This window comes from Canis lupus, chromosome 6 (genome assembly GCF_011100685.1).
Source record: "Canis lupus familiaris isolate Mischka breed German Shepherd chromosome 6, alternate assembly UU_Cfam_GSD_1.0, whole genome shotgun sequence".
NCBI classification, from domain to species: Eukaryota; Metazoa; Chordata; class Mammalia; order Carnivora; family Canidae; genus Canis; species Canis lupus.
In genome coordinates, this window is record NC_049227.1 from 52,075,661 (window position 1) to 53,229,093 (window position 1,153,433).

The window sequence follows — 1,153,433 nt, forward strand, 5'->3', positions numbered from 1 at the left end:
TACCTTCAACAGTTTTATTCTCTTCCTTCAATATTCCATTCCTTTGCTTTGATCAGAACTGCTTAAGAGGCGCCTGGAAGGCTCAGCGGTTAAAAGTCTGCCTTTGGCTCAGGTCTTGATCCTGGAGTCCTGGGATTGGGTCCCACATCGGGCTCCAGCATGGAGCCTGCTGCTCCCTCTGCCTGTGTCTCTGCCTCTCTCTGTGTGTCTCTCATGAATAAGTAAATAAAATATTCAAAAAAAAGAAAAAAGAACTGCTTAGGAACAGAAGAGGGTCACTGATTCTTTGGGAATGTTGGTAAAGTATGCCCTTTATTGCTCAACCAGGACCTGCTGCATCCAGATCTGGCTGCCAAGCTCTGTCAGGAGGTGAAGTCCCATAAGTGGCATTCACTCCAGCTGCCCTTGTCTGGATTCATTTTCTTTGCCTCCTACCCCTGCTTTTTGCCCATCTCTTCAACCGTGATGTGATGACCTTTTTACTTAAACATTCCTTAATGCATATACAAATATGTGTGTATATGTATGCCTGTATAATCCAAGCAATTATAATTCATTTAGTTAACAATATTCTAAATGAATTTAGAATAGAATGTAATATCCATTTTTTTTGCTACGATGGCAATGCCTTTTTCAAAAAAACTTGTTGAATTTAATTGAATTGTGACAACCTTTGTTTCTCCTAAAGTGGAAATGCCTCTTTCTATTTTTGTGTGTGTGATTAAGTAATCTGTTATTTGTTATAGAAAATACAAGACCTGGGATCCCTGGGTGGCGCAGCGGTTTAGCGCCTGCCTTTGGCCCAGGGCGCAATCCTGGAGACCCGGGATCGAGTCCCACGTCGGGCTCCCAGTGCATGGAGCCTGCTTGTCCCTCTGCCTATGTCTCTGCCTCTCTCTCTCTCTCTGTGACTATCATAAATAAAAAAATTAAAAAAAAGAAAATATAAGACCTTACTACCCAGTTACAACCAGAGTAAATAAATTAGTAAATAAATTAATGTATCCAAGCTTCTAGACAATTTTCTATGAATACATATATGCAAATATATATGTATATACATATTTAATAAAAATAGTATTATACTATTCATAGTGTTCTGTTGCTTTCTTTTATAATTTAAAAACATCACATGTGTAATTCAGGTGATTGAGATCAGTCAAGCAATCTGTGATAAGTTGCTCTATATCTCCTCTTTAAGAAAGTTTCCAGTAGTAATACCTGATGCATTCCAAAAAACCCCAAATTTTTCACAAGAACACAGAAGCATTCTGATTTCTGTACAATAATACAGTCACGTAAATTTTCATTTCTTCACACTGTCCAAATGACCATTTTTGCCAACAAAGAGAATAGGTAAAAGCACTCACAACTCAAGCCTACAGATTAACCAGGATACAAGGAATATGACACATTTCAAATTCTGTGTTGGCATTGAAATAAATACCCAAATCTAACAGAGGCAGCTCCTGAGCCCACCTCACAACAGACTTGCACCTCAAACACACAACAACAGAGTAAGAAGCATGAGCTATAGATGTGGAACATAGATAAAACAATCCCAGAAAGAGAATGTCCAACCTTGAAATGAGGAAATACAAAAACAAATATAAGATTTGGTATATCAGCGTACAACTCACTGGAAAACCAAAAGGAAAGAAATAAAGCACCTAATACCAGAAGTAGTACTCTTGGGAAAGCACCACTTCTGGCAAGAAAATGGTTGCAGGGTCAGGGGTGAGAAAATAAGGAAGCAAGAAATATAAGTTAATAGCCTACACAAACAAAAGAGTCACAAAATCAAAAGATATTTTCATCTACTTCCCCAAGAGGAAAAAAATGAGATTAATTAAAGAAAATTAATGTCACTATATCAAAAGGAAATGTTCTTGAACTAAGAAACCCAATAAGCCACCTAAACATATGTTCCCTGTCTGGAATAAAATTTATTTCTGGTCCACAAAAATCAAACACATTTAAAAGTTTTTTAAAAAGGTAATGCCAAACAACATCCATACAAGAATACTGTACACGAAAATAGAAAATGCACATGAAAATATTTCAATTTATGGGGGATCCCTGGGTGGCGCAGCAGTTTGGCGCCTGCCTTTGGCCCAGGGCGCGATCCTGGAGACTCAGGATCGAATCCCACATCGGGCTCCCGGTGCATGGAGCCTGCTTCTCCCTCTATCTATGTGTCTGCCTCTCTCTCTTTCTCTCTCTGTGACTATCATAAATAAATAAAGATAAAAAAAAAGAAAAAAAAAGAAAATATTTCAATTTATGTTCTCTCTAATGAAACTACAATAAAACAGAAAGAAACTAAATTAAATATCCTTATACTAGAACTTACAGGTTTTAACACTTAAATCATAATTTATAAATTTATAAATTTCAAATCAGAAACAGACAAAAAGTATAAAGTATGAAGTGAAAATTGACTAACTAGAAAGAAACATATTTTTGAAAGGATAAAAATCATCTTAGAAATAAAGACTAATTAAAGATGCTCAAGGGAGAACAGATTCAACAACAAAAAATAGATTATAAAGGTACTGAAAAAATGCAAGCATAGAGCTATGTCAATAAAAACAAAATAAGGCTGAACGTAATCAGAGAAAACATAATTAATATATAAAATAGTTATAGGACATCTAACATAGAAATAATTTGATCCCCTGGGGAGAATAGAATATAATTAATATATAAAATTACAATCAAAGAAAAAAATATTGGAAATTAAATAAGACCTGACTCTTGTATTAAAAGGGCTTACTCTGGGCAGCCTCGGTGGCCCAGCAGCTTAGTGCTGAGTTCAGCCCAGGGTGTGATCCTGGGGACCTGGGATCGAGTCCCACATCAGGTTCCCTGAGTGGAGCCTGCTTCTCCCTCTGCCTGTGTCTCTGCCTCTCTCTCTGTGTCTCTCATGAGTAAATAAATAAAATCTTAAAAAAAAAAGGGGGGGGGCTTACTCTGTACCTGGGAAAACTAATGAAAACAAATAAAACTAGTAATTTTTAGACTTCAGATTTTTTTTAAAGATTTTATTTAGTTATTCATGAGAGATACAGAGAGAGAGAGAGAGGCAGAGACATAGGCAGAGAGAGGAGAAAGAAGCAGGCTCCATGCAGGGAGCTCAATGCAGGACTTGATCCCAGGACTCTGGGATCCCACGCCGAGCCAAAGGCAGACACTCAACCACTAAGCCACCCAGGTGTCCCGATACTTTAGACTTTAAAGGTAAAGGAAAGGACAGTCTGGGTGGCTCAGCAGTTTAGTGCCACCTGCGGCCCAGGGCCTGATCCTGAAGACCCAGGATTGAGTCCCACATCAGGCTCCCTGCATGGAGCCTGCTTCTCCCTTTGCCTGTCTCTCTCTCTCTCTCTCTCTCTCTCTCTCTCTCTCTCTCTCATGAATAAATAAATAAAATCTTTAATAAAATAAAATAAAGGTAAAGGAAAATACTCTGGGCCTAGGATACAAATACACACCCACATAAACACACACACCTATCTATCTTTCTCTACAGAAAATTATCTTTCTCGATAGGAAAATAAACAGACAAGCAGATGAAGATAAGTGTTTACAAAAGTGGCAATAATCGATGAACCAAGCAGAAGGGTATATGGATGTCTACCAATGTTTTCTCAAATTCTTGATTTTTAAAAAACAAAAAGAGAAAAACCACTAGTAAAAAAAATAAAAAGGCAATGAACATTTTTTTACACAATAAATTCCTAATAATTTCCTACATAAAAGCATTATTTTAATAATTGTATAGAATTCTTCTAAGGATTGTTACACTATTGGGTTTTGGTTTTTTTTTTTTAGCCAACAACCCTTGTTTGGCATTCAGGATTATATTTCAGTTGCTGCAAATCTTCAAATTTTGAACTGAATTAAATTTTTTTAATGGACCAAAATGAGACCAAAAGTAAAGGCTGGCAACAAAGTAATGAGACTGGGGCACCTGGGTGGATCAGTTGGTTAGGCATCCAACTCTTGATTTCATCGTAGGTCATGATCTTGGGGTCGAGAGATTTAGTCCTCTGTCCGGCTCTGCACCGGGAGTGGAACCTGCCTGGGATTTTCTGTCTTCCTCTCCCTATGCCCCTCTCACCACCAGGAGTGCCACACATTCTCTCTCTAAAAGAAAAAAAAAAAAAAAAAGGTTTTAAATTAAAAAAAAGAAAGTAATGAAACTGACTTTTAAAACAATTCCAGGGATCCCTGGGTGGCGCAGCGGTTTGGCGCCTGCCTTTGGCCCAGGGCGCGATCCTGGAGATCCGGGATCGAATCCCACTTCAGGCTCCCGGTGCATGGAGCCTGCTTCTCCCTCTGCCTGTGTCTCTGCCTCTCTCTCTCTCACTGTGTGCCTATCATGAATAAATAAAAATTAAAAAAAATAAAAAAAATAAAATAATTCCAGAAAAGATAACCTAAAGAACTGTTTTAAAAATACCAGCATGAATAAACTGAATATGATCGATCACCTTGGAAGAGGAAATGATATTTGCTACATAAATTTCATAGTTTAAAAAACTAAGGAAAAGAATTAAAAAATAGGAAAAAACAAAACTTCCTATTTTATAGTCACACTCAAAAAAGCAAAAAAAAAAATTGGTACAGCTATGGATGAATCTATAAAGATACCACCACTTCCTCTCAGCTTCTTTTTTCTTTCTTTTCTTTCTTGCTTTCTTTTTCCCCCTACAAGTAGTCCAATGTGGGTAGTTGACTGATTGACCCAACTGAAAATCTACCATGGAAATCAATGATTACAGAGACACACAGAGATCATGTATGTGTATGATCCCTTCCTCATACAGCTTACATTTTTTAGGGAACAAGTATGTAACTACAAGCTATAACATAGGTAGCATACGTATGTACCTAAGGTCTATAATATGGCTAATGCAGGCATGTACATCATAGCTATTAAATAGGTAAAGTGTGATATATGACATAATAGCAGTAGAGAAAAGCAGAGGAGAGAGTGATTGCTCCAAACATTGCAGAGAATGCCCAAGAACAGTGATAGGAATAGTTTCATAGATGAGTTGAGGCTGTGGGCATGTTGGAAAAAGTCTTGCAGTCAGAAAAAAAATAAAAATAAAAAATAAAATAAAGGCTAATAGACCTTTGAGAATTCGTGGGTGAATGCAGGACACAATGTATGGCAGCAAATATTCATGACCTCATTGGAAAAAAAAAATTACTGAGCATCCATCACAATGAGCCTTGACATGCTCAGGACTTCAAAATTTGTCCTTTAGGAGATACGGAGCATTGAAAGCTTTAAAGCAGTACGTAACGGTAATGTGATGGTCATGCAGGTGGTTACATGGAAGATAAGGACCTGATCTCAGTTCAACATCAGATGTCATATCCTGCCTTGATTTTGTACATCCAACTAGTATATCTCTCTCATACTTGTGGCAACATGGTTACTGCTTTAAAAACTCATTCCTGATCAAAAGTTGTAACTTTTCTTTTACTTAATACAATGATCCCTAATGGACACCCAAGTTTCTGCAGAGCAGTCATAGGGCTGGCACACTGTAACAACGATAGAAGAATCAGCCCAAAGCTCTGTTCACACTAAATATACAAATGAAAGAAGAATAAAGAAATCAATTTTTTCCTAAACTGTTCCTAGGCTGTTTAGGCTGTTTAGGAAAAGATTATGTGATTAATCTATACTATACAGGTGTTGGTATAGTATAGATTATCACATATAGATTAATCACATATCGATTAATCACATATAGATTATGTGATTAATCTATACTATACCAACACCTGTATAGTATAGATTAATCACAGAGATAGATAAATGGCCGTTATTTTTTTTTCTTCTGCATGTTTGGATATAAAATAGATTCAATCCAAAGGTTTCTCCAGCTTCTAAACCATTCTTGAGAAGCCTGGAAAAGATACTCACTTTGTCTCATACTTCTTTGTCCCTTTCACTCACAGGGATGAAGATAGTGCACTACATCAATAATCATGACTTTATTGGAAGTAAATGTGATTTTCTGGGTCTTCTGGAAAGTATTGTACATTTAGTCGCTGTGTTTACATGATTTCAATTCGAAACTAACCTTTGAATGAATATCCTTTGGCTGAATTGCTTTTAGTTTAGGCCTCATTTGATTTAGGCAGAAAAAGAAAAATCATGTACTAAAAGAGCCAAATTTGCTGCACACGAAAGTAAGGACGTTAACTTATTCCTCCTGAGAATTAGGTGCTAAGTCACAACCATGGTTTAGGAATGTGGCTACTTGGGTTACAGTCTCAATTCTGTCACATTCATTCATTCATTCATTCACTCATTCATTCAAAATACTGAGCTTCCTATGTCGCAACAAGCATCGTCCTAAGTGTTGGAAAGAAAAAGATGATATTGATCTTGGGAAAGGAATAAAACTTATTTGGATTCATCCCTCACATATGCAAAAAATTCTGTTTGACTATCTGCAGTCATAAACTTAAAATGATTTGAGGAACCGAGTAAGACAATGTGTGGAACAAGGATCAGAGTATAGTAATGGGGGTGCGGGGCCATGATGTACTGGACAATCTATGTCCCACCTAAAGGGTTCCGTTTTTCATCTTTCAAAATAAAATATATCGGGGGAGAAACCACATTGTGGACCCTACATGGAGGACCTCCAGCTTCCTACCCTTGAGCTGTATGATTTCTAGGGCATTTTCTAGTCCTCACAATCTTTTCATACCTTAAAATGAATGAGTGAATAAATACACATATCAATGAATTACTTTATATCTTGATTCCCACTTACTTTTCTAGATGCCCTTAATCAAACTGAAATTTTGGCAGGAGTGCCTTCTTCTGAAACTTTGTTCTACAGGAATGAAAAGCAAACTTGGAGAAGGTATGAAAGTGAAAAGGAAACGGCATCAAAGTCACCCCACTTTACAGTTTTGGTTTAGGCTGACCCCACCCATATACCCTATCACTTTCATACTTAGCCGAAACCCATAAGTACCTTTCTAGTCAAACCAAGATCTATGATTTAGATTTGTGCTAAAGAAGATATACTTTATAGCCTGTAAATTACTAAGTACAGTGCCTGGTACATGGTAAGCGTTCAGTAAATGAGACTTGTGAGTAGCCACATAGCAATGTAAGGGCCTTGCCTGTAGATCAAAATTTGGTTTGAGACCACGTTCCACTTTTTACTGGATGGGTGACCCTGAACAAGTCATTCAGTCTCCTAAAGTCTCCATCCTCTCAGATGGGGACGGGGTTGCTATAAAAGGCAATGGGATGTGTCATGTATCCAGCACAATACCTGGCACTTAGCAAGAACTGAAGAAACACTGGCCATTTTGTCAGCATTCATGAAGGCACTGCTCATTTTTTTTTAAATACTCATTTATCTTTTTGGAAATTGATAAAATGGGAGCACATTATAATACATTATAAAAATTAGTCTAAAAGAAAGAACACTTATATATCACTTGTAAAAATTATTACACATTGAATGGCTCTATGAAGAGTTAAATCAATGTTTTATCTTTCATAAGCCTAGTGAAAACCAAATGGCATAAGGATCAATATGAAACTTTAAAAAATTTTTTTTTTCAGACAGAAAATCTACGTCTATAGTCAAGCACATTTTACACATCAGTGAAAGTTCCAATCAATATTTCTGAAACTTGTTGGCTGGCATAGATTTTCTTTGTAGTTGGAAATTGTATTCAGTTAAATTGTGAAATGTTTAAACAAGGGGACAGAAGTTGTGCTGGTTTAAAAGCCGATAATATTTTAAAACTTTGTCACTAGCCAAAGTCTTTAATCTTTTTTCTTTAATTTTTTAAAAAGATTTTATTTATTTATTTATTTATTTATTTATTTATTTATTTATTTATTTATTTTAGAGAGAGAGCACACATGTATGCATGTAGGGGAAGGGACAAAGGGGAGGTGGGGAGAGAGAGAGAATCTCCAGCAGACTGCATGCTGAGCTACGACCCAGCCATGGGGCTCGACTTCGTAACTCTGAAATCAGCACCTGAACTGAAATCAAGGGTCAGAAGCTCAATAGACGGAGCTACACAGGCACCACCCCCCATACACAAAGTCCTTAATCTTTGATCTTGTCTGAATCTAGGGAATTGTCTGAATTTGGTTATTTTAAGTCTTATTTGAGTGTATTCAGCATTCACATTCTATTCATTTCCTTGAGATCAAGAAAGAATATTTTATATTTATGTGTGTGAAGGCTTTTTTTTTTTTAGAAAGTTTTTTTTAAAGATTTATTTATTTATTTATTTATGAGAGAGAGAGAGAGAGAGACAGAGAGAGAGACTGACAGAGACACAGGAGGAGGGAGAAGCAGGCTCCATGCCGGGAGCCCGACACGGGACTCTATCTCGGGACTCCAGGATCGCGCCCTGGGCCAAAGGCAGGCGCTAAACCGCTGAGCCACCCAGGGATCCCCAAGCTTATTTTAATCAACAAATAAGCACTGTACTATCAATACTTTTATAAACACTTTTTAAAACATAAATTCTGTATTTGCACATTGTTCTTTCATTATTTACTTCTGTATTTTAAAGCATTTTAAAACAAAGCAAGATGGTAGTGTATTCCTTGGAGCAGAAGCTTTTTATGATGACACTAAGGAACCACTCACCGTCTCCTCCACTCATATCCACACCAATCATTTATTTCTGTGCCTCAAAGCAATTTCTTACCTGAGTAGCATCTCTTCAACATACTAGTTGCCTGAACTCTAAAACTAAACACTGGAAGTAAAAATAACCCCTTAACTTTAAAAAAGGAAAATTTGGGGATCCCTGGGTGCCTCAACAGTTTAGTGCCTGCCTTCAGCCCAGGGCATGATCCTGGAGTCTCGGGATCAAGTCCCACGTCAGGCTCCCTACATGGAGCCTGCTTCTCCCTTTGCCGGTGTCTCTGCCTCTCTCTCTGTGTCTCTCATGAATAAATAAATAAATAAAATCTTTAAAAAAAAAAAAAGGAAAATCTTGGAGGTGCCATAATGCTAAAGGAATATCTCATCTCAACCTGGAATTTATTTAACTTTTATCTGAGATGCCTCTTTTCAAAGAAGAATGTGTTTTTCCTTTGGCAATATTCTAAGCAAATGACTTTATTTCAATTATATAAACCATAAATAAACAGAAATAAAAGAGATTAATGAGCACCGGTACAACTGAGTGACAGTTGTTAACTACAATTTTCCTTTATTGAAAAACCTCTCTCTGATTTTGGTTCCGTTAAGACTATATCCTAATTATCTGTTTTATTCTTCCATTAATAACCTTATTTTCTTGGAAATAGTACCGATGGATGAGTTTTAAATCATACTTTCACAAGTTAGGCAGAGTACAATCAAGAAAGGGTCTCCCCTGTATAGTTTGTGGGAATACAATGTGGAATGATCACATTTCCTAAATGGTCTTGCAAATCAGACTTCAGCCAAATGTAGTACTCCATTATAAGGGACAGGGGAAAAAATTGAATGTTGGAGTTCAAATTCATATAATAATTAGAAGGGACATTTATTTCAAAATGTGGAGAACTTGACAGTAAGAAAATGACAGAAATTCAGCTCCACAGTGAATTATAAATGTCAAATTACTGGTATGCATGTAAAAAAGTATGTAGCTATTAGAAACCAGACTCTGCATTCATGTGCAGTGCTTCTGCCTTTATCATCTTCTTATATTCCTCTAAGGTGTTCCGTCATTCACTGTCAAATTTCCAGTGTAAGATTATAAGACATATGTCAGATCAGTGTCCAAAGCTTTCCAGGTTCTGGACACACCAATGCAGCCCCATATTTTACACAATATTAAGTATATGAAAGGGGGAAAGCTGCTCAGTTATTAGAAGTCAGTTACAGAGTGTACTCTAGCATGTGATATCATCTACTCTGAGGAATGCAAAGTGCAGGGGAGGGGGAAGCAGCGTGATTCTATATTGTGTGTGGACTCGTGATGCTGTCAGAGTGTCAGCAGGATGAACAATGAAAAGGATGTTAACTAAATTTTGATGTGCAAGAACATGTGTTTAATTTGCAAGATGCTTTGTTTAATTAAAAGGTAAATACCATTTACAATTCCTCTTGCAGACAAATTTAGAGCAGCAACAACACCTACAGAGTGTTCAAATTGCCGGCAGAATTTCTTGGATGCATTTGATCAATTAAAAGGGTACACATTTGGGGAAAAATAATTATTTTTTCTATTTGTTTTCAAATAGAAATGGCTTTATTTTCTATAAACAGATTATTCCTAGAGTTTAATGCCTAGCTAAGTATAGATTTTGAAAACAATATTTTTATATACCTAAGAGAAGAGAAAATAAACCTGACGGCTAAAAGTTCCTCTTGTCACTCAGCCTCCATTTCAAAAAAGATGTTTTTCCCTTCCTCTCCTTCTTTCCTTCCATCCTTCCCTTCCTTCCTTCCCTTCAATTCCCTTACTTCTTTTTTTTTTTTTGGTCCTGCTGGCTTTCCTTCCACAGACAGTAGGCTCTAAAAGCTGTATAGTTCTAAAAGACCTTTCCACCCCTCCAGAAAAAAAAACCTTAAGTCATTTGGGAGCTCCAACATAACTGTTCCATAAACTCACCTGGATCATAAAGCAGATCAAAAAGATTTCAGGTCTCACATTTTCCTTTATTTAAGATTTGCTATTTTTTTTTCAGTGATTATGGAGGAGAATATGCTACTGCTTCTTCATCTGGCCTGCAGTCAAAAAAAAAAAAAAAAAACTGAAGGAGATTCAGATTTCTTTACTGAGAACTTCTCATCTCAGTAATTCAGGTAGTAGAGATAACCATCTGACCATTTTTCTTTCTTTCTTTCTTTCTTTCTTTTTTTTCATCTGACCATTTTTCTACAATGCAACACTTGGTGTGGTTGTACTTTGGTTTCAGTTATACTTGGAGGCATGAAATGGATCAGTGACTCTCCTGAGGATCCTACCCAATCATATCCTTGTTTGGTACTGTTAAAGAACAAAGTAAATTTGAAGATCTACTTGGCTTCATTCAACAATTCCTGAACTGGACCGAATCTCATCTAGCAAGCAGAAAGGGAGCTATGCAAAATGGAAGGCTTTATACCCAGAAGGGGAATGGGGGAAAGGAAAGAAAAGAGAAAGAAAAGGAAAGAAATTCTAGCAAATAATGGATTGTTTCAGGTGAACCTTCCTATGGGAGATGGAAGGAGTCTGTCAGACAGATAACCTCACTGGCTCGGACCAGGTAATTCCAGACCAAGTGGTTAAAAGTTACATTCTTGGGAGAGAATGAAACTGCAATCAGGATAGGTATTAAGTCTTGGTTTGCGAATTTGGGGCTTAGTACAAATGACTTCATTGTGGGCCTGTTGTCTCTTTTTTAACATTACTAACACGTGACACCCAGGCAAGATGAAAGAGAAATTCTGCAAGAGTTTCTCATCAGTTCCCAATATAGCGAATCGGATTTGGTAGGCCTCAATTATGAATAGCCATCCAATAGTTCATGTCAGCCAGTCTGGCCTATCATGTGACTAACATACAGAAGACCCAAACGATATTACATTATTAGCATACTATACCATTATGCTATATTATTAACTATATTGCAACTGATGTATTATATTACTGCTTTATGGGAACTCAGAACATACAAACTAAATTGACAGGAAAGAGCACAAAAGAAACTTAAATGGGTAAATCACACTTTTCTCCCTTTCATTATCAGACAAAACACTCCTCTCTCCCTGCCCTGTTCCCCATCCCTTAATTAACTAAAAATTTCATTCTGTATATCTGCCAAGAGGGAACTTCATTTCATTTCAAAGTCAAATATAGTACAACCTTCTTAAAAAAGATTTAAAAAAAAAAAAAAAAAGCCCCTCACTAGTGGTATATGTGAATAATAAGACAACTGGCCTTTGATCCTCATTGTTCAAACTTTGACAAGCTTAAAATCCAGGTAGGGGAGGCAGCAAGGGAGGGGATTTTATTATTTTTTATTTTTTTTAAAGATTTATTTTTATTTGTTTATGATAGACATAGCGAGAGAGAGAGGCAGAGACACAGGCAGAGGGAGAAGCAGGCTCCATGCAGGGAGCCCGACACGGGACTCGATCCCGGGGACTCCAGGATCGCGCCCCCGGCCAAAGGCAGGAGCGAAACCACTGAACCACCCAGGGATCCCCAAGGGAGGGATTTTAGGAAGTTGCTGCACCCTAATCACTTGGTAAGGTTTTCTTTTCAATGTCCAGGGTGTGTTTTATTTGTAATGGCCACTTCTATTTTCTGAAAAATATTGATGAATCTCAACAGTGAAACCCAGGATTCTACAGGATTGAATTTTTTTTTTAACCTTTGCCTTCCCATTATTCCATAGTGAGGAAGAGGGGACTACTATGTATCATATTCTAGAAGGGGAATGTTGAGTAATCACAAAAACCAATTATAATAGATCTTGAGGCTTCTGCCTTAAACACTCATGCTAGTGCTCTCTTGACCTTTGGGTTCATCTGCTGGGACAATCTAATATACATTTGAAAATGTGCCTTTTTAAAAACATCTTGTTGAATAATTTCCTCTTTGATCTCTATTATTTATTTATCCCAGCTTTATCCCTGCTTGAGTCTATGTCTTCTTACAGGTATTCAACTCCAAATCACGAAAAGACTCTAGGACAGTTACCCTTAATCATTGAATGGATCACCCAAGAAGGCCCTGCTTACCTGGCTACTGTTTGCTACGTTGATATGCTATGTTCCTATACCACCAATGATTTCTCTACTTAACATTAAGTGTTCCGCCAAATTTCTTTAACAGGAAATGGAGAACTAGCCTGTTTTTGTCTGCCTTGTACAGTATAATACATTAGAGGTATTTTTAAGAAAAATATCTTTATAAAATGTCTTTATAACCATTTTAACGTCAATATTTAATTTTGTCTACCACTAGATTATAAATTTCAAAAAATTAAGGCCTTTTCCTGGACTGTTTTTCTTTTCCCTTTATTGAAATCTTAATGCCTAGGACAGTTGCCAAGTTCATGGCAATAACTGGTTGTCGAATGGGTGACTGAATCTCTGACAATCAAATAAAGAAGGAACATGATGTTGAGGGAATGCATTGGTCTTAGAGTTTAAATACAGAAAGTCTGGGTTCCAATTCTCATTCTCCCCCTAACTAGATGGGTGACCTTGAGAATTCTATATTACCTCTTAAGACTATCCATGTACCCATCAGTAAAATAAAAGGATTAGTCTAGGCAGTTTCAAAAAGCCCTTCAAGTCTAAAAATCTGTGAAAATACAAATCCACACAGCGGGACACCTGAGTAGCTCAGTGGTTGAGCATCTGCCTTTGGCTCAGGTCTTGATCCCGGGGTACTGGGATCGAGTTCCACATCAGGCTCCCTGCAGGGAGCCTGCTTCTCCCTCTTCCTGTGTCTGACTGTCTCTGAGTGTCTCTTCCTGTCTCTGACTCTCTCTCTCTCTGTGTCTCTCATGAATTAAAAAAATAATAATAAAGTATTTAAAAAAAAACAACAAATTCACACAGACAAGCAAACTTCATTATATAACATACTAGTTCCAAACTGATATGGATTCTAAGAGTTTTAATGAGAGGTGGGAGGGAGAAAAATCCCAACTTGACATTAACAATCATACTCAACTAAATTAAACCTTTGGAAAAATCACAGATCTCCAACATGACAGGAGGCCATGTGGCCAAATAATCTGCACACAAATGACTGAGAAAGCTGAGGCATACGGGCTGCAGTCCAATCAGTGACTTAAGGCAGTTCATCTGGCTTTTGCTGATACTTTGAGCCCAACTAAAAATGGAGGAACCTTAAGACCATTTTATGAAGCACATTCTGTACCACTAACTTTACAACACAGAGTAAATCAATTCTACACAGTATACTTCAGCGCATTGTAAGTACGTGTTAAAATGCGGATGCCAGTCAAATATCTCTTGCCAATTAATATAATTCTTTGTCCATTGAAGTGGTCACTCCAGAGAGTTGTTTTGACATTTTTACTGTAACCATTCACAGAGCAAAGAAGAAATATATGAATGGAGATGAAAAGCACCAAAACCTTATAAGTGCTAAAGTCTTTTATGAACAAAAGCTAGCAGAAATGTAATGTGGATAAGGTAGGGGTGGGATAGGTCTTGGGGGTGGAGAACACTAAAATTGTACTGAGACAGGCCTTTCAGATATCTTCTTAACTGCTTTTCAAGTAAAGCTGATGTAGTTATTTTAGTCTTTTGCCATTTTTATGTCATTTAATTCACCACTGAGAATAGCACTATTTCAACATTTGCATCCTTTCAGTATAAAAAGGTATTCACAATTAACGTGAAAGAAAGCTTCCTCACTGAGAAATATGGGCTCTGAGCTGTTAATGATTTACTGTTTAGCATTTCAGAAAAACAAAACAAAACAAAAAGCAAGAATCTTTCTGTGTTTGGGCACTGTAGTTAAGTAGAATGAATACAAGAGCTGGAATCAGAAAAATCTGGTTCTAAGACCTGGCTGTGCACCTCTCTATGGTAGCTCAGTCCATTCATTCTCCCAGTTCTGTCATCTGTGAAATGGGGATAGGAAAGGCATTTTTCAGAACAAATACTTCCCTTTTATCAAATGTTCTCTTTTCAGAAAAGATGATCTTTTCTATTTGCTATGAAAGACTAAAAGTCAGACCTAAAATATTAGTTTGGTTGCCAGCCTGAATTCAATACAATAAGCATGATTTCTCAGGACAAAACTCTTCTACTGCCTGGGTTCAGATCCTTGCTCTTCTGTTTACCACCTGTTGTCACCTTGGTCAAGTTACATAAACCTTCTGAGCCTTACTTTTCTATTCTGTAAAATGAGAAACTTTATTATTACGTGATCCACAGAACTTCAGGGAGACTTAATTGAGATAATGAAGGTGAAGGCTGCAGTACATACTAGTTTTTAATTGTTATAGCTGCTATTGTTATCTTGGGAAGAGTTCAAACTCTCCATGACCTGCTCAGATCTCCTGGATTGGTGGATACAAAAGAGAGATACCAGATCTCACTCCATAACAGCCTCATTCCTTTCCTTTCAGGAATTAAGAGGTCAAATATTGTCATCCATCTGAAAATACAGAAGAAGAAAACAGACATCATTTTAAAAGATTCTCCTAGATCTTACTATAGTCTCCGGGACAGTCAAAATCCTTTAGCTTCTTTCTTCAGAATGAGTGTATGAAGAAAATAGAAGCAAATAGTACTGATCCTTTATTGGACCTATAGTTATTATATGCCTAGACTTATATAATTTTTTTTTTTTAGCTATGCTCCTTCTCCAAAGAGAGTAAACATCCAGAGGCAACAGACATTACTGAAAGTCACAATAGTAAGATATTATGCCCATCTCTAACTCAAGGTTGCCTGAATAGAATGAAACATTGTGATTTCTAATAACCTTTTTTACCTGAGCCCAGAAAAAACTGCCACTCAAGCACATAGCCTATTTCAAGGTTAAACTGATTTCAAAAAGCCATACAGAACTAACTGACAAATTGCCTAGACAAATAAAACAATCTCTCCCCCCGTGGTCTGGTGAAGCCCGCGAGCAGGACGCAGGAACACTCCCCCATCCCGCAGAACTGGCTGGAGCCTCTCTCGGTCCCTTCTCGGCAGGAGGATGAAAACTTTTCTGGCCCTGCTGGGACTCGAGACGGGAGGGAGGGATGATTCAACTGCGGGCTGCGGGGCATTTTCCTTCCTCTTCTCTCCCCTTTGCGATCCACAGAGTTGCTGCTGTTGCCCCTACAACCTGGAATACTAGTAGACACTTCCTCCAGCAGCTCATGAAATGCTTCCAGAAACAGGCACAGCAGTAGCCCTCTTCCGGACTGGTAGGTGTGGGTCTGCTTCAGTGGTGTGTGTGTGTGAGAGAGAGTGTGTGTGTGTGTGTGTGTGTGTGTGTTTGATCCTCATGCTTGCAAAACGTGCTTTCCAAAGCAGCCATGATTTCTTTTTTTTTGGGGGGGGGGGGGGCGGCCCCTTTGTCTCCCCCAGACCTCAGCCCAGAGGAGGGGCAGAGGGGGCGGCGGGAAAGGCTGGACTCACACTTACCTCGGAGCAGGCGACAGGTGAGAGTGGCTTTGGGCGCTTTGTTTTGTTTTCGGGTCCTTGGACACGCCCAGCGCGGGGCGCCGGGGGCGGCGGGGCGGGGCGGGGCGGGCGCGGCCGCGGGCGGAGGCCGGAGCGGGCGGCGGCGCCGGCGGCGGGCGGCCAGCAGGGGGCTCCTTCGCGCCGCCTACCAGCGCGCGGCCGCGGGTCTGCGGGCTCAGCCGGCGGGGCCGCGGCCGGGGGAGGCGGGGGGCCTGGGGCGGCCTCGGGGGGCGGGGGGCGCGAGGGCTCGGGAGGCGCCCGCGGCGCCGAGCCGCGCAGGGGCCCCCCGAAAGCTCGCGGAGCCTCCTCGGAGCTGCTCGGGACCTGGCAAGTCCCGGAGAGGCCGAGGGGCTCCCGCAGCGGGGTCCGAGCCACCTCCCCTCCCGGCTGCGGCTCCCGAGTCCCGGGGCGCGGGGGGCGAGCCGGGGGCGCCGGAGGGCCCGGGCGCGCGCGGGCGCGGCGGGGCGGGGGGGGCGCGGGCGAGACGGGCGGCGACCCCCCCCCGCCCGGGGCCCCGCACCTCGCGCTCCCGGGGCTGCGAGGCGCGGGCCGGCCGGGCCCGGGGAGGCCGCGGGGTCCCCGCGGGGCTGCGGGCGCACCTGGGGTTGGGGCTCGCTCCCCCACGCGCGCAGGGGCCGCTCCGAGCCCGCGCCGGCGGGAGGCAGTGCTGGAGCCGGGGGCTGGAGCCCGAGGACCCTCGGCCGGGCCGCGTCGGCCCCGGGAGATGCCGCATCTGTCTACGGGGCCCCTCACGCCGAAGTTGTTCCGGTCCGCAGGACGGGCGGCCTCCCATTGGCATAAAGTTACCGTCTCTCCCCAAATCCCCCCACACCCGCACTCCGCGCGCCGCCGCCCCCACCACTCCCACCCCATTTGCATTTGAAAACCTCTGGAAACTGGCGCTTTCGGGATGAACCTACACACACACACACACACACACACACACAGACACGCGCGCACCAGCAAGCAAGCGCGCGCCCGCCAAGTGGAAACTGACTTGAGTCATAGGATGCATATGAATAGGACCGCCTAGCCTCTCGCTTCCCAGGACAGAAATGTCCAAGAACCCAGGGTTCCGGCAATAACAGAACATTATAAGGTACCTAGAAGCCTGCTCGGATCCTTTAGAAGCAATTAGAACAATACTGGGGTTAGTAAGAGGAAGGGAATGGCGCTTTTCAGGGCACCTGCAGGCAATCTTCTGTTCAGTGCGTGGGAAAAACCACCACCAAAAAGTCCCCCCTGCTTCAGACCCACGGGTCAAGTAACACCATCTCTCTTTTCTGGACGCTAATTAAAAGCAGCTCTGCAGATGAGCATGTGATAGGTATTTGAGTCGAAATAGTTGAAATTTTCCGGCTCAATAGCAATGTCCTTCTCTCTAGGTATATAATCATATGTAATCACACCATATATATAATTTTGAAAGAGGTGAATTTTATTTTCTTTAAAAATGTGCGCTCGGAGACAACTAGAAATGTCAGCTGCAGGCAACCAGTCGCTACCTTGGTTACAACAAGTTGTGCAATTAATAGCCCAACAGCCCAGTCCAAAGCTTCTCCTTGCTTGGAGCAAGAGTGTTAATGAACTGTAGAGGCAAAGACCTTGATTTACAGATGTAGTGTCCTTTTGAAATTTAACAACAAGCTTTAAAAATATAATAAAACAAGGAGACAATCAGGTTTTCGTTGGTTGGGTGGTTGGGTGGTTTTGTTTTTAGATTTGTTTAAAATATGATAGTCATCCCCAGGGCCTATCCCATGGTTCTATTCTGGAGGATCTGCGAAAAGCCTCAGTAGTTGTGGGGGGCCGTGGGGTTGAGAAAAATCCTCCAAGAAAGCCCTGAGTCTTGCCACTATAGTTTAAGTCTTTTGTGAGCGTTTCAGGTAGCTCTGAGATAATAAAAGGCACTTTAAGTTTCTAACTACTTCAACACAATATGGAAATAATATTTCTAACATTTGACTGGGTAAAATTCTTATTGATTGTTTGGCATTGGAATTGATGCTACTTTGCATAATGATATCCCATTATTCAATGAGATATGTATTTAAATAATAGGTAAATAGCATTGCAGGGTGTTTTTCTTTTTTTATAACTCAGTGTCAGTAGCCATATCAAGACTTATAAAATATGAAAGAATTTTCCCACAAACCTTCTGAAATCATTCCCATAAACCTGCTCCACTTTCTAATACTGTGGAAAAGTTGATGTAATTTAATTTCTATTCTGTCAACAATAAATTTATTCCATCTTGGCAAGGTTCCTTGTTTGGAAAGGTTGATTGTAGAAAAGGAGGATGGCATGGCAGGAGCATGGAGGTTTAAATAACGTTTCATTTCAAAATCCAGAAAAACAGTGTAATTGTCCCCATCATATCAGCAGTCGGAAGAATCTGAATAAGTTTTGATTTGAATGCACATCATTGAGTCTACAAAGAGCACACTGACATCAAGTAGTAAATTGTCCCAGATTACTTCTTTATTATTAAGAAATCAGAATTCCAATTCTGTTACATTCGTTTTTTAAGTGTCCTGGATCTTGTGCAAAAAGGATCAGAGAAGATGAAGGAACTATTAAGTGCATGAAGATACTTCCTGTGTGACAATGAAGTGGTCTGTTCCACTCGACAAAATTTTCAGAAGGAAAACTGAAATCACTTACCTTTGAAACTTTTTTTGTGGATTTACTAGATGTTTATAAATAAATAGTTTATGAGGTAAACAACTTACAATTTAAAAGGTTGACTTTGCTTACATATTGGGAGGGGATGCATTAACATGACTACCATAAATTTCCTGAGGACTTGGCCAAATTCGGCCTGCACTTTCAGCCTAACCTGCAGGGGGCAATAGCTTGACACGAATGACAACAAAGGCTGCTGAGCTATTAGTCTTGGATTTCTGACTATGACCCTGGAATGTTGTGTAGGTTGGAAAGAGTGCTTAATTAATGTATATTGAAACAAAAGATCAGGTAAATTGTTTGATTTGTCTTCAAGCTATATTTTTAAACTAACTCATAACTGCTGGGGTCTTTTTTTTTTTTCTTAAAGAGATTATCAAAGTTTCACTAGCCATATTCAGCTATCTCAAGAATTATCCTAAACACTAATTGTTTAGTATGAAATTTGTATTTTATGCTCTCAAAAAAGGGGGCAAAATCAAAATGAACACAGTTTTCAATGTTCAGATAGGTGGCAAAATTAGAGGAAATGTGGACTATTCAGATATATATAATGAAAGAATGTCATATATCTAGATAATAAACTCTCCATACTCCTTTTTAAATCTTAAAATTACAACAGGGTGGGGGATATCACACATTGTTTGCAGTATGTTTTCTTCCCACATATAAAACATTTATTTTGAAAACTGGTTTATATTTAAATATCATGATGGATAATTAATAACTGATCTCTTTTATTACCATAATTTTCATAACAGATAGAATTTAATTTATTGGCTATCGATAATCTACAATCTCCCTCCCCTGTCCCATATCTCCACTCCTTCCCCAATCCCTATAGTTCCCCCATCAGCTGATCAGAAGACTGGAAACAGACCAAAAAAGGGGTTTGGCTGGAGGGAATGATTGTAGAATTAAAAAAGAAAACTCTCCCCATCTCCTCACTGCAATCACACTTAACATTCATTATGTCAATTTTCAATAATGCAAAATGTCTTGCCCAAGAGGCATCCTGATTTCAAGAAGTCAAAAGGGTACCTGGCATTAAACAACCCCGAGTCAATCCTGGTGGGATTAACTGGGCTGAGTTTCTATAAACTGCACATGCTATGGATCTACTTTGATCACAGTAAGGAAAAAAAATGATAATAGATTTTTTTTTTTTTTTAAGAATTGCTGCACAGGAATGTTCCGTTTCTTTTATATAGAAGAGTTTAATCTTGATAAAAACCTTTTAAACCGTCCCTTTCCCTCCACTATGGTAAAGATGTGGTATCTATTTTTGCTTTTCTTTAAGGAAAGAAGATGGGAATTGCTTATACCGAGAAAGAAAATTTTATTCTCCAACACCCCCCCTCCCATTCTACTAAACCGTTTTAGTCGACATATGTTTGTTATCAGAGAGAGGTGCTGTGAACACACAGCCATTTTCTTAGCAGCTTTTTGACTGTATGTTACCATAGTCCCACAAGGCATTGGTCCTTTCCCATTGGGAAGTCATGAATAAGAGACTATGAAGCTTGCACGTCAGATCTTCCTCAATTAATCCACCATTAGCATGTTTGGGATCCACTACTGGATGGTTAACAGCAGCTTTTGTAACTGTATGCCGACCATACCCAATTATGCTCTGCTAAAAATGAACTCTTTGCAGACCAACCCTCTCGGGCTGTCAGTGTTTTCCGTTTTCCTATTTTAACGTTTGTGTATAGTGGCAGGCGACAGATGGTGTAGATCAGATCGATTTGATTGCATTAGATGATTTTTTTTTTCCCTTTCCCCACTCCTTTCTGGAAGCTCGCATCAGCTGAAGGCTATCGCCTGGGACTCCTTGGAAGCGTGAGCAAGCCGCCACCACGCGAAGGCACTGGGGCACAGCCAGCGCGAGGCACCGAGGTCCCTTCCCAGGGCTTGTTAACACTGTAACCCGGCACTCCGAGGGAAACAGCTCCCACTGCCCAGAGCCTACCTCACCGCTCATCAGATGACTCTGGCTTCTACACACGGTTGGAGTCCCGCTTGAAACCTGGATTTAGAGGGTAAGCACTTCAATCGAGATGGATTTGTGACAGTTACTTTGCTATACCGCAAGACAAATCTCAGCAAACGTAAAGGATGTAGGATGTGTGAGAGAGGGAGACTATGTTTACATCGATAAATGTGTTTCTTTTTGTCTGAGAAGGAGAGTATTATTCAGTAAAGATGTGTATAGTGTTTTTCCATTGATCGTAAGAGTCGACTACCATCCTCCTCCCGATTTTTTCCCTCTCCTTGGTGTTTCCCCCTTTCTACTTGAGAGGGAAGGAGAGAGGAAGAGGGAGGGAGACAAGGGGGAGGGGGAGAGAGAGAGAAGCATTTCTGCTTTAGCTTAATTGGCTTATTTCCTCAAACCGATTGCTTTGTCGCGTTTCTTTATGTATATTTGGTTGCAAATTACCAAGCGTTTAACCGGGATGGGTGTTGGAGCGTGGGGGACAGGGTGGGAAAGTAGTGTGGACTGGCAGTCAGTCGCGGTGGCCTTGGAAGATCCAAAGGTGCTGAAAACCCCTGCCCGCAAAACACACCTCTAGTTACTGAGGAGCTAGAGAAATGTAGATTCTAATAAACATGGCTTGCAGGAGTCGATGAACAAAGGTACTTAATGCGGACCTAAGCCTCCGTTGCTATCGCTCCGCTAGCGGTATCTAAATATTCAAAAGCAAAGTGTAAGTTGATCAACAAACGCCCTGATGGCATTGGGCTTTTTCCCTTTTCTGTTTTTGTGTGGAGGGTGGAGAAGGGAGGAGGGTGGATGGGTGGGGGAAATCCGACAGCTTAAGGAGGTTTGAATTGAATATGCACCCAGCGGCAGTGGTCTCGTAGGAAATGGTGTTCTCGTAAGTCAGGCTGCCCCGCTGAAGCACGAGAGAGCTTTGGTTAGAGCTCAGAGCGTCAGTTCTGCTGCGAGTGCTGCCGGCAGTCGGCCCGGGCTGAGCTGTCCACTCGTCCAGGTGCTGAAGCTGGTGGAACATTTGGGTAGGTAGAGAAAGGGCTGGCACTGGTTACTCGGATAAAAAGAAGACGTATCATCAACTACGTTGTTCTAGTTTCTTAAAGCGTGTGAGTCTGTGGGTCAGTGTGTGCCTGTATTTTATTTCAATTGTAAGGAAGCAAAACTAAAGGAGATTACTCGGGAAGCATTGAAAATCTGTGTGGCTATTTGTGCCGTGATTCTGATACATGCCATGTATTGCTGTGTATGTATGTATGTATTATGTATATGTGTGTTTGTGTGTGTAGGTGTGTGTGTGTGGTGTGTGTGTATATGTCTCAATAATCCTGTTTAATTCAAAAGGAACGCTCCATTTACTAAATCAAAATCTATCTGTATAACGTGTTCCTTGTTTTTCTTTTAATGTTAGTTGAGATTTAAATAGGAGAGTTCAGGAGCAAATGTACACTTTGCTCATAGACTATTGCATTACTTTCCCTAAGGGCTTTTGTTTCTAGGAGTTCAAGCTGAAGAGAACCTGTCAGCTCTCTCTCTCTCTCTCTCTCTCTCTCTCTCTGTGTGTGTGTGTGTGTGTGTGTGTGTGCGTGTGTATGTATGTATGTTTGGTTGTAGCACCCCCAGAGAAAAGCTCCACTTTATAGCTATGTTAGGTAATGGCAGAAAATAGTGCTTATGTATTTGTTTAATTGGCATCTGTCTTTTTGTGAAAGGTGTACTTAAGAGTCATCTGAAAATACTGTAAAATAGGCTATTAACTGGGCAATGCTGCTTTTCTTTTGACTTATTTTAGACATCAGGTATTATATATTAAACAACTGTTCATAAAACCTAGAATTCATGTTGCTTTTTTCTATTTGCAACATGTCAGGAAAATGATGAGTTGGTGTGTCTGGAGAAGTAATATATTTAAAGAAAAAAAATGATAAGAGCAGGCATGAACTAAGTGCCTTAAATTGCAACCAGGTCAGTCAGATGTGAGTTGTGGTAGTGGGAGAGATTCTGTTATATAATTACTCCTTGATGAAGAGCTATTTGCACTTACATAATTTAAGGAATCATAATGTCTATTGCCATGTTTCCATATCCCCTCCCTATTCCACTCACATGGATGTACTTCCATGTATTTGAGAGTAAAGGGAAAAGCAAATAGAGAACTTTCTAATGGAGCTACATGACTTGGGTAGTGACGTTGCACTTGTCCATTTTATTTAGTGAACAATAAACCCTTATTATCAGAATATTCACTGCAGGGTCTTAAGACAAAGCTTTTCCAGTAAGAGCCATATTGATCATCAAAGAATCTCTCCCTGAAAGCCAAAATTACAGCCACTTTACAAATGAGTTTTTGTTTTGTATTTTTCCCTTAAAATAATTTTTATAAAGACAGAGCTTCAAAGGCTTTTCTGTAGAGGTGTTCACAACAACTGCACAGCAGTGCATTTATATCGTATATTAAAAAGGTGGGCTATGGAACTACACATTGTGGTACCACAAAACGATGCCTAAATCATATAAACTCTACCAGCCTGTCAACTCAGTGAGTTCTGATACTATGGAAAATGAGTTTAATTATTCTGTGCTTTGAAGCTTTTTTTTTTCTTTAAAAATCATTATGTTGTATAGCTGTAAGGCCTTCAAAGGAGAGATGCCTATTTTTGTAGATCTATAAGTATTTGATTTCAAGTAGTAAATTGAATGAGTGTTTATTTTCTGTGATCTTGGGCTTGAGAAAATGCATTTCCAAAACACACTGCTGAAAATTTCACCCATGCATGACCCTATCTTTATTTGAGCCTCACTTCTTCTTAAAGCCGTCTAGGCAAATACATTTGTAATATTTGTGTGCTTAACTATGCATGTCTCTTACAGGGCTCTCTCGCTGCCATGACACTCAATCAAAGCACCTAGAGTGGGCTGGCCGAGACCAGAGCGGGTACCGAGCAGAACAAGTACAGAGGAAGGCACTCAGAGAGCCCCAGGTAAACTAAAGGTTACTTGTCACGCCCACCCTGTGCCCAGAGAGCCTTCCCACATCCTCCTTCCTCACTGGGAAGAGAGCACTCTTCTCCTTCTGTGTTAAGTGCTTGGTTTTGTGATTTGTCTTTCAGAATTGGAAATAAAGCAGCCATTTGGATTTGGGCAGGAAGCAGCAGAGCACAGCTTTGGATCCTTCTTTAGGGAAATCGAGTTATGGATTTATGGTCCCGGTCAAGCTCAGCCCAGCCCCAGCCAGGGGCGGGCTCAGCAGCAAGAGTTCTGGTGGCGGCGGCGGCGGCGGCAGCAGCGGCAGCAGTAGCAGCGGCAGCAGCAGCTTGGTCCTCTGACTCTCTTCGGTGACGGGTATTCTTGGGTGGATAATACGGATTACGTTGTTATTGCTTAAGAATACGCGTAGTCGAGGAGAGTACCAGCGGCAGGCGGGCAGCGGCCGCCCCTCCCAGCCCACCAGCTGGCCTCTAAACGCCTGTGGTTGCCAAGGTAGCACTTTTTTGATCTTTTCCTTTCCTCGTTGTTTTCGCTCTGGGTCGCGTGTTAGTTGATTAGGAGGCACGTCCCACCAGAAAGGCTCCGCGCGCCCTGCCTCTGGTGACCGGGCTGTAGAATGGGTCCGCGCAGGGGCGCGGGGGGCGCGGCGGAGGGGCGGGGCGGGGACGGGATGGGGTCTGCTCCGCGGAGCGTGCGCCCAGTGTCGGCGTCCCCGGCCTGCTCTTCGCCTCTCCTCGCTGGGGTGTGGCTTTGGGGCGGGGGCGGGGGGGACACGGGGACCGAGAGAGTCTCTAAAGTTGGGAATGACCGAAAGGCCTTGAGCGGGGGTGGCAGCGTCGCGAGCGAGGAGCGGAGCCCGGCGGAGGGTCGCCAGGGGCTGCCTGCGCAGAAAGGGCGTGTCCGTGGGCGAAGGTGCCCCCGCGAGCCGCGGGAGCTCGTGACTTCGCGAATCGCGGCCCGGGGCGGTGCCGGAGCCCCACCCCCCGGCGGGGCCAGCGCGCAGCTAGACGGGGCGGCCGGGGCCGGGGCCGGGGCCGGGGCTGGGGCCGGGGCTGGGGCTGGGCATGGGGCTGGGGCTGGGGATGGGGCCGGGGAGGGGAGAGGAGGGGAGGGGGCGGGGGCCTCGCCGGACTTCCCCCTTGGAAGTGTGTGGCGGGTCTCCTCAGGGACCCATTACTTTCTTTTCGGATTCTCCTCGAAGGGGTGGAGAAACAGGATGGGAACCGGATTGGTTGCGGAGTGGCACAGAACTGGAACCTTCCCGAAAGTGGTTGGGGCAGGCAGTGGCTGTTCAGTCGTCCAGTTTCTTTAGGGACCCCTCTTCAGTGCTTGTCTTCCCCGCCTCTGCTTTTAGGACGATTCTCAAACACCAACAAACCCAAGGCATGTTCCCCCCCCTCCCCTCTCAGGTCTGCTGCGAAGGGACGAGAGGAAGAGCGAGCCCTTCCCTTTTTCTACTTGCAGTTGTGTTTGTCTGTTTCAAATATTAATGGACGATAAAACCGTGCGGATCTGTCCCCTCCTAGTGAAGAGCAAGCAACCACCCTCCGACCCCCTCAAGCACAGCCAGGCACCCCTGGGGACCACTGGATGTGGCAAGAGTCGAGATGCCCAAGATGGAGCTGGGAGAGACGGTGCGCGGTGCGCGAGGCGGAGGAAGGCCGCGGGGCCCGGGGCGCTGGGCGCTGGGCTCTGCCACCCGCCGGGCAGCGGCGCCTCCAAGGTGGGAGGAGGAAAATGCTGGGGACGATTCCGCACAGGCCGCCAGAAGGTTCCACCAGGGTCAGCAAGAACCTGCGGGGACTCCGAAACAGGTTTCCTCTCCGCGTGGTGCCGTTGGCGGGGCGCGGGCTGCGAAGACCCAATTCCGGGGAGGTCGAGGCTGCGGGAGAAAGCGCGCGCGCGCGGCAGCGGCAGAATGGGGAGCCCGCGGCGCCCTCCCTCGAGGCGCCCCCACGCCGGCTCGAAGCCCAGCGACGCCCCAGACGCCTCGGCTTTTCTGGAGGACGCCTCTCCCCGGGCGCGACGTGCCTGCCCCCGCGCCCAGTCCGCGCCCACGCGGGCGGCTCTGAGCCCCGGAGGGCGAGGCCCCTCGGAGCAGGCGGGCGCGCGCCCCTGCTCCCCCATCTAGAGCCCTGCGTTTCTTCCAGTACTTTGGATTCCTGGTGAGGGGTGCACGACGCCACTCCTCTCCCGCCCCCACTTCCAGTACACCGGGCCTGAGCCCACAGTTACCCTCAGGGTATCTACACGCAGAGCTTCTGCGCTCGGGGAGGGTTGCTTGCAAGGAAAATAAGTGGGGACCTTCCGAGAAGCTCCCAGGGCGAGTCCCTTTTAGGAAGAGTTGATGGTAGAAAAGAAAGCACAAATGCTACCTCTGCGCTCGACATTCTGTTACTGGCAGGAGAGTATGTAACTACTGTTCTTTGCTTCCTTGTTCCATAAATTATCCTCTTTCCCTGGGGATCCACCAGTTGGTGATTAAGGGCCTGTTATGTATTTAACAAAATTCAATATGTCTGCTGGTGGCATTGTTTTAATGGGAAAGTAGGAAAGTGGAGAGAGCTACATAATCTTGTAACTAGGTGATCTTTGGGAAGTTGGCCTCATGCTGCTGCTGGTTGACTGAATAAGTGTATAGGACTTGAAGGGCAGAAGGGGAGCTGGGGGCCTAGCTATAGGGCTGGCCAGAAATGAAAGGTAATACTCTGGCATTCCTTGAGAGAATCGAGGAAGAACTTCTCAAAATAAGCTGTTTTATTCAGTTCTTTGCCACTGGTACTTTAGCTTATGGTTGCAATTGCTTCGTAAATGAGTAATAATTGTTAGAGTTGAAGAATTGTAAATGCTACTGATGAAATCTAAAACCTGTACTTATCTCATGGTCAACAAAAAGTATTTGATTTTCTTGGTTCAAGTGGTTTAAAGACCTATCTCATTGCTTTTTTTTTTTACTTTGCAGAATTATTTTCTTATAAAAGTTTCCATTAGGTGTCAGTCTGACTGAGCTGGTTTCTATTTAAATTTCAAAAGAAAAAAAAAAACCAGTTTTTGTGTTGTTGTTGTGGTTGTTTTCTTTTTTAACTAGATTGGGCCTTTTTACGTAAGGGGGTGGGGAGAACCCAAAACTTTATTGAATTGAAATTGTTGTAGTTGTTTTATCCTAGGCGACTTGTTTTCCTCAGAAAATAGAATTTTAAATTATATCACTACTAGCCCGTTATCACTTTTGCCCTGTCAGTATTCATAGACCACGATTAAAGAAGTATGAAATGATAATGTGTGTTTTTCATGTCTTCCAAGTGATTTTAAGGAATTATAATAGTTGGATTGTTTTTACTTGATGTCCAAACACTAGAAGGATATGGATCCTTTTTCTAAAATGCGGTCTGCTTTCCAAAAATGATAGAATTTCTACCTGAGAAAGGCATATGGATACAGCTTAGACTGTTCTTTGACAGTAATACTTAGAGCACAGTGGAGGAGAGGGAGAAAACTTATGAAAATTCTCTTTTTTACTACTATTTTTACTTTAGTTGTGTCCACCTAAGTACTCAAATGCTGTGAACACAATTCATGGCTCATAGATGGAAGATTTTAGGATTCCCATTGAGATTTATGTAATGTCTATGAACAGCCACATTTATACTGTGATATTCATTAGTAGCTATGAGAAACATCTTGGTTGATTGTTTACTACAGAGTCTCAGGTAAGGAGTTTGATGGAAACTGTGTTTTGCAAAGAATTCACTGATTTCATTCTTTATGTCTTCGAATTGTGTTCTGCTATTTTTGCTTGAATAGAATTGCAGGGAGTGGTGGTATTCATGGTTAGAGATCCACTGAGGATCATAACAACCTCTATGTCAACCTCTATGTCTACATAAAAACTGTATATATTAGACAGATGATTCTGACTGAGTACATTTTTAAATAAATAATCATGTCCTGGAGCCAGGATTTCTCCCCAAGTCCACTGCTTGCTTTAGAATGATGTGATTCTTGTTCTCATATCAGTACCAATCTAGAACCAGAAGAGAACTGTCAATGAATGTCTAGGTAGAGGAGAGCAATGATAAAGTAACATTTTGATGGATAGAAAATTCCATAAACCATATAATCATTTTTCCTATTATACTGCACATCAGTAATGGTAAATTTTCAAATATAAAAATAGACTTTTTGTAGGTGGAGGTGCTGAATATACTGAGGAATATTTTGTGTTTTTACATAGGACATAGGAAAAGTTCTTAGGCTCTAGAGGACCATGGGACAGGGTTTAAGGATATAGTATGAAACCATCACGATTTTCCACCAACTTTTCAATAATGTACAGTTTTAGCTATCGTTATATGATAGGAACGACGGAATGATGTCAGAAAGTAGTGTAATCTACGTGTTTGACCTATTGTTTGAAAGCAAGTTTATTTTGGTTATAAACATTTTTAACAAAAAAAAATAACAGAATACGTCAAAACTTTTATTACTGTATTTAGCTATTACATTCCATTATCAGTAGTTATATATCTACAGACACAAATGCTAAATAGGTTTTTTTAAGTTTTTAATTTTTAAAAAAATTTTTGAGATTTTTTTCCCTTGATACCTATTGTAAATGACTTACAATTCTTAAGTTTCAATCTACAAAATACTCTGTGTGAATGTGTAAGCTTTTTAACTAAGGAAACATTGCAACTCATCCAAACAGCTATCAGCTAAAAGCCATCTTGTGAATTCTGAGTTTCTTGAAACGTGTTTAGAACCTAGTGAGGTGGTGCTTGTTGTGTGCTGCTTAAAAAGAGTTGTATCTCTGATATTTGTATTATTGTCCAGATTACAAATGTGTGACTACCCAAATCTTTTGAGTTCTGAGACAATCTGATCTTTGAAATCAACAAAAAGTATTTTGCTAGCTATATAAGAGCAAAGACAATTTTCATTTGCTGTATTTGTGGAAATGCCCTTTGAGGCTGTGTTATGGCACACTGTCTGCAAATTTACATACATGCCACCTAAACTGGAACCAAAAGTTAAAACAAAACAAAACAACTAAGGATAAATTATAAACCTTAAAACATTCAAATAATGATTTTTAAATAAGGTTTACTGTATTTATTTTATTAGCTTTAAATCAATATTGAATCTCAATTAAATTTCAAACTGAAAAACACATATATTGCTGTAATCTATTTGCTAATACTATGTCCTTGCTTAAAATACAGTTTATATCATAATACACTTTTTTCTTGACAAATTATACTTCAATAATGGCATATTTGTGGAATTTGAAAATGGTGTCTATTTTTAAAACTGAATAAAATATGTGCTCTCAAGAGATACTTTCTAAAAAAATCTTTTTGTAACAGTGAAACAGTGATACAACTTAATTGGAAAATTGATGTTCTTGCCATTTTGCTTTCTTAATTTATGCCCAACACATAAAATTGTTTGAAGTCTATTTTTATCTTTGTAAACATAATGTGGCCAATTTCACGGATTGGTTCAAACAAGTCCCAAGATAAAGTAAGGTTACTTATTTAAGATAGTTTCTGTATATCTATCAAACACTCCATTCATTTTTGGACTTTAGGAAAAGTGAATGAATGAATGTCATAACTGATATTCTATCACAAGCATGCATGCAAAAATATTATCCTTTGTAACAGCAATATATTAGGGTAAGGCATAAGTATTCTGGATTGTTTTTTATGCATAATCAAAGGAGAATTAAATTTAATAATGAGTTACTTTACGTGTCCAGTTTCATGCACAATTTGTTTTCATAACTTTTTTTTAAACATGCTTTAGAGGTTTTCACAGAGACAAAGCAAATTAGAGAATTGAGGCAGTTATATGGAAAAACTTCAAATCTCATTTTTTCCTCAATTATAGAATACTTAAGGTAAAAAGAACTTTGGAATAAAAGCTAGAAAATCTGATTTTATGTACAGGTTCAGCTGTAAACTATGACAACGGACTAACCACAGAACCTGCCTGGCCCTCAGTGTCTCATCCACAACAGGGAGGGATAGATTTATATTTTCTTAAAGCCCTTTTACCTCCTATGTATTCCGTTTCAAAGGAAGCCTTATTTGGGGGTGGGGAGACGCTGAATTCTTCTCTTCATTTTATGTAAAGATGATGTGCAAATCAATACCACAACTAAGAAAGCAGCTTTAAAAAAGACAAATCTTTCAAATATTCACCAACATATTTTAGCTTGATATCAAATTGGAAACTGGTCTTCAAGATTTTTACTTAAATTTTTAAAACATGAAATACATGGAAACATTTTATTGCTTCTTTGCCAGTCAGTTTTTATTTGAAGTTTTAGAAGGAAAGAGAAGCCCCAAAGAATGACTTACAGATTCATCCTAGTGTGTTTTTGTGGGAATGCATGTATGTCTCTATGTGTGTAATGTATCTGAAGCTCCACCAACCATGGATCCGCCTCAGGAACTTTTCAGCCTCAAAAGACCAAATCACAAATAACTCTTTTCAAAGTCAATGTATGCAGTGGATGAAGAATAAACACTGGGCCTTTTAAAATGTTTATTCTGTGTGCAAATGTTTATGCTATTAAATTTAATTACAATTAAATTTAGAAGTGTGAGGAAATTACTATTTTTTTTCATTCTTTTGAAAAGAGAATGACTGCTATCTGTCTGGCATATTTAATTCTGAAATAGCATAGCAGTGATATAGCCTTTTAAAATACCTGGTCCAGTGTCTGGCAGAAAGAAAGGTGTTCAAAAATATTTATCAATTTAGTAAAACCAATTATATTCTTTCAACCATGCTTATACTGGATTTTACACATTATCTCCCATAGTTAATGTTCTTTTAAAAGTAACTATTACATAAAATGGCTGTTGAACTGCATATATCTAAGTTTAATTTAATGTTAATATAAATTGTAATTCTTAAATTTGTGTACGGATTATGCAGTTATTCTTTGTTCATATAGAACAAAGAATGATTTTTCTCTGATTTTCAGATATAACTCCTAAATAGTTGAGGAATCTATGAAAACATTTTTTTAAAGTGGTATTCGTTTTGGAACTATGAGTAACTTTAATCTGGAGTTATTTCATTCCACGTGAATTTGGATGTAAATATGTTACTTAATATATTTTATTTAATATTAGATGTATAAATACTTGTAAGAATTCATAAATTTTAAACAAATAATCAATTGAAATTTGTGTTATCTAATATAATGATTACAATGATAGATATATTTTCAATGATAAGGATTGTACAATTTTTTTTTTCAATTCTCATTAGCAAAGCAAATTTAAGTTACAAGCAAAATTATAGTTTTATTTGAAAGGTGTGACTCTCTTGGATGTTCCATGTATAGAAAGTACAAGTTGACCTTTTAACCACAAAATAATATGCCCATTCTCTAAAAAATTAAAATAACATGGTTTGTCGCTGTAGCTTTATTCAGAGAATTTACATAATGTTTCATACACAGTTAATGATGGATAGATATGCCACATTACGTCCATTTGAGACTTTGAGAATAGGTTCAATACAAATTCTATAGAGTTTTCAAAAGCATTTGACTTGAAGTAGATTTCTAATGGAAGGAATGTAAAATCTGGAAACCATTTACTTATGTTGTTATTAAACTATCTCATATTCCTTTCTGTTGCTGGATGTGTTTGTCCAAAACAACTTTGGAAGTGTTTAATACTAGCTATTAGGACAGAGTCAAAATATGAGGATTCTTTGCCCTGAAGAAAACAGATTTTTGTTAGTTGTGGCTGCTATATTAAAAATCGGGGTTGATGCTAAATTTTTGAGACAGTTTCACATTTAGATCTGACAATTTGTGCAGATAACAATTGAATTTGACAAGAGACAAGAGACAATGATAGCAAGTAACAATATTAAGGATGTGGACTGTAGAGAAGATTGTGCGGTTTTGGTGACGTGTTAAACAATAATGAAATTATTGGTGGCTATTTTATTGGCAGATCTAGTAGCTTGTGATGGGAAGTTGACAATATTGACTTTATATATATGTATCTATATAATAGGAATTCTTTCATAGTATTCAAAAGTTCTTGCTTTTATTTAGATCAAAAGTCATGCTCTGGTATAGAGCTGTGTGAATCAATTTAAATAGAAATAGTGTCTGTATCAAATAGGCCTAATTTATAGGTAGAAAATTGAGAAAGGCATGGAATCTGGATGTTTCATGTCAAAGAAAAGATCATCAGTCTTGAAAAGACAAACTTATGGAAAATTAAGCCTAAGGGACACATAGTTTAAAAGAGAGAGGCTTTTGATCCTTTTTTTTCCTATGGAAAAGATATATGTTATATTTGAAACCATGCTTTAGAAATAAAGTAACCTTAGGGAATTTATTTAAGACTGTATTAGCACTATTTCTCAGTATGAAATACAGAGTTCACTTTTTCTTGCTCATTGCTGTTGGTTTACATTTTAGGGATGAGGGCTATTTGTAAATTAACCATGGTAAAGATATAGGAGATTGACACGCTTGTTCTTCTCTGGCTTGTTTGTGTTTCCAAAGACACAGCATTTCCACTTGATCATTTGTTTTCTTTTGATAGAATTATTTTCCAGTCTATTATCCACATAGAATACAAAATTTCGTGAGTCTTAGATAAGCCCATAGTAAATTCAGATGATATTTAGTTGTCATGATAATTTTCTATCTCAGATCTAGTTATTTGGTATATGGTTCAACATCCATGTTTTATACATGATATTTTCACAACAAAGAGAATCTAAGTAACTTCCCGATGGATACCCAAATAATATTTGGAACCCATTTTCTAAGTCGTCTTTGGGGTTTTCTTTCTCCTACATCACACTAAAACTTCAATATTGAAGTTTTTCTTGCAACTCTGCTCTTCCTGGTATCTGGCAATAATTCTCATATTCTTTATACTAGTCAGTGATTCATCTGATTTAACCTTTTTCAAGCTTAAATATTATATATACAGATGTGAATATGTCACTAGATTCCAAGGGTCTATACTGTACTTATTCTTATGGTTTTTTTCCCCAAAATCTAGGAAGCTTTTATAGGCCAAATTAATATTAATGTAGAAACAAATGGAAATCACAATTAAAAAGGAATAGCTTAATCTTTTACTCAAGTTGCAAATATTTTAGTAAAACAAAGAAAAATTAAATCTCAATTAAATCAAATCAATTTAATAAGCTTCCAAATGAAAGTATTGGCTCCTAGGTTGGAATGACAAATATTTGTCATGAGGTATATTCAATGGAGAATTAAAAATAAGGTTAGCAAATGCTGACCCAATGATATTCTCAAATCAAAGAACATAAATAAGGTACATTTTAATATATAAACGATATTTGTATTTGCTCTCTTTTATTCCATTTTTAAACATTCAAGGCTATCTTGTTGAATAAAGAAAGATTGTTGGCTTAGAGCAAAATCAAAAAATTCTCAATTTTACTAAATCCTTGTCCATTGCTGTTGTGCTATTTATGCAAATTGTATGGTAGTCATCTACTGATACATCTGGGTACCTATGGTGTTAACCAGTTAGGAGGCCGAGAGGGTGACTTTTTGCTGTGGTCTCCTAACTTATCAATCAAAGAAATGTACATATTATACTTGAAGGATGAGTGCTCCCAAATCAGGCTGTATCACAGCAATAAGAGTTCACTTGAAAAACTGGTATAAGTAACTATCATTGTTTTAAAATTCACCAAGATACAAAGATATCTTCTGACATTTTGCTTCTTATCAGAAGATTTTCCTTTTTCATTAACCATAAACTATAATCATAAGTAATTATATCCACTATTTTCCTCAATTTTCAAAAACAAAATGTAGATATAACTGTGAGACAGAAATGAGAGGCTAGAGGAAAGAGAGAGGTAGAGAGAAGGAAAGAGAGAGGGACACGGAGAGGGGTCTTCTGATCTACTTTGGTACTCGATTGAAGGTAATATAGTAGTTAAAATTGACTCTGAGAAGCAATATTTAAAATAATCAACACTTTGTCCAAGGAAAGATGTTTTATGGATTCATATAATTTGGTCAAGAACAGAAGGCTTTGCAATTTGTAAAGGATAGATTTTAATCCTCAAACCAGCTAATTAAGTTTCTTTTGTACAACATACAGTTTTAAGTTAACAGTAATTAATATAGCCAGCTTGGAACCTCAGGAAGCTAAAGCCAGCAAGTGCTTTTTGGTTCACTCGAGAGGATGCGGTTTGATTGCTGGCGCCAGTAAACAGGTTGGGAATTGTCAACATTGTAATTAGCAGCAAGTTTCTGGATTCTCAGCCTGCCAGACTAGTGGGCTGATGCTTGGAGCAGTTGCCCCAGGGGGGAGAGGGAAAAACAAAGGAAGGGAATTTGAGCAACCTTGCAATGCTCTGCCAGCATATGCCACTGGACCAGTGTTTTTCTTGGCAAAGGTCTATTTTAAGACATCTAGCAGTGGTTTCCACAAAATATGAAACTCACCATAGCAACCAAAATGGCAAGCGTCTCAAAGAACCTTTCCTTGATTGGATATCAGATCAAACAGTGTTCAGAGCTATATAGCCTTATGGGCAGTATGTGCTTTACTCTGCACAATGTGGTTATTAACAGCATGATTAAAAGGGTTAAAATCTGTTTTGGCAGCGATCCTGAAATACTCTGCCGAAAAGAATAAGGTTATGCAAACCTTATTAACCCTTCGTGTAGTACAAATAGAAAGGAAATGTCAACTTTAGTACCACCAAGAATCCAATCTTCAGTACTTAAGTGATCATTTAAATGCCGTTTCCTTAATTCAAAGCCATGGGATTGTTGTGGAGAAAGTTTGTCATAAAATCCAAACAGTATTTGCAGTGCTTCTAAGACTAAGGATTAATAAAGTTTACAGGTAATTTATAACCCAACTGAACAAAACTTAGGCTAGCTTTCGGAATCACTTGATAAAGGTTCGTGTGTGTGTGTGTGTGTGTGTGTGTGTGTGTGTGTAAAATTTCACTGATCTTATAGCAGAATATGACCTGAAATAAATTATATATATACTCTGAGTAGTTATAGGATAAGTACTAAATCCACCTACCTTGTGGCAAAAGCATAATAACAAATGCTTTTACTTTTTTCTTTAAAGCAGCTCTGCAGTAAATTAATTTTCCCTTCCACTTGAAAAAGGTCAAGGTTGCTGAGCATTGCTAAAATACACATATTAATTTCTCCCAAATAAAAAAGCTTGGAATCATATGGGGGATATTTTTACTGTCATTTTTACCTTTGCCAAAATATGGGGAGGAGGCTTCAAAGAGATAAATAGGATGCAGAAGCAAACAAAATAGCCTTCTTTACTGTAAAAAAAAAAAAAAAAAAAAAAAAGCATTCTTAAATGGATCAACCTGCTATATTAAGCAATTGCCATATGTGGCCATTTCTGCCGGTGGATTATCAAAAGTACCCAAGAAATGGCTGTGTAGATTTGGCACCCAGGTGTCTGGTGTTGCATTTAGCGGACTCTTTTGTGGGGAGAAGGATTACTCATATTTGTTGGAGAGAGTGCAGCTCTCTAATCCTCCTCCACAACAGAATCCTTGTTGGAGTGAACTAGCAACACGATTCTTATCCACTCTCCTCTAGACTCTGAGGAATTCTCCACAATTATTTATTATTTTCAGTGGAATTAGATGCCTACAGGTGGCCTCATAATGTGCCTCCAGGCATACAACCTGCTGTAAATTTTTAAGTTACATTAACTCAGCAGTATGTTGTCTTATAACAACAGTTCATTCAGTTTATGAGGAAAGGGAGAAGGAAGTAGAAAGGCAGTCTTTCGTGTTAAGCATCATTACAGTTCTGTTCCACCCTGTTCTTTCTTTGACGTTAGTAAAGGATATTTTCCAGAAGCAGCGCTGCTGGCTTGTTAGTGTGGGCTGCGCATCTTTATAGAATCAGATGGGGTTGTGGGGAGACACAGCCAGCAGGCCTCAGTATAGTGTCTCAGGGACTGGTATAGTGGGTGTCAATTAAAAACAGATGCAGAGCAGTACTTTTCTTTTTCTTTTCTTCTTCTTCTTTTTCAAGGCCTTAAATGACTTCTGTTATTAAAGTGTTTTGTCTTTAGTGGTTTTTCATATTGTGTTAGAAAAAATTAGTTCAGCTCTATCAAGACATTTGGGTTTATCAGGTCTTTCTGCAATTTCTCCCCTACCACACATCCTATATGCTATAATTGTTTTTCTTGGCTTTTTAGGTTACCGTAAGTCAGTGAGAGAAGGAGGGAACTCCATAACTTTTTTGTCGTTGGGTTTCATGCTCATCCTGTCTTTCTAATGACACAATTGTCATTCAATGTATGCAGCTAATTAGCCCTGTATATTTTGGGGTACAATTCTCAGAACTGATGAAAAACCAAAGATAATATCTGAGTTCATATACTTGAGGGAGAGAAATTAGATTAACATTTTAGTGGGCAATACACAGGCCTATTTAAACCTCAGAAGTCCTAGTACTAGGTTATAAAGCCCCTTTTCACAATCATAAACAGAACAAAATCTGGTTGCTACCATTCTGGCCTCATTAAACTGTAGCTTATACTACAAGTAACGATGATGTGCACATTTTAAGTATATATTTTATGTGCACAAAGTCATATCTACGTTATTAAAAGCAAAAACTTTTTCAAATATAGAAACTTGTTTTTATTTTAAAGCCTGTAGCAGAGGCATGGGCAAAATTAGTAACCTAAAGTCAATCCAACACTAACCGAGTTACCTACCTCAGTGCAAGGATATTTAGACCATTCCACCTTTCATTTTATAGCATCTGATGAACGTGCTGAGATCAAGCAGCTTCTATATTCAAGAGCTAGGACGTCTTTCAGAATAAATCAATGAATATATATTATGCATGTGGTATTCAGGTCTCCCAACATTTTTTAAGCACCAACTATGTACCTGGAATTCTTCTAAATGTTGGAGTTTTATTGCCCTGAAAGCATTTGCATCCTATAGAACAGGTCACAATCCAGGCTCTTACGAGGTCTGTGGGGGAATTCAAAAGAATGTAAAGCAATATCCTCCTTTCAAATAACATACTAGATCGGGGTTAATAGAGCAAATATTAAATAGTGTAAAAGCGAATGTTGCTACAGACCATTACTATTGTCTCGTTCACAAAAAGATACAGATCACCAATAAAATAATAAAGTCCTCTGTAGCGATGTATTTACTCTTTTTTTTCCTCCTTAAAGTATAGACAAAAAAAAAAAGTATAGACAATCTTTTACAACCTAATAGATCAAGGAAGCACTCAACAGGAAAAGAATAAAATACACATATTTTCATCTTAAAGCAAGTTACTCTATTACTATTCCTAAGTCATTGTAACACGTTTATAATTACACAAAGGTGTATTATCCCAGCAAAAATTGTTAGTGTATCTATGGTTATCATAAAATTTATTTTAGTAACTGTAAAATGATACTGAATGCATCTAATTCTCAAATCCATTAATAATAATAGGTTCCAGAGTCAATAAATGTCTTTGAGAACATGATGATAGCTTTATCAAAGAAAGTGCTAAAAGTACTGTCCTACAGCTCAGATCAGTGATTGTCAAAATGTGGTTTCTGAGCGATAGCCTCAGCATCACCTGGGAACTTGCTAGAAATGCAGATTCTCAGATGGCATCACAGGTTCACCAAATCTAAAACTCTGGAGGTGGGGCTCCTAATCTGTGTTTTAACAAGCCTGATTCTGATGCCTGCTAGGCTTTGAGAACCTGCTTTCTATTGATTAAAAAAATATCGCAAAATCAGGTTCTGATTTTTAATACAGATCTAAATCACTGAGATTCTGTTGTAGATTGATAGTAATGACTTATTATTAATTTTAGCAGATATTTTAAATTAAAATTCAGGACTTTACCTCACTGGCAAATTCTATAGCATTTGGAAAACATTTTAAACTCCCAAATATTCCACTTGGAGTTCTATTTATACAGAACTTACATAGTACTCTTAGTATTATGTAATACTCTTAATAGTACTCTATTACTAATAGCTTTATAATTATGAAAATATATATTGAACTTTCTTAGAACTTAAATTCTTCTTTTGATTTAAATTATTATTATTGCATTGGTATTATTATTATGTGGCATTATTATTATCATGTAGTGATATTATTATTATTATGATAATTCCAATAACTGCCCAAATTTTACTCCGGTATTAAATTATGTCCTAGTTTAGAAGCAAGGACAAACAGCTTCTGTTTATAAAAGACATAAAACAAGAACTTTATGTCGTGTGTGTGTGTGTGTGTGTGTGTGTGTGTGTGTGTGGTGTTTGTCCCATGGATCATCATTAAAATCTTCTCATTCATCTATGACACAAGGAATTCTTAAATTCTCATGTAAAGGAATGTCCTGACCAAATCCTTTGAGCATTTACAAAGTGTTCCAGTAACATACTAGTATAAAATAAATTTCCTAAATGTGTGTACTAGAACTATATTTGATGAAAATTTGCTCATAACTTTGTTATAGAATGGTAAAAATGAATGCTATTGGTTAAACAATTAGATTATATCCATTCTCATTATGTCAAGTGAAGACTGTTTTATAGAGTTGTAATATGTTCTTAGTTTGTCAGACCACAGCTTTCTATTCAAGCTTTCATGGAATTGAAAGAAATTCAAAGGCTAACATGTTTAAAATGCAGCTCTAAAGGGCAGCAAATTGCTTCTTGTTTATGCTTTAATTTCAAATTTAAAAAAGATGACTATTAAAGCATATCACTCTGGATTGTAAGGGCTAGAATAGTCCTCCAATCCATAAAAACTGACTTTAGTATTTAACACAGAAAGTAATCTTAACTACCTTCGATTTACTGTTAAAGTAACTGATTGACAACATAACCAGGATTTTTCTCAGTCTAAAGCCTCCTTTCCATTAATGAGTCACTTGATTATGTACTTGCTTGCTTATGTCAAAGTGTAAATTTAGTCACATACATTATAGGATGTCAGAATATATAATGCAATATTAATAATAATAATATTTCTTAGTAAAAAACAACTTTTACTAATATGTAAAGAGAGAAGGTGATGATGGCCTGAGTATTAAAAAATTTCTTGATGGAGAATATGTGCAACATTAAATAACAAATTTAGGCAGTGTTTTACTTTATGACTTTAATGCATTAGTGTGTTTTGTAAGATTCTGTTTTCTCAAATATTATCTTTTTATGGTTGTTCCATTACTTGACAGAATAATAGAACTTTCTCTAGCTAAAAATATATTCTGACTATAAACATAGAACTACAAGTCCATTTTAGGATATGATTTTATTTCCACGGAGGTGAACAACATTGTCCAGAAAGTTAAGAGAGCATCTCAGCGATAGAACACTTTATGCACACCCTGTTTCGATAGAATAATTGGCAAGAGATAGGTAAGAAATCTAAGTTGTTCTTGCGGAGGAAAAAAAAAAAAAGTCCATTATTTTGACAGTTCACGTTTTAAGATTAAACACTTCAGGGATCCCTGGGTGGTGCAGCGGTTTGGCGCCTGCCTTTGGCCCAGGGCGCGATCCTGGAGACCTGGGATCGAATCCCACATCGGGCTCCCGGTGCATGGAGCCTGCTTCTCCCTCTGCCTGTGTCTCTGCCTCTCTCTCTCTCTGTGACTATCATAAATAAATTAAAAAAAAATTTAAGATTAAACACTTCAGATTACCCAGAAAAGAAAATGAAATCATTTTAGTAGAACTGTAGTTTGATGGATTTCGTTATGAAATTAAATAGATACTAATTTAATGCTTAGTATTTCAAACTTCAAACAGTGGAGTTTTGACTGCAAAAAGGATGCAAAATAAGTACCAATTGGCTTATATTTCAGCAGAGAAGATACATAGAATTCAGAAATATCAAAACAGCTAGTTCTTCCTCTTGTGTTTTTATTCAATGTTTCAGTTTATTATTGGTTCTAGCTCTTACAATGTATAGTGGATTCCTAGGTTTTGGACTATTATATTGTGGATGTTTCGCATTGTCTTTTTCTTTCTTTCTTTCTTTCTTTCTTTCTTTCTTTCTTTCTTTCTTTCTCTCTCTGCCCAACGTGGGGCTGGAACTTACTACCCCGAGATCAAGAGTTTCAGACTTTACTGACTGAGCCAACCGGGTGCCCCTTCATAGTCGTTTTTATGTAATCAGTGCTACTTTAAACATTTTATAAAGGAAAAGCCAGTTTGAAAAAATTGTGTTAATATTACAGAGATCATTATAATCTTCCTCAAATGAGTATATAAACTTTTTTTTTTTTAGCCATCTCTCATTTGGTTTATTGTGGGCCTATATTGCAGATAATCTTATCATCATTAACTTAATATAAATTAGTATGCTGGTAGCTGGAAAAATTATCAGATGTGAGCTGATTAATTATCAACAATAAGACATTACTGGTTTAACATCTCTCTTCTAGAATGCTTTTGAAGTGTTTTGAAAAATTGATATAGTCACGTCTCTTGACCATTTTATTTGCAAACTGCTACCTTATGCTACTTAGAAAGTTTTTCAATATGCTTATAAAAGCAGATCCATGAAGGAAACTGTAACAATTATTCACCTAAAAATGTGTTATTTTATTGTTTCTGAACTCTAATTTTATAAGTTTTAAAGTTTATAGTAAATGAAATTTCATTTATAAAAAACTGAATATTTAATCTATTTTTATAAATTACTATTCAAAAATAAATACTGGATTGCATTAGGAACTATAACTAGTATGTTTATTTATAGGAGGAAGCTGTTGCAATTATGATGATATGGTAACTATATGTTTATAAAATATTATTAAGACTATCTTTAAAATAATTTTAATTTTTATATACTGGTTTCTGGCATAGGAGTTCACAGTCTTCCTGAATCCTGATTATTTTTTTCCTACTAAAACTTTCAAATAATATTTATACATCACACATTTTATTTTAGAAAAGAAAACTTGAAATGTTTGGCCATATAGGAAAAGATAATTGAAGAAGGATGTTAAAGTAATAAAAAAGAAAGCACACTTGAGTCAAGTATTAAATCTAGGTATTAAAATTAGCATACAAAAATAGGAAATATTAGGTGTAATGTTTAGTAAATCAATGTATTTCGATTACCCTTTCTTTCTGTTCTTTCTTTTTGATGTATATCGACTCTAATGCTATGACTACCTCACTAGTAAGTATCAGGCAAGATTATAATTTTAGCACTTACTTCAAATTACATGAAAATAGAATCCAAAAATGCCATACTGTAACTAGGTCTATTTTCTTGGATCAAAATAGATTGTTGTACATTATAAATGATACTCCCTGATGTTTTTGTAATGATTCATGAAACTAAGGGGCTGACATTTTAGTTCAGAGATTTCCATAAAATGCTAATAAAACAGGAAAACTAATTGCAAAGCACTTCTAGATAATGATAAGGCAAGGTATTCAAATAATTCGAATCCTTTTCTACTACTAATGCTATTGATAATGCTTTAAAAAATCTACAAATACAATTAAAAATATCTTTAATAGCTAAATTAATGGGGATTAGGTGTTACAAATCAAAGCTAGTCCATGATAAAACACCATTACATGGTAATTTTATATCTCTCAGGAAAACGTAACCACTTACAGAATGTCCAGTCTTCAGGGTGATTCAGGGTCTTAGCCTAATGTAGAAACAATTAGAAAAGGGTTATCATTTATATCCTTTTAAAATTATGATCTATTTTTCTTTAAAAGAAACTTTAGATGAATTTTGAAATTCTGTTCTGATTTGTTAATTTTAGTCCTGTTTGTCTCTTGTTTCTTAGGCTTTTTTTTTAAAGATTTTTAATTTATTTATGAGAGAGAGAGAGAGAGAGAGAGAGAGAGGCAGAGACACAGGCAGAGGCAGAAGCAGGCTCCATGCTGGGAGCCTGACATGGGATTCCATCCCCTGTCTCCAGGATCACACCCTGGGCTGAAGGCGGCGCTAAAGCGCTGAGCCACCCCGGCTGCCCTCTTGTTTCTTAGTCTTTACAAAGGAATCCCACCTACCTCACAGGCATTTCATATACATTAGTTAATTTTATTTAGAAACATCTATAAGTGTAAAATAACATTTTAAATAATATTCATGTGTTGATTATATTGACTTATTTGTAAACTAGGCCTATTGTGTCAAGGAAGGCACTAGTTATTTTTAATCAAGAGATAAAAATCCAGTTTGGCTTAGAAGATTCTAAAATGATTTCCCAAAATGATATTTGGTACATGGTGATTACTGCTTTTATGTTCTTCTCTTTAACTTTACATGTTGTTTATCAGCAGAAAGAACACTTATGGTAAGAATCCGTTTGCAGAAATTTGTTTTAAAAGAATTAGCTTCATTTTGAATTCTCTCCATATTTTAGTAGGGAGGGTATTTATATGCATTTTGTTTTTCACATTTATTATAATACAAATTTACACTGATTTAAGTAATAAAGTTTATATTCAGAAAAGGCATTTTCTTTGTTTTATTTTTATTTTGCATTATACATAATTTGTTTACTGTGGCCAAAGCCATATGGCTACAGAAATTATTTTATAAAAATACATTAAACTTTAGCGTGTAAGTTCACTTAGTAGTATATTTTTTTCAGAATTATTTCTGTATCATTAAATGCTATACATATCTGTGTTATATATATTTGCTTACATGTATTTATGAGGGTTATTGTGCTTCCAACCTGTCTTTACTATGATTATTATATTTTCCCCCAAGGTTTCTAATTTTAACCAAAAAAAGTAATCTGTCCATGTGAATTTCTTGGTATAGCAACTTAAAAATTTTATCTACAAATAGAGGTAGATGGAAGTACACCTACTTAGTGTTTAATATGATCTTAGTTTCTGTGAATTTCATGCTCACTTATTCCTCTTCATCTCTTTTTGCAAGTGGCCACTTCGTCATATGTTTTAATTTTAAGAGGATGAAAAACTCAAAAAATGCCCACCATCAGCATAAAGTGAGGCATTTTAAGCTCCACTGTGCAAAATGAAAGTATAATATTCACTGCAGAGAAGACTTAGAATTCTATTATCCTGTCATTTATACCTAAAGGCACTTCAATTTCTGGAATAGGTTAAACAACGGAAATTTGGAATGGATTCTCTTTAAAATTTTGCAGATTTGAAATCCTGAGGCTTGAAGACCATTGAATACTTTCAGTCACGTTCTGTACAATACACGGATGGAAGATAATTGGTGATGTAATTAGCTATGAGTGTCAAGATATGTGAGCATTAAAAAAAAAAAAAAAGAAGCTGATCTTGTGATTTCACTTATATCCCAGCCACCAAGGAAGTGGACTAACAAAATGCAACTGACTTCCCAAATCTGGAAAACAGTGCAGATCTGCTTCTGGCCCTGAATTTGGGATTTTCTCTTGAAGTCAAAACTAGCTTTATGCTGTTCAGAAGGATCAGGAGCAAAAGAGTCAGTGATTATGGAAACAGTATCTCTGGGCTCACTCTTACGTCCTCCGATACTCCTGGGGGTGATCTGATCTAATGGAACCTCACAGGGTGAAATGTTTCCCCTCCAGCCTCATCCAGTCCTGATGGGTTCTGCGTCCAAGTATACGAAGAAAGACTGTCTTTGTATCGATGACAGAACCGTTTACAGAGTTTTGTGAGAAACCGAGCTTTAGAGATACTAGAACTTACACTCTTAATATGACAGTATTTTCTCCAGTAAAAGGCTTCTGATAGTAACAACAAAGTTATGGAAAGTCATGGATCACATCCAGATCAACACACGTGGCCTGACCTCTCAAGTAGTTTTCATTATCATCACCTTTATTATTGTAAAAGTGATTATTATTTGAAAATACTTCTTCCTCACATTTGGCTTATTCCTAATTTTCTCATTCCCTAAACTCAATCACTGAATACTCTTATGAAATTTATTTAATTGATAAGCTATTTCAGTGATTTTTTGAAGTAAAAGTGTTGTTCAAACATAACGTGACAAACATTGGATTCTTTTCTGCGTTATGAAACATACAGGCAGGAGGGACAAGTCTATGCCCAGTTATTACTGCTAATATGTGTTTTAACATTAAAAATAACTGATCTTCACATTCAGTGTATCTTCTCATTGACATTCACATGATGGCACAATCTCCTCCTTTTCTGTGTAAATCTGATTAACGGCCGCTCCTGCTGTCATTTTGCACACAAAACTTCCATTCCATTTCAACAACAATCCTATTTACACAAGGACCTCAGGGTTGAACATTGAAAGTACCTAACCATTACCGAATATTGAATCATTCTCTCCACATAAAATTGCAAATGTTGTCTGAGAGCCAATTTCCAGATTACCTTGGTTGTGTAGTACTAATTACTTCTAAACCGGGTGCAGCCACGGTCTGCCAAACCAAGGCTGGATTCTTCCAACGTCAGGTGAGCTCTGCCCACCAAGTGATCATTTCCTATTGTAGACCACTGTAAGATTACTCATGCTTGTAGTAAAGATTAACTATGAAAAGAATGCTAATCACATATAATCATACTAGTAATATATACATTTCATTTGAATGCCTACCATGTAGCAGGCACTGTACACAGTACCTATTATCTCATTCTGTTCATTTCTGAAAATGATCTTATATGTCAGTTATGATTATTGACATTTTATAAATAAGAAAACTGAATTTCACAGGGATTGTCACACACTCAAAGTCACACAGCTAATAAGTACAAGAGCCTAAGGCTATTTTATAATAAAGCCCTTGCTCTCTTCTTCCCACTACATTGCCATTTCTATGCCTTCCTGAAACAACCTGCAAAGATGAGTGATGCCTGAGAAGAACATCAGTTTGGGAACTGGAAGGTTGGGTTCTATTCCTGCTTCTGCCACTACATGAAATGAGGCTTTACACCAGTACTTGTGTGTCATTTTCTTCATCTATAAAATTAGGTGATAGAACTAGCTTTAGCCTTCTGTGGTTTTAAGTTACCTCAGAGAAGTTTTTTTCTTTCGTTTTTTTTTTTTTTTTTGAGAAAGAAAACTGAAAAAAAAATATTTGCAGTAATAATAGCATTGAACACTTTTTCTCTGGTATTTCCCAGGTTCTCATCTGATTTCATGGCTTCAATCACAGAACAGAATCTTTGTTGATATACAAAGAAGGCCACATTCTGACCAGATCAGTGAGGCACGGAGAAAGATATGAAATTGACCTATCATGGGTCAGACTCTTAAAAAGTTTGAATTTAGCATCATGCATTTATTATGCTGCATATATAAAAAAATTAAATGAATGATGTGAAGCAAGGTGGGAATACAGTGCAAGCATAAAGAATATTTATAGTATGTGTGATGAAGCATAAAAATACATTTATCTCCCTCAAAAAGCTAAATGTTGGATATATTTGTACGAAACACCTCAGGTTATGTCAAGAACACTGAACTTAAATACTTAAATGAATTTGCATACTATTCATGTAAATATATTGGCCTAACCATAGCAGCTCTAGGGATTCGTGATAAGCTGTGAAAATTGTCTATAAAAGATAAGTGAATGACCCTTTAAAATAGAATAAAAATTAATTATAGTACACCAGCAATTTTAGATACATATACATACCATTTTGAAAATCTGTGCTTTTGAAATGTTAGCCATTCCTTATGCAGTTCTCTTAGTGATGCATCCATATCACATATACAGTTCCCTAAACATATTGTATTTTTCTTAGAACATCAAACATTATGTCCTATGTCAATTTTGTAATATTTTGAAAGAACAAAATATGGTATAGTAAGCTGACATATTTTCCTTCGTTGAAATATTCTTTTGTGTGTAAACTCTTTACAGATTTTTCTCACCATTTTCTCCTTTTCTAAAGTTGACAAAAATGTAAATGATGGCAAAGTGAAAAGAATTATCATTTCCTTCAGCAGTTATTACTCTGTGTTTTCCTATCACTATTGCATAAATATTGCCATAATTCCACAATTTTATATGAGAAATAATAATAAATAATTGCTTCACATAATTTATAAGCCCCTATAACACCTTATTGGAATATATGATTTTCACACGCACTAAAATATATGACTTCAGGTGATTTTGAGCTAGTAGGAAGTTTGCCAAAAAAGATATTACATTTGATTTCACTCGTTACTGTATTTAGTGTGTATTTACTGAACTCCTACTGTGTACCAAGCATTATGCAAGGTGCTGAATCTATAGTACTAAAAAATACAAAGTCTGATGCCTACATGAAGCTTCCAAAGCATGATATGAGAGACTGATAAACAACTAAATCAATAGAGAGAAAAATAATCACAAATTGTGAAAACTTCCACAGAGAAAATTAATGCATTGAGGAAGTATAGATAATGGAGGGAGGCTGTTTTAGATAAGGTAAAATGGAGATCTTACTGAGATCCTGAAAGACAAACATGAATCCAATCCTTGATGAAGTGTTTAAGCAAAGCCATGCCCATGCATTGATACATACCAAATATTTTAGCAATATATTCTCCAATTTGTCCTTCAGTTTCATTAATTAGTATGATTCACAGGAAAATCTCAGCTCTCTGCACAAAGATTTGATGAAGAGATAGGCTTTTTTGAAAAGTTATAGTAATTTTGGAAAATAAGGAAATTACTCCTGAGAACCAGCTTTAAGAGGGGGAGTTGCGGGGGGTGGGGGTGCCTGGGTGGCTCAGTGGTTGAACATCAGCCTTTGGCTCAAGTCGTGATCCAGAATCCCGGGTTGGGTTCTGGATTGGTTCTGGAGTGGTCCCAGGTTGGGTTCCTCAACAGGCTCCCCGTGAGGAGTCTGTTTCTTCCTCTGCCTGTGTCTCTGCCTCTTTCTCTGTGTCTCTCATGAATAAAGAAATAAAATCTTTAAAAAAAAAAAAAAAGAGGGGGAATGGGTGAAGTACTTAATACTCATGACAAGAATTGAATACAAAACTGAATAAGGTCTCTAGCTATACATTTTTTTAAACCAGATAATAATACTACCAGATTTTGAATAAAACTTTTAAACTTTTAGTTCGATTTTAAATAAAACTAGTATGTTTTATAAAGCTTAGCCTAGTTCAGTACTTAAAGTAGGCATCATTCAGTCTTCAAATTGTTTCTGACAATTCTAATTCTCATTTAAGTACAACTCTAAAACATAGACATCAGTTAAGTGTCATTTTTCAATCAATTTTGAAATAAATTCAGAGTTTAACAGGTAGCTAACACATCTTTTCTGAGTAAAAGTAACAGAATCCAAATCCACTTTGAAGAAGGTAGATTCTAGAGGAAGCATTTTGCAGAACATGGAGATAACAAGAATTTTTCAGTAAACTCAAAAATAAGACATGAAGTAATCTAATATGAAGGCTAAAGCTTTTTTTAAAGAGAAAACTAAATTTTGGTCTCATGTTAGATGTTATAAAATGAAACCATATCCAAAGAATGCATAAACACTAGGTAAGAATCATGAATATCTTTTCCATTTTTATATAAGAAGGAATAATTTTAAGAAAGAGGAAATAAATAATTCAGGAACATTTTATACATGTTCCTCATTACATGCACCTCATTACACAGATGAGGTAAATTGAAAATTATGTTTCAATTTCAGTTAGGGTTTGCTTATTGAGGTTTTTAAGCCAGCTAGAAATATTTCCACTTATACAACAAATGATGTCATTGAGCATTCTTCAGTAAATCTTTTGAGAAAGATAAAGCAGATATTTATGAGCAGATAGTGATTCAGGAAAACATGAAGATGTATTTATCTAGAATCCACTTGGCAGAGTTAGGAGGCTTCTGTGGTTTTATATTTCTTTATGAATACCTTCTGGTACTAGTCCCTTTTTATTGTAATTATTGATTGACATACCTTCTTTCTCCTAAGACTTCCTTGAGTAAGTGGTCTTCCCCAAATTACCTGTTACCTTTCCTAAATCCCTGGTGGGTACTTTTTTTTCTGGTAGGTACTTCATAACTGTGAAAGGAAAGGATAAATGAATGAATGAGAAATAGAGGAGAAAACAACCTTTTTACTCCATCCTACTTATAATACCATGGAGAAATGGAGGATGTTGAATGATAAATTAAGAAACTATACATTTTTGGTGTTCCAAAATTTATTAAAGATATGGCTTATTTTGATAGGAAGGCAGAAAGGGAGATTGCTAAACTATGATCTCCTTCAGGCAAATTTATATTCACACAAGGCTATGCAACATAATTTCCTCACATCTTTACACTCTTGCTTCCTGTCACATCTTCATGGTATCTATCATTAGGATTTGATTCCATTTTCATTGATTGATCCTTATAGCTCTGTTGGGCTGCCTCATTGTTCTGCAGAAATTTAATCTCATTGCTTTCTTATTTCAATAGTTGTCCTTCAAGCAACAAAGATTATCTGTATGTAAGGATGCTGTTTCTACTAAAATGTCATCTTAGATGGTATAGAAGGATAAAAATAGAAACAATTTTGGATAAGTAACACTATAAGAGTAGCCATCTGCTTCTCAGAAAGACATGGATGTGTTTTGTTTCTTTACTTTAACCAATCCAAAAGATTTCATTCCTAAAATCTAAGATTATGATATTTCTCCAAATAAAATTTCTGATATTGTATGACCAAATTATTAGTTTGTGAGTACCCTGGATAAACTTTAAATAACCCATCAAATATTGCTGATGGATACTACATAGAATGATCCGGCAACCATATGGAGACCTGATGGACAATCAAGCTACCATTTTCCAGATTGAGAAAGCAATCAAAATGAGGAAAATGGGAAGAGTACCACACCAGATGGTACTCCAGCTGAACTATACAAGTGTGGGTACACAGCAAATAGTGAATACTTTCACCACTTGTTCAAAACCATATGGACACAGAGATAGATGTAGATATTTGAGGGACACCTATTTCTTAAGAGGAAAAAGAAGATAAATTAGGGTACTAAAAGCTACTACTGTGTTAACTGACAGAAAGTTGCTGACTTAAATTCTGTTGAATTCCTTGTTACATAAAATAATTTTCTTTGGGATATTGTAATCATAACAATGTCCTAAAACTTCAAAAAAGTATGCTTTATGAAATACTAGGATAAATCTATTTTAGAGAATCTGTTAGAATACATTGAGTTAATTTTAACTGAATTTATTTTTTTTCAGGTCAAAGTTAATAAATGCAAACACTCTAAATCTTAGGTGTTACCTATTATTTATGTTGTAAATCCCAGAACTTGATAATATCTGAGATCATAATTGCTGGTTAAAATTTCAGTGGAATAGGGACACCTGGGTGGCTCAGTGGCTGAGCGTCTGCCTTTGGCTCGCTCAGGTCATGATCCCGGGTTCCTGAGATTGAGTCCCACATCAGGCTCCCTGCAGGGAGCCTGCTTCACCCTCTGCCTCTGTTTCTGCCTCTTTTTCTGTGTCTCTCATGAATAAATAAATGAAATCTTTAAAAAAAATTAGTGGAATAAAGTAACCTAAAATAAAAATATATACTAAATGGCCTCATATTTAAAATTTATTTAGTTAATAGTATCAGATTACACACACTCTTATCATTGAGAAAAAAATTAATAGAAGCCTATAGTGAGGCTTTTTTTTCTTAGTTTATGTAAAATATAGCAGATGATTTATTTGCTACTTATCACGGAAAGTCTTGGGCAATCACAGAAAAAGCAAGAGACTATATTCTTGCATGGTTTTGACCTCTGAAATATGGGTTAATGTCAAGTTCACTAATTGCATACCCAGCATAAATATCAGAAAGCTCAACCAAAATACAGGAATCCTGATAAATGAAATAAATGTATGGGTAAAGAGAAGACACATGTTTTGATCTTACTTTATGTTAGTTACTGTTTCCCACTAAGAATTGTATTATGAAGCTGCTTGCAATGTTTACTACAAATGATACATGATAACTGAACCAATGAGACTGTTTAAACCTATGCTGACTTTTGGAGAATATTTTAGCATGCAATGCTATACTTATCTCGTCTACAGTGGTGTAGAATACAAGCCAAGGAAAAAGATAGGAGACTTCTAATGGTAATTTTAGAGATAGTATCTTAGAAACATATATAAATGGTAGTTCAAATGGTATGCAAACTACTGAAGTTCCAACTAAGTTTGCAGGGAAGAGAGAAGTCAGAAATATGTTCCCCCGCAGGCGTAATTGTCGACATTCTTAAAACCAGCACCCTCAGACTGATTGTAAGTAAACATTTCAAATGCCACAGTCCTAAAATTTACTAATTTATTTTTAAAGTGAAGCTACCTCAATTTTAATGATATTATTATTATTATACCAAAAGTGGAGCACTTTCTTTTTTTTTTAGATTTTATTTATTTATCTGATAGAGATAGGGGTAGAGGTAGAGAGAGAGAGAGAGAGAGAGAGAGAGAGAGAGAAAATGTGCACAAGCAAGCAGAGGGAGAGGGAAGAGTGGGCTTCCGGCATAGCGGGGAGCCCAACAAGGGGCTTGATACCAGGGCCCTGAGATCTCAGTTATGAATACAGCCGCTTAACCGACTGAGCCACCCAAGCACTCCTGAGAAATGGGGCATTTTCTATGTGTCATGCACAGTGCTTAGTTTGAATGACTGTCTTATCTAATTCTCTCATAAGCATCCTGTAGGATAAACACTTTTTTTTTTCCATTTTATGAGTGGAAAACCAGCACAGATAGGTTAAGCAATTTGCCCAAAAGAAAACATTAGAAATGTCAGAGTAGGCTTTAAAAAAGCAATACAACCAAAAAGTCCTTTCTGAACTTCATCATCGTGTTATGCTTCTTGCCTTGGGATAATCTACCTAGAATATTCCTGTGCTCATATATTTTTAATATTCATTCATGTTTTTATTGAAGTGTATGTACTTGGCATACAATATTATATGAGTTTCAGGTGTACAACATAGTGATTCAACATTTATATACATTGGGAAGTGATCCCTAGGATAAATCTAGCTACCATCTGTCACCATACAAAATTTTTACATATTATTAACTATATTTCTCTATGCTGTGTATTGTACCTGGTGTCTTTTTAAATTTTGTAACTGGAAATTTGTACCTCTTTGGCCATCTTCTCATGCCCCTCCTCCCTGGCAACCATCAGTTTGTTCTCTGTATTTATGTTTGTTACTGTTTTATTTGTTCATTTGTTTAAATTTTTAGATTCTACAATAAGGGAAATCATATGGCATTTGTTTTTCTCTATCTGACTTATTTCACTTAGCATAATATCCTCAAAGTCCATCCATATTGCCCTAGGTTTATTATTTTTAGAAATGAAGAAAATTTACAGCACTTAAAAATAATTTTATCTCTATTTCATAAGCAACATTAAGATTTATTTGCTTCTAGATGAAATTTGATACAGCTGATTTTTCCCCTAGAGTTTGGTAAAAATTAATATGCCAAGGATTCCTAATATAATGTAAATCATTTTGCCAATTCAATAAAAATTAACTTTAATGTTATTTTTACTTATAAGCTGATCAATACACTCCTAAGGTATTTTCATATATAGTCATTCTTTGTAAGGAAAATATTGATAATGCCTAGGTCTATATGAATAACTCAGAAGATCTTGAAATCTTACAAGCATCAGAGCCAGTTGATGTCATGAGAATTAATCAAAATATTGGCAATCATGAATATGTAAAAATTAACACTTGACTGCTCTATATTTGAATGGGCAACATCACTTGTTCAAATAGTAACTTCCCCTAGAGAACTTCCCTTTCACTGGGGAACTAAATCCTAGTTATGAATGAAAAGGGGAGATATAGATTGGATCTGGTGAAATTGATATTTTTTACTAGTGAGATATTATTACCCTGATGAAACTGAAAAATCAACTTAGAAGCTACATCATGAAGGAGTATACCTTTTTTTCATTTATGGAATCTTTCTTAAGCTGAAAATTTGAAAAAGAGAAAACCAGTTTTACGTCATATCTAAATATTTTTTATGGAGGTGTCAGAAGTCTGATTCACTCTACTTCTCTACTTGTGTGTATATCTGCGGTTGTCATTCATGAAAACAATTGAGGCACAGGTGTTAGACCCTATTCTTGCCTTGTAACCTCAATTCATTTGCAGCATGTAAAGTTACATAATAGATGTGTTTATGTGCTCGCTCTCTCCCTTTCTCTCTCTCACTCTCTCGCTTTTATTATGCATGGGAAACTATTTCCAAGATCGCATAGGGAAGAAAAATCTAAACATGTTCTGTGTTTATTGTAAGTAACAGTCCAATTTCCCTAACCTATGAAAACCAAAAGACTGCTTTCCTGAGCAGCAGTTTTTCTTCCACTCCTCTATTGTAAATTCTATAAAATTAGCCTGTTGGTGATATGAATAACATATTCTAAATTATTCTTAACACCTATTTCCTTTATTATTAACAAATAAATGTCTTTGTGGTGTTTGACTGCTCTGTCAGGTGGTATATAAATACTAAATACTTGCTGTTTACACTATTTATAAAGAATATGAATACATACAGCCAACCTCTGCTGGATTCACATAGATATACTTTGAAAAACTCTGAAACATATACTCACATTTTGAAGGGTTCTCAAATTTTCATACTTGCATATTTCCCAGTTTCAGTAATCCAAATTCAAGAACTATTTCAGATATCTACTTATAAAAAAAAGGTTTTCCCCTCATTCTGCTGTGATGTGAATTTTAAATAAATGACCAATGACTTCTCATAATGGAACTTATTCTTGCAAAACAAATAGAAAACAGCATTTCAGTATTTTTAAACAACCTACAGATTTTAAAATTATGTATATGTGCATATATATTCTTTTTTAAAAATGTGGCAAGAACACTTAGCATGAGACCTCTGCTAACAGATTTGTAAGTGTTAAATACAATATTGTCAATTATAGGCCCAATGTTATAAAGCAGATTGCTATACCTTATTTATCTTGCACAACTGAAACTTTATTCCCATTGAATAATAACTCATTTCTCCCTATCCCTAGTTCCTAGAAACAGCTATTCTACTCCCTACTTCTATGAGTTTCACTATTTTGATAATTCATGTAAGTGGAGTCATGCAGTACTTCTGCCACTGTGTCTAGCTTATTTTGCTTAGCATAATATCCTGAGGGTTCATCCATGTTTTTGCATATTGCAAGATTTCCTCTTTTGGAAAGACTAAGTAATATTCCAATGTATGTATATACCACACTTTCTTCATCCATTCATCCATCTATGGACATTTAGGTTTTTTTCCATATGTTGGCTATTGTGAATAGTGCTGCAATGAGCATGTAGTAGAAGCTCTTCAAGATCCTGATTTCAGTTCTTTCGTATAAGTATCCAGAAATGGAACAGCTGGGTCCTATGGTAGTTTTATTTTTTGTTTTTATGAGGAATGTCCGTACTGTTTTCCATAGCAGCTACACCATTTTGCATTCCCACTAATAGTGCACATCCACACCAAAACTCATCTTTTGTTTTTTTCTGTTCTTTTTTTCTTTTGATAATAGTCATCCTAACAGGTGAGTGGTGGTTTTGACTTATATTTCCATGATGATTACTGATGTTGAATATCTTTTAATATACCTGTTGTCCATCTGTATGTCTTTCTCAGGTAATTGTTTATTTAAGTTCCAACTCTTTTTTTAAAGTTGAGTTATTAGATATTTTTTTTTTTTGCTATGGAATTTTAGGCATTTCCTATATATTTTGGGAATTGATCCCTTATCAGATGTATAGTTTGCAAATATGTCCTCCCAGTCCATAGGTTGCTTGCTCATCCTGCTGATTGTTATTCCCTAGACCACACACACACACACACACACACACACACACACCCATTAGCACTAATAAACGAATTTACTAAAGTTGCAGGATACAAAATCAACATATAAAAATCAGTTGTGTTTCTATACTCTCACAATGAACTATCTGTAATGGGTATCAGGAAATTATGATAGCATTAAAAAATAAATTCTTAAAAATAAAAAAAGAATAAAGTTAACTAAACCAAAGACCTGTACACTGGAAACTACAAACACTGATGATGAAAGAAATTAAAGAATGGAACGATGAACAGATGGAAAACTATACCATGCCCATAAATTGGGATATTTAATATTATTAAAATGTTCACACTACCCAAAGCTATCTATATAGATTCAATGCAATCCCTATCAAAATCCCAATGGCATTGTTTTTTTTTTTACAGAATTAGAGAAAACAATTATAATACCTAGGAAACCATAAGGGACCCATATAGCCAAAACAATCCAGAGAATGATTAACAAAACTGGAGACATCACACGTCCTGATTTCAAAACATATTATAAAACTACAAATGGTACTGGCATATTAAAACAGTATGGTATTCATATAAAGATGGACATAGAGACCAAAGATACAGAATAGAGAGCTCAGAAATAAATCCACACATACACAGTCAATTAATCTTTGACAATCTCTTTGTACTGAGAAGACATAATGGAGAAAGGATAGTCTCCAGTAATAGTGCTGGGGAAAAAATGGTTATCTGTATCCACAAGAAGGAAATTGGATCCTTACCTTACACCATACAGAAAAATCAACTCAAAATGGACTAAACATTTAAATATAAGACCTCTAACTATAAAACTCCTAGAAGAAAATGTAAAAAAAAGGCTTTATGGCATTGTTTTTGACAATGATTTCATGAATCTGACACCAAAAGCACAGGCAACAAAAGGGGAAGAAAATGACAAGTGGGACTACATAAAAGTATATGTGCGTATTCTTCATATGTGTGTGTGTGTATTCTTAACATATATATGTTCCTAATATACATATTCTTTTAAACAGTATAAGTTAATCTAGAGTTATAGAACATCAGTACTATATTCATGCCTGAAGTCTGGCAAGCATTAAAATAATATAAAATCAAAATATATTCTCAAATATTTTAAAAGTACATGACATATATTGCTAGAATTGGGAAAGCAGATCTTTTTACTTACTCTATAATCAAATAAAATAGCTACCTCTTTTATTAACTCGGAGTAATTAACTGCAAATATATAGTATGTGACATTAATAATTGGAAGCCTAGTTATAACAACCAGATTGCTTTTCCTATTAATATAATTCAAATACAGTATTTGAATTATATTTAATTATATTATATATAATATTATATATTAGTAATATATACTATATTCTAATAATTATATTTGAATTGCTTAACTTCTACAATTGGAGTTAAACATATCTAGAGCATTTACATGTACGAATATAAATTATACAATATCATTACATTGGAAAATAAATTCACATTTCTTGGGAATTTCAAGTAGAATTGCACCAAATTAGAAATAATTATGAATGTGTTGGTTTGTGACAATGAGGTTTGTATTTTCATTTATTTCAGAACTGAGAAGTCCTGGAGAAAGGTAAAGTTTTTTGAGAGTAGGGCCTCTAGTCCAGAAAATCTTGCTAAGGATATCATAGTCATGGATGATATTGCAAGAATAATTTATGACATAAGCTCCTTCAAAAATATTTTTATCTAGATTCTTTAATCTCACTCACTTGGGGTTGAAAGTTAACGTTTATCATATATAATTAATTCTTAATCCTACAAGTATATGAGGCTTCTGGCTTACTCAGAAAACTTTAAGAACAGTTTTAGGACCAAGAATGGAGTATTGAAAGCTTTATTCATCTCTCCAACCCCTGCTTCTATCCTCAAGGTCAGGATTACTTAACATGTTTTCCATCCTAAGTCATTTATGCACTGAAAAAGTCACAAAGCAAAGATGAATCTCAGATATGCTCACTTGCTATCAACACTTACAGGTGCGTTATTTCATCCATTCATTAAGTTCTTATAGAGAACCATTCCCTGTTCTAGGAACTTTGGATTCAACTACATACAAAGTTCATGCCCTCATGCAGGCTTTAATGTGGTTACTAAATAATAAGCATAAAGTATTAACTCCTCTGGAAAAAATAAAGCATATTAAGGAGATAGAAATTATCAATTTCAGGAGTGCTGCATGACATTTGATCAGAGAAATGACTGAAATAAGAAAATAAACCATGTGACTTTCTGGGGAGAAGTGTTCCAGAAGGGAAAACAGCAAACGCAAAGTCCCTTAGATACAAATATATTTGGTGTGTTCAAGGATCGGATGCATTAGATACTTTATTTTTCAACCCCATGTCTTGGTACTTGCTTTTTCCCTTGCGTAGGATTCTCTCCCCTTCTCAACCCCCTATTATTCATCCTTAATACTCAACATCATCTCCACCACACATTCATTAGGCCTTCATACTCACTCGTTCAAATGCTTTCCTTCTCTGCTCCCGTAGCACTTATACAAACCTCTAGTTAATTATTTTTCAAATATTGCCTTCTTCTGTTCTTGTGTTTATCTTTCCTGCTTGACAATTAGTGCCTCAAAAGCAGGGACTTTCTCTAAGGAATTTTGGTTATCCCAGGGTCTAGTACTGTGCCCAGGATGTCACAGCACTCAATGAAGAAAGATGAAAATATGTGGTTATAAAATAATTTTATATAACCTATTTTCCTTTATTCAGATTATAATTGGAAAATCTTGATTTAAGTCACATCCTCAGGCAAAAACAAATAATTAGGCCCATTTTTTGGAGATGCTGTCATTACAGAAGATCCCTAATCTTAAAAATCAGCACTTTTCTGGGAATATTATTTTTTAAAATTCTGAAAAGAGCTCATGCAAATTTAAGTAATCTTTGTAGATAAAACAATATATTAAAGACTATGTATTTTATATCAATAGACAGCAAATGACACTAAATGGCATAAATATATTTTTTTTCCTCAAACCTAAGGGAAGCATAAACATTAATTTTTAAAGGAGAATCAAAAGACTAGAGCTATTCCAGGTTGAATTCTTGCTTCATCAGATTTTCATAATTAGAGCAATTATCAAACTAGGAAATAATTTGTCTGGAACTGCTATTTATATTATTTCATATTATAATAAAACATTTAAGAGCACTAAGATAATTACAAAGATAAATCAGTGGTATACAGTTACAATTTCTCTTTTGACATTACTAAGATTACATATATGGTTGAAATTTATAATTTATGCATTTCTCAAAAAATATTTCATTTACACTTTTGAAAAATTTGAAACATTATTGAGTTATCCTAAATGTTTTATTTCCTCTGGATATAAAACACATCTGGTAGAATCATTTTGACAAAGTACTGCCTGGTAGGCCCAGAATCAAATCCAATCATATGGTCATTGAACAAATGGCCACAGTATTTCTTGGATTTGTTGCAAGTTTATTCTCCAGTGTAGTTGCTCTTTTCTCATTTGGCAGTGTCCTGTCAGCTCTCAATTAACTGCACATTTATGCTCTGTATATGCTGAGTCCTGCTGCCTCTCAGCTTTTTTTCCGTCCAGGACAGGGTCCACCTCACCTTCTCATCCCATTCTCCCTGATGGGCATTTTCCTGCACCTCATGGTTTGAACTGTATCAGAATTATGTGAATGTTTACTCTTCTGGCACTTTGATATGCACCACAGATTCCCATGAACAACAAACAAACAAACAAACAAACAAACATGGCCTAACCCCTCACTAAGCTAAAGATCTAGTGATGGCAGGTGATATCAGAGTGGAGAAAAGCACACAAATGGATAATCTCAATACAATAGAAAACTTCTGTATGGAGTGCTAGGTAGACTCCGGGAAAGATGCTCAATACTCCTTGGCAAAATTTCCTAGAGGAATTACCACCTGAGCTGAATCTAGAGTGAAAATAGCATTTAGGCATAGAGATCATTTAAAGGAGAAGAAAAGGCATTTGCAAAAATACAGCAAAGCGAGAAGGAATGTGAATAATTAGAGGACCGTAGGACCAAAATAGAAGTCTTTAAATCTTGAGGGTAAGAAGTACCTCTGGAAGAAACCTTATTTGATACAATGCTTTGCTTTGATCTCTATTAATCCCATAATCTGTGTAAATAGGCATTCAATGAATATTTTTTTTGATTTGACTAAATGAAGATTAAACTGGAATACTCAAGGATGTGCATTGTTGAAAATAAGACAATTGGTATTAAAGGATATACCAAAAGGATAGTAGACTCCTGAGCTTTTCAATTTTTGAAATCTGAAGTTTCTAAGTTTGCAAACACTGATAGAATTGGCTTCTTTCAGCTGTGAAGTTCTTTCACTAAAAGCTAATTGCTTTTATTTTTGTCTCTCTGAGTGCCTTTTCTTTGAAGACCATTTTATTTACACACACACACACACATACACACACACAAAGTTCCCTCTGTGTGTGTGTATGTGTGTGTGTGCTTTGACCATACCAAGAGAAATGCTTTGTATCCAGAGATGGTTAGTGAACAACAGACAGCATTGATGCCCAGTGAGTGATGAGACTCACATTCTAGCTAAGTGTTTCTCTCCAAATTACCAGAATTGAAAAGAAAATAATTCAAATTCTCAGCCTTAAAAAAAATGATCACAGTTTTCAAATGTCCTAAACTTTAGAGGTAGTTCGTGAACAGTCAAATTTCAAATGGTAAATAAAAGGTAAGGATCTAATATAGATGCCAACTCTTACATTTTCAGAGTCTTCCTACGTATTTTTTCTGTTACCTACTTATCAGAATTATCAAGTCTCTGAGTCTCACGGACTGCTGGAGCAGAGAGAAAACTCCCGAATCAGTCAGTTGTCCTCTTTTTTTGAGCTACCCGTGTCTGTACTTCCATTAGGCTAAATATCCTAAATTGACTTAATTGCAATACCTAAAGGCAAGTCTGCAGTATGTGAAAATGCTTTGGAAAAAACCTTAGTGCTCTAATATTAGCAGGGCTGCTGAAAGATGAGTGACACATCAAAGAGATTTGAGCTGGTTGTTCCATGATAACTTACGGGACTCAAAGTCTTCCTAAATCAAATCAGTTCTCTAATATATACACTCTGGTCTAACCTTCAACAAAGCTAGGAATAGAAATTTAGTGTTGTATTGGTTAACCAACACAAACAATTAAACCTTGATATAGTTACTTATTTTTTTCTCAAGAGAAAACCTCCTTAAAGACCCTATAAAAGTATTAGGATTTAGAATAACTGAAACTACCATAACCTACTAGACCATTTTAATAATACTAGTAGCTAATACCACAGAGAAAAGACTAGAAAACAAATAATTGTAAAATGTGATGAACTAAGGTGTTTGCCCATTTATGTTTGTTTATACTATTGTTTTAATTACAAGATGATAGATACACAGATTTATTTTTTTTATAAAGATTTTATTTATTTATTCATGAGAGACACAGAGAGAGAGAGAGAGAGGCAGAGACACAAGCAGAGGGAGAAGCAGGCTCCATGCAGGGATCCCAATGCGGGACTCGATCCCCGGTCTTCAGGATCACACCCCAGGCTGCAGGCGGCGCTAAACCACTGCGCCACCGGGGCTGCCCGATACACAGATTTAAAACCAATATATAGAAAATAAAAAGAAAATTGATCCCCATCTCCGCCTCCTCTTCCTCCCCCATTTTTCTTATAGACAATGGATATTAAAAATTCCATTTAATTGTGGATGCCTTATCCCCTATAATAATACCTGGCTTCTGGATTTTATTTCATATCATCATGTAGTGCCTGGATTCCAGGCCGCTTCACTGCTACCTGCGGAACTGATCCTCCTTTGACCAGTAGGCTAAAATTCAAGTCTTTTGTTTCTCCATAGTCAAACTGGTATGAATTCAAACTAAACTTGGAACTTTCCTACTTACACCATTTCTTGGGAGTCTTCGCAAGCTCTGTAACTATTTAGGAGTGTTTACCATATGCACCTTAGAAAAGGTGACTTTTTCCTTGCATTGCAACATATGATGCATCAGTAAAAATAACAGTTTTATTATTAACTCTTCACATTTCCAGGTCAGTCTTCTAGAGGGTTACAACTGCCAACAGGGGATAGGCAGGTATGGTGAATGTATGAAATGGGTCTGCTGAGGGCCATGATGCACTGGAAAGTACAAGTCCTGTGTAGAGGGAACAGCTGCTGTTCACTCCTAGCCAACCATCACCGTGTGAGAATCTGGGCCCAGCATTGTCAGAGCTTCCAAATTTTCAAGAGAAGCTGAAAACCCAGAGATTCACGTAAAAAACAAATACCCTAGTGTTTAAATACTGGCTTAATTAAAAAAAAATATTATGCAGGACAACAACATTTGTGGGCCAAATTCAGTCCACTGGCAGTCAGTTTGCAATCTCTGCTATCCATCTATAATCACAACTTTGTCCTTCTTATCCTCTGATTACTTTATAATTCACGTTTGAGCATTGATCCAAATGTGTCTAGGGGGTGGTCTCAATAATCTGGATCAATACATTTCCATTTTTGTCAGCTATTTGCCGATGCTGCTATCTCCATGATAAAAAGCAACCTTATCTTGGTTGTGGAGACATGTTTTACTTTTCTCTTAAACCCTAACTCATTAAAATATTCATATAAAATCTTGATTGTACATATAACCCCTTAAGAAGGTGATATGAGATACAATATTAAGTTAGATGCAGTTCATATTCATAACAAGCTTGCTCTCCAACATGAAGAGAAATAAACACTTTCTCAGGAATTGAAAATGTCATCTCAACTCGATGTTTCTCAAACTTTGTTCCAAGGAACCTCAAGGGTTTGGAGTTCCTAAGAAGCCCAATTATGGAGATGAACTGAAGGCTGTCATTTGAAATGTGGATTTTATTTGAAAACAAAAGACTTGAGAATATTTGTTCCTCAGAGTATAGAATTTAAAATTTGAACTATAAGGAAAAGGGTCTTATCTTTAGATCAGAGGATTCCTTGCTGTCCACAAAAGTATTTCAGGTGATCCATGAGCTACCTGACACACAAATGAATCTGCAAATGGCATCTTTATTACTTTTGTAACATTCTCAAAGGAATTTGTGAAAGAACATATGATATTTAGAATAATGAGTATTGTTTAATATGGATTCTGAGGTTAGGGCTACAGAAGTGATTCACCTGGGGCTAACTATAAACTTTTTAAACCTAAGTTTATTCATCTGGAGAATAGGAGTATAATAGCATCGATCTCATTGTGTTGTAGTGAAGTCCAAATGAGGCAAGCAAATAGAAAGGGCACAGTACAATGCCTTACATGTAGTATGGACTCCATAAATTTCAATTATTACTGTTGTTGTCCTTGTTACTGTTTAACAAATGAAACACACAGAGAAAATGGCAAGAAATTAATACACTATTTGTAAACAAAGTGATACAGAATCACAGGGGGATTCTTCTTGGCTAAGTCAAGTGTAGACTTCCAGAAGATGTGTCATTTGATCTGGGCCTTGAAGATGAGTAGGAGTTTGGCCATGAGACAAGGTGGGAGAAAAACTTTCCAAAGAGGGGGCAGGGTAAGACATCAGGTATTTGCAGGGATCAGACAGTTCAGTGAGTGGTGACAAGGTTGTACAACTTACTCAATAGGAACCAGGATGGGAGGAGCAGGAAGTGAGATTGGAGAAGTAAACTGGAGGTGAAATACCCTGGTGAGTTTGATTTGTAATCAATAGGAGGTCAATGAAAATTTTCAATAAAAACAATGTGATCACATTAAAAAAATTTTTTTAAAGATTATTTATTTATTCAGAGGGAGAGAGAGAGGCAGAGACACAGGCAGAGGGAGAAGCAGATTCCATGCAGGGAGCTCGACGTGGGACTTGATCCCAAGCCTCCAGGATCAAACCCTGGGCTGCAGGCGGTGCTAAACTGCTGAGCCACCAGGGCTGCCCTGTGATCACATTTTTAAGGAATGATAATTCTTATGGTATGGTCCAGGATAAATTAAAGTAAAAAAGTTAACTAACACTTGTATGCGTTTAATATATGCTAGGGATTGTCTTATACAATGACTTTCTCAATGAACCTAAAGTGTTCAGGTTATCACCTCATGTCATACATGACAAGCCTGAAGCTTCAAGTGGTACACTATCCAAGAGCACAGCACTAGTCAGTAGTGCAGCTGTGCTTTTAATCAATTCGAAAGATTCTAAGGCACCTTATATTTCCACTGGTCTCTGTGGTTGGGAAATAGGATATGAAACTATTGCCATTCATCCAAATGAGAGGTGATATAGGACTAAAATAAAATGGCAATGAGGATTGAAATTCAGAAGCTATTTCTGAGGAAAATAAGGAGACATAAAAAAAAGCAAAACCAAAAACAGATTTAATATAAAAAGAGGAAACAGAAAGCATTTAAAGGCTATGAGATGGGAAAGTATTAATACAAGTGGAAACATTCAAAACTAAGGACCTAGGAGATGAACAATTATTTTCTTTCTTTTTTCTTTCTTTCTTTTTTTTTTTTTAGTATAAAGGAGCATTGGCACGGAGAAAATTTAGAGTGTGGCATACTGAGTGTGAGTGCCTAGAGAATGTCCAAAGAGAGAGGTTCATAAGAAATTGGATACAGAGCTGTAGATGAAATGTGTCAGGCCTGGCCAGTACATATTCTGGTTGAAGTCCTGAGGATCAGTGTGATGATCCAGGCAGAAGGTGGGGAGAAGGGATGCACTGATTGTCCAGTTGGAATGACATGTCTACATGCTTTCCTCACTAATTAGAGATCGAGGTCTTCATTCAGGACAGTGTCTTTGTTGCCCGCACTTTTGAATCCCTTGGATATTTTTACACTACAGTACACATAGTTCATAAAGTTTGTTTGAGTAAGTAAATGAAAAGACCATCAAAAAATAAAATCTAAAGAATGGGAAAAAGGAAGGGGCCCAGAAAGGAAGTTAAGAAGGACTGGTTAGGTGATGGGATGAAAAGAGAAGAATGAAAGCCAAAGGAGAAGAGTACTTTAAAACACAGAGATTTGTCCCAGTGCTTGAAATGCTTCAGACAGATCAGTTGGGACAAGGACTTAAAATAGGCCAGTGAGTTTGAGAATAGGAGAACACTGGAAAATGTGTTTCCTATTCTAAATGTATCAGTGGAACTAATCACTGGGATTTTGGAATATATCCTTTCATGAGTTGGGAGTCAATTGGTATAAGGCAAGTTTCCAAACCCACAATTTAGCGACATAACTGGTAGTGTAGATCTAGTGTAAAAGACTAACAGGCAATTAATTGTACTGAGTTTCATTACAGGTGTCCAAATTTAAAGTGCTTCCTGCTAATAGGGGAGGCTAAGTGTCAATTAAGGGGGAAAAATGAAATAAAATATATCTCCATTGTTATTCTTTAACAATTAAAAATCTCCCAAGAATACAATGATTTGTCTAAAGACTTAAAAAATTTGAGAGTCAGTTAACATCTTCTCACACTGAAAAACACATTGAGAATGCAAATATAAATAAATAAAAGGATGACAAGTCTTGGGGGGAAAAGCAAATGTCTTGATATTTCTGTTTTTCTGTTTCATGCTTTTAGTGTTTATATATTTCCATGACAAGCAAATATCCATTAAAAACTCAGTCCAGTAAGAATCAGTATGTTGTCTCTAGAAAATTAAAGACTCATAAATATGCTATGCATTTTTGTGACTCAAATATTTTCATTATTCTTCCTAATCAGGTGGACTTTTTGGATAATAAATATTCAGACATATTCAATTATGTATGACATGGTGCTGTTATAATATTTCACTGAATAGTTTGAGACTAAAGCATTTAGAAACTAATGACACTAAAACTGAATAATAATTGCATTGGATATTATTGTTTTATTGTCAAAAAATAATGTTAGAAAGGAAAAGTAAGTAGTTTCTTCACAAAAATCAGGATACATGGCCTCTAGGCTTTTGATACATAACAGTGTCTTACAATTTTATTTAGATAATGACTTATAAAGTCCAGAAATAACAACCAGGATTTTTTTTTTTAAGCCCACAAGAGAATCTGACACCTCTGAGTTACTGAGCAATCATTGATCAAGAACTAGCATGGCCTCTTAAAGCCTGTAATAGCTAACGGGAAGTATAGCTATAGGCTATAGAGTTAGGGATTTAAAAATGTCAAGCAACACTAATAATTCATGCATCCTGGGACCATAAAGCCAGCAGCATGTCAATAATAATGACATGCTCTTTGGAAAACAGGTAAAATTAACATGCTAGTGTTTTAAGAGAGTATTACAGGACTTTGGTAAAAGAAATAATTTTCTCTGGCATATGAGGTTGCTGATTTGTGTTCTATATGTTGTTGCTACTTATTATGGCTCCTAGATATGCATCCCAAATATAGGGCTATACATACTGTCAGTTGACAGAGGGCCTGACATGGCATAATAGCGAAGTGCTTAGGCAATAAAAAGAGTTGCACAAAATAACTATCAATACCTAAACAAGTCAAGTGTGCTAGAGGATACAAGTGACTTCACATGCAGGAAATATTTAAGAAAATAGATAACTGAAGAATGAAGGATACCTTTAGGAAGCCTACTCTTCTGTTAAAATTTACTGAGATCTGTTATTTTTATTTTTTATTATTTCAAGATAGGCTATTTCAGAAGCCAGACTTAGAAACAAGACTTCAATCCTATGTTTAAAAAGCTTCTAGGTTCTTTAGAAATTCCTTTTTTTTTTTTTTTCTTCCCATGGTCTTCACTTTTGAAAGAAGCTTTAAGAAAACAGCTGCATTTGAAGAGGAAGGGAGTACCGGACACAAGAGAAAAGGGAAATTGTGTTTTATTGAATTTTTTTTTATTATTATTATTACTACTCTGGGAACCAAAAAAAGTGACTATGGCTATCAAATAACTCTCCCTCAAAAAAATCTTTAGATCAATCTTTAATGAGAAAGAAAGAAAAAAGAAAGAAAGAAAAAAAAGAAATTCACCCAGGTCTTGTTTTATGCACACAATTCTGTATCTTTTTCTAACACATCAATATGCTCATGGTTCTTAAATTTAGCATTTGAATTAAATACCCAAGAGCCTTGAATGACATTCACCCCCCCCATTAAAAGATATATAGATCAATTATATGGCATTGATGAAATCCTTGATATGATTTGTGACCCTTTAACTAACGACATTTCCTCTAAAGTGACAAAATCACAACAAAACATAAAAAAAGAACGCCTCATTACAAAGGAACCCGCCATACATTATTTAAATCTTTCCCTCTGAGAGAGCAAGAGCTAGAATGCATACTGAGTAACTGCTACTCAACATGAAATGATTCTTTTTCATGGAACTCGGTGCACTGATTTCTGACTGGTCATTATGAGAAAAACAAATACCATCTGCAAATAATAATTAGAATGTAATATTATTTAAGCTTCTGAAAGAACATAAAATATGTATATAGAAGCTCTAAAGCTAATAAAAATATAATGTAGATTACTTCAAAGCATTTCACATTTGTATTGCTCAACTGCTAATAAAATGAAACAATGGTAAATCCACTTTCTTAAGTCCTATTAAAAAATCTTTCAGTTGAATCAAGAACGGTTCAGCTCACTTGAAGTTACAGCATGGTTTAGGAAAATTGCATTTTACTGCTCTTCTATTGATTTTTAGCAAATTTAAAACTGTCACTATCTGCTGATTCTGCTTATCTTTGAATTTAAAATGTCCATAGTATTTACATAACATTGAAAAATTACTGTTTCAACATATTGTATTTTTAATGCAACTCTCTTTTTGTGGTTTATATAGCTAGCTGGCTACCAACAGGACACTTTGATGTCATCCTCCTTTGTAGCATACAATGAAATCTCTCATTTTTCTTTAATCAGCAATGGCATATTGACTGAAAAATAAAACCATTTCTCATTCCCTTCCTTTCCTCCCTCCCCTATATTTTAAATGATCAGTATTTCAATTGCTTTGCATTTGTAGTTTTTAATAAAATTCAGTGTTACTGAGTAGTTCAATACTTTAAAATTATTTTCAAACAAACACAAATCATCTTCAAATTAGCCCAAGCAAAGATATGAAAGTTCTTAACTCACTGGTGAAAATTGAACCCAAAAATAAATAACATAACTCAGTTCCTGCTATCCATAAAACCTTGTATATAAAGTACACATAAAATTCAAGTCAGAAGGCATTTTTTGAATGCTATTCTCATCAATTATGCTTTATTTCCTTATGATTGTGTAAATGATTTGCTCAGAAGATGAGTTTGTGGAATGTTTAAATACCTTGATAAACAATTAATGAGCATCAATAAATATAAAAATTGGATTTTTTCTATCTCCCATTGAATGTGATTTTTTTCCCTAAAATAGACATTACCAAACAAAGGCTATAGATTCAGTTGCTAAGCAGCCACTTAAAAATGTAATAGCCACATATGATAAAAGTCACATCACTATGGCAAAAAACAGAATTTACATTCTTCATGCAAATTCACCATGATTGTAGCTCTCAGTGCAGTAATATAACTGTAGGGGCATATCGGTCATTTTATTGTAATCATGAAAACATATATTATGGGTTATTTTTTAAGTACATATAAAACTTTTCATTTTTCTAAGGCTTCAATTTAACTAAAACCCATAATATTTTGTCTGCTATTTGAACTTACTTTACTCTGGAAATTTAAAAATTATGTTAATCAAAATAAATTTAGTTTTGTTGGGTTGTACAATGAAAATACAGTTTTGTTTGTTTTGTATTTTTTTTAGATTTTATTTATTTATTCATGAGAGACATAGAGAGAGAGAGAGGGGCAGAGACACAGGCAGAGGGAGAAGCAGGCTCCATGCAGGGAGCCCGTCGTGGGACTCGATCCCAGGTCTCCAGGATCATGCCCTGGGCTGAAGGAGGTGCTAAACCACTGAGCCACCTGGGCTGCCCTGATTTGTATTTTTAAAAATATTTTATTCATTTATTTGAGGGAGAGAGAGATCATGAGCAGGGGGAGGGGCAGAGGGCAAGGGAGAATGAGACTCCCCGCAGAGCACCGTGCCTCATGTGGGGCTCCATCCCAAGACACTGGGACCATGACCTGAGCCAAAGGTAGACGCTTAACCAAGCCACCCAGGCGCCCCTAGTTTATATTGTTTTTAATGTGAAATCTTCCAGGCCAGACTGCAGACTTGAAATTTTGACATAGCTATCATTTAAGGAAGATACAAAGATGATGGGGGAGGGAATCAGGTTTCATTAAATCCCTGTCATTCCACGTGCTTTTCAATTTATTCCCATTATGCACAGAACACTGCCATGGTGTGCCTGGTGTGGAGCCAACTTCATAAACATTGACTCAATTCAACTCATTCATAAACATTTTCCATACCTGTATTTATTCATTAAGAAAGTGCTAAAAAGTTTAGCTGCAGTGTTTCCCGTGAACAAAAATCATCTGACAGCATTATTGTTCTTCCATAGACTTTGGTCACTGGGGCAGACTTGAGAAGTTAGGCTATTTCCAAGTTATTCTTTTCCTCAGACCATTCTCCCATTTCTGTAACTACCAGCTCAGGGGCTGGTAATTGTTAATAAGACAAAGATCCTTTAATAACTTTACGATTTGGCTTTGAAGTACCCTAAGTGAAGAAACTCCAATTAGTTGCCAAACATTACAGATTCAAATTCTCCAAAGTCAATATTGTTTGTGAGAAAGGCACTTAAAGTATACATTGAAATAATCTTCATAGGAAAAAGTTAATTTTATCGTATATATGGTAGTTTATAAATGTCTCGTTCTGTATGATTTTATAATTATTTCTTAGTTACTATTTTCACACCTTCTTTAGGATTTTAGAAAAACTCTCAACTTACTCTTACTGTTCTAACTCTTGACACAAGGGAAGTTTTGGTAATTTTAGTATGCATTAAGCCAAGTGCTTGCATTATTGATAATAATTAGACCTAACCAAGTTATCAAATGTATCCCATATTGTCACCCGTGATAAGCAGTAAAGCATTTCAGTATATGGGGATGATCTGATAGTGTATTTGTGGTCGGACAGGGACATACCAGCTGATGAAGAATATTCTTTTTTTCCACTACCAAGAGCTGAGTCCATTTTTAAAATAAGATTTTTGTGATTATAAGAATAATTTTATCTAATTTTATGCAATTTTAAGAATGCATAAAAATATAAAAATATTTTAGAGAATAGACATGTTATTTCATTATCTCTTTGATGGTTTATGCACTTTAAATATAATTAGAAAGCTGCAGAAATAGGTGCAAATATAGATATGCACACAAATGCAGTTATAATTCATAAATTTATGTATTCCTTTCTTAACAGTTATTTTTCAGTTGTCAGTTCTCATTTCAACACATTTCCCATATTGCAAACAATCTTATAGATAATTTAATTATTAGTAATCTCTCTTCCTCATATAGTGTATTATTATTTATTTACCAAATTCCATTTTGTTGCATGTTTAATTTCAATGACATATTTTTTCAATATTACAAATATCACTGCCATAAATACCTCTCAATACAACTTTTGGTCAGTATTCAGGTTTTCCCTATGATAGATTTCCAGAAATAAAATTTATTGCCTCAAGTGATACAAGTATTTTAATGTTCTTGATGCATTTTATAAAATTGGTTTTTGGAGGAATTACCAATTCATTTCCACTACCCATGTTTTAAAGTGTTGATCCCACTATATTTATATCATTTGTGTTTTCCAATTTCAGTAAAATGTTGCTAATTTGGCAGTTAGAAGTGGTAACACATGTGATTTAGATGTGTATCGACCATCAGCTAAAGAGTAAGTTAGACTGCATTGAAAATATGGGCTCACAGCAGATGGTGGGGTCCTGAAGGTGATCTGCCCTGGCTAAAATTTCTCACTAATAAATGTATAAAACTAGACTTCCAAGTGAAGCTCAGGACCAGACAACTATGGGAATTTCACACAGGATTGGCTTTAGACTTGACCTCCACACAAATAACCTCTCTTGTGGCAGAAAGAAATGAATTTCCCAAACCCATAGATCAGGATAGCATCCCCTTTGTCTTCATACTTTTATTTATTTTTTAAAAATATTTTTAAAAATCTATTCATTTGTACGGACGCCTGGGTGGCTCAGTGGGGTGATCCCAGAATCCCACATTGGGCTTCCTATGGGGAACCTTCTTCCCTCTGCCTAGGTCTCTGCCTCTCTCTCTCTCTCTCTCTCTGTGTGTGTGTCATGAATAAATAAATGAAATCTTAAAAAAAATTATTCATTTTTAGAGAGAGAGCAAGGGGAAGGTAGAGGAGGAGAGAGAGGGACAAGCCAACTCCGCAGTGAGCACAGAGCCCTAAACTGGTTCCATCCCAGGATCCTGAGGTCTTGACCTAAGCCAAAATCAAGAGTCTGATGGCCAACCAAGTAAGCCACCCAGGCACCCTTCATACCATTAAAAGTAGACTTCATGTTAAAATATCTTCATAAATCTATGGATGAAAAAAATCTTCAGTAGGTAATCAGAGACATACTCTATTTCATACCATAGCAATAACTTTTAAATGCAATATTGCTAATTATCTTTGCAAAATGATATTCAATCAAAATAGCAGTTTTCTGAGTAGCTACTGAATGACTTAGAAGGAACCTCATGTGATTGTCTAAGAAAATGCTTTATCTATAATTTTATTTTCCTTTATATAGTTTTATAGGCAGAAACTGACAAGAACATATAATGATATCACTAATAATCAAATCAGGAAATTATTTTGACTTTTTTTACTTTCTAATGAATACAGTTCACTAATTATATTAGTTCATATTTTGGGCAAACAGAATCAATTAAATGGGTGAATGGAGCTACATTTCTGAAATTAAATTTTGTTATGTAAGCTGAACCTAACCTTAACAAAAGATCATTTAGACTAATTCCATATGATGCCAAAATAAATTCACTCAAATTGATTATTGAATTATAGAGAAAACCTTAGACTTGCCAAGTTCATAAAAAAGGCAGTATTTTTTAAATTGTAATTAGCTAAGAGTGCAATCGAGAATCTAAAAACACACACAAAAATTGTAACATTAGACAAAAAATATGTTCAATTTGTAAGAGACTATTACAAGAATCATAGCTCAGAAATAGCATATTTTATTATCAACTCAAAACTGTAAAATGGCTTAATAAGAACCATTAGTTGATAGCATTCTAGAAATGAATTTAATTATCATAGAAATTATTCACAAGCAAAAGTTTTCTTGTGTGGGCATCTGGAAATCTTTTCTCTAAACACCCCTTCAGAGGTTACACATGAAGAAAATAATTTTCTCTGGATGCCTGGGTGGCACAGTTGATTAAGCATCTGACTCCTGGTTTCAGCTCAGTCATGATCCCAGGGTCATGAGATCCAGCCCGTTTCTGGCTCCAAGCTCGGTCCCTCCCACTCGTGCTCTCTCTCTCTAAAATAAAAAAAAAAAAAAAATCTAAAAAAAAAAAAAAAACAACAAAAACATGAAAAGCTGTCTCTCCCAAACCTACTAACACTCAGTATTTATTTAATTATCAATCTGGAGGAGCACCTGGCTCAGTCAGTTGAGAATCGGACTTGTGTTTTTAGCGTAGGTTATGAACTCGGGGTCCTAAGATTGAGCCCCTTATCAGGCTATGCTCTGGGTGAGGAATGTATTCAGATTCTTTCTCTCTCCCTTCCTCTCTCTCCCTCCCCCACACCCTCAGCTTACTTACATGCTCTATTTCTAAAATAAATAAAAAATATTTTTAAAAAAGAATATATTAATTATCAATTTGGAAAAATCTAAGAGGAAGAACTCTTCCTAGATAATAAATGACATTGCACTATTGCAATGTCACCTTGTTCCTCAAAATGCTATAGAATGATGATAGTGTGCCTTTCTTTCTTTTTTTTTAATTTTTATTTATTTATGATAGTCACACAAACACAGAGAAAAAGAGAGAGAGAGAGAGAGAGAGAGAGAGAGAGAGGCAGAGACATAGGCAGAGGGAGAAGCAGGCTCCATGCACCGGGAGCCCGACATGGGATTCCATCCCAGGTCTCCAGGATCGCGCCCTGGGCCAAAGGCAGGCGCTAAACTGCTGCGCCACCCAGGGATCCCTAGTTTGCCTTTCTTATGTGTTTAATCATTTCCAGATATTTTTTACCATGTTTGTATCAATTCAATGTTTGCAATAAAACTTTAATAAGCAGTGATATATTGGGTAAATTTAATGCATTATATGTGATGAGGATCTTCAGAAATCTTATAAGTATGTTAGAGATAGTATAGTTTCATGTGCTCCGCATTTCAACATGAAAAAAATGGATCCATCATGGCTTATAAAGATGAGAAAAACCCCATTGTTTGAACACATATGTTGAAACCAACAGTTTCTCCAAAACTTCCTAGGAGTATGATAAATGTCAAATGTGCTTCAGTTAGTTCCTCAGAAAGAATTTGATGTTGAACAGTCTTAAGTCATTTCAAGTACAAGAGCTGCCATTAAGAAGTCTGAGACAAATAGTTACAGACTGGGTATTTTTCTGTAATTGTGATCCAATTTCACACTGGTTTTAAGGTCACAAAAGCTCAAAGGGTATTCCTGATACATGATCTCATTCTCCATCAGATGAGACCAGCCCTCATGAGTACATGTTGCAATGAGACTATCTTCAAAATTGAAGAGATTGCTATGGAAGTAGGAGCAGGATAATGTGTCAGGAAATATACAAAGGATTATTAATAAAGCACAATGAACATAAGAATCAATTACTTAAGTGTCACAGGTTACCAACTTCATAATGATGACATACAACTTCTTTCAGTCTTCAGTTGTGTTTTTAAAAGCTTTGGAAAGAAATACAATTGATCTAATCTATCATGGATAGACAGACTCATGATCCTTTTCCTCTGCAAAACAAGGCAGACTTTTTTTTTTTTTTTAAATTTCCACTATTGGACACTTTTCCAAAGTTTAAGAGCTATAGAACAAGTGGAATAGCTTTTATTTTATAGTTGTGTCAACATTACCCAATCGTGGTTGTAGAGCTGGTTATTCTTTAACTTCTCTTACACTCTTGGGAACCTCTGCCCTCCAAGACATAAAAAGAGAAAATGAAGTTGCATTGTAGTAGAAGAGATTAAAGCTACATATAACAATTTCTAGACAGAAAGAATTGTTAAATCTTGAACACAGTAAGAGAAATTGATGAGTCTTTCTACCTCCCCCATCTCCTTTCTTTTCCTCTCTTGTTTCTTCTTACCTCTCTAATCATTTTAAAGACATTCCTCTCTAAAGATAAACTGCGTGGCATGCTTCATTCTGTTTTAGATGAGACTTAGTTAGATGAAAACATTGTATTTTAGATTAAAAAATAAAAGATGTTTAAAATTAAATCAAATTACCTAAGTATGCCACCTTACTCTTTCCCCTCAAACCATCAATAATTACCTCAGAAACAATTGATCAGAAATTCAATTTGCTACTTTAAACCCCCAATTTTTTTGTTGAAAATTTCAGAGAAAAAAAGAAAAACCCAAGTCACCATGAAAAGATTCATATTTCCTAAGTGCATTTACTTGAAACATAAAGTTCACATATTTCATTCTCATCATCTTCATCCCTGGGGACACTGGAAACAATCTTAATAGAAAGCTGAGGTACAAAATACCGAAATATGTCTTGCTAAAATCTCGGCTCAAGCAAACAAAGAACCGTGTAGTTTTTTTTTTTGTCTTTTTTTTTTTTAATGTTATCACTTCTTTCATATCAACACAGAGCTTCCCAACTGGTATGCTGATACACCCTGATGTGCGCAAATGGGCTGCGTGTGTGCCAGGACAGTGATGCCTCCAACCCTTAGGCTTCTAAGTTGGACCTGGGGCCCAGGCTTTCCCTAGCTTTCAGTCTCTGCTGGAAGAAGCCTTCTTTTTTTCTTTCTTTCTTTTTTTCTTTTCGCCGCAGTGTGCTATAGAAATGTTATTTTCAATGAGTGCTATCCTAATTACAAATGATAAATACATAAGTGTAGGTTTGTTAAAAAAAAAAGGAAGAGAAATACTTTTTTTTTTATGATTTACCAGTTTAAAAAATACACTTGTGTGTGATGCAGCTGTTTTCAAAAGATCCCAGGGAAAAGAGAACAGTAAAATAAACTATTAAAAGCTTTAACTCTCTTACATTTATAGCAAGGTGATTAGTAAAAATCTCCCTCATTCGGACAAATAAAACAAAAAAAGATATTTATTTTGACATCCTGGCTTTCTATTTTCATAGGTCAATTGCACCACTCCATGGACATATAGACCAGTGCTGAGAAAGCCCGTTTTTTCCATGTCTTATTTTTAAAACTACAAATGAAACTTTAGGAAATCTCAGTTAAGCTAGGTCATTTGCTTTTCTGTGGCTCTATTGTTTATGTAAGAGTTTATGTCTCTTAATTCCCATATAGTGACTTGTATATTTTTTCTGAACTTTGGAAATACACCCACAAAAATCATTATAAAATTCTTGGCTCTTGTTGAAAATTTTCCAGAGCATCCACAGCCATACAACTGTTTCATTCAAATACAACAAACAAAGCACAAAACTGATGCTTATTTTTTTGTTTTCAGTTTTTACATATGCAGAGTTCTACTTTTAAGTTGAAGTTATTTCAATATGGTCTTTCATTGTCCTTAGATTTAATTAGTAGACTTTGCCTTTAAAACAATTTCCTTGTGAAAATGTAGCAATTTGATTGTATGCATATGCCATAATCTGTTTGGGGGTTTTTGTTTGTTTGTTTTGCTTTGAGACGGGAGTAATACTATAGAGAAATGAAATATTAAGAAACCTGAGCCTTGACTACCACATAGGATTGAAAAAAAATCTAGAGTAGGAAACATCAACTGCCTCAGAGCCATCATTTTAACTCACCACATTTCATACAAACATTAGGCATTACTAAGAAGCTGACAATGTTTGAAAACGCTTCCATTACCACAAGTATAAATTTACAAGTCATAGCCATTTCAAATATCTGTTTCTTAACATGCCAAAAAATGCAGATAAATCACAAAGCAATTTTAATGTCTAGATAAACATTAAGTGCCAGTCACTATGTTATTGTATTTTATATCTCATTTAATATCACAGCTTGTGAAGTAGGAACTATTTTCCTTACTTCGCTCTGCTACCTGTACAGTTTGAAATATGCATAGGATTTTCAAAGTGAGCAGAAAAGTAAGTTCAAAAGATAAAAATAACTTTAAAATGAGTTAAAAAAAACAATGGAATAATTCATTACCCCAAAGATGATACAGTAGGTACATTAAATTCTAGTCCTAATAATTAGGTAACAGTAGTAGTATTTTCATACGGATGAGAGCTAGGTACAATTCTATTTCTGCTTGTATCCTATCCCTAATTAAAATGAATATCTCAGCAAGTGGTTGAAATCTAAAGAGACCAGAGCCAATGCTCTTTCGAGAGAATGTTCATAAAATTCAACATTCTTAAAAGATTTCTCTCAGAGGAAAGGCAAAATCCTAATGAATGAGATCCCAAGGGTCCCAACTCTATCACCATAGACATTATTATCGTAGATGTAAATGTCAAGGTTTAAAATCCAGATTGATGAATACCCATGGTTAAGGACTGGGTTTTAAGTAAAGGATTCATAATTATTCCATGTACTATCTAGATACTGTACACTACACCTGGCGTGGAGATTGCAGTATGTGGAAATAGATCTAATATGATTGTTATAATCAGTGTTTGTGGAATACATTATAAACTGATTCATGATTTCCCAAATGATACCGATAGTTCTTGTCATTCTATGAGGATTCCAGAGGTAGAAAAGTGAGTATTTGGTTTAATTCTTTACCAACTATTTTCTAGAAAAATATGGCAGCCCTAGATAAGATAATTTTTTGTGCTTCCTGTAACTTATACAAAATGTACATATCTATGTACTATTGTGTCTTTATACTTAATTCCTGTATTGGTTGAGATAATAACCTTTTAAACTAGAGAAGAAAAAATAAAAATAAAAAATACAATGCATTTTCACTTCAAATGATAGGACACTTAGTGGTCACTCAGGGGTAGGCCTAGAATGACTTACTCATCAGGATATAAACAGGTTCCAAAAGATGAGAAGTGGTGCCTTATAATCTGAACTCAACCATAATACCTTCAGAGGACATGGGAACCCATTTGGAGTTTTCAGTCAGACCAAAACACTTGGACACTTATTTTTTTTTAATATTTTATTTATTTGAGAGAGAGAGAGCGCGCGCGCAAGCAGGGGGAGCAGCAGAGGGAGAGGGAGAAGCAAACTCTCTGCTGAGCAGAGAGCCCAATGCAAGGCTCAATCCCAGGACCCTGGGATCATGACCTGACCTGAAGGCAAACACCTAACCCCCTCAGCTACCCAAGTACCCTGTGGACACTTGTTTTTAACAAGGAAAATAATGGCTGTTTGGCGATGATCATTTTCAATTTGCCTAAGAGCCAGGTGACTAGGAAAATAATACTTACCTGGAGAGTTCTGGAGATAAGCATGGTGAGTTGGGACACATTAGCTGAAAGAACGCTGAGATTGTGTGTGTTGTTACTGCTATCTTGCCAAAACCTATAATTTTACCACATACATATTAGATATGTAGGTAACTAGTCAAAAATAGTCATATTAGTACATACATAACTAGTATATTGACTAGTACAAACTGGTCAAAATTCTCTAGATCCGGTAATTCTTGGATGCAGTCATTTGTCCCCAAACTCTTCCTATCTGCATTCAGGTAAATCTCAAGTCAATCACCTACCTCTTCACATGTAAAAGCTGATCTCTACTAGAATCATAGTATCCCAGACTTTGTGGAAGTAAATGAATTTAGAGTCGAAAGGCCAGCTTGCCACACTGAATAGGGATTGAGCATCCAGACATTAACTGCCTCTCTAAGAGATCTTTCTCAAACCTATCTGAACATGAAAATCGTTTAGCACAATTATTTTTACAAAAATTAAGATTCTCAAGTTTCCTTTGGAAATTCAGACTCCAGAAATCTTTATTTTAAAAACATACCTCAGATCATTTTTATGAACAGACAGATGCTTTCCTAAAGCATCTGTCCCCATTATCAGAGCTCCATTACAAACTTCTATGAACTAACTCACCTGCCCAAATTTTGCACAAGCGAACTACAATGGCCATATTAATTTATTCAGTCATGCAGCATTTATTCAATGATATTTAATGGGTATTATATATGAGGCACCTCGGGGGAAAAAAATGAAAAGCTGGAGCTCCACTCATATTCCTCGAACTAAGTCTTGGTAAAATAACACGGAATCTAGATTCACTGTGGAGTGAAGTGCAGGTCCTGAAGGGTTCTGAAGCGTGAGAATGACATAGTCAGGTTTAAGTGTTGAAAATACCACTCTGGGAGTAAAGGTAGACATAGGATGGTGTGGTGATATTGGACTTGTGTCAAGTAAATACTAAGAAGGCTATGTCTGTAGCCAACCAAGAGAGGATGAGAATATATATATACCAGGACAAAGGCAATCCAGAGAGGAGGGTTGCACAGGATTGTTTCAATGAATTTTAGCAAATACAGATATTGGACAAAGACAACATATCACACTGAAAGCCATATTTAGGGATGCCAGGGCGGCTCAGCAGTTGAGCGTCTGCCTTTGGCTCAGGGCGTGATCCTGGAGTCCTGGGATTGAGTCCCACATTGAGCTTCCTGCATGGAGCCTGCTGCTCCCTCTGCCTATGTCTCTGCCTCTCTCTCTCTCTCTCTCTCTCTCTCTCTCTGTCTCTCATGAATAAAGAAATAAAATCTTAAAAAAGACATACTTATTTAATTTTTGAGATTTTATTTCTTTATTCATGAGAGAGAGAGAGAAGCAGAAACATAGGCAGAGGCTCCATGCAGGGAGCCTGATGCCAGAATGGATCCCAGGTCTCCAGGATCACGCCCTGGGCTGAAGGCGGCGCTAAACCGCTGAGCCACCCGGGCTGCCCAACATATTTATTTTTTAAAAATAGTGGATATTAACAAGCATTAAACATTGATAAATCATGCCGTTCACCAAAATATTAAGTACTTAAAAAAGTTTGTGGCCAGATTGGAGATACAAAGGTGTATACAATGAAAATCTCTGTTTGCAGGCATCAACTTTTAGCAAGAAAATCACAACTATACAGACAATTAAAATAGCATAGTATTTAAAAGAAGGGCTATAATGACACTATTAAAAAGTATCATCCCCTTAGGGAGGAGGAGATGCATTTAATGTTTTAGAGAATATGTATGTGAGAACATAATAAGTAAATAATCCTTTCAGAAATAGTGATTTCTTGCATAGTCTTCTGTTAATTATGGAAAAGTTTTAAACATTTATTTAGAGTCTATTCTCTTTGAAAAGAAATGATAGGTGGCTGGGTGATATTACTGGTCACAGTAGATGAGAAGAGGCATACAACTCCAACAGTAAAATTAAATCCATAAAAAGCACTGAATACTTCCCAGAATATTATTTACAAAAATCACCATGTTGTGAATCAAAGTTCTATTTAAAATTGCTTTTCCATATTACTCTATTGAGGCTTTCTATTTAATGAGATGTCTGGCAGGGAAGATTTGAGGAACATTTATCCAAAATGCCAGAACCGCTTTCCACTTTGCTAAAATGCTAGTAAGAAGCTTTGAAAGTGGCAACACATTTGTGAGACATCATTGTCAAATTTCCCCTAAAGGAACAATGTGAATAGATAGTAAGAGAGCCGTGAATCAGATTGTCAATGCTGGGCTTATGCTATTGAGTTTCCGCGAACATGTTCCTAATTTTGCAGTCACTTCTCCATTTTAGGAATGAATTCCACTTTTCAAATTACTTTTTACAAATGTTTAATCCCACATGACCCTTTATTCTATAATTCATCAAATTCTATTATTCATCCTACTCCTGGATAATATGTGCATAAAGAATTAAACCGATTTAAAGATCACCAACCCAATACAAAAGTTAATACAATAATAATAATAATAATAATAATAATAATAATAATAATTGCTTGGAACAATCAGAATGCATTCCAAGTTTAATTATCTGCCAGATTGGATTAGCCACTGGGCTAGATAGATCTGACTACGTTGTATTGGTGCTAATTTATTTACGTATTCATATCATTTGCCTTTCTGATAAAAGAATGTGTTTTTGGTTGGGATTTACTATGTTTTTTCACCTTTGTATCTACAGAAATCCTGGGCACATAAAATTTAGGATCTCAATAATTGTTTGATGGATGGCTAGTTGACTCCTTAAAAGAATCAATGAACTTTTTCTCTGTCTGATTATTTGTATTGGATTTGTACTCTTTTATCAGTTATTCAATTTTGGGGTTGACATAAGATTTGATTTGAAATTTTTTAAACTTTGATATGAACCGAAGTTGATAATGTAAAAATAACCACTGAATTAGGTGCTTTTCCATTCTAAAAAAAAAAAATGAATGAATAGGTTCTCAAAATGTTGAGTTTTTTAACAGATATTTATCTGAGCACTTTCACACTCCTGGGATATTTTTTCAAACAGGAAAAAAAATTTACCAGCTGTAAGCTTGAAAACTATCATGAAAAAAATAGTAACCTAGAGGAAAAAATATATGAAGGTAAGAAAAATAACAGCGCTGAGACTTCAAGAAATAATACATTTTTCAGTAATCCCTTTCCAGTATTCATCCATTTGATCAACGGCATTGTCTTCCAATGTTCTCTAAAGGGTAATTAGGTAAATACTTAGCATTCTTATAATAATAATTAAAAAAAGGTAGTCTGCTACTCAGAGAAAATAAACAATCTAACAAGGGAAAGAACACTAAAGAAAAGAATAGTTAAACCAGATCTAAGGGGAGAATAAGCATAAAAGAAGCAAATAACATAATTAACTAAGATGTCAGAATGTAAATCAGTGGAAAACATAATTGTACTTTAATCTATAAAAAAGACAATGGCCCAAGGTAATTTATACTGTCTCCTCGTGATCTCTATTATCATTTACACTGAAAATAGTGCCATTTGAAATGCTGTTACTTGTATATGATGATGGTGCTATGACCCATCAGTAACAAATCTACAAAATTGTTTTGTTTTTGGAGTAAGAAAGGGTTGGCAATAAATTCATTCACACTCTCTCATCTGGTCCTCTTGTGAGCAATGGTGTACATTGGCAAGTTGAAGTTACAGCTGCAGTCAGTGAGCCCAGAACAAAACAAAACAAAACAAAAACCCAGTGAGTGAAAAATCAATCAGATTGTAATTAGTGCATAGGGGAGATTGAATACCCTAACCTGACATATTAGCACCAAGTTCTGACCAACTAAGCTTAACTATCCATATGGTATCAAAAATGCATCTATATTTAATCCAGTGTTTAAAAATGGTATTTGTTAAACCCTGATGAATTTTAGATAGCATCCCCAATTCTTCCTCACTGTATATACTTCAGCATGTGTATTATAACAGAGTGCCAGGCATCACTTAACATTAGAACTATGAGAAAGTAAGAGAAAAATGCTTGGTATGTCTCAACCTTTTTTGGTGGGAAAATGCAAGCCAAGTAATATTTTGAGTGGTTGGCTCATGTGGGTCACTCAATCACTGGCTGGAGAGCTTGATGTCCTCACAAAATAAAAAACTAAATTTTTTGACTTGATGCCTCTGATGGAATGTTGTAAGAAGATGTGTTTAAATGGCAATAGCATAATCCAGCACAGGTTTTATAGCCAAGCATAAGGAAGAGCATCACTGATATTCAAGAACTACCCTGTGCCACATGTCATCCCAGTTCCTAATGTAATACGTTATGTTTGATCCTCACAATAGAAATATGAGGTAGTTGTTATATCCTCGTTTTCTAGATAAGAAACTAAATTGTGAGATAAAAAAACTTACCCAGGGTCGAAAATAGTGAAGGCTTCATTCAGAATTTGACTACAAAGAGTTATGCCAAACTCCATAATTGTTTTTATTAAAGATAAGGTAAGTATAACCAACCAACTTGATAAGACTTATGTCATTTGCATTATTTATACTATCCGATAGATATAATGAATTGACCTAATAACCCAAGTGAAGAACATGGATCTCAGATATCAATAATTATGACCAAGAGCTTTATAGACACAGGACATATTGACAGAAATGCCCTATTTTCTCAGGTTGTGTGTGTGTGTGTGTGTGTGTGTGTGTAGCTTTATCTTAAAGACTTTGCTAAATTGGCAGAATTCTTGGGTAGTCACAAAATTCCAGTGATTCTAACGTTTTAAGAGATGATTATAACCCAGAAACCAAACATCTGTGAGGCTAAAAATAAAAGCATTTCTTTCATTACTTTACCAAGACTTTCCGAAATGCTATCAGCGTGGCTTATCAAGACCCCGATTAATACAGACAGCCCAATATCTCTTATATTAAACCACATGCTCCAAGCTCAATCAAAGCAATTCTAATTTGCCATTCTCTGTGAGGTTTTTCTGTTTCAACAAACTTGGGAACATTATTTTATTGACAAATTCTGTGGCAACTCTGCAAGAGCAAAGTTACATACTACATACCTATATATATACAGGCAAACTTTCAATCACTGATATGCATGTAAATGAATCACAGTGAAACAATCGTTCAAAAAGTTATTGGAAGGTTGATTTAAAGTTTCTTTCTCTGTACCACCATGATCTCCAATGAATTCTATTTTATTACTTGACCATGTTGTATTGTAAATGCCTTTTGCCTCAATTAGAGGATGAACTTTATAAGGTCAGAGACTGTTTTTTTCTCTATGAACCCAGTGTATAATGCAGTTCTGGCATTTACTGATTATTTATTCAATAAATAAATGAATAATATAAAGTAAAATATAAAATATCATAATGGCATCATTGGTTATAATGTGTTTGCATCTGTGAACAGATCTGATTTCTTCTTACACATCCTTGAATGCTTGAAAATACATCTTTAGTTCATCCAGCCACAAATTTTATAGAAGAAAGATATATTTAATCATGTATAGATGAAATAGAATTATTACTCAAAAGCAACAGGAGCCACCTAGAGTGCCCATGACAGAAGCTGAAAGGGTTGGCTTTCCTTGAATTCTAAGCAATTGTTGCATGCTGGTCCCTGGACAATAATATAAAGCTGGTAAAGTTTGTATTTAAGATGACCTTCACCCTTCATTTTTTGAACTTTTTTGACCTTTTGTCTCCTTCCCATACATCCAGAGCCTTTGGGATGTGCTCTGACTGTCAAGACTCTGATGTTGTGGAAAAAAAGGATAAGCTTTCCCTCTACTAGAACTAGGTAACTGGCTTGGGCGTGAGTTAATTTCTCTGGCACTTAGTACCCATGGTGTAAATTCAGAATAATAATGATCTTCCTCTGAGGGTTTAGGCCTATGTGAAAGGACGCAAGTGAGGATGCTCTGCAAACTATAGAACATTAAATGGATATTTGATGTTGTATAAAACATCCTTAAAATTGAAGAACTTCTAATGTCCTCTTTGCTCTGAAGTACCCATGACCTAAATAACTTCATTCTCTCTTCTCTCCAAATTCCTGTCAGTACAATTGTTGGGCCTGAAAATACTCTGATTATTGCCTAAATTTATTCGCTTTAATCTAAAATGCCTAATAAACACGAAAACTACCTTAGTATGTTAATTTTTAAAAAGATTTTATTTATTTATTCATGACAGACACAGAGAGAGAGAGGCAGAGACACAGGCAGAGGGAGAAGCAGGCTCCATGCAAGGAACCCAATGCAGGACTTGATCAGGGTGTGGCTCAGGGTGTGAGCCAAAAGCAAAGGGATCAGCCTTTGAGCCACCCAGGCGTCCCAGTTTGTTAGTATTTTTAAAGAGGGTATTGTATATCCAGTTATTCTGAAGGCTGCTGAGGATGAGTACTTTTCTGTCTAATCTCACTGCTAATTCGTACTCTAATAAACACAGGGGTCAGAAAGGCACCATCCCAGAAAGAAAAGGCTATTCATCTCAATTTTAAGGCTACAACACATGAAGGATGGTAATTTAATTTCCTGAAATTTGCTCATCTGAAAGTTTAATTAACAGAAACCAAGATACTAAAATAGTTTTGTATCAAATATATAGAATAGTGGTACTTAACTGCTAGATGACTTATGTTTCCATAGTGATTGTTAAAATTATATTTATAAAAGAAACCAAGTGTAACCATTTTAGCAATTCTACAAAGGCATACTCTAAGAGGTAAAATTAAAGTTAAAAAAATGAGACCATTTATAATGGGTCGTTATGACTCTGAATAACGATGATTATTGGTTCTGCTTAATAAAACTGTCATCTAACACAAAATAGATATTAAGCTAAATTACATTACATTATCATTCTATCATGCTACAAAATTCAATGCAAAGCCTTTAAAAGAAATAAATCCACAAGAAAACAGGCCCGGATGGAGTAACTGGGTGACAAGCACTAAGGAGGGCACTTGTTGTGATAAGCACTGGGTTTTATACTATGTGTTGGCAAATCGAATTTAAATTTAAAAAATTAAACAAAAAAGAAAAAGGCCCAATATTAACCTTTTTTACCTATTTCAAAATGGTCTCAATTAATAAAGGAAACTATATGAAAAATCAAAACAAAACAAAACACAGGTATGCTGTAAAATGCTTCTTACTAGAGCAAACAAAACTCAGTCATTAAATACATATTTTTAAAAATGATCTAGCTTTGGTATGATACTCGATAAAGCCAGGATCAGCTTTTCTCAAGCTTTTCTCCAGTCATTCAGCTTTTGCTTCTTCATTCCAAAGTGTTTCTTTCCTGTCAGTTTCCACTGTCCCCTCTGCTGACTAACTCACAAAATCTAGGTAGTGGTATCTATCAATACCACTCCTAAATCTGATCACACTCAGGCAATGCTTCTTTCAAGGTGTTTCTCATGCTTCCAAAACCAAACTCACACATGTTGTGAAAATACAGATTTCTAGATCTTTTTCAAGACTTACTGAATCAGAAGCTATGTGGTGAGGCCTGTGAATCTGCATTTTAATGTTCACCCAAGGCGTTTATACATAACCCTGGTTTGTGAATCATTGTACTTGAACTATTGACAAATAGTAAAGATTCTAGGGTATACTACTGTTCAGTTTAACACTTAGTCGGTTTGCATTTAATTCATTATTGAAAATATGTACTTGGAGATATGCAATTCACCAGGCTGTTTGCTAGGTACTAGAGTTACTAAGATGATGGAACATCTTTTCTCTCATGCATCTTGTAACATGATCATAGGATTTTCCTTTCTGGAAACACAATCTCAATATTATACCATTATTTCTTCAAGACTTAGTATAGAATCCTGAGTTCTCTGTTTCCACGAGTATAAGCCAAAAAAGAGCTTTCAAATAAAGCAAGCTAATCATTGAAATAAAACAATAATAGATACTATATGGACCACACATAAATGAAGAAACAATGACTGAGTAGGAAGACTGAAGTGTGCAAAATGTAGCACAGAAAGAGAAAGAAAATAAAGACATAAAAGGAAATTTAAGAGACATGGAGAAAGCAAAATCAAGAAGCTCTAATATACATCAAATAAGAGTTTCAGTAACAAAGAATGGTGTTCATAGGAAGAGGAAATATTTGAAAAGATGGCAGAAAAACTTCTTGAACTGAAGAAAGGGATGAGTCCTCATATTAAGAAGTTACATAAAAATGAAACAAATTATACCTACTTGCTTTACAGTGGGATTGCAGAACATCAGGGGACAAATGAAAATCTTAGAAGGAACCAGAGATAAAAGAGAAATAAGCTCTTCATTTACAAAGGAAGAGTCAGCCTGACCTTATCAGCTTTAGGAGAGGCTGGAAGAGTATAGGGTAAAAGTTCAAAGTGCTGAGAAAATAACATTCAAAGTAAAGATAATCATTTAAGAGAGAGGGTAGAATGAAAAAGTTTAAGGACACACAAGGAATTATAGTTTCTGACCCTCACTTGGAAGAAATACCAAAGGATGTACCTCATTAAAAAACAAATTAATCCATAAAGAGGGAATACGATTCAGGAAGAAATCGTGCAAGTAAGTTGCTAAGATATATTGCTAAATCTAACTAGAAATGACAATAATATTCTAAAGACAATTTTTTATTGTTTAAATAAAAACTAGAACTAAATTGTGGATAATGCAAATCTCTCTTGACAAGAGATTTATAAAAATGGATTGTCAACAGGCAATTTTATAGCTTAAATTAATTTGAGGAGATATCAAGAGGCACTTGAATTAACATTAAATGTGTAATCAAAATCAGCTTATTTTCCTTTATATCATTAATTTAATAGCAACTAAACTCTATTGATTTTAAAACAGATTTTTTACCACTTTTCCCTAAAAGGATTGTTTTGTTTGAAGCAATAGTCAGTCTTGTTATAGTAATTTTGAACATGTGAAATATGTCAAATATGTAACTGTAGAATGATTAACTCTTTATAAACAATTAAGACTCCTGTTTAAAGAGTAAAAATACTTATCAAAGAGAGCCTATTTTTTTCAGGTCATACCCATCAGTTACTGTTATAACACTGCAGGCATACCTTGCTTTTGTGTTTTGCTTTATTGTGCTTTGCAGATATCACAGTTTCTACAAATTGAAGGTGTATGATAAACTTGTGTTGAGCAAGTCTGTGGGCATCATTTTTTCCAAAAGCATTTGCTCACTTTGCATTTCTAGGTCATATTTTAGTAATTCTTCCAATATTTTAAACTTTTATTTATATTTATTATGGTGATCTGTTATCAGTGAGTGATCTTTGATGTCATTATTGTAATTGTTTTTGGGGCATCACGAACTGTGCCCATATAAGACAGAGAACTTAACTGATAAATGTTGTGTGTGCTCTGACTGCTCCACCTGACCAGTTGTTCCCCTGTCTCTCTCAGCTTGGGCCTCCCTGTTCCCTGAGACACACAATATTGAAATTAGGCCAATTGATAATCCTACAATGAATGCCTCTAAACATTCAAATGAAAGGAAGAATCATATGTCTCTCAAATCAAAAGTTAGCAATGATGAAGCTTAGGGAGAAAGGCATATCAAAAGCCAAGACAGACCAAAAACTAGGCCTCTTATGCCAGTAAGCCAAGTTGTGAAGCAAAAGAAAAGTTCTTGAAGGAAATTAAAAGCAACTACTTTGGTGAACACTCAAATGATCAGAAAACAAAACATTCTTGGTGCTGGTATGGAGAAAGTTCTAGTGATCTTAACAGAAAATCAAATTAGCCACAACATTCCCTTAAGCCAAAGCCTAATCCAGCACAAGACCCTAACTCTGCAATTCTGTGAAGGCTGAGAGGTGAGGAAGCTGCAGAAGAAAAGCTGGAAGCTAGCAGCAAGAGGTTGGTTTGTGAGCCTTAAGAAGCCATCTCCATAAAATAAATGTGCAAGGTGAAGCAGCAAGTACTGATGGAGAAGTTGCCGCAAATTATCAGAAGATCTAGCTAAGATAATTCATGAAGGTGACTACACTCAGCGATAGATTTCCAATGGAGATAAACCAGTCTTCTAATGGAAGAAGATGCTCTGTAGGATTTTCATTGCCAGAGAGAAGTCAATGTCTGGCTTGAAAGCTTGAAAGAAGTAGCTAACTTTGGGGCTAGTGCAGCTGGTAACTTGAAGCCGAAGCCGATGTTCCCTGACCACTCCAAAAATCCTAGGGCCTTCAAGAATAATGCTAAATCCACTTTGCCTGCTCTCTATAAATGGAACAAATAAAGCCTGGATGACGGTGTATTCTGGTTACAATATGGTTTACTGAATATTTTCTCTTTATTTTTAAGATTTTATTTATTTATTAGTAACAGGGAGAGAGAGATAGAGAGGCAGGGGGAGAAGCAGGCTCTATGCAGGGAGCCCAACACGGGACTCGATCCTGGGTCTCCAGGATCACACCCTGGGCTGAAGAAGGTGCTAAACCGCTAAGCCACCAGGGCTGCCCAGTTTCCTGAATATTTTAAGCCCATTGTAGAGACCTCTTACTCAGGGAAAGAAAAAAAAAGATTCCTTTCAAAATATTCATATTTTGTACCTGGTCATCCAAGAGCTCTGATGGAGAATTACAATGGGATTAATGTTGTTTTTATGCCTGCTAACACAACATTTATTCTGCAGCCCATGAATCAAGGAGTAATTTTGACTTTCAAGTCTTATTTAAAAAACATAGTTTGTAAGGCTATAGCTGCCACAGATATTTTTTCCTTTGAGGGACCTGAGCAAAGTCAACTGAAAACCTTCTGGGAAGGATTCATGATTCTAGATGTCATTAAGAACGTTCATGATTCAAGAGAAGAGGTCACAATATCAACATGAATAGGAGTTTGGAGTAAGTTGATTCCCACCCTCATGGATGACCTGGAGGGGTTCAGGACTTCAGTGGAGGCAGTAACTGCAGATGTGGTGGAAACAGAGAACTAGAAGTAGAAGTAGAGCCTGGACATGTGACTGGATGGCTGCAATATCATGATCAAACTTTTATGGAGGCGGAGTGCTTCTTTCGGATGAGAAAAGACAGTGGTTTCTTGAGCTGGAAACTACTCCTGGTGAAGATGCTGTGAAGACTGTTGAAATGACAACAAAGGAGTTAGAATATTTCATACACTTAGTTAATAAAGCAGTGGCAGAGTCTGAGAGGACTGACTACAGTTTTAAAAGAAGTTCTGCTGTGGGTAAAATGCTAGCAAAAAGCATCATATGCTACAGAGAAATCGTTTATGAAAAGAAGACTAAATTGGTGCATCAAACTTCATTGCTGTCTTATTTTAAGAAATTGCTACAGCCACCTCAACCTTCCGCAGCCACCAGTACTGGTCAGTCAGCAGCCATCAGCATCGAGGCAAGCCCCTCCACCAGCAGAAAGATTATGACTCACTGAAAGCTCTGATGATGGTTAATATTTTTTAGCAAGAAAATATTTTTAAATTAAGATATGTACATTGTTTTTTAAAGATATAATGCTACTGGACACTTAATAGATCACAGTGAAATGTAAACATAACTTTTCTTTTAAGATAACTTTAGTATGCATTGCGAAACCAAAACTTTCATTTGACTTGCCTTATTGTGCCTTATTGTGATATTCATTTTATTGAGGTGGTCTGGAATCAAATTAGCAATATCTTTGAGGTGTGCCTGTTTGGACAAAGAGAAGTGGCCATTTGTGGCAGAAAAAGAGCAACTTGTTTATTATGTAATTTAGGAGCTTTCTTATGGAGCTTGATTGGTGTGTTTGCATTTATATTGTAAATTGTACACTGTATATTGTACAGTGTATTGTATTGTAAATTGTAAACTGTATATTGTAGTATATACAGTACTTAATAGTGTAGAGTTTTCCCCTAAGTTAAGAATAGGAACAATGACAAAAAATTTTGAAAAAAGTGTTTTTGGTAAAGTCAAAGAAATAAATTATTTTTTCCTAAGAGATATTTGGCTCTGTTTCTAAGAGTATCTTTAAGAAGATACTTAGGAAATAAACATGAACTTTCATACTTAATGAGAAATTCAGAGAATGCTCTGAGTTCAGTATTAAGTTTAAAAAATTGTTGGCATTACTGACATCATACATTGTCAAAGTCCACGAGAAATTATCATATATTTGGTCAGTTCACTTAGGGAAAAAAGAAATAGTTTTTCAATTCACTGAAAAAATAATGAATCAAATCATTTTGGTATGGATAATATTCTTTGAATTTTTGTATAGGTGTGAAAATAAACTGCTAATTGAAGTTTTCTTTTTTCTGCTACTTAGTACAGAAATACATTTTTTGGTCTTTTTTTCTAGATTATTTTTCCTTACTACATTTCCATATAATTAAGAAAATGATCTCTTATTTTTTTATCTGCAATTAATGGGTACATTCTTCTCTCAGACTCCCTAATCTTATGTGCTTGATAAGCAACTCTCTGGTGGTGCGACCATGACTTCCATTCCTGAGTTCAGAGTATAATTATGAAACATGAAGTTAGAAATGTTCCTTTTATCTCTCCTGTTTCCCCTTTTGAGGATTTAGAGAGGCTAGAAATACACCAAAAGTGCCAACATAAGGAAAAGAAAAACTACTATGACAAGTAAAACATTCTACACATAAATGTTCAAAAACAGAAACAAAAAAATATCTGCTTGTAATACATAAAACTGAAGAAAACAGGTCAATATAGACATTGGGGCCATATGTAATCACTCTTGCAGTAACCTAAACACTTTAAGTGCTCTAACATATCTAAGATAATCTATGACAAAGGAAAGAATCTAAAGAAAGAAAGAATATAACTTGTGGATAATTTTAATGTGTTATAGTTTTATGTGGAAGTAAGAAGCCAATGGAAAAAGAACTGTTAGATGTTGTAAGAAAGAGAACATGAAGAAATAGTTAACAAAAAGAGAACTGGTAAAGAGAACCCATGGTGATGAAAAGACATGGTTCAGTTTTGTTTTGTTTTTTTTTTGACATGGTTCAGTTTTATCTATCTATCTATCTATCTATCTATCTATCTATCTATCTATCATCTATCTATCTATCTAGCATCTATTTTTGCATTGTCTCGAATTGTCAAACAGGAGTTCATAATTTTAGAAATTAGTAATTGATATAAATCTTAAAAAATAATTTTCTTCAGATTCACAATGTGCTTACCATATTATTATTCCCTTGTTAAATTGTGTACTGGTGCAGCATATGATTGAATATGAACTTAAAATCATAGATGTCCATACCCATATTTTAAAAAGAAAATTTCAGATACTATCATCAACTAATTGATTAGTCCTTCATTTGCTTGCAAGAAATTACTAGTGTAACTTGGCATAATATAGGAAGCCTGAAAAGTATTCTGAATCCATTAGTAAGAAGAACTTGTATGAATTTTAAAATTTTACCACCTATAGAATGCCTTCTACACCTAAGCACTTGACATTTGTTGTGTTACTCACTCTCTCATTGAGAGAACAAGAGAAAAGAGATTAAATATTAAGCACTATGGATTTAATGATAACAAAGTTTCTTATTTAAATTGTTAATCTTTATTTTAAAGAGATAGATACTCATTTATTTTAGGTAATTTAAGGATGGTCCTTTCTGGAGACAGGATTTTGAGCATGTGAACTTATTCAGATCAATTTCAATCTAATAACTTTGCATCTGACAGATTCTCAGATGCTTTTATGGAATAACAGATCTTCTAAATAATGACTAGTCAAAATCACAAAAGCCCATTGTTGTTTATAGCTTGATTTCTAAGTCTCCCACTCAGCACAGCATTTTGTCAAATTGAAACCATATATGATACGCATTACTTATTAATATGGTCTTTCTTTGTAATAATTTTGTAGTAAACTGTTTACTTATATACAGTTCTGATTTCGCATATTATTGAAACACTCATTTTTCTTATCATATTATCTCAATAAAATTCCCCATTGAGGACAAGGATAACTAAGATGGACCAGAGTGAATGGCTGTGTAGGTTGCTTACTGCACAACTCTAGAGGAGCTGTTTACATTGTAGAGTTTGTAGATTTAAGTATTACAACAATTTTCTGACTGCATACTGCCATCTTCTAATAAAATTAGTTCATTATGACAAATTGCCTATAGGTGGACATGAAGTGTCTTGAGGAGGGACTTCTTTTCCAAATTGCTCAACAATGCTGTATAAATTAGTGGCTGGCAGCCCTATTAGGTATGATTGTCCAGTGTCTGGAACATAGAAAACACAGGAAAAACTCATATGTTCAATGAAGATAATTTGAGTAACAAGGGATTTAGCAGCAATAACAACTAGACTTTATGAGTATGTAAAACACTACAAGTATTCCTTATTTGCACAATGAAAGATAATAATACTACCTATCTCCAAAAAATGCTTGCTAATTGTAGCATTCAATCAATGTTAAGTGATTATTTTTATTAGCTTGAATGGAAACAAGAGTCTTAAGTGGAATATGTCTGCTTTAATAATAAGTAAGGCCTTGAAGATATTTTATACCCATTTATACTACTTGTAGTAATGAACACCCTTGGTTAAATGTAAACTTCATCCTTAACTCTAATTTTCAATCATTTTAAATTCTGAAGTCACTAAGTACAATTTGCTATTACCTGGGCAGAGCATTTGATGATTCAGTGGATTACTATAAGGAAACAGGTTTTTATGGTGGCAAACTCCCACATAACTAGATGCCTCACTTCATAATAGGTTAAGAGAAAGATTACTCTGCAAATAACCAAGTTTCAAAAATAAATTACATTTGCTTTCACAGAGGAGAGCAGGGATTAGATCCTGTTCATCTTTAACAGGCACATAATAGAGCTCCTGGTTAGTTTGTTTTTTTAATAATTAACTAACATTAGATACGTCAATATACTGTAAACTAGTCTTATAAGTAGGAGTAAGAAAAGGCAGATGGAATAACATATAAAGTAAGGGGATATTAATTGTTGGAATTAACTTATTAAAAGTATTAAAAGTTCAGAATGGTTCTATGTTTAGTGTGATGACAGCATTCACCAAAGTAAGTTATTCAAGAGTAAGAGGTTGAGAACGTAATAATGAGTTGAGTCATCTATGGAACATCCAGGTGTCTAGCAGAGTTGGATACGTAGATCTGGAGTTTTAGAATTTGGGAACACAGACAGAGATTTAACCATCATGGGAGGCAATACAGAGTAAATAATAATAATAATAGACAACCATTAAAGTACCGGTATAGGGCAGTATTGTTCTAAGTGACCCACATGTTACCCCACTTAATAGTCACATAAGCCCTGGGAGACAGGCATAATAACCCCCATTTTATGAATTAGAAACTGAGGCTCAGATCTGTTCAATGATTTACCTAGGTCACATGGCTTCCAGCTAAACAGGATTCGAACCCAAACTGCTTCTAAAATCCACACTCAGTATAAAGCAATATAGGCACCAGATTTCCAGTTTTCCTTTCCCATTTATGAGCTGTGTGACTTTGGTCATGTTGCCTACCCAGCTTCTGCCTCAGTTTCCTCACTTTCACAATGAGGGATAATAATACTCTCTGTCCTCAGGGAGTTCTTAGTATATAGTAGATAGTAGCATTCAATCGATGTTAAGTCATTATTTTTATTAGCCTATTAATGAATGTTGAAACAATGGAGGAAAAGGAGATTGCATGTGTGAATATGGGGATTGAGAAAACAGAAATATATTTGATCCTTTAAGAGATGGTAGGGCCCAGGTCAGAATCTGGAAACCTCTCCCAGTGCAGGGTGAATGTGGGTATGAGTGTGTGCTCCGCTCCAGCGCAGAAAGCACTGCTTGATGCTAAGAGGACAAAATGGGAAGGGAGATGCCAAATGAAAAGGCTGGTATCCCATCCAGATGTAAGGACCATGTAAAGGGACTGAGCAAAGAAAAATGAAAAGGTTCAATTTATATCGTTAGGAGGCAAAGCTTGGAGAAGCTTCTTAAGCGAGTGACTGGGGTTCTTCCAGGTTGCCTATGTCCTGACGTTTGGCTTGAAGATAGCTCTTAAAGAGAGTGATCTTTCACGAGCTGAATTTGGAGAGAATAGCTAAGATCTTAGAAGGGAATGAGGATGAAGCAGCATCATAGAGCCAGGGGAGGAGAAAAGATAATGTGGAATATATGGGGAGTTGGGAGGTTTGGGTGAGTCTGTGTTGTCTGTAACATCCTCAACTCAGTTAATCCCTGCAACAGTTTTATGAGAGACTCCATTTATCCCCATTTGTTTATGGTTTAGAAATATTAGGCTACTATAATTGCCCGTACCTTGCCTAAGGTCACATAGCTAGTGTGAATGCCAGAGCTGGCTTTTGAACCCAGGCAGTCTGGCTCCAGTCCATGCTTGTAACCATCTGCTATTCCTTATCCCCATTTGGTTTCCTTTTTTTTTTTTTTTTAATTTTTTTTTTTTTTAAGTAAGCTCTATGCCCAACATGGGCTTGATTGAGCTCACGACTCCAAGATCAAGAGTTGCACATTCTGTGGACTACACCAGCCAGGCATCCTCCTTATTCCCATCTGCTTACTCTTTCAAGTGGAACACTTTATTACATCCCTTATATGTTTCTGAAAAGAGATAACCTCTTTATATGGTTTCCCCTCCACCTCTTCCATGCCCAACAAATCTGGAAGGAGGAAGGGGAGTGGCACATTTTTTGTTTTTAAGGAATTTTTTTCATATATATTCTGAGTTCTCACTATTCCCCTGAAGGCTTCAGGCTTTTTTGATAACCAGTTACAGAAAAAAAAAAAAAAAAGAAAAAAGAAAAACAAACTAAATATTTTTTCTGCCTTTATGTTATCCTGAAATATTGATAGTTATAGAGCAAAGTTAGGGTAGAAAAGAGAGGAAAAGTGGCAGAAGAGAAACTTATTAAGAAAAAAATTGGTTAGTATTTCAAAACTAGTTAATGAATTACTGAGTCACCAATGGTGGCATTAAAAACAGTCAATTACTTTTCTAAAACAATAAAGTTAGTTAAACAATACTGATTGGCAGGTTGGTGATACCTAAAAAAAAAAAAAAAAAAGTATTTCCAAATATACGTTGTATCTGTATTTAAAGAGAGAGTGAGACAAAATTATGGGAACATTAAAAACTCAGAAGTCATTATGTCATTTACACCCTTTTCCTCTTGAAAGCTTAGTTAAAGGATTCAAGACCCCTAATTAGCTTGAAGGTCTTACCAGAGGCCCAATGACTCCAAACATAATCAATATTGTTAATGATCACAAAAGATACATTAAATATCAATCAATTCTAGAATTTAAAAGAGCCTGATATGGAATCACTTCTATATGAATTAAAATTGCAATTATAAATAACCAAAATGTAACTGAATATTAAAATAGGTTATATGAATAGATGACTGCATGAATAGAATAAAAGGCCCAGCATAAATTATGATGGTTTGCTTTCTGGTCTTATAAAATGGTTTGCTTTCTGGTCTGATACACTTTTTGAATTGTCTAATCTCAAATGATTATATACAGATTTTAAAAGTCTAATTTTCTATTAAAATGAGGATTTTTTTAAATGTGTATTTTCTATTAGCTGTTAAGTATCAAATTCTGATGCTGGAGACAGTGAAAGGATTCATTTGGGTGGATTTGATTGTTGGGGTAAATATAGTATGTGAAAATTAATCTTAAACTATATTCAAAATTCAAATTTTCCCAGCCTACACTTACTCTCTAGCTCAAAAGTTTTTAACTTTGGGTGTACTTCAAATTGCCTGGGGAATGTTTAAAAATACCATTTACTCAATCCCACCCAGAAAAATTAAATCCGAACCTCTGGAGGTGGAGCATTAGTGTTTCTCAAAATCTCAGTAATTCCAGTGTGCATCCAGGGCTGAACCACCACTCTAGTCTTTTTTATTAGCTTTGATCTTTTTTTTTTTTTTTTAAGATTTTGCTTATTTATTCATGAGAGACACACACTCACAGAGGCAGAGACATAGGCAGAGGGAGTAGCAGGCTCCATGCTGAGAGCCCCATGTGGGACTCGATCCCATGACTCCAGGATCACGCCCTGAGCCGAAGGCAGATGCTCAACTGCTGAGCCACCCAGGCATCCCTATTAGCTTTGATCTTAAGAGAATTCTATGCTTGTTTGAAATGATAGACTTTCTGGGATGAGGAAATGGTGGCCAAAGGCTACTTTATACTTTTATTCATTCACCATGAAAACATACTGAGATCTTAAAATAAAGTATGGTGTGAAGGTGTAGGGGACACAAATACAAATAACCCAAAGCTCTAGTTCTCAAGCAACTTATAGTATATTATAAGGGAGAAATGATGGGAATGAGAGGTATATCTTAAAAGATAACAGAAAAAAAAATAAGGCTAGACCATATGTTTTGCCAAATAGTGGAGGTTATTAAAAGAGAAAAAGAAAGCAATTTAGAATTCTCATTAAGAATTCTTATTCTTAATGCCTGGGTGGCTCAGTTGGTTAAGCTTATGCCTTTGGCTCAGGTCATGATCCCAAAGCTCTGGAATCGAGCTCTGCCCTGATACAGGTGTTGGACTTCCTGCTCAGTGGGGAGTCTGCTTCTCCCTCTCCCTCTGCCTTTCCCCATGCTCATACTCTCCCCCCCCCCCTCAAATAAACAAATAAATATTTAAAAAGCAGAATTCTCATTAAAAAATCATTGGAGGATTCTGAACATGATCAGAATTATGTTTTGCAAGAAGGAAGCAGATATAAAGAGTCAAGTTATATAATTATTTTGATATTTTAGATCAAAGTTAAATGAGAGATTAATGGCAAAAATGAGAATCCAGCGGGAGGAACACATGTTAGGAATATTATGGAGGCAAAATCCACACAATTCATAAGCTCAAGACATGTGGTGAGGAGGGCAGAATGGGGAATCAGACCCAAGGTCAATATTCAAGCCTGGTTTTCTGGGATTATGGTACAGCTACCCAAGAAATGGGAAGGTGCGTGGAGCAGCGAGAGAGATGCTTATGGACATGTTGGATTTGAAGTGCTGGTTGGGATGTCAGGCTGATGTCCAGCAGGCAGCATGGAAAAAGAGATAATGGTTTAGAGGAAAGCCTCACAGAGATCAACATAGCGGGGAGCTAAGAGCTACATTGGAGAGAATGTTGGAAAAGGAAGGGAAGAAAAAAAAATTAAAAAAAAAAAAAAAGGAAAGAAAGAAAGCTGCTCCTCAGGGAATCTCTGCATTCCAAGACAAAAGAAGGATGAAGTCAGAAAACTGTTTAAGAGAAGCCAAGAAACTCAAGAGGAATAATTTTTGAGAGTGATTAATATCCAAAACCAAAAGCTGATTCAAAATTAATTCTGCGAAAAGGCCATAAATTTGATAACCAAAGTCTTGCTAACAAAACGTTTGGACGCAGGAAGTCAGCCTGAAAGTCACTGAGGAGTGACTGGTGACTCCAGTGTGGTTCACCATGTGTGGTGGACAGCAAGGCAAGGAATATTGACTCTTCTTTGACAAAATCTAATCTTTAAAAGAAAAAATATGACATTTTCTTTATGTTATATATTATAAGAATATGCTTTTTTAATTGTAGGAATAAGTCTAATTGCTTATTTGCAGAGGACTTTATGGAAGGGAAACGATATAAGTGAAAAGAATAAAAGTTGAAGAGAAGATAGCTAGCTGACTAAAAACAGTCACTTGAGAACCATGATCTTCTCACCACATTTTCCTTAAGAGAGTCCTCTGGTGAAATCAACCAGTATGGCTTAGTTAATACTGAGCTTCAGTTGGACAGGCAATTAATAGTAAGATAAAATGGTAGGACTGCTGCTATAGTTTGCACATTGTTAAAAATTTAAACATCAAAATTAACCTTCCATGCCTTTCAAATACTAACATTTATGAGCACATTACAAAGCAAAATGCAAAGAAACAGAAAAAGTAAATTAAGAATGTGTAAATATTAAACATCATTTACCAAATTATTTATAGATTCAATTAATGAAAGTAAAACATTATTAAAATAAAGTACTAGAAAAAAGGAAGACAATTTTTAAGACAAACTGAAAGCAAAATATTATTTGTTTTTATAACTTTGTAATCGTAAGAGACAGCTTCATTCAATCCATTTTGTTGTAATTTTTTTAACTGTCAATAAGCTCTTTCCACATCTACATGGTCAGGAAAACCATGCAGAGGAGGTTATAAACTATTTCTACATATTTTCCTCTGATTTTCCCATCTTCAAATAATTCTACTTCTTGATTTAAGAATCTTTATTACCTTTTTTTTCCCCAGGAATTACAGTTTTTAAAATGAAAATAGAGCTCTACTTTCTATTTCTCTTGTTAAACAATTCAATTTTAACATCTTTAATTGTATGTACTTGGAGATTTTATAAAGATTTTATTTATTTATTTTAGAGAGAGGGAGAGCACAAACAGGGGAAGGGAGAAGTAGACTCTCCACTGAGCAGGGAGTTTGTCACAGGCCTCAACAGGGCGCTCAACAGGGGGCTAGACCCGGGGTGGGGGGGTTGAACCCAGGATGCTGAGATCATGACCTGAACCAAAACAGATGCTTAACTGACTGAGCCATTCAGACACCTCTGTAGTTGGAGATTTTTATACAGTTACCTCTCTCACTTTCAAAATTGTCTTATTTATAAGATACCAGAGAAGGATTATTCTAGTAGTAAAAATTTGCAGCACCATGATGTGTTGGCTTATTATGACCATTTGAGAATTGTAGACCATTTTCTTGGTTAATCCTTTTCATATTACTAGAACAATTAAATTAGTAGTTTTATTCTAACAGTGTAAAATGAATTCAGAATGAAAAAATAAAATGATACTATACAAACAAAATACTAGTACCTTGGTACTTTAAATTAGTGTCATATAGTTGAATTCTGAAATACCAAAAACTCACTAAATAACATTTCTAACAATATCATAATTCTTATGTCTTTAAAAAATGGCATTCAATGAGGTGGGCTTTTCTAAAGGAGGCACTCTGTGTAAAAGAGTTCAAATTAACATAATACTCTGTAATATTCTGTAATTTAATTATTATGATTCTATCATACACTATTAAAACTGCAGGGATCCCTGGGTGGCTTAGCGGTTTAATGCCTGCCTTCGGCCCAGGGCATGATCCTGGAGACCCGGGATCGATTCCCGCTCCAGGCTCCCTGCATGGAGCCTGCTTCTCCCTCTGCCTGTGTCTCTGCCTCTCTCTATCTCTGTGTCTTTCATGAGTAAATAAATAAATTCTTAAAAATAAAATAAAATAATTGCTGAGGTGCTCTTTAGGGGAAGTGATTCTCTTGCCACTGAGTTTTTGTTTTGTTTTGTTCGTTACATTAGACTGAGATGCCAGATGTCCACAGGAATATATACTAATATTTTAACAATTGTGTTTTTCTTATTTGAATTATTTATGAGATTTAAAATAAATTATCATTTAAAGTATTGTGTTTCATTTGGAGAAAATGATTTGTTATTTTGCATTTGTAACATTTCATTTAACATGTGACAGTAAATGATATATATGTAAAAGTAATTCTATTTAAAGAGTCCCCATTTTCTTTTTATTAAATTAATTAATTAATTAGTTAATTAATTTTGAGAGAGAGGGGGATGGAGGGGCACAGGGAGAGGGAGAGAGAACTCAGCATCATGGAGCCTGGCTTGGAGTTCCGTCTCATGACCCTGAGTTCATAATCTGAGTGAAATCAAACAGTCCAGCGCTTAACTGATTGACCTACCCAGGTGGCCCTCAAGAATCCTTTTAATAATTTAATGTCATATGGGGAAAACCACAAAAAAATTAAGATTGCATATTACAATTTAGTTTTCAAGGTCTTTTATTTATTTTCTATTTTTAATTTCATTTACTTTCTCATATTTATCCTATCTATGTACCAGCAATAATCGTGCCTCGGATAAACCTCATTGGCTGTGATACTGCCACTGCTCAAAGCTCTATCTATCTATCTATCTATCTATCTATCTATCTATCTATCAGAAAACCCACACATATTCATACACATATACATGTAGATATTTTGACTCCACACTTCTGCTTGAAAGTTTGTTCCATCTAGAATAACTGAGTCTGTCCGTTCCATCTTTTCAAATCTCATCCATTCTTCAATATACTGTACAAAACCTACCAGTTCTATAAATTTTCTGAACATCATTGCATGAAATCCTCTGCCCTTCTTTTGAATATTTTGTCTTTAACATTTGTATTATTTGTTTACTAAATACATGCTTCCTCCTCACAGTTCTTAGAAGTATGCTTAAACAGTTAAATACACTTCCACTGCTTACATATTTTCATTTAACTTTTACACACAAGTAAATTGTAAAATTATTATTTTAAAAAATATTTTCTTTTTAAGTAGATCCCTACACTCAACGAAGGGCTTGAACTCACAACCCCAAGATCAAGAGTTGCATGCTCTACCAACTAAGCCAGCCAGGTGCCTATAAATTGTAAAATTATTAAGAACAGAGTGCTTCCTGAGCAAATCTTTATCAAGTTGACTCCTAATTGTCTTTTGCAAAAACTAGCAAATACGACATAAACAATACATACAACATAAACAAAATCTACACTGTCATGTCTTACATTTCATATGGGAAAGTATGTATGTATATCACGTGTATGTATATATATGTATATATAATTGTGGTATATATTTTATATAGATACTTTAATAATAGTAAAATATAATAACTTAATTCTGATTGGCCCATTACAACTTTTCAAAATTCATTCTCCTCTATTGTTTTGTGACTTTTAATAACTTGGGAGGGTGAGTGACTGACATTATACTCCTTGCTCTGTTTAGGAGAAAACTAATAGGCAGAAGATTATAACTCAACTATAAAAATTTGATCATTATTACTTAAAATTAATTGGAGAGGCACCACAACAGGGCCTAGGAGACTTCTAATCCAGTGCCACTCAAACTATGTTTAGTGAAAGATCAGTTTCACACTCCCAATCTGTCACCAACTATTATTTTTAAATAATATAATAGAAATGAATTACCTTAAAAAAATATATATATATACACAAAACACAAATCCATTTTTTAAATTATTTGGTCCAATAGCCATCAAGTGACTTCAATAAATAGCTTTAAGGTCTGAAATGGTTTTCCTCAATGTGCTTATCATTTTGGATGGCGAACAAATAGGACACCGACCATCTCCAGCCTCTGGACCTCACTTTGAGTATTGTCTGTGTCAATCATGACATATCCCTTCTAAGAGAATCATCCTCATCCAGAACATCTGCCACCTAAGTGGCCCTGTTTACTCAGAAGTGATCTCTGTCGTCCACCATTTACAGCTGATTGGATTGAGACCAAAGAATGGCTGGCCAGGAAACTATGAACTGCAGCCAGGCTTGAAAAGATGAGCTGGACCCATGAGGTTTTATCTCTGTATTTAGGTCTAAGAAGTAAAAAAAAAAAAAAAAAAGGATTTTCTGTGACAGTCCAAAGTTTGTACATGCTTAAAATATGAGCTAGCAGAAACTCTGAGTAAGCCGTGCAAGATGGATTGGGACAGAGAAGAAAGAGGAAGATATGAAATACAGCTGAGTCATATTAATAGTGGCTCACGAAAGATTCAAAAACTGCTGATGCTGAGGCACAAAAAGCTGCCATAATTCTAGAATTACCTTTCAACTCCAATATTCCTTAGCCCCAGGCTTTAAATAGCATTTTCTTTCAATGTCCTAAGATACATATCCCATACTTCTTGCAATGTACATATATATCCTAACTGGCATAAATAGGTCTCTGAATTATTCAAGAAACTTAGTTTATCTAAGACATAGTTCAAGGCTTTTTCCATTATACCTAATAAGCTTATGTCAGGAACAACAGATGCCACATTTGAAAGACAAGTTGTTAGTGCATACACCTCTAACTGACTTTCAGTCTGCAATGAGATCGTGAGCAAAACTGGTCTCATCCGGTGCAATTCTGGTGCCAAATATCCGTCTCCTTCCTACCTATATATCTACTTCTCAATTTCTTTGTTTCCAACTTACTCTTGAAGAATATTAATTACAAAATTTTCCATAGTTAATTATAATCTGATTTTGCTCAAGCAGGGAATCCCTTCAAATTTATATCCAATTATTTCAGTAATGGAGGAGCCTCCACAGTTTACCTGCCCTCTGCATGTACTCCAATTTGCAGAGCTTTTTAGAAGCAGACCACTGGTCTAATGGACCAGATATGTGCCTCTAGTGTGTATGAATACAGATACATATTATGCGTTAGTGGTTTCTGGAATCAACCCTGAAATCAAAGGTACATGTTTGAGATTGAGTGCATAGTGATTCTCAAAACATGTTTTATTGCCCCAGTGCTTTTTTTTCTTGATGAACATGTTGAGATTATTTTTATCTCTTTAGCTATATTAAAATACCATACTTGCTTAATAGTAAGAAGTATTTGTTAGTCGAAAAATGGAAGCATAACTTCTTTTATTATTCTCTAGTATATTCTAGATTTTAAATGACTTCATAATTAAATGATTTATGTCAGAGGTTGACAATATGGGGTCTTAGATTAAAACAAGCCCCATGTAATCTTATTGAGCCAGTAGGTCACAAAAATAAGGGAAATTGTGTTTGAGTCACAGGAGAGAAGAGATGTTGGATAGATCTGTGAAATACTTTATGTTGTAGTATCAGCTGATTGATAGCAGTGATTCTCAGAAGGGTTCCAATATTATGCCTTTTAAAAGCTGGAGATTAGTGCAACCATGGTGAACAGCACAGCAACACTCTGGCAATGAAAAAAGGGTCAGGGCTGGCAAAATGTGGCAGGTGTCAAAATAAAAGGTTAGGCTCTGTGCCTGGGGACCCATCTGTCAGATATAAGTATGATAAGCAATTAATGTATTTATTTATATTGCTCATGACAAACCATGTATTCCATAAAAGTGGTCAATTTAAACATCCTCCACTGTTCTCTAAAAATTAGAATTAATATAAAAATAAAAATTTCAAGACAGAAAGCAAGGTCTAATAATGAAATGGTTTATTTAAATAAATAAGCAAAGGTTTGAAGAATTCTAGTAGTCTGCATTGAAGGATTAAATCCATTAAATATAACATTTTAATAATATAGTGTTTATATTCAGGACTTACAAAACCAATGTTTATTTTGCAAGATAATTTTGGCAACATTCCTTGTAAGTTCAGGATGCTTTATATTCATTAGATTATGCTCATAATCTAATAATAAAGTGAAGCCCAGAAAAATTGTGAGGAAATAAAAATTTAGAAATCTAATATATGTCTTACATTTTCTTTAAATGTTTTGTTCACAACCTTGTCATTATTAGAGCTTTCATTTTCACTTTGTGACTAATCCTGACTCTGCTTTATTTATTATTTATTTAGCTTTCTCACTACTTCTGCTTTACAATCTGTTTAAACTAGATTATGTTTATATTTAACATTCATCAGTGATACTTTTTTTACAGATAAAATACATTGTAACTTTTTAATAATAATCATAAACTTTTTAAATGTTATTTTATGTTACTGGTAATTCAATATCTAACCCAGAATTATTAATAAAAACAGATCTACTAAGTTTTATGCAAAAACTGACCCTTCCGAAATTTTTCCCTTAATGAAGTTAAAGCTCTGAATTATCATGTTTTAGGGGGATCCCTGGGTGGCTCAGCGGTTTAGCATCTGCCTTTGGCCCAGGGCACAATCCTGGAGTCCTGGGATCGAGTCCCAAGTCGGGCTCCCAGCATGGAGCCTGCTTCTCCCTCCTCCTGTGTCTTTGCCTCTCTCTCTCTCTCTTTCTCTATGTCTATCATAAATAAATAAATAAATAAATCTTTTTAAAAAATATCATGTTTTAGTAACTGAAACTCACACCTAATCGTAATACCAAAATTTGAAGAGAAACAACATGTAATTCTATAATGTAATATGCTCTACAGAGGGAAAATTCAAGTTCCTTCATTGTAGGGGGAAAAATGCCAATATGACTATGTTATTGCCAAGTTGCACATCCTGTCTGCTAAGTGATGAAATTTAACAAGTAAAGCCACTGTAATAGTAAAGAGAATCATTTGGCTTTGGAAAGAATGGAGATATTATGTTCAGTTGATTTATTTTCTTTGTGTTGAAGAAATATATATGCCATCAGTATATTCCATTTATTAGAGGGATATTGGTTAAGCTTTAAGTCAATGATTCTTCTCCCCAGAATTCCTCTGTAGTGCCTGACATCATTATATTCTTAAACTATTTACTATTGCTAATATCAAACTTAGCTTCCCATGGTTTAATGTTAGAGTAGGAGTTGAGGAAGGAAAGGTAAATTTAAAAAAAGATACAAACTAAAAACTGTTTTTTATGTTCCACTTAATGGAACTTGCATGACTTACAAATTATGTTTGCAATTTAATTATAATTAACTGTTATTAAAGTCAAATTAATTCATGGCTTTATTTCCTGATTGAATTCAATGTTTTTCCTATTTCCAATTTTATTTTCATTTGAACCTCAATCATCTAAGTTAGCTCTGTCTCCTATCTATTTCCTCTCATTTGCTTGGATGCCCTTGAAAATGAATCAGGTCAGAAAAATTCCTTATTTACTATTCTAAACAACTCTTCAAAACCCTGGGATATGCTACATAATAAAAATAATAATTTCAACAGAAAGTCAAGATGTCACTGAATTTTGCCATAGAACCACAAGAATAATACCTCAGACAGAAGGTAAGATTTTTGTTTTACTTCTGGACAGTGAGAATTATCCATTTCAAGTTAGTTCTTTCAAAGCATATATGGGAAGAAAACATACATTGGGTCTCATTTTGTGAAAAGAAAAATCAACTTAATTTTTACTTTTATTTTTCTACAGAAGTATATGAGAACAATTTTGCTGTGTATATATTTACTTCAATTCAGCCATTTGGAGAAATTATGAAAATTCTGATGAGTTTTAAAACTCATAGTACAAACACGCATTGATCTATCATCACAGGTATGCTTTCATAAATTTCATCTTCTCAATCAGATATAAATTCACACCAATTTGTAAAATTGTTTCCTTTATTTTTTAAAACTCAACACATATATGATTACTTGGGAAAAATAAATTTTCTCATTTGTCATTTTTTCAATCCATGGTAATGGTAAATGGTATTTAAAAGTACCTTAATTATTTTAACAATGGATGAAAATTCTTAGTATAAAATCTGTTATGTGAATGAAATACCCTAAAACAATTTCATTTCATATTGTGAAAAAAAACCTATTATTTTCAAAAGTTCTATCATTTCTTTTTTTTTTTTTCTTTTGAGAGAGAAGGAGGGAAAGAGAGAGAGAAAGCATAAGCGTGAGGGGAGAGGAAGAGGGAGACAGAGACTCTTAAGCAGGCTCCACACCCAGCTCAGAGCCTGATACAGGGCTTTATCTCATGACTCTGAGAGCATAACCTGAGCTGAAATCAAGAGTTGGACACTTAGCCAACTGAACCACTCAGGCACCCCCGTTGTTTCCATATTTTTAAGATGTGTTTCCATCAAACAGAAAATTATGTTTTTCATCACATAAAATAATGTTGAGTCTCACCCATTGTCAAGGCATCATTATATCCCCTTCTCAGACTCTCTATATTTGCTTCTCCTATAGTTTTTTAAAATTGATTAACCACTCATACAAACAGAAGGTAAGTACTATGATTTTCCTCATTTACAGATAAAGATACTCTATTACAGAGAGTTTAAATAATTCATACAATGTGAACCCAACTTATTTTAGTAATTAGATTTCTATCTACTTACTTGCTTAAACAAGGAATGCCAGTATGTCAAAGAAATAAAGAGCAGAAGTCTGAAAGCCATGCCATGAGGTAAGAAGAAAAAAACTATAAAAAAAAGAAAATAAAGTAAAAAGAAGCAGTCTGAAATAGCAAAGGGATTTGTTGTGGGTCAACCATAAAGATTTTAAGATAAAAAGCAGCAGCAGAATATGAATAGAAGCCAACATTGGCAAAAATTATGAAAGCTTAGGATGGGAATGGAAATGGAAGACCAATGGAAATGATGAGGGAAGAAACATAATTCTTCTTGGCCTCTCACATATGCTTATTGAATAATTCTGAGACTAGAGTCCTTACATTAGTTTCTAAAAGATGACAGAGGTGGATCTATGTTTCTGGCATTAAAGATGTTACTGACATCCATGATTTTTGTGATTTGTTAGGTGAATAGATTATTACTTTGGAAGCCATTATTGTTTGACACTTTAGAAGATGGACTTTGTAGGCAACCAGGAGCTGAAGTCCTGGCTCCCCAACTTACTGTGATTTCGATCTTGGCAGTGGTATGCTAGAGTAACCTCCTACAGGCCCCTGATTGATGATTATGTGCATCTCTTCCCAACATCATGTTCAGTGACATCATACTGGTAGTTTAAAATCAGCCAAGTTGAAATTATTTATATCCCCAAAAGTGGCAAACCCTATAGATCTAGTCTTTATTCTTCATGTGCCTGGTTACCAGCACAGCGCTGGACCTTGGGCAAATTTCCTAACCTTCTTGAGCTTTAGATTTTTTTTCCTTTGAAAAGAAAAAAAAATTGTTATAACAGGTCTTCTTAGGATTCTGCAGACCTTCAAATGGATGATATATTTCATATATCTAGTAAACATCAATAGTGGTAGCACTCTAGTTATTTAATTCAGCTTATTGCACAGAATATTGAACAATTTTGCTTTTCCAGCACACTAGAAAGCATTTCAATTAGTTCATTAAAATTCTAGGAGAGAAAGATTTGTAAAAATTATTTTACTGACTTTACAGGTAAAACGGTTTTCCTTACGTAAGATTTTTGTAAAGAAGATAAACAATTGCTAACACTTGCATGTGATTTCTTCTGTATGGTTAGTTTAGAAAATTTCTGCTTCCTATAGTTACTCATACATGGAAGCTCAAGGGCACCTCTTGGGGTTTTAACCCATTATTTACTGAATGAGATTAAATGCATGGCTTCAGTTATTCAAAACTTCTTGGTAAGTTAATAAAAAGACTGATTCTGGCTATACACCCCACTGTTTGAAAAGCTCAAACAAAATTCTGAGCCGGAGGCTACCATATCTATCAAGATGACAGGCGGTGTGTATACCTTGAAACTCTAAAGGTAGGCACTGCAGGAAATAGGAATTTAAGAAAGGATTAACCAGTCTAGAGATAACCTTGCTTAGTTGCCTCGCTAACAATTCTCTCATCTAGGTAGTCTTTGATGTAGATTATTTATTCTCAAGATTGTTGTTTCATTTCCAGGCCTTGGAATAAAATTCTTCAGAATATTTTAATTTAAATTTTTATTATTTATTTATGTTTGTTTAATTTATTTATTTTTGAGTTGGCTCCATGCCCACAGCAGGGCTTGAACTCATGACCCTGAGATCAAAAGCTGCATTCTCTACTGACTAATATAATATTTTAAAAAGAGTTATACATACACATTTTCCACTATACTTCACAAAGCATGAAGATTATATTATTTAAGATATTTTAAAATTCATTTAAGTAATTTTGTAGTAGGAAAAGAAACAACTGAACTTGAATTCTAATGTCCTCTATTACTTTAAAGATGTTGTGGTAGATTGTTTACAAAGATGACTAAAATAATTCCATCTTCTCTCTGTATACGTACTCTTTGCAATACGACTTTGCTTTTCTTCTTACCAAGAGGTGACCTATGGTTTCTCTACTCTTTCAGTCTAGCCTGTACCAAGTGGCTTGCTTTGGACAAAGCAAAGATGATGAAAACAGAGGTTTGAAAAGCATTTACACTTTAGGGTTGGCTGTGTTTGCTGCCCTGAGACACTATGAAGCAGCTTGAACTAGTTTCCTGGAGAATGAGACCACATGGGGTAGAGATGAGCCATACTAACTGAGGATACCTAGACCAATCAAGGTGCCAAACACCAGACACATGAACAAGCCCATTCGAAATCATTCAATTTCAGAAAACCTGTCTGCTACCTAGACAACCAATTTACTATTCCACAGAATTATAAGGAAAAATAGAATAGTTGTTGTAAGCCAGGGATCAGCCAATCTATATCTCATGGGCCAAATCACACGTTCTTGAGAATAGTTTAATTGGAACATGGCCAAATTCATTTGCTTATGTACTGTCTCCTGCTTTTATGCTATAATGACAGAATTGAGTAGTTGCAACAGAAACTGTATGCTTGCAAAGCCTAAAATATTTGTTATCTTCTCCTTTATACAAAGAGTTTGCTGATCCAGTTTTAAGCCCCTAAGTTTTGGGGTGGCTTGTTAAGTAACTATAGAAAAAGAGCACAGATTTATTTTCAAAAAAAGAATATGCCTCATTTCTTATTAAACTAATAAAGTTCTATGTGAAAAAATACAGGCATTATTTTGAGGGAGTCAATAGTCTCTTTTATGGCAAAAGCAATACCATTCAGTTTGCATTTATAAAGTACAGTTATGAAGACTGCTAGTTGTACACCAGTATCTGGTCTTCCCTTTTTCCATAGTAATACAATTGGAGCTGGGAATGTAGCCACCCCGTCAGAGATTATATTATGAGCTCAATTCTCAATTGTGTGTGACCACAGGCCAAGGTTTCCCCCTGTAGACTACAAATGGAAGTGATGTATGCATTTTGTGGGCCCACTAACTAGAACTTATAGCAACCTGATTTATCATGTAAGCGGCAGAATGTCCTAAGAGAATGGAAGAGTACATAATGAAGAGAACCTCAGTCACTGGAGGTGGAATAGAGCCACCCTCCAACTTGGACCACTCATCTTAGACTAGTAACATGAGAGAGAAATAAACTTGAAAATTCCTTATGAGCTACTGAATTATTTTTAGGTGTCCTTTTTTGTAGCAGGTTACTCTTATCCTAACTAATACAGTACTCTTATACAACATACTTGGTTAGAAAATGATTCAGTGGGTAAACACTGCATCTTGGGTCAAAAATTCTAGGATATTTTGAAAGACTTTGCCCCAATTTTCTGAATTGGCCAGAGGCTAGTCAGTTATAGTAACTGTGATTTTGTTTCCCCAGATAAAAATATATAACTCCAGATAGGCTAAGCAGGAGTTTTGAAACTGACCTTTCTAATTTCTACTTCTACCAAGGAAGAGGACCACAATAACTGGTGATTGCCCTAGGCATGTGTCACTTTAGTCCCAGGAAATGCTTATATACCAACATAGTGCCTTAGGTAACATCATGGGAAATAATCAAGGTGAGTTTTTGGCACTTGGAGAGCTAGGGATAGTTTTCCCTTGAAAAGACACATGTATTCCATTTTGAGACAATTAGAAGAAAATTGGGAAAGAAAATTTTAGTTACATTCTGAATATATACTCAATGGTGGCAGCCAGTAAGTCTCAAGTTTTAGGGTAAATGAGGGAAACTTGTTTAGCATGCAGATTTGAATTAGCTCTCTCCCTCTCCTCATACTCCCAGAAATTACGTTTTAAGTAGGACTAGTGGTGGAGATCTACCATATAAGAATGGAGGTCACTGACTCTTTGAGAAATCAGAGCCACAGCAGAAATTAAATTCAGATAATAAGACTCAGCTCCAGGAATTGGAACTTGATGTGGCAAATAAATTCTGGAGAAGAAGAGTTACATCAAGATGTCCAAAAGAAATATTTTATGAACGATTTTGTTGAAAAACTAACAAGGAAGAATTACCAAACACACCAGTGAAAATGAAATTGGCCCATTTCCCCTGTAAACTGTTCAGCATTCAGTAAGTTTAAAAGTTAAACTTCCTTTAGAAGTTATATTAGGTGCTTTCATTATACTCCATAATTTCTAGATCAGGGGAAGTAACACATTAAGTTTAAATATCTAATTGTGTGTTTTCCCTGCTAGATTAAAGGTTCTGTAAGGAAAGAAATTGTTTTTCTTGTTCACCAGAGTATCCACAGTTTATTAAGATGCTAAGAACATGCAAAAAGACTTACCTAACACTTATCAAAGGAATAAATCTCTGAATGGAAAATAGCTGGTTGGTTTCACCAATATAGGAAATGGACATGAACAGCAATGAGACCAGGTGAAAATTGCCTTAAAAATGTGCTTATATTAAACAGATAATGACTTAAGCATGATAGACCCAACAGAGGTAGGTTCAGGAGATAATGTTGGGTCATGTCCCCCTGAGGACATTCTAGTTTGGAGGAAGGAGGACATTTTAGCCCAGAGCCAAGGATTGGAGATAAAAACCCTTATTCAGACCAATCTTCCTGCAAGGACTATATGTAGCTTTGGGGAAGAGACTTTGAACCACTTTGATTTTCTGCTCTGTTATTCTTCTATAATTACTGTGGCTATTCTTCTATTTTATTAAATATTCTTTTGGATAACATAGAGGATAATGTGCTTGTGAGGAATGGAGCTGAGGTTTCGATTTCCCAGCTATCAGATAAGTGATGTCCCAGATAGTAGGATCCAAACTTGAACAAAGAGAAGCACAACTAAAATGTGGAATCTAAAAAAAGTCAAACTCATAGAAACACAGAGTAGAATGGTGGTTGTTCAAGGTGGGTAGTGTAGGAAATAGGGAGGTTGGTCAATAGGCACAAAATTTAAGTTAAAAATTGAATAAATTCTAGGGATCTAATCTATAGCATGGTGACTATAATGAATAATACCATGTTATGTACTTGAAACTTGCTAATAGAGTAGATCTTAAGTGTTCTCACTACAAACAACATAAATTATAACTATGTGAGATGGTAGATATGTTAGCTTAATTGCAGTTATCATTTCATGATATATATTTGTAATCATCACATTATATACCTTAAAATATATATGTGTGTGTGTGTATACATATAGATACACACACACACATACACACACACACATATACAATTTTTATTTGTCAAATTATACCTTAATACAGCCGGGTTGGGGAAATACAAGTAACTTAAAACATAATCCATCTCTCCAGATTATGTTTTTGACACAATTGTTTAACATTTTAACATTTAACTAAAATATATTATTTGTCTACTTCAAAACTCAGGTTTTAGGGTACCGTGTATTCCAAGAATAAAAGAGAAGAGAAATGAAGGACATTAATATATTAGAGGAGAAAATGGTAGAAGCTCGTAAAAAAAGGTACAAATGTAGGCTGAAGTCATTTAACCTCTCCTCTACCTGGATCTCATTAGTAAAATTAGGAGGCAGGATGAAATAATTTATAAGGTTGCTATTAGCTTTAAAATTTTTATGAGTTCAGAGCCTTTAAAACATGGTGTCTTCAGCAAAAAATACCACTGCAAATTTTTTTTCAATATTCCCTTTTACCTATAATGGAAACAAGTTAAAAATAATAGGCCTAATGTTCACAAATCCATTAAATATTTACTACTTACTCTCTTGATGACCATTTTGATTCAATACATGGTATGTATAAATCATCAATATTTTCAAAATTTAAAAATGTCCATGAAGGAATTTTTTAGCTTCTGTGATAGCTTTGAACTAAAGTATAATATACCTTCCTGTTTGTGTAAGTGTTTTTATGCTTATCATTTGTCAGTAAGCCTAAGAATCTAAGTACAATATTATATATACATGCTAAGTGCTTCGTTTATCATTATAATTTCCCTCTTGAATTGCAAATTGCATAACTTCTCTAGGGTTCCCCCATTTATTTTTAAAATGTTGGTATCCAGGTAACAACCAAAAAAAGGAACTTCTTCAAATCATGTGGTATGCTAACACTGAAAATAAAATGAATTATTTCCCTTGAGGGAAATGTTATTAAGGATAAAGAGGAGACACAGACAGATAGATAGATAGATATTGTTTATACATAAATAATGTGCTAATACTATTTTATAGTTTTATAAATTTTTCTTATTTAATTCTATGTCATTCTTAATATTTTTCTTTTTTTAATAAAAAATTATCATTTATTTTTCTTCTTAATGACATGCCTTCTTTTTTTTGTATTTTGTATAAATACTCCCTAATATTCCTAGTTCTTTATACTAGATGTTGTACAGTAAATATTTCTTGATTGATTAACCATTTCAAGACTGCTTCCAACACTTCCTTCCCATCCTCAATGTGACAGTGTCATATATCTTAACAGTCTTCCACCCCCACTTCTTCTAGGGGCATAGGATGTAATTGTGGCCAATGAGACACAAGGTAGCATCTGCTAGAAAGATTTTTCCACACTCTTCAGAAAAAGGAAGAGATGACTTTCATCCAACCTTTGAACAATTTATGAGAAGTGTTGGAAGCTGCTGTACCCATCTTGTAAGGCTAGAGAGAATAACACATTCTAAGGAAGACAGAGTAGAGAGTCTCTGAACCAACCCTGTACCACCCTACCTCTATATAAGTTCCTGATAGGTGACATAATAAATCTTCCACTTTTAGTTGGATCTTCTGTTTATTGCAACTGAATTTGCTACACTCATTGTTTCTTTATTTCCAATCTCCATGTACATAAACACTCCCTTCTTATAGAGCCTACTTATCTGAAATCTTAGGTAAGAGTAAGATAGCACAACAGCACGGTTTCCTTTGAGGTCACAGGTCTAAGTACTACCCCAATTATATAATAATAATAATAATAATAATAATAATAATAGTAATAATAGAAACAGCTCTCAATTATTGAGTGCTTTCAATGAATAAAAAGCACAATGTGCTACAAACTTCACATGAATTAATATTTACAACGAATCTATAAAGTAGGGAATAACATTATTTCTACGTTTAAAAATGCAGAAAACATGGCAAAAAGATTATAAGTAACCTGACAAGATCCCACAGCTAATAAATGAATAAACTCAAGGTCTGACTGGAATGAGGCAGTAATCATTATCTCTTAATGCATGTGTGTATTTAAGATACTGGCTATTTATGGATTTTTGGCAGCATGTAGGAATAAAATGAACAGGCTAGCATATCATCTTAGTGTTCTCTAAACTTGTCACTTATAGCTCTGTGAATGGACTACATTAATGATTTGCAGGTATGAGGGAGGTATATAGCATTGTATATATAGCATCTGCAATTAAAGAAGAACACTTATATGACATCTAGCAAGATGGATATTCCTCTATATTGAGAAAATTTTACATGTTCACTGGTGGTTTCAAAGTTGTAGACACATCACTTAACACAATGCCAAATTTCCCTGGACATACTATATACCCCTTCTATATTGAAAAAAATAGGTAAATTAAAAGGTAAACCACTCATCAAACTTATTATTTTAAATATTACTATCATCTTGATTTTGAGAATATAGGAGGCTCAGAATAGTAAAGTATGGTATTTTTTTACTAGACCAAAACAAGATCTTGAGTTAATAAAATTAGGTAATGAAATTATTTTTTTAAAAGATTTCATTTATTTATTCATGAGAGACACACAGAGAGAGTCAGAGACATAGGAAGAGGGAGGAGAAGCGGGCTCTATGCAGAGAGCCTAATGTGGGACTTGATCCCTGAACTTCAGGATCCTGCCCTAAGCCAAAGGCAAACACTCAACCACGGAAATTATTAAAACTTCTTTTTCTAAGTAATTTTATCAGTAATTAAGTAATTATGCTCTACTTAATAGAATGACCTTTAAAACTAATTTTAAAATTTTATGTACTATTTTGTCAAATAACATTCAATATACAAAATTTATATGTAATATTTGATATATACATATAACAGTAACAATATTTGATAATAAAAATTGTGCAGCATGAGAATAAAGTAGCCACAAACCTTTCGGCCAGCACAGTAAGTAGAATATTATGCATATCACTGAAGCAGTGCCTATGTTTTCCTCCTAACTCCCAAAGGTAACCAATATCCTGAATGGTGGTTTTATTGTTACTTTGCTTTTTCAAATAGTTTCTACCATAAATGTATTTATCTCTAGAATTTTAGCTTTATAATTTTGAGCTCATATAGTAGGAGCTTTATAAAATTTACACATGGTCTGTGACTTGCTTTTCTTACTCAAGTCTATGATTCTTAGATCCATGATATTGCATGTAGCTATAATCCGTTCATTTTAATGACTACATAATATTCCACTGGGTGCCTATACAACAGTGTTCTAATTCAGTCACTTTGAAAAAGCATTTTGGTTTTTTTGCAGTTTAAAAAAATTACTCTTAGTAATATGTTACTTGTGTATTCAAATTCTATTTTTTAAATTTCTACTTAATGTAACAATTTAAAGAGATGAATGGAGTCTTTCACTATGGTTGTGGATTTGTCATACTGTTGTTTCAGCCACTTTTGCTGTATATATTTTAAAAATGTTTATTAGATGCACACAAGAATTATTAAATCTTTCTGATGAATTTGTTTTTGTCATAATGCATTTAGTCATTATATTCCTAATTATGCTATTTTATTCATTGAAGTTGATCTTATCAGTTTTTAATAGATTTTTAAACTTAATATTTGCCTGCTGTATATTTTTATATATTTCTCTCAATTTTTCCATAACCTTATGTTTAACGGTGGCCCCTTAGAGGAGAGAATCTAAAAATATCTTTTTTGTTGATGTTTCGTCTATGTCTTAAATATGCTTGCCTAGAAAACAGAACCTTGAGGCAAAAGCTCATGCATAATAGCTTTCTTGGGGGTGCAATCCCAGAGAAGCAAGAGCGAAGGAAAAATTGAGGCTAATAAGAACTATATCCTGAGCAGGTCACAGCTCTACATCACAGTTGGCTGTTAATAGTTGCAGGAAATCTCAAGAGGAACTATATGAAACTGTTGCAACTTGGAATAGTCTGTTGAGGTGAAGGAAAGGCAAACAATTTACTTGCTGGCTCCTTCTGATTACTATTTTTTGTTGGTTATAGTCCGTTCTATACAGTATTAGCTTTCCAAATTTCTGAGTTGTGTTTGCTGGCCCCTCTAGACAATATGCTGGTGAAGCCAGTGCCTCCAGGCATCCAATGCAGCCAATAGGCTGATGCAGTGTTTTTATGTCAGTTGGTGCAATGTGTGGAAGCACCTAAATTTGTGGCAATGAGGTGGATATATCCAGGGCATCACAACTGTGGAAGGTGAGAGTATTTGAGAGAGCTGCTCTCCTTCCACTTCATCACCAGAAAGGCAAGTGGCTGAGGCCTGAAGACATAGGTGGTGGTTTCATGCAGAATTCAGGTAGTGCATAAACTGAGCCCAGTACAGTCCATCTCTGCAATATTTGGATCTGCTTGCAGTCAATCTCATGTGAGTGTAATTGCCCATACTTTTTCTCTGAAAGCTGAAGTGCCAGTCCAATCTGTTTAGGAGGTAGCGAATCCTAGGAAACTGAAAGACTCAGAGTTTTAGCAGATCATAGTTATAGTTCTCACTGCTTCAGCTGGTCCAGTGTTGTAATGAAAAGATTTAAGGAATAAAAAGCACAGAGAGAAAGTAATAGAAGTTCAGAGAGAAGAGAAAATGGCATTATGCTAGGTTTAGAATATATAAAACTTATAAGAATTTAGAAATTGTATGATCTCTAGTTTTTTTCCCTCATTTCATCCTCCTTCCACTAACCAGATGTCAAATATTTTTCACTTATTATGGAATTAATCTTTTTTCACATTTGCCCCTTAATACTTTTAGACTGAGAAATATATTTTTCAACCTCTCCTAAATGCAACGAAAATAGATTTGTTGTGTAATTTATAAAATTGATTCTACTTATGAGGGGTCTATCATGCAGCAAAATGTCAATTAGAAAATGAAGTTTCTCATGTTTGTACTTGAAACTCAGGGGGCTATGAAGTTAAGCCACTGTAAAAAATGTAAAAACCAAGCAGAAAGCTGATTGCTTTAGACTCTATATAGAATATATATTTGATACAAAATTCCTGTGAAATGTCAACAAAAAAGTTTTGGGGACATAACTTAATGAGATATAGCTCAATATTGTAAGAGAGAAAAGAATGCTCAATATATTTTAAAATAGGCTTAGTGGAAGGGGGAAGAGAATAGCATTTTTTGACAAGAAGATACTCCACTCCACATGGATGTGGAAATTAAACTTCAGGAGGAACAGAAATAATAAGGAAATAAAATAAAAGGACAAAAGAAGGAAAACTATTGGAAAATTTTGTAGAGTTTCCTTGACATTCTGATAAACATTGTAAGGCTATCATAAAGATAACGCACAGTGTTCATTGGAGAGGGACTTCAACTATGTGAACTTTTTCCCAAGGGAGAGTATCTGAAAACATGCTAAATATATTGGTAATAAGTGCCAGAATGAATGGCCAGAGGATACCAGGAAAGCAGTAAGTGTTAGAATATCAGGGATACCTAGAATTAATCTTCATCAGTGTGGAAAAACCGATTGGTGGTACAAAAGTGTTAGGGCAATTAGAAAAATAGTGTCCATGCAATCACCGCGGTCCTTCTTTTCTGTTTGCTAGTTTTCTGCCTGCTTCACTGACACCTTACAGATTCCCTTTCCAGCTAAGGAGGGGCTCTGAGGTCAATTCCTGGATTGGGGTTCTGTGAAGTAGGTCATAGGGGTAAGGTGAAAGTCATTCACAGCTTGTAGAATACTAAGAGAAAGATTAGAAAGTCAGGAACAAAGGGTAAGCCTGGGATTACCCAAAATATTCTATTAACACCTCCATTTGAGGAAGAAGGGCTGAGATGCTGAAACTGGGATCAAGGCTACAGACCAGGTACCTGTGCCCTAGCTGGGGAGGCTTTTGAGAGCATTCCTAAAATCACTGACCTGGGAGCATTTACTTTAGCCCTGCAGGCAATAGCCCTTCAAACATCACCCAACGCTTACATTATTTTTTTTAAGGATTTTATTATTTTTCTCTTCTCCTATTGAAAAAAGGAAAAAAAGTCATTCCAATGATTTTTCTAATCAATGCATCTTGACAACTCTCAAATCTTTGCCTGTAGCCTCATCCTTTCTTTTGAACTCAACTTCTTATTTCCATTTGGGCATCTTAAAAGTAATTTAGAGGAAAACTCTCTAAAGTTATCTTACAGCCCAAACTTCTTGCTCTTCTTATTTAAAATCTGAAGCTTTTAATATCACTGTCTACCAAATATTCCAAGGTAGAATTATTATTCACTGTTTCCTTACTTTCATGGTCCCCTATATTGAGTTGATCACCACTGATACTTCATGAACATCTCTCAGGTCTTTACCACTGTTTTGTTATTATTCCAGCTTTCAGGCTTATCTCAATTCCTCATCACATTTTATCTTTAATATTAAAATTGTCTCCATCCTTGGCCTTTCTTCTCTCTAATTCAGTATGTGTATAAGTGTTGTCCTTCTATAAAACCAACAAGATTGGATCAAATTCTGCCTTGATGATTTATCATTTCTTCTCTGTAGGATAACTGAGGATAAAGAATCATTTAAATAGCATGGATAGTACTAACTTGTATGAATTGTATGAATATATCACAACTGATTTACCCATTCTACTATTGATGAATATTTGGGTTGTGTCCAACTTTTGGCTAAAGTGAATAGTGTTGCTGTGATCCTTAGAACATATGTATACATGTAATCAAAAACACAAGGAGGGATCACCTCACACCGGTCGGAATGGTATCATCCAAAAGACAAGAGATAAGGGTTGTCAAGGATGTGGCGAAATTGAAACTCTGTGCACTGCTGGTGGGAATGTAAGCTAGTATAGCCACTATGGAAAACAGTATGGATGTTCCTCAAAAAATGAAAAATAAAACTATCATGTGATTTAGCAATTTCACTTTTGGGTATATATCCAAGGGAAATGAAAACAGATTCCTGAAGAGATATCTGTACTTTCCTGTTCACAATAGCATTATTTACAGAAGCCAAGATATGGAAACAATCTAAGTGCCTGCAAATGGATGAATTGATAAAGAAGATGCACACACATGCACGCACAGAAATATTATATATGCACACAATTGAATATATAACACACATACACACACAATGGGATATTATTCAGCCACAAGGAAAAGGAAATCCTTTTTCCATATGGATATTCAATGGAACCAGTATTCCTTATCCCCCACTGCCCTGGAGTCATCTTTGCCATATATAAATTGGTCAATTTAGTGTGGGTGTGTTTATGGATTCTCATCTGTTTCTTTGATCTATTTGTCTATTATTTTGCAATACTGTCTTCAATTTCTGCAGTTTTACAATAAGAAATGGTAACTGATACTAAAAGTTCTTCCAGTCTATTCTTCTACAAGTTATATGATTTTTCCTGGACTTTGTATATCTATATAGATTTTAGAATCAGTTAATCAATTTCCACCAGAAAAGACAAACAAGCAAACACCCCCTCACAACCCCCTCCCACCCCCTGCCCCGCCAAGCCGTCTTCTGGGATTTTGACTGAAAATACATTAAATCTACCGATCAGTTTTGGGAGAATGGCCTTCTTACATATTATTATTTCTTCCAATTCTTGAGTATGTCATACACTTTATTTAGGTGTTTATTTCTCTCAATAAAGTTTTGTAGTTTTCAAGATACAGACTCTATATATTTTGTTAGATTTATTTCCAGATAGTTTTTGTTTTATGCTATTATAAAAGTTATTTATCTTTTAAATTTTTCTTTTACATTTTATGTTGCTGATATATAGGTGTACAATCGATTTTTGGTATATTGATCTTGCCTTTAGTGATCTTGCTAAATTAACTCATACATTTAATAATTAGTCTACATATTCTTTTGGATTTACTATATATGTAATCATATAGCTTACAAATAATGACAGTTTATTTCTTCCTATAATATTCTTATACCTTTCATTTATTTCTTCATGTTTTTCTTCAATGACTGGGACCTCCAGATACCTTTCTCCAATATTTGAGGGAAGCTTTCAATAATTCACTATTAACTATGATATTTTTAGATACTGTTCTAGAATTTCCCATCCATCCCTTGCTTATGAAAAGTTTTTTTCATTAATTCTATTTAATTTTTCTTTATCTATTAATATGATGCATGTGTTTTCTCTTTTTTTTTCCATTAATGTCAATTATATTGATTTTTTAAATTTTGAGTATAGTTGACACACAATGTTACATTAGTTTCAGATGTACAACACAGTGATCCCACAACTCTGTGTATTATGCTATGCCCACCACAAGTGTAGCTACCGTCTGTCACCATACAGCTATTATAATATCATTGACTATATTCCCTATCTGTGCCTTTTATTCCCATGATTTATTCATTCCATAACTGGAAGCCTGTATCTTCCACTCTCCTTTATTCATTTCACACATCTCCCAACTCTCTTTTCCCTCTGGTAACCATCAGTTTGTTCTCTGTATTTATAGGTCTGATTCTTTGATTAATTTTTTTAATATTCCACATAATAGTGAAATAATGTGTTATTTTCTTTACCTAATGTATTTCACTTAGCATAATACCTTCTAGGTTCATCCATGTTGTCACAAGTGGCAAGATCTCTTCTTTTGTTATGGCTACTGTGTTCTGAATACAGAATTCTGAGATTGAGCTCTGTGTTGGGCTCTGCACTGGGTGTAGGGCCTGCATAAGATTCTCTCTCTCCTGCTTCCTCTGCCTCTCCTTCTCTAAAAAAAAAGAAAAGAAATTCAAAATTCCTATCAAAACCATAATGAGATATCACTTTCTACCTATCAGAATACTAAAATCAAAAAGGCAGGAAATGACAAGTTGTTGGCAGGGATGTGGACAAAAAAGGGTACTCATGCACTGTTGATGGGAATGAAAAGTGGTGCAGCCACTGTGGAAAACAGTATGGAGGTTCCTCAAAAAAATTAAAAATAGAAATACCACATGATCCAATAATTCCACTACTAGGTATTTACCCAAAGAAAACAAAACACTAATTCAAAAAGATATATGCACCCCAATGTTTATTGCAGCATTATTTACAAAAACCAAGATAGGAAAGCAACATAAGTGTCCATCAATATATTGATTCATTTTTTGATTGCTAAAACATCATTATAATTCACTGGAATAAAATGGACCCATCCTACTATATTGCACTGCTTGATGAAGGATTTTTAAAATCTGCATCATTGGGATCCCTGGGTGGTGCAGGGGTTTAGCGCCTGCCTTTGGCCAGGGCGCGATTTTAGAGACCCGGGATCGAATCCCACGTCGGGCTGCCGGTGCATGGAGCCTGCTTCTCCCTCTGCCTGTGTCTCTGCCTCTCTCTCTCTCTCTGTGTGACTATCATAAATAAAAATTTTAAAAAAACTTAAAAAAAATCTGTATCATTAAAGAGATTTTGTATGACTTTAATTTTTGTAGTATCTTCAGATTTTGGTATCAAGGTTATGTAGACTTCATAAAGTGCCTAAGAAATGTCTTTTTACTGCTTAATGTCTTTTTACTGTTGTTGTTTTAATCTTCTAGAAGTGTGTGTGCAGAATTTGTATCATTTCTTTATAAATATTTGAGAGAATTCACTGGTGAATTCAACTTGACACGATGTTTGTGTAAATTTTTAAATAATGGGTTCAATTCTTCAAATATATATAGAATTATTCAATATTCTATTTATTCTCCTGATAACTTTGACAAATTTTGTTTTTCAAGGTATTTATCTCTTTTATCTGAATTGTCAAACACATTCATATAAAGTCATTAAAAATATCTATTATTAATTTTTTAAAATATTAGTAGGTCCTAATGTGATGTCTCCATCTCTGTTCCTGATATTGGTAAGTTAATGTTCTCTCTTTTTTAACTCGCTCAGGCCTGACAGGAGTTCTCAATTTTATTATTCAAAAGCAAATAACTTCACATTTTGTTGAATTTCACTGCTCTGTATTTCCTTTCTATTCCTTTCTAATTCATTTATTTCTATGTTTATCTTTATTATTTCCTTCAATCTACTTTTTTGCATTTAATGTGCTGTTACTTTTCTAGCTTCTTGAGGTGGAAACTTTGATACCAATTATTACTCTTTTCTCTTTTTTAATATAAGATTTTAAAGCTATAAATTGTCCCTAGGGAACTTTCCTATAGCTACATTCCAAAAGTTTTCATATGTTTTACTATTATTTAATTCATAAGCCTTTCTAATTCCATTATGATTTTTGTCCTCCAATTGTGCATTATTGAAAATACATTGCTTATTTTCCAAAAGATGGAGATCTTCTAGTTATCTATATTATTATTTTATAGTTTAATTCAACAGTGGCCTGGAGCCTATACTCCATATTATTCAATCATTTGAAAATTTTATTTTTATGAATATTTTATATTTTTATGGAACTTGTTAAGATTAGTTTTGGGTACATTATCCAAAATTTAAAGATAATGCATATTCTATCATAATTAATTATACATATGGTTCAATTTATACCAGTAAGTTGTTGTGTTGTTCATTTCTATAGTCTTATAATTTTTTTCTATTCTATCAGCTATGAATATTAATGAATTAAACTCTCACATGCTTTGCTTACTTCTTCTTTTTACATGTCAATTTTTGCTTAGCTTGCTTGCTTTCCTTCCTTCCTTCCATCCCTTCATCCAACCATCTATATCTATGGTAACATATATATGTTACTGAACTTATACAAATTTACAATTGTATATTTTGTTGTTGGTTTAACCTTTTAACAGTATGAAATATTTTTTGTAGGAATCTTTTAGGCTTAAAATCTAGTTTGTCTTATTATTTTATTTTATTTTATTTTATTTTATTTTATTTATTAATGAGAGGGAGAGAGAGAGAGAGCAGCAGAGGGAGAAGCAGGCTCCATGCAGGGAGCCTGACGTAGGACTCAATCCCAGGTCTCCAGGATCAGGCCCTGGGCTGAAGACGGCACTAAGCCTCTGAGCCACCCAGGCTGCCCTAGTTTGTCTTATTTTAATGTATTTCTTAGCTTTCCTTTGAATAATGTTATGATACATCTTTTCAAATCCTTTTTCTGTCACTCTGTCCTTATATTTACAGTATACTTTTAATGAGCAACATAGTTGAATTTTATTTTTTGATCTTTTGGTCAGAATATTTAATCCTTTTATATTTAGTATAATTATTGATAGGGGTTGATAGGTACTATCTTACCATTAGTTGTCTAACCCATCTGTTTTATAATTTTATGTCCATTTTTACCCTCTTTACGATCAATTATTTTTTACTATTCTACTTCCCCACTATTTCTTTTTTATGATTGCCATAGTTATTAAAATATGCATTCTTGACTATAAATTATTACTTTTCCACTGCTGAGACAATGCAAGGATCTTGCAATGGTTTGTCTCAATTCATTCCACTCTCCCTTTTTGTGTTATTATTTGTGCTCAGCTTTATTAAGGTATGATTGACAAATAAAATTTCAAGATATTAGTGTGTAACAATATGATTTGATATAACTACATATTGTAAAAGAATTATCCTCACTGAATTAATTATTCTTATATGCATTTAATTGTATGTATATTGTACAGAACTTAAGACAATAGTATTATTATACAATATCAATATTCATTTATATTTACTCATATATTTAGCTTTTCCTTTCTTAATTATTTTTCCCTTCTGAGATTATTTTCCTTCTGTCTGAAGACCTCTGTTTAGGTTTTGATGTTTGTTTGAGTTTAACTCTCTTAGCAACAGTTCTCTCCATTTATATTTGTTTGAAACCCTGTATTCATCTTAGTTTTTGAAAGGTATTTTCTCTGGAGATAGGATTCCTTTCTAGCATTTGGGATATCATTTCATTGTCTTCTGATTTTATTCTTTTATTGTTTCTTTTAAGAATGCACTATCATTCTTGTTGCTCATTCAAGGCAATGTTTCTATTACCTTGACTGTTTTTATAGTTTTATTTTTGTTTTAGATTTAATCAGTTTTACTATTGTGTGGCTGAGTGTGAGGTGTGGATTGGGTTGTATATAGCCTACTCAGGTTTGGAAGAACTTCTGAACTGGATATAGTGTATGTCTTCCTCACTTCTCCAAAAATTTTGGCCATTATGTATTTAAATAATTCTGCTTCCCTGTTCTCTCTCTGATATTTTTATGAAACCCAAGTACATGCACATTAAATATTTTCACTGTGTCATACATTTCTCTTATGCTTTGCTGGATTTCCATTTTTTTCTGTGCTTCAATTGCATTATTTCATTAACTCATTTTGCAGTTTGTTATCCTCCATGCCACTATGTCTAATTGCCTACTGACCCCTCTTTAAAGTTCTTAATTTGCTATTTTATATTTGGGGTCTAAAATTTACATTTATTTTTAGACATTTTACATTAATTTTACATATTGTAATTTGTTGGTGAAATTCCCAGTATTTTCACCTATTTTCCTCACCTTTTCCTCTACTTATTTTAATATATTAACCATATTTACTTAAAAGTTCTTGCCTGGTAATTTCTCCTATATTTATCATGTTATTATCTTTATTTTTTTACAGTTTTTTTAAAAATTCAAGTATCCTTGTCTTTTTGAATGTCTAGTAATTTATAATTGAATGCCACCATATGATATCATCATCTGTGCACCTTCAGAAATTGGCAAGTATCCTGTGGGGAAAACTTGCCATGTGCAAAGGTCAGTTTTCTACCCGTTCCTTCTCAGTAGGATCTTAGCCCCATGGGTCTGAAATTTCATCTTTATTATACTGGAAGCCTGCCAAAAGCTCTCCTGTTTTTTCTGTTCCTAATTTCATTCTGTACAAGGGAAGTCTGGATTTTCATATCCTTTTGTTGAGCCCAGCACTGGCAAAACTCTCAGAAAAAAAAAATTATCATTAGTCTATGAGCTTATGGCTTTTAACTTTCCCTCTGTCCAAAATCTTGTGTCTTCCTAGTCCTGTTTCTGCAGTACCCCAGTACATTTAAACATGTGTATTTTAAAAAGATTAATAGACTTTATCTTTAGAGCAATTTTAGGTTTACAGAAAAATTGGGCAGAGTATGCACAGAGGTCATATGTATATTTTAATCTCCTTTTATTGTTCTCAACAGGTCAACTGCAAGATACTCTATCATACCAACAAGTGGATATATCTCTTAAGCAGTACTTCTTAAAAGGATCAATATACTAATAAAGGAACATTAACGTGATATCTACTCATAAGGTCTCCAAGTTGTAAATAATATATTTATATATTTAAATAAAAAGACTGAAAAAATATTTTGAGAAAATAGAAAAAGAGACTTTATTATATCAGAAGCTCATAGAAGTTGATACTGGAATCATAACTCAGTAACTAAATGGACAAAGTTTATAGAAGTTTTAATGTGAAGGTACGTTTAGTTGATAAACACTTAAGAATTTGCTAAACTGACTAATTTATCAAAAAATACAAATGAAAATAAGTGTTTTTGACCATTAAATCAGTTCAAATAACTGCTAGGTATGACTTCCTAGGTATTAGACCTTAATCCTTAATGTTAGCTGTTAGCTGGGTTTTGCTTTAAACTGAAAAATGATGGGGACACCTGGGTGGCTCAGTTGGTTAAGCGTCGGACTCTTGATTTTGGCTCAGGTCATGATCTCAGGGCTGTGAGACTGAGCCCTGCTTCAGGCTATGTTCTGAACATGGAACCTACTTAAGATTTTTTCTCTTTCCTTCCCTTTCCCTCACCCCTGACCTCTTTCTCCCTCTTTAAAAGAACCAAACCAAAACAAGCAACCTTAAAAATGATGTCATTAAATCCTGGTGCGACCATTGACCTTACCACAAGAATTAACACCATTCTAAAATTCCTGCTGCTTTGCTCCACTCCACAAATTTACACTTAGAAATTATTCTTTCAGACCAAATCAAGCCTGAATCTCTCATATCTTTTTCAACCATCATTTGGTTTGCTCACCACCCTCCTTGGTATTCACGCTATTATCAGAAGAATCCCCTTATACTTCCCCTTCCCATTCCTGTCTTCCTTTTCTATGCCAAATTCCTATTATTCCTAATATTAAAGTATATGTGGGCTATAATGATATCCATCATTTATGTGGTAGTGGTAAATTGGCAATTTTATTTTATTTTATTTTATTTTATTTTATTTTATTTTTTATTTTTTAAATTGGCAATTTTAAACATCATTAGTGTCAGAGCAAGCTATTAGGCTATGCTAGAAAAGCAGAAAAATATAATGAAAACAACTAAATGTTCAAAAATAAGAAAGTGGTTAGGGAAATTATCAATTTGTATATTTTTATACAATCACACTTTAGTGCACATAGTATTTTTAATGGCTTACAAAAAATATTTGGAACATCATTGGTAAAATAGATACATAGAAAAAGTGAAGAAAACCTTAAATGTTTAGAGAAAATACAATCAGGGATAAGACTAATCCAAACATTCATGGGTTTTATAGGGTTTTGGAGAAAAACTGGCTTCTGCTCTTCAAGCTTCCCATCAGGCAAAAAGGAGAGTTGATTATGATACAAGTGTCTGAAAGATTAAGACAAACAAACAAACAAACAAAACAGCTAGTTAGAAGCAATGTGGTTTGTCCTGAGACTCAAGAGAAATCTCTGCCTCCCACCTACATGAAATAATTTTTTTTATGAAATAATTTTTAAAAATATTTTGACCAGTAAACTGCTTCTTCAAAAAAGTCTTACAAAGTCCCAGTGTTTAAAACAATAAACTAGATTAAATGGACCAGCTCAGATATAAAAAACTTGATAAAATTTTGTTGGCAAAGAAAAGTCAGGAAGAACAAAAAGGAAAGAACATCACCTTCCAAACCTTCCAAGTGAGGCCGACTAGGAGAGACACCTGCTCAATCATTTACATCATGAGACTGAGCAAACCACTAACCTCTTTGAATCTCAGTTTCCTTAGCTTTGAAATGTAGTTAATCCTTCCTTAAAGGATTATAAAGTTTAAATAAAATGAGAAAAAGTATGTAAAACACCTGGTACATAGAATGTCCTACAAAAATAATGATTTCCTTTCTTCTTCTCTGCTTTTGGTGATTCACATTTTCAACATCTTCCTATATTGATTTTGTTATCATAATAGATTTATATACTAATTACATTATAGAGAAGGGCTTTTTGTGGATGTGTGGGCCAGGGCCCATTACCTAATTAAAATTAAGTTTCTGGTACTTGTGTCAGGTGCCCTGCTATGCACTGTACTAAGTGATGATATGAGGATACAATTTTTTTTAAGATTTTATGTTTTTAAAATAAACACCCAAGGTGGGGCTCAAATTCACATCCCTGAGATCAAGAGGGGCATGCTCTACCAACTGAGTTAGCCTAACACTCTGATATATGTTTATATTTACCAATCTCCCTTTATTATCTGTGGTTACGGTCTCTCTTTTATGCATAATGTAAAGGACATGCATCGTTTTTTATTGACTTGCATTTTCTGTAGTTTATCTCTTTTAATGATCTTTTGAAGAGCCTGCATTTACATTTATCAGTTTTTTTCTCATTTATAAATTATTAATCTACCATTTTATTAATTCTTTTATGCTTTTCTTATACTCAATTTAAAGAATTATTTCTAGCTCTTCCACGTGAATGATTAACTCATATATTTTCATTCTTTCTTGTTTAATATAAAATCATCATATTTCAGCATTAAATTTTCTTCTGAGTATAATTTGGCAGGACCCCACCAGTTTTAAACCTTCTGTAATTATAGTTATGATGTCATCTTTTATCTGAGTGAAAGTAATTTTTCCTCTTAGAGTGGCCAAAGCTGGTAGTCATTCCAGCACCCCAAAATCTGTTATTCCCTTCTTATACAGTAGCATAATATTTAGTTGAGCACATGGTCACTAACCTGAAGATTACTACTTCTTAATCACTATTGTGGCTGGGTGTTGCCATGTTATTTAGTTCCAACAGGGGTTGTGACAAAATGGTGAACTGATGCATACTTTTATTCTGAAAATGAGTGTGCCTTTTTCTCCATGCCTGGAATACAAATACAAAGGAGAGAGGAGCTGGTACAGTGTAGAAGCCACGGGTTGAGGTGTGTAGAAAAAACAAATAGAAGATGCCTGGGTCCTGGATACCAAGGAGCTGCCTTATCTACCCTGATGGCTTATGACAAAATTGTGAGAGACAAAAACAAAAAAACCCAACTTCTATTTCATTCAAGAATTGCTATTTTGAGACTCTGCATCAATGGATGTAATTATAACTAATACAATTAATAATTTTTGTATATTTGCATCATTAATAAAGAATAAAGAATGCACAATTTCTGACTGGAATGTGTTGAGATATTTTTGGCCACCTACTAAATGATCAAGTTTTGTAAATCCTGTATTTTGTTAGTTTTGTAAATATCTTGTATTTTACTTTTCAAAAAATATATGACTATGTATGTATAAATTTTGTATATATTTCTATATTATTCAATCTACCTCATTAATCATGTTACCAGTTCCCATATTATGCATTTTAAATACTAATAGTTTCGCTTCAAAATAAAAAGTTTAATGGTCCCTATATGTCCTGCTTCCTGTCTTTATTGTATAGGTAAATAACATAGATTCTGGACCAAGTTATTTGAATCTCAGCTCCTCCAGTTTATAGGCAGGCTGTGTGAATTTGGGCAAGTTATTTAATTTCGCTTTTCTTCAGTTTCCATGTCAGTAAAATAGGGAAAATAATAGTACTTAATCTCATAGGATTTTTATAAGGATTGTAAGATGAATATATTTTGAACACTTTGACAGTGCCTAACAGAGAGTATGCATTTTTAAAAACAACTAGATATTTGATATATTGCATATAAAAGGCTTTGAGAAGTAATAAAGTAATGGAGTCTGCTTAGTATTGCTTATTCTAGCATTATGCAAACTTGACTGTGGAATACTTTGGTTATAGCCAGAGGAAGAACATGTGTTTCATGGAATACTGGTTTTGGAAATACTGAACTAGATTATTCAGATCCACTGAATATTGCAAATTCTTCATTTTACCATGGGGTACATGAATGCAATTTGAAAGGTCTGTAAACCTCTTGAAATTGATATGAGCTTTAGGTATAAATGAATTTACACATATTTCTATGAAGCAGATCCACAGAGTTAATCTTATTCTCAAATTCTCCATCTGCATTTTATGTTTAATTGAAATATCAGATTAGAAATAGTATAAGTCACTTTCTACTGTTTTATTGTTCTTCTCTTTCTTGTTCACTGTTTTGGGTTTATCTTTACATTTTTGTTAAGCCTTTTTCTTGTCTTTTTGTGTTTTTAACAAAATTCTTATTTATTTTGCAGAACATGTTTAAAAAGTCTTTTTTTGTTGTTGAAGCACAGTTGACATACAATGTCATATTAGTTTCAGGTGTACAACATAGTGATTTGACATTCGTATGTATTATAAAATTATCACCGTGATGTCTTATTACCATTTGTCATCATACAAAATTATTACAATATTACTGGATATATTCCCTATGCTGTACTTTACATTCCTGTTACTTATGTATTTTATTTATTTATTTTTTTTGTTTTACCTTATAAAAAGTTAGATGCCTTATTTTCCCTCTTATTCAGAATATGAAAATGCTGGTGGCTTAGCAGTTTGCAACCATGTTGAATCTGGTAATCTTTTTTTCCCTGAATTTTTATTTAAATTCTAACATCTAAATATTAATATACAGCACAATGTTGGTTTCAGGAGTAGAATTTAGTGATTCATCACTTCATTGTTAAGCTTTTTTGGAAGATTCATGGATCTTTATTTTTTTAAATATAATTTTTAATGTCTTTATAATTTTATTTCTTTAGCATTTCATCTGAACGTTCTCTCTCTAAATGACCTTCTCTTGTTTTATAAAAAGCAATGATTCTTCCATAATTTTATTGAATGCTGTTTTCTAATATTTCCTTTTGGGTTCTGCAGCAAATCTTTTTTTTTTTTTTTTTAAATAGGCTCCACGCTGGGTGTGGAGCTCAATGCAGGCCTTGAACTCACAACCCTGAGACTGAGACCTGAGCTGAGATCGAGTTGGATGCTTAACAGACTGAGCCACCCTGGTGTCCCAGAAACAAAGCCTTTATACCAGAGTATCCAGATGCTGTTTCCTTTCTACCTTTTGAACAGTTATACATTCAGGTTTGGTCATTATTTTATTTGTTTTTCTCATTCTTACAGAAGATAATACCTAGCCCCACTTCAAATGAGTCAGTTTAGATGGTGAGTAAACTTTCTTGTTCCAGCATGTTTTCCGATAGTGATTTTGAAGAACTTTTTGAGACGTAAAGCTGATGGGGAGGAAATATCATGTATTTCCCATACATTTCACAATTTTTAGCAGATTTTGCCAATTCCTCCTTTGAGAGAAAATCTTTTTAATACCCACAATTGTTATTCTAATACTTTACATGAATGCAAATATCTTTGCATAAAATGTAATCAAAATAACTCACTTTAGTAGGTTGGCATTACTATGATATATGTACTGGACAACATTAAAAGTAATAAGTGTTTATCGGGTATATCATTTGCAAGTATCTTTTCCCATTCAGTAGGCTGTCATTTTGTTGATGGTTTCCTTTGCTGTGCAAAAGCTTTTTTACCTTGATGTAGTTCCAATAATTTATATTTGCTTTTGTTTCCCTTGCCTTAGGAGATCTACTTAGGAAACTGTTGCTACGGCCAAAGTCTGAGACATTACAGCCTGTGCTCTCTTCTAGGATATTTATGGTTTCGGGTCTCATGTTTAAATCTTGAATCCGTTTTGAGGTATTTTGTGTATGGTGCTGAGAAAGTGGTCCAGTTTCATTCTTTTGCAAGTGGCTGTCCAGTTTTTCCAGCACCATGTATTGAAGAGACTGTCTTTTCCCCATTGTATCTGCTTGCCTCCTTTGTCATAGACTAATTACCACATCAGTATGGGTTTATTTCTGGGATTTACAGTTTATTCCATTGACCTGTGTGTCTATTTTTGTGCCTGTATATATATGTATAATATATATATTATATATACACAATAATACATAATTATTATATACAATAATATATATATAATATATACAGGCACAAATATATATATAATATATAATAATATATATATAATAATATATATTTCTACAGCTTTGAGGAGTATATGTTAAAATCTGGGATTGTGACACTTCCAGCTTTGTTCTTTTCTCAGGATTGCTTTGGCTATCTAGGGTCTTCTGTGGTTATATGCAAGTTTAGTATTGTTTGTTCTGTTTCTGTGAAAGGTGCTATTAGTATTTTGATAGGGACTGGACTGATTCTGTATATTGCTTTAGATGGTATGGACATTTTGATAATATTAATACGTCTAATCCATGAGCATAGAATATATTTCCACTTGTCTGTGTCATGTTCAATTTCTTTCATGAGGGGTTAGTGTGCAAAATATGTATAAAAAAACTTACACACACACAAAAAAAAACTTACACAACTCAACACCAAACAAACAAAAACCACAATCCGATTTAAAAAATAGGAAGAGGAACTGAATAGACATTTTTCCAAAGAAGACGTACAAATGGCCAACAGATACATGACAAAATGCTCAAGATCACTAACCATCAGGTAAATGCAAATCAAAACTATGATGAGATATTATCTTACACCAGTCAGAATGGCTAAAATCAAAATGACAGGAAATAACAAGTGTTGGGGAGGATGTTGAGGAAAAGGAACTGTTGCACTGCTGGCGTGAATGAAAATTGGTACAGCCTCTGCATATAACAGGACAGAGTTTCCTTGAGAAATTGAAAAGAGAATTACCATATGATCCAATAGTTCCACTACCGGGTATTACCCAAAAAAACCAAAAACACTATTTGAAAAGAGATGTGCACCCAAATATTTATTGCAGCATTATCTACAATAGCCTAATTATGGAAGCAACTTAAGTGTTCATCAGTAGACAAATGGATAAAGAAAATTCAGAACACACACACACACACACACACACACACGAATATTACATAGCCACAAAAAACATAAGATTGTGCCATTTGAGACAACATAGAAGGAACTAGAGGATATTATGCTAAATGAAATAAGTCAGACTGAGAAAGACAAATACCATATAATTCTACTCAAAAGTGGAATCTAAACAATAGCAATAACAAAACAAATAAAAAGTAGAATGAGAGCTATAAATATAGAGAATAAACTCATGGTTGCCAGGTTTTGAGGATGGTGAGGATTCAGCAAAATGGGTGAAGGAGAGAGGGAGACATAGGCTTCTAGTTATGCAATGAATAAGTCACAGGGATAAAAGGCACAGCATAAGAAATATGGTCAATGATATTGTAATAACCACGTAATGAGACAAATGATAGCTGCACTTGCAGTGAATATATAGCATAAAGTATAATCTCACAAAATCCCTAAGTTGTACGTCTGAAACTAATGTAATATTGTGTGTCAACTGTACTCAAAACCAATCATTCAATCAGTAGACTTTGAGTAAAGCAAATTATCCTCCCTAGTGTAGGTGGGCTCCACCCAATCAGTTGAAGGTCTTATGAGAAAAAGACTGAGGTTCCCTAAAGAGGAAAAATTCTGACTCAGGTTGGGTCTCCATCTTGCATGGCTTGCCCTGCAGATTTTGAATTTGCCAGCTACCACAATCTTGTGTGCCAACTTCTTTAAATAAATTTCTGGGATCCCTGGGTGGCGCAGCGGTTTGGCGCCTGCCTTTGGCCCAGGGCGCGATCCTGGAGACCCGGGATCGAATCCCACGTCGGGCTCCCGGTGCATGGAGCCTGCTTCTCCCTCTGCCTGTGTCTCTGCCTCTCTCTCTCTCTCTCTGTGACTATCATAAATAAATTAAAAAAAAAAATAAAAAAAAATAAATAAATTTCTATTTATTCATATACAATAAAATAAAATAAAATTCAGTTATTTGAAAAAAATAAAAATAGATAAAATTTTAGACAATATTCCTCATAAATATAAATATAGATGCAAGATCTGTAACAAATAATTACTAATATCTTTTTTTCTTTTATCTATCCTAATATCCATTTGGGGGGATCCCTGGGTGGCTCAGCGGTTTAGCGTCTACCTTCAGCCCAGGGCCTGATCCTGGAGTCCCGGGATCGAGTCCCACATTAGGCTCCTTGCATGGAGCCTGCTTCTCCCTCTGCCTGTGCCTCTGGCTCTCTCTCTCTCTCTGTGTTTATCATGAATAAATAAATAAAATCTTTTAAAAATATATCCATTTGATGCATTAATTTTTATTTCAATCTCTGCAATATCATCTACCTCCTGCTTTCCATTCTTTCTGTTACTGTCCTATTTCAGAATCTTAATGCCTATCACCTGGATTATTACAGTAACTTTCCAACTTGTCTCTCTACCTTCACTTCATTTTCACTGCTCTCCACCAGATTTTTCTTTTTAAATCCAACATCTCATCATGTAACCCCAGGATCTGAGTGTTGAAAGACTTTTAATAGTTTCACAGGTTCATGTAATATGATTAAGTACCTCTTGTCCCAACATTTGAAATTTCCATTACTATGGTCAATCTTCTTTAGACTTTTATATCATTATACACAATGTATGCTCACTCAGGGCAACTCCATAATCCTACTCTATCTTTCTTATACTAATATCTTTACTACTCTGTTCTTTCTATGTGAAATCTTAGCCTATGAAAAATCGTATTTTTAAATATTTAAAAAAAATCCTAATGGGGGGATCCCTGGGTGGCACAGCGGTTTAGCGCCTGCCTTCGGCCCAGGGAGCGATCCTGGAGACCCGGGATCGAATCTCACGTCGGGCTCCCAGTGCATGGAGCCTGCTTCTCCCTTGCCTGTGTCTCTGCCTCTCTCTCTCTCTGCGTGACTATCATAAATAAATAAAAACTAAAAAAAAATCCTAATGGGGGAAATATTTGTCCACAGTTTTGATCTCTCCACCTTTTATGCTCCCATGCTACTTGGCTTTTACATCTACCACATCCCACCTTACGTACATATAGCACTTACTGTTTGCTATACATATTTGGAATATGGTGCATGATATCAGATCTTTTCTTTCTATGGAGGTGTCCTGGCTTTCTAAGAAGATTGGAAAATGTAACATAGTATTGTCATTTAACATAGACTTCTTGTCACTTAACATAGTATTGTGTGTGTGTGTGTATTAGATTATCAGTAAATTCTTGATAATGGTATTAGATTTAGTAGTAGATTAGAATAAAGCTTGAAAAGCCTGTCCCTTCTTCCAGATGCCAGCTTCATTTGGAAATATCTGAACTTGTTTCTCTGCTGCTTCTATTTAGTAGCATCTTTTAAACTGAAACTAAATCACACATGTCAAAATGTGTGGATTTTCTGCATCTCTGATTCTGTAATTTTCTTGTCCAATGAATAATAAAAGTATTTTCACACTTTTGGTTAGTTCATGGCTATCCTTACTTACATTCCTATTCATCTTTGACTCTCTCCTCACCCTACTCAAACTTTGCTGTAAACATTGCCTCTCCTATATAGTGGAAAAACTTCCTTAATGTACAGAACCATATTATTGATTTTGAATATTTTTCAGTATTTGAATATTTAACATTTCTTATTTAATACATACACAACTTGGGACACTGAAAAGCTCACTCAGCCACAAGAAGTGCCATGTATTTTTCCATTTATTGTAAAACATGCACAATACTAACCTAAATATACACCTACTCATAAACACAGAGGCAATTCATTTTAGCATAATTTCTTATGCTGCCTAGAAAATCCTTACTTTCAATTTGAGTGGATATAGCTTAAGAAATACTCTTCTAAATATTTCATTTAAAATCTAGACATTTAAGAAATCTAGACACTTTTGCTCAAGTTCAAATATATGTATATATCATAAATATATACATATATTAAATATTTTAAATAGTTATTTATTTGAAAAAGAGAGAGAGAGCATGAGGGGGGCGGGGAGAGGGAAAGAGAGAATCTCAAGCAGACTCCCTGCTGAGCACAGAGCCTGACCCAGGGCTCCATCTCAAAACCCTGAGATCATGACTTGAGCCAAAATCAAGAGTCAGATGTTTAATTGACTGAGCCACCCTGGTGTGCTGTTCAGGTTTATATTTTTAAAATACATGTTTAAGAAGCATTATTGAAAGGATCAAAGCATTTGATACATGCAAAAATAGTCTTTAATACTTTCTAGGAATCAGATACTTGTACACTAGAAATAGAAATACTGAGTTAAAATGTTATAAATCACAAATTTGTTTCATAAGATCACCAAACATAGCATCAACATTCATATTTCCTTACTGTGGATAATTCTTAAGATAGAAAAATAAACCACAATTCTTATTAAGGAACATAAGAGGAAGTAAGGAACATATTTAGAAGATTTATAATTAGGGAGCATATTTGCATCTATTATTATTTTTTAAAAAATATTTATTCAGCATCTACTATGTGCCAAGCACAGTATAGGATGAGTATTTTCTTAGTAAGAGACACCAACAATTTCAGATCAATTTTAAAGAGAATACTTTAGTGAGAAAATGTAATCAATAATTTGTCTCTCAACTTCAGAACAATTAAGTTGTCCCTGTTTCCAAATACCTAACTGGAGAGTTTCCAACTTTCCTACATTTCTATTGTATTATGAATAATGTTTCTAGCTCACTAATTTTGTTGTTAATCAAACACTGAAAGAGATTCTTTATACTTTCAGATATGCTTTGAAAAAAAAAAGCCTTCCCAACATATGCACAAGGGAATTATAAGTTCATTAGTATACAGTTTTTCAAATCTTAGATTCATGGCTCATTATGTTACCTTCGAGATAAAAATATATTCTTACACTTATATGACAGCAAAAAGAATTAGAATTAACATCTGATTATGAGTTTTAATTTTTGAAATTAATCTACAGGCATCTCTAATTTAAATATTTCAAATAAAGAAAACTACCTTTAATATTTTATCACAAACAATACTTAAAACTTAAATTAGTTCCATTTAGTTATGCTTTCCAAAAACATGCATTTCCAGATTTTAAAAGAATTTCCATATTTTATAGTAGAGGCAAATCTAAAAATATATGCAGACTTTGCATTTTAGAAACTTTTGTCATGCTTCTTATCCAACTCAATCTTTTATTTAAAGTTTGTGGCTACATATTTCAATGGGAAACAGATTATCTGTAATCCAGTGATATGACATAACATTCTAAATCACAGAATCACATATCACATAAATTCTGGCCATAGGTGAATGTCTCATGTTGTTTTTACGGGTCACTAATATATAAATTAGCATCGAGACCAATCCAGGAAATTTTGCTAAATACAAAGGCTTCTAAAAAGCTTTACTTAATTGGAAAGGCTTTCACCAATTTCTACAAAGTTGTATAAAATAAAATAAAATAAAATAAAATAAAATAAAATAAAATGTAAAGTAAATGTATTATGTGTGTATGTTATGTATTAGAAGAAATACTAATTCAGCTTATCCTCCTAGGAATACAAATTGGCATTCAGTCTAGCCATAACTGTATACAAGCATGAGGCTTATCCATTGAATAATATTTGTGTATAAACAAATTCTTTGGTTATAAAGTTTATAAAGGTAATAAATTCCAACAAGATATGTGTTCTCAGTTCCTGTGATACTCTCAATGTAACTGCAAGTAATATGAAGTGTAGGTATGCATTGGTATAGGATACTCTGAGTTATTTTGGACTAACCTGAGAATTGGAGGGGATATTTTTTGTTTCATTTTTCATCTTGACTCCATTATTCCTTTAGTTCATTATTTTTAATGAATGAACTAATGTTCATTATTAAATATGTGAGAAAACGTTTTGTTGTTTAATCCCGATCAGAATATGAAAAATCATGTCCAGAATAAGTGACCGAAAAGAGAAAAATACATATATACATATACCTTAAAAATAGAATTGTTAAAGGAAGTTGGTAGAAACAAAATTGTTCCAATATGCCAAAGGCTATGCTTGCAAAACCTATACATCTCTTTATTAAAGCTATGCTAGAACAGCCCAGGATGATCATCAAAATTGTATGATCAAGAATTGACTTTTTGTTCAAGAAGATATGTTAGTGTATGGGGTGCAGAAGTGGCTCAATTGGTTAAGCGACTGGCTCCTGGTTTCAGCTCAGATCATGATCTCAGGGTCATGAGATGGAGCCCCACATTAGGTTCTCTACCCAGTGCACAGTCTGCCTGAGATTCTATCCCTCACCCTCTGCCCCTCTCCTAGCTCATGCACAGCACTCCTTAAACTAAAATAAATAAAATATTTAAAAAATAAGATATGATAGTCTAATTATTGTTATTATTATATTACACAAAAATATTTGGCAAAACTGCAAAAGGAAAGTACTTATTGACTTTTTTTTAACAAATATTGTGTATTTCTGTTGGAAAAAAAACAAAACAAACAAAAAAACCTCTTTTAAGTACTAGAGAAAGCTGTTGAAAATACTGGATGCTAGTAAGATTTTTTTCATGATTTTGCCAAATCTTTCCATATTCTACTCTGCCCCGAGAACTACTATTAAATTCATAAGCCTAAAACATAGTTCAATCAAGTAATTTCCTTACTAAGTTACCTTTGGGTGATTTTTAAAAAATCCTCTTCACCCATTTAGTTTGATTATAAATCAAATCCTTATGTACTCTTCTAACATGGCAGCTTCTTCCCTGCTGCTGTGCTTCTGAGTATGTCACACCTCATTTAGAATGTCTGTCTTGTTCTTCTACGCCTGGCTCATTCCAAGTCTTTCTTCCTATCAGTTCCTGATACCAAAGTGGTTTGCATCTTTCTTGAATTACTCAGGCAGGTCCAAATTTCTCCCTTGCCTGAATTACTGCAGTAATTGGAAATTATACCTTGAAGGACTGCATGTGATGATACAGGTAACACCCAGTAAATTAATGTGTTCCAAACATTCATTTATAGATTACTTATTAAAAGTTGAAAATTTAAATAAAATTTATTGAAGTAACATTGACACTAGAGGTTGAAAATTACTTGTCCACAAAATTACTAAATGTAATTAATATTCCATGGTATGTTTTAATCAAAAATGCATCTGAAATATATTATTGACAAAAATATAACTTTCAAAAATTTCTGTGAAAAGATGTATACATACTCCAGCTCAAAAACTGGAAGTCAATAACATTAGGTGGCTGAAAAAGCCAAATTGATAGAACTGGAGGGGAATGGTTGTTGTCAGGAACCGGCACAGAAGGAAATGTGGAATTAGTAATCAATAGGCATAAAGTTTCAGTTAATCAAGATTAATAAGTTTTAGGTATCTGTTGTTTGACATTGTACCTATGATCAATGATACTGTATTGCCCTTAACAATTTGTTGGGAGACTAGATCTCTCAGGTAAAGTGTTTTTACCACAGTAAAATTAAAATTAAAAAAAAAAAAAAGAAGTCGTCAAACATGCATCACTTCATCATCTATTCTTTCTACCTCCCTGACAAACTATGCAGTCCTAGATATTCAGTAGGTATTTCTTTCTGGTTAGTCATTGCTTCAAAAATAAACACCCCAAAACTTACTGGCTTAAAACAACTATTTATTTGCTTATGAGTTTGCAGTCTGAGCTGGGCTCAGCTTCTGATTCTTCTGTTTGTCCTACTGCTGGTCACTTTTGTGGGTAAATTCAGCCTTCAAGTCAGCTGTGGGCAGTGAGGAAGTGGAAAGGGGTCGGCATCTCTCTCTTTCCACATAGTCTCAGGCCTTCTCATTCTCTTCTCCATGTGGTCCTTCTACAGGCTTGGCTGAATTTCTTTTCTGGAGGCTCAAACCTCCTAATGAGTATGAAAGTGGAAGCTACCAGACATTTTAAGGCTTAGGCCCGAAACTGGCACAGTGTCATATTAGACATATTCTTTTAGTTAAGCACATCATTGCTCCATCCCAGATTCAAGGAGAGAGGATTGCACAAGAGGATGAATACCAGGAGACTTACTCATCGGGGTCACAGTGGAACACACTACCACATGGCTTAATCACTACTTATTCAGTTGACTGTTAGTGATACAGAACACAATGTTCTAGTCTCTAATCACTAGGGTAAAATGAATTTAGCATTTTAGTAACATGCAAACTTTAAGTATATGTACATTAAATGCTTTGGTATGTACAGATTGTGACTTGGTTATTCTTTTGATGAAGTTCTACTTCACCACAACTAAAGCTGTAATTCCTATCAATGGGAGTTAAATTGAAAAGTTTTATTCCTGGTTTATAACATTGAAAACATTAGCAAAAATACTAAGCCCTCTAAAATTAATGTATCACAAGCTTGAATAAATTTGCAGTAAGTACTGGCTTTTTTCCCCTACTCCTGTATTTGTTTTAAGTTGGCTTCAATTTTGGGGGCACCTGGGTGGCTCAGTTGATTAAGTGTCTGACTCTTGATTTCAGTTTAAGTTATGATTTCAGGGTTGTGAGATTGAGCCCTGCATCAGAGCCCAGCATGGAGCCTGCTTAAGATTCTCTCTTTCCTTCTCCTTCTGTCCCTCCTCTGCCCCATTTGCACTATCTCTCTAAAATTAAAATAAAATGAAATAAAGTTGGCTTCAATCTAATAATTTAGAATGCTCTGAGAAACTAATTTGTTAGCACCATATAGGAAAAAAACAACTAACTAGAGTATCCAAAATAATGAGCCTGCCAGGTTAATATTTAAAGATGCTACAATTACTTGTAATGTTTTAATCACAGTGCAAATGTTAGTCTTAACATCTTATAATGCAAAACTTTAGAGTAAAATGGGAACTTGAAACTTCTCTCTTTAAATGCCACTTTCTCCATATCTTTATGAGGGAAAAAGTAGCTAGTTAGCATCTTTGAATTGTAAAAACTAAACACTCATTTAGGTAATCTAAATAATATTTGGTAGTCAATATGAAGATACAAAATATAAAGAAGGAAAAGAAGAATCTCAAGGAACCCCAGACCTCATCATATAGAGGTTACCAGAGATGATTTAAGATACAAGACAATTCTGGAAAGAAGATTTTATCACCTCTCAGTCCCTAAAAATTGTCAGTTAACCAGTATTCCTTTTCCAAGCTGGCTTTTATCACTTGGAAATTTCAAACCTTACTCTACTTTCTCTATCTCTTTGTTTCTGCTGAATCATACGTCTGGAAATTATTTTCATCTGAGATGTTCAGTGACTTCTGTGATAGGGCATTTCTTAATTGTCCAAGACTCTTTCACACATTGCATAATATTGATTAGGCCATGGACACTAAATGCCTACAGCACACACCAGTTATTATGACAACCAAAGTACCCCAATACTTTGCCAAACTCCCCTAGAGGGCGGTATCTCTCCTCCCCACACTCCAGGAAGAACTAACTACACAGGGCAAAATGAGCTTTCTGCCTCCTTTCTGGCTAACAAAAAGCTAGCTGTCATAATATGGAACAGGTAGGCCTTGTTTCACAAACACCAGTTGCAATTCATGTCACATTTCTTTGATTGAACAAAAATAAAGAGACCAAAGCCTTAATACATAATATAACAATAGTGCTTCTAAGTATTTACCAAAATAACTTGAAAACTATGCTCATACAAAAATCTGCACATGAAGGATATGAAAAGATGCTGGATGTAATTAGTTATTAAGGAAATGCAAAACAAAATCCTGATAAGATACCACTTCATATCCATTTGATGGCTACAATTTAAAAAGTGGACAATTAAAAGTATCGGTGAGGATGTAGAGATAACAAAACTTTTCACGCATCAGTGGTGGGAATTTAAAATGGCACAAGCATTTCAGAAAAGAGTTTGGTAGTTCCTCAAAGAGTCAAACATAGAACTACTATATGATTCAGTAATCCCACTCCTAGGCATATACTCAAGATAAATGAAAAAATTTATTCATGCAAAAATTGCACATAAAGGTTTATGGCAGTACTATTCTTAATAGCCAAAAAGTGGAAATAACCCAAATCAGATGTCCACTGACTGACAAAGGAATAAACAAAGTATGCTATACCTATATAATGAAATATTATTCAGAATAAAGAAGAATTAGTATCCATACATGCTATTACATGGATGAATTCTGAAAACATTGTAAGTTGAAGAAGTGAGACACAAAGATAACATGTATGATTCCATTTACATGAAACATCCAGATAGGCAAAGACAGAGGCAGAAAGTAGATTAGTGATTGTCAGGGGCTGAGAGCAAGAGAAAATAGGGAATAAGTGTCAATGGGTACAGGATTTCATTTTGGGACGCTGAAATTAATCTCACTTTAGATAGTGGTGATAGTTGCCTAACACTGTAATTATACTTAAAAATACTTAAATATATATATTTTAAAGGATAAATTTTATGGTATGTGAATTATATTTAAGTAAGATTTTTTAAAGATAAAGCCAAAAGTCAATTTTGCATATGAATGTTTATACAAATGTCATAATCACCAAAGCTGGATGCAATCATGTCTTTCAGTAGGTGAAAGGTTAAGCAAACTATGGTATATGTATGTAACAGAATACTAATCAGTGATTAAAAATAAGTGAGCTACAAGCCATGCAAAAATATGTATGAATCATACAAGCATATGAGTGAAAGATGGCAGTCTGAAAAGGCTACATACTGCATGATGCCTTTTATATGACATTCTGGAAAAAGCAAAACTATAGAATTGGTAAAAAGGCCAGCAGTTACCAAGGGTTCCAGAAAAAGGAAAAGTTTCAATAGACAAAATACAGGGGATATTTTAGGACAGTTAAACTATTCTGTATACTAATAGTGGGTACATAATATAATGCATTTGTCAAAACACATAAAATTTATAGCATAAATAGTAAACCTTAATATATGCAAATTAAAAATAAATTAGTTAGGAAATCAAGATATATCAGGAGGGAAGGCAAACCATGGCAAAAGAACCTAACTGTATTACAAATACATGAAATAATCTCACTGAAGGGAGTAGGGGAACAGATGCTGATCAAAAATTGGAAATTAGTAGTCTGTAAAACTAAAGGCAAAAAGTAACTGCACATAAGCACTGCACATAAGCATTGTAGTAGAGTTGGTAAAGGTGTTTCCCATAGGGTTTTGGGGTAAGAATTCTGGTACTGCCATACATGTACACTGAAATTGAGGAAGTAATAAGGATGAAGGGAACCAGGTTTCTTACTGTTGAATAGGAGGTTACAGAAAAGCAAGGGGAGAGCAATGATCAATGTAGTAATGTATTAGAGATAGAAACATTAGTAGAAACTCATATTTAGTTTTATATAGTCACAGATGAATATATAAACAATATTCATAGACATTTACATATAAAAGCATTAGTATACACACATATATGTTCTTGCTCTATGTTCTGAAAAGGCCTAGATTTAATGATACTCTACGAGCAATAAGCATACCTGGGATACCAATCTTGGTCTCTAATACCATTCTCCAGTAAATGGAACCAGGGGTCCTTGGAGAAATGATTGCTTGTATAATTGGTGCAGGGAATATATGAGTTTGGAACATCTTGTAGTGCCAAAAAGTAAGAGAGTGCTAAAACACATACAGATACTGTTATGAACTGACTGTTGTGTCTCCCCAGAATTCATATATTGAATCCCTAACCCTCAATGTGATAATATTTGCAGATGGAGCCTTTGAGAGATAATTAGGTTTAGATGATGGTGGGTCTCCCATGATGGGATTAGTATCTTACAAGGAGAGGAAGAGAGGGGAGTTTATAAGTGCCCCCTCCCTCTCTCTCTCACACTCTCTCTCTCTTTCCACCATGTAAAATTACAGGAGGACTGGAAAATAACTCTTACAAACACAATGACAGGACTTCCAGGAACCAGATGAAGGGAAGGAGGAAATTATATTCATAGCTAATGCGTCACCTTCCCTCGATGATAGCTAAAATGTTTCTTCAAACCAACCAACCAATAAATGAACAAATAAAAAACAATCTCCTGTCACACCTCCACCATTTCTAAAAATATGTAATTACATTTTATTTGGAACACTGGAATCTCGAAGTAAAATGCTAAGATTGAGAATATGACTGGATCACATATTATTACAGGGGAATTTTTGCCCCACAATCCCAAATAAACACTGGACAGTCAGGTATTACAAGGTAACATAGTTGCATGGTGCTGAATATGACTAAGCTACACAGAAGAAAACAGCCATAAGGACCTGGTCAGCAGATTACAGAATAATATTTTGATAAATTGGCATGTATTTTTCTTTACCTTTCCTCATTTTTTTTTTTTTGCCTTTTCTCTTATTCATTTGGTGTGATTATGGCCTCAGATGAGGGTTGGTTAAACAGAACATGAATAAAAGAGTTAAATTTTAGGTTTTTCATTTTATTTTATTTTTTATTTATTTATTTTTTTAAAGGATTTTTTTTAATTTTTATTTATTTATGATAGTCACAGAGAGAGAGAGGCAGAGACATAGGCAGAGGGAGAAGCAGGCTCCATGCACCGGAAGCCTGACGTGGGATTCGATCTCGGGTCTCCAGGATCGTGCCCTGGGCCAAAGGCAGGCGCCAAACCGCTGCGCCACCCAGGGATCCCTAGGTTTTTCATTTTAAAAGCTGATGTCCAGGAACAAGCTTATGCCACATCATAAGATCTGGAAGAAAATATGATCTATTTCTACATTCCTCATTCTTCCTATCAAGGATGAAAAATTAGTCACCTTCAAGTTTCTGAGAAAAGAACCTGATCCCTACCTGTTTACAACCCCTCACCCTGTTCCAGCTCTAACAAATTCTTAGTATGACCCGAGGAGCAGATGAATGTGTTCCCTGTGCCTCATGGAAGAGAGAGCAGGATACTCTGGAAGTCTTGTCTTCAGGAAAGAGAATCATACCATATTTACATGTGTGGACCAGTTAACAGAATAGATGATTCATCACACAGAAAAATGAAAATGATGGAAGGGCAGATGTCTACCCTCCTTACTGAGACTTTGGCACTTTACCAATCCTCTAGAATTTAGAAGCAACTCTGGGAGAAAAGGAGAAGTAGACTGAAATTGGCTGAGATTTTGATCTTTCCATTTGTCTGATTAAGGATTCTAAATACAAATTAAGTTCTAATTACAGAATTAAGTGATATTTCTGGTGACTGTAACTAAGTCTGAAATCCATGGTTAGTAACTACTACCTTTTTATCAAGCCTTGAAAAAAGGGAACAATGCCTTTCTTAATAATCATAACTTTGAGAAATTACTGTTAAATATAAAACCAGAGGAGTTACATTAAACGAAGAAATTGAGAAAGCTTAGTTATATCAAATATTCCATGTGTTTCCTCACAGTTCTCAGCTCCTTTGCAGGGTGATGTAACTTGTTCTAGCCATTTGGCTATAAGTGAAAATGACATGTGTCATTTCTGGTTTAAGTGGTTAATGGCTCAGATGAAAACTCCCTGTGCCCTTAAAATGTACTGCAGTGACTGAGGAGGTCACATGCTCCAGAAGGTGCTATCAGAAAGGCTCAACCTCCTGGGCAGCCCAGGTGACTCAGCGGTTTAGCACCGCCTTTAGCCCAGGGTGTGATTCTGGAGACCCGGGATTGAGTCCTATGTGGGGCAGGGAGCATGGAGCCTGCTTCTCCCTCTGCCTGTATCTCTGCCTCTCTCTTTCTCTCTGTGTCTCTCATGAATAAATAAATAATCTAAAAAAAAAAAGGTGCAACCTCTGGAAATCTAGGTCCTAGACTTGCTGTATGGAGCAGAGGCTCCTTGTCAACCAATAGGATATGTAGTATGAGCAAGACAAACTTTTGTGGTTTTAACTCTCTGAAATTTTTGGAGTAATTTGTTATTTCAGCATAGTCTAGTCTGTACTTACCAACATATTATTGAATACTCAACATTTAGAATAACATGAATCTACTAAATATCATATTTTGTGTTAAGTAAAACAAAATAGATTACAAATTAAGGTTATTAAAATAACACCAATTATGTAAATTGAATAGGTTAAAGCACTGGTGGCAAAATGATGAGTATTTTATATTTCCTCCCTTCCCTTTTTTTACATTTTTCTTATTACAGATTCAGAAAAAAATAAAATGTAATAAAATATGATCACATATACCTCGATATCTTCCTAAAAAAACTGAGATATGGGGCAGCCCCGGTGGCTCAGCGGTTTAGCACCGCCTTCAGCCCAGGGAGGGATCCTGGAGACCAAGGATCCAGTCCCATGTCAGGCTCCCTCCATGGAGCCTGCTTCTCCCTCTGCCTGTGTCTCTGCCTCTGTATGTGTGTGTGTGTGTGTGTGTGTGTGATGAATAAATAAAATCTTAAAAAAAAAAAACCTGAGATATGCATTATATGTAGTCAGGTACTGTATTAGGAGGTAGGGTATATTTTTTTTTCTTTCAAATTAAAAATAAGATTTGTAGGGGCACAAATCTCTGAATTTCCGAACTTGCTAATGTTATTAAGATGTCAATTTGAAGTTACAAGCATTTGTTGAGCATTTATCTATTCAGTGTTCAATAATGTGTTACATGTTTTTAAAGACAAAAAAAATAATGAGATAATGGATTATTACAATCAAAATCTTACCTGGTGACAAAGACTTAGATAAGCAAGAATTGGTATAAATGGTTTCATAGATAAGGAAGAAATACAAATCTCCTTCTTCATTCCACACTATATGTGTTAAATTACAGAGCTGAAAATATAAGTATAGTAATTTCTTGCCATAAACTTGATACTGTGGTGGAACCGCAGGCTGGATCTTTAGGTGCTTAAATTGGATGATCAAAGCACAGTATATCAGGATTTAAAGAGATTGTATGTAACACTAATAAAGATAAATATGCTATAGAGTTGGAAATATCTGGATTCAACCTGAAACCTTGATATTTCTGGCAGTGTGACTTTAGTCAAGGTACCTGAATTCCTGAGGGCCCAAATTTCACTACTGTAAAACAAGCAGCATAATATCTACCTATATATATATATTATATATAATATATACTTAATATATATTTATTATATAATGTATTATATAATATATAATATATTATCAAACAATAACATTTAATATATTTATAATTTATATATAATATATATATAATGCAGTGCCTGGTATAAATTAATCTCTCAATAAATGGTAGTTCTTTTTATTACTCAGTCCCATCATGTAGTTTTACTCATGAAAAAAGAACACATGTTCAAGGTTTCGGGAATTGAATGAAGTCATAAGGCTAAATTAACTCTTTAATCAATATACTTGAAAAAGAGTATTGAATATACTAAGTAACCCAGCAAATATACGGAACTAATAAATATAGGAAAATGGACTATGAAAGGTAATCACTATTTAGTGTTCCAACCAAGGATTCTCAGAGTGTGCCTATACCTTTTTAATCTCAGCTTCTGCTTCACACTAACCATCCACTTCCTCTTTCAGCTACTTATTATGTCAAATAAATGGTGATTTCTCTGGTTTTAAGCTTTTGTTGTACTCTTCATGGCTTAGAATAGATAGTATAGCAAATCAGGGTAGGCAGTGGCAAAATAATGACAGCAGAACTACAGGTTGTCAGGGGAAGTGTTTTTAAGGGTAAGAAGCCTGGTGAAATTTTGGAGTAAGAAGCAGAACATGGCTCCATGGGATGTGGTTAATTAACTACAGTGGAAGGTGGGAAGGAGAAAACGAAGAGAGAAAATGAGAACAGAAAAGTTTGATAAGAGTTATGGGATGGCAACATTTATTCTCCCATCTACACTAGTGTTACTCACATTGGTAATTCATCTACCATCAGGTAACTAGACACCAAGCAAAGTCAGAGATGAGAAAATCGTACTAATCACAGAGATTACTGAGAGAAGTATCATGGAGAGGGAGAAGGAATGAGTCAAATGATTTGAAAGATTAGATTTGGCATAGAGAAAAAAAGGGCAACAATCAGGATGGGAGTAACAGCATGAGAAAAGGAAGACTGAGATAAAAGACTGATTTGCATTTGGGGTAATAAGGATACTGCCCTAACTCTGTCCCTATTAGTCCTTCTATTCTCCTTTAGGGTTGTCAACACCATGGCATTTGACAACGACAGGAATAGCTGTTTTATTACAAATGGACCTGACCAAAAATAAATGAGTTTGAGAGCACTGACAAAGCTCACATACACTACAAACAACCGTCTTCAGCCAGTAAGCCACCCAACTGTACCAGACTCAAACTAATGACCTTGAGGTGAAAGGTTCTATTATCATATTTCTGATTACCAAGGCTTTTCAAGTTTCCTAAACTCTTTTCCTTAATATTCTACAGTGTGTTCATTTTCATGGCTATAAACTTGTACTCAGATTTGCAGTGATATTTACTACTAAATTGTAGAGTATTTTAACTGATGTTAGTTCAAATCAATTCTGGAGAAACTTTCCAGCCAAGGGAATTGCAAGCTAGCTGGTTGACATTGGAGGTCAAATACTCCAGGGTATGGGTCTCAAATCACTTAATTCTTCACAGCAAATTAGAAATGGGACTCCAGCTGGTGCTAAAGAATAAGACAGACTTGCTGTATAAGGACAAGCTGCTGCTTGGATTTTGAGTCTTTATATTCCTAAAATAAAAAATTTGAAACTCAATTTCCCTCCCCCAATCTCATTCTTTCAGAGTAAAAGCTTTCTTAACAGCAAAAATCTGGCCACCTGATTTCAATACATAAATCTTGCCAAGGTATAAAAATAAAATACGATTTAAGCAGCAACCTGTAATCTCCTGTTGACGACCAGCTGTGCCTCCTATTAGTATTAATGGAAGTTACACAGGCATAATAAGAAGGAGGGGAAAATGCCACCTTATGCTTTTTGCACACCTTAACATTTTTACAGCAAGTCTGATTACAAGGGTTTACTTGAGCGGCAATTAAACACTGATTGATTACTAAGTACAATTTGTATTCCAGGCAACATGCAAATGGCAATGAAATTCTCAGATAGGGAATGGAATAAATTCTTCTCACATCAGAGAGAGAATCACATTATTTAAACAGCAAGTGTTTTCTTATACGAAGAAAAGAGGTTCACTATAACTTTTTTTTTATAATATATTTTTACCCAAAGACAATAAGCCTTGATTCATTTTAGAAATAAATGATATGATTTCTGCAAATGTACTTCTCGCTTCACCTTCAGACTACAGTTCTCTTTCCATGATGACAAACTATATAGATGAAAAGCATAATATTCAGTCACTAATACACTGACTTTGGCTATAGTCACAACTATAAACAATACTTTTTTTCATCAGATTTTGGCATTGCAGAAATAATGTCTACTTTTAAAGTGAAAGTGAAGTGAAAGATTGACTTATTAAATGTCTATCAGGTGCCAGACACTATTCTAGGTATAGGCAACACAGTAGAGAATAAAAAAGTAAACAGTCCTTGATCACAGTACTTATGATATGGAAGGAGAAGCTGACAATAAACAAAAATACAAATGCAGATATAATGTCAGTGTGTATGCAGCAAAGGAAAATATCCTGGGGAAAGTGAATGACATTGATATGTATGTGTGCCTATACTTGTTCAGGAGAAAATGACAGAACAAGAGAATTTGGAGCCTTTTGTTTGCTGTTCCCCATGTGTAGAATATCCAACGTTGTTGAATCGTCACCTGGTCTATATCATATTGGTCTTTTTTTTTTTTTTTTTAAATTTTTTTTTTTAATTTTTATTTATTTATGATAGTCACAGAGAGAGAGAGAGGCGCAGAGACACAGGCAGAGGGAGAAGCAGGCTCCATGCACAGGGAGCCCGACGTGGGATTCGATCCCAGGTCTCCAGGATCGCGCCCTGGGCCAAAGGCAGGCGCCAAACCGCTGCGCCACCCAGGGATCCCCATATTGGTCTTAATCCAAGGACAAAGAAGAGAAATAGCTCAGAATTTGGGTATATTGAACAAATAGTTAAGATCAGAGTGGCTTAAGTGGCATGAACTGGAGAAGAAAGGGAGGGGGTGAAATCAATGATACAGGGATGTTCAGATAGGTCAGGCCTTGTAGACCATTCTAAAGAATGTGGATTTTACTTAATTTTCAATGAGAAGACTTGATAGGTTTTGAACAAGGGAGTATTATGATTTAAAGACACTTTTAACCATCCATCTACTTGCTATATGTTTTTTAAGGGATACATTATAAATGTGATCTACCTTGGAATCTGCATTCTTCCTGAAATACTGGTTGATGTATCACTGTGTTCACTTCTTTTTATTTTTTTTTTTATTTTTTTTTAATGTGTTCACTTCTTGACAATGGAATGTAAAAGAAACTGCAGTTAATAATCTTATAATCAGATGTATTTAATGTATTGTTACTGTTTAATGTATTGTAAAAAGCAGAGAAACTGGAAGAAAAGTAAAGAAAGAGTGATATCTATGAAATAAAAAAATTAGAAAAGACTATTGAGATCATATTGTCTAGTAGCTTTCCTTTCTCAGGCAGGGACACATGGTTGTTTATGTTCTTTTTGCAGATTTCCAGGTATAAATACTTAATATCTCCCTTAGTAGTCCATGCTAATATTTTATTACTTTGACATAGAGGTTGTTTTTCTTATATCCAATTAATCTATCTCATAATTTATTAAGCCCATTTCCTGATCTGATGTCAAAATAGAAAACTGCTATTTCTATTAAAAAATGTATTTAACTATGAAAAAGTATTAAAATTGAACTAGCTTTATCTTCTCCATGTTAAATGATATCAAATTCTTTCATATTTCTCTATTTTTATCACTTTAGCCACATTTTTCTTCTCCTCAGAAGAAAATTATTTTATTTTTTTAAAGATTTTATTTATTCATGAGAGGCACAGAGAAAAAGGCAGAGACATAGGCAGAAAGAGAAGCAGGCTCCATGCAGGGAGCCTGATGTGGAACTCAATCCCAGGACCCCAGGGTCACGACCTCAGCCAAAGGCAGATGCTCAACCACTGAGCTACAAGGTGTCTCAGAACAATCTACATCAGGATTATTACAGGTCATAGGCATAATAGAATAAAATAGAACAGAATAGAATAGATGCTAGAGAGAGAGAGAGATAGGAAGACAGAGAGATTCTATAGGGGAACATAGGCTACAATTACTCTATTTCAAGGCATAATAATAAGATGGAAGGTATACTGAGTGAAAGAGTCCTGGGCAGGATCTGCTACCTAGAAATCTTGTAAAAATATATATTTAACCTTACTAAGCCTGTCTTCCTCACACTGTGATAATTAACATACAGTCTAATGAACTGCTTAGCAGAGCAGGAAATTTATTTTTAAAAATATTTTATTTATTTATTTATTTGAGAGACAGAGACAGAGAGCAGGGAGAGGGGCAGAGGGAGAAACCGTCTCCCTATTGAGCAGGATCCCAATGTGGGGCTCAGTGCCAGGACCCTTGGATCATGACCTGAGCCAAAAGCGGATGCTTAATCAGCTGAGCCACCCTGGCACCCCAGTAGAGTAGGATCTTTAAAAGTTACTATTCTCTATAAAGAAAACTAAAACTGCATAAAGTGCACTTCAAATGCATTTTAAACAAACAAAAGCCACTAATTTCTAATACTGTTTTAATAACACCTACAAAAAATTAGTTTTCAGATTCCAACAAAATGCATAAGCATTCGTTTCTCTATGTTTAAATTCAGATTATTATGATGATTAAATCAGAAATCTGTGTAATGTCCTAGGCATACAATAGATGATCAATAAAGAGGTATTTTTATTAGCTCTAAGTGAAATTGATGATTAAGCATGCATGATTCAACAGAGGACGCAACACACCAATCAATGGTCGTCAAGGCTAGTACAGATGGGAAGGTGGCTCTGTCCATATACTCTAGTCATTCATTATCCAGCAACAACAAGTGTGGGCCAGGAAAATCTTTCCCTAAAACAATAGAGGATGCCAAGATCCTAACCGCTCAATACAATCTCTCAGAAAGAAACATTTGGTGGCCTTTAAATAGAAAGTATGATGCCAAAAGAATGCTTTTGGTTCCATATTTTTTAATCTACAAATTGCAAATAGTTGTGTTGAAAAATGTTTATTGGCTGAAAGATGTATTATATTCTTTAGGGGATCAAAGTCAATCCTGAAATATGTTAATGTTGTTATATCCTAATGGTGGTGCTGAGGGGGACAAAAAATATCATAAAGCCCTTAAGAAACAAACTTTTGTGTGTGTGACACAGATGGTTGGAATAAATTATGGGGCTCAATAAAAAGCAGTTCAATTTAGTTTTAAAATCCATTTGGACATTTATCAAAGATCACATTGTGAAATGTATTTGTGCTACTTGGAAGAGTCAGACTAATCAGCATCCCCCACTCCTCCACCCTTCCCCACCTTCCAAAAAAAGGAAAAGAACAAGAAAAAAACTAATGCAAGTTCTTTCGGCTGAAGCCTAACACAAGATCCTTGAAATTTATGAGTTCAGTGATGACAATAAATGGAGTAATAAATTGAAAAAGTATACCGGGTGGTAATATATGGATATACATACACACAGACATACACATCATATCCAATGGCACAAACATGTAATATATTAGTTCTTCTAAAAGAATGTTAAGTGGTTATTCTGCCTAAGTTACAAACTACCAAAAATTCATTCCCTTGTACTCTGCAAATCAGATGCAAATATTAAAAAAAAGACATGATGACATTTTAATAAATGGAGAAGATATTGCTCAGAATATTTGAGAAAAATAAAATTAATGAAACTGCATATGTTTAAGACATGAATAAGGAAATGTTAAATATTTTCAAATTTATTGAAAATATTCTAAGTACTTTACATGGATGATCATACTTATCATATATTGCCAATTGAGTTGCCAAGACAAGAATGAGAACAGAAAATATGTTTCAGAGTAAGCCTCTAGTTTAGAGTTTCTCTGACTGGCATACATGATAAATTTCAATTTTTAAACATCAAAAGATGCACTGGAGCCACCAGAAAAGTATACAAACAGGCTGATTTTTAGTTCACTTGTTTGTTCGATCAACATATTTTAGAGCACACTTACTTATTTCCAAACATTATATAAGCTGAAGGGTTCAAAGATTAATAAGATATAGTCCTTGCCCTTGAATAACTCTTTCAGGTGGGGATACAGAAACCTAAATGTATAATATTCAATATTAGATGCTAATATAGAAATATGAAAAAATGGTCAAGGACTATAACATGCATTTATCCAAAATATTTGTTGAGCATATACAATGTGCTAGGTGTTGGTCCAGCCTGGGGATACAGCAGTAAAGAAAACAACCTTATAAAATTTACAATTAAAAATAATTGCATTTCCTACTGAAGTAGGAAAATGTAGACAATGAACAAACATAATTAAAACAAATAGAACACAGATTTATATTAAGTGCTATAAAGAAAAATAAAGCAGGAAGGAGGGAATAGTGAATGTGAGAAATTCAAGGTGCAGTTTTAAACGTGGTGGTCATAGAAGAACTTACCAAAAAGGTGAATTTTATGTAAATGCTTGAACCTGATGAGGAGCTTAGCCCTCATAATATCTGATAGAATCTCACTGTAGGCAGAGGGAACAGGAAGTGGAAAAGTTTGTGTAAATGGAGCTGGAGCAAACAAAAATAGTAAGAATTAGGAGGAGAGAAAATAAGCAGCTGTATTATTGATATCTGTAGGCCACTATGTGGAATTTTTTCTGAGTGAAATGGAAAGCCATGATAGGTTTGGAGCAAAAGACGGACAGGCTTATTGTTTTATAGATTAAATAAATCAATACATTCAAAATTACTATTTTGTGATAGGACATTGTATTCAAACACTCAGATTATTTTGTGTAAAGTTTAAGCAGTTCTATTTGCCAGCTTCTATACCTTAAAAAATTTTACCTAGGACTATGATGCTATTAATAATTCTATTTGCCAGTTTCTATAATGCTTAAAAACGTTTCAACCAGGAATGTGATGATATTAATAATTATTTTCAATTAATGGCTTATAGAACATTACAGATACTTTTGGTATTTTTTCATGTAAAATACTTCACATATAAACTACAGAGAAACTAACATGTGCCAAGCACCATAGTACAGACAACAAGGGCCTCACATGCATGTACACACATTTAAATTTATAAAAGGTAAATAAATGTGTTTCTGTATTTGCTCATAATGCAATGGTTTTTTAAAAATAACTTTTACTTTTCCGTGTAATTAACTAAACCGTGTTTGTGACTTGTCCATATATATTCAGACCCTATAATCTCATATACTCTTGGATATATTGTATCTTCCCCTGATGTTAAAATTCTACCAATTTACTTCTAAATACTGCTGAAAATTGGATTGCAGCAACTCAATACAGTTATTAATCAGATTTATGTAGATTTATGTTACTACATTTTTATTCTTGCATAAAGAACTTTGGAGTGAGTGTACTTTTAGGTAGATTTTGCGTGTTGCATAATCATTCTCTCTTAAAATGACAATATGAGAAATAAAGTTGTTGGGTCAAAGAAAATGCATATGTTTAAAGTTTGGCTACATGTTGCTAAACTGCTCTACCTATATACTGTAGCAAGTTTTTGCTCATTATAGAACCTCATGAGTCTGTCAATTTTCTTACACCTTAATCACTCCTTGAAATATTTTTGTCAGCCTAATAGGTGAAAAATCATATATATTTATTTATTAAAAAGATTTTATATATTTATTCATGAGATACACACAGAGAGGCAGAGACACAGGCAGAGGGAGAAGCAGGCTCCATATGCAGAGAGTCCAATGCGGGACTTGATCCCAGGATCCCAGGATCATGACCTGAGCTGAAGGCAGATACTCAACCACTGAGCCACCCAGGCACCCCTTATACTTCATTTAACTGGCATTTTTTGACTATTAATTTGGGTGATATAATTTCACTTTTTTTAAAAAAAATCAACTACTTGTATTCTAAAGGGGAAAGGAATTGCCCATTAATACTCTTTACTCAAAAAAAAAAAAAAAGGGATCCCTGGGTGGTGCAGGGGTTTAGCGCCTGCCTTTGGCCCGGGGCGCGATCCTGGAGACCCGGGATCGAGTCCCACGTCGGGCTCCCGGTGCATGGAGCCTGCCTCTCCCTCTGCCTATGTCTCTGCTTCTCTCTCTCTCTCTCTCTATGTCTATCATAAATAAATAAATAAATAAAATCTTTAAAAAAAAAAAAAAGTCTCTTGCTTTTAGGCTTTCCATACCCTCTGTCATGGTTAGAGAGAATAATAACAAATACCTCCTAAATATTCATGTACCTACTATTACCAGGTACTGTGTTAGGCATGGAGGATAAAAAGATAAGGCGCACTCAAAACCACCAAGAACCTTATAGGCTAGGGAAGGTGGTAATCACAAAAACAAACTACAGAACAAGAACAGGATGTCACTTATTATTCAGATGATCAAAAATGGATCATTATAGGTTTATGGTAGAAAACAGAAATAGAGACACTGATTGAGACAAATCCTTCTGGGTTACAGGTTTTTCTTTCCAGACTGATAAAAACACAGGGTTCTGCTTCATAAGTGTAACAAAATACTAAAGAACATTGGCATTAATATATGGTAGAAAATTCACTATTTTGGTTTCCAATGACAACGATGATTACCACCCTGGCTGGCATGTGGAAGAAATAACTGAGCCCATCCCTAGAAATCACTTGCCTTGGTTGATTTTAAAACATTCACCCAAGTGAATATATGAATATGCATTATACATACATTACAATCAGAGTGATACTTCTAAAATACATATTTGATCACATCATCCCTCTGCTTTAAAAAAAAAAAAATCCAGTTTCCCACTTCCCATAGGATAAAATTCAAAATCCTAAATTAAGGCTAAACTACCACATGGCAACACTCTGGGTCACTCTCTCCCTAGCTGTTGAGACCCTCTTTTCCCTTCTATCAGGACCTCTAGGCTGGGAGCCTTTGTACAGGTTACTTTCTTGCCTGGAATGCTTTTTTTTCTTTCTTTTTTTCTGTTTTAAAGATTTTATTTATTTATTCATGAGAGACACAGAAAGAGAGAGGCAGAGACACAGGCAGAGGGAGAAGCAGGCTCCATGCAGAGAGCCCGATGTGGGACTTGATTCCGGAACTCCAAGATCACGCCCAGAGCTGAAGGCAGACTCTCAACCACTGAACCACCCAGGTGTCCTGCCTAGAATGCTTTTGATCTCTTCTTTTTTTGTCTTACTAACTTTATCTCGCAGATCTTAGCAGCAAGGTCATTCCTTAGGAAGTTCTTCACTGATTTCCCAACTCTCTGCTATAACAGTCCTCTATTTTTCCTGGTTATTGTTATTCATAGTAAATATTATATTATTGTGTGATTGCTTGACAAATGTTCACCTCCCTAAATCATCTGCAAGCTGCAAGAGCATAGACCTCACTACTGTTTCACTCACCACTGTATCTCTGGTGTTTTTTGTTGTATCTAGTGCATATTGGGCACACAGTTATTTGTGATATAAATAAATAGATGAGCAAATACAGAAATATTTCAACACATTGAAATAAAAAAAGACTATTACAGGAGTCAATTTTCTTATGTTTAGACATGTGGATAATTAAGTACATTTTACATGCAATATATTCTATCAGTTAAATAAAAGACAGTAGTGAAAATGCACCAAGAGTGGACTCTGAGATGGAAATGTGCATGCAGGAAATTTATTGGGAAGGACTGTCTGGATGAGGACTTCTGTGGGTGGGAAACAAAGAAGGATGGACAGAAGGAGAAGCAGAACTCTACTGCAATCTCAACAAATATCTCAGATGATCCCTCAAGAGATCTCTAAAGTTGAGATGGCCCCTCAAAGAATAGAGGCAAGTGCCAGGCTTTTATAGCCTACATTAGTCATCATTGGATGTCTGCTACTCTGCGTGGGGACATGATCCTTAGGTGAACGGCTCTCTTTACCTAAGGGCATTTTCCAGAGAGGGACCTAGCAGAGAGCTGTCAACTACCACACTCCTAACAGTTGTGAGAGTTAGTATCTCAGTCCTGAGTGGATTGGGAGGAAGGATGGGGATCTGTGAGGCACATCATGGCATTCACTACAGATGGCCAAAAGGAACAATTGTGAATAATGTACAGCAAGGTTCTGTCTCAATCCCAAATACAAATGCACTTTAAATTACAAAAGAATAAAATTCCAGCAAGAAAACAAAGTGACAGCTTTAAATGACAGTTGCTAGAATTATGGTAACTTTTGATGATGAGAGAAAAACAAGCCCAAAGAAAAGGCATTGAGGTAATGAGGAAATATTCACCCTAGAGGATATTTTTCCCCCCACTTTAAGTCAGATAACTATCAACTTCCTATTCACACTGCATTTTACACAAAATCATTCATGGTCAATTATAGACCAACAATGTTTTCCTAGAAAATGAGCATCAGAGGGCATATCTTTAAATTTTTTAATATTTAACTAACATTACATGGCATTTTGCAATTTATAAAATACTATCGCATACATTTTGACATTTAACTCTCATAATAACCTCATTCAGTTAAACCACTGACTAAAAATCACTACATGACAGTGTACGTTTTGAGCTAGTGGCTTAAGGTTTGTGATAATAAGAGCAATGTCTTTAATATATGCTGAGGTATCACCAATGCCTATCACAGTGCCTGTAATAGCACTCAATAAGTAATCATTGAATAAGTTTTTGAGAGGGATCTGTAGTTTCAGTGTTATCTGTGCTTTTTTACAGCATTATGATATACATGCATATATGTTGCATCCATGTGTATGTGTATGTATGTTTATAAGGGATACACAGTATATGTAGTTGGATAAATTACACCAAGTTTATTTCAATAATATGAACAAATATATACATTATGAACTCTCTTGAGTAGAAATAATAGAAATTTTTGGACCCAACTGATTCTTATTCATTATCCCCTTTGTCAGTTTGGATAGGAATTAATCCAGCCTTAAAAAATCAGGTGGGTGGGGATCCCTGGGTGGCACAGCAGTTTGGCGCCTGCCTTTGGCCCAGGGCGCGATCCTGGAGACCCGGGATCGAATCCCACATCGGGCTCCCGGTGCATGGAGCCTGCTTCTCCCTCTGCCTATGTCTCTGCCTCTCTCTCTCTCTCTCTCTGTGACTATCATAAATAAATAAAAATTAAAAAAAAATCAGGTGGGTAAAAGAAGTCTGACTATTAAAGTCTCTCTTTTGGGGGAAAAACATCTTCCAAGGAGTGTCTAAAAAAAAAAAAAAACACACACATATACACAACAAACTGCTTAATGCTAGACTACAGAGGAAAAAATAAAGCATATGGAAATCTGCATTTTTATTGTGTTTCTAAATTTGTGATACTGTATAACTTTTCAGAAATGAAAAATGACTCATAAGCTTTCCTTCTGATTTTGGTAATAATAATCATCATCATAATAATATCCATTCATGTAATGTAAACTATTAGACTGAAATGCATTTTGGTGAATTTGTACATTATTAGATGAGCTGTCTCTCCAAAGTCTACAAAAAAATTAATGTGGAACACCTGATATTTGACTGTGCTTCCAGATGGAGGGACAGCTTGACAAATGCCATCATAATTTACAACTTTAAAAAAGTGTGGTGTGAATGCATTTGCAGTAAGCTTTAAACAGCTTGGATTATTTACAGGTACAACTGTGTTTAATGTGGAATTTCAATGGATTTAAAGTATTATTAGATTCAATCACTGATCACAGAATATAGGTGTGGCATGTGAGCAACATGATTAGATGCTTTAATTAGATATCTTAGAACAGGGTACATCTGTTTGGTGAGGTCAGGGGGGATGGTAAAATAGCATTTCAATTTTATATTTCATTATTGAGCGTCAATGAAGCAGCTCTTACCCTTATAAAGACAGCATATTTTGAATTTGTCCTATGGTGGTTTAGGAGAATAATAATCACAGAATGTAAATATGGAAATATAGTGTCTAATTCTTAAGGATAACTTGGACCCTTGTGCCTATAAAAAAACTAAAATATAGTTTGCTAACTGGTAAGATTTATAGTAGAGTACAGTCTAAAAGAGCATATAAATCTCTATCTCTGGTGGTTAGGAATTTGACTATTGAAGCTCTCTGGTTAAATTGGAGAAGTAATCATATATGTTATAATTAAATACATTACTCATATATATGTAATATAGGTATTTACACATATACCCTTTTTCTCTCAATTTATGTATATGCATCTACATACATACCTAGATATTTAACGACAAATATTACATACCATTATAACAGTATTATTATATATATGTAATACATATATAACTCCAGGAGACTATAGATGACTTTGGAGGTGGGTAAGGTATGATTCTAGGAAGATACAGGAACATCTGACTTTGGAACACTACTTCATGAAAAAGAAAGTAGTTAGTTTGACACATTTTAACTATAAATTGATAGGTACTGTGATTTTCTTCTCAGGAATAAGTGGGACATTGAAAAGAATACATAGTAAAGTGAAACTAAAGCTTCTGAAATGAACTGCTTAATGCATAAACCAATTTTAGGATCTACAGAGTTCGTTCAATCACCAACCTTGGTACCTTATGCTCATTCCTGGGCTGGAGCTGACTATCCAGTAAACAGAAAAGCCAGACATGAGCCCTCTCTTCATGGCCATTATATTCTGAATGGAAGAAAGTTATTAAACAAGTCACCCTTCAATAAATATGCAAATAAAATTGGATAGGGCTATGATAAAAAAAATTAAAACAAATTTAGACATGATAACAAAATTAGAAAAAAAAGAGAAAAACAGAGACAGGGTGAGTCTAATCTTGTTGACTGGAATGGGTCAGGGGAGTCTTCTTTACACCCTAAAGGATGTGTAGAAAGGGAAGAGTCCTCCCAGTGGAGGACATATGCAAAGGGAAGAGAAATAGAAGAAGGGAAGGTTACTCTTGTGCTGGAACATAAGGAGTCATGGCAAAAATGGCCATAGGAGAGGTTGTAGAAGGGTAAGGGAGATAATTAAGAGGTCACTAGAGAGTTTGTATTTTATACTGACTGCAATGTAAATCACTGAAAGATTTATGCTGTGTATGTCTCTCTCTCTCTCTCTGTATATAAGATGAGCCAATTAATACTTTTTAAAACTCAATCTGGAGTAGAGAGGAGTAAGAGTAGAACTGGAATACCGGTATCTTGGACCTTGGTGGACACAGTGAAGGTGGAGAAATGATGAATATTCCAAGATCTCTGTAAGAGGCTGAATCCTGAGAGCTTGGGGATGGATAAAATGTGGGAGAACACATGAGTTTAAGGGTTCTATAGTTTTTCTTAACCATAGTCTTTGATTCAAGAAAATGTACCCATTCTATATCTAATAATAATTCTAGGTTCAGGAAGGTAACCTAGTGGTTTAAAGTCTTCCCAAACCACTCATGGTGGTGAGCACCCCAGTCATTCGGTCCCATTTCTCTTTTAGATTCCAAGCAGGCATCACTGTACTTTACTATTTTGCTTTCTTGCTTACTCAGAGTATGATCTCCGTGGGAGTGAGGTATCTTGTCTGAAGGTGGATTATTTTTGAAACAGTAAACCCTCCACAAGAGAAACCACAAGTAAATTAACCAGATAGGTCACTACAATATAATTTGACTCTTGTTACTGACATGGATTTTTCCCCCCAACCAAAGTATGGAGTAAGGAGAAAAAACACTACTGCCTGACAGTATTGTTGGGTACCTAACACAGTACCTAACACATTGTTGGGTACATTGGAAATGTTCAATAAGTGTATGTTGAGCGGAATGACGAGTGCACTAATGAAAGAATAAGGATATGGAGGAAGTATATGAACCCAGGCTGCTCACAACTTAGCCAAGAGGATCAAGAAGCTTGATGAAGGCCTCACTGGAAGGAAGCAGGTAGCGCTCTGAGCGAAGCGGGGACGGTGCACCTGTGCAGCCGGGAGGACGGGGGAAGGTCCGGAGTCCGATAGAGTCCAGGATGAATGTTTTCTGGGTCGAGACCGTCGCTAAGTGAGAATCACTCCCCTCGCCACAGCAAGCTCTGTAACGAAACATAAGGCACTCCCCGAAAGAGCTTCACATTTTAGCATTATATATATATATATTTAAACGGCCCTTAGAATGGACTGCCCTGCAAAAATATAGCCTTGATTTCTGCACCACGGACAGCACTTGCCACTTCTGGCCGTAGCAGCGTGGCGGGCCTCGGTCCCTGGGCCCCCACCGCGCTGCCCCCGCTCCGCCCCGGGTTGAGGCTGCTCGGGTCACACCCGCGCCCTCGCCGCCTCCCGCCCCCCGCCCGGGCGCTGCAGGAATGGAGGGGAACGTCTGCGCCCCCCACCCCGGGAGTCCTGAAGACGCAGCGAGCGGCCCGCGAACCGAGGTTTCCGCACCTCGCGGGGTTCGTGCGGAAGGAAAGAAAAGGAGCGGTTCTCCGCTTAGAGCGCCAACCGCCTCCACCTTTACGTCCCGGGGGCCTCTCCGCCGGGCCCCGCCTCGCACGCTCAGGCCCCGACCGCCCCGGAGCTCCGGGCAGCCCCGGGCAGCTCCGGGCAGCCCCGGGCGCCTCCTCCCCGCGGCCGCCGGCGTGGGGGAGGGGCGGGGGCGGGGGCGGGGGCGGGGCGGGGGCTCGGCTCGCGGGCCGCGGGTGCGCAGGGCGGCGCGGGGCCGAGCCCGCAGCCCCGCCCCCCGGGGGCGTGGCCTCCCGGCGCCCCGCCCCCCGCCGCCGACCCTCCGCTTCCTCTTCGCCCGCCGCCGGGGCGGCCGTCACTGCGCTCCCCGCCTGGAGCCCGCAGCCGCGAGGAGGGGCGGCCGCCGGGACGCGAGCGCGGCCATGGCCCCGGTGCTCAGCAAGGACGCGGCGGACATCGAGGTACCGCGGCGCGCCGGGCCGCCCGGCTGGGCGCGGGGGGAGGCCGCCCGGGGCGCTCGGGAGCCGGGGCGGGACGCGGGAAAGTTTGCGTCCGCGGGGGGTCGGCGGGCGGAGGAGCCGAGCTGCAGCCCTCGGGGGCGGCGGGGCGGGGAAGGGGGTCCCGCGGCTGCAGGGGGCTTCGCCGCCGGGCCTGTTTACTTGGGAGGGGGCTAGGGACGCCCGCCCCGTCCTGCCCCGAGCGGCGCGGGTTGCAGTGAGGCGGGGTCTGCAGGGAGGGGGGCCCCCGCTGCCCCCCCGGGCTGCCCCGACACTAACCTCCCGCCCCCCCCCCCCGCCTCGCCCTGCACGCGCGGCGGGGCACCTGCCTGCTGCCCCCCGCTGCACCTGCGCTGGGCGAGTGGTCGCGAAGGTCGAGCGTAGGACTCAGGGGCTCTTAGAGCAGCCCCCGCCAGCCGTAGTATCGCTTATGGGATCAATTTAACCTGGGGAGGGAGGAAGGGAACAAAGTATGGGGAACATGAAGAATGCAGTGCTGTCAGGAAAAAAACAAAAAACAAAAAAAAAACACACAGAAGCAAGCTGTATTTTTCTCTCCTCTTAATAGTTTTTGATCCCCTCTCTCGCTGCTTCTGTGAAAATGTCATCTTTCTTCCAGTGAATAAGGTCCCTAACCTGAAATAGCAGGATCGTTTCCTTTCAATTCTCCCGAAGACTTTTATGTATGAAATAAGGATTTAATTACAGTGATTTTTTAGACATCCTAACCCACTTTTAGGATTTGTGAGCTGAGATAAACTGCTTTTTTTTTTTTTTTTTCTACTTTGTTGTTGTTGTGTTTTAAGGCTTTTCTTGGAGTCTTCCTCTCTGATAGCATCTGTGTATGTGTAAATCTTCTTTTTCTATATGGGGCACGATTTTTCTCTTCTCAGTTTTTTTTTTTTTTTTCCCAGTGGCTTAAGTAAAAGTTAAAAAACCACCTGTTTGCACAATAGCTACTTTTGCCACATTTTCGTCTGTCACTGATTTGAAGTAACTTTGTGTTCTCTTTGGGAGATGATAGTAGTGTTTTTTTCTCCTTACTCCATGCTTTGGTTTGGAAAAAATCCATGTTAGTAACAAGAGTCAAATTATATTGTAGTGACCTATCTGGTTAATTTACTTGTGGCTTCTCTTGTGGGTAGTTTACTATTTCAAAAATATTGATGGATAATATATATTTAACCAAATATTTATTCATGTGTGCACAGGGTAAAAGGTAATTTATGTCATCGCTCTTTTTGGTCCTTGTTACTTTGACTTAACCAAATCCTTTCTTTCTTTCCTTTTTCTTCCGCCCCCCCCCCCTTTTTTTAAACTAAGAATAACAGCAAAGTTTTGATAGCATTCAGACAGTGCTGATTTTAGAGAATAGAGTGTCAGTGGGCAGGTGGCTTTTGGCTTTTGGCTTTCGGCTTGGGTGTTATTTGCTTAGCTGATTCCCTTCTCTGTATTTCTCTTGCAATTGTCTTTGAAATCAGTTCTTAACCACATTAACACTAAGGAAAAGATGCCAGTGAAACATTAAATGACTGGCTTCATTTTGTATGTTGTTTGAACCAAGACCATTGGAGAAATCCACACCCTCACACTCACCTCAATCTAACCTTAATCTATAGGGTTCATCTGTATGATATTATTTATAATCTAGAATGGTGGTATTTAAAGTTTTCAGCTTTTATGTAGTTTGTATATGCAACACATTTTAATCAGTAATAGCTTTCATTATACATAGTACCTTCCTTTTCTCTCAAAGTAATACCCGTGATTCATGAGCTAGAGTGCCATGAGAGAGCGTGAAATTAATCATTAAAATATAATGCAGTGAGGAAAAATACATTAAGCCTAAAGAAACACATTCAAGCATAGATGTCTTAGTTGATCCTATTGATTCACCAAAGTTCATTTTTGTTTGAAAAAATCAGAATGAATTATGAAAGCTCAGTTTTCTATCAAATTTCAATGCATACATTGGATTTTCCTTCCTTGAATGAATTCAGTAAGACCATTGTCTGGAGATTGATCTGACATGACTGTGACCATTGCTTTAGTCTCAAGTATATGGAGTAATCTCAAAAAAAAAAAAAAAATCAGTATGAAACAAAGTACATATTCACTTGATAAATGTGAAAAGAACAGAAGGTGATGGTGACAAGCTACTATAATAGTGATTTAATTTTCCCCGTAAGCTACCCAACAAAACCTTAGGTTTCAGTGAAGCAGCCAAGAAATATCCTTGTGTCTGAGGAAAAAAGTTACTGAGGTATACAAAGTTGCTTTGTGTGTTCACTCCATAATTTCTAGCCTCCATTAAATATCACATCAGAGTTTGAAGGATTGGGAGCATGAAAAACAATCAGAATGTCATCAAACCCCAAAACTGGAATATTCCTGGCTGAAAGGTAGGCATAACAACAATGATGCATTTGTAAGTGATATATATATTAGGCGATAGAACCTTGCTCATATACTCAAAAATTGTTTTCATTGTAGTAATTGTAGAAGCTGCTTGAGAAGTGAAGTTTTGGGGGGGGTGCCTGGGTGTCTTAGTTAAGTGTCTTCTGCTTAAGTCCTGATCCTGATCCCCTGGTCCTGGGAGCTAGCTCTGCATCTTGGCTGGAGCAGGGAACCCTGCTTGGTGGGGAGTCTGCTTCTCCCACTCCCTCTGACCCCCCCTCCTGTGCTCTCTTGCATGCATGGGTGTGTGCATGCTCTTTCTCTCAAATGAGTAAATAAAAATCTTAAAAAAAAAAATGAAGATGTTGTATTTGTATTTGCTTTTGTGGTTGTTTTTTTTTTTTTTTTTTTTGTCCGTTTTGTAACCTGACACATTAATGTGGTTCAGAATGTGGGATCTAGAGCAACAATTGTCTGGGGTTGAGGTCTAATTTAGCTCTTTTCAGCTGTGTGACTCTAGGCAAGTTACTTAGCTTCTCTGAGTCTATTTGCAAATCTGTCGAAAAAGAAAATCATAATAGAAAATATAATAAACAAATGTCACAAGTTGACATCATGTTAGGAAAAAGGACAAATGTTAAAAAATAAGAATATGAACAAATATCTTAGGAAAATCACTGCTGATGAAATAATTAGCATTCTAAAGTTCATTAATGGCATTAATGGTAGCTAAATACTTTTAAAAGTCATTTACTTCATGGACTTAGTTTCTGAAGCTAAATTTTGTCTAGGATGACTTTTGAATACAAATTCCCCTGGGAAGGTTTCAGAGAAGGTTAATACCCAATATTGATCACTTTTCCTGACTTCAGCAGTACCTTCACAGTACTTCATTTAGTTTAAATTGATAACCAGTATAATGTCAATATCTGCACATTTAAAAGCAAGTACGAATGATTTTGGAAGAGCATGCTTGTGTTTAATGCCTTGTTTGTCTCCACTGACATGGATTATTGAGAGTAGACTATAAAAGTATAGTTAAAGGAAAATGTATGTAGCTGCAGGGAGCTTTTAACTTTTTGAATAATAATAATTTTGATAAATATTTACAACCAGACTAAATTGCTACCTACCGCTCTAATGCTTTCACTATCACAAGTCAAAGTCTATTCCTTGAATTATCAGTCTTTGAGTATTAAAAGGTATAAACTCATTTCACATTTACCCTGAATCAGAAAGGGATTTCAGTCCATTGTCTACAAAATCATAGTGCATTTCAAGTCAAATAGAAAGAGTTTCTGAATTATACTCTGGCTTCCAGTCATTTGAGAAGATAATTGAGAATTTTCTCTTTATTAATTAAGAAATAAGCTAATAAAATGGTAGATTTGGAAAATGGGAGTATAAAGGAAACAATTTGTGAAATTTCATTTTAAGGAGCACTTTGAAAAAAAGGGAAAGGCTTGGGTTATGAGTTATTTGGCATAGATGGAAGAAGATATTTCGGAGTATCCTTTAGCATAATTGCTTCTGTCCCGGGGAGAGGGGAAAGTCATGGTTACAAAGGCGAGAATATTTAACTATACAGAAGTTATGGGTTATTTATTTAAACTTTTATTCAGTGTATATGTAACAGTTTTTTCTTGTCTCCTTTCTTTAATTGATTGGGCATCACCAATCTATGGAAATGCTATCTTGACTTGTTGAGGCTTTTTCATTTTCTTAAAAAAATTAACTTTAAACTTGTTTTATGAGTTTGAGTTGTTAAAAATATGCTTGTCCTCTGTTCTGTGGACCATACTTAATTGAAAGTATTTCTCCTTTCTAAGGAATTTGACTGGGCAGTAAAAATGTTTCTGATAATGTGATTTGGGAAAGTTACTTCATTCCAAGTGATAGCTCCTTTTTGCTTTGTGGTACATTTCTGTAGGTAAGTTTGGTCATATGTGTATTTTAATACATTAAAAAAAAACTATTTTCTGTACATGGATTCAGTGACCAATTTTAGTAGTTTCATTACACACTATGAGATTAATGACTAATGATGAATCTATCACTAGGGAAATTTTTACGTTGGTATCTTAATCTTAACTATAGCAGATAGTTTGTTTTGATTGCTTAATTGTAAAAATGTGCTGGAATTTAGTAGCCTTCTTTCTTGTGTTCTGGAAGAAAAGTTCAGTTTTGGAAAGCTAAATATTTGGAGTAAGTAATTGATAAGAATGTGAAAAACATCTAGGGCCAAAATACTGAGATAATTGGATAATCTTTAAGTAATCTCTTTACTTAACAATTTGGATACAGCATTTTACCAAATGGAACAATGCAAGAGCTGAAAAATAGACTTTCCAGTACAGTAAATCTATCTGGTCACTGTGGGAGAATTTTTAATTAGCACAAACTTAAGTTATAAAATGAAAAACACTAAAAATAAAGACTGAAAAAAGCAAGTAATAAAATAATATGACAAAGAAAATATGACTGATACAGTTCAGGCTTCAATGTGCCTAAAGAGGATATTGAAAAGCAAGATTGGCCAATTTATTTTTCTGCATCTTAGCTATATAGCTATAATGACAAATATGTGGTAGAAACCTTCAGTCCTTAAAACTGTAAGAAAAATTTCCCTTCTGCCCTACCTTAATTTAAAAATATTTAATAAGACATTCTAAGATTATAAATTTATAGAGAGAATTTTGATTTTCAAATGTGACATGATTACCTTCTGGATTTCATTTGCTCTTAATCCTCTATATCAAAACAGAAGGTATTTTTTGGGCCTCAAACATCAATAGTGTGAATGTTCACTGGTATCCTGGAGCCAATTATACTACTGAGATAACTCTTAATAGGATTATATATTTCCTGTGGTTTCTAATTATTACTTCTTCCATTGCTTGTAATTAAAATGTTATGCTAGATGTGAACTCAACGTATAACTTTTCTTTTAGAATGTTCACCACAGATATCTTTTTATTGATACTAGGAATTCAGTAATTTTATATAGTTATTTATTTTGTGTTTCGCAAAATCAAGTATTCAGTTCATTAGGTTAAAAAAGAAAGCATCCTGTTAAAACAGACCTGGGTTCTATTCCTGGCTTTTTCCTTTTTATATTTTTGTTATTGTGGTCAAGTTCCTTCCTGGACTATTATTTCTTTCTCTGTCAATTGGATTTAATCCTAATTATTTCATGCAATAGCTATAATGATTAATTGGTGTCATATACATATAGTGCTTCAAACAGTGTCTGTCACATAAAATATATGTTTTTTTAAATGGTAGTACTTCTTTTTAAATATCACTACTGCATATATCATGTGTAGTATGTAAATGTCATTTGGCTGGAATTTGCTCAACTCCAGAAATTAACTAGTGGTATCAAAGTCTGTTAAAATATGTGAGGTAAGGAGGAGTTAATGAAGTTAAAAGAATTAGGAAAAAAGCTTCAGAAATGATGCAGATATGTTTTATAAGAAACTTCTTGAATTTTATTTGTCAATATCAATGAGAAGGGGGAGTTTCTGAAATTCAGACTAAATTACGAAGAGCCCTTTCGTTTTCTAAAAAAATTTATTTAAAAAATATGTGTAGGGCAGACCCAGTGGCGCAGCGGTTTAGGCCGCCTGCAGCCCAGGGCGTGATCCTGGAGACCCTGGATCGAGTCCCACATCAGGCTCTCTGTATGATGCCTGCTTCTCCCTCTGCCTGTGTCTCTGCCTCTCTCTCTCTCTGACTCTATGAATAAATAAATAAAATCTAAAAAAAAAAATGTGTAATGCCTTCTATATTGCTGGCCCTCTAGTGTAAACTGAAGGAGATTCAAAGGAAGTTTGTGGCATAGGTATTTCTCTATATAGGATTATCCACGTCTGATACACTAAGGAATAACATTCAAATATAGGGCTGACCCCCCTTAATCCTTAGTATTTAACTGCAGTGTACATATGGAATAATTTTTTAGTGTTTTTCTGAGTGTTTTTTGCGACTATATCAGGACAGTGCGTTGGTGAAAATTATTTCTTGGCATTCTCACCTGTATTTAGAAGGGTTTAGTATTATCCTTTCCTAAAAAGAAACTTCTACACAATTATTTAAAAAAAAAGCCCAGCTTTTTTGTATCTCTGTACAAACTGGATTAAGCTTCTAATTTCTCTAAGGAGGAACATTAGCTTCAAAGACAGTTTTTTATTCCTAGACTTCTAAACAGCCCTGTACACACTGTATATCATGAAAACTTTTTCAATTCCTAGGAAGGAAACAGTTGGAGATCAACCTATTTTGCACCAGGAAAATGTAAACTGTGTTTTTTTTTCTGAAAGATGACTCAAATATTAAATATTTTCATACTAGGTTGTGATAATTTTATTTTTTTGAGAATTTCAGCTTGCTTGTGTAATAGCATTCTTGGTATCCTCTACCTCTATCATAATAATTAAAGAGACAATCTGTGTCCCTACCTCCCAGGTGTTTGGAAATTGATATTATGAGTGCTTATGAATGTCCCCTTGAGGCATTGCTGACTGGGCCACTTTGAAGAAAAATCTCTTCATCAATAATGAAGCCCTGAGGGCCACTTCTCAGGGGACCCACACAAAATTACATGTCAACTCCAAGCCTGATTTATACAGATGGTGCTCATGGATGGAGACCTGACTGCACTTTCCCTCCTCCCATATTTTATTAGCCACCACTCTCTGCTGATCCTCCCCTCCTCCCCTTATACTTTTCTCTCCAAACTTCATCTCCTAATTTTCTACCTGTTTTACCTACCCACAATTGACTTGCCTAACTAGATCTTTTATCTTTGTGAAAGCCTTTGAATGATTCTAAAAATTGACTTTAGCAGCATGTTAAAACTTTAAAAATGTTAGTATATCTAACGTAAAAGCCATTTGAAAATCTCCAGCAAAGCAATAGTAGAGAGTATGTATTTACTATATGTTAATTAATACAAGTATTCTAGGATAGGGGACAGGCTCGGGAATATGTTTGCTCTACGTGTTGCTTCTCTTGCTCTCTGACCTTGTGGAAATCATTCAACCACTGTGAAGAGTTTGCTGACTTCTCAGTGAATTTGCTATTGATCGGTCTTTTAAGGATGATTTGTAATAAAATACGGCAGTGGTGAAATTGTTTGGAAATGTGACCTGCTGAGTAATCATATTAAGGAAATGCAGGCATGGTGTTGTCATAGCTACTCTATTTTACATGCTAGATAGGATTAAGTATACCATTTGTATCTACTATATAGAATTGGCATACTTACCTGATTTTTAAACTTTCTTTATGCGTGCCTTCTTCCTTTTCTTTTTCAGTTAAGTTTTTCCTGAGCACAAAGAAAAATTCCAATCCTTCTATTTATGGATAGAGTTCTGTGAGGTGATCTGGAATTCATAAATTCATATTTTGTGTCTCTTAGATAATGTTGTCTTTAGAAACTATGGTCAGAGATTCTAAAAAGGAGTTGGGAGTCTCTTAGTTTCTCCAGCGTTTGTTGATTGGTAACTGTCAGTGGAAACCAGAGTATTAAATTCTTGGGTTTCTAGCCCATAGGGAATTCACATTACCTTTCTCTGACTTCTTGTACCACAGTGACTTCAAAGCTTTGGAGACTTTCTTTCAGATATTCTTACATAAATATTGGGGAGTACTGGAGTAGAATGCTTGAAATCTGCATACTCCAAAGAAAGACACTCAGTTCTCCTCATAGATCCTTAGGGTTAAATAAAGCACGACAGCTTTCACAGCAAGAAGCAAAAAGCATCTTGGGGGGAGGGGGTAACTTTTATTAATGTTTTTTATTCCTATGATTTAATTTTTAAGATTATTTTTCATGAGCATTCCAGAAAAAAATGTCCAAAAAAGTTAGAAAATAGACCTCAAACATACATAGGCACACCACCCAAATTAGCCCTGCTAAGCGATTTAGTTATTTTCTTTCCTATGCATAAGCAGTTTTTTCCTAAACAGTTTTAATCATATTTAGCTTTATATTTGTTTTCTTCTCTGATAAGAACTATTTCCCCCCATTCATACTGGCTTTTTAAATAGTTTAAATAGCACCATAAGACTTCATGGAGTGGAGATACCAAAATTTATGCAAGCCTCTCCTTAATGATCAGATGTTTACTTTGTTTGAATTATTTATAATAAGACTTCAATATTTTTTCTTTTAAGACATTTTGCTTAAATATACTTGTAAGGGTTGGTTTCATTGAAATATAGTGCGTTTTACTTTGCCTTTTCCACCTACCTACATGATTCAAATTAAGTGTCTTTTTAAAAAAGCATTTTTTAAAAGGAAAAAGTCCATTATTGGGTGCAAGGACGGAAAAGACAAAATGGAATTGGAACCAATTACTCGTTTGCTTCATCTCCCCACCACATTCAAGGTTACAGAACACACAAGCATTTGAATATAGTTTTCCTTTGATGTGGATGTGACTTCGTTTGGGCTTAATGGTGATTTGATGCTTCATTCTAGATTATGGCTTGACTGCCTGATGTTTCCTTATTTTTCCACCAGGGAAAACAGGAAGGGTTAAGTTGGGTTTCAGATTGTTTCCTAAATGGGTAAATGTCAGGCTTTTATTTTGAATGATTAGGTATGACACCAACTGCAGATGTTCTAGTGTGTGACCAGGAATGAAAACTTTTATATTGTACCTGGTACCCTGTGCCCCTGTCTCACTTAAGGCCACTTGAACAGACCATATTTTCAAAACATTCTTTTACCTTAGACCTTTATATTAAAAATATAAATTGGTGTGTGTGTGTGTGTATGTGTGCATGTATGTACATATGTGTACATACACAAAAGCATGTGTGTGTGCAATTTATTTTTCTTTTCCTTATGGTACTTAAGAAGAGGAAGAAAGTGATGATTGGCTTAATTTGTATTTATTTGAATATTGGTTAATTTGAACATTTTTTCCACGTCTTAAAATAGGTTCGTTTTCTTTCTTTTTTTTTTTTTTAAGATTTTAATTATTTATTCATGAGAGAGAGGCAGAGACACAGGCAGAGGCTCCCTCCCCAACAGGGAGCCTGATGCAGGATTCGATCCCAGGACCCTGGGATCACATCCTGAGCCAAAGGCAGATGCTCAACCATTGAGTCACCCAGGAGTCCCTGGCTTTTCTTTTAAACAAACTAACGGGATTTTAGTGTAAGAGTAAAATAAAAGAGGTAAATAGAAATAGAAATACAACTAAGTAGAAGTATCTCTCAACAAAGTGACTTTAGAGAGAACACACTTCAACATAATGAAAGCCATATATGAAAAACCCTCAGCTAACATCACAGTCAGTGATGAAGAGCTGAATGAAAACTTTTCCTTTAAGATGAGGAACATGTCAAAGATGGTCCCCTCTTACCTCTTTTATTTAAATAGTACTCGAAGTCCTACATGCAGCAATAAGACCAAAAAAAGAAAAGGCACCAGATTGGTAAGTAAGAAGTAAAAATGTCATGTAGTATCATTATATACAGATGACATGATATTAAATATAGAAAGCCATAGATTACACCGAAAAACTCTTAGCTCTTAGAGTAATTTATTCAGTGAAGGTGCAGAATACAAAATTAATACACAGAAATCTGTTATGTTTCAATATACTAATAATGAAGTAGCAGAAGGAGAAATTAAGAAAACAATCCCATGAAAAAGAATAAAATGCCTAGAAAAAAATTTAACCAAGGAGATGAACAATGTATATTCTGAAAGCCATAAGACATTTATGAAAGAAATTGAAGATGGCACAAGTAAATGGAAAGATAGACCATGCTCATAGATTGGAAGAATTAATATTGTTAAGATGTCTATATTACCCAAAGCGGTATAGGGATTCAATTTAACCTCTATCAAGATACCAATAATATTTGTCACAGAACTAGAACAAATAATCATAAAATTTATATGGAACCACAAAATATCCTGAAGCAATCTTGAGGGAAAAAAAGAGAAATAAAGCTGTAGGTATCACAAGTCTAGATATCAAGCTATTGTAATCAAAACAGTATGTTAATGGCACAAAAATATACACATAGATCAATGAAACAGAATAGAGAGCCCAGAAATAAACATTTATATGGGCAACTAATCTGTGATGAAAAGAGGCAAGAAGACAAAATGAGGAAAAGATAGTTTCTGCAATAAATAGTAGTGGAATAACTGGACTCTACATGTAAAAGAATGAAACTGGACAACTTTCTATCACCATACAGAGAAGTAAACTCAAAATATATTAAAGACCTAAATGTAGGACCTGAAGCCATAAAATTCTTTTTTTTTTGGGGGGGGGAGGGTAAAGATTTGAAGTATTTATTTGAGAGAGAGAGGTCAAAGAGAGTGTGTGCGCTAGTGTGAGTATGCACAGGTGAGGGGGTGGGGAGGGCAGAGGGAAAGGGAGAAGTAAGCTCCCCATTGAACAGGGCTTGATCCCAGGACGCTAGGCAGATGCTCAATCAATCAGGCACTCCCTGAAACCATAAAATTCTTAAAAGGAAACAGATAATTATCTCTTGGACATTGGCCTTAGCAATATTTTTCTGGATTTGTCTCTTCAAGAAAGAGAAGCAAAGGTAAAAATAAGCAATTGGGGCTACATTAAACTAAAAAAAACTTTTTCACAGCTAAGGAAACCATCTACATAAGGAGAAGGCAACCTACTGAATGGAAGAAGATATTTGCAAATGATATAGTTGATGAGGTTAATATCCAAAATATAATAACTCATCTGAACACCAAAAATACAAGTAATCAATTTAAAAATGGGCACGGACACCTGGCTAGCTCAGTTGTTTAAGCATTGAGCGTCTAACTCTTAATTTCAGCTCAGGTCATGACCTCAGGGTCCTGGGATTGAGCCCCCAGGTCAGGCTGTGTGCTCAGCAGGGAGTCTGCTTGAGGATTCTCGCCCTCTCATCTCTCCACTCCCACCCTGCTCACACATGTACTCTCTCTCTTTCTTAAGGAAATAAATAAATTTTCAAAAAAATAAAATAGGCAGAGGACCTGAATATGCATTTCCCCAAGGAAGACATACAAATATCCAACAGATACATGGAAGATACTTGGCATTCTTCAACATCAGGGAAGTGCAAGTTAAAACCACAATGAACTATCAGAATAACTAGGCTAACCTACATCAGTTAGAATAACTAGTGTCAAAAAGACAAAAAATAAGTGTTAGGATGTGAAGAAAAGGGAACCCATGTACACTGTTGATGGGAATGTGAATTGTTGCAGCCTTAAAAAATCAAAAATAGAAATCCTGTATGATCCAATAACTCCACTTCTGAGAATTTATCCAAAGAAAATGAAAACACTAATGTAAAAAGATATATGCACCCCTATGTTCATTGCAGCATTAATTACAAAAGCCAAGATATGGAAGCAGGTCCAAGTGTCTATCAACAGATGAATGGATCAAGAAGAAGTGATATATATATACACACAATGGCATACTACTTAGCCATAGAAAATAATTAAATCTTGCTATTTGCAATAATGTAGATAGAGCACGTTATGCTAAGTGAAATAAGTCAGACTGAAAAAGACAAATACCATGTGATTTTGCTTATATGTAGATTCAAGAAAACAAAACGAACAAACAGAAACCAGAAATATACCCAATACAGAGAGCAAACTGGGGCTGCCAGGGTGGGGGCAATAAGGGATAGATGAGATAGGTGAAGGGGATTAAGTGGTACATACGACTTCCAATTCTAAATCAATTAGTCATGAGGAGGAAAAGTACAGTATAGGAAATAAATACAGTATAGGGAATATAGTCAATAATATTGTAATAATTTTGTATGGTGACAAATAGTAAATACACTTATGTGGTGAGCATTTCATAGTGTACATAACTTGAATCACTAGGTTGTACATCTGAAACTGATATTGTAAGTCAATTATACTTCAGTGAAAAAGTATACACACATACAAAGGAAAAGTAGAAACATCACAGATTTTAAGAATATTAGATGCTAATTAATTATAAAATCACAACAAAATCAATACTCTTTTGGAAATATATAATCCACTAAAACTAACTTCAGGTAAATTCAGAAACAGCAATGGACTAGTAGGCTTGATCTATTATGGTATTTTTTTTTTTAAGATTTTATTTATTCATGAGAGAAACAGAGAGGCAGAGACACAGGCAGAGGGAGAAGCAGGCTCCATGCAGGGAGTCCGACGTGGGACTCGATCCCAGGTCTCCAGGATCAGGCCCTGGGCTGAAGGTGGCACTAAACCGCTGAGCCACCTGGGCTGCCCCTATTATAGTATTTATTATAATGCAATATTTAATGGATCATTATTGCTTATTTTAGTTAAAATGAAAGTGTAGTGCAGATTAGTAGTTAAGAATGTAGACTCTGGAATTAAAGTGCTAATGTTCATCATATCCTAGCTATGTCACATATTAGTTTTTGACATTGGCAAATAATTTTAACTTTCCATGTTTTAATTTCCTCACCTGTCTGATGGAGATACAGTGATGTACCTGTATCATAGGATTGTTGTATGGTTGAAGGACATACTACATATTCATCATTTTTAATAGTGTCAGCATATAGCCAAGACAGAATTAACACTAAATATTAAAATATTAATGTTGCTGCGTGAACTGGGGGAGACCACAGCCCTGAGGCCTTGATCCAGTCCATTCCATAGATGTCTCTGAAGGCTCTTGGTCACTTCATGAGAAAGAATTCAAGGACAGAACACAATGGAAGTGGGAAAGTTTCTTAAAGCAAAAGTGTGCTCTCAAGATCTGAGAGTGAGTAATGGAGTGGGAGAGCACTGTAGGCCTTGGGGTTTAGGTTTGTATCTTTTACTAATGGTTGTTAACAAGGGGGTGGAATATTCATTATTTGGGGTGGGGATTTTTTGGAAGTGGGGCTTTCTGCCCAACATTGTCAGCCATCATGGACCTCTCTCTCCACTTTGATCCAGCTTCTTGTAACTTTGTTTTGAAATGCTGTCAGGCCTCGGACTTTCCCAATAGCTGGCCATGATTTCCTCATTGCTGGCTTCCAGGCATCCTGTTAAAACCTAACTAACTGCCTCGAACACTGTTAATGGCTACCAGTTATCTTTTTGACTCCAATTGTCGCTTTGATAATCTGTTACTTTGATGTTTTAAACACAGAAATTTAACTTTTTCTTTTGTACGTTCAAAAATCTTTATTAATTTCTCCCTGTATACTAGAAACTGGTCCAGATTTTATTATTATTATTATTATTAAAGATTTTATTTATTCATGAGACACACACACACAGAGAGGCAGGACATAGCAGAGGGAGAAGCAGGCTCCATGCAGGGAGACCAATGTGGGCTTGATCCTAGGACTCCAGGATCATGACCTGAGCGGGTCAGACACTTAACTGCTGAGCCACCCAGGCATCCCTTGGTCCAGATTTTAAAAGCATACCTGCAAACAAGACAGAAAAGATTTCTGCTCTCACTAAAATTGCATTACAGTAAGAAATAAATGACAGTAAAAATTTCAAAGTGTATGTACTACAGTAATATGCAGAATGACTGGAGGAGTTTCCTTTGTTTGGGATAGTCAGAGAAGGCCTTGTTATGTAGGTGACATTTGAAGTTAAACCTGAAATACCAGAAGGAGTCTGCCATGGCCTTTGAGGAAGAAAGAAAGAAAATTAAAGAGGTGGGATTTGGCTTAATCCGAGAGGCAAAAAGAAATACCAGGTGTGAGATACAAGTGTTGTATTTAACAACATTAAGTTTTAAATACCTATTAGATATCAAAGTAAAGATATTAAGTAAGCCTCTGGAAATAAGTATCTGAAGGTTAGTAAAGAAATCACAGCCAGAGATGGGAAGTGGGGAATTACTGATACAAAATTGATGTTTAAAATCCTGGGGCTGAGTAAAATCACTTAGAGACAGTGTAGCTAGATAAAGGGATGGTGATTTAAGCATTTATTTATTTTTTTTTATTTTTTTTTTTTTTATTTTTTTTTTGATTTAAGCATTTAGAAGTAGCCAGGAGTCTGTGATGTCACAGAACGCAAGGAAGGAGGAAGGAGGTGGTGTAGTCAGCTCTCTTTATTGCTGTTGATAGGGTAAGATGAAGGCATGAAAGTTTCCTTGTAATTTGGTAGCATAGAGAAATTGTGAATTTAATGATAGCTCTTAGAAAAAGAAGCCTAATTGGAATGGATTGAGAAGGGCACAGGAGATAAGGAAGTGAGACAGTGACACTAGAAAACTCTAGGGTAAAGTTTCACTTTACAGAGAAACACAGAAATTGGGAAATAACTGGAGGGGGAAGTTAGAGCATGTACATATGCTAATGAAAGAGAACCAAGAGACACCAGTGTTGAGAGACACAGAAGGGATAATTACCTGTATAAAGGGATTCTTTGGATGAGGGGGAATAGAGTTGATAAGTATAAGCATTCCAGTCAGATGGATGCCAGAGAGGTACAATAGTGGGTGTTCCCATCTGCTGGTTTTTAGTTTCTCAATAAGAGTATGAGGCAACGCCATTAACTGAGGCTAAGAGGAAAACAAGAAGTAAATTTGAAAAACAGAAGAAAGTATGAATAAACTTTCTGCAAAGTGGGAAAATGAAAATAATAAGGTACTATAGTAGTATTGTTAGGCAGTGTGTGTTTTCTATTTGAAATTTCTTAAGAATTCAACATGAATATAATTGTGGGTTTGTCCATCTGCTTTTAACTTCTTGGGTTCAGACAGAGTAGTTAATTGGGGTAGGATTTACCTGGGCAGTAACATTGGTGTGAGAGAGGGGCAGAGAATTAAGGGTGTCGTGAAGAAGACATGGTGGTAAATCAGGGAATCTTACGTGAGACAATTCAGGATAGTAGAGAAAAATGAGTTTTGAGAATACCAGAGGTAATAGGCTCAATGAAATAGTGGTCTCCATAAGGTCAGGTAGCTGCTGAAAGGCGGAAAAGTATGAAGGTGGAAGAGGTGGAGGATGGAGTGGTGTGTTTGAAATAAAGCTTTTGGAGATGATGTGATCATAGGTAATAAGAAAGCTGAGATCATAACCTAGGGAGATGGTGCCCATGGTGATGTGGAAGGAAAAATTATTGCCAGTAAGATAGTTGAATAAGGGGCAGAGCTGGATGAACCAAGTGACTGTTGAAACTAAGACTACTATAAATAACAGTGGGGTGTGAAAAAAGAAATTGATTTACATTCTTACTGCATTAGGACAGAGGGTGATGAGGTAACCAAGGAGTGGGGAGATGATAGGAGCACAGACATAAGGAGTAGAAGACAGGGCAGCCCGGGTGGCTCAGCGGTTTGGAGCCACCTTTAGCCCAGGGCCTGATCCTGGAGACCTGGGATCGAGTCCCACGTCGGGCTCCTTGCATGGAGCCTACTTCTCCCTCTGCCTGTGTCTCTGCCCCCCCCCCTCTCTGTGTGTGTCTCATGAATAAATAAATAAAATCTTAAAAAAAAAAAAGTAGAAGACAGAGGAAAAATGATGTAAAGGTACTGAGGAAAGACGGCCATGTGATTAGAGGCAGACATTGGAATAATGTATCTGCAGGCCAAGGAGTGCCAGGGAGAGACAGCAAACACTGGAACCTTGACATGACAATGAAGTAGGCTCCTCTACAAGTTTCAGGGTGCATATGACTCGTTGACACCTGCATCATACCTGCATCTTCCAGAACTCTAAGGTAATAAATTTCTGTTGTTTTAAGGCACCCAATTTGTGGCAATTTTTTCATGTCATCCTTAGCAAGCAAATAAATACAGATTAAAAAAAAATTTATTTATTTTAGAGACAGAAGGTGAGGGAAGGGACTCTTCCAGAACTCTAAGGTAATAAATTTCTGTTGTTTTAAGGCAATAAATTTCTGTTGTTTTAAGGCACCCAATTTGGAGTAATTTTTTCATGTCATCCTTAGCAAGCAAATAAATACAGATTTTTTTTTTAAAAAAGATTTAGTTATTTATTTTAGAGACAGAAGGTGAGGGAAGGGACTGGCAGAGAAGGCAGGAAACAAGCAGACTCCCCACTGAGCGGGGAGGCTGACATGGGGCTTGATCCCAGGACCCTGAAATCATGACCTATGCCAAAACCAAGAGTTGGACACTTAACTGACTCAGCCAGCTAGGCATGCTGCAAATAAATATGGATTGCAAATAAGTATGGATTGCAAAGAACCTGGCATATCTGTGGAAGGAAGAAAGGGAAGGAGGGAAGATACTTTAGATGTAAGGGTAGTGAGGGTAGTGATATCTAACATGTATAAGAGAAGAGAACTTTATTGCATTCAAATTCGTAGTTTAAGAAAATAATTAGGGATCCCTGGGTGGCGCAGCGGTTTGGCGCCTGCCTTTGGCCCAGGGCGCGATCCCGGAGACCCGGGATCGAATCCCACGTCGGGCTCCTGGTGCATGGAGCCTGCTTCTCCCTCTGCCTGTGTCTCTGCCTCTCTCTCTCTCTCTCTCTCTGTGTGACTATCATAAATAATTAAAGAAAAAAAATAAAAAAAAAAAAGAAAATAATTAGGATTTAATGTTATATTTTAGAGAGTCTTGAATATGCTATTAAAGTCCTAGTTCTGCTTCTTTTTAGCTTTGTGAACTTAAGCAAATTTCCTTATCTATGAAATAGAGATCATGATACTTTTCCTATCTACCTCATAGTGTTTTGTTTGGAACAGATGAATTAAGAATAAATGCAAATGTAAGCTGGTATTATCAGAAAGCTGTTTAACTTAGTTTAGAGACATGTACAGTCCTTGTATGAAAGGAAAAGATATTTATTATCAAATATGGCAAAGAACCACATAGATAACTTTTAAAATCCACATTAAAAATTTATATATATTTTTTCTCCAAAGCTTAAGTTACCAACAAAATATAACTTCATTCCATTTTATAAGTAATTATTAAGTACCTGCTATATCCTAGGCACTACATTAAGTACATGTGGGGACTGGCTAGAAAGATAAATGTGTCTGTCCTAAATGAGCTTATGATACCAGAATGGAATATGAGGCAAATTCACAAATAACTATAAATCAAAATAGAAAGTAAGAAATGCTTTGGGGTGATGGTTTAGAATTATGGGGTTAGAATTAAAGTCTGCATGCTATGAATTCACATTCATGCAACTTAATCATTTACTTTTACACTGTTATTTTGATATTGTTTAATAAATGATGATAAAGAAATTCCTGTAACTTTTGTTGCAATTTCCTCCCACCTTCACTCTGATCTCCAGTAATTCAGGGACCAAAAAATGAGTTAGGTGTCTATTTTTAGAGATAGGAAGTAGAGGGCTACCCTGGCTGAAACGGGTCAAATGTAAGACAGGTAGAAGTATAGGAGCTGGCAAAGTTAGATTAAAGAGGGTGAATGTGGGTCTGTGCACTTTACAACATTTTTTTTTCTCTGTTGCTTTACTTATGAACATGTTCCCAGCCTTACAAAGATGCATCACTTTCAGAAATGTTGAAACCAAGGGCATAGAAAGGTTAAATGGTTTGATTACAGTCAGTAGTGAATTGGAAACTAAAACCTATGAATATGAGCCCAATTTTACATTGCTGTTTATTCAGACATTAGAATACATGACAAGAAAATGAGGACTAAAAGAAGTATAGGAATGGGAAGTCCTTCAAATGTTACCTCATTTTTTTCCCACTGTATGCATTCACAAAATTTCTCAATAAGATATTTTATAATGGGTTCTTCAAGGAGTCCTTCACATGTGTAAATGAAGCAAGGTATGAATGGCTTCTCATCCACAAACCAGATGGTTGCAATGGAGGGAGCTGATGAAATATCATCAATCACTTCTCAATATGATGTTAACTGACCAGTTTTGCCCTTTTCCAGGCTACTTTGACCTCTGACAGGATAGATTATTTGTTGGAGAAATTAGGAAAAAGAAATAAGCACAATGGACTAAAAGACTGGAGTTGGTTTGGGGATTCTCCATATATATATATTTTCCTTCTATAATTTCTGTACATTCAGGTATGTGTTCTAAAACCTTGGATCACTGGACTCCTGACTGAAGGACATTTTTCTTTTGCATTCTACTTTGTAACAATAACAATGCCACTGTCAAGATAACCAGTTCTTATTTGATGATTAAAAAATGTGATTAAATGGTATATTTATGGCCAATTTATATTAGCTTAACCCTTGCCCCTTTTGCATCTTTAGTACTGTGCAATTTTGAATTAATTATGGTACATGGTGAATACTTAGAGGTATACATTGTATAATCATAACTTGTAATTTAGTTTATCAATTTTAAAATAACATACCTGCATAAAAACTATGGCCTAAAAATAATATACCTGCATAAAACAATTTGATAGTTTGATAACTTATTTCTTGAGTCAGGTTTTCTGCAGGAATTAAATTGCATTGAGTAGTTACAAAAAGTTCCTTTGTTATTACTCAAGCTCATCCAGGCCTTTTATTACCCATGGAAACTACTTTAGATTGCCTTGGAATTGTGAGTTCCTTCCATTATTATTAAGGTGTTATCATTGAAACATTATGATTACCTTACTGCCCAGTGCATCTTGTGGATAATCTCTGAATTATCCCATTGTTTTAATAATGTCATCTTTAAGTGTTATTTAATTCTTATCAATATAATGAAAACACACACAAATAAAAAATAAATAAATTAGGATGAGCTTTTGAGGAAAAGCAGCAGCATCTTTTACTACTCTTACCAGTGACATACTGATAAACAACTAACTGGGAGTTGAGAGAGGGTAATGAAGAGTAGGAAACCCTGATTTGTAGTGTTTGCTAATTTCTATGGGGTAAATACCTCCTTTGTGGTAGACTTTTCAGCCCTAAAAATGGAGAGTTTGGAAGAGGTTATAACTATCAGTTCTCCAGAACCCATTGGAGATAAGTCTAGCACACCAGTGACTTCTCTGTACTTTTTCTTTTCCCAGATGTTTTTTGAGAGGCAATACTTTGAGCTGTTTCTGTTTTAATTCTTCTGCTAGTATGATTCCAATTTGTATTTATCAGATTTTTGGATATTTTCCTTTTTTGTGTTTGGCCATTTGCCTAGCAGCTTTGGAAAAGTACATTTTTTTCTTTTTTTAAAAATATTTTTATTTATTTTTATTTATGAGAGAGAGAGAAAGAGAAAGAAGCAGAGATACAGGAAGAGGGAGAAGCAGACTCCATGCAGGGAGCCCGATGTGGGACTCGATCCTGGGACTTGATCCTGGGACTCGATCCTGGGACTCCAGGATCATGCCCTGGGCTGCAGGCAGGCGCTAAACCACTGAGCCACCCAGGGATCCCCAGGAAAAGTACATTTTTTAAAAGGCCACTTGAGGGGATCCCTGGGTGGCTCAGTGGTTTAGCGCCTGCCTTTGGCCCAGGGTGCGATCCTGGAGTCCCGGGATCGAGTCCCACATTGGGCTTCTGGCATGGAGCCTGCTTCTCCCTCTGCCTGTGTCTCTGCCTCTCTTTCTCTCTCTGTGTCTATTATGAATAAATAAAAAAAAATCTTTTTTTAAAAAAAAGGCCACTTGAAGTTTAAGATTTGAAAACAGTAGTTACTTGGATTTCTGGGTTCAATACTAGTTCAATTTAAGTGACCAAATAACGAATAGGCTTGAAAATGAAGAATAATAATGGATTATAAGATAGTACCAAGAAAAATTTCCCAAGGTATAATTTTGTTATAAAAGCTGTTATTGATACTAAACATATTGCTATATTAATAATAGAATTAATTTAATAAATACAGACACTTCCACAGCCTTGCCTATGTTAGATATACTTTTGCTACACTAATGTATTTGGCCTGTTTCAAGGTTCTGGTTCTAACAGTAGTTCTATTTGGAGTTGACTCACAAATTGTAAGAAATACCATTTAGATATTCTTTTTTTTTTTTTTTTTGATATTCTTTTTTTTTAAAGTTATCAAATGCTCCATCTAGTTCCATAACCTGTGATTTTAGGATGGTCAAATTTCACTTTAATTAAAACTTTTTTTTACTCTTTCCAATAAAAATACGTTATGTATTCATAATATATATTCATGAATATTCAAAATCTTCATTGTAACAAATTTTAATGTAAAAGAAATCTGAGATACTGCATTCTTTGTGATGTTAAACAAATTATATCTAGTCCTTTGAGTCATTTCACTTCATAGTAACTACTACAATAAATCTGTTAATCATCTAGCCTTTGCTTCCTTAAATGTTAGTGTGTAAATAGCACAAATGTTACTCAAAACCAATCCTGCTATGCAATTATGTAGCAAACTTGTTAATTTCCATCACAGAAAGTCTTCCATTAAGTCAAATTATCTTCCATGCCAGCACAATAACCTTAATTACAACCTAATATCTATCATCCTTGAGAAAAATGTTTATACCTTTGAACAAGTTTAAGAACCAGCAAGGCTTATAGAAAGTATGGACCTATATAGTGATGGGAAATGCCTTTTATTAAACACCTGGAAGTTATTACAGTTATTTAGATAGAAATAGGGAATAATAGCTGATTGTTTCCTAGTGGTATGCCCTATTTAAGGAAAGTCTTAAAAGGTAAATGGTTCTGCTTAGTATGTTCCTTTTATAAAATATTCTATGAATAAAATAATAAAGAAGACTCACTAGAAGCTGAATGCTACTAATTTGATGAAATTATTAGTCAGTGCACAGCAATGTAACTCTTCTTAAAATTTATTTTCAGTATGAATCTGTAAAATGACAGCTGAAGAGTAAGAAGCTTTGTATTGAAAGTGATGGTGATAATTTACTCATCTTGAGATGAAGAGTATTTCAGTGCAATGGAAAACTTTCAATGCTTAAAAAATTGTTTTAAATATAGGGATCATGTAATTTTTCCTATTGAAATAAAAGAAATATAGCTTTATCCCATAAATCTGAAACACTGAACTTCTGACCTATTATGCCTCTTTCTGGTCTTAGTATTTATATATCTCCTGGTTCTTGCTTCATTTCTACTTTAGATATGATTTCCAATGAAAAGTGGGGTCAGACATGATGTGAAATAGTAGACAATGCAAAATATTTGGGAGCATGTTTGTAGTAATATTTTGTATGAGTGTGGTGATGTAATGGAGTCAGGAGACTTTGTCCTGATCTTTACTGTCTTTTACTTGGGTTGTCCTTTCACTGTACAACATTCATCCATAAAAGGAGGCCCCTTATTGCTCTAACATCCTAAGGAGGTACAGTTTGATTCATTGTGAGTATTCTTTATGCCTCTTACAAGGTACTGAAGATAATGCTATGAATCATAGCCAGTCATTATACTCTATAAGCTCAAAGTCTAGTGGGACAGACAGGCACAAATACAAAAATTTTAGACAGTGTAGATTTCATTTGGAATACAGGATCTAATAATGTATATAAAAATATTTTGTTCATTTTAGGTATCAAGCTTATTATTTCTGTTATTTTTTTATTTTTTATTTTTTTTTAAATTTTTATTTATTTATGATAGTCACACACACAGAGAGAGAGAGGCAGAGACACAGGCAGAGGGAGAAGCAGGCTCCATGCAGGGAGCCCGATGTGGGATTCGATCCCGGGTCTCCAGGATCGCACCCTGGGCCAAAGGCAGGCGCTAAACCGCTGTGCCACCCAGGGATCCCTTATTTCTGTTATAATGAAAGTAGTGTTACTTGGCATTTTTGAATTATAAACTGTATTTTTGGTACCAGAGCATCTGTGATTTCTTCACAATTAAGGAAGAATCTTAGCTTTTCGGATAACATGTCTGGACTTAATTCAAATCCCACAATTGAAAGGCACTGAAACATGCTATATTTCACTATCAATTTTTTTTTTAGCCTTTATATCATTTGTAAATGACATCAGTGTTCAAGTGATATGCCAAAAAATATTGAAATTTTTTTCTAAGCTGGTTCTCTATCCCAACTTTTTATTTTCTGTGATTACCAATTATAGTTATCAATGTATCTTGTAAACACCAAATTGTTGACAAGGAGGGACATTTATTTCTCTGTCTCTTCACAACCTATATTTATTGTCATCAAGTCCTACTAGAGCTTCCTTAACAATATTTCTAAGATTTGCTTGTTTTTCTTTCTTTCTTTATTTTTTTTAGACAATTTTTAAAAATTTTTTAATTTATTTATGATAGTCACACAGAGAGAGAGAGAGAGAGAGAGGCAGAGACACAGGCAGAGGGAGAAGCAGACTCCATGCACCGGGAGCCCGATGTGGGATTCGATCCCGGGTCTCCAGGATCACACCCTGGGCCAAAGGCAGGCGCTAAACCGCTGCACCACCCAGGGATCCCGTTTTTCTTTATTTAAATAAACACTTCATAACCAATGTGTATCAGGCAGTTTGTCAGATGCTGTGGCTAATAGATAGATGATAGACTTGTCTTTAAGGCTGACTCAATTCAGGTCTTGTTTATACTGTATCTGCCCAGTGCAAAATTGATTTCAGACTTCATAATGAATATACAGCAGTCCTTGAGTTATATACATTAAAATAAATATGAAGCTGTCATTATTGCTGCCCATGGAGGAAGTACAGAATAGTGATTAACATATAGAGTCTGAAGTCAACAAATGTGGATTAGAATCTCTGTCACTTCTTCAGTTTTCTCATGATTTTGTTTTATCTATAAACTGGCAATAACAATACCAATGCTATCATAGGATTGTTGTGATGATCAAATTGAAAAAACACAAAAGCGTCTGGTATACTGAAAGCCATAATTCAACATCAGCAATTATAAACAGGTATCCAGTGCAAGAACATTAGAAAAATGTGTCTAAATATTTTTGTTTTTTCAAATAAGAGGCATTATACAATTTTGAGAAAAAGGAGTTAAACTGTCTTCTTGTTTGAAATATGTATAAGGTTAGAACAAATTCTGAATTCAAGTCAGAGAATATTGATAGAGATGGGTATATCTTGAGAGCACAGAAGTGTATTATCTGCTACAGCCTGGTAGAAAGGGTTTAACACAGCCTTTTTGGGAGTGTGGATGGAAGGGAGGGAGTTATGTACAAGGGATAGTTATGGAAAGTTTCCAGAATACAGTTTGTAAAGGAACATTGGGTAAATTTTTATTCACATCATTGTGCCACATTGTAAAAAATTCATGTCAGTTAAAGTGGTGAAAGCTATTAGCACTCAATCAATGGAGATTAAAATGAATCATTTTTTTTCTATGGTGGCACAACAAAATTTCCATTGATCATTTTTTGAAATGAGTAATTTTTGGTTTAGGATTTTTGACATTTTGATGGATTTCAAGAAAAATACTAACTTATGCTGATGTGATTTCCCATTTGTCTTTTAAGTACATAAGCCAAATGCTTTCATTTTGACATTTATATACACTCTGGCTCTGAATATTTTCCCTTGTTGATTGGACTATCAGTGCTTCCCACACCTAGTTGGCCACCAGAATCACCTTGGGCACTGTAAGAACCAGATTATGAGGCATTTAATAGAAAAAAAATAATGGAATTGGCTTAAACAAGGCAGTAATTTATTTCTTCCTGATGTAAAAAAGTCTAGAGATATGGAGTATAGGGAATGCAACACCTTTTTCTTGTCAATAGGTTTCTATCTTTTCCTACTGATATTCTCAAGTCCATTCCATTGTTCAAGTTGGAAGCCAGAGCTCAAAAAGAAAGAAGGAAGGGAAAAAGAAGGGTGTATCTCTCCCTTTAATGAGACTTCCCAGAAGATCCAGACTTCCAAATATATCTTACTGGCTGGCACTTAGTTGAATATAAAAGTGAGTGGAGATATTGCCATTTTGAGAACTTTTCTGTATTTTTTGTCAAGGTGCTTTACAAACGTAAGTTGCGTAGGAAAGAGTGGCTGTTAAAATATGGTACTTATGTCTTTACTTCTACTCAAGATGGAGTAATAGGAAATGGATTTACATTTTGTTTTTGGGGTCCCTGGGGCCACTCTCAGTCTCCTTACTCAAAAGAAGTACTCAAAGAACTCAAAAGTTTTTATATTCATGGTTACAGTTTATTACAATGAAGGATAGATGAGAGTCAACAAAGAGCAAAGGCACAGGTCAAAACCTAGAAGAAATCAGGCACAAGCTTCTATGTATTCTGTCTCGATGGAATTATATGGGACATACTTAATTCTTTAAGCAACAATATGTGACATGAATGGAGTATTCCAGCAAGGAAGGCTGACCTGACCCAAGCCTTAGTGTCCAAGGTTTTTATTGGACATGAGTTATGTAGGTATGTAGTGCTGACTTCAGTTACTTCAAGCTTTAGACCACCAGTGAAAAATCAGGTGTTCATGTGATTAAACTTCCTAGTCAGTTGGTATGTCATCATCCAAGGCCTCAGGCACACAAAAACACTTCTGACGGACAGAATGTTCCATGAGTGGTTCAAGGGCCACTTCTGAAATAGGAATGTGCAGGACTTGAGCATATCGAATTAACCCTTTTATGAATACGTTTCTACCTGAAACAATGAAAAATATATGAAATATATAAAACAATAGTTTTCAAGACATTAACTATCAGGCAAAATATAGTGACCCCTGAGAGATAAAACAAGTGAAGAGAGCTCCAATATTTTCCCAGCATACTATCTCGAGTTTATAGGCTTCAGCTCAGGAAATGGAACTCACACAGAGCCTGGTGGACTTTTTCTGTTGAGAGGACAGAGCTGAGAGTCTGGGGAGACCAAGGCAGCTAGAGTTTATAGAATATAATAATAGGAGAGAGCTGCTCAGAGAGAAACCCAGAGATTTCTAAAAGGTTGCCAGTGAATTTTCCAAGGCAGTGAATAGCCCATGCATCTGAGAAAAATGACCCAAAGTTAGGTGAAGAAAAATCTGAGGTAACTAGAAGGAATAGTACCTGACATTCACATTGGTCTGGGAATAGAGCCTGCTTCCACCAGCCAGATTGAAAAACTTTGTGATTATCAGGACAGTGGGTTCTCAGAAGTTTCATGTCTAAGCAGTGGACAATAATTAAATCCTAAAGCAAATGCTGCTCAAGTACCATCTCACAAGTCTTAAAGCAAAACCTGGAAAGAGCAAACTATTTCCACATAGCTCAACCATATGTTAGACAAAATTTAAAAATATTTATAGGTATACAAAAACATCCCCCACCCAATAAGGTAAAATGTGCAATACCTGACATTAAATTAAAGATTAAATTAAAGATTTGTCAGCCATCTTTGAAAAGAAGTATAAAAATGAAACGCATAGTCTATATAAAAATCAACAAACTGAACCAAATTCAAAACTGACAAAATTGATGCAGATGTTAGAATTAGCAGAGGCCATTAAAGCAGTGATGGCTGTATTCTATATGTTCAAAATATTAAATAGAGACATAGAAGAGAGAAGATCCAAACTGAACTTTTAGAAATGGCAACTACAATGTCTAAGATAAAAAAATACACTGGATAAAATTTAAAAATAGATTAGATATTATAGAAGAAAAGATATGAACATGAAGACATGGCAGTAGTAGCTATCCAAAATGAAACACAGAAAAAAAGAAAAGAGTATCAGTGAGATGTGGGACAGCTTCAAGTGGCCTAATATACATGTAAATGGAATCTGCCAAGGAGAGAAAAGGTGGGGGGAGGGGACAGAAAACACATTTGAAAAATAAATCCATTTTAGGTCAAAGAAGACCAACGAATCCCAAGCAGAAGAAACATGAACAAAATTATACTGAGGCACATCATTATCAGATTGTTCAAAGCCAGTGGTAAAGTGAAAATCTTCAAAACAACCAGAGGAAAAAAAAAGCATACTACATACAGAACAAAAAAAAGACAAAACCAAATTTCTTCTTGTTAACAATGCAAGTGAAAAGACAGAAAGTAAGATTTAAAATACCAGGAAGAAAAAAATAAAGCAAAAACTCTCAAAGGAATTCTATATCAGTGAAAATAGTGCTGAAAAACAAAGATGGGGGCACTGGCGTGGCTCAGTTGGTTGTCTGACTTTTGATTCCTGCTCAGGTCATGATCTCAGGGTGCTAAGATCGAGCCCCAGCTGGGACTTGGTGCTCAGCATAGTCTGATTAAGATTCTCTGTGTCTCCTTTGTCCATGCCCCCCGCCCCCCGCCGCTTATGCATACTCTTTCAAAACAAAACAAACTGAAAAAAATAAAGGTGTAAAAAGACTTTCAGAATTTGAAAGAAATTATCAACAGTAGACCTGCACAGAAATGTTGAAGGAAGTCATGTCCTTCAGACGGAAGATGATAGCAGGTGAAAATACCGATTTTCACCAAGTAATACAAAACTACAAAAATGTTAACTACATGGGTAAATGTATAATTTTTAATTATTATGTCTCATTAGAAAGTAATCGACTAAAGAATACATACCGTGTGTTTATAACATGTAAGAGTAAAATGCAACATGGATAAACCTTGAAATACTGTGCTAAATGAAAAAAATAAGTTATGAAAGACCACATGCTATGTGATCCTGTTTATATGACATGCTTAGAATAGGCAAGTCCATAGCAGGAAAACAACTGAATTAAATATGGGAGAAGTACCCATATAGACATTTCTCAAAAGAGGACATACAAATGGCCAGTGGGAATATGAAAATGTGTTCAACATCTCTAATCAGTGAAATGTAAATCAAAATCACGAGATGTGACTTTGTACCTGTTAAGATAGCTATTATCAAAAAGAAGATAACAAATGTTGGTGAATATGTGGAGACAGGAACCTTTGTGCACTGTTGGTGCGAATGTAAATTGGTACAGCCATTATGAAAGTGTATGGAGGTTTCTAAAAAATTAAAAATGGGACTACCAAATGACTCAAAAATCCCATTCCTGGGTATATTTCTAAAGGATAGAAATCAGTATCTGAAGATATACCTGCATACCCATGTTCATTCAGCACTATTTATAATAGCCAAGATATAGAAACAACTTAAGCATAAATCAATGGATGAATGGATAAAGAAAGGCAGGCATACACACACACACAGATAAACACACAGAAGAATATTATTTAACCATAAAAAAGAAGGAAATGCTGTTTTCTGTGACAAAATGGATGAATCTGGAGGGCATTATGCTAAATGAAATAACAGGCACAAAAATACAAACAACTGCATGATACCACTTTTTTTTTTTTTTTTTTTTTTTGCATGATACCACTTAACACAGAATCCAATGAAGTCAAATTCATAGAAGCAGAGAGTAGGATAGTGGTTTGCAGGGGTAGGGGGCAGAGGAAATGGAGAGATCATGGTCAAAGAGTATAAAGGTTTCAGTTATACAGAATGGAGAAGTTCTAGAGATCTAATATGTACAGCATGGTGACTATAGTTGGTAGTACTATATTGTATATTTGAAATATATGCAATTTTTATTTATCAATTATATATCAGTAAACCTGTGAAAAGGGGATAGACATATCTGTAGAGTCAGAAAGTAGATAAATGGTTCCCCAAAGATGAGAATTCAGGGGAAATGGGAAGTAACTGCTAATGGGTATGAATTTGTAGGGTGCATTGATGAAATGCTCTAAAAGGTATTACAATGCTGGTGGCATAACTCCAAATATACTAAAAGACATTGAATTGTATATTTCAAGTGAGTAAATTATGTGGGGAATTGTATCTCAGTAAAGCTAGTGTAAAGATACTTGAGGAGTCCCTGAGTGGCTTACTTGGTTAAGTATTCACCTCTTTTTTTTTTTTTTTTTTTTAATTTTTTTTTTATTTGAGTACTTAAACTTCATTGTGTCTTGTGACCTTATAGGGTTATACCCTTACCTTCTTTTCCTTTTTGTCTGAGGCTGAAATGTTGTTTTTATTTTAGTATATCATGGGAAAACATTAAAGAATAGATGCATGGTCAAAAAAAAAAAAAAAAAAAAAGTATTCACCTCTTGATTTCAGCTCAGGTCATGATCTCACCATCGTGAGACCGAGCCCTTCTTTGGGCTTTGTGCTGGGTGTGGAGCCTGCTTGTGATTCTTTCTCTCTCTCTCCCTGTGCCCCTCCCTTTCTCTGTAATTAAAAAAAAATTAGTTGAAAAAAAAGGCAGAAAATATGAAAAAAAAAATTAAAATGTCTAACAAAGCACAAAAGAGAAATATTGGGCAGTGTGGTCTTCATCTGAAACTTGGTATGAGCAGAGACTTATTGCAACGAAGACTCAATGGGTAGCTGAACTTTTCTCTTTTTGTCCCTCTTAGACTGAAGATATACATGTGTTCCTCTGTGAAGTATTTATGCCCTTTTCCTATTTTTTTTGGCATTTTCTTGTTTTCTTGTTAATTTATGTAAGTGTAGTATATATATATATAAAAGAGACTAAACCTTTGTTCCCCCCACAAATTTCTATCCATTAACATTCACTTCCCATTTCTCCCAAGTCAAGTAGTATTTAATTATAAAGGCTGATTAGCAGAAGAGGCATCATTTTTTAAAAAAATATCTTGCTTTAGGTTTAAACTTAAATTATTTAAAGTGAGATATTGATGCCCCTAAGTTGGAATTGCTAGATCATGTTTGTTAAAGAATTGAAATATCGGGCAGCCCGGGTGGCTCAGTGGTTTAGCGCCACCTTCAACCCAGGTCGTGATCCTGGAGACCCGGGATCGAGTCCCGCGTCAGGCTCCCTGCATGGAGCCTGCTTCTCCCTCTGCCTGTGTCTCTGCCTCTCTCTCTCAATCCTCTCTGTGTGTTCTCATGAATAAATAAATAAAATCTTAAAAAAAAAAATTGAAATATCTTGATCGACTTTATACTGAATATTTTCCACTCCCTAATACTATTACTTTTTAAATTGAGACCATTCTCTGTAGGCATTCAAAGGGCATTAATTAAGAATACAAGATATCATTTATTAATAGAACATAAGTAGCTTCCATAGTAATTATATACAGGAATTTTATATTAAAATATTATTTAATATACAGGGTTATTTCTAATAGAACTTATTTTATTTCTTTTCTTTTTTAAAAAAATATTTATTCATAAGAGACACAGAGAGAGCGAGACTCTGTAGGTATAGGTAAACTCCACTGTAGACAGACTGTAATTTCACTTTTCTCTTTCTGCTGTAGGTATTGTCCAGCTTTTTATTGCTGCAAATAACATCATATTTTCTCTTAATGGAAATTGTTTAAAGGATCTCCTTTTTATTTTAAAGATTTCCGCATATATTTTTTAAAACATAAATATATCCTTTAAATTTAGCCTTTCCTAGACTCACCTTCAGACTTCACAGCACCTTGCAGTACTCCACGAACATACTCAAATCACTTCATTTTTATTTTGTCCTGTTTGTTGCATTCAGTGGTCTGCAGCCTCTTTGTTCTAGGGACCATGTCTTTGTCATGTTGGAGATGCCTGTGTTGCATAATAAAATCCAAAATTTTGTCCTGAGAACAGTTGAAGAATGAATAAGAACAAGTAATTCATTTGTTTTCTTGTCAGAACTTGTTGCTGACTTTTTATTACCACAGATTTCAAGGTTCAGTTTGAAGTGTTTCACTGCTGCTTCAGCAAGTGAGTTGCATGATTAAGCCTTTCCGTAAAAGTGAGGAAAACACCGACTTCTCATTTTGGAGAAGTTAATGATTATATGGCTTAAAATTTGTGTAACTGCTGACGAGTACTGAATGGTGTTCTCTTTATCCTCTGCAATAGAATGAACACAAAGAAGAAAACAGAATTCTATTTGATTTGGCAAGTATCAACATCCTTCTGTTCTCCAGTGGAAGTTTCTTGCTGCCTTTTGTTATTATTGTTTTGCTAAGAAAATGTTTTCATTAAAGATTTTTTTGTTGTTGCAAATTTTCACTAATGAAGTATGCTTGGTATTGAGGACAGGGGGATATTAAAATATATCCTCACTTTTGAGGTTTTTAGTGAGCATTTTGATGGGAGAGGACATGTATATTAATGATTACTAATATCATATTATATCAAATGAATGACTGTGGCATTAGATTCTGTAAATGTTTATGGATGCAATCTAAGTAGAGGGAGGGACAGTGCTTCTAAAATTTTAGAAAATAGTTCTTAGAACTTAAAATTTAGCATCTAAACTAGCATAAATTGGGTGTATCCCAAATACAGAGAGTGATAGGAGCAGAGGTATGGATATAGGAATGTCCATACATAGACTCAATAAACAGCACATAAGTAAGGGGCCCCTGGGTGGCTCAGCCAGTCAAGCACTGGACTCTTGATCTTAGCTAAGGTCTTGATCTCAGGATTGTGAGTTCAAGCCCTGTGTTGAGCTCCAGGCTGGATGTGGAGCCTGCTTAAAAAACAACAGCGTCAAAAAAAAAACCAAAAAACAAAAAACAAAACATACATATAGGTGAGGTGGAGATGTGTTGGAATGGTAGGTGGGTATGAGACTGAATAGTAAGTTTTTATTGGCATTATGTATATAAATGAGAGCCATTTAAGCTTTGTGTGTGCATGTGTGCATGTGTACACATAATTTATATGTGTGTATGGAGGCTGTCATATAAGAAAGAAGAAAGCACAGACTTGAGGTGGATAATTTAATGAGAATATTATTATAATGCAAGCCTTCTGCATAAGGATCTGCAGTAGATTAGAAAATTAGAAAATACAAAAGACAGGCTAGATGTGACTAACATTGACTAGCATTATTTGAATTTAAGGAACAAAAGAAGTAGTAGTTATGGATTGGCAATGCATTGTTTTTGATATTAAGAAATTGAGACACTGATAGAGCATGCAAGTGGGTTATTTGACATCCAATGAAATGGATGATAATAGATCAAGGCAGAGATCTCAGGGTTTAGAATATAGATATAAAGCTCACATTTAGAAAAGTAATCATTAGTCAAAGGCCGATAGTAGAGGTCCAAAAAGCCTTCGTGGTCAAGAGGGGAAATGAAAAGTACAAAAATAAAAATAGTGAATAGGAAGAGTGGTCTTAATGCCATGACATCATGGACCAAAGCAGATGAGTTTCTGGATAGAGGAGTGAATTAACAATATTGAATACTGTGCAGAAGTTATGGAGAGTTGAGAATTAAACTAAGACTCTTAGCATAATAATATGAGTGTTTTCACATGTTTCATTTTCTTGGTTATAGTCCAACTTCCTAAATCATCATATACTCTTTGTTCCATTCTTACCTTTCTCAAAAGAGAAAGTATCTTATAGTAATCCTTCATACTAATAAATCAAAAAAATTCATAGATCTTTAAAAAATTCATTTTCTTATTTCTGATGTAAATCACTTACTAGCCCATATAGATAAAGGGCAACTAGTCAGTACTTGATTTATTACATTTTGTGAACCTGAGAATCATGGCACTTGCTCAGTTTACTAGTTTAAAAAAAAAATCAAAACTCAATTAGGCAAGATCCTACTTCCTTATTTATTCTTAAGTTTTGTTTTCCAGTTTTTCTGTATGTTGGTCACTAGTGCTTTATCTTTGGCATGCTGGTATGCACTTAACCTCTCTTGAACTAAAAATGACCCTTGGTCTTGTAAACACAGATCTTTTGAAAACCAGTATATCTTATCCACAAAAGTAAGTGGATTACAGATAAATCATAGTAGTTTTCATATTAATTAAAAAGACTCTGTAAGGCTGATTTTACTTTGAGACAATTTTTGTAAAGCAAGATTTAGGATAAAATAATTATTCTTGAATGAAAAAAGCATAAACTCTAGAATATGAACTTTCATAATTACCCAGTGAACTGGTGAATTTTTTCTTTTATGGTACTGTAATAATCCTTATAAGTTTTCTCCCTTCATAATATTATCTTGGATTTCTGCATATAGATTCATATATATATTCAGTTCTTGCCAACATAAGATGCTATTTTAGCATGGATTTTCATAATTATGCCTTTTCCAAATGTTGGTTTTCATTTAAATATATAATGCATGGATATTTTGTAACATTATATCAAATAGTTTATGGTTAAAGTAGTGAAATTTTTGAAGGAAATAGCTGTAGTGTAGGTTCTTATTTTTTTCTATTTTTGACATCACATGGTGTTTGCACATGATACTTGATTTTCACTTTTTGTACTAAAAATATATGTAGAGTATATAAATTAGGATATATATTATTAATGCTTTGCTGTTCATATGCCTTAAAGAATAAAATAGGATACCTAATGGCTATTGTTAATTTCTTCATTAATGTGGTTTTTATTTTATTAAAAAAAATTAAGTAATGCTATATAATACTGCTTTTGTTTATTTTGAAGTTTCTTTTTTTCTTTTTTTTTTTAAGTATACTTGATGTATTAGTTTCAGGTGCAGAACATAGTGATTCTACAAGTCTATATGTTATGCTATGCTCACCCCAAGTATAGCTAACATCTGTCACCATACAAGACTATTAGAATACCATTAACTATATTCTCTATGCTGTACCTTTCATCCCTGACTTAATTGTTCATAACTGGGAGCTTGTGTCTCCCACTGTCCTTTATCCATTTTGCTTATTCCCTCACACCCCGTGAAGTTTCTTTTTAATAAAATAAAGGTGTAAACTCGATGTGGTACTGTTTGTAATCTTAAGATAAAGCTATCTTGTAAGTTAATGCCCAGTATTTATTTATAGCATTTGTACAGTTCCTCAGACAGTGGAGTTTTTTCCATGATGATTATGGACTATATGTCTGTGTCCCTCTTAAATTTTATGTTTCGAAGCCTTGACTTTCAGTTGATATTAGTCGGAGATAGGGCCTTTGAGATATAATTAGGTTAGTTGGGGCCATGAGGCTGGGGCCTTCATACTGGGTTTAGTGCCTTTATAAGAAGAGACCCAAGAGAGCTCTCTGTCTCTCTGTGCCCTGTGAGGACAAAGAGAATAGGTGGCTCTCTGCAAACTAGGAAGTGGTCTCTCACTAGTACCTGAATAGGTCAGCACCTTGTTGGAACTAAGCCTCCAGAACTGAAAAAGAAATGTCTGTTGTTCAAATTACTCAGTCTGAGATTCTTTTTTTTTTTTTTTTCTTTTAAGAAAGAGAGTGCATGCACAAGTGGGGTGGGGAGAAGGGATAGAGGGAGAAAGGGAAGCTTAATCTTAAGCAGGCTCCACACCCAGTACAGAACTCCATCTCATGACACTGAGATCATGACCTGAGCCAAAGTCAAGAGTCTGTTGCTTATCTAACTGAGCCATCCAGGCACCCTTCTGTAAGATTCTTTTGTAGCAACCCAAACTGACTAATACAGTGTCTAAGTCAGAATCAGTCACCACTTTTGGCATGCTCTCTCTTATATTAGGAATTTTAAGATTAATACCAGATGTATAAGTAATGGTTTCTGGGTTTAAGTTCTCAATCTTTTCTGAAAGATAATAAAAAGACATTTATTACAATTAGAGAACACTGAGGTGCCTGGTGTATGGTGTGTATTTTATAAGCAAAGGAAAGTACATACTGGCAACAACTTCATGTGTCTAACCTTCCTGTGTTGAGTAAGAGTGGCATGATGAATGGGATGTTTTAAGATGCATAAACTATTTTATTTGTGTTAACTATTTGTTCAATAGAAATGAACAAATTCCCCAGGCAATATGACTAGCATTCTGAAGGGGCTCATTCATTTCTAGTTGATGAGTTTTTTGATGTTTTATAAATTCATCACTTTTGGTCTGACCTTTCTCTGGAAGGAACTGTAATATGAATTTACCCAAACATGTTGAGACCAAAGGTCCATGAGTTATATACTGTTGTATGTATTATAAAATGACATCTGCATTTCTATTTATATGTAGTGGATTTTAAAAACCTATATTTGAATTTCATGACCCTTCCACACTGCCATTTTAATTTGTGAAGAGCATATTGCATTTAGAGGCATCTCCTTTTGAAATTGTAGGCATAGGGCACAGATAAATTCAGAATCAATGATTTGGTTTCACCTGGATACAGCTGTTTTTTCTTACTGTTTCATTTATAGTTAACTTTTTACCTGTTTCCTTCATCTTTTTTAATACTCCTGTACTTAAAAAAAATACTCCCTTGTATATATTCAAACTTGGAAATAAAAGAACACGAATATACATTGGGTGAATGGAGCCTAAAATCTAGTTCTGTCACATACTAACTGACAACAGGTAGTAAGCACTCACAGCATGCACATTCTAGACAGTTTTATTTTATTTAATCCTCAGAACAACCAGTTTGAGGAAGGTACATTGCTAATGACCATTTTATTGTTGAAGAAAAAAAGGAATTGCAAAAATAGTAGAGCTAAGACTTAAGCCCAAGTTTAACATCAGACACTATGCATATTGCTTAGTGGATACTTAATAAAATGAAAGTTGTAAGATTTAGAACTGTCATAGACTCCTTCCTTCATTGATTATTTATTAACTGCAGTGACTTAGACATTGTGCATAAAGGGAAAATTGGCCTTTGTGTAGAGCTAGTAAAATGAAAAAAAGAAAAAGAAAGTTAATTGTAAAGGTAGTTCAACCTAAAGGAAAAGAAGTCTAGAATAGATATTGGCCAAAGAATAGAAGTGCATTAAAATATGATGATGATGATGATGATGATGATGATGATGATGATAAAGAAAATCTGAGAGTCCCTGACCAGGACTGAATAGCATAGATTTCCAGGGTTTTCAGACTTTAGACAAATTTGTCTCATGAGTGTGGGTATAGGAAGCAAAATGAAGCTGCATTCTCTCTTCTGCTTGCAACCCAGTAGGAGAGTGAATCATATCAGTTTTGAGATTATCCAAGAACCAAAGATGCCTTTGTAAGTTCCTAAAGATACTTAAACTCACACTACATTTTGACGATGGAAATTGGAAAGGGTGGGATAACTGGTTGAGATTGGGGCTTGTAAGCAAGAGACTTTTAAGTGACTGAGTAATGAAAAGTTCAGATCTTCATTGATCAACATTTGTTAGATTATTGCCTGGATGAAACAACAAATACTGAAAAAAAAAGCACTAATCAATAGATAATTCTGTTTTCCTGTTAGTTGAGAATATTTATTGAGGAAAAAAATGGCAACACAATAAAATGTTTTACTGGAATGAAGATATTAATGCCAGTTGTTAAAAAAAATGAGAAAAACATGAGTTTTACTCTCATTTTTAAAATTTTTATCTGATGGAATGGGAAACAGACAACTTACAGAAGACTCAGAAAAAGCCATTAAAGACAAAATTTAAGCATAACTTAAATAAGTTCTCATTTACCAAGGTCAGCCTCTAAATCTAAAATGTCCAAATGTGTGTAACATGTTAATAGCTCAGCATTATAGTAATGGCCAGGATTGAAAAGGCAACATTTGCTTATAATTTAAAATATGAAGGGTGAGGGAAGCTTAATGATGCATTATGTTTCAATAACTGGTATTGTGATATAAAACAAAGCCACATTTTTAGAAAGAGGACATTTTGGCCAAGTGGCTTCCTGCAATTGGAATTCAAGCTCTCAAATACTACTACAGTTCCAGTATTTTTAGACTAAGACAATGTTTTTATTTGTAAAATGAGGGTCTGTGATTGTAGTCAATATGGGTTCCTCTTTGTACCTTCTGTGGCAGTATATAAAGACTCTCCTCAGATGCCAAATTCTAGTTTGTATGTTGTGGCATTCTTCCCAATATTTCCCAGAATACTGTTGATAGACCACACAGTGACAACACATAACCCTGATTTGATCTCACATGTAAATCTGTGTCTGGATCATAGTCTATCATTTCTTAAACTAAAATTAGTGTATTGAAAATTTCTCAAATTCTGGTTTTTGTTTTTGTTTGTTTTGCCTCCAGAATCACCAGTACATTTTTATTGTGTTACTGAAAGTGATTGAGAAAGCCCAAGGTCAAATTCTTTGTATGGGAGAAAATCTCCTCTAAGTAATATGCCTTATATCTGAAAGGGTTAACAGGCCTCTTAAAGTGCTGAATTTATTGGGAGAGGGGACCCTGCAACCCTGTTTGGATCTAGCTTTGGTCATTTCTTAGGAAGAATGCAATTTAGAACTTTCTCGTATTACTCTGCCAGCTATTTAGTTATTGATGATATTGACTTTTAGTTTTAAAATGTCTTGCTTTGGAAAATTGTTTTGAACAGCCTTCTTACACTTATATTTTGAATTTTTATGTTATATCACTTTTCATTTGGGATATTAAGTCAAATTCTTGGTAACCATTCTCCACAATCCAATTTATTTTTATCCAAGATCCATTGAATTCAACTCACTGCCTTTTCCTAAAGGTTAACCCAATATTTCATGTTATGTTATACTTTCTACTTATGTTATGTAAAAGAAAAGTTACTGTGATAAGCAGCCAATAAATTGCATTCAGAATGTTTATTCTAAAAAATTACATTACTATGCTGACATAGATAAACATAATCATTTATCACAATATGGATTGTGAAGTAAAAGCTAAAATAAATGGAACCATCTTGCCCGTTACCCAGTTCTTTTTTTTTTTTTCCCCTTTAAATGTTGGCCACAATATTTACCTTTAAAAAATGTCATCTTTTTATTTATCAGCTTGAATTAATGTAGGAGATTAGTAATGGTTCAAGGTTGAAAATGATAAAAAATACACATTTATTTTATAATAAAGTGTTTTCAACTTTTATGTATAGAAATGAGATTATATTTTTTATGTTGGCTTTTATTAATATGTTGTTTTGGCTTTATTTCATCATAAGGAATAAACCATTTAAAACTCATAGCTCTATTTGAAGTTTGTTTTTCAGAAAACCTAGACATCTGAATTGATGGATTTTGAAGAAATCTTATGTGCATTATGTATAGGAATTACTAAAAATAATCCTCATTTATATTGAGCTAATAAAGTAAGTCCCATTGATGTTTAGTAGAATAAAAACAGTGCACAATGATATCTGCTGAATGAAGAATTCAGTGACTATTATTTATTTCATAACAGCTTTTTTGAGGTATAATTCACATACCACACAATTTACTCACACAAAGTATAGAATTTAGAAGCTGTTAGTATATTTGTAGAGTTGTGTTGCCATCCCCACCATTAATTTCATCTCTCCAAAAGGAAACCATCTGCCCTTTGGCAATCACTTCATTTCCCCTTAATTCTCCAACCCTTGGGAAGCTCAGTTTACTTTCTGTCTCTACGTATTTGCCTACTCTGGACTTTTTATATAAATGAGATCATACAATATCTGCTTTTATAACTGGCTACTCAGCATAATTTTTACTATGTTCATCTATGTTGTTTGTGATTTTCCCAAATTTCTTTTTGTTATTGATATCTGATTCCATTCCATGTATGGTTTTGAAGAATTTATTGAGGCTTGTTTTATGTCCTAGCATTATGGTCTGTCATAGAGAATGTTTTGTGTACACCTGAGAAGAATGTGCATTCTGCTGTTAGTGAATGGAGTGTACTATGGATAAAGTTTTGTGTATGTTAAATCTGATACCTGTGCCCTCTGGAAGGAATTTCTGTTGTCCCCTTTTTTTTTTCCTATTGTGGCACACACAATCCTGTTTCTTTGAATGTCTTGTGATTTTTTTAAATTAAGAACTGAACATTTTAGATAAAATATTATAGTGATTCTGGATATTAACTACCTCCTTTTCAAAGATGGGCCTTATTGGTGTTTGCCTATTAGTTTAGTGACTTGATGGACTATTTTTAGGAAGTCTGTTTCCCCCAAGGTGTGAACCTCCGATTGTATATGAATAGGGTGAAGTCTTGGGCCTATGCACAATAACTCTGGGATGCTATTGGTTTTATCAGGGCTCTATATGCCTTTTCTCTTTTTGTTGTTGTTGTTAAACTGCCCAAATCTGTTGGTATTACACCCAGCTCTTAGTTTCCAGTGATTGCTGGCTAATTGCTCTATTGTTTTTGACAGTACCCTGGGATATAAATTGCTCCACAGTGTGAGTCAATTAAATTTGGGCACCTACAGGAATAGTTTTTGAAGGGAGTCTTTGAGATTTCTTGTAACCCTTGGGGAACTATCCTTTTTTTCCCCCAAACATTTTATTTTTTTTAAGATTTTATTTATTTATTTGAGAGAGAGAGAGAGAGAATGAGAATATGAGTGAACAAGCAGGAGGGCTGTTGAGTGAGAGGGAGAAGCAAGCTCCCCTCTGAGCAGGGAGCCCCATGCAGGGAGATCCAGGACCCTGAGATCATGATCTGAACCAAAGGCAGAGGTTTAATTGACTGAGGCCCCTAGGTGCCCCTGGGAGAGCTGTTATTAACTATTTCTTTCCCTGGTTCTCTCTGGTAAACTGTATGCCTTATGATTTAGTTTAGTGTTGTCATGAAGTGATCACGCTCCTGTTAACTGTTTGCCATCAAACTATTGTTTTGGGAGTTCCCATAGGTTTGATTTTCCCTACATACTAATTCTAGTAAAGTCAGTTCCTTTGTGGGGAGAGGGGAGCTGTATGTTCTTATGGCATTACTCTTGCTCTGTGAAAAATCTCTGAGCCATAGCTAAAGAATTAGGGGTGGTTAGTGGCATGCTTTTTTTAAATTGACACTCTTGTTTTAGAGGCAAAGCATTAGTATAGACAATAGCTTCTGATCTCAGTTTGCTTCTCCTGGCATATTAACTCCCAAATTGTGAGCAAGTTGCAGTGAGGATGATCAGGACTCCAGGATAGTGGGCATACTGTTCCTCAGGTGAAGCCTCTGTTCTATGAGTCGGGGGCTAGATGAAGCAAGGGAGCTCCTGACTTCTCAGTTGCACGTTGTAGAGTTTAATTGCTGCATAGTAGGTGTGGGTAGGGGGGTGGGTGAGAAATGCTAATAGTTTTCCCTTCTCTGGGAAATCCCACAGCCTCACCTGGAAGCTAGAGGCAGATAGACCCTTGTGTTCTTGGCTGCACTCACCTGAGGTGGAATTTCTTTCATGCTGAGCTGGGAGCAGGGAGAGTGGGCATAGGTAGGCCATCCTTCAAAAGAACAGACCTTCACTATTCTTACCAAGTTTTAGTAGATTTTTCTTGGATAAATGTTTCTTCATTTGCTTTTTGACTTTAGGATGATTCCTGGAGATTTTAAATATTTTTATTTTTACTAATTTTATTGGTATGTTTGTTTTGCTCAGGAATTGATCTGCAGAGATCTTCATGCCACCATTCTAGAAGGCCTCTAGTGGTTTTCTTATAAATGATTGCTTAAGACAGGACTTTGAGGGGCACCTGGGTGGTTCAGTCAGTTAAGCATCTGCCTTTAGCTCTAATCATGATGCCTGGGTCCTGGGATTGAGCCCCATACTGGGCTCCTTGCTCAGTGGGGAATCCACTTCTTCCTCTTCCTCCTCTATTTCCCCCTGCTTGTGCTCTCTCTCTCAAATAAGAAAATAAAATCTTAAAAAAAAAAGACAGGATTTTGAAATTAATTCTTTATTGAGTTATTCAGGTGCCATTTAATGTATCTACACATGTGGTTAAAAAGGTTTTCTCTGGGGATCCCTGGGTGGCTTAGCGGTTTGGTGCCCGCCTTCAGCCCAGGGCATGATCCTGGGGTCCCGGGATCGAGTCCCACATCGGGTTCCCTACATGGAGCCTGCTTCTCCCTTTGCCTGTGTCTCTGCCTCTCTCATGAATAAATAAATAAAATCTTAAAAAAAAAAAAAAGGTTTTCTTTTCTATATCCCATAAAATAAAGACTTTATTTCTGGATGAATTTGAATAGAAGTGTAGTGCTAAGAACTGAGTAATGCTAAGAACTGAGTTCTAAGCCAGCTCCTTCTGCATTTAATGTGAAATATCAAGCAGGTTACTTACGCACCTTGAATTTATTTGCTCATCCAAAATTTTGAGATAATAGTAGCTATTGTTAAATTAAATTAGGTAGAGCATGTGAAAGCAATTTGTAAATTCTAAAAACTTAAAATGAAGAATATCATTTTAAGTTTAAATAAAATCTGCATATTTTCTGATTTCATTCTCATCTAAAAGTGCTATGTATAAAATTTATCTTAAAGAGTCTTTGGTATAGCTTATGTGTTTTTTAAATCCTTCATATTCTGATCAATAAATATTCTTATAAAATCAGCGAATATATTGCCTCGTACATGATTACTTTAGATAAGCTTATTGTGGAATTACAATAGCAAAAGGAGAAAACATTTTTAGTATATGTCTTTGGGAGTGTATCAGGGTAATTTTAAAATAAAATTTTGATTTCTTAAAATGACAACATATATGTTTATACTTTGTTTATACTATCTTTAGAGTATCCTGGCTTTAAATCCTCGAACACAAACTCATGCAATGCTGCGTTCCACTTCGGCCAAGAAAGTAGACAAGAGACATTGGAAAAGAAATAGTGACAAAAACTGCTCTGTAAGTACCATCAATAGGTGATTTCGCACTGAAAATGATCTCTTCTTACACATAATAAGGCAAAATTTTACATTTACTTTGAAAAAGAATTAAATATGTGTAAAGCACAACTGTATTCTTTTCATATTTTATTTTATATTTGAGTAATCTCAAAAGTGTCTTTGATTTTATTCCTTTAAAATCTATTGAAACATTTAAAAAAATATGTAGTTTTAGTGTGGTACCAGAATTTATTTTCTTAAAAATCTATAAAATTTCCCTTACAATTGCTTTGTAAAATCAAAACAGAAGAAACAATGTATTGGTGAGGATGTGGAGAAAAAGGAACCCTCTTGCATTGTTCGTAGGAGTGCAAACTGGTGCAACCACTGTGGAAGAGTATGGAGGTTCCTCAAACAATGAAAAATAGAATTACTGTATGATCCAGTAATTCTACTACTGGGTATTTACTCAAAGAATATGAAAACACTAATATTAAAAGATATATGCACCCCTGTGTTTATTACAGCATTATGTACAATAGCCAAACTATGGAAGAAGCTCAAGTGTCCATTGATAGATGAATGGATAAACAGGATGTGGTATATATAAGCAATAGAATATTGATTATTCAGCCATAAAAAAGAATGAAATTTTGCCATTTGTGACAACATCGTTAGAGCTAGAGAGTATAATGCTAAGCAAAATAAATCAGTCCGAGAAAGACAAATGCCATGTAATTTCACTCACAAGTGAAATTTAAGAAACAGAACAAATGAGCAAAGGAAAAAAAAGGCAAACCAAGAAACAGACTCTTAACTATAGAGAACAAACTGATGGTTACCAGAGGGGAGGTGGCTGAGGGATGGGTGAAATAGGTGATGGGAATTAAAGAGTGCACTTACCATGATGAAAAAGATAAAATTAAGTTAAAGCCTTTAAAAATTGTTTTGTATAATGACACAATGACACAGAAGAGTTTCCATATTACAGATATTATAATTCAACTGAAGAAGAGTACACTGGTATATATAAAATGTTAAGATACACTTTTGGGAAACATATGAACAATATTTGGGGAATAGTATGAACATTTAATATTTTCAAGTGAGGTACTGGAGGACAAATGTCTGAGATTACTGATTGCTTAAATGTTATTTAACTGATTCTATGACGTTAACACAGAGGCTGACAGTTTGAGACCATAAATGGGGATTAAGTACAACCTTGAAGGCAATGTTTAAAATACTGTTTTAGGGGATATATATTTTTAAATTAGGAAAGCAATGGCCTTTTTATGCAATTTCTCAAAATCAATTTCCCCAGAATTAATTTTCTCAGTTAGTGAAACAGTGAATAGTATTAGCTTATTTGCATTAGCTTTTTTTGGTACTTTGCTTATACTGTCTAATATAATGATTTTAGTTTATTTTTCTTTCTTTCATCCTTACATATGAACTCTTTGGTGATGGAAATTAAAATATATGTATGTATTCATGTGATTTTTTTTTTTTAAATTTATTTATGATAGTCACAGAGAGAGAGAGAGAGAGAGAGGCAGAGACACAGGCAGAGGGAGAAGCAGGCTCCATGCACCGGGAGCCTGATGTGGGATTTGATTCCGGGTCTCCAGGATCACGCCCTGGGCCAAAGGCAGGCGCCAAACCGCTGCGCCACCCAGGGATCCTATTCATGTGATTTTTAAAATTTTCTTGTCACTGGACACCCAGCAAAGTTTATTTTAAATGCAAAAAGGAACTAGAAATACAAAGAAACAATGTGATTTGAGATGATAACACAGCCACTTAATAGCAAACCTGGATTTGGAGTTCAGTTGTATATTTGGATGAGTTTTGCTTTCCACTGTGAGGTCTCTGAAAGGAGACTAGTGTGGACAAAATTGATCATTAAATCAAATAATAGACTAATGCTAAGGCATGATCTTATATTATGATGTGAATAAAGAAATCATGTAAATTTCAAATTTAGAAAACTCTCAAAGATTATTAAATCTAAATCATTTTGAAGGTATGAGAACTCTGATCCAGATAAATTGTATGACTTCTCTAAGGTCTCATTTACATATAATTAAACTATTTATGGTAAGGGTTTTATTGAGAAAGACTTCCTTTTTCTTTATCATTTTTATTATTTTTATTTTAGGGTTTTACTCCAAAATGTTATTCTGTAAACTGTCTCATTCATATATATATATATATGTGTGTGTGTGTGTTTGTAATTGACAAAGATGTAGTGAGATGGGCTTTCTACATTAAATTTGTATTGGCAAAAATTCTGAGAAAAGCAATTTGACAGTATTTTTGACAATATCCATCAACACCTGTGTCAGTTTGCCAGGGCTGCCATAACAAAGTACCATTGACTGGGTGGCCTAAAGAACAGAAATTCTCAATATTCTGAAGGCTGGGAATCTGAGATTAAGGTGTTAGCAGGGTTATTTTATTCTGGTTTTTCCTTATGTCTTCATATGGTCTTCCCTTTATGTGCCTGTGTCCAAATTTCTTCTAATAATGACACCAATCATACTAGAATAGAGCCTCCCTTAATGACCTCATTTTAATTCAATTATCCCTGTAAAGACTGTCTCCAAATACAGTTATATTCTGAGATACTGCAGGTTAGGACTCCAACATATGAATTTGTGGGGGATATGGTTCAGTCCATATCAATATCTTTAAACTAACAAACCCTTACACCCAATAATTCATTTTCTAGTAAACTATCCTAAACAAAGAATTAGGAATGCAGGTAAAGAATGAAGTAGAATACAGCTTATTCCTACATTATTTATTTAGTAGGGAAAAATGTGGGGGAAAACCCACTGAATTGCAATCATTGAGTTATAGTGAAATTAATTAGGGCAGATCCATTCAGTGGTAAATTGTGCAACCATGGAAATTATTTTTAAAATAATTGATCTGGAAAAATAAAATCTATGTTACAAGGAAAAGGCATGAAGCATTATACTTGAGAATGATTGTATGCACTTACACACCAAGACACACAAAAAAATATAATGGAATGTTAATAGTGATTAGCTTTGTCTTCTTAGCACTTTTGTATATTTCAGGTCTTCTGTGATAAGCAAGTATTAATAGAAAATGAAAGCTAAAACATCAGATTTATTGCTCTGGATGTATACCATTTTGAAAATTCTTTTTGACACACTTGTATTTAAAAAAGAGCCGTGAAGTCATACCCAAAGTGGAAATATGGAGCTTAGGGATGAAAGTTATTCTCAGTGCAGTTAAAGAATGTGGTTCCTTTCCTTTTCATTATTCTTTGTGTTTGCATGAAGAACTGATTAAAAGGTTAAACTGTAACCAAAGATATGATTTATTTTTTTAATTTGTAAATGTTTATACTTGTGTTTTATAATCATTCATCAAAATTACAAAGCCTTAAATGTCTATAAAGCAAACAGACTTTGAAAGGTAGAGAGAGGGCCAACTAGCTAGAGAAATGCAACATAAAGAATGAAACAGTAGTGAGTTTCCTGGGTTTCTTCTTTCTGCATTTATCCCAGTCTTGATGGGGGGTCAGCTGGCTCAGTCATTAGATCATGCTACTCTTGATCTTGGGGTCATTAATTCAAGCTCCACATTGGGTGCAGAGCTTACTTAAATCAACTAATAAAAGAATAAAAATAAATTTTAAAAGTGCCTTGGAAAAAATGGAAATAATAAAATAGATAAATAAAATGAAGAAATATCCTGGTCTTGGAGCTAAAAAAATTGGAGAACTGGAAATGCTAACTTCACTCACACACACACACACACACACACACACACACACACACAGAAGTTCCTAACAATAGTCTGCTCTCTCTGGCTAAAATACCAGGCAAAAAAACCTTCAGACAGTAACTTCTCTACTCTAGCCAAACACAGCAAGAAAAACTGTGATCCCAATCCCTGTATATTCCATAAAGCCTGAGTAGGGAACCTAGACTTCTGCTCTGTGATGAGATGAGATGCCCACATACCTCTGCTGGGTGAAAGAATAGGGAGCCAGTCCTTTTATCCCCATTAGCTAGCTAGTAGCCTAGTGGGTCCACGTCCCCACTTAGTTACCCTCTGTGATAGTGGAGAGACTACTGGAATTCTGCTACTATCCAGAGGAAGGGAAAAAAGAGCAGGGCTGAAAAATACTATAAAAGGAAATTGCTAAAATCTTTCCAAATTTAAGGACGCCTGGGTGGCTCAGCGGTTGAGCATCTGCCTTCGGCCCAGGGCGTGATCCTGGAGTCCCTGGATCGAGTCCCACATCGGGCTCCCTGCATGGAGCCTGCTTCTCCCTCTGCCTGTGTCTCTGCTTCTCTCTCTCTCTCTATGGGTCTCTCATGAATAAATAAATTAAAAAAATTCCAAATTTGGCAAGAAACGTAAACCTATAGATTCCCAAACCTGAGTGAAACATGAAGAAATGCATAGCAAGATATGTCATAATTAAACTTCTGGAAGCTTAAGACAAAGACAGTATCCTGAAGGAAGCAAGCCAGTCCACTTGCTTTAAGGCAGGGGTGACTCCTGTGGGCTCTTATGCTCCTGAGCCTTGCCCTGTTGCTCTGGCTATGACTAGACAGTACCACTGACTACATCCTTACTCTGCAAATTTCCCTCCTTCCTACCTTCCTTTACTCCTTTTGTACTTTTCCTGAATAGCACTTACTCCGTAAATCACCTGCACCCAAATCCCTGTCTCAAATTTTGCTGTTAGGGAAAATCAATTTAAATTGCTAAACAAAGAGTCAAATCCTGGGGCATTATCAGCAGCACTTCATACAGAAAGTTGCTCTTTCCTTCCTGAAATATTTTTCTCCTCTTTGCTTGCAGGACATCAAACTCCCTTATTAGTATCTCCTTGGCTTCTTTATTGGTTATTCCTCATTTTTTCACCCCTAAATATTAGCGTGTCCAGGCTTAGATCTTTCTCTCAGAGACTCATTATGTTGGTGATCTCATTTTTCATCCTCACTTCCAACGCTGTCTATATCCAGAATCTTACTCTTACCACCTTCACCACTACCAACTTTTCTAAGCCGGTACCATTATCTCCCATCTGGTTTGTTTCAATAGCCTTGAAACAATTTCTGTGCTTTTGCCTTTCCTAGTAGAATCTCTTCTTAATAAACATGAGAATCCTTTTCAAATTTCTGTGCTCAGTCTTTCAGTGGTTTTTCAGCTCGCTTGGAGTTTGCACAATTTCCTTGTACAATTGTCACCTCAGCAGGGCCTTCTCTGGCCACTCTTTAAAACTTGAAGACTGTACCCCTCTGAGCTGTCCTTAGACTTCTCTGCTTATTTTTTCTTCTATCACTCATCACTGATATACTTTGTTTTACACTCACTAATTTGTTTATTTTCTGTCTCTTTCCACTGGAATATAAAGTCCAAGAGGTAGGGTTTTTTTGTGTTTTGTTCATCATGTGTTGTTTTTCATAAGCCATGTTCTCAGCTTCTAGAACAGTTGGTGCTCACTAAATGTCTTTCGGATGGATGCATGAGTGTATATGACCCTTCTTTTATGTATTCTTTATATACTAGGCATAAGGATTACATATTTTCTTGTGTTGTACTGTAGTATCCAGAGTACCTTTGCATGTTACATTTGATTTTTATCATGATGAAGTCGACAACTCAGATTTGTCTTCTTGTTTTATGGATTAGACTCTACTGAAAATGCTAAATGATTTACTTGAATTTATAATCAAATCACTTAGTGTTGCTAGATCTAGAATTCGGGTCATCTGGATCTAGTGCATCTTTTCAGTATATTACCTGGCCTCTTTAGGAAAGACAAGTAAGATTATTCGAAAGTGGAATCATCAAGGTAAAATGTGGATTGTGGTTGTTGTCACATTTTTGTTTTTTACTAATAATCTTTATCATTTCTGAAGGTAAAGAGATCATTTTCAACTGACTTCCTGACTACCAAATACAAAGGTTTTATTTATTTATGCTTATTTTGTTTGATTTTTCTAATAACTATTTTGCTTTGGTTTTATAATTTTGTTTTGATTTAGTTCAGATAATCACTGACTTATTACTCTTTGCATAGGTGAATCAGGGTTGTGGGTTGGGTTTCTTTAAATTCCCAGGGAAGAAGGTTTTCTTGAGCCATTGTATAGTCTTCTGTCCAGATCTGCCTGTCTTTTGTCCATTTTGGTCCTGGAAACAGCCATATTTCAGATACTGTACTGAATGCCACTCAAAAATGAATGAATCACAAATTATAGTCTAAAATTGTCTATTAAAATAGATACAGGTTTAGTTTTAATAAACAAATTTATAGGCGTTTTAGAAGATAGGCCTCTGTTTGACCATAAAAGAGTTCTGCAAATGGCGATTCTGAAATTTTTTTATTCAGGAATTTCTTCCCTTGGCAGGTTGATACCATTCTAGTACTAATTGGAAATTCTGAATTCAGTAGGGGATTTAAACTGGCAATGTGTTTATACTGGTTAATGAAGCACGAAGCAGTTATTTCCAGTATCTTTTAAGCAGGTGTTCCATAACTGCTGTTTATTTTTGCCATTTTTGAAAATGTTGAACTGTCCTAATTACATAAATATTTTGCACTCATTTTCCATTAGCAATTTTTGAAGACCAGATAATGTTACAAATCAGAAAACTGGGTGAAAATAAAAAGGGAAGGCAATTAAAGACAGCCAATTATTAGACATCCTGTCCAGGATTCCACTATTGCATGGTAGAACCAGAGGTTGCAGTCGTGCAAACTGGCACCAGAACTTTTTAAGTAAAGTTGCTTGAATAGTAAATAAAAATAAATCATTGACTTTTTTTTTTTTTTTATTCTGGGAAATAACTATAGTAACATACAGGTTTTGATAAATTCTTGTTTTTCTATGTGAGACTCACAATCTTAGTCACTATTTTTGTTTTTGTCTTTATTGCCTGTTTATAACGGGCCAGCCATTGCATCACTTACCACAGTAGGATGAAGATGAATTTGATTGACATAGACCTTGCCAAGAAGTTTTCACGTTATTTTTGAAGACAAATATTAATAAATAACAATAGTATACTTTCAAAGGAAGAACCATGAAGGAGTTTTATTTATCAGTGTGATTCAGTCAAATTTGCCTTTGGCTGAATTTGTCTAACTTTCATAGTGGAAGATGGATTTAACAAGGAAAATGGAAGGCAAGATTCAGAATGGTATAGAAGGCTAGAAGACAAAAGAAGACAGGGTAGTGGGTATGTAGGAGAGAAGATAAACTTGGATATATTTAGGAGGTCTCAGTCTGCTTGGGCTGTTACAGCAAAAAATATCATAGACTGGTGGCTTAAACAACAAATATTTATTTCTCACACTTCTCTAGGCTAAGAGGTCTAACATCAGGGCACTGGCAGATGAGGTATCTGGTGAAGGCCTGCTTCTAGGTTCATAGATGACTGTTTTTTTGTTGTTGTTTGTTTGTTGTTGTTGTTGTTGTTGTTTTGCTTTGTCCTCACATGGCAGAAGGGATAAGAGAAATTTCTGGGGTTCCCTTTATAAGGGCACTAATCCATTCATGAGGACTCTACCTTCATAACCTCATCACTTCTTGTAGGCCCCATCTCATAATATCATCACATCGGGGGTTAGGATTTCAATATGGGAATTTGGGCGGGGACACATTCAGTCCATAACAGGAGGTAAAATAAATATAACTTGGGAGTTTACTTTATGTATGCATTTAGTTTTTTATAAGATAAATTGAGAGAAATTGTGAGTTCAGTTTGTGACCTTTTGTTTCTTGTACCTGTGGGATATCCCGTTTAAAGTTGTATCTAAATACAAGGAATCAGGAATGGAGTTGAAGAGTTTTGAATCATCAGAGTATATGTGGTTTTAAAAGCCTGTGGATAGAGTTACCCAGGAAGAATGTGCAAAGTGGGAAGTGTTTGGAGCTTAGATCTTTGAGAACTTTGGGATTAGAGGGAGGCAAGTGAGATACTGACTTGGGGTACAAAATGTAAAGGGCACCAAAAGACTCTGTAAGCAAGATAAATAATACAAAAATATATAAAGCATGTATATAGGAGAATACCTCTTTCCTATGCCTCAGGCTCCAGTGTGGTTTAGCAGGACATTGAATACCAGAGTGGCAAGGGCAGTAGAGATGAGAATTAAGCTAAGAGGCACCATGTGAGGTTAGAGGAGAGGCATGAAAGAATAGTGAGAGAGTTCCTACAAGGAAGAAGTCAGTGTATTTTCCCTCCAATATATGATTTCCAAATGTGGTTACTTTTTGTACTTTGAAAATTATCCTTATGATTTACTTTGTGTGCTGGAGTCTGTTTTTCCTTCTCAAACTTACATAACTATTAAGGAACAAAACCTATATAGTTCATAAAGTTGTCACTCAACCTCATCTAGAAAAGGAAGGTAGAATCATTCTTGCTTCGATAACCAGCTATCTGGCTCTGTTAAACTTGATATCGAATGCAGGTTCCACTGTTGGTACATAGCAAATTCATAATATGAATCCTTTTTGTAAACTCCAAAGTTAAATGAATGACCAGATTCACAGTAAGAAAGCAATCCCTGTTCTACCCTCACCTCCTCTTACACCATATTTTAAAACAACTTCTCAAGCTTGAGCTTGCTTTTCTGGTTGCTGACAGTAGCATTCTTCCAGAAATAGAATCAATGCCTGAAGGAGTTTCTGAAGTAAAATAACCAAAACCAAGATTCTTTGCAACTTAATGCCTTCTTTAGTAGGTGAAAAATGCATTATTTGTATGGAGAATACAAGTATCAGACTAGAAACCCAGGCATATAGAAAATATAATCTCCCTTATTTTTCTGTAACCAAATCAAATTTTTCTTTTGAGCTTTTCCAAGAATAGAAACTTAGTCATTTAGTCACTTTCAGGAGTTTCTCTTCTGCTGGTCCTCCTGCCCCTCCTTAGTTCTCTGGGCTAACATCTGACTTCCCTTGGATTTGGTAACAAGTGTGGTAGATAAGGTGAGCCCAGCTGATTTTTCCTTATATCTTTCAGTTAATAACCAATCATGGGGGATGTGGAGTCATCCTTCATTCCCTTTCACCAGATCCCTTCCTGTTCCCCACCCTACTTTTAAGTGACTGTTGATTACCTAACTGTCCTTCTAATGTTCCACTCAACACTTGGGGTCAGGAAACTTCATAGTTCAGTCACCTCCTCTCAGGGCTTCATCACAGGTTCTCCAGATCCTGAATTCCATGTACCTGGCTAGTATTTGCCATCCTTCTATGCCTACCCTGAGGCATAGAGGATCATTGCCTACCCTGAGGAACTGGGCAATGATCCTTTTTTTCTGAGATCTACCAATATTTCTGGGCTCTACCCTTTCCTGTGTATCTTCATCTTGTCTTTCCATTCTTAAGATATTCATATAGTTTAGATGGGAAGATAAGAGTGGAGAAAAATACTACTTTTAACTCATCACACATTTCCTTCTATTTTTTTTTACACATTTCCTTCTAAATCCATTGTCAGTCACTCAAGTTCTTTCAGATTTCTTGAAGATGTGACTTCCAAAATCTTAAGTCTCAGAGAAACTCTCTTTGCTTCATTGCTTTCTGTGGTTACCTCTTTTTCTTCAAGAAATGAAAACCAGTGGCCTCACTGTCTAACATGCAAATTTTAGGAATTATGGTAAAACTTCCTCATCCCATAAAGTCTGATTTTGAATTTGGATTTAACAGAATTGGTGATTATCTCCTATTTTCCATCCAGCAAGTTCTCAAATGAGGTCTGTCAGAGGTGGGGACAGAGGGCGGAGTAATTTCTATTTTGGGTCAGAGAAAGTAAGAAAGGTTAAGACTGGCAAGGCCATGGGGCTCCTGGATGCCTCAATTGGTTAAGCATTGGACTCTTGATTTCGGCTCGGGTCATGGTCTCAGGGTCTTGAGATCGAGGCCACATTGAGCTCAATGGGGAGTCTGCTTGAGACTCTTTCTAAAATAAATAAATAAATCTTAAAAAAAAAAAAAAAGACAGGCAAGATCATTTAGAACCCCACATTGGGAAATTTAGATGGTACTTAGAAGACTCTGAAAGTGAGTACTTCCTTAAATTTTGTGCCATATGTGTCTCACTTACTTCACTGTAGTACTGGCTCTGAAAACAGCTGCAAATCAAAGGACTGTTCTGGAGGTACCAGGTAGCCTCAGGACCTAGGGATGCTCCTATGAGTGGTTTAAACTTAGGTAGCAACTGGCAACCTGCAGTAGAGACTCAGTAATGTTATCACACATTATATATTATTGGAATTTTTGGAATCGTTAATATGGTACTATTTTACTTTATGTTATAAGACCAGTTGTCCTGCTACATGCATTGAGAACATTGTAATGAGTTAGAAAAAAATAAGTTTGAGGGCAGCCCGGGTGGTTTAGCGGTTTAGCGCTGCCTTCAGCCCAGGGTGTTGTCCTGGAGACCCAGGATCGAGTCCCACGTCGTGCTCCCTGCATGGAGCCTGCTTCTCCCTCTGCCTGTGTCTCTGCCTCTCTCTCTCTTTCTCTGTGTCTCTCATGAATAAATAAATAAAATCTTTAAAAAAAATAAGTTTGTTTTTAAATAAGTATATATTAAGTGATCTTTATTGGATAATGTCTTTCAAACTTCTAACAAAGGTTAGAAGTGATCACTATATATCTTTAGTAATTAATTTTATGTGTGTATTAGAATAGACATTCATTTCAAGAAAATATTTGATCCTTTAAAGAAAAATCAAGTTTAAAGTTCAGCAGAGGGAAAAAATTACAGAAGGAAAAATATACTGTGACACATGGATTTCAAGAGGAGAATTTTAGGTGATCTCAATTTTCTTTAAGAATACAAAATATACCCTGAATCAGTAGTTAAAATATGAAATCATTGATCAGTTTTCATTGTCTGTATATGAGATATGAACTCTGAAAAGCATCTCCTGAACATTTTTGGACATTAATCCAATGGCTGGAAATAAGTTACTTTTCATAGCAGTGAACCCTCCTAAAGAATTAATGCATCACATTTTTCTGTATTCCAGCACTACTATAGATCAATTATTCTACCTAATTTTCAGAATTAGATTGTATAAATATTTACTTGGAGTCTGCCTTATATAGTTTCATTAATTATGAAATATTAATGACAGCCCTACTATGTGCCTGCCACTGTGAAAAGTGGTGGGGAAAGGGACAAACATTTTTTCTTGCCCTGACAACTTATACGGTCTTTCTCACAAGAATTGAAGTCATTCACAATCAAGTGTGGCAGGGGCAGCCAACTGTGGGAGTTATAGCTGTGGAATCCGGTCTCAGGATTCAATATTGGCCTCCCTGCGGAAGCAGAATTTAAGTTGAAAATACAGATGGAAGAGGAAAAGAAGAAGAGGGATCCCACCATAATGGAGAACTTGTATTGGAAAAACTTGAGATGAGGGGGCATACTGAGTGCCAGCTACTGAAACAATTTCAGCACTGTGTGGCTGAAATGTACAGTGTGAGGGTAAGTACCAAGTAATGAGACAGAAGAGGTCAGCAAAGATGAGTACAAGTAACAATAACACTGATAATGGTGAAGATGATATTACTACTTAATTTATTGAAAAGTTCTGTAATCTGCTGATTTCATTAAGAGAAGTGAATGTCGGTAAAACCAAAAAAAAAAAAAAATAAAAAAAGAGAAGTGCATGTCATCAAATTAAGGAAGTGCACTCTTTGCTGCACACTGTAATTTAGAGTTTTGTCACCTACTAGGTTTTTTCTTTGTGAGTATGTGTTTTCTTGGTGCTTCGTTCCATACAGAGACTAGTATTGTCAGGGATTTATTCTCCAGCAGAAATATGTAATAAAATGTTAATTGACTAAAAGGAAGAAAAGTGTTAACTCTTGATTTCCTGAGGCTGTTACAAGAGAGCTTTGCTTTAATTATTTATTTCACACTGATCACAACTTTCTCCATATCCATGTGACACACAAATTAAACTCGTTTGTAATTGTCAGCCATCAGCCCCATTACTTTTATTTTGCTCGTCTTTAGTTTGAAATTTTATAGTGGTTAAGTGGTGTTCTTATTCTTTTTTTAAATCAACTTTATTGTTGATTAGGATGGAGTATAGTTATCTGGTTAGGGTTTAAGTTGAACTGGAAAAAAACTTTCCCGTAAGGGTAAGATGTGTTTCTTTGGTTCTGTTAGCAAAAAGAAAGAAAACTTTTCCTTTTAAAGCTAGCTTCCTTATCTTTGAAGTTTTGTTTTTTTTTTTTTTTTTATGAAAGAAGACAGTGGAGCCAAAAGGGATGACCTATCAGTAGCAATATTGGTTAAAAGTTAGCTAGAGAGGGCAGCCCCGGTGGCTCAGTGGTTTAGTGCTGCCTTCAGCCTAGGGCGTGATCCTGGATACCTGGGATCAAGTCCCATCTTCGGCTCCCTGCATGGAGCCTGTTTCTCCCTCTGCCTGTGTCTCTGCCCCTCTCTCTCTCTCTCTCTCTCTCTCTCTGTCTCTCATGAATAAATAAATAAAATCTTAAAAAAAAAAGTTAGCTAAAGAGACAAACTAATTGGTTTCAGGTATTGGTTCTACCATTTACTAGCTGTGTGATCTTGAGTAAATGCCTATGTCTCTTCCTGCCTCCATTTCCTCTTCTGCAAAATAGGAGACTAATAGAATCTACCTGGTACATTTGCTATTGGGATTAAATGATTCAATTTGCATAGCATATTTAAGACAGTGTCTGGCATATATATAATCCTCAACAAGTGTTAATTATCATTATTATCATTGAAGCATTGATGATCCCAGGTCTGTTTCTGTTACTACACACGTAGGTCCATCATGACAGTGGATACAGAACAGCATAACTAAATATGGAAAGAACATGGAGGGGTAATGAACAGGAAGATATTAAGAACGGTAATGAAAAACAGAACATTTCCTATATTGCTCAGAAATTTCCTGGCAGCACATTGTGTGTGCATTGGGGGCAGTGTATGTGTGTGTGAGAGAGAGACAGACAGATAGAGATAGGGAGAAACAGAAACAGCAGCTTTTTGTGAACACTGACTAATATATGCATAAAGTAGGAATGAATTATCTTCCTGTGAAATTTTTTTTGTCACATTTTCCTTTCTCCAAAAATTCTTCAATGTGATGCCTTGGTCCTGCCCACTTTCATCAGTCGATAGGTCTGTGTTAACCTGGGCCCTCTAACCCTGGCTGATTCTTCCTACCTGAGTCCCTGCAGAATACTGAATGCTAACCTAAAATGTGCCTCTGTGTTAGAGTGCCTTGAGAATGAAATATTTTCTCTCAATATTTGACAAGGGAGTTTCTCTTTGGAGATGTTGTTCATATGGATTGGACATTAGTGTACGAATATTGAGAAGGGATCCAAAAGATCTGAAACCAAACTGATTTGTTTATACAGAAATCCTTTGGGTAGTCATAATATTAAACTGGAATTGTGTGATGTATTGTAGGTCAATAAGTACTATATAATAAAGCAGATGTGTGTTAAGACTATGTCTATAAAAACAGAATATGTATATTTTAAAAGATATTAATGAAGCATATTACTGTATTTGCAAATAAGAAATATCTTTGCATATAGGAAAATAGAATGCTCTGAACAAAAGAAATCAGCTAAATTGTCTTTAGAGCCTAATAGTATATTTTACCTTTGCAAAACATTTATTTGGTGCTCATAGCAAATAAATATGCGAGTTTTGCTGTTTTCCGAATGGGCATACAATGGCAGCTGTCTTTCTAATCGTTCCCCTATTCAGACACTAATCGGTGGAACCTACGTAGAATGCTAGACGACTGAATAGGTAGACAATGGCAGCAGCGTTTTTAATCACAGTTCTATTCAAGCACTAATCGGAGTGATGATTAAGGGACATTAGAGGGAGCACTTTGACATCTGATCCTTTGAACTGATGTCTGTGCAGGCTGCACTCCACAGAGCTCACTTGGCCAGACTGATTTCCTTAAATAAAGTGCTGTGATTTGCAATGTAGGAAATATTACATTAGAGCCTATTGAAATGATTAGGAATTGAGGAGCTTTTCTTTCAGTGGGGATTTGGTGTATGCTGTATACTCACAAAACTCAGAACATTAATGTTTCATACATTACTCTGAGTATCAGGGACCATTGAAAAATTGCATGAAAAAGACTCTCTTGTAGTCACATTCAGAATTGAATATGAATGGAAATATGGAACTCTGCTGTCATAGTCCTCAATTATGGAAGTTTCTGAATTTAAAAATATTTGGATTTTCATATAACCCAGTCAAGATCAGCACAGCCTAACTGCATTGCATTTTTTATTTTCTTTAAACCAGAATATTTTTAGTGTTCTGTCTCTTGAGTTGCATTAACAACAACCAAAAAAAAAAAAAAAAAAAAAAAAAAAAAAGATGTGTTATATCCTCTCTGTGTTGGTTGTGCTTCGGACTCAATAGTTTTTAATAAGACAGAATGAAATTTTTCTTTTTTTCTTTCAGATATTTTATGATCAATTTAGATTTTGCTGACCTGTTCTCCAGAACATTTCATGTGATTGATTGATCCTGAAAACATTAATATCTATTTAACATTTGAAGATTGGCTCCAAGCTTAAAATTTCAACATCAGCATTTGAATATGTCACTCCAGTTATCTGTATATCTCTATCTATCTTTATAATGTATTTATATAACTTATAATACAAGGAGAAAAAAAATCCTTTTTTTCCTATTCTCTTATTTCAGTTAATGAGGTCTGTGAATTAAACTGGCAAAAGAAATTAATAAAAGAAAAGGTATATACATTTTGATTGACATTGATATTTTATTTTTATGTGCATGGAGACCTTCATAAAAAAGAAGTGAAGACCCAAAGATGCTTCTAGAGTCAACAGCTTATATACCATTTTAACAAAGGATGATAAATTGTGGAGAAGTAGCAAGACAAGGAAAAAAGGAGTTGGGACATCTATAGGTGATTAATTGTGGGAAGGTAAATATATGGCGAAAACTAATGGAAAATAAAAGTTATTTTAGTAAGGTTTGTTTGTGCATCTCAGTGCTGACTTTCTCCAATGATAATGGTTCTTTTGGTACAGGAGAGGCGAAGAGGAACACTTTCACAAAGGGAAATTTATGTTCTGCTTTTAGGCAGTTAGGAGGAGAGAAGGACAAAGAACTTCTTCTGTGTTTGCTTTTTCTTAATTGCCTCCAGTACAAAAATAATTGTTATGCTGTATTGGCATATGATGTGGTCATATAATCTGATCCTCTTCATGTACAACCTCTTAGGATTGAGTTCTATTTTTTATGTTTAGTTATAGGATTTTTTTTCTATAAGATACAAAGATTTTATCATAAATTCTGGGATAAATATGATTATATACTTGTGAAGGTGTCTGCCCCTCAAATTCAAAGATACGTAGGTACGGGCTTTGAAGGTGTATTTGTACCCCCTGACTCAGACCTCAAATCTCATGGCCTGAATCTCATTGAGAAAACCGACCAAAGCCAGGAGAAGCAGATACTCCTAGAAATCTGGGGTAAGAGATTTTATTTCATTCTGAGCTGTTTGAGTAAGAAACAAAAAATTGAAACCTGGGTGTTGCAGGGTGGACATTTTCCACCTGCCATGTGTATTTAAAAAAGTCAGTCTGAAAGGAGTAGTGGCAGATGTAGACAAAATTTCTGCCTGGATTACACGTGGTTTTTTTATGGGGAGAGTTTTGCAACTTTGTGTTCTGTAAGATATGCTTATATCCAGATATAGTCTCCTTTTTTGGCTTAAACTATCTAAAGCTTGTTTTAGATATAGACAACCAAAAAAAAAAAAAAAATCCTAAGAAGCACAATGGCATATTTCAAATTCTAATGACTTAGGAAAGAAAAGTGTTTATTTTTAGGGAATATGGTAAAATTATAATTTTGGGGAATATGGTAAAATTGTAATTAAGTAGGAAAAGAAAAATGAGAGGAATAAAAATAATTAAACCTTACATTGTTTGAAACAGTAAAATATAATGTAATCTTCTTAGAAACAGGCTGCCTGGGTGCAAATCATGTCTGTGCATTTACTGATTTATTTTGGGTACAGTTCTATACCTCTGTCAGCTCGCTTCAGTTTCCTTCAATGAAAAATGGAAATAATAATAATTATAGTGATCTAATTAAATTTTGAGGATTAAATGAAGTAATGAATTTAGAGAGGTCATAATACAAGGCTTGACACATGGTAAATTCTCACTAAATGGTATTTTATTTTTCGTTGGATATGGGAAATGTCTCATGGTTCTGATAATAAAGCATTTGTCTAAGATTTCTTTGAATTTTACATAATTTCTTAATAATCTGCAAATATTAAAAATAAAGTAACACTACATGTATTCTAGGTGTGATTTTTTTCAAGTGTCATACTTTTATTTTAATATTTGGTAAACAAATCCAGGTTTATATGTCTATATGAATTTCATGGTTAAATAGACTCTTTATTATAAGGCCTCTTAGTCTTTTTTATTCTATAAGAAACAAAACTTACACGGATCCAGTAGTTTTAGTTTGTTTCCGTGTTACATGAAATAATTATAGTTGGTTATTTGGATGCCTTTCCTTTTTTTTTTTTTTCTTCCTGAGCTCCAAGAAGAGTATTTGTAGTATTTCTGGTATGGCTTTATCCTTATTTTCTATTGGTTTACCTGTTTTTATCAGTTTGTTTTTTGGTTTATTACATTTTCTTTTTAAATAATCTTTCATGTTTTTGAGAATTGAAATGTATGTAGTGCTATCTTTACCTATCTATCTCTATGTTTATCTTTAGCTCATTCATCTGCATGCCTTCTTTTTTTCAGTGGTACTTTCTGGCTTTAAAGCTAGCAGTTTTGTAAGCGATGAATCAACAAGTAATCTACCCAAATCATTTCCTCCACAACACTGCCTAAGAAGGTTTGGCAATGTTGGTGTTTTTCTTGCGCAATTTAGGTAAATTTTCTAGACTTCTGCAATATTTTTGCTTAATAAGAGTATTTATAAAAAGGTATTGAAAGGAAGAGGGCCTATGGGCCCAGCAAGGAGAAGAGAGGTTTGAATGTAGAATATGCATGATATTTGGGGGAGGCAAAGAACACATAGATAATTCAGGTTTAAGGAGGAATTCATGTCTGAAAGCACCAGAAAAAGAGTTTTGGAAGGAATGGTGGAGATGAAAATGTTTAAAAAAGAAGACAGGATTCAGATTGTGTAAAAACTTAAATACACTCTAGGGATTTTGAATCTTTTTCTTAGGGTGATCAATTCATGATTTTGACTAGGATTTTATGATCATAAAGGTAATATTTTTAATTTAATGACTAATATTTAAAATATTAATTTGTAACCTGCTTGTTTGTTGGGGCATCGGTAAAGGTGGAAGATCTGGGAAAAGAGAGAATGAAATTAAGGATTCTTCAGACATTGCGAAAATTACTTAGGAAAAGTGGAAAATAGCAGCTATGGTGGCCCATTGTTCTCCCAGCTGGCATAGTTTATGGCACATAGTAAGCACTGAAAGAAAGATATAGGTATTATTTTTTTCTTGATAGATTTTGTTATTATTGTTGCTGTTTTTGCTGTTATTGTTCTTATTTATTATTGTTGCTTATCTAGTGATAGGTCATTTTTTTGTCTAATTATTGAAAGTCTTATACCTTCTTTGGTTTTGGCTGCACTAGAATGGCCTCTAGGCTGATATTCAAAAGGAAGCAAGTAGAAGAGAAGGTAGCTTCACCACAACTCAGAAACAGGCAAAGGAACTTGCTAGGCCACAAACTTTTGGATATATATTGGACAAGTTATCTACTTGCTAAGTTTAGGCTTTAAGAGACGTACTAAGCTCTTTTACATTAAATATCTTACCCTTTCTCACAGGTTTTTCACTGCTAGTATTCTTTTGAACACTTGCTTATCTTCCGTAAAACAATATTATTTCTTTTTGATTCATCTTATACCTTTTGTTTTCAAGATTTATTTATTTATTTATTTACTTGGGAGAGAGAGAGAGAGAGAATGTGTGTGTGTGTGTGTGTGTGAGAGAGAGAGAGAGAGAGAGAGAGAGAGAACATGAGCAGGAAGGGCAGAGGGAGAGGGAGAGAGAAAATCCCAAGTGGACTCTGTGCAGGGCATGGAGGCTGACTGGGGTCTGAATCTCACCATCCTGAGATAATGACCTGAACCGAAACAAAGAATCAGATACTTAACAGACTGCACCACCCAGGCACCCCCATCTTAAACATTCTTAGAAAATAGTTCATAGTACACTTTCTCCAGCACTGAAACCTTGTTTCCTTTGTTAATGAAAGTTATTAAAAGAACCTGGTTTTAACCATTTGAGTGGGAAATGTTATGAATCAATTAAACAAATATTTAATCACCCAGAGAGAGAAATGAATGGAAATGTGAAAATGGTGGCCTTTCAGTCTTCCTTTATTTCATTCAACAAACAAGGCATGGACCTGATGATACAAAGATGAAGGATAAAGAAGATCAGAAGATAAATATAAGAGTCTAAAGAGAAATCTTGAAGAGGTGAATTCTAAAACATTGAATAATGGTGGACATCTTATAAATATTTGTTAAAAAAAAATCCTGGATAGTTATAGAACAGTCCCCTTTGCCAGGAGAAAATCCATGGGTTTCCTGAGAAGATGAAGGGTAATTTGAATCTTGAAGAGGCAGCAGGACTTTGTAGCAAAGAGAAAAGAGAGGTATCAGAAACAGGCAGAAAAGGAGGTATCAACGGGCAGAAGAGCATGCACAGCCTCACAGATTTACAAAGTAGTAGCATAAGTTCAATTGTTTGAATTGAACTATTAATTAATAGTTAGGCAGGATTAATAGATTAGTAATAGATAGGCAGGATAGTAAGGACCAGCTTAGGAAAGCCTTTAAATATATGTTACTGGGATCCCTGGGTGGCGCAGCGGTTTAGCGCCTGCCTTTGGCCCAGGGCGCGATCCTAGAGACCCGGGATCGAATCCCACGTCGGGCTCCCGGTGCATGGAGCCTGCTTCTCCCTCTGCCTATGTCTCTGCCTCTCTCTCTCTCTCTCTCTCTCTGTGTGACTATCGTAAATAAATAAAAATTAAAAAAAATACAAAAAACAATATATGTTACTATGTACCCTTTTGAGAGACGAAATCGAATACTTATTAAATTTTCATAGTAAGTCAATGATGTAAGTACCAAAGTTATCCCTATTTTAAAGATGTGGGGACAGAGGATTAGAGTTATTTAATTCTTTGTCCAAGTCATATATCGGTAAATAAAATATTAACATCTGTGGATGAAATTGGACATCTACAAGCCTTAGAATATTTCAGAATATATGAAAAAGACATTTTTATATTTTTTCAAGGAGAAATTAAACATGTGGAATATTTTTTTGTACTAAACTGCAATAAGACAAGAAGAGCTGGGTAGCCCGGGTGGCTCAGTGGTTTAGCACCGCCTTCGGCCCAGGGCGTGATCCTGGAGACCCGGGATCGAGTCCCACGTCGGGCTCCCTGCATAGAGCTGCTTTTCCTTGTGCCTGTGTCTCTGCCTCTCTCTGTCTTTCTCTGTGTGTCTCTCATGAATAAATAAATGAAATCTTAAAAAAAAAAAAAAAAGATAAGAGCTGCTGCATTGCCTTTTTTTTTTTCTCCTTTAGTTGACATTTCCATTACCAAGGTATTATCTGGGTTTTCCTAAAATTCAAATCAAAATTTTCTAAAGAAACCTACTTTTAACAGAGCAGTCTTAGAACATTAGCAGCTTGATGTATGTGACAGAAAATTGTCTCAATGCACTAATGTTATTGTATTGTCACAAGGGTAGTAACTTGAAAAATAAAAACACTTCATTATTTAATTAAAAAATAGAAACAGGTATTTTAATTATGAGAATGAACCTCTAGAAAATTACATGTAAAAATCAGTAAAATTCAGTAGTATTATGGAGTGCTGAAATGCTGAAAATAGCAATGCTGATGAAAGAAAATGTTTTTCCTACCAAGACTCCCATTGTATTTGACTTTTACTGGCCCTTTAGCTCTAGTATTCTTTGTGTTAACACAATGTTGGCATCAGGCAAGGACCTAGACAGAACATGTATGCTAAGAAATCATTTGAAAATGTCATAAATGTAACATGAGATAGCAATTCTAGTTTGTGTTTATAGAACATCTTCTAAGAAAGTCAAAACAGTTGACATTCATCTGATCACACTAGTGAAATATTTCTATGGTAGATATTATTGTTCTGTCATTCCCCTCAGGAGAAAATACATTAAAAAGCATCAGTAGTGTTTTCTAAGCTTACCTAAACTTTTACAGAATTATTTTTTGGCCAAATAAGTCTGAGTAAATGGCAACTTTATCCATTTAATTCTTCTGGCCAAAAGCTTTGAATCCTTGTTTTCTCCTTTCTCCTATATACATCTTGTCCAGTCAATTAATAAATTAGCTCTACCTTCAGAATGTATACAGAATATACATACAAGAATACTTCTCACATTCTCTACCCCAAGGGAGTTTCATTTATGTTTTGATCTCTGAGAGGGGTTTTGTATTATAATCTGTGTAAGTAGTTTCTCTTAGAGTTATGTGTGCAACCTGCTCAACGATACCTGGTCCTACCACTTTTTAAAAAGCAGTTTAAGGTTCACAGCAAGACTGAGAGGAAGGCACAGAGATTTCCCATATACCCTTTGTTCCCTACACATGCATAGCTTCTCCCATTATCTATATCTCCCACCAGAGTGATACATTTGTTAAAAATTGGTGAACTACATTGACACATCATTATCACCCAAACTCTGTACCTTACGTTATGGTTCATTGTTGGTATTGGATAGACTATTGGTGTGGACAACTATATGACAGTATCCACCATTATGATTTTATACAGAACAGTTTCATTGCCTTCAAAATATTCTTTGCCCGTTCATCCTTCCTCTTCTTAAACCACAGACAGCCACTGATCTTTTTATTGTCTCCATCTTTTTGTCTTTTCTAGAATGTAGCCTTTTCAGTTTGCCTTCTTTGACTTAGTAATGTACATTGAAAGTTCCTCTATGTCTTTTCTTGGCTCTATAGCTCACTTCTTTTTAATACTGAATAATATTTCATTATCAAGATGTACCATGGTATTTTTATCCATTTATCTACTGAAGGACATCTTGGTTCCTTCCAGGTTTTGACAGGTATGAATAAAGCTGCTATAAACATCCATTTGTAGGTTTTGTGTGGACAGAAATTTTCAACTCCTTTGGGTAATTACCAAGAGTGCTAAGGTGATTGCTGAATCATATAGTAAGAGTATGTTTAGGTGTTTTTTGTTTTGTTTTGTTTTAGAAATTGCCAAACTGCTTCCTAAAGTGGTTCTACCATTTTTGCATTTCCATCAATGAGAGTTCCTAGTGTTCCAGGTCCTTACTAACATTTGATGTAGTCAATATTCTGGATTTTGACCATTCTAATAAGTGTGTTACGGTATCTTAATTTCCATTTCCGCAATGACATAGAATGTGGGACATCTTTTCCTATGCTTATTTTCCATCTACATCTTTTTGGTGGAGTATCTGTTAAAGTTTTTGGCCCGTTTTTAAAATCATGCGATTGCTTTCTTAATGTTGAATTTTAAGAGTTCCTTGCATATTTTGAATAACAGCCCTTTATCAGATATAAATATTTTCTTCCTGTCTGTGCCTCGCCTTCTCAGTCTCTTAACATTATCTCTTGCAGACCAAAAGTCTTTAATTTTAATGAAGTCTAGCTTATCAGTTAGTTTTTACACATCTATGGTGGAAAGTAGTGATTATGATGAAGACAGGTTAGGATCCTCCTTATTTTTAAGTTAGTATAATTTATTGCCTCACTCATTATTCCCTTCACCTAAGCTATGATGTATTAAATCACCTAAGTGTAGTTATTACATATAAGGTCAAGATCAAATAAAGGTAAAACACTTGAAAGATAGTATCATGGAAATTCAAGGAAGAATAATTATAATTTAAATGTTCAAGGCCATTTGGACCTCCATTATGTAGTCTTTTTCAGATATCCAGATATTTACACTATTTTACAGAAAGTTTCTCACCCTAAGACAAAATTAGATATTCAGCCCTAGTCCTAAGAACTCTACAAATGCCAAACCAGACCATACCTACTTTTGTAATTTCTGCAGTGAATAATGAAAAACAAAGTTGGGCTCTGAACAAACAAATAAATATGAAAGCTTTCTGTAACTGTAAAGCACAATAAATAAGAATTTTATGTCTATGTGTGTATGTTTATGCCTAATTTAGGTGAACCAGGACCATAGTCTAGAAATTGAGTCGTTAAAGTTTACATCTTTGAACTAGTTAAGAAGTGTAGTTATATGATTACTGAAGAAAACAAATTAAAGGAATGGGAAGATAAAGTCGAATTTAGGTAACTTTTGACAAATATTCAAGGACCAATATTAGGGACTAAACTTTCATTAGCTAGATTCTTAAAATCAGAAATCCCCACATTAAGAACTAATTCTTCACATCTGTTTCAGTTTTCTTTCTGTTTTCCTTTACTTGTAATAATACTCAATAAGTGTATTATGGTTTACACAATGCTTATTATGTGCCATACAGAAGGTGTCACATTTGTGAACAATATTATTATTATGTACTATATCATTAATATTAGTAAATATTAGTATATTTTTATTTTATGTTTGGAAACTAGACATCAGGGAGTTGAAATAACCTTCCTAATATCACAGAACTAGTAATTTTCTGAGCCTCATCCTCCCCATCTTTAAAATTAATCACACAGTATAATACGTGTAATTTATTACAAAAATAATTATCTAAAATAATTATTGTATTAATGATAATGTTATCCAAATTGTAAAAAGTAGAATTGTAGCCAATGAGCACTGAACATATGAATTTTCTGAAAAGATTACTTTTATTGTGAAATTGCTTTGTGTAATGCCAAGTTTCTATTTATGCCACTCAAATTCAACAGATCTGATGCCTCGATAGTGATCATCTGATTATGGTGTTTGACTTTCTGTGGATTTCCTTTCCCAGTGTTGGTGATTCTTGGGTTATATCAAGAACACATTTCTGCTAATGATTTGTTGTCCCATGTTGCTCAAACATAGGCAGAAAATGATGTTCATAGGAATTAAAGTATTCTGGTATATAGAAAAGTTATTTTCCTCATTATAAATCAGTAAAGTGGGACAATGAAACCTATTTTAGTAAGAACCAGTCAGATATATTTCCCTCAGAAATACTTTACCAGTTTATTAGTGAGAACCAATTGACTATCAGTACCAAACCTCATAGTGCAGTCGTTGTATCTTTTTTTTTTTTAAAGATTTTATTTATTTATTTATTTGAGAGAGTGCATGAGAGAGAGTGCAAGAGAGTGAGCGAGAGCTCCCGTAAGCAGGAGCAGTTGGAGAGAGAGAAGCTGGCTCCTTGTTCAGCAGGGCTCAATCCCAGAACTCCATGATTATGACCTGAACTGAAAGCAGACATTTAACCAACTGAGCCACCGAGGCCTCCCAGCAGTCTTTGTATCTTGACATCACTTTTAGGCCCAAGTCTCCCTAAAACTCATTAATCTCATTGTGAGTTAATGATTCCATAGAAGCGTTTCCTAGCGCTTCAGCATCTGTTTGTCAGGTTATTTCTCTTATATTTAGTCCTCCATTGACGGGTCTCCCTCACTATACTAAACATTCCTTTGTGCATAAATTCTTGGCATATAACCCAGAGTTTGATGTATAGTAGATGGTCACTTTCCATTTACTGATTTAATTAATGATTGATTTATACTTAAGTCAATTGTTCAGGAACTTTCATGCTGTTAGTTATGTACACTCCAAATCTCCAAACACTCCAAATCTTAATTCAGTGAACTCCTTGGGTATTGTCATACTTAAGTTTCTGAACTACAGAATCACTCTGAAAAGAATAATTAATATTTGCTGCCAAATGCGGGCATATATGATGAGCAGCAACCTTTATGAAAACTGATTTTTATCTTATCCAGTTTTGATATATATTACACTACACATGGCCTAGAGTCTAGATTAGAATATTATTTGAATAAAAGTATTTAGTAAACATCCAAAACTGTATAAACAGCCATAATTTATGTAACATTTTTCTTTAAAATGTTTTACACATCGTCAGTTTTTTTCATGATACAATTTTATCAGAGGGTAGAAATGAAGGATATTATCAGATAATTAAGATTATCAGGTAATGTACAGTAGGCAAGGGACTTTTCTGAGTAATTAGCATAATTAGTGTTCTTCCATTTTCTAGTGTTCTTCCATTTTCTTGCTTTGCTTTCTGAAACTCTTTAAAAAAACACAAAACTATAATAAACCTGTCCATGTGGAGACATGGAGACAAACCTATCTTATCCCCATTCCCCTGCCAAAATTGAAAAAGGATAATATATGAGAAATGTTAAAGACAAAAAGATAATTCTAATTACAGTGTTTGGTTCTGGGCAGACATTCTAGAATAAAGACAACGAATTTATGAGAAAATTAATCTGATTTAAAAAGAATTTGGAAGACTTGAATCAATTTTAAGAGAAGCCAGATTCAAGAACAAAGTACTAGAAACATGCAAATTAGAAATCTTTAATAAAGAGCTAGAGAACTCCAACTTTTTCTTTGGGCTTGTAATAGCGACTTTTAGAGAAGGAACAAAGAATAAAAATATAAATGTTTACAGCAAGTTAAACTGGTAGCTGAGGTTTCAAAAAAGTTTCAGTCTTTAGAAAATACATCAAAACACAACCAACTGCATGGCGCTGCAACTCAAACACCATTCAAAATACATCAGAAGAATGAAAAACATCTCAGCACCGAACGGTGCATTGGATAAGTTCTGATCTTTAGGAAGGACAAAGTTGCTTTCACAAGAAGCCAGAGAATAGAAAAGAGAAAGGGAGCAAACTTATTAAACAGGATAAAACGGTAGAAAACTAACGTGCATATGAAACAAATTTTAAAAGTAAAAGAAAGATGAAACTTCCAGGTGAACACAAGTTAATGATGAGAGACTGGGCTGTTGCTCTTGAAGAAGATGGATAGTGGAAACTTGGAATTGTATATAAAGAATGCTTTGGAAAATGGAGACTTCTTAGAAGATGAATCAAAAGTCATTTTGAAGAAATCAATTGATGCAGCTGAGTTACTCATTTAAAAACTCTTATTTAAAAAAAAAAATACCACATGAATACTAGCTCAATTAACTGAAGGTGAAAGAAGTGATACGCTTAAAGATCATATGCGCAGTCTCCAAACTGGCAAAGTTTCATTTTGGTTAGAAAACACACACACACGGAAAGGGAGAAGGAAAAATACTGGTGGAAACTCCTAATCTTTCCAGAACTGAATCCAAAAAAATGAAATGCATTTTCACAAAATATACAGTTTAACGTGAATTTATTCCATAAAAATGGAGGAGGATCTTTCTAGTCTTACATGTGAAGAAATGGGCATATAAAATTATAGCCAGAAGTTTTTCAGAAATATGTTATTTGAAAAAAATCATTGGCTATTATCAAAGCTATTTTATTTCCCATTTGAGAAAACTCAGCTAATAGATTGAAAGCTCTTTTGCCTGAAACACTAGTAACATAAAAAACCCAAATCCCTACACATCAGACAAATTATTAAGAATTTAAATATCTTTTAAAAAAAGAAATTAAATATTCTGGAAAGTATGCTGACATCTTTGATCTTCTAAGGAAGTCATTTAGCTGAGACCCAGGAGACTACCTGGAACACTCTGAATGAACAGATCTCTGGGGAGGGAGGAACCTCAAGCCATGATACTGGGCAGATAATGCATTCTTATGTCCAGTATGGACCAGATGCCACCCTCCCACAGCCTAGGGTTAGAGTACATGAACAGGGTTCTTCCATTAGGCGGACTCTTTCCTCACACAGCATGTCTTCCTCAAGAGCAGAACTGAGTTTAGGAGCATTTGACTTCTCTCAATTCTGTAAAATAAAAGTGAACCTTCTAAACAATTCATTTACCTGAAGGACTTCCCTCCTCGAGTGCATCCTCCCCTGAAAGGTTGCATTACCAAGTATTGGATTTCATTCAGATCACACAGCCTGAAAACAGAAGTAAGCCAATTTCCTAGTTGATCCCATTTTCCAATGAGTGTGTTTTTGAACATAGCAAGATGCTTTCTTTTTTTTCTCTTTAAAAGGGATTTTGATTTTTTTCTTTTTCATTTATTCCTTTTACTATTAATATGTTATACAATGCCTCAAATGAAAGTGTGGGAGGATTACAATCCATAGGAAGATGTGTCATATCTGTATATCATTTAAATGTGACTCATATAGGGCTCCTGGATAGCTCAGTCAGTTAAGTTCAGACTTGATTTCAGCTCAGGTCATGATCTAAGGGTTGTGAGACAGAGCCCCATGTTAAGCTCCACACTGGGCATGGAGCGTGCTTCTCTCTCTCTCCCCATCTCCCTGTCTCTAAATAAATAAATAAATGTGAATCTTATAAGTAAATTACTTCAATCTTATTCAGTGTGCAGACAGTGTAATTACAGTATTTTTGTTGTTAAATGTCCTAAAATAATCTGGAAACACTGCAGGAACTTTTTGTCTCTTTTCAAGCAAAATTGTGAATTTTTTCTTTTTTTCTTGTTTCATGGCCATTACTTAAGTGATTATGGAAACTTGAGAGCATTGTAATTTTTAAGATAGTGTTTTGTAAACGGAACTTACGGAAGTGAATTTCATGAGTAGATTGCTTATTTTCTTCTGTTTCTAGTTAGCATAAAATCAGTACTTCTGCTCTTACAGTAGAGACATTTGAAACTCAAACTGTATTTCTGTAACCAATGATTAGATTTAATCTATTGGTAAAACGAATGTGTTTACCAAAATAAACTTTGGTTTAAAAAAATTAAACTACCTAAACATGTAGGCCTTTGGGAAAGAAAAATAGACATCACTGTCTGGTTTAAATTATCAAATCTACACTACTGTCAAAACAGTTTGAATACTAGTCATAATATATGCTTAATGAATATATACATGAAATCTTTAATCCCAAATGCAGAATATATTTGACAAATATTATGTAGCAATCATTCTTAATTTTGATTCAACATAACATGCCATATTTTAGTTCTATGAATTTACAGTGGTCTACATCTACTGCTTGATTTTGTTTTTCTAATTTTTACTAGATTTTTTTTCTATTTCATTTTTTATTCATTCCCTCCTTTTTGAATTATGTTATTTCTTTGTTTTTATTCATTCTCTCCTTTTTAAATTATGTTATTTCTTTGTTTTTGAAAATATCAAGCAAATTTTTTAATCTTTGTTTTCTTCTTCAGCTTTATATGTTTACTATTACCCACATGACTGTAAGCAGTACTTTCTAAACCAAAAAATAAATTTAACTTTAAAAGAAAATACTTTTTGACAGTGTTGTACTGTCTACTCTTTTTAACATAGGACACTAATAAAGATTCCTTCCCTTACTGTTTCTTGTAAATACCTTTCTTTCATTGTCTATCCACTCATTGGTAAACACTAACAAAGATATAAATAACGAAAATATGTTCCACTATTAATACCAGTATTTGTAAAAATCCACCCCCCCCCCAAATTTTCTCTGGTAGATTAAATGGGATACCCTTAGATTTTCATAATTATGGGAGATCTAGAAATTCTAAATATTTTATGATATCCCATTTTAAAACATCTTATTTACTTCTAGAGAACAATTATAAGAGGATGTACAAGTATGCTAAATAAAAACTGTGAAAGAAACAAGTAAATGTAAACAAAAAAACCTTATATAGGACATAAGACATTAAGATTTTTTCTCAAACAGTAAAATAAAACATTTATAATATAAACCAATACACAAAATAAAAATATGTAAATTCCAGTGAACATGGGACAAACTATTTTATAACCATTGACCTTCTTACTGCACAATAGTACAAATAGGAACCAAATTTCACAACTGAAACAACAAACATAAAATCAGTTAACAAAATTAAGTATGAGTAGATAATTTTTTGTAGAAGTATATCTAATCTAAGACATTGAAACCTAGAACCACTAGGGAGGGCACTTGATGGGATGAGCACTGACTGTTATGCTATATGTTGGCAAACCGAATTTAAATAAAATATTAAAAAATAAAGTTACAGAAAAAAGAAACCAAGAAACAGATAATAAAATTATAGCCCTCCCCTCCCTCAAGAAATCACACTATATGGTTCATTGGAAAGAAAGCCTACTCTAAAGATATTTCATGATAGGAAAGAAAATGTTTGGTCTTTTCAAAGAAGAAAATCTACAGTGTAAAAGAAAAGGACCTCAAAAAGAAATAATGAAAAAACATATATATTTAAAAGCTGACATTGTTTTCTGAGATAAAATGGTGCTAAATAAGATGAGGATGGAATGAAGGAAAGAATAATGGGGAAGATACTTATAGAAAAGCAAAATGCAATAATAGAAATAAAAATCTCCTTTGAAATGCATTAGAAAACAAGACTGACAGTACAGATAGAAAAACAAATTTACTAATATCAAAGATCATTTTGACATTATTTCTCAAAATACACTGCAAAGAAATAAATGTAAAATAAACTAACAGAAAATAATATACGTTATGTTCTAGTAAAGGAAATCCAATGTATGTATGATGGAGATCTGCAAAGAGTGAAACAGAACAAATAATGCAGAAACAGTAAGGAATTAAAGTAAAAGAAGATGTTCCTCAGCTGGAGGAAAAAGAGGCGTTTCCTATAATTGAAAAGACATATGTTTCATGCAAAATTAGTGGGAAAATTTCATAGTTAGCCGTAATTTCATAGAATTTTAAATAAATGAATTCAGTAACTGTAAAATAAAAGTGTGATAAATTCAACCTACTTAAAATTAAGAACATCTGTTCAACATAACATAAAAAGAATGAAAAGTTAAGCCACAGATTGAAAGAAGGTATCTGCAGCACACATAACCCACAAATTATTTCATTGGTGATATACAAAAGACTCCTTAATATTACTAAGAAAAAGACAATCCAGCAGAACAATTGGCAAAAGACATGAAGAGTCACAGAAGAGGAAACATGTATGGCCTTATCCATAAAATGGTCAAACTCATTAGATTCTTTCCCCAAAAATAACCAGGGAAAGGCAAATTAAGAATGTATCAAGATAAAATTTTACATGTTATATGAACCAAAATTAAAAGGCTGACTATAATTTTTGGAGACAGTGTGGATTTGCAGGACTAATATTGCTTTGCAATTATAAATGGCATATACAATTTGACATTATTTTGAAGTGTTGTACTTTTCCAGCTCCCAGCTCCTATAGCCCAGTATATATTCTGGAGAATCTTATACACATGTATCAGGAGAAATATGTAAAAATACATGAAAGTGGTGTCATAATAGTAAATAATTCAAAGCAGTGTTAAGTATTCATGGATAGAACAACATATTGGTACGAATATTATTTTTTTTAATTTAAATTCAATTAACATATAGTTTTTATTAGTTTTGAAGTAGAGTTCAGTGACACATCAGTCTTATGTAATACCCAGTATAGGTAGTAATATTCTTATTACTATTAAATTATTGACTTTTAAAATATGAACACTATTAGTTTAAGTATAGTAGTTTTAAAGTATTAAAGTAAAAAAAATACTTTTTTTTAACTATAAAGGAAATTTTTCCTACCAAATCATTGCAGAAAACAAGAAAATGTAGCATAGTATATGCAATAAATGGTAGAAAATAGTATAAAGATTTTAATGCCAACATGAAGGCACTTAACACATGATGGAAAACAAATTTATCATTTGTGATCACAAATTTAAATGGTTTGCACTCATCAATAATAGGCAGCATTTTTCACCTTTATTTTTTTTTAATTTTTATTTATTTATGATACAGAGAGAGAGAGAGAGAGAGAGGCAGAGACACAGGCAGAGGGAGAAGCAGGCTCCATGCACTGGGAGCCCGACGAGGGATTCAATCCCGGGTCTCCAGGATCTCACCCTGGGCCAAAGGCAGGCGCTAAACCGCTGCGCCACCCAGGGATCCCCATTTTTCACCTTTAATTATAATTAAACCCAAACATACTTTTTAGGAGAAACAAGCCAGAAACAAACTGAGAAGTGGATTTAAAGATAAACACATGGACAAAACTATATTAAATAAGGAAATAAAAATAACATAGCCACAATCCTATGCTAACAAAATAAAATACAAAGCAAAAAATTAACTTGAACGAGTTTCAAAACATAATAAAAGATACAGCAACTTAATTTAAATGCTACCTCTTCAGAGACCATCCGATATAAATCCCTTATCCAGTAACCTCCCCTCAGTCCTCTCACTTCCTTCTACTTTATATTCACCATAATATGTTTACAGTACCGAAAATGGTAACCATTTCTTTAATGTTATCTTTCATTTCACCCTCTTTTGGTCATTTTTAAAAAAAGATTGATAAGAGAGAAAGAGAGAAGGAGTGGGAGGAGGGGCAGAGGGAGAGAATCTTTAAGCAGACTTCTCCCTAAGTGTGAAGCCCAACATCTTCCCTAACTAGGTTGCATATAACATGATGTCCATGATATCCCACGATTAGGGTACATACTTTAATTTTGGTTCTTAGAACTTTAAAATGTAAGAACTCAATATGACACCAATTAAAAAACAATATTTTTCTGTCAATTTAAAAAGCAATTATTGTATAGGGTTTCTCACTATAATGCAACTTAATGAGGAAAATGGTAACAAATAACAGGAAAAATATCATTTTGGATGAAAGTAGCAGTTGTTTTCTTGAGCATTTATTAGGTAAAAGTATAATTTAAAAAAATATATTAAAAATAAGTAAAATGAGAACACTTCATACTTAAAGACCGATCCAAGTTATAATTATTATTTTTTTCATCTTGATGTATTTAACTCGAGGTTATGATTTTAAAAGCAAAAATGATAGTAAAACATAAAATATATAATGATGTTAGTAATTAGGATAAAATGTGATGTGATATACTGTGAAGATATCTAATAGATATAAGCTAGGCTACAGATTCAGGGAGAATTTGTGTTTCATAAGGAATTGCTATATGATCAGAATATGAGAAAATTAAATATGTACATTTGCAACACAGCATCTGTAAAAAGGAAGGGAAGTAGAAGTTGCACTATTTTGGAGAGCATGGATTGCAGACCCTCCCTGGAGGATAATTTGTCAGCATTCATTGTTTGTACTAGCAATTCCACTCTAGGAAGCTAATCTATAAAATCATTCAGACATGCGCATAAGGTGGCAGATACATGGAGCTTCACTACGGCATTGTTTTTAATGATAGTGAACTGGGAAATACTGAAAGCTTTTAAAAATGATTATGTAATTACATAATATAAATAGAATATTATACAGCCATTAAAGTTAATGAAATAGATCAATATGTGCTGCCTAGGAACCAGTTATATTCTGTTTTATATGTAGCAACTAACAGTAGACAGTTCTAAAAGTCTGTAATTGGATGAGCAACCCAATATGACATTAAGTTACAGTGTTACATATAATTACTTATAAAACTAGGTTTCCGGGGAGCAATCAATAAAGTGAACTCCGAAATTGGAATAAAAGGAAAATAACTAATGCACATAAGATGGTAATCTAGATCTGTTCAGAAAGAACTTCTTTTTAGGGTCCTAGTAAAACATTAAAGCAATAGTCTAAAGTTAATCTGTATAAGTTTCTGGAATACAAGAATAGAATAATCTGCAGTTAGTGGGAAAGGCAGATTCTAGATTCATTAATGTTTTTAAGCACCTAATAAAATGCTAAGAACATAGTAAGTGAAGGAATTTATGGTATTGGTTGGGAAGAAAGCCAGTAAATAAGCAATGTTAATACAATGTAACTATTTCAGTGTAATATAATTTACTTATTTGTAAGTTTTGGTCTCTCCCTTGACCAGAATGGAAGTTCCATAGAGAAAAGATTTTTGTCCATTTAGTAGTATTCCAAATGCCTATAGCAGTGACAGGGAATTAATAAGTCCTCAATACAGATTTGTTGATTAGATGAAGAAAGGGAGAGAGAAGAAGGGAAGGTAGAAAGGAGGGAAGATGGGCTACATCAGAGGTAGGTTCAGGGTTATGGGAGTGGAGTAATCAGATGTTTTCCAGAAGATAGGAAATCTTGGCTGAGACCTAAACGACAAGATTGGATTTAGTTGAATGCATTTGGATTGTGTGCAGTTGTTTGTTCTAGTTTAAATGGAAGACTGCTTAGAGGTAAGTAGAAATGATTTCTGTGAAAATATTGTTTTATCTTGCAAATTTCCTGTGGACTATCCAAGGTGAAGATGTCCATTAGATAAGTAGATACATAGATAGGCAGAAATATGTATATATATCTATATTTATAAAATTTGAAATTTTTAGAAAGAAAAATGACCAGAAATATGTTCACTGGATTTAGCAATGCAGAGACTCGACCCTGGTGATAGCAATTTCATTGGAAGCAGAGGGAATGGAAACTAGTTTGTGGTAGTTTTAGGAGTGACAGAGAAATGAGCACTTGGTATTTTCAGAGTATGAGCAATGCTTTTGAGGTCTGATTCTGGGTGAGGGAAGGAGATGTGGTTGGTTACATCTGTGAATGTATCTAGTTGTCACATATACTTCAACAGATTTTTTTTTTTTTGAAGTAACAAACCTAGTGAAAGGAAATATTGCTGCAGAAGTAGAGGAGAAAATGTGTTCCACACTGTACATAAACTTCTTCCATAAGCCTTTGGATATTTTCACTAGGAGCTTTGAGAATCCAATGATATAAGATTACTTACTGACACTATTTGGCAAGGGGAAAGATATGCCTGCCTATTATTTGGATTTGAAAGGAAAAGAAAAATAAACAGCTTTAACAAGCAGAATAATCTTATTCACTGAACCAAATAAAATGGATTTAATTTTTTTTTTCACCTCAGATTACACAAGCCCGCATATACTCTGTACTTTGGGTTGTTTTAGGATATTATTTGTGAAAATAGGAAAGCATTTCTGGGGATATTTGAAAATCATTTATTTTAGAATATGAAACACTGAAACCTAAAATTCATGATTTATTGATAACTGGGCATTCATTCATTTATATAATGGAAAGTTACCATAGAATTTCTGTTACTCTCATTTTCTTTTTCTTTTTCCTTTTCCTTTTCATTCTAACTAATCTTCCTTCATTCTCTGATTGTCTACATTCTTCCACTTTCTCCACAATGTATTATCAGTAAATATTTGTTGAGAGTTAATAATAATTTTTTGTATGTTATAGCATTCAGAGATGGATTTCAAATGAACATGAGTCAAAATATATTTATTTTGTTATATTTAAATTTATTGTGAAAACTCAGAAGTATTCACTTATGCCACATAAATATTAAGTACATTGCTTTTACTTTTAAAATTATAAACTAACAACATTATAGTGCAGTAATTGGCACACTTCTTTTTAAGCTTATTTTATAGTTAAGTGCCAATATTTGGGAATATGTAATTGGGAGAATTGTATATAGGGAAGTCAACAAGCCATCTTTGGGAGTTTTTCTGTTCAAACCATGGCCAAAATTGTGTCTACCTAATACCTCCCAGGTTTCAAAAATAAGTCTAATACAAATATGTATCTAAAATAATTTAAGGGATCCCTGGGTGGCGCAGCGGTTTGGCGCCTGCCTTTGGCCCAGGGCGCGATCCTGGAGACCCGGGATCGAATCCCACGTCGGGCTCCCAGTGCATGGAGCCTGCTTCTCCCTCTGCCTGTGTCTCTGCCTCTCTCTCTCTCTCTGTGACTATCATGAATAAATAAATTAAAAAAATCTCTAAAAAAAAATAATTTAATAATTTAAAATATCAGCCATATGAGCCATATATGGTTATATAGATATAGGTGAAACAAAGATGACTAAGAAACAATCCCTGTCATCATGTAGCTCAAATGATTTCTGATGTTATAATATAAGAGATGGAAATTTATGTATTTCCATGGTCACAAGTAGAAAACTTCCTTTAAAGTACATATAAGATAAGTCTTTGTCTTCTATTCACTGTCCTATCTTGCCACAGTTTTTGAAGAAAAAGACTTCGTTTAATTGAGAGATGCCACCGGATGGTAAATGCAGAGTAATCACACATCTTGTGGCCTCTCAGTGTTATTTCCACAATAGAGTTCTTAATTGGGTTTCTGAGTGTGGCTTAGAGGTGTGACAGCACAAGCTGATGGATGTAAAGTCATAATGTTTTATAGTAATAAAATTTGAGTCATTTCTGCACATTCAAAATTTATAGCACTTAAGGGATCCCTGGGTGGCGCAGCGGTTTGGCGCCTGCCTTTGGCCCAGGGCGCGATCCTGGAGACCCAGGATCGAATCCCACGTCGGACTCCCGGTGCATGGAGCCTGCTTCTCCCTCTGCCTGTGTCTCTGCCTCTCTCTCTCTCTCTCTCTCTCTCTGTGACTATCATAAATAAATAAAAATTAAAAAAAAATTATAGCACTTGAAAATATATTTGTACACTACTGTAAAGGGCCTTCTGCTAACTTCCTATTTCATTTTTATTATTGTTTATGTATTTGGTTTTATGTGTTTATGTATAATTACATATTGTTATATATTTACTTATATATAAATATTTGTATTTATATAAATATGTTTATATGATTTAAGGAAATGTAATCAATTCATTAATTCAAGTCCCATATAGATACTTCCAGATCCTCCTTGGTACTTCAGTATGGCATGAAAATATCAATATCTGCCATGATGTTCTAAAGCAAAAGAAAGAAAAGAAAAAAGGGTAGGAAGTGCTATATAAAATAATTTTTCAATTTATAATGATGGGAAAACAGGCATATCTTTTCGGTAAAATCAGTGGCTAGATTTTCCCAGTTATGAAATTTTACCTATAAATAATACTATGAAGTATGCACCCAAGAATCTCACAATTTTATAAAATGCCCAGATCTTACGTATATCTGAGTAAGAAATAGTATTACTGATTTCATTTGGGTGCCATAGAAAAAGCATAATATGTTTCTTTTAAAGTCCTTTATGCAGAATACACATAAATAATAACTTCTCATCACCACAGTCCAAAGATACAAGCTATATCACATTTTTCTTATGATGTCAGTCTTTTCAATCAAAAGCCTTGATGGCAGCTGTTTGTTTGTTTGCTTTTTACATTTTATATGGCAGCTGTATTTTAATATTTACTTATGGAACTTGAAATAATTTTCCTCACTAAAGATACGTTAGATCGTATCCTCAAAGAGAAAATCAGGCATTCTACTATGGTCTTTTCTGCTGTCACCTGGGGGCTAAACATTTCTAATTTCAATCCACATCAGTATTGATACAACATGAAATAAATAGTGGTCTAAGAAGTAAATGAATTCAAAAACCAAACATTAAATATGAGCTTCAATTTTGATACATGTGTGACTGTATTTAATTATTTTTTTAAGTAGATGTAAGATAGTTGCATGGTCTGGCCATTAATTTGCTTGTCTATGATTGCTAGGTATTTGTCTCAGCCCTGAGGATATAGTTGTAAAGAAGACTGAGCTATTGTCCTCAAGAAACTTGCATTCTAGAAAGGGACAAAGGCAATAAAAAAATAAACCAGCAAATATATAGATGATAAATGCTGTAGAGGAAAAATCTAAGTGTAGTTAGAGGTAATGAGGGATGCTGGAATGGGAAATGTTGTTTTATGACTTTGGGTGTCAAGAAAGATCTTACCAGTTAAATAGCAAATGAGCAGAGTAAGGGAATGTGGTTTGCAGACATCTGGGAGAAGAATATTCCAGACAGAAAAGATAGTGTAAATGTCATGACACAGGAAGCTATGGAATTTGTTTATGAAAAATCAAGAAGCCCAGATTTCCAGTTTGTGGTTCCACATGTAAAGATCTTGGAAGTTGCCACTCTGTCCTAACAAATAAAAGGCTGAATGAGCAGGCTGAAAAATCAACAACTCTTCTTGGATTAGGAAGAGAGAAAGGGACCCAGAGTAAACCCTTTAATCAGGATTGGAGAGACAGGCGCATAAAGGGAAACACAGTTTACTGGAGTAGAGACTCATGAGAGTAAACTGCCACAGGAGCCAGTGCCAAAGAAGGAAACCTGGTCTGTAATTGACAGATTGCTGGAGGCTTACTGTGGCCAAGTCAGAGTAAAAGTTTCAAGGGAGACCCAGTCATAGGGAGGCTTCTCCACAGCAAAGGAAATCATCAACAAGATGAAAAGTTTCAACCTTTGGAATGCTACAAATATTTGCAAACCACTTATCCAACAATGGGTTAATCATAGCAAAAAAACAAAACCAAACAAACCCCGAAATAACCCAGTTTAAAAATGGGCAAAGAATTTAGAAAATTTTCCAAAGCTATAAAAATGGCCAACATGTACATGAAAAGTATTCAACATCTCTAATCATCAGGGAAATGCAAATCAAAACCACAATGAGATACTGGTTCACACTTGTAAAGATGTTTATTTTCCAAAAGATAAGAAATAACAGATGCTGGAAAAGATGTGGAGAAAAGGCCTAAGAGGCTTAGCTTTCAGCATATCTTGACTTTTGACATACTTTCCTCACTAAACTTAATCATTTCAAATTTTTCATTTAAAGGAGAGATGTGTGACTCTTCCTTCCACTTGAACACTTAGAGGCGCTGGTAGGCCTATCAGTCAACCCAATTCCAATATTCTTTTGTCTGAGGGAATTGAGAGGCCTGAGGAGAAGGAAAGAAACAGGAAGAATGGTTAGTCAGGTGGAGCAGCCAAAATATACATAGTATTTATGGATTAAGCTCCCTTTCTTATATGGGTGTAGCATGTTCCCCAAAAACCATCATCGATAGTAACATCAAAGATCACTGATGACAGATTATCATAACAAGCATAATAATAATGAAGAGTTTGAAATGCTGCAGGAATTTTCCAAATGTGACACAGATACACAACTTAAGCAAATGCATTTGGCAAGGTAGCACTAATAGACTTAATGCAGGGTGGCCACAAACCTGTAGTAATTTTTAAAAATATTTTAAAAATTTATTTATTTGAGATAGAGACAGAACCAGAGTGGGAAGAGAGAGGCAGAGGGAGAGGAAGAGCAAGAAGTAGGCTCACCATTCAGTGGGGAGCCCGACGTGAGGCTTATTCCTAGGGTGCTGGGATCATGACCTGAACCAAAGGCAGACACCCAACCGACTGAGCCACCCAGGTGCCACTATAGTAATGTTTAATGTAATACCTGTGAAGTACAGTAAAGCAAAGAACAATACAGTGAGGCTGTACTTTCTTTTGACTATCAAGAATTTTAAAGGGCAACAGAAATGACACATGCATGGGAATTAGACAAATAATTTGTGTTCTAGAAGTATACTTTGTTAGAGATTTGTTATAATTTTTAAATCTAAATTAAAATGTTCTTCTACAACTATATTTTATATTATTATAGAGCTGGCTACTTCCATTGTCAAATATTTTCTTTTTTAGCATCATTGCTTTGTGAACCGATAAAACAGTTGATATAGACTTAGGAAGATATTAGATAAAGTTCTCTTCTACTCTGTGTTTTCCATAAAATGTATTGTTTTGTTTTATTTCATGAACAATTAAAAAAAATGGACAGTAGATTTTCATTAGCAAGCTGGTATAGAATCATGGGAGATACATTGTACAAAAGAACATGTACTGAAAAAAATCATCATTGATTTGATTTTTAATTTATCATTTATGGAAGAACAGATGGTAGAGTTATAGTTATAAGCAATGAAATATAAAAATCACCTAGCCTGATGATTTTTAGTAGGCAATTTGCATGATCAAATTAAGTTAGAAAAAAATAGGAGTTTTAATTCTATAGATGACATTATTGGTAGTTTTATTTTCCCTCTGATCTTATGTATTTCTTATCTCTCATGATTGCACAGCACCCCTCACATTATTCCTCTTTTCATTTATTTCTCCTATTCAGTCACTCTAGTATTGAGACTAATTTTTTAGAGATTTAAAACCAGATTCTGGTGTGAAAATCCATTTATGTTAAAGAATTCACATGAAATAAAGGGACTATTGAATCAAAGCACAAAATAGTTCATTAAGATGTATTGTAGAAGTGAATAATGTCCTAATAAATAGTTTTAGACTTCATTTTCATAACTAAGAATTTAGTTAAGCATATCTTAATTTATTTCCTTAATTAATACCTACTTTGGAAGTTAAGTAAGAGAAAGGTGGAAATTTAACCTGCATTTTACTATTTGTAAAAGAGGTGCAAAAATATTCTATACCAGTTGTAATCGTGCATGACTTTAATCAGATTTTTGGAGACCTATTTCAATTGCCTGCAGTGTAAGCTATTCAAACTGAAAATATTCTGTAAGATTCCCTTATAACTTGAGAACCAGATGACTCATTTCCCTTAGACAGCTCAGCTTGTGCAATTTTAGCTGTGGAGAATGAGCTGTCCATTACTCTTTATCACCATTCTCTGCTGAATGCATTTGCTCTTTCTTCCTTTGCATTGCTTGTGTTTGTTTATCTAATTTGGATTATTAGCATGCCATAATGGTCTATAATTTTTCCCCCTCAGTCATTTACTTCTCAGGCAGGAAATTTCTCAGTGCTCCTGAGGACAACAATTAACACGTGATACTTTGTTTTTGTTAAAAGAAAGTCACAAAATTAAAAAGTTTGGAAGGGATTCATGTATTTAGGAAAAGCATCAAACATTGCTACAGAATCTTTGCCTGTGTTTTTTTCCCTGTAAATATGCATAAAAGGAGATACAATGATCTTGGTGGTAAATTCCAGGTGTAGCAATCCTTAAATTCATCGTTTGCTTCTTACATTTTTAATGTAATTATTACAGTGCTTTAGAAATTATAAAAGACAATTCAGTTCTTATTTGTGGAATGCTTAGAGTGTGGTGCAGGTCCTCGCACCAAAGTCCTAAGGTTCAAATCTAGATTCTGTCAGTTTCTACTAAGGAAACTACAGGGAAATTATTTAACCTCTATTCTTTGGTTTTTCTCATCTGAAAAAAAAAAAAGAATGAACAGTAATGGTTTTCTTAAAAGGCTGTTGTAGGATTTAAAGGAATTAAGACATATAAAGCACTTAGAACAATTCCTGACAAAGAGCAAGAATTCTGTTATAGTGTTAGCTAGTAAAGGATTTTTGATAGTGTAGAGTATTTTAGGAAGTATATATAGATAGAAGAGAGAAAAATGGAATCATTTGAAATCATACCACTAAGGAATAAAGCACTGATATTTTGAGGTGTGTAGTTTTAGTCTTACGCTATGCCTCTATAGTTTTATGAAAAATGAGGTTATAGCATACATCTTAGTTGTAACCTCATGTGGTTCACTTAAAATAATGTGTAAATTTTCCATGTAATCATATATCATATTACATATTATTTAAATAACTTTAGTATAACAGTAGTGTGGTAATTATGTATCCAGTGCCCTAGAGCTGAACATGTTGTTTTCATACAGGATTGATTGATTGATTGATTAAGCTACTGTCAGCAGTGTCTCAGTTGTTGATATTGTTATAATGGCCATCATTTTACATATTTACATGTTTAGGATTATTTTCTTAAGATATGTAAAACATTTTTTTAATTTTAACTTTCAGTTCTTAGTTATACCTCAAAGCAAACTAAAACTGATCCCATTTTAAATGTTTGGAAACATACGACTCAGAATCTCATAATACGCAGAAAAAAGTTCTTAATCTTTCGTTATTATTTTCAACTGAAAACTCTGATGTTTATGGGAGCATTTCCAAACAAACTTAGCATTCAAGATGCTGACCAATGGTGACATACAGAGGAAGATACTACTTGCTGTTCATTATACAACCCATTTGTTCTTTTATAAATAATGCTGAATTATATTTAATTAAGCAGAATTGTATGAAGTAGTCACTTTATATGTTACAGATTTATATTAGTATTCTTAAAATAAGTAATTTAAATCTATATTATATATGTATATTTTGAATTTTCATATCATAATGGTGTCTAATATATACATGGTATATGCATGTAAAAGAACTTTTAGTGTATTTGCTGCCCTAATAACATAAAATATAGTTGCATGTTAACAGCCAACCTCCCGTATCCTCTACAGTGACACTTTTTGCACTATCTTAAAGGATGAACTATTTTGGGTTTATTTATTTACTCAATATGACATTTTAGGATATATATCACTATAGGATTATATTATATTAGGATTATATTAGGATTATAATCTCTAAAAGGTTCTTTTTTTAAAAAAGAAAGATTTATTCATTTATTTATGAGAGACACACAGAGAGAAGCAGAGACATAGACAGAGGGAGAAGCAGGCTCTCTGTGGGGAGCCTGATGTGGGACTCCATCCCAGGGCCCAAGGATCACACACTGAGCCAAAGGCAGACGCTCAACCACTGACCCACTAGGGGCCCCCTCCAAAAAGTTCTTAAACAGAAGTGATATTTTCTCATTGTTAAATAAATAGATGTATTAAAGTTTTCCATTGATAGGACTATTTCAAAAATATTTTAAATGCTGTTTTCTTCTCCGTTTCCTACTATTGTATCTTCTCTGTGGATTTTACCACTTATCAGTATAAACTTACGCTTTACATTTGCTTGGCCCAGCCATTTATTTATTTATTTATTTATCTATCTATTTATTTATTTATTTATTATAATAAATTTATTTTTTATGGGTGTTCAATTTGCCAACATACAGAATAACACCCAGTGCTCATCCCGTCAAGTGCCCCCTCAGTGCCCGTCACCCATTCACCTCCACCCCCCGCCCCCAGCCATTTATTTTTAAAAAATCATTTGATATAGATATATATCTGGTTGTTGTTGTTGTTATTATTATTATTTGATTTGGGGAATCTTTTTCTCTTAATATAAAAGCCTGACTACATTTGTGTTTAATTGGTCTATGTGAATTTGCATTTGAATGCTGTATCTTAGTTCCTACTCCACCCTCATCTTATCTACAATATTTTTTCTTTTTTTGTTGAAATTTTCATTTTTTTCTCTAGATTAATAAATCATATACTCTATTTTGATTCTGTAACTGTGCAATATTAAATTTTTAGCGTATTTGAATTAATTGACTTCTCTACCATAGGCAATAAATGCCACAGTCAAGCTCTTTTGAGTCCCTTCATTTAAACTGATAAATTTAGCTTGCATTTATTTCCTGCTTTTATTTCCTTCCTTTCTGTTACTTTGTTAGGATAAGCTTATGTTTAAAATCTGTTTTATTTTTTAGGTGCTGTGAAACTTCTCTCTTAAGAATATTTTGAAATATTTTTACTAAGCTTCATATGTGTATTAAAGATAATTATGTTCCAATTTCTAACTTTTAAATTTTATGTCTTTTTATGCTACATTTCTCTATGTAAGAAATAAAATAAATAGGAAGATTGCTTTTTGAATAGTTATTTGAGATTGTTTTTTGTAAAAATTGAGTTCTTAGATTTCAGAAGTCACTGTATCCTACAAGCATTTCATTGTTCCTGGGAATAATATAGTTTATTTTGAAGAAAAAACTTACAATTCAGTATCAAACACATTGTGTGACATAGCGTAGTTCCAGATTCTTAGCAGTCAGTTGGAAATAGAAGACTGATTTTAAGTGATCAGCTGAGGCAGCTATTTCCCTGAAATCCCCTTCTTCTTTTTTAGTTCCACAAACCAAAAAGCAATTTACCTAACATACAGTTTTTTTGTTTTCTTTTTGTTGTTTTTTTTGTTTTGTTTTTCAGTAATCACTTCTTGATGCATATATTTATTATGAGAACACATGATGAAATAATATTTTAAGAGGTTAAAAAATTAGTAAACAAGCAGTGAATAAAAAAGAAAATAGAAAGTATAATGTGATTTTTTTTTCTGCGCTTCTAAGACAGCAATGCTAAATAACTATTGCCCTGTAAAGATTTCATGTTGTAATTTGAATAAATTACAAACTTTTTATCATGATTTAGTAAGATTCTATATGATCTGGACCCTATCCACCTCTTCTATTTTATTTTCTACCTTTATATACTGTATTTGTCATGCTTTAGGCACACTGACCTTCTTACTTTCTTTAGGATTAGCCAAGTTCATAGCCAACTCAAGGTCTTTGCAATTTCTTTTTTCTCTACTCTGACCTTAGAAAGGGCTTCCCTCATCATTCTGTTTTTTTGTACTAGGCTCCCATCTCCCTTACCATCACATTATCTTCCTTTCTTTCCCCAAAGCATTTAACTATCTGAAGCTATAAGTTTTAAATACTGACATTTGAAGTATGTATGTTTACGGTATTTCAAATAGATATTTTAAGTATATATTTGTATTACCTCTTTCCCCTTCATATAAGAAGGCATATTTTGCTCAAAAGAAGACAGAGAACTATAATACTTAGAATAAACTCTATAGGTCTTGTTAATTTATATTCAGTAAATCTATACAAATGAAATTCATAGACATGATTTCTGTATACATATGTTATGGAGTGTATATTTCAAATTATTGCTCCTCAATAAACATCTGACTTTTTAAAAAAGATTTTGTTTGAGAGAGAGAGAAAGTGAGCCATGAGTAGGACTGGAGGGGCAGAGGGAGAGGGAGAGAGAGAATCTTTAGCAGATTTCATACTGAGCATGAAGCCCGATGCAGGGCTCAATCCCAGGACCCTGAGATCATGACCTGAGCCAAAACCAAGAGTCAGACATTTAACTGATTGAGCCATCTAGGCGCCCCTAAAAATCTGATCTTTTAAGGAAAGAAATGTGGTTATTACTTTATCTCTCTAGTTATTACTTGATTATTGCTTAAAAAAAAAGGTCGGATTATATGCTATAATAAGTGTTTAAAAAAACATTTATTTTCAACTGGGCTGGGAGAAATAAAAGTTGTCATGCAGCCAATATCATCTTGTTTATTTGGGATTGTGAGAAAGCTCTATAGGCAATGTATGTGGGCCAGACAATGGAATATTCTAAACCATAATATAATGATATATGGGTATTTTTCTACTCTGTTTTATTCTGTCTTGAAATTTTATTCAGTTTACATGTAATCAAATTATGCTAAGGAAAATTATGATAAAATCCTGATGAATATACTGAAGAGAAACTATAATTTACTATGAAAAAAACAGCTTCTTCCACTTTATGTATATGTTCTAGTGATTCAAAGTGTCCTTTTAATCTTTTAATTCCTAAGATCATCTAGATTGGGGGTTGAGGAGGGAGTTATTGCTATAGTGAGAAGCTGTAAAGCAGTATTTTGTCAATTATGTTCAAAATTAGTTAAATGCATAGAACAAGTTGTCCAGTTTTGAGCCCCATTAATAAAAAAGGAAGTTAAGAACCTGAAGTGGATTCCTGAGATAAGCACATGTATAAATTGAGAGTTAAAAACAAATCAGAATGATGAAGCAAGGCTAAAGGATCGGATTGTTCAGGCTTGAGACTAGAAGAGTGGGGAGCTAATAACAGTCTTTAACGATGAAGGGTTCTTACAAAAGAAAGATGACTAGCTGTTTTTCATCTCCAGTGAGTACAGAACAAGAGGATGGGATTTAACAAATATTTATTGAACATCTCCATTGAGTGTAGAACAAGAGGATAGGAAGCATAAGGGCTTTAGATTAGAACTGAAGAATATCCTAAGAGTGAAGATTTTAATTCCTTGAGAGGTTGTGAATTTTGTTTTTTGGAAGTCTCTTAAACAATATAGATTTTCACTTCATAACCCTACCAATAGATAGTAGTATCAATTCAACAAACATGTATTGCATTCTTAAAGCCCCCTCCAGTTCAGTGATCTTAGCAATCTGTCAATGAATAGAATGCTGAGCAGATCTTGGTGGAATTAGCCAACATTTTAAGCTATTTAAGATCGTAATAATGATAATTATGTTGATTATGATTATAATAATTTGATGTAATTGGTAGAAGAGTGGAAGTAAAAGGTATTAACAGTATCATTTAGTAGAGAATCATTACATAAAGTAAGTACTTGTATGAATTGTAGGATATATATGTGCGTATGTATGTAATATATGTATCTGTCATATGTATATAATGCTTAATTGGTACAATAAGATAATTGGATTATTCAAATACTTTATAGATATCTTCTGATAGAAATAAATATTAGTGAGAGAAGAAATCATCTTGAATTGCAGTGTAGTATGATTTTCCTCAAAAATGTCCATTTGAAAATTAAGCTCTGTAAGAGTTTTTTTTTTTATAATTTTAATGTATTAATTGACAATTTAATTTTCTTATACTTGTTATTCTCTTAATGACTGCAGCCAATGTTTAATTATTCTAATGAGGGTAGCATGAAAGCTACCAGTTTACCAAATTGAAATATTTGTTAATAGAAATATTTCTTAATGACTAAAGGTCATTAAAAAATAAAATTAAGATATACTTGCCATCTTTCCCTGTGAAGCAGGTCAGTTACGAACAGTCAATAAAGCAGTGCTTATCAAAGGAGCTACTGCCTACCAGAGAAGGTCTGAAACTTTAGCCCACAAGGGAAAAAGTCTATGAGGTTTTCCTTTGTTTAATTTTAATATTAATGAAAAATTTTATTCTACATATCATATGGCTTTTATGTATTCATTGAACACCTAGTGTGGGTCAGGCACTGTTTAATACCCTGGAGACACAGCCATGAACAAAGTGGAGGAAGATTGCTTCTCTTATGGAGATTACATTTTAGCTTGATAAAGTTAATGACAAAATAAGTAATATATATAGTGTACCAAATTAATTTAAGATCTATTCATTTGGTTAATATATTTGAATTGCTTATGCTGAGGAACAAACAATTCCCCCCCTTCCCCCTACCCCACCCCAGCTACTCCTTTTGAGTAGCCAGTAAGATGCTGTTTCAATGATCCTATCTGTCAGGAAATTGGTTTAAATGAAAAAGTACTTACGTCACATATTCATTTCAGCAACACAGTGATTATTCTTTCTTTAAACTTTAGCATTGGAGATTGCACACAGTAATATGGGGAGAGTTGCCATATGTCCTTTTACTCTGCTTACTGAGTATATCCAGATAATCACTAATAAGAGATATCCAGAATCAAGTCAAAGAGGCAGTGCAGTGCAATATTTCCAGGCTATGTTGATGGAAATTTTGATAAGTATATTTTTTGATGACAAGTTAAGCCACTTGTGGTTTATGATGGGATGAAAGGGTCACTAATCTTTTGGTCAATCTTCTCTTGTCTCTGTGATAATCTCATAAAAGGACCAATTCAGAGAATAATGATGACTGATAATGTCATTAATTTAAAAACTGATACTGTAATTTTCATCACATATAAATTATCTCAGCCTTACAATCTACATAATCAACTATCTTCTTTCAGTTTTCACATTTCATTTTTGTTGCAGCATTTTGGTCATGTAAATATACTGTTTTTCTTATAATTTTGTTTGAATCATGTCCAAACTTGCAAGAATATTTAAATAGGTCAGATTTATGAATCTCTACATTAGGGTGAACGATGAATTTAAGTTAATTTACCTTATTTCAGTTTTTAACCTCTGACAGCATCATTTTTCCTTCATGAAGAAAAACTCTTGGACAATACTTTTCCTCCAGTGAAGCACAGCAGAAAAAGCTGTACACATTCCTGTCTGTCCCAGTAAGGGCTTACTAAAAATATTATTGATGCTTCAGACTTAAAAAAAAAAAAAAATTTGACTGTTTTGCCACTAAAACCTACCAAGAAAAAGGAAAATTCTTGGAGACAAGTAGAATTTGAGAATGGGGCTCTAGCTCCCGAGCATGCAGAAGGTGACATGGCCCAGATATAGGTGAATATTTTTGTACTTCTGCCCTTTCATGAACTTGACATCAGTGTGCACATGAGTTCATTCATACTTTTTCTTTTTTTTTTAAATTTTTATTTATTTATGATAGTCACACAGAGAGAGAGAGAGAGAGAGGCAAAGACATAGGCAGAGGGAGAAGCAGGCTCCATGCACCGAGAGCCCGACGTGGGATTCGATCCCGAGTCTCCAGGATCGCGCCCTGGGCCAAAGGCAGGCGCTAAACCGCTGCGCCACCCAGGGATCCCCATTCATACTTTTTCTAATTAATACAATTTTGTTTAACAATAAAAGAGGAAATAAAAGGAAAAATCTCAAAAAGCCTACTGAGGTTTTCTTCATTAAATTTTTTTTAAGTATGCTCCCAGCATGGAGCCATTTTTTTAATGGGGGTTTTGAATTTATGACCCAGAGATCAAAACCTGAGCTGAGATCAAGAGTCAGACGATTAACTGACTGAGCCACCCAGGTGTCCCTCTTCATTGATTATCCTAAGTTTAAATATTTAGGAAATGAACACATAACAAATAGTGAAGTAAAAATGGGGAAAAAAAGGCAAAAATAGGAAGTATTAGTGATGTCATGTTTTCCTACAAGAAAATACAGTATCTGGTTAACCTCTCATTTCAACCAGTTATTCAGATGTCACTTGAATGTATTAAATTGTATAGTTTAGACATAAACAACAATCCATTTTCTGTTTGCTACTTCTTTGTGATCCAAAGAAGATTCAACCAAAATACTACAACATTGAACTTCAAAAATTTAGTGTTCATTCATTAGACAAGTGCAGAGGGATTCTATTTCTTTTTTCTTTGTTCTAAGTTGTTTTAATCACTTTATAGTTTTCAATACTTTAATGTTTCTTTCTTAAGTTATATATGTTAATGCTGTGAATTTTCATCTAAAAACCCATTTTAACTCCATCTCATAGGTTTTTACATTTTTTTCTTATTGTTCTTAGTGTACTTGAAAAACAACAAGGAATGATTTCATGGCAAAATATGCCCTAAACGAGTCAAATAGAAACAATTTTTGTCTGGAGAAGATATTTGTAAATGACTTCTCTGATGAAGGGGTAGTATCCAAAATCTATAAAGAACTGATTAAACTCAACACCTAAAAACAATCCAGTAAGAAATGGACAAAAGAGGGACGCCTGAGTAGCTCAGTGATTGTCTTGGCTCAGGGCATGATCCCGGGATCCAGGATTGAGTCCCACATTGGGCTTCCTGCATGTAGCCTGCTTCTCCCTCTGCCTATGTCTCTGCCCCCACCCCCTCTCATGAATAAATAAATTTAAAAAATCTTTTTAAAAAAATGGGCAGAAGATATGAAGAGACATTTTTCCGAAGAAGGCATACAGATGGCTACTATTAGCCATGAATTTTTGGAATTTTTAGACACATGAAAAGATGTTCAACATCACTGATTCATCAGGGAAATACAAATCAAAACTATAATGAACTATCTCTTCACACCAGTCAGATTGACTAAAAATAACAACAGAGGTTGGCAAGGATGCACAGAAAAAGGAACCTTTAATACCTTTGGTGGGAATGCAAACTGGTAAAGCCACTCTGGAAAGCAGTATGAAGGTTCCTCAAAAAATTAAAAATAGAACTACCCTACAATTCAGTAATTGCACTACTAGGTATTTACGCAAAGGATGCAAAAATACAAATTCAAAGGGTTACATTCACTCTGGATTTATAGCAGCATTATCAACAATCGACAAAGTATAGAAAGAACCCAAGTGTTCACCAACTGATAAATGGAAGAAGATGTAGTGTATATGTTTGTGTATATATATATATATATTTTTTTTTTTCAATGGAATATTACTCAGCCATCAAAAAGAATGAAATCTTGCCATTTGAATAACGTGGATGGAGCTAGTGTGTAGTACGGAAAGCAAAATAAGTCAGAGAGAGACAAATACCATATGATTTCACTCATATGTGGAATTTAAGAAACAAAACAGATGAACATAGGAGAATAGAGGAAAAAAAGAGGGAGGCAAACCATAAGTGACTCTTAACTATAGAAAACAAACTGAGGGTTGTTGGAGGGGAGATGGGCTAAATGGGTGATGAACTTTAAGGAAGCACTTGTGATGAGCACTGGTTGTTTTATGTAAGTGATGAATTACTAAATTTATTCCTGAAACCAGTATTACACTATATGTTAACTAGAATTTACATAAAAACTTGAAACAAAAGAAAAAGTTGTCTGGTAATATATTTCTAATGTAAATATTTTAAAAAGTCAAAGGATATGAATAGGGAAAGAGAAAATGTAGTCAGCCAATAAACACAGGAAAATATGATCAACCTCATTAGTAGCCATAGAATTAAAAAATATTTTTAGTCTCAAATTTGCAAATGTGTAGGAAATTAATAATATCCATCACTAGCAGTTTTAGATCCCTAAGCACTTCATATTATGCTAGTGTGCTTTTAACTGGTACAAACTTTTGGTGAATTAGCTAGTAATATATGCTACAATGAAGAAAAAAGATCTTAATATTTGGATTCTGAAGAATTTATCCCACAATAAGAAAAATTACCACCATCCAAGGACAGTGGTATATATTATTGCATTCTTCATAACAAAATGCTATGATAAAAGTATATTTGTATCATTAATAAAATTGTTAAAAATGGAATTTAAGCTGTTTTTGGAATTTTAGATGCATATTTATTGGTTGGTGAGATACATGTATGTTATCACGAAAGAAAAATGTGGGGACTTTTTTTAAAAAGGATGCTTCCACTGAAAAAATTGCATACACAGACACACACACACACAGACACATCATAACATAAAGCATGTGTGTTTATGTGACCATGGAAACCTCTGTAAAAATGTAGTAATTATGTTTAAAATGTCTAGCACAGGAAAGTGGAATTAGAAATTAGGGTAGGAGATGATAAATTTTTATATACTTGTATTTTTTCTAATTTTATAAGGACATATCTTGTAATTGGCCATCTGACTATGAAATAAAGTTTGAAATGAAAGAAAAACTAAAATATGCTAATTCAGGAGCACCTGCCTGGCTCAGTTGGTAGAGCATAGGACTTTTGATCTTGTGGTCATGAGTTCAGCCCCATGTTAGGCATAGAACTTACTTAAAAATAAATATTTAAAAAATACGAGTTTTTGATATGCCTTATTTTCAGCACGTAATTTTTATTAAGAGTTTACTATAAGACGAGTGAAAGTTAATAATGTTTATTACTAAACCATTTTAAAGTCGTCGTGGAAGATGTTGATGTATTTTGTAGGAGAGAGTTTTATGTATTGATTGGTTTAATCAAAAAGAAAAGAAGTCTGGTTTCTAAGGCTACAAACTTAGTTTTCACAAAATTGGTTTATAAGGATCTGCTGAAGTCACTGATTCTAGCTCCTCTACTCTTTTTTGAGCTATCAATCAATGGTCATGTTAACTTAATGTGACTTCAGGGTTTATAATGTTAAATTTAGTAATAATACTCAGTTTCTGTTTTTTTTTTTTTTTTTTTTTTTGTAAGTTTCTGTTTTTTATCAATTAATGCACACATGTATATATTTTTCCACCCTGGAACTTCATGGAAAGGACACAATTTTTTTTAAAGAATTTTATGTATTTATTCGTGAGAGACACAGAAAGAGAGGCAGAGACACAGGCAGAGGAAGAAGCAGGCTCCATGCAGGGAGCCTGACGTGGGACTCGATCTTGGGTCTCCAGGATCACGCCCTGGGCTGAAGGCGGTGCTAAACCACTAAGCCACCTGGGCTGCCCAAAAGGACACAATATTGAGTAACATGAAAATGTGTCTATTCATTGTAGTTGACAGATATTTCGAAGCTTTTTCCCCCCAAATCTTTTTTTCATGAAACTAGTGTTACAAAAAAGGCACTCTTTTTCCATTTGTTTCTTCATTTCTTTTCATTCATTCATCTTTCATTCAATGTGCTCATATTTTTTTTTATAAACTATTATGTCCAGCCATTTTGATAAGTTACAGCATGAAAGTATTCAGAGAACTGGAATATCTTTGCTAATTCTAAAATGCTTGATTCAGTGAGGAACATACCAAACAAAATACTTCCTATTATAGCTAATTAAAAATAAAGATAATTGTCTAAAGCTTTGGTTTTTATTCTGATTACTGAACTTAAATCAGAATTTTATCTTTGCTTGTCATTTGTTTAGTCCGAGAAAATCAAAACACACTTATAATTTATGATTATCAGAAGAAAAGGAGTTTTTTCATACCTTTTGAAATGAAAGTCATATTTTTATTATAAAGAAAATGGTATCTTAACAGATATTAAGTACCTTGATATATATTTCAAATATACAGATACTATTTCATGTGCCTCTGCCATTGAAATACAGAGTAAATATATCTTACAATTTCTACTCCTATCTCTACCTCCGTATGCCTACTATGTGCTGTGTTAGATTTTTACCTAATCAATATTTAAAAAAAAATCATTGTCACATTCAAGTGTTTTGTTTTGGAGGGTTCATGAACACTGAATTTATATCTTCCATATTGATCTACTTACTGCTGATACTTAAAATTTTAGAGTTGAAATTACTAATTCTGGAGAATATGAATTATTTAATCAATTCCAAACTTTTGAGATAACTGGTGTTTTAGAAACCAGAAACAAAAATTATAATAGGAGTTTAGACTATAATATATTGCTGTAAGGATAATTATTAAGGGAAAACACAGCTGACATTTTCTGATTTATGCACACAATCAGAGATGGAGTCCAAGGACTGTGACATAATTATCTTCATGCTAACAATTTTTGTAAATCTCTTGACAGAATTTTTGCTAATTTTAAAATGCCTTCTGAAGATTAGCACTTAAAATTGTTGGGGAAAATAGCACAATTTATTAGCAAGGGTATAATTGTAAACCTTCTAAATACTCATTGTGAATATCATTTAGACAGTAACTCCTGCTTTAGCAGCTGGTATATAAGACACCAGTTTATGGAATCTTGAAACAACAGAGAGTGGAATCTAATTAAAGAGGATTACATGCCAAAGAAAAATTATTAAAAACAGACTAATAGACAATTGTTATGAATTTAGAAATCTCTGCCAACTTCTCTTTTTCATACAAATTTATGTAAGTAACTGTCAAGTAAAAGCCTTTATTTTTTCAAAACCAAAAGGATGTTACAAGGCTTTATGTTTTGCAACTTAAAAATGATTGCTTTCCTGAATTTTAGGTTAACACAGGAACTTAAATGATTCTATTACTCTTTTCTCACATATGCAAAACACACCTATGATTTGAAAGATAAATGATTAGAAGTACTATTTTAGATTTTGATGTTTGATATCTAATACCAAGCATTCCATAACTGTGTATAGGGAATTATGTATTAGGCTTACTTTTCCTTTTTAAACAAAAATCAGTTTATCAATTTAGGTACCATTAATGGGGTTTGTATTGAATTGGCTTACATATTTTTCTTTGTGATGTACATTTAACATTTGTGATGCACGAAAGACTAAAATATCTGTATCCCAATCTACAAATTCCTCCTCTATGTAAATTGATTCACTTTGCTGTGATATCAAGGGGTTTTGTTTCAAATAAGAGAACTGAGATAACTTAAAATGATACATAAGAATAAATAAATTTATGTAGACTATTATGTAGACTGTCTACATAAATAGTCTAACAACAATCCTTTATGTGAAAAACTTCTATCTAAAATTGTTTTTGAGATCTAGAATAGTATACCACTGTTGCCCAGAGTAGTGATATTGGAATTATATTTACTATGTACCCCTTCACCCCGACCCCAAAGTTTCCCTCATCTGCTTAGATGGCACCTATTTAGAATCACCTGCTACCTTGGAGAGAGACTCCCCAAGAACAAGGGATTGTTTTAAATTTAAAGCCTTCAGATTATATCCAATTTTTAATCTGGAATAGGTTTGGGATTCTACAGAACTAGAAAAACCTATGGTTTTTTAGTGGTGGTAATTAATTCAGTGATGTGATAATTAATACTGATGTTAGTAAAAACTATTAGGAAATTTTTTTTAAGCTTCCATATGTCAAATAGCTTTTGGATCATGGTGGTTGATGGTCATTTTAATATAGATTGCTCAATGTTGGCATCAGTCCTTATGTATGATAACAAATTAGCCACTATATGAAGTGTCTGGTACTATGAAATTATTTGTATTAAAAAGCGAATTTAATAATCTGTTTTGGTAGTAAGACTTTTTATAGAAATTAATTCATAAATATATCATACCTGAAGACTTATCCTTTGGGAAAGTTTTGATTTTCTTGGAATTAGTTTTCTCATAGTAGCCTTACTTAATATAGCAGGGCACAGAATATCCACCAGAGGGGCATTTGAAGGTACATGAAGTCCTCACATTCACTTGAAGATCATAACAAGGAACTGCCAGCAGGGAGCTAACCTGTGCTGCTCAGTCCAGTTTTTATCCACCCCAGTGCTAAAGAAGTGTTTAAATATGAGTGTACAAAGACAAGCTTAGGAGACAGATAAGATGATCAAAACTTCCATTCCTTCTGTAGCTTTCTGTTCATCTTCCACTGTATCACTGAACAGAACAAGGTGAGTTTGGCCAGTGTGTTTTTGCCATTCATCAAAAATATATATGCAAACATATTATTTTGTAGGTATCTTTAAGTTGAACTGGAATGAGAGGGCTGGAAATGACTAGAAATTGAAGCTAAATCTGGAGAAAATAATACAAATGCAGATTATGATTTACAGTACAACTCCCCCCTCACACACACTTTTCTTATTTTTCCATATGCAATAAACACCAGCAGTTTCTGGCATTTTCAGATTTTTTGTTTGCTTGCCTTTTTATATTAGAAATATGTAAAATGCTTATTTGGAAGTCCTTGTTTTCTCAGTGTATTTGACTTGCAAGTAACTTTCTTTTTGATTTTTTTTCACCATAAAAAATATTTGAGTGTGACTTATGAGTATATATATATATATGTATAGGAAAAATTATCTTGAGTTAAAATTCAGTGGCAGATCTATATTTGTTTAGGGTTATATATAGGAAAAATTATCTTAAAGAGTTAAATTCAGTGGCAGATCTATATTTGTTTAGGGTTAAGTCTACCAATATTTTCATTAGGAGGGCTTAACTCTAGAATGATAGAAAAAATGAGTTATAAATCTTAACAAAGGCAATAAATAAATAAATCTTAAAGACAGTGTCTATTTAAGCCAAATATTATCACTGCTATGGATCCCTTTGTGGAAAGCAATAATACTCTATGCAGTCTTTTTGAAGTAAAGCTTTTTAAAAGTTTCTGATTACTTTTGATTAAAATTTATGCTCACTAAGCAACTTTTGATTTTTACTTGTCATTCCATACTACATTTCCTAAAAGTAGAATTTCACTGATCATGTTATTATGATAGCCTGGTCCTTGTAACACTTTCACGTAATAATTGAGTGCATTTGCACTCCAGTTTTATACATTATTTTCTGTTAGCTTGGTTAGTGTGGGACAGAACAGGAAAGGCAAGACTCATTGTCAGGAACTGACAAAATTAACTTTGTTAGTTTGTAAGACTGAAGAACCAAAATTGGACCATGATGTAGTCATCAAGATAAGGCTACAGTGGAATGTTTCTTGGAGGAAAGATAATTAGCTGCCTTCACTGACTTCACTTTGCACTTTTAATTGAAGTTAGCATTTGATTCATGTATGTCTAAATGTATGTAGAGGTTCCTAGAACATCCATTCAAAAAACTTTTAATGGTTAACTACCATGTGGAATTGCAGTAGTAAATTAAAAACCAAGCACCTCTTGCTTTCATAGAACTTATAGTTAGTATTTCAAATATACTGTAATATGTCAAATATAAAAAATGTTATGAAGAATAATAAAGTAGGACAAAGGGGCAGAGTGAGGGTAGGTTAATTTTTAGACAGTGGTTAGGGAAAATGTTTCTAAAGAAGTGACATTTAAACAGAGACATGAAGGAGATGAGAGAGTAAGCCATGTGAATTGGAGAGGGGGATCATTTTAGGCAGAGGGAGCAGCAAGTGTAAAAGCCCTGGGGAGAATGGGTAGTTTTGTGTATAAGGAGCCACATGGAGGCTGTGACTAAGGCAAATTAAGCATAGGAAGCCTGGTAGGAAATGAGATTGTTTGGATCATAAAGAACTTGAGGGTGAGCAAACTTTCCCTCATTGAAATAGTAGATTTTCATTATTTAAAATTGCTCTTTAAAAGTATCCCCCTTCTCAAGATTAAGTGTATAAGTAAATAATAATATCTTCCAAAAAGCAAATACTGAGGTGTGATTTGTGTGATTTGAGATTGGCAGTGTTTGGCACACAGTTACTCCACAATATTTGTTGAAAGAATATTGTTTCATTTGATTGAAACCTGTTTCAAATAATTGAAACATTATCCTGTAAACCATATGAGACTCAATCAAAACATAAGTGTGAATTGTGTAAAGAACTGTGTGGTAATTAAAATAAATCCTGAATCTCAAATTTTGTTAACCTTCCTAGATAAAAGAATTAATGATCAATAGATAGGATTTTGCAGCACAACTGTTTCAATTTTTGCTTACCTTAGGAAAGTACTAAAAGATTACTTAAATCTTACTATGAATGAAAGTTGAAATTTTAACATATTTCAAAGTAAATACAACTTTGATTTAGACTATGAACTTGGAAATGAGATTGATTCTATCCATTTATAAATGTATTTCTTGTTTAGAATAGATTTTCACTTACATGATCTCTTTTAATTTATCCTCGCAAGTGGATATCATTGCTTTTATTATCTTCATTGATATCTTATTCCACGAGGGAATATTTGCAGATCGAGATGTTAAGCATTTTCCTAAAAACACATAGGCAATTTAATTGCAAAGCAGAACTTAAAAACAGATTTCTTTAAAAACAGATTTCCCCCACAGCTACTACCTCTCCTAGTATATTGTATTCCATTTCATTGTGACTCAAGAAGATTCTCCTAGACAGAGCCTCATTGTAAGCTGGCCACCATTAGTGAAATGACATTAGCTAAATATGATTATGTCTTAATGTTCCCTGAAAGGATTAGACTAGTTAAGACATACCGAAGGGAAAAGTAATTAGCTATTGAAATATGAATCTCTTGATTAGAACTGGAAATTATGTATTGGTATTAGAATGCTCATCTAGAATTTTTAAAGATCTAAATATAATCATTATTTCTTACTTATAAACAACGTCAGTGGGCCTAGTTTTGGTGAGTGCCAAATTGAAAATACAACATTTTACTGGAAGAATGAGTTCACCTAATTCTCTCATTCTTCACTTTAATTTAGATCTTAGGAATTTCTAACTACATAGAAACACTGGTATTATCTTTTTTTTGATTTACCTTACTGTTTAAAGAAAACCATTAAATTGATCAATGTCAAATCACCTTAGAGTTTCAGTGGTAAGCTGGGGTATGCTATTTAAATTCTTCAGATTTTATTTTTTTAAAGATTTTATTTATTTATTCATGAGAGACACAGAGGCAGAGACACAGGCAGAGAGAGAAACAGGCTCCATGCAGGGAGCCCCATGTGGGACTCCATCCCAGGTCTCCAGGATCATGCCCTGGACTGAAGGCGGAGCTAAACTGCTGAGCCACCCAGGCTGCCCCGAAAGTCTTCAGATTTTAAAATGTGTTTATAGTTGCTTCCATAAGACTTGTGCTCTCCCTGGTAAAAATTCCCTGTGGGTCCTTCAAAATATAGTATGCTGCAGGCCTCCAACCATCTGAGATTTGTAATGATTATTAATGCGTGATTAATATGTAGCAATGATTCGCCCACTTGACATGGAACATACATGCCTGATAAAAATTACCTTATTGAATTGAAATTGTGTTTTTTGAAAATGAATAGGGTTTGTTTGTTTGCTTACTTGTTTTTAACCTTGGTATCTCCAGTGACTAGCATAGTATCCAGCACCTACTAGATTCTAAGTAAATAATTGAATGAATAAGTGATGCCTACCTTTTATTTCTACTTTGGCAACAGATTTGACTTTTGCATTATATTCTGTATAAGTTCGAAAGTTTGCACTGAAGTGTCATTATCAGACACTAACAGGAATTTGCCACTCAATGTTGCTACTCAAGATACTTAGACAACTAATTATATTTGTAACTTTTGTTTTTGTGTCATCTAGTTTCATTGCAAAATCATATTTCCTGATACTAAAATTTGGTAAGCAGAGACTTAGGGCCATAGATAGGTTTCAGGGGATCCAATGACTGACTAAAATTATATACAGCATATGGGTGTGTGTGTGTGTGTGTGTGAGAATATTTAATTTTTTAAGAAGAAAGGATCATGATTTTTATTATATTCTCATAGGTATCTTATAACCAAAAAGTCAAAAATATTTTTATAGGACTGTATTTATTTTATTTTATTATTCAGAAGAATTGCCTGAAAAGCATGAAAAATGCACATTTTTCTACCTCACTTTGTAAAATCTGATCCCTTAGTATTATGGTGGGTCATGGATGTTCCTCCCTTTCCTCCTCTTTATTCTTTTCCTGGTCTTCTATCACTTATTTAAAAGCTTCTATTCAATGTACTAAGTGATTAACATATATTATCTCATTATTTTTAACCCCCTGTGCAAAAAAGTGCTTTTACTATAGTGTGGCAGTAGGACCCATGGGCAGAAAGAGCTGCACTGAGATTGTGAGGAGTGACTGATCATATACTTTTTAGTTAGTGGGGGTTAGGGACAATGTAAATCACAAGGAATTTGGAAGCAAGGCTAGCTACTATGTTAGGATAAGATCCTTTACAATTGTCTAGTAAAACATGAGTCCTGAAAGCCTTCAGAATATTAACGGGCCATATGTTTGAAGTATGACTGTTAACATATATCACTGGGGCAGGGGGTGAGGTGGGAGTGATGTTTACAGTTGCCAGAGTGAAGTAACACTAACTAGAGCAAAGCTCTGGTGGTAAAACATTAAGGAAGTCCTGGAGGGAACTGTATGTTGTGTTAAAATCTCTGTACCTCACAAATTCTGCCTGGAGACTATGAGCTGCAGCACAGTCTGGCCTTTGTTCTTTTTCTCCTGATTTATCCCCACCCCAAACAGCTTTGACCCTTAAATCTTTTAGGTTGCTGAGGGTGGAAGGTCTCCTCTTCTGTAACCTATTCTTGCTGAATGGGGGCATAAAGATGTCCCTACAGCCCTAGAAGTAAGTATATTTCACTTAGAATAAACTCAGTTAAGTATCCTGCCTGAGGACAAGTAACAGTAGGCATGCAATGACACTGAAGTATGAAGCTGGAGCCAGTTTTACTACCTTAGTCTTTTTTTTTTTTTTTTTTTAATCTAGAAAAATTTGACTCGTTTCAAAAAGATGTTCGGAAATAATAAACTTACAGACATGTCTGCTCCAAAGAGAATTAATTCCTGTCTCTTCTTTTTATTCTCCCTAGATTTTGATCAATTTGGGGGTACTTATTTACTATTATATTCCTGGTGCTTAGTATGATGCCTAACATATAGTACAATTTGCAAGAATTTATTCTAAATTGAAATTAGCTTTGAGCTTTTTATGATTTAGTAATTCCAGGACTTCCATTTCAGTAGCTATGCCATCAACTCTCTGTGACCTTAATAATATAGAAGTTTCTTCATGTATTAAACTTGGTGTTTTAATTTTTAAAACCTTGGTTAGTATATAAATTTTAGATCCAACCTGTTTAGTTTTAGTTATTGTGATTATTTTATAAAGTAAAGGCAGTCCCATAGAAATTAAGTCAAATGAAAATATGATTTTTTAAATTTAATAACCTAATTTGCTAACTTTTTTTATTATTTCCAGCTCCATCTAGCATATGAACCAGTAGATATTTGGTTGAATTTGTTATTGTTTGGTATAGTTTAAACAAAGATAGCTCAGTAATCTTTTTAAATTTTTTAGCATTCAGAGATCTCCTTATATATTATTTTACTCCCCTGTTGCTATTGATAATTCTATTTGTTTGCTTTATTATACTTTTATACAATTCTTAACACAGATGAGATATAAAACACTATAAAATCTATCACAGTTGAAACTCTAGACCTTCCTTCAACCCAAGGGAATTCATTTGGCAAAAGGCCACCAAAACCAGTTCTTTTTTGATGCTTAGTTTCTAGTTTCTGCTTTAATTGCTGCCAAAATCTGAGCACTTGGGGATTTAATTGCTCATTATATTTGTCACAGTGGTGTCACAGACTCAAATAAAAACTGTTGCATGAAAAATATTTATGGGTATTAATTTGGCCTAAACATGTGTATATTGGATTCCTTATTTTTCTACATTATAAAGTATAGCATGTCTAGACAGAATTAAGACAGAATTCTTTAAGAACTTAGGCCCCATTTTACTAGTAAAGTATTATTATACATCCAGTCCAGAATCTACATTTAACAACCAACATCTAGGAGAGGATATGTTCAGAACTTTATTATATTCATTTTATTCAGTTTACTTTTTTGAAGCACTCTCTAAGGGATTTGATTCTGGCTCTGAGGACAGACTAGTTGCGTTCAAACCTTTATATCCCTTACTAGCTGTATGATCTTGAGTAAGTTATCTTTTTTTTTTTTTTTTTAAATATGGAACACTTCACGAATTTGCGTGTCATCCTTGCGCAGGGGCCATGCTAATCTTCTCTGTATCGTTCCAATTGAGTAAGTTATCTTAATCTCTCTGTGCCTGTTTCCTCATCTATAAAGTATGGGTAACTATGTTGTTGTAAAGATAAAATGGGCAAAGCTCCTAGAAGGTGACTAACAGAGAGAAAGTCCTCAGTGTTGGCTAGTTTCCTGTAGTTCAGCTCGATATGCCAATAGAAAACTATAAATATTACCATGGTTGCTGATATGATAGTGCATTCTGGTCAGCACTAAATCCAGTACCTTTTATGTCTTTTCATTTTTTTTTCATTTTTGCTGTGTGTTCCCACTTGCTTGTGGGAACAACTAGCCTAGTTGTAGGCTAGTAAGCCTGCTTTCTTGTTCCCATCTTTTATTACTAATCACTTATTTTTCTTGTTCTTGCACTTGCTAATCTGAGGAGTAGTTTTTTTTTTACTCATTATTGTATTGTATTCCCTTTTCCCTTTAATTTACCCTTTGGCTTTCCCTTCTTTCTTTTCTGTAAAATACATGCATCACCTTGCTTCTGCTGTGGTGGTTTGCAATTATCTTGTTCAAAGGAAATTATTAGGCACCTAAAACATAGGAAATGCAAGTAATCACCATGAACAAGGTAATTTTTTGGAGTTGTTTGGAATTTTTTTGTAACCTGGAAATAAGTCCCCTCTGTCTTTCTTATGCCTGAAATTGTCTTCTGGAATAGTCCTACACTACATTATAGAATCCTTTAGAATGAACAACATATTAAGGTATCAGTTGCATAAAAATAGGTTTATAATTTTTTTCAGATGTGTACTCCTGTGAACTAGGCCTAGAATAGACTTTGATACAACATTGGAACCCCTTTACTTATAGCTGTCCCTCGTGTTAGGGAAATGTTATTGATATACTATAAGGCTGTTTGCCTCTTACCCAATAGATTTATCTGATGCTTAATTTTATTTATGATTAGAATGAACAGATAAAGGTATTACCTGCTTGAGATGTTTTTCTCATTATGATAAAGGAATAACATTTGTCTGAATTAGAATTAAACTCATGTATCTCTCCTTTGAAATATTATTCTTGAAAAAAATATTGGATTTGATTTCCATTTCAGCATACAGAATATTTTTGGTGAAGGTATCAGACCATTAGATGCTTACTAGGTTTTTCCTTTTCCTTTTCCTTTTTCTTTTCTTTTCTTTTTCTCTTTTTTTTTCTTTTCTTTTCTTTCCCTTTTTCATTCTGTTGGGCACAATAAGCTTTGACAGACTCATGGAGTGTGAAACATGGAGCCTTTTTTCCTTTTCTTTTAGTGAACATGATACTCGCTTTGGGTTCCCATTCCACCTTATGGCAAGATATGTAATTTTAACCACTTCCAGATAAAATCACTGCTGAAGTTAAGCCTTTTTATGAATAAAATGAAGAAATACCTATATGCTCTGGAATACCCTCTTTGCACTCTGAGAACTTGTCCTTAAGTCCTGGAGCCACAGAGAGCTTAGTGGGGCCACTTCAGGCCTCTCTGTTTGACTTTCCTCTTTCTTCTACCTTCAGGAGAATATATTCATCTCCTATCCCTGTAGCCAGAAAAGCTAAATAGTCAAATAGTCTTTCAACTCTGTTTTATGCTAGGAATGAGCCTTTAAGAACTCAAAATCCAATAATTTTGTTTCTTTTTTAATGTCTTTCATGAGCTTGTTCTTCTGCAACTGTGTTGGCCAAGATAAGTTTAAAGTTACTTGAAGAAGAGTCAGGTCTGAAGGTTTCAGGGCCAAAACAAAACAAACAAAAAGTATATATTTTTTCTTTATATTCTTAATTCACTACATAGAAAAGGAGTCAAATGCATTTATTATATAACATTGTTGAAATCTGTGTGAGATTCCAAAAACATGTATTTTTAAAAATATAAATCTGAAAAAGTGAAGTTTCCTTAAGAATTCTGTTTTTTAAAGGTGGTCTACACATGGATTTTACTGTAAAATGACCCTTTCCAAAAATTAATCAGATAAACATTGATTTTTGGGGGAAGGATTTATAAATTATAAGAAATAATAAAAGCTTCTTTTTAAAAATGTTTGTTTACTGCATTCATTACACAGCTTTTCCCAGGGGACTTCAGACAGATATTGGGATGACAAGAGGCTCTTGTGGACTTATTCTGTGTTTGCTTTTGATTCTTAGCTACTGTTACACTGTTGTAGTGGGCTGCCTTAAATATTTGTTATCTGTGACTTTCTTTTGCCATGAGCATTATTGCTCTAGTCTAGGGAGTAACTTTAAATGACTAAACTGAGATCTAAAATTCTCTCTTAATTATAGTAGTGCAATTAACATACCCTTCCTTTGGTTTTAACAATTTAATTTCACATTTCCTATAGTATTGTGAGTCTTAAAGACATTATCCCAATTCAGAACATTTGTTTTTAAAGTTCTTTTTTTTAAATTTTTTTATTTATTTATGACAGTCACACAGAGAGAGAGAGAGAGAGAGGAAGAGACACAGGCAGAGGGAGAAGCAGGCTCCATGCACCGGGAGCTCGACGTGGGATTCGACCCTGGGTCTCCAGGATCGTGCCCTGGACCAAAGGCAGGCGCTAAACCGCTGCGCCATCCAGGGATCCCCAGAACATTTGTTTTTAAATAAAGAGATTCAGATCTAGTGTTTGATTTTGTTACTCCCTGTTGGTAAATGCAAAGTTTAGAAGCTTTTCAACCATGCAAAACAAAATATCCTGTCAAGGGACAGATTTATTTCTGTGAAACAATTCCATTAAACAAAAACATATGTATAAATATATGTGTGTGTATATGTGTATATATTTAAAATTAGAGATTTATTACAAATATGCCCATAGCAATTAAATAGAAGTATCTATTTCCATATGTGATTTATAAATTATTTGTGGAAAAATCAAATAAAGATAGGTGCTGTTTTCTAAATTTTGGGAAAAAAAGGTTATCAAACCTTCCACTTTAAGATTTAAACATGTCTCTTAGCAGCATTTCATCCTAATTGATGGCATCGGGTTGATTTTTGACAAACTAGTTGCAGAGGAAAGTAAGTATGATTATATGACCAAAGAGATAATATATATCGTTTTCTATTAATGGTTAAATGGGTGGGGGAAATGAATGAAATTAGAATCAGAAAACTTGAATTTGAGTACTAAGTCTACCATAGAATACAATAGTCACATACTTAGAATGCATTTTAGGTGAAAACAATTTGAGTTACATGGGAATAATTTCAGTCAATGAACATTTATTTTCCTTTCTAAAATACTTTTGAAAGTTTTAATTAATTTTTAGCCATCTATTCCTGTCCTATGTTTATAATATTAGCAAACTAAATTAAAAAGAAATTGACTAAATAAATAACAGCACTGGAATATTATACAACTTTAAAAATTGCATTGTGATATGTATTTAGAATGATGGATAGATACTAATCATATATTATTAATTTTAATTTTATGAAGGTTAAAAATAGTATCTTCCAAATGTCACATACCTAGTAGTTGTGTTTCAGTCTTTTTAGGTATTCATTTACTCCAAAAGGCATTATTTAAGTAGCAGTTGTTAACATTAAGCTCTGTTGTAGTTGCATGTAGCAAATGGATGTAAATGAATTTATCACATGACTTATTTCTTTTTATTTTTTTTCAAGGACTTTATTTCTTTATTACTTTGTATACATTTTTATACTTTTTTGTTGGGTGTGCAAAAGTAAAGAAAACTAACTGATGATTAGAAACTTTCTAGATAATTTAAAATATGAAAACTTTCTTGAACTCACTGGCAAAATTAGAGGAGGAAAAATTTTAAAAAGTGCAGATTTAATAGGAAAAATTAAGATATATTAAAAAGGTCCTGTTTTACATTAAATTTCTTCTATTGATAGCACTTCTTGTATTGCATTACATTAAGAAAGCATCATATTCGGGATCCCTGGGTGGCGCAGCGGTTTGGCGCCTGCCTTTGGCCCAGGGCGCGATCCTGGAGACCCGGGATCGAGTCCCACGTCGGGCTCCCGGTGCATGGAGCCTGCTTCTCCCTCTGCCTGTGTCTCTGCCTCTCTCTCTCTTTCTGTGACTATCATGAATAAATTAAAAAAAAAAAAAGCATCATATTCAAGGTAAAATGTACAGATATTTCCAAAAACTTGAAAAATTTCATTTACTTATGAATTATTTTAAAGTCAAAAGAAATACAAACCCATGTTTGAAATTTTGGAAAATATCAAAAACTGTAAGTTTAAAGAAGTGCCCTTGTTTATTCAACATTCTGTGGTAACCTGAAATACTATTTCATTTCAATAAGGATAAGTTTGACTTTTTACAGGAATTAGATCTTTCATACAGAATTTTAATAAATAATAAAATGTTATTTTATGCTTATTAACTGATAGCTAATATTTACTGTCAGATAGTTTTAGCTTCTTTATATACATTTTTAAATTTTAATTGTAATGATATGTGATTGCATTGTGTTTTCCTAACCAGAATTCAAGCTCTCTTCTAAAATTTTTATTGCATTATAATTAAATGTGGAAAAATAGATTAAGTACTCAGTTCCATGAATTTTCACAAAATGAATTGAACAGAGCCATAGAAGACCCTTTGTGTCTCTTGTAGTCACTGTCTTGATTAGTTTTACCTATTTTTAAAACTATTGCTTTGTTGAGATATATTTGCATACCATAAAGTTCACTCTTAAAGTGTATAAGTCAGTAGTTTTTAGTATATTCACAGAGTTGTGCATCTAGCACCACTTCTTCCAGAACACTTTTATCTCCCCCAAAAGAAACCTCATTACCATTAGCACTCATTCCCACACTCTTCAGTCTTCGGCAACCACTAATTTCCTTACTATCTCTGTGGATGTGCCTATAGTGGACATTTTACAGAAATTGAGTTACACAATGCGGTCTCTTGTATTTGGCTTTTTCACTTAGCATAACATTTTTTTTACTTAGCATAATATTTTTAAAGCTCATTTATGTTGTAGCATGTATCAGAACTTCCCTTTTTGAGTGGCAAAAAATATTTTATCAGTATACTACATTTATCATTATATTGGATTTTTTCCTTTTTTTTTTGTCTGTTATAAATAATGCTGCTATGAACATTTATATACAAATATTTATGTGGATGTATGTTGCCCTACATTTTCATTCTTACACCAGTACAACAATGTCTTGGTTACTTTAATTTTAGTGTCAGTTTTAAAGTCAGGAACCATGAGTCCTTCAACTTTGCAGTTTGTTTTAAGAATGTTCTGGCTGTTCTGGTCCCTTGTGTTTTTGTATTAATCTTAAGATCAGCTTGTCAAAATCTGCAAAAATATGTCAGCTGGGATTTTGACAGGAATTACTTTGAATCTTTAGATCAATTTAGGGAGTAACACCATTTTAATAATTAATATTAAGTCTTCTAATCCATGAACATGGGATATCTTTCCATTTATTTTTGTCCTTAATTTTTTTCTTGATGTTTTGTGCTTTTCAATGCACGAGCCATATGCTTCTTTTATTTAATTTATTCAGAAATATCTATTCTTTTTATCCTCATATAAATGAAATTTTTTCATTTTGGTTCACTTATTGCAGCTTTGCCTATTTTTGAACTATATATAAGTGAAATAATTTTGTTGTGTGTTCATTTTCTTTTGAATGTCCCATCTTTTGTTCAATATTATATATGTAAAATGTATTCATGTCACTCCATGTAGCTTAAATTGTTCATTCTTATTGCTATATAGTTTACCATTGTATTAGTATATAATGATATTTATATATTTATATATTACATCTTGATGTACATTTGTTTCTAGTTTTGGCTATCTTGAATAATGTTATTACTAACATTTTTGTACATGAATTTAGGTGAACATTTATAAATTTGTTCTGGGTATATTCCTAAGCATGAGTTCAGCTTTTGAAAGTACTTCAAAAAGCTTTACAAAATGGTAACAATTTACAGTTCCATTGGCAGTGCTTCAGTTGCTTTTTATACTAAAAAAAACTTTGTATGATCTATATTTAGTCATTTTCAATGTGTAATGATAATCCCATTGTTTAAATTTGCATCTTTCTCATGATTAGTGATGTTGAGCATATTTGTTTGCTTTTAATTAGCAATTTTGGATATTCTCTTTTATATAGTATTTATATAAGTCCATTGCTTTATTTTTTATTGAGCCATTTGTCTCATATTTATTTGTAGGAGTTCTTTATTTATTGTAGGTATGAATAATTAAAATAGTATGAAACTGGCCTAAGTATAGGAAATTGAGTAGTGGTTCATAATGGACTCCAGAAAGCAGACTACATATATACTGTGATTTACTTTATGAACAAGATTAATAACAGTGGCGAAATGATGGCCCCTTCAATAATTAGTATTGACTTAATTGATTACCTATACAGTGTGATTTCCTACCTCACATCACATACAAATACTAATCCCAGAGTTTTGAACATCTACATGTGAAATGTAAAATAATATAGGAAAATATATTCATAACCTTAAAGAAGTCAAAGATTTCTTAAAGAGATCGCAAAAGACAATAACTATTAACCATAAATTTAAGTAATAGTAAATTGGACCTCATTCAAAATAATTTTCTTCATGAAAAAACACTACTAAAGAAGTGAAAAGACAAGACATAGAGCGGGAGAGGATATTTGTAGTTTATATATCCAAAATAGGACTGTTATTCAGAATTCAAATTATTTTAGATATATTTGGTAATTTTATAGACTTTCACTATAAAAGCATGTAACTATGTGTTAGAAAGGATCTTTCCCCTAACTTGGCTGATTAAAAATATCAAGAGAAAAAGTAGTATATGTATCTCAATAGGTTTTAAATCAATTCTTATACATTGGAAAATATTAATCTAAATCCTGCAATTTTCTAAAATCCCTTCTTAGTTATAATTTAAAATGGAAGGAACACATTCATATTTAAAGTTTTAAATTTATTTTTTGTTATTTAATTAGCTAAAAGGTAAATCTATTTTATTACCTAAATACCCCTAAATTCTTTTTCTTTTCTTTTTTTTTTAAGATTTTATTTGAAAGAGAGCACAAGTGGGAGGAACAAAGGGAGAGGGAGAAGCAAACTCCCCACTGAGCAGGGATCTAGATGTGGGTATCCATCCCAGGACTCTGGGATCATGACCTGAGCTTAAGACAGACTTAAGGCACCCTTAAATACCCCTAAATTCTATATAAAATCTAATATTCCAAAAGATTCATGGATACATTTTTAGTTTAAAATTTAATTCTATACTACATTATGTTCTCAAAACTTATTAGGGCCTTGTAAGATCGAGTTAGTTTTACATATGAAAATATAGTTAAAAGTGTAGTTAAAAAAAAATAAAAACTGTTAGAAATGCTTAGAATCTGATACATCACTTAATTTTAAGAACTGAAGTTATTTATTTTTAAACATATCTATATATAAAATATATTCTCCTTTTTAAAACATCTGTATATATATACTTATAAACATCACATATACAATTGTTTTTTAAAGATCTTATTTGAAAATTTTGATTCCAAAATGTTGGAACTTTTAAATTATACCTAGGCTGTATCTTTCCATGTCAGTAATTACTAATTTTTTTAGAAGTAATTATTTATCCTATACATATTTTTATGATTTCAAACTTACTTTATTGACTTTGTCTTTTGAATTTAAATTGGTTTTTATATATTTGAGATTATTTTAGAGAACTGATTTTTAAACCTCAGAGCTCTTGAAGTTGTACTAATTTTATATAAATTAATTTATTCTATTTACCCCATTTTGAAAAAATTGATAAAAGACTTCTGTGATAGCTGTATCATAAGACATTTTTATTTTGTTACTGTTGAATTCACTGTCAATTTTAATGAATCCTACCCAATTAAAGTGGTGTGCATATTTTTCATGAGTCCATAATCAATATAATCAATTATATTTTTACATAATTGCATAGATATAATTTTATCTCAGGATGTTGGAGGATTAATGTGTTTTTCTAATATGTTGCAGAAATGCGAGAAGCTGGAGAATAATTTTGATGACATCAAGCACACGACTCTTGGTGAGCGAGGAGCTCTCCGAGAAGCAATGAGGTAAGTCTGGGTCACCATAGCAACAGTCACAGATGTGGTAAAGAAAAAGTCATTCTTCATTATTGGGGGAACAAATGAGTTCATTGCCACCATTCAGCTCTGTTCTCTAAGGTATTAATTTGTCAGTGGAGAGACTTCCCTTGAGGCTGTACTTTGGTTTTGAAGCTGCATAAATGTTAAGCCTCAGTGCACAGTAAAAAATGTAAATGTTTAATTTGTTACTTAAAATGCTTAAGGGGTGTCTTGTTTTATATTTATACTAAACTGTGTGATTGAATGGAAATATTGTTCATCTAAATTCTGCCTGAATATAAAAAAATAAACAGTACAATGGTGGTTAAACTGAGTAGTATTTTCTCCTAATTAATATTTAATTTAAAAAGAGGTACTTAAAATTTCATATTCTATTAGATTTTTATAGGATTATATCATAGTGTTTTTAAACTGATTTACATTTTCACACTTTTATAAAACATATGGATTAACTTTTTTCAAATATAACGAGCCTGATGGTTTTTTTTTCTTTTTTCACTTTTTTACCGTTACTATTTCTAAATATTTCTCTGAAATCTCCCCAGACTTGAAACCTTTTTAATAACTTTTAGGAAGCAGTCTTTAAATCTTTCTTTTACTAGACATTAAAAATGTGAGGAATAAAACTCATCATCCTTAGATCTAGAAAACAACAAATGCGATTAATCTTTAAAGTTCTGAGCTGAACATTCCAGTGGGATAATTTCTAATATATTTGTACAGAAATAGTGTCTTTACCTCTATTTAGCCTATGAAACTACAATTGATTCTTAAAATATAGCTCCTCCTATCAGGTTCTTTTTTCTTTTTAGGACCTTAAGGCTGAAAATAATATAAAATAAGAGAAAGTATAAACCTATGAGGCTTTCTACAAGGATAGGTTGTGTACAATTTTGTTATTGCTAGCACACAGTTACCATATACTTTAGTTTAGAAGCTGCTCTCATTTAGTAAGCTTCCTTTTACCATGCAAGCAGCAGGGGAAAGTAATTAAATTTAATAGAAGCTGCCCTCATTTTGAAGCCACTTCTATTTAAAACCACAGGGGGAGGTAATTAAATTTAATGGAAACAGTAGCTTCTACACAAAGATACATGGTACTTCTGTATAGATGATTATGATGTCACAAAAAGAGGAATAATATATTACTAGTACTGAGAAATTACCAGCTGGAGCGAGTGAGCCTATTTTATTGTTAATGTCTTCACTAATAAAAAAAGAGGGAAAAATAGAACAGTATACAATAGAGAATTTGTACCTATAAAATGCAATCAGACATTCACAGGAAGTTAGTTTTTGAAAAGTAGTAATAAATTTAAAATAAGGTATAAAATATATTGTAGAAAAACCCAATACAGAAATTATGAATGAATGAAGTATTTTTCAGTGTAGTCTTTATCCCGTATCTAAAACTACCACAGTTATAGGTTGAAGGCATCATATTTGTACATGCTTATTATAATTATTTTGAATATATTAAGTGTGCACACCAATATTTATCTAGAAAAGTAAAATTATTCTCTGTATTTTTACATCTATTCGGTTTGAAGAAAACACATAGACACACAGGAAGACAAAGAGAATGCCAGCTCTGAAGCTTTGAATAAAAGAACTGAAGGCCTAAAACAGAAAGAATTACAAAGGGCAATGTGAATGAGAATGGATGTGATTGCGGGAAATATAATGAACAAGGAAAAGACAGTAACTAGTATAGAAAATTTGTTATTAAGGAAAACCAAACAGAATTATGGGAGAATTGTGTGTGTATGAAGAAGATAATTCTGCCAAATTTCGTAATACGACTTTTGAAAATACCAGATATTCTGCTTTTAAGAAAGTAGAAACAAACTAATAAGCAAAACAAGTATTACCTGGTTGGAGTAACCTCTCAGTCACTTATACTGTCAGATAAAGCAGTATTCTAAATAATTTAAATCAGCTTTTAATTTTAGGGCTGTATAATGTACTTTGTGTATATCAGCTACATATTTTACACATACACACATATTCATAATGTTTAGATTCTCTAAACACAAATAATTTAGCAACCAGAATATTCAACAATTTAGTATACTGGGGGCTGCCACTTATGTTTTTGCTTGTTTTTTGCCTTTAGGAAATGTAGCAGGAGCTTATTTTTTAAAAATATGCGAGATTAGAGAAGCATGGGAAAAAAGTCGTGATGCTCTGTGACTAAGAATAAGAGGAGAATGCAGAAAGGGGCAAAAATTAATTGTTTTCTCCTCTATGATCAATTTTTGCCTTATATAAAGGGTGTCTATATCAAAGAAAACTATGGAGAGAGTAAGAAATTTGATTTAGGCCTTGAAAGATAGCCAGTTTTGCAAGTAGAGGGAATAGAGTTGAGCAAAGTCATGAAGGTCTTTAAGTGAAAAGCGTATGCCAAATACCTGGTATTTTCAACAGTAAATAGTTGATATAAAGCACATCTTTTAAGCTCTTTTGAATATATGTTTCTGCACAAAACTCACATAAGCAGAATTTTTGAGTCAGTAATGTCTCTCCTTATATGTCAAACATCCTTCTGTGTAAATGAAGCAATACAAAGTTGGCAAAGATGATGGGAACAATTCAGAATCTCACAGTGTGAGAAGGGGCAGTGGGAAAAAATTTACTGAAAACCGCAGTTAGCATCAGGGCTGGCCTTAGGAAGCTAGCTGGAAATGTGTTTGTTACCCTACTCTGGAGACCAGTTACCTGCAGTCTAGCTTGTCATGATAAAGAAGGTAAGTTATTTCAGGAAGTCATGTTTTTAAGGAAGCAGGTGACAAGATGAAATATAAAAATTAGAATTTTGTAGAATTCTAATGGGAAAAGAATATACAATGTCGGAATAGAAACAGTCTTTCATTTACTTAATAAATATTTATTTGGTTTCTGTAATATACCAGGTGATGGGAATATGGAAAGAAATAATTCCTGCCCTCAAGGAGGTAATAGTCTAGTGGAGCAGACAGGTACAGAAATCAAATGCTTGATGTGAAAACTCAAAACCCCAGTCTTGAGTCCTTTCTTTGGTTTCCAGAATTCCATGGAGCTTTTGTCTTGGTCCATGGACATGGCCTAGCTCAGCTATGGGAACATTATCTTCTCTCAGAAGCTTAGTCTCTGCAGCAGCCCTCAGGTGGCTTCAGACATCTTCAGTGGTGTTCTTGCCATTTGAGATCCCACCTGTGCTCCCCTCTTATCCTAGATATGAGGACCCATAGCCAACTGTCTTAAAACACAAGAGGCTGGGACACCTGGGCAGCTCAGCAGTTGAGCCTCTGCCTTCGGCTCAGGGCGTGGTCCTGGAGTCCCAGGACGAGTCCCACATCAGGCTTCCCCTTGAGGAGCCTGCTTCTCCCTCTGCCTATGTCTCTGCCTCTCTGTGTCTCTCATGAATAAATAAATAAAATCTTAAAAAAAAAAGAAACTTTAAAACACAAGGGGCTATGACCTACTCTGGAATGTACTGTCTAAAAAAAAGCAGGTATTTGATCAGGTTTTGGCTAATCCTAAAATGGGAAAAAATTCATTAAAAAGTTTGTTTTCACAGCAAAATAGAGGGTGCAGTGAAGGTGATGAGAAAGCTAGAGAGATTAGTGAGCTCACTAAGATCAAGGTAGAAGGGTGTAGAGGTCAACAGAGAGGGGGGAGTATGTTTGAGAAATATTGAAATATTTAGAACATAGATCTGATTTGACTTTGTGGCTTAGCCCCAGTAAATCATAACCCTGACTTACCTACTCTTTTTAAAACCTTTTAAAGTATTCTTACTGTGATTGAATAAATTCTAATTTATTCTGTGCCCAACTATATAGTAAATTCCATGAGAGTAGGAGGATTGCTATTTTGCCTTTGTTTGTATTCTTAGCATCACCATAGTATTGGCATATGTTAGGTGCTCAATAATTAGTGGTTGAATTCTTGATAAAGATAAAGATAAGAAGGAGATTTAGTAAGGACAAGTGAAATGTTTTACTTCGAATATTTGGATATACACTAATTAATATGGGGAGAGAAAAAAAAGAGGACTAAGGGAGAATATTTTGGTTTTCAGATGAATTTGAGATAGCTATGGGGAACTTGTGTAAATTTGCAATAAGCAGAGGAAAAATATAATTCTACAATTCAGGAAAAATACTGGGGGTTGATATGCACATTTGGCAGTTGTTGAGTATTTTGATTCTTGTAGCCATAGGAGAGGGTGTGATTCCCAAGAATAGGACATCAAATCAGAAAGGAGAGTCTAACCAGATGACTAAGAAAATATTGGGCTTGAAAATGTGTGTCACAAAGGAAACATATTTTGAGATTTAAAAATTATAAATAACTTTCTCCAACAGAGTAAGTTGAAACTGTAAAATGGTGTGCTTGAGAAGAAAAGGGTAGGCGGCAATCCTGGCCAGTGTTCTGTGGCTCCTGAAGATATCTTGAGCAGTGGTGCCCAGAAGAACTTTCTGTGAACTGGAGTAAAACTGCCTCTAGTAGAAGTGTTCTAAGTCTGTGCTTTTTAGCATGATTGCCATTGGACACACATAGCTACAAAGAACCTGAATTATGGCTATTGTAACTGAGGAGCTGAATATTTAATTTTATTTAACTTTTAATCTAAATGTAAATAGTTGTATGCAGTTAGGGGCTGTGGTTTGGATGTATCACCCTATGGGGTTATGTTTGAGTTGCTAACATAACATTCATCCATCTCTCACTAATGGAATTCTCATCAGTGGAGTGGCTAGGTTAAGGCTAAACCATGTTCACACACATTATACATATATATCATATACTAACTCTCAAAAAATGTAGAATAAAAGGTAGATTCATAATATAATAATGGTTGTAAAACCAAAATTAACAACAATGACTTGATATGGAGGGGGTAAGTGACTATTATTCTCTAAGATAATTAACAACAATAACACTTTAGGAATTAATAAAAGAATTTAGTAATGTCAGATTTAAGATAAAGATGGAAATTGATGAGGTTTTCTGTGTATTATCCATAACTAGTTAGTGGTTGCAACTGACAGTAGATCCTATGAATTTATTATATTATAAGGTACCCCAAATCATGCAGGACATGTTGAATCATTCAATAGGTAGTATAAGAAGCAGTTGTTCTGTTATTTGGAAAAAAGAAATCACTTCATATTTTTACTGCACAGGTGCTAAAGGATGTTTCATGTATATTAAAGAACTAAATGAAATATAAACGAAACAGCCAAAGTCCACTAAATATGGAAGTGACTACTTTTTTTTTTTTTTTTTTTGAGGTTTGGATGGGGAAAGAGATGATGAGCTAAAAAGTAGTTGAAAAAAATCACTAAGCTTTGCTCTCATTAAAAAAGTTTCTGTACGTAGTAAGAAATCATGAAATTCAAAGACCGCATCAGCGTACTCTATTGCTGTATGTTTAAAAGATTCAAAAAGATTAGGAGCTCAATGGCTAATTGGCAAAGTATGATTAAGAAACCTTTGAAAATATTCAACTGTAAAAGCCAGCAAAATATAAGTTATGTAAAAAATGTACTAATTTCCTGATTACTGACATCACTGCAGTTCAGTGGGGAGGAGATTTTTGAGTGCTAGCATTGGAAATGGCAAGACAGTCATTTCTCTTTCTCAGAGCTCAAGAACAGAGGAAATGATTGCTGTACTTAAGGAAAGGATTGCACCAGTAAGTATGAAGAGCCTTAAAACAAACATACCCGTTTCATATTAATTTAACTTCCTGAAATAGATTATGCAGAAGACTGAAAAATTAAGGATAATCTGAATCTATTCCTCAAACTATTAGAATATTACAGCAAATAAATTGAAGAGAACCTCGTCATCTACTATTAAGGAAACAAATAAGAAAATGAATATTATATATATAAAACATATGATTCATATTTATATATACATATATGATTTTATATTTACATACAAGTATATAAACTTAAATATATTTATAAAATATTTATGTAATAACGTATAGTATTTTACACACACATACATAAATGGTAAATTGTGGCATATTCTTTCTGGATATTAAAAGAGTCTTCATGGTGTTTTTAGTAACGCATGAATCCTCATGTTAAAATATTCACTGAAAAACGCCAGGAAACAAAATTGCGTGTAGAACATTATCTCCACTGACTAGAAAGAATGCAGAGAAAGAAGATGAGATTAAAATAGAGTAAAATAGCTATTATATCTAGGTGATGGGCGAACAGATACTTTATTCAGGCTTATAATTTTCTGTTCTGAATTTTCTATAATGGAAGCATATTATGAATGATTTGAAAAATAATGAACTAAGAAATGGAGAAATGGAAAAAATAAAATATGAATACTAGGGTAAGTGGTAAAAATCAGATTTTAGACTCCAACCGTGATTTTAGGTTATTAATCTTTTTTTAGTCTTACTTTTTTTTGTAAAATAGGATTAAAACCTTAATAGGATTAATATGAAGAACAACAATAATGGAGGATGCTTTGTAATTTATGAAACATCAATAAAATGATGATACAAAGTATTACAATGTTTGTATACATCATTTGCATTTAATGGTGTTAGAGTGATTATTTCAAAAATAACTTACATATGTCATATATAATGGAATTGACTGGAAAACTTCAGTGTAGCCTTAGAATTTAGAATACCAGAGGGAATATTTCTTGTCTAACTTATACAGAGTTTATTGTAATTCCATGGCTATGTGGAAATAATTGTACAGGATTTCTGAAAATGATGACATAAGAAAAAAAATTAAAGACAGGAAAAAATGCATCTCTGGGTTAAATCTCTGTCTATTGTATGATAGTAGTGAATTTAGAGCTAAAATTCACAACTTGTTTTTTGTCATATTTTCTCCTTATCACTGCCAATTCAGCCTTCTTATCATGCCAAAGGGATTTGATTTCTGTATTATCATATTGTGCACCTTTCTTAGACCCTGTAATAAATTCTAAACATCAAGGGGAAAAGTGGAACCTTTTTAACATTGTGTCTCTCTGTCCCCCTTTCAGTTCCAGAGGCAATAGCTAGACATGTTTAGTACAAATATGAAATTGAAAAATAAGTCAATTGAATAACTTGAGAAAAAGGAGACCCAAATTCTGAAAAAGAAAGGGCCCATATAGTTCATTAAAAAGAAAAAAAATGTGGTATAAAGGTTTTAGATAATACAGAAAAATATAGATTGGTCAGATTTATGGTTATACCTCAATGATGAGAATGTAAATTATATTGTTGGAATTTGAACATTGATAATCAGGTATTAGTTTTTTAAATGCAGAGTCACACCTATTCAGTGACACCTGTTATATTTAGATTATTATTATGGGATGAACTTCCAGGACATATATGAAATTTATTCTTCCTTTCTGCTAGGCTTCGTCACGTGTTAGAACTTCTGTCACTAGATGGTGATATTGAGTTGCACAGTTTATATTTCTGGCTTTTTTTCTGGTGTGTGTAATAGTAATTGTAGGTGTGCCATAAACACAGCCATTTATGTAGAGTTAAACTAAGTGTAACTGTATAAGCTTGGAGGATAGTTTTAAGAGATACAATCACATTCTAAATATTTCAGTCAAAAATTTAACATTGCTTTACTGTTTCTTTACTTTAGACTCATTAGACTTTGGAGGGTGGAAGAAATATAAATAGCAATCTAAACGTCATTAAAGACTCCAGTCTTAAGGAGAGATTCAGAGATATTGAAAAGAGGTATTTTTCAGCTTTTCTCTTCTAGATGTGTTAGTCTAAAAAGTGTATCTTTAATTTCACTTCTTTGTTAATTTCCAGTGGTAATGGGACTGTTTACCAACTGATCTAAGGGTTGTGTTACTCGTGGTACCTAGCTGCTAATTGTTTTATTAATGTTTTAGTTATAGTAAGATTATATCTCTTACTAAGCATAATGGTTAAACTACGCTGATATTTCTTTAAATGGTACTTCTACATGAACTGGTGTAAAAACTGTTTCTATAAGTAGTTTTGTCTATCTGAATAAGACCTAAAGTTAAGAATATTAGTCTTAAAAGAAAGAATATTAGTCTTATCCTACTAAATCTTAATTTTGTAAGTTTATTGTGTGTATGCATATATTATATATGTATAAATGTGTATGTTTGTATATGTAAATGTGTTACTATTTCCCTCTCTCTCTTTGTCTAAATCTTCCCTTCCAAGTCAAGGAAATCTTGTAGTGTGACAGTATTTTGCATTTGGAGATCCCTATGCTCTTTAGACATATTTATTAGGATTACAAAAATTTATGTACAAGGGGATTCAATGAAATTCTTTTATAATAGTAAAAAAAGGAAAAGAGGGGGAGAAAACAGCCTAAATATTTATGAATAGTTAGTTGAATAATTTAAAAATGAATATAAGATATGAAAAATTTTGAAATATCATTGAAATAAAATATGAGATAAAATGAGAAAGTATTTTTTTAAGATTTTATTTATTTATTCATGAGAGACACACAGAGAGAAAGAGGCAGAGACACAGGCAGAGGGAGAAGCAGGCTCCATGCCGGGAGCCTGACGTGGGCCTCGATCCCAGGTCTCCAGGATCATGCACTGAGCCGAAGGCAGGCACTAAACTGCTGAGCCACCCGGGCTGCCCAAAATGAGAAAATATTAACAAAATTCTTATAGTAAAATCATCAGATGGTTAAATAGTATGGAAAGTAAATACATTTTTTTTCAAAATTCTAGATGTTATATAATGCTATCAATGATTACAGATGATTTCACATTTGATACATTTTTTTTTGCTTTCAAAGCTTTCAGAAATATACATTATCTTTGTGATCATAAATACCCGTGTGTGTGTGTATCTATGTTTGTTTTTTAACTATATGAAAAGTTTGTCCAGTGAGATTGGATTCAGAAACAATATGTTAGTTTTCCATTTTAAGCAGATTTCTTGATCCTTCATAATTATATTTCTGCGAGTCTTCTCTCACTAAAGGTATCAGCAAGTATCTCTCTAGAAAGGTCCTCCAACCAAGTCAGCAAATTATGAGTATCCTCTTCTTTTATGCAGAGGAGAATATCTTGTCTTTATCATTTCTGTTTTAAGGAGGTACATATTCCACCATTGCCCACAGTAGGTTTCTGCATTTTGTCACCTAACATATGCGTGTATGAATATTTTTATATATTCCATTTCTTAATTAACATCTTAGAAACCAAGCTTAATGTTTTAGATTTTGTGAAATCTAGACACAAAAGTATGCTATCACTTTCTCTAGATCATGATGATATGACTACTCTAATAAATGGCACTGGTATACAACTTAGAAAATGTAGGTTAGGCATTAGGGAAATGATTAATTACCTAAAAATATACAATTAATTGCATTTGATTATATATTCTATATAATTAAGTTTATGTGATTTGTGTAATATGAATATATGTATATATTCATACACACATATATGTGCCAAAAGGTACACACAAATATATGTTTGATGTCATTTGTTTACAGGATAAGTTATGAATGTTACTTTCATTCATTCCAGGAGTGAATTGAAAGCAAGATTTATCATTTAGTTTTGGATGGACCAGAGATACTTTAATTTTTTCACTATTTATCAGAAATAGGAGAAAAGTCCTGGAATAATTCTCACTAATGTTTATTAATAAAGTCAAATATATGCTTAGCATTAATACTTTGAATTGTTTATTCATTTGGTAGTGATTAGTATATATGAATTTGGAACTATGTTGATTTACAAATCTTCTCTACTTTAAATTTTAATTAGAACTTGATTATGAGAAATATTGATTATATACATATCAGTGATAAATTTTTGAAACAACAGCACAAATGAAATCAGGCATTGGTTAATTTAATTATATATTTGTAAACTGCATTATCATATTAATCTAAGCATTTGTTCATTCAACCTGGTGCCTACTATATACTAGACACTATTTAAAAGGAGTATTTGTAGATGAAAATCAAATTAAAATTTTAACTAGCATTTATGACAACTTGGTAACTTTAGAATGAAATAAAATCATTGGTAAATTGGATGTTTATATTTAAAACACAAATTAGCATCAATATACATAAATAGAATTTAGCCATGCTAAAAAAAATTACATTTTCCCCTTAGTAGCTGAAGATTGTGTATTAAAACTAGAAAGGAAGGAATACAGCTTTTGTTTTGCTACCAAAGAAAAGTGCAGAGCTAAGTCTTACTCTAGAATGCTTATCATTTTAGATACAGACTTTGAATGAGCAGCTAATAGCTAAAATTATTTAGGAGATAAAAATTGGTACTGTGAGGATTAGCTTTAATTTTAAGTATCCATAATTGAAGTGCCACATTATGATTTTAATGTTATGATAATCTTGTTAACAAGCTGTTGTGTATATACTATCATATTTTAATGTAGTTGCAAAGCTTAAGTAAACCATAAAGTAAATTGCTTTTTGAATCAGGCTTTTACAAGTGGAAAATTAGTGGTTTACATGTTTTGAATACATATTTTGTAATTATGTGTGGCATTTTCTACAACTTAAGAAGAATAATAGAATAGGTTTATAGAAAATATATTATTGTTCATAATACATTGGCATATTTTGTTATTGTGCATTCTAATTAGCTTGGGTTTATTCCACATGTACTATAAAATAATAACTGATTCTACTTCTTTTTCTGTAATAGTCTTCTCTTCTGGAAGATATACGTTGTAGTTTAGTGATGCTATTTCTCATTTCTCATATACCAGCACATTACTTTTAACCAAAAATTAATATCTGTCTTATCTAGTATTTGTACAGGTTATTGTGATATATATGAATTACATCCATTGGGAGTGTTTTTGTTTATTTATCTTTGGGGTAGAAAAAAAATGTCCTATTCTGATGATTGTTGATGATAGCTAATTAGATTTACTTTTTCTGAATTTGTAACTTCGGTTGTCAAAGACAAAGCATGCCAGTTTGATAGTCTAAAACAGAAATAAGCAAACTTTGGGGTACCTGGGTGGCTTGGTTAGTTAAGCCTCTGACTCTTGGTTTCAGCTCAAGTCATGGTATCTGGTAGCCTAAGGCAGGCTCCATGCTCAGCAGGGAGTCTACTTGAGAATTCTCTCTCTCTCCCCACCTCCCTCTTCCCTCACCTCCCTTTTCCCCCACTTCTGCTCTCTTTCTCTCTCTCTCCAATAAATAAATAAAATCTTAAAAAAAGAAAGAAAGAAACCAACTTCAGAGTAAAAGTCCAGTTAGTAAATACTTTCCAACCTCTGATTCATACAGTCTCTGTTGTAATTACTCAGTTATGCTGATGTAGTACAAAACTGGCCACACAGACGATATGTGATCTAATATGTGTAGCTGCACGGATGTGGCTGTGTCCTAATAAAATGGTATGGAAACAGGAAGCCAGGTGGATTTGTCCCATGGGTCATAGTTTATTGATCTCTGGTTAAGAGCAGACTTGGCATAAATCAATTAAAATAAATTTAAAAAAATAATTTGGCAAATATATTATGAATTTTGATTGTCTCAGATTAATACTAAAAATTAGTATGAAGCTCTTCCAATTTTGTTAACAAAGATGGCTATAAAACATTTACTGACTCTCATTATTTCCCTATTTCTGGGCTAATCCTTGAAATTGAGTAAGTTGCACTTCGTAGATTACTCATTCGAATAATAATCATAATTTAGAGATAAATCACCAGTTGCAATTGTAAAATCACCAATAAGCAACCAACATGCAGTATTGGTATCAGTGCTACTGAATCAATTAGCATTCATTTATTATGTTTATGGCTTAGAGTTAAAATGTGGACTAAAGACTGAAGAGCCGTCTGCATTATGAAACACTATAATGGGGATCCCTGGGTGGCTCAGTGGTTCAGTGCCTGCCTTTGGCCCAGGGCGCGATCCTGGAGTCCTGGGATCGAGTCCCGCATCGGGCTCCCGGCATGGAGCCTGCTTCTCCCTCCTCCTGTGTCTCTGCCTCTCTCTCTCTCTCTCTCTCTCTATGTCTATCATGAATAAATAAATAAATATTAAAAAAAAAGAAACACTATAATATTACTCTTCATTTTGGCACTGGTTTGCCACAATGTAGTACCTATAAAAATATGACATTGTGATATCTTAGTTTGTTAATTATTCTGATAAATGTGTGAAGAATCATGGCATCTACTAAAGATACATACATGATATCTGATGTTGATTGGAAAATATTGTGATGTGTTCCATGATCCATTACTTTAATTCCTTTAAAAAGGTTTATGCCTATGAGATTATCTAAGGAACTTCATTTAAAAAATTTAACCAATCTATATTTAATAAATCTGTGAATTACAAGTAATTATTTTTCTTCTACTCCACGAAGAATTTTTCAGTATTAAATGAGATGCCATTTGGGATACTCTGAGCTCTTTTTAAAAAAATAATCTTGATGTTTAAAGTTCAGTCATCTAATGTTTTCCAAAGACCCTCATAAGAAAATTAGTTTAATTTAGTACATTTCCTAACTTTTAGCTGTATAGTTCTCTTCCATTTTAAGGGCCATTATTTTGGATGGCAAATAGAAGAAATGAGTCACTTAATTTTCAAATCTTCCGTAATATCAACTTTCATCAAGTTTTAGTGGAAATGGATATTTGTCATTGAACTACAGAGGTAATACTTTTAATGGGTATCTGTGCTATTTTTACAAACCAGTTATCTTGCCAGTATCTTCCTCTTTCAGGAGACTTTAGAAAAATCTTTTTTTTTTATTTTTATTATTATTTTTTTAAGATGGGAAAGAAAAATGATTTACAATAAGGTTAAATTACTTACTGGTATTAAATTTGTCATTGTCATATTTTCTCCCCATATTTCATTTTTCCTTCATCCCTTTAGAAATTGTTTATAATTTCATATTCTGTGAGAGAATATTGCTTGAGACATTTCTCACCCAGGGGTTAGAATTGTGTTGAAATTTAAACAGTTTGGATGAAAAAGCTGTTTTGGAGATTAGATTTTTTTCTTTTTAAAATAGCGGAACAAGTGTAAGATTATTTTCAATGCAAAAAAAGTTACTGGTTTTGATAGAGAATTATAATTAAGTGACTAAATATGAATAAAATACATTTATTTATTTTCTTTTTCAGTTTTTATTTATTTATAATTTTTAAAAAAGATTTTATTTATTCATGAGAGAGAGAGAAAGAGAGAGAGACAGAGACAGAGAGACAGAGACACAGGCAGAGGGAGAAGCAGGCTCCAGGCGGGGAGCCTGACGTGGGGACTCGATCCCGGGTCTTCAGGATCACGCCCTGGGTTGAAGGCAGTGCTAAACCGCTGAGTGACCAGGGCTGCCCTCAGTTTTTATATAAATTCCAGTTAGTTGGCATACAGTGTAATATTAGTTGCAGGTGTAGAATTTAGTGATTTGTCACTTACATACAATACCCAGTGCTCATCACAACAATTTTGCTCCTTAATACCCATTACCCATTTATCCTCTCCACTGAGCTACCTCCCCTTCAGCAACCTTCAGTTTATTCTGTATTGTTAAGAGTCTGTTTTATGGTTTGCCACATGGTGGGGAGAAAAAGAGAGAGATGAAAACCATAAATAATTTCAAAAGCATTGGATGCCAGTTGGAGCCAGTTACTACCATTCATTTAAATCTGAGAATCATCCCTTCTGTTGGGTCAATCCATTAAAAATGAAAGTTTATTGTTATTTGGTATTAATCTAAGACTTATATTGCAATTAATATTTATTCAGGATTGTTCTTTTCATCTAAAATCTTTGGGGAATTGATGGTTCTTTCAGTATTTCTACCAAAAATTTGCATGATTTCAAGTCTCATGACAAATATATGTGTCACATCATTTTTCTACAGATGATATATCTATATCAGAAAGGTATCTGTATCAATACTAATGAATGCTATCTGTAACCTATAAGTATGTAAGCAAACTATGATTTTCTAGATATATCTAAATTATTTCAAGCCTCTTATTATTTTTGTATTTATTATTATTTATATTTTATCAAATTGATTATATATAACAACAAGTGCAATTTAAAAGTGATGATATATAGAATCATAAATGCACATTGGAATCATTTTGGGAGAGGAAGGGACTTTAGAAAGTCCAAATACCTAGGCCGAACTTCATACTAATTAAATTAAATTCTGTGTGGGAGTTGAGGGATTACAGTTAGTATCAGTATTTTTAAAGCATCCCAGGTGATTCCAGAATGCAGCAAGATTGAGGACTACACTTCGAGTTGGACTTCATGAAGGCTGTTCTGCACACAGCAGCCAGAAACGTCTTATTACTTTATCAGATCATGTTTCTTTTCCACTCAAAACCCCTCAGTGACTTCCTACCTCACTTGGAGTGAAAGGGAAAATTCCTACAATGCCCTATATAATCCAGATCCTCTCCACTGTCTCCTTGACCTTATATTTTATGACTTAATTTCTCTCCTACTTTTAGCCACAGTGGCCTAAATTCTTAGAAATTAAACAATACATTTCAAAATAACCATGGGACAGAGAAGAAATCACAAAGATATTTAAAATATATATATTTGGAACTGAGTAATAATGAAAATAAAGCATCAAAATTTTACAGATACGATTAAAGCATAATTTAGAGGAAAATTTACAGCCACTTTGGATGGTAGTTTTACAGTTTATTATAAGACTAACTGCCCTTACCATTTTTAGCATAATTGAAAAATGATTATGGATATATAAATAATTATTTTAAATAATAAAAAGATTTTAAAAACCAAATTTAAAAAAATGTTTTACCTAATAGCATCAGGAACAAGGTGAGAGAGCTCACTGTTAACATTCCATTTCAGTACCCCATTAGAATTCTGGCTAATGCAATAAAATAATGAAAGGAAATAATAGGTATACTGATTGGGAAGGGAGAAATAAAACTGTATTTGTTTACAGATGACATGATTGTTTTGTAGAAAGTCTGACAGAATGATGAAAAAACCCCTATTGGGATTAACAATTATATCAAGATTGTAAGATAAAAGGTTAATATACAAAGTCAGTTGTTTTCCTAATATCAGCAATGAACAGTTGGAATTTGAAATAAAAAGAATAGCATTTACATTAGCATCCAAAAAAATGAAATATGTAGTTATAAATCTAGTAAAATCTGTACAAGATGCATATGAAGAAAACTGTGAAACTCTAATAAATGAAATAGAAGGAAAGAAAGAAAGAAGAAAGAAAGAAGAGAAGAGGAAAGAAAGAAGAAAGAAGAAAGAAAGAGAAAGAAAGAAAGAAAGAAAAGAAAGAAAAGGAAAAAAGAAAGAAAAGAAAAGGAAAGGAAAGAAAGAAAGAAAGATAGATATTCCATGTTCCTGGATAGGAAGTCTCAATATTGTTCTGATGTTAGTTCTTTCCAACTTGGTCTTCATATTCAACACAATCCAAATCAAAATCCCGGCAAGATACTTTTGGTTATCAACAAACTGATTCTGCAATTAACATGGAAAGGTAAATGACTCAGAATAGGAACAGTCATATTGAAGGAGAAGAACAAAATCAGAGGACTGATACGCCCCACTCTAAGACATTCTGTAAAGCTACAATAATCAACATGGTATTTTATGGCTAAAGAAGAGACAAATCAATGAAACAGAACAGATTGTTCAGATATAGACCCACACAAATAGAGTCAACTGATCTTTGACAGAAGAGCAAAGGCAATAGGATAGAAAAGGGATAATCTTTCAAGAAGTAGGGCTGGAACAATGACATCCACATGAAAAAAAATCTAAACAGATCTTACACCTTTCACAAAAATTAATTCAAAGTTGATCATAGACTTAAATGTAAAATACAAAACTAGAAAATTCTTAGAAGACAATATTAGAGAAAACCCGCGTGATCTTGAGTTAGCAATGACTTTCAGATACAATAGTGAGGCACGATTCATGAATGAAAGATTGATAACCTGGACCTTATTAAAATTAAGAAATTTCTGCTCTACAAAAGACACTGTCAAGAGAACGAGAAGACAAGCCACAAATTAGGGAAAAAAAGAATTTTCAAAAGACATATTTGATAAAGGGCTGTTACTCAAAATATACAATAAACTCAATGATGAGAAAATGACCTGGTTAAAAAATGGGCAAAAGATCTGAATATACAACTCATCAAAGAAGATACACAGATGGAAAATAAGCATGTGGAAAGATGCTCAGTATCATATACGATTAGGAAATGGCCAATTAATACAATGAGATACCATAATAGCTGTTAGAGTACACGTTTCAAAAAGTGAAAACACTGACACCACCAAATGCTGACAAAGAGGTGTAACAAAAGGATCTCTGATTCATTGCTGATGAGACTGCAAAATAGTACAACCTGTTAGGAGATAGTTTGGCAGTTTCTTACAAAACCAAACATATTCTTACCATATGATTTAGCAATTGCACTTGATATGTGCCCAAATGAATTGAAAACTTCCTCATGAAGACCTGCACATGGATGCTTATTGTAGCTTTATTCATAATTGCAAAAATTGGAAGCAACCAAGTTCCCCTGTGGTTGAATGGATAAAGAAACTGATACATCCAGATCATGGCAGGTAATGGCATATTATTCAGCACTAAAACGAAGTGAGTTATACCATGCAAAAATACAGAGGTAACTTAAATGTGCATAATTAAAGAAGCCGGTCTGAAAAGGCTATGTACTATATGATTCCAACTCTGTGACATTCTTGAAAAAGCACAACTTGTAGAGACAGTAAAAAGATCAGGAATTGCCAGGCATTTGTGGAGCACAGAGGATTTTAGGGCAGAGAAATTGTTCTGTATGGCATTGTAATGGTGGATATATGTCTATACATTTGTTGGAACTCAAAATGTACAACATATTACCCTTATGTAAATGTCTTCTTGAGTTTCCAGTTGTAACACCTCTTTTTGCATGCCAATAATCATTAAAAGTTTTGCTGATTTCTCCTCAGTTCATTTTGGGAATGTTCTCCCCTCTGAGGAACTTTATGTAGTCTTTGCTTTTTCAGATCCTGATGCCTCAAAACAGTGTTTGTGGTTAATATAGTTTTTTCTAGTTTTTGGCAATGGGAGCATAGATTGACCACCTGTGACTTCCTACATTATGCCTAGAAGTTGAGGCCTCCATTTGCCTACCTTAACACATTGTTTTGGTAATAAGTTATATCTTGAGTAAATAAAACAAATTACATGTCATAAACTTTAAAGAAAAATTTGTTTTTTTTATAATTTATTTATTTGTTTTGTTTATTTGAAGCAGACTATTTAATCCACTGCCCCCCCCACCATTTTTTTCTAGAATATAGGCATATAAAGTTTTCATCCCTGGTCCTCTTCTCACTGCTTTCATGCCTTTAGTGATATAATCTACTTCTCTTGTCTTTTTTCACAATCTGTATATTAGTGTCTCCTACATCAGTATTATCTGTCACATCACTCTCTTGAACCCCAAAGCCATGGTTCTAAGGCTTATTTCAGCATTTGAGTGTTCGTCAGGAACCTCAAACTCAACTATTCAAAACCAAAATTTATTTGGTTTACTTTTCAACTGGTCTCCTATCATCCCAGGGTTCTAATTTTGGCTCTGTCATTAGGGCTGTCTGTAAATTTTAGTAATCTCTTTAACTTCTATGAATGTTATTTTTCAAAACACTTTTTAAAAAATATTTTATTTATTTATCCATGAGAGAGAGAGAGAGAGGCAGAGACACAGGCAGAAGGAGAAGCAGGCTCCATGCAAGGAGCCCGATGTGGGCCTTGATCCCGTGAGTCCGGGATCACGCCCTGAGCCAAAGGCAGACGCTTAACCACTGAACCATCCAGGCATCCCTCAAAAACACTTCAATTTATATTTCATTTAAATGAATCAAAATAGAGCAGGGTCATTGCTTATTTTAAGAAAATATTTTATCAAGTGTCAAATTAGATTGATCTTTTCTCAAAACCAAAATAGTATATGTTCAGGTTACCTAACATGTAAGTTAAATAATTCACTACTTTGATAAGAATTAATTGGTCAAGTTAAACAAGGAACAGTTAAGGATAACTTGGTCCTGTCAACTCAATTCAATGCTCAGAAGCATAGGTGTGAAAATCCTAAGAGACAAGGCTAAATTAGTTTTAATTGAGCCTTTATATGACCACTTAGCATTTACTTTTCTAAAGTGTCTGTTTTTACAACTAAAATATGCAACCTGTTGTCTTCTAATTTCTTTAATTCCCTCTTCTTTTCTCAGGAGAGAGTTCTGTATCATTAAGTATGCTATACCTGGGTGAACCCAATCAAATGACTTAGACTTTGGTGTAGGAAAATAAATATCAATGGGATCTGTAGGGATAGATAATGTCAAAGATACATTTAGGATGCATCTAATTAAAGTTTTGTGAAATAAATGCATTCATTTATTTTCCCTAATGAATTTGTATAGTATGTTAAAATCCTCACAATAGTGAGGACAGAGATTTAGGATATCATACAATAGCATGTAATTTGCAAAATTATGTTCAATTTCTTTCCACATTTTGTTAATGTAGTATTCACAAGTGTGCCTATTCTTAAAGAAAATATATGTGTTTTTATGTGAAATAAAATCTTTTGGTATCCTTATAAGCTGATCCTCAGTTAATCTTGGTAGTACTTAAAGAGCAGGTGTTATTTGTATGAAGCTCCAAATTGGATGTTATATCCCATTGTATACACTTTTCCCCCAAAGAAGTCTGCATTAAATGAGAATTAAGATTAAGAAAAATCTATTTAATATTAACAAATTTTCTTTTTCTAAATAAAATGTGATAAGAATTTTCATTATTCACTAGAAATGAAATGTTATTGCTACTTAGTGCAATTGTTCATAAAGTTACCCTGGCTTAAAAACCATTTGAATGAATTTTATTACTTCAGTGACAAAATAACTTCATTAAAAGTTATTTTCCCTTTTTTTTTTTTTTTAATTTGTTTATTCATGAAAGACATGGAGAGAGAGAAGAGGCAGATACATAGTTCAGAGGGAAAGCAGACTCCTTACAGGGAGCCTGACGTGGGCCTCGATCTCCAGATACCAGTATCATGCCCTGAGCTGCTCCAGGCAGATGCTTAACTGCTGAGCCACCCAATAGTCCCAAGTTATTTTCACCTTAAGGATGGTCTTAACATGTGGAATCCAGGGAGAGTTGGGGTGGAGTTTTGATGTTTTTTCTAAAGATCACTTTTAATTCTTGAATAAAGAAATTAGCACTTTTAAAAAAGTTTTTTTTTAATCTTGACAAAATTAATCATGGAATACATGATAATATATAAGCAGTGTTAAATATAACCCTAAATGACAGTTTCCACATAAAAATTTCAAAGCTACTTTGTATAGAACACTTTGTTTTTAAGACATGTTTTATTTAATGATCAAAAGGAAAATAAAAACCCAACAACTTGGTAATCTTTAAATAGTAAGATATGTGCTGCTATCTTTTTAAAAATTCAGAGAAGGCACATTTTTTTCCCAGAATGCTTTTCATCTCTCTGTTTTTGGGTAGTTTTAGTTTATAGATATTTGTGTATAAGTATGCGAGCCCGTATTTCCGTTGTCAAAAATATATATTCAATCATGTTATTAGAAGCAGTTATCATCATTATAAGTAGTTATAAAATACCTTTTGGATTAATGTCTTCTAAGGCTTTTTTTGGTCATGCTATTTTTAGCCTGAATATAAAATAATAATTCTGAAATTCTTATGTTGTCTATAAAGGAAGGGCATGCAACAAGATTATTATAGTAACTCAGTGATGTATTATAAAGAAGAGTATTTCCTGTAGGGTAGTCCAATTACAAAATAGTAAAACAGGAACAAAACACAATAAAGTATTTTTTCTATTTGTTTCAGTAAGTTTAGCACAGCAGGAATTGTGGCATTCCTCCTGGCTGGTGTGTCAAATCTGCAGTTTGAAATGTAACTGCAAATGGGAGTTATTTTAAAGACATCATATATAAGCTAATAACCTTAGCCATATAAATGAGATAATTATACACCATTTAATATATTTAATTGCTTTTATTGTAATAATTTCATACCTTTGGTTTGAGAAAATAATGTGTTTATTTGAAAAGATTAATAAACTTGTACATTGAAGACATGTAAGAACAAAACTTTGAATCATTTAAATGCTGCTTTTGCCTATATCAATTTTTTGCAGATGTCTATTTATTTGACTGTCTTGATGGTGCAGTTCAGTTCAGTAAAGAAAAAATGTACTGGTGGTATAAAGTAAACAACAACAACATGCATAACAAAAACCAATATAGAATCCAATAGAACTTTCAAAAAAATACCCTGAAATCATTTCAGGGCCACGTGTTGGACTATAGCATTTGTTAATATTAAATGTCATTTTTCTTAATCTTAATTCTCATTTAATGCAGACATCTTTGGTGGGGAAGTGTACACAATGGGATATAACATCCAATTTGGAGGAAAAATATATTCATTATATGGATTTGTAGAAATTCAAAGCATATATATATATTTAGCAATAAGAGGTCTAGATTTCAGAAATGTCAGCCAAGGCAAGAAGGATAAGTCGGAGAGGTCAGGGAATTCTACCAAAGAGAATAAAATTCCAAAGGTTGGAGTGTCAGAAAGTGAATCTTAAAACAATATACCCAGGATTTTTGTTAACAGAAATTTATGAGAAAACCATACATGGGACATCCAAAGGACAAATGTCCATTGAGTAGTTGAAATTTCTTCTGACTCAGTGGTTCCCTGCCCGTTTCTTTTCCAAGGCCAGAGTTCTTACTGAAGCAATGCTGGCCCTGCCCTGTGTGAGAACATGCTTAACAGTTCCCGTTAGTGTGGCTCAGTGTGTAAATGGGGAGGCTAAAATGGTTCAGACAGAAACTTTTAGTCTTGTCCTTTGACTTCTTGGTAGTTCTTATTCAGGCAGAAGAAAGATTTGTCTTAATTAAGGCTATGTTCATATATTCATAATTAAATAGTTTTAAAAGCCTGAAAGAACTCACTAAGAGCCAAGTGACAGAATTGTGCTGTTTCCAACTACAAATTTATCTGGAAAGCATTTCACTGCCAAGCTTTTGGAATGTGTAGTCTGAACAGTGTGACTCCATGCCTTTACCTCCCAGTCATACCTCAACCCACCACAATCTGGCTTCTTTGCATCTCTTTTTCTATTAGGCATAATGCTCTTCACAAAGTAAAAGCTCTGTTGACATACTGATGTACTTTGATTTGTTTTCTTTTTTTTTTTTTAAAGATTTTATTTATTTATTCGTGATAGACACACACACACACACACACACACACACAGAGGCAAAGACACAGGCAGAGGGAGAAGCATGCTCCATGCGGGAGCCTGATGTGGGACTCGATCCCGGGACTCTAGGACTGCGCCCTGGGCCAAAGGCAGGTGCTAAACCGCTGAGCCACCCAGGGATCCCCTGTTTTCTTGTCTATCATTATATCCTGCTTCTAAAAGAAAAGGGGATCTTCTTGCATGAGGATAAGACTATACTAGTCAAATAATAAAATAAATCATATTTATCACTTATTGCAGAGTAACTAATTAAGAAAAATAGTAATAAAATAAAAAGAAACCCTGTAAGACAGTGAATAGTTATGTATATGACTGAAAATTCAGTAAGAGAGAGTGGAGGCAAACCATAAAAAAATTTGCACAGAATACAAGGAAAAAAGGAAAATAAGAGAGATAAAGTGTTCTTTGCATTTGCTGTTCTCTTTGCCCCTCTATATTACCATACTTTGCTTCCTATCAGTCTTCCAGTTCTTGCAAATGTTACCTTCCTAGAGAGCGCTTTTTTGGCTACTAACTAAAAGTAACCCAACTGACACCATCAACATTTCTTAACTATCTTTCCTAATTTAATTTTTCTTCTTAGAACTCCTAACTAATTTGCTATATATGTTTCTTGTTTATAATCTTTAATGTATCTCCCTCAATAGAATAGAACTCTGTGAGGGCAGAAAGTTGTGTGTAGTTTGCTCACTATTTATCCCTAGTGTAAAGAACAGTTCCTGGGTGTGGCAAGTGCTCAGTAAGCATTTATTCAATAAGTGAATGGATGAATAGATTTAATAATTATATTTGACACACAGCCCAAAGATAAGGACAGAGATGGGCTGTGGTGCAGAAATCTGAGAGTACTGAACAAATTAGATAGTTATGGAGACATAATTGAAGGCATGAAAATGAGTGTGAAAGGAAACAAAAGAGCACAGTAAGATCTTAACTCCAATATATTTTTAAAAGATTTTATTTATTTATTCATGAGAGACACAGAGAGAGGGGGAGAAGCAGGCTCTCTCTAGGGAGCCTGATAGGGGATTTCATCCCAAGACTCCGGATGACTACCTGAGCCAAAGGCAGATGCTCAACCACTGAGCCACCCAGATGCCCCAAGAACTCCAATATTTGACAATCATTTAGGAAAAGAATGGGAAAACTCAAATAAAAACAATGGTGACTGGGGAATGACCAAATAGGCAATGGGAAAATAGATTTTTTAAAAAATTCAAGTATAAATAACAGAGTTTTATTACTTTAGGTACACAATATAATATAATGATTCAACAATTCTTCCATACATTTTTCAGTGCTCATCACCATAAGAGTACTCTTAATCCCCTTTATCTATTTCATCTACACCCTTACCTGCCATTCCATTTAAAATTAGAGTGTTTTTAAAGTGAAAGAAGAGAATGTTTTAAGATGGAGAGTAGCCATCTTTATTGAATGCTCTGAAAGATCAAATAACAAGAGATCTGAATGAATATTCTCTGGAACGAATGACATGGACATAATTAATGACATGAAACATATCCATGGAGAAGTAGAAGCTGAAGCTGGATTGGAATAGACTATGGAGGGACGCCTGGGTTGCTCAGTGGTTAAGTTAAGTGTCTGCCTTCAGCTCAGGATGTGATCCTGGAGTTCCGCATGGAGCCTGCTTCTCCCCCTGCCTATGTCTCTGCCTTTCTCTCTCTCTGTGTCTCTCATGAATAAATATATGAAATCTTTTTTAAAAAAGGAATAGACTATGGAATGTATTAATAAATTAATGGACAGGAAGGAAATGGGAACAGTCAGTACAGACAACAAACTTCTTTTGACTTTTTAGCTATGCACAGGAGGAAGGAGATGTAGGATTAAGGGAGCAATGTTATCACATTGGAGTGACCAGAAATAATGAGATGCTAATAAAGTAGTTCCAGGAAATAAAAGAAGAGGTGAAAATTGAAAGCATATGACATTAGTGAAAAGTAGGATGTGGAATCCAGTTCAATTTTGGGGATTCACTTTGATAGGAAGAGGATCAGGAACACCATTGTGTTTTGATACAAAAGAAAAGACAGTGATCCATTTTTAGAAATGCTTTAGAGGAGTGGTAGTAACACTGTTAGAGAACACCACCTAAAAACTTTTATTTTTTCATAAAAATAGAAAGGAAGGCAATCTGCTAAAGATAAAGGAATGGAATAGGAATACCTTGGAAATCAGAAGGAAAGGCCAAAGTTTTAAGTAGTTGCTCTAAAGAAAAGAATAGTGGGAGGTTGACAAAAGAAATATGTTTCTTTGATGTGGAGTCCTGAGAGCTCAGTTAGTTAAACTGGCTAAAACATGATGCTGTTTTTTGTATGTATGTGTAGTTTTCTCTATGAACATGGGTGTTTTCACCCAGAATATGAATTTTCTAAGAAAGGCATGATGAAAGAACTAAGTAACAAGAGGCTAGACCTTTTTACAAAAAGTTTTTTGAAATGATTAAAAGTAGAGTATAAGCGAAGTAAAAACAGTGATGAACTAAATGGATAAAAATTGGAGGAATCAATAATAATAATAGTAATAATAATTTATTGCTTACCATCTGCCAAGAACTCAAATAAATACTCAATATTTGCTTCCTCATGTAATTCTTATGACAGTCATATGATGTAGGTATTATTATTACTTAAATGTAAGGTATTATTCTTAAACAATTTTACAATAAAGAGAACCATACCTAAGATTATACAGGTAATAAATAACAGATCAGCAGTTTGAACCATTAGATAGTCTAGTTCTCGTGTCTTGAATTTAACTACTTTGGAACATAGAATATGGCTGAGATCTTGAAAAACATGAAGATCAGTACTGATGGAGGAATTGAACAAGCAAAATAGGAGGCTAAGAGAGGCACATTGGAAGCATGGGATGTTTGAGTTAGTGAATTCAGGAGGAATACACTTAAGAGTGACAACAAGGTTCTAGTCTTGTCATGTTAACTTTCATTTTTTTTGTTGCTCTCCCCCAATGGGACAATTCTACTCTGCAGGTATAAAATACTTTATTCACTTACGGAATATTATGTTTCTCATATATCATTTTTGAAACAGAGGAGTTTTGATAAGTCATTGAGACCCTAGTAATTTGTTACGGATTTTTAAGAAATCAGATTAAAGTATACTCAGTGCAAACTCCATAGGAGCATCTTGAGGTAACAATCTGAAGAAATGGGTCAGACTGGGATAAAGACCAAAATCACAGAGTAGCAACACATGTTTATTTCACGTTATGATGTATCACATAGTTTGTACTTCACCTTTGTTATTTCAAATAACTAGCATGGACTTTCAGAAGGTGATTTTTTTTTCTCTATTTAGGAAATAAATTTCTTTATCATTCACGCACATATAAATTTGTGTCTAGAAATTACCCTCATACTCAGTAACTTCCTTGAAAATTTGCTGATTGATTACACAGATCAAGGGCACATTATATTGCAAGGCTATGATAATCAGTAGAGTTTCCTAAGAAGTACTCAAGTTATTCAAATGTACCAACTTCATGGAAACCTGTTATTTTTAGTTGATGAAATGTGCTTGACTACTCATTGTATAAATCCTCTGTGCTTCTATGTTGCTTTCCATAGGTGAGAGGAGGGTATGACTGTGGTACAGTACATGAAATTGTAGGCCTGTCTTTTTTTTTTAATAATAAATTTATTTTTTATTGGTGTTCAATTTGCCAACATACAGAATAACACCCAGGGCTCATCCTGTCAAGTGCCCCCCTCAGTGCCTGTCACCATTCACCCCCACCTCCCACCCTCCTCCCCTTCCACCACCCCTAGTTCGTTTCCCAGAGTTAGGAGTCTTTATGTTCTGTCTCCCTTTCTGATATTTCCTACCCATTTCTTCTCCCTTCCCTTCTATTCCCTTTCACTATTATTTATATTCCCCAAATGAATGAGAACATATAATGTTTGTCCTTCTCCGACTGACTGACTTCACTCAGCATAATACACTCCAGTTCCTTCCACGTTGAAGCAAATGGTGGGTATTTGTCATTTCTAATGGCTGAGTAATATTCCACTGTATACATAAACCACATCTTCTTTATCCATTCATCTTTCGATGGACACCGAGGCTCCTTCCAGTTTGGCTATTGTGGACATTGCTGCTATAAACATCGGGGTGCAGGTGTCCCGGCATTTCGATGCATCTATATCTGTGGGGTAAATCCCCAACAGTGCAATTGCTGGGTCATAGGGCAGGTCTATTTTTAACTCTTTGAGGAGCCTCCACACAGTTTTCCAGAGTGGCTGCACCAGTTCACATTCCCACCAACAGTGTAAGAGGGTTCCCTTTTCCCCGCATCCTCTCCAATATTTGTGGTTTCCTGCCTTGTTAATTTTCCCCATTCTCACTGATGTGAGGTGGGATCTCATTGTGGTTTTGATTTGTATTTCCCTGATGGCAAGTGATGCAGAGCATTTTCTCATGTGCATGTTGGCCATGTCTATGTCTTCCTCTGTGAGATTTCTCTTCATGTCTTTTGCCCATTTCATGATTGGATTCTTTGTTTCTTTGGTGTTGAGTTTAATAAGTTCTTTATAGATCATGGAAACTAGCCCTTTTTCCGATACGTCATTTTCTAATATCTTCTCCCATTCTGTAGGTTGTCTTTTAGTTTTGTTGACTGTATCCTTTGCTGTGCAAAAGCTTCTTATCTTGATGAAGTCCCAATAGTTCATTTTTGCTTTTGTTTCTTTTGCCTTCGTGGATGTATCTTGCAAGAAGTTACTGTGGCCGAGTTCAAAAAGGGTGTTGCCTGTGTTCTTCTCTAGGATTTTGATGGAATCTTGTCTCACATTTAGATCTTTCATCCATTTTGAGTTTATCTTTGTGTATGGTGAAAGAGAGTGGTCTAGTTTCATTCTTCTGCATGTGGATGCCCAATTTTCCCAGCACCATTTATTGAAGAGACTGTCTTCCAGTGGATAGTCTTTCCTCCTTTATCGAATATTAGTTGCCCATAAAGTTCAGGGTCCACTTCTGGATTCTCTATTCTGTTCCACTGATCTATGTGTCTGTTTTTGTGCCAGTACCACACTGTCTTGATGACCACAGCTTTGTAGTATAGCCTGAAATCTGGCATTGTGATGCCCCCAGTTATGGTTTTCTTTTTTAAAATTCCCCTGGCTATTCGGGGTCTTTTCTGATTCCACACAAATCTTAAAATAATTTGTTCTAACTCTCTGAAGAAAGTGCATGGTATTTTGATAGGAATTGCATTAAACGTGTAAATTGCCCTGGGTAACATTGACATTTTCACAGTATTAATTCTGCCAATCCATGAGCATGGAATATTTTTCCATCTCTTTGTGTCTTCCTCAATTTCTTTCAGAAGTGTTCTATAGTTTTTAGGGTATAGATCCTTTACCTCTTTGGTTAGGTTTATTCCTAGGTATCTTATACTTTTGGGTGCAATTGTAAATGGGATTGACTCCTTAATTTCTCTTTCTTCAGTCTCATTGTTCGTGTATAGAAATGCCACTGATTTCTGGGCATTGATTTTGTATCCTGCCATGCTGCAAAATTGCTGTATGAGTTCTGGCAATCTTGGGGTGGAGGTTTTTGGGTTTTCTATGTAGAGTATCATGTCATCGGTGAAGAGGGAGAGTTTGACTTCTTCTTTGCCAATTTGAATGCTTTTAATGTCTTTTTGTTGTCTGATTGCTGAGGCTAGGACTTCCAGTACTATGTTGAATAGTGAGAGTGGACATCCCTGTCTTGTTCCTGATCTTAGGGGAAAGGCTCCTAGTGCTTCCCCATTGAGAATGATATTTGCTGTGGGCTTTTCGTAGATGGCTTTTAAGATGTTGAGGAATGTTCCCTCTATCCCTGCACTCTGAAGAGTTTTGATCAGCAATGGATGCTGTATTTTGTCAAATGCTTTCTCTGCATGTAATGAGAGGATCATATGGTTCTTGGTTTTTCTCTTGCTGATATAATGAATCGCATTGATTGTTTTACGAGTGTTGAACCAGCCTTGTGTCCCAGGAATAAATCCTACTTGGTCATGGTGAATAATTTTATTAATGTACTGTTGGATCCTATGGGCTAGTATCTTGTTGAGAATTTCTGCATCTGTGTTCATCAGGGATATTGGTCTATAATTCTCCTTTTTGGTGGGGTCTTTGTCTGGTTTTGGAATTAAGGTGATGCTGGCCTCATAGAACGAATTTGGAAGTACTCCATCTCTTTCTATCTTTCCAAACAGCTTTAGTAGAATAGGTATGGTTTCTTCTTTAAACATTTGATATAATTCCCCTGGGACGCCATCTGGCCCTGGACTTTTGTGTCTTGGGAGGTTTTGATGACTGCTTCAATTTCCTCCCTGGTTATTGTGTAGGCCTGTCTTGATACGACAACAGGCTTGGCATGTTTGAGGACTCTGAAAAAGGCAGTATGGATGGAGCTTCAGGGAGGAAGATGAGTTCTGACGCAAGATAGGATCTTTTGGCCATGGAAAGGAGTAGATACTTATAATCTCTATCATGTTTTATACATAGAAAATTAAGATTCAAAAATTTTAGTAATTTGTAGATGGGACTCTCTTAAATGACAAAGCTGAAACTTACACTTTTCTCTGACAGCTAAATAACCTTTTTTAAATATTTCCTCTAGTTCCTGGTATATAGTAAATAACTTAGCAAAGGTTTTTGAATATATATGAGCTATATGAAATGGCAGATAAAAAATGTAATCACTGGGCAGCCTGGATGGCTCAGCGGTTTAGTGCCACCTTCAGCCCAGGGTGTGATCCTGGAGACGGGATCGAGTCCCACCTTGGGCTCCCTGCGTGGAGCCTGCTTCTCCCTCTGCCTGTGTCTCTGCCTCTCTCTTTCTCTGTCTCTCATGAATAAATAAATAGAATCTTAAAAAAAATAATCACTGAAGTATATAAGTCTTAAGTACCTTGAATCTGTTTATTTAATAACATAAATGTTTGTTGTGATTTTTTTCAATACTAGGCAGATACTTTGTATGGATTATCTTGTTTCTTTTTAATAAGAATCTCATGAGGTAGGTATTACTATTATACCCATTTTATGTATGAAGAGACTGAGATTCAAATGAGTTAAAAAGCTTGTCCATGGTCATGTACCAAGTAAGCAATAAATTCATAATAGCAGAAATATTTTACTATGCATTTTATTGTCACAGAGAATTCTGTTAAATCAGTGTTTATTAGCCCTAGTTCTTGGTTAGCCTATGTGTAGATTGATTAGTAATTAAAATAAAATAATATATTGTAATTCATATTATCAGTGATCTTTTCCAAGACAATTGCAAAGAGAATATCCAGAAATCTAAATTAGGAAAATAATACTAGAGAAGTAGATGTCAGAAGAGAACTTTGTGTATAGGTTAGGACTATGTTTTTATTAGGAATATGCTCAAATAAGAATTCTGAAAATACTTATTCAATTATTCAGCAAAATTTAAAGCCTACTATGCCAAATACCTGGGGGGAAAAGGATTGGTAGATAGGAGCCAACTAAGATCAGTCAATATCTGGCTGTGATTTAACTCTTCTTCTAAACCTGTCAGAACCTAATAATCCCTGAGGTTAGTTGTTTTGGTCAATCGGAATCAATGATATCCTGAATAAAACACCTAGCAACTCTTAGCCTTATAGTGCATGTAAAGGAAAATATTACTCATCAAAAGCTTATCATAAATCTTAAGATGCAGACATTACTCCAGGTATGTCTTGATCATTTTTAAAAGCAAAAATAGATTTTAAAAGAGCCTTACTGATTTCTGAAGAGTTCATGTCTGAATTTTCTATCTGAAAAATGACAAAATGGTGCCAGTCTTATAATGCTTGGTTTAGCATAGACACATAAATATTAGCTAATCTAAACAGTATGTCCAGCCAATTCATTATCATCCTGGAATGATGTTCAGCCTGGTTAGTATCATGAAAGAAGAAGTGAGGTGGAGAAGCTGGCCTCTGCTCTAGGTTGTTTAGCCATAGAAAGCCCGGGATACATGGCTTTTTAAAAGCACTCTTGTAATTCAGGATTTCTTATGATGTTGTATAGTTATGTTCTTCCATTTTAGTGTATGCTCCCTTGGATATTTCCTGCTGAAAAAGAAAAAGAAACCTAGCTCCTATCTTTTTGGCCAAATATTCAACTTTTCTTTATGTGACTTTAAAGGTAGTAGACTGAAGATGTAATAGATTTTCCTTCTTAAATGAATTTCCTTAAACAGAATCCTGGCATCTTTGTTTATACCTAAAGTTTGTCGAGCTGTCAACTACATGCATAATTTCCATTGAAGTGTATGTGTGTATGTGTTTGTATGGCTTCTAGTGGCATAGTAATAATTTCAGGGAAGGAAGGAAAAAAGAGAGTAGAATAAATGTATTACATTTTCATACTTTCTCCTTGTGTTTTTTTTTTTTTTAATATAAGAAGGCCCTGTTGCTAAATATAAGCTGGTAATTTGATTATTACTTGCTATTCGTTTGAACTACTATAGTCAACAGATAATGGACCCTGAACAGAGAGAACTCCTTTGGTAAGCCATGTAGTTTTTCCAAGGGTGATTGCTATGCTATGTATATTTAGATAGAAGCTTTCCCCTGTATAATCAGCTTGCTGCTGCCCATTTTACTGCCAAACATTCCTTCTCTGTGATAGTATAATACTGTTACCAAGGGAACAGCTTATGGCCGACACTTACAGTAGTGCCACAAATTAATTTCACAGTTATCAGGATATAGGACGATAACACTAACGTGGGCTACTGTGAAATTACCATTGTTCCCATGGAGTTACAGTGTAATTATTACTTTTGTAGTAACTAAGCAAATAATTCATATTACTACTGCTGGATGTTTGTTTTCTCTTGTTTCTCTGTCTCACCCTTTGTCTTTCCCCTTTCCTTCCGATATTTCCCTCTTTTGTTCATTCAGAATCTCTCTGACACCTTTTTCACAAGTAACAATGTAATTTTTTTTTATATTGGCATTAAATGATTGCAGTGGCTTGGGGTGAGGACTTATCATTTATCTAAGTCATGTTTATAATTAGAATGTTTACTTACATAAAATTATATAAAGACTAAAATATAGATTTTCCTGGTGTATTGAAAGGATATATTTAATTTGTGATGAGTGTGGAATGAGAAATTACTATCTTATTTTAATAGAAAGTTAAGTCCATATGTTGAATAGAGGGATCCATTTAATGTGATTAAAAGCATTGAAGAAAAATGAATGCTATCAAATTTCCTTAATTACCTATGTGATTTGACACAAGCCAGACAACTTCCTTAAGTCTCTGTACTTTCATCTATAAAATGGGATGATAATCACAAATACCTAACAGAATTAATATGTAGATTAAAAGATATATGTGTGAGTGTGAATTTTAATCTGTACAATATAATAAAACTTTTAAGATGTTACCTTCATTGCCACGTCCTTAAAGGGAGCATCTCTTGATGAAGTACTGTTCATGTTAATAGAAGTTTATAAAGAGACTTCAAAATAACAATAGTAACATAGGGAAGGATCAGTTTTTATGCATTTTATTAGAATTAGAATAAGAAATACTATTTCATTATATCTAGGGTAAAATAAAATGAAACTTGTAATTGTTATAATATCATAACAGTAATTTTTAATAATTAACTTCTTCAGAATTTTCTATTATATTGAGCATCATGGATATGTGTTAAATAAAGGTTACGCATTGGAGCATAAAATAATGATAGAGGAGTGTGTATAACATGTTTGTTATCTTAAAAAATGGTGAATGTATATGAAATTATTAAGTTCACTCTGTCAAAAAGTGAAGTTGCTAAGATGGAAGTATAGAAATGAAAGAAAGTCAAATCTATGTAGGAATATCTCTTCTGATTATTTACTGTAATTTACAACATGCCCTTTATTTTTTATTCTGTCTAATTTCCTTGTTAAGTATGTTTTATATATTATATTAGTAGGATATACATATGACTTAGAGTTAACATTTTTCATTAAATGTTTAATAGTTGATTGTAGATTTATTATTCCAGTACTGTAAACTATACACCTGTAGCATTTTGAAAACTGATGCATGATAGACTAAAATAATGTGATGAAATCTATTGTTGGGATGCCTGGGTGGCTTGGTGGTTGAGCATCTGCCTTTGGCTCAGGGCGTGATCCTGGAGTCCCAGGATCGAGTTCCACATTGGGCTCCCTGAATGGAGCCTCTTCTCCCTCTCTGCCTGGGTCTCTGCCTCTCTCTCTCTGTGTCTCTCATGAAAGAATAAATAAAATCTTAAAAAAAAAAAAAAGAAAAAAGAAATCTGTTGTAGGTAGATACATTATTTCAATGAATGAATGAATGATTATGAGTATGTAGTAATCTGCCTCTAGGTGCTGAATATCTTTTTTAGAGAAGATAGGAAATTATGAAGAGTAATTTTTTTCTCCCCTATATTACTCTGCTACCCATTTTGAAGTTACCCAATACTGATAATTGACATAAAGAATCTGAGTTTAACTGAGCTTTTCATTTATCTCATTAATCATTGTTTTCTTATTTGTTTAAATGAGACTTATGGATCGTGTGACATTATGGAGGCCTTGTTTTACCATTGGTAAAGTGGAGATGATGCTGCAATGCTATGAGATCTAGGTTGGAAAATGTATATGCAAAGTATTTGGCACAAGGAAGTTCTTTTTTTTAAATAAATTTATTTTTTATTGGTGTTCAATTTACCAACATACAGAATAACACCCAGTGCTCATCCCGTCAAGTGCCCCCCTCAGTGCCCGTCACCCATTCACCCCCACCCCCCACCCTCCTCCTTTTCCACCACCCCTAGTTCGTTTCCCAGGGTTAGGAGTCTTTATGTTCTGTCTCCCTTTCTGATATTTCCCACACATTTCTTCTCCCTTCCCTTATATTCCCTTTCACTATTATTTATATTCCCCAAATGAATGAGAACATATAATGTTTGTCCGATTGACTTACTTCACTCAGCATAATACCCTCCAGTTCCATCCACGTCGAAGCAAATGGTGGGTATTTGTCGTTTCTAATGGCTGAGTAATATTCCATACATAAGCCACATCTTCTTTATCCATTCATCTTTCGATGGACACCGAGGCTCCTTCCACAGTTTAGCTACTGTGGACATTGCTGCTATAAACACTGGGGTGCAGGTGTTCCGGCGTTTCATTGCATCTGTATCTTTGGGGTAAATCCCCAACAGTGCAATTGCTGGGTTGTAGGGCAGGTCTGTTTTTAACTCTTTGGGGAGCCTCCACACAGTTTTCCAGAGTGGCTGCACCAGTTCACATTTCCACCAACAGTGTAAGAGGGTTCCCTTTTCTCCGCATCCTCTCCAACATTTGTGGTTTCCTGCCTTGTTAATTTTCCCCATTCTCACTGGTGTGAGGTGGTATCTCATTGTGGTTTTGATTTGTATTTCCCTGATGGCAAGTGATGCAGAGCATTTTCTCATGTGCATGTTGGCCATGTCTATGTCTTCCTTGCACAAGGAAGTTCTAATGCAGTCTAGAGAGTTCAGTATTTTTCTCTTTCTTCTCTCTGGGTGATGGACCGAGTCATAGGACTAAATCAGTGTCTGGGAAGTCCCTAGGATTATGGTCTTTTTAGAATATAGTCCCTCAGTGTGTCTAATCAGCCTAGAGTAAATAGTTGTTAATTGAAATATCTTTATTTTATCTTGCATTAGGACTGCATAAGAGAGGTTATAAACACTGTGCTCTCTAGAGTAACTGAGAATTGAGAAAGTTTGGGGTTTTTTATCTTTTCCTATTACTGACTCCTCTGTATTCCTATTTTTTTTGTCTTTCCCAACAATTTAACAAAAAGGAAAAACTAGTAAACTATTGGTGTAGCTAAGTATTCAAGTGCATAAATTTCAGTGATCAGAATAGCTTTAGACAAGTCTATAAAAAATATTTGTTTTCTTCTTGTCCACAGATGTTGTATACTGATTGGGATGAATTAGCTTAGTCTATTCACTATCATTTAAATATTTTTTTTTTCTCAAAAGAAAGGAGATTTTAAAGTAGTAAAAGGAACTGTACCTGGACCCCATTGATTAATGTGCAGACTGTGATGTAGGTACTAAACTTAAGCATGGTTTTTCTGTAAGCTTTATGCATTATTGCAAATGCAAATTTCTCACTACTTCAAAAATGTTTAGCACAGCTATCCTATAAATACACACTAGACCATAAAACTTGTTACAGTACTGCTAAAGCTACAGTCGCAAAAGCAGATTATTATGGTTTCCAAGATAAGTAGAGGTTTCAGTGGCTTTAGTTTTATAAAAGATGTTTTCCCTCCTGAATCATAAAATGAATTTGGTAGTTCTTAACCAAGGGAGTGGGTGATATTATTCCTCAGGGGACATTTGGAGGTGTGAGGAAGCATTTTTGGTTGTCACAATAATGGGTTGATGCTCTGGCATTTAATAGGAGGGGATCAGAGATATCAGATATACAACAATAACAAAAAAATGGAAGAGCTGTTCCTTATAAAATGTGAATGATGCCCCTTGAGAAACTGGGTATAACTGATCTATTGTATTGAATATTTATTTATATCTTATAATAAACTCATATAGACATACTGTGGATGAACCAAGTGCCTATTTCCTGGCTGGATGTATAAATATTAATAAATAAGCTATTCATTTATAAACTATATTACAATAATTTAATAGGTGGCTAGAAAACTATTTTTTGATAGCTTTTACAAAAGCAAAGATGTGATAATTGTTGATGGCATTAAATTTATCTGTTGATACCCTTTTCTAATTCAATAGTTTGAACTCAATAGAACATCCTCTGTAGTAATTCTGCTTTTTCCAATTTAAGTGACCTTACAGGAGCCTAGTCTTTTGAAGAATTCTAAAAGAATAAAGAAAAGTGTAAAGAGGCTAATAAATAATATCCAAATGATAGGAGAACACAGAAAATAATCACACTGTTTCTTACTTTTCCAACATATGTTACCCACATTTTACAGAGAAGTAGAATGTATCCAGGCAATTTCTCTGAAACAAATGTCAGAAAAGTAAGAGAGCCATATAAATCACATTGTTGCAGAATATTCTGTGCCCTCCATGGAAACATTGTATTTTTTTTAAAATGCATAGATTCTGTGGAAAATCCATTCTTTCCAGGGTACCCTGATGCAGAATTCCTCCGGGCGTTGTACCATCCCTTTCAATATGTTTAAGAAAGAACTTTCAGAGACAAAAATGTTAGTATCATTGCTTTCCTTCTTATGCAAGAAGGGTGACCCTCCTCCAAGCAGCAACTTTTCTGTCTAAAAAGAATATAATCATGAAGTCGGCTGAGTCTAGGAGTAGCATCTATTTTGAGCCTTGATCAACTTTGAGACAGATTTATCACTTTTTCCATCACCAGAAAGTTACTTAGAAATTTTAGTTAGCAGGGCAGAAATTACTGAAGGTTTCCTAAGAGAGGTGGATGAAGGATTTACAGCATAGGTCCCAACTTCCTGTTAATATAAATCCTGAGTAGCCTTGTCCTTTCTCTGAAGCTGCCTGCTATCCCGCCCCCTCCTCCCCACCTTTCATGTGTTGCCAGTATGGTACTTCTCTGATCTTTGACTTGATTCTCTCCCTTGCAATCTGGAAGGCCTTCCTGCTTTATTTTTCAAAACCACCCATCTCCATGTCTATCAGAGATTTAAAGTGGTATATACATTAATCATTTTATGTTAAAGCTTTCTTCCTAATAACTAGCTGAGATCTACTGTACTCAGAGACTTGAGCATGTTGATTGTGGGAAAGGAGTTGAGTGATTTGGGGACATGGAGTCCTTTGGGGTGTATCTGAGAAGACATATTTGTGTTATTCCTCATTTTGTTATTCAAATATTGCTTTTCTGGGGAATTGAGAAAATTGTGAAGTAGCAAAAGGAACGCAGGCCAGCATGGGATCCCATGGGCTGAGAAAGAAGTGTGGGAGGTGAGAGAAAAGCGGAGAAAAAGAAATGGGGCTATTTAAAATTTTGCTTAACATCTATAATAGAAAAAATGATTTATTTTCTGGAAGAAAAATCTAAAATTCATATTCATAAACCATTTTTCCAGAAATTAAACTACTAGAATATATCATGCATATTTATATATTAGAGTGATTAATAGTAAGCAAGTGAATAATAGCTTATCATTAAGTTTTACAAAAGAAAGAAATACTCTTCAATGACTGATGCTCCCAGTATAGTCAGAAGCGTATCATTAAGCTATATGTCAGGTAAAGCATTTCTGAGGGAGGCTCAGCTCATATAGCCCAGTTATATTGGTTTCTGAATTGTAATATATAGCTAGTACTTTCAAAATTTAATACTAAGAAATTAATAAATTAATTATAATATCTCAAATTGGAGCTAGTAAAGGAACCTTTGCAGATTCTGGATCACTGTGAATTTATTAATTTATTATCGAGTGAGAGTACTAATGTGTACCACTAGTGGATCATCTCCTGTATTGATTAAAGTGAGTTGTATTCAGCCCTAGGATTCTCAACTGGAGAATGGAGCTCACATTTTTGCCTTTGCACTCTGCTTCAGTTCTAGATGAGAATTCATGGGAGTTGGCACTGGCTCTTTGTCCTTCGTTAGCAGATTATTCTTGGGAAAATCCGATTACATGCTATAGGCCTGTGTGCTTCATGATTACTTTTTTCTTACTTTATATCAATTATCCAACATTGCATAACAACCCACTTCATAACTTAGTGGCCTAAAATAGTTACTATTTCTTGTATTTAATTTGATTAAACTCAGTGGATAGTTCTGCTGGTATTGCTTCAGTTCACTCATATGGTGGCAGTCATGTGGGAGCTCATCTGGTGCTGGAATGATCAAGATGGTCTTATTCATATGGCTGGCAGTTGGGGCTAGTTATTGGCTGAGGTGCCTTTGTTCCCCTCCAAAACACCTCTCATCCTCCAGTAGGCTAAACTAGCATCTTATAGCTTAACACTTGGATTCTGAAAGAGCAAAAGTGAAAGCTATTAGGCCTTTTAAAGCCTGGATCAGCGTCACCTATGCCACCATTTGCTTCTCACTGGAAGTGACACAAGTAGTCCAGATTTAAGTGGAAACAGATTCTCTCGCTTAATAAGAGAAATGGCATGTGCATGCAGAGGTGAAAGGAATTGTTGGTACCCTCTGAAGAAAACTTATCACATATTACCAATACAGTAATTGTTACATTGTATTACAGTGATTATTTCAACCTATTATTGTCTGTTTCCTCTCTACAACGTAATTTTCCTAGAGGAAGATTTATTATTAAACTTTGTCTTTCAGAGTTGTCCCTAGTTTGCCAATAGTGGTCAGTGGCAGAGTGGATTCTGTGCAGGTAGTATTGATAATGATAATATCAATATTAATGCACACTTATAGTTTAACAGAGATATATAAATATATTTAAGATCTTATTTATTTATTTGAAATAGAGAAGAGAGATTTGAAATAGAGAGAGAGAGCAGGATGGGGGGAGCAGGGAGAAGCAGGCTCTCAGCTGAGTAGGGAGCCCGGTGAGGGGCTCAGTCCCAGCAGGGATCATGACCTGAGCCGAAGGCAGATGCTTAACTCACTGAGCCACCTAGGTGCCCCAACATATAAATAACTATATTTAAAAGTACTTTTTTTAACCATAGCTTTACTTAACAGAATCCTATTGGCTCAGAATTTTCTCTAAGATTTAGTTGTTGTTTTTAAGTGGAAGACATCATAAAAATTTCAGAAATAACATTATTTTGAATTTTGTATCTTAGACTTGTACTCTTTGCCAAGAGTTGTTCTTTAAAGTGTTTGCTACTTCTCTGCCTGAGGGTAAGTTGAATCTTGTAAATAGACCTGTTTCTTCTCCTTCATGTAGTACAGACTAGCAGGGAAACCTTGCCATGGAATACTGCCACTATTCCAAATGAACACTAGACATACAGGTTGACAATTTAAGTTAGTATTATAGTATAGCATTTTGAAACTTCTTTCTTCTCAAAGGGTTGTCATTATGAGCTATTTCACTATTTAGGATAAAAGTCTCACTCTATTTTACTTTAGATAAAGGTACAATTATGACTTATTAAGTTATGCTTTCAAATATTTTCACTGCCTATATGAAGTATCCTACTGGGAGATCTGTGTAATCAGAGGGCAGGCGTGATTTTCTTCCTGAATTTAGGTATTATTTGTGTGCATCTATAACTTGAAATTTTTGGTAGTCTTTTCTGTAATTGAACCCTATGTTCAGTTTTCTCATTACTATTGTATGGAGAATAGAAGACAGCATGAATATTTTAAGGACTGTTCTTGGTTCACAGTGACCTGTGTATTTTTTCCCCCAAAGCCAGGGAAATAAAGCATAAAATATGAAGCTGTGATTAAGTAGTCTAGAAGTTAGGAACTTCTATGCAAAAAGAAAACGATTTACACAATTTTTCCCCTCAGCAGTTATGGTAGCATTTGCTTTTTATTTCCACCCCAGTTCTTGCAGGTATATGCTATATTTTAACAAAGTTTACCTATGCAAATGTTTGCTATTTTTAAATCAAGGAAAATAAGTGATAACTGATTGTTGCCAAGATAGAGTAAATTAACTCATTGGCCTCAGAATGTGTAAATTAATAGCAGCCATCAGAAATCACACTCTTCAGCCTAAAAAGAGTGCTGCTCTTTAGGTGTAATCTTCAGGTGTCTATTCTAAGTTTCATTCAGAGAAGAGCTAATAAAATGACTCATGCTAATATCTTCTCAGGTAAGGCCCTGATCTTGTGTGAGCACATTTCTAGGAGGAGGAGGATGAATATTTAATGGATGTTCCCTTGGTATAAAATAAGATAATCTCTGACAGATGGTGGTTTTAAATGAGCACATTACAATAATTCAGAGTGGACTGGGCACTTTTATCTTTATGCCTTATAAGAAAAATCATTTACAAGGGTGATATCTTTTGTGTAGAAATTTTTTTTTTTTTTTTTTTTTTATTTTATGATAGTCACACAGAGAGAGAGAGAGAGAGAGGCAGAGACATAGGCAGAAGGAGAAGCAGGCTCCATGCACCGGGAGCCCGACGTGGGATTCGATCCCGGGTCTCCAGGATCGGGCCCTGGGCCAAAGGCAGGCGCCAAACCGCTGCGCCACCCAGGGATCCCTCTTTTGTGTAGAAATTAATGCTAATTACAATTCACAAATTTACACATTTTCATATATCACCTTATTTTTTTCATCTGCATGTTAAAAGAAGCCATATATTTATTTAGAAATATCACTAAATTTTTTTAGGCACCAACAACCATGTTTCATAGGATTAGTAAAGTAATGGTTACTAATAAACATGTTTTTTTTTAAAGATTTATTTATTCATAAGAAACAGAGAGAGAGAGAGGCAGAGACACAGGTAGAGGGAGAAGCAGGCTCCACGCAGAGAGCCCAATGTGGAACTCGATCCCTAGACTCCAGGATCATGCACTCCAGGATCATGCGCTGAGCCAAAGGCAGATGCTTAACCATTGAATCATCCAGGCGTCCCAATAAACATGTTTTAAAAAGAAAAGGGAATGCCTCTTTTTTTTTTTTTTTAAACAATTGCCTTTGTTCTTTTTAGAGTAATAAAAAGTAAATGTCACTCATTTTCTATGATTATCTTAAATTGAGTATTTTGGAAGAAATCCTGAGAGGTTTATTTGTTTGCTTGTTAGCTTTTAAATTTGGTTGAGGCATATTGTTGACCTAAGATGTAAAGGCCAAATTGGGCTCATATTAGTCAGGAGGCAATGACCTATAAGGAAAGTTTATCTTTCTCTTTTAATTAGCTTAAAGACCTAGTAATAAACAGATATCTGATGTGCTCACAACTTACTATGTATTTAGGTTCTCTTCATGTTTGGAGAACTGTTATAAAAACGTATGGGATGATGGCTGTTGATAGATGGGTATCATTGCCTAAATGAAAGCTTTGTATCACAAATGTGTCTAAGTAGTTATTTTCTTCCATTTGTAAAATACTATTCTAAATATATATTCAAATTGAATAATATGCATAGCATAAAACAATGGTCCGCACTGCTTCATGTGATACAAGTAGAGGAAATATGTGTTCTATCTATGGTAGATAGTCAAAAAGATAAATTTTGACCTTTCTCAAATTTAGTAAAATCCTTTTAAAATATGGTAAATGTTATCTAAATTACCAAAGAAATATACATATTCAGTAAATTAAATGTGTAATGGATTTCATGGTGTTTCAAGCTTGTAGGAAAGGCAAGTGTATTTTTATTGTGCTGCTATATTTTTTCCTTCTTTCTACAGATTAAAGTCTGAGTTAGCTAAGTTCTCATTTAATGATTTTACTAAATAAGAGATAAATCTCATTCTCATTAAACAATGAAAATTTAATAAATATATTTGTATTTACTAACGGCAGAATACCATGAAATTATAAAATATCTTTTACAAATAGCTTCTTGCCTTTCTTACTTTTAAACATAATTGTACAATATTTCCCAACATAAAAGTTACCAAGACGAGGATTATTTTCCCAGCTTCTGTTTGTTATGAAAATTACTTTGAGCACATGTTTTTTATGTATGGGCTACTTTTGTTGGTATGTATTTTAACACTATAGAAAATGGGGACATTAAGAGGTTGATGAAACCATTAACATCATAGTCTTATGATACTGCCACTGTGGGTAGCATGTGTCAACCTGGTCATTTGGTAATATGAACCCTTCATGTTTTTCACAGAAATAGTTAGAACGGACATTCTAAAAAGGGAAGCAGAGGGAGGGGTAGTATTTAAACATAGACCATCTATGAGAGAGAGCCCTTCCTTAGTGCCCTTATCAGTAATAGGAAATATAATGTGCTTTGTTCTTCCTTAGCAGATGAATAGCCTTTTTTGTGTTAGATGAGAAAGACCCAGAATACATTTTGTACTCCATTTCTTTCTTTCTTTTTTTTTTGTACTCCATTTCTTGAAGACAGTGGTTTAAGCTTGCAAAATTGTCTATATTTACATTTTTAAGAAAACTACTTACACACAAGTATTGTGTCTCGTCTAAAGAGCTACTTCATATATTTTCTGGAATGCTTTGCCAGGGAGTCTTCATTACTAAATAGATATCTTTCAACAGTTGGCATGAAGAGCTGAAAAATTGGTTTTATTTACATTGTAAGATTAATTAAAAAAAGGAAAAGCATAACTCATATCTAGGGAAACATTACTGCTTGGAGAAATAATGATCACTGGGAATTGAGATGTCTGTCATTTTACTTTTATTTACTATCCTTCCCATATTAAATATTTTAAATCTCTTGGGAATAAAAATTCAAGTGAGATAAAGTAATGCATATCAGATTGATTATACCATAATATGACTCTTGTCTCTTGCATATTCTTATTACTATTACTAACAGCGACAACAAAAATATAAAAGGCTAATAGTGTCATTGCAGTGTCATTCTTCCTGCTTAAGCCACAATATGTGTATTGTTTACTCGGAACTTGCTTCTCTTGAGATACCATCTGTTGCCATGGGAAACATAATTTTATTAGAAGTATGAGGGATTGCATGGCGAAGCTGATGCCTCGTATTTCTGTAATATGGGGTCAGACTTGGGATTTAGGATAAAGTCCTGATCTTAAGAGAGCCTTCCACTGTAGAAGTTGTCATTTGAATCTATTCTTTTCTCTTTCCCAGCTTTGTGACTCCCAATAAATGATGCCTTCTTATTCTTGCCTAAAAGTAAAATAGTGTAAATTTTTCCCTCATTTATAAAGATAATCTCTAGAATAACAACTTTTTATTCCATTCCCCAGCCAATAAAGAAGGAGCATCTGATTGCCTGTGGTCTGAGTCAGCTGGTATGAAAATTATATTTTTAAATAGGATGGTCAATATATAGCCATACAAAATTGGGCCATGGAGTTCCCTATATTGTAGGAGAGGCCAGTCATTTATAAATATGAGTATTCAAAAATTTTGTCAAAATCAAGGTTTTCTATTGTATTTTATGTCCAATAGCCTTGATTCTATAAGAACTCAGTAGGGAACATTTGAGAAATGGGAAAAACAGGAACTGTAAAAATTAACATTTTGCAAATCCCCTCTAATGTAACCCTCTCCCACATTCTTAGAATTCTCAAGTGTCTGCTGTATTATTGCACATTTCTCTAAGATTGTGCCTTTATTATGTTGTCTCACATTTTATACTTCTAAGTTACAAAGAACCATAGCAACACCCTGATGGTACTGTCAGTTCAGGGAATATTTTCTCATCCTTGACTCATAAGGACAAATGCAGAATAGGAGTTTGGGGCATTTATTCTGTTTTACAAACGTAGCAAAGAAAAATAGTTTACTCTTTATAGGTGACTGAAGGCAATTAATTAATCCTGTTAATGATAGAGTGGATAAATGTACAGTAGCAGCTATGATTCTGTGACCTATTTCTGAGTGGTCCCTTTTCCCATACTGATTTTGCCTTTGCAGCATTTTTACTTTCTGTGCTTTGTTGGCATTTTAAAATGTAAATCAGAAACTAGTAAAATTAGAGTGCAGTTTAGTAAGGTGGAAAGAAAAGTGAGTGTGTCTGGCAATGCCTCAGCAAATGGGTAGTTCCCATGAGGATAGTCTACCTACTAGAGCTCTGTGTGGTAGGCTTTCATTCCCCAGGAATGAAGCAGCTGCTGGAGATGAGGACTTCCCCTAGTCCGTGTGCCAAAGAAAACTGCAGTGGCCACCATCTATTGTATTGCAAAACACAGCAGCTATATGGGGCCACAGAAGGAAATGGAATGGTGATTTGAAAAGCAAGGTGAGGTCAAACCACCTGTAAAGAAGTGGAATTACAGAAGTTGCAGAGTTGCAAGCTTAGCCCACAATGAGTTACGTAACTCAGAGATACCAGGCAGTAGGAACAGTGTGTGTCTCCTACATGGACCTTCTTTGTTTGCAATGGCTTAATTGTGCGTGTGTTAGTGTGAGAGCATCAGGAAGAAAAAAAGCAGAAAACAGTGGCTGAGTCTCCAACCTTGACAACTTAAATTCAATCTTTCTGTCCTTTCATGATTCCCTTACACCACATATAAAAGAACATCTTTCAGTATTTAACGTTTCTGCCTACTAGCTTTATCAGGGAATAAGAGACTAGAATGAGACATGGGTTAGACAGAAACATGAATTAGTTAGAGACACAGTCCTCTCACTTTCTGTGTGATCTTAGGCAGCTCTCTCAAACTCTGTGAGGCTCAGCTTTCTAATCTGTACTGTAGGTATAGAAGATATTTATTTCTCATGGATGATGTGTTGTTGAATTAAAGTAATGTTACAAAATTATAAGCATTTGAAAATGGGACAATATTATTAATAAAATACTTAGCATTTATTAACCATATTAGATATTATTGTTATAAAAAATGAGAGTTGACTTGTTAAAATAATTTATGTAATTCTTAGTCTTTCTTTAGAAGAGAAGTAAACAGTTTTGCCATTGTGAACCTGTTATACCAAAGTTGTGGTAGAAATGTTAAAAATGTTCACAGGGACTCTGTCATCGTTAGGCTATCATACCCCCAAAGGAGACTGTTTATGACATGGTTCAGGGTTTTGATATAAATCATTCTGTTCCAGAATTCATAGGTATTTTTCCTGCCCTAAACAAGATTCTAGCTATAAAAGAATATTTAGTAATGTTGAAGTGATGGCTCCATATAAATAAAAATGCTTGGCAAATGTTATATAATAAGAACTCAACAAATGTTTTTATGTAGATATACAAGAATGGATGAACAAACTAACACATTCCTGGTGGCACCTGAGAAATACTAAAGCTTGAACTCTAAATATAAAATAATTATATATGTCCAATTTTATGTCCATTTTGTGGTCTCAAAATCCTAAGTTTTGGTAGCAGAAATACAAAACAAAATCACTAGTTTCGGATCCTTGTGTGTATTCACAATTAAAGCTGGCAACATTATATTTAAAATCATTATGGTAATTTCATGTAATGAATAGAAATAGAAGTCTATAAGAGAGTTTAACAGGTGGAGGTTTAGCTATACCAGCACAGCTAGGACGGCTATATCATAAATGATACAGCCTGTTTTCTGGTTTTCTGTGGCTATGTACTCCAAGCAGAGTACCGTTAACTGTTGTGAGAGATGGCTAGTTTTGCTGCAGTCATAGTCATTCTGGACATTATTAAGCTTCTAGAATTATTCCTTTTGTTTCTTCACTCTGATGCTATGTTAAAAACATAATCAGATTCCCATTGTCTTTACCTTTATTGTATTCTCTTAAAGATGTGCTATTGTCTTTACCTGAAATAGCATTAAGCATCTTTAGTTTTCTTAAAATGTCAGTGAAATTATTCTGAAAATTGAGCATCTAAGTATTTAAAACTGAACATAACAGAGATCTATGCAATACGATTTATAGTAATTCTTCATTTGCAATTTGACAAGTTGCATGTTTCCATCTGGCTTCTTTTCAGTTAAGAGAAAGGACAGAATGAGATTTTTGTGGAGTACTACTTGCTTGGTAGAACTTAGAATATACCTCCTTCTGAGTTGACAGCTGTTGCAGTATGTTCAAGAAGTATCCATGATTTCTTCCCTGTGGCGTCACCAGGTGCTGCAATGCCTAGAGGAGTTAAACGTGGCACTAACTTTTACAGATGTCTTCATTGTTATCCACATGTAAGAACTCTCTTGATTAAAACTTTGGGCAAACAGCAAATCAGTAATTAAACTAAGCAGTATGTTCTTGTACATGATTTCTTTTTGTTTTTATTCTTTTGCTTATAAAGTTTAAACAAATAGAAAACTTTAGCAAATCATAACCTTTTTTTAAACTACAATGCCAAAGTCTTTATTATGTCCTATATTTGTTCCTTAGTTTCTAATTTTTCTCCATTCATGATTTAACTTCAACTGAACATTTCACTGAAATATTTTTGTTAATAATTCAACTTAGTTCAAAAAGAGCATGAGAGTGATTATAAAAATACAGCATAATAAGTTAATACTCTTTTTCTTTGATTCTAAGACATCCCTGATTTAAAAACTCCTTTTTTTGGAGAACACTACTGCACTAAATGTAATTATAGAATAGAACTTGATTTCAGAAACTTTATTGAAATAAAAGTGTAGAAATATAAGTATCTTCTATGTATCAAGCACTCAAATATGAGGTATCGCTAATCATTACTAATCATTAGATTAATTGTTCAAGGAAGATCTCTATAGCCCCAATTTATAAATGCTAAGTCTATAGTTTATCCTAGAGATGAAGCAACTAGTCAGGACTCTACAACTAGTAAAGATTAGAGCTGGTTCTTGTTATTCAGTTTCCAAAATCCGTATGCTTTCCACAATATTTACATACATATGTACTATGCATATAGTATATACATAAATATGAAAGTAAATGGTACTATCAGGTCAAAGTGAAAATAATGCAGAAAAATAAGATGTAACCAGAAATGATAGTAGAATACAAAATACATTCTTATATACTTGGTAAATATGAACTATAAATTCATCTATAAGTACCTTAGCAGCTAATACAAAAAGGGAAACAGAACTCATTACAAGCATGAATCGCTGGATCCATAGAGAAAAATAAACCAGCTACTGAGTAAAAGCTTCATGTTTTCTAGTAACAATAAAAAAATTTCTACTGTGGACGTTCAAAAAAAGAGGGTTTTATGTAAAAGAGTACTTTATTTTGTAGTACTAGGGAGTAGTAGTATTTTTTAGGAGTATTTGGATTCATTGTAGATTTCACATAATAATGAATTTATTTAGGTGTATAATCTTTTCTTAATTTTAGTGTGTCTTTTCCCTTTATTTCCTTGCAATCTGAACCATTGCTTTTTTATGTCTTTTGAGTATATGCAATGTTATAGAGCCAATAAGGGGGAAAATATCTAGATATAACTTCTAAAACTATAATTGGAAAATAGACTCAGCATTTTAGTTCCATAGCCAGAATGTAATCAGTTATATCCTGGCCTCTTGGATTTTAAAAATTCTTATGTCGTGTCATAAAAATCAGTGTGTTATTCAAATTCTAAAAAGTATTCTCTTAAATGCACTATTTTTCTTTCAGGTTGCTTTCAGTAGAGCTAGGAATTTTATGTATTTTTAAGTCAGATAATTTCTGTACTTCATGGCCATATTCCTGGCGGGAGTTTATTTTTAAAACAGAGTTTTCTGAAAATTAAGATATAAAAAGAATTGTCATAAGGTGGCAGTATGTTTCAATGATAACCATCAGTATAGAAAGAATGCTGGTTGCACCAAGTGGTTCCTTAGACAATGTTGAACTGTGCATAAAAATTCACTGTACCTGCATTTTTTTTTTTGAGGAAAATTGAGCAGCTATTTCTTACAGAGTACATGGAAAACAATCAAAGACACCACTCTTGAATTCTACTAACTCCAAAGACCGTTAGGAAACAATCTAGTAGATTTAGTGCTACATGAAGGGAAACCTTTTCCTTCATCCCATTTGTGCCTATATGCAGTGGCGTAGCAGTTTAAATGGATGCTTTCTGTTATAACCATTGACAATGTTTTAGTGAGAAGTGATAACTGAATATACATGTTTTAAAAAATATACTTTAGGCTATAGTCATTTTCTACATCAAGTGTAATGATTATAATTTTCATTTTGGTGATATTGAATACAGGGTTTTTAGGACATGGTTTAATAAATGGCATTTGTCTGTGGAGAAGTGATAGAAAGAATTTAAGCTTTTTAATGAAATGAACTAAGTTTAATTTCCTGCCTTCCCACTCATTAGCTTTGAGACATTGAGCCTGTTACTTTGCCTCTGAGATTTTTCTTCTTATTAGTAATTTGGAGATAGTAATAATCCTTCCTAAATAAGGCCATTGAAGGTTTAAATTAGATGATGTTATTGATGTGCTTACTAAACTTTGAGATATTTTGTTAATTTTTATTAGAACCACAGAAACTAATCCCATTTATTTCTAAGTATTTTCTGATGTGACCTTATTTTGTGATAAAAATTTGAGGTTTGTCACAGTATTATGATATGGTACGTAACTGCTACTTAACCATGCACCAAGCTAGAACAACAACAGAAAAACAAAAGCATGTCTGGCTCATCATCCGTTATATATCAGTGCTTAAGTATTTGTCACTCCCTACCAATATTATGAGTGTGAAGGAGGTTTCTAGAACAAACTGGACATGATCTCTGTCCTTAAATACAACCCCGTTTGGCTAGTAAAATAAAACTGGAAAAGAAATTAGAAAACCTGTGTTTTAGCTTCAGTTCTGCTATTAACTAGCTTTGCAGTCTTCAATAAGTCTCTACAGTATTCTTATTGGTAAATTGAACTTGATAATCTGTAAGGTCCCTTCTGGCACTTCTATCCTAAGAACATTTCATACTATGAGTTTGCAAATAATTAAGCAATAAATTACATGTTAGTGAGTGAGCATGCTATAGATGTTCAAAGAGAGGACAAATTAGTGTGGGCTTGGTTATTTGGAATATCTTTGACACTGTTTTCAAAAGACAAACTTATAGTTGCTCATAAGCAAAAGGAAAGCCATTTTCATGACCAAATCAGTTTTTCTCTCTCAGAAGTAAAAAAGAAGAAATACATTACATTAAAAAAGCAAAGTCTATTTTAATTTTAAAATATTATTAATATTTTAAGTAATCAGAGTAAATTAATCATTTTGGATTTACATGACCAGCTGGTAGGTAGCAAATAATGAGTACACAGGGAAGAAAGACATACAAATAAATAATTATTAATTGTAGTTGTTAGTGGTCTAATCATGGTAAGTAATATCCACATTTTATGTGGGGTTTTAGATAATTTCCTTTAAAATATATAATATCTGTCAGAAAGCTTGAATATTGCTTTTTTTGAATATCGCTTTATTTCAAATTTACACATGCAGCTTTTTCTAGCCTTTGTGAATTCTTAAGTAGGTACACCAAAAATGTCAAATCTTCCAAAAACAGTGCAACTAAGTCTGATGGATAATCTAGTAGTCTTGAAGAAATATGTACTAAGTGTATATCAAAAGGAATTCTCCTAAGAAAACTTTCATCAGTTTTCATCTTTTTGCTGCGCCTCAGATATATATCATAAAGACTGTCCAGGACTGAGGGAAGAAGATGCCTTACAGCTCATACACATTTTGTTAATAACCTTACACCTGTGTTAATGAAGAAGCTGAGTATCAGTTCCTTTGTACCTTTCTATAACTGCTATGAAACACAATCCACTCTTGTTCCTATCTCCACCACTACTCCTTTCTCTTTCTAAGTACAGGCTGATCTTTTTTTTTTTTTTTAAGATTTTATTTATTTAGTCATGAGAGACAGAGAGAGAGCAGAGACACAGAAAAAGGGAGAAGCAGGCTCCATGCAGGGAGCCCGATGCAGGACTTGATCCTGAGACCCCAGGATCACGCCCTGAGCCAAAGGCAGGCGCTCAACTGCTGAGCCACCCAGACGTCCCCATACAGGCTGATCTTGAAAATCCTAGAGAAATCAGACTGGAAGTCTCAGAAAATTAATCAAGTTTTAGGACCTTCCTTGAAAGGTAGGCACGAGAATAAAGATTTGGTCATGTGAAGCAGATGAACTCTGGTAGCAGTGCTTTTAACAGTTACATGTTATCTTCTGACATCCCGGAATACATTTTAAAAAATTAATCTTTATAATAAGTACATAGATATGGACTTATCTTAGCAGAAGTTTAGGACCTCAACACAGTCATGTGTTGACTGTGACATGTGTTGACAGACATGACTGTGGCACAGTCATGAAGGCATGACTTCTTTGAAAAAATGTAGAATACAGGCAGAACTAAGACAAGATAAAAGACAGAATTACTAAGAATCTAAAACCAAAAAAAAAAAAAAAAACAAAACCACTTTGAAGGTAATAATGAGTAGAATTAGATCAAAAGAAAATAAGTTATAAGAAAAAGAAATTTGATCAGCTTTTAACACTGCCGATAAAAATGATAAAGTGTAAAATAATGTGAGATATAATCAATATTAAGAACAAAATGATGACCCAATGTTTGGTTGCAGTGATTTACTCAGAATGTATTTATAATCTGTCTCTACTAGGTTTAATTCAGTTTTCTAAGGCTACAGCAAAGAACAAAGCAAAAATTGTACCTATTTTCACAGAGCTGACAGCTTGTGGATGGAGACAGATTATGAAGATGGGAACATAGGAATATATGATATGTAAGAGGATGTTAAACTCTGAGTAAAAACAAAGAGAGAGTAGAAAGTAGGGAAACAGAAACATATTTGCCCCAAAAAGAAAAAAAATAAGTGGACTGAAACAATAATGAAAGATATAATAGAAGAATATTTTCTTTACCTAAATATTTAGCTTGAAGCAATTTCTTTATTTTAGTATTGTCAAATTATTATACTACAATATTTTTTTTGTGCTACAATAATTAAGGAAAGTTCTGCCAATATCTAGGTTAAAGAAATAAATTTATTTAAAATCAGTTAGTTTTATACATCTTTTCAGTTCCATATGTCAGAAGACAGTAAGAGAAATTCTATCTGCAGAATTTTAATGGAAAAACATATTGTGGTCTAGTAGGTTTATATACCGAGATGTTTATGCATGGGGAAATAAGAAAGATTTTCATAGACATTCAGGGGTTCAGAAAATACACCATTTATCTAACCTATTAGGAAAAAGATATTGGAAAATATTTTTCAGCTGAATGAAAAAAATGGAGATATCAAGAATGGGATTTAAAATATCATGGGGCACTTGGGTGGCTCAGTCAGTTAAGTGTCTACCTTCATAAATTTTTTTTTTAAATTTATTTATGATAGTCACACACAGAGAGAGAGAGAGAGGCAGAGACACAGGCAGAGGGAGAAGCAGGCTCCATGCACGGGGAGCCTGATGTGGGATTCGATCCTGGGTCTCCAGGATCGCGCCCTGGGCCAAAGGCAGGCGCCAAACCACTGCGCCACCCAGGGATCCCAAGTGTCTACCTTCAACTCAGGTCATGATCTCAGGGTTCTGGGGTGTAGCCCTGCGTCAGGCCTCAGTGGGGATGCCTGCTTCTCTGTTTCCTTCTGCCTGCTGTTCCCCCTGCATAAGCATCCTCCCACCCCTGTCAAATAGGTAAATCTTTAAAAATATTTTTAAATATATTTTGTATGAGAAAATGTAATTAAAGACAAATATTCTTTTTTTAGATATTCTTGAAAGAATAGACTATAATGTAAATATGTCAGTATAATACTGACAATCGACATATGAAACCCCAGACTACAATAATGAAGAATGAGTGATTATAGAGTAGGGAAATGGAAGGCAAGTAAATATGTACTAAATTTCTTGAACCAAAGACAAATATTTTAACTGACCATGAGAAAAATATGTTGAGTTATGCTTATAAAGAAAACAACTAGAAAAATTAAAAGCAGAATATATGTCCTATAAAACATTGAGGAAACAAAAAATTAAAGGAAAATGTTATATGCCAAATAATACTGCACTGATATTTATAATGAGAAAATTATTAGAGTTGGAATTCTTGATAAAAACCCAATAGTAGGGGGGGCAGTATCATAGCAGTAGGCATGTAAGTAAAAATTAATTAAAATATATAAAAAAAATTAATGATAGTTCCATCTAAGAGCTGGTTCTTTGAAAAGACAAGTCAATTATTTACATAGCACAACCAAATAGATAAAAATAAACGATATAAAATATAAATCCGAATAGTAAGAATGAAGAAACTATGGAATGCATCCATAGATTTCAGAAAAAATTGTTAGAGCTTTACAGAACTCCAGACTACTATAATATTGAAATCTGAATATTTTAGGAAAATATAAATGAATTAGAAAATGTACACGAATTATATGAATTCAGTGAATTAGAATGTTACTAGATATGTAACAATGAAGAATTAGGAAGGGGAAAAAAGATTCAAAAAGTTATAAAAGGAAACATGAAAAAAATTAACCATAGAAGAGTTGTTGCATGAATACACTGTTCAGGTAAGCTTTACCCATCCTAAATAATAAAAATTAATTATAACAATAATAATATATAAAATTATTATAATACATAAATATTAATTATGATACTTGTGTTATTTAAGCTGTTATAGAATATAGAAAAACATGAAGAGCTTTATAATATATTTTAAAAACTTCAAATACCAAACTTGACAAAGATAACACTAAAAGAAAATTAAATTTTAGTTAATTATGTATTTTTTTAGCTTAATTATATTGATATATAATTTAAATGAAATTAGCAAATTGTATCCAGTGGTATTGGAAAAGAATAATAGTAATTAGAGGTGATAATTCCACTTGTTTAGAAATGTATATAGTATAAGCATGCATTAGTTTACATGTACTGGTGGTAACATTTTTTTGTTAACATTTATATACATACAATATGTAACTAATATGTGTATTAGTTATTCATTACATATATATAGTTTATTATATATGTGTAACTAATACATATCCATTATTATACATGTTATTATGCATTAGTTATTATACATATACTACATATATGCATGTACATATACATATATGTACTATATGTATATAGTTCATTGTTGACTATGTCCCAGGTGCTGTTTTAAGCTTTCTCCATATATTAACTCATTTAATCTTTTCAAAAACCCTATGAAGTCGATGCTATTATTATCCCTATTTTACTGGTTCATAAATAAGACACATAGAGGCTAAGCAACTTGGAGAAGTTCACATTTATAAAATTTAATTTTAGTCAAATACCTGAAAAAATAAAGTTAACCAGAGGAGATTATATTAGCCTTAAAAATAGTAAAACATTTATAACTCTATAAAATTTTAAGAGTTCTAAAACTAGAATTTAATGGAACAAACTCAGAATGTATATTTCATGTAAAATTATGAAAGACAAATTCTGAGAGACATAGTATGATGCATGTAGTCATATAAAAGGATATTTCTTATAACTTTTCATAATAGCAAACAAAAACATAAGAGAAATAATCCACATGTGCAATGAATTGAGATAGTTTAAATAAATGTTAGTAAAGCTTTAGAGGATAATAATAAGCAAAATTTAAAAAATTATGCCATACATCTATTTTTATTGACCTGGGAATACATATCAGTATATTGTGAAATGTAGGAAGCAGATGTCAAAATGGGTAAGATGTTGTATTTTTGTAATGTATGTGTTTGTGGGCTTATAGTCCTTAAAAATTTAGAAAATGTGTGCACTAGAAATCTCTGTGTGGCAGACATTAGGGATGATTTTGATTATAAACAATGATATTTTTTCCCCTGCCCTTTTCTCTGTTTTAAAATTTCCTATAAAACCTGTATTACTTTTAGGACAAAAACAGTAAGTAAGGTTTAAATTTTCAAGTCCTCTATATTTATTTATTTCTTAATGTGTCGTATGACAGTAAGTTCAGAAGAAATTATCCATTCGTAATTAAGATTGTGAACTCTGAATTCCAATTTAGGTTCCACTTGTTGGCTCAGTTGCCCCCATCTGCTAAATGAGTTAATAATGGTGTCAACCTCCCAGGCTTGGTGTAGGAACACACAAGTTGCTCTATGAAAAAACCCAGTTGTGTGTTTGACATGTGGTAAAAACTCAAGTATATTGAGAATATATATATTCTACAAGGATTGTTAGAGATAGAATAAAACTTTCAGTTATTGCTTTGGAATTTAAAAAGATAATTGAAAATGGGTTTAAACTTCTTAGCTAGTTCATTAGATTACAGATTTCTTTTCTTTTTTTTTTAATAGGGTGGAGAGGGGCAGAGGGAGAGAAAGAGTCTTAAGCAGGCTTCAATCCTGATTTAGGGCTTGATCTCACCAGCCCAAGATCATGACCTGAATCACAATCAAGAGTTGAATGCTTGATCGACTGAGTCACCCAACGAGATTATTGATTTTCTGTTCTCTTAGGAGAAGGAAGTTTGCCCTCTAAGTGAGTCTCCTTCGGAGGTTATGAAAAATCATCTTTATGGAGCTCCTTTATCCATAGACCTCTGTGCTCTTCAGAAAACATGTCCTATCATCCTTTCCTATACCTGTAGTAGAATTACTTGTATTTTCTTCAAGTTTACTTATTTCACCTCGTATTCATAGTTTTAACTCCCCCAGGATCTTTTTGTTGTTGTTGTTAGCATCAATTCCCTTTTCTCCTCTGCTTGCCAATTTTCCTTCATCCACAAGTATGTGTGAAATAGGGGAAATGCTTTAGCTTGACATTGCTGTCCTCCCTAGTCACTGTCTGATCTTTCTTTCTTTCACAGGGCGAACTGTTTTGAACAAATCTGCATGTGGAAAAACTGTATCTAATTCTACATCAAATACTTCTTACCTCTGAAATTATGCTTTTAAAACACTCTTTTGAAATTATTCTTTTGAAGTTCACCATAGAGTTCTCCAAATTCAAGTAGCTTCTTTATAGTTCTCTGTAGAGACAAGAGGTAGAAGGCTGTTGGTATTAGCTGTGCATAAGCTGGCTAATTTATCTTCTAATAGGAGACAGGGGGTACAATTTCTGGGTTCTGTAAAGTCAGATGTGGATTCACCTTGTCCACTGCTATAGCCCCAGGACTTTATACTGGGAAGATGGTTGTAGATCTGTTAATTTGTAGTATGTATTGTATATAGAGGGCTCTTGAGAAAGTCTTCTCTTCTTTTTCCTCATTTCTTTATATCCACTGATGAGAATGAGGAAATGTGAAAGTGATATTGAGAGAGGTGAAATAATTTGAAAGAATATCATTGGGTAGAAAGACTAAGAGACCATTGATAAGTAAATATTATTTATTTTTTGGTATAGTGTTATGAAGACTAAAAGAAAGGATATACAAAAAATAATTACCGTTTACTTATTTTTCTATTTATTTGATTTTATAAGCTTACCTCTTATAAATGGGGGGTAATAAAGAATCATGTAGTAGTTTATAATTTTATCATATCAGAAAGCATTTTGTAAGGTAAAACGAAAGAAAATGTGGGGCTTAAAATGGTGAGACTATGTCGTAGGCACACAAGCTATCATTTTCCTTTCCTTATTCACTACATATGAACATTATTGTTATTATTTAGAAAATCTTTAGAGCTAATGTACTGCCTGCTTATCGTATCGGTAAGGGAAATTGGAGGCATTCTTAATCACCAAATGTAGTGCCTATAGCTAGTTTTAATGGAGACTAACACCTTTTATCTGTTTTCATTTAGATATAAGAGAATATGATGTCACATAAATTATTTCTTTTCAAAACTATACCATAATTTTAGTTTTCTTGTGTTGGAACTTGTACTTTTGAGTAAAAGTAGTACTTTATACAAAGAAAATATCCTTATTGGATTAATTAATTCTCATTCACTCATTTCAAATAAATTTATGTGCACATTTTTCTTTGTGTACATATATGAGTGTCTCCATGGATATATTACTGGAGGTGAACTTTTGTGTAAAAGAGTAGGAGTTTTTTTCTTACATATAAATATCAAATAGCCTTTTAAAGTTGATAGCCACTAATAGATTATTAAAGTGCTTACTTCTCACTTATCTTCCAATGCTGAACATTTTCCTTTAAATATTTGCCAATCTGATGTGGGAAAAGTTGCATTTTGATTTAATTTCAAATAAAATTAAATAATTGTAATTCATAAGTTTAATGATTTTTAATTGTTAAATATGGATAGCCATTTGTATTTTTCCATAATTGCTAATTTGTAATATTTATATTGTAGTATTTTTTATTTTATCTAAATACACAGATACCGCCTATAATATAGATGTATATGTGTTTGCACATACGTATTTATTGTGTTTTATGTTATAATAAGATATACTAAGGACCTAATAAATGTAAGAAATGGATTATCTGAATGGGACTTGTACGGTGAATAAAATGATGCTTTGTGATTTTTGTATAGCATATCCAATATATTTCATGTTTTTCCTGTGTATGATCTCACATTTATAGAGATTTATTTGCAAGAGACTTATGAAGTTTCCCAGTTTAATAAAATAGAAATGATTGTTGTATTATCCAGTTAGCCTAGAGAGAAGGTATGTCATAAAACTCTCATGCAAACATAATGTGTTTCTTAGTTACTCAAAACAGTATTTTCTCATATAAGGTGTTAGGCACCATAATTACCTTCATATTCCAATCAATGTGTTCTTTTTATATGTACAACATTAATTATGCAAATGTGTATATTTTTGTATTCTAACTTGGAAAATTTTCATACTCATAGAAAAAATACATGCAAAATTTTATCTTTTTAAGACTGAGTTTTGTTACTAAATCAGTTTATTGAATATACTGGGCGTTTATTTGTTTATATAACTTAAATCATAATACTTTTATCTTTTCCTAAAGCTAAAGTCAATATACATACTCATATATCATAATCCTATAAAACAAATGTGTATTTTCTTTAACTAATAGACTTTTATTAATCAACTGTTGGGAATGTAGAGTCATACTGATAATAATGTTCATTTAAAAATAACTAGGGCTTGTGATCTCTGAACTTAGCTTGCAGTTTAGTTGTAGAAGTACTGCATGAATGAGTTAATGAGCAGTGACCATTTGTACTTGCAGTTCCTCCTGCCAAAATGCTCTGCCCCCACCAGATCTTCTTGTGGCTGGCTTTTAATATCATTCAGGCTTAGTTCAAATATTGCCTCCTAAGGAAAGTCCCAAATACCTAATCTAAATGATACCCAGTCCTATTAATCATTGTGGAGTTTTTTTTTTTTTATTTGTTTTAAAGCACTTAACAGAAGCTGAAATTATATTGATCATTAACTTGTTTACTGGCTGGGGATCCCTGGGTGGCTCAGTGGTTTAGCGCCTGCCTTTGGCCCAGGGCGTGGTCCTGGGGTCCCAGGTTCGAGTCCCACATTGGGCTTTCTACATGGAGCATGCTTCTCCCTCTGTCTGTGTCTCTGTCTCTCTCTCTCTGTCTCTAATGAATAAATAAATGAAATCTTAAAAAAAAAAACAAAAAAAAAACTTGTTTACTGGTATATTCTTATGCCCTTCCCAGCCTCCACTCAGACCGATTGGAAGCTCCAAAATAGGATGGTGACAAGTTCTTCCTAATGTCTCCTGTTTTCTGTTTTATTTCCCTAGACGCTGTATCCTTGTAAGTTATGGAAAAACATGGTGTTTGCATATCTTTAAGCATTGTCCCATTTGAAATAAGCAGCTAATATGTTGCAGAAATTTGAGAATATGTGCATTCATATTTTAATGGCTAAGAAATATTTCTGAACTAAGTTCATATTTGACTTCAATGTTTTCCACAAAATATTTTGAGAGCTAGTTTTTGAGATCTTGTCCCACACTTTGAAAAATGTTTTAAAGAACCATTTTTTCTAATGTAAAAAAATTGGAATGGTTCGATATTCACAAATAGTTCCTTAATTCTTTTTTTTTTTTTTTTAAGATTTTATTTATTCATGAGAGAGAGGCAGAGACATAGGTGGAGAGAGAAGCAGGCTCCGTGCAGGGAGCCTGTTGTGGGACTCCATCCCAGGACTCCAGGATCATGCCCTGGGCTGAAGGCAGACACTCAATCGCTGAGCCACCCAGGCATCCAAGTCCCATAATTGTTTAAAACTAACACATCACTACTTAAGAGCAAATGTTTTACACATGGTATGTTAAATTCTCTTTTATAACTGAGATATATGATGGATATTATTCTATGCATGAAGAATGTTAAAAAGATTGAGTTTTTTTTTAAGGTAAAGAAACCTATTACAACTTAGTTGAAAATTGCCATTCCATTGCTTTAGAAAAATGTGTATAACTGCATCGAGCTCTTGTATTCTTCAAGCTTGAAAATTGTTATATCAGAGAAAACTTCATTCCTTCCAAAAAATTTTTTTCCTTCCTGAAGAATAGTGCTAGTAAATGGAAATCAAGGCAAGGCCAGCAATTTCTAGATCATTTGTAAGAATCTGGGACATTCTTTCAATAGAGTTGAATAGCTATAGAAAGGCCTCTTCTAAGATATACCCTAGTAAATTTTTTTTGTAATTTCATATAAAAACTGAATAGAGTTTTCATTTTGAAAAATTATTGGTCTCTTTTTTATTTGAAGGTATTATGTGATATGACAGGGTTAATATTATAAATGTAATTTAGACTGCTATGGATTTTTCTTATTAGAAGGAGATGCTTTTTGTATTTTTAAATTATGTTAATTTTATTTTGTGTTTTATAAGATTTATTTATTTATTTGAGAGAGAGAAGGCTCATGTATGCAGGCACAGGAGTGTGGGCAGAGGGGGAGAGAGAGAGAATCCCAAGCAGATACCATGCTGAGCACAGAGCTTGACACAGGGCCAGATCTCAATATCCTGAGATCACCACCTAAGCTAAAACCAAGTCAGATGCCTAACCAAATGCGCCACTCAGGTGCTCTGAAAAGATGCATTTTGAAATGAATATTTGTTGTTTTGGCAGTCCTACATGCATAAAAAGTAATTTTACTTACAGCAAAAACTATTGAGCATTTATTCCTCTTGTAGCTAGAGTTTAGCTTTTGTAATTGAATTATTTCAATTTTTATATGACAATAACTGCTCAACTATCTAAACTACAAAGAAAATTACTAAGTTTAGAATGTGAAAGGATACTTGAAATTTTTATATTATCATCACAGATCTTAATGTGTCTTCTATACTGCCAACAAAAATGATAAATGAATTTCTTTTACTGTCAATCTCTATTTGTGTGAATTTTTTTGCCTATATAAAGATGTTTGGTAATGCTTACACAAAAAGAACATTTAGAATCAGTTAACATTGAGATAAATACTGATAAGAGCCCATTCAGGACAAAAGTGCATGTTTTTTGATTCTCAAGTTCATAGCTTTGTTATAGTAATTTTATTATTATTATGATGATGATGATGATGTTGAATACACAGATACACACATGGCAGATTATAGAAAATTATAGATTATATGTCTCCTTGCATTAAAAAAAAAACTAGACTTTTTATTTTTATTTATTTATTTTTTTTTTGAAGACTTTATTTGTTCATGAGAGACACTGAGAGAGAGACATAGGCTTAGGGAGAAGCAGGGACATAGGCAGAGGGAGAAGCAGGCTCCCCCCGAGGAGCCCAATATGGGATTCGATCCCCAGACCCCGGGATCATGACCTGAGCCAAGGGCAGACGTTCAACCACTGAGCCATCCAGGTGCCCCTAAACTTTTTTTTTTTTTTTTTTTAACGTGGGAGGCTGTTTGCTCAAGAAATTTCATGGTTAGAGATATATGTACATATTTGAGAGTACTTCTCACATTCCCCAAACTTACGAGGAACTGATCACTCTTTCTCTTGATTATCTCCTTTTTATTTATTTTATTTATTTTTTTATCTCCTTTTTAAATCAAACCGTTAAGAATTTATGCATAGAATATTTAAGTAAAAATCAGATACTTTTCTTTTGTAAATAGTGGATTTTCTCTTAACTTTGCTAAGTCTAAGTCTCTTCCTCTCCTTGGTGCATTGGCAGGAAAAACAAAGTCTTAAAATGATCATCTGGTTCTGACCCTACTTAAAAAGAAGACTGTTGACATTAATTGCAGAATTGTTGAAGATTTGGTTGTTATTTAGTTTTCAGTTGAGATTTGTAGAGGTTTATTACATGTATCAGTTAGCTATTACTGCATAACAAGCCTTCCCCAGACTCAGTGGCTTAAAACAAATAGCTTTTATTATTGTTCATGAATATACCTATGCATCCTGTTAGTTCTAAGTTGTACAGGTATTTCTGATGATCGTGACTAAACTCTTCCACATGCTTAAGATTGGCTGCCTATAGGGTGGTCTGGGCAAACCTTGACTTTTACAACGGGCTCTCTCCCCTGTGGTTACTTTTGTACAAGCTCCATCAGGCTGGTTAGGAGTTGCTCAAATAAGAATAAGGTCTCTTGAGATCTAGTTCATACTGCCACATTTTTTTTGCCACATTCTTTTGGCCATATCAATTCACAACATTAGCTTAAAAGAGTAGGGATATAGACTTATTTTTAATGAGAGGACTTCAAAGTCATATTGTTGAAGGATGTAGACATGGGAAGTGGTAAAGAAATGGGCCCATTTTGGTCACCAGTCTATTACAGCCCATTTTTGACCTCAGCTATGCATATCTGTCAAAAGCAAAATCATGGTAACTCCTAATCCAGTAACTTCTGGTAACTGCCAGAAGTCTCATCCAGTGCTAGCATTATGTTAATTCCAGGGATTCAGAAACTAATAAAATTCTGGTATGATTCCTCAGATGCGGTGCCAAAGGGGGGAAAATGAGAGGCTCCAAGCAGTCACTGGTTCATAGTAATTCTAAAGTTATGCTGGAAAAATATTAAGAAGTCCCTCAAATCCAAAAATAAGGAATGTTCCTTAATTAGCTCTTAGTTCTTCTCCCTGGAGTAACTTTCTAATTCAGTATTTCTCAAGGTCCCCTCTGGGTTCATTGCTCTGCCTTCTGTAGTATCTTCCTAGTCTGTTGCTTTTCTTGGCTACTTTTGAAGAAATGGTCCATTTTGGCATGTATGTAGTTTTCTTAAACCTGCCCCTAGAAAGTTGGAGGCCCACAGGACATTTTTCCATTTGAACAGTTTAAGCCACTTCTAGTATAGGTTGGTGGATCTTTTACCTATGCAACTCACTGCGATGCGTTGTGAGCTTTCTCCGGTTATAATCAGCTGCAAAGGCTAAAACACAATTGTTTTTGAGAAATGCTTCTCTTTATGCACTTAACCATTGCTATTTTTCAGAGTTCTTACAGCCATGACCCTGATTTGATTTTAGTCCTTGGGCATAATTTTACTTTGAAAATCTTTTGCCAGCTGGGAAGACTAGTGATAAACAATTTTATTTTCCAACTTAGTTTTCCCTACCTTCTCTATATACCCTCTGAACTTGCCAAATGGACAATAATGCTTTTCTTGACTCTCTCTTTATCAACATACCTGAATATGTACCTGAAAAATCATTTGCCAAAGTCCATAAATTCATTAGGTATATCATTTTGTTTTAAACTTACCATAAGAAACAGTTTTATATTTGCTGCTACATAACACAGGTCACCATTTTTTTCCAGGACTACTAATAATTTTTCTATAATAATCCCATGACTTTTTCCAGACTTTATTAATAATTTACTTACCATTTTTTCTAGCTTCTGTACCAATTACCAACTTCTGCCCAACACCTTATTATAGATTCCGTGACACATAATTTTAGATTTTTGCTACGGTATTACTATATTTCTAGGTACAGCTATTGTCACATACAAATCACTTCTAGCTCATTGGTTAAATACAATATATTGATTAATTGCACCCAGTTTTCTCACCAGTTGTCAATACCTCCCCAAGAATAAGGCTATCCAACTTCTGTTCATGCCCCAAGCCCACCTGAGAAGTATGAGCTGTTGAGTAGAGATGGAATTTGGGATTCCTCGGGTAAATACATAATATTGACTGCTACAGCTGCTTGTCCTCCATATCTGGGTATGTGTCCTCTGAGCTTGTCCCTGAATCACTCAGATATCCTGCCTTAGTGTAATGGGCTGTGATTATAGTGGCCCTGAAGTGGTCTAATGGCCTGTCTGTAGCCATAGCCTATAGCAATGTATTAAACACAAATTTCTGAAAACATTATGCTGACATATGTTAAATACTCAGGGAGTGAAATATAAACTGAAAAAGCATTTTCTCCTGCAAACTCTATAAAGAACACCCACACCAAGTTTAGTGACAGATACAGTACTTGAAACAAGAAGCAAAGAATCATCAGAGTGAAAGTTAAGTTTTAGAGAACATTTAAATCTATGACTGAATGAATGGTAGGAAGCTTAAAGCATTTAGACTTTTAAACTTTAGAAAGGATGATTCTTTTTCTTAAGATTTATTTATTTTAGGGGCGCCTGGGTGGCTCAGATGGCTAAGCGTCTGCCTTCAGCTCAAGTCGTGATTTCTAGGTTCTGGAATCAAGCCCCACTTTGGGCTTTCTGCTCAGTGGAAAGTCTGCTGCTTCCTCTCCCTCCGCCTCTCCTCCACCTTGTCACCTCTCATGCTCGCTCTCTCTCTCTCTCAAATGAATAAATAAAATCATTAAAAAATTATTTATTTTAGAAAAAGAGGGAGAGAGCATGTGCATGGGGGGAGGGGCAGAGGGAGAGGGAGTGAAAGAGTCCCAAACAGACTCTCCACTGAGTGGGAAGCCTGACACAGGGCTTGATCTCATGATCCTGAGATCATGACCTGAGCCAAAATCAAGAGTCTGATGCTTAACCAGCTGAGCCAAGGATCATTCCTTTTAATGTTTTTAAAAAGGAGAATATCATTATGAAATGAATATGTAAAGAAGATTGGCTTGGGAGTGACAGGCTAAACAGAAGAAGCAGGCAGAAGTGTGTCACACACAAATTAGTCGAAATATACTTAAGATATAACATCTCATGGGTTTTTCGTTTATTTATCCATCCATCCATCCATCCATCCATCCATCCATCCATCCAAGAAACATTTGTTGAGTGTATAAACTGTTGGGCACTGTGCAAAGAATGTGAGCTATAATGAATTAGAATAGCGACAGTTTAACGTCTTTACCAATATGGATTCCTCTTATTTCTTTTTTTTGTCTGTTGTTATGACTAAGACTCCCAGTCTCATGTTGAATAAAAGTGGTGAGAGTGGACATCCATGTCTTTTCCTAATTTTGGAGGAAAAGCTCTGCTTTTCGTTGAGTATGATGTTAGCTGTGGGCTTTTCATTTTCATATATGGCTTTTACTATGTTGAGGTAAATTCCCTCTAAACCCAGTTTCTTGAGAGTATTTATGATGAACAAAAATGTAGAATTTTGTTAAATGCTGTTTCTGCATCTATTGCGGTGATCATATGATTTTATCCTTCATTTTATTAATTTATCACGTTGATTTGCAAATATCGAACCATCCTTATGTCCCTGGAGTAAATCCTACTTGATCCAGGTAAATGATCCTTTTACTGTATTATTAAATATGGTTTGCTAATATTTTGTTGAGGACTTTGCCTCTGTGTTCATAGGAATAGTTTTCTTTTTTGGAGTGTATTTGTCTTGTTTTGGTATTAGAGTAATGCTGGCCCAGTACAATGTTTTTAGAATCTTTCCTCCCTCTGCTATTTTTTGCAATAGTATGAGGAGAATCGGCATTAACTTTTCTTTAAAAGTTTATAGAATTCACCTCTGAGTCCATCTGGTCCTATACATTTATTTATTTATTTATTTATTTATTTATTTATTTATTTATTTATTTTTTATGTATGTATGTGTGTGGGAGTTGTTGATTACTGATTCAGTTTTGTTACCTATAAGCAGTTGGTTCAGATTTTCTATTTCTTCTTGATTCAATTTTAGAAAATCATTGTTCTAGAAATGTATCCATTCCTTCTAGGTTGTCCAGTTTGTTGTCATGTATTTCTTTTAAAGATTTTTAAATTTATTTATTCATGAGAGACACAGAGAGAGGGGGAGAGACATAGGTAGAGGGAGAAACGGGCTCCCTTGGGGAGCTTGATGAGGGACTTTATACCAGGACCCTCGGATCACAACCTGAGCAGAAGACAGATGCTCAACCACTGAGCCACCCAGGTGCCCCATCATATATTTTTTTATAGTATTCTCTTATAATCCTTTATTTTTCTATGGTATCAGTTGTCACTTCCCTTTTGTTTCTAATTTTATTTTATTTATTTATTAAAAAAGATTTTCTTGATGAATCTGGCTAAGAGTTTATCAATTTCATTTATCTTTTTCAAGGAATCAGTTCTTGGTTTCATGCCATGCTGGAATTCTATACATTTAGGTGTGAAATATATACTTTATGCTTTTAAGATTTTTTCCCCTTTATTCTCTAATTTTCTCAACTTTGTTTTTCTCTTCCTTCTTTCCGTACTCTTCTTTCTTGGTTCACTGTTACTTTTTATTTCATATTCACTCCCTTTTCTTACTTATTCTGTTCTTTTTTTCCTTTTTTTCTTAATTTAATGACTTCTTCCTTCCAGCTTCCTATTCTCCTTCCTCCCCCTCTTTCTCATGCTTTCCATTTTACCTAAAAAGATTGTCAGTAGTGTAGTCCTTTTATTTTTTAACATAATAACTGTATTTTATGTTCATTTTAAACTGATGAAATATGTAATAGATATTAGTACTAACAATTATGCACTGACTGGAAAAAGGAAAATCCTTGAGGATGTTTTCACACACGATAAATGCATGCTAATTAGACTGGTATGAATATTTACTTCCAGAGAAAATAAGATTCATAATAGATATTTGGATGAATATTGAGGATCTTAACATCCTATTTGGTTTTAGAAGTTCTCATTCCAAGTTCCCTGAAAAAAATCAAAGTAACCAAATTAATAAATCATAATAACTTAAAATACGCTTTACCTTTTTATTTGATACATTCTTTTTATTTATTTATTTATTTATTTATTTATTTATTTTTTATTTGATACATTCTATGTTTTCATTGTGTGTGCAAATAAATTAGTTTAATCAAGTACAGAAGTGGAAAAAGGTAAGGCACAATGAAAGAATTGGTCTTTTCCTTCTAAGTTAAGAAAGAAAATAATGTTTCTGCTGGGTGTTGTTAATGGGAATGAGGAAATAATGCTTACTGAGCACTTTATTATAAGGCACTCTTCTAGACTTTGTGGATATCTAATGTCCTTTGGTCCTTATATAACTATGCAGTAAGGGCTTTTCATTCTACTTGTACAGATTAAGAAAATGAGGCTCACAGTAGTTGTGACTTATCACAAAGTTAGTTAATTAGTAGGAGAGATAGGATTTGAACCCAGATCCATTTGCTTTAAGGCAGTACTATTGTTATCATATTCCAGGAGTCTATGATTGATGTGAGTTACTGAAAAATAGTATGATAGTCATGCTTAAAACAAATGGGGGATATATATTCATTTTGAAGTGGAAATGGGGAGTAAATAATGACAAGGCTCTGTGTTAGGTGGATTGGAAGGAAAGAATGTAGCTAGGAATAAATATGGAGAAAGAATCTGAAGCCAAGGAAAGACTTCAAGGGTAAAATGGAAGTTTTTAGTTTTTTCTCCCTATGATATTTTAAAATATGGAAACTAACTTTCTGAAGTCAGAGAAGTGCTGGGGAAAAGATGGGTTTCTCCATTCCTTCTATTACCTATTTATGACCTCATCATCCTTTGGCAGGAATATGACAGTAGCCTGTTGCTCATTCTTTATACTGCCACTGGAATTGAATTTCTGAAGAATCATCTGAATAGTAACCTTTGATGATTCCACACTATCCATTATACAATGATGTGTAAACTCCTTATTCCAGGATATAAATGTATTAATCTCTATAACTGTGTGTTGCACTTTATATGAATGCTCAGTGCCATATTATAATTCACTAAATTTCTCTCTTAGTATGTCCCGTCTAGAATGCATGCCATTTATGATAGTTTCATTTCAGTGGCAAAATTTTCTATTTCCAAAATTTCTCTTTGATTCTTTTTATTATCGTCTCATTTTTTTTGATTTTGCTTATTTTTGATACATACATTTTTATTTTGTTTTCAAGGGACGGTATCCACTTCTATTTCATTTTATTATGAAGATTATAAACATAGTAACTTTAAGGAAATTTTCATATTATTATTTTCACTTTGTAATAAATTCAGTTCCTGAACACTGGAGGTCTCTTAATGTGAATTTTTCCTTGTCTCGTTTTAGAAATTTTGTGTATTACTGAATCTTGAGTGATTGTTGTGCTTACTTGCTTTTCTCTTGATGATGTCTCCCTGTCCCTTCTATCAGTTAATTCCATGGTTGCTTCAATATGTATTTCAGTGTGCTTGATGTAGAATCATGAGTCTTATGTTAATGGCTCTGAGAGTAATCCCATAGTAATATTGTGTTGATGTATCTGTGGGAACCACATGAGGGATAGCTAGACCCATGTCTTAGATTCAAGTCTGTGTTGTCTTCTTCCTGTCTCTCTTTAGCATAGAGCTTTATATAAGTCTTTATCTAAGTTAGCACATCAGTGTTTTCCTAGCCCCTTACATGCAGAAAGGTAATGTCATGCAACCAGCCCATGATTTTAAGCAGGGAGTCTTATTCTAATCCCCTACTTCAGAATGGGGCACTTTTGGTCTCGGTCTAGCCGAAGTAGTCAATTCTAGGCTATGTATGCTTGCTTCAGAACCTGGAGACCATCAGGCCTGTTGCTTCAGTTCTGCTTGCTACTGTGTCTTTATTTCATTTCTGGTCCATTGAGATATCTTAGGGGTGTGTGTGTGTGTGTGTGTGTGTGTGTGTGTCTATATGTTTTGAAATTTAGATGAACTTCAAATCAAAATTTTACAATGTCATTTTATCCAGAATTCTTAGAGGACTAGTAAAACTTAGTTTTAATTTAGACTAGATTTCTGTGCCTACACCCCTTTTTTCCCAGCTATTATCTGTCAGATACCTGTTATTCTAACTCTTCTAAAAGACATGAGATATTCCCTGAATACATCTGAATACATCATGTACTTTTTTGTTCCATGCCTTTGCTCATTCTTCTTCTTCCCTCTGAATACACCTTTTTATTCTGTTCCGTCAAAGTCATTATTCTTTAAACCCAAATCAGAAGGCACTTTTCATGAAACACTTACTTCCTTGATTCTTCCTACTATGAAGTTATTCCTTCCTTTAGGCTTGTAAAACATTTTGTAAATTCTTTTAATTTATCATATCATATATACCCGTGGTTGGGTGTTTAAATATCTGTGCCCAACATTATGGTTATTGTGAGAAGTTATAGATCACTTTCTATTGTATTCATCTTTGAAATCTTGGTGTTTAACATGGTGTTTGTCACATGGCAGGTACATAGAAAATGCCCGATAAATGAATACATACCTACTGCTAAAACAAATGGACTAGTCATATCTTTTCTTAATATCATCTCAGTTTAGGATTGTGAGCTTAATCCTACACACACACATACACTCATATATATATAAGCATGTAAAAGATTGTAGAAGGTGGCAAGACAATATAAAATTTATGTGTCTTAACAAATACTCATCTAAAACAACATTTTAAAAAGTATGTAGTGGTTTCTACATAATACTAAACAAAAATATAGTTCATTACTTGTCTTCTAATTATGCCAGTGTTACACTGGGTAAATACAAGTTTCCACTGTCAAATGACTTGATGGCTAGAGGGAAAAAAAAAATAACAGGAGACTGGATAAATTTGTTAGATTGGCTAAGTAAATAAGGATAACATTAAAAGCCATTGAATGAGGGCATTGAAGATTCAAAATCTGGATTGTAGCAATTTTCAGAAGCGTAGGCTAGAAACAAAGAGAAGCAGAACAACAGGAGTAAAAAATCTGACCTAATGAGCAGTCTGCATGTATCTTGGAGTTTTAGGGCCTTAGGAAAGGTTAGTGAAATAATTCTAAATGCCAGCCCAGCAAAGGTTTGTGTCTGTGGGATTTAGTAATGCTGGTTTATAGGTAGGACAGTAAGTAAGTTTAACATAAGCCAAAAGACTGAGCTCCAGAGAGGCATGCCACAGGTAAGGTGTTGGTGGGGGCAAATGGAATGCACACATGACTAAGTAAATGCATTTTGAATAGCTTGTTTTATATCACTGTTTCATGTACTTCTCATGATTCTAAAATAAGTATTATCTCACTCCCAGATGGAAAAAGTTAGACATACAAAGATTAGATGGCTTCTTTCAAGCCCTACAACCTCCTAGCGGCAATGACAGGATATAAACCCATATTTTCTGGCCCCACCCAGTGTTCTTTTGATTATTTTGTGGCTCTTTCTAGAAAGGAGCTTGATGTTTCCTCTGCTGGATGCCAAAATGGCATCATGTACACAGAAATAAATAGGAATTTCTTACTCTAGTGCAGGTAGACGAGGTCAGTTCCTAATACTTAAAAATGGAATTAAATGACTTTCTTAAGGACTTAACTCAAAATTAAGTCAGACTGCCAAGGAATACAGAGTGGAGAATTTGGAGCAATCTATATCCTCACCACTTAATGTAGCTGAACATTTTGATCCTGAACACAGTTGTCAGATATTTTACCATTTCTATTGTTGTGGGTGGATTTTTTTCAAGTTCTTCATTTTCCTTTTAAAATAAAAATCTCTGCACTGTTAATGAAATTTTAGGAGAGGTCTCACTATAAAGTTAAAACTGTGTTCCATTTATTGAAAGATTTTTCTCATTCAAAGAAAATGTTCAGAATATAAAATTTTGGTGATTCTTTATCCACTTTACCCAAAACTGAAAACTGAATGTGGTTCTTAACTATTGTTTTTTTTTAAATAAGATTTTTACTCTCATATTCTAATAACATTTCAGAAACATGTGAAGAGGACATCAGATCATTGTCATTTTGAATTAGAAGGCGCTATAAAGACCATCTAATCTTATATCCATTACCTAAAGATAAGAAAACTGAGACCTAATCAGACCAATTATTTGATTAGGGTTATATAATTTGTCAATAACAGAAAAGGAGCTAGAAAGTGCTCTTTGCTCAGGGCTTTTTCAGTATAGAAGGGCAGTTATGGATTAGATTCTTGGATGTATCTTCCTCTGAGTGTTTATTTTTAGTTTTTTTTTTTTTCTTTTTTTTGCCACATTACTGAATCTCTGTGTGATGGGAGATGTCTATAAATGAAATAATCAGGGGCAGGTGTTCCCTTTACTTGGGCAGTGTTATGGGAATATAGTAGTGCAGACCAAAAAAAAAAAAAAAAAAGCAATTCGGGCCAAGCTTCCTCTTTGGGTATTCATTTGGTAAGGCTGTATGGAAAATGATGATCATTATTTTCTTCTTAAAGAGATTGTACAATTTATATCCCTTTGGAATCCACAGTGAAACTTTGTAAATATTATAAATATTTCCTTTGGAAGCAGATGTATATAAGATGCATGTTTTTCAAGTTAGCTTATCATAAATAAATACTTTATATACTGTATTTAGTGCTGAATTATAGCTCTCTAAATTACTTTTAAATATATGGAAAGGGGAAAGTCTTAACAAGGCAAAATATTTCTGTTTGTAGTAAAGGGAAGTAAATTACCTTGTAAAAATTTTAATTTTCCCAAGATAGGAATTATATAAATCCTCAAAATTCAAGCTAGTGCATAGTCCTCCTTTTATCACTATTATTACTCATTTATTCAACTGACATTTGGTGAGCACCTGGTCTGGCTAGCTGCTGGAAGTAGCAGGACTAAATCAGCAGTCTCCCTATCCGTGTCAGCTACCCTCCCAGACACTCTCCTGCTCCAGGCACCAGGATCTTCCTTCAAACCCTCCAGCCTGCTGAGCCTCCTGCCATGTCATGGCATTTGAACATCTGTTCCCTCTGCCTCCTTTTCTCTTCTACTCTAGGTGATTTCTACTCATCCTTCAGATGGCAGGAAGAATTTCCTGGATCCCCTAATCTCATTGCTCTATGCTATCATAATCCATCTTTATTTGCAGTGAAATGTTTGTTTGTTTGTTTAACCCTAAGCTACAGAGGAAATATCTGTGTCTGTTTTACTAGCCATTATTTTCTCTTGGCCTTGCACCTAACAAGCTCTCAACCAATATTTGTTGAATGACTAAATGTTCTCCTGAGACCATCAGCCATTTGCAGATACAGTTAATTTAAAATATAATTATAGTAAAATGTGGGGATGTGAAGAAGTAAATTAATAATCTTTACGAAGGGAGAGGAGGTAATTGAGGCAGGCTTCTTATGAGGAAATGGTACCTGTGTACATCCTGAAGGATACCCAGGAATTTGTCAGTTGAGAAACATGAGTGAGGAGTTTTGCTTGTGTATTGAGGGAGAAGCAAGAGCAAAGGAAGGAAAATGGGAAGAATATAACATGCTTAAAAATAGTGCTTTTGGAGCAGCCCGGGTGGCTCAGTGGTTTAGCGCTGCCTTCAGCCCAGGGCATAATTCTGGGGTCCCAGGATCGAGTCCCGTGTCGGGCTCCCTGCATGGAGCCAGCTTCTCCCTCTGTCTGTGTCTCTGCCCCTCTGTCTGTGTCTCTCATGAATAAATAAATAAAATCTTTAAAAAAATAGTGCTTTTGCATTAACATTACCAAAATCAGTATTATACTATCGTCTTATACGTAGAACTTTAAGAGATGTTTCTCTTCAATAAAAAGGATTTGTGCACCCACTATGCTGGGAGAACAGATTAATAGCTTCCTAGCTTGCAAAGCAGTTTCCTCTCGGTGGGATTGTTCTGAAAAGTTCACCTTAAAAAAATATCAAGAAGGGAACAGGTGGAACTTTTCACAGCTTGAATGAAAATGTGGTGCATAAGAAAAATTTATTCTCCAAAATTATTTTTTAAACCAGTTTCTCTTTCTCTTTTGGTATAAAGTTGAAAACTTAGATATCTCATCATATGAAATGCATTCATGTACTAGAAGAATATCCATTTTAGATGTGTGAAATAAAGGAGGCAAAAAATTATACCTCTATCAGAGAGCTTCCTTTGTCTAGGGGAATTCATTTGCCTCCCGGCCTAATCCCACCACCCTGGGTTCTACCTCTTTTCATTGTTGAGATATAAGTTTACCTACACTAACTACCCAAATGCAGAATTTGTTACTGAAGCAGACTCACCAAAACTATTAATATGAACTAAAGAAGGAATCACTTGGAGAAATGAGGTGTTAATTATGGTGGTCGTTGCTAAACATAACTCATCTTGCTACTGAGGTATCCGTGGAGATCACTTCATGCTTGGTTTTATAGTGTGGCTGCTGACTTCCTTATCAACCTTATGGATGCAGTAGCACTTACATCTTACATATTTTATTTCTCATCTCCTGGTTACACATTTTTTTTTTCCAAAATGATACCACTTCACTTCTGTATCCTGCAAGCACCCTTGAATTGGCTTGGAAGATATTTTTCAAAATGTTTCCTATGTTTTACATTTATTGAGCAGCTACTATTAGTCTGACATTGTTGTTGGTATTCTTCATGATTATCTCATTTAGTTTTCACAGGAACCTACATGGTAATTATTTTACAATTTCACCATAAATCTGTGCTTCCCTCCCAGTAGTTATTGAAAAACAGTGCTATAGAGAATACATTTATTCCATTGTATTCTCCATTGTTCCTAGATAATAATACATTCAATTTACAATGATTTACATTATTGAGCATTTACCATATGGGAGGCACTAAATGTTTTTTTTTTTTAATGTTTTTACATATGTTAATTTATTTAACCCTCCCTAGAATGGTATGGTATCTAGCCTATAATTAGCAATTTATGGGTGGAAGCTGTGGACACAAAGAATTTAAATAAGTTTTCTGACATTACAAAGCTAAAAAGTGATAGAGTTAGTTTTAAATCCAGAATCTGGGCAGCCCGGGGTAGCTCAGCGGTTTAGTGCCGCCTTTAGCCCAGGGCCTGATCCTGGAGACCTGGGATTGAGTCTCACTTCAGACTCCCTGCATGGAGCCTGCTTCTCCCTCTGCCTGTGTCTCTGTTAAAAAAATAAAAAATCCAGAATCTGTCACACTACATTATCTCTTAAAGTATTGTTTTGTGATAAGTACCTAATGGATGGTGTATGAGTAAAAGAAGAGGGATCAGTTAAAAGAAGAGACCAGCCGTTTGTGGTCAAGGTGAATCTATAAGTAGTTGGGCAGAGAATCTAGATACTTGCAGTTTCTCATATGTCTTCCTCAAGTCCTGTATTACTTGGCCTGTCCATAAGAGAAGTATTTACACACCAGAACACACACACACACAGGCTGAAGAAACAAATCCATTTATTGTGTTTTTAGAATTATGCTGGCATTGAAGATAGAGGAATGAACAGATGGGGGTGCCTCTGAACTTGGGGCAAGTATGTACATCTCTCACCTCTCCATAACCACATCTTCACATCATAAAAATGTGTTTTCATGTCTCTGCTACACTGTGAGCCTCTTCAAACCATGTCTTACTTACTCATCTTGGTATCTTTACCATCTAGTGAAATACCCAGCAAATAACAAGTGCTCTGTAGGTATTTGTTTGTTGAGGAAGGAGGGATGGAAGGAAAGAACAAAAAAACAAAGGAGATAATATGTTACGATCCATAGACCATGAACACGTTTAAGTTTTACCTTCACTGAAATTCTTCATTGACCTTTCTTAAATTTAATGGTGTATATAACATACCATGACAGCATTGTCAGTGTTACAATGAAAAGCATAGTCGATGGCATTTTTTACTTTTACAAAAATATATATTATTTGCCCCTTGCTTTTTTATTTTCTTGTTTTTACAGTTTATGTTAAGCTGTAGGCAGCTAATTTTGATTACCATGTTCAAGATATTATTTCTGAACATTATGTCCTTTGGCCTCTAGGCTAATTTTTTTTAGACTAATTTTTTTATAAAAACGTTCTGACGATAATCAGGCCATCATTACATCAGTTCATTTTCCAAGCAATACCATTGCCTGAAATTGTGGTCCACCTTAAGATATAAATTAAATTGAAAAGATTAAGCATTTATATTCTTATCTGTTTTTCTCCCATATTCATTAGTTTCCTGAAATTTCTGCTTATTCTTCATGTGCAGTGTCAGCATTGAATCTTATGCATAAACTCCTAAGGACTGAAATAATGTTTAAGTCACTTTATACAGAACCTAGCAAGAAGTCATAGTGGTCTGCACAACAGCTTTAATGGGGACAATTTTTGTCTTTACTTTTTTGCTACACTATATAATGTTCCAAATGTATAGTGACATCATTATTTTGGGCTTGGTCATGATTATGGATGTCAAATATATTTTTATTTTATGTATTATGACTCATATTTGTGACATTTCTCCAGAATGTTCCTAATTACTTTTATTTTGTCAGTCTGGTATTTCTTTAAAAAAAGTATTTTATTTATTTATTTGACAGAAAGAGAGCAGGGGCAGGGAGAGTAGTAGAGGGAGAGGGACACAAAGGCTCCCTGCTGAGAAGGGAGCCAGATGTGGGACTCCATCCCAGGACCCTGAGATCATGGCCTGAGCCCAAGGCAGACACTTAACTACCTAAGCTGCCCATGCAGCCCGTCAGTCTGGTATTTCTATTAGAAAGACTGATCTTTGTGATTTCTTGATAGGTAATTATCAGAAAACGCTTTGTAAAGAGTAACATGATCTGTAAGTATTATTGCTAGGCACCTTGTGAAGTAAATGAGGAATTTTTTTAGATCGTTTTTAAAGGCAGCCATTTATGGAATATATTGCATAATAATGACTGGAACATGTATGGCTTTTATGTATCATGTCAGAAAATCTTTCTCAGGTTCTCTGGGGCTACTGGCTATCATTATGAAAACTACAGCAGAAATGAAATGATGATACCCCACAGGCTGGGTTTTGGAGAAAGTCAGACCTGGGTAAGAGTCCTGAATCTGGATTTCACAAACTGTGGGGCAAGCCCTGACACTTACCACTCACTGTGAAGATTTTGAATGAAGTAGGAGAGAAAGCTGGCAATCTTAGACTCCTAGGAGATTTTTAATAAAATCTTAATAATCACCAGGATTACAAAAATAGGAAATAAAAGATTTCAAACCTAAAACAGAGAAGGAAATTTTTGTGCCTTAGTATATTTATCTTTAAAACGAGAATAACAGGGCAGCCCTGGTGGCTCAGTGGTTTAGCGCCGCCTTCAGCCCAGGGCGTGATCCTGGAGGCCCAGGATCGAGTCCCATGTCGGGCTCCCTGCATGGAGCCTGCTTCTCCCTCTGCCTGTATCTCTGCCACTCTCTCTTCTCTGTGTGTCTCTCATGAATAAATAAATAAAATCTTAAAAAAATAAAAACTATTAAAACAAGAATAACAAAAGTACCTCCCTAAGGGGTTCTTTTCTTTTCTTTTTTTTTTTTTTAATTTTTATTTATTCATGAGAAACGCAGAGAGAGAGGCAGAAACATGGGCAGATGGAGAAGTAGGTTTCCTGCCTGGAGCCTGATGTGGGACTCGATCCCAAGACTCCAGGATCACGACGTAACACTCAACCACTGAGCCACACAGGTGCCCCTCATTGGAGTCTTCAAAGGATATAGTGAGTTAATATATATATATATCTACCTCATCAAGTGATTATGAAGATTAAATGAGTTAATATTTTTAAAACCAAGTGCTAGCGTACAGTAATCTTATGTAAGTACTTATTCAATAAATTGAACCAAATATAAGCATTTTTTCATTATAGGTGTATGTTATTTACATAAGCTTGAAGAACAGTTATTTGAAAATGTATTTTTTCCAAACATTAACAGCAGAAACTAGAGTATTACCAAAATTCTGGCTTTTTAATCCAATTTCAAATTAATCTATTTCTAAGCCAAAGTAAACTAACCCAACCATTTTCTTACTGGAAGAGGAAATCCAAGAGACATCAGGAAGTGAATCAGCACTGCATTCTAATATGATAATTGCTTTGATAAAGGGACCCACTGAGTGTTCTAGGAGATCAGAATGGCAAAAGCCAGGGAGCTTGATGAGAGACACCTGAACTGAATTATGAAGCAGGCTTAAGGTGTGACTTTTGAGGCAGGGAAAGAACATACAGGAATGCAGAGAGGGTAAGAATGACTTGAGGTACTCACAGAATTGCAAGGTTCTAGAGTGGCAAGTGTTGCAGCTGGAACTGTAGGAATAAAGGAAGTAAGAGCCAATGCTTAAAGATTGTTTTGTGAAAAACTCTCCTTTAAGCAGGAAGATGTCATGATCTTTTTAAAAAAATTGTGGAGAATGCGTTTGTCTTTTACTTAGAGTAATCAGCATAGACTTTGATTAGGAATGAATAAATTTAATTTAAATTTGTGCAGGGGAAGTGTTTACTTTTTACTTTTTGAAAAGGGGAAATGGCATCATTTTTGTGGAGGAAAACTTTTAGAAAAAATTTTTGTAGATTCCACACATGAAACTGAACAGTTTCAATGGGAAGAAAATCCAGATCTGGCTGTTGCTTTCCAAATCTATTATTTCAGCACTGGAAATATTACAGTTGCTGTTGCACTTATAAAAAAGAAAAAAAAAAACTAGACAAGTTTCTTTTACATGAAGTAAATCCAATATATTTTTAAGTCACCATCCTCAAGTTAGCTTCAGTAAATTCTTTCCTTCACCAGCACAAACTTAGAACATAGTAGCTTTTTAATAAATAACTTTAAGTTGAATTATTCCTACTACATTATAATATCTAGATAGCTAAGATTTGGATAAATTTGTTTCTAAATTCTAGTACTGGTGAATGATATAGTATTATTTTAAGGCCAAATATTTTCTTCCACTGTTGTTTTGACTCACTGAGTCCTTTTAGCACTTGTGCTGTCACTTACCCTTTATTTATTTGATGAGACCTGAACCTTTGTTCTGTTAGCTTTTGTGAACCACCAAATACTCAGAAGTATAAGAAGTATATTCTATTGTTAAAACACTAATCTGGATCTTTCACATGACCTTTGGAGTTTTCTGGGAGAAGAAAGACTATGGGAGCATCATAGGTTGGTCTTTGCCTGGTCGATTGAAATGACCAAAGTAAAAAATAAAAAAGAAAATTACAGAGGATATTGTGATTTTTAGTTGCCAATCAACATCAAAGTATGTTAATTTTAAAGTTACATGTTATCCTCGTTCATTGCAAAAATATTCAAACAGTATAACATTGTATGAAGTTAAATCTATCTCAAATCTTAGCCCACTACCCTTAAGTAGGTTTATATATTTACATAAATATGTTTTCGTAGTCAACATATCACATAAATCTAGAAATAGTATCATAATAAATAACCTATTTTGTTTTTTGATTAAAATGCTGTGCTCTGTTTCTCTTTTACATCTTTATTAGAAACCAGATAGAAATTTGTCAGTATTGCTATTATTGTTATATTATTTCTGAAATTGCCTTCAAATAAAGCATAAAATATAAAGTGTTTTTAGTCTTGAAATTTGCTGAAAAGTTTACTTTTAGAGCATCTATTACTAATACATATTACCTTTTTGGTTACCTTCATATAGGGGATTCACTGATATTAAGTTGAACATACACCAGGTGTTTTAAAATTTGAGAAAATAATTTGCACAGCATATGGATATGTTATGAAAAATAATGTCCTTCTTAAGAATTCTGGGAACATCCTGAATACAAACCAAAGAGTTTATGATACAAATAGTCCAGGTGAAGTAAGATTATTGAGTATCAGGAAAGCTATAATAAACATGGTCAGTACTGTCACCTAGTTTCCTTTAAGGTCTGTAAAGGATCAAAATATATTGAGTATCATCTAACAGCTGTTCGGAATGTGAGGGGATTCACAGTTGTGGTGAACAACAATATGCTAGTTTGACTAAAAGACACATAACTTGTCATTAAACTAAAAATGGTATATTGGACTATAAAATGTATCGAGAGACTTGGATGGTTGAAAATGGCTACACGATAACTTAGCATGTAACTGACTTTATTATCGGTGTATGTAGTCATGTATATATAAACTTATTCAAATTAAAATGGCATATAAATATATGTATTTTATTAATTATAAACTGTCACCTAAGGAAAGACTGTATTTGTAAATAGTATATTTTGTCAGGGGAAAGTGCTACCCTACTCTGGAGGATAAGACATTCTTTGTCACTGGGGCACCTGGGTGGTTCAGTGGTTGAGCATTCTGCCTTTGGCTCAGTTCATGATCCTAGGGTCCTGGGTTCGAGTCCCATAACAGGTTCCCCACAGGGAGCCTGCTTCTCTCTCTGCCTCTGTCTCTGCCTCTCTCTCTCTATGTCTCTCATGAATAAATAAATAAAATCTTTAAAAAAAAAAAAAGAAATTCTTTGTTACCATCTCACCAAATGGCAGAAGTTGAAAAGGGGAAGGGAGAGTTTTTGGCTTTTGGCATGGCTCAGAGGATGGGAAGCTACAACTGTCTTTGGTAGATTGGAATACGGGTTCATCTGACACCAGCTGCCACCACCATGCTGTCTTAAGTTCGACCCCAATGAGATCAAAATCCTATACCTTAGGTGCGCTGATGCAGAAGTCAGTGCCAGGTCTACCCTGCCCTTGAAGATCGGCCCCCTGGTCTGTCTCCCAAAACGTTTGGGGACAGCATCACTGAGGCAGCCGATGATTGGAAGTATCTGAGGATTACAATGAAACTGACCATTCTGAACAGATAAGCCCAGATTTAAGTGGTACCTTTTGCTTCATCTCTGATTTCTAAGCCATCAAGGAACCACAAAGAGACAGAAAGACGCAGAAAAACATTAAAATAAACAGTGGAAATACCATTTTTGATGATACTGTCAATCTTGCCCTGACAGACCTGGAACCATTAAAGAGATCCTATGGTTTGCAGTGTTGATGGCCACCATCCTCATGACATCATAGATGACATTGCTGGTAGTGCAGTGGAACACCCAGCTAATTAAGAACTACAAAGGATAACAGTTCAATAAAGGATCATTTGACGAACAAAAAAGAAAAAAAAAAAGCAAAGAAAGAAAAAAGAAAAGAGGAAGGGAGAAATATGCCTAACACAGGCAGTGAAAATATGGAAGTATTAGGAGAAAATGTGTGGAGCAGGAATTAAGGAAAGCATTTTTTTTTTATCACATAGATTCTCATATTTAACAATTTGCATTCCTTAGATACTTGCTCAGCTATACATTCACAATAGGATGTTATACCTTTAGTGAGGATATAGCCATTTTCAAACTTTGTAATATATTGTGTAGTTCAACCAGCCATCTTAGATTTAACTAATTTTTAAGAGTTTATTTTTATCTCACACTGTTAGGAAGAAGAACCAGAAGCCCTAAAAAGAAAGGATTTGGTATAAATAACTTTGGATCACTGATGAGATTGGCATGTGCTTTAGTGATTTAATTCCTGAAGAAGTGTAGTGACTTGTAGGAATTTTCTGTAAACATGGATGAGCAAATATGTATGTGCCAACCACTAGCATAAATACCGAGAACCAAAGGTGAATTATAGTCTCTGTCCTAGATGGTCCTTTTTTTTTTTTTTTTTTTTTCTTTTTGGATTGCATTAGGCAATAGGATTTCTTTTCCCCTCATTCCTTGCATTCATTCATTCGACATTATTGGGCATGTAAAATGTACATGGTGTAGTAGTAGCTGCTGTGTGGTATACAGAGAAGAAGCACATTGCATCCAGAACTTGTCCTTGATATTAAGCTCTGGTATACTCATCTCCACACATAGTAAAATCCTACTTGTGCTTCAGTCACTAGCATGAGTATCTCTGTCAAAGAAGACTTCTCTGATTATCCTGATACAGAAATAATTTCTCCTTCTTTTGAAAACTCATAAGGAGAAAATGAAGACTTACTGAATATGTTTGTCAGATATCCACTTTCTCTAATGTATGCAAATAGCAGTAAAGCATTATGCCGTGACTCTTACCTGAGTCCTTCCACATTAGAGAAAGTACCATATAACTTTCAGAGCATTTTGAGGATTATAAGAAAACCTGCTAAGTAACTAAAGAAGTACATAATATTTAGTGTGAATACATAATTTTAAAGAATTCTCACATTTCTGAAGTACAAATTATTGTCTCCATTTGCATATGAGAAAGCTGATGCCCAGAAAATTTTAAGTCGTTTACCTAAAGTCTTAAAACCAATAAAGTGAAGTCAGTAATGAAATATGGGCAATCAAGCACCAGAGCCTGTTCTCTTAACCTGTATTCTATATTTTCTCAGTTAATACATTGTAAGGCTTTGGATTAACAAGCACATTTGAGTAATTAATATAGCATGTATATAAGTCTCTATGGTGTGTGTATGTGTGTGTATTCAGACTTATTTATGCTGGCTGTATTTAGTGTAGCCAGCTTTTACAAGGAACCCTATCCTGGGTACATGGTTTATCACTGTCTCATTATTGCAAGACAGAGAAGGCTTTTTATCTTCTGTTGAATCCAGCCACCTTCTTCAATGTCCTTAAGTAGTCTCAATCCCCACCATCTTTAAGATGGATAAAGAATGGTTTCCTAAGAGAGTGTTACCAAGAAGACCATCCCTCCAGGACATAAAGCAGAGCTTTTATCAATCATATTCTCTGGTTTTCTTGATTAAAGTCTACCTCTGTTGTAGCTGCAAGTGACAGGGATCAAATTATATCACAGATTTTAATACCTAGATGTCTTCTGGGCAGAAAAACATTTCATAAACATTTTTATGTTTTTTTTTTTTTTTTGTAGTCACAGACTTTACTGTAACTGTTTCTGTATTATATATGAAAACATGCATGTGTGATATTAATTACTTCTAATAGTTGCAATAACTTACTTTTTATTCCAATTCAACAGTGCAGTTGTAAGTATGATCTTGTACTCTTTAAATTTTTTTAAAAAGATTTTACTTATTTATTAATGAGAGACACAGAGAGAGAGGCAGAGGGAGAAGCAGGCTCCATGCAGGGAGCCTGATGTGGGACTCATCCCAGGTCTCCAGGATCAGGCCCTGGGCTAAAGGTAGTGCTATACCGCTGAGCCACCCTAGCCGCCCTCTTTCAATAAATTTTTAACAGAAACATTGGAAATAAGGGGCACTCTTCCCTCACTGCTGCAACCTGTAGCAATCTCATTCTCCCCTTCAAGTCTCGCCAAAATTATCATCAGTACTATACATTTTGCAAATAAATCTTGTTTTCTTTACACAGGGTGGAACTTTTATTTAGCATTGTTATTTGAAATCTTACCTTATTATTTAGTATTTCTGTTTCTAGTATCTTAGAGTCAGTAGATTATTGGACCCACTTCCTTTAGTTAGACTTGTTTCTCTTTTCAAACCTACTTAGTTTTACCTTCTGCATATAGAAATGGTGTGTTTATTTTCCTTCGATGAATCTTCCTGCAGTTATTAAGGTACCTGATTCTATTTTATCCTTTTAGTTTCATCTTTGCACAACAAAAGCTTATTTTCAAGTCCCATCTTCTCTTGTAAGAAAGAGAAAAATCTAAGTTGAAGATTTTACTACATAAAGATACTCTCTTTGTGTAGTAAAATAGGACAGTATGTTAAAAATTTTCAGAAGATGATCTGCACTAAGCTTTTATGGAAATACTTTATTTGCTTGTAGGACAAGATGTGCATGACTTTGTGACTTCTTAGGCTGTTGAGGCTTTTATAGCATACTTAATTTTTTAAATAAAAATATAGTTAAAAGTATCTTTCTAAAGAAGTGGCTATACCTAAGTTATTTAAAATGTAATAAATTAGCTTACTAATTTTAGGAATTAGTGCCTCAGTGACTACTAAGGTTATATAAGCCTTTGAAATCATGTGATACTGTAAAACCCTAATGTTTTCATCTTGACTTGAGAAGCTTCTTGAGGAGACCTTTTACTTTTTTTTCTTAAACTAAAATTGGACTCCAGGAGAGAGGATACTGTAGCCTTTTTCTAGCTGTGACTTCTTAACTGCTTTTTTCTCAGTCTTCAAATTACTCTGGCAAGGAGGCAGTGATGTTGCGAAGAGATAAGGTCAGTAGAACATCACCTTTTAAAATTCTAACCTGTCTTCATACGTGAATGGGATAGTCCTGGGTGTAAGATGGTAAATGTGTTCTAGTAGTTTCCTCAGCTGCCTTGGCCACTGGTCTTAATTGTGAGATTTCTGGAGCCTCAATACTCTGATCTATGAAGTAGAGATAAAAGCAATCTTATTAATTTTTAAGAACCAGTCATATGAAGATAAAAATGAGTATCAAAATTTAACTTAAGTCATTTTGTTCAATTCAAAGTATGCAAAAAGTGTAAAGGTACTTTTTTAGCCATTAGTGTCTGAGAAAACCAATAATTCTCTGATATAGACTAAAGAAAGATTATAGAAAAGTTTTCAACTATATTTTATTCCCAGACTCATGATCATGATCATCCAAAAAGATATTTTGAGTATTAGTTATGTGAATTATATACTGTTTTAAGCCTTGTTTGTTTTGAATTGTCTTGAAGTACCCACATGTGAATGGAAATTTCTAGTAGATAAATAGCTCTATTTAAAAATTATGATTTAGTGGGATCCCTGGGTGGCGCAGCGGTTTGGCGCCTGCCTTTGGCCCAGGGCACGATCCTGGAGACCCAGGATCGAATCCCACGTCGGGATCCCGGTGCATGGAGCCTGCTTCTCCCTCTGTTGTGTCTCTGCCTCTCTCTCTCTCTCTCTCTGTGACTATCATAAATAAATAAAAAATTAAAAAAAAATAAATAAAAATTATGATTTAGTGTTACCCTGTAAATTAAAATAAATATTGAACGTCTTAAAACATGAACATCATTGGTTCAGCATCACCAAGGCAGAATGATGCATAGCATAAAAAATTGAGTTACTTTTCACAATGTTGCCATAGCTTCCTGGCTCAGCAGAATGTAGAAGCTTGGCCAAGATGCATATTAGGAATATTCAAAATGAGTGCCAAATACCCCTGAGTTAGTAAGAATCTATTGTGTAATCAGAGAAGCACCGTCAGAAAGAATATAGGAAAGGCTATTAATTGAATATTGAGAGAAGTGGAGAGACATTATTAGAATCTGAGTATTGCTCTTGACTACTTAATGTATCAGAACATTGAATTAGTCTCATTGTGTTTTAAACATACCAACCATCTTTCTTCAGTGTTTTCCTTATGATATGATCTGATACAAGGATTGCAAGCTGTGGAACTCAGACTTGCTTTAGACAGTACTAATCCCCCATTTCTTGATTTACACTCCTTTCTGTCGGTTCTATACTATTTTATTTTATTTTATTTTATTTTATTTTATTTTATTTTATTTTTTGATTTTTTTTAGTTCTGTACTATTTTAGTAGAAATATTGCCAAATTGTGGTAGGATATTAGACTAAGTGTTTGCCTATACTGGTGATTAAAGGGTAGGAGAATTAGATCCTATACCCATTTGCTACATTTCAGTTAATTAGATCTTCCAAATAAAGGTACTAAACATCAAAGATCTGAGCCAATACAACATCAGTATTAGGAAAATATCTTAATTTTTTTCCATGTAAATACTAAGTTGCCCAGTGTGATTACATATAGACTAATAATACAGGTTATACATAGCCTGGTCAAACAATGCTGACTTGATTGAGCCAAACTCTAGTGAAAAACCAAAGAACCATGCCGTTTTCAGGTAGACTTGTGTGATTTTTTTAAACCAAGGAAGAAATTATTATTTAAACTCATGGATTGGAAAATTCTTTAACAAGCATGGTTTAAATTCTAACTACTATGGATGCTTAACAATAAAAGAAGCAGGCATCTGTTCTCAGATATATAAAGAATGAAATGCTTTTCATTTCATTACTTATTATAATTTTTTTCTGGTGTTAGGCTATAGAGTAAAACTCTCTAGCCTCACTAATATTTGGAAAGAGGAATCATGGCTCTCTTCCCTGGAGAAAGATCTGTATATCTTTAATAGTTTTTGTCTCTTAAGTAGCAGTACTAAAGTTTTCATACATTTTTTATGGTCATGTTGAATCATGAAGGATTAACATTATTAAGGATTCTGTATTTTGCTTTTAATGAAACCCATTGTTATGCTCTCTATTAAATGTGGAAATGAAAAAAGTTTATCTTAGTAAAAAAATCTAAGATGTTTCATTCCTTAAAATAATCTAATATACTACTTTTAGTATAAATATAATTATTTGGGGATTAAAATATTACATAATTGTTTATCTGAATTAACTTTTGGCTCTTAACAACACATTTAAAAATAAACTGCATTATAACAGTAACTTTGAAACATAAAAGGGGAATTAAATGAATGAAGATAAAAACAAGTATAATTTAAATGTTACTTCTAAGGAAAAATTTATGTAGAACTGTGGTTTACAATAATTGTTGACATATTCCCCTAAGTACTGTGTCTGTGATTTTTCATGGTATCAATCATTTAAAGCAATTTAGGTAATAACATTCTGACATGCATTTCTGCTATTTTATTTACACCATTTGCCTACATCATTGTAATGCAGTACCTTTCTGATTTGGTACAGTAAATGCGCTCTGTAATATCTATTATGGCATGGTCAAAGGATAATTTATTGTCAAATAGAAAAATAGGTCAACACTAATGTCACTTGATGATCAACCTTCTCCCCCCCACCCCAAGTTTAATAAAACATCTCACCAGTATGCATTCCAGTGCAGTGGTTGATATTTTATTAGGACTACCTGGCTATAGCAGTAGTGTAATTACTGAGCTGTCAGAGTGATAAGTGGGATTAATGGCAGCCTGATGCACTTTAGTCTGCAGAGCGCTTAGAGAATTGCAAGATGGTATTATTATCAGAGTCTGCCCATTCTGGCATATTCATGGCACCAAAGAAAAAAAAAAGAATGCTACAATTCAGGTTTGCATTGCCCTGCCTCATTAACATCTGACATTTCCAACAGCTGTTATTTGTGAACTAGCTCAATAATAAAAAGGGAATTATTTGGTAAAGAGGCTTAATAACCACAACTAAAAATCCTTACATTGTCAGTGCTGTTAAGTGAATCTGTTTATGTTGAATTTAAGGTTTTTCTAGAAGAACAGGGAAATACGCTGTGCATTAATTTGGCTCATTCATATCTGCTGACAATATAACTTTATTTTTTAATTGTCTTATTCAAGTTGGGTGTTAAAAAAAAAGAAAAGCGGAAAACTTGTGTGACTTCATGAGGGATAAGCAGAAGCTAAATGATATATGATATGTATGTACACAGACATATATACACATATACGTACATATACACCAATACACATATAAAACAAATAAGTACATTTATTGCTTTATTACTGTGAGTTGCCAAATATTTTTAAAATGGTTTGATGACTTTTAAAAAAATAAATTAGAAGATATTTAAGATGACATATTATTTGCTAAATTTTTAGTTATTTTATTTTACTACATCATAGGAAATCCTTTCAAATCACTAATAATGCTCAACATGCTTATCTATGTGAAGACAATACATTTAATATCATCTCATTTCAACATCATAGACTAAATAGACCATCCATTATGCTCTGTTTGCATTGTCGTGCAATGTATGCTGCTGGTTACACTTTCAAGAAGTTCTTTTTGAACTCAGTGACAGTGTTTTAGGGGGAAATCATAAGTATGAGAAGATAGGAATTCAACTAAATGATAGATGTGAATCTAACAATGGCATTTAGAGAAATGATAGGGGAGAGGTTTAATGACTACATTTCAGAAGGACAATTGATTATGAAAAGCCTTCGGTACTCATTGTGTAAAATTTAATTTAGAGAGAAGGGTAAGGGCACAAACCAGAGAAAAGAGATCAGATTTAAAAACAAGATATTAATTAGGTGCTGAGAAATTGGTTCAGACAATGAAGAGGACTCTCCTACTCACAAAAGAATGACAAGGAGACCTGTATTGTTTTCTCAAAGGAAATGAAGCAAGGTCTTTACACATGGAAGTAGAGAGAAAATGAGCTAGCTAGTTACCTTTGTCGCTAAGCAGTGTAGGATTCATTCTCAATGAAATTCTTGGAGAATTTCTTCTGAAATTCTGATGAATGTGACAAAATGTATCTTAAAAAAGTGTATCTTAAGTTTTAGATCTCCAGGGCAGCCCGGGTAGCTCAGCGGTTTACACCCCCTTTAGCCCAGGGCGTGATCTCGGAGACCCGGGATCGAGTCCCACGTTGGGCTTTCCTGCATGGAGCCTGCTTCTCTCTCTGCCTGTGTCTCTGCCTCTTTCTCTCTATGTGTTTCTCATGAATAAATAAATAAAATCTTAAAAAAAAAAAAAAAGTTTTAGATCTCCAGCCTAATTCTACTCTACTCTGTTCTTACTGTGTGACAGACCAACCTGTATTAATTTACATACCTTGTCATGTTTTCCAGGCCTGGGCATATATTGGGTCATTCTCTTGAGTGATCTTGCACTCCAAATCCTACCCTTTTACACTTCCCTAATACCCACTCATTCTTCAATTTTCCCTTTGTGTATTCCTCTTCCCAATGAGCCCTCCATGACTCTTACCTTCCAGCACTACTGTTCTTATATGCTTCCTTAAGATACTGTTTTCACCCAAATTAACATTGACAACTACAATTGCCTTATATATTTGAATTTCCTCCAAACTGCAAGGTTCATGAAACCAGGACCATGGTGGTCTTCTTGTATTTTATATCCTCATATCCCAAGTTCTGCCATGTAACAGGGACTTATTAAATATTTATTAAGTGAATGAATAAATGAACAAATAACCCGTGTTACTGTGCATGTGAAATATCATTCTAGCCAGGGGTTTCAGTCCTGAATTAGAATTGTGACTCTTGCTGTGTAGATCCAACGATGTATATTGGAATCACGTCAAAGGCTTTTTTCCCCCCAAAATACAAATTCTCATGCCAATAACTCAGACAGAAGGGGCTCCTCTGTGGAAACAGTGACATTAATCAGGCTGGTTCTTAGACACGCTAAAGTTTGACCATGTCTGTGGTCGGTTCCCCAAGAAGCATATTTTGAAATGAGATTAATATGCAGGAAGGTTATTAGAAGATCAACATCTGAACAAGAGTGAAGGAATCAGGATTGGATAGACAGCCATAATAAAGGCTGCAGTGGATCTCTGCAGACTTGTTCCCCAAGTCTGGGCAAGGGTACTGGGCCTCTAACCTCCTCATTGTCCTGTAATTGAAAGCAAGCTGCCATTGGAAAGGGGACACGACCTTGGTTGAGCCTGTTCTCTTTGGCCGAGGGCATAGCAGCAGGGGAAATGTTTCATTCTGGAAGGGGGTGGATCTGCACTATGCACTGAAGCATGTACTACAAAGCCCAGTTGCCATGTGAATAGTTTGCAGGTTAAAAAAACATCAGAAAAGTGGAGGGAGGGAGAGATGAAGGGAGGGAAAGAAGGAGGGAGAGAGGAAAGGTGGGAGACAAAGTAGAAGGGATGAAGGGAAGAAGAAAGGATGTCACAGGTGATAAAATGAGAGACTTTGCTTCTGTGTTTGTATAATTGTGGTCCTCAAGCCATATAAAACTTTTATCGTAAAAGACTACATTCTCTAAGTATTGTCAGTTTAGTGAGAGATCAAAACAAGACTGGTTTAGTAAATGAGTAAATGGTGTATCTTAGATAAGTATGGTACTCTTAATCTCTAAGAGGAACACAGAAAAGAGGGGTGGTTAGCCTGAGTGGTGCTATTTTATATATCTCAGAAGGTGTACAAAAAATGAAACACAGATATTGTTTACTGCTTAGAAAAAGATTTTGTACCTAACAATAGCACTATTTTATTTGTCCTTACTAGACACTAATTCTGAATAGGTATTGGGTAGATAATACATTGACTGTTATCTCAGTTACTTTATAGTTTCTTTAATCTGGTTATTTTATTCCTTAGGTGCCTGAAATGTGCAGATGCCCCCTGTCAGAAGAGCTGTCCTACTAATCTAGATATCAAATCATTTATCACAAGTATTGCAAACAAGGTAAATTCAGATTTAGCTCTGCAAGTGAAAATAACAGCATTTGATCTCGGTATCTATCTATTAAGACCTATGGTTAAAACATAAAGCTTGTCTTAATAAATTGGGTTAAAGATATGATTTTTATAGGTATGTAAAAATGTACATTTTGTTTATTAGTCTCTTCCAAATTGTGATATAATTATTATAAAAATGCACATTCATTGTTTAATGACTTAAAAGTTAGTTTTTGTTGAAATTAATGGTTTTTTAATCCAAAGCACTCACTGAATAGATTGACTGTAGCTTAAGCTTGCTAAATGCTTATAGATAGGAACTGTCATTGATTAGCAAAACACATTTCAAATTTATAAAATATCTCTGTTTTAAAATATGTTTTGGCATTAAGTCTGGAACACTGAGACACATCAAGGAAATGGACTTTTCCCTGTTGCTAAAATTCAGTTAATTTGTTTAAGATTTGAAATAAGTCATAGAGACTAGATAGAGTTATAATTTAAAAAAAACCCTCCAAAGACCAAAAAAGAGAAAACAGGCTTTTATGAGCATGGGTAGAACAAAAGGAATTTTAATCTTTATTTTTTTGAAACCAATGTAAGCCTAAGCCCAGCTTTTTATTCACTGAGTGAATGTTTGATTGAATAATTAATATTTCTTTTAAAAAAGATTTTATTTATTTATTCATGAGAGATATACAGAAAGGCAGAGACACTGGCAGAGGGAGAAGCAGGCTCCCTGCAGGGAGCCCTATCTGGGACTTGATCTTGGGACCAGGATCACACCCTGAGCTGAAGGCAGATTCTCAACTGCTGAGCCACCCAAGCGTCCCTAAACAATATCTTTTGTTTGTAAGAGGAGTATTATGAGCTCTTACCCAAGTGTCTGATGCTTTAGCAAATGGGCAAAAGCTGAAGGAAGTCTTCCCAAAAGGATGCAGAGGATTCTTCTTTCACAATGTTTGACACTTATCTTCTAAAATGCTGTTCAAATCCAATAAGTGCACCTTCAACAACCAGCTACCTTTTTTTTTTTTTTTTTTTTAATATAAAGACCTTTTCTCAATGTCAATTATTTTTAAAAAATATTTCAGGAGAAAAATGGTACATTTATATAACTTAAGGATTTCAAAAGAATTAAAATTATTCCTTAGGTATATGGTGTGGTATTAATCTACATGGACATATTTCTTAGGATTTGAAGTCTAGGTTAAATTTTTAGATTGAGCACTTATTTTGACCCAGGGAAAATTATTTATGAGAGGAAGACAAGGTTGTAGTATGAAGTAATAATACTTGTATGCAAACATCTCTAACAGTTATTATTTAACAAATATTTTGTTGATGTGGATTTATTAATTTACCTCTACATTCAGTTCATAATTTATGAGCAAAAACAGATATATTAAAAAAAAACCCACAACACTCTAGCCATATTGGATGTGGCTGGGGCTGTGATCCATGCAATACAGGAAGAATATTCAGTATAGGCAAAAGTAGCAATGTGAATTTATATGTGGCAAGTTTGGGCAAATGTAGTAACTCCAGTGTCGCTATGGTAGGGCCTAGAGTACAGAGAAAAGAGTGATGGGAAAAGGCAAGGCAATTAGACTGGGATTCAGTTGTAAAAACATTGAAATTCTATGCTCAAAATTTGAGACTTAATCCCATACATAGTAGAAAAATCCCTAATGCTTTATATTTGTTTTATAGTTAAGACGAATTCTAGGAAGTGATCTCATTTATTAACTTCATGATACCAAATATCTATCATCACAAGACTTTGTCTTGTATGTGAAAATAAATAATTTATGTGAAACTTTTAAGTGAAATCTTATTTGTTTAATAATGACTTCATAGAAAAGGAGTGAAACAAAACGTTCAAAGTTTGAAGTCTGAAGTGTTTTGGCTAAAATTATTTCCAAGGTAGCACTCTTGAATTTAAGCATGAAGAGATATTACAGTTATGATCCATGCTAGCTAAATGTTCCCTAGATATTCCAAAGTTCAGTGGTGATATTGTGATTCTAATTAGTGTATACCCCATACGTTCAAAGTCTATACAAATTTATAGGAAAAAAAAAAAAAAGGACCTAAAGGGAATAATGGTATTTTTTGAGAAGTTTATAAAATGTCTAAGCAAGATCAGAATCATCTCTATTTTAGGAAAACTTCCCGTTTCATTAATTTGTCAATATTCTTTACTGCTTAATGAAGCATTTCATTTAGCTATTTATTTAAACAGATTTTGATATGAAGAGAAGATATTTGGAGACATGTAATTGAAAATGTGATCTTTTGCCAGGCATTTAAGGAACTCTATCGTTAAGTAGTGTTTTGTTGAAGAATCACTGAAGTAATCATAAAAGGTCAGAGATTCTTGTTCTTTAAAGCCTGCAGCTTTTTAGATATTTACCAGCTGTGTACAATGTAGGCTGTCCCACATTGCTCTGCCAGTGGACCTCAACTCAGGAGGGGGATTCTTTCCAGGTTGAGAGGGTAATTGAATCGCCAGTCTCAATGAGCCTTGTGCCTCTTTGAGAAAAGGATGTCACTTGTATTGTATTGTGTTAGGTTTCTGTGATTCAGTGGAGTTTAGCCCAATACTTCCATTCTTTATTTTCTTACAAACTGGATTACAGCTCTAGTTTTCAAAGGTACACTCAATGCTATTGTACCTCCTCAGTCAGTTTTTCTCTGTTTCGTTCATGCAGGCTGTTGTTTGCAATTGTATCTCTCAATCGGAAGTACACGTTTCAGAATCATCAAACTGTGAATACTGGGTTATATTTATTGATAGCTTTCCTTTGGAAAAAAACAGTACTTTATATCAGAATGCAAGAGGTCGATCTATAAATGTAGTGAAAAAGAATGACTGTTTTTAAAAATGTTCCTTTGTTTCATTTTAAACAATAGAGATACTTTCTCTTTTTAGAATTTTCCATCAAATCGTAAAGTATTGATTTTTCCACTGATTTATATATTTTATAGAATCTGTGTGCCCAGATTTGTGTGGCTTTTATAGGTAGATAAATAAATTTAATAATACACATTAGAGGAAAGCTGACTAAATGATTCAGTGTAAAAGAAAAAGCTCTTCTTTATCATAGATCTCCACTGAAAGTAACAAGAAATCAGAGGAGAAACAAAAATGTAACCAGCAGAATTCATTTGATAAATACTACTGATAACAATATTTTTATTTAAAGGAAGTCGTCTTGATATAAGTGAATACGTATATGTGTATATGTGTGTACACATAACATACACACATGCATATTCCTGTTAAAATGTTAAGCAGAAGTGTAATCAATTTACTTCATCCTCCTTTTGGGTTTGCTTTTTAATTACAATGGCTAAGTGGTTTAATGCCTTTATCAAGTAGAATGTTGATCATTTCCAGAATCATTTTCTAAAAGCATAGCTCTAATTATATCACTCCCTTGCTCAAAAAATGTTGGCTTCCCAGTGCCTAGAAACTAATGTCCAAATACATAGCCTATTATGTAAGCCTATTAAGCTTTCCTCCCGCTATAATGACAGAGAAATAAGGAGATAAAAAAGTATTAGGAAGCCCACAACTTATTACTCAACTGTATTTGAAAATATGAATATTTTAAATTTATAAAATAAAGGTGATGAGGTTTCCTTTGATACATAAGGCTAGTCCCCTCACTTGTTTTGCTAGATGAAAACTAAGACAACCTCTCTCCATTCTAAGAGGACTGTCAAGAGTCTTACCTGCCTGCTGCCATAAAATGGTGCCCAAGAGAACAGTTTTTAAAAACTGTTATGCTTTTAGGGGAGAAACAAGCAGATTTGAATATGCCATTTGGCTTAAATAAATAGTTCTGAATTCATGGGTCAATTTCATTTACAGTTGAGATGCCAATATTTGACTAACATGAAAGATGTATTTCTCTAGGGCTGAGTGAGTTCAAGTTTTTACAACTGCTTTATAGTATGGGTCTGTGTCATTTAGTATGGTTAGTCTGAGTGGGTCTTCTGACAGAGAGTAAAGTACTATACTTCAAATTAGCTCATCCCTAAGTCATAAAATAGTGTTTTCTGCATATTAATTTTATCCTTTTAAAACTTGGTAAGATAGTATTATGCTTTATTAGTCCATATTGGATTTGCTTTATTCACATTTTTGCGGATTTTCTTCATTTTTTCCTTTCCTTTTTTTTTTCTTTCATATTGGAATTGCCATGGGAAACTGGTTTACTTTCACTTACACTGATGCTATTGGAAAATTAACAGAATCCTAATTATTGTTCACTTGAGCGTTGTCTCTGGAAGGGGTCTGTTTTAAGGATCTTTTTATGTTTAGTGTTCAACTAAGTGATTTACCTAAATTTTTTTTTTTTTCCCTATTTGGTTTTCATCAGAGTTCTTGAATCTGCATTGATGACTTAAATCATTTGGCGAAATTTCTCATGGACTTTCTGTCATCTCCTTATGGAACTCTTATTAGATATATGTTAAACCTTTTCACTTTATCTTCCATGATTATTAATTTTTTGTATTTTTAAAAGCTCTGCTTGCTATATCTTTTAATTCATTTTCCAAGCTTGTCCTTAAATATATAAAAATACTCATTTTCATACTCTGAGAGTTCCACTAAAGTTTCTGTCTCTCTGATTACACTCTTTGTAGTGTCTACTGGTTCCATTCATCATTCTTTGTTTCTTCATATGTCTGTTTATTCATTCTGTTAATTTTCTTTGAAGCTTATCTGTAGATATTCTGTGGGGAGTGCAATGAGTACATTTTTCTTTACAAGGGATTTGATTTATATTTATGTTCTCAGAAGACCTGAAAATGGGATCCAATATTTGCTTGGTTTAACAAAAGCCAAATTTTAAGTTTTCATTTTGTTGTAAAGAGCAAAAAATCTAGGCTTTTTTTCTCTAAATGACTAATAATTTGAAATCTGTTGAATAATATATTTTCCTACTGTCCTAAAGTGCCACATTTATCATATATTTAATTCCATATTTATTTCGGTATATTTTCAAACCCTGCATTTGGCCTACCAATCTATCTTTGATAGATCAAGGTATTTTAATTGCTATATTGTGTAATATACATTATCATTGACTAAAGCCATTTCTCTGATATTATATTTATTTTCAGAATATCCTAACTTTTGTTGGCATATAAAACTGAAATAAAAAAACCTCTATAAAAGAATTATTGAATACCATGTTCAGACTATAATAAAATATTAATTTAAAATTATTAATGCAAATGTATGCCCATTTTGCCTTATTCATTTATCAGTTGATATAACATTATCTGAATATTCCAGAATTCAGTCATTAATTTTAATATATAACTTTCTAATGTTGAATCTGGCAAATGAGAGGATACTCAATTTACTAGTGTTAAAGGACTGGAATATTATTTTCAAAATGTCCCATCTTCTTTAATGTATTCAGCTGAAAAAGATAAATGGAAGTTACATTGTCTACTGAATCATTAATGCTTGGACAAAATCTATCTTGTTTCTGTTTTGTAATATATATTTTCAGGCCTTTAAAAGGTTATATTTTTACTTTTAATCACAGTTAATGCAATGTGTAAGAAGAAGAAACTGCATTTCTTCATATTTGTTTCAAAAGATGAACATTTAGTTCTGGAAAACTTTTTGTAACTCAAAGTACTGTTAGTCAATTTATTACAAAATATAAGTGATATAAAACCTAAAAGTAATATCAGTATAACTAAATGAAAAAAGATTTCCATTATACAACTAAAGCCAATTTTTTAAAATTACTTTCTCTGTTTTTTTTTTTTTTTTTTAAGATTTTTATTTACTTATTTATTCATAGAGATGCAGAGAGAGAGAAAGGCAGAGCACAGGCAGAGGGAGAAGCAGGCTCCATGCAGAGAGCCTGATGCGGGACCCGATCCCGGGTCTCCAGGATCATGCCCCCGGCTGCAGATGGCGCTAAACCGCTGCGCCACTGTGGCTGCCCAACTAAAGCCATTTTATATGAAACAAACAATACCACGTTGCTTGTGTTTGTATGTTATTTATGGACACATTTAAACATATGACTTTGTTAATATTTTTAAAACTTAAATTATTGAAAAAACAACACCAATATCTAGTTTTATATATGTATCTGTAAATTAAACTGGAGTTGTCACTTTTTTATTTAATATAATCAGGACAAAGAAAAATCTATATAAACATATAAGATATTATGAGAATATGTTTTAATATTAATAAGTAAAAAGAAATATAACAGAATCTAGATGAATGGAATTTTAATCTATCTAGCTATCTCCTTATAGAGAAAGGAAATTTGAAACCCATCATGACTAAGTGATTTATCCCAGATCCCATAACTACTTGATAGAATAACTAAATTTACTTGATTTTTTTTTCTAGTGTGCTTTTGTCTACCTCACGCTACACTATCTATATGAATAAAGTATATTATGAGTCATTATTAAAATATAAAGTGTATAAAATATGAATGTAAAATATGAAATACAGAATGTTAAATATAGAGTATATTATATTTACATATATATATAAGCAGCATAATTTCTGTTATGAGAATTTAGTAAGTGCTATTAATACCTTAAATGGTGAATAAATGTATATCACAGTAGACTTCATCTTTTTAAAAAAAAATTTGTTTAAATACAATTTAGTTTAACATATACTATATTATTAGTTTCAGGGGTAGAATTTAGTGATTCATCAGTTGCATATAATACCCACTGCTCATTATATCAAATGTCTTCCTTAATGCCCTTCACCTGACTACCCCCTCCCATCTCCCATCCTTCCAGCAATAGTAAACTTCATCTTAAAGAAATTTGAGTTTAGTTTTCTGAAAACTGGTAAATTGAAAAATGTAGGTTAATTATTATAATCAAACCTGGTTTTACCTTTGAAAGTAGTAATAGGTTTTAGTTATTATACTTGGAATGGAGACTTTTCTGGTAAATTTATTTGTACCCATTGTACAAATAGTGGCTGACAACTGGTTTTATGAGCCACAATACAATAATACAGTATGGTAGACACTGCAGTACCCTGACAATGAAGAAATTTCACAATATTGTCAGTGAAAAGCAAACCCTCACAAAATAATCTGACTTAATTTTGTTTGAAAAGAAGAAAATAGAGTGTTCTAGAAGTTCTAATAGCATAAATAATGAAATTTTGTTTTTATAACTAATTGTCTTATACATATGATTTTCTACACCAGTCACTTGATTTGTTTTAAATCTTGCTTGAGGTTAGATTATTTAGGGTGAGATAATTTGAAATCTTTCTCACCTTCAGTTTATAATTTTTCTATTAAATATATTTATTATTTGGTATTTTTTATTCAGAACATAGAGGCACACTTTGTTTTATTGCATTTTGTTTTATTGCGCTTTACAGATACTGTGTTTTTTTTTTTTTTTTTATTTTTATTTTTTTTACCAAATCAAAGCTTTGTGACATACCTACATTGAATAAGTTTGGCACCATTTTCCAATAGCATTTGCCCACTTCATGTCTCTGTGTCACATTTTGTAATTCTCAAAATATTTTAAACCTTTTCATTATTTATTATATTTCTTATGGTGATCTGTGATCAGTTATTATGACTCCTTGGAAGCTCAGATAATGGTTAACATTTCTTAATTTTTAAAATTAAGGTATGTGTAGGACGCCTTGGTGGATTAGCGGTTGAGCATCTGCCTTCGGCTCAGGGGATGATCCCGGAGTCCAGGGATTGAGTCCCTCAATGGGGCTCCCTGCGAGGAGCCTGCTTCTCCTTCTGCCTGTGTCTCTGCCTCTCTCTCTTTGTTTATCATGAAAAATAAATAAATTTGAAAAATAAATAAAATTAAGGTGCATGCATTGTTTTTTGGACATAATGCTATTGCACAATTAATAGACCATAGTGTAGTATAGGCATAACTTTATATACACTAGGAAACCAGAAAATTTGTTTGATTCATTCACTTTATTGTGTGGTATTCACTTTATTGCAGTGGTTTTGTACTGAACCTGCAATATCTCTGAAGTACGCTTGTAAATTTATTTAAACTTGGCTAACAATTTCATTGATTTGGGTCTTTTTTGCTTTATTAAATAACAAATTGTTTTTTTTAAAGAGAGAAATAGTAACAAAAACCTCCAGAGTTTTTCTCTGCAGCCATATATTAGTAATCAGTATATATTAAATTGAGATGAAGTAATTTTCAGTAGTTTTCTGAGTAGCCAGTAATATGTGTGATGTTGCTTATTTATAGTATAATATCTTTCAGAAGGAGAATATATGAAATATTACATCCAAATCCTAAATTTTTACTTCAAACTCCTAGACAGCCAATTTAGTATATGCTGCATGTATATTTTTGATTGTCCAAATAAAAAGAATCATATTTAGGCCATAATTCTGGTGATCTTTGTTTTCTTTCTTTATTTTTATTTTTATTTTTTTTAATAATATATTTTTTATTGGTGTTCAATTTGCCAACATACAGAATAACACCCAGTGCTCATCCTGTCAAGTGCCCCCCCCCCCCAGTGCCCGTCATCCACTCACCCCCAACCCCCGCCTTCCTCCCCTTCCACCACCCCTAGTTCGCTTTGCAGAGTCAGGAGTCTCTATGTTCTGTCTCCATTTCTGATATTTCTGGTGATCTTTGAAAATATATAAATTTAGTTGGGTTGTAAGGAAAATTAATCTAAGTGTAGTATTATAAAATTAGAGAAAAATATCTTATAATTTTTTCTGTAGTATAATAATCCCCTGCCTCTTCTGTTCAGTTTCACTTTCCATGATTTTAGTTATCCATAGCCAACTGCAGTTGGGAAGCAAATACTCCTCCTGATATATCATCAGAGATTCAGTTTAGTAGCCTAACTCTTAACATATATCTTTCTGTATTTGAATTGAAGTTTAGATATAAAAAGGCATACTGTCTTTGTGAAGAAAATTATATCTGGATTATGATATACACAAACTCTAGTATTCAATGAAATAAAATAATCTTGTATCCTATTTTGTTTATATTTCTTAATAACCCACTTAGAATGAAAAAAAGTATCTCTCTAATTTCTTACAAAATCTATTGCACCTTTTGTTATTTTCTCTGCATAAAGTGGCTTTTTAAATTTCCATAGTATATAGTCACATTATGTACCTTAAATTGGTAATTCCATCAACACTCAAAAACCAGGGCAGCCCCAGTGACTCAGCGGTTTAGCACCGCCTTCATTCCGGGGCGTGATCCTGGAGACCCAGGATCGAGTCCCAGGTCAGGCTCCCTGCATGGAGCCTCCTTCTCCCTCTGCCTGTGTCTCTGCCTCTCTCTCTCTGTGTCTCTCATGAATAAATAAATAAAAATCTTAAAAAAACAATAATAAATAATCCAATTGGAAATAGGCCGAAGACTGTGAAGAGACATTTTTCCAAAGAAGACACCTCTAAATGGCCAATAGACAGAACTACCTTACAATCCAGAAATTGCACTACTAGGTATTTACCCAAAGGATGCAAAAATCCTGATATATGAAGGAGCACTTGCACCCCAATGTTGATACAGCATTACCAACAATAGCCAAATTATGGAAAGAGCCCAAATGTCCATTGGCTGATGAATGGATAAAGAAGATGTGGTATAAAATGTGTGTGTGTGTGTGTGTGTGTGTGTGTGTTTGTGTGTGTGTATCTATATCTATATCTATCTATATCTATCTATATATCTATATCTATATCTTTCAGTGGACTATTACTCAGCCATCAAAAAGAATCTAATCTTGCTACTTGCAGTGACATGGATGGAGCTAGAGTGTATTACACTAAGTGAAATAAGTCAGTCAGATGAAGACAGATACCAGATGATTTCATTCACATGAGGAATTTAAGAAAAGAAACAGATAAACATAGGGGAAGGGGAAAAAAAAGAGAGGTAAGCTAACCATAAGAGACTCTTAACTATAGAGAACAAACTGACGGTTGATGGAGGGGAGGTGGATGTGAGATGGCCTAAATGAGTGATGAGTGTTAGGAGTGCACTTGTGTTGAGCACTGGGTGTAATATGTGATGAATCACTAAATTCTATTCCTGAAAACAACATTACACCAGTGTTAACTAGAACTTTAAAAATATAGTAAAATAAAATAAAATAAATGGATAATTCCAAAACAGTGAAGCACTTTAATTTTTTAAAAATGTATACAAATTATGTTTTATATTAAAAGGTAAATGATAATCAGTTACCTTTCTAAAAAGTATTGTATTCCACTATTTGCTTGTAGGTAAGGAATGTAGAATAGAGATCATCTTTGACCTCAAAAAAATTAAAAAAAATTAATAAAAGACACACACGTCAGAAAAAATATACAAATATTGTCAATGTATATTAACAAATACTATGTTCAAAAGGGTGTAGTACAAAGAATAGTCTGGCATTATGTTCCTAGTTGAAAAATGGCTGAAATGTTAATAAAGCTTTTTCAAGGAAATGCCATTTAAAAAATGATATAAAGTGTGAAAAGAATAGATTTGGTATAGATGAAAATTTTATTTGCTTCAGCTGGAACACTGTAAAGGCAACAATACTGAATATTTTTTTTTAAGATTTTATTTATTTATTCATGAGAGACACAGAGAGAGAAAGAGAGAAGCAGAGACACAGGCAGAGGGAGAAGCAGGCTCCACGCAGGGAGCCTGACTTGGAGACTCGATTGATCCCGGGTTTCCAGGATCAGGCCCTGGGCTGAAGGCACCGCTAAACCGCTGAGCCACCAGGGCTGCCCAACAATACTGATTCTTTACATGTATCTAGTGCTTAATAAAAGTTTTGTCATGGAGTAGATGTTCAATAAGTAACTTGATGATTAATGAAAGAATATAATAATACCTGTACACATATACACTAAGATTTCGTAACTAACTCATGGGGGAATTAATGAATTTTTAAATCAATTAAACAGATAAAGGTGGATAGTGACCAGAAAATAAGAGAAATAGAAGTGACATTTTTATATTTCTATAGGGTATATAAAGAATTATACCTCTTCTTACATACCTTTATGCCATTTTTCCATGACTTAATATATTAATGATAGTTTTGCTTTGATATAGATTTTGCTTCTTTCTTTGACTTTTTTATTCTACTTCATAACATCAATTTTCTTTAATAAACTTCAAAATCTTAAACTCTTAATATTAACGTTGTAATAAAATCTTTTTTAGCTAGAAAAAGTCTAAGAGGAACAGGGTGCAGACTTAAATTTATTAGGTCTATTCTGTGCTGTGTAATGAACTAGGAATGCTATGTGTGTCAGATTAAAAAATATTTAGTGTAAATATGACTAGTTAAGAAATAATTTTTCTGCATTTTTCAAGTGATGAAACTGAGGTTAAGAGATACTAAATTCTACTCCTGTATGATATAATCAGGAAATAAATCCAGAAGTGTATGGTGTCGAAGCCTGTGTGCATGCACCTGTGTGCACCTTCACATGTGTTTCCTAGTTCAGCATCTCAAGGTCAGATAAAAAATTTTATTTTCTAAAAGAATAATTCTTTCCTTACACATTCATAGTTCTAAAAGTCTAATCGTATTTTGCAAAACTTTTCTAAACTTTAGTATGTCTGAGATATGAAGAGAGGATTTTCAAAGTAAAACCAGACAAACCAATTCTGTCCCCCTGTATCCCCAGAAGAATGGCTACTGTGAGGGCAGGATATTTTGTGTGTTCTGTGAATGATAGGTTCTTACTCTCCTTAGCCAGTGTGTGTTGTTTATAAGAGTGGTGACAGCTTGACAATTGTTCCCTGTCCCTATACTTTCTGTATATGCTATGAGGGACATTGTCTATCAAATTAATGTATATAAGCACACTCGCCATTAGACAGCTAAGTCTAGAAGTATAAGTAATGTTAATCATCCTTCTCACACTTGCAAACTTATTGAACTTTCCCAAGTATTTTAGATGCAGCAGATTGGAGTTTATCTTGGAAGGGTGCTCCCATCTGTGAAAACTCTCATTGGAAAAAGCAAGAACACTTTAAAATAAATCCACCAGCTGTTTTGATAATGTTGTGGTGATAGGACTATTGGTTAAATTCGTTATAACATATGAGATGATAGCTGGCTTGTGAGTTTTTCATGTTTCTTGATAATGACTTTAAAATCATTAAATTGTCGAAAGATGACACTAATGCAATTTCAAGTTATAACTTTAAAATAAAAAGCAAAGAATAAAACTTAAAGTTGTCTTAGAATTAACCCACATGCAAATGGCACATGTAGCTTCGAACAAGCTTTAAAAACCCCAATGAGTAATAGAAAATTCAATACCTGCAAAATATGGGTAGGTTAATGGACTAGAGAACATTCAATATAGGTTCTTTTGTGTTGTTGATATAAAAACAACAAACATATCAGACATCATTTTTGTTTTAGATTTTTGCTTAAAGAAGGAGTAAAAGTCTTCATAAAACAAATCTGTGCACAAAAGATCAGATATTTAATTTTTATTCTGACTAACATAACCCTGTACATTTTTCTTCACAAATAGAAGACTAAAATACTTGTGAGTGATAGAATAACCCAAAGAAACCAGGTGAAGTGATTGTGTATTTTCTAGAAGGAGACTGCTGGGGTATCTTTAAAGTACCCTTCTAAATTTAAATTTTAAGGCTTTTGCTTTTAGAAAGGTTTAAAAGCTCACAGAATAGGAGTCAAACCTCTTGTTTAGAAAGAGAACTCAAGAAATCTCTCCACTTACTAGGAGAGAAAAAATTGATATTGATCTTGACATTCTTGATGGGAACAGTTGAGGAGGTGTTCCTTTTCTAATAGGTTTCTGAATGTCTTTGACTCAGAGTACCCAACTTCCTACACAGTAGAGTTATCTACCATTTCTTCAGTTATTTGTGAGAGGTAGAGGTCAAAGGTGACTTCTGAATCATTGTTTGATGTTGGCTCAGACCATTTGCAAAACCATGTTTGTGTATTCTGTGACACAGGCTAATGCATTCCTTTTTTGATATATCATCATGTCTTCTTCACTTTCCTTATTTTTCCACTGAGAGTTTCAACAGCATCTATACAATAATCTTCCCAATTAGTCCTTTAATATTAACACCTTTCTATAAAAAGCTTCAATTAGATACTAAACACTGTGATTGGAAGTCAAAATTTTCCATAATTTGTTCCAAGCACATTAAAATATATATCTTTTAATCACCATTTCCTAAATGAATCGATGAACATCTCTAGCTGGTTGGCCAGATCATTATGCAAGGCATTTTTCTGAATTTTCTTGATTATTTACTCATGTCAATCCAGGATAACTTGGATGCCATTCCCTCTCATCTCTTAGTCCTGTCAATTCAGAAACACTTTGATTACCACCCATTTAAAGCAGATTCTGAACCTCTTCCTCAAGTGACTTATCATTGATTCCAAAACATTTTGATGTCGGGTTGGGCGGGGGAGGAGCCTTAATACCCATAACCCATATATCCTATCCACCCACCCACTGTAACCAGCCAAATAGGTAAGAGGTGCTATCTCATTATTTTGACTAGCATTTCTCTGATAGCTAATAATATTTAGCAACACTTCTTATGCTTATTGGCCATTTGTATATTTTTGGACAAATGTTCATACTAATCCATTGTTCATTTTTAAATTGATTATCTTTTTATTTTAAGTTATAAGTGTTCTTCTTATATTCTAGATGAAAATTTTCTACCGTATATGATTTTTTTTCCTGTTCTGTGGGTTGCCTTTTAACTTTCTTCGTGGTGTTCTTTGTAGTACAAAAGTTTTTAATTCTAATGAAATTCAACCATCTTTTTTTTTCTTAAAGATTTTATTTATTTATTTGAGAGAAAAAAAAAAAAAAAAAAAACATGAGAAGGGGCAGAGGCAGAGATAGAAGCACACTCCACTGAGCCAGGAGTCTGATACGGAGCTTGATCCCAGGGTCCTGGGACTGTGACCTGAGCTGAAGGCAGACCCTTAATCAACTGAGCCACCCAGGCATCCCTGAATTGTCTATTTTTTGTTGTGTTGTTGCTTGTGCTTTTGTCATTATGCCCAAAACCATTGCTTAATCCAAGGTCTTAAAACTTTATTCCTATACTGTCTTCTAAGAGCTTATAGGTTTATTTCTAACATTTAATCTATTGTTAATTAATTTTTTTAGATATGCTATAAAATAGAGATCATCTCCATCCTTTTGCTTATGGATATTCAGTTATCACATCATTTCTTAAGGGGAATATTCTTTCTTTATAGAATTGTCTTGGAACTCTTGTCAGAAAACCAGTTGAACATAAAAATGAGGTTTCTATCTAGACTTTCAATGCTGTTCTATTGGTCTCTATGTGTATTATTATGCCAGTACCACAGTATCTTGATTACTGTAGCTTCATGTAAGTTTTGACATTAGTCAGTGTGATTCTTCTAACTTTATTTTTCTTTTTTCACAGCTATTTTGCCTGTTCTGGATTTCTTGCTTTTTTCATTTGAATTTTAGAGTCTGTATGCCAATTTTTGCAAAAAATATCTGCTAAGATTTTGATAGAGCTTGTACTGAAGCTGTAGATAAATTTGAGGACTATCAATATCCTGATAATAAGTCTTCTAATTCATAATCATGAGCTGTCTTTCCATATGCTTAGGTCTTCTTTAACTTCTTTCAGCAATGTTCTGTTTTACACATTTTTTTGTAAATATAGTCTAGATAATTTGTATTCTGATCTTTTTATAAATTGAATTATTTTTTATTTCATTTTTGTTTTGTTCATTGTTTTATACATTGTGTGTAGAAATAAAATTGTTTATTGTATATTGGTTGATCTTATGTCCATCATGCAACTGGCTATAGTCATTATTATTAGTGCTGTATTAGTGTTCTACATGAAAAAAAATATATATGCTTATACTATATATAGTCTAAGACTATATATAAGTCTCTCTCTCTATATATATAAAGTAGGCTCCAAAATGGAGAATTTTTCTTCCTGTCGTCTTTTTTGTGCTATTCAGTTCCTCAGTTGGTTGGCTGATGTCCACCCAGTTGAGTGATAGATAACTGGGAGGGCAATCTACTTTGGTGTGTCTACCAATTTAAATTCTAATCTTATATGGAAATGCCTTTATGTGCCCACCCATTATTTTGGGGTGAAATAATGCTTAATGTGGGCATCCCATGGCACAGTCAAGTTGACACACAAAATTAAGCATTATAGTGCTGTTTTTTAGTGGACTTTAGGGTTTTCGATATACAGATCACTTCATCTGCAAGTAGAAATAGTTTTAATTCTTACTTTCCAATTTGAATAGCTTTTACTTCTTTAGAACCTCCAGTACTGGCAGCCCTGGTGGCTCAGCGGTTTAGTGCTACCTTCAGCCCAGGGTGTGATCCTGGAGACCCCGGATCGTGTCCCACGTCAGGCTTCCTGTATGGAGACTGCTTCTCCCTCTGCCTGTGTTTCTGCCCCGCCCCCCGTGTCTCTCATGAATAAATAAAAAAAATATTTAAAAAAATAAAATAAAACCTCCAGTACTATTCTGGATAGATCTGCATCCTTGTATTTTTCTTAATTGTAGAAAAAAGCATTCCATTTTCAGCATAAAGATGTTAGCTGTGGTTTTTGATTAGATGTCCTTTATTAACCTCTAAAGTGAATTAATGGCTTTCTTTTTGTGGTCTGTTGAGTTTTTTTATGAAAGGTATTGGATTTTGTCAAATGCTTTTCTGCATTTTTTGAAATGATCGTGTGATTTTTGTCCTTTATTCTATTGATGCAGTGCGTTATATTAATTGATTTAAGGGATAATAAACCAACCCTGAATTCTTGGATAAATTCCATATGTATATTTTGGAAGTATTTGTGAAAAACTGGTATAAATTGTTAAATACTTTGTATAATTCAGTATTTAAGCCATGTCAGCCCCAAATGCTCCTTGAATCACCTTCCCTATGTTATCCTCAAATGTTTCTTGAATCTCCTTTACTATCTTAATGATTCATTATTCATTAATGAGTCAAGTACATCTTTGATACATGCTCTTTCTGTATGTGTAACAGAATCTGGTGTTAACTTTTGAAAATTATACTTTGACCACATAGTGCTTTACAAGTTGTTCCTTATCAGTGACACTAACAAAGACTTTCACAAAGACAGTAGCAGATGTGACCAAATTTGAGGAAAAAAATGGATGAATCTCAAGTGAAGATGAAATGACTTTTACTTTAATTTTTCGTTAAATTGACAGGAAGGTCAAAGCTAAGGGAAATATACAAAAAAAATCATCTAATAAAATATAAAGTATAATTATTGAGCTAGCTATGTGCTCTCCAGTTTATACTGAAAACAGCTGTGTGTGTTTTACATCAAGATATCTGAAGAGTAATGTAACTAAATTTTATAACCTATTCAGTATTGAACAGTTTTCTTTAGTATTAGAGTATATCTTGGTCCTTAGGAGTATGTGGTCATATATATGGCTTTGAATCCTGGTTCTGTCACTATATATGCTCTGTGATCCTTTGGCAAATTATTTACCCTTCCTATCCCAGTTTATTTACTTATAAGTTGAATTTAATAACACATTCCTATTATGTATTCAGAAAATACATACTGAAGAACCATTCTAATGTGTTAGATGTTATTGTTGGTTGCTAAGGAGACACACTGAATAAGACAAATACTGTTAAACCACTATTACCACTAAAACCATGCATTAAGATCTATTTTTAAATGTTTTATTCAGTTATGGAATGCCAGTTTGATTCTTTTGAAATAGATCACAGTATACAAAGAGTCCCCATATAGACCTGCACATTATTTTCTCTGTTATTAATATCTGATATTACAGTAGCACATTTATTATAATTAATGAAACATTATTTATGATTTAGTACTAACTATGCTTTCTTCAGATGTCCTTAGTTTTTACCTAGTGCCTTTTTTCCTGATCTAAGATCATGTCCAGAATAGCAAATGACATTTAGTTGTCATGTTTCCTTTGGGTTTTCTTGAGTTTTATATTTTCTCAAAATCATCCTTTTTTTTGATGTACTTGACAGTTTTGAGGAATGCTGGTCAGGTCCAATTCTTAGTTTTGATAGCAGAAAGAAATACTCCCCCAACCTTCAAGTTGTTCATTCTTAGTCAATAATGATATCGTTGTACAATGTATGTACACATTGGGTTCTAAAAACTCTTGATAAAATTAGTAGGGTTCTAAGTTATTCTCTAATAACCAAATGTATGGAAGGAAGTAATGATGATATGAGCACGTCAGGGTCTGGTTCAGAACTGCCTGTATAAGATGCAGTTTCATCTGCATCTTTCGTTAATAGTATGTAATTGAAGGATGATAATCAACACAGAGTGCCATTTATATAGTCTCTCTGGACCAGCAAGATGAAAGAAAGGGAAAGAGGGCCCTAGATGCTTTTAATTTAGTTAAGTGGAGGATAACCTTTTTGTTTGATTGTTTTTTAAATTTTTAAGATTTAATCTATCTAAATTTGTTCAATCTATCTTTCTTACCTTTGTTAAAAATGAAAGAGATAATTCTTCTCAGGGTATAGTTAGATGCCTTGTGAAAGAAAACTATTTATAGAACATTTATACTTTAAATTTCAATTTTCCAAATTGATTAGTTGTTCATTTATTGATACACCATATACTGAATATTCCTGTATGTTAGGTACTCGGCTAGTTATTACTTGATGTTTTCTGATGGTAAACAGTATTGTAACCTCTACATCTTATTACATATCTTAATCTTCAACTCAACTACCTAATACAAAATTAGGTTATATTTTGAATGTGTAAGGTGCATAATAAAATTGTTACATAATAAAATTTTATTTTATGTTTGTAGAACTATTATGGAGCTGCTAAGATGATTTTTTCCGACAACCCACTTGGTTTGACCTGTGGAATGGTATGTCCAACTTCCGATCTTTGTGTAGGTGGATGCAATTTATATGCCACTGAAGAGGGACCAATTAATATTGGTGGATTGCAGCAGTTTGCTACTGAGGTATGTAAGCTGTACATACTGTTTTTCTCCCACCCACCTCTACAGCACAAAAATCTTAAAGTAACTTTAATCCTTGGTGCTCCTTTGATATCCCAAATTTTTAGTGTGATACACAGCTAATGTGTGCTGTATGCCCTAAATAATATTTTTATTTAGTAATGGCTATAAAAATTAAGCTTAATAAAGCCATATATCAAATTAATTGCAATCCCAGAAAGTTATTAAAATATTGAGTGGAAGTTATAAAAATTAGAGGGTCTGAAACAAAAATTCATTCATTAACTTTGCATTGGAGTGTGACAGGGAGACCCCATTATAAAAAAGCTACCTTGGGGATCCCTGGGTGGCTTAGCAGTTTGGCGCCTGCCTGCCTTTGGCCCTGGGCGTGATCCTGGAGTCCCGGGATCGAGTCCTGTGTTGGGCTCCTGGCATGGAGCCTGCTTCTCCCTCCTCCTGTGTCTCTGCCTCTCTCTGTCTCTCTCTCTCTCTCTATCATAAATACATAAATAAAAATAAATCTTTAAAAAAAAGGTCAAACTGATTCTTCTTCCTGAAATTCTCTTTAATGTTTATTGCTTGAAATAATACATCATCATTTATTCTTATTTATTTGTTTATTTATTTGTTTGTTTATTTGTTTGTTTGTTTGTTTATTTATTTATTTATTTATTTATTTATTTTAGTAATAGGGGTTAGAGAATTTTCAAAAACCCAACGCCGAATAATATTCTTTTAAGTGAAATTTTATAAACTTTTAGATTAGAAGCAGATATGTTATTTGGATTATTTGGATACAGATTTATAATAAAATCAAAGCATTAAAAAAAAATATTTATGAGAGAGAGACAGAGACAGAGACAGAGACACAGGCAGAGCGAGAAGCAGGCTCCATGCAGGGATGTGGGCCTCAATCCCAGGACTCCAGATTCACGCCCTGGGCCAAAGGCAGGTGCTAAACCACTGAGCCACTCAGGGATCCCAAATGAAACCATTTTATTCACGCAGGTTAGCTCTCTCTCTTATGAATCCTTTGTCAATGACTGATACTCTAGGACATCTTATGCTCTCTGGTAACCCCTATTTGGAGTCAACTACCAGGTTATTTTCCACGTATCATTTAAATGATCAACATATATCGAGTTGCTGTAAGATTGTATAGTCCTTAGGGTCAGTTGGCTAAAAGACTAAATTAAATGCCTGTTAACACTAGATTTTTACTTAATGACTTCCCCATCTGGTTTTGTCAACTCAAACACAACATATTTTTTCCTTTTAGGATCCTTCCTATAACATCCCTCAAGATTAAGTCTCACTTTGCTTTTAGTAATAAATCAAAGTTATTCCTTCTCTGCTTTCTGACAAGTTAATTCTAAGCAAGGGCTCCTAGGAATGAGAAAATAGAAACAACTTGATGTTGTGAGTTGTTCCAATAAATTGTTGGATTTAATTTCTTTTCTGCCAAATTCAAAATTGCATTAGGCTTACCTGACCATTGTAAGGTATGATCTTTACAACCTGGGAAAGTCCTTAGTTGATAGAGAAGATTAACCTCAGTTCTTCGACATCTTTCTTTGGGGACTCATTGCTTCTTCGTTATAACAGGACAAGCTTGTAAGGATGTAGTAAATGAAAGGGCATACAATATATATATATATATATATATATATATATATATATATAAATTAATACTGCATTTCAAAACAAAAGGAGTTAAAATAATGTTACTTTGTCAGTGACTTGTATGATAGAGATCATTCTTCTGAGAACTCTCACTTGTTGATTTAAATTGAGGTATAGTTGACAAAAACTATTATAATTTTGGGTCCCTTGGACTTTCTGTTTTTTTTAATTGAGATGTTTTGGGGCTCATCTCTCTGGTTCGGATCCCAAGGGTTGGGGTACTTGATATGTGACACCCAGGGGAACCGCCATACTGGTGAGATCCCTCTCTATGGTGTGTTGCTGTCCCAGCAGGAGGTTTTTTGAGACCATAGCTACTCTCCTACCTGTCTCAATATGGTCTTTTTAACCTTTGTTGTGGAAAATAAGTTCATCTAGTATTTTGATTTTTCTCAGAGGGAAATAATTCATATGTAACTTTAGATTTGGTGTGTCCATGGGAGGAGATGAGTTCAGGATCTTTCTGTTGCACCATCTTGCAGAAGTCCCCCTTTTCACCCTCACTTGTTATTAATGAACTGCTTCCACCCCTTCCTAAAGCAGTTCTTTGTTTTCTTTTGCTGTGTATGTGTGTGCTTTGTTTTGTTTTTTAGTTTAAGATATAGCATCATTTAGGATTGCATTAAATGCATTGTAAGTGAATAATGGAGTTTAAAATAGGAATGTATCTAACTTTTACATTTCAATTGTACTTTATAAAACAGTAACTTCAAGTATATCTGTCGAATTATAAATAAGTTTTGTAATGGAACTGTGAAGAAAAACTCTTTTTCTCTTTTTAAGTTGGCCTCTTAGGGCAAGATACTTTAAAAAGTTTTGTTATTCATAAGTCAGTGCGAGGTTTACTTAAATTTACCCAACTGTCAGTATTGTTATGAAGATAAGCCAAAGATAGACAACATATTAATTTACTCTTAGTGAAAAGAGAAAGTACAATGTGCAAACTACTATTATTATTTCGAACTACTAAACTATTGACACTTAAGTTGAAGCAGAACATGATGCAAATAATTTTATTTATTTTGGTTGTTTGATAAAACAATGATTGATTTTTGACCTTTAAAGAAATACAAATCTGTTTTCAACCAAATTAAGGAAAGGTTAGGAAAGCAGACTAAAATAGTATGATATTTTTCAAAATTGTTTTTCCTGTAATTTATGTGATTTTTAAAATATCAACTTCGCAGTTTGCCATTATTGGTTAAATCCATACCTTTTACTTTTTCGATTTGAACATGGGCATATGGAACATAGAGATCATAATAGAATACAAATAAACCACACAAAGAATAGCCTGCAGTTGCATCAGGAGACCAGCTGCTTTTTTGTTGTTGTTGTTCTACTTGTCATTATTATTCAATCCTTTGCTATCCCCAAATCAGCAGTGACCTTGCTTCAGAAATTTGTGTGTGCCTATGGAACATATAGACTATGGAGTGATTCTGACTCTCTAGGAGGCGTTCTTCCTAGTTCAATTAGGTATAACAATATTGCCTCAATAAAATAACTTAAAAATAATAGTTTGTATGGATTCTCCTTTCTTTGTTTTAATAAATTTATTTTTTATTGGTGTTCGATTTACCAACATATAGAATAATACCCAGTGCTCATCCCATCAAGTGCCCCCCTCAGTGCCTGTCACCCAGTCATCCCCACCCCCCACCCACCTCCCTTTCTATCACCCCTAGTTCATTTCCCAGAGTTAGGAGTCTCTCATGTTCTGTCTCCCTTTCTGATATTTCCCACTCATTTTTTCTCCTTTCCCCTTTATTCCCTTTCACTATTTTTTATATTCCCTAAATGAATGAGACCATATAATGTTTGTCCTTCTCCGATTGACTTATTTCACTCAGCATAATACCGTCCAGTTCCATCCACGTCAAAGCAAATGGTGGGTATTTGTCATTTCTAATGGCTGAGTAATGTTCCATTATATACAGTGACCACATCTTCTTTATCCACTCATCTTTCGATGGACACCGAGGCACCTTCCACAGTTTGGCTATTGTGGACATTGCTGCTAGAAACATCGGGGTGCAGGTGTCCTGGCATTTTACTGCATCTGTATCTTTGGGGTAAAACCCAGCAGTGCAATTGCTGGGTCGTAGGGCAGATCTATTTTTAACTCTTTGAGGAACTTCTACACAGTTTTCCAGAGTGGCTGCACCAGTTCACATTCCCACCAACAGTGTAAGAGGGTTCCCCTTTCTCTGCATCCTCTCCAACATTTGTGGTTTCCTACCTTGTTAATTTTCCCCATTCTCACTGGTGTGAGATGGTATCTCATTGTGGTTTTGATTTGTATTTCCCTGATGGCAAGTGATGCGGAGCATTTTCTCATGTGCTTGTTGGCCATGTCTATGTCTTCCTCTGTGAGATTTCTCTTCATGTATTTTGCCCATTTCATGATTGGATTGTTTGTTTCTTTGCTGTTGAGTTTAATAAGTTCTTTATAGACCTTGGATGCTAGCCCTTTATCTGATATGTCATTTGCAAATATCTTCTCCCATTCTGTAGGTTGTCTTTTAGTTTTGTTGACTGTATCCTTTGCTGTGCAAAAGCTTCTTATCTTGGTTAAGTCCCAATAGTTATTTTTGCTTTTCTTTCTCTTGCCTTCATGGATGTATCTTGCAAGAAGTTACCGTGGCCAAGTTCAAAAAGGGTGTTGCCTGTGTTCTCCTCTAGGATTTTGATGGAATCTTGTCTCACATTTAGATCTTTCATCCATTTTGAGTTTATCTTTGTGTATGATGCAAGAGAGTGGTCTAGTTTCATTCTTCTGCGTGTGGATGCCCAATTTTCCAGCACCATTTATTGAAGAGACTGTCTTTTTTCCATGGACTTTCTTCAGAGAGTTGGAACAAATTATTTTAAGATTTGTGTGGAAAGAAAAGACCCCGAATAGCCAGGGGAATATTAAAAAAGAAAACCATAGCTGAGAAAGAAACCACAATGCCAGATTTCAGGTTGTACTACAAAGTTGTGGTCATCAAGACAGTGTGGTACTGGCACAAAAACAGACACATGGATCAGTTAACAGAATAGAGAATCCAGAAATGGACCCTCAACTTTATGGTCAACTAATATTTGACAAAGGTGGAAAGACTATCCACTGGATTCTCCTTTCACTCTCATGAAGGTTTTAAAATTTTTCTACGGCAGCCCGGGCGGCTCAGAGGCTTAGCACCCCCTTCAGCCCAGGGCCTGATCCTGGAGACCTGGGATCAAGTCCCACATCAGGCTCCCTGCATGGAACCTGCTTCTCCCTCTGCCTCTCTCTTTCTGTGTGTGTGTCTGTGTGTGTGTGTGTGTGTGTGTCTCATGAATAAATAAATAAAATCTTTAAAAATATAAAAAATAAAATTTCTCTAAACAAGTGTAACCTTTGAAACTTTTTTTTTTTTTTGAAATGTGTTTGAGTATGTAATTGAATTTTAAAGAAATCATTACATTAATCACCCATATGGACCAACTGGACTTTCACTGTTTCTTAAACTTAACTAATCAATTGTTGCAAAAGGAGAATGAAATGAGAACACATCTTTCTACTCATTTTCTAAAGTTTGAAAAATAAACTGTCATACTTAGCTGCATAAAAAATCAGTTCCCTTCTGTGGTTTTTAACTAGTTATGGAGTCAGTTTAAAGAAACTAAAGTTAAAAGTCCAAGGTTTTGAAGTTTGACTTTAAATGTTAAGATGAATGAGGGCCATAAGTTCACTACTTAAAATTGTTTCTTCAGTTATGAATTTTTAGAAATGCGCTAGATTATGGAATTATTCTCTAAAAAGATTATTTGGTGTTCACAATAAATATTCTATGAGATTATTTATTTTAAATACCTATTAAATATATATATATATATATTTTATGAGATATATACTTCTTGACACTGCACCTTTAGTTTTGTTTTTATACTTTTAGTTAGGAATGGAACTGATAAACAGAATTCTGAACTAAATCAAGTGACTTCCTGGGAACAGGATTACTCTTTAGATTTTTTTACCTGTATCTCTCAGCAGGTTTTTTTATATCACCTTTCATTTCATATAACCCAATTGTTGTCCACCATCATACACTATTTATACACTATTATATACTATTTTTTTTATTTCTTTATCTTACTGGTCAGACACAATTCAAATTAAATTGATCAGTTGCCTATAATACAATGAAAAAATACAGTAATGTAATTCAAACAGGCAGGTGTTAGAAGCCTACATTAAGAGATATTTTATAATTATTTAAATTATGTCAATATTTATATTTTGCTTGAATACTACAGTAAATATTTTGGAGAATTGTGAATGAAAGAGGAATATTATGACCTGAGTTAATTTTGATTTAATAGGACACATATTATTTCTGTCATATCTTCATTTTGAACATGGAGGTAACTAAAAGCCTTAAATTTTTGTCTTCTAAAAATGTAAGTGAGGAGAAAAAAGAAATATGCATTCTAATATAAACAGTATTGCATGTTCTCTTTCAAGTAATATATTTTTGTGGTATAATTTGTCTAATAGGAAAATAGAGATAAAGAAAAAGAATAAATCTTATTCTCAAATTTAAAATCATTATATAAAAAAATAAAAATAAAATAAAATAAAATCATTATATAAAAAAACGTACATACACTGTAGGATTGGAATTACTCTCTGTGTTATGTTGATTGCTTTATAAGTAAGATAATCAAATGACTGAGATACTTTAGAGAGTGAGCAAGGACATTATTAATAATTAATTCAGGACAGCAGGCACAAACCAGGATTATCCCAGGCAGACTGTCTTGTATGAACAGCCAGTGTAATAAGTTCCCACTAGGTAAGGATTCAGTTAATCAAACAAACATTGATTGAGCATTGATTAGAATTAAGTGTTGTTGTAGGCTTTTTTGAACTACAGGTCTTGGGAAACTACAACACTTCTCAAGAAATAATACAAGCCAACAACTACAAGTTTGTAGCAAACTTAATAATACATACCGCATTTACCTTAGCATCCCCTGGACTGATAATTCAGCCTTCATTAATTTTTGTCACTTGGTTTTAGAGGCGATTAGACCTTTGTACAAAGGAAAAGATAAAGCAGGGGAAAATATAGAGTTACAGAAGTATACCATACTTGCGTAGCACTTCAATTTATTTTTATGATATCTCACTTTAAAATGTTGATAAAGCACCCTTGAGACACTTAAACTAGGTAATGTTTTTCCCATTCCAGACATGAGGAAAGTAAGGATCAAAGTGATTAAAAAATAGTTAACGTTAAACAAACTTCTGTTGCACTGGACAGTGTTAGGTACTTCACTTAGAATTTGACTAATCTTGAAAATAACCCTTCAGGTAAATGTGATCATGTCCATTCGTTGCAACAAGGAACTCCATGAAAAAATTTGATTTCCCCAAATTCACATCTAATAAAGGCAGATCTAGAATACAAATCTAGTGCGTTAATTTCCATCATTTCACAAACTCTCACTTTTTGCAGATATTGCTATAAGGCATCAATACAAAGTCACTGTAAACCCAAGATTTTGGGCCATAAGTTCACAGTATTGCACTTTGTAAAATTTACCTCAGTCACTGTACCTCACAACTCACATAATGAGGTTTCTGTGTGATATGAAACCACAATATTAAAGATGAATGTAGGGACTGGGTGGCTCAGTGGTTGAGAGTCTGCCTTTGGTTCAGGGCATGATCCTGGAATCCTGGGATCGAGTCCCACATCAGGCTCCCTGCATGGAGCCTGCTTCTCCCTCTCTGCCTGGGTCTCTGCCTCTCTCTATCTGTGTCTCTTGTGAATAAATAAATAAAATCTTAAAAAAAAAAAAAAAGATGAATGTAGCTTTGTTGTTTTCTTTTGTTTATGCATGTTACTAAAAAGTTTTTATTTTATTTTATTTTTCTGGCCAGTGAAGGAGTATTGTAGATCTAGGACTCAGGGGCCTAAGATGATAAACTTTGGGTTCCTTCTATGAAAAATTGCAAAAAACACTACTATAAAGCTTAAATACTGCACCCTGAAAGGGGCCCATTTTATTACAGGCCCTAGAGCTCAAGATTATATCTAAAGTTTGTTTTATTTTGGAAAGCCTAAGCCTGATGATGATAGCTGGTTTATAAGTAAATTTAAGAATGAGTCTAGCACATTTATAATACAATTTGGCAAAGTGGTCAATAAAATCTATCAGGTCATGTATCTAATCTGAAATGAAGATAAACTACCATGATAATGAATGATAACCAATATTTATGGTTAATCCCTTTTGCAGGTCATTTATAAATAGAATATGGATTAGAGAATAGTCATTAGATTAATGATATCTCACACTTGCCTCTCTGTCCCAAACTTGAATTGTCTTTGAATAAAATTTTTCCATACTACTACTATTTATTATCAGTATTACTAGCAGTTTGTGAATACTATTTATACAAAAATAATTATTTATAAAATAAATAAGATGTACATGAAAAATATACATTAAACATTAATAAAATCAATAGTTTGTACCCTGGTGAAATGTTGCTCTCAGGATTGCAAATACTAGTAATATCTGTTAAGGCTTGATTTATGTCTCTGCTTTTGGTCTTAATGCACTGGTTAATAGAAAATAATGTCTTGATGGATTTCACTAAATATCTGATGTTCTTTTCCAAAAAGCTTTAGAAATCTATGAAAAATACTCATTGCTAGCACAATGATTGATAATAAAACTGTTAGGACAGGATAAATTGCTAGATGATTTTCATCAGCCTATTTTAGTCTATTTTAAAACTATTACCATCTAGAGCTTTAAGATATAAAAATAGGTTTCTGAGATTTGGGATGATAACTTTGAAATTTGCCAAAATTATATACCTATTAAGATTATTTGCTACAATTTTTTTTCTGAATTTGTTTTTTTATAAGTCATATATATAGAGTATATGTTATATAAATATATATAAATATTATTATATATAATATATATATTGTGAGCCGCTTACAGTTAGTTTAGAATGATGTAGTTTTATTGGCTTGAATTTTAAGAATTTAATAAATATGTATTTCCATAAATATATTTGATGAATAGAGGAATAAAGTAGTAGCAAACAGTGATATTGAAGCAATAATGGATCACTTGTAACAGGCAGGAGTTAAGATTTAAACCACCCATTTTACTCCAAAATATGATTATAAATGAAATATAATAAGAACTCAACAAAAGTTAATACCTGAAGTAAAAAGGAATGTAAATACCTTTTTGTGCCAGAAGTATAGAAACATTCAACAGTTAAAAAAGGATTTGGGCCTCAGTCAGAGGCTACTGGGGAATTTTACTGGTGAAAGGTACTAAGTACCAGAAACATATGTGAGGTAGAAAACAGGAGTCACCTACCCCAGTTGAAAGTTAAAAAAATTAGGTGCATCTACTTGGCCCGGCTGGGCCTTATATGAAGCTTCAGAGAGAAGCAGAGACAGCTGTGCCCCAATGTTTAAGTGGCACAGTAACTTGCTTCTGTGATATCTCTAAGTATTGCCTGGAGACTGGAGTTCTGGACTTCCAGTAAGAAACTTAGTTACATAGTTGGGGAGAGGGAGAGAGAAGAGTGTTGCTGGATTGAGGTCACTACATACTTGCTATAAGAAAGAAGAAAGCAAGTGGAACAAGAGACAAATTCCACTTAGAATAAGTAAAACAAAAAGTTCAAGACTGTATTAGAAGAGCTAATGCTCCCGGTGATAATGAAGATTCAACCTTGAGATGATGACTGTATCTGAATGAATCACAAATAATATCATAATGAGGCTTTTTAAATAAATAAGCATAAAATAATAGCCATGAATATAATATATAATGTATATTTAAAAAACGAGTTTGGTATGAAAAATAGTTGATTAGAAATATTCGGTGAAATGAAAATATCTATAAAAAGTTACATCTTGAAGTGGATATAGACAGATATAATTGGTGACCTAAAAAAAAAAAAAAATAGAACTGAGAAATTCATTCAGAGTATAGTAAAAAGATATAAAGAAAGGAAAACTAAAATGGAGAAGTTAAGCTTAGAGGCTCTGGTACACATATAAACAGTTCCTGAAATAGAGAAAGAGAGATTGGCAAAAGCAGTCTTAAAGCAGTTATGGTAGAGAATTTTCCAAAAAGAAAGAAAAAATTTAAGGCCCTCACCTACATGTATGTTTGCAATAATGTGAAATATGAGGATAACAAAAGAATCAGAGCTTCCAGAAAGTGATAAAAAAGATCATTTTAAAACCAAGTGACAATTAAACGGACCCCACATTTCTCATCAGCTTTAATAGATATGAGAAATGAAGAGCACCATATTTTCAAAGCCTAAGATAAAGAACATTATTACTCCTTTAACAAAGGACATTGATTAAAAATACTTTCACCTTATTATTTATGAGAACTACTAAAAATGAGTTCTACTTTAGTATGAATGAGGGAACCCAGAGTAAAAGAGAGAGGGGTAATAAACACTAAGAGTGAAGTGAAGAAACCAGCAAAATAATGGTGGTAAATGTAATTAGTGAGTGTAGTGTAATAATAAAATTATTTGGGGATGTTAAAGATAGAAATAAAATTTTATATAATACCAACAAGGAAGACATTTGAGGTGAAGGTGAGGGAATATAGTGGGTAGGTAAGTGTCCTACGGGTCTTTACGATGGTAGAGAAGGGAGTACTTAATAACTTAAGAGTATGTTTCTAAAAACATTGAAATATTGATGTTAAAATTTTAAAACTAATCACAAAAATATGGAAATACAATCTGTAACTTTGAAACAATCATTGAAACAGAGAGGTAGGTGTGGAGAAAACAACTCAGTGTCAATAGGAAAGCAAAACTAAAACACAAAAGAGAGAGAAGCAAAGAAAAAGCAGGGTAAACAAAACATGAAACGGACAGTAGAAAGACATCCAAGTATATAATTAACTGCAAAAATTTATATTTATTAAATTTGTGTATGGAAACATAAATGACTGGTATCAATTTATAATAAATACTACAGACAGCTTGTATGATGTCTAGAGGAAAAAGACCTTAGCAGAAAGTTTGAAAATAACATAGTTGAAAAAAGATATGCTATGCACACACTAACCATAAGAAGGTTAGTGTAGTGATATTAACATGTAACATAAGTAGAATTTGGGGGCAAAAGTATTAATAAAAATGAAGAGAGAAGTAATGAAAAAAAGAATAAATGTCTTAAAACATTCATAAATTAAAAAAAATCGTAAACTGCGTATACATTACAGCATAGCCTTACCCAAAATTAGTAAGGTTTTTATTTGAATAAGGTTTATTAGGTTGATTAAATAAATCAGAAGTTTCCTGTATCCCTCTAATATACACCTATTTATGTCATACACCTGTTTACCATTTATCAAAATCGACCATGTACTAGGTCAGAACAATTACATGTATATTTCCAAATAAGTATATGTGGACTGTATTTTTTACTACTACACACCTAAATTAGAAATAAAAAGAAAAATATTATAAAAATGAAACAATAGGAACAACAAATTTTGTCTGGGAATTAAAAAAAAAACACATTTATAAATGATTCATGGGTTAAGGAGGTCATCACAGTAGAAACTACATAGTATTTAGACCTGAATGAGAGCTTCCCACTAGCAACCTATGAAATGCAACTGAAGTCATTTTTATCTGAAAATTTATTATGTTAAGTGTGGATAACAGGAAAGAAAGCAATGTCTATCCTAAGGAGCTAGAAAGAGAACAAATGGAGTGTGGATGGATATGTTGGTGTGGGTGTAGTGGTGGTATTAAATTCTAAAAAATAAAAGAAAGGTAATGAAAATAATAAATAATGAAAGAGAATATAAAAGCAAAAATAAAGATCTATAAAACAAATAGCTGGCTCTTTGAAAATAGTTTAGTAAATTTTCGAATGGCATATCATGTAACACCCATTACATTTCAGTTATGACTGCCTTCTAATTGCTGTTGTTTTATTGTTTTCTTAGTCTGCTTACAAGTAGCATTGGTGCCATAGTTAATCATTACTGCTGTTTCTCCCCAAGTCACATAAATACAGAATAATCAATGGAAGCAGATCGGACTGGGGAGGATCTCTCTAGTCCACCATGTCACCACCACTTCCCTTTGCCTCCCTGCTATCCATCCTCTTGTCCCCAGCAAGCAGTAACATGGATTGCTTGGCCCCTGGCAGCTTTAGTTTACAACTCTAACTTTGAACACACATCTGAGTGACTAACTAGGTACCAGGCAGTGTCTGGGTGCAAAGGATACAGTGATGAACAAGATAGGAATGATACTAGCCCTTTGGGAACTTACTGCCTAGTAAGAAAGAGAGACAATTAAGCAAGCAAATTACAATGAAGTGCTGAGGGAGCAGTACGACCGTACTATGGGAGCCAGTAGCTAGGAAACCTAATAGCCTAGCAGGGAGGGGAAGTTGAGCAGAGAAAGTGAAATTTAAACTGGGTCTTGAACGGTGTTCATCAAATGCAGCAAAGTCAATAGTGGGTGTGTATTCAAGGCACAGAGAAAAACGTGAGCAAATCTTGAAGGCAAAATAATACATGTACTGGTTAATATGAACCTGCATGTGGTTTTGGATCAGTAAAGTTGCTCATTACTGAACTATACCCATGGTTTCAAATTGTATTTGGTCAGTTTCAACCATTTACTTCAATTGTAACCTCAAATCCCAGATATAATATATAGTAATGATAAAAATATGAACTATAATGTAAGAATAATAACTTAGGTGTCAGTTCCAGTGTCTATAAAATGAACCATCTTACCAAACTTTGAAGACTGTTAGGACAGGAGATATAAATGTTAAACAGCTAGGAGAGTGCCTTATAAAGAGAAGGCATTAATTTCAGGAGGTTATCATCATTGATTCATTCAGTCTTACAGTAAGTTGCTAAAGTAATTATTACGTCCTTAGTTTTAGAGCTGACATTTAGAGAGATGAAATAATCTCTAAGTCATTTTTTTTTTAAAGATTGGTACTTGGTATTAGGTATTATCTTTCTTTCCTTCCTTCTAAGTAAGTTTTCTTTCTCATGGGCTCCAAGATCACTATGTGTAAAAATGAAGCCTACATAGAACAAATTGACTGCAATAATTTTTCTGTACTTAAGACATATGAATACTCTATTACCAAGAGAACTATTTACTAGTAGATATACATTTTATGCATACTGGTTTCTAGTGCAAGGAGGGCATATAAAGATATTTACTGAACTAAAGTGGAAATTGAATGGAACAGCGTATTCTGATCTCAAATTACACAGTATTTACTATGCCAGAAATGTCTCACAATAATGTTCATTATAATAAGAAAATAATAAAATAAAATCTTTAAGAATTACTAATATATTAATAATTTTGATAACTAAAGAGTTGATGTGGCATGGAGTTTTTCTTTATTCCCATTCATTTGAAACAAAGCTCCTATTTTTGGTGTCCCTTGTTTAATGTAGTGAAGAAAACTGTCAGGTAGCCTAAGAATTTTTCTTCTCAGAGGATGGCTGCAGTGAATAGCATGTATTCAGTATTTCCTTTTACTTCTTTTACAAAAGGAAGCAAGTTACAAAGAAAATTACATAGAAGCATCTCTTGGAAGGCATGTAATTTGAGGTAACTTACTTTAGATGCACAAATAGCAATCTTTCTTCATTTAAACATTCAAAAGGTAACCAGACTGTCATACTGCTAATAAATAACTCAAGGAAACTGAAGCCAGGAAAATAAAACTCTATTACTTTTATTAGGATTTTTTCTTAGACCCCCACTGATGAAATAGCATCTTTTTAGGAATTATCAGAAATTATGTTTTATTTTATAATGAAAGCAAGTTAAATGCTCACAAAAATATAAACCTCTTAAGAGGTACACAGGATACAATCACTTGCACACAATTTATCTTTCAACTAGTGGAGATACTTCAAAATTTCCAAGAATATTTTATTTGTCTTCATTTTGTCATAGTTTATTTTTGCTGTTGCTTGGCTAATAAGAATAAATCGAATAATTGAGGAAGAATTATAACTACCAAACATTTATGTTTATTTTCATTATTTGCCATTTTAGAAAGTAGGAAGGATTAAAATGAGAATTACCCTCTAATCAGAATTAGTAAATATCCTTTGCATTTGGCATGTTATGTCCTTTCTCATTTAGAGAGCACTATATAATGATTAGAAAATTATTTTGTTCCTGTCTCCAGTATGTGAGCAGGCTTAGGGATAAATCTTTATGGTTTCTCTCATGTCTCAGTCTTCTCATTTTTAAAATCAAGATAGTCTCTCCATTGCTTCAAAATAATGTGAAAATTATGGACAAAATGCTAGTAAAGTCAATTTGGAGTGATGAAAGAAATACACTTTCCAGGTAAGTGAGAGGTCAGAAATCAGGGTGATTATGCAAGGAAATTACTTTTAAGAAGTTTCTCAAGAAGAGCATTGACTTATAAATAACTGTCCTTCTCTATCACTGAGCAAGAACTCTATTCCCTTGGTTACTGTTTCTCATTTTTTGAAGTCTGTCATGGGAGTTCAGCAATTTTAAAATTCATCCAAATCTTGTTGGATGCCTACTATGTGGTGAAATTTTCCTATACCCTGGGATTTCAGATGGGAGGGGAAAAAAACCACTCTGATTACTTCATAATCTATAGGGAAAGTCAGATTGTAAACTATGCTAAGTGGAAAAAAAATGTAAAATCCTTAGCAAAGCGTGAAGATAGTCAGTGCTCAGTTATTGGTATCTAAACATAATTTCAACAGCAGTAAATCCAGTAATCTGCCCCTAACTAGCTCCTTAGGGCTGGTTCAAAGCCTCTTTCATTATTTTCTATAACACATTGCTTGTTCATTTTAGGGCTCTATACATGTTTGTTACATACTACTGATGAAAAGTAAAACAATCTTAAAATACTCTAAGGGCACTGGGAGAAAAAAAGAACACTTTTAAAAGGATATAAATATAAATTATTTTGATTAAGATCATGTTCCTCTTGCTACAGCTAACTATCTTAGTTTCTTGAGTTGTAGAATAGCATGGTAGGAAACCAAATGGTGTGGTGCAGTGTTTTTCAACGCCTCATTAATAGTTGTTGGTTTGTAAGTTTAATTTATTAAATATAACCACTTTTGTTATTAATTGACCATTATATATATATATATTAGTCCTACAAGGGATAAATTCATGTAATAGCTTTTTCATATTTCTTATTGAAATATTATATGTGCATAATGATTTCTTACTGAAAATCACCGTGAAAATTTGACAGTGACAGTAAGAGTTTAGGCTCTGGAGTAGAATAGTCTTGAGATAAAATCCTTACTTTGTGAAAATGGCTTCCAATCTGAGAAATCGAAATAATAATTGTACCACCAAAATAGAACTGTTGAAGACTGAGATCATTTATATAGTGAGTTAGTATAAAGCCCAACATAGTATGTGCTCGGTGTATATTGGCCTTATTATTCTGGAGAAATACATACTGGGCATACTTTCCAGGCATCTTTAAATACTTGAATTATTCCCTTGTGATATTGATTAACCTATTTGTTTTCATTATTAACCTGTTTTGGCACTTAAATCTTCTGCTTAGAAAAACATTTATCTTACAAAATTAATCAGTGGAGTTACAGCTTAAGTTTGTTTTAAATAAAAGGATCTTTCTCATCTAAAGAGCTTAATTGTCTTCAGTTAAATTTTTGTTGCATTATAAAACATTGGAAATTATACTCCAAGAAAATCTACTAGGAAACATTCCTTTGATATTGTAAACAAGTAGACATAATATAGTATTAATATATGAATTATTTGTAATTTGAAGTTACATTTATTTGAAGACTGATCTAGTTTTACAAAAGTTTTAATGAAAAATGTGCTTTATTACTGTGAATTTGTTAACATTCTTAAATTTTATAGATTTGTTTTAATTGAATTTCAGGACAAAATTAATTATGCTGTTTAATCAATAGTATAAATTGCTTTTTTTCCACTCATGGATTAGTGGTCTTAAAAAAATCACAAGATTTGTTATTATAAACATAGTTTAGCATTAACTTTATTAGATATATTACTTTCTTTTATAAAATGACAATTTTCAATGTATAAATAATTCATTCACATCTCTTAGGTTTTTAAAGTACTTAGATATATGTCAACACCCATCTAAACATTTATGTAGATATTTACTTGACTTCCTGGCCAATTTTTTTTTCTTTTTTCTTTTTTCTTTTTTTTTCTGGCTAATTTTTAAAAAATATTCTAGGGGCTCAATCCCACAAACCTGAGCCATAATCATAACCTGAGATCATAAGCTGAACCAAAATCGAGTCAAATGTTTAACCAACTGAGCCACCCAGGTACCCGGAATACTACTGTTTTAAACATAAAGGGCCACTTACTTGTTCAGGTCTTGAGGAAGTTGGCAAATGTAGCTGACATATCTCAGAGTTTGGACTTGATGCAATTATGTCAGAGGTTAAAAAAACAATTGTGTGAACTCTCACATGTTTCCTGAGTCTCATAATGTGATGAAACCAGCTTGGAGCAGATCTTGAGAGGGTGACTAAGTTTTCAGGAATTTCGTGAATTGGTTGTTAAATAAACCATTATGAAAAATTAAAAAAATAATTACTTAATTTTAATTAAAAATTAAAAATTATATAACCTTATAACCTCCAACTCTATTCACACTAGTAGAGGTTCAAAAGATATATTTATTTAGTTCAATATTTGACAGTTTTTTAAAAGAACACTTAAAGCTCATTGAAAAATAATTTAAACTATCCTTAGACGAAAATTTATATGTATTGTATATTATTGAATAATTGCTACTTTATTTGCATACCATTGGGTAGAATTTGTCAGATATGTTCAGTGTCACAAAACTAAACTATCTTTTGCTTCTGGGTAAGACAAGAAAGACATTTCAAAAATCCTATTCTGTTTGATTGTCACAGTTTAACCTCAAATTATAAACTTTTCGACCTTCAAAGTCCTAAGTGATCACATTAAACTTTTCTGTTGTTCAAGATATCAGCAATAAAAGATTCTTTTAAGAAAACTTACGTTTTCTGCTTCTCAAATTTGCTAAAATGCAATTTTAATTTAAAAATGATAGTAAATGTTTTGTTATTATTTTTAAGTTTTAATTTCAATTTGTTAGTGTACCCTATTATATTAGTTTCAGGTGTACAATATAGTGATTCAGCACTTCCAAACAACACCCAGTGCTTTTCACAAGTGCACTCCTTAATTCCCATCACCTATTTAAATCGTCCCCCACCTACTTCCCCTCTGACAACCCTCAGTTTATTCTCTATAATTAAGAGGCTGTTCCTTGGTTTGTCTTTCTCTCTCTTATTTTTTTCCTTTGATTGTTTTGCTTCTTAAATTCTACATATGACTGAAATCATATAGCATTTATCTTTCTCTTATTTCGCTAAGCATTATGCTCTCTAGTTTCATCTATGTCATTGCAAATGGCAGGAGTTCTTTCTTTATTATGGCTGAGTAGTGTCCCATTACATATATGTGTGTGTGTGTGTGTATACACTTGTGTGTGTGTGTATATATATATACACATACATACATATTTTTTTCATACATATATTTTTTTACCACATCCTCTTTATCCATTCATCAATTGATGGATACAGGGGCTGGTTCCATATCTTGACTATTATAAATAATGCTGCTATAAACATCGGAGTTCATATATGCCTTTGAATTAGTTTCCTTGTATTCATTGAGTATATATCCAGTAGTGTGATTGCTTGATCCTAAGGTACTTCTTTTTTTACCTTTTTGAGTACCCTCCATATTGTTTTCTACAGTAGCTGCACCAGTTTGCAAGCTACCAATATGGGCAAGTGTTTCATTTTCTCCATATCTTTACCAGCACTTGTTGATTCTTGTGTTGCTGAGTTTAGCCATTGTGACAGGTGTAAGATGAGAGCTCCTTGTAGTTTTGATTTGCATTTCCATGATGATATTTGATGATGAGCTTTCCATGTGTCTGTTTGCCCTCTGAATGTCTTTAGAGAAATGTCTATTCATGTCTTCTGCCCATTATTTATTTATTTTGGGGGGAGTGTTGAGTTTTAGAAAATCATTATAGATTTGGGTACTAATCCTTTATCAAATATGTCATTTGCAAATGTCTCTCCCATTCCAGAGGTTGCCTTTTAGTTTTATTGATTGTTTCCTTTCTTAAATCCATCTGTTCCAGTGTGTCATATGAATCAAATGATTTTGATGTAATCTCAAGTTTATTTTTGCTTTAGTTTTCCTTGCCTTCAGAGACATATCTAGAAAGAAGTTGCTATGGACAATGTCAAAGAAGTTCAGGTCTCATGTTTAGGTCTTAACCATTTTGAATTTATTTTTGTGTGTGGTGTAAGAAACTGGTCCAGTTTCATTTTTTTCACATGTTGCTGTCCAGTTCTCCTAACACCATTTGTTGAAAGACACTTTTTTCCCATTGGATATTCTTTCCTGTTTTGTCAAAGATTTATTGACTATGTAATTGTGGGATCATTTCTGGGTTTTCAATACTGTTATGTTGATCTGTGTATCTATTTTTATGCCAATAATATACTGTTTTGATTACTGTAGCTTTGCGCAGTGTAACTCACAGTCTGGAAATGTGAAGCCTCCATATCTCCTTTTCTTTTTTGAGATTACTTTCGCTCTTTTGGGTCTTCTGTGGTTCCATACATATTATAGGATTGTTTGTTTTAGGTCTATGAAAAATGCTGGTGGTATTTTGATAGGAATTGCATGAAATGTGTAGATTGCTTTGGGCAGTATAGACATTTTAACCATATTTCTTCTTCTAATCCATAAGCATGGAATATTTTTCCATTTCTCTGTGTTGTCTTCAGTTTCTTTTATCAATGTTTTATAGTTTTTAGAATAGAGGTCTTTTAAAAAAGACAAAACCTTTGGTTAGGTTTATTCCTAGATATCTTAAAATGGGTTTGATTCCTTGGTTTCTCTTTCTGCTGCTTTATTATTAGTGTAAAGAAATGCATCAGATTTCTGTACACTGATTTCATTTCCTGGACATCCTCTTCTTGTTCCTGACAAGAAAGTCTCACCTTTTCCCCATTGAGGATGATGTTATCTGTGAGTTTTTCATATATGGCCTTTTAATGTTATGTTCCCTCTAATCTACTTTGCTGAGGGTTTTTATCATGAATGAATGTTGTACTTTTCTCTGTCTATTGAAATGATGATATAGTTCCTATCCTTTCTCTTCTTGATGTATATATCACATTGATTTATTTCCAAATACTGAAACACCCTTACATCCTGGGATCAAATCCTACTTGATTATGGTGAATGATTTTTTTTTTAATGTATTGTTGAGTTCATTTTGCTAGTATTTTGCCGAGAATTTTTGCGTCTATTTTCACCAGGGATATTGGTCTGTAGTCGTATCTTTATCTGGTTTTGGTATCAGGGTAATGCTGGCCTCATAGAATGAATTTGGAACTTTTCCATTGTCTTCTATGTATTGAAATAGCTAAGAAGAATATGAATGTATTCTTTAAATGTTTGGTAGAGTTTGCCTATAAAGCCATTTGGCCCTGGACTTTTGTTTATTGGGAGTTTTTTTGATTACTGACTCATTTGCTAGTTTCAGTCTGTTCAAATTTCTATTGCTTCTTGTTTCAGTTTTGGTAGTTTATGTGTTTCTAGGGATTTATCCATTTCTTCTAGTTGTCCAATTTGTTGGAATGTAGTTTTTCATAGTATTCTCTTATGATCATCTGTATTTCTGTGGTTTTAGTTGTTATTTCTCCTCTCATTTGTAATTTTATTTGAGTATGTTCTCTTTTTTTCTTAATAAGTCTGGCTAGAAGTTTATCAATTTTATTGATTTTTCCTAGAACCAGGTCTTGGTTTCATTGATCTGTTCTAGTTTGTTTTTAGTTTCTATATCATTTATCTATGCACTAATATTTATTATTTCCTTCCTTCTGCTGGTTTGAGGTTTTGTTCCTTGTTATCTTCCTGACTCCTTTATGTACAGGTTAGGTTGTTTATTTGATATTTTCCTTGCTTCTTGAGGTATGCCTGTATTGCTATAAACTTCCCTCTTAGAAAAGCTTTAGATTCATCCCAGAGGTTTTGAACCATTGTTTTCATTTTCATTTGTTTCCATGTTTATTTTTAATTTCTTCTTTTATTTCCTAGTTGACCCATTCTTTGCTTACTGGCATATTATTTAATTTCCATATGTTTGTAATCTTTCCTGATTTTTTTCTTGTGGTTGACTTCAAGTTTCATAGCATTGTGGTTAGAAAAGATGCATGGTATGACTTCAATTTTCTTGGATTTGTTGAGACTTCTTTTGTGTCCTAATATGTGATCTCTTTTGGAGAATGTTCCATTTGCCCTTGAAAAGAATGTATATTCTGCTGTATTAGGATGGGATATTCTGGATATGTCTGTTAAATCCATCTGTTCCAGTGTGTCATTTAAAGCCATTGTTTCTTTGCTGATTTGGTACTTAGTTGATCTAGGCATTAATGTAAGTGAGGTGTTCTTGTTGGATTTTCCCCTGTATTATTATATAGTGTTCTTTGTCTCTTGTTATAGTCTTTAAGGTTTATTTTATCCAAAATAAGTATCCCTACTCTAGGTTTCTTTTGACATCCATTTGCATGATAGATGTTTCTCCATCCCCTCCCTTACAATCTGCTGGTATTCTTAGGTTTAAAATGAATCTCTCGTAGATAGCATATAGATGGGCCTTATTTTTATCCTTTCTTTCACCCTATGTCTTTTGATTGGAGCATTTAGTCCATTAAAGATAGTAAATGGTAGTAAATTTTAACATAGGAAAGTTCTTATTATTCACGAAGTTGTGAGTACTGAACTATATATGAAAGATTAGCATTTATTCAGTTCCCTTAAAAATTAGCTAAAAGTCTCCTGGTCATGTTAAAGGTATGTTTTAAATATTGACTTGTGAAAAGTATATGACTTACTTTGTGAAAATATAGTAGACTTCAGATACATTTCTATTAACTATTCAGTAAAATTGTTTAGTAATTTTGAATTGGAATTGCATTTTTTTTCAGCTTGCTAGAAAGCAATGAAAGGTAAAACATGTTGATTCAAAAATAATATGAGAGAAAAATCTATGTTATTTGGATAGCAAAGGAAGGAGCAACAATATATCTGTAATTTGTAAAACCTAAATTTTGGTGAAAATAAATAATCATATTACTAATTTAATATAAACTCAATATATACAATTAATATATATCAATTAATATATACCTCTTTTGTATTAAAACCACTAGAAATTAAAAGATGAATTCAAATATGATATCTGCATTTAAAGATCTTATGTTAAAAATAAATAAATAAATAAAGATCTTATGTTCTAAGGGAGGAAGCCTATCAGTTTCTTATCAGTAAAATGTGATAAAGTATTAAGATAAAAGGAACAAAATGTGTGGGGACATTTGTAGGGGCCATTTAGCTCAGACTACATTATTAGGTCTTATAGTACTTGTTAATATTACGTTCTAATTTTTAAAAAAGGTTTAGTTATTTATTTGGGAAAGGGAGAGCAGGTAGGAGGGACAAGAGGGAAAAGGAGAGAAAATCTTACACAGACTCCATGGTGAACATGGAGTCTAACACAGGGCTTGATATCACCACCCTGAGATCTCCACCTGAGTCAAAACCAAGAGGTGAACACTTAAACGACTGTGCCACCCAGCCACCGTATAATTTTTAAGTAAGATAATTTGGATATTCCTTGAATAGTTTGAAATGCTTTACTTCATCTGTGTAGTTGGTGATGAATATAGAAGGAATTCAAGAAAAACATCAAGTCCTATCTCCCTGATAACTCACTCCCAAGAAAACCCCATTTGCCTAACTTAGCTCTAAAATGCTAATAACCTTGTGAGGTAATCTATTAAATATTGCATAATTAATCCTTAATATGTATGTATTCATAGGCCACTTGTATGGACAGTCAAGTTTTGATGAGAAGAAAATAGTGAGAAAATATTGATCCATTTTTCTCACTTTTAGTTCTGTTTCTTTTTATAGATTCTGAAATTGTTATTCAGTTAACCTTTAGCTTTAGAGGAAAATCTTAGTGACAGATTGACATTTTTATTATTGTTTAACTTTAGTAATGCATTTTTCCTTAAAGTCTAATTTGTCTGATACTGGTATACCTACACCAGCTTTCTTTTGTTTAGTATTTGCATAAAATAACTTTTTTTTTTTAAAGATTTATTTATTTACTCATGAGAGACACAGACAGAGAGGGAAGCAGGCTCTGCAGGGAGCCTGGCGTGGGACTCGATCCTGGGTCTCCAGGATCACGCCCTGGGCTGACGGTGGTGCTAAATTGCTGAGCCACCTGGGCTGCTCTAGAATAACTTTTTTCAATCTTTATAACTTTTATGCTCTTAATCCTTTAATAGTAATTTTAATCCACTTACATGTAATGTAATATTCACATGTGTGTAATTTATATTCACTTTCTTACTATTTTTTTCTCTTCTACTCTCCCCTTCCACGCAACTATTGCCTTAATTTTCTCTCATTTATTTCTTTTATTATTAAAGTATCTTTAAAATTCTACTTTCCCCTCAACAACTTAATTGTTAAATATTCTTTCACTATTCTTTTAGTTGATACTGTAGATGTACAACATCCTTAATTGATTAATGCCTAATAAATATTATTTTTATCACTTCCTAGACAAAGCTATGATCGAGTGCACTTTCACTCAGTTTAACGTCTGATACCTTTTATTATGTATTTCAGTTTTCATTTATAGTAAACTATAGTCTGGGTCATTTCACTTACCCACATATTTATATTTCTCGGTACCCTTTGTGCCTTCCTGAAGAACTTCCTTTAATACTCTTCATTCTTATCCTTTGTTCATATCCTTTATTGTTTCCAACAAACATTCCCTGCAAATGTCTTAATTTGGCTTCATATTTGAAGGATATTTTCCTTCTGAATAGAATTCCAAATAGAAGGTATTTTCATTCACTGATCAAAAAGATACCATTTCATTCTCTTCCGTCAATTCTTTTGAGAGGAAAAATTTAGCCCTTTGTTGTTGCTTGTTGACAAGGTCTTTTTTTTTCTTTTTTTTTTTTTTTTTGGTTGTTTACAATGCTGCCTTTTCTTACTTTGGTTCATAGTAATTTTACTGTGATTTGCATGAGTTTCTTTATATCTACCTTTTTAAAAGGTTTTAGAACTTCTGCCTTCATGTCTTTCATTAGTTTGGAGAAGTTATAGGTCTGTTTCTTTTGAAATATCACTATTGTCTCACTTTCTTTCCTCTCATTTTATTTATTTATTTTTAAAGATTTTATTTATTTATTCATTAGAGACACAGAGAGAGAGAGGCAGAGACACAGGCAGAGGGAGAAGCAGGCTCCATGCAGGGAGCCCGATGCGGGACTCCATCACCGGTCTCCAGGATCACGCCCTGGGCTGAAGGCGGCGCTAAATTGCTGAGCCACCTGGGCTGCCCTCCTCTCCTTTTATGATCCCAGTATGCATGTCCTTTTTTGATCACCTGTCCCATATGCTGTTAAGTACATGTGTTTAAGTTTTCTTTCTTTTTTTTTTTTTTAATTTCCACTCTTTTCTTCTTGTACTTATTTTATTATTATTATTTTTTTTACAAATTTCAGTTTTCTGGTAAAGTTCATATTCTTATTATTTAATTTTTTAACATATTAATCCTTGTTATTCTAAAATCTATGTTTGGTAACTACACTTACTGGATTTTATATGCATCTCTATTTTCTTATTTCTTGGCAGTTTTTAGTTCTTAGTTGTTGGCAAGCCTAGACTTTTTTATTTTTTTGCCAAAAAAGCAGGCATTGTATATGATAATTTTTAAATGCTATGGTTGACTTATTATTCTCCACAGAATGTCCATTCTATCATTTATTAAATAAATACAGTGTGAACTTAATCACTAGTCACCTTTATTCACAAGGGCTGAGCTGATTCAGTTTGCTTGTCTACCTCTGGTTTGTCCCACTTGTAGAGTATAGCTCTCCAAGAGTTTCAGCTGATTGTTTGATAGAGTTCTTCCTTCTTAGCTAAAACAATTACACTTGTTTTTGTTTCCTCTGGATCATCAAAGTACAGAAAGTTCTTTTCTTTACAGAGATTTTCTGTTTAGATTCCTAGCCTTTTATCCTATGCAGTTTAAAAATTAAGCTCACTTTTCTGCACTTTCTTTTGCTTCTGGTTTCTGATCTCTTAAATTTCCCAAACTCTGTGTCTCTGTAGTCCTAGGAGTTTGTCAAAATCTCTTGCTGTCTCTTCTGAGCTGTGATCCTCTACAAGATTCATAGCCTTCCTCCCTCTGATATGAAGTGGTTGATTCTCTTAGGGTAATAGTAACTTTTGAGCTGTCATCACTTCTCTGCTACTGTTTCCTCTGAGATCTTGGCCCCTGATTTACTTCAGGTGGCTCTTCAATGCTTCCAAAATATTTTAAAAAGTTATCCTTCAGAAGCTAATCTAGCTGTGATACACACACATACACACATGCAAAATGCAATACTATGCAACCATTAAAAAATGAAATTTCACCGTTTGCAATGACGTGGCTGAAACTAGAGGATATTATGCTAAGCGAAATAACTCAATCAGAGAAAGACAATTATATCATCTCACTCATGTGGAATTTAGGAAACAAAACAGAGGATCATAGGGAAGAGAAAAAAATAAAACAAGATGAAGTCAAAGAGGGAGACAAACCATGAAACTCTTAATCATAGGAAACAAACTGAGGGTCACTGGAGGGGCGGATGGTGTAACTGGGTGATGGACATTTAGGAGAGCATGTGATGTAATGAGCACTGGGTGTTGTATAAGACTGACGAATCACTGACCTCTACCTCTGAAACCAATAATACATTATTATTAATTGAATTTAAATACAATTTTTTAAATGAAAAAAGCTAATCTATCATAATTAGAAGCAGATGTCAATAGATTATTTACTGAATGTTTTCTGTGTGCTGGGTAAGTGCTAACTGCTGGTAGTACAATGGTAACATGATTTTAAAAATGACTAAAACATATAGGTGTAAGTTATATGTGTGTGTTTATAAATGATACATTCTCTGACTCAAGGAACAAATGTTCTACTGACTAACATGGAAACATGACACATAGACATTGGTGTTTATGTTGGAGGCATACAACATATACTATAGGAAGGATTTCAGAGCAGGAGCGCTTAACTTGGCCTAGAAGTGGGTGTAAGTAATGTGAGACACCTATAGGAGGTGATACCCTGAAAAGAGATTCCAAAGACTGAGAAAGAGTCAAGTGTAAGATGTCATCTTCCTGACCTAATACAACTTCTAATTGTAACATATGAATACTGAAAATGTACTTTATATTTCCATTTAAAACACTAATGCCTTTGAAACATCAAATTGAGGGTATAAAAGTTAGTTTATATTTCTTAACCATGGCAATTGATTTCTCCATAGGTATTCAAAGCAATGAATATCACACAAATTCGAAATCCTTCTCTGCCTCCTCCAGAAAAAATGCCTGAAGCCTATTCTGCAAAGATTGCTCTTTTTGGTGCTGGGCCTGCAAGTATAAGTTGTGCTTCCTTTTTGGCTCGATTAGGCTACTCTGATATCACTATCTTTGAAAAACAAGAATATGTTGGTGGTTTAAGGTAATGCCTACTTTTTTTTCTCATGTTTATAGAATAAAAAATGATGGCGTAGAACATTTATGAATATTGTTGGTTCATAATCGTATAGGAACTTCAAGCTCACAGATGGTATTTTAAATGTTCTTTTTTTGAATGCTCAATTTTGATTTCATTATTCACTTTAAATTTACAGTTGGCATTAAGCAATATTTATTTAAAAATTTCCCTGTCTAGTTTTGTGAATTTAAGATAAATCTCAGCAAAATATTTTATGGGTAGAGGAAACAATCATATAAAAACTCATTTCATCCCTGTGAATCTGTCCTTTAATGGAGATATATCTGAAAATTATAGAAATTAGAGATAGGAAAAACCTAGCTCTGTGGAATACGGGGTAATACATTCTGTTGTATACATAGACATGTCCTGCTCACATATTTTCAGTTTAAAATCTCTTAACTTTTACATTTAATTAAAATTATGTCAGTCTACTAAAATTGTTCCATTTAATGTACATTTATGCAGTTTTATTTCATAAATACCTTACTAATATTTGATATTAATCAGCATCATTATTGTAAAAGAGGATTCAGTTACAGTCTTTAATTCCCAGAAGAGTCATTCACTGAAATAAAAAATATTTACTTTGTATTAGTGATTATCAGATATTCAAACTATATTTAGAAATTGGATGGAGAGGGGGTGCCTGGATGGCTCAGTTGGTTAAACATCCAAATTGATTTTGACTCAGGTTATGATCTCAGGATTCTGAGATTGAGCCCTACATTGGGCTCTGTACTCCGCAAGGAGTCTGCTTGAGATTCTCTCTCTCTCTCTCTGGCCCTCCCCCCTGTACTCTCTAAATAAACATATCTTAAAAAAAAGAAACTGGAGAACTTTGCTTTATTTAAAGTATATAGAATTCTATAATGAACATATATTACATTTGTGCTTAGAATGAAATAAAATTTATTTTAAATGGGTAATGGATATTACTTAAAATGTTTGATGTAAAAATGAAAGAATTTGAGTGGGAAGTTAATAATATTACTCAATTTATTGTTATTTTTTATGAATATATCATCTTACATTAGATAATTTTAAATTATAAAATACTATCATTTGGCATATCTGTTGTACTTATAGCATTTATGTGTAATGGCTACTAAACTATTCTCAAAGTAAATTTATCATATTTAATCATCACAGGGAATAAATTTAACCAGGTTTTGACTAAAAGTTGTGCTTATGTGTTCTATATTTTATGAAACCTATAAATATGTGTCAGTAATTATAAAATGTCAATATTGGTCAAATGACTATATGCTAAACCCAAGATAAGCTTGCATTAATATAAAACTATTTGACTTAATCATCAAGCCAAGGTATCATATAATAGGAAAACCTATTAAAGAGGATTTGAAGCATAAACTGAAGAAAAAATAACCTGATTGTCAAGAAATAATTATTTTTTTTCTAAATTGATGCTTCACCACTATGAGTTTTAAGGGATTAAACATATTTTATAAAGTTTTTTTATTTATTCCTGGAATGTGAAATACCTAATATATTATTTTGCTGGAATGATTTAGACTATCTTTCTAATGGTGTTTTACCACAGCTTTATTAATTAGGAAAAACATAATCTATTAGCAACATATGTATAAGCATTGTAAATTTTTTTTCAATTATACACATCAATGAATACGTGAGCTAATTTAAAAAATATGAACCTAATTGTTGTATTACCCTAGTAGTCTAGGAAAAATCTTTTTGCCCTTTAATTGCATTTTCACAAGAAGCCTAAAATGAAACAAGCCCTGTTTGTGAATTATTCTGTGTGGACAATTTTGGTAGATTATTCTGGTTGCTGGCAGCATCTCTATCTTTCTGTAACTCAAATGCAGAATAGGCATTTCTAAATCATATAAACTAACACTAAACTTGTATATTTTTATGTATTTGCTGAGCATTTTCTAGTGGGACAGATTCGCCTGGATTAATAACCAAACATTTTTTAAAAATTCTTTTTTGATTTATTTTCTTTCCTTTGCCTTTGAATGTTCCCAGTATCTAGGGACAATATGAAATGTTGAATCAGCCTTGTTTGGACCGTCCCATGGAAGAGGCATTATGTACCACTGTTACAGGATTATAAAAACTGACATTGGAATCTAGCCAGCATTACAACTACAACCTTTTCCTGTTAATTTATTTTCTTACTTACAGATGCCTCTCATTCTCTTGTATCTTCAAAGTGGCTAAAAAAGATTAAATTAGCTTTGTATTTGAAATCAATTGCTTAAAGAGGTGATGTCAAGTTTTATCTTTCCTTCTCCTTTGCATCCAAACAGATTCTTTTATCCCTAGTGAATTAGTATCACAACCACTTTTTAAAAAAAAATCACTTGAGTTGGTGAAAGATAGCAAGGACTTAATCCCTGTTGCATTGAACAGGATTGATTTTTTTGATGTGGCGACAATATTAAAATAATCAGTAGTTTTGCTTTCCTACCACTGTGGCTTCTTTTTTCAGGACATGAATTTGAAAAGGTTAAAGGGCTTGATATTATGGTAATAAAGAGAAATAAAGATGGTATTAAACTGTAAGTGTGCATGTGTGTGTTTGTATGTGTACACTTTTGATTTTGTCTTTTCTTTATAAAAATTAATATACATGAACTATGACATTTTTGTTATGTAAGATAGTCAAAGCAATGGTTTCCTTTGCTTTAGTTTTTTCAAACATTTTCACTATGTTTCATTTGATATTAATTGACAATAAAAAATGGGGTTTAGATGAAATAGGTATATCAATAGGAAATATTTTAAGAAAATATATGATGTAACACAGATATAAAGTGTGGTACCTGTACCATAAATAGAAGCAAAGCTCTATTAAAAGTATTAGAATTGTGCTTTGAAAAGTATAGGATTTGGTATAGGTAAATTCCATTTACTTGAAAGAAACATGAACATAGAAGAAAGTTTTTGGTTTGTTTTGTTTGGGGTTGTTGTTTTTAGGTTATCTGACACTCCACTGACAATACTAAAGGATATGGTTGCCACAAGAAAAATTTCTTTCAATGCTTTTGATTGTTAGAAGAGCACAGAGGAATAGAAGTTTGTTTTCATAAGCACAACAAAACTGGAAAGTAATCTTTCCAGTCATATTCTTTCATTCTTTTATCCCCTTTCTCACCATGTAATCTTGCCAGTGATCTCATTTACTCTCATTGTTTCAGTTACCACTTACTTGCAAACTATTTAAAAATTTATTTAAAGTTTATATTATTTAAAAATCTCTATTAGTTCTAACCTCTCTGTCCTGGTCATACATTCAAATCCTGGACATTTTCTCTTATAAACTTCACCATATTGCTCCTCTTCCTGAATATGCTCTCTCAGTGGATGACATCCCCAAAACATATGGGAATTCCGTGCACTACTCTTCAGTGTCCTGGCAATTCATATTGTGTGATTACTTTATAAAATGCCCTTTTACCCCTTCACCTCTATACCCCTGATATCTCACCACTGTAGTGTAGACTCCATTATGGTTCTCTTTGCTTCCTGATTTGTTTTTTTCAAATTCATTTTTCTTATAGTTTCCAAATGTGATTATATAACTTTTCTCCTTGAAATCTCTCAATAGCTTCCCATAATCTAGGAGACAATGGACCTAGCTTCACACGGAAAGCCATTACCTGATATTACCTACCTTTTCCTTCCCTCCCATCCTTCCTCTCTCCCTCCTTACCTTACTCACAACCTCCTTCAATATTTATTGATCTCCTATATGCTGGTCATTTTCTCAGGCACTAGAGCTCAAATACAGACAAAGCAAAGTGCTTGTTCTCATGGGGCTTACGCTCTAGTGATGGGAGGCAGATAATAAAACAATAAACCAAATATAGAATATGTCAGGGATGACAAATACATTAGGGTTTTTTGTTGTTGTTGTTTTGTTTTGTTTTTAATGGCAGTTTAGTGGTGTGTACCTAGCACATTTGATGCTTGGAGATTTTCTTTAAACATGTTTATTGTCTAGTCTATGCAAAAAAGTTATTTTCAAAAAGATTCACATGATCAGTAATAAAAATTATTTTGATTCATTCTTATAAAACAAAACATTAACAATTGAAATAATTTCAGTTTTAAAGATACAGTTCACACAATGTCCCTACTTTAATTTTAATTTGAAACACAAAAACTCCTCGTAGTTGCCCAATATTAGACTTGAAGTAATTCATATTGCATCATGTCTATCATTTTATCAATTCCAAATCAACCGTTTCATTAGAACATGTAATAGTGAAGGGTGCAGACAAATGCTGCCTATGGGAAGTTGGAACAAGTAATGCTTGTAGCTGAATCAGTATGTGTCAGTGGCTACAGTTTATCTTGAATTTCCGATATTAACTTCCCTGTAAAACTCCATGCTTATTGAAGAATAGGTAATAAAAATGGGACAAATTCAAACTTAAAAACCTATTACTAGAATTCTATAGCAATAATGATTATTTATTTATTTTTGAATTTTTTTTTTTATTTATTTGATGGAGTGTGTGTGAGAGAGAGAGAGCTGCTTATGCACAAGCAGGGGGAGTGTCCAGCAGAGGGAGAGAGAGAAGCAGGCTCCCTGTAGAGAGGGGAGCAGGGGAGCAGGGAGCCCGATTGGAGACTCAATCCCAGGACCTGGGATTGTGATCTGAGCCGAAGGCAGATGCTTAACCAACTGAACCACCCAGGCACCCACAATAGTGATTATTTAGAATTTAGATCTATCAAAGGTATTTTGGGAGGGTGGGGAGACAGAGTTTAGAATATCAGTGACATTGTTGAGAGCAGCTCATGGTAAATATATAAAACAGGTTTATTTTAATCAGTCTTACAACTGTTTTAAATAGTCTAAATCAATATACCTCCTTATGGCCTGTCCCTGGGTTTGGAATTATGCTGGTAAGGGAATAAAGATAAGGAATTTGAAGCTTGAGCAACTTATAAAATGGAATTTTCTGAGGATCCAAAGTGTAGTTTGGGGCATGATAAATCTGAGATACCTATTAGAATTCAAGTGAACATAAAGGTCTGGAATTTAGGTCTGAGGATAAAAATGTGAGATTTATTACATGTAGATGGTATTTAAAGTTCTGTGACAAGGAGGAATTCATCCAGTACTCAGGAAATCTGACGCAGGGCTGTGGTGTTCCTGATAAAGCTTCCCAACACCCCTAACATCCCTTTGCTCCATTGGCCATTCCCTGAGCACAGCATGTACACTTTTTTCCTCCTCCCCTTTCTGTTTCTCTTTCTTGGCATTTTCTTTGTCCTTTCATCCCTTCCCTTTTCTCCAGTTAATGGAGAATTAGTCATTTGTCATATTTCACCTACTTGATTATCTCATCCCATAATAAGCCTCCCCTCCTTTGAAATACTCTTGTTCACATTGATATTTTGTCACAGTGTACTGTGTGTGTGTATATATCCCCCATCTCCCTGTGTGTGTGTATACATGAGTCTGCTGACCTCATCCATTTGAGAGTAAAATATGTCACAATATAACTATCCATAATCACTTCTAATACTGTACAAAGGCCTCTGACTGTAGTGCCCAGAGCATTATGATGACTTCAAGGTCAGGTGGCTAGAGTACACATGTCATCTTGAGATTTTTATCTCCGACTGAGGCCCACATTTACTCTTACATATAATCTTATGTCCTAACCAAATGAAAAATTCCTTAAGTGTAGGGGATTGATTTTATACTGTTAATACATTAACAAAAATACATACTGTATTTTCCATAGCACTGAGCATGGTATCTTACAAATTGTTTTATGTATGAAAAGATTAAATTCTTAAGTCACCAAAGAATGAAAAATCTGCATGTGCACTTTGAAAGACTTGGCAGTGATGGGATCCATTAGGTTCATCTTCAACAATTATTTATTTTACAAATGTGTAGTACCTGAATATATCTCTTTCATTGCATGTACTACATTCTATTGTAATTATTATTTATGTAACTTTCCCCACCAGAATGAGAATATATTGAAAGTGGGAATTTGGTAAAATTCACCATGAAATCACTGCAGCTAATGCTGTGTCTGGCACTTTATAAATGCTTATTGAATAAGTAGATAACTGAATAAATGAATTACTATATGTTCCTGACATACATATCCTTTTTATTGCTACAAAACATTGAAGAGTTACTTGCCCTTAACTTTGATACTCTATAAACCTTTTTATTGTTGAAATGGTTATATTTTAGGACTCATTTTTTTAAGTGCAAATAGCGAGCACTGATATTAAATAGGATTACTTTTTAATGACTGTATCCTTTTGGGACACCTACTGCTTTAATAGAAGAAGATTGGTTTACTATAAAAAATGTTCTGTAGATCAGATGGAGCCAATCTCATAATATCCTATACAGCATGGTAATACAAAGTTAAGATTTGAATTTGAACAAGCTCGTGGTGTATATGTGGAATATATATGTATGTGTGTATGTGTATTTATGTATATTAAACACTAAAAATAGTTTCAGCTAACTTTTGTGTTTTTAAGATTTTATTTTCTTAGGAATTCATAGATTATTAGAAGATAATTCAACTAAATACTTTAATAAACTTAAAAGTATTGGATTTACTTTTGACCAATTATCTACTTATTTGTTTCCATTGTTTATACTTATTTTCACATCATTTGCTACTGTTTCTACTGTTGTTCATATAATATTTTGTTATGTATGTAAAATTTGGATATTCTCACACTCATGTGATACAAAAATACTCTGAGAAAAGGTGCTTTTTCTTTTAATAGTGATCAATATAGATATGTTGCTATTTTTTAAAGATTAATAATTTTTCATCAAATGCCTTTTTTTTCTTTTCTTTTCTTTTTTCCCCCTCAGTATTTCTGAAATCCCTCAGTTCAGGCTACCATATGATGCGGTGAATTTTGAGATTGAGCTTATGAAGGACCTTGGTGTAAAGGTAAATGAAAAACTTAACACATGTGTATTGCTCAAAGAGAAAGGAGTAAGCTCTACACTAAAGATTAACAGCAAAATGTCACACATTTTAGGAAAGAACAATTAAAAGCTACACCAGGCAGAAGCCGAAAGATGCTTCTCCTTGCTTAGGGCATTTGTCTGTCTACTGTCTGAATGCCACTAGCCTGGAAAAGGGCAATCAATAGTTCTCATCTGGCACGCCTGCATGTGATTAATTGTCTGTAAGAAACAAATTCCTAAATTGCTTTAGGGGTTCACTGCAGCTAATAGAAGGATTTGGCTTCTTTAATCACATTTTTTTCATGCAAGTTGTGTGCATTCCGAAACATTTGTATTTCACAATTTGGACCATATTTTCTTGCAGAGGTTTATTTTATTTATTATATGTATCGTGTCTGTAGTGTTAATGTGATAATCCTTTCTTAACATAAGCAGCAAATCAGTGGGGTAGGAAGCAACAGCTTTGTCTTTTTCCTTGTTTTGTGAAATAAATGTTGTTCTTTTAAAGATGGCCAAAAGTTAACACTTATGTTTTCAGAATTTGTCTGTACATATCCCTATTCCTTTCTATTAATTAGGAGTATTATACTCTGGTTCTTCACTGGAACATATTGCTATTTTTGTTTCAAAAATGTTAATTATATATAGTAGATATACACAGTATATTAATAAAGTACTGTGATTTACATAATACATTCTATAAGTGCATGCAAAAGATATTTTGAAAAGTGATTAACCAACTCGTGGCTCTTTGCATTTAGAAATCAAAACTAAAATAATAAAAAGGGGAAACACTCAAACAGTATTTTGTGCTTTTATACTTCTCATTACATTTTATTTGGCAGTGGTTGGGATGAAACATTTACACATAATCACTAAACAAATAATCTTATAGCAAATAAGTACATAGAACAGATGTGCACAACTTCATGAAAGCTTGGCGTTCAAAAATAATGTTCAAAATAGATCATTTAAGGGTGATTTTTTGCTTTTAAAAAATATATTCTTTTAAATGTCTTTCATTTTGAATACTAGTTCCTATTAAATCTCATTAAGTAAGGAAAAGAGTATTTATTGGGACTTCAAACTAATATATTAGGTGTAAACTAATATGCTGGGTGTTAGAACCAATTGAAGATGAATCAGTGATATGTAAGGTGTTAGAACCAATTGAAGATGAATCAAAATTAATTTAAAGCACTTCTAAATTATTCTGATAAGTAATTGCAAAATTACATTCAATTTTTGAGTACCAGATATATTGCATAAATTAGGGTATACCCATTATTCTCATTAGGAAACGCATCAAGGACATAGGAGTGAATGTACTGAGTGCCAGAAAAATATACATTTTAGCTGTAGTCATGTAACTTTCTAATTTTATAGTCAGATAATTTTGACAAAATCAATTAATATCCTTAGATTTGGTCAATATCTGTTCAAAGGTAAAAGTGTGTACTACCAAAAAAAAAAAAAAGAAGTATGAGTGTGTGCTACCATTTGTGTAAAATATAAACTTATTTGCTTATATATGCAGAGAAAATCTCTGGAAAGAAGAGAATCTGATAGCATAAGATTGCTTTAGGAAAGATATAGGAATAATTGACTACCATTTTGTGCATTTGATTTTTAAACCTTGTGAATTGATTGTATTATCAAGAAAAAATTAGAACCTGAATTAAAGAGGAGGTCAGTACTATCTTTTTAAGATAGTTAAAACCTCTCAGGTTGATTTTAAGATAAAAAGAGATATTTATTAAAACTTGCTTAGTAAGAAATAAATTGTACCTATAATCCTGGGGAGAGACAGCAAGGATATTTTTTTTTTCAACTTTGAGGAATTGTATCTAATGATAGGATACTTACAGGTATTACAATTTATAAACTTTAGACCTAAAGGGATACATTTTTTTAAAAACGTGTACATTTATTCCCTCTTTTTTCTCCTCACCAAATTCTTCTTAAAGTCCCTTCTGTTTGTACTTCTCAACTAACATTTTATATTTTAAAGTCTACAATAATTTCCTGGCACTGATGTGAATTTTGCTCTAGATTCATACTCTTTGACTCCTGTGCAGCATATGACACATTCTTTATGTATGTATGTGTGTATGTGTTTATATGTGACTGTCTGTATATATGTATTTTTGGCTCTCATGATTTTCTAATATTATCTTGGTTATTCAATTTTTCTTTTTTCTTTCTAATAGTTTTGTTTCATTTATTCAACAGATAATTATTGAGAATTTACTTTTGCCAATTAGTAGTATAAGGACTATTCTAAAACTATCCTTTCTGTTTTTAAAAAAATTATTTACATTTCCTTTTTTTTAAGATTGTATTTATTTATTTGAGACAGAGAAAGAGCGAGTAAGGTAGGGTGCAGGGTTAGAGGAAGAGGGAGAAACAGACTCTCAGCCAAGCAGGAAGCCTGATATGGGGCTCAATCTCAGGACCCTGGGGTCATGAACTAAAGGCAGACACTTAACTGACTGAGCCACCCTGGCTCCCTTAAAACCATCCTTTCAAACTATAGTCCTATGTTCTTTAAAAAAAAAAAAAAAATTATTGAGGCACCTAGATGGCTCAATGGTTGAGTGTCTGTCTGCCTTGGGCTCAGGGCATGATCCTGGGGTCAGAGATGGAGTCTTGCATCAGTCTCCCTGGGCGAGCCTGTTTCTCCCTCTGCCTATGTCTCTGCCTCTCATGAATAAAAACATTGTAAAAAGTCTTTAAAAAATATGTATTTATCTTAGAGAGAGAGAGAGACAAAGAGAATGAGAAAGTTCAAAGGAGGATAAGGGGAGAGGGTGAGGGAAAGAATCCCAGGCAGACTCCCCACTGAGCATAGAGCCTGACATTTGGCTCATCCCCACAACTCTGAGATCATGACCTGAGCCCAAACCAAGCTTTGGCTGCTTAACTGACTGAGGCATCCAGGAGCCCCAAACTCTAGTCCTATATTTTTAGTAGTTTTAGTAGTTTAATGAACATATCTGTCATCCAAATAACATAAACTCATCACACCCAAAACGAAGTTTAATTCATCTTTACTCCCAACTATGTTCTTAGTTAAATTTCCTGTTGAATAATTTCAATTTATTTCATATCTAATAGCTTGATAGATTGTGTCTTCTTAATTTTAAATTATAAATTTTTATATTTTTCCAGTCAGGTGGTGTCACAATAAAATAATGAGACTTTGCTCTCTATTTGTACATTTTTTCCTCCACTATTTCATTGGCTGGAATCTCTAGTATGTTATAAAAGAATGTTAATACATGGAATCTTTTTGTCTTTGAGATAACATTTTAATCATATTGAACAGGCTTTTTATTTTTCTAGAATTAGAATATTGAATTTTTATTTGTTATTTTAGTGGGGAAAGGGTATTAAATTTTTTAAATGACATTTTAAAAAACTTATGTTTGGTTAATATACTGAATTATCTAAACTTTTGCATTCTGGAATATATCCATGTTTGCATTGTTTTATTATGTCTCTACATATACATTTGCTCTGTTAGTCTTTAAAGATTTCCTTTTTATGCATTTCTTTATGTAATTGATATTAAAACTGGGAATTTAGCAGGGGATAGTCAAATACTGTTGCTATCCTTGCAGAGTAGATCCTTTCAAATCTACTGAAAGCCTGTTTTTGTTTGGCTTTATTTGTGTTTGATATCTTTGTGAGGTTTTCGTAATAGAATTATGGTAGCCTTATAAAAATACATTTCCCAGCATTTCATTATTTTCTTGTTGGTAAGAATATTGCCTTGAGACTTACCTATTTTACTAAATTCGAAAATTTTGTCATTCTTACCTCAAAGCCTTTTTATGAGATGAATCTTTGACCTTTTAAAAAAATTTGTCTTAAAGTTTATTTATTTAAAGTAATCTCTGCCCCAAATGTGGGCTTGAACTCACGACCCCATGATCAAGAGCCACATGCTCCAGCAATCGAGTCAGCCAGGTGCCCCTGACTTATTTTTTTTTATTTTTTTTTATGGTTATTAGTCTTTTCAACTGTTTCATTCTCATGTCAATTTGGCCAATATATATTTTCCTAGAAAAAATTTGTTTCACTGAGACTTTTGGATTAGTGAGCATTGATTTAAACATGATATCCACTATATAATAAAAATATCTCATCTGTGCCTCTGATTAAATTTGCTTTTACATATTCTAAATTTATTTTCTTAAGTTTTTTTCTTGAGAAGAGTGTGTCATAGTTTCTTTAGTTAGTGTATTCTTTAAAAGAACCTGCTCTCTGTTTTGTTTTCTTATTCTCTAATTGCTGACTTTATCTTTATTTATTTTTTTTTTAATTTTTATTTATTTATGATAGTCACACAGAGAGAGAGAGGCAGAGACATAGGCAGAGGGAGAAGCAGGCTCCATGCACCGGGAGCCCGACGTGGGATTCGATCCCGGGTCTCCAGGATCGCGCCCTGGGCCAAAGGCAGGCGCCAAACCGCTGTGCCACCCAGGGATCCCTGACTTTATCTTTATTAACTCTTTCCTCCTGTTATCCTTATACTTATCTATTATTTTGTTTTAGTGTTTGGAGTTGTATGCTGACTTCACTTTTCTAGGTTGAAAATGAAACCATTTTAAATTATTAATTTCTTTTTAAATAAACCCTTGCCAGTGTCTATATATTCTCAATAGTATTGTTCTTTTTCTTTTTAACAAATTATTTTTTGAGAGAGAGAGGACACAACCAGGGGCAGTGGAAAGGGAGAGGGAAAAACAGAGTCCCTACTAAGCAAGGAGCCTAACTCAGGGCCTGATCCCAGGACTCCAGGATCATGACCAGAGCCTAAGGCAGATGCTTAACCAAATGAGCCACCCAGGTGCCCCATTGTTATTTTTCTTGAATAATTATAGTTTCATTTTGTTTTGTTGTTTTCCTTTTACACAGAATTGTTTAGGGTAATAATTGCATTTGCTCATGTATCCTTGTGATAGAATTAAAATTTTTGTTTTTTATTTTACTTATCAGCAGAGTATATAATTTTTTTAGAGTACACAATTTTTAATTTTCAAGTATACTTAATTGATTTCACTTCAAAGGATCTAGTGTAATAAAATTGTATATTTTTAGCAGAAATAGTATCTTAGCTATTATATATTTTATGAAATCTTTATTTTATAATAAAAAATTTAATATAGGCCACTGCAAATTTTTTTAACCCAAGTAGACTTTAACAGAGTATCATATGATATTTGTGTCAGATGATGTCACTAACTTTTAGATTATTCTTTTTGTTTTGCAATTCAGAAACTAGGTGGATATAAATATTTTTGTCTCAATCTTTACAGTATTTCTAATGGCTTCATTATTAAAAGCTAAAAATGTAAATCTGCATAAACATCTTATATTTTTTCTAAATATTTTTATATTTGGCATTTCTCAAAATATTTTGATAGATATTAATTAAACTTAATTTGTAATTACTAGGCATGTCTTCTGCTTCATAATTTCAGTGAAAATACCTAACTCAGATCTTGTTCTTGATCACCTCATCTTGTTTTTTATTATTTTTATTTGAAACATCTCTATTATTACAGGATGTTATTGGAAAACTAATATAAAATCATATCATAACACTACTAGGTGGAGAGATATGTGTATATCAATAGCTGACAAAATAATTTTTATATCTAAAGCCAAATATTATTTTTAAAATTCTTCCATCTGATCTCCTATCATAGAGATTCTGAAAATATTTTATCTATTTAGCCAAATATTCTATAAAAATGTGACGAGCATGTACATTGTTATTTTTTAATAATGGGTGTCATATATTTTATTTGAAGAAAGAGTCATACTCCAAAAAAAGTTGTAAATCTTTGTCTACATTACAAATATTATTATATATATGAAGACATATTAAGGATGTGTAAAGAAAATTTCATGAAGTCCCAAAGAGGATATTAGATGGAACTTTGGCTCAGAGCTTACTCTATTTATCCCTTATACTAGAATAATAATCATTCTTATACTGAGCTTGAAATGGAGTGAATGTACTCTCAATTTAGCTAAGAAGCTTGAGTACTCTGTCCTATATTACTAAAACCACTGGAGGAAGGTGCAACATTTGCCGTATTTCATGTTTAAGAAAATAAAGATGAAAAATATTACATATATAGAAGTACAGAGGAATAAGGAAAGGAACAAAAACACTAACAAAATGCTCACCATATGATTTTTTCTACCATCATATCTATTTAACAAATAATATTAGTATTTCATAGTATATCAGCCAGAGGAATGTTTTCAATATTTGTAGTTGTCTTATGATAGTAGTTTTAGTTATGTGTTACACATCTCAGCTCAATTTCCCAAGGCATAACAAACAAAATTTTAACTTTTTTGTCCAGGGTCTTTCTCCTTGTTCTATCTGACTGAGAGTTAGTTATTTATTAGATGACAAATGTTTGGGAGTCAGGTTTTTAGAAAGGGGAAGTTTTGCTGGGTTCCCCAGCACAGAACAGAGAAGAGTCCCCATGCCTGTCACTCCACTGAATTTTGTTATTATTGCTCTGTCTCATTTCCGTCGTGGAGCTACTGTCCAATGATGGCTGTTATCCATCTTTCTCACGATGTCTATCTATAGTATTGTAAAGCCTTCCTGTTCCTAGTTTCAGTATATTAACAACAAGAGTCACGATACTTGTCTTTTCAGTTTTCAATACACTAAAGTATAATTCAACTTTTTTTGTTCTTCTCCAGTTGCATACTATTGCTTACTAGTAATAGTAATGGGAAATGGGATGTAGAAATAAGAACTATTTATGCATCTTTCATGTACATTATAAACTCAGATATGTTCTCTCCACTAGAGTAGAAAGATTGGGATGTCTTTATTTTCATTTGATAGATCACATAAATTGCCACTACTAAATTAAACCATGTGTGCGTGCACACACATACACACACTACCTCTGGAAACACGAGATTTTTCCTAAATCTTTTTGTTGAGGCAGTAGATAAACTAAACCTAAAGTCAGGTATTCTGAGGATCACTTCCACGAATTAACCCATTGGCAGGGCATTCCACTGCTCAACTTTGGAAATTGCATTTTTATTCTGATTACTAAAACTGTATTTAGAATGTTTGGACCTATACTTTTATTTTATGTCTAGCCTTTATTATATATTGATATTGAAGTAATATGTTTCATAAAATAAATAGAAGTTTCTTTATGATGCAAAATAGCTTCATAAAAGAAAAATCTATTCCCTTAAATTAGCATATATTGAAATTCAGAAACCCCAGTATTACATATATTTAGTTGTACTTAATTCTTCTAATACGAATACACAGTATTAGATACTATAAAGCATCTTTAATGGTACATGTTTACTTGATGTTTTCACTTGTTCTATGGTATTTGATATGTTCCAGAGTTCTGAATGTTAGTTATTAATCTCATCTTGTTTGTTCTCTGCTTATGAACTTTCAGTATTCTATCCCCCAATATAAAAATAGAATTAGCATTTTAGGAGAGCAAATGGCCCTTTATGATACAATTCCAGACACCTTCTTCTTCTACTTTCTCTTTCTATTCTTTGCTTTACCCTTTATATTCCAGAAATACTACATTTTCAGTAGGTCTTCACATATAATATGTTGTTCTCTGCCTTTGAAAACGGTGCCAGTTCTGCCCTTCATTCTCCTTTTACCTCAGAAACTTAAGAGCATAGCTATTACTCATGTTCAGTCTGAAGTTAGACTGTATATTGCAATTTTGACAAAGGTTGTCTAAGCCTCTTGTTCCTTAATATTAGCATCTGTAAAATGAGGATACCAATACCACTTTATAGGGTTAATTGTGAGGATTAAGTGAGTCTATACATATTTTGCACTTAGTTAAATACTCTGTACAGATTATTTTCAAATATTGTTTCATAGGTAAAATTTCATCTTCCTCACTTTAGAGCCTTTTGTTTTTAAGAACATGTTATCTTTAGAACCTGAAGAAGCCTACCAGGTGCTGTGCTTGCTTCTCTATAGTGGTAAATGAGAACAGAATTGCAGCAAAATATTTTACTGTAGGGAGGATATATTGTCACACACCTGACAAGTAGATACCTAAACTTCACTTAAGTGGTAGTCCTTGATCTTCTTAGAGTTCATTGTCTGCCCTCTGCAGTGCATGTGTCTTAACAGAGTCTTTAGCCTACTAGACACCTCTTGCTCATGCTGTCTAATCTGCATGGTGTTCTCAGTGTAATGGATCACTGTGATGTTCTGTGGGGTGGTCAGATAGTTTGAGATTACATATATTATTACAGGAGAGAGTCGACATATTCCTGAGGCGAAACTGTAAATGAATATTCTTATCTTTCCCCTGGGAATGTGAACTGTTTCTGATTCCTTTTTCTCAGAAGTGGGATGGAAAAGTATACCACATGCAGTGTACCTGTGGCCTTATTAATCTGCGTTAGCTATAATACCACATCTGTCACAAAAACTGCAATCGGGTACTTTTTGGTTGAGCCTGCAGTAGTTTACAGTTATTCTTCAGGAATCATCTGGTCTTGGTGGGGGCCAGATTGGTGGAATTACAGAGAAATATAACCTGGACCACCACCATCTCTTGCCATCCTAACCACCCTCAGGATATGGTAGTATGTTTGATTTACTCTCTCGATTAGGGTTTTAGAAGTTTTCTGGCCTTCCCAATTATTGTAGCTGTTACAGCTCTTAGTGCACAGACCAGCGACCCAATGTGGGGCTTACTTCAACTGACAAGTATAGCAATTTTGCTTATGCAGTTGAATACTGGGGGGAATAATCACTATATGGGGCTGTGATCTCAGTGGTCCCACTGTGAGCCAGAATTTTACCAGGGTCCATTTTTTACCTTTTCCCTGTAGTTCTCCACTCTTGCATCTCTGTATCAATGTCAGTGAAGAATGTGTGTCCGATGTCCTTGAAACGTGTGATTATTCCCCTTTATCCAGTGTATAATTACCTGGGTAATGGCCATAGCTCCCTTTGGAGAGGGACTAAAGGAATCATTACAGCATTAATTTGACAGAATGTTGCAGGGTCCTTCTTCCTGGGGACTTACCCATCCTCTACAGTTAGTGGGTTCCAGATCTGAAAATTGGCTCATGTTTAGGAACTGAGCAAAGTATCGTGACTTTTCATAGAGGTACCTACCCTCTGCCTCCCAGCTCTATTCATCTTTCCTGGACAATGTCCCCTATCAAAATTCTATTATTTTTAAAAGCCCTATTAAAATCCTGCTACCTCTCTTTATTCTCATCCAGTGAACTCAGCCGTAATGAATCTCTATCCTCTGAATTCCTCTGGACATGTACTGATCACACTCTGTTTTATATTATATTTATTATGTACATCTTCACAGATCTTCATTATACAATGAGGCAGAAACTGTGTCTCATTTATCATGTTATTATTTAAAGTGCCCCACATAGTGTCTTGAACATATTAATCAAGCTATGAAAGTTTACTGACTTTATTTTAAATACATTAGCTTTTCTTCTGCTACTTCATTAAAAGGCAAAAAAGCATTTAGTTCTTGAGCAAGACATGTTAGTGTTCTATTTATGTACTCTTTTGAATACATAAGCCTATATACTAAAAGACAAAGATATGTCCCTATATATATATGGAATTTTTTATATCAATTTTGTGTTCTTTATGATGTTTAAAGTTAAGGTTTTAATTAAATGCTAAAATATCATTATCAAAACATTTTTTCTTATAGATAATTTGTGGCAAAAGCCTTTCAGTGAATGAAATCACTCTTAGCACTTTGAAAGAAGAAGGGTACAAAGCTGCTTTCATTGGAATAGGTGAGTAGCTTGCTTTTAAATATTTTTCTTTGTAATTTTTAAAAAATGTCCTGACAATGTCCAGAATAACTCCCTGCAGACATTTCCACGATAGAAGTTATATCTGTTCAGGGAGCAGACAGGAATGAGTGGCTAAAGAAAGTTTTCTATTTATAACTTAACTGTGTTGTCTCACCTTCACTATGGATAGACTTTGGCAAGACCATGTTTAAATTTTCCCATCTCTCCCCATGCTGTCATTACTGTGAATATCTCTAAGACACAAAATGTTTTTCAGCCGTGCCATGGAAGCTCAGAATTTGAACTTAATGATGTCTAGATGCTGTAGCTTTCTCTTTATGATAAAACCAATTGGCTAAATAAATAATAACAGAATTGGCTCAAGTTTTGTTTGTTCTATTCATCTTTTTCCAAAATGTCCTAAAGACTTTTCATATTTAGCTGAATTTTAGAGATGTTTAATTGTACTTCACATTATACGTATAATTATATAAAGTCACATGGACAATGTGTAGCTGCTAAAGGCTGCATGTTTTGTCCACGTGTCCCACAGAAATTGAGTTTTCCAACGTTTGCTCCACACACTTATTTTTTCCACTGAGACACCAGAGAGAGCATAGAGTTGATTTAACTTAGTCTTTGTATTCATTGTTTCATATCCCTATACTGGGGACAGTTGTGGCATACATACTGAGTAAGCCCATCCTCTTGTCTGCCACTTTGTCTTTCCTACATTCATGCTCCTTAAATATGAATAGCTAAGTAATGAATCTACATGAGATGGAAACTGTTCCACTTCTGTAAGTGATCACACACTGGATAACATTTGTTTTGGGGCTTTCCTTATTTATAGCGTATCTAGATTGAAATTACCAGGAATGCTTCTTTGCCTACTAAATTTTTCTTATCAGGATGCCATGTATTTTCTTACTAGGTAATTGCTACCAAGGCTAAGACCATCTCTGTCACTCCCTTTATGTAGATGAAAACTTCTGGAGAGGAAAATAAATTTCCATTGTACCTTCTAGTTTTTTTTGTTTTGTTTTGTTTTAGTTTTTATTTATTTACGATAGTCACAGAGAGAGAGAAAGAGAGAGAGAGAGAGAGAGAGAGAGGCAGAGACACAGGCAGAGGGAGAAGCAGGCTCCATGCACCGGGAGCCCAACATGGGATTCGATCCCGGGTCTCCAGGATCACACGCTGAGCCAAAGGCAGGCGCTAAACCACTGCGCCACCCAGGGATCCCTACCTTCTAGTTTTGAAATGTCTATATTGAACCTCCTTCCCTTCAGAAACGAGTTCCACTGTCATTGCTATTTCTCTATATTATTTTCATTTAAGTACAATAACCACTATGTAGCCCAAGAATAGAAGGGAGAAAAGGTCTGGTATTTTCATAGGTTTCATTTATATAAAGGCATCACACCAACTTTGGCTTTACGTTCAACATTACATTTGTATGGTAAATTAACATACAAGAAATAATAACATAAGGAAATAAGTCCAGCGCCTATGAAGTTCATCTAAATACCAGCGATTTTGGGTAAGTTGCTGTTACCTTCAGTAAGTACAGGTTCAGAGGTGCTTTGTGAAAAATGAATGGATAATTTAGTGAGGCAATCAGTATGAAATTTTGGTAATGTTTTCAAATAGTTATTTGAAATTCATCATTGTGGTTTTACATAAAAGATAGGTTTTCCATTAATGGAATAGTATATGCTAATACAGTTTTGTGATCTCTGTGAATGTTGTCTACAAAGAAACTCTGTACTGGAAAAATAGGGACCAAATAAATAATTAATACATTGAGACATCTCCAAATTAATTGCATAATAAGTACATTTTAACCAAAATTTGGAACAATTAAATGTTTTATCAGTCTGAGTGGTTTTAGCCATAACAGTATCTTCCATCTGTTAGAATCAATATTTTTTTTAAAATTTTATTCCGTTAAATCTCCATACATATGTTATTTGATAATGCCATATCCGTTCACAATACTCCCATTTCACCCTGCACCGAGGTGTGAATACTGCATCTAAAATGTGAGGTCCTTTCATATTTATGTTGCTGTGCATTTTCATGCTGGGAAGTGAATCTTTTGACATTTTGGTACAGTGATGTGTAGAATGCAGTTATGTTCTATTTCAGTATTTTATATGAAATGTATACAGGAAAGTTTAATCTTGTCAAAAAAAAAAAAAAAAACCTTCTGTCTATAGAAGACAAGTTAGCGTTACCTCCAGGAATTGTTTATTTGACACTCTTGATTGCCGAGATGGGAATTCATGACCTTTCTATTACCATATAACTGCCTTTTACTTGGACTGCCTCACATCCTTACATGCTTTTGTTCATTAACCATGCTTCTGTATTGTAATGAAACTTCACTCACTTTATCTACCTTTCCCACCCAGATTGGAGAAGTCAGTTTTTGAATAGGACTTCCATATTATTTGGAATATAGGTTTGGTCACTTTGAGAAAGGAAAATGAGGATTAAACAAGATAGATGTCTAGTCTCTCTCATCTATCAGTGTGAACCATTCTTAACACTTGACTTCCATCTTTGGTCAATAGGGAGCCACTCTGCCCACATTCCTCCTAACAAAAATGGGAAGTAAGGAAGGGAGCTCCTTTCTTTTTAAGTTTATGAACTAGAAGTTGCACAGATCACTTTTGTTTTTATCTCATTGTCCACAGTCTGGTCACATAAACATACCTAGCAGCAGAGGAAATATAGTCTTTAGCTGAGTGAACATACGCCCCCATTAAACTTCTATTACTATAGAGAAGGGAGAATGTGATAAGTATGTAGAGAAAAAAATAAATAAAGTTCTCTCTGCCATAGGTGTGTATCATCTTTGGTATTTGACATTTGGATTCCTTATTCAGAGGGCTTAAGAAAACACTGAAGAGCAAAGAATTCACTCTTTGAACTTAGTGCTTAAATATTGGTTACATAGGTCACTTAATGAAAATGGGGTATTTTCTCTTTCTGTAGTTGGAAATACTATTTATAGATCTTATATAAGTACTGTCCATTCTATATTAGCTTGTCTAGAAGAAAAGAAAAACTGTTTTGTATTGAATATGACTTAACAGGGACAGCTTGATAAATCCATTGCATTAACAAAAGTATATTCTCATGTTTCCTAATTTTTAACAGTATGTATGCTATTGCTGGTGAAAAGTTGCTCACTTTTAGGTTTTCCCCTAACTGATGCTAACAGAGTTCATTAAAGAAATCATCACATTGAATGCAGATCGTTGTGAGATTTTTACCCATGACAGTTTTAGTTTCTTCTAAGTGTAATAAAGATAAGTGATATAAAGCTCTGTGTCTTTTTGTAACTGGAATGAGTTGTTTGAGACAATTGGGATTTTTTAAAAGACTAAAATTTTGTGTTTCTTTTTTAAATAAAAGCACTTATGGAATGTGTTACCATTAATTTCAGAAGTAGAGTTAGAATTTATTATGCAAAGCCTTTTCAAAGTATTGGGTGGTTCTCTTTGGTTGGTATTGAAATCAATATAATGGATTACAACCATCATTCCTTTTCTTTATTTTTAATTTTACAAAAATGAACACAATAGAATAGAAAATATCGAAGTAGGCTGCTCATAGGGTGTTATTTTGTGAAATTTTTTCACTTTTCTGCGTTTTTATTTTTGATGTGTGTGCTTGCATGTGTACCTTGCATATTATAAAAAATGTATTTTCAAAATATGATTAAGAGTCAGTGTTTGAAAGCTACTGATTTATGTTGTAAAGGCCCTGAAGTACTAATTGCCTTTTCCCCATAGCATGCCCAAACCTATCAGTAAGTAACCAATGATTGAATTATATAAGTATTTAATGAGTGCAATGTTCTAGGCACTGTGCTAAATTAAAATAAAAAAAATACAAAGAAATAGAATTCAGATTTTAGCTTGATTTTAATTTCAGTCAGGAAAATTATAAGAGATTCAAACTGAACAATAGTATCATATAATTTGAGAAGTATGATGTGGACAGAGTGGGCTAGACATGAGTACAGTTTTTTATTTTTTTATTTTTTAAGTTCTTTGGATGACTATATTCTAGAGTCGGGTTTACGAACACCTATTTTAGGTGAAGAATTGAATCTTTAACCTCTGCTTCAGAGGAACCCATGTTCTTTCCCTTTCCCAGTAATTTACCTCTGATATTCTCAAAACATAGCAGATGATTAAACAAACACGTAAAGCAAGGAACATACACTAAGACACTCTTAAATAAATGGGAAAACTTTGTATATTCTCCTAGTGAGGTTTTTTGTGTTTTGAGTTTTTTTCCCCCCTGAAGTTTTGTTTTTAATACTCGGTAAAGAGATAGGATTACAAAAGAAATAGCAGTAAAATCCATTATTGCAGTCACAGTAGACACAAAGGGAGCAGGAACTGCAGGAAGATATTATAGAGATAAATCGTCACTGTCTCACCACCAAATGCTTAAAATTTGTATGTACCCCAAAGAGTTCTCTTGAATTCACTTCTCACTATACCATTCCCCACTCTTACTAATACTGGACTACTGCTGTAGCCTCCCAACCAGACATCATTGTCCTAACAACAGAAATAATGATCTATCTAAAATGAGGTCTCATGATGCCATTCCCTCATTAAACCCTCTCTCCTCTGCCATAGCTCCCTATTTCCTTCAGGATAGAAGAAAACCTCCTTAAAATACGACTTTCAAAGCTCTTCATGATTTGATCAACAGCTTATGTCTCTAGTCACTTTCTCATTAAATTATGTGTTTCTGCCATTTTGAACTGTTCCCGGTTTTACCTCATCTAAATTTTTTTCCCCTGTTGCCTGGACCTCTACAACTATCATTATTTTCTTATTTAAGTTGTTAGCCTCCGTGTTCTTTTTTTCTGCTTCATATAGTACTCTTCTAATGATCCAGTACTACTCTCACTCTTTAGTCTAGATAAAGGAAGCTGCTTGCTCAGCCTAATACCCACACCACTGTGCCCTTGTTCCCTTTCTGGATGTCCAGACTAGACTTTATGCTTTATTATAGCATTTACTTCCCTGTATTATAGTTTGTTTTAGCCATTAAAAGTCAAATTTTTGCAGGGTGAATATTCTGCTTTGTTTGTCGATCTGCAGTGCCTGGAAAAGTGCCTGCCACATACTAGGAACCCCAGAAGTATTTTTTAATTATTGATTTTTAATGCAGCTGTTTCAACTCTTTGCCAAAATAAATTGATAGAATATTGAAACTTGTTGGCAATTTGGGGCGAATTATAACATTGACTGAACCTAGGGGAAAATAGATATTACATTATTATAAAATTGTTATTGCAGTATAAATGAGTTAAGTAGGATTAGTGATATTGATGGTAGTGATATTGGTAGTAGTAGCAGTAATAGCTAAAGTATTCCATGCGCAGTTCTTTTTTTTATTCTACTTTTAATATAATCTATGCCATTAACTCTTAAAATGGCCCCTGAATTGGATAAGAAAATAGATTAAGAAAGCTTAAAGGAAACTAGTAAATGCAACTAAAACATGGCAAGTGGATTTTATAGAGAAGGTAGTAAAAATGTGACAAATGAAAACATCCATATTTCAGCAGCGAAAGCTATTATAGACAAAATGACTGAAAGCTAACAAGTTACCTGATGACACCTGCCGACATTGAGTTGTCCAACTTAAGGATCATGAACATGGGGACCTCATACTCTGGAAGAATTTTTTTTTTTTTATATTTAGCCTCACTTTTCTTACTGTTACCACCAGTTGACTTTTTTCCCCAGTTACCATAAGAAAATACTATTTTTTAAAAATTATGATTCTCAAATATTTTAACAGCTGAAAAAGATAATTACAATTAAGAAAGTCTATTGAGAAACTGTGGTATTAACTTTGCTACATTGTGGCCTTTACTTAAATCTCTTGTGCCTTCTTAGAGCCAGAATTCTTCTCTGTAAAAGTTATTCTTAATTAGCTTCTTAATCAGGAGTTTCTAAATTGTACACAATCATGTATACTTTCTATTTATTTAGCAGAAAATAGAATGAGGTTTTTAGACCATCCTCTTCTGTCCACAGATAAAAACTGAAGTTGTTTAGGGATTGTGCACAATTACAGTAGATTATTTTAAAATAATAAACCTGATTTAATTTTAAGCAAAAAAAAAAAGGCATGATTTTGACAGTTTGCTTTTTTTTTTTTTTTAATTTGTAATATTGTCTAATCTAGTGTCACTTGTAAGTACTTGGATATAATTGTGAGATGGCTCCCAAGAATTCAGAAATGAGGGAAATAGAATTCCAGCTGAGAGTTCATTAAATCATCATTTAATGAGTTCAAGCAAAGCCCCCAGAAGGAGATAAAATAGATGTAGGGCAATTATTCTTTGATCATATTAACATATCTATAGAAAGTGCATCTTAATCTGCAGAAGCAGGTAATAGGGACTGGTCAATTTTAAACATATAGAAAGGAAAAAAAAATCTGAGGAAATATTGGTATCTCTTTAAAGACACCTGAATAAATGGACCAGGAGTTCTTTGAGCCCACATCATGAAGATAAACAGATAAATTTATTTTCTTTAAAATGTTCTTGTTCTGCTTCCAAGTTCACCAAGCTGGCATGGTTTCCTGAATAGTTTGATTATATTAGGAGATGATGCTAATCATGTCAGTAAGAGTAATCCTGGTCCCTTTATCTTTGTTGCTTAAAATCATTCTACTCTTAGTAAGATGGTACTCTAATAGGAAGAACTCTCCATATCAGGTACGCTTCTTAAAAACAAGTTGTAAATGTCTCAAACATTTTTAGTGGCTGCCCCTACATTCAGAATAAGTCAGATTTTCTTCGTATGACTTTCTACAGGCTAAAACAGCTGTCCAAATCTACCCCTTCAGCCTTAAATCTACCACTTTATGTATTTGTCTTGCCACCAGAGATCTAGATATCCCTCAAAAGCAACCTGTCCTCTTCCATCATTATATCTTGGCTCATAGTCTTGTCTTTACTGAGAAAATTTTTTACTCTGTCTCCATATGGTAAAGTCAATATTCATCTCAAATGCCACTTCTTACATAAGACATTCATACTCATCCTGCTGAAATAAATGTTTATTCTGTGTTCATATATAGCAAAATGTGTTCTAAGTCATTTATAGAACTGAATATAGTTTTCTTTTTATTATTTTTGGTTGTGTGCATATATCGCCTCCTTTGCCCCCCACACAAATACAGTATATTAAAAGCCTATGAGGGGCACCTGGGTAGTTCATTTGGTTGAGCATCTGCCTTCAGCTCTGATCATGATCCCAGAGTACTGGGATGGAGCCCTGCATTGGGCTCCTTCCTCAGAGGGGAGCCTGCTTCTCCATCTCCCTCTGCATGCTGCTTCCTCTGCTAGTGCTCACACAGTCTCTCTCTCTCTGTCAAATAAATAAAATCTTCAAAAACAAAAACAAAAACAACCTTTGAGATCAGGGATTAGTTTTTAAAATTGTTCTATTTCATAGTTTAGCACATTTTGTGACATGAATATAGGATAACATTAATAACATTTTTTGAAGTAAAATAATTGGAAGAATAAAAAGAAAAGAGGATGTGAGTATAAGTAAAAACAATGTAATAATATCTTGAAGTTTGAAAGTATTTGATCATTTAGCTTTTTAAAAAAATTCATGGATCTTTATAAGTACCTTTGTACCTCTCTCTTTTTTTAAATAAAATGCAAAGACGTGTTCATGGTTTTGATACTCAAAAACAATGAATTAAATTCTAAATTATATTTCATGTCATTCTTACATTTATACCTTATTACATTAAGTATTACACTTCTGTGCTAAATATTAGATGTTGTCCTTGAGCATTTTGGTAAAGGTAATATTATTTGCTGGAGGGTGTTTAATAAGCATTGTATGATGAAGTGATATAAGAAAATCCTTTTATTTTTTTTAAGTGTTTTTTTTTTTTGCTGGTAGAGTTCCTGGAATGTAGATTCTATATAAAGATCAATTGTATGATTGATTTAATTAATTGAAATAATCTATGTCTCCCATATTACAGTAAAAAAAGACATAACTCATTTAGCAAGAGGGTTATTTTAAAATATTCTATCTGCCATGTTTTTTATTAAACATTTTTATGAATGTGAATTATGTTTTAAATTTGAACAATTTTGTGTTCTCTGGATTTCTTCAATGGAGACATGGAGAAATTATTTTATTTCTATGTATATTTCATGGGATGAAAATATATTTTACTTACATTAGTTACTTAAAGAAGGAGGAAAAAATAATTTTGTAATTTTAATTGTTCAAGCACTATATTTTCTTAAAGTAGTTCCCAGTAACTTAATCAGCGGTTAAAAAGTAATTGAAAAAAGAGTTGGAAAATTATTGGACCTAACCAAAATGCTATCTTTCAACTGCTGCTTATGACTCTTGGTTACCTTTTTCAGTAGGTGAAAATATCATTTGAACTTGGAAGGAGATATTGTTGAACATACACTATAGGTATCATGATGGGGTTTTTGTTTTGTTTTGTTTTGTTTTAGAAATGTATTAATCATCCTGTAGATCTGAATTGTCCTCTGGAAGTAGAATGTTGATAAGGTTGGAGAATAAACATTGGGATATTAACAAAATTAGAAGTCAGTGAGGATATTGTCATACAAGAATTAGGGAACATCACAATACACAACCTCTTCCCCACACCCCCAATTCAATGAAGCTGAATCTGGAATTCATGACATTGAATACATATGTATGATACATCAGTGGATTTTTAATTAGAGCTAGGAGGCATAGTACTAGATAGTTTTATTTAGTATAAACTGCATAATCATGCTTATCTTACAGTTTTTCAAATCACTGTAAGCAGAACTTGGTAAAATGAGGGCCCTCATTACACACAAGGAAAGAGGGATTAAGAGAGGCCTGAAAAATGGTATGGAATGGCAGAAGTTCATGCATATGCTTCAGATTTCTTTCTACAGATAATCTCTCCAAAGAATAGGAATGAGAAACTTTGCAGGGTGATTTGTGTCTTATTTATCACTTATTTTGTATTTATACAGGTTAGGCTATACCATCTTTGAGCAGCATCAGATCAAATGGAATAATAATGTTTTCATTGACATTTAAATAATACCTTCTTTGGCATGAATGCTTAAAAAGCAGTATATTCTAAAGCAAGATCATTGCTTTTAAGAGGAGACTTAATTAAGACATTGTATTTTAAGTAATAAATCTGTTTTAGAAGAAATTCAATTGAAATATATATCAAATCAGTTTTTCTCCAGACACTGCCTTTGAATTGTTTAAGGGGCATCTAGTGAATTCATGTTGTTCTAAATTCCCCAAGGCTCTATCGTGTGACACAAATTTACTTAAATGAATAAATAGAAATCAATGGGATAGAACCTAGTTTGGTTATATTATCCTTTCTCAATTGCTTAAACTCATATTTCTTGGCAATAGTATTTAAATTATATAGGAATTAATATATAGGAAAAAATACTGTAATCATGATTAGTTTACATTATTAACTCAAATAACATAACCCCTAAAAATAAATTAACTATAGTTACAGTGGGCATTTAAGAAAAAAATTAAACAGAATTTTCATTTACTTACTTTCTTATCTCCAAATACATAGGAAATCTTGATGTGTGTTATCTTCTGATTATCTATGCAGTGCCACCTGGTGTGCAGATGGAAAGAATATTACACATCAGAGGCTCTGTTCACACCCATCTCCCCATACACAAACTTACATGGCAGAAAGTTAACAGATGTTCACTTTGCTTGTGTTACTGAGATAAATTGTGCATACAACTTTTAATTCATAAATTACATTTGGAGAAGATATTGGTACCTTGATTAAAGAGTTGAAGATTATGTGAATACTTCCAGTTTAGTGAAAGAAAATCATATTTAATTGGAAAATTGCTTCCTTGGATCTTTAAGTTCTTATTTTGAGTTTCTACTCTTTATTTTCTTATGTACACAATATTTTTTGTTTGTTGAGCCTTAATATCTCCATTTCATTGATAAACCTGTTTGTGCTAGAATAGCATGTTTTAAAGTTGACTACTATTTGGGATGCCTGTATGGCTCAGTTGGATGAGTGTCTGACTTATGATTACTGCTCAGGTCATGATCTTGGAGTCATGAGATCAAGCCCCTGATTGGGTTCTTCTCTCAATGGGGAGTCTGCTTGAGACTCTCTCCCTCCTCCTTCCTCTCTGCCCCTCCACACTTAAATAAATAAATAAATCCATGAAAAATAAATAAATAAAAATGACTGCTATTTTACACGTGTGATTACTTTCCTTTTCACTTGAATAAAATAGCTTTTCTTTTCTTTTCTTGTCTTTTTTTTATAATGACCATACTATATTCTGCTATATTAAATCTTTTAATCTTACCATTAACTGATCATATTTTAAAGCATATTGTTATACTTCTACCATATGTATGGCTATGTGCTAGGGATAATAGTTTGTAGAATAAATTTAAAAGGTTATTATTTATTTAGAAAAACAATAAAATACTTTGATGCAATTAATAAATAAGAATTTTGTATATGCAAATATAAAAAATACAGTAACTTAATTTCTTAGAATATTGACTATATTTTTTATGTAAATTAATTCTCACAAAATAATTTTGGATTGATATTGTTGATACCTCCATTTCACGTATGCATAGATTGTGTTAAGAGATGTTAAATAATATTCCCAGTACTATAATCTGGATTTGAATTAGGTCTGTCTGAAATCAAAGCCATATTCTTAACCAAGCCTCTAAGTTGATGTTATTTATAAATAATGATTTTTTTAATTTACAAACTTGCCTTTTTAAATTCATTTTTAAAAATTGTAGTAAAATACACATAAAAGTTACCATCTTAGTCATTATTAAGTGTATACTTCAATGGCATTATGTATATTCACATTTAATTAATAAAATTGATAATAAAATGTATATTCATATTTAATTAATAAGATTGATAAAGCTCCATCTAGACTTATCAAAGAGAGAGAGAGAGAGAGAGAGAGAAAGGACCCAAACAAATAAAATCATGAATGAGAGGAGATATCAAAATCAACCACAGAAAAACAAGCAATTATAAGAAAATCTTATGAAAAATTATATGACAACAAATTGGCCAGTCTGAAGAAATGGATAAATTCCTAGAAACATATAGACTACAAAAAATGAAACAGGAAGAAATAAAAAATTGGAACAGCAACCAGCAAAAAAAAAAAAAAAAAAAGAAAAAAAATCAATGGAAATAACCAGCAAAGAAATTGAATAAGTAACCAAAAGTCTCCCAACAAAAGCCCAGGGCCAGATGGTTTCCCAGGGCAATTCTACCACATATTTAAAGAAGAGTTAATACATATTCTTCTCAAATAGTTCCAAAAGTAAAAACGGAAAGAAAACTTCCAAACTCATTCTGTAAGGCCAGTGTTACCTTGATTCCAAAATGAGACTACAATGAAGAACTATAAACCTCTGATGAACATGAATGCAAAAATTCTCAATAAGATACTAGCAAATCTAATCCAAAAATATATTAAAATAATTATTCACCACAATCAAGTGGAATTTATTCCTGGACTGCAAGGGTCATTTAATATTTGCAAATCAATCAATGTGATACACCACATTAATAAAAGTAAGGATGAGAACCAGGTCATCCTCTCAGCAGATGAAAAAAAAAAAATTGGTAAAAGTACAGCATCTGTTTTTGATAAAAACCCTGAACGAGGTAGGGATAGATGGACCATATCTCAACTAAACTTTCCTCTATAGTCAGGAATAAGACGGGGATAGCCACGCTCACCACTATTACTTAACAAAGTACTTGAAATCCTAGTCTCAGCAGACAAAAAAAAGAATTAAAAGGCACCCAAATTGGGTAGGAAGATGTCAAACTTTCACTATCTGCAGATGACATGATACTCAACATAGGAAAACCTGAAAAACTCCACCAAAAAAAATTGTTAGAACTGATACAGAAATTCAGTAAAGTTGCAAGATACAAAAATGAACGTTTTTGCATTCCATACACCAATACTGAAATAGAAGAAATAGAAGAAAATAAAATCAAGGAACCTATCCCAATTTACAGCCAATTGCACCAAAACCCATAAGATACATAGAAATAATTCTAGCCAAAGACATAAAAGATCTGTACTCTGAAAAGTATAGAAAACTTATGAAAGAAATTGAAGATGACACAAAGAAATGGAAAAACTTTCCATTCTCATGGATTGGCAGAACAAATATTGTTAAATTGCTTATAATACCTAATGCAATCTACACATTTACTACAAGCTCTATTAAAATGCCATCAGCATTTTTCACAGAGTGAAAAGAACAATCTTAAATTTTGTGTGGCCCACCAAAGACCCCAAAAAGCCAAAGCAGTACTGAAAAAGAAAGGCTTGAAGCATAACAATGCTGGATTTCAAGCTTTATTACAAAGATGTAGTCATCAAGACAGTTAAGGGATTGGAAAAAACAAACAAACAAACACATAGATCAATGGAACAGAATAGAAAACCCAGAAATGGACCCATAAGTATACGGTCAACTAATCCAATAGAAAAAATGTCACTTCAACAACTGGGTGTTGGGAAAACTAGACAACAACATGTAGAAGAATGAAACTGGACCGCTTTCGTAACACCATACACACAAAAAAAATTTAAATGAATGAATGACCTTAATGTGAGAAGGAACCCATCAAAATCCTAGAGGAGAACACAGGCAGCAACCTCTTTGACCTCGGCCACAGCAATTTTTTATGAGATATGTCTCTAGAGGCAAGGGAAACAAAAGCAAATATGAATTATTAGGACTTCATCAACATAAGAATCTTTTGCACAGCAAAGGGAACAATCAACAAAACTAAAGGGCAACCTATGGAATAGGAGAAGATATTTGCAAATGACATATCTGATAAAGGGTTAGTATCCAAAATCTATAAAGAACTTCTCAAACTCAACACCCATGAACAAATTTCCAGTTAAGAAATAGGCAGAAGACATGAAGAGACCGTTTTCCACAGAAGACATATAGATGGCTAACAGACACATGAAAAGATGCTCAACATCCCTCACCATCAGGGAAAAAGAAGTCAAAACTATGATGAGATGCCCACTCACAAGTCAGAATGGCTAAAATTAATAACACAGAAAACAACATATGTTGGTGAGGATGCAGAGAAAAAGAAACCCTCTTACACTGTCAGAATACAAAAGTGGTGCAGCCTCTCTGGAAAATAGTATGGAGTTTCCTGAAAAAGTTAAAAATAGAACTATCCTATGATCTAACAATTGCACTGCTAGGTATTTATCCAGAGAGTATAAGAATAGTGATTCAAAGAGGCATATGGACCCCCATGTTTATAGCACCATAATCAAAAGTAGACAAATTATGGAAAGAGCCCAAATGTCCAATCGACTGATACATGGATAAAGAAGAGGTGGTATATATATATAATGGAATATTACTTAGACATAAAAAAGAATGAAATCTTGCCATTTATAATGCAGTGGTTGGAGTTAGAGTGCATTATGCTAAGTGAAATAAATCAGTCAGAGAAAGACAAATACCATGTGATTTCATTCATATGTGGAATTTCAGAAACAAAACAAATGAACATAGGGGGAGGAAGAAAAAAGAGAAGGAGACAAATCCAAGAGACTAGTAAATATACAGAAGAAACAAGGTTACTGAATGAGAGGTTGGTGGATGGGGCAAAAAGATGATGGCTATTAAAGATGGCACTTGTAATGAGCACTGGGTGTTATATGTAAGTGATGAATCACTGAATCCTACTCCTGAAACCAATATTACATCATAGGTTAACAAACTAGAATTTAAGTAAAAACTCAAAAAATACATAAATACATAAATAAGATCTTATTTTATTAGGAAAAAAGGAATTTTTATTCCTGATGTTATGCCTATATTAATTTTCTTAAAGATTTATTTAAGAAGAGAGAGAGTGTGCTCATATGAGTGGGAGGAGTGGCAAAGGGAGAGAATTTCAGTCTTCTTCTGAGCAAGAGCATGATTTGGGGCTGGATGCAAGCCTGGATCCTACGATTCATGAGATCATAAAACCTGAGCTGAAGTGAAGAGTCTGATGCCTAACCGAGCCACCGAGGTGCCCCTGCATATATTATTTTTAAAAAATATTACTAACAATTTACAATTTTTCCTATTTACTGTGGAGGATGAAGAATTTTGACTTGGGATGTAAGAGATTAGAGATTGGTCTGGTGGCACTATGGAAAGGGATCAGGGAAAGACAAGACCAGGTCTTGGGAGACTTTTTATGTATGGCTATTGCAATAATTCTGATTAAAAAAAATCAAGGATCTGAAATAGGGCTGAGAACTGAGATTAGGAAACAAATATATATAAAAAAGGAAACAAATATAAGGAAATACAATAAGTAGATCTTAGCACCTGACTAGATATAGTTGGTGAAGATTAGGAATAAGAAGCAGCAAAGCAGGTTGAGAATTTAAGGAATAGCTACAAGTCAAAGATGTCTTCAGCATTCCTTTTGACTCATTAGATGTATCTTGGTGACAATTTAACAATGGAGGGGAGGATTATGAATTTTGATCTTACCTTGTTTGGGAATTTTTGTGATACCCTAATGGAAAGACCCAGTAAGCCCTCAGATGTACTGAAATAGATCTGGAAATCAGGCAAGAAGTTTGTGGGCCAAAGATGTAGATTTGGTATTAGTTTTTGTATGTTCTAGCAGGAAAAGTATGAGCCTTGAAGCTAGTCAAATTCAGTCAGTATCGTATCATTTCTGGTTATTAGGAGTAATAGAAATAATATAGAATAATTTTTCACTGAATTGGAATATAGTAGGATTTTTTAAATGGTGGTCATTAATATTATCAATTTACAGGTATTACGTGAATTGTGGCATTGGTGAGATCATGTAGTCATTTTTCAAATCCACCCTTGGTAGCATGAGAAAAATAAGACCCACTGAAATTCTGTAACTTATCCTCCTCACTGAGTATAATATTCAGGCATACTGGAATGAATATGATCTAGTTCCATGTCTATGGATATTATTTCAACATGACTTATTCATAGTATTATAATGTTGTGTTATTACACATCCTTCATTTTTCCATAGTATATATTATTTAGATAGCTCTTTGTTTTTACAGAGATCTTTTTAAGTACCAGAGAAAAGGTAAAGTAGCCCATATGAAGGACTTAACTTCTTTAGCATGATGTTTTAATATCAACTGTTGGTGTACAGAGCCAATATTCTTGAATACCATAGAACCTGGTTATTTACTAAGGAGTGGACTTGGAAATACTAGATATTTATGGTAAGTAAGTTTGGAATACCTAATAAGTACTTGAAAACAAACTTTTTGAAAGAAAATTCAGCATAATAAATGTATATTTAGAAGAGATATTGGGGAAGAGAATCTTTCACTTTAAAAAAATATTATCTTCGAGACCTTAAAAAGGCAAATTTCCTTAATAAGAATTAACATAATCTGTAGTTATAAAAGTGATTTTTTCATAGATATATTAATCATATAAAGTGAGATATAAATTCATCCCTTTTCCTCAGTAACCAATGTTCTTCTGCAAATAATAGTAATAATTTTGCCACAATTTTTTTCTTTTGAACTTTGCTTCTTCCTTAAAGCATTGTTCCTGGATTTCTATATATTTTATCACCATTAGTATATGACTTAACACATATAGAAATTCTCTTAATTTTACAGCTATTAAATAGATAGGTCTCTAAAATTAACTTTTTTGCCACTACCGAAGTTAAATATTTTATTCTCCTGTTGTCTGGTAAGAAAATGTGCATTATAATGCATTAGGGAAACAAAATCAGTCCTCACAGATTCTATAAGTTTCCATAATACAGAATAACTGAACATATGATCTGCACTAACTATAGTTACTACTATAGGTTATTACAAATACACTACTATAGGTTTATTTGTACAGAAAATAAAAAGGGGGATAGTAGAAAATTTTAGGCAAGTCTTTGGCTTTAGGGTTTAAATTTTCCTTCTTAAGTGATTTTGTAATAGTGAGTTGCATTAAATTCTACTTAATACTGATTACTACATATATATGTTAGATCAAGTAAACAGATCTTTTTAAACGTTGGCAGTTGTTATGCTAAATTCTCCACCCCCAATATTATAAATTTTTAGAATTCTGGTAACAATATATAATATTATTAACCAATGGCATTCATTAAATGTGCTCAATTTTTAAAATTACACTGATTTTATTTCTATTAAAAAAAGAACTAATTCTCTAAAAATGCTCAAGCCTGCTATTAAGACCACCTACCTTTTAGCTGAAAAGTGATTATTACTTTTCTTGTTGAATTGGCTTTTGTGGAGAGTTCTCTTTTATTTATAATGGGATGCTAAAGGAAATCTGGGATCCTTTGGGAATTCTTACTGTGTTCCTGATCATTCCGCCCACAAGTGTAGATGAGTGGCATGTCACTGAACAGTTAAACATGGGCTTATTATCATAGATGAGAGCTTTGCTCACATGGTTACAATGGAAAGGAACAAAAATCCTGAGCCAAGTCATTCAGGAGATTGTAAATATCTATTAATCAGGCTAGTGAATGTTTCATGATTACTTTGTGAGGATTATTTTGAAATGCAGCTTTATTTCAGGGTCCTGAATTTAAGTTGTGGGAGGACCTTTGTTGAGCCTTTTGAAAGAACATTAAAAGCTCTATCAGTACCTTGATAAGCTTGAGAAAAGTAAGAAAAAATAATTATTCTAGCAAGTACACTTGGTTTTTCTGAGAAATTTTCTCATTTGATGCAAATAAATCACACTTGCTTGAATATCTATTACATTGTAAATACCACAGTTGGCATTTAGCCATCAATGCCTGAGAATTTAGCCAACATTTTTTGAAAACTTACTATGTGTTAGGAACTTTGTATATCTGATCTCATAGCATCTCATTCAAACCACACCATAATCCCAGAGAATAAGTATTACATCCAATACACCATTTTAATGTTGGAGAAGCTATACCAAGAGTGGGTAAGTGGCTTGCCTAAAGCCACCGAAGTTCTCAAGAAATCCAAATCTTCTGGTTTTCCACCATTCCACAGCACCTGATACAATAATCATGGGGAAATAAAGAGTGATATAATGGCTTAAGGGATGAGGAGAGGTGAGAAAGTCATTATTGTTTTTATAAAGAAATATGGGCATATTTTATGACAAGGTGAAGAAGTAAGTGTAAAACAAAAGTTTGAAATGATTTTTAAGAGGAAGAAGGGGGAAGAAAAAGAGGAGACTAGAAAAGAAGAACAGAGGCAGATGTGTTAGTTTTTGAAAGTTGTTAGGATTTTTTTTTTCCTCATTGATAGAGAAATAATCTGGTGAAGAAGGAAAGAATTCCAAAGTGGAACATGTCAGCCAAGTGAGTTCACTTTGCTTTTCAGGTAGAGAAGAGAGACAGAGAGATAAAGGGAAAATAACTCCTTTCCAGGAATACATACGGCAGCAAATGTTAAGTGGGGAGAAGAAACTGCATAGCAAAATAGAAAAAATATAGACAAAGAACATTAAATTGTTACTTAACTAATTTTACATTTATAGTAGGTCTTATTACCAGTTTACTTTTATGGGGTAGTAGGAAAAAAAGAATAAAATAAAGCATTTTATTATAATGGAGGGAACAAGTAGGGATGATACCTTTATTGAACATTAGTTTTATTGTTTATTTATAATTAAAAGAAAATAGTTCTTGAACTTCTTACAATGAAATTAGTGATTGTTTATTTAATGGGTATTTTAGAAACCTACAACATTCCCTTGTAGACCTGAAATGTAATTCCCTTGTAATGTTGTAGACCTACAACATTATCCCTTTAAGGATATAAAAATAAAACCAACACACAAAACTGGTTTGAACCAGTTCGTCCAACTATAAGTTATAAACAGGTTGTGATTCATTGCTTTAAAAAGGAGTTAATTTTATCAGGTCATTAAATAACCTTATTAGTAAGTTATTATGACAAACATATTACTTGCAAAAATAAAGGAGGAGTAGTGTTTTCACAAATTATTAGTCTTAGCAACAACTTATGTTTTGCTTAAGTGTAGTGATGGAATCAGGCACCATGCCATTACAGAATATTACTGTTAGGAAAAATGTAGGGCATTTTATAAGTTGAAAGTGGAAGATAAATTCATCTTTAAGCACGTTATGCTGTGTTACTAGAGCTTTGTACTCTGGACTTCTGTGAAAATTGGATAAGCATATGAATGAATAGTATTCATGTATGGTGACATGGAAATGGAAGAAATGAAGGTTAATGAGGAGAAGGACAGAAAACAAGATAAACACTTGTAAAATTCAGTGAAGGGCAACATAATTTAACATTCATTCAACCCTTGAGTTCTTAAACTACGTGCATGTATTTCACTTTTAAATATTATAGGTCAACTACATATCATTATATGATTGAAAAAAATAGCAAGTTGAGACATCTTATTTACTGATTTGAAGAATGATGTAATTCATTTTGAACTAAGCCTTTAGGCCAAAATTTTAGTCAAAGGGAAAATGTGAGTTCTGATTTCTGCCAGACTTAATTAGCCACATGTTAAAGAACAATAGTTCAATATACATAGTGTGGAAAACACTTCTTATTATGGATTGATCTTTTTAAACTGTAACTATTCAAAGCATTACAGAAAACCAAAGAAGTTCTATCACTGAGTATGTGGAGCAGATACCACCCACATACCCGTGTACAAACTGTATTTTGTAATATAAAAATTATCATTAGAATCTTTCTCCCAAATTTCCAGAGTGCCAATTTACAAGCAGCTTGTTAAGACGTATCTACTTATATCAAAATTATATATTCATTCTACAGACATTTACCATGATCTGTACTAGGGATAAAAGCCTTTAATATCCTTAAAATTTCCAGTGATCTTTAAAATCCCCAGTCTAACCATCACCTTGGTTTAAAATCATAAAGGCAGTAAAGGTTTGGAACAGAGAGTTCCAGGTTAGACAGACCTGAGTTTAATCCCAGCTCTGTTCCTTACTAGCTTTGTTCCCTTGAGTAAGTTATTTAAATGCTCACTGTTCAGTATTCCTTATCCTTTAGATAAAGATGATAATTAAAAACAGGGTTCACTGTGATGATTAAGTTAATTTAGCACACTGCTTGGTGCCAAATGTTTAGTGGTTGTTAGAATAATTCTCATTAAAATTATGAATTTCCTTTAGAAGAAATCTTTGTGTTTATTAAACAGTTTAAATAAAAATTTTTTAGATAAAAAAACAAAAAAATAATATTTGAGAAATAAATTATACTTCATCAAAATTAGAAATGTCTGATCTTTAAAAGAAATGGCAAGTTTACACTGGGAGTAAAAATATGTATACATACCTGACAAAGGTATTTGTGTATTTTCAGTATGCAAAGTTTTCTTTTTTACAATAAATAAGGTAAACAACCCAATTTTCAAAATGGGGCAAAAGGTTTAAACAGGCAGATGAATATACAGGAAAAAAAATTAGCACTTAAAAAAATCTCAGAATCATTAGTCAATAGAGAAATGCAAATTAAAACTACAAAGTGAAACCACTTCACCCCCACTAGAATGAGTAAAGTTAAAAAGACTAAGTAACAATACCAAAGGTTGGCAACAGGTACAGAGCAACTCGAACTTTCATGCATTGCTGATCAAAGTGTAAATGTACTTTGGAAACAATTTAGTTTTTGTTATGTAGTTAAACATATTCTTACAATGCAATGCATTAATACCACTGCTAGATATTTAACCAAGAAAAATTAAAACATAGACGACTGTAAAGACTGTAAAGACTCCTTCATGAATATTGATATTAGCCAAAAACAGGAAAAAACAAAAACAAAAAGATGTCTATTAACAGATGAATGGATTAAACACATTCTAGCACATTCACTCAATAGAATATTCCTCAGCAACAAAGGGAAGTGACTACTGAGATATGAAACAACATGGGTGAATCTTCACAGACATTGTGTTGAACAAAAGAAGTCACAGGTACTGCTTGTTAAGCATTTTGTAGCAAGGAAAACAAACCATTCCCCTTGACTTCATGAAGACTAAGGGCTCCTTGGGTGCAGGGTAACATAATTACAACACAGTGTAGTAACGTATGTAGTGATTGAGGGATGCCTGGAGTTTTGAGAATGCACAATTGCAGTGCCCAAAGTTAACCATGACTCTGAAGAATTTAAGTGTAAGAATGTTTATTAGAGTAGGGGAAATGTGTCATGGAAACTTACTAGAGAGAGTGGCACCTTTACAGAGTTGAAGGATCCTTAGGAGTTAGCAGGAAAAGAGAAGTTGAGGGGAGGGGATTATTATCAGTAGAGGGCTCAAGAGAAGTTTTTCAGTGAACTAGCATGATAACTCCTGAGTAGTTTAGTGTTTCTGTTGTGCATGAATCTCTGATTCTTGAGTCTCTGGGCTGCAGAGTTAGTCAAGAAGCAGATCATGGAAGTCCTGTTTCGGATGCTAGGGAATTTGGGCTATTATCTGTTGTATGACAGCTGATTGAAAGGTTTCAAGCATCAGTGTCTCACCAGATAGAGTATGAATTTGAGAGTAACAAGACTGGACATTTTAAGTTGGAGAGCTGTTATACAATGCAGGCAAGAGATGATTCAAGCTTGAACTTGGGCAAGGAATGAATTAAATAAGTAATCTTTAGTTTAAATGCTTGGGTCTTTTTCCTTATGATTTAAAATCAGGAAGCTTAGTCAAAAATTGGAAAATAAATGATCACTTAATAAGTAGCTATTGGAATTATACAGTATTTTACTCCTAAATTCTCATAGCTTAGGATTTTCAATGTCGTATTAATCTCTGTGTACATAAGATAAAACCTAACATTATTTTCAATGAAATTAGGCTATATTGTCCCAGCATTGGCATTACTGAAATAATATACTTTGATCAGCATTTGCAGATTAATAAGATTATTTCTATAATTAGTTTCAAAGCATTTTCTCATATTTATCTCCTTGAATATTAAAGCTCATTAGGAGATGTATATTTAGATATGTAGAGAAGATTAATTTATAAAACTAAAAGTAAACATAACAACTAATTGAAATGCTTAATAGAGCATTAACAAGAATTGACTTCTGGTATAACCAAATAAAATGTTTTCATGATTTGTTCTTGTGGTTTATTTGATGCAAACTGCAAGCACGAGCTGTAGAATACAAGTGATATAATCTTATGACTAGAAACAAGTAACAATAACTTTTAAGTGTATAGGTATATTTCAACAATTAATTGGCATTATTATTTTTTTTAATTTTCATGGGAAATTCAAATGCATAAGCTGTATCTGTTTTAACAATTATTCAGGAACAGTTCTAGTTAACCAATTTTTGTAGTTAGATGATCTAGAGAGTGGTCTCCTGAGAAAAAATTAGGAAGCAACTAGTCTTCAATATTCCCCATTAGCTGTATAATTTCTAATTGGAATATATTATTGATGTGAACTTACCAGTTTTCTGTTACCACTCTTGAGAGAGAGTAAAATGTGGTATGAGCCGATTTTTCTGGGCATCTGTTGTTCCTTTGTTAGGGAACCATCTTTTTATATGATGTATGTGTGACCACAAAAAGAGTAGTTGCTGATTTATACACGGTCTATTGAAATTAAAACCAGTTTATTTGTTAGTAATGGCAGTAGGGTGTGATATCATTTATTGACAGGAGCCCCTACCCCATCAAAAAATAATTTGGTATACTGCATTTGTCTACACAAAATACTGACAAGTTTAAGTCATAAGAGTGAGGCAACTCATGGGTAGGACTACATGTTAGAATTTAGAAATTTAATTTAAAAATGCAAATTTTAATACTCTGTAGAATTTTTAGTAGATAAACATCTACAGGAAGCCATAGCTGGTTTTGTTTTCCCTGTAACTTGCTTACTGGTGTGCTAATTGAATAGTGAGGGTGCTAAAGAATATATTTATGCAATAGGCTTAAGAGATTACAATGGAGCTTGAAATCAAGCTCAAGTTCATTTCTGGATCATAGACCAAAGAAAGAAAAGTCACACCTACAAGTAAATTTTCTAGGCCTATTCAGTCTTTTGGAAAGAAAATGGAAAAGTTTCTAAGTATTAACAGAAAATAAGATATGAGAATTCTTATTTTTATAATTAGTTCAGCGAGACTTCTATTTGAAAATGTCAGGCCGAATATAAGCATATCCTTCTATCCTGTGCTGAATTGCCACTAAAATAAAAGCAGCAGGATTTTTCAAATGCCATAAGCTTAAAAGAAAAAAGAATAAGAGAGGAAACAATAAAACGTGGGAGGCTGAAAAGCAGATGCCTCTATGAGATTGGACTAAGCAGCCCCTAAAAAGCTGAATTCTGAACTGGACCCAAGAAGTACCATGATTTGTACTATTGAATCTACTTAAAGTTGCAAAATTAGTAGTACCAGGGAGCTGTGAAAGCAGGAGTGAAGGGAGAGATTTGTCAAATTTCTGGTAAAAAGCAGCCATATGGGGCAGCCTGGGTGGCTCAGCGGTTTAGCGCCGCCTTCAGCCCAGGGCCTGATCCTGGAGACCTGGGATGGAGTCCCACGTTGGGCTCCCTGCACGGAGGCTGCTTCTCCCTCTGCCTGTGTCTCTGCCTCTCTCTCTCCCTGTGTCTCTCATGAATAAATAAATAAAATCTTAAAAAAAAAAAGCAGCCATATATCTTGATTCCCCTGTCTACCTTGAGTAGCTCAAGAAGCATATTTATTCAGTAGGGAGACTAACCAGTGCCTAGACTAAAGGACACAAGACAGAAGGATACCTTGCTGAAAAAAGAAGGGATTTGGTGAATTTTCGCATGCTACAAGCTGAGAACCTTATTCTCTCTTGTCTTACCTGGCTTGCAGAGAAGCTGCCTTGTAAGTACAATATGACAGCTGGGTATAGCTGTCGGTTGCATAATATGTGTTGATATGACACACAAGGAGATCAATAACTGATGGAAAATTGGTACATTTAGAATAAGAAAAAATGGAAATATGAGAAAGTCAGAGCCCAAGAGAAGTTGCTATTTTGAAAAATCCCTACAATCTTCTAAGCTCTCATTCTTCCAGAAGAAATAATGATATTCTGAAGAATTATTTTTCATGAAAAATAAAAAAGTATGTCCTTGTATTAAGTTTCCTAAGCATGCAAATCCCCTTTTTAGCCATATTTCCCCCAAAACAATGAAAGTTAAATGACTCAAAAGAAATACTTAAAAGCCAGTATCTATTAATTGGCTCACAACACAAGATAACACAAGTTCACTCAAATTTGTGTTGAATATGTACATTTTTTAAAGTTTTTATTTCCTTAGGTCAGGGAAGATGCCAGTACTTTGTGTATTAATGTGTGTTATACTCATTTGATTGCTTCTCCTATACAAATACTGTTTTTGAGTAATTAAGTTCCGAAAGTTTTATTTTCCGTGGCCAAGCTGAATTTTGGATATCAACTTGTTTAAGCAAAAACAAAACAAAACTATGAAAGTTCATGAGATAACCTCTATTACTTTGGAGCTGGAATGGCTGGATGAGTTTCAGCAGGCAACGCTCAAAGTAACTCACAAAAAGCATCTTCTGAGAGCTGAAACAGCAGTCACAAATGTGTCTTGCTCTGTTTGAGGCTTAACAAAGTAGTGGAGCTAAGCTTCAGAGAGACCATGTCTTAGCCTCTAAGGAGAAAGAAACACATACTTTGTGGATGTGTGTGTGTGTGTGTGTGTGTGTGTGTAAAACCTGTGCAGTAATTTTAAAAATAAAATCCATGACACTTCATTGTGGAATACTTAGGATTTTGCTTATTTTCTAAATGCCTCATTGCAAAATTGTCAAGATTTTTTATGGAAATGCACAATCCAAGTATATTTGTATATATTCAAGTAGATCATAACACATAGAAACATTCATTTTATGGTAGCCCATATTTGATTTTGATTATTTTTCAAGTTTTTTTTTAATTGCTTGTCATTTGATTGTATGTTTTCATTTCTTTTTCTAAAAGATATTTTTGATAAATAGAAAAATATACTCATAAGATTATTGTTCTAAAAATACTCATTTGCTGTTCTGGTCAAATAATACATATTAGAGGTTCTATGCAAAAAAGGGTTATATACAATAAGCTATCTCACATAGTCTTGAAAATTATATGGAAATATAGTTATTTTATTATGATTCCTTAAACTTTTATGAATATGAAAAGGCCACATAAAAAATACATGCAAAACTACTATTGAACATTGTCTATTATATTGGCCTGTAAATCTTAAGTATTGGTTGGTATTATAAAATTCCTTAAAAGAATTTTGTGTTAGGAAAATAGTTTGTCTCTCCTGATGAATTGGTATACTTTCTTTCATCAGATATTGATATCTGTGTAATTTATAATAATTTAATTTTGACTCCATTACCTGGAAGTTCAGAACTAATTTTAGTGTTCAATCAGTGTAATTATTCAACTATTAGATTATCTCAAATACATTATAGAAGCAGAAAAGTATATATTATAGCTACATAATCTGTAACCCCTTTGGCCCTACACAAATTTGTGAATGACACCTCTATGTACCCCATTTAGTTTTTAGATGTTGGGTTAGTAGAGAGAAGATGGAGGTTACAAAGTATAGATGACACCTTAATAAGTTATTGTACATATATATCTAGAGCCTATACACCACATTGATTACTGCTAGATATTAAGTTCAGACTTAAATAGGAGTCTGATTCTGATTTTTCTCCTCAGACTCTTTAAGCCCAACTTCCAATTTCACAACTCTAGGCTTATAATTTAACATAAGGACAACACATTGTACTTATCCTTAGTTAAATATATGTGTGTGAAAAGAATAAAATTCCAGCATTACCACTTATTTAGAAATCATACGAAAGTATTTCAGACCCTTCCCTATAAAGGGAGCAGGGAATGATCTTATGAAAATATGAAGACAAGAAAATATCAAGGTACAAATAAGAAAATGAAATTCTGACCACTAGAGGCTTATTCATTTCCATTATTTTATTCAGCTATTTGTCATAATTTGTAAGATTTTATTTATTTATTTATTTATTTATTTATTTATTTATTTGAGAGAGAGCAAGAGAGAGAGCACAGTAGAGGAAAAGGCAGAGGCAGACAGAGAAGCAGACTTCCCCCTGAACACGGAGCCAACTTGGGGCTCAGTCCCAGCACCCTGAGATCATGACCTGAGCTGAAGTCAGATGCTTAACTGACTGAGCCACCCAGGCACCCCTGTCATATTTTGAACAATTATTATTTGTCCTGACACTATATTAGTCACCGGGGATTCAATGATTAATTAAGCATATTCTCTTACCAGAAAAGGTCATCAGTTTTTAAGGAAAAAATAATTACCATACTAAAATAAAAAGGGAGAACAAAGTAGATACCTAATGACCATCTTGAGGGCTGAGGTTGGGAGTTCGTTAGACAGAAAAGTTGAAAAAGTCTATTATTTCCAGATAAGATATGTCCACCATAGCACAGAGGTTTAAGACAACAGAGTGAATTTTAAACCTGGCAAATATGGTATGGCCTTTTCCGAAAATGCATGCTGAGGGGTGAGAAAGTAAATGACAACAGAGGGTAGGGGATGAATAACTTTTTATAGGTCATATTTATGAAATTAAGACGTTTATGGAGTTTAGATTTATCCCAGAGGCAGTGGGTGGGCATCTGAATTTCTAGATTGATGTCATCAAGGTATTGTCTTAGGCATCTGGACTCAGGAGTGTCACCACGCAAAAAACTGCAGTGGTACTGTTCCTCTCCCCTTTGTGCTCAAACTGATATTCTGTAGGGTTTGTTGAGATCTGAGTGAAGTTCTTTTAACGTAGCTTTTCTTATAAAATTTGATTTGCTCCGTTGTTGATCTGGAAAATGAACTTGCAAAAATTGACACAATTTGTATTATTAATTTACTGACAAGGGAGCCATATCAACATTTACAGCTTTCAGCACCATACCTTAATGGAGAAAGGATTTATGAATAATCGCTAATGATATCAATTCATAATGATGAAATGAAATATTTATAAAGCATTTCCTTTATGTTTAATTGCATGGTAATCTCCAGTTCGTTAATTCATTATAAGTTCAGGTTTTGAAGTGATTGTTGGCTTTGAGTTATTATTGTTCAGGATTTGTTAGTCAAGAGGGTGAATAACATAAACTGTTGTTTGTTTTTTAAATTTTAAACAGCTTTATCGAGTTATAATTGACATACCTTATCATTCATCCATTAAGAGTGTATGTTTCAGTGATTTTTAGTATATTCATGGATATGCATGACCATTACTACTGTGTTCATCATTACTGCAACTGTGTTTTTGGAGCGAAAATTAAAGTGCTGAAATTCCTTTTTGTAGTATCTGTATTATTGGGCTATTTTTAAGGCAGCAAAGAAATGCAGTTTACATCCCTTATCTTTTCTTTAGTTCATAGGATGTTCTAGCGTGTCTCTAGTGACTCATGATACATAAGATCATCTGTGATATCTTGTATTATAAGTGGATTCATTTTCTATATTTCCCTAGAGAGGGAAAAATTACAAAAGATTTTACAGTTGTCTCTAATTTTGTTCCAATTTCTTTTTGTGGGCTTCAAAATTAATGTAGGCAGACAAATTGTCCTTCACTGTCTTCTTAAATGATTTAAATAGCTTAAGCTAATTTTTTTTTAAAAAGTATATCCCTTTATCTGTGTTCTAGAAATTTGATGTGTTAGATATCCATAGAAACACAACTTACATTATAGATTTATTATTGTTGTGGACCTAATTTTAAATGGATATTATGACTTCATTTATTTGCCATTTTAGATACACAGTTTGATTTAGTTTAGGATTAAGCAATGTAGAATTCAAAAAAGTATAATACCATTTAGGATTTTTGCTATAAAGTCTATTACACTGTAGGAGGTTTCATATTTCTAAAATGCAAGCAGTAAGTACTATGGGGTCAGGGACTAACCAGTGAATGAAAGTCAGAACTCAAAATGAAGTGCCTTTTCTGTTTAACATTGGGCACTGATAGAAACTGATAATGTTTGATTAATGAACGGCAGCCTTGCAGCGGGTAAAAACATCTGCAAAAAGTGATTTATTATTTCAAAGGTATTGGGAGCTTGTGGTATCTTGCAGATTTAAGTATGTGTGCCTGAATAAAATAAATGAGATGCAACATGTGAAAAATGAAAACACATTACTTGTAAAGGATGTGTCAGAAGCAGGGTATTTTTGTTCAAGTACACTTTGTCATGGGGACTTTTAATGCTGTTCTGAATACAAATCATTTAACTGGTTCATAAAATCGCCTCAGTTGGAATTCTTGCATCTATCATCCAAGACATAAATGAGGGTTAAACTTAATGTGGTGTAACATCCCCTAAATGTTCAAATTTTGCATCATATACAACTATTAAAATTGCACATATGTTTTATGTATAAAGATGAATAAATTGTGGGTACTTAAAACAGTGGTCCCCAAACAGAAATAAGGTTTGAAGTCTTAAGGGTCTTTTTTTTTTTTTTTTTTTGAAGTCTTAAGGGTCTTAATTGAATGCTCATCAAATGCTCAGAGTTAAGGATTTTCACTGCAACTATTATAACTAGACATTTGAATAATCTATCATTTTATGATTGAACAATTTTTAGTTAGGTGACATATGATAAATAACAGAATGCATTGAAGGTATTGATACTATTTTAGGTACTGCTATTGGAGCTGTAATTTGTGTGTGTGTGCGTATACACATACCTTGAATAATTCACTGTTGCTTGGTTAAAAATCATACCTTTTTTCTAAATATAGTTACATCATATTTCACATATATGAGATAATTATTTATGGAAAATAAGATTTCAAATTCTTTCAAGGTATTAGTAACCTGATAATAGTCCTAATGGGTTATACCTAACAAAAATGTGAAAATGAAACTGGAACAGTCTGTAGGAGAGTTATGCCATCAAGACTACTAATTATTATTTCTTTTGTGGTTTATGAGATGTATTTACTTGTTTAACTTACTCCTAAAAGGCACTTTTGCAAATTTGGATGTTGTAACTATGAAGAATCTCTTCTTAAGATCAACAGGATTAGAAAAAAATACCATCAGAAGCAAACTAAGTTCTATAAAGAAAAATCTGTTTTTTGGAGAACATTATGAAACTTTATAGAGGTATTTGTAATTTTAAATAAATTAGAAACTGAATTGGGGCAAGATTTCAGCATGCCTTTTGACCATGACTGAGCATAGACTAAATCGTTATTAAATGTTTTGTTGAATAATTGAATAGATGAATGGAAATATTCATAGCAACTACATTCATTCAACAGAGTGCTGAGGAACCTCCTTTGTGCCAGGCAGTGGGCTGGGTCTGGAAATATAATGTTGGAGAAAACAGGCATAGCCCCTGCTCTCAAGGAGCAGCTTGGCTGTAGGAAATAGATATTAAATATATCACGTATCACATAGTGAAACATTTTGAAAAGAGATACAGTAATATAAGGGTCTTGGAGTTTCATTCCAAGGGATTCTCTCCTGAGTGGGAGACAAGGGAGGAATCATGCTAGCTGAGGTTGGAGAGAATGAAGAAAGGAAGTGAGTGGCAGGAGATGCCAGAAAATTGGACTGGGAAGTGAAATGATCATATTTGCATATTAAAGGAATCACTTTGTCAGATGTGTGGAGGGAAGAGTTGGAGGTGAGAAAATCATTTTAAGAGATTTTAGTAATAAGAACAGGAAATGGTGACATTTGTTTCTACTCTTTACAGGAATACAAATCTGCTTATTTTGATCTCTCTCCCTCCTCTTGCCACACTCGTGTTATTTTCTCTGTTCCCTGAGAGTGGTCATGACCTAAAAATAAGAGATCTTTCCTCTTACTTTTTGATACTCCCTACTCCCCCTTTTATATTTAACTCAGAATTATTTATTAAATCTTAACTACTAAAAAAAAAAATAAAAAAAAATAAATAAATCTTAACTACTATTTAAATTAAACACAGTGGTGGGACACCTGGGTGGCTTAGCAGTTGAGTGTCTGCCTTTGGCTCAGGTCGTGCTTCTAGGGTCTTGGGATCGAGTCCTTCATCAGGCTCCCTGCAAGGAGCCTGCTTCTCCCACTGCCTGTGTCTCTGCCTCTCTGTCTGTGTGTCTCATGAATAAATAAATAAAATCTTAAAAAAGTAAACACAGTGGTATTTGTCAGGCAATAAGACAGTGGCAATAGAATGTTCTTATATTTTGAGTTTATTTTCAAAATTTAACTCCAAAGAAATGTCAAAAAATTTTAATACCATTGTTTTGTTACTAAACTATATACATGATTAATAATGTAATGAGATTTAAAAGCTTTCTTTCCAGTGACAGAATCATTCAAAATAGGAAAATAAACATTATGTTTTAAGCAGCATTCATGTACAGACAAGATTATAACTAGAATAAGAAATATGAAGATTTAATAGCATTCATAGAAAGAATTTCTGTAACCTTTCTAGTTTCTAAAATGTGCTAACCTTCACTGTCAGGATGTTTTTCTCCTCTCTTTTTGCTATCTTATAAATCAGTTTTTAAGTGGAAATAGGCATGATCATCTTGAGAGCTCCTTATGTAGCTGAAAATCTTCATTAAATTGACTTCTCCAGGCTGAATAATTACAGTTCCAATTAATTAAAGACTAAAAATTGCTTCCTCAATTAAACTGAAATATGTAGGCAAACATATGAAAATACAAACCTTCTAGATTTAGGAGTTTTCTTAGAACTCCGTGATAAGATGTCAAATATTAATATAGCCTAACCTCCTTAACATCAAAGAACATATAGAGATATGTTCTTCTTCCTAATTATGTAGATATAACATATGTAAAACAAAATTAAGATCCAGGGCATACTTAGTAGGAACCTAATAAGAATTCAGAAAAAAATATGAGACACTGGTTTCTAGTTGTCTCTGTCTTTAAACTGAATCTGCAACCCTGGACAGGTGACACTCTTCCCAGGTTCTAAATGCAAGATTGTTGATATGAGGATGAAAAGAAATGGCATATGTGAGAACTTTGATAATTATGCATCAATCTATAACCCTTATAAATATTAATTGTTGGAGCTGAAATTGATTCTCAGTTTTCATCTCCCATAAAATTGAGTGCAGCTTCAGGCCCATAGTTATAAGTAGACTCCATGTCCTTACTTGAGTTTTTCATAAGAAAATTTGAACACCAACCAATCACTCCCTAAGATTACTTTTTCCCTGAGTTTTATACTTTTAACTTAGCATTGCAGAGACATTTTGTGGGCTAGCTGTGGGGACAGAAGGAAGTACTTGATGATTTATACAGTTAGAAGCTAATTGTCAGTATTGAGAGCTATTCATAGTGGATGAAAATTTGACAACTTACACTGTTAGTACAGTAAGAAAGAATCTCAAGGTAACAAAAAAAAGAGATTTAATTTATGTTATTTTTTTTTTAATTTTTTTTTTTTTTTATGATAGTCACACAGAGAGAAAGAGAGAGAGGCAGAGACACAGGCAGAGGGAGAAGCAGGCTCCATGCACCAGGAGCCCGATGTGGGATTCGATCCTGGGTCTCCAGGATCGCGCCCTGGGCCAAAGGCAGGCGCCAAGCCGCTGCGCCACCCAGGGATCCCAATTTATGTTATTTTATAATAAAAATATGAGCGAAACTAATGCATGTTAAAAGATACCTGTGTGCTTTTGAAGGAGACAGTTTAGATTCTGGGCAGTAAATATTAAATTATTTGCTCATGATTCTGAGGGTTGTTAATTTGTTCTGGGCTGAGCTGGAAGTTTACCACCCCATGGTGTCAGATGTTGTTACATGCATTGGAAACAGTTAGGGATTGCTTAGGGGTTGGAGTCCCAGGATCTCAAGCCTCAGTTGGGAAAACTGGATTGTGGTGTCTCTTTTAACATGGATCTCACCCTTAAGGATGCTAACCTATGGTTGTTCACAAAGTGGCCTTGTACCAAAAGAATGAATGTATAAGTTTCAAGGCCTCTTCGAGCCAAGGCTTAGAAGCCACATGTACTACTCTCTCCCCATTATGTTGGTCATGGTAATTCACAAGATAAACCCAGATTCAACGGAGACAGAGTAATAGACACCCCTTGAATCTTGAGGAGAAAATGGCAAAGTCATCTGCAAAAGGGCATACATACAAGGATGGGAAAGATTCTTATGATCTTTTATGTAAATACATTACAAAATGTGCGTGTTATCAAGGAAAAGTAAATTTTTTCAAATGGTTTCTCTTTTAGAACAATTTTTCTACATGGACAGTTTCTTACAGGAATATTGTTCTGTAATGACTCCCATCAGACTCAAATGAGATAGCAGAAGTGTTAGAAGATAGAGGAGGGACAGTAAAGTGTTCTTCAAACTGAGAAGACATTTTTAGTCCAAAAAGCAAAGCAAGCCACTCCATACTGTTTACAGAGAGTTTTATTCAGGGCAACAGAGGGTGTCAGGCAGACAGCAATCCAGGCACTGCACAGCTATTCTCTGCAAAGTCTAGACCTTAATCCACAGATTTTATAGAGTGGGGATATGTGCATAGGCCATTGAGGTCAGGTTTTAGTATTTAAAAGACTTCTTGGCACCATCTGTGTGGAGGGTTAGAAACTATGTTATCTCTGCTAGTTATCCAAACAACTTTGAGGAGAATCAGAATGAGCCTTCCTGCATTCTGTTCAGGACATACATCAACCTCCAGAGGCCCTGGAACATGTAGCTCCTAAGGAGGTCATTGAGTGGACGTGAACAAGATGGCAGGCCAAAGACAGTTAGTATTCAGCCCTCCGGCAGAAGTTATATGCTTATGTATAATTTTAAACAATCTTGTATTCCAAATTATCATGATTGAAGATTCCAGAGCCATTGTACCTGGTTTTAAAATCAGTTTTGTTATTGAACAAGTTACTCAGTAACTCTTTGTTTCAGTCTTCCTAACTTCAAGTCTGAAAAATAATGTAATTATCTCATAGGATCATAGAAAGGATTAGGTGATTTGATACAGATAAAATACTTAGAATAGTACCTGGCAAAAAAGAAATTCTTAACCTGTGTTAGCTATTATATCTTATCCCTAGTCTTTGATAGTGAATAAAACTATGTGTTCCTATGATATAAATCAATGTAATCTCTAATTCTATTTCTCCTTCTACCTGCTTTCTCTTTATATGAGTACTTTCCTTTAGTAATTATGTTCTAAACTTCATTCTCAAAACACTAATCTTAACCATAATCATAGAACAGAAAATAAAAGTTTATTCCCCAAGTATCCAGTTTCCTAGTAAACACAAGACATAATAACTATTGAGATGATCCATAGACACCGAATTGCTTTTAAATCCCAGCTCCCTAATTTCTATTTTTATTATGTTAACTTAGTCCTGGCCCATTTTTACCTTAGTTTTAGATCAGTTTTGCTTAGAGTGCCTCAGACATCCATTCACTCTAAACTGCGGAACAATTTCCAAGTCCTATCGGAGACTGGGTGTTTGAATGATGGCTGCAATTGATTGAATCCATAATGAATCCCTTCACCTAGATACCTTACCTCTATTACTGCAAGACCAGAAATATCCTAATAGTCTCAAACTATCACCTAGTAATACCTGTACTTAAAACCGGACCTGATACTCAATGGTCTGGTTATGATTACAAGGTTACTTTTAACAGTAACTTTCTATGTTTCTATGAGGCCATAGTCAAGGTGAAAGATAATGAAAATTTGCTTTGGTAGTAGCAGCAGAAATGAAGATGTAAAAATGAATGGGCACTGAGGGGGACACTTGACGGGATGAGCACTGGGTGTTATTCTGTATGTTGACAAATTGAACACCAATAAAAAATAAATTTCTTATTAAAAAATAAATAAAAATAAAAATAAAAATGAATGGAAAAGAAAGGACAATTGAATCGTGTATAATCGGCAAAAATCAAATGCGTGAGTTGGGAAAAAATAGAAGAGATTATGAGGAGATTTTTTTTTTTTTTTTTTGGTAATTCCTTGTTGGACATAATTTTGGTTATGATGTAGTACTTGACAATGTAATTATTTTAATATTTTATTAGAAACTTCAAATGTAGAGTTAATTTGTATCTTTATTCTCAGGAGTTACATTTTTATACAAAGGTACTATACAGATATAATATGGTTGGGTAACAAGTAGTTTGAAATAATCCTTCTTTGGCTCATTCAGAAAAATTATAAAGATGTAGTAGCATTGAAAAAAAAGATGTAGCATTGAATGCAACTATGCTCAATGTTCTATTTTATATTGAAATATGTAAATCTTTGTATTTGAAAACGTGTAATATTGGATTTAAAATTATCTGCCTTTAGTAAGATACCCATGCTATATAGGTATATATTATATTAGAATAAAAATTGTATATTATACTGTCTTGTTTTCTTCATGCTCCTCTCCATGGTATCTCAGCTCCAGAGAAATTGTCTTCCAGAACTAATCAGATAAATATTTGGGTGTTCTGTATTTATTCCCCATTATTTTGGACTAACCGAATGTAATATTTACCTAGAATAAAATTTACCTAGAATAAAATCATGCTAAAATTTAAGATTTAATTTAATTTTGTTTCTATGAATAGAACACCAAAATGTTTAAATTTTTATTTTCTAGTAAATTAGTTCTTATTTCTCCTTAAAGACAACAACAATAATGGCAAAATATATCAAACTCATTTCTTCCAGTAAAATCAGAGAGTAATTTTTAAAAAGTAGAAATATAACTGGTATACTCCAAAGTAAATTCAGAACTGCCAAGAGCTGTTAAAATCAGACAAAAACAACAAGGGAGAAAGTGAAACAAGTATTTTAAAGTCTTAGGAGGCCCACAAGTGGTAAATCTCAGGGTAGCACTTTGCCCTCCAGCATGAATAGCTATGGAATCTGGGATGAGGAAAAGGGAAACAAACAAAAAACTTTCCTGATACTTGATTTTATTCAGAAAAACTGTGCAGATGAAACTACCCAAGGAATCCAACACAAATAAGCCATATTTGCAGGAAGTAGTCAGTCTGTGTGGCAACAAAATAGGAGAAAATCCTATTTTGGAGTAGTAATCCTGTAATGCTGCCTTGTTTCTGCCCCTCATTATAACCCCTCTCCAGGAACATCCTGTAAATAACCAATCTAAATAGAATCAACTCATTAGGTGATAAGGAGTAAGATAATACTGTGACATTAAAAATAGTATAACTGTGGACAGAGTAACTAAGTTTACCAATAGATGAATTACACTCCCCAGAAAAAAATATTGCAATCAAATATATAAAAATAATGAATAAATATTTTGCTACTTATTTAAAACAAGAAAACTTAACGTAGTATCACCTGTATGAGTGAAAGCCATAAAGCATAAATGCCAGAACCAAGGCAGGAAAAGAGGAGATGGAAAATGAGTTGGCAAAATAAAGGAAAAATGTAGACAAAAACTGATATAATTACTGAAATGAAGACAGAATGAAAATGAATAAAGATTTAAAAAACAGTGCAAGGGACATTTAATATGAAAATTAGAAAAGTGAAAAAAAAATGACTCAGATAAAGGAAAAGTATAGAAAGAGAAAATAATAACTATTGGGAACAGATCTAGCATACACATAATTGAAGTCTCTTGAAAGGAGAGTCTCTCCCTCCTATGGAACAAAACAAATATTTGAAGTAATATTTCAAGACAAAACTCTATGAATGAAATAAAACATTGGAAATTATATTTTGAAACTGCTGCCAGGGAAAATTTCCCTGGAATACTTTAGACTCTGAAATATCCTAGGAAAATTACTAGATTTTAAATAATAAAAATTTCTTTGTACATATAGGGGCAAATATCAGGCCACCCTTAAGACAGCACTACATACTTCTCAGCAGCATCAATAGAAAACACTGAAGGGAAACTTACAAGATAGTCAAGAAAAGAAAGTGTGAACCAATACTTGCTATTCAGCTAAACTCTCAGGTATGAGTGACATTCAAGAATTCAGGAATGGGGATCCCTGGGTGGCGCAGTGGTTTGGCGCCTGCCTTTGGCCCAGGGCACGATCCTGGAGATCCGGGATGGAATCCCACGTCGGGCTCCCGATGCATGGAGCCTGCTTCTCCCTCTGCCTGTGTCTCTGCCTCTCTCTCTCTCTGTGTGTGACTATCATAAATAAATAAAAATAAAAAAAAAAAGACATTTAAAAAAAAAAAAGAATTCAGGAATGATTGTTTCCAGTAGACCATTCTTGAAACTATTAGAGAACAAAATCCTCTCAATTAGAAAAGATGCTAAAAACTCTGCCAAGGTGTTAGTGAACACTACACATATATAACTGAACAATTAAGTGTAAAGCAAATGTGGGGATTATGGTGACAGTACAATGTGAATGCAGCATGCTCTTATACTTATATAAGATTTTTATATGCTTATATATATGCTCTTATAATTCCAAAATGATAATAATATCAGAAATGAGGAAGTGAAAAGGAATGTGGAGCTTTATCTTTAATCTCGAGGTAATCATTTAAAGCTGACCAAGTCACTTAATAGAAGTATAAGCACTTTAAATAGTTAATGGAAAAAACATAGTAATGAAAATAATATTGGCTAAAAGTCAGTTGATAGAGACTAGGTTTTGGAGGGAGGAATCTTATCATTTTTTTTAAATTAGGAAACTATATATTCTGTGTTAAAAATTAGCAAATTACAAAAAAAATTAGCAAATTGAGGGTATTATATTATTAGTATAAAAATATCAAAAGAAATACCTATTTAAAGTTTTTAAAAAGCAGCAGACTAAGTAGGAAAATATGAATAAAAAATTAGATAAAACTAGATAAATGGGTAGCCCAGGTGGCTTAGCGGTTTAGCGCCGTCTTTAGCCTAGGGTGTGATCTTGGAGACCAGGGATTGAGTCCCACGTCGGGCTCCCTGCGTGGAGCCTGCTTCTCCCTCTGCCTGTGCCTCTGCCTTTCTCCCTCTCTCTCTCTCTCTCTCTCTCTCTGTCTCATGAATAAATAAATAAAATTAAAAAAAAAAACTAGATAAAAGACCATGAAATAGTATGACTGACCTGACCAACTATATTGGCTATATCATTAGAAAACACAAAACAAAAACAAATCCTTGAGGTTGCATCTCAAGTCAAGACTCAAGTCTATGCTATATTCAATAGATATGTGTCAAAGAAAATGATTTAGAAAGGTTGAAATAAAAGGGTGGTAATGTAAATTAAAGCAAAAATAAAGCAAGTGGTCATGATGTTAGTAACAGATAAGGTAAAATTCAATCCAAAAGCAATTAAATAAAAAATGAAGGGCATTTTCTAACACTGGATGTTTGAACATCACAATGAAGATATACTATACTACTATTGAAAAGCTAGTACCAAGAGCAGCAAATTTCCAATAGGCACCGTACTATTAGGAAACACAAACACCACACTCATTCCAAGCAGAAGTTGACAAAGTGTGATAGACTTAAATAGTATAATAATCAATTGCTAAAACATACAAGCAAAACTCTGTACCCTGAAAAGAAATCTTCCTTTAAAGCACCCATAGAATATTTTATATATGTTTTATACATAATATATATTGTTCATTCTTATATTTTATAACTTATAGATAAGTATGATGTGTAAATGAGCATTATTAAGCTAAAAAACTCCATGTATTTTCTTTTTTTAATAAATATTTTATTTATTTACTTGGAGTGAGCAGGGGAAGGGGCAGAAGGAGAAGGAAAGAGATAATCTCAAGGAGACTCCATGCTGAGTGCAGAGTCTGAAGCAAAGCCTGATCCTAGCACCCCAAGAGCATGACCTGAGCTGAAATCAAGAGTCAGCGCTCAACCAACTGAGCCACTCAGGCACCCCTCAGTATATTTTCAAAAGAAAACATAATAGTATCAATACCAATATATTGGTAAAGTGAAAAAACAAAATCACTATTTAAACAACAACAACAAAACCCTCCAAATAAGAAATATAGAGGAAGAAACTTCCTTTAAACTATATATTTTTGGAGCAAACAGGGAATACAAACCAAAATAATAGTGTCTGTTGAAAAAGGTGAGGGAGACATCAAAACTCTACATATAAAATTTTGTGGAATTCAGTTAAATCAGGGATAAGTGGAAAAATGTGTTGCCTTAGATACCTTTATCAACAAAAAAAAAAAAAAATAAAAAAAAAACCAAGGGTTTAAACTCCCAACTCAGACACTTATAGTTAAAAAAAAAATTATTTAAATTGAGAATAAACTAATTTTTCAATTATGTGATTTATAAGAATATGTATTTGGTCATTCAGATGGCCAGAAGATATTTCTTAGATTTGGTCTTGGTCCATGGTTCCTGGCTCACAGCTCCTAAAATCCTTGGAATTTTCTATGATAAAGGTGATAAAGATATTTTTGTTATGTTAATGATGTGACTTTTGAAAAGCCTGTAGACAGCCCAGAATGGAGGGCTGGTTGCCAAAAGAATCAAGCAATAAATTTGAAGGTTGGAAATTTCAGTCCCACCAGCTGACTTCTGGGAGGGGACAAAGACTAGAAATTGAATCAGCCAATGCCAATGACTTAGTCAGTCATGACTATGTAATGTAGTCTCCATACAAACCCAAAGGACTAGGTCCAGAGAGGTTTGGGGTTGGTAAACATGTGGAGATGCAGAGAAAGTGGCCACCTGGAGAAGGCATGGAAGCCCCACACCCTTCGCACATACCCTTACCTTATCCATCTCTTCAGCTGGCTTTTCTTGAGTTACATCTTTTTATAATAAATCAATGATGTAGTAAGTAAAATGTCTCTGAGTTCTATGAGCTGCTCTAGTGAATTAATTGAACCTGAGGAGGTGGTCTTGGCAACTTCTGATTCATAGCCAGTTTGGTCAGGAGTGTAAGTAATAATGTGCACTTGTGACTAGTCTGAAGCTGAAGGAGGGAGTCCTTGGAACCTTCAAATCCATAGTTGGTCAGAAGCACAGATAACAGCCAAAGTGGGGCCTGGAGGGCAGCTTTTAGGACTGAAGCCTTAACAAATCTGATATCATCCCTGGGTAGATAGTGTCAGGATTAAGTTGAGTGAGAATTGTTTAGAGTTGTTGAGGCAGGAGACTTCCTTGCCTTCTGGCCAATGTTGGAATTGGGTCCACTAAGGTAGAACAGCACATTTCACAGAAAAGGAACCCTTGAACAGTTGAAAAAAATACTAAACTTCACTCATAATAAAAGAAATGCAAAATAACACTCCACTGAGTCACCATTTTTATCTCTCAGACTGGCAGATTGTTGATGAGGCTGTAAGGAAACAGACACTCTCATACAATGTTTATTTATATAAAACCATCAATTCCACTTCTGGGAAATTATTTTATGTACATGAAATGATGTGTCTCCTATCTTATTAACTGCAGGATTGTTTGTAGTAGCAAAGTAATGGAAACAACCTAAATGTCCATCAAGAGAGACTAGCTAATAACCAATAAATTATAGTATATTTACACAGTAGAATACTAGGGAGTTTTAAAAAATAGTGAAGAAGATCTTTTTATCCTGATGAGAAAAAATGCTGAGATGGATGAAAAAAAGTGAGAAAAGTTGGTATAAAACAGTATATGCTGTCATTTGTACCAAAAATGAGGGCAAAATAAATATTTATTTGTGTATGGGGACACGTGGGTGGCTCAGCAGTTTGGCACCTGCCTTCGGCCCAGGGTGTGATCCTGGAGACCCGCAATCAAATCCCACGTCCGGCTCCCTGCATGGAGTCTACTTCTCTCTGTGTGTCTCTCTCTCTGCCTGTGTCTTTGCCTCTCTCTCTGTATCTTTCATGAATAAATAAATAAAATCTTAAAAAAAACTTGTGTATGTATGAAAAAAATCATACAATGCTATCTAAAAAGGTTTAAAATGGGAGAGACAACAATGAAGGGAGACTTTTCACAATATATCTTTTTGTATCTTATCTTTGAATATATGAATGTACCTATTCCAAAATGTAATTTAGAAATAATTTCCTTTAAAAACAGGTGAGTGGCTCAGTCAGTTGGGCTCCTGCCTTCGACTCAGATCATGATCCCAGCATCCTGGGATCAAGCCCCACATTGGGTTCCGTACTCAGCAGGCAGCCTGCTTCTCCCTCCCCTGCCCCCCAGCTCAAGCTCTCTCTCATTATCTCTCTCAAATAGATATATAAAATCTTTTAAAAAAAATAAAAATAAATAAAAATATGTGTTTTTACTTTGTAGTGCATTACCATCTGATGTATATACAAAAATTTTGCAACATGTAGAACCCTGATAACTAAGAGCAGAAAGCAAATTAGAAGAATTTATGACATGACCTTTTTGTAGTTATATAAAACTGTTTTATTTATTTATTTATTTATTTATTTATTTATTTATTTATTTATTTATTTTTGTTACATCTTAGAGATGGAGGCTGTTGGGATGTTTTAGGTAAAATATCCCCACTTTACAGGTATAGAGGGCCAATAAATACTCAATAAATATGTTTGCTGCTATTCTCAGTAGTAGTCTCCTTTGCAGAAAGCCACTGCAGCTAGCTCAAGTAAAGGGTGATTCATTGAAAATATAGGAAATGAAACGTTTCTAGGTACACTGCGAACTAGAAAGCTTCAGGAATAGAAGTGAAGTTCTTTATTCCTTGGTGGCCAAAATTGCTTTTATATTTGAACTTTCTCCTTTTTTTTTTGGTTCTGCTGTCTCCATTCCTTGTCATTCACTTCACCTTTACACGTATTTATTGTACATGTCTCGAAAAGGAGTCCTTAACCCTCTGCAATAGAAGTTTCACCCAAATTCCCCACAGCTGACTACTTATAGGATCTGGGTGGATTGGTCATGGTTTAGGCCTGATTAGGCATTCATCCTCCATCCAATCAGTTGTGTTCAAAGGGAGGATCATTTGTTTTGATCCCCATGCAAGACAGGACAGGCAAAGCAATGCCTTTGTCTTCTGCATTCCATCCATGTGTCAGCCAGGCAGTCATAGTCTTCATCCAAGAAAGACAAGGAAGCTAAAATTCACCTTTCAGATTGAAAAGGAGATGTGAAGCATGGGCTTCATGATAAGCATTTTATGTTAGAAGGCCCACTGCTGGGATCTATGGCTTTAAGGGGATTGACCCTTTAAAGTCAAAACAGGCAATAATAAACAAGGTATTTAAACTAACTTTCAGACCTTACAGCTAGAGCAACAGAGTCAAGTTTAAGTCACACTTTTCTGCTGTCACTGTATTGGCCTCTGTGACTTTTCTGTAAAAGTGACCATTTTATTCACCCAGGGAAAATTTTCATGATGCATGGTTCAATGCTAAGGGTCAGGAGGCACATAGCAGTGGCAGTTGTTGCAAATGCAGGCCTTCTCCTAATTTCACTACATCTGCCAGGGAACCTCTCACACTGGTTCAGCCATGTTATACAGCTGGTACAATTAGAGACTCAGATCAACTTCTAACAGAAAAGAAATATGTAAATAAAAATGCCTCTGCAGGGGGCTGAATGTAAATACTAAAGAAAATTTAAATGTGACAAGAGGACTTAGAAAATGCCATTTTCCTGTTTAGTAATTTTTTCTTTAAAAACAAGTACAAAGAGAATTTGTACTTTTTAAATTCTGCAAGTCACTATGTAACCTGACTTCATTTATATATAGTTAAATATTTTGATGAATTGTCAGTTATATATGCAGACTAGATAAAGGGATATATTTTCTGATGACTGATAGCCTTGGGTTGCTTTTGTTTTGATAGTTAACTCCTTGTGATGTTAGAATATAGTTTCCATCCCTATGTTTCAATTAGGTTGAATAGCATAAGAACCAGTTTTCACAGGACTATCGACCTTATCAATGTCACTCAGAAATCACGTTGACTTACATAGGAACTTCAAGCATTGTCTAGTGATGCATACATGTGTTTAAGGATCTAATTTGGTCATACTTTTTTTAATGGATCTTAAGCCTCCAGTGGGCTTCTCAAATTAACAATGAGATAATTGGAATCAATGTCATAGTGAAAATCTTATTTCTTTGTTTACTTACCAATTATATGAAATTAAATACACACACACATACACCACTGAAATCAAGCCCCAGCTTCACAGACTTTAAGACTGCTGTCTTGTTTTTAATGAGACCATTGACTATTTGATATAGCACATCACTTTAATGATCATTAAAAAGGGAGATTTTTTAAACTTTCAGAAAATTCAACTTTTTATTTATGTTTTTGAAAATGCACAATGCTTGCAATTTCTTTTTTCCAGAACTTATATAATAGATAAGAAAAGACAGTACGGGAAGAAGCAACTAAATATATGTGCACAAAATAACAATTAATATTGAGTACAATACAGTAATTTTGTTTAGTGTCTGAGTCATGGGCAGTAGACAACAGAAGGTAATAGAATAGTATTTTTAATTTAGTACACATACATTTATTTTATGATAATGGCATTATCAAGAGGAGAGTCATGAGCATTTATTAAATGTTTACATATATATTATATATAATGTCTTCTTAAATCATTATAGCAATCCTGAGAATAGACAGTCTTATCCTTATATTATAAATGAGGAAAAGAAGATTAAATTATTTTAAAACTTTCTTTGAGCCACACAATTAAATGCAGAAAGCTGGTCCATAGCAACCCAGTATCCATATCTTTCAGCCTCATCCACTGCCTGCAGATAAGATTTGCCTTACTACATTGGCAATTGAATAGCATAATCCAAGAGCTATTCTCTGGAGAAAAATATGTGCTTAACCCTTCAAAAGTATATATTGAATCCGTTATAATATCATCTCCCAAAATGAAGGTTATCCCTCACACAGTATCAAGAGCTTTATACTTAATTCTTGAATTTTTCAGCTGCTTAGCCCATGTCATCAATAATAAAGATTTGGTAAACAAATGGATGGTCTTCTATTAGAAAGCAGCTTCTCCCAGATGATTTAGCAATCTGCAGCAAGTACTCACACATGCAAAAACACTCCTGTCTTACTCTGTCACACATAACTTTCTAGGACATAGTTCTCAATGAAAGGAAAGTGGGAGTTTAATTTAAAGGGACATGGTGATGTACCATGTTTATGTTCTTCTCTTCCTCAAATCCCACTGCACTAGGGTGGGGGTCAGGAGAAAGTGTGTGCATTTGGAAAAAGGTTACCCATGAAATACTTATCTCTTAACTCTGCCTTCAACATGAAAACCACTGTTCTAGATGTTTAGAGCAAGGAAGAAAGCAAGCAGCCCCTTTTCTGGAACACCGTAAGTATTTAGTGTTACGTATTAGTGCTTAGAGTGAATACCAAGGGCTCGTGAGGCAAGTTCAGAGAGATGATGCTAGGCACTGAAAAATTGCTGTTTAGATAGAATGCATTCCAAATATAGAGGACTCTGTTAGCAAAGCTGCTTGCCTTTTCTGTGCTATACCATGCTTTCAAGTCAGTTTTTAATTATAGAATTTCACACACTCCATCAGTGAGGTTAGTATTTCCTTGAGATAATGTAGTAGAATATAGGAAAGAAATATGTGCCAAAGAAATGAAAAAAAAAAAAAAAAAAGAATGCAAGCATAGTGGACATCATCTTTCCTAAAATTTGTTTTAGCTGTCTGGCCAACACCGTTTATTGAACCAAGTCTTAGCTACTCTTTTGTTGGCTTCAAACAGACGCCTACTTCTCTATTTTCTCTTTCCACTTTTTTCTTCTTTTTTTTTTTCCTTTCTCCTCCTCCCTATGCCTCCTCTACTTTTTATTTATTTTTTTTTTTTGTCTGTAAACAAAAAGCAAATCCTCACTTGGTCTCCGGCACAGGCAAAGCCCTTTAGCCCTTTGTGTTGTTTTCTGTATCCTTGCCAACGTTAGGACATTTTGTATTGCTAGGAAGGAACAAACATTCTTCCTTTCCTTTACCTTCTTAGGTTTGTGACTGGAGACCTATAAGTTAAATTGACAAAAGACAGATTCATGAGAGAAAAAAGGTATATTTGCAAATACATAGGAGCCAGCAAAAGAAGCAGCTAGTTCAATAAATAGCTATAGTTAGAAGCTTATATTCCTAACTAAATGGGGAAGAAAGGAGTAGAAGAGAAAAGGGATCAATGGGAAAAATAAGTAGATCTCTTTAGGAAAGAAATGGGATTTTAGGAGAATAAGCCAGAGATAATGAAGTTTGTAATAATGTTTGTTTTTGCAAGTATGGTGATCTTTCTGATTTATTTATGGCCATGAGGGGAATTTTTGGTAGTTTTACTCTCTCTATTTTTTTTTTTTTTTTCCTGGCTGTAGAAGCCACTCCAAAGATAGAACTTATGGCAGCCTGATTTCCCAGAAGTTTCTGCTTTTAATCAGCAAGGGATAACTCTGAGAGGATTTCTTTCTTTATCTGCTGAATCTCAAATGTCATTAGCTCAAAATAATCTTTATATAACTTTGGGTTTCAAAAGGGTCTTCACAGTCTGAATGGTTCTCCTTGGCATTTTACAGTGTGCCAAGTTGTCTATTCATACACCTGGGATTTCTTACTGACTTTGAGTAGGTTTGTCAAGAGAATTCACAGGATGGGCAATGCCCTCACCAAGAGGAGTTCTCATGTCTGGTGTAAGGTTAACAAGAATCTGAAAATTCCACTTGTTACAGACACCAAAGATTTCAAACTTTTTTGGGGAGTCATTGAAGTCCTTTGAGTAAAAGTTAACATTTGGAAAACAATGGTTATTTATCTAAGAGCAGAGGAAGAGTTGTATGAGAAGAAGCAGAACTTTGCTGTTGATGATAATAATAATGATAAAAATGATAATTTATATATTATGTCTTCACTTATCCGTGTCCACTTTCATATAAAAATAATTAATAAGTAATTAATCTGTAAGTAATCCTAAATGTATTATTGTCAAGCATCAAGAACTTTAAATAAGTTATTCCTAAATTCTCACAGAGTTTTATTTGATGTAGAGTTTTTTTTAATCTATATTTTACTAATAGAGAACATGAAATGAGAAAGGTCAAGGGACTTACCTAATATCACACAACCATAGTTGGTAGAACCGAGATTCAGCTCATGTACGCGTAACTATAATCCATCACAGAGGTGAGGGATGGAGACCTGAAAAAGAGGAGAGCCCATAAGAATGGAAAGGCAAATGGAAAGAAAGGATGAAAGGGGTCAATATTATGACTTGATTGATTGATACTATTACTTTTATATTATTAATATTATATGTATATTATATTGATATTATTACTTTGATGATTGGCTTAGCAACTACCTAGTGCTTGGAGTAAGGAGGTGGGAATAAGATAAGAATGATGCTAAAGGAGCCTGGCTGTTTTTTTGACAGAAACTGAGGTAGTCAGAAGAGAATCTAGTTTATGGGAGTTGTGACAATTTCAACTTTAGGCATGTTGAATAGATTTAATGCTAATGCCAGTATTTTTCTTTTTAAATTCTTTGATGTTTGTTTGTTTGTTTGTTTGTTTATTTATTTATTTATTTATTTATTTATTTATTTATTTATTTATGAGAGAGAGAGCATGCATACCCATACACGTGCAAGCTGGGGATGAGCATAGGGAGAATCCTTTTTTTTTTATTTTTTATTTTTTTTATTTTATTTATTTATTCATGAGAGGCACACAGAGAGAGAGAGAGGCAGAGACACAGGCAGAGGGAAAAGGAGGCTCCATGCAGGGACCCCGATGTGGGACTTGATCCCGGCACCCCAGGATCACACCCTGCACTAAAGGCAGATAGATCCCCAACCGCTGAGCCATCCAGGCATCCCCATAGGGAGAATCCTGAGCAGGCCCCATGCTCAGCATAGAGCCTGCCAGAGGTCTTGATCTCATGACCGTGAGATCATGACCTGAGCCAAAGTAAATAGTCAGATGCTTAACCAAATGAGCCACTCAGGGTTCTCCTTTGACAGTTATTTTTAAATATATTCTATTATACAATATAGAATATATTGCTCTGAGGCTTCATATTTCTTGTCCTTGAGGAATTCCAAGCTAATTGATTAAGAAACACATCCATGTATTTAATAACTGGAGAGAGATAACTTCAAGGCAATTTGGAAGCAGATCCATTCCTTGGGCAGGGGCTACCCTGGTGGTCTTAAACTGTGGTTCACACATAAGCCCATGGAGGTGGAGCTGAAGAAGTAAGTAGTATAACTGCTTCGCACACCAACAACTGCACTCTGGCTATCCCTAGCACCTGGTGTGCAGACTTGTCATTGTAGGGATGGAATGAGGAAGATGTTGCAGGCCCAAGAAGCAGTCTTGGGCCTTTGGGGAAAGGAATTTCAGACTTCTAAATGGGAGGAGAGGAGGTTTAGATTCCAGGTAAGCCATAGCTAATAAACTCCAGGGAACTCCTCACCCTGTGGAATAGAGCCACATTGCTACAGCAATGTCTTCTGAAGTCTATGCCTTTTGAAGTCTAGAGCAAGGGGCCCAGGTAGTCTGGGCCTAAAGGCAGTGCCATTGTATCTAGCCTCTCTCTTCAAAGCTTTGCTCTCCTCAACAGCATCTCTTCTGGGGCTTTGTGCCTCTTCACGTTTTTGAACACTCCCATCTAAGTAAACAGAGCATGGACTGAACACATTCTTTCTCCCTGGTTATTTGCATTTTAAGCCCTTTATCTCTAGCTATAGATCGAAAGGCTTTGTCTCCAGTTAAAGGAATTTCAGGCAATTGCAATGAGATGGAGGAGATTAGATTTGGTCCTAAGGGGCTTCTCTTTGTCCCTAAAAATCCTCCTATTGTCAGTTCTACTACAACCAGACATGAATAGGCTTTGTTCTGACACTATTCTATAAGCCTTGTGGAAACACGTGTGTCCACTTTGGCCTCTAGTATTAAATACTGCAAAATGCTTACTATTCTTTTTTGCAAATTGGGCTTTTTAGACTCTCCATTTTAGTTTTGGTATCTTTCCTATCTTCTACCTGCTTGCTCATGTTTGTTTGTTTGTTGTTTTCCTTTTTGTCTTCTGCCTGATGGGGTATTTCAGTATCCTAACCAATGATCTCTTTGGCATATTCACAGCAAGAGTTATCTTTTACTTATTTTTTATTTTATTGATTATATTGTATTTCCATTATCTTGTGTCATTTTCCCCCAAATCTGTTGTTTCCAAGTTCCCTCTTTTTATGTCATCAGTCAGTGGTTTAAGAAAAGTCTGTGTATCATTTTGAGCATCTTAGACCTACTTAGTATAATGTTTTCATTAAAATTTTAAGAATTATTTTTTGTGAATTCTTGTCTCATATATTGATTTACTTGGTTTCCTCTCATAGCTTTAGAACCCTTTGCATGCTTTAAGGTTTTTCTCAGATTCATTTTAAGTAGGATTCAAAAAAATTATCTTGGTCTTACTTTCCTCTTTCTCCTCATCTGTACTCTCCCCTCTCTATCTAGTTGCTTTGCAGTTTCCTCACCTGTTCCTCTAGGACTCTAGTCTTAAGTCTTTGGGATCAGAATATGTCACTCAAAAATATGACACTTTGGCTTAAGAATTATTTTGAATTGAAAACAATTGAGAATCATAGTTGCAGGGAGTTCTGTTCTGTCCCTTTATCTGGCAAATAACAGCATAAATTTCCCTTTGTGAAGGTGCTTCTCCTGTCTCCCACCACCCTAAGGAGGAAGCACAACACTTATCACCAGAGAAGGGATTCAACACATAAAAAGACCTTAATAAAATGACCTTTATCTTTCTTTATTTTCCCCATAATGTTTTCTAGTCACTTTTCCATAATTTATCCTCCCCTGAAGACAAAACCCCCTTTCCCTTTATCAAAAGAGTATGTAAGCCCCAAGTCTAACTGCTTCCTTGGGTTTCACTTCTTTATCTGTGAACTCCTGTGCATGTAAACATTAATAAAAATTTTATGACTTTTTTTCTTGTTAATTCATCTTCTGTTAGTTTAATTCACAGTCCCTTAATTACTGAACCTAAGAGGTTAGAAGAAAAGCCTTTCCTCCTTAACATCTTACTATGTTTGAGGCTTCTTCCCCTAATGATCTAATGCCCATTGTGGCTGATGTCTTGGTTTGATCAACAGTAAAGAGCCTTGTCTATGCCTAACCATCTTCACTAGGCCTACATTTTAAACTGTCACGGTGCCTGTCAGGGGGTTGGCAATGGATTTGGGCACTTGTTCCTAGCAGGCTAGGCCTACTCTAGACTCAGGCTTTCAGTAGTAGATCCCTCATCTTACTTTTAGTCCCCTTTACTCTATGTGCGATTTAATATTGCTTGCTGTTTTGCATTTCTGCTTCATTTTCTGGTCCAAGATGATCTTGTCTTACGGTTGACACAAAATATTTTCTTGTTTTTTTTTTTTTAATGCAATTTATTGTTGATATAGCCCATGTTTGACCTCACATTTTAGTTTTACCTTTCAGATCTCTCAACTATTATTATTATTATTATTATTTAATTTTTATTTATTTACTTATTTTGTGGATGCTCCTGTTCAAAAGCATGTAATTAGCAAGGAAACCAAAGAAATCTGTGTGGCTTGAGCAAATCTGATAGTGTTAAAAAAGCATACCTGCCACTTTGTATTAGAATTACTTATTTTTCTAAAATCTGAAAGAAGCCAGGGACATTTTTCTTGGTAATGTGCACATTATCTGTGTCCTTAGGCTTTAAAGACCAAACTAAGATTAACCAACAGTAGCAAAAATGTTGACTTCTCTGAAATCATTTTGTACATTTTACACTAAAAAAAAAAAAAAAAAAAGCCCATCCTCAAGCCTCCTTATGGAGCTTATACAAATAAGAGTAAAGACACCTATATGTATAAGAAAAATACTGGAACTATTGTTTTGACTAAGGACAGTGAGTAGCCATTTTAGTAAAGACCACACCACCTAACATTTTTACCGGTTGAACTTGTAAACTCTTAAGTAGGATTGGAACCATTATTTGGTTTAAAAGTTTTTCAGTGAGAGCCAAGCGTGAATGATAAATCACAATAGATAGATGTGACTATTATTCCAAGAGAGATTTTTTTCCCGATTATTTTGTGTCTTAAAATATTTTGTTAATCTCATTCATGTCTAGCTTTTTAGCAGGTTTGGCAGTATATCTGTGTATCTATAGTAGTATGACTAATTATCTCTACATGCATTTATTGTTAAATAAACCTCACAGGAGACAGCAAGATTGTTTACTTAAGCAGTGTAATACTAAGGATGGTAGATAGCTCTAGAACACAGGATTACTTTGCCAGAATGGCACTATTTATTAAGCTATGATAACGCTAATGTTCCCCTTTGATGTATAGCATGTGTGACTTCAGCTGAACTTGTAGAGAGCCTTAAGGATGTTTCATTGAACATTTAGTATGGCAGCCAGCCAGGATACATTTAGCCTAAGCCCAGATGACGGGCTGGTAATGAGGTAGTGATTGATGACCACAGCTTCCTTATGAAAACCTGCTTGATATGCTGGGGGGGAAATGCATTGCCAGCTCTTTTCATTCCCTCCCTGTTATATTAGTTATTTTTACTGTGGAAGAAGTAACATGGGCTTGTGCTTACACACTCTTGGTGTTACTTTTAGGTTACAATTGAGTGGCAGTATGAAAATTTAGAAGTCCGTCCCTGTGGCTATATTTATGTATAATTCAAATCTCATTATCAAAGGGGTCTTTAAAAATCATTTTTAAAAACTGTAACTGTGTTATCCATAAAATGCTCTAATACTCTTATTTTGCATCTTTTTAGTGTTATAGTTTTTTCTGAATCTTTTATCCTCTGTGTTACAAAGATCTTGTCACAAATTTATCTTCCTATGCTCATGACCTTAAAGAGCATACATTTGTCCAAAACTGCAAAATATATTTCAAGAAAATCCTATTTTCAAATCCTTTTGGCTTTTAGTGGTATATGTGTCTGTGTGTCCTTTTCCTTGAATAAACATAGAAATATTATTAATCTGTATCTACTTTCATTCATGAAACTCTTTTGGCTTAGTTCTTAATAGAATTCTCTGTAGTTCTGAATAGAATTCTCTGTAGAAGCACCTTTTTTTTTTTTTTTTGTCCATCTCTTTATTGCTTTATGCATTTGCTCTCTTACTCTTTGTCAACATAAATCATTTCTCAGATTGGTTTCACATAAGCGCTTATGATTACAAAATGCCACTTGCTAAAATGACCACTTTGGTTGCCTACTGACCTGGGACAAGGTGGAGCAAAGCCCAAGACTGACATTTCACCCTTAATAAATCTTGCTTGTTGAAATGCCAGCAACAAATAGGGTTTGTTGAGATTGACAAGAAAAAATAAACTATGCTTTGAGCTGGTTTGATTGTGGCTGGCTAGGCTTTCAATTTTGCTGGTCAGAAGAGGATTTGTGCCCTCTTGTGCCTTGCAGCCATTTCTCTTCCGGGCTTAGGGAGACTAGAAGAATGTCCCAAACTCCCTGATCCCAATCCTATTCATTGCAGTGGCTCACACATTGAGAGTTTGAAGCAACTGGGAATTTCTTCTGGAATCACCATTACCTCCATTAGGTGTTGTATCAGCCAAATGAGAATTGGTAAGCTACTCTCAGAGGTCTGTTATATACTTAATTTTTTGATGCTGTGTCAGCTACCTCTATTTATTCAATTATTTCAGTTATTAGAGAAACTAGAATGAAACATACTGAAACAACAGGAGTATTAGTGTCCCATTGAGGTTGAGCTTATCTCTTGAAGCTTTTGACAATACTCCTTATTTTCAGGCTTTGTAAAGGTCAGGAAGTTGTATTACCACTGTGATTCTTTGCTGCCATCAAAAAAATAGTAGCAAAATCAGTGTTGTACCAAAGTGGAAGGCTTATGCCTTCCTATTATGGAACTTATCTTTTATTAATAAGTTGCTTACCACTATTACCACCAAACCATACTTTCTTACAGGAGATAAAGAAACTTGTTATTTACTGGGGAAAGTTTCTGGTAGCAAAAACTTGACCTGAAATGAATTATTTACAAGTTTAGAAGAAAGACTTGCTAAGTCAATGCTACAGCTGAGAAATAAGCCAACACTTTCTCCAAAACAGCTTGAAGCTGACAAAACACTAAGCTCCAAGGTCCTAGAGAAGCAGCAGTTCAGGGTCTTGTTAGCTTCAAGCTACAGGAGAGACAATACTGGCAGAGTGCTCAGAGGAAGGAATGAATCCCCCAAGAGGAGGATATGAAGGGAGCTAGAAATAGAATGACGGAGAAGTCATGGAGAAATAGAGCAACACCAAATTAGACATGTAAGAGATGGTGAGGCATATAAAGTATTTGAAGGAATTTGAGAAGTAAACAACAAAACAACCAAAGTAAATGGTTAAAGAGGGAAAATGAAAAATGAAATAAAACAAGATTTGGAAAATCTGAGAACAAAATATATATTTTTAAATGTTAAATAAGTATAAGACCATTACATTTGTTTTACATTTATAGCATATTTATCTAGTTTTATTCAATTTTCACAGCCCTGGGGTAGAGATTTTATTATCCCCATTTTACAGGCGAATAAAAATTTAAAAGATTTGTATAAATCATAATGTCTAGATCTTAATTCTATAACCATTCATGGACTTGCTGAATATATTGATCTAGGACAAGGATTGCTAATATTTTAAATAAATTTTTGTCTTTTAAAGGGAATGGAACACTATTTTAAATAGGATTATCAGAAATGGCCTCTTTGAGGAAAGTCATTTGAGTAATTGAATTATGTGAGGGTGTCAGTCATTCTTGCTTTACTACATTTGATAAAATATAGCTGTATCAGACTGAAATATAGGGACAGGATGTGAGATGACATTGGAAAGGCAGGATGTCCCCAGAGAACTAAGGCTTCTTTGAGCACCCTTTAAACTATGAATAATGCCCTCTCCATGCCCCAGTTTCCTGACCTCTGGGTGGGATAGCTCTGAGGCATGGGTCCTACATTGGCTCCCAGAATCCCTTGCAGGACTGAGCTCATTACTCATAGTATTAACTTGCTTCTAAATACTTTTGTTTGCTTTCTTCCCTTCCCTGTCTCACCTCCTCATTTCCAAACTGGTGTTTCCTGGAATCTTCTCTCAAGTAGACCACTTGCAATCAGTTTCTTGTCTCAGGCTCTGATTCTAGGAGGACCCAAACTAAGACAGTGATAGCAATTTAACTCATAAGAAATTGGGGAAACCAGTGGGTAATTCAGAGGTGGGGCTGATAGCATTTATTGCTAGATTAGTTATGGAGTGGGAGGAAAACAGAACATCAAATGTATCAATGATTTGCACTTTTTTAAAAAAGAAAACCACTAATTTAAAAGGAGCAATAACTGTATCTATGTGTGTGAGAGCTTACTAATCACCACTCTTATCCTATTATTAGGATTGGATTATCCTATCCTAATCACCTATCTTATCCACGTGATAAGTCCAGTGAGTTATGTCTATATACACATCATCATGATTACCAGTTCATTCTAGGTCCTTCAGTTAGCATGTAGAGGCTGGAATTTGAACCCAGGTGTCTAGATTCAAAGTCTGAGCACATAACCACTGTGCTCTTTTGCATAGACAGTACCTGAGCCATAAAACAGCACAGCCGTGCATTAGGATTTACTAGGTCTATTTGCATAATGAAATGATAGTTCTGAATTTTTCTTCTTTCTAAGCTTCCTCCCCACCCACATAAAGCTTTTTGTAAGTCTAAGTAGGATTTGGCTATCATTTCACAAATCATGGCCCTTCTCATCTCATAAAAATTATGAAGAACTATTATTATTATTATTGTTATTATTGGCAAGATTTCTAAGTGGTACTGCATTTCCTATAATTAACTGTTATTTGATACAATTGTTTGAGAATATTGCTATGTGCTTGATTACAGGACCTAAAACAGCAGGCAAAACATATATGATGCCAAAGGCATTTTCTCTTATTACTTGCTGATTTTCAAATGACAATTTATTAATGTCTGAGAATATTTTCTCTTTGGCATGCACAATGAGAATCACTGTGCATACTGGCTGATAAGTAGGGATGGAATATGTATTACTCAACGTTTTAGTTGCTTTAAACCAGCATATAGAGAGAGGAGTGATGAGTACACACAGGGAGAAAACTAAAATAGAGTATGGAAATAGGTTCTTAAAGCAAAAGCCCTCCTGGACCTAGAATGTAGATGTAAGATACTAGATTTAAGGGGCAATAGGATGGGTAAGCCCAGGAAATAAGAACTAATGACTCTTTGGTCCATGAAATTGACCAAGGTTTCAAGACTTTTTCTTTCCTTTTCTTTTCCTTCTACATCCAGGCAGTTTTCATATCCATAGGCAGAAGGGTTTACTTCTAAATGTCTCTGAAATGGGTCTCTTAATTTTTATTCCTTGCTCCAGGCGTATGTCTCTTAGATGCTAGATAGTTACAACTCCATTTGCAAAAAGATTTCTCAGGATGGCATTCAAAATCTTTAGCATGGCTCAAAAGGGTCTTTATAATTTTGTCTTCTTGAATCTAATAGTATTATAATTATAATAATATATTTTATTTGTACCTGTTATTTACACTGTGTATTTATGCATAAAGTATATTTTTATAATAAAATGCTATTCGCAATGAAATGTCAGATGATAATCTGTTGATAATGTTCAATCCTCCCAGGTCATCCAAGATGGACAAATGTTCAAAGTAGTGTAGAGAATGATTATGAGTGTTATTTAGAGCAGGATTTTCTATCAAAGGTGAGGTAGGCTTTGAGGGAACTTACAAAGTTGCTGGCCCTGTAGCAGATAAAAGCATAAATGGGCATGATAGAGGCACATAAGTCCAGTGTTATAACTAGGAAGACAAAAGGAGCATAAATTCTTTGGTACCTAGAAACAAGAAATTGAAGAGCAGGAGGTGATTTGGAGAAAATAAACTGAAACAGTGTGAGTTACCACAGGCTGGATCCTCATACTCTCAGTTTATATTAGAACAAGGGGTAATTAGGCAGGTAACAGCAATTGACTTACTTAGAAGAGATAATTGAACACTGTGTTTCTGGAAGTGATATTTATTAAATTATTGTTAACGTTTACATATAAAAGCATCACTGATCATGAAAGGATTGTGAATTAAATTATGTAGTCTTAATCCAAATCCTGGATCTGCCACTTCTTAAGATGTTTTACCTTGAAGCTCCATTTGAGCTCCAGTTTGCCCCTAAATAAACCAAAAACAATAATATACTTTACCAACGTGATGTGGGAATTGAGTATTAAGTCATCTAGAAAGATACCTGGCACAAAAAATGAATCTCAAGAATTCTGGTCCCCCTTCAGTCTCTTCCCTTTCTGTCTTTTCTTTTTGACAATTGTCAAGCTAATGCAGAAGGAGAATACGCTTTGACCTCTTCCACATGTATAGTTAGGCAAAGACTAACAAGTGATATAAATTTAACATTGTTTTAGAAGGCTATTGTTTATGTTGGGAAATCTGTACCTCACATTTAGAAACTGTAGACTGAAGTAGAAATATGAGAGAGAATAGAGCCCATTTTCAGTTAGGCAAAGAGTCTTGTAGGAGCTTGTCAATCTAATTTGTTTGTTTTCCTGCCTTTTGGAGTAACCAATTGTAGGCATTGGTTGTAGTCACTTCTAAATTAAATTGAGATTAAAATCATCTTAAACTAAAGTACTTGAAGTAGCTGGATATTTGCATGAGTTTTCCCATTACTTTAAAAATTGTTTTCTCAATAAAGTTATGTTGGTATCATTGACATTTAAAAATAATTACAACTTTTACTAGAGCTTAAAACGTGTTTTTCCATTGATTTGTTTCAACAGATATTAATGAAGCACTGACAAATGCAAGAGACTCTGGGCTTGGCACTATGGGAAATATGAATTCATTTATTTAACAGATATTTATATATTTTCTGCTATGTTTCAGGATCACAGATAGAGTGATGAATGAGAAGTGGTCTCAGACCTACTGTGTACATAGGCTAGTAGGACAGGAGTCAAGAGGCCAAACTGTCTTATCACTGTTTTTTTTCAAAGGACCCCCAAGAAGACAGTGGTTTGTGTTGAGTGATTCATCATCTGCCGTAGTCCACATGAACTCCATTCCTCATTTTCCCAGTTACCTTTAGTGATGTTACAGTTACCAAACTAGATTGCAAAACTTCAGCATAATACACTCCGACTCCATCCACATCATTGCAGATGGCAAGATTTCATTCTTTTTGATGACTAATATTCCCTATACACACACACAACTTCTCCTTTATCCATTCATCAGTTGATGTATGTTTGGTCTCATTCCATAATTTGTTTATTGTTGATAATGCTGCTATAAACATAGGCCACCATTGATTTAATTGTTTAATTCCAATGTGCATGTATAGTGGTATTCAAATTTACTCATACTCCCATCCTAACTTACTATTATTTTTAAAGATTTTATTCATTTATTCATGAGAGATACAAAGAGAGAGGCAGAGACATAGGCAGAGGGAGAAGCAGGCTTCCTGTGGGGATCTCAATGTGGGACTTAATCCCAGGATCCCAGGATCATGACCTGAGTTGAAGGCAGACACTCAACCACCGAGCCACCCGGGCATCCCATCATCCTAACTTATTATATTTAAAATGATATATTTAAGTGCCAGGTAGTAATCGTGTTTCTGTATTACTCAAAAAAACCTAGAAGAATGATAAATTTATAGTAGGTTCTCAATATTTATACTATTGATGGATTTCCAAAATAGTTAATATTTTTATTATACTCAATCAAATTCAAATTAATTTTGTTATCCAAAAGATATCACAGCTTTTTGCAATGCTGCCATGGCCATGATTATGAATTTAGGTCTGATATGTAAATATACAAATATGCCAATTGTCAGAGTGCAGAGTCTAAGGTAAATATGATAGGCATCTTAGTGGGATGAAAACATCTAATTTTTCAATTTTTATGTAAAGCTACAAGTAGGAGAATTTTTTTCTTTTATTAAAAAATGAAAATCAGAATAGACCAGAAAACTCAAATTATAATGATTAGATGAGGGTGGTAGTATGTAGGAAGGCTAAGAAGACTGTCTTCTTTGCCTTAAGAAGGGACCCTTAGGTTGGGACAGTGAAGAATAAAAGAGCTTATACTAATAAAAGTCATGCAGTCTTAACCATTGTATAAAAGGTAAATATGGATTTCTGACCTAATATATGAAATTATAAGTTATTTGAAGTTTTAAGTGAAATAAGTTTTGGCCAGCTAAGTTTAATCTTAAGAGGGTGATATGCAGATGATTCTCAATAACCCTTGAGATGTTGCTAGTAAGCAATCTAAATGTGTTCAAAATGGATGTGGAGAGACGCCTGGATGGCTCAGCAGTTGAGCATCTGCCTTTGGCTCAGGTCCGGGTCCAGGAACTGGGATTGAGTCCTGCATTGGGCTCCTTGTGGGGAGCCTGTATCTCTCTCTGCCTATGTCTGTGCCTCTCTCTGTGTGTGTCTCTCATGAATAAATAAAGTCTTTTAAAAAATGGATGTGGACACACCAATATCTAGCAGAGCTTTAATTTTTTTTTTTAAGATTTTTATTTATTCATGAAAGACACCGAGAGAGGAAGAGACATAGACAGAAGGAGCAGCCGGCTTCCCACAGGAAGCCTGATGCAGGACTGGATTCCAGAACCCAGGGTCATGCTCTGAGATAAAGGCAGACACTCAACTGCTGAGCCACCCAGGCATCCCCCTAGCAAAACTTTAAGATTCATGTCTGATGTATCCCTTGAAATAGTGATGTAGCCAACTCTCTTTGGAATCTGAGATCCAAGGTAATAATTCTAGAGTTCTTATGTTTTTATTTATACTAGGGGATTTTGCCAAACTATAAAATTAAATAAAAAAGAATGGCTAAAACAGTTCTCATAGCATTCAGCTTTCTTTTTGTATTTAGGATCAGTCATGGCAATCACAGATGTTTGAATTTGTTTTAACTTCCTCAAATCTATTTTTCAACAGAGAGAAAGTTGTCAAACAGTATAGGCATGAATACCACTGGCAATACTTAAGAAGACTTAAAGCCCAGAAAATAATGTTGCCATATGAAAAATACCTATTTTAAAAAGTTACCTCCAGATTTTCTGAAACCAAGTGAAATTAGAGAGTTTGTGTATTTGATAAACATATAAAAAATACCAAGACTAAGAAAGAATACCAAAACTTCTCAAAGGGATAAGACACATACTGCTGAATCAATTGTTGATGCTAATCAGTATTATATGAATAGAACTGATAGTTCTAACATTCACATTAGTTAATTTCTCTTGCATTGATTAAAACATGGATAGGGATTGAATATATGCAATACATTTTTAAAAAGTAAATTATTCTTTTAGTATTCTCATGTGACAGTCTAAACAATTGAGTACAAAATTATGCTTTTTTTCCAATTTCATGGAAAGTAGTAAACTTGTTATGCTTACATACTACCAAATGCCAAAGGCAACTGAATCACATAGAACACTGTATTTTATCCTGTCAACTGGCATATCCATTTTGATCATAAACCTGTAGTTGTCAGCTTGATATAAATAAGATGCTTGAATATAATTTAGTGCAAATTGTTTAAAATCGGAATAATTTTGGGTGCATCTCTAACAGTTCTAAAAGAAATGAAAATATGTTGACTACCCACTTGATTTAAAATCAAACAATCATTACATTTCAATAGAACATTAGATTTTGTGAATTACCAATCTGTATGAAATAAAATAAAAAAACTTTGTCAAAGTATGTAATACTTATAACAACCCAGTGATGTGTGATGTATTATCTCCAGTTACAGTCTAAAGTATATCATACACCAAATATAAATGAAGTAGAAATAATGAAGGTAAAAACATCTTCATAGAGATTATTAACTAGTATTGCAGAACTGAGGCACAGACTATGTCTTCTGATATTTCTAGTCCACTATTATTTCTTCCATGTTGCACTGCCTTATGATTCGATCTGTTTTATTGACAAAAGCTAAGTATAGGTTTATAAGGAAGGAATCCTGTACTCTAGGCTGAGCAGTGTTCCTCACAGGTCAGTGCTGGTGCCATGGTTGAAAGCAGTGGTTCTGAAGCCTGACTATCTATATTCAAATCCTGTATTTATTTATGAAGCCTATGGCTACCTTGGTTTAAATTTTGTATGATCTATCAGGCCCATTAGTAGTATAGCCATAGATTGGTGCCAGTTCCTGAACTGGTTGTCACTATTCTGTAATGACATAAGACCACACACTGAGAGTAAGAGTTTAGAAACCTTTATAGGAATTTGACAGAGTAATTTCATGTCTAATGAATCAAATAATAAAATATCAGGGTATGAATTTGTATACTTGCTTTCTTTCCAATTCATGGTTCTAATAATTTTTATATTGTTTTATACAAGTAGTGTTTTTGTTTGTTTGTTTTAATGGATTGGGATTAAGGAAGACTAGTCCCAGGGTGCTTGGGTGGCTCAGTGGGTTAAGTATCCAACCTTTTGATTTCAGCTCAGGTTATGATCTCAGGGTCATGGGATCAAGCTCCATGTCAGGCTCTGTTCTCAGCAGGGAGTCAGCTTGAGGATTCTCTCCCTCTCCCTAGATCCTCCTCCCTACTCACACTCTCTCTCTAAAATAATAAATAAATCTTTGAAAAAAAAGTCTATTCCTCACCACAGAGTTTGCAAAACACCGATTTAGAACACTAAAACAGTGCTTTAATTTCCTCATCAGTAAAATGAGGTAAAGAGTAGAGCAGGGTAATGACTTTATACCATTCAAGTGACAGCATTCAAAAGAGTCAACTGTACCATTTCAAAAATTCTTTTTTCTATATACTTGCCCATTTGCTTTCTTAGGTCAGTTTTCAGACCTACAGCAAATCTTAGGTGTTTTTTTCTTTTTTTTCTTTTCTTTCTTTTTTTCTTTTTTTTTCTTTAATGGAATGAATGTGGATAGGGAAAAAGAAGCTAGGAGACCACTTGGAAACTAAATTTTGTTTTTAAAATTTTTTATTACTGTTATTTAGAGAATGCATGTGTGTAAGCAGCAGGGAGGGAGGGAGGAAGAGAGAGAGGGAATCTTAAGCAGGCTCCATGCCCAGGGCAAAGTCCTACTTGCGGCACCACGTGGGACTCAGTGGGGGACTCCATCTCACAACCCTGAGGTCATGACCTGAGCTGAAGTCAAGAGTCAGTCATTTAATCAACTGAGCAATTCCAGGCACCTTATATCCTACAGCAAGTCTTACTACAATGTGTATGGTGGACCAAGGGGAAAAATGAGAGAGTTTTTGAAGAGAAGGCATCTTGGGACACCTGGGTGGCTCAAGGGTTGAGCGTCTGCCTTTGGCTCAGGGCATGATCTTGCGGTCCTGGGATTGAGTCTCACATCAGACTCCCGGCGTGGAGCCTGCTCCTCCCTCTGCCTATGTCTCTGCCTCTCTCTCTGTGTGTCTTTCATGAATAAATAAATAAAACCTTAAAAAAAATAGAAAGCATCTTGAGACTTCTTCCTTCTTTTCATAAAGTTTATTCTTATCTCAAGATGAAAATTGTTGGTTCAATAGTGCTTTTCAAACTTTAATGTACATTTGAATCACCTAGAGATCTGCTTCCAGATCTAACTCAGTGAGTCTGGTATTGGGGTTTAAGGTTTTGCATTTCTCCAAATCTCCTGCATGATACAGATGCTACAGAGAAGTGAGAATTTTATACCTCTTGTTTCTCAGGTATATCATCTCACCTGGTACATGGCAGCAAAACCACTCAGAGAAAAAAAAAAATCTCCGTGCAAATATTCTAGTTTTCCCAAGATCATTTGATACATTTTATCCTCAGCCTGGCCTCTCCTTCAATAATGGTATTTTTCGGTGGTCAGGAGACCACCCAAACCCAAAGATCCAGCAAAGCTGAAGGTCTAGGACTCTGCTGTAAACCTAACTTCATTTAAGGTTAATTAGTATTTTTTTAATGCTATTTACAAATGTGATGAGTTGACTGGTCTAATACAGTCACCATTATCTTAATTGTCTATCACCCTGACAAAAATATATTTGCCCGAAGTAATTAGCCTACTGCCAATTAATTTTGTTTTAGAATGGATTGGTTTAGTGTTCTTAAATACTAGCTTCCAAAACTAACTTCTTGGAGTCTTGGTCTTGTGGCTTTGGTGAAGAAAGCATGGGGTTTTTTTCTTCATACTTAAGTCTTATCTTAATACGTGAGAATTGGGTCTTTGGATCACTTATGAAAGGAAGGAAGGAAGGAAAAGAAAGAAAGAGAAAGGGTTGAAAGGAAGGAGAAAGGAAGGGAAGGAAAGATGGAAGGAATAGGGAGAAGGAAAGAGGGAGAGAAATAGAAATAGAAAGAAGAAAAAATATTTTCACAGCCTTAACTTTAAAACAAATCTGTGGTTTAATAATCTTAAGATATTTAATGCAACAGTAGAATATTCATTCTTTAGGCTTTCTTTTTGTCCATAGCATCAAAAATCAAAATGAAAAATTATAATTATTGTTTAGCATTGTACAAATCATTCACCTAGAATATACATATATTTTTTCTGGTTTTTGTATGAATTTGTTCTCTACTTACTGTGTCTTCTCTTCAGTTATCTAAGCACTTAAGTAATTTGAGCTGATATGTGGGTAGATGCAGTTATTAATATTTGTGATTCATAGATTTATATTACCGTGTTTGGAAATTATGATTTTAGGACAACATTCAAGTTATTTGTATGAATAAGTAAGTGAATAATAGATAAGTCTCCATTATCTCTGTATTGTCCATGGTAATCCTATCTTGTTTCAGAGATTTCAAAAATATTTTGAATAAGAATTTTCTTATTAGTATAATTTTCATTCTCATTATCCTAAAATTACATTTTGATCCTTGGATATTAAAAAGAAAGAAAGAAGAGTGATTCATTCATGTATGTAGGAACCTTTCTTTTATGATGCTGAGAAAAATTGGAAAATGAGCAAATAGCTAAATTTACCATTTCTTCTTTGGTATAATATTGATTGAATAGCTACCATGTGTTAGGCAGAAAGAATACAGAGAAAAACAGAGCAGGGACTTGGCTTAAATAATTTACAGACAAAAAAAAATTAGAGTTAAAGACTAATAGACTGAAACACTGGTTATAATAATAATAAAGGGGGAAACAGAGTAGGAATCTGATACTTCAGTTTGAGGTGGGGGAGGGGGCACTGGTCTGTAAATCTCAGAGGAGCTTATTTATCATTTGTTTCTTAAAGACCATTTCAGAGACAGCCAGGCAAAGGAGGAAGGAGGACCATTCTAATCACAGGGAATTGGTAATGCATAAAACAATGAGAGAGAGAGTGTGAGATATTTAGCGCACTACACAATGAAATTCAAATTGGTCTATCAAAAGTGAAGTGTAAGAGAGATAAGACTTGAGTTCAGATAACAAAGAGCTTTATGTTCCATGCTAAGGAGTTTAACACTGGGGAGTCCTTGACCAGTGATATTGGTGAATTTTCCATTTCAGAAAAACTCTGTAAGTATGGTAAGAGAATGATTCCAGATATTCTAGAAGCAGGAAGATCAGTTTGGGAGGGTATTTTTGTTAGCCAGAACAGAAATGATAAGGGTTTGAGCTATGGAAGTGAGATTGAGAATGTTAACTTCAGAAATTATTAAGTGAAAAGAATAGAATTTTGTAATTTAATGGAAATGAGGTTTGATGAAGAGGAAGATGTGTAGATGGATGATTCCTAATTTTCTACTTCTCTGATAAGCTGAATAGTTTGTGTGTGTCACACTACACAATTTTTTTTTTTTTTTCCCTATGTGAGGGCTGACCAATTCATTATTGGTCACCATAGAGTCTCAGCACTCAGCACACTATCTGGCTCATTGTAGATGCTCTAAATATATATATATGTGTATGTGTATATATATAAATATATATATGTATGTGTGTGTGTGTGTATATATATATATATATATATATACTCTGAATATTCATGAGAGATACAGAGAAAGCGGCAGAGACACAGGCAGAGGGAGAAGTAGGCTCCGATGTAGGACTTGATCCTGGGACTCCAGCATCATGCCCTGGGCCAAAGGCAGAAGCTCAACCACTGAGCCACCCGGATGTCCCTCTATAAATATATTTTGAATGAATAATAATCTTACTGTTCATAAAAAGTGAATGTCAGATCAAGAATACATTTGGGAAGGAAGACAATGGTAAAATTTTGGACAAGTTGAATATGATGTGTTTCCAGCTGGTGGGGAATGTTTAGTAAGTAGTTAGATGTTTGGGTATATGGATTATTTTTAAAAAAATTAATGGGAATCATGGCTTAGTCATCTTTTTCTCTTTTTAAACACCAAACCAGAAATATAAGTCCCTAAATGTGTGTTAACTTCCATCATAGTAAGCAATATTCAAATGGTATTTTGGAGTTTAGCAGTCTAAACTAGCTAATTTAGGCAATATATGAAAATTTAGAAATGGCTCTATATTTTTAGAAACCTGAAATCTTAACCATTTATTCATTAATAGACACTCAGTTTGTTTACATATGTTGTCTATTGTGAACAATGTTGCAATGAACATATGGAGTGCAGATATCTCTTCATGACACTGATTTCATTTCCTTTGGCTATATACCCAGAAGTGGAATTGCTGGATCATATGGTAGGGTTTTTTTTGGGGGGGGGGGGGGGGGCAACTCCATGCTGTTTTCCATAATGGCTATATGAATTTACATTCTCATTAGAAGCATACAAGGATTACTAAAGAAAATATTTTTATATATATTATATATAATAGAATATTACTGAGCCATAAAAAGAAGGAAATCCTACCATTTGCAACGACGTGGGTGAACCTAAGGGACATTATGTTAGATCAAATAAGCCAGACACAGGAAGACAAATAGTATATGATTTTACTTGTACAGATCTTCCTTGACTTACAATGGGGTTATAAACAAATAAACTCATTGTAAGTTGAAAATACTGTTAAGTAAAATGTGCATTTGCTACATCTAACCTCTCAACATCATAGCCTACAATAGGGCAAAATTGTCTAGATCTAACACAAAGCTTATTTTATAACAAAGGGTTGGATATCTCATGTAATTTAATACCCTACTGAAAGTGAAAAAAAACAGAATGGCTCTATGGGTATTGAATGATTGTATGTCAATTGTTTACCCTTGTGATCTTGTGGCTGATTGAGAGCTGTAGCCCGTTGCCACTGCCCAGTATCATGAGAGGGTATAATACAGCATATTGCTAGCCTGGGGGGGCGGGGGAACAAAATTCAAAATTTGAAGTGCAGTTTCTACTGAGGGCATATCACTTCAGACTGTCATAAAGCGGAAAAACCATGTCGAACCATTCTAAGTCAAGTATTGTCTATGTGTGAAATCCAAAAATTCGAATTCATAGAAACAGAGAGTAGAATGGTGATTACTGTGGACTCGGGGTGGAGGAAATGGAGAGATGTTGATCAAAAAATACAGACTTTCATTTATAGGATGAATGAGTTCTGGGAATCTAATGTACAGCATGGTGTTTATAGTTAGTAATAAATGTATACTTGAAATTTGATAACACAGTAGATAAGTATTCTTACCACATACCACACACATACGAAAGGTGACTATGTATAGTGATGGTTATGTTTAGTAACTAGACTGTGGTAATCATTTCACAGTATAATATGTATATTAAATCATCACATTGTACACATGAAATATATGCAATTTTTATTTTTCACTAATATCTCAATGGATCTGGGGAAAATAAGTAAATCAAAGCCTGCTTAGAAAAAAAAAAAGAATAAATAAGGCAGAAATAAGAGGCAGCTATGATTGTGGAAAGTGCACGGATGTTTGAATTAGAAGATCTCCAGGTTAAAAAAAAAAAAAAAAAAGAAGAAGATCTCCAGGTATTAGTTTGCCATTAATTAGATTTTACTAGCTAAAAATATTTCTTTTCCTAGGTCTTCATATTAGAAAAACTTTCAGGCCTACCCTGCTCTGTAGGGAAAAACCTAGTTTTCCACCTCTTGTGTTCCTCCTATATATCTCTTTTACTACTCAACAACACTTCTGGTACCAAATGTGTGGTTCCCCCCCCCACCAAGAAATTATCTGCAACATCAGCTGAGTGTCCTACAGTTTAATTCAATTATGAGTTATTTACCTGGAGATAGTGTCAGATCTCACAGGTTAAGGACTCAGTCCCACAAGACTGTTCCTCACCCTACTTCAGATGCTAAATTCAAGTAGTAGGTCCTAGGTTACCCACAACTTCTGTAGGACTTATCTACAAATCAGAGTTTCCCACCACCACCTTCTCAGGTATGATTAATTAGCTAGAGTGCCTCACAGAATTTAGGGGAATCCTTACTTGCATTTACCAGTGTGTTCAAGAATATAATAAAGGATACAGATGACCAGTCAGATGAGGAGATTTAGAGGACAAAGTCTGAGAGGGTCCCAAGTGCATGAGCTTCTGTACCCATATTACCATCCTGGTATGTAGATGTGTTCACTCACCTACCTGGGGGTTTGACGGAGCCTTCATCCCATAGGCATGATGGATCATTAACTCCATTTTAGCCCTTCTCCTGTCTCAAGAGAATGGAAGGAAAGGCCAAAAATTCCAAGCTTCTAAATCATGGCTTGGTCCTTCTGGTGACTAGCCGCCATCCAGGAGCCCACCTAGAGTTAACTCATTAGAACAAAAGATATTTCTATCACCAAGGAAATTACAAGGGTTTCAGGAATTCCATTCCATTTCAAAGACTAAATATTAGAACAAAAGATGCTCCTGGTTCCCTATCATAGGAAATTACAAAGTTAAGTTTCTGTGTTTGATTTTACTCTGTCATACTTACGAGGGAAATCACCTTAGTGTGTTCAAATGTGATTTACTATAATATCTACTACAGTAACTCTTGAACTACTGAAAACATACAATAGACATACTTAGATTATCTGGAGAAACACTGATGTCAGATTAATTCTTCTAGCCCCAATCCTCTATCACTTATAATTCCCTAGCACTTTACCCACCCTTTGTTTTTGTTGTTTTTTTGTTTTGTTTTGTTTTGTTTTTAGTAAATAAAATCTCCTGAAGTTATCCCGATTTGTGTGAAATCTGTTTCTTGTTTGATACATCCTGTTGGAAAACTTTTTTAAAAATTTAAATCAACCTTAAATATTTGACTCACTTAAAAACACTTATTCTGTTTTAAATCACTGTATTTCAATACCATGAGTGGAACTATGTGGGTGCTGTATAAAATTTCCATGTATCTGTTATTTGAATATCAACCCCATGAGAGATACTGCTGGGATTATGAGTAAGGTCTAGCCCTCTCTGGCTCTTCCTGAGATAGAGAAAAGGAAAATCTAGTAACTAAAATTCAAAGACAATTAAAATGTTGTATGTGTACACAGATAATATAGTGTAGCTACCCTTTTACGATGCTGGTAGTTCCTGGCTCTGTGATATCATTTTCTGTATGTTCAAAGAATTTCCTTTTTTCCTCTTTCCTATACTTGTTCCTTTACTCATTAGTGGTGTTTATTGCTGTGTAATACCTAGTGTTACTTATTATCATATTTCTATATCGTATCTTTTGTGCATAAAATTCATTCATTATATGAGTTTATATCCTGACACTTTCTAGTTGTAATTTTAATTATTAGATATATATTAGATAAGTGGACAGATTTAGACATACATTGGCAGTTAGGCATTGGAAACAGATGTTTTGGACAGAGCACCAGCACATATCATCACGTTTTCTCCTCTGTTCTCTACTCCTTTCCTACTCACCTCCAACATCATGGGATCTCTCCTCCAGCTGACTCATTCCTTACCTTAACCTGCTACATAGTGAGAAACATTGATCATATTTGTCTTAGGTTATTTAATGAGAAATGGTATATAATCCAAATTTCTAGATATAACATCTAAATGCGTCTGCCTTTTTGTGATTGAAACTATTTAATAGTTTATATAAAACAGGTGATGAACATTGTGTTAACATAAGATGAATAAGAAAAAAAATTTACTGAAGATTTTAGTGACATGCCTACTTTTTCCTAATCATTTTCAGAGAGCTGTGATTGATTTCTCTAAGCACACTGAACCAGGAGTTTGTCCCCTTAAATTACTAAGACAAAATATTTTTCCTTGGGAAAGAGAGTTTTCAGACTTACACTCTATCAACTATTGACAACTGAAATTATGTTCTGATTGTGCAAATAAACCTTACATTAAATTAGTATATGATTTAAACAAATCTGGATGAATTTTTCCCACAAGAGAACAGTGCCTATCTTATCAGGGCTGCTTAATAAATATTTGTCGAAAGAAGGAAGGAATCAAAGGAAGGGGGAAAAAAAGAGGGGAAGAGGGAGAGAGGGAAGACAAATAATGGCCTAACTTGGCTTCGGCCTTCTGATTTTAACATTTCACATTTTTAAGTAGCAATGGAAATTTGATTCATAGCATTCACTAGATTGTTCAATACTCTACATTAATCAATAAAAATGTGTCAAAATTAGATACAAAACTCTTCATGGAAAAACATTCATATAGTGTTGTTGTGCCCTTGATTGTCTCAGTATTTCAGAGAAGTACATGCTCATAGAAAGGAAGTTTGAGGTTAATTACAACCTTGTTTAGCACTGGGGGTGGGTGAATGGTAGTGGGTAGAAGGAAATAACCCTATTGCCATGGCATGATTTGTCCTGGGGTTTTGGAAGATGTTTTTCATATAATCATTAAAGCTAAAATTAAAGATATATTAAAGCCAAAATTAAAGATATAATTTGCTGCTTAATAAATGATATACATTTTATAACTTCATTAAGGTTGCTACTTTCCTTAATTTTTGTAGACCATGAGATTTTCAGTGAGGTGCATATTAACTGCAGAGATAATAATGTTTCTATATGTTAATAATTTTAAATGAAAAACACTTGAGCTATTTTCCAGCCTCATGGGAGGAATCATTTACATCCTTAAAGGCTTATTTTACCATTAACCCCTTCATTTGAGTAAAGTGGATAGCCATATGTAAAGTATTAATTCTTTTTACATTAGTGCTAATAGCAAGTATTTTAGACCCACTGGTGTGAGAGGATTAAAAGCCACAGCATTAGGCATGCACCAACATTTCTGAGATTAATCCTTGTTAGAGAAACCTAGCGGGAACATATAACTTGATTTTCTGTTTATTGATCAGATGCTTCTTGTTTCTTTTATCATGTGAAATGAAACTCTTCAGAGACAATATCATATTGCATTAATATGCTGAACTTAAACAATATAACACTGGATTAAATCGGTTTGTGTTCCCCTTTCTGCTAGTATTACTATTTACTATAAATGCAGATTTTAGGGATAGATCTGTGGAGATGGGATATACCCTATATATTTCGCATGATGGTCCAAATAATAGATAAGCCATTCATGCTTTTTCTAGTCAGAAAGTCATTTTAACAACAAAGCTCTGGGAATATTTACTTCTATTTATTAGAAGGGATGATTAGGGATTCAGTGAATAATAGGTACATTCTGAGATTTTATTATATATTTTGAAAAGAGGAAAGGGATAATATTTCTGTGTCTTTTCATTTCTCTGTTACTCCCACCCCCACCTCACCTCACCCAGATTTACCTTGGTTGCCATGTTAGCTTAGAAAATATTTCCTGGCTTCTCATCCTCATGTTCACTTTAATTTGGCTGGATCCCAGGAGTGACATTCAAATATTGACTAACTAGCAGAGCATAGGCACAGACCAATCAGGAGGTACATCAGCTATAAATGGCTTGGTGGTGAATGAGCATTCAGTTATTTGGCTAAAACTTAGCCTGCTGTGGTGGTTGGCTTATCCCTAATTTATCTGGTTATCTTAATTCACCTTCAATAATGGCAGCCAATGGATTCTTAGCGATTTCTACCCTATAAAGAAAGAAGAGAGTTGGAGATAAAGGTTGGAAAGGGGAGAGACTATTCTACCTAAAGCAGTTGTATCTGCTGATTCTTGTGAGTGGTTTTTGAGTTGTTAAAGGGACCCATATAAGTCAATAAATTGTCTTATTTTTTCATAAAGCACACAGCTTATTTTAACAAATATGCACATATACATAGCATACAGATATATGGTTACATATAAATCTTACTTATGTATCTGTAGTAGATAAGTTGGTGAACATGTGTGTGTACATATGTAATATATATTAAACACCTATATACATGCACACACATATGTAAAGTTTGTCCTTAGTTAATGGATGAGTTGGGTCTCCCCAAAGTTTCATATATATAAGTAGGCATTTATAATAGTAAATTTATATTATGTTTTTTATCAGATACTATAGTACTTTTAATATATCTAAAAAAAACTGTTTTTGGTTCCATGAAAGCTTCCCTGAATTGATCAGTGTTCAAGAAAAAGTGTTTTATTTTGCTCTGAGTTCCAGTCTCTTTCCCTCTTCCCTGTGCCTTTATTGATCTGTGCCAGCTCTGGTCTCTGAATATCATGCTATTCCACTTGGTTCTAGGTATCTTTTACTTGAACACAGTGATTAGATTTATCTTTGTCCTCACCGCTTGACTAGGTCTGATATTCTCCAATTTCTTTCCCGTTTCAAATGTTGGAACAATCTTGGTTTTTTTCTCATTATACTTTTACATTTAGCATGGCATTACCTATGGAAAAAAATGAATGGCTGGTGGTATTATCCTCATAGAACAGCTAGCTAGAACTGATCAACTTTGGGGGCACCTGGGTGGCTCAATCGTTGAACTCTGCCTTTGGCTCAGGTCGTGATCCTGGGGTCCTAGGATCAAGTCCAGCATCAGGCTCCCCACAGGGATCCTGCTTCTTCTGCCTATGTCTCTGCCTCTCTGTGTCTCTCATGAATAAATAAATAATATCTTAAAAAAAACCCACAAAGACTGATCAACTCTGAGTGTATATGGAATGGGATTTGATTGGACTGGCACACTAGATAGGTTTAAATGTTATTATGTTTTCAAATCAGTATATGTGTTTTAACTATTTGATTAATATTAATTTTAAGAGACAGAATAATACAAATGTTCATTACTAAAATTCACAGAGAAACAGATTCCATGTCTAATTCACTTCTGTTGGCAGAAACAAAGTCATTGTTCTTAAAATAAAAATGTCAAAGTGATTCCCACCTCTTTATTTTCTTGCTTTCTTTTGAAACTTTTTTAAACCAATCAAATTTTCATGGACTACATTAAATATTTAAAAATCAAATGATAAAATAAATCACCCTTGCCTGGTAAAATGGTTTTAGAATATCAGTTGACTACCACTACCAAGTTTGGGCTTTTCGAATTGTGAGTCTGTTACACAATTAATAAACAAGGATAAGACAGCTCCTGTGACAGGAACATATATTTTTTTTTAATTTTTTTTTTTTTTTTTACATTTTCACTGTATGTTGATTTCTGTGTTAGAGGAAACAAGATAAATGTACTTTTTGCCAGAAGTTCATGTAAAACCTCAAGTTACCTGTTATATTTCAGATTTTTAGTCTAGTATAATTTTAATTTTACTTATAAATGAGTGCTCTGAGCTGATGCCTGATTGATCTGCTCTTATTTTTTCCTGACCTGAAGCATAGCATATATCTATCCATCCATGTATCCCTCCATCCACCCAGTTCTTTGTTCCTTCATTTAGTAAACATTTACTGAACATCTTTTATATGTAGAAGGCATTATGATTGGCACTCTACATAATTTCTTTTGATCCTCACAAAAGTCTTTCAAGACAAATACTAGTATTTTAATTTTGCAAATAAGAAGGCTAATGCCCAAAGTTAAACAATTTGTCAACATCATATTGAGTATTCTGCTCATCTTTGTTTCCTAGCATTGTCCTTGAAACAGAGCACTTAATGGTTAGAATTGAATGAATAAGGGAAGTACAATACATTTTACTATAGCTGACACCTATTTAGTGCCGATTAAGTACCATAAACATTTCTATGCTTTCCTATATTCTCTCATTTACTCCCTACAAAAGCCCCAATAAGCTCAGTGCTATTAATTATCTTATGTCTGTCTTATACATGAGGGGCCTGTGGAAAAGGTGGTTAATTAATGTGCTCAAGATCATACAGCTAGAAAATAGCAGTCAGGAATTTAGGCTGTGGCTCTGGAGTCCATGACTTGACCACCATTTTTTTTTTTTTAATCTATCACTATACATGTTGCGTTGTGAATGCTCAAAAACTGCTACAAGATGATGGTGATGATGTGGAGTGGGAAGTTTTACTGATGTACTGAAAAACCTATTTCCTATTTTATAGTAATTATGAAATTTTCAAATTATAGTTACATGGATTGTCTCTTTAAATCCCTAAAACACCTTATATTCATTCTACTTTTAACAACAAAATATCTTTTTTTTATCTTTAAAGAAAAAAACAGTATATCTGCATGTATGTATAAATGATTGTCATATATATTTATATGTATATATACACATCGTATACATACAGAAAGAGAGGGAGAATGAGGGAGGGAGAGGGGAGGAAGATAAGCATAATATAGATTGAGATGTAAAACTAATATTAAACTGGTGTATTTTCTCTTTTTTACATCAGAGTCAATTTGCATTTTAAATCCCCCCAAATGTGCCAGTGAACCTGGATATATGCTTGGAAACAACTAATCATTATTTTAGAAAGCAATGCATTCTTTTATTGCTTAAAAATAAAGGTTTTCACGTGAACATACTGGGCACAAAATTAAATCTTTATAAAGAAATTTGAGATGGAAAAGGTAACTTCACTTCATATCCTGTAGCAGTAAAACAAACCACTGTGGTGTGTCTTTCTTGTAGTTAGTTGATCATATGCCCACAAAGATAGCTTTGCTTTTTAACCCATTGTATACACATTTTTCAGTATTTAGTTCTGTCAATAGAGGACCCTGAAAGCAGTGAGGGTAATGAAGAGGAATGATAGTTTAGATGTATTCTTTCCTGGAATGCCAGTTGAATTAAATCTTTCATTCCCACTGCAGACATACAAATCTATAATCTCCTTTCAAGATGAATCCAGAATCAGGAGTCTGCATTCTTTTATTCTTGGTCAGGAGATTAAAATTGATCACAGGCCACACAAGGGAGTCAGCTGTAGTATCACAGCTCAATGTGGTTAACGAGGACAGCACTTGCCTTCTGTTCTCCTTAACCATGCACTTACAAGTTACAAATATTATTGATTTCAGGGGTCATCTGAGGCTGTGGGGAGGTTGTGTGACTTGACAATATTTTGCTATTTTTAAGGGATAAGAGCTATGAGCCCTGATAGCAACTGGGACAGGTATAGTTTAAGTTTGACAAATGAAGATTTATACTTTTTGAGCTGGCAAAGTCCTTCACGTAGAAATAATGAATGAAAATTTGATAGTTGATTTAACATAGGTCAAATGACTTGCAATGGAAGAAGGAAAATAACACTTTAATTATTACCCTTTCACCAAAATGAATTGATGATAGGTTTGTCATTGTAGATCTGTGCTTCAAACAAATGAATAGTGCTTAGAAGATCCTTTTACAAGACATCATTTAAATTTAAGTAGGCATAGTTTACCTAAAATCATTTGAAACTGTAGTGTAGGTGGGATGATATGTGAATAATTACCTACTAATCTTTAAAGCCTTTTTTTTTTCTTTCTGGTGAATAAAACTACTGTATTAACATTCAGAAAATTTAAGGTGCCACAGATCATTGAAAACTAAATTTTCAAAGACTAGGTTCAAGCTTCTTTTATTTTTCTCTAATAAGATTATATGCTAGCCTGAATATATATTTTATGTAATGGTGGAAGAAACACTATTTTTAAAGAGTTTTTATTAAATTGAATTTGGCTTGAACACTTACTAGTTATGAGATTTTAGAAAACTTATTTTACTGCCTTCAACCTCAGTTTGCTCATCTTTAAATGGTCATAAAGGTGTCTAGCTGATAGAGTTTCCATGGGGCTCAAATATACAAGAAGTATTTTTAATAAAACACTCTACAAGTATAAACTCTTAAAATATTATTACTGAGCCTGCACTTAAGACAGTTGGTGGTAGAAAGATTTTCTAAAACACATTTTCTCTCTTTTTCTTCATAATCTATAGAACACATTGGCAAGATAGCAGTTAGGGTTATAAAAGAGTCCATTGGAGCTACAATGTAAAACTTATTGGACTAGATTAAATTATTGATATTGTCTTTACATACACCATGCTCTAGAAGAAGAACTCAAACAACTTATTAAAATATTACTTTTAAAAATGAAAATATTTGTAATTATAAGAAATGGCTCTAAAACCATATATTAGGATAGAAATCATAGTTCAGAAACTGAAATATATATTATATGTGATATATATATCACATGTATCATATTTATATATATATGTGATATATACATGTGGTGTATATATATACTATATATATATATATATACACATACTTTATATATATAGAGAGAGAGAAAGAGAAAGAGAGACTGCTGTCATTAAACTAAAGGTGTTTAGGATAGAATTAGTTAATTTTTTTGTTGATTTTTTTTTTTTAATAGGCTCCACACCCAGCATGGAGCCCAACACGGAGCTCAAACTACCACCCTGAGATTAAGACCCCAGCTGAGACCAATAGTCAGACGCTTAACCAACTGAGCCACCCAGGCACTCCAATTTTTTGTTGATTTTTGAAAGTGTAAGATTTTTATTGATATTGTTAAGATATGTACTCTTTACACTATAGTTAGAGTGGTACAGGTGTTTTTGAGTATAATTTAATTTTTGAATTTGTTTATAGTTCATAGGGAATTTAAATAGTTTCCAAAGAGCAAAAAGAATCTCAGTTTGATCTTCCTGATTAATCCACCATCTACTGTTACTATAATATCTTCATCTAGTAGTAGGAAAAAAGATGAGACCATTTGCCTATATAAAGGGCTCCAATTATAATGAAAGTAATTTCAATTATTATTAACTAAATTTCTCATGTCTGTATAATACTTCATGATTCAAAAGACCTCAGCTCAAGGGAGGTGGTGCTAAAATCTTAATTTTACAGAAGAGGAAAATAAGGCATGGGGAAGTAGGCTAATTTGCTAATCACATAGCCAGTAGGTGAGAGAACTGAGAACAAACCTAAGTATTCCTACTTTGGCCATGCATTTCATCTGCCTGGGAGTATTTGGTTTTGCTTCAGAGGTCAGAAAATTTGTTGCAGCGTGAACCACACAAGAATGTGCCCTTTTGCAGAATTTCCAAACCCAGTAGAGGTGGAACAACACTTCCCTAATTCAAAGCTTCAGTTTTCAGAGCAGCCCTTCTAAAAATTGGTTTTAATCAAATGTATATTATATAAGCCAAGTTATATCCATTTTATATTACCCACACACCAACTTAATTAACATGGAGCTGTCATTATTGACTAATTCTTTCTTTTTGAAAACATTCTATTGTGAATATATTCTCCATTAACACTGATTCCTGGAAGGGCATGTAGTCTAGTCCTCCTCTAGCAAAATCTTTCTGTATTTTGGCTACATTACCATTAGAATACTTTGCAGTGTGGGTATCAGCGTAGGGTTTATCCTGTTGCCTCTTCTGATTTGCCTCATTTAATTAAATTTATTCTTAGAGTTGAAATTTATGTGTTTGTATTTTGTTGTTTTTGTTCTATTTTATACTCTCTCTCAGTAAATCTCCTTTAGGTATATTATTTCTAAAATTGTAGGTCAGTGGTCTTGTGTTTTACTTAAAATTCAAGGATGAGTCCTAAAATGAAAAATTACTCTTTTGAGCACCTGTTTCTTTGTGCTTTGTAGTGTACATATTATTGTACTAGATAATTTTTAAAAAAATATGTGTATTCTATAGACAGGGAAGTTTGAACTCAAACCTCTCTTATCCTGGCTTCCAGTATACCACTTTCTACTGCACCTCTCACTTGACTTAATCTATCCTCAATCTATTTGAGTTCTTCTTCCTCTTTCCTTCTTTAAATATTGGTGTGTTATCTAGTGCTCTACTCTTAACCCTCTTTTCTGTTTACTATATACACTCACTATAGGATTAGCTTATTAGCATTCATGACTTCTAGTACAATCTTTTTTTATCATAATTTTCAAATCTATTTGTCCAGACTGGATTTCTCTCATGAGCTTCAGGCATGAATTTTTACCTGTTTATTATCTAGAGAACCACTCTCTTTGATGCCCCACACTCCATTACATACATCCAAATGGAACAACATTGTTCCCCTAAGACTTGTTCCTCCTCCATTGTACTGGATTAGTCAAGCACACCGCTCTTGAGGTACCATCAAAACAGAAAATTAGGCCTAACTTTTGCCTTGTCTTTCCTTCTATTCTGTATAACTACTGGGACCAAATTATTTGAAATTAACTCCTAAATATCGATGGGGTCTGTTTTTATTCTCCTGTATCCCCACTGTCAGTATTTCAGTGTAAGTCTTCTTCTTTTCCCATTAAAATTACTATAATAGGAGAAGAGAGTAAAAGCATACCTCAAGGGAATGCCAGAGTCACAGTTTCAAAGGCCATATAGAGAATTTCTTTGAAGTATTAAAATTTCATTCAAAATTTGCATTTCATTCCTCATTCTCTCCATATATGACCTAATAAAAACACCATAATTTAAATTGCTTATCTTTGAGTGAAATTCTTGCTCTGGGAGGGTAAGCTATGTTTCTACACCACTGTGTAAGGCTGTTGACCCTCCCTGCAATGCCATGCTAATGGAGGTAACTAGTAATCCAGGTTGAGAAGTATAAAGTAAACATTCCTTTCTTATTTGGAGTTTTGCAGCATATCCTTACATGATCTACTCCTATCACTCTCAACTGCCTTTCAGTTGTACACACTGCTACCAGTTTGTCCTTCTTGATATTCAAAGCTGATTATATAATTTCCTGCAGTATTTTCTCAACATAAAATCCAGATTCATTGGTGTGATTTGCATGATCCTTCATGGTCTGGTATTTTCCTATTTGTCAGATTTTAAATTTTGCTATTCCCTGTCCCCTCCTATCTGTTCCCCTAAACCCTAGTCCAGTCAGATGGAAGTCTTACCCCTTTATACCTTTGTAAATGCCACTCATCATTGCCTTTTTTTTTTTTTTTTTTAAGATTTTATCCATTTATTCATGAGACAGAGACAGAGACACAGGCAGAGGGAGAAGCAGGCTCCATGCAGGGAGCGGGACATGGGACTCGATGCCGGGTCTCCAGGGTCCAGCCCTGGGCTGAAGGCGGCGCTAAACCACTGAGCCACAGGGGTTGCCCTTTTTTTTTTTTTTTTTTTTTTTTAAACTGCTGGAAATGTTCATATTTCAAGACTCAGCTAGAGCATCCTTGTCTCTAGTCTAGGTGAAATATGCTTTATATGTGTTCCTGTTTACTTACCTATGTATCCCTCTACCATAGTGCTTATTTTGCTTTATTCTAAGTTTCTGATTACATGTTCTTCTCCCACTAGATTGGAAACTGTTCATCTATGTATCACTAGCACCTTGTATGTTAGCTAGCATAGTATGCGCTCAATAAATATCTCCCCATAAAGCAGATTTTATAGATAAGGAAATTGAGACTTAAAGTAACTATGATTATGCAAGGTTACATAGCTAATACATAAAGGAGTAATTATGTGAACAGAGTTATCTTTAACATCAAAACCATTACTTTCTCTTACATCAGGCCTAACATACTTACAAATTCTTGTATACAATGGAATTTATTCATGGTGTGTAGTCATTGTCAAGTGTGGATAATTACATTGCATTTTGGCATTTACAGGCACATGCTGGGCATTTGGAATGGCACTTGGATAAATAGTAATTGATTTAATCTTGGTGAATGTGATTCTTTAACCATTTTTGAGTCACTTAGAGAACGTAATGAAAGGTATAGACCCTCTGTACACATACACAGTTAAATGATATTGAAGGGGCTCAGAATGGGCCTCCCCAAAATGTGTCGCTTTAGCATGTGGATTACTTTGAGCTGGTATCGGTCAAGGCCCAAAAAACTCTAGAACAGCTTTTACTTCCTACCTAACTACATAAAAATAATTAGAGGGCCTAATCCAAAGAAAAGAATTATCACTAGAGATAACTACAAAAAATATGTTCTAGCTGTCTTTTGGGGCAGGGGTGCTGCTCAGCAGGACTTGGAGGTCAAATTCCTCTCTGTGTCCCATTGTTTCTGTGTTATAGGCTATAGCAAACATTTGTTTACCAAACATTTGTTCTTCCCATCTTCCTACAAAATTATCTTTCTCTCCTTCAGAGTCTCAGACCCCTATTTCTTTAGTTAATTCAGGATGGCATATAAGCCTGACTTCCTGTGGGTTTCACATTCCTATGAGGGGGCTCCTGTGTGTATGTGATTAAGTTTGTTTTCCTCCTGTTAATCTGTTTTATGTCAAATTGGTGAATAGAAGAGTTAGAAGAAACCTAGGCAGTTAAAGGAAAAATTCTTCTTCCCCTATAATACATATGCAAAAATGTACTTTTTTGATAGCCTTGGTTTTCTTGAGAAACTCAGGCAATGTTCGGAACTCCATTTTTAGATTATCTCCCTATTTGTGTAGATGAACAAACTGAAGGTCAAGGTCAATCACATGTTTCTGAAATGGTTGACCATTTCTATCCATCAAGAATGTCTTTTGGAGGGTCACCTGGGTGACTTAGTCAGTGAAGCATCTGCCTTTGGCTCAGATCACGATCTTGGAGTCCTGGGATTAAGCCCAATGCTCAGCGGGGAGTCTGCTTCTCCCTCTGCCTCTGTCCCTGCTTGTGCTCTCTAGCTCACTCTCTGTCAAATAAATAAATAAAATCTTTTTAAAAAATGTCTTTTGGAGAGCAATTACTTCAGGGAATTTCCTGAATTCCTAGAAAAGTATTCTAATTTTGAGACTCTTACTCAGCAACATGTTAGGAAGACTAAATAAACATGTATAATTAAGGATGGAAATAAATTAAACTTTTTCTACATCATGCAGATTTCTTGAAAAAAATGTATTGAGATAGGTGTTTTCTTGTAAAATTTACAGAATTATAGTAGTGATTCAGAGTAAGATAAATTTGCACAGAAATGTATTGCTTATGTATAAGTGGAAAAGCATAAAGTGAAATGACTCTGAGGTGTATCATTGCAAGATAAAAGAATTATCATAGGAGTATAATAAATATCTATGATGTTAATTTGCATTTTCTTGTAACTTGTAAAATTATTTCAACAATATAGAGTATATTATGCTTACTTGTCTGCATCACAGTTTTATAAAAAAATACATTTTTGTAACTCTTCTCATTTTAGAGATAAGCTGAGGTTTAATGACTTGGAGATAAACTTATACCTAATAACTGATAAGTAAGAGAGTCAGGAATCTGTTGGAGGTCTTCTGATTTGGAAGCAAGCAGCTCTCCATTGTTTCGCAGACATGCCTGGGGAGAATCACACAGACACAGAAACCAAGTTCCAGCAGCTGAGAGAGTCACCAAGCACAGTTAGTGCGTGATCTTTATTTTAAAGCCTGCCACTTGCTTCCTCAGGCTTGCATTGTTTCACTTTGTAGAGCTCTGAAGGCCAGAGCATCCTTGGGTAACTCAAAATGATTCTTAGCTTTCATTTCAGTTTTAATCCATGACCCTGGCTCTTGCATTATGTTTCACCTTATTTTATTCCAGTAATATAGCAAGGATCCGTTTGGCTTTAAAGGAAACAGTTTAACTATATCACCCAAACGCATGTTATGTTAAAAATTATTAAAGTTTTTGATACAGAATACCTTGGCCTCACAATATAGTTGTAAATTCTCTAAAACAATTACAAATAAAAAGGCTACCAGTGCTTGTATCTAAGAATTTATTTGAATAAAAAAATATTAAAGTACAATTTTTATAAATACCTTTGAGAAAGTAACTAATACAATGCAATGAATGTATGGTACCTTTACTGGTGATTAACACATTAGTGATACTTTTGAGATTACATTTTTAAAGGGGTCTTCTCCCTTCTACAGAATGTGTGTTTATGGTGGCAGCTTTAATGCTGTTTCCTGCTGTGCAGTTCAATAGAGTATGTTTTTAGGTGGTTGGTTGAGGGTTTTTTTTTCGTTATGTATGTCGATGGAGATAAGTGTTTTAATTACTTTTTTAATGTCTGTGCTTTTGTATTTTTCTCCTCTCTTCCCTTTTATTTCCTGCTGTTGAGATTACTGCCTCATCTCCACAGCAGGTGGCTGTTGCAAATTTGTTTTCTTTGTAAGCCTGGTAGATTTATTTTGTAATATAACTGTTCCTTTTTAGTATTTTATTATTAATGATTTCTTTACTTTGGAATATAGTATACTTACATAGTCCTAAATAGTAATTTCCTAACACATCTAAGAATTCCAATCATTAAGGAAAAAAACCTTTGCCTGAGGCATATTGTTTGAGGTTTTTTTTGCTTACCCTTACTTCGTGATGTGAAGATTAAAATTTAAGGAAATTGTTTTATAGCAAAAGCCAAATGAGAGTTGGAAACAGAGAAAAGAGCAGAGAGGGGAATGAAGAGAAAGAGGTCCAAGAGATAAAGCTTTAATAAATATTACCAAAAATCAAAGTGCTAGGAAGAGTTTTGTGACAGAAATAGGAAATTGCACTAATATATCTTTTCTAGAAGAGAGATTTTAACGAGATCTTATGTTTCTATTAAAATTAAAATTTAATTACTAAAGTAACTTTGGCTAATTATAAGAAAATTTTAATATTACAAAAGTGTAAAGAAAAATACTTAATCTTTTTTTTTTTGGTACAGTAATTTGTTGGTTTGGTTCTTTCATATATCCTTTTATATAAAAAGAAAAATAAATAAGATGGATCCTGAGTATAAGGAATTATTTGTCAAGAATGTAAAATACATTCAAGGATATTTTGTCCATTTTTGAATTCTTGGGCATTATTTTATCAATTAAAATAATCTCTGTCCTCTATTTTATTCCAAATGTATAAAGGGAACAAAACATTGGAGACCAAAATGCACAATGAACCATCATCTCATTTTGTTATATGGAACTGCTGGATATTTTATGATAAGTTATAAGTTCTCTAGAAAACTTTTAACTACTTAGAATCAGTTTATTTCATATTATTTCACTTGTGAATACATTGCTTTCTTAATATATTTATATTGTTTTTCACTCGTACATACTACTTGGAGTTGGAGCTCGGTATTCAGTTCTAATACAAAGTTATAGGAATTGATCTCATTGGTGTGATAAAATTTGTGTATATCTTCTACATGAAGTCATAAAAAAGAACTAAAGTACATCTGTAACAACACTGTAGGAAGTATCATCTTTGGTTATTTCATTCTCTTCTCTGAGGCTTTTTAAAATTTACTGTTTAATGACTTAATACAAAAGAAGACCTTAATTCTGCATCTATCAGATTTTCAAAATTGTATGGACACTTAGTACTTCTCTTGCTTCTGGATTTCATTATCTGTTACATGTGTCTGTATAGAAAAATACCATATGTAATGGGAAAAAATATGATTTGAGATGGTGACTTCATTCATAACATTTTTCTAAAGTCTTCATCTTGTTATGCTCTAACCGATTGTGTGATACACACGATTAAGGCATGTGGTCACATTGAGAGAGAAACTAGACAGCAGTTACATGAAACAGATGTTTAATGGGGATTTGAAAAATCAATGAAATGAACACTATTGTGATGCATGGTGATCTGATTTCATATGTGTTATATTGAATCACTCCATTCTTTCTGAGTTCAGTCTGAACTAAACGTATTTACAGTGGGGCGTTGGGGAAAAGATAGGGAGTTTTATTGAGAAAAGAAGCACAATAGGGCATCATTGATCTGTTCTCTTTCTAGTCAATATATAGATCTAGAATGATAACCCATATGGCACTGTTGTCCCTTGGAAATAAGATATAAATCCTTTGAATCATATAAGTGATTTTTAAGTGCAGATGAAAACCTTTATAATCCATTTTGGAATTCTGAAATACTTAGGTCCTTGAAAGGCGTATTTTACTTCTATGTTGTAATCTGAACAGTTTGGGCTTGATATAAGAGTAGTTCACCTTTTCTAATAGGTATAGAAACACATCTAGATACATAGGTGCATCCATAAATACATATATTTATTATTTTATTCCTATATTCACATATCTTACATATAACTACTTAAGTGTCTTTTTATGATTAATTGCAATAGCTTCTGTTTTGGAAGTATTTACTGTGAATCTTTTTATCATGTGAGGCTTTGTTTCCCATGGTTTTTATACTTTACCCAAGATAGTAATAATAACTACATTTCAATGGTGTTTTAGATTGACCAGAGTGCTTTATGTGCACTTTTCTAATTTTCAGAACAACTCTATACGTTAGGGAGAGTTATTTTCATTCTAAAACCAAGGAATTTGAGGACCATAGTATTAAGTAATTTTATCTGAGTACAGCTAGAAAGGAGAAATAGTGAAACTAGAACCCAGTTCTTCAGACTCCTAGGTCAGTGCTCTTGGAGTCATGATGTTACTCTAAACTCCTATTTGAATGCCAAGTTAAACATTAGAGGGTCTTAATCTTGCTACTTTCCTGATCTTGAAACACATGTGGTTTGAGTCCATTGTAATCTGTACAATGAATGAGGTCAGAATACCCTGGTTTGGCCAGAGTCTTTTATTCTAGCCAAGGTTGCTAAGTTTTGTGGACTCTGATATCAATCTCCCCAACATTGACCACTTAAATCTGTAATAATATTAATTGTGCATATCATGGATTAGATGAACATTTAATTTACATCTATCCAAATGTATCATTTTATCATATCAAACAAAGGCTTTTTTAAGGGAGAAAATGCAAATAAAAGGAAACCTTTCATATCTGTGCAAAGAGCTTCCCATTTGTATTCATTTTATTCTCCTAACAATCATATGATGAGGTCTCTGTTGCTCAGAAAGAGTAATTTACTGGCCCAAGGTCATGATAGCTAGTAAGTGCTAAAACTAGAATTTTAATGCAGAAAGTCTGACTTTAGGAGGTTTTGTTCTTACTCATATACTCTGTTTACCAATAATGACAGAAGTCAGTTGACATTAAGATTTTTTAAAAGGTCTAATAACCAAAATAAAGAAAAGCAATGTTTACACAGGCACATTTCTTTTACAAGGACATGCATGGATGGCTGTGGTAGATAGGCTGAGGTAGATAGCTTCGGTTAGGGTTTGTTTAATGAATCCATGTGTAATCTCACATTTCAATGTTCTTCCTCCTGTAGCATTGTTTCCCAAAGTAGGCTTAGGGAATGAGGACTGTGAGCACACAACATGCTTTCTTCTGTGACAAGAAAGTGAAATCTCAGGTACAAAAGTACTTGAAAAAGTGAAAAACTTAGGATATTTGCCATTAGACTCCATTTTCTGTTTTTAGCCACTTGTGAATAGTGACATAATCAGTGGGATTTTATTTGTTTACTAACATCTTCTTACTGAAAAAACACTAGTGTGGAATAACAAGAATTGATATACCCGTAGAGAGTTTGGTATGCTCTCTCCCCGTTTCTGTGAGCCCATTTCAGTAAGCTATAGTCTTTTGCCAGGAACTTGAGACAGTCTCTCAGTGTTCTATGTCTGTGGGATTCGTGAGGCTTTCTCCAGTGATGGGTATATCTGATCACTGTCTTTCCCAGGACGGCTTAGCTGTCATTCAAGTGGATGCCACTGAGAATGAGAGGCATCACATGAATGCTTGTTCCATTCAATTAACACCAAATAAGTGAGCCCGTGAAGTAACACAGGTGGACATTATAAGCTCTCGGGAGTTCTTAAACATGTCCTACCATATCTGTGAAAACCCAGCCTTAAAAGCTTCTTTCTTTCTCCTTCAATACATACTAGATGAGGACATGAAACAGAATATTTAATATCCTATTAATGTTCATTGAAGTTGTGCAGAAATTTATTATATACACTGCTGTTATTTATTCTATTGTTGTTCCAGAGAGGTGCTTTGGAAACAAAGAAGAGATACACATTTCAAAGAATATCAAATATTGAAAAAATAACCAGCAGATACCCAAGAGGAATACACTTAAGAAGGAAAACAATTCAAAAAGGAATTGTACTAGAGAAAATAATCACAAAACAAAGATACAGCCTAGAAAAGCAGCCTATCTTTTCTCTACCACTAGATTGGAACCTGGCCACAGACACATTCTGTGCTGTGTGTATCATTAGCCTTACAGTGAGGCATTGAATGCATATATGTTAAATGATTTAGATATCACTTGTTAAGTAGCAGTACATTAAAACAGGGCTTAATTATAACATTTTATATGAAAAAGGCAACATTTTGAAGTTAACACATAGACTGTATAACCAGACTGTCCAGGTTAGAAATTGGTACTGCTTGCTACTTATTTGTTCTGTGACTGTTGGCAAAGTTACTTATTAACCTGTATGTGTCTCAAAAAATGCAGAAAATAAAAAAAAAATGCAGAAAATGTCAGTTGTCTCATAGAATTGTTTTGAGAATTAAATGAATGTATAAAAACCACCTACCTATATGCTAGGCATTTAGAACAGTGACTATAATATAAATCATCAATATATGTTTAATTAGACTTTCTATAATGTAAGCAGACTTTTTTTATTTTAGGAGAAGCTGAAAATTATCATTTTGCAATAATCTTTTTTTGAGATCAATTTTTTTTTTGAGATCTTATTTATTTATTCATGAGAGACACACAGAGAGAGGCAGAGACACAGGCAGAGGGAGAAGCAGGGTCCCAAAAGTGAGCCTGATGCGGGATGCACTCCCAGGACCCCGGGGATCATGACCTGAGCCGAAAGCAGAGCCACCCACTGAGCCACCCAGGTGCCCCCATTTTTGCAGTAGTTCATAAGGTGGTGTTCCTTTGTATAGATACATGTTGAAACACCAAAAACTTCATTAACTATTCTAGAAAAACATAGAAACTATCTGGCCTTCTTGAAAGACAGAGAACACTGTACATCTACTAAGCTGAGCTGTTTTGTTTGTCAAATCTTTGTCAATTCTTCTTTATTCATAAACCTCCTTCTTCCCACTGAAAGGTGAATTAAAAAGTCATTTCAGCATCATTTTGAAATCATTCTGATAGAGACACATACCTTATTTATTAATATGCCACCTACTCTCATGGAAATCTTCTTTGATAGATGGGTATTTGCAAGTTTCATTATCTTTCATATTTCACTTAAGATTGCTTCATTTTTCTTTTTTTTTCTTTTGTAGCACTTTGTTTAAATTTGCTAAGGCTTAATACTTTAAACTCTTTTCTTTCCTTGCCATAAGATGTGAAATTTGACGGAATTGATAACTACATAATAAATAAATCTATCTTAATATTAATAGCTAATGTTTAGTGAGCATTGACTATGCAGTCTCAATGCTTAAGACAGATGGATAGATTCCTTTAAATCTCACATCAATGAAAGAAGATAACTGTTGTCCCTAGCAGAATCATTAAGAGACATATAGATATAGATATATCATATTATAGAATTTATTTCAGGGAATTGGCTTATGTAATTGTGGGAGCTGGCAAATTCAAAATCTGTGGGCTGGGCCTGCAGGCAGGATTTCTTCTTCCTCAGGGAAACTTCAGCTTTATTATTAAGGCCTTTCCACTGACTGATTGGATGTGTCCTACCCACATTGTCAAGGTAATCTCCTTTACTTAAAGTCAACTGGTTATAGATGTTAACCATATTTACAAAATGCCTTCATGACAATACATAGATTAGTGCTTGATCAGATCATTTGATAGTCTAGCTAAGTACATATAATCACAGGCACTCACACAAGATCACAGAGCTGGTAAATGGGAGAGGAAGACCTCACACCAAGTCTGGCTAATAACAAAGGTCCTGCTCTTAATCACTGCACAGCATCATGGTTAGCAGATGCTAGGGTACTTTTGCCAGCTGGGCCAGACTACCAAACTGTCTGTGAGGAGAGCTTCAGATGTGCTGCCCTAGGTCATAAGGGATGACCTGTCACCCACACGGGCAAGAAGAGCTCAATGGACCTTGAGACTTTAAAAATATGTGTATCCTGAGGTGTGGCTAAATAGACTACAGGAATAACATTATGAGCCTGTCCAGTTTCTGACTCATTTTTTTTCTCTCCTTAAAGCCATTATCCATAAGTCAGGACATCTAACCAGTGCCCTCTTGAACACCTACAGAAAGAATCTGATCCAGTAAATGTTAAATTCATTAGAGGGATAAATGCAGAATGGAGTAAAAGCACAGGAAATTCACTTGTCCTTGTCAATCTCTTGATCCAAGTGAGAAAAATGAAATTTAAATTTTACCGAAGCTTTTTTCTTGTAAAATAGTCCTTGCAGGATAGGAAAAGTCTTCTCCATAGATCCAGTGGTGTATTCGATAAGAATGTCTTGGATTTCTTTAGAAAGGTTATTTTTCTTTATTTTATTCTAAAATTGTTATTATTATTTATTTGAGAGAGAGCACTAGCAGGAGGAGGAGGAGAGGTAGATGTAGACAGAGAGGAAGCAGACTCTCCGCTAAGCAGGGAGACTGACACACAGGGCTTGATTCCAGGACCCAGAGATAATGACCTGAGCCCAAGGCAGCCTCTTAACCAATTGAGCCACCCAGGCACCCCACGAAGTCATTTTAGCAATGGGTTTATAGAAAGTAATCACAGATATAAATTTCCCTCTCTGCCTTAACCATGGCAAGTAATGAAAAAACCTCAGATTAGGAGTGAGTAAAGGGAGGATTTTAGACCTGATTGACAGTAAGTGTGGAACTTTTATCTGCCACATGCATTTTCTGTGCTTTGTTTTTGATCTGCTTTAAAGATTTTTGTTTATCATATCTCCTTGATATTTCATAGCACTGCAGGTTATTTTTCTTGTGTGTGATTTTTTTTTTTACAGGAAAATGAAGTGCTATAGAACATATGCTATCTCTGTCATACAGTGGTATATATAAGAGGGGAGGCAGGTCCTTATTTAAATTTTGGTATGTAGCATATGTATGTATTGGGTAGACTAACCAGGTGTAGCTAAAACTATAGTCATTTTTAATAGCTTTCAAGAGAAATTGTTTTGTTATTAGAGTCTTCAAGTACATATTCAGCTATTTTTATGTAACTGTGACTTCTCTATCCCAATCTTTCTAAAGAATTATATAGATAACCACACATTTATGTAATAGTTTCCATGTTATAAATATACCTAAAGAGTAATCCTTTATGTCAGAAAATGAGGAAACAGTCTTCTCACATTTCATTTATAAAGAAGCCAAAGCACACTATGTTAACTAACATTCCAGTTAATTTAAGTAAAAACTTACAAGGAAAAAAAAAAGAAGCCAAACCAAAGATAAGTCAAGTGACTTGCCTCACCTTCCTAGATAAATAAAATACTTTTAATAACAAGTGATCTTAAACTAATAATCTATGAGCAAAGGGCAAATATTTGAGAGGAAGTCATGCTGTACAGGGAAGGAAAATGTTTGATTTAATTTGAAGGGACAACAGCAGTCTTTTGTTGGTTACACTTCCACTCATTCCACAAACACCTTCAGCTTTCAGATTTCGTATGACATCTACCTTATCGTACCAAAGTCATTCTTGGGCCATTCTTATTACTCTAGATGTCCACCAACAACTACTCATTGCTCTTCACTTAACAATAAAATGAAATCTTACCTCTAGGATAACCCAGAATTTGGGGAAGTAAGTAAAGTTGAAGTATAAGCTTTCTCCTGCATTTGTGGAATTGAGATGAATTAATTCTACTCTTCTATGGTAGTGCGAGTGGCTGGGGGGCAGTGATTGTTATCAGATTTGCTTTGTTTATGCTTTGAAAAAATTTAGTCTGCTATTCATTTTCTTTTCAGAATTTTGGTAATTATTTCCTAACTATGTGCTTAGTGCATGCATGTTGTTGAAATTTTGGAAAATAAAGAAATAATGAAAAAAATAGACTATCCACAGTTCCACCACCAGAAATGATCACCATTCAGATTTCATAAAACTTGAGTCCTACTATATGGAGTTTTGTATCCTGCTAGTAGTTCATTTAACACTGTATTTTGACTACAGTCCAGTGTTATTTTTTTAAATATTCATTTTAATGGCTGCATTGTGTTCTATTCATTTTATTGACATTTTGGTTTTCCCTCATTCTCTCTCTCTGTCTTGACCATTTTTGCACATTAAATCTTTATTTCCATGTCTTAGTGTTTACTTAATATAGATTCAAAACTATTTTCTAGAAATTGAGCACCAATGTGTATTTGCATCAAGAATATAACAAGTATCATCTTCACCTTGCCACATAGTCTAATTTTCTTAAAGCCTTTACTTCTTAATAAACAGGATAATATCTCATTGTTTTAATTTATAGTTCTTAAATTACTAATATAGTTAAAATGTTGGTGCTTAGAAGTTATTTATATTTTTCAATATCTCTATTTTGTTATCTGTTGTTTATGTTTCTATTGAGAAGCTTATATGTTACTGAAGTTGAAAAACTTCTTTATATAGTAAAGATCTTTAATTAGTTAAAATATTGCTCTAGTTAATCAAGTATTTTTTGTGGTAAAATACATATATTCTTTCAAGTTTTTAAATTTTTTCTTAGAATTATCTGTCATAACCAGGAACTAGATTCATATGTATCCATATGGTGTTTTAGTTTTGTGATTTTTTTTTATATTTTTATATTTAGCACTCTAATATGCTAGAAACTTATTTTTATTTATGACATGAGGAACTAATATAGCCTGATTTTCCCTTTAACGCTGTATGTATATATATGTGTATGTATCCATGTTTCTATATACCTATATGTGTACTTGAATACATGATATATGATGTGTGCTTAGTTATATAGTAAAGGTATACACTAAGGTCTGTAACAATGTTATATACATTTTTATGTTGATCTGCTTATAAGATTTCTCCCCCGCCCCGAACCACGTTATTTTAATGATCTTAGCTTTCTACTTTTTAAAAATACACAGTAGGAAAAATCCCTTATTCTGTTAACAAGATTTTATAAATTTGTATTATTTAGGTTTGCCAGACCCCAATAAAAACAGTATCTTCAAAGACCTGACGCAGAACCATGGATTTTATACATCCAAAGACTTTTTGCCACTGGTAGCCAAAAGCAGTAAAGCAGGTATAACATTGTTTTTTATTCTTAATGTTGCCTTTGTTGTTTATGTATCATAAATTTGTATTAAATCCAGACTTAGGAGGACAGTGTTCCGATCTCAAACCATTTTTGCTATGCCAATATAAAGTTAAAAACAAGTATGATGTAATGGTTTTCCAGGATCAACCATTTGTTCAGTCTTCAATCAAACATCATCATAAGGGTTTTTTCACTCTTTCATATAGAGGTCTATATACTACATCATGTTAAATTGCTTCAAAGTGAGAGTCTTAAACAGTGAAAGATGTTCTTAAATAGCAGGAACTTTATTTTAGGAACTATCTTACATTATATATTTTTTTCCTTAATTTTAAAATAGGATAAATTTTCACATATCTTACATAATTTGTGTCTAAGCAGGCAGAAAGAGACAGCAATTTTATGAAGTTAAAGGAAAACACTTTAATAGACAGATCCTAGTATGTAGGCTCTGTGTATAATATCACTTCATACAACCTAAGAGGAGCAACCAGAAGGTAAACCAGCCCGATGCTTTGGTTGGATGAGAGTCATCTAATTATATGTAAAAAGATATAAACTTACTTTTTTTAACCTGTAAGCTAAAAAGATAAGAAGCTTTCTCTATTAGATCATTCTGCAGAAGTTTATAGCTAAACATGTTTACTGTCTCCACCTTCCTCCTACTTGGAGAAGGGGATTCTATACTTGCAGCTCTTTCTAAGGAAGATCATAGCACATATAACATATTTTTGAGGATTACAGGTACACTGTAATTCCAAACGTACTCTTCCAAGTAAAATAATTACACTTATAGAGATTATAGGCCTATGCTTCCCATGGTATAATTTCATTTATAATAATTTAGCTTTCAGCCCAGGGCGTGATCCTGGGGTCCCGGGATCGAGTCCCACATCGGGCTCCCTGCATGGAGCCTGCTTCTCCCTCTGCCTGTGTCTCTGCCTCTCTCTGATAAATAAAATAAATAAATAAATAAATAAATAAATAAATAAATAAAATAAAATAAAATAATTTAGCTTGTCAGTAGTTTTATTTAGTCTGATAACACAGTGACACCTAACACATAGAGAAACCCTCATTTTACTTTTTTTTACAAGAATCTTCATATAGACATCTAATCCCCATATACATGTCCTTGAGAAATGGACATTTAGAAAGTCATATTTCTTTTATAGCTCTATTTTACAAACAAAACCAGGGAAAAACTGTAAAGGAGAAAGTTCATTTTAACTATATCAAGAAAACAGTTGTTAAAAATTCTTCAGTTACATGGAAAGCATTTATTCAGTGCGTAAATTTTCAGTTTCCAAAATATGATATATAGTGGGGCTATATGTTAGAAATCCTATAGAATAATATCTAAATAAAGTATTTTCATGAAATGCTGTGAATTATGTTTACCCAGATGATGATCACTTTTTTCTTCTAACAAACAGAAGCTTAATGACACCAAGTTAAAAACACGTATCTGACTTTGACCAAGCATGTTTTAATTGATTGATTCGTTTGTTATGACCTAAACTCTTCAAAATGTGTTGTAGCTATCCTTCTAGAAGGAAAAAGAAGTTAAAGGTACTGACTATGAAATTACATATATGAGCATATTTTTAAAATGGGAATAAAACTGTCTTTCAATGAAGCAGAATAATTTGATAGTGACACTCCATCCTCGAAAACTGCAAGATGCAATTTTACACTGCTTTGAGTACAAGTATCTTTTGAGCTGTCATGCAGAAATGGTTTCTCTACTTGAAAATGGGGTTTTCCTTTCATCATTCAGGAATGTGCGCCTGTCACTCTCCATTGCCATCGATACGGGGAGTCGTGATTGTACTCGGAGCTGGAGACACTGCTTTTGACTGTGCAACATCCGCTCTATGTTGTGGAGCCCGCCGCGTGTTCATCGTCTTCAGAAAAGGCTTTGTTAATATAAGAGCTGTCCCCGAGGAGGTAAAATGGAACCATCAGAAAATATGGAGTTGTAATGTGACGGATTTTAGGAGATGAAACTGTTAATGTGCAGTCTCCTAGTTAAATCATTAGAATGTTCTTGAAATTGTGAAATGCAAATTTAAAAATTTCCAGGCTCACCAAGGTTTTTTTTCTTTTTTCTTCTAATTCAGACATTCAAAGTAAAAGAAAGTTATTTTATAATACTTTATTTGGATAAAATGAGAAATTTATTTTTATCGGTACTGAGTGCTTCTTTTTCTTACTGTCAGTATCTTTGAAATGTATTGTATTTAACTAGTAACAGTGGAATGTGCTAAGTTTTCGTTTCGTGAACAATAGGTACTCATCACAAAATGTAGGATATTAGGGGAATGTGGTAATTAGAGATATTTGGAATTCTCTATAAGCCAAGTTTACAAGCTGCATTCGAAGTCATATGCCTTGGTTATACTTAAAGTCAGTTCATTTTGCTGTGAAGCCAATAGAACAAAGAGATTACCATTTATTTTTTTTAAGAGCTCTCGTGTAAGCATTATTTAGAATTAATAATGAGTTAACTTACTAAAATGACAGATTTAAAATGATTTCATTCTTACAAGTCACTGGTGACTAATCTTGGGTGAGGCATTGGCTGGGTACATGTACCATGGACTTCTCAAATTTTAATGCTATTAGCGGAAGATAATGCCTTATAAAGGATATTAGTCCTGAGAATAAGAACAAAATGTATTTATAGAAAGATAAATTACTCATGTTATCCAAATCAGTATGAATTTGATTTACTTTAGAATGCCTTAATATATATGGAGTCTGTATACCAGGTAAAAATTATAACTGTAGTCAATAGGTAATTTGCCACACGTAGATTAACCACAATAGATTAATCTCACTAAGATATGAGATCACCACTGGTTCATGATTGGATTTCAGATGTCAACTTTGTTCTCTGGGCTTTTTTTTTTTTTAATCCATTGTACCCATTCAGACTTTTTTCCAAAATCCAAGGTGGAGATGGTCACATAATTTTGGGAGTTTGTTTCTGGAGTCTGATCTATAGCATCAATCAGTGTGATTTCATTGTGCTATAAATAAAAAGAAAACATCCATACTGAAATTAAGTGACTTGCCTAAGATCAAAAAGGATGGGAGCTAATTTTATTCATCTGTGTATCTCCATGCAGAACACAGGTTCTCAGCAAAGAATAAATAGTTGACACATATGTTTTGAACTAAATGTTTTAAATCTTGTAGTTCTGAACAAAGAAGTTTTCATTAGAAAAACTTCACCGTGAAAATTGGAAGGGAAGATGACCCTGGATGGAAATGACAGTTTATACTTTATCTTATAGCCATCTTCCGTTAACACAGATAGCTAGAAATAAGTGATGTCTATTCCTCCTGCCCTCAGTGGAATACACACTAAAAATGAGACCAGATAATTACTTAGAAGGCAGAGGCAGTCTTTCTTCCTTCCTTTCTTTCTTTCTTTCTTTCTTTCTTTCTTTCTTTCTTTCTTGCTTGGGCGGGAGGAGGAGGGAGGGGGGAGGGAGGGAGGAGGGGGGAGGCGGGAGGGAGGAGGTGCGGTGGTGAGGAGGGAGGGAGGAGGTGGAGGGAGGGAGGGGGGGGAGGGAGGAATAGGAAGGAGGAAGGGGGACGTGCACGTGAAGGACGGTCCGGTTCCTTGCCTGGACGGGCATGTTTCCTGGCCATGCATTTCCTTTCCTTTCCTTTCCTTTCCTTCCTTTCCTTCCTTCCTTCTTTCTTTCCTTCTTTCCTTCTTTCCTTCTTTCTTCTTTCTTTCTTATCAACCAGGATACATTGACCCCATTGTGTACCAGGCATTGTCTTGAAAACTTTAATACAGCCTGTACCTAGTAAGGGAAGGCACTTGATGATCAAACAAATTAACTGTCACATAAATAGTATATTGAAAGGTAATTAGTGCTATGGAGAAAAGTGTATTAATGTAGAGGGCATTTTTATTTGGGGTGAGGGTACAGTAGAAGAAGTGGCAGGATTTGCCAATGTATATAGGTTAGCCCAGGAAGGCCTCTCTGATAAGATGACTTTGGAGCATAGAAATGAAGACATTGAGGGAATATAGACATTCCAGGCAAGGCAATTGAAGAACACTGTTAAACTTCTAGGAATATTAAAAAATAAGTCAGTGTGACTGGACCAGTGTAAGAGAGGACAGTATGTGGCACACTGGGTGAGGTCTTGTAAGGCCTTTACTTTTTTTGTATAAAAGTGGAAACCACTGGACTGTTTTGAGTAAGGAAGCACCAAGATCTCAGTTAAAAGTTTAAAGCATCTGCTCTGTTGAAAATTGACTAAAGAGATTTGATTCAGAAGCAGGGAGACTGTCAGGAGTTAATTAAAAGAGTAGACTATCAGTCAGTGGGACTGGCTTATGGGATGGAAAGAATCAGAGTCTAGGCATAGCTGATCATAAGGCCAGAGTTCACTGGGCTGAGCCATGGTTTCCAAACTGTTGAAAAATAATGGGTCTATGGAACAAAGCCCCACATCTGCAGTACAGCTTTAGTAGAACTCAGGTGGATCTCAGGCCTAATTAAAACCACAAAAACAAATGTTTGAATGTTTATTATTGGCTTACAAGAAACCAGATTTTTTATATGATCTTTAAATTCCTTGACTGTGAGCTCCATAAGGGCAGGGACCATGGTCAGCTATCTTGGTTCCTTTGTTTCTTCCCCCTGCCTAGCACAGTGGTGCCGCATATAAAGTATTCAGCAAAGAATTGTGAAATGAATGTTTCCTGAAGGGAATTGGCATCCAGGGCTTCTGTCATTAAAAGAACTAATACTTTTGGGGCAGCTGAGTGGTTTAGTTGGTTGAGCGTTGGACTCTTGATTTCAGCTCAGGTCACAATTTCAAGGTTGTGAGATAAAGCCCAGCGTGAGACTCCATGCTCAGTAGGAAGTCTGCTTGAGATTCTCTCTCTCCCTCTTCTTCTCTCCTTTTGCCCCTCCTCCTCCCCCACTCACTGTCTCTCAAATAAATACATAAATAAAGCCTTTTTTTTTTTTTTTTTAAGAAGAGCCAGTACTTTCCAGGTTAGATCAGTATGACAGTAATAGGCCTTTGAAGGTTAATTTGGTAATTTTTGGCAAAATTCCTCAGCATGAGAGAAGGAATAATACATAATACATTATCAGAATATGCATAGATTTTAGGGTTGGGTTTTTGGCCAGTGCCTATGTTTTATGGGATTGGAGGCTTTTAGTATTTCCAGAGGTTCTGGTATTAATGCCTCATGTCCATCACATGATTTTGGTACATCAGAAGAGAGCCCATGACTAGGCAGTGCTAACACTTATGAAATGGGAAAGTCAAGAGGAAGTTCGTACTTCAAGACAGGGTTTTGAGAGAATATATTCTAGGAAAAATGATAACCAACATGAAAGATTTAATATCATTCCCAATTTCTCTGTAATTCTCCTATTCTTCCTATGCTTTCTACCCCTAATACACTCAAACTACAACTATGCTTGTTTTCTTTAAAGTCAGTGAAGAATGGCAAAAATGGGTATTTAGGGTTTTTCTCATGTGTGTGTGTTGTTAAATGGGTTTGGGCTCTTGGATGGAATTTGGGGATAACATGATTTTTTTTGTTGGTAAAGGTCCTCCTCATTAAGCCTGTCAGTGTGCATATATGCAAAGCTTCAGTCTGATTTTCAGATGGTATTAGAGGGAGGGAAATGCAGAACAATATAAAGTTCTCTCATCCTTTCCTGGCAAATATGAATTATTATAGAAGCCAGTTACATTTAATGTTACGTTGTTAGTAAGAAAGAACAGTGTGACTGGATCCAGAAATGCTTTAATCTGCTAAAGTAGGAGGCAACACCCAATAGATTCAGCAGTGACACCCACATCCCATTTTTTGAATGTAGATGTTCTCAAACTTTAGTATGCATCAAAATCACCTGGAGGGCTTGTTAAACACAGCTTGCTGGGCCCTAGTCCCAGAGTTTCTGACTCAGTAGGTATGGGAGGGACCCGAGAATTTGCATTTTTAACAAGTTTCCTGGTGATGCTCAGACTGCTGATCCACTGCTCTTACATATCATCAATGTAGTTTCCAGCTGTCTAATTAGAGCCATAAGCAGTGTACTATTCGGGGGCACTTTCCATCTTAGTTAAGAAAGCATTAATATATGGGATACAAGTTTGATGAAACAAAGATATGGAGGCATCGTCAGCATATTGATGTAATTCTGATTCCAAATGTCTTTCAGTCTCCCTTGTGGCCTCACACACATGCTAAATAGGATGCTACTGACAAACTAGCGCTTCTCAGCACTGGGTCCTTAGGGAAACCAGCCAATCACTCGGCACTATCCTCTAAGAAGATGAGGGAAAATCTGTTAATAATTCCCTCCAGTACTTTCTGCAAGCTTAAATAGGTGAGATTAAATTTCACAGGATAACAGAATCCCCCAAAATGCTGGTATTAAAAGCTGTTGACAGATCAGATAAAACTGCCAGAATGCTTTAGGCAGTTGGGAATCCCTAAAAGGAGGCATGAAGGTCAAGACTCAACAGACCTGCTTGAGTAGGTAAATTTAAAGGATAAGGTTATGGGAGGACTTTGTAGTTCTTATTAATTATTACTGAGAAGAATATGGTACAAAATTAATTTAATAGTACAAACCCACACACAAATTTTAAGAATCTGTTGTTCATGTATTTAATTTCCCAATATCAGCAAAACATGGATTTCTAATTCTGCCATATTATAAATGAGCTTTCTATAGTACTATCTGTTGCCCTTTGGCTCCCCCCTGTTCATCTGCCAAAATATTAACTGATTTACCTTTGGTATGCCTATTTCCACATATTTGAGCTATTCAGAGGGAAACTATTTTGATAATTCATGCTACTTCATTATTTTTAATAATAAAAATGACAGCACCAGGTTGCCTAATCAGTCAAAAATTTGTTACTGTAACTCTGAAATAATACATTTCCTTTTTTTTTTTGGAAATAGTATATTTTCATGTGTAAGAATGTGACTTTTTGTTGACTCCTAATACCCCATAATGGATCCTGTATATGGCACAATCTTTAGGCCTCCCCGCAGACATTTTTAATATCAGATGATGTTTAAGCTACATCCATTGATAGTTCTATTATCTACGTCTTACTGGCTAAGCATACATTTTATACCAGTAAGTAATGCTTTCCTATAGTTAAATATAGGAAATGTGAACTTGGGACTGTTTTTAGAAAATAACCTCTATATGTTAACAAATTTAATTTTACTTACTAAGGGTGATACTTTTAGCAGCACTTCAACATTTGGCACCTGCACATCATTTAAGTTTGTATTCTTCACAGAAACTAATCAGAACCTGTTAGCATGATGGGCAATATGAAGATACCTGAAAACAAACAAATAAATAAACATATAGGGATCCCTGAGTGGCACAGCGGTTTGGCGCCTGCCTTTGGCCCAGGGCGCGATCCTAGAGACCCGGGATCGAATCCCACATCGGGCTCCCGGTGCATGGAGCCTGCTTCTCCCTATGCCTATGTCTCTGCCTCTCTCTCTCTCTCTCTCTGTGTGACTATAATAAATAAATAAAAATTAAAAAAAAAAATAAACATATACAATTGCCCCCAGCACACAGAGTTAATTAGTGGCAGCTAGGGGCTCCCCTGATACTAAGATATTAATAAGTATACCTTGAATAGTTTAATGATAGCATGGGAATGACATTTCAAGAATCTGTGTGTGTTTACATTTTTGAAAAGGGTGAAAATTCAATGTCACATGAGAAAGTAGAATGGAACAGTTGAAAAGCTTTTAACTAAAAGTTGGAGAACTTGGTTCTAGGTTACATATCCTAGCCCGAGAATGCCCATCTGTAAAATTACTGTTGTAATTAGATGCTTCTGAAAGCTTTTTATATCCCCCAAATTCTGTATTTTGAACATTGAGAGATAGATACCTGAATGATGTGGAATCTGGATAGGAGAGCTCTATCTCCTCATGGAATGACAGCAACTCTATACTGAAAAGTTTGGCCCTGTCTAGAAATATTACACTTGAAACAAATTGCAGTTTTGTTACCCCAACCAGTTGGTAAGGTAAAAATCTGCTGCATTCAAGACATGGATAGCAAAGTAACTGGCACATGAAGTTGTCAGAATTCTCCCCTGCATGTGATAATTCAAATGGCAAGTGGGACCAAAAAAAAAAAACCCAGCACAACAAACAAACAAAACCTGTAAATAGTCCATGAGCCAACAGAAGCCTGTGCTCATCCAAGATTATATACTTTAAAAGCTTACCTATTTTCAATAATTCCAAGGGAAGGATGGTGAGTATATTATGTTGACTAGGAATATCTGTAGAGCTGAAAACTATGTATCTCTTTAAAAGGTTTAATAATCATTTATGATTCATATGTATATGTATTTATGTATATACATATCTATATGTGTGTGTATACAGATGTAGACATATAAAATCATTAGCAGCAAAGATTTATATTATCAAATCACTGTCAAGCTTTATTACATAGCAGTGTGTTATTACTCTATTAACTTTAATGTGAAAGCTAGAAGCCCTTCTCCCATTAGTAATATTCCTCTCACTTTTCCAGTGTCTTCTTTTCTTGTCTTATACATTGACAATATTAAAAAGTAATTTGCATAATTTTAAAAAATATGCATGTTGGTCAGGCACCAATACCAAAAGATAAGAATAAATGAAAAACATGCATGAATTAATATAAAAACAAATGATTGTCATTTTTTAAAGAATTTTTTTTTTCTTTTAAAAAGGTGAACTTGTCCTTCAAGGCCTGCTCCAAATGTCATTTTTTCTTTGACGGCTTCTTTAGTTTCCTCCTAATTAACGTCTCCCTCCTGTGAGATTTTATAGCTTTTATGCTTCCTGTATAATAGCACTTGTCACATAGGGTAGTTATTACTTTATACTCACCCCACAAATTAAAATGCAAGCTTCTTCAAATGGGTTGGTTCATTCAACTTGTATCTGATTCAAAGTATAGAACAGTGCTTAATCCAAAGCATCAAATTGGTGAATCATGTTGAATAATATTTTCCTTATAGGAAGACTTTAAATGAAAATTAAATATTCAAGATATATAATTTATACATATATACATACATACACCTCAGGATTACCACTGATAGCTTTTAAATAAGTAATACTTTAATTTTTAAATTTTAAAAAATATATCACATTACAATACCAATGTAACATTAGAAGTAGATTGAAAAAAATGAATTGTTCCTGTTCTTCGGTCTTTTAAAAGATAGCTAAGACTTTTAAAAAAAAGAAAGAGAAACTATAAGTAATATAAAAGGTACAAATTAATAAACATTTTTAGAAATAGGATTAGAAGAGAGGATCCTTGTTTTAACAGAATTTATATAAAGAGGGATTTGAAAATTGAAGAAGATACTGCAAAGGCACCAAAATTATACAGAAGATAATTTTGTGAGCTACTCTGACAGCAGCCAGGAATGCTTAACTGTAGCAAAATCTAATATGAGGAGTGTTAAGAGTTAGTCAGATTTAAGAAAATGTCGTCAATCATGAGTAATATTTAAAAATACACTCTTCTTGGGGCGCCTGGGTGGCTCAGTCAGTTAAACATCTAGATGCCTTCAGCTCAGGTTATGATCTCTGGGTCCTGAGATGGAGCCCAGGATTGGGCTTCTTGGTCAGAGGAGAGTCAGCTTCTCCAGCTCCCTCTATCCTTCCCCCCTCCATGCACTCTTTCACTTTCTTTAATAAATAAATAAAATCTTGAAAAAGTAAAATCAAAATACTCTCTTCTTGTTAGAAAAGATGTATTTTGTGATGCCTGTGTAAATGCATTTAAGCCTCTAAATTATCCCATGCATTGTGTTTCTTGTTTTTGCAGCTCAGTAGTGTCACAATAAAACAGTTAGGGGCCACTGTATCCACTGTGTTGTACAACTCTCTCATGGAAAAATGTTTATTTCTGCTCAAGATTCTTCCATTTTAAAAGCTTAAAAACTTTAAAAGCTTTAAAACCCAATGCCTAGGGCAGCCCAGGTGGCTCAGCGGTTTAGCACCTGCCTTCCGCCCAGGGCCTGCCTTCCGCCCAGGGCGTGATCCTGGAGTCCCGGGATTGAGTCCCCCATCGGGCTCCCTGCATGGAGCCTGCTTCTCCTTCCGCCTGTGTCTCTGCCTCTCTCTCTCTCTGTCTCTCGTGAATAAATAAGTAAAATCTTAAAAAACAAACAAAAACAAAAAACAAACAAAAAAAACCAAAGCCTATAACATCATAGTAGGTATTAAAAGGAACCTCAAAAAAATAAAAAATAAAAAATAAATAAATAAAAGGAACCTCAACCTGTGGTTTCAGCAAACTTTTTTTGCCAAAGAAAAGAATAATTGCAGAATTAGCTTATATATTCTAGAGAGTTGTAAACCTATCAGAATTGCTCTGCTCTCCACAACTGACTGTGTGAGTCTATATAAACTAAAAAGTACAAAACAGGTTAAAAACTGTTTAGTAAATTAAGGAAGATGAGATCAAGAGTGAGTAGGCAGGGACGCCTGGGTAACTCAGCAGTTGAGCGTCTGCCTTTGGCCTGGGACGTGATCCCAGGATCTGGGATTGAGTCCCATGTCAGGCTCCTTCCAGGGAGCCCTCTGCAAGTGTCTCCCTCTGCCTGTGTCTCTGCCTCTCTGTCTCTCTGTGTCTCTCGTGAATAAATAAATATAAAATATATATTTAAAAAAAGAGTAGGTAGGCAGAATTTACTGCCTTTTTCTTGATCTTTCTTTATCTCCTTGGTAACCAAATTCACCAGAAGATTGGATTGTGAAATCAGACTCAGACCAACTAGAGTAATAATCTGCATCAAGCTTTCTTAACAAGTTCAAGGACATAAGTAAACCTGAAGTGTGGTGTAAGCAGGGAGAGGTGCAGGACTCCCAACATGGTTTTCCAGGTCCCATCTTGGTGCATCAAGATGTACTTCAACCTAGATTAATGTAGAGTCTCTAGCATCAGTAGCTCTGTCACACAAAAGGAAGCTGATGCAACTGTAAAATATCTCCAGTTTATATTCAGTTGCATAGTTTATGACTCTTTAAGAGATTCGTGCCCCATAAATCCAGTTCCCAGGTTTTCTTTCTCATCTTGTTTTATTTTGTTTTTACCATAGCCATCCTAGACTATCAGGCATATCTTGCCAAAAGCATGCCACAGATAAGGGCTCTCCCACTTTCAGATGCTGACTGGTAATCTGTTTCCCAATGGCGTGTTTACAAGGGGATTTAACCAGGTGTCTTTCCTTCTTCCTTTGTTGAAATAAACTCTTTTACCTTCCTACATGTTTCCTCACCTAAGGGAAATAATCTATTGTATACTTCAATTTCTCAGTAACTAATTCCTTTCTAGTAATTGTAATTACTTCCTACTCATCTTTCAAGATTAGTTCATATAGTACCTTTTCCAGGCTTCTTTTTCTTGACCTGCACTACTGCTGTGCAGAATGCCTCTTTATATGCCATGAGTGCACACTGAGTTTATATGTGTTATCACACTGAATACGATTGCTGATTTGTCTGCCTTTGTGAGAGTTTTGAAAGCAGGGATCATTTTATTAGCTATAGAACCTAGCACCATTTTTTTTTTTTGTAAAGAATAGGTACTTAATAAATGTTTTATAAATTCATGGGTGAATGGAACTCTTTTTGAGTGGTTATGAATGTTTGTGGTATATGCAATAATTTAGCAGTGATGAAATAAAATAATTTTTCAGGATTGTCACTGACCAAAGCAGACTACCAAACAATGATTTGAAATTCCATCTCAGAGGTCCTCATGTTCATATGGAATTGATAACTTGTTAAATATCTAGCTATTCAAGGATCATCTTTACAAAGAATATTGTTTCTTCATATTATTTCTCAAACTGTATAGTAGAATTTAATGTATGCTGGGTTTGAGTTCTCATTATAGTCTATGCTTACTTTGCCTATATGCAATCTAAAAATGAGTTGACATCATGCTTTTAATTATAGTAAATTAAGTTGTTTCATAATTTCCACAGTATGATGCCTATAATATTAATCAGACCAAATCATCACATTACATAAAGTTAATCATTAAAATGATCATCATTACTGCATGCGATAGCATTCTATTTTTATTTCACTCAGCACCAACCATGTGTCTTCCCTGAATATGGAGATAAAAATCAAAGCTAAGAAGGTTTTTCTTACTTTCCTTATATGGTATGAAGAGAGAGTATTAATTTGGTTTATTGAGTCTCCAAAATGGAACCTTATAGATGTTTTCTCCTTCATTCCATTGGTGAAAATAAGGACAAGAGAGATTTGTATGTTTGCTTGATGTAGCACTTGTCCCTCATGAGAATAGGCACCATCAGACAAGTAAATATGTGTGCCATGAACACAAGTGTTCATGTACCAAAACTACAGAGTTGCTGATTATTGATGGTCATTAAGAAACATTAGGTATTAAAAAGCACTGAAATCTGTGAACTACTTAGTACAGAATGCCGATTATTTTAAACAGTAAAATATTAAGATCCACTGCATGAGGCTAGACCACTGGTCAGTCTGGCCCATCATTTCATCATGGCAGTGTAACTGACAGCTGAGAAAACATCACTTACTTTTTATTTAAATCTCATAACATAGGTTGCTGTGGTCAGGTAGCAGCCTGTCTTCTGCATGCCCAGTGTATTTACTTTGGGATGGATGTTTAGCAGACATTGACTCCTTATACTACTAATTATCCTTTCATTAACTTGAATGTACTCTGGGTTTTCATGTTAGTAATTCATCTTGGTAAACAAAATATTATTCAAAGTCTACTGTGTGCTAGTCACTTAATGTCCTTCCATGTGGCATATTGGCTAGAGTATATTCTGATTTGCCAGGCATCTGTTTGACCATTCAATCATTTGTTAAATATTTATAATAAATATAACTCCTCAACCCTGGGGATAGCAAATTAGATAAGATATTCTTTCTGTACTTAAAAGAGTTTTGTGAAAGAATTTACTAACAAATAACTTTATTTAAATTCTATTTTAATATTTTACTTTTGTATCTTGAAATTACATGTTCTATGTTTCTACTATCCACTTTATGAAGTAGTACTTCTTTGTCCTAAGCTTACACTTTCTCTGGATTCAAAGAGTTACCATTAATTCATTTATAATATTGAGTTCATAAATCCATCACTTGGTTCCTATATTTCATTATTTTACTGTACTTCTAAACTTACTTAGAATAAGAAGCATGAATCTCTTCCTACAGGGCAGCCTTTATCAAGCCAACCCCTTGACTTTTAATTTGCCTTTGACTAGATCCTTTCATATTCTAATTAACCTTGTTTTGAGATTCCATAACTAGAACCATCCAAAGTCTTATTCTTTCAAATATACAAGAGTTGCTGTCTTTGGATATTAATGAATATCACCCAGGATTTTGTTCAGGCATATCAGGATTTTAGCTAAGTTTTGTCATTCCTTAGTGTATTTTTGGTTTCTCTGAGCCTCAGTTTCTCTTCTTAGCAAGGCAATAATACTTCTTCCCACCTGGGATTAGTTGTGAGGACAGCAAGCAGCAGAGTACCTGAGGTTGGGTGCTAAAGTTGTAAATCATGATACTAGTATATTACTGGCTTTTTGCGCCATGATAAGAAGAAAAAGTTGGCTTAAAGCTTAAATACTTAAAAAAAAAGCTTTAATATATAAGTATCATAAAATATGTTTTGTGTGAAAATTAAAATGAGCCATATGTAAAGCACTTAAAAGAATACCTGCTCTCATGGCTTCTGGGTGGCTCAGGTCATAATCTCAAGGTCCCGAGACTGAGCCTCCATATCAAGCCCCATGTTGGGCTCCATGCCTAGCGTGGAGCCTGTTTAAGATTCTCTCTCTCCCCTATCCTCTTGCCCCTCTCTCAAAGAAAAGAATGCTTGCTACCTAAGTATTTATTATTATTTTTGTCCCGTTAGACAGGTATCTTAAATATGAAAGTAAATTCCTCTGTTGTCCACAAATAAATCAAAGGATATTTCGCTTGACACATGACTGTACTTACTTTGAATTCTCATTTTCCTAATATTTCCCTGCTGATTGAGATAAACCTTATCATCTCAAAAAAAAAAAAAATCCTATCATCTCAGCTCTTCTTTTCCCAGTATAATATCAGTACTTTCCAAATAAATACATATGTTAAAGTGATATCTTCCTATCTTTCCTTTAAAAGTTTTTCCATCTCTTGCATACAATGAAAAATATCTACTTGATAGCACAATAGCAAGAAGTGGTATGATTTATGTCTGCTGCCCAATTGTAAAGTCTTACATGTTTTAGAGAATATAGAACATGTCAAGTTTCAAAAGTTGAATTTCATAGTAACTTTGTGGAAGCCACTGTTCACACTCCTCAAACTTCTGTGCACTATCACATAGTTGGCACAAATGCTGAATATTTAAATATAAGCTATTAATCCTAGTGCATATGGAAAATTATTATGTGAGCTGAGGATATATTATAGTTTCTTCACGTTCATAACCACATAGTTTTTAGGCCTTCAAAAGTCAAAACCATGGAATACTTCTAAAAGCAATTTTTCAAGCATTAAATCATTGATAATAATTATTTTAAAGGTTTTGATTTGCTTGCAGTGTTCAATTTGGTTTTAAATTCAATGCCAAACTTGCCAAAAAACATATCAGATTATCTACATAGAATAATAGATACTAAGTATTAATAGACATGAAAAGTAAAATGGGACAAAACAGACCTTAAATCAGTCTGAGACATTCTTCCAATATGTGCAGCATAGCTCAGGTTTTTATTTCTGCCCTTCACAGAAAAGAGTACTATTATAAATATGCATCATGTATTGATTTATTCAACCCATAAACATTTGTCATTGTTATTCAATCAAGTTTGGCATTATCATTAAAATTTAGTATCACTTGACATTTTTGAAACATAATAAACTGGTTTATATTGATGAGTTATAAGGTGCTATATAACGCAAATGTGACAAAAGTGATACAGAAAACATATCTTATGTATGGAGCCATATTTGTAATTAGAACTATTCAAGAAATAGTTTGCTTTCTAGAAATTACACATTTTATTTTGTAGGAAGTTAAGAGTCTAAGGTTTTTTGGCCTTTGCTCTTGGGCAACCTTTCTATTGGAATCATAATCCTAGTGGTAAGTGATATTGAATAGTCCGAAGAATGATGGGGGGCAGGGAGTGAATTCAGAGAATTGCGACTACAAATAAATAGTATTTACTTGCACTTTTTATATGTTAAGTTCCTTTAGGTGGTTTACATTTCTAAATTGCTTTAAATAACGGCACAAACCAACTAATTAGATATTATCCCTATCTTACATATAAGGAGCCTGATGATCAGAGAGATTTACTTAGTGACTATCTCAAGTAAACAGTAGGATGAAGTCTCAAACCTTATTCAATTACACTTATCCCTAATTTTTCTGTGTAAACAGTGAGCAATTTGAATCTGTTGTTTTGTATATTTACTATCCGTGATACACCAAATAGCTAGTATTTTTTATATCAATAATCTCTTATTTTTATAAAGAAAAGGAAAATATTGTACAATCATAATTTTTGTGGTCCAGTTTTTAAGGCTTTATGGCCAGTATTCAACACATATCTTGTTTTTTTTTTTTTTAATTCTATTTATTTATTCATGGCAGACACAGAGAGAGAGAGGCATAGACACAGACAGAGGGAGAAGCAGGCTTCATGCAGGGAGCCCGACATGGGACTCGATCCCGGGTCTTCAGGATCACATCCCAGGCCTGAGGCAGCGCTAAACTGCTGAGCCACTGGGGCTGCCCTCAACACATATCTTAAATAAGACAGAGACTGAATAGTTTTATGCCAAGATAGAGTAATGGCCAGTGTTCCTCAGGGTTTTTTAAGGTTGTATTTATTTATTTGAGATGGAGGGAGCTTGTGTGTGAGTTGAGAGGGGAGGGACAGAGGGAGAAGCCAACTCCCCTGCCTAGCAGGGAGCCTGACTCAGGATTTGATCCCAGGACGCTGGGATCATGACAGGAGCCGAAGGCAGAAGCTTAACTGCTGAGCCACCCAGATGCCCCATGTTTTGTTTTATTTTTATATTGTCCCTCCAGGGAGTTTTTTAAAAAAAAATTTTTTTAATTAACTCCCCCCACACAAACACACATGCAAATACACTGTAATTTTAATACTACAGATACTCTGTATATTTGTTTATATACTATTTCTTATGGGTGGGGGGGTGCCACAAATTATTGTGACATCTAAGATTCCTTCCTCAAGAATCAGGTTTGCTCCCTTATGGATGATTACTGTCATTGAGAATGCATGGTATAGACCAACTAAGTTCAGAGCTAGTCAGCTATAATCTGATAAGACAGTGGTTCACAAATTGTCATTTCTAGACCAACCACATAGCATCATTTAGGAATTTGTTAAAAATGCAGACCCTCAGGCCTCATCCAAGTCCTATGAATTAGAAATTCTGGGGGTGGGTCCATGCAATCTGTTTTAACAAGCTCTCTAGGTGATTCTGATACATGCCAAAGTTTGGAACCACTAATTATGGACAGAGTGCTGAGATATAGGTCTATGGCTTGATCAGAACATTAAGCAAGTCATTTTCTATCTCAGTTTTTCCATTTTGATGTTGCTCAGACAACTCCTGGTTTGGAGCCTTATACACACACCTTCTCAACCTCACTTGTCCTACTGAGAACCCACCTCTGTTCCATGAGGGAGGGAAAAAATGAGACTTAATACCCCCTCAACCTGTTCAGTAGTACATTTTTTTTTAAAAAGACGACTCCGCATACTAGTTAGGGTTACATTGACAATGGCCCCTAAGAACAGTAAATGGAAAAATGAATAGATATGTAAAGAATTAATATTCTGTCTTGATAGGCGTCACATTATGGGCATGAAAATGAAAATAGCAGAATAAATGAGGTAATAGACCTGGAACAATGGAATTTGTCAAGAAGAGCATCCTTGTTTCTCTTTCTTAAATTTTTCATTTGCAGTTTTATGAAGAGAAGATTAAATGTTATTTATTTCTTGATTCCACAGTTTCTCGATCTTTTCTCCTACCTACCATTTTAATCATGTACTTGCAGAGATTGGCTCACCCACTTGATTGATATATTTCCAGTTTAGATATATGCAACCCAGTAGTATTCAGAAGTATTTATTTTCACACGTGGCATGATTTGAAAAATAATTTAACCTATAGAAATGAAAGCTTATAGAAAACAAGGCCACTATAGCCAAACCCTTATACGCCACCAGCCGTGCGGCATGCAGTCCTCAGAACTTGAGAAATATCTTGTGATGCCATGCTCTATAAACTTCCCCATGACACCTCCAATCAATTTAAGACTCCCCTGAGTCAGTGATTTGCAGAATGTAAATAGCTGATAACTTGAACCTCAGCTTTGGTGAAAGAATAGGCTTCATGTTGATTTAACATGTTTTAAGCAGCAGCCTGTATAACCAAATTAAAAACCAAATATTAAATGGAGAAGAAACATTTTCAAATTTTTCTCTGTTCTTTTGTTCTTTAGGTGGAGCTTGCTAAGGAAAAAAAGTGTGAATTCTTGCCTTTCCTGTCCCCACGGAAGGTTGAATTAAAAGGAGGGAGAATTGTTGCTGTGCAGTTTGTTCGGACAGAACAAGATGAAGCTGGAAACTGGCATGAACATGAAGATGAGACAGTCCGTCTGAAAGCCGATGTGGTCATCAGTGCCTTTGGTTCAGTTCTGAGTGATCCTACAGGTAGGGTGTTGAAAGCTGAAAGGTGCTAGGCAATTGTCTGCTATTTTAGTGCCATAATAGTTTCCAGCTTTCAGGGCATTGTTTTTCACTTTAACATTCATTTTCTTCTTCTAGTTTGAAATCCAAGCAATCTTGATTTAAAAGGCTTAGGAATGGCATTTAGTGCTTATACAGAATTATTTTGAAAGTGGTGGGAATTGAAAATAACATTAATCTTTCTTTTAAGCTGATAATCAAAATACATATTCTATTTTGTAATAACAATTGCCTGTTTCCTCTCTAAGAATGGCTTTTTCTTCAATTAGACCTTGAGTAAGAAAATGTGACAGAGAAGTTATAACAGCCAATCTTCTGTGATTCAGACAAATTAAGACCTAATGAATAGGCAAAAATAGAATTCAGGTGTACTACTATCCTCATGTTAAACTATCACTAGAAACATCAAAATTATCAAATTAGAAAGTTTGAACTTCTCTCATTTCAAATGGATGGCGTAAATGGACATGCTAAGGAAGAACAAAATGCTTCTTAAAAAAGGATAATAGGAAAGGGAAGTGTTTTACATAATATTCCAACTGAATAATAAGTTAATCAATCAAGGCTATTTTGTGTTACATTTTTGCCACACTGTTTTTGTGGGTCATTGATGATGAAAGCTTAGGTACCTATGTGCCTTCATTTTGCAAATTCTTTACCTTTTAATACATATTGTTGAAATGATGATTAACTATCTTATATACTGAAAGGAAAATAAAAGACATTTCTCCAAGTCAGAGATTCATTATGAATAACAGTAACAGCAAAAAATCTAAACCTGACAATTCCTATACTCCCTACTATATCCATGTTAAAATTACATTTTGTGTCTGAAATAAGAAGAGATATATGTATGCAAATGTGCATTTTTATGCAACAGATAAGTAAAAAATTCAACCAGTCATCAGGATATTTTATCTGCAGGACATCAAACATCTTGGTATTTGGAAACATCCAGATGTTTAATGTCATCAAGATAAATGTTTTCAAATAGCTGGATGATGGCCTGAATTTGTCACTTTTCATCTAGATGTTTATGTGATATGTAGACACAGTCACAGTGTGGTTTGTTTATTCATTAACTGAGTTCAGGAAGAAAAAAAAGAACAACGCGTAAATTGCATCCTATCATCTAAAAAATACCATTCTTACTGCTCGGCACATCACCAGAAACTGAGTAAAAAGTTGAATCATATTTAACTAGCAAATCTGTTGATGATTCACTTATCAAAAACTAATTTAGTATACCCATCTAAATTTATGTTTCACAACTGACATCTTTAATATTAAGAAAAATGTATTTTTTCCTAAACAAACCTAAGTAGATATGACTCAGATCATAGAAAAAAGCCTTTGCAAAACTTATGCTCATGTGTGTGAAGAGTGAAAGATTTAACTTAGTATTTAAAATATGAAGTACAAGAAAATTTGATCTAGTCATGTTTATTTTTCAAACTTATCCCAGAATGTGTTTATGTACTTACGTTTTTTACTTTTGCGTGTTTCTTCCAATGTTTCACATCTACTACTCATAGACATTTAGAGAAATCGAAGAAAAATGATGGTTCACTTTACCTTTTTTCCCTCCTCTTCCTGACTTGAAATAACATAGTGCTTGAAAAAAATCATACTTAAATAGAATTACTTGCTTTTCCAGGGCCTTTCAATACTTACATTAATAAGCTACTTTCCAAGTGAAGGGGACCTGGAAGAGATGGAAGGTTAAATAGTATCCATGCCTCTCCTCCCATCTAAATGTTTTCAGGACCGTTTTTTGAATGGAAAACTCTAAAGAAAGGCGGACAGGGAATCAGTAATTGTTGTAATTTTACTGAGAAGATCTTTACCCAAATGGCATTTAAAATTTTTTATTGTTTTTTTAAGATTTTATTCATTTATTCATGAGAGTCAGAGAGAGAGAGAGAGAGAGAGAGAGAGAGACAGGCAGAGATATAGGCAGAGGGAGAAGCAGGCTCCATGCAGGAAGCCCGATGTGAGACTCGATCCTGGGACTTCAGGATCACGCTCCGAGCCAAAGGCAGATGCTTAACCACTGAGCCACCTGAGCATCCCAAAAGTTTTACAAAATAATTTCAAAGTCAGCAAGTTTTCATATATGCACAGGTATTAGCTATAGTACAAATCAGTTTCCAGAAAGCAAGTTCTCCATTTAGGTAAGAAAAGAAACTATTCATGTATCCTTCTTCTACCTTAAATCTTGTTCCATCTTGATACCTATGTGATGCAATTTATGTGTGACACTTTTGTGATCATCACATGTATGATACTATGTGATTTAATACATTTATTGATAACACCTTTCTTAAACCGTCAGCCTGCCTTTCCACCCCTCCCCTTCCCTCCTTCCCAGCATCACTTTGCACAGGCTGCGATGAACTGCATGACAAACTCCATGACATTTTTTTAGTCCTCATCCTATTTTCTGCATTTGACAATGTTAAATATTTTTCTCTGTTTGAAATGCTCTAAGTCACTTAACCTTTCTGAGCCTCAACTTCTTCTATAAAGACACAAACATAATAAAACCTTCTTCCCCTACCTTTCAGGACTGTTGTCAGAATTAAAATGAAGTAACATGAAAGTGCTTTGGAAATGTAACACGTTGTTATTGTTTATGACCCTCCATTTTCTTGTTTTTTTTTTTCTTTTAAATATTCCTCTTCTAAGCCTATCACTGAGTACTTTTCTTCCTCTAGCTTATGACTTTTTAGTACTTTCCCAAGTTCAGACTTTACCCATTTTCTCTTAATATATTTATTCCGTCAGCGATCTGATCACCTCATTAATTCATTTATTATTCATCCACATATTCACTCCTGTAAGAAAGACTTAATAACTTCTATGTGCCAGGTCAAGGCTAGACTTAGAGTAGACACTATTTCACTTCTGTGTAACTGGTTCCAAATTCTCTTTCTAGTCTGTGTCTCAGAAGACGTTTCATCCTTTATTACATGCTATGCATGTAACGAGCATTTACTGAGTATCTAATGAATGCCAGGTACCAAGTTGTGTTCCGGAGAGTACTAAGACGAATGAGGCATTCCTTCTACTTGAAAACCTCACAGTCTCAGGCAGGAGGCAGAGTTTTAAACAAATAATTGCTTTACGAAGCAAAGAATAATACATTTAGAGACAGTGCACAGCATAATGAAGGATCACCTCATGAAGTTTCCCTAAGGCAGATCGCACCTCAACTTTGTTGTTATTTAAGTGGTACTGTAGTTCTCCCATCACTAAAGTTCAAAATGTTATCCCAGATTCAAATATCTAATTCCAGTTTTTCTTGTCATTAAATTCACCAATGTTACCCTATACTGTAGAATGAAGCACTTGAGAACTTCATCAAATGGCTTTATATATACACTATGTATTCAGCTTTATTTCCCACTCTTCCCTATGGGATTATTCTTCCCAGTATCTTAGCACAGGTGGGTTCCATACTGGTAATTCAGAAAGTAAGTCCTTGGTAAAGGCATTATATACGTACATATGCTGAAGTATTCAAGGAATGAAATAAACATGATAGAGTAAATTATAAAGTATGGTGATAACATATTCTCAGCATTATCTGGTTACAATATTTTAAATGAAAATACTTATAGCATCTCAGTTATACCAAATAACATGTATCTGTAAAAGTATCCTAAACTGGGAAATTTCAAGGAAATTAAATTTGTAATCTCAGGGATTTTTTTTCCCTCATATATTCTGTGTTACTTTTGCAAGTCCTTTGTGTGTTTCACAAAGAATATAAAATAACTTTACTTAGTATTAAGCACTCACTATATCTGTAATAAATATTTCCTATTGTAAAAACAGTAAATGCCTTAAAGCTTATAGAAAAGATAAGTATTATCAAATTTATAAAACAAATATGGATAATATCCTCAGATTATAGTTGCTAATTATTTCATTTCTACCAAGGCTAATAACATTTATGAGTAATCATCGTTTTTTTTATCTAATTCTATTTTATTTCTATTTATTTTTTTGGATTGTAGCAGTGAGTAGGAAATAGGAACAAAGGACTCTCTATTCCACATCCCTCTGCATGGAATATATATGTGCTTATTAGGAGCACAATTTAATTGAATCCTTTATTAACTACTGTCCCAAATTCTAAAGGCACTGTGGTGTTTGATTCCTAATTTGATTGAGATAATAAAGTCTCAGCCTTATTTGATATCTTTCCTGTGAAAAAGGTAAGAGTGGTTCCACCTTTTAAAAATTCTCATCCATTCTAAGTATGTAAGATTCCAAATCACATTAAATTGGGATTTTATTGTTCAAGGCTGATTTTAAAGGCTGTCAGTAAATTAAGCACAAGCTACCTGTACTGGAATTTCTAGCCCTCAAACATCACCCTTCAGTGGAAACTTTTAAACATTTTTTTTTTCTTAACAATATGTATTTTGTGATACATGAAGTCTCCTCTTCTGCTAAGCACCAATGTAAATGTTTATTGAATTGAATTTTCTTTTTTTTGTTTGTTTGTCTGGACAACTTCAGGTTTAAAAGACTTCTTTCTTATTTTATCTCCCCTTCTCTTTCTGCTTGGGACCAAATTGCCAGTTGTGAAAGTGTGCATATCTTTTCTCTTTAGTTTGGAATTGATGAGGATAATTGTTACCATTTTCACCAACCTCACAGCTTCATTTTTCCTATGGAGTTAGTAACATTGGCCTTGTCCTCCCATTCCCAGAAGATCTAGATGACATAACTTTATGTGTTTTTGAGTATGCTTCCAGACAACTGAAGGAAGGCATTCTGGCCCATGCCGTGACCTCTGTGCCTCTTCCATATGCTGCACCACAGCCATCCTCTCATTTGTTTCGAAATGTTGACTTTAAGAAGAGCTGTGTGCTTTTTTTTTTTTTTTTAATTTTTTATTATTTATGATAGTCAAACAGAGAGAGAGAGAGGTAGAGACATAGGCAGAGGGAGAAGCAGGCTCCATGCACAGGGAGCCCGACGTGGGATTCGATCTCGGGTCTCCAGGATCGCGCCCTGGGCCAAAGGCAGGCGCCAAACCACTGCGCCACCCAGGGATCCCCGAGCTGTGTGCTTTGATCTTCCAGAACTTACTACAATTTGTCTTCCAATTAGATTGTAAACCCCCAAAGCACAAAGATTTTACCTTTATAGTAGTAAGTTGTAGTCCCAATAGCAGCCACATATTAATGTGCCTATAGTACATGGATAATATATAGTAGTGTTTTGACTTGACTTGATTCATATTAAGGTATTAGTTTTACTACACTTATTTGTTATTTTTTCTTACTATGGGACCAGTTTGGTTTTTTAATTTAATTTAATTTTATTTTAAATATGAAAGTTAGAAACACAATCCTATTTTTCAATTGCTATTGATTTTTTTTCTGTTTTGGCATAAATTTTTGCATTCTTTATAATCCAATAAATATTACACTAATTAGAGGCCGTCTGGTGTAGCAGCTTAGAGCAGTGGTTCTGAGCCAGGCTGCCCAGCTGGAAACCTGACTTCCTTAGTCTCTCTGTACTTCATGGTCCTAATCTTTTAAGGGAAGTGTGATTATAGTATCTACCTTCTGGAGTTATTTTAAGAATAAATTAAAAATATATGTAAGGCACTTAAATATATGTCTGGCACATAGTAAGTATCTCCCAAGCTTTAGATGTTACTCTCCTTATGTTGCAAAACATATTTTAATAATTAAATTGATTTATATTACATCCTTGTGATAGTATGAATGTTGACTAGGAATAAAAGCATTTGAAAATCAGGACTTCATCTCAGAACTTACAGGTTCTATAGACATGTCTTTGTAAATAAGTAAAGCACATGCTTTTACATTATGATTTTTTTAAATATGAAAAAGTTTAGTATGTTTGGTTAGTGTTTTACAGAAAAAGATTGTACAACTTGTAACTATCATATATTTAAAAAATGTTTTGTTATCAATTCTAATGTTTTTCATACCATCAAAGGGAATGAAGTTTTTCTTTCAATCAATTTTTAGTAATTAGAAATCTCCATTTTGAGTTTCTACAAATCAGGTTTTTTTTAAAGATTGATTTATTCATTTTAGAGAGAAAGCACAAGTGGGAGGGGCGGGGAGAGGGAGAGAGGATCTCAAGTAGACGAACCAATGATCATGACCTGAGGCAAACCAAGAGTCGGACACTTAACTGACTGTACCACTGAGGTGCCCCCATAACTTTTTTCCTCTTAAAAATAGTGAAATTGGGCCAGTGTTTTGTTTATTTAATTTTTGTTTGATTGATCATTGTTACTTTTAAGAAAGAGAGAGAAAAGCACCTTGGGAATACAAAGTTTGAGTTTTTAAGTGATTGAAAATTATGATATAATTAAGATTATATCATAAACCTATGTTTATGGAAGGAAGAGATAGGATGAATGGTGGCAATAAATCTGACCCAGCATAGTGCTACATGGCACTGCTCTGGAGAGCAAATGACAAAGTGACTGAACTCTCTGGGTGTAGCAAGGAATGTGTAGTCCTTCTTCTAGGAAAGGAGTTTATATTCTTTACCCAGTTGCCTACATTTTCTTTCTGTTCATCTCGCTAGAAGTAGACAAAGCCTAGTTCTTTCTGAATCTTTAGTGAAACCCTAAGAAACCAACTCCTTTGATGTCATTAATTGCAGTTAGTTTCATAAGGAGAATGTTTTTTGGGGAAAAGGATTTTAAAATCACTACCAGTTCCTTTTATTGGACAGCTCTCGAAAAAGTTTTTTAAAACCTCATGGGGTAAATCAAAGGTTCTTCCAATACTATTCTTGAGTGTAGCTTTGATTCACTTGCCCCCATACTGGGAAAAAGTGCAGGCCATGGGTTAATGTGCCTTATTCTGGCCTAAGTCAGAGCTAGAAATTGTCAGTTAGATAAGAAATGGTGTGCATAAGCCCCTGACAATGCTGACATTCAGGAATTTTTCAAATGTGTCCATTTTTCCTCAATTACTTAGGTGTTAAAGAAAACCTAGGAAAGAGTCTTCTAAGTGAGCTCTAGATAAGCCTGGTAATAATAGTTATCTGTACTTTAAAAGGCATAGCACCATTATGTTTTATTTGTTTTATTCCTTATTATGGTAATTCACTGAGGGAGTTGAAAATACTATGACATTTTAATAACTACCCCCCCTCCCTTAAACTAGTGTCTTTTACTTTTTTAGCAATTAACTATCTCCTCCAGAAGCTACTCGTTGCAATTAGAAGTTGAGCAAATTTTCTTTGAACAATTGTCTGCTCTTTATGGCCTTTAGCTTTCATAATTCCTTCTCTCCGTTACCAAAAATAAAGAGGAGGGGGAAGGAATGGTATTGGGTTGAAACTATGCCATAGTCAAATTTTCACTATTGTATGCATTTTTTTTAATAAAAAAGAAATACTTGTAATAAAGTTTCAAGGAATAGGTTATGGAATACCGGACTTTACTGGAGACAGGAGAGCTTTTTGGTTGATGGCACAAATACAAATGTTAGAGGAAGGTGCTTACTAGTGATTAATATAACTGAGAATGGATGAGATAGAATTGCAAACTAATCAGTCCAGTGTAACTTACTGGACGTGTTATACAGCACAGTAACTTGCATGGGACTTTTCTTTCTATTTCTTAACATGCCCTATTTCTAAACAGAAGGGACTTCAGAAATCATATATTCTAGTCTCCTCATTTCACAGACTTGTTTTAACTAATAATCACAGATATCCTGCTATTCTAGGCACTGCGCTTAGGTTCTAGGGATAAAGTGGTGAAAAGGCCAATGCAAACCTTGTCTCCGGGTATGTAGTTTAATGGGAGATGCACAACGATGATAAATTGTGCTGGAGGGAAGCACAGAACACAGTCTGAGTGTTCAGGGAAGCTTCCTGGAGGAAGTGGGTTGTAAATTGAACTTTGAGGGATATGTGGGAGTTTCCAGGTGGAATGGGGGTGGAAGGGAGAGAGCCCCAGGGAGATTATGCAACTTGCTCAACACCACAGTTAGATTAAGCAGTCATTTTACAGTCATCATAAAAAGCTATATATATATAAAAAAAATCATATCTTTCGAAAGTTGTCATCAGCCTACTTATTTCATGCATGTTCTCATCTTTATAAATGAAGGTCTGAATTTTCCATTTTTATTTCTAAATTGAACTTTTTATTTTATGATTTTTACCCTTTATTCTCTCATTATTCATCATGCAGCAAATATTTCTTACTGTCCAATTATGTTATATACTGTCCAGGTGCTAGGAATACAAATATGAGAGAAAAAGAGTCTTTGCACTTCAGGGATTCTAGGCTAATGGGAGAAACAGGCATGTACATATGTATACTGCAACATGTATACTGCTAATTTTTTCTTTTTTTTTTTTTTTTTGTATACTGCTAATTTTGAGATCACATTTGGACTCAGTTTTAGAGCTTCAGTAGGAGTATATCTGTTAGAGGAAATATCATACACAAACATATAAGCTGACAAATGGTTTCATGTGACCAGACAATGGTGAGAAATTTGTTTAGCTGGAGAGTATGATATATGGTAAAGTAAGGGTGGGACATGGATCAGGATAAGATGGCAGGAAATTTGGCTACAAGCTTATGTGGAGTCAAGAGATTTGTATACTAAGTTAGGGATTTTGAATTTTTTTTTTTTAAGATTTTATTTATTTATTTGTGAGAGACACAGAGAGAGGGGCCGAGACATAGGCAAAGGGAAGAGCAGGCTCCTCACAGGAAGCCGGATGTGGGACTCGATCCCAGAACTCCAGGATCACACCTTGAGCCAAAGGCAGATGCTCAACCGCTGAGCCACCCAGGCATCCTTGGATTTTGAATTTTATTTTGTAGATACCTACATGAAAAATGGAAGGTTTATATATGGGAGAGATCTTTGTTGTTAATGAGATAATACTGATAGGTGCTTGGATTTTGTGCCATTTGTATATTCTTCGAATAGTGGGGAATTAGAAACCATGAAATCATCTTTGAGGCGGTGCATATCAGAAGGCAAATGTGTTTTCTAGTGTTGAGCACCTGAATTAGGCAGTTATTCACTCAGTCACGGGTATGATCCCACAATATAGATTCCCTAATGGGAAGGTGCCCCAGCAGGATTGTTAGTAGAAAGGAAGGAGAGAACCTCTACCCACATGGGTAGCTCCCAAGCTGTAGATATGACAGAGTGAGTTATGCATGCCTAATTTCTCTTTCCAGATTCGTAGATTACTAATTTCTGCTTTTTGAGGACAGGTAAGATATAGAGAGACACCCTGAGTGTTATAACAATAGTGCTCTCCCCACATGGTAAGATGCATCAGGAATATGAAATAAGCATGTTGTTCCACAGGGGCTGTGATGTTAAAAAAAAAAAAAAAAAAAAAAGATGACCGGGAATCAAGGTAGAGTAGTGTCAACGAAACCAGTTAAAAGACTGTTTTTGTTAGAGTGGCTACTGATTAAGGCCCAGATTAAATTAAAAGAGGTAGAACCACAGAACATTCAGAGCAAGACATATTTCTTAAGTAGAATAGTCATGATTTGGTCATCCCTTTGATTACAGAGCTTGAATGTGGAGTATCTATGTGGCAGTTTGATCAGATGTTTGTAATGCTGATTGCATTCGGGAACACAGCAGATGGAACAAATTTGAGGGAAATGGTGACTTGTTGCATTTGGATTTGCTCATCCATTCAACTGGAAATGGGACTAGAACTCAGAAAATAGGGAATGATTGAAAACAGACATTGGGGATCATTATGTATCATTTGTCTTGTTTTTTCACTCTCATAACCCAGAACTTAGAACAGTGCTACTCATTGATTGAATTAAAGATTGAAAGCTGTCCTAGCCTGTAGTTTGGATAACCCCTTAAAAGTATGATAAAAGAGGATGTGTGGCATTTCTTCTGGAATTCCAGAAACATCTCACCTACCACATTATGAGCAGGATAAGTCAACTTATGATACCACGTGGTGTCAAGATACTTTATTCCATGATTCTATATCTTTGCTCTTGTACTAACATGTGTGGCTCCTCATGCTACCATTTCATTTTATAATACCTGAGTAACAAAACATTAATATATCCTTTGTAATATATCTCATCCCAGGATGAGAATGAACTCCTTTTATTCTTCTTTTACACTGTCTTGCTTTCAAAAATATTTTGGGAAAGAAGCATTCTCAGGAACCCAGTAGAAAACTGTACATGTTTTCTTAAACAGTGCCTTAATTATCAGATATTTTTCTGGCTGAAAGTAAGGATGAAGTGGTGGATTTTAATGCAAGTCCTGGCATTTCTGCAGAATAACCCACCAAAATAATAGAATCTTTGCACAGTTTTTCTTTGGAATTATTTTGAAAGGGTGGAGGTGATGAGGAAGGAGGTCAGACTGATAACAGTGTTAAAAGTGATTTAGAATCAACATCACATCACTTACAACTGCCTTCGACATCCATTTGAAGTACAACATGATATTTCTGTAATTATTTTACTTCCCTCTAATAACTGCATAGGAATAGGTTTGTCTCCCCAGTGAATTGCTCTGTTCAGAGCCTCCCCTTATCTTTATTTTCCAGGTTTCACTAGTGGTTGATATCATATGCATTCTTACAGGGAGACAGTGGATAAATCAGTAGTTTTCCATCAAATCAAAGATTACATTCAAGAGGTAGAGCAGTGGCATGAAACAACTTTTGCTGGGGAAAGAAGGTAGAAAATGGAAAAATAATGTAATTGTTTCAGAGAACAGAAATCATAAAACATAGCCAGTGTTATTTAACATATAGTGAATGTAATAGATGTCGGGGGCTTTATTGACCATGGCCTATTATATTTGTCTTTTAAATACTAGTTGGCTATGGTATATTAAAGTTTATTCTGAAACCTAATATTTGTATGAAATATTAAACTACCCAAAAGTGCTGTGCAAAGTAAAATCAAGATGTGAAATTTAGTTAAAATATAAAATAATGACGTATATTTTATACTAATGCTCTTAGTAATATGTATTTTGCATTGCAGATTATTTTGTTAGTTACTTTGCATTTATTTTTGGCTCAAAGCACAAAATAAAAATAACTGTGTACTTAATTGAAGATAGTCTTTGGTTAAGCAAGTCACTGACCTGTAAAAGTGTAAGTTTTAATTGTATAAATTGGAAAATTACATTGAATCATATTTAATATTTATATCCCAAATATGCAAAGCTACTCAATTCAAATGGAATATGTACATATAATGTATTCAGTGTCCCAAATTTGCTGGCATTGCTAAAGGAGAAAGCCAGTTTTAATATTAACATCCATTCAGAGGTCCCACCCAATGTTGATACAGACTAATGCCAACCTTTTCTTCATGCTAACCATATTTATATTTAGTAATTACAAATCTCTTTTAAGTGTTTTCAGAGGACCTTTACTTACTAGCCATTTATTTTTATAGATGAGTGCATGAAATAATGTCAAGATTATTATGTACTACATGCTTAAAAAATATCCAGTGATTTTCCATGTCCTCTGCAAAATGTATTGATAAATCACTTGGTTTAATATGGCCTAATATTTTCCCCTATATTTGCACACTGCTGCCAAATGAACTTCTACATCACTAGTATTATGGCATTATCCTCATACTCAATTTTAGAATCTAAAATTACTCCCACCCCTCCGATGGTGGGATTGAAACCAAATACCTGAATTTAATTTTGACACCCTTTTAATCTTCCCTCCTACATGCCTGTGGGACCTTATTTCCCATTCTTTCCTTCTGTATTTGCTAAGTATATCGGGTTCTCTGTTAGGCTCTCCTGGGTACACAAAAATTGTACCTGACATTGTCTCTGTCTACAAGAGTTTTCAGTCTAATAGAGGGCGAGAAATAAAAATGCACCGAAATAAAAATGCCATTAGATAGAAAGTGACATGAGGAGAAACAGAAAAACTATGAGTGTGGCACTTAGGGTGGAGAGATGACCTCTAGCTGGCAGAATCAAAGAAGGTTTTACGGAACCAATGGCATCTGTAGGGGAGGTGAGGATGGGATGGGACTTAAGAGAGCAAAAACAGGGAAAGCACATTTCATCACAGTGAATAGATAGAGATGTACATGGAGTAGTTACTAGATCATAATGTATACAATGAGAAACTATGAAGGTGGAAAAACATATCATTGCTAATTCACAAAGTGTTTTTAATGTACAGGCTAAAGTATCTGAATTTTATTCAAAAGTTGTTGGATACTAGAAATCTAAAGGGGAATGCTGATTAAATATGTTTCCTCCTACACAGAGGGAAGATATAAATATGTGTGTCCATTTTGGCTCTGGCTCTTCTCCTCCTTCTCCCTGTATATCTTATATACTTTAAATTATATTTACAATAGGACTATAGGGTAGTTTGTTCATATTTCTAAAGTACCCAGCCACAGTCCCAAGTATTCACTGAAAAATGGATGAATGAATGAATGAATGAATGAAGAGGTGGGTGAATATTGGGATGACCATGTTGCGATGACTAGAATAGAATGAAATGATTGCTTAATTCAGAATGTCTACAAAAAATCCACAGTAAAGACAAAAGCATATGAAAGTGGCATTTATGTAAACTGTCATTTGAAGGCCAGAAAATCTTACTTCTCTTGAGGGAATGGTCAGATGCTGGATACTTTCACTTGCATTAAGAAGATAGCCTCTTAAGTGGTCATCTTGTTTTCCTCTTGTTTCCATATAATCCTACCAGAATCAGCCCTTATAAAATAGAAATGATATCATGTGATTCTCCTACTCCAAACCCTCCAGTGGTTTCCTACTTTATTTAGAATAAAGTTCTCAGAGCTTATAAAACCCTCTCTGATGAAGCCCCTACTTTTCCCTCAGGTCCCCTCACCTCTTACCTTGCTTCTTTCACCCACATAAAGCTTCCCTTCCTTCTACTCCTCAAATGCATCAACTTCACCTCACCCTAATGCCTCTGCAATGTTTCCATCTGCCTACAAAGATCTGTCTCAAGGTCTTCACACGCTGGCTTTTTCTTACCCTTCATGTTTTAGCTCAGATGTCATCTCATTAAAAAAACCTTCCTTGATCCTTCATCTCCCTAGATCTAAAGCACCTCTCTTCTTACTTCCCTCAGCATATAACACCCCCTCCCATGTTAAGAAGGCTATAGTGCCTATAGCAGGGTTTAAAGATGGTAAACAATAAATAAATGCTAATTGAATGAATGAATGCAAGCTAATACCTTATTTTTTTTCCTATGCAATCTTTATTAAACTCCCGAAAGTGTCCTGGATGCACTGCCTTGCTGTCTTTGCAGGTCCTCTGTCCTTAACCTCTTTTAGTTGCCTTTTGCTCTCATCATTTATCTACAAATCTCATCCTTTTACTGCTCATTGACCTTCAAGTCACCAAATCTAGTTACCTATCTTCCATTTCTCTTGTATTTTACGTTTCTTGAAATTATCTCTTCTTGGCTTGTGTGGCTCAGAAATGCCTTGAGTCTCATGAAATGATGATTTCCCTTTGGCTTTAGTTTAGGTTGTGCTTGCTGCCACTTTAAAAAATAACTGGTTGACTCTTACCTGGATTTATGTTTTTGATTAACTTTATCCATTCTTATGCCTACATCTAATCCCAAGGTACAGAGCTCTCTCCTGAGTTCTAGGTGTATATCTCCAAATGCCCCCTGAAGACTGCCAGGCTTTTCTTGTTGGTACATCTGTAGATAATTTGTAGTTAGGTTCAGATCTTAAGAGTGTGACTTAAGTAACTTACCTCACTCTCAGTTTCCTTAACTATAAAATTGTAACAACAAATATTCTATGAGGATTCACAGACACAATATATATGTTGCCTAGGTCAGAACCAGCCACGCATTCATGGAGGCATTCTCAATAAATGTTTGTCATTATTATCATTATGAAGGCATTAACCTTCACCAATGCCAAAGATATTTCTTGACTGCATGGAAATACAACCCATGCTCTATATAAAGAAACTACGTTTTTGAATTATGCATTTACTTATGTACTAAAATTGTTTAAAATATATTCTACTGTATGTTTTTAGTTTGCATTGAAGTATGCCTACAGCCGATTGACAAGGGAAAAAAAAGTCGTAAGATGGATATCAAAAAATAACATTAATGAGCTGCTAAAGCTAAAATTACGGGAACTTATGAAATTGGTTAAACATAAAAACCATTAAACTGTTTACTGAAGCTTCACAGATATACTGCAGCTAATGAGCATTTCTGCTATTTAAATAAGCCCAAATTGAACACACATTACATGGATACATAATTAGTCATGGCAGTCAAACACACATAGACTTACTTTTAAAGCTCTATTTAGGGAATCTTTTCCATTTGATTTATTTTGTTAATTAAAATATTTTTCAGTATTCACTTATATTTTAATAATATTGTTTTCACCAGTAGTATAATTTACTACTGGCTTTCTATTTGTTTTTATTTATGCTTTAAATGCAGTAAATGGGGATTTTATATTAAACATTTTTCTTAATCCCTTTCTTTAATTATTTATATCACTTGATGGTATCATTCAGCATTTTAAAAGGTTCTTTCACTAGGGAGTATATATAAAATATTTCAGTAGCCTCTCTACTTTTTTCACTGACTCCTAATTATCAAGAAGTATTAAGCACCCAAATGTGCATAGAATTATGATGATTATGGTCCAAATCAGATTAAAGGATGATCTATTCCTTCCAGGAGTTTGTAGCCTTAAGTAGATGGCATCATTGAATATAAATAAGCAAATCAAAGTACAGCATTTGGGAATCCAACAGAGAATTTGAAAACAATCCCCATATATTTCCTTCAAGGACACTGACCTCCTTGTGGAGATCTCTTCCAGATAAAATGAAATCAAATCTTCAAGGAGTTTAGGGTTTTAAATAGATGGAATTATTGCAGAGAAACAAGCAAATCAAGGTGAAGTGCTTGGACAATTTTAATTCTTAATTGATTAGTTGGTCAGTTTAGGAAATGAGAATAGGACTCCCTGTAGAATACAAGTAAAACAAAAGGAGTTGCTACAGGCTATTATTGACATCCTTTTTTTTTTTTTTTTTTTGTATTTAACTTGGGGAGCCTAAGCTTGTTCTAAGTATAGAGGGGAGGAAAATTAAATCTGTACTTTCCCACTGCCTGAATTCTACAAGCATATATAAACAACATTATTTAACTATAGCAGAGAAATTGAATAGTTAAATCAATCAAAAGAAATAACCAAGTACATATTCTTCCCTAGTCAGTGTGTTTGTCACTATAGAAGTTTTTTAGGAAATTTTTTTTTAAGGAAAATATTTGGATTTCCTTTCTGCAGTCCTGTAATTACAGTCTGTAATTGTGGCAATATGATCTGCAAGAAAAATAATCACGACAGGATAACGTCAGTGCTAAATAAATGGGATGGACAACTACTCCATTTTTTCAACAAATAACATTCATTGAGTTCCTCTTATGTGCCAATTTGTGTAAGATGCTGAAGAAGGAACTGACTCATATATGGTCCCTAAGCTCAAGGAGTGGTGGACGCAAAGTAACTAAAATGAAGTCACACAGTGACTAGTTTAACAAAAAGTGGTTATGGTTAATTTAACAAAACGGGAAAAGATAATTTTTCATTGGAAGAGTTGACCTGGAGACTATTATCTGTAAAGCTTGTCAAAATTAGAATTCTTTGCTATCTCTCTAAACCTCACTCTGGTTCATTTTAGCTATTTCAGTGGTCCCCATTGTGAAACTTGAAGAGACTATTTTTGACTCATTCTTGTCTTCTTCTTGTCCTTCTACCAAAGGTCAGTGGCAAGGAGGAGTTTGGAGTCAGAAATAATTGGATTCGAATGCTGGCTCTGCCATTCCTTGGCCATATTTAAGATGATAATACCTACCTTAAAAGAGTTGTTTTGTGGTCTAAATGAGATTATTATATGGAAATGTACAGCCGTACCTGCCTCATACAAGGGTTCAGTAAATGTTGATCGCTTTTCTTACTGTTCTTCATTAGGGGAGGATGATAAAAATGAGGAGTAAGAAGTAACTAGGAGAATCTCCTTTGCATGAATTGTCAGAACATATTAATTGGTTAGATGTTGAGATTATTAGAAAGAGAAGATTCAAAGATTATGCCAAGATTTTAAAAATCTATCTCTAGCTCCTTTGAGAAAGGAGACTAGAAAAAAACAATAGTGGAGATTGAATGGTGATCATGGAGGCAGGTGGAAAATCAGAAAGTGTGGTATCATTGAAGCCAAGCTAAGGGACATTTATGAAGAGGAAGTGGTTATCTGTTGAATATTGCTGAGAAATGGAGGAAGGCATTGCTACAGTTTGGGTGAGACAAGTGAAATGCCTACCTGTACTTGAGCCTAAGGTCCTGAGCCTAAGGACCTTCATAAGTTTTGTTCATTGGGTGCCTCATTCCACCTTAGCCTGGTCCTGAAACAAGGTGATCACTGAGGAGAGTTGCTGGATGTGGCAACCTGGAGCTAATCAATCATCTTAGTGAAAAGAGTTTTAGTGAAGTTTTGAGAGGCAAATGCAGATCTAGAATGACCTAAAAGTTGAGAATACTGTACGTGTATGTACATGCTTATAAGAAACATTTAATTCAGAAGGAGTGGTGAATAATAGAATATATAATCTATGGAACAAAATGCCGAATGCTGACAAAGGCTCATGTGAAAGGACTGGCCTTTGTTACGAGAGAGAGGTTTTTTTGTTTGTTTGTTTGTTTGTTTTTTAATAAATAAGAAGAAAGGATACCTGGGTGGCTCAATTGGTTAAGCATCAGCCTTTTGATTTCAGCCCAGGTTATGATCCCAGGTTTTGAGATTTAGCCTCCAATTGAGCCCCAGGTGTGGCTCTGTGCCCATGGTGGATGTGGAGCCTGCTGGATGTGGATCCTCTCTCTCCCTCTGCCCCTACCCCCCACCCTCTAGACAATGGGATGACCAGAGAGTTTTATATAATAGATTTGATGTTCTTTATGAAATATAAGGGAAGACCTTCTGACAAAAATATAAGCAAGAGAAAGGAGCTTGGTCCATCAAAAGTTTGAGGAGAAGAGAAAAAGTATAAATGATGATCACAATGAGTAGAAGACACAAAAGAGCAAGCTTACTAATATCAGTCATGAAATAGTGAAAGGCCCAGGAGAAGTTTGTAAACTGGGCTTTGGATGTGATGATTTGGAAGGAACAGTACAGAAACAATACTGGAATCTGAACGTGCCAGAATAAAAGAGCTTGAAGTCGTGTCTAAAGTCATTGTCATAGAAATGAAGTTAAAGGCATATGACTTGAGTTGGGAAGACAAAGATGGGATGAATAGGAGCCAAAGCCCAAGACAGATCATTTAAAGATAAACAGAGCCTAAATAGAGTAGCATTCTGCAAATCAAGAAAGAGATAAAAATTAATGCGATAGAAGTCTTGGATGCTACAGGAAGGCAGAAGGGAGGAGGACTGAGGTCACGGGATTTAGGAACCATGGAGATCATATTTTCATTAGAGGGACAGCTTAGAAAAAGCATACTTGGGTGGTGAAGAAAGTAAGCAATCAGTGTAAGTTACTCTAATTAGGTAAAGGAGGAAGTTAGGATGAAAAAAGAGAACCATGCCAAAACTAAAGTTTTTCAAAATAAAAGATGAGATGAGAGAAGAAATATGAGAAATGCAATATTCTAAAGAGAGTCAGAGATGATATTTGAGGTCCTGGAGAAGTGGGAAGATGCACAATCAAGGTTCACGTTTGAGAGGTTTACAGAAGGACAATGATAAATCTCCACTGTGGGTTCCATTGTGTCTGTGAATGGACTGCATATTGATTCAAATACTTAGAGGCAGAAGGGAGATGTGAAGAAAAGTTCATGGCATCCAAACTTGATATTCTTAGTGGAAGGCATTCTTTGGAGCTGTCCCTTCTTTACCCCAGATTATTTTGTTGAGACAGAACTCTGATATCCTGGCCCTGTAATTAGAATTCATTTGCTTTTGGTGAGATTGTGCTTTCAGCTCTGAATTACTGAGATTATTACCTCAGCTTGCCTTTTTTGTTTCATTGTGCTTCGGTCCTATTGGCAAATAGGTTATGCAAAATTAAACAACAAGTATATAGATGAATTCATCCGTGTTTTCAAGGTATCATTTTATTATAAATGTTGAAATTTTTTAGCCCCCCATTGTTTTATAGTATATAAAACACTCCAAAAGAATATCAATAATCCTTCTTCATTATGATTTCTGTTGTATTGTTTTATTGTTTATGCAGAATCAATTTATATTTATGTACTAAAATATAACATTCTTGACATCTTTTTATAAATACTGAGAAATATACTTGTCATATGCTTGTGGGTTTCTCTTCTATGTATATGACAGCACAGCTACATCAGTTTAATTGACCTTGGCAATCTGCATCTGCTAGTGATGTGTCCCTGAGGGACGGTTTCTGCAATTTTAAGCTGTGGCTTAGTGAAGAACTTGTGTGTCACAATACAATTAAGTCTATATAAAAAAATCATTTCATGCATAACATTAAATTGACTAAAAGTTCTTATTTCGAAACCATTTCTTGTTTTAAAGCTACCTCAGAGTGTCTTTGTTTTTTAAATAAGCTCATTCGAACATAGTAGTAATTAAAGCAGAAAATTAACATAAATCTTGAATGTTTGGTATGAATTAAGGATGTTTTTGTTCTTTTTAAAGACTGCATAAAATTCCAGGCACCATATCACTTAACACATTTCTCTCCCATTTGCAGAATAACATAGACTGTGAATAAGCATGTTTTAGGGTTCTTTTTCAAGTTCTTTTTCTGTTCAACCAAGGAGCTACTGGGACATATGCTGCAGTCTCATGGAAATCCGTGGGAAAAGTGTGCATATCATAACAGAAAATCCCTCTCCCCTCACTCCTGTTATTTTATAAACAAGGAAAAAAAATACAATCCTTCTATTAATATTCATTTAACACTTCATAGGAAATGGCAAGCAGTTATTTGGTTTGCAAATGTAAATATACATTTTTCATCCACTTATGCTTTCACTCCTTCCAAGCTAGATAAAGGCAGAACAGAAGATGTGCTTCTGAGATTTATTTTATTGTATTTCAAGTTAAACGTATCAGCAGAGATGTAAGTGAGCTGTGAGAAGTTTATAGAAGAATAGTTACAATGATGAGGAGGATGAAAGTCTTCCTCATAAGATGTAGCTAAATAAATGAACTTCTTTCTGACAAATTATGCATAAAATATGTATGCATTTTTTTCACTTAATCCCTGATTTGAGTTCTAAATTGAATACTTTGGAGCTTACAAAATAGGGTTATAAAAATAACTACTATATCTCAAGAGTCATTGAAATCATGAAAGGTGTTATTTGGATCCGTAATCATAGCCGATGTTTCAATAAGTTAATGGATTATCCCCCTTCCTTTATCTCTATTTCATTATAAATGTCGAAATCTATATATATATATGTATGTATATCTATACACACACACACACACAAATGAACACATATAGATCATATATTTAAATATTGAGTCCACTGTGCCAACAGGGAAATGATCCGAATCATTTGATGTTCAAGTTGTAATGAACAGTCATTCTTGCATTAGCTGCTTAGTGCCACTGATAGAAAACATTTTTTACCTACTGTAGCATTTCTTTTATATTCATATAAATTGCCCATGTTCTATTTTTCCAAAGATGCTTTGTAGATATTGACAAGTCAACATATTAGATATTAAAGTGGAAACAAATGATCTGCATTTTGATCGATGTAAGCTTTGCTGTAATATATTAATAACATCACAACCAATTGCTTGACCTCATTGTTTTTTCTGTTTATTTTTTAAGTGAAACTATGGACATGCTAAACTTGAAGGCCTTTAGAAATATTGGGGGAGAAATTGAGTGGATAGTTTTTAAAAGGGGGCTGAGATAATTTTCAATATGAAAGAAAAATCCTTTTCTTTTTTGGTACACAGTGTCAGAGTGTTGTTTGATTATTCGTGAGGTTAGCTGGATATTACAAATGATAAAATAATTAAAACAGTTAATATTCAGGTCTAAGACTTCAAGATATAAATGAATAAAATATTGAAGAAAGAGCATATTTTCAAAAGTAAACATGAGTATGTATGAATGTTTAGGGACCTAAAATCATACAATGCATACATAATGGAAGACCCGTGAATAGAATAGTGCTTTTGAATTCACAAATAAATGCTCCTAGGGTGGCTTATGGTGTTGGTGCTAAATATTTTAAGAAATGCAAGATTTACTTATTAAACTTAGAGTAACATCTCCTGACTACTTATTGACTGAGTTAGAGATGGAGCTCTAATATTAAAGTAAATCATACTATTTACATTTTTTAAGTCATTAGAAATTATAAAACATATCACTTAAGGACTTCACTTTAATTCAGCAAGCATTTAGTCAGTACCTATTGTGTTTAACACACAGTACTCCAGGGTTAAGTCAAGTTTTGTGAGGCCTGAAGCTTATATAATTTGAGGACTCCTTTATAAAAAAGAAAAAAAAAATTACAAACTCAAATTTAGGCACAGAACCTTAAAAGAGGACCATGCAAATGAGAGACCCGAGAGCTTAAGCTTCAATAACTTCACGGTATATATGTCTTTGACTCTAATAGCTACTGTGGGAAATCAAAGATAACTAAGGCATAATCCCTGCATTGCTCAAGTTTAGAGTGAAATCTGTACTAACCTTCAAGGATACCCCTGTAAAAAAGCATGAGGAAAATGTATAAAAGGGCTTTGATCTCCTCCTGGTGAAATAATTTTGGATTCCTACTCATTTAAAAATCTTTATTTCAATTGTCTATATAGAACAAAGTTGTATCAAAATCTTGGACAAATAAGGTCATTTCTTACAGGAGAATTATTGTTTACTGTCTCTATCTCCATTACATAAAAACCATTCAATGGTGGTGTGTTCCAGTTACCATTATTATCGTAATAGGTTGAATTGACAAACAATGCTTACTATTGGCTTTTTTGCAACTCAAGTAACTGTCAACAGATGGTAGTGATGATCTGTTAGGCGATGGGGAACAAATGATAAAGGTGTCTTTTCATGTGACCTTTAAAGACATTAGAAAAATCTTCTCAAAATGCCATTCTGCATTGAAAATAATTACATGAATATTTAATTTTACTCTCGATGAAAGGTGAAATCACATCAGAGATATAAACACTATTAGATTTTTAGATAAGAACCTGAGCACAATAGCATTAACCCATCTGTTCATTCATTCATTCACTCATTCATCCATTCACTCATGCATTGAATTGGGTGTCTCCTATGCTCCGAGTACTGTAAGTAGGCTTTGTGGTACAGTGACCAGCAGCATGGACACATTCTCATGGAATCTACAGTTTTGTGGGGAACATATAATTTGTGGGGAACAGTACTTCCAGATAGAAAACAATGACGTTTTATTTTTATGTCTTGTTTTACTATTATTGTTTAGAAGAAATGGTTTTAGGTTTCAGAATATTTTTTTTTTACATTTGGTTATTTTATTTTAAACTTGACTCAGTAATCTATTTAACAACTAACTTTTGTGTTCCAAAATTTTACAATCTATTTAAGTTGTTATACTCTCTTTTCAATTAAAGTAAAGAATAGCTCCATAAGTTTGTCCTGAGATGTTGTACTTAATATTCATGACATGAATACCTGGAGAAAACATTTAATCCTAAACACTGGCTCAGTTTGCTCCATTATACATGATGCTACTATCTTTATGCTCTTCTTCTCTTGATGAATCCTTTCTGTGACTTATATTCTTTTATCTCTTCCAAATATCAGGATCATATGTCTACTCAAAGATATATGTTTGGATATTTTTCTTAAAGGAACTTGAACTCTTTCTTGTTTCATGACACATTTGGATCCACTGGAGTACAGCAAATAATTTAAAATTCTTTTACAAAGCAATTTCCACAAGGAACCATTGGTAGTGTTTGCATTTGTTGATTTTTATAAAATAAACAGAAACTGATGGCTAATGTAGCTATATTCTAGGTCCATTGCTTAATACTCGGTGCAAATATTTCGATCAAATGTAGAAGACTTTCTCTTGTTTTGTTTATAAAACTTCTGGGAAAAGGGAGAAACTGGCCATAGACCCAAATTCACAATATAACTTGTACCTGTTACACACAGGGACAAGCTTAGGATCATATGAGTAATATCATATTTGTGAAAATAAGGGACAAATAAAATCTTAGAAAATTCATTTTAGGGATACCTAAGTGGCTCAGTGGTTGAGCATCTGCCTTCAGCAGCTCAGGGCATTATCCTGGGGCCCTGGGATCAAGTCCCACATTGGGCTCCCTATGGGGAGCCTGCATCTCCCTCTGCCTGTGTCTCTGCTCTCTCTCTGTGTCTTTCATGAATAAATAAATAAAATCTTTTTTAAAAAAAGAAAATTCATTTAAATTCATTTAGAGGGATGTAAATGGATTTTATACACATCAAAATATTTGAAGGGCTATACTTTCCTTCTTGGATCTATACTCCGAGATGTATATATCAGATCTGAAATACTGCCCAAATTTGAAGTTTTCAATGCCTGTATGTGAGGTATACTTTGAATTGGTTAAGTCAATATCCTTAGAATGTATTGTTAACTCAGATACTTCATTAACTTTCCATCTTTCATGGTTCATTAAAAACAGTTGTTTGAATCCCTAAAACAATAATTAAGTCATAATTTTTCGTAATTTTCAAATTATTGTTACGTGGTACACAGATTATTCATTGCCTCTTGCCTTTCACTTTTTTCCTACCAGTAAAAGAAGCCTTGAGCCCTCTAAAATTCAACAGATGGAATCTCCCAGAAGTAGATCCAGAAACTATGCAAACCAGTGAACCATGGGTGTTTGCAGGTGGTGATATTGTTGGTGTGGCTAATACTACAGTGGAATCAGTGAATGATGGAAAGCAAGCTTCTTGGTACATTCACAAATATATACAGGTAGGCATTTGCCATCACTTTTAACTAATTTTTTCTAATGTATATATACTTCATTTATTTTGCTACGCATTCATACAAGCATTTATATATGGTATATCACATATATATTACTTGGCTAACATTTTTTTTAACATGGACTGGAGAGCAGGACTGTTCAGTTGATTAAAAATTCAGTGTGCATTTCTACAGGCAATGCCATGAAGTTATTACTTTTGCTCTGTTCAAAATATTTATCAATGGCTTAAAGACATAGATAATATATTTGTCAAATCTAGATGGTACACAATATGACAGTAGGTAAGATCTATATTCCTAATTATCTTACACAGTCTGGAAGACTATGTCATCTGTCCATTTGAATTAGATGAGTTCCTTTTTTTATAAATTTATTTTTTATTGGTGTTCAATTTGCCAACATGTAGAATAACACCCAGTGCTCATCAAATTAGATGAGTTCCTATCCATTTCCCGAATTATATGCACCTAATTGAAAAAAAAACAAATATTTTATAAATTTCAATTGTAATTTTTCACTCTTCAGTTTTATGAAACGAATACAAAATGAAAAAAATGGTAAGCTATAAAGTTGAACATGCTCTTACAGTAACTGGGTGGTTGTGGGGAGAAAAAGCCATAATTACTAGATCTCAGTTGCCTCACTTTTTGACAAAATGCTTTGTTTTCTTCTTGCTCTACAATTTAATGAAATGTAGATACAGTGATCTCCTTTATATAAAATGTTTCTGGAAAAGTTTACTCTTATTAATAAAATTCTTTTTTCCTATGTGGGAGAGACTCTCCATTCATAACATGCTGTCTGCCTCTCTGCCTCTTTTCTTTCAGTTTCTTTTGTTCCCCACCTGCCCACAAAATTCACTTTGTCTTTAATGTTTCCTTGAATATTTTTCTTCCTCTTTGCCATGACCATTTAGTCTTTTCTGGTTGTCCTCCTATTTTTTTCTGCAACTTGTGCAGGACTGCTTACTTACCAGGTAGAGCCTAGACGTCATACCAATTATGTCATATTTTTTTTATGTTTGATTCATTCACCTTTATCCCCCGCTTAGCCCAGCATCTCGGAGTACTAGGCTTGAAATGTTGTGGTTTGGGCCATAGTGTGGTACCCCAGGGCTCTAAAAATGGGTGTAACCAGCTTATAGGTGATGCACAGAGACAGAAGTGTGATTTAGGAAACAACGTTTTGTGGAGATGACAATTCTAAAATTAAGAATGCCGTTTAAATCCATCATAATTCAAAAGGGACTAGGCTGGGGAAAAATGGGAAAAGCAATACAATTTTAAAAGGCAGAAACCCGGGAACTCAAAGGAGAAAACTAGGTAGTAGCTCCAGCTCTAGGGTCTCTAGCACCTGTACTTTGGGGAGTCTCCTTGGCCTCTGAAATACACAGAGGAGCTTAGTTCAACTGCCCGGGATGGACTCCTAATTTGGCCTCTGTTGTTCTTTCTGTTGCAAAGCTTATCATCCTATGTTTATAGTTCCTCATTTTACTCTTCTTGGCACAGCACTCTCAGTGGTCCCAGTGGCACCTTCTTCATGACTCCCTCATCTGTGTTTCCATCTGTGTTCTTCCATGATCCAGCTCTCTATTGATGACCTTCCCTCCTGTGCTTGTTGTGTATTTCTGCTTCACTGGATGTCAGTTGGTTACCTGCACTTCTGATTCACTCCTAGTGAACTAAACATGCTTTCCCAAACCCGTTCTGCCTCCAGCATTTAACATTTTTGATACTGACTTCAAAGCCTCAAAATCAATGTTCCTCAGACTTTAGGTTACTGACTTCTAGATTACTCAGATGAATCCAGTTTTCAAAGTCAGTTTTGAAACCAAAATAAGCCTGACAGCTTCTTATTTTTGTGTAATGGCATTAGAGCAAACACTTGAACACAGGAAATTATACCATTTGCTATATTATATATACCAGAAATACATTAATAAGAAAGTTTATGGGAGAAGTAGGGAACAACACAGTCTTGGAATAAGAGCTATTTCTTAAGAATATATGGTTGAAAGGTTTACACTAGAGTGTTTACACACACACACACTTTTCTCATTACAAAAGAACACTGTTGTACACATCTTTACTTAGGAACTATTTATCTAAATCTTATTTTCCTCTTCTCTCTCTCTCTTGTTTATAACTCCTCAATTCTATCTCTGTAAAGACTCTTTCATACACGCACTTTGATTGGCTTGTTTTTGGTGCCAGATACAATATTTGGTTGACAGACTGACCAGTCTGTTAACTTCCTGAAGAGATGAAAGTAGAATCAGGAGATAAGAGAAGAGGCTCTTGTGGAAGGCCAGATGCAATCTAGTGGATGCGTGAATTCAGTTTGCAGGAGTGAAAATGGTGGGAAGGCAAAGATGCTAAAGAGATTTGAAAGGTAAAACTGAGTGAAAGACAGTGGAAAATAGCCTGTGTTAATTTTTTCCTAAATATTTAAATTCATTTTTAGCTTTTAGATTAAAGTATATAGAGAATATTTACTATATTTGTGATGATTGTGGTTCTGCAGCACTTCACATTTATCATTCCAAAGGATTCCTAAGGGTGTTTTTCTTTTGACTTTCTTTTTATTTGTTTACTTCCCTGGATCAAATAAATATGTACTGAAAAAAAAAATGAGCAATCATTTTATTTAGCTTCCACCTACTCAGAAAGGGAAAGAAACAGACTTTTAGGATGAAATGAAAAGTGCACGTGCTTTAAAAATACGCATTGTGAGGAACAGTAGTGTTTGAAATATACAAGAAAAAATGCATGACCAGGAAGAGTTTTGTTTTTTGCTGAAAGCTTCAGATATGTCAAACAACGTGTTGAATTGCATTTTTAAAGATGGAGTAGAAACGGAAGGCAGGTAAAATCCCTGTCATGTAAAATCAACAGTTACACTTTCCCACCTATTGGTTGCATAGTGCTAAGCAGTGATAAGACCAAAAAGGAACATATAGACAAAGTGAGATTTTTCTCTCTCCACACTGTCATTAACTTAGTTCTGGCCTGGTCTATCACCTCTTAAAATTGCCACCACTTCTTCCCTTGTCAAATCCAATGAGCCTATACTGCAACCAGAGTCATCTCTCTAGAGAACAAGTTTGATCCTAATTTCTTCATTTAAAAGCCTTCAGAAAATAAATAAATAAAATAAAGCCCCTTAGATGCTCTTTTTCACACTCAAGATGAAGCCTAAACTCTTTATCTTGCTTGTGATGCTAATTTGAATTTCTCCTACACACCAAGATTTTTTCTGAATCTGGGCCTTTCCCCTACTCCACTCATTTCATCTGTCTAGATCCTACTTGTCCTTCAGGTCTTGCTTCCTTCTCTTCCAGGAATATGTTCCTCCTGTGTGGTCTGTAGCACCTGGTTTCTGTGACTGAAGCCTGCCCACTCATCTGTCTCTACCCAAGCCAGTGGCCATGCTTGTTTGTTGTTATGCCTTCAAAATAAACAGTGTATTCATCTATTAAATAGGAGAAATACGTAAAATGAGATAATTCATTTTAAAGGAATTTAAAGAGGAGTTAAGAAAACTAATGAGTTTGTTATAAAAGTTCATTAACACTGTAAATAAATAATGTTTCCTTCAGATGGAACATTCGCTAAGGAAAAATTTATAATGCCTGAAGTATATTCATGAATGAAGGTTTTATCGCTGCTTGTCTTGTTTTACATTAGTTTTGAGAGAAATGGAACACTAGATAGTATACTTTAAAAATGATTTAATACACACATTATAGTATTAATTCATGCATGCGATCATTGCAATAGTATATTTTGAATTTATTTGTAATATGCTTTTTCAGACACATCGTGCTTATTTAAAGATATCCCGGTTTGGATTTCAGTAATTCCCGTAGTTGTCTAAAGAGAGCTTCACTTAAATTTCATTAGTTAATTTGATCAGTTATCATTTATTGAGTACCAGCTGTTGGGCCCAAGACACTTGACTTTGAGAGAGTACCAAAGTGAATACATGAGGAGAGGTAAAATATAGCAGTGAGGAATTTGGGCTCTGAATTAAACAGACCTGATTTTAACCCATATTCAGCACTTTCCAACTATGTGACCTGAGGCAAGTTACTTCACTCCAGGACATGATCTTTTTAGGGGTAAGTAAATAATTATGAAAGCATTTTAATTAGCTATTTATTTATTTAACCATATATATTCACTTCTCTGTCCATGTATGTATCCATTCATGCATGAATTCATTCATTCATTCATTTTTTCATTCAATAAATTTTTTAAAAATAGTGCTTTCATCTCTAGATGGTACTAATCAGTAGGTTTATAAATGTAAATTAAAACATGAAACTTGCTATTACTAATCTCACAGTCTGTAAATTGTAAGCTTACAGCTAATACGATATAATAAGTATAGTAACAAAAAATGTAAAAGCACAGGGTAGCATGGAAGAGATAATGATTGATTCTGTCTGGATGTGGGTATCAGGATGTGGAGTCAGCAAAGGCTTCACAAAAATCAAGATACAAATCAAAAGGGAGGGTAAGACAAACTGAGTGATTTGAACTGGTGGAACATAAAGGGGCCTGCTAGCAAAACTGGATAGCTTGCTTCCTGCCCAGGGAAACCCAGATCAGGGTACTAGCTGGCTGAAGTCCTAACCAAGCTCCACTTACCTAACGGTGGTGTCTTTTGTTGTGGGGCTTCTATTCAGAGGAAGGAGTGCTTTCCTTGAATTTTCACAAAGGTGCTATCTGCTTGCTCTGTAAGACTTGCACCTGTGCAGTGGCTTTTTAAAATTTCCCCAGAAGGCATCCTGAGCTAGTGGAGGCCCTAAATAGAGAGAATATGTAGGAAAAATTGAAGAGAAGATGCAATGATACTGCGGTTAGAACATGATAAGAATACCCAGTGTTGGACTTCCAATTTGGGGTTTGTAATGAAGCAGGAATGTGGTAGGAGTTGTTTGCATAAAGAACTCATAGTGTGGGAGGCCCAGGTGGCTCAGCGGTTTAGCACCAACCTTCAGCCCAGGGCAAGATCCTGGAGACCTGGGATCCAGTCCCACATCGGGCTCCCTGCATGGAGCCTGCTTCTCCCTCTGCCTGTGTCTCTGCCGCTCTCTCTCTGTGTCTCTCATGAATAAATAAATAAAATCTTAAAAAAAAAAAAAAGTGATAATGTCAGATTGTTCTTTTTTTAAAGGTCTCCAGGATCTCACCCTGGGCTGAAGGTGGCGCTAAACCGCTGAGCCAACTGGGATGCCCAGCTTTTGTATTAATATAGAAAGAAACATTTTCCCATTTGTCAACATTTCCCTCCTTGAAAGCCTTTATTTTATAATATTAAACTTACTTGTCTTTATTTAGTTTTACTAATGAATGATCCAATATGGCTTCACCTTTCTTGTTTTTAATACTATGATGTTAGTAGGAATCCAGGCATATTTGAATTTTTTTCTTCTCCTTAAATAAGAATTACTGAATATCTAAGATAATTTTGACAGTGTATCCAAAGAAAGAGTATATAATTGGAAGAATGATTATTGCTAAACAAAAAAAAATTTCTATCAGTTTTAAAATTTATTTGCGCTTCCTCTTGAATCTTTCAGGTGGATTTATTTATTTAACCAGTGCACATGTGTATGTCTCTGTGTGTATGTGCACACGTGTGCATGTATGTGGACAGGTGGATAGATAAAAAGTTCTGTACTAGGAAAAAAAGAAATCAACCACATGAACCCATCAACCTTTCTTCTCTAAAGGTGCTTCTAGCAATGTGTGAATGCAAGGATTACCCAGATGAAATAGAGAACAGGCATGATAAAATGGAAAGCTAAATTTACTACAACCAATAAATACTAAAGTAGTCCAAGAGCAGAGATCAATGGTGACTAGAATAATTGGAAAAGATTCACGAAAGAACTGCTCCCTGATTTTTACCCTCCTTGCTGTTATATTTACTTGTCAATCATTATAATAGCAGCTACTATTTGTTTAGCCTCTATTATGCATTGTGTGTGTTTTGGTTACAATGGGTATCATTATCTTTATTTTTAAATTTTTAGAAAAGATTTTATTTATTTATTTCAGAGAGAGAGAGACAGTGTGCAAATGAGGGGAGAGGTGCAGAGAGAGAGAGAAAGATAGAGAGAGAGAGAGAATCTCAAGCAGATTCCACACTGAGTTCAGAGCCTGCTGCAGGGCTGGATCTCACAATCCTAAAATCATGCCCTGAGCCGAAGTCAAGAGTTGGAGGCTTAACTGTCTGAGCCACCCAGTACCCCTATGGGTATCATTATCTTTATTTTGTAGTTGTTAAAAAAGTCTCAAAAGATAAACCTATTCTAGGTTAAGTATGGTGTCAGTAACAAAGCCAGGATTTGAACATATTTATTCAAATTAAATATTTATTGTTTTCCCCTGGATTGAATTACTTTCCTGATACTTTTTAACTCTGGATTCTTGTTCTTCTTGCTAATCATTTGCAGCCCTAGACACCTTCCCCTACAATATGTGTTAAAATTTAAAAATAAAATAGTGCATTTGAACTTTACCTGAGAGTTCCTCTGTAGTTTGAAACTGAAATGAGAAGATTGTGAATGGAGGCTGTAGCTTATGTGTAACTTAGTTCTGGTTAAAATATACCTTAACGAGAATGATTAAGTGACTAGAAAAGTTCTAAGATTATAAACATTCCATATCTCCTAACTTCCAGAGAAGTAGAATAGAGGGATAGTCAACTTAATCAATATAATTAAAGACCTAAATTTAATTGTTAATTAAGGATAAAGATGAGGCATTTTAATTATATAGGTAAATCCAGAAATTCATTAACAATGAATTGGTTAAATCTAGAACATTCATTTAAAAAACAGAAGATTATAAAGAAGTTCTCTTAGTCTGTGAAACAAAAATCAATAATTAGTTGATTAATCTGGAAAATTTAAAATAGGGAATTATAAAAAGGATACATACATATGTCAAGCATGTCATAGAAATTTTCTTCTTTCATTTTTCTTTAAAAAAAAAACAGCCACATTCTTTTTAATCTAATGGTTACAGCTCTATCATGTTTCTTGTGTATTTATTTATAATATACTGCCTAAAACTTCTGGTTTTGTGTTTTAAAGTGGAGCCCCATATATTCAGGAAACACAGAGCAGGTTCCTGGATTTTTGTCTGATTGCCTGTCAGTCATTTTATTTGTTTAATCCACATCTAATGTGACAGCAACTTCTTTTTTAGCAACTCACCTTGATTATATCTTTTGAAAATATTCAACTTGTTTTTTTTTCACAGACTCAACCCCCTTTCTTTTTGCATTCATATGGCTCTTCAATTTATATAATTTTAATTTACATTCCTAAACACAATGGGGTGAGAGACATACCACTGATTCAGTAAGCACACAACTCAAGGGGGGGGTAGTAGAAAGTTCTTAGGCACACAGGGTACCCTACTCACTACAAAGATTCAGCACTCCGTATCCTTCCTCTTTATCTCACAGACGTACAGGAGAGAAGAAATTAGTCCAGTGAGTCTGTTAGGTGCAACCAACTCGTTAAGGGAAATAGTGCGGTGCCTAAGGTCCTTCTTTACCAAAGACAAGTCTTAATACAAAATATATTTACGAAATGGTATTATCAATTTACAAAAATGTCACTAATTTATGAAGATACAATTGTTTAGAAGATTGGACATGTACTTTGTTTTAGTATTAACATGCAAACAAATTTAATCATGAACAGTAGAGGAAAAAAAGGCTATATATGTTATCTCTCCATGCCGTGTCCTCCACTAAGAACAAACTTGTAAATAGAATACAGGCTAACTGCTTCTAAACTCTGATCCTAGATAAGAAGCTCATTTTCCCTGAAGTCTTCATGGTAGTTCTGAGAAGGTGATCTTACCAACATGAGACATTTTGTCAAATAAAATCAGTCCAAATATATGAAAATTATCATCTCAAAACCTACAGTTTTGATTACATCTGTAGAGCAATCCTTAGCCATGTCATTATTCTGTGATTCAGAATTCTATTTTAAATTTACTATCTTTTAGATGCAACATTAAAACACCACAGTATTTATTACTAGTAGGGGAAGGGATTAACTAAATTTACATGTTGCAGATAAATATTGAGTGACAAAAGACAAGAGTTATTAGTGGAAAGATAAATATGGAAGGAATAGGTAGAGATAGAAATTCAATGAAAGAAATTATATTAGGGATTCTTCAAATATAGGCAAGAAGTGAAAGGGAAAAGAAGACCACTTTTCTTTCAAGTAGAATTCTTTCTGTGAAATTCAAACACTATGATAAACTGCAGAGGATAAGAAAGGAGACACTGGAACATTAAACATATGTAAGAGCACCTGGGTGGCTCAGGCGGTGAAGTGTCTGACTTCGGTGTGGGTCATGATTCCAGGGTCCTGGGGCTGAGCCCGGCATCAGGCTCCCTGCGCAGCTGGGGGTCTGACTGTTCTTCTCCCTCTGCCCCTCCCTCTGCTCATGCTCTCTCTCAAATAAATAAATTCTTAAAAAAAATAAACACATTAAAAAAAAAAGTTCTGGTTGCTATGTTTACGAGTGACTTTAGGAGTCACTGAATTGAAATTGAATGGTTACCCAGTACTGTTTACTGGCTGCCACCATTCAACAACAACAAAAAGTTGTGTGTGTGTGTGTGTGTGTGTGTGTGTGTGTTTCATTTTTGGTTTAGTTTCAGTGGTTTTACTCTATACCCGAGTTTACCTACATGCTTCTTCCCAAATGACGATTCTTTTTGTTTCTTCCTCAAACTTTATCCTTTATTAAACATGCCATATTCCTGTGATAAGTATCCATGTTAAGGAGCCTGATACTGTTTTGATTATTTTATTCATGAATCTGTGTTGTTCTTTCCAACGTGTCAGTCGCCCTTGGAATGAATTCCTGTGGCAGAAATATCTTAGAAAATATACACGAGATACACACATAAATATTCTGGCATCATACTTGCTCTAAAATGTCTTTCCTAACCCTGTAGGATCACAGAGTACAGTTGTCTTTTAAGTTTTAGCTTTCTACAGTGTTTTCCAGCAAACAATGAAGCTTATATGATATTTTAAAGAAGGTTATAATGAAGTTCTCTAACAGTTGATGTGGTTCTACTCAGCTGTATATAGTATACAGGCACATTTTGAAATAGATGTTTGTAAAGTTCTTCAAAACTGTTATAAATTCCTTGCATTGATGACCTATTTTCCTCCTGCTTTAGGTTTTTGTGTGTTTTCTTTAGGTTCGATTGAGGAGCAAAAGAATCAGTAGTTGTTGAGGGAACTAGGTATCTCAGGAGATTGGTAATGAGATACAGAGCCTTTAACCTCTTGGTCACTAGTTCAAATCTGCCCCTGGTCAGGAGTGACAGAAAGTCATTATCATCTGATGGCAGTTCAATAGGCTATGTGAAATGAATTTGTGATTTCAGTACCTACTGGAGAGAGATTCATGGCATAGTCTCACCATTGAGTGAGTACAAAATGGTAGTTGTGATTTTAGTTTGGAGAAAAAGTCCAATCATTGCTAAGTATTCCAGGGCTTTTTGTTTTTTTGAGCTGAGACTTCTTTTGGTGGATTTGTTGATGGAATGGCATAGGAGAGCTAGGCTTGCCCTTGTGTTGGTTTGTGATTTGAGGCCGTGAGATGCACATCCATAGGAATCCATATCTGTCATTGTTGCTAATGAGGTACAATTCAGCATCTCTAAGTTGACTTTTAAAAAGTGATTTCAGTCCCAGATGGTGATTAATTCAAGATTGAAAGTTACATCATTTATGTCTCCTGTTTCTTCAGTACCCTTCTGCATATATTTTTTCAATGTTTCATTTTCCCTTTTAATCATATTATTAATTTTATCTACATTTGGACATATAACTGAACATTTAGAGAGGCCTATTCATTCTTGTCAATCTTTCACATGAGAAATACTGAGTTAACAAACAAGAATAGAAAATTGTAAGGACACTTTGAAGACGGGGAATTAAAGATCGAGCACAGTGCGAAAGGATCATTGCTATAAAGCTAATTGAATTATGTGCATTCATATCAATAAATGAAATCTTTCACCTTCTGCCACTTTTAGGGTTGGAGATTATGTGAGGGATTTTGTCTTTCTAATATCTTTAGTGAACAGTCAGGTTATTAAAACTTTTTGATTTGGGGATCTCTTTTAAAGGAATTAACCTTTCTAAAGAGGACAAACGCATATGTTTATACTTGAAAGATTTATAAGATCACAGCATTTTCTTCATAATGGAATATTTACATTTTTATTTATATCAAGCTCACTGATTTTCAAAAAGAATCCACGTTGTCGGATTGTAAAGCTATCTCTGATAATTTTTATGATGTGAAAATAAAATCTAAAGAATGATAGCTACTGTGGCTCATATTAAAGATTACTGATCTGTACAAAGATGAGCGGTTGCTAAAAATATGACAATCTGGGATTTTAGAAAACAAACTTGGAAGAACTTATCTATGTCCAAGTCTCTGTTGCTTAGAACTTCAGTGCCAACTTTAAAGACACTTGTTATCATTATCATTGCTTAAAATATCATTTTAATTTCACATCTTCAAAGGCATTCTTTTGCCCTGAAATATACTAGTGGTTTCTACAATATCTGAAGAACTATGATTTGAGAATTAGAAATTTAAATTGCACAGGCTTAATATTAGAGCATTTCCGTTACCCTTTGCAGGTTTTGAGGCAGCTTATTCGACCTTACAGTCTCACCAGGAAGCTAATGGGAAAGCCTTGCAGCAATCTTCACAGGAAAGTTTCCAAATGTCAAGTGTCATCTTTCCAGCTGTTAGATGAATGGGTAGCCAAGAGGCATTTATTTGGGTGTGCAGCCCCTGTGAAATCTGGGTGAGGCAAGAGAAAAGGCTATAATTTGGTGGTTAGTTTACCAGTATTGGTATAGTTTGCAGATCTCCTTGCCAGGCAAAGGACTTCATTTTGTGGTTTAATGATTGACAGCCAACTGCAGTGTTCCTGCACTTAGAAAATAAAAATGCCTTTTAAAAAAAGAGGCATCATCGATATGTCATACTAATTTTTAAATCCTTCACTGCTTCAGATAAAAACAATCTTATTGACGGAACTGGCTTCTTCTTTTCTAAACCCCTCTCCAACTGAGAGGAGGTAAGGCTTTTCAAATGACAACTGTATTAAAATCTTGAGACCTATTGAAAAAGTGTCCTTCAGTTTAAGATATATTGCAAACTCTCTAATTCCTATGTTAAAAGAAGATTGATATGAATCATTGGCCACTGTCAGGTTGAAAACCAATGAATATCAATAATAAGACAGTTTTAAATCATAATGGATACAGTTTGAGATAGTGATAGACTCCAAAAAATAATATTGAAGTATGTCATGGCTAAATGCTGTTTCCATGCTAAGTTTTTCCACTTGGTCAGGATCACTGTATTGAAATGACTTCAGCCCAATTTCTCATTGGTAAACTACACCTTTAGACTGAACTAGAATCAAAAGTGCCTGTGATATCATTTTTATCCTTTTCAGTGAGAAGTAATACATTTAAATTTGCTTATAGTCATTGAAAAATGAAGTCTATTCAAGTATTTTAAATAAGCACTCAAACCCCGTAGACGTCTATAGAGTCTATCTTTTTGATGGTACGGCAATGTTAATTTTTGATGTATTCCTTAGCTTAATATTTTTAAATAATTATTAATGATCAGAAGCCTGACTTTTTTCTAGTAAAATTTTTATTTGTAAAAATGTGTAGCTTTTTGTGTATGAAGGGGTATTTACTTTTTATGATATCTGTATGTTGTAAAAGGATTGAGGAAAAAAATGAGGACTGAGCTTATGTCCAATGGAGCTATGAAAACAAAACTATCTAGTTGGTGATAGGGAAAGAAAATACCATGACTAATAAGTGATTTTAATGCCTTTTATTGACTTTATATAGGGTTCCAAACCTTTATTAAATGGCAGCATTTGACCTGAAAAGTAATTTAGAATGAAATTGTCTCCATAAAGGCAGAATATATCCTTACCAATATAGCAGTAGATTGCTACTTCAGGCAGATAACTTAAGATTAGAATGGTTAGAAGAAATAACTGAAAAATCTGATCTGTGCCATACTGAACCTGACCTCAGTAGGTGCTGAGGGAGTATGAAAGAAATTAGCTATTGCAAGGTTACTTGGTCCACATGGGGTATAGGTGTTAAGAATTCCATGCCAAATCTCTAACACCTTGATGCTTGGGGCCATGTGGCCCTCATGAAAATATCACAGTAGAACAAAGCACTGAAAACCTTTAGCTTGCTGGTGGAAATTTAAATGCAAAAATTTTAATCAGAACTTTGTTCCTCTACATTCAGTGATTTACTAAAGTTGAGTCTTACATAAATTGTAATGGATTAGATTGAAAAATACCTAGATACAGGTGGTACAATGAAAGCCTAAAAGTTAGGAGACCTGGGTTCAAATCTTCATTTAATTACTCATTAATTCTGCCTTTGGACCTTTCGGGATTTCACATTGCCTTTTGGTTATCTCACTTATGGCTCTGAGATAGCACAATGTAGGCACAGAAGTGAAATTCTCAGCTCAAGGACTTAATGTTTAAAATCTCAAATGCATTCTCTTTATCCTCACTATCTTTATCCATAAAAAAGATTAAATTATAGTTTTTCATGCTTCTGAAACCCAAATTATGTATGTTAAAAATAAAGCATCTGATTTATCAAATACCTATAATATGCTGATTATTTTTTAGAGGCTTAATATTCACATCATACAAAATTATGCCTGCCAGAGTAACTATTTTTTTCTCATTTTACAAATTAGAAAATGTGTGCTAAATTTTGTTGAGATGGCAATGGCCCTGGAAATACTTGATCCAACCACTTAACATATGGGTCAGAAAGCTGAGGAACAGATTTTAAAAGTCAACTCATAGGAAAATTCAGGAGAAAAGAACAATAATAGAACTATCTGTAAGGAATTAAAAATAGATATGTTAAAGATCCCCAAAGAGATAAAGAGAGAACAGCATCCATAGAAAAGAACAGGAGAAATGTAATGCCTATCATAAAGTGTTGATGGTCTGGTCTTCTGGGGCTAGAACACAGGTTTTTCCATTTTCGGCCCTACTCTTCTTCTCAATAATCATCCTGCCCATTTCTCATGGTGTCTGTTGGTTGAGCTTCAGTTGAGCATATGGAAGGCAGCACACATAGGGAAGTACCTGCCAATGGTCATAGAACTCTGTGCCAAAGTAGGGATGAGAACAGTGGCACTGGACTTGTATAATCCATGCAGCTAGTCCTCAAAATGATCTTACCTCATTTTGGGATCACTTCTCATGCATTGCATGGTCACTGTATGCCAGACAACATCCCATGGGAATGTAGCCTTCAATGTGATTCTTTGTCAGCTTTGTTCTCTGCCTTATCCTTGGTGTCTAGAACAATGCCTACCTGATAGTAGGTGGTTGACCAGTAAAATGCCTACCGTACAGCAGGCTCTTGATAACTATGACTGAAAAATTGAATATGCTGAGAAAATGTTTTAGATTATGGGGCACATGAAGTTTAGGAAGCAGACTTTACAGATTCACTTGGCTCGTTGATGATAAATAACTACTTAGACTATTCAAACAGGTCGCGGGGTACAGTTATCATGGAAACAGAAGGATAAAAATGAACTTGCCAGTGCATCATAATTTTTCTCCTGTAATCTTCCCAGCCATCCTTTACAATAGTTTTTTTAACGGTGAGACAAATGAGTTTCAAAGTTCCCCAACTGACCTATTTAGAGTCCAGAAATCACATCTGAGTGACTGTATTAGCTTTTCCCTGTATCCCTTCCCCCACTTTAAACTATTTTAGAAACTTCTCTTCCTAGAAATCCAAGGGTTAATAGGTTAACACAAAAGCAGGTATTGCCTGGTAGGTTGTTGACTTACAATTTTGAGCTTTTTATTCCAAGTCTTAATATTTAACATTGCTGTTGTCACCTTTCTTAAATGTCAGCGTCTTTTATTTACCTTCATCACTCTTACCTTGATCATGCTGACTTCTTTGTGCTACATGGATTTGCTGTCAGGAACCACCCTGTGCTGGTCACCAGGCTTTTCTTACACTAGTCAATGACATCTTGTCAGCAGTGTCACCACCTTTGCCCCTGGGCCTGCGACTATGGCAATTGTTACCTTACTGATTGACACTTTTGAAAATTTGTCAACATGTTATTTATTATTTGGGGGGTCCTTGGCTAACTTACAAACCACTTCTTAAAGTTAATTCAGTAGTTTATCCTTTTAATAGACCGTTTGGATTTTATGACCTAGAGCCTCTAATATCTATGTGGTATTTTCTTAATGAATATTATAATTAGTAGAAGATCAAAGAAACCAATGTTATTGCAGTAGCTCAACTGATAAATCGAACCATTTATTTCAAAGTCAGGGAGTATACCAACACTGTTGGTACATGCATGACTCTGCTCACCTCCTTCTCATATATGCTCAGATGTTACTTTATTAAAGAAACCTCCATGGGCATGAAACGGAAACTATCCCTGCCCCTAGCCACACTACTGCCTAACCCGCATATACTCTGCATTCTGTTTCTGAGGAGAAGACACTTGAAAACATGATTTGGGGTTCCTGGACTCAATTGCAATGTATGTGTATGAGGGGTAAGGGTTCCCTGTGCCAGAAAGCACCAGTTGGGGCACCAGTTGGGTATTCTACAATGTAACTCAATTCCAACACTTTCTACCTTGAAACAACATCAGATCTCACAAGTAAGCACAGTTCTGCTAGACTGTCCCACCTTTTGTCCATTCCTGCCACTTCACATGCCAGCGATAAGCCCAGGTTACCACCTGTGTTTTTTACCAACGAGCTGTAGATCAGAGGTTCCAGTGACCCCTTCCAACTCGGGATAGCATTCCTAAGTCCAAGTTGTTACCTGTACTTCTGACCAACTGGCTATAGATCAGAGGTTCCTATGACTGCCTCATTGGGTTCAATTAATTTGCCAGAGTGGCTCACAGAACTCAGAGAAATTTTTTACTTACTAGCTCACTGGTTTATTATAAAAGGATGTAAGTAAGGAGCAGCTGGATGGAAAATATGTGCAGAGCAAGTATGCAGAAAGGGTACAGAGCTTCCATGCCCTCTCCAGGTGCAACTTTCTCCCCAATCTCCACCTGTATACCAACCTGGAAGCTCTCTGAACCTTGTCCTTTTGTTTTTATTTTATTTATTTATTTATTTATTTATTTATTTATTTATTTATTTATTTATTTTTAATGAAGGCTTTATTACGTAGTCACAATTGATTAAATCTTGATTCAACCTCCAGCCCCTGTCACCTCCCTCGAGGTCAGGGGATGGAGGGGATGGGACAGAAATTTCCAACCCTAGAACCATGTGGCAGAGTCTCCTGGTAACCAGCCCCCATCCTTAGGTGCCTTCATCCGTTGACATAAAAAAAGACACCTTCATTGCTCTCATCACTCAAGAAATCCTGAGTGTTTCAGGAGCTAGAAACTGTATGAAAACCAAATACATATTTCTTATTATAAATCACAACATCACACATACACACAGGCATGCACACACGCACACGCACACACACACATTCATCTATGTTTTTGATTCCTTCTGTCACCATCACTTTGTAATATAAAATCCATGCAACCAGAAAATCTACTTTGTGTACTGCTGTGTTTTTAGCAACTGGTCACAATGCCTACCATATAGTAGACACTTCATAAATATCACTGAAAGATTGAAAATGGCTAGGAAACATTTTAAATCATGGGGCACATGAGATTTAGGAAGCACATTTTATAAGTTCACTTGCTTGTTGGCGATTCTACCTTAGGTTGCTATATTTTTCAGCTCAGGTTGCCATAACAAGATATCATAAACTAGGTGGCTTAAGCACTAGGAATTTATATTCTCTCAGTTCTAGAGGCTGAACGTCTGAGATCAGGGTGCCAACATGGCTGAGTTCTGGTGAAAGTTCTCCTCCTAGCTGTAGATGGCTGCCTTCTCACTGTGTCCCCACATATATCTCTTCTTCTAGAGGCACTAATCCCATCATGAGGGCCTCACCTCCATGACCTCCTCTAAACTCAAGTTACTCCTCAAAGCCCACTCTCAAAATAATATCACTTTGGTGTCAGGGCTTCAACATATGAATTCTGGGGGAATACAGTTCAGTCCATAGCAGTTGCTAAAAGAGCTGGTACCCGGAGGTGGGAGTAAAGTTTAAATGGAAACAGAATTTAAAAAAAAAAAAAAAAAAAAGCATCCAAGAAGACAGAACAGCAATTGCAAGCACTCCGGGAAAGCCAGAGTTTAGTAGAAGTCATATGTGACTGATAGGTGTATTAACATAGAAGCAGCGTAAGATCAATTTGGATAGGGGGACAGGACCAGCTCATGGAAGATCTTGTAGGCTGAAATCGCTGGAATATATTTTTTTAATATGAGAAATAAATGAAACATTTTAAACAATCAGATTTGTGTTTTTAAAAGGCTCTGGTGCAAAATAAAGAGTGGACTCTAGTAGGAGGCAAGGAAAATGGGAAAAAAAAAAAAAAAAAAAAAAAACAGAAATAGTCCCGAGATAATGATGGCAATGAGTATAGATAGAAGTACATGGATTCATATATTTCGAAGATAGGGTCATTAGATTTGCTGTTAGAAGAAAAATAGGGAATGAAAGAAGTAGTATTAAGAATAATAGATTTTGGGCTTAAGCTGAATGAATGATAGTGTCATAAAGTTAAGTGGGGAAAAGTGGGGGAGGAATAGTTTTTTTGTTGTTGTTGAAGAAGAGGAATTTTTTGCATGATACCACTGTAAGTTGCTTAAGAGCTGGTAGTTGAGGGTGGGGGTAAAGTTTAGATGAAGAAAAAGATCATATGGATTTGAATTAATGTTTAATTTTGTAGGCTTATTCTGTACTCAGATTACAAATATCTTATTAAGAGCAATGTGAATATAATCCTTTAAAGAAGTGAGTAAAATGGGATCATTATTTTTTAGAAACTTTTCTATAGCCTCATATCTTTTCTGAAATTTTCATTACAAATTGTAATTTCTGGAGATATGACACCTGATTTTATGTCATAATTGTAATCACGTACCTAGGCCTTTCCACCATGGAAGCAGCTAATCCAAATTAATTTCTGCATTGCAAGTTTTTCCCCTCAATAGATATTTCTTCAAAGGGCAAAGTAACTGACCTGGAGTTAATTAATGCATAAATTCAGCCTATGAATTAATCTAGTCATAAGTAGCTATACAATGTTACTTGTTCTTTGCCTTAAAATAATCTCAGAATGGATGCTTCTAGAGCAGCTGTACCCCAAGATAGGGACCATTGTAGTTATATCACAATGAAATATAAATAAAATGAGTAGGTGAAAGCTGTTTGATGATTTTAAATTGGATGGAACATAGTAGTAGTTATTTTCTCTTCTTCAATCAAATATAACACTACCAATAGTCTTGCTTTTAACAGCGTGCTTTTTTTAAATTTTCATTCTAATAAAACAAATTAGGGAAAAATGCAATTGGGATACATAATTATGATGTGATTTGCTTTTCCTCAACAACTAACCATTATACATGCAAATTTCTCTGTGTATAATTCCATGACCCAGCCAGGTATAGTAGAATACCAGTGATAAAGAGTAATAATAATGTAATAATAAAATAATTAAGCCATTTTAAGATTATATTTGTTTTTATTTTCATTCTGAAATGAAAGGCATTATATTTGATTATCTTATCAATATCTGATCAGAATATGCTTTTTATTTTTGGTAATACATTTTCCATGTGTGTACATGTATTGTGTGTGTTTAATCAAACCATCATGAATAATTTTCAGATCAATTTCCAATGTTGAGGACATTAATTCTTTAGAAGAATATTTATGTAAATAGGAGCAGCTTGATATAATATAGGCTGTAGTAGCTTTAAATCCAAGTCTCACTCTATTACTTATTGACTCCTTGTCTTTGGAGAAGTTGCTTATTTTCTTTGAACCTCACTTTGCTCATTTTCAGTAGGAGAATAAAGCCTAATTTGAAGAGTTGTGATCATATGGAAAGAGTAAGTACAAAACACTTCTCACTGGGCCTGACATAAATATTATTTACAAGTAGGCAAGTATCTTACTGATTCTGAGAATAAACTGTCATATTTTTATTTAGACAATATTTAGACAATGTAATGATGAATATCAGAATAGATACTTTATAAGCAGATGAAATTCCCTATATAGGCCCTTTTTAGAATATCTACTCACCTTATGGTAATACTTTATTCTCTTGAACATGCCCCTGGTAGCCATTTATTTCAGTAAGATAGACATGTAATGCACTCATGGCCAAACTTGAATTTCTCACTTGAGAATTGTTCCCCCTAATTCCTAATTCTCAAGGCAGTCTTGGATGTGTATTTCAATTCCTTGGAGAGTATCCAAAAACTACTTAAATTTGCTTGAGTTGTACTAGAGTGATTCTGATGTAATTAATATGGAATCTATCTGGCCAGGACATCAAAAACACCTTCAGATGTTTTTAATATGTAGAATTAAAAATAACTGAGCTGGACCTATAGAATAGCAACCATTCTGCATAAAGAATCAGAGGAAGCCAGTTGGCAGAGACAAGAATAAACCAGATGTGCATAGAAGAGTAGAGAAAGAGAGAGAGACAGATTATATGGCTTTCCATGAAGATTCACAGCCTTTCCTAGAGGCTTAACATTCCTGAGTTTCATGAGATACTTCTGTACCCTTGTTCTTCATAGCCATCTGAGGCTGGTCTCTACTGCTAGCCAGGAGTTAAAAATCACGTGGGGCAGAAAAATGTTTCATTTTAAGCTAGATCCTGCCAAAATTGTGAGGTCAGTAAATGTTTAAGTCACTTTATGTGCCTGATATAGGATGCATATACTCACCGTGGAACTTAATTGATGAGAGTAGTTATTTACTATTGCATTAAATAACTCTTCTTAGTGCTTTTGCTAAACTCAACAGTCCTCCAATGGTAAAAGTTGAATGTTACTCTAGATTTGAATCATAGAGTAATGGAATATATATTTTGAATACATTCGATGATTATTTCATCTAAATTGATTATCAGCTTACTGAGAATTGATGTAAAAAGGAGACCAAGGCAAGGTCACTAGTGTAATGTATTCGACTAATATTTTGAGCATCTTTCTGCCAAGTCTTATGCTAGGTGCTGAAATTAAATTAGGTAGGAGACACATACATGTTAATAAGAGAAGGGAACAACTTTGTGTGTAGATAGCCAGTCAAGTTTTATAGTGAAGATGACAACAGGACTGACTCTTGGAAGATTGGTGGAAATTCTCAAGCAGAAAAGTCTGACAGGAAAGGAGAGTTTAGGAAAAGAAATAAAAAAGCAAGTCAAAATGCATAGATACATTAATGATATTTTTTTGTTTATTGGTTAATAACTGGAAATATAAAACGTTGTGAGGGAGTAATAATAGATGGTATTAGAAAGAATGAAGAGTGGGGAAGAGCCCAGGTCACAGCTAGAGTTATATAATGCTAAAGAGCTGATGCTATATTCTGCAGGTAGTGAAGAGCCTTGAAGGATTTTGTAGGTGAAAATGAAATGAGAAAATTTAAATGTAACCCATATAAATTTGGGACCTCTCATATGGTTTATGCATGTCATGCAGATAATTTTTTTACATGGAATTTTTAAAATTCTTCACTCAGTCTCCCCTTAAAAAATTCTGAGAGGGGAAAAAAAAAACTTTCTAAAAAGTCATCATTAGACATCTCTCTCATTTGCAATGTATCTTAATGCCTACATGGCTTCTATAAAAGAAATGTCATTTTTACCTTTACACACTAAAAATCTGCTGGACATCTCACTTTTCCTTAATCTCTATTCTTACCTCCCCACTCTGTCCTCTTCTCAGTTCTTTTGAACAACCAAAGAAATCGTGGTAACGTACATAGTAAAGACAGTTCCTGTTTTAGAAAGGGAAAGGAAGGAGGAAATCACATAAATTCAAATTCTTGTATTTAACTCTTTCAACTATGTTAGCATAGTTCCCCATTTCAGAACATAAAAGGTACATGAGATAATCCAACAAAGGACAATGAGAATTCAAAATAATTGTGAAAAATAATTATGAAGTTATAAATGTTTAGCCTGGAGAAAAAGATTTGGAAAGAATATGATAGTTCTTTAAAACATATTTGAGGGTTGCCATGTGGAAAAGCCATTTTATTTATCTTTGTCTCTAAGAGGGCAGAGTGGCCTTTAAATTATATGTAATTTATTATATATAATTATATATATTAAATTACATATAATTATTAAATATACTGTAATATATAATACATACACATATTACATATATTTCTAATTCTAATGGAGATACTGATTTGAATAAGATATGATCTGATTTGAATAAGATACTGATTTGAATAAGAAATGATCACTGCCCTCAAGAAGCTTATGTTCTATTTGAAGAGAAAATCATTTGTACAGCGCCGTATGATGACTCCTGAGGTACAGGCATTTTTTAAATTGCAGTAAGAGATGACAGTAAGAAGTATTAGACAAAAAATATGGAACTCATTAAGGAAATGCCCCAAGAAGCATATACTTGCATGAATGAACTGAATTTGGAAAGATGAATAGTCATTTAATGGGTGAGGAAGGACTTGGGTTATATGTTAGGCCTATGGAAATACATAAAATAATGCATGGAGACACGTAGCAGTGTGATGAACTATCTGTGGTTTTAATTTCGTGTGTCAGTTGGTTGGAAGCTTTATTTGCATTCTTCTGTTTGTGAGCTCCAGAGACTTGTCTGTTCTGTTCATCTCTATAATGTCAAGTTCTCAGTAAATACCTGCTGAGTGAATACATGAACAAAAATAGTTTAATATAATGTTAAGAATTATGTCTAAGTTCTTGGCCACTACATTGTGTAAGCAATCAGTATATGCCATGAAAATAAATTTGGTTTCCTGAAGATATGGATAAGTTTTAGCATATTAGTTATTAAATATATAACCAGATATTTTCAGTGTAATTAATAAATTGATGTAATGTTACTTTTTTATGCCCTGGGAGTAGTCCAGATAAAATTATTTATCTACAGTGGCCAGGAAGTGCTCCAGATTGGGAAATTTTATAGTAAGTGAAGAAGAGAGAGATGGAATGGGAAAGGTGCAGAGGCAAGATCAAGTATTTTTGAGGAAGAATGACAGAACCATTTTATTTCTGATAGATGGCTTAAGGTAGTGGGAGGAAAATTGACCAAAAAACATAGAAAATTACACATTTTATTCTGGCTTTGCCACTAATTGAATAACTTATAAGTACTTAACCTCCTTTACCCTTAGTTTTCTCTTTATAAAATAAAACTTTTAAGGTTGATCATCTCTTTGATTGTTCTAGTTCTAAATATTTTTATATTTATCTATAGTATTAAATATAGCTGAAAGGGTTGATTTGAAACAACCTGTGGAGGAAGCTTAAGAGTAGTCCATTTACCTTGATCTTCCCTTACTGGTTTTTCATTGATTCTTTTAGAAAAATTGTTTTAGTATGCCTTTAATTCGATTTGTTTCATATAAGTATGTTCAGTGTTGAAAGTATAAAAAATAAAGGGAACAAAAATTTAAAAGTTAAAGGTCATCCCAATCCCAGTTCAGATAACACTAGTTAACATATGGATATTTACTCTTTATGATGGATAAACCTAAAGACATATAGCAATACACATAAATATACTATTATAATAAATATAATTAAATATTTATTTATTTGTTTACTTATTTTTTACTGAAAACTTTTGGACTTACATATAATGTTAACACACTATTTTTTCACTTAGTATAGAATAAATGCTCTTTCACGTCAGTACATTTTTTTTTTCTTGTATCAGTTTCTGTATCAGTCCGATACCAGTATAACATTCCTTTTTACAGTGGTATTATTGGGGAACTGATCTTCATTGCTCTAGGTTTCTTCTTCCTTTTTTTTTTTAAGTTTTTAATTTTAATTCCAGTATAATTAACATAATCTAGGCTGTTTCTTACATCTATCATTTAATAATACTATTGGATGACTGGAAAAACTATTGTCTGCAATTGAAAATCTGGGTAACATATTCTTTAGAAGAGAATATGAGATAAACTTTGAAGCAGTTGAGTTTGAATTAACAGCAAAGCATCCATATCCAAAGGTCTTGAAGTATCTTGGGAATCTGAATTTGGAGGTTATGAATGGGATTTGGGAGGAATTAACCTCATGGTGAGAACTGAAATTTGAAATACTTAAGTTGTCTGAGCAAGGGTACAGAGGTGAACAGGATTTTAAACTTCAGAAAAGAAAGCATACATTGATTGGGCATAAGTAAATTGTGAGTTTGGACAGGCTAGGTTGCTGTAGCACCACACTGTGGTAAAAAGTCTTAAAAACATAACAAAAGCCTTTTATGTACGATATGAAAAACAACTGCCTATTACAAGTAGAGATTTTAGATTATATCATGTGTGCATCAGTAGTACTTTTGTAAATAAAAGAAAATACATATTTTATAAGAAGCTGTACTTCTCATTTGAAAGAGTTTTATGTGTGTGTTTATATTTTGTTATTGTTTGGTTTGGTTTGGTTTATATTTTTGTTTTGAAGCATAAGGAAAATCTCGCTAAGTTTGTATCATCATTTCCTTTTTTAGTATTAAGGCAGAAACCTTTTTAAGAATTTCAGAGCAATGCCTTATTTATTTTAAACTACATAAATTAAGAGATGCAAGTTGAACTCACATGTATATATCCGCCTCTTTGGGCTGTTGCCTAATCCATAGCTACAATTATAACAAACAAATTCATCTAAGATTGAAGGGATTAGATATTTCAGTACAAAACCTTAAAAAGAGAAGAAAATTAGTAGTGTCATTTACCTCACCTAAATAGATATGGAACCATATGCATTTCTGCTATTGGTGTCAAACACAAACTTGCCTGAAATTTCTAAGATTCCTCAGATATGAAAAATACATCTAGATTTTTCCCAGTGTTGACCAATCCATGGTGTGAGGAAAATCTTCCTTAGTCTAATCTAAATTTGCTTGATTCAGTTTAAACTATGATTACACAGCTGAGAAAATCACATCAAAGGTGTTTTTCCCCTCTTGTACCTCTGTTCAAATTCAGACACACCCTCAAATTAACTATTACCTATATTGTACATTATAGCTTTTGTCTTTGCTAATCTTTTTAACAGTATTACAATTCCACGGGAGGATAGTAGAAATTATGTTCACAACAGGCCTGAGCAATATTCAGAAATGTGCCTTGAAACCCAGAATGTTCCTGGCAGAAGATGCCTGCCATAGTTGAAAGCTTTGATGTGGTCAGGCATCTCTTTGTAGGTGTTCAAGACACATTAGTCTTTCAATTGACAAGTTTTGATGCCTTTCTACAGACTAAGTGAACTTTGCTTTGCATTATAAATGGTGGAGGTCCAGAAATAATTTGTATGCAAGTCATGGCAATTTTTATCTACATAAGACACACTCCTGTAAAATTAAAGTTATGCTCAAACAACTTTTCCTTTGAATGATGCTCACAAGGGAAAGGAGTTCTTACTTTGGGATTAACTAGCCCTATCCATTTAGTAACCACTTTGGCTTAGAAAATACATCCTTTTAATATTTGCCAGTATTATTTGTCTTTCAGAGATAAACAGAGAGAAAGGGAAGGAGGAAGAAAAGGAAAGAGACAGAGACACTTTATAAACCAAAGGCCTGATGGGATCTTTAATAACCTACCCAGTCAGGAAGAGACAACATTTAGCAAGTACCTATTCTGCTTCAGTGTGCCATGCACTTTGCATAACTGTTTTCATAATGCAAAGTAACATTATTACAGTGTTCCTTTAGCAAAGGTAATTTTCTAGTTGTGAGAGCTAGTTGAAGGTTTTGACATTAACTGTTTTGGTACCAGTTTTATTTCTGAAAAAAAGAATCTCCTCTTGCACATGAGTACATCCCCCACTTTCCAAATTAGATGTCTTCCTGTGGTTTATGATCTCCTGCATTTTCCAATACCCCTATGAGGGTAGGAAATTAGGCAACCAGCATTCCTGCTGCTGTACTGAAAATGGTAAAGAAAAAGACATGGTCATATTAGGTGGCTTTCCTAAAATCTCATATAAACAGAAGTGAGACTACTGGAAATTGAATTTAGGCCTCCTGACTTGCTGTTGCCCATATCTCTGAGGACTAAGTACATTTCCACAATTTAAGTGCAAAAAGTCTGGTTTATGGGACCAGGGAGCTAAATTCTGAAATTATTGCCTTTTGTGTTTGAATCTCTGTATGTTTTAAATAATTTTGTTTGTTTATTTAATTAATTTTTATTTCTGTTAATAGTCTCTATAATGCCTTTTAAATTAGAAAAAGATGGTATTGTATGAATGACAATTTTCCTCATCAAAAACAGACCAGTGTGATCTATATTAATTCAAATTCTGTGTTACAGTAATTTTTGTAAAAGATTATATGGAAAAATCAGATATGATGATTATTGACTATTTTTTGCAGTCGCAATATGGAGCTTCAGTTTGTGCCAAGCCTGAGCTGCCCCTCTTTTACACTCCCATCGATCTGGTGGACATCAGCGTGGAGATGGCTGGACTGAAGTTTCTAAATCCTTTTGGTCTTGCGAGTGCAACTCCAGCTACCAGTGCATCAATGATTCGAAGAGCTTTTGAAGCTGGATGGGGTTTTGCCCTGACCAAAACTTTCTCTCTTGATAAGGTAAGAAGATATTTTTGAAGTCAAGTTTAAATCTCTATCATGCATTTTAATTAGAGTGTAAATATTATACTGGCAAGATTTTCCTGACCAAAAAATAAGTTATTCAACTACCGGATAAGACTTATCATTACAAGTTGGTTTTTATTCTTTTCCACTCTTTCTGTCCCATGGAAGGGCATGCATTTCTCATTTTGTTTTGTCTAGGAAGCATCAAAAATATACATATTATTAAAGTGATTATTTCATTTAATAATCACAAACTCATGAATCCTTATTTTGACATTAATTATTTTTGTGATTTCTGGATATGTGTGAACAAGGACTTATGCCTGAATTCAAAGTTAGATTATGGATTTGGTTTGTACATAATCCTGGGACCCAGTTCATGTCAAAAAGAATCACTCAGTGTACCTCATTTGTTCTGGTGATAAGATTTGTCTTGAATTTTTATATACAGAAACTTTTTTTAAAAATATATATACCTGAGTTTAATTTGGCATCATGACTTTGTACTTATTTCATAAATGGCCATACTTCGTAGAAAATAAAGGACATATTATGGTTGGAATTAATTCTTTAAACTACACAAAGCATATAAATTCATGTTTTTAAAGTAGAATGAATTATACAATAGAAGGTTGCATCCTTATATGGCTTTGAATTAGAAAAGCACAGCAGAATTTAACATTCATAGACCCTTTATTGATAAAATTTTAAATGCTAAATCTATTGATGTATTTAGTTAGTAACTGGTAGTTAGTAATAATTAATGTATAAGAATGTGTGAATCTAGTGACTGAGAAAAGTGTATCATTATTTAAATCAGCTTTATCCGTAGGCAAAGAAAATAATAGAGAACAAATATGCCCCATTAAGCACATTCTCTCCTTCTTTCTCCTCTTACTAGGATCAATAGCTGGCATTAGTATGACTAAAGCATTACAGCTGTCTTATTCTGACAGCTTTACAAGATGCTATGTGTAAGTGTGATAAAATCTAGAGAATTCTCAAAAGTTAGAAAAACTAGAGCATGAAAAGCATCATAAATGTTTTTATATTTAAGTAGCTAAAAGGAGGTGCTTTTTCAAATAAATTGGCTGAATATTTAGAAATACTTTGGTTAAACAAAGTGTAAAAATAAATAATTTACTAGATTCAGCTTTAGAATACCATTAATTGTTTACAGCTTTGTAGAACATTGATAGTATATTTGTCTTTGTTTCAATTCCTCCTTTAAGAATAACTCGCAAGCTGTAATCAAATGTTTAATCTGTTGAGAAAAACTGAGTCTCTGATACCATTTAATGACTACATTAGTTACACCGTTTTAAAAATTTTATATGCAAACTGAAATAGGTGGCTGATCAGGTATAAGCGAAAAACTGTAGGAAAAAAAGTGTTTGCTTTGAATTTCCTGTTTGCTTGCAAAAAATTGAATTCTGATTAATCAGAGACATCTGTCTTTACTCTGTTGGTGACATGCATTGATTTGTGATGCTGTCTCTTTCAGTAACCTAGGAGCAGTTGCCTTTATTAGGATCACCAGCAGAAATAAATGTGGAAGCTAACTTCCTTCTAAACCTCCAATTTGAATTTAATCTATCAATTCACGAGTCTGTGATGCTGGTTCAAAGGGAGAGTAAGGAACAAATGCAAATTAAATTTGGCATATAAAACATAATGTTGGGGGTTTTAGGAAGCTCTTGGTTACTTACTTTGAAGGTGAATACAACACAATATTTGTACAAAGACTATTTTAAATGTATTTTTGCAGATTATAATGACATAAATAATGATGCCACGTTGGGCTTATATAATGCCATTTTCAACAACAATTGTTTCCCATACATGGTTTTGCGAGGTAGTCCGATTGCTGCATTGAAATTTAAGGTCTTAAAAAAAAAAAAAAAAGAAAAAAAAAAAAAAAGAAATTTAAGGTCTTTGTTTTGTTTTGTTTTCTTATATTGTCCCTAATTAGTGATTAAACCTGTTGTGAATGTGAAATTGTCTTATGAGCGTCTGTGCTTTCTTACTGATGAAATGTTTTAGCATCCAACTCAGTAGATATAAACATGTTTACCCCACAGCCTCTTACTAAAGGTACCTATTAAAATATTATATGTACTATACATTTGTGTGACATTATAGCATACCAATTTAGATTAGCCTTATTATAATTTATTATGCCAATTCAAGAATCTACTTAAAATGTATTAAAATTCAGAATCTTGACATTTTAAATTTGGATGCTCTCAATATGACAAAGGTTATTCTATGGAGTTTTGTTATCATATGAAATATTAATATTTCACAATACAGTTTTGATGAAGTACAATTTGCCGAGCCTGCATATGATAAAGAAATTAAATGCTTACCAAGGGAGTTCAGTAAAAATTAGAGCCCTGCCTGAACATCTGCTGGAAATTTTATTATCCTGTCCTACTGACAGGGTGGCTCCCTCGTTGTTTTTCTAGATTGACAGCTGAATATTGCACTGATTTCTGCAGCAAATATGTTTAGGTGAACTTTGTTTCCCTTTTTTTATTTTTTTGGGAGTTCGGAACATGCTTTTGATTTTCATCCTATACTTTTTTTATACTCTTGACATTTGTAGATGCCAGATTGAGGTCTAATACGCTGTAGCAAAGATAGACCATTGACTTACAGTGAAATGCCAGTTGATATCTCAGTAAACAGAAATATTATTATTCTTTACTGTGCAGTCTGTATAAAAGCTGTACGTGCTTTCTTTAGGGAGGCAAATGATCAGATTTTTAATGTCAAATATAAAAAGATCTGTGTTTACTTTTGTGTTAAATAACATCAAAGATGGCTTTTATTAACAATGTTCTTCCTTCCCAAATCAGTCTTCCCTGGAATGTCCCAAAATACGTAGATTGCCTTTCTTGAGATTCTGTTTATGTCTTATAAAGATGATATGTAAAATATCATCATAAAATGATATTTAAAATATAATTATAAATTTTATATATAAATATATATTGCATTCATGTTTAAATTTAAAAAGGTGGGAGAGAAATAAATGTAAAGCTTAATTAAAGCTAAACTATCATGACAAACCAGAGAAATGCTCTGTTTAATATTAAAATCATTTAGACTTCACATAAAAGAAACTCATGACCTGTGTCCATATTATACTGATAGGAAATAGATAAAAATATTTTATTTTTGTTAATTATGTCATAAATTTTGTTTTCTCAAGCCTCTACATTTTATATGCTGCAAATATGTAATCTGTAACTGCGGGTTGCATAATCTTTATCACTGCATAGATAAACTCAGAAGTGTTTATTATTCCAAATCAAATTCAAACCTAAGCAAAAATTCACTTCATTTAGAAACTATCTAATATAGATATTAGGATAAACCTGTGATAGATTTTTAGTGAGAAAATATCTTGAATGCATATATTTTGTTTTAATAAGTATCAGATGATTAGATAAATAGGTACACATATAGTGAGTTTTTCAACATAAAATGCCAAAACTTGAAACTGAGAAGTATTTAAGGTTCTTCCATTTTTTTCTTTGGAACCAAATATCGATAGTGGCTTTTTCCATAAAATATAACCTATACCACATAATGCTTAGTGTACAGGAAGAGTTTGATAAATGTTTCATAAATATTCGTTGGATAAATGAATCAATAAATGAATAAATAGATTTTTGGCAAAAGCATATTGAGTTTCTTTTTTTTTCAGTCATATGAACAGACAGTTAACACATAAAAAATTGACTATTCAAGTATTGATCTCAATCAAGGGAGAAAAGGCCAATTTAAAATTTTCATATCCCATGTTGCTTTCTGTAGTGCATCTATACATGTCTGAAAATGAAAATGTCAGTGAAGTTTTAAATGTCTGGGTAGCGTTTCAAGACTTAAGAGTTTTTAAAATATAGGGAATTTTTGAGAAAACGGAATAGGGATTGCACAATTTTAGGAAGGGAGATAAAAATCATCTGACCAACTCTGAAAGCTCATGTGTCAATAGCTATGACAGAATAAATGTAACTTGTTTTTGAGTGCTTTTAGCAACAAGGGATATGCTAGATCTTTATGGCAATGCAGCCTGTCATAACTATGGGAAACCTCATCTTAGGAATATCTTTTTTTTTAAGATGTTTATTTACTTATTTATTCATGAGACATAGAAGCAGAGACACAGGCAGAGAGAGAAGCAGACTCCCTGCCAGGAGCCCGATGGGGGACTTGATCCCAGGACCCTGGGATCATGACCTGAGCCAAAGGCAGATGCTCAACTGCTGAACCACCCAGGCATCCCTAGAATATCTTCTTTTACTGACCCCAAATTGGCCTTTCTCATAAGTTCCATCTATTTTTTATAATTCTGCCCTCAGAGATACCATGGAATAAATTAGTCTAACTTATGAGCATAAATGAATTGTTAATTTTTAAATACGGTGTTGTTGTTGTTGTTCCAAGTAAATAAATACCCTACAGAAAGGCTAGCAAGTGTGGAGAATAAGTGACGTCTAGGAAAACTAACTTTGACCTGAGAGACTCCAGTCTCTGTCCAAAGCTGCTTCTAAATCACTATCTTGCACAAGTTGTTTGATATTATACATTGTTGTTGGAATTTTCATTATTATACACATAATTAACTATCATTTATGGAGTGCTTATAAAATAAGGACATGCCCAAATGTTTTTCAGAAGTTTTTCTTTGAATCATCATAATATCTCTATTAGATAGTATTTTTTAAGTTTTTTTTTTTTTTTTCATGAAAAATAGTAGAGTGAGGAAGTTAAACCAATTGCCCAGGACTTAAAACAATGATTATTTATTTGTTCACAATCTTATACATTGGCAATTTGGCTGAGTTCATGTGGGCAGTTCTGCTTTACATGGTGTCTCTTGGGCTCATTCATGCATTTTCAGTAACTTGGATGCCTGGGAACTGGCAAGATGGCCTCGTTCATACATACGGACTCTCAACTGGAGTTGCTGTCGTTGCTAAGCGGGCTAATTCCTTCTTTCCATCTCTTTATTATCTCACTTGCCTCGTGGTGTCTCATCAAGGAAGCTAGGCTGGGCTTGTTCACAAGGTAGCAGTGCTCCAAGAGGGCAAGCGTGGAAGCTGCAAAGCCTGCGGAGATAAAGACTGAAAAGTCACACACTGTCATTTCCACCATACTCTTGGTTAGAGCAAATTACAAGATACACTACACATGTTATATTGCAGACGTAGGTAAATACTATCTGCTTATTTATGGGAAAAACCGCAAAATCATATCACAGGTGGACATGCATATAGTATGGAAGGGTGATGACAAGCCATTGTTGCAAACAACTAATTCGCCCTCTGGTCCCAGTAATTCATATCCTCTCACAGGCAAAAGGCATCCACCCCTTTCCAAGGTACCAAAAATGTCATCCGTTGATTGCATTAGGCTCAAAGTTTATGATCTTGTGATCTATATTAAGTTCAAATGGAAACGGCCTTGGTTAGGTTCAACTTGGTTTATTCAGGATACTGTGAACTAGAAAGACAAGTTTACTATCCTCTATCCACCCAAAATATAATTATACAGTCCAGAGAACCACAGTAGGTAGATATTCTCATTCAGAAATAGGAGAAAAGGAAGGGATTTAGAAATCACTGTCCACAGCAGTTTTAATATCCAGTTGGTCACATGTTGTCAGAGTCCCTTGCTCTAAGGATAGGGGGTGTTCTTTGAGTAGGACCCCATTCTGCTCCCTGATAATGATTCCCTAACCCATCGTCCTATCTGCTGTTGGCTCTGCCCTCCGGGATCTTATTCTATTCTCTGAGTTGTGTTTTGTTTCGTTTAGAAATGGCCAGTGATGGCCATTCTTGGCAGTTGAATAACTTTTTTTTACCTGTTTCTTGCCATAGAAAGTTAAGAACCCCTATTCTCTTTCTGTTGCCCCTTTTAGTCCTAATTCTTAGTGCTGTCATCAGAAAACTTTATTTAAAACTTTTTTAATCTACTAAGGACTGACTACATGCCCTAAGCCACATTCATAATGTCTCTTTTTGAGACAGATTTTTCTCCATTTTGGATATGTCTTCCTGCTGTAGCACAATGTCCTTAAGATTCTTAGAATCAATATTGTCTACCTGAGAGAATCTACTAGGACCTGCCTTAAATCTTTCTAAAATCTTAACAAAGGATCACAAAGCAACGCTCTTGATATTATCTTTATCCTAAGATCATTTCTTACTTTGAAAATCTTTTCCTCCCAGGGTAGAAAAAATACTAAGAATAGTTTTATTTTCTAACATAGCAAGCAAGTCCTGGGCTTTGCTTTGCTCTAGGTTTGCTTAGTAAATTAAATATATCATTCTATAGCTATTTTCTCTCTTACAGTACCTTATTATTCTTGAGTAGAAACATCCAACTGACACTTTCAGTGTTTTGTCTAGAGATTTCATTAGTCAGATCCACACATGCATTATGTACATTTTCTATCTTCTGAATTATCACCAGCGATATTCTTGCCAATTGTGCTGTCACTCCATAATACAGGCCACCCTTTTCTCAGTCTCCAATAACAATTTTCACACTGCATTTCAAGCCTCCACTAACAGTTTGTTCACCATTTTTCCAGCCTTAACTAACAGCCTACTCTTGATTTTCCAAGAGAGGTCTCTGCCCCCCTCTCATTTCGAAAGCCAATGCCACATGTTTTAGATTCTGTTATGCTAGCAAACATAAGCAATTTCTGAATTACTTATCTATTGCTGCATATCAAAGCACAATTTAATAGCTTAAAACAACAAGTAATCTGCTCTTGGTTCTACGGTTTGGCAGTCTGGTCAGGGCGCAGCTGAGTAGGCTTGACTTTGCCGCATATGACGTTAGTTGTTCTCACTCATGCGTTTGCAGTTAGTTAAAAGACTGGGTGGCTGCTGGTTCTTGATGGCTTTATTCACATGCTTGGGACCTCAGCTGGCATAACTGGGCCTGGGTCTCCATATGGTCTCATCTTCAAAGAGACTGCACTGAACTTGTTCATAAAGTGGCTATATTCTAAAAATGCAAGAGTGGAAATTGTGTCTGAGGCTCAGAAGTTGCATGATATAATTTCCACCCTTATTCTGTAGGTTAGAGCAAGTCACAGGGTCAGACCAGGATTTGGGAGCATGGAAACTCCTCCTCCCATTCACAGGCCTACATCCACCACACCAGGATGAGCCAATGTCTATTTGATACAGATTCAGATACTTTTCTCTATATTATATTTTCTAATTTTTCCTCTCTGAATCTTATTATTTTAAGTCTTAATTGAAGGCAGTTTAATTCCATCAGTGTTTGGCAGGGACCTGGAGTTCACGTGAGCAGGTGTACTGAAGGGCCTTCTATCCTCTACCTCAAACAGAGTAGCACGTATGATTTTATTTCTACTTTGCTTTTATGTATAATGTCATGGAGAGAGACTTTTGATTTAAAACCTTCTGGGAGTGATGAATCACTAAATTCTATATCTGAAACCAATATTACACTGTATGTTAACTAACTAGAATTTAATAAAAACTTGAAAAAGAAAAAAAGATAGCAAAACCTTCTGGGAATCCACTGTCAATCCATTGTCAAAAGCCAATCTTCTGTGCCGATTTTCTGTAGCCACACTGGCCCTCTTTCTATTCCTCCAACGTGACAAGGGTCCTCCCTCTCTTAGCCCATTTTGCTAGTGTTTGCTCTGCCTGGAATGCTCTGCCCTCAGATCTTTATACATATAGTTCTTGTTTCTCTTTCGGTCCTCAGATCAGAAATTACTTATCAGAGAAGTCTTTGCTGACCACTCAAAACTATGTCTTCCCGTGCCACATTTCCCTGGTTGTTTTTCCATTTTGTTTTTCTTCAGTGCACTTACCACCATATGAAATCACCATTCTCTGGATCGCATACTTGTTTATTTGTTTATTTTTTTTTGTCTTGGCCATTTGAAGTAAGATTTATAAGAAGAGAAATGTTGTCTTTCTTGCTCTCTACTGTATGCCCAGTGCCAAGAACTATGTCTGGCAGATAGGAAAGGTGCAATACATACTTGTTAGATGAATGAATAATTATAGGATTCTAATTTGAACCACAATTCCACATGACAGCTCTTCAGTTACTTGGAGACAGCTCTCATGTCCTATCAACAAGCCTTTTCTTTTTCCTTTCTAAATAGTCCTGTTTTCCTTTCTATAATAAGGTTTGCAGACTTTTTACCATGTAGGTTGTCTGTTCTCCCATGTGGATTTCAAGAAACTTGTTTCGATCCACATTATCTTAATTGAGAGGAAGTTGCCTACATTTGCACAAATTGCTAGCACCTATCAACCAGACAAGAATTCAGGAATAACGTTGTCAGGACTATAAATGCTAAAAATAATATTTGGAGCTGCTAAGAAAAATTTCACAAATATGTTATGTAATAATATTTTAGAGCTTGGGTAATTCTCTTTAGATTATAATACAAAAGGCTACACTTTACTCTTGTAACTCATTTCAAAAGGCCTTATTAGAAATAAAGATCTGAATCTTTTTAACATTAAGTCAAACTGATTTATTGTTATTGAGTTTCTACATTACATTATGATGAAAGTCTATGAAACAATAAATGAACAACTGTCCAGTGCATTATTTTCCCTGTTACAGTTCTAGCTTCAAATTTGGTGCATAATTAATTTCTACTTATCATGCAGTATTGTTCTCATGGTATATACTTATGCATTAACAAAGGAGTTATAATTATTTAAAGAAATTCAATGTAAACTTCTCATCTGGGAGACTCTTAACATTCTAAAACCATAAGTGATCTCCATGTACTAATAGTTTGATTTTCACCTGGTTAAGTTCTTTAATTGTTACTTAGATTTATTGTATTGAAATTATTAAAATTGACTCATCCTCAAATTATAAAGAATGGGTTTATTAAAAGGCTACAGTTCACATGTAATAATCCTATGGGAGATTTCATCCAAATGCTCATTCACTTTAAGGCAATGTAGCAAGCTTTTCTATGAAACAACCCTGATCGCATCAACAACAAAAGAACATGTGTATCCCTGCATGCCCATTTGTATGTATGCTTCTGATATTGAAACTAAATCTTGCAAGTCAGAATGTAATAAAAATACATTTCGCCTTTCCCCAAAGTTCTAAACTAATCATTGTTTTCAGCCATGGCATGTATGCCAGACTTTGTTTAATAGAAAATATAGATAATGATGTTTCCAAACACAGGTTAATGCACACACTTCTAATATTAACTATAAATCCTTTAATTGTAGCCAAAGTAATATTTTTAACCAGGTATAATATTAAAGTTATTTAAATTGCTCCCAATGTTTTTTACCTTTTATTTTACAATTGGGCTAGTTGACTATGAAGCAGACCAGTCAATTTTCCAATATAATTACGTCTTCACCTCTTTTCCATTTCAGGCTGTGATTTCACACTTGTTAATTAGTTAATCATTTTGGTAGAGTGGACAATGTGAGACTCAAATAGACTTTTTAATAATATAAATTGACGTGCACAAGTTTGATTTGGGTTAGCAGATAGAGGAACCTAACCTGTATTGCAAAATACTTTTCAACTTTGGGGGTTTTATTTGTTTTGTTTTGTTTTTTTAAAAGTAACCCATGTCAAGGTTAATGGAAAATCCTTGTAATTATTGCTAGTGGAAATTTTCATAAAGTCCTGTTGGTTGAAAAGCTGATTTGACTCTTATCCTATCTCACATAATTCTTTTTCAGATTTTTAGTGTAGTCAAAAATATCCGTATTCTGGCTATGTTTAGATGATACAGCCTTGGTTGAAATTAACATGGCTTGAATCCCATAATACACTCCTTGCCTTTGTATTTTCTTTATTGATATTTTAACAAGATTCTAGTCATTACTACATAGGGATATTCTTTATCCTTCATTAAAATACTTTAAATACAAAACCCAGTGATTACCTCACAGCCAAGTTGGGGTTTTTTAAATTTTATTTATTTATTCATGAGAGACACAGAGAGAGAGGCAGAGACATAGGCAGAGGGAGAAGCAGGCTCCCTGTGGAAAGCCTGATGTGGGACTCCATTCCATGACCCCAGGATCATGGCAGACGTCCAACCACTGAGCTGCCCAGGCATACCTCACAGTCAAGTTTTTATTAAAGACATACCTACATCGGCTGTTTTGTTGTAAGACTTACTCAGTTTTAAATTGCGGTTCCCTCTGTGCTGCTGCTTCTTCTGTGACTTGCAATCGGCTTCCTATTCAATTGCCACTGTTTCAGAAATGAGGTGTCATTAGAGGCTTAAGGAAGTGACTGCTTTTTTAGAGAAATATTCAGCCAAAATTCCTTTTCATATGCCAGTTACCTTTACTTACTAGACTTCTCCATCTGCTTGTTTTACTTCACAACACTGCTCTTTTTATCCTGCTCTGTTTACCCATTTGTAAGTTTTTCCATGGTATCCCACATACTTGGAACAGTTTATCATTCCTCTTCTGCCAACTCACCCTCAAAGTTAAAATTTATCTATAACTATCACCAAGTAAAGTGTCATTTTAGGTATATGGCCTAGACTAGATGTATCCTGAGAGCTGTTGCTAATGTACTTTATATGCCCTCATTTTTTATCTCATTTACCCAACAAACATTTGTTAGGCAGCGATCATTCATATAGAGTGTATCTGTGTGTGTGTGTGTGTGTGTGTAAATCGTCTTCACTCTAGGAAACTTAGAGTATGCACCAAAAAACAGAATGTGGACATAAGGCAACAGAGATTCTTAGACTAAAAATGTTATTTAATAGGCAGTATTTTCCTCCAATTTTTAAAATGATTTCACATTTGAGCTTCATTTTTATTCTAGGCAGGAAGGATAGCACATGGACATTCATGGTCATGAGAGTGCCATGCATATTTAAAATTCAGCAGTTAAATCTTAAGTAATATTCAGCATATGTATCATAAGGTGGTATAAGTAGCTGGAGAGATTATGGGAAAGGCCTGTTAGGCTAGGAATTTAAATGTGATTGTATAGACAACAGGGAACCTGAAGAGTTTTAAGCAGAGAGATTATTTAATTCAACTTGGAATTTGCTACTAGTCATAATGTAACTCCCATCACCATCATCATCATCATTAACAACAACTATTTCTTCTCATGCAGTCTTCTTTTCTTATTTTTTTTTAATTTTTTATTCGTTTATGATAGTCACAGAGAGAGAGCGAGAGAGAGAGAGAGAGGCAGAGAGAGAAGCAGGCTCCATGCACAGGGAGCCTGATGTGGGATTCGATCCCGGATCTCCAGGATCGCGCCCTGGGCCAAAGGCAGGCGCCAAACCGCTGCGCCACCCAGGGATCCCCAGTCTTCTTTTCTTATTAAACCAGTCTAATCACTAGGCTTACTATGTTTTGTGTCATCTATGGCCTTAATTTTACCATTTTTTCCTCCTTAAGATGATTTCTTCTCCTACTCAAATATTAAAAGGCCACTGGCTATGTGATTCTGGTCCTCTGTGGCTGTTAACTGATGGTTACCTTCTTCTCAGTCTCTGAGTTTTTATAAAATTTTACTCAATTTACATAAGATAGAATGAATTATTTATGTGTTTGTTTCTTTATTTCCTTCTTGAATGTAAGCCCTTGGAAGGCAAGTCCTTTGACCTTCAGGCTTTGCAAATGAAGGAACTGGAGAAAGTACATGTTGACCGACTGTCTAATCTGTAAGACAGATGTGTCTTGGAATGTAGTGCATTGTTTAGCAATATTGTGAATATTAAATCAGTAAATATCACTATTTCATGAACAACTTCACTTTTTTGGATAAAAATAGTTTTGTACAGCTATTATATCCTTATTTAGGAGATGTATTTTTAGGCTCTTTTTTTGGGGTGCTGTCATGTGTTCTTCAAAAATTCCTCCCATCATTAGGGTACTCTCTGCTATGGCTCTTTTGAATCTTTGGTTATAACTTACTCCCTACACAAATCCTAGCCCTTGAGTTAATTACTTTTTTTTTTTTTTTTCTCCTGAGACCTCTTTACCTTTGCAAAGATCCCTACTGACTAGACCTTAGAGTGACCTCACACTACCTTATTTTATATGGGTCCCTTAACTGGTCCACAGGAAAATTTTTCATTTCCTTTGCCCTGACAAATCTTAGGAATGCAGACTTGTCGAAGTATAGTTCCATCTCTTTTAATTCATTTTTCAGCAGCAGACAACCCATGCTTTACCATGTAAACCTATCAAACAGTGCTGTACACTTTACTCTCCCCCTCCAAAAGGAAAAATAAATCGCAGGGAACACATGTTGAGTATTCTCAGAATCTCTTGGGGCTTGGGGACAGCAATGAGACTCAGAACACATAGTATGATCCAAAGAAATCATCTTAATCTCTCCAGCATCCCCAACTTGTATACCCTTATTGAGGGAGAATGGTATAAGAATTCCTTAAGCAGATATTTTTCTTGTACTTGGACACTTCTTCAAGAGGAGCATTTATTTTGGTAATTTATTTCAATTCCTCTCAAGATATCAGCCAAAATCTACATTTTGATACTCTGTTATATTACTAGCATCTATCAAACTTTAATTATTGACATTAATTACATGACAGCACATTATAAAAATTTCTTAAATTTTATAAAATTTCTCATACTGAGTTTTTTTCTCCTATATTTTGTGGATCATCTAATTGATCCCTGAAGTTACATTTAACGTGACATCAGAATTGTTTTAGTTCAGGTCTTCCACTCACAGACTGCCAAGATGGGATTAGACGTGCAAGAATTTTATTAGGTGAAATACCTGGGAAAGAAAATATAGAGGAAGGTGGAGAAAGATGGGAGAGTCATGAGACAACAATAGAAGTCTGGCCCCAGGTGAAGGATAGAGGAAGAGAGCTTGAGTGGAAGCATCCTAGAGTGGCTTGCATCTAAGTAAGTTTCAGTGAAATCTTTAAAAAGTCCTCAGGTCTCAGGAATGAGCTCACCTTAGTCTCTCTGTCCTGTTCAGTCATTAGCTGAGGCCTGGGAATGTAGTACAATGCAGCTGAAGAATTTCAGAGCAGGAGAGCTGGGACCCTTGCTCAGTCATTGTCTGTAGTGGTAGTACTGTGAGGTTCCCGCAAGGCTCCTTGGATTTTCTGCCATAGCCACGCATAAGGTGAGCAGCCACTCGGTGTGTGGTTTTTTCAGTGGGTGAATAAACAAACATTGCATTGTATCTTGAAATCCTCTCTGGATCAATATGAGAAGACATGGTATGGCACCAAAGGTAAAGTGAATTTATACAAAGAAAAGTATGTATTGAAAGAGAAAAATGATATTGCATGCAGAAGGCTAGAGGGGTTATTTTACCCTAAATTTTCAGTCATGGTTTTCACAGTAAATCACAGTAGTTATTATTCAAATATTACAACTGTTTCCCTTTATTTGGAAGAAAATGTCGAGGGTCATTCTTTCCTAAGTAATGTGAATGTCAATAAATTACTTAACTTCTCTAAACCTCAGCATGCTCACTAATAACACAAGACAATACCTGCTTTCCCTTTCTTAGAGTATTCTAGCAATACTCAGTTTGAATTTTTAAAAAATAGAAGATATAAAAATGATTTGTAACATGTAAAACACTACATCAGTAAAAGTTAGAGTTATTGTTCCCACAATCTGCATACCAAGGTAAAATGTTAGTAGTTATGTAATCTTTTATTAAACCATATAAAATCGTGTAATTTTGGCCTTTTCACTTAAGGACCATCTTCACCTGTACCACCCACATCCAAGCCCTCATCATTTCTCACTGAATACTCTATCAACCTCCTACAAGAGCCTCCCTATTTCCCCTCTTGTCTGGTCCTGCATTCCAACCTCCCGACCATGGCTTAGGTGGTCTCTTACAACATAAATCATATCATGCCCCTCCTTTGCTAAAAATATTCCAACAGCTTCCCATACCCCTTGAAATAAGATCCAGAATTCTTGTACAGTCACTTTATCATCTGGCTGCTGCCGATCTCTCAGGCTTCATCTCATTCTACTTTACCTTGTACCAAGTAACCTGGAGCCATAATGGCCTTTTCTAGGTTGCTCCAATAAGTCAACCTCATTCTCACTTTTATGAACTGTTCCCTTTGCCTGGAATCTTCAGACCTTTATTTTCAAAGAGAAAAAAGAAAACATTGTTGCTGGTGGAAACATGTAAATAATACAGGAATAATTCTGTTGTAATAAGTGGTTTATACTTATTGCAGTTTATCAGCTATCAGGAAATGCTGATGACAACTAACTCATTAAACTATGAAGGGATGGTCACATGTTCTTCCTTTCTGTTCCTTTCCATTAACAGGGGATTTTATGACTTTTAAGTCATTCAATAAAATTCATCTTCTTTAATATTTCTGAAAGGATAAAGGTAAAGAATTGTTCTTCCTTATAGCTGTTGGGATCTCTTTAGTTACCAACCATAAAATCTTCAGAAAATGGGAAGGATTTTATAGGGGTCAGAAATTTCACTACAAAGAGCAATGGATGTTATGTGACATACACATAGGCTCTGAGAAGAATGTTTTTTAAAATATTCATATAAAATTAGTAAGTGTTAATGTAAATGTTAAAACACCATGTTGTGATTCCCAGTGTCCAGTCATCTTCATAGTTGACTGAAAGAAACTAGAAAATGCTGCTCAACCCTAGAACACCTTCCGTCAATGTGGGATTTGTGTCTATACTTGCTATTCACATTAATAGGATTCAATCAATAGGGCTGATCCACACATAACAGAAAATTCGCTCAAATTATTATAGGCATAGCCAGTCATGGAACATAGTTCATAGTACCTGACCTGCAACTGAAAGTGTTTTACATTAAAATATGATGTAAAACATATTAAGAAGTTGGCTTTCTAGCTATTTTTGGAGCAGGAATTTAAAAGCATCTTTAATATTGGACTTCCAGTATTAAATAGAAGACAAGTTTATAAATAGTTCAATAATTGGAGAGGCTACATATTGATTTTTTCCTTTGTTATATAATATTACCCTCTTCTCCATCCAAAGCCATGTAGTCCTGGGTTGAAGAGTGCTAGAAACATGGTCGCTGTTGTGTATTGGAATGTGGAGAGACGGAAAGGCTGTCACAGCAGTCAATAAGATCTGAGAGGTGTTGACTAATTGCCTGCTAATTACACAGTAAATTGTCTAATTAAGCTGATGGTTAATTAGGGTACGCTTGCACAGCAGTCTTGTGGAATTTGTGTCTGATGTCTGGGAAGCAGCTTGTGTAATTGGCAAACTGGTAAGGACTGGCAGAGAACATGACTGGAAAGCTCACTGCCAGTGGATGACAGAATAAGGATTTAGGGGAAACAAAAGGGTTGTCATTTTTATACTGAAGGTTTTGTTTCAGTTCTGCAGCTATTCTGCAGTGAGCAATTGACAAATACATCTGAAGCCTAAATTACGTGAGTAAAGGAGGACTTAAAATGTGCTTCAACATATAAAATATGCTGCTTGCTTGCCACATATCAGCTCTGATACACTGTATCACATTATATTAATATACCCATTGCGTTTTTGAAGTTCCTCTTTTTAACATGTTATTTGCTGACCATGTGCAAAAATATTATGAAAATACCCTGCATCCAAGGGAAAAATTGCCTCTTTTATGAAAAGATGACAAATGTAACTGATTAAAAGACATTTGAAATAAGAACTTTGAGCTCATTATTTAATTTTTAATTTCTGTATCACTGTGGGCCATAAAATATTAGATATAATACAGATACGTTTGGATAATACTTTAAAGAAATAAGACTTTAAATTAATTACTAATTAGTTTTTTAGGGGGAGAGAGAGAGAGTCAAAGGGCAAGCAAGCACTGGATGGGGAGGGGCAGAGGGGGAGGGATTGATCTCAGGACCCTAAGATCATGTTCTAAGCCAAAATCAAGAGTCAGATGCTTAGCCAACTGAGCCACCCAGGTGTCCCAAGACATTTTATTTTAATGAGAAAATTTGTTTTATCATTTTACTTATAATTTAGTAAAATGTAAAAATAGAATATTTCAATATCTAATTAAATGTTTTTCATTTCTGAATGGATATGATTAATTACCTACAAAATTTGAATGCCTTTAAAACTAAAAGCTGCAGGGGTTTGTTTTGCTGCTATTGCTATTCTTCATAGGTCAAGAAGTTTAACTTCCTGTTTCAAAAGTTGTCTATAATTGAAATACATGAAAATTCTCTCTGTAAATGAACTAAACTAATCCACTGAAGAATACAAGCCCTTTATAAATGAATTTAGGTACACATACATGTTACCTCTTTATAAGGGACCTGATATAAATTATCACTTCTATTACCATTTATTACCCAGATTCCAACATTTTTGAGGATTTGAATGGAATATAGGTTGTTGAAACAAAAGGTTACAGGTACACAATAAATCTTAGATTTGTACTTTTGTGTTAATAAAGCAAGAGAAAATTTAAATATTTCAAAGCTAGATATCTAAAAGATAAGATGGCCATAATGGAATTATGATAAAAATGTTTTTTTGCTTTCTTAGCAAATAAAAGGTAGATGGATACATATATATATTTTCTCACTGTTTTCCATGGAGAATTCGAAGTTCTGTATCTACTATGCTTTTAAATAAGAAGAGAGAAATACATACTATGTGCTCTCTAAAGTGGCTTTGAATTAGCATTAATCTTGGAGATATATGCATAATAAATGAAAATATTTACTATTTTAGAAAAAAAGTGTTTTTTAACCTGTTTTAAAGAAATACTTCAAAATATTAAATAAAAATATAATAAAGATGTAAAATTAAAGTATTCTTTATTTCACGAGCAAAGAAAAATCATCTTCATTCTGTGTGGAGTCTTAGATTATGAAGTCTTTATAAAGAAATTATGCACGATAGAAGAAAAGTGAATTTACCAAAGGGAATACAAGGCTAAACATTGAAATTGCTTATTTAAAGATATATCTCCTGAGGGAGAAAAATCAGATGGAGGTCAGTGTTGCAACTTCAACTGTTCTATATTTTGATCTATTCAGTTTTTCATTTTATTCCACATAGAGATAATATAAAAAGTTTATTTATTATAAGTGATAAAAGTTTTCATAAAAATAAGTCAAGTAGATCTATCATTGTAATTAAAGTTTTAAGGAAGAATTTTTACAAAACACAACCTTTATGTTTATGTTTCATATGTTTACATATGTTTCGATGTCTTTTTCTATTAAGTCAAAATCTAAATAGTTTCCATTAATATCCAGCTATAAAAAGAATATGTTCTATTTGTTGTAAGATCATATAATCATCTGTTAAGAACTTCTTGTAATACTATAAATTGGCACATATGGATTTATTTATATTTATATATACACATATACCTAACATACATGTGTATATGTGTGTTATGTAATAGCAGTTTCTTTTTCAATTCCTTAAAAAATTTTATCCCTACAATTTAAAAAAGGCAAGGCAAAGAAATAACAATGTTTAGCAACCTTAGCTATCAACTTCATTCTAAAATTCTTTTGTTTTCCTTTATAATTTACATATGAGAAAATTTAGTCTTTTAAAATATGTAACTTTCACCATTATCTAACTGATTTTAGAGTATTTCCATCACTCCTAAAAGAAACCCATACCTGTTAGCAGTCACTCCCCATTCTCCATATCTCTTAGCCCCTGGAGACCACTAATTTACATTCTATCTCCATGGATTTGCCTATTTTGGACATTTTGTATAAATGCAATCATACAAAAAATAAAAAAATAAAAAAAATAAATGCAATCATACAATATGTGCCCTTTTGTATATGATTGCTTTTACCTAGCACAATATTTTCAGAGATCTTCCATGTTGTATCATATATCAAAATTTCATTCTTTTTTTTTTGTGGACAAACTACATTCGTTTATTCATTGGTTCATGTTTTTTTTTCCTACTCTTTGCTCATGATAAGTAGTATTTTCTTGAACATTCATTTATAAGTTTTTGAGTGGATATATGTATCCAGTTCCCTTTCAGATATACCTAGAAGCAGAATTACTGAGTGATCTAGTAACTAGATGTTTAACTTTTTGATGAACTGGCAAACGTTCTCCAAAATGACTGCACCAGTTTACTTTCCACCAGCAGTGTATGAGGTATCTTCACACACTCACCAACATTGCCTTTTTTAAATATAGCCATCAGAATGAGTGAGAAGTTGTTTCTTATTGTAATATTGACTCCTATTATAAGAGGTAACTAGAATAGTAAAAGTATAAAGGCCTAATAATTCCCTTAATGTTCTTAATAGCATATCGCCATAACACCTAGTGGGTAGAACTAATAGTTAAAGTAGCTGCCATTTTTCATTCTTCTCTTGTATTCCAGAAAGTGTAGTCAATCAAAATAGGCTGACCCATTTCCACTGAGGACAAACATACGAGCAAGTCTGAAAATTGACTTTAGGGGATGGGGGAGTAGACATGCTCTGAAGAATAGCCAGTTTATTTGGGTGCCTGGCCTTTGAGAGAAAATGTTGCAAGGTGGCATATATTCAAAGAGTAGTCTCTTGCTGTTTGGTCATTTATAGTTTAAGGATATGTTCCAAGCTAAATTTTGAGTATACATATTGAATTAAAGCCTAAGAGAAACAATTGGTATGCTCTAGATAGATAGCAAGGATAAGGACTATTACTCTAGGAGTCTGAATCAGATGTTCTCTGCTGCCCTACTTGGTGGTTTTATCATTGTGGATCCAAACACGCAGATTGTGAGACTTTAAAAAGATTTACCTTATCTCTTGCTCTAGTCTAAGAGTTCTCATAGACAGATGAGGAGAATTAGTCTTAAGTAACAGCTTTATTCAAGTTCATATAGATGGTGATTGGACATTCTCATATACTTGGTACTCTTATCACTGTATTTTTATAGTATTTTGTAGCCTGTAGTTCTCTGTTCATTTTTATGAGTCATGTCTTTATAAAACTATGACTCTGTCCCTGCTCCCAGAGAACTCAAAGTCTTGTGGTAAGATGCACCAGCAGCCAATTCACATACTTTGTAAAACATGATAGAGAGGAAGAGATGAGAGCTGTAAAAATCCAGAGGAGCCACCAACGGATGTCACTGGAAAATAGTTGAGTCCAAGAGGAGTCCTGAATAGTGCCTGTCAGAAGAAGAGGGACATGACGTGACTGAGTCGCATGTGCAAAGCTCAGTAGAAGTGGGAGTTTAACTTCACTAGGAGGATGAAGTAATGAGAATAGAGAAAGTCAGAAAAGAACCAGATAATAAAGGGCCTTGTTTATTCCTTGAGAAGAGTTTAGACTTGATCATATGGGATAACAAGTGGACATTATTGCTGAGAATGACAAGACAGGCTTGGGTGTGCACATGAGAAAGGTTTCTCTGATAGTAGTGTATAAAATATTTGGCATCTAGCACGTAAGAGTGGGAGAAGATCCATGTATTCTTTCTACAAGTATTTCCAAACTACTCTATTTCCAGACACTGTGCTCGGGCACTGAGCTTAGCGTGGTAACAAACATGGCAGGGCCCTAATCATGGTGCATGCAGATGCAGTATACTAGGGAAGAAATGCTGTTGTCTCGAGGTTGGGGCTGGAGAAAGCAAACCTGTTTGAAATGTACAAAGGAGAGTAAAATAGCAGCTTGATGTTTGATTGCATGAAGGTAGGTAGGGATGGGGAAAGAGAAGGCAAGAATGACTCCAAGATCTCTGACTTGGCAGCTGTTCATGGCTGCGCCATTCACAAAGGAAGTGAATATAGGAGGAGAAAAACATGGTTTTTGTGTTTTGCACCATTCGCTGAGCAGAACTTTTCAATATCAAAAGAACACTGTCAATGGGTACTTTTATTCTCCAACTATAATTACTTCAAATATTTGGAAGGAAAAGGTCACCCTAATAGAGGAACTGCAGTTATTAAAATTGAACTGAAAATGTTAATAATTTCTCAGATGAGATATAAGCACTAATGTAGAGTTCTGAAGTTTGAACTCAATTTAATTATTCTAAAATTAGATCCAAAACTAACATCTAAAGGGGAAAAGTTAACAGAACAGGATGTTAAATCAATATGATTAATTAACTTGATATAAATAACTAGAGTATTGCTATGTTTATCTGTAAATCATTTATCATGATACCAGCTGTAAAAGAAAATCTTAATAATAATGATAATGATGTGTGTCATCCTCCCACTCAGCCGAGGTGTCATGACAAATTGTTAACAAACTGTCTTACAGTACTTCACAGACTCAAATGCTAATGTAATAATAACATAATCAATAATAATAAAATCAACAATGGAACAAATAATTTTGATGTAGCTTAGAAAAGCGAATTTATTAAAACTTTGAGTTCACATGTGGACTCTCTCGGCCTATCTCTCCCCTTCCCTCGTCCCCCACTCCTTGCCTCCTTCTATCCCTTCACTCTCCCTCTTCCTCTCCTTTTCTTTCTTACTCTTTTTCCATCCCCTTCTTTCTCAAGGGTATTGATCATTTTCATAGACTCAGTTACCAAATCCAGAAAATACATAAATATGTATCTACTATCCCCATACTGACTTTAATTACTCAAGATCTCTTATCCTCACTTAGAACATTGCATGAACTTCTTAAAAGGTCTGATTTCCGTACTGTCTACTGACAGAAATCATTGTACGTATTTGCAGCCAAATTTATCTCCTTAAAGTATATTTGAACATGTCTCTCCACTGTCTACCTGTAGGACAAAAGTTCACACTCCTTAACATGTCATACAAAGCCCTCTGTCATTGCAACCCAATATTTTCTTAACCTTCATTTCATCTATACCTTTTCACAAAAATGTTTAATAACAGAAGGCTAAGAGTTTTAAAATATAAGTGTCCCCTTGTAGCCTTATATAATTCCTCAGCCCACACATGTTCTTGTTATTATCTGGTCTACAGACCATGCTTGTACACATGGAGTTGTAGTTGTAGACTGCTCACTGCTCAAGAAAAACCTGCTTGAGGGCAGCCTGCATGTTCAGTGAAGATGCCATATTCTGACTTCCTTCAGCACTTGTTTATGCAGTGTGCTCCTGTCTGAAGAGCCCTCCCCAATGTCTGGCCTATCGGGCACCTAATTTGCCCTCACAGGTCAGTTTAGATGTGACCCTACCTGGAGACTTTCTCTTCCCTTAAAACTTTCTCTTTCCCTTAAAACTACCCTTAAAACTCCAAAGGCTCCCACAAACCTTTGGAGTTCTAGAACTTACTCCTTTAATAGGAGGAAGACACAAATTGCAGCTCTGCTGCTAACACACTATATGTGTAGCCTTGTACAATGGAGTGGGCGAACCAAGTATTAGCTCCCTTCTGTTCTACATGTTTAATTAGAACATTTTTATTTTTCTTTAGAGTCATTTGCACACAAGATTCATCTCCCTCTGAAAAACTAGCACTGGATATTTATTATGTACATATTACATGTCAGGCATTCTGAAACCCACATAATGTACATTTTCTCTTTCACTCCTAGCAACTCATTATGTTAGCTGTCGTAATCCCCACTGCATGGACAAACTGAGGTTTAACAATTTCTGAATCCCCTTTTTTTTATGTCCCCTACAATAATAGTTCACTGCCACACACACAGCACTCAGCAAACACTGAATTTCTCTCTTCTGTTTTATGTTAGGATTTTTATTCTTCTAGATGGAAATGTGATATGACTTATCATATGATAAAAACTGACCAGTAATGTTCTTTTGCCATCATTTGGCTACAGGTTAAGCTGATGCAGTTTTTGAGGAAAGAAATGAGAAATCTGTTAAAAGATTTACTATGGGCCTCTTCTTAACCACTTTATTCTGTGGCACAAACTTTCTCCCTCCTAAGTCCACAGCTCTGGGATCATGTTTGACTACTCATTGATAATTATTGTTTTGTTGGCTTTATTTCCCTGGCCTATGTTGCAGTAAGAATGTTTCACATACCATGAATGAACCTGCTTTTGAACAAAAATGATTTTACTCTGATACTTACTCACTTTACTAGCAAGATTGTATGTCAGGTAGAACAGAGTCAAATCCAGGACCCCCACAGAGAAGGAGATGACCCTGAACTCTCACCTTTATCTTTTAAAATTTTAAACACTGTAGATAATTGGAGAGGCAATGAAAAAGTTTCTTCTGAATTGAACTCCTCTGGGCTCTGGATCTCCATGGCTTCCTTCACTACTTGTGTTTTAGTACAGTGGTATGAATATGAAAAATCCTTGGTACTAGGGGATTATTCTCTCCCCAGTGTTCTGTGCAATATTTTAAAGGTGTCCCAACATTATGGATTATGCTGAAATAATACAGCCTCCTTGATATTACATTCTGTATTCATATTTACTATAAAATGTCTTGCTACAGCACATTCCTTAACTTCCTATAGAGAAGGATGTAATGTACAACAGAGAAGTGCATTTTTTAGAAACACTGAAATGAAAGTTGTTGATTTTAAAAGACATTTTGTCACAGATGAGTGAGGGAGAAAGAGATCAAACCAGCAGGTCTAGCCAATCCAAGGTTTCATTCATGCATCTCTACTGCTTAGTGCTTTCCCCTTCGGTATCATTAGCATTTTCATTTCGAAAAATGACAGTCTGCCGTGGAAGCAGTAAAAATGTTCAACCTGTGGTTTAAATTATTGATTTTTTAGAATATTGAAGCAGTATTTCAAATGGATTTTGTTAGAGATACTTCTGGGTGGGGGGTTTCAAAGGTAATTTGATATCCAAAAGCCTGTATATTTCAAAGACTTTCCATTCTTTGAATTTCTTTAGACTCTGGTTGATTGGATAAAAATGTTTATTGTCTTCTGGATTATAAGTAGCAGATCTTTGCTGCTTGAACTTGAAACATATATCTGTAGACTGTGCTCTTCATGATTTATGGTGTATGTTCAGACTGTGATCAACTGGCAAAATAAATCTTCATTTAGAAACAAAAGCTGATTTTAAAATAAAGGAAAACATGCTATGATTTATATGCATAAAAGGCCAATAGTCCAATTGATAGCTAATTTATTGTAATAAAACATGCAAGGTGTGGTTCTATAAGAATAGATTTTAATGAAGCTCCTCAAATTTTATTATGCTAATAGGGAGTAGAGTGTGGCTGCAGTGATTTTCCTGAAAATCTTTTTAAGTCTCTCACCACAGTCAACACTCACATATGAACAGAAAATGTTTTGACAAGGAGCAGGATTACTGACTGCTGTGTGTATGCTGTGCAGGTAGTTTGCTATTCGCAGCATGTTTCTACTTATGGAAAAAAGCTACTTAAAAAAATTACATTATATCAGAATGACTTGATCTGCAATCATTCTACAAGTTGAAGCCCTGTTGAAGTCAATGAGGGCTTGGAGTGCAAATTTAGGACTGTATCGAGCTTAATATGTGGAGAACTGCATCATATCTTGTGATGTCAAGTATCAAACAGCAATGGGATGGCACAAATTTGAAATAAAACCAGATATTCTCTCTTTGACAAGTGTAAATGAATTAAAACACTGTATTAGAAGCCATCTTTCTGAGGCTTTGGGACATGAGAGGGAAATATGCTACTAAAAATATCAGATGTATCCATAATGATATTTCCATAAATGTGGATGTTTAAACCAGCTTAAAAATGCCTTTCCAATGGCAATACTACCAGGAAAGTTGGTTGGAAGATCTGGTTTTGTTGCTATTTTTGAGGGGAAAATGCTTAATCTGAGGGTGTAAACCCCAAGATCAAATTTTTTTATAGAGCTTACTTACTCTAAAAACTATACAGTAGAGGGATGCCTGGGTGGCTCAGCAGTTGAGCATCTGCCTTTGGCTCAGGGTGTGATCCCAGAGTCCCGGGATCAAGTCTCGCGTTCCCTGCATGGAGCCTGCTTCTCTCTCTGCCTCTCTGTCTCTCTGTGTCTCTCATGAATAAATAAATAAAATCTTTAAAATAAAAAAATAAAAACTATACAGTAGAAAATATGACTGAAACAATTATATATATTTTATTATAACATAAATCATCTGATTTAATCTTCATGGCAGTACCTAAAAATGAAAATCTTATGTTCCTTTGTTGTTTTATAGTATTACAATTAAGGAAATAAGAAGGACAAGAGTCCTAGAAAAAAGAAGTAATTTACTCAGGGTCATACAGCAGTTAAATAGTGAAGCCAGCCTTCTTGCTCAGGTTTATATAACCCAAAAAGCATTGCTTTTCTGCTATATAACATGTCTTCCTTTATTCTTTAAAAATTACATCAAAGCAGTTAAAAAAGAAAATGAAGATATAGAAGAACAGTGAGCCCTCATAGATCCACATGGTTCTTCTTTTTAGTTTCAGGAGTAAAGTCACTCATGTCTGCTCCCCTCCCCCATCCATTAGATTAGATGATTACCTGACTGAAAACAATTCCTGTGTGTTTAAGTCTCAAGAGCTGTAGGTGAATTAACTGATTAAATCTCCACAACAACTCTATGCAGTGTATATTAATATTTGTCTCATGAAATAGACGAGGACATGAGACGCAGAAAGTTGCTCTAGTAAAACCATTAGTAAGTGGTAGAAGAGATGAAATATCTACCGTAAGGAATCGTTTTGAATATTCAGTGATGTAGTGAATGTACTTAAAATTATCAATACTTTATAAAAAGAAAACTAAGTCACAGAAGCACTAATGACTTGCCCAGCTAATATCACACAGTGGCATAATGGTAAAGTAATAGACACATGTTTTGGTATTTAGTAAGTTACTGAGGTGCACGTTTAGAGGAAGAATCAAATATTTGTAATGAACTAATGATTAAAGCCAATTCTCCAATTTGGTAGGGATTTCACGGAAGTTATTTCAAATCTAAGTTTTAGTCTCTTTATTTGTAAAATTCTTGTAATGGAATTGTAACTGTAGTTTACTGAGTTTGCCCATGTGTCAAGTACTTTTATAGCATGTGATAGAAGTAAAATCTAAGCAAGTGTTTAGGACATAGTAAGTGCTCAACAAAGGATAACATTATTAATGTATTGTGTCATCATCATTATAGTAGGTGAGAATTGGCTTTTTGAGGAACCTCTGGAACCATGGTTTCCAGAGTGACTGCACCAATTTACATTCCCACAAACAGTGCACAAGGGTTCCCTTTTCTTTGTATCCTCACTCACACTCGTTATTTCTTGTCTTCCTGATTTTAGCCATTCTTACTGGTGTGAGGTGATCTCTCATTGTGGTTTTGATTTGTATTTCCCCAATGATTAGTGATGCTGAACACTTTGTCATGTGTCTATTGGCTATCTGTATGACTTCTTTGGAAAAGTGTCTATTCAATTGGATTATTTCTGAGTTTTGTTTTGTTTTGTTTTTTTGGTACAGAGTTGTATAAAGTCTTTGTATATTTTGGATATTAATTCCTTATCAGATGATTTGCAAATATATTTTCCCATTCAGTAGGTTGTCTTTTTGTTTTGATGATGGTTTCCTTCACTATGCAAAAAAGCTTTTTATATTTGGAATAGTCCCAATATTTTATTTTTGCTTTTGTTTCCCTTGCCTTTGGAGTCAAGTATAGAAAAAATGTTACTAAAGCCAATATCAGAGAAATTTACTACCTGTGTTTTAGGGTTTTTATGTTTTAGATTGCACATTTATGTCTTTAGTCCATTTTTGTTTCTTTTGTTGTGCAAAAACTTTAGTTTGATGTAGTTTCATTGTTTATTTTTTCATTTGGTTTCCCTTGCGTGGTGAGACATATCCACAAAAAATATCGCTAAAGCTGATACCCAAGAGATTGTTGCCTACTTAAGAGTTTTATGGAAAAAAAAAAGAGTTTTATGGTTTCAGGTCTTACATTTATATCTTTAATCCATTCTGAGTTTATTTTTATGTATGGTGTAAGAAAGTGGTCTAGTTTCATTCTTCACATGTAGCTATCTAGTTTTCTCAACACTTTTGAGGAGACTTTTTCCCATAGTATATTTGTGTTTATGTCATACATTAATTGACCATTTAAGTGTGGGTTTACTTCTGTGCTCTTAATTCTGTTTCATTGATCTGTGTGTCTGTTTTTGTGCCAGTACCATGCTGTTTTGATTACTGTATATTTGTAGTATAATTTGAAATCAAGGATTGTGATACGTCCAGCTTTTTAATTCTTTTTAAAGAATTAAAGATTGCTTTTATTAGTCAGGGTCTTTTGAATATTAGTTCTGTGAACTATATTATTGGCATTTTGTCTGAGATTGCATTAAACATATACATTGTTTTGGGAATATGGACATTTTAACAATACTAATTCTTCCATTCCACGAGCTTGTTATTGTCGTTCCATTTACTTGTGTCATCTTCAGTTTCCTTAATCAATGTCATATGGTTCTTTTACTTCTTTGATTAAATTTATTACTAGGTATTTTATTTGTTTTGATGCAGTTATAAATGGGTTTGTTTTCTTAATTGCCCTATCTACTATTTCATTATTAGTGTATGGAAACACAACAGATTTCTCTATATTGATTTTGATCCCATAGCTTTTTTTTTTTTTTTTTTATGTTTATTTTTTTTTTTTATTGGTGTTCAATTTACTAACATACAGAATAACACCCAGTGCCCGTCACCCATTCACTCCCACCCCCCGCCCTCCTCCCCTTCTACCACCCCTAGTTCGTTTCCCAGAGTTAGCAGTCTTTACGTTCTGTCTCCCTTTCTGATATTTCCCACACATTTCTTCTCCCTTCCCTTTCACTATTATTTATATTCCCCAAATGAATGAGAACATATAATGTTTGTCCTTCTCCGACTGACTTACTTCACTCAGCATAATACCCTCCAGTTCCATCCACGTTGAAGCAAATGGTGGGTATTTGTCATTTCTAATAGCTGAGTAATATTCCATTGTATACATAAACCACATCTTCTTTATCCATTCATCTTTCGTTGGACACCGAGGCTCCTTCCACAGTTTGGCTATCGTGGCCATTGCTGCTAGAAACATCGGGGTGCAGGTGTCCCGGCGTTTCATTGCATTTGTATCTTTGGGGTAAATCCCCAACAGTGCAATTGCTGGGTCGTAGGGCAGGTCTATTTTTAACTGTTTGAGGAACCTCCACACAGTTTTCCAGAGTGGCTGCACCAGTTCACAGTCCCACCAACAGTGTAAGAGGGTTCCCTTTTCTCCGCATCCTCTCCAACATTTGTTGTTTCCTGCCTTGTTAATTTTCCCCATTCTCACTGGTGTGAGGTGGTATCTCATTGTAGTTTTCATTTGTATTTCCCTGATGGCAAGTGATGCAGAGCATTTTCTCATATGCATGTTGGCCATGTCTATGTCTTCCTCTGTGAGATTTCTGTTCATGTCTTTTGCCCATTTCATGATTGGATTGTTTGTTTCTTTGGTGTTGAGTTTAATAAGTTCTTTATAGATCTTGGAAACTAGCCCTTTATCTGATATGTCATTTGCAAATATCTTCTCCCATTCTGTAGGTTGTCTTTGAGTTTTGTTGACTGTATCCTTTGCTGTGCAAAAGCTTCTTATCTTGATGAAGTCCCAATAGTTCATTTTTGCTTTTGTTTCTTTTGCCTTCGTGGATGTATCTTGCAAGAAGTTACTATGGCCGAGAAGAAGGGAGTTAATAAAGATTCGAGCAGAACTCAACGAAATCGAGACCAGAAGAACTGTGGAACAGATCAACAAAACCAGGAGTTGGTTCTTTGAAAGAATTAACAAGATAGATAAACCATTAGCCAGCCTTATTAAAAAGAAGAGAGAGAAGACTCAAATTAATAAAATCATGAATGAGAAAGGAGAGATCACTACCAACACCAAGGAAATACAAACGATTTTAAAAACATATTATGAACAGCTATGCGCCAATAAATTAGGCAATCTGGAAGAAATGGACGCATTCCTGGAAAGCCACAAACTACCAAAACTGGAACAGGAAGAAATAGAAAACCTGAACAGACCAATAACCAGGGAGGAAATTGAAGCAGTCATCAAAAACCTCCCAAGACACAAGAGTCCAGGGCCAGATGGCTTCCCAGGGGAATTTTATCAAACGTTTAAAGAAGAAACCATACCTATTCTCCTAAAGCTGTTTGGAAAGATAGAAAGAGATGGAGTACTTCCAAATTCGTTCTATGAAGCCAGCATCACCTTAATTCCAAAGCCAGACAAAGACCCCGCCAAAAAGGAGAATTACAGACCAATATCTCTGATGAACATGGATGCAAAAATTCTCAACAAGATACTGGCCAATAGGATCCAACAGTACATTAAGAAAATTATTCACCATGACCAAGTAGGATTTATCCCTGGGACACAAGGCTGGTTCAACACCCGTAAAACAATCAATGTGATTCATCATATCAGCAAGAGAAAAACCAAGAACCATATGATCCTCTCATTGGATGCAGAGAAAGCATTTGACAAAATACAGCATCCATTCCTGATCAAAACTCTTCAGAGTGTAGGGATAGAGGGAACATTCCTCGACATCTTAAAAGCCATCTATGAAAAGCCCACAGCAAATATCATTCTCAATGGGGAAGCACTAGGAGCCTTTCCCCTAAGATCAGGAACAAGACAGGGATGTCCACTCTCACCACTGCTGTTCAACATAGTACTGGAAGTCCTAGCCTCAGCAATCAGACAACAAAAAGACATTAAAGGCATTCAAATTGATCCCATAGCTTTACTGAATTCATGTATTAGTTCTTATAATGTTTAGGTGGAGTCTTTAAGGTTATAGTATATAGGATCATAGCATCTGCAGATAATGACAGTTTTACTTCCTTGCCAATTTGGATTCATTTTATTTCTTTTTTCTTATCTGATTGCTATGGCTAGGATTTCCAGTACTATGTTGATTAGCAGTGGTAAGAGTAGACATTCTTGTCTTATTCCTGATCTTAGTGGAATTATTTGTGAATTTGTCATTATGTGGAGGCATGGTTCCTCTGTTTACACTTTGTTGAGTTAACCATGAATGGATATTGCATTTTGTCACATGCTTTTTCTACATCTGATGAGATGATCATATGATGTTTATCTTTCATTTTGTTAGTGTGGGGCATCATGTTAATTAATTAGCATATATTCAACTATCCTTGCATTCCTGAAATAAATCCCACTTGATTGTGGTGAATGATCCTTCTCATGTATTTTTTAATTTAACTTGCTAATATTTTGCTGAGGATTTTTGCATCTATGTTCATCAGGGATATTAGTCTATAACTTTCGTTTTTTGTAGTGTCTTTGTCTAGTTTTGTATCAAGGTAAGCTGGCCTTGTAGGATGAATTTGGAAGCTTTCTTTCCTCTTCTGTTTTTTTGGAATTGTTTGAGAAAAATAGGCATTAACTCTTCTTTAAATGTTTGGTAGAATTCACCTATGAAGTCATCTGGTCCTGGACTTTGATCTACTAGGAGTTTTTTAATTGCTTCAGTTTCATTGCTAGTAATTGGTCTGTTCAAATTTTCTATTCCTGATTCAGTTTTGGAAAGTTATATGTTTCCAGGAATTTTTGTAGTAATTACATGGTTTTCTTGTATGTCGATGCTATCAGTTGTAACTTCGCTTTTATTTCTTTTTTTTTTTTTAATTTTTTTTTATTTATTTATGATAGTCACAGAGAGAAAGAGAGACAGAGACATAGGCAGAGGAAGAAGCAGGCTCCATGCACCGGGAGCCCAACGTGGGATTCGATCCCAGGTCTCCAGGATCGCACCCTGGGCCAAAGGCAGGCGCTAAACTGCTGCGCCACCCAGGGATCCCTATTTCTGATTTTATTTGAACTACCCCTATTTTTATCTGGATTAGTCTGGCTAATTGTATATCAATTTTGTTTATCTTTTCAAAGAACCAACTCTTAGTCTCATTGATCATTTCTCTTATTTTTTAGTCTTTGTTTTATTTATTTCCACTCTGATCTTTATTATTTCCTAACTTCTACTAATTTTGGGGTTTGTTCTTTTTTTTAGTTCCTTTAGGTGTAAAGCTAGATTGTTTGAGATTTTTTCTATTTGATAAGACTGTATTGCTGTAAGTGCTTTTGCTACATCTCAACGATTTTGAACTGTAGTGTTTCTCTTTTTATTTATCTCCAGGTATTTTTTGATATCCTCTTTGATTTCTTCTTTGACCTATTAGTAGTTTAATAACATGTTATTTAGCCTCCATTTCTTCTAGTTTCTTCTAGGATTCCCCCTACCCTCCATCATTGATTTCTAGTTGTATAGCATTGCAGTCATTGCAGCAAGAAAATATACTTGATATAATTTCAGTCTTCTTATATTTATTGAGACTTGTTTTGTGGCCTAATGTGATACATCCTGGAGAGTGTTTAGTGTGCACTTGAAAAGCATGTGTATTCTGCTGTTTTGGGGAGCAATGATCTATATATATCTGTTAAGTGTATCTACTATAATATATCATTCAAAGCTATTGTTTCCTTATTGATTTTCTGTCTAGATGATTTATTTATAGATGTAAGTGGGGTACTAAAGTCCCATAATATTATCATATTATCGACAATTTCTCCCTTTATGTCTTTTAATATTGCTTTATTTATTTAGGTGTCCCCTTGTTGGTGGAATATTTACAATTGTTATATCCTCTTGTTAGATTAATCCTTTCATCATTATGTGAACACTTTTTTTTTCCTGTCTCTTGTTAGAGTATTTTTGTCCCTTATTAAAGTCTATCCTATGTGATAAGTATTGCTACTTTTGCTTTTTTTTTTTTTTTTACCTCCATTTGGATAATTTGTTTTTCCTTCCCCTTAATTTCAATCTCTGTGTGTCTTTATGTCTGTAGTGAGTCACTGTTAGGCTGTATATAAATGGGTCTTGTGTTTTGTATCCATTCAATTACCTTGTCTCTTTTGATTGGAGCATTTAGGCCATTTATAAATAAAATAATTAGTGATAGGTATGTATTTCTTGCTACTTTATTAATTGTTTTTAGGTTGTTTCTGTAGTTCTCCTCTGTTCCTTTCATCTTCCCTTTTTTTCCTTGTGGTTTGATGACTTCCTTTAGTGTTATGGTTGAGTTCCTTTCTCTTTATATTTTATGTATCTGTTAGGGGTTTTTATTTTGTGATTACCATTGGGTGCATATATGGCATCCTGTGTTGCATTTCAGTCTATATTGAGTTGATGGTCTCTTAATTTTGAGCACATCATATAAATACTAAATGTTTACTCTTTCTTTATGTTTTATTTATGTGATGTCACATTTTTTAAGTTTTTATTTAAATTCTAGTTAGTTAACAATGGAATATTAGTTTCTTTTTTAAAAAAATTTTGGAATATTAGTTTCAAGTGTACAATATAGTGATTCAACATTTCCATACATCACCTAGTATATGAGGTCATATTTTACGTCTTTTTATTTTGTATATTCCTTGACTAATTTCTGTATAAACACTGATTTTACCTATATTTTTTATCTCAAGTGACTGATATACTACCTTTACTATGTGTTTGCTTTTACCTGTGATTTTTTCCTTTTTATAGTTTTCTTATATTTATCGTCTTTTCTTTACACTTAAATAATGTAATACCCTTTAACATTTCTTATAAGGCTGATTTAACAGTTATGAACTCCACTGACTTTTGTTTGTCTAGGAAATTCTTTATATCTCTTTCAATTATGAATGCTAACTTTAAAGGGTTATTAGGTATTGTTTGCAGAATTTTTCCTTTCTGCTCTTTGAATATATTGTGCCACTCTCTTCTGGCCTGTAAATTTTCTGCTGAAAAATCAGATGATGACCATATGGGGTTTCTCCTTGCATGTAACTGTTTGCTTTTCTCTTGTTACTTTTAAGATACTCCCTTTATCTTTAATTTTTGCCATTTTAAATATTATATATCTTGGTGTAGACCTCCTTGGGTTCATCTTATTTGGGATCCTCTATGATTCTTGGATATCTATTTTCTTCCTTAGGTTAGGGAAGTTTTTAGGTATTATTTCCTAAAATAAGTTTTCATCCCCTCCCTCTCCTTCTGAGATCCCTATAAATGTGAATGTTATTATACTTGATGATGACAGAGAATTCCCTTAACCCAATATCAGTTTTTATTATTCCTTTTTCTTTTTGCTGCTCACCTTTGTCACTCTCTATTACCCCATCCTCCAGATTGCTGATCCATTTTCTGTATCTTCTTATCTGCTGTTTATCCTCTCTATTGTATTGGTTTCATTTACTGTATTGTTCAGCTCTGACTGGTTCTCTTTTATGTTTTCCATCTCTTGGTGAAATTCTCACTGAATTATTTCACTCTTATCGCTTCTCGGCCTTTTGGCTAAGATCAAGTGTGAATTATTTCACTCTTTCCTCAAACCTCATGAGTGTCTTTATGACCATTACTTTGAAGACTTTGTCAGGCATATTGCTTATCTCTGTTTTATTTCATTATTTTTCTATTGTTGTGTCTGTTGTTGTGTTCTTTCACTTGGGTCATATTCTTGTCTTCTTATTTGTCTAACTCTCTGTGTTTGTTTCTGTGTATTACATAGGACAGCTACATCTTCTAGTCTTAAGAGTAGTAGCCCTGTGTAAAAGGGATCCAGTGGTGCTTTGTACCTTAATGCCCCTTGGTCATAAGAACCAGGAACTCCAGGGCTGTCCCCTCTATGGGCTGAATGCACCCTCTTATCGTGGCAGAGCTGCAACTGCTGTGGGTACATTGATGGGATGGGCTTTCTCCCTGTGTGGCTGACTCTTAGGCCCAGTTGCAGCTGTTTTGGATGTGCTGGTGGGCAGTGTTTGCTCCACACACTGCTGGCTTATGCACTTCCTATAACTACTACATACTTGCTGGTATGTGGGCTGGCCCTCAGCCTGGCTGTCTCCAGTGAGCACTGCAGACACACTGGTGGGCAGGTGTCACTGATTCTCCCTTAGGGCATGAGTCATTTTTGAGGAGTACCAGTCTTAGTTGTGGCTGCCTACCAGATCCAGTGGTATAAGAGCTGCTTTGGAGAAAATGTACCAGGGGGAGCAGGTTAGGTGGGCAGGTGCAGAGGAACACTAAAATCAATTTCTTCTTCCAAACTCCTGTTAATGAAGATATTTTGATCTCTTCCCTTGTATCTTAAATGTTCTTAATGGCTTCTAGGTTGGTGAATCCTTTCCAGGTTTTCAATTTGCTTTGCCAAGATCCATCAGAGGAATCACTGTCTATGACATCTAGAGCTTACAAAATGTATTTCTTAAATAAAAAGACTTGAGAATTGAAATTACTTGTTGATTCATGGAATACAAAATGGATGTTGTGTTAGCAAGGTGAAGCATTAATCACAGTGTCCTTCTCCATCAGAAACCTTGGGTGAGGGCAGCCCGGGTGGCTCAGCGGTTTAGTGCTGCCTTCAGCCCAGGGTGTGATCCTGGAGACCCAGGATCGAGTCCCACATCGGGCTCCTTGCATGGAACCTGCTTCTTCTTCTGCCTGTGTCTTTGCCTCTCTCTGTGTGTCTCTTATGAATAAATAAATAAAATCTTAAAAAAAAAAAAAGAAACCTTGGGTAACCAGATGCATTATCATTGAACAGTAATATTTTGAAAGGAATCTTTTTTTTCTCAACAGTAGGTCTCAAAAGCAGGCTTAAAATGTTCAGTAAACCATGTAGCAAACAGAAGTATTGTCATCCAGGCTTTGTTGTTCCAATTACAGAGCACAGGCAGAGGAGCTTTAGCATAATTCTTAAAGGCCCTAGATTTTGAGAATGGTCAATGAACAGTGGCTTCAAATTCAAGTCACCAGCTTTGTTAGCACCTAACAAGAGAGCCAATCTGTCCTTTAAAGTTTTGAAGCCAGACAGCGATTTCTCTTCTCTAGCTATAAAAGTCCTATATGGCATCTTTTTCCAATAGAAGATTTTTATCTACATTGAAAATCTGTTGTTTAGTGTAGCCACCTTCTTTAACTGTCTTAGTTTAATCATCTGGATAACCTCCTGCAGTTTCTATATCAGTACTTGCTACTTCTTCAATTTGTACGTTTATGTTACAGAGATGGTTTATTTCCTTAAACCTCATGAACCAAACCCTCTTAGCTTCAAACTTTTCTTCTGCAGCTTCCTCACCTCTCTCAGCCTTCATAGAATTGAAGAGAGTTAGGGCCTTGCTCTAATTAGGCTTTGGCTTAAAGGAATGTGGTAGCTGGTTTGATCTATTAAGACCATTAAAACTCTATCCATATCAGCATTGAGGCTGTTTCACATTCATGTGTTCACTGGAGTAGCTCTAAACTTCTTTCAAGAACTTTTCCTTTGCATTCACAACTTGGCTATTTGGTACAGGAAACCTTGCTTTTGGCTTAACTTGGCTTTCCCCATACTTTCCTTTGACCTAAAGAGAGAGACATGTGACTCTTCCTTTCTTTTGAACACTTAAAGGCAACTGTTGTAGGATTATTGATTGGCCTAATTTCAATATTGTTGTATTGTAGGAAATAGGGAGGGCCAAGGAAAGGGAGAGAAATGGGTGAATGGCTGATCAGTGAAGCAGTCAGAATACACACAACATTTAGAAATTAAGTTTGCCATCTTAAAATGGCAGTTTGTGGTGCTGCAAAACAATTATAATAAGATCAAAAGATCACTGATTACAGTTCAGCATAACAAATATAATAATAATAATAAAAATGTTTGAAATGGTGCAACAATTGCCAAAATGTGATACAGAAACACAAGTGAGCAAATGCTTCTGGGAAAAAATGGTGCCAACAGACTCACTTGACACAGGGTTGCCACAAACCTTCAACTTAAAAAAAAAACAAACAATACCTGCAAAGCAGAGTAAAATGAAATAAGTCTGTATTACAATGTGTGGAGTGTGTAATAGGCAGTTCTAAACTAGGAAAGACCAGAGTTCACGAAAAGAGACAAAATAAGGAAGAATCAACATTTGCAGAGTGGTTTAGAATATCCAGAAATGTTGAAAGATCTAATCCATAGATTCAAGAAAGTCAATGAATAACAAATAAATGAGCAGCAAGTTCTTACTTAGACTCAATATAATGAAATTATAGAAAATCAAAGACAAAGAGAAGAGCTTAAAAGTAGCCAGACAAAAAAGAAATAAGGTAAATGTCTAAAATAAAACACAGAGATCATAATAATCAAAAATAAAAATGAAGTTACAGTTACCTAAGTAAATACAGGGAGTAGAAAAATAATGAGAATCAATGCAGAGAAATAACGGAAGTATTAGAAATTAAAACTCTGAGAGCAGAAATTAAATATATATTATGAACTTTGGAAGTTAAAGTTGTGAACATCTTCCAAAAAGTAAAACAAAATGGCAAAGTTGAAAGAGGATAGAAAATATAGGAAAAATAGAGAACGTGACTAACAGACTCAGTATCCTTAGAGTAGAGATTCTACAAGAAGTGAAAACAAGTAAAGGAAGGCAGTTTGAAAATAATAATACAAGGAAATGTTCCAGAAATGAAGAGCATGGGGCCACGGTACACAATGAAATGAGAAAAACCCACACTGATAAACAAATCATCATAAGATTTCAGAGAATGGGTTTAGGAAGATCCTAGGAGATCTTATCTTTTTTTTTTTTTTTTTTTTTTAAGATTCATTTGTTTGTTTTAGAGAGAGAGCAGGTGTGTGACAAGCGAGGTGGGGCAGATGGTGAGGAAGAGAAGCAGACTCTCTGCTGAGTGCAGAGCCTGACACAGGGTTCAATCTCACGACCCTGAGATCATGACTTAAGCTGAAATCAAGAGTCTGATGCTCAGCCAATTGAGGCCACACAGGCATCCCAATCCTTGGAGATTTTAGAGGTAAAATAAGCAAGCCACATACAGTGATCCCCTCTCTTATATTCCAAGACCCCTAGTGGATGCCTGAGACCACAGATAGCATAAAACCTCAAATATGCTATGTTTTTTTCTATGCATATATAGGTATGATAAAGTTTAATTTATGAATTAAGCACAGTAAGAGATTAACAACAATAATAGAATGAAGCAATTGTAATAATTATACTATAATAAAAGCTATGCGGATATGGTTTCTCTTCTCTCTCAAAATATCCTATTATACTGCATTCCTCCTTCTTATGATGATGTGAGAGGATAAAACACCTACGTGATGAGATGAAATGAAGTAAATGACATAGGTACTGTGATACAGTGTTAGGCTACTACTGACCCTTGGTGTTATTTTTTTTTTCCCTTGGTGTTATTTTGGAAGGAATATCATCTGCTTCCTCATTGTAGCTGACCATGGGGAAACTAAACCTACAGAAAGCAAAAACAGGATAAGGGGGGATACTGTAAGAAGAAAGGAGAATCCTAAAAAGCAATTCTGGGAATTAATACAATATCTTTAAAAATCTAAGAAATATCATTTTAAATATTGAATTCTGCACCAACTGAAAATCTATCAGTTATGAAGGGAAGACAAGTACATTTACTTCCCATAAGCCCTTTGTCAGGAGCTACTGTGGAGAATATGCTACACTAAACAAGGAAATAAATGGAGAGAGCCAACAATTGGCTGAGTCAGGAGGAATTTCTGGTAGGACTGCAAAGGAGAATTCCAGGATGAGAGGTGAGCGGTACACCTTGAGAGCATTCTAGGATCAGGCCATTAAGAACCTCCAAAAAAACTTCTCCAGAAAGAGATGAAACCACTCAATTATCTGAAAAGTTTGATCTTGTAGGAAATCAGATTATGAGCCCTTTTATAGAATTACCATGGTATGTGGAAGAGACTTGGCCTCTGATTCAGGAATAGCCAAGTAAATTAAGAAAGAACATTTAACCTGTGTTGGAGTGCAAGGAGAGAATAGCACAAGAAAAGAGAGGGAGGGGCACCTGGGTGACTCAGTGGTTGAGTGTCTGCCTTTGGTTCAGGATGTGTTCCCAGGGTCCTGGGATAGAGTCCCACATCAAACTCCCTTTGGGGAGCCTACTTCTCCCTCTGCCTCTGTCTCTGCCTCTCTCTGTGTGTCTCTGGGTGTCTCTCGTGAATAAATAAATAAAAATCTTAAAAAAAAAAAAAAAGAAAAAGGAAAGGAAAGGGAAAGATTGTAGACTACTGTTACCACAATGAACCAGTATTTTACATAGCTACAAATAAAAATGTTGATTGCAGATTTAACTGAAAATGTTTTCAGATATGTGGGAGGTTGGTGGAGAATAAATTTGTGGGAGAGGTTATACAAAGGTTATACTAAAATCTTAACTTCCATAATAGGAAGTAACAGGTGAAGTCAAAGGTAGCCAGGGGATTTTCTCTGATGTACCAATCAACACAGAAATGCGACTTTTCCTTCAGTTGCTACTCCTCTTAGGAGAACTGAATTTACCATGTTTGATTCCCAATATTAATAATAAAAATTTTCCTTGTTATCACTAATGAAACTGGCCTGTACATATCCTTTATTTATTCAAACTAGGTTTGTTTGTTTGTTTGTTTGTTTGTTTTTAGCATGTGTGCCTAAATCTGGCTCAAACCTCAGGAAAAAACAAAAACAAAAACAAAAACCCAACAACAACAAAAAACACACACAGTGGAATTGAAGTGTGTATTTTCTGTTAGAGTACTCACATGGAAAACCGTATCTTTGCCTCAAGTTCTTCACCCTAAATAATCTAATGATGTCAGTCAATACTTACAGAATTGTAGCAATCTTAAACTCTAATGGAGAAAGAAAAATATAGGTGTCTGTGATGTGTGCATTGATTTTAGCAGTTCATCCTTAGTGGAAAATGTAATTGAATATGTGTTCAGGTGGATAACACCACTTTAAGGGAGGAATAAGACAGTTTAATGCAATGGGAAGAACTGGATACATCCACATATTAAATAACTGTATAGTTCACTGATTGACAGTAAATCTTTATATCTGGAATATATATTCCCCTGGACCCCTCTCTCAACAATGGTACTGTGCTCCTTCAATTGTTGTCAAGTTGACATGTAATACACCTTTTATAACTTTTAATGTGATAGACCTTTTATTCATCCTCCTCCCCATAGGAAAAGTGAATGCTTCTGCTTTAGTAAATGCAATGGGGAAAAAAAAATACTTTCAATCCAGTGATGATTTATAATCCACCCTCAATGCTCAATATCATTCTGTAGGAATATGTATGTGTGTGTGTGTGTGTGTGTGTGTGTGTGTGTAAACATATCTCTCTGTGTTTGAATGAAAATATGTTCAAAGAGAGGGAGAAAGTAGAACTTATATAGTTTTCTAAGAGGAGCTGGTAATTTGAAATATTTATTTGTTAGGTAAAAATATCAATGTCAGTGCAGATATCAGTTAGTCAAATGAAACCATAACAAGAGCCATGGCTTTTTATTTTAAGAGACTGTTTTAACTTCATCACATTTTTAAGGTTCCAATAAAATAATTATTTTAGTACACATGATTATATTTATCTGTTTATTGTCAACTTCTCATAGTAGAATGTAAGTTCCATAAAGGCATGTCATTGATATTATTCACTTGTTTTTTTTAATAGCGCCATAGTTCTTGTAGTATGGATTAAATATGGCATAATTTATCCAACTCTTTCTTTCTTGATGCACATTTAGATTTTAGAAATTGTTACTATAAAATGTGCATGCTGAGTCCCTGTACTATTACTTTCTTTATACTAGATACTTAAAAAGGGGATGCTGATTCAGAAGTTGACCCTTGAACAATTCAAGGGGCTAGGAGAGCCAAACCACAGAGTAAAAATCCATGTATAAATTTTGACTCCCCCCAAATTTAACTACTAATAGCCTGCTATTGATGGGAAGACTTACTGATAACATATAATAGTCAATTAGCAAAATATTTTGTATGTTGTGTATATTATGTACCGTATTCTTACAATAGAGTAAGCTAGAGAAAAGAAAAAGGTTATTAAGAAAATCAAAAGGAAGAAAAAGTACGTTTACAGTACTGTATGTGTACTTATTGAAAAACATCCATGTATAAGTGGACCTGCACTGTTCAAATCCATGTTGTTTGTATGTCAATGGCATATATTATTTGATTTGAGAAACACTGAAGATTAATTTCCAAAAATGTACTGGTAGTTCACACATTCAATAACATAAGAGCATCCATCCTCACTAGCACCTCCAGCATTGTTGTACATCTTTTAAAGTGTTTCCATCTTGCAAAATACTGTAAAAAATGGTATCCCTCGTCCTCATGTACATTTTCCTGACTGCTGGGAAAGTCGCACATTTCTTCACATTGTGGGTATTTACTTTTCTTCTGTGAAATGACTGCACATTGTTTGACTGTTTCTCCCCCAACCTCCAACCTTATAGAGGAATAATTGACAAATACTGTATTTCTATTGTATCAATTGCCTCTAACATTTGAGGAACATTTTTACACATAGGGGATAGTAATCTTTAACACATTGGTTTTCATATCACATTTTCTTTTAGCGTTCTTATAATTTTTTTAAAACTAAAATTTGCCTTTAAACAAAGTAAAATGTACACAATGTTAAACATCAAATAATACTAAAAATACTTTTATGAAATTCAGTTGTCCCCTACCCCACCTTTTCACACTACTTTTCTTGTTCTTGCAAAGCAACTACTTTCAGTTCTTACCATTTTTTAGGTTTTTTAAATCTATGCTTCTAAATAAGATATTTACACTGCAAATTTTTAAAGCTAGACATTTTCCATTGACTTCCTGTTATATAGTTCCTGAGAATGTAGTTCTCAGTTATTAAGGTTTACCTTACTATGTGTATGTAAATATTGTTCATCGTTGACCTGAGGCATGTGTAATGATTATTTGTACTCTGTCTTACAAATGTTTGTTTTATGTGGACTTAAAATTGCACCTTAAGGAAGGTTTTTTTATATAACTATCATTAATTTTTAAAGTATATTTTACATACATAGAGGTACTTTTCCACACAAAGTTCCAAAACTCAGTCAGTTTTATTCTGTCTTCTGGAGACCAACTTCTCCTGTTATAATGTAGAATCGTATTTCTGAGTCTTCAAATTACTTTATGCTACCCTCCATGTTTCCTGAATCCCACTTCTTCCTTTCTTGATCTTTTTTTCTTTTTCCTAAAACTGAGCCTCCAGAAATCTTGTCAGAGTGTATAGTAGGTATATTTTTAGAGTTTTTGCAGATTTAAAATCTCTAGCTTAAAAATCTTTCTCTTTAAAAATTTGAAGACATTATGTCTTGCCTTCTAGCATTTAATGCTGCTATTGAGAAAGCAGGGAATACCATTTTTCACTCATAGGATTTTTCTGTTTTTCAGGCATAAAGAAATAGAAGAAAAGCAAGAAAGCTGCAATGTGTATATCAGGGAAACAAAGTTTTTTCAGAAATTCTCAGATTGTTTTTCACTGGCCAGATGATGGCCTCCCCTTGGTGGAGGTGGCCAGTAATTTAAAGAGGCAAGTCTTAAATTGGTGCATTGTCCCCTAGGATTCTGTTAGTAAGAGCAGAAATATAAATGGTTGTTGAGTAGACCATGAACAATGTATGCTGAATTAGGTTTAATTATAATTTATATGGCTTAATAATTTATTATTTGACATTTAGGCTATTTTTTATTTTCTTTTGCTGTTACAAATAATGCTATACTTACATTTGAAATAAATTCTTAGTAGTGACATTGTAGTTCTTAAAGTACTTTTTATGGCACTTTCTGTTACCTAATTCTTTCAAGTTTTCCAATGGAGAGTCTGCTAACTGTCCATGAAGTTCTCTATTTCCTCAAGCTTCTACCAATACAAAATTTTATCATTAAAATAAATCCAGATTTGATAGGTATATAATAGGATGCCACTTTAATATTTATTTCTTTGACTAGTAATAAGGTAAAACATTTTTTATTCTTTCATTTTTAAAATTTTATAGGAATTTTTATTTTGCCTGCTGTTTATATCTTTTGACCATTTTTCTATTAGTGGACTGTTTTTTTTTTTTTTTTTTTATTTTTGCTGTTTTAAAACCCTTTAAAACCATGCTTATATAATTTATTCCTCCCAGCCAGAGCTGTTTTTGAACTTGGATTAATTAATTAATTAATTAATTAATTAAACTCAGACTCCACCGTCAAGTTTACTTGCTCTGAAAAGGATTGGGACATGTCTGTATAGCATGCGTAGTAACAGCAAAGTGCAAATGGCTTTTGTCTGTGACACAGCTTCTTTTTATTTTATATTTTAAGTTTTTATCTATTTATTCATGAGAAACACACAGAGAGAGGAAGAGTTATAGGCAGAGAGAGAGAGAAGCAGGCTTCCTGCGGGGACCCCGGGATCACGACCTGAGCCAAAGGCAGACACTCAACCACTGAGCCACCCCAGGCATCCCTGTGACACAGCTTCTATATCCATAGTGGACTTACATGGTTCTTAGATAAGTAGCTTACCAGGTGAGGACTCAGTTCAGAGCTCTGGGATCCATTTAGTCTTTTTTTACTTTGCTAGTCCATGGCTCCCTTAGGAGTAGGTACCTAGCTCCCATCCTTTGATGTACCTGCATCTCATCAGTTACAGATTCTTAATGACCAAATTCAACAAGGTACTCGTATCCAATGAGTAAAGCATATCTTCATCAGGACTCTTATGTATCTTGGAAAGGGCATACGTTCTTTGCAAGTTATTGTTGCAAGGAGGATTTGGCCAGGGGTTAAGTCTTTAAGCATCTCTAAGGCTAGACCAGAGGTCAGCAAAGGTAAGGTCCCTAGGCCAAATATGACCCCCTGCCTGGTTTTGTAAATAAAGTTTTATTGACACACAGCCACATCTGTTAGTTTATATTGTCTATGGTGGTTTTCATGGTACAATTGGAGTCATGACAAAAACTGATTAACCCATAAAGACTAAAATATTTACTAAATGGCTCATTACAGATAAAGTTTGCTAACCCCTGAGCTAGAACAAAGGCCAGAACTCAACTGTTAATTCTTAAAAAAAAAAAAAAAAAAAAAAGATTTTATTTATTTATTTGTCAGAGAGAGCACAAGCAAGGGGAGTGGCAGGCAGAGGGAAAGACAGGCTCCCCACTAAGCAAGGAGCCTGATTCAGGACTCAATCCCAGGAACCTAGGATCATTACTTGAGCTGAAGGCAGATGCTTAACCAGGTGAGCCACTCAGGCATCCCTGTTAATTCTTTTTTTTTCCAGTATATTTAAGAATTTTAATTCATACCAGCCATGTTGCAAATATTTTCCAAGTTTTTCATTTGTATTTTTCTAAATATATGATTTGGAAATATATATATATATATAATATTTATTAAGCCTGGCTCTTTCTGTTCTTTTTTTTTTCTATTTACTTATTTTCATTGCTTTTATACTTAGAAAGTTTCCCAGTCAGTCAGAGTTTATTTTGATGTATGGCAAATAATCATTATATTGTCCTAGGACAATTGATGATGTATATTTTTCCATTTAATGTTACAGTGTAACTATATACCACATTCACACACATACACCATATTCATGCATATGCCCACATACGTTGGTCTTCTCTCTGCTCCATTGATCTTTGTTTCTTCTTATGATGAAGCCATACAGTTTAAATAATTGATTTTTATTATTCTCTATTTTTACTAATATGTGTTATCACTCTTTTCTTCTTTTTATATTATAATGTATTCTTAAGCTATTTTTACTATGTTATTCTTATAGGTAAAATTTTAAATTTTTTTGTAATTCCAAATCTATCATAGGAAACTTTAATAGAATTTCATTTTTAATTTTATCATAATTTATAGAATTTTATATAAAAAGATATCAAGGACTTATAATAATATTGTATGTCTCATTCAGATTAAACAGAAAATTAGGAAAGATATTCATAATGATAAAATTACATGTTTGTAAGCATTTTCTACATTATACATTATACATGTAGAAATACATGCCTCATGCTTGTCATTTATTTTGAAGTTATTTATTAATTTTAATGGTTAGTAACTGGTACAGAGTAATTGCCCTCTAAATGATTACTAAATGAATGAATAGGTATATTAAAAATATCTAATATAAAAGTATTAATCTGTATATTGTTTTAATGATAGTTGACTTATACCTAAACACTAATCAAAGGATACCAAATTTCAGAAGTTATTAGAGATAGTCCCTAGAAATATAAATTGTGAAATCTGTCTGCTAGTACTCCTGATCTATATGTACTTTTATTTTATTTTATTTTTTTAAAAGAATTTATTTTTTATTTGAGAGAAAAGGAGGAGAATGGAAGAGAATGAGCAAGGAGGAAAGGGAGAAGCAGATTCCCTGCTGATGATCAATATTTACTGTCTTTTCAGAAACTCAATATAATTTTTAAGTTTTATTGAGGCATAGTTGATGTATAAAATTTGCATACATTTAATTATGTACATCGTGATGAGTTTGGGCATAGGCATACACCCATTCTATCACGACAACGAGAATATTAATCATTTTCTTTACCTCCCAAAATTTCCTTATATCCTTTACTGGACTTTAATTTCTTTTTTCTTTCTTTCTTTCTTTCTTTCTTTCTTTCTTTCTTTCTTTCTTTCTTTCTTTTCTTTTCTTTTCTTTTCTTTTTTTTTGGTAAGAACACTTAACATGAGATCTATTCTCTTAACATATTTTGAAGTGTATAATACCATATTGTTATACCTATAGGTGAAATTTTGTACTGATCTCTAAAACATACTCTTCTTGCATGACAGAAACTTTAGCTCCATCACTAATAATCAGGGAAATGTGGATCAAAACTACCATTAAATATTACCTCATACCTGACAGGTTTGACTATTATAACACACACACACACACGAACTGTAAGTTTTGGTGAAGTTGTGGAGAAACTGGAACCATTATATTATATTAGTAGGAATATAGAGTGGTGTAGCTACTTTGAGAGATACTATGGAGGTTCCTCAAAAATTAAAATAGAGCTACCATGTGATCCAACAATCCCACTTCTGGATATATATCCAACAGAGTTAAAATGGGGATCTCAAAATTTGAAATGAGGGGGCAGCCCGGGTGGCTCAGCAGCTTAGCGCCGCCTTCAGCCCAGGGCCTGATCCTGGAGTCCCGGGATCGAGTCCCATGTCGGGCTCCCTGCATGGAGCCTGCTTCTCCCTCTGCCTGTGTCTCTGCCTTTCTCTCTGTGTCTCTCATGAATAAATAAATAAAACCTTTTAAAAAAAATTTGAAATGAGGATATATGCACCCTCATGTTCATTGCAGCATTATTCACAATAGCCAAGATATGGAAACAACCCACATATCCATTGACAGATGAATGGATAAAGAAAATATGCTATATACATATAAAATATTATTCAGCCTTAAAAAGAGAAGGAATTCCTGCCATTTGTGACAACATGGAAGAACCTAGAAAACATTATGCTGAGTGAAATAGGCAATCACAGGAGGACAAATAGTGCATAATTCCACTTATGTAAAGTATCTTAATATAGTCCAACTCACAGAAGGAGAAAATAGAATGGTGGTTGCCAGAGCTAGGGAAGGGGAAAACAGAGAATTCTTTTTCAAAAATTCAGTATCAGTGATTTGGAGGACATTTTATTCTTTAAGGCTATTTGGGCTAGTTAGATTTGGGTAAAGGTTGGGCTTTGTGATAAAATTTCCAAACTCTGCCCTTAAAAATTATGTTTATTGAAAATGGGATATCACACAAATATAAAATATCAGCTAGAAGTGGATTTATAGGCTTAATTCCATCACTATTAATTAGTACCCGGTAGGTATGCTAGTCTCCTTTCAGTTGCAGCAATATTGGTTGAAGTGAAAAATAAGGGGATGTCCCACAGATCCCAAAGACAAGAAAGCAGTTGCCTAAGGCAGAAAGTATAATAAAAAATTGGAACAATGTCTGAACTCTCTCTAAAATTATTGCCCCCGAATCAATCTAAAGTTGTGTGTGTGGCTTTTGCAACAAAGTAGATGAAGGAGAGAAAAGACAATTCTTGGAAAAGATGTGCTGCATTTCTAATCCAATCAGTATCTACTACACTATTCTCAAATATGATAGTCAAGAAGAACTTTCTAGAGACAAATGATTGCATCTTTAAATAGCTATGGATGTTATAAAATAGTGAAATGCTTGTGAATGGTTTTTAATTATTGTACAGGTTACCCTATCTTAAGGTAATTCAGAAAATGCCTGAATTTCCTTTGTATGTCCTTCAGATAAGTGATAAAAGCTTTTATATATTCCATTTTTGTTTAGCCAAGCTAAACTATTCCTTATGTGATTTAATTTTAAGTCCCTTAACTTTTTCTGTTGCTGTTGTTTTCCACTGAAAGTGTTTTCATTTGCCCCAAACTGGAGGTAGTATTTTGAACAGCTCTGAGAAGAGTAAGAACCACATTTCTTTTTCTAATACTAACTTACTACTAATATACGCACTAGTTTTTCGTGTAGCCTCCTTTCCTTTTTTGAGCCGTATTAAAATAAAATACCTAGTATTTTATTAAGCTTTTCAGCTGATGAACTGTGACTTCTTTATCTTGTACATATGTATGTTAGACCCAAAGTATAATTACTTATTACATGTTATTGAATACGATCTGTCACTCTGACCCATCAACATCTCTTTGGAATTTGATTCTGTGTCCTACATATTGGTCCTCCTCTCTGACTCTAGCATTTTTTCCACTCTGTCCTGAGATTCCTCACCTTGGTTTTTATGATCTCCCTGTAAAGCATATTGAAGATAGAGGTAATGCAATTTGCAGTTTTTGAGCTAACTTTATTGATCTCATCATACATACTTGTATCAGTGATGTAAGCATCTGAAGCTTATTTAAAGGTTTTTTTTCCCCCCAAAGGTTTTTAAAAAGGTTATATATGGCCTAGATCTTTCACACATTATAGCACTCACAATCTCCAGCTCAAATCCTTTCCCTTTACCAGAACAAGCAGTGTGCCATGTTATTAGGAGAACTAGTTCAGAAATCTTATAATCTATTGGGGGTCCAACTATATCAGTAACATCACTAATTGTTTCATTAACATTGCAGCTATAGCAAGTTAGCACTCAGTATCTCTCTCTCTAAGGCCAGAGTTCCCCCAATATCTGGGTGCAGATGTGCTACTTAGAGCCGTGCACACCATCCCCAAGACCCAGCATCAATTCACATCCATATTATCTTGCATATATTATAACCACAGGAGGGTAAAGAATGTTAATGCACAGAAGATGACCATGGAATTACAATAATTATTATTTGCATTATTTGTATTGTTTGAATTATTTGTATAATGTTACACACTGTTCTAAGCACTTTACAGGTGACTCGTTTTACTTTATCCAAGATAACATTTGAGATATTATCTTTAGCTCATTTTACCAACAAGGAAAGTGAAGTAGAAAGAGATTATTTGTCTAGGTGGCCCAACTAATAAGATGAAATAATTAGATGTGAACTCAAATAGTTTGACTTTATTCTTTTTTTAAAAGTTTGTTTGACTGCTTGCTTAAGTGATCGCTATACCCATAGTAGGGCTCAAACCCACGACCCTGAGATTAACAGTTGCTTGCTCTTCTGACTGAACCAGCCAGGTGCCCCTATTCTTTTTTTAACTAATACACTTGCTGCCTCCTTATTAAAAAAAAAAAAAAAAAAAAACAAACTCCATAAATGCAGGTGAAATGGATGAAGTGGGTTTGGAGTAATCAGGAATGACCTATGTCTCTTAATCTGGTCTCTTAGTCCTATTAATGTACTTTCTTCTAATACCTCTCTCTTAATCTGGTCTCTTAGTCCTATTAAAGTACTTTCTTCTAATACCTCTCAACACTATCAGCACATTCAATAAATATGACTGCACTGTGTCTATGTTTAGATCTATTTATGGCTCACATCATTTATTTGTAAAAATGATGAACATGACCTGACTGGGCATGGAGCCCTTTTGTATAATATTAGAAAGCTTTTTCCATGTGCATAAGCAGTCATTTAACTACTAGTTCTAGCTTTTATCCTCCATCTTATCTAAGGAAGCAATCAGATCCCTTGCTTGCTGTGGTTCAGGTACTTGGGATCTTCCATATTTCTCTGTATATTAGGTTCGTAACCATTTTTTAGAAATAAGATTTTGAAATTACTTCAATTACAAAATTGATCCAAGACATTGTAATTCAGTTATAACATCATAATATGGTGTTATGGTTAGTATCTCCAGTCTAAGTTGTGAACCCTTAGTAGAATTTAATTTTGTTATACAAACTTATCAATATGCTAATGAATGAATTTCAAAATTCTCTTCTCTGTAGCTAGTATTAAACAGTGGCGCTTATAACTATCATTTTATTTTCACTACCATAAAATCAGTCGTAATACTTTTTTTTTTTTTTAAATCAACCACGACCAAAAAGATTTGTGAGAAAATAGTGGCATTTTATTTATCTGTTCTTTGTCTTTTCAATTTTATCTTCCCCTAGGGCTATTTTAGCAGACAAGTTGTACTTCTGTAGGCCTGCAGTGTATAAATTACTCATTCTTTAGCCTTTGGTAATCAGAACCATGAGGTTTTATTACATTTAAATTTATCACATAAAAGACTTCTGGAGATCTATGATGTTTGTGTAACCCTCACCTAAGCTTGAAAATAATTTTATATAGTGCTATGAAACATTGCAGATATTAGCACTACATTTTGTTCCTAATGAGGTTGATATATTAAAAGGCAATTCATTTATACCATTTTTGCAAAAACAATTCCTGCTGATAAACATTAGTACTGACTGTCTACAAAGGGCCATAAGGACCTCAGAGCCAGCTCTGACTAATTTTGGAGATTTCTGAAAACTTTTCAAAAAACATCATTCTTTTTAAAAAATATTTTGAACTATCTTTCTCTATAAATTTTATTTTGTAATCAGTTATTGTATATTGACCAATATTTTTTATTGCTACTTTTTGTCAAGCAACTTAAATGTTTTATATCCTAGTAAACTTTAAGAAACAGAATCACCTTTCTATTCATATTTCATCCTAAAGCTTAGTAGAAAAATCAATATGTTGCTTTACCTCATCCTCTGTATTCATCCTTGGCTTTCTTCTTTAATCTGCTCCTTCACACTTGGAATAAAGCATCTGTGAGTATGGCTCACTGGCCAGATCTGGCCCCCAGACTGTTTTTGTACATCATATGAGCTAACATTGATTTTTACATTTTTTAAATGGTTGGGAGAAAAATCAAAAGAGTAATATATGTGACTTGTGAAAGTTATGGGAAATTCCTAAAAGTAGAAGTAAAAAATAAATAACTGTTTAATACATAACTTATGAAATTCAAATGTTACCATCCATAAATTAATTTTCATTGGAACACAGACATAGAATTCTATTTGTTGCATTACGTCTATGATTGCTTTCTTGTAACAGTGACAGAGTTCAGTAGTTGAGTGATAGATATCATATTACCTGCATACCCTGAAATATTCACTATCTGACTCTTTGCAATAGAAGTTTAATTTTACTGACCTCTACCCTAGACAAAATTCCTAATCTTTCTAGGGCAGAATTTTAGTTTCCTGTCTGGACAGAAAGTTCTTCGTTTTGCACTCCAGACAGACTTTTTTCAATACCCTCCTGTCCATTGTGGATTCAGATGTCTCTAAAGCACTAGGATTATGGTAAAAATATATGAAAATATCTATTAATATTATGGTTATCTCTTTTTTCTGATTTCTCTTTTTTTATTCATTTTATTTTTTAATTTACATTCAGAGGAGATGCATGGCCAAAAGGTTGCTTTTATTGATGGATACCTGATCAAAAAATTTTGGAGACTGCTGCCCTATATATATCATAATCTGTTTTCTATAAAATATAAATGTCCTGAAGGATATTAATTGGACATGAAAAACAGTTTTAGAATTCAACGGGTTTGTGAGAAACGGAGTTATAGACAGGTAGATCTATACTGGATACCTCAAGGCTTTCAACATGCTTAGGTGCGTTGTAAAACATCCCTGATGGTTTTGTTTTGTTTTGTTTTGTTTTGTTTTCATCCCTGATGGTTTCCCAAGATGGTCGGTCACAGAGCCCCCCATTCAGTTATCCCTCATGAGATAGTTCAGCAAATACCCTCGGGAAATGTCCTCCTATTTCAAGGGTGTTGAAGACTGTTAACTTTCATTGTATATGTGGAAGCACAGATGATAATTATAGAGCACTATATAAATATAAATTGTCATTTGGAGATACTTTGATCAATCTTGACATCCAGACAAGCATAAGTGACTAAATTAATTACCACTTAAAGGTATTTATTGTTGTTATTAATTAATTTTGAACACACTTAAAGTCAGAATGTGATTATAACCCAAAGGAAAACTGACCATGCCATTGTTTCTTCTCAAGATCTAAGGATCTCCAAGGCTGCTTTAGCAAGTTAGTGGTAGAGTCTCAAATCAGTATTTTGAGCAAAATGATCAGATTCTGATTGTAACATCTTTACCAGGATTCTGTTTATTTTTAGCTTAACCTATAAGAAGGTTTGTTTTATGGTTATATCCAGCATTTCCATCTGCCCACCTTTTTTGTTATGATTTTGATTATACCATTTTCAGAATTAATAGCTATCATGATCAAAGTAATTCATGAAATAATTTAAATGGTGAAATTCTACATTCCACACTGTCTTCTGAAGGATGAATAGATAAGAATGTATATTACCTCAGAAGACTGGGTTTGAATGAACTGACAATTCTACTTATAGGGGAGGAAAAAGTTTTTCTCAACCCTCTTAGGGCCCCTGGCTGTGTCTGAAAATGAAACTGACAAAGATTAACAGGAGAAAAGCATATACATTTTATTGAATTTGTACATGTACATGGGTGCCTTCACAAGAGAATGAAAACTCAAAGTGACCAGAACAAGAAACTGTTACACCTTTTAGACAAAGAAGCAATGTTTTCTCATAAAGTGAAAAAAGTGACAAGACAGAGGTTTTGGGTTAGGGGTAGGGTAGTAAGTGGTAAAGGAGTAACTAAGAAGATAAGGATGAGTTTAACAAGGTTTGTCTGGACAGATTTCTTGGCCCTAAACTCCCTGTCTCTGGTGATAAGAATGTCTTTCCTCCTGTTACAGGGAGAGTATTTTTCACAGGGGAGTTTTTAAGACCTGTGTCAGAAAAGGGCCAGGAATGTGAGGTTAGAGTGACTTTTCTGCTTTTTTTATCTTTTAAAAAATTTCTTCAGTTTAAGATCTTTAATATGCCAAGATACCATATTTCAGGGTAGCATATTCTCAAATCCCACCAGTGCATAGGCTTTGCCATTTAATTTTCTTTTCTATAATAAAACCATGTGTGGTTCAACACCCGTAAAACAATCAATGTGATTCATCATATCAGCAAGAGAAAAACCAAGAACCATATGATCCTCTCATTGGATGCAGAGAAAGCATTTGACAAAATACAGCATCCATTCCTGATCAAAACTCTTCAGAGTGTAGGGATAGAGGGAGCATTCCTCAACATCTTAAAAGCCATCTATGAAAAGCCCACAGCAAATATCATTCTCAATGGGGAAGCACTGGGAGCCTTTCCCCTAAGATCAGGAACAAGACAGGGATGTCCACTCTCACCACTGCTGTTCAACATAGTACTGGAAGTCCTAGCCTCAGCAATCAGACAACAAAAAGACATTAAAGGCATTCAAATTGGCAAAGAAGAAGTCAAACTCTCCCTCTTCGCCGATGACATGATACTCTACCTAGAAAACCCAAAAGTCTCCACCCCAAGATTGCTAGAACTCATACAGCAATTCGGTAGCGTGGCAGGATACAAAATCAATGCCCAGAAGTCAGTGGCATTTCTATACACTAACAATGAGACTGAAGAAAGAGAAATTAAGGAGTCAATCCCATTTACAATTGCACCCAAAAGCATAAGATACCTAGGAATAAACCTCACCAAAGAGGTAAAGGATCTATACCCTCAAAACTATAGAACACTTCTGAAAGAAATTGAGGAAGACACAAAGAGATGGAAAAATATTCCATGCTCATGGATTGGCAGAATTAATACTGTGAAAATGTCAATGTTACCCAGGGCAATATACACGTTTAATGCAATCCCTATCAAAATACCATGGACTTTCTTCAGAGAGTTAGAACAAATTATTTTAAGATTTGTGTGGAATCAGAAAAGACCCCGAATAGCCAGGGGAATTTTAAAAAAGAAAACCATATCTGGGGGCATCACAATGCCAGATTTCAGGTTGTACTACAAAGCTGTGGTCATCAAGACAGTGTGGTACTGGCACAAAAACAGACACATAGATCAGTGGAACAGAATAGAGAATCCAGAAGTGGACCCTGAACTTTATGGGCAACTAATATTCGATAAAGGAGGAAAGACTATCCATTGGAAGAAAGACAGTCTCTTCAATAAATGGTGCTGGGAAAATTGGACATCCACATGCAGAAGAATGAAACTAGACCACTCTCTTTCACCATACACAAAGATAAACTCAAAATGGATGAAAGATCTAAATGTGAGACAAGATTCCATCAAAATCCTAGAGAAGAACACAGGCAACACCCTTTTTGAACTCGGCCATAGTAACTTCTTGCAAGATACATCCACGAAGGCAAAAGAAACAAAAGCAAAAATGAACTATTGGGACTTCATCAAGATAAGAAGCTTTTGCACAGCAAAGGATACAGTCAACAAAACTCAAAGACAACCTACAGAATGGGAGAAGATATTTGCAAATGACATATCAGATAAAGGGCTAGTTTCCAAGATCTATAAAGAGCTTATTAAACTCAACACCAAAGAAACAAACAATCCAATCATGAAATGGGCAAAAGACATGAACAGAAATCTCACAGAGGAAGACATAGACATGGCCAACATGCATATGAGAAAATGCTCTGCATCACTTGCCATCAGGGAAATACAAATCAAAACCACAATGAGATACCACCTCACACCAGTGAGAATGGGGAAAATTAACAAGGCAGGAAACCACAAATGTTGGAGAGGATGCGGAGAAAAGGGAACCCTCTTACACTGTTGGTGGGAATGTGAACTGGTGCAGCCACTCTGGAGAACTGTGTGGAGGTTCCTCAAAGAGCTAAAAATAGACCTGCCCTACGACCCAGCAATTGCACTGTTGGGGATTTACCCCAAAGATACAAATGCAATGAAACGCCGGGACACCTGCACCCCGATGTTTCTAGCAGCAATGGCCACGATAGCCAAACTGTGGAAGGAGCCTCGGTGTCCAACGAAAGATGAATGGATAAAGAAGATGTGGTTTATGTATACAATGGAATATTACTCAGCCATTAGAAATGACAAATACCCACCATTTGCTTCAACGTGGATGGAACTGGAGGGTATTATGCTGAGTGAAGTAAGTCAGTCGGAGAAGGACAAACATTATATGTTCTCATTCATTTGGGGAATATAAATAATAGTGAAAGGGAAAATAAGGGAAGGGAGAAGAAATGTGTGGGAAATATCAGAAAGGGAGACAGAACATAAAGACTGCTAACTCTGGGAAACGAACTAGGGGTGGTAGAAGGGGAGGAGGGCGGGGGGTGGGAGTGAATGGGTGACGGGCACTGGGTGTTATTCTGTATGTTAGTAAATTGAACACCAATAAAAAATAAATTAAAAAAAATAAATAAAAAATAAAACCATGTGGTCCTGATATTAAAATCGAATCCTATTATGAATAACGTTCTAAAGTCCAGAATTCTGGGTTTTGCTTGCTTGGTTATATGTTGTTTTGTTTTGATTCTAATTTGTAAAAGCTATTCCTATTGAAGCCATGCTGATCACCCTTTAAATGTTATCAGATTATCCCTAAGAAGCTAAAAAAAAATTTTTTTTTTGAAATAACTTTAGAGGACACAGACACAAAGTTTTTCAAATGTCCTTCAGTTTACTTGTTTGCATTTCCTCAAAAGAGACTGGTGCAAAGCAGTTGGAGTTTACAATAGCTTTGAAAGCATTATTGTTCCAAAGCTAATTTTAACCTGTGATAAAGATTGCTTTTTTTATTCAGTTGAATGTGATATCCAGTAATTGTTTGTCAAGGCTAAGTGCTGTAGGACATAATACATTCTTTAAATGGTGTTTTGTAATTATAATACAAGCATCTTTATGGCCTAATATATGAAAGAATGCTATTGGGTAAGAGTGTTAGAATTATGAGAAAGCAGACTTTAAACTTTACTATTTCAATTATTAAATTTCATGGCTGCTTAACTTACATTTAGGGGAGTTTGACTCTACATATTTGCCCAAATGAATGATTTTTTTGTTAACTGAATGGTTTTGCAGATCTTGACAGAAATAAACTTTTTTTTTTCCTCTTTCATTTTAGTCAGTGAGATATTGGTGGGGAAGATTACCTAAAACAGCCAAAATGTGTGTGTGTGTGTGTGTGTGTGTGTGTGTGTGTTACCTGAAGTGGTTTTAATGAGTTTGAAATTACCCCTAAATCACAAATCTGTGTCATGGGCCAAAAAGTGTTTCTTATAGCAACACTTCTGATCTGAAATGTTTCCAATTTGTATGTTTATGGATAAATGACTTTTTGTTATCCTAATGAGTATCAACTAAAAGTGGTATAAGGGATCATGTCATACAATCTCATCATTTTGTTAGAGGAATCACCAGAAGTAGTACTCTGCCTAAGACATCATTCAGGGCCATATGTAAACACAGGTGGTAATGCTGAGGCAGAGAATACCAATCTGAGCTGCCTCTAGAATAATACCATCTTCAGGTCTGCATCCTATCTTTTTTTCTATTTTCCATGTGAAATATAGTATGTATACAAAATAATATATAATATAGATATACATTTTAAGAAATAATACAATGAATACCTTCTTTTAACATTTCACACAGAAAGAGAAGCATAAGATATTCCTGTACCTTTGACTCTATGTACCCCCACTCAGATATAGCCCTTTCTCTTCCCTCTAAAGGTAATGACTTAGATTTTGTCATTATCATTTTCTTGCTTTTTTATGTTTTACCACATATGTATCTCTAAATAGTACGCCGTCCAGTTTTGCCTGTTTTTATTTTTAATACAACCCTACAGTTAACATTCTTTATGCAACTTGCTTCATTCTTGCTATTGTCCAACATTTTTTCACATTCTTCCTCATTGAAATAGCATTAGCTCACTCATTTTCTCTGCTGTATACTATTTGCTCATCACTCCTTTTGTTCAAAAATGTAATTATTTTATTCTTATTCTGAATTATGATTTTGAAGTTGTGCAATTCTCAGTTAACATTCCTTCCTTTTTAATTTTTTAATTAATTAACTTATTAATTTTTCCCCTTCCTTCTTTAGAGACAATATTTTATCCTCTTCTGACTTCCAAGGACACTGTCAAGAAGTTCCCTGTCAATCTGTTTTTCCTTTGTACATAATCTTTTCTTCCTCGGGCTACTTATTAAGCTTTCTCTTTGTTTTTGGTATTTTATTTGCTACAAGATGTCGATTAAAAAAATTTCCTTGTGTTTTTTGACCCTAAATTTGAAGATCTGTGTCTTTCATTAATTCTATTGAATCTCTAACAATATCTATTGAACTATTACCTCTCTCAAGACTCCCTATTATCTTGGGAGATCCAGTTAGATTTCTCCTTTCACTCTCTGTTTTTCATGCCTCTCAACCTCCATATTACGTTTTACGTGTCATTTGTCACATTTATGTCACATTTCATATTCCCATAGATATCAAGTGGACTGATTCTATTCAGCTATGTCTAATCTCTTGTTTACTCCAAACTATTAAGGTTATGTTTTCCCAATTTGTACTATATATATATATATATATATATATATTTTTTAATTTTTAGAAATTCCTTTTGCTTATATTTGCTTATATTTTAAATTTTCATGTTAAGTTTGAATTTCTTATTCTTTGATTACACATTTCAGTCCCTCTTTTATTTTTCAAACATATTAAAGATTTATTTTCAATATCTGATAATCTATAATCTTTTGTGGGTCTGATTTTGTAGCTTTGTCTTCCTACTGACTCTGGCTTATATTTTTTTTTCTCACTTGTTTAGCAGAATTCTTCTGAGTTCACTTTCCATGGAAATTTATTTATGGGAATTTTTTTGATACCGAGATAAAAATCCCTCCAGAGAGAGTTTGAGATTGCTTCTCCTAGGTGTCTTTGGACACCATGACCAGGAGCCACCTCCTTTTTTTTTTTCTTTTTCTTTTTTTTTTTTTTTTTTTTTTTTTTTTTTTTCAGGAGCCACCTTTAAACCAAGTTTTCAACTTGAAGTTTTGTAGCCCACACAAGTTTGAAATCTTAAGGGAGACTTTGTTTTTTTTTTCATCCATCCATAATTAAGGCTAAATTGGACATTTACCCCACCATTCCCCTCTGGTGGTTTTCTAGACCACAAATTGAGAGCATTGCTTTTTGTTTGTCCTACCTTATGGTTAGGCCCTGACTTTTTCTGCTCTCTCAGGTGTGTATGAGCCATTAGGAATCAGGCTCTAGGCCTCCAGAGGCCAGCAGACACCACCCTATAATTAGTTTGTCATTATGAATCTGTTTTGTTGTCATTTTTGATCTCAAAGAAATTGCCTAATTTTGACACCAATTCAGTTGTTCATCTTTTGTTTTTTTCATATCCCTGTCCAGTATTTTTTAATGTGCTGTACTGTGAGAGTTTTTCTCATTATCTTGTTAACCATACTGCAGAACTGGAAAACTCCTGTTTGATTCTTTTAGGTACTTCTTACTTAAATAATAGCCATTTCACTTCCAGTGGCTTCTAGAGTAAAACCAGAGGATTTATACAAGTTTTATAAAAAATAAAGTTTTTACAAATATTTATCATTTTCAGTGAAAATTCTGCTTTAATACTTGGAGATGATTAGTAATTATTAAAACTGACTCATGCTTACACCTTCACAGCTGCTGTTCTGGGCCTTAAAAGATTTCTTCAAAGCATATCACATGATCATCTTATAAGCAGGCCAGCAGAAATTTCTAAGTTAATTACAGTTTGGCAGAGTGTATCCAAAACCTCTTATCTGAACAGTGAACCCAATAATTTAATCAGTCTGTCTGTTGATTAATCACGTTTTAATCCATCTGATATCAGCTCTGAAAAAGCTCTTCATCTGTTCCTTGTAAAACTTATCTCTGTGAATGCACAGCTGCTGTGAGCTATTGGTATTAATAACTTGAATAGGAGACAGAACACAATGGATTCTCAAAGCCTGCAGAAAAAAGTTTGAACTCCTTAAAACAGTCATTCAGGACTCTCTAATCTGACCCAACTCTACAATCTTCCCATCCTCATTTCCTGTTGCTTTGTCAGCTTCAGGCCATGTACAAGTTAAGGCCAGGTGCCTGAACTCTTTCTGTTTTGACTGTTTCTGAAGCTGATGAGCTGATGAATGATTAAATATGTATTTATCAAATACCACATGTCAGATATGTGCTATAATATTTCACTTAAGATCCTACAACCTCTCTGTCATATAGTGAAGCATATAGTGAAGCCGGTTTGACAGATGAGAAAGTCAAAGAGCAAAACAAATTACTTTTTGGTGTCCTATTTACAAAGTTATAAGCTCTTTGGAAAAGGGAAAGAGGAAAGACAAAAAGCTACACAAGTCTGTGATTGAAAATTTTACTAGTAAAATATAAATAAAATTCAAAAACTTAATCTCCGTACTTGAGCTGTGAGAGATACCAAATCCTCTAGATGTTTGACACCATCTAAGAGGTGGGAGATGTTTGATCCACGTGAGCTCAAGAGAGTATGTGAGTAAAAGTCCTTCCTTGACACATAGGAGGCATTCAGTATATTCGGTTTCTACTCTTTATTCCCCTCTTTATTCCTAATCAGGTTGTAAATTTTTTTCCTATTCATTGTAGAACACAACATGTTGTTTCTCCTCTAATGCTACACTCCTACCCATCTTACACAATCAGTTCAGTGCAGTATGAGACTGCTACTGGGTGTACACCAGGCTGTCTGTGCAGACAGTCTACAGCACACCACCATGCTGGAATAACAGAATTGCCAATGTAACCTAAAACATGAGGGAGTTTTTAAAGAGTTCTTACAACTTTGATCTAGTAAGGTTTGGGCCCACAGGAATAGGAAATGGATTGTTATGGTTTATTCAAGACTGTGGGAAGTTTCATTTCATTATATGATAATAATTTTGTCCATTTTCATCCACTTTCCTAGGTAATTATACTTTGTTCATGATCATATGATATTTTTTTCTAAGTTTTCTAAGGTGAACCTAGCAAAGACTAGTCCCAGGGTAGTAGATTCTTAAAGACTCGTTTAAAACTATTTGCTTAGCTCTCGATTACTCCGTATTTGTTTATATGAGCATATATATGAACCCTTAATTCTACCCTGATAGATATAGTTAATTAGACAAGGGGCAAATATCAAACCCAAGTGAAACCCATTAGAGTCTCTGCCACCAGGGTAAAATTGGGCCTGTGAGATTACAAGATTTGAGCGTGACTATACGTATACCTTATAAACCAGAACCTGTCAGGGGCTGATGGTTCTATCATATGAACTTGAACTGTAGCAGAGGAAGCCCTCTATAGAAAGAGGGAAGAATGAAGAGCTATGAAAAAAAAAGCAGAGAAAAGAGACAGAAAAATTTTGAAATGCATTTTCAGTTATGGGAATTATTCCTTTTCCTTCAAGTAGATATCACATTCCATTTCCGTAAATAAATAAATAAATAAATAAATAATTGTTTAAATTGACTTATTTTTCTTACAACTAAAATTAGTGCTAATTAGTATCACCTGAATCAAATGTTAAGTAGTCACTGATATTATTCATATCACATAAATGTACCTCAATTCTAGTCTTAACCTCTAATGCTCACTAGAGTTGGGCAGTAGTGGACAAGTCCCTTTAATTTCTCTAGGCCCTAGTTTTAGTATTAGCAGCATGATGATAGAATCATGAAGATCAAATAGAATGATGTATGTGAAAGATCTGTGCTATAAAAATCTGAATTATTTTTTTTCTACAATTTCAATGCCAGTATTTCTCTGATAATTTATCTTGTATGTCTAGATAACACTATTACTCTTGTTTACTGTGTTTTCCATGTGGGTAGACAGATTTAAAGTTCCTGATGACAAAGGGATAAATTTTGTCACAATTTCAGGTTTTTGAGTGCTGTCTTTATATAAGGCACTAGAATGGAAAAATTGATGTATTAAGAAAAAATTCTCAACCTACCCATTCTGACCCTCCAAAACAACCAAGTAGAGATTATTCTGACCATTATAACATTTATTTTGGGGAGTAATCAAATATTAATATACTCAGTTCATGAAGAAAATAAAATGTTAAAGAGTTCTTTTCTTTCATAATAGTGGAGTTGCACTGGAAACTGGGCCACTGTTGAATTTTATTTTACTTTTTGCTATTCCCAGGGTAGCAGTATGCCAGATTTATAATGATAGGACCATATTATGTAACAGGATATTGTTGTTAGATTTATTTGCAAAATGATTTTCCTCTATTATGGAATAATGTATAGATAAATCCCGGTTAAATAGAAAGTGATTTATTTTAGAAGACAATTTGTCATGGAGTACATTTAATTTTCGAAATTCTAGCTTATAAAACTAATTAGTGAAGAGATTTGTTTGACAAAAACAACCGTTTAGAGCAGAGTTTTGGAAATTAAAAAATAAAATAAAATAAAAGGAACAACTTACCTCTAAGATTTAAATGACAGATTTTCAGGTAAACCAATAAAACTTTCTCTGCAGCTCATAACACTATGCACTATGCATAAAGTTCACTAAACAGATTTCTCATTTTGCCATTATGTTTCTGCAGTTCAAGAGTAAAACTTCTTTAAAATTATATATCACTAATACTTTTAGAATCATTCTTACTCCACTGTCCCCAATTCTCCCCTGGCATCCACTGTCCTGAATTATTTTTACATAATCTCTTATTTATATTTGTTCATATAAATATGTTTTACTAAATAGTATGTTGTGTTATTTTGTTTGTTTTAGGGATCATATTCTTTATATTTTTTGACAGTTTACTCTTTTCACTCAACAAATTTTAAGTTAATCTGTTGTGGTACAGTAGCTGTGGCTCACTCTGGAACCTGTATTTTTCATTTTCATTCAACTTTTTTGGATCCCAGTTCTTTTCCTAGCTTTTTCCAAGACATCGCTGCAAAGTTTCTTTTTCTGTTCATTGAGGCCATTGTGACTATCTTGACCAGTGGTAACCATGGAAACACTATAGGTTTTTTTTTGGGGGGGTGGATAAGAGAAGTCAAGTAACTGAATTTAAACAAGCAAATATAATCAGCCTGTTTACCATTTAAATCTCTTTACTAACGCTGAAATATCACTAGCATCACTTCAAATGTTAAGGGGTCACTAACATTCAATTTTATAATGGTAGTCACAATATCACACAAAGCAGAGATATCACCTAACGTTTCCTTATCTATAAACATCAATTTTTAGAAATCTGTATATTGTCAATGCACTGAAGATTTGAACTATGGTAATTCATCCTCTGTGTTATAGAGAATGAACTCATTTGTTCTAAATATTCTGAATATGTTTATTTTGTTATATTAACTCCCTTAAGCAATGCTAATATAATTTAGCTATTAAATATTAAAGCAAAATATTATCTTATAAAATCATGCTCAAATTCTAGTTTTCCCAGTTCAAAAGCTTTAGTAAGTTACTGCCCAATTATTGAAGCTCTAACTGTATAATCATATAACCAATAATAATTGGATGTATCCATTTTCGGTCATCTTCCACTTAATTTAACAATTCTAAGAAGTCTTAAGTCAGTGGAGATTTTTTGACAAAGTAGCAAATATGAATGAATTTGGGAAAGAAAACCTAGAATAAAATTTCTATTACTGAGTTATCACTGGGTGATAATCTTGGAATCTGGGCACTTTTGTTGCATTTGGAATATACTGAATTTTTAAATTGCTAGAATGGCAAAAATTGACTCACTGATAGTTGACAAGCTTTACACAGTAGACATTATGTAATTCGGGGAGTTGTTTAAGGATCTTTCTTCTTTGTTTGAATTAAGGAAAGAGAAAACTGACCTGTTCAGAGAAACACTGCCTATCGTAAATCAACAGAAAGGAATAAGCAACCTGTGTTATAAAGTAGATGAAGTTTCTTTTTTGATTTTCCTTGCACTTCCTCTTTGACCTTTGTTAGTTTAATCTTTGTTAATTTGATCTTTGAAAATTCTCCCATGGTATATTTAGAGTTTAATATGACATTATCGAAGAGAAAAATAAAATAAGCCTAATATTAAAATTAAACTTAAGTCACAATACATGAAGGAAAAGTCTCTAATGGCAAAATCTTAGGTTTTAAGTTACCACTAATATGGGGCATTTTAAGAAAGAAGCATTTGCTTGACTGTCCTCCAATTAAATCTTGTCAGTTTATTGACCCTTTCACCATCGTAAGTTGTTGACCTAATTATTATGAGGAAGGTTACTGTGAAAAAGCATATGGCTTAGAATAACTGGACCATTGGGATTTTCCTTACTCAATATGGGTGCAATTCTTCCATTCTGTGTCTTTTTTTCATTTTATGATCTTAAAAAAAAAAAAAAAAATCTGAGCATACCGTGAAGATGTGGGCCTAGTCCTAGTAGGGTTCAAACACAAGAAGCAACTATAGTTGGTTAAGATCCTAATAGGTTCATTGGCTAAGAAATCAAATCCCCAAGGTAGCCATGGACCAGGTTAGGAATTTGCATCCACCAGGCTCAGAAAAGCCCTAAAGTCAGATTGTACTTGAACAAAGTCATTGTATTTGGATCATAGAGATCAGATAAACCCAGCAAGTTAGGGCCAACAATCAGGGAAATCTTAGAAGCTACAGGGCATTGAAGTTCAAACATACTTCCTGTCATCAAGGCTCTGCAGTAGGCTGATATGAGAAAGGTGGAGTAATGGACAGTCTGTGTCAAGCATACTCCTACCAGGATCTAGCTGTAGTTGGTGGTAGGGAGCTGTAGTCAGAGAAGGGGGTCCCTGAGCTATCAGGGAAAGTCCCCAATTCTACAGTAACAGACTAATAGGAAAGAATCTAAGCAAAGAACCAGTACCTGAAATTTGAATATAAGTCCAAATCCACATATCTGTTCAGCAACAGAATAGGGCCAGCAATAAATCCTAAATAGTTCCCATGCCTCAGGACAAGACCCATTCTAGTGCCTAGGGTCTTGGCACTAGGCTTCTCCAAAACACATTATCTGAACTAAAGGCCAGGCTAGAAGCTGGTCATGTAATAGGAAACAAGATAGTTTCTCCTCTTACATACCTTACACTCTAGTGGAAGGTTCAGACAAGAATATAGGCAGTCACAATGCAGGTGTTATGAATGCCAATTGGGGAAGGTATATAATGCTATGGTGGCTTAAGTCAGCTTATTAAGACTTGATGATGTTGGAGAGATCGAAAGGTTTTTCAAAGAGACTGAAGTCTAGGCTAAGACCTGAAAAATGGAAAGGAACAGGGTACTGCTAACATTAATGAGTTTTATTCAGTAAGCAAGAGGTGCCACTAAATTATAAAATGGTTGTTTAAAATAGGTGCCCCTTCATTTGTGGGACTATTCAGTGCCGGGCCATGGGAGTTGATGAACTTAAAGAGGACTCTGTTCCCTTCATTGGCCAAGTTTTTCTATGCAGCGCACAACCTGTGATCTACATTGGATGTATGTAGGTGAAGGGCTTTTAGGATAGGGGGTAGAGCAGAGGAAATGAGGACCTCAAGGCTTATTGAGTATGGCTCTTCAACATTGGAGTATAGAAGAAAACTAGCCTTATTTATTCCTAGAATTGTCTCCTCAGACCATGGCAGTGAAAGAGTACCTACCTGGGTGAGCTGCACAGAAGCCACCTGCAGGGGTGCAAAGCACACATTTAAGCATTTGCCAAGATAGAAATTTGACCCACCAGGCTTGAGCTTCCTGGAGTGACTCAACTTGTCATATTACCCATTATAAGATTGTGGAACACTGTTTCACAATAGCAAATCAAAGTAAGGCTGGTGGTATTGCCCACAATTACAATAGAAGTGGAATGGCTTAATTAGTAAAACATTAACTGGCAGGATTCCTATAAGTAAAAATGTACATATTTAAGGAGGCTTATTGTAACATTTATACCATTTATTTTATAATATATTAATTCGAATGTAAAAGTGAATGTAAATTACCAGAAATTAACATGCAATGTGAAGAAAAGTCCTTTCATCCTCTGCAACTGTAGCATTTGGCAGATTCAGGAATAAATAATCTTTTGTGGCAAGGGTATGCCTTATCAAACATATGCAGATCAGCACTAATTAATGCTAATTAAGGTTTCCTGTCTATCTAGTTGGAAAAACGTCCAAATGTTATGAAATCCAGTTAGTATGCCTATTACGCTAATTGTTTTATATGGGGTGGTTCTTAATTAAAATATGTAAATTGACCTTAATTGCTATATACTAATGGGGGTTCATGTTATCTCACTAAAAGTGACAAGATGGTGAGGAGGGGTACTTAAATGACTAATTCTGATAAATCCTTAACTAAATGACCTTTACTCAAAATTAATTTTAATTGGAAGTTGGCTAAAGAAACATTTTTCTTCTTTGTTTCTTTTTAGTTTTTAGTAACGTAAGAATGTTACTCTTCTTTGTTAATACAGCTTTAGAAGCAGTTGTGCATTGTTAATTACACTTAACAAGCGAGTTAATTTGACTGTTTACTGTTTATAGTTATCAGGAAGTTATTGATATCCTCATTTCAGTCTTGGGAGAACTGAGTTCTCATTGAATGTGAATTTATAGTTAGATTCCTGTAGGTAAGCTGACTGACCCCCATTTGTTAGAGTATGCGTTAAAGTTTGATGAGCCAGTAGTAGTAATATATACTCCTTGGCTGATTTACATTGGAATTAATTTTTAAGAAAAATATTTTTTTCTTTACAAAACATTAGTTTTTATTGGAGTTAAAATTTCATTGGAGGTATTTGGGTTAAATAGACTGAAATCATTTTCTTATATTTTACTCAGGTTTTTATTTATTATTTAATTGCAAACAAATTAAAATATGTATGCCCCAAACCTGTGTAAATTAATTTACATATCTATATTTTATTATGCTAACCTTATAATTATAGGCGGTAATTTAAATAAAGCTAACAAATATTTTACTATTTCATTTGGAAGTGGTTTATGTTCATGTGTAATTTAAAATATATTTTAAAAATTCTTCTGTAAAAATGTTAGAAAGACTTCGTAAAATATTATCATATGGCAACGAGCAGGGAATAAAGATTGTAGTTTTTGTTTGTCAAAAGGAGACCCAATATCTTTACTCTTTTATCAGGACATCGTGACAAATGTTTCACCTAGAATCATCCGGGGGACTACCTCTGGCCCCATGTATGGCCCTGGACAAAGCTCCTTCCTGAATATTGAGCTCATCAGTGAAAAAACGGCTGCATATTGGTGTCAAAGTGTCACTGAACTAAAAGCTGACTTTCCAGGCAATGTAAGTGTGATTTAACGTCTAAAACAAAAGAATTGGCATAAGTTGGTGAATGTTTATTTAAACATCCAATTCATAGGCTTATAAATATTAATGTGTATAATATATTTTATTAAAGAATCTGCCAGTTGCTTTGCTGATGCATAGAAAGATAAAAAAGAAAGAAAAGCTCAAGAACTCATAAAAATCTGCACAGTGTGAGGCTTTGTTATAAATGGGTGCTATGCAGATGGAAGAAGTATCTACATAAGCAGGAGGAAGAGAAATGAAATACTCATTTTATTGAGTTGATTTTCACTGTATGTGGCTAGTATTTATGAAGGTGATGACCTTAGGAAGAAATTGCAGACTATAAATCATTTTAAATATAAACCTGAGGCATAAGCAGAATATCTTCGTTTATAGTGCATTTGTATTTTTTCAGTGGAAAATAATTTACCAAATAATTTTAATACCTTTATACTAAATGAATCGCTGTTGTTGTTGTTGTTGTTGTTGTTTTTTTATGAAGCTCTTTCTTTAAAAGTACTGTGCACAATGATCACACATGTTTCATTTGTTTATGGATTTTTACATGTTGCCAGGAGATGGTATTTTCTCTTCAGTAGATGGTTAGAGTTGTCCTTGATGTCATTCATCCATTCTTCTTCCCCTTCCCTCACCTCAATGCACATATGCACACACACACACACACACACACACAAAAACACTCATTCTTCCTCCACCCTCTCATTTACCCTCCTAGGACTGGTGATGGATGGAAGTTGAGGTTTGAGCTATGTGTATCTTTATGTTGTAGAAAAGATTCAAAGACAAATTGGAATGGCTTAAGAATAAAATAATAATATTTTGAATTCTAATGAAATTTGTGGATGTTTTCCCACAGATGGATAAATTAGAAAATCTTAACAAAGGGACTTTTGCTGTCATACTATTGTCTAACCTACCAAGTTTTTGTTTCTGTTTTTTATGTTTTAAAAAAGTCCTAATTGTTTCACAGTTTTCTTGCATTGAAACAAAATATAGATGCAGAGAATATAATTAACCTTCCTCAAGTTAAACCCTCAAATATGAAGGGAGCTATCAAGACTCATATGAAATCTATAGCTTCTGTTCATTAGGAATTTTTCACTTTCTAAAAATGATGTTGCAAATCACATCTATGTTCACATTATAAAATCAACCGTAATAACAGTTATGTTGGGTTATTTGTTTTTTAAAGGACCCAAAGCTTATGGGAAGCTTTGCTCATTATGACAAGGACAAAAAGTCAACCATAAGAATTATTAATATATTTTTAACATGGCCTAGAGCCTTAAGTATTATACTAGCTATTGACCATGTAATAACCTAATAACGATAAGTTTGAGCTCTTATAATATTAAACTATGCTTCTTACTATGATAAATGTCTTATATATTTTAACACTCAGTCTTTAAATAATCTTATAGGATAGGTACTGTTACTTCCCCATTTCACAGAGAGGAAACACAGAAGTTAAGTAGCATGCCCAGGGTTACACGGCTATTACAATGGTCCTTCCTCATCCACAGTTACTGTTTTCGTGGTTTTAGTTACCAATAGTCAACCAGGGTCCAAAAGCAGATGATTTTGCATCTCGTGTACGCTTGGAAATTCAGTAGTTGCTTAAAGCTATGTCACAGTGCTTTTGTTATTCACCTCACTTCATCTCATCACGTAAGCATTTTCTCATCTCACATCATCACAAGAAGAAGACTGAAGACAGTACAATATGGTATTTTGAGAGAGAGAAAGATCATATTTTTTTGAGAAAGATCATATTCACACAACTTTTACTACAGTATGTTGTTATAATTATTCTATTTTATTATTGGTTATTGTTAATCTCTTATTGTGCCCAATTTATAAACTAAACCTTTATTGTAGATCTGTATATATAGGAAAAAGTATGGGATTTAGAGTTTTCAGTGCTACCCATGGTTTCAAGTATTCACTGGGGGTCTTCGCACATATCCCCCATGGATCAGGGGGGATTATTACAGTGAAGCCAGAATTTGAACTTGAAATTTGCTTTTTAGCATCTGTGTTCCTGCCTAATGACAGAGATTTTTTAATGCATCTACTGCAGTATCATTTCAGGCCTTTGAAATTTCAAAATTACTTTTGAATGCAGCATAAGAATACTATGAATATCATTTCTCCAAATACTGTATTTAGATAAGCCAATGTATCTGAAAAAAAAAAAAAAAAGTTTTCCTGGAAGAGAACTCCTACCAATGGCTTGTCTTTAGTTCCATCTACCCTCTTCTGGGCAGGAGTGAAATGTTAAATAATGGCCTCCAAGAAATGATAGTAAGTAGACAAGAAAGCTGAGATGTAACCACTCACTTTGTAATTCCACAAGCAAGTAGAAAGAAGACGCACATTTAACCGTTCTTTTCAATTTCCCTGAAAACAATTTGCTTCTCCTATAATGCTTTTTTCTACTGAGAAAACAATGCATGCATTTCTTTTTCTAATTCTTACACCATTTCAATTATACTCATTATTCTTTTTCTATATTCTTAGAACTAGTCTCTAACATTTTTATTCCCCATATCAAAGACAACATTTTAAATACAATTAAAATGGCATTCCCATTTGAACCCCTAGAAATAATGTGTTGCACCTAGATATTGCCATGCTGAGACTAGAATATCCCCTACTGTTTTGGAATTACTCTGATGCCAAACCCAATGAGCTGAATGAAAGAAGGTGACCCTTCATTTTCCAAGTTTAATTATCACTCTCACTGGAGTTTTCCCACATCATTCTCAAGTGCGTGGCTGCCACCTTTAATGACAGAGATCGGATAATTCAACCCACCGTGGCAGCTTCTAAGCAAGGGCTAACTTTTCTGAAAAAGAAATTATCCTGGGGTTTGTGGGGAAGGGATGTAGGTCAGCTGATATCGGCAGCTAGTATCTCTCTTTCTAGAGAGTCTAGGCACCAGTTGACCATGAACTGGAAGAGACAACGGGAAGAACACCTTGAATAGAAAAACATCGAGACCCCTGAAATACATTGTAAGGGCTTGTCTCTTCACTATCACACAGTTGCAGCAAAGCCCACACTTAGACTAGACTGCCCAGCTTTCAAGGTTTCCTTTTATTTATCTGTGAATTAAATTTGGCACACGGATCATTGTAGTGACGATTATTACTAACTAAGAGGTTTTTTTTTGTTCCTAAGCTGAGATTTTTCAATGCTTATTATGAAATGTACTGTATAATTAGGGCTTACAGAAATCAATTTTAAGTGAATCCTTTCATTCCCATTGCAAAAGCCTTAGAAACAGTATATTTTAGGCTTTGAAAAAAAACTTTTACCAAAAAATACATGCTGCATTTTGTCTGAATGCACTGAATTAGCAAACAATGACTGACATTTTCTATCATTTGTGGCAGCTAAAGTAAGAGTTAGGCAAAAGATAGGGATTTAGCAGTGAATTAGCTGGTGAAGATAGAAAAGGGAGTGATGGCTTTGTTAGAGAAATTAATAAAGGAAGAACAATTGATATGTAAATATACTTCTGTTAGAATACACCTCATTCTACTGAACCCCTTTCTCAGTTCATTACTGAGAAATCAGCATTGCCCACGTGAAGTCCAAAATGATTCCAAAGTTGTTGTTCTTCATCAGCATTCCTGAAAGGGGTTTCCTGACCAATAGCCTCAAAATACAAAGTTTTTAACTTTGTATGGAATCCTTATACACCCTTGTGAAGCCTAAAAGCCTTTCTTCAGAATGTTTTTGAGTGTGTAAAACCAAATTCAGTAGTTTGCAAAGGATACCCATTGCATTAAAATAGAATGCTAAACTTATTTTTAAAAATACGATATAGTAATGCATGTTCCTCTGTAACAAGTCACTAAAAACACAGTCTTGTGGCAGATCTAATAACTACTGCAATTTTGACATATAATGGTGACTATCAATGACACCTTGAGATGTCTGTAACAACAGTATTATGATCTTCTGTGGCTTCTGTTGGTGCAAAGTTACAGGTTGATAGTACTACTGTGGTTCATTGTATTCATGAGGAAATGCCAAATTTCAGCAGGAGGTTAGTGAAAATAAAGATCTAAGTTTTTTCCAATCCTACTTCATTAATTTCTTGTATTCTATTGACTATGGACACAGCTTCAGAATCTATGTCCTGTGGTTCTCAATTCTGAGTGCATATTAGAATCACTTGGGGAGCTTCAGAAAAGCTATTTATGGTTAGGCCCTGTCCTAGTTCAGTCCTTTCAGAAATTCTGGCATAGATAGAATGAATATATATCCCTCTGTGTGTGTGTATGTGTATGTGTATGTGTGTGTGTGTGTGTGTGTGTGTGTTTGTGTGTGTTTTTTTTTAGTTCCTCAATTAATTCTACTGCATATAAAAGCAGCATCATTCATAATCCTTGACATACATCATTAAATATTTATAAAAGTCCTGTATCAGAACTTGAGAGCCTTTTATAGGTGCTGGAACTGTACTATGAGCTTTATGTATCTGTGAAGCAGAGTTTTTCCTCAGTTTATAGATGAGGAAACCGACGTTTTGAAATATTGCATTGCACAGGGCACTTGTGTCACACAGCTAGTAAGTGAGGTCACTTTCCATTACACCTTGAGGTATTTCACTTGGCTCTAAAGAACCTGAAGAATTAAGAGTAATAATTTATTTCAGTCCTCCCTTACCCACTCACTCAGATGGGTCAATTATATTGAATTCTCTTAACCACAGATTCTCAAATATAAAACAAAATCTTTTTATTGGACAAAGAAATAAGTCTGTCTTCAACCAACCATTATTTTGTCATTAGTCCCAGCACAGGACATTTTATAGCTTAATACTTACTGCTTTGCAGGGATGTAGCTGACTTTAGAAACCAATGTCAGTGACTCAGCATGGACTGGTTTGGTTTGAACTGTTAATTGATCCCATTTTAAGTTATGTATTTGAAAATAGGGAGTCAGGAGATTCAGTTGGATCTATGTATCCACAAAGCAAGGAGGATGCTCACTGCTTATTCAGTGGATATTCATCACCCTATAACTCCTTCAGTCTTCTTATAGGCACTGTGAAGGCTGACTTAGCAGAAGCAGGCTTTCTTTTCTTTGGATTATTTATAATTAAGTTTTACTCATTAGAAATAAGGGGATTTTGTTACCCTCTACTCAGTCCATTTAGAAAGATAAAATTTAGTTACAGACAAAACTATAATACATATGTTGTCAGTCCAACAGTCACCAGTACAGGGTTGGGTTTTTTATCTTTCTTTTTTTTTTTTTTTTTTGCTTTCATTTTTTATTAAACCATTGCTTTCTTATCACAGAGATTATAAAACATAAACATCACCTTGACCCTTTCCCCCTCATATCCTGAAGAGGATATTCACCAACAGAAATGTAAGCATTTCTGCACTGGAAGGATTCCTTCTTTGCTCCCTCTGGAATTTTTTCAGCTTGTCAAGTCTCTGTTTCTGTCAACTTTACACATTCCCAGGTTGATTTATTTTAAATAAATTAGGAAACTGCTAGAGCAGGTATTGAAGGGAAGGCTAGCATATCCCCAGGAAACTCCTTTCCTTCTATACACCATGAACTCTAGAGGACATAGATACTTCCCAACTTCCTTTCTTTGCTAAAGTTCAGGAGAGTTATCTGATGACATTACTTTATTGATTTTTTAAAAGATCGATATAGCCAACAAAAAATAAAATAAAATGAATCATAATAGTAATTGAAATTTAAAAAGTTAGGTGGATGGAAGTAAAGTAATCTGCATCCAATTAACTAACAAGTATCTGTTTTCACTTTCTGATAGAGTCTAAGAGCTAAAGGCATGAGGTTTAAAGTCAGGATGAGTTTGAATCTCAGCATATCCTCTGACTTGCTGTTTATTGGCACTCACAACTTCAACGTCCTCATCTGTTCGATAACAATAACTATTATCAGAGATTAATGTAAGATAATTATATCTTACATTATAAGATATAATTGTATATATTGTATAGATTAAGTAAGATATTATATGTAACATGTTTGGCACATTGCAATTATTCACCATTATAAATTGTATTGCATAGAATATCTTTATGCATTTAGCTTTTATTGCTACTTAAAATAATAATTAGTTTTCATGAAATATTCTAAAGGATTTCTAAGTCAAAGGTAATAGTATATTTTTAGCTGTTGAAGTATATTGCCAGCCGATTTTCAAAGTATTTGTAAACAGTTCATGTAAAAGTCACTGTTTTAGAAATAATTACCAACTAAAAAATTAAAAACTCACTAAATATGCTTTTTGGTGATTCTTCTGAACCTGAGTTTATTATACATTATATAGAATGTAAAGTCTGATTCTTTGTTCAGTGTTTTATTCATTTTACTTCTGTGCTTTAATGTCATTCATTCTTTTGACTTAGTTTCCAATTAAAAGAAGATTTAAATGAGTTATTTTCTTAGTATCAGCATAGAAACAAAGAAAATTTAAAATATATTTAATTCCTCGAAGCAAGAGTAGCCAAAATGAATCAGAATACATAGTGTAATTCATAGTTCTGTGATTAGTTTCTGGCCAAGTTTGTTTGTGGGGCCTTTTTTTTTTTTTTTTTTTTTTTGATAGGATATTTCTAGTTCCTTAAAAGAAAGCATTAGGTGTCATTTAGGTAGAGTTATGGGGACTTGATTTACCATCCCAACTGAAATAGCAACATAAAAAAATTATAAAATATATGTAACAATAGTTTTTAAAACTTGAAACATCAGTCAATAAAGGCACTAGTCACTGGGAGACAGAAAACCAAGGAAATGAGCTCTACCATTGCTTCAGAAGGTTTCCAGGCCACATTTCAGGGAGTAAAACCCAGGGTTCTCTCTGAGTTGAGGAGACAGAACTGAAAGTCCAGAGAGACCAAGGTGGCCAGAATTCATGAGACAGAGCACCAGAAAGCAGAGAGCTACATACAGAGATACTCCAGAGACCTGCAAAAGGTCCCCCTTGAGTGTTCAGCAGAGTACAGATAAGCTCATGCATTTAAGTGAATTACAAGGGACTGCAGAAAGAACTTTCTGAATGGGTTAGAGGGACAAGTACTCAGTTCTTAAATGGGTCTGGTAATAATGATTCTTACTGCTAGCCAGACTGGAAAACCCTATGATTCACAATTAACCATAGGCTGAACACTGCTTTAGTCATGCCCAACAAACCTTAAAAGCAAGACCTGAAAGGATCAAACTATCTCCAAGTAACTTAGCTGCAACTCAAAACAAAATATAGAAATAAAAAATATCTAGGACCAAACAAGATAACATTCACAGTGTCTGGCATTCAATTAAAAATTACCTATCGTAAAAAAATAGGAAAATATAATCTAAAATAAGAGGAAAATCATTAAATTAAAACTGTGCCAGAACTTATGGGATGTTAAAATTAGCTAGCAAATGGATTAAAACTGTTACAAATATATTCCATATGTTCAAACCAAGAGATGGAACACAGATAAAAACAAACAAACAAACAAAACCACGCTAAACCAGATTCCCAGAATGAAAACTATAATGAATAAGATGAAAAATATACTAAAGTTATTAATGGCATATTAGGCATTGCAGAAAAATGATTAATCAGCTTGCAGATATGGCAATAAAAATTATCTAAGGTAAAATTCATGCAGGAATGGGAGGATGTTGGAGAGTGGGGAGTAAGCATACTGTTAGTGAGCCAGGGACAACTACATATTAGTGGCCTAGTATGCACTGGATTTTTAAAGTTTGAAGAAAAAATACTGGTCCAAATTTTCCCAGTTTTACATAAAACTACAAACTTCCCCATCTGCCAAACAAACAAACAAGAAACTTGAGCTACGCGCATAAGAAACACAAAGAAAATTTCACCAAGGAGTACATCATAATGAAATTAATCAAATCAGTTATAAAGAGAAAATTTCACAAGACAAAAAGCATGTTTCATACAGAAGAACAAGTACAGAGGTTACTGTTTTGATTTGTTGTCAGAAAAAATGCAAGCTAGACGACAACTTTCAAGTGTTGAAAGAAAAAAATGACAACTGTTAATCTAGATTTCAAAATTCAGCAACATATCTTTCAAAAATACAGGTGAAATAAATATTTTTTGACACTAAAAAGACTAAAAGAGTTCATCACTGAGGGATTGGCATCACAGGAAATATATTCTTTAATGTTTTAGGCAGAAAGTAAAATGATGCTAGGTTGAAATATGGAAGTACACAAAGGAATGAAGAATACAGAATTTGTAACTATAAATAACTACTATTTAATTCACTTTAGAAGAGAATTGATTATTTAAACAAAAATATAAAACAGTATATGGTTTATAAAATATATTAAGGTAAAATATATGATAATAGTACAAAAGTTGTGAGGAAGAAATGGAAGTATACTATTGTAGCTTCTAACACTTTATGTAAATTTTTTGTCACTTGAAGATAGACTGTGATAACTTGAAGATGTATACTCCAAGCTCTAAACAGCCAATAAAAAATATGCATGAGGATTCTAGTAGAAAAGCAACAGTAGAAGTATAAAATGGAATCATACAGAGTACTCAACCAAAAGAAGGCAGAAAAAGAGATAAAGGCTATTAAAAAAGAGACAATGCAAATAGAAATGCTATAGTAAAGAGATAGAGTTAAACCTAACCATATCGATAATCACATTAAATGTAAATGGTCTGAACATCCCCAGTTAAAAGGCAGAGATGTTCAGATTGAATGAAAAAGCTTGACTCAACCACATATACTGCCTATAAGAAAAACAATTTTAAATATGAAGACACAAATAGGAGAAAATTGTAGCAATGGAAAAAGATGTACCATGATAAAAGAAGTCTTAATAATTTTAAAGAATTCAGTTCATCCAAGGTATGTATTCCAACCACAACAGGAATATATTGGGAAAATCCCAAGATATTTAAAAAATAAATAATACATCTAAATAACCTTTGAATAAAGGAAAAAATCATGAGAATTAAAATTATTTTGAACTGAACGAAAATTAAACTAAAAAATTAAAATTATTGTATTCGTAAAAGCATTACTAATAGGGAAATTTATAGCATTAAATACATATATATCAGACATGAAGAAAGGTCTCAATTACTGCAACTTTTATCTCTAAATACTAGAAAAAAAAGAACAAACTAAACTCCAAGTAAATAAAATGATGATATAATAAAGATCAGTGGAGGAAATTAATAAGATAGAAAGTAAAAATAATGGAGAATACCAAGGAAAGTAAAGCTTTGCAAAATTTCTTGCAAAAACAAATGAAATTTATAAAAACATCCAGACTAATGAAGAAAAAAGGAGAGAAGAAACACAAATAATCAGTATAGGGAATGAGAAAAGTAGCACCACTGCAGATTCTATAGATTTTAAAAGAAAAATCATAAAATAATTATGAACAATTTTATGTAAGTAAACCAGTCAGATTCCTTGAAGACACAAACTATCAAAGCTTAGTCAAGAAGCAATAGATAATGTTAAAAAAATTGAATTTATAGTTTGAAACATTTGCCTGAAGAAAACTACAGGCCCAGATGGCTTCATGAGTAGATTTTTTCAGCTATTTATGGTCTAAAGAATAATTCCAGTTCTACACACACTCTCTCAGAAAAGTAAAACAGAGAGACCACTTCCAAACTAAACCTATGATGCCAACACCCGGATACCATAACTGGATGAAAACAGGACAGGAAAATAAAAGTATGGACTCTTATCCTTCATGAAGATAGATGCAAAAGTTCTAAACAAATTTTAACAAGTATAATCCAATATTGCATAGAGTATAATACATCATGAACAAACGAGGTCTATCTCAAGAATTCTAAGTAGGTTTAACATTTGAGAATATTGTAATTCACATAAATGACAAACTACATAATAACAACAATAGAAATTGTATAATTATTTCTATGAACCAACAAAAAATTTGAAGAAATCTAAAAATGTTTCTAATTTAAAGGAAATTTCAGCAAACTAAGAATAGAAGAGTTATTTCCTAACCTAGTGAAAGGCATTAAAAAGAAACAAACAGGTTATCCCTGGATGGCTGGCTCAGCGGTTTAGCACCTGCATTTGGCTGGGGTGTGATCCTGGGATCCTGGGATGGAGTCCCACATCAGGCTCCCTGCATGAAGCCTGCTTCTTCCTCTGCCTGTGTCTCTGCCTCTGTCTCTCATGAATAAATACATAAAATCTTTAAAAAGAAAAAAAGAAACAAAAAACCTATAGCTAAATCATAGTTAATGGTGAAAGACAATATTTTCTTCCTGAGAAAAGTAGGATAAGGGTATCTGCTCTTACCATTTCTATTCCACATTGTGCTAAAGTTTTTGTTAAATAAGAGAATGACAACAACAAAAGATATGCAGATTTCAAAGGAATAAGTAAAACTTTTTTATTCACAGATGACATGATTGTTTATTTAGAAAATGTGATTAAATGTAACAATAAAAAACACTTTATTTACAAAAGCAGGCTGTTCTCAGATTTGACTTTTTAAAAATACTGCATTAAAATAGTGTATATCTTCATTACCAACTTTTTTGTACTCTCTTTAGTTCTGTACCCCAGGAGAATGTCCAACTCACCTCATCCTGGTCATGGCCTGTCAAAATACTACTTTAAATAATAAATGAGTTTATTAGCAAGGTTACAAGATACATGATAAACTTATAAAAATCAATCATACTTTTTATATGTTCTCAATAGACAAGTGGAAACTAAAATAAATGTGTCATATAATATTAATATATCAATAGGAGCATAGGGATAAATCTGACAAAGATGAGAATGACATCAACTTTGAAACTACAAAATATTGTTCATATAAATTTTAAAAAACCCTACATAAATGGGAGGCTATATTGTGTTCAAAGATTGGAAGATTTCATATTGTTAAGATGTCAAGTATCCCCATGATGATATAAAAATAAAATGCAATGCTAACCCAAATGTTAGCATTATTTTTTCGGTAGAATTTCACAAGCTGATTCTGAAATTCCTATGGAAGTGCAAAGGGCTTACAGTAATCAGAACCCATTAAAAAAGAACCAGTTTGGAAGTCTAAAACTTTTTCATTTCAAGACTTATTGTAAAACTACATGAATCATGATAGAGTGATACTGGCATAAAAATAAATATACAGCGATCCCTGGGTGGCGCAGCGGTTTGGCGCCTGCCTTTGGCCCAGGGCGCGATCCTGGAGATCCGGGATCGAATCCCACGTCAGGCTCCCGGTGCATGGAGCCTGCTTCTCCCTCTGCTTGTGTCTCTGCCTCTCTCTCTCTCTCACTGTGTGCCTATCATGAATAAATAAAAATTAAAAAAATAAATAAAAAAAATAAATATACAAATAGATTAATGAAGAATAACAAGCCTCAAAGTAACTCTCATGTTAGTTGTATGAACAACTGATTTTTTGGTTAAGTTGCAAAGAAGAAATTCAGTGAACAAAAATAGAGTCTTTTCAACAAGTGATACTAGTAAAATTGGATATCCAAATTTTTTAAAAAGTAAATATTGACTCACATCTGACATGTTATATAAAAAATAATTCAAAATAGTCAGATCTATGAAAAACCTATGAAATGAAATGAAAAACCTAAAACTATAAAACTTCATAGGAAAACATCAGAGAAAGTTCTTGTGACCTTAGGTTAGGCAAACATTTCTTTAGATATATACTAAAAGCACAGTGTTTGAAAGAAAAAAAAAGGGATGTGATTAACTCAAATTTTAAAGTTTTGCTCTTCCAAAGCTGTTGTTAAGAAAGTGAAAATATAAACCAGAATGGGAAAAATATTTACAAATTATATACCTGATGAAGGACTATATCCAGAATAATTTTTTTATGTCCAGAATATTTAAAGAACATTCCAAATCCATAATAAGAAAACAAATAACAAAAAAAAAAAAACAGAAGAAAGAAAGAAAGAAGAAAGAAAGAAAAGAAAAGAAAGAAAGAGAAAGAAGAAAGAAAGAAAGAAAGAAAAAGAAAGAAAGAAAGAAAGAAAGAAAAAGAAAGAAGAAAGAAAGAAAGAAAGAAAGAAAGAAAGAAAGAAAGAAAGAAAGAAAGAAAGAGAGAAAGAAAATAACCCTTCCCACTTGGAGCAAAAGAATTGAGCAGATACTTCACCAAAGAAGATTGTGGACGATAAATAAGCAAATGAAAATATGCTCAACATCATTAGTCATTACAGAAATGCAAATTAAAACCACAGTGACATATATGCCTATCAGACTGCATAAAATTTAAAAGAACTGATCATACCAAATGAAGGATATGGCAAGGATATGGTGAATTCCCACACATGGAGCATGATAAACACGTTCATTGTCTTGTGATGATGGTTTCAAAGTACATACACATGTCAATCTCATAAAATTGTATGCTTTAAATATATATAATTTATTTTATGTTATACTTTAATGTATAAATAATTGTACATATATAACATACACAATTTATGGGTATATATATAATGTATAGAGTTATATATAATTTATAACATACTATATATAGCATATGTAGAATATATATCATATATAAAAATATAATTCAATAAATCTGTTTAAAAATAGGTTCAGTTTAAAATTATAATGACACTTTTCATGGAATGTGTCCTGGGAATTAATTTTGGGTTTAATTGGATTGGTAAACCCCTGTCACCAAGCTCCTCAATCCCTATCCCATTGTCTGAGCCACCAGTCAATTATTATCTTCCACAAAATTGTCTAGCATTTTGGTCACATTCACTTTGATACTGACTCATGGGAATTAACAGGCTAAATGACCTTATGCTCTATTAAGAAAAAAAAAAGAAACATTGGGTTGATTTTTGAGCTTCTGCTTTGTGGGACATTAAAAATGCTAGTGGTTCATGTCATTCACTAAAGGAAAAATCAGCAGAAAATTTACCAAAGCTTTTTATTTTTTTTTTAATTTTTATTTATTTATGATAGTCACAGAGGGGGGGTGGGCAGAGACATAGGCAGAGGGAGAAGCAGGCTCCATGCACCGGGAGCCCGACGTGGGATTCGATCCCGGGTCTCCAGGATCGCGCCCTGGGCCAAAGGCAGGTGCCAAACCGCTGCGCCACCCAGGGATCCCCCAAAGCTTTTTAAATAGTCCACATTATACAGGCATTAACTGCCTACAACATACTTTTTCTCAAACTCCCCTTTACTTTGTAATTTGTCAGGCTGCCTTTTGGGTACCAATATTTTCTTCTCCATTTGGAAGTATGGCATGGAATACACTGAACCATGTTGAAAGAGACCCTGGGGATGGCTATGATGCATTGAAGTTAGACTCTTTCTTGGTATAAACTAGCTCATGAGAGAGGCAATAGAAACAATTTATATATTGTATATGTTTGCTACATAACCAGACCATGTCATAAAATGAAACCCTCTCCATACTCAAATAGCTTCTGAGTTTTGTTCAGTGGTCTCACTTACTTAATGCCGATTTGGAAATCTCTCATCGTTCTAATGTTTTTATAGAGAACTCTACTCAAACACATTCGACTCTTAATATATTCAGGAAACCAGGAGTGAGAAAGGATCAAATAAAACCTTCTACTCTCTTCTCCTCGCCCCGTGCAAGTTCCTAAAATATATCTTTTTTATCTTAAAGTTAGGAACATTTAAAAAACAGAAAAAAGAAACCACTACTGTTTTATGAGAGGCTTAAAAGTAGGAGGGAATATGAAGGTTTTTATTTAACATAAGACACTACAATTATATGTGTTGCATATACTTTGTTACAAACTGCTTATCCTATTTTACTTTTTGGAGAGGATAGGAGCATGCTGATAGACAACATTTTTTCCCCAGCTTCTTTTTTTGCCACTAGGCATTTTATTCTTTTACATTGTACCCTACAGGGAATATTCCAGAGATTTATTTTTCACAAGGAACTATTTTCATATTTTCCCCTTAGGTCTTTTAAGACATTTACTTGGAAGTATTCTCTTTAATCTTTAAGAGAGTTAAAAAAACAATAATAAAAACTAGTAGTGCTATTTTAAAGATTTGTATAGTGTAATATAATGACTTTTTTTTTTTTCTTTTTTTAACCATTATTTATGGTTGGATAACTGATTCCATTTAAGGAGAATTTGAGTCTCTATCTGAGACCTACAAATAAGATCTAATTAATTGTAAACCATCTAAAAGGAAAATGTCACAGAGGCCTTGGACAACTGATTTAATCACCAGGCAAACCAAACAGTCTTACAAATGAGGTAAACTTTGAAAAAACAAATATGTACAATGAACCCTCCAAATTACTGAAAATTGTATTCTGTGGGATTTGTCTTCATTTTAAAAACTGCAGTTATGAAAATATACATTAGAATGAGGGCCATGTTAGTAGGAATAATGTATATCTATGCAGGGAACTTGCAATTATCCATTTCAATCACAGGGAAGAGTTGATGAATGGAATTCATCAATAACAATACAGTATTTTTACCAGTATCTTCTAGTTTTATACCAAGAGTGCATTTCATACTCGTGTTAGAGATAAATGGAAGGACTTAAAAAAAAAAAAAAAAAAAAAAAGGAACAGAAGAAAAGGAAAAAAACAAACATCTTTTGACAATGAGCTTTTTGCTAAAGTAAACCCCAAATCTTAAGGGAAGTACAAGAAGCAAAAATTGAAAAGGAGTTTTGCAACTTAAAACAAAATAACTTACTAATTGTGTATACCCATTTATTATTACACAAATCTCTATTTCTCTGAGTTGACCTCATAATGACTTTGTAAGGAAGGCATGAAAATATCCTCATTTCATACTAGAATCTGATAGCTCGGGGAAGGTAAGTAATTTCTCAAGGATTTTTCTCAGATTGTAAATGGTAGACTTTCATATTGATAACAGAACATCTGACATACATACACTTACAATAGAAAATTAACATTTTTTTAAAAAGACAAGCTTCAGAGTAGTTGAAGATGTTCACGTATGATTCGCTTTTTCTTTTCACCTGGATTTTCTTCCCCTTCTGGTGGAGGTGCTAATGAGCAGAGAAATGGTAAAGGTAATCAGCCAGAGGGAAGAGAAGAATCAAAGACCTAGATAATTCGCAAACTGGAAAATGAGCTCCTAACTAATCAAGACTGGATTGTAAATAGGATAGAAAGAATTTATGCATCCCTGGTATTGGCCTGAATAGCATTTGTACCCAATCCAAGAAAAGTATTTGTGAATTTCACAGTTGGCTATTTTTTCTCCCTTTGAGATTTTTTTCCTGAACTAATTATCCATTGTGTATGTGAAGCAAAGAAATAACTTACCATTACAGTCATTTTTTGAGGTGGATATTTCACTTCGCATGTTGTTAAAATGCCTGGAGCATTAATAAGGAATGAGTTAACTTTATTAATATAGCTTCTTCAGGGAGTTTCTGATCTATATACTGATCACCCAAAAGGAAATTTTTTGTAATATTTTATTCATGCAAAATTTAGGGAAGTAACTAGATTGACTAATCTTTCCATAATAAATAATTTAATTTAACTTTGTGCTGCTTTTTGCATTTTAATTTCTTCATAATGTGTCCTTTAAAACCTCAATATTAAAATGATCAGTGACTGTTTGTGCTTGTTTTAGTTTAAATTGTAGATTTAGTTATGGCTCTTGGGTTACAAGGTGCAGGGGAAGGTGCTTTAATATAGGAAGTGAACACATTTATAGATTGGAAAAGTTATATGTGTGATCATTTTTTTAATGAATTGTTGGAAAGAGTGTAGAAATCAACACAAACAATGACCTATAGCAGTGCATAACAATAATTGTTATGGTTACCTAGACTGTAATTACATCTCAAATACTTCACATTTCATATACTTTCATACGTACTATTTAAACGCAGGGTTTTGTGTCGTGTCTTGTAGAGTTGTTGCCGTTGTCTTTGGTTACCGCCTTCTAAGAACTTCCCAACTCAAACAGCCAAGATAGATGGCAGTGTGGTTAGATTGTGACTTTGAAATTGAGGCAGGACTTCTGCTTCTCCTTCAGACGTAGAAAACCAGAGAAATCACCACTGCCACCCTAACAAGGAGAACAAGTCAGATAAACTGCAAAATCTGACTTTTCAAAAACTAGCTGAGGGACACTTCAGTGGCTCAGTGGGTTAAGTGTCTGCCTTCAGCTCAGGTCATGATCTCAGGGTCCTGGGATCGAGCCCCTGGTCAGGCTCTGTGCTCAGTGGAGAGTCTGCTTGTCCTTTCTCCCCTCCCCCTTGCTTGTACTCTCTCTCAAATAAATAAAATCTTTAAAAAAAAATTAAAAAAACAACTAGCAAAGATCTGAAAATGCAAGTTAACCTAAATGAACTAAATTCCAGAAAGTGATAAGCTCTCTTTTGGAGAGAAGAAACACATGACTGCTTTGCTCCCTGCTGAAATGATGGGAGGGAAAGGAAGTCATCAAAGAGAAACCAGTGAAGTTTTAAAAAACATTTAATGGTTGTGTTTGGAGTGGTCTGGTGTGTGAAAATATAAGGATCCCAGACACAGACTTTGTCAGTCTTTAGCAAGCAGCTCTTACCCATGTTACTTCATTGAGTAGCCTCCCATATGTGGGGCTAAGGCATCCAAACTGAGAGAAAGCCTCTCTGAGGTAAACACAATCTTCTCCAATTACGGGGCAGAGCCCTGCTGAAGGCTTGGGCAGCAAGGCATTCTAGGCCTTTACCAGTTGTGCTGCATGGCTCTTTTGAAGTTTTGAGGAAGGGAAGCTCAGAAGAAAGATAATCTGAAGCACAGAAAGCCAGTGTGGGACTGCAGAGCAAAGAGAACTCCTTAGCAACACCAAAAGCTGGCAGTGGGTGTGTAAGGAGCAAAAGATATCCCATGGTTTGGAAAGTTGGTGGCTGGCCTAATTGTGATAAAGAGACTCTGGAGTCTCTCTGGGGCTCAGTTCCCAAGACCTACTGAAAAGAAAAGTTCTGATTCAGCCATCAAAACATTTGAAGCCAATGGAAAGCTGAATCTAAGTAAAACCACAACAAAGCCCAGACTCAACAAAAGATTTCATCAACTTAGTCTCCTACATTAGCAACCTGATAATAGAAGAAGTGCACCCTTTTCTGGGGGTAATTATTATTTATGTAAGTTTCTACTGTTCTTTTTTTTAGGGTGGGTAGGGTACAGGGAGAGGAAGAGAGAGATCTTAAGCAGACTCCATGCCCAGCCTGGAGGTGGAGTGAATCTCCATCTCGCAACCCTGAGATGATATCCTGAACCGAAATCAAGAGTCAGACACTTAACTGACTAAGCTACCAGGGCACACCTCTACTGTTCTTTTGTACAAACTATCTGGCATACAATAAAAAATTATAAGACATGAAAAAGAAACAATGTGGCCCAGAGTCAAGAAAATTTTCTTGCAGTTCTATTCATAGATAGGGTTGGAATTATCAGATGGAGACTTTAAACTACCATGATAAATGTGAAAAAAATTCCAGTGAAAAGCATTCATGAAAAGATACAGAATTTTATCAGAGTCGTAAAGTATTAAAAAGATCCATATGGAAATAAATGAAGAATACTGTGTTAGAAATGAAAAATTAATGGGATAGGCTTATGGGAGCCTGGATATGGCAGAGGGAAGAATCAAAGAATAGAAAGAATAAGAGAAGTTACCCAAACTGAAAAATCAAAGAACATGTCACAGTGTTTGAAATCTGTGGGACAACATCAAATGCTCTAGTATTGATGAAATTCAATCTTATAAAGAAATACAAGAGATTTGGACATAAATTATTAATTCAAATGGTACCATCTTACAGTGGCCTTCTATGATCCCCATGTGGAAGGCTGTCCCTTATCCCAAAACCCAGTAATACTCTTTACTATTGAAAGTATCTCTTTATTTTTTTTAATTTTATTCTACCAATTTTTTTTCAATATGTAGTAAGTATCAGACACTATTTTAGAACAGAGTATTGAATGAAAAAGACAGGGTCTCCTTTCTCACGAAACTTATTCCTTCTCTAGAAACTTACTCTTTCTCCTTTCTCATGAAACTTATAATTTTCACCAGGGTAGATATCTTTTAAATTTTTTCTCTTTTATTCCTGAATCTCAACCCCCTCAAATAGTAGCTAGTGCATAGTAGGAGCTCAATTAGTTTTTCTTTTTTGTTTTTATGAATTTTTCTAGGGGTCTATTCTAATTCTAAGGCCCCATTTTATAGTCTTTTCCAAGATTATCTGGCAAAAATTCCTAAGCCTTTTCTACTATGTATTATTTCTCTTTTTTCTCTTGCACCCTTGGGCTCCACTTTTTCTACCTTCTGAAAAAGGTTGATTCATATATAGGCAGTTTTTACAAATCTAAAAAGGCATATAGATAGATGTAAACTAGAATTTTGATAAGAGTAACCAGATGTGGGGAAGGATAATTATAGTTCTTCAATGCATACATCACTGTGTCTTGTCATTCTTTGCATATAGGTCTCTGTTCCCTGGTGTTCCTATGACCATGCTCCATGCATGCTCAGTCCAGTTCAACTGCTTCTCTTTCATATACATTATAATTAAATTTCATGTGGAAATGTACATTTCTTAAAATTTTCAACAATCTATAAGAATCAGCAAATAAATAAAGGACACTTGCCATAAAAGGTTTTTTTTTTTTTTTAAGGCAACTGTCAAAATACTTTGTTTAAATTATTATTCTTATTTAAAATCCATGTCCCCAAGGCCATGTTGGCCGAGTCTAGGAAACAGATGACCAAATCTATCAAAGTCTACCAGTAACTGATTACATATAATACAGCAAATCACACGCTGGAATTCTCTAAGGGCAATATCAGATGCTCGTAGTTCTAACTAAAGAACTTCTATGCAATTGCTGTGATTTTCTGATTTATGTTAAAATTTACTCCCAATTATCACCAGAACAGCCTTCTAATCTTAGAGGGAAAGCTGATGTTAGTAGAAAAAACTGGAGTTGCCATTTTTTAGCATTCTCAATAAACATAACTGAATTGTTAATCATAGAGTCCTTGAATGCCGGGGAATCTTTGAATCATTAATTATCAAGCATCATCTGGCTCAATCTGTTTGTTTACTAAGGAAAAAAATGAAGGTTAAAGATACTGGTCCCAAAGTTATGCAAATTAGCATTCAGTTTGTCCACATTTATTAAGGACACCATGCCTCTTTTTCTAGATAGATGTTTTTGGTTATTCCTCTCCTCCCTTTTCCCTCTCCCACCATCAAATAAAATACATTGAAGAGAATAGTATTAAAGCCCAGGTGCACATCTTTTAGAATTATATGTTGCAAATATCTATTAGTCAGGGTATAATAATTAATGATGACTAAATTCATTAGTAATAACTATCCATCATGTTCCAGTTGCTATGCTGAGTAATAGACACACTTGATCGCTAATGCTCATCACAATTTTAAACAGGGGGTATTATTTTCTCACTTTACAAATATGGAAACTAATCCTGGAAACTAAAAAGCAACTCACCCAAGATAAAAACACTAGAAAGGGGCAAAGCCAGGAATCAAAATCCAACGTTTTTAGTCTCTCTGATAGATAGCACAGTCACCTATGACAATACCTACTTAATCATGCCTTCTGACCAAAAAATCAATAAGCAAAAAAAGGAAGAGGAAAGAAAAGAAAGAATAAATTGCAAACTGTAATAAATACTTCTTTCTATTTATGATTAAGGCAGACAAATTTATGCTCACTTTATTTCTTACATAAAGATATTTACCAATATAGTATTAATTTATTAAAAATTTAAGAAGGCTACAAGTTGATTAGGTAAAAAATAAAATGAAATTATGTGAAATAAAAAAAATTATAAACCATATTCATCTTTCCAGTCATACTCATAATATAATTTTATTGTCTTCATTAACTCAAATTTACTAAAATGTATATCATGTTACACTGATTAATAATTTGAGCTAAACATTTAACATTTCTCTGCACAATTATAAAAGCTTCATAATAATTTGTATTAATTCTACCAAACTTCAAATTTCTCTTGTATCCACTTCTTTTTTTTTTTTTTTTTTTTTTTTTAGATTTTATTTATTTATTCATGAGAGACACAGAGGCAGAGACACAGGCAGAGGGAGCAGGCTTCATGCAGGGAGCCTGATGTGGGACTTGATCCAGCGACTCTAGGATCATGCCCTGGGCCAAAGGCAGACACTCAACCACTGAGCCACCCAGGCATCCCTCTTGCATCCACTTCTAAGAATGTTATTTTACTACTTATGCTCTTAAATTTTTCTGAAATCATATTTTGTTGTCATTTGCATCCTTGTAAAATTTTCTAAATGCTTTAAAAATTGTAATACCTTATTTATCCAATATTCTATTTGGTAAAAGCTAGCCATTTTCTCAGTTCAAATTAATACAGCAGTATTGTCATAACCATATGCACATTCTGAAAAGAAACCTTTCTTATGGTACTCACATAATAAACTTAAAAACACCTACACGCACTGAAAAAAAATTAAGGACTTCTTAGATTTTCAACATGTTTATTTTCAAATTATACGAATCATTTACTTGTGTAAGAGCTGTTATCAAGTTATTTTTTTGAAGACCCAGATAGCTTTTGTTGTTTTGCTTTTAGTTGTTGTTTCTTGGCTGGTCGATTGGACTTTTCAGTCTTAGCTGTGTATTAGCACATAATCCCCTTGTTACTTGTAAGTAATGAGCTCAAACTCTGAAACTTCCCTGTCTGAACAAAATATACTTCCTTCTTAACCCCACTGCTTCCATTTTATTAATTTTGTTCTATAGTGCCTGCTACATTATAATCACACAAATAAATATTTGTTGACTATTAACTTTTGGGGGGTGTCTTTCTATTTGTTTTTCATGTTTAGAATTTGAAGAACTGACTTTCTAAAATAATTTCAATCAACTGGTTCATAGACTAGGAAGCCTGCAGTTTGGCTGAGGGGGGTGGGAAGGATAGATGGGGGAAAATCATGGAGGTATAGGGAATAAATGAATAAATGCTGGACTAGGATTTGGGAAAACTAGAGTCTTTTACAACTCTGTTGCCGACTCTATGAACTTGGGCAAGTCACAGTCCTATCCTAAACAAAGAGATTGGCGATTTTATCATGGCCCTGAAGATGCTGCATTTCTGACAATGATTTGATTAAATGGATCTCTCCCTGCAGCTGAGAACATGTAACTTACGTTGCAGTAGTATTTTTGCAGTAGGTATTGAATAGTAGAAGAAAAGGCTTTTACATTTTAACTGAACCATAAATACTTAGTCATTTCTTTAGGTATCTTTGAATTGCACATAAGAGAAGCCAGTGGGATCTCTTGCTCAGAAAATATATGAGATCATTCCAGAGGTGAATACATACTATTTTCTGTTCCCTACTTCATTTTAGTCATATGTAATGAAATGGTTTGATGGGAGCAACATAGAAAATTACTGAGAATTTTTATATTCTGAGGTTCTTTGACTATTGGCTGAATGGGCAAAGGGGCAGGATTAATATCTATTTCTGGAAAAAAAATTTGAGACAGAGGTACATTTTCAGAGAGAGATTTTTTTTCTTCTTGCTTCATTGGGCAAGAAAGCTTTATCTTGTCTGTGAGGTTAACTATGGGAACAGACCACTGCTGGGAGCTGGGGAACACACTGCAGAAAGAGGAAGGGAGAGAATGCTCTGTTAGTTTCCTGGCTAGACAGGTCACATTGCACTTGGGGCATGAAGATGAGGGTAAGAGTTTTAAATCAGCTGTGAAATTATTTTGGTACCTAGTGTAGAGTGAAGGATTGGGGTTATGTTTTCTTAGTAATTTCCTAGAATAGACAAACAGGAGTTTTGTATTATAGCCTGTCTGTGATGAAGGTATAGATCTTTGGGCACACAGAAATGTCAGTCATTTGACCAAGCAGAAATAGAAGTTGGTTTATGTTGGATCTTGAGATAATAATGAGGGGGCGAGAAAGGTCATTTTTGTCTAATTCTCAACACTTCAAATATCTGAAAGATGGATATACCAACAAACAGATTATTAATTTCAAAAAAAACCACAAGCAAATACAGAACAAATCATTGGCTCTGTGCCTTTCCTTTTGTGTCGTAGTATCCGAAGTCAGTGGTTGTTAATAAGAATTTTCCCAAAGAACATGTTTGAAGATTAAATATGAAATAATGTAGGATCAACTTAATTTACATATTCTATGACTGCATTAATGTTGAAATTCCCCTACCCATTCTGAATCTGAAATCTCTCATGTCATAATTTGCAGGAACATTGTATAAAACAAAATTCCAAATAGTCTTAAATGGCCTGAATCTGGACAGGCACTGATTTATTTGCCCTCCTTATATTGTCGTTAGAGTCCTGCACCATTGCTTCAGGTTCATTCCCTCTAATCAGTTATCACCCAATAGGACTTAAATTTGCTCCTTCCTATAGAAACTTCCTTTTAACTACTTTTCCTTCTGAAACCTGTATCCTTTTGACATCTCTTGATAACCTTAATATTTTCCTGGACTCTCAATATCTACCTTAATAAAATATCTATTTCCTTTGAAAAAGGGGAGCATTCCTCAAACTCTCTCAAATCGAAGTCCTTTTTTTTCCATTCTCCCTTCCCCTCCCCACCACTACACACCACATATCTATTCTTAAACCAGTAGTTGTAACCAGCATTCTTCTGGATTCCCACTCCACTTGTAGGTATGTAGTTAACTATGCCTTGTCACTGAGCCATATGTCATGAGATTAAGCCACGTTCTTCCTTGCTCTGCATTGTCATCTCTTCTTCCTTCTCACTTGCAAAAATTTATGAGAACTTTCTCATATGACTTTCAATCTTTATCTGCCATCATTGTAGGCAACTCTAACATCAACATTTATGGTTTTTGTTATCATATCTTGACTTTTTATCCCCTGATTATTTTTGCCATCCCGTCTCACTACCTTTCTTCTATAGACAGCTCCTGTCCTTGTTTTCCTAAGGAAATGTTCCACCTCTACTATCTTGAAAGCTGAGGTCCTATTACTGGAACTAAAGCCCCTATCCACCACCATATGTGCTTTTTGACATGTCCATGAGCTCTTGCCTCTTAATTCCTCTCTGTTTTCTCCAACTCTTAGCCCACTCCTGGTTCTACAACTCTTCTTTCAGACCTATAATCAATAAACAATAATTTCAATTAATTCTTTTAATTTTGAAAAAAAAAGAAAATAGTGAAAATTAGAGGAAATGGCGTAACAAACATCTGTGTGCATCAGTCATATAAGTAGCATATGTTATGATTTTTTATGTTTGCTTTACTAGGTTCTTTGATTGAGTTGTAAAGAATTCAGAAGATGTAGATTTATTTTTCAGCTAACTGCAGCCAGTATGTATAATATGTATGAAATTGTGCAGTTAAAATGCAGGCGAGGTTTGAAACTTGTGAAAAAGAGAATAATTAAAAGAATTCTGTCAAAGGTTCAAGTAAGAACATTTTTAGGATCTTATGAAGAAGGACTTGATCAGAGTGAGAGGATTGGAATAAAGCCATTGCATGCTTAGATGACGTCTGTTTTGTAAAATGCCAGATATACTTTTATCTATATTGAAGTTTATCTGTAATGCAGAAGCACAACCATATATGAAAACTTACTAATCATAGACATCTGTTTCTATAAAATGTATTTTCTAAATTTTCCTCTGGAGTAACAAAGAGCTGGATCGTTACAGGAGATTACAGTCTTCAAAAAGTTGTGGTCATAAAAAGAGAGTAGAAATCTCTAATTTTTTCTTTTCTTCTGATATCTGTATAGTTTTAGCAATAAAATATTCCTGACTAATATTTAATTAATAAGACAATAACAATAATTCTGCTGTCTACTTTGATAATTGTTGCTTTATAGAATTCTCATGTTACACTGAAATCTCTTGATTTGCCCAATTGTGTTTTACCTAAAGGTTCTAAATAGGCAAATCATCAGTTTAATAAAGAGATCAGCTTAATAATCTATTGTATTGTATTGTTGTAAGGAGGAGACTAGATATTTTGCATTTGTTTTTCTTAAGTTGAAGTATTTTAGTAACATGTAGTTATCATGCTAATTTTAATCTATACTTAATAAAACAAAATTAATTATGTATGCCAAATGAACACATATTTATTTTCTGGGGATTTTAAATTAATGAATACATTCTCCAAAACATTTTTTCAATTTTTTATAATATACTACCATAAGCATAGTTATCACATGCCCTAAATTTCCAAGGCAGACTCTTTATCTAATATATATTTAATAAATGTTATTCTATTGTCATAGTCTTATATATTCTTAAATACAAAAACACTTCAAATCTGAAAAACTGATTTTTTTAGCCTGTGCTAAAGGCTGTGCTGATTGGTTAGCCTGTGCATTTGGAACACATTAGAATAAAGATCGTATGGGAAGCTCCAGTGGCCAGTCTGGAACTCTTAATTGTTTAGGTTTGCATATTGTAGAAAACACTTAAGAAAAATTTACTTCAATGAAACAGCATTTGGATTTAGTTCACTGTGGGCATAAGAATCTAGAACATGGGCCCACTAGACCATATGCTAATATTGGTGTCTGGAGAAGGGGGAGAAGGCTTTTTAGAATTGATCTTATGAAGGTGGCAGAAGGATCCTGTCAGAATTATGAGCCAAAACTCTGTAATGAGTGTCATAGAGAATTTCACTGTAAATATTTGTGTAACAAATACTAAAAGATGTGTAGTACTATAACCAATTTCTATTTTCTCTGTACTGTGGTTCTGATGATACAGTTTAACTAGTGAGGCCAAAGGATCCTTCTCTCAAAGTCTAGCAGCTCTGGTTTCTAATCTGTGTTTCTCTTTCTTATCTGTAGCTTGTTTATATTTTCTTTGCCAACAGTATTCTAACTACCACTCTCAGTTGTTATCTCTATTCGTGTAGACACATTTCTGTCCCATGTCCATCCAGCAGTATCATAGCCATTTCTCCATGAATCATCCTCACAGAAGTTCTGGAGCTCCCCCATGTAACCATTAAACACCTATTATTATGGGGACTACTTTTCCACTTGTCCTTTGAAAGAGTGCCAAGTTTTTTTCCAGATATGATTTTAGTTAGTTTTATGAATTGCCCTAGAAGCATTTTTTCCATTGTTTTTAGCTATATATTTTATTGGAGTTGTGTTTCAAAACCAGTAGGTGAAAATAAATGTATTATAATAAGTGTATTATACACTAAGAAAGTTCTACACAAAAAGACAAACATATGATTTAGTGTTGGTGTATGAAAGAGGTACAAATCTTAGAATCAAAAGGATTAGCTGTATTTCTGGTTGTATATCTGTTTTTATAGCAAGCTTATGAGCTAAGTATTACATTCACAGGCTAATAATAGAAAGATAAGAAACAGTATTAATATCTTATTTAAAAATGAGTGTCAAAGAAGATTTTTAGTGCAAAATGCCTAAAAAGAGAAGAGAACTGGAAAGTAAAGGGCATATAAAGCTGGAACCTGAAGTGACAGTGCTGTGTTACATTGCAAAGATTCTACAAAATGTCAAAGGGTCAGTGATTTAATTGTCTGAATGCATGATTTGGTGAGTCAGTTTAGACTAGAGCAAACCGGACCTGTCACTGAAATCACAATGGGTAAAAATGGACCTATTCAATCTGCCTCTCAATGCTCCAGATTCTTCCTGGTTGTAAATTAGAGCTTCTGGACAATGCATTAACTCGTTCAGGTCACCAGGGTACTATGTCAGCTCAGCGCTCACAATTGCCCATGACCAATTCTGCACTCTCCCCAGCAGGAGGGATGCAATGTCATTTTGTACTCTCTTCTTTAGGATAATATCAGGTCTGAAAGGAAAGGAACAAAAGAAGTTGCCGCTTTCCATCCACCTACTCCGCTTAGCCATAATCATACCCCTCCTCCCACTTGGCCAGACACGAACCAGACAGAAAATGAGCTTACAGGATGGATATCTGGTTACCTACATACTTGAATAAAATCAAGAATTCAGTTCTGTTTAACTCCATCCTTGAGTTGAAGAAGATGGACATAAGCCAGCATAGGAGAGTTAAGAGAGTTTTTTAGTCATGCCCAGTAAAATCATCTCAATATGGTTTCTCTTGCTAGGATCAACACTTTACTGTGACTGCTATCTGCTCCCCTGACAGCATCTCATCTCATTCCCTCCTCAGTTACTACCATCCAGCAAAACTAGTCTTCTTTTATGTATTTCAACATGACTGTTTCTCACTTCATCTGGGCCTTGATACGTGATATTCCTGTTACTTGAAGTTGGCCGTTAATGACCCAACAAATTCCAACCCTCTGTCAGATTCCCATTTGCAGGTCGCTTCTTTGAGGAGATATTACCTGAAAGGATGATCAATTTTAAGTAGCCGTTAATTAATTAATTAATTAGTTTGTTTATATACTTGTTTAGCATAGCAACCTGTTTGCAGCATTGATAACAGTTTGTAGTCCGACACCATTTTGTTATATTCTTTGAATGTTTCTAGTCCCCACCAGACCATAATCTTGAGGTATGTATGCTAATATCACATCTGTTGTCTTCCCTATTGTATACCTAGGATTTAGCACTGTTCCCAGCACATAGTAGATGTTCAGTGAATAAAGCACCAGAGCCCACCACCCTGTCGTGTGTTCCAGGTCTCTATTCTGACCTGCAGGATCTTAGGGAAATGCCACTGACCCAATAACACCATGGAATTGGAAATGAGAAATCTCAGACCTAGATCAAAAAAATTTTTTAAAGAAAAGATTTATATTTTATTTATTTACTTAGAGCATGAGCAGGGAGGGGCAGAGAGAAGGACAGAGAGAATCCCAAGCAGGCTCCATGCTCAGCGCAGAAACTGACATGGGGCTCGATCTCACCACCCTGAGATCATGACCTGAGTTGAGAACAAGAGTCAGATGCTTCACTGATGGATGCTTCACTTTAATTGTACACTTCTTCCTAATGAATATATTATTTGTTTGAAATGTGCATTTTCTAACTCCACAAACAGTTCCATATCCAAATATTGGTACCTTTATTAATATAATAATGTAAAATATAGGCTTTTGATTTTTAAAAGTTTATTTTTAATATCACTTGCAATTAATGGTGATGATAATTCTACATCTCTTGCTTTTCCCAAAGTAAAAACAAGGAGTAGAAATGAATCACAATTTCAGGAGTATTTGAACTAAGAAGCAGCACTCAGTATTAATCCAGAATTCCAATCCCTTTTTCTCCTGTTCTGTATCTCCTTGCTCCTGTCCTCAGAGGCTAGTACTTCACATGTCTTACTATTTCATTCTTACTATTTCAGAACCTCAGCTCATATAGAAATTCTTCCTGCCTCTTCTCTTAGAAGCATTCTTTCTATTGCTCCTGCCATGAGGTCCTCAAAGCTGAAGGAGAACCTCCCACCAGAGGTCATGGTTTTCAGACCATCAGATTGTCACCATGCTCTTTGAATGGTGTGTTTCCTTTCCTATGAGGTGTTAGAGTTCTTTCCCCTGGCACTGAGAAGGGCTTGTATGTCACCTCAGGCCACAAGTGGTCAATACTGTTAAGCAGTTTGTATTCCAAACTAAGGCATATATATTCTTCCAATGAATATTTATTACCACTTGTTATATGCTTGGCACTCTTATGTGTTATGGATGATGCAATGAACAAGAACTGGACAATGACAGTAACTACTCTCCTGTTTCTTGGTTACCCAGAGATTTGGGCAGTCACTTGTTTTTCTTTGCTTAGAAATCTTAAACTTGATGTCCTCTAGAGTTTTAGTGTCAAGCCCCAAACCTTTTCACATATCTCCAGGGAAATCTAGTAGGTTTTCATGCAAATAGTCACTCTGAATCTCTTGGAAATAGGATCCTTGGTGGCTTGAGATGATACATAAACATTCTTGAGCTAACAAAATTAATGACATTAATTTTACCGAGAGCTTCTATGCTAGACATAGTGCTAAGAGCTTGGCAAAGTTAAAAACTTCTAACTCTCACAATAATCCTAGGAAGGCACTGTGATTATATCCACTTATAGCTTTAAAAAGATGGAGAAATTAATAGACTTCGACAGGTACATACAACAAATTAATGAAGGCTTCAAGACTCACAACTAGGCCGTCAGACATCAGAGTCTGTGCTGGATATCAAAGAGAAAGTGAATAATGGGAAAAAGCAACAAACCCAAGTTGTTCACAACCTAAAGAGGAAGATAAGCAAGTAAACAAGTTCAAAAAACGATGTTCAGGTGAGAACACACAATGTCACCTAGAGACTGAGAGTACCAAGTGCCTAACTCTGCCAAGAGGAGAGTTGGTTAGGAAAAGCCTTCCAGGGGAGAGGACTCTTGAGTGATATCTTGAAGAATGACTGAAAGGTTTGCATGTGTGCAAAGGAGGAGCTGGCACTGCTAGCATAGTAATGCAGTCACATACAAGTGTGAGAAAATGTTTTATAACTCGTAACTGAATGACTTAGTACCCCTTGAATGCTGAATGCAAATAGGCAAACTGGGGTAGCAGGCATGCGTAGCACGCATGATAGTTGGAGACCCAAGACCACAGGGGCCCAATTGTGAAGGTCATTTATTCTTGCCCAGGAATTTCAACTTTAGCGTGGAAACCTGAAGAGCTACTGAGAGATTTTATACAGAGAAATGATAAGAATTTCCCTTGCATTTTGGAGAGATCTCTGAGTGGCTGTGTAGCAACTTGATGGAAGCAGAGCAAGAGTGGAGACAACAAAACCAGTTAGCAAAGGAGGATAAAATAGTTCAGAAACCAAGATGACAGAATAAAAATATCTACATGCTTTAGCATTATACACAGACTCTTTTTTTACAAAGACTTTTTAATTTCCAACTAAGAAAATTGTAAAGTATAGTTGACACTTTCAATTTGCTGCTCAGATCTACTCCCCTCTTTTCCACAGTGTCTTTATCTAGAAGGCTGATCTGCAATAACAGGTTACCTTGTTCTCCTGCTTTCAACTGGGCTCAGTCAGGGGAGACCAGAGACATTAAGGCAGAAGGGTACCTTTCCCTGCGGGATCACCATACCTGTTACTGAAGTCACAGGCTCTGTGTGGTGGCACTCTCCATCATCCTTTATGTCTTGGGGTTGTAAAGGCTCCCTATTGGCTCCTCTCATATCCTGCACTGTCTTTTGTGGTTTTCCTACACAAGCCTACCTTTGCAAATAGCCCCTTCATTAATCTTTACTCAAATTACCCAAATTGAGTGTACCATCTGCTTCTTGCCAGGACTCTGATTAATATGATAGAATATAGGAAAAGAGCCATTTTCATCCACTGTTAGTGAGATTATCTGTACCCTTTCTACACAATAATTTGACCATAGCAATACAATTTTGAATGCATGTGTCTTTTGATACAAATATCTGATTAAGAATTTACTCTAACATATGTGTAAAAAAATGTTTATTGTGATATTGTTTAGTGGTTTTAAAAAACTGGGAAAAGGGGATCCCTGGGTGGCTCAGCAGTTTAATGCCTGCCTTTGGCCCGGGGTGTGGTCCTGGAGTCCCAGGATCGGGTACCACATTGGGCTCCCTGCATGGAGCCTGCTTCTCCCTCTGCCTATGTTTCTGCTTCTCTCTCTCTCTCTCTCTCGAATAAATAAAATCTTAAAAAAAAAAAAAACTGGGAAGAACATATCCACAGAGGCTGATTTATTGAATAGTCAAGATAAATTTTGGAATTAAGTTGCAGAACAGTTGTGCATACTGTGGTCTGTTTTCTACAAAAATGTATTTTTTATATAGATAAACTACATTAGTAGTGGTTCACATTTGTGAAAAGGGTCTAGAGTCAAATGATAAGAGTTGGAGATAGATTTTTATTCTTCATTCTGCATTTTTCTAGGCTTTCTTTCAATTCTCGAACCTATAATAAAGGTTATTTTTAACTTTTTAAAAACCTTTAAAAATGGGAAGGTTGATGCCTATCTTATAAAAATGTTGTGAGGGTTAAAGCCATTATATTTATATATATTAAATAGCTGCTTGTACCAGGGGTATAGTAGAATCTGGTGCAGGTGATAAATAAGAACAGCTTGAACAAAGGTAATGGACACAGAAGAGGTGATGAGTTTTAGAGTGGTGTAGGAATTAGAATTTCCAGAGATGGTGACTATTCAAATAGCAAGGGTAGCAAAATCCTGTTGAATGATTCTCAGTTCTTTTCCAGCAACTGTATGACCTCATTCAGTGAAGATAGAATGCAGCAGGAAAAAGATCTGGGGAGGCAGATGATGGGTTTGGTTTTGGGTAAATAGAATTTCTGGTGCCTGTGGGGAGTAAGAGTCCAAAATTAGTTGGCGTTTCAAGAGCCTTTTCTAGGATTCCTACTTCCACTTTTTTTTTTCCTTTTATCAATATCTACTCTTCCTTTTTCAGTCCTTAGGAAAGAGTTGAGGATGTCATTGCTTCTTGTCTTGAACTAAAACGTGTGTCCACTTATGCAGTTTAATCTGCTCCAACAATCTCAGATACCAAAACATCTTGGTAATTTCATAATGCAAATGAACTGATTTCTGGCTTTTGGTTTGTTGTTACAATGTATTTTTATACTGAGAATATTTTCATTCTTTTCTACTACTATATATTTAATAATATATTTATAACTTTTACTTTTCTTGTCATATTTTCTCATGGGAAAATGTGTCATATTTTTAACATAAGTAATTGTCTTAACAACCATCTGAATTAGAACTAGAGGCAATTTCAATGCAAACTAATAAAGGTAAACTGTGTTCTGTGAAAAGCTTGCCAAAGCAAATAGCTGAAACAATACCTTTTATCTACTTCCTACATCTCTGTGTAATTATTATTACTTTATTCATCTAAAACCGCAGAAACATATTTACATATGGGTTATGCTAAAAAAGGAAGGAGAAGAAAATGTTAAATTATTTACTAACCTCTTCCAAAAAAATTTTTTTAAATAGAGATTATAGATAGTAATGTCAAGATATCCTGCATAGCTTGTCTTTATCAAAATAGGGAATCTTTTTATTAAGGCATCCCAGAAAGGGTAGATTTATGGATTGAAGGGAGTATGTTTAATATGTCCGTATCCATCTAGATTGACAGTTCTCACAGACAGGAATTTCCCCAGAGAGACAGTGTTACTGGTGTCAGTGGATGGCATCATTTACTTCAATGTTCCATTATTAAATTGATAACAAGATAATTCCTCTGCTTCTCAGAGACATGACAGGGTTTACAATGGTTAACACTCTTATTGCATGGGATTTGATGTTCTAGGTATTTTTTAATAAGAAGCATATTTGTATTTCAATAATGAAAAAAACTGAAGGAAAAACAACATAGTAAAATAAAATCAAAATCAGATGAACCAGGCAACAGAATATATCTATTTAAAGAATTTCTGCTTACTATAGATAGCTTTATTTAAAAGAAATGTATTTCTTATACTTCCCTCAACCATTCTTCCAACACAGTTGTACTGTTTAAAGGCATGTGTTATAATATGTTATTTGTTGAAATTGAAATTTACATATTTCATTCAGTATTTATATGTAAGAAATATATGCTAATTTTAGAGAATTGCAAAGGCAGAGGACCTAGCTAATACTTGTTGAGTGCATTATGTTTATTTCTTAGAGATACAGATATAGAAGTAGAGATGGAGATAAGATTAGACATAGCAATAGAGATAGAGACAGCAATCTGTTTCTTTACATATTAATAAATAGAAATCCTTTAAAAAATAACTGTTCACTAAGGGAGCATGATTAATCCTATGTTACAGATAAGGAGACTGAGGATCACAGACATTGATAATTTACTCAAGAGATTATAAAATGAAACTCACCGACAGTACACAGCTACTAAGTGTGGAGACCCATAGTCCTTTCGCTATATCATCTGACCTCTCTTGTAGAGTTTGAGGAGTATTTCTTGTCAGTAGTGAAAGAGCTAGCAAGCAGGAGAGATAGTAAGTTGTCAAGATCCTTTCATACACTGCTTAGAAAATTAAACATTATTGATTAATATTGGTGTGGCTATATTTTGGAGTAAGGATTGAGAACCAATGGTATGAAAATATGAGTCAATAAGAAATCCTTTAGGCTGGAGATGAACTCAGGAGGCATTTGGTGACACCTCCAGGTTAAGGATATCTCAGAGGGTTTACATTAATCCTATCATCCCAGTAACAAGTGGAACAACATTTTCATAGTTTAAAATTATGTTGTATTTGTAGATAGCTTTATAGGACGTAAATCCCTAATAATTTCTGGGTACAAGTGTTTTTGTTTTCTGTTTTACCAACAATAATGTGACATTTTGGCAACTGCGAACTACCAAAAGAAGTACTTCAAGAGAAGTGCTATGCTAATGGCCTCAAAGTATTCTAGGATCCATTTCAAATAAAAATATGTTGCTGTATACCTTGGAGCTAAAACAAAATAATATTTTCAAAATTAAATATCATTATAGATTAAACTTACAGGTAAGGCACTTTGGACAACAAAGCATTTACTCAGTGATTCTGGAAGGATTTGGCACTGTCACCATCTACTGTAGTCACTGGATACATTTCCTTCACCTATTCCAATTTATAGCTCTACATGAGCCATTGACAAGACAATAAGTTTCTACACCACATTACATGAGTGAGAGGCTAATTCATGTGAATTTAGTCCTTATAGGTAAATGGAATGACATGGTTTGAAATCTTTTCAAAGGTATAAGGAATTAGATTGCCCTCTTTGTTAAGCATTCTATATTGTGACATGTTTTTCAGGTTCTCAACAAAAACTGATTTAATTCCCAAATCTAGCAAAATGAAAACTGAAAAAGTCAATGTTCTTTAAGCATCAGGATTATTGGATTACTTTTGCTATACTAATCATTTTCTTAATCTTTTTTATAGTAAGATGATATTGAATAGCTGCCATATCTACTTAATCAGGAGTGTAGCTAATATATGTAAGACACTCTACATGGAACAATAAGGTATAGAAGAAAGAATCCCCACCATCAAAGGGATATCAATTTGCTGGGCAGACAGGACAAACACATACAAAATAACAATTAATTAAAAAAAAACATTGCTTCATAAAATCCATAGCTTTACATGCTGTACATGCTGTAAGAGTAAACACAACACACACACACACACAAACAGATGCACACACACTAGTATATCACAGAGAAGGGGTGCAGGGATCTCAGGAAAAACATCATCAGTGATAAGGCTTGGATGACTCCATGTTATCGATAAGTATCCCATTTAAAGGTGGAAAACTCCAGAGGCTTAGGAGTTTTTATTATTTTAAATGAATTGTTGTTTCCAGGGTGGAGAGTATGGAAGAATCAACTGATTAAATTAGAATCAATCAGTGCTATGACACTTGCTTCAGTAAGGAAGTCCTTGAAAAATATGTAGATGGATTGTAGTCTTTCCCTCTTCTCACCCTATATGGCTCCTAGAGTTTGTTTTTTCCCCCCGTAAAGAATGTTTTCCCTTCTTCCTCATAATTATAGGAGCAGTTGCTTCCTATGAAGTAAAAACAGTCGTGCTACAAATTTTAATTTATTAAAGGAAAACCTAGCAAAAGAGTACTAAAGGTTTGATGAGTGTTTTTTTTTTTTTTTTAAAAAAAGAATGAGATACCTAGTTTAATAATGATGCTTTAGAGTGGCCTAAAAAAGATTCATTGCCAAAATTATTTAAGATGAATTGACCAGATGAAGAAGCTGACCCTTCAAACCAGACCAAAACCCAAGCCAGGCAATAGAAATAATTCAGTGCAGCTTTCTGTTAGCAAGCTTAGAAAAATATAGGTTGTGAACTAAAATGCTTTGCACCTAGAATGACTTGACTCTTAGAAATTCTTTAGTTACCACATATCGGGCAGTAAGAAGTGAAGTGGGGCAGAGTAATTTGCTATGAGAAGGAAAACACTATTAAGGCACAAGTATTTTTAGATGAGCATCTTAGGCTGCTAGTTAGAAAGTCTAGTTAATTTTCCACTTTGGGTCCCTTCTGATACACATCAAAAAAATTGTGCTATGAAACCGACACCACACCAAAATTATATATGTCCTGTAACACATGAAATGTGGCCACTAATTTGCTGTGAGTGAATTTTTCCTGTCATTTCTTAGATACTGTAAGTATAAGATAGAGATAACATTCCATATGATGAGCTTTGCAGCACCTATAACATATTTGCTATGGAATTTTGATATAGTGAGTACTTTACCAGAAATTGCTTGTGCACTCAACCAAGGCTGGTAACCAACTGATTGACTAATTGTAGTACGTTACAATTTGAAAAGAAGGACTATGCATAGAAAGGACAAAAATTTTAACCTAAAATTTGTATACTAAGATTTTTTTCTTCCAATTTATAGGATTCTTAATGTGTGTGTGTCTGTGTGTCTGTTTTGGCTGAGTAATTTGTGCTCATGGGTGGCTGTTTCATTGTAGTTATTGGGGTAGTTAATTGAGGGGAAAAATGTATGTGTGTATATAATTTATATGTTTTCTATATATGCATATGCATATATTATTTACATAAATAATTTGGAGGAAATTATTATACATTTAACAAATGCAGTAAGTCTCTCTGGCTTGGCTGAATAATTTCTATTGAGAAATAATCCTCTGAGTTATTTTCTCAATAGAAAAATAGTACTCTGAGTTATTAGAATATATTTAAAGTGAAAAAGGAAAGGGATTGTTTAGCTTGATTCAAGAGGCATACCTGCCAGTATCTTGAAGGGGAAAAGAAAAAATAAATGAAGAACGCTTAACAGTAACCAACTACTATATTGTGAATTCTTCCTAAAGAAGTAGCAGAAATTCATATCACTCTGAAATTATACTGAAGGAAATACTTTATGCTGTACTGTAGCACAAAAAGTTTCTTACTAAAATGGATTAAGTGAGCAGGAGGACTACTAAGTCTGTATCTCTCTTTCTTCATCCGTCCCTCATTGAATACTTTTGTCTCAAGAATGAACAGCATGGTGCCAAAAGAAGCTTCCCCTGGGTCTTTACAATCTGTATTCATTCTTTTATTTAGTAAAAATGTAAAAGGTTTTTCTTTTGCTTTTATACTTTTTGTTCCAAACACAAGGCCAGGAACCATTTGCCCTTTGTTCTTGGTAGTTGAAAAATGTAGCATATGGTAAACCTTTTCACTGAATAGGCATTCACGATCATGCATGTGAAAATGCATTAGAAGAATTTATGAGACATGTGGGGACATGGGCTGCATCTGAGACTAAAATCCTCATCACAAGCTTTTATAGTATTCTACTATGATGACTTGATGGTGGGGGAGGGAAGGATACCTCTCTTTTCCTTCGTTAAATGATAGAACAATTGGCGGTGGTTGTAAATAATTCAAAAGGTTCTGAACCAGACTTTGTCTCTTAAATTGAATTATTCTAGAGGCTGTTCTTTGCCTTATTGTAAGTAATTAAAACAATCAATGCTGTAGTTTTTATGATGTGTTTTGAAAATATATAGAAAATATTAAAAAAGAAAGCATATGATGACCCAAAATTGCAGTCTTAATACCTTTTCCCCCAACTCTTGATTGTGTGTATCTTTATGCAATAATTCCTAAGACAAGCGTATGCTTATAAATTTATTTTTTAAAGGAACTCTCAAATTAGCAAATCTTATATGGTAGGAAAAATGTATAATCTACCTTTAATTTAGAAGACTACAAACCCCAGCCATACAATTACTTCATCTTAAAAGGCTACTTTTCTCCTATGTGTTTTGAAAGCTTCCAAGATCATGTAATTATATGTGGGAGACAGGAGGAAGAGATTACAAAACAAACACCTCATTGTTGTTGCTTAAAAACAGCATTGATGTCAACATCTGTGCATTCATGAGCAAGCCAGAAAGTATGAACAATGAGAAAATGGAACACTTACGAGAAAAAAGAAATATTTTCTTATTTTCAAACTTTCAATATATTATTGTGAAAAACATCAAATTTTAAACTGCAAAGATCCTTCAGAGTTTGCTTTGGATTAGAATTGCTCGTGCATTGATTATAGACAAAAGTGACTTTAGCCCAACATTTGAAATAGCTAATATTGGAATTAGAAAATTTTATGAAATGACTGATTAGATCAAAGAAGTCTGGGGATTTTTTTCCAGTGTAATTAATGAGATGTATACCCTTTGCGTGCATTGCAAATATTAGTGCATATGTGTTATCTTAGAAGTTATATAAGTAGGCTTGAATACCATTTTTTGATTTTAATTAGGTTACATTGCCTTTTGAGTATCTTCATTTAACAGGTAATGTGAATTTAACAGGGACTTTGTTGTACACTCTGTTTTATTTTTATAGTATGCAAATAAGGACCAAATGCCAACACATTCATTATGCTGTATAAAGTTTATACCAGAAAGGTTCCAATCACTTTGAAAAAGGTCCTGTCATTATTTCTATTGTAAATCAGTATGCCAAGCCTCTGAGAAGGAAACATTTTGAATTGAAATAGGGAATATAGATGAAATCCTAGGATGTTTACAAAGTATGTGAAACATCTTTGGTTGATTCTTAAGTATCAACAGTGTGTTAAGGCAAGGGAATCATATCAATATTCAGTGATACAATAAATGCTTTATTAATTGAGTATCATTAATCATTATCCTAAAAAGCAGAACATGTTAGAGGTTTTGTTTCTTTTCTTTTTTTTTTTTTTTAAGAGGTTTTGTTTCTATTGCTGTGTACCAAGGTGCCCACTGTTGGCAGCTGTGGCAGCTTAAAATGGAGGAGGTGGAAGTGCATGAGTCCATACATAGTTCCCTGTATGGAAAGGTCAGATTGAGGTGAGGGAATTGGTGGAGATGGAACATGATGAAGAGGAAGAAGGAGAGCAGAGAAGTGAAAATAAGATCGTTTGTATAAGAAGAGTACACAGTTCCATTAGTTTATTCATTCAGCAAGTATTCCCTCAGCTCCTTCTCTGTTGAAGGAGGTGGCCTCAGGGGGAAGAAAGGTGATGAGTGAGTATTTACAGAAGTGCATAGTAGAAACACAGGTGTGCTGGAAATACTTAGGCCTCATGCAGAGCATTATAAGAAAGTCTTACAACTTTGCGTTTTAGAATGCATGCCTTTTAGACATCTCAGGTAAAGGGCATGATTTCTAACTCCCATCCCACCCACCCCCACCATTCTGTACCCAACATTGCAGCCTGTCCCAGTAAGCTACTCTGTCTTTAACATGGCGTCTGTTTAGAATACTGGCCCTCTTTGCATCTGTCAAATTGGAGAAATACACATTTGGGGATCATAGTTCTTAGGATTTGTCCTGGGTAAATAGGGGAAAAAATTTTAATCTCAATTCTAATAAAGAATGTGAGCCAAGAAACATAATTTAATAAAAAGGTGTCCTAGATATTAGTGAATTTCCTAGGATTTTAGTGAAATCTAAAAAGAATTCTTCAATATCTATAAAATGTGACTCTATAAAAATTTTCTTCTGTGGAACCATTCCTTTTTAAAAAATATGTTAACTGGTGGAACTCGTCAGCCGCCATGGCGTCCAACATGGACCGGGAGATGATCCTGGCGGATTTTCAGGGGACTTCAGAGATCATCTGTTTCCAGCTTCTCAGTTTTCCTTTTGTGGAAGTTGAGACCAGAAAAAGGAAGTGACTTGTCCAAGTTCCTGGGTTGGTTTGAAACAAAGATTATATCTAGGCATGTACTGGCATTGAAAACATTGATGAAGCTATTACATTGCTTAAGCAAAATAATTGGGACTAAGTGGCAGCTATCAATGGTGTAATACCCCAGGAAAATGGCATTCTACAAAGTGACTATGGAGGTGAGACTATACCAGGACCTGCATTTGATTCAAGTCACCCAGCTTCAGCTCCTGCTCCTTCTTCCTCTTCAGCATTTAGACCTGTAATGCCATCTAGGCAAATTGTAGAAAGGCAACCTCGGATGCTGAACTTCAGGGTTGAGTACAGAGACAGAAATGTTGATGTGGTACTTGAAGACAGCTGTACTGTTGGAGAGATTAAACAGATTCTAGAAAATGAACTTCAGATTCCTGTGTCTAAAATGCTGTTGAAAGGCTCGAAGACCGGAGATGTGGAAGACAGTACGGTCTTAAAATCACTACATTTGCCAAAAAACAACAGTCTTTATGTCCTTACACCAGACTTGCCACCACCTTCGTCATCTACTCATGCTGGTGCCCTGCAGGAGTCATTAAATCAAAACTTCATGCTGATCATCACCCACCGAGAAGTCCAGCGGGAGTACAACCTGAACTTCTCAGGAAGCAGTACTATTCAAGAGGTAAAGAGAAATGTGCATGACCTTACGAGTATCCCCATTCGCCATCAATTATGGGAGGGCTGGCCAACTTCTGCCACAGATGACTCGATGTGTCTTGCTGAATCAGGGCTATCTTATCCCTGCCATCGACTTACAGTGGGCAGAAGATCTTCACCTGTGCAGACCCGGGAGCAGTCCGAAGAGCAAAGCACCGATGTTCATATGGTTAGTGATAGCGATGGAGATAATTTTGAAGATGCTTCCGAATTTGGAGTGGATGATGGAGAAGTATTCGGCATGGCATCTTCTGCCCTGAGAAAATCTCCAATGATGCCAGAAAACGCAAAAAAATGAAGGAGATGCCTTATTACAATTTACAGCAGAGTTTTCTTCAAGATATGGTGACTGCCATCCTGTATTTTTTACTGGCTCATTAGAAGCTGCTTTTCAAGAGGCCTTCTATGTGAAAGCCAGATAGAAAGCTTCTTGCTATCTACCTCCACCATGATGAAAGTGTATTAACCAACGTGTTCTGCTCACAAATGCTTTGTGCTGAATCTATTGTCTCTTATCTGAGTCAAAATTTTATAACCTGGGCTTGGGATCTGACAAAGGACGCCAACAGAGCAAGATTTCTGACAATGTGCAATAGACACTTTGGCAGTGTTGTTGCACAAACCATCCGGACTCAAGAAACAGATCAGTTTCCACTTTTTCTGATTATTATGGGAAAGCGATCATCTAACGAAGTGTTAAATGTGATACAAGGTAACACAACAGTGGATGAGTTAATGATGAGACTCATGGCTGCAATGGAGATCTTCACCGCCCAACAACAGGAAGATATAAAGGATGAGGATGAACGTGAAACCAGAGAAAATGTGAAGAGAGAGCAAGATGAGGCCTATCGCCTTTCACTTGAGGCTGACAGAGCAAAGAGGGAAGCTCATGAACGAGAGATGGCAGAGCAGTTCCGTCTGGAGCAGATTCGCAAAGAACAATTAGAGGAACGTGAGGCCATCCGGCTCTCCTTAGAGCAGGCCCTGCCTCCAGAACCAAAGGAAGAAAATGCTGAACCCGTGAGCAAACTGCGGATCCGGACCCCCAGTGGCGAGTTCCTTGAGCGGCGGTTCCTGGACTGCAATAAGCTCCAGATTGTCTTTGATTTTGTTGCTTCCAAAGGATTTCCATGGGACGAGTTCAAGTTACTCAGTACCTTTCCTAGGAGAGACGTAACCCAGCTGGACCCAAAAAAATCTTTATTGGAGGTAAAGTTGTTCCCTCAAGAAACCCTTTTCCTTGAAGCAAAAGAGTAAACATGGCCCAGCAGTGGAACCAGCCATTCCTTGACAAGCCGGAGGCCTGCATCAAGAGAAGGGCTCCTCAGCCAACCCACCTACACGCTCGTCTCACTCAACTCAATGTCACACTTCTGCCTCTTGCAAGATTGCTGGAAAAAAGTAATAATAAACATAGCTACTTAAAATTTCCCATCCAGGAGTATATGTTCCCAGCCCTCATAGAGAATTACAACTGTGCCACCCTCCAGTACTCCTCTCCTTGCCCCTGTTCAATGACTAATGCACTGTTCACGTGTGAGTGATCACGAAGTAGAATTTTTACCTCTGCGGTGTCCATCGTTCCCCCACACTGTCTAGGACAGTTCTCTCTGCCCTCTGACACCAGGATGCTATGTATTTGATATGTCTCATTGAGCCAGGGCTCATACACCTCTGCCTTTTTATTTTCATGACTGGATTTCTACTTTGTCACCTAATTTTAAAAGGCATGGGGGGAAAAGTCATATGGGACTTCTCAGCATGGAGATTAAACATTGTTGTAGGAAAAAAAGCATAAAAAAAATAAAAAATAAATAAATAATATGTTAACTTACAAATATAAAATGCCCACAGTGTGACTCTAAAGAAAGATCAAAAGAGCATATGAAGATGCTTTCTACACTTTCCAATAGCATATTTTTAAAAGTCTTATCTGTGGATGTTTAAAACCAAAGTGTTGCAGTACTATAAAATGTCATTGTTTGCACTCTAACTAAATTGTAGAAAATGGCAAATCTGAATATGACATTATTCTCTTAGTCATAAAAATTATCATGGGATTTCATTGAAAACTATTTAATCTCAGAAACATGATACCATAAAATTCTCAGAATAATCACCATGAAATAAGAGGGATAAACCAGATCATTCCCATTTTATAGATCAGGTGGTGATGCAGAAAGACAATTAAATAATATGTCAGTATTTGATCATTCATTTTACAAGTATGGGGCATCTAGTACATGCCAGCACTGTTTTGTATCCAAAACAACAATTCTTACTCTAGTGGAGTTTACATTCCAGCTGAAGGGAGAAAGACATTAAATATAGTAAATAAGAAAATGATAGAAAGTGCAATGGCAAAGAAAATAGAACTGGGAAGGGATGGTTTGCAATCTTAAATAGAGTGTCACTGAGGCAACGATGTTTGAGCAGAGACTGGAAGGAAGTGTGGGAGAGTGCCTGTGGATGTCTGGGAAAGAATACACAATGTTGGAGAAGCAGCCAGGGCACAGCCTCCCAACGGTTTACAGCACGTTCCACAATGAATTGAATTTAAGCCCTCCCATAGAATTTCTGTAAAGTAATAACATATATTTGGAAAAGAGTAAGTTGTGTGTTTTTAGAAGTCCTTGACTTCTTGAAAGCACTGCATTTAACATACATATATTGACCATCTACTATGTTACTTATTTCTTCATTCAGCAAATATTTTGTGAGTCCCTACTAGGTGTCCAGTACTTTGGTAAACAGACAGGCAGTCCCAGCCCACCAGAAAGAGAGATGCTGAGATAGAAGACACAACCCTATGTCCTCCAGAAGCTTACCATCCAGTACTTAAGACACAATACCACTAACTCACACAACAGAATTATCTAATTGAATGTGCATTAAACATGCAATCATAGTTAATGAGAGCAAAAGAGCTACATCTCATAAAATAATTACAATAACATTTAGTATTTACATAAAATTTTCATTTGGGAATTTAAAGTCTTTACAGAAAATGTTTCAATAATCTTTACAACACCCATGTGCTACATGTGTGGTATTGGAAGAAGTGCCCAAACTATTTAATGCGGTGCATCATTCTATGTAATTATCTTGAGAGTCTTCATTGCTTTCTTTTTAACCTCTTTTTTTTAAATTCCTATATTACATTTTAGCACTGTATTAATTATTAGCCTTATTAATTTATAAAAGCAGTTAATTAAATGCATATTTGTTATAGCTTCTAAATAAAAGAAGAAGTTTAAAATTGGAATATAGATGCTTCATAACACCTTTGAAATCAACCCTTTTATGTGCCTTTGAAAGGCTGTATTCATGAATGAACCACATTAAAACAGGCAATGTTTCATGACCTTTTAAGTAAAAGCAAAATCAAATCTCATACACAGTTTTATGTAGGAAACACGCCTTTCTTTGTGTACAGTGAATTCAAATCTCATGGTTTCAGTTGACTTACTGCAACCTCAGTGAAGGGTCAACAATGATAGAAAAACCTGAATCCAGTTAATCATCTTAGATTAAATTCAGTGCCAAAGTCATGCTATGAAAACAGTAAATGGCTTAAAAATATAAAAATATATGGTAGTAATGGCAGTTTCATATATGTGTTTATTTTCCATGATTGCAGCAAGTATGATAATCTTCATAGGGATGAACCAGAAAATTTTAAAAAATTAATAATAAAATAACAAGATGTCATCCTTCCTTTTATAAATATTTATTACAAAGTACATTAGATGATATGCAATGCTGAACCAAATAATAAAAAAGCAAACATGAATAAAAATTAACATGTTCTTCCTCTGAATGGTATAAAAGAAGACACTGGTGTAAATAAACACACATCTGTGATGCACTGTGACAGGAACTGGAATAGAAATAGGTACACTTTACTCAAATACCTGATAAGTATAGTGATTCTATGTCTGAGATCATTGAAGGTGGTATGATAGAAATTGGCTCTGAGCTAGGCCTTGAAGAACGAAAGGAGATATACCATCAGAGGAATAGGATGGTACTCTTAAGAAGAACAACCAGCATGGGGCAAAGAATGGAAGTCTAAAAGGACATCTGGTGGGCAGTACAGACAGGGGGATCAATTTGGTGTGTCAAGATATGGGACAGTAGTGGATTTGGGGCCAGGTTATAAAGGGCTGCACTACCCTATCTTCATTCCTTAACATATTTAGGTGCTTAGGAAACAGTGAATCACTCATTAGGTCTTGCTCACTTGGTCTTTCCTCTGAGTTAATGATTTCATAGGTAGTTCCATCTGCCTGTCAAGCTTAGATGGTATTTATTGAGTTACATTGAAATCGTGCATTGGCCAAGAACATTAAAAAAAAAAAAAAAAAAAAAAAAGTTAGCCCCTGAGAATGAAAGTAATAAAACTGTCATGCATTGAATGAAACCCATGTGTAAAAACAAACCCACAAGGTTTTCTGTAAATGTATGATTAAGGAACACAGAAGGATGATTCAGAGAAAAAATATTATAGCCAAACAATTCAAGATTTGAATTTACTCAGATTAGCTGAACAACCATGAGCAGTTATTTAACCTCTTGAAATAAGGGTTTGTTTGTTTGTTTCCTAACTGTAAAATGGGGTTGATAATTTCTATATAGTCCTGTTGTTCTCAGGTTTAGAGATATGCGTGTGGAATGCTTAACACCGTGCGTGGTACATGCAAGGACACAGCATGTGCTTCACCTCAAATTTGGTAGATTAGAACAACTATGAATTTAGTTCAGAATTCTGTGTGTTAGCAATTTGGGCAGGACTAAGCTGGATGGTTCTTCTTGTCTCAGCTCATGTCCCTTTATCTGTAGTTACCTTCCAGGTGGGCTAGGGGCTGGCCAGTCTTAGGTGGCCTCTGCTAGAGGGCTTATCCCTATTCCATGTGCTCTGATCCTCCAGCAGGCTGTGATAGCTTCATCACATGGCTAGGCAGGCTTTCAGCAGAGTAAGCAGAAGAGAACAAATCCTCTTCAAGCCTTGGTTTGGCACTTGCACAACCTCAGTTTTGCCATGTTCTGTTGGTTAAAACAAGTCATAAAGTCAGTCCAGATTCCAGCGGTGAGTAAAGAAATCCTTCCACTTGATGGGTTAACTACACAGTGACATTGCAAAGGAACATGAATACAAGTAGAGGAACACTTTTTTTTTTTTTTTTCAAATACTCCACCACAAGAGGGGTGAGGATGCAAAATCAACTGGAATCTCTAATGTAAATTGAAAGGATAGGAAATCAATACAGTATAGTCTTAATGTAGTAGAGAGGAACTTGGAGGCAAAAGACCTGAACTTAATCCTTGCTTCTGCTATTGATTAACATGACCCTGGTAAAATAAATGATCTGTGCTCATTATTCTCGGTATAAAGTTTTCTAAATTCAAAATTACTGTGTGGAATAAATGAGGTCATGTATGTGAAAATATGCACTAAGTTTAAATGTATAAACATACATAATGGATTATTATTCTTCTATATAAAATATACTTTATAAGTTATAAAAGGTTTCCTAATCTCTTACCTATACTACCTGCCTGTCGTTCTCATTCTTTCTCTAGAAGGTTGAAATTTACTTACATTTAGACTTTGGGATTGGTAATAAAAATGTGCATTACTTGGAATTCCATTTCTCAGCTACCTATTCCAGTATTTACTTAAAGCAAGTATTTATTGAATCCCAATTATGTACAAGGTATAATATAAGATGCTAAAGATATAGAGAAGGACAAAAAGCCCTGTCCCCAAAAACTTCAGTCATCTTTTGAAAAACACATAAACAACAATTTAATGCAATATGATCAATGTTATAACAGAGAAAGGCAAAAGATGCTGTGGGATCTCAGATGGGATCAAAAGATGCTGTGGGACCCCTCAGAAGAGGGATGCCTGACATACTCAGGGGGGGAAGGGTACACAGGGAAGGCCTCATAGAGAAGGTAATGTCCAAATGAGAAGCTAGAATAATCTAAAGTTCAGATCCAAATACCTACCTGGTTAGAGACCATTGGTTTAGACCCTTGCCTGGATAAACCTGTTTCCTACCTATGCATCCAGTTCTGTTGCCGTTGAAGTTTATCCATTCATATCCTCCAATGCTAAATTGAACAGCTTGATATTTTTTAGAGTATATTACTTAAACACAGCATCCCGTGTCTTTGCTTCTTTTGCTCACTCCACCTGGAGTACTCTTGCCTCTTTTATTTCTAATCAGTTTCCAGTAAACACCCATGGATGATTTCAGAATCTAGTAAGAGTTACTTTTCTAGGCTATCTTCCCTGATTTACACAGGTATAAATAATCACCCTTCCTTTCTGCTCTCATTATATCCTGGTTCATACACTATAATTATTTTTGTATCAATTTACATATGTCTGCTTTATTATACCATATGCTCCTAGAGCACAGGGACCATTCCTTATTCATTCAGACAAAGGGAATAGACATATGGTCAGGAGAATGTAGAATACATGTTACATTAAGAAAGAACAGTAATTCAATGTGGTTGGAGTAAAAGTAGCATTGTGGTCTTGTATAGCTTATGAAAGCATTGGATTTTATCCCGAAGTTGGAGTTGAAAAACAAATGTGATGTGATCAGGTTTATTTCTTTAGAAGGATCTACCAGATGGCATAGGCTGAAGAGAGAGATAGGGAGATTAATAAGGAAGCTACTTCAGTGATCCAGGGAAGCAATGGTGAAGATCTTAACTAAGACAGTCATGATGAAAATCAGGAATACTTAGAAGAGATCATTGGAAAGTAAAGTAGAGAAGTACTTCTCAAACTTGCCTGTGCATCAGAATTACCTGGAGATGTTATGTTTGAAAAACCCTGTTGCTTGGGCCTAACTAAATACAAATTATGTTAGAATTATTATTATTCATAAAAATAATAATAATAATAATAATAATTATTATTATTATTATTATTATTATTAAAGTCCAGGGAACTTCAATGCTTAGCTAAGTTTGAGAACCAGTGGGCTTGACTTGGTGTAGGCAATGAGAAAGAACGGAAATCTAGTTTTTTAATTTGGGATGAAAGGGTGGAATATATGTAACATGAAGAAATTAGCAAATTCAGGGCTGAAAAGTGTAAGTTTAATTTTAGTAAATTGAATCTGGAGGTTAGAAGGTATGCTGTTCTTGAACTTAAGAGAAAGATATGAGTTCAAGGTGTACACTTTATAAATTTTCTACATACAGATATTATCTGAAATCATTGTAAATGTGATGTCTAAGAGTGTGTATGAAGATACTAAAAGAGGACCATGCGTAGACCCTGGGGACATCAACATGTAAAAGGTAGCCAGAGGTAGAAAAGCCTGGGAAGGAACAACAGAAATAAAAGTAAGGCAAGGTGGTATCTCCAAAGCTCATATGGAGGAGAGTTTCAGCAAGCTGGAGGGGTTCACTGTCTCAGTACTGAAGAGATTTCTTGTAACGATTTGGGCTAAAAAGTATCTAAAAGTATCACTGGTGACCTTGGGGAGATGAGTTCCTAGACACAGTAGGGACAATAACTAGATAAAATATATACAGAAGTAATCAAAAGAAGAGGAAAAGGCAGCCATTACTGTAGTTCCTGAATAGTCCAGTGTTTTGTTTTTCCTATTCTAATGGAAAACATCTGATTTTCTTTTTTTTTAAGATTTGTTTATTCGTTTATTCATGATAGACATAGAGAGAGAGAGAGAGAGGCAGAGACACAGGAGGAGGGAGAAGCAGGCTCCATGCCGGGAGCCCGACGTGGGATTCAATCCCGGGACTCCTGGATCACGCCCTGGGCCAAAGGCAGGCGCTAAACCGCTGCGCCACACAGGGATCCCCAACATCTGATTTTCTATGGAAACTATGTGCATACTTTTCTATGTTAGGAATAGTTGTATAAATAACACATTTGTTAGTTCCAAAATAAACAAAGAAAATGATGAATTTTTAAATAGTATAAAAAGACAACTTTAAGAATATTATTCTCATCTGCAAACATTAAATAAGCAATATCCATTTAAATTTAAAGAACTTAGGAATTTCAGTTTTAGTGTCCTATTCTCAATGTGTACATTTCAGGAAAATTGTACCAATCTCACTTGCTCTATTTGTACTACAGTATAAAGAACAGTTAAAATTTGAATATTGTACAGTTAATTAATATTTAATAAACGTTTTCTTAGTTTAAATGTCTTTGAAAATCATATGTCCCATGCTATTTTTCTTCCTGGGTATAATCCCAGTAGTGTTAAGGGGTAATATTGTTAAATTGTTTGACAAAACCTAACTCAGCTACTTGTAATTTACAGTTGTTCACCTTTGTCATTTCGCAGTTTTTCCCTACTAAAAAATTTAAGTTGTCTTGAAGCTGAATTGTTGACTGAATTTCCAATGTAGTTCATAGTATACTTACAGAATACCAAAACAGTGTTGCCAACATAGGTGTTTTAAGCATACACTTTAAGTAAATGGGAATTTGAGGAGTCAGCTTGTAACCAAATTAGAAGTTTTATGTTCTTCACTTTAATTTCTGATATGCAAACTTTATTCTATTTTTGGTTTGGAAAAAAATACTTAATAAAATCACTTTATTTTTTCATTCAGAGTAATTCAAAAATAATTTAATCATAAAATGTGATTCTTTAAAAGTTAGAAAGGATAACAATAGAAATCATGTAATACTGTTTTTTGTTTTGCTTTGTTTTTTTTTTTTTCAGAATAAGTGTCCTATTTTTTAACTCTTGAGGAATTTTTCTAGGAGAAACAACATGCAAAATTTGATTAATAAATTATTATAGTTGGCATTTTATATGCTTTAGAACATTAATATCTCATAGTAATTAGATGTTTACGCAAAGAGTATACATTTTAAATCTATATTCGTTAGTCATGAATCAAAATGAAAGTCAAGTTATGTAAAAGTGCAATTTAAAAATATTCTGTGTAAAGCAGAATTAGATATAAAAATGCCCTTTCATGGAACACATCACATTTAAATGGCCAAAGCACCAGAAACTAGTCTTGATGAGTCTCAATTATAAAACATTGTATAAAACAGATCTGTGTTCTGACAAGGTTCTGATGTGTGTTCCAGTATTCTATATCATATTATCCTTTTGCTTTTACTAATTAATCTCCCCTTCCAAAAACATTATCAATTCTGATTAAATAAAATAAATAGGATTCTTACCATAAGCTCTTAGTAAACTTGCGTTCCCATTTTCTTGGATGACTATTTCAGTACTCTCAACTCTCCCCCATATTTCTAAACCTCTGTCCCCCACTTTCTTTCCTGTTGGGAGACCTCATCTACTACTTAAGAAAATATAAACACGAGGAAAGATAATTTCACCTTTTCCACACCAAATCTATAAAGTCAAGTGCATCCATACCTATTTTTTCTCTCTCTACCCTTTTCTTCCACTCCATTAAACTGGAAACAGTACCTCCTCTGCTCCTATCAAAATTTATTTCCTCTCGGGAACCTGGGTGGCTCAGTGGTTGAGCATCTGCCTTTGGCTCAGGTCGTGATTCCAGGGTCCTGGGATAGAGTCCGCATCAGGCTCCCCACAGGCCTGCTTCTCCCTCTGCCTATGTCTCTCCCTCTCTCTCTGTATCTGTCATGAATAGATAAATAAAATCTTAAAAAAAAAAAAAAAAAGTTACCTCCTCTACTAATGCAACGGATTCATCATCACTTCTTCCCTTCTCAACAAGTTCTTATCTTTTCCAGATCATTTCCACAAGCATAAAACTTACTCAAATATGGCTCATTAATATATATATATCTCGGGGGCCCCTGGGTGGTTCAGTCAGTTAAGTGTCTGCCTTTGGCTCAGGTCATGACCTCAGGGCCCCTGGATGGAAGCGGGAGTTTATTTCTTCCTCTCCCTATGTCTGGTACTTCCCCTGCTTTTACTCTGTCTCTCTCTCTCTCTGCCAAATAAATAAATAAAATCTTAAAAAAAAAAAAAAACCTCTTGCTAGACCTCCCATAACTTTATCTGCTGCCTTATTTATCTTTTAACTAGCTCACCAAAATCTTGAGTGTGTGTATCACTTCTCTCCACTTCTTCATATTCTGTTCACTCAGACTACTCCAGTGTGACTGCTGTCTCCCCTGCTTCACTGAAATCCTCTTTTTTTTAAAGATTTATTTATTTATTCATGATAGACATAGAAGGAGAGAGAGAGAGAGAGAGAGGCAGAGACACAGGCAGAGGGAGAAGCAGGCTCCATGCCAGGAGCCTGATGTGGGACTCGATCCCGGGACTCCAGGATCGTGCCCTGGGCCAAAGGCAGGCCCTAAACCGCTCAGCCACCCAGGGATCCCCTACTGAAATCCTTCTTGTAAAGGTTACCAATAGTTTCTGTGTTGCCTGATCACATGAATAATTCTCTGTTCTCTTACACAAACTCTCAGAAGTACTCACTAGCATGGGTTGCTCTTTACTTTTTGGAACACTTCCTTCTCTTGCCATTTGTGACATCACATTCTCAGGTGGCATCCCAGGTCCTTTCTTTTTCTTTATTTTATTCTTTTCTCTTTGAAATCACCTAACCAGATAGCTTTAAATGCCATTATATGTCCAATATATCTTCATCCCTCCCTCTTTAGTGAATTCTAGATTCATGTATACAGGGATACAATCTGTGTCCTCACTAATGAGATTTTATGTGTAATATATTAAGATTGAGCCTCTTAATACTCCTCCACTAGTTATTTTACTAAGCCTTGTTCCATCTCGGTAAAGTGTCTACAGTCCACTCAGTAGTTAAAGCCAATAATCTAAGCATTCTTAATCTCTCCTTTTCCCTCATCTCCTGAGTCTAACTGCTGACTAGTTTACTGGTTCCAGCTCAGAACTATCCACTTCTCCATGGATAATTACACATGGCACATTATTTCAACCTAACTGGACTCTGCTTTCATCCTAAAACACCTTCACCCCATTCCTTCTAAATTAGTGAAAATCATGCTTTGCAAATGTAGATTAGATAATTTTGTCACCCTCCTTTAAATCTTTCCCTGGCCTCAACTGCGGCTATAATAAAAAGCCCAAACTCCCACAGAGCTCAGCTCTCAGAGATATGGCTACTGCCTGCTTTTCTCCTTTTCTCTTATATGTTTCTTGCCTATCATGAAACTCCATCCACATGGCCTTCAATTTTACTTAAATATACCCTGCTCATTTCCACCTCAGTGTCTTTGCACATGTACTTTCTCTATTTAGAATGCCAGTTGTCACCCAATTCCTCATCTCGTCTTTCAGTGTAAGATGCCTTCTTATGTTTCATGTCTCAACTCATAACCCTTTACTGACCATCATCTGATATGTCACTATGCATCCTTGTGATTCAACATCTTCCTGTCCTCTATTATGCCTTCCTAACAATAGTTTTGACCTGGGAATAGTCCTAATACTCTTTTTTTTTTTTTTTTTTTAACTTATAATTGTTTTCTCTCCCTAAAATGTAAGCTTCAGGAAGACGGACTTTTTCTATTTTTCTTTTTATCACTTCTGAGTTAGAACAGTCACTGGTACATAGTACACAAAATATTGGTTGAATGTTCAGTGGAAAAGATGCTAAGTCAATGTCTTAAACTCCTTATCGGGCAGCCCCAGTGGCTCAGTGGTTTAGCGCCGCCTTCAGTCCAGGGCGTGATCCTGGAGACCTGGGCTCGAGTCCCATGTCAGGCTCCCTGCATGGAGCCTGCTTCTCCCTCTGCCTGTGTCTCTACCCCTCTCTCTCTCTCTCTCTGTGTCTCTCATGAATAAATAAATAAAATCTTTAAAAAAAATAAAATAAAAATTAAAAAACTCCTTATCTTGCTAGTGTTCTGAGATTTTTCTCAGTCACTCAGATTCAGACTCTCAGATCTTTTGATTCCTCTTTCTCAATTGCTCCTTCTAGTACACAAGTCCTGTGTGTTTTAACATCTGACCCTATTTTGCATCACCAAGACCAACACTCACATTAGCCCTGTTCACTCCCATTCTGACTCATAGTGGTTATTTGTCAATAGTTTTCATCAGTTGTTTATTTTTTCCCTTCTCTGACTCATGATATTCTTTTCTGCTTAATTTTATTTTTTTTTTTTCTGCTTAATTTTAAAAAGATGAGCTGATAAAGCAACTCACTCCCTAAACCTTTGGTGACCTCATTCATGTATTCACTCAGTCTTATTGTGTGCCAAACACTGTGCTGGTTATTATAGATAAAATGAGGAATGATACAGAGTAGTCCCAGCTCCCATGGAGATTGTAGTCTATCAGGAGAAAAAAAAAATTAATGTTACAGACAGGCTTGTTGTCTTCATGGTTTTTAGAACTCTGTCCAATAGGATCACAAGTTATTTTATGTTCCTCTCAATGTTGAAAGCATTCATCTGACTTTTACAATGTACCTTTTGTTTTGTTTTCTAGATATATATAAAAAAGCTGCATGTGGTAAGAGTACAGTGACTTTTAGTGTACTCTTCCACTAGAATCTGTGACTTTAGGCTTGGCACCAACTCTTTGTGTCTCAATCTCAGTCTTTAAATGTTAATAACTTAAAATTTTACTGACATATATTGAATACTTATTTTGGGAAAGCAAAATCTAGTGGTTAGAAGCACAGATTTCCAGTCAAACTGCCTGGGTCTGAGTCCTGGCTCTGTGTCTTATTAGCTATATGCCTTGTAAATCTCAATGCCTCAGGCACCTGGGTGGCTCAGTGGTTGAGTGTCTTCCTTCAGTTTAGGTCATAATCCTGGGGTCCTGGGATTGAGTACCTCATCAGGCTCACCGCAGGGAGCCTGCTTCTCCCTGTGCCTGTGTCTCTGCCTTCATCTGTGTGTCTCTCATGAATAAATAAATAAATAAATCTCAGTGCCTCAGCACCTTCATCTCTAAAATGGGGAGAATAATGTGAATGATTGAGTGAAGTAAAAACCGTTAAAATAGCACTTAGCACATTGTAAGAGCTATGTAAATTTTAGCAATTTCCATTGTTACTTTTCTGAGTAGGTAATACTATTATCCATATTTAATCAATGAAAAACTAAATAACTTGCTGGGGACCACACAGTATGTGATAGAGTCAGAGTTCTAATCTGGACATTCTGGCTTCAGAGCAGGTGGTAGTAACTACTACTCTATACAACCTCTATTTTAGGCTTACTGTAAGACTATTGTTAAATAATCAACATTTAACAAAGTTTAAAACTATAATGCACTATGAATATGTAAGGTGTTATTATCTGTGCTGTAATAAGATATGATTGAAGAAGACACTAATTTATTTCTTTTCCATATCCTGGAACTTTTAGCTATACCAGTAATTATATTAATGAACATTTCTATGTCATTGTATAATTTAGGCAACCCTTTCACATCCACAAATTTATGTAATTCCCACTATCACTTTCTGAGGTTGGCAAAGTCAGTATCATTATTTCCATTTGAAGAAGGAGAATGCTGAGGATCAGAAAAGTTAAGTAACTTACATAAGAATTCAAGGGTAGTAGGGGCGCCTGGGTGGCTCAGTCAGTTAGTGTCTGCCTTCAGCTCAGGTCAGGATTCCAGGGTTCCGGGATTAAACCCCACATCCAGCCCCATGTCAAGACCCACACCAGGCTCCCTGCTCAGAAGGGAGCCCTGGTTCTCCTTCTCTCTCTGCTGCCTGCTGCTCCCCCAGCTTGTGCTCGCTTCCTCTGTCAAATAAAATAAAATAAAATCTTAAAAAAAAAAAAAAGAACTCAAAAGGTAGTAAATGAGAAAGTCTCTAATATAAATCTGAAGCCCTGAATCCTCTGCCTTACCATAACACATTGCTAATTTTAAATAATTTGTCTTTCAACAGATCAAAAACTAACTTTTATGATATGGTTTACCATTATAAACATATATGTGTAAATATTATTATACTCTTGTGTACAAAACACCTTGTGTACAATTATTTGAACTGACTTTTTTTTTTCCTTTTTTCTTTTTGAAGATTGTGATTGCTAGCATCATGTGCAGTTATAGCAAAAATGACTGGATGGAGCTCTCCAAAATGGCTGAGGTAATGATTTCTTTCGTATATATTTATTTTATTTCTTCTCTTCCATTTTTATTAGTTTTAAATAAAGAGCTGCCATGAAGAATAGCCTAGTAGAAGTAAAATTGAATGGAAAATGGTAACTTAAAACATTTCTATTATAATTTGTTTACCCTGTGTTTTCATTAAAATGATGGAAATGTAAATTTAAAAGGAATCTATTCTATAAAAGTGGTCCCTTGGATTTCACACAGTACCTAAAAATCCTTTATTCTTTGAATCCATATACTCTTTATTTGCATATTAAGCAAACTGTATATTATGATGGATGCCATGATAAAATTTAATTCTACCTTTGAGAGTGTAACAGGATCTTACCTTGCCTTTAGGCAAACTAGTTTGACAGCGAGAAGAAATTTTGAATATAGAACTCTTGAATATTTAAAATATAAAAGGTTCATTTAATACTATTCTAGTGTGAATACAGACATGCATAAAATGGTAGGACAGAAGGCTCCTGAATGGAACACTAGTCAGCAGGTTTTCTATAATATAAATTGAATCTTGCGCAAATGCAAACAACTAACCATGTGCCTCAAATTTGTATTTCAAATAGAAAAATACATACTTAAAATTGTATACTTATGTCCATCATGCTGTCATGAAAAATATTCTAGACAGCTTTAGCTGAGGTTTCTTGAAAACCTCTCAGAAACGTAGAAGACTAAATCTAACAATACTTATATACTAATGACTCTACATTACAAAATATTATAAAGCCTTCCATGGCATTCAAAAATTAAACATTTTATTTGGATATCTTAAAACTGTGAGGGGAAGAATTACTTCTGGGACTTAAGGGGATGAAATTAAACATGATCAGTAATTGGCTTCATGATCTTTGGTGCTGGGGCCACTTTATACATGTATTTACCTAATTGACCATGAAATCTTCCACAGAACCTGTGCTTGGCATGAACTTTGCCAATTTTAAACTGACTATGATGAATGGCTTTATCATGCTACTTGCTCCTCTGCCTTTCTAAGGAATAAAATACTTTAAAATAAATATTTTCTTCAGCAAAGAGCATCAACTTTGTTTTCCCTTTTTTTTAATAATAAATTTTTTATTGGTGTTCAATTTGCCAACATACAGAATAACACCCAGTGCTCATCCCGTCAAGTGCCCCCCTCAGTGCCATCAACTTTTAAGTAAGCAAATTTCACTTCTAAAAACCTTAATTAGTGGGACGCCTGTGTGGCTCAGCGGTTGAGCGTCTGCCTTTGACTAAGGTGTGATCCTGGGGTCTGAGGATCAAGTCCCACATCGAGCTCCCTGTAAGGAGTCTGCTTCTCCCTCTGCCTGTGTGTGTGTGTGTGTGTGTGTGTGTGTGTTTGTCTCTCTCTCTCTCTCTCTCTGTGTGTCTCTCATGAATAAATAAATAAAATCTTTAAAAAATAAAAAAATAACTTTAATTAGTAACATACTAACCAATTTAAAGGTATTTTTTCACATTTCTCACATTCTATATGTATTTATTTAATTGCAGTTTCATTTAGTATAATTTTCTGAGTACGCGTAGCAAAAAAGAAAAAGAACAACAAAAACAGAAGAAAGGAGGGGAAAAAAATTTAGAAAGAAAAAGTTATGCTTTCCTTTCAGTCAAACCAGTCTGTAGTATCTCTCTATACAGGAAAGCAATCTACATATCAAGAAGGTCCATCTATAGATAGTGTCAATTAAAAAAAAATAATCTCCCCTATAATCTTAAAACATGGACTATCCCAGGCATGTCACATGAAAGAGTTATCCCCAGGCCTCCACATCCCACTGGAGGGTAATATTAGGCAGGATGATTCATCATAGCTCCTGTGGTAAATACCCAATAACACTTTGTAGCGTCACTAGTTGGTTTTGTCTTAACGAATGCATGCTTCAAAACCGATTAAAACAGATTTTTTTTTTTTTTTACAATGAAAGAGCCCACGTTAAAACAAACCAACAAAAACAAAAAGTATTCAAGCCAAAGTTACTGTACCACTTCAATGTGCATTTCTTTGGGGGTGGTGATAATGGGCGGTAAGAAATGAGAGATATCACACCAGCTGTTCTAGCGCCAGTTTTAAGTTCAGCAAATGACTTAGTGTGATGATGAATATATTTTAAATTCATGAAGTTCTTCTCCTTATAGTAGATTAATTTTTGAATTACGCAATAGGGAACTGAGGAAATCTGTTATGAGCGCTTTACTATTACATCTGAAAACAGAAATGACACATGTGTAACAGCAGGACAGATCCAGATCCATACCAGAACATAAAAAAGTAAAGACCAAGAAACTCTGTGTCAGAATGAAAATTTGCACAAAGAAGAATCATTATTACTTGTTTGTTTCACCAGAGGCTACCATTGTATTTTAATATTCTAAATAAACATTTAAGATCATGTGGGTCATTAGAAAAAAAAATAGAACCTAGGCACATTCTTAAAATATGGTAAGTTCAACTGAATGCTATTTTTTAAAGTTAATGTATATCCAGCATATCTTTTTTATCATGTGCATATTTTTTAGAAAGTTTTGTTTTCTCCTAGAAATAAAACCATGCTGAAGTAAGCCTTCCATTTCACTGTAACCCAAGAATGACCACTTTTAATGTTGTCTTTTATGCATTATTCAGTCTGGTTTGACTTTGTTGTTTTTTGAATATCAGAAAAAAGAAGCAGCCTCTGGAAAACTTTTCACAGCTTGGTATCAAATCAGTAGCATTGTTACGGTCTGCTCAATTTTTCGGTATCTGATCACAGGCTTTCCTACTTTTCTGGGTCATGGATAACCTATTCCAATTCCATGCAAAGGAAGATCTGTGAAGCACCTACTGTGTGCACCATCTCTTACCAGCCAACACAAAGATGAATGAGACATAGCCTCAGCTGTACAGAAAGAGACCGGTCAGAAAGTTCAGAAAGACACCAAACTGAATCATACTGAAAGCTCACAATATCAGGTCTTAAGTTGGTCTTGAACTCATTTTAATAGATCTTGAATCCCTTTGTTTCTTAATGTGTATTAGCTTAGAAAACAGAGGCTGTGTCAAAGTTAATGTGAAGATGCTTACTCTAGAGTGGTAAGGAGTGGGGAGAAAAGGGAAATGAGATAGGAAGAAGGGAAAGCAGAGCCCCTATGGTGCATTACAGAACTGGCTCCCACTTCCCAAGGAAATGGAGCTGAGTGCTCAGTCTTGTGGGACAGAGAGTGCCATGTGAAATCATCCTGCCTCACAAAAACTTAGAGGAGCAGAAGGGTGAAAGATGTACCTATGGGTTCCTTTCTATCTACTTTCTCTCGCTGTCAGATTTCACACCCTAGGGCTTCACTTTCCTCTGCACTTGTAGGTTGCGTATCCAGCCCCTTTAGGGGCACCGCTAAGGAAGTCAAATGCCACACCTTGTTGTGAAATGTTTCTTATTTCTTGTTTGATGTTTCTTGTGAGATGTTGTGAGATCTAAACCCAGAACTGGCTAAGCCTGGCTGGGCCCTGGCATTCCAAAGCTGCCACTTTGACAGGTTCAATGGGGGCGGTGGCAAAGCACAGCTTTCATGCTGAGGAAGCTGTGAGAGCTGGCAATGACAGGAGCTGTGAGGACAGCAACAGGGGCTGAGGTACCTTTTTCAGCTAGTGGCAAAAGCTTGAGTGGCAAGGAGGGCCATCAGATTTGAAGCAGCATATAAATTGAGTGGAGCTCAATATGCATCACTACCACCCTAATCCAAGTTTATCTGAGAGAGCTCCACTCATCTTCTTGCCCTCAATCAATCTGAAATCTTCCCACTCTCTTTTTCTCTTTTTTAAGATTGTATTCACTTATTCATGAGAGACACAGAGAAAGAGGCAGAGAGATAGGCAGAGGGAGAAGCAGGCTCTCTGTGGGGAACCCTATGTGGGACTCAATCCCAGGACCTCAGGATTAGAATCTGAGCCAAAGGCAGACGCTCAACCACTGAGCCACCCAGGTGCCCTCCACTCTCTTTCTTAAGATGCAAAATCCTAAATGTGGCCCATAAGTACTATATAGTCTGGCCCCCACCTGCCTCCTCAGTGCCATCCTCAGTCTGTTGTCCACATTCCAGCACCCACTGGCCTTCTTTTACTCCTCTGACACACTCCTAACTGAGAGCCTTTGCTGTTTGCTTGGCTTGGAATATTCTCTCTTACTCACAGAATGTTCTTTCTTGATTCTTGAGTCTGCTGACTAGTAGGTTAAACCCTCTGTCTTACTCCTTCTAAGCTCCTGACCTCGGAAGTCAGTTTACCACTAAAACAGATGAAACATAAACTTCAGGTCTCTTACTTGCCCAAGTTACTTCCAAGCCCCTGTACCTAATTTTGTATTTGTAATTTTAATTTTTTTTTCCTTAAAGAGGTTTCCCTGATTTGTTTAAGCTTCAGGCTCCCCCAAAATCTAGGTGTACCTCTGCCTATGCTTTTCCCTAATTTGTTTAAGCAGGTTGGAGATTCTAATTTGATGGCTGGATGATGGATGGATGGATAGACAGAAGAACCAGTACACATTAATTGCTTATACTCACATAATATTTACTACAATCCAGGCACTGTTCTAAGTCATTCACTTTTATTAAACTGGTTTATATCTTACAAAAGCAACCTATGAGTCACTTCCATGGTGTTCCACTTCATGGAGATAAGGACACTGAAGCAAAAGATAGATAATATGACCAAGACCACACAGGTAGTGTATATTAAAAGTGGGATTCAAACCCATGAAATCTGCCTCCAGAGTTCTGGCCATTGACATAGACATTCTCCTTCATATAAATAAATGGATGATAAGTAGATAATGTATGAAATTAGAAACAGCAGATTTTCTATGTCACGGCCTTCACTAGATTACTTTATTGTGTAATCACTTAGGTGAGGTGTAGAATAAACTCTGGGCTAAGTGAGTAAACTAAAAAGCTGTGACTAACAGGAGTCAGAATGCATGCCCAGTTTCAGTTAATTTAACATTTCATGCTAATTCAGCAATTAAGGCTTTTCGAATGCATATAGTTGCTCGGAAATGGAATTAACTGCCTTTTAAGGTGATATACATCCTGTGACAAGAATATTCAAGCAGAGGCCAAAGGAATGTTCTCTGTCTCTTCATGTCACCTTGAGCAGGATTGTCTCAGTTTTGAGATAATCAAAGGCCTCTTCAGATGTGTTTGGTGGGTCGATGTTTGTATATGTATGTAATACTGGGGAAATCTTGATTAATTAGTCACTAGAAAGCCTATAAAGTGGATAGGTGGTTTTACAAGGTTTTAGTTTTACTTCAAGTTTAGAAGCTTTAAGGACGTCAAATGTTATATCTTCTTAACACACTATACCAATTCCAGCCTTGGAATTAGTGATTTCTAATAAGTTATAATAGTAAGAGAGAGCAGGATCTGGATTCAGAATGCTTGGTTTCAAGACCCTACTCTCATTTATAAAATGTGATATATTAAGCAAGTCACTTGAACTCTTTGTAACCTTTATTTTATCATTTGTAAAATGGGAATAATGATCCCACTATAAAGAGCCTGGTAAACTATCTAGGATGTTGTAAATAATCAATAAATGTTAGTTATTATTGTCTACTATGATAGCTAATGGTAAACTTCCACTTACATTTTAAGAAATACATATAATGTAAATATGTATATGAATGCCACCTACAGTTTATCTAATCCAAAATATTGTTGAACTGATTTACTATTAATTGCTGTATTTCAGCAAAATAAAGAGGTCTGAATGAAATATTTCAAATAACTAAGACTAAGAAAAGAGCAATATTGTATATAATAGCAATGTACAATCTTTTAATTAAGCTGGTAATTCCCACATGACATGGTTTTGAGATAAGCCCTATTATGTACAGTTTATACTTGAGTAGTTGGAGACAAAGGAGATTAAATGACTTCCTAAAGCATCCCCAATTCCTTAGCAGACCTAGGATTAGAACTCAGAATTTAGGCTGTGCTTTGTTCATGCTTTACCACCAAACCAGCAGGAAAAAAGTAAGTAGCATGATTCATGGTAATATTGAGATAATATGAAGCATTTTAAAACTGAATTAGAAAATCAAAAGCCATAATGAAGCCATATTAGAAAATAAGCTGGATGATCAAATGAACTTTCACAAATGTGCAAAAGAAAAAGCAGACTCACTAATGAATAAAGATGGATAAGAAAGTTAACCAAGAAGTAGCTAACTAGAAATTTTCAATTTGTTAAGGTTCTACTTAAAATTTATAAAGCACAAAAAAATAGGCTAAAATCTTGAACAATTAGAAAAAAAAAAAGTGAGCCATTGAAGAAACAGTTGTTGGCATAAAGAAAGGTCTGTGATGCACTTAAAAAGTAGTGAACTCTATTTTTAAGCCTTTGTGTGACATTGTAGACATGTTTAATGTTATGGAAACTAACTCAAGCTTCCAGTTGACCTTACTTAAAAAGAAAGTGTGGCATTGGAGAAATTCTAGAAGTTAGGTAAAATAATGTACAAATTTGAATCATTTATAGTTTATCCCCCACCCCTCAAATTACCGTCTTAAACTATTAAAAAAGTGTTTTGTTTGTTCCTTGAGTTTTTCATAGAAGACTTGTCAAGAATTCTATGATTCTTCAAGTTGTCTATGAATACTTAGACATGAACTGTTGTGTTCATTTTCACAGGATCCACTAGTACACCAGTGAATTAATGAGTTAAATTAGAAGAAAGCCTATTTAATTATTAAAGACAAAAATGATCACTCCATGTTTCTTATCGTGGACCTATTTTCTATACAATACAATTGATTCTCAGTTAAAAACATTTCAAGTTTACTTATATGCATTCCAGGTAGCCTACTACATTTTTCTTTGCACTACAACTTCCAGTACCAATTATCCAAAATTAGTAAGATTTGCTTCTATAAAAGATAGAAGCTGTGTAGGGAAGGGAAGAAAAAAAATGTGACGTCAAACAAATCTGAGTTAAAATCTCTGCTGTGTCATTTAATATCCCAGGTTTGTCTTTAACTCCCCTGTGCTTTAGTTTCCTTGTGCAAAACTGGTGTCCTACTAATCCAAGGATTATGAGAATTAGAGGTAACAAATATAAAGCACATAGAGTAGTGAGTATCCTCTCACAAAAGCACTAGTGAATATTTGCTGTGGTTATTATTGTTATAGTAGACACTCTAATTTGAGAGTCAGAATATACCTCACAAGATAGCTGTAATGCAGGAAATGGAAGAGTTTAAATTTGACAAATGTGACCTATGCTGAGTTACCAATGATGAAAGTGTATCGAGACACAAATAAAGCTTTGCCTTTTCTTGCATTTTCCTTCCACGTCGTAAAGGCTTCTGGAGCAGATGCCCTGGAGTTAAATTTATCGTGTCCACATGGCATGGGAGAAAGAGGAATGGGCCTGGCCTGCGGGCAGGTAAGGACCTCAACAGCTGCCATCACGTATTTCTGTGTGACAGAACAGGCCCCTGTATGGATAGTAACTATACCTTAGGCAAGAAGATGTGTGGATCAGATGACTGGCTTGAGACTTCCAGGTCTGCATTGTTTAAATATTTAGTGCTTAAAAAGTGGAAAATGAGGGAAACTGAAATTACAGCAACTGTTTAGTTTTATTGAGGAAAATATCACATTATGTGCTTGACAGGAAGTAATATCATAACAAATAGTTTTTAAAAGCACTGAAGCAGAATTAGCTGATTTCAAATGCAATGTTCTTTATTCATTCCTGATGCTGATCCAGTTTCCCTGGAGCAATATACTGTACAAAATGCATTGTTCGTAGTGATTTTGTAGTAAATGGGGCACAGCACAAATTGCATTTTACATTTTTTAGCATATGATCATTATTCCCTAACTGTGTTTTGGGAGTTGCAAAAAGACTTTGATGCTATTTTTATTTTGGGATACAATAAATGGAACCTTCATGCTAAAACACTTTCAAAAACCTAATGAATAAAATGTGGAAATATATGTTAATATGTAGAAAATACTGCATCTTTATGTAACTAGATACAGTGTTGTATGTTAAGAAGCAATGTAAAAGCTTAATGCTAAAAAGGTGAGTGTTTTGCATCTAATTTGGCTTTTAAGCCCAGAGGGAAATGGTGTGAATTAAATAATATGAAATGTTGTCATTTATGACAAATTTTCTAGTCCTGGAAAGTTTACTTTTGTCTTTATATCTGGCACAGGGCCTAGTACATAGTAGGTGCTCAATCCGCCCCCCTCCCCCCCAAGTCTTTGGGTTATTTGAATTAAACTCAAGAGGCCGGAGGCCCTTAATTTGGAAGGGCAAAAATTTCTGCTTATTCCAATGAACCTAGGTTGCTGTTTTCATATTAGCATTCAGGGAGGATTTTAAAGTACCTTGTAAATATTTAATTAACATTCAAAATAGATTTGTAACTTGGGAAGAAACCATTCTCTTGTAGCAGCAGGAGCGGAGGGCTTAGTCAAATGGTCTTCAAATATATCCTCTGTTGCACTCACAACAGGTTACCCAGAAGATCAGTCAAGGTGGTGACAGAACCAAGCCTCAGAATTAGTCAATAGTGGGAAAATACTGTATTAAATCATGACTTCTTTGGGGCAAGGCTTGGGTGATTGAAATGAGGTAGGCTTCTGAAAGGACAGCTGGACAGAGTCTGATGTAGTCAGGTTCTTTCTTTATCCCTTGCATGGTTCCTAAAACTTTGACCCAAGATATTTTTTAGTTACATGGAGAAAAACAGCTATGGAATATTTAAATCTGTTGACTAATCTTTTAAAGAAGGATACATTTTAATATATATTCCTTGCCCCAGAAATGGCAATTATTTTGAAAATGTTGCCCAACCTTGAGCTTATTTTTTAGAGTGGGCTTTGGCTCTGTGAACACATCTGAACTTACCCAGCTGTTAAGTGTCTTAGGTGTATCCTCTCCAGAGTTATTTAGCTACATAAATTTTTGCATAGCCTTTGGCTGAATGAGGATACCAAGCGTTAAAATTTTGCAGTCAGAGTTAGTATTAAGATTTCTAAAACCTTTGGAAAACATATGTTCCAAAAACCATGGTACCTTACGCTGAAGGAAACTTGGGAACATTGCCATTTCTTCTTTGGAGATGTTGTGCTTAGAAGATCTGTCATTTTACAGAAAGCGCCGTGTTGAAGTCTCCCAGTACAAGTGTATTATTATCTAAGTGTGCTTTACTTTGGTTATTAATTGATTGATATACTTGGCAGCTCCCACATTAGGGGCATAAATATTAATGATAGTTAGGTCCTCTTGTTGGATAGATCCTTTAAGCATGATATAGTGTCCCTCTTCATCTCTTACTGCAGTCTATAACAACTAATTATAATCTCTAAAACTAAAATCAGTCTTTATTAGCCACGTTTACAAATTTTCTTTTGAATTATATTTTCTTTTAAATCATATAATGGAAAAATAAAACATATTTAATCATTTCACGCCAACATATTTTAAATGATTAGCCTGCCCCAGAACACAGGAATCTTCGATATTTTAAATGGAGGGAAGGAAGAATATTAATGCATTATTTAAAAAAAAAAAAACTTCACTATAACTCTCACTCTGTAGAGCGGTCACAGGTGTGTCTAGGGCTTATTCATTTTTTTTCCTTTACTTCCTTTTTTCCCTTTCTCTACTTTGTTCCCATTGCCTCTTCCTTTCTTTTTGAGCTTCATAGTGTTGAACACTTGTAAGCTGGTGGCTTGGGAAATCTCTACTCAGTGTTAGGGGATTGAGAAGCCGTTCCAATTCCTCTTCCACACTGCAGTGCAATCCTCTATTCCATCTCTTGGAAACTCCGTGTGTGCAAAGCATAAGAGCTGTGTGTATTGCCAGAGCCCAATAGGTGTTTGCTTCATGAATGAGACAAACTGACATTAGTCCCATGCCTACAATATTTGTCTATTGGAAACACTCTTGTATTTTTTCCACTTCTGGTGTTTCCAGAAATCATCACAATTTTAGCCCCATGAAAAGAGGCAGAGGATCGCAGTATAGTATATGTTTTCCTCTCTAAGCATGTTTTTCCTCCATTGTGTCATATATTTTCTTACAAATATTTTATAAGTGAAAAATACTGCCTTTGTATCTAAATGATTTTATATTAACTACATATGTATATGTTTTAATATATGTCTGTTTATTTAAACTCTTTATAAATGTTCCCATAAGTGACCAAAAATTGTGCAATTTTTGAACTGACAAGGCTATATAACCTCTACTCCACAATATATAGAAATCATTTATTTACAGAATTTGTGAAAATGAAGGAAATCTCAAGCTGACCTTGGGCATTTGAATTGTATATTTCCTCCAAAGTGAAACAGAAAAACCCTGATAACTTTGATGGTCAAGCAAAAGTGAAAATATGCTCTAGCTTTAGTTGTATACACTCCAAAAAGTCAGTTATATTGCAACATGAAAAAATATTTTCGTTTTCTTCTCCTCCTTATAATAACCCTCTGAAGAGGTTGAGATTCTATCCCATTGTACAACAAGAACAGCAACAATAAAATAAAAACAAAAACTAAACAAGACAACAACAAAAAACTAAAGCCTCCTTGCTTCCTAGGTCAAGATCTGGTCAGCAGTTGCCAACTATTAATTAGCATATAAGCCTAAATAGAGATAAGTCTCCAAGAACAGTTCTTAATAAATTGGTACTCCAGTGTAAGCATTGAATATTATTAACTGCGAGCTCAGTACAGTACTAAGGTATCTCTAAAATCATCTATAGTTCTAAATTCCCATTTCTCTAAATATATAAAAACAGCAACAAGCCTGAGTCTACTATTTAGATGTTATATCTCTCTGGAATAAGGGAGCCTCCCTGATGTCTTAACATTCAGAATAAAATTGTCTACGTGCAGTCTCTATACATCATTTTCCTGTGCCAACATATTAGTTTATAAATAAAAGCGAACTGTGATAAATTCTATAAAATTCAGGTAAAATGGCACCTCGTTGAGGTCTTCTCCTTTTCCTAAATACAAAGGGTTCTTACAGCATTGGCTGAATAACCCTCTTTTGTCCTTGAATTATTACTATTAACTATTAAGTATTTTTAATTCCATCCTGCAGAACCTCCTAACATAAATTCAGACAAAAGCTGAAGAAACTGGAATAACTTTGTGTTGTTGTGTTTACTTTGTTTCTAACAACGATTACCAACATTTGAAAAATAGGTGGCTTTGACAGAAAACACCCTATTTCTTAACTTTCTCTTGAGCTACGGGAAGATATGGCCACAGAGGGCCTGCGTTGCCATGCAGAAGTGAGGAAGTAGACCTTAACTATTCTCCTTTAACACTGGATGCGGTTCATGTAAATAGCAGGAAGGGGAAGTGCTTCTACCCAAACATGAATTTGATAAGTATGTGCCTCTCCAGTGCAACCTTCAAATATCACAACCAACCCTTCCCAGAATTTTTGCTGACTTTCTAGATCCCTGACATGGAAGAGTCTCTAAGCTGCCTTCTTTAGCCAGCAGTACCTTTAATTCTTAGACCATTGATCAGCCACCAAAGGAAAAAATAGTTGATGGAGGCTGTGGATGGAATGTGTGAGCTAAAATGCCTTCTCTTCTCACCTTCCTGTTTTATCTTCCACAAGGCAAAAAGGAAGAGCTGAGGCAGCATGCCCCACTGGATTTCGCAGTACTAGTTGTGTAGTCCTCTTGAAACAATTGTTTTCCTGCTGTCAGAAAACGCTAATTTCTAAAAGTTTTCTTAAGTTATTTTTCACACAAACTGTTTACTTTCTTTGCTTTGTGTCAGTGATGTGGTGTAGTAAAATACAGACTTCTAGAACTGAGAGGAACCTGAAAGATTTTCCAATTTGACCCCCTTATTTACAAGAAAGGAATCGGAAACTGGGAAGATACTTAAATTGCCTTTGCTGGAGGGAACAAAATGGCAAGGCCCATAGCCATTGACTCAGTTGTCACTGACGCTCATCTGGTGCTCTGTTCAGTATTTCCTATGGGTCATTTGAGTATATCCAGATCTCCAGTGAAAACTTAATAAGCTGGCACTGTGCCCTGGGAACTCCTGACTTCATACCTTTCTGCATACTATTGTTTGCTCTGCCTGGAGTTCATATTTTTTTCAACTGAAATTATCCAAATAGGAATCATCTGTCTACTTCTATTTTAAATGACATCTAATCTGTTAACTGAGTATGTCTTATTAGTCAACCAAACTTTCCATGAGAAAGAAAAAAGAATATATCGTATGTGAACAGATTTAAAGGTACAAACTTAGAAGCATACTCTCGTTTGAATCTCTAGTGACCTAGAGATTGAATCCCTGTCAATGGATTTGAATTTCTTTACCTAACAATTCTAATAGGCTACAAAGATGTTATTTCCCTGGACCTTACAGAATTCCCATTTTTCAGTGGTTTGGATGCTTTCTTTGTAGGTGTGATTGTTAAATAGTGCACACCTATTTCAGTAATGATGCCTTTGAATGGGAAATCCCAAAATGGTACTATAATCAGAGGGAAGACTACTCTAGCTTCACAGTTAAAGTAATGTCCTAAAGAAAGATGGTGGTGCCACTGCTATTACCTGCTATGTCTTGCTGTCTCACAGCCCCCTCTGTTTATTTACCCACATCCTCCGCATAGAATTTCTAAACACTGAAATGTTTAACTCAAACAGTCTTAGCATTAATTTTATCATCAGGAAATAGATCCGCAGCCCTGCTTTCATGGTGATTAGCTAAGTAAGAGCAAACAGATTTAAAAGTGGTAAATCTTAAAACGTTTACTGATCTTAAATAATTATTGAGTTAAATTAAGATCACCCAAACAACACTTTGATATTTCCCTCATGATCTGTTCTATGTCCAATTTAATTTTCACAAACTCTGTATGCCTATTTAAAAAAGAGAGAGAAAGGCTTTGTTTCTGTTACAACATGCCAACATTTTTCATAAAACATTAACCACAGATTATTACTCTTACCCTTGCCAGAGAGCAGACGTCTGTCACCAGGAAGAGAATCCAAAACTAAGTGTGAGGACCACATTGCCCCAGATGTGCTAGCATTTCTCTTGGGAAATAAAGCCTTCCTCCAGCAGCTGGGTTAACAGACACCCTATCTCATATACAATACAGGGTCCAGTGAGCGATGACCACAATCCGCCTGGATCAGGTACCCATTAGATGTTTGTGGAGGAGACAATATAAAGATACTGGTTTTAAAACCAGCACAACTGACAAGTCATAATACTACCTATATTTCCCAGAGGAATTAAATTCAGGAACTTAGGAGTATGAGACACCCTAAAGGCTAGAAGAAAGAATATGGGAGCCCTATCCATGGTAAAATACAACTGAAGCCACAATGACCTCCCTGGCCTCTTTTGGGGATCTCAGGTGAGGATCACTGCTGAGTTAGATTGACTTTTTGATACTAGTCTGGTACATGCCCATGAGACATCCTGTTTCAGGTTCATGATTCCTCTCATTCCTTCTAACTCTAGCCCCAAAATAAATGTGTGCCACATTGTCCTAAAAGTGATGTTTAATCTTGCTCTAATTAGTGAATGTAACTTTGGGCTAGAGAGTTGGAACTAAGGTCTACAAAGTTGAAGGCTAGGCTGGCTTCAGTGCATTGAGTCCCTCACAGGTTTGGAAGTCATTCCTTCTCAAAATAACATCATTCCATTGAGAGCTATGAGAAACGGATGTATAGAAGCTTCTGCAAAAGTGACTGAAATCTGATATTGTCCATATACATTCGACTTATCCTGTTCTCTTTTCTTTTCCTTGCAGCATTATAATTTTAGAGGTGCTTTAAAATAAATTATCAACTTGTTTATAAGAAAAAGTATCTCTGATCAAAAAAGAAATATTTGCATTATACTGTATTATGTTGCCCAACTTTTATTTGAGTTTAATTATCAACCATTTGTGTAGACTGGGTGCTTGGATTAGTAGATAACTACAGGAGATGTGTAAGAGGCAATTATGTAACTGCCAATATTTCGCCTTAAGCTAATTCTCTATGAGTTTTTCAGTTTTAGTTATTAATGTTGGTTAATGATATAAAAATGATTGCTTTCTCCCCAAAATTATAAATTTTAGCAGAAAGCAATACCATTTAAGTCTAAATGAAATACTGCTATAGGTCAGGGAGTATCTTTGTTTATATCTATGACACCAATCATGTGGCAGTTAAAAGAATTGTATGTAGTACAGATAGGTGGATCACTGGTGAATGGTTGCAGTAAAAACATCTTAAACATGTATATAGGGGATCCCTGGGTGGCTCAGCGGTTTGGCGCCTGCCTTTGGCTCAGGGCGTGATCCTGGAGTCCCGGGATCGAGTCCCACATCAAGCTCCCGGCATGGAGCCTGCTTCTCCCTCCTCCTGTGTCTCTACCTCTTTCTCTCTCTCTCTGTGTGTCTATCATAAATAAAGATAAATAAATCTTTAAAAAAATAAACATGTATATATTTTTTGGCTTAGTGTGGCTTTTATTGTACTCATCATTTGTTATATTCCCAACATAAAGCAGCAATAGCATTTCACAATTTTTTTAAATCACCCTCAAACGATCACATCACAGTGAGTTTGAGAGTATAGCAGAATTTTCTATATCCCTGCTGACGTATAGCATAAAGATAAACTGAAAATGTCTTTGACCCAAAGAGAGAGACATGGGAGTAGGGTAGGGAGAGGCTGTGATCTTAATCAGTGGTATCATGGAGAGTTTGCATAGCATAATGTCACAGCAGAATAATAGGCATTAGCAGTGCAGAGTAGAAACGATGTTGGAAACCAGAATTACTGGCAGTGAAATGAAGGGTCTAGTCACAGATCCAACTAGCCTAGAATATTTGGAAAAACTGGCAAACACGACTGAGTCATTTATTAAAAGCCACAAAAGACTCGGGACACTGCATATTAGGCTAAAAAAGCAAGCTTCTCCAAAGCCTAGTAAGCACTCAGGAGCTAAGAGATTCAGAGGCAGCCTAGTTTATAATAAGGCAAGAGAAAGGATAATGAGTAAGACAAATCAAGGGAAGGCATGAGAGCCACCACTTTCAAGAAGACCTTAAAATTAAGGCAACTTGTACCTCAGAGAGAAAGTTTTTACACATTTTCCACTGGCATAGAAGGAGCCTTTTAAAGTGCAGTCAGTCTAGGGCTTCCAGTTGGGAGAAGGTGAGCAATGGCAGGAAGAAAGCACGTGGATTTGCCAGACTACTGAAGGAAATATTGCACCCCATCCCCACCCCCACAAAAAGTAAGTCAAAGAAAGTAGGTTTATTAAAATCATGGCATTTTTACAGCCCAGGAGTATTGATTCAAGATGGAAGACTCTATGGCTTTTGTTAACTATCATTTAGCAACTCCATTCCCAGAGAACTATTACAACCACCACCACCCCAGATACACATGAGGTAGCCCCTACTGATAATAACAGATTTTATACAAATATGAAGTCTGTCTTGATGTTGATTACATTGCAGAAGTCTTAATGACAGTCATGTTTTTTAGCTATCTTTCTTTTTGTTCTTTAACAAAAAAAAAATCACTTCATGAAGTAGCAGTATTATTAATAAATATATACTCTACAAAAAAAGTTTTGTTTAAGGAGATACCAATTTAAGACATGAATATCAACTTTAGAGACTTTGAAATGTTCTGAATGTCTTTTTTTCCTCGTGTTATTTGCTATTTATGTTTTCTAGTTTGAGTGTTTTCTCTCCCTATCTGTTGTTACTGAATGTATTTAGTTTTGAAAGTCCTTATAGATCAAGTTGCAAAATCAGTTATACTTAATGTATGTTAATGACCCATCAGAAAGTAGCATAGAGATTTTTTTTTCTCTTATTTGTGAAACTTTTAGCTGTCTATCAAATGGACCGAGATCTCTATTGCCAGTTTTTGTTTATCAATTTTTTTTCCTTGATTACACCAGAAATCATATGGCAACATAGTAGGCATGTCATTCCTGTTTCTGCTATAACCGTGTTTTGCCAAATGAAGGAGAACTTGGGTATATGAGGGAACAATTGGGTCCCTTCATTTCTAATATCTGTTCTCTATTCTTCTATCCCATATTCACTCTTGATTCTCTTTCTACATTCTATCACCTCAGTCTCAAACTTTTAGAGAACAACCTTTCTATTTAGGAGGTATAGGTTATAGAGACCCTATAGTATTTATTTCATTACCAAATCATCAAATACTTCTCAACTTTTATTCATTCAACAAATATTTAGCCTATCTAGTATGTACCAAAAATTGTGTGAAAAGCTGAGAGTATAGTAATAAACAAAAACAGACATGTTTTCTGCTCTCATGGAGCTTTCCATTTAGTAGAGTAGAGCATATAATGTGAAGTTTCTGGACTACTTGGAAGGGTCAAGGAAGGATTATATAAGAAAGTGATGTCAGATCTGGTAACAGAAATATTTAGAGGATTTTTAACTAAGTGAAATGATTGTAGTGGGTTAGAGCATTCCAAGCAGTGGAAACAGCATGAACAAAAGCCTTGTGGTTGAAACAAGGCATGGTCAAGGGCAAAAGAATAGGGTGCTTAGAGCACACACATATGGCACAAGATGGTGTTGAAGAGGAAAAAATAGAGGCCAGACTATAGAAGAGCTTGTAAGTCACACCTTGTTAAGCTTTTTGATCTTATCCAAACAGCAGTGGGAATTTATTAAAAGGTTTGTCGTGAGTGTGTGTATGTGTGTATGTGTGCACATATATGTGTGCACAGGCCTGTGCATGTGTTTGATGGGTGGGATGGTGACAATGGTGGAGTGATATGATTGTATTTTCATTTTGAGAGAAGAGAATTAGAGGAGCAGGAGAATGGGCCTAAGAAGGCTGTCTGGAATAACCTTGCAGTTGTTCATGTAAAATATAATGGTAGTTTACAGCTTAGATTAGAGAAGTGATTGTAGAGAAAAAGAAGTGGATATTCCAGAGATAAGGAGTATATCCAACAGCATTTGAGGATGGGTTGGATATGGATTTTGAGGGAAAAGCAAGTGACAAAATAGTTCTTAGCTTTCTGTTCTGTGCTGATGGAGGAATTCTGTTATTAGAACCTAAGACAGATGTATTAGCTGATACAACTGATGGTATAAGGTTGAAATTGACTTCATGATTGTCTGGATCCAGAAAAGCAGATGATGTCTTCAGCATTCTCATTGTCTCTTCCTTTCTCTTTTTTACTCCATGGTATAGTGGATGACTTATTTTTCCCCGTGATAGATAAGCATTTTTAATCCATCTAATGACCTAGCCTCAGATAAATCTATGGTTCCTCATCCCAGTTCCCAGGGGATCTCCACCTTCCCACCCCTAGACCATATACTGATAGCTGTGATTCTGATATTTTTCAGTATACTCTCTCCAATCCCCACTACTAAATTCAGCAAAAACTTTCTTTTAAATGGATCCAGTCTTATTTTAAATAATTAAAAACTTACCCATAAAGCCTTTTGAATGTTAAACATATTGGATGTTCACTCTCTTATAGAGATGATAGATTTAGCATAAAGTGAAGTACAATTTTCCCAATATATAATAAATAAATAATTATATTTTGGAGATAGCAACAATGCAAGTAGTGTTACTATGATATAGATACATCCCAAGAGAATAAATTAATAATAGATGTTTATGAAGAATTACAGTTGAGTATATTCACTTAGTGTGCCTTGTATTGTAAGCCTTATGCTAGCTGTTCCTACACATGGGATCATACCCACACGTCAGTCAACTTTGAGGGGGAAGAAAAAACATTCTCCATGTTACAGAGAGAGGACCTGAGGCTGGAGTGACTTGCTCCATATTGAATCCCCAGGGATTAATGTTATTGTGGTACATGGATGGTTACATAAATAATTTTTGGACAGATTAATGAAGGTCTAAATGAATGAATAATCTAATTAAATCTTCATGCAAAATATGTTGGGTTTTTGTGTGTATGTGCACCATTTGCAATGAAGAATCCTGAGTAGAGCGGTTTATGAATATGACTCAGTATAGCAGTTAATGATTTTTTGTAAGTTAAGACTTATGTTTCAAATCATTTACTTCCCTCTAAAACCAGTCTCAATACATTGTTCTGATTTTTTGTTTATTTCCACCTCAGCCATGGTAGGTGTCATGTGTCTGATCTCTCCACTTTGTGTCTTGAATCCATTGTAAATGTTTATCCAGAGGTACATACTGCTCACAAATAAATATTATTTACAATCCCCTGTGCCCTGGACAGGAGTTTGTCTCCTTTGCAAATATTCTATCTTTGGAACTCAATAATCTTTTGTTGTTCTTGTTAAGAATGAGCATTTTTTACATGTTACCATAAGAGTTTGGAGGATGAAAGATGTCAAAATGGCTAACTCTTTCTTTTGCAAACTCGCTATCTTATGTAAACAAGGCCACTATCTGGGGATGAAAAGGAGAGAAAGAAAATAAACTGCCTCAGCCTGGCCTCCAGGTAATTAAGGACTTTATTTTCACATGTTTCCATGCCGAGTACCTAATGGCAGATAGTTCTGGATTACAAACGCTCCCTGAATGCCACCTCATGCATTATTTGAGAGCAGATATGATGCCTGCCATGCTGCTTGCCAGGCGCTGATATAAGGTGTAACTCCTATAATCCTCACTACAACTCTATGATATATTTACTATTATTATTCCCATTTTCCAGATAGGAGAACCTAGAGACAGAAGGTCTAAGTAGTGTGGTAAGATCACACAGCAAGTAAATGGATTCAAATCCTGTCCTCTGGCTCGGAAGACTGTGCCTCTCATCTTGGGCACTGCTGCTTCTCAAGAAAGAAAATTACTGGCTTTTTTAGGCATAGAAATTATTGATACATATCTTAATAATGCATCTCTCTTTGAAAACAGTGCCAGTTGTGGAAATAATGAAAGTTCCTCTGTATAAATACTTACTGAAAAGGCCAGTTTCCTCAAAATAATTGGTGAAAAAGATTTAAACGATCTTCATTTTTGTGTTTTTAATTTTTTCTGCATCCAAATTCAGTTTTAAAGAGAAATCCTGAAGTTTTTTTTTTTAATTTCCAGATGTGATTAAAACACAGTGCAATTGCACCATAATTGATTGCCAATGTCTGTTTTTATTTTAAAATTCATTTTTTTGTTGTTTGGATTTGACATCACCGTTCCCATAAAGGAGACAATACGTGGTATCAGGCGTTAAGAAGCTACTCCTGCCAGTTGATGATTGTTTGGGAGAACCTGAAAAGGGGTGAAGAACCCCCACAAAAGTGCCCAAGAGGGAATTCACCCCGTCTTCAAATGCTGGCGAGCACTATACACAGAGCGCCAGCCAGCCCCATAAGTGGCTCTGCCCTTGCCTGCCATTCCGCAGCCCTACCCCCTTTACAAAGGGTAGATCATTAAGCCATCCAGCGGTGGGGAGTATTTTCATATAGCTGTTGCCCTTTATAACAGCCTGGCAGTGAGTGACCATAATAAATTATGCACTGCTCTGTGAGACTGTGACACAATGCATTGCCGGAACAGCGGGGGTGTTAGAAAATCCATTATTTGAAATTTTTGTTTCTTTTTCTTACTAGATTCCATGCTGTTCTTTTCCTGTCATCTTGTTCCTTTTTTTCCTATCTATTGTTTTGAGGGTTTTTGTGCCTGACAGTTCCTTTCTGCTGCTGGTTTTGTCCTTTTTGTTACCTTGTTTCTGCCTTCGTGGGCTCCCCCACCCCCCTTTCTTGGTCTTGTGTGTTGTGAGCCTCGTTCTCCTTTTCTGTCATGCAGTCATTTGCTTTACTTTTCTTTTTCTTTCTGCCTTATTGTCTCATAGAATGCAGAAAAACAAATTCTCTTTTTGTCGGCATTCTTTTACATGGTGTTATGTGGTTGTCATTTTCACTTCAGGATAGATGCACTTTACTGTATGTACTATTCATTTCGGTTCCAAGAATCCAAAACACATGTCCAGAGGAGTGCCAAGGCTGATGGCAATAAAAAACAATCAAAGCAACCAGTAGAATAGTTCTTTGGGAACAGCACAGACTTATTTCTTCCCTGTAGATCAATTCACATAGAATTTGTAAGGTTTTGTTCCTAATTTTAGATTATTCAGTCTCTTTGCCTCCCTCCAAGTATAGATCTAGTCCAAAGTGGCAATTGTTTTGACACTATTTCTTGCAAATCTACCTACCTGCTATTTCCGTAATTGTTTTTCCATTGATGAACACAGTCAGAAAGAAAAATATAGTTCTGGTAGTTGGAACATCCACTGATTCAGTTAATCCACTGGTTACTAATTGAGCAACTATAATGTGTCAGGAATTGTGCAGGTGCTATGGAAATTGGACACCATAAGTTTTGTTCTTTTTGCATTCACTATTTGCTCATGTCCCTTATCCCTAACTTGTTTCTTCTTTCTATGGACACATCACATATTGTCATTTGTCACCCTGCATTCCCCACTTTCTCTTCCTTGACTCCTTTGGACCTAGCATTCATCTCATTTTAATGTAGATTTATTTACAAAGAACTTGTGAATTTTCTACTTAAATTTGCTGCATTTAGATTAGAAAGCTCAAATCTTCTTGGCAGGGAACACCAGGGAATCATGTGCCAGATTCTTCAAACCCATTTTTCTGTTGTAGTTAAAAAATAAATAAATAAACAGAAATGGTAACCTGACCTTTAGTATGGCTATGGGTTTTTGTAGTATTGGTGATAGCTGAATTTAATTATGTCAATATATATACTTATTATATATCAATGAGTTAAATGAAATCTGCAATTAAACTCTTCCTTTCACAGTATTTAGTTCTTTCTTTTAAATACTCTGCTATTTGCTTATTTTCTCATTTTGTAAATTTACTGTCTTCTAACCTGTTTCTCTCCTGAATTATCATCAATTTTCAGTTTCTACCTCTGTTGTGTTTTTATTTCCTCTCTGTCTTTTACTATATTATATTCAGTGTTATTGCTGTTTTAAATTTTTTTGTACTTGATTTATTTATTTATTTATTTATTTATTTATTTATTTATTTGTTTATTTATTTATGAGAGAGAAAGGGACAGAGGTACAGGGAGACAGAATCTTAAGCAGGCTCCATGCCCAGTGTGGAGCCCAATGCAGGACTTGATCTCATTACCCTGAGATCATGACCTGAGCCAAAATCAAGAATCAGACTCAACTGACTGAGCCCCCAGGTGCCCCTGTAGTTGTTACTTTAAATAAGAATTGCTATGGTAACTCAAAAAAGTTAGCTTACTGTTTCTACCACTTAAATGATTTATTCTCTGTACTGGTTTCCTTTATATTTTTAATCTCTTTATTTCCTCATTTCTCCAAATTTCCAGGTAAGTGTTTCCATGTTTTCTTTTCTCTATAATTTTTTTCTCTTTTCTTGCCACTTTGAATTCTACACCTTCATTTTCTCTGTATCCATTTTTTTCTTATTTTTAAGAAACACTAGTCCCTTTAATATCACTTTGCAAATGCATGAGGATGACTTCTCTTCTCAAGTCAGTTGTCCTGTCAGCTTCCAGATGCAGTGAAATGCTCCTGTTAGAGTCTCATATATTTCACATTTCCAATTTTTAATTGTTTTCTTTTTAGTTGGAAGAAAGTGGAGGGAGCGATAGATATAAAGAGCTATGAAGGGCAGTCTAGGTGGCTTAGCGGTTTAGCGCTGCCTTCAGCCCAAGGTGTGGTCCTGGAGACCCGGGATCGAGTCTCATGTCAGGCTCCCTGCATGGAATGGAGCCTGCTTCTCCTTCTGCCTGTGTCTCTGCCTCTCTCTGTCAATCTCTCTCTCTCTCATGAATAAAAAAAAAAAAAAAGAGAGAGAGAGAGAGAGAGCTATGAAATAGTTGTAAAAGGGAAAGGAAGACAATAGACTGAAAGTAAATAGGCAAATTTGGTATTTAGGACACTTGCATCCTTAAAGGATGTTACAGGGAAAATATTTTTGGTGGCAAGATAGAAGATGAGAAGATCAGGAACCTTGCACAGATGCGTTCCTATGGGTCAGGGCTTTTACAGCTGATTCCACCAAATGACACTGGCTTTTGCATGAAATGCATCCAGTTCACGTTATGGAATTTCATCTATGTTATTACTAAATGCCTCTGCCTTGACAAGGTACTGTTGCTGGTTTGCATGCCTTTGACATGGTGCCCTAATTTTTAAAAATGAATGATAGTAGTGTCCTTTGGATCTGCTATTGCATTTTTATTAGCCAGATTCCACTTATGTAATAAACACTTGAGTAAGTGATAATATTTTGAGATCAGCATACAAAACAATGTGAAATAATTATGCCATATATGTTTATTTTTATTCTAATTTTGTGACCTGATAAGTGAATCTCAGTTCTTCCTGTGCCTTGACTAGTGCCAATTTTAAAACAAAACCTATCACGTTTAAAAACAACCTCTCTAAAAATAAGCTATTAATTTTTCAGTTAATTAATAGCTTAATTTCAAGGACCCCTCTACCCAAAACTTTTAGATTACATCAGATTTGTCAGACAGGATAGCTGCCTACTAAAGTAGCCCAGTGTTGCATATAGATGACCAAATATAAAAATGTTACAGGAAACCCACATTCCAGTATAAATTGTGAGGTTGAGAGACGGTAGATCAATTTGGAGAGCCAGATTATTTAAATATATATATATTTGATAATACAATACTAATCTACAAATTAGGAAGCTATTAAGCCTGGCATTTTGCACTAAATCTAATGACTTAAGTATTTGATTCCTTTCTTCTCACCACCAATAGCCAAGCCAGTATTAAAATAGAGTTTAATTTTACTTAGTTAAAAAGGTTTCAATATTCTCATGACTTTTTTTTTTTTTTTTTTTTGGTCACTCTCCCCAGTCATTCTTACTGCTCTCTCTCTCTCTCTCTCTCTCTCTCTCTCTCTCTCTCTCTCTCCCTCTCTCTCTCTCTCTCTCTCCCCCAGCCCTCAATGTGGGTGGTTCAGGTCTAAGACTCCTTTCATCTCACTGAATTTTAATTTTTCATCTCATATTTAACTTTATCTTTCCGTTTCTTCAATCCCCTCTTTTTGTTTACCTGGCATTTCTCTTGTTTGAATCTGCCTTATGGTTTCTGATTCTGGTTTCTGATTCTCTTGGAATCATCACTACCATTTCTGATAAGAATTTGTAGGATTGGCTTACATTGCCAACAACAAATAGCTCTCATTTTTTGAGAGTTTATTGTATGTGTTAGGTGGATTATATTGTTTAATTCCCAACCCACCCACTGAGCCACTACTAACATTATCCCTGTTTTTACAGATAAAGAAACCAAAGCATAGAAAGGTTAAGTAACTTATTCAAATTCCTGCAGGTGGGAAATGGCCAAGCCAGGACTCATGGTCAGAGTATCTGACTGCAAGCTTGCACCCTTTATCATTACTTCATAGCTCCTCTTGTAAAATGATACGATATCATTAATTTGCTTTTAATCTTGGTGTAAGAATGGATGATTTCCCTACTGTATCTTTCTTCATCATTAATTCTAATGAGAGCAGACTTATAAATGTAGTGGGGAGTGGGTAACGGGGAGGGGGTGTTGAATCCTATTGTGTTAACATTTTAGTCCATATTCTCCTTGCCATGTGTTCTTGGCTCCTTCTGCCCTACCACCACATGAGGTTAGTTTACACATGAAAGTAATTCTTGTCCTATCTCCATTGTCAGAATAAACACTTTCTAAGGGCAAGGTCTGTTATCATATTCTTTTTCATATCCTTCACATTGTCTTGTACATGAAGAGTTTCCAGATAAAGGGCCACAATTATAAACCCTGGTAGGTGAGCATTCTCAGGTGCTCCTGCTTTTCAGTGCTCACACTACAGCAGAAAAGAAGACAAGGCATCGCTCTTCTTTGGTGTGGGTCAAGCAGAGACATCTTGAAGCCCTTCCCAAGTGGTCTGTTTTGCAAGGACTTCCATTCAGTTTTACATATTTTTATTTTCCTCATTTGCTAGGATAGAGCACAAAAGAGGAAGGAGAGTAACTTGGTTATAAGCAGTTAACTGTTTATTTTGTAGAATCTAACAATCACATATACTTGAAAAGGTTTTGTAGAATTTTTGATAAATACTCCAAAAGAACTTATGTTTTTATTTTGAATTACAATTCGACAACATTTAATCCCTTGTTATTGCTTTGTCAGAATTTTAATTGAATTATTCAAAACATGAAACAAAAGGGAAGAATTGTAGATAGCAGAATAATATTAGCAGAATTACCAGAGTGCTGAGAATTATTAAAGAGGACATTATGTTTGTTAATCGGGCATTTAATTTTGCTTCTGTTTGTTGATGGAAAACATCCTCTTGGAAAGGATTTTTTCAAAAACCTTAATTGTGACAATGCCTTCTTAACATCCATGAATATACCGTACAGCAAAAGCTGTTTGAAACCTAATTAGTCAGAAAGATTCCTAATTTCCATTTTAACTCTAGGTTGGCTGACCAGCATTCCCGTCAGATTGGTCATTAGTGCACAAGAAAAAGCAGACCTTCCAGAAGTGGCTTAAATGAAAAGTGGTTGGAGGAGAGATTTTAAATTATTAGAAACTGTAGCAAAATAAAACGAATGCTCTCTCAACTCACGTTATGAGGCAGACATAACCTTAGTGTTGAAATGTCAGTGTTAGAAAGGTAATTGCAGGCTACTTTCACTCATAAACACAGATATGAAACACCCAACAAAATATCAGCATGTTGAGTCCAGCAATGCGTAAAAAAGGTGAACATGGCATGACCATGTGAGCTTACTTCAATAAAGCAAGGTTGGTTTAAAGCATACTGCTGCACCAAATCAATTCATGTAAATCATTTCATAAACAGGTAAATCTGTATGTCTTAATCCAGGGAAATAAGTGAAAGACAAGTTTCACATGTATCAGTGTATGTTGTGTGTGTATATACATAGAAGCAAATGGTTGAATTTTGTTCAATAATAATAATATATAAGTATATATAGTTAGGCCTATGTAAACATAGGGTAGAGAATGAAAAAAGATGACATTAATGCTCCTAGTGGATAGAAATTCTCAGATTAGGAAGGGGGAAATTTTATTTATTATTTTATACAATTGTTTAATAGGAACAGTTTGTTAATTACTGTGTTTTGAAATATAACTATCTCAATAAGTCAGGTTTTAAGCGGACATTTTTATGGTTGAGTACACAGGATGTGACTCTGTAGTTAAAATAATTTTACTACCATTATTGTAATTAAGCTAGGAAATGCTATTATGTGGCATTATCTCAGGCCCAAATGTTGCTCTGTCTACTCAGAGAATAAACCAGGTTTGTTTGAAATTATATTGCCCCATTTCCAAAATTTCTTAAAGTAGTTATTAACGAGTACAGGTTAACTTTTGGGAAAAGTGTCTTGTTTTGTTTTTGTTTTGTTTTTTAGAAAACAGAACTCATTTACTCGATCTAGGATTCCTCTCTATGAAATAGTATAAAAATGGCTAGTTTCCATCTAACAAGAGGTATAATTTGATAGTGCTCTATAAATATTTAATGATAATCTATTAATCAATAATTAAAATTATTGGAGTAATTTTTTAAAGTAAGATGCTTGTTAAAAAATATTAACAGTGGACACAGAACATGAAACTACCATTTACCAAAAGGATAAATAGGTAGTAAGTCATGATACAAATATAACCAAGTTGAAATTCTAAAGACTTGTAGACTTTTTAAATTTGCCATTGCTTTTGTGAAGATTTATAATATCTTACCAGCTATTATCTGCCTATTTATTATCGTAAAGGGATTTTGTTCTTTCATACCTGCCCATGAGAGAAAGCCATTTGTAGCTTCAGCACTCATATATTAAAGAAGTTGCATGCTTTCTTTTAAAATTTCTCATGGAAGACATAAACCTAATCAAACCTTTCTCCCCTCTAGCTGGTAACCTCTGCATGAACTAAAGGGTTGAAATATTGTTTAATCATGCTACATACCACTTTTTACAGTTATGAGAAACATTATTTTGCTGTGGTGGAAGCAACAAAACAAAATGTTTTTACTCTGTGCAAGGAGAAATATATTTTTAAATTATTTATTATTTTAAATGGCATGATTTCTTATGAAACCACATTTTCCTCTTCTATATTTCAAATATTACTTCTGGGAGAAAGGCACATTTTTAAAGTGATGATAATATACATGTAATCTGGGGAACACAGACCCTCATACTGACTTGTGACTCAGAGAGAAACAATGTGCTAATTTCAGTTGGCAATCTTTACTTGATTCCTTCAGTCCAAACTCAACTATTATTAACCTTTGTTTGTGACAATTGAAGAGAATAATGGTTGAATTTAGGGCCTTTAATGTCACATTGAAATCAATAGCTGTAAATGGTAGTTGCCACAGTTCTAACTGATCTGTCACATTCAAACAAAAGAAGGCCTTTCTCAGTTCATAGAAGATAGCTGAGACAATTAAACACACAAACACACACAGGAATCTCAGAAGACCTTTATAACACTGAGGAAATGTACTGATTCTCAGTATTTGTACAAGGTATTTGGTGTTGTTTTTTTGTTGTTGTTTGTGGGTTGTTTTTTTTTTTTTGCTTTTTGTTTTTTGGGGTTTTTTTGGTTTTGGAGGGGGGAGTTTTGCCTGTTTGTTCTCATAGTGTTTTTAAAAATATCTGAAACTGTAAGTCAAATATAGGACAGTTAACACACTTCATCCAGACCTCAAAAACTAGTCTGTCATAAAAATAAATTGAATTGTCCTTTCTAGTATGGTGGTGATAGTGAGTTGTGGTGGGTTGGGGGAGGAGGGAGCTGATGATAAGTCTCTTCAAGAGCAGAAATTTCAAGGGCCACCAAATAAAAACAACTCAAAACCCTTAGAGCCAGAGTTCTGCATGCTTCCAACAACAGTCTTATCATGACTTCCACTCCCACCACAAATCCATCTTTTAGATTTCTGTACATTCATCAGTGTTAAACTTCCAGTGCTGAGCTTTGACCTTGTCTTTACCTTTCTTATTTTTCTGGACTTTCTGTGGATGCAAATTAAGAGATTTCAGTTCATGTTCCCATACATGACTTTGATAAGCGTATTTGCCAGCTCCGAAACTGGTTATAATCATTTGCACATTGATTAATTCTATTAAGAACATAAGTCCACTTCTGCTTAACATGGTTAAGTTGTATGAAGTAATAAGAATGTTTCAGGGCTTTATCAGAAAGAAAAAGCCTTGGTAATTTTTTCCCCATATAATAATAACAGGTCTCCAAGTTTCATTAAGGCATACTATGAAAAATTCTTATTCACTGAAATGCCATTCCAGCCATCCTTTGAAAAATTAAATTAGTTGTTCTTGGAGGTAGAAGCTAGAAAGATTTGATACTACAAGAATATGGGAGATTAAAAAGAGAAAAGTAGACAAGATCATGTTTTTAACTTGCCTGGGTAAAAGTACTATTTTTTTCTCCACTTAAAATTTTATAAGATGATTTTTTAGACTTAACATTCACCAAAATTATTAGTTTAAGGACTCCGTGCATGACTTAAAAAAACATTCTACTTCTCAGAGATAAATTCATTTATTCAAGAGGAACATAATCAGTTTTTAATGGGCCTTTTTGTCTACATTATTTCTTCCCATAAGACTATGAGATTCCAAACTTTGTCAAATCAACTACCAGGGACAAAAGAAATCAGTAGTATGATGTGGTAAACTGGCTCAATGGGAGAACAAGACTCTGATTTGTATGTCGCATTTGCTGGTTTCTATGATGTAAATGCTCCACCATGAGCAGTTTTAAGCTGCAACCTCATGTCACTGAACATATACTGGAATGGTTCAGTTTCACCTGTGGAAATTTAACTTCTGTGGCCACTCTTAATACTGCTAGAACACTGAGGACAGAAAAATGGCATGTCAGTCTTCATGAAGGAAAAAAATATAAAGGTGATAAAATGACTGACCTAAACACCAGCTGTTCACATTAGATCCTCATGCTTACCTGCTTTGAGATAAAGGAGATAAGAACCATTAATTTTGTAAGTAAAACTGAAACATTTTTAAGGTAAATTTCACCTTTTTGTTTTGAGACTTTTTAAATTTATTCATGAGAAACAGAGAAAAAGAGGTAGAGACCTAGGCAGAGGGAGAAGCAGGCTCCCCACGGGGAGCCTGATGTGGGACTCGATCCCAGGACCCCAGGATCACCACCTGAGCCAAAGGCAGACGCTCAACCACTGAGCCACCCAGGTGCCCCAAATTTCACTTTTTTAAATGCTAAGCCAGAAAAGTCAAAATGTCCATCTTTAATGGGATAGTCTACATTCAGTGAAAGAATTTGGAAATTTGAAAATTCTGTGTCTTCCTTAGTATATCCTATACTCAACAGATCTTTTTTCTTACATTATACTAGTCTGGGAGAAAAGAGTTAATGAGAAAAATTTAACTTGAAGGCTTGAGCATAGATATATACATCTCAGAATATCTGCATTAATTTGGGGGTCTTTGTAATTCCACATGAGATTATTGAAGGTGTCTGTATAAATTCAATATACATGTCTGCATAAATATTGGAAGAGAGAAAGAGAATGTTAAGTTAATTTGGCTCTTTTTTTGGGGGGGCGGAGATGAAAATAAAAAAGGAAGACCAACTAGCTTATGCCATATGAGGGAACTTCTTGACTTGAGCCAAACCACAGCTGGCTCAGGAAGGGGGAAGACAACTCGATGCCTCAGTACCCTCTCCATGTATTGAACCAATTTTCCCTGTAACTCACCTTTAGTGTCACTGTCCTGTAAATATCAGCAGTGGATGAAGGAGTATGGTCAGTCATCTCTTGGTGGTTAGTGCATAGATTTATTGGATTCTGAATAAAACCACTGTGTGGGGCAAACTGCTAAGGTGTTCTTGTGGCCAATTGTACGTCCAGAGTATTTACATGGGTATATGAGAAAAATACATGTTCTATGTGTGTTACATAGCCCCATATTATCTATTAGGTCAAGCTTGTGAATTGTATCATTCAAATTACATATATTTTTGCTTATTTTTCAGTCTGGTCAATTGGTCAGAATCTAAGAGATCTATGAAAACCTCCTATTATCATTGTTTTTATATATTTTCCCATTTGTGTCCTACAGTTATAAGCCTTAGGCTAAACCTTAACCCTTAAAGTTATGTTACATACCTTGTCTTGCTAGCTATATAATTTATGCATATAGTTTTGGGAATCGTATATGTTATCATTATATAATATTCTTTACCTTCGTAGTGTTTTTAGCCTAGATTTGCATACTTAACATTAAATTGCCATCCCTCCATTCTTTTTTTTCCTATTTTACTTATTTGATTTTTTTTAAATCAATCGAGATTTTTAAAAAATTTGATAGACAATTCAGCCTATTCACATATACAGTGGTAATTGATCTATTTGATTCATTATTTTATATTATTTTGTGTTTTTTATTTATTTACTTTGTTGGTTTTTCCCCTTTATTTCTTATCTTTATTTTTCTTTTTCTTTTTACTCCAGTATAGAACTTTTAGTCTTCTGTCCACAATGATATATAAAGTAATATTTCTCAATTAGTATTTCAAGTTCAGCCATGATGAGGCCCTAATAGGAAAGCCTACTAGCCCATTTTGCCTGAACCCCTTCTTCCTCTACTTCTTTTAGAGACTTTTAGACAAATTCCTGCCATCTTCTCTCTACTTTCTTACCTCTCCAATTTCTGGGTTTTACTGAGTAGGGAAAAATTTTGGTTGTATATATATTTAATTTTAAGACCTTGTATTATAATTTATATTCTAAGTCTTAGTTATAGAACTGTCATCATATAAATTAAAACAAATTGCTTACTATTATTTATTATACTGTTCTTTCCTCTTCTCAGAAAGAAGAGATTTGCTTCTGATTGAATATTCATGAGGTTCGGAGTACTTTCTTGAGTATTTTCTTCAGATAAGATATCAGTACATGGGTGGCATCTTTTCTGAATCCTTGAATGTTGAAAACCATTGTGCTTTTCCCCTAACATTTGAGTATTATATTGGCTGGTATAAAGATTCTCAGATCATAGTCCTTTTCTTTTAATAGCATAGTCAGATAATCTTTCTTTTGTAAGAAAACTATTTTTTGTTCTGGGTAGAAGAAAGAATTTTTTCATTAGCATGGGAGGTCAGACATTTCCTCTGATTATGTCTAGGTGTGTGGCTTTTTTGTAAAATTAATCCTGTCTGAGTCTTAGTGAGCCCATTCAGTCAAAAGGCACAAGTCTTTCTTCAACTCAGAGAATTTTATTCCATTATTTCCTTGATTATCGCTTCTATTCCATCATCAATTTTTCCCCATCTGGAACTCCTCTTTTTTGCATATTTTGTCACCTAAATCTTCCTCTAAATCTCTTATTTTATTGCTAATTTTCATCTTTTCTCCCTCCCCCCTTTCATTTGATCATCCAGACAACTAATTCAGTTCTCAGCGGTGGCTACTCTATTTTTCCATTCCTCTATTTTATTTCAGAACTCTGAAAATCACTATTGTCCATTCAAGTAATTATTATTTTTATTTTCTAATTACATCTCCTTGAGAATACTCATTACATTTAAATTAACATTCTCCTCTATCTCATTCATTAGCTCTTTCTTAATAGTAGCCACCTGCTTGGCTTGACCTCCCTCCCACAACTTACAGAGTTCATGAAATAGGTAGTAATTTTCCTTTGACTCCCCTGTCATGTAGGTTGCGTCACACAAGAACAGGTCAAAATTTGAGGTACTCCTCAGCTATGGTACAATGGACGATTGTGGATGATAAGGCAGTTTCGTCTAGTAAGCTAGAGGTGATGCAATGATGCACTGAATCACTTCACTGAGAGGGGTGTGAGACCAGGAGCTAAGACTCTATAGGTGCAAGTGGGAGAGAGTCAGTTCCTCCCAAAATATGAATACATCAAACAATTTATCTTGTCCATTCACCACCCTCCAACTCTTCCAGACTGCCTCAGCAGGATCAGGTAACCTCCCAGCGGATCATGTGAAACATTGGCAGATGTGCTCTTTTTGCATGACTGGAGCCCCACTGGCATATGTTGCCTGAGCCCTCTCTAGTGGCCAAGGAGTCTGCTGTATTAACTTCAGACCTCCTGAGACCTCTGCTCTTCTCTTTGCCCCAAGGTTAATAAAGCCTCACACTTGCTCTCCTCTCTGGGGAACTCAAAGCTTCAGAGGTACTAGTTGGCTTATTTAGATATTGAGTTATTCTGGCAACTTTCTATCTTCCCAGAATCCATTTGCACAATTTTAAATATTGCCATTAAGTGTAAAGGTTTAATATTATACAATTTTTCATTTTCACCATTATTTTGTTTGGGTTCTTTCTGTGGAATCTGATTTTCCCAGTGTCTCACTCGAAATATCTGTGGGGTTACAACGGCAGGTCAAAACAATGGGATTATAGTCTCCTGCCACTTCATCTGCAAGATTCTATGACATATGGACTACGAAATATATATATATCAAGATATAGTTGCCGGTGGTACTAAGCACAGACCACATGCTACTTGCAGGTTTAGTGGCAATTACTTCCCATGAAGTAAACCAAATTCTTGATTTAACCAATCTGGCTTCGACAGGTTCAGCTTCTGCTGCTGGGGGCTAACTTTTGCCCAATATTGACACACCCAGCCCTATTAACATAGTTAAGTGGTGTTTAGATTTTAAACAATCCCATGCCACCCTGCCAGACTTAGAGTTCTTTGGCAATATAGCTTCTTTAAAATCCTACTGAGCTTCTTCCTAATTTCGTTTGAGTACTCTCTTAGTTGGAAACCAATTACAAAAAAAAAAAAAAAAAGAAAAGAAATGTGTGAGTCATGATGCTTCCATTTAAACCTGCCTTAGTTGTCTCTTAGCAAAAAGCCTAGGAATTCAGCCCATCAACTAAGATGTCTTTTGAAGGTTTTTGTCTTCGAGCAGTGGGAGACAGTAGAGACCTGTCCTAGGAGACCTAAAGGAATGGATACATTATACTACAGAGTTGGATCTGTGTGTGGTAATTAGGATGGGGGTAATTAGGATTTTACTTTGGACAGGAAGTACAACAGGAGTTAATGGTAGAGACCTGAGGACTTCTGCTTCCTCATTGCTCCAACTCTCCTGGGAAGGTCTCCTAGTGAGCAGTCTCCTGTAACGTTGCTATCAGAAGAGCCCCTCTTCCTTCCCAAGACAATCCTTTCTACTCATAAGCTTAATCCCAGCCGTGTCTACTTCTTCAATGTCTTACTCTCTTTTCCGTCTCTCATATTTTTCATTCTCTCTCTTTATGGTCTGTAACTTCTCTCCTACATGTATCACAAAAGTCCTGTGATAAACCTTGCTCCAGTTTTATCGCCCTCTCAGTCCACCTATCCATTTTTCTTCATCCCTTCTTTTGTGGTCAAGTAGAAAACTGTCTTCACTTCTTCACCATTCATACTTCCAAACTTCTGTCTCACTTTTCTCCCAGCCCAGTTAGAAATGTCACCAATAACATTTTCAGTCTTCTCTCCTCCTGCACAGAATTTGACCTTATTTGCAATCTCTCCCTGAAATTATTTCCTATCTCCGCCTGGGTGGCTCAGCAGTTGAATGTTTGGCTTCAACTCAGGGTGTGATCCTGGGGTCCTGGGATCAAATCCCTCATCAGGCTCCCTTCAGGGAGCCTGCTTCTCCCTCGACCTATGTCTCTGTCTTTCTCTGTGTGTCTCTCATGAATAAATAAGTAAAATCTTTTAAAAAAATTTTAAAGAAATTATTTCCCATTTCTTTAGAATTGTACTCTTCTGCTTCATTTCCCATTTCTCTGAGTACTTGTTTCCCCCTTTTCCTGGTCCATTCTCATCTTGTTCCTGAATTGGGACTAGAAATCAGGTTTCCTGGTTAAATTCTCTTTGCTTGACAGTATTTGAATATGTCAGCACACTCATTCATTCTACATTTATTGAGCACCAGTAGGTATAAACACCATCAGGTTTAATTACTGGCAGTTTTACTATACTTGGCTCTTTAAATAATTTATGTAATTATTTTTAAAACATCTCTGCAAAATTTTCAAAATTTGATTTAGACTCATTGATACTGCTTCCACCTGTTCACTGTCAAGCTTTGAATAATCTACAAGATATGATTCAAGAGGCACTATGTGAAGGCTTAATTGCTCAAATCTACCTTTTCTACTATGTGCCATGATGTCTGAATTATCCACCATTATTGAGTCATTCTGTGAGGTGGAGACATTGTTACATTGATCTTTTTCTGGAATCTTCTTTTAAAATGTGAATGTTCTTTATAAGAAAAACTCATTAAGCTGCTTATAACCTCATAATTTAAATTATGAAACCAGTTTCCTTGAAAATCAAGAGCCAGTGAGATACAGAACAGGACATACGGCACTGAAGAAAGAAAATAGCCTATGGCAGTTATAGGAGTTCTGGGTAGCCTTGGATCACTGTGATGAAGGTCGAGAAATGGAAGGATAAAGTTAGAAAGAATAAACTGAGCTGTGTCTTTGTCTCAAAGGGCATGTGGACTACTTTTAGGAGTGCAACAATTATGCTCTTGTATGCTCTGATATAATTTTAAGTGTAAGAAATTTAGAGTTATCATTGGTACTACCTGTTGACTTGGCCTAGTGGAAGAGGTAATGCAAAGGACTGTGGGGACCCAATGGAGTCAGGGAAAGCCATGGTAATTGGAACAGGCTCTTGGTTAATGACATCTCTACAATTAATACCACTTGGTGACATATTCCTTTAATTTAAGGAGAAATGTATACTTACCCCAAGGATGCTGTCTTGTTTCCTCTTAAACAGGTAACTATCCTCAACCCATATTTTAAGTAATTGCTAAGACATAATTGCTAAAATGTCTACCTCAATCATTTCTGAAGATTAGAATCACTTGTAAAGATCTTTTAAAGAGATACATGGACTCCTTTTCCCAAATTCTTCAGGAATTTGGGGCTCTAAGCATTAGTGTGCATGTGTGCGTACTTCTATGTGTGGGTGGGTGGGTGAGTGTGTGTGTTTAACTCCCCAAGTGATTCTGATGCACAGCCAGTGTTGAGAAGAACTAAACTGGAAATATGATGAGCTGAGCTTGATTAGATAAACTGCAACCATGGAAAGAAGAGGGGAGGTTCTGCTTACTTGTTAGGAAGCATCTTTTAATTAAATTTAGGAAGCAGCTTCTACAAAAGCTGACAGCAAAGCTTCCTATACATGCTGCAAAGAAAGCATGATGAAAAACACAAAGGAGCTGCCCTCTGTAGAAGCTTATCACAGAGAGAGGCAACCTGCCTTTCTTTAAAAACCTGCAGTTGGGTCTGATTTCTTCCCACTTCTGCATAGAACCTTCATGTTACAACATTTACATACTCTTGTTTGCCCCGCTATGTACCAGTCTTTCTTGTTCCCTACAGTATCTTTGTTCATGGCACAGATTTCCTCCCAACATCTGCCCAGTCAAGCCTATTTGTTCTCTAAGGATGGGTTCAAATCTCTCTATTGATCAATGCTGCCCAAATTGACCTTTCCCTTCTCTAAGTTCTGCAGTAGCTTGGTTGCTTATCTTGCAATTATAATGTATTGAGCTCCTGCTGTGTGCTAGGTGCCTGTCATATACCTGGTAAGTGACAGAGCCAGGAAAACATAAATCTTCCCTATGCTGATCCCAATCCCATATTATTTTCTTTATGCTGTGCATACTGCCTCCCCTGCCCCATACTGCCCTGTACTATGATATAATTACTTGGGTCTTTGCTTCCCTCCTAGACTGTAAACTACTTATGGCTGCTGACCATATAATATGCATGTTAGAAATCCCATAATGTCTGCCATAGTTTTTAAAAATGAGTCAAACAAAGACCAAGCAGCAGGAATTAGCAGCAGCTGAGGGTATAACTTTAACCTTGGCTCATGTTAGCACTCAGACATCTGGAGAGGTTCCAGTTCTTAAAGTATCTTAAGTCCTAAGTGTCTAGTCATTATACAGTCAAATTTAGCAATAACTTGTAGGAAAACTCTGCATCTTCAAAAAAAAAAAAAAAAAAAGAAAAGAAAAAGGTGGGGGGAGAGAGAGAGTTCCCTAATAAGCTGAATAAGCCAATTTTAGCAATTACTGAAGAATTAACAAGAAATTGTAGGGGAAAAGTAAATCTACAAGCGCTGAGGCTTAGATATTAATGAGGGATATGTCCCAAGACCTTCTCAAATCCCTAAGTATCACTATAATATATAATTTTCCTCATAAAAGGCAGTAAAGTATAACTGAAATATTTAAACGATCCCTGTAGACCCCTAATGATTCTATAGAAATGGAACTAAAGTCATTTATAATGCTATTAACATAAATTCTGAATTGAGTACTGGCTGAAACATTTTCAAACATCACTTTTTCTTGTTTCCCATATAGAGCATATGGTGTGCTCGTTTTTGTCTGAGTCACCACCAAATTTATCCAGAACTTCTATTTCCTAAGATGCATCAATTTTTAAAAAGCTGTTTCACTTTTTCTTAATTTCCATCATGGAGTTAGCCATTAGCTTTCTTCAGGGGTCACTTTACACAAAAATTTTTTGATCAGTTCAAACAATTGTTTTTGTGCTTCTAATTAAAAAAAAAAAAAAAAAAAGGAAGTCAAGGCTTCACTGCAAGGTAGGTGTTAGCTAGAAAAGCTCTTGAAAGCTCATCTCATTCCTAGCCGAGTGACTTACTCACACCACCCTCACATGATCCACATTTCTTATAAAATTATATATTAATATATGTTCTATGGGATCATTCACAAATTGTTGAAAATGCAAATGTTTATTCTAAAAATATGAGAAACTTACTATATTATGTAGTCTTTAATTCTTCTTTTATGTTTTTAGTATACCCATCAATAATAAAGAATTTACTCATTTATTGACTGTACATTTACAATTTATTTTCTCAGAGCTTGTAATTTTTGTTATTGCTTATACAATGCAAGGAACCCAATAAATGGTAAATATTTAATCTCTGTCACATGATGCAACATCACCCTCATTTGTTGATAAGTATTCCCAATTGTGTTCATGCTCAAGCATGAAGACAATCCTTGGCTTGGATCGAACAAAGCTACCTCTAAGAAAGAGAACCAAACAAATGGTCAGACTGTCAAAGACAGAATTCCCCAGTTCAAAATGTGCCTATTAGTGGTGCTATTTTTAGCCTTACTTTGATATTACTTCTACCATTAATATATAACTAAGTATTGTGTGTATATATACACATACATACACTCAGCTATGTATGTACATATATGTATTCACACACATACATACATATTTGTATGTCTTCAATAAAAACTGCATGTATGAGAAATTTTAAATAATTTTATTTTGTATATGTACATTTTTATTTAGCTGCTTTAATTTTTTGGAAGCAATCTGGCCCCTAAAAGTAAATAAGTTATAAAATGGAAACAGGAGAACTGTCTCAAAGACCTCATGTATAGAATGTGTCATCATTTTCAGGAGGCAGCTCAGACCTCAGAGGTAGACAAGAGAGGTGTATGTCTCTGGACGCTTGATGTAGGCCCAGAAACACCAAGATTGTTCTCACTGTTTCTAGGTACACAAAAAAGAAGATAATTAACACTGATTATCTCAGAAGCATCTCAGATGGAATAAAAAGAACCTGGAAATATAAAATTTGAAGATCAGAGAAATAAAGCATTCTTTCTGATAATGTAAAAGTTCCTAGATAATAGATAGTAACAAGAATAGTCCATTAGTACTGTGGAGTTGTATTTCTCTGAATTCCTGCTCCAGCATAAGTATTTTATAGCTTTAAGTAGAAATTGAATCAAAGTTATTTTCTTAATGAAAGCACAGACATTCAATTAATCTTATATTATCCTATATCTCTGTCTGCAAAAGAAAAACTACCCATTATTCTTAAGCCACTCTAAACAGATGGCACTATATTTAATTTGTAACAAAAACCAAACGCCATAATGCTTTGGAGGAGTTAATTCAATTTCTTTAGTCTAGTCTTCTGTAGCGTGCCTGCCTGCCTTCCTTCCCTCCTTTGTGAAAAAAATCTGACTAGCCACAATCGACTTGAACATGAGTGCAGACATTTGCAGTTTTAACTATCAGTGAATGACGTCACCTAAAATACAGCAATGTCTGGTTCTGCAAGAAATTTGAATCCTGCAGTGTGGTTGGTATAAGTGAATTGGCTAAGAATTAGCCTAACTTTTATCAGCTTTCTACTGGTTTCTTGCAGCTCAGTTTCCTGTTACTGTATTATGTATAAAACTGGGTAATAGAAACAGGGAATGATCATGTAAGACATATCATCACAGCATTGTTTTGGAATCACAGCTCATCTAAGACAATAAATACTTAGTCAATGATTAATACATCTATTGTGCCTATTATGTGCTAGTATTATGCTTGCCACTATGAATGGTGTTGCATGATGGAAAAAAAAAAAAAATGTATATATATATCCCGTAGCTTTGAACATCAAAATCTAGATGCAAAGAAAAAACTTAACTGCATGAAATGAAAGTAATTTCAAGCCACTGTAAAACCAAAGTGATTTGTGTTACTCAAAGAATTTAAGTAGAGTTAAATGTGACTTCCTTAGAGTTAACTTCAGCAACCCATCTTCAATGTACTACATCCATACCCTAGTCACCTTTTCCTTCTTTCTTCTCTTACCTGGCTGTATATTTTTTATTACCTACTTTAAATTGTATTACATATTTATTCATTTTTCCTTCTTGTATTTTCTACTTGAACTAGAATTCCAGAACAGTAACTTTTTCTTATTTCTTGTTAAAACTCCAGGAACTAAGGGAATAGTTGAATAAATATTTGTTGAATGAATGAATGAATAAGTGAGTATCATCAAAAAGGAAAAGATCATTGAGGACAGGTTGTTCAACAGGTGGCCCCGCTACTTATGCAAATAAGACAAATATGGCTGATTATGTCCTATTACTTACCATGGCATAGATTTTAATTGTTACACAAGTTCAGATCTTTATTAAACAATTATAACAATGAACAACAAGACTAAAATTTTATAAAAGAAAATAGACTGATCATTTTTACAATTTCTTCAGAGCTGCTGCTAACTCATTGACATGGAGCTCACCCTGATTTCTTTTACAGCCAGGAAAATTAGCATTTATTTTTATGACTTTGTTTTATATTACATCAGGATGAATTACAGGATATTTAATTTCAAACAGTTATCCATTCCCTAATTAAGAAGAAACATAAATAAAATGTTCTTTGTATATTAAGATTTTCTATGCATAAATAATAATAAAAATTATACTAAAGTTTGGATTTATAATTTTCAAATAGTCTAAATATATTACATGTTTTGGTATTATAGAAGTTATGGGAAATGTCATAGAAATAAAAATACCAAAGCTTACAAATATGGTATAAGATATTCTGTGTAAGATATTCTGGTAGTTATTATCTTTTGTGTTATTTGTGTTTTAAAAGTAGAGTAAGATATTTATCTAGTGTGCCATTGGTACATGATGAATCAAAAATATTTCCTATCTTTACCCTTTAGTAGCCAGCAGAATACTCATCAAGCATTGCTTTAAGCCAGGATTAAATCTCGGAAATAAACAAGGTTAAGGGTGTACATTTGTAACTCTAATTACATACAAAGAGAAATATACTTGATTTTGAATGTACTTATAAATGTCTCTTACCACTCTAATATGGATAATTCAAGTTACTGGCATAATCATAACAACAAACCTATGCAGGATTCAAATTGGTAGCAATTCCATATCCTAAAATATATTTTTGTTAATGCTCATTCCTATTCATGCAGTCTTAACAAAATTCACAGTTACAACTATTCTTCTTTTCCCTTCTTCTTTAATAGCTGTTTTAGGCTAGCAAGTTTATCCTACCAATTGCCCCCAAACCTAGGAAGTAACATTTAGTTGTCTTTTATTCACCTTTGGAGATATTTTCTTTAATTTATCATACTTTAAACAAATTGTTAGCTTTAAATGTGAAATAAAACATATGGTATCAAGAAAAGATACAATAAAATTAGCTTAAAATTCACAAACAGTAACTTTTTCCTACAATGATTGGTTATGACATAATCACAGTAAAATTTCAGCAAACTTTAAATGAATTTAATTGTATAAAATAAATACGTAATTCTCAGATGATTAGCAAGATATTACATTACGGATGCTTTACAAAAACAAATCTGTATTTTATGTAGTGTAGCTATTTTCCTTTTCTACTTAGTAACATGTAGTTCTGTTATCTTTTCTAATTAATGTGTCTTTGGAAATGTATAACCCTACTGATATTTTTCAAAAATTTGTATCCTATGGGGATGCTGGGGTGGCATTGAGCATCTGCCTTCAGGCAGCTCAGGGCATGATCCTGGAATCCAGGATTGAGTCCCGCATCTCTGCCTCTGTCTCTGCTTCTCTCTGTCTCTCATGAATAAATAAATAAGTCTTTTTTAAAAATTTGTATTCTATGATTCAGTTATATAACAAATAATATCCATTTATTCATCTGTTTAGTAAGTTTCTATGGAACAATGAAAACAATATATATAAAATCTTCAGGAAAGTTAAATGAGCAAATCATTTCTCTCCAGGAAATGAATGAATGAATGAATGAATGAATAAGTGTATTCTCCAGGGCTGTGTATGATTTGAATGGAGAAGGATATTGTGGATGGAGGGAACAATATTAATAAAATCTGGTATAAGTTACATGTAAGTGGGCTATTATGACTGTTCCAACACTCTGTAGTGACTGATTTTTGACTGTGTATCATGATTTATATTGACTGTGTATCATGATTTATATACATAATTTAGGTAATTGTCTATCTCCTCATTATTTAGAAACAACTGTGTGGCTATACTGTAAGAGCATTTTCATTGCATCCCTTATTAGGGATCTCTATAGTGCTGTAGTTTTGGAATATAGATGAGGTTTGGTGAGGTGTGGTCCTGAGCCGACAACCAAGAAAGAATTCTTGAGACGTCCTTGGTGCAAATGGTGGTTTTATTAAAGCAGGTACAGGATCCATGGGCAGAAAGAGTTGCTGCCCTAAGGTTGTGAGAGGTGGGTGATTATAAACTTTGGAGTTGGGAGAGGTAAGGAAAAGGGAGGTTTCAAAGGATTTTCACTTGCTAAAGAGAATTTACAAGATACCTGAGGCCTTGTCCAGTTAAGGTTGCTTTTCCTTGTAGCAAGGCATTAACATTAAGACAGTTGGGAACTTCCTGGAGAAATGTCACAGATATCCCACCCAGGAGGGAGTGGTTTGCTTGGTATCAGTTTGTGCTTTGTCCTCAACTGGCCTTCTGTTCCCTCACTATATAGTGTATAAGGTTCAGGAAAATCCCATTATGAATAATATTGGCTTAAACATTGTGGAGGAATCAATTGCTATCTGAGGGAAGACCTTATCTATGAGTGAGGCTCCTGATCTTATCTATGGAAGCTTATTTCTGTAGGGAGAGGAGGCTAACTGTTGGATTGTAAATGGGCTCAAGACTCAATCCTGTCTCTTTCACCAGTTGCCCCCATGATAACAGACAGCAGCGTAAGTTTCCACTAGTGCTAGGCCCAGAGCTACTGACTGGCAAGGTAGTTGTAGCTTTTAAATGCCTGTCTTTGTTGGTTTGTTTTAAATTTTTTATTTATTTATTTATTTATTTATTTTACCTTTTACCCATAAACGCAGCGCCTAGCAACAAAAGTAAGGGAATTACAAGCACCAATCACCAAAAGAGATTTAGCTCCATGTTATTTATAATAAAACCTGGAAATAATTTCAGAGTGAAAAAACTGGAAAATAAGTAAAACGGTAGATATTCATATGATGAAATATTTTATACGTATTAAAATGGCTTTTTTTTAAAGATTTTATTTATTTATTCATGAGAGACACAGAGAGGCAGAGACATAGGCAGAGGGAGAAGCAGGCTCCCTGCAGGGAGCCTGATGTGGGACAGGACCCCAGGATCACTACCTGAGCCAAAAACAGATGCTCAACCACTGAGCCACCTGCTGCCCCTAAAATGGCATTTTTAATGACATCTAATGACATAGGAAATTCATATACATGATATAATGTACAACTGAGGATATAAAACTCTAAGAAAAAAATTAAATTTTTGTGAAAGTGTATTCTTACTCAAAGAAAATGGAAGAAAATATACTTTTTTTAAGATTTTATCTATTTATTTATTTATTTAAGGGAGATAAAGAGAGAGTAAGAGCATGAGCAGGGTGAGAGACAGAGAGAAAAGCAGACTCCCTACTGAGCAGGGGCTCTCTCCTGGGATTTCTGGGACTACTCCCAGGACCCTGAGATCATGACCTGTGCCGAAGGCAGATGCTTAACTGACTGAGCTACTCAGGCACCCAGAAATATACCTTTTGAATAGTGCTGTTGTTTGGTTGTTTTATTTTAAGTAATTTTCATTTTTCTTCTTTATTCAATAATTTTGCAGAATGCTTTATTGAAAAGTATTCCATAATAATTATGATATCCTTTTATAATTAGAAAAACAATTAAAAAAATTTGAAGAAAGATTTAATACATGGATATTATATAAATTATATAACATGGTTCTTTTTCTCTTTCAAGATAAGACAAACGTCTGATTTTAATCTGTGGCAGGATGAGAAAGAGACTTGTGTGAATTTGTTGATTTCAAATACTGTGAGAAGCAGGGTAGCTTTCACTAGGAATAATTTGACATAAAGTAAAAAGCTAGAATGGTTAAAGCACAAATAAATTAGCATTGTGAGAGCATTGGGTAAATCACTGAGTATATGATAGTGTGTTTGTATGAGCTAAATAACTTCTTTGGGTCCTGTCTATGCTTATACTTTCAATTGTATATTTATTTACCAAAATTCATTCTTTAGGTCTCGGACTGCTATTGACTCCACATTGTAAGAATTCAGAAATAGTTGTGTAAGCTACAACCAGTTCCTTTTAAAATGTCGGTCTCTTTACTCTCACATACAGGCTTTGCCTTATAAAATAACAAATAATATCTTTCACTGTCAATGAGCTGTAATTGTGATAACTATAAAGTGATAATTAATTGATGCATATTTGAGCATACACCTGTTATGTCAAGCAGAGTTCTAGATTCTGGTAGTTCTAATTAATTTTATTATTTATTTTCTTTGTCTCTATGTGTCTGTAAATATTAATTTCTTAATCCATTATAATCTGCCTTGCATTCCTATTATGTCTAGCTCATATATTGCCAATGGCTTTAGTATAATCTATTGCCTATATTTTAGTTCTCATGATGCTTGATTTCTTTGTCATATTTTGTATCAAGATCTACTTCCACATGTTCTTAATTTGAGTTTCTATCTTCCCTTGTATTTTTCCTGGTTGGTCTCTTTCTTTGACCATTTCAGTGATTTCTAAACCTTTGTATTAATGATCTCAAGGTTTAAGTCCTTTGCTTTCTATCCTTTCATCCATTCACAAGATTCTAACCACCACCTGCATGTGAACAACTCCTAAAATATATTTCTAAAATTCCTCTTAATATCCAGATTCCTGTTAGCTCTCAACCAAATTCTTTCAGCTAGATGTCCTCAAGGAACTTAGACTCAATGTATCTGAAATTCATTTATCATCTCTCCAAAACCCAGCTCCTCTTGCATTTCCTCACTTGGTTGATGAAATTGTTATCCCTCAACAATGACAAAACACAGAATTCTTAATTTTCATTCTCCAACTCCAATTTCCCTTAATCTTGAAAATTTTTGCTATCTTCCTTACAATGATATTCCAGTCTCTTTTGAAGTTCTTGGTTTATACTTACACTCCTTTACTCTAGGCCCTTCTCTTTCAGATTGGTTTCCTTGCTCGCACTACCTTATCTTACTTACTTCCAGAAACATATATGGAATTATGTTTCTAAGACATGGATCTAAACATATGGCCTCCCATGTTTTCTGTTGCCTAAAGGATAAGGCACAGAATCTTTAGGAAGCTGACCCAAAACTCTAACTGAACCATTTAGCCATGTCTCCTGCCTTCTCCCTTCATAGGTAATAATCTTTTTATTTCCCATCATGGCATGCATGCATTCCCATTTTTTAGGGTCTTTTCCTGTGTATTCCTCTTTCACATATTGTTTCACAAGCCCTACTCTAGCCAGTGTCATTATGAGAATCCTTTAAGATTTCAAACTATAGTCACCTTCACTATTGTCTCCCCCTTCCTACACACACACACACACACACACACACACACACACTTTAGAAGTAAATAAAGGTGATCACTCCACCATTAAATTCCCATCCATCTTGTAGGATACTGTCGGGAGACACATACATATTCAAGTAAAGCAAATTGAGGTTTTTTTAATGTCTGTTTCTTGTACCAAAATGAAACTATTCATAAAGTCTTCATGGTTAGTTGCAGGGTAATTGCAAAAGTGTTCAATTAAAGACATTGGTCCAGATTCAATAGCTTTTTGGTGGTCCTATAAATCCCTTACTTATCAAAGAAAGGATAAAGAAATATGGAATACGTATGTAATGTTTGTGATACCAGCTGTTATGTGTTAAAATCTGAGTGTATCAGTAACTGAAAAGGTATGAGTAATCATCATCTTTGTAAATGCTGGGCACTGCCTTTGCCCAGCCATCTAAAAACCTAATTAGGCGTTGCTGCATCTAGTTGTTAATTACATAACCCAGTAAAGTTCACTACAGTATGCTTGTTTTTAAGTGAAAAAAAAATTTTTAAACTCTCTAAATTTAGCAGTCCTTTGGGTACTTTACATTTGTTGAATATTGCAAAAGTAAACACGACATCTGTTTTTAGTACTAATATGATTTTGTATATCAAGCAGTTTGAAGATTTTTCCCCCATACAAGCTTCATCAGCTGTTTTATCAACAGTGTAGGCTTCAGGCACTTTTGTGAAGTTGAGTTGGGATAAATGAAAGATCCTTGTCGAATTGGTAATCATGCAGGTATTCAGAGTGAAAGGGAGATCATATTTTAATTTAATTTCAGTGCCTCAAGATATTTTTCCTTATGGGCTATATTACCATTCTCTGTTTACATACCATCTTTTAAGAAATCATCTCTACTCTTAATACATTTCAAATCAAGCTTTCCTAGATCTGGGTGATATATATTACTTCTTTCTGCAAGGGTCTCTTGAATTATATGAGAGCTTGCTCATTGTGACACATTCAAATGCTAAATGATTTATAGAGGAATAGAGACATATTGTAATCCCAAAGCCATTTATATATTCTATTGAACCTGACAAATTTTAGTGCCCTAAGTGGTTATAACTTGATTGTAAGTTCTTTGAGGACAAAGTTGATGCCTTACTCTTTTATGATTCCCACATTTCATGGAAAGTTTCTGATTAATGATTAGGTGCTAAATAAAAATTGGCATTTTCCTACTAAACATGTTAAGAGCCTGTCAGATCTTTCTAAAGGAAAGTGGCCAGAGGCAGCATAATGTATACAAGTTTCCACAAAAGAATGTGTTCTGGCTACCTTGACCACCATTCCTTGGATTCGATGTATCTTGACCAAAAAAAAAGGGGGGGGGGGGCCACCGAGGCTAAATATAAAGAGGTCAGCAGCTGTCAGGAAGTATGTTGCTATAAGTCAGGTGATAAGGTCACTCTATAGTAGATAGTGGCTAACTGGGTAATTTAACAGTCTTAATTGCAGGCAACAAAAACATACTGGCTATTAAAAGTGAAAAGATGATTTATCAGGAAGATATAAGATGTCTTACATAATCAGGGAAGGCAGAAACAGTAGGCTTCGAAAAGGGGCTTAAACCAAAAGGGTGCAGAGAATGGGGAACTAGAATTGTCCAGTCTCTCTACTAGTGCTGATAACTCCCATTGTAGGATACTGTCAGGAGACCCATACCATACACAACCACAAATAAACTGGAACCCCTTTTCTGATTGCCAGATTAAAATTTTTGGCTGGAGCTTCAGTTGGCCACACCCAGATCATTGAATTACTTTTTGGTTGCCAGAGAGTAAAGAGAGGAAAACTGTCTCTTCAATGGACTACATAGTGAGGATAGTTTCCATGTCCCTCCAATATTTCATATGTGGGAATTTCTCACAAAATAGAAACGGTCTGAATAATAAAATAAAGAATTATTCTGTTTGTATTGCTTCTTCTCTGTGGGCTTGATTTTGAAACATATAGATTCTGTAGTAGATGTTAGATAAATTGAATTGGAAAACAAAAAAGTAATATATAAAAAAGGAGAAAGTGATGAGGAGTAGAAATGGAGGGGCACCTGGGTGGCTCAGTCAGTTAAGCCTCCCACTCTTGATTTCAGCTCAGGTCACGGTATCTGGTCATGGGACTAAACCCCACAATGGCTCCAAGCTCAGTGAGGAGTCTGCTTGGGTAGTCACTCCATCTGCTCCTCCCCATACTCACCTGCATGCTTTCTCTCTCTCTCTCTCTCTCTCTCTCTCTCTCTCATTCTCTCTAAAATAAATAAAACTTAAAAAAAAATAAGTAGAAATGGAAACATGCTGAGAAGTAAGAGCAGATTTATTAGTACCAAAGAGTTTCTAAGCCTTAAAGCAATTCTAAAGGAAACAACAAGAAATTAAGAGCTGCTCTTTGTCATTGGCTTCTCTGAGTCACCAGAGCTGCTGTGTTTGCTACAAGATGATGAAAGGCATCCCAGACCCTAGAAGACTGGCTCTTCCTTTACCCAAACACTTCATTTACTTTCTGACATCTCCATGTACATTTGTTATAACTCTCTGACAATGGGGGTTAGTTACCTCATCATGGTTCCTTTTTTTCAATACCAGAAAAACATTAAAATAGAGAACCCCTCCTTATAAACACACACACACACACACACACACACACACACACCTTATGATATATACTCTTATAAACCATGTACTCTTATAAATAAATTGGTAATGATTAAGTTAGATTCAGATTGCTCAAAATTTGGGGGGAAATCTAGTATCCCTGAATTTTATATCAAGAATTTATAAATATCACACTTGCAAAAGGTCATGTTTAATATCTTCCCCATCCCATATTTTCACACAAAGACTTTTCAATAAAGTCACCCTACTTTTAGTATCTCCAAATCCTTTTCAGCTCAAAAAGGGAAATCAGTCCACAGAGCTGGCAAAACAAACAAAGGCCTAGATATTTCTTTCTAGCTCTTACAGCAGCCGTAGGAAGAAATCCCTTAAGGAACTGTACCAACTTGTTATGGATGAGTTCCCCTTAGCTGAAACCATTCATTGCCAAGGGATTGAGGTTTTCTCCGCTACATTATTTAAAATTGCCTCAGCAGTAATTCCTTCTTGCTTAGATTTCATAAAGTTCCCAGGACAGAAACATGACTTCCCTAGACTCTCTTCATCCTAAATGTATCAGCATTGTGGGTGCTTCAGGGCAGAAGGCTGTTTTACAGTAGCCTCCTCCCTGTGTCAGTTAATCATTCACACCAATATGGGATTATAAAGATAGTGAGGTTATGTGCTTGTGGTTGTTTTCCAACTCTGGCACTGGAAAACATAGGCTGAGTGCATAGACCAACAGATGTATAAAATATCCATTGTTACACTGTTTACACTAATGCTTTGCATTAAGAAAACAAATGACAAGCTGTCTGAAGTTTGCAAAGAATAAAAACTCCTTGTTATATAGTTAAATACTCACTCGCCCTTATCTAAAATGAATCCATACACAGTGGTGGAAGCAACTGCTTGCACTTCATTACCCACTGAAGTCTTTTTAGTGTGTTCTGAGCAGTGATTGGGAAGCCTGCTGAGTTTCAGTTTGGTTCAGCTGGTCCACAATTTTGAACCCCTACTGGTGGTATCAGCAAAGCATGTGCATAGCCTATTTCTCCATATATTAAGATTTTCCACGTTACACTATATAACCTCATTAGTAAACAAACTATGAGCAATGATGGATAATACTAGCCTTTGAATTCACAGATAAATAGCCACTCAGATATAAGAAAAGATCAAGGCCTTTTGTGGGGGAGCTTAATAGAAATAATTCTAAAAAGAATAATCTATTTTCAAAAATATTTTAAGGAGTAGTAGTAAATAATATTTAATAAAGACGATTTTAAAGTATCTTAATTTCTTTGTACTATGTCCAATGTATGGTTCTCAAATAGCATTTTTTTGCCTATAAAGATAGATGTATTGAGTCTGTGTCGATCTTGAATTGGGAGGGGAAGAATAAAATACATACTAAGACAAAGGAAAAAGAAATGGAAATGTCCAGCAGAAACAAAGAAAAATCATTGGGAAGCTTCTTCATGAATCAGCAAGTCATGGATCAAGTCTGGATGCAAACAGGACAACTGCAGGTCAATTTAGGCAGGTGTCAAAACTCAAATTGGACTAATCCAGAATGAAGTGGGCAAAGGGAAATAAAAAACAGAAATACAAGAATTCAGGCAAACAGGATGGATTATGAAAGCATAAGCATACTTTAGAATAGAGTATTAGAGATTCAACAAACCTGGAAGAAATTTCCAGATGACACTTTCATGTTGTTATTAAGGAGGTTGTCACTAATTGGCTTTAGCAACAAGAGACATGGTACTGGGTAGGGATTATACACACTGATTTCCCTGGCCATACTCCCTTGCTGAGTAGACCTGACTTTCAGACACAAAGGTATAACTTTTTTTTTATCCATGGACTTCTGCACAATCATTTTCAGTGGTCCACATCACAGTGGTGACTCTTTCAGCAGGTTCTGAAAGTAGATGTTTAAACTCTTTAAGAATATTCTGAACTGTCTATAGACAGAAGACACCCATCATTGTTCTCTGCTGTGTCCCTTAAAGCAGTCTTTTTCTAGGGCAAAAAATTATACCTGTTTCTTGGCCATTGTTGGCTGGACTAGGCCTGACTCTTTCAAGAACCTTCCAGGAAAATTGGAGTTCAGAGATTTGTTTGGATTCAGCTTAACTTTCTTGCTTTTCTCTCAATGAGATACCCTGAGTATTTGGGCAATTTATTTTTCTTCCCTCACTTCCTTGGAATATAGCCTAATCCTATCACAGGGAGATTTCCAAATCCAAGTAGGGAATTGCTATATCAGTTGAGGCCTCTAGGAATCAGACATAGAGTCCGAAGTACAGAAGGTTAATAGAGGAACAATGCTTGTGAAAGGAAAGGGGAGGAAGTAGGACTGGGCAAGGAGAGCAAAGAGATCCTGATGAAGACATGAGAAAAATCGTTGCCAGTCTAATGGAGGCTTAAGAGCAAAGATTGCCATTAGAGGAATCTTGCTTTTGATAGAATTGGCTGAGCTCTTGTACCACAACTTTGCTGTCATTGGTGAGGGACTCCCCAAGAGGAGCCTGACCTCTCTTAAAAACTGAGGCTGACCAGGTGTCAGCACTTAGAGGAGGTCAGCTCACCACACTGTTGTGACAGGGCTTGAGTCTTTTCCTGAAGGAGGATCTGAGTAGTGCATGTCTGTGTCTGTCACAATTGCCTACTTCTGCATGGTTTTGGTAAGAACACTTCAGATTCTAGTTAAGTCACCTGAGCATATCCACACTTCAGTTTTGGCGAAAGGTTACATGATTATTTAAGAACTCAAAAAGTTAATCCTTACCTTAATCTGAGCTCAGCTGCTTCTTCTTCTCATTCCCCTCCCCCTTGCCTCCCTTCATCTCCTCCTCTTCCTTCTTTCCTTGGTATAATAGGGATTCCTGAAATAGAGACACAGACATTTATACAAGAAGACAGCAATAGTGCTGTGAGGGAGAATCTCCCTATGACACTCACTGCTAGTACGTAGAGCTGAGCAAGAGATGTTCATTGACTGGTTTTTTGGGGCAAGTATATCTTATCCAACCTCATTACCTCATTACCCTGTCAGATAAGACAGTGGATTTCTAGTTTGGATTAGCTAGTAGGATCAAGATAATCCAAGGAAATCTGAATCTGATTCCATTGGGGGAAAATTGTGGAGGGGAAGATTTGAAATTTGAAAAGTTTCAAGAACTGACCTCCACCATTAGCACTGCCAATTGGGAGTAATGAAGTGAGCTGGTGGAGAGGTAGCTAGAGAATCAGGGAGTCTCAAAGAGAATAAGAAGAATGACTCCAGGGATCCCTGGGTGGCGCAGCGGTTTAGCGCCTGCCTTTGGCCCAGGGCGCGATCCTGGAGACCCAGGATCGAATCCCACGTCGGGCTCCCGGTGCATGGAGCCTGCTTCTCCCTCTGCCTGTGTCTCTGCCTCTCTCTCTCTCTCTGTGACTATCATAAATTAAAAAAAAAAAAAAAGAAGAAGAATGACTCCAAAAAAAAAAAGAAGAAGAATGACTCAAAGAATATCTAGCCACCAAGAATTGTCTAAACATTGCATGGCAATCCTTATCCATTTGTTAAAAATGTTTTTTGAGACTCAGTGTGTGGCAATAGGAACTCTGACACTAGGAATGTCAGAGGAATGATACACCAAGGAAATGCTGTGTGAAGGGAGGAAAAACAGCATAAACTATGTCACAGGAAATGTTTTTTAAAGGGATAGAAAAAGAATATAAGTTCCCTTTAGCTGACAAAAATATGAACTGATTCTCCCACCAGGCTCCAAGGACCAAGGACTGGGAACTGAGGTAGGGTTAGGGGTGCAAATTCTAGAGAAGCCTCAATACCCTAAGGATTCAGAGAGGAAGAGACCTTGGGCAGCCTGGAACCTCAGGGAGGTCTTCATGAATTTCCAGGCCACAGGAGGGGACAGTTGCCCTCTAAAACACTTTAACTCACAAGAGGGAGCATCAGAAGACTTTTCAAACTCCACCAGCTCATGGGGGAAGAACTACTAATATCTCCGTCTTGTTCTGGCACCGTGGAAGAGAAAAGGCAAATGTTTTCTTAGTCATTGTGGAAAGCTATATATATCTAGGAGTTCTTCATTTTTTTAAGTTCAACACAGTATTTATAATTTTTAGTATCTCAGACTCTGTGCCAGAGGATCAGGATACAGGGTAGGCTACATCCCTTAAAAGATTAATAGTCTAGTCGAGAGGAAAAAGAAACCATAAGTGAGTGATGATTAAAAATTGTGATAAATGAAGAAATAAGGAAATGTTATGGAAGTATTTAAAAGGCAGTCATTTACTCATCCATCCTGTGCTTAGGTAGGATGGGAGGATTGGTCACAGAGGCTGCCTTGAGTGTTCATTCAAGGGACAAGAGGTGAAGGACATTTGGGGCAAAGAGACAAGAAGAAAGAGAAACTTGAAGTGAGAAATGGAATAGAGAAAGCTGTAGTGCCTTGGGGAGGAGAGAACACACAAGTGGTTCCATGTCTTCTTCAACTTAAGGTACAAGGGACATGGAGAAGAAAGAATATAACATATAAAATATTTTATACACATATACATTGCATGTATATATACTTACAACATTTTATATTCACATTATATATGTTTGTTATATGTATTATCCTCCTTGGTTATGAAGTTTGTTTTGTTTTTAAGAATAGGGATAGTATACTATATATTCTTAAAACACCATTGTCTAACATAAGGCATAATGCCTAAAATAGTTATTTATTAGGTTGTCCTCGATCCAATAATTTTATATTCTATTTTTGCTAAGAAAATTGAATAAGAAAGGCAGTGTTAATTTATGCAATGTGAACTCTTCAACAATATTTTTTAGAGCCTACTATGTGCCAAATCCTGTGCTACGTGCTCTGAAATAATCTGAGAGAGCATTATTAAGATCTCCTTTTTTATACTTAGCATCCAACATGGATTTCATTCATGTGTCTGCCTTCTATATTCTAGTAGACTCTGCCTTCCTTGTTCCACTCAGTCTGTAGCACAAAAGAGTTCCATACCTGGTGCTCAAGGAATATTTATTGAAAAAATAGAACCCACTTTGCCCATAATGCCACCAGCTTTCATTTTTTAATTTATATTTAAATACCCTTACAATTTTTAAAAATATATTTTACAAGAAATTTGTGGCTGTATAATTTAATAGTAAGAACACATTTAGGTGTAGGGTTCCATGTATTTCGTTAGATGTCTACACCTGTGTAAACATTACTACAGTCCAGTTCTAGAATGTTTTCATTACACTCAAAAAAATCTCGTATGCCCCTTCCCACTTAATCCCTCCCTGATGCCCCAACCCTAATCTCAGCAACTATTGCTCTGCTTTCTATTAGCAGAGGTTGTGTGTGTGTCGGATTTCATAGAAATGTTAACATACAGCATTTAAACTCGTGTGTACTTCTTTAACTGAACATAATTTTTTTTATTAATCCCATGTTGGCATAAGATCCAGTAGATTCATTGCTTTTTATCACCAAATAATATTCCATTGTGTAGATATGTTACTATTTGTTTATTCATTTAGATTAATGAATATTTGGGTCATTTCCAATCTGCAGCTTTTCTGAAAGAGTTGCTATGAACGCTCACATGCAAGTCTTTGTGTGGATATATGTTTTCATGTCTCTTGGATGTATAATAAAAAGTGAGATTTGTGGGTGGATTGGCATGTGAATGTTTACCTTTTTAGGAAGCTACCAACTGATTTTCCAAGGTGACTGTGTCATTGTTAGAATCCTTAAGTCTGAAAAACCAATTTAAAAAGAACACAACCTAAATGTTAAGTTAATTTAAAACATTCCCATTCTAATGTACAATCTGCATTTACTAATAATTCTACCTTGAGTAGTCAACTCTTTCTATTCTATTTTATTGACATAGAAGGATAAATACATCACGTTTGCCTATTAGTCTGAAGCTACATTTAGTCTTACAAGTATAAATGAAGTAAAAGCCTTTTATAGTTCTGGTTTACAATTGATGACTGAATTTCACTTTAGGGAGCAATTTTACTAAAGAAGATGATGGTTTAGGACATGATAATGGGAAAGAAAATTAAGAAGGTGAAATAGGTACTCTGATTGATCTTCTGGGCCTTAGTTCTCTGTCAGAGAAGTGGACATAATAAAAATGCTAGCTACTTCCTGGCATTCATGTGAATTAAGAGTTAGAAGTTCCTCAGTGGAAAACATTTATAACTGGTAAAAATTTTCAGTAGATTCACTGAAATGCCACCTTCTAAGAAAGCCATTTTGAAAAGAATTGTACAGAGTGAAAATTACTAGGTAAATTGGAGAGAAATGTTTCTTAAAGTCAAAAATTTCACTTGTAATTTAGCTTATCAAGAAATTCGCACAGTCTCATTCTCTAATGCTTGTTCTTTTGTACAGGGCATGAAACCAATGAGATTTGATGCCCTAGGAAATTGGTGGAAATGCCTGTCCTACAATGGAGAGGTCATCTTAGGGGTCTCAGACTCAGCAGGGTATATCATTTATAGAACCCCTTTAATATGTAACTGGAGACATACTAGTTACTAGATTAAAAATTATTATCTTACAGTCCAAATAGAAAAGTAAGCTTTAAAAAAAAAAATTAAGCTTTAAATTTACTAGAGTTAGAAATTGTTATCTTATGGCCCAGATAGAAAATAAAGCTTTAAAAACAATTTGGACGGTGGAAACTACTGCAGCAAACAATCTACTCAGAGCTACAACTTCTAGTTTTGGTTGTTGTTGATGTTTGGTTTTCATAGAGATCTGTTCCAGAGTATATTAATTGCAGGCAGATACAGGGAGGCTCACTATTTTTTTTAAAAGATTTTTTTATTTATTCATGAGAGACAGAGAGAGAGAGGCAGAGACACAGGCAGAGGGAGAAGCAGGCTCCATGCAGGAAGCCCGACATGGGACTCGATCTCAGGACTCCAGGATCACGCCCTGGGCCAAAGGCAGGTGATAAACCACTGAGCCACCCAGGGATCCCCGAGGCTCGCTATTAAAGTTGTCAAAGACCAAAATTGTGGTCTTTCATTCTCTTGTCAGCACTTCACAGGTCTGGTCTGGTACCTTCACCTCAGTGCAGAACCCTCAAGACCACCATGTGCTTTCCCAGGCCCATCACTCCTTTAAGGGCTTCAGGGATTTCTTGCTTATTTTTTCATACACCTCCATCACGGAAAAAATCATTCTGTTGTCTCAGAGCTTTTTTTGGTGATCACATGAATAACAAAAAAGGTTAACAAGTGTTAAAAAAAGTATACACACCTACATACACACAATTGCTGTGTGAGGGATTGCAAATCATGGTCAGGGATAGGCATTATTAATACCTGTAGGAAAAGTCAATAAAGACTTGAATATCTAGGTAGACTTTTTATAGCTTAAACACTTTAAAAGTCTAGTTAAGCTGTTTTTCCCCCATCATTATCTACTCTTTTTCTTCAGAAATATCCCAGATTTGTAAGGAAGTCTTGGATTTCATGCTTTTAGATATTGTCTATGATAAAATATGCTCAGGTTTTGGGGCACCTGGTGGCTCAGTCAGTTTAGTGTCTGCTTTCAGCCCAGGTCATGATCTCAGGGTCCTGGGATAAAGCCCTGTTTTGGGCTCCCTGCGTGGGGAGTCTACTTTCCCTCTGCCCCTACCCCTTCTGCTCATTTTTTCTCTGTGTCAACCTCTCACAAAAAAAATCTCAAAAAAAATTTTTTTAATATGCTCAGGTTTTTCTTAAACCTAGGCATCGTCTATATTTTGGTGATTATATAAAGAAATCATTTGAAAATATCCTGAGTTTTTATTTATTTTCCTTTCATTGACACAACTACTTTTGAGTATCAATAATGTTTTGTGCCTAGAAATAGAAAAGCAGTCCAAAACTGTTTGGTTTCATTTACTATTTGTTGGGATGGATAATGTTAAATTCTCAATTTGTCATTAATAACATACCTTTGTGTATTTTCTGTCCTGAAGATTGGGGGGGAGGGCATTAGAATTTATCTAAAATGTATTCATTTCAACAAGATTTAAAAACTGGCTCTAATGAGTGATACCATCTGATGCTATCACTAGAAAATTGAGAAGGTTAAGTTGCAGAAACACCATTAATTGTTTTTAAGATCTCAAACATTAATATCAAAAGTGTAAGGAAACCAGGAAAGTGTGAATAGTTAATAGTGTGCCCCTTAATTTCCCAAAGTAGACAGATTCATTTTATCATGTTATTAGCCTCACCACATTTCTAGTTGTATTGGAATATTCGCTATTATGTCTGTCAAGCAAAACTTTGCCATTTATAGAACAGTCATTAATTTTTACAATAATATTAGTCAGAAGTTGTTCTTAAAATTCCCAGGTAATCAAACTTTGTTTCATCTGGGTATAAAGATTAGTTAGCAAGTGTCTTAGCTGAGTATGATGATGAGGAAAAATATTACCTGAATACCAGGAATCTTAACTCATAGAAGTATAGGATGGTTGGGATGCCTGGCTGGCTCAGCAGTTGAGCATCTGACTTTGGCTCGGGTCCCAGAATAGAGTCCCACATTAGGCTCCTTGTATAGAGCCTGCTTCTCCCTCTGCTTCTGTCTCTGCCTCTCTCTCTCTCTCTCTCTCTCTCTCTCTCTCTGTGTGTGTCTTTCATGAGAAAAATAAATAAAATCTTTTTTAAAAAAAAGTATAGGATGGTCAAATTATGGTATCTCAAAATAGAGACAGATGATTCAAGTAAATAATGGTACCAAGAGACTTTTTTTTTTTTTTTTTACAAAAACCAAAAAACTTTGAATAAATTCCAAATTGCTAAACAGGTGTAAAAGGCATTCATTCACTTAAAATATTCAACTGGTGAGAATGAACAGAAAAAAAAAATGTGATAAACGTTCAGAGTAAATTATTAAGACATGGTGGTCAATAGTATCGAAAGCCACTTAGAAACCTATATCAGATTATTAGTGCTTACTCTATTGGAACCAAATAATATTTTATATTTGTCTCGGTAATTCTTATCAGGCTACCTTCCATGTATTATGCAATTCAAGTGATCTTTAAATTATTGTCAAATTCTATCTTAAAGAGAGCTTTCACAAAGGACATGCAATTCATATCATCTAGAGTTACTGTCATTTCTAGGCTAAGTCCCATGGAAATTCATAACTTAAAAATGAAAGTCACAAAGATGCAACTGCCTTCATAATGCCAATGCAGCGGTTATAAATATTTCATGAACATTGCATGGGCAGGGGCAGATCTCCATTTTCATGAGTTAGAATTTGTACAGCTAAGTCTCCAGATTTTACTATTCATAATGCACAGTATGCCCTGTAGAGCATTCCATATAGTGCTTTTTTAATATTTATGCCTAATGAAGAAATTACTGTTCTGAAAAGAGAACAAACTGAATCAAAGATTTTTTTGTTAAAATTATGAGTTTTGCTGAATAGAGACAGTAACAATCAACAGAAATTACCTCATTGCTGTATCTTAGCACATAAACGCATAACTTTTAGAGTAATACAAGATGACAGATCAAGACACATTAAACGTAAGTGAAAAGGTTCTTTCTAAAGGTTATAACATTAGAAATCTCATCTTAAAAGAATTTGAAAGGTTAAAATGCAAAGAGCAACTTTCTTACATATAAAAATATTAATTACAAATGATATACTTGCCTGCTGTTTCATAGTTTAAATATATGTCTATATTTTTCTGGGGTTTTCTTTTATTCAAAAAACATTTTAACTTGCTAAGATAATATTACAAAGTTCAATAATGAACTGCTATTGCATATTTTAAGGTAATTTATCAAAGTGCATTATCAGTACCTGTCAGAATAAATTTTGCACTAAAAGTAATAAAAAAAAGGACCATTGTATGTGTTGAAATCAAAGAACATTGCTACAGCTAAGTTATTTTCAATGGAAAGGATAGGTGATTGCCCTCTAAATGATACTTGTCCCATGAGAAAATAGAAGCCTGAAAAAAATCACAGGAAACAGGCACAGGAAAATGTCTATTCCTTGCTTTTAAAAATGAGCATTTGATATTTTATTTCATTTTTGTCATTTTGATCAATTCTTTCAAGTAGATGAATGTTGAAAAGTGCTTCACAGATCTTGGTAACATTTACAAAAGTAAACTAAGTTACTGATCAGCTCATGTATAATCCCAGGCTGAATTATTCCATATTAGCATATATATATATCACAATTAGACTGATTAGGAAGTCAAAGCTTTTCCTTTGAATATACTTCATCAACACTAAGTCTTCTAATAACGAAAAAAACAGGCTTCAGGTATAATATCATTCACCCAGGAATCAGCAGCTTAAGTATTTTTTGTAAGGTTTAAGCCAATGAATACACTGGAAATTCTGTAATATTTACCAAAATTACCACCAGGAGTTTATGTTTTACTCCTGGTATTATTTAACTGGTAGTGGAAAACACTTTCTTCCATTTGGCTCTTTGTAATTTTATTTTCCAAAGGCTCCCTTGAGGAATTTAACCTTTATGTGATGAATTTGCAGTTCACTGGAAGTGTGTTAACCTTAGTTCCCTAATGAGTCTAGGTGTAATACTGAGGCGGAATTGAGAAATATATCATGTAGCTCATTGTCAAGTTGTATTTGTCTTGCACATATCCAGCTTTGCTGTTGTTCCAGTACACATTTTGATCACAATTCTTTAATTATGTTCTATATTTAACTGACCTATTTGAACAGGATCCAGAGCTGGTACGGAACATCTGTCGCTGGGTGAGGCAAGCTGTTCAGATTCCTTTTTTTGCCAAGTTGACCCCAAATGTCACTGATATCGTAAGCATCGCAAGAGCTGCAAAGGAAGGTAAGAAACTAGACTTGCATCAGTTGTCTAGTTATGGAAGTGTGGACCTGAAGTATGTAGCCATATTAAAGTATATCTTCATCCACAAATAGATGTGTATATCTTGGTTTAAGAGTTAAAGAAAAGTGCTAAATTAAGCACTTGATCTCACAAAAGTAGTGAGTTCACACCTGGACTCCAAACTTTGACCAGGGAAAACAACATTTATAATCTTTCTTGGTAAACACCTACTTCACACACAAAGAATTATGAAACAAAACCATGATCACAGCAAATTGCTCCAAAATAAATGACCTTGTAATGTAACAATACAGCAGTAGCATTTGAACCTTCAGTGAAATACAAAACAAAAAGATACCGGCTTCCACAATATGAAACTTCTTGTGAGTTTCCTTTATATTTGATAGGGCCCAGTGTGCTGGCTTAAACATATGTCCAATAAATATCTATTGAACACATAAATCATGCAGCCAGTGGATGATTTTATAAATCATATATGCCATGCCCTATCCAATGGAAATTGCATCTTGGTTTGCAAAGGTATTGTAAACTACCTGGGAAATAACACTGAATACAAAACATGTGGCATCTATAATCTGTATAATAAATGGAAAAATGAATTGATGGAAATTAAATTTTTTATGTCTAGCATTTTAAGCATAATGGTAGGAGTGAAATTAGTAAAGTCATTTGAGGGGAGGAAATGTTCTCAAGATAAAGAGTGTTCATTTTCTTGGGTCGTGTGGGTCTTTGGACCATTTTCCCTTTAAAAACTGCAGGTAAATGATGAAGTGATTTTCATAGGTGGCGCAGATGGCGTTACAGCTACCAACACTGTCTCAGGTCTAATGGGATTAAAAGCTGATGGCACACCTTGGCCAGCAGTGGGCATTGAGAAGCGGACTACATATGGAGGAGTATCTGGTAGGTGTTGTCCTCTCCTTGCATTTTGCTTCCTTGAAGGTTGCTAAAAAATAAGAGACCATGTTGCAAGCAAGTATATTGTGTCTTTTACAATTCCAAATCCTTAGAACTCATTGCTGGTCAAATTCCTGATAGTTGTGACAGATGGAGCATATTGAGCATGAAGGCTCAAATGACTGACTGCAAAAAATGAAAGGATACCAAGATAGGGTTGTGTGTGAATTCTATTCTCTTGTGGTCTGTGCTTTCCTCAGAATTTCCCATTGTCACAAATGTCTTGTCACTTATGAGTAAGGGCTAATACCGGGGCCATCTACAAGCAAAACATTAGCCCCCTGATTATAATATCTTTTTCATAGTCAGAATTTGTTTCCACTTTTCCTAGAACTTTGAAACCTACCTTCAAAAAATCTTGCTTTCCCACCTGTCCCAAACAAATTATCAAAACTGCCTTTATGGCATCAGCCAAGAAGATATTTCAGACCTCACACCTTTGCGTATCTTTTCTCATCATCAAACATTTGCATTTAAAACAGAAACAGAAGTTTTAATCCCAACGTGTCGTTTGGTATCTTTGCCCTGCGCACTCTGTTGCTGTGACAACATGAACTTGGTCTCGCAAAGACAATGCTGTAAGGTTCTTGACTGTACTGGTATGGGGATTAGTCTCCTTGGTGATAGAGACAGTGGTAAATATACATAATATAGCAGTGTCCCACTGTTCAAGAAAAGCATTGCTGAATCAGACCAAAATATGCTTTTGGAAGAGGCTGGATGGACACAAATAAAGCACTATCCATGCTGAGGTGTTATATTTCGAGAGCATGAAGTGTGTCTATGAGCCACGATTTTTAAAACATTATATTCTGCTCTTAATTGAATGCCATTCCCATCCTCACAATGTCAGAAAGAGGAAAGCTGACGAGAAGCACCTGCTCAAGGTCCAGACACAACTCTCTTTTATCAGGCGCTATCAAACAGAGCCTTAAATATTATTGCAATGCAGAATAACGTGGGCCACGTTAGCCTGTGCAGCAGAAAGAGAGTCAAGAGACTCCAGAGTTGGGCTGCAACGTGCACTATGTTTTCTGTCAGCCCATTTCAATTTTTCCAGCCTGCCATGTTGACAGCAAGAGAATAAAGGAGGTCACAGAGGGTGCTGAACATTAAAAATTAATAAAAGAACTATTGCAGTAGTATTTTATATAAGTAACACCATTCACGTTTTCTCATTTAAGCTGCAATTTCTGAATATTCTCCAATACTATAACTCAGTCTAATAAAACTACAGAATTACAGCATTAGAGAAGTCTTTTGTGTTGTAGTCTTTAAGCATATACACACACTGGAAATTATAAGGCTACCTGAAAACAAGTTCAGCTATACCTCAGGGCCTGTTAACATTTCCGTGAAACTCTGGTTCTAAGATTTATAAATTCATATATAAATATTCACTTGGGCTATAAACTCAGCTAAGCCTGGGTGGAACTTCCATTTTGAACAACAAAAAGTCTCTAACGTTTTTAAGGGCTTGTACCTCATTTCTAATGGGTTCTATATTAAGTCTCTTCACATTAAAGTCTTTTTTGAAAATAGCCTTTCTCCATATTGCCAAAACAGATAGAATTTTTCTCCTTTAAAGCAGCGTTGGCTTTAATTTAAAGGTAATAGAATCTGAAAGGCAGTTTAAATGGCCAATAATAATATATTTTAGGACAGAAACAAGTTCTATAACAAAATACCTTCAGAAGGAGTTATAACAAGACCTATCTTACCAAAACTGTGTTAAATAATAATGGCTTCAATTTTAGGAAAGATGGAAATATCGAAATGCCTAAACACCATTCCTGCTTTCATCAAACATGGCTGTCAAGACTTCAAATGCTGCTTCAGTGTAGAATATCATACAAAATATGCCAGATATTTTTATAAGATTAAAAAAATTACCACAGCACAGTGCTAATACTTTCCCAAGAATTTTCTCAGAGCACTGGAGTGTCTGCTTTTAGAAGAACAGCTTGAATCACAGATTTTTTTTTTTTTTTTTTTTTTAGCAAAAGCTAAGGAGTATTCGATTTTGGATAGCCACCTGAAATACAACACGTACTTTCCATTGCCAGGGAGGAATATTTTTCCCCTTCAATATTCGCTAGCTCTCTATTCAGTCTTTATTATTTTTTCTCAGAATAAGATTGCTGCTATTTGACATGAAAGTTTTGTTTTGTTTAAATGGGGAAATAATGAGGTACTTGGGGTACTGCACATACTATAGAAAAATGGTCACATTCTGTAATGTCTTCCTAAAACACATTAGCCAATAAGGGGCAGTGACTAGCATTGGGAGACAGAACCTCAGCCGAGGGATATCAGTTGAGGAATTTCAAATGCGATTAATCTGGATTCTACAGTGCTTTAAAGCAATGTTTTTCAAATTTTGGTCCCCAATTTGAGTGTACTATGGAACCAGGTTTAATGAATTATAATCAACATTTTAAAAAATGAAATAGAACAGAGAAAACGTCAGTGCTTTGCACACAGATGGGATAAACATTGGTCAAACACCTTTTTCAGTTACATGTGTAACACACACACACGTATATGTATATGTATGAATATATATGTGTATTTCTATCCTGGGTCATGATGTAAAATGAGTTTTTTATTATAGTTAACTTCAAAACTTCAGAAAGCTACTGATTAGAGAGAGATCTCTATTTAATAAAAGAAGTCATTAAGCCTTTAGAAGTCAGTAAACAAGGTTACTTCTGCTTGTTGCAGTTTACAATTTTTATCAAAAGCAAGCGTTAAGACCTCATTCCAAGATCTCATCCTTAGCTTTGTTCTTTTAGAAACTGCCATTTTCCAATTCATCTACAGGTGATTAGAATCTGGGGGTGGGGGTTGGAGGGGACAAAACCTATGAACCAAATTCATAATGGAATGATTTCTAAACCTGATTTTCAGTTGGAGAAATATACCTGGCAAGATCATGCTCCATTAAAGGTTGAATTCTAAAATTAAAAGTGATTTCATAATGAGAACAGTATCAAAAGAAAGTCAGTATTCATAAGGAAGATTTTCATGAAACTAAGATGGCTAATTAAGCTCTCCACCATACAAATACTTCTAAATTACTGAGTCTTAACGAATCAACATTCTCTACCTTTCTTTGAGCAGTAGAGACTTTACACTACAAGTTGTTAACACCGAACTTCCCTTCTTCTGAAATCCATGCAGAATACTTTATTTTTTCAATATCAAACAATTAGTTCATATGTCACCAAACAGTCGAGCAGATTAATGTTTTGTTTTGTTTTGTTTTGTTTTGTTTTGTTTCTGGCAGGAGGGATTCCTTGCCTTTATTTATTTCACTGAAAGAACTGCTGATCTCATCAGTAACATTATTTATGAACCCCAACCTTGCGTGAATTACTGATTATTTTTCCTAGTTTTAGTTTACTTATTTTTTTTCTTGTTTTCCTTTCAAATTTTGACCTTTTTCCTGGCCTTATCCACAAATGATGAAGGGATGTTCAGATAGCCCTTAACTCAGTGATTACTATCACCTATGTAAATGGTGTCATTCAACTGTGGTGTGACATTTTCACAGTCAATCTTCCCTGTGGATAATATTCTTTTAGACATGTTTAAGAATGAGTCCTGCATGACATAAATAAAGATATATCTTTCTTGCAACTGACTTCATGAGGATAGTATTTATTAATTTCTAGCTGCTTTAGGAAAAACAAGTATCAAGTATCTTTCAGTGGGCTAAATTCAGTAGAAGGAATTATTCTGCGTTGTAATTTAAGACCTTCTTTCTATTGATGGGGGGATGGATATATTTTTTAGGTTTGTTATGTCATTCCATTATCCTGTATACATTTTGTTTGTTATACATATAAACACACACACATACCCACACCTAGGGAAAAGATCTGAAATTTCTCTGCAAGAAACGCTTTGAAACTGATGGATGCTTTAGGCTCAATTTAATTCACTTCCTGCAAGCTTGAAAAATTAAGTCATTGCTTTACGTTATTTTATTTGCCACATTTGTTCATTTACCCCCCAAAAGGGAAACTTTTGTTCTCAACTTCAATTTCAGATTGCTTTTTGAAATTATTGTCTGTACCACCTGCTCAGTTAAAACAGCAGGATACATTTTATTTGATAGTAAGACCTATAAACTTTAATACTGATTTCTGAATGATTTATCAAAGATGGACTTCAAGATTTGATCTCTATTTCAGGAACCCAAATTTACTAATCATATATAGGATATTATGGGTTTAAGAAATGATTGTATATTTCTTAACGAATGACAGTGGCATACCCCATAACATGCTCTTACATTCTTAAATAAATAACGAATGATTTGAAATCCAGCTACTTGGGCTATTAGACACCAAACTCTGAGTTTGTATAGTTACAAGCCTCCTAAAGCTGTTTTCATTGTAAAACCAACCAGGGAAATACCGATAAATACAAGTTAGAAATTTGCTAGTAATTTGTAACTCTGCGCCAGTGTGTGGGTTAGAAGTGAGTACAAAGTACATAGCTCAGAAAACTTGCAGAAACATGAATCAATATAATAGCTTAAAAATAATCTTAATTCTATATTGCATACTTTATGTTTGTGTTTTAAAAAGCTACTTAGGCATGATTGTTGAGACCATACAGTGACTTAGCAGCACTCAACTCTTACATAAATGCACATCCAATGTAATCTATTCCAATCATGAACTTAAACTTATTTTGATGTATTTATTAGCTTATTTTTGTAAAATGAAGAAGATGACAAAACACAGATCGAAAACCCCGAAGTTACAATTTGCTTTGATAGCTATTTACATATGTGCAAGTAACTGAAGATTTTGGCAAGATTGCTTTAAGTTCCTGGGCTCCCTGGGTGGCGCAGCGGTTTGGCGCCTGCCTTTGGCCCAGGGCGCGATCCTGGAGACCCGGGATCGAGTCCCATGTCAGGCTCCCAGTGCATGGAGCCTGCTTCTCCCTCTGCCTGTGTCTCTGCTTCTCTCTCTCTCTCTGTGACTATCATCAATAAATAAAAATTAAAAAAAAAAGTTCTTACACCGTACATTACAATCATCTCATGAAATGCAGTATTGCTATTTTTTTATGAGAACTAGTTGTTAATGGGCTAGACTTTTTTTTTTAATTGTCAATCACACAATTACTGATGCACAAGATCCTTTTAGAAAAACACACCTACTCACTGTCATAAAATTTCAACTATCTGTTGTAACCATCTTTATCAATAAGAGCTTAGATTTTAATACTGAAATGTCTAAAATAACCTGATAGATAAAGGTAGCATTTAAATGAATAAAAAAGGCACTGATGAATTATGCCAAAAAGAATAATTAAAAGGAGAACCTTTCACTTTATACTCACTCATCTCTTTTCTTTTCTGTGTGTGTGTGTTCAAAATAATGCAAAAAATATAGTCTGTTATTCACATAAATATTCTCAGGCCATCACAAGTTTAACTGATCAAATTATGAAAGACCTTGTTATATAAATATATGTACTATATTTGCAGAACAGTCAAAGTAGGCATATCAAATAAAGATGCTGAATTACAATTTTCATTATAAATTATCAGTTTGGTTGAAAGAAGCTCACCATTAGAACTATTCTCATTTAAATCATGCTCATTTGAATATATTCATGTACAGATTGACAAAGAATCCCCTTTTGCATTATATTGCTTTTCCTGGAGCCCGAATTTCACACTGTTTGGCTGTCGTTGGTCTGTGCAGGAGATCAGAGCCCTAATAATAGATTTTTGACGGTGAGCTCGCCTGCTACCTGCCCTACACAAATCCTCACTGTTCATGTTTGCTTCATGGCAACAAAGCAGACAGAAGGAAAATGCCAAGTGCTGAGTTTGAGGTACAGCCTTGCCTTGGCTTGACATTTCAGCAGAATAGCAGTTTATGAGATGCATAATTTTTCATCTGGGACTCAGCTGCCATATTCATAGACGCTTACAGCTCATCGTCGGACTGGAGCAAGGGCAAAGGTTTAAAGCATAGATCAAGGTCTACATCCTTTCCTTAGGTATTTTAAAATAACTATTGTCCTGCAGATAAATGGTAAAATCAAAAAGTATTTAAGAGCCAACAAATCCATGGCCATGTGGATAATTATATATGTTTTCTGTTATTCAAAATTAGGAAAATAAATTCATGTCTATATCACCTCCTAAGAAAATATTAAATAGACTGTAAACCAAAGGACTCTGACAAGCATATTAAGAAAACTTACCTTTGCAGCAGTGGTAATGAATAATTAAATTTCTTTCCTCTGTGTGTGTGTGTGTGTGTGTGTGTTTTCCATAAAGAATGATTTCAAGCTTGAAATTAATAAAAAAATGTTCCATTATGAAAGTAAAACTAAGGAGTATTGTGTCACCGTTTGAGCTTGAATTTAAATATTCACAGTTTCATGCATATCTACTGTACTAAAAAATCAGTGTAGGTACACGTCAGTGACTGTTTAATTTAGAACTACACATCTCTGTAAGCTTCAGAAACAGTTCACCATGTCACAGTCTCATACAGAACAATGGTACACTACATTGGATTAATTAAAGAAGCCTTGCAGAGAACTGAGTTCTCAGTATGTCAAGATTTCAGTTTTATGTTAAATATTTTCTAAAGGCCAGACCCTTAAATCTCAGGGGCTGTACCAAGCAGTGAGCTGTGAATTTAACCATAGGCTAACTGCTAATGATAAGGAAAAGAGTCCTAGTTGAGGCAGCTGTAATACAGTCATTGGATTAGGCTATCAATCACTCAGCTCCCTAAGGAAAAGGGGAAGAAGACCAAACAGTGAAAAGGGAAATTAGGAAAGGAGGGCATGACTAGAATAAGATTCTTCACCATCCTTATCCATTCGTGGGCTTAAATCCCTAAGCATTAGACCAAACTCTCCAGCATTCCTCAGACTATAAAGCCAACACATTTATCCCTAACATCGAGAGAACCATCAAAATGTCATTGGCTCTCAGTAGTTGAAGATCTTAAAACCTGCTAGAAACAAATGCCTGATTACATAATCAAAATTAGATTAATCCCTAATTTTTGAACTTAAGATTTATACATATGATTATTTTATGTATAAGGATTTAGGTATGTCAGCAAGGGAAATATTCTTATTTAACTTCTAATTTGGAGCCAATTTTTACTTATGGAAGCCCTGTTGTAAGATGAGGCTCTAGTAGATCAGTGGATCTTGAACTTCAGTGACCCCAGACCCTGGAGGATCCATTAGAATATATATTGCTGAACTCCTCCCTGAGAGTCTGGGAGGGCCTGAGAATCTGCATTGAACAGTAGATGAAGAAAGCTTAGTGTTATTGAACATTTTGATTTGAAGATCTTATTTCCAAAATAGTGTCAAAGGCTTTCATCAGTGGTAAAATTCAAGAATCATGGTATTCCATACATAAATTTAGAATCTGTGCCCACAGCTAAGTATCTGAAAAAATTGTAGTAAATAGAATCAGAATTCATTCTTAAGAAAAGTACAGAAAACCGTATTTGAGGGCTCAGAATAGAAAGAATAGTCACTCCATTTAAAATTAAATGATTCCTGTTATAAAATAAATAAATCATGGAGATGAAAAGTACAGCAGAGGGGATATATTCAATAATACTGTAATAACATTGTATGGTGACAGATGGAGACTACACTTATGGTGATGAGCATAGAGTAATGCATAGAATTGTTGAGTCACTATGTTGTACATCTGAAACTAATACAACATTGTATATCTACTATACTTCAATAATAAAAATTTAAGATTAATGTTGAATATGAACCATTGTTATGCAAAGAGAATCCATTCTAAGTGCCACTAAGTAGTCCTTTGAAAAATAAAACAGGTGTCAGAGGCAGACAAGGGTAAAATTAAGCTCATGATTGTGAAATACCATGTTTTTTTCTTGACTTTGTACAGATACTAACATATTGAATAGTAACCGTTCTCTCCCAGGACAAGCACTTACATATCAATGAACATAGTTATTTCCTCAGACTCAAACTGTAGGAGACAACAGTATTGGTAACCTCCTGCTTTTCTCTCTTCCTTTATGTTTTGCTTGTCATCTTCATACCATGGCATCCTTTTTATCAGTAGAAGGGAAGGATAACCTATGTTGTAGGCAGAAGCTGTTTCAATGCAGTGTCCCTGCCATTAGCATAGTGTACTATGCACTTAAGAGTCTTTCAAAGTCATGTTTATAGCCTGTTGGTGATACTGTTTGTGAATCATGGAAGCTTCCTGCAGCTTTCCTGGATGAAGGAGTGTCCTGGTGTGCACCTCCAAGTTAGTACCATCTGAATCTCTGAAAGCAAGTTATACCCCAAATTCTAAAAGGTCCGTAAGTGTAGGGCATAGTACATCCTCTAAAGACCCATACAGTATCTGATGCTCCAAGGTGCAGACTGCGTAGGACTTGATGATGAAGGATCATAATAGAGAAGGTAAAGGAAGCTGGTCAGGCCAGCTTAACTTCACTCGCTATGATTTTGTAGAGTCTAATACTTTGATTCAATGTGTGTTAGGATTTTACACTACTTATTTTAGTGTTCTTTAAATTTTTATGCCCCAAATACTCCACATTAAAAAAATATATAAACTACATACTTGTCACCCATTTAAGTCAACCTTATAAAATTTAGCCATAAGTTTAAGTGATAATAAAAGACATAGTCTCCCACATTCTACAAATATTAATTCTTAGATGAAATGCCTACACCATTCTTTTAAATACATCTAATAGAGTCTAAATAGCACAGTGACTTTATACTCATTATGAATCATTTAAAAATACATAAACTAAGGCTTGAAATAATAGTTGAAAATTTTACATAATTTTTCCCTCAAACTAGTATTTCTAGTCAACTTCCTCACCAAATTTTATCCTATTTTCATTTATTTTTAAGTTTGAATATCTTTTATAGATTGTCCTATAGAATTTCTCTTTAACAAAATATATGCCTATGATATGACGTTTACATTTTTGAAATTCTAGGTTAAGGCTTTAAGGATAATTTTTCTTCTGTATTGTTCTAATTTACAATTTATACTTTATCATAATAAAGTATTTCCTAAAAATATCAGGGTTGGCTTATTCTATTCTTTTAGTTTTAGATATGAATATTGAAAATCCTTGCTCATCTAAATAATTAAAGAGGACTCAAAGAGTTTTATTATAGTCTCTTAACCCAAATCTTTGAACACCTTCCACATTACCAGCTAAAAGTTACTTAGTAATCTTACCTAGGGATCCCTGGGTGGCACAGGGGTTTGGCGCCTGCCTTTGGCCCAGGGTGCGATCCTGGAGACCGGGGATCGAATCCCACATCAGGCTCCCTGCATGGAGCCTGCTTCTCCCTCTGCCTATGTCTCTGCCTCTCTCTCTCTCTCTGTGACTATCATAAATAAGTAAAAATTTTTTAAAAAGTAATCTTACCTAATTTAATTAGGTAATTTGAAGAGCTCTTCTTTTAGTTTTGTTGAAGAAATAGCTTGGAAGGTACCTGACTTTCAAAAATATTTGTCACCCAATCATAAATCACCTCTTTAAAACCAGTACTAATATTCTGATTTATCATTTTATTTGGTACCCCAGAATTTTTACTGTTGAACAATGTGTCATTATAATATTTGAGATCATTGTGAAATAAACTTTTTTCCAAGGTGGAAAGGACTGTTAAGACATTGGGAACAGAAGAACTAGCATTATATTTTGATTGACTCTTTCTCAGGCATACAAAATTTAAGATACAATACTTATGGAAATCAAGGATCTAGAAAAGGATTCTCTAAGATTAGTTTACCCATGAGATATGTACAAAAGAAATGCAACACTGAGTATACATCCATCTTTCAGAAGACCACTGACTTATTTCATCTACTCTTCACACAACTTTATGACAACAAAGCAGTACTTTGGTTTTCCCTTTTTTATATCAATTTAGCTACGTTTCTAAAATAGCACCAGCAATTTTAAGAAAATTTTCATGCATGGGCTAATAAATCTCAGTATATAAGTTAATATGTGCTAGTGGTAGCATTTGGAATTTTATATTGTCAAACTTTTGTGTTACTGGCAAAATCAGTCTGCATTACTATACTCCTCAGCATGGGCTACTCAGGCAATAAGTAGAAGCTACATAGGAATATCAAGGCCTTTAAATAATATGATCTTTATTTGCTCAGCACCATATTGAACACTTTATATGCATTCTTATATAAATAACTCTATGATGCAGACATCACTGGCTCCATTTTATAGCCTTAGAAACTCAAACTCCAGATGGTTAAGCAACTTGCCAAAGTTTACATAGCCAGGACATGTCATAGTTTGGATTCAAACTCAGATCTGTCTCTAAAGATGGACGGCTAAGCATCTTCATGAATGTCTTAATCCAGTATTTGCCATAATAAGTCTCCGTCTACATTTAATGTACTCATTAAAATCTAATGGACTACGAATGTCATTTACTAATGCAACATTTATTCTATCTGGATTTGAAAATCTGTGAATGTGCTCTTCTGTGACCATTGTCAAAATCATGTCCTTATTATGTGTATCACTACATCATTATATTGGAAAATTGAGCAAGTAGGTGAATTAGGAAAAAAAATGTTTAATTCCTTACAAAGAACAAAAAAATGACAGGAAGCATTCAGTCGTTTGTCTTAAAGTGTATACATGCAGCGTTTGCTTGAAGTGAAACTGTCATCAATATAGCAATAAATAACCTTATTTCTTACTGACTTAGATAAACTATATGAGGGCTTGGTCTAACACTGATGCTGAGAAAAAACTTTGGGTGTCCTTTTTAATTTCTTCTTTCTAATCTTCAGTCAGTTACAAATGACCATGTGTTCCTGCAACTGTCTCACCTTCTTTTTGGACAGATCCATCTTTTTCCCCTGCAGCAGTATCATCTCCTTTATAATTTCAACTGAGCTTGCAAAAAGCACCACTAAGTAATTCAGAGATGCTACTTTTTCATTAGGTGGGAGAAAGAGAAGGACATTTTGAAGGTGGTAAGGTGAGGAAGAAATTGGCCCAAAAACCTTGCTAAGCCCCTTCTGAAAGGGAAAAAAAAAAAAAGGAAACTGCACCATTTCTCACCTTCCCTCGTTTAAAACAAAACAAGATAAAATATAAATAAGATGAAACTCTGCTAGCACACATCTGGCATAGTATGATATGAGAAATTTTAATCAGTATAAATTAATTTGACAAGTGTATAGATCAGAAGTCAAGAGTTCTAGGAATGTTTCTAAATTGCACTCAGTTCATTTAATACATCTGGTTAATGACAGACCTGTTGGATTATAAGCTTCTTAAAAGCAAGAGTCACTCCTGTTTCTCCATGATCTCCTCCAAAGCCTAGGAAAGGCATAGGCACATTATAGACATGAAAGACACACCATTTGATCCTTAATATTCAGCTGTGTATAATTGAGAAAGTTTGGGGATGAGACTAGACTGCCTATTTCTGATGTCCATCTTGACTCCCTCGTGAACTTTTGGCAACGGAGTAAGAAATTTTAACTAATAGAATATAGACCATCTTATGATGTAATAAAAGTACTGAAAGAAGAAAGTTTGCAGCCAAGAATACTCTATCCAGCAAGGCCATCCTTCAGAATAGAAAAAGAGAGAGAGTTTCTCCAACAAAAGTAAAAGGCATTTATGACCACTAAACCAGCACTACAAGAAATGTTAAAGGAGACTTTGAGTGATAAGGAAAGACCATAAGCCAGAGTAAGGAAAGTAGGAGTCTCAAAAGCAGTAAAAATAAGTATATCTGTAAAAATCAGTCAAGGGACTTGTAAAATAAAGCAATGTAAAGTATGACACCATATACCTAAAACATCAGGGAGAGAGGAGTAAAGAATGGGTTCAAACTTAAGCAACTATCAACTTAATAGAGACTGCTATATGCAGAAGATGTTATATACAAACCAAATAGTAACCACAAATCAAAAACCAATAATAGATATGTAAAAAATAAAGAGAAAGGAATCCCAAATATATCACTAAAGAAAGCCAACTAAGCATGAGAGAAGAAAGCAAAAGAAGAAAGCAATGGAGAAAAACTACAAAAACAACCATAAAACAAGTAGCAAAATGGTAATCAGTACATATCTATCAATAACTACCTTGAATGTAAATGGACTAAGTGCTCCAATCAAAAACTTAGGATGACAGCATGGGTAAAAAATAGTAAGACCCATCTCTATGCCACCTACCCATCTCTTTGCCGACTCATTTCAGACCTAAAGACACAGGAAAATTGAAAGTGAATGGATGGAGAAGAATTTATCATGCAAATGAATGTGAAAAGAAAGCCAGGGTAGCAATACTTGTATTGGACATAATAGACTTTAAACAAAGGCTGTAACAAGATACAAAGAAGGGCACTATAATCATAAAGGGGACAATCTAACAAGAATATATAACAATTGTAAATATTCATGCACCAGCCATGGGCGCACCCAAATACTTAAAGCAGTTAATAATAAACATAAAGGAAGTAATAAAAAAAAAAGTAATCAATCATAATACAATAATAGTAAGGAAGTAAGGACTCTAAAACCCCACTCACGTTGATGGACAGATTATCCAAACAGAAAATCCACAAGCAAACAGTGGCTTTGAATCACACACTAAAACAGATTTAGCATTCCATCAAAAAATAGTAGAGTATACATTCTTTTCAAGAGCACATGGAACATTCTCCAGAATTGATCACCTATCACGCCACAAAATAAGTCTCAACAAATTGAAAAGATTGCACTTTTTCTGATGCAGTGTTATGAAACTAGAAATCAGCCACACAAAAAAAATATGGAAAGAGGTTAAATAACATGCTACTAAAGAATGAATGGGTAAGAAATCAAAGGGGAAATTAAAACGTACATGGAGACAAATGAAAATGAAAACACAACAGTCCAAAATCTTTACAATGCCTCAAAAATAGTTTGAGGAGGGAAGTTTATAGCAATACAGGCCTACCTCAGGAAGCAGGAAAAATCTCAAATAATCAACCTAACCTTGCACCCAAAGGAGCTAAAAAATGGAACAAACAAAACCCAAAACCAATAGAAAGATGGAAATAATAAAGATTAGACCAGAAATAAATGAAATAAAAACTAAAACAAAAACAATAGAACAGGTCAATGAAGCCAGGAGCTGGTTCTCTAAAAAGATCAACAAAATTGATAAACCTTTAGCTAAACTCTCAAAAAGAGAGAGGGAGAGATGACTCAAACAAAATTGGAAATGAAAGAGGAGACATAATAACCAAGACCACAGAAATACAATTATCAGAGAATATTATGAAAAATTTTATGTGATCACATTGAGCAATCTAAAAGAAATAGATAAATTCTTACAAATGTGTAACTTCCCAAAACTGAGTCAAGAAAAAACAGAAAATTTGAACAGACCAATTACTGGCACTGAAATTGAAGTAGTGCTCAAAATATTCCCAAAAAACAAGAGTCCAGGATCAGACAGCTTCACAGATAAATTCTACCAACATGTAAGGAAGGGTTAATACCTATTCTTCTCAAAGTATCCCAAAAAATAGAAAGAAAACCCAAAGTCATTCTGCAAGGTCAGCATTATCCCAACAATAAAACCAGATAAAGATACTACAAAAAAAGAGAACTACAGGCCAGTATCTCTGATGAACATAGATGCAGAAATCCTCAACAAACTGAATCCAATAATACATTAAAAACATCATTCACCACAGTCAAATGGGATTTATTCCCAGGATGCAAGGGTGTTTCAGTATTCACAAATCATTCAACATGATACAGCACATCAATAAGAGAAAGGATAAAAAAAAAAAAAAACCTGTGATCATGCTAATAGACACAGAAATAGCATTTGAAAAAGTACAACATCCATTCATGATAAAAAAAAAAAAACCATCAACAAAGTAGATTTAGAGGGAACAAAATTCAACATAATAAAGACCACAGACGATAAACACACAGCTAATATCATCCTCAATGGGGAAAAACTGAGAGCTTTACCCCTAAAGTCAGGAACAAGACCAGGATGTCCACTCTCACCACTTATATTCAATATCCTACTGGAAGTCCTAGCCACAGCAATTAGAGAAGAAAAAGGAATAAAAGCCATCCACATATGCAAGGAAGATATAAAACTTTCACTATTCACAGATGACATAATACTGCATATAGAAAACCTTAAAGACTCCACCAAAAACCTACTAGAACTGATAAATGAATTTAGTAAGGTTGCAGGATACAAAACCAAAATACAGAGATCTGTTTCAATTCTATACATGAAGCAATGAGAAGAGAAATTAAGAAAGCAATCCCATTTATAATTACACTAAAAATAATAAAATACCTAGGAATAAACCTAACCAAGGAAGCGAAAGATCTATAGTCTGAAAACTATAAAACATCAATGAAAGAAATTGAAGACAATGACTACAAATGGAAATGTGTTCCATGCTCATGGATTGGAAGAACAAAAGTTGTTAAAATGTCCTTACTACCCAAAGAAATCTTCAAATTTAATGTTAAAATATCAACAGCATTTTTCACAGTTCTAGAACAAACGATCCTAAAATTTGTATGGAATCACAAAAGACTGAATAATCAAAACAATCTTGAAAATGACAAACAAAGCTTGAGGTATCACACTCCAGATTTCAAGTCAAGTTGTACTTCAAAACTGTAGTAATCAAAGCAGTATGTACTAACACAAAAATGGACACAGATTAATAGAACTGGATAGAAAGCCCAGAAACAAACCCACAATTGTACAGTCAATTAACCTTTGTGAAAAGAGGCAAGAGAAAGCAATGGGAAAAAGTCTCTTCAACAAATAGTCCTGGGAAGACTGGGCAGTTAAACATGCAAAAGAATGAAAAACCGAACACTTTCTTATACCATACACAAAAATAAATTCAAAACAGATTAAAGACCTAAATGTGAGACCTGAAACTGCAAAGTCCTAGAAGAGACCACAAGTAGTAGCAATGTCTTTGTCATTGGCCATAGCAACATTTTTTCTAGATACGTCTCCTGAGGGAAGGTAAATAAAAGCAAAAATAAACTATTGAGACTACATCAAAGTAAAAAGCTTCTGCAGAGCAAAGGAAATAATCAACAAAACCAAAAGATAGCCTACTGAATGGGAGAAAATATCTGCAAATGATAAATCCAATTAAGAGTTAGTACCCAATGAGGGGGACACTTGGCGGGATGAGCAACGGGTGTTATTCTGTATGTTGGTAAATTGAACACCAATAAAAAATCATTTTATTAAAAAAAAAAAGAGTACCCAAAACGTGTAAAGAACTTATCAAACTCAACACCCCAAAACAATCTAATTAAAAATGGGCAGAAGATATGAACAGACATTTCTCCAAAGAAGACATACAGATGGCCAACAGACACATGAAAAAATGCTCAACATCAGAGAAATGGAAATCAAAACTATAATGAGATATCACTTTACACCTGTCAGAATGGCTAAAATCAAAAACAGAAGACAGAACAAGTGTCAGCAAGGATGTGGAGAAAAAGGAATTCTCTTATACTGTTGGTGGGAGTGCAAACTGTTGTGGTCACTGTGGAAAACAGTATGGAGATGTCTCAAAAATTTAAAAATAGAACTACCCTATGATCCAGTAATCACACTACTGGTTGTTTACCCAATGAGTACAAAAACACAAATTTAAAGGGATACATGTACCCTTATGTTTATTGCAGCATTATTTACAATAGCCAAACTACAGAAACAACCTTAGAATGAAGGATACAGGAGATGAAAGGATACAGAAGATGGTGTGTATACACACACACACACACACGCACACACACACTGGAATATTATTTAGCCATAAAATGAATGAAATCTTGACATTTGCAACAACATGGATAGAGCCAGAGAGTATAAGGCCAAGCAAATTAAGTCAGTCAGAGAAAGACAAATGCCATATGATTTCACTCATATGTGGAATTTAAGAAACCAAACAAATGAACAAAGAGGAAAAAGAGAGAGAGACAAACCAAAAAAACAACTATAGAGAACAAACTGATGGTTACCAGATAGGAGGTGGGTGGGAGGATGTGTGAAATAGGTAAAGAGGATTGAGAGTAACTTATGATGAGCAATGATTAATGTGTAGAATTGTTGTATCACTATGTTCTATACCTGGAACTAATATAACACTGTGTGTTAACAATGCTGAAATTAAAATCAATAATTTAAAAAAAAAAGAATATAGGCCATCTTACTAGGTACTAGCTTCTGAGAGCATTTCGCATATTATTATGTAATTTAATCATTACAACAACCTGGTCAAGTGGTAACATTTACTTACCTGTTTTACTGAAAAAGAAACTGAGTTACAAAGAAATCAAGTCAATTCTGTAATATCACACAGCTTGCATCCAGATATATTAGTATTCTTGCTATCTGGCTCTTAATATTATGAATTTAGCCACTATGTTACAGTTACTTCCCCACCACTGTTCATTCTGTGTTAATTACTCTATTATGCTTTTTAATATTCTCAACATATTGTAGGATGAAAATATCTAGAGACCCACTTTTGTATTTCTTAAACAAGAAAAATTTAGACTGAAAATAATCTATGAATATAACTCTAAGATGAATCACTGTTTAAAAAAATTCACAGGAATGACAGGTCACAATTACACTGTAAGTGGTCTAGTAAACCTCTCAGTATCCCTATTAACCTCTGGGTTTGATGCATTTCTCATACTAATATACTAAAAAATATCACAAAGAAATATATGTACTTTTCAAGGCAGATGCCAAAGGTTTAATGGATCAAATTATTTCTGTGCTGGATTTTTGTTTCCTAGTTCCAAATGTTTGGTCTTTTACTAGTCCAATATTAAACTGGAATTTTAAATTTCTCTGGTAAATAGTATAAAATAAAAACATAATAGTAATGAATTGAGCTAACAGTAATAGTTTGAGTGGTTGATATATCTTTTGCCTTAGCCTTTCTAGCTCCCTAAACCCTTATTTTAACAGCAAGTTTAAACTAGGTGAAAATATGGTAACTTTTTCTAGAAATTATATGTATATGTATGTGTATTTGTATTTGTTCCTTGTATATTATTCTAAATCATTCCCAAAGGTTTTTCCTTAGTTTTATGGGTTTATGATATAGTAGGGATCACCAAGGTCTTTGGTATGATAATCATCACCTAAAGAGATTATTAAGTAAACTGATCCTGGGCTCAGAGAATATCTAATTCAGTAGATCTGAGATGAGACCAGGAATGTATATGATGTTTTTCATCAGGAATCTCAGAGGATTCTGATACTCACTGATAGTCAATCTTCAGCTTCCATCTTAAGGTGGGGAGGAGAAAATTCTAATACGGGGAATGCCACCATTATAAGATATAATAATTTTACATATTAAAAATTTGAGATGTTTGTCTTTTGAGAATGAAATGAATCCATTCATCTTTTATATAAATTTAGTCAATAATCATTCTCATTTTAGTAATTGAAATGTAGTAATTGGATTTTAAGTGAGTAGACCCTCAGGTAGACTCTCTAAAATTCTCACTAAAATATATGAAAATATAAAGAGTGTCAAAAATTCAAAGAAACAACAAAATGTTTACTTGACTTTTAGTCAGTTGTCATAATCGTCAAGGAGTTTTCACTAACTTTCTATTTGATGAGCTTTTTTTGCGTATGAAACTTTGGATTATGGGATGTATCGTTAAAAGCCCTTGTTGGGGCGCCTGGGTGGCTCAGTTGATGGAGCATCTAACTCTTGGTTTCTGCTCAAATCATGATTTCAGGGTCATGAGGTGTGCCCCACTTCAGGCTGAATGCTTAGCGGGAAGTCTACCAGAGATTCTCTCTCTCTCTTACCCTCTCCCTCTGCTCCTCCTCTCTCTAATAATCTTTATTTTTTCTTTTCTTTTTTTCTTTGCCACCCCAAGTCCTAGACCAGGTATTTCTGAGAATGTGTATATGATTGTATGTATCAAAAGAGCTGTTGTTATAAGAATATTTTCAATAAGTGGTCCAGTTTTTTTTTTCCTAAACCAGGAGTAGATAAAAACAGAGCCAAGAAACACTTAAACACTTTTTTGCCTATTTTAAGGCAAGCAGGATTGCTGTTGTTCCAGTGCCATAGGATAGACTCTAGAATGAATGAAGACTTTATATATCGCTCTCTCTGTGAGGGTTAGCAAGGGGTAGCTAGGGGCAATGCCTAATGTTTAAGAGCTCTAATCCTCATAAGCTAAGATCTTCAAGTAGAATTAGAGACTCCAAGATTCCTAGTATCCGTTCCCTGGGAATTATGTAGTTTTACATGTATTCCATCTGTACAGAGAGTCAGATCAAAGCAAGGAGAAAAAGAGAAAACTTTCCCACTTTAATCTCACAAAGTGCTATGGTCTGCTAGATTCCGCCAATTTGGCTTTAAAATGCGAACATGAATGTTATGTCTACCGTTAGTTCTGAAGAGGGGATTTGCCCAACAAAGCAGACAATAAAAGCAGGGGGCAATTCACATTGGATTGATATGAGAAGATACGGAATAGATAGGGAAATAGTCAAAAAATTAAAAGAAAAATAAAGAAGAAAAAAGAATAACAATAAAGAAACCAAAATACAGTATCATAAATAAAATCCACATTGCCTTGATGACAGCAAAATTGAAACCATGGAAACTTGAATCAGTGTTGTGAAAGATAGCCTCAGGAATCTCTCCAAAAATATACAGAAACAGGACAGAGCAATTAAAATAATGAAAAGGAAGATGATGAACATGTACAGACAACCCGAGAAGGAACTCATGATGAAGGTAGCAGGATGGACATGGAGCAGCAGATAATAAAAGAAAAAATAGTAATACCTAGCATTTACTGAGCACTTGCCATGTTATCAGTCTCTTTCCTGTATCTTAACTGTTTTAATAGGCATTTTCCATATGTTAATTAATAATGAAGGACATATTTTAGAACCTTTTTTTAGCTTTCTTGAATTAAAATTAAATTCAATTAGAAAGAAGTCACTGATTTACCAGAACAGCACAGAGACCTTTCCCTAGTACATTAAACAAAATATTTTGAATTACAAGGTTATGTAGATACAATTAAGCTAGCCACAGGTATAGCCTCAGCAACCCTAAATTCCAGAAGGAAACAGAGTGGTATATATTTTTAGGAAAAAGAGTAATCATACATCCAAGTTGATAATTAATGTGTCAGTTCAAGACAAAAATTCTCAGATACTCGAGGGCTCAGAAAATATATCATTCTTTAAAAATATTATTGAAGATATATGTACTAAATAACTGAGTAATAAATTACAACAGTGGTTTTCAAATTATGGTTTCTGGACCAGCAACAAGCATCACCTGGGAACTTATTAGAAGCACAAATTTTTCAGGGCCAACCCCAGACTTACTAAATTAGAAGCTCTGTAGTGTGGGGCCCAGCAGTCTGTTTTAACAAGCCCTCCAGGTGATTCTGATGCATGCTAAAGTATGAGAACCATTGAATTAAATTAATGAATTCAAGAATTAGAAGGTATTTCATAGATGTTAGGCTTTTTAAAAAATTAATCTTATATTTAGGCCTAAATAATTATTAAAAATTGAGTTTTAAAACAGAATGCCTGTGTCAGAAATTAAGCCTGAAAAAGAAGCCACAAATATTAACAAAAATTTTAAATGGAATAACTTAGATTTAAATCCTAGATTCTTTTAATAAAGAGAAATTTATGAGAAACAACAAAAGTAGGTGGGGAGGGAATTCAGGTGTGCAAAATTTCTTACCCTAAATAGAAGATTTTTTTAATGTCTCGCTCTTGACTTACATAATCTTCAAAAGTATAGGTTGAAATAGACTTTTAAAGAACTTAAGGACAACTATTATTTGAAGTAGTAAAATTTATAAAAGGATAATTACTATATACTTATTTATAAATAATTATCTTTTTAATATCTTAGGATCTATAATTATGATCCTCTTTCATTTCTAATACTGATAACTGGTACATTCTTTCTTTATTCCTTGATTGGTCTAGTTAAAAGTTATTAATTTTATTGATCTTATCAAAGAACCACCTTTTGGCTTTCTGATTTTCTCTGGCTTTTGTTCATTTTCTTTTTTCATTCTTACCTCTCTGGTTTCCTTTTTTCTACTTGTTTTGGATTTAATTTGCTCATCTTTCTAGATTCTTAGTGTAGAAAGGAGACATACAGATAACTAATATAGGCTTTTTTTTCTTTTTCAATTTGAAAATAGTCATTTATTAACTGACCAGATTATAAAAATAATCATGCTAGATACTTTGTTCATCCTTCTAATTAGCCTATTGATCCGTTCTTCCCTGTTGCCAGCCTCCTTATCTTCTACAAAATGCCTTTTTTTCCTTCATTCCCGCTCATGGAGAAGATAACTTGAAAGGCTATAAAAAGTTACGCTCTTTTTTAATATAGATCTGTAAAGTTGTAAATTTCCATCCAACCATTGCTCTATGCACATCCTACAAATCAGTTACTTATTATGTTTATGACCTGCTACTGCTCACTAAAATGTAAACTTCCCAAAAAGAATTGTTTTGCTCTTTTACTCACAGTTATATCTTCTGTTGCTAGAATAGTTACTGGCACATAATAGGGGCTCAATAAACATTGCTGAATGAATGAATCCTCAACATTGGGGCCTGACATAAAAATGGTTGTATTGCAACACAATTAGAAAATAATTTTTTTTGAAAGTTGTGATAAGCAGCAGTGGTCAAATGCATAGATGTGTATATTGATACATTTTGAGACTGGAGCACTTAATATTTGTCTGCCTGAGTTTTCTCATCTGTTTAACAGGAATATGAATAATACCTACTTTAGAGGGCTTTTGTGATGCTTAAGCTAAAGGATACATAGAAAATATGGATAATAGTTCTATAGTGCTTTCTCTTTGCCCATACTACAAAAAATAGTCTCAGAATATTTCTGTAATGGAAAAGTCATTATGAAGCTAAGCCACTAAAAGTTGATTTTTTAAAAAGCACCAAATAACAACTTTGGATCAATTTAATTTATGAATCTGAATGTATTGTTAACTGCTAAGAAATTAAATTCAATAATCTATGAAAATTCATTATCCAACTTGGCCAAAGAAGGATATTCCACAGGAAGGCAAGAATGACTTCATATTATAAGTATTATTTACGTAGTATCGTCAGCATTGTTATTTAATATTGTTCTGGAAGTTGTGTGTAACATATGTAACATGAAAGAAAAGGTCTAAGTTTTTGGAAAATATACTTAGTTATCTGGAAGTAGTCTGCTCATAGCTAAGAAATATGAAACAAAATGTTAAATCTCAGAATTAATAAAAGTATAGGATAGTGTAATGACAATGGTGGCGCTAAGGTCTCATACAGCTACTTCCTGTTAAAGGGCCCCCGAGTACCAGGCACTCAGCTAAGTAAGCAATCTTTACAAGAATCATTTTGTAAATGAGGAAAGTTGTACTATGCTCTTCAGGCAGCAGTGCCTGCACAGTACAGCAAATATACTAACAGAAGTTGCTTTCCTATACACCAGTACTCAAACTAGCAACAGCAAAGAAAAGCACAGATATCCATCCTTAACAACGAATATATGGGACTGAAGGAAACAACCTAACTACAGCATAAAAAAATAGATTTGAATAAATGACAAAACATAGTATGTTCTTATAGTAAAAGACTTGTTATTATAAATATGACATTTATTTCGAATTAAGTTGTAGGTTTAAGACAATTACAAAATTATAATAAGCTTTTGTCCCCAAGACATACTAAATCATTTTAAAGTTTAGAAGCAAGGACAAACAGGAAAAAAAATTCACTAAGTAGTTTTTTTGAACCAGAAGACAGATGAAAAAAGATATATACAACTAATAATTCAAAGTAATTTCAAAATTATGATAATTAAAAGATGTAGAACAGAAAAGAAAAAGCTGAGATAGATTCTATATTCCCAAGAACATAACATATTATAAAATAAAACTCTCTAGTGAATTAGGAAAAGATGTTTTATGAATGAATAGATACATTAGCTATTTGGGCAAAAAAGAGAATTGTGTTGTATTCTCGAAGTCTAGCCTTTCCCCCATAATGAACAACAAAATAAATTACCAATTAAAAGCTTAAAGAACTACTGTATTAAACTATTAAAAAAGAAAGATGGATATTTATCCTATTTGCAATTAGAAAAGATAAACTTTCTAAAGTTGAAAGAAACGGAAAAATACCACAGTGAAGACGTTGAATGTATCTGCATGTGACTTAAATTTCTGTATATAAAAAAATGAACAAAATTAAAAGATGAATGTAAAACAGTTTTCAAAAGATAATATAATGCAGTCACTTCAGGACCAAGGTACATGCCTTCTCATTACAAGAATACCATATACTACTTATACTTATATCATCAACAAAAGATTCATAGACACTAACACCACTGAGTTTGCGTTCATATGACATCCCTCATTAATTGCACAATGTCAAGGTTCAAGTCAATAAAAGCATCTCTTTGCTGGTCTGGCTTAATCTAAAGGTAGATTTTTGAAGCTCTTTGAACAAAGGATGGAAAATAAACAATAACTACAAGGAAAAAACTCTTTAAACTGTTTTCAGAGACACGTGAAACAAAGCAGAAATAGGCTTTGTTTTGAGTATCAAATAGTAAAATATTTTTAAAGTAATATTTAATTCAAAGGATGGGAATAAAGTAGATTTTTATACTATTGGTAGAATTATAATTTGATCTACATTAAAAAACAAAACAAACAAACAAAACGAAAGTATGCCCTAGCTGTTGTCATTTCGGGATGTTTCTTGACTTACTGCTTGTGTTGAATTCTCTAGTTCTGGATCCCATCTATTCCCTATTCTTAGTATATCTTTTTGATCCTCGCTTGAGAACATCCCAAGATATTCTAAGCATTCTGAGAAATTGAAGTAAACTTTTCAGTTCATGCATATTTGAAAATACCTATATTCTGTCTTCATACTTAATTTGGGTATAAAATTCTACATTAAAATTGTTTTTAGGGATCCCTGGGTGGCGCAGTGGTTTGGTGCCTGCCTTTGGCCCAGGGCGCGATCCTGGAGACCCGGGATCGAATCCCACATCAGGCTCCCGGTGCATGGAGCCTGCTTCTCCCTCTGCCTATGTCTCTGCCTCTCTCTCTTTCTCTCTCTGTGACTATCATAAATAAATAAAAATTAAAAAAAAAAAAAAGAAACTTTAAAAAAAATTGTTTTTAAAAAACATTTATGTCATTTTCCAATTTACTCTTATCAGTTGTTGAGAAATTTTTTTATTGGTGTTTAATTTACCAACATACAGAATAACCCCCACTGCCCGTCACCCAATCACTCCCACCCCCCGCCCTCCTCCCCTTCTACCACCCCTAGTTGTTGAGAAATTTGCTCTTAATTGCTATCTGCTAAAGAGTTAACGTATCTACATATTTTTCCTCTTCAGATCCTTTTAGTAGTATCTAAAAGTATTCTCAGTGATCTAGTTTTCAAAACAAGGTTTTCCTTTAATCGATTGTTGAGTTCTCAGCCCTTTTCTATCTGGAAACTTGTACTTTTAGGTTTCAGAAATTTTCTGATGTTATTCTGTTTGGTATAATTTTCTTCTTCATTTTTTTTCCTTTTTAAATGTCATTCTTTGCTTCAATTTTTTTTAAATTTTTTTTTATTTATTTATGATAGTCACAGAGAGAGAGAGAGAGAGAGAGGCAGAGACACAGGCTGAGAGAGGAGCAGGCTCCATGCAGGGAGCCCAACGTGGGATTCGATCCCGGGTCTCCAGGATCGCGCCCTGGGCCAAAGGCAGGCACTAAACCGCTGCGCCACCCAGGGATCCCTCTTTGCTTCAATTTTTTAATTTGAATCTTATTTTTCTGTCCTTTAGGAAACTTATTCTTTTAAGAGTATATATATATATATATATATATATATATATATATATATATAATTTTCAACCCTCTAACTTACTTTTTATTGGTTTTTATATTTTCTTTTTTTTTCAAGATTTGTTCACTTCAGAGAGTGTTATGTGGGTGGGGGAGGGGCAGAAAGACAGAATGTCAAGTAGACTCCCCACTGACAGACCACCCTCACATCCCATGAGATCTTTTTTTTTTTTTTAAGATTTTACTTATTTATTCAAGACAGACACAGAGAGACAGAGAGAGAGAGAGAGAGAGAGAGGCAGAGACACAGGCAGAGGGAGAAGCAGGCTCCATGCAGGGAGCCCAAAGTGGGACTCGATCCTGGGTCTCCAGGATCATACCCTGGGCTGAAGGCGGCACTAAACCGCTGGGCCATCAGGGCTGCCCACAACCCATGAGATCGTGACCTGAGCTGAAATCAAGAGTCGGACCCCTAACCGACTAAGCCACCCAGGCACCCTGGTTGTTATGTTTTCTTGCAATTCTATTTTGTTTTCCAATAGTTTGTTTTTGATTGCATCATGATCTTTTAAATGCAAGTGCCTTCTCTTACACTTTCTAAGGATATTAACTGTTTTTGTTTTCTTCTTTCAGTTTTCCTTCATTCCTTTTTGCTCTCTATTTCCTCTGACATTTATTTTTGATGGTTCTCTGCTTCCCATAGAAGACCTTCTGAAACGTCTGGGGATTTGGGGCTCTCTTTTTCAATTCAGTTTCAAATGTGAGACACTAAGAAGCTGATTGGAAGCTCTCAGCATGTGAATGCAGTTTATCAGCTAAAGATCTTAAATGTAGAGTGATTAAATGGTAAACTATACTTTTTCCCAGGCTCACAAATTTGAGTGTCTTGAAATCTTTTCTCTGAAAGTAAATAGTTTCTCAGAAGAAGAATCATCAGGATTCCTATCATGCAAACACATGTCTTCCTATGTGAAAGGGAAGGAGGGTGAGTGGTAGTCTCAGTGTTAATATGCAGAATTTGGGGGCACTTGGGTGACTCAGTTAAGTGTCTGCCTTCAGAGTAGGTCATGATCTCAGGGTTGTAGGATTGAGCCCTGCAACAGGCTCCTTGCTCAGCTTGGAGCCTGCTACTCCCTCTCCCTCTCCCCCTCCACCCCATTTGTGCTCTGTCTTCTGCTCTTGCTCTCTCTCTTTCAAATAAATAAATAAAATCTTTTAAAAAAGTATGCAGACTTTCATTTCATGTCCCTACTTTTCATCATCATCTCAAATACGACCTTCCACTAGGTTTGGTATCTGATATATCTCTGATACACTTCCTCCATGAAAATAAATCTGTGATCTGCAGTGAACCACTAGAAACCTGGCTGCAAAGTGAGAGAGGGGACCTACTAGTCCAACTGGCTCTACATACCAGTCTTCAAACAATGTTCCCATTTTCAGCCCCTTTTGATCCCTGCATCCTACTGTGTTCCAAGGCCCTTGACCTTCCTGGGAGTTCTGCATGGTGAATGTTGATGGGTTTCTGCTAAATTGAGCACTATTTCTCAATCCACTTTCCATTTTGCAAATTTTCCGTCTGTTGCTGATGCCATCCTCATTCCCTTTGTCTTCAGGCATTTATGCTTATTTTCTTTTAATATTTACTTACTGTCATTCAAGTGGAATTTTCAGGAAGGAATTTATAGGACTAGTAAATCTGCAATATTGAACCAAAATATGTGTTACATTTAATATAAATGGAGCATTTCAATATAAGAGCCTTGATATTTTAGAGATTCAATGTATTACATATTATTTTTAAAATTAATTCTTGCCATTCACAAATTCAAGTTCAGTACCTATCAAGAACTATGGAAAAAGTTGGTTTTTTTTTGTTGTTGTTTTGTTTTTTTTAATGACAGACACACAGAGAGAGGCAGAGACACAGGCAGAGGGAGAAGCAGGCTCCATGCACCGGGAGCCCGATGTGGGATTCGATCCCGGATCTCCAGGATTGCGCCCTGGGCCAAAGGCAGGCGCCAAACCGCTGCGCCACCCAGGGATCCCTGGAAAAAGTATTTTTATGAAGTACCATTGTCTTAGTAAGGTGTAATATATATGTATGTAGACGTGTGTGTGTACACATGCACACACAATTAAAATTGATAAGCTAATAGTACATTTCCTTGTGCTAGGAAAATATTTTCTACAGTATCAGAATTAAGAATTTTAGATATCTTTAGCCTTTTGCATCATTGCCACCTGACAGGAAACATTGTTTCTTTCTTAAATGATGCCTTCTTCCCAGTTATATACATCAAATTAACCTCATTTGGTTGTCTTCCTTTTCCTCTACACACTTTTGAAACTTTTTGAAGGGAGCAACAGCAGGAAGTCTGCTTGGAGGTTAGTAATACCACCAGGTAATTCAGCATAATTGGAGCATTGACTTTCTAAATCTAGGCGTTGAGTTAAGAACACTGAGAAACATTTAACTAGCACAGCTTAGTCATGGTCTAGCATATTATCAACAACTATTGCACTTCTCTTTCCCTGTCGCCTCTCATTCTTGAGTTTCTGGCTGCCCTGATTTAAATTGTAATGTGATAAAGGGTAGTCATATAGTAAATAGAACTTTTAAAGTTTGGAGCCTCAGAGAAGACTTCTCTGTTATAGCCCAACACATTACTTTTGGCTTTTCTGGCACATTCTTATCAGAGATGAAGTCCCCAGGTAGGCAAACTTTTATTGACACTACTGGTCATTTGCTATTGTTCAAGACAAAAGAGGAAACACTTCTGAATACAGAAAAAAAAAAAAAAAAAAAAAAAAGTTAAGCTATAAACAAAGAGAATTTATTATTTTTTAATCTTGATCTTAGCATTTCCTAAAACAGGCTGAATCATGAGATGAATGATAATAAGCACTTACATGACACATTCTAGTTAGTTATATAAGGTGAGCTAGGCGACCACAAACAAAGTATATAACTCAGCACCAAAGAGAACGGATTTAGGGCAGTGCCTTAGAGTGGAAACCGTGGAGGTAAACTATTACCCATGAATGTTCAGTTAAATTATGAAGAAAAGATTAGTGGATTGGAGACAAACTGACCATGATCTTGATCAAGATGCATCTGGATGCTAAATTGATCTACTACTTAAAATCAATTATTCAAATATATTTACATTTCCTATTTCATTAAATACTAATCAGTTAAGGAGTGCCTGAGTGGCTCAGTCACTTGAAAGACCAGCTCATGATTTCAGCTCAGGTTATGATCTGGGGGTGTCACAGGATCGAACCCCACATCAGGCTCCATGCTCAGTAGGCAGTCTGCTTGAAATTCTCTCTCTCTCTCTCTCTCTCTGTCTCTCTCTCTCCCTCTGCCCCCTCCCTGCTCATACACACTCTCTCTCTAAAATAAATAAATAGATCTTTAAAAAATATACACTTATCAATTGAGTATTTATCCAATAAATATTAAGACTTTGCTATTTTTAATTGCTCAGAAGTATAGGGCTGAACAAGGCAGATAAACACTGTGCCATTATGGAGAGAAATATTCTAATAGAGGAGATAGGAATTAAATAACTAAACAGATACCTAATACAATATAGTAATAAGTTCTATAAAACGGTTGAGTAAGGGATAAGGGAGGAATATGATCATTTTTTTAGAAAATATGGTCAGAAAAATACTGAATGAAGTGTGGGCACAAGTCAAGTCTATACCTGCAGAAGGAAGCACCACACATTCTGTGATGGTGGAATGCTCAGGCATAGCAATGAGGAGGTGTGATGTGAAGTAAGATGAACAGAAAAGAGAGTGGTTAATCATGAGATTGGAAGGGCAATCAGAGGGGCACCTGGGTAGCTCAGTGGGTTAAGCATCTGCCTTTGGCTCAGACCATGTTCCCAGTGTCCTGAGATCGAGCCCTGCATCATACCCTGCCTGAGACTCCATTCTCAGGGGGGAGTCCGCTTCACCCTCTCCCTCTGCTGCTCTCCCTGTTTTTTGTGTGCTCTCTCTCTCTCTGCCAAAAAAGTAAATAAAATATTTTTTTAAAAAATAAGGGAAAAAAAAAAAAGATAGCCAGAGATCACATAGGCCCTATATGGATTTTGGATTTTATTCTTATTTTTAAAATAGTCGCATAACCTGACTTCTATTTTTAAATAAAACGTCACAATGGCTATTGTGTGACAGATTTTAAGGCATGAGAATGGAGGCAGGGAGAACATTTTGAAGGCCAGTGTGGGAATCCAGACAAGAAATTATGGTAGTTTTGGCAGTGTGGTAGCATGGAGGCAGTGGAGAGATGTGAATGTTGTATTCAGAGTGTGTTTTGTAAGTGATTCAATGAGATTGGCTGATGTACTGAACGTTGGAAATGAGAGGAAGGGAAATTACAGATGACAGCAAGTAGTTTGCGTTTAGCGTCTGAATGAACAATGGTGCCTTTTAAAGCTATTGAGAACCCTGGAGAACTTTGGGGCAGGGATGTCAGAACAAGATCAGTAGTTCATTTTTGGATGTGTTGTATTCTGTATTAGTCATAGAAGTGAAGATGTACAGTCACTGGCTGGATATTTGATCCTGAAGCTCAGGGGAAAGGAATTGCTTTAATACGTAAATCAAGCATATGTACTGTAAACAGTGCATGATATCTGAGAGTCATGGGACCTGATGAGATAAACTGAGAATTACATACAGACAAAGAAAAGAAAGGATCCAAAGATTATTTTAACATTTTATGATCACAAAGAGTAGGAGGATCCAGCAAAGGAAGCTGAGGAGGAAGATCAGGAGATGGCATAATATGGAAAGCACATTGCAGGAGCAATGCACATGTCGTGAGCTGAGAAGATGATAAACTAACTTGCCATGGAGACTAAGTGAAAGTTTCCTGGAAGAAGTAATGATTGAGATAAATCTTCAAGTTTTAGGCTTATAAATAATTGGCGAACTATACTACCCACCTATCTAAAGTCCAAATCTTGTCCTTTTTAGGTAGTATGCATTCTTGTAGGAAATATGTGACATATACTCAAATAACTCAAGGAATACTTCTGAATTCCCAGGATTCTTCTGAATACTTTCCAACTTTCACATACTTGCCTAACCCTGCATGGAAATGTCATAAGTGTTATAACCCAGAATTTATAGATAAGGACATAAGGTTAACGGATCTGTCTAAAGGCAGATAGACTACTGCTGTTGCAAGCAGATTCCTTGCTTTCTGAATCCTAGTCCCCTATTTTCTGATTCCTATCATTAGAGCTGCTCTTCCATTTATTCTTCAAGATGCAGACCAGTGTTTTCCTTATATTACTCAAACCACTTTAGAAACCTGTCCCCCAGAGTCCATGCAGCCTGTACCTTTCTTTATCATACTTATATGGTATTCTCCTTCTAATTTCTTGCCTGTCTTCCTTAGACTGTGAGCTTTAGGACAGAAAGAACTTGTCTGGCATATAATTGGTGCTATTCCCACCTACTAGATTCAGTGGTCATCAGATCATGATCCTTACCCCCATGGAGTTTTCTAGTTTAGCAGCACTTAGTAAATGCCCAGTGAATCTTTTCTGCTATTATTATTGCTATTGATGTTACTGAGTATATGTACTTTGGTTCATATTGTTCTAAATTCCTGTACTCAGATGTATATGTTTGAGCTAATGTTCATTTTACTTAAAGTTTATTCTTTACTTTATTCTTTAAAGTATAAGCTTCTAAAAAATAAAAAAGTATAAGCTTCTAAAGCAAAGATTACCTTAACTTTATGGTGTATAAAGTATCCTGTGAGCAAAATGGGCATTAAGTAATAATTCACAGGCTATGATGATAATAATGTAGAGTCTTGGCTTCCTTTCAGTAGATACACTCTTCAACTTTACCCCTAAAATTCAACAGGAAAATTGGAAAGGTGGCTTGTGAACTTGTTATTGTGTATATGTTTTCATTACACATTATCTTATCCTCAGAATATTATTACTAAATAATTTTGTTCCTGAATTGTACAGACATGGAGAAATTTGGGGGGCTGCAGCGTTTCAAATAATGCAAATGACATACATCAGACAAGCAAGACACCTGCATTTTAAAATGTGTGAATTCATGCAAGAAAGAGAATGGAATTGAGAGAGCTGGATAAATGTCTTACAAAAAAGCAATAAACACAGAAATCCTCCAGGAAAACTGGTGCAGTAATTTAATCACATACCGACAATATCTATATTTCTAGATAAATGCAAAAGACCTTCCAATTTATAAATAGCTTACCACCTTCGCCAGCCCTCTCCAGCACTTTTGAAAGCCTTGGCTGGTAAACACACAAAAGCGAAGATTTACATTTTAAAGGTTTAGCTGCCATTTTGCAGTTGCCATGAAGGTAATTGCACCATACTGAAAGTGATAATTTACTAGGGGGTAATTCAGTTAGAGTACAGATGAATATCAGTGTTGTCCCATTAGCATAGTTTATAAATTTCTGCATTCCTTTTATTTATTTATTTTTTTTTTCTGGCAAAGATGGCAGGGACCAGCATATACAGTTTTATCTTGGCCTTATTGGGCGCATAGCAAACTGTATTTTGGGTGGTGTTTTTTTTTTAAGATTTTATTTTATTTATTCATTAGAATAGGCAGAGGGAGAGACAGGCTCCTTTCCGGGAGCCCAATGCAGGACTTGATCCCAGGATCCCGGGATCACAACCTGAGCCAAAGGCAGATGCTTAACCACTGAACCACTCAAGTGCCCTGTAAACTGTATTTTGAAAGCCTTGGACAGGTTAAAAAATTCCATTTCTAAAATTCATCTCTTTGCTGGAGGCCATTAGCTGATTTGCCTTAAAACCAAATTTAATTCTGAAAATTGTACATCAGGAATTTAAAATATGGGCAGCCCGGGTGGCTCAGCAGTTTAGCGCCGCCTTCGGCCCAGGGTGCAATCCTGGAGTCCCAGAACCGAGTCCCACGTCAGGCTCCCTGTTTGGAGCCTGATTCTCCCTCTGCCTATGTCTCTGCCTCTCTCTCTGTCTCTGTGTCTCTCATGAATATATAAAATCTTTTAAAAATAAATAAATAAAATACAGTCACCTACAAGTTATTTCTTCTTTTTTTTTCAATTTTTTTTTTTTTATTTATGATAGTCACAGAGAGAGAGAGAGAGAGAGAGAGAGAGAGAGAGAGGCAGAGACACAGGCAGAGGGAGAAGCAGGCTCCATGCACCGGGAGCCCGATGTGGGATTCGATCCTGGGTCTCCAGGATCGCGCCCTGGGCCAAAGGCAGGCGCCAAACCGCTGCGCCACCCAGGGATCCCTTCAAGTTATTTCTTAAAATAACTATGTCATGTTTACTGAAAGGAAATATCTCCATATTCCTGTCTCTTTGATTTTGCGATACCACATGTAAGTAAAATGCTCCTTATTTCCTATTCTCCCAAGTAACATTAGGGTTGAGAGTTATGCACGTTGATTTCAGCTCCAATATAATTTTTCAATTAATTGCTACTCTCTTGTAAAACCCATGAGGAAAGTGCATTTTGTTTATTTTAACACAAAGGAAAATAAAGACCAGTGATAAGCCGCATGCTACTTATTTGATCTCAGAGACACTTTATAATCAGAAAGTTCAAGGTGCTGGTTGTTAAATATTTTAGAGAAATTATCCCCATAAGTCTGGTCAGAGAGATAGCTGTAGTATCTATTCCTCAGTCAAAAAAAGGTTGAAATGAGTAAAGATCACTATGTCATTAATCTACTTAAAGATTAACCTTTTAAACAGCCAAGATTTGTAACATGCTTGCTCTTATTCAAAGCTCACTTGTGTTCAGCACCATGGAAAGTTTTATGATTGAATATATGTAATTATAGTATATGAAGATTTAAAAATAACTCAAGGGATTGAACAGTTTTCCAGTAATTAATCATTAATGAAGATCTTAAATCTGTGCTTTAAATACAGACAAAACTAGTTATAATGATCTCATTAGTGCCTTATTAAGGTTATCTATTTTAGTATTTGTCAGGAGAATTCAGATGGAAATGAACTCCTTAACATATTTAGAAAGGGTTGTTGATCATTTACTCAGATAAAAGACATACCATAGCTGATTAATTGTTGTGTAAATAAAGATTCCAGCCAGAAGCAACAGAATAGCTTCTAGCTAAATGTAGCTCTCTCCAAGAATAAGCTTCCTGGCCTGTGCTTGCAGCCATGTTTTTGTTTGTTTTCACTAATTTAGCCAAGAAATAACTTTAAAATGTAGTGAAAGTTGGAGAAAAAGTAGAGAAAAAAAGTAAACATGACTGTGAGTTGTGATTTCCAAGGAATTGGCTGAGTGTCAAATCGAATAGAGACCTTTCACAGGTGTTCAAAACTTGGATTTCTAAAAGAGAAAAATGTGCTTGTTTGCCTTTGACAAAATCTGTTGCCCTAAGTTCAAATTGCAAGGGAAAAAAAAATTTTTTTTTTTCGAAAAGATGTTCACAATTATCTCAGGATACTGGTTTGCTCTTAAAAAGGAACACTGTGATGTAAGGGCAAATGAAGCTAAGGTTATTGATATAAATATACTTCAGAGGGAACACAGTGAATGTTAAATCATAAGGGAGCATGCTTGAGATCAATTATTCAAAGTGTGGAAGTCTTTCCATTCAAATGATGTGATTCAGTGGTTCACCCAGTGGGAGAATGGAGAATACAGCTATTTTGGGGATGTGGTGAATGGACAATAAATTGAAAACAGTCTGTATTTTTATGCCCTAGTAACTAGTTCTCTCCGTTGTTTTAATCTGGACTAATGTAATTGATGCTTTTGCAGGGCTTTCAAAATATGGTATCAGCAGAGTGTGGATAATATGCAGATTTCTTGAAAAACATTGAATTAAAAATGCCAGTCTCTTTGATTTATATTACAATTTAACCTTCAACATGAATTACCTCTTCTAAGATCATAAGGGGAGAGGCTATGATAAGTATTACCAGATCCAATTGATCTCTAAAACCTGAAAAACTTGTTTCCTTAATGTTTTTCTGAGCTGGTCTTTTTCTTCTGCCTGCCACCCCCCATTTTATTTCTGACTGGGAACATTGAAATAAACTCCTGTGGGGTCTTACTTCATTTCTCTCCCATCTCCTGTGTGTTCTCTACACCACACCCAATTTTCTTTAATTTTCAAACTCCTTATGTGCACAAATTCACCCCAAGCACCTTCCCAGCTATAGTTTTCCCTGCCTGCTCCCTTACAGACCCAGTGGTACTCATCTCAGGGAACCACTCTCTGATGTGCACCAGGCTTCTTATCTCTGGCTTTTCCCATGTCTCTGGAAATCCCAGTTTTCCTTCCGTGTGCAAATACATCTTCTCTGTGAACTGTCTAGCTAAATTAGATGTTCCCTTCAAGGGCTTCCACATACTCTCAGTGTGCTTCTGTCAAAGGGCTTGCCATTTGTGTCATTAGTTGTTTATATCTCTGCCTCTCACTAGTCTAAAACCTCTTTCAGCCCACAAATGTTCTGTTAGTCGTTAAAAAAATAAAAAAATTAAAAACCATCAGCAAAGTCCCCGGTATGTAGTAGTAGGTGCTTAATAAATGCTTGGGGGGGGGGGGATCCCTGGGTGGCGCAGCGGTTTGGCGCCTGCCTTTGGCCCATGGCGCGATCCTGGAGACCCGGGATCGAATCCCACGTCGGGCTCCCGGTGCATGGAGCCTGCTTCTCCCTCTGCCTATGTCTCTGCCTCTCTCTCTCTCTCTGTGACTATCATAAATAAATAAAAACTTTAAAAAAATAAATAAGTAAATGCTTGGGAGATCAACACAAGAGAAAGAAGAGAAATCTTCCTGACTGAAATTGCTCAAAAAATATAAAAGAGTTTATGACAGAATGTATATAACTAGCTTTCTTTTAAAATATTCAGCATAGGAGATCCCTGGGTGGCGCAGTGGTTTGGCGCCTGCTCTTGCCTCTGCCTGTGTCTCTGCCTCTCTCTCTCTCTCTCTCTCCGTCTCTCTATGTCTATCGTGAATAAATAAATTTTAAAAATCTAATAAAATAAAATAAAATATTCAGCATAGGCAGGGCTGGCTATTGAAGAAAGTAACAAGACAAAATGCATCTTCCTTGTCCTTTGCACTTTTACTACTACCTCTTGGAGGACAGATTCTAAGAGTCGTCTTACCTTTTCTCCATTGAACCAAACATTTATTGCCCAAACCCCACCTTAAAAGGTAGTGATTGCTTGTATTGGCCTCACACTCACAGCAGAATTTACCTGTTCTGTGTTTTGTCTCCTCACAACCTTCAGAGTTCAAGTCCATGTGAATGAGAAATGGTGCAAATGGCTTAGCTAATTAAGTTCCATAGATAATTCTTCTGAAGATCTAGGATGTAACTCAAAGAAATAGCTCAAATATGAGGAATCTCAGCACTTGGTTCAGGTGTGCAATGAGGCAGATTTGGGGAAGGAGAGGATCAAGGAGTACAGAGTTCACAGACATGATGCTGTAGTGCTGATGCCTTTCAACACCATAGTAGAACAAAGCCTTTCTTCAGGAAAGCTAAACCCATTCTCCCATTGTGTATGAATTCAGACTCCTAATGGGAGAGCGTTAGGTTATTTAATGATTCTGTTGTCTCCCTGACTACTTTCCTCCCCCTCTTCTTTCCTTTAACAAATTTTGAGTGTCCCAATATGTATGCCAGGCAGTCAGTCTACTGGAATGAAGTGGTAAAGGAAATATATATGGCCCCAGGCCTTTAAGGTGCTTATAATCTAGTAAAGGAATAACTCTTAAACATTTATAGAGTATAATAGCAACTGTGCTAAGTGATATGAAGAGAACTACCAATTAGATGAGCATAATATCTCCCCAGTATTTCAATGTAATACCCACAGAGTTAGTGTTAAACAATAGCTTATATGTAGTTCACACACTGCAATTTTTGTGAATTGAGTGTCAGAAAATGGCAGTTCATGTCCAAATACAAGCTGCCTTTGATTATAAGACAATTGTCCATTTTTTCAGTGAGAAAATTGAGAAAAAAACAGTTTTCATCCAGTTTAAATGAATAAGTTTTATGAATGTGAAAATAGTTTTCAAGTGCCTGTTAATAATATCTTAATTGATTTCATTTATTTTTATTTAAATTCAACTTAATTAACATATAGTGTATTATTAGTTTCAGAGGTAGAATTTAGTGATTCATAAATTGCATATAACATCCAATGCTCATTACAGTATGTGCCCTCCTTAATGCCCATCATCCGATTACCCCAACCCTGTACCGCTTCTCCCCTCCAGCAACCCTCAGTTTGTTTTCTATGGTTAAGAGTCTCTTATGGTTTCTCTTCCTCCCTGTTTTCATCTTATTTTTCCTTCCCTTCCCTTCTGTTCATGTGTTTTGTTTCTTAAATTCACAAGAGTGAAATCATATAATATTTGTCTTTCTCTGACTGATTTATTTCACTTAGCAAAATGTCCTCTAGTTCATCCATGTCGTTGCAAATATCAAGATTTCATTCTTTTTGATGGCTAAGTAATATTCCATTGTATGTATACGCCACGTCTTCTTTATCCATCGGACATCTCGGCTTTTTTTATAGTTTGGCTTTTGTGGACATTGCTGCTATAAACATTGTGGGTTCATGTGCCCCTTCAAATCACTGTGTTTGTATCCTTTGGATAATTACCTAGTAGTACAATTGCTGGATTGTAGGGTAGTTCTATTTGTAATCTTTTGAGGAACCTCCATACTGTTTTCTACAGTAGCTGTACCAGCTTGCATTCCCATCAACAGTACAGGAAGGTTCCCCTTTCTCCACATCATCACCGACATCTGTTGTTTCCTGAGCTGTTAATTTTGAGATAAAACAGTTTGTGAAATCATATATGTTTTTGTCAGTGAAAATTTCATATCAGGCTACAAATGCCAATTCATCTCAATTTTGGACTTTTTTTCCTTATTGATCACATACGGGTATGTTCATGATTTTGAAACTTTTAAATTTTAAATTGATCTTTATTCTAATATATAGGTTTTTCAGTTGTGAGGTCATTCCCCATTATGTAGGAATAATGATTAAATCAGTTTTAGATTTATTTACCTGATTATTTAAAAGAATTCTGAGAGAATTACCTAAATATATAAAATATCACATGAAGTAATTTTATTTAAAATTTAAGCCTATTGGGAGACTACTACATAATTGAAAGACTTTAAGACTTGAATATGAGGTGACTCTTTTCAGAGGGATAATTTTTAGGAGTTACAGTTTGTCTTAAGTTTGAGTATTTATAGCTCATTTTAAGTGAATTATTCAGCTGCAGACTGAATTAATATGTCTGCCCCAAAATTCATATGAAGAAGTCCTAACCCCAGTGCATTTAGAGATAGGGCCTATGAGGAGATGATAAAAGTTCATGAGGTCATAAGGGTGCTGCCCTTCTAAGAAGAAGAAGAGACACTGGACTTCTCTGTCTTTCATGTTAGGACATAGGAGATTTCTGATTGAAAGCCAAAGAGAGAGCCCTTCCAAGGAACCAGATCACCTGGCACCTTGATCTTGAACTTCTCAGACACCAGAGCTATGGGAAATAAATTCCTGTTGTTTGGGCCTATGTAGGCCACATAGTCCTATGGCATTTTGTTATGGCAGCCCAAGCTGTTTAATGCAATAAATAAGTACACATTACAGCAGGCAGGCATTAATGGTAAAAGACAGGCATCAGGGGAAAGGCATAAAATGTTCCTCCTTTTCTTGCATAGGTTTAGTACCCTTGGATGGGTACTATTCAGCTGACTGCTGAATCAAGTCTCTGTTTGGTGTCATCTTTGCCCCAAGCACAAATTTTGAGCTCCCCCAAGAGCTAGGAGGGATCCTGTGCTCTGCTAACTATACTGACAGAAAAGCCAAATGATGTGCCCCCATATAGTAGTCAGAGCTCCCTTGCTTTCATGTTTCTTCTCTCATTTAATCCTCTGAAGAATCATGGTGAACATTTCAAGATAAGAGAACCAAGATTCAGAGAAGAGAGATATTTGTCCACGTATGCTCACTTAATGAGGGTCAGAATAAAAGAACTCTGGTGTGATGTTAAGTACAATACTCTCTCACTAACAATAGAGCTTCTCCTCAGTGGCTTAGCAGAAAGCACACAGATGAAAAAAGAATATACCACCTGATCTTTCAGACTAGCTATGGAGTTTTGTGAAGTTGGATTCTAACTCTATACTTCCTCAAAACTGACAGACATGAAATCAGATCTTAAGCCTTCTTATCCTCACCAAAATTGAAGAATGATCTGGAATATAATCCTCTGCAACCTACAACTTCAGGCTGCCTTGAAGGCTTATCCCAGATCAAAGAGAAAAAATTGTGTTCCCAACTCCCATACTCTCTTTTTAAATCAGCATTTGGGCTAAGATGCTGAGCTCTTCAGGAACTTTCTGCTGAGGGTCAGATAAATTACTTTGACCTAAATAAGACTCTTGTTTCTCACTAGTCTGCTAAAGGGAGGGACAGAACTAGATGATGTAGCATTCATTTGAGATATTCACATAAGATGTGAAGAAAATTGCAAATCCACTGGAGGTCACTTGACAAGGTATAATGGAGTATTGAACTGAATTGCATATGGGAAGACCAAAGATCCAGTTAGCCTCAACTGCAAGCCACAGTCATCGTATTTATTTGGGTGTTGGGTAGCCCTTCTAGATTCTCCCTTTGGAGCCTTCATGCCCTCTGTGCACTCTCTCTTTGGTGCAGAGCATTCTTCTCCTAACAGCTGAACATTCTAAGCACAACTGTACTATTTTTCATTCCCTGGCTGGTAGTCTCCCTTGACATTCTAAGCCAAGTAGATGTTGCTGCCTAGGGACATTTATTAATACCCTTCTGAACTCAGAGGGACGACTCATACAGATTTTATAGCACAGTATTTCTCTGAAATTCATATTCTATTAAAATTATTATGAGCTAATACTTGAGAAACTTCGATTAAGTTCTTTATTTCTGGATATCTCCATCTTTTTATCTAAAAAATCTGGTAATTGGTAATAACTTTATTCAAGAGTACTATTTGTCTAAATTCATAGGACTTAAAAGTAATTTTTACTTTTACTCAAAGCACAATACATTACTTTTACTCAATAAAAATGTTGTAGAATACATTTGATATGGAATGTTTAATTTATAAAATTCTGAATAGAGGAATCAAATTTATACTATAATAAAAAATGGGGTTTTCTTAGAGAATTGATTATTTAAGAAGAGATTAACAAAATGTTCTGGCTTATGAGTAGATAGGTTCCATTTTTGAAATAGGGTAAGTTAGTAGGAGACCTAGAATAAAGAAAAATTATGTTTAAATGTTTAGTGAGAGAGTTAAAAATCATGTTTATCTCCTAATAGTATTGATATAAAAAACCTACACTAGGGCAGCCCCGGTGGCTAGACAATGAGATTGTATATACATCACAGTGACATAAATTCTGCTACATTCAGATCCCTAGAGGTAGGGTTGATAAAAGTAGATGTTATTATTAAAACAATTTTTTCAGGAAATGTTGTATCTGGATATTAAAGAGAATGATTCAATTATTTATCCATTTAAAATATACTTATAATGGAGCCTACTATATGCTAGGTACTGTTTTAGACTCTGAGCATAGAGCAATGAGCAGGATAGGAGGTGAGGACAGAGAGAAGAGGAATAAACAATAAATAAGGATAATTTCAGATACTTCTAACTGCTGTGAAAAATAGCAAAACTAGGTGATATCATTGTGATAGAGGAAGAAAGAGGTGGAACTTTAGATTAGGGCTCAAGGCAAGTGTTTCTGAGAAATGACATTTGAGCTGAGATTTGTATGATAAAAAGATGCCAGTCATGCAAGAATATGGGTACTTAAGAGCACCAGACAGAGAGAAAAGGGCATGCAAAGGACCTGCTACCATGTGTATGGGGATTTTAGAAACTTTACATCCTAGTGAGGCAGGAGTCTGAAGAACAATGGCAAGAGAAAAATGATGTTACTTATAATTAGGAGTCCCAGCATCTAGTAAGACAGTGTCCAAGGATAAAAGGGATAATGAATAAAACCTGATCATCCCATTATAATCTATTGTGGAGAAATTGACATGGTTTTCTAAGAATAGACAAGGCAAAATATAACTGAAAACTATGGTCTTGTCTTTTCCATTACTAAATGGAAAATTACTTTGACATACTTTGACATATACCGAAGAGTAAAATTTCTCTAAAAATACAAACATTTTTCGGTCTAGATGTGTCAGCATATTTATATATAAGCTTCACCTTGATCAAGAAATCTCTGATGTGTTGATAGAGACAGAGCACCAAGGTTATCAGCAGACCCAGTTTCAAATCCTGGTTTAAATACTTGTTAGCGTTATGGTGTTGGATTGTGTTCACTTGATCCATCTGAGCCTTGTTTCTTATATATTAAATGTGATTATTGTTATCATATTGTGAGAGTCAGCTGACATTTAGGAAGCTTAATTTAGGGACAGGTATGGGAAAATTTCTCACCATATAACTGTTTAAATAGAATTTAATTAAGAACATACTTTGTACATTTGTCTTACCATAGTAAAACAAGTATGATACATCAAAACTGGTACCGTTTCAATGAATCACTGGCGTTCTCAATTCAGGAATTTATAGACTGAGAAGAGAAATTTGCCATTGAAGTACTAAAAATCAGAGTTAACCAGTCACAGCTATCTATAGCTAACCAGATATAGGTAGATCATGGGCTGGTTCTTCTGATTGTTTCAGCTCTATCTCATTGTTTCAGTGTCAATCTGATTTCATCTTTAGCCATTATTTTGGATTAAAGAACTAAGGTAGAGAATATCAAGGGCATGTTCAGACATGTTATAAGGTCTTGAGATAGATAAAAATTTTGATCACCAAATGAAAGGGATAATTTTTCAATTATATGAGATACGTGCTTAACATTTTGTTTTTGTTTTTATTTTTTTCATAGTCTTCATCATATCCAATCTCATAGAATATTTTGTCAGACTCACTAGAAAGATAGATGTATATTTCTAATCCATATCTTAATATTAAGCCAGAAAAGCTAGATGGCAATGAGAAATGTATTAATTTAGAAGAAGAATATTTTTCATATCATTTCATCCTTAACCAAAATTGAGTGTATAGATTTTCTTCATCATGAGACTGATCCTCACTGCATTTTCTTATGTGTAAAGAACGGTGGTTACAGGAACTTTTAAAGAAACCTTACAGCATCATTGTAGCAGATTCTAAGTGTAGTTATTAAAATTGCAAACTATTGTTTTTAAGTTTATGGGACTCCTTACTCATCATCTCATCTATATTACATTTGTTTCTGAATACAGATTAACATTTTTTCCAACTTTTTCTCAGTATTGTAATCATGGTGGAGAAATGGTTATTTCAAACTTTAGATAAAAGCCTTACAGTGATTTCATGTGACAGAATTTTATCTGGGTTTCAAGAAATCCTAATAACAGCATTTACAATTCTTCTTTGCAATTTCTCCTCTTCTTGTTACTGTAGAAGTATGGAAAACACGTTCCTGCTTTAAAAAGCTAAAAGAAAAAAAAAATCAGCAGTTTAATCTGAGTGTTAGGAAAAGGATCACAAATCCTGCTATGGTATTTTGTATTTAAGCTAGTTTCTGTAAAGGCCCCTGACATGCCCCCTGGGAGCTAAATATTGACAAGCATGCTTTGGCAATCAAGATCAAGCTTGTTGAATTAACACAGCTCAAGTCTTGCATTGACACTATAACCCAAGATTGAGAACTCTTATCTTACCCCATTTATTTTGGCTTTATAGGTGATACTGTACACTTGAATTAGGGATTTTCACCGTATCTTAAATGCTGCAACTATGGATTAATTTGATTTTGGAATATACTACTCCTTATCATGTTCACAGTGGAAATTATACATGAAGTGTAACATTCATTGTTTTCTTTCCCAGCATGGATCCAGCAGAAAACTGACTACCTAAGTCTGATATTATCTCTTCTACCAGAAAATGTCTTATAATTTCTACTTCCTGAAAGGCAAAGAGAAATAAGAATGACATTGTCCTTTATGTATTTTCCAGGTAAAAGTAAATGTGTCCCCACATAGCTAGTTCTTTAGAGGCTTTGATAGAAAGTTAAGACAAAAAAAAAAACATAAAAGAAATAAAGATTATTTTTCATCATGACTCCTGAAACTCAAATGGCAATCCTCAGTGACAGTAGTATTTGTAAAACTTTAAATTAATTGTGTTTACTTAGCAAAACTAGGTGTTGTCATTGTGATAGAGGAAGAAAGCCAGGTCCAGGATTCCTCCTCGGTGCAGCCCAGGGAAAGCCCACCCACACACTGTCCCATGCTGCAGCACATAGGGGGATGCCCCATGTACCAGGCAAGGTACACTCCCACCCCAAAGAGGATGATGGATGTATCCATTCTTTAAGATTCACTCTTTACTATAATCCTAAATTGTCTCTGAGAAAAGGAAGCGTGCACTCTCCTAACCAAATCTATGTCTCCACAGTTTAAGGCAGAAATAAGGTGGTCAGCCAATTTCCTTTTCAGCCATCATTTACCAAGCTTATGGAATAAACTGGGCATATGATACAGGCCATCCCATGGAGATGGACATACAAAAAAAGTTCAAGTTTTAGTTTTAAAGCAAAATATAACCCTTTTCAATCTATCAGGAAGTTGGGGAATGAATTTTATAAGTAACTGAAAATAAGAATCGTGGGGTGGTGGGTGGTGCTAAGAAGTAGCATACTCGAAGGGCTTCCATGGAGCTTATGTGGAGCATTTTCATGCAGTTTCTTATTTAACTTCAGGTGGATACTTTCATTGTCCCTGTTTAACATATAAAGAAACAGACTCAAGAAAGCTTTAGGAACTTGTCTGGTCATGCCCAGTGTTTCCTAAAGCTTACTCTTATTTCCTTTCCTGTGGCTATACCCACACTCGAGGTAGTAACTAGGTATTTTCTCCACTCTTCCAAAGTTCAAAACTTATAATCGTAAAGGTGGTATACCTAAAGTCAACGCTATCCATCACAGTGCCCAGTATGTAGAAGCACCCTATTAAATTCCCTTCCCTTTCTCTTCCTTTGCTTTTATATTAAAATCCTCTTCAGAATCTCCTGGGTGCTACACAGGAAGAAAACTCTGTGCATTTTGCCAAAGGCCTGTTTGTCAGACTTCTTAGTCATTCTAGACCAAGTCTCCACAATCTAGCAACAGCCATCTACATGTAATCTATCCTGCACCTCAGTGACTGTTTTATAGATTGTCTACTCAAGGTGAAGACTTTTCTCCTTGTTCCATAAAATCAGTTTATGTGTTCTCACTGCTTACAAGCCTTCTTTCAAAACATTCTAGAGTTGAGAATGCCTGAGGTCCATTTATCTGATTTTGTTCTTTTGATGATCACCTTATTCAAGTACATCCTGAAACTCACCCACTCTCTGAACTCCTCTGAAACTGTCCATTATGTTTCTCAGGCTTTTAGATATGTTGCATGATATAGTTGTGTATGGTCTACAAACCCTCTCTCCAGCAAAATATAACTGCATTTGAGTTAGGGACCTAATTTCTCTATGTCTTTGACACAAAATGCAGTTTTGCATTTGAAAATGAGAAGCATCATTTTTCGTTGTTGTTTTTCATTTTTACCAAACCACACACAATAAAGTGTATATATGTATATATGTATATACATGTATATATTCACATAGCTGTTTCATAAGTTGCTTAAACATTTTAAATTCAAGGTAATTTTAAGGTGTATCACAAATATTTTTACTTCAAGTCCATATTTTTGCAAGTTAAACTAAATGTAGTTAAAATACTCTCAAACCACACTTTTAGTAATTATTTGAATAAGGTACTCTTCACATTATATGATCTAGTGCCCCACAACTATCCAAAAATACCTTCATACAGTTTTTAAATATATTTCTATATCTTATTTCTTATGTCAGTAGAGAACACTATCATATAAGTTTCATCACAAAAGAGATACAGAAATCTTAAAAACCAAATATTTAGAAACTGATGTAACTAGTTATAAAACCATAATTATATAAGAGAATGTTCTTTTATAACAAGAAGTCTTCACATCTGTCATCCAGTGTTTTAATGCCTATAGTACTTATTAGCTGACTATTTCTGTTATTACCATTCTACAAGCAACTGCCATTCTTGAAACTGATTGATGTTTAGGAATAAAGCACATTTATTACATGTTGCCAACTTCAGAGGAGCAATCTTATAACCTACAGTGCTTTTTGAGAAGTGATGTTACCTTACATTTCTGGAACTAATCACTGCTAAAGAAAGTAAAAGGGTGAAAACATAATTTTTTTTTCCTGTGAAGACCTTTTATTGCATTATATGCCATTCAACTATAAAATGATTATAGTGTTTTATTTGCCAAGAATGACAGTGGTGAAAGGTAACTTTATATATGTAGAAATATGTGTACATACCTATCTGTATGTTGGGGTCCATATCACTTCCCTATTTTAGTCTGGCTAGCCTACTTTGAACAGATATGAGGGAAGGAGGAGGACAGAAAACAGGAATTAAAATTTGTGTTGACTTTTAATGTGAGCAAAAATGAACGATGTTAATATAATGGTATTTCACTACTCCTTCCAAATTATTGTAACATAGTCATCAATAACAGTTCTTTAAAATTCTTGCCTTCATTTTGCCACCTTGGCTTTTTGCACTGACTTTGCTGCAGTTGTGTCACCTGATCTCATCTACTGACCTTAAGTCACTACCCTGCCTTGATTGAATGCTTTGGTCCTTGGTTCACTGGTCTTTGTGTCACTCAGTTTCTGCCATCATCATTAAGAGATAATTGCAGAAATATTTAAAGATCTGGCTAGCACATAGTATGGTAATAAATGTTAACTTTCGTCATTGCCATCATCCTTATCATCAGAAACTTGAGAATCCATGTTGTTACATATCCATCAATTTCCAAAGCTACTTTTAAGATGATATGGTACCTCATATTTCTGTAACTCTCTTACTATTTCAAAGCATTTTCAGAATTTTATTTGATTCTTACAATAACCTTATGAGATACGTGTTGTTAGGTCTATTTTTAGAGTGATTAAGATCTAGTTCACAGTTGTTATTAAAAGAGGAAAGCAGAATTTATACCAATTTATATGGACTCTTGAAGTCCATATGTGGTTTTTCAATTGGACAACATTTTAGCAGACACTTTCCAGTAGTCAACACTGTCTCAACCTTTTCAGATCTAGGCTACTGTTCGTAATAAATAAGATATTTACAGAAAGCCATTTATGCAGGGCATTGTGTGCAACAGAGCTAAATAAAAATAATGGGTTCTGTTCCATGTTCTTAAGTAGCTCAGATATTTTCCACCTAGGTAACCTCAGGTGCTTACCCAAATTCAAAGGTATTATCCTCTCTAAACCCTAAACATCATTATAGTTAATGACATTAGCCTCTGAGTCTTCTTGATACCTCCCACCCTCTTACTCTGCCCATCTAATTAATTACAGGGTTCTGTGTAGTCCAGCTTTGAATGTGTCTGAACTTTTTAACCTCATTTCCTATCTCTGTAGTCTTGACTTAGTCCAAGCCCTTACACTTGCAGAGCTAGATCTAGTAGGCTCTTGGCTGTGTCAGCAGAGGTTCTGAGGCAGAAAATGGAATGAGATGTGGGTCACAAAGTTATCTGCCATTCTTTCCACCCAGACTTGTCCCCTTCTAGTCTCTCCTAATTTATCCTTTACTATAAGCCTTGTTACACACCTAATTTTCCAGTTATTTCCAGATCTTTCTTTCTTTTGCTCATGCAGTTCTGTGGTTCCTACCCTGCCTTCTAAAATGCTATCTATCCTTTAAGATTTAGCTCATATCATCTTTAGCTAAAGATGGCCCAACCAAAGTATACTTCACCTTCCTCTGAGCTATGATGGTCACTTGCCTAGGTTTTATTGCAGCCATTATAATATATTACAATAAATTATATTACCACCTCTAAACATAGCAGCTGCTTTATAGTTAGCATTCAACAAATATCTATTGATTTCATAGATGAAAATATTTAAATACTTTAAATGTATAGTTTAAATCCATTTTTAATTCAAATTTTGTTTTCCAATTGATGGTATAGAACTTCCCTTAAATTGAAAAGAAGCTGGAAAAATATTCACACTTAGACCATATATATCTAGATACATATAGATATATAGATATAAATTCCTTATTTTAGTTTCAGTAGTAAAAATCAAAATTTGCTCTTAATAATAATCCTTAAATATCAGGTCTCATTTATTAAAAGATAGATATCATTTATTTAATGTATGTGGTATATGATAAAATAATTATCAAAATTATATTATTTGAAGTAATTTACATTCTAATAAGATATCAGATATTTTATAAATTATATTTTAATATTATCCAACTTATTACTTGAAAAAAATTCTTTGCCCCTTTTTTGTTTAGTACATTTGACAATTTTGCTACACTTTAATTTCCTCTTTTGAAATGCCAAATATCTCTATAATGAATTATCTCAGAATTTTCCTTTTCATTATGATATGTTAAAAGTATGTTCTTCATATGTTACAGTGCTCTCAATCTCCTAACTTCTCTTTACCAATTTTTGGTCTTGAGATTACCAAAGGGGTTGGTTGCTGTTATTGGACTGAATATTTGTGTCCTTCCAAAATTCATGTATTGAGATATTGAGATCCCAACTCCCGAAATGATATTTGAAGGCGGGGCCTTTCAGAGGTGATTAAGTCATGAAGGTAGAGCCTTGGTTGATGGAATTAGTGATCTCCTAAAAGAGACCCCAGAGTAAGTTTTGGAATATGACATATATTGCTACTGGGTTTACTTGCAAATGGAAACATTTACCAGAATTGTTGTCATGAGATAATAGAGACATCTTGGAAGGAATTTAGTCACTATCAAACATTCTCATTTTAACTCTAGACATTTGACCTTGTTAGGCAAATAAAATCTTAAAATAGGGAAAAGGGAAAGAATGCATAATCAGCTTTCATTTGCAACTGGTCAATACTAATTTCATGTAAAAACATCATGAATACTTTTTATTTTCGAGATCTTGTTTACAAAGGAAAAAGATTTTCACCCATTTGGGCTGGCCCTGCCTGAAAACGAAGTGAAGAATTTGACAACTTCTCAAGTTTGACATAACTTCTAGATCAGGCAACAAAATAATCTGCTATTCTATTTCTAAAAGGCTGCAGCCTAAGGCAGGGATGAACTGTGGAGACTCAGCAGCTAACTACTTGGGTTAAAATCCTGTTGCCACCACTTACCCGTTTCCCTTGCACAGGTTACTCGGCCACACTATACCTCAGTTTTCTCACCTAAAAAAAATTAATGGCAGAAATAAGAGTACCCACCTCTCCAAATTGTTGTGAGGATTCAATTAGTTAATTAATATTTGTACAGTCCTGAGAACAAAGCTAAGTGTATGGGAAGTGCTATGTAAGCATATGCATTTGTGCTTATGAAACTCAGACTTTAAAGCTTTGTTTCCTAATGAGTTTGGAGTCCATCAAGCTCTTCAAATAAATGGAGACATGAGATCCAATGTATATTTTCTTTGTAGAAATACTCGAACCAGTACATTTCACTTGCAGTTTGATACTCAGGCATGCCCTGAAGCCTCAAAATTGGTTAAGATAATTGTGATGTCTAAATGAAACCAATGTAGATGGTGTTGGTGAAGAGCTTATCACATCCACAGAACCTTGACCAAGTGTGAGGCCTCATTCTCCCCATCATACCTTCTGATCCAGCCTCCCTAAACCATGTACTCTAGCCCAAAACTTCAGTTTTACCCTCTGTGTCTTGGCCTTTTGGCATAGTCTTAGCAAATGAAATCTTTCCTTTTTGTCTGAGTGAGTCTTCTGAAGTAGAAAGTGTTGAAATAAATGGCTTATGACATGTATAGTGTTGAAATAAACGTTTATTTTAACACTTCATAAGTCATGAGCCATTTATTTTAACACTTTGCACTTGAAGTGTTTAAATAATAGGTTTTATACAGGGATGTGTCATCCACTCTGTTTAATGTAAAAGTGAATATGTAAATATATCCATCTATCTAATCTAGATTTTAAACCCTTTGACTGCCAAACAGCCTGGTTGCCATAGTTTCTGGAGCAACCTGAAATTAAATTTTCTGCTCTTTCTTTTTCAGTTGATAGGTAATTTGGTGAAACATAAGGTGAGTGGACATCACTCCATTAATAGAGAAATGGTTAAATACATCTTTTTTATTTTTTTAGCATGAAGAAATGTCAGCAAAGACAAGGGTTGACAGGGAAATAAATGCTTTCATAATTAGAACAACTTTCACTAGAAAGTGGCAGGATTTTTTTCTTTACTTTTTAGGACTAATAGCAACTTGTTTACAAGGTTATTCTTGAGTACTCTTACAAATATATAACTTAGTACAGTGCCTGGAACCATGAATGAATTCATGGTTCATGGTTCTATTCATACGAATTTTCCTATGAATAGAAGTACATACTAACTTTTTGAAGCAAAGCAGTGTGAAGGGCAGCACTCATTTGGGAATCAACAAATTTGGGTGGAATCTAAGGTCTTCCAGTTACTATTACAAGGGCAAGATATTTTGCCATTTTCAACATCAAAAGTAACAGCTTTGGGGATTTTTTGATATTTAAATGAACTAAGTAAAAGCCTTAACAGATTCCGATGCACATATTAGGCAGTTCAAGAAAATATAGCTATCATATTGCTGTTATTTCCAAATAAGAAGTGGCAGTTAATAAAAACAACTATAAATTCTATGTTAAAAAACTATTAATAGTCATAAGCTTGTGTTATTGTTTTTGCCAAATTATATAGGCAAATAGATATTTTTTATAAAACCAGGAAGAATCCAGGCACCTGTATGGCTCAGTGGTTGAGCACCTGCCTTTGGCTTAGGTCATGATCCTAGGGTCTGAGATCGAGTTCCATATCGGGCTTCCCAGAGGGAACCTGCTTCTCTCTCTGCCTATGTTTCTGCCTCTCTCTCTCTGTGTGTCTCAATGAATAAATAAATAAAATCTTTTAAAAAAAAATCCAAGAAGAATTCAAGTGCTTTATAAGTTTGAAATAAACTTTTTGTTTTAGAATGATTTTAGGTTGATAAAAAGAAAAGTCAAAGGGATAGTACATAGTGTTTCCATATACCCCTCACCCAATTTCTCCTCTTTTTAATTATAAAGAGTATTTTAATTTAAGAAGTTACCAAAGTAGTATTAGGTGATATAAAGTATTTATTTATGCCAAAGCCTTTACTTTGAAGGCTAACCAAGACGGGCAGGAAGTGAAGGGAACTAATATGTGGGTAGAAGGCCAAGAAGCACAGAGAGGGGAGAAACTAGAGGAAGGGACATTGACTAAAAGACAGAGTTTAGAAAAAAAATATTAGTTCACAGAAAGACTTGTCATTTTGTGTAAATGAAGCAGCTCCCTACTGGGTATTGTATGTAAGTAATAAATCACTAAATTCTACTCCTGAAACTAATATTGCACTGTATGGTAACTAACTGGAATTTAAATAAAAACTTGAAACTGAAAAATAAATAAAGCAGCTCCCTGAGAAATCTACATCTGTTGAAAGAGTTAATGGAGACATGAAAGGGCAAATGTTAGCTTTCGCTTTCAGGTACTAGCAGATCTTTTAAGGAATAATTCAAATCTGGGTAGTGAAAATGCTCTATAAAGAATACAAATACTGGCATTCATTTTCCTTTTGACATTTTCCAATGTCTATAAATGCTATTGATTTCAAATTCCAAATTATTTCACTTCTGAACACGCCTTGTAGAATTATTACAATGCTGTTTGTGTGGGCTTGTAATTATTGATTGCAACATTATACTCTCCATAAATGTGCCATTGTGAATAATTAAACTTGTTAGCATTTTGTTTGCCTACAGTCTTTAGAGTGCTAGCCCTTTTTGGCAATCACAAATATGTTTCTGTAGTTCAGTTTGTGCTTGATATGGGACATATTTCATTTTTCCTGAAACTTTTTAATCCTTTGCCATTTTTAAATTTCGAGAGCTGCCCTATAACAATTTACCATCTAGCAAATAAGAACTCAGAATCTTATGATTTGTATTCTGGAGTTTATAAATAAATGATCTTCTAGAATGTAAACAGGAGACCTTTTTTAAGCCACTTACTGCCTGTGAGCATGCCATTTCTCACACCTTCATTCTTATTGCCTAGGGTAAAACAAATATTAGTGTTAGAAAAAAGATATACATTGTGACTGCTGGCCCTATTTACACCCGTTGCAGATATACTTGAAAAGATTTGAAAGACTGGTATAGTCTAATATGATTTCTGTCAGCTTCTACACAATTACAGAGAGTCTCTGAGCTCTCTTGAGAAAACAATATATAGCAGTTCTGGCAAAGGTTACTAAAAACATCTATCCCCTTGAGACATGGAAACCATGTTCTAGTCATGCCTTTGTAACTGGATTTAGCACATCTGCGAAGCCCAGTGCTCAATTCTGAATGGCCCAATGCTATTTGGAATCATTATGCACAATTTAAGCATTTGGATGATGAAACACTTATGGCAACAATATAAATTGAATGAGCGTCTCTGAATGAGGAAAAACATATGCATCACATTTCCGCTTAGATATGTGCATTACATACTGACTGTATATCCTTTTTCCACCAAGTTGGTCCTGATAATAGGCTGTCTTCTTTTCATGCGTGCAGAAGTTAGCTAAATGCCATTTGGCAAGGAGTTGAATCATCCGGGGTTGCACTCTTGCCAATTCAGCCTAAATATCCATGCCAATTGACAAAGTAACGACCTCAATTTGACAAGAGCTTGAAATTTCATCAGAAAAGATAAAAGATAGGAAAAGTAGCAAATAGAGAGAGGATATTTCATTGCAAACCCATCACAGACTTGACATAAACTATAAGCCAAGTACTTTTTAAAGATTCTGCTGGGAAGATAAGTTTATGATCACAAGTTTTTAATAGGAATAACACCCTTGAGTGCTTGCTTTTTTTTTGTTTTAAAGATGTAAAGATATACTCAAATAGCAATTTGGGCATAAATTGTGGAAACAGAAACTCCCATTATATGTGAACAATATTTGCCATCGGTTGATGACATTTTTGAAATTTGGCTCTAGGGTCTTACTTAGCACAACAGTCAGCAAAGGGCCATACTGCCTTTGTGGCTTGCTGGAGCTGTGCCTTTCAATGGAGTGCTGCTTAGCATGCCTGCCTAATTCAGGAGTTGTGATTTAGATCTGTGGTTCAGCCATAATACCTGCCTTTATACTTGCATCATTTTTGTACTCCATGTGTCCTATTCTTAACAATTCATGATTTATCCCTGACTATGTATGTTTGCATGTGTATACATCCTTATATGTGATATATGTATGTGGTTTCTTTCAAAGCATTGCTTTCAAGAAAATTTCATGGAAATCACAAACATCGAAAAGGCCAACACCACCATAAAAAGTGTTCCCAGTGGGTTATCCTAATCTCCAGATTTGTCTTTTATGACATACTACAGATGATGATCTTAGGTCCTATTTACATTTAAAATACAAGATTCAGTTTCTCACAGATTTAGCTTATATCTACGAATGGGAAGGTGCTCTCATATTTTATAAAATGAATCTTTGAAATGATCTGATCATTAAAAGATTTCTGAGAAGTGGATCCAAATGGGAAATCTCACTTTCATTATGTACTTTTTTTTTTTTTTTGCTACTTCTTATATTTACGTATTTTTAATTTTTTGAATGAAGTGTATATTACATACAATACAATGCACAGATCTTAAGTGTTTGTCTAAATTAGCTTTGAAAATTGTATACATCTGCAGTAACTACAATCTGAAACAAGATAGAAAATATTTCCTTTATACCAGAAAATTCCCTTGTATTGCTCAGTATTCAATTCTTCCATTCCCAGCTGAGACTTACATCACCATACTTTCTTTTTGACTGTTCTTCAACTTTATATAAATGAAGTAATATTCATTCTATCTCTCTCTTATACCCGTGTGTGTGTGTGTGTGTGTGTGTGTGTGTGTGTGTGTATGTATGTTTGGCTTCACTTGTTCAACATGGTTGGATTTTTTGGGGGGAGTTAATTATATTTATTTATTTTTTAGAGAGAGTGCTTATGAGCATGTGCATGAATGGAGGGGCAGAGGGAGAGAGGGAAAGAATCTTGAGCAAACTCTACACTGAGTGTGGAGCCCCATGTGGAGCTTGATCTCATGACCCTGACCCTGCGATCATGACCTGAGCTGAAACCAAGAGTGGGTCACTTAACCTATTGAGCCACCCAGGTGCCCCAAAATGTTTTTTTTTTTAAATCCATCTGTGTTGCTGCAGGTACCAGTTGGTGAGTCTTTTTTTATTGCTGGTAGTTTTCACTAAATTAGTAGACCAAAAGTTGTATTTCCATTCGCTTGTTGATGGACCTTTGGATGATTTCCAGTTTGAGGCTACTGTAAAGAGCCTAAGAGTGCTATGAACATTTTTGTGCATACACTTTTTTTAGCCTTGTTTTAATTTCTCTTGAGTGAAAATCTAGGAATGAAATTGCTGGATCATAACCTGAGTTGTATGCTGAATTTTTAAAGAAATTTTCCAACAATTATCCACAATGTTTTTATAATGTATACTCTTACCAACAATGTACAAAAGCTCCATATGTCCCACACCCTTGTCAGTGTTTGGTTTTATCAGTCTTCTTAATTTTTTTAAAAAGATTTTATTTAGGGACGCCTGGGTGTCTCAATGGTTGAGCGTCTGCCCTTGGCTCAGGGTATGATCCCAGATTCCAGGGATCAGGTCTCACATCAGGCTTCTTGCATGGAGCCTGCTTCTCCTCCCTCTGCCTGTGTCTCTGTCTCTCTCTCTGCATCTCTCATGAATAATAAATAAATCTTTTTATTTATTTATTTGAGAGAGAGAGTGCATGCACAAGCAGGTGGAGGGGCAGAGGGAGAAGCAAACTCCCACTGAACAGTCTGTCCGACAACTTGGGGCTTGATCCCAGGAATCTGGGATCATGACCTGAACCAAAGGCAGAGGCTCAACCTACCACGCCATCAAGGCACCCTGGTCTTCTTGATTTTTCTAATGGCTGTGAGATGGTGCACCTTTTCATGTACTAATTGCCCCCCTTGTATGTTGTCTTTTTTGAAATATCTGCTCAAGTTTCACCCATTTGAATTGAATTATTCATCTTGTAATTATTGTTTTACATGACTTTATACATTTTAGATATGAGTTCTTTCTCAAATATGTGTGTAAATACAATATTTTACCTAGATTTTGCTTCTTTATTGATTTTTTATAAAGTCCAATTTATCAATTTTTAAAAAATTTTAGTTAGTGCTTTTAATGTCCTTTCCAAGAATTGTTACCTAACTCAAGTTTACAAAGGTAGTGTCATGTTTTTTATTTCCTTAAGAACTTCATAGTTTCAGGTTTTACATTTATATTTTCAATCCAGTTTGAATCTTAAATTTTTTTTTTCTTGTATGCTGTGAGGTGGCAGGCAAGATTTTTTTTCTTCTTACAAATTCTAGCACCATTTGTTAAAATGACTTTTCTTTCTCCTACTGACTTGACTTGGTAACTTGGTCAAAAATCAATTGACCCTATTATATGCGTGGACTATTTCTGAACTTCATCCTGTCCTATATTCTCAGACTATTGTCTCGATACTATGGATTTATAGCAAGTCTTGATGTGAAAAAGTGTCCTTAAATTCTATTTTCTTTCTCATGATTGTTTTGGTTTATTCTAGATTGTTTGTATTTCCATATACATTTTAGACTCAGCTTAGTTTCTCAATATAAAGCTTACTGGAAATTTGATTTGGGATTTGTTAAATCTATAGATCAATTTGGAGGGATTTAGCATCTTAACAGTATTGAACCTTCCAGCCTATGACTCTATCTCTTCTTTTTCTTAAGCATCTTTGATTCTTCTCAGAAATATTTTGTAGTTTTCAGCATAGAGATCTTGCATATTTTTCACTTTATTCCTGTTTGTTGTTTTTTTGTGCTGTTGTAAAATGTTAAATTTTAATTTTCTGACCACTCATGCTAGTGTATAGAAAAAGAGTACAGGGGATCCCTGGGTGGCTCAGCGGTTTAGGTTTAGGGCCTGCCTTGGGCCCAGGGCGTGATCCTGGAATCCCTGGATCAAGTCGCACATCAGGCTCCCTGCATGGAGCCTGCTTCTGCCTCTCTCTCTCTCTCTCTCTCTCTGTGTGTGTCTCACATGAATAAATAAATAAAATCTTAAAAAAAAAGAAAGAAAAAGAGTACATAGTACATAGAAGTATATAAAGTATGTAGAGAAAGGAAATATTTTATGATTAAGCATGATGTTAGCTATATGCTTTTCATTAGATGCCCTTTGTCAGAGATTGATCTCTTTTATTCCTATTTGCTGAGAGTTTTCATTATGGATGGATTGTGAATTTTCTGGTGCAGTTTCTGCAGTCTTTTGAAATTCTAACATGTTTCTTATCTTTTATTTTATTTTATGTTAATATGGTAAGTTACATTAAGTGATTTCCAAATCTAAGCCACCCTCACATTCCTGGGATAAACTCCATATGACCATGATGCTTTGCGCCTTTTGTTTATTGCTGAATTCATATTTCTCATATCTTATTAAAGATATTTGGGTCTATGTTAGTGAAGGATATTGAACAATAATAGTTACTTTCTTTTAGTATGATTCTCAGGTTTTGGTATCAGGATTATTCTGGCCTCATAAAATGAATTGGGATTTGTTTCTTCTATCTTCTGCAAGTTAATAGAAGACTTGTATTATTTCTTCCTTGAATTTGGTAGAATATACTAGTAAAGCCATCTAGTAGCCATCATGTAGTTTGCATGATAAAAATATTTTTTTTATTATGAATTCAATTTCTGAATTCAATTTCTGTGATAGTTATGGGCTATTTTTTATTTTGACTTTCTGGGTTTTGTTGTCAGTTTGGTTAGTTGTGTTTTGCTTAGAATTTGTCCATTTCATTTCAGTTGTTGAATTTATTACATAAAGTAGCTCATATTATTCTATTTATTGTTTTTATATTTATTGTTTTTAGGGTCTGTATTGAGCATTTGGTATGTGCTTCTCACTGTGTTACCTGTTTTACATAGATTATTTGATTTTACCTGGTTTTATTTAAATCCATTAAAAGTTATTTCCTACTCCATGGTTATCTAAATAGCAGCTAGTTTCTAACCACCCATTTGCCTGAGGCGTGTTCTGACTTATTGTTCAAAACCCCCAGAAATCCAGGATCCCAGGGGCCATGCTGATATGCACAGGCTAAGAATGGATGACCAGCCCTATGGCATGGTAAAAGAGATTGCCAGACTGATGCATATCTCCGTCATGTAGGGGAGCATGAGAGCTCCTTTAGGTAATACTTTGGGAGATCTTATCTGAAGGAATGTAGTGTTAAATTCTTTCCCCTTTCCTAATTGCTTAATCATGCAGTACTTAAACATGCTACAGATTCCTACAATATTTATGATGTTTATTAAAAATATAAATGCATCTATGGAAATGAAAATTACATTACTGGCAGCAGTTGTTGAATGTAGAATGGAGTAGAACTTGTATTCTCTTTCATTACACAAGCTCTCTATATCATGTAAAGGGAATCTTACTATTTTAGTTTCAACCCTTGTCTCTTCTGACAGATAAAAATCCTATTACATTTTTAATCAAACTAATAAGATCCTTATAATCTATAGAAAGGCTACAGCTGGGGATCCCTGGGTGGCTCAGGGGATCCCCGGTGGCTCGGTGGTTTTTTGCCTACCTTCCTCCCAGGGCATGATCCTGGAGCCCCACATCGGGCTGTCGGGCTCCCTGCATGGAGCCTGCTTCTCCCTCTGCCTGTGTCTCTGCCTCTCTCTCTCTCTCATGAATAAATAAATGCAATCTTTATTAAAATATCATGGTTGTAGCTGGGGGAGTGTTCAACAGACAACACCTCTTGGCATCTAAGTGCTTTGTTTATCATTCCCCGACCTGCAAGCCCACTTTAGTTTTGCTATTAATGTGTTTCATGAAGATGATTTGTTCAGGACCCAATCTGCAACTTTGCTCACCTTGTTGTCCCCAGCCCCAGCCAGATTTGAAATAGCCTCGTTCTCAACCCCAGACCCACCCAGACCATCTTTCAAGAGCCCAGTTGAAGTCCTGCATCTGCCATAAAGCCTTCCTGGACCTCTTTAGAGTCCTGGCTCATCCTATCCTCTGACTCTTCTGCCCTCCCACAATCAGGACATGAACATCCATTGATCATGTTTTTATCTCCTCTGCTCAGCCTCAGGAGCTTACTGAGAGGAGAGAGGCATCTCTACTGCTGCCTTTTAGCAACTGACACGGTGCTGGGTACAAATAAGTAATTTTGAGAATGATTTCTCATTTTTTACCCTATTGAAGTTGAGGAAGAAATTTTATTGTTGAGTAATTAAGAGAGCAATTACTAATCACTAGAGCAAATATTAATTAGTAGAGCCCCTCCTTTCCAAAGGACTTAGGCAGTTTATAGAAAGCATTGGTTCTCAGGGTTCAGATAGGGTACAGCTGGAGATGTCTTTGTCCACATTACTATCTTTGAAGAGAACAAAACCTTATTGCCTGCTGTACAGCCTGGGTTTCAGCAGACTCTGAGGAATGCAGTCTGATCACAGGGCACAGAGATTTACACATGTAATTCATTGTAAAGTGAAAAGAGAATGTATTCCTGAGAATGAAAGCAAAGGTTTTACAGTACGGCAAGTGCTACCACGGACATCCTGGCCATGGAACCACCCACAGAGTGAAAAGAGTACAGAATTTCAGAGAAAAGAATTCATGATTTTCCAAAGGAAGAAATAATATGATTCTAGTGGATGCAGGAACTCTCTCTCTCTCTTTTTTCTAATATGTCTTCAGAAAAATGCTCACTTCTGATTGATTTTGGATTCTCCATGAGTAAAATGTGGTTCTGGTCATCAGTGTTATCATCATCATCATAATCTTCCTCTTTCTCCCCCTCAAATTACCATTTTGCATAGACATAGACTGGGGAGCTTTCTATCTGGTATGATAACATTTGCCCTGAACATTCCGTAAGCAGAATTCCTTGAGAAATATTTATACACCACGTTCACTAAGTCTGTCATGGTTTTGAATTTCTTGGCAAAGGAAATATGTGTATTTCTAAAAATAGTCCATATATTTGTATTTGTAGGTAAACTCATTATATTTATAAGCTAAAAGCACTGCCAGAAGTACTTATTTGGGAAGGACTAAAGCATATGGTAATCTGGAAATAAAGAAAAGCCCTCAAATTCAAATAAAGCAATGAATTTTGCAGTCCTATTGTATAATAATTGTTTTATTGTTGTAATACAGTGTTTTACCACACACTCCTGCCTTTCTTACATATACATGTGATTTAACCTCTTTAAGCCTGAATTTCCTCATCTGTACAGTGGGGATAATGCATTTAAGACTTACTGTGTTCATACACATAATGTATGAACAATTTAGCAGAGCAACTAGTACTCATTAGACTCTCATATTATTTCATCACCATTGGCTTCAATTGATATCACCATTGGCTTCAAATTCTAATTCTGTTTTATCATAGGAAAGGCAACAGCTTAAAAATTATGAAAGCCTCAAAGAGTTTTATCACTGGCAACTCAGAAACATTGCCTGAGCCCTCTTACTGGAATAGAGAGCTGAATAGCAAAGAAGAAACCAGAAGAACTCTGGTCCATTTAAATGTTAAATACCAACTAAGATCTAAAAAGCATTTATAGTTTTCCTTGATATGTCCACTTTGAAAATTTGCACCATTTTGTAAGTAAAAACATCCTTAAACATTTAAAAATGAAAGAAAAATTCCCTGCTTGTTTTCTCCAGTGTGGAGGTTACTGAACAAATAATATGATGAGTATATTTTACATATTCATAGATTCATATTATTTTAATCTACACAAGCCAATTGCATGAATCAACTCTCCATTCCTATTTCCAAAGAGAATGCATAAGTTGTAACATCTACCATGAAAACTAAACCAAGTTGGAAATAGCAGCAGCGCACTTATTTCATTAAAGCTTTTTTCTTTTGGATGTGTGTCTTTTCTCTATGTAAACATGTCTGCATACTGGATTTCTTTCTAAATCTGAATGTCCTCACTGGCCATATTGAAGACTGTGCTTACTGTACTGTTTCATTAAACTGCTGTGTTATCGGGTAATTGTTTAAACATAATGCCATAGAACTATCAAAAGGAAAGGTGAACTAATGGCATTTGTAAATGTCAGGGATTATCTTAACACTTTTATTATAGTTTATAAAAAAGTAGGTTCAGGGCATTTCATGGCAATTATTTCTACAGAAATTGCTTATTTAAATAAATTGCTAATTATCTGAAGATGACAGTATTGAAAATGCTACTAATGAGTTGTTTAATAAGTATAGCTTGTGGTGGCCACCTACAGGTTGAAAATAGAAAGAACATATAGACTAATTATACCTAGATGTCATGTACGAAAGCCATATATTTTTCCCTCTAGCAACAGATTTAAAGACATTTATCTCTTCATGCCACTCTTCTAGATTTGGACAGTATAGTTTCTGAGATCTTCATAGATATTGTTTTATTCTAAATCAGTTTTACTTTGCTTTCATAATTATCCTTGTGCTATAATTCATGCATATAATTATTACTATAATTCAATCATCCAGACTGAGATACTTTTAGCCTGAAAGAGGATGCTTATTAATATTACATCAGGTAATTACAAATAAGTACAGGTATAATAAACTGGGACTCTTCTGGGCAAACTAGATCATATAGTCACTCTAGTTATAACAATTACTACCAAAGCTTTAATCTAATTTCTAGCCAAGATTTAATTAAATGCTAATAGTCTTAGTTTTCTCATACATGGACAATATATCTTTATTAGTTACAAAATTATTGACTCCTCTCTCTGTAACTTAATTTATAACCAGACATTTAAATTAAGGAAGAAGTATAACATTTTAGCTAAGGGCATGATATTGGCAGTCAGGTTGACCTGAATTCAAGTACTGAACCCACACTTTCTTAGTGATCTTGAGAGTGAGATACTGAACTGATCTCTGCTGGGTCCTGCTTACACATCTATAAAAATGGGGGCAAAAAGTTATGATAATGTCATTGGTACAACATCTGCAAAAACACTTAGGAAAAACCCTGGCAACTAGAAAGCACTCAAAAGAAGAGTCAGACATATTCTGAATTTGTTCATATTTTACTTAAAATGTTGGATAAAGGACTTAATGTACTTTGCTGAATGTGCAGAGTATAGATCAGTGCATATCCCATCTATAAAAGTTGCACAACAGATAATCTGATAGTGCCTATTCCTGTATCGTCAGTTTTAGGAGCATTCTAAAAAATAGTCACTTTATTGCAGAAGTAAATTATAAACACCTTTTGATCTAAAGGCATCAAACAGTATGGAAGTATAGATATCAAACCTGAGACTTCTTCAGCATCATCCACAGAGATAACTGTTAACAGTTTAAAATGCAATGTTCTAGGCATTTACCATTCCCACATACTAAATGTAATCATACTTTTTTTAACTGAAAATGGGACCACATCATATATATTGTTCTGCTACTTGTTATTAACATTTCAGCATTATATCCTGGAGATATCTCTATGTTAGTTTTATTTTTTCTATTTATTTGTTTATTTTTAAAGATTTATTTATTTATGGGGGGAGGGGCAGAGGGAGAGATTCTTTAGACTCCCCACTGAGCATGGAGCCTGCCTTGGGAGGGGGCGAGGGGGGGAGCACAAGGCTCGCTCAATCCCACAACCCAAGAGATCATGACCTGCACTGAAACCGAGTTGAACGCTCGACAGACTGAGCCACTCAGGTGCCAGTATTAGTTTTAAAAATTTTCTCGGATATTGTATGTGATGAACTATATTTTATCTAATAGCATAACTATCGGTGGTCATTTATGTTGTTTTCACTTTTGCTATGAAAAACAATACTTCAAGGGAGGTCTTTGTACTTGTAACATTGTGTCTATGTACTAATGGAATGAATTCCTCAAAGTGAAGTTTCTGGATGAAAAGACATATACATTTAGATATTGCCATTGCATTTTAAGTCTAATAAAGACTTATTTAAATAAATATATGAATTTATAGTCATAGACTCAAAGTCTATGAAGTGATATATGAATTACAAGAGAATCTCCAAATTTGAGATCTAAGAGGTTTATTAACACCCCTTATGTATTAAGTATTTATCCCCACATGTTTGTAGCTGAATGTTTATTTTTCTGATTAGTTTTTTCTAGCTTTGACAGTAATATTAGCCTATGTATACTAGGAACCAGGCACTATGCCAAGTGCTTTCTGAGAATTGTATCATTTAATTCTCCCCAGTTGCTCTGATATTGTTACTAATGGTCCTGTTTCACAGATAGGGAAAACGGATGTTTTATGAAGTTAAAGAGTTTGCTCAGAGTCACATTTACATTAAGTAAGGGCTCTGCGACTTACACCCCATTGGTTGGACATTAGATCCTCTACTCTTAGCGTTAGGCTGTAGAGCATAGTGATACTGGTTTTCTTAGGCAAAGACAATTCAAAGATGATCCTCTTCATAAATGCCGCACTGTCATTTCTCAGTAAGAGCTGAGGAGTACAGACTTTCATGTCACAGAGACTTGGTGTTTGATTCCAGTCTGTCCCTTTTAAACTGTGGGACATCAAACAGGTTATTTATTCAGTTTGAGCTTCCCTTTCTTCTTCTACGGAATAGAGATGACAGCATCTACCTTCACAGCATTGTGAGGGTTGCGTTGCACAAGCTCTATGAAGCCTCGACCTCAGGTCTGGCACATGGAAATCATTCCCTAAACGGGCGTTCCTAATCCTGCCACTACCAGCAGCTGATACTCTCAGAAAGGAAGAAGGCCTCCTCTTTGACAAGTAGTCTTCATTCTTTTGCTTTAAAATAGGATGCCTGGCACATGCTAGGTACCAAGTTCCTGAATGTGAATTGACTTTGAACATATTGAATATATTATGAGGCAAATAAACATATCCATAAAGATATAAAGATTTATAGGAAAAAATTTTTGAAATAATCTATGAAAATCAAAATATTTTCATAAGACAATACTCATTTTTCCAGTAGAAGTAAATTAACAGCAACATAAAACAACTGATTTTCTGTATCCCATTTCTCCTCTTTAAATTTCATATCCCTCCATATAACCCTGCATCCTTTTAGTACTTCAGTTTCTGGTTGAATTATGCTAATTTTCTCAGAGGACTTTAATCCATGTGTAAAGATGTATTTTTAAATAGCTATGCTTCACATATTTATCAGTATATTAGGTTCATTAACATTTTAAACTTGTTTTAGTAAAGCATAAATTTTTTGGTGCTTGACTTATGTGTATTTTAGTATTTTATAAAAATCAATCTTTCAACTCCTAAATCCTTGAAATTCTTGATTTGCTAATATTTTCTTTCTTCTAGATGATGTTAAAATTATTAACAATTACATGGGCAAAGTTCAATCTCTAATGAATTTATTATCTACTTAATTCATTGTATTTTAATTAATGTAAGCAAATTAAAACTACATTTCTTTTTGTATACACAGTGAGCACGAGTGAGTATTATAACCCATTTTCTGTTTTATTGCCAGCTAAGGCTATTATCAGGGAGTTTATTGTGGACTTAGCTCTAACAATTAATTGTGCAACAGTAGCTGTCCTAGGAGTCAAATGATTAGAGAAAAAACAAACGGAATTAAACTCAATTATTCAAAATTCCAGTTATCCAAAAATTAATATATGTTCCACACTATCTTGCCCATTAAAAATTCCTTTCTTTTCAAGGATTTAGTCATGCAAAGTAAAGCTCTACCTCCTTTTCACCAATAAAATTAAGTTCTGATGCTGTCATTAAACTCCTTGTATATTGGTTTAGTGCATGGACCTTTGGATTCTCAAAAAATAATAATAATAATAATCTTAAATATATTGATGACTGCCTTTGAGATTTTTGCCTTTGGAGTCAGTTAAAGTAATCTTACCAGCATTATGACACTACTGAATGAGAGCTGTTAGAAGGGGGGAAAAGAGGGTGGATCTGTGGTCCTCATAAGGTTTCAGGGGATATTGAGTACTACCATCACAGGCATTGTGCTTTTGTTTCTAATAAAAAAAAAAAAAAGGTTTAATTGCATTACTAAATACACAGCAAAAACATAGCAGGCACTGTCAAAGTAAACCGAATAATGCTCCCCCTGAAATCAATTGTCCTTGTAGTACAGATCAGAATAGCAAACACCTGTACAATTTTTGTCCTGTGCTAGTCCTTTATATATATTAAATTATTTAATCCTCAAAACAATTCTATGAAGTTGTGATTGATTGTAATTTTATTATTTTATAGATGAAAAAAACAAAGGTATAATGAGATTAAGAAATTTTCACAAAGTTACACAGCTTGCAGGTAGTGGAGCTAGAATTTGAATCTAAGTAGTCAGCCCTGTTGTCTATCTGATGCTCTAACTAGTTCATCCTCAAATTGCCTTCTTTCTAAAATTCATATTAATAGTATTTATAAAATGTATGATGTTTAAATGAATGTGAGTTTTTCCTAATGCAACATCTGTACAGAATAAATTATTGGATTCATATTGTTTCCCTTAAAATTACTTACTTTAAAATCATGGGGACTAGTGTTTTGGTTATCTGTCGTTGGTGACAGTGTGGTTAGGACACAGATTGATTAACTGGGATCATTCTTGGAAGATTTTTTGCTTTAGCATAATTTTTTTTAAGGCATAAGTACTTAATAGACATTTATCAGATAGACAGATGGCCAGATGAATGGATAAATGAGACCTACATAAGCAAACTGATTAAATCATAATACCTTAATACTTAATACTTATATATCAATACATAACCCTATTGTTAATGGTAGCATTTTAAAATTTTTTAAAGATATTGGCAAGTGATACTATTATTTTCTTAAGAAAAAAATCACCAAATCAGAATGATTAACTTTTAGTTGAAAATTTATGGCTTAGTTCTAGATCTTATTCTAGAACCAATCCAAAAATGTTCTGTGAAGTTTCTCAGAGAAGATCTATGACTTCAGCACATTGATTGGCATTTTAAGATGTAACTGTAAGGAAGGCCTAAACTGATTAGATGTCAAAAGGTACAGTTCAGTCTAGTCCACCAGTTTTCCTAGTAGGGCTGCTTTAGAACAAATCAGAGTTCTTGGCAACAGTGTTGGAATTCCAGTTCATTTGTTTGTTTGTTTAAACCTATAGCTTGTCTCAAAATTTGGGAATTCAGAATGGCTTGACCTTGATTGGAACAGTCCACGGTTGGAACAGAATGGCTTGATACAACTGAATTTCCAATTGGACATCAGGTTCATCTGGCCACCCCCATGTGGATGAGGGCTTAATTTAAATTGCATATTGCCTATGAGTTCATTTAAGCTTATAGGATTTCTATTTCTTGATTTAAACCTTGTCATTTTCTTAAGGGTGGAGTCGACATTCAATTCCTTAAGCCTCTCAAACTGGCTTCTTCCTTCCTCGTCTTTGGTCTAAAATCATTAATTACTATAGCAGTGACAAAATTATAAAAATCCTTTTCTGAATAGCTGTGATCCTGGAAATATTTATGTGTTTTAATTGACATATATACAACTCTGTATAGTATTGATACATGTATTTTCCTTACACTGAAACTTTTTTTTTAATCTTGAACCTATTATTTCTTTACTCCTGTCATTTTAAAACTAAAAAGAAATTTCTATATAACAATTTAGAAAGATCCTTTTATATACTTTCAAAAGATTTCTTTCCAGAAACATTTCATGGTAGATAAAAGTCATTTTTAAAATCTATTCCCCATAAAAATGCTCTATGAGAACAGGTAGATTATATTTCATATTAAATCAGTTGAGTTACAAAGAAAACTAATCAAATGGAATTTATAATGGAAATAAAAACTGAATTTACTATTACCCAGTAACAGAAGGATCCATTTCTTCATTTTTGGATCACATTTTCTCAAAGAACATAATTACTCTTAATTTTTAAGAAGATACCTTTATTAGTTTGAAAGGTTTTCATGTTCATTAGGTAGATTAGAAAGTTTTATAAAAGAAAGAAAAACATGAAATAGAAAATGTCTTATTGACCTAATTGAACATCTTCAAATGCCATTGAGGATTTGCTGGTGTTTTTTAACACCTGTGTAATAATGTTGCCCTTTAAATGTAACTGGTTAAATTTTCAAAGCTGTGTTCTGGGATTTTGCCATTTGATGTCCATTAATATCAATTGGAATATGTGGCCAAATCCCTGTGTACCACTTTGAAATTTTATCCCTTAGTGTTAATGATAGTCTTCTAACAGTGCAGTTAGAAATAAATTATTTATCTGCTTAGCTCAAATTTCCTTTACTCTCTAGGGTCAACTAAATAAGGGAGGAAAAAAAAAGAAAAGAATCCCAGTGTTTATCACTTCAAAGTAACATGTATATGAAGAAGCCATCAGCCTAGCATGTATTGAACATATCTGTTATATTATACAAATAAATAAATGTCAATCTAAAAGATTTATTTAGATTACATATTTCCTTTAAAATGCTTTTATGTAATTCATTCTTACTCAGATTTCTTTTTAGTACAGCTAAAGATTTGTATACATAAATGTGTATGTGGGTGTCAGCATGTATCCTGGGTGTGTATCTTTGCTGTGCATTCTCCTGTCTACTCTGTTACCTTCTTTACCTTCTGCGACAGACTAAGAAGTCACTGATAAACATTTTGAAGTAGAAATAGGATCTTGACATTAAGTTTCTAATTTGCCCTAACTTACTGCTTTGTATTTCAGTGTCCCTTATGGAATTCTGAAGGGTCAGCATTAAACATTCTTGACTGAGAAACACTAATATCTAGAGGAAGATTTTAAAGTATGGGAGCAATAGGAACAGACATTTCCACAAACATTTTTGGTGTTGAATGCAAAAGCATCAGTTACACATAAATTTTAATATCTGAAATGGATGTGAACAGGATAAAAAGAAATCCACTGATTTTAAAGAAAATTATTTGTGCTTCCTCAAAGAGAACACTCCCATAAATATGTATTGATAATGCTGGTGAAGATGCTTGTGGTGATGGAGGTAATGATAAAGTACTCACCACATGAGGCTGATTTTACCAGTTGCTTGTTTATGTTTTTGAGGCAATGTCAATTCTTGCACAAATAGAACTATTTTTAGTTCAGAAAATACCTTTAAAGAACAATGGCTAAAGAATCCACATCAGAAATATCAAATTTTATTACAATGTGATGAAAGTATTAATTTACTTCAGGATATATCAAATTTTATTCCAATGTGATGAAAGTATTAATTTACTTCAGGATATATTAACCCTTGAGAGTTGAAAGCAGCTTTAATACAGTATAATCATTTTAAAAAACGACCCCCAAGGGTTCTGTCCATCCATGAAGTTTTCATTATGATTAGAGAATAATATATTGGTAACGTCTGGCTGAGTGAAGTATAAGAAATTAAGCACATACTCTTTCATTACTAAATTCTAGAAAATCGTTCTTACCTTGGTTGAAACTTTCTAATATATGAAAAATCTGATTGGGCTCACTATATTTCATCAAATTGAGAATAATACATGTAAAAAGCAATATGGAATCTGTAGGTTTATCAGCACCTTGCTTGTTTTCACAGTATCTCTATTCACACCAGCTGCTTTATACTTAGTGGAAACATAACAGAGCTGTATGTCTATTTATGCACTGTATGTGATTGTTTTTCTTTTTCAAAATCTGCTGTTCCTTGTTCTTTTTAAAACAGATGCTTGAATATTCCATATAATCTTTTACATATTACTGTATATCAAATTGTATTATGCATGTATTTTATGCAGGAGTTCTAAAGTTGCTATAGCCACTTGCATAACACATTTGCTTGCAATAATAGCATCAAAATTCTTAAAATAAATGCACATCCATTTACAAATTAACATACTTTAAAACATGGCAATGTATATGTATCACCACACACGCACACACACACACATATATCTTAAGTAAAGATAAAGAAAATTGACTTAGTCTAGTACACTATCATTACATAATACATAATAATGATTATAAGGCAATATGCTCAAATGATCAATATGCTAACCATTGATTATTCTTATTTCCTGTAGGCACAGCTATCAGACCTATTGCTTTGAGAGCTGTGACCTCCATTGCTCGTGCTTTGCCTGGATTTCCCATTTTGGCCACTGGTGGAATTGACTCAGCTGAAAGTGGTCTTCAGTTTCTTCACAGTGGAGCCTCGGTCCTCCAGGTAGTACTTGGGTTTGCCCTTCAAAAAGCTCCATCTAACACATATAGTGTAAATTTTGTGACAACAAATGTATTCTTGTAGGGTCTGCTGAGAAAGAGACAGTGGGGGATTAAAATGGCAGCACTCGTTAAGTTCCTTTTGTGAGTCAAAAACAAACCTAAGGCTTATTCCCTGTCCTAGATAGAGCTTACAAACCCAGTGTCTTTAAAAAATATATATATTCGCTTATCTCCTTGTTTCCAAAATAAATGAAAACAGATACCAAAATGCATACTGTAGAACTGGGGAAAAAAGAAATGCATGAAGAAATATGGGTAAAAGTAAAATCATGTTTGAAAAATAAAATGAAGTCAAGGGTAAGGCCAATATACAAAATCTGTGCTGTAAGGCACTGGAGGGATTACCAAATTTGACTCTGAATTTCCTGGCAGCCAAAGCAAGGAAATTATTGGTTTCATAACTTTCAAAATATAAATTGATTGTTCAACTTCTTGTGGTTCAGAGCTAAAAGAAATTCTTCCATTACTGTCACAAAGGGATACTTTGAGATGTAATACATTATAGTCTTAATGCCATTCGTACATATAATTTATTACTTATTACTTATACACTTGCTTGTTATTATGTTACTCAGTAAAGGCCCAGTACAGTGCCTTGGCACATTATAGTATAAACATTTCTCTGAGGCCAGATATGCAGATTTGGATGGTCTGATTCAACCCAGGGATAAAATTTTTCATATGATGTCTAGACTGTGATCTCTCAGGTAATACTTTATTAATGGATTCTTACTACCTCCACCGAATGAAATTAGGAAGCATACACTTTAGCTTCACTTATATACTCTGGCAAGAAAGTAGAGAACAAATATCTTGTTGCCAATTTGACAATCAGACTTAATGTCCTCTTACAAAATACAATCTAAGGTGGAAATAATATGTATCAGAATGCTAATAGAAGATATAAAGAAGAACCAAATGGAAAATTATGAAAGTTATGAAAACTAAAATGAAAATTGTAATAACTAAAATTTAAGACTCAGTTAATGGGCTCAGCAGCAGAGTGGAGAAAACAGAAGAAAGAATCAATGATGTGGAAGACAGAGCAATAGATCTTAACCAATCTGGACAACACAGAGAAAAAAGACTGGGGAAAAAATGAGCAGAACTTCAGGGAACTCTGAGACTATAACAAAATATCAAACAATCAGAGGAGAGGTCACAGAAGGAGGGGATGACAAAGAAATAATGTTTGAAAACTTCCTAATTTTTTGTAAAAGGGCAAAATCCTATAGATTTAAGAAACTGAATGAATCTTAAATATGATAGATCTAAATAAATCTTTACCAAAACACATCATAGTCAAACTTCTGAAAACTAAAGATAAAAAAAGACCTTGGAAACAAGAAAAAAAAAATTTCACCTAGAGGGAACAAACAATTCTAATGGAAATAGATTTCTCATCAGAAAGTGGAAAGTCCAGGAAGTGAAACAGTATTTTTCAATTGTTGAAGGAAAAGAACTATCAACTCAGAATCCTATATCCTTCAGGAATGAAGGAGAAATCAACACATTCTTGACTGAAGAAAAACTAGGAGAATTTATTGCCAGGAGACCATAGCTAAAAGAATGGCTAAAGGAAGTCCTTAAAAAGAAAGGAAATGTTAAAGGAAGTATTTGAGACATCAGGAAAGAAGGAAGAAAGAGCAAAGAGCAAAATAACCTCAAGGAAAATCTGAGGTTAATGTTTGTCTAGGCTTGAATATCACCTGAATTTACCTTCACAAACATGAAGAAATGTATGGACTGGAAGATACGAGTGGGTCATTAGTAGGCCCCAGAAAATATGCTTGTTCTTGGGTAGGTCACACATGAGTAGGAAGATTATTGACTTTCTACCATGTGCTGGTTCTAACTACTGCTACAGACAGTATTTCCACACATACCCAAGAGTTAAAGTTTTATCATGCTTCACTTTACTGCACTTTATAGATTTTTTTTTTTTTTTAACAAACTGAAGATTTGTAAAGGGCACTTGGGTGGTTCTGTTGGTTAAGCAGCAGCCTTTGGTTCAGGTGATGATTCTGGTGTCTTGGGATTGATCCCCTGCAACGGACTCCCTGCTCAGTGGTGAGTCTGCTTGTCCCTCTGTCCCTACCCCCACTCATGCATGCTCTTTTTTTCTCTCTCAAATAAATAAATACAATCTTAAAAAAAAAATTGAGGGTTTGTGGCAACCCTGCATCAGATAAGTCCAACTGGCACCATTTTTTCCAATAGCATTTGCTTACCTTGTATCTTTGTATCACATTTTGATAAATCTTGCAGTATTTCCTAGTTGTAAAGTTATTATACATATATTATAATGGCAAACTATGATCAGTAATTATGACTCACTGAAAGCTCAGTTGATGGTTAGCACTTTTTTTGCAATAGAGTATTTTTTAATTAAAGCATGTACATTTTTTATACATAATGCTATTGCAAACCTATTAGACTATAATATAGTGTAAACACAACTTTTATATGCACTGACAAACCAAAAAATAATAATTTGATTAATGCATTATTTGCTTTCTTGTGGTGGTCTGGAACCAAATCCACAATATCTTTGCTGTATGCCTGTACTTTGATTGCCATCACCTGAAGCTTGGAGGATGCAAGTAATGTAGTCAAAGTCACATGACTAGTGCTGGAGCCAGAACTCAGACATCAGGTTTCACAACTGAAAAGCCAGTGCTCTTCCAACTGCTCACGTTGCCTGTCCCCACTCCTAAAACTTCTAAGGTGAGAAAATCAGTAATAGGCAGGTCTTCCCCACCTACTCAAGCCTGACATAGTCAGGCTATAGCTTATTCCTTAGAGAAAGGATGCAAAGAAGAGAAGAAATGTGAAAAGATAGAAAAATAAATCACCACGTGTTTCGAGGAGAGGTGTACCATACATAGTACATGGTTGTGGACTATGTATGTGCATATATGTAAAATGCTATGTGTCCTCCCAAAAATGTGTGGTGAAATGATCATTCAAATTGTGATTTTCGCTTAGGCCCATCTTGGATCAAGAAGCAAGGAATTACTCAAAGCAGCTTAAGAATATATAGCCTGCTATTTCCATGCATCAGGAGAACCTGGAATTAGAACTGTAAGAACCAATTGGGCAGTTCTCAAGAGAGATCTCTTCCATCTCTCTTTTATGGTCCATGTGATTTCTCCCTTGGAGGAATCCATAATTTTGTTCACTATTTCTCTCTCCATAGCGTACCCCTTGTTTCTGCCTCCTCTGAACTTCTGCCTGCCACACGGCACTTGAGCCCACTCTACATGGTAGCTCCAACTTTCACATGAAATATCTCAGTTTAATATCACTTAGCTCAGATCTCAAAAGAGGAAACTTGTTGCTCAATTATCTTTTCATGCCAGGCCCCATCTTAAAACACGGGTCACCAAGTGTATGAACTGTTTGGTATATAGCAGAAACACACATTTGTTGAAAGAATTTGTTAAATAAGTATGTTGGAGTTGTACTTTTTTTTTTCTAACTGGATTCTGAAAAGGAGATGAAAGGGTTAACATGGTCTATAAAGTGGTTGCCAAAGACTTTCTCTTCAGCTCCAGCTAGGGCCTGCAGATAGACTTTCCAGCCATGTAAAATATTGGTTCCCAGATGATTTTATAAAAATGCAAAGTTCTGAATGTAGGCTTCTTCTGGTAGAAGGTTACAGATTATGTATCAGTTCCACCATTAGCTTGAGTCAGAGTTTTATTTGGCCAGACATATTTTTAAACCAATGTTAGCTAAAGTCTGAACTGAATCTAAATCACTATTAAGATATACTTAGGATGGTTATGAGAGGGAAGATCCTTGAATTTAGAATTTTGGCTTTGTATTTGCATGGAGTGGAGAATGTGCAACATTTCTATGTCTCTCCTATTGTAACTGAATTAGACCCCATTCCGCTCCCTGGTCCTGGATTAATCTAACCTTTCATTTTTTATACTCCTGGGCTGCTGAATTAAATAAATTAAAGAAATCCAAGTAACTCTGCCAATTGGATTTATTTCAAATTCACAATGTTTAATGTCAGCTGGGCCTTGGGTGCCAGTCAGCATCTGTTTCTATTTATCTTTTTTTTAATCCCCATAGAATTCTCCCCAGTAGTTAGTTCATATCTTTTTCATACACTTCAAGGCCCTAAATCCTCCATCATCACCCTCTATCTCTCTGATGCCATTTGCTCCCTGGCTCTTATCACCCAATTCTGTCCCCTTCTCTGGTTCTGTAATATTTCTCTTGAAGAGCTCATCCACTTACATATCTTTGGGTGGAGTACTGTCAAATCTACCTTTTTAATGATTTGTACTCAGAAGTGAGGTACATACTGACGAGATGCATTTTTTACAAGATGTGATCAGACAAATGAAATGTATTTATGTATCAAGGTGATGGTGCTGAACACTGGGGTATAGAAGGAGAAGTAATGGGTACAGAAATAGTGACATAAATATTTTGATTCTGATCTTTATATGCATACATAGACTACTTAGGTAGGTGAGTTCACTACTGGAATAAGGATTTTGTCAGTAATTTCAAATTCAGGTTTAAATGAATTCAACAGCTATGACCTTCTATGTGACTTTAGAAAAAGTACTGACATTTCAAAATGGAAAGCTAAAGTTTTTTCATAAGTTGGGGAAGTATGATAGAACATGCCTTTCTTGTTAAGCATCATGTATCACAAAGAATCATTTGTACATTTGTTCATTCAATAATTATTTATTGAGAACCTACTACATTCCTATTCCTATTCTAGGAATTTTGGAATTCTTCTGTGAATAGAACAGGGAAAAGTCCATTATCTTTGGGACTTACATTTTAGTGAGGGAAGAGACATAATGTATAATAAATATGAACTGTAAGTATATTATATGGTATGTAAGATGTTAAGTGCTATGGGAAAAAAAGCCTTATTATAAAGCATTTGTATGAATAATTGGAGTTGGTGAATCCAGGAAATTTTTATTGAAGGGAAATACTTATGTTCTAGCACCATTGCTTAAATTTTTAGTTGAGAGTTAACTGAAATATAAAAATTACAAAATAATTGTAGATCACCTTGAAGTTTATAAACAAATGTCTCTTGTTGCCTTTTAATAGGTAACTTTTGACGTCTTCTTACCATTTCTAGTAATGTATCATTTCTCAGTGGCACTGTTTATTTCTATTATCTTATTCTGTAACCTGCTTTGACAAGGATGTTAACATTTCAATGGTGAAACATCCAAAAACTCTACCTTCAGTGAATGTTGAATATAAAAACTAAGGAATTAGCTAGAGAGTAATTTGGGTTCCAGATCATTTCCCTAGTACATCTTTGGAGTGAAAATGACTTTTACAACAGAACCAGATACAATACTGTGGCCAAGAAATATGGTTCAAAACCGATTATGGGTTTGTGTTCTTGGGTAACTGCTCTTATAACTTTGTCAGTCAGCTAAATTGACTTCTAATTTATTTATGCAAACTCCAGTGTGTTTGAAATGTGATTTTTCTTCTTACTTGATAGGCTTTCATTAGTTAGAATATGCAAGTTAAAGCTCTAAAAATGACAGATCAAAATTATTAGTAAATTTCAAATACTGAAATTTATAAATACTTCCTTGTTAAATTATGTTCTCAAACTCTTCATGAAGTCTTGAGGCCTTAAAATATTTTTTTGGGAGGTTACTCTGAAAAATAGAAGTTTGCTTCTGGCTTCCAATTAGTTATTCATGAAGAGGATTGTAAATAAATAATGTGCATAATAGTCCTTTAACATAGTTTGAAGAGAGGACTTTAATAAATTAAATCTGAGTATTTTTCTTATTTTTTTACTTTAAGTTTTAGTTTTTTACTCCCAGACCTAGCCTTCCCAATGAGCCCAAATCCCTTTCTTCTGATTTAAGTAATAGTGTGCAGTTTCTGTTAATAAAAAACTATTTAGAGATTTCTGTTGCAAACAAAACCCAGACTGAGTCCATTGCTTTTAGTGATAGGTTTCATCACAAAATGTTCAATCTCCTCTATTGTATATAGATAGAGAATATAAGAACTATACTGCCTTTTTTTTTTCACTGAATGACTCTGAGTTTCTATAGTTTAATTTAATGATATTGCCTTTACAATTTAATCTCTTAAGGACTTTGATTCAGGACATTGGAAATTACAGGAAGCCATCAGTTCATTCATGTACAATTATGACCTGTGCCTTCATTGAGATTGTATGCGTGGGTTTTTTTTTTTTATTCCATTTCTTTTGTTAGGATTTGTCACTGAAGTTAATAGAAAACCCTGAAATTCAACAGGAAAAGGGAGCATAGTGGGCATTTACTGTGAAGAGCCATAGTCGCATGATGGACGCTCACTAAACGAAGATAACCAAATCAATCCTTAACAATAATCAAAGCTGTTCTAATGGAGCTAGTTGAAGTTAAATGGAATTTTTTAATGTGATCAGGAGATGTATTATTTTATTAAAACTAAGGAAAAAGAAGTAATTGAAGCAGACGATGACACTGTTTCCACATGAGTGCATATGCATTACCGACATTGTCTTGTGGTCGTAACACACAGGAAGACCTTAGTTCTTCAACTCTATTGACAGGGATCTTGAGGTGATAAAAATTTTGTACACTATATTCTAAATTTTTATTGGGTAGGTGGGAAAGAGTTATTCAATGATTTCTTATTTTTTCTTCCATCTTCATTCACTTTAAAGTCAGGCTATGATATATGAAAAAAGAATAGTTGATACCATTCAAAGTTTTTTTTAAATGGCATCAGAACCGTTTCACAGAGTTAGTTAAAATAGACATATTTTTCTTTCCACTCTGCAGTTTTTTATTTCCTAGATTTAATGAGTATTTCGTTTACAATTTTAAGAACAATATGCAAGCAGGTATTGAAAAAAATAGAAACTGTATTGTCAGAGCAATATATAAGAAAAAATATGCTTTTAGTATCCATTCAATGAAATTCCAATTACCATGTCAATTATTACATTATTTTAAATTACCTTAATGGATGGTTACTTTTAACAGAAAAGATTTTAATTTTTGAAAAGCATCGTGATTCCCATGCAACAACGTTGTTTATAAGCAAACAGAGGAAATTAAATGGAAATCTGTTAGGCCTTCAATGATTGTCCACTCTCCACTTGATAGAAAGATTAACATCTAAATTCAAAGAAATTAATTGAAATTACATCTAATCTTTTTAGAAGACAGTTTTAACATAAGAAAAAGTAACAGTATCATGCAATAACTGCAATAACTGTTTTTTTTGTGTGCGAAAATAACCATGAATTAGTGAAAATGTTTACAGATACAGCTATATGAAATTTTTGATCTTGTATAAACTTCTTTGGCTAAAGATTTTTTTTTCTAACTCTGACTAGATCTTTTATGTTGTCTGCTCTTTTATGCATTGCATGTAGAGATATGGTAAACCACTAGTTACATTTCTTGGTATAAAATCTTCAATTCCTGACCACAGTTTTAAACAATTTATTCTTTTATTCATTTTTTAAACAGATTTTATTTTGTGTGTGTGTGAGAGAGAGAGAGCCCGCACACATGTGCAGGAGTAGGGGGCAGAGAACAGAGAAGGGCAGAGGGAAAAGCAGACTCCCTGCTAAGCAGGGAGTCCAATATGGGACTTGATCTCAGGACCCTGAGATCATGACCTGAACCCAAGGCAACCATTTAACCGAATGAGCCACCCAGCCGCCCTCAGTTTTTTTTTTTAAATCCCATTTGTTTAGATATTCTTATGTTACACATTATTTTCCAAAAATTATGTTTTCTTTGTTGCTTTTCTCTCAACCTTTCAAGTTTATCAATATCATTTGAAATGAGTTCTGATTGGATGTAACTGATTTTTTTAATAACCATCCCATAACTATCTATCCAAATGACTGTGAGAAATAGTCACTTTGGGAGCAACATATTTTGAATATCATCAGAAACTACTCCTCATACTTTGAGAGTGGATTTGATTTCCTATAAACAAAGCTAGAGAGTTGACTACTGAACTGAATTAGACATATGAAGTCTCTTTTATCTGGCAGTTCATAAACTGACTTTAATAAACAGCTCAAAAAAGAGGTGTTACAAAATTCTTCTGAGCAATGCCAACCAAAGTGATTATTTAGAAAAGGCCACATTCATTTGGATATGTATAATTGTGTATTTGTCTTAAAGTCTACCTCAATATTTTATGGGCTCTAATACTAAGTTAGGGTTCAGAATTCAGACTGTATAAATATTTAGAAAGATTTGTGCCATAACCATTTTATGGTAAAGAATATTAATGATCTGATGAATATTACCTTCTGTTTTTAAAAAAGTCTTTTCCAATTATTAATTCATTTGGCTCTTACAGAGCTATAGCAATATCAGTAAGCATTTTTAACCCCACTTTACAGATTTGCAAATTGGCAATGTACTAGAGTTTATTTTGTCAACTGGCTAACCCAGTAGGATTAGAAACCATGTTTCCTGATTTCTGCTCCATGATATGTGTCTGCATCCCCTACAATCTGTGTTACTGTGCTTAAGAAATGGGCTAACAAAATGGAAGAGAACTTCATCATAAACATGTGAATGCTCTCTCTGTTCTAGACTTATTAATGGGTGATTCATTCTCAATTCTTATACTACAACTGTGCAGAGTTTATCCCAATCTTATCGTTTTATAGGTGAACTCCTTGGTCTTTATTAAATAATTTTTTCATTGTAATAAGTGTACTCTTTAATCCCCATCACCTATTTCACTCAACCCCCCCCCAGCTCCCTCTCCTCTGATAACCTTAAGTTTGTTCTCTTTAGTTAAAAGTCTGTTTCTCGGTTTGTCTTTCTTTTTTTCTCTGTGATCATTTGTTTCTTAAGTTCCTTATATATGAGTGGCAGTATATAGTATTTGTCTTTCTCTTATTAACATTTCACTTAACATTATACTCTCTAGTTTTATCCATGTTGTTGCAAATGGCAAGATTTCATTCTCTTTATGACCGGTAATACTGAATTGTGTGTGTGTGTGTGTGTGTGTGTGTATCTCACATCTTCTTAATCCATTCATCTATTAGTAGATATTTGTGCTGCTTCCATAGTTTGATTATGGTAAATAATGCAGCAATAAACACAGGACATGGGGGTGCATGTATCCTTTTGAAATAGTGTGTTTGTATCTTGCAGTAAATATCCAGTAGTGTGATTACTGAATCATTGGGTATTCCATTTTTAATTTTTTGAGGAACCTTTGTACTGTTTTCCACAGAGGCTGCACCAGTTTGCATTCTCACCAACAGTGTAGGAGGATTCTTTTTTTTTTTTTTATATCCTCGCTGATAAACTTGTTTCTTGTATTTTTTATTATAGCCATTCTGACAGCAATGAGGTGACATCTCATTGTAGTTTAAATTCTTACTTTAATCCGAGATAATTAACATAAAGTGTTATGTTAGTTTCAGGTGTAAAATATAGTGATTTAACAATTCCATACTCTCATTGTAGTTTTCATTTGCATTTCCCCAATGATAAGTGATGTTGAGCATCTTTTCATGGTCTGTTGGCCATCTGTATGTCTTCTTTGGAGGTTCATGTCTTCTGCCCATTTTTAGGTGGGTTATGTGTTTTTTTGGATTTTGAGTTGTATTAGTTCTTTATGTATTTGGAATACTAATCCTTCATTGGCTATGTCATTTGCAGATATCTTCTCCCATTCAGTAGGTTGTCATTTAGTTTTATTGATTTTTTTCTTCATTGTGCAGAAAGTTTTTATTTTGATGTAGTCCCAATAGTTTATTTTTGCTTTCATTTCCCTTGCCTCGGAGGAGACATATCTAGAAAACAGTTACTATGGCCAATGTCAGAGAAATTACTGCCAACACTCGGTTCAAGGATTTTTTTTTTTTTTTATAGTTTCAGGTCCCACAGTTATTCTTTGCTAAATAAGTTACCTTGGACTTCTTCAGTTTGCAACGTTACTTTGAATTCTGATAAATTTCCACATGCTGAGCAAAGGACATTCTGAGCTTTCCAAAAACTGGCAATCCAGGTGCTTCTGGGTTCTGTTTTGGGGAAATCTAGAAATCCAAATTCTTAAGTAACATTAAATATGGAAGCAGAGTAACTTACAAAGCAGATTCAGGACAAGCAAAGAATACATACATGACTGGTGCAATACAAGATGATAAAGCTGATTAATGATAAATATGTGATCCTATCCTAGGATGTAGAAACTTAATTATACCTCTAACATGGAGGTGACATGGGAAAGAGAAGATTTTGTGGAAAAGCTTAACAATAAGGTCAACACAAACAGCTTATTGATATAGCTTCCCCCCGAAAAGCTGATATGATGTTAGTTTCATCTGAAATATGACTTCTAGAAAAAGAGAAGTAATGTCCCCACTGAACTCTCATCAGATGACATCTCTGCTTATCATATAATATGTCCCCACAATGCCAGGCATGGTTCTAGCCATGAGAAAACAAAGATGTTCCCAGACAACTGACAGTGCCTTCAGCAACCTTACAGTCTATAACCTCCCTCAGTGGAGTGATAAGATAATTGAGTCCAGACTCAAATGAGTAAAAAAAAAAATATCCAGCTATGCAGAAGTCTGGGAGAACAGTGTCTTCCTGCCAAAAGGAAGAGCAAGGGCAAAAATACAAAGTCTGTAGAGTTCGAGAGTGAGAACAGTCTTGCCCTGTTTCAGAACCGGCAGGGGGCACAGCAGATGTAAAGATGATAGGAGGTAAAGGTACATAGGCAGAGTTGGATCTTATAGGGCACTGTAGGCCATAATATTTAGATGTTATTTTATGTTTAATGGAAAACTATTGAAGAGTGACAGTCTTTACATTTCCACAGGCTGACTCCACACCCCTTTTCTCTTTATCTCCTCAGATCCAGGAGCAAATTAATGCCCAGTGGGCCCTTTCTACTTTGTACTTCCATGGCATTTTGTTCGCTTTTTAATTAATGGTTTTTATCCTCCCAAGATTTCAATTCCCTCTTCTTCTAAGGATACCGGCAGCCTCCTTCATCCTTGGCTAGTTGCCTTGCAGATAATTTTTTGATTATTCCCAAGGACAATGGCCCCCCAAATGTGACTATCAACACAAGCTGATCACTTCTAGAGGAAACATATCTCTGAGTTCATGTTTTGTTAATCATCAACAACACTAAAAAGACTATTAAATATTAATTCAAAAATCAGACTAACACAAATCCCTTTCCAGAATCACTTAGTTTTATCATGTGTTTCATGTGTATATATAAATTTTTCCCCCAAAGATTCAGATTAGAATAGATTGTTTATGTCATTCTGTTTTCTCTTGCAAGAAAAGAATGAAAATACAGACCATGAAAGACATTTTACAGTTGATTCCTCATAAATGCCTACCTCCCTAAGAGTTTCTAATCATGGCTTTCCATTTTTTATACAACTATTTTGCTTTGTAGGTACTGTCCTGATTTTTTATCACTTAGTTACATTTTTGAAATGACACTGAATTATTAGCTTATTATAATAATGATGTTCCTGGGGTTATGGCCATTCTTCTTTTTTTAAAAGATTTAAAAATTTATATATTTGATAGAGAGAGAGAGAGAGCAAGAGAGTGCACAAGCAGGAAGAGCCCGATGCAGGGCTCCATCCCAGGACCCAAGACAGATCAGGACCCAAGATCAGGACCCAAGACAGACACTTAACCGACTGAGCCACCCAAGCGCCGTTGGCCACTCTTCTTTTTAAATGACTTCTGTCTGCCTTATCCCTATTTTAATGGGAACAAAACAGAGTTAGTATTTTTTTTCAGGCTATTTTAAAACTGATTCCTTTGATTTTTGAGCACATTTTTATGTTTGGGAGCAGCAGTTTCTTTTTGCAATGATAACAAACCAAACTTTAGGAACTTTTATCCTCCTGACACCTACAGAAGTGTACAAGTTTCATGTAAGTCTTATAGTAAGCCTCATGCTTGGTCACCAACCCCCACAATATATGCACAGCAAACTGGACTCCCTGGAGTTATTTTCTTTGGAAAAGATCAAGTCATCATTTTAGTTGTGGTGCATTCTGATCTTATTCCAGTTTTCCTTTTTTTTTTTCTTTTTCTTTTTTTATTTCCTGTTGAGACACTCCTGATTTTCTTCCTAACCCATTTCTAATGGAGCAGATTTTGTCCATTCACGGATTAGAAAAATGTGAAGATTCATTTATTGACTATCTGGTCTTGATGTGGGATGTGTGTAAGGCTGCGTTGATGGAGTAGAAAAGAGAAGGGAGGAAGGCCCTGCTAGACAGTTGCTGCACCACAGTGCCTGGGGCTCTGAGCCACAACTAGAACTGAGCTTGAGAACAACTTTAGAAAGATTGGTGGTGTGTCTTCTTCCCGAGGTTCTGCCTTCCACCTCCATATCACAGGTTTGGTTTTGTTTATCTGGCAAACTGATGTTCTCAACTTCTCCGTGCTTAATGCATTTATTTAGTAAACCTTGTTGTTGGTTCCTAGCATTTGTCAAAAACCTCAGTTCACTATAGTTGAATATTCTTAGCAGTACCGTGTGCCATTGTTATGTATCCAGATTTGGTTGTATTGTCATGGATAGTGTGATAGTTAAGAAGTTCCACCGTCCTTTGTTCAACTGCCAGCCCCACCATTTAATGGCTGGAGAAACTTGAGCTAATTATTTAACTTGCGTAAACTTTTGTGTATTCACCTATAAAATGGGACTTATATAGTACCTATCCCACTGAGTTGTTATAAGAAAGAAGCGATATTTAATATGTTAAAGAGAATATCACGAATCTGAGTCACAGTCTCTGGAAGGTCTCCTTCTTGCTCCAGCCACCCTGGTTCATTTACTCTTCTCACCATCCAGCAATGCCTGACACATCAGGGAGACTTCAGCATCCTGGGGCAGCTCTGAAGATTCATTGTAAAATGAATATCAACTGTGAATATATTTGTCTTTAATTATAAACTCCTAGAAAAAAGAGTAACAGAATTGTGTAATTCCAGTCATGCAACTGACATTTATTAAGGGTTTTTCTGGTACAGAAAACAATGATTTACTGAGAAATAAAGAAGAAGCAAAGAATTTGAATGCACATTTATTTTTGCAGTATTAATTGTGAGTCTTGATGCAAATAATAATTATGAGAGAAATTATAGTAAAATATCAAAGTTCTTACAGGCCTAAAAATATTTTAGAAAGACTTTTATTATAAATCACAACTATATCTCCAATTTAGAAGTTTACAAGATCAATGATAAGCTTAAGGTTTATGAGAAGTTGTAAAGGCAATTGCTATTAGGAAATCTCTTTAGGTCAGTGACTCCTAACTCACAATTCAGAAACCAGGCTTAAACCAGATGACCTGCCTAGCCTAGAAGCATAATCAAGTTTAACACTGAAATACAAGCTTATGATTAGTTCCCTCAGATAGAAGAATTAATAACAGTTAAGAATTTGACACAAACATGAGGAACTATGGACTTCATCAGAAATATTCTGTGCAGATATGTATAAATATTTTCCGGATTATTGCATCTTCCTCTCACACTTATCCTTTTAAAAAATCATTTCTGAAATAAACTATGTGTGAAAAGTTTGTTCTAGGAAATACAATCTCATCATCAATGCTCCCAAAGAAAATGCTTTTAGGGGAAACTTTAGAATGTTTTATTGCAGGCTGCTCACCAAAGTATAATTTCAGATAGAGAACCAAATAGTTTTCTGTTTTATCTAACTGGAAAAGAAAAGCAAGAGCTTGACTCTCTAGAAATACATATCTGTGCATCATGTATGTGTTTTATGGCATCAAAGTTCTAGTTCAGTAGATTTCTAAAAGGCTTCTGAGACAGAGACATGAATTTTTACAGATTCTAATTACAAGTTAGAAGTCATCTCACTGTGGGAAATTAAAAATGGAGATAATTAGGGAAAATTCCAGTTGAAAGAAAAATGCATTATGGAAAAAGCAATAAAAGCACAAAAAATAGGAAAGTAAAATCACTTCTCAGTAGCTTCTATGATTCAATTGTAGATCAATAGTGTGTAGTTAATGCTATTACCAGGAGAGCATTAATTTGCAATTACCACAGGTGATCTGATCCTCTGTGTTCTGTCCATTGACACAAATGACCTTTTGTTGAAAGAGATTCTGTAGTCATTATTTTAAATAGAGCAACAGAGAAGCAAAAGGAAAGTATAGGTCACTTTCAGTCATAACCATCTTACATCACACAAAGTAGGAACCTTTGTAGTGTAGCCCCAAATAGTCACTTAATGGTGTGTAATGAGCCTGAGCATGGCCATATCTGTTTGCGCACAGGATGGATATAACAAGCACTGTATGGTGGTAGGTAAATATGATTCGATGCGAAGCCACAAATGCTCTGAATTAAGTATAAAAATAAAGTAGACCTTGTTAGACCTCTACAATGAGGGAAGATATGAGAGACTTTGATTCAACGAAGTGGGTGTTCTTTAGTGCTTCTTTTCTATGCAAGACAGGTAGCCTTAGAGGTAAAGAGTCTGATGCCCCAGCAATGACACATTCTTGAAAGATAGCAGAATTCATCTCTCTAGAGACCATATTGCAGTCATAAACAGTGTGCCGAGGACCCATGCGGCCCTGTCCAGAGTCTGCTACACAGGCAGTGATATCAACCTCAGAACTGCCAGCTGGGCACAGGAAGCCTGACAGGACTGCATCTTACTGATTCATGCTCCAACACAAATGAAAACGCATCAAGTTGCTTAGACTGAAATCCTAGCTCTGCTGCTCTCTAGCTATATGACCTTGGCTTTATTAGGTATGTGAACTTTTTCATACTTCGGGTTTGTTTTCTGAAAAGTTAGGGTTTCATAGGATGGTTGTGAGGATTGAATGTTATCACCTGTAAAGCATTTCAAACAGTACCTGTAACACAGTACCCATGGATATTAGATATTAATTATCATAATCATCATCATTATCATTGTCATCCCCTACTAGGAATTTTATGCATTGACAGAGGATTTTCAAGCAAAATGTACAACACTCTATTCTAGCATTACGCTAGCATGTGTCGTAGCTCCGGTTGACTGAAAACAGAGCCCGAGGAAAAGGCCGAGTGCTAATATTTTGTTAGACAGTAAAATCTAGGATAGGGAGAGCAAGGGAAATTAGAGAAGAGACAGAGAAAGGTGGAATATGAACACAAGGTCATGCATGACTGGGTAGTCCACGGCTTCACAAGGTGCAAATGATTCAGTCCGTTGGCCACATGGTACAGCTTGTACCTTGGGGCCACACGCCTCAGGGAAAAGGGAAAGAAACTTTATCTGCCATTACTTTTGGCCATCTCCCATTGGTTGAAGTGCATCCTTCTGGATTTCACAACCCTGTGAAAGCCTGTTGCCCCAGCTACCAGGTAACTCATTCTGGCACTTCATCCAGGACACTGGTCTCTTCTGTGTGTCTGGTTATCAAGCCTGTAGATTCATAGTGACAGACAACTCATTATCTTATCGTTATCCAGCTAAAACTGTAGGTAAATTCTACCTCGTACTGTGGAAACCCTACTGCCATATATCTTTTATCCATTGGCCCTCCTCCTATTTAAAATGAGACAGACTATATCCATGTAATTTTTATCAAAGTATAGAATTTCAGAAATGGATAAAATATTGTCAGTGCAGAGGCAGTCAAATATTCTATTTATATTATCCTTATTGTCTGTGTTTATAACTATAGTAACATAAGTAAGTGAAAATAGCATGCAATTTTATAATCATATTTTACTGTACTATAACCTAGATCACTTAATTCCCAGAATAAGACAGAGAAGGCTAAGAAGTTGAGTGGTCTCAAAAATTTGCTTGCTGTTAGGGAATTAAGTGGGTACCCCAAACTTCGTGAAACCTGGAGAAATTAGGACAGCAATGACCTCAGCTTATAGAAGTGAGTCCTGCTTATATCTGGAAATTCAGGAGAAGTACTCTGAGAGGCTTTAATAATGTTTTTTTTAAAAACTGAGTGCAAAACATCTTTTAAAGTTAGTAATCAGAAATATATCTGGCAAACAGATGGGACTTGTGCCTCTCTAAAGAAGTGTCTAAAATGGTCAGTTGTAGTGATTTGAGAAGAGGGAATGTTATCCTTTGGCCGTCTTTCCATTAATTCCTCGGTCAGAAGCAGCAGTGATCCATTAATCATCCAAGTAGTCAAGCAAAGGAAAAGGAGACAAAGAAACAAATAGATGGAGTAAATGAAAGGAAGGAAGAAGATCCGTATTGTCAAGTAATTGAGAACTGAAGGGAACTTTAGGATGCTTGTTTATACCCGCATTCAGTTTTTTTCCATTGATAGATACATTTTACTAATAAATGAAATCACTATTTAAATTAGTCAATCTAATTCTGATTTTTAACTAAAGTTGCCTGGTAGGTCATTCTGGCCATTTGGAGTATTACCCATTCTAATTATGTGTGAGAGCTGAAGTTTTTTATAGCAGATTTTTATAGATTTTGTAGGTTTTTATAACACCTGCATTCTAGCGCCTGGACATTGTGATACTGAGGCCAGGACATATAGGGAACTGATAATTAAGAGAACGTAAACAGTTTCTCAAAGGTTCACTGTAATCCAGAGTCAGGCTATAAGTACATTATAATTTCACAAATGATAATACCAAAACTATTATGATGGCTAATGTTTATATAGAATTTACTATGAGCTATATGCTTTATAAGTTAATAATTATATTAGATCTTTTATCTTCCAGTAATCCTGTGAGATAGATTTTGGTATTGTCCCTCTCCTATAGCCAAGAATGTTAAATTTTAAGACAATAAATGGCACAGCTGTGATCTAAACCCAGACCCAGCATCTGACTTAGCATCTGATTTTTAGCCACTATACAATATTGACATTTTTGCCTACTAGAATGATTATTATCAAAAGGCAGACTGTAATAAGTACTAGTGAGGATGAGGGGAATCTGGAACCTTCTTGTATTGCTTGCAGAAATGTAAAGTGGCACAACTACTTTGGAAGACAGTTTGGCAGCTCCTTAGAAAGTTAAACATAAATTTACCAGACAATTCAGAAATATCACTCCTGGGTATCTACCCAAGATAAGTAAAAACATTTATCCGGAAGAAGATTTGTACACGGACAGCCATGGCAGCATTGTTCCTAATATCCCAAAACTGAAGATAATCCAGACCCCCATCAGCTGATGAGTGGATAAACAAAACATGTGGTATGTGCATACACTGGCTTTGTATTCAGCGATAAAATGGACTGATACCATAACAGCATAGATTGTTTTTGTGTGTATAACAAACAGTAAGCTGAGTGAAGACAAACAGACACAAAATACTGTAATACTTATGTTGTGTAATTCCATTTCTATGAAATGATTAGAAGTGGCAAATCTAGAAAGACAGAGACAGATCAGTAGTTGCCTGAAGCTTAGAGTATGAGTAGGGGAGTAGCTATAAAAGACACAGGGAACTTCTGGGTGATGGAAATATTGTAAAACGGGGTCATGGTGGTGGTTTCACAACTCTATAAATTTACTAAAAGTCTTTGACTTGCATACTTGTAATAGATAAATTTTATGGTATTAAAATTGTGCCTTAATAACCCTGCATTAAAAAACCCACATAATTAGAGATGGATAGCTTAACTAGTGTATGTAACAAAATTACTAAATAATTTTGAATTTGGATTGAGGGATTAATAGTGAAAAACCTGAAGGGTAAACAAGGAGGATATCAATAATGCTTAAAAGTTTTGTTTCTTTGTTTTTTTAAATCTGTTTCTTTAATTTTACTAGAAAATGACATAATACCTTTTATAAGGATCCATTAATATTTATAGTATTATTAGTGTCTCAAATGTAATCAAATTAAATAAATGTTTATGAACGCTGCCTAATTTAAAAGTAAGCACATTTAAATAAGCCTGCCTGATTAAGACATCCTTGGGAGAGGCCTTCCTAGATTTCTTAAACGTGTTTTATGCACATTTGTGTTAAAATTAGACTATTTTCTTGCAAATAAACATTGATCATACTTGGCATACATGGTAATATCTGATTTAAGTATTTTAATTTTTAAAATTATATATTATCTAGGAAAAATTAAATAGAGGGAGGTTGGCTTTGATGGTATCAACGATGTTAATCTGTTGAGAACTTCATTCACGAGTTTCATGTTGTCAAGCCGTGTTATGTAATGGTCACAATGTCCATTTATTGAATTAATAGTTGTTGAGTGTCTAATAGACACCAGGCACAGTAATAAGAAACAAACAGCTAAGAAAAATGTGAAATAGTGTTAAGTGCTATGCAGAGAATTTAAATTAGCAAATACACTAGTGACTGGGTGGCTAGATTGGCTGGGAAAGTTCTTTGGAGAGTGATATTTAAGCAGAGAACTGAATAAGATTTACCCAGCCATGTGAAAATATGGAAAAGAGCTCTATAGGCAGACAGGGAAAACCATGACTGCAAAAATGAAGGCATGGATGGCAAAGTAAAAGGCATACCATTTTTTTTTTTTTTTTGGCATGCTCAGAAAAAGCCACTGTGGCTATAGCAGAGTTGGCATGAGTAAAAGAGGTGAGCAGGGACTAGATCATGCAGCACTTTATACCAGGTGTTCCTATTTTTTGGAAGACATGATTGATTTTAAGCAGTGGCAAGATACGATCTAATTTGTATTTTAAAATGAGCATTATAGCTGTTAATTAATTTAGAGATAGTCAATAGAAGAAGGTGGAAACTATGGCAATAGTCCAGGTGAGAGATGATGATGGATTTGTATAACAAAGAGCAATGGACATGGAGAGAATGAACAGATTCACAGTATAGATTTGAAGTAGTGCAACAAGGTTTGCTGAGACATTGTAATTTTGTGAGTCAGAAAATAAAGGAATGAGGAATGATTTTTAGCTTTTGAACTATTAGAGAGGTAGGTTGCAGGGAATGAGGAAATTAAGAATGCTGTTCTGGATGTGAGGATGCCCAGGAGACACCAGTGGAGATGTCATATGGGCAGTTGCCTCTCCTTATTTTCTATCCTATTTTCCAGAGATATACCAAGCCTTCAAATGCATGCATAACCTAACACTGATAAATGAGTGTATGTCTTCTCCCTCAGCTAGGATATACATTCCTTTCTGCTTCTTATGAATGTCTCACAGTGCTTAGAAAAATCAGGCACAAAGTGATACGTGGATACATGCTTGTGGATAGATGCTGAGAGATCACTGGGTGGATGTATAGATCAGTGAATATTTAGAAATAGACAGTAAGCATCTGGGTATTGAATATTTCAGAGGCCAGTTTCATTTATCTCATCATTCTCAGATATATATTCCTGAAGCTGAGTTTAAGAGGATCATGAGTGTTAAAGGAAAAGATAGCAAGAAATACAATTTACATCAAGTGTAGATTTTTAAATAAAGTAAATAAAAAGTCTAGAAAACATTTCCTTTCAAAGGAAAAAAAATCCTAAATTTATTAGCCTTTAAAAACACATTTATCTATTTCCCTAACTCATCTTCTTCAGATATCCAGGAAATATTGTTTTTCTGCTGTGGTCACGTTTTCCTACACGTTCAATGTTTTACGACTTAGGAGTCTCTGAAAACTCAAGACAGATTCTGTTGGTTGAAATATACATATTTCTAGTTAAAAAACACCCCACAAAATTGGAGGAAAGAAAGACAATGATTGCTATTGGCTTCTTTTATTTAAGCTGACAGATCTGAACCAAGAAGACTTAAGAACTTCTTGGAATTAAAAATTTGGGCATGCAGATATAAACCTTCATTACCCTCAAATCAATTATGCTGTATTTGTAAGACAAAAGAAAATAATATGTCTAAGGATCTAAATATCAAACCTCTGTTTCAGATAGCTGGCTTAATCCCACAGTGATAGACATGTCAGATATTATAATATTTAGCATATTTCCTCATGTGGAAAATGATAGGATTTCAGTTGTCATGCTTTAAGGGCATGAGCCATAATCTCATTATCATCTCCCTAAATCAATCACTACATCCTGGATATTAACTCTGTCCTAATGACACCAGATGCAGTAATGTATAAGAGGTGAGAGAAAAGTTCTATGACTCATCATTGGGCCCAAAAACAATGATGCAAGCTAAAAATCAACTCAATCACTGGAGATTTCAGGATGGCCAAATACAGCATGCATTGCACCTGCCTAGTCTTACAGAACTCAATTAAGAGTAATGTTGCATATTCATAGGGCTCAAGGTCTCTAAAACACAGAATATGGGTAATATACAGAGTTAAAAAAAAAACAGTCAGTTCTATGGCACTTTAAAGCATTATATAATTAGGTGATGTTCCTTATCACAACCTCAGAATATAAGCAATAGTTTAATTTACAACAAGACTGAAATGTAAAACATATCAAGTTCACTTTCCTGCATTACCTTATCTGTTCTTTCATTCATATTCTATTTCATATTCAATAATTGATATAGAGCTTGCAATATTTTGTGGGGAGAGGGTGATAATCAGATTTTAGTTTATGCTGTCAAAGTATGACATGTGATATTCAGTCATTTTTTGGTCTTAACATTCTATCTTCTTGTTGATCTCTGTGTGATAAGCCATCTTGTTTATGACATAGACACAATTTTTGTTCAGGGGCTCAACCTAGTACCTTATCTGAGAGATTAGTTCATATGGGAAGAAAACTCAAAAGGCACTACTTTCACATGAAGACATCCAATTAAGAACTTGAACAGTGGGGTGCCTGGGTGGCTCAGTTGGTTAAGCATCTGCCTTTGGCTCAAGTCATGATCTCAGGGTCCTAGGATCCAGCCCTGCATCATATTCCCTACCCAGTGGGGATCCTGCTTCTCCTTCTACCTCTCCCCCTCCCCCTGCTTGTGTTCACTCTCTGTTAAATAAATAAATAAAATGTTTTTTTAAAAAACCCAGTTATTTCTACTTCTGAAGGAGACCCATTATTATGTCACACATACTGAGAGAGACTTCCTGGTAAATAGCACTTCATAATTCTTATCTCATTTGGTCCTTACAACAGCTTTTCAAGAAGGTTTTTCTGATGGATATAAAGTGAACAGCATAACCCCCGGCTCCTGCAGTCAGAAGTTTTGTTTAATAACAGAATTTGAAAAGAACCAGAGGACTGGCTTAGAAACTAGTACCTGCAGAATAAAAGAATAAATGAATGAGTCGGTAATTTTTGAGTAATAGAGAAAGACTGTTTTGAAGAAATGATGTCTTAAAATTGCTCCAGAATTATCTATTAAATACTTCTGGGTATATATCTCCAGCAAATAGAGAAGGCTTTTCCTGGGAAGGTGCAGCAGGTTTGCAGGACATATATAGAGAAGAGAAAATTATTTTAAATGCCAGTGTTTGCACAAATCTGTTCAGTAGTAAATTTGATTATTTACCTTGAACTATTTAGGGCAAGCTGATGAGGTTCTGAACTTTAAATTTGAAATATGAACTTGAAATAATTAAAGATAGATAATTCTTTAAGATGAAAGCATCGGTCCTAGTACAAAGAGACTACTGAACTGACCTGGATATGTGATGCAGAAACTAAAACATTAAGAGAATCCAGACACAAAACAGGATAGAAACCTTTCCCTTACTTTCTCCTGGCTGTTTTATCTTCCTTCAGCGTAGCCAGAATCTAGACTGCTGTGTATGATACTTCAATATATGTACTTACATGTGTGAAAATGAGTTTAGAACATCACATATACTGGAGATGATACTATGAGTTCAATCTTTGTTAAACAAATGTCTTCACAGAATTCTGAAATACATATTTTTTTTTTAGTTATTAAAGGGGACTACCAGAAGAGAAAGAACCAAATCATAGCTGCTGTCATGATTTGGGTATCCAGACTGGGAATACCAGATAAGCTATAATCCATATTTAAACTGTCAAATTTGGCTGTAACAAATAGTACTCTGGGTAACAAGAAGAATACTGAAGTAGATCTGCTTCTTGGCATCCTGGAAAGACATTGATATACCCAAAGAGTAGTTAAGTAATAATGCAAAGATATTAATGTGTGATAGTGCAACGAGTGGCACAGATTTTAAATGCAGTAGAAATAGAGATAAGTGTTTTACTGTGAATTGGTGTGAATTCTGAATTATGATAAATTTGTATAAGGAGAGGGAAATAAAAATATATCATTGACAGGAAATTAAAGAGAGTTTTGCTTGTCATTGAATGGTATTAATATGATATTATCTTCATTCATTCATTCATTCACTCACTCATTCATTTATTCACTTGAAGAAATCATCTGCCAGGCACAGATCTTTATGTGTTAAACAGAGAGTGCCGTGATGAACAAAACAGATGTAATCTCTGCCCCTTTACTGTATCTTTGAAAGCTGGAGAAGGACATCTAAATTATAATTCTTACTCACATGTATTTTAGGTATTGTTCTAGCTACTTACATATCTTTTTGTTTGGTATATTCCTCAAAAGAATTCTATTTTGGATGGATAGAAAGACAGATAAGCAGACATATATGTGTATAAATTATATGTATATATACTTATTCTTGCTTTTACATGAGAACCAGATGCCTTTGTAGTGGTTAAAAAAGAAAAGCAAGATTATACAATTGTTATGAGAAAGGGTTCTGGGGCAGATTGATCAAGGATTTGAACCCTTGCTCTGCTATTTATTAGTTGTATGATCTTAGTCAGGGTCCTTAATCTCTGACCCTCTGTTTAGCCATCTCCTGATTGAAGAAAATAGTAAGGCTCTGTGGTGTTATTTGTGAGGTTTAAATGTGATGCTACATTGAACATATTAGCACAGTGCTTGGAAAGTAATAACCACCCAGTGACTTTCAGTCAAAGTGCAGTAAGCCTAAAGGAATTTGGATAGAGCATAAAGAAATAACAGAATAGACTGAGAAGTATGTACAGTACATAAAAGTTTTCCACCCTTAAGGGTGTTTCTGTCCAGCTTACAGGATTCAGATTTGGGGCCGTCCTTTACCCTTCCTATCCTTTGAGTTTTTCTTATGCCAAAAGATACTTGGAGGTCAAGAGGGACCCTTTAAAACTAGGCTTCTCTGGATCAGGTTAGATCTCTGAGATTCCAAACCACACGTAAGTCATAAATGCCCTGTGACTTCAGTCCAGGGTTAATATGCTGAGACCTGCGTCAGTGCCTGAAGGATCCGGATATTCAACCAAACAAAAAGTGACAGAGCATTTTAGAATGTGTTCTGTGAGGATAAGTGAAAATCTCCCGCCAATCTAGAGATGGGGGAAAACCCTCTAATAAGTAAGGGAATCAGAGATCTAGATTTGTTCAGGACAATTTTAGTGTGTGCTTATTGTCCTGGTATTTTCATTAATAGATTCCCTGCTGACTCTCAAGGGTTTGGATGGTAAATTATGTAGTCAGCTCTAAGCATCCTCCTAAAACCCCCAGCCTAGAATTTTTGCTAGTCGTTGTCATCTTTCTTCAGGTTAATTGTCACATTCACGGATCATAAAATATGTGCCCTTCTAGTGAGAAATGCACAAATAAAACCGCTTCTTTGGTCATTGCATTCATTCCTCTCTAACCGTGTTTCAACAATCCATCTTTGGAGGCTGAAGGCCAGGCATTTATTTTTTTTATATTTATAGTATTTTATTTATTTACTACCAGTTAAGTAATTATACTGGAAATGTATTGTTACATGTAAGAATAATTTTAAAATTAGAATAGACTGTGATGACAATTGATCAGTCAAAGAGCAATACTTTTCATAAAGTCACTCATAAAAAGATAGTACAATAAGAGGCTTTTTATTTTTAGATTCTTGGTTTTCACTAAAAACAAAACAAATAACAAAAAGCCAAAAAACAAAACCCAGCATACAATTTATTTGCTTGGTTTTTCCACAAAATCACAAATTTTGTCAGCCTCATGTTTCCACTTGTGTAGTAAAGAAATTAAGAGCAAGTATTCAATATTTTTTAAAGCTTCTTTTAAGAAACCTTTTCTCCAGCTCCCCAAAGGTATGCACCCTGCTTTCAGTATATTAATTTGAACATGGGCAAGTTTTTCTGCAGCATTTAACTCATAAATAGATTATTCACTCCCAATCAGGTGAACTTTGTCTAACTTTTGTGTTCCAGGCTATATTGGCAACTCAATCAAGATTGTGGTCTTACTGATAATAGCCACACACTACTCTCCACAAATGTGTGTTTTTATCAATGATAGATTAATCATAAAATCAACTACTAGACTGTGGGTGCTTGAAGAGGTGGACAGTGTTATTTGAGGTGCTGTTTCCATGTTAACAACATTCCTCCCATTTCAGAGGGATAGTCCCCTTTTCTTGAATGTTGAGTGACGGCTTATATTGTTGAGTAACCACATACCTTTATCCATCTTCAAAGTCCAGAAAACAATTTCCATGGTTGAATTTGCTCAGTAGACTTTTCCTCTGTAGGCATTGCGACTTATTCTCCAGTCATCCAAACCCCATGTGGTATTTTAGTAAATGATATTGTAAGTCAAATTTTCCCAGCTGTGTTGACACTGCTGAAAAAGAGAGATTGCCTAAAATTATGGATTTTAGTCATCTGACAGCCATTGTTTGGATATTTAGTTTCCTTTTCTTGCCCCACTTTTATCACGGAAGGTGCTGAGCTTGCACGATGCAACATGCAAACTTTTACACCACCACCTGTGTTACTGCAGAATAATTGAAAATTATGGTAGGAACTGATGCTGCACCACAGCAGTAGCCTCAGATGGAGAGAATCTATTTTAGTAGAAAAATCCCTCTGCCTCTGAGGCAAAGTGGCCGAGCTTTCCCAAACTATAGCCACAGCCTCTCCCCAAAGAATGGGCTGCATAGGGGACCCGGGCATGCAGTGGCCTCCAGGTCTCACTTCAGGCTTTTTAGACTTCTGTTTGTGTCTGTGGGGAAGCAAGACCGTCAACAGCAACATCTTTGAAGGAGCAGGACAGCAGTCCCCACTCTTTGGCCCTACATGTTGTGCCTGACTCACCCATTTTATCTCTAGCCCTTCATAAAAGACAGAGAGAGGGGCTGTGTCTCTGTGTGGGTCTTTTTCATTATGATTTCTTGGGTCAGGTCATCATTGAGATCGGAATCCAGTTCAAGCTGACTCTCTAGAGGGCAGATACAAGGAAGGGACAGAGGCAATCTCACCTGCAGGGCACATCACATCCCTTTGACTAATCAGCCCAGGCTGTCCTCAGTCAAGTCATATCATGAACAAAGTCAATAGAGAAGCTCAGTCCCATGGTGCTGTTCTGAATAATGGTCAAGTGGGTGGCCCATCACTATACCACCTTCGAGAAAATACTTATATTCCATATTCCAGTTGGCAAAATCAGTCTGGATCCTGGTACAAAATTCCTAGGAAACATTCTATTCTCGTTAGCCTGTCTTCAGCTGAATTTGGGTTAAGAAATTAATCAGATAGAGAATGACCACAGATGGACATTTAAAAATAGCCTTTCAAATGCCATAAAATTCTTCCTTGACTGGGGGGAAAGGGGGTATTTATATACTTAGAATTTGTCAGAGAACATATAATTTAAAAAGCCAGATAAGTAATGTGATTGACAATGAAATATATGATATACAAAACAAGCTAAGTGACTTCTGTACTTTAGCGTTTATCAATGAGTAGCAATTAAAGGACAACATTAAAATGTAATTAATAAGCAGAAGTGCTTATTCCCACAGCTTTAAAAAAAAAACATAAACAACTGAACTGAAAGCCAGGTTTCTTGGCAGCATGGCATTTGGACAGCTATTTTACTTAGTGACCCTGTCCAGGTTAGTAGCAAAGCTGAAGTAAGCCTTCTCCTTTTGGGGGAAACAAGATGGTATTTTGCTGAATGCTAGAATTTTATCACTTTGAAAAAAAAAAAAAAAAAGCTGCTTGAGAGACCTAGGAGTATAAAAGCATTTGAGATCTCAGAAGGAGTTTAAATCAATGCACTGCCACAGTTACAGAGCAGATGAAAGAACCTGCTGTCTCAATTGCCGGGAAACTATTTAGAAACTCTCACTTTGATTTCTTCACGTAGTCCGTTACATTACTGCTAAATACAATATATAGGGACATCACGACTTTGATGTTGTACAGCTTCAACAAATGGAAACTAATATGATAGAACAACTAAGATTTGTGGTTTTATGTGGATATACAAATATATACCCGTCTAGCTCCTTATGTACTATGTATCTCCAGGGGCTGTCTTTTCACCTATAGCCTTATAAAATTATAATTTTTGTGTTTTATTCATGAATTCTAGTAAGCAGTGCCATGTTTATATAGTACCAAAAACTCACAGGGAGATAAGTTATCCTGAATTATTACCTTAACAATATGTATTGTAAAACTATTTCAAAAGTATAATGTACTTTTATATGTCTGTTTATAAGTGCTGGACAGAACTCAACTCAATGAAAAATTAGTGATTCCATGCCTTTAGAAAATCTGATGTTTTTGCTAAGTGGGTGTGGACAGATGAAATTGGAAACTGCATTTCCATACAATAACAGTAGAGATCTGTTTTCCAGTTTTCATCATAAACCTTCAAGTGATCCTCCAATCACTACAATCCTACATTTAAGAAAAATGTGGATTTCTGCCATAATTCATTAGATAACAAATTTGAAATAATTTTGCAATGATGTGCCTCTTCAAATGAAAATCATAAATATGTGCTTATTTAATTATGTGAGACATCAAAATTAAGATTTTGAAACTTATAAAAATAAGATCTTAACCATCTTCTGACTTCTAAAGATCTTAATCTGACTGTTGGCTCTACCACCTGCTAATCTTTTGAGTTGGGACAAAGCATTCAATGTTTAGTTTTGATTTCCTCACTTACTACCTATTTAATGGCACATTCTCTGTCTTGCTGTCAGAATTGGTGTATGGACTAAGGATGATGATGCTGGAGAGGCAGTGCTGTACTAGAAGAGCTTCAGGCCAGGGGGGGAGACAGCACTGCCTCCAGCTAGCTGTGGGACCACAGATAGATCATTTAGCCTTTCGGGACTCCTGATCTGTGGAATAAGGAGGCTGGTCAAAAAAATTTGTAAATTCCCTTTTGTCTTATTTGTTGGAGTGCTTTGAAAACTGTAAATCACTATATAAACATTCCTGACTTTTTCATAACATGCTCTGAAAACTCTAAAGCATCATGTAAAATATTGCAGGTGTTTTACATTGTTTAAACAGTTTAACACTCCAACAAAATAAACAAGTAAGGAGAGATTGTAGGATTTTTTTTCTTTTTCTGGGAAATCTTTAAGAATTGGATGGAAAATCCTCCTTATTTAGTGTTTTATCTATGAACTGTGTTCATTGGAATACTCTTGAACTTCTTCCAGCTACATAAGACTCTCTTATTAGTATATTTTGGAATATAATAAGCATTGCAGAAAAATTTTCACTTTTACGTAAATGCAGGTACTCTCCAAAATTCCCTTTACAAATGAATTTACAGCAACTTTAAGTCTACTTTGGATTCCGTTGTAAACATATTTTATTTGCATATAGCCTGGTGGCACACATTTCTAAGGAATGTAGTTTGTCCACTATGTAATAAGAAATGAAAAGGGATCATTATGATCGTGGGTTCATCTGGTTTGTGTCTGATAGTTTAAGAGCCCCATTTAATACCCTTGTCACATTTTGAAATATCATATGAAAGATTGCTGCTCTGTTACACAAAAACACGTGCTAGCCCACGGTGTTCTGATTCTGTAGAATTCTTTGTGGCCAAATTATTTACCTGGGATTAGTATTTTTAATCCAATTTGGATTCAATTTGCTAGCTTCCCAGTAAATTGTCTTTTATTTTTCAAGGAAGTTGGTTTTCTCTTTACAGGCAAAGTTGGCTTCTTTCCATTTTGACCTCGTAGGCACTTTCAACTTTAAATTATCTGATAATAACCATGAGGTTTAGTACCATTCTGTCCTTCTGAGCTTTGTAATTTCCACAGCACTGCCACCCACACAATGCAATTTAATCCCCACAACAGTAAGATATTATCATACACTTTTTTTCAGATGGGGAGGTGGGAGAGGAAGACTGGAGACTGACTAGCCCCAGTCACAGCTGCTGAATGACAGAGCTGGGTCTCAGACATGGCTTCTGGCAACAAGACCAAAGCTTTTTTTGAGATCACTATTTAGCGCAAATAGAATTTCTGTAACCTTTTTTTTTTTTTTTTTTTTTTACTGCATTAGACCTAAAGAGTATTAGGCTTAAAAAAAATTATATCTTGCCTAATTCATGTTCTAATGATTTATTCATATTATGAAATTTATTTTGGGTGCCAATCTATCTTACTAAGTACTAGCTACTATTTTAAGATTTAAATATGTTGCCTTTTAGTTTCTCATTTTTAAGTAAAGAAAGTTGCTCATACTTACGCAGCTATGATGTAGTTTAAACCTGATTCGGCTTGACTTCCGTGTGCATGCTCTTAGCCTTTAGGCTATACCACTTGATATGGTGTAAAAACTACTAGATTTGACTTTAAGAAATAGTTTTTCAAGTTCAAGTTCTTTCCAATTTTAAAGGAAAAACATTACCCTCTCTCCTGCTCAACTTGTAGGTTTATTCTGAGTTTGGAAAGAATAATGTATGTAAAGGAAATATTTAAGATGTAAATCACCGTAAATAGGTAATTTACTATTAATGGGCTTAATCTCATTTAATGAGAAAGGAATAGCACCCCACAGCCCTCTGTCACTTTGCAAGTATTTGTACACTCACTTTACATAGACAGGCTCTGACTAAATGTTCCTGCACCTACAAAAATTCAGGGCACTGTGTCAGACCTCTAGAGGAGACTATTCATTCAGTGGGAATAGGGACTTTATGACACTCCCCAACTCATGTTGCACAGGGGGCCACCACCTAGTCTACTCAGCCCCTGCACAGGCCTGATCCTGCTGAGAATCCAGGGGTCCCTATTTAAAACGACTTACTATAGGGATATTCACGCATATGGAAATAATTAATAGTGGCAATGATCCTTATAATGGCACCTGATGTCCTGCTGGGAAGAAAGATAAACCAGCCTTCACCATAAAGAATTTACAAATTATACTAAGCAAACATGTTAACACCTATTAAGAGTCCTAATCAGAGCTGTTAAACAAACAAAGATATGTCATATAAAATACACCCATTTAGCAGTAGCAGCTACATGTTTGGAGTTTTAAAAGGAGCCATTTACCTTTGAGATAGAGATAAAGCCTTCAGTGGAGTGTAAAGGTTAGGCAAGAACAAGACACCTTTCTGAGCAAATCCATTCTCTAAGCATCAGATCCCATGGCCAAACCTCTGTTCCCAAAGGTGTGCTTGCATCCTGAGATTTATTTTAGGTCTTATTACGATTTAATCAGAAAATTACTTGTTTCTTCAGATGTGACTTATTGTTAGTAGTGCTTCTTTTAGAAAGGGCCATTGAGAGTGACCTCAGGTGACCTCCAGAGATGGTTCGCTACTTGCTGGACCCAGAAAACCCTGCAAAATCATGCAAGTTGAGAGGTTCAAAGCTTCGTGTTCATTTTAAGAACACGCATGAAATTGCCCAGGCCATCAAGGGTATGTATATCCGAAAAGCCACCAAGTATCTGAAAGATGTCACTTTGCTGAAGCAGTATGTGCCATTCCGTTGCTACCATGGTGGAGTTGGCAGGTGTGCACAGGCCAAACAGTGGGGCTGGACATAGGGTCTGTGGCCCAAGAAGAGTGCTGAATTTTTACTGCCACATGCTTAAAAATGCAGAGAGTAATGCTGAGCTTAAGGGTTTAGATGTAGATTCTCTTGTCATTGAGCCCATCCAGGTGAACAAAGTCCCCAAGATGCGATGTAGAACCTACAGGGCTCATGGCCGGATTAACCCATACATGAGCTCTCCCTGCCATATCGAGATGATTCTTACTGAAAAAGAGCAGATTGTTCCTAAACCAGAAGAGGAGGTTGCACAGAAGAAAAATATATCCCAGAAGAAACTGAAGAAACAAAAACTTATGGCCCAGGAGTAAATTCTGCATAGAAAAAATACAAATAAAAAAATAAAAGAAAGAGAGAGAGAGAGAAAAGAAAGAACGAGCAAAAGAGAAAAGAAAGAAAGGGCCATTGAAAATATTGCTAGAATCTAATAGTAAAAATCAAAAACATTGTTTGTCTGGAAGAAATTCACTTTGCAGACAGCATTTCAGGTGAAAATGAGATTAATCCCTATCAGGGCTTAAGTAAACTCTTGCTATTCTGATGTGGCCCAGAAGTATCAGCACCACTTAGGAGCTTGTCCCAATTGCAGTATCTTGGGTCTCATTCCAAACTGATAGAAACAGAATCTGTATTTCAATAAGCTCCTCAGATAATTTATATGTATATTGAAAGTTTAAAAGAAAACATCAATGTGCAAAGTTCCTACAATCAGACATTCTCTCAGGAAAATTAATAAGTTTTAATCTTACCAGAGTAGAAATTGAATTACTCATTTTAGGAAGGTATATAAATAGTGTGACATTTGCCTTGTGATGAAACATATCTAAAGTGATCACCACAAACACCCGTGTCTGGTGGTGGCTTCCAGTGTTTCCAGCATAGTATACCATGACAGCCATGTTTGGTCACCATGCTGTAGTCTCTTCTCCCTCTTGAGGTGTTATGTTCCCTTACCATGCTCAGAATAGCTCCCAATTATGTGATATCGTACACTATAGGGTAGGAACATAGGAAAATATAGGAAAGAGGTAGTCTTCCCAGTCTTAGGGCCTCCCATGTTCTTCATAGTTAAAATACACCAAGTCTATGTTAATTGACTTTAATTTTAAAAAAATAATAAAATAAATTAAAATACACCAAGTCTGCTCATGATCACTGCAGCACCAAGGGGCTAAATCTACCATATACAAAATGTGCCATGTTTGTGGATTAAGAGAATTAGTAGCTTTTGTCACTCCTCACTGGACAACTCAGGGATAAAGGAGATTAAGCATTACCATTCATATGTTACAAAGTATCTAGATTCCTTTTAGCAAGCAGGTTTTTACAACAATCGTGAACATCCCATAAAGAACATGATATGATGTGACTTTCAAAATCTGATTTCTTATGGTCATATGATGAACTATTTTAAGACAAGAGTAAAATTATACCTATACGTGTATACTATGAAAACAATTTTTTAAAATATTTATTTATTCATGAGAGACACAGAGAGAGAGAGGCAGAGACACAGGCAGAGGGAGAAGCCAGGGTCCATGCAGGGAACCTGACGTGGGACTCGATCCCGGGTCTCCAGGATCAGGCCCTGAGCTGAAGGCAGGCACCAAACCGCTGAGCCACCCAGGGATCCCCCTGAAAAAAATTTTTAAAAATAAATTGAATCTCACAGGGAACAAAGAAGGTAAAGTAAGGCATCAGTTGACTTACTGTTAAAAAAAATCCTGTGGAGGAAATTATTATGTTTTTTTTATCATGTTCTCAAAAAATCAACTTGAAGAAAGTTATAAGAAACCTAATTAATGCTCAAATTGTTCTTCCTAAGAAACAATTTTTTTAATGTAATGTAATGGGCTTCATAGAAAATATACTCTGTATTTAGTGGTTATTCAGTTCTCTTTTCTACAATGTAGTAACATACAGCACTTCAGAATAGGAAAAGAAGGATTTTTGTTTCTGCTGTTTGAGGTATCTTTGGTAATAATTAACCTAGAAGTGTTTATCTAAATCCATTAAATTCAAGCTATAACTCAAATCCCAATACAGACTTTCAAGTTTATTTTTATTGGAAGGATCCTAATTTCTCAGATTCAGCCTTCCTTTATTCTGGAATTGTTTTTATTCTTTACTTTCTGCGATATGGACAGTCAAATGAAAATATCTCATCTGAATTATCCAGGCATTCGACACATTTATTAAGTGCAGAGTAAGTGATAGACACTGTGCTAGTCACTGGGAATAATGACCAAGGTAAATTCTTGGTAAATTCTTCCCTCCTGAAGCTTCAGCCTGTTTGGGGAATGAGCTGTACATTAAATGCAATAGTTATAAGTACAACATGTGGAAAATGAAGGCTTTAACCTCGTCTGGGCTTTTAGAGTCCTCCTCAAAGAAGTGATGGGGCCAGTACTCAACCATGGGTAGAATGGAAAAGTCTTCTAGGCAGCAAGATATTATGAAAAAGTCTTAAGGCAAAGAGAGAATGTGGCAGGTACAAGGAAAAGAGCAAAGAACTGGGTGATCGGAGCATAGTGAACAAAAAGAAGAACAGTAGACAAGGCTGAAGAGGTAGACAGGGATCAACAATGGTTGAGTTAACTGATGAACAGCACTCCAGCCTCAGCATGACCACCTCTAGACATGAGAACTACCTCCAGGCAGTCCATCCCAATGGAGGGAAAACGAGAGAGTTAAAATGCCATTTCTTATACTGTGCTAAATTTGATCCCTTGTAAATCAAATAGACTGGATCTAATCTTTAACAGCTCTACTAAGGTTCGCCTGACATACAGTAAACACATATTTAAAGTGTACAATCTGGCAAGTTTTGAAATATGCATACCCCTGTGAGGCCATCCCCACATCAAGCTCATGAAAATATTCATTGTCCCTGCAAGTTTCCTTGTGCCCCTTCATAGTCCCTCCCTCCTCACCATTCCCATCCCCACGTAATGATTGATATGCCATGCTTGGAACAGTGCCTGGAACATAAATCCGCTTTCTTGAATAAATGGAAAGTGAGTCCATTTGGAGAATTAGCTCATAGATTGATGTTTGGTTGATTGCTCCATCTTTTCTAGGTATGCAGTGCTGTTCAGAATCAGGATTTCACTGTCATCCAAGACTACTGCACTGGCCTCAAAGCCCTGCTATATCTGAAAAGCATTGAAGAACTACGAGACTGGGATGGGCAGAGTCCAGCTACTGTGAGTCACCAGAAAGGGAAACCAGTTCCCCGTATTGCTGAGCTCATGGGAAAGGTATGTGTTCACTTCTGTTGTCCTTAAGAACTCTACTTCAGCAGCTTTCTACTTCTGGTCTTGTTTTTTTTTTTTCCTCCACCATCTCATTAACAGAGGAAACACAGTGCCTTTTGGATGTTATTTCTATAGTAGAATCAACCTGAAGGAGGCTTGATTACAGCTATATGATAGGTCCATGCATTACATTTTTATAAAAGCAATATATAATGCAAGGTCATATAAAAGAAAAAGATTGAAGTTTGTAGTGTAAAGTGCCTCCAAAGTCTTGCTTACCGTGGTGATGACTGGCATTCTTTCCAGTGGGAGGCTGGAGATTTCTTTATTCTTTAACAAGCTCTGGAAATTATAACATTACCTTTCTATTTTCAAGACAATTAAATCACTGGAGCCCTGAATAATATGATGAAGTTTTTAAAATTAAAATCTAATCAGTGTCTTTTGTAACTGCTTCTGCTGTGTGGTTAAACCTGGGCTCAAAAGGTTATGTCCCAACTTTCTCACTAACTGCTATTTTCAGAGAAATATATACTACATTTACATTTTGTATAATACAGTGATTTTAGCAAATCTTTTCTAAAACAACATTCAGCATTTTGCCTTTGTATTTCCTTTGTATTATTCTAAATAGACAACCATTGTCAGAAGACATTTCTTGAGTCCTGAATGAGGGGAGGAAAAAATTATAATTCTTAGTCTTTTCAGCTTGTCACTACATCAATAATTAACTTTAAAAAAAAGAAAGCCAAGTATAAAAAGATTCTTTAAGGAAGCATTTAATAATTCAAATGAATCTTAACTTGAAACAGGTCACATGAAAAAGAATGGAAAACAAAAACCCAGGATACCCTGCTTTGGATGGCAGGGTTAGGGACTCTGAGAGAATAAGAGAAACATCATGTAACTGACTTACATTTGGCTAGTTTTAATGGAAACTATCACTCCCCTCACAGGTAGCCAAAAATAAGGGCTTCTTGAAAAATAATGTGCATGATTGCAAGTTCAGTAATGAAAAACAAAAGGGAGAAAGACAGAAAATCTTACAGTGTGAATTCCTAGAAAATATCGTGATGAATGACTCCAGGAGTGGCAATCAAACAGAAAAAAGAGTGGGTGGCATTAATATTTATAATATTGTAATTAGCAAGACTGTGCCTAAGCAGCATTATTAATGTAACTAATCATATTATCATAAACTGAGTCTGCAGTATAGACAGTGAGTGTTCTTGCCTTTATCAATGACCATCAACATCAGGAAGTTGTTCATAGGAAAAAAAATTTTTTTCTCACAATAACTTTATACTTATTCAACATAAATATCTCAAGTAAATTGGTTCTGACATGATAGTTTATGACCATTGTGTAAAAGCATTGTCTCAAATTCGAGTAGTCACCATGTGAGCTGAAATATAAGTAGCTACAGTGCACTGTGCCATTTTGTCTTTAAAGGACTTCCACATTCATTTCAAAACTTACATATTCAAATAAAAGATGAATAATGATGGAGACACTTGTGTCAATGACATAAGTGGAAACTGATTTTCTGAAAGTTTGAATCTAGATTCTCACTTTTTTTTTGTAAGCCCAGCCTTCATCAAAATCCTAAGTGTAATTTTCAGCATTATCATTTTTTTAAAAAAAAGATTTTTTCACATATATTTTGCCTGTGTGATTATATTAGTGATTCATTTCTCAACAGTAAGTTGAGGAACTAGCAGTTGGTCTGGTAATAGAGCTATGCTCCTAGAGACCTTGGTATGGGCAGACATAACTAAAACAATAGGAGACGATCCCCTTTAGCTTAATGTCCCTAACAGTGACTCAAAGCATGCTAGATCCAAGGTACAGGGGGCGTCCTAACTGTTCCTTCATTGGTGTTGCTGGGGTGTGTGTTTTTGTGTGTATTTTTGAAAACAACTCATATTGTTCTCTTATTAGCTGAAGAATAGGATCCTGCTCTTTACAGTATTTTCATGTTACAGGGAAAACAAGTGGTGATATAGAACCTTTTCAAAGGATCTACTAGAAGTAGCTGGCTTCTTTAGGGAGGGAAGATTTGTTTGGAAAGTACAATTGTTACTCTACTTAATCTTTCACATAGAGGTCAGGCTAGAATAAATTAGAGCAGAAATTTAGAAGAAACCAATTACAATACGGTGTTTGAAGATGGAGAGAAAATGAGACGTTAGCTATGGAAACAAGGGTTTGGCCAAATTAGTCATGTTATCTTTTAATTAATTAGTATATTTAATATACTCTCCCTTTGCATACCTCACTCATTAATTCTTTTAGCTTCCCAAGCAATGTTTCTTCTGGTGGCTTTGGAAAGGCAAAAAGTCAGGCATTTATAGTTTGCTCTGCTCTTATGGTGCAAGCTGTATAAATCTGTACTTGCAAACATGAGAGCAAACCCATATGAAGAGCAGCCTCCAGCTTTGCCACATCACAGAGCAGTGGGTCTCAAACTTCTGGTGCTTAAAAACCATGTGGCATACTGTGAAAAATGTAGATTCTCTGGCCGCACTCCCAGAGATACTGATTCAGTTGGTCAGAGGTGGATCCAGGAATCTGCATTGTCATGTTGTGGTTCTGATGGAGGGATCCAGGGATCCACATTGCCAAAAAGTAATGAAGAGAATAGCAACAGAATATCATTAGAGATAGAGAAGTTAGCTGTGAGTACAACACAAGCTTGTCTTGATGGAGGAAGCTGGCAATAAGTGATTTTGAGCTGGAAGAAAAGTTAAATAATCAGGCGAGGAAATCCATAGAAGCAGCATACTGAGTTCTGAATGGCCAGTGGTTTGAAAGTCCCTGATAAGGAAACAGGCAGGGAATTAGTGCAGCATTTCCTTTCCTTTCACAGAAGGAAAAAAGAACTGTGAGGACAGAGACACTTTGCCATCAAAGATGTAACGGCCCCAATCCATGCAGTCAACAGTGAGGATATCTGTGAGAACAAGGAAGCAGAGACTATTCACAGGATCATCAGAAGGGAAGGGTCTTGACAGCAGAGGGCTCAGTTATCTTATCCTCAGTTATCTCAATGCCTCCTTCCCCCTGTGAAAACCTAGGCAACTCAGTGAAAGTGAAGTGGTTGTTTGGCACATATAGAACAGAGGTTATAGCAGAGGCCAGAGTGAGAACGGTGGGTTTGCCTGATGTTTTGTTACTTAACTAAGTAACAAAGGTGGACAAGTTAATTAATCTCTCCAAATCTCTTTCTAAAACTATCAAGTGAAGATAATCACAATATAAATCCAGAATCCCTCATTAATAATTCTGAAATCCAAAAAGTACAGAAACCCAGTGTTTCATTTGGCAGCAAACGTGACCTGCACTGATGTGAGGCTATTTATAATTTTTATTTATTCTTTGTAGAGTGAACATTTAAATGTTTACTGCAGAGAAACTAATGTCTTTGATTCCAGGTTGCTACCTCACATCTTGCTGGGATTATTAGGTTAAATGTAGCATGTGCACCATTTTACTTTTCTAAAACCCTAAAAGCAGTTCTGAATTCTGAGATATATTTGGCTCCAAGGATTTTGTGGTTAAGGAGTTGTGAGGAATTTTAATTGAGAATATAACTGCAATTATAACTTCATCCACAAATTCTTCTTTACAGTTGGAGGCAAAGAATATATTTTAGTGCTATCAGAAAATAAAATATTAGTATTTGGAATTTTTATTTGTGGCAAATCACAGTATTTTGAGATTATTTGCTTGGAAAATATGAAAGAAATTGGATGCTTCAAGATTAGAACAGAAAATTTTGCAACCAAAAAGCATGGAAGGAAATGACTTCACTTTTTTTATGTGTTTGGGATGAGAACAGGATTCCTAAGCAAGAGCCCTTGAAAGGGAGGCAGCACAGGCCAACACTCCTCTTTGATTGGGGTCTGCATGCATTATCACTTTCTGTTCCCTACATCTGAAATGTCTTTCCCATTCACTGAAGAGAAATTCTCAAGCACCACCTCTTTGAGTTATTCTTTGATCTCTACACCAGAATTTATTTCTCCTTGTCTTCTTCAGCCTTAGTTGAAACAAGTATCACACAGCACTTAGATTTTTAAATGTCTTTTTTCTCTACTAGACAGCAAGCTCACTTCCCAATTCCTTGGACACCCACTGATATGTAGTAAGGGCTCAGTAAATGCTGCTTATGTAAATGAATGATAAGTGAACTCTGTAAGAAAACAGCTAAATGGTAGCATTAGAAATCAGTAGTCATTTGACTTACCAAGCCATTGCTTTTCCCATCACATCAGAAATGAAATGAGTGTTAGAAGAAAAAAAATAACTTTAAACTTAAAGCCTTATTGCATTTATGAGCCTAGTTTGGTAAAATGAGATGGAAAGAAGTCAGAGTGGAGTAAGGTAGGCAGGTGAGCAACCTTTATTCCTTCTTGACTTAGCAAAATGTACCTAGAATATAAACTTCTTGAGGACCTAGACCACACACTGTACGCCAGTGTCTGACACAATGTCTACCATTAGGAGAAATGACATGGTAGCTGAAATGCTGAATAAATATATTGATCAATCACTCATTTATTATAAGATGTATTTTAAATGTCACTTCCTTTATGAGATCATCTATGACCCTCTTCTTCTCTGTCTGAGAAAATTGAGTCCCGCATTTCTCTGTTCTTGTTCATATAACTGGTATTGCAGTCATTATATCATCTTCAAGTTATGTGTCTTCTTGTCTGTCACTGAGGTCATTATGAGCATCTTGAAAACAGAGAGAAAGTCTTATTTATACTTGAATTTTCAAGCACCTAGTACAATGCTACATTTTTATAGAATTAAACTGCACAAACTATCTGCAGTGTCCTGATTTGGAAGGAAAAAAGAAAGTCAATTTATAATTAAAATTCCAGCCAGTCCCTTTCAAGAATAGCAGAGATTTTAGAAAGAAACAGCAAATTACTTTCAGTAGGTATTAAAACATAGTGAAATACACACATCAGTAATATTAACAAGTATATATAATCTGTGCTCATTGAAAAGCTTTCATTAGGATAAAATCAGAAAAACTGTCAATGTGCTTGTATGGCACCTCTTAAAATAAGGCTTCCTTTTGATGATAGAAACAAAAATATGTGCATCCATATGACCAGATACATCATTCTCATGTCATTATAAAGCCACAAATGATACAGTTTTATAAAACTTCGGCTATTGCTGCTGTCTGGCTGTGGTATTTTATATGTAAATGTCTAACCATCTATTTATTTGTCTCTGGCATGTTATCCAATACAGACAACAAACAACTGTCCAAAAGGAACATACGACGTCTAAGCATGACCATTAAAAAGGCCAAATAACAACAGTCTTAGAAGAGGAGAGTAGTACCTCCTGTTTACAACTTTAAATGTTTTATGTCTTCCATGGTATTTATTTTTCCAAGTTGAGATAGAATTTGCATAAAGAAAAATGCACAGGTCTTAAGTGAACCATTTGATGAGTTTTGACAAATGCACACATCCATGAAATCTTCACTTCTGTCACAATATCAAACATTGCCAACATCTCAGAAGACTTCCTTCTGCCCATCCCCAGTCATAATCCCTCCCTCCTCCCACTACCAGAAGTAAACACAATTTCGTTTATATCATCGTAGATTAGTTTGTTCATATTCTGTGGCGTCATATAATTAGAATTCCACGAAATGTATGTTTTTGTGTGTGTGGTTACTTTCCCTCAGCACAATGGTTTTGAGATTCATCCATGCTGCTGGGGGTGTCATGAAACTCAATTTCTTTTTATTGGCAAATAATATACCATTGAATAACTATATTACAATTTGGTTATTCATTCAAAATGATATATGAGCTCTTTTCATTTCCAATATTATAAATATGTCTAAAATAAGTATTCAGGCATAACTGTTTTGGTGAACATCTATTTTCACTTCTCTTGGCTAATATTTAGGAGTGTAGTGTCTGGGTCATAAAGTGATGTATGAGCTTTAGAAGAAACTTCCCAGCAGATTTCCAAGTGGTTGTACCATTTTATACTCCTGCCAACTGTGGATGGATGTTTCAGTTCTTTCATATTCCATCCAATATTTGGTATTCTCCATCTTTTTAGTGTGAGCCATTTTAGCACATGTACATTGGTATCTCATTATGATTTGAATTTCCATATCCCTGAAAACTAATGATAATAAACACTTCCTCATTTTCTTATCAGCCATCCATATACCTTGTCTGCAAAGTACCTATTTAAATCTTTTGCCTGTTTAAAAATTGGGTTTATTAATAATTTACTGAATTTTAGGAGTTCTTTATATATTCTGAGTACAAGTCCTTAGATGCAGAAAAGGCTTTTGATAAAAGTCCTGCATCCACTCATACTAAAAACCCTAAACAACCTAATAATAGAAGGAAACATCCTCGGTCTGATAAAGGGCATTTGCGAAAAATTCTACAACACATATCATATTTAAATGGTGAATAAGGGGCACCTGGGTGGCTCAGTGGTTGAGTGTCTGCCTTTGGCTCAGGTCATGATCCCAGGGTTCTGGGATTGAGTCCTGCATTGGGCTCTCCCCACAGGGAGCCTTCTTCTCCTTCTGCTTATGTCTCTGCCTCTCTCTGTGTGTCTCTCATGAATAAATAAATTAAATATTTAAAATAAATAAATAAATAAATGGCGAATAAATAAACGTATTCTTCCAAGATCCAGGCTATGCATGCATGTCCACCCTCACCACTTCCATCCCCAGTATTGTATTGGAAGTCCTAACTAGGACAGTAAAGACATAAAAAGAAATAAATGGCATCCAGGTTGGAAACCTACTAAAATTGTCACTTGCAGATGGTAATATTGGATACATCAAAAATCAAAAAAAAAAAAAAACCCTATGAAAACACTATTAAAAATTAATAAATGAATTTAGGAAAGTTTTATGATACAGTTTCATGATACATAGTTATGTTTCTAGATGAATACAGAAACAATGAACAAACAGAAAATTAAATTTTAAAATTCCATTTACAATAGCATTTAAAAACCATGAAATACTTAGCAACAAATTAAAATGTATGTTGAAAACTATAAGGGATTGCTGAGAGAAATTAATGAGAAAAAATCAATGGAGAGATTAGTCTGTGGATACAGCACCATCCCAATCAAAATCCCAATATATGTTTTGAGAGGTTGACAAGCTGATTCTAAAATTTACATTGGTATTTAAGGGAGCTAGAATAACCAAAACAGTCTAGAAAAGGAACAAAGAAGATTTGAACTATCTACCTTCAAGTTTTTCTATAAACCTGCAGTAATCAAACAAGCATGTTTTACTGTCAGGATAGATAAATAGATCAATAGAACAGATAGAAAATCCAGGAATAAACCTACATAGATACACTCAACTAACTTTTCACAAAGACACCAAAGCAATTCAATGGAGGAAAAAGGTCCTTTTAATTAAAATTAATGGAACCTCATATTTTCCTCACACAGGACACAAAAGTAATTTTAAATATATCACAGATATAAAAGTATAAAAATTTTAAAGAAAACATAAGTAAATAACTTCGTGGTCTTGGGATACTGAAAAATTTCTTAGATACGATGCCAAAAGCACTAACCAACAAGAAAAAATTGATAACTTTTATTTCATCAAAATTAACTTCTGGTCATCAAAGGACACAGTTAAGTAAATGAAAATTCAGGTCACAGAATGAGAGGAAATATTCATGATATATACATCTCACAAAGAACTTGTGACCAGACTTTAGAAATGTAAACTGGAATAATATGAAATAATTTAATTTCGTCTTAAGCATATGGAAATCTTAAAATGAAAAGTCCATGGTGAGAGACCTACCTGTAGGCTCTTGCAGCTAACCCTCATCTATGATAACTTCTCTTTTCTCTTTTCTCTAATACCACTTGCAGAGCTAGCCTAGAAAAGAGGGTATGCGAGAGATGAAAGCCATTTTCCTTCAAGTTTATCTTCTGGCCCTGTGGTTCTTGTCCATGTTATTTTCTCCTAGTGCAACTCTGTCCCTGTGGTTATTCTCTTTGAGGCTGCCAGTTGGATACTTTATATAGTTAGAAAACTTCCAGATGACAGTCTCCATTTCTCTGTTTCTTGGGTACTGATTGAGAAGCAGTATTACTGAGATCCCTTTCTATGACTGAAGCCAGATTGCATGAGGCTAAATATTTTTATTGATTGAGCTAACTTCAAAGGACATGGCAAAAAAAACAAAAAACAAAAAACCAAACCACCAGTTCCTGGAAGTTCAAATTTTCCAAAATTACCAAATCAGAGTCTACTGCATAGATATTATGGGGACTTATCTACATCTCTAAATATCACCAGATGGTTTGAGTAGTTTCTTAGGTAGAATGCTGAAATGCCAAGTATCCTTTAAGAATAGGGCAGACACCTGTTTATAAATGGTGATTATTCCTACTTAAAAGCAAAAAATGTTGACTAGGGGGATGCCTGGGTGGCTCAGTGGTTTAGCGCCTGCCTTTGGCCCAGGACGTGATCCTGGAGTCCTGGGATGGAGTCCCACATCAGGCTTCCTACATGGAGCCTGCTTCTCCCTCTGCCTGTGTCTCTGCCCCCTCCCCCCACCCCCGTGTCTCTCATGAATAAATAAAGAAAATCTTCAAAAAAATGTTGAATAGGATTTGGTAGCCCCTTCTTCTAGCTCCGAGTGTCTAATCATCTCATTAATGTTTAATGATCCCACAAAGAAGTCAGTGTGCTGTAGTGAAAAGAGCATAGTGTTAGAGTCTGGCAGGTCTAGGTTTGGCTCTAGGCTCAGTGGCTTACTACTGGGTGAGTAAGGCTGGCTACATGAATCACACAGTCCTCTATTCCTGTATTGGCAAATTGAGATAATGATAGCAGTTTCACAGGTACTTTGTGAGGATTAGAAATCATATATGTAAAGTGTATAGCACATAGCAAGCAGACATTCAGCCCATGCCAGTTATTAATTCTAAAATAGATGATGGATGGGTAGATACATAGACACATATATAGATGCATTAATAGAACATAAGTAGACATACAGAAATACTGGGGTAATTTGTATATGTGATACTTATAAATTATTTGTATACTTTTTTTAACCTACTGATAACATGATTTTGCTAGCTTCATTTTGTTTGATTCAAAGGCTTGCATCTTTCTCCTTGGAAGCACTCCCTTTACCCCCCCCCCCCCAAAAAAAAAGAGTTTCTAAATAATTCAGAAGTGTTCACTTTCCAGGTAAAATGGAAATAAATTTGTTAATTTGGGGTTTGGGCAGTAAAATCCATCATTGATCCTAAAATAAGTAGAAGGGAAGAGCCTATTACTATTGTTGCCAAATCAGAGTAACAACACCAGAGTTTAAAATGAACTGTTAGAGATGCCTGGGTCTCAGTGGTTGAACGTCTGCCTTTGGCTCAGTTTGTGATTCTGGGATCCTGGAGTTGAGTCCTACATCGGGCTCCCCACAGGGAGCCTGCTTCTCCCTCTGCCTATGTTTCTGCCTCTATTTCTCTATGTCTCTCATTAATAAATAAATAAAATCTTACAAATAAAATAAAACAAAATAAACCATTAGGGGAGGTGCTGGAAGGAGTCTCTCCTGTTATAGAATGAGGTAGTTTTGCATTGCTTATAACCAAAATAGTTTGTGCCAGTATCAGCCTTCCCAGCTTGGTTTCTCTCCCATCTCAGGGGTAAGTGGGTTTATTTCACAGGGCAACTCCAGTCAGTTGTAGTGGTTGCCAGCAGCAGTATGTAGAAAAAGACTGTGATCCAGAGCCAAGTCCAGCGGAGGTGTGTGATCAAGTGGTAATGCCTGCATCAGCATGGACACAGGACAAGATGTTGCAGAATATGGCTTCCCACTTCCCTGAGTGTGCAGCACTGACAGCTTGCCCGATCTAGGAATTTGGGCAGCATTGAGCTTTGCAATTTTTGTAACCACTGCAGCTTCCTCATTGCAATCTACCACTGTATGCCTGAAATAAAATGTGAACCATACATTTTTACTGTTTTGCCAGCATCCCACCATGCTTTGCCTTCATCCATCATGCTTTTTAAAAGTATGATTTCTTATTTCACCTCGTTCATAAACAGATATCTAATTGCCAAGCATATATGTAATTATTCTTTTGTCACTTTCATGAAAGTAAGTGGTTAAGTGTAATTCCTCATACTCCATCAAACATACTACTTTAATCAAAATACACCTTATCAATATTAATTACACACATAGAACTTGTGTAGAAGTACTTTTCATCTTCAACACAACTTACCTATGTTAATTTTGATGTTACTTTTAAGCTGGGAAAAGAAATTTAGGATTTTCTTGTTCTGGATGGGGATTGAGGATATATATAAAGAAAGCATTACTATAAGCATGGAAGATAAAATTTGAATTCAAATACTACCCTTGTCTCACCTCCTACTCCCCCTCCTAATAACTCTACAAAATCAGTGTACATTTATTGCAAACCAGTTAGCTTTGTTCCTAATCCTGATTTTATGGAGTAAGGAAAAATATCTTTCTGTAATTCTGAGCTATGCCCTTGAGATTCTCCCTAGAAAAAAATGTATATATTTGTTATATCTCTACATAAGCTCATCTGTCCACTTGAATAAAGAGAGTATTAGATAAAAGATATAATTTTCTGCTAATTAAAAGAGTCAGAGTCATTTTGATAATGTAAAGAGTCAACAGAAATTCTAATTATATTCAGCTTTATGCCAATTTGTCCTAATCTAAGATTTGAGGAAAAAAAAAAAATAAATGTCTATTTTTGAAAATAAAAAGGGGGATCTGATTTACAAAAAAAACAAAAAAAAAGAAAGAAAGAAAAAAAAAGAAAAGAAAAAATTAGCTAAATGGCTCAGTTGTTTAAGTGTCTGCCTTCGGCTCAGGTCATGATCTCAGGGTCTTGGGATCGAGCCCTATGTCAGGCTCCCTGCTCAGCGAGGAGTCTGCTTCTCCCTCTCCCTCTGACCCTCCCCCCTGCTCAAGCTCACGCTCTCTCTCTCTCTCTTAAATGAATAAAACAATCTTTAAAAATTTTTAAATAAAACAATCGATAATTAGCTAGTTAGTTGGTTTTTTTTTTTGTTATCTTATTTTTTGGGGTTTTCTTTTAGCTTTCAAATTACAAGGATCATACCTACTATTGAACAGCTTTACCAAGACTCTAGAAGCCTAGGAAGGATAGGCTGAGATATCTTTAATTGCACTGAGTAATTAGCAATCTCATAGTTAACCAAATCGGTTTATATATCCAGATGAAATATCCATCCATTTAACTTTTTTCCTTAGAAACCAGATCACTCTGTTAGGTTGCTCATATTGATCTAGTTAACCACCTAATTTCTAAATATCCCCTCTATTTTATGCCGTATAGCTGCTGGAAGTGATCTTATTACATGTCTCAAATCCATACCCTTTAATAGTCTGTGCTTCCCGGTCACAGGTGACCCCTAGAAATGTGTTTGAGATGTGACTACAGCCTACACAGAGAAATGTGCTAATGCTGCTCAGAGAATCCTTTGGTTTGCAGCTCCAGGCATTGTTTGTGAAGTTGTCTCTGATGGAAATGCCCTGAAGACCTCACTCCCAGTCCCTCACACCTGCTGGCTGGTGTGCTATAGATTGTTCACAGCAAACATCGTCAAGATTGTGCCTTTTGAAGATTTATTGCCATATATCTTTAAGGCATTTCACTTGTCTTCCCTGCTCATCAGTTTCATCCCATTTCATTTCAAACTATAGAACCTTCTCTAGATCCTCTTCTGGCAGTTAACTTCTGCATGCACCCAGTCCATCTGAGCTATAGAGTGTCACCTATCAACCTAGTCATTTTTCAGAAACTAAATATTACCAAGTCTTGTTTCCGTTTAATGTAGATCCCAAGTGAAACTAGTGGAAAGTAAACATAGCATTTGTGGTAATCCAGGCCTCCTGGGAAGAGAATTTTAGTACTACTCTCTACAGTCTTTATTGAGATAGAAGAAGCCTGCTTTAAAGATTATCCTACTCTAGTCATGTGCTAGGTGTTGGTGGTAAGCATTAGTCACGTTCACTAACATTTTCTGGCTCCATAGGAAAAGCAAATCTCCTTGCCTCTTGGATGTTCCATGTGATTAGGTGACTTGCTTTGGTCAACAAAATGTGAGTGAAGTATATGGTATGTGAATCTGGGTGGAAACATTTAAGCTGGCACTTATTCTCCATATTCCCTTCCTTTACCACAGCAAACACTATAGTCTCATGGTGAGAAGGTGACAACATAAAATGGATGATCTAGATTGCTGAGACACCACTTACTTATAGGACATCCAGAGACAGCAGACTTCTTGTGAGTGACAGACTAACTTTTATTGTGTTAAGTCACTGAGATTTGGGAGTTGATTATAACTACAGTGCTATCAGCTGGTAAAGACCACACAGAGTTCCAAATAACTTGTACCTGCCACCAGACAGACTGATGGCTACAGAGGGAGCCTTTGTACCCTCCTACAGAGGGAGCATTATAAAATGGAAATGCTCATCTTTAGTGATCTTCACTTTCTTTTCTGCACGTGGTCCCACATGCTGGCAGCTAATTCCATAATTCAGGTTCCCATTACATCACTCCAACCTGCATCTGATTTCTTGGCAAAGTGCCTGATGATACCAGAGAGCCTTTCTTTCTAAACCATATAGTGAAAATATTTATTCTTGCATTGTACCTGGTTTTCAATAAGTTATGTGAAGATATCCAACAATTAACTAATCCAGCATAGGAAACAGAGCATAGCATGTACCTTACACATAACTTCTTTCTTGTTAGTAGTAAGGACTTGGGCAACTTACATACTTTCCCTTAGCCACCATTTTCTCATCCAAAAACTTGGAATAATAATATATATCTCATAAGATTGTTGAGAAAAATAAATAACAGTGTCTAAATTTCTTCTGAAAGGAAGATCAGGTTCTAGAAAGCATCATCTCCACTCACTGTCCCTCTCATTCCTTACCTGTTTTTCTATCTTCAACCCATCAAAATTAGGCTTCTGCCCATCCCTACTCCCTAAATCACTAGAACTGCTCTTGCTGAAGTTATCAGCGATTTAGTTATCACCAAATCTTTCCCAGTCTTTACTAGGCCTTGTTATATTCAACAATTGACTGCTTCTTTGTATTTGAAATTTCTTCTTTGAGTTTTGAATTCTCTTTTCTCCTGGTTTCTTTCTTCTTTACTTTTAACCAAGAAGACAATTGTCAGCACCTAGCATGTGCCAGGCACTCTAGAGGAAAATATTAATAATAATATAACTTCTCTCCCTTAAAAGGATCACAGACTAGTGTAGAATTAGACAATTAAAAAAAATAAAAATAAAAAAAAGAATTAGACAATTAAAGAGTTATTTATAACATCGTGATAATTACAGTGATAGAAAGATACACAGAGGGATAGCAGGGGTGGTAGGGAGTTTGAGAATATTTTCCAGACTAATCTGAAACTTAAGATATAAGATATAGTAAGTGTATGAAGAATACCTTGGGCTAAGGCAGAAAGCATGGTAAAATCCTGATGTAATAACATTTCTGCGTGTGGAGAGAATCTTCTTGGACTTGATCTGTAGGACTCCCTCCTCTTTTTTTGGTCCTTAAATACCAGTATTTCCCCTCTTCATGGATCTCATATTACTGTATGGCTCATCAGACCCAGGAAGCCAATTTCACTTTCCTTGTTGTTCATCTTCCACATTTGTACTCTCACCAGCGACCTCCCTCTGGACCCTACACACCCATCTCTTCAGCTTTCTGGTGGACTTTGCCATGCAATAGCCCTGCTCAGTGCTCTTCCTGCAACCTAGGAATAAAACAACAGTAGTGATTATCCATGACAATTATATAAGCACTTTATAATTTACAAAGCACTTTGGCATACATTATCTCACCAGCTGCTTCCTTAATGTAATAGCAGCAGTGGGCAAAAAACCGTGTCACTGCCAACAGCGCTTTTCTGACCTTGGTCTCCCAGCCCCACCTACTGAAAACATGAGAGCAGCTGGATGGGAGCTGATTAGAGGCTGGAAGCTGACCTTGTTTGGGGACCAGGGGAGTATGACAGCAGCAGTTGCCACCTTCACCTTCTCCATCTCCATAGGGGCAATAGAGCAAGCCAGAGGTTTCATGGCAAAACGTGGGAGGCTGCACAGAGCAACCAGGCTTCTCATGAGCTGCCCAAGTGCAGGCTGAAGGTGGCAGGCATCAGTTTGTGGGAGGTTAAGCGCTTATCCACTCTTCCCCACTTTTCTAATTTCTTATTTCTTACATGCATTAACTATCATTTTGAAAGTTTCAGTAGGTTAATTAAATTCTTCTAGTGTTGATGCTAAGAAAGCTGAAACATTTTCAACTGAGATTGACACTACTCAAGACATCGGCTTCACTGATGTTTGTTCAGCAACACTCCAATATGTCACAGGATTGCTGAGAGAACATCTGAGAGCTATAATGAGCTAAAAGTCAAGTACAGGGGAAAATGTGTTCCAGACTGCTGCAGATGTTCTCAAATCAAATCATATTTCTGTGAAATGCCATATAGAATATTCAGCGATTGAAGGATGCAACATGAAAGGACAGTTCAATTGATTTGCACTGTTTTAAAATTTTATTTAGCCTAAATTATGTGAAATGTGGTGGCTTTTTTTCACTTTGAATCAATTAATAAGAGACGCACTTGATCCTAATGAGCTTCAAGGATAATTTCCTTGCTCTAAGAGGAATACATTAACTGGTTAGATAGGAGTCAAAGCCTAGAGAAGGTGGCAGTTGAATAAGTGAAACAAAGTCGAGTCAAAGAACAGAGATCTTGTAGCTCCATTTTCTTGCCTCTATTTTTCTTTTATTCCTTTGGCATCAAAATAGAGCAAACCTCTGTTTAATTAATTCACCAAGACTCTGATAACCTGTGACACTGTATTGATGGTGGTTCATTCTGTATATCCTGAGAAACCTAGAGGAAGCTTAACAGGAGTGGGTCAAGGAAATGTTTTTGAAAGATGCATCTTTTGTCGTCACCATCTTATATTCCATCACACATATGGCCTTGCACATTACCATAGTTTAGGTAGCCTGGCCTATGATTAGGATGATATTCTCCTAAGTGAAGGTTAGCACAAAGAAAGAACTGATAAATCTGGGTAAGGCAAAACAGAGAAAAATGATTAAGTGACATTGGAAAGTACAACAAAACACCACAATGAGATACCACCTCACAGCCTCTATAATGGCTAAAATTAAAAAGATTGACAACATCAAATGTTGGCAAGAATATGGAGCAACTAGAACTCTTGTACTTTGCCAGTGAGAATATAAAATGCTACCACGACTTGGAAAAACTCTTCAACATTTTCTTAAAAAAAACCCAACAATTCCATTCTCAGGTATTTATCCAAGAGAAATAAGAACACATTTCCATAACATTTGAAATAGATGAATTTTAAAAACAGTATGTTAAGGGAAGGAAGCCAGACACAAAAGAATACTTACTAACTCATGCCATTTATGTGAAGTTTAAGAGTAGGAAAAAAAAATCTGTATCATTAGAAATCACAAGAGTGGTAAGTAGAGATTTAACTGGAATAGAGCACGAGGGAATTTTCTGAAGTGGTAGAAATGTCCTATACCTTGATTAGGGTGACAATTTGTGGATAGATTTATTTGTCCAAATTCCTCCAACCGTATGCTTATAGTCTGTGCATTGTACTGTGTGTGTATGTATAATAATAAAGACATTTTTAATGTCCAAATTACTTTTAATCAGGTAGCCTTTGGAAACTAAAAATCTTATGAATTTAGCCACTGGAAAAGAATAACTGGTACCTTGATAAAAATGTTGGCCTGGAAACCAGATTAAAGAAAATGGATGACCAGGGGCATAAACAAATGTATTTTCCTCTGCCAACTTGCCGGCAGCTGGGTATGGAATTGAAATAGTTTTAGGCCTTACACATCAGGGAGACTGACTAGGGCTTAGAAATCAAGAAGGGGAACATCTGGCTTCTTGAGGAGTGACATAGGTAAGGGATGTGGCATCACAATGCAAATGAGAAGCTGCTTCCTAAAGATGGAAAATTTGATTAGGTCCTTTGGTAGGCCTTCTACTTGCTTTGCTTTGTAAGATCAGCCAGTGCCTGCAGCCTCTGTTAACAAAAGCTAGCCTTGCCTGAGGCCACAGCTCCCAAAACAGAACCTTCAATTGATTGCTGATAGGAGGTTACATGCCGGGCTGGGCTCTTCTGCCCTCCTGTCCTACCCATCCTTCCACAAACAAACCCTGTGGGGCGTTTTTCTGGAAATCTTAAGTCAAATACATTTTAACGCTTTAATATATGCATTGACACTTTGTCTTGTAATAGCTCTTTTATTATTGGTCAATAAAATTACATTTAGAGAGATAAAGACAAAATTCTTGAGGTTGAATTTCCATTCACTCTGGTACCTTTTATTCATTTTATGGGGCATTATTATTGCAAAGTTGTAAAATGAATCCAAAACTATATTTTGATTCTGGTTTTTTGTTTGTTTGTTTTGTTTTGTTTTTCCTTCAAGTTTCTGCTTTTTACTTTTTGTTCCCTAAGATGCATCTCCTACAAAATTATGGCTGGAAACAAATATCACATAACTTATTTGAACTCACAGAATTTTTGTGACAGATTTGATTTTTGGTACTAATTAGAATTTATTTTACATATCTCTGCCTAGCTCAGAGTTTGAGTTTTGATTTTAGTCCTTTATATATATAATCTATCCATTTGAGTTTTGATTTTAGTCCTTTATTATATAATCTATCCATTCAACAAATATTGAGTATCTGTTACATGCCAGGCACTGTGGTAGATAATTGAGATTGAGTGATGAATAAAAATAAACTTTTCATCACTGAGGGACAGTCAACTGCAAAAAGTAATGGTATTAAACTTTTTAAGCCTTTACATAATTATTTATGCTTATACATGTATACATGCATTTACACATACATATGTATATATCCCCATTTGACAAAGGTAGAAACTGAGGCTTAAGGAGGTGTAGTTATTATAGTGGAAACAGGATACAAAGCCCATTCTGTTTATCACAAAAACTGTGCCCTTAACCACTTAACTACACCTCATCTTGACATAACTGCTATTATGATATCAGAGTTATAGAAGCAGAAAAGAACAAGTGTCCATCTCAATCTGGGGGATCAGAAGCTGTTAGAAAGAGACAAATGAACTGTATCTTGAAGGATGAAAACAGTATAAGTTTTATGTAAATGTCCTCATTAATTCCAGTCTATAGGCAATGGCTGTGGCCAAGTGATCACGTGTGAAAATTGCTACATCTTTATTTATGGGTAAAAGAGTTACAAAATCTGTTAGATAACTTATCCCATTCCCTGATAGGGCACAGGCTTCATTCTTAGTTTGTGCTTTTGGGAGCTGTTGTCTTTTAGCATAAATCCCATCAAATCTTTGTGAGTTTTGCTTTTACATTTCCTTCATCTGTGACGAGAAGATTCTATTAACAACCCTGGCACCTTCCATTAAAGTCTACAACTTCCAACTGCCAGGAAGGGATAATGAAGTGATAAATTTAATTTGCTACCAAAATATGTAAGGCAGAGATATCTAAGTGAATTTATAGCGTTAGCTATGTCTTTCCTCTTAGCATTAACAAAAGTTTTATGGCAGGTTATCAGAATCAGTGCAAAAAGAACAAATATATATGAATCTCCACACACAGAAATCAGATCTATAACTCTGTATCAAATCGTTTCTTTCCCCCTTCTTAGCATTTCTAGGCTCACCAGAATTTAATACAATGAGTTTCAAGTGTTTTGTTACTTGAAGAATGTATAAAAACTGTTAACCAGACTAAGAAACACTTTTTACTCATTAATATATATACTTTGAGATTTATAAGATATGAATCCCCTTCTCCTGCCCTTGCTAGACTCTAAGGGCTATGAAGAAAAATAACAACACCATCATGTTGCATCAGCACGATCATGACAATGAGGCTGCTTCAAACTCTGTGGAACACAAAATCTACCTTCTACCCATTATTTAACTCTGTGCTATGGTTGTAAAAATGGGTACCTGGGTGGCTTAGCAGTTGAGCGTCTGCCTTTGGCTGAGGACATGATCCCACGGTCCAGGATTGAGTCCCACGTTGGGCTCCCTGCGGGAAGCCTGCTTCTCCCTCTACCTGTGTCTCTGCCTCTCTCTGTGTTGTCTCTCATGAATAAATAAATAAGATCTTTAAAAAATAATAAAATAAAAACTTTCGTATATATTTCCACTTCAAGAATTCCTTTGTTCCAGTGAACTTTAGCATATAGAATCTCTTCTTCCCATGTCTTGGCATTGGGATCAGTCTTAGGGGCCAGTGATCCCCCTAAACTGCACTCACCGAATGCACAGCCAGGATAAGTTTTGCTTCTACTATTCAATGATGTATGTGTTCCTCCTGTAAAACAGAACTGTTAAAGTCAGTTCTTGACTTCACGGTTATTTGCCCAGAGAAATGTAGAATTGATAATTACGATATGATAATAAAAACAAGGTACATTCAACTAACTGTTATGTAATATTGTTTTGAGGGCTTTTTATGTTACCTACTTGAATCCTTGCAACAATTCACATAAGGTTTGAATCATTGTTCTCTTTTTTCTGTTGAGAGAAGCAAGACTCAGGGAGGTTAGGAAAGTTGTTCAAGCTCCCAAGCTAGTAAGAGCAGAGGCGACATTCTAGTCCAGGTCTATGTGTTCACAAAACCTGCACACTTGCCTACTACACTTCACTGCCTCCACTTATTATCCTGTGCAGAGGATCATTGGTTCTAAGGCTTTAGATTTGATTCTGGGTTGACAGATAGCAGATTAAGATTCTATTAATCTTTGGGCAAGAATGTTGAACTTTCCACCTCTCTTGCAGTGACCTGTGGCAGTCAATTGTACTGGGAATTACACGACACCTGCTTGCTCACTTGTATTCAGTGGACTCATGATAAATCAATGTTTTTGCAGACACGTCATCCCCTTTCCTCAGGCCCTTCACTGCTGGCATCAAGAGCATTAGATGCATTGCCATCCTGCCAACTGGGCTGATCCTCACCACATATAATACTCTGTTTACCAGCAAAGGCCATGGGCTCATCTCTTCTTCCTTCTGTTCTGTCCCTTTATTCTGGATTACTTGACTTTTAGCTCCTATACAACAAATCCAGCTTGAGTTATGAATTCATGTATTTATTTATATGCATAAATTTCCCCCACCAATTACCTTAATGAGCCCAGTCCTTCTGGTCTTCTGATTTATGTCTTTGAAAGTGTTTGAGATAAAGAGAGCCAGAGAGTAACAGGGAGAAGCCTGGATCCCAAGGTCTGCATTGGCCTCCCAAGGACTGCTTTGTTCTCCCTAGCATTAAGCCTCCCCTTTAGCAGCTGCAGTGTTTGTCTAGATGTGTGTGGATGTCTGGCTGTATGCCCAGCTGAAGTTTTGATGCCTTCTTCCTCTCTTAAGTCACCTCAATTTCATATAAAATCAGCCATCTAGGCAGAAGCTAGGTATTTGAATGGACTTTAGATTCTTCTATGTTAAGTAACCTCCTATGGGCTTCTAGTGGACATTACTGCACAGTACCAGGCAATGATAATTTATACTTAGTGGCAAGCAAATCCCTGGATCACCTGCCAAAGATGTTAGAGTGTCTTTATTATTATCCAGGCAAAGCTTCCATTCATGCAGTCCTTGTAATATAAGCATTGTGGTGTACGTAGGTCTACAGAGAACCAAAAGCAAACCTACAAGTGGTATCTGAAGGTGTCCTAGCTCTGTATGTGGGTACTCTTCCCCTACTTATAATGCTTTTATATTTCCTATAGGTACTCTTATATGTTCCTCTCTGGAAGTTCCTAGAGCATACCTAGCCTCACACTCCTGGGCCCAAGAAAAATTCCCAGAAAAGTTATTGAAACTTTTCACTTGTTAGGTTTTATTGATTGTCACAAGATATAAAATGCCAGAGCTGTGGTGGGGTGAAGTGAGGAGGGGTTGGGTATGGAGTGGAGAGTGGAGTGGCAGGGGTTGGGTGTGGAATGGAGAGCTCCAAGGTTATTTTAGAAGAGATTTCAGTGAAGTGAGTATATAAAGACAAATGATGATTCAAGCCAGAACACAATTGTACAAACAAAAGTGATACCACCAGTCAACATCAGAATGTATTTTTGAAGTTTCCATTTGTTATGCCAAATATGTAGAGAATGTAGATTAAAACAATACCCAAGTGAGTGGTGATTATTTGCTACAAGTTAAGAACAGAGCATATTAGAAGAGGAAAGTGTGGCAGTGTTTCAATATTTAACCCAATTCATTAAAAAAAGGAGGGCATATATCTGATCTTTACCATGGGCCCATGTAAGCACATTTTTATACTAAGGGTATTTTCCCCAAAATGTTTTCTCTTCGAAAGACATGCATGCTTCATGTGAGACAGAATGTAAGGAGGATGCCAATATGTACACATTATGAGTTGGAAAGAACAGTAAATTATGCATGATATTGACCTCATTAGTAAATATTGACTCTTTAGAGCTGCCAAATGAAAGTTGTGGTGATAGACCATTCCTTAGAAGAGTTAATTTAAAATTATAAAATGTTTACAGGTGACAACAAAGTTAGCAGAGCTGTTCAACTCTTTTTCTGTTTCCATTTCCTCCACTGAAATGAATAATCTCAATCTGGAAAGAGAAGAACAAAAGTCACTACATGTGAATTGAATCCCTAGGTCTATGTGAGTCAGTATAGTCATGTAGTTCTTTTTTTTTTTTTTAATTTATTTTTTATTGGTGTTCAATTTACTAACATACAGAATAACCCCCAGTGCCCGTCACCCATTCACTCCCACCCCCCGCCCTCCTCCCCTTCTACCACCCCTAGTTCGTTTCCCAGAGTTAGCAGTCTTTACGTTCTGTCTCCCTTTCTGATATTTCCCACACATTTCTTCTCCCTTCCCTTATATTCCCTTTCACTATTATTTATATTCCCCAAATGAATGAGAACATATAATGTTTGTCCTTCTCCGACTGACTTACTTCACTCAGCATAATAGTAACTTCTTGCAAGATACATCCACGAAGGCAAAAGAAACAAAAGCAAAAATGAACTATTGGGACTTCATCAAGATAAGAAGCTTTTGCACAGCAAAGGATACAGTCAACAAAACTCAAAGACAACCTACAGAATGGGAGAAGATATTTGCAAATGACATATCAGATAAAGGGCTACTTTCCAAGATCTATAAAGAACTTATTAAACTCAACACCAAAGTCATGTAGTTCTTAGCCACTTCAGATTCAGTCTCCAGCCCCAGACAAGTGGCATTGAGGGGATGTGATTAAAACCCAGCTTCTGGGGGATCCCTGGGTGGCGCAGCGGTTTGGCGCCTGCCCTTGGCCCAGGGCGCGATCCTGGAGACCCGGGATCGAATCCCACGTCAGGCTCCCGGTGCATGGAGCCTGCTTCTCCCTCTGCCTATGTCTCTGCCTCTCTCTCTCTCTCTCTCTCTCTCTCTCTGTGACTATCATAAATAAAAAAAAAAAAAATTAAAAAAAAAAAAACCCAGCTTCTGGTCATCTCTGAGGAACCGTCACACACAGGAGAAATGCCAAAATCTTGAAAATGCATTGATCTTACCAAAGGGAAGAAGTGTGACTTCTGAAAATTTCTGAATGTTAAAATTGAGTGTGGTTCCCTAGAAAATATTAAATTCATTGTTTTAAATACATAATTTGTAAATTGTGAAAAAGGAAAGGAAAACTATTCCTTTGGAAACAGGATTTGTCTAAAACAATGCATCTGGGCAGGTGAAGAGGGAAATGAAAATCTAATCCAAACAATTCATGCTAAATGCACCTAATTTCCTTTTTTGATATATTTCTAGGCAATAGATGACAATTGTTAACATTGCTTTGGCTTTTACTAAATACCATGTCCTGGGCTAAGTTTCCTCATTTAACCCTCGGAGCAACCTGTGAGGTTAATTAAGTCTTAGTGATATGCCTACTTTACAGGTGAGAAAATAGAACAAGGCTAGTACGTCATCAAGTTGGGATTTGGACCCAGTATGACAGTAAATCAGAACCCAAACCCCAGACCATTCCACATCCCACTCAAAAGCATGAAGAACTGTGCCTAGCACAGTGTACCTTGATTTCCAGAGGACATATGACAGTTGACTATAATAGCCCATTGGACACTGTGGAGAAGATTGTCACAGAGTTAGCTACATACTAGTTAAGCCTCATAATATTCTTATTTCTCTATGAAAAGCTCAGCTGTTTGGGAAATACTACACTTAAAAAAATTCATAGTGTCAGAGTTCCTCAGATTTACGATTAGAATCTATGAATATATGACATTCACTGTAGAAATCTGTCATCCAGACTTGAAAACATTACTCTATCAGGTTATGATCATATTTAATTAAAGCAATATATTTATAAATATTGAATGAGAATACTGCCCCTCTGGAAGAAAGGCCTGGAATTTTTCCAGAGGCTAGTATAGTGAAAAACGACTAACCAAAAACTTTTAACTATTTTAAAATGCAAGATGTTTAGTCATTAGAAGCCGTAATATACTTGTATACTATAATATAAAGAAGACTGCTTTGCTGAACAAATTACTAGTAGAAACATATTTCAAAAAACTGTTTAACCTACTTAAGATAATTAACAGCTTTTGAGTACGCTATCAAAATTCCCATGAAAACCAACAATGAATGTGCTATTTTAAATGAGCATTTGTTGTCAATTCTTTCCAGTGGATGTACCTGAAAATGGGTTTCTTTCCTAATAATCTATAAATCAGACTTTCCACCAATTCAAAAGAACTCTTCACATAATTCGTCCAAATTAGTGGGCTTTTACTGTAGACTTTCATAGAATAGAGAAAGCACCATATTCCCTGAGGATATAATTTGATCACTGTTATATAGTCATTGTCTCATTCTATCTGCTACCAGGAATCTTTCATTAGTTGCTTGCTGATCTTACTCTAGAGGCTCAAAGTAATTATGTCCAAGAATTGTACAGGGTCAAGAATGGTAACTTATAGGAAATGATGCTTTAATTTTTTAAATCCAATACTAGGGTACTAAATAAACCCAGGGAGTATATAAATATCAAGCAGATATTCTACAAAAGTATATAATGTGCTCTTCCTGTGACCAAAATGATTTTAACTTTTAATCTGCATAAGACTTTTGACAAAAATAGACTTTTTCATGAAACATCTTTTGAAATTAAAAAAAAAAAAAGATTTTCCACTATAAAACCTTGAGGTACAAATCTGTTCATAAATAGTCTCATCCAAAGCATAATTCAGTAGTTTTATAAATCCAAACTTTTGCTATCAGAAACATTCCTATTTCCTAATTTAGCATTAATATACCCTATAAAGTGATTGAAAACATTGTGGTAATAAAAACTACTAAAAATAAAATATAAGGAAACTTTGCAAAATGTTCAAATAGTACAATGCCTCGATACTTTTCCTGTACCTGCATTGAATTCTGATTTTTTAAACTTAAAACACAAGTTTTGGCCCATATGGCAAATTTCTGGATTCTTGCTTATGTCTGGAAAGTTCTCTACACAAAATGTAATTGCTGGCAGGTAAGTTCTGGTACTTTTGAATTGAGAGAAGAGGGAAGTTTGGAAGGAGCAGGTAACTGGGTTGGTCAGCTGCCAAGAACTGAGGGTACAATCTAGTTAAGCCACCAAATCATCTTAAGGAAGCCCTCAAAGGAAAGTGAATTTTTTCCCATCTGCATGAAGCCTCAGTTTTACCATACAGCTTTGTAATCTGCCACTTTTTCTTAAGAATCGAACTCTATGGATTAGAAGCAAGTGAGAATCATAATCTTGTCCCCTCACCTCCGTGTTTAAAATATGGTCATCCCATTTGCTTCTGATACTGTTCACCAGATTCAGTGTGTGGATGCGAATGTTTGGTTGTTTCCTTTCCATGTGGAAAATCATTTTTCACGTGGTGTAGACTTCATGTTGAATTATAAATGAAGAAGGTTGGCTTTATAGATTCCAAATATATTGCTCTTTGTCCACTGGCTTAGAAATACCCTCAGATCCTTCACGATTGTAGGTGCTTTCAGAGGGTTGAGAGTTCTTCTTTATAAAGAGTTTTAATTTATTGGAACACTGATACTTGCATTTCTTATACTTGTATCAGTAGTGGCAGGATAATGGTGAGTTGCCCCCACAGAGTTTCCAGGCTGTTTTCCGTGACAGAGCTTCTAACATTAAAAATGAAAGAATTCAAAGATAGTGCTGTATTATATAGTCTGGCTGTTTGAGACATTCCCTGCAGCTGTGTAGAAAAGATGCTTTATTTAAGGAAAAATCCTTGGAGAAATTAATTGATATGAGCCAGAAGTTGTTCAGCCAATTTAATCACTAATCTGCTGTTGTTTCTAAATTGCATGAGATGCAGAAGGAAGTCTGCCTGCCTCCAAATCAGCCAATTCAAGATATGAACACAGGATGGAATTTAGACCACTATATGTTAAAAATGACTGCTTGAAATTAAGCAGGCTTTTCTTGGGGTGGGGGTGAGGGAGAGCTTGGCCAAATTGTTAAACCTGCTAATTTACTTTTGAGGGCATTTTGCCAAATTAACTAAAGCTATCCTGAAACTATTTGAAGAATTAACTGGAAAACAAACAGTGACCAGGTCCAAATTTCTGTTTTCAAAATTTGTTACGAACTGGACTTTGAAAAAAAATGAAAGCAGTAATTAAAGTAAGGCTTTTGTTCAGATATCACATTACTGAATCCCAGTAATACTACCATGTCTTGTGGATACAGTAAACAATTTGAGTGGTACCTTTCCAGCTCTGACTGATTCTATGTGTAAGGCTGATGTGTCTTTTTCTTTGAAATTCAAATATTCAGTAGGTAACAATAGGGAGAATTCAAGTACCAATGAAATTATAATTGAGTCTAAACGTTGGGAACTAGAGGGGGCCTTATAGGAAGGGGTAAATCTCACACAATCTTTCTATTCTAGTTAAAGAGTTAGCTTATCTCTCAGAATCATATACCCTAAGACTTGGCCTTCAAAGTTATGCCAGACTCTCTAATCTCACATTTGTCAGGTCGTATAATAAAGAGGCATCCATTTTTAAGTCTTATCAATATTATAGAGAAGATACAGTGTCAGTTCAGTTGAGGAAGTATGACTAACATTCTATTATGAGTAGCTTAAAGAGAACCTTCTATCTCACATTTCCAGTGTGACTTCCCAGTCACCCTATTCTAGTGTTTTGAATGGAAAAAGGAGAAAAATTGTCTTTGTTATTTTTTCTTTATTGCCTATTTTTGTAAAATGACTTTGGTTTAATTTCATATCTCTTAAATAGAAATTGTTCTAAATCATCTTGGAAAGCCCAGCACCCTACTGTATAGTAATTGTGGAGAAATTAGTTAAATATGCAACAGTAAATATTAAATTATTAGTTACCACAATAACTCTTGACCTAAATAATAAAATGTCACTTCTTCTCCAACTAAAGGTATCAGAAATTGTATCCTTTGCCTCTCTCCAGAATGAAAGGCAGAAAGGGAGGGAGGGAAGGAGGGAGGGAGGGAGGGAGGGAGGGAAGGAGGGAGGGGAAAATGAAAGGAAATCTTAGGATTTATTTAAGTGCATAGCAACTGAATAATATTATTTCTGTTTAATTACCTAGTGGATAAGTTCAGTCTATAATACTTCTTTTTAACATTCTAGCAGTAGATTTAAAAGGAAGAGAATGCATCTCAACTTAATTTTTCATATTTTCCCATTTTTCCATATCCCCTTTGCTACAGCTTTCTCTTAACACATTACAAATTTAGAGTCCCGAATCTTTTCCCCTTCTTGCCCTCTACATAATATTAAAATGTAATAAACCTTCAAAATTTATCTATAGTTTTTATTCAGCTTAAGTTTCTTGGGCTTTTTTGAATATATAAATGTATGTGTCTTACCAATTATGGACAATATTTAGTTATTATTTCTTTTTCTTTTTAAGATTTACTTATTTAATTGAGGGGGAGAGAGTGTGTGTGTGCGCATGCCTGCCTGTGAGTGGAAGGCGGGGCAGACAGAAACTCCCCAAGCTGACTTCCCTCTCAGCACTGGGTTGGATCCCACAACCCTTGAGATCAGGACCTGAGGGAAATCAAGAGTAAGCTGCTTAACTGAAGCACCGGGTGCTCCAGTTATTATTTTTTAAAATAATTGTTGCAGTCCATTCTTTCTTTCCTCTTTCCTGGGGCCCCAATTCAATGTACATTAGACTTTCTGATATTGTTCCAAGGGTCTCTGAGATCCTTTTCCTTTTTTCTTTTTTCTTTTTTGAATTGTTCATTTTTCAGATTGGATTACTTCTATTGATCTCCCTTCAAGTTTACTAAGGCTTTCTTATACCATCTCCATTATGCTGTTAAGCCTACTTAGTGAATTTTTTACTTCAGATATCATATTTTACACTTCTAGAATGTCTGAATGTCTTTCTGGTTCACTTTTAAAGCTTTCCTTTTTTTTTTTTTTTTTTTGCCAGGTTTCTTATCATTATCCGCCATATTTTTCCTTCTATCCTGAGCATAGCTGGCTTAAAATCCATGACCTCTGGTTCTAACATCTGGATCATCTCAGGATTGATCTCCATTGATTGCTCTTTCTCTTGAGAATTGTCACAATTTCCTGCTTTTTCATATGGCTGGTAATTTTTTTATTGTGTCTAAACTGTATGAGTAATACATTGTAGCATGACTCCAGATTCTATTATTTGCTACCTAGGAGTACTGATTTGTGTTTTAGCAAACAGTTAACTTCTCTGAGTGCAAACCTCAAACTCTTTCCTCTCTGCACTTAGCAGCAACTGAAATATCTTTTCAGTTACTTGAAGTCTGCCAAGCACAAACGTAGCTCGTAGCTCAGAAGTCAGCCAGAGATTTGGTTGCATAGGGTACATACACTGAATATGATATGCTTTCTATGTAGCTTTTCCCCTTTCCTAGATGTCCCCCTGCCCCACCCACCCAGTTTGCTTTCATGGCACTGAACTCTGATTTCTCAAACAGTAAGCCTGCATTTCTGCATTTCTCTCTGAATTTTAACCTCTTTGCTTGATACCAGCTGGGCCTGTCCTCAGGCAGAAAGAATGGTGCCCTTCCCTTCTTCCAAGTGTCAACTCCCCTCTAGTTCTTCAGAATGCCTTTGGATGGCTTTTGTCTGTGTGCCTGGTGCGTTTATCTGTGGGAGAAGTCCAGCACAAGGTACTCTGTCATTACAAGAGGTGGACTCTCTACAAATCAACTCTTGTAAATAAGGAACATGAAAAATCCTCATAGAAAGAACATTCACCTACCTATACAAGTCTGAAATTGCAAATTTGTATAATTTGAAGACTTAAATGTCTTCTGCTGTTGTTTTTAAATTCTCATGCTATGTACTGCCATCTCTAAATCAGAGCAATGAATTCAGTGGTTGTGAGCAACTTGACATGATTTGTAGAAGCACAAAAGGCCCTGGGGAATTGGACTTGGTATTGCTCACTTTTAAGCTAATAAAGAGAAAACCCTACAATCAAATGCAGTGAAGGGTATAATTGGTGCAATACTGCTCGCTATCAGTGTACTTTTCAGGGTCATTTTTGTTAACTGCAGAATGAAGTAAAACATTTTTAAGCACCCAGGACTTCAATAGGAATATATATGGTTACCCTGAGCAGTCAAGTCCAAATACGTGATGTCTGATTATTATAGAAGCACCTATTCAACACTGCTCATTGTAAAGAATCTTATTCTCTAGTTGCAGATATACATCACCTGAAATCAAGCCATGTCTAGAAAATATATCACTTTTAGCTCCATGTACCATTAAGGGTGAATAAAAGTGTCAAAAGTAAAGGAGAGCTTATACACATATTACAGGTATGGGAATGCTTGTACAACTTGAAAATATATCCATCAAGAGGTGTGGGCAGTTTTCACAGAAAGTGAAATATTTCAGAAGTGCTACTCCATCCTGTGCCATGGAATACATATTTCCTGAGTCTGGAGAAATTCCAAGCCTCCTTTTCTCTGTCTCATATGCTTTAGTTGACTATAATCATTGCATCTTCATATAGTCACCATGGAAATGAAAGAGACTTTGTTGTCTTTTATAGAGAACTGACTTAATAATAGAAAACTACAGCTAGGGATAACCAGGCCTTTGCATTACTCGGGGGTCAGTAATAAAACCTATCTTATTTGAGGACTAAAATTCCACAGAAGTAGATAAGTCTTCCCAATAAGCAAAAGGCAAGATGATGGTAATACACTGAAAAGGGATCTCTAAAGTTGTATGAATGGACAGAAAAGTTGACAAGTGTTTGGATGTGAGCAAATACTAGGTAATATAGATTAATATCAAGAAGGATTTGAAAAGAGGGATCCCTGGGTGGCTCAGCGGTTTAGCGCCTGCCTTTGGCCCAGGGCGCGATCCTGGAGTCCCTGGATCGGGTCCTGCGTCGGGCTCCCGGCATGGAGCCTGCTTCTCCCTCTGCCTGTGTCTCTGCCTCATTCTCTCTCTCTCTCTGTGTCTGTCATAAATAAATAAATAAATCTTAAAAAAAAAAAAAAGAAGGATTTGAAAAGAACTATGAAGCATTTTCTTACCCAAGAATAGAATCCTAGAGTCTGAAGAAGGGAAAACCAAGTTATAATCTCTCTCTTAGGTCCTCTTTAGGAGTGAGATCTTTCCCCTAAGCCAAAGTAAAAAAAAAAAAAAAAAAATCATTCATTTTAAATAACTGCCATTTCAAAAAAAGTCCATATATAAAAACATGAAGAATTTCCTTAAAACTGTACTTGAAACTAATTAGGTTAATTATGTTGTTTTCGTGAACTGGAATTGTCTAGATAAATCCTACTCAAAGCATGATATCTGAATCGGCAACATCAGCATTACCTTGAGCTTCTTTGAAGTGCACAATCTCAGCTTCAACCCCAGATCTATTGAATCTACTTGCATTTCAACAAGATCCCCAGGTGACTGATATGTATATTAAAGTTTGAGCAGTCCTGCAATACATACTAAAGTGAAATCTCAATGTCAGAAGCACCACTTTTGTCTTATCTAGTGACGTCATTAGAAAGTGAGGTCAAAAGAACATTCAGGAAATGTGTAGATGGTTATAACTTAGGAGGTCCTTTTACATCTCACAAAGAGATAACTCATACAAAAGAATCTAAAGAGGTTACAAAGAAGAAAGAAGAAATGAAATGAAACCTAGGAAAATGTAAGATATGAATCTGTGAAATAATAATGCCAAATAATGTACTTAATAGACACAATTTAGAAAGCAGTATTATCAAGAGACCTAGAGCTGGGATGAAAGTGAAGAACAAATTATAGTAAAATCAGGCTTTTGGTGTATTAGGATAATAAAAACAACTAATGCAATTTGGGGCCTCCTACCCAGAGACAAATCATGGAAGAGGCAGATAATGTTTCTTTTTTAATGACTCAGGTGAAAATTCAAAGAGAATATTTGGACACAAAAGCAGAAAAGCTCAGGCTTCATATGAGATCCGGAGAACAACAGGTTATAAAGTTTGATAGCTTCAAAGAAGTCTGAATAGTTTAAATGATGACTCCAAGGTAAGACATACGGCAACACATGGAAATAGGAATTGTAAAAAGCCTTTGCTGTGAGGAAGCATGAAATTTGAAGTATAGTAGTGAAATCAAGCATAAAAATAAGTCCCAAATTTTAATGCACATCCACATATTTAATAGTACCCAGCCCAAGTCTATGTTCTCATCTATTCAGGCCAGACAAGCATTCCCCCAAAGAGAAGACAACCAGTTGCTGCTAACTCCCCACTCCATTACCAGGTCTTAAGAAAAAGCTCAGTCTAATACAACTCTGGCTTGCTTCACTTCTGCAATGACACAGACAAAACACTAACTTACCCAGGATAAGACTACCTACTGTGTAAATTATCTAGACACATACTCTTAATATTGTCCTCACTGTGTTCTTTTTTTTTTTTTTTTGGTGTTCAATTTACTAACATACAGAATAACCCCCAGTGCCCATCACCCATTCACTCCCACCCCCCGCCCTCCTCCCCTTCCAACACCCCTAGTTCGTTTCCCAGAGTTAGGAGTCTTTACGTTCTGTCTCCCTTTCTGATATTTCCCACACATTTCTTCCCCCTTCCCTTATATTCCCTTTCACTATTATTTATATTCCCCAAATGAATGAGAACATATAATGTTTGTCCTTCTCCGACTGGCTTACTTCATTCAGCATAATACCCTCCAGTTCCATCCACGTTGAAGCAAATGGTGGGTATTTGTCATTTCTAATAGCTGAGTAATATTCCATTGTATACGTAAACCACATCTTCTTTATCCATTCATCTTTCATAGAACACAGTGAGATCCAGGGCGCCGGGACACAGCCCAGTATCTCACTGTGTTCTACGACATACAGCCAGGCCTAAACTCACCTGTCATTCTACATCACCACGTTGTCTGTAGGTACAATAGTGATGGGAGAAGATTATAGATGTAGTGTAGCTATTACCCTCTTTTCCCACATCTCAATGTAAATCCTGTTCTGGATAGCAGTTCTTCTCATTAGACTCCAAACTAGTTTTATAACTAGAAATGCAAAAAAACAAGAAAATGAAAAATTAGGGTTTTACCAGCTATCATCAGATTAAGCTACAGAACATATGTCAGGTTTGCCTGCAAAAAAGTACCTCTACTATATGAAAATCAGTGGTTAAAGCACAAATAAATAAATGGCTTATTACAAAAGATTTTCTCACATTTCAGAAGGCTTCTCCATAGGGTTCCTTTTAAAAAATGAACTCTAGTGTTTTTAAGTGTTTTACAGATCATTAAGTACATGGCAGAGGGGCAATGAGAAGGGATTTTTAAATTTAATGAACTAGGAAGCATTCAAATTGAGGACAGATAAATATAAGACAAGTTATATTTAAAATTCTGTTTTATCAGTGGGAAAATAACAAAAATCATCTAAATACAAACTTGAGAAAAAGTGCCCATTTCTCATGCTGTACCTGAGAGAAAACTTTGTCATGCTATACCTGAGTTACAATTTGACAAAAAAGATAGTATTAATACCATATATAGTTATATATACATTATATATAATATATGTCAATATCTTATGTGTGCCTATGTGTATATATTATATATAGTATGTAAATATCTGATAAATATCTATTATAACGTACACTATATAGATATCTATTAAATATAGAAGCCTGTTTCATACCATCATTTAATAGATATATTAATAGATCTTAAATGTGCAGCCACAGATATGCATGTACATATGTATATGAGTTAGTCATCACCTAACAAAGTGAAAACATCATTCAAACTTCCTACCTTTCTATTTTACACCTAAATTTAATACTGATGCTGACCTTGAAAATCTCATTCTTCTGAATATAATGTAACCCAACCATACATTCACTCCCAGCTTTTAAACTCTTAAATCTCATTTAGAGATGGTTTAGGCCAGGAAATAAATCAGCCACATCCCTGGAAACTCTGGCTGAAATTGCATAGTGTATTTTTCCACAAGAAGTATTTAAAATGTTTCCTATGTATATAGTAAGTGCTTTACAAGGTTAGCAGAAGGAGTTTCCTGAAAATGCCAATATATATATTCTCAGCTGCATTTTGATGGGAAACCAAGAGATAATTAATGCTTTATCCATAAAATTACATTGGTCTAGAAAACATTTTTAAATAACTGTAGCATTAATTTAATCACTTCTTTTTGATAATGAAAGACAAAAGAGGGCTTAGTAAATAATACTGGACAGATTCAGATAATGTACTATTATAAAACTTTTTTCATGAATTAACTTTCTGGCATTAAGTTCTTTCATGGAATAGTAGGATATATTTGTTAGAATACTTTTAATCTAATGCATTATATATCTCCCTTGTTTGTTAAACACAGAACAGTAATATAGAAAGAACAGGAACCTGAAGATCTGAATTCTGACTCTACTATTAGCTGATTGCATGGTTACAGATAACGTTTCTAAGCGTGGTGTTCTCGTCTAGTGAGTGTAGGTAATTAAATCTTCCCCTGCTGATTTCACAGAACTATTAATAGAATTAAACTGTATTCTATGCATACATATATGTATAGTGCACACACACATATATATAGAATACATTTTGATATGTGTGTATATGCAATATACATAATAACCTAAGTGCAGTAAGGTGCTACATAATTATATGTATTTTAATATTTTCAATAGTGTTCAAGTTATAAAAGGAATACATTTCATAGAAGAGTATTATGAGAAAGTATTGATTTTTCATTTTGAGCATAAGATAGCTGGATTTGATATCAATATTAATTTTCCATATTTGTACTAACTTAGTTTTGCTGTTTATTTTATAACAAGAGGCCTTAATCTGAACATAGCTTTATTCCATTGACTTTATTACTTTTTCGAAGCTAGTAATTATATGTCTAGTGTTTCCAGACCAACAACAAAAACAGTTGAACATAAAACAATGAATATTGCTATGAAAAACATTTGTCATAATAATGTACTAGAATCCCAGGAAGATGCAATATATTTTATTTGTGTGTAGTCTCTTAAGAACATCCTTATTTCTATTTGAAGCCAAAGAACAAGATGGCTGGTGAAAATATGTAATAGCTCATTCTTCTGAAATAAAATAGAAAATGGAAAAGAGAAGGCCCTAGAAAGAGATATTACATTTCGACTCATACAGAAGTCATGAAAACAGATGATGTACTTAGTTCTGGGGTCCTGTTTTGTGTAAGAGAAGTAAATGTTAATACTCATTATCCTGAAAAAACAGCTTTTTCATGAGTGCAGAACAGAACCCAGCATCCCTCCCAAAATGCCTGGGTGAGAATGTCATATTGCTGGTTGGCCAAGCAAATTATATCTTAATTTCATGAAAAGAATAATAATAATGAGAAAAATATCATCGAGCCCTGGAGTGGCTCATTCATTCATTCAACAAATCCAACCATTTAACAAATGTCTGTCCTTACACACCTATTGTAAGCTAAGCAGTATGATAAGCCTTGCTACACTGTGGTGAATAAGATAGACTGGGTTTTCAGAGATTACAGTCAGGTAATGGAGAAAAATTATTTTAATTTTTTAAAGTTACAGTTTCTGATAACTCTCATTAAAGAGAAAAAGGCATGTGGAATAATGTGGAATGTGTAGCTACTTTAGTTTGGGTATCGGGAAAGGGTTCTCTGAGGGAGTGACATTTGAAATGAGATCTGAAGCATGAGAAGGAGCCAGGGAAGAGCATTCCACTGGGAGGGAACAGCATCTTTGAATGTGTACAATAAACTGAAAGAAGGCCTGTATGGCTGAAGTTAGAGAAAAATGGTAAAACTGATACTATAGAAGATTAGAGAGGTTGACTGGCTACATCACGTGGAGCCTATTGGCCATGTTAAGGAATTTGGAATATAAAAACATGCAAAAAGAAACTGTCAAATGGTTTTGCACAGAAACAATGATATCCAAATTTCATTTTAAATACATCATTATGCCGCTAGGTGAAAACAGACAGGAAATGTGCAAAATCAAAACCAGAAAGATCATTAGGAGTTGCTTACCTGACCTGGCTCATGGGTGCATGATCTGTCAAATTGCACAAGACTCCCTTCTCCAAAAGAGTTCTGCTCTTGGTTTGATATTCTGTTCACTCCATCTTAATGTTCTTAATAATTCTTTTAAATAAGGGGCCTTACATTTTTATTTTTCGTAGGGCTTCCAAATTATGTAACTGGTGCTGACTGTTACATAATCTAGTTGCAAGATAATGTTGCCATACACCAGGATGCTAGTGCTGGGGGTGGAGAAACGTGATCTCTGTTTTGCAAGTGAAATACAATTAGAACCCAATATCAGATTGCCAGCAATATGAGCTTTAGGTTTGGTCCATGTAGAGCATTATATAATTGTTTGTACAACATTAATTTATGGTAATCAATACATATCCTATCCATTTAATAAATATTGATTTTCAAAAGATTGCCATTTTTGGTCATCTTCTGTTAGTACATCTACATATGTATTTATAATACAAATGAACTCTGAAGAGTGTCAAATATTTAGATTTATCTATACATTTCACTAATATCTATTGAACCTAAAGCACATGAAAGACTGTACTGTGAACTGAGAGTGATGCAGGTGTTATCAATTAAGAATTTGGAATTTAGGGATGCCTGGGTGGCTCAGTCACTTAAGAGTGTGACTTCGGCTTAGGTCATGATCTCAGGGTCCTGGGATAGAGCCCCACGCCAGGCTCCACACTCAGCAGGGAGTCTGCTTACCCCTCTCCCTCTGCCCCTTCCCTGCTTATGCTCACACTTGGTGCCTCTCTCTCTCTCTCATAAAATCTTTTAAAAAATAAAAATAAAGTAATTTGTAATTTATTGAAAGATGAGACTCAATAGCTATAATACAAGGAAGAGTATATAGCAATAACACAAAGGAGACAAAAGCACTGTACCATAAGAGAGTCCGTCTGTTCAGAAGAATCATTAAATTTTATCAAGTGTTCTTATTCCATAGGACTTCAGTGATTTTTGTCGTGACATCAGACTGTTGAATAACATTATTGTGACATTTCATTATAATTAAAACTAGATACTTCAGAGATTTCATAGAAGATATCGTCCAGTAGGTAGCGAGCTAAAAAGATGGTCCTGGTATATTGAAGATTTCATTTAAAAGATAAATATTATTGGGGCACCTGGATGGCTCAGTCAGTGAAGCAGCTGACTCTTGATTTTGGCTCTCTAGGTGGTCCGATCGAACCCTGCATCAGACTCTGCACTTAATACAAAGTCTGCTTGTTCTTCTCCTTCTGTTCCTCCTCCTGCTTGCTCTCTCTTAAATAAACAAACAAACAAACAAAATCATTCATTTAAAAATAATAAAACAATATAAAGGGTAAATATTATTGAGGTCTTTACGGGAAAAAATTCAAAACACCTCTCCGTATTCCCTATGAAATAGAATAGAGCTATAAGTAAAATAATTCATAGTTCTCACATCAGAGTTAAGAAATAAAGCCAGAATTTTGACCAGTAGATGGAAAGCTAATGAAATTAAGAGGAAAATGAAAGCATTCTGGTTACTGTACAGCAGATCTATCTTAAGTTTAGCAAGTTACACAAACTGCAGGCAAATGTGTATGTTTTCTGTATAGTATGGAGCTCTCACCAGGGAAAAGCCAAGTTTGATGACCAGCGTTCAAAGCAAATGTCCCAGAGGAGAACACACACATATATACTCCCAAACAAAAGACACTTGGGCAACGAAGGGATGTACTAGTGCCCCAGAGACGGAGACCTCCGGCACTGAAGAGCTTCACTGGTCATGCATCACAGTTTTAAGACTCCAGACATTACATCCCAGGATATTTGTTACACTTTCAGACTTCTATGATTTGACTGTGGGCAGAACTTCTAGCTTGTATCTCTTGAGATAAACTCAGGGCCCTGGTTTGCCTTGTACTTACTTTCCTTTTCAAACCTGCACCTGTAGTATGAAGTAATTATGTCTTCAGAGTGCTCATACTATTAAACATTAGGGCAAAAGAAAATGCCTACTAGCTTAGGCCATACTAAGTCATATAAATAGGGTTGTCCTCTTGGTCCTATACATTCTCAAACTAGAACTCCAGAGCTGTCACATGCTCTTTAATTATTGAGCCTGAAACAGTACACCAAAGAAATTTATATGAAAGCAAGATGAACTGGTGGGCTGAAGACATGGAAGACATTGGGAAGATATGATATATAAATTAAGACATGATATATAAATATATATAAATTATGTATATATATAAATAAGCATTTATATATAAATATTACAGTAGAAATATTTCAGAAAAGAATAGGAGCACTTTGAACAGCCTCATCTATCCACTTAAATATCAATATCCTAGTTTTGGCTTTTAGGAACTCTCTCTTGGTCTATAGCTATAGGGTTTCTCCTCCTACCTTCTCCCTCTCCACCTCTCTTATGTTACTCTCCAAAACTCATTTTCCTGTTCAGATCAACAGGTGTAAGGACATCTTTCATCTGACATTGAAGGCTCTTTGTAATCTCACTGAGCCTATTTTACCAATTTTACTTTTGTTATTCCTCTGCGTTTATATTATCTCTGGGTCGAGTAGCCACTAAATACGCTCCACTCCTTCTTGTTACAACTTCAAAACCTTGCCTTATGGCATACAATTAATTCTTTTGACTCTATTCCCCCTACCCAATGAAATCCTACTAATGGTTTAAGGAATTAGTCATTACCTACTCCAAGAAGTTTTGCTTATTTTTTCCCATCAGATAGGGTATTTCTCTCCTCTGAACTAAGAGATCATCTAGTTCATGCCTATGTTAACATAGACTATGTGTGTACCTATTTGTTTCAGTCATCATGGTACTTGTCTTTAATTATCTCTTCCCACCCCCAGCCCTGATTATGAATATCTTAAGGACCACACTTTCATATCTCTCTTTCTCTCATAGTGCCTACTAATCATAAAACAAGGGTTTAGTAAGACTTACTGAAATGAGTGGCTAGAAAAGAGTGTAAGAGTGGATTCTTCTCCCTGTTTTGAGATTGTCCTCTACAGTCATTATATTTATAGCCAGATCTTATGGAGAGTCCATTGACGTAAGGCAAAAACAAAATAAAACAAAAAGCCACAAAACCAAACCAAAAAACTCACCTCAAATTTTTGATACAGACTGCCTAAAATAATAGACTGTACTGTAGTGCCTTTGGTCCTGATGAGCTTTTTTCATATTTGCCCATCCTAGAACCCATGATTGGGATAATCACATAGGCCAGTTTGCCTGTGACAGACCTGGTATTCAGACCTGTAATTTTTGATACCCCTCTCCTTTTCATTCTCAGAAGAGTTCTGGATTAAATAATAAATTCTAAGATCACTCTCCCTAAGGACCATTTTCATTGACAGGTGAGATGACTCACCTTACACGTCATTATTGTATTAGTTTTCTTAAACAAGGTAATAAGCAGTAAGATGAGTTACCATCCCGTCTATTTCTTCTCAAAGCTTCAGGTTAATCTGAAAAGCAATCCAGTCAACTGACAGATAAAAAAGCAAGAAAAGAAAAAAAAAACTAAACAAAGTAAAAAAACAAAAACAAGTCCCAAAGGCTAAGCCATTTGAAGTAGGAAAGGATAAAACATAAGGCTCAGTATCATTGGGAGAGATTTTCTTATCCTTCTTTTTTTCTTTTGTCTCTGAGGAATTCTTCATTAGACTCAATTTAAGCCTTGAGTTTGAGGTTTTGTATTCTCAGTTGGTAAGCACACCTATTAAAAAGCAATGTATTCACATTAACTCCCTGGCACCAGCAGGCTCTGTGTATTCACCGCTAGCAGTGGACACCATGCCAGGAGAACCTGACTCCTGGTGCAAAAGGATTAAAAAAAAAAAAAAAAAAAAAAAAGGCCAAGCAATGCCAAAAACAAAAAACAAACAAACAAACAAAAAAAATCCACATCATTCTTTTCTGTACTCTGTGGTTTGTTTTACTTAGGAAAACGGCCTGGTTTTACCCTGCAGCACGCATTCATTACAGTGATCTTTGACTGGCAGATGCAGAGTAATAGGATGCATATTTTAGTGCTTATTATAATACCCTGTCCAAAAACAACTTGACAAATTTGTGATTTCGACAATATCTCATTTTGCTGGCTGCAGTGCTCTGTGATTGTCTGGCCCACGTGGCTTCCAGATTATGCATACCACCAATACTTCTCATTAAAATGGCCACAGTTCACCAGTTTCGGTAGCTTGGAACGAACTTGGAATGAATTATTATACAACAAAGAGGCTGCTGTCATGCAGAACAAAAGACAAGCAAAAGAGAGCTTTGGCTTAATGAGGCTAAGTGAGTGTCTCTCCTGCATCACAGCTACTTGACGGCCTTTGAGCATGGATTTTTTTCTCCACAGGCCAAAACCTTTGGTCTATTATTTTGTGTTTATGCACCTTGAGGCTAATATACATTTTAATATGCTGCACATGGAGAAAAAAAATCAGCCATTAGATTAGAACATGTGCACTCCCTGTTAAATTAATGACAACCGAACATAGAGATAAATTTAGGTTTTCATATTTAATTATAGCACACTGCAGTACGTTTAGCAAGGATAAGTTGCACTATTATTATGCTTCATTTTTTTGACATCTTCTCCTATTAATGGTGCACACTTGCCCCCCACCACCACCGACACCCTGTGCCATACTAACATCTCTCTACATATCATCCCCTCGATATCACCCAATCTTAGCCATCACATTGAAAGATAACCCTTTTATTTGTTAAGTGTAGTGAGAGAACTAATGCTATTTTGGCATCTCAGTGGAATGAATAAGAATGTGATTCGTAAGAAGGTGATAACTCATCTAGGAATACATCAGTCATCCCCCTACCTTGCTGTGTCAGATTAGAGAGATTGACCCAAGTTCTCTGTCTTTCTGATATACTAAAGGCACAAAGCACAGAATTTGACTCTGAATAGTTTTCTCACTATGACTCAAATGACCTGTGTATAAAGAAGTAATCACAACAATCTCCCAATAATCCTGTCACTCTTTGGAACTTTTAATTTGTTACAGGAATGAGAACACTTAGTAAAAAGTGCAAGTTGTAGGGTAATGAATATCCAGTGGTCTTGGAAAAAAACTAACAAGACCAGTAGTAAAGATTATGAATATTGCCGTTCATTCTTCCAAGGCCACCAGAGCAGGAACAGATTGTTAATACAACAGAAATGTCAAAATGGACTTTTGGTGTAGAATGTCCTGATAACTTTTAGTTCTTTCTGTTTGGGGGCTGCGACTTTATTTATCAGTGATTGAGTGTAACTGTTCCCCATTACATGTGGAACATATAGTTTAGTTTACTTCATCTACCAGTTAATAGAGTTCCAGTTGGTTGCCCACAATGTAAAAATTCTTCTACTATCCTTATGTAAAGCAGAAAGAAAAGAATTTGCCTATATGTCTGCATTAAGGAAGCACACCTGTTTCTTGGCCTTTTGCTTTAAGAAGTCACGTGAATTAGCAAAAGCCACAAAGTCAGAGAATATTTTTCCAGGGTCTGAGAGTCAAAAATCAGCTCTGGGGTTATCCCGAGACAATCTTATATTGAACATTTGTTTCATGCTGATACCTACTGGGGTCTCATGACCAGAGAAGCATGGCAGGAATAATTATTACCATGTAAGAAAGGTCCATAACTAGGGGAAAAGCATACACAAGAGGAATCAGTCAGCACTTCCTGGTGGAGAACTCTTCTTGATAACACAGAAATGCAGCCTTTACACATTTATTAAGAATAGTTCTCTTTGCCCTTAAGTCCGGTAAGGTGAAATTTATAAGAGAACATATAAGAAATGGCCTTACTAAGATGGGTTGTACATTTCATTTTTAGAATACTTTTTGGTTTAAAATTTTACGCATCTCAGAAACTAAAATGGTGAGGTAATGAACAGCTAGGTAGCCTGGTATTACTGTATGATAAAAATTTCCTGTGAGGGATCCCTGGGTGGCGCAGCGGTTTGGCGCCTGCCTTTGGCCCAGGGCGCGATCCTGGAGACCCGGGATCGAATCCCACGTCGGGCTACCAGTGCATGGAGCCTGCTTCTCCCTCTGCCTGTGCCTCTGCCTTTCTCTCTCTCTCTCTCTCTCTGTGTGACTATATAAATAAATATAAAATATTAAAAACAAAAAACAAAAACCTGACTTAAAAAAAATTTCCTGTGATTAAAAAGAAGCATATTTTAATCTGTAAATTCTTGGCAAACTTAAATTCTAAGCCCTTATGGAATATAGATGAATATTGTATTTACTATTTTATAGATGTTGACACTGAATCACTGGATGAAGTATCTACCTAATTGGTATAGTCACTGGAAAATACTAAAATTCCTTACTCAAGAGTCTTCATTCATCTTTATTTTATTTCCACCCAACGACAAGAGGTTCAGACTTCTCAATCGGTGGTAGTTAGTGGCTATCAAGTCATTTTTCTAGATTTATTCACTTTGCAGTTCAAAGAATTTAACCTAATTGGTCAAGAGTTCTCAGTCCCAAATACCCTGGCCATTAGACATTTCAATGTATTTAAAGCAGATGCTGAGACATCCCAATTCTTATATAACTATTCTACCAAGCAGGATTTCAAAAATATACCTGGTTGCAAACATCTCTGGTAGAAGGAAAATAACTAATTTTTTAAAATAAATCTGATACTTAACAATAATATATACTGGCCCTAGGAAATGCTCATATTATTAAGTCAGAAAAAAAGGCAAGAAACCCGATTTTATATAAATAGAATTCCAGTTTCATTGGAAAAGTATGTATATGTGGACCCCCAAAAAAGAGCTATAATGACATCCATATATTAACAGGCATTTCTGAGCAGACATTCTGGATGGGTTTGGTTTCCTTGTTTTTTTTTCTCCTTCCTCAATTTCCTATAATGAACATATATTTTTATATAGTGAGGAAGACTAAAAATGAAAGTAGTAGCTTTAAAAAATTTTGCATGAGTCTCTAAAGAATATGGATCAAATGTTTCATCAAAATTGCTGTGGAAGAGCCAAATATGAAAGACTCAAAACTATTCAAGTGTCGAAAAGCAAAGCCAAGAACTGCATAAGGAACTGGCATTATTTAGTTTGTAGAATAAATTAAAATTAGCCAACAATGAAAGGCTGAGAAAAAATAATGCTACTTGCATTTTTAAGAATGATATTATGTAAAACTTTACAAAGGAGTAACAGTTTCCTAAGTCCACTGCTGAGGATGGGAAATTAACAGAACAGAAAGAAGTTAAACCTGTCAGAAGGTAAGCTTTCCTGGGAATGAGCTGACTGAAGGGGACCCAAAATAAATCTCTGGAATCTCTCTCTTTTTTTTTTAAGTTTTGTTTCTTTTCATTTTCTTTTCGTAGGTCTTTGAGAAAAAGATTTTCACGTATCTATAATTCTGAAGTGTAGAACTATATGAAGGAAGCTAGTTTCTTTTCCTTCCCAAATGATATGTGAATATTTATCTGAATTCTCAAGTTAGTTCTTCACACAGAACACTGGAAATATTTGGTGAAGTCCCACTGAAGATATATTTATGTATCCTCGATGTGAACTATTACTGTTTTTTGCCAAAATGGTCCAGTGTTCTTGGAGTGCAAGTTGATTTGAAGAACTAGCTAATCTAAACTGATTGCATTCCAGTTTAATTCCCATGACTATCTAAATTCCTATCCTCTCTGCATTACATAAGGAAATCAAAAATAAAACTTTAGGGTTTCCAAATCTAATTTTTCTGCTTCCAAACAATCAGAAAGGAATCTAATAGAGCTCTCTGACCTGCTATTTGACTTGAAAGTCCCTGAGTAGTTTTTTTTTTTCAGCTTTATTGTGGTACAGTTGACAAAATTATAAGATATTTAAGGTCTACAAAATTATGAGTTAATATATGTATACATTATAAATGGTTTCCACCACTGAGTTAATTAACACATACATCCCCTCACATATTTACCTTTTTTTACTTTTTGTGAAAACATTTAAGTTCTACTCTCTTAGCAAATTTCAGTTATACAACACAGTATTATCAACATTAGTTACCATGGATCCTCACACCTTATTTATCTTATAATTGAGAGTTTGTATGCTTTTACTAACCTCTCTATTTCCCAATCCCCAGCCCCTCACACTTGAGATGCATCAATTTAAAAAAAAAAAAAATCTCCCCCACCCCCCCAAAAAAAATCCCAGTCTTGCAGAACTTATATCAAGTAAGGGAACTTAAAAATGAATAATAATGACAAGGGATGACAGTCTGTTAGGTGACAGGGTGATGTAAAAAGGAAAAGTGAAGCAGGGCAATGGAGTCAAAAGGATCAGGCCAGGAGACAGGTTGTCATTTAAGTGTTGAGGGGCAGTGAGTGCAGACCCGATCAAGAAGGCAACATGTGAGCACAGATATGAAGGAAGTGAGAAATAAGCCCCCCCCCCCCCCGATGTCTGTGAGAAGAGATTTTCTGGTAGAAGGGACAGCCGATGCACAAGCCCTAAGGACCAGCATGCTGGAGTAGAATGGGTAGGGGAAGTGATAGTAATGAAGTCAGGGGGTAAGGCGAGGTAGTGCAAAGGCATCCAGCCTCTCACCCTAACTTGGCTCCCTTCTAACACAAGAAGCTGTAGGCCATTTCCTGTGCACTTCTGTCCAGTTTTCTCTCAAGTTTTCCAGTTCAGTCTGACATGCATTTAGCAATCTAGCATTATGTGCCAGAGACTGCTAGAAAATACTGCTCCTATCTTGCAAGAAGCCAGATCACCATTGTAGTACTTCCCACTCTACCTTATTTTGAATTATTTAACAAGAAGGTTTGAAGGTATAATATGTACTTTCCCTACCCTTGACATGTTTGCAGACCTGTAAGACTTCAGGTCCATTCTCAGCTCATACTTACATTCAGCTTTGTAGTATAACCCAAAACTGAATTCCTTGATAATTGGGAAAAAATTATTCTACGGGTCATTGAATGAACTACACTTTCAGAATCAGCCAGAAACATCTTTATCTGCTCTCAAATCCACTAGGTTCCTTTTTGCTTTTGGTTAAAACCCTGGGCAGATGTCAGTGCTTTTCTGGTCACTTTCAGAGGTTGAATACTCTCAGGTATTGAAGAGTCCAGCCAGGAAACTTCTAGCTCTCCTTCTATTTACATTCTCTCTGCTTTATCTGTACTAGACCCTTGAATTCTGTATCAGCAGTAGAGAAGAGGTTGGACAGGCTTAGGTCTTCTGTGATGTTCTTACCTCCATCTTGCACACCACCTCTCCTCTTCTCAATATCAACTCTAACTCCTCTAGTGTGCTGGGATGGGAGGGATATACTGTGCTAAAAGATACTGGTTTGGTATTGATGCCAACCCTTTAGGGCAGGGACCCCAAATACTGGCTCTTTTACTTAAGGGGCACCTTTGTGGGATCTTCAGAGATTCTCTTTGCATTCTGCGGCCCTGGTGATAACCTGTGCCCATTATGATGCCCTATGCTTCAACATTTTCAGACCACAGTGACTCTCTACTGAGATCACTTCTCCTTGAAAGGACTGTCAAGACAGTTCTATCACAGCAGCCTTCCTTGGTGTCCTCAAAATGAGCTCCCATGCTCTGCCACAGTGGCAGCAGAGCTAACTCTTATGCAGACCCCCTACTAGCAGGCAACCCTAATAGTCAAATGCTACCATATAGATCTTGCTGGGCAATAGTCAGTAATGAGCCTCCTTATTTTCACCAGCCTGCAGCTATCCTACCCAAAACCAAGGGTCATGTCCATGTCCTATTTGCCAAAATAACATTTAATAATCAGCAGCTGTCCCATGAAGGCAGATTTTTGAAAATAGCAAACATAGAGGCCCAAAGTCAAAAATGTCAGTTGCCTCTTTGGGCAAGCATTCGATTCTTGATTGATTTTCTAGAGGCCACTTGGCTTGAGATCACAGATTCTGCAAAAGAGGAGAGAGAGAGAAGTACAGCACTTTTTCTAGGTTATGATAAAATATCTTTTCTACAGTTTTTTCCATCAGTCTCTCATTAGAACTGGGCTAGATGTAGGTGATGGAGCAAGATCCCAGACCCATAGAAGAAGTTTAAATCATGTCTTACCATGTCCTGCCCAATCCTCTTCAGAAAGAAGGAAATTTGCCAGTATTTCTTTCATCTTTGGGGCCTCATCTGAGACCAAGAGACATTTCATAACATCCTAATATAATAGTGCTATTAAGTTTGTTTTCAATCTCTGCCTTTGCTTTTCATCTTTTGTTTGTAAATATGAAAGAAAAATCTTTTCAGGCTAAAAATATCAGATAGTATAGTAATGACATTAGACTAAGGATATAGTGATGCTTCAGTTGGTTAAACCCAAATTACAAGAAGAGGATATTTAAATACTGGAGTCCAAGATTTTTTAAATCCATGAATAGAACCAAATCTTTGGGTTTGGCACTGTTTCATTGTTCTATTGCATATCTGGAAGTTGTATTTTTAGGTTTTTCATAATATTTTGACTTTTCTTTAAAAGATTCATCTGTGAAACCACTTTGAGAATAAATATTTTTATTTTTCTGGCTTGTATCTCAAAAGAATGACAAGTAACGTTCAGTTTTCTAACAATCCCATTTACTTGATCCAGTTGTGATTGGGAAGATCCTACTGTAGCATCAGAGATGATGGGAAGTATCTGAGGAACCAGGACTGGCTTGGATCAGAACAAGACCAACAGAATTTCAAGATTTCCAGTTTGGATCTATTCCAGGATATTAATCTACATTTTGAATAATTTTGATGAATCCACCAAACTTAAGGAGAAATATGTAATGGTGGCAGATTTCTTATTCTTCAAAAGGACCAAACTCAATGAAAGATTGCCAAATTCCTGAAAAAAGTTAAAGGGAATCACCTTGGTGTTGTATTCAGAGACTAATGTTATATTACTGCTCACAATTCTTTGTTATGAGAGTGGAATGCGCCATGTGTGACAAGTCAGCCATGTGACTAGAATCAGTGAAAGCTGGTCACTGCTGCTGCATAATAACCTACAAGCAGTCATAAAGCCAGACAAGCTCTTGGTTCTCTAAATCCCTGGAAAATGTATTTCCTTAATTAGCAGACACCAACTTGAGTGACTCCCCCAGAGACTCCCAATTAACTAAGCTTCTAGAATAGCATCATTAATACTTCTCTATTATTAGTTTGTATATATTTTTTTTCAACAAAAATTCTCAACACTTTGTCACCCTAAAACCAAATATATATGAATATTTTCTGGGAGTAAAATGTGAAAAGATGAAAATAATGCCGTTTATTAAGCAAATAGAAGCAACATACAACCCAACTGCCCACCAGCTCACAAACTCACCGGATTCTATTTCCTGCTGTTTTCAGTTACTTCTATTTATACTTCTAACCGGATGAACTCATCATGCCCCCTACTGCTTAGGAGCAATACTGCCATGGTGCAGCACAACGCAACACATCCTGGTATTCTCTAGAGATTTATTTCTGGCCATATGCTATCTTTCAGAATGCTTGTTGAACAATGTTGTTTGTCTCCCCTTGGTCACCAATGCCAGGATAAATCTGTGGAGTCATGCTGGCAGGAGAAATGGCCTCCAATCAGCAACAACAAACAAGTTCCTTATTACTGACCCTGCCATCTGTCTCAATTTCCACATGCCGCACTCACATAGAAACAGGTTTCAGCCAGGCCACTTCCCATGTGCAGCCAACATCTACTAGTAGGGTCAGTGTGAATATCCAGATTGCATCTGTGTTTAGTCCTGAACCTAGCCTAACATCCTTCATCCAGACTGGAAAGTGGTTGGTGGACACTGAAAAACACCTTTGAAAGCCCCACTGCCAAAAAGAAATGCTTTCCAGTAGCATTTTGGATCAGGGATGTCTACTCTGATAGAGTAGGAGCCATCACTCTGTCTTTGGCAAAGGCGAGATGTAGGTGTAATACGTACTCCTTCAGTCAAGGTATGAACCCATCAAGACCACTCTACTCATAGGCAGTGAATATGAAAGAAGTGTTACCTGGTGCGTTATTAGCCCTTTAAAAAATATACAGAATAACCAGACGTATGCTTAAGATGAAGTCATTTCCTAAAGGATCATTTGAAAGAGGTAGATGATCCTACGTGCTCTGGCATTGTAGTCTCAATACAAATCAGTTTGTCCCTGCTTACGGCATATCTGGATCACGCAAGAAATCACATTTGGTGACAAGAATACAAAGACAGTGCTCTCACACCAGCAATACTACAGTAAGGGTGTCAAGAATGCATTATGGGAAAAACTGATAGAGATACAGGGCTGATTAAATGTCTTCAGAGAAGCCCAATGAGAAAAATTGTCTTTTCCTGTTAATACCATATGAGAAAGCTTACAGAAAAGTTATTCTATTAAGTGTTTGTGTTATTAAAACCTACTCACCTGTCTGGAGTCTAATGCTACACAATGTACTAAATAGTCAAGCTTCAAGAGAAATGATAAATCTAGAAGAATTACATTACTACCCAAAGTACTGGCCATTGTACAGTGATTTAAAATTTAACAACCACATTAAACACCACACTGAATCAATAGTAGTATTTTCAGCCTCTCCCAAGCAGATGACTGAACATGCTGAAAGCATTGTGGGCAATGTGTGGCATGGCTGTTAGCTGGGACATGCATCAGTGAGGCTGGCATCCAGTGTATAACCAGCTCTGGGGAGTCACTATACTCTGCATTTTCAGAGGGTTAGCTAGTGTACAGCTACAAAAGACTCACAAGCAAGATATAGTACCATGGTACCCTCAGCTGAACAATGAATCTGATTCAAATTGAACCATTTACTTGGCATTTGCCATATTATTCCTTAGTCTTCATCAGAAAAAAAAAAAAAAGATTCGTTGGGGCCTTTAGCAAATATCACTTATAGGTATTAAAATCTATCATTAAAAATCCTCTCTAGGCATCTTTTAAAAGACATCTGTCAACAATCAAGTTTTTCAATGGGTACCTATAAGTGAGAGGTATAAAAGGTATAAAACAAGAAATCCTCTCTTGCGGTAAGACCTTGAAATTCACTTGGAAAGGAAAAAAATACCACCATTTTTTTTTAAATTAGCATTTAGCAAAAGTCAAATGAGGAACTCAGGCAATAACTATTTCATTCATGTACATGTATGCCTTTTTTGTAAAACATGCCTTTTAAAGCAGCTTACAGATTTAAGATATTTAAGACAATACAGTTTTTAAATTTTAAAGAGATCAGGAATCACCTAAGAAGAAATGCTTGTATCAGAAACCAGAGTAAACTATACTGTGAAAACAAGACACCAAGTTTAGTTGTAAACTTATCAGTAGTGAAGAAACTAAAGATATTCATGGGCTTTACAACCCTCGATGAAAGGTTGCTATCTAGGTTTGTCTTAAGGACAATATTTGTTCTTGGCATTAAATGTTAGGAAAATGTTATTGCATGGACCTACATTTAAGAAACCTTTATTAATATAATGTGCAATGTATATAGTTACAGTTTTGCAAAAGATGCAAAAATGTCCTTCCAATAGCTAACTATACCATATCAGTTCTTAGTGGAGCCCAAGGATCAGCTAACGCAACTCAATAGAAGTATGTCTGAGCAAAACTAAGCAAATAAACTCTAGGAATTTTGCTTCATGGTAACCAAATTTAATGCTTACAGAAACAAACAAACAAAAAAAGATGGATAAGGCTACCCATTAGACTGATTTTTTAAAATATCAGTTATGTCAGAGAGATTTTTTTAATTAAAAAATGTGTAAGAAAAAAAAATGTGTAAGATCCTGCCTAGAAGGAATAACCCACCGGCCACTGTTCACTTTTGTATTAATTGTTCTAGCAGAACTTTTACCATTTATACTCTTAGCACTGGGGTACTGTCAGCAGCATCCTACTTCCCTCAAGAGGAGGTAAGTGGCAAGGGCAATATTGACATACTTCATCATTAGTACTAGAACAAACAACATCCTACATGCCCAAACAGGGATGGATGGTGCCTTCTAAAAGTATGCAATAAAACTGCTCCGCTAAGCCAACCACTGACTTCAGAAACTAGTGTCCAACTGGGAAATTCAAACAGTAAACATCTACTTATAGTGTAATATTTAGCCTAATGGTAACCTTATCTAGAAAGCCTTTGTTGACACACTTCGCACTCTTCCTCCAAAACTAGATAGAATAATATAAATATTCATTTAACCCTCATAACAACCCCAGGAGACAATGGCTTATTATTGCCAGGCTATCCAAACTCTCCAGCCTGTCATAGCAGACCAGAGAATTGTACTCAGTCTGGCTTCAGAATCCAGACTCACAAATACCACGTGATGATATGAAATTCAGTCTTTTTTTGAACTGATTTTTTACCAAAGGAAAACAAATGTTTATACTCAGACTTACTGAAAAGGGTTACTTTCACTTTGGAGATAGAATAATAACCTAGTTTAACGATTAAAAGTGATATTCTTCCCATTTGTTGAAAATGTAGGATCAGCTCAGAGCCAGTTCTATAGAGTCCCTGCTTGGTCAGAAGTCATCATCTAGGGGTGCCTACCTAGGTGGCTCAGTTGGTTATGAGTTTGCCTTTGGCTCTGGTCATGATCCCAGTGACCTGGGATGGAGTCCTGCATTGGGTTCCCTGCTCAGCAGAGAGTCTGCTTCTACGTCTGCCTACCCTCCTGCTGCCCCACACTGTGCTCCTGCTCTCTCACTTTTTCTTTCTCTCTCTCTTTCTCAAATAAATAAAACCTTAAAAAAATTCATTACTTAGAAGATAAAGAAATTATCAGTGTAATGTTATTTCTCATAATTATCATATATTATCAGTGTAATTAGCCCATAACAAAATCTCCATTAATGTAATTAGAATATAATTTTAAATAAAAATAGAACCTAATGTGTAAAATAATTCAATATGTATCATAGAAGATTTCATACAACAGTGGAGAAAGAAATCTTTTTACAGTTTTATTGAGAAATAATTGATATACATCACTATATATGCTTAAGGTTAATAGCATGATGGTTTGGGGCAGCCCAGGTGGCTCAGTGGTTTGGCACCTGCCTTCAGCCCGGGGTGTGATCCAGGAGTCCTGGGATCGAGTCCCACGTCAGACTCCCTGCACGGAACCTGCTTCTCCCTCTGCCTGTATCTCTGCCTCTCTCTCTTTCTCTGTCTTCCATGAATGAATGAATGAATGAATGAATGAATGAATAAATAAATAAATAAATATCTTTAATTTAAAAAAATTTATAGCATGATGGTTTGAGTTACAAGTATTGTGAAATGATTATTGCAATAGGTTCAAATAACATCCATTATCTCATATAGATACAATATTTTTTAAACGGATATTAAAAAAAAAAAATATTTTCTCCTTGTGATGAGAACTTTCAGGATTTAACAACTCCCCTGGATATCATGCAGCAGTGTTAGCTGTAGTCGTCATGTTGTACATCACATCACTAGTACTTATTTATCTTCTAACTAGAAGTTTGTACCTTTTGACCACCATCCTCGAATTCCTCCTCTCCTGACCCTTTGCCTCTGGTAACCACATGTCTGATCTGATCTCTTTTTTTGTGAGATTGGTTTTGTGGTTTTGTGTTTTTTTGCTTTTAGAGCTCACATGTAAATAAGATCAGACAGTATTTGTTTTTCTCTGACTTATTTCACTTAGCCTAATGCTTTCAAGGTCCATTCCTATTGTAAATGGTAGGATTTCCTCATTTTTTATAACTGAATAATATTCCACTATACATGCATATTGGCCTACAATAATATGTATACCAAACTTCTTCGCCCATTCATCTATTGACAAACACTTAGGTTGCTTCTATGTCTTGGCTATCATAAATAATGCTGTTATGAACATACAGTTCATTCATACAGTACAGTTATTTTTGAGAGTTAGTTTTTTTCTGTTTCCTTTGGACATACTTCCATAAGTGGAATTGCTGGATCCTATGACAGTTCTATTTTTCATTTTTTTAAGGAAACTTCATACTATTTTCTATAGTAGCTGTACTAATTTCTAATGTAGTACACAGGATTCCCTTTTTGTCCACCATTGGATTTATTTCTGGAATGTTGATTCTGTTCTCCTGGTTCATGTGTCTGTTTTTATATTGATACCATATTGTTTTGCCTACTATCACTTTATAGAATAGTTTGAAATCAGGAAGTGTGATGCCTTCAGCTTTGTTCTTTCTCAGGATTACTTTGGCTATTTGGGGTCTTTGTGGCTCTATATGAAGTTTAAGATCGTTTTTCCTACTTCTATAAAAATTGTCATTGGTGTATGTTGATAGCAGTTACGTTGAATCTATGGATGGCTATTAGAAGTACTGACCTTTTAACAATATTGATTCTTCCAATCTATGAACATGGGACATCTTTCAATTGATTTGAGTCTTCAATTTCTTTCATCAATATCTTGTGATTTTCAGAGTACAGGTCTTCTACCATCTTGGTTCAATGTATTCCTAAATATTTTATTATTTTTTATCCTACTGTAAATGGGATCATTTTCTTTCTTTTTTTTCTTTCTTCTTTTTTTTTTTTTTTTTTTAGGTAATTCATTATTAGTGTATTGAAGTGTTACTGATTTTTGAGTGCTAATTTTGTTCCCTAGAACTTTACTGAATTTGTTCATCATATCTAACAGGGGTTCTTTTGGTTTGTTCTTTTGTTTTGTTTTGTTTTTGGACTATTTACATTCTCTGGATTCTAACAGGAGTCTTTAGGATTTTCTATTTATAAAATCATGTCATCTGCCAATAGAGGCACCTGTACTTCTTCCTTCCCAATTCTGGTTCCTTTTCTTTCTTTTTCTCACCTGACTGCTCTGACTAGGACTTCCAGTACTATGCTGAAAAGGAGTGGTGAGAATGGGCACCCCTGTCATGTTACTCATCTTAGAGGAAAAATGTCCAGCCTTTTTCTCTTGAGTATGTTAGCGTGGGCGTGGGCCTGTCATATATAGCCTTTATTATGATGGGGTACATTTCTTCTATACTTAATTTATTAATTTTTCATCATCAACAAATATTGAATTCTATCAAATCCTTTTTCTGCATCTATTGAGGTGATCATATGACTTTTTTCTTTCATTCTATTAATGTTGTGTGTAACATTGATTGATATGCATATATTGAACCACCTTTGCATCCCAGGGGTAAATACCACTTAATCATGGTGAGTGATCCTTTTAATTTGCTGCTGAATTTGACTTGATAGTATTTTATTGAGAAGTTTTGCATAGATGTTCATCTGCGATATTGGCCTGTCGTTTCTGTTTCTTAAAATATCTGTTTCTGGCTTTGGTATCAGTAGTGCTGGCCTTGTAAAATAAGTTTGGGAGCATTCCTTCCTCTTCAAATATTTGGAAGAGTTTGAGAAGGATTGGCATTAAGTCTTTAAATGTTTGATAAAATTTATTAGTGAAGTCAATAGGTCCTGGGCTCTTCTTCATTGAAAAAGTTTTGATTACTGATTCAATCTCCTTACTAGGAATTTATCTACTCAGATTTTCTATTTTTTCGTGACTCAGTTTTGGTAGGTTGTAGTTTTCTAAGAATATTCCATTTTTTTCTAGATTGTAACAGTTTTTTTTAATATATTCATAGTAGCCTCTTATAATCCCTTGTATTTCTATGGTATTGGTTGTAATGTCTCCCTTTTTGTTTATCATTTTATTGATTTGGGTCTTCTTTCCTTTTTCCTTGGTTCATATAGCTAAAGGTTTATCAATTTTATTTATCTTTTCAAAGAACCAATTTTGAGTTTAGTTCATCTTTTCTGTTGTTTTCCTGTTTTTATTTCATTTATTTTGCTCTAATCTTTATTGTTAATTTCCTTCTGCTAACTTTGGGCTCAGTTTTTTTCTTCTTTTCCTAGCTTCCTAAGACATAGAATTAGGCTGGGTTTTTTGAAATCTTTTTTGTTTTAGAATGAAGGTTTTTACTGCTAAGAATTTCCCTCTTAGAACTGCTTTTGCTGCATTTCATAAATTTTGCTGTTTTGTGTTTCCATTTTCATTTGTCTCAAAATAGGTTTTTACTTCCCTTAATTTCTAATTTGATCTATTGGTTATTGAGTAGAGTGCTGTTCAATTTCTACATATGTGTGAATTTTCAGTTTCTTCCTATTATTGGTTTCTACCTTCATGCCATTGTGATCAGAGAAGAGGATTGATCTGGTTTCAGTCTTTTTAAATTTGCTAAGACTTGTTTTTTTGTTTTTTTTTTTTTCCAGGACTTGTTTTGTAACCTAACATTAGCGTCTTTCCTAGAAAGGGTTCCATGTACCTTTGTTTCATGTTCCACTTGAAAAGAATGGGTATTCTTCTGGTTGGATAGAATGTTATATATATGTCTTTTGGTGTATAGCATTGCTCAAATGTGCTGTTTCCTTACTGATTCTCTGTGTGGACAATCTGTTCGTTGTTGAGAATGGGTATTAAAATCCTCAACTGTTATTATGTCATAGTTTATTTCTCCTTTTAGCTCTATTAGTTTTTGCTTTATATATCCAGGTGCTCCAGTGTTGAGTATTCTGGTCCAATATATCTAGGTGCTCCAGTGTTGGGTATTCTGGTTCAATTCCAGCAAGGTGGAATTCCAAGAATCAGTTCCAGCAAGGTGAAAGCTGTATTTATCATTAGTATTTATTAATGAGTAGGACTAAGAATTCGTTTTCCTGCCAGGTGCAGTGGGAAAAATAGCTCTAAGGCTGGTAAAGCTCATTGTTGTCTTAACACCGGCTTTGCTCTGTCAAGTATTGACTCTTGCTGCCCTTCTCTTGACTCAAAGTACACTGGGCCACACATCTTCCAGCCAGCCCTTCTTGAGATGGGAGCAGGAGCCATAGGTGGTGGACAGGCCTTTGTCCAACTCCCTTGCCTGAGAGGGAAGGAATGGGGCTGTTCCTAACTCTCAATTTCCCAGACAGACTTTTTGGTTTGGAGGGGCTGGGAGCTACCCTGAGCCTTGGCTATAAATTAATACCCTTGCCTGTGTGTCCATATCCTGAACTGGTTTTGCTCTTGTGACCATCAGCTCCATGTCCTTAATTAGCTTTGCTTTTGCAACAATCAGCTTGTTTGCCCACCTCTCAGTTCAAGTATTCCTGGCTGTATAGTTTCTAGGGGTTCTCACTATCTCCTCTGGTCAAATGTGGCCAGGAAACCAGGAAATCATCTGCATAGCAAGTAGAGCTATGACTCAGCTCCTTACCTGGGTGTGGGCAAACCAGGTTCTAGGGCTGGCATAACTTCTTTTTTGAGGATTTGAATCAAGCAGATCTGCAGTCTGCCAAGTTTCCTGGTCAGAGAGCATCACCAACTAAGTTCTGCAGATGAGCAAAACTGCTGATTGAGATTACTACTTGGGTGCTGCAGGCATGAATTTTGTCTGCCAAGATCCATGTATTGGTTGTTGCAAGCCCCTCCCTTCTCTGTCAGTCTCATACCCAGTGGTTAAACCTCATAGATTCCCTGCAAGTGCCTGTGGGGTGAGATCAGAGTAGAGGCTCCCACAAAGCAACCTGCAATGCTAGAAGTACTAGTTGTCCTTTTGGATTCTCTTTTCCCACTGGAGGGGCTGGATCCTCAAGGGAGACCCCTCGACATGGTACTGTGCTGTCCTGGGGAAGGGACAATGTAGTCAATGTGTAGCTACTTCTCTTCCCTTTTATACTGTCTATTTTGGTCTCTTGTACAGAGGGGTGCTTCAGTCTTACCCCCGTGTTCTAGGATTCTCCCAGTGGTGTCTTGTTCTTGAATAGTTGTTAGTTGTTCTTTTTGTGAGTGGCAGTAATGTCAGGAGCAACATATGTCACCTTTTCGGTGATACTACCCCTGAAAGGACTTTTTAAGTTAAAATATAGTATATGAAAATGTGTATAGCACTTACAGAGAAAAATTAAACATGCCTCATACCATATACACCGAAACAAATTCCAAGAGGATGAAATAGTTAAATATAAAATGAACCAAAGAATAGGTAGAAGAAATTAAAACAATATTTATCAAAGTTCAGTAGGTAATCAATTTTTAAAAGCAACAAAAAGGAAAATGATACTAGCAAATAGATCTCTCTACAAAAGTTAGTTATAAACTTTAAAGAAATGAAGAAGAAATGAAAACTATAGTATCACTACAGGTTATCACTAACAAAAAGAAACTTAAAAATAAAATAAAGATCAAGAGTTATGGAATCTATTTATTTATATAAGTATATTATAAATTATAGATTTAGCTGCCTAAATTTTATTACCTATGTATATAATATAGAGCGCAAATTTGAAAAGACTAGCAACACATTTAGAGAAAGTTTAATAAATGTGGCAGAGTTAATGTTTTTATTTAATGAAAGGTTAAATTAAAATTTTAAGAAAAATATCTTGACATCTCTATAGTCAGACAGTTCACAAACAGGAAATACAACTAATAAAGAAAAGAAAAAAATTAAGCTCACTGGTTCTTGAAAAAATTTAAAGGAAAAGTAAGGTCTCATTTTGATATCATATAATAAACAAGAAAAAATACGTTTATGTATATTAAGACAATATCAAGTATTGGTTTGAAACTGGTGATCTCATAAATATTGATGAGCCTAGAAATGATTTTAACTCTTTGGAAAAGAAGTCCTAAAATCTAAAGACTTTAAATTAATTCTAAGGAAATATTCCAAAATATATTTTTTAAATGTGCACACAAAAGTTCACTTCATCATTATTTAATAATCAAACAGTACTAACTGTAAAAACTTGGAAGCAATATAGAGAAAGGTTGATTAAATTAAGGTACATTATTGGATAGAGTATTTCAATTTCCAGGCAGCTATCTGGCACACTCCATATGATAAAATGCAAAATGAGCAAACATATTTTAAGAGTCATTTTACATCATGATGACTTGCACATGAAAAAGATGGAAGGAGGACCCATAAGAATGATAAGAATTTTGAGCATGCTGGGTTTATGTGTGGTTTTTTCTTTAACTTTTCTTCATGTGTCAAATTTTTCTATATTACTATTTTACCTTTATAACTGAAAAATATAAGGACAAAATTCCATATGGAATATATGAAATAAGAAATATGAAGCCGTGAAGATTTCCTCCATCTTACTCATTTCCTATCCCAGTAAACTATCCTGGAGCCAAGTAAATGAATGTAGAATAGATTAGAGGAATGATATAGTATTTTACTCATCTATAAGGGCATTTCTAGATCACTTAAGGAAAAAAAATCCTTAACATTATAAATTCTTGTTATTAGTAGCAGCTTTTGCACTGACGTAGTAACCTCAATCATAAAGTTCCTGTTGATGAAAGCATTTAGCAGCAATTTGACTAACTGACCTAAAGAATGCTGAACTGTAAGGAAGTCTGATGGGGATAATAAAGCAATTATGGTTTTCAGTGTGTCTTTAAAAATCTCTTTTAAAAACATTTTTTCCTCAGCTTCTTTCTATGTGTCCTTCCCAATTTTCATTGTGTTCACTTTTAATAGCACAGTAGTCATGAAGGCCATGGAAATACTTTCAAGCATATTTTATATTGTAGGCACCTTAGCAACCATATATCTTCATTTAAAAGACATTTAAGCAAAGGAAAATAAATGACAAAAAATTTTCTTATGTAAAAGTATACAATAAGATAACCCTAGAAACTAAAATCATTCAGTCTTAAATGATCTTTCCTCATTGCTGGTCTATCTGAGCATAATATGAAAAGTATGTTCATGGATTTCCTTCCTTTTAGGCCTGGGTCTCTTGGCTTATTGCAGTCTCATTCTTAAGGAGTGTGTACTTTGACCTTCTCAGTAGGGGCATCTTGATTTCACCTCTGTATTGAGTCATCTGTGATCAGGTCATGAAGACTGACATTTATACTCAGGTTTCTTCAGATCCTATGAACATTCACACACACACAAATAGTTGTCTCTTCAGCTTCCACTGCACTTGACCTTCTCAGTGTATTTCACTTCTCTTGCTCTGACATATTAGCAGGGACCAGCAATCTATGCTCCTTGCCCTTCTTCTTGTGCACATCCCATAACACTAACCTTTCTCAGGTGGAGCTAAGAGAGATATTGATGTTATTTTTTGTGACTACTGTCTAACAGAGTTAGTTTATAAAATGGTGCTTGGATATTATTATATTATTATTATATTATTATTATTATATTACATGCATAAAAAGTACCATTCTCTTTCAGATCCTCCATATGAGAATTATAGTAGGGAAAACTGTTGTTTCAGTCTTTTTTACTTGAGGTTATGAAGTATAAGTCACTAAGAATCAGTGAGAGCCAATAATGATGAATATCGTATTATTGTGTTCAACTTTGACCAAAAGGCTATGTAGGTTCTTTCAAGTGACTGATTATATCTGACCTGTAGCTTTTTTTCTCTAGGACTTTTCAGTACTTTGAAATTCTTTGGATTTATTCAGGAGACCTTGAGTACTTTCTATGTATAAAACAGTATTTGATATACTTTATATGAAATAGAAATTGCTAGTATATTTATACCCAAACCGTATTCATGTTTAAAACTTAAACAGTTTTCAATAAAAATGTAGTAACTTCCCAGATAGATAGATAGATAGATAGATAGGAAAAGAAATCAGAGAATAGATATTAAAGTGAGAAGAATAAAATAGAGATGGAATGGAGTTAGTAGCCAAGTACATCAGTGGCTTTATATACTGTAATATAAGAAGGTTGAAAATAAGACTGAGCTGCCCAACAGCTAATACAAAAAGTGAAGCAGTCATATGTGCAGTTCACGGGACCTACAAGTACAAACCAATGGAAGAGAAGCACATCTTTTTCTGGTAAGAATCCCTCAAGAAATGTCTCATATATACTTACTGAGAAGATAATTTCTAGAACCACATCTCTGATACAAAGGTAGTAGGTTTCACAGCACAGCACTTTATACTTCATTGTTGACAGTGACAAGAATTTTACAAATGGCCATCTAATTAGGTAGATCTAGATCTCTAAAGCTTAAATTTAGAGCACCTATAAATAAAATTTAGAAAATTCAGAAAAATGAAGTCTTCAGACCATTCTTAAATATTTTATTTTCAGACCCATGTTTGATCATTACTGAGTGGCAGATAGCATGAGATACTCTGTCTGACATCCAGTGAAGTTTCCTTATGTTGCTGACTAAGACATATCCATGCCTTTTTTATGTTTCCTTTTAGTAGAATATCTATAGGAAAGGCCACACATTTAGAAATGTGAAAATATTAACCAGAAGAATGCTCATGAGTCGAGCCAACATTCTGTGCAAAGATAATTCTGGGTCCACTTAAAACACACTGTCAAACGAGTAATGGAAATGCTGAAGAAGACTTAAAGATGCAACTTACAGTCACTGGGTGCTACAGAAACTAAAATTGCAAACTATAATAAAAAGTGGAATAAAAATGCTACAATGGAGATGTAGTCACAGTAATATCAGAGCAGAGTTCTGTAAGTTCATCCAATGCAGCTGACACAAAGGGTGTGTGGAGCAGTGCAGAGGGGGACAAGGCTGCAAAGGTAAGCTAGATTGAGATGGTGAAAGGATGTGAATTATAAGCAAACAACTGGGACAGTAGACAGGACAGAAAGGGGTTGTTTATTTAATGTGCTATTTAAGGCTTTTTTAAAGGCATCGTGATCTTGTGGGTGGCATGTTGGAAGGTAATTTGAGTGAGAAAGACTACCGTCAGAAGAGACTAATTAAGAAATTATTGAAATAGACCATGTGAGATTAGGTCAAGGCTGAAGCTAGAGAAGAGCAATGAGGAGGAAGTGTAGGTGTGGGTGAGAGAGAACAGAGAGAAGAAATGCCTGCACTTAATAACCAACTAAGGAGCAGAAAGAGAAAGGATAGAGATCGTGCTAAGGTTTCCAGTCTAGGTCTTTGTGAATAGGTCCATGATTGTGACAAGGAAGACAAGGGGTATATATCAGAGGTGGCTAAAAATCTGAATCTAGAGCTCAATGACTGAAGCATTTTAAGAACACAGTAGGATCTTGTGGACCTGGGATCTGTAGACTTTCAAGAATGCTTATGGAAGGACAAGTTCTCCATGGAGCACTGTTGGTAACTCTGGCCTGGGCAAATTCTGGTGGGCTCCGATGGGAGAGGACGATACAGTTGTATTTGGTGTCACACCTCTCTCCACACTCTAAATTCTCTCTTCTCTAACAGATATTACTCTACAGCATACAGAATTAATGTTGTTTTAGGAACTATTGACTTTAATATTCAGCAGGGGAAAAAAAAAAAACATCTAAAGGCATCAAAGTTGGCATAGTACATTCCCAGACTTGTATCTATTACTGAAGCAGAAGGGCTCTGATGCAGGTTGCGAGAGCCTGATATACTGCATTGTTCCTGACACACAGGCAGACAGCAATCCCTCCCCAGGTCCCGTAAGAGCACTTTACATTTTCTTCCCATCTTTCAGCTCATAAACATGTTTCTCTTCAGAACACACACCATATGCCATTGGAAAAGGGTTGTAAAGTTTTATAGATATATTTGAGAGTATTATAAGAGTATAATAAAGCAAAACTAATGCAAAGGAATGGGAATTATTGAACAATGGAATTAAAATATTAGGCACGGATAACTCTAAGCACATTCAGCTTCTGTTTGTTTGTGCAAGTCATAAAACCCAGAACTCTTGTTTGGTTCAAAGATATGAAGCCTTTCAGTTGGGCTTTAAAAAAGAAATCAACAGTGGCTATACTTTATCAGAAGCTTATAGGCCATGAGAGCTAAAGAATATGTTTCTTATTATCTCAAATAGCATATAGGAGGCTCTCTGTTTTTTTGAGGTGAAAAACAATTTTTTGGCACTTCCTTGGGATTTTTCTAAAGCATCCCTTTTCCTGAAGGGACTAATTACATTCATTTGATTAGCATTTATTGAGTGTCTGTGCCAGTGAGAGTGGCTAAGGATGTAAATATAAAAGATAATTTTTATTACTGAGGAACATGTATTCCAATATGTACCAACCTTCATTTATTTATTCATTCCTTTATTCATTAAGCATCACTAAGTACATAGTACTGTGTGCTTGGTTCATGCAAGATCAGCAATATATACAAGGTTTAGTATTGTAGGTATAACAGCATGTGGGGGGTGGCTTCTGTTTGATACACTTTTGCCACAATCCAAGAAAAAGAATGTCTAAGGGAGCTTGGTTGAGTTGGTGTTTCAAAAAAGAACACAGAGACACACAAGATAAGGAAATGACTCCAAAAATGGAAAATTTGAGGTCAAGGGTTTCAAAAAGACGAGATAAATGTGTAGCAGGTAAATTGAAATTGGAAGAATGCCAGTAGGAAAGTACAGTAGAGGCTAATTATTGGGATTTTGAACCTGATGTGAGTAATAAAGCTTAATGAGGATGGGGAAAATGGTTTGACAATGACCTTTCTAGCAGCCTTCAAGTTTAGCTTTTTAGAAGAATCATTTAGAATGTCATAAAGTAATTTTTTAAAAAAGAAAACTAGAATGGGATGAGAGGTATTTCTATAGCTTTGTAAAAAAAAAAAAAGTTATATGAAGAAATATTGTGTAAGAAGATAAAGCAAGACTCAGCCAAGCACTGAGAGATTTACAACATTGCTCATAAGCATCAATAGAACCCTTTGTCTACCAAAAATCTAACTCTGTAGCCTAGCTTTCAAGGGTCTCCACTGCTGAGACCCAGGCTCCTTTTCAGTATACCATCAACATTACAACAATTCATCTTCATCACACACCCGGAACTCCAGTCAAGCTTCTGTCTGTGAGTTCTATGTTCTCTCTTTTCCTTTCTTCTTTTTACACGTTTTCTTGTGGCTTACAATGTCTTTTCTCTTTATGCCATGCTGTCCAGACTCTGCACATGCCTTAAAGCCTTGTTCTTATTTAAGAAGACCTGTCTTGGCTCTCCAGCTGGATATATTATTTCCCTTCCATGACATCATTTTCTATTTTGATGATAAGTATTCTTTAAGCCTGTTTTTTCCTTTTCTGTTAGACTGTAAACCCCTCAACAGCAACACTCAGGTATGTTGTCTCTAGGAGTTCTTTCCACAACCTTGCAGAGTGCCTTGTACATAAACAAAACTCAGAAATATTTGTCAAATGAATGAATGAATGTCCAGGCAGAGCAAGGCAGAAAAGTCCCAAAGAAAACATAGAATTTGAAAAAATTCAAAGGTACTATTTCTAGGGGATTAAAAAAGAACTGAGATGAGGGCCAAAAGAGCAATTCTGGAGTCTCGTATGTACAGTGAGTTTCACTCATTTTTATCCTGGATATTGAGAATCTGTGATAAGTCAGATAAGAGCAGAGCTAACAATGATCATAAAGTTATTATGTCCTCAAAAGGACTGATAAGCCATTATCAGTCCCCAAAAAAGGAATGATCTAAATTATTTATTTACTAAACACAATTCACTATTTCCAAGCATCCTAAAGGTACCTATTTATATAAAAATAAGTTATTGCTTATCATAGTTTATTCTGGCCTGTTTATTAGTAAATTAAATCACTTAAATCACAAGCCTATGCAAATATTTAGCATAGTTCTAACAATTCTGTCTACTAGAAAGTTCTTAATTAGGATTTTTCTTTCACACCTGTGTGGGTGGTCTAAGGTTTTATTGAAATCTGCTTAATTTACTATAGTAGGTGAGATGTTTTGTCTGAGTTATTAGAGAGAATCCAGATATCTAAGATGCAATACATTTTGGGTTTGTTAAAACAAAATTTTGTCATGTAACCAAGATAGTCTTTTGAAAAGGAAATTCATCCACACAGAATAGGAAACATAGTCATATATGGTCAGTTTCCATTCACCCTACACAGGAAAGCAAACCAAAAAAAAAAAAAAAAAAGTGTTTGGGTTTGTTTCTTTCTCACTAGTTAGTTTATTATAAAAGAATCCCTTTTAAAGATTCCAAAATTAAAGTTAAAACAAAATTATACAAGTTGTGGTTTTACATTACTAAATCTTTTCCTCCAAATGTTATTCAGGTGAAGCTAGATTTTCTCTTTTGCACACTGTAGAAAAAGTGAAGTACTCTCCAACGTCCTATGTGAGGCCCCACAGGTTTTTAGAGAACATGTATGACCCCCACATTCAGCAGATAAAAGGAGTAAGTGGCTTTCCTAAATTCACAAGGCAAGGGCCACCCCACAAATCACTAAGAGATTATCAAATAAACAATTCTCTGTGTGGATGCACAAATATTTGAAGCAGGAGAAGAGTGGGGGTGGATCACCCAGAGTGTTCAAAAGATGCAGGCAAATTTTAGTAGCATCTAACTTTTTTCTGTGAACAGATAGCCGTTGAAACCAAATATTTTATTCCTAGTATCTGTCCAAATAGAAGAGATAAACTCCAAATGGACCATGAAGGCTATATTTTTTCATCCTTGGTTGACGCTGAAGCATATTGAAGGAAATAATATAAAATGCAAAACACAAAATCTTAAATGGACACTGACTATTGAATCTGTGCTTGGAATAAACCTAGTTCTTTGGTTTCCCTGCACTGTCCCTTGGGAAAATGTGCCTCTCTGTGTGTTAAAAATTATTCTGAAAAGTTACTAAAATTATAATGTTAAAGCATTGTGACCCAGTTAACATGACTATTTGCCTTTTCTCATAACAGAGTATTAAGAGAAATAAATAACCTAAAGGTTAGAATTATTTTATTAGGGGGATCCCTGGGTGGCGCAGTGGTTTAGCGCCTGCCTTTGGCCCAGGGTGCGATCCTGGAGACCCAGGATCGAATCCCACGTCAGTCTCCCGGTGCATGGAGCCTGCTTCTCCCTCTGCCTATGTCTCTGCCTCTCTCTCTCTCTGTGTGACTATCATAAATAAATAAAAAAAATAAAAAAATAAAAAAAAGAATTATTTTATTAGGGACTAAAAGCTGGTCAAACTAATGATACATTAAAATTCGAGAAATCTCTGCTATTTGGAGCAGGGTGGAGGAGCCATTTGCTTTGGCAAAGTGATTAAGAAGAAGTTCATTATGAAGGTTTCCTCTGTTTCCTACACATCAGGCATTGTGTCATTCCAAACCATAAATCCACCAATTGATCAGTGACTTTTACACAGAAATCAAGAGTACAAAATACTTCTTCCAAAATAGTTTAATGAAACAAAATCCAAGCAAAATTGAAATTCAAGAAGCTCCATCATGATTTAAAATGTGGTGATGGGGTGTCACAATGGCTGACCAAATTTGGCAGGGACCCATATCTGTTATTGCACATTGACCTGAATCACCTAGGCCACTTCTCTATGCTGCAGGGCTCAGAGCCTGCACCATCCTGACAACCCAGTCACATAGCAGAGCCTAAAGAGGAAAGAGGACACTTAGAATATTGTAATGAAGCTTTCAAAAAAAATCTCTTAAAGATTAGATAGAAAATATAAAAATTAGGGAAAGATGAATGAAGAAATAAAAACACAAAAGTAAATATTGCTATGCATTCATGTATGTTTTCTTGGTCAATAAATGCTCTCATCCATTTTTAAAGCATCTAGATTGTTGATTCTCTCACATTCAAAGGACCAATAAAAAAATTTCATAAATAAGCTAGTATATAAATGTGATGTCAAGGAGTATATGTATTTTTCTTCATATATTTACTTTGCTTATCAGATTTAGAAAATAAGAGAGTCCTCTGGGCTATTGAAGGTACTATATTTCAAACCCTATTCAATTGAATTTTTACTAGTTTTCTTAAACTCATTGGATAGTACCAATTTTAGAGGATAATAAAGGACCAACTCTCAATGAACTGGTCAAACCCCAGCCTCAATATTAGAAGCAGAATTTATTAGAAAAATAAATTTTAACTGCAGGAAGCATAGTAAACTCTTTGTGTGAATATCTTAGTACTGAGTGGCATGTAAAGCATAGGTTTCTAATATAGAAAAATACCCAATTTTCAGAATTTGGGTGAGGACCTAGTGGTGTTGTTAGCATTAAAATTTTTAGTCTCCAGTTCATCAACTGAAAACTGAAGTTTTACCTTTAAAACTTAAATAAATTAAAAACTTAAATAAATGTGTCAGGACCATGTTCACTCTTCCCTAGCCATATGATGGTAAATCTTGACTTTCGAGATAATCGATGATGGTTTGACTAGACCCAAGTATAGAAAAAAAGTATCTGAGGGAATAGGTAACCTTATATTTAATTTGGCTAATCAGAGCAGTTCACTTGAGGACTAAAAAGTCACTCAGTGGCATAAAAGAGTCACAAAATGATCATCCACTAGTCTCTACAATAGTCATATTCTTCTTAGATCAAAGTAGTTTGTATTGTCAGTTTTCAGAAAGAAATGTAAAAAGAGCAAAGATAGTTAAGATCTACTTTTTTAAAACTAAAAGATTAAATGAGTGAAATGAGGAAAGATTAAAGCAATGGGGTTTCTAGAGAACAGTATTTCAACAAAATTTACTTGCTTACTCTCTTCAGGCTGACTTTTGGTAATGCCATATGGTAATTCTCTGTGCACACAGAGGATAATATCAAATAAAATGGAGTCTAATGAAGGTTAAAAAGTTTAGTTTGGAGAAAAGGAAGAATTTCTTAACCAGTCAAAACACTAGAAAGATTGATGAGCAAAGTTGCAAAGTTTCTGTCCAGGAGGTCTTTGACTCTATTCTGGAATATTCATCTTCTATTAATAATTAGAAGTTGTTTGAATTCTATACTTCTTAAGGTTCATAGTCCAGTATTTATAAATATTTATTTACTTGACTAGTTATATTTACCATCACCCATATTACTCCCACAGAAACAAAATAAAATAAAACATATTTCCTAAAGCATAGATTAATGGACTCTGTCCTCTCCTTAAATTAATAACTCTATGTGTTTCCCCAAACAAATAATGCAACCTGTAAAACCGAATCTCCAGTATAATTAGCCACCTCCTGATTTTAGAATTATGTCACTTTTTAGCCTTCCTTCTAGTAAGCATGTCTATAAGGTAAGTAGACTACATGAGGCTAATTGCTATTTCTCAAATGCATTCTGCTTCTCTTGACACCGTTCCCAGTGCTTTTAACGCCATTTATCTCATCTCTGCTGCTGAAAGCATTGTCTTTCAAGATTCAAGATAGTATATGCCGTGTCCTGCACTGGACTTGAAGCATATAAACTACCTCCCCAGATCATAATCTACCTGTAGACATGGGCCAGGATGCTGTCTTCCCTGCAATGCCTGGCTTGGTACCCATGCCATACTGCCCCCTCACTCAGTTACTTAAAGTATCTGCACCAATAGCTGAAGTCTTGTGTCAAATTCAAACCAGTTAGGTTTATCTTTGCAACACACAAGTCCCCAGCTCTGAGGATTTATAAGCCCGCACTTCAGCTAATTTCTTGTCCTGAGTTTGGAGATGGGCTTCCTCTCTTAGTATATATTCTGCCGAAGCGAGCACAGGGCTTCCTCTCTTATACCAAACTCAATTCTTGCCGAGGTCCTAAGGTTCTCAGAGCAATAGATCGTTTTCTTTTCTTTTTCATTTTTTTCTTTTCTTTTTAAGATTTTACTTATTTTAGAGAGAGAGGGGAAGGAGAAGGAGCAGAGGGAGAGGGACAAGCAAACTCCATGCTGAGCACAGAACCCAACAGGGGCCCCATCCCAGGACCCCGAGATCATGACCTGAGCCAAAATCAAGAGTCCGACAAATTACCAGCTGAGCTGCTCAGGCGCCCCTTTGAGTGATGGGTGGTTTTTCTTCCCAAACACAGTCATTGTGTAGATCAGCCTTTCTGATCAGAACCCCTCTATGAGGCCTTGGTTCTGGGGTGGCAATCAAGGTACAATGCTGCCACTTCCACACATAAGGGACAACTTGGCAGCAGTGGCCTGATAACATTTCTTAGGGAAACGTATTTATTGAGCATCTACCACGTGTCAAGCACTGTGCCACGAGGATGATTTGGTGAACAAATTGTCATTTACATTTTACTTGGGACGGAGATGGACAATAAACAAAATAAATACATTATAAAGGTGGAAATCAGAAGTGCTAAGCAGGAAAAAAGAAAGGCACAGAAGGAGCACAGCTATGGCTGGAAAGCGGCAGGAGGCAGGAAAAAAATTCCAATTTAAATAGGATGGTTAGGAAAGGTGATATTTGAATGAAGACTTTAGGAAATAATTCCTTTGACATGAGATTCCTACTGAAAAGGTAGCAGGTTCCACCTCCCTAGTGAGACCTCCCGCACCCTTCCTACCATGGCACTGTTTGCCGCATGGTATTGATCTGGCGTGCGTCTCCTCTGAAAGCATAGTGCCCAAAGCAGTGTAAGGCTCTGTCTGCAGGGTATTCTCAAGGTCTGAAATACAGAGAGAAAAGAGTGAAACCAAAGAATCATTTTTTTGGCGCACCGACAAAAAACACAGCAATGTTCATTACTTAGAACTCTCCGCAGGGATTAAGCATGATTATATAGCCCCAGTTTACTAAAATGACCAGGTTTCACCACCAAGTACACACAGCAGACACTTGGCATCCCATTTTTGTAGTGTTTCACAAGCATCTTTAGCAGAGTTAACAATGTAGGCCCAGATTTCTTTCTCCCTAGAGACACTACACATTTCTCCAACTTGCTGTGTTCACATTGATTTCAAAAGGAGCTTTGCACTCACAAGAAAAACACGGAGGGCTGAGTATGTGACCCGTGGTTTTTATAGCCACACTATTAAAAAAAAGGGGGGGGGGAGAAACTCAAAGCATTTTCACATTTTCACATTGACAGGAATTGGCTGTTTTGACAAGGGAAAGTCATGGCATAGGATTTTTTAGATAAATTAACAGAATGAAAGTGCTAAATTAAAATTGCAACATTGATTTCCTTTTTAGCTCAGCTGTGCATTATATAAAAGGGTCAGAGGAAGGATTTATTATGGGCGATGAGTCTCTGTCGTCCAGTAAGATAGACCACCGTATAAAATAAAGTTGTCCGTTTCAGACACCCTTTGTCTCCAAGGAAAGCTGTCTAGGAGGCCCACGGGTGGCAAAGGCACTGAAAGGAAATGGAAATTGATAATCGGTCCTGTTAGGCTGATTCTCTGCATGTTCAATTCATATCCTTTTGAAAAGAAGAGATTAAGATGAAACCTCATTGAGGAATACACATTTCGAAGAAAATAGAAACAAAGGTTCTGCAAGGCTATTTCAGTTGGTGTCAAATGTGAGAACAAGGCGACACAAACTTATATGCAGAAAGGGCATTAACAAAATCCCCAGACAAAGAAGAAGCTAATAGCAAATATATGCAGCCGCCTTTGTGGATGCTCACAGGAGAAGTGGTACAACTTGATTTACAAAGGACCTGGATAATTATTTGTTACTTGGAGCCAACCCTGCTTCTCCCTCTGCAGAGGGCAGGCACTGACCATCTGCGTGTCTTAGTTTTGCCTTTGTGTGGATGAGAATTAGCCACATTTTTGTGTCTGGTAAGCTTTGCATGAAGAGATGTTTGAAGCACTGGCTTTGTTTTGTTTTAAATCTTTAAACTGTTCCCTCGGCTTCAGCCAGAGGATTATTGCACATCTAACCACAAATAAATTGAAATATCAGCTGAAGAGAGCGCATGTTGCTCACTGATGGACGGCAGGTGGTAGAGGGTTTTGTTTTCAGAAAAGCGCAGGAGGCTGGAAGTGACAGGAGTGATTCTGAGAGAGGGCTGCAACTGTCAGGATGGAGTCCTGGAGGTCAGTAGTTCCTGAGCTGACCTTTTTAAACAAACCCAGAGACGACCTTTTACTGCGTCCTCACAGCAGTAGAGCATTCATGCCAGAAAGGTTGCCCCTCCCTCTAGATATTGAGAGTTTGAACAAAAAGCATATTTTCTATGATAGGGCCCATGTTCAACGCTTCACTCACAGGGCAGCCTGACACTCCCTCTCCTGTCAGCCCCTGACACGCGATCCTAACTGCTCACCTGCTCCACACACACACTAGCGTTTGTGCTCTCCCTCAACACCTCTCTGGGGTCTTTGGTATCATCTTCCTGTCAGATGGTGGAAGGCCGTGTCATTGCCCTGAACGGTGCTCGAGCACAGAGGTGTTACACAGGACTCTTACCTGACTTCTGGGGACACGCCGAAGGGCCCAGATGTGTTGTCAGTGGCATAAAATTCACTTCCCCGTGTTCGTGAGCCAGAGTTCTGGAAGGCACAGGATAGGGCTTGCTTTTCAAAATCCGTCCTGCCTGGCCTCTGTCATGTCACCAGAAATCACAGAAAGTAATGCCCCTAGTGTGCTTCGTACTGCGGGCCTCTGTTCACGATTGCCAGTATCGGAAGGCAGGGGCCTGTTGCCTCCAAAGCCTATGAAACACAGTGAGGGCTTTTTTGCCTCCGTCACTAAATAGTATTCTATTCCTCAGCCTCCCATTAAAAATGTTCTACGTGACCATAGCGTTTGTCTCACATTCCGAGATGCGCTGTATGGGAGCTGCGCTCCTTCCTCTGGTCAACGTGCAGATGTGGTGTTCATCCTGGGATCTGGGATTCCAGGGCCATGCACCTACATTTAGAACCTTCTTTTCATTTAGGGGTTAGCCCAGTCAGTTTCTCACTAAATTTCAGTCTTTAAGTGACCTGGTCTAAAGCACTGAAACGTAAATCATTAAAAGCAAACAGATGAGCTTTTCAAAAGTTTTGAGACAAATTCAAGTGACTATGAAACTAAAAATTAGATTTTTTTTTTTTCATCTTGGCTCTATGTATTTCTCTAGCCTTTTGAGTAAATAGTAAGAGGAAAATTTGGTGAAAGATCCATCGGAAAAGACCTAATTTTTGAATCTGGCAGAAAAAAAAATGTAAACAAAGACCTAGAACCTTAATCTCCTGACTTGGTACTCTCTTCTTTTTATTCTCTCTTTTCTTTCTTTCTCTCTCTTTCTCTCTTTCTCTCTGTACTCTTTTCAATGAACATAGCTATTTCCCATTACTCAAGCAGAGAATTTTAATAATGTAGTTCATTATTACCAGACCTAATTTTTGATGTCCTCCTCATCTCTGCCCCTTTACAGAAGCCAAGAAGTATGGAATCTATTGCATAATCACCTGCTGTTTTTTACAAATGAAAGTAGAAAGTGTAGAAATTTTGGTATTTTCTACCAAAATAGAAATATTTAGGTGGTCCTACCTGCTGGGAAGCCCGAATTTCTGACTTGAAAAAAAAACTGGTAAAAAGAAATAGAAAAAGCATCTGGGCAGAAGTTTAAGGGTGGGGTGGGGGGGACAGAAGGGAAAAGAAAGGAGGTGTTTTCATAATAGAACCTAAAGATTATAAAGATGCCCAGAAAAGGGAAGGTCAGCCTGAACTGGGACGAGATGCAGAAGGTCTACCAGGAACATCTCCTTTTCCTGGGTGTCAGCAAGGTCTTTTTAGGAAGAACCAAAAAGAAAATTAAAAAGGAAGAATAAAACTAAAAGTGACATTTGAAAAGAAAAGACCAATGAATAGATGAAGTTATCATTAGAGCTCCAAAAAAGGAGAAGTAAGAATATATTTGGTAGAAGAATGAAAACAGAACTGTACCTCAGATCCAGAAGGGAATTAAAGAACAAAGTGTTATATATAACTCTTTGGCAGTAAAATCCAGAGAGAAGAAGTAATTTCTTATCAAATATAAACTACCAAAATTTTGAAAATACATAACCAACTAAGCCAGCTAGGTGGCTCAGTTTGTTAAGCTCCTGCCTTTGGCTCAAGTCATGATGTCAGGATCCTGGGACTGAGCCCCACATGGGCCTCTCTGCTCAGCCGGGAGCCTGATTCTCCCTCTCCACTGCTCCTGCCCCTCACATGCGCGCGCATGTGTGTGTGCTCTCTCTCTCTCTCTAATGAATTTTTTTTTAAAAGAAACTATATAACTAATAATCATCCATAGAATTGGAAAGCGAATATTTAAACTTACCATTCAAAACGTATCAGGAGCAAGTAGTTTTGCAGCTGAATAGCTGATAGTTTTATCAGAGTTTCCATGTTATTTAAATAATTCCAGCTTTTAAAAAATATAGAAAACTGCCTAATAAATTTATGAACCTTGATCAACGTTACTACCAAAACCCAGATTAAATACTGCAGTAAAAATATATAGACCATTTTCCACTTATGAATAAAGGTGCAGAATTGTAGACCAAATAATATTGAAAATTAAATTCTTGATAGTATAGTGAAACTAAAAGCTCCACGCAGTAGATTCATATTATGGATTAAGTTTGTCTTCTGATCTTCTCTTTATTAACTTGGTAGGATGTGGATAAAGCCCAGTATGCAGTAGGTTGAATCAGTATAAGAGAAAGATAACAGTGCTTGACCTAGCTTCCTCTAGGCGTCCTCTACAATTATACAGCAATAATAAAGCTTTCACCTATGATTCTGAAGTAATCTTTTAGTGAAGATTGTTCAGGAAAAAAGGCTTTGTTCATCCATACATTCATATATACAGTACTTGAAAGCATCAAATAAATGAGTTACTCTTGATGATGATAAGGCATTCAATCAATAAAGGTTTTATTTGGGGAATCTGTAGTGTTAGCACATTCAACCTGTCATTATGCTTTTTATCCTAGGGGGACTTGAGTTTCATGTTCGAGTATCTGCTGAGTATTAGAAGACACTAACCAAAATCAGTAATTCGTCTGTACTACAAACCATTACAGGAAAGAGATTGTGTACAGAAATGGATTCTGTGAGAAAAGCTACCCATTTCTTGCATTTCACGTGGGCAATCTATATCTAGACCTCCTAAAATGGTGTCTCAGTAAGACACACCACAGCCACCCTTTAGAAGGTATCCAAGATGCACTAAATTTGGGTCTCCTCACTGAATATTGAGTCAGCTGGAGAGATCAGTGCCTAAAAAAAAACATTTTTTGGTGCTCAGTAAACATTGGTTTAATTAATTGAATCATTCAGACAGAAGATTATCCAGACTTTCAAAGCACTTTGCTTCTCTTCTCTATACACTAACATATGTACAACTGAAGTCACTGATTTAAAAATCATTAGATAATGCTGAACTGTGTCTCCTCTATTAGTTTAAGTGAATGTACCTTACTTTTAGAACTATATTCAGAGAATATTTAAGCCTCAAGCGTGGGGCGCCTGGATAGCTAAGCCAGTTAAGCATCTAACTCTTGATTTTGGCTCAGGTCATGATCACAGAGTCGTGAGATCGAGCCCCACGTTTGGCTCCACGCGTGGGCAATAATAACCCTAAGTGGAGTCTGCTTAAGATTCTCTCCCTCTTCCTCTGCCCCTCCCCCCTCTTAAATGAATGAATGAATAAATAAATAAATAATAAATTTTAAGCCTCAAGATCCTCAATAATGTAGAGTATGAATTCAATAACCACCCTAAATGACACCCTGACAGAAGTAATCCATTACCTGAAGAGAGGCTTCCCAAACCGGCTGGTAGAGCCTAAGCATCATGGACAACACCAACACCAGCCCTCATTCACACAGTGCTACTCTTCAGTCAGTCCCTTCATCATTGGTCAGCTTTAACTCGAGCCCAGCCCTGCAGGAAAGTGTATGGGGCACCAGATTCACCAGCACCTTAAGTTGCTACTGTTTTCTCTTCCGTAATGAAAGGTTATACTGAACCAGGCTTTACCCACAACAGGCCAGCAACATGAACTTTTATTGTCCTGTTTTTTCAGGCTTCTTCTTCTGAGCTAGCATCTCCCCTCTGGCCTCATCATGTACAGAAGGCTTCCCCGGGGGAAAGCTAATTGCATAGAGGTCTTATATCTTAGGTTGGTCAAACACACAAGCACTGCGTACTTCAGCACTGTCAACCACTTTACTTTGAAGAAGCTGAATATCTTTTACATATAGTACCATGGCCTCTGGTTCAGGGGGCTGGTGTATCAGTCTTGTAGAAAATTTTCCTCACATACATGAATACTTGCCAAATATGATCGTGGTTCCACTTCCAATTTGCAAATGCGCTCTTCACAGCCAGTTCATCTGAGGTGGGATCGACCAGCAGGTGAAAGATGGGAATATCTAGCACCAAGCGCGGACATTCACCATCTAGGTTGTTAATGGGAATGTAAACTTAACTACAGCATCTTGATAAAGTCCATGCTGTATGAATATTGCTTCGAACCACATTAATGCAGAGCGAGAAGGTGACTCTGCATAGATACTTGGTAACTTCTGCTTCACAACCATGGTAAATTCTGCAAGAAAAGTATATTCCAGGTGGAAGGTTCATAAGAAGCATGTGTGCCATTCATTGAGGGTGTTGCTGGGACAGGAGATGTCGGCCTAGTTATGAGCAAAGCATTTTGGGGAACAGAAGGCAGCTGTTTCTTTGGAGCAGCACATGGAGGACTAATTATCACAACCTCTGTTAATATCTTCTTTTCATCGTCAGGTCATTTGCATACAGGGCTGTGGACATGCTCCACAAATGGACCACAAATGGTTCATGATGTGGACTACAAACAAAAAAAATTAGTAATCTGTGTCATCAAACTCTTTTGTCTTCAGAATTCACTTCACTGCTCCCCAGCCTTGGTTTCCTTCCAGCTAAACAGGGGCTGACTCCGGCCTTGAAAGACTGTCAGGAGTAGGAGGTAGGATAATGCAAATCACTCACATCAGTGCCCAATTTTAAATGCTTGTGAAGTAGATAGTACCTTTAACGGGTCTTAAAAGCTTATAAAATCCCAGCTTTCACTCTCTCTCACCAACTGTTGTTTACAGATCTTCTAACTCCCTTACTGACAACTTATTTTTCCAACATCAGTGTATTTGCCACTACCACCTCTAATCTACATACAGTCTTTTTTTTTCATATTTTTACAAACTGGTTTCATTATTCTAGTGAAACTTCTGCCATACTCATTGACTTCTACTTAAAAAGACTGGCCTACAAAAGACATCACCAGCCAATCAAAAATGTTCTTATTTAATCCACAAATTGTGTATGCAGGGATGTATATACATATAAAAACAATGATTTCTTAAGTTGTAATACTGCATATAATGGTCTAATTCTGCTTTTTATTTCTCCACCCAAAAATATATTATGTAAGAATTTTCTATACTTCTTACAAAACTGCCAAATATGATTTTCTTTTTAATGGCCATCTAGGATTTTGAGAAATTAATGCCAATTTAGCCAATCTGCTATTTTAAATTTTTTAAATAATAAAATCAAAATCCATTTTGATGAAAAACCAGAGAACTTAATACAGCCAGTTCTGCTCCTTGAGGACTTTTCTCTCAAACATAAAATGCAAGACTATGAAAGAAGTCAGAGCAGGAGAGGACCCCAAAGCTAGTAGCCAGCCTTAATTCTGTGTGTTGACACAAAACATTGGTGAAGGCAAGTAGGGAATGAGGCTCCCCAGATTGTTATATGTGTAATAGGATTCAGACCATTGTATAACCAGTAACGGCTTCTTTAGCCGTAAATCAAAGACATCCCATTTAAACTAGGGTCTCTTTTTCGATAAATGAATAGATTGCATTTAAATTATAAACTTAGAAAGGAGAAGTAAAAGGATTACTGAGTGTGGGAGATGAATGAAGAAAAGCAGTAAAGCCTATGTGATCAGAAGGCTAAGTCTCTCAGTCCATCTGACATAAGAGATGGATTATAATGTCTCTGAAGCAGGGGACAGTTTACTTAGGAATTTGGCAGTAATTTGCATTTAAGGAATCCATTAGTGCCATCATATATACAATTCCATCATTGGATGACTAACAGGAATATATGGTATTTGCTTATGATTTTATAGATTCTAATAAAACACGACATTATCTTTTTGAATCATTCTTATTCAGGGAAAACCCACTTTCCTAGGACTGGCTGACGTAACCCACATCAGCCATTAAATGGCATAATGATGCTGTATCTTTTGACATTGTCTGGATATCTTTCTCTGTGTGGCTTATTCTGTCCTAGAAAAAGTATCTCAAAAGAGCAGTGCTTGAATTAATCCCTGCACGATGATCAACAGAAATTTTTCCTAGAAATAACTAAGCCTGTCAACTGCTCCGATATTTACCTCATGCAAAGACCTTCATCCAGAAATTCAAGAGGTAAATTGTGCTCTTAAAAAATGGTATCATGGTTTTCTTTGAAGGAACAATGTTATTTGTGAAATTTTCTCCAAAAATCACCTTAGAAGATATAAATGCAAATACATATTTTACATATTCTTCAGTTTTAAAAATTGGCACTATCTATCTATAGAGGAGATATAGGGAGTATGGAATTCAAGAAACAACAGACATCTATCTTGGAAGCATTCACATCTAGAGTCAACTCAAATCAGAAACATCCAATTAACTACTCCTCTCTGCTTTTTTCCTTCAGTTACTCACATTGATTTCTGGGATAAAGCTGGAAGTAGAACAATGTTTATTCCCTGCTTTTGTTGATGGTAATTTTGGTGCTGTTGTTTTATACTTCTAAAATTTGGACTTTTATTTACAAATAGGATTTTAGGAATGATGATGTAATTTTCACATAGCATTGCTCTTGGAATAATGAGATACTATATTATGGCTGCTGACAATGATGAGAAAAAAACCTAGAAATGAACCAGTCAGTATTTGAGGAACATACTATATTTCTTCCATTCTAAGACATGAATTTTTTTCAGGATGTCTTGCAATTAATTTCTCTTTAACAGATTCTAAATATCTAGAAGTTTTAATAATAATTTTAAAAATTTATTTTGCTTATAATTTTCCTCTTACTATATGCATAAAAGCGATGTATAGTGACATCTTAAATGTGATGAAATACAATGTTGTGTTTTCAATTTGTAGTAGATAAAGATAAAACAATTCACTGTTTGGGGAGTACTTTAACTGGCATACTAATACATCAGTGTAGATCCTCTCCCAAACTCCAGTAAACAGAGAAAAACACATTGTCTCGGAAAGTTATTTCACAAAAAATTCAAAATCTTATCCTAATCCTGTTCAGAAAGTCACTTTCTGAAATCTAACTAATGGGGCTTTGGGCTAGAGTGGATTAATGAATTCCATATATAATCCCTCAAAACTCAATTTATTCATTGAATTCACTTCTTTCTCTACTAAACATATTCCCAAAATTTGATGGGTAGCCAGATTAATTAATTGGTTACATATTCTTATTCTTCCTTTCTGATAGTCAGCAATGAATACAATCCAAAGTAAGAAAGAAAAAGTAGCACAAAGATAATCCCTAATCTGAATAACTACTTCTGGATAACAGAGAGCCTATAAGTCTTTCTACAGAATTCAAAATATTGGATCCAAGTGTGGATGTCTTACATGTCTTTATATGTATGCGTGTGTGTATACACAGAGTAAGCGCACACATATATAATAACATAGTTATATGTATTTAAAGGGATTTGGCCATAATCTTCTAAAACCACTATTAAGAAGGCAAAAATGCACATGTTAAAATTTCTTTCTCGGTTAATAGAGATGAGGGTAAAAGTTATTGGGGTTTGCAAATTTATTTTAAATAAATTATTTTAAAATACCCACTGACCTACATTTATAGAAAGAAAAACAGTCAACCACAATTGTAATTGTTATCCTGTCAGGTATTTATTAATAGACAGGCGGCTGTCATCTTTGTTAAAATGCTCTAAGTTGACAGAATTTCATTTACATAAATGGGTGGAAAATCCTTTTCTTACTTGTCCAACAAACTGGAGACAAAGTGCCTGCCAATGTTTTAATTTCTTTTTCATGTTCTGGTTAGAGAGTGAGAAGAATGCTTTCACTCCACAGTGTCATGAATATGATAATCTATGGAAATCACGGAAAGCAGGTACTTAAGTTAAGCATATACTGTACTATGGGAATCCCTGATGAATTCAAGTCTATTCTGTTTAGAGAAGATGTTGTTGCCTGTGAAGTGACAGACTGCCAGATGTTCATGAAGTAGCACGGTAATGGGCTCAGATCGTAGCATCTTTCCCCAACCCCCACCAATGACAGCATTTACTTTAGGCTACAGAATGGTCTTGCTTTCATTCTTTAAGAACTAGTGTTTACATTTACTTCTCAACTATCAAATCTTCATTTTCGTAATTTTACTTATTTAAACATGTGGAGCATAAAATTATATAACTATGTGAGTAATTCTTACTTTATGGAGTGTATGCAGTCTAAATGTGAAATAAACAATTCTCCATCATGTAAAACATGCTTAAGCCATTGATTTTCCTTATAAAGTCTGGAAAAAAGGGTTTATGGGAGGGCGGGGGAATGTTTACTTTAGCATATTAAGCACATCGCAAAATGTGCTAAAGCATATGTAAGTTAATAATAGAAAGAAAACTATAACATGTCCCAAGGATTTATATAAAAATAATGCTGATGATAAGGACTAGCATTATAATAAGTGCCTAATGTTTACCAAGCTCTGGCTTCATTTTATATACTTTACATAAAATTATATAATCCTTATTACAACCCTATGAAATGTTATTCCCATTTTATGAATGAGGCAACAGAGATCTTAAACGTAAAACAAAATTTGACCAGGTCCAAAGCCCAGTACATAATGGAACCCAGGTTGAAAGCCAACATCAAGGACTGCACTGTTTATCCTAAATATACTGTTACTCAAACATTCGTTCATTTAGGAACGTATGATGGGCCAACTATTCTTAAAAGGTCTAAGGAAACATCAGTGAACAAAATTTATGAATATCCCATTCTGGTAGCTCATATCTTCTAGAAAGGATGGAGATACAAAATAAGTGAATAAAGAATATGATGATTATCAAAAGGGAGATATACAGAGTATGAGTTGGAGGATCTACTTTCAGTATAAAGGCCCTAAGACTTTTTGAGAACAGAAAGAAGTACATGAGTATGGTTGCAGTGTAGTAAATTAAGAGGAGAGTGGTAAAAAATAAAATTGAAGAGGTAGGCAGGAGCCAGATAAGCCTGCAGTCATTGCAAAGCTTTTAGATTTTATTTTAAGTACATTGGGAAATCATTGGAGAATTTTAAGCAGAGGAGTGACATGTTCTCATTTCTATTTAAGACAATTGCTCTGGCTACTATGTGGAGAATACATTATAGTGAGTCAAAAGAGAAAGGCAAATCAGTTAGGAGGCTACTGCAGTGTTTCTGGTAAGAGACAGTGGAGCCTTGGACTAGAGCCATATCAATGGAGATGGTGAGAAGTGGGGGACATTTAAGATTGTTGTGAGCATAGTTTTGCTGAAGGATTGGCGCTAGAGAGGAAAATAAGAGGAAAAAATGAAATCCAGACCAGCCCTAGGTTTTTGACTTAAGCAAATGGGTCAGCAGTCATTCCATTAACTGAAATAGGGAAGTTTGGGAGAGGAAGATTTGGAGTGAAATAACAAGGGATCTACCTAAGACATGTTAAGTTTGAGATCACTTTTCAACATCTAATTAAATGTTAATTAAGTCACTGGATGTAAGAGTCTAGAGCTCAGTATGAAGAACAGAACTGGAGTTGTAAATTTGAAAGCCATAGCTTAAAAAATGGTATTTAAAGCCATTAGATAAGATCAGATCACTTGGAAAGAGTATGCTGGCAATGGGGAAAAAAGAGTGTCTAGGACTGAGCCTTGGTTATTCCAACCTATAGGTTTCAGAAAAAAAGATTTACCCAATAAAGAAGATACAGAAATGATGTAGGAAAAGAGTAGGATAGTATTTTAAGAAGGAAGGAGGGATCATCTAGTTTGAATGCTGCTGGGAAAGTAAAATGAGCACAAAAGTATGGCCATATGATTTACAAAATAAAGGTTGTTGTTGGCCCCATCACCACAGCATTTCTGTGGCTGAGAATGGAGGACAAATTCCTGCTCTGAATAACTGAGGAGTGAATGGGAAGTGAGGGTGGGAGGACAGACACTACTAGCAGTGCTTAAGAGAGGTTTGAAGGGAAATAGGTAAATGAGAATGCAGGGAAGTGGTTGCAGAGACAGAGTTCTTTTATTTGTTTTCTGTATTTGTGTTTAGGATGGGAGAGATTAAAGCATATTTGTGCGTTAACAGAAATAATAAGAAAATGAGAGTGAATCAGGGGATGGTAAGAGATAAAAATTAAAGAAGCAAATTCCTTCATGTGATCAGATGTATAGAAGAAAGAGCCCTCAGTGGATCTTTTGAAAGAACCAGGACGCTTCCCATCATAACAGAAGAAAAGATAGGGGGTGATAGTACAGATGAGAGAGATTTATAAAATTCAGAATAGAAAAGTTACTTCAGTATTTTTAACACCGATAATGTGAGACCAGATCCTCAAATGAGAATGAAAAGGGGTAGCCCTTTAGAGTTTAGGAGCAAGAAGATATAAAACTGTCCCTAGGTAGAGTGAGAAAGCTGATGAGCCATGTAGTAACACAGCAAGGCTTGTTGGCACTAGTGAATGTCACTTGAAATCATGGTCGCAGAGTTGTGCAGGGAGCAGTTGTGCTCTGTAGCGTCTTCAGTTTTCAAGTGTAAATATGGACAGATTGGATGATTGGGTTATATATGGGCATTGATTTCACCTGTTGGATATGAGATAGGGTTAGAGGTTGTGTGATAGGATTTGATCTTAAATGATCAGATAAATGTGTATCATCAAAAATTGTGATAAATGTTGCATATGTTTTTGTAGGATTATTTATGTTTAATCCCATTACATTACAAACTATACTGCAAACTCCCTGAGGATAGGGATCATATCTGTTTTGCCCCCTATTATGTCTTCACTGCTTAGTGCATAGACTGAGTCTTTCATAAGAACACATCTTATTAGAGCTTCTCCTTGGTATCTTCTCCTAAAGCATCAAAAATCGTACAGTAACTTTATATGAAATAACAGCCAAACAGCTCAGAAAGGACCCAGCCAGTCAATGTAGAGGAGAAGGTGAGAGGCTTGGAGGTGAGAGACCTAGGTTTGGGTGTGCTCTGCCATTACCATTACGTGGCACTGGGCTTCGTGTACTCACCATATCTGTGGGCCTCAGGTTTCATCAATATTATAATAATTCTGTTATTGTGGAAATTAAATCAGACAATATACAAAAATAATTTCTAAAACTGGAAGTACTGTTAACTATGTTATTTAGTTTTAGAGTTTGGTCCTAATACCTCTCGGGACATGCAATGTTCACCAACTGGCAGATATCTGATGAAGCTTGCTGAGAAAATTATGTACAGATTATTCTTCTCCAAGCCTAATGGCCAGTTTCTTTGACTGCTGTTTTCATTTTGTAGTATTAGCCATTGCCAAACATGAGGCTCATCTTTATAATAGACTTTGGCAGTCAAGAGCAGGAGTGTCTAAGTACCATCAGCATGGACTATTGACCATAGGGCCTGCATGAAGCCCACAGAAGTCAAGTGAGTTATTGTTTCCAGAAGCTTGATGTTTGATCTAATGCAATAATTACCTAGATTCACAATTGTTCAAAGTACATTTTCAATAAAATAATGGCTTCTTAAGAACTGTGGCCTACAAATATTTTTTGTTGTTTGACTTTTTTTTTTTTTTTTTTTGGTTTCTGTTTGATTCTGTTGTTTGATTTTTTTTTTTTTTTTTAAGCCGGAGAGCGAAATAGTTGGTCATTATTATTTTCTTGATAGAAAACTTTAAGCAAAGGTCCAGGAAAATACAAAGAAATTATTTGTGTTGAGCTCTAAGCCTTGAATCTAAATTGATTTGTTGGAACTATACCTTGCAATACCTTATTATTACAAATGTGTTAGTCTGTAGGATATTGTACAATTTTAAAGCAAGTGTTATTATCAGGGATTGGCTTATGTAATATTATGGATGAGGGCAAAAATTACTTGTTTGGTCATTAAACATTAGATGAGTCTCATTCTTGCCAAGCATTGTGCAGAGAGAGAACCTTTCTGGACATTTTGTATGAAAAGTGTTCAGACTACACTGAACATTACTTACTGTTCATTAAGCTGTGATCACATCGAGGTTAGTTGAAATTTCTTGTCAGTATAGCTTTTATATACTGACACTTTAGTATTAATTACTAATTATAAATTAACAGTAGTTAATTTATAATTAGTTATTGTGTTAATTACTAATTATAAATTAACAGTAGTTAATTTATAATTAGTTATTGTGTTAATTAGGCCAACTATATACAAAGAACTAAGGGGAAGATAAAACAGCTACAAAAAGTATCCTGTCCTCAAAATGTTTATGATACACTCATAAAAAGAAAGAATGCATAAATAATGGTAATATAGTTTAGAAAGTAATGAGGAAGAGACAGAGAGGAAAATCCAGAATCTGTGGGGGCAATGATTGCCTTCCGTAGTGACCCTGGTTACAGAGATGAATTTTATCTTATGGTTGTTTGCTAGTGTCTCCATGTTTGCACGCAGAAGCTGTTGTTTATGGAGCACTTTGCTACACATATGAAAGATTCTTTCCCATGTTAAATACTTCCTACAAGTATGGTAATTAATTATCTTAGAAAATTCTTTCCTTTCAACTAAAAACTTGCACTTCCTTTTATTTTCTCTCCAATGTAAATCTCCTGCTTAGTATAGAAACCCTAGAAATTGACTTTCAAAATGATGATCATTTTTTCCAATATGTCCTGAACTATAATTCCAAATAGGGTTTTTGATTGGATCAAAATGTGATATTTTATGCTCTATACCACACTTTCAGGTAAAAAGGCTTAAAGCAGTCATCCTGGTGTTTCTGTGTAGGGAAAATATTGAATATTCAATATTCAATCATATTGAATAAATATAGAAAAGATTGATTAATCTTCTACTCTTGCTCCAAATATAGCCTGACTCCTGAATGCTTTTTCTCATATTTATAGCAGTCCCATTTTCCTCATCACCCCATTTTTCTGTTTTTCTCTGCTTCTATCCTATTGTATGAGGTAATTTTTATTCCATTTTCCCCTCATTGGTTTTTGCCCTTGACATTCTATGCAATATTTAGCCATGAAAACAGTAGCATTTTGAAGGTAGATTTCCAAAGCAAATCATTCCATCCAAGTCCTCCTACAGGCATTGGAAGGACTATAGCTTAGGAGGTCTTTGTTTGTGTGAGGCTAATCTTTATATGACATTTTTATAATGCAGAATACTCACTTCATCTTCATATTGTAAAGATGTTTAAAAATTCTACATAAATACAAATTATGCTCACTATAATAAAATAACACTTTGGTTCTGTACTGCTTTATAGTTTTCCAAATGGTAAAAGCTGTGTGTTTTAATGATATATTAGAATCTTCCTATTTCAAACAGTTGTTGTGAAGAGCAAGGAGGCAAAATGGTCATTGTAATCTCCATTTTGCACAAATGAAAACTGAGGCCCATAGAGAGCAAGTGACTTGTCTTAAAGACCAGGTGTCTTAGTCTCTGCACCCCAGTGATCACTCGGTACATTGGACTGCTTTAGTAGAAGCATCCATTTTCTTCCAACATCCTGTAACCACATGCCAAACGCATCTACATGTGTGTCTGTGTCTTAGTGACTTGGTGATTTCATGTCTGGTATCACGTATGTCCACTTCTAATGTGCATGTGGTTGATTTCGTATAGAACGTTTCTCAGGTGAGTTGTAACTAAACCAAACTGTGTAAAGATAGTTACGGTGCAGTGTTGGTTGTGATCTGTATGCATTCCTCTATTTATACAGATTATATTAGCCTTCATTTAAAAGACTATTTTATTTATTTTAATTATTTACACAGGTTTTATTATTCCATAATTAGAAAATAGAGACGATATCTTTAGTTGTACCTTCCACCAGTAAAGCCTAAAACAGTTTCCCATCCAGCCTTGGGAATTTGATAAACATTATCCTTATTATCCATATTTTACAGCGTAAAAAGACTTAGAATATTGTGTAAATAGGATGGGAAGAGTTATAATTTGTGACTCAATCCAATATTTCCGTAGATGTGATGTGGATGTGATGTAGATGTGATGTGGATAAAACTGTGGATGTGATGCCACCTGGTCATAAACTCTAAGGATTTCTTTTTTTTTTTTTTTAAAGATTTATCTATTTTAGAGAGAGAGTGAACAGCAGGGAGGAGCAGAGAGAGAGAGAGAGAGAATCCCAAGCAGATTCTCCACTGAGCACAGGGCCCAACTTGGGGCTTGATCATGACCCTGATATCCTGACCTGAGCCAAAATCAAGAGTCAGAGGCTTAACTGACTGAGTCCCCCCAGATGCCCCATAAACCCTGAAGATTTCTAACTGTTAATTTGAAAACAATGCAAAACATATCACTGAAAAGAAACTTACAAATTATCTGGTCTGACCCCCTCATTTTACAGATGAGAAAACTGAGACCAGAGGAGTCACTAGCTCCCATAGGTCACAAAACAAGCTGACATCAAGGCAAAGATCAGAGCCCCATCTTCTAACTCTCAAGTGCTATTTCCTATATTGCCTCCCCCGGAAAGATGTCTCCCATGGGGCATTGCTCCTTGAGATGAAGTATATTAAATTCACATTTGGCTGCTAATCATTTTCTCAGCAGCTCTATGGTATTTCATTAACTGCTGCATGTAACACTCTGGCCTTTCACCTGTATTAACTTGAGCTCATTAAACTTGAGGCCAATAATAAACAGGACTGAAGTAATACAGATATTTTTCATGGTATGTGTTCAGCATTTTTTTAAAATGGTGTCTACTGTATGAAACATTTTTTCCTTGCATAGGTTGTAGAATGAGAAAAAAAGCATAGATTTCAAGGAATGGATTATATGTGTAATATGCCTCTTCATATCACTTAAAAATATATTACATATTCATCTAATAGAGAGCTTTGTAAGGACTATAAAGAAACATGAGTGACAGCATAGCACAGGCTCTGACATCTGGCAGACTGGGATTTGAATCCTGGCTCTGCCATTTAGTAATGATGAGAGTTGGAACAAGTGGCTTAACCTTCTTGAAACTGTGTTCTCATCTGTAAAGGGGACAAGGACAATCCCCGTTTCACAGGGTTGCAGTAAAGAAGGGATAATGTATTCACATGCTTTGCAGAGGGCCTAGGGTATAGCAATGCTCAGGTAATGTGCTGATTCTGATGAAGATGATGCTGACAAGGCAGTTCCTTCATTTTTTGAACTTCTAATCACCTCCCACTACAGCTGTTGTTGAGGGGGTTGATGTCCTCCGTGTCTTCTCCCCACTTCGTCATTCCTACAGATTATGAGTAAGTGTCCTCCAGAGTGCCAGGAAAGAAAAACTAAGCCCAGCTTGCCCACCACCATGATTTCATGTTCATTTTGACTGAGAAGTAACTCTTTGCAAGCTTACAGCCTCTGCGGTTATCAGTTAACACGAGCTCTTTTGTGATTTTGAAGGTGTTTGAGATTCTGTTTGAGCAGGGGATGCTCAGAGAGGAAGGGTCATTTGCAGAAAGATGAGCAGCAAAGAGATAGGGAGGTGTGTCAGAGAAAGGTTCTGGGTCAGAAAGAATGAAAGCTGGGTGGTTTCAGGCAGAAGTCACTGTGAAAGTAGGGGTGAAGAGGCCAGCGGACAGTGTGGGAGTGAAGATCAATGTTGGACTGTTGGGGTCGGGGTGTGTAGTCAATATTTTTCTCTATTTTGCAGAGTACCATAGGCTCTTAAAACAACAACAACAAAAATCTTATAGGTCATCCATTTCACTTTTCTGCTTCTACCAAAACCCCGTCTCTAACATTCTGGATCATTATCTTCTTTCTGCCACAAATATCCTCCCTCCCACAACCCATCTTTCCACCACCAGAGGGATCTAATCACGTATTTTCAAATAGCTGGTGTTTCCCTTCACCCTAAAGAACAAATATCCAAGCTACTTTGCCCAGAATTCAGAGCCCTCCGCAGATTCCCCAGTTGAATCCCCTGCTATTGCCCAGTCACATATCATATTTTAGCTGTATGGGTTCATCCTGTTTTGTTTTGTTTTGTTTTAATTTTTCGTTTTTTTATTCATCCATTCCTTTATCTCTCGCATCCCTTTCCAGCACCACATACTATTTCTCCCTTTTATAATCTTTCATCACAGTTTAAATTTCCCCTTCACTAGGAAGTCTCTTAGTTGGAATTAAGTGCTCATTTGGATCAGGGTTACATCACAATGTTTGTGCATCTCTTCCTTTACTTATCCTATTCTTCCGTAAAACTGCCTATGGAACCCAGATGTCAGCTGAAATCACCCAGTCCCCTGCTTCTGGAAATTGCTACCAAATCCCTGGAGATTATATTCTCTAGGTCACTTCCTGCTATAAATTCTCCCTCTCACTGAATTCTGCATCTCCCTCAATCTTACTTCTTGTTGGTTCTTATTCTTTGAGCTATATGCCAAACCAACCATGAAACTCAAGCCTATTTTGCTGATTTTCTTCCAAATTTCTCTCTATGGCGTATAAGTTTGTAGGAGACTTAAGTTTTAAGGGTCAGAGAGGAGGATTTCAATTGCAGCAACACAAACAGCTTGAAATTGAATATGAGCTCTTCTTTATTAAAGTCCTCCAGCCCTCGTACCACCAGGCTCTGCTCCCTCTCTGTCCCTTCCCTCTTCCTTCTCTATTGGCTCTTTTTCCCCTCTCTTCTCTCTTCTCCCCACCGCTTCAGAATTCTGCATTCCTCATGCACCATGGTTTGGCCATCTTTTTGTTTTTGTTTCTCCTAAACCATGCCACAGGGCTTCATCTCCCAAACTCCAAGCAAAGGTTTTGTTTTAAAGGTTACCACTTTAAACAGTGAAGTTTGTTTCTTTAGAGGAACTTGAAGGGCATCATTTAAATATTTCAGCATAAAATAATTTTCTCCCCTCGGTTTCAAAGATTGCAGCCAGCCTTCCTCCCAAAACCATAAACTGCTTTAAAAAAAAAAAAAAAAAAAAAAAAACTCACCTCCTCCTACTTGTCTTTGCAGGCCCAGCACCTTCCAAAAGCAGGTCTTAACTCCTTCATCCTCTGTTAGCATTCCATTAATGTTGATTTTCTCCTCTTGATTGACAGTCTTCCTAACATACATTCCAGTGTGGTCGTTCCACAACAAGATGTGCTCTGCTTCCCCTTCACAGAGGAAACTCCTTGCCATCTTGTATCTGATTAAACAGAGAGCACAGGGTTAGTCTGCTGGCTCTCCAGCACCTCTTCCAAAGTGAGGCCCTTCTCCCCCTGGTGTTTCTTCCACCAGGAGGATTTCCTTTCCCTTTCCTGACCCTCACACCTCCACCTTCACTGTTTGCCAACCTATCCTTCAGAACTTAGCTCAGATGTCACCCCTTCTAGAAGAGCTGTGACCCCTCAGCTTGGGTTAGGTACACATTGTCACTGCACATCTAGCATTCTGTGTCACCTCTGCCTCAGCCCTTGTCTCAAGGTACTGCCATTATTATTAACTATAGGTTCTTTGAGGTCACAGATTGTCTTTTAAAATACATTTCAAGTGTCCGGTACTTTTTACTTCAAAGGATCTTAATGTTAAATGGACCTATTTGTGTAAATTAATTTCTTTCTGAAAGTAATTGTTTCAGGTTATCTGACATTTCAAACAACCAGCAGGATTTTTAAAATGCATTCAAGGTATTCATTCATTCGTTTGTTAAGTTTCAAAAACATCTTGTGTCCCTATTATGGGCTGGATCAAAAAATGAATCTTCTAGGACCTCCAGCAGAGACAATAGAGGCATAGGCTAATAGTGATAAGGCAGTGCGGCAGATGCAGGAGTTAGAGTATGCCCACAGCGCCCTGGAGCACTGCGAGGGGCCCCTGCCACTGTAAAGGGAGGGGAGTCAGTTAAGGAGATTACTTAGATGCTATGAAAACCAAGCTGAGGCTACAATGCCAAATGGGCATGTACCAGATGAAAAAGACTGGCAGGGGCTTCCTAACAGAGGGGATGTATGAGCCAACATGGAAATACAGAGCATGGGACACAATGCAATATAAGCAGTTAAGGCTTATGGGAATAAATTGGCAGGCATGCACTTTACAAATATTATTCTATTTAATGCTTATATCAACATCGTGTGTTAGATACTGTCATTCTCATTTCGTTGATAAGGAAAATTAGTAGCAGAATGGTTAAGTAATTGGCTTATAGTCACACAGCTAATGAGTATAAAACTGTGATTTTAATGCAAATTTGACTTCTAAATCAGTACCCTAACCACTATGCAAATGTTGGCTTTCTACTTTCACTAAGACACATGAACTGTCATTGCTTTTGACTGATTCAGACATCAGATGGTTTATCAAAACTTGTACTCTTAAATTTATCAGACTAAACTAATAGTTATATTTCATTATTTTCAGGTATTTTGCATGTCCAGCTCCAGTATCACCATTTACACCATTGGGCACCATGTAGTATTATGATAAAATGTAGATAGTCCTTTGCTTTTTGTTTTCTACTGTCCAAATTTGATAATATCATGAAAAAATGCTTACTGTTGTAAGTGACAAGTGATTAAGCATTACATGCCAATTACTCATGGGAAAACTCTGAGTTTCTGATTCTAAGCCGTGCTAAAACAGATTTTGAAATAAAAATCAGGATCAAATGTAAGCAGTTGAGTACTTTTGTAATTGAGAGAAGGGAGGAAGAAAAGTAACTGAATTCGGACAGAACAGAACAGAGACTTCTCACCTGTCTCCCATGCTTACATCACGCTGAGCACACAGTGGTTGAAATAAAGATATGTTAGAAACACACTCAGAGAACTCATGTTCCCAGCCATTATACCCAGATTTTTTATTTTAAGTATCTAAAAAGTATTCCACTACCTTCCTGAGAGGTTTTGTTTGTTTGTTTGTTTTTGTTGTTGTTGTTGTTTTTTACAGAGCAACTCTTTGAAGTTTTATTTTTATTTTCTTCCTTTTCTTTTATACAATTCATGATCATTTGATTGAGATCAGTTTTCCAAGAAGTTTGGTATAACATTCCTTTTGATAACTGCAATAACAAGAAATACTTAATATGTAATTCAATCTGACAGTACCCTTAATGTATGGCAAGGAATACTTGGAAAATTTATGACCATGTTAAATGTACACATATCATATGTAAATTATTTAACCTGTACTGTAGTACAGGATAGTTTCTGATCTAGAACCAGCATTTGATATTATATTTGTTGCATAAATGGCAAAATATAGTGTAACTAAGTCTTATGTGGACATGTTTTTTGTAAAAAAAAAAAAAAAGTCAATTCTTAGTTGTGAAACATAGTAACTTATCCTTTGTCAGTGTATACATTTGCACACACATACATGAACACATGCATTTATATACACACATATGCACATACAATTTTATATGTATATATATTAGGATTTCAGGTTTATATTGAGTGTAATATATATTGTTCTTAGTGTATATGTGGATCTTTATATGTGTGTGTGTGTATACACATATATGGTTATTGCACTCAGTATAAACCTGAAATCCTTCTATCTTTTAACTTATTACCATTTGACTATCAAAGTAATTACTTTTCTTGCTGTTATTGTTTCCAATCAGATAAGACAGTATGATTAGGAAAATAGAGTTGATCCATTATAGCACTATACACCAGTGCTATTAGCCAACTTGCTGCCATTCTCATAAAAATTATGCAATTTAAACTGGAAGATACCAGTACCTGCCTCTATTAGAAACAAGAACCCTTTTCTACTTCATAATATGCTCAATTACCTTTAGATTGATCCATGAATAAATTATAATCCAAATAGACTGCTTTACCTTAAAGCTTTGCTGGCTTAAGATATCATTGTTGATTCATTATGTTGTCACTTTTCTATCGGCAATGTAATGCTTTTTATATCTGGATAGAGACAGTTTTAGTGTGAGATACTGTTATCTTTAAATGAGTAGGATTTAGCTTTTCTGGTAAGAACAAATTCATCAATGATGAATCCCTGGAGAAAGTATTGAAACAAAAATCATACCATTTCTGAGCTTTGTTCAGTTCATCAGTTACAAAGCAGCTTTTGATAGTCCTAAAGAACTTTTTTCTTCTTTTTTCTTTGTTTAAGAAATATAGCATGACGCTCAAAACCTCTCTGAGTTACCGCGGGCTACAACTTTTTCTGTAAGAAAATAATGAATGAAGAGGAAAAGCTCCTGCTGCTGGCTCTGTCAGGCTCTGCTGCTTCTCCTCCTGCAATAGGAAATCAATTAACTATATGTTCAGGCAGAGATTTGAACTAAATGCTTTATTAATCATCACTGATTGCGCACATACACACTGGCTAACTATGCATTCATCTTCACTCTTTCTTAGTTTTATTTTGCTGTTTGTTTTTTTTAGTTGTTTTTTTGGAAAGATCAGAACACAAATATATGCCCAAATGTAGTATGTGTAAAGGTGGTCATCTGGTGCAGGAGAGAATTGATCTTTGTATTTTCTGAAAACTTAACTTTTAAAATGCTCAGTACTCAGATATGGTAAAGGCATCTTAATAGGTATCAAAGTAATTTTTAAAGAGATTTTATTTATTTATTATAGAGAGAGATAGAGAGAGAGCATAAGCAGGGGGAGGAGCAGAGGGAGAAGGAGAGAAAGAATCTCAAGCAGACTCTGTACGAAGCACGGAGCTGGATGCTTGAGGCTAGATCTCCTGACCCTGAGATCATGACCTGAGCTGAAGTTAAGAGTCAGTCACTTAACCAACTGAGCCACTCAGGTGCCCCTATAACAAAGTAATTTTTTTAAAAGCACTAAACTTTCTTATACTAATTTGCAGAAAGCAAAATCACTATGGCATCCTCAGTGTTCAGAAGTTGGTACTATACCTTGGCCCCTAGGATCTCCATATAGCAGTGAGAAACTACACACAAATGGACCTATTTGACTTGGAGATGAATGGTGGAAAGTTGTGGGGTCAGTCACTGGTATCTCGTGCGGGTGTGCTTTCAATTTAAAGAAGAAATTAGCAATAATTTTCCTTCTTTTCCACTGATTCTTCTAATGAATACACGAATAAAATCCTATAAGAATCTTTATGTTCCATTGAGAGCCTCTTGTTAGGACCGATTATAAAAGATTTGCACATTATAATCATAGCCCTGTTAGCCATGGAAAGGCAGTATAACTTAAATATGGCAAATGTGGTCAACCACTGCAAAAAAAACCTACAGAAAATATCAGGCTGGTAGATGTTTCCTCAAGCTGTGTTCTGTTCTGCACCAAGGGATTTTCAAATATTATTATTGTTATTATTAATATTATTATTGCTATCACTGGAGCAATTAGTAAGTATCCCAGTTTAAACTTAACTACTTTATTTCTCTCCTTTCAGATAAAGGATATTCTAAATGTGAAGGAAAAATATCCTCTGGTTTATGTTTAAAAGAAGATAGATCAAAAAGTCCCAGGAATGATTTCTTTTGAATAACATTTACAGAACTCTTACATGGAATTAGATAATGTTGAGTAGGTAAGAATCAGAGAATCAGGGTAATGGTTCAGATTTTCATTGAGCTTGCCACCACGAGGGATCTGCTAAAATCAGAGGTCACTTGTCTCAACATTTAACAATTTTTGATAATCTTCAATAATATAAGATTAGGATTTCGGTACCCTTGATATATGAGAAGTGTGGAGAAGGTGATACTCTGAAAATTATGTCATGTGGGCATGTGTTTACCACCTTATGAGGTGTTATCAAAACCCCAGGGGCATTTCTTTGGCATCAGATATAATCCCTAACTAATACCTCATCTGCCCCAGGAAAAAAATCATTTCATAAGAGGACATTTCAAACAAGCATTACCTTTCCTACATTATACTCACTTATTTTATGCTTTCTAACAAGACAGCATCATGTATTTTATGGCAAAATAGATACACCATGTTCTGTCCTTTCATCAGATTATTTCATGTTACTGAAATCATCACATTATAATTATAATTTAGGAAAGCATCGAGGCATAGGGATGAAGTATATGGTTCTGGTTTAATTGTATATAAACAATTTGGTATTCATAACGTTGCTTCATTTGCTCGACTTGTTGATATAACTATAGTAAATTGATAATGGAAGTAACAATCTTAGATATTTCCAAATAATATATTAGCAGAACTGCTACTATGAATTTTATATAAATTTTCAGTGGCAGTTTGGCTGAACTGGAGCATGGGTTAAGTTTAGCTTACCTACCCTGCTAACACCTCTAAAAGGCCAGAGAACTAATTTTCCTGGGGCATTATGCAGCCTGGCAGGTGGAGGCCAGTCTTTTGAAACAAGTGTGAAGTATTTGCTAGGTCAGAGATCAGGATGGCCTTGGAGTGCTGAAGTTTTCCAAGTCTCTATCAGCTAGATAAATGGGCTTTATTTTGTATGAGAGAGAGGGGGGCGGGGGGAGAAAGGAGAAAGGATGTTTTTGCAGTCTTAGAAAAGAGACCTAGCAATTCTAGGTTACAGGCAGACATTTGGAATTCAGTGGTGTCTATCACCAGCATTATGTGTCAGTAAAAATGAAGATCAAAGGTTCTAGAAGAGGAAAAGGACAAAACTGAAGAGGAAATAATTGTGGGATAATGAATAGTATGAGGGCATATTCATGTTAACTTGAAACCACTTAGTATTTTTCCATGACACCCAGGTATCTTTCTAAATGAACTTTGTAAAGTACAGTTGAATAACCTTGAGATTTAAAGCTCCATGATGTGATTTTGAATACTGATGGAATTTGTTTAAGCACTGTGATATTTCTTCTGCCTTTCATTTCTATTTTTGCCTCCTTGATGCAAAATAAAATTTATTTTCTGTACAGAGAAATCAATATTTTTACCATTTTGTTTTTCAGCTATTCCAGTAAATTGCAATCAACATTAGTTACAGTCTTTAAAGAGATGTAGTAAGAATTTGAACACAATAAAATAGAGATACAGATTAGAACTTTGGCAAAGTACCTTTGCTATTGACAAAAGCATTTGTCAGGGACTATGGCTGTGTCTATATTGTGCTAAAAACCTGATGAAGAGGAAAAAAAGCATCAATAGGTTTTACCTTCTGTCTATACAAACCAAACAAATGGTCTAACTAATAGCTATTGTTTTAAGTGAATGGATTTGGTTTACCATTGTGAATTTTATTCCATTTAGAAATATATTTAATTAGCATTTGAATATTTAATACATATATACTTGGTAAAAATATTGTACTCTTGAGTTCTTTTTTAATAATTAGTGGAATCTGATACCTAGAAGACTAATGATTCTGGAATAAAGAAAGACCTTGTTACAGTATATAAGAAACAATTTCAAAGCACACATTTTTTTGTTGATAATACTTATGTATTAATATCCTCACATTTTTCTCTTCTGTGAGCTAACACGTTTTCTTATTTGTGTGCTTTCCTTTTAGAAACTGCCAAGTTTTGGACCTTATCTTGAGCAGCGCAAGGAAATCATAGCAGAGAACAAGATTAGACAGAAAGAACAAAATGCAGGTTTTCCACCACTTGAGAGAAAGCATTTTATCCCCAAAAAGCCTATACCCACCATCAAGGTAAAAATTAAGCCGTATATATATTTTACTGCGTAAATATACAATGTAGCTCAGTATAATGTAAATGTTTATTTACTGTTTAAATTTATCACTTATTTTGTTTAAAAATATCGTGAAAGTTTTTTTAAAAATCTGTGTATGGTGATAGGGTAGCCTCTTTTATTTGTATATTTTATACTTTTTAGAATACTTTCAAGTATATGTTTCATGGAAATTTCTGTATGTATTAAATGGGCTAGGAAATACTATTAAGGTCAGTTGTTTGTCTTCTCATAGTCATTTTAAAATTATCTTCATCTACAATTAAATCCAAGAGATATATTAGTTATGTAATACAACTAAATTATTAATATACAATATACTATCAATTTGGACAAACTTTGTCTGGTTCAGGCTCTGGAAAGCCTGTATGAACTGGGGAGTCAAGAGACTATTTTCTGGGTAATAGCAAGAATTACCATTCAAATGGAATTGTGGGTGTGTTGTTTTTCTTGATTCTCTTTTCTTGAACTTTTTATTTTGAGAGAGAGGCAGATTCACATACAGTTGTAAGAAATCATGCAGAAAGGTCTTGTCCTCAGTTTCCCCCATGGTAACATGTTGCAATTATCACAACCAGGATAATGACACAGGTACAATCTACTAATCTTATTCAGATTTTTAAATGTTTTATTTGTATGTGCATGTCCATATGTATGCAAACATGTGTGTTTATATCTGTGCAATCCCACCACATGTATAGTTTCCTCTTTCCACCACCACAGTTGGGATACAAGACTTCCGTCACTACAAAGATCCCTCAGATTGCCCTGTCGTAACCACGCCTGCTTCTTTCCTGCCCACCTTCCCCAAGATGGAATTGTCTTAATGAAAGAAAAGGGAGGTGTTATAGGACTCCGTTCTCTCTGAAATCACCATCACAGAATGTGGTTTCAGTTACGTAGTCTTCTCTATTTAATGACAGTCTCCTCCTGCATTTCCATTTTCTGTTTGAAGCATTAGCTGAAAAGCTTGCTCTTAGGACCTCTCAGGGGAACCTCCCAGAAATTCATCTTTAGCTGTCAACTGGGAATTAGAGCCCTTAAAAAATCTCCTCTACCTAGGAGAGAAAAAAGGATGTGTCCTAGTCAAAAGCAGTGGGGTTTACACTTGCTGTTGCAAAATTTCAGTGATTCAGAGTTCTGAAAGGAAATATAGAAGTGTCTGAACACAAATTCTACCAGCACTTCAATACCATAATTCCAAATAAAGTGAACACTTGGGACATTTAACAGCATAATAGCCCCAAATACTCTCTTGAGCTGTTTCCTTTACATTATTTGTGTGCTACTAACAGAATGAACTGGACACTATTGATAAAGAGAAGACCAGATCCTTCAACTCTTTACAAGCCTCCACCCTCCCACGTTTGGCAATGATTATCACGTGATTTGGGGTTAAGTGAGAATTGTCACACTCCTATCTCTCTTCTAAACTAACTTGAATTAAATGTAATATCTCATCTTTTCCATACATATACAAAAAGTAAAAGAAAGATACTATGTATCTTTGAAGGAAAAGAAGTGCAAGGTGATTATAAGAGCATTTTGACTTTTTCTAGTCTTTTATTCCTTCAGGGAATATATTAATAGCCTAGAAGCAAGACAAAAACAGAACAAAGAAAAACCTACTAAAGTTGAATTCAAACTGGTCGATCACTAATCCAAATAAAATATCAAACTCAGCAGAATTAAATAAACCAAAGAAACATCTGAAGTCAGGAAAGTAAGTAAACATTTTTTAAAGTATCAAGGAGGGATAAGTCTTATTAAAAATAGTGCAAGTTAGGGACGCCTGAGTGGCTAGGTCAGTTAAGCATCTGATTCTTGACTTTGTCTCAGATCATGATCTCAATGTCTTGGGATTGATATTACTGGGCAAAGTTAAATTCTTCTCTCCAACATTCTGTAGTTTCATTTGGTTTTTTCTAATGTTAAAAGTGCAAAGAGTAATATAAAAATTACCCATAATCTTAAATCACTGTGAAAGTTTAGATTTATAAAATTCTAATCCTTTTTATATATAAATACAAGATATTAAAATAAACATAGACTATTCTTACATTTTGTACATGAAAACTCCACAATAATTTATATATCATTTTTATGTCAAAGTAATGGTTACACAGTATTTTATAATATGAACTTATTAACTTTTTAAAAGTAACTTAGAGCCCAGAGGGCACTGCGCTGGTTCTGCAGAGAAGGCAGGCAAACAACCCAGAGGCAGACAGTGTGGAAACAGTGATCTGAAAACTGCCTGGGACACACAGTAGGGGAGATTATTCCCTTTTCTCAGGGAGAGTGCTTCCCTGAGAGCAGCAAGCATGGAGACCCCTCTCTGAGGACAAAGTTGCTGGCTGGTGCCATGTTCCTCCACACCCACTCAGCATAAACACAGAAACATCTGCAGTAAACAGCGCAGGTCCAAAACTCACTGCCTAACCTATTTGCACCAGGTCCCACAACCTCTGTGCTATGACAGTACTACCGTCTTGGTCAAGTTTGCCTCAGTCTCCACATGACAGGTTCCTTCCCCAGAAAAGCAGCAGAAACTCTTACCCACACCACATCTCCCGACCAAAGAGTTCGGCAGGGCTTCAGTTCTAATGGAAGTCGTATGAGGTATCATTTAACAAGCAGACCAGAGCACACCTAGTTATAACTCCCTGCACTCTGGCCAAGGACTAAACACTGCCCATTGCAGGGAAGGAAAGCCTCTGCAGAAGACTGGCCTAAAGGATAGAGCAGCCAAAGCACAGCAGTAGAGTGCACACAGCACACACCAGAGACCCTTTTTGAAGCACCAGGCTCTGGACACTCTATGACCTCTTCTTCTTAAAACCATTTCTCTCAAGAGCAGGAAAAATAATGGGCTTTTCTAACACAGAGAAAAGGGCAGAAATGGAGAAAAAATGCCAAGATCGAGGAATTCATCCTAAATGAAACAACTGATAAGGTAATGGCCAGAGACCTAATTGAAACAGACATAAGTTAATATGTCTGATGGAGAGTTTAAAGCAATAATCATAAAAATACTTGCTGGGCTTAAGAAAGAATAAAAGACTTCAGGGACACGCTTACCAGAGAAGTAAAGGAATTAAAAAAACAATCAGTTAGAAATGAAAAATGCAATAACTGAGATTCAAAACAGACTGGATACAGTGAGCACAAGGATGGAAGAAGCAGAGGAATGAATAAGCTATATAGAAGATAAAATAATGGAAAATAAGCTGAAAAGAAGAGAGAAAGGATGATTATGGAACACGAGAATAGATTAGGAAACTCAGTGACTCCATTGAATGTAATAATATTTATATTACAGCAGTCCCAGAAAAAGAGAGAGAAAAGGGGGCAAAAAATTTAGTTGAGGAAATAATGGCTAAAAAAGTTCCCTAATCAGAGGAAGGAACCAGCCATCTAGATCTAGGAGGCACAGAGAATTCCCATCAAAATCAACAAAAGCAGGCCAACACCAAGACATATTGTAATTAAATTTGCAAAATATAGTGATAAAGAAAAATCATTAAAGAAGGAAGACAGAAGAGAAGAAGTCCCTAACTTACAAGTAAAGACAAATAAGGTTAGCAGCAGATCTCTCCACAGAAACTTGACAGGCTTGAAGAAAGTACCATGATACATATATTTAACATGCTGAATGGAAAAAATCTGCAGCTATTAAATATTCTATCCAGTAAGGCTATTATTCAGAAAAGAAGGAGAGATAAAGAGTTTCCCAAACAAAAACCAAAGGAGTTCATGACCACTAAACCAACCCTGAAAGAAATATTAAAGAGGACTCCTGGAGTGCAAAGAAGAAACTAAAAGTGTGAAACAGAGAAGATCTCCAGAAACAATGACAAAACACAACTAATAAAATGGCACTAAATACACACCTATCATTAATTACTCTGAATGTAAATGGACTAAATACTCTAATCGAAAAACATAGTGTGTTAGAATGGATAAAAAAACAAGACCCATCTATATGCTGCCTGCAAGAGACTAATTTTAGACCTAAAAACAACTGCAAGCTGAAAGTGAGGGGATGTAGAAATATTTATCATGCAAATGGACACCAAAAGAAAGCCAGAATAGCCATACTTTATATCAGACAAACTAGATTTTAAACTAAAGACTATAATAAGAAGGGCACTATATAATAATAAAAGGGTCTATCCAACAAGAAGATCTAACAATTGTAACTATGTATGCCCCAATGTAGGAGTACCCAAATATATAAAACAGTTAATAACAAACATAAACTCATTTATAATAAGAAAATAATAGTAGGGGGGCTTTAATACTCCACTTATAGCAATGAACAGATCATTTAAGCACAAAATAAACAAGGAAATAGTGGCTTTGAATGACACTGGACTAGATGGACTTAACATATTATTCAGAACATTTCATCCTAAAGCAAAATTAAAAAAAAAAACAAAAAGAAATACTGATTCAAAGGGGCACCTGTTTATAGCATCATTAACAATAGCCAAACATGGAAAGAGCACAAATGTCCCTTGACTGATGAATGGATAAAGAAGAGGTGGTACTTGGAATGGAATGGAATATTACTCGACCATCAAAAGAATGAAATTTTGCCATTTCCAATGATGTGGGTGGAGCTAGACAATATTAGGCTAAACAAAATAAGTCAGAGAAAGACAAATACCATGTAATTTCACTCATATGTGGAATTTAAGAAACAAAACAAACAAACATGGGAGGGGAAAAAAGAGAGGGGAAAAGCAAGAAACAGATTCTAACTATAGAGAACAAAATGATGGTTACTAGAAAGGAGCTGAGCGGAGAGAATGGGTTAAAGTAGGTGATGGGGATTAAGGAGGGCAGTTGTTATGATGAGCACCGAGTGTTTTATGAAGTGTTGAATCACTACATTCTACACCTGAAACTAAGATTACAGTGTATGTTAACTAATTGGAATTTAAATAAAATCTTGGAGAAAGAAGAACAAGTAACTTATTGCTGAACCTTTAAGTTATTTCCAGAATTTTATACAAATAATGCTATTATAATTATCACTGCATAAAAATCTTTGTGTAGACATCTTATTGTTTTCTCAAGAGAACATACAGATGAAATTTTAGGCCTTTTGATATGTATTACCAAATTGCTCTCCAGAAAAAGTGTGCAAATTTATATTCCGCCAAAAAATATAGAAGGGCCCATTTTTTTAGACACCCATCAGCAATGGATTTATTTTTAATTTTAATCAATGCAACAATAAAAAAAATGTTTAATCTTTTTCTTTAATTTTGAATGTCTAATAATAGTAAGATTGGCATGTTTTTATATATTTTTGGACCATTTCTTCTTTTGTGAATTTACTTCTCATTTTTTGACCAATTTTCTGTTGGAATATTTATCATTGTCTTACAGATTATTTATAAGCTTTTTATATATTACCATTTGTCTCATAACTTGTAGTGTTATATATATACATACAGCAGCTTTAACTTTATGTAATTATAGCATACAAAAGCTTATCTTGTGATTTCTCTTTTTCTTTATTTGCTTAGTCTAAACTTTTTCTACTGTAAGATTATAAATATTCACCCCATCTAGTTCTTTTAGGATTTTCATATTTACATTTGACTAATTAATCTAAAATTTTTGTTACTTTAAAGTATCAAGTATGACCATAGCTTTATTTTTTTTCCCAAAAATACAATCATACCAAGATCTCAATATTTGATTTTAAAATATTTGATTTTAAGTCTCTCAAATTATGACTCGGTGACCAAATGTATCATAAATTGCATGACTTGCTTTACATTCAAGCTTTTAACCTCTCAAAATTTGTTTAATGATAATGATGTCTGTATTCATCTCTCTGCTTCGTAATTTCTATATCCTCTCCCTTTATAATTAATATAGACTTTTCCTATATGTTGACTCAAACATTCTCCATCACTTTCTCTTTTCTATACTTCAGACCTGGGCCACTCACTATTCTCTGGATATCTCCATCTAGACAGTCTAAACAAGGAGCACAAAGGCCATCACACTTTAAACTAAACTGATTATCATTCCATCCAAACTGCTCTCCATCCTAAGTTCTGTGCCTCAGGGAACAACATGGAGGACCACTCTCTTTCCTAAGCCTGAAACCTGAAATTCAGCCTAGACTCTGTCCTATTGCTCATCCCATTGTCAATGGGATCATAAGACATTCACTAATATGTATCATTTTTATCTCTCATGTCTCCCTCCTCTTCTGTCCTTTTCTTCCGAGGAGATCTTAATATGGTTCTTTACACATTCTTTCATGGAATTTTGAAATATTCTACTAACTGGCCTTCTTTTGTCATTCTTACCTAATACACCTCCAACTGTTATGAGTATTCTTTGAAAAATGCAAAGCTGATTTTTTTTTTATCTTTTACTTAAGATTCCCACACCTTAAGGTAAATTCCTCAGCATAACCTTCACACCCTTTATATTTTAGCTTGTCTTGGCCTGAACAGCTTAGTTGAGTGGTGAAAAATAGAACCCAGGAGGTGGTAAATTGAAGAATTAATAAAGTTTGAAAAAGTAAGAATAAGGTGTATGGAATACTCTTTTCTGAACAAGGTGTATGAATATATTATTTTCTAACCTTGAACTTGATCAGAAGGAAAGTGACAGGAAGAGAAAATAGGATAGAGGGAAAGGTTGATTTTTTTAATTATTATTATTATTTTTTACTTGTTAGGATAATTGAGGTTTGCATGAGTCCATGTGCTCTGAGAGAAGAGCTAAAGCTACCAGAAAGGGTGTGATGCTGGAGGCTATATCTTTGACAAGTAGGTTGGGGATAGAGTTCAGATACTATATTAAGTCATCTTGCATTAGAGAAAGGACATCTTTTATGATTTTCTACCTACTGCATGCCATATACATTTATTGAAACCGAATTTATACTTACCAGTATCATTTTCATATGTAGCCATGTTTAAAGAAAAAGTTTTAACCTGTTTTCATTCACCGAAATACATAGCAAAGTTCATAGGATTTTCATAGATTACATTTATAGAGGAAGAGTTTCCTGACAGCTACTCTGTCCCACTGCCTGGGTTCAAATTATGGCACTACCATTTTGTAGCTGAGTGAACTTACCTCAATTAGCTAATCTGTGAGACAGAAAAAATAAAAGGGTCTGCCTCATGGAGCTATAAATTAGGTAATGTATGAAGTGCTTTTAGCCTGCATCAAATATATCTTAAATAAATATTACCTACTATTAGTTATGTTAAGAATGGACAGGTTGAAGGAGGTAGTAGGTTAAGGTGACTCTCCATTCGCATTTTGTTCAATAAAATTAACTCAAGAACTAAAGTAAGGATACATAAAGCTCTGGAGGCCAATCAAGTTGGAAGTTTTGAAGAAGTCCATATATTTTCCAGAGAATCTTTGTTGCATGCCTACCATAAGACAAGCAATGTGCTAAGAATTAGGCATCTATTATATAATAAATAAAGTGACACAACCTCTGTCCTCATGAGGCATACTGACTAAGAAAGAAACAGGTATTAAGCAAAGAATTACACTAATAATATAAAATCATATTTGTGATACAAAATATATAGGAAAAATGCAGGATGTATAGAGTCTCTTTCATAGAGGAAGACCTAGTTTAGACCAAAGAAGCAGAGGAAGGCCTCTCTGAGGAACTGGTATTTAAGGAGCCCTATGAGGTGGGTAGGGATTAGAAGGGTAAGGAGAAAAGGAAGTTTTAGGAGATCCATAATGTGGTCCTGGATTTGGTGGGTGGCCATGGTTAAAGAGACAGAAGAAGGGACAAAATTGATGATGTCATGTTAATTCTTCTAAAACTTAGTGATTGTCATTAGGTATTGAGAGATGAGGGGCAAGTAAGGAATTAAGAATAAGGAGACCAAGACAATTAAGTTTTTTATGGTCCCACTAACTGAGATAAAGAAACGATAATGAATCTGGGTTTTGTTCTTAGTGTTTTTAGATGTAATGGGTTTTTTTTTTATATGGGATGAAAGTTTAGAATTGAGCATGTTGAAATTAATGAACTCAAGCAAATCAGGGACCTATGCTGGAGGATATAAAAGAAAAAGAGCTGACTTTCTGACTACCTACTGTGTGCTAGACACAAGATAGAAGCCTGACATCTATTTTCATAATTATTAGCTTTGCGCAGTGGCAGTATCGTAGCCAATGGGATTTATCCGAGGCGCGATTATTGCTATTTTCACAATTATTATTTAACCTAATACCCTACATGGGAGAAGGAAGTTCTGGGGAAACAAATGAGAAGAACTGAGGGGATAAAATAAAGGAGACTATCATCAGAAGGAAATGATGAAGGAGGATCTTAAGAACGTAGAAGTGTCCACAGGTCTGAAAGCAGTCCTCATCTCAGCAGCGATATCTTGTATTGTTTCCTTTTATCTTTCACACATACCCAACCGCTAGTTTGCAGGCGTTGTCATATTCACTCACCTTCATTTTGTCATTCATCTAACAACTAGTAGTGTACACCCACCGTGTTCCAGCACTGATATAGTCACTAGAAATTCAATAGTGAACAAAACGAAAGCCCAGCTCTCATGGCTCTTACATTTTAGTAAGGAGAAACAGACAAACGAGTAAGCAAGTGAATGTATACTGTGTCAGATGGTCACAGTGCCAGGAAGAAAATATAGCAGGATTAGGAGAATAGGAATTGCTAGGGAAGGTTGGTCAGGAGAGGCCTGCCTGATTAAATGGCATTTGAGTAACCACTTTAAAGAGTGAGAGAGTAAACGATGTGGATCGATACTTTTGGGGAGTGCATCCCATTCAGAAGGAACAGAAAGTGCAAAGGCCCAGAAATAGGGAAGTCTTTGGCAGGAAGCCGTTGAGGTTTTTTAAAAGGAAGAAAAACATGATCTGACTTAATTTTTCAAAGGATCATCCTGTCTGTGATGTTGATACAAGATCCTAGATGGGCAAGGGCAGAAGCAGAGACTGGTCGGAAGGCTGTTGTAACAACCCAGGCAAGAGATTGGCAGGAGGGAGAATAAATACTAGATAATGTCAGAAGGCCTCGACTCCATTGTTTGAAATGAAATGATGGGTATGAAAGTATTGTACACAGCATAGTTCTGTTCAGACGTAAGGAGCCATGGTTATTGTTATTTTCATACAAGGCCTCCACCCCCCTGCCCATTATCTCAGACCCCATCTGGATGGTGTAGCTCTGTGGTTGTTCAGTCCTCATTGAAATGAACAGCCACCTTCCCTTTAAGAGCCAGCTCTGTGAGTGTGAATGAGACATTGCTTTCTGTGCTTTTGTTTTCTCCTACCACACATACCCAGGCACGCTATGTACTTCCCTCTGTTGCTTTCATTGCTTTTATGTTTTCCCTATGGTGTTTCTTCTGTTCTTGACATACCATTTTTTCCTTCTTCCCTTTTTCCTGGGGGGCCTGGGCTGTCTGTTTTCATGCTTAATATTTTCTCTGTCCACCCATCTGTTTATTTTAGCTTGTTTCTTCCCTCCTCTCTGCTGGCCTCTTTATAGATTCCTCTGTTCAATAGTTTAAACTCCATGACACTGCTTTGTTTATCCTTTCAGCTAGCACAGTATATTATTCCCCATCTGCTACAGAAAGAGCCCCAGTGCCCCACAAAGTTAACTAAGCCCCTCTTGTCTGAACAAGTTTTTCAGTCATGCATTCAAGTTTCTAATCTACCCCATCTTCCCTGGTTATGAGTGTGACAATATTATTTCTAAGCAAGCCATGCTCAATAGATCTCATCTTTTGTTCTTTTTTCCTTCGAATGCCTCAGATAAGATTTAATGGTCTGTTGCCTCAGAGGTAGGCAGTTTCAATATCAGTCCATCAGCAAGTATTTATTGAGTATTTGCTATGTGACCAGCAGTGTGCTAAGGACCAGGTTTATATCCAAAGATGTAAAACACACGGCCCAAGGCACAGGAATTTTCCTGATCTCGGTGGAGATGTAGCACTAACATGTATTTACTATGCACTTGCTGCAATCCAGGAATTGTGCTAGAAACTAGGAATACAACATGAATTTTAAAAAGAAAGACATCTATCCTTATGGAGCTCATAGTCTAGCAAGGGAGAAAGACACATGTTAAAAATTATTTACAGTTCAATCAAATATGTACAAAATGCTCTGGGAACACAGAGGAGTGAAAGGGATTAGTTCTGCCTCGGGTAATTGTGGAAAGCTTCACAGAGATGGTGATATTTAACATGGAGTTTAATAAATTAGTGTTAATTAAGCAGAGAATTAATAATAAAAGCTAATATTTATTGAGTACTTATGAGGTTTCAGGCATGGTTCTACATGCTTGTGAATTGACTCATTTAATTCTCACAGTAACCCTATCAGGTACCTTATTTTTCCTATTTTACTGATTTGAGTAATTGATAAGCAGATTAAATAACTTGCCCAAGGTCACACAGCTAGAAAGACATCAAAACCAAGATTGGATTCCAAAGTGTGGCTCTAGAACCTGGGCCCTTAAGCACTATCTTTGGTGTCTCTCACAAAAGAAAAAAAAAGAGGAGGAGGAGAAGGAGGAAGTCAGTATCTCAAGCAAATCAGTATGTTTGAAAAGCATAGTATTCATACTGTGCAGAAAATGCTGCCATGGAACCTTATGTCCAATACACAGTACGTAGATCAGCCAGGTAGTAGGGTCTGACTGGTAAACCCCTTCTTTTTTTTTTTCAGTAGGAATTCATAGAAAAGACCAAACTGAGAGACAACAATGAGGAAAATAATCTAGTTTTCTTGATCGGTCTTGATGATATAAAAAGGCAGAGGGATGTGCTGAATAAGCTGCTAGCCGTGTCAGCTGGAGCATCGAGTGGTTATTCCCAGTGTTACACTATGACTACAGGTTCCTCAAGAGCCAGGTGTTTGCTAGCCACATGCTATCCAGCTTCTCCTGCTCCTTTGGAAGCTAAGGCCCTCAATCCTATGCCAAGGGAGTGGTCTGAGGCCCTAAGGTTAACCTGGCATCCGGTTGATTTCGTTTTTAGCAAGCCCACATCTTGATTTCCATTTCATAATGAAACAACATTTACCATATATATATATATATCATATATATATATATGATATATATATATATATATCACCATATCTGGAGCTGCCAATTTTCTGAAAGAAACAGAAGTGAAAGGATTTTGAGGAAGAAGAGGGTAATCAGAAATAGTGCTGGAAGACTGAAGGGGGAGAATGAGATAAAGTAAGAAAAAGACAGCTGGCCTCCTACAATAGGTGTAGAGGTCTCCTTCTAAAAGGTGAACCAAGACTTTCAGAAGAAGGTCCTGACATTCCACAGGTTTGCTTGTGCTACAGAAAAGAAACTGAATAGGAGACAGTTTTGTCTCCTCACTGAGAACTGAAGTGACAGTGTGCACATTTGGCCCGACTAAATGAGAAACGTGCTTTATTCCCAGGCAGCATATAACAGAGATTTGAGAGTCTGCCAAGACTTATAAAGTCCCCCGAATGCTTCCCACTTCTGTTGATATATATGAGAATGAATTCTCATTCTCTTTATGAAGCCAGGAATGTATCTCTAACGTCTTTGAATTTCTGGGTAGGAAAATGAATGGTTTAGGGGCACTAGTGATGTTTTCATCTCTTCTTCCTGCTGCTTCTAGTAAGAGATGGACTGCATCTCATAAGACTGGCAAGACGGTGTTGGCAGGAGACCAGTCAGCCTGATCGAGTGGTTTATTATTTCAATTGAATTGTGAGAGAAAGGAGAAAAGTACTCAGATAAAACTGTAAGACCGTATTAGATACTACAGAGCATAAAAGAGATGGCACAGAAAGAAAAATAGTGGAGGACTATCCCAGCAATTTTCAGGAGATACCAGAGAAATGGGCCGGGGCAACATTAACATTCTCAGTTGTCTCTATACCAACAAGTAGCAGATGAAAAATTATTAAACTGAACTTTAAGAGAAATGAACAGAATTTGGTAAATATCATCGCTTACATTTTATGGGGATGTTGTGCGATGTGATTCCTGCCTGGAATATGACGATGGAAAAGCATATCTTGTTTGGAATAAAGAGGTCTAATTGAAGGATTAGGGGAGGAGCAGTATCTGTCAGAAAGACGTACACATGCATGGAGATCACAAACCTGAAGGTGAAGCATGGAGGAAACAGCTGCAGGAGAGTGAAATGAAAGAAATACAGAAATGTTATCCTGGGACTACATCACAGACCTCATAACCAGATGGTTAATATGGACAGGCAAGATAGAGGAGCGATGTAAGCCTTTACAGACTTCAGATGAAAATCCCACTCCACTAAAGGCAAAACATCTGAAAAATTATTGAATTGCCTTGTTGGAAACTTAATCTCACAGAAGAGAGAGAAGCAATGAGGGGTCTTGCTGCATTGGCTTATTTCTGGCTCTTTACAGAAATCCATTTGGGGAAAGTGGCAGCTGAAAGAATCTTGAAGGAAAGTAACCATCCCATATCATCTTAGGCCATAAAAAAGCCATAAAAAGGAACTCTGAGCTTGGACATACAAGTATCCTCCACCTTTAGTAAATCTCATTTCAGGAAGTTCAGACGAAACAATAGAAAACAATCCTATAGCCAGTGACTCTAACCTGCAGATAGATCAAGAAGAATGAGAAGCTGTCAGATAGAAATTTGATGACATAATCACTCAGTTTCCCAAGTAGCAAGAAGAGGGTCAAGCATTTAGATAACTCAGTAGTCAATGGTCATATGAGAAAATAAGATCACATTACCAATGATGATCATAAAAGAGAGGCATCAAGGATTAAGGAATGTTTCAGAAGTACCAAAGCCTGAAGTTATCTGAATTTGGGGAAAATATTAGGAAAAATGAAATGGTATTTTGTCTATTAAAAGTTTTAAAAAATGAGAAGAAAATACACCCACGACTTCGAACAGATGGCACACTGTTAACTTACAATTAGTGAGAACTGTTCAGCTCCTCTTATCTTTCTAGCATCCCCATAGAGAATCCTCTTATAACTGAAAAGGGTAGGGAAAACACATTTGAGAGTTGAAGCCCAGGATAGGTAAAGATATAGTAAAAACACATCACATTCACTTCATTGAATTTAAATCCAAAGTTCCTGGCAAGAACTTGCTCCTTTAAAGCCTGAGCTACCTACTTAAAAAGAATGCAGTGATGAGAGCACCGGCCGGTACTGAGCCAACCATGGTCACACTCAGTCCTCACTTACATATGTCTCTTCCACTCCTTTTCTCCCCCACTTCAATTCCCAGATTCTCACTTGTTTCTGTCCCATTTCTTGGTTTACTTGTTTCTCACCTTCGCCGCCAATCTACTACTTTATTTCCAGGCTGCTGCTTTGTCTCTGCCCTCGCATCTCAGCATATTCATGCTAAGTCCTCAGTTATCAGAGTTCTACTGAATGTAAACTCAAGATTTCCTTTCCTCACTATATGGATGAGGATATCAAAAATAAATGACCCGCTGTATTTTTTAAAGTACCTTTGTATGATATTGCTGCATCACAGTGCTGAAAAATAAATGTTGCCTCGGGTTCTTGAGGAAAGGGAAAGGTGGGTGTTGTGGGGAAAAGGTAGAAGTAGACCAGAGAGCTTAAGGTCTGATCCCAGTGGAATTCTCCAAAGATAATGAAACTTTTGACTTGAGAGCATTAGTAAAGAAAGACATTATTAAGAATCAGCATAAATTCAGTGAGAACCAACCAAATGATTTCATTTCCTATTTTGACAGGTTTTTTTTTTTTTTTTTTTTGGCAGGAAGTGGAGTAGGAGTAAAAGATAAGACATGGGACCTTGATAATGGTGCAGATAAGGAGAAAGTGATTGAATAGCTATGCCCAGATAATTTAAATGTTAGATCCCTTTCACTCAGAAGTCACAGTGATTACCCACAGCACAGTCTTCTGGGTCCTGGCCTTTGAATGGCACTTTTATTGACAAGTTTGGGAAAAGTACGTTCATCAGATCTGTAGAAGACTTAAAGCTAGGAAGAACAGTTAATGTGCCAGACAACAGTACCAACTTGAAAATACTTTAATGACCAATTTAAAAAAATAGGCCAAAACTAATTCATGCTAAGCATCATAAATTATGATGCAGCAGGGATGGGATTGGGGCCCCCTAGTCCCTTACTTTTTAGTCCTAAACTTTATATCAAACCGAAATATTGGCTGATCCAGTTTTTATTTTTTTTTAAAGATTTTATTTATTTATTCATAGACACAGAGAGAGAGAGAGGCAGAGACACAGAGGGAGAAGCAGCTCCACGCAGGGAGCCCGACGTGGGACTCGATTCTGGGTCACCAGGATCACACCCCAGGCTGCAGGCGGCGCCAAACCGCTGTGCCACCGGGGCTGCCCTGATCCAGTTTTTAAAAAAATACTTTTGATTGTCCCAAAGGAATGATTAACCGACAAAGATGTGATTCTTGAATTCTGTAGTCCTTTGCATTTTTAATTTCGGGGGGGCATTTATATTTAAATCAAATATATCATTTATACTTTAAAGAATTTAGCATCACTTTCTCCACACATACATTCAGGCATAAACATTTCCACTAATCAGGGATGACTGTTATCGGAGTGTATATCCACACCCTGCTTGGAATAATGTAGGTTCCCTAGTCTCCACAGGTGTGTGTCCAAGAAGGATTAGACCAACCATATGTCTTCCTCTGTCTGTGTGTATCTTTCAGTGAACTCCAAATTCCAGACGTGTTCTCAAGGGTATTCATAAGCTGGCAGTACTAAGTGGAAGCTTTGGGTTTTAAACAAATGCCCACATTTTAAGGCACATAAAATGGTAATTCATTTTCTTTGCTACTCTTTCCCAAAATAATTTAAAATAATTATCATTGTTTTAACCCCCTCCAGATTAAAAAACTATAATATCTTAAGAACTACGATGACTTTTTAACACCATGTGCTGATAAAATTTAGAGGCTCCAAGGACCTTGTTTTATTTAGCTTCACATTAAACAATAATATTTTAATAAATAACAATAGCAAATCTCCAGTACAGAGCAGAAGGTATATTTAATATACACAGAATGTGAACTTGCCTCTTACAATAAAATCTCCTGAAATATACATTGTGTCTTTTGAATAAGCCTTGGAGGTTTGATGACTGTCTAGGGAGTTTCCTGTTTAATCATCATTTGAATATTTTCTGGTGATTTCAGTCAAGCCATGATCTGATTCAATAAAACAACTGTTTGACTGATTTATTTCCTAGGTTGAAAAGATTATTTTCTATCGCATATAAATAGCTTTATAGCTAGCAAGTGACCTCATGGACTTACTGCCTTAAAACATTATTAGAAAATACTAAGCATGCCCAGATACTTTGACTATGATTATTTTGTATTTAAATAAGCGCTCAAATCTTTTTATGTTTCTCATATTAGTAAAAATGTTCAGTAAATCAACAAGTAGCTATTAGCCCATACAACTCTGTGCCTAATATTACACTGTATGTTTAGTACATGAATAAATGAATGCTATATTTATTTTAACAAATATTTGAGCACCCATTATGTTTCAGTGATCTGCAGGAACAAGATATGCCACAGGAGACAAAAAGATGAATAAAGCCTGCTAAGAGACTGCATATAGGAAGCTAAATATAGAAAATATCTACAACATGAAGTAGAATTCACTAAATAGAGAAATGACAGATGAGTCAGCATAGCAGTGCTTATGACCATAGAATTTATAATTTTTTTTTTTATTTATTATGATAGTCTCACAGAGAGAGAGAGAGAGAGAGAGGCAGAGACACAGGCAGAGGGAGAAGCAGGCTCCATACACCGGGAGCCCGACGTGGGATTCGATCCCGGGTCTCCAGGATCGCGCCCTGGGCCAAAGGCAGGCGCCAAACCGCTGCGCCACCCAGGGATCCCCATGACCATAGAATTTAAAGTCAGGCAACACTGGTCTGAATCCCTTCTTCATCATTCACTTAATTTTATACCTTTAAATCTCATTTGTCTCATCATGTGTTGAGGCTTAAATATGATGATGCTTTAAAATTATGGCATTGGTCTAAGACACTCTAAAAACTCAAAAGTTGTCTGTTATCATTGGTTCCACATAATAGGTAAAATACTATAGATCATTGGTGGAATATAAGAGAAGATGGGAGGGGAGAAGGATAGGTGGGAGAAAATGGAGGAGATGAAGAAGAGGAAGAGACAAAGAGATCACATCTTCAATTTGTGTAGGAAAGGCAAAAGAAGAATTGAGGAAATCTTCATGAAGTCATGGCACGTGAGATGTGTCTTTGAAGGATGGAGAGGGTTTTTCAAAGTGGAGATGAGAAGGAAGGGTATTCTGGACAGAGGACTCAACCTAAAATGAGGCACCAGAGGAGTCAACTGACAGGTGTGGTTCAGTGTGAAGAATGTATTCAGTGTAGCTGAAGCACATGGTATTTGGAAGTGAGAAATTAGACCAAAAAAGACATTGTTAGAAAGACGTAGATGCTAGACTTAAATGGAAGACGGTTATTTAACAGATTTTTGAGTAAGGTAGCGAGAAATTTAGTCTGTGCTGTACAGCCTAGATTAATATGACATTACCTAGGGTGGAGTGGGGAAAGGAGGGATATGAGAATAAGGCTCTTCACGTGGGCTCTTACCTGCATTAGAGGTAATGGGAAGCTAATTAGTCGTGGTTACAGATTGTAGTAGACATGGAAAGAGGATTCAAAACATATTGCAGATCCAGAACTCACAACACTTGACCACAGACAGATGAGATGCTTAAGTAGGGAGAAGTTGGAGTAGAACAGAACTCAGAATTGTCAAGCTTCAGTGATTGGAAAAACCTACCACTGTTCATAAGATGAAGGAAATGAGAAGGAAGACCCATATTGTGGTGTTGATGATAAGTTCAGTGAGTGGAGAATTTGGGGTACCAATTTCTAGTGATAATGCTCATCATGCAGCTGACAAATGTAGATCTTGAGTTTGTGAGAGCAATTCTGAATAGAGATATTGATTTGGACATCAAGTGCCCATCTACAAACAGACTACAGTACAGTTGAAGTTCTATCTTCAACACATTGAAAAGAAAATAGTGACAACAGTCTGTAAAGTCTCTATCTTGTTACTCCTTGAGAGATACACACATAAACTGTAAATAAGAATGTAAAATTTGGGGATCCCTGGGTGGCGCAGCGGTTTGGCGCCTGCCTTTGGCCCAGGGCGCAACCCTGGAGACCCGGGATCGAATCCCACGTCGGGCTCCCGGTGCATGGAGCCTGCTTCTCCCTCTGCCTATGTCTCTGCCTCTTTCTCTCTCTCTGTGTGACTATCATAAATAAATTTTAAAAAAAAATTTAAAAAAGAATGTAAAATTTGTTTCAGTCTGAAAGCTCCAAGTCATGAGCATATTGTCATTTAGAGCTGAAACAGAGAAAAAAAAAAGTAGAAAAGGGTAACCAAGGCCATAAAAAGAAGAGCAGAAAATAAAATGCCAAAGAGAATACAGGAAGATAGCTTTAAGTAAGAGTCAAACCTCCTTGAATGCGGACCTTGAATTCAAACAAAAAAATCCTCTTGTTAAAAGTTAAAAACAAAAGCAGAAAATCTTAACAGCATACTAATTTGACAAACATTGTTACATCCTTCTGTTTTTGTTTTATGCAACAAAGTATTTCTTATTGTTGATGAAACATCTTCTGTGCTTCACATATTAAGCAGGCTTCCAATTAATATAAAGAACAAAGCAATGTGTAACCGCATGAAAACTCTCCAGTAGTGAATGAAGAAAATCCTAGTTCTTTAAAAGTAAAAGAGCATCTTCTTTAGCTATTAGATGAACTTAATTAATTAACATAAATTAGAATTTTTAGAAATGAAATATACTCTTCAAGACTGACAGGTGGGTATGCTATCAAAGCACTTTTCGAAATGAAAAATCTATAATCCAAATGCAGTGATATAAATGCATAGCATTCACATTTTTTATTCCCCTCATTCCTAGCAATCTAAAAAGTTTTCTAGTTTAAGTCCATTACCTTTTGTCTCTTTTTACTACTTTTGGATTCTTCAAAGTTCAAAATTGGAAAAAAGTAAGCCAGAACCACTGAGAAAAGGGGTCATTTCTTCTGTCCACAGAAACACTGTTTTAGATCGTCTAGTAGAATATCTATGGAGGGGCGCCTGGGTGGCTCAGAGGTTGAGCGTCTGCCTTCGGCTCAGGTCGTGATCCCGGAGTCCTGGGATCGAGTACCGCATCAGGCTCCCCTGCAGGAAGTCTGCTTCTCCTTCTGTCTATGTCTCTGCCTCTGTGTCTCTCATGAATAAATAAATAAAATCTTAAAAAGAAAAGAAAACCAATGGAATGCAGTCAATTAGGTCTTGTGTTTCTAAGCTGGAGATATATATGTATACACACACACATACTTTGCCCATCTTTTAGAAGGACAAAAAAAAATGTACTCTACAATTATGAAACGTAGAGCTATGGGAACTACACTCCTGGAAGCCTCCTAAGTTACATAATACAACATTTTATAAAAATCAGAGAAATCTGGGCTGATACTATTTATTGCACGGTACTGTTTTTACAATGCACACTGTCAGTAATTCGGTGCCTATGTTTTAGGATGTAATTGGAAAAGCGCTGCAGTACCTTGGAGCATTTGGTGAACTGAGCAACCTAGAACAAGTTGTGGCCATGATTGATGAAGAAATGTGTATCAACTGTGGCAAATGCTACATGACCTGTAATGACTCTGGCTACCAGGTAAGGATTCTGCTGTAATTGGGATGCTGTGAGGCGTGTTTCTTCTGGCTTGTGTAGCAGAAAGCATCTTGTGTTGTTGCTAAGTGTGCAATGCAGACCAGACATGCCCAGTATTACCCCTCAGCAGCGGCGTGTCTGTCCTCTCACTCTCTGAGCCTAGGAATTTTTTTTAAAGGAAAGCCATCACTTCTACTACCTATGCCACTATCCAGTGAACAGTGTCATTTTAATATAATTTTATCACCCATAAAACTGGCTGGGAAAGATCCAACCAAAAAAAGAAATCCACACAATTATGTACATTAGGAAGCATTACGCTTTGCTACAGAGAGGGAAAAGAACTACCACGTATTGCCATTACCCTGGAAGGCCTTAATTCTTTCCACCAAAAGAGAATTCTCTTCCATTCAATATTGACTGGGCTTCTACTAGAAAAAGCACCTTCTTACCGGGGAAATGAAATGTGGGGACCCGGAATTCCTTTGTGACTAGAGAAGCCAGCAAGTTGTAGTCTTACCACATGAAGTGAGCCAGTTCCTCACCCCTAAGCTGGGAGGCTGCCAGGGGACAATACCAAAAAAAATAACTATTAAACTTTTCAAGCTGTGACGAAATAGAGTAAAATAATACCTTTTAAGATGACTAATGGAATTTTCAAGGTAGATAAAATGCCCTGTTTTTAAAAAATTGAAGTTCATTTAACTTATTCAGCCTGGACGAAGTTCCCGTGTTGCTTGTGGCAGGATTTTGCATATTCCTCTGACTGCCTAATAGAGATATAACAGACATTTTAATTTTTTAAAAATCTCTTCCTCTTTAATTTGACATTTGTTCTATACCAAATTTTTACCCAATGTGTCACTTTTTTTGGTAGCTGAAAGGTGTCTCTAACAGTTATTTTGGAAATGCTAATCCCATCACACTCACGTTCACCTTCCCTTTAACCATTTAGAGGTGAGTCAAGAAGTCCTGTCACAAAAATCATAGTGGCAGGGCTCTAATACCTCAAATCTTAGAAGTTATGACTCCTACCTTAGAATTCTAACCTTGGCACATCAGTAAACAAACAAACCCTTATTAATGAGGGAAAAAGAATCACAATTATGCATTTAAAAAGATTTTAAAAGTCCTCCTTTGACTCTTCTCTCTCAAAAAGATAAAAAATAGAAAATCAAAATCTTCAACTGATTATAAAGTTTCATATGTCTGCAAATTTTTAAAGGATAAGATTTTTAAGATACAATCATTTTATTTTCAATTGCTTCTTGGGGTTCTATTTATAAAAGGGTACATAAGGAAGATAAATAATTTTTACTCATTCAAACAGCCATCCAAGATGTTGTTTTCTTTTTTAAAATGGCAACGATTTATGTGGACAAAGTTTCTTCTGGTTTGTCTTATCTACAGTTCTTGTTCTGATAGAATATGGTTGTTTCCTTGAGGATCAGACTGGTTTTTTATATTAAGCAGTCTGACATAATTTAATAAAACCATTTTCACATTTATGTGCATAAAAGAGGAAAGAATTATAGTTACAAGTAGCTTCGCCTGGGGGAGGGAAACTTTTTTAACAACAACAAAAAAGTTGCTTTGAATTGGATTACACCGCATTTTATATGACACAGGGTCATATCCTGATCCTTGATCAGAATCAAAGAATTATTTAATTGAAAATCCTCAAACCTCAATACTGGCACTAATGCCAACTTTTTTTTTTTTTTAACTACTGTTTTCTTCTTAAAACTACATGCTTAATTTGAAATCCAAGCAAATACATTCATGGCCCCCATCTGCCGGTGACACTGTTTCACTGTTGAGAACAAGGAGTGTGAGGGGAGAAAGCACCCCAGGGTCCTCCGGGAGCCCACAGCCCATCCTGATAGAACTGGAAGGGTCTGCGCTTTGCTAGAACAAAGGAAATGAGAGAGTCACTGTCACAAAATATTTTCCGAGAAAAACAGCTCTAAGGAATTTTAAACAATGTATTTCTAATTTAAAAGGATTTCTTTTCTGGTTTGTTTTCTTTCTTTTCCTCCCCTCCAGCAGCTCAACTGTTGCTATAGCTGCACCGCAGGGCTGGGTGTCGTCTCCAAGTGCAGCTCCACTGCAGTGGAGGAAAATGTTCTTACTAAAATGGGGGCGTTCTTGACCTTTTTGGTCAGTGACAGCAATACTCTTTCTTTCTGTTTGCAGGCTATACAGTTTGATCCTGAAACCCACCTGCCCACCGTCACTGACTCTTGCACAGGCTGTACCCTGTGTCTCAGCGTCTGTCCTATTATCGACTGCATCAAAATGGTTTCCAGGACAACACCTTATGAACCAAAGAGAGGCTTGCCCTTAGCTGTGAATGATCTGGTGTGTTAAGGTGATTTGTGAAACTGTGGCTGTGAACTTTGAGGCCACCCACATATGCTGATCTTTTTAATTGGGATTGTTAGGTCCAGCTCTTTCTAAATGAAAGCAAATATAGGAATTATAAATAAATTTCTAAGTGAAAAATATAAATTTCTAAACACATTCCCAAATTTGAAAGACCGTCTACTGCCAGTGACCATTCAACTAATTGTCATAAAACAGAATAATTATTTTGTGAGGATAGTTGTTAAATAATTGTGTAGCCGTTAATTGGATCTTCACCATTAGTTGTCCATTCTGAAAAATATTAACTTTTTGCTGGCAATTAATGCAATAGTTTCCAAATTGCCCTGTGCTATGCTTTGTCTTTGATTTCTAATTGTGAGTGAAATTAAGTATTTTAGAACAAAGTACCATTTAACTTACAAGAAAATGTTTCCTTGGAAACATTTTATAATTAAAAATTACATTTAATTTTAACACTGTGTCTAAGCAAATGTAATTAGCTCCATAAAGCGCAAATGAAGAAAGTCAAATAATTATTTACTGTGGCAGGAAAAGAAAGCCAAAGAGGCAAAGAGGGTCACTTGCAAAAACTTTTTAAAAGCCCCTTTGTTAAAATAGCTCCTTTGCGGGGGGCTAGATACTCAAGTGACAGTATTTGGTAATCATTCATATCACTCTGCTGGTCCCCACTCGTGCCTGAGATGGGTGTTCAAACTCTACCAATGAATCAACATGACATTCTTCTTTAAATATTTAAACTATGTTCCTAACAAAATAAGATATTAGGATGGAGCTCTGGTTAAAGCCACTCTTTTGCTGTGCACAGATCTGCTCTCTCTGCTTCTAATAGTAGCCTTCATGATTATAGCAATTAATGTTTGAACAAAGCCCAAATTATACAGCAGTGGGTCACGTGCTTCATTATTCAAGAATGAAAAATATAGTATTGGTAATATAGATTAGGTGTGCAAAACTAACTTGACTACTCTTTTAGTGTTTATGTTTAATTTTAAAAGTAATCAAATAAAAGGAAATATATATTTTCTGTTACTGCCAAATATTTTTATATTTCTCTATTTTCATAATCAGCAAATAGCATCATATAACTTCATTTATCCCTTTGTTGGATATTTTAATATGAATCCATAAGTAGCAAATCTTTAAGTAATAATCTGTGGTATATTTCTATGGAAAATGCAAGATCTAGAAAAATAAAATATTTGTTTATGCACTTGTAGAGATGCACATTTACCACAAGATCTGCGTGATTGAATGATATCAAATAAAATTTCATAAAGCATTTTAAATAACGTGGTCTTTTGCTGCCTCTTTTGCAAGTACAACATCATGTCAACCATTTAGATTTTGAGGTAGAAAAGTTTTTATTTAATCCTATAATGCATTCCATCTAAATGTATATATAATGCTAGTTCAGATCTAATGAAGGTAATGACAGTGCAGTTATTTAAATGTTTCACTTCCAGTACCTCTTACCAGGTTTTCCCACTGAATTTAATTCCACTCTGCCAAAATGCATCTTTCACTGGGCACAGGCCAGATTTCTTGCAGTGGTTCATGGGCAGAGATAAATGAGAAAATGGCAACCTACCATTAAAGTGCCATCTTCACTATAAGAAAAATCAATGTCACTTAATAGGTATTCCTTAAATAGTTGTGAAATATTAAGGACTCATATCAATGGACTCACTTTTTTGCTCCTTTCATGGTGGGGGCATTTTACCCTTTGTTCTTGATAACAGCTTAGCAAAGGGTTCATGTTGTCCAGAAAATAAATTTACCAGAGCTGTGTGAATGCCATCATAATGGATTACCCCCACTTCAATCTAATGAGAGTTTTTCACTCTGGGAGTTTTATGAAAGTACATCCCGTGCATATATACCTGAGTCCTCTTCAAGACTCTGACTGCCAGGCAAAAACTCCTTTAATAGAGATTAAAGAAAAAAGCAGTTTATGACTTTTGCATCCACCTCTGAGAAAGAGCAGACATAGTGCTATGGCTCTTTTCTTGAACTACTTTGGGGAATTGCAAGTGCAGGCCTTTGAGTTAGGCCATGGCAATCGGGGGTTTTACACTAGTATGTTCCTCACACATTTCTGTTGTGTCCACTTCCTGCCATACACTAAGAAGCATTTCTTAGCCATACTATTTATAGGAAACATACTTAAATTTTACAATGTGTGGCTTGCAGAGAGACTCCAGAATAGAGGAAGAATGAAAATTATGTCATTCCATCCAGCCAGAGACCACAAGCCCTTGGCCCTAACACACACATTCTCCTGGTTCCTGACCTTCAGACAGGAGTGAAGACATAGGATCAGACCAAGGAATCTGATTTTAAGTGTTTCCTATGTGTAAAAAACTTAATACTAAATGTACTATAGTTAATTTTATGTGTCAACTTGACTGGGCTACAGTACCCAGATATTTGGTCAAGCACTATTCTGGATGTTTCTATGAGGTGTTTTGGATGAAGGTTACATTTAAATCAATAGACTCTGAGTTAAGCAGTTGCTCACCAAAATGGAGGTGGGCCTCATCCAATCAGTTGAAGGCCCAAATACAAAAAAAGCTGACTCCACCCCACCTCCTCAGCAAGAGGGAATTATCCAGCATTGGCCTTTGGACTTCCTTTGCAATGACAGCTCTTCCTGCTTTTACAGCAGACTACACCTGTATCTCCTGAACCTCCAGGTGGCCAGCCTCCCCATCAGATTTTGGACTAGTCAAGCCTCCACAATCACATGAGCCAATTCCTTAAAGTAAACCTCTTTATGCACACACACACACACACACACACACACACACACACACATTCCACATTCCCTGTATTGGCTTTGTTTCTCTAAAGAACCCTCACTAATACAACATATATTATCTTTTTTGAGTATTGAAAAGATTAAAGGTAGCTTCTATTGTTTTTTTCTTATTTAACAAATGAGGACATGGGTGCTTAAAGGGTCTAAATAATGTGTTACAGGTCACACAGCTAATTAGGCATGTTTCTAAGTGTGTTGGTTATGTCTAATATGCCATTTTCCCTTTTGTTCATCCAACCAGTCATTCGTTTAACAAATATTTATCAAATAACTACCATGTACCCAGCACTGGGCTAACAGCTGAGGGTGTGAACTCAAAAGATAAAGGTTCCCTAAATTTCAGCTGCTTCCAATCCACAAGGAAAATGGGCATGTAACTGTTATTACAGATGTGTGGTCAGTGCTAGGAAAACAATATTGAGAGAAAGGACATCTACAGCCTACTCTTTTGACATGATAAGCCAAGTTTTCAGCTCATAAAAGCATTTTCTAAATAGGAAACAAGAATGAAAAGGAAAACAAGAAGGAAAGCACAGAGGTATGAAAGGTCAGAGGAATGAATATTTAGAAAGCTGTAAGAGCTTGGGATAGAACAGAAGGAACATGTGGGATGTAAGGCAGAGAGAGAGAAAGAGGTTTGACGAATCTTAGAATCCCTCAGGGATCAAAATCATTTTGCTCATTCATTCATTCATTCATTCAAAAACATTTAAGTACCTCCTGTATATCAAGCTGGTTGATGGTGATTCAACTATGAACAAAACAGACATGATTCCTGCCTCACTGAGCTTACATCTTAGTGGAGCATGCAAACAGCAAGTAAATAAGCCAACCGCAAATTATGGTAAGTGTTTAGGCAAAGACAGCTAGAGCCTGGGGTATAAAGTATGGCAGGGAAGTCCTAATGATTTGGAAGGAACCAGCCATATGAAGAATAGAGTGTTCTAGAAGTAAGTAGAAACAGCTGGTGCAAAGACCCTGAGTTGAAAACAGCCTGTTATTCAAATTACTAAAAAGATAAATCAAGGAAGGGTAATAGAAGGCAATGCCAAAAATCCACTGGAGCCCTGGACGAGAAACAAGAGAAGGAGACTGACCTCATTTTGTTCATCTGTAAAATGGAGAAGATAATAGCCTTGCATTTAATAAGTTAGATATAATCGTAATTTCTGCTGCTATTATTTATGGACATAGAAAATTTAAATACATTTTAAAGAAATAAAATAATAAAAAATCTCTATCAGGCTGTCATAGTAGTGACTGGTGATATTACTTCCTAAAGTAATGTTTGTCATCTGTAGCAATCAAGAAAAAGATATTCCGGGCAGCCCCGGTGGTGCAGTGGTTTGGCGCCGCCTGCAGCCCAGGGCCTGATCCTGGGGACCCAGGATCGAGTCCTGAGTCAGGCTCCCTGCGTAGAGCCTGCTTTTCTCCCTCTGCCTGTGTCTCTGCCTCTCTCTCTCTCATGAATAAATAAATAAAATCTTAAAAAAAAAAGATATTCCATGAAGTTGGAAGATCAAGATTTTTAAAAAAAAAAGTAGAATATCAAGATTTTTTAAAAAGTAGGATAATTGATTCTGACAAAAATAAAAGACCTCAGAAATAAAATTTAACATATATATAAATAAAATTATCTCATCATCTATATATAATTATCTCATATGTATAACTGTCTAATTTTACTTTCTCAATTCTATGAGCTGGATACAGCAGAAGTACTTTTTTTTAAAGAAGAAATTTAAAGACAAAGCAGATAAGTGACTTACATAAATTGATATGTTTAATTAGTATCATATTTAGAAATGAAGCTCAGCTAACTTGATTTTCAGGCAATGCTCTCTCTTCCATATCATTTTGCTAAGCAAGAATTATATATTTTTCTACACTATAGGTATTTGGAGATACATTATTCACTTTTAGTGGTCTTAGGGTAACACTAAATGGCCTAAAGAAATCAAATGGCCTAAAGAAATCTAGCAATAACTGTTGTCTGAAAGGGTTAAGATAGTGCCCTTAGAAACAAGCTTATTACCTGGCAGGATCTGATCTACTTCTGTCCTATGAAGTTAATTCAATTAACAGGAAAGCCATTAGACACACTATTATCTACCCAGAGCTGTAACTTTCCCTCTTACCCACAGATGCACACAATTCAGCAAACAGCCTGCAGAGTGAAAATTTGGACCAAATCCTTAATGATTCTGTGAGGTTCACAGAGTCTAGCTCTCTCTTTTATTAATTAATATGGTAACATTAATTAATATGGTACCTCTTTTATTAATTAACATAGATTTTTCTGCTTAAATTTTTTAAATTACAGATGACATCTTTAAATTGAATAGTCACATTTGGGTTGGAAACACGCATAGCCGATTGTCCCTTTGTGTTAGCCTTCCGTTAACTGATCCAGAGCATTTATAAATTGATACTGGCTATTGTTATTTTCATATTTACGTTCTCCTAATATGCACTATAAACTGCCGTGACATAAAGAAGCCAAGTCATTTTGCCACTGGTAAATAGTCTATAGTAGTGAGTCATATTGAGTACTGTATCTGTGCAGCTATTTATTTACAGGATTTATGTAGTGCTTTTCCATATGCTGTGTTCTGCAAGCACCAACAGCCTTCTGTGGACTCCTGCCTTTCTTCTTTCATGCCTTCTTCATTCCACTACCATTGATAAATTCATGTTTATATTCTCCTGGCAGTTTTAAGATTTGCATTAGTTAACATATGGCTCAAGACCTCTTTGCTTACCAATAATTTTCTTAGGTGTTTCTATTAAATGTAAGATCTACCTACCTATTAATAGTGTAGGTTTATTCCTCTTTCTAGCCTTCTATGGTATCCATCTGTGTGAATCTAGGTATTTGGGCAAAGATAAAACACCGAACACACACACATACACACACACACGAATGTGCATAGTGATTTAAGATTACTGAAAAGGAAAAAAATAAAAATAAAAAAAAATAAAAAAAAAAAATAAAAAAAGATTACTGAAAAGGTTCCTTCTGCATATTTTTCACGGAAGTAGAAGACCCTGAGTGGAAGATAAGAAGCTTTCAATTCAATTTATATCTTTAGGTAAGAAACCCCAAAATTCTTATTTACTGTCTTTTAAAAGAGCCTCTTTGAGTGAAAGGGGGAGGGAGATTTTAGGGATTTGGGATAGGACTATAAGAAGGTAATCATGAATTTTTTATATTCCATTTCTGTTTTGCAACGTTTGCGAGACTGCATCTTGCACCTCCTTCTTGGGCTGTGATGTTTCAATGGGGCTTCACAATGGGCTGTGGGGGCATGGAATATTTAATAATGAAAGTTCATTTCTTCTTCTGGGACTATGAGCATGACTAAGCTTTATCAGATTGCAAAGTCCTGCCAATAGTTATGGCCAATGACGATGCCCCCACTGCAATGTGATTCTGAGATAACCCTTTAAATAAAACCTTTGAAAGTTTCCTAAAGATAAGAACATGGTAGCTTTATATTCTGTTCCACTAAAGATAGCAGTATAGGAGTCCAAGGACCTAGCAAAACAAGAGCAGCATAGATAAAACATCTACATGAAGAAAGGAGGAAAAGGATTAAAGCTTCCAAAATCTATGTGTGCCATCCCACTCCTCTGAATTTGAAACATTTATATCAGAGTGCTTATCAGAGTGGATATTCAAATACAAATCCTAATTCATTATGCCTAAAGTCAGCTCTGTTTTCTCCTTAGATCACATCTTCTTTTCCTTCTTCATGTACAACAGCTTCACCTTTGCATACTGCAAATATTTCATAAATAGGAAACAAAAGCACTAATCATTAAGGAAACGTTGATAATAACTACATTAAAATCTGGAGTTTCTTTTCATCAAAGGACCATTAAGAGCATGAACAAATAAGTCACAAAGTGAGAAAGTACATTTGCAATACATATAACTGACAAAGGACTCAGGGACAAAACATAAAAGCAACTCCTACAAATCAATAAGAAAAAGACCACCTAGAGAGCAAATGGGTAAAAGACAAGAATAGACACTAACACAGAAAGAGGACATCCAAATGATGAATAAATGTGTAAAAAGGTGCCTAACCTCATTAGTTATCAAGGTGTTAAAAACTAAAACACTAAGGTTTCAGAATCCAAATCTTGAACAAGATGCAACCCACTGGATAGGAAAAAAAAAATCTGAAAGAATTGTAGCAAATAGAAAATTCTGAAGCTGCCTGGCCCCTAACCAGATTGTGTAATTGAGCAGTTAATAAAATTTAGCCTAGAAGTTCCATGCTGAGGCAAAATGAGAAATGAAGTACTCTTAATCTTCATGCATTATAAAAGATTTATTTATTTAGGAGAGGAAGTTTATTAATTTCTGCATCAAGCGATGTTTTAATGAATGAATATCAGCTTCAGAGTGTAGAAGATACCTTCCTTAAAGAAGATGTGCATGATCATAAACAGACCCACATGGAATTTGTCAGGCAGTTAAAAATTTTAGATGGCTTGCCTGGTAGAGCAACAGTAAAGAAAATTGAACTTGGCATAGTAGTATTAAGTCAATGATTCTTAGAGTCAGCCAAGAAGTGTTTGCAAAGCCACACTCTTCATTCTCATGCTTTAAATGGCAGGAGCAGTTTCACATTTATCAAACAATAATTATTAGGGGCACCTGGGTGGCTCAGCCAGTTAAACCTCCAATTCTTGATTTCGGCTCAGGTCATGATCTTGGGTTGGTGAGAAGAAGCCCAGCCTCAGGCTTTGCTCAGCCCGGAGTCCGCTGGAGATTGATTCTCTCTCCGTCTGTCTCTGCTCCTCCCATACATGTGTGCTCTCATGCTCTATAACTAACTAACTAACTAAAGTAACTAACTAACTAAATAAATAAATAAATAGATGATAGATAGATGATAGATAGATAGATAGATAAATAGATAGATCTTTTAAAAATAATAATTATTATAATTAAAAACTTTCAGGTGTCAGGCTGTCCAAATTATCAGGAAACTACTGGGCCTAAATATATATCTGTTTAGCTTTTGGATCAATTTTATCAGGTGGGAAACTGGAGATTCTTAAAGTGGCACAGGATAGAGGCTACCTCACAGTATCTCATAGCAGAGCATATGGTGAGTGAGTATAGCAGCACCGAGTCTAACTAGGTGCTGTTACACCCACTCAAGCAAGAAATTTCGAGAACTTAAACTAATAAGGTAGCAGTAGCAGCGGTTAGGGAGGAGGGAATGGGCTGTAGATATCATTAGCAATAGAGCAATACCTTTAGCACATTTATTAGGCAAGGGTAGATACTCGCCACTGTGCGAAGTAATGAGAAAACACTAGAAACCCACAGTATTTATTACATACTTCTAATAAAATGTTGAACATACGGTTATGGAAATAGCTATAAAGGCATCCTTAAATCCATCTGGGGAAGACAAAGGATACTTCACGGAGGACATAAACCAGGTCAACTGAATCTTGCAGAGAGGTGGCCTGGGGTATCGGTTTAGAAAGTAGATGTTGGAACCAAACTGCCCGTGTTTGAGTCCTGGTTCCGCCTCTTAGCTCTGTCTTCTTGTGGAAGGTACTTGCTAACCTAAATCTATTTTCTAAATTGTAAAGAGAAGTAGCCAGGAGCACGCTGGTAACAACCAGCCCGTGACAGCTGTGGGCTCATGTCAGGCCCTGTTCCAGAGCCTGCCTCCTGCCCTCCTTTTATCCATCACAACGATCCTAGGAGGTAGGTGCTGGCGTGCTTGCCAACTTAGAGACGAGGAAGCTGAGGCACGGAGCTGTGGAGCAGCGCGTACCTGCCTCACTGCGGGTGCACGGCCGAGCCAATGTCCGGGGGCACAGCGCCAGCTGCGGAATCACGCCGCTCACCGCTGTACCACCCGCAAGACCCACTTGGCGTCAGCGCGAGGCCTAAGGAGGTCTGCGTGCAACGTGATTAGCACAGGCCTGCACGTGGAAGATGTTTCGTAGGTATTAGTATCGGCTGCTGATGCGCCGCTGCAGGCCGAGAAGGGCTGGCTGGACCTCGCAGGGCTGCAGGGAAGGCGGGCGGCCCCAGCCTCCTCTCCGCAGCCCCCGCTCAGGACCGCCTTGCCAGCGCGCTCTCCCTGGGCCCGACGCGCCGGGGAGCCAGGTTCATGACCTCGACGGTCGCTTTGCAAGGACCAGACACGCGCCCAACCCGGTGCCGGGTTTCTCGCAGGATGCGCAACTGCAACGTCTCCAAAACAAAGTAGTGGCTGATGGCTTGGGTGTGAAGACAGATTCCCCGGGTTTGCATCCCACCCCTGCCACTTAGCAGCTGTAAACCTGGGGCAAGTCACCTAGTCTCTCTGTGTCACTGCCCCCTTGTCTCCAAAACAGAGAAAAGAATCAACAGATCCGGTTGGGCTGTGTGCAGATGAAAAGGGGATACCCGCAGGTCCGGAGGGAGTGCTCCCAACCTCTCATCCCTACTAGAGCAGTTGCCCCATAAAGTGTTTTTCGAATCTTTTTATTTTTCCCTTTTGTAGCATAGGATTAAAAAAAAAAAAAAAAAAAAAAAAAAAAAAAACCTCATACAAAAATATAATGCATAAAACACTCTAACGCCTTAGCACATGCTGTTCCCTTGTATTGCTCTTCATTATCTTGCACCAGTAGTAAGTTTCTTTCTTCAAAAACTACCTCCAGAAGTTGGGGCCCCCTTTCTGACAGCATTCTCAGACAGGAGAGTTCATCACTCCTTCCTGGTCCTATCGCTGCTCCCTATGCATCTGCCTACGGTGCACCAGGCTGCAGGCAAGTAACACCTTCGTCTCTGCATTCCCAGGGCCAGGTGCAGGGCCGGCCTGGAGTAGGCTGGCTACATAATAAATTATTTTTTATAAGATCTTTATTGAGATATAATTCATATGACATAAAATTCAGCCATTTAAAGTGTACAATTCACCAGTTTTTAGTATATTCAGTTATATAATCATCACCACCAGCAATTTCATCACCCACCCAGAAAGAAGCCCCGCTCCCACTAGCAGTCACTGTGCATTCTCTCTGCCCCAGCCCCAGGCAAATATAAATCTACTGTCTGCTTATGGATGTGCCTATTCTGGATACTTCATAAATGGAATTGCAAAATATTTCAACCTCTGTGACTGGTGGTGACTTTCTTTTTCTGTTTTTTAAAAGATTTTATTTATTTATTCATGAGAGACACAGAGAGAGGCAGAGACACAGGCAGAGGAAGAAGCAGGCTCCCTGTAGGGAGCCTGATGCGAGACTCGATCCCAGGACCCTGGGATCACGACCTGAGCCAAAGGCAGATGCTCAATTGTTCAGCCACGCAGGTGCCCCGATTGTGACTGGCTTCTTTTACTTAGCATAAAGTTCATCCATGCTGTAGCACGTATTAGTACTTCATTTCTTTTTATGGCTGCATAATTTATCAGCGTTTTATTCACCCATTCATCAGGTGATGAATATTCAGATTTTTTTCACTTTGGGGCAGTTATGAGTAAAGCTTCTACAGATACTCATGTAAAATTTAGACATAAGTTTTAATTTCTCTTGGGTATATATATCTAAGAGTAGAATTGGTGTGTCACATGGTACCTATGGTTAATCTTTTAAGGAACTACCAGATTGTTCTCCAAAGTGGCTGCATCATTTCACATTCCTGGCAGCAGTGTATCAGAGTCCGATTTCTTCACATCCTCGCCAACACCTGTTGCTATCTATCCGTTCATTATCTGTCCAGATATCCATCCCGGCAATGTGAAAGTGGTACCTCGTTGTGGTTTTGGCTTGCATTTTCCTGATAGCTCATGAAGTTGAGGATCTTTTCATGTGTGTATTGGTTATGTTTATATCTTCTTTGGAGAAATATTTATTCATACTCTGCTTATTTTTAATTAGGTTGTGTTTTTTACATTGAGCTGCAAAAGTTCTTTATATATTTTAGATACAAGTCTTTCATTAGATATGGACTTTACAAAAATTCTTCCCATTCTGTATGAGCCTTTTTCCTTTTTCCTTTCTTGACAGTTTCCTTTAAAACACAAAATCTTAAAAATTTTGGTGATGTCTAATTTATCTAGTTTTTCATTTTGTTGCTTATATTGTTGGTGTCATATCTTTAAAACTATGTAATGCAAGGTCACAAAATTTGCACCAATGTTTTCTTCTAAGATTTTTATATTTTTGGCTTTTACATTTAGTTTTTTTTTAATCCATTTGAGTTTTGTTTGTTTGTTTGTTTGTTTAGATAGTGTAAAGTAAGAGTCCAACTTCATTCTGTTTCATGTGGATGTCCTTTTGTCCCAGAGCTGTTCGTGGAAAAGATCATATTTTTCCCCATAATAAAATTTTGAATTAAATGGCACACTACCCGGTTCCTCCTGCGGGGAACTCAGTCTGATAATGGAGACTGAGGTACACCAGGATATCATGGGCAACATAACAACGTATGAGCCTAGAAAAGTGCAAGAGTTCGCGAGGAATGTCTTCTAGATTGAACCGTGATGTTGAACATAAAGTTACAACAGGCAGCAGGTCTCTCTTCCTATCAGATATAGTTAAAAGAGCATAATGCCTGAATTTCTGGAGGGCATTAGCCTTTCCAAGCAGATGCACTTCCCAGCAATTAGTAATCACCAAGAATAAAAGCACAGAAAAAGGTGGAGATTCCTCAGTTAAAAAAAAAAAAAGAAAATCTTAAGTATGATAGATAAAAAGAGCTCAGAAACTAAAGCAGATTCCTCTTAAAGTACAGCTCCTGTTGTCCTTAGTGATGCCATCCTGGGCTGGTTAAATCAGGCCATTAGTTTGTAACAGAAAGTCACCACATGCCTTCCCCGCCTTCTTCGGTCTTGTTCTCTATTGTGAGTCTGGGCGCCTGGCTTCTCTACAGACATGGCCAAAATCACCAAACTCCCTTAGCTGAAAGGGGCTGCACTACCTGCCCTCAGATGTCTGCCCCAGGGGTGTCTCAAAGGCTGAGGTGAAAGACCAGAGATTGAATGGATGGGACTTTTCAATTATTTATTTATTTGAGAGAGAGAGAGAGAGAGAGAGAGAAAGAAAGAGAGAGAGAGAGAAGAAGGGAAATCAGCAGAGGGAGAGGGAGAAGCAGGCTCCCAGTGGAGCAGGAACCCCGATGCGGGGCTCAATCCCAGGACCCTGGGACCATGACCTGAGCCCAAGGCAGACCCTTAACCAACTGAGCCACCCAGGTGCCCCAAATGGGGCTTTTAAATCATAACCTTTTCAGACTCTCAGCCAATGAGTTAAGCTTTAGACTTGATCTTTCTTTCCTTTTTCCTTCCTTCCTTCCTTCCTTCCTTCCTTCCTTCCTTCCTTCCTTCCTTCTTTCCTTCTTTTTTTAAAAAATATTTTATTATTCATTTATTTAAAAGAGAGAGTGAGAGTGAGAATTTTATTTGAAAGAGAGAGAGCAAGAGAGAGCATGAGCAGCAGAGGGAGAGGGAGAAGCAGGTGTGGGCTCCCTCCCAGGACCCCAGGATCATGACCTGAGCTAAAGGCAGGCATTTAAGTGACTGAGCCACCCAGGCAGGAGCCCCTGGACTTGATATTTCCAAGATAATAAGGAAAACTTTGACATGAAATGACATCATTCGTCAGCACTTTGTCATGATTTCTCTCAACTATAATCAGCTAGTAATGTGCTAGAATTTATTTTCTTTCCTTAATCTAACACTGTGTTCTTGAATGTACCCAGGTACCTATCTGCTATGTTTTAGAACTATGCCTTTCCAGTAACAGAAACATTGTGTATAATAATTTGTAGTCATTGAATAGCACAGAGGCTTATAAACATAGAATTTTACCCCTAAATATGTAAAAGATAAAATATTCTTTTGTTACATAAAGAACTATCCTAAGAGGCTATCATTTGCTTCATGTGTAAGCATCACTTTGCTGACAACCTGTGGAAGATGCGCCGGCCCTGCCAGCACCTGGCTACTTGGCAGACCCCATGAGCAGCTGGGGAAGAAACTTCAGAGTTTGCTTCTGGGTCTTCTACATAATTAGCCTGTTTATAGGCCATCTGGGTTGCTTTGATTTCATCATCGCCATTTCTTCCCATCTGAAGAATTTCTGTGTGTCTCTTCCTTGGGGACTAACATCATTAATAAGTTCTCTCTTACTCCGGGATACTAGCTTCTTTAATGCATCTGGCAATGCTCTATCCCCCTGCATCCATCTCATTAGGAAGCACCCTACAGACCAAAGGAGGGAGGTGTTTATATTGGCTAATGCTGTCATCAAATTAACAGACCTCGTTAGAAGAAAATTAGAGATTTGGGGCTCCCTAATAGAATAGATTCTTAGAAAACGTCGTCCAAAGAATCATAAAGGATACTTAAAGAGAACTCTTGCAAGAAGGGCTGAATTTTAGCGTCGTCTGCTCTGATGGGTAGACATGCTGAACTATGGGTGCTGTGCTAATCAAACTGTGCTGGGATCAATTTTAACCTAATTTGAACATCCCCAGGCCTCACTAGCCTGTGTGGACCAAAGAGGTCACATTAATATCATGAAATAAATGGCAATGCTTAATTAACCCTCATCTGCAAGCCTACCCACATCAGGCCTTTTCTGAGAGCACAGACTGCCCCCAACTTCAAACAACAATGAAAGGATTAGAGTCTCTAAGGGGCTACGTGCTCCCCCACCTCCCCATGTGCTAACACCGGCCCTGGAGACACGAGTGTGCCATCCCTTGAGACCCGGATTCACCTTATCTGAGTTTACACTGCATCTTGTCCACACTGTGCCAGTTCTCAGAGCCACCAAACCTCTCAATCCTCTTAGTACTACATCAGTTCTACTTTGGGGCGAAAAGAATAAAAGCCACACCCACTCATTGTATTACCTTCTATTAAAGGGGTTCAGTGAAGTGGTCCTAATATTTATGATGCCTGGGGGCAAAAGTATGAATGGAAAGCCCCCTACCCAACCAAATCTTTCTCTTGAACCCCCTCTCTGACCTTAACTAACTGTAAGTGGTCTCTGACACACTGCCTATGGACACTTCAGTGCAAATGTCTGGGTCAGTGGGGAAAAAATAAACCTCCTCTTCCTCCAGAGAGCTTGCGCCTCTGCCCAGGAGCATGCATATCACATGGTAGGGTCCACCTTTAGGAAGAGGACGTGTGAACAGGACTGCACAAGCCCTAGAAGTGTTGTGAAGCTATTGGGAATTCTGGGTTTCTGAAGCCCCGTCTCCAGGGTCTCTACTTGCCAGATGATTCTAATCTCAGCTCAGACCCAGAGGGGACACCGTCGCACAATAACATAGCAATGGTACTTAATCATTTGTTGAATTTTGCTGCAAATGTAACTTGCAAGATAATGACTGCTGTCAAAAATGTGCATTGGTTGGGATGCAGTGACATGCAAAGCAGTGGCTTCTAAACATTTTTTTTTTCCTCATGTGAGCTTCTTTCTGTGATCTTAAAGGATAAAATAGATGAAAGTGGAATTGCTGTGGTTGAAAGACCAAGAATGGAGGTCCTATGTGTCTGCCCTTCCACCTCTCTTCCTCCCCTCCCCTTTCTCCTTCCTTCCTTCCTTCCTTCCTTCCTTCCTTCCTTCCTTCCTTCCTTCCTTCCTTCCTTCCTTCCTTCCTCCCTCTGTCCCTCATGTATTTATGCATTCGTTTAACTACCACCCAGTGTGCGTTCTAGGCTTGGTGATTTTAACACAAAGACAGACCAAGATCTCTGCTCACAAGAAATTTACAGTCACTTTTCCAAACCCTAGATTTCCAAGGGACACATTTTGAAAACCCCAGCTACAGAAGAAGAAAGAGCATGGGCACTGACCGATGTCAGATTCAGTCTGAGTTTCTGCCACTGAGCAGCAGCGAGCTCCTGGACTCAAAGGATTAAGGGAGGCTGTAATATTTACTTCACAGGATTGTGGTAAGAATTGTGATAACTTATGAAGCAATTAGCATATAATTGACTTCCTTAGATGTTCTTTCTCTTTTTTTTCTCCCGATTTGGTATTTATTTTAAGTCTGTTCCTAGTCTATCTGGTGCCCCATAAGACCAAGAGACACAATTGCAGGATGAGTGACAGTCAGGAGTAGAGTTTGACTCTGGACAAAATGATAGTCGTCTGCCAGTATGGAATTCATTCATCTGTGCTACAAATGACAAAGCACATGTATCGATGGGAAATGCACAATGAATGATATAATTGACACTTATTCCTAATAGTAGGCTGGCCTAAACATCTATCTTGTTATTTACCTGTCCTCCTAATAGGTCTTCTTTATTATTATTAGCCCAATAGCTATTTGGTAATTTCTCTGTGCCAGGAATTAAATGCTTTTGTGAACAATAACTCCTTTAATTCTTAGAATTCAGATGTGGTGACACCCAGGCCTGAGAGGTGAGGTCATTTGTCCAAGGTCTCACAGCTAGTAGATGGCAGAGCGGGGTTCTGATCCCACCCATCTGGATCCAGCGTCTGGACTCCTAAACCACCTGCCACAAGCACCTTATGTCCATTGATCATCCTTTTCATGCTATTCTTTGTTTTGTTTTTGTTTTTAAAGATTTATTTATTTACAGCAAGGAGAGGCAGAGGGAGAGGAGAGAGACAGAAAAACCCAGTCAGACTCTGAGCTGAGCACAGAGCCAAATGCAGGGCTCAATCTCACAACCCTGAGATCAGACCTGAGCTGAAACCAAGAGTAGGACACCTAGCCAACTGCGCCATCCAGGCACCCCTTCATGCTATTCTTATTAGAGAGCCCTCCTTTCTCCTCTTCAGTTATTAAATCCTACATATCATTAAAGCCTATATTAAATCTAACTGAGAGTATGCAAACGGTCACAATGGGGTCATAAGAAATGGTTTGCTTGGATACAATGGCATTAACCTTTTTCAAGTCAACACCTTAAGATACAAATATTCCACATTACAGTCCTGATTTCTAAATTCCTTTGAAATCCACCAACCCATCTGGGTGGCTCAGTGGTTGAGTGTCTGCCTTTGGCTTAGGTTGTGATCCCAGGATCCTGGGATCAAGTATCCCATCAAGCTCCCCACAGGGAGCCTGCTTCTCCCTCTGCCTATGTCTCTGCTTCTCTCTCTATGTCTCTCTTGAATAGATAAATAAAATCTTAAAAATAAATAAATAAATAAATAAAATGAAATCCACCAACCCAAAACCCCTCAGTTCTAGAGCAGGCTTGGCGTACTTCAGGGGCCCTGCCACACTGAGATAGTGTGTTTTTGTAAATGAAGTTTTACCAGAACAAAGCAACACCCATTCACTAACCAAATTGCCCAGGGCTGCTTTCATGGGTAACAGAGTTGCTTAGTGGAGCTGCAACAGTTTCACAGTCAAGTTGTCACAGTCAAGTTGTCACAGACAGTATGGCCAGTAAAGCCTAAAATACTTAACTACCTGGCACTTGACGGGAAAAGTTTGCTGGGCCCTGAGCTAAGATGAGAAGCACCTGTCCCTTCAGGTGAGGCTCTCCGATCCAGGTCCTGCAGACATCAGCTTTCTTCTCTGCTTACAGGGTTTTAGAACCTCTCACCCAATCAGCTCAGGCCTCTCCCTTTCCTTTCACCAAGCCAGTCCCTACTTCTGCCCACTGTCAATCAAACCAGCTGCATTTCCTTGCCCTGATTTAGTTGCAGAAATGTTTCCTTCCTGTTTAAAGTTGGCGAGTTTTGTCTCCTGGGGGCAGGAACATGCTTTTACTTCTTTTGCATGCCCCTCAGGTCTGACATTGCAGGGATGAAACAGTAGACACTAGGTTAATATTTTTATTTGACTAATTGTTGTCAACCTGATGTAGCCTAACCTTATAAAAGAATAAAGAATACTAAAATAGATGTTTTGCTTCAAGAAGAAAACCTCGAGGGGCAGATGCACATTTCCCATCTGACAGCCAGAGAAGCTCCCTGTGCCAGTTCATCTGATCACCTGGCTGCTCCGGGCACGCCGAGGCGGGAGTCTCAGGAGAGCCTGCCGCCCACCTGCCCGCCGGAAGTCCTCCCAGGATAGTGGCTCTGCGGCTCTGTCTGGAGGACTTGTTAGTGCACATGACGCAACTAGATCCATGTCTTGGGGCAAACACCTATTACCTCACTCCACAAGAGCAGTTACATAAAATGAAATGTGCAGCAAGAACTGGAGCAACTTTGGGGGCCTGGACTCTCCAGCCTTGGGGTTGGCATATGTTTTTTTCTCTCTAGGCAAGGGTAACATAGGGAATAAAGAAAGGAAAGCTGGTTAGACAGCTGGAGTGTCAGCTAATGTCCCTTTCTAATAGTCCAAAGTACCTGGACTGGTCAGTCACCTCCCCTGGTCAAAGTCCCTTCCTTCCATGGTGCTTCACTGATTTCTGCCCCTGAGATTGTCTCTATGATGTCCTTACTACTCCAGCACTCTTCCAATTTACATATTTCTTCTCTAAAACATATCAGTACTGGCATCCGTGCCTTGCCTAGGCCTGGAGGCCTGAGATCTCGTTAGCATGACCTTGCATATCAGCTGTGATTCATTATCATGATTGATCTTTCATCCTAAAGGTAATATCTTCTTTTACAGATGAATGGAGAGAAAGGAGAAGGCATTGCCCCAGAATTGTCCCAAGTTCCAGCTACTTGACCGAAGGATGGTACTGTAGGAATGGCACGTGAGCGCAGGAGCTCTCAACACCAACCTGAAAGTGAAAGGTTGGTAAGAACACAAGTTTCCAACATACACAGGCCTTACTGGAACCAGACATGTCAGGCCCTCAAGGCCATGCTCTAATGTCACTGGAGGAGGTCACCCCTCAGATTGAATTCTGACTGTCCAATTCATCTCTAAATTTTGACTCCTGGTTTCAAAAAAGGGGTGAAGGGCTGCTTTCTCTAAGACAAGAATCTACCACAATCTGCCATGGCTGTGACCTTGATCCCAGTGGCCTCCCTTCTCTCTGAGAGCTTACAGGGGCCATGTGGAGATGAGGAATGGCCTCCTGAGGAGAAGGCATTCAGAGGTAGAGGCTCAAGCAGCAATGATGGATTACACTTGGTCAGCCCATTTTGCTAGACCAGAGTGAAGCTATGAAAAGATACATATAGTTCTTAATCCCTTATCTGCAAGCCTTGGGGCCACACAGATTTCAGATTTCAGGTTTTTTTTTTTTTTTTCACATTTTAGGAAAAGATGCATATGCACATCATGTACATTCCCAAAAATCAGAGTAACATTCCATATACAAAGTCATTAATGTCTGAACCACTGTACTCACTCTAAGGGTGATGAAGATGTTGCAATAGACTCATATCATTATCAGTTCAGGTTTCACCCCAAAACGAATCAGGTCAGGGTAGTTTCACTGGCAAATGATGTTATTAAAACAAAACATAAAACAAAGAAAAAAGCACACCACCTTCACAAACTCTTCTTGGTTTTTGGAGCTTGCTAGATTGCAGAATTGTGGAGAAAAGATCATGGGCCTGTATTGCCAAATAAAGCTATGAATTGATTACCACCAACTCTCGACTCATTTTTAGTGTTATCTCAGCACAACGGGAAACACTGTCATGCCCCAGGACCTTGGCTGAGGCTCAGGCAGTCTCCCTTGGCATTCTTTCCCTGCTGGCTGCAGGCCTGAAAGGCTGAGATCGCTTCCTTCCATTCATCACATGTAACACAAAGATTTCTCATGTTGGAAGATGCTTCTCTCCAGAAGGGCAATGTCACTTCCTGCTCACCCCTAAGATGAATGCTCAGCATTTTTCATTTTATAGTCCTTATTGCTAAATATTACGGAGGCCATAGAGGAGGTAACAACAACAACAGTAACAATTATTAATATTTATTAAACCCTTACTGCGTCATCCACTACTCTAATGGTTTATTTAAATTATTTGATTTAACTTCAGAATAAGTCAATGACATAGATACTTTGATTATCTTCATTTTATAGATAAAGTTACTGATGCAATAATAGGTTAATTTACAAACTTACAGGGGGTACCTGGGTGGCTCCGTTGGTTAAATGTCTGCGGTTGGCTCAGGTCATGATCTCAGAGTCCTGGGATCCCGCCCAGGACTCCCTGCTCAGTGGGGAACTTGCTTCTCCCTCTCCCTCTGCCCCTCCCCTTCAGCTCATGTGCTCTCTCTTTCTTTCAAACAAAGAAATAAAATCTCTTAAAAAATTAACAAACTTGAAAAATTCCTGACTTTTATTGATGAGATAAAAGAATGTTCCAAGAGGGTTAGATTATGGGTCTCAGTTTATTGGTTTTTAATTGTTGCTAGATTGTACATAATTCCTTCTTCCCTATAAGAACCTTTCTCCAATCATTAGAATTTTAGAGACTATTATGGAAAAGAAGTAGAAGCCAACTTTCCCTCCAAGTGGATAATTGATTTCTTCCAGGGTTTTCTATGAAAAATGTTGTTCTCCCTTTCAGAGTTTTCTCAAATAAAATCTAAACCAGATCAAGTCCACTGTTGTTTCCAAAACTTTCTATTGTAATTCCTACCAACTGCTAGTAGAAATGAGAAAACTTGAAAAGTAAGTCTTGTTGCTTTAAGGAACTCTATAATCAGTCATCCCATAAAAGCATTGAAGGAATGATCACGAGCCAGCCAGGAAGGTTTGATAAACATAATAGGGTAATGCACTGGCCAGAGTAAAGGATGATCCCAATTTAATTTAACAAGTATTTCAGAATTCAACCAATAACTAGACAATTGCCTTGTGCTCCTCAGAAATGTGTTCCTGTCTGGAAAAGCTAATGATCACAATATGTACATTTTCTCTATAATCTGCACTCAAAAAAAGTTTTTTTTTTTTTCTGTCTCTAAACCATTACCAAATGAACTAAGGTATATATTTCCACCCACAGGTAGTGATTTACCTTCAAAGCAGAAGTTGGAAGTAAAATTTAGAGTGAAACTAATGTTTGTAAAGATTCTCATTCTGTGGAATGCTACTGTAAAATTAAAACAGAAGTGCTAAGTGCTTTAGGGGTTTCTGGGTGGCACAGTCAGTTAAGTGTCCAACTCTTTGTTTCCATCTCAGGGTCTTAGTATTAAACCCAGGACCTGGCTCCATACTCTGCTTGAGTTTCTCTCTCCCTCTGCCCCTTTCCTCCCTTTCTCTCTCTCAAATAAAAATAAACAAACCTTTTTTTATTTTTAAAGTACTTTAATCACCAGTCATAAATGCTCAAGACTCAAAAACCCGGCTTTCCAGATATTATCTTAAGAAAAAAAAAAATGTGCCTGGGTGGCTCAGTTGGTTAAGCATCTGCCTTTGGCTCAGGTCATGATCCTGGGGTCCTGGGATCGAGCCCTGCATTGGGCTCTCTGTTCAATGCAGAGTCTGCTTCTCTCTTTCCCTCTGCCCCCTCTCTGTCAATGAGCTCTCCCCTTTTTCAAAGAAATAAATAAAAAATCTTAAAAAGAAAAAAGAAACCCACTACTAAAACAGTAGTCAATGTTCAATTTTCCTGGACACCCCCAACACACAAACACACACACTCCAATTGTCTTTCTATGTACATATAAATGCTTAGGTCACTAGAATTTATCATTTGCTCAAAGAGCACTTTCTTTATTCATATGTTCTTGAGACTTCTTGCAATCACCATTTCTATTTGCCCTTGTTAGAAAAAGGTTCAAACACAGTAACCAATGATGATATATCTAATATCTGGGAGTTAATGTTTCACAGGAAATGAGTTAGTAGTACCATGCAGATTAGAGGGCCTGAGGATGAAATCATCCAATTTGATTATACAGATAATGACACTGGTGCCCTAATTCTAATGGCTGAGGAATACATAGACAACATCTTTGTAAAGAATGATCACAGTCTTGTTAATAATTAAGACAATATTAACTGACTTAAGATCTGATCTTACCACTTCTAATAAAGAATAAAAGGAGACAGTTCGAGGCAGATGTCTGGGGCTCCGTTTTTTGTTTAAAGATGAACTCTCTTTGGAAAAAAATAAATAGTAAAAGAGTTTTATTTTGATCCCTTCTTATAGCTCTCCTTTTAGGAGTCATTAGCTCTGCAGAGTAAAACTCAGTTTGTAGGGCTACTCCAAACAAAACTCTGTGCTATCAGCTTTTCTCAGTATTTTATCAAATCCTAATTTATTTGAATTGTCTGCACTGGTACCTATTTTTTTAAAATATTTATTTATTTAAGAGAGGGTTGGGTACAGGGGACAAAAGGAGATGGGGAGAGATTCTCCAGCAGACTCTCCACTCAGCGTGGAACCTGACATGAGATCCATCTCATGACCCTGGGATCATGACCTGAGCTGAAATCAAGAGTCAGACACTTAACCAACTGACCCACCAGGCGCCCCTGTACTGGTACCTATTAGAGAAGTAAAATGAACAAAAAGCTGTCAAATAAATAGATGATATATCTGAAACAAAGTTTCAATTATTATCACTCCATCAGGACACTTATTTCAAGTACCCAATAAGCACAGAGAATCATGCTAGTTACAGACAATATAGAGGATTTATCCATATGCGGTATTCCTTTCTTCATTTATTCAACTATAAGCTACTTATTTGCAAGATTTGTATTTCATACACAATTTGGATTCCCAGTGCCAGCCACAGTTCCTCCCTGACATGTGGTAGGCGCTCAATAAACCTTTGCTGAATGAATTCAGTCAAATTTTATTGTGCACTGACTATGCCAGACACTGAGCCAATTTCCAGTAACGCAAAGATGAAAGACACAATAGGAGTTTAACCAGAAGAGTCACCTCACCTTTCTCAGGAGCTAGAAAAGTGTCTATGAAGATGTCTAAGGGGAAATATGATAACTGGGATAAATTTGTTTATATATATATATATATATATAATTTTTTGAGTTACAAAAGTAACTCCTATTTATTATGGAAAAGTTAGAAGAAAAAAAGAAGAAAAATAAAAAATTCTATCAATCACAGGAACTCACTGTGAACATTTTGGTGTATATTTTTCCAGGTTCTTTTTTGTGTTTGATAGATGTGTTAATAAGTTTTATTTTTACCAAATGTAATCACATAAAGACTTCTACTCTTTCAAAGAAACCATTAAGAAAATGAAAAGTCAAGCCACAGCCAGGGAGAAAATATTATGTAAATGTTATAGGAAACATTATGTATTATTATGTAATATACATACACATTTTATGTATAATAGTCACATAAAAGAGAGAACCTGTTTCCAGAAAAAAATTTAAAATTCTTACAACTCAAGTAAAAGATTAAAAAAATGAGCAGAAGATTTGGATGGACGCTCACCAAAAAGATACACATATGGCCAATAAACACATGAAAAGAGGCTGAATGTCATTAATGAATAAGTAAATACAAATTAAAACCACCATGAGATATCACTACACATCCACTAGAATGGCTCAAATTTAAAAGAAAGGTGATATTAAATTCGGTAAGACTATAAGCAGCCAGAATTTTCATGCGTTGCTGATGAAAATGTAAAATTGTCCCACAACTTTGGAAAACAATTTGGCAGTTTCCTTAAATGTATACTTAGGGATACACTGAGCAATTCTACTCCTAGATGTATATCCAAAAGAAATGAAGACACATGTCCATGCAAAGACTTGCACTCGAATGTTCACAGCAGCTCTACTCAGAACAAGCAAAAACTGGAAAGAACCCCAATGTTCATCAACATGTGAATAGATAAATCACTGAATAACTGAATATCATAGTAGAGTCCCACTCAGCAATACAAATAACAACCTATACAACATAGGGGAGTCTCAAAATCATTGTGTTGAAGAAAAGTCAGACGTAAGAGGTACGTGCCATATGGTTTCACTCTAGGAAAGAAAAGCCAATCCTCAGTGACTTAAGGAAATCCAGTGGTTGCCTGAAACCAGAATGATGGTACCATCGACTAGAAGAGGGAACAAGGGAAATTGAGGTGATAGAATGTTCTATATCTTGTGATGATTGTTACATGGTAGTATATATTTAAAAACTCATCATTAAATTGTGTCCATTTTATATTATATAAGTTGTATTTCAATAAAGTTAATTTTTAAAAAATGGAATCACATTGAACATATTCTTCTTCACCTAAAAAGACAGCAACAATTGGGGCACCTGGGTGGCTCGGTCTGTTAATCGTCTCCCTTCAGCTCAGGTTATGATCCCAGGGTCCTGAGATCAAGCCCTGCTGAGCAGGGGGCCTGGTCCGCCTTTTCCCTCAGCTCCCGTCCCCTTACCCCCTCACCCCCTGCTCATGTGCTCTCTCTCTCTCTCTCACTCTGCTCCCTCTCTCAAATAAATAAATAAAACCTTAAAAAAAAAGCAACAACTATTTTCTGTATCACTCACTAGATGGATATCTCTGACATAGTGTGTAATGGCTTCAAAACATTCCATATTGTGGCTAGGGCATAATTTATTTAACTAAATTATTTTACCATCGAGCAATTAAATTTTAACCATTTTTTAAACCATTGTATGTAACACTATGTTGTTCACCTTTGAAAATATGAGTTAAGCTTTAAGTTACAAATGGAGAAGCGTTAGATGGTGAAGCAAAAAGAGGCGTTCAAATCAAAAGAAGAAACAGTCATAAAATGACCACAGACAAGAACACATTGCCCGTTCAGAGAGCTTCAAAAGGTCTTTTTGATCAGAGAGCATAAGATGCAGGGCATCAAAGGTGATGAGGGTGCAGTTCCTAAGAGTCAGATCACGAAGTGCCTTCTAAGGAGATCCTGCCATTTGCAACAACATGGATGAAGCTGGGGACATTACACTAAGTGAAATAAGCCAGATAAAAGAAAAATGCACACGATCTTACTTACACGTGGAATCTAAAAAAAGTTGACTACACAGAAGCAGAGAATAAAAAGGTCCTTACCAGGGGCAGGGAGCCGGGAGAGATGGAGAGATGTTGGTCAAAAGATACAGAGTTACAGCTTTGTGGGATGAATAAGTCTAGAGATTTAATGTACAGCATGACTGTAGTTAATAATAATAGGGGACATTTACCAAGGGACGATTTCAGGTGCTCTCGTTACAAAAATAAAATAGTAACTATGTGTGGAGATGGGTATGTTAGTAATCATTTTACTATGTGTAAGTGTATCAAAACATCATGGCGTACATCTCAAGTACATGTAGTTTTTATTTTAAAAATAAAGACAAACAAAATTTTTAAAAGAAGGTTGGATTTCCCCAAAAGTAACGGGAGAATATCTGAAAGATTTTCAGACAAAGGGACACAATATGAATTGTGTTTTAGAAAGATCACTTTGACATCTGGGTGGAGAGAAAAGTGAGACCCACTTGATGGTTACAGTAGAGCAGGGGAGAAGCTGTGTGGGCCTGAGGTAAGACCACCCATGGCTGTGGAGGGGATAATTCTCATGGAGACCCAGGATTAGGCCCGGTGAGGACACCAAGAGATCTAGGACACCTCCCAGGAACCAGAAGGTGGAGAGAAGAGGTTTGTGAAGAAAGAGCAAATATTATCTGGGTCTTTCTCAGACCCTGAAATATTTTTTTTTTATTTTATTTACTTATGATAGAGAGAGAGAGAGAGAGAGAGAGAGAGGCAGAGACACAGAGGGAGAAGCAGGCCCCATGCACGGGGAGCCCGACATGGGATTCGATCCCGGTTCTCCAGGATCGCGCCCTGGGCCAAAGGCAGGCGCCAAACCGCTGCGCCACCCAGGGATCCCAGACCCTGAAATCTATCTATAATCTGAGGTGGAGTCGCCAGTGTGATACGTTCCACAAATTATAATGAACTCCCTTTCTCACAGGCAACATTGATGGGCCTGAAAAACAAACTCCTTCACTTACATCATTATGTTCTGGTGAGTTTTAAAAATTGAATTATTTTTTGCTGTTGCAGTGCTGTTGTTGTGCACGGTGATGCTGTTATCTCGAATATGATACATTCCTACTGACTGGCTGGGTAATAATGTGTTTGATAATTACTCTGATATCCCATTTGAACATATTTTATTTTTTTTAAATTTCTACTCAGTATGAGTTTTTATTTTTTGCAGGAGCCTATGTTTACTTTCCAGATCCCCTCTTAAGATTGAGCATAGGTAAACTTCTTTTATAAGGTTTATAATGTGCAAACATATATTCCTTTTTATGCTACTGGTCTATTTATTGGATTAACTAGAAGGATTTGATGTGAAAGCTTAGGATGATATTGAAAACACCTCACTTCCATTGTAGCTAAGAAAATCAGCTTTAGAACTAGAGAGACCTTGTATTGGGCATTATGTATAGACCTTTAGCTTTTTTATCACAGCTGTTCTTTGTTGCCATGACAACAGAATTAACCATTTCATTAATATCCCTGAGAAAAGACCCATTTATTCACGTCTGACTTCGAACGTAGTCTCTGTTCAGATCTCAAGGTCTTTGGCATGTTTACGTACTCGGTTTTTATCCCCCAATATTTTGCTTAATGCTTCTACAGGATATTTAAAGCAAAGCTTTATATTTTTAGTATGAAATTTCTATTGGCTACATTGGTTTGGCTGCTTTCAAATGTCCCCTGAGTGGTGAAACAGGCTTCAGAATCTGTAGCCGGTGAGAGCAATAGGCAAGGAAATTTACTACAAAAGAAAACAGTTACCTGTTATAAGAAAAGTCACTTGTTTGTTTTTTCCTTCTTTTGGACTCCACTTGGTGAAATGGGTGTTACTATAAATACTGAAGAGTAATCCCTCATCAAAATGGGTGATCCAGCTGTTTCTGTTGCTGCGGAAAGCAGGTCGTGTGCTGATTACGATTGTGATGAAAGGCAGGAAAACATTTCCTAAGACAAGTAAAATCCATTATTTTGAAAATAAGACCTGAAGAGAATAATTCTGCCCATTGCCTTAAAGGTTTCCATCTACCTTTTCTTTTAAAGGAAAACAAAAATATATCTTAATACTGAACCCTCTGGAAATAGTCGTTTTTAAAGACCAGTGCAGAAACTCCCTAATTAACGTTAAAGCAGCTTGAGGAAGCTGTTAGCTGTTTTCTAGTCATTCACCTTAGTTAACATACATAGCATTGTTTCCTTCAGAACTATTACTGTTATTAATTTCCACCTTTTCTGAACACCTATGCATTAAGCAACTTTGCAAATGCTTAAGATGCATTAGCTCTTCTAATTACATGAGTCAACAGCTCTGTGAAGAAGGTACCACTATCCCCATTGCATAACCAAGGAAACTGAGACTCCAAGAGAACTCATGCAAGATTTTATAGCTCATAAGTAGGATTTGAATCTTAATCGGTTAGACCTCCAAGACTGTACCAGCATCCATTAGGACAAAGTGCCGCCCTTGGCTCTTCGTTTCTGCTCATATAAATATTGTAACAACACTTAAAATATTTACATTCCCTCCAAGGCATTTTGTCCTGGAAAAGGGAAAAGAAAGTCTGAAGGAATATTATTCGTAATAATTAAGCTCATAAAACAAGAAGGCAGATTTGAACCAGTGACATAAAATCTTTAAAAACCAAGGAAGGTTCTCTGAGGCTAACTGCACACATATGAAGAGTCTTGAATGCTGAATATCAGCCACTGAAATGAAGAAAAATACTTCTTACAGAACACAAGGTTTTGGGGTTGGTTTATTTTTTTCTTTTTAAAACTTTTTTGAGTCTTTCCCTTTTTTTTTTTACCTCACAGCTTTATTGAGCTATAATTTCTATATCATAAAATTCATCTACGGTGTACAATTCAATGGTTTTTAACATGTCCACAAAGTTGCACAGGAAACACTGCCAAGGAAACACTGTATGCACTAATTGTCACCTCCCTCCTCCCTCCCAAGCCCTAAGAAACCACTAGTATGCTTTTTATCTTTATGGATTTGCTTGTTCTGGACATTTTATAAAATTGGAGTCATACATTATGTAGCCTTTTGCTTCTGACTTCTTCCACTTATGTTTTCAAGGTTCATCCATGTTATAACAAGTATCACTGCTTGTTTTCTTTTTTTTTAAGATTTTATTTATTTATTCATGAGAGAGAGAGGGAGAGAGAGAGAGAGGCAGAGACACAAGCAGAGGGAGAAGCAGGCTCCATGGAGGGAGCCCGATGTGGGACTCGATCCCAGGTCTCCAGTATCAGGCTCTGGGCTGAAGTAGCGCTAAACCACTGAGCCACCGGGGCTGCCCGCTTGGTTTCTTTTTATAGTTGAATGATATTCCATTGTATGGATGAACCACATTTTGCTCACTGATGCGTTGTTTCCACTTTTCCACTATAATAGTGATTATGAATACTACTACTGTGAATGTTTGTGGACAAGTTTTGTGTGGACATATCTTTTCATTTTTCTTGAGGTTCTGTTTGCTTTTTAAGTGGTTCTTATCATCCAGAGGATGGAACTCAAACATGCTCTGATGACTGAAGACCCCATGGAATTCTAAACTATAATCCACATCAATACTTCTACTTTCTATGAGTTATGGATTAAAGACAGACTAATTGGTTCAGATAACATTTCTTAGGATTCTTAGCCACTTGTAACTTTCAAAAAGATAGTCAACTAATTCTTTTCTGGCAACAATTATTTGCTAAGCTCTTTAAAACCCTAAATTTAAAAAGCATAAAAAACATTTGCATAAAATAAAACCTATTATTAAAGTCTCAGATAGAAATAAATCATATGTCTTAGCTACTTATCAAATATGCATTTTGGAAACATGACTTCTTCAATGGAACTAAATACTTGGAAATATAAGACCAAAAGAAGGAGGAGGAGGAGGAGGAGGAGAAGAGGAGGAGGAGAAGGAAGAGTGTGTACACTCTATTTTTTCACTTTCAAGTGTTAACCTTGAGAAGGATTCTCCAACTTTCTTTTCTCCCACTAGGGACAAAGTCAAGCCCTAACCTTTAACATACTTAAGGGAGTGGCTCTGACTTCATTTTCATTTCGTTATAGGATTCTGTTAACTAACAGATCAGAAGGTTTTGTAATTAGAAATAAGCACATAGTTTATTTTTTGAAAGGGAAACTTTGTAGGTTTCTCCTATGGGTGGGCTGTTTTCTTGCATGGAATGGCAGAGCTTACCTTTGGTCCGAGTTGTATACAGAACCATGAACATTGTAATCCTTTTCTAAAGCACAAAGAATCCAAAGGAAGCTAAGAGTGAATTCTTGTTATTTCTGAATGAGGACTAGTGGGTCCCAAGCATACTCTTTATGTCCATTTCAGAATCCAACAGACATTGCATCAGTTAATAAGGTCGGTGAGGTTTTTAACAGTTGCTTCTCATCTCTGCACAAGAGGGCAGCCTTTCACCAAAACCAAGGAAACACTTGGGCAGGACTTTTTGTTAATTTGTATAGAGACCCCTCCAATCATAGAACCTCCAAGAAGAGTTCCTGTAATGTAAAGAATGAAGAAATTAGGAGATATTTAATACCATGTGCTGTCAATCTCAGGAAATATCTGCCCGTCTATGTCATCATACCAATGTTTACAGCTTCAGTGACATTTTACCTTTATTGTTACATAATTGTTTGGATTTCATAAACTTCTGTGGACAGTTACGAACTTCTCAGTTTAATGCTAGGAATAAGGCTTTTTTTTTTTTTTTTTCAAAAATTGCTCCTGAAATCAAATTGCTCACCCTTAAAAGACAGCATTTTTTTTCCTGTATCTGACATGGATGTTTTCTTACTGGTTACCCATAATCAGATTTCAAGGCTTTAGAATCAAATCGCCAAAATCAATTCGAAATGAGTAATAATTCATATTGAGACAATTATAAATTTAAATTATAGAATACAGTGAAAGAGATTTACCAAGAAATTAAGAGAAGGCAAAAAAAAAGTTGCTATAATGCACACACTTTCAAAATAATTAACCACGCTTGACAGGAAATACGTGATTTACATGTATTATGATGGCCCTCAGAATGCTATTAAAAACAGGGTTAAAGTTAATTTGTCACACTAAAAGGTAAATGTAGCTGTCTTTATGTCCAAAGCCTTGCAGTAATATTTTCATGAGTATAAACTAACCACAACCCCCCTTTTTTTTCTCTTAAAGTTTATGGAACTTCCAACTAAATATTTCACAGGAAATTACTGTCTACAAGAATATAAAGGATTTTATATGAAGGATGCTGATCAGTTGTTCTCCATGGATACAGAGAGGCAAACAAGCAGAAATTGGTTTAATAAAGCAGGAGAGATTTCAATTGGACATAAGGCAGAACTTCTTGACTATCATGGTGATAAAGAAAAATTGGGGAAATCTTTTCAATAATTTTTCAAAGATAACTGTCAAAAAATATCCCGTGAAATGGATAGGAGATGTCTTTAGTTTTATTACTTATAGTCACACAATTTGAAGACTGGAGAGTAGTAATATATACCTAATTCTATTTTCACCATTTTTTTCACCAAAAGGAACCATTTCGTACTAATTAATCAGCTATTAAGGTAAACAAGCATTTCAATTCTGTCAGTTTGGGTTTCATAAATAGATACAAGCATGTTTCCTTCTAGACCCAGTTAAGAATTTGGCCAACACCTGAGTTTCCTTTTGCTCCGGATAACATTTACTTGGGGTGGGGGAAGAGGGATAAAAAAGACAGCCAAGGTAAAAATGTCCTTTTATTCTCACTTGCTCAGCAAACTTTATTAAATTGAGAACTCCTAGAATGTAGGGTAGCACGATGCCAAGCCCACTGCCTGACCCAAAGTAGAATCTCAGTATAGGTTTACTGAAATATGTCTCTAAAAATTGCATTTCTTGTCTGTATCATTAGAGAATCACACTCTAAGCGCTATTATCATTTTCCTAGATCACAGCAGAACTGGAGACAGAGCTAAAGCTAATCTGGACAGAGCTCAAGCTAAACAGCTTGACTGTTAGTAAAGCCCTTTCATAATCTATATAAACCTGTATTACTTTAAACTCGATTTTCAGCAAACCATATTAACCAAATACTTACAGAGTCTTACTTTACTGAGAGCAAACTTCATTCAACAACAAGGTTTATCTAACATTATTATCTAAGAAACACCCAGCCAGATGCTAGGGGCACAGCTGTAAACACAAAGTAGGCACAGTTTCTGCCCTCCTGGAGCTTACATTCTAGAAAATGCCAGCAAGTCAAGTTGGCAATTACATATTTAATTATAGTTGTTGTAAGTCCTATGAAGGACAAGCCCAGGATGTTAGGAAAGAATATAATGGTTGAGGTTAGGGGTGATCACAGAACCTACTATTAGTGGTAGAGGAAAGGAAGTTACTGGACAGATTTGGTTTATACTGAGAATTGATTTTATAAGCTGAGACCCAAAAGATAAGAAGGAGTCTCTGCATGGGTAATTAGGGGCCAGTATGGGGGCAAAACTGCATTTTAAGTGGAGTGGAAGAGGATAAGCAAAGACCTAAATCAGGAGGGAAAAGCATGGGACCACAGAGGGAAGAAAATAAAGCCAAAGTGGAAAAACATGGAGAAGGAGAGGAAGTTTCTCAGCCCGATCAAAAGAATGCAAAAAGTGATGGAGGGGGGGGCACATTAAGATAATACCTGCTGGGGAGAAGCTAACTCCCCTTGGTCTCTCTCCATTCAGTAACAAAACTACCCTTTGTTACTCCCCCACAACTGATTTCTACACGCCCACCATCTTCCTAGCCACTTGTCACTCCTACTCTCTAGTAAAGGTGATGTATACCCCAGTGCAGTTGTTTTTATGGAATTTACTTGCCTATGGAAGCATCCCTTTGAGGATTTAATCATAACATGGAACATTCTCTATCAGAGCAATGCTGAAATAGGAGGCATAAATGGTGCATAATTCTTGAAAGGCCCATTGTAGGCTTAGGTCTTTATAACAAAATAAAAGCTCCATATTAAACTATAAGGCATTACACTTCTGTAAAATAAATTAAATAAACGGCCAGCAGGGGTGTTTTACACAATTTATTGGTGCCCTCTGCAGTCAATGCTACATCTCATTAGTGGCTCTGTCACTCATGAAAAATGTGGCACCCATCAGCATCACTCATTAACTTAAAGCATGTGCCCACACATCGAATATATATATTTTAATTATGGGGAAATGCTATAAAGAAGATGTGCGCGTGTGCCATGAACAACAAAGGGCATTCTAACCTCTCCAAACCTCTTCTTGATTTTTGTTTTTTGCCAAAATGGTGAATAAGATACTGTTCTCATCCTTTCAAAGTTTTTTTCTCTCTACTGACTTTTTCTGCCTTCATTCATTGCAATAGTCCAGACTTTGCCAATTTTTTTTCTTTCTTGACATTTCATTTTTAATTAAAAATGACATTTTAATTAAAAGGAAACATATGTAGAATAAACAGAATAACTCACCAACAGCAGAGAGCTGGGGCTGTCCTGTCGGCCCAGTTTTAACCTTTCTGGCTCACAAAAGGCTGTGCTGGGCTTTGCCACAACAGTTGCCAAGGCACATTCTTGACAGCAAAAAGGAAAAAAATTTAAAAGATGATCATCAAACCAAAATCCACCCACATCCAGAAATCCCTAGGAATGCAGAGGGTGAAGAATGGAGAGAGTATACCTGCTCTGAAGTATACAGTCTGGGACTTTCAGGACCAGGAAGATCAGCCTTTCTTCTATTCAAAATATTAAAACTATCACTTTGGTGAGAGACCCCAGTTTTACAACTTTTCATGTTTACAGATGGCCTGATTTGGCAATCTTAAATGTTACGGGAATTAGAAATCTGGCAGGAGGTAAGCATAGCCAAAAGTAAAGTATTACAATTAAAACCAACCACCCTTCTATGAGCAGCCGTGACAGGACGGTTTGCATCTCCCGGAGCCACCTTGCGTCCCCATCCCCGTATCAGAGCTGGTGCTGGTGGGACCCCCTGGCAGGGTGTGGAGAAAGGACGCCAACCCTCTCCCTGGAGTGAGCTGGCTTCCTCCGGCACAAAAGCTTATTGTGGTGTGGAAGGGAATGCAGCAAGCCTAACAAAATGACAAAAAAGAAGCTGACAATGGATGAACACTGCATCAAAGACAAGTAAATGATTCTCTAAACAAAAATACTAAATGACATCAATTGGCCCATGTCCTTAGAAAGTGGCATAAGATGAGGCCAACAGGGATCAAAGTGATGACCCAACCTTCCTTCTCCACACGTAGAACACATTTTCTGACCAACATAAGGGCACTGGGACAGACCCAAAACATGAACAGTCTCCATAATTATAATCCAGCAAGAAGGGAGGAAAGAAAAAAAATCTAATTTTGTGGCACCTCCTACATGCCAAGCAACTGCTTTGTCGTTCTAGTTAAATAAGGTTTCCGTGTGTCAGTGTTACGGGTTGAAGTTGACCCCTCAAAAAAGATATACTCAAGTCCTAACCTCCAAAAAACTCAGCATGTAAATTTATTTGGAAATAGGGTCATTGTGGATGTGCTTAATTAATTTAAAATGAGATCATACTGGAATAGGGTGGGCTTCTAATATAATATAATGGCTGTAAGAAGATGGCCAGTGAAGACACAGACCCAGGGAGAAGAACACATGTGATGAAGAGGCAGAGATTGAAGTCATGCAACCAGCGCTGGTGAACGCCAAAAATGGCCAGCAGTCTGCCAGGAGTTGGAAAGAGGCAAACCTATAGGTTTCAGAAGGAGCATTTCATACTTCTAGCTTCCCAAACCGTGAGACAATAAATTTGTTATTTTAAACCGCTCAGTTTGTAATGGCAGCTCTAGGAAACAAATTCGGTCAGGTATAATTGTCTTGGCATGTTACAGAGGAAAAAATGAGGCCCTGGAAATCCAAATATTGTGTCAAAATCTCACAGTTATTGAGGGATGCAAATCTGGCTGACTCAAAGCTTATGTTCTTCACCATATATTATGATGCCTTCATGCCTTCAGACAGTTATCCAAATTGGAATTACATAATGACATGAGGAGTAAATGACTTTTTTTTTTTAAGATTTTATTTTTTATCTTATTCATAGATACAGAGAGAGAGGCAGAGACACAGACAGAGGGAGAAGCAGGCTCCCTGTAGGGAGCCCGATGTGGGACTCGATCTTGGATCTCCAGGATCACACCCCAGGCTGCAAGCGGCGCCAAACCACTGCACCACCGGGGCTGCCCAGTAAATGACTTTTAAACACTTAAAGCAGCTAATATTCATGAAACAGACCACTCCACATGTTTTTACCAAAAAAGTTACTTCATGTGAAGAATAACCACACAATCCTCAAACTGGATAACTGGATTCTTTCAAGATGTACTTACTGAACTCCTATTATCTATCCTGCAGATACTGCCTTAGGAACTGCCTTCAAAGATTTTTTCAATGAATAAGGGAAAATATACATGCAAAATTAGGTTAAAAAGTTTCCTAGAGTCATGGACAGTATTACAGAGTTATGTACATGATACATATTAGGGACTAGAGAGCTGTGTAGGGAGAGCACCAAGAGGGCTAGAATTCATTCTCTTAGATGTGCAAGCTATCAAATTAAATATGTATTAAAGGGAATTTTTATTAGCAATGATCATTTGTGAATGTATTCTTTGGAGAAATTATGAGAGAGATCTATATGAATATGTGAAGCAACCGTATGTCCTCATAGCCATCAGCTGCCCAGTTGTCCAAAACAAGTTTGTGCGTAATGAGAACCAACCCACCTACCTCCACGCATAGATTGTATACTGAGGTTGGAAACTACTCATCCCTTGCACATATACATAATTTATTGTTGATATTAGCATGACTCACTCTTCTGTTGTCTTCATTAGTAAAACTTTACCTTTCTGGAACACTCTAGCTCAGGTAAATAGCTTGATTGGTATAGAAACTTCTGGAAATGCCCACCAACTTTTCCTTGGAAAACATCAATAGCTTGTGCCTTAAGAGTCTTTGAATTCCTTCCTTCAAAAATTTTCACCTTGGTGTTTCCACCAATCCTGGATGATTGTATGGGGATCCTTATTTGACCCTATCAAGTCCCCACATTGAAACACATTTTAAACCAAAGTTTCAGCTCTCAATAAACTCAAATCTTGCTTTCTTCCTCTAGGCACTATCCAATTTCTATTGAGAGGCTATTCTCTCTTACTTCAGTAAACAATTACTAAAGGATAAACTGAGTCATATTAAAATTCTTAAGGATTTATTTGAGCAAAAAATAATTCAAATCAGGCAGTGATCAAACGAGAAGTAGTTAGCAATGCTCCACCAACAGTAGTTAAAGGCAAGACTTTTATAGAGAAAGGGTAGAAGTAAAGGAAGGAAATTATTTGATGGCCTATGTCTTAAGTCATTGCATTATTTGGGAAAGTCTAGTTGGCTGTTTGTGATTGACCGTCCTTAGGATTTGATTTCTTGTCCTTGAGGCACTTACAGGCTTTGGTTTTTGGTTTGCTTACAAGGCTATTAAGGCCTTAAAGCCACCTCAGTGTAATGACCTTCTTTTCTAATTAATTTACCATAATAAACTGAATTTTACCTCAACAGTTTCTGCTAGACTGGTGATATTTGGGAAGCTAGCATTTAACAATAATAGTGAACAAAGAAAAAGGGATGAGTCTGAAGAGGAAATAACAATTTTAGTTTTTAACACACTGAAATTTAGGAGTCTGAGAAATAAAAAAAGTAGAGAAATCTGTAACTGCCGTGAAAGGGAGCTTAAGAAAAGGATGTGAACAGAAGTTCTGGGGTCATTGCCGAGATCACTCAAGGATCTGGGCAGAAGGTTGAGGAGGTGAATCAGAGAACCCCCCAAAAGGAGACTAAGAAGTAAAAGAATGGAGGAAAAAATCAAGAAAGTAAGCTATCATGACATCCAATGGTAGAGAGTTTTTCAAAAAGTAAACAGGAGACCACAAGGTTAAATATTTCAGAAAGGGCACACACACACACACACACACACACACACACACACACTAAATGTGGTGGGATTTACCACAGAGAATCCTCCAAAAGAAAAGCTAATTCAAAATCCAATTAATTATGAAATGACCTTAAACTCTTCAAGCCAATGTTATTGCATTGCAACGCATTGCAATGTATATCATCCACTTTGGGGCACAGAATTCTGACTTTTCAGGAAAGAGTGAGCCCTAGCTGATAAAGAATAAAGTGGCTTTCGTAAAAATAAACAAACAAGAAATGTTGTCACCTAAATTATGTGATGAGAAGGATGGCTTAGTTTTAAATTTTTTTAAGTCAACATCAGTTTTCCTGGAGCTGTTTAATTATCAAACTTGTTCCACTGTATTACCTTAATCCCTGATCGAAATGAGACAACAATATGCTTTTTTCTGGTCATTTCATAATCATTCATTAAAACACTGGGATCATTTATGCAAGCTAAATTCTCATTCCCAATCTCCCAAAAGACTATGTGGCATATCCCTGGCTGCTAAACAAAAGCTTTTCTCTTAAAGTCACTTAACTTTCTCTGGTTTTGTTTTTAAGCAAAGGGATTTATCAAGTTCTGGGCTTTGTTTTGCTTTTGAAACTTAAGCTACTTCATCAGCTTTAGATATACTCGATTTGTTTTTCAGCCAAAGCTTCCTAGAGAGGCAAGACAAGTGACTGATTTGCCACCTATGGCCAAGCAAGTTTTGGGTTCCTTAGTTTTTTTCTCCTTCCCTGGATGGGCAAACATAAAGCACCGACATGGATTTAAAAGTTAGATCACTTGGGGTACCTGGGTGGTTTAGTCAGTTGAGTGTCCAACTCTTGATCTCAACTCCAGTGAGTTCAAGCCCTGTATTGGGCTCCATGCTGGGTGTGCAGTCTCCTTAAAAAAAATTAATTAAAAAAATAAGTAAAAACTAAAAGATCATTTAATGGTGCCTGGCATTATGTTGACACTGCTTAATTTACTGACCTTAGGAAATAATTTTGACATCATACCAAATCATCTTTAGGATTCCTAAAGAAGCATCAAGACTTTGTTTAGATGTAAATTGAACCCAATGACAACTATTCATAAACCACCTAGGACATCAAGGAGCATTCAGCAGTGTTTGATGAAAGAAAAACAATCTAATGAATCATTTTTTTTAAAAGATACTTTTTTTTTTTAGTTTGAGAGAGAGAAAACATGAACGGGGTGGGGTGGGGGAGAGGCAAGGGGAGAAGGAGAAACAGACTCCCTGCTGAGCAGAGAACCTGACCTGGGGCTGGATCCTGGGATCCCAAGATCATGACCTGAGGCAAAGGCAGATGCTTACCCAAATGAGCCACTCAGGCACCCTTCTAACCAATTATTAAAAATCATTATTGCCATGGAGAAAAATGCTAAGTATATACCTTGAAAAATAAAGATCGCCAAAATCAATCGAGAAATAATCTAATGAGTATTTTTGGCCACTCACTAGGTCCAAAACATTGTACTAGCTGGTTGGGAAGGGAGATGGGAGGGTAGAGAAGTGCTATATAAGGCTGCTTCTCTCCTGGGAAAGTTTAGAATTGGAGTCATCAGGGACAACTGTGAGTTTGGAGCATGATGCTAGGTTATCATTAATATGATTTCTTTTACAATGCATCTTAAAGTTCCTATGTATAATACCACCTGCGTGCGTACATACACGTACCTAAAATACATACACTAGAGACCAAGAGTCCCATGGGAATAGATTAGGTGCTCCATTCACCTTCGTGTCCAAAGTGCTAATCCCAGGGCCTGGCACCAAATAATTGCTTAAAACAAGTTTCTTGTAGGAATAAATGATTGCATGAATCCATTTGTGCTGTTATTATGGTTATTATGGTAGAAATAGAAAAGATATTCAGGACAGTTAAGGAATTGATTATCAATTACCTCCAGGAGGGTAGTAGAGACCAGTATCTATAAATCCACATCACTGTTTTTTCTTCAGGATCATTGTTTTTTCCATGCTAAGAACATGTTGACTCTAAGGCTGCTAATAATAACATTCTCCTCCTATAAAATTATCCTTCCCGTTTAGACTCTGTTTGTATTTTACACTCCAGAAGTTGTCAGTAGAGTTGCTACTAAGTAGCCTTATTTGAGGGCATTTTTAGGCTGTATAAGATGGTCCCACTTTCAAAGCGCCGAGAGCTATTTCTGCTGAGGTGTTAAGTCACAGAACAAGACTGTGAACACTTTTTTAGAAGTCATTACACTAAAAAAAACATGATTTTTAATAGCACAGTGGTGTTTAGGTTTATACTTGCCTTCTACTTTCACTTTTAAGTACAAACGAAACCAATATAAGGCAGAGGAAGGCTCTAGTCAGATACCTGGAATCCAGTCAAGACCAGGCTTTTCCTCTCCACCCTGTGTGACCTTCCTAGTTGCTTAACATGTTTCTTCAGCTGTAAAATAGCATAATAATACCTCCTTCATAGGATTTTTGTGAGGATTAAATGAGATAGTGTGTATTAAAGCTCATGTTTTTTAAAAAATATTTTATTTATTTATTCACTCTGTCTCACAAGAGACAGAGGGGGGTTGCAGAGACACAGGCAGAGGGAGAAGCAGGCTCCATGCAGGAAGCCCAATGTGGGACTCGATCCCGGGACTCCAGGATCAGGCCCTGAGCCAAAGGCAGGCTCTAAACCACTGAGCCACCCAGGGATCCCTTAAAGCTCATGTTTAATTACATTTACTTCATTTAACATTTTGCTGGTGCTGTGTGAGAAGTTCACTCATTTCTGAAAGTGCAATGTGCCAATAACGTATAAGACGGGCACTAATGCCATTGTTTTAATAAAGTTAAAGTAATTAAAGTTACTTGAATCACAATATATATTTAGGTTGTAAAGGAAATCGCTCAAAACTATAGCTTTTGTGTATTACAATTATATTGAGTGGAAGGGTGTGTGTGTATGTGAATGTATGTGTGTGTGTGCGTGTTTTAATACTTTCTATATTAAAGGCCTAGAGCCTGAAAAATTGCCAGAAACTTCATCAGGAGACCCTGAAATGATATTGAAATAGGCCAAACTTTGAACAATTAGCTCAAGCTCTTCATTAGCCGATGGATCTACTTCATTTGTGATTGTGATCCAAAGAGGGAAGGAAATTAGCTCACAACCAAGACAGAGAAGGAAGTGAACCCAGGGAGACCGTTCACGGAAGCCAAGAGAAGAGTTTTTAAATTTTTTCTTTTTTTTTTTAAGACTTTATTTATTTATTCATGAGAGACAGAGAGAGACAGAGAGAGAGGCAGAGACAAAGTAGGAAGGAGAAGCAGGTTCCATGCAGGGAGCCCACCCTGGGACTCGATCCTGGGTGTCCAGGATTGCACCCCGGGCTGAAGGTGGTGCTAAACCGCTAAGCCACCGGGGTTGCCCAGTTTTTAAAATTTTTCAACATTTGGCCTGTTTCAATTTCACTGCAATGTTTTCTGATGAAATTTTTGATAATCTTTCAGACTCGATCTTCCATAAAGAGAGGGAAGATATATAACAAATTAAATAAACAAAAATTAATTAATTAAAATAAAATTAAATAAAATAGAGGAGAACACTACCAAGCCATATGTTTTCCCACACAATGGTGTCCAATCACTATTACGAACAAAACCAGCTGCATTTTTGGCCAATGTCTTATATGACAAGTAGTGTACAAAACATGTAATATAAAGGGTGATTACATATTCAGTCTGTCTCCATTGACTCTTCTCCTCCCACCATCACTCTTAAATCTATTTCATGCTTATTTTGTAATGCTCTCCTTTTAAAACCTATCCTGTAACTAATCTCATCCTCACTTTCCTGGCCAGGAACACTGAACTGATCAGAAAAGCAGGCTTTGCTTACTATCCTCACTTTTTTGTACCCTATTCTTTATTTAATTAGGTATAATTTGGAAACCACTTCCATGTATTATTACTTCTTAGAACCACTTACTTAAAAGTGGGCATCTGGATGGCTCAGTGGGTTGAGCACCTCACTCTTGATCTCGGCTCAGGTTATGACCTCATGGCTCATAGAATCTAGGCCCGCATGGGGCGCTGCGCTCAGCGGGGAGTATGCTTGAAGATTCTCTCCCTTTACCCCTGCCCCATGGTCTCTCTCTCTTTCTTTCTAAAATAAATAAATAAATCTTAAAAAAACATTGATGTTCTAATTATCACACATCTTTTTGTGTCTTTCTTCACAAATCATCCTATTTTATGTCTTGCCACATTTGACACCACCTTCTTTTTTTTTGGAAAGTCCAATCTGTCTTGTGGAATCAGGAATTCATATTCCATCTTGTGGCTCCACTCTCTTCTACAACCTCAAAATTTTCTACTAGGTGGTAGCTGCTTCTCGGCAGCAACCTTTTGTCATGGAAGGAAAGCGAGAAAAAGTCTTGGTCCGTTAGTTATCTCTTCGTTAATCATCCGTGCCTCAGTTTCCTCCCACTTAAATTGGGGATGACAATAGTGCTTACATCATGGGTTTGTTGTGAGGACTAAATGAGTTAATTTATGTGAAGTGCTTAGAAAAGTTCGTGGCACATAGCAAGTGCTATAGAAATGCTTGCTATTATTTTGCTACTATTCACATTCCATCAAATTGGTTCATATTAGTTCTAAGTCTTATCCCAGTCTAACTTGCATCATGGTTAAACATGTACATGACAGGGCGGCCCCTGATGGAGTTGTGGCCTGAATAGTTGGAGGGCTCTCTATCCCCAGGATGATGGCCAATAGTGAGTGCGCCTTATTGCCATCAAGCCTGATGAGGTCCAGTGCAGCCTGGTAGGAGAGAGTATCAAGTGTTTTGAGTAAAGGGAATTGTCTCATTGCTATGAGATTAATTCAGGCTTCGGAAGACCTTCTCAAAGAACACTACATTGACATAAAGGACCATCATTCTTTGCCGGCCTGGTGAAATACATGCAATCAGGGCCTGTGGTTCCTATGGTCTGGGAGGGGGTGAATGTGGTGAAGACAAGCTGAGTAAATCTCAGAGGACTAACCCTGTAGACTCCAAGCCTGGGACCATCCATAGGGACCTTTGCATCCATGTTGACAGGAACATTACCCATGGTAGCAATTCGGTGACGGGTAACGATTCGGTGACTGGCTTGGGGTTTCAGCCTGAGGAGCCGGTGGATTATAAGAGCTCTGCTCAGAACTGGATCTATGAGTGACAAGAGAGCAAACCCCAGAGCTTTGCCCACTCCATTACCGCTCCTTCCCATGGGCAGGGACCAGGCTCTAGCAAATCCAATTATTTTTGAGAACTCCTTTGTAACATGGAGGGGAACTCTTAGAGCTGGGAGTGCTCCCTATAAAATTTCTTGAGGACTAACACAATGTTTTATTTATGTATCTCCCACAACGCTTTGTACACTGTAGGTTGCAAGTAATGTTACTTAATTGAGTTGTTAAACTGCTTGCATTCATTAAGTTCTGCTTTCTATTTCTTCTACTTTTTATTCTTCTTGCTAAATTTTACTCTCATAGGCTCAAATACAATCATAAATTAGGGTGACATATAAAACTGCTGGTTCTTGAAAATTAAGCCCTGGAAGTATTTTAATTTTATTATGAACTGAGAAGCTGTGTCATTTTTTTTCCTAAGAAATTAATTATACCTTTAGATGAGTGGCTATCATAGTGTGATTTCTAGACCACTGATGGCCCACAAGTGCCCTCTGAGTGGTCTTCAGCCTCATCGCTTGTAGTTTGCAGGTTTATAATAAGACACCATCTGTGCTTTTGTTGCTGCCATGACTTCATAATCTATTTACGATGGTCAATAAAATTCAAATATTACTTCAAGGGTACAGCATTCATGCCATTAATTCTAAAATTTATTTTATTCTTCTGCTGAGAAAGAGAGTGGGCAGATGAGGGGGTTCGCTGGATTTTATGTACAGCAACTGACCTGCAGATTGGTCAAGTGTGGTAGCCATTCCTTCAGATAGTGTCTCAACAGGAAAGGCTGAAAACCCTTCAAGCTTTCTCAACTAATCTGTGTCATCACAAACCAAAGGTTTACTGTTGACCAGCTGCATACAATTGCATCCATCTCTTTGAATCAAAGACAGATAGAGACATTATCCATCAGTAATAGAGGACAGAAACTAAAAACTGAGTCATCTGAGGCTACAGACACATTACCAAGACACGGTATTTTCACTTCTGTAGGACCTACTCAAATAACTCCAACTAATCCATGTTGTGCCTGGTATTATTTATTTCCCCCATTTAAATGTAAGCCTCAGTTACTCTAGAAACCAGCTTGATAATGCATAACTTCTCCATTAGGAATATTTTTATGGAGCCCATCGTTATGAATTCATTTGCTATTCACTGTAATAGCACATATCATAATGAATTCATTTAGTATTCATGGGGATAACACAAACACCATTTAGTAACTGGTTAATGAACTGAATGGGGCTCTTTATCCTTCCTGGGTTTTATAAGAAACAATGCTCATTTATTTAAATCATCAACTTCTTTTTTTCAGCTTCATTTTATATATATATATATATATATATATATATACACACACACACACACACACACACACACACACACTACTTCTTCTTGTCCCCCAATGTCGAAGTTTAATGCTGAGGTAAAGGACAGCTTTCTCTGGATAAAAGGAATTCACCAACAAAGGGCCCTGAGACATGGAGATTCTGCAATTAAGTGTAATTATGTTTCAGTTCATTGCAGACCAGTTTTGACAGTTTTATCCTGAAAATTAAAAATCACCAAAGAAATAATACTATTTATGCACCAGGCTCCGAGCTAAGCTAAAAATGCCAGTTTTAAGCCCATTATGCAGATTAAAAAACAAAACATTGAAGTACCAAAAAATCAAGTTATTTGTTCAAAATCACATGACAAATAACTGAAGAATCTAGAATCAAAAACCAAGAAAACCTACTCCAGATCCATGGCCTTCACAGTGTCCTAAGCCACATGCTATCTTAGTTATTAGTATCTTAGCTTTCCTTTTTTGTAAAATGATGTTACATGTGTACCTTACCTAATAAAGATTTGAGGCAAATGACTAAAATCTTAAAGCAATCTGTAAAATTAAAACACAAAATAGCTTCAGTAAAACCTACAGTAAATTACTAAACCAAGAGTTGACATAAGCCAACTACATTCTGTGCATAACTTGGCTTGTGATAGTTAATTGTTTTCAAGTAGGATACAAACCAAGCAATTCAGGACAAATTATGTCTGGAGTCCATGTTCTCAAGGTAACATAGGACATAGTCTACGATAAAATATGCTATATTCTTTTAAAAAAGAAAGAAATGTAGAAAAGAAAAAATAGGGTCTTTACTAGCAATGTTAAAATCATAAGGGAAAGTCAAATATGATAGGAGGTGCCAGTTATCACTGTAGATTTCCCCTTACCAAATAACATTGAATAACATCTTCAAGCCAAACAAAAATCTACATGCAAAAAACTAGAGGTCAGGAGGGAAGAAAGAATAGGCTCCCTTCTTTTATACATGTGCACACATTATTAGTCTTTGATTTCACACATGAGATAAACAGAGCCTAAGAAGGTGTGTGAACGAAATGACATTTCAAGGAAATAGTACCTGTGAGTGCTAAGAAATTAGATAGGCCAGGGGAAGGGATGAGAATTACTTATTAATGTATACTCTTAGTTTTACTAGAGAGGGTTTAAGGTAAATATTATAAAATAGAAAACTCTGAACACACTTTTTTAAACAGCAAAATTATGGATAATATTGTTAGTAAGCCTATAAAGACTCCTTCAGTGACTAGAATTGAAACTTGAATTTGACTGTAAGTTTGCTAGATGTTAATATGAAATAGTAAGATGGGTTTCAAACAGAAGCCGTACTGAATAACATACTAGACTATATCCTCAATAGTATTCCTGAGCAATGAATACAAGGATGTGATTCATAAATCTATTCATTATAGTATCCCTCAACGAAAGGGTGGAGAGCCTTAGATACCAAAACATCTTTCAATTAAAGAGTTATGCTAACATGGTCCGTATCACTAGTATTTAGAACAGGTGAAAGCATCTAGCTCACCTCTTTAGTTTTAGAGATGAGAGAAGAGAAATACAAAGCCTTTAGTTTGTATATTCTCTTCCCCTATCCCCGTGGACTTTATGTGTTGAAAGATGCTACTCCTAGGAAAAGTATATTTATACATTGATCATTCTCTCTTTTTAATGTAAAATGTTTATAACTCCTCATCAGAACTTCTGGTAAGCATGAACCTGGCAGTTTCTCCATACCGAGTTGATTTAAATGGAGCAAAAGAAAAAAAAGAAGAAGAAAGGAAAGAAAAACAATGAAATACTATTAGAGATCAATTTAAGGCTTCCATAGGGCTTTTGAATAGTTCAAATACTTGAATAGTTAAAAATCCTTCCCAATACAGCTGCTTGTTTGAGATTCAATGGATTAGGTCACAAGCAAAGGCATACATATACTAACTACATCATTGGGGAGGAAAGAGAAAGCTGATTAATAAAGACCAGAAAGGAGAAGAGGCAATGGGGGCAAGGAGGAACCAAAATTTAGAAGAACAATAAAGAGAGAGAATAAGAAAGATAAAAGTAGCTTTTAATTATGGAGTGCTTATACTATGTAGCCATGCACTAGACCAAGTGCTTTATAAATATAATTTATTTATTCTTCATATTAGCACCCATTTAGAGATAAGGAAACTTAAGGCAGAGAAAGTTCACACCAAGGATAGAGCCAAGATTTCAATTCCTGGTCTGATTCCAAAGTGCTTTGAAACATAACATTATAATTTCTCCAGCAAACTTTAAAACATGAAAAGGAGGAAATATACCAATGGAAGCTTTTTAAAGTAAGGGCAGAGGAAGGAGTCAGGGGTGTGCAGGGACAGGCAGTAAGAAAAAAAAAAGCTGGACTGGCAGCTCACTGGCCCCAGTTACTTTTATTGTGGTGTCTCTGTCTTGTAAAATACATGGAGGTTTTCATTACCACTGTGTAATTGATGGCAGATCATATGGGAGTGGACACAAGATGAAGTATACGTATAAAAATAAATATGGTAAGAGGTTTTTGAAACCTGTCTGGCTTCTTAGCTCAGCACACTTTAGATTTGTCTCCCATTTTGGGCAGACTATCATGTTCTGGCTCCATTACTAAAAGCCACCTCCTTGGCCCAGAAGACATCCTGGCTTTAAATAAAAGATATGAAAAGTACTTTTCTGTTTTATGTGAAATACTCTGGACAAAATTTATAAAATGCAAGCAAGACACAAAATTCCATTCCTAAGGTAAATCTGTAATGGAGATACATAGGATTTATAGAGGCTGAAGGGAATAAAAATCTATCTCCCAAGTTAGTTGGGTGAAATAATTCTCTGACTTGTTTTGCTTTCCATAAAAGCCAGAGTTTCCATGGGTTTATTGTAGCCCCCATGCTGAAAAGAGCTGTCAAAGATTGCCAAAAATAGAAATAATCTTTAGTAAAATAAAAACATAACCACTGTGCAACTTTTGATTTTGAACATCTAAAAGATAGCAAGCAGCACTGATATTTGGCTAGAAAGTTACTATAAAAAATGTAAAATCAAAGACAAGCTGACAGGATTGGAAATGCTCCACCATGGTGAGTAAACATAGTGAGAGCTGGATGGTAGCAAGCCTTTATATTAGGGTTGGCAGCCTTCTTGGAAATCCATTCTCAGGTTTAAAAAAATCTTTTGTCCCAAACACTTCAGTTTTTTTGCAGAGAGAGCTAGAGCAAGAGTTGGTACATGTCTTGGTCAAAGAGCCAATTTAGTCACTGTGTACCTTATATCTTACAAGTGCTGATGCCTGAAAAGGCAGGTAAACAGGCGGTGAGCACACCTTGCATCACTCACCTTACAGAAATATTACTCCAAAAAAACCCACAAAAAACTGTTTACCTCTTTAAGTGTCATTTATGAGTCTGCTGGGCTAATAAGCTATGCTGCTATTGTGAGCTGAATTGTGTCTCTCCTAAAATGTATGGTGAAGCCCTAAACCCCAGGATCTCAGTGACTAGGGCCTTTACAGAGGTACGTAAGTTAAAATGAGGCTATGTTCATGTGGGCCCTAAATCCGGTCTGATGAGCTTATAAGAGGAAGTTTGGCCACACAAAAGTGACACCAGGGATGTGACACACAGAGGAAATACCAAGTGAGAACACAGAAATCATATGGTATTTATCTTTCTCCGACTGACTTGTCTTGCTTACCATAATACACTCTAGCTCCATCCATGTCATTGCAAAGATTTCATTCTTTTCAATGGCTGAGTAATATTCCATTGTATGTGTAGACCACCTCTTCTTTATCCATTCCTTAGTCAATGGACATTTGGGCTTGTTCCATAATTTGGCTATTGTTGATAATGCTGCTATAAACATTGGGGTACATGTGCCCCTTTGACTCAGATTTTTGTATCTTTTGGGTACAAAATACCTAGTAGTGCAATTGCTGGAATATAGGGTAGTTCTATCTTTCACTTTTTGAGGAAACTTCACACCATTTTCTCCATTCCCATCAACAATGTAAGAGGGTTTCCTTTTCTTCACATCCTCACCAACATCCATTGTTCCCTGTGTTGTTAATTTTATTTATTTATTTATTTATTTATTTATTTATTTATTTATTTATTTATTTTTTGTGTGTGTTGTTAATTTTAGCCATTCTGACAGGTGTAAGGTGCTAGCTCATTGTGGTTTTTTGTTATTTAAATTAAATTAATTAACATAAAATGTATTATTAATGGTTTCGGGGTAGAGGTCAGTGATTCCTCAGTCTTATATAATACCCAGTGCTCATTACATCACGTGCCTTCCTTAATGTCCACTACCCAGTTACCCCATCCCCCCACCTCCCTCATTTCCAGTGACCCTCAGGGTTTTTTCCTATGATTAAGAGTCTCTCATGGTTAGTCTCCCTCGCTGATTTTGTCTTGTTTTATTTTTTTCCTCTCTTCTCTTGTGGTCCTACTTTGTTTCTTAAATTCCACATATGAGTGAGAGCATATGATAATTGCCCTTCTCTGACTGACTTATTTCACTTAGCATAATATCTTCTAGTTCCATCCATGTCGTTGCAATTTGCAAGATTTCATTTTTTTTGATGCCTGAATAGTATTCAATTATATATGTATTTATCTATATATGTATATCACATGTTTATATACATATGTATATCATATAAATATATATATTTTATATATATATGTGTGTATCACATATATATATGCCACCTCTTTATCAATTCAATTGTTGATGGACATCTGGGCTCTTTCCATAGTTTGGCTATTGAGGACATTGCTGTTATAAACATTGGGGTGCAGGTGCCCCTTCTGATCACTACATTTGTATCTTTGGGGTAAATACCCAGTAGTGCAATTGCTGAGTCATAGAGTAACTGTGTTTTCAACTTTTTGAGGAACCTCCATACTGTTTTCTAGAGCGGCTGCACCCAGCTTGCATTCCCACCAACAGTGATAAAGAACTTATCAAACTCAACACCCAAAGAACAAATAATCCAATCAAGAAATGGGCAGAAACAGACATTTCTCCAAAGAAGACATAGAAATGGCCAATAGACACATGAAAAATGCTCAACATCACTTGGCATCGGAAATACCAATTAAAACCACAATGAGATAGCACCTCACACCAGTCAGAATGTCTAAAATGAACAAGTCAGGAAATGACTAGATGTTGGCAAAGATGCAGAGAAAGGGGAGCCATCACTGTGGTTTTGATTTGTATTATATTTTGCAAATATCTTCCCCCATTACACTTGTTGCCTCTTAGTATTATTGTTTCCTTTGCTGAGCAGAAGCTTTTTATCTTGATGAAGTCCCAATAGTTTATCTTTGCTTTTTTTTCTCTTGCCTCCAGAGATGTGTCTAGTAAGAAGTTGCTATGGCCAAGGTCAAAAGAGGTTGCTCCCTATGCTCTCTTCTAGGATTTTGATGGTTTCCTGCTTCACCTTATTAGGTCTTTCATCTATTTTGAATTTATTTTTGTGTATGCTGTAAGAAAGTGAGCACCTTTAGGTAATTCATCTATTTCGAATGTATTTTATTGTATGGTGTAAGAAAGTGATCCAGTTTCATTCTTCCACATATTGCTGACCTGTTTTCCCAACACCATTTGTTGAAGAGACCATCTTTTTTCCATTGGATATTCTTTCCTGCTATGTTGAAGATTAGTTAGCCATATGGTTGTGGGTCCATTTCTGGGTTTTCTATTCTGTTCTATTGATCTACGCATCTGTTTTTGTGCCAGTACCATATTGTCTTGATGATTACAGCTTTGCAGTATAGCTTGAAGTCCAGAATCATGATTCCCCAGCTTTGTTTTCCTTTTTCAAGATTGCTTTGGCTATTTGGGGCATTTTGTGGTTCCATACAAATTTTAGAACTGTTTGTTCTAGCGCTGAAAACTGCTGGTGGCATTTTGATAGGGATTGCATTAAATGTGTACATTGCTTTAGGTAGTATAGACATTTTAACAATATTTGATCTTCCAACCCATGAGAGTGGAATTTTTCCATTTCTTTGTGTAATCTTTAATTTCTTTCATCAGTGTCCTACAAGTTTCAAAGTACAGGTCTTTTACCTCTTTGGTTGGTTTATTCCTAGGTATTTTATGGTTTTGGTGCAATTGTAAATGGGATTGATTCCATGATTTCTCTTTCCACGGCTTCATTACTAATGTACAGAAATAGCAACAGATTTCTGTATGTTGATTTTATACCCTGCAACTTTGTTGAATTCATGTATCAGTTCTAGCAATTTTTTGGTCCAGTCTTCTGGGTTTTCTACATAAAGTATCATGTTGTCTGCAAATAGTGAAAGTTTGATTTCTTCCCTGCTGATTTGGATTCCTTTTATTTCTTTTTGCTGTCTGATTGCTGAAGCTAGGACTTCCAGTACTATGTTAAATAACAATGATGAGAGTGGACATGTCTGTCTTGTTCCTGGCCATAGATGAAAAGCTCTCAGTTTTTCTGGATTGAGAATGATGTTAGCTATGGGTTTTTCATATATGGCCTTTATAAGGCAGAGGTATGTTCCCCCCATCTCTATTTTGTTGAGGGTTTTTTTTTTCAAGAATGGATGCTATATTTTGTCAAATGCTTTGTTGGCATCTATTGAGAGAATCATATGGTTCTTATCCTTTCTTTCATTAATGTGGTATATCACGTTGATTGATTTGTGAATATTGAACCACCCCTGCAGCCCAGGAATAAATCCCACTTGATTGTGGTGCATAATTGTTTTAACATACAGTTAGATTTGATTTGTTTGTATCTTGTTGAGAACTTTTTGCATCCATGTTCATCAGGGATATTGGCCTGTAATTATCCTTTTTAGTGGAGTCTTTGTCTGGTTTTGGAATCAAGGTTATGCTGGCCTTGTAGAACAAGTTTGGAAGTTTTCCTTCCATTTCTATATTTTGGAACAGTTTCAGAAGAATAGATATTAACTCTTCTTTCCTTTTTTAAATATTTTATTTATTTATTCATGAGACACACACACACACAGAGAGACAGAGAGAGAGAGAGACAGAGAGGCAGAGACACAGGCAGAGGGAGAAGCAGGCTCCATGCAGGGAGCCCGACGTGGGACTTGATCCCAGGTCTCTAGAATCCCACCCTGGGCCAAAGGTGGCACTAAACCGCTGAGCCACCTAGGCTGCCCTATTAATTGTTTTATATATTTGGGTGCTCCCATTTTGGGGCCGTAGATATTTACAATTGTTAGATTGTCTTGTTGGATAGATCACTATATTTTGATATAGTGACCTTTTCATCTTTTGTTACAGTCTTAGGTTTAAGATCTAGTTTGTCTGATGTAAGTATGGCTACTCTGGCTTTCTTTCCACATCCATTAGCATGATAAATGGTTTTCTACTCCCTCACTTTCAATCTGGAGGTGTCTTGAAGTCTAAAAGGAGTTTCTTGTAGGCAACAAATAGATGTCTCTTGTTTTTTTTTTTCTTGTTTTTTTTTTTTTAATCTATTCTGATACTCTATATCTTTTGATTGGAGCATTTGGCCCATTTACATTCCGAGTAATGATAGATATGAGTTTAGTGCCATTGTATTACCTGTCAAGTCATTGTTTCTGGAGATTTTCTCTTTCCTTTCTAGTCTTTGTTGCTTTTGGTCTTTCTTTCCCACTTAAAGAGTCCCCTTTAATATTTCTTGCAGGGCTGATTTAGTGGTCATGAACTCCTTTGGGTTTTGTTTGTCTGGGAAACCCTTTCTGTCTCCTTCTATTCAGAATGACAGAATACAGTATTCTTGGCTGGATAAAGTTTCTTGGCTGCATATTTTTCCCAGTCATTATATCATGCCACTCCCTTTAAAGATGTAGCACTCCTTATGTTCCCATTCTCATATAAAACCACAGTTCACTCTTTTGCATAAAAGAGATAGTTTGCAAATTTTCATTCACTCACACACACACACACACACACACACACACACACACACACAATCATTCCATAACTGATGAGAACATTTTTGTTTGGATATAACTTTCCAGCTGAATCACAAGTCATCATTTGCAGGAGGTAAAGAAAGCAATGATTTTTGGCAATTTTTCTCTTTGTTATGAGTATAATCAGGAGGCACTTTCTCATTTCATATGGCCTTGATATAATAACAATTAGAACTATCACATGTAAGGACATACTCCTGCATGTATATTTTTCCTAAAGCTTATTCTTTGCTCCATTCCTGAGGGATTTGGTAGAAATGTGTTTTTCTTGGAGTTGGTTGTGTATTTCTTGAAATATTTCTGAATGATTCGTGGGGTAAGACCACTTAGAGCTGGTTTGAACCAGCTCTAAAATATAACATAGAGGTCATTGCTTGTAGATGTCTGGCTCCTATCTTTATGGGCTAGACACTAGGGAGAGGGGAAACTGAAAGTCTCTGCATGAAGGACATGGGGAACAAAGATGAAACTAACCAAAAGTTATTTTTTCAAGGTGGCAGCATCAGGAATGGTATTGATCAGCTAAAGTCCATAGCCAAGAGCCGAATAGGATTTAGGGAAGAGAGGATCCCTGACATCATATGCAGAAAGGTTTTTTTTTTTTTTTTTTCCAGAAAGTTTTTTTACATGTGCAGCAGATACACATTGGGTGAGAATAAAGCCTGTGACTTTTATCAGATGCTCAAAGAGGTTCCTGGCTCCCACAAAATCTTAAGAACCAATGGTGTAATGGAAAAGCTTAAGTTATTGGACAAAATCATTAATCTATCACCAATTAGTTGGGAAGCTTTATGAAGAATACTTAAGCATTCTGGAAATAAGCTTTCTCCTTTGTAGGAATGGTAATTAAGACTTTATCACTTTCTGTCTTGAACAGTCTATTACTGTTCCCTGATCAAAGGGTTATGCATAACCAGATAATGTTAAGGTCATTCCAGAGAGTACTGAGGTCAGGAATATAACTAGGATGTGGCATGTTACATAATGAGACAGATATTTCTCTCTATAGGTATTTATATTTTATTTTAAGATTTATTTATTTATTTATTTATTTATTTATTTATTTATTTGAGAGAGACAGAGAGAGAACACATGTTGTAGGGGGAGAGGGGCACAGGGTGAGGGAGACAATATCAAGCAGATTCTCCACTGAGAACAGAACCCAATGTGGGGCATGATCTCACCACCTTGAGATCATGACCTGAGCTGAAATCAAGAATTGGATGCTCAAGCCAGGTGCCCTGATGATTTATTTTTAAGATTGAGCCATAAAGAATAGGAAACTTCATTAATGCATTTACTATATATTAGACACTGTGGTAGTAATATGATATAGATTTGCTTATTCAGTCAAAACAACAACCTTCTCAATAACTTCTATTATTATCTACATTCTGAAGATGGGGGAATCTGAGGTTTAAGGTTTAAGTTGTCCAAAGTCACATAACCAATAAGAAGGATGGTTTTTGAACTTAGATTCTACAGTCCATATTCTTGACCAATTGTATAATGGCTTCCAATGGCATAATGGCTAATGATTCATAATTCTAAATAACCAAAAATAATGTTGGATTTTCCTTTTTTTACAAATTATAATTCTAATATCTTATTTTCTATTTCCATTGGAGTCAATAGTTATAATTTAAATACAATGACAATTTTTATGAACACTTTGTTTCTTACCAATTCTGCATCCTTCTTGCATTTTTTCCACCATATCTCATCCCTCTGTTCCATCTCTCGTCTATGTATACCAGCTACTAGCTTCTCTTTTGAAGCTATTGAGACAGACTACTATCACCATGAACTAGGGGTTATATTTGCTCAATCTTAAATTGTCTTTTGAAGTTCCTGTGCACATTTATTCCCAGGTATAAAGACACTGCTACAAATTGACACTCCCAAATCACGTTCCCAGAGCTAATGGTAGATGAAAAATATTTTTAAATATTAATTGTAAATATAAACATAAAGCATCTTTTAAAAAAGTATTAAACCTAAGACTTTGATATTCATTTTTCCAAATGATGGCATTCAGAGCTGCATTTGTCCGTCCACCATACACACTATTTCTCAAACTTGCTCAAGCGGTTCAAGGAGAAAAGTTTCAGTCTGACTACCACGTGTTTTCAAATATGTAAAATTCCACATGTAAATTTTTTTCTCACTTGATGAGGAAGAGAAAAAATGAGAAAGAAGCTTGTCCTTCACATTCTGATTCTAGTTCAATGCTAAAAATACGACTTCTATGAGATGCATGCCTTTTGGGCAGCCTGGGTGGCTCAGCAGTTTAGCACCGCCTTCAGCCCAGGGCCTGATCCTGGAGACCCTGGATCGAGTCCCATGTCGGGCTCCCTGCATGGCGCCTGCTTGTGTCTCTGCCTTTCTGTGTGTGTCTCTCGTGAATAAATAAATAAATAAAATCTTAAAAAAAAAAGTCTAGTGTTATAAAAAAAAAAAAGATGCATGCCTTTTTTACTGACATAATTTCTCAGTACACTCTTGTCCAGAGCCATCTTTTAGTCAGCATAGTGATAGAATATAAGACAGTTAAATTTCCCTGTCAAAAACTTCAGATTCATTCAGGAGCTGGTCCAGGCTCATGTCTCAATATCATTTTATTCAAAGTGCTATGCATACTAATTCTGTTTTGCTTCTTTCATTAAGAAGCACCAGGTGGCAGTTACACTATCAAAGAACCTTTGACAAGTCAATCACTAAACTTTGCATGTTTACTTTCATTCTCAGCTGAAAGTTCTCTTAATCACAGTCCCAGACTTTCAGAAGTCATTCAGCAAAAAGTGACAGCTTTTCTTCTAAAAGAGGTACTTCTTACTCCCACCAGTTTCTCATTACAAGTTTATCTCTCTATGAGCTGATATAAAACCCAAATTAAGGATGATATTATTTATTTTAAGAACATTCCCTTTGGGGAAATATTTATTACAAAATTTTTCCAACTAGTCACCTATTTATTGAATCAACACAAATTTGATTTGCACACCATTTTCCCCAACATATTAACTGTGTAAAGCAAGAAATAAATGTTCAAGCCCCTTGTCCAGTAGTCATCTATAATTTAATGCTAACTTCAAACAAATAAATTGAGTTTTCTTTTGTGGTAAAGCAGTGAGTATTGTTTGTTTATCACTCTGTCCCTTTTCCTGGGAGCATCTCCCTTCCTATTCCACCCACATATTTCTATGGCACTGATATATTTTCACATAATCCAATCACTCTACCCTAAGTCACATTTGATTTGTTCCAAGGGTGAGAAATTAGCCCATGTTGGGTCAATAAAATATAATGTCTTAGATTATTGAACTTGACATTAAGAAAATGACAAAACAATCTCCCTCTTATGATAAAATGTAAAGTATAAAACTTGTAAGCTATGGTGGCTCACATTTCCTGCCATTTGAAGAAAGCTAGTTGGCAGTAAGAGAAAATGAATAATAAAGAGAGAAGCAGATGAAAACTAGATATATCCATCAGCATTAGATTCTCTGAGTTTTTCCTGAGGCCCGTGGCCTCCCTGCTTCTTCCATGACTTCACTGTTCAGGAGTTCTTTGCAGATTATTATCCAATAAATTTTTGTTTTCATGGGGTTATAAAATTGCTAGATATCAATTCAAATGCTTACCAAGAGGACTGATTGTAAGACTAGCTAGGTGTAGGTGTAGAACAACAGCCAGCTTCAAGTACTAAGAGGAGACGCATCCTCTCTTCTAAAGAAGAAAGCACTCCTGATTAGAAAGGACCATTGTCACAGGGTCATAGTTAAATGGTTATAGTATGGCCATCATCACCTTTTCTTCTTTTTACCAAGGCTAGTAGAAAAGACATCTGATTTCTCTTATGAGGCAAGGTAGCATCACATAATGGTTCACAGTCTCAAACCAGACTTTCTGGGCTCAAATCATAACTCAGCCACTTTACTAGTTATGTGGTCTTCAGCATATTCTTTTGCCTCCTTGTACCTCAGTTTCCTTAACAGTAAAATCAGAACAACAGCACACTTACCTTCAGGTTGTGGTAAATGGCAAAAGAGCTAACTTGGAATAGTGCCTGTACAGATTTAAATACTTAATGAATGTTAGCTACTTATTGCTATACTGTCTTTATGGGTACCATAGTCCCCTTCTAAAATGATGATACAGGATAGAATGTTAGACCGTAAGAATGTGGACCACCTGCTGGTTGAAAGAGAAATCTGTGGTGGACTAGAGATTCTTAGTTGAGAATTACAGGGCCACGCTTGAATCTTGTTTGTTTTTTTCATAGAATGTTAAATGTATCTAGTGAATTTTTCTGGCAAAGTGTCCTTTGTTTTCATTATATGCTCAAAAGGTCTGGCTTACAAAAAATTTAAGAATTCCTGCTAACAGAAAATAAGACACAAAAATTTGAAAAATTAAAGACCTTAGAGATGACAATGGATGATACGTAAGTTTTTCTTTTAAAAGAGGCTTAATGTTTCTATTCCAACTCAAAGAGACAGGGTGATATTAAATAATGCTAACTGTTGAGAGTTAGTAGAAGAGGGGAAGGAAGGGAGGGGAGGAAAGAGGAAGAGAAAAGAAAGTAAGAAAGTGAAAGATAACCATTAGATAATGCAATTAGGTCTGCAATTTTAATATTTTCACTCAGTGCATGTAAATCCCAGGAAGAATTGTAGATGGAATGTAAGAACATAAAAATCTATTCCTTTAACTATCTCCAGTTCTTACATGCCCCTTATGTGAATTTCCTTTTTATTTTGACTCAGATTCTGATGTTTATAGATATATACTTCTCATGCATTATGGTCCTAAACAGAAGAGCCTCCCCAGAAACACTGATCTACCCAACCCGGGGATAAAGCTGGATTCACGGAGTGTCTCTGTCCTTGAGATTTTCATGAGTGATTTTGATGATATCTATCTTTTATCCTCCATGATTATTTGAACTTATCACTAGAAACATCTCCTCTATGTCCTGACTTGGCATTTAGCATTCCACATTTAAAAATAACAAAAAATTATTGCAGCATCTTCTCTATATGTTTATATGCAATTGTTTTCTGACCTGAACACCAAGGAATCAGTATTGCCATTCCATTTCACAGCTTCAGGATATCATACATGTTGTGTCATCTACATCTCATAAATACTTATAACAGACGACCCTCATAGACTCAATAGTCCTAGAACTGATGGAACCCTTTGGGATGAGATGAAGTGATAGCACATTATTCTGCTATTCTGCTAAGGACCCATTTGTCTTTTTACATGTTGTCCTTGACATCCAGTTGCAGTATGATCTCATATAACATTTCCAGTCATGACACTTGTCCAGAATTCTCATTGTGTTAGCCACTGACAACTTAACCTCTGGCTGAGAAGCTTCAAGCGTTTAAGATTTCAAAGCTTGAACCTGAGAAATCCAATGCTCATAATCTGGCTTTATCTCTCATCATATAATGGATTTTAGTTTACCTTTCATTATTATACCCCAAAGGCCACATATAGTAAATAGTTTGATAAGCCCTACAGGAAAACAGGAAGTCTTTCTTCACCATATCGTAGCCTCAACAGACAATCTGCCCACATACCAGTTCCCTTATTCAAAGTGAATGCTCACCTCATGAAGCATAAGCTTATTATTTTTTGGTCCTAATTCGCTCAAAAATATAGGACACAATGCATCAATATACAAAGGTATTGGAAGTTCGTGTAGTCAACCAAGAATTCACTGGTAATGAGTTAGTTTTCTAACTTTTTAAAGAAAATGTTCTGTAACTGAGTATAAAGCTAAAAAAATGTGAAATAACTCATTAAAAATCAACATTAGATTAGTATGAAGCAGAATAGTGAGTTTTGAGAAGTTAGCCTCAAAAGTGTGTTCTTAAGAATATGAATATGATATTCTAAATTTATATATAACAGAAAATTTAAAAAAAAGGAACAAAATAATTTTTGTTCACTTAATCACTACTGTCCATCAGTAGTCCATGCAGTAATACCATGCAACATTTACCCTGACCTCCTTCCTTTATATGTAATTGTCACCAGGAATAAGATATACCTGTGTCAGTTAACAGTTTTAAATTACTCCTGTGTGATAATTTATGTTAATAGCATAATAGCATAACAATGATTGATAATGTGTACTAACATTTACAAATTGGTTGCAATGCATTTCAATTACGATTCTCTTCCTATCTCTGATCAGCAACAAAATCAAATTAGCAGTGCAACCACTGGTTAGTGAATTATCCTAACATGTAGATTTACTTGGACACCCTTTTGTTTGCAGAGCTGCTCTAGGATTCTAAATGTAAAAAAACACGCAGGAGAATCAACCAAATCATATACAAGTGCTGCTAATGAGGTTTTTTTTTTCTTTTTCTTTTTTTTTTTTTTTTTGTGGAGCAACAATGAAAATAATCAGGAGGTAACAATGGACAACTAAAGGACTCACTGTCTGGGTAAGGCCAGAAGCAAACGCTATTGATATTTCTCCAGGGTGAAATGGATTGGGTGATATGGAACCTATGGAATGGATTGGAACAAATGAACCAGTGGCTCACCTTCCTCCTAGTCCTGTTCCAGGTAAAGCCTACATACACATTTCCATAGACAGAGTTTCAAGTGGCCCTTGTTACTTAGGTTCCTTGGAAATCCCAGTCACTCAGTAATGCCTCAAATGCCTGCAACAGCTCAGAAGTCAAGGGCCAGGCTGGGTCTAATAAGAACAAATCAAAATATCTACTCAGTGGTATCTGGAAATGTCTAGTTCTTCATTAAATGCACCACACAGTACACTTATAGATGTCCTGTAATTGTGTATGAAGCCAACAAATATGACGTCCAAATTCCCTCCAGCTGGAGGGCACAGCAACTGCCTATGTTCACTGCCAACTGATTTAACTAGGTGCCTTTGAAGTGGAACTCTATCTCTTTCTTGGGTAAGGCTTAAAACTGTACATGGGTACCAATTCTGTAAACATCTATTCTGTTGCTACCACACATATTAAAGGAGTCTTTATGCTCATACCTCTTACTATTTGCAATCTCTTCATGTGCTCCCAGTATGTTACATATTCAGAATGTTTTTGTTGCAATAGAGAAAGTGTGTAGATACAATAGACTTAGAATTTTCCTCAAATTAAGGAATCAAGAGGCTGTTTGCTAACATGGTAGAGCAGCCTAAAAAGCCAGGAAGTTAGGTATCCTAAATCTTCTTTGCTTCTCTTCTGGATTAACCTGATTAACTAGAAAATTAATTAGAAAATTAATTAAAATTAATTAGAAAATTCCCTTACTGCTCCTTCTACAAAAAAAGTGGTGTCTCAAAGTCTATGGCCATGGTGGTTAATAATACTCTGCCTGGAGTGAGAGAGCCTGAGCCTATTTCCCCTCTACTATTAACTATGTGACCCCAGGAAAATCACTTCACCTTGCTGTGTTTTAGTGCCCTCATCTGAAAATTGGGAAAATAGTAACTCCACCTCATAAGATTACTGTGATGATTACGTGGACTAACACACGTAAGGCCCTTAAAACATACCTAGAACATAATATTCAGTAAATAACAACTCACCTGTCTTTCTATTGAGGAATTCAGAATATATACAGAGTGAGAGCAATTGAAATATTTCAAATCGTAGATGCATTGTAAATAGTTACTGGATAGCCCTTTGTCAGGAGCAGCAGGCACAGGGAAACCTCAGGCCTATGGTAGAAGAGAGAACCAACCAGTCCCTCTCTTCTATTGTTGCACCCAAAACCAAAGGAACTGGGGATCCTTCCCGGAAACCTCTGGGAGCCTTGGTAGGAGACCATGCTTCACACGCAATAATACAGTATTCTGAACAATCACAGCACCTAATAGAAACCAAAATACCTTGAATGACAAGCCTAGGAATCCTAACTCCATCATTCTCTAAAGAAATCATAAGTCAGCGAACTGCTATCATCCTTGGCAGATTAACATAAGCACAATAGCACATAAGTTATTATAGTGATATGCACACCTCACACACAGGTTGGCAGTTCACTGTTATTTTCATTATGCAAAAACATTGAGTTAGAATCCCTTAGGTTTTTGCAGGGAGATTTCGGAGGCCAAAATAGGTCCTCAAGCCAGTGAGGATCAGTTTTAAAGCATTATGCCTGTTGAGTTAAAGATAACATGTTTTTAGACAGTCTAGGAAGTGCTGTGTACTCTGCAAGCTTCCTTCATTTATTGCTCTAATCAGCAATCCAGTGTACACAAGACTAGATTTCAAACTAAGGAATATTCCCTATAGTCTGTGTTGCTACCTTAGAAGTTGTTATTAGGATAGAAGAAAGGTCTTGGGTTTTGAAATGATTGCGTTTGAATTTTGGTGGTCACTGATTCTCAAACAGCAAAATTTAGCATTCCTATTAATTTAAAACAAGGATCGTTATAATTGTCAAAAATAGGCAGGAGGCAGATTTTGTGTTTTTATCATGTTTCACTCTGGATGTTATGCCTTGGACAGGTTCGGAGAAAACAAATCATATTTTAAAAAGCCAGCATGGAGCAACTAGGAGGCACAGCAGACTTCCTGCAATGCTGCATGTGCCTGCTGACAGCCCCATCCGATCTCCACGTATTAGCTGGTACAGCTAAGTGAGTGATGCTGCATAAATATGAGGACTGGTGTTGTTAGGAATCACAGCTACCACAATATAATTAGTAATCCATTCTGGGGCCCATTCCCAGGTGGGAAGAAAAACCAAAGGGACGGAAAAAGAAATATATTTCAGATTCAGAAACAATGCTTGTCGTTGACAAGGTTTTGCTATGAGGAAGCTCTCAACAATCTCATCCTCCTGACACTGGCATGCAGCCAGCTGGCATTTCTGTGGGCTACACTGAGAACCAGTGAATACCATGTGGGCGGTTGTCAACATTAGAAACAAGAAAAATAGAGAGGAAAAATGCATTGAGAGTTATAACATCAACTTTCAGGGGCTTTTTGTTTCTACCCAGATGGCACAGATATTCCTAGGTATGGGTACTCACACAATAGACATCCCAGGATGATAATTATAAGAGCCTTAAAATTTACAAAGTACTCTTGCATGCATAGAATCGACATAAAGTCAGGACTCTGACACCCAGGCTCGATGTGGTTGTGGTCAGGTGTCCTGACCTTCTCGCACAGCTGCGGGGGTTTTGTGGTTGCTGCTTTCATTTGCACATGGATCACCACCACTTGAACTAGCACAAAAGTCAAGTAGAATGGGAGTATGTGGTCTTCTCTTGAGAGTGATGTAACATGTACTTATGTGATACAGCATATAATGCGTTCACCATTATCTCTTATATTAGAATGAGACACACATTAGTTATACACAAATGTCAGAAATGTCTTATGGGGATATTTTGGCCTCTGGACACTGGATGATGTATAGCCCTAAACAAAACTGACCTTCAGTCTAGAAATTTGACCTATCATGGTGCAGCTCAGGTTGTTCTGTTGATTTCCTTCTTTCATTTTTGACAAGAGGACAAATGTAACACTGGTATTTATAAACCTGATATTTATGGATCACTTACATGCCAAGTATTCTTCTAATTTCTTGACATGTTAAACTTAGTTTCTGCACATCATAAAATTTAGTCTGTGAAACCACCCTATACATTGGGTGTGGAGTTATTATTGCTCTCATTTCTCAGATGAAGAAATCAAGGCAAAGGGGGTCCTGCGTCACATGCAGTGATGAGAGATGCTACCAGAATTCCCAATCTAACCACTATATCTGATCCCCAAAACCCCACTTCCCCTGTATCTGAGATCAAGCAGGCAAAGAAATGAATAGAGTGCCCTTGCACATCAGAACTTACTGCATAAATGGTAGCTATCAATATTGGCATATTTAATACCATCACCACTACTATTATTATTATTAACCTTCCTCCTATGCTTTGCTTGGACTTCTCAGAAAAGACTACATTTGTTTCCAGAACAAGATAAACTCTGCGGCATCAGCAACTGAAAACAAGTCAAGGATGATAATGGACCTGCCGACACCTCAGGAGGGTGGGAGTTTTATATCATGTCAGTGATGCAGGGAAGATCGCTTCACATGCATCTACTTGGGAAGATGGCATCCATCTCCAGTGTCGTGAAATAGAGCATTTACTTCCACTGTCATGTCTGAACACACTCAGGGAAGATGGATGTGTGGAGGTGAGGTGCACGTGGAAAGTACAAATGGAAGGAAGGGAATGTGAGTTACATGCCTTGCATGTCTCCTCATAACAAAACATGAATGTTGAGCTCCCTACAGGGACCCTGCTTCTCCTTCTGCCTATGTCTATGCCTCTCTTTCTGTGTCTCTCATGAAGAAATATATAAAATCTTAAAAAAAAAAAATAAAGCATGAATATGATGCAAGGGTGCTGGAAGCCCCAGTAGACAGTTGGATATTCAGGCCCAACTCTCACAGGTGTTATTCTAAGAAGGCAAAGAGGTAGAAATAGTAGGAGACAAATGGCTTTCGTTATCAGCCAGAGATAGAGGACCTTCTACGTCTTCCCACCTCCTGCCATTGTATTAAACCAGAAGTCCAAAAGAGCATAGGACTTTCCTTTACAAAATATTGGCCCAGATGACATGCAAATAATGTCTTCCCTCTTCTTTCCATTAAGCTTACAGGGAGCATGGAAGGATTGCCTGGCTCCCTTCCTTACGGGCAACCATGTGTATGTCTGAGGATTTTGTACTCTACTGAGTACAGTGCACTCCCTCTAGGTCATCCAAGCCCATGCCCACTTTCTATTTGCCTTAGGCTTATGATGGAGAAAAGGAGGAATCAGTAAGCTTCTATCCTCCTGCCCTAGCTATGCATGCAGTGGCTGCCAAAAGATAACTGGTGAAAAGTGTATGTTCTTCAAACACTGAAGGTACTAAGGGCCAGCCACCCCCTGGCACAAAAATACTATTTATATCTGTACTATGATTACAGAAACACAAAGTTAAGCAAATGACAGAACTATAAAATAAATACCAAAAGAGAGACGGAGGAAGTTTATTGTGCAGATGATAGGATTACTGCTAATAATCAATTTTTAAATTCTTTCCATAACATGAAAAGATATAATTACTTTAGCATTTAAAAAATGAATAGCCACAACAATTTCCCTCTCTACCTCTGCCACAGACACACAAGCATATATATATGAATATATATAAGCATATAAGTGTGTATATATGTGTGTGTATATATATATATATATACACAGAAGATGCAGTCTTCTTATTTAAAAGGTATCTTTTACTAAATAATAAACTCCATGAGGGCTTTTATACATCTTTTTACCCCTAGCACTCAGCACAATCCCTGTGAAATAGTAAGTACTCAATAAACACATGGTAAGCTTCTCTAAAATATTGATCAGTGCCTTAACTGGACTTTTAATATCATTCAACACTGAAGAAAGCACATACATTTTTTGTCTTTTGGTAGTGACACAGATGACCACTGAAAGCTAACATTAACTGTGTAACAGTAACGATTCCAGGTAAGGCACTGTGCTAGCATTTAACATGTGTTCTCTCATTCAATACATCTGATAGCCCCATGAGTTGTTTTCTTCTCCTTCTCCTCCTCCTCCTTCCCCTTCCCCTTCCCCTTCTTCTTCTTCTTCTTCTTCTTCTTCTTCTTCTTCGTCGTCGTCTTCTTTTTCCAGATGAAGAAAAAAGGGCCCAGAAAATTTGAGTTGTGTGCCAAGGTCACACAGCTAATAAGTTGCAGACTTGGAATCCCCCTCTGCTGGACCCCTAAGCTGATACTCTTAACAGCCGGCTATTTTGCCTCTCCTGCCAGTGCTTCATAGACTCAAATACTCTACATAGAATTCACACATGAGTAAGTAGATTGTTGATGACAGCTTTTCCTTAGTTGTTACCATTCAACATGGTAGCCACCAGCCATATGGCGACCTAGTGCTCGAAATGTGGCTGGTCCCAACTGGGATGCGCTATAAGTATAAAATTCAAATCAGATTTTGAAGCTTTAGTAGGGAACAAGGAATGTAAAATACCTTGTTAATAATATTTATATTTAATATATATCAAAACAATAATATTTTGGATGTGTTCATTAATTTCACCAGTCTAAATGAAGTTGGAGTTTAGTTAATAGTATCATACCAATGTTAATTTCTTAGTTTTGATAACTATATCATGGTTTGTGCAAGATGTTAATATTAAGAGGAGCTGGGTGAAAAGGTGTATGGAATGCTGCACTCCTTTTGCAACTTTTTTATAGGTCTAAATTTATTTCCAAATATAAAGTTTAAAAATTAGCTCTACCGGGGATTCCTGGGTGGTTCAGCGGTTTGGCACCTGCCTTTGGCCCAGGGCCTGATCCTGGAGTCCTGGGATCGAGTCCCACATTGGGCTCCTGGCATGGGGCCTGCTTCTCCCTCCTCCTGTGTCTCTGCCTCTCTCTCTCTCTCTATGTCTATCATAAAATAAATAAATAAATCTTTAAAAAACAATTATCTCTACCTGTTTCTTTCTACCTTTTTCAATGTGACTTCTAGAAAATATAAAAATACCAGTATGTGGCTCACATCATATTTCTGTTGGATAGTGCTACAGCAAAGCATCAAGCTACAGGGAGAACTAAAGTAACATCTATAGAGCTCTGAGCTATCAATTGCAGTGTTTAGAGATAGTTTAGTTTACTTAATAAGCAGTTTTACTGTTGGAAAGCTAATTGGGCCATCAGTTAATGCAGCCCCATAACACCACTAAACCATGGTGAGTAATGATTTGGATTCATAGGTCATCTAGTCAATCTACGATTCCAGGCAGAAATACACTAACACTCTTCCTGGAAGACAGACCTATTCCTCAAAATCTCCTGTGGACATCTCCACCACCTCCCTTAGGAAACTGCTCTCATTCTTTGTAGCATTAAAGTTGAGAAATGTCTCCTCTTTGCATGAATAAGTAAATATGAGGAATTTATAGCTTTTAATGATTTCTTTACATGTCCTAGACCTGTGAAGGAGGTGAACTACCAAAAAAAGTCTGAGGGCAGAGAATAGGTTATGCTTTATGTGGTTACTTGAAAGTGCTGTGAGTTAATACTCACGCTTGAATGATTATACTAAGCATAATTAAGTTGTAGGGAAATGAGAAAGAAAATGCTTTTTAAAAATCTCCCATTTGTACCTTCGTGGAGACCAGAATGTGAAAGTATAAACTAAGCAAAATTAATAACTCACATTAGATCACTGCTATTCTGTATCTGTAACAGCAGTGTGGGAGGCAGGAGAACATCATTAGCCTTGGAGTCAGGTGACCTGCATCCTAGCTCTGCCTCTGCCTAACATGTAGCCCAACCTGTGAATCCTAAGCAAGCTCTTCTGTAAAATGAATAGATAGGATTAGATGGCTATTTTTCAAATCACCATGTTACCTCATTTGTGGGTCATGAAATCAATTTCATGGGTCAAGATCAACTTTCCTTAAAATGAAACAGAATAAAAAAATAGCAGAATTCAGTGCACATGTTTAGAATCAACATTGTCTTATGAAACTATTGTCCTGTGTATGTTTGTGTAGGGATATTGCTTAATTATGAGTATATGTGTTATAGATATATCTATATATGTTTGTGTATATATATGTATATGTGTATATTTATGTGTGTGTGTGTATATTTGACTTCAGTTTTATGTGCTGGATCATGATATAAGATGTTTTCTACTTTGGGTGACCATAATTGTTTGAGAAACACTAATTTAAATGATGTCTAAGGTTCCTCATCTCTCCAAAATAATATGCTCCAAACTAGAAATGAACCGTCTACAAGCAATGAACCCAATGTCCCATGCTCCTCAGTCTCCACCAGAGAAGTCAGGAGGCATCTCTAAGGCTTTTACAGATGTCCACCATCAAGTCCTTGCCTCCTGTAACACCCCTGGCACTTCTTCAGCTCCTCGGAGGTAAATCTGGGCTGGCCTTGTCATTTGCTTTAATTAGTACAATGTAGCAGAAGTGGTTTTATGGGACAAGTCCCGGTCTTTTTTTTTTTTTTTTTTTTTTTTTTATGATAGTCACAGAGAAAGAGAGAGGCAGAGACATAGGCAGAGGGAGAAGCAGGCTCCATGCACTGGGAGCCCGACGTGGGATTCGATCCCGAGTCTCCAGGATCGTGCCCTGGGCCAAAGGCAGGCGCCAAACCGCTGCGCCACCCGAAGACTGAATGTTTCTACCTCTTCCTTGGAAGTCAGCTACCACGTAAGATTGTCAGAATTCTCTGATGTCATTAGAACCTGATGTCATTAGAAATCACAAGTCTGCCACATGAAGAGGCCATTTGGAGAGATCCGCCAGACTGGCTGCCAGCTGTTCCAGATATCTGAGATGAGACTCAGACATGTAACTAAAGAACACATCTCCTATTCTCCAGCCCAAACAGATAGCAGATGAAGCAGAAGAACCATATCACTAAGCCCACCCAGATAGGAAAATGAGGAGAAATGATAAATTGTTGTTTTATGCCACTAAATTTTGTGGTCGTGTGTTACAAAGCCATAGATTATCCAACAATATCCATAGAACTGTTACAAGATTGTGGTGGACTACAGTGGCTACATGCTTTTTAAGTTGTAACAAGACCTCAGCTTATTCTGGGGGCCTTATTTCACAGAATTCAATGTCAATATTTAGCTAGCATTTCTTGGGACCACTGGAAAATCATGGAAAATGCATTGCAAATTGCAACACTCTGCTAGCAACGTGGGGAATTTGCTGGACATAGAATAAGGCCGTAAGATCTGAGAAAGTCCATTATTGTCACGTAAATAAAGGATTTGAAACATCCCAAGATTTGCCATGTTGTTAAATTTGCCAAAGTGTGGTCAGAGATGAATATTCTGGGAGGCAAATGGAGAAAGAAAATCTATGCGTTTAGACTTTTCTTCTGACACACAACTGTATGGACAAAAGTGAAAACTGAAACATAGCAAATTATTCGCAAGTGACAGCCCTTTCATTTGTGCCCACAGCTGCTGTTAAGGACCACCACTGCCTCAGCTTGATCCAATTACTGCACTGTGTACCTTATCACACTGCTTCGTTTTGTTCCTCTCCTGTCCTAGGATCTGTGCCTCATTAAGATAAGATCTGACAGGCTCGGTCAATGCTCAGTTAGAGCTGGTGGCTTCTCTTTATTTGGGCACAACTGCAAGTTCCATGGACTTATATTCAGTCACACAAAAGGGAGGGTGTCCTTTGCTGGTGAGATTTTCATTTCCTCTGCTGTTATTTATCCTAACCTGGACATTTAGGCAAGTAAAATTCCTCCCCCCCCCCTTTTTTTAATCAAAAACATCTCATCCCCCTCACATCCCTTTTCGTGAAGCTAAAGTGCTGCTTCTTGATTAGAAAAATATCTCTAATGAGGAGGCTATAAATTCACATGGTGTTTTGTGACATGAGTCAAAATGTTCTCCTGTATTTTAGTATTCTCACTGTTCTCCTAATGAGCCATAAATAACAATAAATGATAATACAGGCTCTTGTTGAGAGAATCCAGCTCCTTCACCTTTAGAGAACTTGATTTCCTTTCAAAGTGACAAGGACTCAGTTTCCAACTGTCTGCCTTCATTTGTCCTTTATGCTTGGGACCTGCCTTTTTACTGGCTCTCCGCATTGTCCATATGGAAATAAAATATATCCACCTGTGAAATTAAAAGGCCCTCCCTCACTGGTATTGGTTTTCCAATATGACATATTTATTTCAGTGACAAGGTCCAGTGGTTAAAGACCTAGTAAGGCCAGAGTTACATGAGTAGGGAAAGGATTGAAGTGATTCCCTGGTTACTCGGGCAAAAGTAGCAGAAGCAGAGAGGGGTCCCAAGGGCCTGGTAGGCTCTGCCTGAATTATCCAGATAATTGCTTCAAGACTTTGCTTTGACAGTGGAGACCTGGACTAAAATTATGTAAGCCAATAGAAGTTTATTTAGCTGATTTCTTAACATTCTGTGAATAGCGACAGAAATGAATGTGAATGGAGATACCTGTCAGGATGGAGGTAGAGGCCTAATTCCATCTCTGTGATGTTTGTGGGGGAATTTGTAAGGCGCTATAGGACATAAATTCTAAAATGAATGAAAAGGACAAAAAGAAAACTATTCCAATTGTATTGGCCCCTTCTCCACCTGGTCTCTAAACTTTTGAGTGCTGCAAGTCTCTCAGCTAGGCTTTTCCCCCTTTTCTATTTACATCCTCTCCTTTGCTAATTGCACTCCACCCTCATGATTTTAAGCATTATTTATACTCCCAGATTTATAGCTCCAACAAGGACCTTCTTCTGAGAGCACATTTGACAAAGTATTGCAGAAATAGCTGCTTTTTTTTCCAATCCTGCTACTACTTCTACTATTTCTATTACCAAAAGCTAGCATCTATTGAATGCTTTTGATGGCACATCCCATACTTAAACATTGATAGGCCTGATCCCCTTTATCCTAACAAGCCTAAGCAATAGAATCTGCAATTATCTCCTTTTTCTCTGGATAAGAAAACTGAGACTTGCAGAGGTTACATGAGTTGTCCAGTGTTTCACAATCAACGAGGGATCAAACTTGGACAAAAGGGCACAAGTGTTTGATTCTCAGCTGTGTATAACATGCTGCTTCTCTACTTGTGTTTACCATTTCTTCTGCACATTTGTGATTTAGCATGTGCCACTCTGAATTGTCATCATCATCATCACCACCATTATTTCATCATTAAGTATTGTTTCTTCCTACCCCAATGCCAGCCCTTAGGGCAGGGACCCTGTCTGGTATCTCTCTGCATGCTTTGCTGCAGCAAAGCCTTGCATGGTACATCATTATTGTGGTGGAGGTTTCACAGAAATGCATTACAATTAATAGCCTGGATAGAAGCCTAAGTCAAGATATTTAAAAGAGCATCTTTACTCACCAGGGTTTTAACCCATTACTCAGGTCTTTAAAAAGCTATAGAACACGTTGTCTATGCTACGCCTGATTTATAGGGGGATAACAAGGTTCTGTGGCTTCCTCTCCAGAATTCATTTTGCAGAGCTAGATAGAAACTAAATATTAAATGCAGGTCAGATTCCCTCAATTCTGCAAATTGTACTTTGGAGGTCATCAGGCCAAAATCTAGGAGACCAGCCTAGAAAGCCTTTTGAGGGTAGGGATTTATTATTCGTGGGACAAAAGATGTAATCAAAAGACTTGTCCCTAACACTACTGGGGATCATCCTCTTGTCTTAAAGACTTATTTTTTTACCTCTGTTTTTAGCTTTTGTCACATTGTTCCGTCATTTAGTGTCAAATGGGGCAAGTTCTCTTTTCCTTTGTAACTAATCATTGCTGACATGTAGTTAAAAAATCTTTTACTCCAGAGAATCTGCCCATGGAGTTTTAGGTCAACCTCACCCCGGGTGAAAATACCATACATGGTGTCTCAGAGCCTGGGATCTGAAAATACAACAAGCTTGTTGTATGCTGACACTTTATAGTACATTAGGCTGGGTCATCTTTCACTGAGGCAAATGTGCTGTCCAACAGACTACAGCAAGCATATCACTGGCTTTGTTCAAAGTACTTCTGGATGCAGCAAATCAAAGGGAACCTCGTCAACTCTCCACCTCCTGCTTAGCCCTCAGGAAAGGCTTCAGTATGGTAACTGGCTTTCTCTTGACTTTTTGAGGTAGTTGCCCAATAGTTCAAAAATACTGTGAAGCCATGTGGCTTTTTGTTTGTTCTGATTTTTTTTCTAGTTGTTGATTGCTAGTAAAAAGAAATGCAACTCTATTGTTGATCAATCGGGGTGATTGAAATATAATTTGTATATGGTAAAACTCATCCTTCTTGGTGGACTGTTCTATGAGTTTTGACAAATGTAGACTGTAGTGTGACCATCACCACCTTCGAGATATAGAGCTATTCCCTCCCCACAAAATATTCCTCAGCACCCCTTGTCATTGACCACTCTCCACATCCCCAGTCCATGAAAACCCCTGGACTGTTCTCCACCTCTATGGATCATCTGTATAGCATTAAATGATATGTAGTCTTAAGAATCAGGGTTTTTAAAATTTACCATGTTGTATTTGAGATTCATCCATGTTGGTGTGTGTATCAGAATTTTGTTTCTTTTTATTGCAAAAGAGTATTCCATTATAAAGATGTGCCACAGTTTATCTAATCATTAGTTGAAGGATGTTTGGGATGTTGCCAGTTTGGAGCAGTAATGAATAAAGCCATTATAAGCATGCATATACAGGTTTTTGTGTGACCATAGGTTTTTGTTTCTTTTGGATAAATATGGATTGCTGGGCATATGGTGAGTATGTGTTTAACTTTATAAGAAACTGTTTTCCAAAGTGGCTGCACCATTTTGCATTCCCAACCAGCAATATGTCAGAGTCCTAGTTGCTCTGTATCCTCCTTGGCATTTGGCACTAACAGTCTATGGTTTCTTTCTTTCATTTTAGTTAGTGTGCAGTGATAGCTCATTGTGGTTGTAATTTGCATTTCCATAAAGACTAATGATATTGTTTACCTTTTCATGTGATTATTTGACATTTTTATATCTTCCTTGGTAAAGTTTTAGTTCAAATATTGTGCCCATATTTTAGTTGAGAGTTGGTTTTCTTATTACTGAATTTTGAACACTCTCTCTATATATCCCAGATACAACCCCATGACGGTTGATCAAATTTTACCTGGTGTTTACTATGCCTTCTCTTTTAGCAGAAGCTTAGCAAAAATAGTATAAATAGTAGTACTTATACTTTTTTTGCAGTTATAAGTCATGAAAGTAATCAAATGTAGATATGAACTCCTTTGAATGATGTGCCTCTTCCTTTAATTTTTGGGAGACATCATTCAGTGAAGTAAACCATCCAGGAGGTTCAGCCCTTGGTTCTCTCTCGCTCGCTATTTCCTTGGCGATTTCATCCAGTCTATGGCTTTAAACACACTCTCTATGCAAATGTTCTCTAAATTTATATCTCCAGTCTGACCTCCAGATTCATGTTTCTAACTCTGGTTTCATATCTCCAACTGCCTCCTCGACATCTCTGCCTAGAAGTAAATCAACCTGTTAACATGCAGTACTCCAAGACGATCTCCACCCCAACCTGCTCTGTTTCACTTGTGCTCATGACAGTTGATGGCAACTTCATCTTTCCAGTCACTCGGGTCAAAAATTTTGAAGTGACTCAGCTCCTCTCTCTTTCAGTCTACATCAAATCCATCGACAATGCTGTTGTCTCTATCTTGAACGTATAGGAAGAATAGGACTACTTCTCCAAAGTTCCACGGCCACCATCCTGAGTCAAGACACTGTTAAGTCTCATCCTGGATTTCACTGCAATATCCACCCAATCAGTCTTTCTGCTTCCTTCTTTCCCTTTCCTCCCAACCCCCACCCCAGAGGCAACACAGCAACCACACCAGTCAACTAAAAGCAGAATTCAGATAATTGTATGCCTCTACTTAAAATCCTGAAGTAGTAAAAGTCGAAGACAAAGTTCTCACAGTGGTCAACAAAGGTCTGCATGATCTGTTCCTTCCACCCCCATTATCTCCAATTATTTTCTGAAAATACTTCAGGGCTCTGTTATTATCATCAAATTCCAACATCATATTTTCCACGTGAATTAAAATTAAATGGCGCAAATAAGTAGGTACATTACTAATGCCAAGTACACAGTGAGTCAATAGTAAAGCTAAAAACAGTTTAGCACCTTGCCCACTTCCAATACTGTATTCTAACTGCTAGATATCTGTCTTCCCAGGGGCTATAATAACCTTGTTAAAATAAAAATGCCTGGCAATTATTAATTGCTTACTGTTTTCCACGTACCTCGCATACATCTTCCTTAATCTTCACAATAACTCTATGCGGTATGTATGATTGTACTCGTTCTTGAGGTGGTAAACCTGAGACTCGGGACGGTGGGCGACTTCCTTCAGGCCACACAGTGAAGGCTAGAGGAGAGCTCGGGGAGCGGGGGTGGCCAAGCCCCGGACCTCATCTCATTATTGCTTCACTTTCCCTCTTTTCCCAAAAGTAGGTCAAAAAATTGAAGAAAAAATACAAAGATGATTTCCAGGTTTTTCTTGGTTTCTTATAAAAAAGATATCAAAGGTAAACATTTTTTATGCTTTGTAATTCTACAAGATATTCTGTACATGCTTCTGCCTTCCTTTATTATTTTTCTTCTTCTTTACCCATGCCCAAGTCGGTGGCAAAGGCCTTATAACCCTGGGAGAAATACTGCTAGTGAAAATCCTGAAACTGTAAAGAGAATAGTGAATTTTCAACAGATGAATCAAGTTCTCCTACCTTGGAAACCAGCCAGCCTAATCGATATATAGATTCACTTGGCTTTATGTGCTAAATGTTCCTGAAAAGTTGTCTATAAAATAAATATTTGTATATGAAAATCATATATTCCCTCTGCCTTCCTTTGTGATTTAAAAATGTGTTCACACACACACAAAAGAAAAATATTTGCCCCAATATATTACAAAATGATGCTGAAGCCAAACATGCACTTGGACGAAGAGTCTGACTGTCAACACCACTCATGCAAGAAGTTCATCAAACGGACAACCAATCCATATGATCATTGATACTCCTGCAAAAGCACAACTATGTCAAAATACACAATCAATTCCGGCTCAAATATTTAAACAGCCTTCCTAAGCTGTGATGCTGGATGTTTAATAAAACCCAATGGAAATAAACGAAAATACTTGCTGGGAAGTTATTAGGCATCCTCGACTTTGCAGTTAAGTTGCTACTACCTCTTTAACTAGCCGCATACTCCTTTACCATTCAATAAAAGTTTGCTTAACTTAATGAGTATCTAATAGATAAAAAAAAAAAGAGATTCTATGTTTCTTACCTGACAAGAACAATTGTAGTGTCACCTGAGATAAAAAGAAGCTTCTTTCCACCTCTATAAAATCCTGAAAACTTTAGAGTGAGATACCAGGTATATAAATCAGGATGCGTCCTCATGGGTTAGCTACGTAGTTGCCATCCTGTGCAGCTGGGGGAAATCATATTTGGGAGAATCCTGATTGTCTCCTCTACGAAATGTGCATAGTAATAACAACCTCATAGAGTCATCCATAGAATTAAATATTAATTTACTCACATGTCTTATCTAATTTAACCCTCATCAATCATGAGATAAGTATTATTTATCACAATCCGACAGATTTAGAAACTGAAACTTGAAGGGTTTAAGACACTTGCTCAATGTTAGTTAGGAAGCTAGTAGGATTTGAATTAAGGTCTTAGGACAAAGTCTGAGTCCTCATTTTTAGCAGGGCAATTAATTTATTGTAGTCTTTCAAATAAGTTTATACATGTAATGACAAATTTATTGATCAGCACATAAGAATTTTTCCATGGATAAATGAATGAATGAATATAGTAAGCGTGTAAATGCAAGTATTTGCTTACATTATGTGTGTGCAGATTTATGTTACAGAAACTCTATGATTACCTGCTACAATCAGTGGAACAGAATGAGTCCTGAATAGGAAGTTACCACCCATAGCCAATTATCAAAGAATTAGGAGAAACAAAAACACTTAAATATCACTGGTTGTATGCTAAATATAGCTTTCTTTTTCTTGTCAGTTTTCCTAGACAAGTTTTATTTATCTAAATAAGAGCTATTGGCTTCGGAAGATTTTCATCAAGCCAGGCTAGTCAGTGTAGGAACAAATACAAATGCATCAGTGCTTAACAATCATATTATTTCTGAAAAATAAAGCCATTGCAATTATAAATATGGGCAAACATTGTCAAATTTTCTAATATAATGTGAGAAAATGCTTGTATTGTTTTTAAAGCATTTGAATTATTAATAGATCTGTTTTTAAGAGTGTTGACATTTTGGCTGATTTGAATGGCCCTTAATGGAGTGGGGATTTTGCATTCTGGCTAGGTTGGCAGGCCAATTTACAGGTCCCCGTCTAGACACACAAAAGCCATTATCAGCCAGGGTAGAGAATTCCCAGTGAGGGAACCCTTTCGTTGCCATCTTGGTGGCAGTGACTGTTTCCAGTCTCCTTAGCTCAGGGACTCCCTAATGAGGTAAATATTGAACAAAATGAAAAGAACACAACTCTTCAGATCAGGTGTTCTTAACTCAAATCCCAATTTTTGAATTTATTCTTCCATTCAATAAATATTTACTTTCATTAAAGAGATACTGGTCATTTTCTTAGGTAGTATCAAAAGACCAATGATTATCTGTAGATAACTCAATATCCCAGCCAGGCTTCTCTTCTCCTTGCTAGATTCTTCTGTGTGGAGTGGGCATAAGGCAGGCTTCCATTTCAAAACTATATTAGTAAATTGTATGGAGTAGTTTCTGATCAAGGGGAAGGGGGAGATCTCTCCATTTCTGGGTCACAGACCAGTAAAGTATAAAAGGGTTTCTATTCCTGTCTTTGAACAGAGCAGTAGTAGATAGGGAAGTGAGTGACCTACTCATTCCCCTTGGCTCTGACTGTCCCATCGCAATTTATTATTAAGTTCTAATTGCAAGCTCCTATGAATCTGTAGAGGGCTGTCTCTACTTCCTAACAGAGGGAAGGGCTCACCAGAAATGCTGGAGGAGTTAATCCCTCCTGTAATAGCATTCATTAATAATAGAGAAGAATAAATACCCGTCTTTCCCATCCCTTGGGTGGGCCTTTGCTGAGGTCAGTTCCTCACAGTGTCCCAGAAGTGGAAGGGGACTGAGTAGTAGTCTGCTGTACACACATTAGCTTCCTTCATCCTCTTTCCTGTCTCTCCCCTTCACTCCCTTGTTGGTGTTTCCGGAGATTACCTTCCAAACAAAACTAATTGCGCTTAAATTTTTGTCTCAGGGTCTGTTTCTGGGAGACCCAACTTAAGACAAAGCCTAAAGAACTTATATGAAACCTTACTGTGCATGCACAAGGCACACCGCATCCTATAAGGTAGTCTATGCCCGTGTACTCTGAAGACTGACCAGCCAGGCCTCTCATCCCTTCCTACCCCCAAATGTCTGTAAACAGGGAGAAACTGGTGATGAGAAAGAAGAGATTTAGATTTGGTGCCATTCATACCAATTAATGTAAGGAATGCAAAGTAAGGGATCAAGTGTGTCTTTAACATAGAGGCCAGGATTATTCTCAAGAAACAAGGTCAGAAGTATGTTAATAAAAATAAATATTTTTTTAAAAATACCTTTTAATTTATTTATTCATTATAGACACACAGAGAGAGGCAAAAATATAGGCAGAGGGAGAAATAGGCTCCCTGCAGGGAGCCTGATGCAGGACTCAATCCCAGGACCCTGGGATCATGACCTGAGCCAAAGGCAGACACTCAACCACTGAGCCACCCAGGTGCCCCAATAAATGTTTTTATTATTCGGTAAACCTGTACCAGAGATTAAGCACCATGTCTTCCAAAGGAAAGCATCCTCAGAGGAGGGTGGTGGGAGAGCATATTTTCTGCAGCACGAGCAGGCTCTAACGAGACCTTTCTGGTAGACCAGCAAAAACCAGATAGAAGGAAAAAAAACATGGCATGTGGAAGATACCTGAGGCCCCATATTGTGAAGATTTCCTGACACCAGGAGGAATATGGGGACTCCATCATTCTGACTAGAGTATTGAAATCCTGGGAGTATTGGTGGGAGTGGTAAGGGAGTAGCAATGGTGCCAGGAACACGGATGAGAGAAGGATTTCATGTAGCAAGAAGAGAGAATAGGGAGAATTAGTGAACAAGAAAGCATTCCCTTGGAACACTCTCAAGGTCAAGGTAGGAAGGCCTTGCTCCTTTATGCTATGCAATTCCCCACCCTCATCCCCTGACTTTGTGGTTTGAGGGCCAATTAATGAACTCCTTAGTAAATAACTGCTGAAAACATTCATCAGCATAACCTGTTCTCTTGGAAGCCAGCTGAAGCAGACATTATAGTCAGCCATACTGTGAGCTCCTACGTGGAGAGGAGGATCTACCTCTGACAGCCACTGTGCTGAGGTAACAATCTGGCTGGCTGGCCAGATGCAGCTGGACACTCTTGCAGCATGACAGAAAGGGGCTCACCACCTGAGAGACTCCAGCATTCTCAACTTCTCAGTTCAGAGATTTCAGGATGAGAACTTTCCTGTTCTCCTTTCTTGTTTCAATTGCCTCTCCTTCCAACCACACCACACACATGTACATCCATTTCTATGAGTTAATTTTCAAAGAGTCTTGAGTTTTAACTGAAGAAGATTTTGGGGGGGTTAGGAGTGTTGCTCTGGTTGTACATAATAGTGCTGGGGTGGAAGGAAAGAATGCAAGGGGTGGCACTGTGTCCTTTTGTTCACCAAACCACTCTTTTCCCCATCACCAGTCTAATAGGTAGCAGTCTACAACACAAAGAGAGAGAGAGAGGTAAGGACATACAGAACTGAATTTATAGAAGATGTTATAAGATTCTGGGCCCAAATTACTCTACTCTGGAATCCAAGTGACAAATTACAGCATGGAGCTGGGGAGAAGGTCTTTTCTGTTCCTCCTAGTGGGTCTCCATCTAATGATAGTCCCCATTATGGTATAGCTTAATCTCCCTAAAGGCTTATGGGGCTGCTACCAGACAACTGCTGTGCCAGGCTGAGTCTTCATTCTGAGGACTCTGCCAAGGCTGGTGAAACACCTTGCAAAAATCGTGGGAGATTCAATCCTAAGTGAGTGTTTCCCTGAGGTGGGCCTGCATGCATAATTAGTAAGTTCAGGGGGAGAGGGATTGAGATTCCAAAATAAGCAAGTGGGGGCCTGAGTTGGGGAAATGTTTATGTGCCATCATTTATAAGACGTAGGTCTTCAGATTACATAGTAGTTAGGCATCCAGATATATGGTACCTATGTAGATGTAACAGAGCTCTGTACTGGCTCTGCATTAGTGAAGGTGATTCTATAGAGCTCTTTTGGGGGCAACTGATACATATGGAACAGATGCTGTAGCCTTTGAAATGTTTTCTAACTCTCAGAGACCTTTGAGAATAAAATATGTCTGTAAAAGAAAAAATGCGGGAATGAAATCAGAGATAGGAGTCAAATGCCATCTCATGCTTCGGGTGTTTTAAAACTCACTATTAGAGAGGAAGTTTCACCAACTTTTCATTAAGCACAATGCATAATTCTAAGAACAAATAAGAAGAGAAAAAACTAAAATTGCCTTGCGTGGATTTTACCTGTCATCTGGTGGTTGCTCAAACATCCCCTTAATTCCCAGAGAAAGGCTTTTGAATGATTGAACTCTGCACTTGAGTTTGGTGTCCATATTTTGTTAGGCCTTGTGTAAAATAAATGCACCACTGAAGGAAATAAATCATTGTGGATGGGGGAAAAATGTGTAACGGCTTACCTCAAACCTCCTTTTGAATGAGACAAAATTGACAAGTAGCTACAGTTATGCATCTTGTAAATCCCCAGGAATGGAAGCCATCTCTTTCTGTCCAGCTGAATGTCCCATTGCTATAACCATTGCCTCTCATTCATCCAGCACAGCAGTGGAAGGGATGTCCCTGACTCTCCCAACTTTTTTTTTTAACTGATCTGTTTTGTATATAGAAGCCTATTGGAATCACCATTGGACCAAACTGAGGATGATTTCATCAAACAATTAGCCAAACAACCAACTTAGGAGTCCCTTCCCCAAGAGCAGCATACCCTCCCTTCTCTTGCTAAGGAATTAGTCAGGTAAGTAATTGAGTTGCATACATGGGTCATTTGTTTTATGAACAAGTAAGTCATTGGCTACAGACTTGTATTCACAAATATTTATTAAAGATTATGTTTTATCCTATGAGATACTCTACTAGGATTTAGGAGTCCAGGATTCTTATCCTACTTGGTAACTGAAGAGCTATGTGACCATTGTATGTGTTGATTTCTACATCTGAAGATTGGACCACTCAGCGAGTGTGATGCTCTCCAAGGTGCTGTTGGACCTAACAATCTCTGTTGCTTCCATTGTGGTAGCAAAGCACAGAAATGCACCTGGAAACTGCCACCACATACATTTTGCACCTTCAGAGGGAATTTTAGGAAATGTGAGGCCTTCTTATGACAAAATTCGCTACTCATTAGGACTCAGGTTAGTTTATGGATTCCTCAGTCACTTTTTTTTTTAATGTACCAGTTTTTTTGAGCTGTAGTTGACACATGGTATTATGTTAATTTCAGGTATACAACATGATTGGATAGATATGTATATTGCAAAGTGATCCCCACAATAATCTATTTAATATCCACCACCACACATAGTTAACAATTTTTTGCCTTGTGATGTTCCTCAGTCACCTTGATCTAATTCAACCCATACACCCTGGAGGGCAATTGGAGAGAAAACCTTTCTTAAGGTAAACTTTCTTAAGAGTTCTGTAATACATTTTTAATATAAAATCTACACTCAGAGAAGTTCTTTTGTGGTGTTCCAACATGAAAGCTGGCTTTTGGTGCTTTAACCAAGGAAGCACAAGAAAATTCTGGGTCTAAGGCTAAAAATGCATCATGGAGATGTGTACTTGCCTGGTTCAAGATGGATGTGTAATGACAGCATGCTACTCACCATAGCTATGTTTCCTAGCATTGTCTCATCCATCTTTACCAATAACTAAATAAATGATCCTATGAGGTGGTTATCCGTATCACCTTCATCTTACAGACGATGAAGACTCAGACTAAATATCAGAGCCAGGACTTAAACCTAGGTATGTCTTGACACCAGAAGTGTGATGGTTGCCTCTGCCCAATCCTTCAGGACACATTAAGCTGTCAATGAGGCTAGGGTTGCTTTTGGAGACAGGTCCAGATGGAGTGGTCGCACCACACATTTCCTCATAAAATCTCTTCTGACCACTGATGCCAATCTGATAGTTCAAGGTTACTAGGTCATGCTAAAGCTGTCAGCAGAAATGGAGTTTAAGAGCCAAGGAGGGTTAAAATCAAAGAGCACGTCTTTCCATTGATTCAAAGTCCTGGGACTTCCCCTTTCCCCCAGGCTAGACTGGAAGAAGTGTGAAACTGGGCCCCAAATAATATTGAAAGGGAAACATATCAGAAAATATAACTTCAAAAGAGTTCAACAAGCAGCACCTAATCTTGTATAACCAGGTGCTGATCCACATATTCTCACAGCCATTGCTCAACTGCGGAGGGAGAAATAAGATCTGCCCACTCTGCTTCACCTGAATGCTTTAAAAGTAAACAAAAATGTGTGGGAAATGCTAAGTTTCATTGAAATGGGCTAAATGAATTCAAGCTTCTCTCTTTATGTATTATTACAAATTATCATGGGTGTCCTAAGTAGCAACCATTCAAGACAGCTCTACTCTCTCCATGCAGAGACTTATTTCTGCCACCCACTCAGTGTTTTTTTTTTAAACTGCTGTTCATCTTGTAAAGAAAACCAACAACTGGCTATAAAACTTTTTCTTGGGTTTATAGTTGAAATGACACAATGCAAGCAAGTTCCCACTCTACAATATATTTTTGAGTTCTTCTTTGAACCCTCTGCATATTCTCATCTCTTTCTGTGGGTGGGGTGTGTGTGTGTGTGTGTGTGTGTGTGTGTGTGTGTGTGTTTAAAAGCCACACTCCGGGGATCCCTGGGTGGCGCAGCGGTTTGGCGCCTGCCTTTGGCCCAGGGCGCGATCCTGGAGACCCGGGATCGAATCCCACGTCGGGCTCCCAGTGCACGGAGCCTGCTTCTCCCTCTGCCTATGTCTCTGCCTCTCTCTCTCTCTCTCTCTGTGACTATCATAAATAAATAAAAATAAAAAAAATAAAAAAAAAATAAAAGCCACACTCCTAGGTCTGAGAACAAATGAATGTGTCCTCAAGGGAAGTGTTAAATCAGTGACGTGAAGGTGATTTAAAGGTCTTGAGGGGAAGCCAATATTATTAAGCTTAAAGCAGAGCCCTGCCTTCCAAGGAAATAGAGCCCGCTAAAACTAGCATGTTCAGATTAAGACAGGGAGAGAGAGACAGAGACAGGGAGAGAGAGACAGAGAATGTTGTATTTACAACTCCCATGTTAAGATAACTCAAAAGGAGAGAGAAAGACACTTCCAGAGAGGAAATAATTTTTTTTCTAGATTCATCACAAAAGTGAATTCAGTGCTTTTCTGAAAAGCTTTGTGCAGGATGCTTTTTAACTCAATTTAGTCTCCACTTTAAATTCTGTTTCTTGGGGCAAGAAAGCTTTTTTTAGAGCAGAGCTAGGTAATAGTCAGCCTCCTGGATAGTCTGAAGCTTATGAAAGTCTTACTATTGCCTTTCATCTCTTCTTAAAACCGTACATTCTCCTGATTACTCCAAATTACAATGTTTGCCGCTACTCCCTTTAATCAGATTTGAGCAATTCTGTTTAGGTAAAAAAAAAAAAATCAAATGGTGTTTCTCTTTCATAAGGTTTTTGCACTTCATAAGAAGAGTGAATTCTGTTATCCTTCATTGCTCCCCATGAGAGATTTTTCTTTTAATGTTTTGAAGCCATGATTGTTGTGTATCAAGATATTCAGTCCTGGCCCCATGGTGGTGGATTGGATTACTTTGCTGATTTCTTACCTGCAGTGTAAGACTCCCATGTAGATTAGGACATGGTTTAAGAGGAATTATCTCCTGTTTTTAATAGATCACATACTGAGTCTCAAGCTCCAAATTCAACAGAAAATCAAGCTAATTGTTCATTTCTTCCAGGATATCCCTGAAGGATAATTGACCTCTGCAGAGCAACTTCTTAGTAGGAAACTAAATAATTAAGTTGAAGGAAATACATTTCTTGTTCACTATTCTTATGGTAAAGAATTGTTTGGTGGTTTTGGGTTTTGTGGGTTTTTTTTTTTTTTTTTTTTTTTTGTATGTGTGATGAGATGATAGCCCTGCATGCTTTTTCTGCAAAAGATAAATGCACCGTTTCCCCCCGGCCTGTTTTGAACTAGTTATTCTAAGCAGGACACACATTCAAATTACTGTTGTAGATAAAATCTTTATCTTTCAAGTTATTAACATGAAGCATTCTCAACCTGTCTTCATCTAATGAATCAAATTCTTCTATGCCCATTGGGCTAATCCCTACACTAAAAGAATGACCCGGAAACATACAATATAGACAGCTTTGTAAAATGATAGGTTCGGATATTTTCCCTAATTGGCACATTTATTCTTTATTATTTTAACCTATTATGCCTATCTGCCTATTCTATAAAATTTCAGCAGTGACTATGATTCACACTCCCCGAACAATAAAAACAATGTTAACCCCAAACTCCTAATTCAGTTAAGAGCACAAATCAACAGCCATAATTGAGACAGTTGTATTTCCTGTGATGTTTAAAAGCATCTCAACCCAAAACATCATAATATATAGTCTTTTCAAAATAGAAATATACTAAAGGGGCTCCTAATATATGCTTCCAAATCACTAAAAATTACTCTAAAATTACAGAGGCCATGACGTTTCCTACAAAAATCAACCCCGATTTAAATCAATTCAGTCAATATAATTTTTAACTTAACAATTATAACCTTCCAAAAGGAACTTTGCCATGAAATATTTCAAGATGCTTGAGGGAATAATGGAAGAATGTTCCTCAGCTTGGCCGGAGGCATGGGAAATCTCCCCTAGGAGAAGACAACTATGCTAGCTCACTGCACATCCCTAACCACCCCCAAAGTCTCTAATTTGTAAATTGCTGAATCAGTTTGTGCACATTTGGAAAATTACTGCTTTCCTGCAATTTTCTGTAAGCTATTGCTAAATTGTTCTGTTGAATGTTAGTGAAAAATTATATTTTTAAACCACCTCTGAATCCTAAAAGCCCATGGCACAGTATTCTGTTTATGTGAGCAATTTGGCTTTATTAAACAGCATGACATAGACTAAGTGAGCTAAGATAAGATTGGTACAATACGTGCCCTAGAATCAGCCAGCGAAGCCAATCAGTTTCCATCCTAATTATGGAGGGCTGAATGGACACCTGAGAAGGAGGGAGGAGATTCTACTGGCTGCTCCCCAGATAGATTCTACTCCCTTTTTCACCTTGAATATTATTAGAGGAATTTTTCTAGACAGTGCAAGTTTGAAGAACATTTTCCGGAAAGTATTTATTTCTGAACTTCTCTGTTTTCAGCCTTTCACTAGACCACTAATTACAGAGTTTGCTTCTCTCCTCTTAGGTGATAAGATAATATGATTCCCAAATAAAATTTGAAATGTTCTACTCTGAAGACGGAATTTGTTCATTCATTAAACAAGTAGAATAAAGTAACCTAGTTATATCCCCAGAAGTGAGAAAGAATAGACACATTTAAAGTTATTTGCTGACATACAAAGTGATGTTAGCTTTGTAGACCAAGGGAATAGAAATGGTCACTAAAATGTGCCCTCCCGACTCACCCCTGCCTGGAAGTTTTAAAAAGGATGAATTAAAAGGAAACTTGCAGAAATTTAGTGAATTGTCACATAATGTAGTCTCGTGTATCACTATGGAAAGTAATATTCTTGCTAAGAGGCTTGTTCCACTTTAAATCTTTAGATACTCAGCCTTCTCTAAGGTCATTGTATGAATTTAGACACACTATTCTGGAAACTAAATTAGCCTGCATTTACTGGGAAGTTGAATGCAGCCAGACTAATGGTAGTGCAAGTGTAATTGGTTCCCAACATGTGTCACTGTGTGTACTCCTCAAGCTCTAGAAAAGATGCATTATGGGACTAATTTTTAAATGTTAATGGATATTGGACATTTGCCAGACACCCAGCTGTGCACAAAACACTGAGATGGTAAATAGCTCTTGATCTGTTTAGAAACAAATGATGATGGTTTTTAGGATTCCACAGGACTGACGGCATGGCAACCAGCTCAGACTCAGAGACTGACCCCATTAACAGCATTGAAGGGAAATGTTCTGATTTTTACCACCGAAATTAAGGAGCAAGGCCATCGTGTTAAGGCTCAAATTATTTTTGATTAATATTAAAGAAAGTCTAGTCCCTCACACCTATTAACCTTACCTGTGTCAGCATAGCTCTTTGACAAGTGTTTTGGGTTTGTTTGTCTGTTTTCTATGGGATCAGGTCAAAATGAAAATGTCTTCATCAATTAGCTTGGGTGTAAAAGCTGCACTCAGAATGACCTGCTCACCTGTGCTTGCAAAGAGAACCTCGCTCTCCCACCACGCACCAGGCACAGGGTTGACAGAAAGGCAACAGGTTTCCTATCACTTGATCTGTTGCTCTTATCATTTTAATTGAAAGTCAACGAATGGAGCATTTTCTGTAAATTCTTCCTCCAAAAGGTCTTACTAATTGTGTGCACTTGGCCAGTAAAGCCTACTAGAAATGGATTTTTTTTTTTAATGTTGATGATGAGCTGCTTTTGATTAAAAAGCATGAAGAGGAAGTGTCATTTTTAGCATAAACATGGGAAAGAAATGGATGCGGGGCACTGTAGCCTACTGTTCCTCTGGAAGGAGACCCACAGGGGGGTGTATTCAGCATCTAAAATGCCATCTGAGGCTATCAGCACGGTTTAAATATTTCATCAGCCAAGGAGAATATGAACATGAGCCGAGCTGGTCTGACATCGTTTCTGGAGATGTGTGAGAAGCACCAGGGGAGCTCTGGTTTGTTGGCAGCTCAACAACTAGCAATTTGTGTAGGGTGAAAGCAAGAGAAAAAGACAAGGGAGAGAGAATGCTGCCGTGCGAATCCAGTAATCGTGAAACATGAACATTTGGATTTGGGGGACTTTGAATAGTTAGGAAATAGTAGGGAGAACTCACTTGTGGAGGGGCTCTCACTTATAACTTTGCTGGGGGACCTTCCAGATAGCCAGATTTCCTTTTCACTCTTGTGTTATTTCATACTCCTTAGCAGTGAGGAGACGCAAGCTGCAGTCTTGGTCCGCTGCTTTCTTAGGCCGCCTGTACCTGTTGGTTTCAGACTTTGATGTCTGAAAGACGCAAATTCAAATCCTGCCTCTGCCACTAGCCAAAAACCAATGTGATTTTAGGCAAGTAGCAGTCTCTCTGAACTCTGTTTCTTTAACTCTAAACAGGATTAGGACTAAGGTAGGTAAAAGTGCCCACGGCACAATAGATACTGGATACATGGCAATACATAAAATTTGTATCATGTTACATAATAAGAGATAAGAAAATTTTGAAATTTTTGACATTTTGTTCCTTATTATAAATTTTAAGGATATCTTAATGAATATCCTTTTTACAATTGCCCTTTTTGATAAATGTCTGTTGGAAGAAGAATAGCAGCTGGTTAGAGGATTTCTCCCAGATACTCACTTTCCTGCATCTCATAGTTTTTTGCACCGCTAAGAGTAAGAACCTAGGACAAAGGACACAAAAAGCACTGAAAAGGGCAGGGATTATCTTCCAAATCAGCAGAGACTGAATTTCAGATTTGCATACCTGCTAAAATAAAGAATTTAAAGGTGCCTGATGGAGTCTGAAATAGGTTCTCTCTTTTCCTTTGGGTAGAAGCTACAATTTGGAGTGTCCCATACTCTGATTTGAAAAGCCAAGTATTATATTTGAAGCCATTTTCAAATCACAGATTCGAGTATTACTTCTTTTTGAATGGCTTTATTGAGATATAATTCATACGCCATACAATTTACTCAGGTAAAGCGTATGATATTGTATCTTCCCAGATATGTGCACCACTCACCCCAGTCAATTTTAAAACATTTTCATCACCTTAAAAAGAAACTGAATACCCTTCAGCTCTCATTTTTAATCCTCCCTACACCAAGCCCTAAACAATCACTAAACTAATTTTTGTTTCTATAAATATCCCTAGTCTGTACTTTCATATGAATAGAATCACACAATATTGTGGTCTTCTGTGACCATCTTCTCCCACTTAGCATAATATTTTCCAGGTTCATCTATGTTGTAGCACATATCAGTAGTTCATTCCTTATTAAAGCCAATTCATATTGCATTATCGTTTATCAGACAGTTAGATCATTTCCCTCCTTTTCTCTGTTTTGAATAATACCTCTATAAACATTCATGTACAACTTTTGTGTTAGCGTGTTACATTTCTCTTACATGCCTTCATTTCTCTTGTGTGTATACCTAGTAGTGGAATTGTTGGGTCATACGGTAAATGTATGTTTAATCATTTGGAGAACTGCCAGTTTGTTTTCCAAATGAGCTGCCCCTTTTACATTGCCACCAGCAGTGTATGGGGGTTGTATAGCAACAGATGTAATCAAATGATAATTGCTTGCAAGTTCTGTCCTATACTGAGCAAGATCTATCTCCCTACTTCTCCCCATTGATCCTAGTCCTCTTCTATTGAACAACACCCAATAGAAATGCAAGTTCCTTCCTTTTCTAAAACTCAGGCCTTCAACCATTTATCATCATCAAATCACATCCTCTATGCCCTTCTCCCTACCCCTTCCTCTTCTGATGGTTACACTCCTGAAGGTACTTAGATATTCTTCATGCTTGCCTAGATCCCTCTCTCTTACTTTTCTTGCTAGCACACAAGCTCCTTCAGGGAAGAGACTTTATCTACCCTATTTAACACTTCACCATCTTGTCTCCAGTATCTAAAAAAAAAAAAAAAAAAGAGCTGGCATGTAGAGTCCAAGAGATATTTGCTGAATAAACATATGTTGAATGACTGAGTCTCAGCTGCCTCCCCAGGGATGTACTGTAATTTTGTGATATCTTCCATCCAGAGTTGCATAATATACTCCAGGGGAGCTATTGACTAGTGTTGAGTACAATGAGATCATTTTCCCCTCTGTAGAAGCTTAGAAAACTAATTTCATAACCTAATGCTTCTGTATATACAACACTACAAACTAGGAGTGAGAGACTCCTTGTTTTGAAGGGCTATAATGAAGTCATTGTAAGAGAATGTTGTAAATATAAATGCAGACTTCTAATAACCAGACAGATACACAAATCTTCGTAGTTTCTGCTACCAGTTCTACACACACTTTTCCAAGTATCTTGTGATGACTAAAAAGAAAGTAAATACCTATTTGGTTTAAATAATTTTAAGAGATCTAACGAAGTCAAGATGTCTAGCTGAACAACATGGGAGCTAGGGCAATACACACCTCTATTTTTTGTCTCTGAAAATGGACACTGTGAAAAAAGATTATATGGGAAAGAGAAGGTCTCAATATTTTATAATTCCACTCAGATTTTACCTCTACAGATATAACAGTGGGTGACGGGCATAATGTTTTGAAATGCCTTCCAAACTGTAATCCTCTATTGGTGCATTGGTTTCTCTCTTTAAACTTCAAGGAAGAATAGGAATGTGTTATAACACTGAAATCTGCAAAAAGGATGTAGGATATAGAAGTCCTGATTAGATAGGAAGAGGAAGTAAAAAAGAATCTTGCCAGCACTGAGGAATGGCAGGAAGAAAAGCGGCAGATGTAAGGGAAGCATATGCATTTAGATATGCATGTGATCCCCTGCCTGGTCCCCTCACCTACCCCCCTCCCATCATGCCATCATGGAGTCATATCTCAAGAGAAGATGGTAATAAAACTCTTGCAATTATAGGGGAACAGGAACACTGAGAGCAGTGTTCCAGGCCCCAGATCTCTAGGACAACCCCAGCGTTTGGGACCAAACCAAGGGCCCATGGTGCAGGAGCAGTGGCACACAGGCCATCCTGGGAGGAAGCCAAATGGAGGACCAGAGTCCACAATGAAACCATTCAAAGCAGAGGAGACAGCTATCTTATTACTTGGCAACTCAAGGTGTCCAGGGGAGACAAAAGTCTTCATAAAGACTGAGTTGAATTATAGAATATGAAGGCACTACTTTTTTCTGTGTGTGGCTCAAGTAAATTTATGACCCCATTATTAATCTATAAGGTACGGTTGATGGGGAAGGCCACATCAGAAGAGATGGGAGAAACCAGCCTGTCTCTTCAACTGTCACCATAACCAGGAGACTTGAGTCCTGAGAGTTCTCCTCTTAGCTTCCTTGTGTGCCTCTCCCTACACAGTATTGTTCTCAGTTTCTTAGTGTTTATGTCTTTCTCCTCATGTCAGTATTAAACACAATAGATCAGATCAAGGCCTAGAACTGCAGAGATCCTAAACATCAACTGGGTGGGAGTGAAGGAAGCATTCTGTGACAAAGGGAGTGCAGATTTCCACTGGGTAGCTGTGTGTAAGCAGATGGAAAAATGCAGGCAACAGGTTAACTACAGGAACCTCTACGGGTTGTTTCTTCGGGAACCCATTTGACTTCTCACCATCACTTCCTCTCCAATGGCAACCCCAGGATTGCTCCTCGGTGCCAACTCAGGCCACCCCTATGGTTTGGTGTGGAGCTTGCAGTTATAATTTTGGATGAGAGGGTATTGAGCTTTTTGGATAAATGGTTTTCATCATTTTCTCCAGTATTTACAGGACTGTGCTTGCTGGTGCTGAATAAACAGACACAGGAGCGAGTGTCTGAGAGAAAAGTACATATTGTAACTGTTTGTTTTGGAAAAGTAATTTCCTCTATCAGTTCATTTCCATCAATTTTATCAATTCACTTAAGCCACCTAATCCAAATGATATGGCACATATTGAAGCGGAAATGGGAGCTACTTCAAATCTCTCCTAGTCCTCCATATGCCTGCACTTAAAAAACCCAGGCCAGGCTGGCTGTAGACTGAACTCCATTTCCATAGCTCTTGTTTGGGATTCATGGGTCTATTGTGTTACTGAGCTATATGGAAAGGGAAGAAAAACCCATGTTCATCCCTTCAAGCTGTCTGTAGTCATTAGGTGATGTGATGTCTTACCCAGGTTGTATAACAATATGTTGCACAGAGGTTGCTAACAGGAAAACAAGTGAAGATTCTGTATGCTGCTAGATTTGGTGAATATTCCCAATACAAAAAAAAAATCATGGTAGAATCAGAAAATACATGATTCTGTTTCTTGACAGATTGATACTCAGAGCAGGTTTCACAGATATACTAATTTTAACAAATCCATCTTTGGAAATTTTTTATTTACAGAACTCACTGCTGCCTCCTTTTAATGTAATGAGATTTCATAATGAAGTCCAAATACAATCTGGTAGAGGAAGAGGGCATGTAACACTGATTCTAATAAGCTTGACTAAAATCAATAATGTTGTTAGTTTCCCTGAAACCAGCCTGCATTGGCTCACAGAGCCATGTTCTGCCTAGAGCACAATATTAGTGGTTTATGTTATATCGGGGAGATTTCTTCCATAGTGGGAAAAAAGATAGAAACTGAAAGAAATTAAGAAATGTTATTAAATGTGTCTTTAGACCACAAATGACCACAAATTTGTTTGCCTCTCTCTTTTAATCGGTTGTCAATTTCTGCGGAAATAACTTGGTGGCGTCCTATTACTGCTCATTTCGGGGTGCCTGTTTCTTCACCACCTTTTTGCCATCTCCTCGCCTGCTTTCAAGGTATCACATGAGGGGGAGACTGCATACAAGAGTGTGGTGAGGAGGGCACAGAGAGAGCCCTGTATCCCAGATCGCTTCCGTGCCTGGGATCTCAGAAGTGGAGACAATCATTCACACCAAGGCATTGTCTGGTTAAAATGCAAATGCCCGGGGCAGAGTTATGGGGCTTAAAATGGAGCAGTTAAGTTTTAACTGTGGCATGTAGAGAGGTCTGGAGGTCCACAAACCCCCTTGGCAGAGGGTGGCAAACACCCAAGGAAGGTATGCGGACCCAGGAGCAGCTGAGCCATGGCCAGAGGAATGGGCAGAGGAAGAAGAGTGGGAAGTGGGGGCAGTGAGATGACTAGTCTTGGTAATGATGCAGAACACTTTATCTGTCAAGAAACTTCCCATTGCTTTGCATCTGTTAACTCACTAAAACCTAGCAAAACCCTATGGGGTAGATGTATTAGGATACTTTTTTTTTTTTTTTTTTTTTTTTTTTTTTAACAATTGAGGCATCAAAGCCAGGAGACAGTTGCATCTAGGATTAACTATGAGCAATCCTTGAGACCCTATCTCTGGCTTTCCTCTGTGTAATTTCTTGCCTAGACAGCTCATTCACCTGGTGTCAATAATCATCTCCTGTTGTTGACTTCCAAATCTGCACCTCTATTCTTGACTCAAGCTTCAGAGGTTCTGTGGAAAAAAACAACCAATCCGAGAACTCTTGCTTGTCCACTGAGCCCATCTTCCTGATAAGGTTAGTGAAATTAGGTTTAAATAAAAACCATATGACGTATATGGTTATATATATAGGAAGGGGCTATGTGGCTTGGTGGGCTCTGTGTTGGGGATGACAGGCACGTATACTGGCTGATTCTTTGCTTGGAAAGATCCCTCAAACTCTGCATCTTAATTAAAGTTGTCCTAAATGAAAACATCCTCCTTTGCCCCCCCAAAGGCTGACTCTGAATCACTGTTTCAGTGCATAGAGTTCACAGCCCTAAGCAATTGCCCCAGTTTTCCAGGTCCTAGTTATGCCTTTGAGAGGTATTAAGTTCTGACCTCGCCAGGTGGTACAACTGTGGATATCTGAGAAAACTCATGTTCATAAAATTCGAGTAGAGCTTCTCCATCAGAGTTATGATTCTGCTCCCTTGAGGCCAGTTCACCTGCCAAGAGCCAGCTCACATCTTACACCTATCTGTGTTTTGGACTCCCAGAAAGCTTATACATATTTGATGCATATAAAACACCTTAGAAAAAAAAATAAAAAAATAAAACACCTTAGAATGGTTAGCTAACCTTTTACATGGACTTGATATGTCTCTCCAAATATATTGCATACTCCTTGACAAAAGGCACTACATCCTACATATTTTGAAGCAGTTAGAGAGGAATTCTAGTGGAGGTGCTGAAAAACTGCTGTCGATTAATTGGCTGATTAATGACAGGGAGAGTAGGGCTAGGATCCCACGCACAGCGGAATGAGCTCGCTAATTCTGATGATCCCCATAGATGCTGATATTGGCAAAGCAAACACGTAAGAAGAGATATCTGGGTCCTGGACATTTCTCACAGTTGATCTGGTTCAAATTCAATTAAACTTAACCCAGGGAAATGCCAGAAAGAGAGCAAAGCCAAATAGTCCAAGGGAGCTTCATTTTCATTTTATTTTTAAACCTAAAATCCAGTCAACTGATTGAGTGCCTACTATGTACAAAGTATGCACAAAAAAAATAAATAAACGGATGAGAGGGCTGTTTTCTCTAAGCCCCAAACCTTTCAGGACAGATCCCTGGACTTAGAATGGTGAGCATCATGTTCTATATATGCCTCTGTATATGCCTGGACCAAATTATTTAAACTCTCTGAGCCCAAGGATTTTGTTTTTGGTTTTGTGGTCTACTTGAATATAAGAGGCAGGAGCAAATAGAGCCATCTTGCTTCCTTGTGTAGCTTAAGAATTAAGCCACCATTGGAACTCAAAGATGAAACGCTACAATTTGATGAACCAGATTTTACTATCTTTAAGAAACTGTGCTACCCCCTGTGTCATTAGTAAACGTGAACTGTGACTCCTGGGGCTCTGGCAGCCATCGCATGACCATGAAGACATAAGCTGAGCACGAATCCACTGTGCTATGAACACAGCAGAGCAGAAAGACCATGGCAAATATTTACTCCTTGAGGACATCATTCTGTCCTGGAGCCACTCTACACTGAAGCTTCTTGTGGTATGAGGTATTTTCCTTGCTGTTTCAGGCATTTTGATATGATTGGTTATTTTGGCATTTGATTTCGATTGGTGAAGGCACCAATCTCTGCCTTAACATAAGCTTAGAGAGCAGAAAAGAAAAAAAAATTTCCTACCTAGAGTATTAATCCTCTTCTTACTTGAAAAATAATATATATACAGATATGTATATAGGATTTTAAAAATAAGTTGTAATAATAATTGTATATTTCTCAGAAGGATGGTATGGAAATTGGTGAGACACGTATGCACAAAACCACTACAGAAGTCTTAATAATTTCCTTTATTATCTTCTTCCTCCCCACCAGACTTCCTTCCTCTGCTCTCCTCCCAACGACACTCCTTGCCTCAGATCTGCCCGTTGTCAGCACCTCGATGTCAGGAAGGCAGCACAACAGTGCTTCCCTGCAGAACTGAGCCAGCAGGATGGAGAGAGCTAAGTGCTGTCAGTTACATTGGCTAGGGAAGACTAAGCGGGTTAGCTGCTTCCTTCACAATTTTGGAACCCTGTAGCTATTCACCCTGTTTATGTAACAGATGCTAAAAAGAAAAGACATGTCAGCTTTGAAAGCAGAAACCCGTACTAACCAACTCTGAAGTGAGAACTCTAATGAAAGCCAAAAATAACAAAGTTCTCTACTCTGTGACAAGAAAGAGGTATTAAAAATTCAGGCAACCTGAAGTAATCCATTCAAAAATGGCAGAAATCTTAGCATATTCAGGAATATAACTTTTTCTGCACTCATCTGGGTATGATTGTGATGGAAAGCAAAATGCACACTATCTATAAACCAATGATAAGGAAATATGAGTAGCAAAATTCAAAACTCTGATAGACTAATGTCACAGTCTATATTTTCAGTGAAAGCCGTAAAAGGTATAATTTTAGAGTAAAATGTGCCATTTCAATGATGCCCGGGGTACATCATGTATTTTTATCGCCACACATATTCATAAGGTCTAAGTCTCATCCCTCACAAATGAGACTCAAAATTAGCAAAGATCCAAAGTTAAACACATGTGTATGTACAGACACACGGGGATACAAAAATACATTAATTTAATTTAAAATGTCCTATAAAACTTCTTTTTTGGTAAGAATATCCTTAGAATTTGTATTTAAATAACCATCACTCAATAATGTTTTTAGATTGCTAATACATAGATGTTGCAAAGAACCTTCTTGTCAGTGACCCAGAGATATTTGCTATTGGTTTTTACAGATAAGTTTATTGAGGAAGAGTTAAGATACATGAAGTTCCATTGCCTCTCCCTCTCACTTCTGGTCCAAGGTGATGAAAAGGTCCAAAGATCTTTTGTTAAAAGTTTGAGAATAACATTTTGGTAATTTGTATGAAATTTTTGTCACTTCCCGGGGAATTAAGCCTCAGTAACAGCAGGCTGCCAGATTAATGTTAATATTTAAATATGTGCTGGGATGCTTCCATAAATAAGGTTTAACTGTGTAAGGAGATCACTACTTAGGATTTTTGGAGTATTTCTACACATTCAGGGATTTCAAGTCTTTACGATCGCTGCTATTCTGTTTTGGAATCCTGCTTAAGCGAGCAGAAGTGTTAGTGTGAGGAAAGTCGGAGAAGTTCCTTTTATTCCGAAGTGTGAAAACATCTGTGTGGATTTGTTTTAATAGGCCCATTCTGGATTCTCAGAGAGGGCTTTGAACGGGTTATTGATATTTCCACTGAAGGAAAATATTTCCATTGAAGGGATTGGAAATGTTCACTGGGATAAATAAAAGATACTATGCCATGATAACAACAACAAAAATAAGAACTGGTGCTTCTCATTACTGTGGCTTGTGATGTATTGGAAATACAGTTATTCATCTTATGGGAAATACCATCATGTGCTGCTGGTGTGCACTGGTTACTAGTGCCCTCTGCTGGAAAGAATAAGCATTTCGAGTACCACCAGGGCTGTGGCTGAACTTGGTCTCCCTTGTCTTAAGCAATACAGATGGATCCATATTTCTTCCATTTCAGATGCTGTTGCTGTAGAACAAATAATGCATAGCATCACCCCAAGGAAGAAAAACAATCTTTCTAAACTGAAGACAGGATACAGAAAACTCATCCCTACTATGTGATTCTATTAGGAATAATGTCTTGCTATTAACTTAACCTCTGGTGGATTCCTTCTAGACTGATCCTCCTGCCTTCTTTCTTCTTTTAAACAAACTACATCATTAAATTCCTCATCTTTAAATTTGTCCCATGGCTACTTTCCCTCTCTCTATCTTGGCATATATTCTAAAATGGTTCTTTAAAAATCATATATTTTATATACATTTTTAGTTGTAAAATGCATCAATATTGTGTCATTTCAAATGTAGACAGTAGCTATGACTTTGCTCACCTCAAAAGGCTCCAGTTTATCATAAATGATCAGTAACGGGGAGTGTGAAATCAAAGTTAGAGAAACATGAAAGACCTCCTCCTGGTGTCGAATCCTTTAAAGCTAGTTCGGACCAGCAGTCCAGCAGTAGGAAACCCAGCAGTGGAGGTGTGCCAGGGCTCCTGTGAACAGTTCGCTGTTATTCACATCGCCTGAGTTGGATTGTTGAATGGAAGGTTCAAATGTATCTCCTCAACTCAAAGCAAAACTAACCTGAAAACATAAATTGGCCCATTTGGGCTTCAAACTTGACCCAAATGTACAAAAAGGGGTTCACAAACTTCAGGGAACCTGATTCAACCTTTTAGTTTGTTAAGAAGCCCAGAAGAGATGGTCTTTATAGTTATCAAAGGTCTGCACATTACCTCATCAATGGACGTGCGCTGTTAATAAAAGCTGTCCCCCCACATGTCAGGGGCACCAGCCCACTGTGCCTCAGAAGTCCCCAGATGTTCTCGTACGGTGCCAACCTTTTCGTCAGGCTACATTTTCACTCTCTCTGGCTAAAATGCGATGAACAGAGCGTCAGTTACTTCAGTTAAATAAATAGCTAATGCTGGAAATAAAGAAATCCTGTTGATGTATATAGATATAGAAACTGGATGTATCAAGGTATCATGCCATTGCTCAATTTATAATAATTTTTAAAATGTAGAGTGAGGACACTGAAATATTTTATATTTGCATTGTACTTTTCTTGGATACATTTCAAAATGTTTGAAAAATGGCCTACAGTCCGGCTATATCTGCTAAATGGTCTCGTAAATGTTAGCACCTTCAATGCCATTTGGCTTCTTAAATAGCTAACGTGCCTGAAGCTTCTCAAACATCGCTTACATTTTTCCCAGGGGTTTGTTTTCCTCTATGTAGGGACAGAAGTTTTTAAATGTGTGATGCGTAGGCAATCCTAATACCATTGTTCTATTTCTCATACTTGGCTCCTTTCTTGCTTTTTGTCATATCCAATATTGCTTTAATATGCAGAAATCAGACAAAAATGTCAAAAGAAGAAAGCACTAGCAGAGACTTAGAATAAATGGAAATATTTCATGTCTACGGTAAAAGAAAACTTTAATTTTAAAAATGCCAGAAATGGTTCAGTCAGTGTGAAAATGAAGATGTCATGACTAAATAGGAATTTTCAGTCCCTTAGCTGTCAATAATTAATAGATTATTTACACTGGCACACTCACATTTCCCAGCTTCAAGATTCCATTTACACTTTGATCCTTTGCTCAGCAGCAAATTTAACATCATTGTGACCTTCTTCTGCCCAACACCATCCGCCCATCAGACAGAGAGAGAGCATCATCTGATATGTGCATTTATTAAGGCAGCAAGCTCCAAATATTGGAAAAATGACACATGCCAGTGTTTCCTATAATAAACTGGAAGAGAAACAGATTGTTCTTAAGGAAAAATCAATTAGCAAACCCTCTCTACAATGCTTTTCTTAGGAGCCCAGATATTTGCGTCCTATGGTGAAGCATAGCTCTTAAAAGATGGTTTCTGATTTAAATCCTGCAGAATTGACAGCAAGTATGCAATAGTTACATAATGACTGTAGTCATACAGATGAAATTCTAATGCTAAAGATTCAGTGTCTTGCTTAACTACATTGCAAACAATAGTTTAAAATAATTGAAGTATCATTAATATCATGATCCCAGAAGATGCTGCATTGTATTAAAAATTACACATTTAATGAAGAATATATTTTAAAAAAGAAAACCAGAACTAAAAAATCATGCCCCTAAGATGGATATTATAGAAGTCCACATGGCATATTAATGGGCAAAAGATTGACACAAAACCATTGAATCTTAAAACTGTTTAGTAATCGACGTGATAATATTTGGTAGAGATGCATAAGACTGTTAGTGTGGAAAATCATTTTGAAACTGATTTGTCCTTTGATGTTGACTCCAGTTTGCATATTAAAAAATTTGAACTAGGCCAAAATGATGTGGAGCTCCAACATGCAGTAAAGATAGAAAGAGCAGTGAGAAATACACAGTGTAGCTGCTATGCAAACAAGATGTCAAGTATTATTTGTGGATTTCCTTACTAGAAAATGGTCACGTAGATAATGTGTCAACATTTGCATTAATGATAACACTATTAATGATGAAACTGTGCAGGAGAAAGCTTTTGGTGCCACATTTCAGCTCAGGATGTGTATTCGCAGTGGGGGAGGTGTACTATACGTTTAAAGACAGATGCATCAATATTATAAATATGTCACAATTACAGTACTCATTGTGAGTAAGCAAACACTGTCCTTCCTTCCTATGGCCTCTTTTTAGGCCATATTTATTCTGAGTCACAAAGAGAACAAAGTTTTGTTTTCTCTTTTATTTATTTTTAATTTTTTTAGTAAGATTCTGTGAGATTGAAGATTGAAGTGACACCTATACTGCTTTTGTGTCGATTTGGAAATTCTAAGCTCTTTTCAACTGCTCCCCATTAACACCAGTCAGCAGGCCAACGCTGCTTTCGCTCCCCTTGAAAGGCTCTATAGAGACGGTCTTTTTTTCTGTCCTGGATTTATTGTTACAGTTTAAGCCTTTAGCATCTAACCAATAGTCAAGATAATAATAATAACTAGAATGTATGGAGAGCATTTATTTTGATGGAATTATTTTCATATCTGTAATTATTGAATCATGAAAACTTAGGTCTTGAAAGGAATTCAAGGAGTTCTCTGGCCTATTTCCCATCTAGAGGTTCACTCTCATTTGATATGATCCTAAAGAGCTGAAGATACATTTTACCCAAGAAATGAATGAATGGGGCCCCCTATATCACTATGATGTTCTTGAAACCTATGATTCTTATGCAAACTTCCAAAAAAGATACCTCCCAAAAAGATCTTTGAGAAGCCCATTTGGGTAAGGTAACAGATTGCAAAAACAGAAAGCAGAAATTTCTTCCATTAATCTATCATCTATGCCTGGTCTAGAATTACATAAATGTGTGTAATCACTACATTAGTTACAATGCCAAGTGTGGATGTTAGAACATTCCAGACCGAAAATGTATTTTCTTCCAACTGGGTAGAAGCTTGAGACTACCACTTGATCTCATTTACCTTTATCTCCAAAGCTGTGTACTTACTGGTCTTCTTTTTGGCCTGACAGTGACCCACAGAGGTCAGAAGAGCAGGGTAAATTTTGTTCAATCCAGGCTTTTTTTTTTTTTCTACTGGGAACACATATTTTTTATTCATGTGGTAGGTACTCAGTGTCCCAGCAGATTACATCGTTCATGCACTACCAAAGCACAGTGATTTCCTTTGCAAAATTCCTTGGCAGGAAACACCACCAAATGCCAACCTAGTCCCAGAAATAACTACATATTGGACTATATGAAAGATTCTACACAGTATACCTTAACTGTGCTTAAAGAAATGGTGATATCAAGGAAATCACAAAGTATGAATGAAATTTGAAGCTTCAGATAACTTTCTACTGCAAGTTTCCATCCATATGGCAATAATCTTGGTGGAGAAATTATCACCGTGTTTTTAAAAAGACATCAACTGCTATCTCTCTGGAAGATATTCTTTGCCTTGGAGGCAGAAAGATGAATGGCTAGTAATATTCTTTCTTATTAACCTGTTTCACAACACAAAATTATCTTTTTATCAGTGATCTATGTATTATACAGGATTCTACCCTAATGCAAGAAACCCTTAGTGTTTCAAGATGACTAGAGATAAAGAGAAGAAAAATATTGCATAAAGTTGATTTATTACCAGACTACCCTACAATATTTAGACAACCAAAATAAACTTAAGAAGCATTCCATTTGTGACAAGGGCCAATAAAAGGTAAGGAATTTCAACCAGAAGTGAATTTTCAGCTTGAGCTATGACCCCTGAAGAAATGAGATTTGTAAAGTAAATGCTAATAGAGCCTCCTCCGTGGCAGCTTGAACACACTGCTATGAAAACACAGAATAACAAGCATCTTTCGGCTTCTTCAGTTTAGTTTTAATTACTGCAGAACAGCCTTCTCCTGCTTCTCTAGTCCTGCCTCTGTCAACACTCCACCCTGAACCTGGACTCTTTGAAGCTTATGTGTTCACAGTATAAGTTCACTCTTGAAAGTCTCTGTTTTGTGAGATTTTAAAAGATCTCTATTTGCAGCTGGATGAGAGCAATTGCCTTTTACCATTCCTATTCACTTCTTTAAATTCTACCCAGAGAAATACGTATCGGTGTGCTCGAGACACTAAGGTCAAAAATTGCGGTTGGGAAAATGACTGCCTAAGGAGGCTCACATTCTCATCCAGAACAATCCAATGTTAAAATTGATATATTGTACATTCAAGAAGTCCGCAGCCATTCTGCATGGTAAACACCCTTAGGCACATAGTATTACTTTTATTAGCTAACTTCTTTCCCTGAAAAGTTCTTTTCCCTAAACCTTTCAGTTCTCAATACTCTTTCAACTGTCCTCCATAGATAGTTTTTTTTCTTTCTTTCTATCCTCTATACCAATGGTTCTCAAAGTGTGGAATGCACTCTTAATAGAGTCCCTAAGAGTTTTCTGGGGCATCTGCAACATAAGAAACTATCTCCATAATAATACTAAGATATTATTTGCTTTTTCATTGTGTTGACACTTTCAATAATGGTGCAAAAGCAATGGTGGGTAAGATTTCTGGTTCCTTAGCAAAATCAAGGCAATAACATTCAACAGTACGATATAAGCATATTTTTCAATGGAGTCACTGCTTGAAAAAATGCGCACCAGGTTCATTAGTAATGACCTTTATGAAACAGTAAATTTAATTTTACTGAAACTTGACTCAAATATAACATTTAATAATCTAGGTAATAAAATGGGAAGTAGATATGAAGCATGTTGGATGCAAATAGAAGTGGGAATTTGTCTCAGGAAGAAGAACTTTTGCAATTAATTGTTTGAGTTGTGAGCTCAACAAGCCACTTTGTGACTTGAAAGAATGCCTGACCAACTATGATTACTCCACCCTGTGTATCTGGAAGACATTTTCTCAAAAACAAATGAAGTGAACCTATCATTTCAAAAAAAGCAACTGGCAATATTGGTTGCCATTGATAAAATTAAAGATTTCATGTGAAAATTGCAATTTGGGAAAACTTGTATCCACAATGATGAGCTTGACAGCTTCCTAATGCTTAAAGCCTTTTGGTTGAGTTGATGGTGATATTATTGAATGCAATTTTTTAAAATACTGTGTAAATGTGTTAACATTTGGAAGATCTTCATAACTCAGTGAGCTTATATTTCCAAATGACCATTGCAAAATTTTATAAAATCATGCAAGAACAAAAGATCCACTCAAAATGCAAAGAAAACAATGGATTTTTGTGTAACAGAGTATGAAACGTTCATTATACAGTTTCAGGCTTGCCATTTCAAGGAAATGTTAGGAAACAATTACTTTTCAAATTTTGGTGTAGTATCAAAGAAGACTGTCCACAATGATCTTAAGAGACTATTAAATTCTTTCTCTCTTTCCCCTACATGACATATTCTCTTCATATGCTTCACCAAGATAACATATCCCAACAGATTAAAAACAGAAACAGACCTAGGAATCCAGCTGTTTTCTTTAGTTTAGCATTAGTTTTAGATGTAGTGTTCAATAATTTATCAGTTGAGTATAACACCTAGTGCTCATCACATCACATACCTTCTATTAAGCCAGATATTAAAGAAATTTACAAAAGTGTAAATAGTACCATTCATGTTGCTAATTTTTTGCTTGAAAAATATGTTTTATGGCAACTTTTATATAAGTGAGCATGTAATGGAGTTTGTTCTAATAATTTTTAACTAATAGACAATATTCCTTAATTTCTCAGTTTTAATTTCTAATGTGATGAGTGAAAATTGATATAATCCACATAAATAAAAACTTGGTGGGGGAGGGGAGGGTTCTTCAATAAGTTTTAAAAGTGTAAAGAGGTCTTGAGACCAGAAAGTTTGAGAACAGATGATCCATACTTACTCACTGCCATTATATACTGATAGGCTTCTTACTCACCCAACTTGCCTTCCTTTAGACCAGGGGTCCCTAACCTGGGGTTCTGACATGTTTTGGAATTCATCTTGACATTTCATAGAACTTTACATAGGGTATATTTCTCCCCTGGGGCAAGGGTCACGGATTTTATATTCTCTATAAGTCACCAGGAACCACTGCTTTCAGTGAAAATCAAGGAATATGTCTTCTCTAAACTTTGCCCAGACACTGTGGCACCCAGGATCACCAGCATGAAAGTCACTGGGTCCCTGGTGTTGAGAATGAGGCACCTAATTCAATCAATTAAGCATTAAATTGATCTACTTATTATTTCTGTGCAGAATCCCATGCCAAGAGCTAGAGGTAAGGAAAGGGCAAAGTAAATAGAATATAGCTCCAATCACAGGTATCTCTTCCCTTGTTTTCCTTCACTTTCCTACTCCCATTCCTCAGGATGGGTTAGATGCCATTCCCATTGCTTGTCTAATTCCCTCTCTACATGCCCATCTCTGCACTTCCCACGAAGCGGTATACTTTCATGCTTATCTCCCTTGGTAGACTGAGCCTCTGGAGAGCAGGGGCTATATTTACTCATCTTTGCACTTACTGATCCTGGCACAGTGCCTGGGATATAACAAATGCTCAATTATTATCATTTTTAATGCAGTCAGCTTACAGTCTGAAAGAAGGAAATAAAACATATGTAACTTTCATGGTAATGTAAACAACATGACATAGTGGTTAAGAGCATGGAAGCTGGATTCAGACTTCTTGTATTCAAAGCAAGGTTCTTTCACTTAATACTGAATGACCAACTGAGTGGCTCAGTTGCTTAGTGCCAGACTCTTGATTTTGGTTTAAATCATTTCAGGGTTGTGAGATTGGGCCCTGCCTGGCTCAGTACTCAACAGGGAGTCTGCTTCCCTCTTTCTCTCCCTCTTTCTCTGTCCCACCCCCCACCAGGCATTCTCTCTCTCTCTCTCTCTCTCTCTCTCTCTCTCTCTCTCGTAAATAAATAAAATCTTAAAAAAATACTGAGTGACCTTGGGCAAGCTACTCATCCTCTCTGTGGCTCAGTTTCCTCATCTGTAAAATAAGAATAACAGCTCTACCTCAAGGCATTTTTATTAGTTAACAGTTAAAAAATTAAATGAGATAAGTCTTGTCAAGTGCTCAGAACAGTGCTTGCATTTGGTGGGGCTTTCTAGGTAAAGAGGATGAAGTTGTCCATATCTGACTAAATATGAAAAAACTTTAATGGGGGCAGCAACTGAGTGAAGCGTGTTTTATTCCAATATCATTTTAATTATCATTAACATCCTTACACTTGTTTGAGGATAAATTTATAAAAGTCAATATCAAGGTAGCAATCAGGGGTTCATCAACTTTTCATTTTATACCCAGTTAATCTCTGATAACTTTTCTCTTCAAGTGACACACTGTAGCATTGTAAGACATCGTGCAGTATTAAATGCTATGCACAAATAGGTACCTAATGGTGGGTTTAAGGATGTTGCACAGTCCAAGTTCTTTCATTTTCCTGATTATAACTGCATTTGCATAATGTATGAATTCAAACATTATTGCTGTTAAATAATGCATAAATATTCTCCCATGCCGAAATATGTCTATTTCCTCTTCATGAATTCTGTTGAGTGTATCATTCAGCTGTTGTTCTATTTAAAATGTACTTAGAGATCTGCATACATCAGAACTATGACTGGGGGAAATGTCGTAGCCAGAAGAACAAACCTACTCAGAACTGTAAATGAAGTATATATTATTAAATGAGCCAGGTTTCCCCTCTTCAGGGTGCATTCTCCTCAGAATCCAATGTTTCGCATTTTTGTAGTGGCAAATACTTCCTTGATCACCTGATAATCGGGAGGGATTTGCATATCTAATAAGACTTTCCTGGAAGCTCTCAGAAAGAAAAAAATTTTTTCTTTGTTTTGTTTTGTTTTTCCAAGCCTAAATATAAATATGAGCATGATCATATACTTTAGAGATTTTCTTGCACACTAGGAAATACTATCTAAATTATTAGAGGCAATGATAATTGGTATGAATTCCCACTTCCACTTTACAGCTTTAAATATTCCATTTAATGCACTCTCAATGATTCTCTTATGGAAACCACAGCTGCTTCTTTGTTTTATAAAATATATGTTTAAAACAAAATACGAGTGTTTATTTCTAACTATATTGTCTCCTTTTCTTTTCCAAATAGATGACTCGCCTTTTAAATTCCCTTTCACTTATAAGAAAGATATAACCTAGGACTTAATTTAGAATCTAATGTAGTAGATTCTCTTGTCTTAGTCTATTTTCTATTTGCTGCAAGTATGAAATAATCAAGTGACCAAAACAGACCATATTTTAAAAATTGTTTTTTATCTTATGATTTGCCATTATGATGCCAAAAGATGTCTATCCTCATATTACGATTGCCATAATGTTACTTACACACATGCAATCACATACCCATATGAAGAGAGCCTCTTTTCTCTGTCAAATGGATTTTCTGTCACTTCCCTATCCTATCTTCTACTTACTGCTGCTGATAAAACAGTGTGATGCATTCAGATGTCTAATAAGAAAAGAATATGCCCTTAAAAGTATGCATTTTTAATTCTAAGTGTTTCATTATAAGCAAAAGATAGCTCTGAAATAAATCACATGAGCTTCAATGGGAAATACCAAAATATTTTTATTCTAAAATTGAATATATCTGTACAATAAACAAAATAAAATGAGCTGTGACACTGCATGTCAGTTTCACACACGGAGCTCCCGAACTAATATTTGCTAAAGAAATCAATTTCATATACCACAAGGCTATTCATTAAATCTTCTCCACTTTGCCATGGAACATATGCAACAGAGCCATCAAAGCATGAGGTAAGAGCTGCAGAGCTCTAGTGCTGGGCACTTCAGATTCAAAAAGTGCGAATGTTCAGTACAAAAACTTGAACCAAATTTGCTTCTTTCTCAACCTCCTTAATGAGCAATTCTAAAGCCCCATGGTGCAATTGATTAAAAAAAAAAATCAATAGGAAGCAGACCACCAGGCGTGGAGATCCAAGGATCATCCATTGGAGAGTCATGGCTACATTTGAGAGCTTTGGGCTCTCATTCATTGCTCTTCACAGTTTATGCCTAGAGGATATGTTACCCACCTCAATCCTAAAAATGTCAAAGGAGCTGCCAAAAGCAAAATGCCTCAACGTTCTATTATCTTCAGTGGGAAGAAGGTTTATGAGAACTTCAATCCAAATTCTGATTTTTTAAATCCAACAGCTGTCACTTTTCCATAGTCTTAAAATGAGAAATAAAAGACAAAACCCAGGGTGAATGCTGCAAGAGAAAAAAATTCGAGAAGCTACTCAGAGATAGGTCATCACTTTTTGAGCCAAATAGGGGAAAGGCAGCAGAGACTGCAGAACAAAGCTCCCTCCACGTGCACACACCCCTGGGGAATTCAAAGGTTGTAAACGGGCAGCCCAGCTGCCCCCGCCTCCCCACCAGATGTTTCCTTTTTTTTTTTTTTAAGATTTTATTTATCTATTCATGAGAGACACAGAGATAGAGAGGGAGAGGCAGAGACACAGGCAGAGGGAGCCCAACGTGGGGCTCGATCCCGGGACTCCAGGATCAGCCCTGGGCCAAAGGCAGGCGCTAAACCGCTGAGCCACCCAGGGATCCCCATAAACGGCCACTCTTAACCCCAGGGGAAGAGCAGATCCAAGATTCACCATCCCTCAACATCACCTGACAACCTCAAGCTTCCATTGCCAAAAGAATTCTGACTTGGGACTGCAGTTTTTACTTTTATCAACAAATAACTTGTTTTAATAAACCAAACGGCTCACAATTTTCGAGAGCATGCTAGTTGTATTGAAGCATATTAAGTAGTATAAATAAAGATGAAACTCAAATTGTATCTATGAGACTTCTGCGACAACTCTGGGGAATTTTGCAATTTTTATAAGTCTTACATGTTGGGTATTTGCAGAACCTTTAGAGTATTTCACGGGTCTCCCCACATCCATTCAACTTGATTCCTTTTTCTGTACTTTGCACAGTCCCTCAACCAAAAGAGCTTATTAGTAGAGATAACCTTTTGAAAGACTCTAAATTTTGTTGAGGTGCTAGAAAACCACGCATTACGTGGGGTCTATTGATTGCAAAATTACTCTGTGAGGTCTGCATATTATGTCTGGCCCTCATGTTGTCCCAATTGCCTGCACTGACAAGTATTCCTGTCAAGGTCTTGGGAAAATCAAAGCTCTGGTGACCCTTGCCCTCATCATGGCGTCGCCCTTTTGGCCCCTATAGGGTCCCATCTCTAGCTCCCAGTCATTTAGGCAGTTTCTCTAAGGCTGAGACAAAGGAGTATTTAATCAGAAATTGTATTAACTAATTGGTGAAGCCTATTATAAAAATCCCCCTAATTACTCCGTGGTGGCAAGAAAAAGGGCCTGTCAAGAACGTATCAGCGTTACAACTGTGACAGCAAAAAGCAACATTTGGAAGTCCTCCTCCCCTGGGCCTTTCCTTTGATTTCTGCCTTTAATACTGATAAGAAGTGACAGTAGTTGGATAAAACAATCAAAACTTGAGTTGAAGAGCTTATAAACCTTCTGACACTTCAATAAACCAAAAGCCGATATGAAACTAGCAAAATGGTTTTATTTTAACTCTGGCTAGCCACACACCACAGACATGACATCCATTTGCAGAGCTCCGAGCTATCTCCTTGATATAATATTTTACTAACTCTCATTTCACATCTTTTAAATAAGAAATAAATGCTAAATTCTACCAAGAGAAATAAAATCTTTTATAATCTTTTAGACAGTTGTTGTCATCCCTCAGGAGAGCTTTATGCCTGCTGCTAAATGTCTACAAATCAATATTTAATATTTTGAAACATGAAGTCTTAATTATCCATCTCCCCTTTAAGCGTGAAACCCTCACTGAGTGAAAATAAAACCATTTGTTGGCTGATGGATTGATTGCCACTTATTAGCACTTTTTTGATCTGCAGGTCAGATTACAGGGCTCCATTCCAAACACATACTATGCCTTATCATTTATGCCTGGATGTATGAGTGAGTAGAGCAGAATATGTTAACTCCAGGCTGTGTGAAGATCTTTTTCACTCTGGTTCATTGAACCAACATTGACAAATTAAAAAAGAGAAAAGAAATGATCTTCAAGTCTTAACTATTATTTATATCCCAGATAGACTTTTCACTCTTAAGTACAATAGCAACACACAGTCGAATGCCCTATGTACAAACTGGAGCAGTTGTGTATCTCACTCCTCACCAAAGAAGAAAGGGGAAATTGTATGATTTTGGTTAATTGTGCAATATCAAAAAAGCTCCACATTTTTTCCACAAAATGGAAAAAAAAAAATCCATGGGCTTCTCTGGACTTTTAGCCTCCCGTTGCTTGTTCAGAAGCCTTAATCACAGGAAGAGACTGAATGCAAAGCAGGGAGGTCTTGGCCTCTAGGAGCAAAGAGATCACAACCAGATCGGTAATAACCTGGGTTCTTTTCCTGGATGTGTTTGTCCAGAACATAGGAGGAGCTTCCTGAAATGGAATACATGGTGAAGTGGGAAAAAGATATGTTCGCGTTCTAGAACGTCTGAATGTGACCTTATTTGGAAACCCTAGGAAGCTAATACATATGGCATGAACACAAGATGATTTCATGGGTTGCTGGTGAAATAGGTACCATGACAAATAGATTGTGTGGATTTTTCCTAAATTCAGCCAACATGAGAGGTTCGGGAATGTTTAAAGCCCTTCCTCAACTTCCTCCTTGTTTATCTCGCTCTGGGTACTGCTAACACTTTTTAGTCATTTCTCTATTTAAGTACACTACGTGCCTCAGACTGCGGAACAGTGAGATTGCATAGCTTCAGGTTTGCACAGGAACTCTTGCCACTTACCTTAATCATCAGTTAATCACTCCGAGCATGCATTTTCTGCCTGCATTCTACTATTGAAAATAAGAAGATAATAATACCTCCTGACAAGTGTGTTGTGAGATCACAGACACACTTGCAAAGTGTTTAATATGGTACCTGGATTATTGTCGGTGCCCAATAAAGAGAGGCAATTATTACCTGGCCAGGTATTGTGAAGGTTAAATAACGGCACGTAAGCCTCCTGACACCAAAGAAGCATTTCATAAATGCTACTATAGCTATTATCATTATATATTTTGCTCCCCAGAATTTCCATCATCACAAATTGGCAATCACAGACTAAAATCCTTTGGTAGCTGCCCTTGCACTGGGGTTAAAGTCCCAAACCTCTAACGTAATCCACCAATCTTGAACAATGTGGTCTGCTTAATAGCCCAGTGCACTGTTACATCCTGCACCACATTCTTGTGTTTATCCTGATCCAGCCCCGGCCCCCCCCCGCCCCCCACACACACACCCACTCTCTTCCATTTGGAGGTCCCTCCCTCCTTTTTTGCCTTTGCACTCCTGAAACAGTCTTGTCCTGCTCCCAGCTAAATCTTACCCATCTTTCAGCTTCCAGGGAAGATGCCACCTTCTTACAGAGGAATTCTCTGACCTCTATCCATCCCCATCTCATAGATCCTATATTTGCTTTCATCATACTTATTCCTCTTCATAATTACTTATTTATTTGTGTAATTATGTGTGAAAGTTTGTCTTGCTCACTAGGCCGAGTGGCAGGGGATAATACTTTGAAGATACTAAGCTAAAACATTGTCACGCTAGTTTCATTGCTAGTTACAAATTATTCTATGGCTGTCATAAGAACAATCACACCTGAGAGACTCAAATCATGGATTTTTTAAATTATTAATGTAGGGAGAGATATCCTTTCTTTCATCATGAGTAAATAGGAGGCTTGGTGCATACGAAGAAAAGGAGGATTAAAATAGGGAAGTTCATGCACAGGAAATAGGAAGTCTGGCTTATCTGTCCCAATAAACTGTGCAAAGGGGAAAGAGAGGAAAGAGCCAAGAAGTCATATGGATAAGTCTTTAAGGTTCTGCCTTGGGAGTTGTGTCAATTGACCAAGGCTGCCATAACAAATTCCACAGTCTGGGTAGCTTAAACAATGGAAATTTCTTTTCTCACCATCCTAGAGGTCCAAGATCAAAGTGTTAGTAGCATTAGTCTCTTCTGAGACCTCTCTCCTTGGTTTGCAGATGGGACTGACCTTCTCTCTGTGTCTTCTTCACATGACCCTTCCTTTGTGTGCATACCCTTGGTGACTTTCAACCCTACATAGGAGTAGAATCTTCAGGATGTAGGGAATGTTAGAAATGTGTTGGTTAAGTCTGAGAAAGCCCAATAATGCCAGGTAGGAGAAAAAGGAGTTGGTGCATATTTTCTCAGGCATTGCGTGGGCAAGCTGGGAAGAAGTGTACAACACCAGTCTCAGGAAGCAGCTGAAAAGATGGAGACAGTTCATCTGTCTGGCTCCACAGAGCCCACAGGGGACATGTAAGGGTCTTGTGCGAGCCAATTGGCATGTTAAATTTGCTACTAGGGCAGTGACTGACCTATCAGGGCCACATCAGAATCAGAGACAAATGGTTGATTGTGAACTCGAAGGACAGACTTTACCTGTTAGTCCAAAAATTCAAACAGCACTGGTTGTCCCCATTAGCTGAGATCGCCACTATCCAAAAGACACCATGGGAGTCCCCACCCCCCTTCATTTCCAAAATCTTAAAGCCACCTAAACAAGCCCTCTGCAGCCATATGACTCTGTAGAAAAGAGCAGGAAGGACAAAAATCTGAAAGACTAAGGAGTTGCAAAAAGGTTGAATCATTTATGACAATCTAAGCTCGCTCTAATGAAATGAAAGTTTTGAATTTAGTAAAGATTTAGCCCACAAAAACTGTTAAATGATTGGGATCAAGAAAAATAAGATGGGACATTAATTGGTAAGTTTATATTTTCCTGTTATCTAGTGGGATGAGAATCACAAGGAAGATTAGATGAGTTGTAAAAAAAAAAAGAAGCTACTTTTTTTTGGTACACCAGAAAAACAGTCTAATAACTGTATTAAGCGTAAACATTTATTCCAGGTATAAATTCCAGGAGGATGGGGAGCTTGTCTGTTGGATGTACATTGCAGAGAGTTGGTGCTAACAAATGTTTTTTGTTGATCTTTTAATTAATTAATTAATTAATTAATTAATTAATTTGAGGAGAGCAGGGGCAGGTGGGGGGCCGCGGAGGGGCTGGAGAGAGAATCCTCAAGCAGAGTCCCTGCTGAGCAAGGAGCCTGACAAGGGGCTCCACCCTAGTTCCCTGAGATCATGACCTGAGCCAAAATCAAGAGTTTGCTGCTTAATCAACTGAGCCACCCAGGCACCCCAACAAATGTTTTTTAAATGAATGATGTCACCAAGCTTGCAGCTACTTCTATGCTATATTATATCCCTCCCTACCTCTAAAACTCTACTTAAGACTTGCCTCCTCTGTGGCATTTTTCACAATTATTTAGTTCCCATCTTTCCAAATAATCCCACTAAGCCATTTGCCAACCTTACAAAATAGTGGTGGAGGTGAATGAAGCTTACCTGCAAATCCAAATTAATCCAAATACTAAATCTTATACCACTCTTATTTAGGATCCTATAATGGGTACCACATTAGTTCCACATTAGCTTTCTTAGCCTCTTCACCTACCTCGTTTTATCTCCTATAATTCCAAATCAAGAAAAAATTAGCCCCTATTCGGTGGTCCTTTTACTATCTCCCTGACTCTAGCCTCTACCTTGGCTCAAACTATTTGTCATACCTGATTGTCTTGCTTCTTCCATCTATGCCCTTGAACGTCCAGATTAAGTCAATGCTGATCCCTCCATTCATATTAATCTACTTTTAAAATTCTCCTTTACAATATCTGTATTGCATATCACATAATTTTCAGCTCTACATACCAGTAGCTAGCAATTTAACATTTAATCTTGTCTGTATGCGATATACGTATAATACTAATTCAAGATGGCTGCTTATATAATTCTACAGATACATATAAACAGACACACACACACATACACATACATACTTATGTATGTAGCTTGTCCTGGTATTCACATATCCTCTCCTTAGAAGCAGTCCATAGCTTTAAAATTCATTAATTTTGTATTTCATAGTTCATAACAAAGATAGACAGTATGCCCTCAATAAATCCTTTTTGATTGATCCTAGATCAGACATGACTTTATCATCTAAGCACCAAACCAACAGAAAAGAAAAAAATTGAATTGTATTTGCTTAATTTTTAAGTCACTTTTCCATCTTTAGTATTTTATGAGTTATTTTCATTTAGCAAGTAGGAGAATTTTCCAGCGCCAGCCCATCTGCTCCTCCTCTTGATTTTGAAGTGGTCGGCAGGCTAAATTGGTAACATCTTTCATCCTGTGGCAACGCCCCATGTTGTCACAGGCATGCAATTCTGATTTCATTGCCCTATTGAGCCAAAGGCAAAGAGAGGCAACAAGAGATAAATCCCTTCAAAAACTCAATAAGTTTAATAATAGCTAACAGACACAGAATACTACCCGCCATAGAAATGCTTAATTGCTCTTTGTCATTAAGTTGGCTCTAATGATAAAGGCTCTTTGTGAAGGTTCCTTCCCCTTTGGTATTAGACTCTGAAAGATTGGACTGGAAGGGGCTATGAATATACCACTTCCCCAGACACACATGTGCGCGCGCGCACACAACACACACACACACACACACACACACGGACACACAAACACTGTCAGCTACCACTGCACTGAAAATAATATAAACAGGGAAGAAGCCAGTCTACTTAGCAAGTTCTCAAGGGAAGACATTTTCACAGTAGTTTTGGATAATATGCCACAGTATTTCAAAAATCTTCATCTGAGCCAGTTCTTCCCTATGTCTTCCAATTCATTCTTGTTTTACTTTAAATGCAATTTGTCTTAGACTGCCCTCTATGGAGAGCAAAAACAAATTAACTTTAGGTGTAGACCTAAAAGTAATAGAAGAGGAACCCATTGCTTCTCTCAGGGATGTTAAATATATTCTTATATTTCTTTTACAATATTCAAGGGAAAAATCCAAGTGAATTTATAGAAAGGATTCACTTATGCTGTGGTCATTACAGTAGATTTTTTTTAAAAGCTTTTTTTTCCCACAAAAGAAATCCACTAACTGAACATAAGGATAGCAAATGATCTTCACCAAGTTGAAATGTGGGAAAAACAAAATTAGAGAAATTTAAAGTAGAGTACACTAGTGTGAATATAAAATGCAAAAGCCACATTTATGTTTAGCTACTAATGCACTTCCACTAGCTTTCTCTTGCTTCATTATTTTTTTTCTGTAAACTCAGAAGTCATGTCTACAATAGCAGTATGCTTATGAATTATGAGAAAACTGAGACAAGTATGTGGGACAAAGGCCAGCCCCGGGCAAACCTACAGCACAACAGAAACATTGTTTCTGGTGTTCCTCTTTCCTCCCTCTCGGCCACTCCAGTCTCTTTACTCACTATCCCCTTTACTTCTTTTGAGAAATAAATGAAACTGAGAATTTAAAGCTCACACCAAGTGCCTGGCTTTGGTGCCACTCAATAAATATGATTTTTCAAATTATTTCTCTGAATCTAAGGGAATCAAGTCTACTCTATGAGTACCCTTAGCCCAGTTTTACTAGAGAGGAAAATGTGACTCGCAGAGATTAATTCCATTGCCTAAATCATGGAGCCAGTGAGCACTTTAACCACCACAGCACATCGCTACTACCACGGCAAAGAAATGTCAGAATATCCTACCCTCGTTTCCTTTCCTCCTCCTTTACCTTTGGTAGATTCAGTCCTATGTGTAGTTGGCTGGCTCCAGAAACTCCATATTCATAATCCGTTTGTGGAAACTAAGGTACAGATGGAGATCAGATGCATCCAGAAAGGAATATAGAGGAAGCCCTCCCCCCACCCACTGCTTCAGCCACAGTGTTGCTTAGCTCTAAAGCCCCAGCAACCCATCAAGAATCTTGATCGGATTCATCAAACCCCTGAAACTCTGGGCCCCTGGACAGTCTTGTCAATTCATGAAGTTAAAGCATGTTAGAACCAAGAAGCATCTCAGAGGGCATATAATTGAATTCATTCATTTTACAGACTGAAAAACAAACAAACAAACAAACAAACAAACAAACAAACAAACCAAGGCACTTATTGCTTAAAAGAACTTCCCACAGTCCTAGAGCCAATATGTGGCAGGGCCAGGTATTGAACTTAGGCCTTTGAATATGAATCAGAAGATGGACTCCAACTTTATCACATCAGTAGTAGCTGTGGCCTTGACTTGTTATTACTTCCACCACCACTCCTTGACATCAAAAGGACCATAGCTTCTAATTGCAAAATTCCTTCCATTTCTACTTGGGCTGAATCTGAGCAAGCCAAATATCATGACATCATGATATGTTTCTGAAGTTCTAATTCTTTGTGAACACATTTGTGTTTCTGCAGCATTTGGTCATTATATTTTTAACATTTTAAAAGACTTTTTAGTTTATAAGACCTTAAAGATGGACTTCATGTCTACTCTGTCTTTACTATGTTTTATTATTTTTCCCTCACCCTGTAATATACCCCAGTTCTCACATAAAAACCCAGCAGGCTATTTAAATATACCCTAAATAGCAAGATTCTCCTTTTATGAATACAGGATGTGAGACTCCTTGTGTAAAACAGTACAATTCTTCATAATTAGAGAAGACATTTGTTTCCATGGACAAGGACAAGACAACTAATTGTTCCAAGCATCATTTGCATTACTGCATCACAATCATCATCATCACCATCAATTAAATAAGTGATTGATTCTGATTTAATCAGCAGATAAAGTTGGGTTCCACAATTAGTTTTAAGGCCATTTTCCTGCCAAATTTGCATTATAGTTTCATTTAAGTCCTGCAGCACAAATAGTTCACAAATGGACATGAACTCTCTTCAATGTCAAGGGTTTGGTTGAGTTTCAGATATGGGCAGTGGATTAGGATAATGGCAGGGATTTTTGTACTCAGAGAGCAGTGAAGGCATGCCATAACTATTTAGTTATAGGACAAATAAGTCATTAACAATTATCAATACATGCTCATAAAAAACAAAATACCCCTCTTCACCAGGGTTGATATTTTAATATGGATATCTCCCAAACAATGTTATTTTGTATTTATAGGCAGCTCCTGATTATCTTCCCTACAAATTCCCTCACTGACATCAAAGTGATCTTCCTACAAAAAATACAAGCATGTAACTCTTATGTTTCAAAAGCTTCAGATTTTCTCTATAACTTTCAGATTATAATCTGATCCTTTTAGAAAATCACACTAAGCCCTTCCCCATCAGAGCCAGACTCTCCTTTCCATCTTCATCTTCTCTCTCTCATATGCAACCCTTTCCTCTCCCTTCTCTCTGTCTCATATACTCCTTTTTAGCCATGAAGACCTGGTTCAAAATTCACCTTTGCTAAGTCTCCTGGGAATTTAGTCACTCTTCCCTCTGTAAACACCCAATATTTTTGTTAACATATGACTTGACTATGTTCTCCTACCAGATGAGCTCCTGCAGGACAGGGATCAGTATTCATCTTTATATGCTTCTCCTGACCTAGCACTTGGCCAGGTACAAGATAGAATGTCAATAAATATTTATTTTTAAAAATTGAATAAATAAGAAATAAGTGCCTCACTTTAAAGGTGTTGGAACTACAGTCTTCAGGCAAGAGAGAAACATCTTCAACTATTACAGATTAGTTTATTTTGACTACATCATGAGCTTCAGAATTTTTCCCAGGCACTTGCATGGCATAATAAAGCAAGATTAAGTAGATTGTTGTCTGTGGGACCAGCCCTTCTTCATGAGCAAGGTAAAGGTCATGCTTGTATGGGATGGGCTGCTGTAATAAATAATTCCCAAACTTTAACCTTCAAAAAAATAAATGAGTCCAAATTCTATCACCCAAAGCCTCAAAGTATGCATACACTTCTGATACGCAAAATCAACTTAGCAGGAGGGTTAGTAACATTTAGCAACCAAGAAACATATTTCAAACATAGTCAAAACAAAGGGTAGACACTCATTGCAGTAAGAAGAGAAATGAATAATGGTTGGTTAACACGGGCATGTTTAATGCCTGTTTTGTTTCAGTTCTCATTACAAAAGCTACTATTGTCAGAGACATAATATAATTCCTACCAGAGGACTTAAGAAATAGGATTTAAAACAGGGCAGGGACTTAGTCATCCAGATCAGATTTGCCAAAGTGTCCAAAAAATTAATCAGTTCATCCTGCACTACAAGAAGAACACAAGGACTAACTCATGAATTATGGAGCAGTTGGTCTGACGCTCAAACCTGAAAGTTTCTGGGGCAATTCATTAAGAAAAAGATCAATTTGTGAAATCCTGGAGGTTATTAAGTTGTTTAAAAGCAGCCCACAAAATTTGTCATGTCAAACCAATTCCACTTTCTTCTTCAGCCAGGAGGAGGTGAGAGGTGGCATGAGAGATGTGAAGGCACTCTGCTCTTAATAAGGCTTTTGATAAATCAACATATTGACCATTAACTAATATGTTGTTTGGTTAAATTTAGGGACAACCAAACCACAGAAAGTGAGGCAGTAACAAAATAAGAGAATCAATCCTTCACCCAATATTTATTGAGTTTCTGGAATGCGTAAGGCACCCTGCTATGCAATTGTAGGGGAGCCAAAGAAAATCAAACATCTGCTCTACATTCAAGAAGATTAGAGTGTAGCACAAAAGGAAGTCTCCCTTAACATCTTTCATACTAGATAGAAAGCATTAATGACATTTAGGCATTATAGAATAAAGGTTAAAAACATGGAATCTAAAAATATAAAAAAAACATGGAATCTAGAACCAAGCTGTCTAGGTTTGAATCCTGAATCTGTTACCTACTAAGAGCATGAACTTGAGAAAGTCATGTGATTATTATGCCTCAATTTCCTCATCCATAAAATAGTGATTATAATAGAGTGATATACATCATAGGGTAATGGTTATTATTAAATGAGTTAGCACATGTAAAGTACTTAGAATAAGTATGAGAAGTTTAAAGAAAGATTACTTTTCAAGGTGGGTAGGTTTGAAAGGGATCAAGACAAGAAAGATGAGGTAACAAGGGGAATCAAAAGGATAAAGCATTTAAACAGACTCAACTAGGTAAGACTTGGCTATATAGAGATTGAGATAGAAAAGGCTATGGTTCTCAGCACCTAGGTGATTCAGTCAGTTAAGTGCTTGACTCTGGTTTTGGCTCAGATCATGATCTTAGGGTCATGAGATCAAGACCTGTGTTGGGCTTCTCACTCAGTAGGGAGTCTGCCTGAGATTTTCTCTTTCCTTCTCCTTCTGTTCCTCCCTCTCATCTCCTTGTGCTCGTTTACTCTCTCTCTCTCTCAAATAAATAAATAAATCTTTACAAAAAAAGAAAAGAAAAGGCTCATATGGAAACACAGTTCATATGGAAACACTGCGTTCGTTCAGTAATTACTACACTAACCATGTAGGGAATAGATTTCTGTCATATAGAAGATAGCCTAATTTTATCGTGGCATAATGTGCATAAAAAGCAGAAATCAGAGAAAAGGCTGGAACCCATTTATACTGAGGACCAGGAAATCAGTAAGAATTGCAAAGAGAAAGAGAATAGAGAGAAGAGAAGGGCTACACTGAACTGATCAGAAAAAAAAAAATGAGTGTCAATAAAAACATACACAGATAAGGCAGAAAGATGGAAATTAGAATAGGAAGGATTATTTCTACTTTAATTTAATGTTTATTCATTTTCCTTTGTTTATAAATATGTCTGGCCTCCCTCAAAAATAGCAGGTATCCATTCTAACTAGCATAAGTCAGGAAAGGAAATTGATTCTAAGAAAACAGTTGTATTCCAATGAACTCAAGGGCAAGAAGCCCATGACAGGCTACATGAGAAGACAGAGAGCTATTAGGAACTAGGGTGTTTAAATACTCACTGATACTCTCAGTGATATTCTCCCTTTCTCTTGCTCTTACTCAGGGTTCCATGGCTGTATCCAGAGAAGTTGAAAGTGGGCTTGGCAGATACCGTTAAGGATTCTATAATGCCTTTCCCTCGGCTATTCCTCATCATATGGACCAGTGCCTCAGACAAAACTGGACATCTAGCAGGAGTCAATGAGTTGCTACTGGATGGAATTGCTGTAAGACTTGATCCTTACTTGTTCAGACCATCCTGCTATGCCTAGAAATGAACTTGGTACAAATTGCTTACTCAACGAATGCTGAGAGACTTACAATGCATGTGGGAATCTCAGTTTATCCTCTACCTGACATGTTATTTGTAAATGATATCCTTTACTTGCTTCCATGTGAGAGATGTATACATTTCAAGTGGTGAGTCATTTGATTTTAAGAGAAAACAATGTCTGTGTTATAAGTCAGAGACAGCTTAGTTTGTTTATTGTGTTCCTACTTTAGATGTACACTTTCAACTACCTTTTTCTACTCCACACCTCAAACATATAATGTTTCAGCCCCTTACTCTTTTTATAAATTAGAGCCTTTGAAGAAAGCTTTTCTCCCTTCTGTCACAGATTCTGTGTTCAGATCTCAGATAAAGCAACCCTTGCCCCACTAGCAGGTCACCTCCGCTACCACAGCAACACAACTTCCCCCCACCTGCAGAACTCACTGAGGTAATACAAAGTGGTGGCCACTGTGACAATCAGGTGTCAGCAGCCACTGTCCCCAAATCTAGCTCCTGCGCAAGATCTGCATGGGCGGAATTCCTTCCCACTGGCCTATCTCACCTATACTGTGTAACTACAAGCGGCTGATAGTTAAATATACCTGATTTCCCTGCAGGTAGACAATGACCCTATCACTGAGCCACCAAAACAACATGAATGGCAAATTATCACAAACTGCACAAGTTTCCACCATGCACATTCTTTATACAAATATTTAGGGTGCATTATGTATCTGAGTCTCCATCCCTAAATGCTTTGCCCCCTCAAGCTATTTTACCTGAACTATCTCTGAAACCAAGCTAAACTGAACCCCCACAGAACATTGTATCCTTCCTTGACTTCCTTTCTCTCCAACTTCAGATCCCAGGGGAGAGGTATATGCTGATGTGAGATATTACTTCATTGAACTGAAAACCTATCTGGAATTTTTCTGAGCGTCGTCCTGCCCTTTGCAATAATCAGACTCTCTGTTGACACTTCCTCCTTCAACAATACTCTGCAGCTAGTGAGACTCCTTATTCTATGTACTTTGCTGTCTAGAGCCCTATTAACCTCAGATTTATTAGCTTTTTTTGTCAACCACTTACACTGCCAGCCTCCCAAGAGGAGAACACATCACAAAGCAAAGAAACTCTAAGAGACACATACATAGAAAAATATCTCAAATAGCAAACATTTACTGAAAGCAGAAAGTCAGATGATAGCACTTGAATAACCCTTCTCCCCCACAAGCACATTCTATAGATACACTCATGGAAGTTGTGCAAATAAATCTCATTATGCTGCCGAAGTGCAGAATTATTGTCTCTCTGAGAGTACTGAGATGAAGCTGAGAATCTTCACAAATTTACTGGGCTGGCTCCAGACACACACTAGATTATATTCATCAAAATGAATGGATTTTAAAGCGAGTCCAAAATAGATTCTTTCAAAAATCTAAGACTTTGCCTCGGAGGGGATTCTTATTTTTCTTCTGTCCTTCCTCTGGCTTCCAGAGAGAAGAATAGAAGAGAATAGTTATTAAAACAAAGACAAAAAGGTAATTTGACTTAAGTTACTGAGCCAGAGAGCTGCCAGATGTCAACAGAGCCAGCAGAGGTTACTGGCAGCTTGGGACCAGAAGTAGAAATTAGAGCAAATATATCTATAGAAAATGTCTGAAAAGTCTATTCAGCTCCAAATAAGAGTGACTTTGAGATCCCTAGGTAGACCTTCTCCTGGCTGACCAGGCTAGACAGCTGTCTCTTTCGTTAGTTCCACAGACACTTTCCTCATGATTTTTCTTCATAAGTGTCATGCTTCCAAATTATTCCACTTTAATATATCAACCTGATATATGTGGCTCAGTTTAACCATAAGACCAACTAGGAGGAACATAAATGAGCTCAACTTGCTACTGGATCCATTTTTTATCTTGGTCATATATAAGGGTTTCCCAAACACACACATACACACACACACACACACGCACACGCACACGCACACACACACACACAGTGAAATACTCATAGCTGATATTCCTTGAGTGAGCACCATGTGCCAGGTGCTGTTTGATCTCATTTAACTTATCCTTTTAAGTTTTATCTTACTTAAGTTTCAACAATTCTATGTGATAGGAAATATTAGTGTCCTTATTTTACATATGAAGTAACTATGACAAAGAGAGAGTAAGGATGTTGTCCAAGGTCACAGTAAGGCAGGATTAGGAAACTAGGCAGTCTAGCTTCAGTGCTCAATCTTTTAACCATTGTTGATGCCTTTCCAAGATGTTATTTATAATGAAAAGTGTGCTAGATACTGCAATATGTGCATTAAGAAGTAAAATTTCTAAGTTGTCTTGTTTCCATGTATTTTTAGAGGGACAAAATACATGGTTATTCAACCACAAGTTACTTATTTATATACTTGTTTTTTATCCTTTAGATCTACACTGTTCAGTATGAAATCTATCAGCCTCATGTGGCTATTGAGTACTTGAAATGTGGTTAATTCAAACTGAGATGTGCTATCAATGCAGAATATACCTTGGATTTCAAAGACTGAGTGCCAAGACAAAACTATAAATAACTTACAATTTTTAAAAGATTCTTATTTATTTATTTGACAGAGAGAAAGAAAGCGCACAAGTAGGGGGAGCAGCAGAGGAGGAGGGAGAAGCATGCTCCCCACTGAGCAGAGAGTCCGATGCAGGCCTTGATCCCAGGACCCTACCACCGTGACCTGAGCCAAAGACAGATGCTTAACTGACTGAGCCACCCGGCACCCTATCTTACAACTGTTACATTAATTATATGTTGAAATGATAATTTTTGCATATGCTGCATTATATAAAACTCAATACTAAAATTAATTATATGCGTTTCTGTTAACACTTTAAATTGTGGCTACTAGGAAATATTTTCACATTGTATTTCCAGTGGACAGCATGGGTTTAGGTTAATAAGGATACAAAAAAAATATCTGTCTCACACTTAACACATAACCTTGAAATAATGAGAGCTTGGTGTCTCGTTTTTATGTTCAAATTATTAGTAATTTTGCACCTCAAAAACATTTTGTTTCCTAATAAGAATTTTAAAATCCAGTTACAAATTGCCTTTATTTGCAGATAGTGTTTATTTACATAGAAAATCCTAACAAATTTATAAAAGAGCTAATAAGTAAATTTAGCAAGTTCTTAGGATACAGAATCATTACACAAAATTCAATTGAGTTTTCATATATCAACAGCAAATAATTAAAAATGAAAGTTAAAATCATTCTCTTTAAAATAGCATCAAGAAGTGTAAAATACTTAGGAATAAATTTAGCAAAAAATGTACACGACTACAAATCATGTCTTCTTTTTTAGGAGGCTTTATTTAAATTCTAAGTTAGTTACCATAGAGGGTATTATTAATTTCAGGGTAGAGGTTAGTGTTCCATCAGTTGCATATAACACCCAGTGCTCATTACATCAAGTGCCCATCACCCAAATACCCCATCCCGCTACCCACCTTCTCTCCAGCAACCCTCAGTTTATTCTCAATAATTAAGTCTTTTTTTTTTTTAAAAAAAGTATTTTATTTATTCATGAGAGACAGAGACAGAGAGATAGAGAGGCAGAGATACAGGCAGAGGGAGAAGCAGGCTCCACACAGGGAGCCCGATGTCGGACTCGATTCCGGGCTGGGCTGAAGGCAGCACTAAACCACTGACCCACCCGGGCTGCCCTATAATTAAGTCTTTTATGGTTTGTCTCCCTCCCTATCTTATTTTTTTCCTTCCCTTCCTCTATATTCATCAGTTTTTGCTCTTAAATTCCAAGGATGGGTAACATTATACAGTATTTGTCTTTCTCTGATTCATTTCGCTTAGTATAATACATTCTAGTTCCATTCATGTCATTGCAAATGGCAAGATTTCATTCTTTTTGATTACTGAGTAATATTGCACTGTGTATATATACCATACTCCTTTATTCATTCATCCGTCCATGGACGTCTGGGCTCTTTCCATAGTTTGGCTATTGTGGGCATTGCTGCTGTAAACATTGGGGTGCAGTACTCCTTTGAATCCTATACTATTTTTGGAGAGTATAGGATTTGGATAAATACCTAGTAGTACAATTGCTGGGTCATAGGGAATTTCTATTGTTAGCTTTTTGAGGAATCTCCATACTGTTTTCCAGAGTGGCTGCACCAATTTGCAATCCCACCAACAATGTAAGGGGGTTCTCCTTTCTCTGCATCCTTGCCAACATTTGTTGTTTCCTGAGTTGTTAATTTTAGCCATGCTGACTGGTGTGAGGTGTATCTGTCTCATTGTGGTTTTGATTTCTATTTCCCTGATGCCGAGTGATGTAGAGCATTTTTCATGTGTCTGTTAGTCATTTGTATGTCTTCTCTGGAGATATGTCTATTCATGTCTTCTGCTCATTTCTTAACTGGATTTTTTTTGGGGGGGTGTTGAGTTTGATGAGTTCTTTATAGATTTTGGATACTCACCCTTTATCTGATATGTCATTTGCAAGTATTTTCTCTCATTCTGCAGGATGTCTTTATTTTTTAAGATTTTATTTATATTCATGATAGACACACAGAGAGGCAGAGACACAGGCAGAGGGAGAAGCAGGCCCCATGTCGGGAGCCCGATGTGGGACTTGATCCCAGGTCTCCAGGATCACACCCTGGGCCAAAGGCAGACGCTGAACCGCTGAGCCACCCAGAGATCCCCTGCAGGATGTCTTTTAGTTTTGTTGATTGTTTTCTTTGCCATGCAAAAGTTTTTAATCCTAATAAAATACAAATCATTTATTTTTGCTTTTGTTTCCCTTGCCTCTAGAGATGCTACACATCATTTCTGAGAGATATAGAAGATCTAAATAAATGGAGAAATATACCATGTTTATGGATTGGAAGACTGAATATTATTAAGATGTCAGTTCTCCTTAAATTGATCAGCACAATTCAGTTATATGAAATTGATTAAACACAAGTTCAACAAAGCCCCAGTGAGCTTTCTAAAGTAGAAGTCACAAATTGATTCTTAAATATATGTGGAAAGAGCTTAAGATAGTTCAACCTACTTTGAAAAAAGTAGAAAAAAATGTTGGACTCATGCTGTTTGATTTTAAAATTTACTAAAATAAAATGGTATTGTGTAAATATTTAAAAAAGTAGATCTGTGGAACAGAATCCAGAAAGAGTCCAGAAACATATACAGTTAACTTATTTTTGACAAATGTCTTGAGGTAATTCAATGGGAAGAGAATAGTCTTGTCAAAAAAAGAAAGAAAGAAGAAAGAAAGAAAGAAAGAAAGAAAGAAAGAAAGAAAGAAAGAAGAAAGAAAGAAAGAAAGAAAGAAAGAAAGAAAGAAAGAAAGAAAGAAAGAAAGAAAGAAAGAAAAAAGGAGAAACAGTAATTACTGGATAAATACAGGAAGAATAAATAAAACTCAACCCCTACCTCACAGAAAAATTAACTTGAAATGGATCATAGATCTAAAGCCAAAACCTGAAACTTTAAAGCTTCTGGAAGAAAATACAGAATGTCGTTGTGAGTCTTGAGGAGGCAAAGCTTTTGTAATGATGAGACAAAAAGCACTGATCATAAAAATTTTTTTAAAAATTGACTTCATCAAAATTTTAAAGTTCTGCTCATCAAAAGACATGGTTAAAAATAAAAATGCAAGCTACAGTCTGGTAGAAAATATTCACAATACATACGTCTGACAACAGACTTGTATAGAAAGGGAATATACCTGATTATTTCCAGTAGCTTTATTCATAAGAACCTAAAATGGGAAACAACCCAAATGTCCATCAACATTTGAACAGATAGACAAATCGTGGCATAGTCATACAATGAAATCATGCTCAGCAATAAAAAAGGAATGTACTTCTGGTATAACAACATGAATAAATCTTATGCTGAGTGAAAAAAGCAAGACACAAGGAATGCATACGCTATAATTCCATTTATATAAAATCTAAGAACAAGAAAAAACAATCTGTAGAAATCAGACAGTGATTCCTTATGTGGAGTATGGATTCATTAGGAAACTTGCTGGGTAATCGAAATGTTTTATACTTTAACTGCAGTTGTGATTACACAGGTATAATTATTAAAGCTCAATAAATTTTTCACTTCCTAACTGTACATTATATGGTGTATACATCTTACTTCAATAAAAAATCATAAAGGCTCTCAATATTATGCATAATCTTAATTAAATATTTAATTTGTAATGTAATTAAAGTCATCATAGGATTAATGCCTGGATTTTTGTTTTGTTTATTGCTAAGTCCCCAATGCCTGACCCTTAGTAAGCATTCAATAAATATTTGTTAATGAATGAGTCATGGATCACATTATTAGTCCTAGCTAAGAAACTCAACCTCAGTTATATACATCATCATGGATCTGTTATGTATAGATCTATTTTTTACAGTTCAGCTCAGTAGAGCTTCTTGGATTGTGGTGTGCTTAACAGACAGAAGATAGGAACTGGCGAGTAAAGCAGTCATCCATTGGTTACTTGGTTATAAATTAACTTTACCAGCCCAATAACTAATGGCTAAAATTGTCATGCCAGATTCTCCAAGCACTTCGTCATTCATACAGGCACTCCACATGTACCTAGGAGATTTTAACATTAAGCATGATAAAAGCTGTATGAGGCAAATTTACCCAGATTAAAAATTAAAATTTTAAGATATTTATGACCAATTTCTAAGGATTTGGGGTATAGTTACATATATGGTTCACATAATTATTCCTCTGCAAAGCATTAGGGCAGAATTATGTTTTTCTAGTGAGTTACTACTTCTTCCTCTGAGATGTGATCAGAACTAGTCAAACATTATTTAGAATTACATAGGCATACTATGTAAAGAAGTTCAAGATCTTTGATTATTTTACCTTCCTACCTTTAATGTGAAAGTCAAGTTATTCTTATGTTTAGCACATATTCAAAAAACTGACCAGGGTTTGCTTATAACAGGCTATAATAAGAGGTTTTTAAATATATATGTCACTACCACCTTCAAACAAACTTCTTCTTTTATAAAAGTGCAATAAAATGATGAGATAAAAGAAATAGAATCTAAAATAGATTCATGAATACTTATTGTCATTGAAAAACATTATTTCTGTGAATTACTTTTTAACTCCATAAATTGAACACATGCACTTAGACCCTCATCTTGCAACAGTTACCTCTCATGAGAGTATTCACCCAAGGGGGAGCTCAGTTACATCTTGTTTTATATCTAAGTTGGGATTCTGATTATCTTGATCATAATTATCTTAGGAAAATTTTAAAAAAGGAAAATATTTCAGAGAAAAACTATTTTAAAAGAAATTCCATATGAGAATAGGTTGTATTGGTGGGATGGTTCTGTATATACACATTCTGAGATTTTATACATGGTTAGTCCTGAAAGAAGACAAAGCAAGAGAGAATGAGAGAGTATGTAGGGAAGGAAGGAAGGAAGGAAGGAAGGAAGGAAGGAAGGAAGGAAGGAAGGAAAGAAAGAAAGAAAGAAAGAAGGAAGGAAGTCTCTCTCCTGAAGAAAAAATAAAAATTGTCTAACCTAATGCAAGTAATTTGTACATTTTTTTCTATTTCTTAAGCACCTTAAGAGGTCTTCTTATGCTCTATTCTATTGTTTATGAAAGAAACTGGTTTGAACAGGTTTAGAAAGTAAAGGCAATGAATATTTTATTTTATGCAGACCTGTATTTGCATACAAAAAAACTAGCAACAACAACAACACAAAGCAGTACATATAATTTGACCCCATAGTTCCATGAGAGAGGCTATTTCTGATTGGGGGATTGTGCCTCAGTGGTTGCTAGGTAATGAGCTTTTAGAATAAATGCATTTCCTACCTCCAAATCAATAATCGTACAATGTTAATTTAGAACATGATCTCCATGGTCACCAACAATTACCATGAGAATTTGCTTTTCATGAAACAACATTTGCACAAAACTTGTCCCTGCCAATGTATTCTTGAGTACTTACTATATTTGACATTGGCAGCTGTACTACCACGGCTTGCTCTTTGCTGTTGGATCTATTGATTGAAATGCCATTCATTTTGTGCAGATAAAAGAAATATGGCTTAGCTGGCTTCTGTTTATTAAGATGTGGCCAAGTAGAAATTTCATTTAACTTTAAGAAGGCCTGATATAATTTTCTTTCCGTCTTTGCTTCTCACAGAAAGTATCTGAAATTCAGGAAGGAATTATAAACCATCCACCTGCAGTTTGGTAAAAAAAAAGCCTCCAGCTTCAGTAAGTCCTCTACTACTAGCCTTTATTTCCACCACAAAATGCTTCACTACAAAAGCGAATTGTTTCAGAGAGGTATTTTAAAAAAGGAAACATCAACTCTGAGTGCAGACAAAAGCACTTGAGTGAAAAGAAAAGAGAATGAGTTGACATAGATCAACTGGTACCAGAACATTCAACTGGTACCAGAACACTTGTTTAAAAGTTTTTTTTTTTTCATTGGGACGCCTGGGTGTCTCAGTGGTTGAGCGTCTGCCTTTGTCTGCCTTTGATTCGGGTGTGATCCCGAATCCTGGGATCCTGTCCCACATCAGGCTCTCTGCATGGAGCCTGCTTCTCCCTCTGCCTGTGTCTCTGCCTCTGTGTGTGTGTGTGTGTGTGTGTCTCATTAATAAATAAATAAAATCTTAAAAAAAATAAAGAGAGGTTTTTTTTTCACTTACAGAATGATTTTACAAAAGAAAAGGTGAGAGGAGAGAATTACATGAGGTTAGTGTAGATATATTAAAATGGATATCGGTATTTGTCTGCGAGAACTGACATTAACAAATCCCTGCAAACTAGGTAGCTTAAAAATAACAGAAATTGATTGTCCTAAAGTTCTGAAATAAAGATGTGGGCAAAGCCATGCTCTTTCTGAAATCTCTAGGAGATTATCCTTCCTTGCCTCTTTCTAGGTTCTGGTGGTTTTTAGCAATCCTTGGCATTCCTTGTTTTGTGGCAGCATAATTTCAATTGATGCCTCAGTTTTCATATGGCCACCTTCCTTCTATGTGTGTCCATGTTCAAATACCGCCCCCACCCTTTCATAAGGACACCAGTCACTGGATTGGAGTCCACCCTTAATACAGTGTGATCTTATTTTGACTTAATCCATTTACAAAGACCTTATTTCCAAATAAGGTCACACTCTGAAGTTTGGTAAACCACACTCTGAGGTGGGACTCTATTCAATTCAGTAGTATCAACTAGGTTAGAACACTAGGTTATGAGCTAAAGGAGGTCAAAGACCATCACTGACTAATTTCTACTTCCTCACCATCTAGCCTCAAGTACCATGCAGATACTTAATAGATGTTTGCTTAATAGGGTAGGTAGGTAAATAAATAACAATGACTCTTAGTGATGAAAAACCAACAAATTGCAAGTGAAAAATAAATGTAAGTGGCACTTTTGTATTGCATTCTATTTTCTTCTGTTTATCTTGTGTTTCTGTTTGGGGAAAATTGTTAGAATTCAAAATTCTCTTTGTAACGTGGATCAGAATGCACTATCAGGGTCCTCAGCCTCTCTTTGGACCTTGACTTCCATATCATGAGCTCTGAAACAAAACAGCAATATTAAAGCACCAATGAAGATTTTCCTACTTTAATTGAACTAACCTGATCTTTGAAATAACGTGAAAATAAAATGGAGCTTCTTATAAAACAGCGTTTCCAATTAAGAAAAAAGACAGAACAGTAAGCTGTCTTCATTTGATGTCAGGCTCTCTTGATTCCTTATATACTGTTTTTCTAGAAGTCTAGAAAAATGTGTCAGAAAGGTTTTCTCAGAATTTTCTTGCTTTACCAGAGTTATGACAGATTATAAGGTTAGCTCTGCCACTTAAGAGAGAGAAAGGCATCTCCCTTGTCTTTATTAAATGGAAGGGGTTACTAGAGTTAGCATCTTGCATTATGAGGATACCACTAGGCTCTCATTTTCTGAAGGTGTTTAAATTTAGCATCCTAATAATGGGCCAAAGAACTATAAAGAGAAAATATTGAGAATCTTTGTGATGCTTACCATTTATTCTGGTGGACACACCTGGAAATGAATCACAGCTTTAAAAGATAACTACAGAATAGTAACAAAGAAGATTTACAACCATCCTACCCCCTTAAACCTTTCCTTGTTTCTATTTTTCTGTTATTCCAGAGCAGTTAATTGGCATGCTAACCCTGATGTTAATGTTTAGCCTTTGTCAGAAGTAAATATCTGAAATTACAACTGCTTATTTATAAAGGTCCAAATTCATGCACTAGTTGATAACAACATGTTGTCATTTGCGGAATAGCAATTGGACCCACTCTCCAAGAACATTTCTTTACCAACGTTATTTACTGAAGTCTCAAACTTCATTACTGTCTTCAGGTGTTGAGTAAGCCTTTCTCCTACTGTTAAACATACAAATGTCCCAAAGGGTGGACAACATTAAAGGCTTCATTCATAGTACTTTATTATGACCCAGAAAGAGAATATTTTTACAAATTTTAAAATATTACAGCTCCAATTACTATGATTGTCTTTCAATCTCCTATAGCTGGCAGAGCCAGAGAAAAACACAGAATTCATAACCAGCAATCCTACCACATTTCCCTACTGCAGTCACTTTCTTACTTTTAGAGATAATATCTCTTTCTCTCTCCTCAAAGTCTTCACATCTCCTCCCCTCTTTTCATTCTTACCTGGAGACCCTGCATTTAATTCACTGAGACATTAGAACTTCTCAGAAGCAATGAGAACATGTCATGTTCCTACCCTATCTACCATCTGTCTGTGTCTGGGCCACATCCTCTGCCTTCCCTCTTGAAACTTTCAATGGCTCTATGCAAGGCCAGGGATTCCCTGAGCCCATGTCTTCTCACCTACTTGAGTGTTACTCCAGCAATTGTCTTATCTCCTGCATCATCAATTTCTCCATAGTTCTTTTTCTTTTTTTTTTTTTCCATAGTTCTTTTTCTATTAGTGTACAAATGTGCTGTAATTTCTTCCACTTAAAAGAAAAAATACAAACCTTCCTTGACCTATGATCCCCTCCACTACTACTCCATTTATTGCCCCTCTTTGTAGACACCATTTTTCTTTTTTTTAATTGAAGTATACTTAATATATAGTATTATATTAGTTTCAGATATACAATATAGTGTGCTTCAATCATTATATTACTCATCATTCTCTATATTACTCATCAAGACAAGTACACTCTTAACCCCTTTATCTATTTCACCCATGCCCCCCTACCTTCCCTGTGGCAACTACCAGTTTGTTCCCTGCATTTGAGTCTGCTTTTTTTGTCTCTTTTTAAATTCATTTGTTCAACTGTTTTGTTTCTTAAATTCCACATACGAGTGAAATCACATGGTATTTTTCTTTCTCTGACTGACTTCTTTCACTTAGATTAGACCCTCTGGTTCCATCCATGTTGTTGCAAATGGCACAATATCATTCTTCTATGGCTGACTAATATTCCATTGTATATATATACACATACATAAATGTATATACTACATCTTTATCCATTCATCAGAGGATGGACATTTGGGCTGCTTCTATAATTTGGCTATTGTAAATAATACTGCAATAAACATAGGTGCACATATATGTTTCAAATTACCGTTTTGGTTTTCTTTGGTTAAATATGCAGTGATGAAATTACTGGATCATATGATAATTACATTTTTAATTTTTTTTCAGGAACCTCCATATTGTTTTCCCCAGCGTACCAGTTTCCATTCCCACCAATAGTACTTGAGGGTTCCCATTCCTCCTCACCCTCACCAACACTTGTTGTTTCTTGTGTTTTTTATTTTGGTCATTCTGATGGGTGTGGCTTTAATTTGCATTTTTCTGAAATTGAGTGATGTTGTTCATCTTTTCTTGTGTCTTTTGGCTATTGGCATGTCTTCTTTGGAAAAATGTCTGTTCAGATCCTTTGACCATTTTTAAATTGGATTATCTGTTTTTGTGCCATTGAGTTATGTAAGTTCTTTACATATTTTGGCTTTAAATCCCTTATAAGATATGTAATTTGCAAATATATTCTCTCATTCAGTAGTTTGGCTTTTTGTTTGGTTGATGAGTTCCTTTACTATACAACAGTTTTTATTTTTGTGTAGTCCCAATAAGACTTGCCTGAGGAGATATAGCTAGAAAACTGTTTGTATGACTGATATCAGAGAAATACAGACTATGTTTTTTATAAATATCATTTTTTTCTTTATTTATTTATTCCTGAGAGACACACAGAGAGAGAGAGAGAGGCAGAGACACAAGCAGAGGGAGAAGCAGGCTCCATGCAGGGATCCTGATGTGGGACTCAATCCTAGGACTCCAGGATCATGCCCTGGGCTGAAGGCAGGTGCTAAACCGCTGAGCCACCCAAGGATCCCCCCTATAAATATAATTCTTAAACAGTATCTATACTTGCTGTCTCTATTTCTTGCACCCTATCATTCTTGAGCTCACTCCAACTAGTTTTATCCTCACTATTTTACTGTTCAAATTGTTGTCAAGGTCATCATAGAACTCTCCACATTGCTAAATCCAATTATCAATTTTCAATGCTATGTTTCCCCCCAAAATCTGCTATTCCACTGACTCCTGGAGTCACTTTCTTCACTTGACTCACAGCTAATTATGAGTATATATATATTTATATATATAATATATATATATATTTCTCTTTTGAATATATATATTTCTCATATATATATATTTCTCTTTTGATTCTCATCTTACTGGCCTCTCCTCAGTCTCTTTTACCAGCTTTTTCCCTCCTTTCTCCAACTTTTAAACATTGAAGCACAATAGGAACCAGAATTACGATGACCACCATCTTGTATTTTCAGCTTTGAATTCCATACTTGCATATCCACTTGCCTATTTAATATTGCCACTTAAGCAGCCAATAGTTCAATCTTATCATGCCCAAAGCCATGATCCTTCTTTTCTTCTCTAAACCTATTATGTCCCTGGAGTTATTCATCTAGGTAAATATCAACTCCATTCTTTCAGTTGCTCAGGTTAAAGTATTTGCTATCTTTGATTCCTCCCTTTCTCTCACACCACATTCTCCCTTCATCAGCAATCTTCATAGATTTATCTTTAAAAAATATTCACAATCTAGCCCTTTCTCCACCTCTTCTGTTGTCATCATTTCTCATTACAATGATTTTGTTAGTGTCCTGGTTGGTCTCTCTTCCCTTTTCTGTATTCCCTTTCCCATTTCCACCAGCCAGAATGATCTTTACAAGACTGAATACAGATAAATGGACAAAGAAGATGTGATGTAAAATATATTATATTATATATATATATATATATAATATATATATATATAATGGAATGTTGCTCAGCCATCAGAAAGGATGAATACTTACCATTTATATTGATGTGGATGGAACTGGAGGGTATTATGCTGAGTCAAATAAGGCAAATAAGGCAATCAGAGAAAGACAGTTATCATATGGTTTCACTCATATGAGGAATATAAGAAACAGTGCAGAGGATCATAAAGGAAAGGAGGAAATGGAATGGGAAGAAATCAGAGAGGGAAACAGATCATGAGACTCTTAACTATGGGAAAGAAACAGAGTTGATGGAGGGGTTGTGGATGGGGAGATGGGGCAACTAGGTGATAGGCATTAAGGAGGGCACATGATGTGATGAGCACTGGGTGTTATATGCAACTGATGAATTACTGAATTCTACATCTGAAACTAATGATGTACTATATGTTGTCTAATTGAATTTAAATAAAAATAAGTGAATAATTAAAGTCATATTTCACTTCTCATTCCAAAAACCCAGGAGATCCTCATCTCAGTCAAAATAAAACCCAAATTCCTCAAATATTAGACTATAGTCTTGTCTTCACCACCTATCTGAACTCATTTCCTATTTATCTCCAGTTTCCTCCCTCTCTCCATTTAGGATAATTCTTCCCAGCAAATCTACTTCTGGACATATACCCAGAGGAAATGAAAACATGGTATTGAAGAAACATTTACACTTCTATGTTCATTGCATCATTATTCAAAATAGCCAAGACATGGAAACAACCTAAGTGTTTATCAATGGATGAATGGATAAAGAAGATGTGATATATATACATACATATACATATATATATAATGAAATATTATTCTGTGATTAGAAAGGACGTTTTGCCATTATGGCAATATGGATGGATCATGAGGGCATTATGCTAAGTGAAATAAATCAGAGAAAGACAAATACTAAAAGAGATATTCCAAATGAACAGAAAGAGACTAGAACAGTGGTCAACAGGCACTGAGAGATGGGGGAAGGGGTGAGGTGTTGGTCAAAGGATGCAAACTTCCAGTTAGAAGATGAGTAAGTTCTGGAGATCTAATGTATAGCGTGGTGGTTATAATAAGACTGTATTATATACTTGAAAATTGCTAAGAGAGTAAATCTTAATGTTCCCAACACAAAAAAGAAATGGGAGTTATGTGACATGATGCAGGTATTAACTAATGGTATGGTGGTGATCATTTTGCAATATATAAGTATGCCAAATCAATACACTATACACTTTAAACTGACATAATGTTAAATGCCAATTATATCTCAATAAATCTGGAAAAAATAAAATAATTTCTTTGCTCTTCTTCCAATATGCCAGGAATACTTCCACTTCAGGGTCTTTGGACTTACTACTGCTTCTATCTAAAGCACCGTTATCCATTATATCCATATGGTTCTGTCTCTTCTTTCAGGTCTCTGTTCACATGGAACCTTTTCAGAGAACTCTTTTTTGGCCACCCCATAGAAAATAGTAACTGCAGCCCTGCTCTTCTCAGACTTGCCAGCACTTCTCACTGCTAGATATTATATATGTACATGTTAATTTATCCATCATCTGTATCTTCATCTAGAAATTGATATCTGAGCTCCCTAAACAGGAATTAACTGTTTAAGTTATTGCTGTATACCTAGTGCCTAGAACAGTGCCTGGCATGTGGTAGGCATTCAATATGCATTTTCAATGAAAATTTCAATTTCAATTTAAATGCATTTTCAATGAAAATTTCAATTTCAATTTAAATGCCTACTTTCTTGTACCAACTTCACTCTTCTCCCAACAACATCTACCTCCTTCTTGTTTTCCTCTTATTGTTGAGACAAACATTCTCAAGGCCTGCCATCTGCAAATGATACTCAGAATACTCCACAGTTGGAGTTCCTTGTAAACTAAACTAAAAAGCAATGGAAAGCTGTGGAAAATTTTAACGCTCTTGTTTTAGGTTAAAATTATAATTTTTACTAGGCCTACATAGTATGGTTTATTTTAGGAAAAACATTTGTGAAACAAGGGAAGATTAAAAAAAAGAGAGAGAGAACAAAAGAAAAGTAGGGCAGGAGGGGGATAAGTTAACTATCAGGACTTAGGTACCTCGTAGGTGGTCTATGAGGACCAGATGTGTATGGAAACACTGTAAAGTACACAGTAAAGTACACAGCAAATCTGATGTTTTATTAAAATCATATTTTCTGGTTTCTTTGAGGTTAACTAACTTATTTGTGCTTGCACATTTATTTTTTGAAAGTCTTTCTAAAACACCCCAATAACAATTTCTACTTAAGTAAATGTAGTACTGCATTCTAAACCTCACTGAATCTTTCCTTCTGTGAACAGGGAAAGAATATGGTGGCAGGCAGAGTAATGTTCTCCAAAGATGTCCATGTCCTAATCCCTGCCACCAGTGAATATGTTAAGTTACAGAGTGAAGAGAAATTAAGGTTGTAGATGGAATTCATATTGTTATCAAAAGAACTTTAAAACAAGGAGAGGCTTCTGGGTTAGCCAAGTGTACTCAATATAATTGAAAGCATTCTTAAAAGTGGAAGCTGGAGAAACCCAGTAGAAAGAGCAGTTTGAGAATCAGTGAATGTTGCAGGCATCAAAGATTAAAGGGAGCCAGGAACCAACAAATGTGGCAGATTCTCAAAGCTGAAAGAGGCCCAGGAATGGATTCTCCCCCTAGGGCCTCCAGAACTAACACAACCCTACCGACACCTTAATTTTAGCTCAGGGGTACTCATGTTGGACTTCTGACTTTTAGAACGGTAAGATAAAAATTTGTGTTGTTTTAAGCCACTGAGATTGTGGCATTTGTCTTTCTCTGACTTGTTTTACAGGAGTGGCTTTGTGGCCACATACATGGGTTCCAGCACCAAATAGGGCCAAGTCTCAATTCCCAACCCACCAATTTCTACAAACTTTGGTTCCTCATCCTCACATGAGGTAACAGTGTTTTCTCTATTGTGAGGATGGACTAAGGCAGTTTGTATAAAGACTTAAAACAGCCTGTAACACAGTCTGTTCTCAAGAATCATCTATTAGCTGTTAACTGATCATTTTTCTATAAATTTTAAATATGAATGTATTTTTAGAAGTCAAAGAACTAGTAAAATAAGCTGCACATGTGTTGGGATAAAGATAGGATTTGCAGTCAGAAAAACCGAAATAAACTTCATGCTCTCCTAGCAGTGTGATCTTGGGCAAATCACTTAACTTCCTTTATCTGGAAACTGAGATAATTAGTTGTCCAAACTATACAAAATTAGATATTTAATCAATATGAAAACATTTTAGAAATCAAATTCATACTGCTGGAATTGTTGTACATCTTATAAATCTTTCCCATCCTCTCCTTTTGTTGATACTTATTTTTCTAAATGTGGAATAATGAAGAAATCCTTTCTAGTTATAATCAGAAATCTGGTTAGTTGAATTTTGGTTTTGATAAATTTTATAGTAGGTAACAAAGTAGATAAGAAAGGAAACAACAATAATATTATCTAAACAGGATTTTTAAAAAATGAAATGCGGGTGGATCACATTCTAGAGAGGAATTGGAGCAATTTTTCTAAAATCGTCATAAAGAACTTGACATTTTTCTCTGTACCAAATCTTCTTGAAAAAATCTTTTTTAAAAAATATTTTATTTATTTATTCATGAGAGACACACAGAGAGAGGCACAAACATAGGCAGAGAGAGAAACAGGCTCCATGCAGGGAGCCTGATGTGGGACTCGATCCAGAACCCCAGGATCACACCCTGAGCCAAAGGCAGGCGCTTAACTGCTGAGCCACCCAGGTGTCCCATTGAAAAATTCTTATATCAAGCTCAGCTCACATTCATCCCAATTCCTTTAAATATGCTGTATCTAAAGACTAGATTGCAACTGGTTATATGAAGTAAGAACCCTAAAATCAAAAACTCATTGTGATCCCGGCAGCCTATTCCCTCATTCTCTTTTATAGTCTCTAAATTATTTTTTATTTTTTAAGTAAAGTATAATTAACATACAAATAATATTAATTCCAGGTATACACATATTGATTTGATAATTCTATACATTATTCTGCTCACCACAGTTAAGTGTAGTCTGTCACAATATAACATTATTATATACTATTGACTATATTTTTTATGCTGTACTTTTCATCTCCGTGATGTATTTATTTTATAACTGAGTTTGTACTTCTTAACCCCCTTTATCTATTTCACCCATCCCTCTTCCTACCTCCCCCTGGCAGCTACTAACTTGTTCTCTGTATTTAAGAAACTTTTTGGGGTTTTTTTCATTTGTTTTGTTCCAGTGAAATCATGGTATTTGTCTTTCTCTGACTTGTTTCACTTAGCATAATACCCTCTAGATCTATCCAGGTTTCTCAAATGGCAAGATCTTATTTCCTTTTATGGCTGACTAATATTCTAATGCACACGTGTAAGTGCATACCACATCTTTATTACCCATTTATATATTGATGGACATTTAGGTTGCTTCCATACTCTAGCTATTGTAGATAATGCTGCAGTAAACATAGGGGTGCATATATCTTTTCAAATTTTGTTTGAAAAGATATTTGTGTTTTTTGTTTGAAAAGATATTTGTTTGTGTTTTTGTTTTCTATGGGTAAAACCCAGTAGAATTATTGGACCATACAGTATTTTTACTCTTAATTTTTTGAAAACCTCCATAATGTTCTCCACAGTGGCTTCACAGATACACATTGCCAGCAAACATGCACAAGAGCCTCCTCTTCTGCCCCCATTTCTTGTCTTTTTAATACTAGCCATTCTGATGTGTGAAGTGCTATCTCCTTGTGGTTTTGATTTGCATTTCTCTGATGATTAGTGATGTTGAGTATCTTTTCATGTGCCTATTGGCCAGTTGTATGTCTTCTTTGAAAAATGTCTATTCAGGACCTCTATTTTTTAATTATTTGTGGTTTTTTGGTGTTGAGCTTGCACAAATTCTTTATATATTTTGAATATTAATCCCTTGTCAGACATATCAATTGCAAATATCTTCTCCAACTCAGTAGGTTGTCTTTTCATTTTGTTGGTTTCCTTTACTATACAAAAGCTTTTTATTTTGGTGTAGGCCCAATTGTCTAATTTTGCTCTTTTTTCCCTTGCCTGAGGAGATATATTTAGAAAAATATTACTAAGGTTGGTGTCCAAGGGATTATTGCCTGTTTTAAGAGTTTTATGGTTTCAGTTTTCATATTTAGGTCTTTAATCCATTTTGAATTTGCTTATGTATGATATAAGAAAGTGATCCAGCTTTATTTTTTTTCCATGTGGTTGTCCAGTTTTCCCAACAAAATTTACTGAAAAGACTCTCTTTTCTCCATTGTATATTATTGCCTCCCTTGCCTTAGATTGACCATACAAGTGTAGGTTTACTTCTGGACTCTCTATTCTGTTCTGTTGATCTATGTGTCTGTTTTTTTATGCCAGTAGCAAGTGTTTTGATTACTATTGCTTTGTAGTCTATCATAAAATCTGGGATGATGATATCTTCAGCTTTGTTCTTCTTTCTCAAGATTACTTTGGTTATTCTTGGTCTTTTGTCATGCACATTTTAGGATTTGTTCTAGTTCTGTGAAAAATGCCATTGGTATTTTGATAGGGATTGGATTGAATTTGAAGATTGCTCTGGATAATAAGGAGATTTTAATGACATTCTTTCAGTCCATGAGCAAAGCATATCTTTCCATTTGTTTGTGTCATCTTCAATTTCTTTCATCAGTGTCTTATAGTTTTCAGAGTATAGGTCTTTCATCTCCTTGGTTAAATTTATTCCTAGGATTTTTACTCTCTTTAGTGCAATTGTAAATGGATTGTTTCCATCCCCTTTTTGCTACTTTCTTATTAGTGTATAGAAATGTGACAGATTTCTGTATATTGATTCTGTATCTTGCAACTTTACTGAACTTACTTTTCCATTCTAATAGCTTTTTGGTGGAGTCTTTAGGGTTTTCTATATACAGTATTATGTCATCTGGAAATAGAGTTTTACTTCTTCCTTACCAATTTGGATGTCTTTTCTTTTTCTTGTCTGATTGCTGTGACTAGACTTCCAGTATTGTTGACTAAAAGTTTTGAGAATGGGCATTCTTATCTAATTTTTATTCTAAGAGGATGAGCTTTCAGATTTTCACCATTGAGTATGATGATACCTGTGATTTTTTTTTCATATATGGCCTTTATTAGGCTGAGGTATGTTTCCTCTAAACACATGTTGTTGGGAGATTTTATGATGAATGGATATTGAACTTTTTTCCAATGCTTTTTTTGTACCTGTTGAGATGTTCATATTGTTTTTGTCCTTCCTCTTGTTAATATGATGTATCACATTGATTTGTAAATATTGAACCACTTGCATCTCTGGGAAAAAATCCCATTTGATTGTGGTGAATAATTCTTTAAAATGTATTATTGAATTCAGTTTATTAATGTTTGTTAAGGACTTTTGCATCTATGTTCATCAAAGATATTGGTCTGTAGTTTTTATCTTTTTTTTCTTTTTTTTTGTTAGTGTCTTTATCTGGTTTTGGTGTTAGGGTAATGTGAACTTCATGGAATGAATTTGAAAGACTTCCTTCTATTTTTTCTAGAATAATTTGAGAAGAATAGGTATTAACTTTAAAAGTTTGATACCTATAAAGCCATCTGGTCCTGAACTTATGTTTGTTAGAAGTTTTTTTTATTACTGATTCAATTTTAATACTAGTAATCAATCTAGTCACATCTTTTTGTTCCTGATTCAGTTTTGGAAGATTGTATGTTTATAGGAATTATCCCTTTCTTCTAGATTAATTTGTTGGCATATGATTTTTCATATTATTCTTTTATAATCCTTTGTATTTCTGGTGTTGGTTGTTATTTCTCCATTTCCGATTCTATTGGGTTTTTTTAAATGAGTCTACCTAAAAGTTTACTAATTTTTTTTTTAAGAACCAGCTTTTCATTTCATTGAGATTCCCCCACACACACTTTTGTCTCTATTTCTGCTCTGATCTTTATTATTACTTTCCTCTTAACTTTGGGCTTTGTTCTCTTTTTGTAGCTCCTTTAAGTATAAGGCTATTTATTTGAGATTTTTCATGTTTCTTGAGGTAGGTTTATATTGCTATGAACTTCCCTCTTAAAACTACTTTTGCTGTGTCTCAAAGATTGGATGGTTGAGTTTTCATTTTCATTTGTCGTGTGTGTGTGTGTGTTTTAATTTCCTTTGACTTCTTAGTTGACTCACTTATTGTTTAGTAGTGTGTTGTTTAGCTTACATGTGTTTGTGTTATTTACAGGTTTTTTGTTGTAACTTCTAGTTTCATACTGTTGTAGGGAGAAAAGATGCTTGAGATGATTTCAATCTTCTTAAATTTTATTGAGATTTTTTTGTGGCCTAACATGTGACCTGTCCCAAAGAATGTTCCATGTGCACTAAATAATTTGTATTCTCTATTACTTATTACCATTTTAATTATTAAATGTTGTGGTGTGTATCTTCTTAGGTACATCTTGTTTGAAGCTCTAGTTGTTTTCCATACCTAGATGTCTGTTTACTTCCCCAGATTAGGAGGTTTTCAACTATTATTTCTTCAAGTTTTCTGCCCCCTTCTCTCTTCTTATGGAATCCCTAAAATGTGAATGTTATGCTTGATGATGTTGGTGAGTTCTCCTACTTTACTGCCATATTTTATTCTTTTTGCTATTTAGTTTGGTTACTTTCCATTACTGTCTTCCAGATTGCTAAACCATTCTTATGCATACTCTAATCTGCTGCTGTTTCCCTTTGGTGTATTTTTCATTTCAGTTATTCAATTATTCCATTCTGACTGGTTCTTTATATTTTCTCTTTGTTTCTTACTATGTCCATCCACTCTTTTCTAAAGTCCAGTGAGTATCTTTATTCATTTAAAATCTTTATCATGCATATTGCTTATCCTTGTTTTATCTAGGTCTTTTTCTAGGATTTTTGTCTTGTTCTTTCATTTGGACATATTTCTCTGTCTCCTCTTTCTGTTTCTCCTTGTTTCTATCTATTAGGTAGGTCAGCTATGTTTCTTGGTCTTAAAAGTAGGGGCTTATATAAAAGAGGTCCTGTGGTGCCCTGTACCACAGTCTCCCCTGGACACCAGAACTAGGTACTTCAGGCATCTCCCAGTATGGTCTGCATGAACCCTACTGTTATTACTGAACCATAATTCCCTTCAGCCCAGCTACCTACTATAACCTACTTTGTCTACTGTGGGTACATTGTGCAGGATTTGGGGCATGTACTGTTGAAAGGTCTGTCTGAGGCTGCCATGGGCTTCTTGGTTGATATGCTGGCAGTCAGCCTTGCTGTTTGAAAATAGCCTCTACTGCCACAGTTGTGGGTGTACCAAAGTGTAAGGCTTGTTCCCTTCAGTAGCAGGATAAGCAGCCAGGCTGCTGGAACTGCAGCAGTTGGTGTGTGTAGTTATCGTCCCCTCCCTCCCCAGGGCAGGAGTCATATTGGAGTGCTACCAATCCAGGTCAGGGTTCCTTGAATGTTGTGAAGGGGCAGGAGTAGTTTCAGAGGACGCCTTCAAGGTGAGTGGGGTGGATAGGGTGTGTCTGCAGGGAAATGCCATGGTAGGGCCTACAGTAAACAAAGTATTAGCACTGGCTCTCACAAGGGTCCAGTTATATTGGCTGGAGGAGGGGACAAGAAGTGGTCCCTGCCAGCACTTTTATTACTGGAGGAATTTCCTGAAGGTCCTTGACTCTGTGACACATGTTCTAAGATTAGTCAGTAAATCTTCACATGTTCCCCAGGTACTTTTCAAACTGCTGCTTTTCTGCTATGTAACTCAGGCCAAGTTATTTATGGCTATTTAAGGGTGAGGACTCAGTTTTCTATCACCCTGGAATTAAGTCCCACTGATTTTCAAAATGAGGTGCTAATAGGGACTCATCTTCCCAGGGTGGGTCCCTAGTACCAGTGGTGCCTGATATGGAGTCTGATCCTTTTACTTCTCCATGCTTGTGGTATTCGCCCCCACCCCCCAGCCTCTCATTTGTGGTTAGTCTTGCCAGGGTATTGGTTAATAACTGCATCTCTGTTACTCCTACTCTTTTCAATATGGCCTCTCTCTATTTCACCATGAAAGGTTTGTTCTGTCAGTGTTCACATCATTTTTAGAGTTAATTAAATAAGGGATTGCTGTTTGTAGAAGATCATGTAGGACTTCGGTGGGGGAAACCCCAGGAAGCACATTTACCAAATGCACAAGATGTATGTCAAAGATTATAAGCTCCAAATTATTGTTAAATGTCTTTTAGGCTAACACAATATCATGCTTGTTTATAAAGAAGCAATCCCTATTCTAACTCTTCTTGTCTTGAGGGGAAAAGCTCGCTCAATCAATTTCCTCCTGTCCTCCCACACTTTTCCTTTTTCCTCCTTGCCCCTAAAGACATGATCTTTCCTCAATTTTTCTATTTTATCTATTTTCCTCTCTATTACCCTCCCACCTAAGTCAAGAAATTGTGATAATTCACAGAACATCTGGGTGGGTTTTTTTTTCCCCACTCTCTCAGTGGAGAGATGAATAGGTTATAGCAGAAAAGATTTTATTGATATCTTATAACTAAAACATTTGAAAACCCAGGAATTAATTACCACTCAAATTTCTTTGGCTTTGAGTTTTCCCCCCTTTTCTAAAGCCTAAAAGCTTACTATGATCATACCTTAATTACTCTCAACAGAAAATAATCATGTACTGTGATCCTATGTCCCCGGAGTTGGAATTGGAATTTCAGAAGACCTTTCTTTACATGAAATAACTGCATGTTCTGTTTCTTTGAGTCTCACATACTGCTCAGTAACTAGGTATTTGTCATTCATGCAATAAGGATTCATCATGTGCTAGTGCATGCCAGCCTCTGTAAAAAGTCTAAGAATTCAAATGCGTAGCTTATGGTTCTTGGTGGTGGTGGTGATGGTGATAGTAATAACACAATCTCTTCAAAAATGTATCTCTCCATTATATGAAGAATCCAGTATAGTGGAAGTCTACCATTTTAAATAGATAAGCATGGGACCAGATTGCAGACAGAGAGAAATTATTATTGTTGGTGATTGGCTTACTAGATCCACCATTTTTTATGAATCGGTGGTTCTAAATTCCAACTACACTATAGGGAATTTTTTAAATGTTGATGCCTGAGTCCCACCACAAATCAACTGAATTGGGACATCTGAAGAGAGGTTCTTAGACACTGCTTGCTTTATAAAAGGTCCATGGATGACTGTAATATGTAGCTAGTGCTGAGAGCCAATGTTGTAGATAAAAGAAGAATTTTCTGGGGATTGTGACAATATCTACATTAATAGTAACTAAATTGAGAGGAGGGCCAAAGGAGAAATTATTAACTATATAACTTAACTAAAGGAGTCCAAAAGTTGGACATGCCACTGAATTATAACCAAGGGTCATGGCACCTACATAAATACATCAGCCAGATCCCTTGTCTCCCAACCAACTTACAGCATGCAGAGGAAGACTCCTACAGAAAGGATCACAAATTTCTAGGGAACTCGACCCATAGGATAGATTCATCAGAGTTAAAGTTATAATATTGCACATAATCTCAATACTCAGAGATAAATATTTACACAGGAGGTCTTATCAGCAGATAATTCTGAAACCAAATGATTTTTCTACACAGTTGCTCATGTAAGAGCAAATATAAATCAAAAATAAGAGGCTTAATTCTCCCTGTTGAAAATAAGAAATCTCCCTCCCCTACCTTTTCTCAGAGTATTTACTTCAGAAAACTTATCATTGTTAGTACTTTCTCATCTCTTTGAAATGTATATAATCCATTTGAAGACTAGACAGGCCTTTGGTCAGCTGGTCTTTTGTCAGCCTTCTGATTTAGGAATGTCTTTTTGAAGAACAAGGGAGCCATCTCTTTGAAATGTAAACACCAAGGGAAATAGCACACCTATCTTCCTATTCTATGTTAGAGCGGTAGCCTAACTTCAGTGGGCACCTTGCTCCAAGTGTAAAACTAACTTGTCACTAAGAAATGAGTTTATTTTTCTCCATATAAAGCCAATTAGCTAACATATATGTTCACTCCAATTACCAGGTAAAGTTAAGATGAACTGTGTATGGTAAGTGGAAGAGTCCTTGATGATAGTTATTGTTTATTGTGAAACATATATATAATGGGTTGTATCTGCTTGGCTATATAAGGAGATGAAGCTTGTATTTTTGCAATCTTTTAATCAGATTGCCTGTGATATGTATCACATGTGGCTTAATGTTTATTTAATAATAAAATTAACTTCTTTCATTATTACCTTTAAGAAGTTTTCTGAGTTGGGAAAAGATTTTGTTTTAAATTATTTCCCTTACACATGTTAGCTTACAAGAGTTTAACAATTATTCTCAATCTCTTCTTTTTCTTTCTTTTGTTGGGGGAGGGGGAATAAAACCATTTTATTGAGGGGCTTTGGAGAAAAAGGGTAGGAGGACAATGAGGTCCGATGTCCTTCGTCCTGCCAGAATCTCCTCAGCTTAACAGTTGCTGAAAGCTCTTTTTCTCTTCTGATCTCAGGCTATCATCAGATACAAATAATTGAAAGATCATACTTTTCAAATTTTCCTCAATATCCACAGATCAGAGTGCATATTTGAAAATGCCTTGAGTTATAGTCTTATCTTTTAATCTAGCCAAAGACCATAAGAATTTCCAGGAATCCTCAAAAATTGCTGCTAGAAAAAAATCATTTTGACAATTTAGAGAGCTCATAGTGCTCTAAGCACTGTCAACCAAATGGTCAAAGAAATTAGAAATATAGAAGAAAATCTTAGAGAATTTTTTCCTGCTTAGTGCCCACTTTTACTCAGGGTACTTCAAGACAGATGTTCACTGGCAACACTGAAAAGAAAGTTGCTTCAGAGAAAATCACCTTCCTTCTTCTGATAAATGCCATGAAGTAAACTTTCATCTCTAATGCATTTAATTTAGATAGCTCAATGGAACTAAAAGTGTTATTCAACAAGTATATTTTTTCAGAAAAAAAGTTTAATTTAACAAGTATAGAGATGTGGAGAGAATCCATTGCTAGTTCATAATGAAGATGATTCAAATGAGTCACAAATCCCATTATTTCTGTGGCAGCACAGCAACCACACCAGAAATGTACAATCTCCTCCCAAAAGGAATGGACACACCCATTATTAGCACCATTTATGCAGGTAATTTCAGGTCCTATAGATGGTTAATTGGAAAGAGGAGCAGGAAGACAGAGGGCTAGTGCAAACAAAAATCTCACCAATGTTCAAAACAAGGAAATATTAACTAGCTCAAGAGACTTTTTGAGGGATCAGAACCTGGTAGATGTAGAACAGCAGTGAAGACCCAGGCTAGGGTAATATTAAGTGGTATTGGACAGTAACCAAAATGAGCTAGAGCACATTCACTTAGCACAATGCCTGGGATGTACGAAGTGCTTAATAGGCATTCATTGGGGAATCAATAAAGTTGTCTTTCTTGTTTCTTTAATTTTTTTGTATCATTTATATGGTGGGTGGCAACCTTGTTTAAATTCATAAGACAAATGTTTTATGTTCATTTTGTTTTTAACTCAGTCTGTAGGGTGGCTCTTATCTGCCCTCCAACACTAGCATGAATTTGCAAATTTCACTGAGTGCCTAAAGCTCCCTTCTCTAAATTTTTATCATAAATGAAATGATCATCTCATTATAGGTAGTATGTTGTTTGGAAATCTGATCCAATGATTATTTAAATTACCATCCCTACCTTATCATTCATCTAAAATCCACTGAAGTACAAATTTTAGCTACCAATATGCTGCCTCCTCCCAACAGCTTTCAAATTTTGTAAAATATATATACATATTTCTTCTATAAATGAATAGGTCATTTATTTCAAGCTTTAAAAAAGCATAAATATCTAATGGAAAATATAGAGGTGCTGCCTGGTTTGTATTTAAAGTGAAAGAATAAAGCTAAACCTTTGGTGCAGATATTGATCATTAGAAACTGGTTCTTAAATTAAGAATATAGATCATGTTACCTTTTCCTAGATCTTCTTCTGAGTCATTCCTACCATCAAATTAAAAAAGAAAATAAAATCATACACAGGAAAAACTGACAACAGCACCAATTCGTTCTCTAGCAAACTCATATCCTCCTTGATATGAAATATCCAAACGATAAGAGCCAAAAAATAAGTGTATGGGAATCATGATATCTCAAGAGATTAACTGAGTAATATCCTCCTAGAGTAAATATGGGCTTCTCCTGATAGTTGTAGTTTTACATGGTAATAAAAGATTTAAGCATAAAGATGAATTGAAAAAGAAATCTGCTTAGAAAAACAGCAAGTTCAGGGCAGCAGACAGGCTGTAAAAGCAGGCAACATCCTTGCCCTGTTCCTCAGAAGAGCTCCAGGAACCTGTTGCCTGATTCTTAACAGCCTCTCAATTCCTCACAAAGAACCCCAGGTATTTGCCAGTGCTTCCAGGCTGGGAGGAGAAAGAGATGCTAGCAGAACAAGATCTAAAGAGCTTGCTGTCACCTCCAGAAGCTAGTATCCCCACAGTGCCTCCCTGGTAGTTTTAAGGAAGCATGACTCAAAGGGAGCATTTGTTGATTGATTAATTTACAGGGACAACTGAGCTCAGTGTGCATTTACTAAATTAACAAGTTCAGAAATTAAGAAATGAGGCATTTAACTTGTGCCAGGATGAAAAAACTATGCATTTGACAAGTGAGTTTTTTGTTTTTTTGTTTTTTTTTAATCTAACTCACCGGTAGTATGGATACACAAATGTTCTGGCAGTGTTTTAATATTCATAATCCATTTAACATTTGTACCTCAAAAGTCTATGCACAATTTACCTGTCAAAAATAAGTTTTTCAAAAATCTAGTCTTTGCTTTTCTGGATGACAGAAGACTGGGAGTGAGGGTGTGTGGAATAGGTATCTATATTTCTGCTTAATAATTTTCATGGTAAACATTTCTTTACTGTTAAATTATTCAAAATCACATTAATAAAACCACCACCATCTATCAATTCACCCAACTAGATAATTATGCTATTGCAGTGTTTAAATTTTTTAAGCCATAAGCAATCATAGCATTGTATTCTATACATAGCTATTCTAACATACGCTGTCATTTTAACACCTTTTTAGTGCCACTGATGCAAGACCGAGCCCCCCTGCTCCTCATCCTTCTGTGTCCTATTACCTTAGGCAACCCAACAGAGGTGATATGATTTCAGGACATATCTGAAAATAACTTCTTAAAAAAGTTTTTTATATATAACCAACCACCTGCATGGCAGGAAAATCACAGGAAGCAAATAACTATCCCTGCATGAGTCACCGTCACCAGCAATCTCACAAGGTAATGAAACCAATTCCACACTTTGCTGGTAGCCTGCAACTGGAGGTAAAAACCAAAGGGTTTTGATTGTCCTGAAAATAAAGCCTAGAAGAATTCCTGAATTGAAACAAAGAAGAAAGGCAGAGTTCCTTGAATTCGTTGTTCTCAGCTATTTAATTGTCCTTCTGATTCAGTGTTCATCCAGGTGCATGAAACACAACTGGACTTCTGGAGACCAAACTGAGCTCAACTGAAGAAAATCATGACCAAAAAGAGAAAGGCTATGATTAAAGCTGCAGGAAGTTGTAACCCAGAAATTTGAATTTTGAACTCTGACAAACAAGTTCTTCCAAATGCACTAAAGAAGTTTCTCAATGATTCTTTTTAAAATTTTTGAATATAGTTGACATGCAATGTTATATTACTTTCAGGTGTACATCACAGAAATTCAACTTCTCTATACATCACTCTATGCTCACCACAAGTATAGCTCCCACCTGTCACCGTACAACACTATTACAACATCCATGACTACATTCGCTATGCGGTAGCTTTTATTCCCCTGATTTATTCGCACCATAGCTGGAAGACTGTATCTCCCACTCCTTTACTCATTTTGCCCATCCCCCTCCCCTCTCCCCCTGACAACCACCAGTTTTCTATATTTACAGGTCTGATTCTGCTTTTTGTTTGCTTGTTTATTCATTTGTTTTCTTAGATTCTATATATGAGTAAAATCATATAGTATTTGCCTTTCTCGGTCTGACTTATTTCACTTAGCATAATAACCGCTAGGTCTATCCATGTTGTTTCAAGCTGGCAAGATCTCAATCTTTTTTATGACTGCATAACACTGCAGTGTGTATCACATCTTCCTTATCAATTTGTCTATCAATGGACGCAATTTACTTCCACTTCTTGGCTATTGTAAACAATGCTGCAATTAACATATCCTTTTGAATTAGTTTTTTTGTTTGTTTGTTTTCTTTGGGTAAATACTCCATAGTGGAGTTACTGGATCATATGGCATTTTTAATTTTAATTTTTTAAAGGAAATTCCATACTGTTTTCCACAGAGGTGTACCAATTTACATTCCCACCAACAGCGTACAAAAGTCCATTTTTCTTTTTTTTAAATATTTTATTATTTTAAAGAGAGACAGCAAGCAAAGGGAGAGAGAGGGAGAGAGAGAGTCTCAAGCATCTTCACTGAGCATGGAACCCAAATTAGGGCTCAATCTCAGGATCCTGAGATCATGACCTGAGCTGAAATCAAGAGTCCAACCCTCAACTGACTGAGCCACACAGGTGCCCCAAGAGTCCCCTTTTCTCCGCATCTTCACCAACATGCTTTATTTCTTGTCATTTTAATTTCAGCTATTCTGACAGATGTGAGGTAATAGCTCATTGTGGTTTTGATTTGTATTTCCCTGATGATGAGTGAAGTCAAGCATCTTGTCATGTATCTGTTGATCATCTGTATATCTTCTTCGGAAAAATGTCTATTCAGGGCCTCTGCTCATTTTTTTAATAGATTATTGTGGGCTTTTTGCTGTTGAAGTAATAATTCTTTTATTGATGACTAAGTCAGAAAGAATTTGGCTCAACTGCTAGGATCCTAGAAAACTTAAAGCCCTGTCTTCATAGATGGTAATCAGGCTGCAACACCTTGAAATACCAAGCAGAACACTCAATTCTGGTGAGATTATGAATGGGATAAGAAATCTCTTCCACACTCCTAACTCTGGGAAATGAACTAGGGGTGGTGGAAGGGGAGGAGGGCAGGGGGTGGGGGTGACTGGGTGCCCACTGAGGTGGGCACTTGACAGGATGAGCACTGGGTGTTATTCTGTATGTTGGCAAATTGAACACCAATAAAAAAATTTATTATTTAAAAAAAAGAAATCTCTTCCTCTAATGGGCTGGACAGACTGGTGTACATTCAGGGATAAACCAGATAAACCAACCTCATCAGTGCTTATACCCTCTGTGCTGCTAAAGCCAAATACAATGAGAGAATTGGGAGAATGAATTCTCTCTCAAAGTCTCCCTTCAGAAATACAAATCAAAACCACAATGAGATACCACCTCACAGCAGTGAGAATGGTGAAAATTAACAAGACAGGAACCAACAAATGTTGGAGAGGATGTGGAGAAAGGGGAACCCTCTTGCACTGTTGGTGGGAATGTGAACTGGTGCAGCCACTCTGGAAAACTGTGTGGAGGCTCCTCAGAGTTAAACATAAAACTACCCTACGACCCAGAAATTGCACTGCTGGGGATTTACCCCAAAGATACAGATGCAGTGAAACGCTGGGACACCTGCACCCCAATATTTATAGCAGCAATGTCCAGGATAGCTAAACTGTGGAAGGAGCCTCGGTGTCCATTGACAGATGAATGTATAAAGAAGATGTGGTCTATGTATACAATGGAATATTCCTCAGCCATCAGAAGAGATGAATACCCACCATTTGCTTCGACGTGGATGGAACTGGAGGGTATTATGCTGAGTGAAGTAAGTCAATCGGAGAAGGACAAACATTATATGGTTTCACTCATATAGGGAATATAAAAAATAGTGAAAGGGATTAAAGGGGAAAGGAGAGAAAATGAGTGGGAAATATCAGAGAGGGTGACAGAACATGAGAGACATCTACCTCTGGGAAACGAACAAGGGGTAGTGGAAGGGGAGGTGGGCGGGGGGGGTGGGGGTGCCTGGGTGACAAGCACTGAGGGGGGCACTTGACGGGATGAGCACTGGGTGTTATACTATATGTTGGCAAATCGAACTCCAATAAAAAAAATACAAAAAAAAACCCCACAAAGTCTCCCTTCAAGTTTAAACATTTCAGACAAGATTCAATAAAACATTTTAATCTAATTTTTGTGCCAGTAAAGCCCATATAAATCAACACAAGCCCTGAAAAATTGAGGAGGCACTGTTTTTTTTATTGGATCCATAAATCTAAGAATTTAGTGCTTAAAGAACAATTTTAAGTGTTTATTATTATTTTTTTTAATAGTTAGTGTGAGAAGAGACAGGGCAATTGAGCCCAAGAGTATAAGAGCCTTATTCAAATCCCAGAAGCAAGGAGTATTTGGGAAAAGAATGTTGCCTAAATAAAACTGGCTAACATCTCTAAATACAAACCCAACAAATGAATGCTTTGTTTTTGGTAGTTTTGGCTTGGAATATGCCTCCTGTATATGTGTTCTAAATCCCAGTGATTTTCATGGCAAGAGGAAGTTGCTTTGAAATCCTTTTTTTCCCCCCAATTGAAACATTTAGAGATAAATTTTCAGGTTCGGCAGGAAAGTTGACAGAAAGGCAAAAAGGGGGAACTTTAAGGTATTATAATTTAAAATTCTTTTCTCACTGAGTATTTTGATCAATTTAATTTGGATTTATATAAATAGAATTGCCATCTGACCTCTAATAAAAAGCCAAAAATAGTATACATAAATATAAATTATATTCTCCTCTGCCCATAAACCATAGCATTGCATGCCTTATTTTATTCCAGAAATAATTTCTTGTTTGCTTCTATGGAAAGATGCCTAAAGTGTGGCACAGGAAGCACATTATATATCTAGAAATTCAGGTTCTAAAGCATATTACATATCAGATTCTAAAGTATATTTTGCCATCAGTATCCATGTCCTTGGAAGTCCAAGTGTGATCCACAGAATAGCAGCACTGACCTCACATCAAAGCTTGTGAGAAAGGCAAAATTTCAGGTTCTACCCAGATTTACAGAATCAATCAGAATCTTCATTTTATCTAGATCTTCACATATGCATGTATACATCAAAGTGTGAGAGATGTTGTTCTCTATCATTTCAGCACACTAATCTTTTTTGCATTACATTTTCCTTGTTGATAAAATGAAACAGTTAGACTGAGTAGTCACTAAGGTCTGTCCTCAATTTATGGTTTACAGCAAATGCAAGTTAGAAAACTTCCTTTCTTGGGTATCCTCTTGCATTTCCTGTAGATCTTCCAAGCTCAACACCATCTACATATGGAGACTGAGAGTAAATGAACATTTGCTTCCTCTAAGTTTACTTTATAAAACAGATCAAGCCAAATGTTTAGTTTTATCTTACCTCAAAATAGAGTATGTTAAAGAATAAAGGGGAAAGGGAAAGAGAGGTATTAACATATACTGAAACTTTAAATTCATTATCCTACCCACAACCCTATGAGTTGTATCTATAAACTATGTTACACATGAGAAAACAGTCTCAAAAGTCTAAAGTAACTTGTCCTGGGTACAAAGTCAAGTATCACGATCAAGATTTAAGCTTAAGGATCTCTCATTCCAAATATACTGCAAAGCAGAGTTGCTTCGTAATGTGCTGACAAATTCAGTAGTTTTAACTGCTTTTATTATTTCTAGTTTTGTAGCTTATACTGAAGTTTTATAAATTCCAAATAACAAAAATGGCACCAAAATTACATAACTACTCTGCTTTGCCTTCCTCCAAATCATACTTTCTAATGGAACATTGGGAAATGTAGATCTTGTACATATTTTTTTTAATCGAAGTATGGTTGATACACAAGGTTACATTAGTTTCAAGCGTACAGCATAGTGATTCAACTTTTCTATAGGTTATGCTATGCTCACCCCAAGTATAGCTACCATCTGCCACCATACAACACCATTAGAATACCATTGACTGTATTCCCTGTGCTGTACTTTTCATCCCTGTGACTTTTTCATTCTGTAAATGGAAGTCTATACTTCCCACTCACATTTACTTATTTTGCCCAACCCCACCCCCACAGGTACCTCCCCTCTAGCAACTGTCAGTTTGTTCTCTGTATTTAAGGGTCTGGTTTTTGGCTTGTTTGCATTCTCTTTTTAGATTCCACATATAAGTGAAATCATATGCTATTTATCTCTCTCTGTATGACTTACTTCACTTAGCATAATGCCCTCTAGGTCCATCCATGTTGTCCAAATGGCAAGATCTCATTCTTTATTATGGATGAGTAATATTCCATTATGTATAGTGTATACACATTTTCTTTATCCATTCATATATCAAATGGACACTTAGATTGCCTCCATATCTTGGCTATTGTAGATAATATTTATAGGGGTGCACATATCCTTTTGAATTAGTATTTTCATTTTATTTGGATAAATATCCAGTTGTGGAATTACTGGATCTATTTTTAACTTTTTGAGTTAACCTCCATAGTGTTTCCCAGAGTGACTGCACCAATTTATACTCCTACCAACAGCGTATGAGGGTTCCTTTTTCTCTACATCTTTGTCAACATTTGTTATTTCTTGTCTTGATTTTAGCTATTCTGGCAGGTGGTATCTCATTGTACTTTTGTTTGCATTTCCCTAATGATAGGGATGCTGAGCATCTTGCTGTGGGATGGTTGGCCATCTATGCCTTCTTTGGAAAAAATACCTATTCATGTCCTCTGCTCATTTTTAAATTGGATTGTTTTGGTTTTTTGCTGTTGAGTTGTATAAGATCTTTATACATTTTTGGATATGAATCTCTTACCAAGTATATTATTTGCAAATATCTCCTCCTATTCAATAGGTTGCCTTTTTGTTTTTGTTAATGATTTCCTCTGCTATGCAAAAGCTTTGTATTTTGGTGTACTCCCAGTACTTTACTTTGGCTTTTGTTTCCCCTGTTTGAGGAGATACATCCATAAATTTGCTGCCAAGGCTAATTTCAAAGAAATTACTGCTTACCTTTTCTTCTAGGAGTTTCATGGTTTTCAATCTCACATTTAGGTGTTTATTCCATTTTGAGCTTGTGTATGGTATAAGTATTTTATTGTTTTGTATGTAGCTGTCCAGTTTTTCCAACAAAATTTTTTTAAAAGACTGCTTTCCCCATTATATATTCTTGCTTCCTTTGTTATAGATTAACCATAGAGGTGTGATTTATTTCCGGGTTCCCTATTCTTTTTTTTTTTTTTTTTTTTTTACAATTTTATTTACTGGGACGCCTGGGTGGCTCAGCAATTGGGCATCTGCCTTTGGCTCAGGGTGTGATCCCTGGGTCCAAGATTGAGTCCCACATCGGGCTCCTTGGGGCGGGGGGGCTGCTTTTCCCTCAGCCTGTGTCTCTGCCTCTCTCTCTTTCTCTCTGTGTGTCTCTCATAAATAAATAAAATCTTTTTAAAAAAAGTTTTATTTACTTATTTGACAAAGAGCACAAGTAGGGGGAGTGGCAGAGGGAGAAGCAGGCTCCCCACCAAGCAGGAAGCCTGATGAGGGGCTCAATTCCAGGACCCTGATCCAAGCTGAAGTCAAACATTTAACTGACTGAGCCACTCAGGTGCCCCTAGGCTCTGTTCTATTCTATTCGAATCTATGTGTCTATTTTGTGCAGTACCATACTGTTTTGATTACTATAGTTTTGTAGAATATCTTGAAATCTGGGATAGTAATACTCCAGTTTTGTTCTTTTCTAAGATTGCTTTGGCTATTTGGGGTCATTTGAAGTTCCATACAAATTTTAGGATTGTTCTATTTCTGTGGAAAAGAGCTGTTGGTGTTTTGATAGAGATTGGATCAAATCTATAATTGCTTTGGATAGTATAGATGTTTTAATGATATTTTTTCTCCTAATCCATAAGCATGGAATATCTTTCCATTTGTTTGTGTCATCTTCAATTTCTTTCATCAATGTTATATAGTTTTCAGAGTACAGGTCTTTTACTTCTTCGGTTAAGTTTATTCCTAGGTATTTTAGTTTTTGTGGAATTGTAAATCAGACTATTTCTTAATTCCTTTCTGCTTTGTTATTAGTGTACAAAAATGCAATGCATTTCTGTATATTGATTTTGTGTCCTGTGATCTTAATGAATTTATTTTTCAGTTCAAGTAGCTTTTTGGTGGAGTCTTTAGGGTTTTCTAGATAGAGTATCATGTCATCTACAAATAGTGAAAGTTTTACTTCTTGCTTACTAATTTTGATGCTTTTTAAAAATTTTATGTTTATTTTAATTCCAGTATAGTTAACATACAGTGTTAGTTTCAGATGTACAATTTAGTACAATTCAACAATTCTATACATTATTCAGTGCTCATCATGGATAAGTGTACTCTTTAATCCCCACCACCTATTTCATCCTTCCTTTTATTAATTTTTCTATCTGATTACTATGCCTAGGACTTCTAGTTCTATGTTGTATAATAGTGGTGAGAGTGGACATCCTTGTTCTGTTCCTGACCTTAGGAAAAAAACCTTTTAGTTTTTCACTATTCATGTTAGCTTCAGGGTTTTCATATATGAACTTTATTTTTTTAAAAGATTTTATTTATTATTCATGAGAGAGAGGAGGGGGCAGAGACACAGGCAGAGGGAGAAGCAGGCAGCTATGCAGGACTCGATCCCAGGACTCTAGGATCATGCCCTAGGCCAAAGGCAGACACTAAACTACTGAGCCACCCAGGGATTCCCTCATATATGGCCTTTATTAAGTTGAGGTATGTTCCACCTAAACTTTGTTGAGAGTTTTTATCATGAATGGATGTTGTATGAAATGCTTTTTCTGCATCTCTTGAGTTTTATCCTTTCTGCTGTTAATGTGATGTATCACACTGATTAATTTATAAATGTCGAACTGCGCTTGGATCCTGGGAATAAATCCCCATTGATCTTGGTGAATGCTTTTTAAATGTATTGTTGGACTTAGTTTGCTCATATTTGTTGAGGATTTTTACATTTGTTCATCAGAGATATTGGCCTATAGTTTTTTGTTCTTCTTGTTTGTTTTGTTTTTATACTGTCTTTATCTGGTTTTGGTATCAGAGTAATGCTAGCCTCATATAATGAATTTGAAAACTTTCCTTCCACTTCTATTTTTGGAATAGTTTGAGAAGAATAGGCATTAGGTTTTCTTTAAATGTTTAGTAGAATATACCTGTGAAGATGAATTGTTTGTTGGGAGTTTTTAATTATTGATTCCATTTCATTGCTGATAATCCATCTGTTCAAATTTTGTAATTCTTCCTTAGTTTTGGGGGGTTATGTTTCTAAGAATATATTCATTTTTTCTAGGTTGTCCAATATTTTGGTGTCCGTTTTTCCATATTTTTTTTATCATGATAAGTGTACTCTTTAATCTTCATCACCATTTCGCTCATCCCTCCTACACACTTCCTGCCCAGTAACCATCAGTTTAGTTTGTTTTCTAAGGTTAAGAGTCTGTTTCTTGGTTTGTCACACTCTCTTTTCTTTTTTCACTCATTTGTTTTGTTTTGTTTTCTTTTAATTCTACATATGAGTGAAATTATATGATATTTGTTTTTCTCTGACTTATTTCACTTAGCATTATACCCTCTAGGTCCATCCATGTTGTTGCAAATGGTAAGATTTCATTCTTCCTTGTGGTTGAATAATATTCCGACATATGTGTGTGTGTATGCGTATTTGTGTGTTTAAGATTTTATTTATTTATTCATGAGAGACAGAGAGATTGAGAGAGAGAGACAGAGGCACAGATACAGCAGAGGGAGAAGCAGGCTCCATGCAGGGAACCTGACATGAGACTCGATCCCGCGTCTCTAGGATCACACCCTGGGCTGAAGGCAGTGCTAAACCGCTGAGCCACCCCGGCTGCCTGTGCGTGTGTTTACATAATATTTGTCTTCTTTATCCATTCATCTATTAATGGACACCTGGCCTGCTTCCATAGTTTAACTGTTGTAAATAATGCTGCTATGAATATAAAGGTGCATGTATCCCTTTGAATTAGTATTTTTGTATTTCTTGGGTAAATACCCAATAGTGTATTTACTGAATCATGAAGTATTTCTATTTCTAATTTTTTGATGAAACTCCATACTGTTTTCCATGATGGCTTCACCTGTTTGCATTCCCATCAACAGTGTCCAAGGGCTCCTTTTCCTCCACATTCTCACCAACACTTACTGTTTCTAATGTTTTTGATTTTAACCATTATGACAGGTATGAGGTGATATCTCACTGTAGTTTTGATTTGCATTTCCCTGATGATGACTGATGTTGTATCTTTTCATGTGTCTGTTGGCCATCTGTATGTCTTCTTTGAAGAACGTCTGTTTATGTCTGCATATATTTTCTTATAATCTTGTGTATTTCTGTGGTATTAGTTATTATTTCTTCTTTTTAATTTCTGATTTTGTTTATTTAGTCTCTCTTTTTCTTTTTTTCTTTGTTGCTTTTGGCCACAGCTCACCAATTTTGTTTATCATTTCAAAGAAATAGCTCCTGGTTTCACTGATCTGTTCCATTAATTTTTTTGTTTCTATTGCATTTATTTCTGCTCTAATCTTCATTATTGCCTTCCTTCTACTGGTTTAGGTTTTGTTGGTTTTTTTCTAGCTCCTTCAGGTGTAAGGTTAAGTTGGGGATTTTTGTTTTTGTTTTTTGATAATTTTCTTGCTTTTTGAGATAGGCCTGTACTGTATTATTGTAAACTTCTCTCTTATAACAGTTTTTTTCTGCATCCCAAAGATTTTGGATCATTGGGTTTCACTTGCCTCCATGTATTATTTGCTGCTTCTTTGATTTCTTGGTTGACCCATTCATTGTTTAGTAGCATGTAACCTCCATTCATTTGTGTTTTCTCCAGATTTTTTCCATGTGGTTGAGTTTTAGTTTCATAGTGGTGTGATCCGAAAAGATGCATAGTATGATGCTAGTTTTTTTTTTAATTTGAGACTTGTTTTATGGCCTAATATGTGATCATTCTGGAGACTGTCCCATGTGCACTTGACAAGAATGTGTATTCTGCTACATTGGGATGGAATGTTGTAAATACATCTGTTAGATCCCCATCTGGTCCAGTGTGTCATTCAAAGCCACTATTTTTTGGTTTTCTGTTTGGATTATCTACCCATTGATGTAAGTGTGTTGTTAAAATCTCCTGCTATTGTTGTTTCACTATGGACTGCTTCCATTATTTCTGTTAATATAACGATTGTTATATCTTCTTGTTGGATCAGTTCCCTTTATGATTACGTAGTATCCTTCTTTATCTCTTGTTACAGTCTATTTTAAAGTCCATTTTCTCCCATATAGGTATTGCTACCCTGGCTTTCTTTTCGCTTTCCTTTTCATGATATGTGTTTTTTCCACTTTCAATTTGCATGTGTCTTTAGACCTGAAAGGAGTCTCTTATGGGCAGTGTACAGATGGTTCTTGCTTTTTTATGCATTCTGCCATCCTGTGTCTTTGGATTGGAGCATTTAGTCAATTTACATTCAAAGTAATTATTGATTGGTAGGTACTTTGCGCCATGCTGTTACTTATTTTAAGGTTGTTTTTGTAGTTTTTCTCTGTTCCTTTCTTTTTTTTTTAAGATTTTATTTATTTATTCATGAGAGACACAGAGAGAGAGACAGAGAGACAGAGACACAGGCAGAGGGAAGAAGCAGGCTCCATGCCAGGAGCCCGACATGGGACTTGATTCTGGGACTCGGGGATCACGCCCTGGGCTGAAGGCAGACGCTCAATCGCTGAGCCACTCAGGCGTCCTTTTGTTCCTTTCTTTTCTTGCTCTCTTCTCTTATGGTTTGCTGGCTTTCTTTATTGATATAGTTGCATTTATTTTCTTTAGTTTTTGCATATCTCTTACTGGTTTTTTTAATTCATGTTTACCATTAGGTTTCTATGTAACATCTTGTGTATATAACCACCTATACTAAGTTGATGGTCACTTAAGTTTGAACACATTTTAGAAGCACTAAATTTTTACTACTCTCTCCACCACATTTTTTTTGAAGATTTTATTTATTTAATCATGAGAGACACAAAGAAAGAGACAGAGACATAGACAGAGGGAGAAACAGGCTCCTCAAAGGGAGCCTGATACAGGACTCTATCTCAGGACTCCAAGATCACACCCTGAGCTGGAGGCAGACACTCAACCACTGAGCCACCCAGGCATCCCTCTCTACCACATTTTAGATATAGGATATTGTACTTTACATCCTTTTTTTGTGAACCCCTGGACAGATTTTTATAGATATACTTAATTGTACACTGCTTTTATACTTCCAACTTTTCGTACTCTTGCTTTTGCTTTTTCCACTCAAAGAATCATCTTTAGCGTTTCTTGTAAAGCTGGTTTTAGTGGTGATGAATCCCTTCATTTTATTTTGTTCTGGGAAACTCATTCTCTCCTATTCTGAATGATAGTTTTATTGGATAGAGTATTCTTGGCTGCAGGGTTTTTGCTGTTGTTGTTGTTGGTTTGTTTTGTTTTGCTTTGTTATGTTTTTGTACTTTGAATATAGTGTGCCATTCCTTTGTGGCTGAAAGTGTCTGCTGAAAAATCAGCCCAGAGCCTTATTGGGATTTCCCTTGTATGTAGCTGTTTTCTCTTGCTGCTTTTAAAATTCTCTATCACTACTTTGTGCCATTTTAATTACTATGTGTGTTGTTGTGGACAAATGTTGGTTAATTTTGTTGGGGGGCTTTCTGTGCTTCCTGGATCTGGATGCATGTTCCCTTTCTCAGATTCAGAAATTTTTCACCTCTTTTTTCTTCAAATAAATTTCCTGCCTTGTTTTCTCTCTCTTCTTCTTCTAGGATCCCTGTAATATAAATGTCATTATGCTGATGCTGTTGCTGAGTTTCCTTAATCTGTTGACATTTTTTCTTACTATTTTTTCTTTCTCCTGTTCAGCTTTATTAATTTCATCACTCTCTCCTCCAGGTTGCTGATCTGTTTTCCTGCTTCCTCTATTCCACTATTTATTCCCTTTAGTATATTTTAAAATTCAACTATTGAGTTCTTCATCCCTGATTTTTCCTTTTGTTTCCTATTTCTTTGTTGAGATCCTCCACTCTTCTTAAGTTGAGTATCTTAATTTTTTTAATATTTCATTTATTTATTTGACAGAGAGCACACAAGCAGGGAGAACAGCAGAGGAAGAGAGAGAAGCAGGCTCTTCACTGAGCCGGGAGCCTGATGTGAGGCTCTATCCCAGAACCCTGGGATCATGACCTGGGCCAAAGGCAGAGGCTTAACTGACTGAGCCACTCAGGCATCCCTCAAGTGGAGTCTCTTTAATTTTTCTATCAGGCATATTACTTATCTCCATTTTGTTTAACTCTCTTGCTATGATTTTGTCCTGTGCTTTCATGTGGGACATATTCCTCTGTCTCATTTTTGTCTAACTCTGCTGTTTCTGTGTGTTAGGAAAACTAGTTATGTCTCCTGTTCTGGCAAGTAGTGACCTTATGAATAAGGGTTCCTGTGGTGCCCTATAGTGCAATTTCCCCTGTTGACCAGAACCTGACATATCAGGAGTATCTCCTATGTGTGTTGTGTGCGCCCTACTGTTGTTGCCTAGCTGCATTTGCTTTTAGTAATCTGCAATGGCTCTCTTTGCCTATTGTGGGCAGAGTTTGGTCCCTGTGCTATTGAATGAGCTGCCTTGGGCTGCATTTTTCAGAGTTGTGGTGGCACCAAACTGAGGAGTTCTCTCCCTGTATTGTTCCCTGGAAGGTTTTCATTGGCCCCTGGGGGGCCTGCAGCCAGAATAGATTTCTGCCCACCCCCTGCCCCAGCAGCCCCCTCTGGACCCAAAGTCAAACTGGTTTGTGTAGTTATCTTCCCCTATTTTTGGGTCAGGAGTCACTTGGGAGTAGTGCTTGTTCCTTCAGGGTTGCTTACATAATGCAACATTTTGGCACCACTTTGGATGGACTCTTGCTGAGGGCAGGTTGGAGAGGGTGAGTCCACAGAAGAATGCCAGAGTGGGCACACTGTTTTCAAGCTAGATGGAGAGTCTTCAGTGTGCTGACTCTTGTATGTATCCTTTAGGCTAGGGAATTGAGGGGCAGAAGAAATGCCATCCTCCAGTTTTTTGTTCTAAGAGAAATCTTCTGGGATCTCTGGGTGGCGCAGCGGTTTGACGCCTGCCTTTGGCCCAGGGCGCAATCCTGGAGACCCGGGATCGAATCCCACATCGGGCTCCTGGTGCATGGAGCCTGCTTCTCCCTCTGCCTGTGTCTCTGCCTCTCTCTCTCTCTGTGACTATCATAAATAAATAAAAATTAAAAAAAAATAAGAGAAATCTTCTAATGATCCTTGTCCCTCTAGCAGATATTCTGAGACTAGTAAATATATCTCCTTCCCATATGCCCCAGGCATTTTTCAAACTCCTGCTTCTATCCTATATCTCAGTGGGGCTGTTTGTCATGCTTTCTAAGAGGAGGGATTCAGTTTCCTCTTACCCTTTTGGTCTCCCAGAGCCAAAGGCCACTGATTAAAGTTCCAGGTGTTAAGCCATACTGATTATAAAACTTAGGATGTTAGGCTCCTGTAGTTTTCAAAGCTGTATGTCATGGAGATTTGTCTTTCCAGTGTGGGTACCCTATGCCTAGGGCACCCAGTGTGGGCTCTGCCCCTCTCCTTTTTCTGTGCTTGTGGCATTGCTCCCTCCCTCCTTCCATCTCATGGACAGTCTTGCAGGTCACCTTAGTTCCTGATTGTATTTCTGCCCTTCCTATCATTTTCAATATGACCTTTTTTCTGTTTCGCTGTGGAGAGTCTGTTCTGCCAAACTTTGGATCATTTCCTGGATTATTTGCCCTGATGTGAGTGTTACTAGGTGATCCATGGGACAAAGTGAGCTTAGGATCCTCCTATTCTATCATCTTCATAATTCAAGTTTCGTATATCTTCTATCTCTTTGTTGAAGCTCTCATTGAGTTCATTCAGTTTTCTCAAGGGTTTGGTGAGCATCTTTATAAGTATTAACCTCAAACTTTTATCAGATACATTATTTATTTCTTGATCATTATGGTCTTTTTCTGAGGTTTGGTCCTATTCCTTTATCTGGAACATACTTCTATGTTCCCTCATTGTACTTGACTTTCTGTGCTTGTCCCCAAAAGCACTACTACTTTCTGCCTTGAATGTGTTACCTTGTGTAGGTGATGAATCTTCTCATTTGTTCTTGGTTATGTATTAAACTTTTGTGATGTTCTAAACTGCCTGATTTATTATTGAAATGCCTTCATTTTTGAGTGTGTGCAAAACCTGCCCATGATCTAGGGGGAGGAATCTCATTTAGCATTTAGTTTGGGGCTGATGGAAGTCAGACCCTCAAACAACAGCTTCTTAAGTATGATATATTCAGTCCTGTAGGACCACATTCATGAATGCTACTGACCTCCCGATTGGGAGATTTGGAGGTCTCATCTGGGCAACAGTTGTAACAATTGGGGTTCTAGATGAGCATAAAAACTCCTTTCTGGAAGGTCTCATTAAGCTGTAACACAGCCAATGAAGTGCAAGGATAGTGTCCCCCTTTTTATATTCCCCATCTGTGCAATGCCCTAGAGGTGGTAACCTGCCAAGAAATGTCTTTCTGATTGTTATAGTCTCTTGGGGTCAGGTCCCCCAGGCCTGGGAAAACAAAGGGTTTCCCATGTGTGATTTGGCTGTATCCACTGGTTTTAGCAGGGCAGTTGTAGAGTATAGGGAGCAGGGTACCTCACTGGCTTCAGAAAAGCAACAGGAAAATGCCCAGACAGTGCATGCCTGTAAGCTTCATCAGTGCTGCAGGAGAGTGCCCTGTATGCCCATGAATGCAGGCCCCAGGATGAGGGTGGAAAAATGCTATGACTACTTACGCTTGTCGGTCCCAGCTAAGGAGTAAGCGATCAATGCAATCACCCACATTCTCTGGCATCAAGAAGGTACCATACACAAGCTGGTGTGTTTGTACTAACAGGGTAGGTAACGAAGACACAAATGGCCTCTGCCAGCATTTCCATGGGGGTGTAGATGAGGTTGCTTATTTGGGATAATCATGTTGTTAATATGATATTTTGCATTGCTTGATTTGCCAATATTGAACTGTCCTTGTGTTCTCAGAATAAATCCCACTTGATTGTGGTACACCATCCTTCTAATGATAATATTTTGTTAAGGGTTTTGCATTTATGTTCATCAGTGATATTGATCTATAGTTTTCTTTTTTTATAGTATCTTTGTCAGCTATTGATATCAGGGTGATGCTAACCTTACAGAATGAACTTAGAAGCTTTTCTTCATTTTTTTTGAATAGTGTGAGGAGTATAGTTATTAACTTTATTTTTTAAAGTTTTCATTTTAATTCCAGTTAGTTAACACAGTGTTATATTAGTTTCAGGTGTATAATATAGTAACTCAACACTTCCATTCATGACCTGGTGCTTGTCACAGTGTACTCCAAAATCCCCATACCCTATTTAATCCATTCCCTTTCACCACTCTCCACTGGTAAGCATCAGTTTGTTCTCTGTAATTAAGAGTCTGTTTCTTTATTTCTATCTTTTTTCCTTTTGCTTGTTTTATTTCTTAAATTCCACGTGAGTGAAATCATATGCTATTTGTCTTTGACTGATTTATTTTGCTTAGCTTTATACTCTCTAGCTTTATCCATGTCATTGCAAATAGTAAAATATCAATTTTCTTTATGGTTGAATAATATTTATATAAACTACATCTTCTTTATCCATTTTTCTATTGATGGACACTTGGCCTGCTCCTACAGTTTGGTTATTGTAAATAATGCTGCCATGAACATAGGAGTGCATGTAAACCTTTGAATTAGCGTTCTTGTATTCTTTAGATAAATACCCAGTAGTGTGATTGCTGGATTATACAGTAGCTCTATTTTTAACTTTTTGAGGAAACTCCATACTGTTTTCCACAGTGGATGCACCAGTTTGCATTCCTATAAACACTGGCTGTTTAATGTTTCTTATTCTCCACGTTCTCACCAACACATGAGCTCATCTTTAAAGGTTAGGTAGGATTCACCTGTGTCCTGGACTTTTGTTTGTTGGGAGTTTTTGATTACCAATTCAATTCTGTTACTAAAATCCAGTCTGTTCAAATTTCTATTTCTTCCTAATTTGGGTTTGGAAGAGTGTATGCTCTTAGGAATCTATCTATTTCTTCTAAATTGTCCAATTCATTGGCATATAATTTTTCTTTTCTTTTTAAAGTAATCTCTATACCAAACATGGAGCTCAATCTCATAAACCCAAGATCAAGAGTCACATGCTCTACTAACTGACCCATCTAGGAGCTCTGGCATTTAATTTTTCATAGTAGTATCTTTTTATATTTCTGTGATGTTGATTGTTACTTTTCTTGTTTAATTTCTGATTTTATTTTATATATTATTTTATATGTCTTATATCTTAACTTTTATATCTTTCTGTATATTTTATATTTACGTCTCTTTTTTTTCTCGATGAATCTGGCTAAAGGTTTATCAATTTTGTTTATCTTTTCAAAGAACCAACTCTCGGTTTCATTGATCTCATTTATTAATTTTTAAGTCTCTATTTCATTTATTTCCACTCAAATTTTTTTTCTTTTTATTTCCACTCAAATTTTATTATTTCCTCCCTTCTACTAACTTTGGATTTTGTTGTTCTTCCTCTAGTTCCTTGAAGTATATTTGGTTGGTTGTTTGAGATTATTCTCATTTCTTGAGGTAGGTCTGTATGCTATAAGTTTCCCTCTTAGAACTGCTTCTGTGTATCCCAAAGGTTTTGGACTGTTATATTTTCATTTTCATTTGTCTCCATGTGTTTTTTTTTCTTCATTAACCCATTGTTGTTTAGTAGTATGTTGCTTAGCCTCCACATGTTTGTGATTCTCCAGTATTTTTCTTGAAACTGATTTTTAGTTGCATACTCTTGTGCTCAGAAAAGATGCTTGATATGATTTAAATCTTAAATTTTTGATACTTGATTTATGGACTAACGTGATCTATTCTGGGTAATGTTCTATGTACATTTGAAAATTATGTGTATTGTGTTTTAGGATGGAATGTTATTTGATATATATAAAATCTGTTAAGACCATCCGATCTGATGTGTCATTCAAAGATGCCTGGATGATCTATTCATTGATGTAAGTGGGGTGTTAAGTTCCCCTACTTTTATGTATTACTATTTCTCAATTTATATCTTTAATATTTGCTTTATGTTGGGTACATAGATATCTACAATTGTTATTTCTTCTTGTTGGATTGATCACTGTATCATTATATAGTGCCCTTCTTTGTCTCTGGTTACAATCTTTATTTTAAAATCTATTTTGTCTGAAAAAAGTATTGCTACCATGGGTTTTTTCACTACCATTTGCACAAAGTATCTTTTTCCATCCCTTTACTTTCAGTCTGTGTCTTTAATTATGAAGTGATTCTCTTATTGGCAGCATATAAATGGGTCTCATTTTTTTATTCATTCAGTCACTGTGGTTTTTTTTATTGGAGAATTTAGGGCATTTACATTTAAAGTAATAATAGATGCAGATTTATTGCCATTTTGTTAATTGTTTTCTAATTGTTTTTGTAGGTCTTCTTTATTCCTTCTCTTGCTCTCTTTCCTTGTGATCAATGACTTTCTTTAGTGTTGTGCTTAGCTTTCTTTTTATTTTATTATATATCTCTTATAGGTTTTTGTTTTGTGGCTACCATGAGGTTTACAAATAACATCCTAAATTTAGAGCAGTTACATTAAGTTGATGGTCACGTAAGTGACATTATTCTAAAAGAATTTCATTTTTACTGCCCCCTCCATGTTTTGTGTGTATTGTCATATGTTAGATCTTTTTATTTTGTGAGTCCTCTTAACTAATCCTTTAGATATAATTGAATTTACTAGTTTTGTCTTTTAACCTTCACACTAGCTTTATAGGTGATTATTCTACTCTCTTTACTGTATGTTTTCTTTTATTCATGAATTTTTTTCTTCCTAATAGTCTTCTAATTATGACCTTTTATTTTTTTCCCCATTATAAGAAGTTTCTTTAACAGGTCTTGTAATGCCAGTTTAGTGCTACTGAATTCCTTTAACTTACTTTTTTTTTTTTTTTTTTTTTTTGGTCTGGGAAAGTTTTCTCTCTCCTTCAATTCTGAATAATAACTTTTCAGGTAGAGCATTCTTGGTTGTAGGCTTTTACATTTCAGCACTTGAATATATCATGCCATTCTCTTGTGGCCTGCAAAGTTTTGCTAAAAAATCAGCTGGTAACTTGTTGCTTCTCTATTGCTGCTTTAAAAATTCCTTTTATCTTTAATCTTTGACAATTTAGTTGCTGTGTGTTTTGATGTGGATCTCCTTGGGTTCATCTTGTTAAGAGTTTTCAGTGCCTCCTGAACCTGGGTGTCTGTTTCCTTATCCAGACTAGGGAAATTTTCAGGTTTTATTTTTTTCAAATAAGTTTTATGCACATTTCTTTCTCTTCTCCTGGGAATTCATAATGCAAATACTTGTTAGATTGATGTTGTTTAAAAGATTCCTTAACTTATCCTCATTTAAAAAATTTGTTTTCTCTTCAGCTTGTGTGCTTTCCAGCATGATGGTGTCTTCTGGATTGTTAATCCATTCATATGCATTCTTTAATGATTTCCTCTAGTGTATTTTTCATTTCAGTAATGTTTATAACTCTGGTTCTTTTTTGTATTTTCTATTTCTTTGTTGAAGTTCTCACTAAGTTCATCCACTCTTCTCTCCACTCTAATAAGCATTTTTATGACAATTGCTTTGAACTCTTTATCAGGCTGATTGCTTATCTCCATTAATTAGTTCTTTTTTCCCCCTGAGATTTTGTCTTGTTCTTTCATATGGAGCCTATTTATCTTTCACTTTTTGACTTTCTGTGTTTGTTTTTATAAATTAAATGGAACAGCTACTCCCAAATTTGAAGAAATGGTTCCATGTACAGTTGTTCCCTGTGTAGACTCTGTGTGCATGGTAGCCTCAGCTGGCTAGCTGAAGTTGTGACTTGCATGGACTAGGGGTCCCAGGGCACTCCATGTTGGGGACTCCCTGATGGGATGGGGGAACTGAAGTCATAAGTAAGGGCAGTCCTAGGGCTCTTTACATAGTGGCAGTACAGGTGAAGCTGAACTGGGTGCAAGCTGGAACGTTTCAGGGTATTCCATGCAGGGGACCCCTGGAAGAGCTGCTGGAGTCAAAGTGTCTCCAGACCAGGAAGTTCCAGGGCACTCTGCACCAGGGGTACCCTGGCAAGTTGTCTGCAGCCAAAGTGCTAAGGCCTAGAATGTTATGGGGTGCTTCATGCCTAGGTCAGCTTGATGAGACAGCCTGTACTGTACAGCAACTGAATAACAGCTTGAGTGTGGACCAGGTGTATGCCCAATGTGTGCTTAGGTAAGATATACAAGACCCAGGGACCCAGGGCTCACTGAGATGGTAGGTTGTTTAAGACATCCAGTGCTCCTGTCTACTCTATCAAGGTGGAAGGGGAACATAAACCATGGCATTCATCAGTCCTTCTGACCTGGAGAGAGTTCTAGCAACTCCCTGTTATTTGGCAGAGTTCCAGAGCTGAACCTTTATATTCTAGTTGCTCTTTTCAGCCATGGCTTTTCACATATTTTAAAAATGCAATTAGAATACCTGTGTTTTTTTTTTTTTTTAAGAATTTATTTATTTATTCATGACAGACACACAGAGAGAGAGAGAGAGAGAGAGAGGCAGACACACAGGCAGAGGGAGAAGCAGGCTCCATGCAGGGAGCCTGAAGTGGGACTCGATCCTGGGTCTCCAGGATCACGCCCTGGGCTGAAGGTGGCGCTAAACCACTGGGCCACCAGGGCTGCCCTTAGAACACCTGTTTAATTTGTGTATTTAGTCCACTTACATTTATTGTGATTATTGATTTATTTAGATTTATTTATGTTACTTTCTTTCATGTTTTCTCTTTTCCATATTTGTTCCTTTATTCTTTTGCTGCTTGTGGTTTCATTTATAACATTTATTTGCATGCTTGTTCTCTCATTCTCTCTCTCTCCTAGTTTAGACATTATAGGTTGTGTTTCTATTCTGTAAGTATAAATATTTTAACAGTCTGATTTGATTTTATATTTTTCTCACTATGCCTGAAGTCTTCACTATTTCTCTCACTCCTAAAATATCTTAGTATGATTTACTCCCCAAACATGCCCCTTTATTTTTTTAAGGTATTGTTATTCCTGCTAATTTTAAGATAATTAGTGAGTATTAATATTAATTTTAGAGTTAATATTAATTTTAGAGTTAATAGTTACTTAGGTTGCTTTCATATTTCATATTACTTTCCTGAGATTCACTACTTCACAAGTCCATTAGTTCCTCATTAAGCAACTATATATGGGATAAATTGACTTAATCCTAGAACCTCAATATGGTATTTTACCTTTACTTTGCATGATAGTTGTGCTCGCTTCGGCAGCACATATACTTTGCGTGATAGTTTATCTGGTCATAGAGTTTCATGTTACAATTTATGTTCTCTATCAACTTATATCTATTATTGCTTCTAAGTCTGCTGTCAACTTAGTTTTCACCACTTTGTAGGTAATATGTCCTTTCTTCCTATGTTACTATTTAAGATTTCCAATCCTTTTTTATTTTCTACATTTTTATTTTGATGTAACTGTGGATTTATTTTTATTCTCGTGTTTCAATTTATGTGAATTTTTTATCCTCAATTCATAAAAACACTAAGCCATTATCTCTTGAAATATTACCTTTCTGCTATTCTTTTTCTTTTCTACTTTTGGAACTCTTATAATAGATAGATTGAGCTTCTCATTTTACCCTGTCTCTTGACTTTTACATAGTCCATCTCTTTATCTGTCCTGAATTCTGAGTCAAGCTCTTAAAGCTTTCTTCAAGTTTACTAATTTTTTCTTGGCTATGCTCAGTCTGCTGAGTGTATTTCAGTTATTACATGTTTAATTGCCCAAATTTCTACATTAAAAAAAATCAACTCTTTCCTTGACTTATATTCATCTATTTTTGTTCATATTATCTTGTTCTTGCCTTATGGATGATTTTTTCTTTATCCTTTGAGAATTTTGATCATATGCCTTTTAATGCCTCATTCAGAAACTTATACTCAATAATAAATTTTATCATTTATTGAATTTGTTGGCTATTAGTTTTCATTCATGAAATTTTAGTTCCAAGATAAATGAAAATTTTTCTTGTGTTTATTTTCCTTTCTGTTCCATGCATTGCTCCATATCTACTATTTTTATAGTTGCCTCTCTTTAAGTTAGCCAAGTCCCCAGTCAGAAACAGCTCTTGTGTTGGCAGTTCAGAATGATCTTTCTGAGAGTTACAACTGATCAAATATCCCAAGCAATATATAGTCAAAGCCATATCCAGCTGTCTCTACTTTCTCCTGCTATGCTATTCAGCAGTACACTGTAAATTATGGCCACTGAGAATGATTTAATGATTTTGGCCTTTTAAATTTTTTTCTTACTCTGGCTCCTGACTTGAATATGGAAAGCTTAGGTCCTATTTTCCAAAAGGATTGCATTTTTAGCTACCTCTTTGTGTTTTCATCTTATAGTATAGTCAATCTTCAGCTCACTTCTGTTTCTTTTCAACTGTTGGTTCATAAGAGATGCTCATTTATTTTATCCCAGAGCAGCAATGACTCTATAAATATAACATAGATATTATTACTATATATTTATATTTGGGAGAAAGTAGTATTACACAAATGTTTACAACCCAATTTTGATCAGTACACTACCTCTCTAGTAATCTGACCTTTTATCCCAAGGAACAGTGTGGCACCACAATTAGAATCATTTTAGAATTAATTCCTTTTTTTGTCTGGTCAGCCATGTTTAAACAAAAAAAAATTTTTTTAATCTTGGAAACTATAGAATATTGAGTCATTCCTAACAAAAATGCCTCCCACTCAATCATAATTTGTCAATTTGTAATTTGAGACCAAGTAAGCCAAGCCAACTTTAATTCAGATGATGAGAATAGAAAAATTCATTTTCTTTTCCTCCAATTAGCTTTTTATGCAACTTTTCTTCACCTACCACTTTCATGTCTACTTCTTCCCCAGCTCAGATATTCCAAGCTATCATTTCTTTGTCCCTTTCCCTTTAGAAAACTGAAATAGATCTAGAAACAGTAACTTGAACTTTTTGACTTATTGATAGGGCATATTTTAATGAGTGAATTTCAAACATTGAGATAACTTACTTGACTAGTGAACACTTTATAGCTAATAGGAAATCAAAGATTTTATATTCTGTTAAGGAATTTTAGTTAGTAAGCAGGTAAAGCTGTAGTTTGTTTATTCAGGACAGAAAGCCCTTAATGTCAGATTAGACCAATTTATTGGACAAGCCATGAAAACACAACATGGTAGAGGGAGGACCAGAAGGCAAAGACTATGTATGATCTGTATACCCTATATCAGGAGTCAGAAAATTATGTTTGCTGGTTAAATCCAACCCAATGTCTGATTCTGTATATAAAGTTTAATTACACTATTTACATATAGTCTATGGCTGTTTTCATGGTAATAGAGTTGAGAATTTTCTACAGAGTATATGGCCTACAAAGCTGAAAATAATTACTGTATAGCTCTTTATGGAAAAAGGTTACTGACTCCACCCTACATGGTTTCTCTTCTTTGTTAAGAAGAAAGATTAGTACCTGGCCTGGCCACCAAAAAGAGGTCTGAGGATCTTCCATAAAAGAACCTATGTTCATTTTATACCAGCTCCTGAAAGTTATGGATCTCACCTACCCTAATTCTGATTTCCCAATCTTCCCTCTCTACAAGTGCATACCCATATCCCTGCCAAACTCTTTTTCTTCCTCCAGCCAGTTCCTTTTTCCCTCCATACCAAAATCTTATGCCCAGTTGTATACATTATATCATGCTTTTCTTTTATTCAGCATTTAATTATATTGTGCTCCAACATCTTTCACCTGCTACATACTTTGTTTCATGTGTAGTCAGCCAATCTTCCTCTGCTATGTCTTGTACTTACTGTATTTCTCTAGTTTCACAGCTTTTTAAATTGACTCATCAATTCTTTCCAACAAAACAATATATTTCTGCAGCATCTACTGTGTGCACCATGCATAGTGTCAAACACAGGGAGACAAAAAAGCACAGGAAAAGAGACAAATGGGTAAATTAGCACATGTAATAAACTTTTACAATTGGGTTTCACTTAGGAACAAAAAAAGTATAGGATCAATTCTACTTTGGAGGAAATAATATGGGGGGGAAAATCTGTGAAGAGGCTTTTTTTGGCTAATAAAAATATTACAGTGGACGTCTTAAAAGTCCTGAGGAGGAACACCCTGGGTGGCTCAGTGGTTTAGCGCTGCCTTCGGCCCAGGGCATGATCCTGGAGCCCCACGTCGGGCTGTCGGGCTCCCTGCATGGAGCCTGCTTCTTCCTCTGCCAGTGTCTCTGCCTCTCTCTATCTGTGTGTGTGTGTGTGTGTGTGTGTGTCTCATGAATAAATAAATTAAAATCTTAAAAAAAAAGTCTTGAGGAAACTAAGATTCCTATGAAATATAATCCACACAAAATTCTGAGGTAAGAATGTATCGCAACTATGCTTTAAAGTAGTTAGAAAAGACAAGTGAGTCAACAAGAAATTAATTAAATATAAACAGAACATGACTGATCTCCTGCCCTTAGGAATTCATTAACTCTTACTGATTGGATTTTAATAAATCAGAATACATAGAGTTCATATGGGCTCTAAGAGCAACTGACAAAGGAATCTTCAGATTAAAAAAAAAATCCGTAAAAAGAACAGTGGATAAAATAGAGAGGCAAGAAGTTGAATTGGAAATTTATGTTGGTTTCTGATAATAACAGAGAAAACGATGAGGAAGTAAGGAAAAGAAAGAAAGAGGTTGGGAGATATATCCTCCCAAATGATTTAGGAAATCTCCTAGAAGATCAGAATTTTAAAATAACAGTTCTCAGTTTGAAAAAGGAGACACAAACTATCTTTATTTGGAAATTGATCAAGACAACCAGAATTGACCTTTCCCATCCCATCCTATCCACTTGGGCAGGAGCCAAATCAACTCTTTTCTCTAGAGAAAAATTGACTTTCCCCTGGAGGCAGCTCTAGCAGGGCAAGGCTGATAAAATCTACTTACAACAGACACACACACACACACACACACACACACACACACACACACGATTAAAGCTGAGATTTAAGAATGGGTTGCTTTGAAAGAACATAAACTCCTGATCCCAGAAAGTTTTCAAGTAGGACTAAAACTATTTGGAATGCTGTAGCTTCTCCCCCTCTTCTATCTGGAGGAAGGCTGAACTAGTTAGATAACTTTTTAGGTTCATTTAACTCTGTGGCTTCATCTAATGGCTGCATTTGAGAGCCTATGAAAGCCTGTAAACCAGGATCTAGTGCCTAAAAGGCATTCAATATGGGTCTTCACAAAGAATAAGTGAAAGAATATGAGTTGGTAGACAGAAGAAAGAGAGAAATAAGGAGGGGAGAGCAAGTACCCAGTTCATCATTTCAACTAAGTGAGATCAATATGGTCTAAGTCAAATAGTGCATAACTTTGAGGAAAATTTCTTAATCTCTGAGTTTTAATTTCTCATTTGCAAAATTGGAATAATAGCACCTATCTCATTGGGATGATTTGAGAAATAAGTGAATTGCATATAAAGTGTGTATCATACTTTGTAGTGGATAAGATACCTACTGAATATTTACTATCAGTTGTTGACATTCTTGTTGTCATTACTGTTATCCATATCAAATGTAGTATTTGAAGGAATTTTAGAACTGTAAAGTTGTTGTGAACTGAATTCTATCAACCAGCATGAGAGTTATGAGGATACCTCTAAGCAGAAGTCAGTATAGAAGTGTATACATCTAAGGAATTTTTTTATGCAGTTAACTTCTGTAATAAAAACTAGATGGTATCCCTATCATGTTTTCTTATTTTAACCACTCAAAGTTATGGGACCTTAAGGTGGCTTAGAGGCAGGGAAGCCTATGTTTTCCTTTGTTATTATTGGTATTTCTTCAGTCTGTTGGCAACTAAGGAAAGCAGTAAGTCCTGCTCAGAGATGTCTGTGTGGAAAGATTTAAACCATATCAATTTCAAAGGTTGTCTATTGTAAGAAAATATTGCTTCTTTTAAAAAGACCAATGTAAATCAGATTAAGTGATTTAAATAGAAATAAACCTATAAAGGTTACTAAGGTATTGATAAGCTTTTATAATAGTTAGACAAAGAGGGGATATCTCTTATATTTAAAAGGAGACTTACAGAGCCAGAATTTATTAAAGTAAAGAATACTAACCTAATGAAAAACCAAATGTGACACTCCCTGGAAGATATGTGACCTTTCCAAAGCTCTACACGGATACAAGTTCTATGAAAATAGGTTTCTTAACCCATGATCCTGAAGGATGTTTCCTTAGTCCCTGGAACACTATCAATCTCTCTCTCCTTTTCCTAGCAATTAACAAGGAAAACTTATAATTTTATCAATTTTTTCAAACATCCAATTAGAAATATAGGCACTTATTCTCCAAATACCTTCCCTCATTGGGTTTAGGGTCGCTCCTAAAGCTGTTAATTACTCCCCCACTTCAAGGCTGATAGACTCCTCAGATGGCCACTTAGATGAGAGGAAAGCTATCAGCCTAAGGAGAATCTGATGGACTCCCACAGAACCATCTATCCCAACTGTGACTGAAATCAGAGGTGGTTGTGACGATGTGACCCTGGATACCAAAGCTATCTGCTACTGTGCCCTCTGCAGTAGGGTAACAGGATTATTAGGAACAAACCTCCCTGCACTGAGAACATATATCTTGATAGAAAAGATTTTGAGTGCTTTAGTGTTCACCCATGAAACATGACCTACCACATCTTATTTAGCTTGAGAGGTAGGGGGACAGAAGGAAAGATGTGCTACTTTGGCTACCAAAATGATGAAGCCAAAGTAGGTAATATGGAGATTCTGCCTCTGGCATTTCCTCTTGCCTTCTCTCTTCCCTAAGGTTTACCTAACAAAATGTCCTTTGCCCCTTTCTGGGCTGCTTCCATTCACTGGGATTTTCTTCATCTCTTTAAGACCATCTGTGTATTCCAGGCAAATTTCTAAAACACTCATATCAAGCCTGTACCCCCTTCCTCTTCCACCATTTGAGTTTGTCTGTTCCTCTTCCTGGACTCCTTTCTGCTCACATCCATGTCCAAAGTTTTACTTATTTTAGTCGAGGTCTCTAGACACCTCTCTTGAAAAACCCTTCTTTGATTATTCTGTCTTGCAAAATCTTCCTAAATACAATTTCCTATCTTGTGAAATTTTTCACTTTTTCCCCTTTTTTTTCACTTTTTATATTACAGCTATTTATGTGTCTATTTTGTCTCCTCTCTTAAATAATAAAAGCCTCAACATGAGCATCCAAATCTCTTTGATCCTGTGTGCCTCACACCATTTAGCATATGACGTGGTTTATAGTAGATATTCAATAAATATTTATTGGTTAAATAAACAAATATTGAATTGCAACCTCCTTGTAGATAGGAGTTATGGAAATTTGTGTGTGTGCTCTCAACATTGCCTTGTGCAGCATTAGATGAATGACGAGATTTTTATGTGCTTTTCAAACCCCATTGCTTCTCCCTCCTAGCACACATTCAAACTATGTGTGCTTATTTCTAAACTATGTGTGCTTCTCCCTCCTAGCACACATTCAAACTATGTGTGTTTATTATAGTTACATTGGCATTGTGACTGAGTTTTGAATGCAAGTGGTATGTACCACTTCTAGGACTGCTTCCTAAGCCTCCAGCAGGGTCCTTTGTGCTCTCACCCTTCCCTTCATTTATAAAGTCAGCAAAGGATGCTACTATCCCAGTAGGTGTGGAAGCCACCAGATGGAACAAGCATATGCCTTTGAAAGACTATAGATAACAAGCTTCTCTCATCCCTTCTCTGACCCACATTAGACTGACCATGAGTAAGGACTAAACTTTGATTAGTATCAAAACTAGGTATTGCGGTTAGTATCAAAACTAAGTATTGTGGTTATTTATTATGGCCCTTAGCCTACCCTGACCAATCACACACTTAGATATTTCTTAACTAATTTTACTACCTCTTGCTAGGAGTACTAATGCTATATTTCTTTGAATTTAAGACATCATCAAATGTATGACACATCATTATTTTGATCTATTAAGAAAGAATGAGGGGTGCCAAGGTGGCTCAGGAGGTTAAAAGTCTGGCTCTTGATTTTTTCCTCAGGTCATGAGATTGAGCCCTGTGTTGGTCTCAGCACTGAGCGAGTCTGCTTAAGATTCTCTCTCTCTTCCTCTCCCTCTATGCTCCTCCTAGCTTGTGCTTATGCTCTCTCTCTTAAAAAAAAAAAAAAAAGACTAAGAAAGAATTAATGCTGTCAATTAAGCTATGAGAACCCTTCCCAATTTCAAAGGAGATAAATTGTACAAAAAAAAAGTGAATCTTAGAATCGATGAAATACCAAAACAATAATTCACATGGAAAGTGATTGTACAATCCATGAATTGCTTTAGTGAAATATTTCATCCATTTTGCAATATGCATTCATTAGTCCCTTCTTTTATGCTTAGCATTTGCTTGGTCCTGAGAATAAGATATAGTCATCGCCCTTCATAGAGTTTATAGTTTAGTAAGACACACTCATAACTATAAACAATTAAAATTCAGTTTTATTAAATAATAAAAATATAGCTAATATATACTGTACATATTGTGTACTAGATGCTTTGAGTTACACATATTTTCAGGCTTATGTCAGTCCTGTGGAATCAGTAGCATTTTGCCTATTCTATCACGTTGCCCAGTAGGTGTACTAATGGAAGTCGAGGGAAAGGGCCTAAGTAAGTATATGATTGGAGTGGTCTGGACAAGGAGGTCAACACAAGGGTCAAGGGCCATGTTACAGAGAAGATGAGGTTTTATCTATGCCTTGAAACTGAGAAGTGTCCAAAAGGGCAAGTCACACATTCCAGAGTGAAGCAAGAGTGTGTTCAAAGCAAAGAAGTAATGAATGTTTAGCAAAATGCTGATGTATACTGTCTGAGGGGGTGAGAAGTAAGGAAGATGAGTCTGGAGAAAGAATGGTAGATAGTTCACAAATAATTCCATGTACAAGGCTAGTAATTACTTCATAAAGATGGTAAGGATTTTAGGGAAGAGTTGCTGTGGGTATAGAGATTACCAAAATAAGGTCAAAATGGCAACTTAAAAATTCTTTAAAATGTCTGCATTTATAGACATTTAATCTAAATTAACAAAGAAATAGAATCCTTTATGTCTCAGTATCATTCAATCAACAAGAACAAAAGATAAATAGTGAGATCCATTAAGATGGCAGAAACATCAAGAACATTTGTCACTGAAATTCATTTGAATTGATTTCATATTACACATGCATAAAAAGATACTTTTCTATTCTTTTTGCAGTTTTGTGAGTTATAACCTTAAAAAGAAGACTTTACAGCAATCACTCATAAATCCATTCAGTTCACTTATTACCTCCAGAATATTTTCTTTTAAAAATATTACTAGGAGCAATTCTAACCAGCCCAAGTTTCAAGCTTTAAAAGGCAGCTATTTTACATACATAGTAAGTACTTTTTCTGAAAATTTTGTGTTATAGATTCATAATTCACAGTGGGCTATCCCTGTTAATATGCACTCACAGCTGCATGCAGCCCTAGGAACCATTATTATATTAAGAATAATGTAAAGACACTTAAACTCATTCTGTATCATCATGCATATTACCAAGTGTGTGCCATTATGAATAGCAGTCACAGCATATACAGCATAATGGTATGTTAAAGAAGACCTTGTGGTGTAAACTAAATGCATATTAAGAATACACAAAGTTCTGCTGAATTTTAATCGTCCTTATTCATAGGACACAGAGTTCTAATGATCCTCAAAAAGCATGTGATTTAAATAAGCCTTCTTTATTCCATTCCATTTAAACCCTTGGTGTGAGTTAATCAGCTTGGGTGGACTCATTCCTAGTGATGAAAGTGAAGAAAGCTTTGCTCACACATAGAGAATTGCGTGGTACATAGTGAACAAATAAAGCAAGTCATCTCTAATCTACCTCCCTAAAGACACCCTATTTTGGGGCCTAATCACAAAGTTGAATGAATTTAGAAGGGACTCACTAATTGATCTCCCCTTCTGAAAGCTAATCTCCAAAGAATTTACATGTAAAAGAATTACAACTCAATAAGAATTTTGCCAAAGTTACTGTCAAAGTACAAAGGTAAGAAATAATATTATCATTGTTCTAAAGGTAAGAAATAATGTTAGCAATAATCACAACTAACAAAATTTATCATTGAACTCCACTCAGTCTATTGCAATAGGTTTATTTCCTCTGATTTGATGAGTGTAGTTCTGTAGAGGAAAATACTTGGCCTATTACCAGAATCTCATGATCCCTCCCGAATTTCTTCTAACCTGATTACTAGAATATGAATTTTCAATGAGTAGAGCTGAGGTTTTATGTTCTGATAAAGTGGAAATCATATGTGATCTTTCTCTTTTTCATTTTTAAAACATTTCTGCATGGTGATTTGCTTTCAGAGGGAGTGATACAGTACATGAACAACGTTAATATGAACACAATATTAGAATCCCTTAGAGGCCACTAACTAGCCATAGTAGACTGTAGTGGCTATGCTTTTATCTTATCTACTTCTGGTATATACCCACTTTCATCTAATGCTCACTTTCTGAACCGTTGGGGTTATTAATCCCAAAATCCTGCCCTCATCTGGTCAATAGTGGGTCCAAACCTTGCCAAATTAACTATGCACCTTGGGGTCTAATCATTAATGTAGGAATAGAAACCTGACTCAAGCAGGGCCAGAAAGTCTCCAAAGGTTCTGGAGCTAACAGAAAAAACAACTGCTATCCACTAGAAATGCTGAAATAGTCCATGTTTCCTGCTTCATAAGCAAGTATGGGGCTTCCAGTTTCCATTTGCCCACCTTATACAAAGACCTAATTACTAAAATAACACTGAATAAACAGAAATTGCAAGAAAAAGAGTCATGCCAACATCATTTAAGCTCCTGGCCACTGACTTGAATGAAGTCAGCTGCATCTCTGGACTTCCCATGGATATGAACCAATGAATATTCTTTTATCCTTAAGGTAGTTTGAGCTCGGTTTTGATAAGTTGAAAGAGAGAAAGAATTCTAAATATAGATAGCTTTCTCTGCATCCACTCACCATTTTAAAAATAACGTTAGCTCAAATTTCCCTGGGAAAAGACAGTTTCCAATTTTTAGTTATAGTGCTTCAGGTACAATTCCAACGATAGCTATAAGCATGGCCACCTAAAGCACCAAATTCCTTTGAACCACAGTGACTGGTTCAAGAAGAGAATGTGCTCCAATCAGAGCCAATGAGGCAGAGTGAAACTGTTGGAAAAAAAAAAAAAGGACACAATCTATTCTTTACTGGATATGAACACTGGAGAAACTGAGCATTAAGTTTAAATGGACTACCATGGTAGGCCTAATTATGAAAGCAGTACATCAGCAAGTAGAGCAGAGAAATGGTGAGAGAGAGGGTAAATACTAATGTTTCATTTGAGATCCTAAGACTCTGGATCAACCTATATCAGAAGCCTATGACCTGCTTTTAGATTTTTAATCCATTGTTTCTATTTTTTATTTAAATCAGCTTGAAGTTTTGGTGGGGTTTTTTGTCACTTGTAAGAGATCATTGTTCATTTGTATGCACTAACAATTATTTTATAAGTAGGTTACATAGTTGGTAGAATAAGTATTTATAGATTTCCCTTAATTTTTATTTGGAATAAAATGGTTCTGTGGCTTTTTCTCTAGTCTGAGACACTTGGGGATGTGATCCTGCAAGTTCTCCTCTAACACTAATGAAAGAAATTTTAGGAGTATGTTTATTTCAGATCCAAGATAAGCGAGAATCCAGTCAAGAACTATGTACCAAACCAAGAACCTATACTTTATTGTCAAGATTGTTTATCAAATAATGAATAAATTTTACTGGTGAGAATCAGCTCAGTACTAGAGAATGAAAATTAGAATTATAAGTCTGAGGGGTCTATGTGACTAGCTAGTCATAAAAGCTAGAAAAATTCAGAGCTGATGGATTCTCTAAGCTGAAATTATCTACACCTACTCATTTTCATTACATTCCAAGTGCAGAGTGAGGAGGACCTCCAAAGCTGTTCCTGAGAGTCATGGAAACTTTATTCTGATCCATCCATGCTGTTATTATATCCTGTCGCCTTTCTTAAGCCTAAATTTAGGGGGAAGCCTATGTGTCTTCTGAGTTTGTCAGTCCAATTCTAAGATCAATGCTGCTATGAGCTCTTATCCTAGAAGGCTGATTAATATAATTATGAAAAGAAAGGTCTGTCTTTGAAAACATGTCATAGATTTCAAGGAAAAACTTTCAAGTAAAGCTTCAGTGTATATGTATATGTGTGTGCATGTGTATTGCAACCAACTCCTAATACTATTAATTATTCTAAGCATTCTTTTTTCCATAATACTCTCCTTCATATATTCCTCCTTATTAAATAATGTTTTTGATGGAATTTTATCATATTCAAAACCTTCAACTTCCATATATTTTCTTTGCCCTCTCAATTTATAACTCTAGCCCAAGATCCCCTTTGTACCCCATATATATGTTTCCACTGTACCTCTCCAACTGGAAGTCTTTGTCACATCCAAAATTCAACATTTCCTAACTCAGCCTCTAAAGCAACACGGTATAAAAATACTAAAACGTTCCATATTTCAATTCAAGCAAACTTAGATTTAAATCTCACCCCTACCACTCAGTAGCTGTGTGAATTTAGCAAATTATTCAACTTCTCTGTGCCTCAGGTTTGTTGTCTATAAAATGGAGATAAAAATACCTATCTCACAGTATTATTGAAAGTGTTGAAATGACTCCTATAAGTCAACTAGGGAAAACTAGGGCAAATGTTTATTTTCTAATCCTCTTATTAGATGTGTAAAATTCAATGCCTTTTCCTAGAATGAAAAAGGAAAATGAGGCCCACTTCCTTTATCTCTCCACCCTTCATTTATGTCTTCCCAAAAAAGGAAGAGAAGAAGCACTCTGGTCATTTCAGAAGGGCTTGAAGGCTGCTCAGGTCAGTAATTTCTAGATTCTTTGTCCTTTAGAAGTGCCTGCCTTTAGAAAAGAGTTCTTGATCCATTCTCGGGCCTGTGATAAATGCCTACAATTGTCCCATTGCACCACTGGATAAATCTATTCCATTTAGGTGAAAAATATGGGCTGACTCACCTGGCCAGAAATCTGATCTCCTTGTGACTAACTCCTATGTTGTATCTTTCAATGATTTCCAAATTTCAAAGAGAAATAAAAATTTTGCCAACCACATGATTGGTTCCTCTCCTTATTTTCCTAACCCTATACTCCTCCAAGTTTCCCAAGAAATTTAGTCATTCTTTTATTAACAGACTTATTTTACTTTATGCATCTATTTGTGTCTATTCCTGGAATATTGTGCTGGGTTTTTTTAATACAAGTATTTGTCAATGTTCCAATGCCTGACACATAGTAAGTTCTCAATAAATATTTACTAACTGGCTAGATGAAATGGAATCATAGAGCCTGATAAATCATAGAGTCTGATCTTAGAAGTCATCTACCTCAATTTCATATCCAGAGCTAATAATCCTAAATACAACATTAGCAAGGTCTACTCAGAGTTTGAGCACTTCTGTAACTCAAGAACTAAGAACTCAACTGTATAAGTTACAGCTACACATTACAAATCACCTTTATGTATTCAAAAGGACACAATATTACTTCTTTGGTATTGGCAAAAAGGCATAAGTTTATCCCAGGCCTGAGAAAACATCAGATGAACACATACTGAGAGACATTCTACAAAATAACTGATCAAGACTCTTCAAACAGAACAACAAAGTCAATGCGGGATCCTAGGACAGAATAAGGATATTATTGAGAAAATTGGGTAAAGTTAAGAAATGGTATACAGTATAAAATATAGTATAGATTTTAGTTACTTGTACTAAACCATGACAACTTCCTGGCTTTGATAACTGGACAGTGGTTATTTGAGGTGTTAACATTAAGGAAAGAGAGGTAAGGGATATACAAATACTCTCTATACTATCTCTGCAAGTTTTTATAAACCTAAAATAAATTCAATATAAAAATATTTTTAAAAATCATTTTTATAAAACATATATGAGTTTATAATAGGATAGACTCTTACCAATCCTTTGGTCTACTTCACACAATAGCGACAGCAATAAAATAATATCTGGAGCATACTGATACTTTCAAATATCAGAACCAATGAGAAATAGCTGAATGTTGATGGTAAAGCAGCAAACAGTATACAAATATATTTCAATATTCCATTGTCACTAATGAATCTGTCTCCTCACATGTCTGTGAACACCAGATGTAAAATAGCTTTCTTATCTTTAGGATTAATTTATTGTTGTGAAAAGGCAGACAGCAGGCTGGTACAAACATTAGAAGGGGGCCTCCAGAGATCTTCAGTCTTTCTGCTTCTCTTTCTCAAGAGCCCAGTGTCCTTACTTCTTTTACCTGCCAGACTTTTGCCTAAGTTACACTTAAATGTCCTTGCATAGAATCTCTGTGTCATCTCTATCCATTCAATAGATTTCATGAAGACAGAATGTATTTCACATTGAAAATAAGATGGGGGCCTCTAGTTGGTTGTTGGAGAAGTAGTGACATATGTGGGCTCACAACAGGGGAGTTAATAGATGTGATGGTTGGTGCTGAGTCTCTAATTCTCACAATATCTGAAAATGAAAAATCTTAGAACATCGGTAAACTTCCGAAAAATGTTAGCTATTTCAGTTTTATTAGAACTTAGAGTAATGCTAAATCTAATTGAAAACAATTGTATTCTATTCACATTATTGTATGTGAAGCTTCTTCAGATCTTTACTAAGAGGCTGGTATATTTCTGGTAGGACCCTCTTAGCCACCAGTCCACATCCTTTCAGCCTCCGGTGTACATTTCTCCATCCTCAGCTCAGTAATTGGCTCTGCATGGACACTGACCAGCTTCAAGGCAAAGCATTTCAATGGCACCTGGCTTCAGGCCTGCATGCCCTGGCCTCCTGCTCTGGTGTTCTTTGGTTGATTGTAGGAAACTGTTTAGTATTGACACATGTACAATGTATGAGTTCACCCCATGGGTGAAACCTTTGACTAAGGAGAGATGGAAACTAATGGATGCTACCACTAACATTAAGTGCTAAGATACATTTCATGTTGCTCTTCAGATATCTGACAGGATTGATCAACCAGTCCCCCATAGTGAAGATCAGCTCCATACACATCATCAGAATGGCTCTCTCTCCTTCCTTGCTTCAGACTCTGCTCCCTGAAGTCACATTTTGAATGAATTTTAAGTCCCAGGCTACCCCTATAACTAGGGACCCCAATCCCTAGAACTAGAGAACCCGAGTGAAAATGGCATCCTTGCAAATTGCGATTAAAATATCTTGTTGGGGAGGAAGAGTCAAAAACTAGCAACAGAAGAATAAAATAAGAGAACAAATACTAAAGTCTTGGGATTTTTTTTCCAAAAAAAATCTATCACTGAGATTTATGCATTAAAAAATATATCTTTAGATTACATATATTCTGTGGGCCAACCAAAAATAACACAGAAAACCAAAAACACTATGAAGAAGAAAAAAACCCTTGCTTTTAGCTATGGGATACATGATTTTTCTAAAACCAATGGACCAAAATAATGCTTCTTTCTCTGCTTTTATATACTTGTCTCTGTCTACATATTCAGAGACTGCTAAAAGCAATAAATATCACCAGAAAGAAAGAAGTTCACCCAATGATATACAGCATCTTAGGATGCACAGGTACCTGACCAAAATGTTTATTTACTGATGTAGGAAAGACATTAGGGTTTGAAACCAATGACTAAGAAAGAATGTAAGACATCTTTGGTGCAAAATGGTGGTTTTATTAAGGTCCCTGGGCAGGAAGAGCTGCATTGGGTTCATGAGGAGTGGCCTGTTCTATATTTTAAAGTTGAGAGAGAGTTAGGGGTAGCATAAGTCTCTAAGGAATTTTGGAAGCAAGGTTTCCAGGACCTTGATGGGGCTATCGTTGAAGAAAGGTCATTTATTACTGTCTTCTAAAACCTGAGTCATGAGACCCTTCAGAGGTATATCGGTGGGTCACATGCTTAGGCATAACTGCCAACATATATCTTGGGGGGGGGGGGGGGTAGAGATAAAGGAAGTTTCCAAAGGAATTTTTATATGTTAAAGTAGACTTACAGGTTCCTGGAGGTGGAGCTAAGATTGCCTTTTGCCCCTAGCAAAGTATTAATATTGAGGCAGCCAAGTTCCTAGAGAAATGTCTCTCTACCTGTTTCAAGGATTTGTCAATGAGCTGTAAATAGTGAGGAAATGTAGTAATATCTCTTTTGCTCTTGTTTCTATATCATTTACTGTGAGGGGACATGAGGTGGGATGGGAGAAGTGCATGCTTCTTTAGGATAGTCGTCCCTATCCTAAACTTGTGTTAAGAATTACTATAGATTCCTCTGCCTCAGAACCATGGGCAGAGCACCTGATTACAGAGAAAAAAGAAAAATAAAACATCTTGGCCAAGCAGGCGCACTCTGGTTGACAAAGTTGCTAGAAACTGAATGTAGGAACTGTACAAATCACTTTGCTCTTTGGACCTGATATATGAGAGTAGAAATTTCCCAATAACTAGGAGACAGAGAGGGTTGTGAGAAACTTATTTCCCAAATCTACAAACATAAGACCTAGAGAGTTTTCTTCCCACCCAAGAAAGAATAGACAACAAAAAGCAATGCCTGAGGAAAAGAGTATTTGAAAACTCAAAAATACATGCAGAAAACAGACCATTTTAGAAAAGCATCTATTTGGTGCTCTCAAGTAGTTGCAAGACAAGGCTCTCATGACACAGGTTCCAAAAGCATAATGAAAATACAGTGAGATAAAGGCAAAGAAAAAATACTATATAAAAGGAGAAAGTGTTTTTAATGAATCCTAAAATGTAATTCAAAACTTTTGAATCTTGAAGAAGCTACATCCTGTAGCCTTCAAAGATCTCACTGGGGAGGAGAAATAAAATGATGATAAATTCCTCAGTACATTAGAAGGATCATCTCTGCTTAATTCTTTATTTTAATAGAGAGATAAGAATTATATATTTAATAAACTGTAAACAACCAGAGATATAACAGAATATGTGCTTGCCATGTTATTAAAGAAAAAAAAGAAAAAAATGTATTTGTCAAAAGACCGAAAAACAAAAACTAGGAAGCATGAAACAAGCTGGAAAAGCAAAATATTAAATGACAATAAATGAAAATAGGATATATGTTATTAACAGAAAAAATAAAGATGTATTGAGAAAATGCCCAAAACATAAGAAAGATAGGCAAGAAGGACGAGGAAGAAAGAAACTGGTTTATACCAATACAACTATGAAGCCAAAGAGAAGAAAAACCTAAAACAAAGGTTTCAATATCTTTATATTGAATAGATATATAAAGAAGCCGTTTGAAAATTTAAGGAGAAAATGACAGAAATGTAACTGTAGAACTACGCAAGTCATTGTCAATATATAGAAGACACAGTTGCCAGAATTATCACATACATTGCTCAAATAATATAATTAATAGGATTTATTAAGTAATAAGATTTTGAAAACTACAAATTTTCATAGAACATTCCTATAGAAGACTGCCTACATACTGAAACTACAAGAAAAAACCTCAACAGGGTTCAAAGATAGCAATCTTTTTTTGTGTTAAAAATATAACATGAAATCGACCCTATTAACACTTTTGTAAGTGTGCAATACAGTATTCACTGTATGTGCATTGTATGACACATCTCTAGAACCCTTATTCTGCTGAACTGAAACCCTATACCAATTGCATAGTATCTCCCCATTTCCCTCCCCCCAGTACCAGGCAAACCACTATTCTACTCTGTTTTATAAGTTTGACTATTCTAGACTTCACATATAAATGGAATCATGCAGTTATTTGTCCTTCTGTAACTGGGTTATTTTGCTTAAAATAATGCACTCAAGATTCATCCATATGGTAGCATATGAGGGAATTTCCTTCTTTTTTAAGGCTGAATGACAATAAATGAAATAATGAAAAGAAAAATGAATTGTATGTTTATATTGCATTTTCTTGATTTATGCATCAATGAGCCATTTAGATTGTTTCTATTTCTTGGCTATTGTGAATAATGCTGCAATCAACAAAGAAGTGCAAATATCTTTTTGAAGTCCTATATTTCTTTTCTTTAGTTTTTTTCTTTTTTGGGATAAATACCCTGAAGGGAAGTTGCTAAATCACATGGTAGTCCTATTTTTAATTTTTTTGAGGAACCTCCATTCTGTTTTCCACAGTGGCTGCACCAATTTACATTTCCACCAACAGAGTGCAATGGCTCCTTTTCCCCACTCCTCACCATTCCTATTATCTCTTGTCTCTTTGATGATACCCATTCTAAAAGTGTGAAATGATATCTCACTGTGATTTTGATTTTCATTTCTCTGATGAAGAGTGATATTGAGCATTTTTTCATGTTCCTGTTGACTATTTGTATGTTTTCTTTGGAGAGTAGTCTATGCAAGTACTTTGCCCACTTTGAAATTGGGTTACTTAAAAAAAAATTATTGTTTAAATACTTTTGAGTTGTAGGAGTTCCCTATATACTTTGGATATTAACCTCTCATCATATATGTGGTTTGCAAATATATTTCCCATTCCACATACTGCTTTTCATTTTGTTTCTTTTGCTGTGCAGAAGCTTTTCAATTTGATGTAGTCCCACTTAGCTATTTTTTGTTTTTGCTGCCTGTGCTTTTGGTATTATATATAGAAATCATTGGCAAGTCCAATGTCATGAAGCTTCCCATCATGCTTTCCTCCAGTTTTAGATTTTCAGGTCCTAGATTTAAGAATTTAATTCATTTTGGATTGATTTTTGTGTGTAGTGTGAGATAAGGGTCCAATTTCATTCTTTTGCATGTGGATATCAAGTTTTCCTACCACCATTTGTTGAAGAGCATATTATTTCTCCATTGTGTAGTCTTAGCAGCCTTGTCAAAGATCATGTTACTGTATATGCATACTTTTATTTCTGATATCCTTTTTTTGTTCCATTGTTCTATATGTCTTTATGCAAGTATCATAATGTTTTGAATGTTAAAGCTTTATACATATTTTGAAGGGAAGAAATGTGAGGCCTCCAACATTGTTTTCTCAAGATCTTTTGGGGTTTTTGTGGGGTTTTTTGTTTGTTTGTTTTGGCTATTCAGGTCCTTTATGATTCCATATGAATTTTAGGATTTTTTTCTATTTCTGAAAAAAAAAAAGCTGTTGAGATTTTTTTTTAATTTTTATTTATTTATTTATTTATTTATTTATTTATTTATGATAGTCACAGAGAGAGAGAGAGAGAGAGAGAGAGAGGCAGAGACACAGGCAGAGGGAGAAGCAGGCTCCATGCAGGGAGCCCGACGTGGGATTCGATCCCGGGTCTCCAGGATCGCGCCCTGGGCCAAAGGCAGGCGCCAAACCGCTGAGCCACCCAGGGATCCCCGCCATTGAGATTTTGAAAGAGATTCCATTATATCTGTAGATTGCTTTGTATAGCATGAACATTTTCACAGTATTAAGTCTTCCATAATCCATGACACAGGATGCCTTTCCATTATTTGTCTTTAACTATTTTCAGCAGTATTTTACAGTTTTTAATATACTTTCAACTTTTGAGCTTATTGTTAAGAATTTTATTCTTTTGATGCTACTGTAAATTGAGATTGCTTTCTACATTTCCTCTTTGGATTATTCATTTTTATTGTATAAAAATGCAACTGCTATTGGTATATTGATTTTATATTATGCAACTTTGCCAAATACTTTTCCTAATTAGTTTTAACAGTTTTCTTTGTGTAATCTTTAGAGTTTTCTACATATAAATCATGTCATTCATGAACAGATATCATTTTACTTCTTAGTTTCTGATTTGGATGCTTTGTATTTCTTTGTCTTGCCTAAATGCTCTATCTAGGACTTCTAGTACTATGTTGAATATAAGTGGTAAAAGCAAGCATCCTTCTCTTGTTTGGGTGTTTTTTTTTTTTTTTTTTTTTGACCTATAATATTATATCAACTTCAGGTATACAACATAGTCATTCCATAATTATTTCATTTCAAAATGCTCACCATGATAGGTATAGTTAACATTCATCAAAAAATGAAAACAAAACCAAATAAAGAACAACAAAAACAAAGTTATTACCACATTGTTGACTCACTCCCTATGCTGTACTTTGCATCCCAGGACTTATTTATAACTGTAAGTTTGTACCTCTTAATCTACTTCCACTATTTCACCTAACCTCCACACCCATCCCCTCTAGCAACCACCAGTTTATTCTCTATATTTGAGTTTTAAAATATTTTTTTGTTGTTTCTTCATTTGTTTTTTAGATTCCACATAAAATGAAATCACATGGTATTCATCCTTCTCCGTCTTACTTACTTCATTTAACGTAACAACCTCTAGGTTCATCCGTGTTGTTATGATTGGCAAACTCCCATTTCTTTTTATGGCTGAATAATAATCCATTGTATACACACACACACACACACACACACACAATGGATTATTTTATATATATATATATATATATATATATATATATATATATATGATGTGATGTATATACACACCACACACACACACAAGATCTTTTCTATCCATTCATCTATCAATGTACACTTGTGTTCCTTCTGTATCTTGGCTATTGCAAATAATGCTGTAGTTTGGGGTGCATATCTCTCTTGGAATTTGTTTTCCTTTTTATGGGTAAATACACATAATTTTAAAGAAACCTCCATATTATCTTCCAGTGTTTGCACCAATTTACATTCCCAGCAAAAGAGCACAAAGGTTCTTTTTTCTCCAGATCCTCACCAACATTTATTACTTCTTATCATTTTTGATACCAGCCATTCTGACTGGCATGAGGTAAGATCTCATTGTGGTTTTGATTTGCATTTCCCTGATAATTAGTGATGTTGAGTATCTTTTCATGTGTCTGTTGTCCATCTGTATGTGTTCTTTGGTAAAATGTCTGTTCAGTCCTCCACTTATTTTTCAATCAGATTGGGATTTTTTTTTTAGCATTGAATTGTATAAATTGTTTATATATATTGGCTATTAAGCCCTTATGGTATATATCATTTGCAAATATCTCCTCCCATTCAGTGGGTTGCCTTTTCATTTTGTTGATGGTTTCCTTTGTTGTAAAAGAAACTGATTTGTTTGATGAAGTCCCAATTGTTTAATTTTTGCTTTTGTTTCCTGTGACTGACAAAACATCCAGAAAAATATTGCTAAGGTTGATGATCATTTTCTTTAATGAATTTTATGGCTTCAGGTCTCACATTTAGGTCTTTAATCCGTTTTTAAAGAGTTTAAAGTGTTTATTCTTTTTTAAATGTTGATTTCAGTATAGTTAACATACAATGTTACATTAGTTTCATGTGTACAATATAGTTATTGAACAGTTCTGCACACTACTCAGTACTCCTCATGGTAAGTGTACTCTTAATCTCCTTCACCTATTTTACCCATCTCCCAGTCCACAATCCCTCTAATAACCATCAGTTTGTGTTCTATAGTTAAGAGCTTTTTATGGTTTAACACCTTTTTAATTTGTTCATTTATTTTATTTTTAAAATCACACATATGAGTGAAATCACATAGTATTTGACCTTTTCTGACTTCACTTAGTATTATACCCTCTAGATCCATCCATGTTGTTGCAAATGGTAAGATTTCATTCTTTTTTATAGTTGAGTAATATTCCATAGTGTGTGTGTGTGTGTGTGTGTGTACACACATCACATCTTAGTAACTCATTCATCTATTGATGAACACTTGAGTTCCTTCCATACCTTTGTTATTGTATTTAATATTGTAATAAACATAGAGGTGCATATATCTTTTTGAATTAGTGTTTTTGTATTCTTTGGTAAATACCCAGTAGTGGAATTACTGGATCATATGCAAAGACTGTACAGTTTGTATTCCCACCAATAGTTCAAGAGGATTCCTTTTTCTCCACATTCTCCTCAACACTTGTTTTTGAGTTTAGATATTCTGACAAGTGTGAGGAGGCATCTCATTATGATTTTGATTTGCATTTCCCTGATGATTAGTAATATTTAGCATATTTTCATGTGCCTTTTGGCCATCTGTATATCTTCTTTGGAGAAATGTCTGTTCATGTTCTCTGCCCATTTTAAATTAGATTCATTTTTGTGTGTGTTGAGTTATGTAAGTTCTTTACATATTTTGGATACTAACCCTTTATTGGATGTGTTATTTATAAATATATTCTCTCATTCAGTAGCCTGTCTTTTAGGTCTATGAATTGTTTCCTTTGCTGTACAGAACCTTTTCATTTTGATATAGTCCCAAGAGTTTATTTTTGCCTTGCTTCCATTGCCTCTGGAGACATATCTAGAAAAATATTGCTACAGCCAATGTCAGAGACAGCTGCATGTGCTCTCTTTTAGGGTTTTAATGGTTTTAAGTTTCACATAGGTCCTTAATCCATTTTGAGTTTGTATTTATATATGGTGTAAGACAGTGGTTTAATTTCATTCTTTTGTCCAGTTTTCCCAATACCATTTGTTGAAGAGACAATCTTTTTCCCATATATTTTCTTTTTTTCCTCCCATGCATTTTCATTCCTCCTTTGTCAAAGATTAATTAACCATATAATTGTGAGTTTATTTCACGATTTTCATTCTATTCCGTTGGTCATGTGTGTTTTTGTGCCTGCACCATACTATCTTAATATACCTTTGTAGTATATCTTGAAATCTGGATTGTGATACCTCCAGACTTGTATTTTTCTTTTCCAAGATTGCTTTGGCTATTCAAGGTCTTTTGTGATTCCATATAAATTTCCAGATTGTTTGTTCTAGATCTGTGAAAAATGCTGTTGGTATTTTGATGGGGATTGCATTCAATCTGTTGATTGCTTTGGGTAGTATGGATATTTTAACAGTATTTGTTCTTCCAATCCATAAGCATGGAATATCCTTCTATTTGTGTCATCTTCAATTTCTTTCATCAATGTTTTATAGTTTTCAGAGTATAGGTCTTTAACCAATGTTGTTAAGTTTATTTTTAGGTATTTTATACTTTTTGGTGCAATTGTAAATGGGGCTATTTTCTTAATTTATCTTTCTGCTACTTCATTATTAGTGTATAAAAATGCAAAAGATTTCTGTCCTGCTACAATACTGAATTTGTTTATCAGGTCAGGAACTTTTCTGGTGGTATCTTTAAGTTTTCTATATATAGCATCATGTCATACTAACAGTTTTACTTTTTCCTTACAAACGTGGATGCATTTTATTTCTTCTCTGATTGCTATGGCAACATAGTACTATGTTGAATAAAAATGGTGAGAGTAGACATCCTTGTCTTTTCCTGACCTTAGGGAAAATGCTGTCAGTTTTTCACCATTGAAGGTTAGGTTAGCTGTGGGCTTTCAAACATGGCCTTTATTATGTTGAGGTGTGTTCCCTCTAAACCTACTTTGTTGAGAGTTTCTATCATGAATGGATGTTGTATTTCGCCAAATGCTTTTTCTGCATCTACTGAAATGATCATATGTTTTTTATTCTTTGTCTTGTTGATGTGATGTATGATGTAGATTTATGAGGATTAAATCACCCTTGCTTCAAGGAATAAACCCCACTTAGTCATAGTGGATGATTTTTTTTAATGTATTGTTGGATTGACTTAGCTAAATTTTGTTGAGGATTTTTGCATTGATGTTCATCAAAGACATTGGCCTATGGTTCTCTATTTTTGTGGTGTTTTTACCTGGTTTTGGTATCAGGGTGACACTGTCCTCATACAATAAAGTTGCAATTTTTTCCTTCTCATATTTTTTGAAATATTAATGCTTCTTTAAATGTTTGGTACAATTCACCTGTGAAGCCATCTGGTCCTGGACTTTTATTTGTTGAGAGTTTTTTTTAATACCAATTCAATTTTCTTGCTGATATTTGGTCTGTTCAAATTTTCTATTTTGTCCTGTTTTGGCAGGCTATATGTTTCTAGGAATTATCCATATGTATCAGGTTGTCTAATTTGTTGGCATACAGTTTTTCATATTATTCTCTTACAATTGTTTGTATTTCTGTGATGTTGATTGTTACTTCTCCTTCATTTCTGATTTTATTTGACTCCTCTCTCTCTCTCTTTCCCTCTCTCTCTCTATCTCTCTTTCTCTCTTTGATAAGTCTGGCTAGAGGTTTATCAATTTCATTTATCTTTTCAAAGAACAATCTCCTGGTTTCATTGACCTGTTTTATTGTTTTGTTTTGTTTTTTATTTTAGTTTCTATATCATTTATTTCTGTTCTAATATTTATTATTTCCTTTCTTCTGCTGGTTGGATTTTGATTGTTGTTCTCTTTCTAGCTCCTTTGGGTGTAAGTGTAGATTGTTTATTTGAGATTTTTCCTGTTTTGGAGGAAGGGATATATTGCTATAAACTTGTCTCTTAAAATCACTTTTGTGCATCCCAAAGATTTTGAACCATTTATTTTTATTTTCATTTGTTTTCATGTAATTTTTGTATTTCTTTGATTTCTTGGTTAACCCATTTATTGTTTAGTAGCATGTTATTTAACCTTGTATTTTTGCTGTTTCCATCCAGATTTTTTCTTGTGATTGATTTCTAGTTTTATAATGTTGTGGTCAGAAAAGATGCATGGTATAACTTCAATCTTTCTTTTTTTTTAATTTGTTGAGACTAGGTTTGTGGCCTAATATGTGATCTCTTCTAGAAAGTGTTCCATGTGCACTTGAAAAGAATGTGTTTTGCATTTTAGGGTGGAATGTTCTGGATACGTCTGTTAAATCCATATGGTTTAGCGTGTCATTTGAGCCACTTTTCTGTTGTTGATGGTTTTCTATTTATATGATTTGTACATTGATATAAGTGCTATGTTAGTATTCCCTACTATTACTACCAATTATTTCTTTTATGTTTGCTATTAACTGTTTTATGTATCCGGGTACTCTCATGTTGGGTGCATAAAAATTTACAAATATTATATTTTTTGTTGAATTGTCCCATTTATTATTACATCGTGTTCTTTGTCTCTTTTTACAGTCTTTGTTTTAAAGTCTATTTCATCCAATATAAATATTGCTATTACAGTTTTCTTTTGACATCCATTTGCATGGAAAATATTTGTTCCCTCATTTTCAATCTGTAGGTGTCTTTAGGTCTGAAATGACTTTCAGACCCACATATAGATGGGTCTTTTTTTTTCCCATTCTATCACCCTATGTCTTGTTTTTGGAGCATTTAGTCCATATATATTCAAAATAATTATTGATAGATATGTATCTATTGCCATTTTGTTAACTTGTTTTGTTTGTGGTTGTTTCCATAGGTTTTCTCTGATCCTTTCACCTCTTTCTCTCTTTCATGGTTTGTTGGCTTTCTTTAGTGATATACTTGGATTTTTTTCTCTGTATTCTTTGCATATCTATTAGTGTTTTTTGATTTTTGGTTACCATTAAGTTTATATATAACATCTTCTACATATAGCAGTCTATATTATATTGATGGTAGCTTACATTTTGTCCCATTCTTTACTCTTCTCTCTCATGTTTTAGGTATATGGTGTCATATTTTATAGCCTTTAATTTTATGAATCCCTTGACTGGCGTCTATCAAAATATTTATTTTAGCTGTTTTTGTGTTTTTTACTTTCCATACTCTCATTTATGGTCTTCCTTTCCACTCAAAGAATCCCCTTTAATATTTCCGTGGGGCAGACTTCGTGGTCAGGAACTCCTCTAGTTTTTCTTTGTCTCAGAAACTCTTTATTTCTAGACTTTGTCTCTTCTCTAGACTCTATCTTTTTTTTAAATTTTTACTTATTTATGATAGTCACAGAGAGAGAGAGAGAGAGAGAGAGACAGAGACATAGGCAGAGGGAGAAGCAGGCTCCATGCACCGGGAGCCCGACGTGGGATTCGATTCCGGGTCTCCAGGATCACGCCCTGGGCCAAAGGCAGGCGCTAAACCGCTGCTCCACCCAGGGATCCCCGACTCTATCTTTATCTCTACACTTTCCTAACACAGAAAATGGACACAGAAAGTCAGTCAAAAGAAGACAGAGAAACGTATCCTAAATGAAAGGACCAAACCATTGCAAGTGACCAAAACAAAATGAATATAAGTGATGTGCCTGACATAGAATTTAAAGTAATGATCATAAACATACTCACTGGATTGGAGAAGACTGGAGGACACCAGTGAGATCCTTAACAGAGATTTAAAAAGAAACCAATCAGAGATTAAGAACACAATAAGTGAAGTTATAAATACACTAGGTGTAATAAATAGAAGGCTAGATAGATGAAGCAGAGGACTATATAAATGGCCTGGAACACAGAGTAATGGAATATAACCAAGTTGAGCAAAAGAGGGAAAAGAAAATTATGCAGATTAAGAATAAGTTTAGGGAACTCAGTGATTCTATCAAGCATAATAACATCCGTAGAGATCTCAGAAGAAGAAGAAGAGATAAGGGGGACAGAAAATTTATTGAAAAATATAATGGCTTAAAGTGTCTCTAATCTGGGGAAGAAAGCAGATATCCAGATCCAGGAGGCAAAGATAATCCCCACAAATATTCAACCCAAGGAGGTCAACACCAAGATACATAGTAATTAAAATGGCAAAAAGTAGTAATAAAAAATTTAAAAGCAGCAAAAGAAAAGAAGACAGTTACAGACAAGGGAAAGCCCCCTAAGGCTATCAGGAGTTTTTTTTCAGACTAAACTTTGCAGACCAGCAGAGGGTAGCATGATATATTCAAAGTGCTGAAAGGAAAAAATCTGCAGCCAAGAATACTCTACCCTCAAGGCTATCATTCAAGATAGTTATGTATTACCATTTGTTACTTTTTGTTGTTTATTTGTTTTGTTTTGTTTTGTTTTGTTCCTTTCTTGTTCTCTTTCTTGGGTTTGATGGCTGTTAGTGTTATGTGTGGCTTTATTTCTCTTTACTTTTTGTGTATCTAATGATTTTTGGGTTGTGGCTACCATGAGGTTCATATCTAATATCCTAAATATATAGCAGTGTAAATTAATTTAATGGTCACTTGAGTTTGAACACATTCTAAAAGCGCTACATATTTACCCTTCTCTCTACATTTTATGTGTCATATTTTACACCTTTTTGTATTTTGTATATCCTTTTTCTAATTTTTTTAGATAAAATTAATTTCACTACTTTTTTTGTTTTAGTAGTCATAGTAGCTTTAAAATTGATCTAGTACTTTACTGTATATTTTCTTTTACCAGTGAGATTTCTTTTCTTTCATAATTTCTTATGTCTAGTTCTGGCCTTTTCTATTCACTCAAAGAAGTCCCTGCAACATTTCTTATAAGGCAAGTTTCATAGTGATGAATTCCTTTAGCTTTTGTTTGTCTGGGAAACTCTATCTCTTCTTTGATTCTGAATGATAACCATGTTGGGTAGAGTATTTTTGGTTGAATGATTTTTTCTTTCAGGACTTTGAGTATATCATGCCACTCTCTTTTATCTTTCAAATTTTTGTTGAAAAATCAGCTGATAACCTAATGGGTTCTTCCTTGTATGTAACTGTTTTCTTTTCTCTTGCTGGTTTTAAGATTGCCTATTTTTTTTTTTCTCCAATTTTAACTATTGTGTTGTAGTATGGACCACCTTGGTTCTACTGTTTGGGACTTCTGTATTACCTTGACCTGGATGTCTGTTTCCTTCTTTAGATTAGGGAAGTTCTCAGGTATTCTCTCTTCAAATAAGTTTTCTGCCCCCTTCTCTCTCTCTCATCTCCTTCTGGAACACCTATATTGCAAATGTTGTGTTGCTCTTATCACAGAGGTCACTTAACATATCCTCATTTTCTAAATTCTTTTTTCTTTTTGCTATTTAACTTCATTGTTTCTCATTATACTGTCTTCTAGAGCCTTGATCCATTCTTCATCCTCTACTGTGCTGTTAATTCCCTCCTATGTATTTTTTTATTTCAACTATTTTATTCTTTAGTTCTGACTGGTTCTTTTTAATATTTCCTATCTCTTTGTCGAAGTTTCACCAAGTTCATCTGCTGTTTTCTCAAGTCTGGTATATTTATGACCATTACTTTGAACATTTACCAGGCAGATTACTTATCTTTATCTTTATCTTTACATATATATATATATATATTTTTTTTTTAAGGATTTTATTTATTTGAGACTGAGAAAGCACAAGCAGGAGGGAAGAGCAGGCTCCCCAGTGAGCAGGGAGACTGATATGGGGCTTGATCCCAGGACCCGAGGATCATGACCTGAGTCAAAGGCAGTCACTTAATTGACTGAGCCAGGTACCCCTGCTTATCTTTTTAAATGCAGACTGCATTTCATTTAGCTTTCTTTCTGTGGTTTTGTTTTGTTCTTTCTTTTGGAATACATTCTTCTCTCTACCCATTTTGTCTTACTCCCTGTGTTTGTTTTATACATATTAGGTAGGCCAACTATATCTCCTGGTCTTGAAATTAGTGACCTTATGAAAAAGGCATTCCGTGGAGTCTAGTACGGCAAGTCCCCTTGATTTCCAGAATCAGATGCAAAAGGGTTTTTCCTTGCATGGGTTGTATGTGTCCTGTTGTGGTTGAGTTGGAACTACTGTAGGCATGCTATTGGTGGGTGCTGGCCCTCAGCCAAGATGGCCCCAGTGACCTGCTTCACATGCTGTGGTGGCACTTGTCAGGGGCGGGGGGGGGGGTGGCGCTTGTCCCTTGCATAACTGGCTGAGCTCTGCTGTAGCCACTGTTTTTTTGCTGGCCAGGTATATCCAGTCTTCAGCCCAGCACCTGCAATGAACTTCTGTGACTGTTCCATGCATACTGATGTGTAGGCTTAGCTCCCCCCTCCAGAGGAATCACTTAGGGACAACTGTCAGAGCTGGGGCTGCTCATCAAGTGGTGGTAGATGCTTTGTGAGGATGCTGGTCCTGAAACTGCCACCATTTGTGGATTGGTAGGAACTCCTTTGGAGGGGCATTTCAAAACTGGCTCCTATAAGCATCTGACTAGCTAGACTGGAAAAAAAAAAAAAAAAGCAAGAAAAATGGTTCCTGCCAACACTTTTGTTTCCATAAAAAGTCCCTGCAGATACTGACCCCTCTAGCACATGTCCTAAATCAATAAATCTTCACGTATTACCCAGCTGATTTTCAAACTAGCGTACTAGCTCTTTAAGGGCAGATCTTTGGTTTCCTGTGACCCTCTGGCTATGGCAGAATTAAGCCCCACTGATTTTTAAAGCTCTCAGAGTTAAGTACCCCTGATTTTCAAAGGTAGACATTACGAGGAGTTGTCTTCCTAGTTCAAGACCCCAGGGCCAGAGATGCTCAGTGTGGGGCTTGATTCCCTTACCCCTCCCTGCTTGTGATCTCTTGCTTCCTTGTAGGTAGCAGTACCAGGGTTTTGGTTCCCAACTGTATCTCCTTCCCACCTACCTGTTTTGATGCAGACTTCTTTATGACTTTAGCTGTGGAAGATCTGCTCTGTCGTCTCAGATCATTTTCAAAGTGAGTTGCAATACATATATAGCTGTTGCCTTGGTGTGTCACAGGAGGAGGTGAGCTCAGGATCCTCCTATTCTGTCATCTTCTCTTCCCTCCTCTATGGTACCTTTGTTATCTTCCATGTGTTGTTCTAGATCTTAGAAGAAAAGCTTTTAGTTTTTTACCATTGAGTATGATGTTAATTGTGGGCTTTTCTCATATGGCCTTTATTACATTGAAATAATAACCTTCTATTCCCATTTGTTGGGTGTTTTTATTATATTAAAGGATGTTAAAGGGTGTTAAAACATTTGTCAAATCCTTTTTCTCAATCTTTTGGGATCATATGATTTTTAGCCTTCATTCTGTTAATGTGTGAATCACATTGATTTTCATATGCTGAATCATCCTTGCATTCCAGGGATAAATCCCACTTGCTCATGATATATGATCTTTTTAGTGTGTTGTTGAATTCAGTTTGCTATTGTTTGGTTAAGAATTTTTACATCTATGTTCATAAGGGATATTGGTCTATACTTTTCTTCTTTGTTTGCCTCCAGTGTCAGTACAATGTTGACCTGATAAAATGAGTTACAAGCGTTCTTCCCTCAGTTTTTGGAAGAGTTCGAAAAACATTGGTATTCATTCTTTACATGTAGGTAGAATACTTCAGTGAAGATATCTGATCATTATCTTTCCTTTGTTGGAAAGTTTTTGATTAGTTACTCAATCTTCTTATGAATTATAATAGATCTCAGGTTTTTTTTTATTTCTTCATGATTCAGTCTTGGTAGATAGCATGATTCTAGCAATGTATCCATTTATTACTAAGTTTACAATTTAATGGCATATAATTGTTCATAGTTTCTTGAACCTTTTTTTATGGCATAAGTTGGCATTTCTCTTTCATTTCTGTTTGAGTCGTTTCGTATTTTTTCTTAGTCTAGCTAAGAATTTGTCAATTTTAAAAATCTTTTCCAAAAACCAACTCGATTTTTTCTATTGATTTCCTACTGTTTCATTTATTTCTGCTCTCACTTTTTAACTTTTTCTTCCTTCTGCTAGTTTTGGGTTTAGTTTGTTCTTTTTCAAGTTCCTTGAGGTATTACATTAGATTGGTTTTGTGTATGTGTGTGTGTGTGTGTGTGTGTATAGATATATATACAGACACTTAATACTATAAACTTGCCTCTTAGTACTACTTTATCTATATCCCATACATTTTGTTTCATTGTATTTTCATTTTTATTTGTCTCAAGATATCTTCTTATTTCCTCTTGGATTTCTTCTTGACCTATTGATTGTTTAGGAATATGTTGAATTTCCACCTATTTCTAGATTTTCAGCTTTTTCTTCTGCAGTTGATTTCTAACTTCATTCCATTGTGGTCAGGAAAGATAATTGGTATGATTTCAATCCCCTTAAATTTGTTACTACTCATTTTGTTACCTATCATTTGATCTATCATGGAGAATGTGCCTTATGCACTTGAGAAGAATGTGTATTTTGTCACTGTTAGGTGAAATATTCTGAGTATGTCTGTTAGGTTCATTTCATCTAAAGTACAGTACAAGCTCACTTTTTATTTTCTGTCTGCATGTTATATCTGTTACTGAAAATGGAGTATCAAAAAATCTGTTATTACTATGTTATCTATTTCTGCCTTCAGTTCTCTAGGTGTTTTCTTCATATACATGGGTGTTACTTCATATACACATACATTGTGTTGGATGGATATGTATTTATAATTGTTATATCTTTATGTTGAATTGACCCTTTATAATTATACAATGTACTTCTTTGTCTCTTGTGAAACTTTTGACTTATAGTCTATTTTGTCTGTTATATATGGCTACTCCTGCTCTCTTTTGTTTACAATTTGCATGGAATGAGTTTTTCTGTGCTTTTACTTTCAGTCTGTGTGTACTTAAATCTAAAGTGAGTTTCTTGTAGACAGCTATAATTGGATCATGCATTTTTGTTCATTTAGCATCTCTATATCTTTCGATTAGTGAGTTCAAGTCAGTTACATTTAAAATAAATACTAACAGGGAAAGACTTATTATTGCCATTTTGTTAAATTTTTTTCTCTATATACTACAGCTTTTTTGTCCTTCTTTCCCTCTCTGTCTTCCTTTGTTTTTCATTGATTATTTTGTAGCAATATATACTTTGATTCTTTTCTCATTTTCCTTTGTGTATCTTCTATAGATATTTTCTTTGTGGTTACCATAAGTTTTATGTAAAATATCTTACATTTATAACTCTATTTTAAAGTGATGATAATTTAATTTCAATTGCAAAATTTTTGTTTTATTTTACAAATATAATTTTAAAATTTTGTGGGTTTATTTTGCCATGAGCATGTATTATCTTAGTAATTAAAACAAACCATAAAGTTGTATGCGTTTTTTTTTAAACATTTTTTATTATTTACTTATTTATGATAGTCACACACAGAGAGAGAGAGAGGCAGAGGGAGAAGCAGGCTCCATGCACCGGGAGCCCGACGTGGGATTCGATCCCGGTTCTCCAGGATCACGGCCCGGGTCAAAGGCAGGCGCCAAACCGCTGCACCACCCAGGGATCCCAGTTGTATGTGTTTTTAAAGTAAATTACCAAAGTGCTATACAGCTATATCAGTCATCTTTGAGAAGACAGATTGCATAGGAGGAAACAGGCCACTTGTATGGCTCCCTACAGAAAGTTTCAGGAGTGATTTTAGGTCTAAAGTAAAAGCTAAAGGGGAAGCAAGAAACTTGAAATGTTTCCACTAGTGCTAACAAAGAGGAGAGAGAGTTCCAGAGACAAGGAGGCAGATAAGGGGGGAAAAAATCAAAGAAAGTAGTTTTCTCTGTCTACTTGTATTGGCAGAGGAGATGATAGAAGAATATTGTTTTGGGAAGTCCACATCCATAAGATGAATGATTCTTTAGAATTACAGGATTTGATCAAGCTTCTAAGAACTAATTATTTCTCTTTGATTGAAGTGACTGGAGTTCCACAAGGAAGAATGCAAACAAAAGATATTTCTCTAGTCCCAGCTTCCAAATTCTCTGGTGTTTCATTTAATCCAATTTATGTTACATATGTAGCAGTTTCAATTAGAAGATGAAAAATAAGTAAACATAATTATCACGATGTATTTTACAGTTTAATCACAAAGTTTATCAAAATTTCTACTTTCTGTGAAATATGTCATATGCCCACAGAAAGGCCATCAGAGACAAATAAATAAAATAAAGCAATTTTAAAGACCTATACTCATAGTCTTTTATATGAGTATCTTGAAAGTTTTCCTACATATTCTCATCTCTTCAGGATGATTTATCAGGTCTAAGCTCCATGCATATGACAGCCTGTTAGTTGGTCAAGTAGTGTTATTTTTCCCAATCTTGGTTTTGAGGTATATATGACATAGTTCTTAAAATGGAGAATCACAGATATCTTGCCTCATGAAATTACAGAACAAGAAATTTGTGAAACAGACTATGACTTTCTGTTAGCTATTTCACCCAGAATATCTAAAATCCAGGCAAATTTGAATTAATCTTTTCAACCTAACTAATTTAGATAAAATATGTGGCAGAGAAATGAAACATTCACGCAATCAAAAGCTTTATAATAATTTGGTTTAAGACAAGTTTCAGTGTGATGTTTAAACTCCTCAGCAACCCAAAGCTAATTAAAAAAAGAGAGAGAGATGCATTATGTGACAAGAGAGAAAAAGCCAGCAAGGTTTTAGCCTGGGAAATTAAGAAGGAGAGAGCATACAACCTGATATTTTCAATTAACACCCTATATATTTCTTCAATCTCATGACCTGTCTGAAATTAATGAAACCTTTTCTACATCCTGCCTCAATTTGTATGAATCAGTCCATAGTGTGAAAAAGAATAGAGTGAAATGCTTCTCTCTGGCCATTGGTACTGATGTAAATATCACAAAGTCACAAAATAAGAAACACTAGAAAATAACATAAATCACATCAAAACATTGCTGTGGGGGTTACACAAAATAAAGCTGAGTTCAGGTGGATTAAGTACAAAGCTTATTTAAAAGACTGTCTTTCACCAATATCAAATTATCATAATGGCTATGATTAAATCTTTTTTCCAAATAACTTCCTTGCACCCCTATCCCAAAATATAATTCCTGTTGCAGACTTCACATTGCCCCGTGGAGAAAAAAAAAGAACCTATTGATCACTGTTTTCATTCAATTCTAATTATAACCTGGGAGGTACTTGCACTGAATCAAAATCCTCTGTCCACATTGTAAGCACAAAAATCAGAGAAGGTTATTAAAATAGACTCTTCTCTAATAATCTCTGTATAGATGCTTTCATCACACACTCTGTGTTTTTAAACCAAAATCTCAGTCCTAGTCACATCTTTTAACACTTGCAGGGGGTGGAAGGTGGGGAGAGATGAAAAAAATGAATTTGAAGTTGATTTTGTGCAGTTTATTGACTCTGAGCCAAAAAACAAACCCCAAAATACTTTACATGATAAATCAACTAATAAAAATACTCTTGTTTTAAAAACCCTTATCTTAAAAAGGATAAAATATATTCTTTTTATCCAACTTGGATTTCTGGTGTAATTCATCATAAGGATTTTATGGACACTTTGAAAAGAATTGCTCTTATATATATTTAAGCATTGAATAAGAATGATCATTTCATTCCTTCAGCACTTGCATTACTGGTCATGAGGTTCACCATGCTTCATCCTATTCTTGTGTGTATGACGCAATTCTATATGGTAGAAAACCATATAGTGAGATGTATAGGGGAATAAAATGTAAATAGAGTGCCAAAGCAAAATGGAAAGTTTCAATTGATGTTTGAAAGAAGACAAAATCTATGAAATAGAGACATAAACAATGTCTTTTAGCTAGTAAAAGCTGAAGAAGGGCAAGTTCCTGTATGATGTTGAAGGCTCCACACCCTCTCAGATTGAGTTCACATGAACAATTCTTGAGAATTGTGACTCTTGAGAAAATTCTTATACTCCTTCCTTTTTTCTTATGTTTATCACCCACCCTTACCACCCTCCAACAGTTCAATTTTTTCTCAATACAGGCTTTAGTCCATCTTTTCCCTTCCCTTCTAATTTCAAAATATTTCATTTACCCTGGTTAACAATTCTTTTCCACTTCATTTTAATGTTTCTACTTACCAATCAATAGCACCCTTTCTTTTTTATGCCAACAATCTAAACAAAGATCCCAAATTCTTGACTTGTTTTCATCATAATTTCTCATAATCTAATGCTTGTCCCTACTACCAATCTACAACCATCATTGCCAATGACCTCTTCTGTTTGCCAATTCCCATGACTTTCTGTCAGTCAATATGTTCTCTCTGGAACATATGTGATACTTTATTTGATATATATTTGGCATCCCTAAATAACACATATTTGAGACTCTACTGGAAACATTCTTCTCCCTTGGTATATTAATTTCATTATATTCCTCCAACTCTATAATTAATCCATCCCTATATCTTTCTCCTCTTTTTAATCGAAATCCTTACCATGATTATAAAAATTAAAACCAATATTTCATGGCATTTTAGTAAGTATAGACAATACGTGATTATTTATTTGCCTTACTTACATGACTCTTAAATGCTCTTTCTCTCCATTGATTTATTTCTTCACTGAGCTTAAATGTATTTAGGATTTCAACCGTAAAACTGTTTAGGTTAGATTGCAAGACTACATATCCGGTGCAGATCTCCTATGTCTACTCTAGCTTCTTCTTTCAACTATTTTCAAAACATTTCCCCTTGGAAATACAAGCTCAAAATCAAAACATCCAAATCAAACATATCTTATCCTTCTACACATGGACCCCACCTGCAGGAAAGACACAATGGAGGTAAGCAATGATCTTCTACTACCTTATTCTATTTCTAGATTTGGAATTTCCAGTGCAGTAATGGGTGATATAACAAAGGCAAATTAGGCAAGAAAAAACCCCATCTGCTTCTTCCCAATCCATTTTTCTTCATCCCTGCCCTGAGACAAGGGCCATTAAGCACAGAACAACATGCAATGTGGATGAACAGGTCCCAAATAGCTGAGATTAATTCAATACAAGTGGGCTTGATCCTCCAAATAAACAAACAAATTAGCTTGGTAAACAGAGTTTGGGAAGGATGGCTTAAGAGGCAGATATCTCTAGAATTGGCTTTTAACAAATTAAATGGAGTTTCTGAAGTAAATGGAGAGATTTTGAGTGGGTTAAATTATCAGAAAAAATCTTAAGCTTAGAGAATAGTGGCTTGTTTGATTCAAACCCACTAGGAGTATCACCCAGACAAAAATCAGAACAAAGTACAATGAAGATTTGCCACCAAAACCTAACTGCTATGAGAATGTAGGCACATATACACTTAGAAATTATTCCTAGTGCTCTACTAAGAAGGGACCCATAAGGAATATTGGACTAGAGAAATCCACCTAGCCACTTTGGGGCAGGGAGTCAGATTTCCTGGCCAAGAAACATGCTCTAATGTCAAGAGAAGGATCTGATAAATTATTTCTCATAGGTGTCTCTGCTTCCATAATATATTTTTATTATTCTATTCCAAAATGTAGAATATAATTGGTTACATTGTTTCAGGTATACAACAGTGACTCAACAACTATACCTTATGCTATGCTCACAAGTGTAGCTACCACCTGGCACCATGCAATGCTACATAAGTACCATTGACTATATTCCCTATACTCCACTTTTTTCCCCATGACATATCCTCCCATTCTCTTTCATCCATTTTGCCAATCTCCCAACTACTTTAAGTCTGGCAACCATCAGTTTGTTCTCTGTATTTATAGCTTTCATTCTGCCTTTTTGTTTATTCTTTTTTTTTATTCCTTATATAAGTGAAATCATATAGTATTTCTCTTTCTGACATATTTCACTTTGAACAGTACCCTCTAGTTCTATCCATGCTGTCACAAATAGCAAGATCTCATCTTTTTTTGAAGGCTGAGTGATATTCCATATGGATTATATACATCTATATGGAATATATACATCTTCTTTATTCATTTATCAATGGACAGGTTGCTTCCACATCTTGGATATTGTAAATAATGCTGCAATAAACAGGGGTGCATGTATCTTTTTGAATTAGTGTTTTCACTTATTTGGGTGACTCTCCAATAGTAGAATTACTGAATCATATCATATTTCTATTTTTAATTTTTAAGAAAACTCCATTCTGTTTTCCACAATGGCTGTACCAATTTATGTTCCCACCAACAATGTACAAGTTCATTTTTCTCCATATCCCTACCAACACTTGTTATTCTGTCCTTTGTATTCCAGCCATTCTGACAGTATGAGGTGATATCTCACTATGCTTTTGATTTACATTTCCCTAATGATTAGTGATGCCAAGCATCTTTTCATGTGCCCGTTGGCCATCTATATATCTTCTTTGAAAAATGTCTGTTAGTGTCTGCTGCCCATTTTAAAAATCAGGATATTTTATTTTTTGCTATTAAGTTATAGAGGTTCTCTATATATTTTGGATACTAATCCTTTACTAGGTATATCATTTGCAAATATCTTATCCCATTCAGTAGGTTGCTTTTGGCTTTGTTGATCTACATTGTGCAAGAGCTTTTTATTTTGATGTAGTCCCAATAGTTTATTTTTCGCTTTTGTTTCCTTTGCCTAGGAGACATATCTAGAAAAATGGTGCTATGGCTGATATCAAAAAGTTACTTCATGTGTTTTCTTCTAAAAGTATTATGGTTTCAAGTCTCACTTTAGGCCTGTAATTCATTTTGGATTTATTTTTGTGTATGGTATAAGAAAGTGGTCCAGTTTCATTCTTTTGCATGTAACTGTCCATTTTATTGAAGACTGTCTTTTCCCTATTATATGTTCTTGCCTCCTTTGCATAGATTATTTGGCCATATAATTGTAGGTTTACTTACCGGGTCTCTATTCTGTTTGATTCATCTATAGGCCTGTTTTTTGTGCCAGTACCATATTGTTTTGGTTTTATAGCATTGTACTATATCTTGAAATCTGTGATTCAGTTTTGTTCTTCCTTCTCAAGGCAGGTTTGGTTATCAGGGTCTATTATGGTTCCAAACAAATTTTAGGATTATTTTTTTTTGCTTTTGTGAAAAATGCGTTGGTTGGTCTTTTTGGTTTTGTTGTTGTTGTTGTTTGTTTTGTTATGTTTTGTTTTTTGCTGTTGTATTTTGATAGGGATTGCACCAAATATGTAGTTTTGCTTTGGGTATTATAGGCACTTAAAAAATATTGGTTCTTCCAATCTATGAAAATAGAATATCTTTCCATTTGTTTGTGTCTTCTTCAATTTCTTTCATCACTGTTTTATAGTTTTTGGAGTACAGACCTCTTACTTCTTTAGTTAAGTTTATATCTAGGTATTCTATTATTTGGGGTAAATGAGACTGTTTTCTTAATTTATTTTTCTACTACTTTATATTTAGTGTATAGAAATGCAACAGATTTCTGTATATTAATTTTGTATTCTGCAACTTCACTGAATTCATTTATCAGTTCCAGTAGTTTTTTGGTGGAATCTTTAGCGTTTTCTATAGATAGTATATCGTCATCATAGTGAAAAATTTACCTCTTCCTTACCAATTTGATTGTCTTTTATTTCTTGTTTGATTGCTGTGGGTAAGACAAAAGTATATTTCTAACCCATAGAGGAAGACTCTGGGAAGGCGTGTGGTTGTTATGTGACCCACCTTATTCCTTATTCATCATAGTTGAAGGAAACTGCAATAGACAAACCATTGTACACATAGCTGTCATACATACATGCTCACAGTTTAAAAATGGTGCTATAAGTTCCATGATGAAGTAGAACTAACATATCTATAATCTGCATTTAGCACAGTGTTCCCTATATAATAGGTATTTAATGAACAGTGTTTTGGTTACCTAGACTTTTCAGAAAAAGATATAGCACAAGTAATTATAAAGGAAGTGAAGCAGTAATGTAGGGACTCTGTTTTGGAACATTAAATAGTAGCTCCATGATGGATGGTGTTGGGATTGGTAAAGGGGAGTGATAGGAGAAGAGGTTCCAATTTCCAGATGCTACCACCTTAGTAAAGGAATTAATAACTATAAGCCATGGTCTACAATATGTTAAACTGTGAAAGGTTTCTTAATCTCTTACTCCAAGTTCGTTATCTCAAGCTGTGCCTGTATTACAAATGCCTTCAAAATGCAAAAAACCTGTGTTCTTGTGTTCAGAAACATTGACAAAGGAAGGAACTTAGACCATAGCCTATCTGCAACCACTCTTTGAAACAGTGGGAGAAAAAGCCATATAGAGAGAGATTGAAAAGGAAAAGATAAAGAAGCAAAAATGAAGAAAGATAAGCCCAGGGCAGCCCAGGTGGCTCAGCAGTTTAGCACTGTCTTCAGCCCTGGGCTTAATCCTGGAGACCCGGGATCGAGTCCCATATCAGGCTACCTGCATGGAGCCTGCTTCTCCCTCTGCCTGTGTCTCTGTCTCTGTCTCTCTGTCTGTCTCTCTCTCTCATGAATAAATAAATAAAATCTTTAAAAAAAATTAAGTCCATGTGGCCAGTGGAAATAAAGAAAGGCTAAGCTCAAAGACCTCTGGGCCTGAAAAGTCATCCTAAGGCTTAATACTTCCAAGGTGCTTTTCTTCTGCACATGGGTCAGGGAGCTCTGGAGCACAGAAAAGCTGTCAGAAGTCTAGATTTAAAGTTACCTCCTCTACTGTGGAAACAATGAGGGCAAAGAGAGACAATGAAGTAAAATGGGCTGAGACAGAACCTATATTCAGGGGGTTGGAAAGATGAAGAACACACACATACACAGGAAAGGCACCTTCAAAGATAGAAAAAGTTATTCCAGCCACAGGAGCCTAAAGACAAAGAGTGTTCTGGGGTGTTAAAAATGATCAAGTATCAATGAATGCCACAGAAAACTAAAGAAGGGTGAGAACTGAGAACAATCAAGATAAAGGTTGTTGGCATGACCCTGTATATCTCTGGCACAAGAAGGAAGTCAAGGAGATAAAGTGTAGGTGGAGTCAGATGCAAGTTTTATGGGAAACTACAGATCTTGTACAGAGAGATACGATTCTCTTGGCTTCTTGAGACATATGGATAAGTATATACCAGAATCTTAACTCACTTTAAAAAATGCTTCGTTGGTCCCTGGTAATCATGGAATTGATGTAGCTTATCTTAAACCTGAACTATAAGGCCCTCTGCAATGGAACCCCAAATTTCTCCCTTCCTTATCTTACATTTTTCACTCTCACAGAAACTCTTGATTGTATAAGGGACTACTCACTTTTTGAAAATCTAACTTGTACTTTCCTACTCCTGAGCCTGTGATCTCATTGACCTACCCAAACTGTCCTCCATTCTAATTCTGCTCATCTTCTGAGGTCTAGCTCAATTCAACTCCTTCAAGAGATATTTAGCATAAAACTTAAGAACACCCGAGCTCCACAGTCTAACTGGCTTCCATCCTGGTTCTGTGGCTAACTAGATGCATGGCATGATCTTTATCAAGTTACTTAACATCACTGTGCTTCACTTTCTTCCTCTGTAAGATAGAAATAATAGCACCTTCCTCTTAGGGTTTGTAAGGCTGATGTGAAACAAAATGTATAAAGCAGTTAGTGCCTCGCATGTAATAAGCTTTCAATAAATGTTAGCTCTTAGTAATCATGAGGCCTTCTTTAATCACCCTATTTGGAAGTTATTTTATCTTCTTTTTTCATTCTTTTAAGCAATAGAGTCTGGTCTATTTACATGGTCATTAGGTTTTACTACTTGGGATTTTCAAATATTCCCTTTGCCTATGTTTGCTCTCTCTTTTTAAATTGGATTACAAGCTGTTTGAGGAGAGACACTCTGTCTCATAGTTTCTTATGTCTTAGTACCTAGAATATTTCTTTGCAATACACAAATGCTTAAAAATACTTAGATAATCTATTTCTAAGTCATCTATAAAAATCCAAAGTCAAAATTATGAGGAAACTGCCTAAGTATAATTCTCTATATACAAAGACTCTTGAACATATAAGAAAAATATTCAGATATGTATTATAATTAACTTTCCACAAAACTAAAAACAAATAGAACTTGTATGTATTTGTGTATCAATAGACATAGATATAGATATATAGATATGTATATCTCAGATCACTGAGCCACTAAGTTGATCACAGCCCAGAAAATCAGAGAAACAAGCTTTAAATCTTACTTTCCTCTTGATACTTCTTATAAGTACTACTTGAATTCATCTTTATTAAGAGATACAATTTTAGCAGATTTTATTCCACCATTGAAAGTTTATGAGTAAAACAATAATTACATAGAAAATCAGATACAACACAAAAATATTGGATGCTATCATAATGAAGCCATTTTGTTCTTTCTAAAGCTGGCACAGGACTGGTTGTGAGAGAAAGGTGGTGAGCAGCCCTGTCTTATCCACTCCCATAGTCAGGGAACCTGAGGGTCTGAAGGGTCAGGAATGGCTTCAAGGCGCACCTGGGTGGCTCAGTGGTTGAGTGTCTGCCTTTGGCTCAGGTCATGATCCCAGGGTCCTGGGATTGAGTCCCACATCAGGATCCCCGCAGGGAGTCTGCTTCTCTCTCTGCCTATGTTTCTGCCTCTTTCTGTATCTCTCATGAATAAATAAATAAAATCTTTAAAAAAAGGAATGGCTTCAAGACTTGGAGGTCCAAGCTTCTATTAATTCATGAAGAAGAAAGCCTAGAGCCACAGAAGTTGCCTTTCCTCTTTACTTCCTGGTGCAGTAGCTTGAATCTTTATAGCAACTCTGCAAATTATATAGATTAGGAAACTGAGGCTGAGAGTTAAATAATGTACGCAAATATATCTTGGTAAAGGCTTTACCTAAAATTGTCAGATTCAAAACCCACTCTCTTTCTTCTGAACAGTCACTTTCTGTGCCCCTAAAATCATGGGTTTTCCAATGCACAATATCATTAGTAACATCTTCAAATTAAGAGAAACTTGAATTCTCAAAGTTTGGATATGCCCCATCCATATTTTTGTGAAATTTAATCTAAGTTGAAGGTAATCATGATAAAATTTATTACTCTTGCTATCCACATGCCTGGCACCAACTCTAGTGAGAAGTGCACTTCATATTTTAGGGACATTTTCTAATTAATTCTCATAGTCTGTGAGTAAAGCATGTACTACCTCCACTTTACATATGAGGAAATTTAGGATCACAGGTAGAAGATGGAGAGCCAGAAATTGCTATGCAGTCTACTCGTCCCACAAATGGTTCTCAACCAAAGGTATCCTGCAAACACAGCCAGGGAAATCTCACTACAGTTTCTGTGAAACTGAACAATTTTTATCCTTCTCTTCAAAGTGAAATTCCTTATTGTGATAGAAATAGTGTCCACAAATATTTCTAGTTCATCAAGCTATGTGCCTGATGGCTAAAGTGAAAGAATGATCTTTTTTCCTTTATTGGAGAGAACTTCGATTTTCCCCCAAAGATTTAAAAGACAAAAAAAGAAAGAAAAAATGGTAATCCAAACTGAGTTCCAGATTAAGGTCATCAGAGTAGCTAGAGAAAAATTCCACGAGTAGAAGGTGCTACAGGCTTTGGGTATTTCCTGGAGTGTGTCTATAAATTCAGTGCAGATTACCACTGCAAGCTAAATATTGAGGCAAGCAGCAGAATCCAAAATCAAGAAACAAGCTGCCAGGAAGGCTCAGCTCTACTTAAAGTCTATTTACAATAATGTTCATGGCATTGCCCAGAACTTTATATTCAGACCCTGCAATGTTTTCTGCTTTATTCAAACTCCTATCTATTGAGTTTATAATAGCTATATTAGCATAACTACTGGGAGACAACTCCCTGAGAAAATAGATGAAAAGGAATATTCTTCCTTTACCCCAATATTGCTGGGAAGTAGTTAAAAACTTATGGCCTTTGTACATACAAAGTATCCTTATACTGGGAGATAGTACGACAGTACAGAGTAACAGTATGCAAATTCCAAATAAATGTACTAATAATAAATAGATTAACTAAGTGATCAAACATAACATCACCAATAAGGGGACCTCCGGTACCTCTTGATGTCATGCTTGAAGATACAGCATCACCCACATGGTACTCTTGACCAAAATGTAAGCCTGACTCTCTTTATAAATAGACTAGTAATGCAAACTGAAGGACATTTTGCAAAAACGACTGGCCCAGGATTCAAGAAAAATGCCAGTATTATGAAAAATGAAAATAAGTATATAGATACATAAATAATAATGACTAGGAAATTTAAATTAAAAACAAAGAGAAATGAAAACTAAATTAAATACATGATCCTTGAGTATATCCTAGATTTTTTTCATAGAGCAATTTTATTTATTTTACATCTGTCTCCATACAAAATTATTATATTGTTGACTATATAACCTATGCTATATCTGTGAATTGTTTATTTTAGAACCAGAAGTTTGCACCTCTTAATCTCATTCATGTATTTCACTTACCTGCCAACCCCATTAATTTGCCAACCACTGGTTTGTTCTCAATCTTGATAAGTCTGTTTCTTTTGTTGTTGTTATTTGGTTTTTCATATGCCCTGTTTTTTTAGGTTCCGCATAAGTGAAATCATATGGTATTTGTCTTTCACTGTCTGGCTTATTTCACTTGGCATATATCTTTTAGGTCCATCTATGTTATCACAAGTGGCAAGATCACATTCTTTTTTATGGCTGAGTAATATTTTATTGTGTGTATGTATATTGCATCTTTATTCATTCATCTATTGATGGACACTTGGGTTGCTTCCATAACTTACCTATTGTAAATAATGCTGCAATAAGCATAAAGATGAAAAAAAAACACATAAGGGTGCAAATATCTTTTCAAATTAGTGTTTTTGTTTTCTTTTACCCAGAAGTGGAATTGTTGGATGGTATGATACCTCTATTATTTTTTGAGGAACCTCCCTATTGTTTTCTGTAATGGCTGTACTGTACCAATTGTTCTTCTCAAGATTGCTTTGCTTTGGCTCTTTGGGGTGTTAGTGTGTGTGTGTGTGTGTGTGCTTCCATACAAATTTTAGGTTCTAGTTTTGTTAAAAATGCTATTGCTATTTTGATAGGAATTGAATTGCATCCATATTCACATACAGATTCACTTTTTAACAATCTGAATTATTTCAGTCCATGAGAATGGTAAATATTTATATTTATTTCTGTTGTCTTGGATTTCCCTCAGTAATATCTTGTAGTTTTCAGAGTATAGGTCTTTCCCTCTTTGGTTAAATTTATTTCTAGGGATTTTTTTGTTTGATGTAATGTAAATGAAATTGTTTTTTAAATTTTCCTTTCTACTATGCCATCACTAGCATATAGAAACACAAGATTTCTGTATATTAATTTTGTATTCTGCAAATTCACTGAATTCATGTGTTAATTTTAACTGTTTTTTGTGGAGTCTTTACAGGTTTATACATACAGTATCAAGTCATTTACAAAAAGTGAGAGTTCTACTTCTTCCTTACCAATATGGATGCCTTTTACTACTTTTTCTTGTCTGATTGCTATGGCAAGAACTTCTAGTACTATGTTGAATAAAGGTGGTAAGAGTGAGGGCAGCCCAGGTGGCTCAGAGTTTTGGCACCTCCTTTGGCCCAGGGTGTGATCCTGGAGACCCAGGATCAAGTCCCATGTTGGGCTCCCTGCATGGAGCCTGCTTCTCCCTCTGCCTCTGTCTCTGCCTCTGTCTCTGCCTCTGTCTCTGCCTCTGTGTGTGTGTGTGTGTGTGTGTGTGTGTGTGTGTGTGTGTGTCTCATGAATAAGTAAATAAAATATTTTTTAAGTGGTAAGAGTGATTATCCTTGACTTGTTCTTGACCTTAGATAAAAGTTTTCAACTTTATTTTTTTAAGATTTATTTTATTTATCTATTCATGAGAGACACACACACAGAGGCAGAGACACAGACAGAGAGAGAAACAGGCTCCATGCAGGAAGCCCAATGTGGGACTCAATCCCAGGACTGGGATCATGCCCTGAGCCAAAGGCAGATGTTCAACCGCTGAGCCACCTAGGCGTCCCAAAAGTTTTCAACTTTAATTACCAAGTATAATGTAAGCTGTGGGTTTGTCATATATGGCCTTTATTATGTTGACATACGTTCTTTCCATACCTACTTTGTTGAGTTTTTAATTGATGTTGAATTTTGTCAAATGCTTTTTCTGCATCTATTTAGATAATCATATGATTTTTATCTTTCACTTTGTTACTGTGGTGTACTACATTCACTGATTTGCATATTTTGAACTATCTTTGCATCCCTAGAATTCAGTTTGCTAACATTTAGCTGAGAACTATTGACTGTGTTCATTCAGGATATTGATCTGTAATTTTCTTGTAGTGTCTATGTCTCATTTGGTATTAGGGTAATGCTGACCTTATATTATGAATTTGAAAGCATTTGTTCCTTTTCCTTTTTTTCTTTTTTCTTTTTAAAGATTTTATTTATTTATTCATGACAGACACAGAGAGAGAGAGAGAGAGGCAGAGACACAGGCAGAGGGAGAAGCAGGCTCCATGCAGGGAGCCCAATGTGGGACTTGATCCTGGCTCTCTAGGATCACACCCCGGGCTGAAGGCAGCACTAAACCACTGGGCCACTGGGGATGCCCCCTTTTTTTCTTTTTTATGGAATAGTTTGAGAAGGATAGGTATTGACTCTTTTTTAAATGTGTGGTAGAATTCACCTGTGAAGCCATCTGGTCCCAAACTTTTGTTTGTTGATTTTTTTAAATTATCAATTCAAATTTGTTACTAGCAATTGGTCTGTTCAGATTTTTTATTTCTTCCTGATTCCATCTTAAACGGTTGTCTATGTTTCTAGGAATATATCCATTTCTTCTAAGTTGTTCAATTTGCTGGCCTATAATTTTTGTAGTAATCTCATAAATTTTATATTTCTGTGATCAGTTTACCTCCTCTTATCTAATTTTATTTGAGTCCTCTTTTTTTTTCTTGATTAGTCTGGATAGTTTTATCCATTTTGTAAATATTTTCGAGGAATCAGCTGTTAGTCTCTTTGAACTTTTTATTGTTTTTTTTGTCCCTTCTTTATTTTTTTGTATTTTTTATTTAAAATCAATTTAATTAACATATACTGTATTATTTGTTTCAAGGGTAGAATTTAATGATTCATCAGTTGCATACAATTCCCAATGCTCATTCCATAGAGTTATCTCCTTAGTGCCCATCACCTAATTACCCCATCCCCCCTCCCACCTCCCCTCCAGCAACCCTCAGTTTGTTTCCTATAGTTAAGAATCTCTTATGGTTTGCCTCCCACTCTGTTTTTTCTTATTTTATTATTCACTATCTTCCTCTACATTCATCTGTTTTGCTTCTTAAATTCCACATGAGTGAAATCATATAGTATTTGTCTTTCTCTGACTTTTTTCACTTAGCATAATACCCTCTAGGTCCATTCATGTCATTGCAAATGGAAAGATTTCATTCCTTTTGATGGCTGAGTAATATTCCATTATATATATATACATCTTCTTTATTCATTCATCTCTTGGTGGATATATGGACTCTTTTCACCATTTGGCTATTGTTGATAATGCTGCTATAAACATTGGGGTACATGTGCCCCTTCAAATCACTATGTTTGTATCTTTGGATAAATATCTGGTAATGCAATTGCTAGGTTTGTAAGGTAGCTCTAACTTTTTGAGGAACCTCCATACTATTTTTATTTTCTACTCTAATCTATATTATTTTCTTCTTTCCACTAACTTTAGGTTATTGTTCTTTTTTAGTTCCTATAAGTATAAGGATAGATTGTTTGACATTTTTCTTATCCTTGAGGTAGACCTGTATCATGATAAAGTTACCTCTTAGAACTGCTTTTGCTGAACCCCAAGAACTTTGAACTGTAGTGTTTCCACTTTAATTTGCCTGCAGGTATTTTTTTAATTTTTTAATTTCTTTTTTAAAAATTTCTTCATTGAACCATTGGTTGTTTATTCAGCCTCCATGTGTTTGCGTTTCTTTTAGTTTTTTTTATTTTTTATTTTTTTTTTCTTTCAGTTTTTTTTAAATTGATTTCTAGTTTCATACCATTGTGGTTGGAGAAGATGTTCAATGTTATTTTAATCTCTTAAATTCCTTTTCTTTCCTATATATATATATATTTTAAAGATTTTATTTATGTATGTATAAGAGACAGAGAGAGAGAGAGAGAGAGAGAGGCAGAGACATAGGCAGGGGAGAAGCAGGTTCCATACAAGGAGCCTGACATGGGACTTGATCCTAGGACTTCAGGATCACGCCCTGGGCCAAAGGCAGGTGCTAAACCACTGAGCCACCCAGGGATCCCATTTTTTCTTACATTTTTTAAATTTAAATTCAATTTGCCAACATATATATAGTATGATATCCAGTACCCATCTCATCAAATGACCTCCTCATTGCCTGTCTCCCAGTTACCCCATCCCCCCACCAACCTCCCCTTCCGCAATCCTTTGTTTTTAAATTTGAGACTTGTTTTATGGCCTATCATATGATATATCCTAGAGAGTATTGAAAAAAATGTGTATTCTGATGTTTTTACATGGAGTGTTCTGCTAAGTCCATCTGTCTAATGTGTCATTCAAAGCCACTATTTCTTTATTGACTTTCTGGCTGGATGATCTATCCATTGGTCTAAGTGGGGTGCTAAATTCATCCACTGTTATTGTATTACTGTCCATTTCTCCCTTTATGTCTGTTAATAATTACTTTATATATTTAGGTGCCTCTCTGTTGCATGCATATATATTTACAATTGTTACAACCTTTACTTGGATTGATCCCTATTGTTATAAAATTATCTTTTGTCTTTTGTTAGAGTCTTTGTTTTAAAATCTCTTATCTGATAAGAGTATTGCTACCCCAGTTCTTTTCACTTCCATTTGTATGAATTTCTTCCCATTCCTTCTCTTTCAGTCTGTGTGTCTTTAGGTCCAAAGTGAGTCTCTTGTATGCAGTCTCTTGTCTTTGTAATCATTTAGTTACCCTGTGTTTTTTTATTACAGCTTTTAAGATTTTTATTCATTTATTTATTGGAGACACAGTGAAAGAGAGAGAGAGAGAGAGAGAGAGAGAGAGAGGCAGAGACACAGGCAGAGGGAGAAGTAGGCTCCATACAAGGAGCCTGAGTGGGACTTGATCCCAGGTCTCCAGGATCACACCCTGGGCTG

The 1,153,433-nt window shown here is 35.3% G+C and overlaps 2 protein-coding genes, 3 long non-coding RNA genes, 1 other non-coding gene and 6 pseudogenes across 17 annotated transcripts; 8 read left to right on the top strand and 4 right to left on the bottom strand.

Annotated features, from left to right (window-relative positions):
- The first annotated feature begins 24,193 nt into the window (after nucleotides 1–24,193).
- On the top strand, nucleotides 24,194–24,248 carry MIR137 (microRNA mir-137). The gene has a single exon (NR_049343.1). It is a non-coding gene; the product is annotated as a microRNA mir-137 (primary transcript).
- Nucleotides 24,249–69,400: 45,152 nt separating this feature from the next.
- On the bottom strand, nucleotides 69,401–187,405 carry LOC111096372. 9 transcript variants are annotated; one of them, XR_005361162.1, is made up of 11 exons: nucleotides 187,019–187,250; nucleotides 165,031–165,148; nucleotides 157,713–157,810; nucleotides 156,299–156,497; nucleotides 155,621–155,705; nucleotides 155,019–155,109; nucleotides 124,208–124,341; nucleotides 116,865–117,029; nucleotides 75,348–75,441; nucleotides 71,852–71,908; nucleotides 69,401–70,264 (listed from the first exon to the last, which is right to left on the bottom strand). It is a non-coding gene; the product is annotated as an uncharacterized LOC111096372 (long non-coding RNA). The 9 variants fall into 9 exon arrangements; XR_005361166.1 differs by adding an exon at nucleotides 187,267–187,405 and having other exon boundaries at nucleotides 155,019–156,497; nucleotides 187,019–187,155; XR_005361165.1 differs by adding an exon at nucleotides 187,257–187,333 and having other exon boundaries at nucleotides 155,019–156,497; nucleotides 187,019–187,155.
- Nucleotides 97,270–97,369, bottom strand: LOC119872447 (annotated as a pseudogene).
- Nucleotides 157,194–948,270, top strand: DPYD (dihydropyrimidine dehydrogenase). Of its 4 annotated transcripts, none has more exons than XM_038541239.1 (23): nucleotides 157,194–157,328; nucleotides 197,992–198,102; nucleotides 264,842–264,924; nucleotides 349,956–350,043; nucleotides 367,933–368,094; nucleotides 393,337–393,533; nucleotides 400,435–400,516; nucleotides 410,286–410,373; nucleotides 496,818–496,925; nucleotides 498,721–498,890; nucleotides 514,553–514,763; nucleotides 537,664–537,848; nucleotides 562,513–562,728; nucleotides 626,184–626,348; nucleotides 678,823–678,891; nucleotides 686,258–686,341; nucleotides 735,630–735,750; nucleotides 736,555–736,674; nucleotides 802,143–802,285; nucleotides 835,220–835,399; nucleotides 925,628–925,771; nucleotides 944,459–944,599; nucleotides 946,793–948,270. In XM_038541239.1, exons 1-23 carry the CDS (start codon nucleotides 157,290–157,292, stop codon nucleotides 946,964–946,966), a joined length of 3,081 nt encoding a protein of 1,026 aa, XP_038397167.1. In that variant the 5' UTR covers nucleotides 157,194–157,289; the 3' UTR covers nucleotides 946,967–948,270. The 4 variants fall into 4 exon arrangements, with proteins under 4 accessions (XP_038397167.1, XP_038397168.1, XP_038397169.1 ...); XM_038541240.1 differs by lacking the exon at nucleotides 157,194–157,328 and adding an exon at nucleotides 173,332–173,463; XM_038541241.1 differs by lacking the exon at nucleotides 157,194–157,328 and adding an exon at nucleotides 187,367–187,494.
- LOC119872457 lies at nucleotides 256,758–256,853 on the bottom strand (annotated as a pseudogene).
- On the top strand, nucleotides 562,736–564,732 carry LOC119876385. Its single transcript, XR_005361167.1, has 2 exons — nucleotides 562,736–564,618; nucleotides 564,666–564,732. It is a non-coding gene; the product is annotated as an uncharacterized LOC119876385 (long non-coding RNA).
- Nucleotides 664,013–666,208, top strand: LOC100684252 (FAS-associated factor 1-like). Its single transcript, XM_038541704.1, is given in 4 exon segments — nucleotides 664,013–664,108; nucleotides 664,178–665,110; nucleotides 665,112–665,236; nucleotides 665,238–666,208. Coding segments are annotated over 4 exon segments (1,998 nt in total). The 3' UTR covers nucleotides 666,082–666,208.
- On the top strand, nucleotides 831,884–832,457 carry LOC106558953 (annotated as a pseudogene).
- LOC102157243 lies at nucleotides 905,855–919,348 on the bottom strand (annotated as a pseudogene).
- Nucleotides 933,974–934,099, top strand: LOC119872442 (annotated as a pseudogene).
- Nucleotides 948,271–961,503: 13,233 nt separating the features above from the next.
- LOC119872356 lies at nucleotides 961,504–965,329 on the top strand. The gene is made up of 2 exons (XR_005360418.1): nucleotides 961,504–961,741; nucleotides 964,396–965,329. It is a non-coding gene; the product is annotated as an uncharacterized LOC119872356 (long non-coding RNA).
- A 21,143-nt stretch (nucleotides 965,330–986,472) lies between these two features.
- On the top strand, nucleotides 986,473–986,926 carry LOC100684402 (annotated as a pseudogene).
- The last annotated feature ends 166,507 nt before the right edge of the window (nucleotides 986,927–1,153,433 follow it).

Bases quoted from the DNA above. Each gene is read 5' to 3' on its own strand.
- DPYD (XM_038541239.1), top strand. From the start codon at position 157,290: ATGGCCCCGGTGCTCAGCAAGGACGCGGCGGACATCGAG. The intron at 393,534-400,434 runs GTAATGCCTACT...TTTCCCCCTCAG, and splicing joins GAATATGTTGGTGGTTTAAG to TATTTCTGAAATCCCTCAGT. The intron at 735,751-736,554 runs GTAAGAAACTAG...TGATTTTCATAG, and splicing joins CGCAAGAGCTGCAAAGGAAG to GTGGCGCAGATGGCGTTACA.